Below are 930,417 nucleotides of genomic sequence, written 5' to 3'. Positions count from 1 at the left end.
GTAGCTTCTTTAATTTTAATCAAACTTTTTATCAAAATTATTGATAGTCGTGGTGCCATTGTTCAACTTTCTTTCAAACAAAAAATGTTTTTCCATAATTAAATGCAAACAAAATAGAATGAAATTTTACAATGTGGTAAAAAAAACAACAACAATAATAATGCTATAAAAATTTGGAGCATTAAAAGAATTACAAATGAACAATTAATATATTATTATTTTAACAGCGGTGGGATGCGGTTAAAAAAATTTGAGATAATTTAAAAGCAGTCTGAAAAAAACATTACTATTTACCATTTTGTCTAAAAGCAAAATATTTTATAGTGACAAATGTTCCGATTTCATAGTTGACATTTTCACTTTATCTCGTTGGGACAAAGGACAAACAAGTTTCTTTCCTCACTTTTTGGCTTTGGAAACTGGCTAAAAAACCAGGTTCAAAGGTGCAACTTGGTTCACGATTTCCTCTCCCTGCGAATCTAAAAAAATAATTTTTTTAATATTGTAAGGTTCTCTCAAAAGGAAAGCTGGCCATTGAGAATGATTTGATAAACTTTTAAATATGAATCTCGCACAAGGCCAATTTTTTTCTGCCTTTTCCATCTTGGATCGGTGTTCGCTCTCAGAATGTTTTTTGGAGTTAGGAGTAGTTCGTGTGTAATTTAAGTATAATTTTTAATTTAAAATACATCTTGGACAATTTTCTTCTTTCACATTGAAAAACATGTGCTATAAAACACGTAAAATGTGAAGAAAAAAAAGTATTTTGCCTCCCCACTCCCCAGGCTCGCACCCATTGGGATAAAAAAAATACAAGACCCTCACTGAAAGTCGCAATAGCTACAAAAACATATGGCATGTTATCATCTTGTTTTTTCTTGTCGCACTATTATTTTTGTTGTATATATTGGCGTTCGGCGTTCAATAAATACAAAATCATACAGATAACATGAAATATTTGAGATACACAAAATTATATAATTTTTTGATATAAAAAGAGGAGTTGTTGAACGCTGAATTTTGCTAATAGTCAAATGAGTCAAATTTCACGCAGGAATCAATGTTTTGAAGTCAAAGATTTTTGTAGAATGAAACAATTTATTTCTTTGGCACTTTCTGTTTTTTTTTAAACTCATTCTTTTTGTGGTTTATTATGATGTCTATATAAAAGTGATAACATTCCTCATTCCTTTATATTTTCGCATGCACTAATGTTAATGAAATCTGGAACTTTGACAAAACGCATAATATTTTTGTTTTCCATTATTGAAAAGCAATCCTTTTTTTTTTGGCAAAGCCAACTTCCAAGAATTTTTGCACATTTATGTGCGAGAACATCAAAAGCAATAAAGAATAATGCTGATGTGGCGCAGTTCCTTGCGCTCAAAATGCTAAAAGTTTTTAACATCAATTCCATAAAAGTTGACGTCGCTGTGAAATAAGCAGCACAAAAAGGCTTTCAAGGGTGAATTAAAAGTCTGAATCACGCTGACAAAAGTTTGGTCGTTTACATAAAATGGCATATTGCAATCATCCACGAATGATATAAGAAGACTCAAAAGGGGGCGCCATGGAAATTATTTATCCCTTAATTCAGTAAATGTTTGTTGACTTTTTCAGCATTAAATTTTTAAAAGATGATCTTCAATCTTGAATTAATACTGTCATTAAAAATAAATTGTTAGCATGTAGGGTATATTAGTTTTTTCCTTATAACTATATGAACTATAACTTATTTATTGTTTAGTATTTTTTTATCCCTATATTGCAGAACTTTAACTACAAATTATAAATAGTGCAAATGCAAATATGTGGTAAATTAAACTAAAAAAACTAATCTAAATACTCAACGAGGATGATCAAGTGTGAAAACTCAGGATCTTCCTTATATTTTGGAAGCCATGGGTTTCAACTTCCATGAATTACATTTTATAATCCTCCATTCTTTTTCAAATTATGTCATATCATTTTTGGTCATCAAATAAACAATTCGGAAAAATTATACTTGTCAAATAAATTTTATTTTGAATAACTACTTAAAATAAATAAGAATATTATTTCCTGTTAAAAACGTGCCGCAGTTGAAATCTCTTTGCCATTTTCTTCGTTTGATGCCTTTTTTTATAAAAAAAAAACTGCTGCTGGAAATGACACTCTAGTCTCCCAGATATCCCGGCCGAAATCTAATCAACTTTTCCCAGAGCACTCTGCTGAGGAAAGAAAACGTGTCGGGAAAGAAAACGGCTAATTTTCATCTGGCATGTCGAATTGAGCCATTTTTGCAGAGTGCGCAGCCGACAATTAGCCCCGAGACGCGCGAGGGCTGCAGAAGCACGAGACTGCATAATTGAGTGCAGCCGGGCGAATTAATTTCTCGGGTGCATATTTCAGGAGGGCGTGTTTCTAGATTTAATTAAGTCGGAATGGCGTTGAGCGCAGCAGCGGCAGGAAAAGCAAGGGCATGCACCTGTCTGTGATAAGAGTGAGAGAGAGAAAAAGGATCAATAGAGCGTGCCGGCCTAGGGAGGCTGCGCGGCCGGACCCTGGACCACCCCGAGCAGCCCTCCATCTTGCGCTCATTAGCCCTCGCAAACGCACCCCCAGCTCAAATGGGGGCGCGCTCCCTGCTCGGGGGAGATAAGACCCAAAATTACACCTGATGCAGAACTTTATTTCTTTTCTGCTGAGCAAGATTTGAATAAGATTTGCCGTCGTGGAATGTGTCGACGCCGAAATTAGCACGGCCCTATGGTGCAATGGGACGTTCACAGGGGGTGATGCGTCTTTTGGGGTGCTGCTGCACGCCAGAGGAAAAGGGAGGTGCGTTTCGTGTACTTACTTTTACGGCGGCGGCGGCACAAGGGTGCTCCGAGGGTTGCCGTTTTCAACAACAGAGGGTATTCCTGGTAGCATCTGTGAGGGTTGAAGTCTATCATATAATATCACTACCAAAATGGCATTTGAATTTTCAAAAAGGAGATTGCTATATAATGAACACATTCATCAGATTTTTATTTCAAATGAACCAACACAGGAAAAGCTATTAAAATAATTGTACGCTACCATAATTATTATGTGTATACTGATGTATTTTTTCAGAATGACCCTTTTTTTCGTTATATTTGTATTTGCCGTAAAATAAAATAAAATATTCTTACGAGGGAAAAAAGATTTACTTTAATCCCTCATATTTGTTCATATATTATAATGGAACTTTTCTGAATTCTTGATTAAGTAAAAGAGCTATATTTGATTTTCCAGCAAAAAAACAGGTTGTAAAAGAGTTTCAGTATAATATAATCTATAACAGTTTTCTCCCACCTCAATGCATATAACACATTAAATTTGAAATATACGGAAATATAGATGATCTAAAAAGAAAAGCATTAAGTAGTCAGAATTTGATTTAAAAGAAATCAATAACAAAAATAAAATTTTAACTAGAATTTAAATGATTTAAATATTTAAAAATTAATTTATTTACAAATTATCCAAATTATTATAAAATATTAAAAATTTATAAAAATAATAATATGATATATACAGTGGCCTTCAATAACATGTATAGAATTTGACAAATAATTGAAATAATTCTTAATAATAAAAAAATGGTTGTTTTCTGTGTTTCGTTTGCCGCGGTAGCTGAATCTCTTTTGATGTCTGGCGCAGATATCTGCTATAGTTGTAAATCCTTTATTTTTTCATTTTTTTCCGATTCTTAATAAAAACTTTTGTATTGAGAAGAATAAAAAATAGTAAAATAAGCAAAAGTTTTCCCTATATTTTTGTGATGCAAAAAAACATTAGAAAAATCACTTGAATATTATTTAATTTCTAAAATTGTCATGAAATTAAATAATTCTTTAGGCGCAGTTTAAGCGTGAATCGAGCAATTGCCTTTCAAACAATTGAATTAAAAAAAAATTAAAAAAACAATGTGAAGATTAAATTTATAAAAAAAGCCTTTATATATTATAAATTTCAGTAAGAATATTTGTTATTAAGCCAAACTTCCAAAAAAATTTATAAGTGGTAATGATCTGTAATTTTTTATTACTTAAATTAGAATAAAATAAATGCAATCGATTTGAATCTCGATATGGGCACTGAATGCCTCTGTTCGAATATATCAAATTGTCATTTGTGCAACTAAAAGCTTGGAACCATTAAACGATTAAAACAGTATCAACAACTCTAAACCCCGCATTTTTTTTTATTAATATATAAATTATAACAATAAAAAAAAAATATTTAGTCAAATTACGGCTGCGTGCCAATACGTCACTCTTCCGTGACTTTACGAGATTCTAAATCACGGATAAACGGTGCGTTTATTCAAATTGAGGCAGCTCACATTGAACAAAAAGAAGACCCTTACCAGGCCTTAGCAAGTGATCTCTCTCCATCTCAATGTGATCTCTCGTTAAAATCGGCGACAGAGCACCGCACCTGTGCTGCTGGGGGCGCAGCACGCTAGGTGTCAGCAGGCCGTTGAAGGGATTTATTGGATTTATCCTGGGTGAGCAATAAATCAGTGTCAGGCAGGCACAGGTCGGATGAATGAATTTTTTGAGCAGAAATCACGACACTTTTATGGTCTGATTCGCCCCGAAGCCTGTTCGAGTGATAATGAGGAGCTCTTTTTTATTGTTTTATTGCTTTCCTCACCTGATTACGCGCTCAACTCTCTGCAATATTAATATTTCACGTGTTAATTTATTATCGTGTCAAAATACACCACAACGCTGTGTGCACCGCGTGAGAATGAATAATAATTGCTCCAAGTCTCACGGCTCACGTCATATTTTGCTGTGTATTATTTTAAGCTGCCTTTGAGTATCCATAATAATATTATTTACCTATTCAATATTGATTTTGGTTTTTTGATCAAATAATCTTATATTAATTAACAAAGCTACAAATAAAAGATAGGAAACACTAAACAGGTCTTCAGGAAAGCTTACTTCATTTGCGATCTCACATTTTTAGTCACTGTGTCCTAGGATTTTTATTAATTTATTGCAATTGTGATTAAATGAATATATCAAATGAATTAATAACTTATAATATTAACAAAACAAAAAAATTAGTGAAAAATACTCGACATTTAAAAATTATAATAGAAAATAATATTATTAAAAAAATTGATAAATATTTTTTAATTTTATAAAAATAATAATTATCAGTGGTAATAAATCATACTTTCAAATATTTGTAACGGGACATTGCTTTTGTATAATAAGATGCAGCATATCAGGATAAAATCTTGATCATTATATAAAAAAATAGCTCCACGGTCGGTTCAATACTTTTCATCCTCTTCAGGTAGTCGTCCGTCCTGTCAAAAGATGCCGCCACCAATGCTCTGAGGGCTCGAGCCGGCTTGAGTGGCAGGCCACGAAAATCGCGTTTTGGAGTTTCGAGTCAGCTTGCTCGAGCGAAAACCTGGCTTCAGCGTGTTCTCTTGCACAGGCGCTCTCCTATTTTGACCCTTGCAGCTTTTTTGACTCGCAGGCTGACATGCAAGCAGCTCTCATATATATTGTGTGTTTTGCTGCTTCGTTTTTTATCTTCTCCCAGCCCCCAGCCTTGTATTATATTGACGTAATGCTAATGAACAATTTACTTTGCGGCTGGGAGTTAATTAAAATTCATCATTTTTCTTTTTATTTTTGGAAATTATTTAATTAAACCATTGATAAGCGTTTTATGAGATTTCACTTTATTTACAATGACATCTTTCAATTTTTTCTGCGTTCGCACTTCGTCACATTGCAACATATAGAGCTCGCCACGTAAACAGGAATTTTCGAAAAATAAAATGTTAAAACGCCTTGATTTATTTTTATTTATTTTCAGTAAAGCAGTAGTTGTTTCCTCGCTTTCATTAGGATAGAAATATTTTTTATTTGTTACAAGAAATAATTCAACGACAAATTCAGGTGTAATTCTCACATCATGTTTTCATTGTACATTATACAAAACCACACAATCAATAATAGTATAATTGCTGTCATATATCTCGTGCATAACCATTTAAAATCAACATTACAAAAAACGTAATTGCATCTTTGTTCAACATGAGTAAGGAAAAATTCTGCAAATAAATATTAAAAATATTGCTTTATGGCATTTAGAAAAAAAATCAACTTTCTTTCTTACCCTTGCGCGATAATCATCAGCATTTTGACTGCTCTAATTATCTTTTTTATTTAATTCAATTGCAATTTAATAATTACACTATAGCATCAGAGAGAGTTACATTACGGGATATTTGCATTCATTTTTTAATTGTAATTTGATAGCATAAACGACACCAGTTCCTAGTTTGATATATAAATTGATGGGCTATTACACACTAATATTCATATAAATAGTACACGTAGCTGCTTAAACACTTTCCGTTTACAGACTATTTGCAATTCCATAAAATTTGCAAGAGAGGGACAGTTGATGACGCTTCGGGATGACGCAAAATACATAAATAGTTTTCTCAAAGCATCCCCTGTATATGACTAAATATCATCAGCAGTAAACCCCTCTGTGTGATTTTTTTTTAATAATTATTTAATTACACAAGTAAATTCCTTGTTAGAGAGCCGCAAAATATTTTTGTTCACAAAATTTGTCACTCCATGGGCAAGACGTGGTTGAGCGTGGTCAAAAATTTAATAAGTAAAAAAATCATACAGAATTTCAATGTTATCAATTTTTATATTCAAGTGATATATTTTTGCTTCTTTTGTCCAATCAGAGAAAATTTGGAACTTTTCAAGCAACTTGTGACAGTTTTTGTACTTCCTGCATTGAGAGGCATTTGTATTTTATATCCTAAAATTGGTGGAATCCAAATTTTCTCCGTTTTTTCTTCAATTTCAGCTATGTAACCTTTTTTTATTCAAAAATCACTTCCCCTATATCAATGTGTGATGTTTAATTTATTATAAATTTTCTCAATTACACAGAGTGAATGTTAAGTTTATAATGCCACAAACACAGACATTTACTTTTATTCAACTACGAGAGGATGGACGACTTTACCTTTATTACCTCAACACTGATGCAAAACAAATTTTTTATATATAATATTCTCCAAAAATGCTATTCCACCAATACGCGTTACATTTAAGAGTCAATAATTCAATTACACAAAGAACAAGGTGAGACGCGGCCGAGCACGATTTTTGAACCGCCCCGACCAACGTAGCTGCCACGATACACAAAAAAGATGTACATAAATAATAAAATCAGTTTACCTGTTTAATTTTTTGTCACGACGGGACATTTCTTATAATAAAGTGTTCTTCTTCACGTCTCTGCAGTTTTCAATATAGAATTAATCAGATATATATAATTAATTATTCTAATGATGCGCGCTAGAAAGTCCTTTTTCTTCAATATACACGCAATTGTTTTCGAGGGCGCCCGCAACGCGCCCGAAAAAAATCGTCAATTAATATATTTATTATTACATTTAAAAAATAATAATAAACTTAAGAAAAAACAGTCACTTTGGCCTCTTTTGTGTGTATGTGTATGTAAGTGTGTTCAGAGTTTGTATATAGCTCGGTGAGATGAAGAAAAAAAAATCGTTTTTCCTCAACGTCAAGTGTCGCGGATCACTCGAATTGCGTAACAAAACGTGGCCTTGGAACGAATTGTGGGTTTCTCCGGGGGCCGGCGGCCAGTTCAGGCGGCCAGGCCGTGATGGTGGTGCAGCAGGTGGTGGTGTCCCGAGTGATGCCCACCGACCATGGCGCCCCCGGAGAAGGCCAAAGGTCACTGATGGTGGCCTTTGGACGCGTGGCCGTGGTGGTTGCTGGCGTTGTTGGTCTGCTGCGCCTGCTGCCGTTGGCTGTTCTTCTTGTTCTTCATGCGGCGGTTCTGGAACCAGATTTTCACCTGGCGCTCCGTCAGGTTCAGGTTGCGCGCCAACTCCCACCGCTTCTGCTTGGACACGTACGCGTTGAAGAGGAACTCCTTCTCCAGCTCCAGCGTCTGGAACTTGGAGTACGGCTTGCGTTTCTTGCGCACGGTCACGCTGCCGGCCCATTCGAGCGAGTTGCTGCCGCCGAGCACGCCTGCGAACAAAACGGAACGTCTCGTTACTGCCACCGCGTGATGCACGGCTCTCGGCGTTGCCTAAATTAAAACTCATGCAAAATTAAATTGAAAAAGAAGCATGCTTGAATTACAAAGAGAAAAGTTATCGGGGCTTTTAAACCACCACTACGATAATTAGAATTTGCCCAAAGATTTATAAAATATGATTTAATTATTGATAAAAGCATTTTTTATGATTTATTTGCAGAGGACAAAAAATGATGCTTATTGATTAAGCACACCCTAATTTTTTTTAAGGTGATTGAATATGGAATGAAATTGAAAATAAACAATCAGTAATAATTATAATAATTTAGATCAAAGGGGGACATAAAATATATTTTTTTTATTAAATAAAATTTAGATGAGAGAAAAATTGCAATAAAATTTCCATCAGAGTCTGACATATTATTATTTCTCCTCATAAATTCCACATATTTTTTTAATTCAAAGAAAAAATAATCAATTTTTGAAAGAGAAAATTTTGATTTTTTTAACTGCAAAATATTAAAGCAAAGATTTTCTGATAGCAAAAATATCAATGCCGCCATGAATAAGTTACTGTCTGTTTTTCAATTTTCTTTATTTTGGTTATAATTTTTTCCCTTGTCTAAATTATAATTTTTAATTTCCCCCTTAAAATAGCAATTTTATCTGCAGTTTGCGTGGCAGCAAAAATTTGTTATTCGCCTGTTTAAATCATTCCCAGCATCTAATTTCACACTGTGCGCAGGAAAAAACAATCTGATAAGCGTTTAGGGCACGCGGTACTGGTGCTGTTTTCTAACACAACAAACTCATTCTACGTCCTTCCCTCTGCTTTTTTAAATTTCTACCTCTTTTTTCTCCTCTGCGCGGCACTGCTTTGAAAAGCTAACTTAAACGAGGATTTAAATTTAAAATGAATATAAAAATCGAATATTTTAGCACTCTGCAAATATCAATTGAAATGGAATATATAAAATTTTCAATTGGCCAACAAGGCTGCATAAAATCTGAATAAATTGAGAAATAAAATCGATCCAATTTTTTTCCTCTTGCAGAGTTGTTGACAAATTTATTCTCTATAAATTTAAAAAAAAAAACCCACACGTGAACCTGCTTTTTTTTCTTTTTTCCTCTCGCAGTATATTTGCTAAATGAAATGCATTCCTTCAAGAATGTCCTTTATTATTTTCCTGGAAACGTGCTGCTCGGTTAAGAAATGGCAATAATAAATATCGACGCGGGCTGACAGTCAGTGAATGCGCCTGGGCTTTTTACACCTGCCAATTTCGCTATTGGACGCTGACTTGGGTTTAACACGCAGCTCGACGAAAAACGCGGCGCTGATAAAACAACAGGCAAGCTGCCAACTCGCATGCAGGTAAAACTGCCTGCCGTTGTCACACGGGGCAATACAAAATATGACATTATGGGTGTGTGGAGCAAGCATGAGCTGAGGAAACAAAATAAATGTTCGACGGCGATATACACCCATAGCACAGAGTGAGAGTCTCTTTTATATAATGTTCTGTGAGGAATGGCCCGGAGACAATGGGGAGGCAGGCTAGAGAAATCGTCGAGGAGGAAAATCCTTAAAGAAATTGGGTACAAAATGAGAAAGGTGGAAATTTTGTTTTTTATAAGATGAGGAAACTCGTTAAGTAATATGTTTTGTTTATTTAATATTTGAGCTATTAATTGGTTTTTCTTTCTGAAATTTAATTAATAACTTAATTTTGTACCATACAATAGGAATTTAAATTCCAAATGAAACATGAACGCATACTGATCCGCAGTCAGAAAGATAAGTTAATATTAATTATCTGTATATTAAAAACCAAATCTGACAGAAAATATATACAAAAAAATTTGTTTAAGTTGTTGAGTTATTACCAATATGATCTAGTATTACACAGCATAATAAATATTGGCATTAAAAAATCTAAAATTATTAATTTATTAAAATAAATCCAAATACAATAATTAAATATGCAAATGAATTTTTATTAAAAAAAATGAAATTAGATCATTATAGTTGTAATTCTTTAAAATTTATTTTACAATTAGCTATATAGCAAAAAAAATCAAGCCAAATCAGGAGCATGGAAATGAAGTCACTCGGCTTCGCTGTCTCAAGACGCAGCCGACAATAAGTGCGTGTACGAAAAGTTTTAATATTTTCGCATCGAGCGCGACCGGCAACAATGCTCGCTTGTACATGAGAATTTGCAAGCAAACGCTCTTTGATTGCCATCGCGCTCGCGAGCAAAAACACAAAATTTTTCAGTTCGCCGCACATGCTGACTGTGTTTTAACTTTTACGTCTCTATAATGAGCCGGAGAGCCGCCGTCAAGAGGTCACGTTTCTGTATTTTTATATATTTGTTTCTTTTAAAAGAAATGACACACAAGAATGCACATAAAAAAAAACAGCAGATTTCCGTGACATTCGCAAGCATTATTTTATGCTGGTGATAACAGCTCGTTTTGAGAATTTCGTAGTATTAAGTAATTTCTTAATTTGACAATAAGAGATAACACGTGTTTCTCCTATTAAAAATATATAATTATATAGAAAAGATTTAGATCCTTAATTAAAATTAGCTAAGAAAAAATATACGGATGAATTTAATAAAATTTTCACTGTCCACGAAACACTTTAGGTTATGCTCATTTATAAAATTAAATTTATATAACTGACACGTCTCATCACATGATTTTAAATTAGTATTCAGCAATGCCCCTCTCTTTCTCATAACTGCTCTCATTAGATGAGAAGAAGCAAATTCTCAGCAGCAGTCATCACTAAAAGGGTCCGAAATTCTTAAAAGTCACTTCCATTGAGATATAATTTTTTTTCCCTCGAGAGCAAATTTACACGCGAGAACAAGGCTATATAGTATAAATTTCAAATGCATTTTGGATTGGAATTTTTCTCGAGAATATAAATCGAGCTCATTGAGTTTGTGTCGCCCCATTAATTTTCCAGCTCATCAACTTCAGCCGCTCTCCGAAAATCGGCCTAGCCTGCTTTGAATACATATCTGTCCCGAAAAAGAGCTGCAGCCTCTTTCTCAAAAGCCATTTGCCGGGGCGTATTGATCAGGGTGATGAGTGATGTTTGAGTGATCGCGCATACACTGTGGCAGAGGAATTTCCTCCGACGTAATTTATTCGTCCTAAACGCCTGCTCCGGCGGCGGCGGCACACACGAGGATATTGCGTCACTTTTGGCTCCAAAACAAAATCCTTCGCGGGAGCTCCACATACACAAAACTCAAGTGAGAGTGAAAGTGATTTTCCTGAAGCAGCGCGCGGCATCCACGGAAATCAAAACAAACGCTCCCTCTTATATGCCTTTGAGCCCATCGACGGACCAGCGGGCGAGAAACAACCTGGGGTCGCTGCTTTGTGGCTTTTGAAGCCGCCGGCGACATACGCGAAGACCGTTTGAAGCCTGGGAGGAGTTTCGGGAGAGAGAAAAAAACTAGTCCCCTCGTCGCTGTATAGGAAAAGGGCCTGTTTATATGTATGAGGGACAGATGCAAAGCGAAAGAGAGGCGAAAGTTAAAACTGTGGCCATCTATTGGCCCTAGGACTAATAACGCGCCTTCTAAATTTAGGCCCGGGTCTTTTTTCGACTCAAACCTCGATCGAGTGGAAATAAAAAAAGCAGCCCGGCCGGGAAAGTGTGTGTTTATGTACGGCGGCGTTCGATTCGCTGGCACTTTTCCATGCGGCATGATGAATGACTTATTATTGGGCGGTCATAAAAGGATGATAAAAATCATGCGCTAGCTGCTGGCTGGTTTAGCCTTTTTTATTATTATTTTACACACACACAGCAGAGAGCGAGAGCAGTTTAAGAGGTGTGAATTTTATTGCACTATTAATATAAAATTAAGCGGCGGCCGCCTGCTTTGCTGCCGGGTTTAAAACCTAGGTCAATACAGTGCGTATTGCCACCACCAGTTTAGGGTAATAAAATTTAGACATTAAAAGTTGTTATGCCTCATCACATGCTATTTTCCTATACCATCCTTGCAGCAGTGCCGCCAACGCGAAACAAACGCCCCTAAACGCCTTGTTTCTCTTTATACAGGTGGGCGATTCCGCGTAATTTTATTTGGCCGCGCGCGACTTCTGAAGAAAAATAATAAAAATGCTGCTATATAAACCAGTTGAGATTATGTTAAGTGGCAGACCGTTTTATTCAATATATGCGATAGAATCACAACAAAAAAGCTTTTTACTGTTTCGTTTTAATTTTTCTCAAATAATTTTATGCTTTGAAAAATTAGCATAATAACAGATTTTAACAATTAGAAGATGAAAATTGAATAATAATAATAAATACTTTTCCATCACATTCATGTGAAGCTGAATAAATTAAATTTGATTTAATTGCAAAATAAATTATAATAATGCTTAGAATTATGGCCGTTAACATTTATGATTGATATTAATAACGCCACGAAAGTAATATTAAAGAACTGGATTATAAGGTCGATTATATTGACAACTCTTTGCAATTAAATTTACCTTTATATATAAAGAAAATTAAATAAATCGTCAATATAGACAGCAATTACAGAAAAGTAAACATAGAAATGCATGAGTAAATATTCTAATTTTCTAGGGTAACGTATTATGTAAATTTATAGCATTATATATATACAAACAGTTGGGCAAACCGTTGAAAAAAAAGAGATTGAAGCCGGAGATAATTTTTTAATTTATCACCGTAGGAACAGGAGCAGAGAGTGACCAGTGCGCAATGACGAGCTGGTGAGAGGCAAACTAGGAATATATATTTTTTATATAAACTTTTAATAACGGCGGCAACCGGTTGAGGGACACTAATTTATTGAAATGCGTCTGCGGCTTCATTACATACACGTATGACGCGAGAGTGCCGCTTTGCTCGCGATCAACGCGCGGAAAAATCAACGCCAGCTGAGCAGCGAGTTAATTGGAATGAAGATTTTTACGATTCTGATCATGTGTGCATATAAGTTATGTGGTTGAGATAATTCTGGCCGTCCAGAAAACCGTTTCTCGAGAAATGTGATATTTTTATTTGAAAATTCAGATCAGTTATCGTTAATTAATTATAGAAATGAAGATGAAAATAAACATCAAAAATTTTTCATCATGTTATAAACAAATTCATCCGAAATTAAGTTCGACATTAAATGGTTATTTAGTTGCGCACATTGTTTATTTACAATTCTTTAATTATTTTATCAGCTGTTGTAAATATATATTAATATATTTATATAATTGAGAAATAAAATTATTATCAAGAAACACCTAGGTGCGAATTTTTTTTAAAGTTCCCTCGCGTTGTAATTATAAAGCATGGTTTAATAAATAAATAATTAATAAAGAAAAAATAAATTAAATAAAAAAATTTTCTATTGAGTAAAATTAATATGTGTATAAATCTCTATAAATATTTAAAATAATTAAAAAACTGATATAAAGTATTATTTAAAATATAATAAATTTTAAATATTAAAGTTTTTTATAAAAGGCATATTACAGGAAACAATTCCTACTGTCTAGCCAAGCAAAATTGTAAATGTTTTTAAGTCAGGACTGTTTGGACCACTTTTTCCCCTGTATTATCCCCAAAGATATGAGAACTGCTGACGGCTGTTGAATAAATGGGCCTCGTGCTTGCTTCTGCTGGGCTCCGCGCGCGCAGGCAGCATTATTATACAGGGGCCGCATGACAGTAGTATTTGAGCACGTAGCTTTATTGCTCCCTTGACTGTGTGTGCTGCACTCACATTGAGGGCCTCAATGGCGAGGATTTATCACTGTTTGGCCCTATTTGCAGCGGCGCTACGACAGCACAATTACGCCAAATAATCGCAAATATTTGTGCAATAATTTTGACTTACGCGCGAGTCTTTGGCCACTTTAAGTTCAATTTGCGGATTTTGGAAACTTTTTCCCTATACATGCTGATAGTAAAAATTAAATTAATTTATAATTATTTTATAAAAAAAATATTTATTTTATAATTTTGTAGCAAAATAATTAAAATAAAAATTTCTTTGGGCAAATTTATGAAAATTTATATATAAATCATGCATAATAATAAATTATGAAAGAGGTGAGATATGCACCTTTTGTCTGCTTACCTGGAGGTGGCGGGTAGGGTGTGGCGGGGTCGCTGCCCGCGTAGTTCCTGAGGCCGTAGGTGTCGTGAGGGAAGGTTTCCATGGCGGCGCGGCCACGGTCCTCGGCGGCCGCAGCGGCCGCGGCCGCCTGCAGGTAGGTGCCCTGGTCGACGTGGTGGTGCGGCACCCTGGTGGCGTAGGGCGAGTAGTGCCAGGTCTGTGCGGCGAAGGCGCTCTGGTCGGCGCCGGCCATGCCGGCCGCGTGTCCAGGACTGTACTTGTACTCATTGGGCGGCCAAAAGGAGGAGAGGGCGGCCGAGACGGCCGCCTTGCTGCGGTCTGCCGAGGCGCGGCCCTCGGGGGCCAGGTTGTAGTAGGTGGGGGTCATGGCGTCGCGGTTTGCGTACTGCGGAGGCTCGAAGGCTGCGGCCGCGGTGGCTGCGCTGCTGTCGTTGTGGTTGTGGTTGTACGTCCAAGGTTGCGTGCCGTGGTGCGAGTGTCTGATGACCCCGGGGCCTCCGGAGGCGGCGCTCGAGTCCGACGGCGGGCTGCAGTCCGAGTAGGCGCCTAACCTCTTGGCGGGAATGTGCAGGGGCCCTGACGCGGCTGCAGAAGTGGCTGAGGTGGTGGTCGGCGTCGCCGGCGAACTGCTGCTGGGGGTGGTGCTGGGGGCGCTGGTCGTGCTGCAGGCGACGGTGGTGCTGGTGCTGTTGTTGCAGGTTGCAGGTTCCTCCGGATATATGGAGTTACCTGCACCATTCATCATCCCCCACCAGGGCGCCGAGTTGTTGAAGGTGCTCGCGGCGGCGGCTGCGGGGGCATGACCGTCCATCGGGTCGGACATGTCCGGCGGCGGATGGTGGTGCAGGTGGTGGTCATTTTGCGGAGGCGGCGGGGGCGGATGTTGTTGTTGGTGGTGGTGTTGGTGATGGGGTTGGTGGTAAAGGTGGTTGACCAGGTGGTCGCCGCCGCCACCCGAAGGGGGGTGGTGCGGAGGCGTGGTTGAAATCACCGTTGTGGCGGCGGTCGTCACGACGGGGGCAGCGGAGGCGGCGACGGCGGCCCACGGGTGTTCGTACACATCCGTGGTGGTGCAGGTGGTGGAGGCCGGCGAGGTGGACAGCGGCGACGGCGGGTGGAAGTAGCCGGACGTCGACGACGGTTGCAGCAGCAGCAGGTTCGGCGAGGCCGGGGGCGTCGTGGCGGAGGCGGCGACACCCGATGGCGGGGGCGGCGGTGGATACACCACGGCGGACACAGGCCAAACCACGCCGGTCGCCACAATTACGGTCGGCGGGGGCAGTGAGTTCAATGGTTGGCGGACGAAGGCGCGCGCGGGGGCGAGCGAGGGAGCAGAGAGATGGAAAAAAAGAAGGTCACCAGATTAGCTCAGGTGTATTGCATACCTGATGTCAGGTCCCTATATCACATCTTGCGGCACAAAAAAGCAGTCGGAGGCCCCCGATCGGCCCCGGGGCGGGTGGAGAAAAAAATTTGAGTGTTTTTCAGGGTCGGCGGCGGCTGGCAGGAGGCCGGTGCGAGTCGCGGCGCGATCACGTTGTCCCGACGGGGAGCGACGTTTTTTGCGATGCGCACCCGAGCAGGGTTGGAGCGGCTTTGATTGACAGTGCGAGTGCTAGGCTGACGGCGTAGCGGGCGAGCGAGGCCCCACTGGCCGCCAAGCATGCTTACGAGATTGCGCGCTACTACATTGGCTCAATGGATCACGTGACGTAATTTCACCCAGCTCTCCGGCGAGTGGGGGAAATTTAACCAGAGGGGAAGATATCGAAAAATTGGTGCATGCCGAGGCCTTTGTTTTTCTACATTACACCGGCTCGATTTTTAATTTTTGGTGTATTTATTTTTATTTGAAATTGGTAAAATATTGGAAATTTTTAGAGCGCCGCGCCGAACGCGAGCCGAGGGTTTTCACCCCGAGTGCTTTTTTGTCCAAAAGATTTCTTTGTTAGGCCGTTTCTTTGTTGCGCCTGCTGCAGCTTTTTTACCTGGGGGCGTTGAAAGTCATAAAAGAAGCGAATCCCTTTCAGTTTTCACTGACCAGTAACCCTCGGGCATCATTGTTTCGCTTTGCTTTTTGCCCTTTTCTGTCCCAACCCCCTTTTAAAATTTTCTGTCTGCCTAAATTTAAATAAAAATTGCTCGAAATTAATTTTAAAAAAATTCTTAAACCGAAATAAAGAAAATTAAACAAAAATCAACAGCTGAGAAAATTAAATTGGCAGGCATCGAGTGAGCACTCGCTGAGATAAAGGCACTCGGATCAAAAGCGAAGGCGCTCTACCGACGGCGGGGAGGAGCCGAGCTCGACGCCAGCGAACCTGGCGAAAAAAGAGCCAACTTTTACAATCCGCTCTTTTGCGAGGCGGCGTTTGAATATTTTATAACACTGCTGAGCGATTCCATTTAATTCCGACCTTTCTCCGTACTTTACGGCCGCAGAATTAATTCGAGCACGCGGCAAATCCGTCTGAAAGGTTCCGAGAAAAAAAGGGTTGCTGTGCCGGTCGCTTTCTACCCCGCAAGGCACCGATAACAAAGGGTGGCACCACACAAAGACCCACCTCGTTTACACAAACTTTCTACGCACTGGGAACGAGAATGTTTCTGCCTGATTAGCGCCTGCGACGCAAACGGGAAAGGTCAATATTTGGCCTGTGATTATTTTAAGTAATTGCTTATGCCGAAGTTCCCAACCTTTGTTATGTTAATCGGGAAAAATTATCGGAGTTTTGGGCGCCAGGAGGCCTCGACTGCTTTTGTGTCGTAAAATGCAACTTATGAATGGGACACTGGAATTTTTTTAATGTACTTTGTAATTAGAATGTTACCTTGGATACTGGCCAGGGTAGCTGCTGTCGGGAACACACAGCTCGGCCTGAAAAAGAGAGAAACGTTACACACAAAAATTTAAATAGTTTATGCTTTAACAAAAATCTTTTCATTTTTACAATATATACTTAATTTTGCCAATTGAATAGACAATTAATCACCATCCTATCAAAATTGAAACATCTTCTTGCTGTTTTTTGGCTTGATTTTTGGGGTTACAGATATACAAAATAATAATTAATAAATCAATATAAAATTATATTTTAAATTGTCTTCCCAGAGAATTGCAAACGTTTAACTTTCATAAAATTCTCTTTGTGCTTGGATTTTTAGATCTAGACACAGCTGGTGCGTAAATTTTGTGCCCACACTTGCGTCTAATTTGAGAAATGTGTTCACCAGCAGCAAAAGCACATCTCACAAAGGCTGAAAGGCACACACTACAGAGGCAAAACCACGCCGAGAGAGCATTTCACAGAGTCAAACGCTACTGTCCTACACACATTTATTTTCACAGAGGTGTGAATTTGGTATGTTTGCGCCGAGCACACATGACTAGGATGCTCACTTAATAATTCAATGTGCTAACTGATGGAAAACTTCAAAGGGTTCCGACGTGCCTTCTGTTTTGTTCGCCTGAAGATCTCCTGGGAAAAAGCTGTGCTGGTTGGTTATGCTTTTTAAGCCTTGAAAGAAACTCCGAATTAATCGCATAAATTGTTAATAATACTCATGTTAAAAAATAAACTGAAGTATTTAAAAACGTTAAATTACTTTTATCTTTCACGACTTTTTCATTATTTGATTATAAAAATAAAATAATAGATTTTTTTAAATTAACTTTTGATCCTTTTTTATTGATTCACCTTTACACAGTAGTAAGAAGATCTGATATTTGAAATTTAGTTGAAAAATTTTTATTTAATAAATAAATACATTTTTTATATTCAATCATCAGCATAGCAAAATGAAACAATTTTAAAATAAATAAGATTTCCTAATTTTGTTCGAGGTTATGTGCAAAGATGTAAAATGAATGAAATCTTAAAAATTATGTGAATTTTGAAGGAGAAAAATTGGGCTTCAAAATTAAAATTAATAAAATTTTGTAATAAAATTTTTGTTTAAATATCCAGCTCAATGATGAGAAACGAAAAATATATTTTGCAAACCTGAAATATTTTTATTTCTTGACAAACATAATATTTGCCCAAAAGGGTTTCTTGCTGAAACTGGTTGAAACATGATCTGTTTAGACTCTCTTTCTGCTATGAAGAAGAATTTTTCTTTTCGCTTTAATTTTTTTTAAGTTTCCATATCAAAATTTTCAGCATACACAAAAACTTTTGATTTTCAATTGGGGTATAAATGAAAAACAAACTTAAAAACGGATCATTTGGAATGCAATATTGTTTCAATTAACTTCATAGCCTCTAATTTATGCATGTAATTATTTGCAACAAATGGCAATTGGCTAAACTGAATGATGAATTTACGAGAGAACGCACGAGCCGCGGGCTGGAAAGGGTTAAGTGGTGCGGTGCTCGAGGGACACGCCTCGGCTGCTAGCAGCGGCGAGTGATAATTTAAACTGCCGGATGATTTAGATGGACGGCTCTCTCTCATTTGATATGCATTTTCTGTGAGCTCGTTGGTGTTTATTTTGAGAGAGGCGCGCGGTGCGTGCAATCGCTCTAGATATACACATAAGCGGGCCGCGCACCATAATGAGGCCCATGCAGAGCGAGAAAGAGCCTCCGAATGTAAACTGTGTGTGTATCGAAAACACTGCGCGCCACATTTATAAAAGGAACCCTTTGATCTTGGGCGGCGTGTTTGTGTGTGTGTGCACTGCTCTGACGTGACAACATCAGCCTCGTCTAATTGTATACAAAAAGAATCGACAGCCCGCTAAAGAAGCAAATTTCCAGCAGACTAGCTCGCGCAGGACATGAGATGTGATCATCCGAAACTTATGTTGGTCTAACAAATTATTTGAGAGAGGAAGAATAAGGGTCGGTGACTGCGCGCAATCGTCGCCTTTTCAAAACACAAATTTAAAAGATCAAAAAGGTGAACCGAAACCAAAACAGAATAGAAGAAAGGGAGTTTCAAAACATTTTTTTATTTTTTATTATTATTTGATAAACAAAATATTATACATATTATAGTTAAAGATAAAGTTTAAAATTAATTGGTGTTGCTATAATAATTTTTTTAGGGTGTCTTGGCCTGCGACCTTTTTGGGAATGCTGAAGGCAACACCAATTTTTTTTCTTTTTTTCTTTTTTTTTTGGCAGATTAATTGGGTTCAATGATACAAATTTTTAAAATTTTGACTCACCTGCTTGACAATTTGAACGGAATCGTGGTGTTTAATTTGAGGACCAAAGATCATGAACACAACGCCGCCTTCCTTCTGAGAATTTTCACCTGAAACAACTACAGGAGAGAAAATAATTAATTAATTGGGCTGTTCAAAATTACATAAGGGAGAAGCGCGTCACCGCGTTTTTTTAGAGCTGCGGCAATAAATCAATTATGAGTAAACAAATGATAATTAGCCACAAAAATTTCATCATGATAATAGAGAGGCTATTGTATTATGTAGTCAATTATAAATTAAAAAAATAAATAAACGTTATTTTTGCTTATACATTAGTTGGTTACAATTATCTTGAATTGTTCAAGATTTATACAGATTTATAGAAATAACAGACCAAAAAAGTTAAGTTTTCCTCAATCAATATGCAAACGTTATAAAAAAATGTAATTGATCATTTTTTTTCTAAAACTGTTAGTCATCATCATCAAATCAAATTTGATGAAAAAAAATAAAGTTTGCAATTTTTTTTTCACTTTTGTTGTTGGTTTTGTAACAGATATGCGAAACATTAACACAATGGTAGGTTTTATATTCCATAATTTATATATTATTACACTTGTGCTAATCTATTTTGGTTTTTGATTTTTCAACTTTCGTTTTAGCAAAATATTTTCCAGCAGTTGCAAGCAATGGTTTATTTTGGTCCAAAAATTAAAAAGTTCCCCTCGCAAACAATTCTTATTTATTGTTTTCAATAGAATTTAATTTTTTTCGCAAAAATTTTGACACGGAAAAATAAAAAAATTTATTATTAATTTTTTTAAATTTTATTTTAAATATTTTAATCTGGAAAAAATATTGAAAAAAAGACATTCAATTTAAGACTTGTTTTGTTTACAATAGTGAAAAAAGCTAGATTTTGTTAAAGCAGAATTGCACTGATATATCTTGGTAGAGATGCATGAAACCAATATAATGTGTTTCGTGATGCTTCGGAGTGACTCTCACACCGAAGCATCTTTGATAATTTGGGTCGCACGCATAAAGGCGGAAAAGGAAGCCGCGAATTACCAGCTGATTTCCCATGGTGCACAAGACGCGGCACCAACAAACGCGGGCGCAGAAAAGAAAGAAGCGACGTGTGCAATTATTGGCAAGCACCGTAAGAAAGGCGCGCGGAGGCTGAGATTTGTGCATCGCGTGAGGACCAGCCACTCTCATCCTTCAGGATGAGCCGGTTGTAAAAATATCTCGGCAATAAGTTGCGGGAAAAGTGAGGCACACACACCTCAGAGCGCTTGCAGTGCCGCTCACTTTATGGCCAGATAAAATAATCTTTTATTGCTTGTAAGTAATTTGTATTATAACAATAATTATGCCGTGATTTACTGCTCCTGCTCTCTACTTACTCAATGTAAACATTTACTTTTTGCCCGAATATTGAAAAATATATAAATTGTAGAAGTATTATTGGCAATATTTTTGCAATCTTCCTTATTTTAATTCTAAATTTGAGTCATAATTGGCTCATCAATAAATGCCCTGAAGGGAAATTGGTAATTAAATTAATTTATTAATAATAAATTAAGTTATAAACATGCCTCAAACTATATATTCATTATTTTTTTTCTATCAGGCTAAAAGACGTATAGTTAAGTTTCATGTTTTGTGCCCTTTTCTGTGCTCCAAGAAGGCAGGTTTTTTTAGGAGAATTTTTAAGTTTATTTAAAAAAATTCACATCATAATTTTTTAATGCAGTTTTGGTACAATACATTTTTTTATGTTTAGAAATAAAAATTAATTAAAATCTTCAAAGATAAAGCCTAACTGAAAAAATCATTAGATAAAATTTTAATTTTTTTCTTTATTAAAAGCGCAATGAGCAATTTCATATATTAATTCAGTATATAATAATAATAAAATTATAAAATCAATTATTACAACAATAAATGAAGATCAAATAATATGGAATTAAAATCTTATTCATCATAAATTTTAATAAAGAAAAAATATTTTATTTCAATAAATCAAGCAACTTTTGTAATAAACATAATAAACTCGTCAGAATAAAATAGTAATAATATTTTTTCCAACGCAAATTTAATTTTCTGAATTTTTAAAGGTATTGCCCCAGGAAAAGATCCTCCTGAGAGCTTCAGAAGTCATCGCATACGAAAGTCTATTTAAATTCTAACGGTGCTTGTGAGGAGAGATCCTATGATTAAAAAAAAGGATGCGACGGCTGTAAAACTCGAGCGACTGAAACATCGGCCTAATGAGAATTATGGCTTAAGGAAGATTGACAGGAAGTGCATTTCGCTAATCGTGCGGCTGCCGGCAAAATCTGTGAGACTAAAGTGCGAGCCGAGGTGCATTTGGCTGATCCCTATTTACGCCTCGTCCTCCAATACGGACCGGCCCCGAGGGCGGAGCGAGCCAAATCATGGTCGTCCACAGCGCTGTCGTCGGCACGGAAATCTCTCGAGTTACTCACAATCGATAGCGGACTCGCGGCAGCTCTCTTTTTCGGGACCAGAAACTCAATTATCTTAATTTACGCTCTCACCATATTTTATGAAACGGAGACACGCAGACTTGAATTTTTATTTTCGGCCTTGGACTATGGCATAAAAAGTTGGAAATTTTTAGATTAAGCAAGGAATATAAATGTCTGAAAAGTTAAAAATGCTAATTATGATTCAAAATTTATTATTCCCTCGGTATTTAAATCTTTAATCCGGATCATATACATAATTTATTTTTAAATCTCTCTAGGTAATAACGTAAAATTTTACATTAATATTAAGAGAATTTTTTTTTATTTTTTTTTTTTATGTTTGCTTATTTTTATTGATGGATCAGTATTTTTATAAAATCTCTTCAAGTAATATCTGATTTTCTTCCAAGTTCAGGAATTTATCAAATATGCTCAATTTTCTCTCTATAGCATGGGGTGCGCACTTACAGCCTGAAAGTGCGAGAACCGCGTGTCAATAACGTTCACCGCTGCGTTCTGTATAAAAGGGGCCCATTAAGAGGTTATTAAATGGCTTCTGATCGTTAATGCTTCTAAAGGGTTGTAAATATGCCCTGCAGGTAGTCCGCTCTCTGCTGCTCTATGCGTGATGCGCGCACACACACATACAAACATTTTGGAAGCACTTTTATGATGTGCTTATAAACTATGAGAAAAGAGTTTCGTCTACACCCCATGCATGACGGACCCTGTTTAGCTCCGCAACCCTCTTCAGCCGTCTTGGTTTATTTTTTACCGGATCATTTTCCAACAGCAACGAGAACTTTTATTGACATATAAATTGTTGGGAGAATTAATTTAAACAGTCGTTTGCAAGTACTTTATAATTTACAAATTTTCATAATGAATTTATGCGTTTTATTACAATGTAAATTTAGTATGATTTTAAAAGGAATTTTTCTTTTAACAAATTTTTGTTCTGATAAAACTGTGTAAATACAAGGCATTTTTTTTTTTTTAAATAATGAAAACCTAACCAATTTTTTCACTTCAAAATTAATACTCCTAACAAATAATAAGAATTACATACTATTGGTTAGAAAATTGATCCTTTTTTTAATTGCAATGCTTTTTTCAAATTAATTTTACAATTTTATAATAAAGGGAATGAAAAAACATATTATTTAATTCCATTTAAAAATATAGAAAATTTTTGTCCCGCCGAAAAGGGTTTTAAATTTTAAGCTTCAAAGCTTTTTAACGACGTGTTTGTCTGCCGCAGCTTTATATTTAACGTTTGTTTTGAAGAATTTCCGTTTCACACAAATTAAGTCATGCGCGCCAGGCATTTTTCGCCTCTCTCGCGTTAAATTTAAAGTCTGCACCCCCGTGTGCGTGCTCAGAGCCGAGCAAACACATACGCAGCATTATGTTTAATTGTACTTTAAATGTGTTACTTTTAATGCTATTTATTTAGACCGCGCGCCACGGTTCTACTATGAATGTCATTCACAGACGCAATAAAACTTTTTATAGCCATTTCAGAGGCTCATACTCATCATGCAGCATTTTTATCTGGCTCTCTCTCGCGGCGGGCACTTATTGAAAAACACAGCCCTTCCATTCATTGTCCAGTTGATGCACTTTTTTGCCCAAACCTTTTGCAATCCTCGGCCGGATTATCTCTCTGTTGGTTTAATTGGGTTCGCCACACGGCCGAGGGCGATAAAATAAAGGCAATCAGTGAAATTGCGGCCCAGGGACCAATTGCTTGCGGTCTCAATTAAGACGGGCTGCTGCCGTCGCTGCAAATATATATAAGAGAAGATGAAGAAGGTCCTCTCGCTCGGAGAGCTTGTGTCATTTGGGTCTCTTTCGCTTTCGCGCTGCTGATGAGAATGGAGCTATAAAAATTACAGCTCGGTGTGTGTGCGACCGCTGAGCAAACAACTTTGCACAATTACTTCTTGTTTCAACAAAAGAAAAAGGAACAGGCAAGACAAACACATGACTGCACGCAAAGCCTCAAAGGAGGCGGCGGCGTCGCCCACTCTCTCGCATTTTCGGCAGATTACACGCCAAAGAGCTTTTCTCAGAATCCCACCGCAGACAGGATAAGTCAGCAAAAATCTCAGAATAAAGAAAAATACAGAGAACAAAAGGGAGTGTGCAATTTGAAAAAAAGTTTGTAATTTTCGGATAAGTCAGAGGTGAGCTTGAGGCAAATATGCAACCTGCAAAACGTCAATGCAGGGCAATTTGCCAGAAACGGGGAATTTTTTTATAAAAAAAATAATACAAAAATATTTTCAATTGAAAACATTTTGCAAACATTTTACTTTTTGACTTAAAATGATTTCAAAATAATCTTCAACTGCTTTTAATGATCATTAATTTTTTAATTTAACATTATCTTTTTATTGTTATTTTTTATTTTAATTATATAATTTAAATTTAATCGTTTCAAATATTGCAATTTTCAAATTTTGTGCTTATAATTATCATCTTTTCTCTCAATTATATTAACTTGTATAATTTTGAATGTATAAATGATGTATCCCGTTAGGGCAGCAATTGCCTTTGAGATAGATCAATAAACACAATTTGCAACTATAATATAATAAGTATATATTACCTTTTTGGTGAAGACAAAACATAATATCAGATTATACAATCATTTGACTTTCATGGTCGCTGATACCAGCGTACAACTAAAATTATTTCTTAAATAATGTTCAATGTGAAAAAATAATTCAATTTAACAAGAGTGAAATTAGATTTAAAACTTCAACGTCAAAAAAATTTCAAAAAACTAATGAATTCAAAAAAATTGGAGTCTCCTCCTACCTGCCATAAGAAAAAGTTATTTATAATTATTTTAAATTTAAGTTTTTTTGTCTGAAAAGGAAAATTTGTCCCCGCATGCGGCAAACAATAATTTTAATATTTTTTTACAAATTATAATTCTGTAATTGTTCTTGATAATGCTTAAATAATTTTTATCAATGAAATATATTGACTATTTGCGAGCGACTCACCTAATAGCTTTCTAATGTGTATACCGCACCACTTCATCTCTTCACAACAAATGACTGTGCAACTCTAAAAATTAGCACCGCGACCTCCTCATATAGCTTATTTTCAACACCCATATGGATCACACGCTTCCCCTAGCTTAAACGTGAATGGCTGCTCTACTTTATATATTTATCAAAGAGCCGCATTAGTATTAGAAGAGAGACCCCCTTTGACTTTTCAGTGCATAGTCTTGTCTTTTGGCGCACACGTAAGGCCACATAGGTTGTCTGTCATAGCTGCGAGTTTTTCCTCAGAATTTACGATTGCGTCTCAAGTGCTTAGGTGTGAAGCGACGCATCGCCCCTCGGGGAATCCATATCGTGATCTTTCCGTATGGAGATTTGTTTCTCGCGCGTATGCACTCGCATGCTCCTTTGGCTTTCAGCTTCTCTGCTGTGACGAGGTGTGGAAAATTCATTTCAGACGTTCAGACACGCCAGCTTTCCGCTGCCAGTTTATTTATTTATTTACTCGCACACAAAACCAACTGACTCATAAATATTAAAATACACGCAGAGTCCATATTTCAAGAGAACTTTTGTGAAATGAGAAATAAGCAGCCATTTTTGTATAAACCGCCAGTTCTAATTTTGTGCTTGGAAAATGTAATGTAAATTGATGCCAACTGATTAATTTTTACATAATAAATGAAAAAATTACTGCATAAAAATTTTACAAATTGAAAAGGGAGAATTCTGCAATATTTTACAATTATGGAATAGCAGAATGAAAAATAATAATTTAAATCATCCCCTAATTTTTAATAAGATTTATATCGCTTTACAGCATCAATTTTATGAGTATTTAATTAATTCATAATTTTTAATTTTATATATTTTTCTGTTTTTACTCTCATTGCTATACTTTCATATTTCTCAATAGAAATTGCAGTTTTTATGATCATTGCATGTGAGGCTTTCATCTTTCATCAAGACAGTTTCTGGCAAATGTGGAAATTATTCACGCTGCCCCTCACAACAAAAGATCGACTGCTGTTCATTATCGAGGCATAATATATATAATAAAACGATTGTTAAGCCTGGTCTGCCTCAATCGCAGTGTATGGAACGGACTTTTTGTCCTCTTTCTCTGCTTATTTTTTTTTTTTTATCTTGCTGGTCATCTGTCACCCCCGATATTAAAGTGGCGGGCGAGACTGGCGACTAACAACAATAAAACGAAAGAAGAAAGTAAGTGCATGCATCACTAAAGCCAAAGAAATGAGCAGAAATTGGATGGCCGCGCAGCAACAGCAGGCCATGAGTTGCATTAGGGCGGCAAAAGTTGGCCGACCACAATTCCAAAGTTGATTATTGCGTGCTGCCTACGTGGCCGACGTACCGAGCAGCCATTTTCGCAGTTGGCCGAGAATTATATTTTTATATTATTGCAGGCCACGGAGGCGCGGATGAGAAGAACTCATAAATCGAGAGCCGCTCATGCCCTTAATTGGGCGAGGCGCTTATTATGCAGCGCTCGTGCCGCTGCTTGCACGGAGATGCACGTCTGCTTTAATGAGCTACTGGCCAATTAGGCCGGAATCCAAACTGACATAGTGGAGTAATTTCTTAGGGAGAGAAGGCGGCTGCAATGAAACTTGATTAAGAATCCAGCTGCAGCTTATAGAAGAGCTCAAGTCCGAAAGAAAGTTAAAATGAAAATGAAGAAAAAAAAATGTATGCTCAAGTATGAAAATTGATCATTTTTAGACTCAATAAATGTGATAAATTTAGACAATTTCTGGATCACTTGATAATGATTTTCTAATCGTATGACTCCAGTTAGGAAAGTCAAAAAAACGTATGCATTATTTATTAATATACATCATTAAAATTTACAAATTAAGAGGATAACAAAAATGAAATCATCGCTAAAGGAAATAAAACAATTAAAATGAATATATTCTTAATTTAAAGTTATAAATAAATTAAAAGATAGCATATTGCAAAATTAAGTAACAAAAAGTATTTTTAGTAGTAAAATTAAACGTTTACATTTTAAAATAAATAATTTTAATTACGTGAAGTAGAATTTGATAGTTATTTTCAGTAAATATAAGCAAATTTTGTCCATTGAAATTTTGCTACAAATTTAAAATTTATTTCCCCTCGCTGTAAGTAATAACGTGTATTGAAGATGCTTGACACACTCGTGAGCAGCACCTTTTCATTCCAGTGGCAGCGTGAACGGGTTGCCATGACAACCCATCCGCTGGTGCGGTGCTGCTGAAGGGGTGCGGCGGGGAATCAAACCCAGCACCCCGCACCTCCTAGCGCTGCCTCCAAGCCTGGTGTGAAAAATACTGGGAATGCAACATGTGCTACGAATAACGTAAAATTTTCGCGGGCCTCATTTCCAAAATTGCCAAAAAAGAAAGAAAACAACAAGCCCGCCACCCAAATTTTAATCTTATTATGCACCAAAAATTTAATTATAAAAAAATTAAATAAAAATAGATTAAAAATGAATTAAATATTTGAAATTTGTCAGTAAATAATTAAAAACGTCATAAAATAAGTATATTTGCGAATAATTTTGGCAAATATCAATCGGCAGCATTGCGAATTGACGCCTGCCGTGCCGAGGCGCACCGAGTGTATCGATCTCGGCCTGGTAGGCGGCACCAGAGAGCACAATTTCGAATTTTCGCGCCTATACGCGACGTCACCGGTGTGTGTGAGGTCAGCGGCTGGCGCGTCATCGTTCGCGAAACTCGGGTGCACTTGCAAAAAAGTGCATATAGTGCAGCTAGGCGAGGTGCAGCGCGTCTAGTTTCACACTACCAGGATCACTGTTTCATGCTGCGGCAAGAGGTGGATTTTCGCGTCCGCGAGTCTAGGATGCAATATTTAATTGCACAAGAAGGAGTGGGAACATTGCAAAAGCCGCATGCACCGCGAGGGTGGTGGGAGGAGTGCAGTCAGGGGGCGACAGGTGGGGTGCTGGGTGGTGTTCTTGCCCAGCTCCTCTCCTCTTCTTCTCCATCACTTTTATATGTATTGTTGGATAAAAATATTAATGTTAAATCAATCCACGAGCCAAGTGGACGCAACACATGCGAATTCGCGAATTTTGTGTGGCACAGATTTTCAGAAATATTTTCAGGTATATATGCAGAAATATTTTCCAAATTACAAAAGGTGTTGGCGTGGTACTTGCAAATTTCAGACAAATAATTAAATGAGTATAATTTCAGAGATTCTGTGCCAATTTTTAATTTAGCTGAATATTGATTTTAAATAATTAAGCATATAAACTATTTTTTTTTTTTTTAAATTAAAACTGATATTTTTTTAAGTACGTATAATAATGTTTCGTTAAAAAAATGGTTTTTGCTCAAGCTTTTTATTTTTTGCAACTAGATCCAAGTTTGACCTTGGCTGTTGCAAAATTTTTCATCTAAAAATTTCTACACTTTTATTTTGTACACATCAAGTGAACAGTTTTGGAAAGTTTGAGCACAACAAACAACGTCTCGAATTTTATCATCAAAATAATGAAGCTACAGCCGCGCACGTGGTGCTGAAAGACCGGCTAATCAGCGTTTTATCCATTTGTGTGTCATCGTGTCCGCGACCCTGGCACGTGCGTCCGTCTTGAGCGCCGATCGGCTCTCTCGATATCGCAAATGCACTCTCTAGTTACTTGCGTGCAGCGAGCGCCTATTCATTTGAATATGCATGCACTGCGCACAGACCGGTTCTCTTTCAAGCGCCAAGGCTGCGGACTCGTCTCGTGGGGCGTGACGTCATCGTTTCAGCAAATGCAGCATTGCACTTTGTACGGAATGCAAATGCAATCATGCTTGTCGAGCGAGGCAGCACGCGCGTCTGATGCTCGGCTTTGAAGAATTTGCTTACTGCTGTTTATTTCGACTTCATCGTAAACGTCCAGAAAAAAATTGTGATGTTGGCCAATTTAAATAAATTGATAAATAAAAAGGAAAAATCAACAAATTGCATGTGACGATTCAGGAAAAAAAATACTGTATTGGTTCTAATTGTAAGTAGTATGCAGCAAACAAAAACGCGTTACACATATTTTCAAAGATCTTTTTTTTCATTTAAAATTTTTTAAACAATTAAATAAATTTTTTTTTTCAATTTTAAATTTTTTGTATAAATATAAACGTGATTTATTGTTAGTTTTATATACATAAGCATTTATATTTTTTATTTTTAATAATAAATAAATATTAAATTGAATTAATAAATAGTTTGTTTAATTAATTATACTGTTTATGTACAAAATTTTTGAACAAATATAAATTTAATTTTTAGTGCAGCCGCCATTTCATTAAAAATAATAAATTTTACCTATGAGTTATTCACAACTTCACAAAGTCAGACAATAAGACTCAACCACTTGCTGAAAATTCTATGGCTGCATGTATTTAATTGAAGACATAATTTATTTCTTTCTTTTGGATAGTGCATGAGTGCCACAAATATCATCCAAAATTAAAATCTAGAGTGCAAAAAATCATAATAACATTCGCATTTTAGTGATCTATTACAATATTATAAATCTTGTTCATCGTGAGTTAAAATAAATCAAAATATATTCCAACATTTAATTTAAATTAATTTTAAATTTTTGCACCTGCATCCCAGTATCCTAAATGCAGAGGAGCACACACAAAAAACAAGATCTGAGTATTTTCCGTTCTCCTCTCCAGAATTCACTCAGCGGCAGTCAATGGGGCGGCGATTTTGCAGTATGCGCGCGATTTGCTTTTTATTGTGCGTCATCAAAACAACCATCGGAACCGCAGAGAAGAATAAGTGGCGGCGCAGCGAAAAATAAATAATGCCACTCGCCGCACAACAAATCCGGCCCAGAGACGTTTATTATTATTTTTTTATAAAATAAAAGAGAGGAGGATGTTGCGAGAGAGATTTCCTTGTTTTAGTGTAAAGGCTCGCTCGGAATGATGTGGAGCGCAGAGAGAGAAAGAAAGAAATCTTTTGGGAAAGAAAACTATACACCCGCGGCTCTGAGGGTATCAGCTTGTTTTGAAATCCTAGCTGAGTGGACATAAAGTGTGTCCATCAACGTGCTCAAGCCCTATCATTTCAGATTATTCTATTCAGCGTGGGACAGACAAGGAATCTCCTATATTATTCTTGTGAGAAAAAACCAATGGAGGATTATTGAAAAAAAAAATGGAATTCTCTTTCAGCTTTATAAAATGTTATAAGCAAGTGCAGCGTGGATATGGAAATTATTGAATTTTTACATAAAAAAATCAATAAGCATTCATCAATATATGTATTTTTTTTAAATTTAATTTCATGATTTAAAAAAAATCCCGACCCAGTGCGCACAGCATTGCTCGACTAACGTTCGTTTGATATTGGCCAGCGTGCAACGCCGAACATCGGTCGCTTGCAACGCGCGGTCATTCAATTGTTCACACGGCCGATGTCGGCCGGTTGTCAGTGCGCGTTGAACGGACTGACGATCGGCTGACATCCAATCGTCATTTTCATCTTTCAATTATTTTTTGTGCTTTTTTCTTAATTAATGGGTAGTCGCAAAACTTAAAGTCCACAAAATTTCAAGTTCAAATATTATTTAATGGATAAAACTTGTACTTACAAAAATGAACAGTGAAATTTGCAAATATTCACAATTAAATCACTTTAACTATTGGTCCATAACGCACGATGATTGTTTGTAAATCACACACTAGTTGGTCCTTTATGCATTACTAGGAATTAATTTAACGGTGAAATCACAACCATTATATATCAGCTAGTTGCCCCAAACTCATGGATGTCGTTTTTCCATTTATCTGAAATTTGATTTCAAGGAAATTATTAGATGGGATGGATTATTAAAAAAAACTTATAAAAAATGCCAACAAATGGTAATGGAACATAAAGAGAATAAATATCTTCAAAATCTACCTTGATTAATTTGAAATTCCATGAACTGCATATTTCTCCTTGTATGTTGTGTCATTAGGAACGTAAATTGCACACTAAATGTTTTGATGCAAACGCGATTACTTCGATAATTAGAGATTTTCGGTGGAAAAATTCTTGATGATGTCCGCAGTCCGATCCAAACAAGACTCAACCAAAACGTGGTTGATGATTGATGACTTGAGAGCCCTAGCGCGACCTCTGGTGATTGTCCGGCGGTTGCCGATGGCCTGCAATCATCGGACAACCTGCCCGCAACCTGTGGGAGAGGTTAGCTCCCGCGCCACCAACTTTTCTTTAAGTCCCATCAATTGCATGTGAAGACGTCCAAGCATTGCATTTCAGTTGCACGCCGGCGTGCAACTGCAACCACCGAGCAATGAGGACGTCTGTCCGACAAAGATTTGATGTCAGTCGAGCAATAGCTGTGCGCGCTGGGGAGAAGTTTTTTGTTTTGTTATTGATGTTTTTATAAAAAAATATTTTTCTAGCTCATTGCTGATGTATTTGAAACAGACCTGTTCTTTTTCCACCATTCGAGGCGACCATGCACGTTTTTTCTCTCTCTCGTGGCTTTGCGTTGGGGAAAGGCCTGCACCCTCACGCAAGAAAAACAATGCGAGCGGCAGGGGTGTGAGAAAGGGAATTTTCCTGTTGCTCTACGCGCGTAGATATATATTTATCTGATGATGAGGCCGGGGGTGGAATAACAAACAAAAGCCTCCTGTGAGATGACTGTGCTCCCACGGCGTCAAAATGACTGCCAAAGGCGCAGTCTGATTTTTTTTTTATTGAATAATTCCAACCACGTCGTGCTGCCGCGGCCATTTATTTATCCTGTCCATCCATCATTTCGCGCACGCGGCGCAGCATTCGAATTGCGTTTTTATTCAAAATATCCCAAAACCCCCCTTTACACACACACGTGCGTTCGCGAGAAAAAAAATCAATTCCAGATTTTCACACTCGCTGCATAAAATAACGCAGCGTGTGTGGGCAAAGAGCAGGGTGGGGCTCGTTAATCGCACAATTTACACCGAGCCTGCATTAAATTTTTAATTAAGAGCGTAAATTACAAATATTACGACTTGTCACAATTTTAAAAGAATGAGTGAAAAGAAACAGGAGCGCCTCACCGTGTTTTTTGTCGGCTACGGGCGTTGAGATTTACGAGGAGAAAGTTTGTTTACAGCGCGGTGTGGTTTCCTGCGCGTTATGTTTTTTTTGTACCTGACGCTGCTGCAACCCTTCTGCTTCCAACCCGTATGACCTTAATCGACGGGATGACCCAAATTTGGTAACGAAAATACTAATAAAAAAATGAGTATTGTTCGCGTCAGAGAAATCGCAGCTGCTGGACCAGCGCTCTTCAACAAAAGTTGAGTCAGTCTTTCGAAATTCTTCGAGGCGTCTGAAAGCTTCTGACACAGGTCGCGATACATCATCTACTATTATAATTTAAAAGGTAGGTTTTATTTACTTTCAATCAATATAAGAAACCTATAAATATAATTAAGTAGGGCCATTCTCTCGATTTTTCTTATTTTCATAATTATTTGTAGACCTTATATATTATTTATTGTTTTTATTAATGTGATTAATTAAAAAAAAAGTGGAGACGGTACCACAATTATTATTTTTTTTTCGTAAAGTGGAAGTTAAAATTTCCCTCACTAGCTGAAATCTTTGAATCAACTTGAAAATATTTCCATTTTCATTCTTAGGTTTTATTGAATCTACAATTTATATCAAAGATTCAAGTTGTTTCAAGTCGATACCAAATCTCAAATCTGCCACGTTTGCACGCATAGAAAAGGGGGAATTTAGGCAACCGGCTGGACGCGCATGCATCTCCAGGCAGCGTGAAACTTCCAAAAAAGGGGGGCCTCGCGAGGCATATGACAATTTTTTTTCGCTCTCGCGTCTCAATATCCATAAAACCTGAATTGGAAAAATAAAGTTTGCATTTTAAACACTCTCCCGGGAGGTGAAATAAACTCGAGAGAGAAATTTCGCCTCACCATCTTGGCGCGCAGTCATTATACGGTCGAGCCACGATTATGCGCCGAACACACCGAAACAGACTCGCTCCATAAATTGGGAATGAGATTGGCGGCGGCGTGAGAGGCAGGAAAAAAATCGGAGGGAGTCTGGGCAAAAAAAAATCATGAATAGAGATTAGATATTAAGAGAGGTGCACGTGATTATTCCTTATTTGCACTCGAGACATGACAATCTGTACGAGTGGCGGAGGTGTGTGGTGGAGCCTGTGTGAGTTGCGATGGGACCAGGCGTCTATAAAAAACTCGTAAAAAGTTAATTTTACGAGACAGCACATAACGTCGTCATCCTTTGGAGCACCAAAAAGCATGCAGCAATAACCAACAAACACATCACAACTGCTTTTCCTTCGACTAGAGTGTGTTTTGATTTTCCAGCGCCATTTCTAGACAAACAAGACGGGCGCACGCAGAGGCGGGTGGTGATCGGCCAGTTTTTATTTCTTTTTAAATATTTTGAACTCACACAGAACGAGAAGTAAAAAAAGTACTTGTCTTAAAAAGTTTATAATTTTACTTTTAACAAATATTTTCTCTTTTTGCAAGCTTAATTATTTTTTAACTCAATAATATACAAAGCAAATGAAATAATTTTACATTTTTATGAAAATTTTATTTTACCATAATTTTCTTTTAAAATTTAATGCGGTTTAACAATGATAATTTTTATTATTTTCATTAGTTAACAGATTAGTTATAGATCATGAATTTGAATATTTTTTTATTATATTTATCCAGCTCAAGTTTAGAGACACAGACAATGGTGAGAGCCTTACACAATGCTATAATTTTCGGCGTAATCTTCAGTTTCAGTAAATTTATTTGGCATTATTAATATCTAAAATAATTAGATATCAAAAGTTGTTCTTTCACTAGGCACGGAGTCTCTTATAAAAAGTAGCATATAATAATACAATAGAAGAAACATCCAAAAGCATCCAGCGTTTTTCCCTTTATAATCATACAAAAAATTTGGAGTGTGAATAATTAATAGAAAAATAATCATTTGTTTATCATTATGAGTTCTTTTCAATTTAATAAATTCTCATTCATGTTCTTTGCTGTCAAGTGGTCTATTCTTGTACGTTAGCGTTCGACTGTCAGAAATTCATGTTCTTCTTATCAGTACCAGATAATTTCAGGGGGGGGGGGGGGGGAAACTGTTTAAAATTCATCTTTTTGCAAAAATTTAGCTTACAAAAGGTTTTTACCATCCAAGAAAAAAATATACATTTTTTTTATAAATCAGTTGTTTGAGCTTCGGGGCTAAAAAAGAAAAATTTCATATGACCGTGCAGCCCCTCTGCGTGACGCGTGCGTTCAGTTGGTGAGAAGGGCGAGTTGGCCCACACCCAACGAGCAGCGCGGATTCATTTACAAGAAAGGTTGGTCTCACTTGGTGTGAGCGAGAGAGAGACCAGCAGATAAATCGATAATATTTGCACTTGGCTGCTGCGAACGAAGGCGTCGCCCTTCTAAATATAAAGAGGGTGGGCGACTCTCAGACGGACTGCTGCACGGGGCGTTAAGCTGCCAAATGAAAAGATTTGCTCCGAGCCGATGGCCTCACGTCAGCTATCAAACCGACTCTAATATCCGAGCGGCGAGGCGAGAGGGGCTCGCAGGTGGCAATGCTTTGGGATATGCAACCCGCACGACTCAATCGCATCACGCTTTGCTCTGCTGCGGCAATTTTGCTGATCTTTGCTTAGACTTCCAACATTACTTTCCTATGTGAAATACAAAGAAACAAGGTCTTGTTGGATTGAAAAGATTTCAAATAATTTATAAAATTTAGTAATTTGCAACAATTACTCTGGCAATATATTTCATTTTTCCTCAAGATTATAAGAAGTTGTAATTCCATGGATTTTTTTAAATCAAATTTTTTCATGAAATTTTGAAATTTGAAAATATAGAGGCGTGTGTGTCGATGAAAATGTCAACGCCTCGTGTGATGGTGTTAAGTGCACTGGCAGAATGTATGTATGCCTCTTATTTCTCTAATGCCCGGAGCAGCAGCGCAGGCATGCATGCTTTTCTTTATCGAATCAATTTCCTCCAGGCACATGCAGCCGAGGGCGAGCGGGCAGACATTTTAATTCCATCAGAGTTGTTGCTCATGCTCTCGGCGACGGAACTCGTTTCACGTGTGTGGGGAGATGAAAATAACAGATCCGACCGGGCAGGAAAGTTGTTTTTCTCTGCGAGATGCAAATCGCCAGATTATTCTCCTAAAAGTAGTGTAATATCGCGAGCAAGCTGAGCGAAGGGGAACCGTAAAGCGACGAGTTTTTATGCTTGGCCATCATGAGATACGACGGTGATTCTCTCAGGTGGATGGCTCCTCACTTTAATGTAACTAAAAGGATGAAAAAATGTCCTTCGGCCAGATTTGCATACAAATGAAGAGTGATTTGGGGATTAGATCAAAGTATAAATTCGCCGAAAATGAGACCAGATTCCTTAAAAAAAAATATTTTTTCAGTTGAAAATTTCCATGCTGACCTCAGATGAAGGTTGCTAAAATAAAATACTTTTGAATGCTTAAAGAACTAAAAGAATTCTAAAAGTCGTCAAGTAAAGAGAGAGAAAATATAAAAATAGGTGTATACAAACATTTTATCTTTGTATACATAAAAAAAACTCAACACACATAAATAATATATTTTAGAAAATAATTATAATTAATTTTGTGTTATATCATTTTGTTTGAAATCCTAAAAATCTAAAAAAAAAATTAAATTATTAAATATTTTTATCTCTGGGTCACTCTGGGTATAATTTTGAATTCTTTCAAAAGTTTTCCCACAAGAAAAGTTAATTTCCTGCTCAAAAAATGGAAATGCAAACGAACTGAAAAGTTTTAAGACTTTAAAGACGGTTTTTCATCGTTGAGCGGCGGAGAAAGAAAGAAATCTCTCGCTGCAAACTTTGTTCATCAAAATAGTTTTGATGCCTCGCCAGGCAGAGAGAAAAATGCTTTTCATTTCGGGGGTTCGTCGCTGGTTGTTTTCTGCTCTCTCTCTCGTTGCGGCATTCCTGCTGTTTTGGCTCTGGTCTGTGTTTTTGTTCGCCCGCTTCATAAACTTCCTCTTTCCCCTTTAACTCCATCAAAAATATAACGCGCCCGCTCCATTACCGCAGCAGCCGAGAGAGAGCAGAGAAAAGAGCGCGCGTTATTACACAACTTGAAATAGACTTTCGGAATCAACGACATGTACTCGCAGCACACGCTGTGCGAAATCATTTCCCGAAGCGAAAAAGCACCGAGCGAGGGACCGAGGGTGGCAAAGAGCATTTTTGTGCCGCACCGACCACTTTCCGGCCGCCGCCGCAAAAAGCTTCCCTCCTCTCTTTTCATTTTCATGCAGCGCACCGAGAGTAATTACACGCTCCAAAGGTGCGCTATTATTTTTCTCTTCCATACAAATGGCGTTTAATTTACGACTCCCAACTGAGTTTAGATGGAAAAATTTATCAGCCGAGGGACAATTTAATTAAGCACTCGGTGCACGCACAGAGTGGACGTTTGGATTATAAAAAAAGCTGCAAAAAATGCGCGCGGTCCCCTTTTTGGCATTTCGGAATTAATAAAATTGCTTTAAAACGCAGACAATTATTTTTGCAAACCATAAAATTCTTAGAAAGATATAGAGAATTTTAATTACTCTGGAAAAAATATTTTTATATAAATGACGATTGCAATTCCGAGAGTTCATAAATTCTCCAAGTAAATAAATCAACCGCGTTTAATTATTTTATCCTTGCAAGTTGCTGTCGATAAATTTTCTAATGACAATTTATTGCTCCTGACTCGATTTAGAGCGACCATCTGCGGGGTAGTGATGGCGGCCGTCGTTGGCTCGGCGCCGCACTCGCGTCTCTCTCGGAAGCGCGCGCCATTTTGCTCCGATATATCCACCATGCTCGCGGAGTTCTAAGTTCGATTCACATCCCAAATTGGGCCCGAGATTCGCCCACCACACTCGGCTTCCGTGTTTTAATGATGATCCAGCACCTGAGGCCAGATTGCGGTGCAGATAAAAGAAATTAAATGCACATCAAATTTAACGACCGCTGCTCTTTCGGGTGCGCGCCTCTGTGAGAAATTCACTCAGCGCACACACAATGCCATCACGTAATTGCTGTTAGTACAAGCAAATAAAGCGAGAGAGTGCGATAGCCATCGCATTTAGCACCCGTCGACAGTGTAATAATTATAATGATAATCATGCATGCCGTGCCAGACTTCAAATCGGCTTAATACATAATTTAAATTCAAAAGACGGTTGTTAAAAAAAAAAATTGAGAGTTGCGTTTGGAATTTTTTGCCAATAATGATTCTTTTTTTAAATTCATGGAAAGTGATACACGCTTGGATAAGATCAAAAGTGTGGTTGACAGGGCACTGGAGTTTTTTTTTCTTGTACATAATCGTTCTCTGAGGTCACTCCTTGAGGCCAAAATTTTATTGCCTATTACTAAGTTACAAGTTGTAAAAATGCACGGAATTTACTGCTCCACAGTATAACTTGGTGATATTACTATATAGCCGCTGTCAAAACTGAAAGAGGAATTAAAGAAACGTATATGTAATGCTTGGGAATCAAAGAGCTAATGATGTAGCCGGACTCCATTTTTATAAATCTCACGGAGCATAATATAAATAATTCCACCTTTATATCACGTGTAGCACTCCCACTGTCCACTCTTCAAGTCGGATAAACGCCAGGACCACCCAGATTCCGATTGTAAATTTTAATTAGCACGCAGGTCACGGGCAAAAAGCGCGGACGCTGGCAGAATGGCAACTTTTCGATGAGGCTCTGCTCTTTCCTTGATGTTTTCAACGTCTGAAAAGGGCTGACGAAAAGTATGCAAATAAAAATTCAGACTCCTTTTTTTAATTAGGAGATAATTTTAGAGCCGACCGCCAGGCAGATGTTATAAAATGTTACTTTTGATAATTTATATGACGGAAAAAATCACCTGCTGACCTCGAATTAAGGTAGGATTCTATGGTATATAATTAAATTATTTACAATCTTAATTTAGTCCGGCTGAAAGTATAAATTTTAAAGCATAGAAAGAAGTATATATTAAAATTTCTTAATCATAGGCTTTTATTAATTGAGAGGTCGATTTATTTTTTATTTTTGTAAAAATGAACTCATTCTTCCTTTCTCGTTCATTAATTTTTTGGAATTTTTTTATATGACGTGGGCACATCAGCTGTTTCGCTGTGGTATAGTTTGTGAGCGTTCAAAAAGCCATATACACTCTCGCACAGACACCTTAACCTAAGGTAACAAATCGTAAAACCATTATAAAAAGAGTTAACTGCCGCGAATAAAAACAGATTTAGTGGCGATGATGGCCTTTTATTATGATCATCATTGCTCTTGTGGGCGGCGGAGCGAAATATTGTTGAGTATATTTTCTGCGTGCGCGTCTCGTCGCCTCTCGCGCGGGACCATCAAAAACAAAAAAATAATAGTGGCAGTGGCACAGCCATAGAGCACTAACACGCAGGCAGATCTGGATTTCAGGTATAGCAACAAACGCACGCCACGCTACTCAAAGTATAAATAATAAAAAAGTTTAAGGGTTTCTGAGTGTGAGTTACACGCATTTATTATTGGCGGCCATTAAAATTAAAAATGGCTGTAAAACACAACTAAACAGAAGTGTTAAAGGCCTCTTTATAGATTAATAAAACGGCGTTTAAAATAATAATAATTCTCGGCGGTGGCGGCAAAACACACTAATGTATTATTATGTTGCTGAGAGTGTGTGTTTGTGAAAGAGCTGCCATTATTGCCTCAATTTTTATTGATGTGTTACGACGACCATCAATCACTTCTGACGAACACTTAATTAGCGTCTCGAACCCATTAAACTTTTTAAAACTGTTGCTCGCAGAAAAGCAGGAAGATCTGTTTTAAATGGTCTTTCGCTCATTGTCCGAGCAGAGGGGAAAATGTTTAAGACTTGAATCCCGGCAGAAATCAAGAATGCCAATTCCAAGTCTGTCTAAGAATTTCTTTTTAAAATTTATGAAAAATTTGTTTGTTAAAAACTAAAAAAAAATGGAAAAATGAGAATGAAAAATAAATGCAATTTAATTGGAATAAAAACACAAATCTCATCCACATTTTAAAATTAAATTTTAGAAATAAACAATATTTGTTAAAATAAATTTCCATATCAAAATCAATTTCCAAAATGGATGGTATATTTAAATCTAATATACCGCAAGGTGAGAAATTTGTTATATTTAATCTAACGCGACTCTGGTATTTATATTTTATTAATCAAATCTCAAATATAAACTTTTCAATTGGTTTTCCTCTAATGATTTACGTGGAAAAGCATCCGTTGAAAGGCTCAAGAAAGCCTATCTCTGTCGTGACGAGCCGTTAGTTTTCGTTTCCTTGCACACTCCATAGATATCAGCTCGAGCCGAAGCGCAAATATTTGCCAATAGTCTAGCTGCCCCATTTCTGATCCCTCCGAGTTCAATTTTCAATATAAACCCTGCAAGCAATATATTCTGCGTTTGCTGTCACCAGGCGGGCAAACGAACGTGAGCAAGTAGTGATCCCTGCTGTGAATTTGGATCAAGTGGCGCGCAGGGTAATGTATTCCGAGCCGCAGCCATCATATCAGTATGCAAAGTAATCCCTGATGGCTGATAACGATCGTCTCATTTGGCGTTGCTGAGAAAACACCATAAAAAGCAGCCAATCTAATAAGCCGGCAGATGGATTTGGAAAAGCTGATGTATAAAAAAGGATCCGATGCACCGGATATTGGATTCGAATCGATCTAAATGCAGCGACCTCTCTTTTTTAATATGCAGCTGAGAGGAGGCTAATCTTCTGTCGGCGTCGGATGGAAATAAACTTCTCCGCCGAGGCCCAAAATGGAGCTCAAAACTGGTTTCGTTTGAACGGAGAGAAAATAAGAGAGCTCGTGGCGCAAAAGAAACGAGATTTTCTCAAACGACACTGATTTTAATAACAAAAGAAAAATGGCCGTAAATGTGTCATCAACGAGTTATTAGTTCAAGTGCTCGCAGAAAGGGTTACATTTTAATTTAACAGCCTTAACGACTGCTTTTATCTTCTTGCACAGAAAAGGGGCGAAGTGGTTTTTTTCCGCATCTCCTTTTATATGAAACTTTTGGACAGAATTGAAATTAAGTGGGGTGTGTGACATAAATTTCATAATTCTCTTTTGCATCACACTAAGTTGCGTGCCATTTCAGCAGTTGAAGTGCTGACGTGTATTTTATTCTCATGTATAAAACGCGCAGACGGCAGCTCTACTCTCTTTCTATTGCGAAAAGCCAATAAAAACGGATTCCACTGGAAAGTCGCGAAGGTTGGCCGCTTTTTAAATTACGAGACCGGGTATCTTTGATCTGGCTCAGAGACATTGTACGTCGCTAATCCCATACCAGTGTATGAGTAATATAATGTACCTTTCCTGAAAAAAAAAATGCCACCCTCCATTAAATAAATTGAAGCAATAAAATCATAAAAGTTATCTGCTTTAATGCTTAAATACTGTCAGCTCGGAATATAAGAGCATTAATTTAAAATGTTTTATCTTTCATATTCCGCGTGTAAAATGAGAGAAACGCATGTTCCGCCAATTTTCCCGAAGCTAAACATATAGGGAGAGGAGAGACAGAAAGAGCCCCTTGACTTGCAGAGCTGCAACCTGGTGAGCGTCGATGCAATAGGGTTGCATACCAACAGGCGTTCTAGATTGAAATAATTTAATTCGCATATTAGACTAAAAATTACTATCAAAAATTAATTAAATTTGTATAATTAGTTTTGTAAAATTTTATTTATCGGTTTAAAAGTATACAAATAAATTTTGGTAACAAATAAGAAAAGTAATAATATAATAAATTTAAAAAAAAAATATTTCAAATTTTCAAGAGTTGATTCAATAAATGATTCAAGGAAAAGCAGACGTTAAATTCAATTCACCACGAATTATTTTAAACTTAGCAAAAAGATTTATAAAGGTGGAAGTTCAAAAGAAAAAATATATTTGAAATGTCCCTTCACACAGAAATTTTTTAATCTTTTTTACTTCCGTTTCTTTTGCTTTTTATAGATATCTATAGCATTTGAAAATCAACGAGAATCTCACGACATGGCGAGTCTTGCATCTCAAGAATGCGTCTTGTTTTCCAAATCCCCTCTCGCTCGGCTTAAAAATACTCATTCTCCGCCGACTGAGCAGCCATTCCGAATCCTGAGCATGATTTTCACTAATAAATAAGCGGCGAACGTGAAAATATTCGTGCTGGCTGAGGCTCGGTGCGCCGTGGACGTGCCTGACTAACGAGATGAACCAGCACTAATCTGTGAGTCCATCATCTAATTTGAGTCTGCAAGTCTGGCTTGCCTCTGCCGCTTGTCAGGGACCACCTGATCTGGTCGTAAATTACGCTGCTTGATGGCTCGCAGGCTTTGGATAAATAACATACACAACGCACGAACGCGCGAGAGAATACACAAACGCACCCGCGCCATTATATTCTCGAAAACGCCAAACTTATTAGGCCGCCCCGGTGTTCACTTTGGGCCCATTAGGAATAATTCCGGCGCTAAATTTAATGTCTGTCTCATGCGCAATAAAATAAATAATTTACACGATTATTATTCCCAGCAATAAAAAGCATAAAAAAATGCTGCCCAATGGGCGAAACCAATCGGAAGAAATCTCCGCGGCGTCCGAGAACTGATTATAAATTCATAATTTTATCCTCTCGATTCAAAGTCGCCGCCGATCATTTTTCACGTTATTATCCCTCGACATGCAACTCAAGGATTTCTCTTCTTGTCTTCGTTTTTTTTTGTCTCAAAATGTCAGCCGACAAGGACGTGCTTGAGTGCTGCTTATTCTCATCAATAAGTGCTGGTACAATGGGGTTTGAATTATTCATCATTGGCACACACAGGACGCTCTCTGGCTGCCAATGTCGAATGCTTTCCAAGTCAAGAGGCAATTCCACTTGCAGGGAAGAGCCCTTGGGTGTTGTTTTTCTCTGTGAGAATTTGAAGAGAGAGAAGAGACGGATGTGTTTGTTGCAGCGACGTGACGCTCTCTTGCTTGAGAGAATAATGGTCTAGGCATCTTTAATATAACTCTAGATTGTATTACCGGAGAAGAAAATGCTTCATGAATTACAATTTGTTAACAATTATTCTCTTTAATACAATAGAAATGCTGTTACTTATTTTCTTTTTATAATTCCAATAGCTTATTTACATAAAAGAACATCTGAGGCTTTAATTTGATTGCTCCATTTGAATTTCTATAGAAAATGCGAAATAATTATTTTTAAGTGAAGTATATTTATTTGTTACGTACCAAAAAGAATCGCATTTTTTCTTTTAATTAAAGAAATAGCAAGAATAAATTGTAAAACACAACAAAAATTTTAAAATAATAAATTTATAAAATAATTAGTAAAAAAAAAATATGTAAATATACAAACTAAAATTAAGTTCTGAATTATTTATAATTATTAAGGAATAATATAAACTATCCCAGCCAGTCCTCATCCACTAACATTCTCCTATCAAAGAAGATTTCTTAGTGGATTGAACTGGCGATAGAAGAAACCACTAACAATCTTCTAAAATTCTGCTATCGATAGAAGACCGCATCCACTAATCAATCCACTAAAGAATGTTAGTGGATTTTATAGAAGATTTCTTAGTGGTCCTCTTCTGCTATCAACTTCTTAGTGGTTTTCTTAGTGGATTTTTAGTGGAATTGACACTCCGATAGTGGATTTGGCACTCTAACGAAAAACCCAGTGATGTTGGCAGTAGCTCGCACGCGCATAACTTTTATAAATCCAGAATTTCCAAAACACATGTAAATTATCCTAAAGAAGATAAAATGCTGAAATAAAAAAATTCTTTTGTGTTTCGATATCTAGCATTAAATAAAAAACAAATGGTTGTAAATTTTTCCGATTGAATTAGAGCTTTTTTAATTTTTCTAAGATGCATTATTGGGGAGCAGTAAATGTAAATATTTTAATTGAAAAATTCAGTTTGCGCTCAATTTTTACAATAACGGAACACAATCATATTTATTTTAATTTATGAGAGCATGATAGCAACTCAAGACCTTGACAGATTCATTGAAACTATTATTTTAATTATATTTAAATAATTTACAATTTATTTGTTTTTCAATCTCTTAACTGAGTTCAATCTTAAACGTGAACTAAAAAAAATCTGATGAATTCTAATAAAACGCTATGAATCAACAGACACTATATTTTCAACATAAATATTAAAAATAAAAATTATTTTGCATAGTGAGTTTTCCCTGGTTGGAAATATTCAGGTATTTTTCGCGCCACCCTGACGTTGCCATGAGCGGCTCGAGCTTTGGATATGCGGCCGTCTTGCTTTTTAACAGGGGGAGAGCGCGTCGAAAACGAGTGGTGGCATTTGGAAAGGTACGCGACCTGCACAACGTGCATGGAAAAAGTTCGCTGCGTTTATCTCTTCAAAAAAGTGGCATAGAGAAGAATTCTGGAGAACGGAAAAGAACGGTTAGTAGGAGTATTCATAAAAGTAGAAAATAAATAGATAATCATGATATTTAAATTGTAGATCTAGCAAAAAAACGCCAACTCTACAGCATCCCCGCGCCGGCCCAACGAGCGGCCCGCGCCTGAAGGATTAAAATAAAGTTATTGAAGAAAGGAACCTGTGCTCTGACATTGTCTTTTAAAAACTTGCAGGTAAATTTAAAGATCTAGTTGATTAACCGGGCAAATAATAACGAAATTATTGTTGTATTTCCAGAGTGACGTGAAAAACGTGGTCGTCAAAGTTGAATAAAAATTAACAAGTTTTCTTGGTGCTGTGACCCGATCGACCCAATATAGTGTTCTTTGCCACCCCACTCATCTGATGCAGCGCTGTTCACCGAGAAATGTAATGTACTTATTGTTTTATTTAAATATTTTATTTTGTTGTTTTGTTTTGTGTATTGAATGAAAAAATAAAATAAATGACAATCATAACAACCACTGCGTTTTTCTTGTTTTTCAACCGCCAAATTCAATCTTAGTGGATTGAAATCCACTAAAAATTCCACTATCAATCCACTATCAAGCAAGTGGCCGCCATATTGACTCCACTATTAGAGTGAAGTGAAACCACTATCAAATCCACTAAGAAATTCCTAAATAGAAGATTCCGTCTTCTATGTTAGTGGTACAAAAATATGCTATCATAGCAGATTTATATCTACTCCCGTTGTGGGGCACTAATCACACTAAGATGTTAGAAGATTTTTAGTGGATGCAATCTGCTATTTCTTAGCAGATTGAGGACTGGCTGGGATGTACTATGTTTTTGCAGACAGATATTAGTTTAAAATTTCTTAATTATTTTTATACATGTATTGCCATCGGTTGTAGATTTTCTCACTCCTCGGCATGTTTCTTTGCTTGTATCGCTGTCAGGAAAGAGTCCGATTTCTCTTACTGCATCAGCGTGAGTCCACTTTCCGTTAGACAAAAACTGCCTCGTCAGCCAGGAAATAAATAGCCGTGCACGATCTGCTCTTTCTCCGTGGAAGGAAAACGAGTTTCGGGAAGTTTTCCGCATTGGTGTTTAGAGGCGAAAGGGCCTCTCCGTGCTGCTTGGTATTCCGAGGGAAGTGCTGCGCGCATCACTTAAAAAGTACATTTGGCCGTATATCTCGCCGCTCTCCGCTCATTCTCATCCTTTCTCGACGCGCTCTCTGTGTTTCTCTGCAGAGCGTTAAATGTCGCTGCTTTTATACGGCAAAAGTTGGTCTGCCGAGCTGTTCTTCGGATTAAATGGCGCTCTCTGCAGTGCTCCATATATACTGCAGTGTGCCCATTTCTGTGTGTGTGTCGACGCGAGGAGCTGGTAATTCAGCCCCGACTGTGATGCCTCAGCACGACCACCCTCATTTTCATACTTTGTGCGCCCAAGAAGATTTCGCGCAGACTGCTTTTTTATATTCGCCGAGCCGAGACAGCCAGAAATTTAAGCTGACTCGAGCAAAAAATATAATTTATATATAGAAGTGACCCATTTTCCGACAGAAGCGTGTATATAAAATGTGAAAAATATATAATATTCAAAGCCGCCGAACATTTTTTTTTTTAATATTCGTAACGCCAGAATTTTCAACCGCTAGCTCGGCGGAGAAACATAAATTGGCGAAGTTATTCGGCAAAGCCGGAGGCGGAAAAATGAACGAGAGAGACTGACTGAGAGACAAGTTAATTAGCGTTCATTATCTTTTTTATGCGCGTAATTACATCAGTGGCGGCGGCAGAGAGGCCCGCTAGCTACGCTCGAGGCTAATCAAAATTTATCGCCGCCGCCCGTTCAAGGCGTACAGCACTTTTAAATTGAGAACAATATTCTAATTTATCTCTCCGACTACGCCACATGCGCGTCGCTCTTAAGTGGCTCAGCGCAGACCTTAAATTATTTTTTGCTGCCACGGTACCGAATTATATTCAGAGCACAAGTCGTCGGCATTATATAAATATTTTTCACTCCGCAGAGAGGGGAACAGGAATTCCGATGTTTGAAAATCTGCTTGGAGATTAAGTTGGATTTTGGTGTACAGGGGGATTAAAATATTCCGGAACAGAGTCTTTTTTAATTAAGGAGGATGAATTTGTTTAGTTTCGCTCGGGATTAAAAATTTAAAAAGGTGATGGGAGAGGAGGAAAGAAAAAGAGAAGCAGCAGATTGGAAAAGTGCGTCGTAACACATCTGATGCAGCTGACGACGTTCATTTTTTGTTGATGAAAAATTCATGCTTATGGTGGAAGGAAATGGAGACCCTGCGTTGAATACAAATCGTAATACAAAAAAACTGGATATTGCATCTTTTTTATGTCGCAAATTTTTTCAGTATATTTTGTGCCTAAAATATGGAAAAATTTAAATAATATTATTATGAATGAGAATTAATTACATTTTTACTTTTCAATAATTATTTCGTTAAATTTATTTAAACAGCTTCACATTAATGTCAGATTTTTCTCTGATTAAGCAAAATATGGAATAAAATATTTTGTGCTTTTTTATATTTTAAAATTTAAAAGTTAAAATCACCTACCCTCATGTAAACTTCAAAGTGTCAGTTATAAAATAAAAAATTCAAAAATTGATATGGGAGAGGAAGGGACTGCTGCGATAATTTGAGAAATTCCGTCTCAAAACTTAATAATGAATGAAGTTTTTGCTCATAAAAAATTCAGATTTACAGTACGGAGAGTCAGCTAAGTGCAATAATTATAAATTACAAAGACTCATGCAACTCTTTCCCAGAAGTTCCCGTCTAACATTTTATTCCCTCCCATACTTAATTATTCAAATGATTTCTCGGAACGCATTATTTGTTTGCTTAATGCTTTCTGTCAGCCATACATTTATTGATCCAATGTGACCGCATTTGTATAAAGGAGAGAGATATGGAAACCTTGGAAGGTTTCGTTGGCTGCATGTTCAGCGGCAATGATGCTGATTATACACATTCGGCCCATAAATTAGCGCAGGGCGCGCGCGGGATTATTAGCAGTTGCATTCAAGCTAGCGAGCATATCAAATAAGAGTATATATCGTAGGTGCGTTTGAGAAATTTATGGCGCTCCATTGAGCGCGGAAAGTGTACTTGCATGCACTCGGCGGCGGCGCAGCAGCGCGCACACCGTTGCATGCCAGTCGTCTGCCAGTTATCGGTCAATATTTAATGCCGATCATCGGCCGGCAATGCATTGACATTCAATTTTCCCTAACGCTTGCCAGTCGTCTGCCAGTTGTCGGCCGGCAGATGACCGTCCGTTGCATGCCAGTTGCATGCGCATTCAACGTAAATGCATCATTTTTCTTTCCACTTTTGCATTCCTTTTATTTCCTTTTCTAATTTTACAGATTAATTAATATTTATAAAAATCACATAGAGCCTATATGCAATAACTGCATTTTATATTTTTGAATATATTTTTTACCAATATTTGTTAATTTGGATTCAGTATAATATAAAATTCAGTCATTGCATGTAGGCTCTATGTAATTTTTCTAAATATTGATTAATTTGTAAAATTAGAAAAGGAAATAGAGCAATGCAAAAGTGGAAAGAAAAATTATGCATTTACGTTGAGGCATATAATAAAAATTGTTCATTTCAATTTTAATAATTAAATGTTAAAATATTTTAAAATGATACAAAAAGTAATTTTTATATTAAATTATATAATTTTTTTAATACAACAATTTAAAATTTAAACGTGAATACATGATGCCTCCGTTGTGATATTATAAATTGAATTTTTCCATAAGCACACGATTTAATAAACGAACCACACTCATAAGTCCACACCAATTTGGGAGTTTGTGTTTAAGCGCGTACTGGCCTTCCTCCGTATTAACGCTGCATCAAGAAAATTGTCTGAAAAATAATAATACCAAATTTGAAGTCTGCGAACCGTTAATATTATAAGACTAAATTTATTTCAATTAGTCTCGTTCAAATCTATTATTCTTGATTTATTTTAAATTCAGCAGGGATGTTTAATAACTTTTGGGTTTAGCCGCAAAATGCGGGGTGCAATGGAACATAAAATTTAGGATTTGTATTTACCTGCAAAGTTTCACAAAATCGGGCCATTTTCATTGATGAATCCAAGGAACAGACACTCAAAATACTTAAAGACTTGAAACTGGGCATAAAAGTGATGAATTCTAAAGGATGTTCAAAGATTTTCGGGACAAAACTCGGATGGACGAACGTTGCAACGAACTTTGTTTGGAAATAAAAATGCTTTCAATGATCGATGACAGCCGAAGTTTCCAATGATTCGACCGCAGTGACATCTTCGATGTCTGCCGATTGCTGGTCGGCATTAAATGGGCATTCAATGCCGATCGCCTGTAACGCGCCTTCATTTAGCTCTGGCGCTCGCTCGCGCCAAAGTCCCTTTCGTTGCATGCCTGCGATCAACTGGCAGACGACTGGCCGACGATACCTGCAATCGGCAGGCAATGCGGACGTCGGCCAGATAACTGGCAGACATTCGGCATGCAATAGTGTGCGCGCTGGGAGGGGGCTTTGGCGCACGCAGTCGTAAAACAAACACCCAGCCTGGATTAGCGAATGGAATAAATGAATAAATGCACTGAACGACGAGCGCAAGCCGATCATCATTCTCGCGTTATTAACGAATCGGATTTGCCCCTAATGGAATAAAATACTTCGCGCATTAATTAAAAAAAATATATATTAATTTAGTAAAAATTATAATGTTTCATGAAATGGAAACCAAGTTAAATTTATCAGAATAGACTTATTGTTTAATTTTGTATTTTTATATTTGTTTATTGCAAAATTGTAAAATTTCTATTCTCATTATTAGTTACATTGAATTTAATTTAATTCAAGTATATATTTATGCAACCATCACAACAAAAAGGTTTAGCAGGTTGCATTTTGCTACTTTTTTTGTTGATAAGAAAATATAATAAAATATGCAAATTTTAACCAGTATATATTTTACTGTACTTAATTTGATGAACATCACATTCCAAATTTTGTGCATGACTTTCATTTTTTTTTCTTTAAAGGAAATTCCTAAAGAACGCTTCCTGCCAGAGATTAAATATGCATGAACCAAAACTAACGTCTGCTTGCCAGAGCAAAGCGCTGCTCTTAAAATTCGAGCGATGGCTTCTGCATACATATTTATACATTCCGCCTCGATCGCTCGTCGTTTTTCATTCTATTTTTATATATTATATATGCCGAAGTGGTGATGCAATCTGCGCTGATTGAAATATTCTCTTGGCACGCATTCAAAAATGATTTTTCTTCTTCCCAATCATTGAGTTTCTTCTTCTTTCTTTTTCCAGGTCATGAGACGAGATGTGTTGGAAGAAAAAGAATAAATAAACGCGGCGCTGAGAGCGACATGGCATCCTTGATTATATGTTTCCGAGAACTCCTCGCCGCGCACACCCATCCCCATGGAGAGAACACGTTTCATGATGGAGGCCCATAACGGAAACTCACCGTGGAGACATCTCGTACGAAAGCCTCGCACTCGCACCACCCGAGGGTACAATTCAAAAAATAAATTTGGATTTGGCGCTAAGGAGTGTAAAAAAATGTGGTAAAACATTTTATTTTATTCCCTATAAATGCAATTTCTGAGGAAGTATTTTGGAAATAAAATCAAATTTATATTTACGTTTAAAATTTAAAAGCAATTAGTTAAACAAATAGAAATTTTAAATTGTTATTCGTTTTTATACTTTATTAAACTTTTTTTATAACATTTAAAAGATTTACTTATTATTAAATTAAATTATAAATTTTTAGCAATAGTTATACTTATTGTGATATTTCTAATTTTTATTTGTAACTTCTTTATTAAGATATAAATATTGCGTTAGCAGTCTAAAAACCATTATGTAATTTTCCAGCAAAAAATGTTGTAGAGTGGATGTGGGTTACAAAGATGAATATTTTATCAATTTAATTAATAATACATATAACATTGTTTAAAATCCCCACTAATTAGATAAAAGCCAACACAAAGTATAAATATGATAAATATTTAATATAGAATATTAATATTGTACTTTAGGGCTGAATAAAAATTTGAATAACTTTTTTCCAAGTTGTTCATCTCCATTTAAATATAAAAATTTTACACATGTATCTTCTAATTGTAAGGATGAATTACAAAAAATTCATACAACGGACACTTTTCAAACGCAGCAGTAAAAATGATGCAAATTAATTTTCAGCGTAAAAAGTTTGAAAAAAGAAAACTATTAATGTGAAAACATTCGGTAAACGCCACAATATCGGAGATGATAAAGAAATTTTATTTTCAGAGAACCTATCCTGACTGTGACCTTACGAAGAAAAATGGCCGAGAAGCGTGGAAAATCGCAGACCAGACGGGTGACAAAAGCGAGACCCGATGAGAAAAGAAGCCTTTGAGAATTTTTAATAAAAGACATCTCCGGTCAAAGACTGGGCAAGGTCGTAAAAGTGGACCATCAAAGGATTGACCCCTGGCAGGCCGACACGCATATTAAGCGGACAGCCAATGAATTCGAAGCGTCTCCAAGTGTAAAATTATTATTCAAAACAACAAAACACTGACAAACAGGCCAAGTGACGTTATTTCGAGATGGCTGCGGAGTTGGTTTGATTTCAAAATAGCTTCAATTTGTTTCTCTTGCCCGGAGTCAATTAAAAAAGCAGCGGCAGGAAATGTGGGAGTGAGCAGAGGATGTGTTATTGTTGGAGCATCTCTGAAGACAAGCCGCAATAAAAAAGGTCTGCCTTGTGTGGGAGAGATGCAGAGAGAGGCTAAAATAATAAATAAATATTGAAGGAGAGACGCAGACTAAATATTACACTCTTTGAATATCCTGTCATGGAGCACGGCTTGTGTCACATCATATTTTATTGCATTTAAGACACCAGAGCAGCTATTAAATTGGACTGTGAAATCAAAATGTTAATTTTTAAATATTATGTTCCTATTTTAATGAAAATAATTTTCTTTCTAGTTTCATTCAAATTTCAAATCATTAAAAATAACAATAAGTTTAATTGCTGCAAAACTGCAACAATAAAATAACTATTGAATTATTCGAATTATTTTGATCATAAATTCATCATTTTTACTGTCAAATAAAAATTGTGAATATTTGCAATAAGGAAGAAAATTAGTGCCACGTAATTATGAAAACAGAACAATGATATTTAGTATTAATTTATTAAAAATGTTGCCTCTTTTGATCGTATGAGAATTTCACATAAAAATCTCAATCTGCACTGATTAAAAAATACAAGATTTACAGTCCCTAAATTGAAAAGTACGAAATAAGTTAAGTACCGAAGAACGCAGATTTTCTAATTATGGGAAAATTTAATCATGTTGGTTAATTTCCCAACTCCGTTTTTTCCTTGGAATTATTAAAATTTTCAGAAAATTGTTCGCACGCTTCGAAATCTTCATTATTCATACATATGTTTTTTGAACAGGGATTTTTAATTATTTTTTTAATTTTGTTATAATGCTGCATGTTTTAAGGGGGGGGGGGGCTTCTGTCAGTCTTATTAGGCCATTTTTGTTTATTTATTTAATCAATTCCGCAATCGTATCGTTTTCCCATCACCGAAATTTTTTAAAGTTTTTTAAATATGAATTTTGATCAAAATCAATTAGAAGATTTTGAACAAGAATCTCTACTATATTTAGAGCACAGAATATTTTATTTATGTATGTATCTTTTATTATATTTGATTTTTTTCTGCTTCTTTGGTAAAATTCACTCAGAAAAATAGAACGTACTTTTAGTTTAATTTATTTCAGGTCAAGTATTAAAATTAATTATGTAGTCCACGAAGGGTCCACATATAAGTGAGTGCAAGTGCGCAGGAAGTAATTACAAAAATGATTTATACGTCGTTTTCCAACCCCTTCCCTCTTATTTTTGTCGCCTGCAGCAGCTTTAATTCGACATGCAATCCGAAGCACGTGTGCGTTTCCAGCAGTCACAAATCAAATCGCCAATAAAACTCGATGTAACAATTTCTGCATTTGCATTTCCAAAAAGGGAGCCTCCCCTCGCCGGCTTCTTGACCGTGCAGCGCCGTAAAAAACGTAAAATGGCCATCGTGGTAGTAAAATTACACATTGCTACAATTTGTCTAATTGCTTGAGGCGTGATGGGACAGTAGATGCAAATTATTGTAACCAGTCCGACTGGCCATTTTACGATTCTCACACCCCATTCACTTTTCAAAAATGAAGCAGCAGATTTTTTATCATTATTTTCGTCCGAAGCAGATGCGTTCGTCCGTTTCAAATGTACAAAAGTGTAATTATTCGACTTGTGCATTTTATTGACGTCGGCGAGCGTGATTTATTTCACTCTCGGTTTCTTTTCTCATCAGCGTGAAAGAGCGAGAAGGGCAAAAAATGGCCGAGCATGCAGGAATTCCCATTGTGCAGCTTCGAGAACAAAAATCAATCCTTCCTCGGCTGGCATTTTTTTGCTCTGCGCTCCTTTTCTTGGCACTTTTCAACCGGTCAAGGGCGTTTTTTCCACACCCGCCTCACAATGCACTTCTTCTGATATTTACGGCGGAGCCAACGAACTTGACTCGACAGAGAGATGGATTCGAATTTAACAAGCGGCGAGGGTAAATAAACAAAAATAAATTTTGAAAGCGAGAGTTTGAGCTTCATTTTTTGTGCACCCGCCTGGACGAGAGGTGATGCAATGCGGCAGGAATTTATTGTGCCTTGCATCACATACACCACTGAGAGTGAAAAGGGATGTGGAGCCGCAATATTTCAAAAGAGTAAAATGTCAGTTCAGGAATGGTAGGGACAATTGTTAATTTTATAAGAGAAACCTTTTCAGTTAGATGCCTAAACTCACTAATATAATCAAAAGAAGTTTTTATTCAAGGGATAAAATCTTATACTTTGGTTTATTTTAAATTTAATACATGAAATTTGTAAGACTCAATCCAACAATATTAAATGAATTTTTTTTTTTTTTAGATAATTGAATTTTTGAACTATTTGATTAAAAGGAGGATTAAGATGTTGCAAGCATAAATTTTTCCTTTTGTTCAATAATAAACGTTTTGAACAAATGAAAATAAAATTTTATAGACCAAATTTTACTAACTTCAAAAAACTATGTGGCAAGTTTTAATTTTTATTATAATATATAAATGCATGAAAAGATCACTGATGATACTACAAACTCCTGTAAATTATGCAACCTGCGCGACGTGTATGCATGGGAGAGGTCGGTTGCATAACAATCACGGCGCTTGCAGCTCTAAAGCCTTCATTATTCTTATCAAATGACGACTCTTCCGCAGAATTTTTGCCTGAACTTGAATTTTTGTCCATTATCAAAGATAAATTCACCGACGGCATGCTGGTATGTGCGAGCAATAATAAAAATGCACGTCAGCACAGTGTGATGGATTATTAAGCCGTAATGCGGCCGCAATCGTTTATTTGCTGGTGCCTCGCGCGCGCAATTTTACGACAGCATGCTTTCAATCAAGTGCAATAAACGCCGAATGGCTCCATCCACAACAACAATGTATGTGTGTGTGTGTGTGTGTGTGTGTGTGTGTGTGTGTGTGTGTGTGTGTGTGTGTGTGTGTGTGTGTGTGTGTGTGTGTGTGTGTGTGTGTGTGTGTGTGTGTGTGTGTGTGTGTGTGTGTGTGTGTGTGTGTGTGTGATGTGCACGCGCACCCGATGTTCTAGAGCTTCCAATAGGATCGACTACAAAAAACGAACCCACGCCGAGGGTACGACGGAGAGAATCAAATGAATCGGAGCTCGAGTTCTTGACTTACGGAATGTGGTGGAGCACAATATTTTTTATTTCTTTTCATAAATATTATCATCGTCAATTTTACAAAAAATAAAAATAATTTAAAACAGCCCGTTTTATAACTGTTTTCACTATAAGGGTTTTAATACCATTTGAATAGAAATTTCTTTAAAAAAAATTGACGTAAAGATAATTTTACTCACCAGTGGTGGTTGACGAGATCTGGGCAGTGGTAGATTCAGTCCATACTCTGATAAGGAGACTTCAATATCTGAAACACATAACCGATTTTTCATGAAAAATGTGAATTGGGAATATAATGAAAAGCAATGTAAAGAATATTAAATGGTTTTGATGGAAATTCTTTTTATTTCAGAAGGCGACGTTAAAGAATTTAAATATACATATATTATTCAATGTATATTAATTATATTAGATTTCAAAACTTTCTTTAAATTTACTATCCTTATTGTCAATTAAGTTAATTGGTGTACATAACAGATACATTTTTATCAAATCAAGACTCATCATCAAAATATTCAAAATTCATCTAAAAATTTGAGATTAAAAAAAAAACAATTATATTTTCTGGAAAAGCTTTTAGGATTAAAATCAATAAATTCAATATTCACAATGTTAGTGAAAATCGATTTCTTATTACTTTTTCATCATCCTGTTTAACGCAACTAAACGATGAAGTGAAGTTTTTATAAATAAATCAAAATAATTGATTACATTAGACATAGCATTTTTTAATCTTTAGGTTTAATTTTTAACAGATATTATCGCTGGGCCATTGAATGGATTTCCTGTGCTTTCAGGAACAAGCAGGGTTTTGGGTTATATTTTTTATGTGATTGGTTAATAAATTTACGTACAACAATTTTAATATTTAAAAAACAAATTAAAAATAAACCCATCTACCTTATAAATCTTTCACAAGAAGTGTTTGTTTGCTTGACGAGCAATAAATTTCCGAATTTCATGTAAATGGCGTGGGCTGCTGACTGCCTCATTAAATTTGGCCATTGTTTGTTTGGGGGCAGGAAGCAACGTGCTAGACATACATGCTGCGGTGCTGGTTGTTTAACGCGTGGGCAACGCGCAAAGAGTGCTGGTACATGAGCCTACAAATTAGTGTAATGGTGGCGAGCATGATAATAAAAATCGTTATCAGCCGGCCGGCTGCTGCGGCGTGTGTTTGCATTAGCCGAGAGAGCTGATCATCCCCGAGCAAGCGAGTGAGCACCGCACCAACCCTCGCAACGAGCCTGATTTACGACTGCAACGCCAAAGTCCCGTGCGCTGCATGGTGAATTATGGCCGGCAAATACAACAAAATACCGAGCTTCGTACATAAATAATACTCCCGACGGCAGCTCTCAACCCCGAACGCCGGGCTCGGCACGGCAACGGCGGCCATTTTTAAGCAAAATTTGCTGCAGCGTGGGATGTTACAAGAAACTAATGGCTTTTTTATTCATGAAAATTACTTTTACTGAAAGTTATTTAACTTTTTTATTGTAATTCACATCTTACTAAATCCGGAAATAATTTTTATAATTCGCATGCATGTACATTATTCGTCAAGGAACCAAACCTCAGTCCATCCAACGGAAGAATTTTTTTAAGAACTTATCTTTTACTTAAAAGGTAAACATGATTTGAACGGTCTACATGATAATTAAAATATAACAAAAAAATTTCAACTTAAATTATGCAATTGAATACCAAATCAAATTAATGCAATTTAATAAAAAAAAATTATTACAATTATAATATAATTAAATTTTTAATATTTCAAACAAAATCAATATTAAATAATTTAACTTTATGTTTCAGTACAAATATTTTTTCTCAACATATTTATAGTGTTTTTAACAAACGTAGTTTGAATAAACTATTTTTTTTATTTTGTTAAAAAATAAAATACAATATCAAAATTCAAGGAATGCCGATTTTCTATTGTAACATGGAAACCACCATTTTTTTCACAACAAGGGAATAAAAATAAAGAAAAAAAATTAATAAGGAAAGGTCCTTATGATATGCTGTGATTCTGTTTTGTAATGGAAAAAATACAAATCAATTTTAACCAAAATTAATTAATTATTACGCTGAAAGAACCAAAACAAGCTGTGAAATACTCCCTCTACGCAATTGAAGCAATTAACAATTTTAAAAGTATTTCCGTTATAAACACCCTTCATTTAATTTGAGCAATTATTGTTATTTTCAATACATGTAAAGGATAGAAGTTAGTTTGGGTTCTTTATCAATCCGAATGGAAAAAGAGTTACGAATGAACTCAGAAGCAGACATGTGGCTACAAAAAACTGAATGTCAAGGCGAAATTCAACAAAAGGGTTGAAGCAAAAAATCGCTCTCGCCCGCGGGGGTGGTGCATTTTCCCGAAACAGACGCATTATTTCTGCTGCTGTTTGAGTCGAAAAGAGAAGAGAAAAGCCGTCGAGGGAGCCCCCTCGCAGCAGCACTCACAGTTATGGCAGGTCTAATTATCGATCCGGTCGGAAAAGAAGAAGCGGCGGCGGAAAATTGGCGCTGGCGTCGGGCCCGAATCACGAAGATGGCCACTCGCTCTCTAATAATGTGCCTTCGGCGGCGACAATCACGTGAATGAGATTGGCATGCATATAAGTAAGTAGTGACTAAGGCTGCTGCCGAGTAGGCACCACTCCCCCCTCTGGGACACACCTCCCCCCGGTACCCGCGGCCGTTTCATCTGCACCTCATCGCCACTGATAATTAATAACTCCCGAGCGCTGCTTCGGCTTTAAATGCACTTTTATTGGTGCAATCAATTATGGAAACGAGCCAGACGCAGACAAGTGTTGCGTCTGAACCACTGCACGGTGCACCGACATGGCGGAAAACGGGTTCAAGAACAACACTTAATTAATATGAAAAAAGTTCAAAGAAAAATATTATTATAAAGAATTTATCATGGAATACTTCAATTTTTAAAAAAAAAAAAACCTTAAAATGGATTATTATAAATATTGCTCCATATTTTTGATGTGAAAAATTTGATCTGGTTAAATTAAATTATTTATTTAGAAATTTCCACCATCAAAATCTCCAAGATTCAGCAATGAAAAATAATAAAGACAAGAAAATAATATTTTATGGAATTAAAGAACTCTTATCCAGGAAAAACTTCTTCCATCTCTCCATTTCATCTCTACTCAATTATAAAGTTTAATGGTCTTTGTGGCGAGACAAGTGCTTCCATTACTTGGGCGCTGATCAAGTTTCTTTGGGACCGAAGAAAGGCATGTTTTGTCGCCGTGACATTTCCTCGGTGGAGGCATGTGGATGCAGTTGTAGGATTATTGTCGGAGTGATTTTATTGAGGCGGCGCAGCCAGGTCTTCAATTTTATGGCGCTCTAAAATTTTTTATGCTCCTCTAAAAATAAGTGGCATTTACTTAATGCAATTTGGCAGCACCGATTGCATTTTGGGCACCGAAACTTTCATTTTCGGCGCTGATTGATTTAATCGACGTGTGCGATGACATTTTTTCGACCAGCGCAGTTAAATTAAAAATAGATTTGTGAAGCTTTTTTGAGGTGAAAATTTATAAGTTTGAAGATTGAGCGCCTTCAGCCAAAATATAAAATTTGAAAATAAAATGGTTTCAAATAAAATTTATAAAATAAAATCAGATTTTTTTAAATTCACCCTGAAAATCTTGAAAGTTAGCTCTAATTAAAAGTAAAAAAAAAAAAAAAGATAGCCAAACATATTACGGCATTCATTAAAAATCTCCCACGTCTGTCAAAAGGACAAAGTAACGAATTCCGCAAGTTTGGATTTCGGAATCATTTCATCAAATAAATTCCTGTCAATAAATTCCCTCTGTTATTTTATAACAATGGCGTCTCACGCGTCAGATGCAGCATTTTTCATTCCCTGGTCGCCGGCTTTTTCCAGCAGCACAATATCTTTCCAAGCTGCGCAGTCTGCAGAATTAATCCTCAGCAAACACCCAGCAGGCCTGGCTATATTTTGTGCTCGGAGGCCCCTGCAGGACATTTTTCATGCGCTGGCAGCTCCATTTGGCTGCATTCCCTGGCCTAATCCCATCACCATTTCCACAGCCATAAATTTGGAGTGAGAGAGTGAGCCGAGCTGGGGTCAGTCGGAAGACCCTCTTCCAAACCCAGCAGCGTCCCTGAGAGGTCAATTTACATTTTTATTTATTTATAAAGAAGCCCCGGGATGAAATGCGAGAACCAACCCCTGCCGGCATCCCTTATTCCATTGTGTTGCTACGGCCGAGATGCGGTTTCATTTCCTTTCTGTTCACAGCTTGTTTTATTTTTCGGCTTTTGACGAAATTTTATATTTTATGCGGTTGAGTTGCGATGATGCTGGCGGGAAAAAGAATTAAAATGCGAGTCAAACTGCGCTTTTGGTTCCCCGTCGCGACAGTTTTCATCAAGCGATAACGTCAAGCTTTAAATTAGCGTTAAATTACAACTTCCAGGTGCTGAAATTGTTTGTTTATTACAACTCTATAAAATTTCCTATTTCAAGTCACGGGCTTCCATTTTAATTCATCCAAAGGTATTACTAAAATAAGAAGTGAATTGAATTAAACATTTTATTTTCTTCGACGCGGAATAGAAAAGTAATCAAACACAACTTGTTTTTACTAATAATTTATAATTTAGGTGGATTTTCTATTCTTTTTTTTATTTTTAATTCTGGTTAAATCTAAATGGATTTGAATTGACATGTATAATCAAGTGAGAAGAAAAAAAAAACGAGTTATCAAATAATTTGAAAAGAATAAAGAATCAAAAACAATTTTTGATACTTTTTGGTGATAAATATTGATATTTTAATTTAAGGAAAATAAATCTCTTTAGGAAAATTTTCTATCGTTTTAAATATTTTTTTTTGTCAACTACATTAATTATATTTTCATTTTTTCCACCGGCAATTAAGAGTATAAAAACTCATCTCCAATAGACCTCACCCAGTGAAGAACGTCTTTTCTATTTTCAGTCCTCACCACTTTTGAAAGCTTTTCCCGAACGCCATTGTGAGGTTGGCGTTTTATTTATATATTTGAACGTTGATAAAGAAAAACCAACATATAAATAATTCATCGCGGTGACAGCTCCCAACACAAGCGGCCGTTTCACCATCTTTTATGCTCCAGCTTTTCTGATATCAAAACTAAAAATGCCTGGCGTGCATTTCAGAATTTTTTCTACGTTTCCGCAGCATTTATCATTCCTTGAGGGGATATAAATTTTGTGACACAACAAACAGCGCGTACGCACGAAGTCTGAGACGCGCATTTTCCTGCTGCTTGAGTTTTTTCCTTCCGTTCCGAGTTGCCATGGAAATTAAAATGCATGAGCTTGCGATGACGCCATTGCAGCAGCGCTGCACTTTTTTGATAAGGATATAGAGTTGCCGGCCGGGGAATCCAATGCATTTTTGAGCAGCCAACAAATTGCGTCTGCGAGTGACAGCAAGGGTGCATTTTAAAGCAAGCTGATAAAAAAGCGAAGCGTCTGCTATTATTTGCAGCTGTGAAAAGAATATAAACACGTATCACAAAAAACGCACTGCTCGGCTTCCTCAGGAATAACAATGAGACAGTTTTAGTTCAGCCATTTGGCCCATGTTAGATTAAAAACAGAAAAAAACGTGTTGGCCGAGCTCTGTATAAATGGAAGTGGAAAATGACAAAGTGTTTCGTAGCACGCAATCTATATAATAATCACACGAGACAAAACTGAGGGATAAAAAAAATATGAATGTATTTATAAAAAATTGAAACCGGGCGAACCTCGTTGCAAAGAAAAAATGAAAAAATATAAAGGACAACTGACCCCAAAGGCGACCTGCGGTCTGCTGGTACTTTAAAACCTAGGGTTTCTTGTGTCCGACTAAACCTAAGTGGGAGGAATTAATAAAAAATTAAAAATAAAATGGGAGGATTTAATTTTAATAAACAAAAATTGCAGAATTAATTAAGCAAAAGAGTCAGTCAACAGCTTCATACTGTGATTTTGGCAGAAATTTCCAGGGCAATGAACCCAAAGACTTTTCTGGCAAAATCACAGTAATCTGCCGCACTACTGGTTAGGACAGCTGTTTCGGCCAATCCAGGCCTCATCAGCTAACCTGAGTGCCGGTCCTCTCCTTTCGGAGAAGTCCGAGAGACTGATGCTGAACGGTGGCTGCTGCGGGGTTTTATACCCGAGCGAGGCCGCTCGCACCGCCCTCTGGCGCGCTGATTGGCTGACTCGATTGCTCTAGAATTTTCTGCGTTTTTAAATTGAAAAGCACGAAGTGTGCGTTAATTAGCGGGCCCGCAGCAGCCACCGTTCAGCATCAGTCTCTCGGACTTCTCCGAAAGGAGAGGACCGGCACTCAGGTTAGCTGATGAGGCCTGGATTGGCCGAAACAGCTGTCCTAACCAGTAGTGCGGCAGATTACTGTGATTTTGCCAGAAAAGTCTTTGGGTTCATTGCCCTGGAAATTTCTGCCAAAATCACAGTATGAAGCTGTTGACTGACTCTTTTGCTTAATTAATTCTGCAATTTTTGTTTATTAAAATTAAATCCTCCCATTTTATTTTTAATTTTTTATTAATTCCTCCCACTTAGGTTTAGTCGGACACAAGAAACCCTAGGTTTTAAAGTACCAGCAGACCGCAGGTCGCCTTTGGGGTCAGTTGTCCTTTATATTTTTTCATTTTTTCTTTGCAACGAGGTTCGCCCGGTTTCAATTTTTCATGAAATCCACCTCGAGTGTTACCATTCAATTTTATTTATAAAAGGTAGAAATATGAAGCTATATTTGGATAAACTGATTATTTTAATCCAGGAAAAGGTGGGATTGAAAAAAACTTATAATATAAGTTTTAAGTTAAGGAAAACATTTATCTCACATTATATTATAATGTGAGATGAATGTTTTCCTATTTAGCTGATAAAATGCAAATATTCAATATCATTTTAATTGCAACAAGGCAAATTATAAATCAGGGAACAATTTGTATATAGGTGTTAATTTATAGCTAACTATTTCTAGACAAAATTTTATGATAAGAATTTGTTCAATTGTAATAACACAAAAAAAAACTATAAAAGTACAGCTCAAAAGTAAGCTTCCTATTCCCCTTTCTAGGCATTCTAGCATGACATGGGAGATATGAACCAAATTTATATAAAAAAATATTATTTTAAAATAATAGTTCAAAAGCTCAATTAGCGAATAGCTTTAAATTTAATTAAATGAATGATTGTATAAAAAACAATATATAATAAACGTAACATAATAATGATAAAATGAAATATTCTATCATATTAATTATTTAAAATATTAATCAATTTTAAAGTTATACATAAAAAATTATGAAAGAATATAACACACGCGCCGTAAAAAATTTCATTATAAACATGTCCTTTTTACTTCTCAACGAATTTATATTTCTTTCCTAAACCGCCGTGACAATAACATCTAATTACGCCAAAATCATATGGGTAAAGTAAACATTTTACAAATTGATTACTGAGTGAGCAATAAAATTGTTTCCAAATAAAACGGGAAGCGTTACCGAAATCAAATCAATGCATCCGCCACGCATGTGTAACAACCGCCATTGTCAATTTGCATGAAAAGTGTCGCATGGCCGACGGATGCACCGCACTGACAGCGGCTCATTGTCAAGCTAACTGAATGAAAAATGAGCAGAGTTGCCCAGGCGGATCGAGCAGCGTCTCAAAGGACGCAGCGCTCGCATCCACCGACGTGGAATAATGAATGATTCCGTTTGTGTGCCTATCTGGGACCCACACCAGAGCATCACAGAGAGAGGAATATTCAAATTGCAGGCCTGCCGTCTCTCTCATTTCGTTACACATTTCAGCATGATTCATGAAATGTACATACATAAATTACAGCTTCACCCTTCTTGAATTTTTACGACTGCCGCCGTGGCAATTTAGAACATGGAGGTCCCGTATAATAATATTCAAATAAGCCGCTCTCTCGTTATACCCGGCGGAATCTCGCGTAATGGCTGCCAGTTTTAAATTTGGATAGTCGCTCTGTACCCACGGAGAAATTACAGAGCTGCGCTGCGTGCACAAAATGAGCTGAAAAGATTATAATTTAACGAGCGTCATCACCGGGTGGGTGGTGATTATAAGCTTTCATAATTCCGCAGAGCGTGCGTGCGTGCGACGGCTCTTATCTGTGCAGCGGCACATCCTCGTGGTGTTACTCATGGTGATGAGCTCGTATCGCATTTGCATACGCCGAGCTGCCAACTCCAACACCCACCCACTCGGAGGCCGCCCACAGCCACGAAATGACACCCTGATGAGACACCAGCCGGGGAGACAAAGCATTTTATGCTGAGAGGAATTTTCAAATTAAAAGTTGGCTTGAAAGTGTGACGAGATAGCAGCAATTGTTAAAAAGTTTTATGACTAAAGTGCCGAGAAGGGTCGACGCTGAACTATAGATTAAAATTGCTTTGGTTAAAGTTGCACAGAAAGAAAAAATTTTGAAACGGAAAGTTGAATTGAGATGAAAATTTTATTAAATGTAAAGACGAATAGACGTTCAATTAAGATGTTCAAAAGATAAAAAAAAAAATCTATCCACCAAATATTAAAATTTTTGTTTGATGATCAATCTTGGTTTTGCGCATGAATTAAGTTTGCTAATTGTAATTTTTTAGTTGACTCACTTTTTATAACCATGATCTCTTGTATCTATAATTGAGTGTGTCTTTAATTTATTGTATTATTAAATTTTAACATTTTAGAAGATCTTATTTTTATCTTTTATAATCTAATTTGTTTTTGTACTTATTGTATAATTTTATTATCATTTTTTTATTTCAATAAATCTAAATTACTAATTTTTATTGTTTAAGGGATTGAGTATAAGTTTTCAGTTCATTATGTAAATAAATAACATTTAAATTTGTACCCATTCGCTAGAAAATTATATTTAAATTAGTGTTGATCACTTTCAATGGATTCAAAACTTGCTTAGCAAGTATCTTTCAGGTTTGTTATCTCAAGTATAGAACCATAATTATATACCCAATGGCTAATTATAATTGTCAGGATATTGAAAAAAAAATTTAATACTTGGAGATCTGTATGTCCACGAATTAGAAACAAACATTCTTTGATAAAATACCAGTAATACAATATTTTCTGATATTTCATTTTATAAAAATTGCTACGTCTGAAGAGATAATTCCTTATGGGTCACAAAATGTATAATAATGAAAATCAACTGGAACCCACTAGTATAATAACAAAGACATTTTTTTCTAGGCTAACCTTGGTGGTGCGCGTTGACCTCGGCCGGCCGCTCTGCTTTATAGTTTCACCCTTTGCTTCCACGCGTCGGGCGAAGAAAGTGTGGAAACAAAGCCTCTTGCTTGACCCTGAGTGGTCTTAGACGAATGAAACTCGGCCAGGAAGGTCACAGACAGCGGGACAATGGTGCAGCCGGGGCTCTCGAGCAGTCTGGGCCGATCGTCCGGCTGGCCAGGGTGCTATTTTGGCCGTGCTACGTGTTGTGTGTTTGTGTGGCTCCTCTCTTTTTCTCTGCCCTCTGATATCAGTCCTCGAAAGTGGTGCTGCTTTTACGACTGCAGCTGAGTGATAAGAAAGCTGCGGAATGTGGTGGCCCTAATCGACATAATATTCACCGCCGCGGGCCAAATCTTGCGTTGCATCAGCACTTTGGACGAAATAACCATTCCAGCAGCAGCGCCCGGAACAAGGGCGCGTCGTTTTTTTTATATACTCGCTTCGACCGACACAACACGTCCGGCCTGATAAAAATATTTTTCGAAACATCGCAACTTAAATCGATTTCCACTTTAATGTACTTTTATTGGCCGCGACTTAAGTAGTTTTATTAAATGGGCCGTTGCTAAATTGAAAATAATTTATGCCAAGAAAAACACTTCAAAGCTGCGCTCGCTTTTTTGAAGAAAACATGATTTATATTTTTCTCTCTTGTCAGCTCAAGGCTTTCGGTGCGAGTTCATTTGGGGAATTTTTATTAAGGGAGATTGCCAGCAGACCGGTCCATTTGCTTTCTGATATATGTACTCAAGTGGTGATGCAGGCGGAATTCTGCTGCGCGAAATTAAACTCGAGGGAAGATTTACGAGACGGGGCGACAAACAGCAGCGCAGCCTTAATTTGCACCAGTTTTATGGGCAAACGGACCGAGCGATAAGTTATCTCGACTGTAATTCTAATTAGCAGACCTCCCACGGGTGCTGCTGGAAAATGCACCTAAGGCTGCCTGCTGGCTCGGAGCCAAATCTCGAGACCAAAAATTATTATATCAAAATGTATAAAAAAATCAGGTTCGTTAGGGGCCCAACCTTGGGAGGAATACAAAATATTTTCCCTCAAATTTGAATATTTTAGGGTTCGAACATAAAATCGAGCTCGTCGCGGTCCATTGTGTTTGGAGGATCAATATAGTAATTGCCGGCCGGGCGCGTGGGGGCCTCTTTCTCCGACTTTTTACGAGCGCTGCTCGCATGGCTGGCCGGGCAAACCCCGCCTTCGACGAGTGCGCAGCAAACGCCATGATGGGCCGCGCACCATAAAACATGGCTGCTGCTGCCGCCGAGACCACCGGCGGGGCTCAATGGGTCCAGATTGGGTCAATTGATCCCGCCGATGCATTTGCCCGATTGTTTTTTGCCAATTCCGATAAAAGCATATCAATCAGCAAAGTGGACCTGCAAGGGCACGCCGGCCGAAAAAAAAATGCTTGCCACAAGATGGAATGAAAAGAGCAATCTTTTAATGAGAAACACGTGTGCTTTGTGAATAAGCAATAAAAAGTAAATGCTTAGAACAGAATATTAAGAGAGAAAATAGGGGATGCTGACCACGGGAAATTTTGTTGGAAATTCAGGAATTGAAATCACATTCATAATTAAACACCCTCGAATTAATTGGTAATATTTTATCATATTTATTTTGGTGTTTATATTAATTATTTTAAAATTATTATGAAATTAAAAGTACAAACAATATTAATTAAGTTAATATTTTGCATTTATTGTTATTTTTTTATCAAGCAACCGGCACATCATTTGTGTCATGCATGTTGCATACCTTCTTAAAAGGGCATAATATAAATGTGACAAACTCATAAAAACGATTTAAACTATTTTTTTTTCAGAGTTATAGGAAATTATAATGATTGAATTGCTGATTACATTTAAAATACCCCCATTCCAATTTATTTTTGTAAAATGTGTCTGTAGATTGATTTATTTCAAAGTTAGTCTCTAAAAATTTGCTGATTGGAAATATAAATTATAAAATGTGCGCGCAATTCCACTCCTCATTGCTGCAATAATCAATAAGGATATTTAAAATTTATTTTTAAAGCTTTTATGAATTTCATTATTATTTTTTAAAAAAAATTGAAGTTAAAAATTTCTTTTCACTCTCTTCATTTCCAAAACTATTTTTTTTTTTTTTTTACATTTTAAATTTCAACCATTTCTGCGCTGTGTCGTCAGTGCAATGTAAGCTCATTTTAAACACTCCCTTGCTTACAATTCCAAGGTGTAGGAGTTTAATTTAATTTAGTAATTTCTCCTCCTGAAGAAAGGGCCCCTCTCTGAACCCCTCGCTCTAGAATCTGCATTCCACTTGGGAAACTTAAACTGTCTCTTGCGTCGAGAGCCCCGCGTGTCTGTGTTTGTTCTTCTCTAAGTAATTGGATTTAGTCCAATGAATTTTAATTAAATGTGCCGCCCACACAGCAGCAGTACTTCCATTATGATCACTCTCCGGCCAACAATCGACGCGAGCACTTTGAGCCCTGGAATTTCATCTGCTGGTGGTGGAGCAATTAATTTCAGCTCTCGCGCCACTGCGTTTAATGTGTTTTGTCTGCATCGTGTGCCGCACAATGGATATGGGAGGCGTGCACAGAATGCTGTTTTGGTACATACAGCGCGAATTATCTTAATTGCCCTTGCGCGTGGTGCGCTGATATTTGCGCTGTTCACATGTTTATTGCCCTTCGCGGCCGCGTGCCATTTCAGAGTGCTCGAGACCCATTAAATTCCTTCATTGTTCTCTCTGCAAAGGGCTCAAAAATATCACCAGGATTTCGACTTAATGCCTAAATTTCCAACGCCTAAATTTAGACTCAAAGATTCAACAATTCCTTTTCTTTTTTGTCCCTTTGGTATTTGAAAAAAAGCGACCGAGACATTATACTACTGGTTGTTGCTTTTTTCGCTGCTCAGCTGGGAATCAGCCCCACAGTATATACGTAATTACGGGTGTGTCGCATATTACTTTTTATGTGATTTTGAGAGTAGCAGCGCAGGGGCTTGGTGGACCGAATTCTCATCAGCCAGGCGAGAGCAGAACACGTTTGATAAACAAAGCCAACGAGGCACCAGATGAATTAACTGCTGCCAAAACACACACACAAGCAGCGCACGAAATCCCTCTCTAATTGTTTATTTTGCTAGGAAGTAGAGCGGGAAAGGGCCTATTTGGGAAACACAAAATAAATACAGTGCCACCGAGACAACGCTGAAAACAGCTCTTGGGAAACATCTTCGTCTTTGGTGTGGGAAAATATTAACTGAAATGAACTAAAAAGGAATCGCTGGTAACGTTAAAAATTCAAGCCTCAAGATTTTAAAAATGGGCAAAAATACAATTTTGAACACTGAATATGAAGAGCAAGTTTTATGTGATTTGATCTCTTTTATTTTAAATTATTTTAAAATTAAAATAATTAAATATTTTAAACCCTCGAAAAATTAAATAAAAAAATTTAAATAATAGGCGCAAAAGATCCTGTTGGAGGAAAAAGTTGCTCCTCTAATGAATGCATTTGTAATTAAATTAATTCAACTGTTTATAATTTAAATTTTTTAGATATTATCCTCTTTTTAAAATTACTATTAAATACAGAAAGTGGTTCTAAATTCTTTACGGTTGACTTCTTTTTAATTTTTTTATTTTTAAATCTTGAGAGAATGTGCAGCACCTTGGAGATGCTGTGAAGAATTCCGAGTGTCGGTTGAGAAGGGAACGGGACTCCTTTCCTTTTAAGAACACGGAGCCGATATAACAAAGTGGGAAAGCCGCAGCCGGAGAAGACGAGAGATGCTCTTAAAAGGGTTCGCCGACCTATCTAATGGAACAACGCCCTGCTCCCCAGCATGATTTAAGAGCAACTGCCGTAATTATGTAACACAGGCAGCGTAATTTACATAAATTATTGGAGCTGGAAAAAGACTTGACGCACTTTCGAAAGATGCTGATCCATTTAAGGAAAATGTGTTTGGAAATAAACGAAATAAAATTGTATACGCAGGCAAGAGGTCACGGGGGACTTTTTGGCTTTGAAAGGAAAAGCAAAATGTTCGTTTTCCAAGAATCAATTTGCTGACATCAGCAATGCATTAAATAAATTGGCAGTCTGATTGCCACGCCGGGTTGTATTTCTCTCTGCGCGCGGCTGGCATCAGAACAAGAGTCTTCTGCCGAAGCAATAAATTTCCAGCGCACAGTCGCGGCTGTCTTCATTACAGAGTCGTTAAATTCCATGAAATTCTAAATTATACAAGCAAAGAGCAACTTTTGGTCCGACCTACGCGCGCAGCCAATGAATAAGTAATAATTTAATATTTTCAAGCGCCGCGCATCTCGCTCTATCTCCCGTGGCTTATAAATAATTTATTGGAAATTACACGGTGCGAGCACCAAAATGGTCGCGGTGTACACAAAATTAAGGGGTTCGAGCGCGGATTGTCAATTATTTATACGCTGTAGGATGCACGAAAAAGCAATTTTGGTGTGGGAATTTCTACGAACAGGGCCAGAGGTCGAAAATGAGCATGAAAATTTCTTGGAATTGTGAGTCTGAGTGATAAATTTATGCGCATAGAAATTAAAAGGGGAAATGTTGAGCCACGCACAAAGTTCACAAAAGGAATCATGCAAACCAGGACTAAAAGCAAAATCAAAAAAATTTTGTAAATTCATATTTTTGTAAAGATTTATTAAATTTAAATAAACTTTTTTCAAAATTCTCCTTTTTCTTTACGTTTTGAAAGATAAATATTTATTTACAACTCACGTATTTTGAGAAAAGGATTTGAAGAAGAAAATCAAAGCTTTTATAACGAGGCCTTTGAAAACAAACTGCTGTGTTGACTAAATTAATTTAAATGCAGTTGAAGCAAATACACATAAGTGGGTAATTGATGGTTATACTTGCACCTGTGCACTGGTAATTTTATACGCAATTATATAAAATATTTAATTGCACATAACATAAATTTCATTCTAATAGGAGCAGTGCATTTTTGTTTTTATATAAATGCAGTGCACGACTTGGCATGAAATTTTGTTTGGCGTTTGTAAAACTTCAAAAGACCCGCAGCAAATTTTTTGTCGTGCAGCAAATCCCAATTTTTTGTCCAGCGCAAGCAATAAAAGAAACCCTTCGGCGCGAGGGCAAAAAATAGGCGCAACTTGTGCACGAAAACCACCCCCACAATCTGCTTCATAGGTCGTCAACCTCCTCAGGCGAAAGGGGTGCATCGACCTGCATAAATTCGCAGCCGCAAGCCAGGGTGAAAAAGCGCAGCGTGGAGAATTGCGGCGGTTCTGTTGGTGAATTCTGCTCCTTTGTCCTTGCCCTGCGTGGTTGACCACAAAGTTTGGCCACTCTGATTTTCTGCCTCCTTTCAGTTTCGCTGAACCTTTGGTGCGGTGTGGATCGAACAGTGTTTGAACGCCGAACGAGACTGATTTCAAATTTTGAATCGAGCAGCTCAGCCATTTTGCTACCGAGGACGGAGACTGGTTTTGCTGGCGGCACCGAGTGAGCGGCTGCCGATAACGCGGCCCTCAACATGCTCCCGGCATTTTATTTCTCTGAAGTAAAGCAAGCAAATAAAAAAAGGTAGAAGTAAATTGTTATTTTTAAGGTAAATTAATTTTAAACATCGCCCAAAGGATACGAAACTTATAATTATACTTATTAGAATTACAAAATTATAATTTTTTTTTTAATATACATCAGATTTTAAATTGTTCCTCTCAATTTATTTTAAAGAAGAATTTTACAATCGAGGGTTAAGTGCTTGAATTTAATTTGGCTTTTCCTAATTAATGTCCCAAAACTAACCCAATATATACATAGAGCAAGTAGATTATTTCTAAGAAAAAAAAATCAGTATTTTTTGTCCTTGAGATGTTAATTCAATGAGAAAATTTGTTGGATTCAGTTTAAATTTTAAATTTTTATTCTTTTAATAATTTTCTGGTTCCATAGTACGTCTGATGGAATCCAGACTGAAATTAAGTAATGGAGTTTGGCTCCAGCCTTCTTTTTCAATTTGTTCTCCGATCCATTTGAGGCGCTTCTGTTCAGCATCACTCGGCTAAATCCAATCTAGATACGGCAGCGCAGCCATCCCTGATGCTCTTTATTCTGCATCATAAAGTTAAATGGATAAAAGACAAATTGCATCTGCGCTCCGGAATAGCCAAATGGTTATATCCTCGAGTATTTAAGTAATTAAGCAAAGAGCAGAGAAAATTAATGTTCCGTCATTTTAGGTCGTTTTCTATAAATATTATTTTTTTTTCGAACAGTAATTCAGCTTCCCACGATAACAACTATATCGGTTGTGTAAAATTACCACACATTGTAAAAGGGCAGTAATGAACTTTATTTCAGGTCATAAACCAATAAAAAAACCACACAAGCGCGTGCACTGCCGATCAGTGCAGGGAAGATTCAATTGGCTCACCATAAATCACAGCCTAATTAGATCGAAACGCCGTTTTTTATGCTGATTTGGCTGTGCTGTGGGAATTCAGTTTTGCAAGTAAAATTTCATTATTCTCGTCGGAGGCAGCGAGCTCTGAAAAGTCGTAAAAAGTCGCCGGCAAAAGTTTTCTATGTGTGCGGGTGCAATCGAGCGGGGCATCTCTCTCGCTTGTGCATTGATGGATGAGCCAGCACTAACTTTTATTGATCCCAAAACAATCCACATACATACACAGCAGTCCGTCCGGGGTCTCGGGACGAACTTTTTTTGTCCCACGCCACACCGGGGTATATGTCTGGTGAGTAAGGATAGGAGAGGGTCGTGCATGTGCGTTGGTTGGCAGGAAATTGGGTACCTGGTATATCTGCGATTGAAACCAATATTTTGTGCGTTTTATTGCCCCTTTACCTCTGTGTGTTGGGTGGAATTGGATTGCGTCTGTATATAGCTGAAGGACAAGCAAGTCGCAAAAGTCAGATATGAAAATGCAGAAGAAGAAAAATAATTAAATATGCATAGAGGAAAAAATTATGATTTAACTTGTATTAATATTATTTAATAAAAAATAAAAAAGTAAAATTACATTATTTAAATTTTAATGCTCTATTTTTTTACAATTCATATTTTTTAAATATTTAAATAATTAATTATTTTAATCATTTGAGAGCTGTATTTCATTATTTTCTATTTAATATTATAAATAAGAAACTCTAGTCTTTAGCATTAGAAAAAATAAATAAATTTTCACCTCCCCGTGTTATAAATTATTAAGATGATATACAAATATAACTTACGAGTAGTAATGGCCGGTATTATGGTTGATATTAAACCAAACCTTTTATTGAATTAATCTTAATTTTAAAAAAATTAGTGGGGGCGCTATTCAATCCATTTAATGAAAGTATAGAATACAATACATACTAAACAATTAGTTCTATACATAATTGAATAGTATTTTGTTATTCCCAACAAGTATTGTAGTGAAAAAGGAAATAGCAAAATAAGGAGCTATTCTATCGTTACACTTTTTTTTAAACCAACACCGTTTTGGCGCATTACGACAAATGAACAAATTTCCACATCAGCTGGCGTGGCATTTCGGCCGCCGCGTGGTTTCATCTCCATTTTGGACGGTGGTGCGTGCGAGAGTAATTTTTCGCCCCTCCGGCCAGCTATTTCACACCGCACTATTTGCAAAGTCGTAAAATTCTCCTGCGCAGCTTTTCTTTAATTTCCCGGCAAACGAATAAGAGCGTCAGCCGGCGAGGCCTCGCAATCTTTTAATTAAACAAGAGAGCACAAGACGTACACACGAGAGAAAGAAACGAGTGTAATAAGAAAAGGGAAACTCTGCTCTCGAGGGTGTGGCTGTAATGAAAATTTATCTTTTCAGGAAGGCTGCTTCTTTTTCTCCATTCACGCACGGGCAATTTTATCTGCAGAGCGCACCAGGCAATTTCCTGTGCGCCTATTTTTCTCTCGCTCTCTTTTCTCAGCGTAATCCCCAGGCCGTGTTTGCTCTCCCCAGAAATAAATTTGATACCTTGATGCAGCACAGCCCAAGCGATAAAAAACGCAAAAGACGGCCGGCACAGAGAAAAGGAGACGTTTTCTGAGCCCATTTGACGTTTATGGGGGTGGATTATCCTTCTACAAATTATTATTTCCTATACCAATGACCCTCTCTGCCATTTTGACGTCTCACTCCCTGCACAAGTCTAATAATAGTTTGCTCCAATAAATCCCCAGGCCCATTAGATTCAATTTCACGGTCGAGACGAATAAAAATATTGCTGGCTCAGGCCCGGCACACGCGCGCCTGCCGCCGGTTCGGGTGTATTTTTTTGCGTCGTATGTGAGTGATCAGAATGTGCCCGGAATGCGAAATGAGTTGGCCTGTGTCGCCTGACAACAGCTTGTTTTATTTTTTCCCTAATACATGTTGGTGCGGAATGGAAAAGCGGCCGCTGCCGACGCAAAAGCAGGCTCTGCATTGCAGAGGGAATGTATAACATGATGTGGGACGTGAGCGGAAATATTTTCATCATCATAAAAAAGTTTGGGGTAAAAGTTGCGTTTCCACGCCAGCAGTGCTGTTGGAACAAAAATGAGATATGTATATACGGCTTTTTAAAATTTAAATCGTGACGGAGCATAAAATTTTTAAAATTTGGTCATTTTTTAATGCCAATATTTATGCATTTTATAAAAATTTCACATCTCGCTTTAATTTTAATTGAAGGTACAATTTCAATATTTGAAAATGAAATTTACAAAACAGACCCTCAGAAAGATTCAATGAAATAAATGCGCTGGTAAATTTTATTTTATGCATGCAGCCTGCGCAACCCGCATGTGCTGCGTGTTGCATAACTTAATAAAAACTTCCGTTCTATTTATATATCTTGAGATTTTGAGGAGGCGTTACTTTTACATTTTTTTTTATTTTAAGTTTAAAACTCTAATCTAATTGTTTTTCAATCCATCTCTTTTTTTCTAATTAAGATTTTTGTAATGACTAAGAAGAATAAAATAATTTGATTTATTTGTGACGATAAACCCATTCAATCATCAACCTTTGAAGTCTCACTTTTACAACAATTCCAATTATTTCCATCCAAGTATGCATACTATCACCATATTAGTTAAAGTCCATTAATTTTAAAATCTTGCCTTCTATTAAATTCTTTTTTTTTTATTAACTAAGATCGTCTCATTTATTTTTCTTCGAAGCAAAAATTGTCTTTGTGCCAGAGTTGGAAGTGTAAATCAGAAAGTGCTATGTCTACACCTATAATCAAGTTGTCACTGACGAAAATAAACTATTCTCTTTATTCGAAGCGGCTCTTTTCCAAAAGAAATAAACAACAAGAAATTTTATTTTTCTACCGAGTCAAAAAACCGGTACAGCCTTGTTCATAAATTACAAGCCAAAGCGGCGGAAATATTTGAATACAACACGATTTTACCATTCGCTGATATAGTTTAATGCACTGCCGGTTGGTGTGGCGCAATCGTAATAATATGATAATCCGACATGAGAGAGAGAGCAACGTAGAAAATGCATATTTCAGTCAGAGATGATGTGTCGTCGTAAACATGTCACAGAGCTTTTAATTCAGATGTCTGGGCGTCTCTCTCATAATACTAATACTGTACATTCATGTGTGTATGTATTATTATGATTATGCAACGGGCCCGTTTAATGGAGGAGAGAACATGACGTGCATATATTTATGAAATGCAGCCGCAATTTACTGCCGGGCATATTTATAAATCAGGCCTGGTTTTAATTAAGCTCCGGTACATACAGGAATGGCGGCCGAGATTTTTAATCTGGCGCTGAATAATTGAGGCGATTTGAATGCAGCCGGCTTATCTGCGGGCATAAAACGTGGCGGGACGTGCCTCAAATGCTGATTAAATCCAGATGGGATTTTCCGGCGCAGCCTCTCATAGGTCAACCGAGCATTTTGCGCCTAAAAATGCTTCCGACGCGCGCTAAATTATGCGGAGCGAGAGGGTTGCTGCTGGGATTTTATCAGAAAGGCAGGCGCGGCCTCTCCAAACAGCAGCAGCTGCGGATTTTGAGCTTTTCCCGGATGGCAGCACCGAACCATGAGATTTCCCAGAAGCATTCCCGCCGACGAAATGAGCACTCGCGCGCGCTCTTGATTCATTTTTTATGTCCCTCGGTATGAGAAAACTTATTCATCTGCATACGTTCATCTCTGCTAGTAAAAAAGCTGCGCTGGGTTCAACAGGGAGAAAAGAGAGATGCCCAAATGACTTGTTTGATGAAATCACTTTAGTTTTAATAAAAGTTTTTTCTGACATTCCCGAAAAGTTACTTTTACTACTGCACGAAAGTTATAAATTATAACAGAAAATTTGAAATTCACTCATTTTCAAACTTTGATTAAGATCGCTTTTAAAATCTATACAAAATAGGGAAGAACAAATAATGTTTAACAAAATATTAATGAGTAGCAGTATTTAAACAATTCATCCAAACACTAATTTTGAATTTTTTATTCATTCATTTCATTCTAGCTATTTATTTATGTTGTAAATAAACCAATATAAAAAAATCACTCTTTAATCTACTTAATCCCCTTAAAAAATCAGCTTACAATAAAAATTTGTTAAATTTTTTTTACCAAAAATTCTTTTGTACTGTTATATTCGTCACGGTTTGATACAAGTAAAATCCAACACTGCTGGCTTCCGGGGGCGAAGAGATGTGGAAATTAGAGTCACACCCGTGTATCGATTCGCCGATTTAATTGAGATAATGGCGGCATTATATTTTGCCAACATCTGGCGCCGAAAAACTGCAGCGTGGGGAAAACTCGCGGAATTTCACACTTTCGGGCAGCGAAAGAGCTGCTGCTCTTTGTAAACAATAAACGTCAGCCAGACCTATAAATTGCGCGAGAACAATAAAATATGACATTAAACGGCGGAATAAATCAAAATTTTTATCACGTGCTCGGCTGCTGCGTTTCTCACCGAAGTTTTATTTCCCCGCTTTTTTGAGTAAATATATATCAAGAGACGGGGGTGAATTGCGGCGGCGAGAGATAGAGAGTTGCATGCTGTGTACGTGTTGGATAAATATTTTATGCGCCTCTTTCTCTTCTCAATATATATCCAAATAAATAAACAATAATAATCTCTCCACCACTGCTAATATTTATTTTATCTCTGATACTGTGTGGATCGTAAATCAGGCTCTTTATATATTTTCTTTGCGCCGAGACGCGCATCAGCTTTATTTGTTTGATTAATAAATTCCTAGCTGGTGAAGCTTTTATTATGTTGGGAAATGCGGTAGAATTCCCATGGACGACGATAAAATGATCAAATCTGCGGCAGATCCAGAAATATTACACAATTTCCATTATAAAATATAATTTTTACAGCATCGATCGAACAATGTCAGCGGAAAGAATTTTCCGCAAGATTCGCCGTCCTTGTGCCAAAGAATCTCGCCGCGTTTTATAGGTTTATTTTGCTCATGTGCCCGGAGAAAATTTTCTTATTTGCCGGCGAGCATAATAATTTAGGTCTCTTTGTGCGGCGGATGATATAAAATTCAGAGGCGCAGAGAGTGCTTCTGTGAGCCGCTCGCTCGTCTGAGAGTTTTGAAAGCTTCTTAAAGTAACTATAATTTTGTGTTATCCCTTGCAGCTAAAAGTTTTTTATGACCACGCCGCCAATGGCGGCGGGTTTTGCGCGCGCAATTTTCTTCTTATTCCCTCATGCAGAGGCAGCAGCAGTTTGAAAGAGAGAGAACAAGTTATATTTATAAATTTAAATATAAAAGCAGCTCACATAAATTGCGCGTCCTGATCGCGTATATGCATGAGCTGCTGGAAAAATAAATTCACCAGGGAGATGAAAAAATTATCAGAGCGCGTCTCTTTCAATATGAATAATTCAACGAGATGTTGCTAGAGTCGATTTGGGACAAAGAAAAAACATGGCTTGTTCCGTGTTGCAGGTTGAAAACCTGCTCCTCTAAAATTAGACCGTCTTTGCGTCATATTTCTTTCAAGTTTGACTTTCCTCCTATGAGCTAATTTGCATAATAAGCATTTCTGACGGGTCGAGCCAAGATTTTTTGCTCAAACATCAACTAACGGATCTCTTGAAAAAGTTGTAGACCTGCGAATATTTTAATGGCATATAATATAATGGACCACATTTAATACATTATATTTAAAATGGAGATTTAAACTTTTTAAATCAGTCCTTTCAAATTCTTAAGAAATACAAAAAAAGTATATTTTCAAATTTTACTGGTTTTTTTTTCTGAATCTGTGAAGCACAATGAATTTAAAATAGTTTCAATCAGGGTCAAATTAAAAAAAATCTTTGTATTGTGCACTGAACAAAGTGTTTTCCACCAATTTTTAATAATTCAATAGCCTTTTAAATAGAAATTGAAAATGATTTACAAAAAAAAAAGAAACATTGGTCTTCACTTGAATAAAAAAATCAATTCTTTTTGCCCATAATTTAATATTTTAATCACATACATTGCCTTAATTTCTTGACAACTTAAGGGCCACTTGGCGTCGTTGGCACTTCTTGCGGTCATTAAAACGAATTAAGAGAACTTGAAACGCACTTTGGGTTGGCCGGCGACTTCATCAAATCTGCATGCGATGCATTATACCCCGTCTAGCCGAGCGTTTAGAAAACAATGAGGAGAGATGGTCTGAGCGGAGGATGATGAGAATAAGTGGGTGCTAAAATCGCATTTAACTGCCGCTTTAACACGTGTAACACGCGTCACGTGGTCTCGCGCGCCTGGCTCAGTTTATGACAACTTGAATGAGATCTTCAAAAAGTCACCAAAAAACCATTACGGCCGCTTTTACGGCCCTCGTCACTCCATTTATATTTATTCCACCTGGCATGTGTGTGCAGACAACAACCCCAAAATCAGCGGGAAAAGAACAGAGAGTGCGCCATTCCCAGACTGATCGTTATTTTAAAGTGTCAAATTTCATCGTCCTATTAAGCCTACGCAAAAAAAAATAACTTTTTATACTTAACTAATAAATCAACCAAGTACTCACTTTAAAGTGGATATCATTAAATGCACGGTTGTAAAATTTATTAAGAAGGGCGTGTTTACCGATTGCCAAATTATCTCCGCAATCGAATCTCATTTGGTGGAGCCAATAAATTTGCCACTCGCTAATTGACAGTTGCAAAAGATGCCTGCCGGATTGACACACGGACCTGGTGTGTATAATATATCAATGGTAATTGTAACAACCTTCAACCCGCAATAAAACTGCGGTGTGATGCCATTTTATGTATTATCTTTTTACACATCGCGTGCCGTTACTCATTTAATGGTGCCATTAAAATAATCACAAAAACCATTTAACGGCAAATTAATAGCCACCATTACAAGGTGCTTAGGCTATTGTTAGTGGGGCTGGCGGGGCGTCAATCAAGAAAACTTTTCATCCACCAAAAGACGAAACCATGTACTGCAAATTTTACGCCGACAATTTTAAATTATATTTACAAATTTATCTAATAAAAAAAAAAAAAAATAATAATTTAAGTGATATTTTTTAAATTACATTATTTAGCTGCTTGTAACAGACAACGTATGCAACCGGCTAGACTAAGCTGCACCACACGGCTGCATACGGAACTACCCAGTCGCTCGATTGATTCTCCCATTCCTCCCATTCTCCCTTTAAGGCTGTGCGCAACGCAAAGGAAGGTGACATCTGTGTGCGGAAGCTAAACTAACAGATCAATCGCCGGCGGCGACCGACCTGCACCCTCTCGCAAAAACTTCGAACTATCTCGAGGGCTACAACGACCGCGGAGAGAGGGAAGCCATGCTTGGGGGGGACAGCACGATATACAACATGAGAAGGGTGGATGCTTTTGATTGTTCACGCCAGCGCCTATCAATAATGCTCTATTAAATTTTTAAAAAAAAAGCACCGAGTTAAAATTAATGAGCATGTAGGAGAAACTTTTAAAGGAATTATAAGAGAAGTACACCAAATAATTTTTCCGCGAATAAAAAAAAATTATAAAATAAAAAAATTTATGAATAATTAATTTTCATCAAGATGGACCACCAATTCTCCATTTTGAATCAAGTTACAGAACCTTTAGCGCAAAATTTAATTTAAATAATATGCAGCTTTCAAGATGCAACGATAAGTGGTACATGACTGTATTAAAAATGACGCATTAGTAACAAATGAAAATTTTTCATCATTTTAAACACGTTCAAGAAAGTAAAGCCTCTTGAAACCAATACACACGAGCATCCACTGTTGACGTCACTTTAATAGAGTGACATCTGTAGCAAAACCTGCAAACTCCATACATCTGGACCAATGGGGATGCTGCGCGGGGATCTCGTGTGCGTTCAATTGGCGCGGGAGGAGTCAGCCAATGAGAAAGCGCACACAAGTCGGCCATAATTGCTACGTCAGCGGCGGCCATAATTGTGCAGAGATACGCGCATGCGACGGTTGCGCGTTCGAAAAGCCAATGGTCAGGAGAAACGAGAGAGCTGCGCGCGTTGACTACGCCTTAAGGGAGGGGAGTTTAGCGTGCACCAACATGTCCGAGCCTGTATATCGCTGGATAGCGAGCAGCTCTTTTCTCGCGTTTCTTATGCTTTTCTTATCTAAATTCAAGGGCACTGAAGTGACGCTAAATTGTTTTGATAGTGTTCTCTGATAGCACGGCTTTGTTTGGTTACGGCAAAAGCTTTTATTAATTATGCAACTTTGTAATAAAATACACAATTATCCCAGCTAATTAGATTTAAACCCGAGATTATGTTATATTTATATTAAATTTCATTACAAACATTCTAAATCTTTGATAATAAAGCTATAATTTATTGTGTAAGTACACATTTACCAAAAATGATAAATTTTTAACGCTTTTATAGTTACTATGGGAACCACACCTATTAACGCCTAGCAAACGGCGCGAAAGTCAATAAAAGCGAAATGGTCAAGTGAGGATTTGGCTGCTTGGAGAAGCGAGAAATAAAAGAGTAAATATGGCTGAAGATTAGGGCGCTATCTGCGTCTATTTGTGCAGCAGTTTGTCCCCATAATTTTAACGACTCGACAAACTACAAACACACACACAAGATATTGAGCCAGCCAGCCCGTGCGTATGAATGATGTGTGGTGTTAAATTCTTATATAGGTGCCATAAAATTGTTTGCCCAGAGTTATCCTGCAGGCCAGCACTAACTAACTTGAGCAGTCCGCCCCCACAATCCCTTACCCATTTCAGAAATTGCTCTGCTATTATTATACACTCACAGTCAAACTAACTGTCCTATAAATGAGCTATAATAATTATGCTAAATAATAAGCGGACAAGAATTTAATTTATGGGATGAATTATGCTGCTATAAATTCGGAAGCGATCATTATAAGCAATTATTATCAATTAATACATAGTCTTTAACCTAAGCTAAAAGCCATTCATTTTCTGAGCCATTAAATTAAGAATATAGCTTTTCTTAGATAATTAGCGAGTTGAAATCAATAATTATTATTGTAAATAAATAAATAAGGAAATTGTTTAGTGGAGTAATACTTTTATGGTGGCTCTTTTTCTCCACAGTTAAAGAGTAAAAATAATAATTGGAAAATTGATATACTATAGTGAATTTATTTATTTTTCTTTCTGTATTCTATAACATATTTTTTACGTCAAGAAATGACCTAAAAAAATTTGATTAAATAAAGAATGAAAATATTTTTAAGGAAAGATTTTTTTATAATCTCATTGTAAGTGTCATTAAAAAACAAATGATGCCCTTTTCGTTTTACATTCATATTCTTAATTAATGATTGGACTGGGCTCCCTTAGGCATTAATTTTTTTAAATGTATAAACATTTTTAATGCGAATTCGCCACTAGCTCTTTTATTACTTTAAAAATATTTGTTAGATTTGCAATTAAATATTAAATCAACCCTGATAAACATGATTGTGCATATAATCTTGAGAAAATCACTTAAATTACAGAGCTATGAAAAGATTGAAAAATACAATCAATAGTTTTCCAAAAGAAAAATGTAAAAAAATAGCAATAATGATCTGCCAATCATGATCAGCTAAAATTTTCTGTAATTAGTTTCAATTTCTCATTCTCTCAAAATCCTCTTTATTTTGAAAAAAAAAATTATTTTGCTCCAAAGAAATTCCTTGAAATATGGACTCCACAAAATATTCAAAATTTAATTTGCTGTTGATCTTGTTCAAAATTGCATACATCACGGCCTGCACTGGCTCAAATTTATACGTAATAGCAAACACGTGTAAAGCTGCATCAATAATGAGTCCAAATAACGGTGAGAATTGGGAGATTTCATGAATTTTCGCGGTAAGAACAAAAAAATATTGCTCATGAACATGTGTTTACTTGAAAAAAAAAAAAAAAAAAAAAAAAAAAACTAGGCTTGATCCTCATTCACATCTTCAAGTGTAAATTTTGAGCACTCATGCTTGTTTCAATTGAAAACTAATAATAATTTGTGCAAAATTAAAGACGAGGGAAAAAATTTAATTTCAAAAAACCAAAGCCTTCTAAGATAAATTTTGTCCTTCTCAAAGGTTGAAGGTGCTCCGTCAAGATCACCAAAAAATATAAAAATGAAAATTTAGTTGAAAAGTTAAAAAGCTGTTTTTTAAAAAAAAAAAATTATTTTGGTTAAAGCGTGAAAAAGGGCATTTGGTCTTGGAATATACATTATAATTTTAAGTTAAAACTTATTTGTATAAAGAAGCAAATTCTTCCTACCTTGCGGCGCTCTGGGATGCGTCGGCCTCAAGACGTGGTCGGGAAATAAAAATAAATTGAGAGTGGAGCCGGCGACATGAGGGCACCAACGGCGGCTGCGTCAGAGGCAGATAACTCGGCGAGCCAGGCCACTCCCATGCAGCATCCCTGCAAAGACATGCGCCATTCCTTGTTAAACTCAGTCCCACAATTGCATGGGCAAGAAGAAGTAGAAAAGTGTAAATAAAGATAGAACAAAATAATCCTCTATCTTGAAAAAAATCAATTAAAACCTTCTGATTTGAAATTAAGGCTGGAACAAAGCCAAACAGACCAGACTGACCAGAGAACCTATACTTGATTCTCAGAAACGTTAAATCTTAATCTTAACTTTGCAGTTGGAGAGAAAGATCTACAAAATTAGCTTCTAAAAATATAATTTTATATAATACTATAATTATATTATTGCGATCTGAAACAAGATTAATAATTAATAATTTTTTTTTTTAAATCATGAAAGAAAAGTTATATTTGCTACTAACTTTTTAAGTAGTTTAAATTTTCTTGTGAGAAAATTTGAAAAAATAATGAACCAATGCGTAAGACACTGTGTGTGATCTTCTTAAAACCACCGTATGTGCTATGAAAAGCGTAATTTTATTTAGAAGTAGAACACATATACAAGGTGGCTAATATTTTTTAAATTAATATCACGTTTGATGTTCAGTTAAATTTTTTACAACTTAGTAGAGTATTAAGAAGCAATTTTATAACGTATATAGCAAGGCAGCAGCGGTGTACAAACTCTACCAGCTGCAGCTCGGCGTGAAAGCAAGAATAGTTTTTTGTTGCGGGATGGTTCTACTTTTAGCAGTCATGTGTTAATGGCTTTATGACCCTTCCGACGTGTTGGTGCATTGCAGACTAGGCCTTTCATATTTATATTTTATTGTTGCAAATTGAATTATTATGCTGTTCCCAATAGAAAAATTCCTCCTTTTTAAAAATGATTTTTACAGAGGAGAGTAAAATTGTGGTCAAATCGTGTTTGGTTTTTCTTTCAACAGAGTTTCTGGCTAAAAAGAGAACCGAATCCAATCATCAGGCTCCATAAAATAATCCAAATGAACTGCAGCAGCTGGAAGGCGTTAATATTATTTACTTTCGCTTCGGGCGTTTCGGATTCAGTGTTATGTTTATTTTTGATGCACTCCGACGGATGAGCATCAGTCTTCGGAGATGCTCACATAAACAAATCGTAATTCGCCGACTGAATCACTCCATATAACTAAATGGCATATAATTTTTGAAGTGCCGCCGCCGCTGCCTCTCACACGCTACTACTTGCAATTCATATAAAACGGCGAGGAAATAACAAAACAGCGCAGCCAGTGAGCCGGCAGCAGGCGTTTAAGAACTCGTAATCGTTTCATAGTTATGTCTAAGTGTGACTCGCGCTCACTAACTCAGCACTCGCTCGTCAGCGTGTGTGTGTCTACAACGCACATCATAGGCGACTAAAGTGTATTGCAATGGTGAGTATAAAGTCAAATCGCATAGCCCAATAAATATAAAGCTAGAATTAGAGCTACTTATGCCGGACCTTAACTGACCTTTTGTCGTGGAACGGTTAAAGGGTGACAATCCAATCTTTGTGATCTTTCTGAACAATATTTAAAAAAAAATCCCTTTGAAAGTTTTTTCAGTCAAGTCAAAAGTTGTTTTATTATTCAAATGAAAATCTTGCTCCTTAGAGAATAAATCAAATAATAAAAAATAAAAAAATATTCCAACCACAAAATCAGAAGTTATAATACATTATAAAACCAAACAAATCCAATCGCAGCTGAGATTAGAATTACAATTTATTATCATATGAGAACAATCGTGTAATCTGATAATATTTATAAATAATTGCGAATCCCAGCCATCAAAATAGTTTCTTGTGGTGCAGAATGTTACTTTTGGGAGTTCATAACGGTTAAAAAATTTATGAAATTAAATAAAATTATTATTTAGTAAGTTATAACAAAATGAATAAGAAACAAAAGTCAAAAACAATTATTTAAAAATAAAAAAAAATTAAGTATATACTGTTTTTATTCTTAGCTTTTTAACTTTGTATTGAAACCAAAGAGCATACTTAGTAAGGTTGTAATAACAAATGTTCAGAGTTTTCAATTAAAACATCAATGATGTAAATCCGTTTATTGTCTGTTTTTGTTCGGTAACATGCTTTGGCCCTCCACATACAACAAAAAATTTATGCCCTGAAGCTCATTATTGGGCAGTGCACGTTTAAGATTCTGCGCCGTCTGCGCAATGATTTAAAGTACACCGGGGACGCGTAAAGAAAATGAGAAAGGGGAATGAGAAAGAAAAGGGCTGCACCGCCGGCATTTTTATTATCGCCGACAAGATTGGATTTTCTTGTGCGGCATGAGTGGGCGATGCAGGGGTGAGTTCACCCCCGCTGCCGCCCCCGCTGCTCTCGCCCTCCCTGCGAGGGTCTGCGGGGTGCGTCGGTGCGGCAGCGGCGCGAGGAGGGCTGCGAGGCACATCCGCGTCGGGGGTGCGAGCACAGCACTGTTAAGGGCAAGTCCAAAATTGTCTTTCGGTGCATATGGCAAAGATAGATGCGGATAGGCAGCGTGCCAAAAAGGAAACTCTTTTACGGCGCGCCCTTTTATGCCCGCGCAAGCAGAATGCCAAAAATTTTTCATTTCCTCCACTGGAGGCTGTAAAAATTTTTCCGGAAATTAAACAGAGACGCTCTCAACGGGAAATGCTGACGGGAGCAGAGATAAGGCTGAAGGGAAATATACGTCTTGCTCGGAATGCAAATGTTTGTTGTAGAAATTCATGGGATATCTTTTCCTTCTAAAAACAAACATGGAATACATTAAATTATATTTAAAGAAGAAACAATGTAGAAAAATTATGATGGATGGAATTTAACGTACCAGGTAAAAGTGAACGGGACATTTTGTTATCCAAACCTTTATTTGTATTTTTAATCTTTCGGTAGAATTTTTAAATTTGAAAAACTGAAAAAAATACTTTAATTCATGATCATTCAAAGTGATCTTCTTCAGTTTTAATTTGCAATAAAAAAATATTTATTTATTTACAACATTTTTAACTTTGAACCTTTCCAAGTTAAATTTAGATTTCCGTTTTAAAATATAAAAAATGTTCCTGCTCAGAATTTGTTACGTTGAATACATTATTTGGCACCCAAGGAAAAAAATATATTGGAACATGATGAAAAATATCCAAACCACCTCACACATAATTTAAAAGATCGCACTAAAAGAGGTGTCGATTTTCTCACACATTCTCTGGAAATTAATTGCCGCACCTTGATCTTTACTCACACGCATCCCTGCATGCTTTCAACAACAGACCTGAAACGTTAGCAGGCAATATCACCATTGTTGAACCCCCAATAATTGGAAAGAAAAGAAAAAACTCACCCTACAACCAGAAGCATAACAATGGAAATTTACAGCCGCAAAAGTACAAAAAAGAGAGCATCTCCACAAATCTTTTGAATATCATTGCAGCAAAATGGAGCGGAAGGGGTTGAGACGCGCCTATATTTTACGACGCCTCACAACAATTGCCTCTTTGGTTCCGCACGGAGCAATTGGTCGTGTTTTCAGTCATTTTCGCCCCCAGTTCTCCGGACGTAAAAAATAAACAGAAAAGAGCGAGCGGCTGTAAAAATAACTGGTGAGAACGCCATCACCTGCGCGCGCTATTTTCGACCAAAATTTCGGTGCAGCTCGAAAAGAAGCAGAGAATTCACGCGTCGAGGGAAGAAGAAATTTTCCGCGGACGCTGCATTTTTCGAGAGATGCATCTGGCGACCGTTACATTATTTACGAGCTATTAATGATCCTTAATGACCCCTGCGAGATGAGCTCTCAGCACTCTCTCGCGTTTTTACTTTTTATAACAGCTGCCTGTGTGTGTCCTGTGCGAGGACGTTGGTTCCACTCGAATGCACGTGAAAGTCGCATTTCATGCAAAACGAAATTCCTCGAGAGCACCAACAGGAGTTGATGAGGACACAAAAGAATCCTCTCACGGCCAAAAAACGATATTTTATAAATTTCAGACACTTTGGAAATAACACAAAGTTATAAGTTTCCATTAGTTGAACAACGTTTTAGCCCCTTATTTTCTTTGGGTATGCAACCAGCTCATCATGGAAATGCACACAATTGCATAACCATTCACCCTTTGATGGTATGCAACCTGCACAACATGCGATTGAGGCCTAGTCGAATCAAATTTTTACAACAATATGAATAATTTTTGGCAATTATTGGAAAACAAATGTATATTTTACCCACCAGAGCGTTGTAAAGACTTGATTTAACAGTGTCAATAAGGTGTCATTACAACTGACAAGAATTTGTTATTACGGATTGACATTAATTATAATTCATTATCTTTCCTAATTAAATTGCTGATAGGCTACATTTTTAACATGCTTAATTTACTTCTGTTGGAAGATAAGAAATTTCTAAAAATAAATTTGAGATTTTTAAAATTTTAAACACTTTGATATTCGTCTTTAAAAAGGTTATTACCAGAAGTTGTTTCGAAGCTCAATATAATTTCAGTGGATTTGTTACAAACTATTCATTTTCCAACATTTTCTAAAAGGCATTGTAATAATTGGATAAATAAAAAAAATAATTAAATAATTTATTATCAAAAACTGCCTAAATATTTAAAATTTTTAATAAATTTAGAATTTCACGGGCTTCATCACGTTTTCGTTTTTCCCACGAGGAAAAAGATGTTTATCCATTCAGCTCTGCCTCACGCTCTCTAGAGATGTGCGAGTGTAATTTTGAGTCTGAAATTTTTAGCATTCCATTTGCCTGGGCAGAGCTGAAACTTTTCTCATCAGGCCGAGAGTGGCTTGAGCTGCTTCTGTGTGGGAAAAAGGGTGATGGGGTCAGAAACTCCCTGCGCTTTACGGCCCGAGTTGAGCTTCTTTCTTTTTAATGTAGTTTGCGGGCAAATTAAATTTAGCCTGCTGGGTAGATTGCAAGGCGGGATTAATTTGAAATGAGATTCACGCCGGCCGGGGCGAACCCTTTAATATGTAATGCAGCCACCGAGGCCTGCGCGCTCCTTTTACGACCTGATACTCACACACGATGAATATTTTAATATTTTGCCAGCGGTGCTCTCTGTGTGTTGGAGAAAAATATCGCGCGGCTTATCTCGTGCTGTTGTGTTTTGCGCGGAGATGGCGGCGGCGCCGGCACTTTGACGTGTATATGAGCCTTTTTCCATTTGGACAACTCACAATGCATGCTTTTAATAATGCACGCTCGTAAATCATGCGCCCGCGAATTTACAATTCTGTCTCTCTGTACAAACCCACAGCTATAGGCCACTTTCTATTGAACAAATAACCAACCTTCAAATGCAAACACGCAATATTGAAACGAGCCTTGGGTGTCAGGTTTATGTTATCACGAGAGAGTTATTTATTCGTTTCATTTTTTAGCGATTAAATCCTAATTCATTCCACTGAAAATATTGATTTGTTAAGGAAAATGTTCGCCAGGAATAGATAAGCAATTTTCTTGTAAAAGCCATTACTTGTATTTCATCTGAAAAAATATAAATCATATAAAAATATTTAAGGAGGTTAACCATTTTTTTTTTTTTTTTTTTTTTTTGAAGGTTACAATATGTAGAAACTTCAAAGAGCAAAAAAAAATTGTAAAAAAAAACAGCTCAAGTATTTGATTGCATTGCGAACAGTTATCCATGATAATTAATTTAATTTTTAAGTATCAAATGATTTATTGATCATCATTTGTGTAAATTAATATTGATTCTTAAATCGTATTTAACTTTTAAGTTTTACGTACCAATCGTACCATATTTCACAACTCCAATAAACATCATCACGAATTAAAACTAAAAATGTAATTTTGGGCTTAATTTTTGTATATACTTGAAATAATAGGGTTTCATATTTTGTTTCAGAAGCAGCAAAGTTTGGCCCGCGGCACGGAAACGCATGGCGGCGAAATAAGCGGAACGAGAATGGCGTTCGGAGCGGCCATCGCAGCTGAGAAAACAGACCCACCATTCCTCGCACTACTGTTTCAGCTGCTCTGTGAGTCTCTCCGAAATGGTTTAAGATTTCTGAAACTCCAACAGATAACTTTTATTCAGACAAAAATATAAATGAATGAAACAATGCTAGAATAAGAAAATTATACAAAAACACAAATTTGTAATTTTCTATTGTAATTAAAAATTGAGGAAAATTGATTAAGAAAGTCACTGGTATTTATTAGATTCTAACTGCAAAATAAACCCACAAAAATTAATACCAACCAAAAATACTGAATAACAAGTTATTAATTTTAATATAAAAGCCCCTCCCTTTAATTGGATATCTTATTTCAGTGCCCTTCATAAATATAAATTTTATTCAGCAAGCTGTTTTCGCAATGAAATTGCTTTTGCTTTAATAAAGAGCGGCAGAGTTGCAAAAAAAAAAAACAAGATGAAGAATTTTGAGGCTTCTTTTGGGGCGAAAACTTTTTGATAGCCCAAGCAGCGGCGCTTTAATTAAAAATTTTATCTTCATTACGCCGCAGAGCCGGGACGTGGCGGGTCTTTTTATGAACATCACAAAAATGCTGCTGGGCTGCCTCCATTTGTATGTATAAATTATACGTCCGACAGCAAGCAAGAGAGAAGCAGAATAAGAAAGAGGTCTGAGAGAACGAAGAAGTAGTTTTATCTGAAAGTAGGAAAATAAAAAAGCAGGCCCGGCGTGGCAGCAGGCGAGATATTTTTATGTCCTTTGATACATCTAAATTCCTTCGCTCAGCCCCCTTTATATTAAAATTCATTACACGAGACAGAGAGAAAGAGCGACATTTTATTTCCAGGGTGACATTTTGGTTGTGTGGCTGCTGCTCTTATTACTATAAATTATGCTCGTGCAGCAGCCGCCCAAGAAAGAGCACATGTGTGTCGGGCAATAAAATAAATATATCAGCTCTCTTGTTGTCTCTCTTTCGAGATGGAGAATAAATTGTGAGCCGCGGCGTGTGCTTTTTTTCTCTGTCTCGCAAGAAGTGAAAACAGAGACGTGTCTTGCTTAATGTCTTCGGATCAGAATCACGCACATGCATGTATATTTGTGCAGCTTCAACTTGTCACTGCAGGAGACCTAACTTGATATCTTGCGACAGAAAAATCGTCACCTGTGAGGAAACGTCAAAATTCTCGTCAGAAGTATAGAAATCTTGCTCATTTCAAGATTCAGAAATGTTTTAAAGAATTAAGAAAAAAAGTTATTTTTAGAGGTTTCTTTAAGAAATGATATTCCACAATAATGTAAAAAGTTTGTGAATAAAATTTAGCAGAAATAATAATTATTATATTAAATTCTAAATATATTCTTCATTTTCATATTTTTGATAACTATACACAAAAGTTCTTCTATTTTATTGAAGCATGATAAAGTTAAATAAACGTAACTTCAGAGCAGAAATATTTATCGCCACAAAAAATTTAAAATATATAAATAATTTTCTAGTTAATCATAATAAATCAAATAAAAGAAGCTAGAAAGTAGTTCCATTTATAAAGAGAATAATTATGACCTGCTAACAAATGTTTTCCTGTATATGAGCTGTGCATTATTTTGACAAAAGTTATTGCATATTTAAAATTTAAAACGGTTTAAATTTTATTAATCAAAAATAAAATAAAAAAGTGAAGTGACTTTCATTCACTATTTATCGACTCCATTTTATTTCTCTGCATAAAATCTCCAATCTATTCACAAACTCTCCCCAGAGAATCAAGTGTTCACATGTAGATTAATCCGCAGCCTCACTTTAAATTGCATTATCTTTCGATACATACAGGGCGTATTTATATCAGGTTGCTAGACAGCCTCCCCGCCGGGGTTTAATATTCAAACTCGTGCATGAGTCTGGTGCGGTGATTTACGACGCGCGCTTTGCATAAAACGCCGTCAGGCAAAACTAATTTCCTGTGCAGCAGCGCGCGCGCGGCGCGGCCTCAATCCGATTACGCGCTTTGCATTTTGTAATTATTGTTGCCGAGTCTCAGCGGGATTTCGCGCACTAACGAACCTGCAACGCCTGCCGGATGGTAAATAATTTCTAACTTGCAGACTCCCGTGAAGCTAGCAAAAACAAAGACTGCGACTCACTCGCATATAAAGCAGCCGCCGAGACGTTTCCTCTCCGCGCCCTCGCCAGCCAAGAGGCGAAAAACTTCCGCTCTGAACAAGCCACCATCTTGTGTAATTTACTAAGATAAAAATGTTAAACTTGGTAGTAAAACAGATTCAATTTACTTTCTCATTTTGACAAAACAAAAATTCTTTGATGAAAGATTGAAAAAAAAGCTGCGTATTAAAAATAAAATTAAAATACTCAAGTTCAAAAATACTTATGATATTTGTATAAAAAGCTCAAATTAAATAAAAAGAAGTTTTCCAATTAAAAGAAAAATATATAAAAAATGAATCTGTTTTCTAGAAATTGTTGCTGAAATAATTTTCGAGAAGCAGAAATCCAAATATATTTTCAGGGAAAGATGTGGCCATCAATTGAAAAAGCAGTTAATTGCTCCTGACATTTTTACTTATTATTTTAGAAACTTCGCCAAAAATTAAAATCATTAATTCATTATTAAAACAGCCTTCTTGTTCAAATAACAGTAAAATGTGTGTTTTTTTTAAATCCTTAGTGAAAAATATTCTTTAATAATGAGAAATTTGATATTAGCATATTGCATGGCTCGTAAGCTTCAACGTCTTTCGTCTTCTTCTTAATTAAGGGTAGCACGTTTCTTCATTAAAATCTCCACTTTCTCACGCACCCCTTGCGCAGCAATAGATATTTTAATACCAAAAACGGGCAGGTTGATGGTGCTGGAGTGCCTTTGGGAGGGTTGAAATTCCAACCAGCTGATGCAGCATCGTAAAGCTAATGCTGCGTCGCGCGGATTAAAATCATTTTCCAGCACAAAGTGTAATTTATGACGAGATATTTCAATTTAATTTATTGCCACGCTGCTCGCGCGACAACGTTTAATGGAACTTTTGGAGTATTAATTTACAAAGAAATGCGATATACACACGCAGCTCAAAAACCACTCAAAAAATTGAGCTGATTTACAGTCTTGGCCAAAACATCTTAATGTCCGTCCGGCAGGAAAAAATATTCATTTATTTTTGTCCCATGGAAAAAAATCCAACCAATAAGCTGACAACTTTCTGTGAACCGTTATTAGAGAATTAAAAAGTTATCTTCTCCAATCGATTTTGCAAACAGAAAACAAGTTTGGCAAGCTTGTTGACCCACGAGCAAAAGCTTTCTATCCTATCTCTCCCCGGTACACGTTTTGCAATTCGAAATTCTGACGGGGTGTCCTTTGTTTTATTTCAGGCCGGCTAGGAGAAGAGGAAGAAGCAATTTCGTGTGTGTATGTGCGAGGCGGCGGCATGAGAAAAACAACAGAGGATAAAGAAAAAGGCATGTGTGACTAGCAGCGGCGGCGGCAGCAGCAGCGAAACCCTCTTCTGCTTCTTCCACCAACTTTTAATGGCGGGCCATAAAATTGTTACCCACAAACTAGGATCGAGCTGAAAGGGAAAACTCCTTCTAAATTAGGAGATATAGACCCCAAAAGACGAGAGAGGAGAGCCAGAGCACAGAGGAATTCACCAGCGTAGAAGAAAAAAAAACATACAACGAACACAGACAAAAAGGGCAAGGGAAAAAGATACTCTCATTGTCGGACCAAAAGTTACAAAAGTTCTGAGCGATGCGCAAGATAAGACGTACTATAAAATTTCAGCAGTACAAAAAATTTGCTGCATAAAGAGTAAAAATAATTGGCTTTGAATCGGAACGTTGAAATTATACACTCTCAAATAATTTATAATTATTTTTATAACTGCTTGACCTACAAGCTTTACATTTGTACAAAAGTTTTCTTTAAGAGCCAGTATCAAAAATATAAATCAGATGTGTTATAATTCCGGATCCCAACCCTTCATTAACAATACACCCTGTGAAACAATCTTCGTTTGAAATTGGGACACTCGATTTTAATATTATTATTTTATAATTGATCATGAATGAATTAAAAGAGCGCGTAATTTTTTTCCTCAAACTCTTGTCTTTTGGGCAAAGAAAGGTAATTAAGATAAATAAAAAAATAGAGAGAAGTAATTATGAGAGAAGTAACTTACTGGCTAGAAATTCAAAGTATATATTGTATGTAGAGCGGTTGCACAAACATTAAAAGAATAATACTACAGAAATTTTATAAAAGGTAAAATGATTATTATTTAAAAAAATTTCAATTCAATTTTCAGAATTATTATATTCTACTCATCAATAATCTTATGTTTAATTCTTAATTAATACAGTAGATGTGATTGATCACAATTAGGAATAAAGTTAAGTGGAGTTGAATATTAAGAAATCTAATTTTGTCTAAAAATTTAGCGCTTGCCAACGAATTTTTCTGATTCGCAAAGGCTGACTGACTATAATTGTAAGAGATTTTTTAAAGTTCAATGACTCAACCCGGGTTTCAAGTAATAAAACGAGTTTTTATCTCGCGTCAGTCCCATCAACCGCAGCATCCAATATGTCCTGCTGCGAGCATAATTCCAACGTCGTCAATTACAATAAGATGCCATGCAAGGAAGGGATGCACACAGCCTTGACTAGGAATTTTCCAGCGTCGACTAGATGCCCTCTTTTATGTGCGCTTGCCCGGCGTGATATGAGCGCAGAAGGGCGCATAAAATAATAAAAAAGAGCACGGATTGTTTGGAATACATCTCGCGTATATAAAAATGCTGCAGCGTGGCGGAAAATAAAATGAGAAAGAGAGACTACTTGCTATGGCGAAACTTTGGCGAGCCAAGTCATGCTGAATTTACGAGGGCAAACTCAGCAAAGCAAAATTGAGCTGGAATGCCAGTCGAGTGGAATAAAATGCTGCAAAAGCTTGAAGGCCGAAAGCGGCTCTGTATGCGTTTTACTGCCGCGGGATTTATGTACCCTCTGCACCAAGCACGCTGATTTGCATCCCCTAAATTTCTGCTTGGAAGAATAGACTGCCTATTCCAGAGAAAACAAAAATAGTTAGAGATAAAAAAGAAATTAGCTTAAAAACTTTCCGCATATAAATTGAGATGCGTCAAGGCTGGAAAATTTTCATTGTGCTCTGAAATGCAAAACGAAACTTTTGTGAATTATTAATAATTATTATTTATATTTCATGATTATGGACTAGGAAAAATTAGGTTTTTGTTTGGGATTTGAAATGAATGAAAATTCGTATAAAAACCATAAAGATTCACTAAAAAATAATTTATAAAATTCCTTTAGTTCCTTAAAAAAGGAAAAACTTTTTTTTCTTAATCTTTGTGTTTGAAAATTTTTTATTAGCCATGAAAACCTAATTTTTAATAAACTATTCAAAGTCAAGAATAATTGAATATTTTTAAGAATGGATAAATATTATAAAAATCCCTTAAACAAATATCCGCGCATGCAGTTGATAGTCGAAATTTTATATTAATATTTGCCTTGCGTGCCACTCGCTAGACACACTTGATAAATTTCCTCTCGTGTGCTGATTACAAATTTTCCCTGCGTGGCACGTTGCTCTAACGCGACGGCGATTGGCCGAGCGGTACTCACAGATAAGACGGAAAGGCAGTAAAAACTAATGAGATCAGCTGCAGAGTGCATCCCAACTCTAAAGATAAGCTCGATGACAAACACAATCAAAATGGAGCCGCACGTCTCCACCAGCCTCGATTAAAAAGCTGCCAGCAGTTAAATTTTTACAGTCATAAAATACGATACGTCGCTAAATGCACTTTTATTTTTATAATCCAGCCGCCGAGTCAGTTATCGCGTTCAGGTGAATGCCCAAGACCATACAAATGGGACGCCCGAGGGGTGAAAAACACCCCCGATATACGGCCCCTGAAATTGCTAGTAAAAAGTTGGCCTGTACTTCAACACTCTTGGTTAATGGCTTCCGAATCAGCAAAATGTCATTTTAGTGACGGAATTTTTGCTTCAAAATGAGTGAAAATATAATTAAAAAAACATAGATATTGAGATTCACGACCCACAAACAATTTTTAAACTTTTTGGATACAAATAAAATAATGTTGGCAAATTAAAAGATTAATAGTTTATTCATGTTTTTAACTTAAATTTTCTAGTTGTCACCATAATTTTTATAATAAATTTGTTTTAAATTGAATATGTTTTATATTTAAAAAAAATTGTGAACTTTATATGGAAAATTGGATTCATTATTTGCTTCTGAAGATTAATGTCTATAGTTAGTGCAATCAAAATTATAAATAAATTTGTAGTGGACTCACTGATGATTAGATCATAGGCAACTGCTACATATTTCCTCTGTGACAATTTATAGCTCAATTTTATATTCAGAAGAAGACATTGTAGAAAGAAAAAGAAAACCGAGAAAACTATAGAGTATCAATAAAAAAGAAAATTAGAACAAATAATTATATCAATTGATTTTAATTTTTAAAACAATAAAAAAAATAGCACTTTTTTATAATTTATAAATATAAAATGAATACTTGATTTAATTTAAAGACATAGGCTTTAAAGTGCCATTTTTACTTACTATTTAGTATGTGTTGATCTTTTCACACAGGGCCTATTGTCTTGTGTGTTAATCTCTGGAAACGATCAGAAACTTCTGTCAGTCCGACTGAAGCGTCTTCTTGTCCACATTCACTTTTTACCACGGTCTGAGCAGGACTGACTGAGAGTCGGGTGCTGCAAAATACCACAACATCCTCTCGGTTGTGCTGCAGCTTCACAACCCTTTGACTCCACAGTTCTGTTTGTTTGCTTAGGATCGGGCCGTATAATTGGAAACACAAATACATCGTGTTCTGTACACACTCTCACATTTTCCTGTGCGCCAGTCAGTCGGACAAAAGGAGCTAATAACAATTCCAAAGCGCGTATAAACTCATTTGATTTTTATGTTATTGCTGTTTAGCGCTTGCCAGGACCATAATATAATTTTAAGTAGCCTAATGGTCTGTTCAAATTGAGTCGAGCAGCTTCTTTCGTGCAAGTCACCAGGAAATTAAAATAATTTTTTGCATATATAGTTGAAGAAAAACAGTATTGGCCCTTAATTTTTTTAATAATATATTAAAAATTAAAAAAAAAATGTAGCAAAATATAATGAAACACGTTTTTTTTTATTTACCAAAGATAAATCCAGTTTTTCTTCACCTCCTCAGATGCCAATTTCTTCACTCAATATGATTTACATTTTTTTCTTTCATACTTTGATCAGCAATTAAAAATTCTCTCATGACGCAATCGCAAGAGTGCATTAGCATGCACGTGCTGTAAATTGCACGCGTGGTTTTTATGGTGCGGCATTAAATGTATGCAGACACGGCAGTAAATGCAGGTGTACGTTTGTACTGTGCATTATTCTCTCTTGTGCATGCACCGCGTCTAATCAGCATATTCGCGGGATGAAAAAAAAATTGTTTCGTGATGCATGCGACACTGCTTGGGTTTGAAACGAGAAAGTAGATAATAACTGTCACTTCAACATGACTGATTAACAGAAGGAAACAAGTGAGTCAAGAATAGATTAAGTTTTTCTCACATTTTATGAGTGCTGCACTAGAAATGAGTAACTGTTTATACTTTTTTTATAAAATGTTAACAAAATAACAAAAAGTTTAGTTTACTGCCTACAGTATTTTTTAAAATCTTTCATTTATATTTTGGAAAAAAGCGTGAAAAAAAGATGTAAAAACAAATGTTGAAACTCACGAGTTAAATTATGAGTCCTGAATTATTTACTTTGCTGGTAGATAGAAGAGGCATTTCTCGCAGTTTTCTCGCAGTGTCAGAAAATCCTTAAATAATGATAATAATAAAAGCCTTTATTCAAAGTTTTTTTTTATAAGGATTTAATATTTTTTTTCCTTTTAACCTATCTTACATTATATTACATGCATTTATCTCAATTTTTCAGAGCAAAGCTTGGATTGGCTCAGTCATCACGCACCGTCAAGTCCATCAGGGGCAGCTTTTTATGGAAACGAGGCGCCACCGCAGGATCATGGCAGCCAGAACACTTTGCCTATCAGCGGCGCGCACATTGAGAAATATAAAAATCGTGAGCGTATGGAAAGAGAGTGTGGTGGTCTGCGGGTTCATTTGCCAGCGCCGCGATAAGGGACCAGTCAGAGACTATAGGGACTGACTTTTTTTCCGACTTTCGGCCTGGTGCTGGATGGGTTCAATTAAGTCGGCGCTGTAAATCACTCGGGCTTTATCAGCGCACAACCTGCACCAGCCTCCATCACATCACTCATGCAACCGCACCACTTTAGGGCCTCTATAAATAGATGAAGGATAAAAATTTTTAATTTACGGCCTCTCTTTTTCTTCTGCTCGGAGAAGCAGCAAAGACTTCTGCATTTTATTGCGGGGGGCCAAAATCCTCCTCCTCCTCTGACAAGAAGAGTTGCTGCTGTCGAGTATTTCCAGTGAGCTGCTTTTCCATTTCACGCGCGCGCGGCTCTTTTGCCTGAGAGAGGAAAAATAAATAAAATAAATTCCTCAAATCCGACAGACAGAAGATTGGAGCCTCTCAAAAGAAACGATGTCTCGCTTATAAGAGGATTGGATTAAATAAATAAAAGTTTGTCGCACCATTTTGAATTCCACTTTCGAAGACGACAAGTCCTCCCACTCTGTCAGGTGGATTCTTATTTTAATATAAATAATAAGAGAGAGGATAAGTTGTTTTTAAATGTTACAGACCAAAAGCGAGTAAAAGATCTATATTTAACTTACAATTATTTTAAAATTTGAAACGAATTTTTTAAATCATCAAAAAAAAATGACTGCATCTCTTTTCTAGTATTTTATTTTTTTTCTAAATATATAGGCAACCGTGTTGACACAAACACGGGGCAGGTTGCATAATTAATAATTATTTTTATTTCAGTGTGCATATAAAAAAAATAGTCTTTTGGTAATTAAAAAAAAAATAATTATAATAATAAAACTTATGCTAATTTTTTTTATTTTTCAGGTTTCGTATTGATGGCAACAAAATGGCCAGTGAGCGGATAAACAAGTTTGGGCGCTTCGGAATCGGCCGTCGCCCGAAGAGGCGTCCTTTTGGGTTTCACGACCTTTTAGAGGACTGTTTTGCATAATACAGGACAATAAAAGACTCACTCTCGATCATAATTTAATGTTATTTATACTGCAATAATGTTTCAGGCCTTGAGAAGACCCACCTCTGGAGATAAATTAAGCTGCCCATTATGGAGACGTCAAGCTCTCGGGCGGCGGACATTTTTCCAAAGCGGCCATCCTCGCGTCTCGTTTTTTTTATATAAATCTGCTGAATAATCTCTCTCGCATTCCTGGATTTTGTCAGGTGGAAAAAGGGTCTGGCCAAAATGATTTATCCAGCGGCAGCACCTGCAGCACCGCGTTTTTACGACCAGTCGGATGTGATTTACGGCACAAAAGTTGGAAAATTTACCACCGCCAAGGATTGTAATTCAGCCGCGCATCAAATGGGCTGGGGAGTACGTTCGGGCGCGCGGCTCTCACCGCCGAGTGCAGATTCGTGTTTTACTCGCGCGCCCTATCTGCATGCAAAATGACAGTGCCTGGGGGTGCGTCGAATCGAGTTTGAAATTGACACCGTCTCTTGCATTAGAAATTTAGTTCAAATTTATTGAAATTTTTACTCTTCATTCAAAATGTTATACTTAACTTGTATTTTCGGTTTTATGAAAAACAGAAAAATTTATGTCAATTTTAATTAAGTTGAACATTGCTTGGTTTCCGATTTGCATATTTATATTTTATATTTTCTGGATTGGAATGAATTAATAGGAATTGCTTGAGATCGCATGCATAACTTTAAAGAAATCAAACCAAATTTATTAGTTATAAATAATTTCTATAAAAACATATTTTACACATTGTGACTTTATTCTTTGTGCATTAAAAGCGAATAAATAATTGTATTGTTTTTATCATACAAATAGTTACGAATATGGTCACGAAGCGCTATGTTTAGTTGTGAGTGACCATATTATTTTTTTATATCAATTTTTATTTAAAAAAAGCTAATGTTCTAATAATGTAACTGTTGAAATGAAAACAATAAAGTATTAATTTGAGGGAGATAAGAAATTGTAAGAAATGATTTTTTTTTAAATGAATGTTAAAATCAGTTTCATTTTTAACTTCTTCCATGATGCAGCACATGGGCAGAATAGATCTAAATGAAATCCCACTTTTTTTATCATTTTCGCAAATAGCGCTTGGCGACGGTTCCAAAATGAACAACGCCTCTCTGCGGTAATAAATCCGTCGCTCTCTGCATGATAAATGCATAAATATGAAAACTCATCTCCGTACCATCAAAGAAGGGGAGTCTCCGTCGCACAACAGCAGCCGAGGACTCTCTTATTGGATGGTGCTCAAATTCATTTTCCCATAGAGATGAATTTTTAATCAGATTAGACCGACACCAAAGCTGAGAGCACTTTCTTTGATATAGCAGATCGGCGGCTCGATTTTACGACCAGGCCTCTTTTTCTCGCAGCAAGATTAGTGGATTTTCTTGAGCGAATAAAAAAACGTTGGTATAAGTCTGTGGCGTCCATTGCGAGGCACGTCCGATCGCCATCATTACGTATGCAAATCCACACAACCCTTGAACCTGCTTGGCTAATTTACTGCCAGCGAGGATTGTATTTTACTATTTTTACTTGTGGTGTGCGAAGAGCCGCGGCGAGTTTTAAAATAAAAAAAAAGTTCTGGCGATTCAAAGCAGGCGATAAATTATTATGCCTGCGAGAGAGCTGAGACGAAAGAGCGAGTCGTGTTTTTCAGATGCCAAGATGTCGCCTCGCTGATGTTGTAAATGAATTGCAATATTTATCACTGCCTGTCTTTTTCTTTACTTATACTGCTTATGTTTTGTATAAAATGAAGGTTGTTTGTTTAGAAAGCGAGTTTTTAAATCAAATTGAAAAATATTGTTCACAAAATTAATTATATTTTAGGATGAAATTAAGATATTAGATAATAAATTTGTTGAAGTTTTTAACTTCCATTACCCTTTTACGCGTGTTGTTGTCATATAACTTCTAGAATTGTCAAAATGAAGATTTATCGAGGAGTAATAAATACAATTTAATAGTTGGGCAGAGCGCACACTGCACTCTGCAATTCTAGGGTCGCATGGGGCACAATTATGACACTTAATGGAAAAATTATTTATAAATATAATATTTTTACTTAATTATTCTCTAAAAATTTAATTTGCTTGTTTGAAAATAGTAGTTAATAATTAGGAAAAATAGATTCCACTCAATCTTCTGGTAAAAATAGACTCCGGTTTGATGAAGTTATCTTTTGCTTTTAACCGTTTCCAACCCATGACGGATGCTCAATTTTCAAAAGGCATTCTTCTTTCGCCAAAAGCCTAGCAAGAGCGCACATATTTGCTCGCTTGACTGGAAATTCCATTATGCAGAGAATTTCAAAGGCGCCGCCTAGTTAGGAGGAAGGTGCTAATCTCCAAGTTCCCACGTCCGAAAGCCTCAAAGCGGCCGCGCTTTTTCTCTTCTGGCCGAAAGAGCAGCTCCAGATAAGCACGATCCCTGCCTGACGAGAGAGTGTGTAAGTTAATATCAATGCTTCTCGCCGAAGATGAAAGTTATATTATAGGAAAATGGGAGGCAATTACAACCGAGTGGCACTCAGCCTCGTAAATGCCACTTGATATGCCTCATAATGCGCCGCGCTCGTAATTAGGATCGGCTACTGAGACGCCATATTGCCCCGGATCAATTTGCAGGATTAGGGGCTGCTGGAATTTACGGCCCGTATATTTATGGGCACGCGGCACTCAAAATTCGACGCGCGCGGCATCATGTGCTGAGCCGACGCAAAACTACTATATTCGGAGCCGTCGTATATATAAATAATTTTGGGCCAATGGCAGCGCTCGGAATTTTGTCATTTCATCATTTTTGGTCGGCAAATGAGGCACACGGCTTTAATTAAGCCAAGAGAGCCGGAAAAGATGATTGCAATATTTCTACAGTCCTTTGGGGTGAATCCGAAATGTAATTAGCTCAATTGAATTAATTATATCAGTTTACGTTCGAGTAAATAAAATGTAAGTAATTTGAGGCAATTGAAAATCTGGCTGCAGCTGTACACCTAAATTATCCAAACTGATTAATTATTTTCACTTCAAATAACTCATTTTTATGGAAAATTAAAATAAAATTTGCTACTTTTTCATTCTTGGCCTATAGAGTGAAGCATAATTTTATTTATTGATTACAGATTAAACACACGAAAATTTGAGCCACATAAGAATTACATAAACGGTTATAATTAAACTGACAGTTTTTTTTCACACAAAAATGTAAAGTTATGTTTAAATATAAATTAATTTTTTTAAACAGCTAAATAATTCTATATAACTTTAGAGAGAGAGAAAACTACCAAACATTAAAAAAAATCCTCAAAAATCTATCAGAGCATTTTTTATTGTCATTCTTTAATTATAGCATTAAATTATTAAAGATATTAAACTTCATTTTAAACTAATTATTATTTGCATTTTTCATTCCATTTCAATCATCCATAATTCAATTTCCGAAGGTAAACCATGATCTAAAATTTTGTCAACCATTCTATCTGATCCTGGAAAAGTGGACCGATATTTTGAGCAAAATTAAATCTGATTTTCTCACAAAACGGTGTAGTAAGTAGTGGTTTTGATTTTTGATTTTACTTGTTGATAATTAACTCTTTTTGCTTTTGTTATAAAATAAACAGCCTAATTGGAGGGATGTGGAACGACCTGCCGGCGCATCAAATTATTGTAGTGGTCGCGGGCGCAAGATTTGTGTTTCCATTATTAAGTTTATTGGTCCATATTGTGGCAGGAGTGTAAAATAGAAGCGCGAGTCGGCGGACGAGAGTGAAACTGGTGGAAAAAGAATAAGGATGGTTATGTGCTAGATGGCCTATTAAGCGCGCGGGCCGCGCTCATTCACACATTCATTTCGAGACGCATGAAAAATAAACATAACTCACCGGTTGACGAGTAAAAATAATGCGATTTATCGCCTCACTTGACTTATTTATGGTGCGCTGCCTGCGTTCGCTCTTTCGCCCGTGAGAGGATGACACATTCGCTATTTATATTACTGCCGCGCTAACTGCCGTCTTATTACACAATAAACAAAGCGAAAATATCGCAAACATTATCCCACCTGCAAACAGACGGTTTGGCCGAACTTAACAGGTGTGTACATAGTATCAATAGTATTGTGCATGTTTAATAGGACGAATAATTTTAAGCAGAAACAGTCAATTTATAAATTATAAAAATATTTAATTATAAATTTTTGTTTCAGGCTAGACTGGGCTAGACGCTTTTTTGTTTCTATTAATTGTAACTTATTATTTAATATCAATTTTGTAAATTATTATACAAAGCAAAATAATTTATACATAATTTGTATTTTTCCATTTACATACATTTGTATTCAGCTTAATCTTAATTTTTTTTTTAATTTTATATAAATAATATAATAATAGCTACACTGAGAATTTACTATAATGAGTTAAAATGTAAAACTTGCAATTTAAGCTCTAGTTAAACCTTTTTAAAAAACGAGGAATTTATATTGAGGAAGTAATCAAATAAGCAAAACTGACCTGAAATGTTGGCAGCCCTCAAGTTGAGGATGCATTTTTTTGCCTTTCTCGCTCTAACGCGTAACCAAAGAACAAAATAGTTTTTCCCATGCAGCCCGAAAGGAACAAGAGGAGCGTCCGAAACCTGCGTTCGAGGCGTGGGCGCGACTGCTTGTAAATTGTGTTTATGGTGGATTCGTGAGGCCCAGCACATATTTATTGCACCCAGGTATACACCTGAGGTAGCTCGATGCATCTGCGGTCGCCCAGGGAAATTTTAACAGCGATCATCGCGGGCCCACTGACCTACTGTGTGTGAAAAAGTGCCTCGAGGCCCGCGTGTTTTATTGTTTCACAAACACAAACCCTTTTTTGTTGCGATGCACGTTGTAAAAGACGCCGAGAATCAGCTGTCTCTCTCGCAAGTGTCTGTGAGTGAGTGAGTCACTCATCAAATAAATCGAGAAAAAGAATGAAAAGGTTTTCTTGAATGACGCTTTTGTTTTGATTTTTTAACGAGTTGTTATCCGTCAGGAAAAAGAAATTAAATTTTTATATGGATGAATTACGTGGGAATTTACTCAATGTTTGCCAAAAATTCTGTTTTCTTGTATGGAGTTTACATAATGTGTACCGCTTCGTCTACGCTTTGTTTGTCGAGGCCATGTGTTTGTTTTGACCGTCGCCCCTGTTATCAGGTGCGAAATTTAACGACGCAACCCTTTGCTTTCCTGTGCGCTCATATTAGCTTATTGCGCCTCGCAGCCGCCTCACTCCATCCTCGGTGCTATTACACCACAACACCTTTCATAACACAACTCACTCAATCGCAACGCCTTGTAATGACTTCATTTGGGCTTAGCAAAAAGTGATCAGGTGCATCGCCCGAAGATATAAATATATTGTGCCACAAACGCGGTACAATTTTATTGTTCTAGAATCAACAGGGATTGAGAAATATTTTTTCATGCCGAATTATTCCAATAATTATTTATCTTTTTGACATAAGCGGAAGTAAAACTACCTATAACGAAAAAACGATGCTCTATATTTTTATGGATCACAGTGTAGACTTTCTATTAATTTACCAGCACTTAGAATATTTGTTAAAAAAAAAAATGCCATGTTATTAAAGATATCACAAAAATGTCTTCCTTTTCCCTTCTATATTTTCATTTTAATTATATTGTTTCATATTTAACTTGTTATTGAAAGTATTGAGCAAAACTGCCAAGACTGCAAGTTACGCTTTTGAAAACTAAATTAATTTGGAAAACCGTTTTAAATTCAGGGAAACTGGAAAAATTTATTTTATTAATTGTCTTTGAAATATTAATAAAACGAATAAAATGAAAAAAGAATCACATCGCTTGGTTTTTTAACTTGCTGAGCTCAGGAAGATTGCAGTATAGGAGGTTAATAAAAAAAAGAGACCGCCGCAGCTCATATGGCTCATATCGCTGGCTTGTCGCTGGCCAACTCGCTGGCTTTGCCTTTTTGCTTCTGTAGCTTGGATGCCTCCATCTAGTTCAAACAGCCTCAACTCACTCGGCTAACGAAAATAAGCGCGGGGTTTTCAACTTACGACTTCATTGAATAAAAAATTTCCTCAGTCAAAATGATAGATTCTGTTGTTGCTGTTGCTTTGCAATGGTTTTAAAATTTGATACAAATGAACTCTCCGTTGCTTACAAAAAAAAATTATTTTAACATAATTTACGTTACATTTCAAACTTTCTAAAATTACAAAATTATTTTTCCTTCCTTTTGCCAGTAAATGCCTTCCCATATTGAACTGGGCAACAAGGAAAAAGGACAAAAGTAAAAATATAAATATTTGCGTCGAAAACTCTGTAATATTGCTCAAAAATGTAAATATAAAAATAATACATAAAAGGCAAACAATTTTTGTACTAATATTATGTGATTAATTTTTAGATTTTCCAATTTTTAAATTAAGTATTCATATTTTAAGTATACTTCTACAATTTGTACACTTCCTCATAATTTCAATCGATGATATCGTACTAGAAATTCAATGAAAATTTTTACATAGGTTCTATAAGTACTGTCATATATGAAAAAATGTTTTGTAATTTTGGTAAAAGCTCAACTAAAGGGATGACACTTTTGCGTTCAAAAGGTGTTTAATTTTTATTTTCAGATCAATTGTTATCATAATTTGTATTTTAATACACAATAAAACTCATTTTTATTTCCCTATCCTTCTGCTTCAAATTTTTTCATTACAACTGACTGCCCACCCACTCACATACTTTTTCTAATGCCAATAAAAATTTAGACAAATAAATTTGACCTGAAAATTACTAGGGAAATTCGCACAGAGGGTGTTGTGCAACCAACTGTTGAGTGATGCTAAGAACCTTTTGGTCTGGAGCTATGACATAAGCATCAAGAAATGTATCAGGCCTTTCTGTGACATAAGGATAGTTTGCAAAATTAAATTCCGCGTTTGATGTGCACCATCGGGGTTTTGTGCCGTTGATTCTGCTCAATGCGATCCACGTCCACCTTGCAGAATTTGGGGTGCCTAAAAAAATAGGACCGCATTTTCAGCCAAATTCTTGCGTGGTGTATTAAAATTTCAATTAATATTCTTACTTAAGCTTGTGATGCACATGAATTCTTCAGTAGTCTCAATTGATACTAGTTTCAATCCAAATATGCAGCATGTTATATATGCACCCGTTTGATTGTACTACAAAAAATTGTTGAATATATAGAAAAAATTAGGGAAAGTTTTCAAAACCTCTAAAATATGGTGGTAATATCTTTTGCCACATAGAGTCCGTACGTATCCAGTGCTGGTTGTGCAGTTTCCATTGCAACTAGCCACTTCTGCAGCAAGTGTAGACTAAATCGAACTTTTGGATATTTCAAAATAATCAACATTTTATAAGATAATGGCCGTACATTGACCTGGCAAGTTGGTTGATAGCAATATGCTCCAGGTTCCAACGGAGATTTTTCCTTATTTAATTAAATAGTGAAAAATTTCTGGTTAATTTAAAAAAAAAGTACAATTGGCATTGCTTGGTCCATGGCTGTAATAATGCCGTTTAGCACGTCAGGCGCCTTCTCACTGCTGCATTTGATCATTTGTGCAGCTTTGTCACATTCGTCCATGCCATCTAAAATTTTCATTTATTATAAGCAATTGGAACTAAATCAAACGCCACACTTGAGGAGTTTCCACACTCGTCCACGATTCCCATGTTCTTTTGCAACTCATCCAGATTTCCGCCAGCGAATTTTTCTAAAATCGCTAACACCTCGTTTTCTAAAAACTTTCCATTCACCATCTGAATAAAATCAAATAAATTATCAGAATTTCGGTAAGCATGTTTTTAGTAATGACCAAGCCAGAGTTTTCGCCCAAACATTTAATGAAGCACTGCGATTGAAGGGTAAAAATTTAAACTATTTATTCTACATATACGTTTTTTTTTTAATTACCTTCAACCTGAGATCTTTCTTAAATGTACTGTTCAGCAGACTGTCAATTTCGGCTGGAAATTTATTCCATTTCAATTTCTACAAAAAATATCTTAAAAATACTTTGGCTGACGTTGTAAATAGAGGCACACTCGTCTTTAACAGCGGAGCCACCAGATTTTGCTCTTGAAGTGTCCCTGGCCTTAAAAGTCAAATAACCCCGCAGGATTATATTACGTATAATCAACAAAATTTAAATTGGTGTGAACCTCGCAAATATATCTGAACTTGGACTCTTCATTAAAATCAAATAGTTGTGCATTGCTGGAATTAATAAAAACAACAACGCCGCTTTCGTTTCCGTCTCTATCATCTGGTTGACCAGGAGCCCAAACTGCCTCTGCTCTTAATAACCTTTTCACGGTGCAATAACCGAAATTCGCTTTGCAGCCTCGGTCGCTACCAGAGGTCCAGAAAAAGTCACTAGACGACGTGTTTTCTGTTTCAGTAAACTTTTAGATACTAAAAAGAATTAAACAGTCTTTAAAAAACCTTTTATTGCAGCGACGATTGACTTGTATTTATAATCGTACTCCAAACTAAGCAAGGTCATTCCGACTTGACAACAAACTTGCATAGCTTCTACAAACTTCTCAAGCCTAATGTATCTTTTTATTATCTTTGAAAATTTTCACTCTTACGGTTGCAGTTTTATTGGGTGGGCTGAAAAGATATGATCGACCTTGATAGGTGAACCAATTCCCAAATGATTTTGGATCTGCAGCATATTAATTTAATAAAAAGAATGCAAAAATAATTTGTTATAAATTATACTTGTCAAATATTGGGAATTTCCCTGAGTGGTGTATAGTGTGGCCTGCAAAATACGTGATACTCCGGTTAAGTAAATATTACATTCTATTGTTGCGATTTTTACATTTTTGGTGCACGTAATATTTGGGCAGACGGGACTTGAACAAGACGGAGCTGGAGTTGGTGGTCCCTAATATTTAAAGTAGAATTAATAAAACCTAATTTTTTTTCCTGCAATTTACTTGGCAAGAGAAAATTTGGAGGTCGGTGCACGACCTGTCCGAAAATTGAAACGTTGCCGTCGCTTTTGTCACATTCAAATGGAGGCAGTTTTCACTGTTGTTATAATTTTGTGGTTGGCCTGGTGCCCAAGGTAGTTTTGTGCTATCCACAGCCAAAGACCCATTTTTAGTGCACCAAGAAAACGCGCTTATGTTAACCCTCAGTCCCGATGTCCAGTAATTTGAACTGTATTTCCATTTGGAGACTGAAATAATTGTGTTAAATGTTGAACTTTTGAACATAGAAACATTACCCAGAGTTGAAAAGCATTCCAACTTTGACGAATTCTCAAAAGTCAGCGGCTCCATTCCAATTTGATAGCATTTTATGAAATTTTCTCTCCAAGTGCTCTATTTATTGTAAATCCTCATAAGTATCAATTTAAAATGTAATTGTACCAGAGATTTTCCAAAGAGAAATTGTTGACCACACGACTGCACCCAAAATCCATATTTTTCCGGTTCTTTTTAATGCAAATTAGTTCAAAGTTTGAAATAATGTCAACTTTAAACCTTTTAAAGTTCCACCGGTGTTGAGCAAATTTTTCTGCAAGATTTAAATCATATAAAAATGACATTAATTAACGAACTTACGTCCTGCTTAAATGAGGTATCGCACGTTCCGAGAATCAACTCCTAATGGTATAAACTAAATATTTGCTATTTATGTTCATTACAAAATTGGACCACCTCTTTCGTGGGTGGTTTTGTGGTTGTTGTCGTAGTAGTAGAAGTAGTAGAAGAAGTAGAAGAAGTAGTAGTAGTAGAAGTAGTAGAGGTAGTTGTTGAGGAAGTAGAAGTTGAAGTAGTAGATGCTGAACTGGTTGATGTTGAAGAGGTAAATGTTGAAGTGGCATATATTGAATTGGTAGATGTCGTTAAAAGGAGAGCAGTAGGAGTAACAGTTGATGAGGAAGAACTGGGAGTAGAAAGTTCAGTAGCAGCACTTGTTGTGGTTGAGGTATCCACAGTGCTTGTTGTTTCTGTATTAATGAGTTCATCAGTTGCAACCATAGACACTTCTAAATTTTCCATTGTTGTGTCTGTTGGTAAAAACTGGTCTTCTCCATTGTTATCCAATGAATTTGTCGACAATGCCATGGTGTTGCTTGGACTCTGTTTAGTTTCAAGCAATATTTTAACACCGGATGTTTGATTGAATTTAACTACATATGCTTTTTCTTCAATACTTCGAAATGAAAATTATAGGAATATATTTTATATTATATTAATTTGTCTGAATTTTTCAATTTTTTTTTAATTGGTATAAAAAACTATGATATATTTAAAAAAATTGAGATAAATTATTATTTAAATAATAACTTATTTTAAAATAGCAATTAACCAAGATTTTCGATGAATTTTTCACCATCGTCATTCTCCTTGTTGCATTGATTTTTGTGCACGATGTTTGCCCACAGCATTTAACAATCATATTTTTCCTACTTCTTTTATCAATCCCATTTTTCGCCCCTGAAAATAAAAATAATCCAGCAACAAATTTGCAAATATTGACAAGCCAATAACCTGCCGCTTTATGTCCTCCCTTTCGGGCAGCCAGTATGGTGACGGCTGTGAAAGCCTGTTAGATTTTTACTTCATAATTTTTAGAGAAAATTTAACTTTGGCAAACCAGGACAAAAAATGCGAGCTTCTTTTTCATTGCGGTGGCGCATTGATCATCACATAGGCACTGCATCCATCCATCCTGTCCCTTTTAAGCGCACCAGAGGAAATGACGAATATTTTTGTAATTTTGGGAACCCCAGTTGTGCACTAAAAAATTATATCAATGCCTGGGAAAATTTTTTCCTAATGGAATTTGTCACATAATTCTGTTCTATAATGATTTTAGTCATGAAACAATGTGCCAGAACTCATAAGCAAATTAGGTGTATTCCGATAGTTTTTAGCCAGTGCTTGGGCATTCTTAGGCAGTTTTGATGCAGTTTATAGGCAAATTTAACAGTCCTTTTTGCCTTATTTTTCTTCAAAGATAATTCAAATTTGCATACTTTGCCTGCAATAAGAATTTTGATATTTCCATGCAGTTTTCTTTTACAGCAAATATATTTAATACGACAAATTGCACTCATCCCGTTTTTGTATTAGGCCATTTTCTAAACACCTCAAAATTCCATAGAGAACTTTCAACTCGGCTCAATGTTTTATAGGAATACTTTTGATTCGGGTGCTTATTCTCAGTTATAGGACAATTTCGTTTCGGGAACATGGAGGTGTCCCCGTCGTGTTCGAAAAATTATTTGACGTTTATCCAACATGCCTTTCGCAATCAGGAAAATCAAAATGAAAAATTCATTCTAAATGTATATAATTTTTTGAAAAGAAGATAATATTTTGAATAGAGAAAAAAATTAAATGTTAATCATATGCAATAATTTGCATTTAGAACGTCAAACGTACACATTGATTTTCCACATGCAATGCCATGATCCGCGGAAGTGCCGGTCACTATGTTGTCTGCGGAAATGGCAGAAGTCGTAAATTTCAATTTTGTTTGCACGTTTTGGTCAGGCAAAAAATATAAGAGTTCATAATTACAATAAAAAAAAATTATTTGGCTTAATACGGCATATTAATTATAATTAAGCCTGTTTTCCAAATAGTTTAAATTCAAAATTCAAATTACTCACTGCAGGGTTTTTTTCTAAAAGTAAAATTTCATACAAATATTAATTAAACTTTAAATCCGCTTTACAGTAATTTAGAAATAAAATATTATAATTAATGTTCAAATATTTTCAGGTTACAAACTATATAAACCAAAAATTTCTTTGCAGTTTCCGTTTTCATTATTTCCCATATGAAACCAGAGCTTGATAAACAGTGGACCTCCTATGGCACACTATGGCACTAGTCAATTCAATATGTGATTGACTGAAAAAATAAAAATAATTATGAAATTTATGCAGAGTGAAGAACCTTTAAAAGTTATCAGCATGGATGAGGAATTATTCAACTTATGAACACAATCACAACCAAATTTTCCCGAGACTCTCCCAGCCGAAGACGCAACAATAAATTTAGTCGTTTTTTTTTTTGCTGCACGAAATTTGAGGAATGTAAAAAGAATTTTGACAGATTTAAGAGTTTCCCGCATGATTTACAACGAAGGCGCTGGACCACCAGCATCCGTCAGCCAGCCAGGGCTCTCACCTGAGAGATGAGCGTCCGTTTGAATTTACCGTGAAGATGCTGCGCCGTAAAACTGCTTTGGTCTCTTGCATCGTAAAACGCACGCCTTTCTTTGTGCGAGTCGTTTTAATGGCCAAAACAGAGAAACAGAATTTTTCATCTTTGTTTGGCGAACACTTTTGTTTCCGAGTTGTAAAATATTGAGGTTTTCAGAGAGCAGGGATGCTGCATTCGTCAGGGTCACGCGTGTCAAAGGGTTGAGGTTGAGCGCTCATTAGTCGGTCCACGCACTCTGTACCGCGAGCAGCACCAACTCAAATTCAACGACAGGTAGGACCTTCTAATTCATTTATTATTTTTTTAAATTTATATGATGCAAGGGTAAAAAATCTTTATCGAATCTATCGCTTTTTTCCGAAGGGGCTTTTGACTATGACCCAGGCTAAATTAAGCCGCTATAAGCAATTTGAATTTGAATTACTCTGGCCCGGTCATTTCATTAGATCATATATCTCCTATTATTATTTCTTTCTTTTTTAATTTAATATTTCATTTTAATTGCATCAAGACCACTTTAAAATTTTGTTTTATGTATTTCATATTTTTCTATTGATTGATTGAAAGTTATGTTCCGATAATTTATACAAAATATTTTTAAGTTCTAATACCTCATAATGAGATTTGAGGACTATTATATTAATATTCTAAATTTAATTATTAATCTCATATTTAAAATTGTATTCTAGTCGAGAACAGAAGGATTTATATTTTCTAAAGAAGCCTAAATTTAACTACGCAGTTTAAAAATTGAATCTGACTTTAAACAAAATAATTCAAATATCGTTGAAAAAATAGCATTCATAGTTGAATATTAATAGGATTAAAAAAAAAAAATTTAATTCCTTACATTAACCAAAAAATGGCTACATAAATCTGCGAATGAAATATTATTTGTTTGGATTGCTTTAATTCCTCTATATAAAAAAATACTGCAACCATCCTAAATTGCATTCAAAAGATTAAAATGCAAAATATTAAATAAACAAAATAAGGTGAAGAGAGAGTATTACGGCAAAATGCTTCCTACCTTTGTGAAAGTCAAAATCTTTGGTCCGTGCTCCGTCCTGATCCCTGCTCGCGGTTCCCTCCATTTTGCGTCGCGCCTTTTTCCGCAGCAATCTCCGTGGATTTCAATCCGCCGAAATCCTTCTGCTGCACTCGGACGTCTCGGACGTCCGATCTCCAAGTTTTCATCCATGGTTTGGCACACCAATTTGGACGTGAGGACTGAGGACAAAGACAGATCACAACTCACAACACGAGACAAGCACAACAAAATTCGCGTCGCGACTGGAAAACAGATGATTTATTGGGGGTGCAAGTTTTTTCAAAGTGGGTGGTGGCGCCAAGCTTTTAAAAATAGCACACGTGCAGGAGTTGCAGGAGTTTCGCTTAACCACCAAATCTACCAAGCACTGCATGACCTATACAAAATATATACTAAATTTTTAGATAAAAATTTGGATGTTTTATAGAAAATAGATCTGGCCAAAATTTACATCATCATCAACAATCAACAACAACAACAATTGCAACAGGGTCATCAGTCATCAGTTTTTTTTATTTTTTTTTCATTTTCTGTTTCTTTTATCAATGCGTTTTGCATGACTTTTGAATATAACGAATTTTAACGCGTGATTTTTTTTAATCAGGGCCGACAGTGAGATTTGCCTCTCTCTGACCTTAAAAATCTGTTTAAATAGACTCATAAGAGCTGTTTGGATTTTTTTTCTTGAAATTAAAAGGAGAAATTATTTAACGAGGAAGACCTGCAATTATTTTGTTCTGTATTATTTTTCAAATTTTTGAAAACTTAACAAAAAAAAACACCCACACAAGATCAGCCTCCTTTCTGCTGGTTCTATCTTTACAATATGCTGAATTTTTAGCTTTCTCAGCAAGAATTTTCTATAATTTTCATTGATTTTCATACGCAAAAATGAAATAAGTTATTATATATATTTTATATTTCAATATAATATTTCTACATTCAATCAAGACTAACTGATTTTCTATTGCTATAATGCTAAAAATTATAAAGCGTTAATGATTGGAATGTGGTTCTGAAATATTCTTTCAAAATTTCAAATTAATGTTGGAGCTTAGAAAAATCTTCCAACGAAAAACGCTTAAATACAATTTTTTAATCTCATTCCCATGAATCTAACGGCAGCTGCTTTTGCAACAACAAAAAGGGTTAAACGTTCAGAGGAAATTATATATTATAATGCGCAGAAGCCTCTGTTGCGGAGCGAACAAAAAATTCTCTCAATTGTATTATAAATTTTTGGGAATTGAAAGCAGGAGCCGAGTCAAGATGCTGGGACGCGCTTCTTTCTCTGTCTGCCTTTGTGCATCTCTGATGGAGCAGAGGAGGCCATAAATGCGAGTCCCTCTAACAATTCATCTTGACGAATTTTATGTGTCGCCATTCAATATGGAGGAAAGGGACATTAAAAAGCCAGCGGCGCACATGACGCGCGAGGGTAATTTATGGTCCATAAAACGCAGACGGCTCCAGCAGGGGTGCAGCACCCCTTATTGCTTCTCGGCCTATCAAACGCGACCCTCGTCTTCCACCCTGCTTGCTGGGACCAAAATGGCTGAGGATCCTGGGTTCGATTCTCCTCAGAAAATAATGAATAAAACTTGCTTGCATCCTTCTTCAAGAAAACCATTCAATTTAGCTGATATTTGAAGCACATACAATTATATCTTTGGATGATTCCATGATCAGTAGAAATTTGAGTTTAATTCCTTTTAAATCTGACAAATTTTTAATAAATATATTTGGCATATATTAATTTTAATCACAAGATACTTTTAAAATGCATTATACTTAGTTCAAACTGATCAGCATGGGCAGTAATTAAGCAAAACTAAGACCTAAAAGATAATTTTAAATAAAATCTTTCGTAAAAAAGGACAAATTTAATGGAATTTTTTAAGCTGCACGTCTGTATTTATTATTAGGATGTTATAAAAACACAATTATAATTATAATGTTATATATAGGGTTTAAGACCATGACCTTTTTCATCCTTTGCCCCAAGGACTTACAAATAGGAGTAAAAACATTAATATCAATTTGGTATACAGCTTTTACGTCAATATTTCTCTTTCTTGAAAAATTCAAGCATTCACTAGAATTTGCTGATAACCTCAAACCCCAAAAGAAATGAAAGTATAGGCCAACAATGATGAAGAAATAATTGCACCGCCCAGTATAAAAATATATAAAGATTGAGTAAATATATTCTTACTTTTTTTGCAAACATTAGGGCTTTGTAAGTATTTATCTACTTCAATATTATATTTTAGAATTTAGTTATTCGATACATCAAAATCTCATCATGTATAATATTTATTTAGCCAGAACAAATGATTTAATAAAGGAAAAAAACAATTAAATAATGCGGAATATTACTTGTCTAGTGGCAATAGGAAGATTATTTTAAATTTGAATATTCGTGGATCCTTTGAGCTGATACTCTGATTTCATATAAAAATTAACGGACCAGACATATTAAAAACGGTGGTCATAAAGAGAGTTCTTTAACTAAAGAACGCACAGTGGCTAATTGAGTATGCTTTAAATTACACCTTACCCTATGTTCGGCGTGTTTATTAACATTTTTACTGATCGTTAATGGACCGCAAATGAACCATGAAATTTTTAACTCGATTCACTTTTGCTCCGTTCGAAAATAGCTCAAACTTTTGATAATCCTCGATCCAGTCGCGGTACACGAGGAATCATCGTAATTTTGGCAGTAAAATTTGCCAATTTTCGGCGCATACTTTGCCAGCTCGAAACGAGCAGCGAATGTGAGAGGTAATGGCTGCGTGACTCCGACTCATTTCCAGCCCCAGCGCGACTTAATGTCAAAATAAAATGTTTTGTTGCCTTTGAAATTTTGGTTTGATGGGCCCTAAATGAGCGCAATATATTTTTCTCTGGCGCATAATAAAAGTGCACCGGCATAATGGACGCTTGGTGTCGTTTTCAAGTCGTAAATTTGACAAAAATGCCTCGGCGCACTCAAAATCTCAGGTTTACTTTCGGGAAACTGCCTTTGGAGATAAAAAAAAGGCGACACAATGGAGTGATTGCGCTGCATACTGTGATTTTTATTTCCGTCACTTGCCTTCAGATTTATGAATTTTTCCTTAATGGCCACTCCAAATCCATCACAAAGAAAAAATGCATCAGCATCCGCTTTGCCTGAAACGCACTCGGTAAATTGAACAGATTAATAACGGGCTTTTTAATTAAATATTACACGAAATTGGTCAAAAAAATTGTTGAAACATTATTGTATATAGCAATTTAATTAATAGTTGTATTTATCATGTTTTTAAGATAACTTCAAATAGATGAGCTGTCGCGTGATGCCTGATTTTATAGTCTATAGAAATTTAAAAATAAATATATAATATTTATTATTGTTGTTTATTTGTCTGTCAGTATTTTTTACGTCTTATACAATAACAATTTGAACTTCACTTCTGAATTATCATAATACTATTAAAATTCCCTAGTATTCCTCATGGTCAAATGGCCTGCATTAAATTTGTTTAAAAAATGAGAGATCCAAGCACACTCAGTTATTTCAAATATATACAATTAAAGATTTTATGTATTAAAACATTGTGTTGCATTTTATATTTTAGGACACTTTAAAAAAATTCGTGAATGAACGATTGCTGATGCGAAATGGATAATATTTAGAAACAGGGATTTAAACGCCAGTATTTGCAAGATATTGAAAGTACAATACAATGTGTTATATAATCTGCAAAAAAACTTGTTAGGTTAAGCTGCAATCTGCAATATTATGATGCTAGTGAATTTTCCAAATGATCCCTCAAATTACAATCTTGTGCTCCCCAGATTTTGTATTAAAATAAATTCATCTCTAAGCGCAGTGTAGCCTAATTAAATTACCTTAATAATTTTTCAATTCATGCCAAGACGAAGACTTGAGGCATGCGACCTTAATTAAATTTGTGGTGTAGATGTAGACGACACACTCAATTTTAAATCTATATTATTTTCCATGTTATACAATAAAAAAAGCCATTTTGATGATATTTCCTTTTCTTGGTGGTCCACGTGATGCTGGCGAAATTAGCTGAAAATCTATTAAGGAGGTTATGATTCAGGATTCAGGTTTATAATTGAACAATAGCTTAATGGTTGATTAAAAACAAGGAATTAATTCTATAGGGGAGAAATTTGAATTCACATTTAATAGCACAATTGGTAAATTTCTTCTAAGGGAACTGCTGTTACGCAAATGACTTCTACATTGCCGTTTGGGCTACTTGAGTTTTTAAACAAGTTGTGAAGATTTGCCAAGGTTTTATGATGCGTTGAATTAAAAAAAGTTTTATTTTAATTGGTTCGTGTAAAAAAATATGTCACTAAAACTTTACTTATCTTTGGTGGGAAAAAGTATACTTAAATATAAAACTCTACATTGTGGAATTATTAATTAATTATCAAATGAGATTCATCTATGGCTTGTAGAAACTTCGTTTAACTTTATTCCAGTTAATTGAAAAAAGCATTAAATTAAAAAAAAAATTGCCTTATCTTTCAATTTTCATGAAGTCGGAAATGTTGAGATGCAATTTTTCCTATTCTCCCCAAGGTGAATATTATAGGAGACAAAAATGAATAATTTTAAATTTTAAAAATGACACTTTTTGGATAAAACAGTTTCACTTGATCATATTAGATAATCATGGATAATTTTCAAATATATTTTAGATTTGAGACACAAGGTAAAATGAACATTCTGCTCCGCATCTCAGAAACTTTTGCTCAAGCTTGTCGCTTCTCCCTTCTGAATTTTATTCCCCTGGGAGGCTATTTGAGGCGGCTGATTTAATTGCGTTGGAAGAGACAGCGCGTCGGCTTCGTTTTGATGAGACTTGGAGGCGCGTCGGCCATAAATACATATTACAACTTTCTCTGCAGCGAGGCCTGCGAAACAAGGAGCAGTAAATAATTTTTAGGGTCGCGCGCCGTATAATAATTTACGGACGTGCAATTCACCCGGCGCCCCTAAAACACCCCTGCCTCATAAAAGAGCATCCCCTGCGTCTCGGCTCTCCGTCGTCATGACAACCATTGTTGGGGGACGCCTTTTTCGTGATGGTTGACACAGACGACGAGTTCCATTGGCCGCGTGGACCTCCGCGGGGGTCGTAAAAAAGTTACTGTCGCTCGCACCCTCCGCGACAGAATGGCTCGGCGCCGTCAAATCGAAATTCTCAGACGCATCCCAGAACCATTTGTACCAAATATTGACTATGTATTAATGAGATTGAGTTTTTATATTTTGTTTATCCAACTAATTGCTCGTCTAAACAAATCCAATTACATTAGAATTGCTTTATTTCAAAAATGCAGCTGTTCAAATTTCAGTAAATTACCCATAAATCCATTAAATCTTGACAAAATGGTATAGAAAGAACGAATAAAATATTAGTTTAAAATAAATAGTACTGATAGCCATTTATACTCTTTCAAGGAATTCAAATGTTAATTAAGTGAATATTATTTAATTGCAGCCTATTTTGAAATTCCTCCGGAAATTTTAAAGCATTAATCACATAAATCGTAACTTAGAAAAGAAATACCTTCCAATTACTTGCTTCAATCAAAAAGGAAGATTTAAATACCAGTCACCAGTCAATATTGGATTGCGCCTTATATGAAGATAAATACTGTACCGCTGAGCATCCGATCTGTGCAGGTTGCCTATTTCCCAGAAAATTTGTTCAAGTGGCGATTTCATGAAGCAAACTTTTTGTTTCTGCCATAGCAATTTTTTTTTAAATTTCAGTATTTCATCAACTTTTACAATGATATTAAAGAAATATTTAAAAATGTTAATATCAACTTTCTTTTTGAATTAATTCAATGTCTATGAAAAAGATGCATAATATGTATCGCTTTGAACATGATTTTTAACTTTTTTAATTGGTACCCGAAAGTTTAATAATTAGAATTATTCTCGTCCTGCATGTAAATGTGCAACGAATTTGTTATCAAGGTAAAACCTTTCTTTCCTGCCCTCGCTATTATCAAAATTCGTCGGCGGCGGCTTTTTGATAAGGAAACTTGAACACCAGCATATGGTAAAAAAGCTATAGTCTTCTTCCCGCCAGCGCTGCACTGCACACAATGTAAAGCGCAGCTCATGCGTTTATTAGAATTCACCAACGTCACAAAAAATGATTTTTTGCAAACGTGGTATGAACTCTGATATTATATTTTTTACTTTGATTGATGGATTCTCGACTTATTTGATCGTGGTGATTTGACAGACCATACAAGGACCAGACGCAATGTGGCCGAAGATGATTCTCGCTGCCAATTTTTTATATTTTTTGCTACGGGACTGGCGTGTGGTTTTGCTTATTCGATGTATTTTTACAAAATCTACTTAAGGTTCTGTGTAGTAAATTTATAATTAATAGATAAAAAAATTTGAATTGAATATTTCAGAGACGACGGGAGTAAAAATGAGACTGCTATGGCTGGAAGTTTGCCAATGCTGGTGCATGAAACAATGGATTTGAATATTTCAATAATAGATCAACTCTTTATGGGTTTCTTTGAATCATAAAAAAATACTTAAAATAAAATTTTCTAATTTAGATTCGCGTGCTCAACAGTCAAAGATTATCTACGAGCAAGTCCGAGTCTTGTGCTGGGTTTGCACATCGAGCAAAAGCCACACTAAATCTGCACACGTTAAGGCCACTTGGGGCCGCCGCTGCAATAAAGTCATTTTCATAAGTGAAGCTGAGGGTGATTTAAATAAAATTATTATCGATTCTCTAAGTTGGAAAGAAAAATTACACAGACGAGTTTCTTCCCACTGTCAAAGTTGATGCACCGCCAGGCAGGGAAGGTCTTTGGGCCAAAACTGTCGAGGCATTCAATCATATTTACGAGAACTATTCAAGGGAGTATGACTGGTTTTTGAAGGCGGACGATGACTCGTGAGAAAATTTGTTACTATAATCAATAATTATAAAAATGCAACATGAAACGTTTTCTAGGTATGTGATAGTAGATAATTTGCGGAAATTCCTCTTGCCATATAATACCAATGAACCGGAATATTTTGGTTTTAATTATAAAACAATCGCACCAAAAGGCTACATGAGTGGTGGAGCAGGTTGTAAATTTAATTAAGTATTCTTTCCTTTAGTCATAGATGGAAAAAATTGTGTATCATAATCTTTTATTTATTATATTATCTGATATGATCCTAAAATTTCATCCCTAAATTAATTTCATCTGACAATGATTTTCATTGGTATTTAAAATAAATATTGATATTAAAAATGACCTTAATTTGTCACAAAATTTCTGATTTTTTTATCATTCATTATCAGGATATGTTTTGAGTAGAGAGGCCCTGAGGAGATTAGTGAAAATTGCGTTTGTTGGAGACCCTAAACAGTGTCCAACTATTGCCGGCCAAGGAGCAGAGGACGCTGATTTAGGTAGAGTAATTTTTTAGTATTACATAAAAAATTTTGTTCCGTTTTGTTTAATTTTCCAGGCCGTTGTTTGCATTACGCCGGAGTATACCCTGGCGATTCAAGAGACAGTAAAGGCCACTACCGCTTTTACCCTTTCAATGTAGAGTGGTATACAAATCCTGCTATAGAATACACTGACTGGTGGTTTCCTCATTTTATCAAGTGGCCTCAAAAAGAAGTAAAATAGTATTTAATTTTTTTTTTCAAAATTATCTTAAAATTTTGAAATTTCCTCAGAGAGAAGATTGTTGCTCAAAATATCCAATTTCGTTCCACTACATGCCGCCAGACACATTTTACTTGATGGAAAATTTGGTGTATCAAGTTAATCCATTCCCCATAACTGATATGGAGCTTGCTGAGAGTCCTCCTAAAAAGAAGAAAACCACCAAAACCACCGAAACTACCTCAACCACTCGACGCCTAACTACTGGACTTGTTGCCGCAAATATTAAGGAATCTAATGTAACTGCATCATTATTTACAAGTGGCGCGACTAAATCACCAAACACTTCAACTCCTTTTGTAAATAACTCAAAACCTGTGAACACTACTGTTAGTCCGGAAACGCTAAAATCCACAAACAGAACCACGCGAAAAATTATTAATGATGTAACACAAAAATTAACTTCAATCAAATTTAGCTCACTATTCACTCCCACGACAAAAATTTTAACTCATGATCAGATTACAAAATCAAGCACTCGTCTCTCTACAAAAAATTTGATGACAGTCACATTAAGTCCAAGCAAAATTGCTCCCAAGGAGCAGATTAAAAAAATAAGTAAAATTGCTGTACCTACAGAAAAATCTATCAAAGCCAAATTCAGTAAAATTCCCCCTAAAGAGTTGGTTACAGAATTGAAAAATCCTCTTGTGCCGAAAGAAAAATCAATTCCAACCAAATCGAGTCAAAGCAAAATTGCTCCTGATGAGCAAATTACCGAAATGAGTGAAACTATTGTACCTACAGAAACTTCTGTTGGGGTCAAATTCAATGAAAATAAAATCCCCCGGAAAGAGAAGGTATCAGAAGTAAATAAACCTGACGTGCGTATAGAAAAGGTTATATCAGCCGAATTGATTCCAACTAAAACTCCCCCTGAAAAGCAAATTACAGCATTTAAAAAGCCTGTTGTGCCTATAGAAAATTCATATCCCACCGAATTGAGTCGAAGTAAAATTTCCCCTGATGAGTTTTCTGATGCAGTTACAAAAAAAATTAAAAGACATGCGGAAAGCAAAAATTTTAAAATCAAAGAATGAGCAATTGAATGTTGTTACCTCTACTGATACTCTAAATTAATTTATTTCCATCAAAATGGTCTACACTTTCATTTTAAAATTAATTAATCCTTGCTAATTGCCACTTTAAATTATTTAATAGTTACTGTACATTATATAATAGATTGTGTGGTTTTGAAAGTATTAATTATATTATTATATTATTAATATAATTGCGAATTTAATTTTAGAATTACTAGAATGTGCATTATATTATGAATAAAAAAAGCAGTTGTTTCATTTTTTCATATTGTCTGATTTCCAATTTATTATTCTTCAAGATGCGCAAGTTAAAAAGCATAATTTCTTAAATTACTTGTCTCCTATTGGTGTAAATGAACAGAGCAGAGGGTTCATGTAACAATCAGTGAAGACTTCCCAGATGCAAAAGTCAGAGTAGTTACAAAAGAGAGACTGGATAATAATGCAAAGTAAATAAGTTGAACATTAAAAATTAGTTATTAATTAAATTAGTCTTACAAATCACAAATAATAAAAATAAGCCGCCTCTGGATTTTTTTTCAATATTTTTCAGTGTATTCAAGAATTGACGATTTTTTGAACGGCAAATTTTCCTTTTTTTTCTACCCTGACTACAATCATGCACCTCTGAACCCTAGCCTAGCTATTACAGTGTTGATGCAGCTTTGCTAAGGAACCAACAAAATTACAATTTTACAATCATACAATAGTCAATTGTGCTGCAAAACATTCAAAAGTTCAGTGGCAGTTCCAACGGTTGGTTCCAGAAATGTTGACAGGGCAAAAGTTATCCTCGAAATTAAATTCTCAAAGGCTGCTCGGCACCCTCGTCATAATACAGTAATTGTTGTTACATCACTGTTAATAAGCTGCTCGGTCACAAACATGGGTTAAATATATGGATGACACAAAGATTCAAAATTTCCAAATAAACTTTGTGCTCATTTACAACTTGTGCAACATTAAATTGTCAAAAAAAGGAGAATCTAAAATTTAAAACAACAGTTCATAAATGCAAGAAGTACTTCTGTCATGTGACCGACGTCGAATTCCACAAAACACAATAGATTATGCCAAAGTGATAATTTTTTTAGTTAAAAAGGAAACTTCCTTGCGCACAGAAGCCACTTTGAAGCTACGGTGGACTAGAAGGAATTTGATGGCAGCCAATAGATGAAAATATTAAACATTAAATTCAATAGATAATAAATTAAGACACTAAAACATTTCAAGTTTTGTGATTTTGTAAAATTACAAAGAAATTTGCATTATTTTTTTTCTTTTTACAATGGAATGTACATCCAATTATGAATTAAATCCAAGCATAAAAATTACAAAGTTTTAACATTCATAGTAATGCTACTTTGAAATTCCTAGTACGGTAATTTTAAGTATCCAGAAGACATTCAGGTAGGGGCTGTCATTATTTGTTTCCCCAAGTCGGAGAGACAGGAGCGGCAAGTGGTTCTTGATCAGAACAGATTTAATTCTCCCTTCCTGCATTTCCAAACTGGTTTAGTTTCGTGACAGCCCTTTAGCAGTGGACGTTCAAGTAATACAATTAGACTTTTCACTCAACACATGCCTGGCAAGGCCTCCTCGAATTATTACGTATATCTCGTTGTGTTGCCATCCACTCGTAATCCTATTGCTAGTTTCTCTCTCAAGTCCATACTAAAAATAAGGCTCATCAACACCAGCAGTGTTCGATCAAGTCTGTGTCTACAATGCTCAAGATGAGATTTCTTAATTTTCCACGTCTGGAATTTTGAGTATGAATTTAAATATTTTCCGTAAAAAATTTCCACTCTTTCTTTACAAATCACACATCACCATGTGATGAAAATTCCACCACAGGTTAATTCGAGACCCAAAAATTGGGAAGAGGATGGTCAAGAGCGCTGATTTCTTTAGGATTTTAAACAAAGTCTTTACAATTTTTCCTTTCTTTAAAAAAAGCAGATTATTCTAAAATTATCATCAATAATCATTGAGCTTGTAACTCAGCACTCTCAGCTTGTCCGCTCTCCCAAAACACTGGGCTCAACGATTTTGAATAGTGACACATTTCAATATACACAATTCACGAGGAAAATCTTTCGAGTCGGCTGACACATTTACCAGTCACTGAACATGCCACCTAGCCAAACTACCACGATGGGGAACAGATATGTGACCACAGCCTTTGTGACGGAAGCCTTCTGCACCTTCGGAGGCGCTGCAGACGTCGTTGGCGCCCGGCCAGTTGGCACAGGTGGCGAGTGGGCTGGAGGGGGTGCAGGTTTCGGGAACTGCTTTCCTCTGGGTCGCTCATCATACTCGATGTCGCCACTGCCCTCCTCCTGGTCATAGGGGCCATGTGGTTGGCGTCCATCACCAGAGTTAGGTCCATCTCCAGAACCACTGCTTTCGCCATCATACACGTCACCTGAAAATTGATGCAATTAAAAGCTGGTCTAAGAAAGTAAAAAATGCAGTATCAGCAAAACTATTGATGAGATTATCGTTAGAAGTGACGCCGTGCCATGAGAAATAAGAAAAAATATGCTTTTAATGTCACAATTGTTTACTTTTCTTAAAATAATTTGCAACTAAAAACTATTTTGCAATTTGGAACTAAATAAAAGAATAAGATTTTAATCAATTTAAATTCAATAACATGATTCAAATATTGCAAAAAATGATAATAAAACAAATAAAGTAATATTATATTATAAATATTATTTTAAAGTCGAATTGAAAATAGAAATGCGGGGAATAATCACACACGTAATTTAATTCCGATTGTAATGTACATTTTACTTGTTCAGTGTGCAATTTCTTCTCTTGTAATTTCCCACAACAGCGGTATATTGAGGTTTAAAAGAAAATTAATTCTTACAAATTATCCGTAATAACATGCTGGACTTAATTTTAAAACATAGAAATCTAAAATTGAATCGCAGCAGATAATCAGTTTTTTGCTTCTCCTTAAAAATTTAAATAAAATGCTGATCAGCCATTTTCCCCGACAGCGGTAATTTACCAGATCGGCCATTTGACCGCGTAGCAGCGTAGCTGACCATGTGCAAGTTAAAAAATTTATATTAACTACCAAAAAAAAGCTCTAATATTGAGATTGCTCTATCAGCGCAATCAACGAACAAATTTACCAAATTGTATTTAGGGTGCAGTTCATTTTAAATATATTTTTGTGAAAAATTACCTCCTCCATCTTCATCTTCGTCATCGCCCCAGTCAACATCCTGCCCGTTATGAGCGCTTCGTAGTTTGCTGACAAGCATCCTCAGTGTGTACATTTGCTCATTCAACTTGCTGCTGTGTCTTGACGATTCCACTGGGCTGACTTTGACCTCAGGGTTGTCGGCCTGTGCAGTAATTCCTGAACTTGCAATGACCTTCTCAGTGTACCTGTGAGAACCACATTAAATTATTTTTTTTTTTTATAATCTGATTCTAAAGTTGCCTCTAATTGAGAAAATTGTGATTAGACCGGTTGTAAATTAGAAGCAAATTATATGAGTTTAAATTTTTAAATTAAATTTACCTATTCTTGGTGCGTCCGTTCCAACAGTTATTTTCTTGCTTAGGAGGAACTGCAGCATCTTCATTGACACACATCATGAGGGGAAGATTGGACCAGAAGTTCTTGGTATCTTTGACCTACAAATAAACATTTAAAATTTAATTTTTCAAACACAATGAAAATGTTGATGGATTAGGCAAACAAAATAATCAAGGAAAGTTGTTGGGAAATAAATCTTACAAATAAAAATAGTATAATGAGGCGGAAATTGGATTATTAATTCAGTTAATTTATAATTTAAGCTTTTTGTAGATAAAAATTTTGGCTGCTTTGCTTTGCTTTAGATATAAATGACAATACTTACTCTATAGTTTGTGTCATTGATGAGATTTTCCAAAGGAGTCATGTCAGAGATTGGCTGGCCTCGACTTCTTGCATTATTTTTGCCAAAATTGAGTGTCTCATAGTGAATTTCCTTGTTGTCCGCTGGACTCCTCTTCCCCAATCTTGGCTTTCCACAGCCGGCAAATACCTAAACAAAATTCTCAATTAATATCAACATTAAAAAAACTGCTTATTTCCATACCTTATCAGAGATTTGACTGCTGCTTTCTTGGAAGTTCATGATGGCCTCCGAGATTTTAATATTGATGGGTTCAACAACAACCTCGATGTTAAATGGGCCAAGCAGACGGTCAGAAATTTTAGAGAATGCATCTGTAATGAGTAAAGAATTTTGTTTAAATATGCATTATCCAAATTAAAAGAATTTTATACTGTATACTTTAAAATATGATTATTTTTTAACGGCAAATTGCGGTTTTTTAATTGTTACGAATTATTTTCTTACCAACAAAAGAGTTCCACTCCGCTTCTAGTTCTGAGTGGTAGGCTAGACAGCCTCTCATCACATTGCTGCAGTAGCCTGGACAGGCTTTCATATTGGGACGCCCTTGGCAAACATTGCACCCCGACATCTTCGTCAGGGCATGACTGCAGTCCTGGGGTGGTTGCACCTGCAGCATGTTGGACGCCACTTCGGAGGCAATTAGGAGTGCCTGGCCAAAGGTCCTCGTTGCAACAAACGACCTCTTGACCTGAAGGGACAGCTTGTGAGGAGCATCTCCAAAAGGCCTCAATTCATTCATGTGATTGGAGACGCAGCTCATATACCTAGAAAAAATAATTTTTCATTAGAGATCAGAATTTCAAAATAATTTTGCATAAAATTGGCAGAAGTATTTAAAACATGGTACTAACTTATCATCGAACGAGTACTGGCCATTGAGGACCTGGAACATCCTCTGGTACAGGTTGTTGAAGAACTTGTCAAGAGTACGGTCCAGGCGCGTTCTGCCCTTGACAAAGTACGATTCCAGATTTTCGAAAAGGTCCGTGAAGACGTGTTGGTTCTGCTCGTAAATGATTCCGTACGTCTTCTTGAACATTTCGTGGAACTCCTTTTTAGACCTCGCCAGCAGCTCCATGAAGAAGTCTGAAATATGCAAATTAGGATTAATTATACTTTCAAACCAAATATGGGCAGCGTGAAATACTGGGAGTGTCCTAAAGACGAGGCTTAAAATGTCCAGTGGCGCCGAGTTTAGCCGGCTTATTCAGACAATGGGGCAAATATAAATGTCGGGGAAAAAATAATTTCTTAATTTGAAATTCAAATGGCGGAATGAAAACTGTCATTTTTCATTTCAACAAACATTGCGTTTATTTAAATTCCTAATCAAAATTCGGCATCAATTTAAATACACAGCTGCGCGAATCCACACATCTGCTGCCCGAGTCAGCCACCAGTCTTGCTTCCCAAGAGAGAATATTGACCTCGGCCAGTGGCCTGGTGGTAATGCAACACCTTCTGGTCGCTCTCGTACAAAGGAGTACGCATTATATTTATTTATTAATAAACACACAAACACGTTCTCTCAGGGCGCATAATATTTTCCGCCATCAATCTCGCGGTGTGTAACTCTGTCTGTGCCTCTTGTTTTTGTCCTTTAACTGTCTCTCAAAGTGGAAACGCTAATGAAGGCACTCGCGGTTTGAGCCCGAGAATTTACATGCGGCAATAATATAAATAATTTCTCCGGCTGACAGACGGCTTCGGCCGAGAGATGAAGAAGTCTCTTTCTTTTCTGTCATTATTATTACAGCACACGATTGGCCTTCAGAAAAATGGAAATTTTATCTCTCTCCCGGCTTGGTCACTCAAATGACAATATTTAACAAGAGGCGCAGCTGCCACCAGGTGAGTTATTGGGCTTTTCAGAACCATCAACGGAGGTTGTTACACACAGATTTTGTTTTAATATTGCCTAACTGGCGACGGCGGCACAGCTTTAAAAAACACACACGCTCTTTTTTTCACTGCTGTGTGTTGCATCTCATTTATCATTGATGAAAAGTTGTGCAAAAACCCAGTTCTGGATAATAAATGGCGCTTTAGCAACAGCAAATAATACTCCTAAGAGGCTCTCGGCTAAAAAGCGTGAAGAGTAAAAAAAGCATTAATCACGACGAAATTGGATATTCTCCTCGAGCGGTTCGCTCTGCTCTTTCTCCTTTTCGCGCTATCTAATTGCAATAATTATCACCCATTATGATCGCAATTAGCTAATGCAGCACACGTGACCGCACAAACAAAATTAAATGATGGGCACATAATATAAAAGATCGACCAGGGAACCTTTACAAATCAAAAAGAGAAAGAAATGTAAAAATATACAATTGAAAAATTATTTAAAAAGTCTATATTATTCGGAAAAGTTTTTTCTCCGCACCAAGCTTAAATTAAATTCAGATATTGGGATTTAAACTTTTCTGAACAAATAAATATTTCTCAATCAATTGAAAATTTAACATTTAAATTCTTTTTTTAAAACACAAACAAATTTTTCTTAAATAGAAAAGTAATCAAAATTGTTTGTTCCTTTTTGGAATGCAGAGCATTCAATTAATTGTAAGTATTTTATTTATAAATTTTTTTTTGTCTTTTCAAACAAAGTGCTAATTGTAAGAGAGTATGATGTGCATATATTTAGTTGACGTGAAAAAGAGCACCCGAGGAGGCCGCGCAAAGTCTGTCTGCGACCATTACACGCGCCAGGTTAATGTCCTTTTTTTCGCCATCAGCCAGATGCCGACCGCGAGAGATGATAATATTATATGCGCGGCGCTCGTCAAGAACTTTTATTTGGCCATTAAATTTTGTGAAGTGAAACGCCCAGCCAATCAAATCGAATCAAAATGAATTCAACTGCCGTTGCATGACTCTCAGATTTCTTAATTCTCTCCGTTGTTGCATTCGGAAAATTGCTGTCATCCAAATCAATTAATTTGCAACGGAAGCTTTTTAGGGACCCCGACAGCGTTTGCATCGAAACGACACTTTTGTGGAATATTTCCAGCTGGATCATTTTTATGAGGGGAAATGTGTCAAGTTTGCGTCACTCGCCGCGCGGTGATGATGTGTATCTGAATTGCCAACACGCAGCACAAAGGAATAAAAAATGTGTACAGCCCCGTGCACCCCCTGCCAGACTGTCGCCATCGTCACCTACTTTACATATCACACAAGGGTCTCGAGAGTGTATTCAACCCAAAAAGCCCCCTCTGTCGCCCTCCCTGATAAATAAAACTTGCTCCTTATATTCCGAGAGCAAGACCGATTCGAAAAGGCGGCACAAAGTTTACCGTAATTTGTGTTGGAATTAAAACGCAGGAGAGAATGCTGGAGGCGTGAAAAGTTGGATAATAAAGAAAAAATAAATGAAAATAAGAGAGAGACGCTCGCTGGTGAGTGTCGCGTCTATTTCACGCCCGAATCAATAAGAGCCACTGCGAAATAATGTCTCTCGGCTGCGGATTAATTGCATTACGAGAGGCGTAGCATTTAATCAGCGAGTTGAAATTCGACATGCTCGCAGTGGAATCCAGACGGCGCTCGCTGAAAGGCGCAAAAAAGAAGACACGTGCATCAGCATACCAGCAGGTTTTTGCGAAAGATGATTTTATTTCAACGGCGTTATTTTTATGGCGCCTTTAAAAAAATCCGCACCGAGCAGGGTAATTGAAGGTCAATTTACATACAAGATATTTCGAAAGAGTAGTAGTTGCTTTGGCGCAAGATGCGTGCGTAAAAACTGGTAATTTTTAAAATTTAAATTGCAAAGTATGTTTTGAGAAGAGTAAATATATAAAGCTGCTGAAGTGTGAGAAATTGATGATGTTCCAACTAAATAAATATAGATTTAAGACTGGTGCAAACAGCCTTCATTTTTTTCTTAAAATACATTCCGACAATGTATGTTTACGAGTAATTCGGATTCAAATATAAAATTTTTAAGACGAATTTTTGAGGATTTCAGGTATAAAGATAAACACATTTTGATTCAGATATTCTCAGACACTTTCCAGACTTTCAGGAAAATTAAAATTCAACTTCAGTATTCCGCAGCCAGACATATACAATTTAAAACCTTTTAATCAATTTTTTAGTTTCTATAAAATATTTTTGTGTGCAAAAAGTTTATCCAATTTTTATAAAACCAATAAATTTGATTAAAAAGATATTTAAAAGTAATTATTACACGACAAATCCCTCCAGGCTGCGATAAAGCGTGTAAATTGATTCCGAAGTCGTGCTGATTTTTAATTGGACGCCTCGATAGAGCGATTTGGCGGCCGTTTTACAGCATTGCTGCCGGAGCGGTGGCGACGAGACGGAATTTGCATTTCGCGCAGCAGACGCGCGCGTACCTACACATTAGGGCTGAAGGAGCAAACAGGTTTTTTGCTGGAATTTCTCGCTTTAATTACTTGGAAAAATATTTGACCAAAAGAAAAAAAGGCGACGAGGCCGAAAAGTATAGTGACCACATGCGGCGGAATGTGATTATGTTCACAAATTTTTTAATTTTGGCACTTCAGGTTCGAAAAAGTTATGCGAATTTCACACAGCACTTGATTTTCGCGTGCCTCTGAGCGTTTATGAAACAAAGAGAGCGGCGCTTTGAAGAAGATTTTACTGTGAAATCATGCCTAACTGTAAAATGTATATTACGCAGACGGTTTGGCAAAAGAGAGAGAAAAGGGCCAATAACGTTCCCAGTGAGAGGAATGCTGCCAGTTGAACAGGAAGTTAATAATTAAAGGTAAGAGTACACCCCGCCACGGGGGGTAATCCCTGCCTGTGCTCTCAAGCTCTTTTTTTCTCATCGCTGCTTTTTTGTACTTGTGCTATTTGTGTGGAATGCACTGAACAACAGCAATGGTGGCTCCTTCTTCTTCTTTCCCAAGGTCGCAGGTTGTATGTATGGGCAAGGTATTTACCTGAGCGAGACTTGACTGGAAAGAGCGAGTGCCAGTGAGTAATAATGCCAGAGAGAGGCGCGAGATATTTTGCAGATTAGTTGGTTGGCTCTGGTCTCTGAAGAGGGGGTACCTCCTCTTTTATTTCGACGTGTATCATACTAGTCTCAAGGCTAGGAATTTTTCATCTTTTTATTATTATGTACATAATTGTAAGCGCGAATGATGTGCGCCTCCAGGATCTGCCAAACATGCTGGTTAAATGAATCTGGCGCCTCGTATTGATTAGCATAAATGCAGAACTTATTCTATTTGTATAATGTTGAAAAACTTAGCCGCATATCATCGAATCCGCGCAGAATTTAAGGTTTCCCACGTGCAGGAAAAAAAATTAGTCTGGATATAAAGTCTTTTAGTATTAGTGATTTGCTGTCTTAATCTGCTGGCAAACCTCCAACGTTATAAAGAAAGTTATCCAGAACGTAAATTCTTGGCTTTGTTATAAAACAGATGTGGGAAAAAAGGTTAAAAAAAAGTCTTGTTTGAAAAGAAAATTAATAATAAAAATCATTCGCAGAGTAAAAATAAGAGATTATTTATTAAAAGCTAAATTAAAATTTTTTTTAACAATACAATTAAGTATAAAAATGGATGAGCTTTACCTATACTTAGGATGGGGTATTTTTTTATGTTGGAAGTTTAAGCAAATTTTTTGCTATAGTGATGTTGCCGTTTTCGCCCAAAAATTTTTTCGTCCCAATAATAAATTATCTTATAATATCTACAAATGTTTTTCGTAATAATGGACAAAAAAAAACAAGCCATGATATAAAAAAAGTTTCTTTAAAAAAAATTATTTGCGACAAAAATCTGTAGAGCTTTTCTGATCTTAAAGCTTTTTAACAGCAAGAATAAAAATTTAGCACGAGAAAAAAATATGTTTCTTATTGATAGCACAAGCTTAGTCGCAGAATTATAGAATGAGTGTTTCTAAAAATGCAACCTGCTTGGCATGCATATCCAATAAATTGCATAGATCTCAACAAACTATATTATTTTAGGCAAATTCTTTTCAAAATTTTGATCACCGAGTTTAAATTGTGGAAGGATTGTGACATCATTTTATCAAGAATCTAGAGAGGAGAAAATATTATAATAATTTCATCATGCCCTATGCGTACAAGAAGTATCGATTTTGTTATACCTTTCGTCGGTATTTGCAAACATGAAAAAAATTCATTTCGTCTGCGCGCAATAATATTTGATAGTGCGAAACGTGGATTGAGGTTGTCTGCTTTTTATCAGCGTGTGCTAAGCCGAGGGATGATGACACATGGCGTGACGTCAGTAATCAAATAATCCTGCCCGCGCTCACCTCCCCACGGGGGTAATAACAGTTGGAGTTTTTATATTAAAAGACCAGCCAGCATCCCCCTTTTGCTGCAGCGCGAGAGTGTGAATGCGGAGAGCGGATGAGCAAACGAGGTGGGAGGCGACGAAGCGATCATCTACTATGAATGCAGCATCCATCCGTTCGAGGAAGAGTCGAACATTTTTAATGGGTGATTCAGCCGCTTTGTAATTTATTGTTATTGCGGCGATTTCCTCCTGTCCGGCACGTCTCTGGACTTTTAGCGGCCGGTGAATTGAAATTTCTGCTTGCGTTTTATTATGCTAAGCAGCCACTCCTGCCGAGAAACATATAAAATATATAATACACGCGAATTTCAACAGCTATTGGCCGCATTGCAATTAATAATAATACTTGGCGGGCAACTTCATTTATTTATAAGCGGGCGGCTCTCTTCGGATAAAAAAGATCAGATGCAGATATGAGATTACGGCGTCTGCTGAGAGGCGGGTTTTGTCGTTTTTAATATGTATATGCTCCCAGGCGGATGTATATTTTATAATAATAATTTAGCCGCCGCCGCAGCCACCAAGCACATGCGCGCGCTCTCTTTTGATCGTGATTTGAAAGGGAAATTTGTATTAAAGGAGTTCAAATGAATCGGATCCTCGAGAGGTTTTATATATAATAAGCAGCGAGCAATGCAAAGAAGAAAACATTTGCTCAGGGGTTGCAAGTTTGCCGCGACGTCTGGAGTGTTTTATTGAGAGAGGCAACAAAGAAATAAAATGTAAAATGTTGCACTGGCAAATTCTACTCCATAATACGCTAATGATGTACACTCTCAGGATTTTCAGCAGGCTAAAAAAAATGATATAATATGCATAGAAAATACTAAATATGATCTAAATGGTGAAAAAAAATCAAAATTTGAAATAAAGGATCGATTTTATTATTTAAAGATTATTATCAAATTCAACTTAGATATTTTACAAGGAATTGCTGAATATTGAATAAATTAATCCACTCAAAATACATAATATTTGAAATCCTGTTTATATTTTCAATTAAATTTGCTTTCAAGTGTTTAAAATATCAAATTTTATATTTTATGTCAGAATTGTTACAAAGATTTTTTTATTTAGAAGTTGAAGGGTTTTAACTTTTTAGCAAACATTTACTGCACTTTTCAAAAGACAGCAACTTCTTAACTTTTGTTACTCTTCCCACCGAGGAACAAAAGTTTCCAGGGAGTTTTGCGATAATATTTGTTTTTCAAGTCTCGCTCGCAGTCAGACAATTAGCCAAATGGATTGGTATCCGCGCGCTCTCTCGCGAGCAGCACAAGATCGGGCAAATATTCAATTAATTCCTGCTGCAGCGTTGATCAATACTCTCCCAGTTAACTACCATTCTCGCTCGAGGCGCGAAGTTTCTCGCCCAGGAAGGACTAACTGCGCGTCTTTTAAACTTTTTTCAGTTCTCTTTAGCTGCTGCGCGGATGACCGGCCAATTTCAAAGAAAGCCAGGCAATTCAAATCGTATTTAGATTATCCCGTTAGGGTTTATTGACGGACACTGAGCAGCAGCAAAGGAATGAATAGCTCGCACGTTAATATATATTTATTTTGGTGCTGAGAGTTGCTACAAATATTTTCTTTGTGCGCGCGAGGAGCATCTCTCGCATGGCAGAGCCCCTCTCATAAATCCTGGCTTGGTTTATTGTTGTTTCCTTGCCTTGAAAAATAATATAAACCCTGGCACAACCCTGGACCCTCCATCTAAAATAACTTTTGTGTGCGGAGGAAAAGAAAGCGTTCGTTCTTGCAGTCGGTGCAGAGGAGTCGCTGCGATTTGCATTTCCCGTGTTATACGACCCGCAATAAATACCAGAAAGAGCTTTACGGCCCTCTTTTCTTGTCAAACCCTCGTGAAAAAAGACGGCCGCCGCCGCCGCATCAACCTTTTGACAGACTGCGGCTGGATTTGCATTTCTATCAGGTGGCATTCCGATGCACCTTCCCATCAATGGATGAAATTCTGCACGATTGTGGGAAACTATTTTTCAGGAAACGTGACACCAACTGGAGTGGAACTGAATAACAAATTTATTTTTAGACTTTTATCGAAGAAAAATTAAATTTGTTTGAAGAAGTTGACACTCGAGGAGATGATCATGGAAATGAAGAGATCGGCCTTTTTCTCGTTGCAAAAATGTTTTTATTCAAACACAGTTTAAATAATTTAAAATTAAAAGTGCAAAAATTGATGAAAAAAATTACTATTGTTTGATGAATTTATAATTTTTAGTATTTTTCTCCCCAATGATATATTTAATTTAATTTTTCCCAAAAATCAAGATTCTTATTCTTAATTTTTTTCAGGTATTGCTTATACTCAGAAGTTTTGTGAACGAACTTTGGGACATCTTTTTACTATTAATTTACAGCTGTAGCCATAAAAGCGGTCACTCTTCCTTCAACTCACACAAAAGGGACCTCCCGAGACCCCAACTAAGACCCATGAACAGCTATTGCCTTCCATTTCCCAGCAGCTCTTTCAAAGAAAGAAATGTCACTTCATTCATATATATACAAGCGGCGTGAATGTTTTTTAGGGGCGAGGTGGTTGTCCTGCCGGTGGTGAGAGGCAAAAACATCAGCGCCGAAAATTTATGGCCGATTCTGGCTTTACAAGTCAATTGAGCAGCGCGTCTCTCTTCTCGAAGATCATTTTTCCTGGAAATTTTTGTGAGGTGGCAAATTTTCGAGTAGGCAGCCGTAAACACGCCGCCGTGCTATAAATTCCGCTGCTTGCAGGTTGAATTCCAGAGGCAGCGCCGGTGAAAAGGGCTTTTGGGAGCAACGAAGAGGGTTGTTTCGAGGCAAAAGCGTCGCGCGCGTTTCCCTCCCAGGGGAGTCCAGAGTTTTATTACAATATTTGAGCAATTCCTCGCTCTGAATCTGCCGTGCTTTGGCGGGAATGGACTTTCCTAAAGTTGGATGAGCTAAACTGTGAGCCGAGTTTGGAACTTTTCGAGTTTGGGCAAATGTGTCAAGCGTCGAAGCCTCCATAATTGATTGGGCAAAGAAAGAAAAGAGATTCTTTGTTTCTCCTTTTATGAGGATAAAAATTGCAGTTTTTCTCGAAAAAATACTGATAAATTTATTTGAATTACTAAAATAATAACCGGTGCCACTGGACAAAATTGATCATGGACATTTTAATTTTTACTCACCATTAAATTTCATGGCCCTGGTTTTGAGAATGTTGGCCAGTTTTCCGTTGAGGGCGCTTTGGAGCTCGTGGTCGAAGTCCTGCCTCGCCTTGGCTGCCAACGCTGCCTCCATTCTGACAGTGCAGCACGACAAGTTCTCGTCGTCCTGGTGCGGGCTGCACATTTTCAACCCATTACCTGAAACAAAAAACAGACCCGTTAGCAACGCGAGCAATTATCACACTCTTTAAAAATTAATTCCACTCAAAAAAACAAGCATGGAAGGGGAGCTTAAAAAACTGAGAAGATGCTCTCAAAGCCTGCGGGATGTTTTCTTTCCATTTCCAGAGCCGATATGCTGCCCTGATAAAACACACGGGGCGCATTAAAAAGACCGCCGCCGCGTTGCCTATTATGCGGAAGACGCATTTTTCCAGCGCACGGACCCATAATCCTCCAAATCCATAAATGAAGGGCGACCGCGACGCGCTGTTGGGACCAAAAATAGATCCGATTGCTCTCTTCCTCCAGAAATATATACATTAGCCGCTCCTTCTTGGTGTTAATAGGGATGCATGGCTGCTTTTTATACTCGGCCCCACACAAGGTGTGAAACGGTTTGGAATTTCAAACTTTTGTTGCAGCCCGCATGGCGCATCACACAAAGGAGCAAGGGACTTATTCCGAGAGAGTGTAAACTTCGTCGGAGGCCATGGAATAATTATGATGTCAAACTAAACATCAAAATGATTCTTAAAATGGAAAAAGAGCCATTTAACTTATTCAAAAGCAAGATGTCTATGAACTCGTCTCAAGACTTTAAATTTATAATAAATTTAAAATTATTGTGCACTGTTTACAGATTATTTAATTTATCTATTATTTTCATAATTTATTTAAGATAACGATGCATTAAATTTTACTTTTTATTCACAGAATTTTAATTTCCATTATTTTTCTATTATAAAGTTAACATCTTGATATGCAAAATTTACAGATCTTTAGTTTTAAAATTTGAAACTAGATTCTTGTTCTAAAAAATAAAATTTTTCAGAAGAAATAATAAAATTTTCAACTTATAAGTCAATATCGCTCTTTCGTCTGAAAATCCATCATTATTCATTCTACGCCAAGATTGAAAAATAAACCGCGTCTAGCTTTTAGCTCTTTGCTTGCCAGCAGTTTTAATTCATGGGAAAACGATCGCAATCGGGCGATAAATAATTGGGCGTCTGCCGTCGCGCCGTGCACAATGTTAGTTAGTCGGAGTTTATTTGAATTTGCGCCCGGCGTCTCTCCAGCTCTAAAGGGGTGTTTAATGACTGTGCAAATATCGAGCTTGCTAGACGTGCACGCGCGGCGGCGGTATTTCGATTACAAATTTCACAAATGACGCAGAGCTGCACGCGGGCCGAGTTCGGAGCGCGCGAGGGCGTAGGCCCGTTTTGTCACGCTGCATTATCCATCTCCATTCTCAAAGTCACGACGTGTCTGACTGCGTGAATCTGAATACCTGCGCTGCATGTGAAAGAAGAAGAAGAAGAAATGAGAGAGGACCAAAAGGACCGAATCATCGTCCACCGGAGAGAATAATGATAATGATGATCTCTCTAATGGCAACACACTCATCTCGCGGCATTCTTGAGACAAAAAGCGCTTTCGTCGGACGCGCGCGATTGAGATGTGAGCACCCATCATCATCTCTCCGTATTCACAGCGAGCTCTTTTTAATACACCAATTTCCCGGAATGTGAGACAAAAGTTGCACAGCCTCTGCCTGCGCTGGGGATAAAAAATTTAATGCTTGAGCGACATAAGAGTAAAAAGAATCTGAATCACGCTCCGTTCTCGGAAGAGATGATTTTCATCATTCACTGCTGTGTAATTTCAATTGAGGCTGCTGCGTCATTAGTAATGCGAAAAAAAAATTAAAAATAAACTTGGTTGGTAGCGCCGACCAAAACAACAGCAAGGTATGTGGCCCGGGCCACTTTTTGACAGATTTTAGGTGGAAAAACCAGACCCAGTGACTTCTTAATGGGCATACTTCACAACGAAGAGTCACCGGCCTCAAAATTCACGTAAGCAACAAGTTTCCGTGCCCTGGGACCGGCTCAGGGTGCACGCCAAATTCAACAATGATGCGGGGCTATAGGGACCAGGTAACTCCGAGGACCATGGAGGGGCCTTCCCATAGCCATTTTACCAGACAACCGGACCCGTACGGTTTCCATGCAAACTGCAACTACCAAATCGAGTACCTCAAACAGCGTGTTTTTGAAATGGAAATGGAAATTTTTGCCCAAAATGAAAAAAGTTTTCAATCTAAAGGTTTTCCAATGTTGCCAACAAAATCAAGACCACCTGAACCTGAAATCCCATCCCTCGTGTCTCTCGGAGGTGACACGCCCCCGAAACAGCACCACCATCGGTCATGCTCTGAAACTCCAGTGGCGCGAGTATCAGGCACACAAATGCAGCTCCCTTCTGAAACCCCCAATCAGACTCGAGATGAAAATCAAAATGAAAAAGGCGCTACGAAATCGCAACACGCGGCCGTTGACGCAGACAATGACTGGAAAATCGTAACGCCAAAACGGCGCTCCAACAATTTGCCCCACCATGACCAATCAAAGAAACCTAACCAAAGGAACACCCAAACTCATGTCGGAGCCCATCAACAACAGCGCCAACAAAACTCAAAAAGGTCGAACCCGGCTCCGAAATCCACGCCTAAATACATGAAATATCAAATGGAAGTAAAGAAAATCGGAAACAAAGGCCTCCAGCGCCACCCAGAGAGCCGCTGCACTATTCTCGAGGAAACAGGTGACCTACTGAGAGCCAAAGGCGTGAAAGGGCAAGCTACTGGTGCAGATTTCAACCTGGGCGCCGGCCTCGCTCTCCACACCAAGAATGTAGGGCGTTTCGACCCTGCCCAGCTGCTCCTTCGACATCCGAATGCTGCCCCTGGCTACATTGCACCCGAGAAGATGCCAGACGGTTCCCTCATGCTCTTCTGTGTGTCTAAGCCACGATCCAATCAGAAACTCTATCACGACCCGGACGGACACATCCAAGGTGCCCGGGATATGGTACGAGGACTGGCCAAATACACAGAGGAACACAAGGTCACTGAACTCTCCCTGCCAAGAATCTGCTCCGGGCTGGACGGCATCAACGCTAGCTTCATCCACCAACTTCTACTAGATGAATTCCGCAACCAGCCAATCACAATTCACCTACTCTCCTTTAAACCACACGGCCGCACCACGAGGACCACCACAACTCCCACAACCAATACCCCTATTCAGGCCACCAACAATAAGGACGAAGATACGCCTGAGGACATTCAACCGGTTTTTCCCGGCGGCTCAGATCTCAATCTGGCGAGGTAAAGAGCACCGAAATTAACCTTATGCTTTGGAATATAGAAGGATTAGAGTCAAAATTAAAATTAATTCCTGAAACTGAATTTTTCAAAACTTATGATCTATTACTTTTTGTAGAAACATTTGCTGAAAGAGAGTTTAACATTGAAGGATTTAGATCAATAAATTTGCTGGCAAATAAAATAAACAGCAACGGGAGGGCAAGGAAAGGAATTTCAATCTATTTCAAAAATGAATTTAAATATGGAAAAAGAACAGAAACTATTGAAGTTAAGGATTTTGCATTGATCCAAATTTTTGAAAAATTAGTGATTGTTTTGTGTTACTTCCATCCAAGTTATGACCTGGATGAATTCTCAGATAACTTAGAAATGACTCTACTGAAAATTAGAAATTGTAATAATAAACCAGTTCTGCTTCTCGGGGATTTCAACTGTCGTGTTGAAAAATTAACCACAAATTATGATTGCAAAACTAAGTACTTAACCGAAAAAATGGAGAAAAATGGATTCTCATTGTTCAATGATCTAAATTTGCCAACACACGGTCACCCGGGTTGGAGAGGCAGTGTAATTGATCTGATCTTTGCTAACCACTTTGTCTCTAAAAAAGAATTTCAAGTGAAAGGAGAAATAGAAAAGAAACACCACCCGGTGACATGTGCCGCCTCAATTTCCAACTCTACTTCACAGCATCCAAAAATCTCTGAAAATAAAGCAAAACCAGTATATAAAATTGATTTAGAGAGACTTGAATTCCTAGTTAATAATGACTATGTCAATTTAAATACTTTGATCGATAATGACAATGTTGAAGCCTTTTATCTACACATTCTGGACATAGTTCAAAAATCAAAACAGGTCCCTCGCAAAAATAATAGAATAAGTAAACCATGGTTTGATTGCGAATGCTTTCTGAAAAGAAGGGACCTTGTTCATATCTATCACTCACTCCTAATGTCAAATTTCAGAAATGAATTCCTACTGAAAAGACTGCTGGATGTTAAGAAAGATTACAAAATTCTGCTAAAAAGTAAAAAACTCACATTTAATAAGAAACAAGAAGAAAAAATAATATTTGAGGCAGAACAAGAAGCTTACCGCTTCCTAAAACAGCCAGTCGAAATAATTGATAAAATACAAAACCCCATTGACCTCGAAGACTGGATTAAACACATGACAAAAATACTCAACTGTGAAAACTTTCAAGGAGATGATAGTTTAAACCTAAAATCGCTCTTAAACCATTATGATGAAGAAATTTCCTGCGAACCAATTTTCGACGCGGAAATTCTCTGGGCAGTGAAAAATCTGAAAAACAAAAAGGCTCCTGGCCCAGACCTCATTACAAATGAAAATATTAAATCCCTTGTTCAATTCATGCTTCCACTTTTCAACAAATTTTTCAATAAATGTCTGACCTTGGGAAAAATTCCGAAGCAATGGAAATATTCCACAATGAAACTTTTGTACAAAAATAAAGGAAGTGTTAATGACTGTAACTCATATAGAGGAATTTGCCTCAGCAACACATTATGTAAACTACTTGACAAAATTCTGAGCAGGAGAATAATGGAAAAATTTAAAAACATAATACCCGAGGAGCAATACGGTTTCATGCCTGGCAAGTCAACTCTCGAGGCGGCACAGAAATTGCAATCAAAAATTATCGAAACCGTTAATAAAAAAGGCACAAAGATGTATGCTATTTTTATTGATCTCACAAAAGCATTTGACTTGTCAAATAGAAAAATACTGCTGCAAAAAATTATAAATCAAAAGAAATTGTCCAAAACGGAATTGAGTTTACTGGCCGAATTTTTAGACTTAGATTTTATTAGTATTAATGATGGAATATCTCAATCTGAGCCTTTTGTTGAGTCAAATGGATTCAAGCAAGGAATGAATTCGAGTCCCCTCCTCTTTAACATATATATCTATGATATTGTGAAAATATTTCAAACAATCGAAGGAGTAGACTTTTATTTCTATGCAGATGACATGGTGTTTATTAGTAACGATGTTAAGAAAATTGAAGCAGTCATGAACAAATTTGTAGAATATGCTAAAGAAAACTATTTGAAACCTAACTATTCAAAAACAAAAATGATGAAATTCACAACAGGAGGAAAGGGGAAATATGCAAAGGACGATAAAATAGTGATTGACGGCCATGAAATAGAATATGTAAAAAACTTCCCATACTTAGGAATTTACTTCCAAAGATCAGGTAGAGATTTCACTGAACATATTGCACGGAGAAAGGAAAATGCGCTAACTGCGATGAATATGTATGGAGATTTGAGAAAATTGTCTATTGATTGTGCGAAAAAATTGTTTAATTTGAAATTTGCCCCGATGGCCTCTTACGGTATTGAAATTATTTGGCAACATCTCAGGGAAAAAGATTTTGAAGAACTAGAAAAAGTGAAATCTCGATATTTTAAGATAGTAATGGGAGTTTCAAAATACAACAAAAACACCTATGTGTACAAATTAGTCGATGAGAAATTGTTTGTTACCGATTTGAAAGAAAAATACGATCTCCCGGAGACGGGTAATTATGTCAAGTTCCTTGAGAGCTATAATTCTGAACATGAAAATAGGTTTAATGTGAAATTCAATGACACGCCGGCAATGAGAAATGATGTATGGAAACAACCCTTGTTTGATAAAAGACATGTGTTTTGTCGCTTTGCCATGCACGGCTTTCATAATCAAATCTGTAGCAATAGTTCCGAGCGCCAACAGTGTTTCGAGGAAAGTGATTCATGCGTGTGTTTGCTATGCGGTGAGAAATGCACCCAATATCATCTGGCTGAGTGCAACCACCGAGTGCTTAGCATTAATGACTATTCTAAAAATAAGTGAAAAACTTTGGAAACCCTGTCGCGCAAACTGATAAAATAAATTGTGAATCTTAATTTTAACCTTCTAAGATGTAAGTTGAAAGTTGTACTCAATTGAGTTTTCAATAAAGACCATATATAAACAACTTGATGCAGTATATGAGCGTAATAGGCTGGTCATTTTTTTTCTATATACAAAAATGACTCTGAGAAATTCAAGCAAATATTAAGCCTAGATCAGCACTAGAGTTGTTCATTTTATTATTAGTTGAAAACAAAGAGCCTTAAATTGAATAGCTTAAAATATTTTAATTGGCTAAGAAACGTTTATAATTCTTTTGAATTTCTTTAATTTAATTTTTGTAAAAAATTAATTTGACTTGTATGCTGGAGGCGTTACAATTTATTTTATTTCTAAAAAAAATCCATTGAATCATTATGACACATGAGTTGTGAAAAATAAACATTATTCACCCTGTAAATAATGTTTAGAAGGAAAAAAAAATACCTAATCCTGCTTAATTTCATTTTGAATATTTTAGCTCACCCTGTTCCAACGTCCATTTATAATTATACAATATTTTTCTTCATCCTTAAATTTTTTATACCCTTTTTTTCTTGTTCTCCAAGTCTCATCTTTAATTTCACCCTAACGATTACGCTCTTAAGAGGCGGATAATTAATGCGCCGACAGAAAATTATAAATAGCTCTTATATACGCTGAGGGACAGGAAGAGAAAAAAGAGCAGTGTGCGCAAAATTCCAAGTATTCTCTCTCATCATGGAACGGCAGAGGGGTTGTTTGAAAATTTATGTTGGTTAGTTATAGTTGGCGTTGGTAAATGTTTATCGTTGCACGGCCTGAATAATTTATTAATCCAGCGCTTGCTTGCTCGCATACACGTTGCGTCAAGAAGTGTTTTTAATAAAGAAGAAAGAGACGTATGTGTACGAAATGAAAATATGGCGTGGGCTCAAAGCCGCGGTGGAGACCGGAAGTGTTGAAACTGAATGTCATCTTTTAATATCATATACGAGGGCTCAAGGGGGAAGGAGAAGCAGCAGCGCCGAATGATTAAATACCAAGTCGAGGGGTAATGAAAGAAAATATGAAGCGGCGATTTTAAAGACGCGTCATTAAGTGGGCCACTTAACAGCCGCTGATGGAGGAGCGAAGGGTTGAAAAGAGGATTATTTCTGAAGAGGCCTGCTCCTTCAAGAAAGATAAAATGATTTGAATACGTGCGCTAAATTCGCTTTTTTAATGGAAATCTGTTGCATATGATTTGCTAGTTTTCTTTTAACAAAATTTTTATTTCACATTAATTTCCATAAAATAAATGAACTTTTACATTAAAGCAAACTCTAAATTAAGATAAAAAAAAAAATTGAAATTTTTTTAGAGGAAAAAAATTTGTACGAATTTACGAATTGAAAATGGAGATTGTTAATTGAAATTTTTTTCTGAATGGTGACTAAAGACTTCCTGGACGACAAATCTTTATCAAATAAAACGGCAGTCTAATTTCGCATTCATTGCCTGAGAGCGTCTCTCTAAATATCCAATTACACGGTCCACATTAGGAGATTCCCATCAGGTGTGCCCATTCAATCGGGCATAGAGAGGCTTTTCGCATTATTATCCGCGGCTGGAACGAAGCCCAGAGAGCGCGAATTTATAGCTTCATTATTATTATTTGTTATTCTTGTCGGATCAGATTACAAAAGACTCCTTGTGCACACAAAGCTGCCGTAACGAGCGATAATCTTAGATAATCTGGGTCATATTTTAGCCGACGAGATGAAATTCGTGCAAGCTTCCACAAAATCGGATATGTTATTCTCGAACTGATATCCAAACAGCAGCGTTCACCGTGGTATTGAGATGTTATTTGATACAAGCGATGCTGAATTCCCCAGGAGTGTTAGTCCTTCCGTGATGTTTTTGTTGTTAGATACTTTTCGGCCAGCAGCATGATAATAACACGCGTTGTCTGAATGGAATTACATGTGTGAGAGAAGAGACCGCCCTTCTTGCAGCGCCCGATCTGATAAAACAAAACCTTAACACCCGCATCAAAAACTCACAATTTTCATTAGCCCGAACATGCTCCTTAGTCCTTACGCGAGAGAGAAAAAGGGAGGATATCCGGTAATTTTTTTCTGCCACCAGAGGTGTCGCCGCCGCCAACGAGGAAAAAGCGTGCAGACGCGCTTATTTCGTGCTTGCTGACGATTATCTCTCTCTGCTTTTTTTCACTCGCTTGTGCATAAAATTTCGCCGTTTGGCAGTTCTTTGGCAGCGAGTTCTTTCTTTTTTGTCGGTGTGGCGGCGGCCTTCCCCTTTTGTAAAAAAAGCTGAATGGAAATTTGGCAAAGTGGCTGCGCTGTTGGCATACAAATGAAATTAGCTGCGGCCAGCGGTTTTTACGTCTGTGACTCGAAATTGTTTAGCGTCATCGATTCCAGTGAAAAGTTTTACCTCACGGTGTTTGAACCCACAAACGTGAGTAGTTTCAACTTTTTATCAATTCTATAGAATATTAATTCTGTATTCACGGACCACAATTTCTTGTACTATACGAAACTTATATTTAATATAAGCGATAAAAAAAATGAAATGAAAACTTACTTAACAATGAATTGAGGCGTTTTGGTTGGTTCGTAATTTAACATTATAAATTAATAATTAATTAAATCACCAAATTTTTATATAATTTATTGTTACAAAATGATCAAAATTGTTTGATAAAAAATAAATATACAGCCAGAAACATAAGTTTAAATTCCTCAATTATTTAAGATTTTTGTTTAAATTAAAATATTTCCACTGAAGTTTTTGTTTTTTATTAATTCCTCCCTCTTCGTTAGTTAGTTTTTGTATAGACACGACAAAAACCTTTAAGTATTAATGGCATCATCAGACCACAGGTTGCCTTTTGGGTCAGTTGTCCTTTTATGTATTTCTCATATTTCTCTTTGCAATCAAGAACCCTGTTTAAAAAATTAAAAAAAAAAAAACTTCTTGATAAATTCACTGATTGACTTTTAAGGTTCTTGAAAAATATTTTCCTTTTTTCTACGCCATTTAACTCGACTTATTTTCGATCTGCGGGCGAAAAAAGGAAGACCATCTGCTTTGGCTTTAAGTCTTTTTCTCATTCAACCCTAAGCCGTTGATTGAAAAACCTGGTACTGCGTGGAATTCCTGAATGAACGTTTGGCCAATTCGACGCCAGCCACGGCCACAAAAAATAAATAAGGGAGAGAGCAAAAAGCGCTGCTGCTGGTGGAACAATCTGAAGCGATACCATTGAGGAGAGAAGCTGCTGGTGCTGCTGCAGCACAAGAGATTAGCATCAGCGGGCAGGCATTTAGCAGCAAAATACCCTTTGCAGCACAATGGCCAGCATTCCAAGGAGGTAACTCGAGATTTGGTCTCTCTGCCAAAATAAATCGTGTGCCTAGCTGAGCGCGCGATACACAATACAAATAAACAACACAATGGTTGACAGCACAGCGTCAAGAGAGCTTTTCTCCAGCGCAGATGGGTCCATTAGAGGCCCCTGAAACGTGAAAATTCCATCCAGCCCACTAATTGAGCGTCGCAGGACTTGGTTCGAAATGTGTTTACTCTCCTCATTCGCCTCCGATCAGGTGGAAAGAAGGTTTTTTTCCTTCTACTCCAAATGCCCACTTGACAATCGCGTCAAATCCTCCGTTTTTCCAAATTGATTGAGAGCGTGACAAATTTTTTTCGATGCACGCACTGATTTATTCATTTATGTGAAAATAGTTTGAGGAGGAATTTTTCTCGGGCAGCGACAAGGTCAGATTTCACGGCGATATCTCTTATCAGTTTGACACTTCGTTGATGGCTCGTCGCCCGATTTTTATTCAACACGGTTCTTAATCAATGGAAATATATCAGCAAAAAAATTAGGTTTGTCCGATTGATAATGAAAAAAATGTGTCTATTTACTATCTTATTTATATAGATGGCGAGCGCGAGATAAATAAATAAAAAAATGTCAAGATAATAATTTAATATAAAAAAATGAGCGATATGAAAATATTTTCCTACCACCCCTTTGCGTGGAATACCTTTTCATATATCTTTCCCCAATAAAAATAATAACTGGTTATGCAGGGTAAGAATTTCCAGCCTGGCGCCTCACCGGTCACACGCAGGGGGGTTGATTTATCTGTTTGAGAAACTTCGTAGCGCCGTGTGCTAATTCTCAATTAAAATTCTCGCACCAACGCGCGACCGTCCGTTAGGTAAAATAAAATAATAAAAAAAAATCGAGAGACGGCGGCTGAGAGAGGAGGCGAGATTCCCGACCGGAGATAAAATATTGTTAATATGGGGAGTGCGTTTTAAGAAGATTCCATTCTCATTGCCAAAGCGAGTCGGAGCGAGTTTCTCTCGTTCTCATCGGCAGACGATTTTCGCCCACTGTTAATGTATTATTATTTGTGCGTGGGCCGCGCCACATTCATGCATGTAGTCGTAATGTGTTGCTTTTTGCCATTGCTCATACTATAGCATACGCGCGTGTGAGCCGGCGTATTTATTACCACGCAACCTCTTTCAAGTGGATATGCGCACCTTACATGGACCCTTGCAAGTGGCAATAAATATTTATCTGCGCGCAAAGTGGCGGTTCGTAAAATCTTCAGCCGGGCACGTACCAAACGGATGGTAAATATTGTTATTTGCTAAGGAAGTGACTAATAGCAAAATAATATCTCTCGACGCGATTTGCACACTTAACAACTTTGTTTTACGTGTAATTTAAATCGGATTGCTTATTTATTCTGAGGGGGAAAAAAACAGGAAAATAAGTTCAACGAGATTTATTGAGAAAAATATTATTCGGATTAAACATTTTGTATAAAACTGAAACACTTGAAATTTTGCATCCGAGTGATTTATTTAAAAAAAAAATATTTCCCAAACGATTAAATTTACAGTATACTTTTTGCCTCATTTTATGGGCTTGTATGTAATTTCATTGTAATGCCTCATTAAAAAAATTGCCTGATATAAGATTTTAAAGAGTTGTCCATCATTACGTACAATAATGGAAAATCTCGTTGAGAAGTGCAGAATAATTCGCTAATGATTCGAAGTGGTATTTGCGAACAATCGCCTTCGCCTTGACGACGGCTGCTTTGCCGTCGATGATTAAGAAGAAAAGGAGCGCTTGGTATGTGTATAGGCAGTACATACAATCGAAAAGCAGCAGCAGCGCAGTCAAAACAAATTAAAGCAGCGAGAGATTCAGCCAATTTATTTATTAAAGAGTGAGCGCCCCGCGGTGCAAATTGAATCAGTGGAGCGTGCATCTACTTTTTCCATACACAATAAAAGCATCCGCGCGCAGTTTTGTTTCCCATCAGTGGCGCGGCAAGATGCCATTTTTGGTGCGCGCCACGACCCATGCGGCTACATAGAAAAGCTGAAGTAAAAAGAATTATTTCCTCCGTCTGCAACAGGAGAGGGCTAAATTGTGCAGCTCAGCGCTAGACGATTGACCAGACAATGCGCGAAATGCGCGCGGCCAACGTTCGCTCTCGCTCATTAAACGCGCTGGGAATACAAAAAAGCTCTTTTGTTTCAGCAAACGGCCCTTCTTTCTTCTCTGCAAAATGTTCATACCTCATCCTGTGCTCTATATGAGAGATTAAAGAGCGAATTTTATGCATCGCGAATTCCCTTTTTGCGCGCCGAGAGCACTTAAAGAAATAGCCGTCGTCTCTCGTTCTTTGGCTGGCACAATTTTTCGCAAACAGTTAGTACAGAGTATGCCAGCGGCGGAGCATTAATTCTCTCTAAAACATGACAAGAAGTCCGTCCACGCTGCTCTCACACGTCGCAAAACGCACGCGAAAAAGGGAATTTTTCTTCTTGCGTTGCTTTACAAAGAAGATTTTTGCATGCTCGAGGACTCCATTTAACATACAAAGGGAAAACGCCAATCTCTTTTGTTCCGCCTATATTCAGGCGAATTCTGTACCGACATGTACACGTGTACTTGAGAAGATTTTTTTTTTTTTTAAATACAACAAAAGTACTGGCAAAATTAAAGCTAAATTAGTTTAAAAAATATTTGTCTTCAGATCAACCTTAAAAATTTATCTCCAACTCAATTTTGGCATTGATTATTATGCATAATTATGACAATTAACCTAAAATTGTTTATTATTGTATGAATATCAAAAATAACCAGTGTGAACTTCATCACGCAGAGATAATTTGATTATTTTTTTTATATTTATTATATAATACTTTAGAACATCATAATTATCTAAGGCTAAATATAATAAATATATATAGTAGAGTCTGATTGAAAAGTATTGAAAATAAAAACATTATGGTACATTAAAATTCGCTTAGATATAATCCAAATTTCCACCTAATAAAAATTTGAGGGAGTGAACGTAGCCTTTATTTGGCTGTGAACTAGAAAAAATAAACCTCAGCAGCTTTTTATGATATTTTTTATTTTCCAAATTTAATCATAAATGGAAAATGATGTCTAGCACGTCATACGTGGGCAATCCATCATAACTGCTGATTACAAGCACGGAAACTGAGGATTAATCATATTATAAAAAAAAGTGAGTATTATCATTTTTTCGCGCCGAGCGCGTTTTTGTGTGCTTTATGTGCGCGGCAACAAAGCTGCCGCTGATAAAAACACAGGCCGAAATCCCATTTAACACCGTCGACTCCGTGGGCGAGCACCAAACGAAGCTTTAATTTCCAACCGGCGGGCCTGAATTGGGAAAAGACGATTTTATAGAGCGTGCATATGAATTATTCATCCGTAAAAACGCACCACAGAGAAACGCACACAGGATCCCTTCAGACGGAAAAATTCGAATTGATATATTCGGTGGCAAGCTTAACACACACAAAAATAGCCCTAACGCTATAGTGCTGGAGATTATTGATCGATGCAAATAAGCTGCTTTTTAATCTCGTTTTTTTTAATCTTGAAAAGCTGTAATGTAAAAATTGCTCTCTGGTGCTCATTTTCTCACTCAGGAGGAACATTTAATTTTTATACTGCTTACAGAGCACATTAAAAAGTCATTTTCCACGTTAAACTTGAAATTTTAATCAACTCGCTGCTTTCAGAATTCATCTCTTTCTCTCCGCGAGAGAGCATTCTTTGTTGTTGGCACAAAGGAAAAGCGTCGTCGTCATCGCGCCCAGCCAAGTGTTGTTCGGCGTCAACCTGCTATCGCCTTAGAGCCGGGGTTATTATTAAAATGATACGGAAATTATTATGAACTCTTTTTGTGTAATGGGGGAGAGCCGAGACGTTATTAAAAGGTACTGGAGTGCGCGCGCTGCGAGTCTCGCGAGGCCCACCCAGGAAGATGTAATACCAAACATTATTATATATTAAGCGCTCTCACAACACTTTTCTTAATTCCCTGTGTGGAGAATTTTTCATCTATTAAAAAAAGAAAAGAGTCAGAAGACATACTTGACCACCCTCAAACAACTCTTTTAAAACAATGATCTTGTCCAATAATTAATTATCATAAATCAAGCGACTGCTGTTATGGAAAAATTCTCAGCGCCTCAAATTCTTCAAAGTCGTGCTCGGCATTCTCAAATAAAACACTCAACAGCTAAAGCGTTGGTCATTTTTCAAACAGCCCAGAGAAGGAATGCGACCGAAAAAAATTAAATGACGAATTATCTCCGTCATTTTCCAGAGAAGAATAAAAAATGGTAATCGTCTTGAGACTTTGGAGAAGGTTTATTTTACTAAACCTCTTTTGCGAGAGCTCTTTTAACTTTTTGTCGTAAACCTCTTTTCCAAGAGTGTGGCAGGTGACAAATTTTCTGAGCTGCGAGAATCTCACGCGGTTCGGAGAAAAAAAATGAGTCTGCTCTTCGCTTTTTCGCGCGCGGCATATACGCAGCGTCCAATAAACGAGGTTATATTTATGAGGTCGGTTGGTTATTTGAAAATCTGCAAATAGAACTTGCCACCAGCGGCGGGGTAACGTACACACGAGTCAATCACGGGGGCGCTTTTCAAAAGAGCCAGCGAAAGTCGCGAGCCGCTTCTCTCTCTCTTTTGACATTTCGCCGAATAGAAATAACATTTCCATTTGCAAATGACGGCGGGCGACTGGAGACGCGCTGACGAGACGTTATGCATAAAAGCGAGAGGCGAGGACGAGTTATTGCCTCCATTGTCTAACGTAAGGGCTACTGCGTCGATTTAAATTCCGCCCTTCGGCACAATGAAATCGTGCGTAAGCGGCTTTGGCGCCTTTTGTCTTTTATATTAATAAACAACCGAGGGAGTTACCATGAAAACTTGGTCACCACATTATGGAATTATGCAAAAACAAGGAAAATCTCTGCGTGCTGGGGGCGCGGAAGTATACAAACGCCTTGTTAATACCCAATAATGTAAAAGAAAAATTTTACATAGAAGCCGGAAAATTTCGCTGAAAACTTTTTTAATTGGGGCTGCTTTGCTCCCCTTGGTTTCATTTTGCAGTGGCAAAATAAGTTGAAAAGACGTGTACGCATTTAATGAGACTTTCAAGAGTGGTGCAAATAAATCACGAAACTGCGCTAGACAAACTTGGCAGCCACGAATGAGTCTCTGCTGTGTACTTTAGTTAGTTTTCCGCCTCGTCCCTTTTATCTCTTCTAATTACAAAAGCTTTCTTTCTCTAGGCAGTCTCTGGGCGTCTCATTTCTCTCGCAGAATTATTTTCCTCTCCCAAAAAATGAAATTCAAGTCGACTGAAGAAAGTGATATCGCCGCGCCAGGGCAGGCAGGCCACGCGCAAAACAAGCAAGGGACGACTCCGACCACACTCGGTATTCTTCAGTTACTGCAGAGCAAGTCAAAACTTTGAAGGTTTCTCCGCCAGCAAGCAAAAGGCGAGCAATAACAATTGATTTACTACTAAATTACTTGTCAACACTTCAAGCACTTCTCTCTTTTTGAGGAAAGAGCGCGTTTTGTTATAAAAAAGCAATCACCGGCGGACAGAAATATTAGCTCTTTTTATATTTTTATTGTGGCGCGTTTCGTATAAGGATGCCCAAAGTTGAGCATGTATAGTGTTTAATAATAGGTCTGGGTGAGCTTTATGGAAGGAATGGATTTTTATGGCACCATCAATTCAAAGCTCAAATGTTTGTCGAGTGATAAAACTGAAGCGACAACAACATCTCTGTGCTGCACGGCTTGATAGGGCTTCTGGTGGTCGCCATGACAACCGTTTCCATCGTACGCACCCTCTCGCACCTTTCCACCGCTGCACACTTTGAGCTGAAAGGGTGAAATCAAAGCAAAATCGGCCGGTGATTGAGTTGTTTCCGCCTCTTGCGTCGCCAAGAAGACGATTATTAGACTTCTCTGCTATTTCATTACAAGGTGAATGCGAGTGCGAAAGGGCCGGATGATTGCAAAAAGGGCTGTTTGCACATCCAACGCTGCTTTTTTCGCCTTCGGGCGGAGCAAAAGGATCAATTTATCTTCGTCGCTCTCGCTCTCTCTGCAGCGAGAAGTGTTGCTGCCGGCGAAATTCCGAAGGGCGGTTTCGTTGCTGAGAAATGGGCACCCAGCAATAATTCACGAGAGCAAAGTAGGTGCACTCTCGAGACAAGGGCAGAGATTGAATGCGTGACTTTTTGCCGGTCGGAAAGTGGAAATGAAAAGACTGACATTTATTGCTGCCATTTTTACATCATTTAAAATGTTTGTTTTAACTTCACGAAAGCAAAATTTGCAGAAATTGACGGAAAATAATTTAAAAAAAAAAATAATAATAATAATTGTTTAATAGTTTTAAAAAGAATTCTCTGTTTAACCAAGTAATTCTGAAGCAGGAAAAAGATATCGTACGTAATGAGGAAAACCCGACATGAAATATAAAAAAACCAAGTTACAAATTAAGAGTTTAAACAGATGAGAGGAGCGTCTCACTCTTATCATAAATAAAGAGCAGTAGTCTTTTCCTGGCTTATGTGAGTCAACAAAGAAAATATTGTGTTTATCAGTGACATCATGCGGGAGTAGAGATGAAAAAAGCTTCAGTCTGGTCTCGTCATCGCCGCACTGGCGAAAGAGAAATGCGCCTCGTTTGACACGCACATTTTCACTTGGCGGCGTGGGACGTGCGAAATGATGAATTGATCACGTTAGAATGGGGAGCAAGTGTTTTTGATTGGAGTTTGGCACTTGTTGTTGCTCAGGTCATGAAGCGGGGTCGCAAAGTTTTATTGGCAGCGTCGCTGCTGCTCACCCGCAGGTCAAACTGGCTCGCCTGTATACCAAGTGTCAGGAGAGACGAGAGATGCTTTAGCACAAAAGGGGTATTTTCAGTGCTGCGGCCAAGAGAGAAAACAAGGAGTGGTCCTGCTCACCGCACAATGGCCATCAACGTGACGCTCGTTTGAAAAATAATCCCAAGTGCGACGCTCTAGCTTTTTCACAAAAGCATTTTTACCTCAATTTTTCTACACGCTTAGGTTTCTCGAATGCTCAGAAAAAAACACGCAGAGAAGCTTCTGGGACGCCACAGAAATTTTTCCTGTCACTTAATCCGCATTTCTTTCTGCTGATTTTTTTGCCCCTACCGCGTGTCTAACGACACATTATTTTTCGCCTCTCAAACAAGCGGGGAGAGAAAGAGCTGACAGAGATAAAAAGAAAAAGGTGCACTCCTTCACATTCATTACGAGCGTGGCGCAACTTTTCCAGCGAGGACAGACGCACACGCCAATTAAATAACATTACAAACGTCGTCAAGTGCGAGTACGCTGCGTTCTGCGAGAGACGAACACATGAAAGAAAATTCAAAGAGAGGCTTTGCTTTGCCAGCATGAGTAATCTGGAGAAGAGCTGCTGATTCTGAAGCGAGGCACGCAAAATTTTGAGAGGTTTTTCTGCGCTCAGCAATTAAAAAAGGATGATATGAGAGTTGAAAAATGTTCCATAAGTATTTTTTTGAGAGGGCTTCATGACAAAAATATCATCATAATAATTTTTCAGAAGTACCAGTGAAACTTCATGGCAGATTTTTAATTATAAAATTTCTACAGTGAAAATTTAAAATCATATAATAATAATTTAAATTATATTAAATTAGCTTATTAATTTCTGGTGAAAATTTCCCAGCTTAATAAAAATGTGAGAATATTTGTCTCATATGAATATATAAAAATATTTTGAATTCCTCGAGCTCGTAGGAACAAAGTGGTGCCAATTAATATTTTATCGCGAGCTGCAAGATTAATCGCAGATGATACGGAATTATTAAATAACACACACTCGTTGTGCATATAATTACTCCAGAGAATATCATAAACATAATATAACGCCTCTTGCCTCTTGTCTGATTATTTCACGCTTACTTGGCCACGCACTATTATTCACATGGCTTGAGCGCGGCTTTAATTACCCTGGCGAATATGCAGGGTTCTCTTCTCGGCCAGGATTATGTGCGATCAGAGCTGCTGATATATAAGAATTCAAAGTATATTGTCATGGAAAAATGCAGTAAAAGCGTGCTGTTGTCTCTCATACATGAATATAAGTACATAATATCTCATTACACTTTATGTACAAGCGCGCCTCTAGTTTTGCAGCGCCAGCAGATGCTGCGTCGCGATTTCACACGGCAGCAGCAGAATTCACTCGGATAAAAGAGAGCAGAAGTTGATGAAACGAGACGCAAAAAGTATCAAGTGTCCTTGCTGGCGTCTAGAAAATTATTAACACAATGACCCCTATTCATTCATAACTTCATTTCCATAAATGGATTATTATTTCGCTTTGTATGCTTCGTCAGCCTTTCTACTTGGAATATTTTTTATTCATAATTATAGAAAGTAAATAAAATTGATGTATCTTGGAAAGCTCTACTTTGGTGGCCCTTAGCTGGAGGAAACTTGAAAAAGTCGTGTTTTTTTTTTGTGTCGGAAGAAAAACACATTTGTGTTTTGGGGATAATTAAAATTCCACATTACAAGGTGGCAACCCGTTCGGTTTTTTTATTGCAGCGTCCTGGTGGCTGCTGGCTGGGCAATCTATAATAAAAGGTGTTGCATGGAAATAGGCAATTATAAAGTAGAAAGGGAATTCGGCAGGGCAGGTGTTGGCCGTGCGCGCACGCGGTTTCGGATCAGGCCAAATCCAGCGCCACATGTTTGCCGTCAGAGACGCAACAAACAATAAAATAACAATTTCGAAGCACGAGACGACGGAGCAGAAGGACGAGGTGGAAGCTGTAGTGGGCCCCTTTCATTAAGAACCCGCGTCGGGATAAAAAGAGGCAGCGCATCAAGAGCGGCTGCTGTCGATTCAAGAGTTTCATCTGCTCATCCCTGAGCGCACATTCCACAGGCACTCGGGGGCGAAATCGAATGGCAGGTAATTGATTGCAATTTTTCACGCAAACGTTTTGTCGCTTTACACGGATTTAGCCCCAAAAGGAAATCAATCACGGTTCTTAAATTATGAAATAATAATTGAAATTAAACTAAAATATTGAGATTTGTACATTTTTATAATAAGAAATTTTGGAACGAAAATCATTTTTTATTTTTTAAGATGATATTTATAATAGATTTTCTTCGCATTTAAAACATTTAAAGGACCTTATTGTGAGTTGTATAAATAAACACGATATTACAAGGGTGATAATTATTACAAGCGTAGCTAAAAGCAGCCGACCGTTGGGCAAAGATGGAAATTACTGGTTGAGATTTCATCAGCTAGACGGAGAGTCAATAATGGCAGGTTGAGAGTAGAAAAGAAAAAGTCTTGAGGGAAGAAGTATATAATATTTTCTTATGGTGTGGAAAAACACACAAACAGTGAGTGGAGGAGATATTGTGTATGTACATATATGTGGATGGATGGGATTTTTATTGTTGTAGCCCCATTGAGGAGTAAGCTGCGCGCATTTTGCTCTCATCAAAAGGGATACCGCCCTCCCAAGAATGCACCCTGAGAAGAAAAGATATGCTACAAGCAGCAGCAGGTAGGTAGGTGAGCGAGAGCAGCAGGGCAAAATGCGTGTATCAGCTTGTTTGGACTTGTCAGGACCTGCACCTTTTGTCAAATCTTTCATTTTTCAGAGCCGTCCATGTTATACCTGCGCGCGAGGCGAAGGTGGAGAAAAAGAGCAGGATGCGACCATAAAAATGCCTTCCACTCGGGCTGAGGATTTTTTTTTATCAAATTTCACCATCTCTGGTAAAATAGCTCGGGAAAACTTAATTTGGCGGTCGGGACTGCTCACTCGGCAATAAAAAGAAATACAGCTTCTTTTTCTTCTTTCTTTGTGCCGAAAGTGTGTGTAAAGAAGTATAAAAATGACGAAATTATTATTCAAAGCAGCGGGCGCCCGGCCGGGCCTATAAATCACCGATGATATTTCATCTCTCTCGGGACGAAAGAGAGAAAGGTAGGTGATGTCGCAGAGGTGTGCGTTACATCATTACAAATTGTTAAAAATTGCGTGCCGCTCAAGGTTTGCCTGCCAGCGCTGAATATCAATGACACCCCTCTCAGTCCCGCTTTCCTGCCAGACACGCTCTCATTAGTGCGAATTTTCCACCTCGAATTTTTGCACGTGCAAAATTACTATGGATGAGCAAATTGAGCGAGGGTCAACTTTTTCATGCTTTTGGGCAGGGGAGAGCAAAATTAGATCAGATGGAAGGGCCAAGCCTTGTATAATTTTAAGCCATTTTGACATAAAAAAAATAATAATAATTGCAAGAATACAAATAATGACAAATAATATGATATGATAAATAAATTTATCTTTCTAAAAATATTCATATAATTGAAAGCTAATTTTTAATCTAATTTGGCATTTTAATTTCATCTTATTTTGAAGAAACTTTACAGTCCTTCATCTAATACTTGAACAATTTTACTATCACTTCACAGTCTCTTCGCCTCTAAAAAAAAACACTCCAGCTTAAAAATAAATTAGTGAGCCATTGGAGAGGAAAACCGGAGGGCATTTTCGCGCGTAATTACGCTCAATTGCTCTCGCACTCGGCAGTCGACGAATTAAAAATGAAATTCATCAGGCGCCGTTTGTTCTGGATCTCTTAATTCATCAGCACTCGTCGCGAGAGAGCGAACAACTCGAGAGCTCTTTCTTTCACCATTACTCTCGTCTTTCCAATTATGAATTAATTAATAATTAGCTCGCTGCTCAGTGTCTAGTGGTGTTCCCGGGTCGCACCAACAAACCATAAAACGTGCTCGCTGGCCCAGCTCAGAGAGGATGCTATCAAGTGATTTAAAGGTGTAATGAAATAGTTAGATGGGCGAGCGGCGCGGCTTCGGCGGCGGCATCTTTTCATTTGTAAAAGAAAGAGCAGGATCTTCAGGTTTGAGAGTGGAATGTGCGCTCAGGTCCCCCTCGAACCACCAGCATCTCCCACTACCACCTTTTTTATGCCGCTCGCCAACATCGACGGCGGCGGCCGCGATCTCGCTGTTAAATATTTTCCTTTGCATTATTCCCATCAGCGAGCCATTATTCGGGCTCGAATATAATAAAATAAAATACAACAACAATGAAATTGAATCTTTTTGAGGCCCTCAAAAAATGCCATATTTGCGAATGAATCACCGCGGCTCACAAAAGAAGAACAAGACGTTTCCTTGCCGCACGCATGCAGCTTTTCTTCGCTCTACAGAATGGGAAAATGTGTGTATTTTTCAGAGAGGATTTACAGATAAATCCGTCATAATGTGTGTCTCACGTGCTACCTGTTTATTGCAGCGGGCAGACAAATAAATACATCCCCGAAATTGGAAATTCCTCAAATTATCCACACCACCGTGTCTGCTCTCTTTTCAACGGCCCGGAATTTGAATAAAAGAATTCCAACGTTGCTCTCTCTCGGGGGAAAAGGCCAGGCGAGAAATTAAAACATCACCTGCGACACACACACAGTCATTTCGTCAACGCCGCAGCACGCGTGCATGCTCAGCTCATTATTATAAATTCGGTGATAATTGCGGACCACAAAGAAAAGGAGAGCAAAGAAAGAGCCGCCGGCGTTCTTTACACAAAAAATCAGCCCGAAGGCTCGAAAAAAAGAGTAATAATTATTATGCCACCGCGGAGGAAATTATCAATTTCACGCGAGCGGCCGCTGAAGCGAGAGACTCGCTCGGTTGAAAAACAATAAAAAAAAATTGCTCTGCGAGTCAAATCTCTATAAAATAATCTCCAGTCGGAGCAGAGAGGGGATGGTTTTTTTTCTTCGTTTGTCGGCAAATGAAAAATATGAAATAACAATAACGCTCAGGTATAATTTTTCATTCAGAGAGGAAGAGCGCCACAGTGAATCACCGAAATGCGGTTATCTTCTCAAGGAAAATGATTTTTCTCATCAGCAGCAACAACACGTCCGTCCGACCGCATCATCTCTGCTCTGCGGGGCGATGGTTTTTATGAATAAAAAAACAAGACTCGCGCGCCGACCAGCCCGCAGGCAAACTAATTTGGAAACAAATGAAGACGTATTGTTCTTTCGGAAATTAATTTGCGCGCCGCACAACGTGTGATGGAATAATTCTGAGTCAAAACGTGAATGAAACGGTTCTAATTGCGGGTCGGGTGTCCCTGTTGGACAGGAAGATGAAATTGTAACTTCTGGTTGCGGTGGAGACGGCGGCAGGATTATAGTATTGCACAGACTCGTGTAACCTGAGGAACGAACGAACACGTCAGCAGGTACAACGATATAGGATAGGGAATAGGATGGAAGCGTCTGATTGCTTCTCGTGTGGCAATTTTTGGCATCAAGTTTTGCAATGAAAGAATTTTTCAGCACAAATCATGGGATACTATTGCAAATTAATTTTAAAAGGAAAGCAATTGTAGAGAACTAAATGAAACTGAAATTTCAATCTACTATTTTTATAAAAAATTAAAATTTGTATTTTATTCAATACTTATTATATTGATGAATTCAAAAAGATCAAATTTGTATGTATTATCATTACTGTATTGACAAGGGGAAAGCCTGGTCAGTATCGCGTACCCAGAGAGTGGGGTCGGGTCTTATCCTCGGTGGTGTGCCTATCCACAAAGAGTTTTCTTTCCCATAGTTTAATTATATTAATGCGGCGCGGGTCTTTAAGTGTCTCGGTTATTTAATCGAGCTACCTCGGAACGTGCCCCCTTGGAACATGGGTTGACCTTGTAACGTGCCTCTTTAGAACGCCGCCCATCCGAACGTGCCCCCCCAGAACGTGGTATTGTACAAAGATCGAACGTGCCCACCGTGAAACGAGCTAATTCTGAACGTGCCCACCGCGGAATTTGGTAAGTCTGAACGTGCCCGCCTTAGATGTAAGGTCCGTCCGACGCCAAAGTGCCTCTTTCGGAGGGCTGTAAATCGTGAACTTTTGTCCCTCCGCCGCTTTTCTACGGAAATCTCGAAGGAAATCATGTCGAGGTATCCGTCAATACCCTGAACGCAGTCCTGGTGCTTGCGCAAACGTGTGTAATAGGCTAACAAAGATTGAAAAAATCGTCGAAAATCGATTTTTTTCTAAATTTCACTAAAAGCGGTTCGGTGACCAAATTCTAACGAGCCCACCGTGGAACGTGCAATATTTGAACGTGCCCACCGTGGAACGTGCAACATTGGAACGTGCCCACGCACCGTGGAACGTGCAAAGTTCAAACTTACCCACCGTGGAACGTGCGTTTCTGTCGAACGTGCGCGGAGAGAGGATCGAGCTATGATTGTAGAACGTGGCCGGCCACTGGAACGTGCGTGTCAGACGAACGTGCGCGGAGAGAGGAGCGAGCTATGATTGTGGAATGTGGCCGGCCACTGGAACGTGCTTGTCCGTCGAACGTGCCCGGACAGAGGAGCGTGGTTTGATATCGGAACGTGGCCGGCCACACGAACGTGCCCCTCCGTCGAACGTGCGCGGAGAGAGGAGCGAGCTATGATTGTGGAACGTGGCAGGCCACTGGAACGTGCGTGTCAGACGAACGTGCGCGGAGAGAGGAGCGAGCTATGATTGTGGAACGTGGCCGGCCACACGAACGTGCCCCTCCGTCAAACGTGTCCGGAGAGAGGATCGTGGCTTGATTTTGGAACGTGACCGGCCACTGGAACGTGCGTGTCCGTCGAACGTGCGCGGAGAGAGGATCGTGCCTGGATTGTGGAACGTGGCCGGCCACACGAACGTGCCCCTCCGTCGAACGTGCCCAGAGAGAGGATCGTGGCTTGATTGTGGAACGTGGCCGGCCACACGAACGTGCCCCTCCGTCGAACGTGGCCGGTCACTGGAACGTGCACGGAAAGATTAGCTACGCTGTAAGTAGCAAAAACAACGTGGTTGCCCATTTTAGGGTGGCGCCGAAAGACTCACTTGGATCGGCGGGGCTTGTGGCGAAAAAAAAGTTATTGCAAAAAGTTCCAGTACTGGGGAGCGAACGCGGGTCCTTCAGAGCGGAGCCGCACTAACCGACCGGGATACCGATGATCACGGGGAGGGAAGGAAATTACACTGCATATGTGCTGCGAATTGGATATGAGCCAAAAATGAGAAATAAAACTTAATTCAAAAAATCTTTAAAAATAATTGGTTGATTAGAAAAATCCGAGACTACCCTAGAAAGACGCGGAATTTCACCCTCTATCCGGTGGTGCTAGCGGCAAATCTGGCTAAGGTCGAGTTATTTTGCTTTGCGCCGTCGACCGTCGGAAAACGTGGTTTTTTGGCCGTATTTTCGAAATTCCATTTTCAAAAAAACTTTAAAAATAATTGGTCCATTAGAAAAAATCCAAGACTACCCTAGAAAGACGCCGAATTTTGTCCTCTAACCGGTGGGGGTAGCGGCATATCTGGCTAACGTCAAGTTTTTTTGCTAATGGCCGTCGACCGTCGAAAATCATCAAATGGGCGAAACTTTGATCGGCCGCCGTGCGTCGGCTATGGCGAATAATCGGCTGAAAATTTAATCCTAGACCAATGTCGACGCGGGCAACCCGAATCCGTCGAAAAAATTGCCGAATTCCGAGTCGGCCAAATCTTCGGCCGAATTGCCGAAAAACTGGACGGTGGAAAATTATAAAACTCTCTCAAAATGCTAAGGACCCCGAAAAAAGTAACATATGTCGAAATCAGAAATTTGTAACTTGTGGGAAAAAAGTCGGCATTTGGGCGAAATTATGCCGAATCGGCCTCACGGGCGCGGGGTGCGTAGAAAAATTCTGAAACTCGCAGGAAAGTTGCGCCCGATTTTTCCGCGTCGAACGGTGCCCGGAACAACATCGTGACACCAACCGTCGATTTGATATCGGGCGCCGACCGCGGGCGTCGTCCGACTTCGGCCGGCGATTGCTCGTCGGCTATGGCGAATTTCGGGTTGAAAATTTGGTCGGTACCCTAAGCCGACGCGATCTAACCGAATCCGGCGTTCAAATTGCCGAATTCCGAGGTCGCCGAACTTTCGGCCGATTTGCCGAAAATGATATCTCCGAAAATGGATTTTCACATTTTTTTTCGAAAGAAGACCAAATTTCGGGGCCAAAACCCAAATATGTCTTTCTGAATTTGCCCCGTTTTCTTTCCAGAGCCGACGGAAGCCGAAAAATGGGCGTTTTTTGCCCCTTTTTCGGCACGCGAATTAAATTGGTAGGGACGGCCGAATCGGCGAGCGCGTCCCCCGTAAATTCGCCAAATTTCGCGCTCCGTCCGACGGTGCCCGCGGCGTCTTCGTGGGACGCGGCGTTCGGGAGTTATTCGGCGGCGACCGAACCGCCTCGAATTCGGCCCGAACTTTCGGCGATTTTTTTCGGCACGAAGCCGGTCACGGATCGCGAATCGGCTCGCGTCCCCGACTAATTCGGACCCGAGGAATCCGAATCCGTCGTCGAAACGGCCGAAAAATTAAGTCGGCCGACCTTTCGGCAATTTGCCGAAAAGTGGCCGAATCCGAAGTTTTTTTTATTTCGGCAATCGAAAGAGGACCGAATCGTCTAGGTTGTATCAAATTTTGGTTAGGATCGTACGTACAGTTTTTTCGCTACGAATTTTAAACCTCGAAAAAGCGTGTTTTTCGGCCGAAAGTCGGCGAAGGAGGCCGAAATCGGGGGTGTGCCGCAATTTTTTCCGACGCGCCGGATTTTTCCGCGTCTTTGGGTGCCCCGAACGCCCCGCTAGGTGATTTTCTCGCCGAGCTAGCGCGGAAAAACCTCCCTTATGGGAGAATGGGCAAAAAACGGACCTTTTTGCCCATAACTCGGCGGGGGTCGGACTCGCCGATTTCTCGGGAAAAAGTGAAACTTATATTAAAAAACCATGTCTAAATCCGTCGAGAAAGTATTTTTTTTCGAAAGTCGTGCAAAAAGCCGCGAAAGCTATTATAGAGTGAAGGGATTCTATTTTAAATAAATCAATATTTATAAATTTAACCATTTGTGATCTTGTATAATTCTGTCTCTTTGCAATAATTTATAGCTTCAAATATTTACAAATGCCTCTCCTCCCTTACTTTCCACCCCGAATTTCCGATCACCGACGATGATAAAATGCTTTGCACAACGTTTGGCAGCACAAATAAATAATAAAGAACTGCACAAACTGCGGCTGAATCATTGCCATTTGAAAGCGCAACTGCCGGCGCGGCCATAAATTCCGTCCCATAATTGGGGTTCCATTGTCATTCTGGTCCATTGAAAGTCTAGGTGTCTGTGAAAAACGGCGCCTCGGCACCACCAAACGAGCAGCGCATTGGTATCAATCGAACGGAATTGATTTCCAAAACGATCGCGATTCAAATGCGCAGAGGAAGCGGTGATAAAGTTGGGGCGGCGCGCGCGTTTATTATCACACCGGGCGCAGGTACGCGTCTGTCGAACAGGTACAACTTCATTAGTGACGTCAGGGCCGGGGGTGACAGCTGATGCGACGCGGTGGGTCTGGAGGAGCGAGGAGGAGGAGGAGGAAGGCAGCTGCGCCGCTGGAATGCGGCCCGGCCAGCGACTGAAGGCCCTTCCAAAGCTTGCCCGCTTCCCACGCGGCCAGACCTTGGACGGAGATGCTGGCTCGGCTGCTGCTGACCATTTACATATTATTCCGTATGGGCACCGTGCATACCTCTACATACATACGTACCGAGATGCGCGCGATACAAAGAGGCCAATCAATTAATTACTTTGCGGAGCTAATCGTCGATTAATTCCACTGGAGCGAGTCGCCCGCCGCCGCCGCACACCAGTGAATAGAATTGATAGAGCCTTTGATCTCCGGGTGTTTGCAATCTTATGTGTCTGTTTTTATGGATCACTTGCAGCAGCCTTCAACTTGATTCGCCTCTTTTTGCTTCAATTTTGTTTACTGCGGCGAATCGCGGCGTTAAACCGATTAAACGCGATGGAGTTGTGAAGGAAGACAAATTGCACAAAAAATGTTATATAGTCTCCGCATTTTCCGCAAAATTAATTCCTATAAAATAAAGTCCATCTTATTTAAAAAAATTAATTCAACTTTAATACTTTGAAGTTAAATCAAAAATTAAAAAAAAAAATGAATTAAAAAAAATATTCCTGGCAGTATATCAAGGCTGGTGAACAATTGAGGGGCGTTTATTAGATATTATGGTGCAGGTCTTGCGTTGAAGGAGACCAGCACGAAGAGCGGCATCTCAGCCGGTGCATGAATTGAAAAACAGTAATAAATATTGAATGAATGCAGCGCGCGAGATCGATATATCAAAAGTGCATGTATAATTATGACGGGCCGCCGCGATCAAAAGGAACTTCCTTCGCCGCCCGCAGGCATTATTGTATTAGACTCTCTATTCTATCTCTGTGTTATTATCCACTCGCGCGTCTTTCAAATATTATAACATTCGTTGAGGATTGCGTGAGCTCTTATCGCGTTTAACCTGTCAAGAACAAGGATGGTATCGGGGCGAAAGAGCGCTTTTTAAAAGCACCTTAATAGGTCATTAATGAAGAGCAGCAAAGTTGATTACCGAAGCCATAAAAGCGAGACCACAGTGAAAAAAAATCGAGAGTCAATCGTTTTTTTTTCAGAGTCAGTTGAGTCAATCTCTCGGGGTCCAGATTTTTTTAAGTTTTCCCAGGGGTGGCCCAATTGTTTCCTGTTTAAAGAAATATATGTGATCTGGCGGAAATAATGTCCTCTCTTGCAGGAGCATCGCGGCGGCACCACAAAGGGAACGCAGACAGCCAGCATCTGCCTTTGAGCTCGCGTTTCGCTGGCACCCTGCAGCAGCACACGCCAAACACATCTCATCCACCTACTTTTGTGTACAGCTGCTCTCATACAAATAGTCGAAAATGGGCCTAAATCTCTCACAGAAAAATGCGGGGGAGGCGCTGCTGCTTTTCTTTCTTTATTGACACAAATTCGCCCTAAAGGATGTTTGCCTCTCCAGTGAGCGGGCAACAGGAAATTAAAATCGTGTGTGCGCCGAGAGACAAAAACAGCCGGGCGAAATATTATTTTTCGGAATAATTTACACTTTACACAGCTCGAATTTTGGCGAAATATTTTTGCATGCTAATTTGAATTTTATCTTTGTGGAATAATTTTTCGGGCGCAACTTTACACGAGGGCGCCATATTTATTCACGCACAAGTGGCTCTTCAGCAGCGCCTGTTTGCCGTGCTGAGGGAAAAACTGTGTCTGTGTGCTTTTGAATGTAGAGAGAAAGCGAAAATACGAGTAGGGTGCTTTTTCCAGCAGCAGCGAACTGATCGACAGAAAGAGAGGAAGTGGCAAAGGGAAAATAATAAGTGGCTGGCTCCTTTTTTTGAATGCACGTTTGAATGAAAATTAACCCTCGAAATTATAAGGCATTTATCTCCCCCCAGGATCAAAGGAGGCGCTAGAAAAGCTGCCTTCATTCATTTTCAATGTCAAGTCGCTCCTCGGACTGCGTTTGAAGAAAGAAAGAAAGGCATTCGGGAAATAATAGTAGTTCGCTGTGGCGGCGTCTCGCGGGGAGAGGCTACTTTTGTCTTACCATAAAAATATCAACACAAAGCTGCGCCAGATAAAAGAATTCCATTTCGCGGCAGTGCGTGGGAAAGGAAAAGCTGCGCCAGCCCCAGTTTCAACGGCGCGACCAGCCATCCACAAATCTCGGCGAGAATTTCCACAAAGCGAAAATAAAACGATCTTTCAGGTATTCAAGTGGATGTGAAACACCCCTTCTTTCAGGGACGTTAGCAATTTTTTAAAGGACGTATCGTTAAAATAAATTTATTTATTTTGCTCTGATTTTTTTTCAGTTCGCTTGGCAAAAGTAATTTATGCGTAAAAGTGGTTGTTTTTTAATCAGCGTCCGGCTGAAGAAAAAAAAATTAATTTGAAATTGATTTAATATGTATGTGCCAACCTCTAAGGACTGTGTCTCGTAAAATTCCAGTTTATCGCCGGCCAAATGAAAAGTACCACAGAGAATATTGATAGTAAATTACTTGTTAATACGCGGGCGTGCGGCCTCGTGGTAAAAATAAAGCTCAGCGTGAGCCTCGAAAAAGCCCGTCCGCTTAAAAATATAGCCATAAATATAATGTGATACCTGGCGTGGATTGCAGAGACCGGCCTGTGTATATTTTTCTTATCTCGGCAGTAAGTTTTAAAAAAATTGCCAAATTTAATTCTCAGCACTAGATATATAAAAAGTCTCTTTAACGTAGAGAAGAAAACCGTTGCGGATTTTTCAGAGAGAAATCTCTCGCCATGCCTTAAAAGAGAGAAAGAGAAGGGCTCCTCCATTCCGGTTGCCGGACGAAATTCCATACAATGGGGCGCATTCCACTTGCCGGCCACTATGCAAATTAACTAAGTCTGGCTTGTCGTCGCGCCAGCATTTTCCCGCAAAGAAGGAGCCACAGACATTTGTACCGAGAGATTTCTTTCCTCCTTCTTTTTCTTTTTATTTTTTTATTACTGCGAAAAACTTGTCAACCGCCGAAAGACCTGCTGCTTTAGCCGTGCGCAAGATAAATGGACAGAAAATTGTCTCGAGTTGGGGAAAAAACAAGGATTTGCGTTTGACGCGAAAATATGTTTTCCTGCTCTGGGCGACGGAAAAAAATCACGACGCTAAGCGACGCCCCAAAATGCTGCTTCAACTCGAGTGCTCTCTTTTATATATTTTTCAGCAGCATGCGGCACTCGACGCGCGTGTATTATTTGCCACTCGAATCGTTTTGTTTGCCGAGAGCATGCTGCTGTGGAGAGAACATGTCCAATCTATTAATTATGCATATGACTGAAACGTTCAATTGAATAATAATAATCGCTGCGCATGATGCAAATAATATTCGAACCAATACGGACGTTTGTTTTCAATTTAATTGGCTCGGAATCATACCGAGTTGTTGTTGCAGGACGATCGTGAATTGTCAACCAACTGCAAGGGTTAATTAAGAGGAGCAAAACTCAAATGCATTTCGCAATTGATTTTAGACCACAGACCTAGATTGACTTGTATTTTTCCACGTCAAGGATTATTATTTGATTACGAAGAAAAGCCTTAATTTATCAACAAAATTAATTTTATCAGAGACCGGTTTGGCCATTATAAATATCAGTTAAAATAAAAATGTCAAAAATTCAAAACTGTTAACTCAAAAAAATTTTAAGTATAGGATCAGTGTCATGTGGATTATTTTTAGATTTTGTTGTCTGTTTATTTATGAAGTGAAAAAATGTCCGAATTTTAAATAAAAATTTCAACATTTTTAATATGATATTTACTTAATCGAAAAATTTTAAAATTATTCTTAAGTAGAAAAATCAACAAATTTTCAATTTTCAATCAATTTTCGAGTTTTTTTTTTTTTTTAATATTCATGTTTGTTTCGGTCTTGACTCTCAAACTTTTTCCCTCTTCTGCTTCGTGCGTGACTCTCAAGAATGAAAAATTAGCATCGCTTGCGAATGGAATGCGGACTTAATGGGGTGCAAAGCGCGCTTGAAAACGTTCCAACTGCCGTCTGGCGTCCGCGTGTCCTGCCCTGGATAAATCATCCCCGGCTAACGCAAATACCACGAGTCTGCGGAGACTTTTCGGGAAGAGCAAACAGCCGGATAGCTCCTCGGGTTAAATGTCAACGGTGCTGATCAATATACCCTTTGCTGACAAGTCGTTCCGAGTGGCCCATAATTCGGGCCATTCCGAGCAATAAGAAGTGACAAGAGGTGGCCAAAGTGATACAATAATAATAATTTTCAACCGCGCGATGAGGTTTTGACGACTCCCTAAATAGACGGCGCCCGCTCTTTAAACCCGCAGAGATGTTGATCTGGGCCAGGGAAACAATAAATTTGGGCCGAAATTCGCCTGTTCCTATCTCCTTATCGTTGCCGCCGTGAAGAGCGAGGGTGGCTTTTTTAAGAGCCGCTCGAGCACGTGCTCGGGAAGTATAGCGGCGCAAAAGTGGGAGAGGGGCGCGTTTTACTGTCTGCCCCGCAAGACACTTAAAAAGAGCATAATTCTCATTAAAATTGCCAAGTTCTCCCCGGCAATTTAGGGCCAACCGTCACAAAGGACGAAAAAAAAACATAGAGCGTCAACGAACTATTCATTTTGATAAACAAATATGAATTCACATTTATCATTATATTATTTTTCAGTTTGATTGAACAAAGGACGTGCTTCAATTGACCCAATATTTGTCCTGTAATTGCAGCCAACAGCGCATGTCAATCACTGATTAAATATTGTTTCATCCTCGCGGCTTTTTATCTCTGGATTTTTTTATTTCTCTCTCGTCAATAACGCGAGCAAGGTAGATATTTTCACACAGAATGAATTATTCTATGGGAACGGTTTTTGACCGCTTTTTAAAAAAAAAACAGGCGTGCGACTAATCAGCTGGAAAATCGCTTCTGACTGGAAATTTGCAGAATGCGCGACGAGAGGCGAGGGATGCAAATTTCGTCCGGATCGGAGCTGACGGAATCAATCATGTGTTAAAATATTAGAGTGTCTCGATTTCTAATTAGCCTCGCCGGTTTGTTAAACAAACGCGCCGTGCTCGCGCGATGCTTATCGCGCACAGGCCCACTTCTTTAACGGCCGTGGAGACCAATTTATTTTATTTAAATATCTTCATTATGTTTCCCAAAAATGGCAATGGGCTCTAAATAAAAATAAAGAAGAAATAACAAGCTGTGCTATTTGCAAATTCTTTCCAAGGCTAACGAACAAATGAGGCACCAATAATATTAAAAATCAGACAAATTTACATTTGGATCCCACAATAGTAAGGCAAAGATTTTATCTACTAAAAAAACTCTATATTTGTTTAATAAAACTTTATTTTTTAACAGTAATGAAAAATTATTAGCAAATTTTTATTAGGTCCATCATTGCTTTCAGGGACTTTATTTTCCTCAATTTCTGTACATTTAATTAAATGTTACTTTTGCCTCTTGCAAATATTTTTGTTCTGGAAATAACAAGCAAAGAAAACATTATGCGAAATTCCAACTTTATGCAAACAAAGAGGAAATTTTCCTCACTGGAACAATTTTGGCACAAACATCTCAATTTTCGTTCCACTGGCTGAACTGGAAAAAGGGGGAAAATTTAGAATTCCCTTGAAAATTAATTTCATTCGCGGCTGGCGGAACCGAGCCTGAATTTTTCTCAGCAGCAAATCTTTCTCTCCTCGTCGCTACCCTTGTGGCTTTTTTTTCTCCGCCTCAACATCTTTTATCTCAAGCGCGCTCCGTGCTTTTAATTATCAACAACATCATAATAATAAAATTCCCGGCAAGCAAGGTGTGTATGTGTGTGCAGAGGGCGCTGGGAAATTTAAATAAAATTCAGCTCCGGCTTGTTTGCGGCCGCAGATAAGGGATAAAATGTTTCGGCTCAGCCCCCATGGCTGCAAGAAGAAGTATTTTTATTGCTCACAAACACGGCGCGCAACTCATGTTAAAACACAGCCAGACGCTGCGCCACGTGAATTTATAAACACATCATAAGCAAGAGATAAACTGGCGCAATAAGACACGGCTCGGATTGTCAACAAACGAGGAAAAAAACGTACGCCGATGAGACGCGACGCAACTCGCAGGGTAGAGGGAAAAAAATTATTTTCCTGTTTGCCCTGGCGACAAAAAAAAATGTGAACAAAAAGTCTCCTAGAAGAAGAAATTTGTTTTATTTGCTTTTTTGTAATTAGTGTGTAATCAAAAGGCTCTTCAATTAGATAACGCGTCTATGACGTGCCAGCGTTGAGGTAAAAAAGGGTACTCAAAGGAATGTATTCCAAGGAGAGGAGGTACGTGAATTTTTTTGGTCCATTCATGCTCTGGCAAAAGCATCTCCCTTGTCGCGACCTTGGGGATGTTGCATGCTCTGAGACAATAAATTCACCTGAGAGTGGGATTAACAAAAGCTCTGCAAATTCCGATTTTTTTTTATCTCTTACTAGTTGATAAAAAAGGTTAACAACTGTAATGATAAAGTAGCCCAGAGGTTCTAATCAGTATTTCCTATAATAGTAATTATTAAAAATACGGAGATAAATTGTCATTAAAATTAATTTTTTCCCTTTGATATTTAATCACTGAAAACTTTTTTTAATTTCTTTAAAAAATTTCAATTGTTTGTGATAGTTATAAATTTTAAAGACTGGCCATTACAATTAAATGAATTAAATTATTTAAATTTGTACTTTGTAATAAACTTTAAAATTTTTTGTACAAAAAACACACGTCTAAAGGCAAGTAATACTTTTGATCTGCAGCAATTAAGGCAAACTCACCTTGACATAATTGAAAACCGGACCGCAATTTATGCAATAGTTCATGCTCGGCAAACAAACTCTTTCACTCTATTGAACGAAAATGACATCACGAAACGTTTTCTCGATTTTTTCTTTTTTTTCTGTAAAAAGACTTTAAAAGGCAATGGAAATTCCAAATGACATATTATTTGTCTCTGTCAACCTTTTTTGAATCAACTTTTCTTGATATCAAGTAGGAATTTGGACCGAGAGATGATCACGCGGAGAGAGGGCTAAGCAGATTAGCGCCTTCTTATTTAGGCTGGGATTAGTGCGATTACACGTGGGCTAATTAAGTGCTGCCGAGAAGAGCCTAACGCAAATAAATCCTTCTCAAACGCGGCGCCACTTCTTATTCGAAGGAGGAAAAATTAAGTATCCGATGAATATATAATATAAAATTAGATTGATTCTCACAGGCCAAGAGTCTCTTAAACTAATCCTAGATTATTGTGTGCTGGAAATGCATACCAGTTTACGTGAGCGGAATGAATTAGAAAAAAAGAGATGGAGAGAGACGGAAAGGTGGTTTCGAGTTTCACAAGATCCATAAAGAGCAGGGTTTTGTTTCACAGGCAAAGGCAGTTCTATTACGATCTCTAATGGGGCTTTAAATGGACCCTTCTACCAAATGATCGCGTCCTAATGCGCATACAAATGTATTCGAAGTATTCAACCGAAAAAAAATCGTTTCGAAATAAATACAGGCGACGGGGTTTAACGATACAATATTGATTTTCATTGATTTATCGGTTCAAGGGAAAAATCAATAATTTCAAAGCAATTTGTCTTATCAAAAATACCCTAATTTAAGTAAATATAATTCTAATATTCATTATTTAAATTAATATAAAAAAAATAAAAAAATTTAATTAAAAATAAAATAAATTAAATAGTTCAATGGTGTACATTTGAGGTCAATAAGATAAACATCAAAGTTAAATTAAAATTAAATAAAATGAAAACATTAAATATAAAAGTCCAAGTTTTAGGGTGTCCTACCTGGAATGGGTTCTCTGGGAATCTCTCCGAAGCCCTTCTCGGACATGAGGGCATGCCGGACGGCCGAGCAGTGCAGAGGGCCGCTCTTGAGGGGCAGGGCGGTGGTGTTGGCCGAAATGGGGTTGGCCGACGTGGCCCCCAGCAGCAGCACCACCACCGAAAACACAGTCCATCGCACCAAGCACTCCATGCTCCTCCTGTTCGGCGAGTCCTCGGGGGGCGAAAGGGTCGCGGTCGCGGTATTCACGGCCCAGCAAAACGACTCACAGCGGTCAGCGGGCCAAATCGCATCTCCCGGGCGATGCAAAAGCGTGTGCTCCAGTCATCGGACGCGAATAATTATCAGTGCTCACGGGCCAGGTGATCGCGGCGGCTCGAGATGAAGCAGGAATGGCAGCAGCAGCAACGCAGCAGTGGAGATGGAGGCGGCACTTCCCCTCCGCCGCCGCTCTTGCTTGCCCCCTCGTGCAGTCGCTTCCCCTCGCCGCCTGTAAACACGCTGCCCTTCAATGAACTCGGCACGGGCTCGCGGCGACACCCGCAACTCGCCTCACGATGCTGCCACCTTTGGTCGCAATGCCAACTTTTTGGCCGTGATAAGCTCGAGCGGCAATCTTGAGACCTGTTAAAAAATTAGGTATTGTAATAAATCATGTCGCCAAAGATTGAATAAAAAAATTAAAAAGAAATTCTATGAATGTAATTTAAAAAGAAAATATGAAATATATGATACATTGTATAATAAAATATATTTTTGAATTATACATTCCGAATTCCGACAGAGAGTGGAGAGTGCAAAAAAATTATAACTGATTAAATTGGTAACTTCTGAAATTTTGCTTTCTTTTGTCGTTGATGTGCCCATGATTTAATTTTAGATTTAAACTGTATAATATTATAAGAAAAAATGAAATTCGGGAGATTTTTCAAAGAGCTTATATTTTTTTAATGTAACAAGAAAAAAAATCATCAAAAAGGTGTATTAGGTAAATTATTTTTAAATATCTCCTTCTAGGTTTTGAATATTATATCGTATTGTATTATATAATATATTGTTTTCAACGATTGTTGTAAAGAATCGAGCTTGACAGATATTTACTATATTTCTGATATATTTTTATTTTTCACAAAATAACAGGTTTTTTAATTCAGTAAAAAAAATTTTTTTATTTTCTTATGAAAGCAGGGACAAGAGTTAAAAAAAAGGCATGCTTTGATTTATTATAGGAAATCTCTAATTTCTGCACATGTTTCAAATTTTATATATGATAACTATTGACACTGCGCTCGCATTAACAATTTTTTCTCATATTCTTGTATTAATCATTTTTCTTTTTAGTCAAGAGATGAATTTTATTGCAGAAAAAATTTTGTTTCTATGAACATTAATGTGCGTGCCGCAAACAAAGCCTCTTAACATTTTGAATCCATTCGGAAAAATAATAAATTGTTCTCATCCAAACTTCTGGATTATCACATGAATTGAACATTGCATCTTTACGAGTTTATTCTTTCCTTCCACACCTACGCTTTTCACAAAGTTAGAAGTGCATCTAGCTCATCGTCGTCTACAGTTTCATCCAGCACAAAATCAATAGCTCTTTGCTTTTTTGCTGTTGGAGTTGTGGCTTTCTTCAGATTACATCCTTGCGAAACAGTTGGTTGAGGGATGCTGGGCACTGGATCAGATTTCTCTAAAGGCGACTCAACCAATGTTTCAATATCGGATGAAGTTTCCGAGGTTGTAAAGTGATCCCATTTGCTAGTAACTTTGGTCTTTGGTTTGAATTCAAAGACCTTAGATTCATTGGGGTGCGAGAACTTGCCCCATTTGCTGGAGCCTTCTGATGGCTGAACAAGCTGCTCTTGAAGTTCCTCTTCGTCCTCCTGATCGTTTGGCAAGAGTCGACTCCATTTACTTGGCTTATTCTCTGCCACAATCCCTGTGAGAATTCTCCGTCCTTCAACCCTGACCTCTTTGGCCTCCGCATTGAAGTTACTGGTTCTCTTTCTACTGCTACTGCAATTTTCCTCTTCCTCTTCTGCATTGGCCAACGCAGGTTTAGGTGCCCTCGGCTTTGCCTTCCTCACCCGTCTTGGGTCACTCGCCCTGAGGGCCATTTGGATGGGGTCTTCGTCATCACTGGACTCTTCCTTGTCCACCTGCAAGAAGTTACTCCACTTGCTCTCGGAGGTTTGTGGTTGGAAAGGTTGATTGAAAGGGTCAAATTGTTGCACTTCGGAGTAAACAAGATCCTCCTTCTGCAGAGTCATCTCGGTGCAGTGAGAGTTCTGCATTTCCTCAGAGGTGATTCTCGAGGCGTTCAATTTTTGGACATGGACTCGACACTCTTGGCCTGTTCCTCTGCCAAACACCTGTTGACAGGAAAAATTAATTATAAATCAGCTTTTTTATTAATTATTTTACGTACCTGTTTGATAGATTGTTTTTCGTTGCACATTTTGCATTGCCACTTGTTACTGCTCTTCTTTACAATGTGAACCTGTCAGTATAATCAAAAATTAAAATGACATAAAATCACCAAAGAAAATTCGTACACACCTGAAACGTCGAACAAGCAAAACATCTCAAAACATGGAATTCTTGTGGCATGTTTGGTTTGGTCGATTTTTAGGCTTAATCAAGACCAAATGTCAAAATTTTGATGAAATTTAGAAAATAAAATGAAAAGCAAAGAACTAATCGACTTGACTCATGGAATTTAAAAGGCAAAGTGGCAAAATATGATTGCTTACATTATCGTGTGCCTCTCTGACTCTGCAGCTGTTTGGCGCGTGAACTGGCGGCGGCGACCGGCGACTCATAATGGCATTTTTATACTGACACGAGAAAAGCAGTTCATAGGCAACATGCAGTACACCAGTGTCGTTTGTATTGCATAACCTCCTGTAAAGTTTTCATTATTTTATAAAAAAAATGGTAATTTTTTATTTTCTTTTAAAATTTGAACTATTTAAAAAAAAATTAAAACTCACCAAAAAAATATTACTTAATTCATTATAATTATTTTATCCCTGATTTTATCTTCACTCGCATTACTAAGCAATCTCAGCATCTTTATTTGCTAGAGTTTAGAATTGCAATTTTTATTTATTGATAATTTTAAATGTGCATGAGAGATGAGATTGGAATTTTATAATATTTTAAAATAAGTCAGATTTAGAATTTTCATCAAATATAAATTGTAATCATTATGAATGAGAGAGAATGAGAGAGTACAAAATGAAATATTTATACCCTCATGCACATTTTTACACATTTTTTTTTTTCGAAACTAAATTCATAAAATATATTATTAGTGTTGTCATTTATCCACCTTGATATATAAATAAATTGATTGCATTCAATTTTTGAAAACAATTTATTTTGAGAAAAAAAAATTGTTGGGCAAAACGGCACCACCAAGAATTTTGCTAAAATTTCCGACAATTAAAAGACCCCATCCGCCGCAGTGAACCTCGGCTGGCTAAGATTTTTGTTATGAATTAGCTTAGTTTTTTATGGTGATGACAAAATTTAAAAATAACAAATTTTAATTTCAATGAACAACTTCATTATCATTCATTTCTAAGCACAGAGCGCTGCATAATGTTCGCGTCGTTTCCTCTCTACACCTTTTTGCTAGAGACATTTTCATAAATGACATGACAGCGCAGCGTCCCTTCAAATATAATAAATCTGGTACTAAAAAGTCAACACAGGACGAGGGGAGGCTGATGTACTTTTTTTTTAATTAAAAGTGACGAACAAGCGACTGCCCAGCGCTGGACAGAGTTCGTTAATTAAATCATAAAAAATAACAACAACGTTCCAGGAACCATCAATAACGGTTTTGCTCCCTATTTTCCCAGTTTAAATTAATTTTCAGATTTTTTATTAAAAAATTTGGCATAAATTTATATTTTTTATGATATGCAGATAGGATTTTTAGATACAAAAATTTAACCGCCAACGGGGGCATTATTATATTTATGCTCATTTTTTTTCTCTCCACGCCAAATGTAGACCGCGCGCAAATTGTGATTTGTGCTGGCGAGATCAAATCTGCATGTGCAGACACGCGTGAAATGAACCAGGGACTAGATGGCAAGAAAAAAATTCCATCGGAAGATGGAAAAATCGTTCCGACTGCACATTTGCTAGTTACTATTGGTGGTGGCGAATGAATTTCCTGTCGATCGCCTCTTGCCACACTCAAGCAGATTTTTATCAATTTAGATAAGGCGTGTGTTTTCTTGCGCCCCGGGGTGTCGCTGTCGGGGGGTAGGGGGGCGAAGAGCAGCCCTGCAGCACGCGTGCGTCAGGCGACCTGCGCTTCTGGTGTGTTGCATGGCACGCCGCAGTGGCCCTTCTGACACCGTCAACATCGCAAGTCCTCACCGCACTACACCATAACATAATTAGCTGCGCTGATTGCTGTTTGTCTATGTGAGTACCTGTGCATATTTAGTTTTTAATTTATTTCTTTTTGTTTTTGTTTTTTTCATGCATGATAATGCTAAAGACAACAAACTATTTAAAAAATGTATAAAAATTAACGAGTTTGAATTTTTTATTTATCAAAAAAATTTAATGAAGCTATTTAATTTTTAGGGCTTAATCTAATTTCATTAAAATTAAGGCATAAAAATCTACCACGGTTTTTCCTGCTGCTGTTAATTTAAAAACATGCATGTGTATATAATATTGTATGGCTAATCAATGTGGAAAATAACTTGGCAACCTAATCCGAATGCAAATGAACCCTAGCGAAAGTTGGGACGTGGCGAAAGAGTTTTATTATGATTTGCTTCGGAGCTTTTCACTGGCGAGAGACGCTTCGTTTCATCAGCAATTCAAATTGACTGCTATTAGTTAGCATTAGTAAGAGGATCAGATTGGTCGGCGACAAAATGCGGTCGGGCTTTTAATTGGGCGCCCACAGACTATAGTGAATTAATTGTAAAGCAAGCGTACACCGCTACTGACTGACAATTGCCAGCTATGGCGGAAAATGCAATTTCGTTCATTTGATTACTGCAAGCAAGAGAGCCAATTTGTCAACTCGCACAACACACAATCGCCTTACAATCAATGAGAGGCCTATTCATATTTCAAACATATAAATATGTATTTTGGCTGACCGTCAGTCACATGACGTATGTTTTGATTGATTTAGTAAGGTTTTATTAGTAATCAGACTATTGTATTCACTTGAATATTATACGGTCAAGTGAACGTCCAGTCAAATTTATCATGTTGAAACCTCACTTTTGCTCATTGCATTAGATATTATTATAAATTGCAAATATTTTAAGCATTATTTTGAAAATTTAATTAATCAATTCCTATTACACTTTTCAATGTACATATTTCCACTTTGGTATAACGATTGTTCACCAAACGCACATAAGACTGGGTTCACATATAGCACTTATCTATTTCTCTTGAATACGACTTACATAAATTTCATCAAACAATTTGGGAGCTCCCCTGCCATCTTTTTTCAAATAATTTTTAGTTTTTTTTAATAATGTTGCACTGTGCAACTGGCACTGCAATGGAGATTAAAAATTAACTTTTATTAATTTTTTACGTAATTGAGGGTTGATTCATGAATCTCGGAGAATTCAATGTAAAGTATGCTTTTCTTGTGAATTATGGCTGCAGTCGACACATGTAGAGCAGGATAAAAATAGTTTTCCTGGCAAAAACAAATAATAAAATTTATTGAGGGAAGGCTGATTTTTAATTATTCGGTTTAGAATTAATTTGTTTTGACGGTGATAAAAAAATTAAAACATTCAGATTATTATAATCACAGTGGTATTTAAAGAAAAGTAACAAGTTTAACTCGAGAGTGAAATTATTTGGAATGAACCATTAAATATGAGCATGGATACATTATTTGCAGTTTGCCCAGACCCTCCATGTTTAACAAGTTGGACGTAATTCAAAAGCCTCGCTTCCACTCAGCCGAGCATTTGAAAGTCGATGGTGCTAATAACTTTACGATGATATTTCATTTTTGGCCGCACTCGGCTCTTTTTATCACCGCACTTCCACATGAATTGGGATGCCGACGTCGCTGTCACGCTGCGTCTCAAAAGTGCTCCTCGAGCTCGCTTTACATTTTCCATGCGCAGACACGTTTATTTTACATTCGATGCATACATGGTGGCGAATATCAAATGTCTGTCACCGGCATGATTGAGATGACAGGGTAGTGATTTGCATGCACCGAAATGTGTTTGTGTGAACCCCATTCATAATTTTTGTTTTTGACAGACCCACACTTTCCTCTATATCGGAACGAAAATTGATCGACTCGTCATAAACTTTTTTTAGTTTTAATTGAGATGAAAACGCTGACAGAAAAGATTGTCGTCTGGAAACTCGTTAGCTAAATATTTATTAAAAACGTCATCAAAGAGAAACGTTTGTGTATGTGCAGGACGGGAGCTTGGAACGGCAAAGTTTTGTTTCATTATATAAAACGAGAGGTCGCAAGAGACTTCTTTGCGGTATTTAATTAAATCCCCCGAAACTTTGCATCACGTTTTTAGAGGCGAATTAAAAAAGGACATTCGCGTGCAAGGGGAGCTTGTGTGCCAGCGGGACAATTCTTTGTGTTTGTGCGCCAGTGGTGAAAAGTTTTCCGTGAAAAAAGTCACCAGCCTGGATGCATCGTGAGGCAATTTTGAGTATCAAAGGAGTCCTCCTTGATCAGAAGAAGATTTTCTTTATTCAGGCCTCGCGCCATTGTTTCAGGCCATATTCATTCTTTGAGCTCAAAAAGCACAGGCGGGCGGCTTTCTGAATAAATAGCCTTAAATAACGCTGCCTTCCCGCGTGCAAAAACTCCGCACGCTCCGGGGAGCTTTTAGTCCTTTACGGTGCCATTTATACTTGCGATGCTGCGGATTCTTGGCATTTTCACCCTTGAAAATGCCACACGTTAAGAAATGGAAACCGTAAAGCAAGTATATAGGTCTTTGGAGCAAATTGCTCTGGGGACACTGATGGGTTTTTATAACCGCTGAGCAGGTGTTTGCCGAAAAACGAAGCAAATTATATCTCATAATGAAACACATGCAGTGTTTACTTATTCAATATGCAGCGTCTACATTATTATTTTTTAATTCTATTTAAAAGCAACAAAGTTTATATGGAAATTTTAAAGTAGGTTTTACCGGATTTAACTTTGAATGAGACTACATGAAACAAATTAGACTGGTGAAAAAGTCTTTTTGATTTTATTTTGATTTGCTTCAAAATGAATTCTGACAATAGATCTTTGCGAACTGTTCAAAATGTTTGATGCTTAAACGAATATTTAGACTGTCACGGACAAAATATCTAACTGTTGATTAAAGGAATTTTCTTCAAATTTATGAATTATTTTGAGATTTTGAGAAATTTTATGTTTTGAGATGATTATTAACTTGTCTTTTAATTTAATTTTTCAAGATTCTAATTTTTTTTAAACACCAACTGCCTGATGGATTTAAGAGGATTTGATTCTTAAATAAAAGAAAATATATGAAAGACCTAGAAAATAAATATTGGTTCTATTTCACCTTTCTTATAAATAAAATTGTTCACTTATCCAGGCTAGACATAATTATACAATGCTTTTAAGCTATTTATTCATCATAAAATTTTATAATTGAGAAGCGTCTACCTATAAATTGGAATAATACTCCAAATGCTGGATCACGGATTGCTCTTTGAAACTAAATCTTTTTCTATCACTTCTATCATTTCCAAAATTCAATTTATTGACATAATTCATAATAACACTTCAAATCCCATGTATCTGAAATGTATATAATACTAGTGTAAATATCACTGAATATTAAATTTCCTATCCAGTTCCACGTTGGCCATAAAACGGCAAATACTCTACCGCGCAATTTGTATATAATTTGCATTCGCAGACAAATCATACAGATTATGGAAATTGCACGCCATACCAATCGGCATAATTTCCCAATTCAAAGTTGACTGTGCACGTTTGCCCGTCGCCAATTTCGCTTTGGCAAAATCGGTTTAGGGCCAATTAAATTAGCATGATACTAGCAAAAAAAAGCGCGACGTAATCGTTTTCCACGAAGTGGGATTCGCGCGACGAGGTGCAGAAGTGCTTTTTTCTAGGACGCCAATTGAATTGAAAGCGACCGGAGAAAATTTCTTTCTTTTCGCGTGAAAAGAGTTTGCAGAGCGCCGGGGCGTGTTTGGGGATTATTTTTATACCGAGGCGGTATTAATTCAGCGCATCTGGCATGGAGTGTTTCTATGTATAGCCGCCGTCAGAGAGCTCTATTATGCAGATCAAAGACACGTGGTCTATCTAGCCAAGTGTGTTCCGACATCAATGCACGAGCAGGCCCCGGCTTGTGGGCCACATTATGGTTCTTGTACAGCACCAGGCTAATGGAATGGCATCGCTACAATTTGCCAGCAGCCCTCAGCGTTTTGCCAATTGACGTTCCTTCCAAGCGGCTACGAATCGAGACGCCACAAACAAATTCAAAGAATTAAAGCGCCAGCAAAGAAGCAGGTGGATAAAACGTTTGTGCAGAATGCAAAATAAATTTATGCTTTTTACATTCATGGCGCTGGACAAGAAGAGTGCATTTTAAATAATCAACTCTTCATTATAGCACTGAGAGATACTATAATTGAATTAAATTTAAACATTCGAAACTCCGTTTGAGCCACAAATAAAATAATCAAGATTGCAGCATAAAATTAAAAAATATATATACCTAACTGAAAATTCTTTCAAGTAATTTATTTTTTAATTAATTTTGGACCTAAAATGGAAAAGATAAGCTACAAAATATTTAATTAAAAATAACAAACGTGAAATGAAAAAATAATACACGCACTGAAAATCTGCCCAGTGAAACAGTTTCCAACACTCTGCAAGGTATACTTGTGGCAAAATTTGTGATTTGTGACAAGAATCAAAACTAACTAACTCAACTAGGCTCACTGCGGTGGACGGGGTATGTTTGATCTCAGATTCAGAATCTGCTCAGAATTTAAAGCAAAAATAGTCGGCTTTGCTGTTTTATCTAAAGTCAAATTTTCAAGCTTACCATTTAAAAAAAAAAATCAATGCATCCAACAGATATGATTAAAAAAAATAGCTTTATTTTAAAACTTTGAATTTTTATAATTTTTGGACCAATTTTTTTAAGCTTGTCTAGAATCTTTAATTTGAAGATCCAATTTTTTTTAATTTAAATAATATTTTTAACAATTTTTAATCGGTCTCAAATATTTTCAGTAAACAGAATTTTGATTTGCAAATTGTTTGTTCTTACCAGAATCCCACATGAACAGATAAACCAACCATGATGTCCCCGCTCCGCCCTCGGTTTCGATAGTGGATAAAATTCTGACTATAACTCAAGCGTGCTGCTGACCAAGGTGCTTTAGTGAAATCATTCAAGGGTCGCAGCTAAAGGTTGCACACGCTTTACGCCCAAGGGGTCGCGCCCAGTGGTCAGAAACGCGCCTTATCAGGAGGAAAACGAAGTTGGAAAATGCACCGGCAGGATGACTGGAGATTTGTGGATAATGCCCGAAATTTATTCCGCAGTCGATATTGAGAGTCCACTCGAAACTCAGCCAACCCTGCAAATGCAAAATCTTTTAGCGGTGGACTGGAAAGGGGAAAAGTATGTGGGCGTCACGTTCGCCGGCGGAACCTCTTTATGTGTAAACTTGAAACGAGAGATGCTCCTCTTATCACAATGTATTTTTGACAAGGTAAATCTGTGCTGTTTATTCTGACATAAATAGAGACGAGATTTTTGCGTACAGAATGTCAATGGTGATTTTCTTGGAACTTCAAGAGCATACTTATATATTTTACCTGGTAAATTGTTTAAAAATACCGATTTTTTCCGATTTACAAAAAAATAATAATAATAATTTGAAGTTACTTGTGCATAAAGAAACAAAGCAAAATTATGGTTATAATTAGAAGAAAATAAAAAAAAATTGATTCCTTTTTTTTTAAAGCTAACCAAAAATCAATTTGGGAAGGAGTGGAAATTAAATGTAAAGGCATAAATTAAAAATTAACTGAAGAAAGCGAATAAAAGAATAATTATTGCCTAGGTTTTCTCTATACAATTTGGAATATCAACTCCTTACTTAAACAAAAGTTATTTTAAAACAGTCTCGACATTAAATCTCATTTTCGTATTAGTAACTTATCTAAATCAAATATGGCAATGACATTTTTGAAATGTAACAACTGCACGCTAACAAAATGTAAGTTATATCGAAAAATAAACAAAGATATTTTTTACATTCCAATCGCCGGAGCGAAAACAAAAGGGTGCCGGTATAGAAAGTCTTATCTCTGTGAACTTTAAGAGGAATAAAAAATCGGCCCCGGCTTGCAGACGTTTCACATTAAACGACCAAAATAGGGCCAACTGAGACCGCTGGGCTTTGTAATGCTAAACCCAGTCTGACTACTTTATATGTAGTTGCAATGATTTGCCGATAACCGCGGCAACTTTTCCCATCTCGCCGTCTGCGCGTCGCAAAACTCGGCATACATAAAATCTGTTATTTTTCCCCAGCACTCGCTGAATGAGAAAAATGTCCCTCTTTTAATCGATGCAAATGATGATGAAGCGAATTTATTCTGAGCCACGCCTAAATCCGCGTCCGATATAGTAATTTTTCCCTATGGTCGTCGGCAAACCCCTGAAGCACTGAAGCCGGCGAGATGAATTTGAAAAAAAGGGTACTGTGCATGCATAATCGAGGCGGTCAGATCGTGCTGGACGATAACAAAAGGTGGATTTGGCTGAGGAAATCGGATTTGCGAGCGGAATATATAATCAATGTTCACATGGGTTGCCGGGGAAAGCGGATGATAATTAATGACATTACGCGTCGTAAAGTGCAGCTTGTGCCTTGGAATAACATTCAGTCTCTGCTCGTGGAGCTGCCGCTTAATGGAATTAACGCACACACTTAAGTGCTCGCGAAAGCAGCAGATTTCAACGGCGATCGTGCCAAGAACGGGCCAAAACAATCTAAATGGAGACGTTCACGGAGCTAATGTTCACAGTTCCTGCTGCTCCAATTTAATTGTCGTTGACGACGAAAGTTGTCTGATTTTTTGGTCCATTTGACGGCCGGGAAAGTTTTGATTTAAAATTTTATGTGCTTGTCGGCAAAGGAAGTGCTGAGGATGAAAGTTTTTCCTTTCCATTTTGAGCGAAATATATTTATACGAGACTAGGAAAAGGTCACTTATACGAGAGGCACTCAACTTTTCAGAATGTATGTACATTTTCTTACGATACAATAAATTCCGTCGCAAACCCTTTTTATGAGTCGTGAAATTTATGGTTTTAATTAAACGGGATCGTCCTCTCCGCTAAAACCCGCGCAAAATATTTTCCATTCCAGTCATGCACGAAATGTCTAATGGGGAGCTGCGTTGTATCCCACTGAAATGCAAACAAGACCATTCTGCGCTGAGGCGAGTAATTGCGAAGCAAAAGCCGTCAGACGTAATAAAGTTTTCTTGTTTAATTGTAGCGCGCGACAACCTCCAGGTCGTAATATTTTGTATCCGCGGCAGAACTTTGATGATGAAGAAAGCAATCGAAATAAAAAACAAGGAAAGCAGGTAATGAAAGATAAGAGGTAGGAAATTAAAACTCGGGAACTTTCAGTGTTACATTAAAAGTTGGCAAACAAAATTATTTACCTGACGAATCACAAAGCAATTTTTTTCTTAAATCAGTTAAATCTAATTAGGTGATGGAGTAATGAGTTTCTATCAAAATTATATAAATATTATGAGGCGAGTATCATCTTAACAATTAAGTTTACCAAATATACAATTTTTAGGATTTAGGGAGTAAGAGACACAAAAATAATGCATTTTAAAAATTAAAGGTTGCAAAATTTAAAGAAACAAAAATTGAAAACAAAATTGATTTAAACTAATTAACAAAACATTGCATATCAATTTAATTTATTTGTGTCATTCATAGCGTAAAATCTCTTATCTGGTGATGAAGTTTAATTTAAATGAGAGATCATGCTATGCAAAAGTTGCATTCATTTTTATATGTAATGCAAACTTCTTTTTGTTTATATTTTGCGCATGATGTACTCACAATCTCAGCGGTGTAATAAAGTTTAAAATCAACTCTCCCCGCCAAGTATTCATGTTTATCTTTGCAGTAGTTAAACGAGTAAAACACAAATTAACTGTTTCTCTCTGATACGAAACTTGACCAGTGGTGAGTGCAGCACCATTAACCGCAAGTGAAATAAAACGAGCTGCCCGCTGAATATTTGCTCGGAGGCGACTCGTGTGTGCCGCAGCGACCGACCAACTCCCCGTCGAGTGGAACACGATTTGCATCTCAAAGCGCACAGTCGGAATTGCGCCGAGACTCTTTTTTTCTCTTCTTTTTCTATGTGTGTCCACCTACGTAGGGACGCGATCAAAAAACGCTCTCGCCACACAGCCACAAAGCCGAAACCAGTAGCCTGGTCAAAGAGAGTGCTCTAGTAATTCTTTTTGTGCAAAAGTCCCTCGACAGTTGTTGCTAACTGGTAAGTACGAGACGTCGAGCTGCAATTTGCGCGCTTCAAGTGCACGCCAGAGTGCTCTTTGTGTATCAATTACACGGCGAAGGTTTTCATTAAAAGTGGTGGAAAACGGAGATTTTAATCAGACTCTGCTGGAAAGCGAGAAAAAGAGGCGCCGAGATCTGCCCCGGTTTCGAGCTCCTCTCACTGGAAAATAAGAGCAGAGACCTAAATTATACGACTCCCTCTTGCGTGTCTCTTTCTCTCTTGGAAAGGAAAAGCCGTGGTGCAGCATTGCTGTGTATTATAATGGAATCCGGGATTTGACTCGTGGAGTTCAAAGGGAATAGGGAATGCACTTTTGTTTCGTTTGTGTACTTTGTTTGTCTTACTTGCGATTCCAGCACGGGTTGTTTTTTCGCGACTTTCTACATATTATAGTTGGGCTTCCCCTTTGCTGTCTACGCTTGAGTACCACCTCTCGTGCAAGCGCATTGAAATTTGCCAGTGTTTGAACACACACACGTGTAAGAGTGACATGTCGGTACGCGCTTGTTACTGCATGCTCGTTGACAAACAACATTAATACACTTTGGTGTGTGCTGTTTTGCGCCACCTGCAGCGGTTTATTGCCACAGTTGAATTATAAACCCATGCACCAAAGCAATTACGCACACCATTAAGGTTACTCGGTATTATTGTGTAATGTAATATGCAGATAATTAACGTAGATGAAAACAATGAAAAGGGTGGTTAATTTATGGCCGGAACCGGTGCTTTTAATAATAATAAACATTAATTTGAATTTTAATGTCAGCTTAATTTGTAAAATTTAATTGCTTCAAAGCAAATATTTACGATTGAATTTCTGGTCCGAATACTTAAACACAAGAAAATTACTATTGCAGTTTATAATTTATCAATTTACTGATTTAGAAATTAGTAACTATCATTGTATATATGTATGCATAAAATTATGATTTTTTTCATTGCTGTTCAGAATAATTTGTATTTGTTAGGAGTTGAAATTTATAAAAATTTAAAATGTTGAGGCTGACTATTTGACAACTGTTCTAAGGTGCTAAGAATTAAATTATAAAGTTTAACTTCAATTATTTATTTTATAAATACTGATAAAAAAATACATTTTTTGCACTAAAGAAAAATATTCAAGAATGTACTTCAACAAAAATGGAGAACTCGAAAATGTTTTACAAATTTAATATACCATAGTAAGATTTTTATGTTTCTTTACCTCTTCCAACTCCCCTTAAGAGCAGTATTTTTTTAACATTTTCCGATTTCAGGACTGACAATGAAATCCAACGTAGATTTATAACTGTAATCAGCCCAAAATGAGATCCTACTTTATCACTTGAACCATCCTTTTTATCATTCAAAACTTCCACACTCTCCATAAATCCATATAGCTCCGCTCACTGGCATCAGGTTCATTCATAAATCATTCTCCGCGCATTTCCTTCGCTCGGCAAAAAGTGAAGACGCACGCCTGTCTCCTTCTAGGCATAGAGAAAAATGGCAAATAGATATGCATTATCCATTTCGGCGCAGATGATGCAGAATAGAGTAGTCTCTGAATAAATATGTGCATACACCACGTTCTCTCGTAAACAAACCCACATTTTACCAGCAGAGTGTCAGACTTGCGGCTGACTAGACGGTATGGGAAAGAAGAAAGTCGGAAGCAAGCGAATATCCCATTTTCGTGCTGCCACTATTTGGGCCGGGCGGGAAATAAGGGCTGTATTTTAGCAGACATTCATATTTATTACGCCGAGTGCGTCGAGGCTGTTGCTGTCATAATCTTGTTTTCATTATCTAATAGAATGTGATATATAAATCATTACGAGTGGGGCCGAGCAAGCAGGAGCAGGTAACGGATAAATTGGACGCGTGTCCCATCAAGCGGACATAAAACGACTGGCCGGAAAGCCAATCCGAGAGAGCTTGCCTTTTTTGCTTTGGCGAATTTATGTGTCAGACCCCCCGACACGGTCGTGTGTCATAATTTTCAGGCTACGGCCCTCATAAAGCTCCTGAAGTAAAGAACCGCTATGAGAAATAAATAAAATTAAATGGGTGAATCTGCGTGGAAAAGTTTCCTCGCATGTATTTTATATTTTATTCATAAATCAGTCTCTCAGCGACGACGATTTAAAATGTTTCCTTCTCACAAGAATTTTCCTCTTTCACTAACTTCTAATGAGACACGTGCTGCCTGTGAAAAAAACTACTTTGTGGCAGATGCAATAAAATTTGCCTGATTGAAAATCGATCTCCCTTCTGCCTTCTTCAATCATTGTCAATATACTTGAGCAGCCCGATTGTGGGCGTGACTCTGATTTTATCAACTTGAGAGGCCAATTTCAGTTTTTAATATACCCATTTGTTGAATGAGAAACGAATTTTTCCGCCCCAATCAATGTAATGCTTTATAACGAGGCTTTTTTGTTTAGCATTTTAGCCAAATTGGCCAAAAAGGGCCACACGAATCGACTACAGGGACAGCTTCCGTGTCACTCGAGAGTTTTATGTGCAGATACTGACATCGCGCGGGGCGTGCGTTTTGCCCGTGGCATGCTGATTTTAATTAATAATAATAGCCACTCGAGTCACGCACAGACCGAAACGGGCCGCACGAGCAAAACACATTTCACTGATGATGCCTGGCATTGTGTCTGAAACGAGAGATCCCGCCGCGCTCCTAATAAAATAATTGATCCCCTGCACTCATCAGCTGGCCGCCGTCCACTCTATGGAACGACCGTGAAGTTGGCCACTTTTTTCAGCCACTCGCCAGAACTTGGCCACTTTTCCGAGCCACTCATATTTCTTCGAAAGAACAATGTTGCCAACATAACACCGGCATAAACATAGAGTCAAAACTAAAAACACGGGCTTAAGATTTGAAAACGATTTCATCCGTCAAAAAGGTAATAAAAGAATCAAATAATATACATTGAACGCATTGAAATTTGGTTTTACTAATCTATAAAGTGAAACTCCTCAATGTTATATACATAAATAATATATTATTTAATCCTTGTTGGTGCGACTACGAAGCTTTTAATTTTTTTAAAATTAATTTCTATGGTTGAACTTTTCTAAATTTTTGCACAAAGGTGGCCCAAGTACTTGTTTACAAAGTGGCAATAGCCTCATTGATGATCGCAGATCAGGAGCCGCCCCCGGGGGCAGCCACTTTTTCAAAACGACGATTTTCAATAAAAAAAAAATAGTTTTTTTTAATTTAAATTAATATCTATGGTTGAATTTTTCTAAATTTTTGCACAAAGGTGGCCCAAGTAGTTGTTTACAAAGTGGCAATAGCCTCATTGATGATCGCAGTTCAGGAGCCGCCCCTGGGGGCAGCCACTTTTTCAAAACAACGATTTTCACTCAAAAAAATAGTTTTTTTTAATTTAAATTAACATCTATGGTTGAATTTTGCTGATTTTTTGCACAAAGGTGGCCCAAGTACTTGATTACAAAGGGACAATAGCCTCATTGATGATCGCAGATCAGGAGCCGCCCCCGGGGGCAGCCACTTTTTTAAAACGACGATTTTCAATGAAAAAAATAGTTTATTTTAATTTAAATTAATATCTATGGTTGAATTTTGCTGATTTTTTGCACAAAGGTGGCCCAAATACTTTTTTACAAAGGGGCAATAGCCTCATTAATGATCGCAGATCAGGAGCTGCCCCCGGGGGCAGCCACTTTTTTAAAACGACGATTTTCAATAAAAAAAAAATAGTTTTTTTTAATTTAAATTAATATCTATGGTTGAATTTTTCTAAATTTTTGCACAAAGGTGGCCCAAGTAGTTGTTTACAAAGTGGCAATAGCCTCATTGATGATCGCAGTTCAGGAGCCGCCCCCGGGGGCAGCCACTTTTTTAAAACGACGATTTTCACTCAAAAAAATAGTTTTTTTTTTTAATTTAAAATATTTTCTATGGTTGAATTTTTCTAATTTTTTGCACAAAGGTGGCCCAAGTACTTGATTACAAAGGGACAATAGCCTCATTGATGATCGCAGATTAGGAGCCGCCCCTGGGGGCAGCCACTTTTTCAAAACAACGATTTTCACTCAAAAAAATAGTTTTTTTTAATTTAAATTAACATCTATGGTTGAATTTTGCTGATTTTTTGCACAAAGGTGGCCCAAGTACTTGATTACAAAGGGACAATAGCCTCATTGATGATCGCAGATTAGGAGCCGCCCCTGGGGGCAGCCACTTTTTCAAAACAACGATTTTCACTCAAAAAAATAGTTTTTTTTAATTTAAATTAACATCTATGGTTGAATTTTGCTGATTTTTTGCACAAAGGTGGCCCAAGTACTTGATTACAAAGGGACAATAGCCTCATTGATGATCGCAGATCAGGAGCCGCCCCCGGGGGCAGCCACTTTTTTAAAACGACGATTTTCAATGAAAAAAATAGTTTATTTTAATTTAAATTAATATCTATGGTTGAATTTTGCTGATTTTTTGCACAAAGGTGGCCCAAATACTTTTTTACAAAGGGGCAATAGCCTCATTAATGATCGCAGATCAGGAGCTGCCCCCGGGGGCAGCCACTTTTTTAAAACGACGATTTTCACTCAAAAAAATAGTTTTTTTTTTAATTTAAAATATTTTCTATGGTTGAATTTTTCTAATTTTTTGCACAAAGGTGGCCCAAGTACTTGATTACAAAGGGACAATAGCCTCATTGATGATCGCAGATCAGGAGCCGCCCCCGGGGGCAGCCACTTTTTCAAAACGACGATTTTCAATAAAAAAAAAATAGTTTTTTTTAATTTAAATTAATATCTATGGTTGAATTTTGCTGATTCTTTGCACAAAGGTGGCCCAAGTACTTGTTTACAAAGTGGCAATAGCCTCATTGATGATCGCAGATCAGGAGCCGCCCCCGGGGGCAGCCACTTTTTCAAAACGACGATTTTCAATAAAAAAAAAATAGTTTTTTTTAATTTAAATTAATATCTATGGTTGAATTTTTCTAAATTTTTGCACAAAGGTGGCCCAAATACTTTTTTACAAAGGGGCAATAGCCTCATTAATGATCGCAGATCAGGAGCTGCCCCCGGGGGCAGCCACTTTTTTAAAACGACGATTTTCACTCAAAAAAATAGTTTTTTTTTTAATTTAAAATATTTTCTATGGTTGAATTTTTCTAATTTTTTGCACAAAGGTGGCCCAAGTACTTGATTACAAAGGGACAATAGCCTCATTGATGATCGCAGATTAGGAGCCGCCCCTGGGGGCAGCCACTTTTTCAAAACAACGATTTTCACTCAAAAAAATAGTTTTTTTTTTAATTTAAATTAATATCTATGGTTGAATTTTGCTGATTTTTTGCACAAAGGTGGCCCAAATACTTTTTTACAAAGGGACAATAGCCTCATTGATGATCGCAGATCAGGAGCCGCCCCCGGGGGCAGCCACTTTTTTAAAACGACGATTTTCACTCAAAAAAATAGTTTTTTTTTAATTTAAATTAATATCTATGGTTGAATTTTGCTGATTCTTTGCACAAAGGTGGCCCAAGTACTTGATTACAAAGGGGCAATAGCCTCATTAATGATCGCAGATCAGGAGCCGCCCCTGGGGGCAGCCACTTTTTTAAAACAACGATTTTCACTCAAAAAAATAGTTTTTTTTAATTTAAATTAATATCTATGGTTGAATTTTGCTGATTTTTTGCACAAAGGTGGCCCAAATACTTTTTTACAAAGGGACAATAGCCTCATTGATGATCGCAGATTAGGAGCCGCCCCCGGGGGCAGCCACTTTTTTAAAACGACGATTTTCAATGAAAAAAATAGTTTTTTTTAATTTAAATTAATATCTATGGTTGAATTTTGCTGATTCTTTGCACAAAGGTGGCCCAAGTACTTGATTACAAAGGGGCAATAGCCTCATGAATGATCGCAGATCAGGAGCCGCCCCTGGGGGCAGCCACTTTTTTAAAACAACGATTTTCACTCAAAAAAATAGTTTTTTTTAATTTAAATTAATATCTATGGTTGAATTTTGCTGATTTTGTGCACAAAGGTGGCCCAAATACTTTTTTACAAAGGGACAATAGCCTCATTGATGATCGCAGATTAGGAGCCGCCCCCGGGGGCAGCCACTTTTTTAAAACGACGATTTTCAATGAAAAAATAGTTTTTTTTAATTTAAATTAATATCTATGGTTGAATTTTGCTGATTCTTTGCACAAAGGTGGCCCAAGTACTTGATTACAAAGGGGCAATAGCCTCATGAATGATCGCAGATCAGGAGCCGCCCCTGGGGGCAGCCACTTTTTTAAAACAACGATTTTCACTCAAAAAAATAGTTTTTTTTTAATTTAAATTAATATCTATGGTTGAATTTTGCTGATTTTTTGCACAAAGGTGGCCCAAGTACTTGATTACAAAGGGACAATAGCCTCATTGATGATCGCAGTTCAGGAGCCGCCCCCGGGGGCAGCCACTTTTTTAAAACGACGATTTTCACTCAAAAAAATAGTTTTTTTTTTTAATTTAAAATATTTTCTATGGTTGAATTTTTCTAATTTTTTGCACAAAGGTGGCCCAAGTACTTGATTACAAAGGGACAATAGCCTCATTGATGATCGCAGATTAGGAGCCGCCCCTGGGGGCAGCCACTTTTTCAAAACAACGATTTTCACTCAAAAAAATAGTTTTTTTTAATTTAAATTAACATCTATGGTTGAATTTTGCTGATTTTTTGCACAAAGGTGGCCCAAGTACTTGATTACAAAGGGACAATAGCCTCATTGATGATCGCAGATTAGGAGCCGCCCCTGGGGGCAGCCACTTTTTCAAAACAACGATTTTCACTCAAAAAAATAGTTTTTTTTAATTTAAATTAACATCTATGGTTGAATTTTGCTGATTTTTTGCACAAAGGTGGCCCAAGTACTTGATTACAAAGGGACAATAGCCTCATTGATGATCGCAGATCAGGAGCCGCCCCCGGGGGCAGCCACTTTTTTAAAACGACGATTTTCAATGAAAAAAATAGTTTATTTTAATTTAAATTAATATCTATGGTTGAATTTTGCTGATTTTTTGCACAAAGGTGGCCCAAATACTTTTTTACAAAGGGGCAATAGCCTCATTAATGATCGCAGATCAGGAGCTGCCCCCGGGGGCAGCCACTTTTTTAAAACGACGATTTTCACTCAAAAAAATAGTTTTTTTTTTAATTTAAAATATTTTCTATGGTTGAATTTTTCTAATTTTTTGCACAAAGGTGGCCCAAGTACTTGATTACAAAGGGACAATAGCCTCATTGATGATCGCAGATCAGGAGCCGCCCCCGGGGGCAGCCACTTTTTCAAAACGACGATTTTCAATAAAAAAAAAATAGTTTTTTTTAATTTAAATTAATATCTATGGTTGAATTTTGCTGATTCTTTGCACAAAGGTGGCCCAAGTACTTGTTTACAAAGTGGCAATAGCCTCATTGATGATCGCAGATCAGGAGCCGCCCCCGGGGGCAGCCACTTTTTCAAAACGACGATTTTCAATAAAAAAAAAATAGTTTTTTTTAATTTAAATTAATATCTATGGTTGAATTTTTCTAAATTTTTGCACAAAGGTGGCCCAAATACTTTTTTACAAAGGGGCAATAGCCTCATTAATGATCGCAGATCAGGAGCTGCCCCCGGGGGCAGCCACTTTTTTAAAACGACGATTTTCACTCAAAAAAATAGTTTTTTTTTTAATTTAAAATATTTTCTATGGTTGAATTTTTCTAATTTTTTGCACAAAGGTGGCCCAAGTACTTGATTACAAAGGGACAATAGCCTCATTGATGATCGCAGATTAGGAGCCGCCCCTGGGGGCAGCCACTTTTTCAAAACAACGATTTTCACTCAAAAAAATAGTTTTTTTTTAATTTAAATTAATATCTATGGTTGAATTTTGCTGATTTTTTGCACAAAGGTGGCCCAAATACTTTTTTACAAAGGGACAATAGCCTCATTGATGATCGCAGATCAGGAGCCGCCCCCGGGGGCAGCCACTTTTTTAAAACGACGATTTTCACTCAAAAAAATAGTTTTTTTTTAATTTAAATTAATATCTATGGTTGAATTTTGCTGATTCTTTGCACAAAGGTGGCCCAAGTACTTGATTACAAAGGGGCAATAGCCTCATTAATGATCGCAGATCAGGAGCCGCCCCTGGGGGCAGCCACTTTTTTAAAACAACGATTTTCACTCAAAAAAATAGTTTTTTTTAATTTAAATTAATATCTATGGTTGAATTTTGCTGATTTTTTGCACAAAGGTGGCCCAAATACTTTTTTACAAAGGGACAATAGCCTCATTGATGATCGCAGATTAGGAGCCGCCCCCGGGGGCAGCCACTTTTTTAAAACGACGATTTTCAATGAAAAAAATAGTTTTTTTTAATTTAAATTAATATCTATGGTTGAATTTTGCTGATTCTTTGCACAAAGGTGGCCCAAGTACTTGATTACAAAGGGGCAATAGCCTCATGAATGATCGCAGATCAGGAGCCGCCCCTGGGGGCAGCCACTTTTTTAAAACAACGATTTTCACTCAAAAAAATAGTTTTTTTTAATTTAAATTAATATCTATGGTTGAATTTTGCTGATTTTGTGCACAAAGGTGGCCCAAATACTTTTTTACAAAGGGACAATAGCCTCATTGATGATCGCAGATTAGGAGCCGCCCCCGGGGGCAGCCACTTTTTTAAAACGACGATTTTCAATGAAAAAATAGTTTTTTTTAATTTAAATTAATATCTATGGTTGAATTTTGCTGATTCTTTGCACAAAGGTGGCCCAAGTACTTGATTACAAAGGGGCAATAGCCTCATGAATGATCGCAGATCAGGAGCCGCCCCTGGGGGCAGCCACTTTTTTAAAACAACGATTTTCACTCAAAAAAATAGTTTTTTTTTAATTTAAATTAATATCTATGGTTGAATTTTGCTGATTTTTTGCACAAAGGTGGCCCAAGTACTTGATTACAAAGGGACAATAGCCTCATTGATGATCGCAGATTAGGAGCCGCCCCTGGGGGCAGCCACTTTTTTAAAACAACGATTTTCACTCAAAAAAATAGTTTTTTTTAATTTAAATTAATATCTATGGTTGAATTTTGCTGATTTTTTGCACAAAGGTGGCCCAAATACTTTTTTACAAAGGGACAATAGCCTCATTGATGATCGCAGATTAGGAGCCGCCCCCGGGGGCAGCCACTTTTTTAAAACGACGATTTTCAATGAAAAAAATAGTTTTTTTTAATTTAAATTAATATCTATGGTTGAATTTTGCTGATTCTTTGCACAAAGGTGGCCCAAGTACTTGATTACAAAGGGGCAATAGCCTCATGAATGATCGCAGATCAGGAGCCGCCCCTGGGGGCAGCCACTTTTTTAAAACAACGATTTTCACTCAAAAAAATAGTTTTTTTTTAATTTAAATTAATATCTATGGTTGAATTTTGCTGATTTTTTGCACAAAGGTGGCCCAAGTACTTGATTACAAAGGGACAATAGCCTCATTGATGATCGCAGATTAGGAGCCGCCCCTGGGGGCAGCCACTTTTTTAAAACAACGATTTTCACTCAAAAAAATAGTTTTTTTTTAATTTAAATTAATATCTATGGTTGAATTTTGCTGATTTTGTGCACAAAGGTGGCCCAAATACTTTTTTACAAAGGGACAATAGCCTCATTGATGATCGCAGATTAGGAGCCGCCCCCGGGGGCAGCCACTTTTTTAAAACGACGATTTTCAATGAAAAAATAGTTTTTTTTAATTTAAATTAATATCTATGGTTGAATTTTGCTGATTCTTTGCACAAAGGTGGCCCAAGTACTTGATTACAAAGGGGCAATAGCCTCATGAATGATCGCAGATCAGGAGCCGCCCCTGGGGGCAGCCACTTTTTTAAAACAACGATTTTCACTCAAAAAAATAGTTTTTTTTTAATTTAAATTAATATCTATGGTTGAATTTTGCTGATTCTTTGCACAAAGGTGGCCCAAGTACTTGATTACAAAGGGACAATAGCCTCATTGATGATCGCAGATTAGGAGCCGCCCCTGGGGGCAGCCACTTTTTTAAAACAACGATTTTCACTCAAAAAAATAGTTTTTTTTTAATTTAAATTAATATCTATGGTTGAATTTTGCTGATTTTGTGCACAAAGGTGGCCCAAATACTTTTTTACAAAGGGGCAATAGCCTCATTAATGATCGCAGATCAGGAGCTGCCCCCGGGGGCAGCCACTTTTTTAAAACGACGATTTTCACTCAAAAAAATAGTTTTTTTTTAATTTAAATTAATATCTATGGTTGAATTTTGCTGATTCTTTGCACAAAGGTGGCCCAAGTACTTGTTTACAAAGTGGCAATAGCCTCATTGATGATCGCAGATCAGGAGCCGCCCCCGGGGGCAGCCACTTTTTCAAAACGACGATTTTCAATAAAAAAAAAATAGTTTTTTTTAATTTAAATTAATATCTATGGTTGAATTTTTCTAAATTTTTGCACAAAGGTGGCCCAAATACTTTTTTACAAAGGGGCAATAGCCTCATTAATGATCGCAGATCAGGAGCTGCCCCCGGGGGCAGCCACTTTTTTAAAACGACGATTTTCACTCAAAAAAATAGTTTTTTTTTAATTTAAATTAATATCTATGGTTGAATTTTGCTGATTCTTTGCACAAAGGTGGCCCAAGTACTTGTTTACAAAGTGGCAATAGCCTCATTGATGATCGCAGATCAGGAGCCGCCCCCGGGGGCAGCCACTTTTTCAAAACGACGATTTTCAATAAAAAAAAAATAGTTTTTTTTAATTTAAATTAATATCTATGGTTGAATTTTTCTAAATTTTTGCACAAAGGTGGCCCAAATACTTTTTTACAAAGGGGCAATAGCCTCATTAATGATCGCAGATCAGGAGCTGCCCCCGGGGGCAGCCACTTTTTTAAAACGACGATTTTCACTCAAAAAAATAGTTTTTTTTAATTTAAATTAATATCTATGGTTGAATTTTGCTGATTTTTTGCACAAAGGTGGCCCAAGTACTTGTCTACAAAGTGGTATAGCCTCATTGATGATCGCAGTTCAGGAGCCGCCCCCGGGGGCAGCCACTTTTTTAAAACGACAATTCTAAATTTTTTTATCAAAAAATTATAATTATTTTTTAATTGTTTTCAGGAAGTATCTATTTGCTATGGATCTCTCCGTTGTGAATGAGCGCTGCTTTTTCCCTGCTTCCTTTAAGCACTACGTGCATGCTAGGTAAAGATTTTCTAATGTTTGCTCATTTTACATTGTAATAAAAATCTTTTGCAGTGAACATAAAGCATTTTCCACACCTTCTTGCCCCGCTGCGGATTGTTTTGCTACATTTGGTTTCCATGATGAAAAGAGGGTAAATTTAAACTATGACTAGCATAGTATTTTTAATTATTCTCTTATTTCATTTAGTGGAGTCATCTTCTCAAAGTTCTTGCAACACCGGTTCACAACTGCAGTGGTCTTATTGCAGTGATAAAAATATTTCGTCCTAAGGTGGATGATTTGAGTAACCTTTTGGAAGCTTTGAGCGAATTGAGCCAACATCCAACTGGCATCGAAATTTCAAACAGCTTCTTTGAGAAGACTATTCCTAAAATGGTGCAAGCTGTTGTTTCCTCTAAATCCATCTTTAGCAACAATTTGCCGTTGTTGCTTGCTAACAAGACTTTTGAGTCAGTCACCTTGGACCGTAAGGACTGCTTTGTGTTGCTCTCATTGGCTTTTTTCGGACTTGTTAAGCAACCGAAAGGGAAATTTTCCGAGTTTTCCCTCCTTAGGTATATATATATATATCTATAAATATTATTATTAGATTATTTCCTTATGTTACACAACTTTTTTTACCATCTGTAAAAATTTGGTTGAAAATATTTTTATTGTTTTTTATCATTTTTTTACTCTTTCTACAAATATTAATAATCCTTATAGCCTTTTCGAGGGAAATTCTGTAGGAAGACGTGAAAAACTGAAGTGCTTCCTGCAGTACTTTCATTTTTGTGCAACCGAAGGTATAAAATTATATTTTATAAAGTTGATAACCTTCTAAATATCTTTTAAGTTTAGATGTCTTTGGCCAAGTCACATTTTACAGGAAGTCGACGCCGAAAATGGAAATTCCTAAATGGCACAATCTTTCCTTGAATATAACTGATGCACTTGCACTGACGAGCAAAATTGAAGATGCAAAGAATTTTTCGAGCATTGTCGATTTTGCCAACAAGTATAAAAATCAATAGATAATTTGCTGTTTTAAATTTAAAAAATTTCATTTCATATTCCGCTCCGGCAGATACTTCAGTGGAGGAACACTTGGAGAAGGGTGTGTTCAAGAGGAAATTATGCTCTGTCAACACACAGAAGCAACAATTGGAGTGCTGCTATATGAAAAGTTTGGTGACAACGATGCAGCACAAATTTTTGGCGTCAGCAAAGTGAATGACACAAGGGGTTATGGAAAAAGTTTCAAATGGCAAGGTAATTTTTAATTGCTTTTATATGACACTTAAGCGTCGCTTGGTAAAATTTAAAATTTGCATTTTACAAAATGTAGGCTAAAAGTAGCATAAGTATAATTTTTAGTAATTGGCTTATGTTTGATAATATAATTTACTTAATCCAGGGCTGCATGCAATGGCGTCAGCGCGTGATAAAAATATTGTTATCATGGACGCTGTGGACTACAGTAGATGTGCTGAGGATCAATTTTCCGCAGATTCTATTGAAAGAGAGCTATGCAAAGCATACACAGCCTTCAAATCCAGTGATCCTGATGCTCCACCCATCGCCACAGGGAAATGGGGTTGTGGAGTATTTAAGGTATATTTAATAAAATAATTTAGTACAGTTAGTTATACAGTAATAGTATTAATTTTTGCTTTGCGCAGGGTGAACCAAAGTTGAAAATTATTTTGCAACTGCTTGCAGCTTCTGCATGCTGCAGAAACATTCATTTCCACCTGTTGAATGACAAAATTTTAATTCAGGAGTTTGAGGAATTCAAGTCTCATATATATAGCAAGTCAACATCAGTTGGTAATTAATCCCTTTCAAAAATTAAAACGACAAAAAAATTATACCACCCTTTTTTTCCAGCTAACGTGTACTCTATTGTGAAGCAGTACTGCGCTAGCCGAACACGTGATCAAGAGTTGCAGTGCTTGTTCAATTTTATTGAAAAGCGATTGTGAAGATCTGAGAATAAAATTAATTAGTTGTGAATATCATGTGCTTTTTATCTTTCCATTTTTTTTTTTTTTTTAGTTTCAATTATTTTAATTTTGCAAAAAGGGACTGAAGGAGTTCAGAGCAGCACGGAGCATTCCTACCTGAGTGCCGAGTGCTCTGGTTAAAAAATGCGCGAAGGGTCCCCGTTCTCTTTGGAGTTCACGAGCTGGTTTGAGACATATATATGCACAAGCGCCAGGTGTATTTAAACACTGCTAATGATTATTTCCTGCCAAATTAGCCCGGCAAAGCGCAACCAAGGTCCGGAGCCCTCCGCAGCCCTGCTCGCCACAGAAGGCTTTAGCAGGCGCCCAATACGGAATAGTCAAAGATAAATTAGCTTGAGTTAAAATTTAAACAATTTGAGAGCCAAAGGACCTTATATCCAAGAGCAGAGTGTTGGAAATTAAAATGGAATTTTGAGAAGAAAAAAAAATTGAAGAGGGAAATAGCGCTTGGAGATCGAAATCTGGAGGAGGTTTGAGTAAGAAGAAGCCCTAAGCAAGAATTCATCTAGTAAAATCTGAAAAGAAAAATACAAGGAAATTTAAAATTATCAAAAAAAAAATTGAAACTGAAAAAAAAATGAATTTTGAAATAAGAGGGAAAAAAATTCACTGCGACCGAGAGAGCGGCTCTCGGTAGAGTAGCAACAATCAGCGTACAGAAAAAAAGAAATCTGCAGGTGGCGACGGATCGGGCACCCCTGTGCTGCCCAAAGCTCATTTTCACCGCTCGCAAGAGGACCTTCGGAGAGCCATCCCGGGCCCGTCTCAAACGGGAGGACCTCGGCTCGGCGCACCTGTCCTGCTTAATTAAGTCTCCACTACCCTTCGGATCAGCAAGGAGGCGGGATTTAATATCGCTCATCATCAGGGCAGACCAGTCTTTTAATTCAGAAACGGCGCATCTTGAAAATGCTACTGAAAAGTATGCAAAAAAAAGTATGCCACCCGCGTGACCAGACTGCAACGCCGGTTGCCTATCCATTAAAACTTACAGTTAAGTTTATCGATACATTTTATGCGGCACTAGACTGGCTTATTTAATTAAGGCAAAACCCACCTTTTAATATTAAAAGCCCAAGTAATTATTCATAAATGATAAAATACTTGTTAAAGAATGTATCCTTGGAGGATGCAAGATCAATATGCTCCATACAACCTTCGATTTGCTTGCATAAATCGAATCGTCAAATAAAATCATGAATATTTTCTCATCGGACATTCAAGTTAAAATTTCTAAAGGGCATTTTTTAAATTTGTTTTTTTTCAGACTTTTTCTTACACGCTGTATGGTTCATTTAAAAAACCAATCATATTAATATAATTTGCTTTCATCGCGTGCTCCTAAAAAGCATGTTTTAAATATGGCCCCAATTAAAAAATCTCAAACCACTACTTAATTTGCAAAATTATCACCATTATCTAATTTTGATGAAAAAAGGCAGCTTGCTAGAGGGCTGGAGCATCATAGGGATAAAGAAACGCCACTCTGCCCAAGCAACTAATCGTAGCTCATTGTTAAGAGCGGTTTAGAGAAACAAATATAAATGAAGAGGCATTTAGAGCTGGTCGAGAGGCGGCAGGCAAGAGTAATTAAGAGCCAGCAAATTTACTAGTTATCAAGTCTCAATTTTTTTCTAAGCTTAAAAGGGAAGATTAAAAAATTATTATGCTCCATTTTTTATTGAAAAAGATTTCAGTTTATTTGTTTTCAGTGCTTCTCAGTTTATCTATAACTTTCTGATTTGACAAAGAGAAAAAAAAGAAACATTTTCATATGGATTGAGCACGAGGCAGTAGAATAAATAACAATAGAATTCAATGGAGACGCATGCAAGAACTTAAAAAGTGTCATGATCTTTATACAGTCAGCAATATATTTGAATAAACAAAAATTCACAATAGGCTTAAAACCAATAATTCATTTCAAGCGGCTAATTTAATTTGCTTCGCACTTCCTTAGTACCACTTGGTACTATTCTTGTTTTGCTTATTATTATACTGTGATATTCAATTAAACATCAATAGTACTCCTTCTACATATTAAAAATACACAAAGATACTGAAAGATACCTTTAAAAAATGCGCAGATCTTTGCAAATTGAGCACGAGAAAAGACTAAACTTTGTAATAACCAGACGAGCAGGCTCTGGACCTTACTATAGTGTTACCGGCTAACAGACGCAGTTCAATTAATTGTACCAAATGTAATCAATTTTCTTTTCGGTGCACAGCTTTTTAATTTTGGAACTAATTTGTGGCCACGCGTTGCCACAGCACTTGGCTGCTTCAAGTACTTTGATATTGTCAATGTCCTTGAAGCATATTTCCAAGCAATCCAACAGTTCATCAACAAGAATTTTCCCTCTGCTGTATGGAATTCTTAAAAACAGGAGGCAAATTTTACGAACGGGAAGAATCAGCTTTCGGTGTGCACTGCTGTGCAAATCATCAAGAATATCCAAACTACTGAAGGAAGGATTAATTTTGCAGAAAAGATTTAAAGCTCCGTTAGGATGGCCATCTGAGCAGTGCACAGGAATGATGACAGCTGTGTTTTCTTTCTTATTTGATAGGCTGAAAAGCTCGTCCAGTTTTGATTCTGAAATATAAGAATAAAGTATTTTTAAATTTGAATAAACCAAGAGGAAATCTTATGCAGCATAATATTTGGTGATTTTATTCTGTTATTATCATTATTTGTAGAAAACAAAAAAGTACAATTGAATTTCAAAATATTTGCAAAAAAATTACAACACAAACATTTCTATGGAAATTTTGCTATCTTTCAAAATTGTAAGAAGTGTACGTTTAACATTCTTGAAATCTAACTGGTCCAGGCCGCAGCCAATTTTCGGCATAACGATGTGCTTGATATCCAGAAGATCAATACTATTTTTCATGGCAGCAACTGATTTTGTAAAATTCTCCATCGTTGGCAAATCCGTTGCCTTTTTTTTCGTGACCAAATTTAAAACTTGCAAATTATTTGGTAGCTTAACTGACACACACGAGCCCACTGTAAGATGATATTTTCTTAAGGTGCTGCGAATCATCGGAAAGTACAGGCTCAGTGATTTTGCAAAGCCTTTGCCCAGACTTGCACAAGCAGAAATGCAGTGGACCAACACTTTCTTTTCTTCAATATAATCCAGCACATTTCCCTTGCGTAATGTGAAACGTACAACTGAATCTACAAAGAAAATTAGTTTTTAAATATTTTTTTTGGACTGAAAATCGGCAATGTAAATATTTTTAAAGATTTTTCTGTAATCTTCAACCAAAAGAATCTAATAAATGCAATACAAAAAAAAATAATAATAGAATATCTTTAGAAAAGTAGCTTCGATAAGAATTTCTGATTTTTCTGTTAAAAACCGAAGTTTGTGTTGTATTTCGAGTCAGTTATCGGTGTGTTAAATAATTATTTTTGCTTATATCTTGCAATCTATGCATAATTTGATGTTCATATTACACAGAAAATCAAAAGAATGCCATTTTGTCTTTCATGAGAAGAATAATTTTTTTTTGTTACTTAAAGTAAAATTCAAAATTATAAAAAAATATTCAAGTGGAGAAAGAGGAATGAAAATTGATATCTGGCATTTACCTGGACGGAAGGATGGTGTAGACATTGTGCCTCTGCTTCTCGTTTTCCTGACCTCACCGTTCCTTTGATTTGATTCTCCCCTTCGTTGGCTCTCCTGGAAGAGAAAATGTTCAAATTTAAGATTGCTTTAAGATTTTGACATTATAAAAACTAACAAATGGGTGAAAGCGCTTCCTTGGTAGTGGCGGAAAAAGCTTCCTTGGATTCCTGTCTTTTGGCCTCGTCAAATCGACGTGGAAGTTGTGGCCTGCATGAGTTATTGGATCGGGTGGAAGGGCGGCTGCAAGCTGCTGCTGCTTGTTTCCAGACAAACCTTGGGTGCCAATCATGAGTGGACGACCACTCAACGATGCAGATTGTGGAGGAACTCCTTGGTGAGCTGCTGGAGCACCAGCGGTCAAGTTCAAAGGGGGCTGAGACTGGAGCAGCCCTTGCTGTGCCGCCAGGTTTCCAATCGGCGCAGCCGGTGGGCCAGTCTGACCACCACTCAATGTTGCAGATTGTGGAGGAACTCCATGGTGAGCTGCTGGAGCACCAGCGGTCAAGTTCAAAGGGGGCTGAGACTGGAGCAGCCCTTGCTGTGCCGCCAGGTTTCCAATCGGCGCAGCCGGTGGGCCAGTCTGACCACCACTCAATGTTGCAGATTGTGGAGGAACTCCATGGTGAGCTGCTGGAGCACCAGCGGTCAAGTTCAAAGGGGGCTGAGACTGGAGCAGCCCTTGCTGTGCCGCCAGGTTTCCAATCGGCGCAGCCGGTGGGCCAGTCTGACCACCACTCAATGTTGCAGATTGTGGAGGAACTCCATGGTGAGCTGCTGAAGCACCAGCGGTCAAGTTCAAAGGGGGCTGAGACTGGAGCAGCCCTTGCTGTGCCGCCAGGTTTCCAATCGGCGCAGCCGGTGGGCCAGTCTGACCACCACTCAATGTTGCAGATTGTGGAGGAACTCCATGGTGAGCTGCTGGAGCACCAGCGGTCAAGTTCAAAGGGGGCTGAGACTGGAGCAGCCCTTGCTGTGCCGCCAGGTTTCCAATCGGCGCAGCCGGTGGGCCAGTCTGACCACCACTCAATGTTGCAGATTGTGGAGGAACTCCATGGTGAGCTGCTGGAGCACCAGCGGTCAAGTTCAAAGGGGGCTGAGACTGGAGCAGCCCTTGCTGTGCCGCCAGGTTTCCAATCGGCGCAGCCGGTGGGCCAGTCTGACCACCACTCAATGTTGCAGATTGTGGAGGAACTCCATGGTGAGCTGCTGAAGCACCAGCGGTCCAGTTCAAAGGGGGCTGAGACTGGATCAGCCCTTGCTGTGCCGCCAGGTTTCCAATCGGCGCAGCCGGTGGGCCAGTCTGACCACCACTCAACATTGCAGATTGTGGAGGAAATCCTTGGTGTCCCTGGTGCGCACCTTGCGCAAAAGTTGGAGGGTGGGTGAGCTGTCCATACACAGCAGGGGCATATGTGGCACCAACAGGGGTCAGATATAGAGGTTGTGGTACAAAATGACTACTTTGTTGTGCAGGTGATGGTTGTGGGTATGTCATTCCCAAAGGCATCAAGTTTGGCTGCACTGTATTCAAGCATTCTGGCATGAAGAATCCACGACCTGCAAAGGTAATGTAATTATAAAATTTTTTTATTCGGGTGACCTGTGTTGCTCTTTCATTGCATAACATCATTTTTTTTAGCAATGACTTGATGTTAAGGAAAATAATTGTCAGATGACGAAATTTATGGTAAATTTTTTATTTCTTAAGTTGATAATTTACCTTACAGTTTACACTAGCAAGGATCATTTTAGAATCAATTAAAAATATAACGAATATTACCATAAAAAATGGGTGGTGATGGAGGAATCATTCCGTTTGAAGAATTATAAAGTTGTAACGGCAACGACCCATTTGGCCAAATTTGTGGTTGCATCCAACCCTGGTGTGTGCTCAGACCTAAAAGAAAAACATTTCATTACGTATATTGACAGATTTAAAAACACAATTTTAAACTTATTCGTGTATCATTAACTGACGTATATGCTCGAGTGAATTTTAATTGAATGTAGAGCACAAAATCATTTAAAAAAATCATACAAGCATGATTACAGGGTCACAAACGCGAAGAAACATTCAAACAGCCAGAGCTGCCTTGCGCGCTTATGCTACGGATCAACGGGGAACGCGACAATGCTAAAAAACGCTCTATTTCATTTTTCATTTCGCACTTTTCATGAATTTGTAATAAAATTTTTCTCTTAAAATAATATTATTAACGCTGGGTTAACTTTTTGCAATTCATTTTTATTCAGTTCAAGTGAAACAGATTAGGTTAGCAAAACTTAAAGCAGAACACAGGCAAAAAATATACAAATATGTAATTATACAATCAACCGTCGGAGAGTTAATAAATATGAATAAAACTTGGGTGAAAAATGGTTATAGATTAGAATTTATGCACATAAGTTACTTTATGTTGCTAATAAACTTGCACTGCATCAATTTTGTCATATTACATAATTTCCATTATTTTAAAAAAAATTATCTCCTTCAATCATCCGAAGTTATAAATCTAGTTTGAAAAAATAAATTGATTAATAATGTAATTAAAAAAATAATTAAAGAATTTTTTAAGAGGGGATGAAAAGGTTAAATAAATTGGCGATAGTCAGTGAAAATTAATAAAAGACCATCACATAATGACTCCGTAGCTCCGTCTTGATGTCGGCACGTGGAAAAGCATAGAGTTGACACAGCTAATTCATCACTAGCCAATTCCTTCCGAAATAGAGATTTCAAAAAATCATCAATTTGAATCATGCAAGAGAAGAAAGTAATTCGAAATAAATCACTTTTTTACATTACATATCCATTAAATATAAGGGAAAAAATAATAATTATATCTCGTCATTCACTGAGCCGCCAATAAAATTCAATGGTGATGGCTCAGGAATTTTTTACGGCGGCGGGTCATCGGCTCAGCAAGTTTTTCTGAAGTATAAATTTGAAAGAGTGATGAAACAATTTGTAATGAACAAAATAAATAAAAAATGGGTAAATTTGGCAGCTGAACAACGCTATATTTTTCGCTCTTGTATAATAAAATTGTAATGTTTCATTGAGTTTCTTTCTCTTCATGAGACCGGCTAGAAAATTAGAAAACATCGACGAAGGTCGTAAAACTGCTCACAATCTCTATTAAAATTGGGTTTTACTGAATTTTCTTATTTCTCTTAAATAGTAAGAGAGTTAGCAAATATTTTCAAATTTGAAAACACAAAATTGCAAAAATGACAAAAAAAATATTTCCGTAACATACATACCGTTGAAAGGAAACATCGCGATTTTAAATTGATTTGTTCTCTGTCGGAGAGTCGCCGAATGAATGCCGCACGCGGAGGAAACCTCGGAACCAAAAATTTAGCTAAAAGCACCCTGAGAGGGCATTCAATGTTGAAGGGGGAGTAGGAATGTGGAGAAGGTTCACATCTCCGCTTATGTATTGCGATAGAGGTCAATGACACGACAAGTACACGAAAACGGGAAGGGGAGTCTAGACGAGCGACAAGATTCACTTGCATTTCCTATCCTGCGCAAAATTATGCAACATGAATGAAAATTGGCTTCTTCATTTCAATTCTAACTAAATTAAACATTCATATTGGACGAAATATGTAAAAAGAAAAAAACATGAAATTTAAATATTTAATTTATTTTCTGTCTGTATATTCTCATTCAACTATTTTGTAAGTCTAAAATAAAATATATTTATCGCATGAAATAACAGTCAACGGACAGCAACCCTCAGACATAAATTGCGGAGTGGGGTTGATCGAAAGTAAGCGCGTCAGTCAGGAGACGAAAATTTTGGCAGGGGCATTGAACTGGACTGAGCGGAAGGAAGGAGGAAGGAGAGTCTAGACAGAAAAATTTTGTCTATCACAATCACAGCGGTCACTGCTCTTGGACGTGTAACACAACGTGGCGCAAAACTGCAACCCCGACCTATCGAAAGAATGCAAGAAGCAGATGATTTAGACGTGAGTGGACAATATTTTTCTTTCACATTCGCCAGCATGTCTGATGCCTTTGCTTGCATGTTAAATTGCTTCTCCCCGCAGTGAAAACTTGCGTGCTTTGCATTCTTACCTGTGCTTGTCTAGCAAACAGTATGCTAGAATTTTCAAATTGAAATCAAATTAATACATTTTAAAATATTTTTGGATGATTTTACATCTACTTAATAGAATTGTGTTTCAATGTGTGAGCGATAAGAAAATTATAAATAATTCTTATAAAAATTGAAATTGTAATTTTCACGAGCATTTTTACGTTGCCACAAATTTGTGGTGGAAATTATTAAGAATTCGTTAATTTCTTAAATTTGGACCACCTGGATCCTGGATTGAAGACAAGGGCATGCCAGAATAGTAGCTCTGAACGACAAGACAAGAGAGCATCAAATAAACAATTTTGCTTTAAAAGTCTGCACATTTTTTGTTACTTCTATTTTTCTCACCTCAGCATAAATTCACTAGCTTTTCTTAAATATCTGAAATGGGTATAATTATATTGAATTCAATTAAATTCATTGTTGTTTCTACGACGTAGGAATAATAAGAGCCGCAGGACGTTACAATTTATTAATTAAATAGACATCAATTTTTCTATATATCCATTTCTTTCTTTTATTAAGATCTCTTTATTGAGGCTGAGGTATTATGCGCTTGCTGGTAGCGAGATAACATTCATTGCCATCGAATAATCAAGATTCAATCAGATTAGTATTATATAGTGCATCGGAATACTTATGAGAGAGGATTTAAACAGAGATAGAATTTTCAAATTTTCATTTAACTTACCAGGGAGGCATGTGTGTAACGCATCAAGAAGATAGCATGAATCAATTATTATCTGAATCGGATCAATTTTCAAATTTTAAGAGCAGTTTTAAAGATTTTTGCGCATTTGGCAGAACACTATGCTATTAGGGGATGTTCCGTGCAGGGCACTTGGCAAATTGCCTTTTTTAGAGTTGCAGTCAGTTCTCGGACATAATGCATGCGTATTAGTAAGTGGACGTGACCAAAAATAGTTTCAAAAGTAAAGAGAGAAAAATAGTCGCAAGTTGACTTCAGACAATTTTACCAGTCGCGATATTGATGGGACATTTTTCCACGGTACGAATGATATGAGAAGTAAATACATAATTATGATTTTATTGTTTTATTCAATTAAGTAATGTAAAAAAAAACCTCAGAAAGAAATCATCATCTCGGAAGTAAAAAGCGGAAAAATTAATAAGCAGACTAATCATTAATTTATAATAATAATTTCCCTAAAATAATTAGTGAAAAAACACTGCCAACCGCCGCGGTAAATTTTAAGCCGCCGCTACCGAGAAAAAATTTGATGGCTCAGCCAAAGCCAGCCGCCGCCAAAAACTCTAGTTTAGGGAAATTACTTTTCTAAAAATAATCGAACTACATTTGAGCAAAATTCTTGCTAGAAGTGGCACCATTTTGTCCAACAATTCCTTATCTCTAATAATAAATTGTTTCCAACAATTAAATTAAATGTAAATAATATGATGTAACAATTTGGACAAATTAATAAACATCAATAATAATGATTTTCAAACTTGCAATTTCTATTTCTGTAAATACTTATTTCCAATATTTTGCAAATCAATGATAGAGGAAATTGCAAAAATTTTAATTATGTTGTGCACAGCAGTGCCTAATTATTTTCTGATGGTGATTATTTATTTCAAATGATGAAGTTGCATATTCGTGTAAATGCAAATATTTATAAAAGTATAAAAACGGCTTGGGAGTAAGCCGGCTGCCGGCTCGAACCCGCGGCAGCATTAGGGCGGCCGCTGATGAAATGAGCATGAATCGCGGCGTTCCGAGCCATTTTATTAACACGCGGCGCCTCCGAGTTTCGTCCGACGATTTGCTAACTCGCAGCCTGTGTTATTCTTATGGGGGAAAAATACAAACGCCGGAGGCCGCCGCGGCCGTTCTAGTGGACGGATTTTCGATTTTAAAAAAACAAAATGAAGCTAATTTTTCGGCCGATTTTTCAAGGAGTCGCCCGCGCCCGCCGCGGCCGAATTGCCGATTTTTCGGCAAAAATCTTTTCTCATGGGATTTAACATGCGCTTTAGCTTCGGACGAGACGTAATGATCGCCGCGGGCCTAAGGCGGCCCCCCGGGAACCCCCAGGCTGAAATTCGTCACCCGCGGCCGAATTCGGCCGACGGCGGTGGTAAAATGCATAAATGCGAGTTTTAGGATAATTTTTATGCGAATCCTCGGCTTATGGGATTTTAAATGAGTTTGCGCTCGGAAAGGGTCGGAACGGACGCCGCGGGCCCCCGACGGCCCCCACGAGGTGAAATTCGGCCCTGGACCACCTACCCTAAGGGTATCATCATGCCAAGTTTCATCCAAATCCAACAACCCATCAGATTGATTTGGAAATGGCCCATGATATAATATTCACAATCAGACCAGTTTAAAATTAGGCAACCGGCGTAGCATTCAAGTCAAGCAGGTGGTGGACTATTCTACTTCATGATTATTAAATTGAGTGGTTTTTAACTGAGTCTTTGATACACAAGACGATTTGTTTTATTTCTCCAAACAAGGAAAATAAATAAAAGTAAATGGCTGCATTTAATAATTTAAATTTAAAAAAATAAGTCTAATTTTAATTTTTTAGAAAACTGATCCGTGGTATTTATACATGGTTGACTCGCTCCGTCGAGTTTACGCCCGCGCTCACCGTATTAATTATTTTTCTTACGGCGACTAATGTAAAATAATTTGTTTTTTTTTCCGCTCCCACTCACATTTCAAAAAAAGTTGCGGTCCCGCTCACCTTCCCGAAAAAAAATGCACTTGCACTGGCGCTCACGCTCGCGAGTTCCGCTCTTTACGCTTTTGCTCAAACTGAAATATTATTGTTATAATATTTTTTTATATAATTATGCAATTCATTATTAAATATTGAAATGAATCACATTAAAATATCGGCCAGACGTATGTCTAAATAATGTCGACAACAGTTATACTCAGTAGTTTTAAGGAAACCTTCTTAAGGGACAATATTGAATGGGAATTACATTTTATAATCCAATAAATAACAAACATTAAGCAAAGACATTAAAGACCACAATTTTTACCTACTACTGGATTTGTGTTTAGGATGCCGTCAAACGAGCGCGAAGAAAACGAGGGCCAAGCGGTCGCTTCGCCCTCAAAAACAAACCCCCGGATCCGGATCGACAACAGCTGACAACAAACCTAGTTGTCGAGAAGACCGTGGAGAAATATAATGTGACAAATTCAAATGAGCTTTTATCACTGGGAAGAAAAATTGGTACACCAGTATACCACTTGTCAAATTCAATTGAGAAAGATAAACCAACTTCCAGTGTCAGAAATTTCGTCTACAGATTCATCGAGAAAAATGAAATTGAAATTGATAACCTTTTTGAGGAGGCGTTGAAGAAGAGGAAAGAAAATAAAAGTGAAATTCAGTCAGATGACGCTAAATCACGTTTTAAGGACAAAGAACGTGGTACAGCCAAATTAGAAAACGGTTGCAAAAAAATTTCAGGTCTCGGTGATAATAAAAGTGAAATTCAGTCAGATGACGCTAAACCACATTTTAAGGACACTGAAAATAGTCCAGCCAAATTAGAAAACGGTTGCAAAAAAATTTCAGGTCCCGGAGATGACTACGAAGACAAAGAAAGAAAAATTCAATTTGATGCAACATCCATTTTGGATGAATCAAAAAATCCTGAAGATGAATTAGCTCGTTTGCCAAATTCAAACGAAAATTTCGAACATTTTTCAGGTGAAATTAACAGTACAGTGGCAACAGTGAAAGGAATTGGCAATGCTAAATTAGGCCCATGTGTGACTCAACCTGGGCAAAAAGAGTCAGATAAAATAAATTCCCTTGAAGATGAGCTTTTCAATAGCAATGATCCTCAAAATTCATTTTTCGATGAGGATGATGACAAAACGTATGACATGGAAAAAATCAGACCATGTGAGCTTCCACTAAAAATCCCCCAAAATTATGACGATGTAAAAAGGGAGAAAAAACTGCTAGAATCAATTATCGCCAAGGTCAAAATCTCCGTCGGCCCGGGTGTTTCCGAGTTGAGCTTGAGCACGGTGGAACGCCAATCCAAAATTAGAAATTTCATGGCACCTTTTAGCCGGGCGGTGAAATTAGCGACCCTAATTGATGTTAATGGCTTAAGCGGAAAAGCTCAGTGCCTAAAAAAATGCCTCTTTATGTTTTACTTAGTTTCAGCACTGCAAGATCAACTGTTCATGAGCAATTATGAACAAATTTCAGATTATTTCAACATGTACAAGGCAAATTGTGATGATTTGAATTTTTTTTTGAAAAAATACTTAAGGCAGGGTTTTTTGGCAAAACAAATTCACAGAGAAAAAAATGACGAAAGTTTATTTAACCTTTGGAGCGAAGGTACTGATATTGCAGACTACTTAACAGGTGATAAAATAAAAAGCAAAGAGCCTGCAGCTCCTGCAGTCGGATTAGATTTATCTGGCCACGATGATGATGTCAACGATCACATTGCAGGGCCATCAAGCAATATTAATTTTGATTTGGATGCAACGCCACCGTGTCAAATTCCTTTTCAAGTACCACAAACCGAGGTGGAGTTGCAAAAAGCATTTGAGAAATTGATCTCGATTATGGATAGAATTTCTGTGCCGCAGAGAAACGAATCAAATGAAATGACAACAATTAGAAAGAGAGCCAAATTTTACAAAGCACTCGGCGTTAAATTGGAAAAGTGGAAATTAGCATCACAGAGCTCTGCAAAAACTGATTGCGAAAGCAAGTGCGCCTTTCTTTACTATTATGTGTACGCGCTTTGCGGAAACATTCACATTTTTAATACTTTCAGTCAAGCAGTGGCAATTTTTTCAAGCTTCAAAATCAAAGAGGATTTGAAATTTTTCCTTGATTACTTGAAACAAGGTTTTCGTGCATACAAGGAGTATCAGCTAACGGGGAACGCTGATGACATTAAAAGATGGCGAATTAAAGTGGAATCAAGTAGCCAGAAGAAAAATTCATGTTCGAAAGATGCTGCCTATCAGCAAGAAAAGAAAGCAATTGCTACGGTTCTAAGCGCAGTCAGTCAGAAACGAGCAAGACAACTCAGCGAAAATAGCAATGTCCAAGAAGAGGACAGTGACGACGATGTTCAAATAAAAGAAAAGCCGACGTCTTTCGGCGATTGTACTCTTCGCCTCGGAAAATTGTTTGTTCCAAGCGAGGATTGGAAGTCGATGAAAGCGGTCAAGAAGGGAAAATTAAAATTGGAAAAATTCACGTACCCAACAATTATTGTCAATAAAGTGACCGAGCAATTCAAGATAGGATGTTGCATGATCATGAGAGACAATAAGTTTTTTTCTGGAAAGACAAAATATCTCGAAATTCGTTCCTACTGCAAACATTTGAACTGCCATAGAAAATTCATTCTTCGTCTAAAGGCAATGCCGCAGGAAGGAGTGGATATTATTTTCGATTTTTTTACTAATACAAGTACAATTGATCACGGCGATGTAAAATTGTCTCGGCCCTGCAGTGGTCTTGCGCGCAAGAGACTCAAGGAGAAACTCGAACACAATACAGCGCAAAATGTTATCAACGAAGCATTGCTTAAAGCGGACCAAGACGTGGTTGCCGAAGGCTACACGCACAACATTTACTCGGACCCAGTTGTGAGAAAAATTAAAAGCGAGGGCTTGTCTGAAAAATCGAAGCGCTTGCACACAGACGACTTCACAAGTGTTGTTTTGAAATTTGAAAATGAAAGAAAGACAGCAGAACAGGGGGGCGAAGATAATTTCATTCAAAAAATCGGCAGGCCGCTCTGCTGTGTCTTGTATTGCAAGAGTCAGCTGGAGCTTGTTGCAGCTTTAAAGCATAAAATTGGTTATTTTGACGCTACGGGGAGCATCTGCAGGAAATTTGGAGATGGTCCAAATTTTTATTACACAATTGTTGTGAGACACAAAGATAAAATATTTCCGGTGATTGAATATTTCTTGGAAAAACACGACAACGTCAGTGTATCTGAGCCCTTACGGCAACTCTGCTACGATTACAAAATCAAACATAAATTTAAAGGCCAGTTTCTCACAGACATTGTCGTCGATTTTAGTTGGTCCCTAATCAAGGCCACTCTGTACAGCTTCAATGAAAATATGACAGTGGTTCGATATTTGCGTTACTGCTTTGAGCTTGCAGAAAAAAAGACGAGAAATTCACGAAATGAGTCGCTGACCCACATTCACTTGTGTTGTGCCCACATGATGAAAAACTTGTGCGTACTTTCCAAAAAATCATTTAAGGACCCGAGAGCCAGGCAGTTTGTGAAGGAGGTTTTTGCCAAAATTATCGACTCAAATTTCGAGGATGGAAGAGAAATTATTAACGACTTTTTTGTCGTCCTTCTGTCACCGTTTTGTGACGACCTCTACAAGGAAAAATTAGTTTCCCTCATCAATAAAACTGTCGACACCGATTTGACAGAGTTCGAAATAGAAGGGGAGCCAAAGGAAACTACCTTTGAAGACGACATATTAATTTCAGCGGAAACAAAAACTCTGTATTTGCAGAGCCCGTTTTATCAAAAATTTTTGGGAATTTTCAAGTCTGTGGAGGCTCTAATTGTGGCCGACAACAAATTTCCTACAAATATTTATCACAATGTTGAATTTGCAAAAACTATTTTGAAGCGATATTTGAGTTACTTTCCCATGTTCACGGCCATGACAATTCCAAAAGATTTTGCAATAAAAAGATTCAGCAATGCTCCCGTTGAAGGACACAACAAAATCAGAAAGCATCAATTATTAGAAAAAAAGACCAACATCTCACTAGACTCCAACATCGAAATTAGTCGAAAGTACATCGAATCTCTTTTAATTCGGTTCAAGCATAATATTCGCTCAACAAATAACACGAAAAACCCGGCGAGTTTGAAAATTGTAAGAAAAAGAAAAACCAGTGAAACTGACGAGGACACTAACGCGGAGGAAATTTGGGGAAAGAGAAGACCAAAGTCAAAGTCAGATGGAAAGTTGGTGGCTTCCACACATTTTAATGCTAAGCTTCTCAATGCCTTAAAAGGCGAGTTGGAAAAAGATGTAGAAAAAGCGGTGGACGACATAGAGGAAATGTGTACGGCAGAAAAAGATTTGAGTGATATCGAGGAGGAAAGTCTGTCTATTGAAGCAGCAGCTAAATTAGAAAACGCAGACTTAGAGATTGATAATTTACAAACAGAACTTGAAGCTGACGCGATAGTAGAAAGTGAAGTCGAGGAAGGAGATAAAATCAATAGCAGGGTTTCCTTGCAAAGGCGCCACTCATTTAGAAAGTCGGAAGGACTCCAACCTGTCCACACGATTTTGGAAAATGGATTGGTCGCCGATCCCTTATACTACCAGCCGAGTAAAAATTTAAATGATAACTACTTAATTTGCTTGTTTGGTCGGCTCGACAATTACAAACTGAACAGTTGGCAGAGAAAAAAACTGAATTCTGATTATGGCAAACTAAGCGCAAACGATAAAAAATTACATGACTCTAGAGAAATTAGTCACATACATTCAAGAGTTACAATCTCCGGTTTTCGAAATGTTTTAAATCCAGATACCTGGATGTTCAATTATGATATTGATATGTATCTCCTTTTGCTACTGAAAAAATATGATTTGAAGCAAGAAATTCTTTCTATTTCGGTCGAAACGACAATGCGATATTTGTTTGCGGAAGAACAACATGCCAAGCTGGAGGCAACCGATACATACGCTATTCAAAATGCACTGCTAATTTATAAAAAAATCCTATTCCCAATTTTAAAAAATGGTCACTTTGCCCTCTTTGTCATTTGCACTGCATCAAGGTGCATCAAGTATTATAACTCAATCAAGAGATTTTTCAATGACGGAGATGTCAAACAAATGGTGGATAAAATCAAAACCAATTTTCTTTGTCGATTCAGGGAATTGCGATTGTCAACAGATGACGCGTCAAATTACACTTTCCAGCAAATTGATTGCCCGCAGCAGGACGATTCCTCCAGCTGCGGCCCTGCAGTTTGCTATATTTCAAAAATTGAAATCCAAAATTTAGAACCGGACAGAAAAGTAAATCTAAGAGATGAACGTTTGAACATGGCAAAATTAATTTTAGAGTCTTCGTGGAGCGTGCAAAATCTATGTTTAGTCTGCAATTCTATGGATTACGACGAGCAGGCAAACAAAAAAAAGTGGGTGCAATGCGATCATTGTGACAGATGGTATCACACAAACTGCCTGGTAAAAACTTTGAAATTAACTGCTGTTAAATTAGCGGAGGAGCCCTTCTCATGTGCTTTGTGTGAGCTTCATAGCAAGAATAGTCGATAAATTAACTTTGGTCCTGCATATTTTTTATAAGTTTTATTGTTACTGACAAATTATTTTTTATTAAAAAGGAGTTTTTTTAAATGGCAAAATCGCGAGGAAAATTTTTTGAGAAAATGACAGATTAATTCAGTGCTTTTATTCGGCAAAAGCACTGGTCCCTAACCAGGGGCCGCCCAAGCAACCTGGGACTGCAGTTTGTGACTATTTTGAGGGTCAAATTGCGTTCTTGAGTTGTAATGGCGGATCTCTGTTTGATTGGGATTTACTCATTTCATTTTTGTGCTTGCATGAAAATATTAATTAATCGAAAGCTTGCCTATTTGATAAGCAAGGAGCAACATATGTCCGAGGTAATAGATTTTATAAAAATTGTTCGACAATATCGTAGAGGGCACTGACCTTTTAAATCTTGGATATCAGAGAAGAGGGAGAATTCTTGTTGTCTTCATTCTGGACACTCAAATGCTTCTTGCTCTCGGTAAGTTTGGTGCAGGACCCTCGGTTTGCCGCGGTGTGGCAGGAGCGTCCTTGGCGCAGGTGCAGGCGTCCAGCGTTTATTAATAAGCCGCTCAAGTGCTGCAGAAAGATGAAATTTCAACTTTTTGAAATTAGTTATTTAATTAAAAAGCAAGCCTTTTAATGGTGACTGCAAAATTTTCGCGACGGCGCTCTCTGCCTCCGTGCCAGTTTTCATAATGCTCGATACTTGGTAAGATTTTACCAATGATGGCAGTGGGCTTGCACTTGGTAGCCGAACCCTCATGGAAAGACTGGAAGCAAGCAAAACATGTGCTTATTGGTAAATAAAAACAAATATCTCTGGTACCATATAAGAAATGTGACTAAAATTCTCTAAACTAAATTATTTAAAAGACATATTGATATTTGATATCTCTAAATTGTGAAACTTTATTTCAAATGATTACCTTCGACAGTCAAAAGAGGAGGGCTCGGACTGGCTGAGACGAATGTCAAAAATAAAGCACAAAGGTTTGTCCAGCTTGTGGTGAACTAGCATGGTACAGCTAGCGCCTCCCATACAGAGCCTACACGGCTTCCACACTACCGTTTTGCGAGGAATGCAATAAGTTCTGCAAAAATCACAAATAAAATTATTGTTAATTCAATTTTTTTCTTCTTTTCTCCACACTTATAAATACAAATTATTACATAATAAATTTGTGAGCGTTATATATGTTGTCTTTAAAAACATAACATATCTGCTTCAAAAAAATCCATTGCCCTTATCACGTTTTGATCATTTTAATATAATTTAATTAAAAGATGCATACTTGCCTTAAACCACCTTAAACTATACTTGTCATGTTGCTCTCAGTTTCAAAAATCTTTTTCACAGGCTCCAAATACTTTGACAATTGCTTGGATGAAGCTTGGACCGTCTTGGCAAGGGCAGACAACAGGGAATTCTGTATAAAAAAAAGTGAAAATAATACATGTAAACAAAAAAGTTAAGAAATCTGATTTCATTCTTTGCTACAATAAAAGGCTATATTATGATAAAAAATAGTAAGGCATAATTTAAGTGAAGTCATAAATTTATAACAAATTGAAATAAAAACTATTTTTATTCACTTCTTTTTGCCGGATTTTGAATATAAAATGATGTGGTATTATATAGGTTGAACAAAATAGCAATTTCTACATACATGTCATAAAGTGCACTACATTTTTACCATTTTTAGTCAGTCTCAACTCACCAAAAATAAGGAAACAACAAAAAATTGATTCCATGCATCACACAAAATGTTTTAAATGAATAATTAAATACAAATCAAAAATTGGACAACTTCTCATGTGCGAGTGTTGTGACTCACTGGCCGCAGCCAGCTGATAGCTGATTTCATTATTCATTTCAGTTGGCAACATTGAAAATCGAGTGGCTCGGAAAAGTGGCCAAGTTCAGGCGAGTGGCTAAAAAAAGTGGCCAACTTCACGGTCGTTCTATGGACGGTAATCCAAGCTCATAATGCGCTTCAGTTCATGTACATACAAATGATACTGGGAACCCAACCTGTTCTCCTCCTCTTCGGACTCGATGTCGTTGTTCTATGGAGCAAAAAGAGCGTGGAGGCACACGCGCGTTTCCTCTATATAATGTAAGATGAGAACCTCTTTATCCTTCTCATCCTGGCCGAAAGCCCTCTCTCAGTGTCTCTTGCTTTGTGGCTAATTCATTTATACATTATTACCTCCGGTTCGCTTTTTGTGTGCAGTAATTAAACGGACCTTTCTGCTCAACCGATTGCAAATGGGCTTCAGATAGACCTACATGCTAACGTGCTCTCTGCTGAAATTGACTTTGCGCCAGCGAGAGCAAAAACCAGGGAGTTCATTTTGGACCGGCGGCAGAAGCAGCTGTCCAAATATCACGTGAGAACGTGCAAGGCTGACTGAGATGAGACATTTATTGCCGAAAGCAGACGGGAAATTTCCATTTTTACGTGGAAATGTCGTTGACTTATATCAACAAGAAACTGTTTGTTTTATCTTGTAGGAATACGGTTATGAAAATTTTCCCTCTTTTTCTTTGCAAATCACAAGAATATGAATTTAAAAAAGAATAGCTTGGATATACCTTCAATTTCGACGATTCAACAATTTTTGTTTAAAAATCGTTACAGAGGATGTTATGACAATTTTGACTGGCAAAAAAATTTTTAAATCATATATTACGATTTTACATGGTGGATTCTGCAGAAAGAGTTTTAGTAATTGTACAAAATTAAGGACATACCATATAGATAAAGATTTTTTTGTAATAATTTATTTGAAATAATTAGCCAATATAATTTATTCAACATTAATAAAAATATTAATCCGAATAAAGTGAAACTAGTTGTAGTATGGTTATGATAAAAATCAATTTTTAATTTATAAAAATTGTATAATTCATAAGGGAATATTTAAGTTAAGAAAAAATCAAGGAAGGTAATAACTTTTGCCAGCAGACATCAGGATAAAATCGATAAAGCCGCTTTTCGCTGATTCGAACAAGCAAGAATTATTTTGGGCTGGCAAAAATAACCGGTGGAGAAGCGTTTCTTCTGTATAGACTGGCACCTCGTTTTGTTTTCCGATGTGTTTTGGGATTATTTCTCTCTGCCGCCTTCCTCTCTGGGGTATCAATTTCTTTATTACTTAATAAAGTGGTGTGGCGTGTGTGCGCGCACGTGTCAGTAGAACGAAGACGGCCCACAAACTCGGGAAAATTGCTTCATAAAATAGGCTTTCCCTGCTCGGACGGCATTTGAATCGCTTCTAAAGGCACGGCAGGAAATTTTCGCGCTGCAGTGGAAATACATTGCGGTGCGCAGGTTGGCCGAGTTCTGCGGCACTTGGGCTTTATTTCCGCCCTTCCAGTCACGCGCCTCCATCGCTCTTTATATATTTATTGCACCTGTCATATTGTAGCAACGGTCGCTTTCGCACGTATCAGCGAATGAGAAAATAATCAAAATGTGAGCTTCTCCCGTTTTTGCAACTGGGACGTTGGCATTAAAGACATATTTGCGCCACGTATTGTTTGGAGAGAGAGCGAGCGAGCCTGCTATTGTGAAAGGTCGTCTTTTGTCTGCGACTACTTACTTTTTATCTGTCCGCTGGGAAGGGTCACACAGGCCTACTGACACAGGGGATAGAAATGTCTCTCATTTTTAGTTGATTTCTCAAGAAAAGCTTCCAGGAAGTACTCCATAAACAAAAAAAGTGCTGAATAAACTTGATCTCCAAAAGAACACATTCGTACCGCTCCACTTATGAATGGTCCTCGAATAACATGATGTGCAAACAAGGGCAGTGCCCCCCAGACGAAAATAACTGCTTATTAATGGTTCGCTCTGATATAAAAATTTAGGATGGCAAATTTAACCGATTTTAATTATTTTTTATCTTAAGGTATGTAATTTGTTTATCTATTTTACATTTTCCCTGACAATTAAATATCAAATTTTTTTTAATTTTCTGAATAAGAGAAAGATAGTGGATATCAAAAGCTGCAAGCAAGAAAAACAAGTTCTGAAACGAATACAAATTCCTTCATAAATTCAAATCGGCATCAAATTTTGCTGAAAAATTGATTAGAGGTTTATTTATTAATTTTTTCAGTAAATAAAATTATTTAAATTTGCAAAAATAAATAAAAATTAAATTTTAATTTATTCATAAAGTACAATAGTTGTCAACTATAACCAAATTATATGATTATATTAGTATAAATCTTGATTTACCTGCTCCCTGGGGCAACGTTTTCGTAGAAGACACATTTGTCGATAGAAAAGCGTCTGGTACCAAAATTGCTGACTGTACTTGACGTGTACGTATGTGTTTGTGCTGCAAGAGTTCACGATACGCCTAGCTTCAACGTAACTAAGTAAGAACGGCCAGCAGAGCACTATCAATCACCGCCGCATCGATCCGAGAGCCGAAATGCTTTATGACTTTTGTTGTTTTGGCGGCGCCAGTGTTACTTCCGCGTCAGCATTTTTCATTGAAAATCTGCTTAGGGAGAGAAGGCGAGCCAGCGTCGGCACCCTTTCTTTAGCCGTAAACAAACAGGTTCCTTTTTTCCAAGTTGGCCCGTTCGTCGCGTGACCTTATTTGCGGAAAATTCTAGATAAGGCTCGAATTTTATTTCGCAAGCACGCGACATTTTCCCTTTCTTGAAAGGAAACTCGAGTCTATAGAAGATATCTTGCAGTTTAATTAATTATTTAATGAAATGAAAAAATTATAGTTAGGGTAGATCATTTAGATAAGATACAAGTAAAAAAATTTGTAGTTTCGAAATAATTATATCAAAATAATTCTCAATCTCTCCTATTGCACATTTACATTTCACATAACCAGAAGTTTTTTTAACTTAATGACTACAATAATAAGAATTTATACTAAAAATTTAATTTAAAATTTTTTTGCATTTATTTACAAAACATATTAATTTAAGATGATTATAACTTATGAATTAAAAGAAGATATAATGAAAATACGAATTGAAGGTCATTTGATAATTAAAAATTTTAATATTATTTTTATTTATTTTTAGATTACACGCGTTCAAAGTAGATACACATAAAAAACAATAAACCGTTAACATTTTATGAAGCAAAATAGATTGGATTTTGGACTCCATAAATTTTTTCTTCATGCTGAGAATGGTGAAGGAAAAAAACACAGTTTTACGCTCCTGCACATACATAATTCCACAGCAATTTTCTAGTACGACGCCAAAGGGGGCTTGCAATATCTCGAGAGAATTTGTCGCCCGTGGCGATCCACATAAAAAATGGAGCTGCATTGTCGAGCTCTCTGAATAAAATAAACATGCATCAGTCACGAGCAGCAGAAAGGTGGAGGCCCACACTTTATGCACGGCCAGACTCCATTCAGCCGTTGTGATAAATTATCGCGGATGACAATAAAAACGTCGCGCCGCCTCAGCAAGTATTTAATTTATTACGTCCAATGGTATCGTTTGATAAAAAACAGTAAAATTCGCGCACACACATCAGCAGTAATTAAATTTTATTAATTGCCAAGTGCCCTTTCGCGCGGCACCTGAGGCTAGCTAGGTGTTGTGTAATTAGCGCCCTCTTGCATTAATCAGGCTTTACTTACCATTAGCCGGATGTGAAAGATTAAGCGGAAAATGCTTCGCCGTTCATTTCTGTGCAGAGGCGTGTTTGCCATTCTTTGTTGTTCTTCGAACAAAGAAACACACAATGGTTGGAAAGAGCTCGCGTATAAGCAACAATAATATCGCGACGCAAAATTTCCCCGGCACAAAGAGCGCGTTAATTATTTACAATTCAAATGAGCGTGCGTATGGCGCGCCCCTCGGCGTCTGGCACCCTTAAGGGCTTTGCACCAGTGACGCAAGCAAATTAAGTGAGCTTTCACTGTGTGTATGAATTGAATTAAGTGCATTTTATTTATGTTCGCGCCAGCTTTTGTCCAAAAATAGAGTGCCAAAATGTTTTAATTCCCACACTTCTGTTGCTTCAATATCGAAGCTTTTTCAATATAGAGCGTCAAGTTTGCTCAGAATGTAAACATTTCGCCAAGCCCGTGGAAATTTTATGAAACAGCTCGACGTCTTAAAAAAACAAAATATCTCTGTAAGACGGAATAAATTAACTTCATTGCTAAAAGCTCTTCCATGAAGTCTAAGGAGATTCTCATCAACATTCATATCACCAACAAAAAGGGAATGTTCGAGCTAAAAGTAAAAGTTTGGAAAAACTAGACATAACATTCATTGAGAGCAAAGTTAAAAAAGAAAATTATATGAGCCTCCACTGGATTTGTGAAATTTAAAAGTTTATTTATTATTTTTATATATTTTCAAATAATCGTTGCTCAACCACTATTTAAAGATTTTGCTGAAACTTCTGAAATCTAAAATCAAATAAGCCTTTACAGAAATTATAAAAGTAATAGAAAAGCTACAAAACTTTCTCAGTAAAATGATTAAGGAAAATAAACAGGTTTAAATTAACATTATAACTGGGTCAAAGGAAGTTTGGGTTATTTATCCTGCAGTCAATAACAATGAAATTAAATTTGTAAGGTTTTGTTCAATTTTTCATTCTGTGAAAGCTTGTGACTTTTCAAACCGTAACCATACACATAACTCATCACTTTATTCACTTTGATATATTCCCTCGGCTCGCGGAAAATTAATTTATTTTCCATTGAGCAAGAATGTCCATGCTCGCCGTCACTCTGTAATTTCTTTCAATTTAATTGACCGCATTGTTCGACCTATCATAGTTCTAACCCCGTTCAAATTGTTTGCTTTAGCCCAAATCGGTGTCACGTACTGCCTTTCTGTTTCAAAAGTGACTCGGCACAACTTTTTGCCACCTCATTAGAGTGTCGGTCACGCACCCTTTCCGGAAAAAACAGCGCAAGCATTTAGCAAAAGTTCGCAGCTGCTACAGGATTACTTGTGCGCAAAAAATTACAACTCGAAAGCCTCCTTTAGTCGCTTCTTATGAACTTGGTAATAACTGAAACATGCTCTTTGTTAACCTCGGCAATTAATTAAAGAGCACAATATAATGGATTGGTTGGTTTTTGCGAGTAGGCAACCGGCTCGACGGACGGGTCGTGCAGGGTGCATAATTCCATTAGCAGCAGGCGCTCTCGCCACGCCTTGCCCGTTCGTCTTTCAAGCAAGAGCCAGTTTTGCAAGAAAGAAAAATGATCGGCGCGCGTAGTGTGTTTTCGTGGCTGTCTGCTCTGCATTTATTTTTGATTAATGCCCGGTAAAAAACACCCGGAAAAGCGAAACGCCAAATATAGGCGTGCTCCAAAAATAAACACCACACATTAATCAGTGGCTCACATCCGCTCATGATTGTGACCGCACCATTCGTAGCACAATTTGCATTGCTTCTGATCAAATCACGTCAAGCCTCATTACTTTTTTACACGCCCGCAGCGAATGGGTGCTTTTTTTCGGCAATCGTGACGGACGGCAACACATTTCCATGAATGTTAATTGCGAAATAAAAACGCTCTCAAAGTGGCATGGCGAACGGGAACATTTCGCAATCTAAACGAGCGTGAGTCAAATCGCTAACAAACACATGATAAACAAATTCGAAGCCCCGACAAAGTTTAACTAGAATAGAATTAAATTATGAAACGCTCTTTGCTCGATTTTAATCAAGCGCACAAAGTAACCTAATTTTGCAAAGTGGATGAAAACTGCAAAAAAAAAAAATATGAAAGAGATTAACTTCAGGATCAGAAAAATATCATACCTCAAATCAAACTTCAATATATTTAGACAGGAATGTTCAAAAGTTAATTCTGAAATTTTATATAATTTTGCTTTTTAATAAACAAAGTTCTAATGAATAGTTGATTTCATGTCATTTTCAATTTTTTTTAAATTTTTAGGTACTCGCAGTTGGCTCAAAAGTTATTATCAATCTGCCAGTGACACAAACAAGAGGAATAAGAACTTAATGAAAAAGAGAGTATCTTCTCTTATTGTTTTCATCAGTCCTGACTGTTAATATCAACCTCCAAAACAGCGCACTCAAAACAAATATTCTCGTCAGGCCTGTTTCGGTTGAACAAACAACGTCCATCAAAACGAACGCTCTCTAAAAAATGAGGGTTTTTCCAACAAATTTCCAACCGTGCAAAACAGACCTCGTAATTAAAGATGAGCAAACTCACACACGCACATTTCACGTCAGCCCGGTATAAAATAAGCGTCTGGCCAACCGCGCCAAGTTAATTTATTTCCATTTGCGTGTTTGCAAGGGGCACGTGTGTATTTTTAAAACACCGCCTTTCACGAATAGCAGTTTTCCTCTCTGCATGTATTAATTGCTTGCCAAATTGCTAATTTCGCAATACAACAGCACCTCTGGCAGCCCCGGTAGGACACTTTAATAATGCTCTTTACGTGACGTCACCCTAATATAAACCATAAAAGCATGAATGTATATGTTGCGCAACGGAATCGCTTTCAGCCGAGGTCGAGGTAGAAAATTATGCTCGCATGACCTGGCGGAATGGGTTGTGAATAGCGAAGGACTCGCAGATTAGTCCGAAAGACGGATGAAAATTGGATCCAGTAATTACACAGCAGTAATCTCGCAAATTGACGGCTGCGCTCCGTCTCTGAAAGACGAGATGCGTGCTCAGCGTCGTCGCTGTGCCACAGAAGCCACGAAAGACAGAATTAAATTATGTTTGACAATTTTCCCTAAATTAATTTCATTGTTATCCAATGAGGAAATAACAAATGGTGACAACTTTTTTTGGAAATTGTCACTTATATTTGACACGTCATTAATACAGAATAATTTATCATTCATTGTTTTCATTTGATTATATTAGAGTTTTGTAAAATATACTGAAGCTTTTTAAAAAAATGTTAAATTTATTTATAATTTCAATCAAATATCAAGCATTCTAGTTGTTAAAAAGGAACAATTTTTTTTAGTGTCTTGAAGACTCAAGAAAGCTAATTTTATTCCTTTTTATAATGAAGCCATATTATTTTCCAGAGAGAAGGATTTTCCTTGTTAGCATGATATAGTTAAATTATCTCTATAATTAAAAGTGAGGAAAAATCTAGAGAATTGGAAACAATTTTCCTGTACAGCAAAGGAAGTGCTCTAGCGGATACACGCAAAGAAGATTAATTCCCTCCCTCTCTCACAAAGAGCTTCTCAATTCTCGGTAATTTGCAGACTAACGGGTTTGTCGGTTGTGCATTATAATCTCGACGTGGTGCAGCTGCGGTTGTGCATTTTGTCATATTCGCTATATTGATCTGTACTCAAGCGGAAGACCCAGTTTAAAGCGCGCGCGGCAAAATTTCACGACCTCCGTTCGTGACCTTTGGAATGGGCACTATTATTGTGTCATTAGGCCACTGTGTAAATTACCATGCAAGTACTGGCAAGCTAAGCCAGATTGCTTGCCAGTAGTGAGCGGAATGTCTGATTCTATGCACTAAAATCATCGCCGCATTGTGTAATTCTTAAATGTCGATTAAAGGCGGATTATTATAATTTCTCAATGTAAATCGGTCATAATGAAAAACAACACAAATACGTTGGAAGTAATTACATATATATTATTTATGAACTATTTGTAATAAAAATAAGCATTGAATTAAGACTTTTATAATAAATTCTAATTATAAATTAATTTAATATAAATCCAGTTAATTTCATATAGAAGTGACAAATACAATATTTTTTTACTATTAAAATATCTAATTTTTTTAATTTTTTTTTTTAATTAGCTGTTTTATTTTGGTAGTTTATTTAAAAAATTATTAATTTAATACTTCGAAACAGTTGAACAAACAAAAAAGTCCATTCTTACCACCTGTAAAAATTTATATGCTTAATTATGGTAGAAATTTTTAATCATCCTGACCACTAGTCACTCTATCCAATTGTAGTTTTTAATTCAGATTAATGATTAATTACTCTTTGCTTCCCTAATAAGAAATAAAAGATGGTTTATATTTTTTAATCCATCAAGATTACAAAGAATAATATTGAAAGTGAAGAAAAACAAACAGTTTTCTTCGTTAGTTTGTGTTGATTTTTTCTCTTCAGGAATTAAAATATGAATATTATATAGCACAGTATGCGTTATTCGCCATAGATGCTTTAAGGATGGTGCGTCGGTGAAATAATTGGGGCGTCCACAACAGGGTCCTGGCAATTACTCAGACCATATACGTGCTTAAGGAAGAGAGACGCACTCGTGAGCACACACAAGACGATTGTCTTAAAGGGGATATGGGGCGGTTATCACCGCGTTTCTCCTGCTGCTGTAATGGGGCCAGATGGTTGTATTTCTCAACCGCAACGCTAATGGGATTATTATCTGTCGAGCTCTTGTTATCTCCTTATTAACTCCTTGGCGAGTAATGAGATCAAAATTCGTGACGTCAGATCGTAAAGCGCTCTCACGTTTTCTCTGCCAGCGAGTAATGGCGTGGAAGTTGTTATTTTTCCTTTATGGTGAGGAATGAAGCGTTCTCGAGAGCTTGTTTTCGTGAACGTGAACCTTGGGAAAATTTCCAGGTTTTCCCCTCGCTGCCAGAGAATAAGGGAAAAACGCTCTATTTAAAGGCCTGCACATTCATTTCACCCTTCCAAAGTGAACCTGCTTGCGGCTACGTGTCAGTGCTTTCCGCTCTGCAAACATGCAAACCTTCCTTTGTTTTCATAATTTTATCTCCGCTTGATTAGCACCATGAAATATGTGCGCCAACTATAAAAAGAAAGACTAATAATATTCTCTTCGACAAAATATCAATTTATTATTATTTTTTTTATTTTTATTAAATTAGCTTCTATTTCTACAAGTAATAAATTAATAAAGTGAAATATTATCATATTTTTTAGAATTTTACGATCAATGATTTATTAAAATATTTTATTTTAATAGATGAACTAACTTGTTGTTTATTTGTTTTCTTTGATAGTCGGCTTTTCCTTGATGGATTTTTGTTTCGGAATTGACTCATAGAAAAAAAATGTCTATATTCCTGACCAGCTCCTGATATATTGTTATTCCTAGCATATGAAACAATAAAAAAACAATGAAGAAAAACCTGACTTCAAATTCAAATCAGCATAAGAATTTTCGACAGATAAATTCAGCATTCAGGATAATTAACTTCTCTCATATTTAACTTACGATTTTTTTTAAATTGTCACTTACATTCTACTGAAATTTCCGCAGATCTATCTAATTTATGCTTTCGTGTCCCATAAAGTTTCCTCCAGAAAAAATCTTCAGCAAAGCCTTTCTTGCATCGCGTGACATTTATATTTTTTTCTGAATTTTTTATTCAAACATTAGAATTTCTGGTCGAAATAAAATATCCTGACTCGGCGTCACCATGAGAAGGGGAAAAAATTGTTAGTCTTACTCAAACAGCTCGATATATTTTTCACGCAGCAAAGCAGAGGAAGCTCGTCAGAGATGGGGAAAGAGCACAAAATCCATCACCGCAGCCACGTGTGCTGTCGGACGAGTCCTTCTGCACATTAGTGTCGCAATCCGCGTGCAGAAATCAAGATGGATTCGCGTCCTTTGGGAGCACGCGGCGGAAAGTATAAATTGGGTTTGACAACTTTGCGGCCGCCCCTGTTGCTGGCCGCAATAATTTATGGTCGACCCTTCCGCGACGCCCTAAATATCGCGCGGCAAACGTCATGAAAAGAATGGGCCGCGCACAATTCCTTATGCATTGTCCTTGGCGTCACTTTCGCGTTCTTTCTTTGCAGTCTGGCACGGATCCTTAAGCACGGCCCGTCATTAATCTTGCATGCACACAGCGGCGGTCCCACTGTGCAGACAGTGCACGCCAAGTCCAATTTCTTGTTTTGCCTCAAATTGCCAGAGATTAAAGTTCTTGCTTGCGACGGCCTCCTACCATAGACCCTCGGCCACGAATGCTTTGATCAATGGTTGACGTTTTGGTGAGCGGCAAAAAGTGGCTCTAAAGCTTAGTCCCGCAAGAAATATGAGGGAAAAATTTCAAAGGATTGTGATAAAGCAATGTAGAAAAGAGGTATTTTTTTTATAAGATTTAATTAAATTTCCAGCAGAGATTTAAAAAGATTCAATATTAAAAAATTCCATTCTTTTATTTTCGTAGATCACGAAAAACAGTATTAGGCTCATTGAAATAATTAATAATTAAATGGCAGAGCAATTAGCGAAAAATTCAAGCAATTTGTGAAGTGTAAAATTAAAAAAAAAATTGTTCCTGAAATAAAATGGTTTCACCATTCTTGGATCTATTTCATGAGCAAACAAAATACAATAAAAATAATCTTGAAATTTGAATTACCAAAACTTTTTCACACAAAAAAACTGTTAGTGACGTTTTTGAAAAATATAAATTAGGATTAACCCGCTTTTCTCTTTGTGAATGTCTCCTTGAGTGTTTACTTCTTTCTCAAGCTATATATAATTATTTATTTATTTTGCTTTTTATTTTTTTTAAACTGACCAGAAATATTTCAGTGCAAACATAAAAATTAAAAAAACTCTAATAATTATAATGACCATTCAAATTAAACAAAAAAATTCAAATTGAATGCTCTCTTTTGGTAATTACGGCATTTAACTGTTAATAACCTAAATTCCTTATCAAAAACTTCCGGCATCTTCCTATAATACTCAGCGTGTGGTATTCAAATTCCTCGGTCGGTCCGCAGCAATTACGTCTGTCGTAATGACATCCGGACAATATAATATTCGTGAAAAGGCTTAAGAGCGGCCGCAATCCATCACCATCAACGGTGGCTATTTTGCAAGCATGAGTCTGTGGCCATTTCCCAACCAGCGGCGGACAAAATAACGCGCCGGTCGACAGCAAAGTGGCACGCACACGAGCCGAGCATCTGCGGCGGCCGCAAATTGTGCTTTTTGTCGCTCGGACGGACGTGGATTGTTTCCAAAGTGTAAATTGGCTGTGGTGAGTTGAACCCCCAGATTCATCCGATCGACCGCAAAAAGGGCGATCATTTTTAATAACGGCTTTAAACGGGCAGAACGGGCTTATCAGAAATTAATTAACTGAGATTCGCAGGACAAAAATAAACTGACAACGGTAAGCTTTGGAAGACCTGGGACTGATCTCTGCTTATACATCATTTATCCACGTGACAGGTTGTGCACGTCCAATGATGTGATAAATTGACAGCTCCTAAATCATTCAAATTTTAGCCAATTTAATATTCATGAGGCCAAATTAGACTGCTGTCATTTGAAAGCAAGCACGTCAATAATGATTTGCAACCGGAGCTTACAGGTGATTAAGGAACGCGGAAATAGAAATTCTTAAAATTCAGTGAAATAACACTTTTTTCTAAGCCGGGGGCGAATGACGAACAAAGTTTACCTAAAAAATCTTTTATTTTACAAAAAAAAAAATCTTCTTTTGAAAGCAAACTAAATTTTCAAATTATAAGAGAGAAATATGCAAAATAGGTTATGTATTAATAAAAATTTTGTTTAATCTCTGATGAAATAGGGCTGTAGACATTAGCAAACACTAATTAGTATGTTTTCTTAACGCGAGGAAAAGTCCGTTCATCATTTACCATAATTTATTTTATTTTATTAAAAACAAAATTTAATCATTAAGGCCAGCAGTGGAAAAATTATCATTCGGATATTTAAGTTCATTTTATAACATCCATCTAGCTAGCAAAATATAATATTGAGGGATAAATATTAACTTAGAATTTATATTGAGCTTATATAGACAAAATTTATATTTGATTTGAAAAAAAAAATGATTTTTTGGTGAAAAATAAAAATAACAAAAAAAATTAGTTCACTTTTACTTGTAATTTAAAAGAACTTTCAGTGTTTCAGTTCTTAAAAGCAAGTCATGGCTTTGCTGGTAAATCCAAACACCAACAAGTTTTGTGTTTACGCAGCAAACCGTCTGTGAAATTCAAATATAGCCTCAAAACACTTTGCGGCTCTCGGAGCAACAAGGGCCATCTCTTGTTTACACCCTCGTCTACCAAGTTCGCTGAGCGTTTTTGAATTCTAGGCAACAGTTTATTACAAAACGGGCTTTTGAGATAAAACTTCCACGAATTGAAACAAAAAGCCGCAATTTCGATACACGTGTGTGCTCTTGACGCAGCAACGAACGATTTCGGAAGTAGCTCGAGGGGCTGGAGGGCTGTTGATTAGGATGATTGCAGGGGTTCTGAGTGCATGGTTATTGGCACTGAAGGTCTGTCCCCAGGGTGCGGCTGGAGAATTGCTCTCGACTTGACGGTCGGTCAGCGGTTGGGGATAACCAGATTAGCGCCTGCATTGTGTTCGGTCAAATTGATTTCGCGCCAAGGGCGACTCAATTTGAATTAAGGGTGAGACCAATCGCCACACACCGAAAGCCACAATCTCGTTCTCGCCGCCGTGTTAAACGAACTGACGTTTGCCAGCCCGACAGGGAAAAAAAGAGTTCTGTTCCGCAGTTTTTAATTTTCAAATTGCCTGGAAGAAGTGTTCTGTCAAAGACAAATTAATGAATGGACTCGCTTTGCTTTTTCCAAGAGTTTAATTTCAAGCTCAATGAGCCTTTCGAACATTTCACGCCGCCTTGGCCTGACAGAGGCATCCGTTGCGAACAAAGGGGACGTCGGCAAAGTCAATAAATTAAGGCAACGCCGTCTCGAGTGAGTGAAAAGTTTTCTCGCCTCGAGTTATTTCTCTTGATTTGGTCTTCGAAAATGGCTCTCTCGCCCAAGTTTGAAGCCGCGTTTCATGCTGCTGGCTGTAAATAATAAAGTCCCTAAGTTCTCTTCTCTGCTACCGTTTTCACTTTGAGCAAAATTTTCCATGCATTTAATAATTCGGCTTAACTTTTCAACTCATAATTGACTTTTAATACATTTTCATAAAAGAAGCCTGGGGCTTTTTGTGGCCCATTTAACACTAAGCCGGGCTAATATATGCAGGGGGTCCGCTGGACGTCACTCGCACGCACGCTAACTAATTGCAGCGACCTGCAGATAATTTATCTGCCCGGCTTGCAATATCTTGAGTTAAAATGTGGCCACGTGAGGAATGATAACATCGCCCGGGTGCGTTCCAATTTAGGTGTGGCACGGTTTTAATTAAGACACACCAAAGCCGTGCTGCTATTTGCGGTATGCTACCGCCGAGGCTGCTTTGCATAATTATTCAGGGCTCTCGTGTGAATTGCGCCGCGTAGTTTTCACTCATCATCGCGCATTATTAGTGCTTTATGCAAAACACTTCTGTGCGTCCACTGCTGAGCTCGAGTGGCCGAGAGTTTAAAAATAAGGCAAGCGTGAAAAAATTGTTAGTTTAGCTTGTTGGAAAACTTATTTGAATAGATATAACATTATACATTAAAATTCAATAAAATAATTATTGCAAATAATATAGAGTTAACTTGGCAATTAATTTTATAAAATTCAGCATCCAAAACTTAAAATTTTAAATAATTTAAGGTTTATACGTAATTTGTCAAATAAAAGTTTGATAATTTTTTAAAGTTTCAACATAATTATATTTACCACTGATATTACATAAGAGTTATTTAGTTTTCCATGAAAAGTTGTATTTTTATATTATTTGCAAGCTAAAATTTTTTAAGTAGAAAACCTTAATTGTTAAATGCATCTTGAAACAAATTTTCCCTCCAGCTGTACAATTAGTTGCAAATTAAATTAGGTGTTAAAATCCTTTCCTCTGCATAAAAAAAAATAAATGCATTTAATTTGACTTGCCCCAAGCAAATTGAGTCGTTAGATGATAAAGCGAGAAAACAAATCCAACCATTGAATGCAATCTAAATCTAGAAACTACGTGCCTGGAGTATTTTTGGATTCTGAGGCTCTCGCAATTCCCGAGTCAAGCAGAAGGAAAGTAATTGATGGTTGAGAATTTTCCATCTAGGTGAAGGAAATAATTCATCGTTCGGCATTCCTTCAGGAGCAGCCCCAGCACTTTTCTCCAAGTTAATATTTAATCTGCAAACAGGAGCACCTCGCACAGCTTTATTTCCGCTTGGTTTGCTCCATTTTTCCAGACCGTCAGGGCGCCAGCAGATATTCTATCTTTTTTTTTTCTCAACTGCTGCTGTCGAGAGGCGTGATTTGCCTTTCTTTGTTTGCGGCTTGTATGCAGTTGGCGGCTCATTTATTTCAATAATTCATGAGAAGAGGGTAAAAGGAAAATAAAAAACGAGAAGGAGAAAGACATGGATTCTCTCTCGTTTCCTCCGATTGCTTGTTTGCGCCGCCTCCTTGCTTAACGCTGGATTTATGGGGTTTCTCGTCGAGTGTTGCGTTTCGCTTTTGATGATTGCTGCGCATTATTCAGCCACGTCAATTAGGGCTTGGTTGTGCGAATCCCTCGCGCCTCATTTAACGCCGCCTAATGAGGTCCCGCGCCCGCAGCCTGTGTATAAAGTGTAAATAATTATCACCCGCCCCGTGTCAAAAAAGCCACATCACAAGAAGAATCGGCGACGAACCCTTTGGCCAAAGAAAATGGGTGTCGAGGGGAATGAGATGAATAATGTGCAGGTGCTGCTTTTATTAGGCCTGAATTGTTAATTCGCGCTCGCTTGAGAAGGGCTCAACAGAGTGAATGATAGATCTTGGCCGGCCGCTGCGGCGGTTTTATTTATTCAGCACAGCCGGCTAGAAAAAGGGCTGGCGAGTGTAAACTATAAAATTGCCCGACAGCTACAACGGCTATTGTGCAAGTTTTTGGTTACAAAGTTTCTTCATTCGTGGCTTGCCACGACTCATCGGAAACGCATGTACACAAGTTTGATGGAATGGAAACGAACTTTTAGAGAACAACTCTCTTGGATTTTGTGGAAGTTATATGTGAGCAAATTCAAAGAGGCGATGATCGTGCCCGAGGAAATTTTAGTAGAGTCTTTGTGTGTGGCACTCTCGTTTGGAACAGTTGGAAAATTTCCTTGTATGGGTTGCATGGTATCGGGTAACCTTCAAGGGGTCCTAAAACTTTTGTAAAACTTTTAGGCTCAATTTAACGCACTAATTGCCGTAGCCGTGAGGCACTGGAAAGATTACATTGGCTTGCTGAGTTATAATTAAATAAATTGTAATTGATTTTTTTTTCAACGGTAAGTTGAGCTTGAATTTTCCATCGTCTATTTTTGATGTGTAAACTGGTATAAACTACAAGATTAAAAGATAAATTTATATTACATAAAAATCATGCATATTATGTAGGCCACCAATTTTTATGTGACGCCATTTTGAGACTTAGCAGAACAGCGAACCCCTCTAAATGATTTTTTAGTCATATTTAAGAATAAAAATTTTCTGCAACAACTTAATCACTTTTTGAAGTAAAAAAATAAAAATAAGTCACGCGCTCACATTTTTGCCATTCTTTTATTTTACATAAAAGCTCAAAAGCAATCACTGCAAAACATTCTACTACAATAAACTACAATAAAAATTAATAATTACTTATTATTATTTAATAATTATTTGCAGCGGATGGAGTCTTTTTGTATCGGAAGTTTTAGAAAAATTTTTGGTTGTGGTGGTGCTGTTCTGTCGAACAATTCGTTTTTTTAATAAATTGTTTTCAACAATTCAATGTAAACAAAGTGGAAAAATACAGCAATAATAAATTAATATTTATAGCTAGCAGATTTTTTTCAGTTCCATCACATTAAATAATACAAAGCAAACTTTTTCTTTCCAATTATTTTAATTTACAACGAACAAATTATTTTTTAAATTTTACCAACTTAGCATGTCAAACTTATGAAATTTTTAATTAAATGTTATTCAGTATATGAACCTCCAAATTAGGCACCGGGTTTAAGAATAGATTAAAATTGTGTGCACTATTAGCTTGATGCTTATTTCTTGAGAGTGTCCTTAATAGGCCGAATTTCACAAAGTGTACCGATTAATATGAACGAGGAGCCAGGCCTTATCCACGCGGAGAAGTTTGTTTCGCCCTTTGGTCTCACGTAGAAGCAACCTCGACAGACTCAAATTACTCTCGGCACTTCAGGGCAAATCATCGTTGCATGAAACGAGCGAAGAAGACTTGTGCGCTGCTAATTAAGTGTAATCATCCCATTGTGCATTAAGCAGAGAGGGATGTGGGTGGGTCGGTCGGTCGGTCAGCGGGTGATTCATTCACGCATGCGTTGCATAACGACTGCAATTAGACAAATTGAATTTCCGCAGCGGCGAGGAGCAGCAGTCGAGTGATTGGATTATAGCCCCACGAGGTCGCTGCTCGCCCTGATTCCTAATTAATGAGAAGAACCTGCCGGCCATTCTGACGGCAGAAGCGGCTCTGATTAACTGAATTATTGACTCCAACTTGCAATTAGCTGCACACAAGCTTCGAATATCAGAAATCTTGTTGAACTCTCATTTGCTGCCTCATTTATTACACGGCATAAAAATCACATTTCATTTTTTTTATTCTCTGCTTGCGTTCAAAATGTAATCAAAATCTCACAGAATTACTTCTCATTTTGGTCGAGTGGCCATTTCAACAAATCTGCAAATCAGTAGCGTTGATTCATGCAAATTTGATTGCACTAATTGCCATTGATAAAAAGCCGGTTGCTTAGCAACTTTAGCCAGGGGTGAATTGACAAAATGTGCATTAAGATAAAGCCCCTTTCACGGTGGCACCACTTATTTGCATTGACAACACTGCCGAACCCATGGCTAATCAATTTGCAGTGTTTGCAGAGCAAATGTTTTGGTTGAAAACTTCTAGATTTTTCTTTCCCTTTAAAATTTATGCACGTGATTTTGTTTGCTACCGACGTAACTCTGGTTTTGCAAGTTAAATAAAGCACGGGAGCACGCTGCTGAATTTAACGCCAGCAGGGGAAAATGCAACCGGTCGGGCAAGCCTGCCCCGCTGGCTGCATAAGTCCAAAGTCGCAGGCGGCGTCTGACGTATGTGTGTGATATTGTGTTGCAGAGATGGATGGGGTCGGCTGAGGATTCGAGCGCAGTCAAGTGACCTGAAAACGCCGCTGGTCTGAAGAATGGCCACCCCGACGTCCGGCGAACCTCTTTCACCGGCGCAAAATGATGACGAGGAGATTGCACAGGTAGACTATTACACGTACAGAATTTTTTTTTCTTTTGCAATACACGTGCTGCTTTTTCCTCCATCTTTTACTTTATTTTTTATCTTTTTATACATCTATAGCAGCGTGATAAATATCATATATAAAAAATTAAACGATTTCATTGTAAATATTAATCAAAATTAAATTAATGTTGTGGATTGATACGATACAAAGATTTAACACGAGCTGCATTAATAAAATTTTAAATTACAATGGGGATAAGCTTTCGTGCTCTGCAGCTGTGTGCGTGACTGTAGAGAAAATTTGCAATTTCCACGCGTAGCACGACCTCCAGACACAATCCACTCGCGTCTTCTAAAGCGGATTAGCGCTCGGTCTGCGTCGCCTTCCGATTCCCAGCAGGGAATCGAGTGACACAGGCGCTGTCACTGTGGACTTTGTCTGGAAAGTCACTGGATCCAGATTATTGGAAAATGTGTTCGCTCAGGTGACGCTAAATTCGGTACGAATCCTTGTGATTGCAGAAAAGATCCCACGGGGTATTCAAGAGGGGCGCCTTGTGGCGTGGCATTTACTTGCCGTCGCTCACCAACAGCTTTTGTTCGAGGCCCCTGGAGCTTGCCTACCAGAGATACTCGCACCGCCAACGGCAGAAGGCACTCATGATCGTCAACTGCGTAGACCTGGCTGTTAAACTGGCCCTTCTGCTCGCCGCCCTTCTTTCAGAAAGGGAGGGGAGAATACCGGTATGGAATTTATTTTTATATGAATTTTGATTTTTATGTTCAATTTATAGACAATAATTTTTATTTTTTGTTTTATCTAATAAATTGCAACTATTTTTGTGATTCTTAATTTAATTATTTAATGGTAAACTTGCATTAAATAGTAGAAATTATAACATAATTATTAATTACTGTAAACGTACCAAATTTTTCATGAAAGTTCATTTCAATTCAAAAAACCGTTCCTTTTTAATTTAAAAATATAATAATATGGAACAGAATGATTTTCTTTTCATTTTGTTTGGATTTGTTACAAGTAGTGGTTTGTTTTTCCTAAAGTGGATTCTCTTTTCTCACAGCCGACAGCTATTGCGTGGACCACGATTTCGATGGCGGCCAACATCGGTCTGTGCATTCTGGGCGGCTGGCGTCTCTTCGCCAACCACTACCTGCAGTGGGGCGCCGTCGGCACTTGGTTATTGCTCAACGCACAAGGTACCCCTCTCTTATGTGAACTTTTTTTCTTTTTCGTCTCTCTTTTCTGTCACAGTCATTTTCAACCCTTCTCAGAAGTAAGCCGCTCCTGGAAAATTGTTTCCAAAGGGCGAGTGAGGGAGCGAGCAATTTTTCTTTTTATTTGCCTTTAACACCGCCCACCGCTTTTGGAACTTCATCCACTTTAATTACGTTCATATTTTTTAAGATTTCCAAGATTTGTGAAAGTTTGCTAATTTCCAGGGTTTCTTGGGCAAGGCTTGGGATTTGCGCCTTCTGCCGAACTTGTATGGTATGTGCTGTTCATTGAATTTGTGACCTACGCCATGCTGCCCTTGCCCTTGCGTTGGAGCGTTTGTGCCGCCCTCATTACAGCAGTCGTCCACATCATTATAAGCATCCTGCCTGAGCAAACGTCAATGGTATGCCAATAAGTTGATTGTTTACTAAACGTTCTGTTGAATTTTTATTCTTTTAAGCTCAATTGTCAATTTAATCCTACAAAATATTTTTAACTAGAGAAAAAACCATTTTTGTCAATTTTAGAAATGATTATTTTATATAAATTGATAAACAAAAGTAAAAATTAGGGTTCAACTCAAAAAATTAGAAATTTCATTTCGCAAAATTAGTAGATTACAGTAAAAAAGCGAGATAAGTGTAGCACAACTAGAGCTTTGTTATTATATTTACGGATGATGTGCGAGTGAACCTAAATTGCGTTTGTCTTGTGTTCTGGGTGTGACAGGAAAGGGGATGTGTAATGAAGCGAGTATTAGCAACCGTGGCCCTCTATGCCGGGGTAAATGCAGCCGGCTTCTACACAAAGTTCCTGACAGATCGAGGCCAAAGGAAAGCCTTTTTAGAGACGCATCGTTCGCTGGAGGCCAGAATTAAAACGCAGCGAGAGACAGAGCGCCAGGAGAAGCTTCTCTTGTCAGGTAATCTTTATTCAACAACAGATGTTTTTTACTCAGGAAATTAATTTATGCTCAGAGACCTCAATTATGTATGCTTTGAATATAATTTATAAATAACCAAGCACGAAATAAAATTCAATTTGAGACTAGAGTGAGGAAAATTAGTCGCCTGTCAGGCCATATTTTCTTTTTATTGGGTCGTTCCGGAAAACAGCTGCAAAGATACGCGCAGCCAGCAGGCAGAAAAAATAAATTGAATTCTGGTGGAGGCAGAGGGGTGCACCTTTGAAATGCATAATAAAATCAGTGGCGCCGGTCTGGTTGCAGTGCTTCCAGACTTTGTGGCCAGAGAGATGATAAGGGACATCGCACGTGAGGAAAATGACAACGGCGCCTTCACCCCTAGTCAGTTCCACAAGATTTATATTCACCGCTACGAGAACGTAAGCATCCTCTTCGCCGACATCAAGGGTTTCACAGGTAAATTAAACACATCCTACGTGCCTGCGGAACCCTGGCTTAAAAAAATTATATTTCCCCAGCCCTGGCCACTCAGTGCAGCGCGCAGGAGCTAGTCAGAGTGCTCAACGACTTGTTCGCCAGGTTTGACAAATTAGCTTCGGTAAGATTTCTCATATCCTTGTTTCTCCATTTATTTATTCTCCATTACTTATATCAATTTTGTCACAAATTTAATTAAAATATATACCAATACAATTGCTCATATATATGATTTTTAATTTAAGTATTTAATGGGAATTAACGCACCCTTATTCAGTTCAAAGTGAGTTTCAATTAAATTTTCGTTCCCAGCAACCCCCTATTTCAGTATTAAAAGAAGTTAATAGTCAATTGCAAATATTTGTGGCCCACTAATTGGAAATCAAATCCCGAGATGCTGCCCTAATTGATGAATTAACGTTGATCACTAGGAGTGCAAATGTTTGAGAATCAAATTATTGGGCGACTGCTACTACTGTGTATCTGGGCTGCCGGAGCCGCGGTCTGATCACGCTCAATGCTGCGTAGAAATGGGCCTGCACATGATACGCGCTATTAGAGCCGTTCGACTGAAAACTCACGTAAACAACCCAAGGCGTAACTTGATTTTCTTTCACAGAAAACTTCTTAATTTAAAGGTTGACTTAAACATGCGAATTGGAATTCACTCTGGGTCTGTTCTTTGCGGAGTGCTTGGACTCAGAAAATGGCAATTTGATGTGTGGTCCTATGACGTGACCCTTGCTAACCACATGGAAAGTGGTGGCATCCCAGGGTTAGTCTATTATTTCTTAATTTAGTATACTTAAAAATTCCTCTTGATTATATGTAGGAGGGTGCACATTTCAAAGGCCACTTTAGCATGTCTGAATGGTGCTTATGAAGTAGAACCTGGCAATGGGGATACTAGGGATGCATACTTAAAGGTATAAGTTTTTTTAATGCTAAAACAGATATTTAATGATGTTGAAATTATTCAAAGGACCACGGTGTTGAGTCGTTTTTGATCAAAGCCAGTGGGCCAAAAACTAGGCGACTTCTCTCAACCACCAGAGCCCGCAATTGGCATGATGACAGCGGCCCCAGCAGAGCTCCTGGTTCACCAATTATCTGCGAGCCAAGGTTAACAAAAAATTGCATGTCCAGAACTGTTTTCATTTCTTATTTAATTGAGCAGAGAAAGGGCGCCGAAATTAACACATAAAAGCAGCTCAGAGAGTGACGATAAAGTTAGCACCACGGCGCAAGGATCCATGGACGAGGAGGCCAACAATGAATGGACACCAGAAATTCCATTTGAAAATGTAAAAAAATTATATATTTTTTTTATTATTAATCTAATTAATTTTTACTGTCAATAGTTATCTACCCCTCAACCTTTAGACGAGGAAACAACTATGGTGGGTGGTTTGGTTGTTTTGGAGGTTGAGGACGACCCCGAAAGTTGTGAGGTCGTTGTAACTCCAGCGCCAGGAAGCTCGATGGCGCAGGATGTTGATGAATTGATTGATCACAGTATTGAAGTGGACTCCAACAACAGAATGCGCAGTGACTATGTTGATAGGATCACACTTCGGTTTAGGGATCATGACACGGAAGCAATGGTCGGGTGATTTATATTTAATAGAGACGAATATTCATTTGAATTTTTAAACTATTTTAGTTTTGCCAAAGGAGAGAAGATATGTTCAAATCAAACATGCTCAGTTGCTGCATTGTTTGGATCAGCATAGTTTGTTGCCAGCTAATAATACTGCCCAGGTATATAAAAAAATCATACAATTTTTAACTTTTTAAATTCCCCCTCAATTCAGCTCCTTTGCGCTATTCTTGGGTTTGGGCCTCACTAGCCTTGCTATGGTGGGCGCATTTATCCTAGTAATGGCTGAAGAGTTTCCTTCGCTACCAAAAAGTTTGCGCGATTTCTCAAGTTCTCTTGCATTGCAAAGAAATCAAAGGACGGCCCTGGCTACAATAATAATTTGCTTGATGGCTACGGCTGCTACTGTCAGTTTGGTAAAAAATTGCTTTATTTCATGCGGAAAATTTTTTTAATAATTTTATTTTTAAGGTTGTCTCCACAGAGGATTTAGGGTACCACGATGGAACAGAGAGTAACACCACGAGTTCGAGCGTTGGCGCATTCTTTTTCTCCTTCTTATTTGGAGCTCCGCAACCACCACCCATAATCTGCAAAGATTGTGTTCCGACCTGCAACGACTCTAACGCTAGACCTAAAAGGACAGCAACTCAACAGGTGAATTTTTGTCCGCAATTAGTTGAAATGCACGCAATTCATCTCATCAGGGCTAGCATTAATTTTGCTTTTGGATGTTCATAGGAAGAAGTAGTGGAGGCAAAGTTGTGCCACTCGGCAGAGTTTGTAGTTTTCACATGGGTGCTAACACTTATTGCTCTGGCCTCTACACTGAAACTGCACTACCTGGTCAAAACCTGTCTGGCTTTTATCTTGGTGGCAATTTACATAATCACAATCATGGTCGGCTACCCCTCAGTTTTTTATTTCAACCACCCACTTGAGCCAAAGTGAGTTAAAATTTTTTTGTTATCAACGTGAGTTTTAAAACTTTGCAGTTCCAGCAGTGGTTGGCTCCCCCTGTGGTCGCAAATGCTTATGCTGCTGCTGCTTTTCTTGGTGGCCGTCAGTTACCACGCACGGCTTGTTGAAGTGACGGCCCGCCTGGACTTCTTGTGGGCGCAGGCCGCCGGACGAGAACTGGACGAGATGGCTGACACAAGGCGCTCAAATGCTGCTCTACTGACCAACATTTTACCAGGTCACGTCGCTGCTCACTTTCTGAACGAAGACGCAAGAAAGACGGACGAGCTCTACTCTCAAGCGAGAGATTCCGTGGCCGTGATGTTTGCATCAATTCCGAGTTTTACGCATTTTTATTCCGAGGACATAAACAAAGGCATGGAGTGCATTCGTCTGCTGAATGAAATCATAGTCGATTTTGACGAGTTGTTGGACGAGCCCAGATTTAGCTCCGTTGAAAAGGTCAGAGCATAAAATTATAATTTTATAATTTTGATATTTTCTATAGAGGTTCTTGTAGTTGTTGTTGTGGAATTTTTTACACTCTAGTTGCTCATTTTTTGATGAAATAAAATCCAAGGAAGCCGAATTTTATTTAATCGATAAATATGATTAAATTTATCATGAAAATTTTGAAAAAAAATTAATTAATTAATGTTTTTAATAGATAAAAACTGTTGGCTCAACTTATATGGCAGCTGCTGGCCTTAACCCAGAAGAAAAAGACAACGTCGAAAGTCCAGTAGACCCTGAGTACCCTCGGCCACCCCACGAAGCTTTGTGCGCCCTCGTCGATTTTGCCGTCGCCATGCAGCAGCGCCTTGACGACCTCAACATGCATTCTTTCAACAATTTTAAGCTCAGAGTTGGCATTGCTTGTGGACCGTGTGTGGGTGGCGTCATTGGTGCCCGGAAACCGGTGTTTGACGTTTGGGGAAATACGGTGAATGAGGCTTCAAGAATGGATTCAACTGGGGTTGAGGGAAAAGTACAAGTGCCAAGAGACACGGCTGCTGTGAGTTTTATTGTATTATTATTAAATTATTGTTGTAATAAATTAATTTTTTTTAAAGGAACTTGAAAGATGTGGATTTCGCGTGCAGCACAGAGGCATTGTTCCTGTGAAAGGAAAAGGAGAGATGGAGACTTATTTTGTTCTCGGCAGAGAGGAAACGCCAAAAGCTGGGCTTGCCAGAACACCCACGGCACCAAGCAGCCTGGCTGCTGTCGTTTATGGTCTGGTGCAGGCTAAGAGAAGACACACAATCAAAAGACCGGGTAAAATTATTTTTATCAAATTTTTCAATTAAAATTTCTAATCTCAATTAAGGTGGTCGAGCACCAAGCATTTTGGTGAAAGAATCCAGCCCCGTTCAACCGAGTCCAGCCCTCAGCAAATCGCACCTACGTCCACCAGACATGATTGCTCCTGAGCTGACAGCCTCATCACACAGCATCGCCTCGGTGCCAACTGGACGACTCTCCACGTTCAGCAGTCTAAGACTGCCCAATTCCCAAAAGAGTCATGGCCAGCCGAGACGATTAGGGCCACGAGCAAGGCGAAATACGACCCAGAGTCATCCGAGCAAACCTGCAAGGCTGCATTCTCCAGGGGATGATGTTTCCATTGCTATAAATGGGCACAGTCAGCCAGAATTGTCCAGCAGGAACAATGAACTGTGATATCACTGAGAAAAGTGTACATTGATTAAAATAATTATGAACAGTGATCAAAAAAACTGTGCAAGACTCTCCTGCCTAACCTCTTGAAGAACAGCTGTGTAAAACTGCATGGTCCAGAAATTTTTAAATGTTGCATAATTATTATAAAAAAAAAGAAAATAAAATTTGTGATTTTTAAGTGAAAAGCGTTTTAGTAAAAAAGAAATTATTGATAAAAAAAAAATAAAAATAAATAAATATAAAATTAAAATGATAAGAAATAAAGAAATAGTCAAAATATTGATCAAAATTTTTATTTATTTTTACTGATATTATGATAAAAACTTGGTTAATTTATCTGCATAAATTTTAAATAGAATTAAGCTTCTTGTTCTCTTAACTATGAGAGTTAAAACGTAAAATATAACGTAAATATAACAGAAGGCCTCGCTCTTGGCCTCGCTGATTTCCCGCTGTTTTAGCTCGACTGGACCAATGGGAGCGAAGTAAAACCGATACTCGTTTTTAATTGGCTGCATCAGTTCTATTTTCGCACACGCCCCTTCTCCGGTGCCATGTACAGAAATTTAATTAAACAACATCGACAATAATTCGATGTTGACGGCCAAAAAAATCTTAATCAACTTTGAAACGAGGAATTTGAACGCTCTAGAGTTGATTTGATCGGCGGACACCATGTCCAAGCCGACGGGGACCGTGCCAAAGGCGAAAAAGCGACCGAATCCCTCGGCGCAGAACAACGACGAGCAGCAACAAATTCTGTGGCCCCCTGTGAACAACTTGCAGGTAAATTCTAACGTCCCTCCGGTCGGGGTACGCGTCACGGGGTCTAATAATAGAATTAACTTTTTCTTGTTCGTTCTCGCTATCAGGCGACCGACTGGCACCCGGCAAGACAGACAAACAGCGCAAGGGACCTGCCCTCCTCGTCAGACTTTGCCGAACAATTTGCTGCTGCATTCATGGCTGCTGGTGAGAACAATATTCATAAATTAATTTTTCATTTTCATAAGTTCAATTTTTTTAGAGGGAGGTAGCGGTCCAAGATCTAGACAGAGCACGCCAATGATGCCTGGCGTGCTCGGGGCCCAGCAACATGCTCGTGCGAGGGATCAGTTGGTTAGTTTTTAAACCGTTATTTTTACAATTTTCAAAACTTTCTTTTTTTTTAAATTCAGGTTTTTTAATATTTTTTTTTATAATTTAATTTTACTGAAAATTCTAATGATTGTAAACTTCAAAATATTTAGTTATTTTACAAATTTCTTAATATAGTTTCTAGTTTCCCCTCTAAAAACATTTTTTACCGAATTTTTATTTCCAGTCACCGCCTGATCTAGAGGTTGATACTAGAATAATGAACGGAGTCGACCATCATCAGAGATTAGAGAGTGGTGCCAATGCCCTGCTTGATGCCACAAAGAACAATTTTTCTAGGATTGTAATATTTTTAACACGGTAGCAGCTGTATAAAAAATAATTTATTTAATTTTCATAGCCTGACAGAAACCAAGTCTTGAGCCGCCTGAACCAAATTCGAGATTATGTGAAGCAAACTTCAGCACTGATGGACTCTTTGAACGGTTCCACAGATTTGGTGAGCAGAAATTTTTTTTATCAAAGTAGGTATTGCTTGGAATTGAAAAAAAAATCATGATACCATTATATTTATGGCTGCTATTTAAGTTAAAAATAGAAAATAATGTTGTATTCAAAGCAGAAACATCTGGCTCAGGCTGTCAAACTCAGTCGAATGCAATCAGAGTTGCAAGATAGCGAGAGGAAACTTGTTCAGATGCTAGACGTTTTTCCGTCAAACGATGAGGTGCCCGTTTCTCAAATGAATGAATCACCCCACAAATTAAGTGTTTGCAACACTAATGAGAATATTTTTTAATTGCATGAGTTGAAATTAATACGAGTTTTAATTCAGCGTGTTCTTGCAAATTTTGTGTGAATCAAAACTGCGTTGCTAAACTTTATAGCTTTTTGTGGGCTTTCTGATTTCATTAAAAACACCAGAAATATCTAAGCACTGCTTTTTCTACAAGTTTTTGATAACGAATCATGCATTCTGTGCCATTTGTAGATTTTGCTGGAATTCACAACACAATATAATGCTTTTTTACATCCATTCAAACAAAGTTCATATGAAACAGTTCTTTGTTACCTTTCAATTCATAGTTATTATACACACAAAAAGTACAGTTTTAGTTGAGCATTTCTTTTTCTTCATATTTATTATTAATTTTTTGTTTGCTTCCTATGTATTTTTTCTTCTTTAAAAATTCAATAATTTGCAGGGCCTAACAAACGGCAATGCTATTCCTCAAAGAGTTGCTGGAGGAGCAATTCCAAAAGTTCGGGACCAAAATCAAATGCCAGTCAACCAGCAGCAAGTTAGGAGACGACCTTCTTCGTCAGAAGAGGTAATTGATAAGAATTCGAGGAATTGTTTAAATTTATTCATAATTTTGCAGAGATCTCCTGGTCCGACTGCTGCACAATATGCAAAGCATCAAGAGTTGAAGCTTAAAGTCGAAGAAAGTCAGAAAAAGGTAATAAACAAGCAAATTAGTTTTATTCATTATTAGATTATTGATTTTCAATTATTTCAGTTGCAAGCTTTAGTTCAGCATCAGGCTGCCTTGATCTCACTCCAAGAGAAAGCTCAACAGCAGCTGCGGAACCCAAATTCGCAAGAGTTCCTTCATAGTTGGACCGATAGGGCCGATAGCCTGACAGGCCAGTTCCAAGATTTGTCTACCAATGAAGTTGTGGGTCTTTTAGGCGAACAGGATAAAGAGTTAGATGCCGAGTACATGGCTATTCAAGAGCGCCTGCAGGAAATCCATGACAGGAAACGGACAGTTGACAGGTTGAACCGAGACATGCAAGCCATGCAGCCCACAAATAGAGGTATTTTTAAAAGTTTTATAAAATAGTAATACTTAATAATGTATATATCAAAAATTTAGATCGGGAAGAACAAAACTCTAGTAGCTCCGAAGAAGAGGAGGAGATTACCAATGGAGAAGCGTCATTCGTTGATGTTGATGCCAAAGTTCAAGAGCTGAACAATATGAAAGCCAGACTTGCAAGTCTACAGTCACTCGTGGCAGCTATCAATCAAGGAGAAATGCCATATGTAGTTTGGAAGTAATTTTTGAAGCCACAATTTAAACTTATGTTTGTTAGGAATCCATCAAATCGGCTTTGGCCGCTAACGAAGCTTCGCAGAGGCGTGATCACTCGAGGTCTTCCTCTTCAAAACCTGACAATATTTTTAGGGGTTCCGATACTATGCCAAAGGCTCTTGATGACCAAGCCATGGAAATTCGCATGAAAGCTCAGTATGGCTATTTTTAAATGCCCTAAGATGTGAATAAAATTTGTTTTTAAATTACTAGGCAACTAGACAAAGCTAAGCAAAAGCTGCAGCAGTTAAAGGAAATTTTGCACGCAGCCGGGGTTGCCGAAGATGATATGGATGGACAAGAATCAGTGAATAGGTGCATAAATGAATAATTTTGCTTTTGAGGGACCAACTTTTTTTAAATTGCAGCTACTCTAGCACTGGAAGGGCTGTTGAACAGCAAATTCCTAATCAAGAGCTGGAGCAGCTGATGAGAATTTATCTTCAACAGCCAAAACCCAAAACACCCAGCCCAGTGTTACCTCACAGGAAGAACAAAAACGTAAAGCCAGATGTAACTGTAAGTGAAATTAATTACATTTTTGGAAATCAATATTTGAATTGACTTTTCAGAGTACTGTTCATGCTGAGGGAACTGGTCGAAATCAGCGAGCCTTCATGCAAGCGAAACGTCAAGAGTTAGAGGAGATGATGCGGAAAGACCAAGGACAAAGTTCCATCAACCAAGACACTTGCCATACTTCAGGTAACTTGAGAATCTGCCCGAGTTAAATTTTGATGGAGCATTCAAAGGTTTAGGGCTGAGTGTATCAGACACTGGTGCGACCTGGGGAGGCAGTATGATTTCGGCTGTGCCATCACAATCTGAGCAGCAACCAAGCATTAATTGTTCGAGTGAGGAACTCGCCTGGGAGACTGACCTTGCTGGTCCACATGTGGCGCTGTCCACACCTCGACTTCAAAGTCTGGCCCCAAGTGCATTTCGACAAGTGCAAAATGCGCAGAAAAGCCCTGCATGTAAATATTTATTAAAATTGTGAACAAGCAAAGTAACTACTATCACTTTATGTAGCTAACAAACCACCCATTTGGCCAGAGCCGCCTATTGAGTCTTCAACTCCAATTTATGATGTTCCTCCACGCTCTGGAAGTAGCGCTGCAACTCCGAGGCCTATGGGTGATGAAGCCACTCCGCATGCCCAGTGGTGGCTTTTGCAGGTTTGCATTTATTTACATATTGGATTAAATTTTGAAAACTATCTATTCATAATTTTAAATGTTATTTTGTAATTTCCCAGTGTCTTTGAATTGACTTCATTCTACTTATTTTTAGCAACAACTTGAAGCATCAAACGCAGCGTGCCAGTCCATGATGCAGCAGTGGCAGTGGGGCGCCCCGTCTCCTGAAAATTGGTGGCCGTCCAGCCCTATAGCTGCCCAGATGATGACCACCCTGAGCCAGTGCTGCCAAATGCTCTGGATGCAGCAGAGGGAGATAATGAATCTGCACGCCACTATTCAAAATGTAAAGTTTATATTATGTCTGAATCATTCCGAAGTTCGTTAAATTAATTTTGCAGATGCAAGAACGATTTGCATGCAGTGAGCAGAACTTCCCAACGCCGTTCAATAATTCGAGTGATGCAAATGCGGCCGCAACCGTGTCGGGGGCGCACTCCCTTCCAAACCTGTGTGAAGGACCACCTCAGTTCCTGTTGCCTGGAAACACCCACTTTCCTTGGACTGGAAGTCAGCCTCCGAACAATGTGTCCGCCCTTCCACCTATGATTCGTCATTGCCCACCAGTTACTCTCAACAATCAAGTTCCTCCAGGCGTCAGAGCCAACAACTACTGGGACAATTTTCGAAGGTAATAATGTGAAAAATATTTTAAATTTAAAAGACAAATAAGTATTTCATTTTCTTATTTGATTTCAGCTATTCACGGCAAAACTTGTTGTCCACCAGTACAAAACTGAATGATGGTCAACTGCAGCATCCGAGTCCTCTCACAGACAGATCCCACAATTCTTTGAGGAGCAACGAAGAAAGCCAGCCGTCTCCCTCGAGAACTGTTCCTCAACAGTCAAGGAAGCAAAAGCTTAATTCTGAGCGTCCACCCATTCCACAGCATGTTGTTCTAGGACCTACACACAATCCGTTAGTTTTGAAGGAGAAAAATCCAAGTCTGGACTTTCATTTTTATCTCTCTAGGGGTCCTAATTCAAATGCTGAACAACTTTTCACTGAACTTGCCTCACTGGTGGCCCACAACCAAAGCAGACCTGAATTCCTTCCGCAACTTTTTCGAGAGCTGAAAGGTTTGAGATGCACGTCTGACTGTCAGAGGGTTTTGAGTAGCATTCGAGAGATTGGAAGAAGGGTGCGAATTTGATTTATAGTTGTGGTTATTGAAAACTAATAAATTTGTCGAACTAAAGGAGGAACTGATAAGTTTGGAGGAAGCTAGTGTGAATGGCAGGGCTGAAACTCCAGAAGGAGCTGCTGCTCTGCCCACAACAAAATCTCCGCAGGTGAAATTTTGGGTCTGATTTTTGTTTGCAAAATTTCATTTGTACCTGTTTTTAGCGCCAAGTGAATGAAAACCAAGTCGACAGTAAAATCCAGAGCCTGCTGCTCCAGTTGATGCCGTTTCTCAAGAGCAGACGTGAAGATTGTTGCACCCCTGCCCTGTTGGAGATAATCACACAGAGGACCCTGAGTCACCTGACGATTGCCCACCAACCTGTACTGAACACATTTGTCCAAAATCAACTCAGCGGAAGACTTGTTGATGCTCTTGCCAAGTTCCAAGGATGCTGGTCAGTAATTTAAAAAACTTTTCAGACTACTTTCAATTGATTCTTTACAATTGCAGGCTAAGAGATGTTGGGGAAGAACTTTTGGCCACAGTTGCGGAAGTCTTGCTGAAAGAACTTGCCTTCTTTAAGTTATTGGAAAATGTGTCCCAGGCTGATCAAAACAGCAGCTCCATGATTCTCACTAACACACAGACTGACAGCCTGCAGACTAACAACTCGGATTTACTCTCTCCTGATGATCAGGTGATTTTTTTAAATGGCGATAAAAAATTATTATGAGAAAAAGCGCAGTTTTTTCAATTCTTTCTGCAATTAATCCAGATTGGATAACATTCATTATCATGATTTATTGAGCCCCTTCATTTACTTATTGCTGATATTTTGTAACACTTTCCTTCTTAGATAAGATAAAATTTGTAGCATTCATATGTTGTAACGAATATTAGTCTAACTTCCAGCTGGATTCGAGTGACTCTGAGATGGGCGAAGCTGCTGTGCCTACGGCTCCCCCGCAGCGCAACTGCTGGTTGCCTGCAGCCCTGCGAGATGCTTCAAAAGCAGTTTTGGAGGCTAGGGCTGAAGCTGCTGAAGTTGATTTGTGTGATGCAGACTTGGCCGAGGCTGACCAGAGCCACGACGCAGCCCTGCAGGAGGTAGAGGGCAGGGGCAGTCAAGCGGAGGGTGCGGCCACTCCGGAAATGGCCAGACAGTTGGACAACTTGGAAGCGATCACTTTGTCGGCTGAGCAGCAACCTGCCTTGAATGTAAGTTTTCTTAAGTTTTTATAACTTTTAATCTTTTATTCCTCAAAAACCTTATTGGTTGATTAGAAATTTTAGGCAGAAACTTAGAAACCCATTGGACCTCTTGTAAGATTTGATTTTTGGCATAATTTTTATTTCGAAAATGTGTTTCAGGACGATGCATGGCAAGTTGAGCAGGATAGAGAACTGGATCAAGTGCCGTCGAGACTCGAGCCTGGGGACGCCACCATTCCGCCAGGACCACCATCGGGTCCATGATCAATGTAATTAAAGTACTTAGCTCTCTAGCTGTCAGTCACAATTTAATTGTTGTTACTCCAAATTATCTGAAACTTGCTTTATAGAAATTTAGAAGGCAGGCCTCGCAGTTAATTTCAAGGCTGGCAGCTAAGCATGGGGCATTTATGTTTAATTATTTGCCAAAGTTCCTTGGAAGTGGGAGCAGATTTTAGTTGCAATGATATTTACTCCACTCGCGCTAATTTGGTTACGTGAGATTTGGAAACTTACTGCAAATTCTAAAATGAATTCTAAAAATTGCAGATTAAAATTTTTAAGCTTAAAATGTGAGCTGTTTAGTTTGTGCTAAAAGTGTTAGTCAAACCTTCTGCTAGATGCTTATTTTACAAATTCAATGACAGTTACTCCACTAGTATTATAGCAACTCAGAATTTTAATTAATCAATAATAAACCGAAAATATTTATCCCAACAAATAAATTTTTATTATTTTCAACAAAACCTTCAACAGATAAAAAAATATTTAATTTGAGCAAGATTTGTTTATAAGATTATTTGTCCTTTCGCAGTCTTTCGCTTGAGGTTTCAATGCTTTGCAGCCATTGGGTCAAATCGAGTGTTTGTTGAGGTTTAGGATAGTCTTTGAGCATTTGGTTCACATTAACGCCAACAATATTTTGCTTGCTCAGTGCCACCGCTCTGATAAATCCGTCAAAAGTGACAAAGTGCTGCTCAAGGTAGATGGATTTTTCGTCCCAACCGGCCAACTTCAAATAAATCAAGACATCAATTTAATATTTGACATTTGCAGAATGCAGCAATTTACCTTGGTTATGACTTTGTAGGGAGTAAATATGGGAATGGTCCTGCGGTAACGAATGTTGCAAGCGCCCTGCAGGGCATTGCCCTTATTTTCTACAATGCTCTCATACAGTCCCGTGCGATCGTAGAAGTGAAACCTGGCAAAATCCATTTCACGCACATAGCGAGCGTTGTTCATGTGGCGGACAAAAATATCTACATCCTGTGTTGTACACAACCCTGAAAATTTTCAATATTGAAAATTATATCAAAATTAAAGTGTGGCCAGTACTTCTAATATTTAAAAAAAAATCGGACTATCAATTTAAATAATTATTTTTCTGCGTTGTCATATCCGACTCACCGTAAATGGCTGTTTGTTCATTTGGCTTCTTTTTTGACTGGAAAATCCGTCCAAAGAGGATCGTGAACGCGATTCGGACGAAATAATTTGCGTCCAGAAAAATGAACAAAAATGCCACGACTCCGATTAGCGAGATCATTTTACTGGACTGTTTATACGTTTCTGGCTGGCCAAGCAAGTTTTGGTTGAAAGCGCAGGTGAGCACCGTTCGTGGGGAATATTGCGTGCAGTGCATACAGTGGTGCCGAGTTTCCCTGGCGGCACCAAGTTCAAAGTCAAGGCCGAGCGCTCAATATATATTACATGAAGCTTTTGATTTTGAGAATTATTTAACCGGAGGCCACTAAATTAATAATAGCAATCATAAATAAAAACTTTCCAAAGATAGCGAAATTAACGTTATTTTGTCGTGACAGCCAGTGCTTATCCAAAACATATTTGACTAATTTGGAAGAGACTCGTATCATAAAATATTTTTTTTATCTACAAATTAACATGACTTTACGCCCTATAGTGTTGAAAAAAATTGTATGCACGAATTTTTTAAAATCAGAAGAAGTTGGTTTTGGTTTGGCCATTATCATGAATCGCTTCCTCGAAATCCACACCACAAACGCCAACAAAATCATATTCACTACTCACGACTTCAAACAGCGTCAAAGAGAAAAGAGATGAGAAAATGATAAGAGTCAGTGAGGCGATGATCAACAGGTTCAAGAAGTCCGGCACCTCTCACAATTAGCACCACAGAGATTGAAGGGCTTTTTGTTCAACCGATGCAGGAGACAAATGCAATTTTAAGGTTCAGGGAAAAATGACAGAGAATGAAAATATAGAAACTGCCGCTGCTGCTGTTAAATGAAAAAAAGTCCAGCTTCTCTACAAACAAATTTTGATTTTTTTTTTTTCAGAAATATTTTTGGAAATAAACGAAATGGATTAAAAGTAATATAATCAAAATTAATACTAATATTCAAATTTGATAAGTCATGATGATAAAATTTTAACAATTTGGAAATCATAAATTATTTAAAACTAAAAATAGTATTATTAAAATTTACTTTATTACTTTCTTTGCTCTTCATTATCCTGACATGTATGCAATAATATGAAAATATTTTAATAAAAGTAGCCAATAAATCACAAATATCTAGATGTTGAATGAAGTTGAAGGAAAGTTTAGAGTTCAATATTATTAAGAACTTTGATCAACTTGAAATGACTTTTTATTATAATTATACCTAAACTTTTCCTTAATTACAAAAAAAAATCGTCGTTCGGTAGAAAACTGTAATCAGAAACTTGTCGCAACGGCGAAACCAAATTTTCATCCACCGGAACTAGTTAACGGAGGAAGGCAAGACCTAATTAAAACTTTGAGGTCCATCAATCCCTAGGGGCTGTGCGCCCAGGAGTGAGATCAATCTATCGCAGTCGTCATCACATTTCAGGTGGCTTTTTAATAAAGGGGGCGCACGTGAGCTGCCGGCTCAATTATCACTCCACCAACGCACACGGCAATAAATACCCCCATGATGAAGCAGTGTGTGCGGTTGACAGATGGAAAGGTTTATTATCTAAAGACGTGACGTCATATCCCTCATACAAGGAAATTATCGCTACACTTTTACATAGAGTTGTCGACTGTACATATATTTATATTCCCCGAGAAGGACACACACGTCATCTTAGCGAGGGCGGCGTGTTTTGGGGTGGGCGCCCTTATTATTCTTTTCTGCATCTTGGCGCCTCTTTACGTCCTGCGAGAAGTCGAGCAATTCAAGCAAGTCGCAGAGTGGCAAAAATCGCGAGTGCAGCAATGAGGTCAGCGGGGCTCGAGTCGGGGGTGAAAGGGGGTGGCGGGCATGCGCCATAGCGAGCGGACACCATCGATTACCACGAGAGCGCTCGGTGAAAAGTGCAGCAGGGTGGGCCGTGGCTGCCATTTAGCCGTGGAGTTTGCGGTGAACAGCATTGGCCGAGGACGAGCGACGGGTGAGTTGGCGTTTACAGCACTAATTTCACTTTTTCGTTCTTCCACGTTGATTTTCATTATCTTAAAATTTCTTTCATAAGAATCCCTTGCATTTTATTGTGTGTATGTCTTGTAAAATCAGAGGGTCCAGAGATATGAAAAACACCCCAATTGAATACTAAATTTAGCTTTTTGTTATTGATACTGTTTCTAAAATAAATTAATTTTCATTTTTCAATTTTATAAAAAAAAAATCCTTACATAACACAAAGTAAATATTAGAGTAATACAAAAATGATAATTATATTGATAAGCAAATTGAAAAACGCAAATATTTTTTTTTTAAATCTTTTTAACATTTTTTTTTAACATTTTTACATTTGTGTTTTGAGAACCCCCTTTAGGTTTTTTAAATTTTAATATCTTTGAAAAAAAGCTTACGTAAAAATTTTCTTGATTAGAACTAAATTTTAATTTTCTTTAATTTGATCCCAGTTTCCAGCTACCTAGATTGATCTAAATTTAAGAAATTTCCCAGGCATTCTAAAAATACTCATATTGCGACGTCGAATTTCCCAACCCGCTCAAATCAATTTTACAAGGGCTGATTTTCTCCCGCACTGACGTCATTCGACACAAAGAGAGGTCGTGGCGCACGTGAAAAAGAGTCGCGGTTGTTTTAAAGAAAATTCTCTTGTCGTGCACTAATCTTGACCTTTTTAAAGCCGTGCTTCTCTAACAATGTATTATGATTAGCCTGCACAAGGGATTGCGCAAGTCCATGATGTGTCCTCCTGGCTCTGTATTTTATCGATCAGTTTTTGGTGCCCGCGAGAGCTGCGAGAGAGAGAGAGAGAGAGAGAGAGAGAGAGAGAGAGAGAGAGAGAGAGAGAGAGAGAGAGAGAGAGAGAGAGAGAGAGAGAGAGAGAGAGAGAGAGAGAGAGAGAGCCAAGACCAAAACGGGTTGTACGTGTGAAAAGAAACGGACCGTAAAGTTTGAATGATCTAGAATGAAAACGCCAGAATATTTTAAACGTCTGATTTTTTAAAGCTGTTTGCATAATAGTAATAAATCCTTTAGCTCATTCACTTAATAACGGAGTTAAATATTTTTCTTAATTAACCGTCATAGGAAATTAAGCTGGCACGCGAAATTGAAAGTTATTGCCCCTGCGCCTACTTCCGTCTGGATAATCCTGCTCAATTTGTGCTCGCGTCCGTCATTTAGGGGTTGTTCCAAATTTATCCAATGAACTTCGGTCTAGACGAAGCTGCTGGCGCCTTGCTCGTTTGCGCAAATAAGACGTCAGCTCCAATTTGTGTTTGCGGAAAAATAAATTGCCGCCAGCACGATTCAATGGAAAGCTAAATTGTGCGTAATAAAACACCAAAGCCCTGTAAGTGCCCGCCGTTTCATTCCACCGAGAAGTGCAAAAATCTACTACTTGTGGATTTCATTCAACAATCAAAATCAATCAGAATTTAACGGAGTATTATTTGAATAATTGTTAAATTTTGAACATAAATTCTTTTTTTATAGTTTTTTATTTATCCAAATTGTTACGAAACATTTGTTATGTTCAAAAATAATCAATTGTTGAAAGAAAAAGGCTCCGCCACAAGTAAAGATTTTGGGAAACATACAAAGCCGCCTCAGTTGCACAACTTGAATATTTCGTTCTTGTCGCTAATCATTAAATTGTTTTTTTAAATTTTATAATAGTAGAAGAAGGCAAATATTAATTGCAAAAGTTTAATTAAGTATTATTATTTTATTTTAAATCACTTTTTTGCTAATTGAAAATAAAAAATTAAAGTTTTTTTTCTCCAAAATGTTTGTTTCAGGAGGCCAGTGTTGCGATGAGGAGAGAGTGGCCAAGGTGACGTGAGCGAGCATGTGCGACGTGCAGAAGAAGTTCCTCTGTCCCCGCCTGGCCGACTACCTGGCCATCGTGGGATGCAGGCAGCCGGCGCGAAACAACTCGGGTGCCATCCAGGCGCCCGAGCTGCTGCGAAGGTACCCCGTGGAAGACCACAAGGACTTCCCACTGCCCCTCGACATGGTCTACTTCTGCCAGCCTGAGGGATGCGTTTCCGTCGGGCCACGCAAGACTGCTCTGAGGGAGGCCACCTCTTTTGTGTTCACACTCACTGAGAAAGACTCGGGTAAAAATATTCTCTTCATTATTTTTTTTTTTTTTTAATTTTAATAATTATTATTTTTCAAACGAGATTAAATGTGAGATGAAATATTTATATTTCCTTAGCAAATTTTAAAAATTGGTTTAATAAAAGCAACAGGTGTTTTATTTATATATCTGAAATTTTTACTTTTGAGTGGTTCAAATTTCTAAAAACTTGTTTTAGGCAAGACCCGCTATGGCATTTGCGTCAATTTCTACCGGCCAATTGAGCGTGCTGGCGCGCCAGGTTCGGCTGCAGGAGGCCGAGGGGACAGGTCATCTAACTTCCGCAGGGAATCTTGGCGGAAAAGCATGGAAAAGAGCACGGATTCTGCTTTCTCCAGGTAAAAATATTATATTATGAGGGAAAAACTTTTATTTAGACATATTTTTATTAAAATAAAGGACTTTACGTGATACTTTTTTAAATGCCTCTCTCTAAAGTCGATTTTTTTAACAGAAACCAAACATATTTTATTCTTTTTTTTTAATTGAAAAAACTTTGAGCACTTGTGACAAGTTTGGGCGATTTTGTTTGTTTGGCTCAGCGACTACAGGAGCACGGTGGCGCCGAGCGACTCGGAGCGCGAGTGTAGTCGGCGCGATTCCGAGAACCACCCGCCGCTCATTCCTGGGCCGCCGCGGATGGGCAGCCTGACGGCGCCGCCAAACGCGTGCGACTCGGAAAGCGGAGGTTCACACTCGCCGTCGCCTCGAGCGAGTCGGCGCCGCCAAAGGGTGCGGAACCATTCACTGACCTCGTTGTGCCTGCTGTCGCACCACCCCTTCTTCTCCAAGTTCAGGGAGTGCATGTTTGTACTGAAGCGCATCATTGACGCCTGCAACGACAACATATCGCCGAGACGGGTTGGTTCCAGACAGATTGCAAGGTAAAATAGTTTAATTTAAATAAAATTATCATAGAAAAACTGAAAATGATATTATCGTTTTTACAGAATTAATTTTTTCATTGCTATTTTTAAATTATTTAAATGACTTGAACTAAAAAGTATTATGAGATGAGATTTCTGCTTAAAAGCAATAAATATTTTACAATAAAAATAATACATCATAGCAATAACTAAATAAGTAACATCAATTTTTCTTCACGTAGTAATATAGCTTTGAGAAATTAATGTAATTATTAAAAGAAATAATTTTTAAATTTTTTTAATCTTTTGTTTCCATTAGGGATTCAGTTTGGAGCGTCTTGGCAGGCAACGTGCACGACAACATTCCGAGCATTGTAATGCATGACGTGCGCGAGATTGAGACGTGGATCTTGCGACTTTTGAGCGCCCCTGTGCCTGTCCCGGGAAAGACTCGTGTCGAGCTGGACATCCTCCCCAGCTGCATGCACCCACCCTTGTGCTTTGCACTGCCCGACCATACCAGGTTCACCCTGGTCGACTTCCCTCTCCACCTTCCCCTGGAACTTCTTGGTGTCGAGACTTGCCTCAAAGTTCTTACTCTAATTTTACTTGAATACAAGGTAAAAAATTAAACTTCAATAAAAAAGACAGTAACTACTTAAAATTGAAAAAAATAATTTGCAGCTGGTCTTGCAATCACGGGACTACAACGCCCTGTCAATGTCAGTGATGGCCTTTGTAAACTTGATCTACCCCCTTGAGTACATGTTTCCTGTTATCCCTCTGCTGCCTACTTGCATGAGCTGCGCCGAGCAGGTAAATGCCAAATATTTGCATAAATTTCATACTCATATTCATACAAATGAAAAAATTTGCAGCTTCTTCTAGCACCAACGCCCTACGTAATAGGAGTGCCTGCCAGTTTCTTCATGTACAAAAGGAATTTCAAGTAATTAAATTCAATGCATTTAAGAACATCACTGATTATTGTTTTGCAGGCTACCTGATGACATATGGTTGGTTGATTTAGACTCAAACAAAATAACACCACCCACTAGTGAAGAACTGCCTAATCTTCCTGAGCCTGAGGGAACAATCCTCAAAAATCATTTAAAACAGGTAAATTATATAATTTGAGATTCTTCTAAATTTGAATTTGTTGTGAAGAAGAAGTGGCAGATATTTATAAAAAGTGATTTTAAAATATTTGTACATATTAATGTCTAACCAAAATTTGAACGTCTTAACCAATGCATAATGGATTAAAAGTGTGGTGATTGTTTTCTGTGATATTTTCTCTCTTTTGTCTCTCTATGTCCATCTTTCGCCATCACAGGCAATGCAGCTAATGGATCAAGCTGGCGTAAATATTTTCTTTCCTTCTATTCTATCATGTTCTTTACTTCCATCTTTCTGCATGCTTTTGCAAAAATGTCTTTAAACGTTTTTGCCAAAAGTAACTAAAAATATAACTCAAACATGTAGCTAAAAAAAATATTGCAAACTTTTAGTTAATTCAAATTATAAAACGGCCTATAATTTTTATCTTAGCTAGAAAAAAAATCTTAACTTTAGTACCCTGGTTGAAATTGTAATTTGTACCCTGCTGCGCTCTAGATATTAAACAATTTTAATGAAATTTCCCAATTTCAGGCATTAAGCAATATGACTGCTGGATTCAGTGGTCCACCCATAGCAGAGCCTCCTCCACCGCCTGGTGTAAAGCCGATGGCAGGGGGTGCCTTCAACCCTTTCATCTACGGAAGCGACGTTGACAGCGTGGACGTCGCGACCAGAGTGGCAATGGTGCGGTTTTAATCTAAATAGTAATTTTGAATATTATCACACACAAAAATCAAAATTTCCACCAGGTGCGGTTCTTCAACTCGCAAAACCTTCTGGCCAACTTCACCGAACACACGCGGACACTGCGTCTCTACCCGCGTCCAGTGGTCGCCTTCCAGATCAACAGCTTTTTACGCTCGAGGCCGCGCAACTCCAACTTCTTGAGTCGCTTCGCACGCACTCAAGCAGTCGAGTTCCTGGCCGAGTGGTCGCTCACCCCCAGCAACGTGGCATTCTTGCGGGTGCACACTGGAATTTTCGACCCAGCACAGATCGGGGACAAAGCCAAGTGGTTCCAAAACAGTCTCGAGCCAATGCACTTTGCCGCCTGGGACGAGAACAGCTCCCTAAGGGGCGCCCTGAAAGCGGCCCAGAAGGCAGAACACGCCCCGAAAACCGACGAAAGCGGGTCAGATAGCGAAGGTGCCGAGAGCACCAGTTCGTCTTATTCGTCGTTGAGCGACTTCGTGTCAGAAATGGCCTCTTCCGACATGTCTCCAAGTAAGGAATAATTCCTCTCGTCAGATACTTTTATTAATTTTTGCAGCCTTTTCAGGTGTTCACGACCACACACCCATGTCCCTGGGTTCGGGACTGGACGCAAAATCAATTTACCATCCGCCGTCGGTTCTGCAGCTTCCGGGAGGAAAGGATCAGGAGCTGACTGCTGGAGACGCGGGAGGTCAGCCTGGATCGTCACCCCCCTCTACATCCTCCAGCCGCAGTGACTTGAGTTCTCCCAGTTTTAACAGGGACTCTGAATTGGAATTCACCCCCAGGATGAAAGAGGTTGAAGAGGGAGAGGCCAAGAATGAAGCAAGCCCTGAGGAGTCTGACTCAAATTCCACCACCGCCACTCCGAAAACGGTGGTAAGTTTCACCGCACATTTTTATTCCAGTAGATATGAGAAAGGAAATGCAATTTAAAATAGTCAGTTATGATAATGAGTAATTTGAAGAAGAAAAAGTGGATTGTGTAACGCAAAATTCTTTTTCAATTAAAATTTAACATGTTGTGCATTATTATGCAGTTAATAATTATACGCTAGTGAAGATTTTTAGAGAAATGAAATCATCACCAACTTGCAAAAATAGTAGCGCTTTGTACCGCTTAACAGGTAGCCGCACACCAATCACCCCCACAGAGGCAATCAAGCTTTACTAGTGTCTTGGCAAGAGCCTCGAGTCTTGGCTCGGCAGGTCGGCAGGGTAGTCAGACCTCCCTGCTTGAGCATTTAACCACCCAGGCGAAAGAGTTGGTCAAAGAAACCACGAGGCAGAGCTCGCAAGATGGGTTGCTCGCGCAAATGGACAAAGTGAGTAAACATAACGCCTTGCTTGTGCTGTTGAGTTTCGTTATTTGCATTCTTAATTTTAATTATATATTTAAAAAAATAATATAAGTATACTACGTATCTATAGATTTTGGCTTGAGAATCTTTAATTTAGTTTAAAAAATCTTATTTCTTGACTTATGTTTAGTTCAAGATGCAAGCCCGAGAAAAAATGGGCTCAACAGATTCAGCTGGAAGTCACGACTCTGGAGATTTAAGAGAAGTTTTTGCCCCTTTGGAACAGGTAATAATATTTCATTCTTTCATATAAAATATAAACTATTTCTTTTATTTTTTATCATTAGCTAACCATGAAAGCAAAAATGGCTGCCGAGGAAGCGGGCAAGAGTGTTCATGAGGCAAGTAAGACTGCCATTGAAGCTAGCAAAAGTGCGGCTGGAATAAGCAAAAACACTCTTGGCGACTTGACATACGTGGGCAAAACAACCCTAGGCGACTTTACGAAAAGTGCCAAAGAGGCTGCGTCGAAAAAGGGATTGCTGAAGGTTGGAATAATTAATAATTTACTGCACTTTTAATGCTGGCTTTATAATAAAATTTTTTAAATATTTTCTTTAATTGAAAAAAATGCATGTTTTAAAGTGGGAATAAGTAAAGAATGGATTATGAAATTAGCGTGAGCTTAAATTTGACGCACTTATAATACAGTGTCTGCCGCTCCATCACCAGGGTATGATGCCACAGCAGCAGAATCAACAGTCTCCACCGCCCACGGAGCAGCAGAGCACCTCCCTCGTGGCACCTGAGCTTGGAAGGACTGCCGGAAGGGACTTTTTCTCCAACTTCAGCAGTGAGATGAACGGAATTGCGGCGCAGACAACGAGCATGTTCTCGAACATGTTCGGTAAGCTCAAATTTTTTAGTATTATTTTTTTTCTTATATTAATGAAACAAAAACTGAACGATGATATTAATATTAATTTGATGATCTCGTGGTATTTTTGCACACGCCATAGAGGGCGGGCGTGGTAAGCCATTTGAGAAAAGTTATCTCAAATTCTAAGCATGGCAATTATCAAAAACTCGAAATTTAGAAAGAAAAAAAATACTGCAGATGCACAATTTCCCTTAATGCACAAGCAATCTCATCAAAAAGTTGTAGAACTGCATTAATCGAAACTTCCGCAAAAATACTTTTTTACTATAATGAGATTTTATAATAATCACCATTCATTATCATACCAGGTCATGAATTAATCCCAAAAATCCTTACCCTAATTTCAAGTTAAGTAAATGGCCTGAAGAAGTTGAACGAATTTTTAAAATTTTGTATTTTGCGCATCTGCTCGCAAAAGCAAGGTTTGCTGCATAGAGCAGCCTTGTCAAATGCAGATTGGAAATCTTAACAAGCTTCAGCATGGAGCATTTTGATTGAAATAGAGAATAGAAAGTCACGCGTAGTGCTTGTTTAATGCTTAGGCTCGAAGCGCACAGTAGCAGCCCCTTCCGTAATTGCCAAAACAACTGCTAGCATTGTCCAACAAAAGCCAAAGGAGCCTCCTCGGACGCAGCCTTTCGGTCCGTTTCCCACAGGTGAGAGCACTACACCCTCTTAGAAAAATTGATTGTCTACTAGAGATTCCTCTCTTGACCATTTTCTCACACTTTTGTTCCAATAATTTGAACAGGACGAAAGGGGTTGGTGGAAAAATCTTCGCTGATCAAACACTCACCGCCAAGGAGGGAAGAAGTTCCGCGCGGAGAGAGAAATACAACGAACGCTGAAAATCAAGCTTTCCTTAAAGATGTAAGATTTTTTTACTAGACTTGAAAGATAAATAGATTTAATCCCATTTTTGTCAGGTCATAAATCAAGTCTTGATTGGAGAGGGAGTGGGTTGGCTCAAACTTAACAGGCTGAAGAAGCTGATGGAGGATGAAAGTTACAGAAATCTCGTTCTGAGCAAGTTGAACAGGTCGTTGGATAAGAAAGTCGGGCCTGACGATCACATTGATGACATCGTAAGATAAACCAACATAATAAAAATATTTAATTGAGAAAAAAATTAAATTAGTGCGTCAGTCGAGCTGTGTGGAAAGGCATGTTGAAAACGATATTGGCCGTGGTGCATGGTTTGGAAGTAACATACTCGAACTTTGGTCTCGGAGGAATGGCTTCAGCTTTCCAGCTACTTGAGGTGACACATACGCACTATTGGTCAAGGGATTTGAGCGAAAGTGCCAACACCCTTGAACTCAGCGGCGGAAGCTCGGCAGCGATGCTTTCACAGGTGCGATCGGATATAAAATTTAATATCTTAATAATTTATTTATGTTTATATCAGGCTTCAAGTCCATATGGAAGTAAAGAGAATCTAAGGTCACCTCACAGCCCTCAGGGGTCACCCATCCCACCTGATCACCACGACCTGAGCAGGAAATCGTCCCACTCGGACGTTTCGGTTACGCCAAGAAGACTTTCCCAAAGTCACGGGGAAGAAGGAGGAGAGCAAAGTGCGGCAGATGTTCTCAGAGACGTCCTCAATCAGAAACGACACATGCTCATGGCTAAACTGTCATCACATGATCAAGACGTGAGATTTTTTTAATGTTTTTTTTTCCATGTCCATCCTCTTGTAAAATAATTAAGAATAATTCCAAATATTTATATATTTGTGGCATGTTTTTGTGTCTTCTAATTGTTATGGCATGATGTGGCGCGGGCTTGTTTCAGAATCAGCAGGCAGAAGACGCGGGCGAGGAGAGCGACGCAGGCAGTATTATCACAAATCCCGCTTTTCTGCAGAGGCAGCGTCCTGGACAGCAATCCTTCAGAAGCACGGTCTCTGATAGCGAGATTGAGCAGACAAACGTGAGAGAACATTTATGAAGTTGTAGATAGAATTTTCTTATTAAAAATAATAAATAGCAAAAATTTCTTTATAAATATTTTTTATAATTATATAATTCAAGCAAGAAGTAAAACTAATTTTATTTCCTAGAAGTTAGGGATTTTAATAAAATTAACGCACATTTTAATTTCATAGTAAAGAAGAAACTTAATTAGAGAATTGGAGAACTTCATATTTTGTAACTTTTATAATTTTTAATATTTGCATGTGGCCCGTGCTCTTTGTCTTTTCTTCTTTGCCTGCCTAATGCATGATTTCTTGAAAACACTAATTTCCTGTTTTGACGCACTGCCATTATACGTGAAGTGCTTATTATTTTATTATTTAAAAAACTCATTGCAGTTCCCACGCCAGGGGCGCCGCAACCCCAGCGTTTGGTCGAGCAAATCCTCTCTCAGTTCAGGATTCCGAATCCCTGGTGCAAACATGGTGCCAAACGTGGGCTCGCCAAGTCCTGAATCCGGCAGAACATATCTGTACGAAGGTGAGCGCCTGCAATATTTGATATGTATGCAACCGTGCGAGCACCACTATACGACCGGTTGCCTAGATCGAGTCCATCTCTCTTAATATCCCACTAACTCAAAAATTTTCACTCGCTACCAGGCCTCCTTGGCAAGGAGCGGTCAACGTTGTGGGACCAAATGCAGTTCTGGGAGGACGCGTTCTTAGACGCCGTGTCCCAAGAACGAGACATGGTGGGCATGGATCAAGGCCCGAGGGAAATGATGGAAAGGTAATAATTGCTCGAAATAGCCAATTAAATTAAACAAATTGGGTTTTTAAAATTAGGTATAGCCACTTGAGCGACACTGAACGAAAACGTCTCGAGCACGAGGAGGACAGACTTCTTGCCACGCTCTTATACAACGTCACAGCCATGATGGTCATGGTTGGAGTTGCGCGTCAAGAAATAAAAAATAAAGTACGCCGTCTTTTGGGGAAAAGTCATATTGGTCTGGTCTACAGCCAGGAAGTGCACGAGCTGCTTGACAAAATCGGTCACTTTGTAAGTTATTTATTTTTAAGTTATTAAATCTAATTTTTCTTCTCATATTTTTTTTTTCAGAACGGCAACGACATTGACCTCCGGCCTCTCGGTTCTCGACAAATGCACCGCCAGAGCTTCACAGTGCATCAAGGCGTTGACTCGACTGGAAATCTCCTTTTTCTGGAAGTCCGAGAGGACGGGCTGGTGCTGCGTTCGGTGAACGGCGCCATTGTCGAAAGGTGGTGGTTTGAGAGACTGGTCAACATGACCTACAGCCCCAAAACAAAGGTTTTGTGCCTCTGGAGGAGAAACGGGGGACAAACGCAGCTTCACAAATACTACACAAAAAAGGTGTGAAATTTTTCCTGAGAAAAATCGTTTTGATTTATGTACAAATTTGTCATTGATTAGTGCAAGGAGCTGTACTACTGCATAAAAGACGTGATGGAAAAGGCGGCGGCGCGTGGCTGTGGCGCTCAGGCGGGCGTGGAGCTGGGTGGCGAGTTTCCGGTGCAGGACATGAGGACCGGAGAGGGAGGTCTGCTGCAGGTCTGCATGGAGGGAGTTGGACTTCTTTTTGCACATAGCAAGGTACTTGTCGCAATTATTGACAAACACCGCCCGATTTTCTCTTTCACGCAATTTTTAATATTTGCTCGAATCGAAGCCAGCCATCATCATTAGAGCGTGTCCTATCTGATTACTTTTCGTGAAAAGAGGAAAAAGTGAACAAACTTAGGCCTCAAGCGTAAAATATATCAACAGAGTGGGTTGCCGATTAAAATTAAAAGAGGAATAATTCCAAAAATATGCCATGCTGGATGTAACTTTTGACCATTTTTTTATCATTTCTGAATGTCCTCTGCAAGGCCTAATCTCAAACTTTCCTGCTGCCGCGACGTTTAAAATATACTCACTAACAATGCAGTTACAACTACAGTGAATTTTGCCGATCTTTCTCTATACTCTCTGCTCCTCATATTAGACCATTTTCAAAAGCCTGTTTTAAACTGCACTTGCGAAAATTATTTTAAGAAGCCAGTATATATTTGATTTTTGTTGTACCACTTTAGGTGTTGTAAGGGTGTCTCAAAAGTTGTTTATATATATCTCGCACTCTAGAATAAATTTCAAAACTTTTAATATTACACTTTGAGATGCTCTTGGACCGAAATCATTTCCCTTTGATTTCATGATCAAGACCCTTCCATATTCATTATTTCTCTCTACTATATTATATTAATGTGTTTACATCGCATGTTTCTGAAGATATATACTACTCTCTCTTTTGAAACTATTATTGATATGGTCATTACATGAGATACTTTCGAGTCTGAAATTTAGACCAGTATACCTTTTTCATATTATTTTGGCATTTCAGCAAAGTCTAGAATTACAATCCTACTACCTTTTTTATTTGGTTGTTCTTTTCAAACTTTTTAAATTTCTCCCGTGATTGACAAAAACAAGTCGGGTGGCCCACAACTAGGAACTTTTGAGATGGACCTTCAGTGGAAAATCTTTTTTTACCGATTAATTCAATTCAATTGTTATATTGCCATTTCAAGTTGCTTTCCATTATTAATTTTCATTCTCTCTTCTCTTTGAATATTTTCCCTCCGACGCGGCAGGATTTCGAGGTATTTCCATTAATATATCTCTATATATACTATGATTATGCTTATCATTTATAGTAGAACACCTGTTTGAAATCATAGACCTTCTCTCTTGAATAGTTGGTTGTGACTGTCACATTTTTTCCATTTACCTAGAGAAAAATCACCAAGCCGTTCCTAGCCCACACTGACACACACACCTAAAAAATAAATTAGCAAACACTCACTGATTCCCAAACCACAACCCTCAACAACACAAATTTTAGCAAACTACCTGCCCTCACGAATAGCATATATTTCACTGAATGGTGTTTTGTCAACTGAATTAACTTACTTAGGAACGGCTAGGAACACCGCTAATTATATATAAATTACAAAACAAAATACCTGTATGAATAAAATTTAAAAAAACTTAATCCCGTCTAAACCGAAATTAAAAAAAGAAGCGTCGTTGGTTGATTGACTGATTTTTAGAGGCATGGGTGCTGCACACACATACTGTATTAGTTATTTAACTGTCAAGCCCATCTCTTAAGTTTCCTAGGGACAGCGCTGCCTGCTGCTTCCATTTTCTTCCAAGCCGGTTTTTCGTTTCCACACCCGCATGCTCACCTGCATATATATCGGAGATCATAAGTTTATTTGCATGCTGCTTGCGGATTAACATATTGTGCCCCCCGGACTCAATTTCTCTATCTCTCTTTCACTATCGATTCCATTTCTTCCGACTCTTCTCCACACACCATGGCTCAATTAATTGTGCGAGGCGACAGCTTGCAGTGCGCTCGAATCAAAAACGAGCCGCTGCAAGCAAGTGGAAACTTTTCGTAGACTACAAAATCAGACAAAACGAGGCCTTTTCTCTCCACTCGTGTTCTGGTCATTAATTTAATTTCACTTGTATTCATTCGACTAGAGGTGCTTGTCCGTTAGAAAAGTGGCATTTAGTTGTAACTGTAGCAACACACACTATACTATACTATTGTATACATTTATATAGATTGGTTTCAGTGTGACTCGCAGTATTTGCGGTGTAGTTCTATCGACTTACTAGACCAAAGTGCTCTGATGTGTCTTTCTATATAGTTCCACATCGATTTAAAATTCATTTTTCATTTTGTCAAACATCACATTTTCATTCATTCATTCATAATACATGATGGTTGTTCTCTGTAGAGGTCTGTTCATGTGAAATTTCTCTTACTTTCTGTTTCTAGTCTAGTCAGCTGTACAACTTGTTGCTTTTTGACAAGGAATATTGCAAAAATCTTTGATCATTATCCATAGATTTTTAACAGAGATCAATAGTCTTTTTCCACTGCACATTTCCTGCAAGTGTTCTTTGATATTTAGAGAATGCGTTTTTGCTCTCACTAATTTGTGCATCTGAGTTTTTGCAATCTCCTTCTCTCTAAGTGGTATTTGGAAGTGCACTCTTATGACGAAGAGAGAGTGTCAATTTGTTGATTGGAAATTTGTTTTGCCTGTTTTTTGTTGGGTCCGCAAGTGTCTCACAAGATATTTCCCTTTTTCCAGTTTTTTGTACGACTAGATCACATCCGCAAGTGCTTTACTCAAAAGGGAGGAATTTTTGTACTTGAAGAATACAGTAAGTAGATAAATCTTTGAACTAATATAATAATCAATAACCAGCGGTTGAGAGGAAAAATAAATAATGTAATTACCTCATTTAAATTTAACTGTAAATGAGCCAGTTAAAATTCCTACAAAGGAATTTGGAATATTTAAATATTATATTTTGTGGATTGAACTGAAATTAATTTTATAAAATGTCTCAAAATTATATTATTTACTATCTTTTCCAGATCCAAAAACTCGAATGGTTTTACAAAGAAGATACAAGTCTGCCATGGTATGATTCCCACAAACTCTCCTCTTTTGCCTTATTTTCTTTATTTTCTGTTGTTAATGTCAATTTGGTTTCAATATTTCTCATTGTACGATTACGTGTTTTAATTTCAAAGGTCGACGCAATTTTGCTTGCGATACACCGCGTCTTGTCTGTGCAAGTGGCACAGAGTATTGAAAGCCACGCGCCAAGCCAAGTCAGCGATCCGCAGCCTTAAAAAGCATGTTCTTCTGCCTTTGTTTCGTTTTGCCTTATTTGAGTTTCGCCCATTGGTACGCAAAGTTTATTTTTTGTTTCTTCCCAAATTTAATGAAAGAATTCAATAGGAAAGAAAGGGTCGTGAACAATATTTCTCTTGCAGGCTGACCAAATTTGCTATGCAGTCCTGTGCGTGTTCTCTTACATGGCTGCCGGACAGGAGCACCAGAAAAAGCAGCAGCACGCGTCCAAGACGACTGCCAAGCAATAAAATCAACGGCCTCCTAGAAAGACTCCCAAGTGATTGACAATATCAATATCATATTCGCCGTGCAGCTCCACGAAAAAAAATATATAACGGGAAATTTAAATGATTGGACGTTTCTCTGCCTCTAAAACAAAAATATTAGATGGATGTACTTTTGTTTGACAGTCGACTCTTTGGCAATATACATTATTTTTTGTTCGATGCAACACGCACTCGTCGCAATCATGCCAGGTTGTTATGCGTAGAAGAGAAAAGCTAAAAGTTAAATAAATGCAGCAGCCTCGGCTTGATAAAATGTAAGGAAGCAGATACCGTGCAGGGAGGATCACTAATAATGTAAATATAGCAGCGCGTGTAGGTGTTATGTACAGGGCATAAATAAAAGGAAAATCCTGTTAGTATAAATCAAAGATATATATATCACAGGAAAAACACATTTGACTGTTTGAATTCGGGACGAACAAAAGAAAAGAGAATCTGCTGTTATTGTAAATAAACAGAAAGACCATTATGAGGAAACCGAATTTGTGGCTTCTCATTCTGTAAACAAACGCACCCAAAAACTTTTGGTAAAAGGCATTAAAAGAGTCACAGCAAATGCTGTAAGATAAATAGGGCCTCTCTAATTGATAATCGCATAGAACTGAGAAAGGAGGAATAAAACTAAATGATTCATCATCATTTTTTAACCATATTTAAAATAATGTTTAATTTCAGCCAATTTTGTTTAAAACATTAAAATAATTTTTATCAAAAAGTAAAACAAAAATTGTGAGTTAAAATTAATAAAAATAATTTGATATGTCGATTGCATTGTTATATGAGAAGCAGATGAGAAGCAAAAAGCATAATTTTCTTCAAAATTCATTATTGGCTGAAATCTTAATATAGAAATTTAACGATTATTTATATTTTCAATAATCAACAAACCTGTTGCTTGCTCAGCAATCTTTTATTTATATCGTTAAAAAATTATTGTACAACTAGAAGGAATTAAATTTTTCTGCTCTTATTATTTTTGTAGTAGAATTTATTTTTTTATAATTGTTTTAAATTAACTGGGAACAAAACAAGCGAGTCGTGCATGTGAAATAAAATGCGTTAGTCTGCACTTGATGCCCGACGTGGTGCTTGCGTAGCAAGAATTAGCTTCATTTGATAGTGGTAACAAGAAAAGAAAATATTTGTCCGGCTGTACCAGCGAAGCAACATCACAGGACCGCGTACCTCAAATTAAGAGCGCGATTGGGAGAGACGAAAAACCATACACCGACTGCATGTACACGACTCAAGTTTTTGTTCCCCCGGGTCTTTTTACTTTGTGGGATCAAAAGATGCGAGATAATGAATAAAACATTCCTTACGAGCTGCGCGTCCATTGCCCCAAAACAGTCGCCCCGTTTTTATACTCTGCGCGGCGAGATCCACAGAGAGAATAATGAGAGAAAAGTCGATGGTCGCTTCGCTTTAAAGGCGAATCACGAAATTCAATACAAACAACTCACGCACCGACAGGGAAAAAAACTTATGCTTTCGGCGGGCATTTATATTTCGAGTGCGGGCGATTAACAGTAAATAAGCGAAAATAGCACGTCAATCACGTGCTATGGACTGCATAGTCAAGTGGCACCGCGACTAAATTGTTATTTAGATCGGTCCGAGGCTCTCGAATAAACGACGCACATAAATTTCCCAATTATCCAATTGTGCGTCAGGCTGAAGTTCATAATGGGGCGTCATTTGAGACACAAAACGCGAGAGGGCTCGACCTCATTAATTTATTAAGCTCATTTAAAAATTCAATTCACACTTTATGCGAAGTTTCCTCTCAATTTCAAACTACAAAGGCATAAATTAAATGAAAATTGCATAATTGGCCTCCGTAATAAAATAAAAATTTAATGAAATTGGAGAATCCATTTTAGGACTTGAAAAAAATATAAACGGAAATAAAAGTAACGACAAAATTAAAAAAAAAAAATAGTTTCACTCACAATCAAACTGTCAGAATCGCTAAAATATACTAAATATTATAAGAAAACGAAAAATGGGAAAATATATTCAAACGAAATTGAATTTTCAGGAAAATTTAAAAAGTTTGTTGAAACTTTGCAACTAAGTTTGACCATATTAGAAATTTAACAAACTTTAAAACTTTATGATTTTCAAATTTCAAATATTAATTTTTTCCTTTTTTCCAATTTTCATTCATATTAATGTTTAGTTAAATGCAGACAGTCCTAGTAAAAAATATCAATTCCGCCGGGAGTCACTCTAGCGCGAATGTTTTGACGGCGGCTCAAGGCTAAACATGGGATATTATTCACGAGGAGTATAGAAGTCAAAACTTGGCAACTCCAAGCCAGCAGATAAGATTAATTAATGTCCAGCATCAGCTGAATTAATATCTTTTTCGTGTAATAAAGAAAGATCCGCGATAATTCCGTCAGTCGGTGTTTGGATTGATTTGGCGCTGCGGCAAATTGCAGGATGTCGAGCCGGAATAAATTTCAATCAGACAATGCGCACCAACATCATCATCAGCGCTACAATGCACTCGAGCTTAATGAAAGGAAAGCGCGGCGTCCAGCCAACGAGGAGCAGCACCGCCGAGCGTCGGTGGAGGAGAGGAGCTACAAGGTAGGGATCATGACACACTGAAATACAAAAGTGCCTCAGTCGCTTGGATTGTCTGTCTGGCGTCGGCTGGTGTTCTCCAGAGGTAGGAAGGCACCGCTGGACCGACCTGGCGGCCACCTGTTCTTACCTTCGGCCTGCAACGCCACCGGTCTGAGGTAAGGACAAAAGAGGGCATCAACGCTCGACTCGTCTGTCAACCCACTTTGGCCACTTTTTTCTCTCATTTTCGCACAAGCAAGACCGGATTCGGCTCTCTGATTTTACACAAAACGCCGCAGCGTGTTCTGGGAAAACAGCCAGTTTGGCGCTTAAATTTATTCGTCTTTCGTTGTGTGCCGCACTTACGACGCAGATAATTTCCTTGTTCACTAAAATCTATTACTTAAAGCCCTTAATTTTATGAAGAAAAAAGTTTGCTTTTCAGTATTAAATGTGGAATAAAAATTTAAATATTCAGTAAAAAATGTTAATTTTGAAATATTTACATTGATTATTAATTCATAATTTTTGTTGTTGAATACTATTTAAAAATTTTTGTTTTTAAAGCATAATTCAATAATTCATAAAAATTAGAAATTAAAAAAAATATTCGTTATTTTAGTTATTTTGACATTTTTACATTCATGGCCTGTTTATAAAAAAAGTTTGAATCGTGAAGCACAAAGCGTTTCTGCGATAAATTTACTCCAAATTACAAGAAAATTCGTCACGATTCGCACTGACAAAAGCTTTTAAAAGAGCACGGCTGAGGTGTGCGGAAAATAAAATCGGTGGTAATTGCAGTATCACAATGCACGCGGTGAAATTTCGAGCCGACTGTGCATCCAACGTGCAGATGTAACGCACGATCACGCTGTGTGTGAAAATAATATACATAAGTCTCGCAGATAAGATAATCGGGTCAGCATCGCCTGGCGAGCTAGAGCCGCGGAGAAATGTTTATTAAAAGCAGCAGTCTCGCGTATGCCCGTTAGTTCCGCGCCGTATCCAGGTCAGAAAGGTGCCCGCTCGCGATGCCCTTCCTCCGTGCATGGAAATAAAAATCTGGCTGCTCAAATTGTGGGTGGCTCGCCGTGCTCGGAATTATTACCTTTTGGGCTCCGACGAGAGACAAATGTTAAATTTATACGGCGGCCTCTTCATTATGCGAGGGGCCGTAATCCGAGAGGTTGAGGATTAAGTTTTCATGCATGGGCGTTATCTAACGTCTCTTTTGAGTCTGCCAGCGATAAGAATGATATTCTAGGAAAATAAAGTAAATAAAGCGGCGTTTGATACACAGGCGACCCTTTCCCAACTCGGGAATTACAAAACATAAGACGCGTTATTTGATCAATAAAAAGGTCTTTTATGGGAATGTTTTATTAAGAGCGTTTCAAATGCTTAATGATGATAAAAATGTTTGTCCTATGGAGTATTTTCAGGTTATAACATAAACGGTGTCACCACGCTTTTAAGTAAACTCACTGGATATTAATTCCTGCTGTGAAATTGGCTCACTAGCCACCCAATGCTGAACGCTGCGTGAGTCGAAACGAGCAGAAAATCTTGATTAATTAGTTTTTAAAATAAATCCTCTAACATAGCGTTTAAGAAAAGAGTACGATTCTCAAAAATTTTGCACATTATTTAAATTTTTAAATATTTTGCCTCTTGTGGCTAAGTAATTTTGAAATTTCAGCCACTTTAATGATTTTTTGTTTGTATTTTATTCAAATTTAATCAATTAAAAATCCAAATATATGTGAACTTACTAAAATGCAGATTCATATTTTAAGATCTGAATCCCTGCGGTCGCCTTCTAGATCAATTTAAAATATTTTAACATTGATTATAACTTTTGTTTACTCACATAAAAATTAAGATAAAGCTGAAGAAATTTGGCCCAAATTTCAATTTAGCTCAAAATAAACATTTTTATTTATATAGTTTTTCGCAGAAGGGATATTTAGAGAACTGTGAGGTATTGTAAATTGTCTTCTATTTTCTATCAGTCCAACCAAGTCCAACCGAACAAATAAAAGTCTTTTATCTCTAGGGCAGCAGAAATTTGCGTGCGACGAAGAGATTTGTTCTGTTTATTTGTCAAAGATCGTCGTAGACATTCATTTATATATACTTGTGGCTAAAAATGTATCTTCGGCAGAGGCGAGCCGACAGCTACCGGTCATTGAAGTTTACGACTTTCTTTTGCTTTTAACATACCATTGAGGAGAATGCATGTGTATAAACTTGAGCTGTGCTTATATTTAGACATTTTTGAAAGCTACGAAATTGCCAAGCCATTCCAGAGATATGGTTCAAAATTATGATAAAAATCAATTGATTGACGAAAGAATATTTGGGAAGGATTTTATATAAAGGATTTAGGTGCAAAAATATTTCACGGGTATAAAATACCACAGCGATTTAAAAGTAATCACGGGCAAAATACATGTCAACTGGGGATTTATGTGGTGTGTGTGGCAAATTAATGTTAATGACCCATAATATTCAGCGTTTTTCTCGTTTACGCCATCACTGACTGACACCTTAGCGCAAAAAAACAATTATGAATCTCCCATACTGCACGAGAACAATGGGGCATCAGTTGAGGAATAATGCTTGAAAAAACGCACTCGTGGGAATATTCACTCCTTTTCACATATAGATCGCCACGTTTAACAATACAAGCACGAGTTTACAACGGCAGGACGCATTCATTGAGAGCAAACCAGGAAGGATACATAGCCCAGGCAGAGTCAATCTGTGGCGTATAATGTGCATTAGTCAGTCAGAGGGGGATCGCGGTCGGGTTGGTGCCCTAGCGCAAAATAATATACAATCGGAGAGCAAGCGAGAGAGATCTGACAGACTACTCGACACCACCACAAAGGTCACCCGGGCAATAAAATTTTCATCAGCTAATACCCCAGCAGGGAAATTTGATATCATGTGCTCTAGCTGTAATATCATCAGAGCCAATGTTTATCCGACACCCCGCCGATTGATGTTTTGCATGGATGGTGTTGAGCGATAACCCCCCTGCAAGGACAATGTAATTTCTAAAGTACAGTCTGAGGATTAATAAAGTTCAAACTATTTCAAATTCATGTAATTTTAAGGCAATATTAACTTCATTTTAATATTTTTACTTGATATCCGTTTCAATATTTTTCATTTTACTTTTCCTTGAATATGAATTGACATCAAGCTTTTGAATTTCAAAAATCTCAAATTTATAAGTGTAAGATTTTTATCGCTGATATTTTTTTTTTTTTTTTTTTTGTAAAAGCAGCCAATTCTTGAGTAATAAAGAGAAGGGAAAATCGTTGGAAAGAGTGAAATTTAAATTTCAAATGTAGGCATTTTGGCTCATATTCTACTGGCATTGTCGTTACTATTCGCAATCAGAGGCACTTTCATTTGATTGCTAACTATGCTAAGAAAACCACACCTTAGGAAGCATGCATTTGTACTGTACTCACCACCTGCACTGTCTCTTTTGTTACAGATGGGCCGAAGCGGTTACACGTGCGTGAGGCACACCTTTTGCTCCATAAATGTCATCCTGTGGGTAAGATGAAGTCCAATTTTATATTATTTACTTCAATCTGTTATTTGATACTAATCCTTTGGAAATTCTCGACTCACCTTCCAGTTGTCAGGGTGCGGCCTTCTGGGCATTGGGCTTTGGCTCAGACTTGCCTACGAAGGGTACACCGCCCTGTTGCCACAGCAGAGCGTCCTGAGCGCCGACAACCTTCTGACAGGCATCGGGGTGGCCATGTTTGTGGTTGCCTTTTTCGGCTGCTGTGGCTCTTGGTTCCAAAGCAGATGCATGCTTGTAATGGTAAAAATCTGAAATTTTACATTTATGATTCATAAAAAAATCGTGGAGATTCAGATAGATTAAAAGGAAGTTGACTGCAATTTCAAATTAATATTTTACACCAGACGTCTTGTTGTGTTGAATACAAATTAATTAAACTTGTGTCATGTATTGACTGACTAAGCCCTCCACAAATTTGTTGATTTTCTTTTACACACAATTCACTGACGCACCTTTGCTAATAGTATTTCAGTCTCGTGGTGTTCCTCTTCGTGCTTGAATTCCTGTTGGCGGCAGCCGGCTTCTTGCTCCGCGTCCCACTTGGCTCGTACCTGGTGGATGAACTCAGAGTTGGCATCCAACAGCAGTATGCAATCGACCCACCCTCCAGCTTGGCTACTCTCTGGGATCACACTCAAAAAAATGTACAAAAAATAAAATGATAAAACTGAATGAACCAATTTTTTCAAAAAGTTTGGCTGCTGTGGAATCACCAACCATGAGGACTGGTACGATTCGAACGTCTGGCCCGGACAAAATTATGTTCCGAATTCTTGCTGCCTACCCAAATTTTCCAACATGACAGGTAAGGACGGAAAATGTCTTAGAATTTGATACTAAATTATTAAATATCACTATAGATTGCGGAAAATCTGAAGACCCGGACATGTGGTATTCCAAAGGATGTGCCGAGCAAGTGCAAATGTTCTTCGTACAGAGGCTTCACGTGGTTGGAGTTATTGGCTTAATTGTTGCCTTTATCCAAGTAAAAAGAATAATAATTTTTGGTGAACGTAATAAATAAAATCAATTTTTTAGCTATTCGGCTTGATTTCATCGATGCTTCTGTTTTGTACAGACCGGCATAGGAGGAGCTCGTACAAATCTTATGAGCAGGCTTGATAAAACGCCGATCATCAGCCTTCGCAGTGGAAATTATGTGCCTGTGTGCGTTTGAGACACTCGACAGGGCTGCTAAAGTGTTTATTGATTTTATAATTATTATCTTTGTTTGTTCTTTATATCACCAAGTGTAGTGTTCTTTTAGAGGTATGAATCTATGCTCATTTATCGAAACCAATCATTACACGCGCTTCAACAGCTATGAAGTGATATTAGAGCAGGGCACCCTGAGTGGTGCTTTGCTCCTCCAGAGCATGACACAAGAGTTCATTCTTTTGTATGTTCTGCGCCCGTAATCTCAATTGTTTTGTGACTGCATGATAATAGCAAACAATAAAAATTACTCTAGAATTATAACTTGATTGTTGTTTACTTATAGAAACTAGCTTTTTTTGTAAGTATTTTACTATAATATCCCTGTTTATTTGATAAAGCGAAAAGATGAACTGTGGTCACTGTTGATCATAACTCATAACATAAAAATGCGTTGTTGATGAAATGGTTTTTGTTACAATAGCACAATGGACATAATTATTTGGGCTTCCAACAAAAAGGAATGACCAAAATTTATATTTCAGTAGCTAAAAATATTAAAAATAAAAAATTAAGCAATACGCTTCTGATGGCAGTAACAATTTAAAAACTTTTATCCATTTTAAAACTATTATGTCTAGAATTTTAAAGGTGGTAACAAATAATTGATTAAAAGTTATTGCAATAAAATCACATTGCGAGCTGCACTTATTTGCATTGGCTTAGACTTCCTTAATTTAAAACGGGTCAACATGTAAGGTTGAGATCAGCAGATTCTTAATGCAACTTTATATCAACCGCACAAAAACACTATTGGCACATGAAGGCGTCCAAAAAAATATTTGCTTTTTTAAATGAACTTGAAACACTTTTGCTTGTCATGAGGAATTCTTGTCTTGAATAGAATTGAATCTGCTCGGAATTGCGTGTTGAGAAGAGGCATGTATCCGTACACCTTCATGAAAATTTTCATTATTACTCATTCCATTTTGGTACAATTAAATACAACAAATGTCATATGCATTACATTATAATAGAGATAAAAGATTAAAAGTCAGCTTACCTCACTGAAGAAATTGATGCATTTATGGCGCTCTTGAAAGTGAGTATTGTCCTCAGATAGTGAAACTGGACATCCAGGACATCGAAAGGTCCATCTCGAAGTCACCTAAAAATAAGTTAGTAACTTGCACAAGGGAAGATGTTATCTTTACTTTTACTGGGGGCTTCCTTGTAATATGGGAAACAAGGAAATTCATGGCAATATCTTCACAGTTCATATATTCATCGACCTTTTCTCTAATTGCTTGAGGCATCCAATAACTGTACAAATAGGCATAATATTTATGGAAAAATGCAGCTCCTACAGTTCAAATTTAAAATTAATTAATATTCAAATAAAACAAAAAGTATTATACCTGTCAAGACCATAGAAAGTTCACAGGAGTAGTTAGAATTGTAATTCCAAGAGTTGTGCTCTAAGTCCCAAGCGTGATACCGTCCAGGAAAACCAACAAGTCGGTCTCGTTGCTCTCTCCAAACTCTATTGCACACATTAAACTTAAAATTTAACTTGAAAAAATTTAAATATTATTGCCTAAATCCAAACAGGATTTCATCAGGACGCAAGTGAGCGTCATCGTCAACAGATAAAATGGCTTCAGTCTCTATTGCGTCGTATGGCAGGAATCTATTGTTCAGGCTGTTTCTTCCAGCTTTGATAACCTGCAGAAATAATGTTTAAAAAAGAAACTTTAAACTGCTGCAGTGTGAGAAATTTTTACCTGAACGGGAACACCAATATCGGGCCATCTCAGATCTTCAGCTGGAGGTTTTGGCGAGTTCCACACGACCACTACTTTATTTAAGTATGGCAAACCAACTAATCTGGCTATTGATGCCAAAAGCACCTGCTCCCTTTCGTAGGTCAACATCACAACTGTATATTGCTCTCTGGCCACATTTCCACCAAGAGCCTCTGAAAATTCACGGCCAGAGCCTCCAGCTCCATGGCCGATTGGACGAAATCCAAGTCCTGAGCCTAGAAAGATTTCCAATATTTATTTATATTTAGTGTAATTTATTGGGACAATTTACCAAGGAATTTTGCTTCCGATGGCAGCAACGGATCGTATGGTAACTGTGGGTATAAGTGAAATGGATCACCCCAGTCATTCCACATTTCAAAACCTTGTGTCAAGAATAGCGAATAATTTCTCCTATATTGAGGAGAGGGATATGGGGGTTCAATAGGACCAAGACTCTCTTCAGCCTCGGTCTCAGGTACTACGTTGTCCATTTTTAATGGCTACAAACAAACATTATGTACTTCAGATAACAATTCATTGCGTAAATTACCACAAAAGATGAATTGAAAACAGAGGGCGATGACTCTTGCTCAGCTGGCAGGGGCGGAATGAGAAGTCTATCACGCAGAGCAGCAACCACAGTATCTGTGAGAGCTTGAACGGAGCCCATGTAGCGCTCCCAAAAAAGTCGACCCTGCCTCCTCATGGTAAGCAGGTCCGAGTCTGGTATGGCACGAAGAACAAGGTGAAGCTCCGTCACTCGAGCCTAGAAGATATTTTCAGTCAAACAACACTTAAATGAATTCCAAAAATATATGTACTTTTGGTAAATGCAGAACAGCTTTTTTCCACATTAATGTCTCTGAGAAAGGTAATTGCAAGTGATCACCCAATAAAACTGGCACTGCTCCGGATTTCAAACTTTCTACAAGTCGAGACAAAATCAGAGGCGTGGACGAGACTGCCACATCTGTTGGTGCCAGAATTAGGGAAAATGTGGAGGATTTCAAAATTGTTGCTCGGCTCGACTCGGTTCCACAAGGCATCCACTCGCCACCAACGGCCTGGATTGTTGTTGAAGCTGGGTACTGTTCCGGGCACACAAAATCCAAAATAAATTTGTCCGTTGCTTTCGTATTTAATAAAGATTGAAGCTGAGCCACAACAAATTTGTCTAGCTCTTCCTTAGGAGCTCCAGATGCAAGCTGGCCTTGGAAGGACATCAAGAGGCGCCTCCTGGCAGGAACCATTAATGAATATTCCTGCCAAATGTCACCTCCAGGAGGCCCCATGGCAGGTGGAATGATCAGATCAAATTTAGGTCGAAATATCCCTTCAATGGCTGTGCTCTGGGCTATCATGGCTCTTCCTACGTTGATCTTTGACAGGGGTGGTCCACCATAGGGGCCCCTTGTGACGTGGAGTAATAAGTGATTTCGCCCATCAACCCTCCAGTACGGAAGTTTGGGTAGAGCTGTCTCTAGATTCTCTTTTGTCACATTCCCTACTAGAGCAATGAAAATGCATGCCCGTGATGGGTCTTGGTTGATGTGTGGGTTGTACCCAAAGGTTTGCGCCAGATGTGTGCGTAGAAAGGAGTCCGTCTCAAGATACTCAAATACTTCAGGGTCGTACAGGTATATTGGAAAGCCAGACGTAAGCGCACAGAGAGAGTAATCAAAGCAGAGATTCATCCTGCAGATAGAGGATTCTTGTGCAGATGGCATTGGCAAAATCTCGGAGAGTGCCGACCGAGGAGGAAATAGGCGTTTTGGCATTGCCACCTCAGGACTGTTCCTTTCTATGGCCTCCTGCTGAGCAACTTGTGCCTGAAGTTTGTAAAAAATTTTAGTTTAAAATGGCCTGAAATAAGCTAGTTGGAAGTGTATTACTTGTTCGACAGAAATTTTTAATCTTTCGAGTTCTGTTTGCTGCTTTGACAGCTCCAGTTTCAGGTCCTCTATTTTCTGATTGTAATTTCCTACTTCTGCCTGAAGTGCATGTCGTCTTCCTTCAAGATCCCGTAGCTCAAGGCTCACTGAACCTGAAATATTTTGTCATTAATGATTGTTGAAATTTTTATCATTTTCATTACAACCTTTGATCTGCAGCATTTCTTCTATTCGAAATTTAAGGTCAGCTGCTTTCAAGCTACCGAGATCTTCGAGTGCCTCTAGTTTTAGCCTTGATCGATGGATTCCGGTGCTTTCAAATTTTGGAAGATAAAAGTGTGTGGCCACAGTCAAGATTCCTATCAGGAGTAAAACCAGGGCCACTGCTCGGCTCATCCTGACCCTGGCCAGCCATGGACCAGCGTTGCTCATGGTGATATGCTCGTAGAGATAATTGTTCCTTCAATTATTTTTATTCCAAATGATTATGTTAACTCCCTGATGAAGGCTTACAGCTGGAATGGACACTAAATCTTCAAAAGAAGTCTCAGTGTTATGTGATGATTATCTGGATCCATCATCACTGAAATCATATATATAAATCGTAAATGTCAATATGTACTAAACGTAATGTAACTTTGGCTTGTCGCCGCAGTCTGTCGGAAAAACTCGAGGTATGCAAAATTTTATCAATAAGAAATAAAAACGCTTTTCTTCTAAACTTCCCTATTTATGTATGTAAATGTTACTCAAATATTAAAAGGCAGCAGAGGATTTCAAATTCCACTACAGCAGGAATACGTACTGTTTTTCGGCAATATCTGCTACACGAAAAACGAAATATGGATCACTAAATTTGGATAAATTGTATTATTATTTATATTCACAACTTCACAGCACCACCCACGGCACCTGCGAATCCATGATTCTGCAGAAGACCCTTCTGTTTACTGCACGCCTATTGGATAGCAACAGCCAATTCGTTACGCGCGGGCATTTTAAATAGCAATAAACTTGACGCGACAGCCCCTGCCCCCTAACATGAAAATAATATAGTACATAATATTGGAAATGGCTAGGAATTACGATATAAACGAATGAATTGGATGAATTATTTTTATTGCATTATTTTAAATTAACAAAAAGTTATGAACCTTAAATGGAGCAATTTTTTTGATAATAGTAATAGTCCGTAATAATAGTAAAATAAAATTGTTTTATTATTGAAGGTTTAATAATTTTATAATTTGTCTTTAAAATTAACACAATAAAAAGATCAATTATACATAATATATAGACAATTAATACACACAAAAAACACCGGTATAGAGTGGAAATTCTGTTATAGTTAGAAACAAATTAAACAAATATTTTTTACTGTTATTTCATTCTTTATTTTTGAAAGACACTCATACACTTAGCAAGTACACGAAATAATGTTTTATCTCAATCAATATGAATATTGTTCTGCAATTCCTGCATCCACGTTATTATTTGTCTGTTTGCATTAATCATCATGATCATGTAAAAATGTTGTATGGTTTTTACAGCTGTTTTGAAAATTTAGTCACAACTTCAGAGAGGGTGAATTAAAATAAATTCAACTAAACTAAAAATTTCTGAAAATAAGCAAAATGCATTATATTTTCTGTAAAATAAATGCAACCTTATACTTTTCCTGCTGTTTTTCACCAACAGTGAAAATTTTAATTCATCATTTATTTATGGTGCTTATTTCATATAGGTCTTATTTTTCTGTTTATAATTGGGCATCCTCTTCGAGAACACAATTATTTGCAGTTCAGTAAAAAGGTGCCACACTTAGCAGAGTACAAATATTTAATTTGGGAGTGCTAATTCATGACTGACGCAGAGCTGAAGCAAACACTAAAATATCACATGAAAATGGTCACTTATTTAGCTAGAATGTCATAAATACCACAACATATATTCAGTTTTGAATATTTTTCCTGACTGATGAAGTTGTCATGCAAACGCCGTATTAGTCTCGAGTTGCAAGGTAGGGGCACATCAACAATATTCTGCACAGAACTATTTAAATGCAGCTTTTCCACCGTTCAATATAGCTTGACAATCTACTAATGCAACTATACATCTTGAATATTGTCATAAATTTAAAGAAATAGTGTAGAAAGAGAAGACCTCCGCAGTTTCAATTAGTACAGACAAGCCAATGTTATGATTTTTAGAATGGTTATCCCCTGACAGTACCTTAACTCTATTTTTCATTCGAGCTCCTTGGCTACCTCAAAAGTTGATTTTCTGCATTTTTGTTTTATAACATATTATTAATTTGTATGTTTCAATCCTCCCGCAGTATCAACTAAAACAATAATTTAATTAAATAAAATAGCTGTATCAAATGGTATCCCAGCAAGAAACAAGCTTCAATTTTGATCGAGATCTGGATAATAATGGAAACACAGCCTATAATAACAATTCATGGGCCTATGGGGTCACGGTCATCGTTGCAATCTTTACCAAAATAGGCCTTCCAATCGATTAAAACGCATTCACTAATAATCGTTGCCCTTGCATTGCCTTTTCTTACATTGTCCTGGACACAAGGCGTCGACTACACTTCAGAGTCCACGTAGGAACTTCACGGCAGCCTCAAATGCCAGAATTGGCTCAACTTTTTTCTGGTGAATCCGAGTTTGACTTATTAGTTGATTGGCTTTGCGTAGTTTGGCCAGCGGAACTCGTGCCTGGCTGACCATCCTTTTCTGCAAAAATGAAAGTTTTATAATATTGAACAATTTTTTTCCTAAAAATTAATAGAATATTTTAGAAAGTAATAAAACAAAAAATAAATAAAAAGAATACATTTGAATTTAATAGAGGGGAACTTAAAAATTCTTTACCGCCGGAACAAGAGAGAGCTTCTAGCTTTTCAGGGAGATCAGCGGTGCTTGCCTTGGCGTTTTCGCCCAAAATGTCCGGCATGGCATTTCGTCTCCCAGTCCGGCCAGTGGTCAAAAAGTCGTGAATGGCGTTTTCGGCAGTCATCGGGCTTGTTGCGCCACTCCTGTCACCCCCAGTATTGGTGTTCGCCGACAGCATTCTTAGGCGTAGCACTGAGAATTCAACTTGTGCCAATCAAAAACGAATTTGTTGGAAATAATGCACACAAAATAAACTACGTTTTTAAAAAAATAATACTAAGCTAAAGGGCATGCGGCATGCAAAACTGAAAATAATAAAACAAAAGTGGTAAAAATAACGCAAGGTCCAACTAGGTCTACACACTGAGAGTGAGGCTTGCAACGCAACTCACATTATGAAGACTCTCAGGACTGAGGCGGACTCCTTTTGGGCAGCTCCGTGCAACTAAACATCATGCCACCACATTAGTTCAATTCTCACACACCACACGGCATTGTATAGTTTAGTCTTTTTTCATAAGATTCTCATTGAAATATGACCACGAGTGTTTAATGTAAACGCAGGATTAAAAGGGAAAAAATAAATAATATACTGCAAACAACATTTTTTTTTAACATCCTGCAATCATTTTGTAAATTTCAGACGCAAACTTAAGTCCATAAAAATTTACCTAATAATCGCCTGCTCCGCCTTAGCTGTCCAGCTTTTGTAACTTTTCCCTTCTTCATTTCCCTGAAAGAAAAATAACAAGAAATGATTAAATTACATAATATAATGGTATAATATTATGCAACGTCACACTTGTGGGACACTTGGATATTAAATTCTCTGTAGCATTAAATGACTAGGATTTTGATAAGTTATGATTTTTTTTAAAACAATTATTTCTAATTTTTATCTATTGTTGAATTCAAAACTTATTAAGGACTTATATAGAGCCATTATTATTGTAAATTAACCACCATCGTCTTCAACTATGTACTTATTATTTCGACTAATGTCAATTAATTTAAATTTAAGGATTCCTTCAGGAAAAATTTGCAACAGTAGATTTTTCGGTAATCTTACAAGAGGCGCGACCTATACACCAGTATTTAAAAATTAGGTTGGTATGTCGCGCCTGCTGTAGTGGTTTTATGTCGCGCCTACTGAAGTGGTTTTATGTCGCGCCTACTGTAGTGGTTGTATGTCGCGCCTGCTGTAGTGGTTGATAAAGAAAACCGGTATTTACAGCTCACAATCACCGGGACTGCAGGAAAGAATAAGGGCCTTTGGGATGGGTTCAGAAGGGGAAGACAATCTTAACTGATTGCAAAAGACGTGATCTACCACCAATGTACGGGGAAGGGGGTTGTTTTTATATGTCGCGCCTCTTGTAATGGTTCACTACAACAGGCGCGACATATGCAAGTATTCTCATGGTAGGTCGCGCCTCTTGTAATCGACCACTACAACAGGCGCGACATATGCATGTATTCTCATGGTAGGTCGCGCCTCTTGTAATCGACCACTACAACAGGCGCGACATATACAATTAATAATGTTAAAAAAAAAACGAAAACAGCGAAATTGTATGCACACCACGAACCAGACCACCCCACAAACCGGCAACTCGGACGTGGGCAACCCCCAAGATTAATTTTTGCAGAAGCCGCGAGCGAGGGGTGGAGGCGCAGCGAGGTCGAGGACGTGGGGAAGGCCGTGCGGAGGGCGAGGACAAAAGGGCGGCTGTGTTCGTGGGGGAGCTCCTGCGGAGCCCCCCCACGATCCCCGCCCTTTTGTCCCGCCCGGAGCCGGCCTTCACCACGTTCTCGGGCGAGCGCGCCTCCAGCCCGAAGCTCGCAAACCCACAACGGAGTTGCCCACGAAGGGAGTTGTGGGCACCCACACTGTTTGCTTTCAAAACACCCTTTGCAGACAACTCCCTTTGTGGGCAACTCCGTTGTGGGTTTGCGAGCTTCGGGCTGGAGGCGCGCTCGCCCGAGAACGTGGTGAAGGCCGGCTCCGGGCGGGACAAAAGGGCGGGGATCGTGGGGGGGCTCCGCAGGAGCTCCCCCACGAACACAGCCGCCCTTTTGTCCTCGCCCTCCGCACGGCCTTCCCCACGTCCTCGACCTCGCTGCGCCTCCACCCCTCGCTCGCGGCTTCTGCAAAAATTAATCTTGGGGGTTGCCCACGTCCGAGTTGCCGGTTTGTGGGGTGGTCTGGTTCGTGGTGTGCATACAATTTCGCTGTTTTCGTTTTTTTTAACATTATTAATTGTATATGTCGCGCCTGTTGTAGTGGTCGATTACAAGAGGCGCGACCTACCACAGGCGTTGCGTGCATATGTCGCGCCTGTTGTAGTGGTCGATTACAAGAGGCGCGACCTACCATGAGAATACTTGCATATGTCGCGCCTGTTGTAGTGAACCATTACAAGAGGCGCGACATATAAAAACAACCCCCTTCCCCGTACATTGGTGGTAGATCACGTCTTTTGCAATCAGTTAAGATTGTCTTCCCCTTCTGAACCCATCCCAAAGGCCCTTATTCTTTCCTGCAGTCCCGGTGATTGTGAGCTGTAAATACCGGTTTTCTTTATCAACCACTACAGCAGGCGCGACATACAACCACTACAGTAGGCGCGACATAAAACCACTACAGCAGGCGCGACATAAAACGGGATACCAACCTAATTCTGAGAGAGTGGTGTATAGGTCGCGCCTCTTGTAAGATTACCGATTTTTCTAGAAAAAGATAAATTTTCGATAGAATTCTCATTACAAAGTATTATTTTACGTTGTATGACCCAAAGAGCAAAATTACGCTGTAGAAGAAGCGCATTGACGGAATAATTATGCATGATGTTCAACACGCATTTTGCCCATGGCCTCTTGAACACGACCCTTCCGTACCCAAGATCTAAAAATAGAAGGGCACTTACTCTTTTGCACCCACCACGTAGCAACCACCAAGCGCCCACCGAAATACTATACTGCGCTGATAAAGCCGCCAATGGTGTTTTTGCTCGATAATTTCCCCGATGTTGCGCAAAATTAATCCGACCGCATTGATTTACTGCCGTGGCTAACTAATAAGCGGAACACACCAAAAATTGATTGCCAGATAAGGCGGATTTGGTGCGGCTCTGTGTTGTTGCCTGTGTGTAAATGTATATTCTGTGTGTACATACGTTCTGCGCATTGATTAACAAAATATATACAAAAATTTTTCGGCTGAAAATTGTTGATTTACCGGAGCTGGAGGTGGTTGATGAAAATTCTCGGGTTAATTCTTGAATGAAGATGATTTGGTGATGCGATCCAGAGCTGCCGGGTGCAGGAAATCGTCAACCGACGTCAGATTTCGCCGAAATACGACGGAAAAGCGATTTTCCTGCCAGGGTGTTGTTCTATTTTTGGATGGAGCCTTGAAAATTCCAGCTGCCAGTTCCGATTTTTGCCACAATGCTGGAGGCGCCAAAACGGGACGTCGTGAGGGCAAAAACAAGTTTACGAAAATGTGACTTGATACTCGATCAATTAATGTGGACGTGGAGTTGAAGAATGATTTTTAAAGATTAAAGGATTACATTTTTTATCACCCAATAATTCGTACATAGATAACAGCGTTGACGGTTATCATCGAGCAGGCAAAAACGACAAAATATTTCAAAAAAATAATCACGATTTTACCCCCACCCATAATCGTGTTACCACACACCGACCTGTTTTGTCGCTGCATGCAAACAGAGCAGACTGGAGCGATGTCAAAATCTTTTGTATACCAACATGATGTTTATTAATTTTTAATTTTTTTTTTGCATACTTACGACAATTTAGCTCGTATAGTAGTAAAAATTAAAAAATGCCATTTTATAGGGTAATTTTGTTTTCTACTTGGATATTTAGCTACCGGCAGCTCAAATAACTAATTATTGCTTGCAAATGCAAAATATTATTAAGTTGGTATAGTACTACTGCAGAAAACAGCTGAAGAAGCTGGAATGAAAAACGAAAACAGTGAATTGCGTTATTCCTCATTATTATCCACAGAAATTGCTGAAAAATACTCTTCAACAGAGTAATTTCTGAGGATCTCGTCTTTGTAAGTATTCCCAAACTATCCACCATCGAGAAATTGTAATATTTACGAGGTTATTGAAAGAGTAAGACGAATAATTTGAAGATCAACTTTCGACGCAATTCACGGGCAACCTTATTGATTTCCTTGTATACATACATAGTTTTAATAAGATTTCATTAGAAATTAAGCGTTACCAGTTTATTTTTCGTGTTTTTCTTATGTAAACTCAATTAGCAACAATGGATTTTTAAATAAATAATATTTGTACAAAAAAAAAACAAAAAAACAATAGGTATGTAATAAATTGGCGTTTTTATTTTTAAAGTTCATGGTTTTATGCTGGTTTGAAAAGTATGTAAACAAAACGTAATCAATAATTTGTTTGTTTGTACGTTACATCACTATGTTATTCTGTGAAAATTTTTCGCCAAACTCCAAACCAACTAACAAAACTTTTTGTTTAAAATTTAAATTTTTTTACATAATAATTAAAAAGGAATAAAATTTTTGTATTTATTTTGTATAAAATATACTGCAGTAGAAATGGTCCCAATTCAAGACCAAAATTATGAATTTGTACCGTCACATCATAAAAAGTGGAGTTCATAATTTTTTAGTAATTTTTTTATGTCTTGTTGCATAATTACCCAATGAAGGTAAAATTATTTCTATTTTCAGAATTAAATTAATTTTATACATATTTGGTTGTAAGCAGTAATGTAATTTCCAAAAAATGAACGCTTTTGGATTATTAGCTTAGCATCAGCTAGCATCTTAAGTCAGTTCATAAATGAGTCACAAACATTAATATATCTTCTGTGTCATCCATGGTATCTGTCTTAAAATTGCCTGATATAATTTGACTCATGCAACAAAATACCCATCAGAACGTGGTTGTGTAAACTCATTATTTTTTTGTGAGAGTGAAAAAAGATAAAAAGAAAAAGGTTATAAATGAATATGCCTGAAGAAACCGGTAATAAAATTTGCCCTTGTATAACATCTTTGACTTGTACCATAGCACGACAAGGAAGCCATACAAGTCTCCAATAATCAGATTGCTGAAAGATTATTTTCACAAGTTTCTCCGTGACTCCACCTCACTCTTTAATTTCTTATTTCCAGTTCGCTGTGAAACATGGGAGCCGTCCTTGCGCTCTGCACAGCTGGCCAGGTATGAATTCTAAAATAAATTAAAATATCCATGATTTTTTTACACCTTTATAATTTTAGCTGGCATGCTGCTGTGGAAGTGCAGCATGCAGTTTGTGCTGCTCGGCGTGTCCATCATGCAAATCTTCTACGTCGACTCGAATTATGTACGGCGTCCTCTTGATTCTCGGCACCATTGTGGCCTGCATCACGCTCTCGCCAGGCTTGCAGGACACACTAGCTAATGTAAAATTTTCAAATTTCTCTCACAGATGTTTAGTTAAAATGTTATCTTTAGGTTCCGTTTTGTTCGAATACTACTCGGATTTTACCAAAAGAAGTTACGATTGACTGTTCCGCTGCTGTTGGTTACTTGGCCGTCTACAGGATTTGCTTTGCTATGTGCTGCTTCTTCACACTCATGGCAGTCATTATGATAGGGGTCAAGTCTGGAAAAGATCCTCGAGCTGGAATCCAGAATGGGTAAGTTAAATTCAGCCAATATTAGTTCTGGTTGTTTATTGGGTTTTCTAGATTTTGGGGAATCAAGATTTTGCTGATTATCGGAGCTGCGGTTGGAGCCTTTTTCATTCCCGAGGGATCGTTTGCGCCCACCTGGATGTGGTTCGGAATGATCGGCGGATTTTTATTCATCCTGGTGCAACTGGTTTTGCTTGTGGACTTTGCCCATAGCTGGGCTGAAGATTGGGTTGGCCGTTACGAAGAAACCGAGTCTAAAGCTTGGTATTGTGGTCTTTTTGCAGCAACTATCGTCTGCTACGGATTGGCAATTACTGGATTTGTATTGCTCTTCATATTCTTCACTCATGTAAGTTATATTCTTTTGAAGTTTGTTTTTCATGACTGACTTATTATGTCGTACAGGCTGATAGTTGTGGCCTGAACAAATTCTTTTTGTCCATCAACTTGATCTTCTGCTTTGCTGCCAGCGTGTTGTCCATCATGCCAGCTGTTCAGGAACGCCAGCCCCGCTCTGGTCTGCTGCAAGCTTCTGTGGTGTCCCTCTATGTCACCTACCTGACTTGGTCCGCCCTTAGCAATCAACCTGACAGGGCATGCAACCCTCGTCTTGGAGAAATTTTTGGACCTGGTTAGCAATAAAAAAAGTAATTTTGTTCTTCTTTGAAATTCGTGTTATTATAGGAACAGGCAATACCAACTCTGGAACTCATTTTGATGCGGAATCAATCATTGGTCTTTTGATTTGGATGGGTGCTGTGCTTTACTCCAGCATCCGCACTGCCTCCAACCACTCAAAATTGGCCATGTCGGAACACGTTCTTGTCAAGGACACTGGATCTACAGGTAAGGTTACCTTCAAATAATATCTTTTAATCTTGCATGTTTAATTTCTTTCCAAAATTTTACTTGCACTTTTGATTCTTTTTTGCTTTTTGTCACGTTAGTGCGCAGATCAATTTTTCAAACAACGTTTGATGATACCGTTGTAAATTCACTGATAATTAAGTCCATTGCTTTTTCTCTTAAATTTATTTTATGGGGTTCAGGCTGTTGTGAAATATTAAATTTTTATCAGCAATATTTAAAAAAAAATAATCAAAAAAGAGTTTAATTAAAAGTATTGATATTAATTATTAGTTATCCCGATTAACTGAACTAATCAGTATTCTTTATGAAAGTAGTGTTAACTAAGTTGTATATATTCTGGATTACACAATTTAACTGAAGAATACTTTTACATTCTTTTATGTAAATCGTGTGCTTTTCTGATTTCCTCTATCATTTCACATGCTCCCTTTGGGCCCACCAGACTGTGCACATGAGCCCATTGTTGGAGGTATGTAATAGTTCAGAAAATTATAGATATTGCAAATTTTATTTTACGCTATGCCTACAGACGATGGTGACACTGAGAGTGGTGGACACCGTGTCTGGAATAATGAGGAAGATGGTGTTGCTTACAACTGGTCTTTCTTCCACTCGATTTTTGTTCTGGCGACCCTCTATGTCATGATGACTTTGACAAACTGGTTTGCGTAAGTATCTTTAGGCTTTTTTACTCCATTAAATTTTATTTGTTATTAATTTATTGAAATTTAGTCCAAATTCTTCTTTGGAAACTTTGAACTCAAACATCGCATCGGTGTGGGTGAAGATCATCTCAAGCTGGCTCTGCATTGCGCTCTACTCTTGGACATTGGTGGCCCCAATTGTACTGCCCGACCGAGATTTCGACTAAGTACACGTCAGACATCAGATGATATGCGCTAGGCTTAGGGGAGAGGATTTTATCACATAAACTTTGCAAGCAAGGTGTCCTCAGCTGAAAAATCCTCTCCTCCCTATGCCTTTCCTTAAATTGCATGGACTGATAGAGGTAAAGTAAATTTGAAGGGCGGTGCCAATAAGAAGGTTTATCATCTTTGCATCTCTCTTTTTTAATTCTATTATTAAAGATGCTCTATCCTCAACAAATTTTGAGGGTTACAAAAGATACAATGTCATTACAGTTTAAATATTGCTATTAATAATTATATAACTGTATATTAGTGTGCAGGTTAATATCAAAACATAGCGGCAAAAGAATAAAAATAAGTGGGCAGAACTCTTGATGATTGAAACTGCAATTTGCTTTGTGAATCAATTTTTAATTATAATGCTATTATGCAGCCCTTAATGTCATTATATCAATAAGATATTCAGTCATTCTCTTGAATGATTAATTGCAGATTTTTAAGTCCTGTAGATAGCTTTTTTCACTTTTGCGTTTCCTTGATATAGATTGTCAACGTAATAAATGTAATACCTTTGATCGGGCCAATCTGTTCTCTTATTCACCTAAAGAATGTAAAGAATTACATGAGTTTTATAATTACCATAGTAAGCCATTTTCAAAACTTACTCTGTCCAGGTGCGCCTGTTGAAGATGGACTACTTTGTTTAACTTTTGACTTCCCTGCCCCATGATTTTCATACGGCAGCCCCTTTTCCTGCAGATATTGAACCACCAAAGGCTTGGCTTCGTGTCCCAGCTCCCAAAGTTGCTTCATGGCTGAGGTGTTGACTCTCTTCATTTCCTTTACCTGAATATCTCTCTAATTTTGCGATATTTTATAATTTTTCCTCTTAATGAGATTGCATTAGATTTTACCTCTTCAAATGTTGGTTCAGAGTGTCCTGCCCTTAGCTCCCGTTTCAGGCGCTTTGCCTGTGCCACGGCTCGTCTCAGCTTCACGTCTTGGTCAGCCAAATCTCTTTCCAGCTCTCCCACTTCCAGCCTGCGCTCTGCACTTGCTGTAAGTAGCTCTTGGTACTTGCCCTCCGTCTCCGTAAGCTCCTCTCTTAAATTCTGTGTTTATATTTTTTTTTTAAGTTTGAATTTTATCTTGAGCTCTTTTGATTACTTGGCACTTTGCAAATATTTTTGCCTCGCTCTCTTTCTTGTCTTTCAACTCGGCTCGCAAATTATTTTGGCGTTGTTCTTCCTGCTGAATTTTTTCCATCAAGTCGGGGTCCACGCTTTCAGCACTTGTTGCACCTGGGAGGGCTAGACTGCTTCGATATCTATCATTAGCCGACTTTACCAGAGCCAAAGTGTGCTCCATTGCCTATTATTGGCCAAGTTTTGGTTTAAAATAACTTGTTTTTTAAATTTTATCAAAACTACCTGAATTTCTTTCTCTGCCGTTCTTATATGGAGGTCAAGCATGTTGCCTTTTTGAACCAACTCGCCCTTTTCTTGAGCCACCCTAATTTGCTGCTTTGTGATGCATTGAATGGAATCCAAATTTTCAGCTCCCGTTCCTTCCATGGATTTTAGGGTCATGTCCAAACTATTGCATTATTCTTATGAGTTTATTTTTTAAATTTTTGTAAAGACGAACTTACACTCCTTGAAGTTGTTCAATCCGCAGCTTTCGTTTTTTGATCGCAACTCGGAGCTCTGAGTTTTCATGTTCCGCTCCGTTCACCTCTGCTGTCAGAGCAGAGAGCTCCGACGCCAACTCTGCACTTTGCAGTCTTCCGACCCTGTCAGCTTGTAAGGCTGTGTTCTTCAAGCTTAGAACTTCGGCCTTGACCTTTAGCAGCTCTTCACTTCTTCTGGTGACTTTCGCCTTCATCAGTGATACTTTCACTTGGCTATTCTCAACCTCGGTCCTACTTGCAGAAATTTTGGAGTCTCCGCCCTCCACTTCAGCCCAGTAGGCTTTCTCTGCCTCTTGCAATGCTCCACACTGCTCCTTCAAAGTAAAAAGCGACTGGGAAACCTGCCTCTCACTGGACTGAACTCGGAATTTTTCTAATTAATTTTATTAATATTTGTTTCTTTGCGGTTACCTCTGTGTTTCGTAAATCCCGTTCCAGTTCAATAAAATTATTTTTCTTTTCAGAAAGTGCTTCCTTGAGCAGCAATTCTTTTTCTGCCAACCTTGTCGCGTTTTCTGCATCAATAGCTTTTTCATTTGCAATCCTCTGGAGTCTCAGCTCTGCCCTTTGGATTCCCAAATCCTAGAAACAAATCATATTTAATTGTTACATAAAATGCCAATTAATTACTTACAATATCAAGAATCATGTCTCTATGTCTTTCCAGCAATTTGTCAACTGCGTTCTTTTGCTGCTGAGAATTCCTGAGCGCAGCCTGTTCTGCATTGACAGCAACGAGGCAGTTGTCGATGCTCTGCTTGACGCCTCCGAGCTCCTGCTTTGTCCTGGTGGTCTCAGTTTCAATTCTGTGAATGTCCTGGTTTCCTTTTGATACGGCTCTTAACTTTTCCTGAACCATCTCCTCCAGACGTAAATTTCTTTTTTCCGAATCTTCCGTCATTCCGCTCAGGTCTGCGAGACGCGCCTTTCTCTGCATGCAACTCTCCTTCATAAGGTCCCTTTGCTCCTCCATCTCCTTGATTTGCTTTGTCAACTCCTGACTGCGCTTTCGCAACTCGGACAAGTCGCTGCCGCACCCAGCCAAATGGCGTTGAAGGCTATTGACCTAAATAAGAACTTTGGGATAATTTTTAATTTATTTATTTCGCTAAAGTACCTCTTCGTTGAGCACAAAACTAGTGCTTTGGTTTCCCTGCAGCGTATCTCTCAACTTGACCAAGTCGTGCTCAATGAGTCGAGTGTGCGCCTCGAGCTCCCTGTTCTTCCTCTGCTCATTCTCTTCCAGCTCCCTTGATTCTCTCATATCATTTTGCTTGCAATCCAGAATAATGCCGAGCTCAGAAATTTCTTGCTTCAATCCTCTGTTGATCTAAAAATTACCAATTTTTTTTATCAAATTTTTGTATTTTTGAAATAATTTTAAAAAGTTACTTCATCTTTTTCTCGGACACTTTTTGCAGTCGACTTCCATCTTTCGGCCAGCTCGGCCTTGGTAGCCAACGCCACCTTGTACAAATTTGCAGACGTTTCCAGCTGCTGCTCAAGGGCCACCACGGCGCTGTTTGATTTGTGCAAGCGATTGGTCGCGGCGGTCACCTGCTCCTGAAGGCGCAACCGCTGCAGCTCTAATTCCTTCAACTTCACTTCGTCCTGCTTGTAGAAGTCTTCCAATGTGTTCGTTGTGAGGCTTGCCAGGGCCTCTTGTTTCTGCCAGTGCTCCTGCACGGCTCCCAGGTCGCCGGAACGCGGTGCTGGCGTTCTCAATTGTTTCTCAATTTTCTGGCACCGCTCCTCCACGGCTTTTCTCTCCTGCCTATCCATAGCTATTGCGTTTTTCAGGCGACTCTGCTCTCCCTGAAGCACTCGGATCAGGGCATCTTCGAGGTCGAGTCGCTTTTGTTGAGACGCCAACATAGTCTAGAATTTATTTTGTATCATATTTTATTTTATGGTAAACGTAAAATTAAGAGAGGTTTTTTATTCTTTCAAATCAAAATATTTTACTCTAGTAAAGAATAATTTATGTTGCCATTTCTTTTAATATTTCAAGTAAAGTGAAGTAAAGTTAAATTAATGATTTTTTTTTTTGATTTATGATATAAATTATCTATTAAACGTTCATTTCTTAAGAGTAAGTGTATTTATTTTTTTCAACCTCATTTTGGGAATATTCGGTTTCGAGCTCCTGCGTGTGCGAATTCAGCGAGCCTAAGAGGTCGTCGAGTTCAGCGACGCTAGTCATAAGGGAGGCTTTCTCCCGCATCATCGCCGCGACCTACAAGAATAAAAAATTCGACTTTCAGTCTCTCCGCGCCGACGGACGGAAGAGCGCGTGCATGCATTTTATCAATTGGAGCCGGTGACGCAAATGCGAAAGACAGAAAGCGAATACCTCAGCCTCCAGTCGTCTATTTTCATCGCTGAGAGCTGGAATATTAAATCCATCGGTCCAGCCGACTTGGCGCAGGATTTCGTCCATTTCGCTTGGACGTACCATTTTTTTAGAAAGATTCTTGATTCTTTTCGTAGAAAATCTATCAGTTTAAAAATTATAAGCCGACAAAGAATTTATGAGAATAAGTTTGTAACAATCAAACAAATTTAATATATCCGTTGCCATGGAGAATTCAACAAAAGGCATCGTTGCTAAGAATGCTAAAGTGCGTTTTTTTAATGTGCTGTCCATGCTAGTTAAAAGTTAATTAATTTTTTTAGTTTTTAATGGTACTCTCATAAAATTGATAAACAGAGTGTAAATTTAGTTTTATCTCAAAATGCAAATAAATCAATTTTGTAAGGTTTTTAAATTTTCTAAAATGAACACTCAGTCTTAATTATTTTTTTTTTAAGCTTTTTTTATCATGCATTTTTTATTTGTCTATTGATTAGTTTTTACATATAGAATATTTTATAATTTTAATATATACATGAAATCTGAAAATTTATTGCACACTCGTGTATTTTTCGGCGTGCAAACTTTCGAAGGTCGCTTCTTGCTTGGCGGGTTCGCGCGCCGCCGCAGGAGCCGCGAGTGATTGCGAGAGAGAGAAGCGAGCTCGCGGGTAGTCCGTATGCAACCCGCCTCACTTTCGAGAAATGGCCGCAGCTATGAGGTCCGTCAGCCGACTGTTGGTTCGTTCGAGCCAAAATTCGGCCGCCGTTTCGGCAGCCCCGGCTCTAAGCCCTTCGCAGCGCAATTGTAAGTAAGCCGGCCCGTTGAATGGTCAAAGCTTTCGGCCGTCGGTCATTTTATTTTCGGCAGATTTCGCCGACAAACATTTGACAGCGCGACTCTCACGTGCGCCGCTGTCACTGCGGCCACTCTGTTGCGAACTTAGGTGTGCAAATTCAAGCTCTCTACGTGTTAGACACATCAATAATTTATTTATAAATTCTCTGACCTGCGATAAATTACAACTTTTGACGAGGAAAATGAAGCGAGGAAGTGACCAAAGGGGTTGGGAAGGGAGGTTTAATTGTTTGTATAGATCTCAAAGAGGGTGCGTGTGGCGAGAAAGGGAGAGGACGCAGCAGCCAAAATTTCGCTCAATAACAACGCTGCGGCCGAAATGTTTTAATGTCAGATGTGAAGTCGGAAATAGATCTAATCTAGGCCGTTGACATTGAATTTCAATTCCGACTGCGACTTAATCATCAATACTTGCACTGAGATGCTTAAATTCTGAAGTGGAGCCAAAGAAACTTCAATGTGGAAAAAAAAAATTAGTGACATTTTACATCTTGCTCCTCGTAGGAAATGTTTTTATACTTTTTTCCATGTTAATTAACGTCTCTGTTTTGCCTATATTAGAAAATTTTTTAAATTTATTCTAAAAATTTGAAATATTAAATTTTGCTGTAATTTCGGAGAAGTAATTTTCGGTTTTCGGTAATTTTATTAATAAAAATATTATTTTCAATATTTAAAAAAAAATTAAAATATCAAAATTTTTAAGATGATGTAAATAAAATACTTTGAGGTTCTTTTAATATGGAAATTTGTGGCTACTCAAAAGTCGCTCTTCGTGCGTCACACTGAAATGCAAAGTTTGTTTTGCAATTGCATAACGCAGCGAGAGGCCGAATTGGTTTGTATCGTGCACATGTGTTAATTATTGCCTGCTGGTGCCGAGAAGAAAGAACTGAAAGAAGAGCAGCCTTCACTGACGGCAGTGCTCGCGATAACAATAAAAACAAGCACAATCGTAAACTTCTTTTAATAATGCTCCCTTATCAGCCGGAGGAAGAGAAAGAGGTCGAGCTTTGAGATCGTATTGAACAAGTTGAGAATCAATCAGCATTTTTAGCTGAAATTTTTAAAGGCAGTAACCGATCTCGAGAGTGAAGTTTTTCGCGCAAAACCTGGGAATAAAAAAGCCCGCGTGTATTTGTGGGAGGAAGTCGAACCAAAAATACACTCAGAGGCTGGGCGTTAAATAAAAATACTTTTTCCGCCCAGCAGATTGAATTCAACTCTCTCCTTCCTTAACTAGCCTGTTTAAATTTTTTTTATTTCATTGAATTTCAATAATATTTTATTTTGAAACTCCTAATTGAGAATTGCAAGAACCTATAAAGGTTTATTTATCATTAACAATTATTAAGAAATAATTCGTGAAAAAAAACTTGCATACGCAAGTATGAATCAGCAGAGAAAGGTCATTTTTACGACGAGTGTGCTCAATTTATTCAAATCAACAGCTCGACTTTGGTTCTTCAGCTGAGAGAGGTCGTTGACCAGCGTGGGTCAACTATTGCGATCTCTTGCGCGTGTGCCCTCGGTTTATGCAAACAAAGAACAAAGTATTTTCTTGGCCCAGATTTTATCTTAAATAATAAAATTGGTACGCACTGAATTACTTGTAATGAAAATAAATTTTTAGTGATAATAAATTTCTAAGAAAAATTTAAATTGGTTCATTTGCCAAATTTAAACCGGTTTGCGAGTTGCGATCATGCGTAAATTTTCGCAGCATGAACAGTTAGCCAGTTGTCTGGCAAGTCTCGTATTCTCTTCACCGCTGACTGGCTCGTAAAAAAAATTACACAAACTGCGTGCCAGGCAATCGAATTTTCTTGCCCTGGTAAATACAAACTTGCTACTCTATGGCTTTAGTTGCCGCAGCTCAATGTTTCATAAACTAAATTAATAAACCTATTGTTGAAAGATATCCTTTGTGATTAATATTTCTTTAAAATCGATTTTCTTTAAAAAAAAAAAAAAATGGTCAAATCTTTTAAATTTTGAGTTGAAAAAAGATGCTTGAAAATTTCATCAATTTTCTTTTCGATTTTGCTCCTTGCTTGTGCGTCACTCGGTGCGCTGCCTGGCTCCGCAAATCTTAATATTTGTTCAGGCGCTCCGCTGAAATAGAAGCGCACACATGTGGAGTTCTGTTATCACATTTAATTTAGCGTGTGCTTTTGGCATAGTAACCTTGAAACTCGCAGCAGAGGCTCCATCGGTCTCTGTCAATATTTTAAATTAGGGAAGCCCAAAGTCCCTGACTGATTGTAAGTGATGCTGGAAGATAAGATAAAATTGCATTATTTTAAGTGTTTAATAATTTTTACTTCAATTGAAGATGAAATAATTGAGGTTTAAATTTAATATTAAATAAATAAATTAAAAATAATTATCCTGACAATTTGTTTTCTTTTGCTTCAGATGGAACTGGAAAGCGCATCGAAGTGGCCAAGCCTGTGGTCGAGTTGGACGGTGATGAAATGACCCGCATCATCTGGGAAAAGATCAAGGAAAATCTGATCTTCCCGTACCTCAAGGTGCCATTTCTTACTTCCGTAGTTTCCATACCCTCTTAAATCAAGTCATCAAATTATAGTAAAGTCAATTAAAAATAGATAAGGAAGGAATCATATAATCGTTTGAAAAAATCCTTCAAAGCCTTTTTACATTAAATTTAATTTTTATGACAATTGATATTTCATCTTACATCCGGGGTTCAAAAGTACTGATAACAGAACCATTTTTAGCTGGAGTGCCTGTACTACGACCTTGGTTTGCCCCATCGTGATGCCACGGACGATCAGGTCACTTTCGACTCCGCATACGCCATTCTGAAGCACAATGTTGGTATCAAGTGCGCCACTATCACCCCTGACGAAGAAAGAGTCAAAGGTAAAGTTTAAATGTCTTTACAATAACAGAAAACGAATTAAAAAATTTTCAAAAATATCACATCATTTTAAATGGAAATTTTAAAAATGATTGTAAACAGTCAAATTCAGATTTTGTTTTGATTTTCCAAGAAAAATTTAATTTATGTGGTCATTTTTCTCAATAGAATTTAAACTGAAAAAAATGTGGCCCTCTCCTAACGGCACCATTCGTAACATCCTTGGTGGCACCGTTTTCCGTGAGCCAATCATCTGCAAGACAATCCCCCGCATCGTGCCTGGCTGGACCAAGGCGATCATCATCGGACGTCACGCTCACGGTGACCAGTACAAGGCCACTGATTTTGTGTGCGACAGGCCTGGCAAGGTGGAGCTGGTCTACACCCCCGACGGTGGCCCTCCGCAGCGCGTCGAGGTCTTCACCTTCACCGGCCAAGGAGGCGTAGTCATGGGCATGTACAACACCGACGAGTCCATCAGGGACTTTGCCCACTCCAGTTTCCAAGTTGCCCTCAAGAAGAAGTGGCCGCTCTACATGAGCACCAAGAACACCATCCTGAAGCGCTACGATGGCCGCTTTAAGGACATCTTTGAGGAAATTTATGAAAAGTAAACTTTGAACATTTTAAACTGATGATGAGAATTAATTCTGGAATTTTAAATTGCAGGACGTACAAAAAGGATTACGAAGCTGCCGGCATTTGGTATGAGCATCGCCTGATTGACGACATGGTCGCTCAGGCTCTGAAGTCTAATGGAGGTTTTGTTTGGGCCTGCAAGAACTATGATGGTGACGTCCAATCTGACATTGTTGCCCAGGGCTACGGTAAGTGTTGGAAATGTGAAAAATTGTCAATATATTAATTAATGATTTACAAGATTGTATTTTTTACAATACCAATTAAATTATGTTAATTTTCATTTTCATCTTAATTTGATTTTTATACAATATTTTTAGGTTCTCTTGGTTTGATGACCTCCGTGCTGATGTGTCCTGATGGTAAAACCATCGAGGCTGAAGCCGCCCACGGTACTGTGACCCGTCATTACCGTCAACACCAGAAGGGATTGCCAACCTCCACAAACCCAATCGCTTCCATCTTTGCCTGGACCCGTGGTCTCGACCACCGTGCCAAGCTTGACGGCAACCCTGAGCTGGAGCGCTTCTGCCTGCTCCTGGAACAGGCCTGCGTGGATACCGTGGATTCTGGCAAGTTGACCAAGGACTTGGCTGCCTGCATCCACGGGCTCAAGAATGTCAAGGATGACATGTATCTCAACACAATGGATTTCCTCGACGCCATCCGAGTTACCCTCGACCAAAAGCTTGCTGGAAAGTAACTTTTCCTTAAAATTTTCTCCAAAAGAACACTCCCTGGAAGTTCCCTCGTGTGCGCCCAGCGCTATTCCAGAAGTTTTTAACATTCATAATAGAATCAGTAGATCATTTTAAACAAGTCGGAATCAAATTTGAAGCAGTACAAGTCATTTTGCAGATAGTTAAAAATGTTGGAGACTTAATTTACCGCATAACCGTGCATCGAGGTTGAGTACCTAGACTGAATTCTAGTATTTTATGGCGCTTAAATTTTACTAGCTCGGGAAATATTACTCCATCAGTATCTAAATTTGGATCAATACGCTTCATTAAGTCCTTTGTACACTTATGTTTCAATCATTGAAAGGTGTCTACGCAAAACAAAAATGTGCAACTATATAATCAATCATGTATTATACACACTATAAACAGTTCCCACCTGTCTTCAGGTAGATCACAGATGGATATATAATGATGCGGCAACAAATCATAATTATTAGAATTCCTGTTTTTATTTTTGAAAAGTAATAAAGCAAGCGTACAAATGTGGAACTATAAACAAGCAATGCTATCTGTTAATTATATACACTATCTCTTTCACAAGTCTGGCTTACAACAAGCTGTCATTTGCTTCCCTCAAAAAATTAAGAAGACCAGATTTTTTTTTAGATTTGACACGTTTGTTGAGGAAGGCACGGAAGGAATATCTCTCGATTAGTTTTCGTACAAAAGGGGGTCTAAATTTATAAGTAAGGTCTCTCATTACTGCACAGCCTTGGTTGCTTGCCGTTGTATTGTTCGGGGTCATAGTTCTGTTTCAACTACCACCTGGGCCCTTTCGGATCCAATTAGCTCGTTAAACAGTGCTCTCGGGGTTTCTCCTTCGGGCACTGGGTTTGCCGGGTCCTCAGACGACTCGAGTGTACCTTGAGCAAATCGTAGAACGGCGCTCGTCAACTCGCCCACTGTCCATTGTCTGTCTACAATCACTCTACACAAGGTATCCAACTGCAAAGATCGTTCAAATTTTAGACAGATTTTTTTTAGCTTCTTGAAATTTATATCAGGATGCTCATTTTCATTTTACCTTAGCGAGTGAATCAACACTTTCTGTGTAAAAAAGCAGGCATGAACTCTGAGTTTGACTGGCAGCCAGCCATTGAAGGAGAGCTTTGAGCTGGAGGTCGGTGGTGTAGCAGCCTCGCCACCACGAGCCTGAGGCTACTGGTCTCGGCCCTACTTTTCCATCTCCCAAAAGGGACGCCAAATGAGCTGCAAGTCTTCTTGGCGCTCTCCTAGAAAAAGAAAAAAAGGTTTCATAATAGAAAACCTTGCAAATTTATGCATAAAAAAGGAATTATATTGTAAAATTCGATGATTCAAAATTTGCTCTTAAAATCATTTTTTTAGTATTTAATTTTGCTTCTGACCCATTGCAAGTGCTGCCCGCAGCCTCGCTGAGTGATCTCGTAACACCAGTGCTCTTAGTACTGGCCGAAATGGCACCACAGTCGCTCAAAGTCCTGGTCAGCAGTCCGCGTGCAAAACTGCGAACTGCTTCGTCTTGCGCCTCCTCTTCGCCCTCGCGGTCCAGCCACCGAGAGAAATGCTCGTAGAGTTCTTCCAGCTCCGAGTCTGTGTCGCACTGACTCGCATTTGAGTCCTCGACGCTCTCACTCTCCTTTGACAGCGCCTTCCGCAACCACCGTCGCGGTAGGGCCACCTCGTCATCCAAATTCTGGTCGTCTGGCAAAGCGAAGCCAAAGGAACCTGCCCTGCGAGGCCTGCGAGTTTATTTGTAATTTCAATAATTAGAAGAAGAAAAAACGAAAATCACAGACTTAGATCTAGAAGTGGTTCCATCATCAGCTTCTGAACTGGATGAACTGCTGCTTGATTCTCCATCGTCGTCTTTATTTCCATGCTCGGAATTCCGGCCTAGAGCGCCTGCTTCTCTTTTCAAAGCTTCTCTTAACCTTTGCGCGAAACTGCACCTACGTTGCGCGGTGTCCAACTCGTGGCCAAACTGGTGCGCTCCGTTCCCGTCTGGAATATCATCTTTGTTATATATAACAAAGCAAGAACTGATTATTATCTTTGTATGAAAATTTCCAATACAATACTTTGAATGTTCATATTAATAAGAAAAGAAACAAAAACGGTTGATGTACCTTCGCTATAGTCCAAACTCTCTTTCGCACTATGAAACTCGTCATCATCGTCGCTGGAATCATTATTGTCTCCCTCCTGGGTACTATTGGAAGATTTTTTGCTAAGTCTAAATTTGGGTGTGAGCAGTGGGGCCGGGGAGGGTTGTTTGCCAATCAAGGAGTGCCTAGGGCCGGTAAATCTTGAGGACGAACTGTATATGTCATTTCTGGAAACGGGGAGCAGCTCCCCCGAGGAGCCGAGTGCGATGAACCTGCCTTTTCGCTCCACTGTGAGCAATTGCTGGAATTTAAAAAAAGGAATTCATTTATTGTAACCAAAGATTATAATTTATTACTTTGTTATTGTTGTTGGTGCCGTTGTTGAATGTGAATCTTTTCTGTGGCACGTTTGCGGGCGAAGGCATTTCAGGCGGCGTGGCGGAGCTGAACGACTCGCCGATGGGAGACAGCCGCTTGCAAGTTGGTTGGTTGTTGTGGACCACCGGCGGCGGGCACTTGGCGTGTAAGTTTGTAATTTGCTTGGTATTTGCCGGCTGGAACGCGAGGTACAATTTATTGAGCTCTCGGAGAATGTTGTCCTCTTCGTACTGCCGAGGCGGAAGATCTGAAAAGTCCTCGGGGTCGGCAAAACTTAAAAGCTGATTTGTCTGAGATGGCCAATTTTCCTTCAAATTCAAATTATTAAAAATAAAAATGAGCAGAATTTTTCGAATTTTTTCCACTCACAATTCCTATGCTCTCAAAGTGAGGCGCCGCAGGATTTAGCCTGGCCGTCCGACTGGCGCCCTCGAGGAGCAGCGTTTCGTTGTCTTCGAGAGCTTCAAAGAAAAGCAGAAGCACCAGCACTTCAGGCTGGCCTACCAGTAAACGGCACTCGGGGTTGAAACCTTCGCTAAACGCGTCCAGTCCAACGTGACAGTCGCAGGGCGCCAGCACGACGGCCGCCGGCTCTGGCACACGCTCTGGCCGCGGTTGGTGCCGCACCATAACAGGACAGAGTGGCCGATCGCTCTCAAGCCAGTCCTCAACCGTCAACCACTTTGCACTTGACAACACCTGCGGCAAAAATGGAATATTTTTAGTTTAAAATTATAAGAGCCTCCCAAATAATGGCTTTTTTTAAATAAAAAATTTTTACTTTCCCAATTTTAATATCAATTGTCGGAATGTTTGAATTGGAATAAAATTTTGTTTTTATTGTAAAGAAATGTAATAAAAGACTACTTTGATAAATCTTTATAGCAGTAAAATTATTAAATTGCGAGGTACAAAAATAATATACAAACTTAATTGTATTTGAGGTATAAAAGAAACATCACTTTTAAGTTAGAAAGAATGACCTAAAATGCTTCACGTTGAGACGAGAGTACATGAACACGTGAACCAGCAATGTGCGTCAATATTTATATAAAACAGTTTGCCCATTGCCCCACGTAATTTCAAGCTCAGTGACCGGCGCGACATGCAAGTCACGCAGGCTGCATAACTCTGCTAGAGCCTTCGGTGGGAACTATATGCAGATATAATTCAATTTATCTGATGAAAAATCTCAACGAGCGTGTGAAAGTGGTAAATAGTTGTTGCTCTAAATATATACTAAGTACTCTTAAGCTGAAGCCTTTCTTTTTAAGTGTATAGGTGCAGGTAGTCTCTCTTGTAGAAAAGATTAAAGTACTTGTCAAATAATTACATTTTCCCTCTGTACTTCCCACTGTAAGCATATTTGGCAGGAAAACTTACTCTTCTTGACACGGTTATGGAACCCTGCGGCTCGTTCAAACTGAGCAAGGTGTAGTAGTGCATCAAGCTGCGGAACTTGGCCTGCTGGCTTGGCCTGAAAATTGGAAATTAAATTTGTTTCACTCTCTTCAAAAATTATCCTCTGGTGTGTGTAGATGAATAAATCTCTTTTCTCCGCTTTTGCGAGTATATTCTTGTTCTGATGCATAAAAAGGAGGCAAGAAGTTTCGAAGCGACTTACAGGTGCAAGTGCTTAAAAAAGTGGCTGAAGTTGAAGTCCAAGAGCGTGGGGTGGGTTTTGAGCGAGCGCTTCGGAAATGAAGAGAAGAAAGCGTGCGATAGCAACGAGGCCGCCAGCCGTTTGTCCATCGAGACATTGTCCGCTGCACACAGAGACACGATGACAAATTTACACGTCACTTTCACCACACAATTTTTAGTGCAAAAGAAAAAAACAGCTCGCACAAAAATGACGCTCAAAAAAATTCACAAAAATTATATAAAAGGTGAAAAAAAAGTTTAAGAATTGTGTAAAACGAATTTTTACCTTGTTGCTGTAAACTGAAGTGAACGCCGTTGGCCGGTTTGAGCTCTTTCAATTTGAGCGCGTATTTTACCATGCACGGAATTGCCTTGGAAAGAATCTCCTCTCTTTCGTACATGTCACACTCTTTCTCCAAAAACCACGTCAGCTTTGTGAACTGCTCCGGGTCCACCGTTTCCGGTTCGTCAGGGTCCAGGCCAACACTGTCATTAAAACCCTTTTAATTTTTAAATGGGGGAAATTGAAGCTTAAAAATCTTGCGGTTTTGCGAGAAAAGTGAGAGCTTTGCAGTGCTGGTATATAATTTTTCACATCAATTCGCTTTTAAATAAATGGAGCGTAAAAGAGGGAAAATAAAAGGTCGTCGTACTTGCAGAGAGCGTGGATGCTGGTGAGGACTCGGGTGAGCGCTTCGATTGGCACGCTTGATCCCTCTTCTTGCGGTTGCAATTGACCCAGCATCCTCTGCACTTGCGGCCACCAAGGCAGGTCACATGGCAGCATTACCAGTGCCATTTTTACACCTAAACATGTTCAAGAAAATCATGAATAAGAGTGTTATTTTAATGTGTTAAATATTATCACAAAAACTGAAATCTTTTTTCGCCAATAAAAAATAAATCGCTGGTGCATATTATGTGTCCGTCTACAAAAAAAAAAAAAAATAATAATAATAATTAAGTTAATAGATAAATCATAACAATTGCTCTGCTTCAAAAAAGTTGGAAATTATATTTGTTCATAGTTATTTATTTAATTGCTATAAATTGATCAGCATTTTATAATATATTTTTTGAAAATTTAGTGCAATTAATTTGTTTGAAGATTTATAATAATATTTAATCAGATGGAAGCTAAATTTAATATGTTCAAGTATTAATGTAAAACAAAACGCACTGAACCTTTTCCCTATATCATAAAAATAATAAAAATTTATCGGAGGCGAAGGACAATTAATCATGCAGTTCATTTCAAAAGTTGGCCCATTCGCGAATTTTACATCGATTTAAAGGTTTTTACGCGGTGCAATGCTGCTATAAAAGTGTGTGGTGCCACTCAAGCGAAGTGTATTTTGTTGCTGCGCGCGTGAGATACCATTAGACGCCGCATCAGCTTTCCGGTGTTTTGCGGCAGTTAATAATAGCTACCGGTCGTTGTATTTTTAATTACCGGCGAGAAAACAGAGGGTACGTTATAGCAATTTATATGGAGCAAGGGCCCGCCCGCAGCAGCCTGCGACTATTTATAACCACGTGCTTCGAGATAGTCCGAGTCGCGCGCGGCAGTGGAAATTTGGGCTCGCGGCCAACGCACAGCATCTCAGGAGCTCTAGAGCCGGCTTTCGCACTGTCCCGATCTCTATCGCCCCGCTCGTAAGCAAGGTCGTTTGCCAGACAATACGAAAAAAGAGAATTGCCCATCAAAATAATTGCCAATTAAATTGGGAAAGGCACGACTTTCCTTTGATGACTGACAGCAACGAAACGCATTTGCCCGCACTCAATGGGGAAAATTCTGCACGCCGCCCGCCGACCGTCTCGCCGCTTTAATTTAAAAACACAGGAGAGCAAAGAGCGCACAAGAATATGATTCAGATCTTTAAGAGTGCTGTTCTCGTCTATTATTTTCAACTCTTTCTTCTAAAAAATGCGCCGAACAATCCAGCATTTTTTTTTTGCTTTTATTATACGTTTGAAATTTTCCGAATTTTTCAATAATTTTTAGTTTATAGTGCTACACAACTAGAATATATTTAATTCTATTGTGTTGTGATAAAGATTTTATTTTTTGTTGAAAATTACAATTTCCAAAATTAAAATAAATCTAATTCATTTTACAAAAATTGTTAGATTACAATAATGATTGGTAAATTCATTTTTAGCCTGGCTTTGAGTGATCTTCTGTACTATCAAATTTTATATTATAATTGTTTGCAAAGAAATATTATCTTTTGTTCATTTTTGTGATGGTTTAAAATTTTTATATTTTAATTGACATGGAAAATATTGCCTATTATATCATAATGTATTATTTTATAATGAAAACTAAAATAATTGATTTATTTCGATTTCGACAAAATATTTTGTTACATGCTCATAGAGAATATACTTCTTTGCAAATCTACCTAATTTAAGCAAAATATTTTGAAGCCAACATATTTTTGATTTATTATAATTCATGACATGTCGCGCGATCAAGGACAGCAAAACGAATAACTTTATTGCGGCAATGAAATTAAATTGGTCATACACGTGCATATTATATTATTACTTTATAAGGCACCCTGCGCCCAGTGCGTTTTATTCACCTTTTGTGGCGAATCATGAGTCACTTGAAAAACGTAATAAAAAGGGAAAGGGAAATCTTGAGAGTTCGTGATATACGCTGCTCATAAATGCATTTTTATGTTCAAATCACTCACGGCTCAAGGCTCACGCGGTAGCTATAGCAGTAACTACTATCAAATTATCTCTACTATCAAGAATCGATGTTTATTGCTAACGATGCTAACTTTTTTGCACGTTCAACTTGAGTTTAAAGGCCAAAATTAAGGGTTTTTGAGTTTAATTTTCTTAACAAAAATTACTGCTGGAAGCCAATATTGAAAAGTATGAGATTTGGAAACTATCAATACAAATGAGGTATACAATTCGCACGGAATTGCCAATCAGAGGCGCAGGTTAAAACCTTACAAAACCCTTGAATACGTGGGCATAATTTTTGGTCCTGCCGTGCCTCTCCGAATCAAGAAGGAATAGAGTCGAGCGTCCATGGCAAAAATAATCCTCATGAGAGAGCTGCGTTGCTCTCGGATCGAAGAAAAGAGCACACGTTTGAAAAGAACTGCGATCGCACTTAGAAGTGGCTGAACCGCTACACAACACACCTTGGGAATGCTGGTCGTCCTCTCACCGCACCATGCACCAAACCCCAGAGAAGAGCACGCACTCACTGCTCCAAATGCTGGCGGAGGCGGCGAGCAACGATGAAAGGGGTCTGCCTCGCCTGCTGCTCGCAGCGAGCATGATCCGCTCAGAAAGCACCCTTAGTCATCAATATGTGAGCGAATGAGGCGCCGGTGTGCGCCTGCCCCGCGCATCACTATGGCAACCGCGACTCCTGTTGCCTCTAACCACTGTACCACTTTTGCAAACAACAGCTAAATTTGAAATAAATAATTAATGGTGGTATCAAGATTTCATAATCTTGAAAAATAAAACTAGGTGACTTTCATCTTAAATAATTACATATTGGCCTTTTATTGGTCATCAAATAGCAAAAAAAGAGTTTATTATTAATTATCTTCATTATTGAAAGAAACATTTAAAAACTAAAAACTTCTGCTGCATTTCGTCGGCAGCCATCAATTTTCAGGGCTCAGCGTCATTTTCATCCTGCTGCAAATTATCTGCCATGGCTAAACCCTGCAGCAGAAAATTTAAATTAACACTATAAATAGTTTTTTTTCACATGAACTTGCCTCCATGAAATTAGCTTGAAACTCTTCGGCGCTGCTGCTCGTAGGAAACAAAACTTTATAGTATTCAACCCTGTCAGTGTCCTGTGCCTGGTTCATGCCAGAAAAACAGACTTCTTTGTCTTGCGTTTTCTCAGATTGAGCATTCATGCGTGTGTCAATGGGGATCCGTACATTCTCACTGCCCTCACTGACATCCAGTTCCACAACGACGCTGTATAATCCATCACTGGCGTACACCATCTAAAATTATCAACAGAATTAATATGATCAAAATATGGGTTTGAGGAAGTCCAACCTTAATGTGGCCAACGCCAAGACCCAACCATGGTCCGACAGGATTCCCATCTTTTCGGGCAAACACTGTGCCCCTCTCATCCATCACTTCCGTTTCTTCGTAATCATCATAGGTTTCATAGTCTTCCTCGTCATCTTCTTCTTCTTCCTCCTCCTCTTCCTCGTCAGTGTCTTCTTCATTGGCTGGAGGAACAAAGGTTGGGGTGGTTGGACCTTTTAGGACCTTTTCAGGCTCAACCACAGGAGGGGTCGTGACCACGGGGGCAGGTTTTGTCTCCATTGAGGCTAACCGCTCTTTGGCCTCTTCGACCTTGGCTTTGAATTCGTCAACTAATTCCTGATTCTGTAAAAAGTTCATATTGATAGAGTGCAAAATAATTTTAACTGAAGTTAGTGTACTTTAAATTTGACGGCAAGTTCTTCCATTTTTCCCTCTCCTTCTTCAGCATGGTTGAACCCACCCCACAAAAGAGCATTGTTGGTCAGTTTCATGGGCTTCATCTCTAAGTCTTTGGTGAGCAACTGGTTCAGCACAACTTTGTGAACTTGCTCTCGGCGCAGCAGAAGTCTGTACCTGCCAGTGGCCTGGTGGTAGAGCAATTTCATCTCTCCGACTCCTCGTTCCTTCCATTCCCTGGTGTTTGAGTCATATCGATAAAGTTTTGCTCTGTGGGAGAACACTGAAAACAAATTTTTGGTAAACAATTCTTGACAAAATGATAGAATGTAAATACTTTTCTCCTCATCCTCTTCTCCAGTTTTCACTTCAATCATGTCAGGCAAGGCAATAATGGGCTCAAAGTGGGGATCATGAGTTTCCTCCCCCCCTTCATCCTCACTAGATCCTCCTTCAGTGTTGTTTTTAGGAGATGCAGTGGACTGCAATGAAGGAGATGAAAAAAGTGCCTGAGGAGTTCCAAACACAGGGCTAGGCTTAGCACTGCCAAAAACAGGCGCAGGCGTTGATCCTTTGGAACCAAGAGCCGGTGAGCCCTTTGAACCAAAGACTGGTGTGCCAGCACCAGCCCAAGAGAAACTAGGGCTACTGGAGGTCAAGTTAGCTATAAGAAAAATAAGTCATGGTAACAATTAAAAAATAATTGTGCAAAATTACAAAAGCCAGCATTGGACGTTGAATTTGCCAGGCTGGCAAACGTCGGCTGGTTGGATGCTGTGGCAAACATGTTTGTGGTTGCAAGAGAGTTTCCGCTACTGACAAGCTTTTCGGGTTTAGCAGCAGCTCCAAAAGAAACCGAACCAAAGAGGGGTGTTGAAAATGTAGACGGAACGGTGCTGCGGATGAAGATAATTTTATTAAAGTCTCCTAGTCAAGCTCAGAGAAAATTCTGACAATTTTCTAATTGATAATACACCAAGTTTCAATACTGTATGAACAAAATGACAAAAAAATCAAAAGAATAAAAAAAAATTACATTTGACCAAAACTTTTAATGTTACCTCGACACAGTTTGATCTTTTTCTGTGGTTGAGCTTGCATCACTATCTTCATTTTCGCAGCCTCTGCAACCCTTGCAAGCAGAGCGCTGCTTGTAGGCATAGAAGTTGTCTGGCAATTTAAGAGCACGGGCTTTTTGAACATCTTCATCAGAAACTTTGGGCTCAATCACTTCAACTATGTGCACTTCTGTTATAAAAATAGATTTTCAGTTAAATAAACAATTACTGTAAAGAAATCAAGCTTAACACGCACCATCATCCGTATTCTCGGAAGGAGAGTCTTCGAACAAATTTCCTTTTACAGCTGAGCTAAAAGTTGACCCAGACAAGAAAGATCCTGACTGAGGCGTTACAGCAGCCGACGGATCATTTCCGAGTGCAAATGAGATGCTATTGGAAGGTGTGAATTGAGTGCTACTGGCAATGGATGTGTCTAAATTGGACGAGACAGCTGAAGTGTCGGCTATTGAAGATAAAATAAAAAATATTATGACAGGATCTGTTGGTAAAAAATTGCTTACCAGCTGAGAGGGTAGAGACCTGAGCTGGGGAACTTGCTTGAGCAGCCATACTTTGGTTTTCTAGGCCTAGCAAAGTTTTGGCCGATTCTATGTGCTCAATGAAGTCCTTAGCAATATCCTCAGTTTTGAACAGGATGGCAAATTGTTCCTGCTTGTATTCCCCTTCGGAATAATCAGCTGCATACCACTGGAATGACCGACCTGTGTCTCCTTTTGGAGTGAAAGTTGTTTCTTTGTAGAGACGGTGGTTCAGACAGATCTTTAGAACTTGCTCTCGTCTCATCAGGATTCTTGATTTAAGACGAATTTAATCAAATGACAAGGAGAAAGAGTAAGTTGAGGTTTTACCTAATATGACCTTGCTCCTTGTGCCTTAAAATCTTTATGTCACCTAGACCCCTTTCTTTCCATTCCCCATTTGCCCAGCGGTAGAGCTTGGCACGGTGACTGTAAAGCGTTTCTTCATCTTCTTCGCCTGTGACAACTTCTACAGCGTCAGGCAGAGGGATAATTGGCTGAAAATAAATTTAGAATAATATTAGAATAAATTCGCTTCAATTCAGAAATATTGATATACAAGTATTATTATTTTAATTTGTCTTCAAAAAGTAGCAATGGGAAATATTCTACGTGGGATTTAAAAATAATAAAATTACCGTGAAGTGAATGTGGTCTCCCTCGTCATTCTCAACTTCACCGTCACTATCCTCAGCTCCACCTGGAGAAGTGATGCTCCCACTGGTCACAGTTGAGGCAGGAGTGCTTGGTGTAGGCAAGTTGAAACCAAATTTAGGCAAGGTTGATCCACCAAACAAAGTTTTGGTCGAGTCAGCAGTGGAATTTTGTGTTCCTTGTGTGCCAAACGCAAAGCTGGGCTGAGGACCACCAAAAGCAAAAGTGGTTACCGCTGGTGTAGTAGGCTTCACGCCACCAAAGGTGAAAGTTGAGGTGGGTCCAGTGGAAACGCTGGTTGAGACTGTGGCCGCAGCAGCATTACCAAATGAAAATTTGGATGCCGAGCCAGACGATTGGAAGTCGAAAGTCAAGCCTGGGGTAATTTTCTTGATTGCCGGAGCAGTAGGTTTTTCGTTTCCTTCAGTACCAGGTCTAGCCGACTCACAAGCCACACACGTAACCGCATCAGATTTGTTTGTGACATAGCAAAACTTGCATTCCCAACTTCCTTCCGGCTTCTTGAACTGTTTCATCAAATCCTTGTCTGCAGTTGAAGGCTGCGAGGTAGTAACTTTTGTGATCTCAGCAGCTGCCCCCTCTTTTGAGGAACAACATGCCACACAGGTATTCGTATTGGCCTTGTTGGAGACATAGCAATTCTTACACTCCCAATTGCCTGTGGCTGGTTTGAATAGTTCGGAGAGTGGTTTGGGTTTGTCCTCTTTGGTCTTTGCTGGAGCAGTTGGTTGCTGGCCTCCTCGCAGCAATTGATCACCATCCACCATGTCTTTTTGGATCTCAAGCCACTTTTCTTTGAATGAGGCAGCCTCCTCTGGGTTCTTAAATTTGATGGCAAAGGTTTCCTTTTCAATGCTGCCTTCTGAGTAATCTTGAGCGATCCATGTCCAGCTTCTGTCAGACGAGCTGATTGGCACAAGTTTCATATCCCTCAAGAGGAAGTGATTGCAGCAGACTTTTAAAACTTGTTCGCGCCGCATGATCAAGCGGACTTTGCACGACGTGGGATTCCAGGTCATTTTCATCTTGCCGATTCCACGTTCTTTCCACTCTTTTGACTCAGACACAAATCTCAGCAGCTTTGCCCTGCATTCGAAGAGCACTTCTTCTCCCTCTTCACCTGTCTTGACCTCGATGAGCTCAGGAAGAGGAATAACTGGTTGGAAATCTGCAGTGGGGACAAAGTCTTCAGCAGTTTCAGCCTCACCTCCAGGGCTTTCTGTTGCAGTAGGGTTGGCAGGAGTTCCGCTCGCAGCTGGCGTAGTTGATTTGGCTGGCGTGGTAACTCCAAAAACACGTGAGCCAGCACCATCAAATCCCTGAGTAACAATTTCAAGGATATAATATAGTTACAATAGCAACAGACAACTAAAAATTATTACCTTGAATGTACTATGGCCTGTGGTAAAGGATGTCGTATTCTGCGGCAAACTAGAAAAGCTCAGCTGGGCAAGCGGTGAGTTTAGCAGAGTATTTGTGTTTCCAAAAGATACTGGAGCAGAACCTGCAAGTGATTATATTTTAAATTAATGCAATTTTCAACCTAAATATATCCAGTTATTACTAATCGAAGAAGTGCCTGAGGATTGAGTTGTAGTTTGACCAAACAAGGACGTAGTGGAGCTTTTTGGTGCTCCAAAAGAAAATGATGCAAATGGCCCAGGTTTGGCAGGAGTGTCTTCTTTCTTGGGAGTTTCCGTCTTTGCTTCTTCCCCTTTCTTTGCAATAGTGGGCGAAGTGGAGAAGGTAAACCCTCCAAAAGACAAGGTTGATGCTGGAGTTGGTAGTTTGTTAGCATTTGATGATTTTGGAGTCTCTAATATTGGCGAAGTTCCGCTGGCAGACAGTAAAGGGGTTTTTGGCGTGTCAGCAGGAGTTGATGGTTTCGAGCTTGGAGCTGAAGTTATTTTTGATTTATTATTATCAAGACCATCAAAATAATAAATTGCTGTCCTAGAAAACAAATACGTACTGTCAGGCATGGTCTTCTTTGCTCTTTCTATCACATCTTTGAATAAGTTTGCATCATCAACAGTCTTAAAGCGGACTCCGAACTTTTCAACTCTAACTTTTTCATCTGCAAAATCTTGGGCAGCCCACGACCATGTTTTATCATTGCCACTGATATGAGAAAGAATCAGGTCTTTTGGAATGAAGTGGTTGCAGCACACTTTCAGAACCTTTAAAAAAGTCAACGCATAAGAAAAGGAATAAACGTAGAAATAGATACAATACCTGATCTCTGCGCATCAGAATCCTGACTTTCTTGTTAATGGGCGATTCCAAAATTTTTAGCGCGCCAGTTCCTCGCTCTTTCCATTCACCATCAATGTATCTGTAGAGTTTGGCTCTGTTCTCAAACAGGAGATTTTCACCTTCTTCGCCTGTTGTTGGGACAATTTCGTCTGGCAGAGGTATGATGGGTTTGAAATCAGGTATAGCATCGTGCTCAGGTACTTCTCCATCTTCTGAAACAACAGAGCCAACCGACACACGAGACACTCTGGATGTGCGTTTTTGCGTTTCAGGAGTTACTGAAGAGTACACAGGTGAGGGGACATTTTGCAGTATGCTCTGTGGGGAAACTGCAGCTGAAAATAAAGTTTTTCTTTGCAAATACAGAGAGTACAAAAGGAAATAGCCTTACGAACTGCAGGCGCTTTGTCCAGTGGTGAGGCAGTTGGTATCTGTGCTTCAGGTGGCATATTAATTTGGAATGCATGAGGAGTCATTTGAATGATAGCACTTTCTTGGAGCCTGGTTGTTATAAATCATTAATATTGCGCACAATTGAAAATTATTATAATTACGAATTTTGAGCAGGCGTCAAATCAGGATGCACTTGAGGTGGTTTCTACATATCAAAAAGTAAGTCAGTAAACTAGGTTATTCAAAAAAGAAAAAATACCGCTGGAGTGATGTTGCTAATAGTTGGAGGTGCTACAATTTGGTTGAAAGCTGGAGTTAATCCTTGGTTACCAATTGGCAACTGACCGGCTAGAAGATGAGGAGTTGCAACTTGAAACTCCGGAAGCCGTTGTCCTTCACTAAATACGGATACATTTATAATTATTATTTACTATTATATGTTTCTACTACTTTTTTTTCAATTAGAGTAACATGAAATTTTAAATGTTTGTGTAATAGTTGCTTCCAAAATATATGATTTGCATTTACCAGCTTTGCTTTCCTAAGGCTTAAATCTTACACAGATCGGCCACCAGAAATAAAAGCCAACAAAAAGCACTTCAGAAAATTGGAAAGAACTTTTCACAGGTCCATTTTTTATACCAGTTTAAAAGGAGGAGCAAAGCAATACTAGCAGTTCTCCAGGGTGTACTGGCTTGCAGGTAAAATGCCTAATGTATATGTATGCGATAGACTGACCTGAATGGCAGAGCTCCTGGAGCATAGTATGCCAAATTTTGGTACATCAAAGCAGCAGTATCAACTCCTGGAGCAAGTGGAAAGAAGTTTGGTGGAGGAGCTCTGAACTGATACAATGCAGGGTTGTAAAGTGCTGGATAACTTGCAGGGGCGCTCGCAGTGGAGGGGAACTGTTGTTTTGGCTGCTGAGTTTGAGTTCCTGCAGCTCCATCGGTGCAATATTCATTTTCACCTTCTTCTCCATAGAGATAAAGGTCTTCATCAGGAATGTTACGAGGCTCAGAAACCTGGGTTTGAAAACGATATAGTTTGTTTTAAATTTACATTCTAGCATACAACTGGGCTAATATTAGTGATCCGGGTTGATTTCAGAAGTCGAAGGATCTTCTGAATATCACTATGCATATCTTTCAAATTCTTGTTTGACTCTTGTTGTTCTCTTCGTGCCTCTATCATTTCTTTCTGGTTGCTTTCCACTCTTTGCAAATCTCTGCTCATCTCTCTCATAGCATCCTAGAGATAGAAGGATATTTCCTTTGAAAATAATAAAATTAACTAATAATACCTTAATGAAAAGTAATTCATCTTTCAGCCCGCTGTCATTGCTTCTTGTAGCCTCAACAATGCGAGCCATTGTCTGCAGCTCGCTCTCTCTTTGCACACTGAGCTGTCGCATTTGGGCCTCTAATCTCTCTGGACTTGGACGAGCTTCTTCTCTAGGCCTCGGAGTCATGAGTGAAGGCGATCGATATTGAGTTTGCAGTCGCTGGCCTCCATTGACTGGAGTGCCATTAGACAAAGTCACTGGACGGGCTCGGCTCTGGGGTAATTAAAGTGATCAAAATGTTTTAATATTTGAAGCGTGAACTTACAGAAGTGAAAGGTGTACTGCTTTGGCCTCTAAGCCTATTAAATATTCTTGGGGTGTGGACAAAGTCTTCTTCGTCAGAAGCATCACTGAGAATGTCACCACGATGCACTGGATTTTTAATGTGGGCATCAGGGAACAAAGCATTTATTTGCTCCTCAACTTCCTCTATGTGAGATCTCAATGATGCATTCAAAGGATGTCGTTGGTCAACATCTACATTAGTTGGTAGTAATGTAAAAAAGCAATATATATTTTTTTTTAATTTTATACTTGTTCCTTTAAGTCTATCCAGGGTAACAAAAAAGCTATCACGTGACCTCTTGTAGTAGATTTCTTTGGCTGACATGTCAGACTTTTCAGCATCGCCCATTTTCTTAAAAAGCTATAATTAAAATTAAATTTACATAGATTTCTGTTTATCGCAAATATTACCATAGCCTGCTCCATGCTTGCATATGGGCTAGTCAAATCACCAAAAGCTTCTATAGCCTCTTCATATCTGCCGTTCCTTACAAGCTGCATCCCATCAGCAAAGCAAGCTTCATAAAGGAGGGATTCAGCAGCACTTTTATCAAGGTCTTTGCTATTGGAGTGAAAAAAAAATTAATAAAAAATCCCAAAACACAAACAAAACTTGATTCTCCTTACCCAGGCAAACAGAAGAGTCGATCAATGTGAAGTGGCCTAGTTGCTCTTCCACTTTTCACGCTTTCTAGAACTGGCTTAGCGCAAGACCAATAGTGGCTGGCACGGAGGAATAGAGCCGTAATAAGCTGTTTGTCTCCATCTGATTCTTGACATTTGGTAGCTTGAGCAGTAAAGAATCTGGCAAGGGAACAAAGCAGTCGGACGTCTTGCTGTCCACTCTGAGAATCAACTGATCGGATAGCCTCAAGGCCACTTCTGATTAATTTCCTTAACTCTGGAGTGACAGAGTAGTTTGCTGCGGAAGGCTTCAAGATATGGCAAATGCTTGTCCACCTAAGAGATTCATGCATAAAAAAAACTAACATTTTGTCACAGAAATTTACCATGAAATCTGAGCCGGGGTGCACAAGGCGTCTGAAAGAGTTACTGGGAGCACTTCAGGCCTATCATTGCTCCAACGTTGTTGATTTTCTTCCATTATTCCACTAGCACAGGTGACTGGATTTTATAACATAAGAGTTGAAATAATATTTTAGTTCAATCCGTACCAATTGCAAATATGAACGCATCTATGTCCATTTGGGAAAGGCTTTCAGGTGTGGCCTGACTTATTCCAGGGAAGTCTTTGTTGTATTTCTTCAAATTGTGGAAAGCAGGGCATAGAGGCCTCTTTGGAAGCACATCTAGTGCGACAATATTTGGATCATCGTTAGCTTCACTCAGCGGCGTCCACGGATGACCAATTGCCCTAAATTGAAGCCCGTACCAAATGACGAGTGGAAGCTGATTGAAGTATTGCAAAAGAGAAGACTCGTCATGGGACCAAAGCTCATTGATGGTTGGTAGACTTCTGGTTAACTTGTTAGAGTCCAAGCTTGTTGCCAGGTAAGATGTTTTCAATTCATTTGCATAGGATGAAAATACGGCCTATAAATTTTGATAATAAAAGAGCAATAACATTCTAAGTGCAATTTACCTCATAGAGTTTCTCTTGCCACTTAGTCACAAGAAGAGGGGAAACAATGTCCATTAACTTCCTTTTAGCATTCAGTCCGAGAAGAATGTGGCCTGGAATATAAATGTTAGCAATCCACAGTAAATTTGATCATGGTTAACTACCAGCTTGGCTCCTGCGCAGCTTTCCCTCATTTAACCAGACTTGTGTAGAGTCAAGCAAGGATTCTGGCAAATCTTTCAGCCAAGCAGCATCGTCATCAGGAGTTAGAGTTTGCCACGCCAACATCAACAGGGGACCACTGAACTTGATATTAGATTTCCAGAGTGATGAGTCCTGTCCAAAATTATTAAATAGAAAAATATTAAAATAATTTAATACACTACCTTCTTGGCTTTCTTGTACAGAATGCAAACCAAGTGGAACCCAAACTGGGCCACTAAATGCTTCAAAAGGGTTTCTGCCAAAATCCGCCTGCTCGATGATCCGTGGCAGGTCTATTAGAAAAATTTAATTAATGGCCCAGTCGTACAATATTTCGGACTTTCGACTTACCAATTTTTGAGCTTCGAACAGGGCCTGGTCTAATTTAAATGCTGTTTCAACAACGACATTCATATTTGAATAGGTTGAGAGTGGTCTGTTTTGCTTATCAGCTCCAAGAACTTCATCCAGGTAAAGTGACAAGAGCCTTTCAAGTGCAAGTAGCTTAAAGGTGTGCGTGTCCCAATCTTCATCAACCTTTTTATTGCAAGCCTGAAATTTAAAGTTTAGGAATGTCCTTTTGCTAACATCTTCAATTGTAAATAAATCACCTCTAAAGTGCTGGTTAAGGTTTCATACCAGGAGATATCATTTCTAAATGGGCAGCCAGTCTCCAACTGAATAGCCAAAGCATGAGCTTTGGTGTATTGGGCTTTGTCAATGTACAGTTTCAGGAGGCGGCAGTTTGGGCTGGGATCATGAGGTCTAGCTTTTTGCTCCGCTACAAAAACAAAAATTAACTAAATCATCACACAAAATAGTAGAAAAATTAATACTAACCCATGATAAGGGCCTCGAGCTCTAGGGAGACTAGGCTTCCACCAGAAGTTGCTGAAGTTGAGGTTAGAATGTGCTCTTTTAGTTTAAAAACAGAAGGGTGAGAGCTGTCAATCGCCTCAGCTCTATCGGCCCAGTACTGATATGTTTCAGTGTCAACAGAAACATTGCACAACAACTCGCACACTGAGTGGTAAAGAGAAGTTTAGCATTAGTATGTACATAATGCAAATAATATTATATATATTATGTATTTTGGATTTTATTTTTTTTTAACACAAAAAAATAGCACAGGAATATTTTTAACCTTTGAAAGTGAGATCTTTCTGAGTGGGGTCACACGTGAGGCTGCTGCGGAACGAGTTGAGTGCCCTCTCTTTCTGCCCAAGGTTTTGTTCACATTCCCCCTGCAACCGCATTGCGGGAGCAGAATTCGGGTGGTCCTGAATGTAGGCGCCGACATACCGCCGAGCAGTTGCCCACTCTTGAAGTTGAGAGTACTGCTTTGCGATGGTGAGGCATTTAGCATTTCTCTACAAGAAAATAAGCCAAACAGGGATTATTCAACATGTAAATTCCAGAAAAAAGGCGGCAATGTCGGCGATCACGGCCATTTTTTTGATCGTGTGGGGTACACCACAACTTCCAGTTAATATTTTTACCTCTTTTTCGCTCTTGGATTTTTTGAAAATCTCAGCGACGTACGCGTCTAAGTCCTTTTTCTTTGAGAACATGTTGAAAAACCACAGACTTGGCGAACTGAGTTTAAAAAGTTGCGAAACGGTGACACTTTTCAACGAAACATTCCTTGACCATGCCCCATGCCGCTCATTCGCTCAATTGGTACATGAGTGGCCAATGTTTAAAAAGTAGCCAACATAACAATATACTTTTGAAAATGTGACAATTTGATGAATTTTCTGGAACTTTCAACATAATATATCGATTTAAAATTATCTTAAAGGTTATATCACAGTTAATCTTAATTTTTGTAATTTAAAATGTTAAAAATAAATTATATCTACATATTATAGTATTTTGTAGTATTGGTGTACTTGATTCGCTAATGCGCGAAATGTTAATAGTTTTAAAACTAATTTTCAAATTCAAAACAAATCGAATCTTCAGTACAATTTCCTGATTTCTTGGTCATTTTTCTTATCTAAAATACACTGAAATGAGTTTATTAGAAATTGAAGAGTTGAGGAATGCACTTGAAGAAAAAATTAGCCTAGGCGAGGAATTAATTGCTAGGATATCACACTTGGCTAATATTGAAGGCATTGGCAAACTGCACAAGAAAGTCAAACAGGAAATTAATTTTTTACAAAAGGTACAAAGCATATTATGTTGTAGTTTATTGTAGTAAATTTAAAATTTTTTAAATATTTCAGGTTATCTCTAAATCGCCTAAAAAGGAGCATTTGATGTGCACAAACTTGCACCATTTCACTGCCCTCGTCATCTACATGGAGAGTCATTACGCAGACTGTGTCTCTACCTTGCAAAATTTTCACTACCGCAACACTGAAGAGGATTTAGAAAATGGAGAAATCGCGTTTGGGGCATCTCCTCAGCCCTGCAAAATCACAGTTGATGTTGTAACACACAAAAGACAGATTTGGGTTAAGGTTATTGCCAGGAATCCTAGAGCTTTAACCCAACTTTCTGCAGGTACGTTTTGGAGCGAGCCAATAATTGAAGTTTATTGATCTATAATTGTTTCACAGGAGCTGGAAAGTATGGGCAAAAGTCTATTCTGGACCAAGCCGATCTGTTCGTTAGTTGTGCCAAGAAGAATCCCGTACTTTATTGCCCACCTAAAGTATTTTTTTTGTTGTTAAATTATCTTTTTAGTGTCTACTTATTTTAACAATCACAGGTCATCTTTTATTTCTCCAACGGCATTGAAGAAAATCTGGCACGGCACCTTGAAGCTAAGGAAGTGATAGTCGAGGGAACCAGGATTACCGATTGCAGCTGGCAAGAGGCCTCTGATGACGAAGAGGAAGATGAAGAAGAAGCAAGCAGTAGTGATGAAGAAAATGCAGAACGAGTCTCTTCAAAAGTTGAAAAGGCAGAAAATAACAGTAGAACTATCAATCGCTTAAATTTGGATGTGAGCACAATGGTTGCCTATGTGTCAGCATTGACAAACGGAAGAAATTGTTACCAATACAAGCAGCCGTTACTAATGCAGCAGGCTGAATGGGAGAGAGCAAGACCTGTCAAACCAGTATTGGACAAGCTGTTTGAAGGTACAGTGAATTAATCATAAATTATAACACAGATTCAATAACCCATTTGGAGGTTAATCAGCACTGAACAGAGCAAAAATAAAATACAATAATAATTTACAATGCCAATTCTTCCAAATTTTTTTGTAGGGAAAGAACTGTTCTGTTGCAAGTCTGCTGAAAGAGATTTTATGAAAATTGTCAACACAATGGCCGGTCCTGGAGAAAAAGAAAGAGCAAAGGCTCTCATGACAAGGGTGGTCGTAGTACCTGACGAGCTTCCGCCTAGAGTTGCTGCTCTCATATTGAGTGCTAAGGTGAAAAGCCGGTCGCAGATTGTTTTTGGGACAGGAGATGCCCTGAAAGCTGTTACTGTATCTGCAAATGAAGGTTTCGTCAGAGGCGCCCAAAATCAGGTATAACATGCGTTGCATAAAATAATCTGCAAATAATTATTTCATGTGAATTTCAGGGAGTAGACTTTGTTGTTTACCTCCATGAATCGCGAGCTCTCACTGAAGCCAAAGAGCAATCAGCTTGTCCCTCTGGTGAGGATGTCATGATGCTTAACTGAGTGTCTAAAGACTGAAACTCCAAAATCATTGATATGTCATAAAAAAATTGTGATACATCCAAAATTTTGCTTTGCAGAAACTTTGTAATTAATTTAATTTGAAATCATGAGATTCTTGCGCATATTTTATACAAAGCACCTTTATATTCTTATTATTTGATTTACCGGCTGAAAATTAATGCCAATTATTATTTACTATAATTTGTTTGTTATTTTAGATCAACTTATACTTTTAAATATTTTTGCTTGGATTCACCAATAAAATTTTGCATCATGTCTTACATTATTTACCAGTATATAAGTTGATGATTATTTAGTTTTTATATATCCCTTATATTAAAAAGTGATGACTAGTGATAAATAATTATTAATTAATTTAAATATGAAAATTCGCATGCATTGATGATAACAATAAATATTTATGATATATTATATTATTATGGAGCAAGGGGAAAATTGAAAAGACGAAAATGATTAAAAAAATTGAAAGCGTAATGCTTATTTCATAAAACAGTTCTCCAAATTTGTTCAATTCGTTTTACGATATAATCCCTACGGATGTACAGTACATGATAACGCGTACATAAAATATAAAATCATCAACATTAATCAGGCCCAATTAATAGGCCTTTTTAGCAGGAAAAGTGGGCGAGCAGCTGGCATTTAAAATATGTAAATATTTGCCGCTGCGCAATTGACTTCGTTATTGGTGGGTGCATTGCAAACGTACTAATTTGATTGGTTCTTGTTTCTTGCATCTCCAGCTGTTTAGTTTTGAGAATTGAGTCAACAAGAGGTGAACAAGAGTCGCGTGACTATTTTTGTAAATGAATTAGTGGATTTGGTTAATACAGACAATTACAGACGAGAACGGGTTGCATTGCTATCATCGTCATCATTTACAAACAAAAAGAATTTCTTAATCACTGAAGGTTTGTATTGCAACCTCATAGTAATTTTATCTAGCATTGGAAAATACCTGATTTATGCTTTTATGCAATTTTATCACCCGCCTTACATTACACACGCAATTAAATTACAGGGCCATGGAGAGGAAAGGAATTACAGCGGGCACTTCGCGGGTTTACGGTGCAACAGAAGTCCGAGTTCCTGAAGTAAATTTTAGCGATATGAGTTCTGTAGAGATCCGAAATTTATCTGAGAGCATAACAACCAATGTTTATACAATCAACCAAAGTTGGAAGCAATTAGATGAAGCTTTGAGGCTTCTTGGTACTGATCGAGACTCGGCAGGTCTACGAGACACCATGTACTAGCTTTAATTTTTTATTATATTCATTCAATCAATGTTTTTTTTCAGCCATGTTGGTCAGTTGAGTACAAAACAGGTGGTTGGCCAGACAACAAAAGAAATCCAAAAACTTAACTTCCTCGTTAAAAGAGGTTCCAAACCTCAGAAGCTGCAGTTTGAAAGATTGCAGACGGAATTCAAAGATGCCATCAAAAGATACGGGCAAATTCAAACTGTAAATAAACCAAACATTGTTTTTTTTTTTTATTGTAAAATAATTTTTAATGTCTTGTAAATTTTAGCAAGTTGCAATGAAGCTTCGAGCTCATGCCCTTGTGCGTCCTCAGACCATGGAGGAGGAATACGAGCAGACGGGAGATGAATTGGAAGAAAGAGCTCAACTTATTGCCAAACAAAAACAAATGAAGCGAGACTTAGAGTTTGAGAAAGAAATTATGTTGGAGAGAGAACGCCGCATCAAGCAAATTGAGGAAGATGTCCTTGATGTCAATGAAATCATGAGAGAGCTGAGTACTATGGTGCACGACCAAGGAGAAGTTGTTGGTAAGTTTTTTATCCTAGCATTTTTTTATATTATGGAGCAGTTTTGACTATTTAAATTTTGTATTGCAAAAAATCTTCACAGTATTATATTTAATCAGAAGTGTCATATCATGTTTTAAAGGTTCCATTGAAGACAACATTGAGCGTGTACACACTGATGTGGCAATGGGCCGCCAGGAACTGGAACAGGCTTCAAGATACCAAAATAAGAGGCGACGCAAGCTGTGCTGGTGTGCATCGATTGCTGCTGTAGTTGCTTTGATCATTATTGGTTCTATAGTTATTAAATTTATTTCTTTGGAACCAATCGTTCCGCCTGTCACAACGCCAGCACCTTCAACAACTTCGACTCTGGCCCCAACGACAACCGCAATACAGTCATTCCAATAATAAATTTATGGCTGGATTTTAAAGTGATCAATAGAAATAAAACCTTTATAAATGCTTGCTTCTATGGCTGTAAGATTTAATTTTAAACAAACTTAATATTTTTGTACAGTTCTTCTCTTTTTTGTACGAAGTGCATTATAGTGAATGAATTATAATTTTTTTAAAGAGGGTTTTAATTACAAATTACTTGGTTCAATATTTTCTGGTACAGTTATTAAATTCTTCAATATTTTTTTATACATTTGGTTTCAGATGTAGATTCAATGTTTAGCAATGAGAGCATAATTATATCAAATATAATATTTTGTAGATTGCATGCAACCACATGTCAGCACTGCCGTGAAGTGTAATTTAATGCCTCTTATTAGTCTCATATGTTTCACCTATTAAAAACTAAAAACTTTTATTTAAATATAATTGTCGATAATAATATTGTTAAATTAGCATCAATGATAAAATATATCATGTGTATATTATATAATATAAAAATTTACATTTTTGTTCTTGCTTCCTCACATAATGCATGTACTGAAAGGGATTATCAAGTTTTTTTTATTCTTGCATTGTCAAAAATGGTTCCACCCAGGATCGAACTGGGGACCTTCTGCGTGTAAAGCAGATGTGATAACCACTACACCATAGAACCAGTAAACTAAATTTTTGTATGATGGTTTTATATATAGGTCGATCATACAAGAGATGGGGGGGTGTGTGCGTACCGAATATAACTAACCAGACCTAGAACTCTACTAATTTCAGTACTGCCTTAAAGCATAAATATGTTTTTATTACATAAAAATATTTTATTTGTGCTAAATGGGGGATGAAGTGAATTATACTGCCTTAGATAATTACTTTAAAACCGGTAATTGCTTTAAATATTTTATAGATAGAGTATTTATTGAACACAACTAGGTGTACAACGGGTGTCTAAAGCTAATTTGTCTTCCTAAAATTAATTTTACAATTAAGCTTGTTTCGATAATTATTACAAAGTACAAAATTAGTTAATTTTGATTTTTGCAGCCTCTCTTAGGCTTAGTTTTCGTTCATTACATTCAAGAATATGATATTGTGAACATTTCTTACCGCAGTGCTTGCATTCACAATCTATTGTCGCTTGAGAATGAAAATTTTTATTCTTACAAAATAAATAGTGGTACCCGTGACAGGCAAATCTCGTAAACACTTGGCGATCACTGAACATTGCACATTGCCAATTTTTATTCTTCATAGTTTCTGTCTCGTAGAACTCATCACATATCTCAAGTTTGTTTAAATATTTAGACACACAAAATTTCTGGAATGCTTCAGTTTCAGTTAGAGAATATTTTACCTGTAAGTCCGATACAAAGAGATCAGTGTCAACTAATTCATACACAAATCTAGATCTAATATACTTGGACAGTCCTAAAACTCTTTTTAAATATCTTGTTTTGACTTTTTCAAGATTTTCAAAATCAGTCTTTGTTAGGAAAGGCCATATTTCTTCAATGCCGTAGGACGCAATTGGGGAAATTTTTAGATCAAATAGCTTGTGTGCTGTTTCAATGGATAATTGTTTTAGTTCTCGTATATTATAAGTGGCCAGCAATGCAGCTCTTGTTCTTTTTTCAATGTGCTTTCCAAAAGAGATTCCTGATGGTTGAAAAGTAACTCCTAAATATGTAAACTCAGCAACTCTCTCTATTTCAATTCCACCTAAATCTAGGCGGTCACTTAATGCATATTTTCCTAGACCCTTATTTCTAAATTTCATGAATTTGCACTTTTCCAAGTTAAGTTTCAAACTGCGTTTTAACAAAAATTCTTTCATTCTGGCTAAAGCAATTTTCAAGTCACTTAATTTTTCTGAGGTTAAAACAATATCATCTGCATAATATTTTAACTCCTTTTTATACAATGTTGTGGTAACGCCCCTCTTTTATTCATTGAACCATTGAACTCTGCAGTTGCAATAAAATTATTGGTTGCCACAGCCACACACAACTGCCAGCAAGTAGACGGACGCAATCACCTGCGTAATTCCCTTCCAAAAGTTTGCTGTTAAAGAGTAATTATTTGGCTTCATTCAGCTTCATTTTAATGAAACATTCTTCTAGACTTATAAAAAAGCTGACGGAAATATCGCTTTATTGTGGTACAAAAATCAAATCTGAAAATTTACTTTTTCCTCCTTTAATTGTTTCTGCGCATGGATTTTATGTTCGCACAATGTTATTATTTGGTTCACATTTTACCAAATAAATAAGAAAAGAAATCAACATGGATGAACTGAAACTGAAATTCAAACTTCTTATCAACAAACAAAACCGGGCAGTAAGTAAAAAAGACATTAAAATATTTTGTATACATAGTGCTGAACATACAAAACGGTAATTAATATTGTCTGCGGTTGTTATTTTTAGCAAGGACAATGGAGGAGGGCATCGACTTCTTTTGAGGGGGACGGCACAGGAGAATCTGTGATATTACCTGCTAACAGAGACACGGTTGCAAACCTTGGAGTGCATCTTAAATCTACTGACTTAAAGGAATTAGATGACCAAACTACAGATCAAGAAATTTTGAAGTCTATTGAACAAATCTACTTTGTAGAAAATGATTTTGACTTGGCCAAATATGAACTAAAGGTATAAAAACTTATTTGCGTTTTTTTCTTGATTGAAAAAAACTTTACCATATTGTATAGAGAATGCATTCTCAGTGCGGCATTTTTGTGTTTCCTGCATCGTGCAGCACAAGTTTGCATTGTCGTTTAGTTTCTTTAATTTTAATTTTTAATTGTTTATCCTAGAAACTGTCAGCAACCCTCCAGTGTGATGAAATCCAAAGGAATCTCAAAGTTTTGAATCGGCAAAGAGCTGTGGTTCTAAACCAGGCGTTGCAGCTAATTCTTAAACAGCAGCCATCCTGTCAAAAAGAATTTGAAAGGTCGGTCTTATTATTACCTAAATATGTTTGAACATAATTTCATAATCATCTGATATTTAGAATAGTGGAAATTCAAGACAAATTGAAGTCATCAGTAGAGTCATGCAAGTCAGGGCGCTCCCAATTGAATATTGCAAAGCAGCAGTTCACTACTGCAAGTTTAGGACTTTTGGCAAACTACAGGAAGCGTCAAAGAGCTGTAAATCTTTTGAAATCACTGTCCTCTATTAAGACATTGGTATTCTCATTTCTAAGTCAATATTGATAATTCTGACAATTTCTTTTATCGCCAGCAATGCACGAAGGAGCAACTACAAGATTTGTTGAGGGAAGGAGACTTTGCTGGAGCCATCAACCTCCTAATAGAGTGTCAAAGTGTTGCCAGTACCTTTCGCCACTTCAAATGTGTTGCTGCTCTAAATTCCCAGCTCCAAGACACATTGGAAATGGCTGAAGAATCATTAGACCAAGCTCTAGCAAATGTAAGAGAGATTGAATTATTTTGAAAAATTAAATCTCTTATTTTTTTTTACAGTCGTGTTTAGATTTCAAATCCGAAGTGTATACTAAACTTCAAGATGCTTACTCCCTTCTTGGAAAAAGTCAAATAGCTGCTGATCAACTTTTGATGCACTTCTATTCAGCTGTTCAAAATATTTCATTTTCAACAGTTTCAAATTACTTGCAACCTAACATACTTGGCGCAAGTAAAAAATCATATCCTGAATTGTGCAAGGTTGTTTAAATGTTTATTTTTCAATTTTTAATTATTAATTCTTTATTCTTCTTCAGTTCATTTCGAAGGAAAATTTTGTTCCTTGTTTAACTGAACTTTGCAAGTCTCTGTGGAACATTGCTTGTTGCTACCGCGAGGTTTCAAAGTGGCACATGCATAAGATCCCCAAATCACCAAGTATTTTTTCAGTTTTATTTCAAAACTTGCATGTAATATTTTGGTATTTTAGGTCGCCGAACAGAAACTGTTGAAGTTGCAATGGCCACACAGCACATAAAACAAAAGCTGGAAAAGGGCCGTAGTAGTATTTGGCAAGATATGCAGAGCAAAGTTGCTTCTTTGATAATCGCATGTGACCCATCTAACTATAAATTTGATGAGTTCCTTTGCATCCTGGATCTTGTTGATAAGTTGGTATTTGTGCATAACTCACTACTTTTTTTACATAAGAAATTTTACTTAGGCTTGCCAGAGTTGGAGAAGAATTTTGTGAGAATGCAAACTCCATAGATTTGCAAAATGCCGCACGAAGTCAAAGTTTGAGCTACTTGAGGTCGTACCATCAAGCTCGACTTGATGAGTTGTGCATGTTTCTCGAAAACGAAGGTTGGGCACATTGTCCAGTTCGATCAAATTTCAACGCCCTTCAGCTCCAGGTATGTTAACAAATATTAAAAAAAAAAAAAAAAAAAAAAAACTAAATTCCCCAATAAAACTCCAGGAGTTCCGCTGGGCCGTTTCATTTCCTGAAGTAAGCAAAAGTAGACTGAGCTCATCAATATCATCCAGTAGCAGCATTGATGGATTTTTCTCCCGACATCCTCGATCATCAAATTCGACGCCATTTGATCTAAAGTCGGAAATGTCTGTAGAAGAGGATTTTTTTACCAGTAATGGGGTACGGATACATATTTGTTTTATTTAGCCTTTTAAAGACCTTTATACTTTTAGAACAACTCAAGTGATGATAGTGATGATGACACAAACGGTAGGATCGGACACACAAGGTAGTATATGCTGAACAGCTTAGAAAAAATTATATATAAAATCATTTAATTGAATTAGAGAGAGGCACACAGTTCTTGTTGCCAATACCACATTATCTGTTTTACGTTTGATTGGACGTTACCTTTGGATGATGCATCTGCTGCAGCCGATAGCGCTGGATATCTTGAGACGTCTTACACAGTTGTTTGATTTATACCTCTATGTGATTCACTCATTCTTTGCAAAGGAAAAGGTAATTCCTGAACTAGACTTGCAATTATTAAGAAAATAATCTCCTGAGGTACTAATAACAAAAATTGTATTTAGCCTTCAACCAGAGAATTTGAATACACATATCAATTGCAATCTAACTTACTGCGGATCAAAGAAAACCTTATAATAAAGCCTGGCAATAATCAAGAAACTCTAGAATTCGCTGACGCCAAAGTAGATATAATCATTAATTTTACACAGTATTTTAAATTTAAATTGCAGGTAACTCCACCTGAGCTCTCACCAATTGTTAACTTGGATAGCCCAGAAGATTTACATGGGTTAGCTGAATGTGTTGTTGCAGTTGAATCGCTATCATTTTTAGCAAACCAAGTTTTAAACTTGCGCTCTCAAATCCAAGGACTGTTGCCTAGTGATCAGTGGCCAGCTCTTGATCATTTTTACTCTCAGGTATATTACGGTCTTTCTAAGGCTTCCTTTTTACAGTTAGAAAAATAAAAATAAATTTAGGTCAGTGTAGCAGAGGACTTGCGTAAACCTATCTACATGAACATTGCTTGGCATGCCGTTGATCTGCGGCAGTTGTTGACACAGATGTCAAAAGTCAATTGGGAGGTGCGAGACGTCATGAGTCTGCACAGCCCTTACGTAGACTTTATACTGAGGGTAAATAAAATATCAAGCACTCTATATAATTATATTGCAAAACGGATGCTCTTTGATCTCGATCCTCAATATTTATATAGTGTTGTATATAATTCATATTCAATTTTCAGGAACTTCAGATATTTAGTATGAGGTTATCTGAAATTTCCAAAAGAACGCCAATTCCTAAATCCACAAAAGTTTTGCTGTGGCAGTTTCTTTCACACTTGGTGTGCAATGCATTTGTCGAAGGGTAAATATACATATTTTTTATCTTTTTCCAAGTTGATAATTTAATTTTGGTAAATGACCAGCTTTTCAAATGCTAAGAAGTGCTCTAATGGTGGCCGAGGACTAATGCAGTTGGATTTTACACAATTTGCTTCCAAATTAGAGAAACTTGCTGAACTTCGACCAATACCAGGCAAGGACATTGTTGAACAATACATCAAAGCGTATTATCTACCTGAGCCTGCCTTAGAAACTTGGATCCGAAGTCATAAGGTAAAATATACAAAAATAAATTAGTTCAAATTGAGCAATTTCTTTTTTAAGGAGTATTCGGGAAGACAACTGGCTGCACTGGTGAATTGTGCCTGTCAGAATAACAAGCGCGTCCGACATGTGCTTTTGGGATTAATCGAAGAACTTGGCTACTGACAAACCTCACTCGCCCCAGAATTTAAATTTATTTTATTAGATTATTTTTGGTATTCAGCAGATGTGATAATTTAAATTTTATAATAATTGTTGTCGAAACACTGATTTTATTACAAAAAATCCATATTTTTTACAGAACAACATATTTAGATTCTGAGTGTGGGGTTTGTAGCTCTAACATAGCTGAGCAGTGATTGGTTCTCCTCGCACACCCAAGGCTTGAAGTGGTGGCAGGCAACATCGTGCCAGTTGACTCCGTCCTTGTAGAACTGGTTCAATATGGCCAAGCAGTTTTCGGTGGCTCCTCCCTGGGCGGCCTCACGGTTGTCTGGCTGAGGACGTCCAAGTCTAGAAATTAAAAAAATCAGAAGAGTTTGGGACTCTGGTAAAAATGATTTTTTTTTTCTTTTACCCGCCTGAAGGGCTCCAATCATTGTTGATCCTGTCGGTGGTTGGGGGCAGCTTCTTGAGTTCAGCAGTCCAGAACCATCCATTAACGTTCAGGGGCTTCAAGTCGGGGCGATCGCAGCCCTTAAAGTCGCAAAGACGTCCAGAAGTCCAGATATACTTCACCTTGTCTGGATTTTCAATTGGAAATTTTTTTTTTTAAATACAATTTTTTTAAACTTTACCTCTGACAATACGTGACTTGATGAAGTCGTTTTCTGGCTTCGAATCCGGGCTGACAAGGTCCATGCAACGCTGTCGGCAATAATTTCTTCCATCAAGCCAGTCCTTTTCTTGTCCGGCAGTGCTGGGTTCTTTCCAAGAGAAGAAATAACCCTTGCCTCCAAAGCGCTCATGAATTTTTCCTATCGCACATTGATTTTTTGAATAAAATACTCAATTTTTAGGAAAAATAACTTACTTTGGGCGCACAGAGCTGGCACGGGTGGTTCCAGAATACGCCCTTTCTGAGCCTGGCCCGAGACGAGGGCAAAAGTGGCCACAACGGCAGCAAGACTAAGCACTCGGATCATTTTCCCTGAGCAGAGACTGATAATTAAAACTTTGTAGCCTCTTGTAAGTTGTTGTTCGAGTGCTTCGGTTGAACTGTGACAACCCATGGCCTTGCTTAAATATTTATAGGCATACAACCACCACAGACCCAGTGAAAGTGGAAATGAGCCAGAGGCTTTATTCATCATAACTAAGTGCAGGGTCTAAAAAGCAGGAAATATTACACAAAAGCAGTTTTCTTTAAAATGTTATGCAACAATTTGAAAAAATTTCTTACATTATTCTATGTGTATGTCATACAATATATTTTTAAGTTAATTATCTTAGTTATATACAACTAGTTGACTTTTTTGTTCTGTGCATCTATGGTTTTCACATTACACAAACACTTTCTTAATTTTTACTTTCTATCATACCTATTTTCTAAAAGCATTTATATAACTCACTTGACAAAACAGCGGTGCAGGAGTGTATTTGTTGGTGAAAAATGTAAGCCAATGTTCGGGAGAGTCCTTAACAAGTTTTATTGATTAATCTACAAAATTCTTGTTTACCAAATAGTCAGCATTGCGAGACCAAGGAAATATTTGGATAGGCAACTAAGTCGAAGAGAACAGTCTTAACCAAATTGAATTGAAGCGAGTAGTGGCTAAATAAATGAAGTTTCCTTCGTTATGTACAAAAGAATAAAGAACTGACAATCTGTATCCCGTGAAACTTTTCGAACATGGTCATTTAACTAGACCGTGTGATCCACACGACAGACTTGACAAGGAAGTAGGCTATTCCAAGGCCCAACAATATTTGTTGCCTCTGCTGCTGCTGCTGCAAATCTAGCTCAACGGCCATCACCCTGCGGCTCAACTTGACAACCTGGCGACGAAGGTGCAATACTTCTTCGGCTGGGGTGAGGCCAGTCATATTCATTGAGATGTCCGCAGTACCATTTGGCGGAGTCGTTTCCCTGTAAAAGATTATTATGTAAGATATGTAATACCGTTTTCTGCATTTGTAAGCAATCTGAAGGGGCACAAATTTTATGACAGCATACCTCAACGTTATATCCATTTTCTTGTTGTAATCATTTCTTGAAACAAATCCGTTTAAGGTTGGAGGAGAATTTTTGAATTCCCTTTGATGGTTGAAGGTAGGTTCGTCAGCAGCAGGTATGAAATGCTCGTCAAGCGAAATTACTCTTGGAGGAGTCTAATACAATTAAAAATGTATTATCTAAAATGAAATAAAAAGTTACGAGAGGACCAACCTGGACTCGAATAAATCCTGGGTCGGGCGGCATGACCGCATTCTCCAGCTGAAGTTCACGGGGTGGAGCTTTTGTGCCAATGTGTTGTTCTTGTCCTTTTAAAATAATAATTAATCTTCAAATTAGCCACGTCAATTAATCTTTGCTTACCAACAACCAATATTCTGTCAGGGACGTACATCTCAAATTTTTCTTGAAAATCAGTTGATCGAATCCAATGGTCTTGTCGATCATCGGCGGCATCTCCTATTCAAAGAAACAATTATTCTAATGTATTAAAATTAATCTTATATAATAATACCAGAAGCAGTGATGTGCTTGGGTACTCTCATTTTGTGGCTAATGTCAGCAGTGAAGTCGGTGTCATAAAAAGGGTCATTGTCCACCGATCGTCTACTAGGGCTTGACATGTTCGACATCTATGATGTATAAAGAATTAGATTTATAGAGCAATAATTGGAAGCTTGCTTAATATCTGATAAAATCTAAAAACCTTCGTCATAACTCCCATGACATTTAATAGTGGTAAAAATATAATTATGGAAAAAATAAAGTGTACCCTGTTCGAGATGAAAATGTTCGAAAAAACTAAGTTCCTCATAGCTTGTCTCTAAAACCACTGAAACCAACTCGAGGAAAGTTAGCAGAGAAATGAATAAATTATACCCTATGCTCTAAGCTTGGCCCGAAAGCCGTACAAACTCCAGATGACCTCTTGGGTAAAGCAAGGACGGATTAAGTCCAAGCGACAAAATAATAACACGGATCAAATATAAAATGAACCTTCGTTTTTCTTGTTTTAAGATCATACCTTGATTTCGTTAAATACGGCTAATCAGAGTCAGCCAATCGTTAAATGCTTTCACAGAAAAATGCAGATGGTTTCTTGTTAAATTCGTAAGCGGTTCATCGCGACTTTGTGCAAATTTTTGAGTCGAATAGTCGTTATGCCAGAGGCAAGAATGCAGCAAATTCAGCTGGTGCTCACCGCGGCCATGTTGAATGACGTCACATCCGTTCTACTGAGGGTGCGTAATTTAAAAGGTCTACGGGGGTGACAGGCAAGGCGGTTGAACAATGGGCAGTTACTACTAAAAATTGATCAATTTTCGGCAAAAACCGGCTATCCGCAGTTCTTCTTCTGTTTGGAAAGACCAGTAACTGGTAAATGCATCGAAATATTTTGTTGTTCTGTCATTTGATGCGTGCGTTTCGCAACAAAAACCGTTTATTTTGCCATGTGCCAATGTTTGTTTACAAAATGTTTTGCGACTTTGCAGGTTCGACACGGGAGTGGAGTGTTGTACAAAGGCGCGATTAGTGGATAAATGCCTCAGTTTTTGAAGAGGAAAAAGTATGTGTCCAGACTATTTGTCAAAATCAACTTAAAACTCGATTTTAATCCCATCTTTGTTCATAACGTTTGGCTTTGCTGGGTTCCGTCGGGTTCAGTGGTTGTGCGAATGTGCGCCTCGCCCACGTATCAAACATGGTTTTCTTTCAATTTTACAGTGGATCAATTTTTTCCATCGAATACCGTGCATTCATATAGTTTTTGTATTACATAATTTTTATAATTAGTTTAAAACTATAGGAAATTAAATCAAATAGATGTAGAAATAAAATGGGAATTAATGTCTTGGTCAAATGGATTAAACAAAATCTTTGCGTTTGTTGAACTTCAATATTAATAGTTGAATAAGTTCCAAAATTAGTTTCTTTGAAAGATGTTTGATATAAAATTTAAATTTGCAAAGTGGGTCATTTTAAAAAATAATTCATATTTTTTATGTTTGAATTGAGTTGAGATAATAATCTTTGCATATTTTTGCAGACCAGCGAACGTTATTACAACAGGAAAGAAAAAGAAGAAGCAGATTACGATGTCCGACATAGAAAACGACAACCACAGCTTCCTCTCAGGCTGCTGCGAGATCCTCAAGGGCCGTCTGTACTTCAACTCAAAGCCCATCACGCCCGACACAGACATAGGTGACGATATCCACTGTTTTGTCACCGGCGACGACATAGAGTACTTGAGCTTCTTCAAAGACTTTGGCCCATTCAACCTAGCCATGATCCATCGCTACTGCGAGTTCTTGAACGACAAGTTGCACTACACCCCTGAGCACAAGCACAAAAAAATTGTCCACTGCATTCTGGGCGGAACGCCGGAGAAGGCTTTGAAGAAGAGGGCTGTGAATGCTGCATTCCTTATTGGAACTTATGCCATCGTCTACCTAAATCGGACGGCTAAAGAGGTGATCAGCATATTGCAGAAAGGCGGCCCATACATCAAATTTAGGGACGCCTCGTACCTGCCCTCAGAAGTGGCATCATACATGGATTTGTCCGACACTCTCAAGGCTGTCGAAAAAGCGCACAAACTAGGGTTTTTCAACTTTGACGACTTTAACTATGCTGAATATGAGCATTATGAACAGGTAATTATAGTTCCATTATTAATTATTATCATTTCATTGCACAACTCTGTAATATTCCCATTATTTTTTATAAATATTAAAATAAATTTTGTTTACATTTATCCTAGGTGCACAATGGAGATTTGAATCTGCTGGTTCCTGACAAATTCCTTGCTTTCCGTGGACCGGCTGAGCGAACAGAAATCCGTAACGGATACCCCTATTTTGCACCCGACAAGTACTTTGATTACTTCAAAAGCAACAATGTGAGCACAATCATTCGGCTGAACGCTAAATTTTATGAGGCTGAGGACTTTGTAAAGGCCGGCTTCAAGCATGAGGATCTCTTTTTTCGTGATGGCAGCACCCCTTGTGATGAGATTTTGAAAAAGTTCCTGCGCGCCTGTGAGGAGAGCAACGGCATGATTGCCGTGCACTGCAAAGCTGGACTTGGTCGCACCGGTACCCTCATAGCCTGCTACATGATCAAGCACTACAAGTTTACAGCCATGGAGGCCATTGCCTGGCTGCGCATCTGCCGCCCGGGCAGCGTCATTGGCAACCAGCAGAACTGGGTGTTGAAAAAAGAGTCGCTAATGCTCGAACAGGGTCGTAACTACCCTGTCCCAATGCACAATTTTGGTGTCTACAGCATCAAGGGTCGACCAAACATCCAACTGTCCAGCTTGAAGGACTTGATGATGAACAACATATTGGAAAAGGTGGACACCATTGGGCTCAATGATGAAACGTCTTCAACCTCTTCGGATGATGCTGAGGAAAAGGACGAGAAGGAGCACGAAACGCAGGGTGATCGACTCAACAAGCGGAAAAGCATGCTGGCCAGGAAAAAGAATGCCCCGACAGTCAGGGCAGCAAGTGAGGGCCGGAGAAGGCCTCTGACGAGGAGTAAAGGTCGAAGACCGCAGACAAGATCAACATCACATGTTCTGAGGTCTGGATTCAAAATCCAGATTGCTTAAGTTAACCTTTTTTTTGGAAGGCTTTCTGGAAAATTGGGAAGCAACTTTTTTAATTTTTAGATCTTCCAGTATTGCTTTTATAGGGTATCCACTCCCAAAATGGTGCGCGGAGTTTAATAACTGCTTATTAACAAGTGATAAAATGTCACTTTTTGAAGCAAATCGAGTCAAATTTATTTTTAGTGAGCAACCCCCAAGAGGAATAACATTGTGTATTTTAAAATTGGATTGTTAGCAGAATGCGAGATTGGCAAAAATGCACAAAAATTTGGTAATCGTGTTAGGGTGAAACTGAAACAGCATTTTTTATTGATGTACAAATCTTTCTCTGCCATAATATTTTACAAAAGCGTGTATATTTGTGCTCTTAATCATAAAGAGTTGAAAAATGTCGTTTTCTCTAAATGGAATTAAAAATAAAGCAAATTCTGTAACCTTTCGAATGAGACATCACTTGCCACCATGGATATGGATGCCAGCGATTCTCTTTGTTGTAATTAGTTGTAATCTGCTAAATTTTAAAAAAAGGTGCATTGTATCCATGAAAATTAATCTGAACGAATCTGAAGTGTCCATATTGCAAAATATGTGCTGTTGCTATCAAATAGTTAATAATGCTTACACCCACCTTCTAATATCTGGTATCTTTATATAATAGACATAATAATAATTAACAACTAATGCACTTTCTTTATTCGAGCAGATTCCTTTATCCAAAAATACCAGAGATAAATAAATTAAAAATTGAAAGATAAAATTTGGACGGTTATTTATTTATTATATTTTAACCCTTTTCTATTATGAAAAATAGAGCAACTCTATAATAATATTTTTACCTTACTGTTTTTTACATCACGCAAACGCCACTGCAAATCTGCAAGCAATTATTTTCCCCCTTTGAATTCAAAAGTGGATCATGGTAGCAGCGCGCTGTGCGCTCCCTCGCAAGTTGTTTTGTGCCCACACCCCCTTTTTGCCTCCAAATTGCCGATGGCCGTTGTTCGCCACGAAAATTCTTGCACTTCCACATTATCGGTAAGCAGATTTCGTTGTTTCAACAGCATTTATCACTTCATAAACAAAATTATAAGTTACATTAGCCATTTCCGAAAAAAATAAGCTTCTAAAAATAGCGTTTGCTACCCTGGAATGTTTAGTTATTTTAGATTGTATTTCCACAGTTTTTGTTAAAAATGCTTTCAGTATATTGGCATTGGCACATAATGGAGTACGGCGGCGTCGGCGGCTCTCGAACAGACTAAGACATCGGTCAGCAAAATAGTGAAAAGTTCCACCTTTGAGTATACAACTATACATACATAGATCTTTTTAACTAGCAGCAAATACAAATTCAAGATGATGGAGATGATTGAAGTTACTGCAAAAGAACGTGAATGGCGACGCCAAAATGAGGAGGGTGAGGATGAATTTGATATTTTTTTATAATTTTATTCTAAGAATAGATAATTTTTTAATAAATTTTTGAACAGCATTCAACTAAGTTTGTGTTGGCAAATAATAAAAGAAGGCAGGATTTTGTAATGGACATAAAATATAATTATATTTTGTGAAAATTTTAACTTAAATTGTATTATTCACATTTTTCTTGCTTTCTACAATTTTTTTTTACTTCAAGATCCACTAAACTTCTGCCGTAGCTTTACATTATTTAAACTCAATGTTTCTGTACAAAGTCTACTGACGTGGCGATAAAAAAACTTTGAAGCAAATATATAAGAAATATATGGTCACAATTTAAATATATTTCTGGCACTTGCAGACATAGAGTCTAAAGCAGAAGACATGAAACGACCGTGCAGCGTTTGCAGGACTGGTGTTTTCAGCAATGATGTGCACATACACCCTGTCCTTGGAGTGTGCATTTGCAAGGTAATTAATCTAAAAATAAGTAACATTTTCTTAGAGTAAAATTTTGTTCTGAAATTAGAAATGCTACAAATTTTACAACTCAGGCGATTTCTCTGAAGACGAGGAAGGTGACCAAAAGTACTGCACTTGGTGTGGGGAAGGAGGAAAGTTGAATTACTGCAGCGGTTGCAAGAAAGGAGCCTTCTGCAAGGTAAATTTTAAAATTTTGAGTATGCATGGTATATTAATAGCTATAAAAATTGAAGACATGCATAAAAAACAACCTGGCTGAAAAGGAATTTGAAAAGGTGGCAGCTGACGATTGGCATTGCTACTTGTGCAACATCAAGCCGCTTTGGAAATTGAGAGCCTATTGTGACGCCACAGTCAAAAGAATTGAGAGGAAAAAGAGGTGAGATGATTTTTGTTTTTTTGCCATCTTCTTTGTTGAGAGTTACACATACTTATTTTGACTTGTAACTATACAAGCCTACATTTCGAATCCAAGGAATTTAATATTTATTTCTAATGTTCTAACAAGCTATTGTTTAAAATCTGGAGTATAAAAATTGGTAAAAATTTCTACTGCCATCATTTTACCAAGATTTAAGCTTTGTTTTCAAAATTTTTTAGTTAATGTATTTATTGATATTCCATAAAGGATTTGTGAAAAATTCTGTGTTATCCATTGTTATATTTGTGCAGCGCATCAAATTATATTTAAAAATTAATCTCACTGTTTGCAATCTGAAAGCATGCACTGTGTTATTGTCTTTTTCAAGCGCATGTCCACTTTTGAACTAAAGATTGTGCCTGGACTGAAATATTTGACTTGCTGTAAAAAATTAAAACCAACTGTAGATAACTATAACCAAATGGTTGATGGGATTCCCAAAATAGTCACCTCCAAGTTTCGATGAGAGTCAATGTCATTTCAGAGAAAAATTAGAACCAAATATGCTGCAACTATTAAGGATCAAGACTTTGGAAAGAATGGAATCTCCGAAAAAAGGAGGAAAAAACAAGGAAAGTACTGGAGATGACGAATCAGGTACTGAAGATGACGAATCAGGTTCGGAGGATGGCCCCCGAGTTTTGAAAAAGCGGAACCGCACATTTGTTGCCGCTGATGACGAAGATCCCAATGCAGATCCTTCAAGCAGATCCTCTGAAGATGCGTCTGACTCTGATGATAAAAGAAGTAGAGCTCGCTATAAGACTCCAACTCAAAAGGCAAGAATGAAGTTTCGGCGAGCACAAAAAAGTAACAGCCACACGCCAAGAAAACGAGCAAAATCTTCAACACCCAGCAGTGATTCTGAGACTACAAAGAAACCCAAGAAGAAGAAACAGAAGAAGAATTCAAGAGATAGCAGTGAAGAATCTCCTACTAGGTGGCGCAGTGGAAAAAAGTCTCAGAAAACACGGCAAGAAAATAGTAGCTCGGAGGATGATGAACCTTTGAAGAATGTGTCTCGAAAGAGCAAGGAAGTTGCCAAAAAACATACTAGCAAAAAACCTGCAACTCGGGATTCAAGCTCTGAAAGTAGCAAACGGACAAGAAAAGACCAGAAAATAATGGTATGTGATTTTACTGTGCACAATATAGCTTAAAGATTTTACATGAATAATTTATATTTTTATTTTGCATGCTTGCAGGAAAAGTTTAAAGTGGAGACTAAGATTAAACATTCAAAAACATCAGATGTGGATAAAGTAGACTGCCCTGCTACTAAGGAAGCAAGGACAAAGGAACCAAAGCCATCCACGAGTTTTGCACCTGACGAAGATCAATTTCTGTCCAGTTCTGCTGAAGAAGAGCAAAATGTAGATTGGATTTTGGAAACTTTGACTGCATTTGAGAAATTAAACTCCAGAAATGCCGACATCACATTAAAACTCAAAACAATGGCTACCAAAATTGACAAAAACTCAAGCCATGAAGAAGTGTATGCTTTGTGCAAAAAGATTTACAAACATTTCTCAAAGTTCTACAAACATGTTGGAGTCTTTAAGGGCAATATGCAGACCGACTTCTCAAAATGGCACCAACGACACAATTCATCACTTGACGAAGCTGAAGCTAATGGAAAAGACAAAAATAATTTGAAGAAAGAACAGGTTCCCGAATCCGAGGGTGATGATGAAGAACAGGCTCCCATATCCGAGGGTGATGATGAAGAACAGGCTCCCATATCCGAGGGTGATGATGAAGAACAGGCTCCCGTATCCGAGGGTGATGATGAAGAACCGGCTCCCATATCCGAAGGTGGTGATGAAGAAGAGGCGCAAGTGCCTGAAAGTGATAAAGGTGGTGAAACTGATGAAAAGCAATCAGTCGAGGCAGGTGGAGTCATAAAGGAAAGTGATGAAGAGGTTGAGGAAGAAATTGGGGACAATAACGAGCAGGATTTTGATACAAACACCCTCCTTCTTGAGACTCAAAAAAGGGAAGTACCTATCATCTCAGAAAATGAGGAATTAGCTGTGGATGAGCCCAATAAGTCACTGGATGACCTGTTTGCTGATTTGTACGAAACTGAAATAGAGAAAAAGGAACTGCCAACAGAGACAAAATCAAAGGCCACAAAGAAATCTGAAATCAAAGATAAGAAAAATGATGCTGAAAAAGAAGAAAAATCTTCTACCCCAAAGAGCAAGATAGGCAAAAAACCTGGCCCTGCTAGCAAAACCATGTTGAATTCCAAGAGCTCTGGGCAGCGGCACAACGAAAAATCCTCCGAGAAGGAAGTCGAGATTGAAGTCAAAGAAGAATACTACAGCGCTTGCTCTGATGAAGCACCAGATTTTTTTCATGAAAATGGAGATGTTACTGAACCTGATAATGATGGATCAACAGGAAAATCTGCTGCAGTAGAAAAAACTGACAAAACTGATAACTCAAGTGAAAAGACAGATTTCAGTGACAGTGATACTGAGGTGGCCAAAGTATACCAGCAAGATCAACCTCAATATGTGCTTTCTGAAGACCTTGATTTGACCAATAAGATCAAAGAAGAGGAAAGCAAGAGGCTCCTTCTTATGGATGATTCTTCTGACACAGAACGCAAAGAGGAACCAAAAATTTTCAAGAAGAAAAAGTCCATCAAAAATCAGAGTCAAGCATCAGTATCAAAAGAAGGCAAGCAGAAAATAAAAGTCGAGCAAGACCAAGAGCCCCTCCCAAAGTTTGAGCCATCCAATTGGGGTGAGTTTAAGGATGATGCAAAATTGAGCATGACACCTGTTGTGCAACTTTTGGCAGTGGAGACAGACGATTCCAATCTACTTTCAAATCACCGAAGAAAGTCGCGTCAGGCTGACTCTGATGCTGAAATTGATAAGTAAGAATTTATTGCTCCTATAGCCTCAAGCTTATATACCTCGTCTGAAGGCAAGAATTATATCAGAATGCCTTCATCTACCACTCAATTTTTCCTAAGTGTATACATAATTTAGTAAAAGTGTTTGCTTTATTGATTAAAACAAAGATTTGTCAATAAGCTCCTCTTTTCATTTACAGCCTGTGCAATTTGGATGCTATAGAAAAGCCCACTTCTGTAAGCAAGTCAAGCAAGCCACGACCTAAGTCTAAGAAAACGAAATCTCTAAAAAATGAGATGGGTAAGGCTATTTACGCTAGTATAATAATTCGTGCTAGTGATCAATGATTTAAAGGTGGAGATTCGGAATTAGGTGACAATGCATCCCCAGAAGAATTAGAGTCCGATAATGGTCTTGATTCTGGCCCTAAGAAAGTTTTGACTGCTCTTGACTCTTCGGACGAAGAAAATGAAGCCAAGAAGGCTCTACTGTCTGACTCGGATGACGAGGCTGAAGAAGTCGAAGGTTAGCTCATCAATAAATATCAAGGATGGACAAAATCACAATCGCACCATTTTTTGAAAAGATGATCGGCTGATCGTAATCGCTAAAGGTGCTTGAGCGTAGACGATCATTTGTGATCTTTTTCCGATCGTGGAAAGCAATTTTAATGCTTAATCTGGGAGAATTTAATCTAAATCTGGAAGAAAAACTCAATTTCAAGTAATTTGATAGAAAAATTTCTGAAACAAAGACCTTCCATTTACGAAGTTCATTTTTGTCCGGACTCTTTGTTCTGAAACCAGAATTGATAAAAAAAAACCTTCGAAAATGTTTTTTTTTTTTTTAAATATATTTCATCGCAAATAATCACAACATTTTTGATCGCGATCGCAATCGCGTGATTTTTAATTTCAAGATCGCAATCGCACAATTTATAATTTTCAAGATCGCAATCGCACAATTTATAATTTTCAAGATAGCAATCGCAAAATTTGAGATCGCGTCCATCCTTGATAAATATATTGTTTTGGTTACTTTATCAATTAAATTCTTAATTTTAAATAATCATAGACGAAACCAAGGAAAAGAAGAAGAAAGTTGGCAAGAAGGTTAAATTAGACAAGTCTGAAAGTGACCAAACTAGTTGTGATGATAAGGTAACTTGAGTGAAATTTCTGTTATTGAATTTTTTAATAAAAATTTTCTGTTCAATAGGAAGAGAAAAATGCACAATGGACCAAGGCCAAGGAACTCAACACAAGACTTGATCTCGACTCATCTGAAGAGGAAATCGTCAAAGCGTAAGGAAATTGAATTTTTGTTATGGTATAATATGAATTTTTTCTTACCTTAGACCTAAGAAGAAGCTGTTAATTGACTCTGATGATTCTGATGAAGATTATAAAGATATTGTGGCTGTGGAATCAAATAGTGATGATGAATTCGAGGATAAAAAGAAAACCAAAAAGCGCAAGCGAAAACCTGTGTCAGAATCTGAATCTAGTGATTTCTTTGATGATGTCAAGAAGTAAGAAAAATTATACATTATTTCAATGAATAACATAATTTTTACTGAAAATTAGCAAGAAGAAAAGAAAGCGGATCGTTCAACTAGATAACAGCACAGACTCAGAATGTGAAGTTTACTTTGAAGGGCAAACTAAATTAGATGTAAGATAAGTTGATCCATGGTAAATTTGCTATTTACAAAATTATTGTATCGACCTTAGGAATCTGGAAGCCCCAACAAACTGAGGAAACGCAAAATTCTCAAAAACAATGAGCTTGAGATAGCAACACAGTCAGCAGCCAAAGAGGAGAAAGAACGTTTGAAGCGACAAGAGGAGCTTCAGCAACTGGTAACATTAAGAAACAGTCTTAAGTTCCCAAGTTAATAATTTTTATCTGCCAACAGTATAACAAAATCAAGTCTGAACGAGTTCTAGATGCTGATGTAAAAGAGTTGGTCCTTGAGTTTGACCCTAAAACCAAAGAACCCCTCATACAGGTCCATGAGGAAATGGCCACAAAGTTGAAACCACATCAGGTAATTTATGAGAAAGATTAATATTACAAATGAGTATAAATTCTCGTTTATTTTTTCAGGTCAAAGGCATTAAATTCATGTGGGACTCTGTTTTCGAAAGCATTGAACGAGCCAAGAAGTCTGAGGGCAGTGGTTGTATTTTGGCTCATTGCATGGGTCTTGGTAAAACTTTGCAAGTATGTTCTTATGGTTATGAAGAATACTGTCAGGCTAATCAATGATTCAGGTTGTGGCATTGGTGCACACAATTTTGACCAACAAGCTTCTTGAATTCAAGACAGTTATCATCGTCACACCTCTAACAACAGTCGAAAACTGGAAAAATGAATTTGCTATGTGGACCAAAGACATTGATGAAGATGAGTATAGCTGTAATGTTTTCACCCTTAGCAAGTAAAATTGTTGCAATTGAAAATTTGGAACAGTTTTAATTGTTTTTTGAATGTTTAAATCTAGCGTAAAAAGACCTACAGAAAGGAAGGCGCATTTGGAGTCTTGGATGAGAAGAGGAGGAGTAATGATTGTCAGCTATGATCTATACCGCATTATGGCAAATCCAGAATCAAAGGCAGGAAAGCCATCAGATCGTAAAGCTTTCCAAAAAACCCTGATTGATCCTGGCCCTGATATCATTATCTGTGATGAGGGACATGTCTTGAAGAATGAAGACAAAAAACTTTCAATTGTAATGAGCAGAATTCGGACTAAGAGAAGAATCGTAATGACTGGCACGCCCCTTCAGAACAACTTGATCGAATGTAAAAAAATTCTTAACTTTTCCATAGTAGTTAATAGCTTCACTCATTATTGTTTAGATCATTGCATGATGCAGTTTGTGAAACCCAATTTCCTGGGAAACAGAAAGGAGTTCACCAATAGATTTGTGAATCCCATCAAGAGTGGCCAGCACAAGGAGTCGACTCCCATCCAAGTGAAAATCATGAAAAAGCGAGCCTGCGTTTTGCACAAAATGCTTGAACCATCTGTTCAGGTAACATCTAATTTTCAGTAGATGCCCTGGTGAATGCTCATTTAAAAAAATTCTAGAGATACGACTATTCAGTGCTGCAGCCTCATCTTCAGGATAAGTTCGAGTATGTGATCAAAATCAGGCTCTCTGAGATCCAATTGAAACTCTATTCGCATTTCTTGGCAAACTGTGCCCGAAAAATGACCACCCAGAAAGGTGCATGCCTCTTTTCTGACTACCAGAACCTTCTTCGAGTGTGGAATCATCCATATGGATTGAAACTTCGTGCTCTGCAGGACGAAGAAAAGGAAATTGTAAATCATCATATTTTGTCTTCCATATATTATTTTTGGCTTAAATGTTGATTTAGGACTCTGATGGTGACTCTGTTGGCTCTTTGAAAGACTTCATAGATGATGGCTCTGGCACACCATCGACAGAAGACTCGGAAGCCTCTGTTGATTCTGATGGCGCAGGGCCTTCAAAGAGATGCACTAGGCAGGATGTAGCAAATGGTAGATATATTTTTTTATATTAACTTTGATTTAATTTTGAAATGGTGGATTAGAAATTTGGAAGGTGTTCTTGCATGCTCGTCACAGCTGCGCTCATTGCTTCCAAACTTGCTGACTGTCTATGCTTGTTTCTTATGCGTTGAGCTTCGTAGAGACATTGGCCGGGCGATTTCTGCAGCTCCACCAAAAATTCCTTCAGTGTCATGTTAGCGCAGTCCAGTTCCTTTTCCTTGCAGTGCACAAGACGTGCTTGGAATTTAATCAAACTAACTTTCCCACTGGCCATGTTCTTTTTTAGAATCAGTTTGATATTCTTAAGTTCTTGCCCCCTCTAAGCTATTTTTAAAAAGCCGTTGATTTGCATTGTTGCTTTGTTCTGTTAAGAAGCAGATTGTTGGCAATTGAAAAAAAACCGTTAACAGCAGTTATCCATGGTTAAAATTTTCAACCGTTTTCCAATAATTGCCAAAAACTGCTTTCATTGTTGAAAAGACAATGACTTTGTGCCAATAAGAAGACTTAAAAAAGCAACTAATTCTTAATGGAATAAAAATAATTTCATTTTAATCTAAGATACAAATATAATGAATGGCAAAATAAATTCAAGCAAAACATTCATCACAATTTTGCAAAGCTAATAATTTTTTAATCATATAATTTTGAATGTTTAGGTGCAGAAAGAAAATAATTTTTTATCGGTTCTTGAGAATTTTTTTATGCATTGCCATTCCTCTCACTATTTTTGCTCAAACTGTTTGTTCAAACACTGCATCAGCCTGCCAATCTCGTTTCTGAGGCGATCAAGCAAACAAATGACATGCAAATTAGTAGCTTCGCTCTCGGGGACCTGCACATTGCGGCTGCCATACTGCTCGTCTTCATTTCTCTGCAAGGGTGGGCGTTGGAAGTCTTCGTCAGTGGGGAGAGGGCGCAAGCAAAGCCTGCAATAGGTCAGTCCACGGTCCTGGCCGTTCGGTTCATCGGTCTGAACGCTGTAGGTCTGATCAGGATTTTGCTGGGCCAGATTCATGTTTCCATCAATCGGGAATGTTGTGTTTGACTGCCTTGGATTGCTGAAGTTTTTTTTTTAAATTATTAATATATGAGCTAGGCAAAAAAAGTTGAAAAGCACCTTGTCGGCGACTGATCATTTGAGTTTCCATCCCGACTATTCACGGCGGTTTCTCCTGATGTCAAGTTTTCATAGATGCCGAATGTGCTGAAGTCTATATCCATGTGAGGCATAACTGAAGCGTAATTTCCTGTTGGATCCCTTTCAATGTTTGGCTGCCAACGCTGGAAAAATAATACCAGAATTTAAGAGTTAAATTGAACGTTAACACTCGAGGTGGATTTCGTGAAAAATTGAAACAGGCATACTTTGTTGAAAAATAAAATTAAAAGACAACTGACCCCAAAAGGTGACCTGTGGTCTGCTGCTACTTTAAAAAACCTAGGGGTTTTGGTTTTGTAGTGTCCAAATTAAAACTAAGTGGGAGGAATAAAAGGGGTCAGATGTCTTTTATTTTTTCTTTGCGTAGATGTTTGCCTGGTTTCAGAATTTAAGAGAAATTTCTTAAAAATTTATTTCACCTGCTTCAATGCTTGTTGAGGCACAAATAATACTGGTGACTGCATCTCAAAGGTGTTGTCAGAAGCTTTGGACATGTTTTGTCCTTGGGCCACATTTGGCGCAGTAGAAGAAGTCTTACGGATGAGCCGCGAAGGACCTTCTTGACGCAGAGGAGCAGTTGGAGTTTTCTGAATAATGGGATTGTTGAATGGAGTCCCAAAATCTTCTGCGTCCAACGTCAAATTTTGTTCCTGAAAAATAATAGTAATAAAATTTCATTTTTGCCTTATTTTTAAATTTTAAATACACCTACTTGATGGCAGAATTTAGAATAAGCGCTTTGGTCTGAAAGAAAGTTTTTTTCTTGATAGTCTTGAATGTGGGCACCTTGCGTAGGGCAGGAATGGCGTTTTTTTATTTCCATCTTATTACAGCCTGGGTAATTTTGATTGAAACTTTGTTGGCTGTTAATGACTGCTGGGCACGACTTTCGATGGAATTCTGCTAATGGTGTCACATTCTTGTTGATGTCAAAGTCAACCTCCCGAGTTTGGAAAGCAGGTCTTGCTGCAACGCTCCTGGCTGCTGGAGTCGAAGAAGAAGGTGGTTGGAAGCAGTTTGTATTTTTGTTGCTGCCGGTTGAGTTGCATGATCCACCCTGTTCTTGGCGTTTTGGTTCTTGATGATTGAACCGCGACGCCGTTTCGCTGTAGTCCTCAGATTCGAGGATTACCTCAACGGTGAAACGGATATTTGGGACATTTTTCTCGGCCCCAGGCTCTTTGTGGGTCAAGCTAAAGGTTTGTTCTTGGGGACTGCTTCCATTTTTTGGCTCTGAATCCATGTGGAAATTTTGAAAATAAATCTACTCTGCCCAACAATAACTTTTTTAAATGTTTAACATAATTATTTTTGTTATTGTTGTAAACAGCCACTCACACTACTTGTAAATAAAAAGGGCATGATTGGGGCCAACATTGTTGCCACCCAGAACCCCAAATTTAAATAAAACACAATGATGGGATAATATATGCAACCCACTTCAACCGACTATTAGCTACATTATTACTTTCTTACAAATAAACAATTTTTATCTCCTATCAAGGTTATTGATGCATATGGCCTGGATGTAAATTGAATTATTTGCGGAGGGAAGAAAATTAATGAATATGACTTAATTTTATTAAATAGCATGGTAAAATATGATATTTGATGTAGTTGTTTAACTTTTTTGTAATTGAGAAACATTATTCCATGGTAAAATTAAAAATAATTTTTCAAATTGTGTTTTTTTTTTCAGGGGAAGAACTTCCTGGTCCAGAAGACATGGTAACCGTAGACGCTTGGTGGAGGGGTCTAATCACAGAAAACGAACTGGAGATGCTGAGCAGTGGCTCAAAAATGGTCCTCCTCTTCTCCATTCTTAAGGAGTGCCAGGAAATTGGAGACAAGCTGTTGGTCTTCAGCCAGTCCCTCTATGCCCTTGAGCTGATTGAATTCTTCTTAAAAAAATTGTCCAATGCAACAGACGAAGAGAGGGAAGAGTACTTCTGCGGTCTCACAGGCAGGTGGAACAGTGGACTTGATTATTTCCGTATTGACGGAAAAACAAGCATTGATAACAGAGGAATCATGATCAAGAGGTTCAACAATCCCAAGTCAAGGTAAAAATCTACGCAAAATGCTCTTATGAATTTTATTTTCATTTTATTTGTTTAGGGCCAAACTGTTCCTAGTGTCTACAAGGGCTGGAGGCCTAGGTGTCAACATGGTCGGCGCCAACAGAGTAATTCTCTTTGACGCCTCCTGGAACCCTTCAAATGACATGCAGTCCATCTTCCGCGTCTATCGCTTTGGCCAAACCAAACCTTGTTACATCTATAGATTTTTGGCTGCTGTAAGCAGAACTTTATATTTCAGTTCCTTAATATATTTAATTAAAAAAATCAGGGCACCATGGAAGAGAAAATTTATGATCGTCAAGTGACCAAGCTTGCTCTCTCGGGCCGAGTTGTCGACAAGCAGACAATCGACCGGCACTATACCCAGGCTGACTTGGAAGAGTTGTACAGCTTTGAGCCTTATGAAGAACAAATTATGCCCAGCTTTCCTAAAGTGAGTTAGATTTTGATTTGAAAAGAGCAAAAGTTGATTTTATATTTCCAAACAGGATCGACTTCTGGCCGAAATGTACAAGAAGCACAAGGAATTGATTCAAGCGTACTTTGAACATGATTCTTTGCTGGAGGACAGACCTGAGGAAAAGCTTACTGAAGAAGAAATGCAGGCAGCGTGGGAAGAATTTGAGCGAGAGAAAGATATTGCGGCTCAGAGGAAAGAATGTAATAATTTCAACAACGACCAACTCTTGCAAGAGCAAAGACTGGCTGCAATGCAACAGATTGCCAATCAAAGAGACAACCAGCAGTATACCCAGCAGTACCTGAACAATTTGATTAGAGAAAATCTGATGGTAATTTAAAATTGTTTAAAATTTTAAGTGAAACTGGGTTAATTCTAGTTTTGACAGAACATGAATTGAAAAATGGTTTTTGCTAAAACCATTTTTTTTTTTCAGAGAAATCCAAACTTGCAAGGTGCAATTCCCAATGCAAGCGCAGCCAATACCTTGAGCGCTTTGGCCAGCAACATAAATCCAGCCAACTTGTATGGGGCGCCTTATAATGCACCATTTCAGAATCACGTCAGCCAAGCTCAGCGAGATCACGGTCTGATGAACAACTTTTCCAATGCCGCCTCAGCTTTGATGGGTCAACTCGCCAACTACATTCCTGGTCTTGGCACATCCAATCAACCGACGGCTGCACCGAGTGTACTTCCTAGAGCCGCTCCAGCACCCTTTCCAGTTCCTAATGATGATATTCAAGTCCTTCCCACCACTTCCAGTGCTGCTGCTAGCACTGGTAGATAATCATTCAGGTCCCAATTAAAAAATTTCTAATAATAACTATTTTGCAGGCACTGCAGCCATTCCTAATGCTGCAGGACCAGCCCCGATACTCCAAGTGAGGAAAGACTTGTTCAAGTGATTTCAGAATTGAAGGAAGATCATCTCAAAGCACAAATAGGTGCCAACTATATTGAGTTCATATATATATCATAATTTCTCAAGTAAATGTATTCAGATTTATTTATTTAGTAAAGCATCAATTACTTATCAGTCATGAGTTTTTTTAATAACAGTGATTTTCTATAACACTTCACTCTTCAAACTTAGCAAGTTCTTGCGGTTGTCAATGCTTAGCAGGATAATGTACCTTTTACCAGTCTCCACAATTTAGACGAGATTTTCTTTTGAGAGGATATTATATTACCATTCCAAGGAATTGAGCATAATTATTTTATGATATCTTAAAAATTTAAAATTGTTAAATTTTAAAAATGGAAATAAATGACGCATTAATTCAATTATTTAAATTTAATTTGCAATATATCCAGAAATTGAAATTTAGATAGGTTCCTTGTGTACTTACTCGACTTTTTGCAACATACGAAATATGAGATAAGGGTTTCCTTTTCCACACCTTCATGATATAGTGCAAATTCAATTAAGAATAACTGAATGTAATGCAAGGTCCGCGCATCAGCAACAATGAAAAAAGATTTGATTGTTGTTTGAGCTCTCTGATTGGGTACAATAAGAGTTGTACCCAATCAGAGAGCTCGACAACAATCGAAATTTTCTGACGAGCGGACCTTAATGTAATGTATAATTTTTTTTTTTTTTGAAAAGTGTGGAACAAATTTCCTAACTTATATCGCAAATTTTTAAATTAATTGAAGCACAGTCCGGAGCTGAACCGCCACAGTAAAAGTTTTTGGTTTGAATATCATGCTTGATGTTAAAAAAAAATAAAGCATATGACATGATCAAAATAAAATAAATTTTTGTGGAATTTTGATAGGGTTTTTTCAATCTAAATAAACAATTGCATGGTCCAGTTTAAGAGGTTTAACAATGTAAAATAGATTTATTGTGCTGGCACACTGGCGTATTATTTTAACAGACTATATATTAACTTCTTATTAATATAATATGTATGTATTTTGTTTAAGAGATACATGAATTAACATGCCTTGAGTCTTTCTATCGCTGAAGAGAGAGAATATATTTATAAACTACAAAGTCTTTCTTTTGTAACACATTCCTTCATTTCTTTACTTTTGATTGTGCGCATCAAATTTTTTTAATCCTTCCTTCTGGCCAACAAATTATGCCTGAGACCAAAACTGAGAAAGCCTGACGAGGCTGAGATCCTCCACACATTGATAGAAATGCCTGCTATGATGACGGCGCACTCGAGATACACCGCGTACACCGCCCGTTCGATGGAACTTCGCTGTCCGACTCCACCGGCCGTTGTGAAGAGTAGCGGAAAAAGCACGACCCCGCCGAACAGGACAATGCCAAACACATAGTGCGAGATTATAGCGGCCACAGGAAGCCAGGAGAACCAGGTTGGGTTTGTGAGGTCGTCACTCATTTGGGACGAGCGTCGACGAACAAGCACTTTCTGCAGGTTTTCGGCCACAAGCGCGCCAAAGTTGACTACCCATATAAGGTGCAGGGGGATGGCGACGGCCGAGTAGATCAAGGCAGCTGTCCTGCCAAATAGCGTCCGAGGAACCGGAGCACCAAAACCTAAACAAAAAAGAGAGGGGTAGTTAATTAATTTAAAAGATTTATTTTTTCATTTTAAATAAAAATTTGGGCTATTATGCATTTTAAATTAGTTTAGCCACTCAATAGCGTTTCTGTTGATTTGTTTGAAAAAAGGCTTCATTTTTCCCAATATTTTCCCAATGGAATATTATATATTTATTTCAATTAGTATAGATTTAATAATATGAATTTGGCAAAAAAAAATCAATTTTTTTTCTTCAACGATAATTAGAAAAAAAGAGCCAATTTTAATTCCAGAGTTAATTTTTCGAAATACATAATTTCATTATAAATTTTGGAGCAAAACATGAAAATCAAGGGAAATTTAAACATTTTAATTTTTTTTATATCCAGCGCTTCAAATTGAAATGATTAAATTCTATTTAGACGGTCCAAATTAAATTACCTATAGTTGTGAGCATATTGACAGCAAAGAGAAGGGACCCTGCAAAATTCCAGACGACGCCACCGCTCGCGTAGCCCGCGTTGATGGCGTCAGCGACGCTGTGCTCGTGGCGCTGAAGCGCGTCCTCGACGATCTTCCACGCGTGCTGCTGGTTTGGCTGGTGGAGCTGGTCGGTGAGCGCGGCACTCAAGCGTCCCTGCATCAAACGCACGTCGAGTCCAAGTGCGGCCTCACGAGGGCCCTCGGTCGCGTGGAACGACCACGCGCCCGCCAACGTCCACACCAGTAGGAACACGGCCATGCCGACCTGCGACGCGAACACTCGCAGCACGTTTCCAAAAACGTTCTTCACACAGCACTTTTTGGTCCAGCGCAACTTGGGCACGGAACGGAGCCGGAAGTCCGGTGGCACCGCTTGAACACCGCGGCTCCGACGCCCTTCAACCGTGTCCACGCTGAAGTGCACCGTCTTGAGGTCAATCACCGCAGTGGCGGGTGGTCTAGATGCTGCCTCCTGAGGGCACCAGCCGTTGCTTTCCAGAGTCACCGAGGTCGGGCTTATAACAACGCACGACGACTCCGTCTCCACCTGCAACAATCAAAGTAAAAGATATTGAGCTCGCAAATTAAAAATATTAAAAAAAAACTAACATAAATTAAATTTATTTTTATTTTTACTCAAAAAATATTGGCGATTGTCTTTTTTTCAAATATATATCGATATATTCAGACATTTAACCATTCTCGTCCAGCTCAAAAATTAGCCCACGAGTGATTTTGATTGTGAAATAATATATTGTTCTGATTTTAAATATTATAATATAATGTGTATTTTTAAATTTTTATTTTCCACATTAGGTCTCAATCTTGAATTTTTTTAAATTAAGAAAGTAGGAAAGCTTAAATAAAATAATTAAAATTTAACAAGCATTTAGCATTGTTAGCCAAAATTGCACCTCTCATTGTCAGTCCAGGTGGAAAATGTCTCAAAAAACGTAAGTAAAAAATGTTTTTGTCATGTCACACACTATCAACTTTTATAGATTTTCTGTCAATCAGACGGACATTACAAAGAAGAAAAACATCTTTTTTAGTTTGTTGTCAAACTTCTACTGACAATGGGCAACTAACTTATTGTTAGAAGTTTATTTACACTTGCGCAAGCCACTGAATAATTTACTTTTGCCCCTTCAAAAATGTACTCAGCACGTAACTTGTTTGACATGTTGATCAATAGGAGGCACCATTCAGATATATTTTCAATTTGATCGTTTTGTAAATCAGAAAACAAAAAATCTTGTTACAATTCAAAAATTTAATTTAATTTAGCAAACAGATGTGTGGGAAATTTCTGATATACATGTTGTGAAAAGAGCACTCTTAAATAAAAAAAATTGGCGTATCATTATTATTTATTTTTCTCGGTCGATTAAAAGGAAATGAATTATTAATCTAAATTTAAAAATTATATTTTGAGCGTATGTAAAGAGCGTTAGTCTAATTAGTTACTTTCGTGATCTGAAATTTTTGAAGGAAAAAAATTGATCTGAAAGAGAAAAATGTTTTTATTAAAGCATTCCCATTATGTATAAAAGTTATTCTTTGAATGCAAAGTGAGCACCATAGAAACGTTGTGCGCATTTGCGCAACCAAGCGAGTCAATTAATTTAATTGCTTCGAGCTGTTTTTTTTTCACTCGCTTATTGTCAGTTGTCAGATTCAGAGTGATTAGCTTCCTTGGCGCGTTTACTTGCCGTGTCCATGCATCACGGTTAAGGGTATGTAGCGTAAAATCGGGCGCCTCCCAGAGTGGTTTTGCTGCACGCACGACTCTGTATCATTTTAAATAGAGTATTTCCAGCTAGAATTTACTTCCTTCCTTTGTTTACTTCCCAAACAACACACACTGCGCAATATACAGTTCATGTGCAATTATTCAACAAGTCCGTTAACCGCGGGCTCCGCCTTTGAAATATTCATTATTTGACCTAGCTGCTCTAGATCCAGGCAAAGCATTGTAATTATAGGATGGAGAGCATGGGTTTTTCCTGAGAATGATTAATTCGGATTAATTAATACAAGAATTGGCAAGAAAGTGATAAAATCTGAAATTTTGGATTTTTTAAATAACCAATCTTCATTCGACATGAAACATTTGTAAATTAAAATCTAGTAAAATTCAAATATCAATAATTTATAAAATTCATGATTACAAAATTCATTTAAATTGAGAAATTATTTAATTTATATTAAATATATTCGAATAAAATTTTAATTGTAAAACTATTGGAACTTTATTGCAACTCCAACATAATTTCTAGCTAAATGTTTAAAAAGAATTATTTATTGTAAAAAATACAGACAAAAAAAAAGAGATTTTTTTTGGGTATTCAAAAAACAAATAAAATAAAATATTTTCAATTAACTATTTTAATCTTTTTAAATTTATTTTATGCTTTTCATTTAAATTTTACAAATTTATTTTTTTACTGATTGTAATATAAATAATATTTTCTATTTTTTTAATTGTATAATTTTATTTATATTTTTTAAAAATTTTCATTATCCTACAATTCATCAGAAGATCATCCTATCAGGTTAGAGTTTATTTCCAGTAGAAATTTACATAGTATTGTTTGCGTCACTGTAGATGACAATAGGGGCAAAATAAAAATTACACTTTTAGAAATTGTTCGAATCGTTACCCAATCAAAACACAAAATTGCACCTGTCGGCAATCGTAATCTGATTGAAAGACATAACAACGAAACAATCACAATAATCCTGTCGGTAGCTTCCATGCATTATGCAAAACACACGCCCGTGTTTGCCCTGTGTGATGTGACCTGTCGCGTCCCTCTAATATTGATTTCAGCGCCGGCGGCTCAGCTAGCGTATCCGTCGCTGGATCAGCCCGGAATTGACATACTTTTGTCATCTCCCCGCGAACAAATCTCTATACTTTGCCTTGGCCTGGCGCCGCGAATAGGAAACCAGTTGAATGGAAAACGCTTATGTGATAAATGAGATTTATCGATTTTGAGAGAATGACACACAGGTGAACAATTTCATGCGGTGGCGGTTGGTTGGTAATAACAGCAGATTGGCTTTGATGGAGCGAGAAGATATAGGGATTAAAATGAAAGCAAACATCGGTTTGAAACGTTGAAAATAATTCAAACAAAAGCGTGGTTTGCGTGATTTATAGAAAAAAAGAATTAATATAGAAAAATGAGATAACGTTGTGTAGATAAAACTTTTTAAACCTTTTAAAATTCCATTTACATTTTAATTTGAAACTTTATTCTAAAAAATAAAAGTTCACCCTCTATTAAAAACCTCTGCCTCCAGGTCATAACAATTTTTCTTAATTGATGTGAGACAGGAGCACACAGGCTTAGAAACACTTGACTTATGACTTTTCCTCTCCCAGCAAGAAGTTCTTGAGTTTCTTCTACTTGTTAAAATTAGAGGGTTGCAGAGCCATGGTTCATTATCTCAGCCACCACACGAGAAAAATCTGTGCAGATTTCGTTTCTCCTGTGATTTCCAGCCTCTGCCCACTTGGAACATTAGGATTTATGGCTTCGCCAACAGGATCGTTTTCCATTATGGAGTAAACGTGGCCACACCACGTCGCCGAAGAAATTGATGTTCGGTGCGAGCAGAAGAAGTGACGGCAAGCATGATTAATCAACCCCCGACCACCCCCGTCAGCCTCGCTGGCCGACAACTAACACAGCACGTCCTATTGATTCTCAGCATGGGGGAGAGAAAGAGAGTAATCTCATTTGCATGCACGAGGCCACGCGAGCTTTGTTTTGTTCAGAAATGCATCAGGAGCGGGATCTTCATTCACTCTCTGATTACCCAATTAGAAAACACCGTTTAAGAAATAATGAGAAATAAATTGTTTGAAAATGATTTTAAAAAATAATTCATGATTATTTAACTAAACAATCATGGCTCCTTTTAAGGAAATTTTTGCAAAATTAATCTGAGGAATTTTTTTGTTAACAAAAATTTTTAAATTTAGAAGAATAAAACTGCTTTATTAAGAAAAATCTTGCAAATGTCTTCATTAACCTTCCCGAGCAAAGTGATGAAATTAATAATAATAAAAATAATTAAATAAATAAGAAAACCACTATTGGAAATGAAGAAAGTCGGGCTTTTCCATCATCATCTCCTTGAGTGTCAACTTCTTCAAACAAAAACCACTGTTGTAAAACAATTTATGTAAATGTTTATTAAAAAAAATTGACATCAATTTAAGGCCCAGAGCTTAAATTTGAAATCTTCATTAATCTTTGTATTCCTCTACTTTTTAATATTTTTGTAATTCTTTTAAATTAGCCATAGTTTTGGTTTTAAAAATTACGGTAAAAAAATTAATTTTATGCTATTTGTTAAAACACAGCATACCAAAATATAATTAAGTAGAGCTCATTTGCTCCACTTGATAGGTCGTCTTGTTCAGTTATAAGTCTACACGGTCGTCTAAAAATAGGGTGGGCCTTGACGGCTAAATTTATTGCTCCAATACCAAATTCATCATGATTGGAGACGGTCTAATTTTGACAGCCATCCTTTTCATGACACAAGAATTCGGCCTAGCTTAATTTGGTGCTTCCACCCTCAAATTTACTCTAATCGTCCATCCTTATCAAAGGTTGAAGCATTTTATTATCCCCAACCAAACTTCCTGTCTTTCCGAGCAGATGGCTTGATTTGTCAAAGCCTTGTTAGTTAGTTAGGCTCACCAAATCGAGCTTCTTTCAACTTTTCTCGCATTAGAAGGAAGGCTCTGCTTTATTTCTCGCCCTCTCTCTCATCCCGGAGTCGTGCTCATTGACATTCGTCGCTGCCTGCACTCTGATCCGGCCAAGTGTTTGTAAAGAGGCTACCAAGCGTGTGACTCCCGAAGTCACATAGCGTCCACACAGGGTGCTGGGCACGGGGCCAAATCGCACAATAATATAATATTAGGCTCGTATAAATGCATATATTGCTGCGTAACCCGAAGTATAGTTGAATATGGCAGCCGTTTTATTTAATCTAATGCGCCAGCAGTGCGCTTTAGATACACAGCACAATGGCTTGGCGGAAAAAGTGGTTTTGCTCGTTTTTTGGGAGCCATACTCATTGTCCTCGAGAGTAGTTGTTGCTTGCAGAAATGATTTGTACCCATTGTGTGGAGCGCGACCGACACAAAAGCTGTTATGAATGCCATTCGGGTTTACTTCTGCGCGACATGTTCCGTTTTTGTTCAGTCTTTTTATTGTCACGTAAGTTAATTAATTAAGGTTTATTCTGTTTGCAATTCGTGACGAGATTATGACGCCAAAGTTGAAAATTCCACAGACAGCTTACAACTTGTTAACAATGATGTTGTGAGCATTTTTTTTTTTTTTTTTATTTGAAAAGCTTCCCAAAAGGAAAGTTTGTTTCGGCCGTTTTGGGTATTTAATTCAAGAAGATGAGAATATAAATATAATTATTTTTAAACAGAAATAAATTGTAGGATTCTCAAATTAAGCGAGAAAATATCTGTTTATAGAAATTTAATTTTTCTACTTTTAAATTCAAATATTAATGCTAACGTTAACAATCTTAATACTTAAACTAGGATCATGATTTCACTTCCAATAAAATCTCGTCAGTTTTATTTTTTAATTTCAATAATAAAAAATCTCGTTTAATTTTCATATCATAAATTTAGTTCTATTGCGAGATAACTGTCATTTTTTAATTTTAAATGTGCAATTTTAGCAGTAAACATTTGTTTTTAAAGCTTTTTTCTAGCTCCGTTCCAGAATTATACATTCATGATTATCTTAAATTGCACATGATGATTAATATTCTTCATGGGAACAGGAAAATTGTAATTTTCTAAAATTTATTAAAAGAGAAAGAATGCTTACTAGCACATCAGTGTGACAGAATATAATAAAAATTTCACTTTTTCATTAAACATTGTTTTCTTCTCACGATTATTTAAAAAAAAAAAAAATTTTTTGTCCCTTCAAGGAAAGTAAAATTATTAAAACATAGTCAAAAGTAAGCAACTACGAAATGGAACAAGCTATATTGATTTTCAGGCTCAACCAATCTGTTGATGCTCCGAAAAAGAAGCAAACGTAAAAAACTTGCAGTAATAATAAAAATCTGATGAAACGTGTAAAAAAACCACATTATTCTGTTTATGTGTGCATAAAAAATAAACAAATCCCTTTTTTATTTTATGTTATGTTAGACGAAAAAGTATAAAAGTTAAAAAAAAAAAACATACCTGCTCTTTTCCCTTTAAATCTTGATCGTCGGAGCATGTCTGCGACGAGCCAGGTGTCTGGAGTCTGCGGGCGGCTGCAGGACTTTGGTCCCACAGCTCAATGGTCACCTGGTTGTTCGCCCCCGCAGCATCCCTGGCTGGCGCTCCGTTGGCTGCAGGTGCAGGTGGTGACTCGCAAGGTTTCAGGCTCATCGGGGGCGCAGCATCCGCACGGACGACCGAGCCGAGACACCTCAGATTTTCCCAGACGAAAGTTGAATAAAAAGAAGTTTTTTCTTTGGTTGGTGCGAGCGACGCAGATTTGGCTGTGGAGCGGGCGAGCTCTCGTCTATTTGTAAACACGGCTGGGTGCGAGTCGCGGCAGTGGCGGGTGCAGTCGGCCCGCACCAGCGAGAGTGCAGTGCGCGCGCACGAATCGATGAATGAATGAGTCATTTTTCGGAAGATGCACTCTCGCCCTCTATGCGCTGCAGCATCCCTGCCCCAATGGACCAGCATCTACGCATTATGATACACAACTGCATCCAATAATTAACACGATTCTCGCCAAAAATAACAAATTGCATTTGATTTTTTTAATGATTTTTTAATCAATGATTATTAATTTTATTTATACAACATCAAAAATTTTGCCCTTCAAATTTTCCCAAATAATGCATATTTACATTTAAATGTACAATGAAAAATAATTTAAAATATAATTGGTCTAAATTAAATGAAAATCTTATACAAAGTTGTTATGATGGCTTTTACAAATTGCGTGCTGCGCTACTATAATAATTGTTATACCAGCTGTCTGGTTTTTTCCGAATTCATGTTTGCGTGACACTGACCAGCGTGAAAGTATTGAAAACGTTTTTTCCCCGATAACAAAATGTAGATATTAAAAAAAGTGATATAATATTATATACATCTATTAACGCTCAGCCTTGAATTTTTTTCTAACCAACCTTTGAGCTGTTGATTGGTTTGTGGTATGATTTGTTGGTATCTGATGAACAAAATTGTAATATTTTTTTGCAATACCTGTAAAAAAGCTATTCTGCCAGCAGTTAATCACACAATACATGATGCGAAAATAATTTCCTTACGTAAAAATCGAATTGGAAAATAATATAATATTCTCAACCTACTTTAAATCCTATAGTATTTTTTTTTTTTTTAAATATTTTGCCTCATTTTTTTACTTAGACAACACACTAATTTATGACTGCATAATTCGAAATAGGTGCCTGCTGTATAAAAAGGTGAGCAACCCGCTCGGCCTCACAGTCAACCCAGTTGCATACTCTGTCGCGGAGCCACCGCTGTCGCTATGCCGTACTATTTTTAAATTCATATTAGGCTGGTTTGTGTAGGAAAATATATAATTATTGGATTGGGTAGGTGTTTTGAGTGGAGTGTGACATGGATTATCTAGCCATTAGGGCTTCGGGTACATATCTTTGAACGTTTCTGGAAGCAAATTTTTTTTCAATTTCAATCAAAAATTAACATTTATGTTAAATTTTAATTGTTTAAGGTCCAGTGTGGTAAAAAAAAGCTTGCTATAGATACTGATGTACGTAATTAAGATTAAATATAAATTAAAAGGGCGTTTTTTTTTATATTGATCACTATCACTAGTTAATATGGTTAATATATATGTTAGTAAAGTTCACGTGCCAACCAAAAACGTGATCAACGTGATTTTCATCGCTCAACTAAAAATTTATGCTAGGAAACTATTTTGACTTGATTTGTGTAGAATGGACAACAATAACAATAATTTTAATAATATTTAAATTTTTAAAATTTTGCCATTTATACTACATAAAAAAGTTTTCTCCTTGAGCTCAAGTAAATTTCAAGTTTAAATGAAATGCATTCAAGTAAATTAGAATTAAAGTCTACAATCGATCGCAATCAAGATAATAGAGGGTATAATTATGTAGAAAAATAACAAAAAAAATTTAATTTTCATGCTTCTCTATTATGTTTTTAATAGAAGGTACATGATCACAGGTGAGTGGGGTTTGAGTGAAGGGTTGGCAGTCTGGGCAATTAAGGGCGGATGGTGACTCCGGCGTTGGTCGCGAGCCAGTCGAGGTACTCGGAAACTCTGCAGTAGCCGTGGGGAGATCCAGATTCGCAACCAGCAGAGGACACAAAGCTGGTGACACCGACCTGAGTCTTCACGCCGTCGGTTTCGAAGATGGTCAGAGGGCCGCCAGAGTCACCCTGCACAAATTAAATTGTACACAATTTTTCACTAACAATCATTATTAATTACGTTGCAAACTCCGCCATTGGTTGTGTCAATGCAGAGGTGCCTGGGAGTGATGATGCTGCCAAAGTAGCTGGCGCACTCAGCGTTGGACATAATGGTGACATCATCGACAAATCTGAGGTCTTGGCTGATGCTCGGGTCAGCTGTAGACAAATGCAAACAATTTTCTTTCACACGTTCTGATTTATAATTGATAACCTACCGTCGGACGGGCGTCCCCATCCAGACGAGGTAGCGACAACGCCTTGGAAAGTCTCTCCGACCTGGGAGCGAGAGGGCAGACGAACCGAGGCAATGCCGTTGCCAGAGACGGGGGCGGGGAGGCGGATGACGCAGATGTCGTTGTCAAGGGTGAAGGAGTTGTAGTTCTCGTGCAACTGGCCGTCGGTGGACCTGACCACCTGGTGGTTGGGCTCGGTTTGGTCGCCAATTACTTGGGCGCCAAGATGAGCGTCATAGGTACGAGTTCTGCAATTTTAATTTCATATATTATAAAATAAAATTAATTTCGTTTTAATCAAAAGTAGAATAGAAAGATGGAAAATTTATATTTACCCGTCACAGCAATGAGCAGCAGTCATGACAACGGTGTCGCTGATGAGGGAGCCGCCGCAGAAACCAGAGCCGTCGAGGTAGAGACCGGCCTGGAAGGGGAACTGTCCAGGAGAGGCGATGACTCCGCCGACGATGCGGCTATGCCTGGCTTTAAAGTTATGAGAAGAAAATTAACTCTCTGCGATTTTGAATTTTCCATATCGAAACGTACCAACAGGCCTGATGGTGTTCCTATAGGCATGTCGGGGCTTGATGTTTTGCCATTCGACGGCCTATTGAAATATTTTTGTTCAAAAATTCCAAGGGAAAAAATTATTTTAGAATCATACCTGAGCCGCGACGACGAGAAGTGCCAGAGCAATGACGGTCCTCATGGTGCTAGTGGGAATGCTTTCGATCTGTCCCTCTGCTCCTTATATTGGTCCAGTCGCGTTATCTCTGCCTCCGGCCATGACCAATTAAAAGTCACCAGCAAGGTTTCTTGACTTTAGATATTTGCAATCGGTCGTTCTGAAATTTGTTGTCAAGAGCATTTTTTGAGTGTCTCGAGACCAAAGATAACAGGTGCCGAAAAACTAGCGTTATCTCCGTACAGCACTTCTGACTTGATTGATGCGCTATGCTACCCAAGAGACCAGCTTATTTTTCTTTGGGTAAAAACGGATTACTATCGCAGTTACACATCGTACACATTATCGGCCTGCAGGAATATTATTTGCTTTGATAGAGCTGTAATAGTTGCTGTTTGCCAAACAATAAGATTGCAATCGCTTTGTTTATCATGATTACGAGACTAAGAAATCCACTTGTTATTATTCCAAAAGCTGAATTTTGATAACTTTTGAAATGCCCCACCGATAAAAATGACCCAGATGAGTCAAAGCGGGAATTCTAAAATTTTCAATACGCAACTATGGTTTTTAAACGGTTTGGTTTATTTCATTTAGTTCACATGATGAAGTTTGAGTGAAATAAATCATTTAAAAAATACTTTCATCGAAAGCACTGACCAAACAGCGTCAATATTAAAAGTTGGATTCTTGGTGAAAAACAACTTTAAACAAATTTGTATTTCAAGAATTTATTTATTTTTTTTTTATAATTTTTATTAAATATTAAAACAAACATATATAATAAGAATGACTTTTGATTATAAAAAAATGAATCTTGTCTACTCTTGATTTTTAAATTTGAAAGCAATCGTTGAGACTCAATGGGCAAATGGTGAAGCCTCTGTAGGTCTCTATATAACCAACTCAGGTATCAGGTGTCCACGCGCAAGTGGCACTGTGTGATCGTTTACAAATTTCAATTCGTTGCTCAGATTGGGGTCGACTGCAGTTTGAGAAATTTTTAATTTTTCATTAATTACTTGGATTTTGACTTACAGTCGGAAGTATCTCGCCAACGGAGGTCATGACCGCCTGTTCTCCGTTGAAGGTTTTGTCAGCCTGCGAGGGCTGATTGTGGTGATTCTCTCGCCGGACACTTCTATGTCCATTTGTTCGACGCGAACATGTCATTCTCAAATTTGAAAGGGTTAAAGAGTTAAAGTATGGGTGAATAGCTTGATCCAAGGCAATAGCTGTGTTATAGTTTGTTTCGGTTGGGTTGTTAATGTTCTGGGTGCCGAGATGGACCTCAAAAATGCCGATACTGAACATAAATGGAACATAAAAGAAAATGAGAAAGTATGGAGAAGACGTAAAATAAAATATTTATTAAGTTCTATGCCCTTTGAAGGCAATGTGGAATATTTATTTGTGACAACACGTTACCAGTCACGCAGCGTGCTGAGGTCAAAACCACATCCTCTTATATGAGTGAGGCGCCGCAGAAATCAAAGCCGTCGAGCAGCTTGAAAAGGGAATTTGTGATCCTGCGGCAGCGATTTCCCCACCAACAAAAAAAATGAAGAGATAATTTTCCTTTTACTTATGTTTTTTAGGCAAACCTGTAGTTCTGAAATTGCACCGGTTAGTGGCCTTAATTAAAAAAATTAAAAAAAATCTTTTCTTACTTCAGCCACTGCAAAAGAGAATTCATAATTTTCGTGGGCCTCTCATGGGCTCCCAATGCCTCTAATATACATTCCTGCTCACGTCATCAACTTACTTTTGTCCCGCGGCAACAGCCAAAATCGGTTGGTTTGTTGCCTTTAGGAATCAATCGAAAAAAGGATTATTACAACTATTTCCAGCTTAAATCCTGTTCATTCAAGTTTCATTATTACAAAAAGAATGATATCAGGAGACAAGATAACAGGGCAAGGACGCCACCAATATCAAGCACACAACAATCACAGTTTCTATTCTTTATTGTTTAATTTTTTATGTATTAAAATTTATGAAAAATTTATTACCACTTACCACAAAGATTTTTAACATAAGAATTATTGCGCTTTGTCGGAACATTGGGGGGGGGGGTTGAAACCATTGGTTTAAAAGTTACCATAAATTCATGTTTCATTAATCATTATACACAAGAGGGACAAGAGGGTATGAAAATGTAAAAAAATTAACATTGATCGAGTGCTCTAAAATGTTAATATATAATATTCCTTCACTCAGGTCAATTACGCGGAAGTTCAAAGTGTGGTGGCATTATTAGCAAACACCGAATTTAGCTGCCTTGTTAATATATGTAATGATTGCGGTTAAATGCTAAAGACCCCGATTACAGTTGTTTTAACCGCCTCTGGGTGACGTGAGATATTGAAGAATATTTATAAAATTCAACGGAAATGGATGTGGGTAAGGCGTCTCCACCTCAAAAGCTTTGAAAAAGTAAAAGCGTTGCTAGTTGTTGTGTTGGCCCCAAATAAAAATGTACTTGGGGCTGAAATTGGTTGTTTCGGCCTCGTTCCTGGTTGGAATTAGCTCTTTCAACCTTGATTTGTTCCACCCAATTATTTATCAATCAAATCAACCTGGCGACTATTTTGGATACAGTCTGGCGCTCCACCCAGGTAGCCCCGCTAATAATGATTATCCGTGGTAAGATTTTATTATATTATTTTATTTTTACTAGAAATAAAACTTAAATATCAATATAAATTGCTCATCAATTATCCAGGATTATAAAATATAATTAAATAAAATTTTGAATGCTTAGGATGATGGTGGGCGCTCCTAAATCAAACAACTCTGTTTTGAGATCAATTCGCCGCGACAGTGGCCTCGTCTATAAATGCTCCATCATGGGTCCATGCAATAGACTCAAACTAGAGCCCCGTTCGTTAAAAAAAAAAAACAAAAACAAGTTCAGACAAAATTTAATAAAAACTTAATTAGCTTCATCAAAAAAATACACCAACGTGTGGGACGGTGCGATGGTAGGCAGCACGATGGACATGACACATGAAAGATTCGTCGTAAGTTTCGTCAAGCGCATCAAATTTAAAACTGCTTTAATTGCAAGTAATTTTTTAGGTTTGCAGTCCGAATTGGAAAACCAAGCTCAACAATGACAATGCCTACCTGCACTTGTACGGAATCTGTTATTCGGGGCAGTCTAAGGATGCTGATAACTTTGACTATTTCATTCCGCTTTCTGATGGTCTCAAATTTGAAATTTTAATTCATAATAATCACACGCAAAACGTACAGGAAGTCGAAACAATGACTTGGAACCGATCAATAACCAACATTTTCCGAAATACATTTGGGGCCAAGCAGGATTTTCGGTTACAATGCAGAGTAGTGCGACGGTACAGTAAAAATAAAAACATATTTTTGTATGTATAAATTTATCAAATATTGAAATTATTCGCTCCAGGGGAAACATGAGATGTTGATAGGTGCGCCGTCTGTTGGAAATTGGGACGGTTCCACGGTGACCTATCGGGACGATTCAGACTGGAGTGAAGGACGCTCTCGCAGGCGAAGGTCTCCGATCGCACACGCATTTACTCAGGGACCTTTAATCCCCAATTTAAATGAAGATAAACGGTTTAAGGATTACAGTTTTCTAGGTAAATTAAATCATTTTCCTCCAAATTTGGAAAAGTTGATTTAATTGTAATTTTCTTGTTGAAAGGTTATTCCGTGGCGCTTGGTAAATTTTTCTCACGGTCCGAGCTGGTCATAGCCGCCGGCGCTCCTGCCGCCGATTTAACTGGATCGGTTTGAATTTATAAAGATTTCATGACATGTTTAACAAAATACGTTTTTATCAGGTGTTTGTGTACAAAATAACGTATAACCGCTGGCAAAGACTATTTCCCATGGTGATTGACATCTTAGATGGAAGTCAACCTGGCGAATATTTTGGCGCCGCCATCGCTTCAGGAGATATAAATAACGACGGAATTGATGATTTAGTCGTAGGCGCCTCGCAATTTTCAAATCTGCCGTACTCGCAGAATGACGGCCGAGTCCTTGTTTACTTTGGAAGCCTCAGGGTATGTATTTTTATATGATTACTTAGCTCCAGTAAAGCATCCAAATAAAAAAGGGCCGGCTCGAAACTGCGCCTTTCAACCACGAAATTAAAGGGCAAGCTCGAAACGGTCGTTTAGGGTCAACCATCGCCTGCATTGGTGACATCGATCTGGACGGCTATGATGGTAAAAATTTCAAAAGCGACTCCGTTTTATATTTTAATGGATATTTTTCAACAACAAAGACTTTGCGATCGCTGCTCCTTACGAGGGCTCTGGTGTTGTGTACATTTACATGGGCAGTGCCCAAGGTTTGCATTTAAGCCAAGTTGTAGCTGGATCGCAGTTTAACCCTCAGATGTCTGGTTTTGGATACGGAATTTCGCGTGGTCAAGATATTGATGGAAATGGATATAAGGGTAACAAAAAATACTGGAATTTCAAATTAACTTATCAATTATTGCATTCAAAAGACATCGCAATCGGTGTCTACAGATCAGGGCATGCTGTGGTTCTGCGGGCTAAACCAGTGGTTACTCTCACGGCAAAAATTTCGTTTTTGGGTGAAAAACTGAAAGACGACTCGAAGGAGTTAAACGCGGAGATCTGCATCATGTATTCCGGTCAATCTCCTCCAAAGAAAATAAGTCAGTAAATATGATAAAGAGAAACAATTTTTTTTAAACAGTTGCACGCATTTTTTTAAACTTGATTTTAGCTTTAATTTTTAAACTTGATATTGCAATATCAAATATTTAAAGCTCACTTATTTTCAGAGGTTATCATGGTTTTGAGTATGGATCCGGGTAATTACCGCATATATAGAGCACTAAACCCAAGCACTAGCATCACACAAGAAACTTTGGAAGTTCCACTTCAGGGAGATTGCCGCATGATCAAGTTTTTACTCCAGGTTTTAATTAAAAAAAAATTATTTTCTTCATCTATAACAAAATTTAATTTTTAGGGAGATATAAGAAATGTTTTTACTCCAATTCAAGTTATTGCAAACTTTTCGCTTGCTCCAGAAGATACAGCGCGGGCGGCGCCTATTTTCATTTCTGGAGATAACAGGGTTTCAGGTAAAATATGACATCCAATTTATAACATATTTTTAATTTTTTTTTCTTGAATATTTAGGCCAAGATAAATTTTGTAGAAATTGCCCTTTACTGAGGGGCTCGACGGTCACTACAAAAGCCGAGATGGGATTTTATCTTGCGTGTCGAATTGAAAACAAGTGTGTCGCAGAATTAAAATTACAGGCGCAGTTCCTTGATTCCTACTCGTAAGGTTCAGAGACGAAAAAAAAATTAAATTCAAAATTATAATTTTGTTAGCTCTCTCGTGCCAATTGATCGATATGTCGTGAAAGATGTGAACTCGGCGGTGCTTCAGTTGATTGTTGACAACCAGGGTGACCCTGCGTACAACACAAAGGTGACCATCAAACTGCCGAGCTCGCCGGTCACAATCCCGAGTGGCTGCAAAGATTCGGCAAACGGCACTGTCGAGTGCGACGTCGGCAACCCTTTGAAGAGCAAAACGCAACGCATACTATTGCTTGAGCTCGATTTGCAGACGTCAGTCATGGACGACTCGGCGCTATCGGTCGGAATTCAAGCAACCACCAACACTGTTGTACTGAACCAGCAAGCATTGACCACAAATTTGCTTCTGCCACTTGCTTATCAGGCCGACGTCACCGTATATGGGTATATTAAATTTTATTTTTCCCAGAAAAAAAAATTAAAAACAGCGATTTTTTTAAAATTGTCTATATGCGTAAAACGCAACCCGCTCAAACACAGAAAATAAACTTTTGTGCGAATGAATTTTTAAAAATTTCTGGTAAACCCGCGAGGTTTGCTTTCAGGTCAGCGTATCCTATTTTGAAATACTGAACCGATTTTTTATTACAAAATACCGTTGACCTGAATGCAAATCTTGGAGATTTACTAGAAATTTTAAAAATTAAAAAGATTTATGATGAAAAATATAATCAATTTTCGGTGTTGCGCGAGTTGCATATTACGTAAACATATGTGCAGTTACCAATTTAATCATATAACCGGATTTATTTTTGTCACTTTTTGTACAGCAATTAATAATTTTCTTTTTGGTACAGACATCCTCAGCAAGAAGATTACAGATTTGAGCTTGAGTCTGGAAACAAAGAGGCAAAGAGTAAAGTTTCGCCTGTGTTGGTTTACAAGGTTTTTATTGACAAATACATTTTTTGTTCAAATAAATTTTACATTTTTTCCTGTAGATGGAGAAAGCAGGAAAAAGTCCTCTGCAGGAAGTGGCTTTGAAAGTTAAAATTCCAGTTTCTGCTGGGTCGACAAAATTCTTGCATCTTTCGCCACCCGAAGTAATTATCAAATTATTTTTCAATCCCTACGAGGATTTTAATATTTTTTTTTATTTTTATTTTTTTTTAGTTCTACTCAGGCAGCATTTTACTCTCTTGCCAACCAAATGAATTTGTGCAACAATTGACAACAACAGCACCCCCAGTAACGCCACCACCTGGTTCAGACGGATCTATCGCGGTTCTGAATCCCGACCTTGATCTTGGCATAGGCGCTTCCTCCGCCTCCGCATCTTCTTCCGACTTTGGTTCCTCCTCATCTGCTTCCGCCGCCTCGTCATCGACAAACGTCAGATCGAAAAGGGATACAATGAGTGAGGCTGGATATGACGAATTCAAGTTTCCAATCAATCGAACGCTATTCATAAACTGCTCAAACAACGAGTGGAAATGCACAGAACTCATCTGCAGCGGTCCACTCTTGACCGACAAAAGACCAGCAGAGCTGAAGTTGCAGCTCAATTTGGACATGGCTCTCCTTGGTATTTAAATTTCTTATTTAGGAAATAATTGTACAAATGAAAATTTTTCAAATATCAGAAAAAGAGCTGGGAGCAAACGACATAGTCATTTTTGCAACAACTGCCAAAGTTGAAATTGTGAATCCTAAATCCGTGGAGCAGCCTGCAGTGCAGAGGTGACGTTAAAAAAAAATATGCTTAATTTAAACCAATATGAATTCCCATTACAGCCCCGACGTAGCTCACATTTCTGCAGTTCTGTTGCGAAGCGCGCAAGCTGGTAAAGTGGAGACCTGGGTCATAGCCCTTTCGGTGATCGGCGGAATTTTGTTGCTCATGCTGCTCGTGACGGGCTTGGTGAAAGCTGGGTTCTTCCAAAGAAAAACAAGAGACGAGCTTTTGCTGCAGAAGCGACAGGTGCGACTTGAAATATTGAAAATAAATAAATTTACAATTTTGGTTTGCCCTTCACACAGACTCAAATGGCCGCAGCAGGTGCAGTAATGAGCAATGGTGGTTTGGATGGCGAAGATAACACTGTCTATGATGACAACAAGCCCACTAAATAATATATAAATGGCTTTTTTCAAATTTTACTTGGCTGAGTGATTCATTACTTTTAGGAATGTATACTTAGATAAAGAAAACTTATAATTATGTACTTATGTATTAATTGTTTATATTTCTGATTTAATGCTTGATTTTGAACCTTTTTTCATCAAATAAACAAAAACATTCAATATATAAAACACTAATTAATTTGTATAATATATAAGTCTAAAATTGTATTAAATTAATTTATGTAATAAATCATTAATAGTAAATTTGATTTAACTTCAGCAAATTTTCCACGTAGTTTAAATTTAGTCACAAATATAAAATATTTACAGTGCAACAGGAGCACAAATTCACTAAATATCAATACATTATTGTCGTAGAATTTCACTACAGAGGGTTGATTCATGGTGATTTGAATTTAAAGTCAACCTTTCCTTGATGAGTTTTGTGAGTTGTTTATTGTTGAAGAAAAAAGATCAGGGTATTGCTTCATCTTAAACAAAATAAACAACTAAAAAATCCATTGAGGAAAAGCCACTTTAAATTCAAAGCAACATGAAATTTTTTCCTCTTTTCATTGCGTACATAACATGATTAAAGTTATTACTTGAAGTTCAGTTGCAGAGTTTGGATTTTAAAATTTATTTATTTGGTAAATGCTTCACTTTGCAGGCGGCTGAAGTGTTTTTAGGTAGGCCACCAGCACAAAAGCTCCTGAAATGGGCTAATCTAGGCAATCTCTTGACAAGGATGATTCGCAGGTTGCCTATATATGAAAATAAAGTTACCGCATGAAAAGTGTCAGTAAAAAATTGGGTAAGAATCACAAGTCCAGACTAGCGAAAAAATAAGTATCTCAGACGATTGTTTATTGATACTTGAAAATCTTTAAATTAAAAAAATATATATATATCTTCCAACAGCATGAAAACTCGCAAGTTTTCACTCTATCTTAAAATTTAATATAAAACCGAGGCAAACAGCAACACAAATGAGCTTGATTTCCTACCAAAATATTTGTTGAAGGCATACTTTGCGTAATAAATAAAAATAATTACTTCCTTTCTCGTTCTAGTTTGCAATTAGGCACAAAACTATGTGAGTAAGAAGGAACAAAAATGATTAATTGAGAATCTTGCAGCGATCATTAAAGAAAACGCGATAAATGCTTTAATTTTGAGCTAATTAATTAACTTCAATTTAATTGGTAAAAAGTCGCCAATAAAAACTGTGGTGTAATTATTTGTATGACTCAAGTAGCAACCAAAATTTTACAAATAGTTCTCAATTATATAACAATCCTTTGATATTGAATATGAATCTGAAATAGCGAGTTTTATCTTGAGGATTTCCTGTCAACTGCCTTGGGCAGAGATAAATTTGTGCTTTATACAGCGCAAGAATCATTCGCGCAGACCGGCTTGTGCGGTTGCGACTCACCAGCCTGACACACGTGTTTTGCGATGCGTTGCAAAAACAACGTTTTTCATTAAAAATGGCAATGATTTTGATATCATTAGTGTGCTTAGCGTTGGTTCAGGCGGACGCGCACAACGTGGACACTGATCATCCTCTGGTGTTAAAATCTCCAGACCAAAACGAGAACTATTTTGGGTTCAGCGTTGCCCTTGTTCGAGCCAATTCAAATGCGACCAAGAAATATCCGCCTTGGTAAGTGCAAACAGAGACAATTTTTTTTTTTTGGCAATCTAATTTTAATATTCCTGCGCGTAGGTTGTTGGTGGGAGCTCCAAAAGTCGATGGCCACAATTACAAATGCGGGCTAGTAAAAAATGAAGCGTGCCGAAAAATTTCAGTCACTCCAAAATATAAATCACTGAACGATGGAAAAACTATATATCACCGCAAGGACAGTCTGTCTGGAAGCGCTGTAGATGCCAATTTGGATGAATATATTGTAAGTTTGTTAAAATTAATTTTCTACTTCATACTGTATTATTTTAAAATTAAATTTCCAAATTCAATAAAGGGGAAAAATCTATCAAAAACATGATGCAATTGAACTTTTGAATTATTTTATAACGATTACTTCGTTGTATGTTTTAATAAAAGAATTTAAAAAATGCTTTTTTGTGACAGAATTTCACAATCAAGGGTTGATTCGTGGTGATTGGAATTTAAAGTCGGCTTTTCCTCCGTGGGTTTTGTGAGTTTACAGCTTAAGAAAAGGAGCAAGATAAAGATTTGTAAAAAATAAACAACTCACACGCTCCCACCAAGTAAAATTTGACTAAATTCTAATCACCATAGTTTTTTTAGTTAGATAAAAATATTGTATTTTTCTTCCTTTAGAAAAAATTTGTTTGGTATTGAAAAAATATGACGCTACATTAGCTTTGGTTACAGTCTGAGTCTGCATTCATATTTCACGAGCAACTGCTTTTCTCGCCGACTAAAAAAACGAAATTTTAGTTCGACAAACTTCTCAAGTTTTTGACTTTTTTTATTTGAATAAATATCGATTTTCTGTTTAAATACAAGAATTATTTTTTACAGACATGTAGTCCACATTTGCGAGCATCAGAGGGTGGCGTGCTGCGAATGCATGGCGTTTGCACCTGGGGCGCTATAAGTGACTTCAATTTTTCCAAAATCGTGGAGCCTCTTGCCAATAAAAGTAAGGAAAAACCATAATTTCTGAATTTTGACTTTTAAAACCATCGTTGCGTTTAGATCGTGCATTAACTGAACGAAAAGTAAGGGTACAAGGACAGGGTGCGATCAAGAACTACATTTATGGGCAGGCTGGATTCTCGGTCAAAATTTTAAATTCGACCAAGGTGGTTATTTGAATGTTGTTAAAATTGTGGCATCAAAACTGATCAAATGTAATTTATTTAAGGCTGAGGTGCATTTTGTCATTGGCGCGCCAAACGTTTGTGAAGGAAAAGGTAGTTTTTGAAAAATTATGTATAAAAAGAAATTCGCTGATTAACCGCAATCTCAGGCTCCGTGGCCAGATATAGCCTGACCAAAGCAGGCGGCGCAGCAGGAAATTTGATAGTCCTTAATGTAACTGATGTTGTGGACTTCTACTCGGGTGAACGACTTAACATTGGTTTGTTTTTGAGGAAGTAAAAGTAACGGAAGTAAATTGATCAATTTTGATTTTAGGCTACTCAGTCACATTTGGAAGATATTTTTCCAAATCCAAAACTTTGTACGCGTCCGGTGGTCCAGGTTACAATACCAAGGGCAGCGTTAGTGACAATTAAATTAAATAACATAATTGCACGAATACGTTTTCTGTTCAGGTTTTAATCTTCGACTTCCCCGGCACAGATGGGATTCTGCGAAAAACTCAACTTTTGGAAGGTCAAGCGGTGGGTGAAAATTTCGGCGCCGCTTTAGCGTCCGGCGACATCAACGGCGACGGCACCGACGAGCTGATCGTTGCGGCGCCTATTTTTTCCAGGGCCGGAGAAGGATTTTCTGGGATTGATGAAGGCAAAGTCGTCATATATTCAAAGGACTCGGCGAGGTCCTTGGGCCAGAAACACGTGATAGTCGGAAACGCAACAGGTGGTCGTTTCGGGACCGCCGTCGCTTTTCTCGGCGACTTAAACCGCGATAAATTCGGAGGTTTACTAATTAAGTATTTTTTCCACCAAACTTGTGCTCAAAATGTCTTTTTAGATTTTGCAATTGCTGCTCCGTACGAAGACGGCGGGGTAGTTTATCTCTACTATGGAAACCTGAGAGGTTTTACGGGTCCATTGAAAATCGAGGGTTTGCAATTCGAGCCGCGAATTTCTGGATTTGGATACTCGATTTCGCGAGGCGTTGATGTTGACAATAACGGTTATTTAGGCACGTTTTATTTTTTTAATACTTTGCCATTACACATTATATTTTTCATTTTTGTTTCCTCTTTAGATTTCGCAGTTGGTGCTTACAAATCAGGGCATACAGTTTTGATCAGAACGAAACCTGTCATCCAGGTGAAGCAAACCATCGAGCAAGAGGAAAATCTGCTGACTTTCAACAGCACCAACTTCACTATTTTAAGTTGTGCGCGTTACATCGGTCACCGAATAGAAAAATCGAGAGGTAAATTTTCATTTAATTGAAAGACGAGTAAATTAATTGCAAGAGAAATCAACAGTTTTGATCAGGACTTTGGAATTGGGATTTGCCACAAGGCGGATTTATTTTGACAAACCAGAGTTCAGCGGACGGTCCACTTTCCAAGAAAGCGAAATATTCAAGAAAAATCAAACACGCTGCCACAAACTCACGTTTTTCATATACGTATGAATGGTTTAGATAAAATGTTATTTTTATAAAATTTATTTGCTCGTAGGAAAACATGACGGATTTTGAGTCACCAATAAGGTTTAGAATTGAATATTCTTTGCCACAAAAAGCTCAAGTGGATGGTTCAAAGGAAACAGGTAAATATAATTTTTTAATCATTACATTTTATAACAACTTCTTTCATTTAAGCTCTAGCAAAAATTCCGGCAATTTTGAAAATGCCTTCGATTCGAGTGGCCGAGATTAATTTCGCGCCGATTTGCAGCGAAAATGAAGACTGTATAGCGGACCTGCACATTGAATTGCGGTTTTACAACGAGGAAGGGAAGTAAGTTTGGTTTCTACTTAATTCATTATAATTGCAATTAGTTATTTTAAATCATGGTTTTGTAGCTTTTTAAATTCTTTATGACCTACATTAGCAAGATTGAGCGCGCGGTTTACCATAATTAAAGCTTTAGAGAAAAAAGTTCTAGATTTAATTTTTATGGAATAACATAATATTGATCACAAAATAATAATATAATTTTGCTAAAGGGAACTCAAATACTTCCCCATTGGTTTGGAAAGCGATTTGGTTGTGCAAATTACGCTTATAAATTATGGAATGCCAGCAAGAGGTGCAAAAATTACAATAGATTACCCTTCGTATCTGCACCTTCTGAATGACAACGGGTGCCTTGATTTGGACTTTGAAGAAGAAGATGCCGAAAGGAGCCTGGAATGCTCTGTAGTCACTCCATTGCTCGCAAACAGAACAGTGAATAATTAATTTTAAAGTACTTTTCCCTTTCTAATCAATTCAACAGCAAATCTTAAACTTGAAAATAGAATCAAACGAACTGATTTCAACAAAAGATTTGAGTTTTTCGGCTAAGGTAAAATGCAAGAATGGGTTGAAAAATTCCTCGACAACGGTTACTCAGAAAGAGATCAGAGTTTTAACTGAAGCTGCAGTGACGATTTCCGGGTAATACATTTTCCATAGCCAATATCCTCCCAAGTATTTTATTTTTAAATTTAGAAAACCGACGGACGAAGCGGTTCAATTTGACCTTTCCAAGGAGCCGCATTTCGACCTTAGATTTCACGTTGAAAAAGACGGACTTAGTCGAATTGAGGAGGTTGAAGTGAACATCACCATCCCATATGCTCTGGCAAGAGGGAAGAAATTTTTGGATTGGACGATCCAAGTAGAAATTAAATAATTTCATTTGAATGTCTAATCAATTTATTAACAGCCGTCGTCTGGCGCATGTGAAAATTTAATTTCCAAAGAGCTAGAAGAGGAAAGTTCGAATACCACCAGTGTAGACGAGGTTGATGACGAACATGAGGAGGACGATGAACACCCCCGAAAGAAAAGAGAGCTGCACCAAGTGGACCAAAATTATCCAGCAAACAGGACGTTCAGTGTCAATTGCTCGTCTCACTTGTGGAAGTGCGTCAAACTGACCTGCAGGGTTGGCCCGTTCGAGGACAATGACAACCTTGTGGAGATCAAGCTTGACATGACCGCCGATTTTCACGTTTTGAGTTAGGATTATTTAAATTCAATGAAACAGAACTGCAGCTAAAATTTTGTTGCAGGAAAGTATTTGGGAGCTAAGGACATAGTCCAACTCAAGTCGGAGGCGCTAGTTGGAATAACGAAGCCTGCTAATGTTATCAGCCCTTCAAAAAGGAGGTATTTGATTTACGTTTCTAATTTCCAAATAATAATTTCTGTCAAAAGGCCTCAGAGTGCACAGCCAATGGTGACATTGATTCGGACGGTTAAGAAGTTCGACTTCTTGTATGACCCTACTGTCATTATGATATCCTCAGTGACTGGAATTCTATTGTTGTTAATGATGGTGCTGGGCCTCTCCAAGGTATAGACTTATTCTTTAATAGTAAAAATTTGATCAAAATCTGTTGATTGCAGGTTGGATTTTTTACGAGAAAAGACAAAGAGGCTCTGGAGAAGATGATGAAAATGAAGCGCCCCGTAAAAGCAATTATTTTCTGACTGAAGTTGATTTTAAAATATTTTTTTCAGCCCATCGCCTCTTTGAAAGATTTGAAAATAATGTACAACAGATGCGAGGAATGACGACATTGGTGAACTTTTCATTGTGATATTATAATACTATTACTGTTAGAATTGTTACCTAATTTTTAGCGTGAAATAAAGCTTTGTTTTGCACTCGAAAGTCGCTCATTTTTATTTTTCGTTCAACAAATGTAAAGTCAGTCGCGCGCAGATCAATGAAAAGTTGAAATTGGAAATGTTCGCACTGACCTTACGCTGGCAAATGAGCATCCTACTTTTGAGTGGTTGATGGGAGTAATGAAAGTGCCTGCACCGACGAGTATGGTACTTTGGGTCCAACAAATCAATCCTCCAAGAAGAAATACTGCCCTGCTCTCTTTTGCTCTGTATCCTAAAATAAAATGATAAATCAATTGAATCAAATCAATTTTTTTTTTTAATCTTACTTTAACAGAATTGAGCTTGTTGATTCTGGGTCTGTAGTTGTTGGGATCTCTTCTGAAGGTGATCTTGAGGAGCTCCAAGAATCGGTTCATTCCGTTCAACAGGTTTTGCGGGGCGTGGGCAACCGTGTCAACAGAGGGTTTTCCCTCAAACACGATTACCCTGTCGGCAAGATAAGTGGCCATGATGAAATCGTGCTCAACCACAAATCCAGTCTTTTTGGCATGGAGGATGAATCTAAGGATTTTCATTTTTATAAGTCTTAAAACGTCAAGTAGAAAGAAATGATTAACCTTTTGATCACTTTTGCACAAACCAGACGCTGCTCGGAGTCGAGATAGGCAGACGGTTCGTCAATCAAATACACATCGGCAGGTTTGCCCAAGCACAGGGCCATAGCCACTCGCTGCAATTCACCACCGCTGAGGTTTTGAACGTCTTGGTCCATTACTTCATCAATCTTCATCGGCTTCATCACATCGGTGATGAACTAAAATAATTTCATTTAAGATTAACATTTGAAAATAAAAATTCTAAATATATAATTCAATCTACCATAAAGTAAAAGAACAATCTTTCAATTTCATAAAGATTTAAAAAGACCCGGAAAGTGAATTTATTCTAACCTGAGGATGGACATAAGCGTCCCTGATCTTGTCATGCAGCAGACATCTCACAGGCCCTGTCGATTTCGGGCTGATGGTTTGGGGTTTGTAGCTGATGTGGAGCTGTGGGATGTCCTTTGAGCCATCATCAGGGTGCACCTTGCCAGCCAACATCTTGATGAAAGTCGTTTTGCCTGTGCCGTTCTCTCCTAGCAGTACAATGATTTCGGCATCAGTGAATTGACCTCCGTGAACTTCCATCCTGAAATCACCCAGAGTCTGAAATTTCAGAAAATAAAAATCAATAAATTTTTCTGTCAAATAATTTAAAATAGTGCCTTGGTCATGGTTGGGTACTCGTAGTGGTTCAATCGTTTGATTTCCTCCTCTGTCGCCGACTCTGATACTTTGAACACCAGAGATTCGTCTCGGAACCGCAAGTTCTCAGTAGGCACAAAACCGTCCAAGAAAATGTTGATACCTGCAAACAATTGGAATTCAATAATATTTATCATTTGAGTAAAAAAAGCTGACTTGCCTTCTCGTACGGAGAAGGGCATGGTGACTACACCATAAGCTCCAGGCATGCCGTACAAACAGCAAATGAAGTCGGACAAATAATCAAGTACAGACAAATCGTGCTCAACCACAATGATGAACCTGAAATTGATATTCAATATAGAAAAGCTTTAAACAAATAATCGGGCAGTACTTGTCTTCTCTAAGCAGAGAGCGGATAGTCTGAGCAGCTTTGAGACGCTGCTTCACATCTAAGTAACTGGAAGGCTCGTCGAACATGAAGATGTCTCCATTCTGGATGCAAACCATAGCACAGGCAAATCTCTGCAGTTCTCCTCCAGATAGGTCCGTCACATTTCTGTTCTTGATATTGTGCAAATCTGTAGACCAGCAAAAGTTAAAGAAATTAATTAAATTTTATGTACTAAAAAAAATACCAAGCATGTCTGAAATTTCCGGCTCGTTGTTGCGCTCATTTTTCTTGTTCAGCAGTTGCTGCACTTGTCCCTTGACAGCCTTGGGAATCTGATCGACGTACTGAGGCTTGATGAGCGCCTTCAGGTCGTCCTCGAGAATTTTGGTGAAGTAGTTCTGCAATTCAGAACCGCGGAAGTGGCTCAGAATTTCTGTCCAGTCTGGGGGATCGGTGAAACGACCCAGGTTGGGTTTCAGTTTCCCGGCGAGGATCTTCAGAGCCGTTGACTTGCCGATTCCGTTGGTGCCGACAAGACCAAGGACCTCACCAGGGCGAGGAATGGGCAAACGATGCAGCTTGAAACTGTTCTGCGAGTAACGATGCGTTGTGTCTTTTTCCAAATTACTCGGAAGATTGATGATTGTGATGGCCTCGAAGGGACATTTCTGAAATTTAAAAAAAAAAAAATTTCATCTCTCTTGGAAGAAAGTTTTGTTTTTTTTTCTAGTTTATATTTCCAATAAATAATTTTTAGCTAAGAAGGAAGTCAAACCTTAACACAAATACCGCATCCAATGCACAATTCCTCCGAAATTATGGCGATTTTGTCGTTCGGAGTGACCTCAATGCAGAGCTTGCCCATCCGGACGACCGGACAACTCTTCTTGCACTCCTGTCGGCATCGCTTCGGCTTGCACTTGTCTGTACTGACGATGGCGATTCGTGTCAGCTTATCCGTCTCCTCGGTCGCCTTCTGCCTCCGCGACATGTTGAGGCTTCTGCAAAGTGGACAGACAATTAACAAACCGGGAAAAGTGGATTCGTGGCGGACGATTGGCCATATGGAGGCCACGGCCCTGCTGCGGCCCTTCGAACCACTTTGGGCCGACTTTAATTGAGCCGTGGCTTAGGCCGAAACATTATTGCCTAGGTTAAGTTCGCACCTGTCGATTCCTCAACTGCCTCTGGAAAATGGAATGTTTTCGGACGAGTCGGAAGGCGAGTACAACGGTACACGTGAGAGACTCGGCTTCAAAGACCAGCACCAGCAGGAGCAGCGAAATTTTGGTCGATAATGGCAAAGGCTGCTCATAGATGGCGCCACAGATCCTGATTTGGGAAGGGGCTTGTGCAATTTTGCTGAATTTGAAGTAAAATTGCCGGCAGCCAGTTTTTTTATTATTGAGGTCTGCGCGGATACAATAAATTAATAATCATGTGTGCGTGTACGGGTTGCTTTGCTGCGTTTTATTATGTTAATGTGTTTTGTGTTAACAACTTTATTTAGAAAAAATTTTCTATAAATTATTATTTTAAATAATATGACGTATTGTATTTTCCAAGAAGGTATTGTTAGGTATAAAGTTAAGTACTAATTAATGCGTTAAAAGCCTAATAAAATTGAAACTTTTATAATTATTAAGAAAGTGGACTTATTATTTTTTAAATAATTGCTTAAATTTAATTTCAGAAAATATAAATGAAATAAATGGATAAATCAGAAAATTAAAATGATGATTTTGTCTATCACATATATTGTTATTTTTCAATTCAATGGTGTTATGAAAAGATTTCATTTTTGGGAACTTGACTCATGCCAGAACCAGGCCAGAACCTAACATTACTTTTAGAAAAATGTTTTATTTTTTCTTGTTGAGTTTAATTATACAGTTACAATTGAATTGTTACAATGATACAAACATGCGCAGCTAGGTTTGCAGATGAAATTTAAATTATATATCCAATTTTGATTACAATTAACATATCAAAAATATTCAAAACAAACATCGCTTCCATCAAGCGTGCATTATTATTGAAAATCGCGCGTCAATTTTTTTCGGTTATTTTCATAAATAACATAAATACATTCAATATCATTATAGTCATAGTTCAAAAACATTTGATAGGAAGTTAACACTTGAGGTGGATTTCATAAAAAAATTAAGCCGTGAGCTGAATTATTTCCTTTTTCATCAATGTTAAATGTTAGAAAAAAAAATTCTTTAATTAACATATGATACATGAATTTTTAAAACTAATTTTTAATTAGTTATAATTTGAAAAATATTATTTAGAGGATAAAAGAGGGCATAGACTGTAATCTCATTTTTCTTTTATTTTATTACAAATAAAATTGTAGTTATTTTGCGATTTATTTTCTTTTGTGAATTATGGATGTCAGGGGAGTGCGGTTCCTTTATTGGATTAAAATATTTTCTTCTTTTGCAATTCCTGAGCTTTTAGTAACTCTCTTTTTTACTTAAAAATTGATTTTAATCAAATAAAATGTGGAAAAAAAATTAAAAAAATAAAACAAAACTAGCAACATAAATCATATAAGTCATACAACTAAGTCTAAGTGTCTTTTTATGTTGTGCCATTAAATAAATGTGTAGTATACTACGAAGCAGAGGCACAAAGAAGGGCGGTGCGAGTGTGCAGGGCCGACGCACGTGCGCGCGGCCGGGTTGAGGCGATTGTTGGCGCCGCCTCGGTTCTTTCGCGGCGCACTTGTTGAAAACCAGCAGTGCTGACTCGCTTGCTCGTGAACGAGGACCACAACTGACCTACGCACCGGGGCCTGGGTGAGGGCTGCGCTTCCAGTGCAGGGCACCATGTACCGCAACTCGTCGATGCCTGGCCCGAGCTCCGCCAACCCCAAGAAGGAACGCAAGGCCAGAGGTAGGACAAGTCCAATAATTGAATTTTCAATCAATTTGTTACTTAAAATTTAGACAAGAGCGCCAGAGTGGTGCTTTTTCACACAAATAATATCATTGTTACAAAAATTACGAATAATTGAAAAAAAAAATTAGAAATAATACCCTTTCTCGTGACTCAGAAGTTTTTTTTATTAAGGTCTTCATGTACAATTGTGAACATGGACCATTTGATAAAGATAAATTTGGCAATTTTTATCGTTGTAATCAGGAACTCCTCGTATAAACTGCTCCTATGCGTCAAAAAATGGCCCTTTTTTCCTCGTCAAAAAATTCTTAAAATGTTTTTATTTATTCAGACTATTTAATTTTTAGCAAAATCTGCCAGGCCATAGTTTAAACAGCGCAGGTCTGAAGGAAAATTATGGTTTTGAGACCAAAGATTTTTTTTGTAAAAATTTACTGTTGCATTCGGAAACTGAGAAGGATTGTGGAAAGTACCACATCAAACTACATTATTTTAGACGACGTCACATTTTTGCCCCCAACCTTCTTTCAGCCTCTCTGCAGATGTGCGAGTGGTTTCGCTCTCCCTCTTTTTTTTCTCTGCGTATGCCAGAACACGTGGAAAACAAATCACAAGCAAGCGACTTTGTTAACATGAGAGATTTACGATCGGCAAAATTGAATTTCTATTTCCATAGCGTTACGTGCAATAACTTTGTGATCTCTTTCTTTCTCCGTGGGAGACGAATAGGCACTTTTCCAAGTGCGCATATTTTTCCATTTCCCTTGGGACGCGGAGACATATATGGGCGCCGACACCATAATAAGGGTGCATTAATCAAAGCGCCAAAAATAAATTGCACGCTGAAGAAAATGGAAATTGGCGCTACGCAATAAACGGGTGAAATTACGAAAAGTATAGCAGATTTTACGAGTTTCCACGCTGAAATTGTCAAAATAAACTAGGGTTTGGGGAGTTTTCATGTATTTTAAGACTTTTTAAATTGTTTGCGAATATTAAAACTACTCAACACTTATAATAATCAACCTGGTTGCCAAACAGAGCTAAATGCACAACAAATATTGAATTATTTACAATTTTATTATTTTGAAATCACATATTTTGCGAAATTAAATCACCTATTTTGTCAAAAGTAATTTATTATATTATAGCATCAGAATTTAAAAAAAAATCAAATTCTGTTCACCAGCAATCTCATTTTAATTTTTTCATAGCTGAAATTTCTTTTTACAATACACTTAGCAAATGTCTCCTAAAAGCTTTTATCAGCAAAATTCATAACTAAACCAAATTTTCACCAGCTAGAACTTTTCTCGTCAATTAAAAACCCCTTTAAGAGTTCCTATTTCTCCAAAAAAATCACAAATCACCCTCTTTCTCAAATCCAATCAAAATAAATTTCGTCGATGGAAATGACATTTTTTCATTCATATTTCGAGTGTGGAAAAGTCTGTACGATAAAGACCAGCGAGTGAAACGCGACCGAGGGGGAGAAAAAGGGAAATTGGGCCTCGTCGGCGATCATTTCCGCGACGGGCGAGCTCCGCATTTTAATGCCAACCTGTTTGTGCCGAGAGCACACGTCGAGTTCAGTCGAGTGCGAGTGCGGCACAATGGGCCAAGAGATGCGAACTGGAAGCGCCGTCGTCCGACTGCTCCGCCGCGTTCCGGGCGCCGGGCGTGCGGAGAACGACGGAGCAGATCGCGCACAGCAGGTCGATAAGCGGTATGATTGCCGTGTGCATGCATGTGTGCCGGCGGTCAGGGGGTGGCTCTGGCACGGAGGCGATTTGTTTTGCTGCCACCTGTGAGCGCAAAGGGCGCAACGCGTGCCTCCGCCGTAATAAAGAGTTTGATTCCAAGTGATTGTTTGCTCTCCGGAGAAAAGAGCAAGGTCTATGAAGTGACTGCGGGCCTCTTGTTGCAGCAAAAGCTTTGCTAAAAAAAAACGGGCAAATTGATAAACAAATAAAATAATGCAGAAGATATTATGGTAACATATTTAAATTGTTTATTTTTTTTAATTGTTTCATTTAGAATTTTAAAAGGTATCCGGACTTAAAACTGCACAATTGCCATTTGTTTGAAGCAGGTCTGCATCAAAGGGAGGGATTTTTAATAAGCACCTGATAGATGGATTAGTCGACTGAGTTTTTAAGCGCTTGGCAAACAAAAGCAGCGCTCGCCGCTATAGTCTCTCTGGTCCATTAATCTGTTTTCGAGGCTCTCGTTGAGAGTTTTACCTTCAGCGTCTTAATTAAAACGCTTTTAGTGAATGAACCTGTCTCTTGGTTTTTGCCTTCTTCTTTACACGGCTCACGGCGCGTTCCACTTGGCAGCATTAATGCAAATGTGTGCCATCGCACCCTCGCGTGTTTTTTTTATTTTTTATTTTGCATTCGCGCTATCCACAAAAGAAGCTCTCAACAGTTTTTTTCGCGTTGCAGCGGCTCTGAATTTTTCAAGCGCCGAGAGTGATTCTAAAGAAGGCGTATCGCATGAAAAGCTAGAGGTTCTTTCTGTGCATGTGACGTATTATTTACAATTTTCCCTCGCAGCAGTGACGCAGCGATCCTGAATGTATAATATAATGTGAAATACGGCCGCAAAAGTCCCACGAATGATTTCCGAAATCGCTCGAGACGCCGACGATCGTTAAATTTTGCATCCTGCGCGACGGCATGAAGGCGAAGTGTCGCTTTTAAAGTCCGCAAAAAGCTCTAGCGACATTTATCATTTGCAGAAAAGATCATTGTTCGCGAGATAATAATCGAATCGATCCGTCCTCTCGCAATAAAAGCTTCGAATTTCCTCGGAGCAATTTCCTCCGCCCTGCTCTTTTCCCGCCCCGGTCGTGCTGATAATAATGATGCCGCGCCGTTCCGCAAAATAAAAAAATCCTACCACCACGAAACTGCATACTGATGTCAGTCGGGTCTTGTGCCGTGGATCTGCATGCCGCGGGTGCGGTTCAGCCGACAAAAGAAATGAACAGAGAGGGCAGAGAGAGCGATGAGAGCGAATTGCTTTGCATTTGGAAGCGAGGAATTAGGGCGGCGCAGAGGGGAGGCCACACACCCTGTCGAATTCCCAGCATGCTTCCAGCAAAATTCCCTTTTTTGCAGTTTCAGTGAAACGAAATTTGAATAAATTTATTCTTACTAGGGGATCTTTTTGAGTTGAAATGCGACTCTGGAAGTAAGTCAATCATATTTTTTGCTTCACCCAGATGTGCTCTTCATAAAAAATTGTGAAAGAATATAAGTCAGCTCTGCCAGAAAAAGACAAACTTATTATCTTTGAGATTTTTTAGACTAAATGCAACTTTTTGAGCCAATTTTATTTTTATATCTTACCTTATCTTACCAATAATTAAAATAATTTAACAATTGAATTTTTTGGAAAATATGTATTGTAGAAATTGTATAAATTTTTATATTAAATTAATTTTATTACATAGGTCAACACAAACATTTGATTGAATTATCTCCTTTCCTTTTTAGGAGCTAATTTTTTTTAAACAAATAATTCTGTTTGCTTTTCGTGAAAAATTTCAACTTTTCTCAGAAAACCCCAATAAACAAACAAACATGACAACTGACTATATTATCTCGCAGTTTAAATTTTTTTATTTTGCTTCCATACCTGCGTCTTTTCTCCGTTCCAGCAAGAGCTCTGTTGACATTGACGACGACTGCTATAAATTCTTGAGTACGAATTATATTCTCTCAAATTAAAACATTCCAACGACTTTGCCTGCTGAGGAATGCCAGCAGTCACTCTCCTACGGGTAGGCGTCCTGCGGACTTTTAAAATTTTTAGCAGTACCCTTGAAAGGAATCTCCCCCCGACTCAGATGATAAATTATTAGATGAAAGGGTTTGTGTTCGCGTTCCGCACTTCTGTCGTATGCGCCTTTGTTGTCGACCACCAGAGAAAAAGTTGATCCACAATTCTTGACAATGGCAAAAAAAAAAATTGTAAAAGTGAATTTCTCTCGCAGCGCCAGTTGTGTTTCTGTAAACATTATATATATTGATTTTCAATTATCGCTAGAAGGAGCCGTGACCATAACACAAAGCGGCGATATTGCTGCTGTACAAATAGCTGTCGCGTTATTTTATTATTGGCCAACGCGTCAGGCACGTTCTGCTGTTGAGCACCGCAATAACTTTGGCTGCCACTGTCCAAATATAGAGAAAATAAAGCAGAGTTCACTTAACATTTTACCCTCCGTTTCTCTGTGCTGAAAATTGTTCACTGATTTGAAATCGAGCGAGCTGAACGAATTGGTCGGCTGAGTATTGGAAAACGCCTGTGAATGTCGTTGGTATGCAACTGGCATGACGTACGAGCCGAGCAGGTTTGCGTGGAGGAATTTACGTGTACGGAACTAACTTTTCGTTAATTATTTTGGTACGAAATGTCGATAAATTGCGAGCAAACTGTGACTTTCCTAGGAAATTTCCAAAAATAAAAGTTTTTATTTGCATTGAACTGATTGAAGCAGAAAATTTCCAAATTTTATTGCAATGTAAATAATGCCTCTCTAAATATTTCACATGAATTACACAAAATTTAAATTGTAGCAAGATTATTTAAACAAAAATTGTCAGATAACTTCAGCAAATAATTTTATAGCAGAGTATATTTTCAACTTTGATAAAAAATACTGCATTTGAAAGAATCCTTTTATTTATTTTTTAACATTATTAATAACTGCTGAAGCTTTCTAGAATCCGATTTTCCAAACGCTAAATCTGGATTATCTGAACTAAAGCGCCCTCTTTATTTGCAAAGTTGTGCGGTTTGCCCAAAAGCAGGCGAAATGCGAAGCTTTGATCATGAAGAGGCAGCCGGTTTTATCATCCTTTTGTGCGGACGTGTGTTTGTTGTCGGAATCAAAAGGCGCATTCATTGGCGGTGATCAGCGCAGAGATTGCGGGTCAAACGAGGGAAGAGGCAACGAAAGCCCCTTCATCTTTGCTACAAAGGAGGACCCGCTGACCTGAAGACAAACCGAATTGGATCCAATCAGGATTCCTTTTTGCGACGACCCTCTTAAAGAGCCGGGAACAAAAAGCAACGTGTAGGAGAGATAAAGCTCGTTTTACTTTTGCAAGGCTTTGTTTTCTCTTCGCTCTGTGTGGCGAGGATTTCTGGCGGACGAGAGCGCAAACATGTGGTTGCTGGCGGGCGCGATCGGGCGCGATAAATATGCAAATTGCGTGGCCGTGAAGTGAAATTTAATATTCATTCGCGTGCGAAATTTATAGCTTTTCCTGCTTCGCGTGTGTTCAAACAGCGCTCTTCACGAGCAAACTGGAGTAAACATGCAAAAAGGAGAGGCTGTAAATTAAATTAAAATTCGATTACACGAGTGTGTGTGTGTACCTTGCGTGATAAATCCAATTAGGAAATTAATCAGCGGAAAGACGAGCGCTGCGTCAATATTTATTCAACCAGATGTCGCAACAATGAGGCGAGCAATCGAATTTTCAATTTGCGAACCAAATTATTCTCTCGGGTGCTGCAACATAAATAAATCATACGTCGTGTGTATACCTTCCGAGGAAAAGTAAATTCGTGCAGCTCTTTGCACAGAATCCATCAACTTGATTAAAAAGCTTCTCCCCAAACGGCACACTGAGATTTGCTGAGCAAACACGCACACGCCGACGTGAGGCCTAATATTTATTCGGCCCAGGTCCTAAAAATTCAGAGTTTCCCTTCGCTTTTAATTTCACGCTGCTTAGTAATTTTTTAAAAGGGCCGCACTTTAGAGTGTCGCGCTAGTTTGCATGCAAAATTAAGCAATGGCAAATTAGCTGTGCCAAAAATATAATGCTCACCTCTGACAATGAGATGAGAGTTTCTCCGCTTTTGGCGCGACGCGCGAACCTGTGAGCCGAGAGATCCATACACACAACGTTTACTTTGTCGCGAGGCAGACGTTGGTCGTATGAATATGCATGAATTTCAAATACGCTTGCTTTGCTGCTTAACAAGTGTTTGTTCATTGGATTAGTAACAAGCACTCGCTGGTTCACCGTATTATGCCAAAAGAGTGTTTCTCTTGAAATTCAGCTCATGCTTTTGGTATTTGAGCTGACACAGACCTTTTTTTTTTGTAATATTCTGCATAAAAAAGCAGAGCTTTTTCAAAGCTGGTACACATAAGGAATATCAAGTATGCAACATTTTTATAATATAATATATAATACTTTCAAAACAAGGCACGGGTGAGTCCTAGTTTGATGGAAAATAAATTCGATCCCTTTGTGCGTGAAAAAGAAAATCCGGCATAATAAGCGTTTATTTGTGCAGGAGCAATTTTATGAAGACATGACATAAAAAATCTCTTTGAGAGCTTATTTTCTAGGCAGTTTCCCCCAGGCTGTCACTCACACACATCTCTCATTGTCCTATAATTCTTGAAAACAGAGTTGGTCTCATCGGCGAAAAAAGCTTTTAGCGCCGCGTCTTTTGCTGCGAAAGTAGATTCTGCGCCTGCCACATTATTAGGAGATTAACGCGGCTGCCGACAAAAAGTCAACGTGCATCCGACAGCAAGAGAGTGACACTTACGCAGAGATAGAAAAGCGGAGGGATCGATTGCTGTATGTGTCGCGCCGTTCTTGCTACAACCAGCTTTTTAATTTTTGCTACAAACAAGCTGGTGAGCGTACAAAGGAGATCTGTGTCGCCATGGCAACCAAGGAGAGTCTAATGCGCTCGGCACGGGAGCGGTCCGGCAGCCTCGAAGAGCAATCGTGCAGCTAAGTAAGGTCTCCCCCAGCCTTAATTTCTCTTTGCTGCTCACAATCAGTATTATTGAATTGGTCCCAAAATTACAATGTAGCCGAGAGAGAACGAGCCTTTGTTCTCGCCCGGTCTCACTTTCCTTCAGGATATCTAATTTGAAAATGATTGCCGGCGCGCCACAGTGCTGCATGCTATTTGAATAGATTTTGCTCGCGCCTGCTAGTGGAAGGGGAGCTCAATTCCCAGATCTCTTGCGCGGTGCCTAGCTTTGTTTGATTTTCAACAAGCAAAAGTTCTCCATTATCAATTGTAGCCAAAACTGAAAAAATATGTTAAAATAATTTGGTTTTAATACCAAATAATTATTATTTTTATTCATAAATTTAGAAAATCAGTTTATTATATTGTTTTATATTAATCAACAAAAGAACATTATATTTTTTTTCAAAATTTTGGTAACGAATTGAATTTTGAAATCATCCAAAATAATCGGGAAGGCCTGGGCACGGTCCGTCGCCCTTTCGCACTCTCAGCTTGGTAAACTCTTGGGCCACAGTCGGATGAACGCCCACGGTGCTCAAAAGCTGGTCCAGAGTGAGTCCACATTTGACGGCGCAGGCAAAACCCTGAATAATTTCGCCAGCATTGAGTCCAGCAAAGTGAACACCCAGGACTGTGTTTTTCTCAATTTCAGTTGAGGAAATCACTTTCAAGTAACATTTGGAGCTGTCCCTTTTTGCTAAAGTGAATTCGGTCGGCACATAATACATGTGGTGAACTTGGACGCCGTCCTCTCCGTACAACTCAATGGCCTTTTCCTCAGACAGCCCCACACTCGAATATTCCAAAGTGGTGAACAAACAAGTCGGGATGTTTTTGTAGTCCATGTGCAGCTTCTTTTGGCCAAAAAGTCGCCCAGCCAGCAATTTGCCGCTCATCTGAGCAACAGGGGCCAATTCTGGCACACCAGCAGCACAATCTCCGATGGAAAAAATGTTGTCCAAACTGGTTTGGTCAGTCTGAAGGTCAACAACTATTTTCCCAGACGCGGAGGTTTTAACTCCAATGTGATCCAGGCAGAGGTGTTCAATGTCCACTTCACGTCCGATAGAGTAAAATACAGTGTCGAACGTTTCCGAGCTCAACTTTTTGTCCAGGTCCTCCCACTTGACCTCAATGGTGCCTTCAGGAGTTTTGCATAGACTAGTGGTAAGACCGCCAGACAAAATTCGGAGGCCAGCGTCCGCCATGTCTCGCATGACCAGGGACACCATCTGCTTGTCGAGACGCTGCAAAGGTGGCGACCTGGTCATCAAAGTCACAGGGAAGCCCAGGCTCAGCAAATAACTGGCGCACTCCATTCCAACAAATCCAGCGCCTACCACCAGAGTCTTTCCAGGAGGAGTTTCCAGACTGAAAATGTCGTCGCTGCTGATGGCGTATTCGCGGGCGCCTGGGACGTCTGGGTACTTGGGACGCATGCCGACGGCAACGACCACTTTGTCTGCTTGAATGAGGCGCATGGACTGGTCCTTCATGTTGACCATGATGGTGTTTTTGTCTTGAAAACACGCCTGGCCATTGATGTACTCGATGCCGGACGCTTGCAGCTCTTCTAGAATGGCAGTTCTGGTGCAGTTGATTTGCTCTGCTATGTTGTCTCGAAGGGTTTTCCAGTTGAATTTCACTTCCTCACTCACCGACCAACCAAAGTGTTTGGCGTCCTGAAAATTTAAAATAATTTTTGTAATATTTATATATTTAAGTATAAAGATAGAAACGGTAAATTTTTATACCTTGAGGCACAGACCCAGAAGGGCAGAGTGGTGCATCAACTTCTTGGGAATGCATCCTACGTTGAGGCAGGTGCCACCAATGCCCCAGCAGGTCCCTCGGACACTGGGCAAGACGTAGTCCACAAGCACCACTTTAGCGCCAAAGTTCGCTGCTTCTTTGGCACAAGCTAGGCCACCAGAACCGCCTCCAATTACCAGTAAATCACACTTTGCCATGCCTGTGAAAGTTTAACAACTCAATTTGTTTTTGTATTTTTAATAATTTAATTTTTAAATGCATATGCATGCGCATTATTTTAATTAATTTAAATCCAAATCTTACAAAATTTCTTTAATTACTTTTGAGCAATGGTTTATGCATACAAGGCAGCAAAGGCAAACACAAAAATAGCAACAATGGTTAAAAGTTTTAAACATATTAATCAAGTATAATAATTAAATTACGCATGAAATTATAAAATAATTTCTGTTACAAAAAGAATATAAAATGTTTTATAAAAATTTAAAAAAAAATTATATATAACTTCACATTTTTTTTCGATGAATTAATGACCAATATAGCTACATTAATTTACTACTCTTTTAATAATATTATTTTTCCCAATAATTTTATTGGAAATTTCTTTATTGATTTCATAGGCTAATTAAATCTCTGGATAAAAGAAATTTGTCATTTTGGGGAACGTGTGTAAATCAGGTGTAAACGTTATATTGGAACAGAATTTACCTTCTGATGCACTCATCTTGGACCGCCTGGTAAAAAGAAGTGCTAAAAATTCCGCTTTTCTGCGAATTTTCGGTAAATTTTGTACAGGATCCAAAGAATAGACAGATACAAAAGTGCAATGCTCGACTACAACAGCTGACAACTGAGCCGGGTGGAATGCATCAATGCAACGCACCTCGCCCCCCAAAAACTCACTGCACCACAAATAAATTGTGGAGGGAGACGTGCGTGCGCCTCCAACTGTAGGCCTGTGTGATGAAAACGCATTATTTTCCTGATGTCAAACACGTTTCAACAGATCGGCACTGTCGGGGGGATTTTTTGTATTGTCTGAACTCGACTCATTGTTAGAGGCAGAACAAAGTTCCATCATTAGTGCCTTCAAGTGACCTTTTGACCGTGACTGTTTTTGTATTTACAATAGTACACTACTGTGTCATCAACTCATGAACTCATCATATTATTCACTTTTTTTTGATAAATCAATTTCTAGAGCTTCATTTAATCAAGTAGATTAAATTTAAAGATAATTACAAGTTAATCGTGAAAATTGATGAATTTTTACTTGTGAAAGGTCACGGGCCAATTAAACCTAGCTAAACCTCAATAATAATATGCCAAATGTTTACCACTGGAATCAATTGCGAGCGATATGACATGGGACATCGAATGGAATTCATTATACCGCAGTTTGTTCATCACGCTGATCTGTTATTAATGAACGAAACGGGATCAAATTAATTCCACCCCTAATTGAGAAGCGCCACCGCGTTCGGCTCGTTTTTTTTTTATTGCTCCAGCGAAAATGGAGCACAGCAAGGCAGAGAGGCGCATTGCGAATAATGGATGAGAGTGGCCGGTGCTGCATGCATAACTCATCATGTAAAACAACACCCAACAGGCAGGGCTATTGTTGTGGGTATGCAACGGGCCGCAAATGCACAGCATGTATCAAAAATCAAAAGACTCTCTTATATATATGCAGTGAATTCAATCAGTCCTTTCGCCTTCGATCGGCGTACGGATGCAAATGTTACGGCTGATGGAATTTTAGCAAAAAGCAGACCTTTGTATTGATAAATTTCGCGCCGCCAAAAGCGCTTTCAGCACATTTCAGAGCCCTCATCAGCACTCCACACGGCTCTCCCGTCATTGCACAGCAGATCCGTTTTTTCACTTTTGCAAAGCCCACACGCAAAAAAGTAATATGATATTTTTGCTCCCCGTCAGCGGCACCCTTTTTTCATTTCACTCATTTATTACTCGCCAAACAAATTTCACTCTTTAATCCAAGTTTTTTTATTGTGAAGAATGAAAATCATAAATTTCGAGTTGCGAAGACAAAAGCACGCAAACTGACAACGCGGTGAAGTTAAATTATTAGTTAACAAAACCAAAAAATGAGTTACATTTTTAAAATAAATGTAACGTTTTATTAAAGAAAATAATTAATTTGATTTATGAAATATTTTTTTTTTAAATCAATAGATTATTTTACTATCTTTTACCAAATATCTCTTGAAATAAAGTAGAAATTAATATTAAATAGAAGGTGTTATTAGTAAAGGGCGGTAAAGAGTTCAAGCACAAGCTCAAATTATATAACAAAATATTTTCTAAATTTAAAAAATTGCAGAAACCGTAAAGCTTTTTGTAACAGGATTTACCATTTCATTTTTACCAAGAATTTTAATTACACACAATAAAGAAAATAATGCGGTTGAATTTTTCCACGTATAAAAATTTATTATTTCTATTATCATTTTATTTGCATCGGTTGTTAAATTTGGTCCATATTAATTTTTATCTTTGTTTACTAAAAAGATAAAAAACGGATAGTTTTATAAAATTTAGTAAATAAATTTACATCAGCTGGATTTTCCAGGCACTTCGCCAAAGTGAGACCCAGAAATTCTAAGCAGCCGCGACTGTTGCTGAAACGAAGAAAAACAGTCAGTCCTGGCAGCAGAATGTTTAAAAAAAACTTGCCTGTCCTTTTCCCCTTTTGTATTAAAACCGAGCCGCCGGCTGCAGAATAAATAAGACTTGCGACGTTTTGCAAAGAATAATTTCACTTTTTTTTTGTACTTCACGAGACTGCAAAACTTTTGCTGGACGAGAGCAAACAAACACCTCTGCCATAACTCGCATGACAACAACGGAAAAAAATGGTTAAAAAATTTTGATCGTCACATCATATGCATGACTACGCAAGCAATTACTGTTTGTGTGACGTCACAAAAGGAATGCCATTCGAGTCACGTCGCTCTGCTTTTTGTCCTTCCTGAAACAAATAGCAGTCCGTCCTTGGCTTAACCACCCGCGAGGCCATTATCGCCGCCGCGTTTAATACCCCGCCGAGGCATGATTTAACGCCGGTTTTATTAATTGGCCGCACCACCGCCATTTTTTTGCCCACTGGCGAATTTTCTCCGCAGAAAAAGAATTCCCACGAGCTACAAAAGAGGCCGACCGGAACTTTTGAGCGGCTTTCTCGCCATGCGGGCGTGTAAAATTAAGTTTCCGCACTTCCGCCTCTCTTTTTATAGCACACAAAACCCTCATCCCCAAGAATTGCCTCCGCGTGTATATAAATTTGTTAGCGCCCAACCAAAGTTCTTGCGGTTTCGGGCCAAACGCGCTGCAAACAAACAAGCCGCGGCCAACTTTGCAACTCCATATAATACGCTATAAGGGCCGATATGAGCTAGTGTGGAGTTTTCGCGCACACAAATACACATGACGTTTGATTTTCACCACAGCCGCGCCCAAGGGCTTCAGTTTTATTTGAACAGACTGAACAGTTATATACAGAGGGTTAGGTGCAAAATGATTTCACTCAAGAGCAGGGGCTGATTGCTTATGGTTAGCCATCCCGCAAAACTATATTGAGTTCAGCTCATATACAACTTGCCATATACTGAAATAATATTGCCCTTACAAAAGTAGAGTATTTTCTTTGCAACTTCACTTATTTTTAAAATAACACAACCGTATAATAAAGACTTTGAACAGCTATTAATTAATATAAGATATATATTAATTATTATGTAATAAGTTTGTAACATAAAAAGTGATCTCTATAATTTAAATAAAATACTTGTGATATTTTTAAGCAATCGATCTTTAAATCTATTTGGAAAAAAATAAAAAATAAAGTGCAGTCATTAGTATTGATTATTCTTCTAAAGTCAATACAAAAAAGATTGGGATGCGAAAATGAGCAGAAAGGGTATCAACAACGAGCACAAATTTATTAGTAATTGCACAAATCTACAAAATTACATAGTTTTTACAGTTACCTAAGCAAGTTGTTTTTCATTAAACATTAAATTTTTTTTAAATATATGAACAAATTTATGAATTTACTCATGAAATTTATGTAAAACAATGAAATGATAATTTTAAATTATACCAAATTTAAAAATTTGCATTTTATTTCAAATAATTTATTATAGTTAAAAAGTTTAATAGTAGGGTAAATCGTTACAAAATTTTACTATTATTAGTTAGATTTTGTTAGATTTTAATAGATTTTTGCAATAAATATTAAATAAAGAAACCAGGAGAATGCTTAATATTTCACCTAAATTGAAATTTAACACTCAACGTGGATTCGTCACTGAAATCTTTGGAATTATTGCCCTCAAAATGTCTTGCAAATTCTAAAAAACAATTAAACTGTTGACAGAATTTGTTGCTAAATGAATTTCTGCATATTTTTTTAACTCTTACAATTAGTTTTTTTTTATCAATTCTTTTGAATGTTTAGCACGAACGCATGAAATCCTAGGTTCTTCTTTTGAATTGTTTAATATATTATTATTAAATCTTTTAGAGTACTTATTTCAGCATTACAGGTTACAATAATTCAGAGTTAAAATTTCAAGTAATCGTCTACATTCTGCTCTATAATAGTTAAAATACTTTGTTTTTCAACAGTCCTTGCATTTATTTTAATAAAAAACTAATTTTTTTTCCTTGCTTGATTGATTACCAAACTGGTAAAGCTTAATGGCGAAATCCTCTCTAGACCCTTTTTCCTCTCACCAGATTTTTTCTAATCATCATTCACCCTCATCCTGCCGATGTCAGAGGACCGAGTGGCAAAATGCAGAGTGAGAGACTTGAGCCTGCTAGGGAGGTCCCGGTCGGATTAAAGCGCCTTCAGAGAGTTAACTCGTGAGTGTGTGTTTTACCTGCAAGACCTATATCCACCCTATCTGACTGCGGTGCTTGTTAATGGCGAAAGCGGATGTTGGAAAAACATCCCGCAGCAGCTGTTTCCATTCTGCCTTTGTACCTTTGAGATGATAACAGGGCATTATTGCAAAAAGGCCCGTCGCTAAATGTACCCGCAAACACAATGGCTGCCAACAAGTTCTGCACTTGCACTCAAGACACAAAGGAGGCCAAGGCGCGCCACCATACCGCACTCACGGCAGTCGATTTATGGCCACAAACTGGGCTAAGTTTCTGCTCAAGTGGCAAAAAAAAAGAGTATCAGGAGAGCCGATCTATATTACACTTTTTAGGCGGGCAAAAATCAACCGCTGTTGTTGGTTGCGAAATGATAAATGACGCTTTTCTCTCTCACCATTCAGACTTCCCTTTTCAGTCAAATTCTGCGACCAGAAGTTTCTTGAAAACAAAATCGATCTCGTGTGGGTTTGTCGCAGACATTTTTTCTTTTTATCTTCGATTTCGCCTCTGAAACTTTTGCGGTAATATTTCCCGAGCAGGTGATTTGCGCGAGTTTATCAAGAGTGCAGGCTGCTCTTTGGATTAAGGCGTGTTTTGGCTTTTGACGAGGGTTGCTCTCTCCGCTCACCTTCCATCGAGCTGCTAAACTGTTCTTTTGGGACTCGCGCCCGCCACATGGTCCCTATGGCTCCGGGCTCGAGTCTTTGGCGCGCAAACCGAGAAACCGCGCGCCGACCAAGCAACCAACATGACTGCAAATAATGTCTGCGGCCAACTTTAATCTCAAAGTTGCACCGTTACTTCACACTAGAGTGCACTACCGCAAAAGTTTCGCGAATTTCGCTGCAGGTTGCACACAGGGCCGAATTTCCAAACGAGCAGCACCAACTGGAGTGACTGCACAAAGCAATTATAAACTAAACATACTCTGGTTTTATTATGGATGGATAAAAGTGATAAAAAATGAAAAATACGCTTATAGGAGATTTCAGTTTATTCTAAAACTTTAATTTATTCAATTAATTAAAACTCATATCTTGGCTTTATTGTAGTAAAATTTCAGTTTTTCTGACAAATAGATTAAAAAGGTGATCACCATTTTTTTCAACCTTCTACTGTCTATAAATTATTTTTGTAAATTTTCATCCCCATACAAAGAGGGCCTGCAGTTCTTAAAAAAAAACTATGTAGTTCAGCTTGTTTAAAAAACTACCTTTCAGCCAGGTTAAGTCCAATTCATCATTTATCATATAAGGGTTTAAAAATTAATTCAATTCTGCTTTGATTTACTTATACCATATCAATTTAAATGGAAGATTTTTATTCAATTTAGGAATCTTGAAAGCTTTTTTTTAGAGTAAATTTGCAAAAATGATAAAGATTTTCATTTTATTAATGAAATTAATTTATGTAAACTTCAAGTTATTTGAATGTTATGTAGTTTATATTAACCATGAAATTGATGAAGTATATCTGATGCTGGAAGTCATCATCAGTTGGAATTTCATTTTATTCCGAGCAACAAAGAATTTGCATTGTGTCGTCGAAGACAAACCACTTCAAGCGTCTGCATGCACAGCATGATAATTACAGCGGCCAGACGTAAGCTCGGCGCCTGGGCAACAATAACGACGACAAAGCTCGACGCAGAGAGCGATGACTCTGGCAAATTTGATTAGAGAAGGCGACGCGCTCGCAATTAAAGAGAAGCCGACAAATTAGCGTGAATTACGGCAGCACGTTATTTGAGCCGTTTTGCATACATTCGGTGCCAAACGAGACAAACATAGGGCCCAAAGGTTAATTCCCTGATTCGCGCCCCTTGTTTGCGAAACCCGTTCGACCGTGAGAGCGTTTTCCAAAATCGTCTCGCCTGGGAGCAAAAGCTGCACGGCAGCTCTAAAATGCGAACGGGGATTGAAATTTATTTCGCTCACCCTCGCTTGTTCGATCAGGGAGTTGTGTGAGCTTCGACATTGATAAAGGGCACTTTTCTCATTGCCTTAATTGTCTGAAAAAAATTCAACAGTGGTAATTGGATTTTGCAGCCAAGTCAGCACAATAAATGAGTTTCAAGATATTTAAGCTCGGTATTTGCTTCAAACTGCACAAAATTGCTGTTAAATTATTCCATAAATTAGATTTTTCTACTTTCGTACATGAAACATATTTTCTATTTATAAATAAAAATTAAAACGGTGCTTTAACCAAGTTACAAAAATAAAAATGGCAGCTGATCTCAAAAGTTCTACTTTAAAACCTAGGGTTTCATGTGTCCATGCTGTAAATTATGTAAATGAGGGCGATCTAAGGATTAATCTGGCTTAGGATAACTTAACCTGCCAAGCAATTAACCTGGAAAAGGTTAGGCTTTTGGATCACCCTCGAAATTCGAACATTTTAAAATTCAATACAATATGTAACCGAGTAAAATAATAATTAATTTTGCAAGAAATTGAATTCTTCAAAATTATTATTTTTTACAAATTTCAATTTGCAATTGTGGCATCTGGTAATTATGTATTATTATCTTATTCTATTTATCCTTTCAGAAGCTAAGGAGAAGAAATTTTACATTTCCTTAAAATTTCGTTGAATAATGACAAATGTATGATAATGATAATGCAATTAGTCTAATTTATGTTCTCATTTTAAATTCATTTGAATACGAAACGAACTACGGAACTATTAGCTGATGTAGGCAAGCTGATAATCCCGGTGCCGTGGCGCGCACAGACGAGCTCTCGTCGTTTTTAAGCATTAATTAAAGATCAGTTCACGTCGCCGCAAGCGAGCCGACCTGCATGTGTGTGTGTGTGAACAAGTTTGCCCTTTGCCGAGGGCAGGTGAATCATTAATGCCACGCGACTGATAGATAAGCAAATGCGCACCTCCTCTGTACTGCAGCCCTTTGTGCGGTACTTTGCACGTGTGCACATTGGTGCGGCGCAGATTGCCGTTGTTATTGCGCCCTATAACAATCTGACCTCACCTGGACGCCGAGGTGCAAGGTGCAGTTAATGGATAATATGGGGCCGGCGGAGGAAGGGCACTGCTGGGTACAACGCATTAAACAACGCGTGGATCGTGCAGGCGCGAATAAATAATGGAGGTGTCAGTGTTATTAATAACGTCAGCGTGCTCGGCCCATTATTCAGGGGTTTGTTGTGCTACATCCGTGTCGTAAACAAAAGGATTCCCTGACTGAAAGTTATTGGACACTTCATTCGGATTTTTCATTGCAATTAAAAATACAGATACAAATCTGTAAAAAAAAAACTGCATATCTTTTCTTTGAAGCAAATTAAATGGCATAATCATTCAAGAGAATTTGGAGTTAAAATAACAAAATTTTGATTCAAAACTTTAAATAACCCTAACAAGATTGAATCAGCTGTAAATTTTTGGTTTCAGTGTTTGTGAGAATTATATGTCTTGTTTGTGTTGTTATAATAATATTCCTATTTTATTTTTATCTTGCTAAGGAAATTCTAAAACTGTCCGAGCAAAAAAGCCCTGAAAACCAAAGAAAATTTTAACTTTAAATTTAAATAAACTTGATTATCTTTAAAGAGGCAAACCGCAACACTTAATTCTGTCAATTCTGAAGACTGCAATTTAATTCTGTTTTGAGAGAAACTTGAGATTTCTAATGAAATTTGAAATTATGACATTTATTTCGTTTTTTAAAGAATTCGTTATTATGCTCGGTTTCAGAATTACACATTAAATTTGAAAGGAGCAGGGCTCCAATTTTCGAACAGTTTGTATTATAAATTAAAAATTAGAGATAGATAGATAGATTAAATAAATAACCAGAAATAGTGAGAAAAATTGGTGTATTTTATTCCACTTTCAAAGCACGAACATAGCAAGATCGATTCTCTATCCGCCTGTAGTCCCTTGACACCAACTGAGCGCTAGACGACCCGAGTCGCCTCTTTGTACCAAGGACTTGGTGTTGAGGTATTGCCATCGTCATTATTTGCTTAATTACACTCAGCCATGGACGACGAGAGGTTCGTAGCCCGTTGAGAGATCGATTGAATGGATATCCGGATATTAGCACAATCTCCGAGGCAGCTCTCGTCGTCGCTTCCTGACGGAAGCAATATAATCGTCGTGTAACAAGAGAAACTTCTGTTTCGGATGCGATCTTGACAGTAAATTTTCATTATTGTTTTGCTTTAAATAGTATCAATAGGATTTATTTCCCTCTTTAACACCATTTAATATAAATAAAAAAGGGCTTCACGATGGAACTATTTGAATTACAAAAAATATTCCCCTGCAAGTTTTCACTGCTCTCTTTCATCACGCGATGACTGACTTAGGCGTCACCGAGTTTCACTTAAGGCTTGTCATTATTGGCAAGCGTTGTTGGTTTTGGCCCAAATCCGTGTTGGATGGAAGCGAAAAATCAACGTCGAAAGAGCTTGCGAAACGAATTTGCATTGAGCAAGATAAATGAGTTGTCGGGAGCCTGCTGAGTAACAAAAGAAAGAAGAGCCGGTTGATTTTGATTTATTGCGTCGGATAGCGTGATTCGCGAGTGTGTCATATATATTGTCCGCGCGAAGGATCGATCAGCCCGGTCGGCGGCGCCACAGCTACCCCCGCATGCATGCAGAATGAAGCGTTTTTCCCCGCGTTTTGTCCGCCACTTGAATCGAGTAGTTGGTGACAGAAACAGAAGGGAAATAACAAACAATGTGCTCATCAACGTGTCTGGAACAGTTTGAGCTCTGCAGAGGACTGACCTAGATGCGCCCAAGAGCCCACTTTTATTCTCCCTCTTTCAATAAACAGGTGGTGCGCGAAGCTCCTTTGCATATATATTTCCAGACGCATTGCAAGAACGATACAGGCTTGAATGATACGGCGATCCACTAATGCAAATTGAAAATCTCGCTTATAGGAATTTTCCTCAACAGTTTTTATTGATTCGAGCAATGTAAGAAAAAACTCGCTCTGTTCTACAAAGTAATCAGACTATATATTCTCTAAGCCCCTGCTTTTTTATCTTCCAAGCTGTATGGGCACACGTACGTCAGATTGAAACTTTTGCCTCTAAATCAATACCTATTTCTCGAAACTCGTCGTTCTGCAGCTTGTTACACAACTGATTGACGTACAACCTCATTCTATTAATGATCAAAAGAATGTCCTCGTCTCGCAACAGTCCCAACAACTCTAGGATTTTTTATTTCCTCTCCATTTTAATTCATTACACACAATTTGTTATATTTGTAATTAAAATGTGTTATAAAGATATTTCTAGGGAAAATGGGGCTAAAAATAAATAACTTTCCAGCAGAAATTTATAGCAAAATAACAGTAAAAAATTATTTACAATATTGTAGTATAACTTAAGTTCAAATAAAATTAATTTCCTGAAAAAAGTAATTTTTTTAGTAATTAATAATTGGAATTTTAAATAAAATTGCAAAAGATTTGTTACAATTAGGATCATTAGAATAAGAATATTTAAAATGAATTATTTATTAATACTTAAACCAGTCGGCTGTAATTTTAACTTTTTCGTATTTTTTTTCATAGTTTTGAATAATATTAGCCTAGTAGTGTATAATTCAACTTTCGTAGGAAACAAAATTTCTTTACGTCAGAAATGGTCAGAAAGTAAATGTACTGTATCTAGAAAACATTTCCTGCACATTTAATCGCTAGTCATATTTCAGAGAACCTGGCATAATAATATTTAACAAGCCCACACATAACTGTCATTATATCCAGCAAACCTACAGTAATTGTCCGTTGTTCAAGGAGTGGAAAATCGATTTAATTGACGGAGCGCGATTTTCCATCCACACACGCCTTTGACCGCAGGCACTTTCGGCACACACGTTCTTGCTACAGGAGACGAAAATTTACCCGCTCAAAATAATAACCATCAGTCATCAAAGTTGGTTAGTCCTGGCCGTCCTTGGCAGGGGTTGCTGCAAGGGAAAGGGTGCGAAACATTAATCACCTGCCTGCTCTGCAAAGTGGCGCGCATAATCCGGCCACGGCAGTAATTTCCCGGAGAAAATTGTCTGCAGCATAAAATTAGGCACGTGACATGAGCGGAGGAAATAAGCAAAGAAAGTGGCAAGTAAGAAGCAGCTCAAAAGCAAGATTCTATTATCCGCCCGCTGGAAGGCTGGTGGGCGGGCGACCGTTTTCTTTTATATGTCAAACTTGGTAAATTTAATAATACAGGAAAGCCTCCTCCCCGGACGCTTTTGCTTGTGGACTGGAGTACGTGCGGGATGATGGAAAATTAGTTATCTTGCCGCGTTCCTTTGGCAAGACGGTCGAGATTTACAGCGACAGCAGGCGAGAGGGAGAAGTGCCGCCGCCACTGCGTGCACGAAGACTTTTTATTATTATTTGGCCCGCACAAAACGGCTTCACTGTGCACAACAACAATGGCAGCCAGAGGTCTCTTTGTCGAGGAGAAGAAGAAGAAGAGACTTCGCGAAATTCAGTCCCGAAGAATCTCCTCGAGACCACTTGCAAGGAGCAAAATAATGGAGAAGAAATGTGCTCTTTGAAACAAGTGGTTGAATGAAAAAGTAATGTGAAGTATAAGAAAGGGAGGGAGCACGAGGGTGGCTGATAATGAAGCAAAAACAGAATAATTGAAGGAAGTAAAATCGTTAAATTAAAAATTTTAAAGCACTAGCAAAGATTGAATTACTTGATAATATTTTAAAAATATAAATAATTTTTGTTTTACTTGTCAAGTAATAAATAATTAACAAAAATATAAATGCTGAAAAATAAATTGATGAAATTTTAATGGAAAAGTAATGTTGTAATAAATATAATATTTATAAATTTAAATTTAGTCTCGCTCTTTCAAAGAAAATTAACATATTTATTTTAAACTAAAAAAGCTAAAATTTTAATTAAAAAATATAAAAATGTGGCAAAATTTGAGAAATCTGCAGCATCAAAAATTAATTCACAAGTTAATGTAAAATACAAAAGCTAATAGACTAAGCACATTTGAATTGATAGACCACATAATTTCTTATTTAATTATTTGATTTAAAGTCAATTTTACCTCTATTTATAGCCTTCATTCACTTTTCCTGTTGACAGCAAATTCAATTAGTGCTTACGTGTTTTAGACGAATCAGCTCGCTTTTACGGTTCGAGCTTTCAATGTAGAAATCCCGAGAGGAAATTGTGATACATTTCGATTTGAACAAACATTGACAGGCGGGCCTCTCGTGTTCCACAGCAAAGAAACAACCTTTCCACCGTACGTACAATTCTTGGAGAGGGGCTGCGCAAAGGTGAAAAATGCAAAAGAGGCTTTTCGACTAACAATAAAGGATATCAACTCCAGAGTCAGCGGGCAATCTTCGCCTGCTGCGCGCGTTATTGCACCTTTGAGAAATGAGGAGGTCGTTTTGCGCCAGAGCAATTGCAACTTTTTTCAAGAACTCTTTTCTTTGCAAAAATGTATTTATGCACTGAATATTTTTTGTTTTTGTCTGCAAAAATCGCCCTCTAAAAGAAAATAGCGTGTAAAAACAATCAGAATTGATAAAAATGACCGTCATCAGAGATTGAATCAAACAAGACAGGCGTGCGTGCTGCGTAATTTGTCAATCGTGATGGATCGACGCTTTTTAAGCTTTCGGTTCAGCGGGCGAATTGATGAATAGCAGTGTCGGTTGCGCAGTTGCTGGTAAAAAGCAGAGCACTCTGAATTGTATCAACGTCATCTAACAACAAACACCCCTCATCGCTTTACGGAAGATTCGGTTTGTGATAAATTTGATTTCGGCTAATTTAATATGCGCGTTGTTTATGTGTAGGCGAAAAGTATGTGGCGCAGAATCGCGGCGAAGAATCGATCCCGTGGTTGAAAGAGCACCCACGACTCACGCTTGTGAGTGTTTTCAAATTATCTCTTTTTGCACTTTCGCCGGCGATTGCTTTTAATTTGGTGGTGGTCCAACGGAGAATGAACACTTCGCAGACACCCCTCTTAACATACCTGTTACTTTCCAACGTGTTCTTCACACACGAGGCTCTTCATGTACTTTCGGAGAGAGGAACACGCAAAATCGGCTAAAGTTACAAGATGTTGAACCGAGTGAAAACGGATAAAAAAAATTATTTATTTTTTATTGCAAATTTACGGATTACAAATTGAAAATTTTTTGGTGTCCGTTTAATTTTTTACCCCTCAGCACCTTTGTAAGTAAAAATAAACATAAGTGCCTAACATTTTCTAATTTACAAACCAATGGGTTATATAATCGTTAGCAAGTTTTTTTTTTAAATAATTTTGCCAGGACTTATGCTGTAGTTAGATGAGAGGGGCCTTTAACCTAAACTAGTCCTGGCGTGCAAATTGAGTGTGAATGTTTTCAAAATCAGATTTTTAAATTATTTAGTTGCTTCCAAGGTTTATTTCTTAATTATATTTTAATTAGGACTGTAGCTCTAGCTAGACGCGAGAGACTTCTGACCAAACCTGAAATAGCTGCGACCTTGATTTATTTTGCCCAACGATTTTGCATAAATAAAAAGATAAAAAAACTGCTCGATAATCAAATTTTGCCTACAATTAGTCTTTATGTCTTTACAAAAACATTTTTCTATTACATAAAATTATTATAAGCATTATTAATTCCTTGATATTCCTTGCATTTAATTTTTATATTTTTATATAAACAGTTTTTGTTTGTCCCGTGAGGGCTAAGTCTATTGAATCTCCCCCATTAATTTTGTAAATTTTTTTATTGTCTCTTAGACGTTTTATTAATTCAATTTATTACTTATCTTGGGCAATTTAAAATAATTATAAATTTATATCCATCATCCATCAAAACTATAACATAATGTAATATTGTGTTGTTTGATTTGAATCTACAACATCATCGCTCATTTTACTGATGTTAAGCGTTTCATCAAGATCAAGTGGTAAACAACTGAGTGGCGTCTCCCTCTCTGATCGGGAAGAAAATTAACAAAAAGCACCTCATCCTTTAACAAACATCTAGTTGCACATACACTGCCTGAAAATAACATTTTTTGTGACTGCTCCCTGCTTTTGTGAATACGTCCAACAAGGGTTTATTTGCCCCAGTGGCGGGCGGACAAGCTGGGCTGGGCTTCGTTTTTGCGAGCGCTAGCAAACATTATTAAAAGAGCCGTACATCGTCTCACTTGCCCAGCAGCTCTCGAAATAAACACGTCCATCTGCGAAACGTAATTAAATTCTAGGAGGAGAAATCCCATCTACTGCCTACATACAAGACGACATTGATGGAATTTCGACAGTTTCATCGCTAGGGTGATGTTGTTTATTATACTTTTTTAAATTGACCCTAGCGAATAATAGTTAAAAAATTCAGAATTTTAAAATTGGAAGAAATTAGTCTTATTAGTTTCACAATCAATTTATAAAGGGAAAAAAGTTGTTTACTAAATTCCATCTTTCCAATGCAAATTTTTCTTCTAAAAATAAAACAAATATGAGAAAAATACCAGGTTTTTTTCATAATTTTTCAGTATTTAAACAGAATAGCTATATGAACCGTGGCACAATTTGTTTATTTTTTACGTTAGACGAGCGGTACTTTTTAGAAACATGCGCACGCCTTGTTCGAGTTTAATGCATGCGCCATTTTGCTCGCCACATTTTTTAACTTTACGCTAAAATAAATTAGTGCAAACTCGTGGCTTTCACGCTCTCCCGTGTGCGTGCATACAAGTAAAATAATATCGTTATTTGTTTCGCCCAAACCACAGCTGCTAAGCGAAAAGTTCATTTGGCTGAAACTTTGCAGGCCTGCAAAAAATTCTCAAAATGTTAAAAGAAATGTATATGAGAAAGTTACAATTGAACAATAAAAAAATTCTCATTCGAAATGAAATGATCAACAAATTAAATTATATTATTGAATTTTAAAAATGTGTTTCAGGATGGAGCATGTTCAACCGAGGAGGCTCCAGTGCTCACGTGACCGACAGCGGGGCAACGGTGCTTTGGTTGCCCTATTGTTCGCACAAAGACCGATGCGTCGACAGCACCGAAGCCTGCAAAACCGAGTGTCTCAGGGTGAGTTCCAATTTTGTTTTATTTTGAATCAAATTTTTGGAGAAAATTTGAAGGCTATTTTTTAAACAAAATTTGCAAAATAATGTAATTTTAATTTGAATAAATTTCTTGTAAAAATAAAATTAAGATTAAAATCACTTTCAATTTGCATAAATCGAAAAGTTTTTATGAAAGCAGAAGCAAGCGATTTTTCTTCTTTTTTTGGGGCATTTACAAAATTTATGTCTTTAAAAATAATGTTCCAAGAGTTCTATTTTTATAAGAGCTTTTTTTCATTGTTGAATATTAAAAGCAAAAAACCTCAGGGGGAAGTCTTTTTTGGTTTATTTTTCCCCAGCTTTTGCAACGAGATTAAAGTGGGAGATAACAATTTTGCAGCCTTTTCACTACGCATCTCGCAATTCAAAAGAGAACAGAGACTCACAAACAGATAGGAACCCAGAATAGATTAAGCTTCGTGGAAACTCGGGCTGCAGTAAATTCGCTCCAGCACTCTTACCGCTTTAATTCAAATCCGCTTTGACAAAAAGCCATCTCGAGATTTATTCGAGTCGACATAATAAATTTCAAATTTCATAGGAGTTTTGGTCCCGCTGCGGATTTATCTCTGTCCGACGAATTTGTTTCAAAACTAATTTCTTCTTTCCTCGCGGAATCGTCTGCATGCGATATGCCCCCGCCACTTTCCTTATTTGTTCAACTAAAAAAACTTGATGGAAAAGCAGATGAGGAAGAGACTCTGGGGAAATACGCCGTTTTAATAGCTTTCTGCGCCGAGTTGAGCAAAATTTTCACATTTTCCTATGCTCTAAATGATGCTAATTAAGCGCCGTTGTTGGAAGCAGCTTGGAGAGCGGCTCTTTGTTGTAATTATAGGAGAAAGGCCGCCGGCATATTTTCTGCCCTCTTTGTTGTAATAAATTTCCCAGCTTATTATAAGCAAAGTAGTTTCGCCAATAAAAGTCAACCTGCCGCGAAGTATTTACAATTTTTCTGCGACTTTCTTTTTATTGCAGCTGGTGACTGACCTGAACCGCGAGGTTTCTTCGCACCACTCGTTGGCACGCACCCTGGGTGGAAGTGGCGACAACAGCCAGTTGAGGGACGAACTGAAAAGGACGAGAAAAAGGGCGCAAGAACTGACCAAGCAGGCGAGACTCAAGCTGATGCCCGCTCTGAGCGAGTGAGTTTTTTTAAATTTTTTTTCACAAGTTTAGTTTATCTTTTTATGTGATTGTATTTACATGCTTGTGGGAAAAGTTTCTAATTTAACGAAAACTAGGTCACTTGTAAAAAATTAACAAAGGGAGAGGATCGTTTCAAAAAACTAAAAATCCTGCGCTGCCGGCCGGACTGCTATGAGAGTTTTCAAAGCGAGAGATGAAAAAGAATAGGGAATGAGCTCAACTGGTAATTGCAAAGCCACAGGCAAAAAGGGGACGAGAGAGCGCACCTGCGTTTTACGAGATGGACAAAAAAAATGCGCACACGCTCTCTCCGTCTCTCAGGCGCGTAGTGGAAATAACAGAGGACCTCTCTCTGAACCGAGTGAGCACCGTCTCTCCGCACTAAAGAGTGCCGAGTGTGTCAAATGCGGGACAGCATTGCAAACTGAATTAGGAACGGACTGGGTGGAGAGCACAGAAAAAGTGTGGACTAATTAGTGCACCCTTGTTTAAAGCTTTAAGTTGAAAATGACGACACTCTGATTTCTTTCCACAATTTAACGAATTACGCCTGTATTAAATATTTAAAATTTAATTTTATTATTACTTTGAATTAAATTTTTAATTCCTTCAATGCATTTAGCGAATTTCTGTTTTCCTTTCGGTTTTCATTTAAAAAATTTTACGCTACTCAAATCAAATATTGATCTGGCTGAAATGAAAAATGTCGATATACTTTTGGCCAGCAAAAAATTGGTTTAGTAAATTCTGCCTTCTCTTTGATTGTAAATTGCGAGAAATTTAATGCTTTCGGAAGCGTCGAAAATCAAACTTTGAATATAATAATTTACGTTCATTTCTTTGAGTGTGCGCTGTTGGTGTGTAACAAATATTTCATTCAAAAATTATTCGGAACAAATTTTTAGAAAGACAAAAATCTTAAAATATTGAAATTAAAAGCTATAAGTTGGAATGTTGAATATTTAAAACTTACAAGAAGATCCATTTTCTGCAATTATTGATTCTCTATCAACTGAGACAGAGTATAATTTTAAATTTGATGGCTAATGTAGAACGCCAATAAAATTAATTCCCTCTCGTAGAGTAAAAAAATTTTGCTATCGTACTACATAATCTTAATTGCCGTATCTAGAAACTTACACAATGAATCGCTAGAAAATGAAGTTTTATATCAAGATCATGTTTCTCTTGAGTTGAACTATTTTAAATTGGTATGTCAAAGTCGACTGAAGCTTCTGGTTCAGTTCAAGAAGCAAATTTAATTGTTAAGTTGTTAATTTGTATATTTTCAATTGTAAATCTTTAAGACATGACTAAAGTAGTATAAACAGCAATAATAAAAATAATAAAAAATCAAGTAGTTTTTTTTAACCTTTTTGGTTCTAAGGCCAATTTAAGATTTTCTTTCTATAATTTGTTACATTTTCAATAAACAATTCTGAAACTGATCGTGTAAAAAAACGCACTGAAAATCAAAGCATTAACAGTAATAATCTGACATTTCTCGCAATCCGAGGGTGCTTATTAAAAAAACTACAGCATTTTGCGCTGGCACGATTTTGAGCTTGTTGTAATGCGGAGAGATTCGTCTTTAGTGCCAACAGCGGCAGAGGAAATTTATTCAACAGATATATTATCCGCCAGTCTGTGACCGCGCGCGTTGCAAGGAAAACCAATACAGCCAATGATAATATAAGCAATTCCATTCGACTTTCCTTCCGAAAAAAAAAACGCCTGCTGAAAAATAGCGCTCTTTTTCCGCTCGACTGCTTATTTGCCATTCACCCCGGCAAGTCTCATCTCTCAACTCTGCTGTCGACTCTCTTTCTCCACCGAGCAAAAAAGTTGACCCAGTTGTCAGTGTGTGTGTTGATGCGTTGGCACCAGCGGCTCAGGCAGCACCACCACCAGATTTACGACTTTCCTTATCTTCCGGCTGCGCTCATCAATCTGAGCAGCGCGCCCATCTCGTTTGCTTCTCCCGAGTGCGTGTGCATGTGTGCCGTCCACTCAGCACAAAGGACGATTCACTTCCCGGCTTTCTTGCAAATGGACCTATCCAATTTCAAGAGAAAACAGGCAGTTAACTAGAACGGTATAGCTTTTTTATTTGAGCAGCAATAAAAGATGCGCGGTTTGTTAAACTTTTATTATTTGCAATAAAATGTATTATTTAGTCAATTTTTTTGCATCTTTGTAAATTTTAATACTGTGATTTATTTACTCTTTATTAATTATTATTTCTGTATTCCATTTTATAGCAACAATATTTTTTTAAATTAATTTTAATTATATTAATTGGGTCCATGATTGAAGAGAAGATTTGCTAAAAAAAAGTTAATTAATAGTTATGCATTAATATTTAGAAGATTTCAAATAGTTAAATAAGATAAATTGCCCTAGAAAAAGCAAGAAATTTAACATCAAGATAACTGCTTGACCATCTGTTGATTTTTTAGCCATCATTGAAAAACCGAGCTAGATCAAAGCAAGCAGACTTTAGCGCCTTTATTGATTTTTTTTTAGTAATTATGTTAGGTTGATACGACTTTGCGAGTACCTGGGCAACACTCCTCGCCTGGTCATCACTCCTCTCACTGACAGACCTGTAGGAATTGTGCTCTATAGGGAGAAATGATATTTTATGTTATGTTTATAGTATGTCTGGAGATTTTTCATTAAAATTAAAGCCAATAAAGGAAAAATTAATTCTTAAGAAAAAAAGAATAACATTTCTTTTGAAGAATTGTAGAAAACGCTGAAAATTTGATTGTATTTTAAGGCTGCAGTTGGGGCGAGTTTTTCACTCATATCCCTTCTTTTTTTCCCTTCTTTTGATTTTTTCCTAGAATAAATAATAATAATTATTGAACTGTTCAGACTGAAAAATTGAACTAATCAGCACTAATCAGTAGACGGAGTAGTTAATAGCGTTTAAATTTCAGTACTTTTTTACTTCTCAAAGGAAACAATTTTAATTATTTTTTAAATTAAGTTATTAATTTGAAAGCACACATATTGTTTCAATTCCTACAACATTCGATACGCCACAATTCCCTTTATTCCAACTTGATTTATTTCAAGGCTACCCCTTCGGGAACACACATGTTTAAGAACACCCAATTTCGCTGCATGGGGCAGGTGCGTATATCATTTTTACGGCCAGCCTTGCCCTCTGTCTTTGTGACGGTGGTGTAAATAAAATGAAAAGGGAAAAAAGCGCAGGCGGTGAAGTTGCCCGACCGCAAATTCGTCCCGCCGCGCCGGATTAGCCGAGCTTGGTGGAAAATAATGGGAAAAAGAAATCTGCCTCGATGCGAGGGGGTGACAAAATTTCGGGCCGGAAGCTTCTGTGACGAGGCCACTCTGCTCTCGGTGGAAATTCGATTCTCGGCCACACACTTTTTGCACTTTTCATAATATCAAATAAAGTGAGTGCGCTCTCCGTGGCGTGCTCTTCTATTGCTGATGGAAAATCAATACTACTCGGTATATGTATGCGGTCGTCGTTCAGCGTGTGGAATGTTTGCGTGCCTGGAATTTAAATTGTTGCATTACTTTTCCTTTGCACACGCCGCTTTCTGCTCACACAAGAGCAACTACTTATCAACTTGTTTATAATTTTCCTTGCAAACTCCGGCTGAGGTTCTCCCCATGAATAAATATGAGCAATCCAAAGTTGGCATACAGCAACTATATTGGATGCATTTATTTGGAAAAGTTCACAGTACTATACAGATAAGCATTACTCTTTCGCAGAACTAGATAAATAGCTTGGAATGGGAATCACATTATCATAAAATGCTTCAAAGTTTGCCATTGGCTTTCGCAAATTTAGATAAATTTATTTGAATTTATTGATATTTGGTCTGATATGGTAACATATCAGTATCTCAAAAGTTTGTTATTGATCTATTTACTTTTTTATTTCAGCTCAAAGTTGAATGAAAAGGACAGAGCGGAGATAGAAAGATTATGGTACCTCTACTGCTGTTGCGTTTGTATTTTAGGTAAGCACATTTTCCGTTTCTTCTCGTACCTTGGAAATGAACACGACTGTCAGTTTATTTTTTTAATGAAATTTTCCCCCACAATGAATAAAACATTTCATTCCGTTGTGCCAACCGTAAGCTCGCAGACCTTTTTAATCTTTGCTCGCAAAACAGAGGGCGACATGCAGCGTTCGCTGAGTTTGTTGCGGCTGTTTTCTCTGAGCGGAGCGCCGGCTGGCTTCATCAACACGGGTCTTCACGAGTTTGGCGGCATCTGTGCGGTGCTGCACCACAAACCGGTGGCCACGGTGGCCGCTGTGGCCGCCATGGGTGGATTCCGGCCGCCTACGGAACTCAACGCACCTCAAGACAAGACGGCGTTGGAAACAGCCGAACTTAACCAACTTCACAAGTAAAAAATTTGACCTAATGGAATTTTTGTTTCAACAACCCTGAACAAGTATATTTATTAAGAATTTCTGCGAAAAGAAAAAAGTTTTATCTTTCGATTTTTAGATCGGGGATTTTTCTTCCCTGTTAAAGTTAAAAGAGTGATCAACACGTGTTAAAATCTTGATCGTTTCAAACTGTACGAGCAACAGTCGAGTGCCTGTCGGTTGAAAGTTAGGCAACACGCGTGACATTTACGCCACACAGGTTGCAGCATTATATTTGCGCGTTCAACTGTTGATCTTTCCGCATGAAGAGGTCAAAAGGCGCTCCACAACATTATTATAACGTAATTTTGCATTATTGGGGTTATAAAAGAGAAAGAAAAAAATACAGTATAAAATGTGAGCAGTTAACCTTTACTTTCAATAGGCCTTATGCAATTTATGTCCGAATGCGAATAATGTGAGGCAATTTTTCATTTCTCGACTTTATTTAAAATTCAATTTCCAACTTAATTTTGCAAGCTATTAAAATGTAGTTAACTTTTTGCTAGAAATCTACAAATCAAAATAAAATAAGAATTACTGAATAAACTTAACAGTGCGGATTATAAAAAAATAAAGGCTTTTTTCCTAATCAGCCTATATTATTAATTGCTGTTAATTACACAAGCGTTTTAAAAGTTGTAAAGGAATATTTATATTTTTTATTCTGAAATTTTAGAGAAATTGTGGATTTGCGCGAGGTGGTGCCGGAGTTTCAAAAGGGCGACCACAGCGTGATCGACATGAAAGAGTGGCAGCAACACATGGAGCAGCAGAACGCCGCCCAAAACAACGGCAAGACCAAAGATGGCTCGGAAAACAACGAGCAGTCTTTGGAAGAAGAGTGCCAGGTACAGTAGAGTGTGAGCACAAAACAATGCGCGTAACGCGCTCTTGTCGTGGAACAAAAAGCGTCCGCCGCCATTTCCGCGCCTCAGATAAAACAAGAATCAATATTAAACACACCCGCCGGAGAAGGAAATTTTTGACGAGAAAAGTTTCGGCAATCAGAAGTTGTTGCAGCTTCGACGCGATCTTCGCCCGCGGACGTGTTATTTAAAAAGTTTACTGCGCGATTTCAATCTCTTGCTCCCTCGTTTCGCCATCCTCTTTATGGCAGCCTCGGCTGCTTCCATCTCTCTTACTTATTTTTTTACGTCCATGTGTAATGTGTGGTCGGCTATTCCAGAGAGCGCGCCCAGTTAGTACTTAACTGCGGGCGAGTGGTTGTGCAAGCAATTAGTTATTTTACACGAAAAACTTTGTTCCACGTCCCGGATGCGTCTTTTCTCATGCACGATGATTCCCTTCTTTTATTCACAATTTGCTCCCTCGCGTGTAATTTGAGTAACAGCAAAAAACTACAATGTCTGCGGTCAAGTTTAAGGATCTGCAATAATAAAATCCCTAGCTTGATATTTTTATCGCGCACGAGAGCTTTTCATAGCGCTTACTTTTTACAGGTCCCATGTAATCGTCCAAAAAAGTAGCAATTTTGTGAGTTTACTGTGGTCATATAAGTCAGACTAAAAAGAGCCCCTGACTTTAAAAAAAGTAGCACGGTGCCTTTTTTAATAGCAAAGAAAATTTACTTACAAAATAAAAAATATATCAACGTGTTAAACCATTAAAAAATTTTTACCTAAAATTTATCATTAGTTATCTTTGATTGGTGCGGTTATTTATTGATTATTTCAATTCACTGAAAATTTCACAGATTATTTTGAACATAATATATAATTTTTTAATAATTTTAAAGTAATCCCAACATTGGCATAGCATTAATGAATTAAAAGTATTCATACCCATCGTTCCTAATCCTATGTATTTAGCCTTTCTTTTAATTTAATTTTGAAAATAATATCAAATTAAAATTTCTTGCTACAGGTGGGAATTGAAGGCGAAGGGATGAGTCTGCAGCAGCGGCGGTTCATTTGTTATCTGCTAGTGGGCCTAGTCAGCGTTCTCGCCGTGGCCGCCGTCTTGTGCGCCTTGCTGGCTGTGCTGTTCTAGTGGCGGAGGCCCGGGTCACTCCCTTCGTCCCTGTTGGGTTCCCGGGCTGCTCGCCATCATTAGACTACTTTTTCCAGTCTTTCAGTCAGCCTCCCTCGACTCTGGGAACCACCACGCACTTTCTTGTTATCACCGCCGTTTTTCTCTGTACAACTTGTTAAGTGATGCTGGGACAAAAGTTTCTGACAATACGACGTGCGAACGGACCTCTAATGCGGTCGGTCCACGCTGTTATAAAGGTGTTTTGGCAAGGCGGAATACGCTCTTTTTTATTATTATATTATAGTAGAGGGACTGAATGTTGCGCTTTTGAATGGGGAAGGGTATTAATGAAAACATTTAGAATGTTTATGGCTTTGTGATTTAAGCATTTCTTTTGGTAGAAATTTGTAGGAGAATATAAAATGACATTTTAAAATTGAATAGTTAAAATTATGTTGACGTTGTGCGAAGTTTGGGAAATTTGTGCTTGATGCTTTCATTAGAGAGGCCTTATACTTGTCCATGTGGAATTACTTAAACTTTTGCGCCATTGCCTTTTCATTGCGAAAATAATTGTATTATTTTCTAAGTAATGGGAGGGAAGCTGACTAATGTCGTTGCTTGAAAAATTTAAGGAACTGCAACCATTTAATGAAACTTGAAAACTAAACACTCTAGGTGGATTTCATGCAATAAATTGAAACCGGGCTTATAAACTTGGGCAAATGTTTTTCAAGTACAAGTAGATCCCATTATTTGTGGTTGATCTTATTATCATGCTTTTATAATAATTATTTTAGTAATTAAGGTTGAAGTTGAGTTTCAATTTTTTAATTGAACGTATGTTTATTATTTTCAAACGTTTTATGACTTGTGAAAAAAAAAAAATAAGTATTTTTGGTAGAAAATTGTGTCCTGGGAAGAGTTTCGAGTTGTTGTTTCAAAGCAATGAGTTAAATAAGTACGTAACTTATGTAACATAATTCATGCCAAATTTTAACAAACAATATTCAAAATGGCAATATAATATTACATAAAATTGACTAATGTAAAGAATTAAAAAAAGGACTTAGAACGTTGAAAATTGTGTCACCTCTGGATGGATAATATGTAAAATTAGACCTTTTCAAAATTTCACTATAAATAATAGCCACGATCAGTTGGCAAAGTGTCTAATAATGTATCATGCCATTTTTTTTTTAATTTATCAAGCTTTTAAAACATTTCATACTGTACTATAAAAGGCCTAATAAAGTTATCTTGCAGAAAAATGTTATGTGCTATATAGGAGATACGTCAAAAAAGATTTGACATCAACTGTGTCGCACTAAGACAATGTAATTAAATAATAATTTAAAGTTGTACGCATTCTGAAGCAGGTTTATTAGAAACATTTAAAATGGAAATCCGTGTCTTTCAATAAAACTGGATCAAGTTTATCACCACCTCCGACGTTTAATTTCTGCCTCACAAGCAGTAGATGCTATAAGTTTTAGTAGTCATTTGATGCGCTTGTCTCATTCTCGAAAATATTTAAATATAATAAAATACTTTTAAATTCCCTTCCCTTACCATAAGAAAAATAAAATAATCTTTTAAATTAACACTCCTCCAAAATTTATGAGCCATATCGGAAGATAAATTTATGAATTAAAACGATTCAAGCATTTCTTTTGTCATTTTATTAATCAATGCCATTTACACAATGACAATTGCAGCTCAGTTCCTCCCTTAGAACAGAATTAACAGTAGAAAATTAAGTTGTTTGCGTATTCAACAGCTTCCCACGGGCCAGATGCTTTCAATTTCAAACATAATCATAACTTAATGCATGTGAATGATTCACTTCTTTCGAGTCCGACATTGAATAAGAGTTAAAAAATGAAACCCTTCACAAAGTTCATCTCATTAATTGGAAAAATGAACGATTATTGGAAAATAATAATAATTAATGATTATAATTTTCATAATTTTTTAATGGCCTAATTAAAAAAGGGTTGAGTTTACAGCTTGTCCAAGTATTGTGTGAGGTCGGGAAGTCCTTCCTTCAGGCCCTTCCTCTTGCGGGTGTCTTGGACAATGGTGTATGTCCTGCTGCTGGGCTCTGTTGGGTCTCCAGGCATGATCTGCCAGTGGTCAAACACGCTCTGGGGGAAGGCCTGACCGCCGGTGTTGCTGCGCAAGTCAGCAGTGAATCCGAACGACTCGTTGACAGGCAAGTACGCCTTAACGACGAACATGGGTGTGCCCGCAATTTGCGCCTCCTCAAAGACAATACCACGACGCCTGTTCAGGACACCATAAATACCTCCAACAGCAACTTCGGGACACTGTTAATACAGAGAAATTAATCAGCACAAAAATTTTATAAATATAAAGTCAATTCATTGGATGAGAAAAAAAATTATTTTTACCTGGACTTCGCACAGGTACACAGGCTCCATGAGGCGAGGAGCTGCAGTCAGAAGACAGGCATAGAGGCAACGGCGAGTTGTGGGAATGATCTGGCCACCACCACGATGGATGGCGTCAGCATGCAGAGTAACATCATAAATGTTGAAACGCACACCACGCAAGTTTTCTTCAGCAAGGACACCCTGAGAATAAAAATTAACATAAAAAATCAATTTATATTAGATATTGGTGAAAAATCGCACCTCCTTTGTGGCCCACTGGAAGCCAGCAACAACGGAATCCTTGATTTCGTTCAGGTACTGCACACCCTTGGTGCAGTCAATGAGGATGTTGGGGCCGGTGCCGTCAGGACCGAAACACCAGATCTTACGAGCCTCGGTGATGTCGTACTCGTATTTGTCGCAAAGGTAGCGGCCGCGAACCTTGAAGTCGTCTCTGGGGTTGACCTCACCCTTGTCAATGTCCTCGGGAAGACCATCAGGCATGGGCACGGCCTTCATAAACAGACGGTTGTGCTTGTTGGGAGACTTTGACAGACACATCTGGTTCGACTCCTCCGCGACGGTTTCACGGTAAGACACGACAGGGTCTGACTTCTTGATGGGAACGCAAGCGTGGTCCTCTTCCAAGTCCTTCAGACAGATTTCCAAGTGCAACTCACCGGCACCAGCAATGATGTGCTCACCAGACTCCTCAATGAGACACTGCACCATGGGATCTGACTTGGCCAAACGCTTAAGACCTATAAAAAATATTAAAAAATCCATGTAAAAATGTATCATCAATTAAGTAGGAAACTTCAAAATGAAAAAATTAAAGGATATATAAATAATTGTGCTTCAGATGGCCGTTCTTAAGTTCTTCAAAGATATTTCAGAACAGGTCTGTGAATAGAACAAATCATCATGTGCTTGAGGGATTTCGTTTGAAATAAAATTCTCTGATATGAATTTTGTATCAAAACTTTAAACCTTACCTTCCACAAGCTTGGGCAGGTCAGCAGGGTTCTTGGGCTCAACAGCCACACGCACGACAGGGGAGACACTGAACTTCATGACACGCATGTTGTGGGCATCCTTGAAGGTGGAGATGGTTCCAGTCTTGACAAGGAACTGATCCACACCAACAAGACCGCAGATGTTGCCGCAGGGCACGTCCTCGATGGACTCGACGTAACGTCCCATCATGAGGATGGTGCGCTGGATGGCCTTCTCGTAAAGATCCTCCTTCTTGCCAGGGGTGTAGTTGGGGCCCATGATGCGGGCCTTCATGCCAGTGGCCACCTTGCCAGAGAAGACACGACCGAAAGCGTAGAAGCGGCCCTTGTCAGTGGTTGGCACCATCTTGGAAATGTACATCATCAGAGGACCGTCAGGGTCGCAGTTCTATTGGAAACAAATATTTGAAAAAAAGATTAGACGCTACCAAATTGTGTCTTCATGTAACAAACCTTGACAGCGACGGCGGCTTCATCATCGAGTGGTCCCTCATACAACATCTCCATACGGTACTTCTGGGCAACAACAGGTGAAGGCAGGTGGATGGCAATCATCTGAAGCAGAGCCTCGCCAGCGGGCAACCAGGTGCGCATGACCACCTTCAGCAGAGCCTTTCCATCCTTGTCAGAGTCTTCGTGCTTGAGCTCAATGTTGAGTTTCTTGAGCAGGTCAGTAGTTTCCTCTTTCTTGTAGTTCATGATGGCGTCGAAGACCTTGTAAATAGGGTCCAGGACATACATACAGAAGGAGCGTTTGTTGTCGTCCTCCTTCTGCTTGGCCCACTTCTTGGTCTTGGGGTTGAAGAAGTTCTCACCCCAAAGGCTGAAAATTAATCAAGCGTTTAAAAAAAAACTGGTTTTGAGGAATAGGAACTTAGGAGGGAGTTGTCACCTAAAAGCAAAAAATAATAGAATCGACAATTGCAAAAAATTCTTACCGGTTCATCAGCTTCACAACGTCAATCTTGAACTTCTCGGCATACATTTCGGAGAACTGCTTCAGGGTGAAGGCCCATCCGTGAAGACCAGAGCCGAAGCCCACACTTCCCTTGGAGGTATCGACTCGGACAACACCCATTGGTCCTTCGTCGTCGCTGTAGGTGGCGATGATGACGTTCACGTTTTCCACAATGCGCTGGAAGGTCTGGAAAAGTTCCTCCTGTTCCAACTGCAACTCGAGCAGGGCGCGGTCCATCTTGTTCATGAAAAGGACGGGCTTGATGCGCTCGGCAATGGCCTGGCGCAGCACAGTCTCTGTCTGTACGCACACACCTGTCGAAATAAAAATTAATTAATTATCAATATTTTAATTAAATATAAAATCAAAATCAATTAAGTCTAAATAAGCTTCAGATGGCCGTTCTAAAGTTCTTCAAAGAATTATTTCAGAACAGGTCTGTGAATAGAACAATCATCATGTGCTAGAATGTACTACTGTGACCATCATTGTTATATAATAAAATTTTCAGGTGACTCACCAGAGACGCAATCGACGACGACAAGGGCACCGTCTGTTACACGAAGGGCGGCTGTGACCTCGCTAGAGAAGTCAACGTGTCCAGGAGAGTCAATCAGGTTGATAAGGAAACCCTTCTCAGCCTTGTCACGTTGGTCGGGGTTGGTGATGAAAACCAAATCCTTGTCCTCCAACTCGAAATACATGGAAATGGCGCTGATGACATAATGATTGTGGTAAAAAAAAATTAATTAAAATGTGTATCTTCACTCACGTTGACTTAATGGTGATGCATCGTTCTTGCTCGTCCTTACGGGTGTCGGTGAAGCGGGTCTCACCAGCCTTTGCGCTGGCGATGATGCCCGCCTTGGACACCAGAGAGTCCGTCAACGTCGACTTTCCGTGGTCGACGTGTGCGATGACGGACATGTTTCGGATGTTCTTCTTTTTGTCCATCATGACACGGATTTCGTCTACTGAAAAGTTCACCTGCAAAAAAAAACGTACATAGGCTTAACGTCAACCAAATTGTAGAGATTTCCAGACAGAACAATATAATAAATGCAGATATTTTAAATTACATTGCAAAGAGACAAAATGACGAGAGGGTGATTTTAGTTTTGAAGGGAAAACTGCCGAACAAAATAAGTCCATGTTGAGAAAGCGTGCTGCAGGTGGACATCAACATTCGGCCATATGTGCATGCGAATTTCCGCTTTTCCTAACGTCGCCGAAACACAAACTTGCACAAAAATAGTTTGCCGACTATCAATCTTGAGTTTCAGAGCGATAGAATGTGGGTCGAGACCAAAAAGCAATAAATCGGCACTTTACAAAAGACACGTTGGCATAATGTCAATGGCCCAAGCCAGCCGTGTTCAGAGTGGTGCATGCTACTCAACAGACTTGGTAAGTTTCGGCATTTCAGCCGCCCAATCTTAACATGTTTCGTCCGAACGAATTAGAAAATCGGTTCGGCCGGGACATCAAGAACGATTTCGAAAGGGCTAAAAGGCAAATAATTACGTACCATTTTGGATGTTTGCCGATTTCCTTCTTCACTAAAGAAAGGCCTCGGCTTGTATGGCGGACTCGCGGTGAAAGAACGATTTTGCTGTGTTGCCTTTTACCGTCGAGGCGCAGCTGCACGCTGCACCACGTTGCACGCCGCGTGCTTCACCCTTTCACCGTGTGGCAGAATTACGGCAACGTTGCATACCGGTCTTTAAATTTGACACCCGGGAAACGCACGCCTAGCATTTGCCTTGCAAAATTGCTTCTCGAATTTTCTCCAAGATTTTCATAGCAAATTTTTTTTGAACCTGAAAAAAATTTTTCTTTCATTTATTAAATTTTAATTTTTGAAATGAACTGTATAATAATGTAACATCCGAGAAAAAGAATGAATAGAATAATTTCATTTCCATACTTTTACAATAGATGGTGCTCACCTGCAAAACCCGTGCAAGACCACCAGCGGGGCGGGGCCAGCGGGTCATTTAAAATTGGCCAACTTTCTAGAGCAATAATAACAAATTTAGGGCTCTTATCACTTGGATGCAGCGTAGAATATTTTTGTGATAGTTTTACCGTGACATTCGTTTACATTTATAAAAAATGTAAGTTTTGCATCAATTTCCTTTAAACCATGCTTTGACAGTGAATATATATCTATATTTTAAAGATTTTTCTCGGCTCAGCAAAATGACTCTTAGAACGATGAACTAATGATTTTTCATACCATAAACCACTCAAAATAAAAGTGCAACGTCAGGTGTTGCTTTTGTTGTTTTAGATTTTAGATGCTGAGATTTTTTTCATTTTTTCAGCACAATGAGTGATGGTCAAGAAGACTCTTTCGAAGTCATCGAGAAGAATGAGGTTGAGAATCAGGAAGAAGAAGGGGCTACGCTGCTTGAGGAAAAGGAGAGTACAAAAGATCCAGAGCCAGAGGACGAATGGGTTGATATTTTGGGCAGTGGGCAGCTTAGGAAGAAGGTATGCAGAAAATAATTTTAATGATAATTTTTTTTAGAAAATTTAATGTATTGTTTTTTAGGTGCTCAAACCTGGTGAGCCAGGCACACGACCTCAGCGAGGAGACATCTGTTATTTGAATATTGAAGGAAAACTTATCAATGGAACAGTATTTGAAAAGCTTGAAAACTTTGAAATCCAAGTTGGGGATGCTGAGGTAAATAATCTATACTTTTTTTTTAAATTTGAATGTACTATTTTTCTGTAATTTATCATTGTATTTTTAGTTGGTGCAAGGGCTGGACTTGGCTGTGCCACTTATGGACGTTGGTGAAACTGCCCTGGTTGAAGTTCATCCCAGGTTTGGCTACGGAACGTTAGGCAAAGAGCCCGATGTACCTGAAGCAGCAGTTTTAATGTACACGGTGGAGTTAGTGAAAGCAGACCCTGAACCAGAATTCGAGGAGCTCTCAGCACTGAAAAGACAAGAAGCAGGGTAAGCTCAATATAATAATTCTTGTGATTTCCTCCCAAAGGTAACATACCAATTTGTATTGAATTTCAGCATTAAAAAACGGGAGAGAGGAAATTGGTGGTATTCAAGAAATGAGCACACCCTTGCCGTTCAATGTTACCGACGAGCTCTCGACTTCCTTGACAGTGACGGAGGCATAACAGCCGGTGTTGAACCAAGAGACTCTGTTGAGGTAACTTCCAACTAATAAAAACAAAATAATGAACTGAAAATAATACATTTATATTTTGGCAGGATCTAAAGCCAATCTTTGCTGAAAGATTGAAAGTTTACAACAACCTTGCAGCCTCGCAGATGAAACTTCAGGCCTACGACTCTGCACTTCATTCTGTGGAAAATGTTTTGAGATGTGAGCCAAATAATATCAAGGCCATGTTTAGAAAAGGAAAGGTAAGCTGTATACAATTGAACATCAAATTTCCTTAACATGAAATTTTAAAAATTGAAGAAAATATCATGCTTCTTTGGTGGAGCTAAATTAAATTTTAAATCTTGAATTTTGTATAAATTTAATTAATAAGTAAATGATTTTTTTTTAGATATTGTGTGAAAAGGGAGAATATGAGAAGTCCGTGGAAGTGTTCAAGCAGGCCAATCAACTTCAGCCTGATAATAAGCCAATCCAACAAGAGCTAGCAAGAGTCATGGCAAAATCCAAGCATGAGTTGAGTAAACAAAAGAACATGTATAGAAAAATGCTTGGACAAAAAGATGACAAAAAGTCCTCCTCAGAGTCTTCTGGCAAGGCACCAGTAAGTTGATTTTCAGAAAGTTGTCAAGACTATTCTAAAATGGAAGGCCGTATTATCTTAGGCTGCTAAATTTTCCTGGAAACTGATTGCTGGCAGTGCTGCAGCTGTGGCCGCTGGAGTGCTTGTCTACAAATACAAAACATTTTAACCTAAAGCAAGGCTGTAATTCATGTATATAGGTGGAAATTCAAAATGTACAGTTTCGTTGTCAAAGTAATATTCTTATAGGCTTACATTCCTCTTAGAAAAGATTCTCATGATAATAATTTGATGAGACTTTGCCTTTGGGAATTATTATTTTGTTTGGTTCTATTTTTGAATAATATATAAAGGCTATACTTTTTAATAGCGAAAATATTTGCTTTCATTTTATTTTGAGTTCAATACCATAAAAAAAACTAATATGAGTTGAAAAATATTTCCAACGTATGATAGCATTGCAAACTCTGTTTATCCTGAAAAATTGAAACTGGGCGAGCCTCGTTACATTACATTTATTACAAGAAGCAAAAATGAAAAATACATTACATTAATCCCTATTTTTTTCCCTATCGCGCTCCTTGCGATCACGCCTTTATTATTTCACTCCCGCCCTCTACTTTATGAATTAGTGCTTTGTCGACATTCATTTGTTTTAGATTTGATCAGCTGCAAATTTTTCTCTTGTAGGTTCTTGTTTTGCACTTTTCGCAGGTAATTTTCTAAATTTTTGTTAGTTGATATTGAAAATTGATGAACCAACAATTGAAGAATAATTTCTCCTAAACCATTTGGCTGAAACTCATTGCTAATTCTGATTTTGTATGCTAGAAATCGACTAGATTAACATCAAGGTCGCTTCGTCAAGGCCACAGCAGCCATGTTTGGAAAGTGGTAATGCATAGCTAACAGGGAAGACGAATAGGTGTATCTCGAATAAGCTGAGGTTTGTACTCTAAGTTATTACTGAAGCCAACTTTTAATGTAATTTTCTTGCACAGCTTATAATTGGGCGTCGGAAAAACACAAAACGACGGCGCCTGATAATCAAATGCTCTGAAAATCAGCCTTTGAAATTTCATTGTCGATAGTGTTGACCTTGTCTCGGCATTATAATGGCTGGAGTTGGCGGACCTCAGTCACCCCTGGACATGAAACCCGACACAGCAACTCTCCTGAATGCAGTAGGCTTTGGTCCTGGCGCCCTTGGGGGCCCCAACAGTCCCGGAATGCCTCAGGCTTCCTTCCTAGGCGACCGTGGCAAGGCTGGCTCAAGCAACGGTGAAGCTTCCAACAGCTCTTACCCTCCGAATCATCCTCTGAGTGGTTCCAAACACCTGTGCTCCATATGTGGAGACAGGGCCAGCGGAAAACACTATGGTGTGTACAGCTGTGAAGGTTGCAAAGGATTCTTCAAACGGACTGTCCGGAAGGACCTGTCCTATGCTTGCCGAGAAGATAAAAACTGCATCATTGACAAGAGGCAGCGCAACAGATGTCAATACTGCAGGTTGGTTCATGCAAATTTTAAAGTAAATTATTCTAGACTGAAAAATTCTATTAATTTATATTTTAATAAAATTTTATTTTATAATCTTAGATATGATGAAAGTATTATTTTTAACTTAATTAACTTTGTTCTGATTTCAGATACCAAAAATGTTTGGCTATGGGTATGAAACGAGAGGCAGTTCAAGAGGAACGGCAACGCACTAGAGAAAAAGGCGAAGCTGAGGTTGAGTCAACAAGCAATGCTTATTCAGACATGCCAGTGGAGCGCATACTTGAGGCAGAACGCAGGGTCGAGTGCAAGCTGGAACCACAAACAGCGAACGACCTTCATGAACCGGACACAGCAGTGACCAGTATTTGTCAGGCCACAAATAAGCAGTTGCTGCAGCTGGTCGAGTGGGCCAAGCACATCCCCCACTTCACCTCTCTCCCCATTGAGGACCAGGTTGTCCTGCTTCGAGCCGGCTGGAATGAACTTCTGATCGCAGCCTTCTCCCACCGCTCAATAGACGTGAAGGATGGCATCGTTCTTGCCACTGGTCTCACAGTCCACCGTGACTCAGCCCACCAGGCCGGGGTTGGCGCTATCTTCGATCGAGTCCTTACTGAGCTGGTGTCCAAAATGAGAGAAATGCGCATGGATAAAGCTGAGCTGGGATGCCTGAGGGCAATTATTCTGTTCAACCCCGACATTCGAGGCCTCAAATCGCAGCAGCAGGTGGAAATCCTCAGGGAAAAGGTGTACGCAGCCCTTGAAGATTACACCCGATCCACGCGTCCTGACGAACCGGGCCGATTTGCCAAACTGCTGCTACGTCTTCCGTCTCTCCGCTCCATTGGCCTCAAGTGTCTGGAGCACTTATTCTTCTTCCGCCTCATCGGCGACGTGCCGATAGACTCGTTCCTCACGGAAATGCTCGAGTCGCACAACACAGACTCATAGGCTGCTGGGAGAGAGCAAATCTGTGGAGGCCGACTTCTCGTCATTATCGAGGGAACGAATTTTAGCACTAGTTATTTAATTAGAGCGATCCTGAAATCAATCTATTCATGTTTCAACCTTTGGATGTTTACATAAATGTTAGATATTCAATGTGTACCTTGGTAATTTACAGCCGGTTGTTTTCAAGAGCTGAATTTCACTTTTTAGACTTTTACTTCAAGAGACGTTACATTCATAATATTTTAACTGAACGCCATCTCAAACAAACTGAGTCCCAAAGATGAAGCAATTAAAAATCAAAATGATTCTCACACAGCTTGCTGTACCAAGTACCATTTTTAGCATGGTATCAGTTTTCACTCTTTAAACCAACCGCGCTTCATTATATTATAAAGAATTCATTACCGATAGCTCTCACGTGACTAACATTTTTCATCATTCTTGCATAGAAGACTTATAGCTTGTAAATTTACACGCCTTGAACAATAATTTTTAATTGTCCTTTGACAATTTTGGATTGTTACTTAATTCTACCATATTTTTGTAAATCAACGAGCACTCTATTGGGTTGTTATCTATGCTGCTGATTCATTATTCATATTACATTTTTATAGTGATAGAGCTGTTAATTAATTGGTTTGGGTTCCAATTTGATATTATGAATATTGTATTTTATGCACAGCATTTTCTGTAATATTTTCCCCTGGCAAAATATTTTAGGCGCACTACTACGATAATTACTCGTGTTTCCCTCCCGAGCACGTTGCACACATACCCTGATGCATCCCTTAACTTTCTGAGTGTCCTCTCTATGAGAATTAAACCCCGGAAAATTTAAGAGTGTGTGTTGGAATTTTATGGTGGATGGCCTGTTGTTTTGTCAAGAGCACTGACTTTCAAGCACTGAAAAGAATATTATAATCTTTTAAATAAGAAAACGGCCAACTCAATTGTGGTGTTGACAAGAGTAAGACTGAAGAATTTGTTGAGAGCGACAGAGTTTTTATGTATACATTTGACAAAACATGTTAATTGTAACTTAGTTGGGTTTACGTAACTGGCCTAAAGTCGACCAAATTTTGTGCTTATTGTTGTGCAGAAATTAATTTGTCAGCAATCACTCTTCTCCCTTGGATTTGTGTTATTTCATTGGGCATCGTTTGTTGGCACACACTTTTATCAATAAAAATATTTAACTTGAATTTCAAGTGTATTGATAAACTGAACATGCATGTGTCTTGTGTTATCTGTGACAGGTTGTTGCACCAAGATTAAAATTACCGCAAAGTTTTTACCCTATGACCTTTAATGAACAATACAGCATTTAACTTAATTACATTCAAATAAGTTAAAATGTACTACACAATAATGACTGAGAATGATTTGAAGCACTGTCTTATTGGATACAGTCAACATTCCTATAAAAATCTACTTGACAACTACAAATGTAAAAAGTTAAAAAGTCTTGAGATATAATACTATAGAATCAGTTCTCTTAGTTTCTTTGTGAATTCTTAATCATTGCTTTTCAGAAGTTTTCCTTCTTTTACTCATATTTTTGTGTAGCATCGATAAATTGTCTTTTGCCGTTTGTAAGGTTGGATCCAATTCTAGAGCTTTCAAATAGCGCTTTTCAGCCAACGAGTACTTTTTCCAGCGGTGATAAAGAACTCCTAAATTTAGAAATCAGTAAATAATTCAGAAGAGATTCCATTTAAATTATTAATTACCAAGGTTTGCATGGTATTTGGCGTTTTCCGGATCGAGCATGGTTGCTTTTAAGAAGTGCCGCTCAGCTTTGACAAACTGCTTGAGCTTTCCCAGCGTGTTTGCCAAATTAAAGTGAAGACCAGCCTCATTGGGAAGATAGGTGAGAGCTTCCCGGCCAACTTCCTCAGCTAGCTCTCTGCGACCAATACTGTCTAGCATAATAACCATGTTGCTCCAAGCAACCACATGAGTCGGTTTGAGATCAGTTGCATTCCTCCACGCTTCGTATGCATCATCATGTCTGCCTTGCTCCAGAAACTTAAATAATTGATTAATTCAATTAAATAATTAAATTTTGAGAGAATTACCAAGTTTCCTAGGTTGTAGTAGCAATCGGGATACTTTGGTCGATTTTGAAGCGCCGTTTTGTAACTCTCTTCTGCATCTTGGAATTTTTTAAGCCCTGCCTGTACAATTCCCAGATTCATCCAAGCTGCCGCAAAATTTGGACGGATATTGACAGCTTGGCTGAGTAGCTTTTCAGCTTCGCTCAAATGCCCTCCATCTCGAAGTAAATTCCCAAGATTATTCATCGCTTGCTCGTACTCAGGATAAAGCCTAAATTTGGAATTCATGTTTTAAAATGGAAGGAAATTGTTGAATCAATTTACTTTAAGGCGGCTGCATATTCTTCCAGAGCTAGCTGCTTGTCTCCTAAATCTGCTGCGTTTTTTGCTACATTGTAGTGCACTTTGGCATTCAGAGGACAGACACTCAGTGCTGACCTGAAAAGCTCTTGCTCTGTGCCCCATTCTCGACTTCTTTGGCATGATTTTAGAGCGAGGGTAACAAGCAGCATCATAAAGCTGCTTCTTATTGTCTGCAATTGATATAATATTAATTTGATGCATCTACGGTGTTAAAGAAAACCTACATGATGATATAACGGAGAGAGTGAAGACAATTGGCGCACACCTAACGTGATGAGCACACAAAAGCCAGCCGATGGCAAATATAAAACTCGCTCGGCTATGACAAAGCCCACTCGGAATAAAAGATTGGACGCTGGTAAAAATGAAACAATCAGCAGTGCCAGTCCCAAGGCCAAAGTCCTGCAGGAAAAATGTTTAAAATGATATTATTTCTCAATAAAGTTTGAAATTACTTTGCGGAGTTTGTGGTCATGGTGAAAAACCATCTAAGGCCAAGCAAAGTCATCATGACCCAAAGCAAAATTGGAGCCAGAACTCTCAAATCAAGAGGTGATGTGACGAGAGGAACGCAGCCCATTGCCCAGTCAAAGCACAACCAGTCGGGGCAGAGCAAGAGCCAGAAATTTAGTGCGTAAATATAGTTGTAGCTTACAACCTACAAAAGATGATTGAATTTTTATTGTAAAAATAATGGTAAAGATAAAAGAAATACCCTCGTAAAAAAGCTTTCAGCAAAAGACGCTGGATTGTCCACTGGCTGAAATGTTGGAACTTGGCCTCCCATTACAAACCACCTGCCAAACAACAGGACCGAGCCCCACAAGGCCAGGGCAATGTGTCTCATTATAACATTTTTTCTTTTCTTCCGATCCCTTTCTTGCCATAGATTGATCACGTCGTAAGCACTGCACAAGCCCTATATAGATCAATTTTGATATTCATACAAAAGCAGGAATTTAACAATTAATATTTACGATAACTGTGATTCCTTGTTCCTTGCAAAGCATCGACACAAGGGAGAAAATCATTGTCAGATCAAGCCAGATTACTGCTGGTAAAATCTGGATGCTGAAAATTGAGCTGTCCACGGATTTGCAGTAGCTGAGAAAGGCCAAGAAGAAGAAAAGTGCGCAGAGAAGGTCAGCTCGTCCAACAATTCCCGCAACCTGCCGATTGTAAAAATTAGAATTTCTATATATTTTAATTATTTATTAAACTTGCAGCTTCACAATGAATGGGATGCACTGAAAAGAGCAAACTTGCTAGAAGAGACGCCTTTGGGCAGTTTCCTCCAAACATTCTGTCAAAAATGCTGAGCGAAAGGACAGAAATCACGATGTGTAGGAGTAAATTTGTTAACTTGAAGCTCCTGGCAATCAGCACTCCTCCACTCAACCAGTAATTCAATCTTTGAATAAAATTAAAATTAATAAAAAAAAAAATCACTTCTCACCTAAAAGAAAGGACATTTATAGGTCTGTATGACTTGTGACTGTTGGGATGGTTGAGTCTTGTGCCCCAATAGTCATTGTAGAAAATGCTTGAGACCGGAGTTGATGTCCGCACGTCTTCGTTATTGATGATGGCTTCCGAGTCGTCGAAAACAAAGTCTCCAGTCAGAGCCGGAACAAATGAGATAGTGGCGCAGCAGCAGATCAAAATGATAGAAGTCCATATCGGAAAAACTTTTGGAAAAAAAATTTTTATATTTAGATCTTTTAATAATAATTGAAAAATTATTTGTGCATACTTGGTATTGGAATATTGGCGTCCCAAGTCTCTTCGGCAATTTTTGAATTTGACTTTCGCACATGACTGCCATTGGCGAGATCTTCTTGTTTGGAACCTCTTCCATTTCTCAATTTATAAGTCATTTTAGAAGGTACGTATTTTATTGCTCGTCAGTTCAATCATTCAGCACTGCAAACCTAAAAAAGAATTACAATTTTATATTCATTTTAATTAGAATTTAAAATTTTAAACAATTAAATCATGAAAAAATATCACCAAAATAATATTTTCCAAAATTTATGCACTTTTATGCATAATATTTATTTTATAAGGAAATTTGAAAAAAAATTCAATTCAAATAAAAAAAATTGCCTTTATAAAAGATCTGCACTCTATGTACTATGAACAAATTTGGATAAAACACGAAAATTTTCCCTCAGCTTTTGTTTGCAGCTCAGCATGTGATTGTAACTTTTCATGTGTGTTTGCTATGTATTTCAGAACTGTGGTTTTATCTTATCTTTCCTCCTGCTCTCTATGCAAATTTGAGGGACTCGTTAGACTACAAGTAAAAAAACCCAACGCGCCTTTTTTTCTAATCATAATTGTGGGCGCGCGCATCACTTTTTGTCGCCGGGCTTTCGTCCTTGATCCATTTTTACTTTTGGTTCTTGTTAATTATACCTCGCATGACGTCCGGCCGGCCTCTCCAGCGTTGGCAACTCGCGAAGAATCCAAATCCTTGACCCTGGAGTGTAGGCAGCCGCGCTCGACTCGCTCTCTACTGCATGCTCGCTAGTCGGCCGAAATGGACCGAATTCTCCGCGGCATCATCAAATATCACCACCACACTCGCCAGGGGATGGTCGAGCAGTTCCAGAGGGTCCGCGACAACCCTGCGGTGAGTCTGGAAAGTCGGCGCTCGGCGTAAAATTCGAAGCGGGGCCGAAAATATTTTTTTTACTGCTTTTGTTGATGACCGTGAGTTTGCGGGGTCGCCGCTAGGAGTCCTCACCGTTTGCATTCAGCGGAAATTCATGCACTTATAAGCAACATTGGCGCAGTCCTGGGCCGTGTTGCCGTGTTTTATTATTTTTTTTAGATAAATTTATATATACACTGTTTTTTCGGTTTTTTTTAATTTTTTTTATTTTTGAAAGTTCACTTTATGTCCATATTGATAAAAATAATTGTTAAAATTTTCTCCGTTTTCTCTCGTTTAATTATAAAAAATAAAAACAAAGTTTTAACCAAAAATTACTTATAAAATTATAACACAAAAAACATTAGCAAAAATAGTAATCCAGTATATTCTATTTTTAATTTTTTATATATTAAAAATATCAAAAAATAAATTAATATTTAATTCACAAAATTCAGTCAGAATAAAACCTTTTGTCTTTTGTCTCTGGTGGTCTCTGGTACATGCCTACACGGTGAACACGTTTTTATTTTTCTCCACTTGTGCCATAAAAGCATAATGGTGAGTTTGGCGCAGAGTTTTTCATCCGCGCCCCAACCCCACTCCGCGATCTGCGGGTTTAAAAGGGTCAGAATGCACAATACAAATTTGTCCAATATAGAACATTTTTTGCACACAGAAATTGCGCCCACGATGTGGTGTTAAAATTTGTGTTTAAGCGTGTGTATTTTTTGTTTTTATGGAATTTTTCAATTTTTGTGTAGTGGGTAGTGTTTCGAGTTTGTTTTTTAGGTATAATTTCAGTTTCAGGTAAATATTTTGAGACCGATTTTTACGTGGATTGCTGAAACCATGCGAGAGATCAAGAAAAACAATTAATTAGCGATCAGACTTTTATTGCCAAAATTTGAACTTGAACACTAAAATTCCAAAATAACAACACTCGCACAGCACAAATTTGAACATTTACATTTTATTGTCCTCATTAATTAATTATTAATTTACCCCTTTTGCACCACGAGCGGTCACATCTGACGATACATAAAGAGTACCCACTGGTCAAAAGTTTTTAAAAGCGCAAAATTAAAAAAAAATATATATTTAATAATCTGCTGTGTCTGTTTTAGCCAAAAGCTGTGTTCTTTACCTGCATGGACAGTCGGATGATTCCAACAAGGTTCACCGAGACAAACGTCGGAGATATGTTTGTTGGTATGTAAAATAACGACCCACAGCAATGATCTCGAAACTAACAAAGTTTTGACTCACTCGATTTTTTTTTAATTTTCAGTACGAAATGCTGGAAACCTGATCCCACATTCTCAGCATTTCGTCAACGAGGCTTTCACCACCGAGCCGGCCGCCTTGGAGCTCGGCTGCATTGTGAATGATATCAAACATGTGATCGTCTGCGGACACTCGGACTGCAAGGTTAATTTAGGATCGCTCAAAAAACAATTAATCTTATCTTTATTGGTACAAATTTGTTGACAGGCCATGAATTTATTGTACTCTCTGCAAGACGAGCAATTCGCGTCGGTGGACAACAGGCGCAAATCACCCCTTCGAGCTTGGCTTTGCCGACACGCAGACACCTCGTTAGAAAAATTCCAACAGTTCAAAGGCGGCAACTTCACAGAGCCTCTGATATTCCAAGCCGAAACCCCGATGCGCAAATTTGTTGCTTACATTGACCCTGACAACAAATTTTCCATTGAGGACAAGCTCTCTCAGGTAAGAAATTTTACTTAAAAAAAAACCAAAAAAATTAATTTTTATTATTGAAAAAAAAATCAGATCAACTGCCTGCAACAGCTGCAAAATATTGCCAGCCATGGTTTCTTGAAGCGGCGCCTGGAAACCCACGACCTGCACCTGCATGCTCTCTGGTTTGACATTTACACCGGCGACGTCTACTACTTCAGCCGGCAAAGGAAGAAGTTTGTGGAAATCAACGACCTGACGGCCAGGTCGTTGTTGAAGGAGGTCCGTCGTTACTACTCCTAAGTTCACCGATTTGCCACTTCGCTCAACCTGTCACTTCTCTTTTCATTGCCAAGTGAGTACCAGATTTTATTTCCTAAAATCTTATGCAGCATGCGGAGCACGCACGTCGCGCTGGTTGCATATCTTGCGCCTGAATTATTCAACCGCTAAAGTTTTGCAGCAAAATTATGAATTGCACATCTTGTTGAAACTTCTAAGCCGTTTTTTAAAAAAAGTCTCAAAGCGAATATCGGAATATGGATCTATTTTTTTTTTTAATTGGGAACTGAATGCTGATTTGGAAGTAAATGTGCCTTAAAAGTAATTCAGGAAAATTGACTGCTTGAATTCTTGAATCGTTGGCATGGCGACGCGTTCGGCTGGTACCGGCCCACTTGAATGGCGACCGCCGCAGAGTCACACTCGGTGACCACGCCAATGCACCGAAAACTTTCTTCTGTCACCTAAGCGCAAGCTGTTAGAGGTGTTGCTGGTTATAAATGAGGAGTCATGCTGTTATTCGGCGATGGGTCCTGACAAATCGCTCCAGCATAAGATATAAAAACGTCATCGCTTAAAATTTAAATGTGCCAACACAACTTAAATAATTATTTGCAGATTTTTTCAAACTCGAACCATATACTTAGATTTTTTAAAGTAATTAATTACTTTATATTATTCAAAAGAGAGAAGTATTATTTAATAAGGAGCTTATGGTATCTGCACTGAAAATAAATTTGCCTCTTATTGTAAGATCAATCTAAAATTTCATGTTGACCTATCTATTGATTTTATTATTTTGCTAAATTTATTAGAGTGTTATTTCGTGAAATTTTTATTAATTTTAGTGGGGCAAATTTTGAGGAAAATATAATAAATTTACAAAATTTGGATAAGAAATAATTAGAAAAAAATCAATTACAATGATTTAAATTTTTCTTATGATGTCTCCTTGGAATTTAAATTTAGAAACCAATGGTAGTGTAGAGAAAAATTGCGATACAAAATAATTGGGCCATTTTTAGCAAAAGCCTCTCTTTAAACTTCGAGTAAATTAGCTCTAGCATATATAATTGCATGCGGATTCAGAAGTGGAAATTTAAAAAAAAAATACCAGAGGGTTATAATATTCCTATCCTGCTAAAAGGCAGTGCTTAATTTGTATCTTAATGAGCCTCTCTCGTAAGTAGGCTACTCCGTCAGAAGAAATGCGGAATGTTTTTCTCTCTCTCTGCGTCCATCCATCGCCTGCCTAGCTCTTATCCTCGCTCGGTGCAGGTGGGGAACGATGGATCGAGTGTGTGCTGCGTTGTTTCGGTGAACAAGCACACCGGAGTGAAAGTTTTCTCCTGACGACGATGATGATAATAATAAAACACGCGGCGGAGCTATAATAATCTTAATGCGCGGCGTTTTTCTCTCGTTCCTTCGTATTCGCGGCCGAGACCACGCCACCAGCAGCAGTCGCAATAATTTCAAGCATTGGAAAGTTGTAAAACAGAGTGCGCGAATGAGAATTTGAAGCGCGCCTTGTTTCCCGGTTCAAACAACGTCCTTGCCACATGAAAGATGGCAAATTAAAAGGAAAGCTGCTCTGGCCGTTTGCCGGCCTTTTTAATTATTATTCAAGTGCGCAGTAGCTTTTGCGTGACCTCTCATTTTGATATGGATTTTGGGGCTGTTTGGCCGGAATGTTTCCCGGCCCCTGCGTCTCTTAACCCAATTATTTTTTGTCCGGATGAAAGTTTATTTACAAATCACGCGGTGTGCAGGCAGAGACCAGTTTTGAACTTGGGACTGAATATTTAATCAAGCTGCCGGCGCCTCATTCCAACTTTTGATGACCATCACGAAATCCTGCCTGATTAACGAGGAGACGAGAAGTTGCTTTGGGAATTATAATTAAGGTTTAAAAGCAAACGAGTTTGCTAATTTTCAGCAGAAACTAGATGTTGTTTATTAAGGAAAGGAAATTTGAAAAAAAACCTGCTGTTCTATAATTGTAATAATTTATGTGCACAAAATACTATTTACATTTAAGAGACTGAATTTATTTAGAAATGAGGACTTATATTCATTCATTTGATTGCATTTCTCTCTAACAAAGATGGGAATGAATGGTATTAATACCGTATAATGCAATTTATTCCAATTCATTGACATACTATTGATTGTATATTTTGAATAAATTTGAAATAAATGCAACTCAAAACGCATATAAAAGGAGAAAAATATGAATTAAGTAAGTAGTAGAAGCATAATCTTTTTTGCAATTTAAATATTTTATTATTTATAACATTATAATCAAGTTAGAGCCAATCAAAATTTTTATACATTCAGACAATTTTTGATCAAATTAAATGCAACCAATCAATAATTTCTTGTGTTCCGTTGAAAAAAATATATCATAATTTAATGGTTTAAAATTACCAGCATGTTATCCTCAAATTAACGCAGCTTTCACGCGGAAAACGCAGTTAAAATTGTTTCTTAATTGACACATTATTATTCTATTTTTACGCACCCCGCCGAGTTTTTGAAATTTCACTCTCCGCACGCGTTTCACAATCAAAAGTGCATGCCTTTATAGTCAGCCACGCATACAATTTTTGTTTACATATATTTACCTGTTGAGTCGCACATTTACGAGAGCGATGATTTGAATAGAAGCAAACGCACCTTCTAGAAAAGCCCCAGAAAATTTACGATGATTTGGAGAAAAAGTGCTCTTGTCGTCATTGTTCTCGATGAAGTTGTTCTCAAGACCTTCGCGCAGCGGTGCAGTATTGTCCGGAAAAAGAAAGTTAATTCCTGGGGTTGCTGCGCTAATGGTCCACGCCATTGCTGGGAAGTCTCGTCGCTCAGAGGTATTGCCTCTCAGCGACTCGTTTGTCTCTTTTTGTGCTGGTCCATCAGCATTTTCTGAGAAGCGCGGCCAGGAAAAACTGCACACACACGGCGGATTTTCACTTTTACTGTTGCTTCCCAAGACGCGCATCCTTCTCTTATCCTTCCTGATGCAATGCGACCCCTCGGCATCAGACGGGATTTTTCAAACGAGGAAAGATCGGACGCATATTTATGTGTATAATTTGTTAATTTGCTTGACTCACATAGCTGGATGATGTGCATGATGGAGCTTGACCCCATTCCGCATGATTTTTTTCATTATACTGCGCTCAACACGGACTTTGGCACGTCCGCGTGGCTGCAAGTAAAAGGAAGAAACCGAAAGTTAAATACAAAAATTTTAGCCCACCATGGCACAAAATGACCAATGACAAATTCCCCAGATTATTCAGCGAAATGTTTTGCAACCAACAAAATTTGCATCCTATTAAAAAATAGCACTGTAGCATTTAATTTTAAAAGCAAGTTATTCGGGCGGATTTTGATTATTATTAATTTGAAGAAACATTAATATAATAATGCTTATTTTTCCAATTATTACAAGTTACAATCATAATTTCATCATTAAAAAAAATTTAATTGATTAAATTTTTCGGCAAAATTGGCACCGTCACTAGCAAGAATTTTTCTGACTTCTAAGATCAAAAAGACTATAAATGACTCCATCTGCCGCAGCTGAATCACAATCCTAGTCTTTATATAAATTAAAAAAATATAAACAAATAATTAAAAATAAATCTGCCTCATTTGCATAATTTTCTTTAACCGAAACAAAGTAAAAAAGTGTTAAAACAATATTGAAGATTCAATTTAACATAAATGTTAGTTCATTTTTTTCCTACTTCTAAAATTAATATTACAATAAGAATAATTTGACGTTTGATCAAGGAAAAGCTTACTGTCAATTCAATTCAACATGAGTATTCATTCATTTATTCGATTCATTTTTTAGTATGAAAATTACAAAATTGAACCGATAGAATTGTAATTTTTTTTTGAAGCCAAGGTGGACAAAGAAGCTGCCATTGTGAAGAAGACAGGTCTGAGAAATAAATCTCTTTTTCGAGTAAAGTGCTTGCAGCGATTCTGTGTGGTGTGTTTCTGGCTCCGCTCGCAGGCCTTTCTTGGCATTATAACTCGGTGGTTCACGCTTTCTCTTCCCTCCATCCTTCCAGCCTTGCTGCGATCGCGGATGGTATTGTTGGTTTTGACGTCATATTTTTGACTACAACAATCTCAGCGATTGCGCTCAAGAATGCCGCTGAAAAAGAGAAGAAGAAAAGTGACCACCTAGGAAAAAATGCGAGCGCCGTTTTTGTTGGGCACGCTGTTTTGGAAGCGGCGTGGTGAATCGTGCTTACCACCAACAAACACTGCTCAAAACACACACATATATCCTGGACGGATCTGTGAAGTGGGTCAAGCCTTTTTTATCGACGTCTCAACCCTTTTCTTGCTGCAAAAAATGGAAGATGATTTAAAAAAAAGAACAAACAATCTATTAAGAACATGGGCCTCTCCAAGACACGCATGATTAATATATTTCTTTTAGTTTTTCACTTTTCCTTTGTATTATAAAAAAATGATATTTTTTTCAAAACTAAAAATATTTTCAAGATTTGAGATATCATAGAGTCAAGTTGCCTTAAACTTAAAACCAATATAACAAATTAATACATAAATTCAAAGCTAAATAGTTTTGTTTAAAAGTTCGTATCTTCATTAATCAAGTTGACTGATGGAGACCTGCGCCATTAAAAAAAAAATACCATTAAACTTTTTGCTCCAGATATTTAGCTTATTTTTTGAAAATAAGTAAGTTGGTCAACGTTAATGTATGCATATTAAAATTTCAAGCATTTTGTATTAAGACGCGCATATCATGAGAAACAAGCGTTCCAATTCGCTAGCAAGTTTCACTCTCTAAATGAGTTCCTTTTTATGTGTTTTTTTAATGCCCACTAAAGTAGACTGATTTATAAATAAATATATATTTTTGTTTTGACACGAATTCGTCCCCAGTCGGATCATCCTCATATGGGTGTTTACTGCTGCGAGAAAAAAGTTTTACTGCCCCGAAATTTTTTTACGATTAAGAAGATTAAATGTAAAATAATTTGACGCTGAGCTCGCAGTGCCGGTCGTACACGGCGTATACATTTTTATTAATCAGAACGTGTTTGGTTGCCTACTTTTCCATCTAGGTCATCCGACACGCGAGAAGTGCTTTGAGCGTTTTGCTTCTCGTGCGCGCGCCGCCCCGCTGCTAATCCTTCCATTTCGCTTATTTATTCGCTCTCCTTATTTAGGATTTTACTTTTATTTTTCATTTATTTATGTCACTTTTCAATTCACACCTCCTCCTTCTGCGCTGCTGGAAATGAGAACGACGAAAAATAATGATGATACAACCTGTTGCTTTATTTCTGCATGTTCTTGGTACGTTTCGCGCCGTCACGTCGGCCAGCGTTTTCGCGATGTGATGCAAAATAATTATGCCTGCGATGCGCAGAGTTACAGCAAACTTTCCTCTTCACCCAAATTACTTGCGCTTGATGCCGCTCAATACAAAAGCCGGAGAAAAGTAAAATTAGTCTCGGGTCTCAATTATTTGCCCTCGATTCTCTCCCTCGGGGAATCTCCTGGCGGCACTTTTTGCTCGTCAAAAGACAGCTTTTAGTGCGCGCGATTTTTATATTGCCGTGCGCGATCTTTTCAACACTTTTCCCACAAACCCCTTTTCTAACTGTTAACATCCGATGTGCCTCTTTGTTGACTTCATTTTTTTTTTTACCTGGGAAAATTTGTCCACCATGAAATATCAACTCTTTGTCTCGATCAAGGCTTTTCTTTGTAAAATGGTGTAAAATTTTCAAAAGGGTGCAATGTGACCTTTTCGCATAGGCATGTACCCCCTTTAACAAGCTCTCCTTTTTTTGTCATGGCGAATCCAAACTTAAAAGGGATGCTTTACTGCATCATACATTTTTTACCGTTAATATGCTTCATCATAATAATTCTGTCACGCTTCAGAATATGAGCTGTACCTGCCAAGTAGGTTGATTTATTGATCAAAGTGCAAAAAAGCAACACTTTTCCATAAAAAAACTGAAACTGTAACTGTAACAAATAAAAGTTTTTATTGGTACTTAATTTATTTTGATGTCAATAGTTAAAAGTTAAAATAAAAATCAAATAGAAATTTCATTGAAATTATAGAAAATGACGTCAGCGGAAAACCAGTTCAGATCTTTGACCAACTTTTCTAACCTGCATGTATTCTCACAAGTTTTTCTTTCATCCTGAAGGACAAATTACTAAATAAAAACCGTTTATACGGTTCACCCAATACAGGCATAAAAAGACTTTTCTATGAATATTTTGTCAAATGTTCACAAAAGATATATATTTATATTTATTTTTTAATATGAATACAGATTTTTTGGTTGGGATATTTTATAGTGATAAAAATTAAGCAAATTAATTATAAACTTGGCTTCATTTCAATTGTTCAAATTTAATTTTATCTGTAATTTCAAAACATTTTTTTATATTTATGTTCCACCATTTAACCCCAGGTCCGTTACAGAGGTTCAGGGCTATTTTTATTTTGAAGTTCCTGATATTTTCCCATGGCCTGGAGCCGCGTCCGCCTGATTCTGTGGGCACTATAAAGGGCACGCATGCATTTCCAATCAGCGTCTCGACCGTGTCCAATGGGGTGGCAAACACTTACCTTTGTTGCAGGCGCATCCCCGCTCCATGCCAAAATTCCAAATTGATGGTCGAGCCTATTCTGCTCGGTCCAACATTTTCCCAGGGCCCAGGTGAATAGAAAGAAAGAAGCGTGTTTTATGACTTTCCACCTGTCAACTGCGACTGGGTCAAACACCTATCTGCAGGGTGAAAAATTGAGCGCGGCTTTTCTGAAATTGGTCATATAGGTGGAATATAAAAGAGACAGTACCGTGCATGTGTACAAAACATTGCGGTGCCTTCGCCACGCACACAAATAAAACGGCGACACAAAAAGCGCGTGAATCTATACGGGAGAAATTTCTCTCACCCCCGAGTATATAGAGTCCGCGGGGGTACAAATTAAAAGGGTCACTGAACCGTTTTTTATGAATGCTGAGTTCTGTTGCGGAGGTGGAACAAATGTATTAGCATTTCAGCTAGGTGAATGCAACGGGACCCTTTTGTGCAAAACACTCATGGAGAGTTATGAAAATTTTAAATAATAGAAAAAATATAATAGAGCGAATATATAGACTCCGGTCATATTTATATTTTTCCACAGACAAAAGAAGCATGTTCGAAATTAAAACTCTTATGTATGCAAAAATTTAGATGACAAATTTTATAAATGGAAAATTGTTCTACAAAGCGCAATTAATGTCCAGCCGAGAAACGTTAATTTTAAAAGGATGTGGCGAACAATTTGCTTGAAAAGTAGGCGAATTAATATCGAGAATATATAATACGCATGTGGGGCAGGTTAATGCATATACATGTTAATAAGGCGCCATAAAGTGAGCCGTACCGTCACTCGGCTGAGTGTCGACTTATTGTTCTTATTACACAGGGTCATGATCAAGGTATAGAACTCGCCGCAGCCGAGCCACAAGGAAGAAATATATAATGAAACAGAGATGCTCGCGAGCATCACGAATGCAACTAGGCCATGCAGCCTCCCATTTGAATTTTATAAATTTATTTGTCCAAATAAACATAATGAGTTGGCCTCATTGATTGATTGTTTTTTAGATAAGAGAGCGGCTTAGCTTTGTCTGTATATTATGGACGCGTAACTTTATATAGAGGAGATTATAAACAACAGCCAGATTTTCTCCATTATCGATTTTATCTGTTGCGCAGAGTATTAAATGGGGCAGATTTTAAATGTCGGTCGATCCAGCTCTGGAATGCTGCCTGAAAAACAAGCGATAAAAATACAATAATCTGATGATGCAGATTCTTTTTACTCCATAAGCGCACCACGAGGAATCGTGTTTGCGTTCATGTTGGTTTCGTGCTGCCGAGAGAGGTGGCGAAAATCTCGACGTTTTACTCTCCATCGGTGCAGCGCAACACGAAAAGCTCATTTCTTTTTATTGCCGCGTTTCCTATATAAAGTCGCGGGACTGCTCCAGTTCGCAACTAACCTTGCAATCACGAACGAGAAGCGCTGAATGAAGAGCAATTAAAAACGATTAAGACTGCGCGATTTTTTTCATGTTACTACATTTATGTGATCACGCCACGAGCATCTATGTTTCAAACCAATTACACATTAGAGATACTAAAAAAATTGATAAATTAATTAGAAGAAATTAAGCTTTTAATGTAAAGCATTCTGCATTAATAATGTTGGTTTCGCAATTTAAAATTACATACGTCAAAATTAAAAATAAAAAAAAATTAAAAAGGGCCTAAACTATGCACGGATAATAAAATTAAATTGTTTAATTTGTCCAAAACCAATTTACATTGATTATTATACAAAATCTTGAGCAGTTGGGGGAGAAATTTTTGCATTTTAGTTGTGCTTACGGTTTTTGAGTCCCCTCATGAACACAGCCACCCTATGGTCCTCGCAGCTTAATTTTGGAATTATGGTTTCACTCTATAAAATAACTCTCTCTGCTTTGCAGGTTTTATAATTAAATTTTTTTCAACACGCGTAACAAATTTTTAACCTTTCCTGCGTGCATCTCGGATGCAAACCACGATGCCCGCACGTGCGCACCAAACGCCGAATGCAAACATTTGTGATGCAGATGCAGTCGGCGGCTTGCGGCGAGGTGCATCTCATGCGTCGTATGCAAATTATCGTAGCTCGCGAGCAGCGAATAAATCGACGACGACAAAAGATGGCACATTTATTTATCATACACATATCAATATCGGTGCAGGCGGGCCGCGCATATAACGAGGTTACGGCAGTATACGCATGATGCTGCAGCTGAGAGTTATCGATGCCGCAAATTAAACTCGGTGCACCGTATAATGTGCCCACGAGCAAATACGACCGTCGCGCGGGTCAAATCTGTTGTCTGCCGATGGAATATTTTAAATAAAATATCACTCTACACTCTCAACCGAGGAATCCAACGTGAGTGGGATGCATCCGACTGAGGTCGTTTTTCTTGCGACTGCTGCACTCATTTGCATTTGCGTGATATTGCTTTTGACAACGTTCTCGCCGCCTTCATACATTTCCAATTAAAATTTCAAATCGCTGTGCTGCTGCTTCCTTTATGACTTATGATCTAAAAGTTCGTAAGATGCAAAGAGAATCAAGTGTTGTTTGAAATAAGTTTTATGTTGAATAATAATTTGCAATTTATTTTCTTTGAAAATGTATAAATTATTTTCTTAAAGCTGTTGTCATTTTTTACCATACTTCCCAGGTAGCCTGTCTAAAAATAACATAATTTCTCTGTATTTACATAAAAAAAAATTTTGCAAAATAAATTTGGCTCGAAATTTTGGGTCCAGAGAAATTAAAACGTTTAAATAAGAAATTATTGAACTGAAGAGAGAGATAAACATACAAAAAAAATATTTTCAGTGCTTATTTGAATGAAATGGAATATTTTCATTTAAACACAAAGTTGGAATAAATTTATTTTTCAATATAAGATCAAAGCAAAAATATGAGAAATATTAAAATCCAAAAGTTTGATACTATTTAAAAAACATTTTGCTGTGCAGGTAATAAATTAAACTAAAAAAATATAATAAAAAGCCTTAATTAATTCATTATTTGAACATATTTATTTTTGGAATGGCTCCGGAGTTTAATTTTCCAAAAAAAATCATACATCTGGCCGTATAAAAAGCATACAAAAAAAACAATAAGCATCCCTACGATTTTTTTCGCTTTAATTTCGTTTGGACAAAAAACAAGAAAAATTAAAATAATGAGAATAGTCTTAATTATCGTTGTAATTTGCTAACTTAAACGTGCAGCATTAAAAGTCCCCGTTAGCCAATTCTAGTGCTCATTATGCGCATAAATAGTACACCGACTGATAGGCAGTTAGCAGTCTGCGTGCTGCACAGCCGCGTCGTGAGGACATGGCGCAGGCAAAGGTCTTGGTCAAGTGCAAGGCTTTCAGCGCAGCATCTCTCTGCTGAGAAAATAATAACTCGGCTTCCACACGGCGCGGCGGGTATCCTTTTTGTGGAGCTCCTAGCTCTCTCGTATGTGTGTCACTAACATCGAGGTCAATCGCGACCTCAGGAGGAGGCGGCTCTCGGTGCTCACTCACTCGCTCGCACACACAATTCCACCTTGTTAGCTCGCGGAGACTTGCTTGGCTCAAATAACGCATTTTTAATGAAGCGTTTGAGGAAAGGGACACATTCAGGAACATTTATAATCGCCAATTTATACATTTTTTTATTCATGCTGACTGAAAACTAGTTTAGAAAAAGGATGCCCCCTGGCAGCGTTAATTCACTCCAATAAAGGCCAACTTTGGTTGATCACAATTAATAAATATTGGTCAATAAGTGGAAAAAGAAATTTTCCATTATTTATCTCATCAGTTTAAGTGCTGATTGAATTAATTTTGCTGGTGGTTGTTTTTAGTGCTATGGCATATAAAAAAAGAGTTGCGCTGGAAACTGCACCTTCAAAGGATACCGTGCCAAAGAGCACGCAGCGTTTATAATCGCGCCCATTCAGTTTTTTCGCCCCTGGCAGCTTTCATTGTGCGCTCAAAATTCCAAAGACGCCGCCTTTCAATCACATCGGGACCACCTCAGATTCAAAAGCAGAACTCAAAGTCTGAAGATCAATCACACCATCAAGCACTCGATGACCTATCATATTTACTGTTTTGATTTTTTTTATTAAAAAAAAATTTAACAGATTCAATTGTTATTTTATAATATTTTCCAAAACGAGTAGCAAAAATCTTTGTACCCGTTTATAGAACTTTTTTTTTAATTTATTGGAATTTATGTTAAGAAAAACCGAGATCAAGAAATAAAATATTCAGAAAAAAAATTAAATTAACTTTTAAATAAAATCAGAAAACTAACCAAAAATGGTTTGATTTTGATTAGTTAAATTAGTTGTATTAACAATTCATTTGTCAAAGTTTTTGTCTCGTATTGCGGAATTCTCAAGCCTGTTTTGTTTTTGCTATGCGTTTTTCTTTGGCACTCGCATGTGGGCAACAATGGGTGAAACGTGACTGCAGGCTGCATCTTATACCTGCAGCAGTGGTCACCGCGAGCGTGAACCGCGCGCGTTTCCCTAGCTATTCTGCTCCACTTGCTCATTCTCCACTTTACAGCGGCAAGCACCGGATTGTGTCCATATGTATCATATCGTGAGATCGATCTCGGATTTTTCTCTTTTGCCAACCCCGCGTGGTTGAGCATAGAGATAAAACAATCGAGAGCAATTACGTGCTGAGATAAATTATTATTATAAATTTTTTTTTCATTTTAAACTACTTTTGTATTTTTCCAATAATGAAGTGATTAAAATTCCATTTTTCCCCTTTTTCAAACAGCATCAAAACGAGGAGCAATTATTTAATTAAACGTTCAGGAGCCTCTCGTTAAATGCTCTCGCCTACTTTTCGACGGCAAATCTTGACAAGGGATCTCACACATAATAGCAAAATTGTGTCTAATCTCTCACGCGGCGCAAACGCTCTTTTTTTCTTTTTGCGCTCAAAGTGATTAATCACTCGTCGCGCGCGAATATAATAGCTTCTGCAGACCTAGAAATTTCGCAGCTCTTTTCTTTCTTTCACGAAGCAAAAATTATGAGAATGGCGAACAACCAACTGATGGGCAGCACAAGTCATTTTGCACGTGGCGGGCTAGAAAGCGAATGCTCCAATTATCCATCTGTGGTTTGCCGGCACGGTAGCTGCAATAAACCAAGCGCGAGCAGCACAAACATTAGACGACGGCACGCAGCGTTGCATATATTTATATTTATCGGAGAGAGACGCGCGCGGTGACTGCACTATAATGTAGTGAAATCTATCTGTTACGCAGAGCATTTCTGCTGTGTATATGAACGACGCAGTTCGAGCTTGAAAACCGGCAATGTTTTATTCATGGTCAGGTGATCATATCCGTATTTGTGGCTAAAGATTTGAAAGTACTGCAGGTGACGCTTTATTTTTTATTGTTTTGCGGCTCCTTCCAAAAATCCGTTTTAATACAAAAAAATTATCTAAATGATACACGATCAAATTAAGTGTGATTTTAATAGAATTATTTACAAATTTTCCCTTCTTTAATAAAATAATCTACAATTTTGTTTAAGTAATTTACTTTCAATATTAATTAAATTTAATTCATAATCAACAAGCTTCAAATACTTAAGATTTATTTCTTTTTAATTTGGTCGAAAATATTATGAATACGTACATCACATTATTTTAAGTTTTCTTAAATAAGGATACTACTTGAACTTTACACTGTAAGAAACTCGCACATAGTGCATAAAACTATTTAGCGCTATTTAGGTTAATAATTAATCTGATATAAGTAAGGAAATATAATAATAACAACATCCATGGCTCATTGTGGCGGACATGATATCTCTTTGATCTCAAATTTTTAGCAAAATCTGTGCCTGTCTGAAAAAAATTTAGTAATTTTTCTATAAGAATGTGACAAATAAGCAACAATAAATAATAAAATATTGAGTTAATTAAATTTTATGCACATAATATGTACAATAAGGTAAAAATGAAATGAAATTTCTGCTTCAGACAACTTGAAACAATTGATTTTACCCGCATTCATTAAGTTGTCTTCTGACGAGAACAATGCTCAATTAACTGCAAGTGCGTATAATTATTCATTTTAATATAAGTGCGAGCGAGATTCATTACGCGACGAGTTACCCATGTCTGCCATCAGGCGGGTGAGTGCGTGTGTGATTGTCATTCACGGCCATTGTATAAGTCGCATGAATGGAGTCTCGCGTCTGCTTATAGATGTTTTGTTTTTGTTCCGTAACACAAATAAAAAGAGTACTTAACTTTCCAGCACATGTGCCGTGCAAGGTCGAGGTCAAAAAATAATTCTCCGCTGCTCTTTTCCAAACAAAATAAACACTTCATATCATCCATCTGAGCGATCGTGCATTCAAATCTCTTTCCACGCGCATTTGCTGCGCGTTTATTTGTCTTCTTGAACAATTTCTAATTCCGGCCGAATTATCTTGTCAAAAATCTGACGCTTTTCAGGATCTCAATCCATGAGCCAGTCATATTGAGGACGTTTACTCGTCGTGGTCAAAGCTAAGAGATGCACTTTCTTGATATAATATATATACCTGTAATTATATGCTTTCGAGCCTTTGAAATTTCAATGAACGGTGGAAAACGTGGTATCCTTATGATTTATACGAAGCCCTTTTGGCGGAAATTGCCTGCGATTAATGTCATTATAGCAAAATATTTTTGGCGTAATCATACTCCTATTATTTTCTGCTTTTAAAAATCAACGGCACGATTTAAAGAAAAAAAATGAATATTTTATTTTTGACACACAAAAAACTGGTTCTATCTTCCATCCTTAGCCATGCTAAACAAGCTTTAATTAAAAATACATTATTATTGCTGTTTTGGTTTATTTTTCTGTGAATAAAAAATTAGCAACTAAAAACTAATATAAGGAAAAAATAGATACATATAAAATGTAGTCTCTGCATATGGGCCAGTAAACCAGGAAATTAATCTCTGTGCTCATGTTGCGTAAGTTATTATTTTTTTCCTTTTTCTAAGATACAAAAAGTTTTTATCATAAAAAAAAACTATTTTGATTGTTTGTTTAAAAAAAACGGTTGAAATAAATTCTTAGCAAAATAAATTTTAAGTATTTAAAAAAATTAACCCACACCGAAATGTTAATTGACTCAGCCGAATAATCTCTTAAAGGTCTTGGGAGAATTGAATGGAAACAAAACATTTAATTTACTGTTTTTCAACCCCCACAAGATGATCTCAAGCGCAGCTACTAAACGACCTATATGTATTTTGTTTGATTGGCTATCTTGATTGGTAACAGTCCTTTGTGCTAAAGGCCCAAGTCACACCACGAACGTAAGCAGTTCAAACGGTCCCTGTCTGCAATGCCAATAAATTATCTGGATATGTAGCGCGGAGATTAACACTCACACTCTATTGCAATTGTACTTTATGTGTGTATGTCCGACAATGATCGCGGCTAAAAGCTGCCGGCTGCAGAGATGCTTAGGAAGGTGGTCAAACCACGCCCGCCCTCGCAGCGGCCTCGCCCTTGTCCCATAACACGGTCACCACAATGGAACTGGAGCGACCGGCCTGATTGTTGAGCAAATCTAACTGTGCGAATCGCCCTGACGCGCGCGTCTTGTCTTGTTTCATTTTTTCCCAACTCTACCATCAGTTTTTGAAACAATTATTTACATTGAAATTATTTTTTCCAAACAGTTTTAAAATAATCTTGCTAGGTTTGTGGAGTCCAAATTTTTTCCAAAACAAAAATATTTAATGCACCAAAATAAATTATTTTGCAACAATTTTTTTTTCATTCTATGCAGAAAATTATTTTTTCATGATTTTGTGGCGCAAATTTTTGAACTCAATAAAATATTATTTGCCACTAAAAATAAAAATAAATTCATAATAACTCTGCAAAATTTGCGAAACGTTGGCTTTGTAGGTAGCCTTACTTTTTTTTAAATTATTTTTTATGCACGTTTTTCATTCTTATTTTATTTATTTCATGCAATTCTGTAACATGGGTTGCTTGTTGCGCTCCGCTTTTTGTTCAGTGCAACTCCCTCGCAGCAATTGAATTACACGTGCGTATAGCATCTTCAGGTTCCGGGTTCGACGCTGCCGAGCTCTAGTTCTGATTCAACTCTGCTATAATCTTTCTCAGCCGGCTTTATTTTCACAACTCGCAGACAGACCTGCTTTACATAAACGTATAATAATTCACTCAAAACGCCGCGAACAGACACGCTGTGCGTGCCGCATAATTATATTTCAAGTTTCAGTTATATGCGATTCTCTCTTCAGGCAGTGCTATATTAAATTATGTACTCATTGTATTTTTATTTAAACAAAAAATCGACCTTCAAAATGAGTGAGGAACAATGAAAGTTCAATTAAGCCTCACACGTGTTCATCAAAAAATAATTCTTCCCTCTCCTATAATAATTCGGCCGAGATTGAATTTCTTTTCATCTTAATCTTGACCCATTTATGGTCACTGTATGCAGGAAGAAAACAAATTAGACGCATACAAAAGAAAGAATCAACAATTTTGATCGCAAGCCAGAGTCGGCCGGTGGTCATTTCTTTGATACGCACTTGTTCGTTTGTTATAAAAGTGGCGCCACGCACAACTTTCACGCGCCAAACTCATCGACGGGATTCCCGCATAGTAATAATCCCTGTGTTGTCCAATTGCTTCATAAGACGAAATTAAACTGTGATAAAACGGGACATAAACTAATTTTGTATATAAATAGGCCAGTGTGCTCCAATTTTTTTAATGGCTAATAAAATAAGACGATATTATAATAAACTTATTCTCTTTGAAATTATGCGCATCAAGAATTTTTTTCCATTTCAAATAACAATTGATGATTTTTATAAGAAATAAAAAAGCTTTTTACACAATTTTTCATTATTTTTACATTTTTTTTTTTTATCAAAAAATATACAATATTTTCTTTTAATTACAAAATTATAAATTCAGTATTCGCTATTTCAAGATTCCATTTTAAAAAAAATTTAATAAAATGAAGAATAAAAAAATGGTTCAATTTATAAAAATTGATAACTTTCAATGAGATTTTGTTTGTCAGAAAAGCGCGCGGAAAGAAATGTTTCATGATGAATTGCACCTTCACAAATATCATAAACGGTGGGAAACTCTTCAATTATCTTGCCGACCACCAGTTTTTATAATTCCCAATTTTCTGTTCAAGCATAAAGAATCGGTATTCCCAATTGGTACGGGAATTAGATCCGCCACATATCAGGCAGGTGCGTGTCATTTTTACCTCCTTCATTGTGAACCAAATCAGAAACACGGTCCATATCGAAAAGAATTGTCCACGTTTGAAAATTTACAACCAATGTCCGTTTGAAATCGCCGCCACCCGCGGTCGAACAGACAAAGCTCATTATAAAAATCCAACCCTCGTGCACATCGCATGACCCTTTTCATGCTTCTGAAATTCAACGACCTCTCAATAAAGCAGGGCTGAAATGGTCAGGGCCAAGTTTTATTGCACCAGAACAGTTTTGGGGCGCATATATCTGGGAGATGTAATTCCACGCGGCCCGCTTTGTTGCAAAACGGCTGCATTTTCGGCTGGGGTGGGTATATAATATAATTTTTGGGTACAACAAAGACGGAAGACCTTGCATGATATATACGACCAATAAAAGTGGGAAGCGTTGTTCTTTTCACCACTACATCATGCCAGATCGATGAAACATTTTCTGGTAATCTTACAAGAGGCGCGACCTATACACCAGTATTTAAAAATTAGGTTGGTATGTCGCGCCTGCTGTAGTGGTTTTATGTCGCGCCTACTGAAGTGGTTTTATGTCGCGCCTACTGTAGTGGTTTCCTGCTGTAGTGGTTGATAAAGAAAACCGGTATTTATAGCTCACAATCACCGGGACTGCAGGAAAGAATAAGGGCCTTTGGGATGGGTTCAGAAGGGGAAGACAATCTTAACTGATTGCAAAAGACGTGATCTACCACCAATGTACGGGGAAGGGGGTTGTTTTTATATGTCGCGCCTCTTGTAATCGACCACTACAACAGGCGCGACATATGCACGCAACGCCTGTGGTAGGTCGCGCCTCTTGTAATCGACCACTACAACAGGCGCGACATATAAAATTAATAATGCTAAAAAAAACGAAAGCAGCGAGATTGTGTGCACACCACGAACCAGACCACCCCACAAACCGGCAACTCGGAGGTGGGCAACCCCCCAAGATTAATTTTTGCAGAAGCCGCGAGCGAGGGGTGGAGGCGCAGCGAGGTCGAGGACGTGGGGAAGGCCGTGCGGAGGGCGAGGACAAAAGGGCGGCTGTGTTCGTGGGGGGGCTCCGCAGGAGCCCCCCCACGATCCCCGCCCTTTTGTCCCGCCCGGAGCCGGCCTTCACCACGTTCTCGGGCGAGCGCGCCTCCAGCCCGAAGCTCGCAAACCCACAACGGAGTTGCCCACGAAGGGAGTTGTCTGCAAAGGGTGTTTTGAAAGCAAACGGTGTGGGTGCCCACAACTCCCTTCGTGGGCAACTCCGTTGTGGGTTTGCGAGCTTCGGGCTGGAGGCGCGCTCGCCCGAGAACGTGGTGAAGGCCGGCTCCGGGCGGGACAAAAGGGCGGGGATCGTGGGGGGGCTCCTGCGGAGCCCCCCCACGAACACAGCCGCCCTTTTGTCCTCGCCCTCCGCACGGCCTTCCCCACGTCCTCGACCTCGCTGCGCCTCCACCCCTCGCTCGCGGCTTCTGCAAAAATTAATCTTGGGGGGTTGCCCACCTCCGAGTTGCCGGTTTGTGGGGTGGTCTGGTTCGTGGTGTGCACACAATCTCGCTGCTTTCGTTTTTTTTAGCATTATTAATTGTATATGTCGCGCCTGTTGTAGTGGTCGATTACAAGAGGCGCGACCTACCACAGGCGTTGCGTGCATATGTCGCGCCTGTTGTAGTGGTCGATTACAAGAGGCGCGACCTACCATGAGAATACTTGCATATGTCGCGCCTGTTGTAGTGGTCGATTACAAGAGGCGCGACATATAAAAACAACCCCCTTCCCCGTACATTGGTGGTAGGTCACGTCTTTTGCAATCAGTTAAGATTGTCTTCCCCTTCTGAACCCATCCCAAAGGCCCTTATTCTTTCCTGCAGTCCCGGTGATTGTGAGCTATAAATACCGGTTTTCTTTATCAACCACTACAGCAGGCGCGACATAAAACCACTACAGTAGGCGCGACATAAAACCACTACAGCAGGCGCGACATAAAACGGGATACCAACCTAATTCTGAGAGAGTGGTGTATAGGTCGCGCCTCTTGTAAGATTACCCATTTTCTTTCAGCCGTAGCCTAGGGTGGATGTAACATATGGGAGCGAATAAAAAACTCAAAGTACAGTAAGCCGAGCTAACACCACCCATGCAAAGGGTGGTTTTATTTTTTACTCAACCAGCGGTACCGTTAGGCTGATCTGGTATTCAAACTGCTCCCATATTCATAGTCACAAACACAAAACGTTTTTTTAATGGATGGAATTAAGAAATAAATAATATCAAAATTTAAATTGCGATTGAATAATTCTAGCTCTACTGATTCTTTAAGGGGCTCATGTTAATCTTTTCCCGCCAAAAGCAATTAAACTGTTAGGGCCATGTCAATCTCACTCAAATAGTTTAGAATAAACTTCTGAAGAAGCCCTCAAGACAATGATTGTAACTTGAAAAATTTTGGCATGAATTATGGCAGAGTGATTGTAACTGAAAAGCTCGGAGGTGGCAGTACATGTGAGTGGTAAAATGCATTATACAAATGATGAATTATTAAATAATCGAAAACCAAGCGACTTCTGCTGGAGTTTTGTTTGGACTCATCTTGGCAGTCAACATACTTTATGCATGCGGGGAAGAGACACTCTCGACTGCACGCTCGACGAATACATGTGAGAGGTCATTTTTTACATAAGGAGACACAATAAATTTTGAGGTCTGACGCGATTTCATTGTCCTGATGTGAATCACGAGCTTGCGAAAAATTCGACCGTGAACGTCAAATCGATTTTAGTTATGATTTAATTAAGCTGTTCAAAGTCAAAAAGACTTGCCTGCAGTAGCGTCAAAGGTCAAAAAGTGCTGTGCCGGGAAACGTGTGCACATGCAAATCGTGAATCCATCTCACTCTCAGTCAGGCTTGCTTAATAGCCGTGCAATTTTTTAATTATAATTGCCGTATATTGATAAAACTATTGTCCTCGATTTGCATTGCAGAATTTTAGGCCAAATTTTTTTAAAATATCTTTTTGATTGGTTTATTTTGAGCAAACGTGCAATCAGGTGTTGTAATCAAAAACGTGATCGCGTATATTGGCGTTGAAATTAATCCACACGATCAAGTTCAAGGATTGACAAGAACGTTGCTCATTTGCATCCGCACCATTTATATAACGTAAGACATAGCACAGCGCAATTCGCTAAGCAGAGAGAGCAAAAACAAATTCGAATTTGGTATTTAGATAAATGCGGCATTTGAATTGGTCAATCCAAATTGTTATGTGTGGATATCCTGATTACGCTTTTTTTTTTACAAAACTCCACCAGTTATGTCAATGATCCTTTGAAACATTCCTATTATTAGAACTTTTTTGTATAACAAAAATAGCATCATATTTAATTTTTTTTTTCATAAATAATATATTGTGTAAATTTTTCTCATTGATATTCTATTAAAAAAAATCGATCAGACAAGATTTATCTAACAATGGTGATTCATAAGAAGAATGAATTCAAAGCCAATTAATTACTCAAACAAAAAGAAAATTAGGATGACAGATTTAATTTTATCTTTATCGTTCGTATTTTTAAAACTTTAAGGAAAAATGGGAAACTGTCAAATTTTTAAGATTAAAAATATATTTTTAATAATAAAAAAAATCATCTGCATGAAAAGCAGGTGGGAAAAGAGAATTACTTTAATATATACGCCCTGATACGCCCCTGGTTTTAACGAGACTCCAATAAAGACTCTCAATTTCCTGAATGGCGAAAAGTGCATTGCACTCTACGCTATTTTGTCACTCGGCAAATCAGTCCGGGTTTTGCTATCTGCTGCTGCTGGTGTGGTGCTTCGCTTGGCTCCACTCGCTTGCTCGATCGCGGTCCTACACCAATGCTCTGCGGTTGGACACAGTTGCATTGCATTGTTACAGAGTTAGAAAGTGGAACCGGCGAGCAATTTAGCCGCTGTGCACTTGCATTTTTTCCTTCGCCAACTTCGCGCACTTGTGGCAACTTTGTGCTCACTCACGACTGCCAGTCAAAAAATTCAGGAATTTCACTACAATTTCCAACTTGAATAACATGTCATTTTGCAAAATAAATGGTAACGGTTTTGTGTTTTAAATTTCTTTTAATTCTGGAAACTGCTTTTAATTAAGCTTTTTTTAAGTTCTTTCTTATTAAAAATTTGGTTTTAGAGTTTTTATGTAAAAAATTTCCCCAGCAGTTTTATTAAATTTTAATCTGGTCCTCAAAGAGTCATACAGTTTTTTCAACAAAGTTAAATAAATTTGTAATTCGTAAAAGGGCGCAATTAAGGCATTCAGCTTATTGCCTGCCTGTCAAATTCTGTTATTCGGTGATGTATACCTCAAATACTGCGGGGGTTATAGCATGTGTGGCGGAGGCGGATGAAACTCAATCTGTCTCGGGGAATTGATTTACGGCGGCACGCTTTGCATTAGCACCGTTGGTCGCCGGGGATAATTACCTGCGAGAGAAGCAAGCAGATCATGATTGGTGATAAATCGATGAGAGGAACGTTTAGTTTCGTCACGAGCATTGAAATTGCAAACCTTGTAGAGCAGCCACGCAGTATGCTGATGATATTCTGATAAAAATTGCATTTCCCCCGTCTACGGTTAAAGGTACATCATGTGAAATTAAATAATAAATAAAAAACAATATTTAGAATCATTTAATCTATTGAAACTCATTATTCAAATATCTAAAAAAGATCTCTAGAAATTAAAAAAACCTTAACTAAAAAAGAGCTAAAAATTTTACCTTAAAAATTAAAATTTTCACTCAAAATTGATTATAAATAAAAAATAATAATTTTTAAAGTTAAAACCATTGGTGTATTTGATTTCAAGAATACAATTTAGTAAAGAAATAAGTATAAAAAACACTTAAATGTGCAAAACTATAATTTAAATTAATTCAAATAATTTTTCTATGCAGTTTTTTTGTCTGATGAAATAATAGTTTGCAATCTTTCAGATAATTTTTGGAAATTTTAGTAAAAATCACATTTGTTGTTTTTATGCCCGTGTATAATTTGAATAGAGAATAAATAAATTTCACGTTTTGCCTTGAGCGACTTGATTGACTTCGCTCGCGCATCCTCCTCACCCGAAGACAAACAGGGGAGTGTCTCTATTTTTTTCGTTCTGCCCTGTCGGCGCTAATTCGATGTCGCATCGCACGGCGCACTTGTCGCGTCTATAAATAAAGCAAAGTAACTCATAACTAGATGCGCACATACGTATAGGCCAAGAACAGGGATCGGCATTACTCGAATGTGGAGCAGTGGCCCACTTAAAACCTCTTGCGCGATCAAGGCAAAGATCCGCCGCGAGAGCTTCTTTCGCCTGGACATGAAATTCATGCCGGCTTTTGTTCCCCAGTCAGGTGTTTTACTTTCAATTGCTGCTTTTTTTTCTCACATACTTGCACACTACAAGAATTTTGCGAGCATCGAAGTCACTGAAAGGGGGCCACTCCTCACTACTTAAATCCTTAATAAAGTGCACGTGTTGACTTGAGTCGTGGATAAGTCCTCGGAATAATTCTCGCTCGTCCAACTGTAAACTGAACATGCACTTTTTAAGTGGGTGCTGGAAGAAAAAATTCCTGTGGACAAAAAAATTTAAGAGTTGGAAAATAAACCTGCGGGATTAGTTCCGCTTGAAATCACAGTTTCAGAAAAACAACCTTCTCCCCTCATGTTTTAAAAGAAGAGATTTATTGAGCCAAAAAACATTATTTTGAGAGACATTTGTGTCCAGCGCCGAGTAAATAATCCTGTTTGACCAGAGGGGCACAAATCTCGTCTGGAGCCGCGTGCGTGCTCGCTTGGCTGCCGTTTTTGTGGTTGAAACTCAAAACAAGGCGTCGAAGCGCAGGGGTTAAAAAGCGGTCTGAAGCGAGATGGCCAGATCGTGCTGATAAAAAAAAAATGAAAAGCTGCCAGACTGCCACTCGAGCAGCCTTGACCTAGTCCTTTGCCAAGAGCAGTCTTACTTAAGGATGTGCTCTTGGCACAAAGCATTTCTGGAGCTGCATGAGAAAATTTATAATGAGCGTCGCATCCTGACGCAAAAAGAGTTTTATTCAACAGGAAATTTATTTTAGATTTTTTTAAAGAGAAAATATACATTTTTCATCAGTTTTTGTGGCCGATTCGCAGGAAATCACTGTTTAAAGGATTCGAAATCTGTCCCTTTTCCTGCCTTTTCTCACAGCAAACATCCCTTTCCCATTTCTCAACCCTCGGCATTTCTCTCCATTATTTGCAACCGGTGCGGCTCGAAACCCAATCTGCTCGACCTACTTACACCCACCCCCCGACAAAGGCGAAAAAAACTCATCAGAAAAGAGTGCATCTCATCAAACAGGAATCATATTTCGTGAAAAGAGGACCTTTTCCCAATGCAATAAATAAATAATAAAAGGAGGCAGACGAGAGAAAAAAAATACGTGTCTTGTCGGGGGCGAGCGCAATTAAATTATTGTGAGGGATCTTTTTTACGAGGTGGGGACGTGGTCCCGTTACTCTCATTGTATCACTTACCTGCCTGCATTTGAGGCGGCGCGAGCGTAGGAGGGAAATAAAGCAACCTGACGTCACCCTTTTGTTCTTGCCTTTTGAGAGTGACATTTTCCGAATGATCTCCGGCCGCCTCATTAGGTCAAATTGCGAACGGCCTTTGGAATTAGCATGATGTTGCAAAAAAACTAGGCCCATATAAATATATTGCAAATTCTATAAAATACGTAAAATATAATAAAATTTAAGAAAATTAATTTACACATGATATATATTTTTTTAGAATAAATTATGTTCAAAAGTTATTTGAGAGGATTTTGATTGAGAATTTAAATTGACTTTTTAAAAAGTCAGCAATAGAGAATTTTTAAAAGCTTTTTTCTCTTCAAAGTTTATTATTATTACTATTTATAGCTTTTTAAACCGCATTTTGAATTAAATGTATGTAAGCCGGTTTTTTGCTTTCAAAGTCTTATAAAAACCTGACTTGCCTTTAACAGTTTCTATTAACTTCCATAGAAAAAATTTTCTTAGTAGATCTTATTTTCTTTGTCTATTTCTCATCAAATTGTAATTTTGATTATTTTTGCTATGAAGCTTGGACTATGCAATTTACATCAAAGAAAGTAAAACCATCAGTCAAAAACGGTAGCCAATTTAAAATTTAATTGCATACCTCCATGATAGCATTAGCAACGCAGTCGGCAGAGAAAGTTAATTAAGTAATTGGTTTAATTAACAGTTATAAACGCACCGTTCCCAATCGCGCAGAGACAAACAATTGCATAGAGATTTTTTGCTGCTCCTCATCATCCTTCATTAATATCTCGAAATCAAACCTTTTTATGATGAATCACATCTGAAGAGATACAAAAACAATCACATACTCCAATGATGATTAGAGCTATGCGGGTTATTAAAAAGTTCCCGGCTGTTGGAATCGCGGCTTAATTGCCATCGCGTATCATTTCACGGCGCTCGCGCTGCTGCAATTTTCGAATCGTACCATGATGGGAAAAATGAGCTGCTGCTGGGTGCATAAAGCGGTGGCAGTGAAATGAAAAAGAATTGTAATTGGCGCCGTCTGCAGATGCGGTTGTTTGTTGCCATGCAATAAATTTGTATTTTCACTCTCTACACGCTTTGAGAAGCGCAGATGTAATTAAGATATGCGCAGACCCAGTCAAGTAGATTGATTAATTCAAATTGTCAAAATGAGGAGTGTTTGGGAACGGGAGAATTTTCTTCTCAATGTAAAATTCTATATAGACTTAATACTAAATTCAGCAGCAAAAAAGTTAAAAAAAACCCTCGTTTCGTCATTTCAGTTTTACAAAAAAATGTTTTTTTTTTTAAATAATTTAAAAAAACTTTAAAAATTTCATTAAATATACTAGTTTTTTAAACTGATGCAAATTTTTATATTTAATTTTAATTTTCTTAAATGGTTTAAAATTAATTTTTGAAAATTGTATTAAAATTTTACCTAGAGTTGTTTGCATTAAAAGAAATTTGTGTCATGAGTCGAATGAAAAGCAAAAAATCTTTTCATCTCGTTAGGATTTCTTGTTGCCGTTTCTCGTCCTCTCTTACTTGTAGTGTTGATGGATGCATTCAATATAATTTAAAAGTGCCCTCTAATGATGATATACCTCTCATGCAGCATCAATATACACGCAGTGGAAAACGAAGCGCGCAAGTCTTGTTTCATGACTCGAAAGAGATTTCTTTCTCTCTTCCTCGTCAATTGTATGTGCGATCGCAATGATCTTTACCTGGGAAGGTCATTCGATTCAAAAGCTAATGACAAAACAGCGTTTCTTTTTTGTTCTCCTGGCGAGATCAAAACACTATTATTTTACTATAGCTAAAATGCGTTTGTGTGTGTTCGGACGCGGCTGGGGAATTATAATGGACAACTTGTTTAATATGCTGATGGGCATGCAACTTTCTCGCGTCAATATCTTCTTCCATGTACATTGATAATTAAAGCAAGCGGCATGGTGGAGAGAACCAGTCTGGCGGGAAAAATTCCTTCGCCTTTATTTGTACGCCGAGAGCGCTCAAAATGCGTGCATTTGCCGCTGCGGGGAATGGCAAAGTCAATGACCATTTCCAGAAAAGTTGTTATTCATTCAAAATTTATAAATACATTCTTTCATTGCACTGGCGGAAATCTTATAAAACACGGTGGATATAACTTCTTGACTGAACAGAATTATTTATAGTAATCGTCAGCTATAAATATACATAAAAAAATTTAATTTATTTATTTATTCTCCCTTCATGTATAGTGTAAAAAATACAAAATTTATCATTTTTCACCATTTAATGAAAGGGTCACTTTAAAATGAATTTCCTATAATTATTAATAAGTTAAGAATCAGAAAATTTAATGTTTTTCATCAATTAACCGATACTGTATTTAAAATTATTTTAAATATTTATTTGATTTCTTGTGGATTGAATTTTTAATTCATCTAGGACTCGTGTTCACCCACCAAATCTGTTTTTTTTTCTGGATTGCTATTAGAGCGTAATGTGTCACAAAATTTTTGACAAGGTCGCGCCCGGCACTTATTTTATCACACGCAACCCAAACCACCTCGGCGCGCACACAATTAGTTTCTTTTTTTTCCGCTTTTTTCAATTATTGTTCTTTATCAAAACACGATAAGAAAGTAAAATAAAAGTATCTTTTTATGTTGAGCAGTAAAAAGCCCCGTTTATTTGTTATGTGTTTTAAAGAAAAAGCTTCTTTAGTTAAATTTTTATTTCTTGGCGAACTGATGAAATTTTAGTATAATTTGTGATTAGTGTGCCTTTTTTCGTCGCATAAATCCCTTTTAAAATGATGAAATTTTGGCGAGTTTCCTTGTCCGCTGATCATGCTCGGAGAGATGCAAGGAGATTTCAACGGGTGCAACCTTTATCTCCGGCTGGACCGCTGCGGGCTAAACAGAATCAATTTTCCCTCACTCGCATTAAAATTTACTAATCTAGATAGAGCAGCTTCCTTTTCCGTAAATGCACCACTTTCTCCCCCTGAAAACGCGCCCAACAACTGCCCCGGCCGCGCTTCATCTGTCCAAAAATCTCTTTCGACGAGATAATGGAATGGACCATCTGTCTGCAGAGATCGTCGGTTGGGAAAATTATTAACAGAGAAGGAAAAGGGCTCTTCTGACAAACAAACCCTCTCTCCTTTCTTCTCGGCTGCCGCGCCACCCCCACCCACCTTTCGTCGCACCCCCTCGGCACGGGGAGAAAGACGAAGAAGAGAAGAAAAGCGGGCAGGTAGAAATTTTGTTCACGCTTGTTTTGGAGGAGCGCGAGCTGCGAGCGCGAGAGGAGGGGGCACGCCGAGAGCACATGCATGCATTACACTCAGGCAGGCAGGCAGGCCAGGCAGGCACTCTGGATGGAAACTAGGTTACTGTCGTAGTGGGACATTGGTGGTAGTGGTATGCGCGCCTCCTCAGCCAGCGAGCAAGACCCGTTTGTTACTCCTTCATCAGTCGGGCTATCTACTTCCTGCTGGTGAGACTGTGTTAGTAAATTGACCCGCCGTGCAGAAGCTGGCTGTGTTTTTCCGCCGATTGTTGTGCCAGTGTTGCCTGTGAAACTGAAAAGGACCACTGGATTATTTTTCGCATTTGGATCTCAACCCCGTGGATTTTGGATACCAGTCCGCCGAACCCGTGAGTGTTTTTTGTCGCCACCACCCTTCGGTGTCACCCCGCGCCACCCTTTCTTATTTTTTTTTCAATCATCTTTCGAAACGACGAGCATTAAGGAAAATATTATATTTTTTTGATGTAGCCAGAGGCCCCTCATTATGGGTAGCATTCATGCAACTCCATTACCTCGGCTCATTTTGACGGATCGAAAACGACCCCTAGACTAGACCATGGCGATACAACGAAGGTAAAGATTGCTCGTGTATAAAAGAATCCAAACCTTTTCTTTTTCGGTGTGTATTTTTCCAAAGGCATGGTTTTTCCGGAAAATTAAAAATAAATTAAATACAAATTCTTTTAACTTTTGTCACGATTAAAAAATTCTTTTCTAAATTTTAAAATATTTATTTGAAGTTGCTTTTGTAAGCGACTTGCCTGTCAATTAGCTCCCTTAGTGGCACAGTTCACCCGCCGCTAGCCATGCCTTTGCGTACGCACACTTTTATCATAAATAACGTAACGTTACTATACCTGTTCTGAAAAAATACACGCGACCTCACAACCTTTTTATTTCAACCAACAGCAGCTTCAACGGGGTCGAATATTCGACTTGTCGTTGTGGCCGCTGCTCGGCCGAGAGTGAAAAATCTTCCTTCTCTATCGCTACATAAATTTTGTTCGTTTTCAAACAAAAAAAGGCTCGATCCATTCGATCTTGCTAATTTTTTTTCTGGGTCGTCGCCGATGTGTTGTTTGATTTTGGTGACTCCTCGGTTTAAGGTTGACAAGACTCTTCTTTGCTCTGTTCCGCTGCCTGCTGTGTGTATAAATTTCCACAACATCTACCGTTACTCGATCATGTGCATAATTATAATATTCTCGGAAAAGTTGCGCCAATATAGAGATATGAATCAAAACAGACCAGTGGCAGGCACACTCTCTCGGTGTAAAAAATCTCATTTGTTCCGCGATCCGCGGGGTTACTCATCCAACGTGAGGAAAACTTGATTAAATTGGAACAAGGGGCGTCGAAAACACTCACTTTCGATTATATCACCAACTTTGATGGCTGACTCATTCTTTTACATGAATAATTATAAAAATAATTGTCAATGAATATTGCCGAATACAAGTTATGGTTAATTGGTTATTAAATACGAAAGATATGCCTAATGAATTTCCTTAAGGTGTTTTTCGGTTCCGTTAACATTTTACATAAAAAAATAAATTTTTTGTCTATTTTTATTCAAGGAGATGGTCCATGATCTAGAAACGCTTTCCATCTCGTTTGAAAATCGGATGCTAGAAAAATCCAGACAACAATAACCGCGCGGAACAAGAACTTTCTTTAATTTATATACAGCGATGCGGAATTTCACTGAATAGGTGGTTGAACGTCCTTGCCAGGTTGCTCAACCTCGGCTTCATTCTAGTCACTCTGTCTAGAATGCCAGGGAATTTTCTTGCTACTGAATGATTCACTTGGATTGATTGCAAAATTAATTATTAAATTCCAATGTTGGCTTGAATTTTGTAAGAAAAAGAAATATATTTAATTTAAAATGTTATAAATAAATTCATGCTTACAAATTGAATTTACAAGAAAAAAAATTAATCGTTTTTCTCAAACAGGTAAAAATTTAAAAAAAACAACAACAATCAATTATGAACATTGAATGTCTAATTATCACTATTTAATTTTTCTTTTAATTATTCATAATAATTTCCCTGCTTTTATAAATGTAATTAATGGTGATAATACAAAATGCATAGTCAAGGTTGTGATTGAGATTTGCAAAAAAAAATTACAATAATTGCAATATATCAAAGCGGTTATTCGTGTGGGGAGGTGTGGCGCGGAAAACGTGTTATCGAAAGGAAAAGTATGCAGTTAATTTGCATATCGATAATAAATAGCGCGCGGGCAGTCTTAATTGTGCTCACTATATTGAGCTTGCTCATGGGAGGCGCAACAGGTATATAAATGTGTAACGGGATATCCGCGCGCTAGCTCGTTAATAAACTCTGCTGCTGCTGCTGGTGGACTTTATAATGTACACGTTCGTCTAGCCCTTAAGTTTATTTTATGTATTATGACCGTATGATTATCGTGGCTAGAATGAGAGGATGCATTTATGGGTCAGCGGCACGCACCGCGCGCCGTGCATTATATTTATTATATTTTCAATTCAAAAAACACGGCGCGCTGTGGGAATAAGAAATGAGAAAGAAAGAAAAACTTATAACAAGTCAAAGATGCATATCGAACTTCCTCTTTTATGCTGACGAGCAAAATAATATATAGTAATCTAGCGCACCCCAGCGTTACATTTTAATTAAATCCCAGCAACACGCAAGTAGGTGAAATTAATAAAGGCGACCTTGGATAAAATCAAAAAGATTAATTGAACGAACGCCCTGATTTTGAATAAAAAAATTACGCAAAATCGGTTGGGCAAACTTGACGATCAATCAATTTTATTCAATCAAATGCTGCTGCTGGTTTTGGATCATTATACAAGACTTTTTATCGTTCGATTTGTTAATTATCTGATGCATTTATGACGCTTTGTTATTATTTATGTGGGCCCAGCCAGCACTTTTATTTGAGAGAACAGTTAGTACAATATTCCATTCGAAAATGAAGGCGCCGCGTTCGTTGGCTGCACAAAGCGCGCGCAGTGTCGGAGGAAAAGAGGACACCCGGCCCTCACTCTCTGCGAGTGTTTTCGACTTGTATTATCAACGGACTGCGCCTTCCTTACTTGCATGTGTGCTGGAAAATAACCGCGACTGACTGATAGCTATGGCAAATATAAAGTACCTGCGCGCGATATGTGTTTTGGCCACAATTTAGGTTAGACAGCGGAAATCAGACGTTTCCTATCGGTCGTTTGGCGCTCCGGGCCGTGGATGTGACATTTGATTGTTAAAATAGGGGAATATAAATCAGAACTTCCTTTATAAATTAATATTCCTCTTTTCAACAAATTAATTTTAAACTTTTTAAATTAAAAAAGAAACACTCTTTTTTTAATTTTTGTGGTTTTTGGTGATGCTAAATATTTTCCATTCTTTAACGAACACAAGTTTTTTTTCTTTTAAATTCTAAAAATATTCGTCCTTCCTGGAACAAAAAGGATCCCCCAAAGTTGAAAGGAAAAGTTGCCACAATTTCTACCACATCGAATCGCTTCTTTCTCTCTGAACTTTTGCTTTCCTCCAACCCTGACCAGATGGAAAGCAAAAGTGTCAAAAGGCACCCCTGCTGGAGGCGCTTCCTTTGCCTATATTTTAGGAAGTGGCTTCCTCACATTTTGGCGCATTGTTCTGCTTTGTGTGAACAGAAGCCGAACACTGCGTTGGTGCTGAGAAAAGCAACGAAAACAAAAGTGACCCAATAAATATAAAGCACTGCATTTTCCCAAAGGGACAAAGAGGGTCTGTGAATATATAAAACAACCACATGTTGCGCACACATGCATTTTGCCCAAAGGAGCCGACGGGCCCTTTTCACATAAAGAGGCAATTTCCTCAACACATGGGAGAGTCTCAATTCGTGCAGAGAGATGCATTTTGACTCTCTATGTATTATTATTGTTATTAACGGCGCGCCCCGAGATATTAAATTAGCAGTGCTAAATGGAATGGCCAGATGAAATTGAGCGATAACCGCGCGTTCGGCCCGGCTGGAAATTAGTACCTTTTATCTCTCTCTGCTGGGCGCGTTTGGCTTTAATAACATATATACCGCGGCGAATAGTGCTGGAGAGAGGTAGGCGCGATGGCATGGTGACCGCGTTTGCAACTCGCCTTATCAGATGCGAGCGACCGCCGCAAATTAATCACCTCCGCGGTAGATCCGACCGTGATTTAGCATTTTCTGGCTCGGGCCAATAATTGAATTGATAATTATTTCTCATTGCATGCGCCTATCACTGCCAACAATCAAGCAAATCAAATTAGGAATGCACTTTAAAAGTCAAAAACGTTTCACCCAATCGCCTTTCATTCAAAATCAGCTTGCTCAATTGATTTTTCTCCAAGAGCGTAGAAAATTGGCCAGCTACACTGTTGACTTTAAAGTTGTACTTCCGGAACTCCCCGCTGGTCACTTGAATGTAATGGATTTTTCCATCCTGAATGAAGCTGAAGAATCCGATGGCATTTTAATGGTGTGAATTTCCTTTAACTAAGAACAGGAAATTGGCTGCAAGGGTTTCAATGAAATATTTTTTTCTTCAAATTGTTCTGTAAATAATAAATGGAAACATCAATTTGAAATTTAAAAAAGCTTAATTAAATTTTAAAATTTACTTAAAAAATTAATAAAACAGACTTAAGCGAATCTGATTTAATTTTGTCTATAATTTTCAAACAAACATCAATATTTTTTTATCCAAGAATAAAGCAAGATTAAAATTTACTTTTGAAGATCAATAATGATAATATTTTCGTGTCCTCAACGCAAAACTTATCTTAAATTCAAACAAACAGTGACTTATTTGGAATTGATGAAAACTCTGCCAATTCCAAATCAAGCGAAGGAAATGTTTTCCGATTCAGCACGGCGTGGTGCTAATCTACGCCGAAGGCACGTTTTTTGCCTCGAAAAGGACGTCGTTGGAAGCTGATGGCGGACACGCGAGGTGATCTTGGCTGCTAATAAATTTACATGCGCTTAAAAGTTGGTTTACCCGAGCAGGGCGCGTTGAACCTCACCGTCGCTGTCACCAACTGACGTCTTAAATTCGCTGCATTTGCATCCGAAATTTATGAAAACGCACACGCAGAGAGAAAGTCAATAGCTTTTATAGAAGCAGCACATAAACGATGGCTAATTATCAAAAAAATAAAACACCGAATGTCAATGCCGATTTCGCGAACACGACCGACTTACGCAGTGCAAGGTCGCACAAATTTGCCTTCCTAATTCGTTCACACGCCCTGGTAAGCTCTCGAATTCGAATGTGAAATTGTTAAAAAAAAAAAAAAATCAAATTTTGATTGTGAAAAAAAATGACTATTTTCCGCTTCGGTGCAAATTTTCCTGATGATTTTGCGGTCGAAGTAAAGAAAATTGATTGGCAATAAAGTGTACCACTTTTCACGCTCTGCAGGCGCATGACTCATGAAACTGCATGCCTGTGTATTTTTTCTCTCTATTGCTTGCAACAATCGGCAAGCGTGATACAAAGAATAAAGGTTGAATTGAACATGTTCTTCCTGAACTCTGGCGACACTGCTTCTTGGTCTGGCGACGAGAGACCTAAAATTTTTTGCAAAGCAACCGTAATTCAATACTCAGTCACGGATGAACTCGAAAGAGAACAAAAAACATAAAAGGTATTTTAAATCACAAATTATAAATTCATTTCAATGGTCAATACCCTGACGATATAAATAGGCGGGATTCCCAAAGACCAATCCCAAATGGTCTATTTCGCTTAGAGCCAGATATAATATTGCTGGCGGCAGAGAAAATGTTGAGCTTTGATTCCATGAAACCATCCATTCTTAATAATTTTGCAGCCATTGATGTTCCCGAAATCTGATGTATGCATCTTGTGCAACCGAATCGGAGAAACCGTTTCTCCTGACCGATTTGCCATCAAGAATAATGGAAATCTTGCTATAAAGAGAGCAAATTTTAATTAAAAAATTTATAATAATTCTGCCACCAACAAATACAATAAATAAAGGAAATTCTCGCTGGTGTGAAAATGACAATAAAAATCCTTCCAAAACCGCAGCATCTCTGCTCATCACATTCAAAGAGTGGCAGTGATTAAATGTTTTTCTCACGGATAATTAAGTATAATATACGTGGCCCGCGGCTCTCCCTTTCTCTGGCCTACTTGGATGCTCGCTCCACTGATTGCGGCTTGCTGGCTGCCGCACGCATTACAAGTTTAAGAGCAAGGCCGTGCTTCTCAAGCAACAGGGTCACATGCTCTCGTGCAGCCGATTAAAATTTCAGCCAACCAAATTTTGAATTTCAAATTCGACTTTCTTCGGCGCGATAAAGAAAGATACGCGTGGAGAGAATTTTGCCAGACTACTTTTCATTGTTCGGACTGAAACACGTCAAAAGCTTGTGGGAAGGCGCTAATTGTCGGTTCGTCACTTTTCGCTCGCATTATTTTTTTTTTCGCGTTCCCATGCCACTTCATTCTTTTCACATATATATTCATATTTTACTTTCTTTCACTCGCGCCGGATCTTTTGAAAAGTAAATTAGGCGCGTATAAGCAGCCAATTATTCCGTCCTCCCTCGCTTGTCACGATGCGAAAAACGGTGCTTCTTTTTTGGCAACAAGAAGTCGAGGCGTGCGGCGGCGGCGAGCCAGTCAGCGTTGTTCGCCGCGATATCGAGGGCGCTCGCTTATTCGAATCGTGTGCCACATTTCGCCAGTGCTTGGCCCCCTTACCCGCTTGCCGCCGAATTCAACTAGAAATAAACAGCCGAAAAGCATCAAAATGGAAATACCTGCATTTTGCCTTTTTATAAATTACTGAAATTAGTGCTACTTACCTCCTCTTAAAAATTGGATATAAAAAGAAAGCTTTTGAAAATAAAATAACTTAATATAAAAACTTTTATTTCATTTAAAATTGAATCACAAAATATTTAGTTATCTTTACTTTTCTGTTATTTCAAAATTGCATAACAATTAAATCAAATTGATTTATTTTTCTTTAATAAATAAATAAATAAATATTAGTTAAAATAATTAAATAGTTAATTAAATTTTTCCAAGTCTCAATAATCTATTAAGCATCATACAAAAGAGAATTTTATTATTAAAAATTATTTTCGTTTGGAGCATTTTGAATGTATCAAGTCCAAATTCACGATCACAATTAGAGGCTCAAGAAAGGACTGATCCAATTTGAGATAACCGTGGGACGAAAATGGCGCCTCGAGGAAAGTAAATTGTCCCGCGTGTTAATAGTAAAAGTTGTCGTGTGTGCTTTTTGGCTTAGTGCCTTATGCGGTGGGTCGAGCTGGTGCTCACGGTGCGTGCGAGCGAGTGAGTGGGGTGGATGAAAGTAGGTAACCAGGCTGTAGCGCGCGCGGAGCGGATCTGGCGGAGATACCTCTTGCCTAGTTCCGCCTCCCATAACGGGACCTCCGCGTCCGACCGACTAGTCCCCTCTCCGCACAACCCCTTTTCTTATTTACATTCGGTCTGCGCCGCGCAAGGTGCAGCTCGGCGTGATTCGCGTCGCCCGTCATTATTATTATTACCATGATTTCCCTGAAAAATTCATAAACGAAAAAAACTTGGGCTCGTTAGCGGAGATGACGAGTTGAATCAGAGCAAAGAGATTCGAGCGTTCAAGTCACCAAAGCAAATGATCTGTTCAATTTGAGCTGAATCATTGCAGATTTTATGCAAATGAATGAAAGATAGAAAGAAAGGCACCGTTTCCAAATTCATGCAGTTTGAATTATATTTCTGCTTTACAATTTATTCATGCAGAATAATCTTTTATTAAATGTAAGGCCTGTCTGCAATTTACACTCAAAATTGATTGACCCAGTATGATGCAAGTTTCACTGGTTATACAAGTCGCAAATTTCCCGTTCCTCTGGCGAAAATAATTTAAACGAGATCAATATAAAAGAACTCAATTTCAATATCAAATTTTGCCAAATCAATATTCCGGAGAAAGAATATAAATATTTAGATTTTCATTTCCACCCAAGTTCACTGCCCGCCGGATTTGCATGACTCGGGGAATTTAATTTTATTTCGCTCAACAACAAAAATGTTTTTGTTGTAGAATTTCACGATCGAGGGATTATTCATGGTGATTTGCATTACTTAAAAATCGGATTTTCCTTGATTGGCTTTGTGAGTTGTTTATCTTTTTAGAATAAAAACAATATCCTGCTCTACATGTTTCGGCTGCCGGTTGCAGCCATAACTCATGAGCTGTGATATAATTTTGACAAGAATCAGTAAAAAAAAATTTTCTTTCAAATTAACTCTTTTTTCATGGAAAAAATTATTAAAAAATTACATTTTTACACGAAACAATTTTTAACACAAAATTTGACACTTCAACTTCAATTAAAATTTTTTTAACATTTTTGCTATAATTTTGGACAGAATATTGAAAGCAACCGAAAAATAATTTAGTCTTCTCTTGACCACCGCCGAGAAAGGTATGCTCAAAACACACGTTTCAATATTCTGACCAAAATCGTTATACAAATTAATTTGTTAAAACATTTCTATTAATTCAATTGTGACATTTTGTGTTAAAAATGGTTTTGTGTAAAAATGAAACCTTTTAATATTTTTTTTTTTTTTTTACAAATAAGTGTAAATTTGAAAAAAAAAATTTTTTTAAAAATTAGTTTTTATACTAATTCTTGACAAATGATTTCACAGCTCTGGCCCGCAGCCGAAACATGTAGAGCAGGATTTTTTTCTAAAAAAAAATAAACAACTCACAAAACTCACCGAGGAAGAGCCAATTTTGAAATTCTAATCACCATGAACAAAAATTTCTGTATATTTTTACTTGTAAAATACAAAAACCTCCTTCCTTCGCTATTACGCATACTAATGCAATTTCTCCGTTCTGTTTCTCTGTTTAGACCGCAGACCTGGCGCTCCGGAAAATGTTGGAACGCACAGCCTCCTGACCTCTGAATCTTCGCCCCCATCAATCGGCTTCCCTCCCCTGCCTGCCGAGCAGCCATGGTGCACGTGCGGTGCTAAAGTCGCGCACACAGACAGCGTGACGTCGGCACGACGCCTCGTCTCAAGCACACCCCCGTCCTGCCCGACAGGCCTACTTGGTACTTTTTCCCCTGTGACAGTGTTAACAACGCCGCCCCGCTGGATCCCCCGTGGCTCAGTCCGCGCCGTTCCGCGCCCGGACCAACCCTGCAGCTGTACGGTGGCGGAGGCGCCAACGCGGCGTCCACCACCGCGCCCCTGATCTCTTCAACCACGTGCTCACCACTGCCATCATCCTCGTGCTCGCCGGACAATAACCTGGCGTCCATTGACCAACTGGCCGTTCTCCATGGCATGAAGTTCACCACCGTGGTTGTAGACGGCGGCTCCGGCGACGTTGACTCCATCATGAACTGTTGGTCGAGTGACCAGCACTACGCTGTTGTTGATAGTTCTGGTGAGGTGGCGCTGACGTCGTCCAGCTCGGATGAGCTCAAGTTGCTTGACCCCGTGGTTGAGGGCAAGGCCACCATGGATGTGCTGGACAGCCTGCTCTCGGGCACGCAAGTCGGCAACAACAACAGTTTCGCCGAGCTGAAGCCGTTGCCCCCCTTCATCACATCCTACACCGGCCAGGTGCGACTCAACGACATCCGGTTGAACGAATTCTACGCGCCGTCGCCGCAGAGTCAGCAGCAGCAACAGATTCCGTCTCCAAACAGTGGCGTAGTCGGTAGCTCTAATAGGTTAGAGACGAATAATAACAATTCCAATGTAAACAACAACAACAATGTGTACAAAAACTGTAGTGTCTCCACTAGTGGTAATGAACTTTATTATATGACTGAGCCGGTGACGTCGACTGTCGACGGTCTGGTGACCAAACATGATGATGTTATCCTCGGCAGCATCGCCGACAGTGAGATGGATGATTTTGCGGCCATCATCGGCAACGTCATGGCTGACACGACGGTGCACAACGCAGGTCTCGACAGTGTCGCCGACGTCATCAACCGTGATGCCTGGATGGACTTTGACCTTATTGACACGTGCACGGCCAAGGACGCCGACTACCTGCACGAAATGGCCAACCACTTTGTCAACGACTGCTCGCCGTCGCCGCCTTCGTCAAATCCGTCGGTGGTGTCGCCACCGTCGAGCTCCCAACAGCAACAGGCGTCTTCGTCAACGTTGCAGTCGTTGCTGACCCAAGGCACCCCTCCCGCTAACTACCAGGCCATCAACAGCAGCAACATCAAACGCGAGCCGGCCACCTACCATCACATGCCGTTGCTACAGAGTCGTCTGCAAAACGGCGCCAACGGCAACTCGATGATGAACAACAAAGACCCTCAGCAGCAGCAGCAGCAACAACAACAGTTCCTGCCCTACTGCAACGGTGGTGCCGGCGGCGGCAAAGACATGTTACCTCACACGACGCTGGCCAGTCCGCCAGGTCACGTGACCACGTCAGAACTCGTCAACGGCGGCCCCAGTCCGCCGAGGTTCAACAGCGGGGCGCCGTCGCGCAACAACAACGCCAAGTTCCGTCCGGCCAACAACCGCGGCGAGCTGAGTTCGCTGGATGGCTACGGCGGTGGCTCAATGTCGACGCCTCCGGCCAAGAAGTCCAAGAGTCGCAGCAAGAACAAGCTGAACGCGCAAAACAGCGGCAACAGCGGCGCTGCCGCGGCAGGTCTGGCGACCTACCCTGACGGCAGTGCCAAGGAAAAGCCCGTGCACCACTGCTCGATATGCAACCGAGGGTTCCTGAACAAGTCCAACATCAAGGTGCACCTGCGGACGCACACCGGCGAGAAGCCCTTCCGCTGCGAGGTGTGCGGCAAGGCCTTCAGGCAGAAGGCGCACCTCATCAAGCACCAGCAGATCCACAAACGGGTCGGCAGGGACTGACCAGCCACCCTATCTAGCGACGACCCTATTTAATTTTAAATATACAAAAAAGCGCGGCAATCAATGGCAACAAAAGTGCTTCCGTAATTCAGGGTGCGGGTTTCGAAAATGTCACCTGCCGACCTGAGCTGCCAAAAGGTCGGAAAGCAAACAGGCGTGCGTGGCCCCTCCCACTTGATTTTTGCAAGCAAGTGATTTCAATAGCCCACCTGTGGATTAAAATATATTAATTTTTAAAAATAATAAATTACTGCTAGTCATCAAAGCACTCTTTCTTATCTCTCCACTTTTTCGTGTACGTGTATTAAGCGTAATGTTACTATACTCAACACAACAGTTGTTTGAAAATGATGTTGGCATTGATTGTACCTGCGATTTTCCAACCTGTGAACTGCCCTATTAAGTGTTAGTAAGTGCGTGCAAAATCAAATTCGAAGCTCTTTTTTTAAGTGTGAAAAGCAGGAGTTTTTCAATCACGAGCCAAAGATTATCAAACCTGCTGCGATTGCGAGAATATAATTGTAAAAAACGAAACAAACTCTTTAAACTTTTGTTTTTTAAGTAATCATTGTTCCTCACAAGCAAACAAACGAAACGAATGGTTTAACATACAAATTCCGGTTGCTTGAGACTCGCAAGAAACTCTCGGCGGAAAAATAAGTAATGGTACTTTTAAAACACACACGAAAAAATGCATTGAATAAAAAACAAACTCTTATCGTCTAATGTTTAGTGCGTAACAAACCTGTACAGAAAACGAACACACACACATGAACGGAACAAGGCGGGGTATTTAAAGAAAATTAATTTTCTAATTGCTATTTGTAGATAGTTATCGAAGAAAAGCCCTTCTTTGAAGGGCGCCACTATATATTGCTCTTTTAACTTGTTGTGTCTCATCTCATGAGTTTAATTTGGTTGTTTTCACGCAGCCAAGAAAAAAGTGTACTACCACCACGTTGTTGTTGTTGAAGAAAATTAATATGGAAAAGTGTATTTTGTATCATTTTGTACAGAGAAATTATTTTGCGGTTAAGTTTATATAAATCTCCCCATTTGTAATTATCAGTTGTTATTTATGCAATTCTCCATTAACTTGTAAGCCTTAGGTTTAAGTTTCGCAAAACGAACGGAATCTCCAACACGCAGTATCTATTAAATAAAAAAAAAAATTGTATATGTACTACTCTTACATGTTGTAAACATTTTAAAACCGTTCATCGAATTACAAACGCATATTATTCTAATGTAAAGCATTGTGATTCTGAAAGACAAAAAAAATCTATATATTTTTGATACACAAACACGCGCGAATCAATCTTCTTTCAAACGGGTGTAAGCTGAAGAAGGGAATCAAAGATTTATTTTTGTAATAACAATTTTTCCATCGCAGCTGAAATTTTAACAATCTATTTAATATAGCGATCCCCCCTCAAGCCAGTTGTGCTTTCCGTACCTAATTTATTTTGCAGCCCTTCCCCCCACCCTTTTATCGCGACCACGGTGCATTCTTTTTTTTAATTTAATTTTTAATTGACTTTTGTGTCTGTATTTATAAATAATTGATCAAGCAAAGTACAACTCGCCAAAAATCCGCAATTACTAATTAATTTATTTCCCAGGGGTCAGCCTCACCTGCTGCGTTATTTTCTCCCCTTTTTGCTCATCGAAGAACTACTTTTATTTATTTATTTACTCCGCTACTACTGTACTAATTGGGAATTGGTGCATAATTTTTAACCAACACGCGCTTCTATTTATCTGTCTCTACGCTCTTTTCCGCGCGCGGCCGCTGCGATTTTCTCTTTCTCGAATGAAACCTCGGACACGCGTTTATTCTCTTTACTTCTTTTTCAATAAGTAGTGTATTGTTTAATTTTCAATCACTCGCGTCTCGGTCCGCTCTTTGTTTGAATGGTGACTTCGGTTGCAAATGAAAGAATCTGTTATCACGATGCTTAGCGAAACAAGTGTAAACAAATCGGTCTGTTCATATATATATAATAATTTAAACAATTTATATATACACAGGCTCAGTTGTTGTATTGATGTATCTGTTTTTCATGTTGGAAGTGAAGCGAAATCGACGATGTTAATATTAGTTTCTTTTTTAAAAAATAATACAAATTGAAGGAAATAATAACCGATGCTGTTTAATTGCCTCAAATTTGAAAATATAATTCCACATTTAATATTAGAACGTAATTAGGAAATTCTGAATTTCATTTGCAATTTTCAAGCGAAATGAAAAGTGTCTTCAATATTTTTGCATTTTTAATTGGCACGTATTCCTCTCTGGTGCAAAGATTCGCTGTTTTTTGGAACGTGACTACATCATTTTGGGACGTTTCTCTTCTTCTTCTCGAGTTTCTTGGCGTGCTGCAGACGATCGTGCAGTCTAAATAAAATATTAATAAATAACCTTAATATCGTGTGATAAAGCAGCCGCCGAGGAGGACTGGCAAAGGAATCCATCGTTGGAGAAAGAGGTGGAGGAACAAATCCAGGATGTAGGTTAGCAGGCTTTCTTTCTCCACTTGACGTCACGTGCACGCCTCACGTACTGAGGAGATGCTTGCTGGTTTCAAATGCCGACGTCGGTTTCTTTTTCGCCAATTTGACTCACCTTGAATTGCGACTCTGATTTATTCGCACTCGTTTTTGCAATCAATAAAATACATAAGAATTATAAAAAGTTGTCTTATCAAGAAATTTTTATGAGATTCCAAAAAATAACCAAAGCACTCTTGAGTTAAAATCTTAAATAATCCAAATTTAAATTATTATTTTGTTAACTAAAATCTTTCAAAATTTTGTTGATTTGGAGTCGGCGCTTTTTTTATTTACCTCGTTGATTTTTTTTAACAACAGAGCAACCCCTCAAAAAATTAAGCACTTTCATCCCAAATATTAGTCGTCCGGTGAAGTCAAACACAACTCAAGAGACTCTTTCTTCAGCCTTTATTGAGACAAATAAGTCTGTTCTGCGTGTGTACTTTTTGAGAAAATCCGTGTCTTTACTCGCGGGCTTTGTTTTCCGATGCTGCGGCGTGGAGAGAAGAAGATATCGCGTGGCCTTGTTTCTTGACCCACTTCCCAGGTGCAAGGCCATTATTCCAGTGGTGCGTTTTGTGGGTCAACCAACTGGTGCTGCGCCAACGAGGAGCGAGCTCTCATCCGCCGCCGAGCGAACAAGGAAAGAAAGGTGTCCCCTCCGCCGCGCCGCCACTAATCGAAAACTCTCTATTTCACTCAAATTACGCTCGCTCACACGACATATGGGCCGCCCGGACAAAAAATAATAATAACATGAGGAGAAAAAACTCTTTTGATTGAGAAACCAGAGATAATGCAGGTGATGAGCCAGCCGAAAAAGGGCACTGCCTGCTGCTCGCAATGAAGAGCACTTTAAATACAATAAATATGCCAACCGTGGTTTTTTTTACTTTTTTAAATACCATCAAGCAGCAGGAGTGCTTCAGAACAATGTGCAGGTGCTGAAACTGCATAGGTAATTATAATAGTAGGTCGTGATACAATTTACTTTTTTTCGCCTAAAACTCTGCTGATAACAACAAATCTATAAAAGTTTTTTTTGTCAGTCTAATTTGGAAACTGCTTTTAAGTAATTTCGTTATTCGATTATTTAAACAAAAAGATCTACAAGAAATTCATTTTAATGGTGTTTGTCAAAAGGACTCAAAAGCATGGCAGATGAGTCAGACTTTGCCTTGCTTTACACAGAGAGGCTGCACCGCAAAGCAGGGAAGCTGTGCGAGTGGCATACGTACTAGATGGTTTCAATGTTGTTTTATAAATTTAAATTTATATGTAATTTAAATATCAACTTGATATTTTATTTGGAGCAAGCAAAACCCCTGCTTAATTGATTTATTTTTCACGAATTCATACCAAAATTAGTTGAAATAACTTTAAAAAAATGAAAAGATAGCAGTCTTTTTTACTCAAAATTAGCAGCAATTCGCAGTGGTCTGCTAAAACGCTGACCTACAGACAGTGTGAACGCCCCAGCAAAAGTTTAAATATTTTACGTAAATTTTAGAGAGAAAAACAGAAATAAATAAATAATATGAAATTATTTATTAGAGATAATTTTTAGAAAAAATTTATCAGAATAAAGGATTTTAAATTAATGAAAAATAAAAACGCGTAAAAAATCACAAATTTAATCATAATAATTACTGACATGTATTGATAAAAAAAATATAGTTTTTATTAGTGCAAAGCAACGCAATTTTAAAATGAACCAAAATACAATGTATAATGAATGATTTTTTTCTGTCGATAATCTAATCTTTAAATTTTTTAATCCAAATGAAAAGAAAGGACTGGCCGTAAAGTAGACTGATATATATATATATATTCCCGCCACTGATAAACCATTCCAACCCAACCCGCCTCCTTTGCCAAACGTGAGCGTTTCACTCTCGTCGTCGGCGTGGGCCTCTCATGAAATTGGGTCACCGCGTGGAGCTCGCTTGGTAAGTTATTCGTTCTTTTCGGATGTTGGCCGTGTTGGTGGAGAGCATCATCACATCATCAGTGGTGTCTGTGGCAATTGGAGCTGTCGGGGACTAAACTGTTAACCAGCAGCTCCAAACTAACACTAGACTCTAACTATTAATATAGACAAGAAAACTCTCCAGGTTGAAAAATGTCATTCCCATTTGAAATACAAGATGTTGAGCCTGAACTCAACAAACAATTGCTGCAGGATTTTACTGGAGAACGGACGAATTTCTTACAGGTAAAATTAAATAAATCATGATAATTTATTTTAAATATTTATTTCTTTTTTCTTTTTTTCTATAGGTTGGCCCAAAAAAATATTTCTTGCCTTCCAAATACAGGGAGCAGGGTCCTGAAATCTTCAACTTTAAGGTACGGCCTGATGATGTCTGGATTGCAACTTATCCTCGTTCAGGTAAGAGGTGCAAATAAAAAATTAGAGGCAAGGCAAATGTATATAAGTTATAAACTTATTAAATTTCAAATTGACTTGATTGAATTTTATTTAATCATTTTATAAATTGAAAAAAAATATTAGATTAAAATCTGTATTCTATTATTTACAGGTACAACTTTGATGCAAGAAATGCTATGGTTACTAGCGAATGATTTGGACTATAAAACAGGCAATGAAATTCCTTTGGTTGCAAGGGCACACTTCATCGAGTATTGTTCTTATGTTTTGAATTGAAAGAAGATTAAATTTTTATAATAGGTTTGGCATCCTGGTACATGACGATCTGCTAGCGGAAATTCTCAAATTGGTCGAGGGGGATCCTGAGAGGACAAAAATTGCACGCGAGTTTGCTGCCAACAGGGTGCCAGTGCTAGACGAGATGCCCTCGCCAAGGGTCATCAAAACGCACCTCCCTTTTTCTTTGCTACCGCCAAATTTACTTCAGACAGCAAAAGTATAATTCTTTCTTTTTTAAATTGAATTTTGTATAATTAGTAAATTTAGGTGGTCTATGTTGCTCGCAATCCGAAAGATATGATTGTTTCGTTTTTCCACCACAACCGGCTGCTCAGGACTCAGGGGTACAACAAGGATTTTGCCCGCTACTGGGATTATTTTGAAAAAGATTTGTGTAAACAAAGAAGCCTAGAATTGAAAAAATTTTACAATCCATATTAATTTTCAGTGCCTTGGACGCCTTTTTGGGAGCACATTAAAGAGGCGTGGGAACTGAGGGAAGAGAAAAATCTCCTTTTCCTGTTTTACGAGGATTTGGTTGATGTAATTTTTTAAATTTGAAACAGTAACAGAATTTAAAGGGATTCTTGTTAAGGATCTACCTGGGTGCATTAAAAAAGTATCAGACTTTTTGGGTAAGAAAATGACTGCAGATGACGTGCATAGATTGGCAAACCACCTGCACATTGACAACTTCCGCAAAAACCCATCCACCAACCTGGATGCAGAAAATTTGCCTGGACTGAGAGTTCAAGGGGAGCAGGACTTCATCAGGAAAGGTGTGACTATACTATTAGCCTATTTTTTTCCAATAACTCATGTGCAAATTTTAGGGAAAAACGGCAGCTGGAAAGAGGAATTGTTCACGTCTGAGCTGATAGCTCGAGCAGACAAGTGGATTTCAGAAAATATGTCCCAGATCCCCGACTTTGCATTTCCTACCCCTTAAACTGAAACGATTTTTTTTAGAGACGTGGGTTTATTATTCCACAAAAAAGGAACAGCTTATTCTTTAACGGTGATAGATTTGACAATACCTTCCCCTAGAATCTTGACGTCTTCCACAAACACATCTTTGCTGAGCTCCATCTGCTTTGGCGGCTTCGGAATGTGTCCATTTACATGAGAGACCTTAATTTGTATTTAATATTAAAGTCATGTATCAATATTGAATAAACAAATACTTACTCTAAATTCTTGAGTCTGCAATACATTAGGCTTGAATAAAACTCCTATCTGACTGCCTCCGTGTCGATCACAGAAAAATAAGGCGTGGTCAGAATATGTGTCCTGTGATGCGCCAATTTCATTTCAGTACAAATAAAATATTTATAAAATTAACTTTTCTCACCCTTAGCTCTTGCAAGAAACACTGTACAAGGTCCAAACCAACAACTGGAATTCGATCTCCAATTTGAGTTGCTTTTGACCTATCAGGCTGGACAGCATCTAGGGACTCTTCGCGCCTCAAACAATGAGGCTGGAGGTCAATTACAATGTCGAAAATGTTCATAGGGGTGCGGAATATCAACTGAAAAATACGATAGATACCTTTGCAATTGGAGAAATATAAAAATAATAAAAACTACCTTGTAGTCCAAGTTTTCATTGGATAAAAGCTCATTATCAAAAGTCTGCAGAGACGCCTTGGCCAATTGGGTGAGCCTGTAAAGAATCTGACTGCTGGGAGCGTGTTTGGTCCACACCGTTCCAGAACGAGTTTCTGGTGTGACTATGAACAAAGGAGGCAGAGTACTCCTTTCGCTGTTGAATCTGTTTTCAATCTCAACTATTTCGGGCCCTGAAATTAAAAATAATGGAATGATACTGTTCAATAATAATGAGCAAGTAAAAATTTCAATTAAAAATATTAAAATCCGAATTTTATACTTTTCAACTCTTCTCTGAAATTTAGTATGATGGGCTCTGAAGTCCAGGGGCCTTTGGCAAGCATTTGCAAAAATCTGATGAAAGCTGTTTGCGGCTGCATGGGTGGTTGATAGGGTTCTGGAGTAAGATAGGTCGAAGCCATCAGCAGCTCAACACAAGTCTCTGGCATCAGCGTTTCGTCCAGCAGCAAGTGTGAGGAGACCCAGCGTTTTGCCAAGCAACTGGCAGGACCTAGGGAAGGGTAGGTCATGTGCAACCTGAAATCAAATTTAATAAAAAAAAAAAAAAAATAAATAAATAAAGATCAATGATTTTTTAATAATTGTAAAGTCTTAGTTAATTTAAAAATAGAAGCTTAGGGGACAAATCTAATTATTTTTTTAAGCAACCTTTTCAACTAACAAAAAAATCATTATTAGAAATGACAAGAACGAGCTTTTACTTACCCATGAAGAGCAGACGTTAACTTAGGCAAGTGCTGGTATTTCATTTCAAGGGCAAGAGATTCTTCTGTGTCCTTATATTTGATCAGCCCTTGAGGGGTGGTCATTTCTTTCAACAGCGAAATCTCTCTGGCGTGATAAACTTGCATCCGAAAAACGAATCCCTCCTGCATCATAGACTTTAGAAAATGCTAAATTGCGATGAAATTAGGAACAACCTTCAAAACATCAATGTGGGTTGGATAAGGTTGGGAAATGAGTTTGGCCTGTTGCTTGAGGATCTCTCCAAGTTTGACGTAAAAAGCGGCTTTAATTCTACGCACAGCCTCCAAGTCCTCGGGCCATTTGCTGCTCAGGGCCAGCGTCAGGATAACTGAAATTAAAAATGTATTTTACACAATTTGTTTGATCAAGTTTCACAATCTCACCAGGAATTGGAGCGATGTATTTGTTTTTGCTTTCACTAGTAGTCAAAGCCACCGTTTCAAAATTACCCTTACTCTTGAAGGCCGTATAAGGTCTCGGAGGGAAGGGGTCCGAGTATCGAAGACATGGGGCAGCACCCTGGACAGAGGCTATGTCCAGTGGCAGACCTTCCAACTGCATCAACTGCCGCCCTAGAGCATCACTTGCCTGCAAAATCCAGTTCAGTTGGAGATGAGATTTTTATTTGGCAAAGCAATGCAGTAAACAATGAAAAATTATCTACTAAAATAATTATCTTTAAATTAACATTGCTATACCTATTTGAAAGTTACTTAAAAATCTGGTTGAGAAATTTATTTATTGTTTAAAATTTTTAAATTGCTAGCAAAATATACAAATCAGCAAGAATATAAAAAGCTTCTTTTCCGAGAATTTAAATTTCTTAAAACATATAATTGACAATATTACCTTTGTGATGGCTAACGCGCCATTCTCACCCTCACTTAGCTCCAAAATGGACTCAAACTGGTCAGCAACATACACAAAACTTCCAGTGTCAAGCCCCAGGTGCTTTTGAGCCACAAAAGAAACAACCTCCTTGCAGATGAGCCTTCTTTGGGCCATGCCTCCCCCTGACCAGACGACCGCCTCGCACACGCTGCCATCCTGGAAACGCCGAAGCTCTGATTTTTCACCCCAGAACTCACGAAATGCTCTAGCCTCAGGAAGGTTTGCCACAGGTCCCTTTGTAAGCAGGGCAAGGGCGTGTTCAGGGTCAAGAGCCAGGCCAATGACCAAAGGCTGTTCAAAGGGGTCGGGTGGGTCGTCCACTAGAGACCATGATGGTGCTTGCGAGAGCTGACTGCAGATGAGGTGGACCCTCTGGCCAAGCGCCTGACTCAGCACAGAGACCATAGCACGCTGTGCCAACCATGGGCCACTGGTGTCAAGACGAGCAGGGGCGTCCATGTGCTTCTCTGCCTTTTTCACCGATGACGCCTCTATGCTGGAATATTAAAAAAAAAAAATGATTTTCAATTTCATTGGAAATAATTGAAAAAAAAAAATCATTTAAAAAGGGAAGTCAACACTCAAGTTTTCCTTTTACTATTTAAAATCAGAAATTTTAATGTTGTTTGATCTCTCACCTTAAGATGTGGTCAAATTGTCTGTAGAAGGGCATTTTAGTCATAAAAAGTGCCGTAAAACTATTTATGTTGTGGTTGTCGAGGCACTTGATGGCAACAGAGCTCTCTTGCTTGACCTAAATGAAACATTTAATTAATCACTCCTATTTTACAATTGAAGTTAACAAACCTGCAGAAACGTTTCTTTACTCATGTTTCCACAAATATTTACGTATCCAGTTACATCAACAAAAACAACATCATACAAAAGATGGAAATCTTCAATCGACGGACCAGTTGAACTTTGGCACAAACTTATTCCGTTTGTCGTCCAATCCTCTTTAGCTATATCAAGTTAAATTTTTAAATACCTTCTTATTAAATAATCAAAAATATTACCAAGATAGTTCCAAGCGTTCCTGACAACCTGATAGCTGCTCATGACAGCACTCAGCTTGCGAGTTTTCAGCAAATGGGCAATGTACATGGATATGATGTAGCCAGAAAAAGCACCGAAACCTTGATCTAGTCCCCTCTGCTTTAGCCAAACCTTGAGCAACATGATGCCTTCGGAGAGAGCTTTCTGCTCTTGCATTGCCTCAAGACGCCACTGCTCGTTTTCAGTCAGCGCTGCGTCAAGCGCCAGGCTGCGGTTGTAAAACTGACTTGGCAAATCAATGGCTGAAATTTATTCAAGTTTTAAATGACTACTATTTGATCCAAAAAAATTAATATCATCATACCATCTTCGTCCTCTTTGCCTGTGGCCCACTTGCTCTTGATGTTTGCCCTGTCAGGCCCCAGCTGGCTCATTTTGAAACATTCGGCCTCAGGGACAAAGAGAAGTCTCACTTTGATGTGCTTTCCAAGTTTCTCCTCACACTGCAGCACCAAAATCGGCTTCCATGGGTCTCCCTCAAGAAGAGAAAATTCCAGACTGCCAGCCAAGTTACTTGTTTGTAGTTTAGAGGCGACGTAACTTGCGTACAGTGCTCTTTTCAGGATATACCTTTGGTTTTGGAAGTCGGACCGTAGAAATGAAGCCTACCAAATAAAATGTTTAAATTACAAGATTGTGAATATTTTTTATTTTATTAAAGGAGTTTTGCACAACTCACCTTGGGCATTTCAACCCTGACGTCAATTTCGATATTTGGGGCAAGACAGCAGTTGGCAGCATAAGAACCAACGACAGAAACAGATGCAGGTTTAAAAAATGTGAAAGTTCCAATAAACTTTGAGAGATCCACGTTGACTGGAATTGTGACATTAGATTTCTTCAGCCAAGACAGGTTCGACAAATCAAATTCTTGAGATTTTTTCAAGTTGCCCAGAAACGTTTGCAGCTGTGCAAACCAGCCTTGGAACCTCTTCTTGTGCTTCTCCTTCACCTGGACTTCTTTCATCATTTCCTCTATCTGATTAGAAGAAAAATTAGATAATTGCAGTACTTTAAAGTTAGGGATGATTTTAATTTACCTCCAATCTGAACAAGTTTGAGTGGAACAGATTTTCAGTTTCCCGCAGACGGGTCATTTCTTCTGCAGTCGGTGGTTTGAATAGCTCCTTCTTTAACTTCTTTTTCTTGCTCTCTCCTCCCTGCAAGGTATCCATACAAAAAAATTTAAATCTCAAACTTGTAAAGGGATTAATTTTAATTTATGTTACAGCGGAAGGACTGATAGGAGGCAAGAGACGTTTCTTAGACTTTGAACCATTAGCAGATGATTCTTCTTCTTCGTTTGACTCGCTCTCCGTACCCATCTCTTCTTTGCCGACATTGTCATCCTCTTCATAATCCTGACTTTCTCCCGAATCACTATCTTCCTTATCTACCATCTTCATACTGAAAATAAGAACAAGATAATAAAAAGCTGAACAGGCAAAGAGAATTAAAGCCAACAAGGAAAGAGGTGGGAACAAAATGTGAAAAATTTTGCAGTCCAGCTCATGAAACAAACTTGGAAGTTTGGTAGTTTCAGATGCGATGGAAAAAACATAAATATTTATCTATAAAATTACATGAAAATTTCAATTATTCTATACTACATACTACAAAAGAACGGATTTATATACACTAATATACAGCACTGCGGACTGCGGTTTCAGGACCAATTCAGGACTCTTGTTGCTTGATAGCGACAACACGTGTTAAAGTTTACCTTTTGGGTGTACCAAAAATAAGTCTTTTATTTTAACACTTGCGAGTATGGCGCTGCTGTAGTACCAAAATTATACATCTAATTTTTCATTTTGACACCAGGTAGTGCTCACGTGTAGCTTCTCCCACTGCTGCCGCCACTGTCAGCGGCGCGAAAATAAAGTCAGCAAGCAGCTTTAACAAAGAAGCATAGGATAATACACGGATATTATTGGTGCTAATTAATTTGATGATATTAATTTTGTAAAATGACACAATTATTTTTAGTGAATAAAACAATGAAATATCGTCTTATGAGATTAAAAAGAAAAATAAAAATAGATACTGAAATTTTAGTGTGAAAATCACTATTCTTTTAAAATTAAAAAATTAAATTTTAATTCAAAAAATATATCTGACCATTTTAAAAGTTTTTGAATAAACTCAGAAACAGTCGATTAAAAAAGAATCTTTGATTAGAAAAAAATTAAGTCGCGTGTGTCTTTCGCTGCCTCTTTTATCAGCAGCAGTCAAATCGGACCTGCTGAGAAAATCTCAGCGGCTGAAAATTAAAAAAGAAAAATAAATTTAACCTTAACTATAAAAAATTAGTAGCGCGTAGCGTTCGCTGACTTTTTGATCAACAGAAGTCCAGTCATCTCTGCTGAGAAAAATCTCAGCGGCAGACGAGTTGAGACGAGTAAAAAAAAATAGACCTGTAATTTGAAAATTTAGTCGAGCAATTCGTACGCTGACTTTTATATCAGCAGAAGTCCAGTCAGACCTGCTGAGAAAAATCTCAGCGGCAGACGAGTAAAAAAAATAGACCTGCAATTTGAAAATTTAGTCGAGCAATTCGTGCGCTGACTTTTATATCAGCAGAAGTCCAGTAAGACCTGCTGAGAAAAATCTCAGCGGCAGACGAGTAAAAAAAATATACCTTAATTTGAAAATTTAGTCGAGCAATTCGTACGCTGACTTTTATATCAGCAGAAGTCCAGTTAGACCTGCTGAGAAAAATCTCAGCGGCAGACGAGTAAAAAAAAATAGACCTGTAATTTGAAAATTTAGTCGAGCAATTCGTACGCTGACTTTTATATCAGCAGAAGTCCAGTCAGACCTGCTGAGAAAAATCTCAGCGGCAGACGAGAAAAAAAAATAGAGCTGTAATTTGAAAATTTAGTCGAGCAATTCGTACGCTGACTTTTATATCAGCAGAAGTCCAGTAAGACCTGCTGAGAAAAATCTCAGCGGCAGACGAGTAAAAAAAAATAGACCTGTAATTTAAAAATTTAGTCGAGCAATTCGTACGCTGACTTTTATATCAGCAGAAGTCCAGTCAGACCTGCTGAGAAAAATCTCAGCGGCAGACGAGTAAAAAAAATAGAGCTGTAATTTGAAAATTTAGTCGAGCAATTCGTACGCTGACTTTTATATCAGCAGAAGTCCAGTAAGACCTGCTGAGAAAAATCTCAGCGGCAGACGAGTAAAAAAAATAGACCTTTAATTTGAACACTACCATATATTCAGTCTAACCCAAGGCCACCGCCGCCACCGGCGTAGCCCGCTCAGCTAAGTGTCGAAGTACAAGACACCATAGAAGACCAAGCTATGTCGGATCGAGCCAGTGTGCCGCCACACACTTTCCCACAATGATGCCCAGACAAAACGAACTGAAGAAAATCATAGGTGAGATTGAATGGTAGTGTATGTATGTGTTGTAGTTTGTGGAGTCAGCAGAGATCGCCACAGTCTAAGGTGAATTTTTAGAGCACGAAATGAGCTAATCTTAAAAAGTCCAGAAATTAAGAATGAAGTGGACATAAATTGGGTGGTGCCTTCTGCACCACTAATAAAGGGCACAGGCCGACAAGACTTTGTCTTGGCCTGACCATAAAAAAATAAAAATAATAATAATGAGTTTTAAAATATTGTCTTGCAAACCTTAAATGAAAATTTGGTTTACTTTATTTAATAAAAATATAAGCAAAGTTTTCGAATGGGTGCCGTTTAATAACTTCACAGCGGCTGAGTTTTTTCAGTAACTCATAAATTCATGATGCATGCAATCTTATTACATAATCGAAATGAAATCCAAATACTTAGGTAATATAATAAGTGAAACCATTATATTAGACAATTTCATAGCTATGCTCAATGAAACGAGAAAAAATTGGACTACATTCAGTCGAACAATATTTACAGCTCAAATTCAAAACCCTCCTCTAAAAGTGATACAATTAATAATTTCAAATCTATAATGGAGCCAATCAATATTAAATATAACCAAGAATAAATAGGATAAAAAGCAACTAACTAGGATATTGCACCAAAAATATTTTATACAGCAACTTAATTTGTAATTCTGAACAATGAGAAGGAATTTAAGGAAGTATGAATTCTGACGAGAGAGAGGGAAGGCTGTTCTATCACAATAATTCATTAGTTAAGTGCTCATGGGAAAATGACATAAATTATATGTCAAATAAAATTTATAACACGCAACAAGAAATGCATCAATCCTGTCTGGCCTCCACCAAACAATCACTCCCCGTTGGAAATCTTCAGCATCACGGTCTGTGTTTCGGAGGTTGAATTTGGGGTGATTTCATCCACCACTGCCTCCAGCTTGCCGCCCACAAGTCTCTCTTCAAGGCCCCAATCAACCTGAGAAAATAAAAAAAATCAATGCTAGAATAAAATTTCGTTTTGATAAATTGCATACTTTAATTTTTAAACTGATACTTAAAAAAATTGCTTAAAAAATAAACAAACCTCAAGAGATGAGGACACAGACTTATGCTGAGTCACCACGTCTGGCGGCGTCTTTTTGGGCGGCGGCCACACATCATCCACTTCGATGACGTCCTTGGGCACTGCGTCCGTTTTTCGCAGACGTCTGGCCACCTTGGTGGGCGGCTCATAGTCATGGTCTTGGACGGTGCAGAGCAGCTCGTCCTGCTCGTCGTCGGCATCTGCCAAAAACGACGGGAAGTCCTCGTACTTGTTGAACAGCAGCGTCCTCGACCTGCCTGCTACGGGAGGCAACTTTTCTCCGCCGGAGAGCAGGTCCGATGTGGCCTCGTCAACGGCTGTGCTTGTGGAGTTCTGATTTGGCCGCATGTTGGGCACCACAACCAGTGCCAGGGACAGCAGCAGCACCATCAGACAGGTCGCAGGCTGCACTGGACGGCCGCCGCCGGAGGTGCCCTGAGCCACCAATGCCTGAAGCCGTCGGATCTGTGTGGACAGGACGCTGTTTTGATTCTGTAACGCCTTCAGCTTTTTGTGCAGGGAAGTGTTTTCGTCACTGCATTTCTTCACTCTAAAATAGTACAGATTTTGTAAGTTACCTTTTGTGTTTGATTAAAATATGGTTTGTACTTTTTTAGAACAATAAAGTTAAATTTATGGTCTTGAGAGAGAAAAGCAATATTTAAGAACAAACCTTTCTTCAAGTCCATCAACGTACTCCTTCTTCCTCTTTCTTGAGTCTTGTGCTGAAATTTTGTTGCGAATTTTGCGTCTAATCCTTTTCAGTTCTCGCTCCTCATGTTTTGTGAGGGGGTAATAGGCAGGCAGGGTGATTCCTTCCTTTTTCAGAAGGCGCTTCTCTTCGGCTGAAACATCAGAAACAATTTACATTAAAAAAGATGTTTAAGTCTCAAAAAACAATTTGAATTCTTAGGAATGCAACTTTCTCTTTGGATTAGCTAACAGTTAATCAATATTCAAAGTTGTAATAATTAGATAAACGGAGACAAAGCGATTATAAGATTAATGATAATGGGCATGGCAAGAACAGAAGTGAAATTACATGTGAGCTCCAAACGAGGGTATCTGGGTCCGTCGGAGTCGTCGCTGGCCGAGTCTGAGTGAGTCTCGGAGGCGGCGACGGTAACAGGGGGCGGCGACTCCACAGTGGTGCTGGACAGAGTCTGCGCTTGCACCGGCTTGACCAAAGTGGTCGGCTTGGCGCAAACCAACTTAAGTCCGGCTGGAAGTCGGCCATTGGCGCCTGAGATGATGCGGAAGGTGCGCATCGTCGTCTTGCCCTGGCTCGTCACCGGCACCAAAATCGACCGTGACGTTTTATTGTTGCCGTCGGTCGCTTTGAAAGGCGCCAGACGGACCACGCGCCGAATTTGCGTTGCAGCCTCTGTTTTTACTGTTTCTGAAATCACATGTAAAAAAAAACGTGTTTTCATCCTTTTCTATAATATGTATCATTTTTGGAAAAGTGCAGGAAAATTTTTTTAAATAGAAACAATTACAATTTAAACAATTAGTTTTTCTTGTTTTTCTTCAGTTAGGAAAGTTGAAACCAAGAACAAAGTAAATTAACCTAAAAGATCATAATAATACAAAATGTGTAACAGCAAAAAAAAATAAATAAATAAAAATATTGATAATTTAGAAAAATACATAATAATAATTTTTTCTTTCAATTTTGATTGACTTCTGAAGGAACAATAATTTATTTTAAATAAAAAAATAAAATCATTTTAATGTTTAGTTACTGTTTTTTTCTTCTTCTATCAAATTATAAAAAAAAAATCTTTATACCAGTGTACCAATTTTCTAAAACAGCTTGTCTTAAATGCTAAAGAGATAAATAAGTAAGACAAAACCAAGGAATCTTGAACAAATATTAGCTAGAATGATAATTTGATAATCTTCATAAATTAGGTTAAAACCTTGGCTAAAAAGGCTGATGCACCTTTATCTTGCACAGAAAAATTGTAATTTACAAAAAAGTAAAGAAACATTTAAAACCGATCATTTTAAACAACTTTAAATAATTTACTTGGGATTTAAAAAGTAATGAGCAACCTGAGCAACAAACTATAATTTATTCATTTTAAATTATTTTTCATTGTAAACAAGAATGTCTGGGACGAGTGTTTTGAAGTTAAAAACCCAAGTCAATAAAACTGGTCGATGGAAAGCACAAACTGCGCTTCACAAAATCAATGAAAAGAAGATAAATAATTGATGAGACAGCCACAAAACTGCCATGAATAACGAAGCGTTGCTCCGTCTGACGCAATTTTGCATTCGAGGGGTTTCCAAAAGGAATGACGCAATAAATTTAAACTTTTTCAAATGAAGTAAATGCCGTATTAAACCAATAACGAAAAGTCATTGTCTTTGTTGTCGTAAAATTTAAAATTCGAATAAATAAAAACTAACAAAGTTTCAGTTTGTTTTTAAAAATGAGTAAAAATAAACTCACTTGTGGTGAGAATGGGCTGTGGCTGTTTGGTGTGGATTTCTGTGTCGGCCGAGTAAGAAGACTCCGAGTCGGAGGCGCCGGTGTCGCTTGAGGCTGGCAACGGTGACAGCGTGTTGGGTATGGGACTGAGTTGTTGGTCGAGTTCGCTGGACATGCCGCTGTCCGAGACAGCGCTCGAGCTCACCGACGGTCCCAACTCCTCAAACATGTCGTCCAGCGGGTCCAGCAGCGGCGTCTCCAACTCGGAGCCATGCAGGATGCTGTTCAAAAAGTCGTCGCATGGGTCTGGCCAGTCCTATTGGATCAAAGTAAAAAGTAAAGGAATTAATGTAAAAATAATATTGTCAGGGAAAAACGTGTGCAATTATTTATTTCTGTACGTATTTCGCCAATTTCAACTTTTTTGCTTAAAAATAATATAAATGCATTGGACGATTTTAAGATTCAGGTTTTTTAATTTGATTAAATTATTTTGTTACTAAGGACAAGATGATTTATTGAGCTAACAATTAAAAAGAAGGGTAGGGCAAAAAAAATTGAATAAATTGTCAATTCATCCTTGTAAATTACTTGAGAACCGATTTAAATTGTCCACTAATTATAAAATTTCTAATCCCATCTAATTTTGAGAGGGAAAAAGAAGGAGAATCTTTCAATTTTTAATGTTCCTCAATAAAGTGAGTCTAATTAAATTAATATCATCGTGTGGTTTTTTTTCTTAATTAAAAATAATATCTTTTATTGTTTAAAAATATTTAGATAGGATTCTTTAAAATAATTATAATTGATTTGAAAACTTATAGAATATATAAATGTAATAGACTCTCAGCGCAGACGGAATATTTAGTCTTACTAAATAATGCAGTATGAAAGGGCATAACTGTTTTTCAGTGCATGACTCACGCATGGAGGAAAGGCCCACGCTTGTGACAATTAAATAAGCTCACCAAAGTGAGGATGATTTTTGTTTTTTACAGACTTCTTTTCTTAACAAAATTGGGCCACATCTTGAGCGTACTTTCACCGGCTTGAAGATTTTTTATTGATTTTATCAAACCGAGAGGGGAAACCTTTCAATTCCACAAGAAAAAATATTCCCGCATTTTATTTGTTTAAAATTAATAAATGATGAAATAATTAAAATTCAAATGGGACACTAAACCGAACGTGCCGGAAAATTAAATTTGTCCATATGTTCGTAGGTTTTGCATGCGTGCAAAGTGAACGTACCATGACGTCGGCGTGGATTTTCTCTTCGAAGTGGTCGGCGGGCTCGTTTTTTACTCCGTTACCCTCCAGTCTGTCCAGCAGCAAGTCGAACATGCTCATCTCGGCGGTCATAGCGCCTCAGCAGAGCTGAAAGACCACGATCGGTTAGTTTTCTCCTTCGACTGCGGCCGCCCGTCTCGCTCGCCGCCGCACCGACGTAGTAAACAGATGACGTTGACACTTCGCCGATTAAACAATTAATTTTTCCCCCACCTCTCCCTCTTTCAGTTGAGACTAAAAGTGGACAAAACAGACCGAGCTGGCCATTGTGCACCTCCACTCGAGCGTGCCTCTTTTGCAAATTAATCGGCCGAGCAGGGAATCGCCTTTTACCAAATCCAAAAAGGGCACCAGGGTACGTTAACCCTAGCCGCGGGCACGCCCTTCTGAACCGAATCAAGACGTCGGTGCCTTCAAAACGCCCGTTCTGCCCACGTCGGATAGCGAAATTCGCACAATTTCTTTTGAAATAAAAATATAAATTGCAGATACTTACGCAGCTCATGTCAAAGGGCACGAAACGCGATGGAAACGGCCGAATTCGGCTTGTGTTTACAAGACGACTTTTTCAGCTTCCAACGTGGAGGCTGTGACGTCACAAAGACACTTCGCACGCTCTGATTGGTGCGCTTCGGGTCACGTGACTCAAAACGCGAGCAAGCGCGCCAAATGAGACGCGATGTGCCTGAATTTCGACGAATTTACGCATTGAATTGCGCAGATTGCGTGGGAAAACGCGCTTTTCCGACTTTCTGACGCAATACGCATTGACACGTAACGCTTTTTACATCAACTTAAAGGCATGCTCAGAATTCAAATATATTTTGTTAAAAATTAAAGATACTGTTAATTACGTTAATTATTTGCACTGCTGAAAAAACAGAAATAAAAATTATGTTTTCACTGTTTTTTTTTACCCTGCAGAAAAAAAATCATGTTTTGATTCAGTGTAATTCAAATTTTAATGTCATTATACAACTCCTAACACTTTTGAACTTCTCAAGAGATTTGAAAATTTAAAATTTTTGTTTTTCAATATTTGATTAACACAAAAATTAATACAAGAGTAAATCAATATGTATTTAATTATTAGAGAATAATACAATAAATGAATTCCGAAGATGTTTTGAAAGTTTATTGTTTTTTTTATTATGAACAGCAACAGCAACTGAAAATAATAAAGAAGTTCACAGATGACTGAAGAAACACATTGTGAATACATACTGCACTTAATGCCGTGTTTTTTTTTTTTAATTACAATAATATGCATATGTATATAACATTTACACTTTGTAGAAAAAGGAAAGAAGAAGTAACTGGTTTAAAATTTTCTCTGCACATATTACAGCAACCAAAACATGAATTTTATAATCACGTACTTGACAAAAGATTAAAATTCAGAATTTAATCAATCTGTTTTAATTCCATTCAATGACTAAAATTCTCCTGAAATGAACACCTCTTTTGCTTCAGTTTAAAATTATAGGATCCTCACTTCTTCTTTGACTTGGAGTACATTTTTTTTACCTGTGCAATTGCCACCAACGTTTCCTGCTGCTATATTTCAGCGGAACAGATCTCTTTTTATATGAACCGAAGTGGGAACTGCATTAAATATTATCCTCTTTTTTTATTTTGAAATGACAGCAGTTTTATCACAAACCCCATCTGTCCCTAGTGCATGTGTCGATCAGTATACCCTGCTCAGTGAGACCCAATCACGGATTATTAAGAGCTCCTAAAATTGCCACTGAGCCTGACGCAGCATTATTGTTTTAAAACATTTTTATCCATCAATTGCGTTGGGTACCACTGCCTTTTATTTCGTCGATTCTTTACTCTATTTTCATGTATTTGATTCAAAATATTAATTGATATGATAGTATCATCATTCCCAATATTTTGCTACAGATACCAAAATAAACAGACATATTATTTCGCTTTTATACAGATTCTCAGGGAAAAGCATGGTTGAATTTTTCATCTCACAATCATTGTACATACGACTAATAAGACCATGCTCAAGGAAGCTCCGCGCCAATCTAATGTAATTCTCAAGGGCCACCCCTGGAACTTTGGAATCTATGCCGTTTTGATTTAAAATATAATTTATGTGAAGGAGTGACCACTTTTGGAGCCGACATCAGAATCTCGAAAAAAAGTCCCTCCAGTGAAATCTTGGAGCCCAACTTATTAACTTTTTAGCAGAAATCTCACATTTTGTATGTATTGCACTTATTGTTCGAAAGTTTGAAAGATCAATTAAAAAACCATTTGTACAAAAGACTGACGAAACTACAAGTATTGTACATTTTACATATTATTTTTCTCATATATTATGCCTTCAAGTGTTGTTTTTTTCTGTTTACAATCTAGATTGGCTTGTTATCCGTAAATATCACTCGCAAGTTTCACTTCTTTCGCAGCTAAAATGACGAATAAATTATTACGATATAGGGAGAAAGCGTCTTTTCACGCACTTTTCCGACTGGTTAATTTAGTCCGAGTCTGAGCTGGGCGGGTCGTGGAATTCACTAAGGTCAATGCCGTTGATGAGATTTTTGCTGATGGCGTGCTCGAGCAGCGCCAGGTGGCAGAAAACGTATTGGTCTGGCATTTGTATGCTGTAGGCTCGCTGAGAGCGGATTTTTTCCACAGTTCCACGCACGTCCACCGACCCGGCGTCTTCCAGTCGACTTATGCAAATATCCAAGGTACAAAAAGTTCCTGAAATAGAAAAACCTATAAGAATCCACGGGAAAACAATAAATAATTATACAAAAATTTTCAACATATTTCAAAGTATTTTAAAATAGATAAAATTCTGCAAAAGGTTATTTGATTTTCTAAAATGAATTTACGAAATTCTTTCCTCAAAAATTAGGACTTAGGACCCCTTGACCATTCGCAGAAAATAATGTAAAATAAAGTCAGTGATTTAAAACATTATAATCATAATTAAAATAAATTTTCTAACCAGTTCTGCCGATTCCAGCACTGCAGTGGACAATAATTGGAGGGCCTCTAGGGTGTCCGGCCCAAGTATCGCCCAGGTCGGCCACCATCTTGCTTTGTTCATTTCTGACTGTGTTGAGGAAACTGAGCATGGCCGTGGCCGTATCAGGAACACCATAGTCAGGCCAAGCCAGGAACTGGAAGTGGCACAATTCTCTAGTCTCGTCCGTCTGCAATTATTCAAAATAATTAATTTCTCATCAATTTTTTAGTTTAAAAGTCTACCTTGGTGTTGGTGATGAAGATTTTGAAGCGAGTGTAGTCCCCGAGTTGCTCAACAGCTTGGGTTGTGACTTGGAAATCGCCGTGCGTGTCTTTTCCACCTTCTTCGGCAGGCCAGTACTGGCCACACTTGGTCCTGCCACGCTCCACAACACGAGTCGTCATCACGACAACCAGGACGTGCTGCTCCCACACCATCCGCCAGAAGTCTTCAAATGTCTTTGGCAAAGGACCTGAAATTTTTTAATATATTCAATGAGGTTCATTCATCCGTAAACAATTTTTTTGATTTGGAAAAACCAGTCTAGGCTAGAAATAACAATGCCATTGTCCAATTTAATCAATTTAAGTGACTAAGGACTTTGTTAAAAATTAAGAAATTTATTAGAAAATTTAACTAGCCATTTCTTAAAATTTTTAAAGATTACACATTTATTTTCTTTTAAAACCTCTACGAAATTTAACAAAAGTTAAAAATTATATTAATAATTTAAAGGTTTTTTTTGCATAAAATGATTAATTGTGATTAATTTACCTTGCGTTGAAATGAAAGCATTCTTTTGCTTGTAGCCATCCACGAAGTTGGCATTAATATAGTCTGAAGTGGGGTCATTGGGGTCAGACTGGGAAAGGATGACTCGGGAGTGGTCAAAGCAAAGCACATCCGTGTATCGGTTTTTGGGCAGGTTGTTGCGTAGTCTGTAAAATGAAAACAAAATTAGAGACGGTTAATAGCAAAAATCAAGCAAAGGTTAATTAAGGAGCAGTTATAAATCATAGAAAATCAAGTAATGCCTTTAAAATTTAATATGTGAAAAAAGAACAAAAATTGTAAAAAAAATTGATTTCAGTTTAATTTTTTGTGATGCACTTTAATTGAAATCAGCTTTTCCTCAATTAACTTTATGAGTGGTTTATTACCCTCACAGAGGAAAAAACAAATTTCCTGCTGCTCTATTTCTACGAAAATAATAAACCAATTATAAATTCATTGAGGAAAAGTATCACTCAATTTAAAAATTTGAAAATATCATAAACAAACCCTCATTCTCAGTCTGATTTTTTATAGTTTTAACTTTAAATTGAATTGGAATTTTTTCTATGGCTACATCTTTTTTTTCTAAAATAACACCAAAAAATATATGGCTATTTTTAAATTTGAATAATTTGTGCTCACTTGGCATGGTTAAAAGTGCCATCAGGCGGTTTGCTCCTGATGTCAGTGTACTCAAGTCTGAGGCCAGTGCGTCCTTTGCTTTGGACCATTTGGACAAACTGCTCGAGATCCTGTCCGCGAGCATCGTCTGCGCCTCCGTGCAAACTGTCGTCGTCAGAAAAGCCACTGCTGGCTGAAGAGGAGGCAGGTGGCGCCGGCGACGACAGCGCCTCGGCGCTGCTGCCGTTCCAGCACGAATCGTTTCCGTTGTGCAGGTCGCGCGGCGTGATTTCGTCCAGGACGACGTCATCCTCGTCGTCTGGCTGCCCATTCTTCAGGGTCATCGAGGGGACGGTTTGTTGATCGACCGCGAGCTCGGACACCGCCCCGCCAGCAGGGCTGCCCATCCGCTCACCCTGAAAAAAGAGTAATTTTTATAATTTCATCCAACAGGAAACAAAATTAATTGAATTTAATTTTTTAGCCTAATAAATTTAATGAAGGCTGTAAATTATTCTGGAGCGAATTTTTGGTTTATCAATTTTAAAAGTCTTTCAATAAGAATAACAAAAAAATTAGAACCGCTTTGTTCTTTCAGAAGATCCACCCAAATTGGAAATCAAGTTGATAATTTTTATCTTAGAATTAACAAGTTTCAGATCGAAGCCTATCAAATCCCATGGCAATAAAAAGTGACAAACCTTGCTCAGAATAACCATCATTATCACGCCAGTCCCAAGGAGAATAAAAACTATTTTTTTCACAACTCTAACCATTGCGCTTTGTAACGACTGATATTATTTTCCCAACTCTGTAGTTGTTGTTGCTCCCAGCTGGCAATTTTTGCGTACTAGTCAAATTTACAATTAGAATGGACTCGTGTCCAAAGATAAGCGTGGCGTCTTTTTAAAACTTACAATCTGGTCTTGTTCTTTTCTTTCTGCCTCAAACACCTTCTTAAAAAAAAAGAAGAGGCGAGAGAAGCACTATTGATTAATCTGGGGGCGACGGACGCCGAGTTTCGATTGGGCCAAGGTTAAATTTAGGTTGCCGGCTCTGCTTTGATGCAGAGCTGGTTGCATACCCGCCGCCCACACTTCTTGTCTCCCGCGGCCAATTCTCTCAGCCTTGGGCAATAAAGCCGAGCTGAGGCAAGGGAGTCTTTGCATTCTTCGCAGGATGCTTCATTAAAAGGGAAACTCTGGGAATTTCGTCACGGGTCTAAAATTGGCTCGTCTTTTGCCGAGTTTCTTTATAGAAAATAGTTGTGAAGTTTCCTCGCTAAACAAAGGAAGACATTCAATTTTATGAGATCTAACGATCGAGATTTTTCAAATTCTTAACCAGCTTTTTTATAGAGGAATTAACTGCACATTTTTTTTTTATAAAATTAAGAAATAAATAATATAAAAAATATCAAAAATTTATTACCGTTTTTATCAAATTTTTTTTATTATTTTTATTTTGATGGTTAAATTAATAATTAATTAAATTGTCTTTACCAGGTTTGCCGAGTCTAGTGTCGCTTGAGTTGCAGGAGCGGTCGGCGCCAGGTCATTGTCGTGCCGGTTGGTCATAGACTTGAGGCAGAGCCGCAACCACGCCGCATGATCTACTGCCAAGGATCCGCCCAGGGAGCGCGGGAGTGCGTGCCGGGGAATGTGTGCAGTGAGCTGCAAGACAAAGGCTCAATTACTTGTTGTGATGCACACCCTGTTCGTTTGCGGCCAAGACTGAAAGGAAAAAGGTGGAGAAAAGTAGCGACGACCACTCGTCAGCCGAGATAAGCATTTTTATCGCTTTTATCTCTGGTAAAGAGAGAGAGAGGATGACGAGCGGACGGCCTCGGGAGGACGGACTGACTGCTGGCTTTCGCGCATTTGCATCACAAAAAGTGCAGCGGATCTCAGCGTTTTGCCCACTTTGGTGAGGGAAAATCCTGGATTTGCAAAAGTCGTCCAAGGATTATCGAGCGTCGGAAAAAAAGTGGGTAAATCGGATGAAAAATGTGGAGCACTTTGCAGATCTTTTGACTTATTTCTTTAAAAATTTTGTCTTCAAATGGCAGACTCTAAACTCTGTTCTAAATATTTTTAACAATTGCTCAATCTTTTCGAAACTTTTCCTGTTATTCATTACGAGGATGTTTACTATGAAAAGAAACGGAAGCTAGAAAAAGTTAATTTTTAAAGAATTTTTACTTTTAAAACAAAATTTATTCTGTATGAAGATCCGTCTTGAGTAACAAGTTTCGTTTATTATTCTTAATTTTTATTTTGCAATAATCGTTGACTTTTATCTCTTGCATTTAAGTATTAAAATGTTGTGTAAATTTGCTGCTGGTAAACAAATTAAAAACCAAATTGCTATGCAAATTACTGATTTTAAACAAAACGATTTTATTTAAATATAAATCAAGCTACCCATCCAATAGGACATAGAACAATGAAAATTTCATCAAAATGATAAATTTTTCAAACCATAATTTATTTATTTCAATGAAAATTAAAAAAAAAACCATTTGAAAATTGTTAAAGCCAGCTAGCCATTGGTTAAGAGATAAAAACAATGAAAATTTCATCAAATGATAAATGACATAAATTTTCAAACCCTTCAGTTTATATTTTTCACTGTAAAATTTAAAAACAAAAACTGCAATAAATTACCTGTGGTACGCTGACTGTGTAGACCCTGTCTCGAAGTTTCTCTCTGACAAACAGCCGGAGGATCTTGAAGGGCGCCTTGAACCAGAGGGGTGCCGTCACGATCAGGACCTTCTTGAGGCGGGCCGGGTAGCCTCCCTGAAACAAGCCAAAAAAACGAACCTTTAGAAATTTTTGAAACGCATTATTTCACAAAGGCAAACAAACTAAATTTCACGTGTGCGGATTTCACCGATGCACGTTCGCGTACAAATAGCATTAAAGAAAGAAAGAGTTTCGCCGCACTGCTGGCTGGCTCGTCACACTTTGGCGCACCGTCTAATGAGGGGCGCGAACGGCACCAGCAGCAGCGGCACAATCGACGTGAGTGCATAATAATCTCGCTCGCTGCACACTCGAAACTAAAACCGCGCGACACACGCACGCCCACCTCTTGGATTTTCGGTGCGTTTTTCACGAGAGAGTGAGTGAGGCGAGGTCCTCCATGCAAAGAACTCATTCTCTTTTTGTTTGTGTGTATTGTTGGTAATTGGAGGCGAATTTTCGAGGGCTGGGCCGCTCGCCTGCTCGCCGACGGACGAAAAGCGGCACTTTCGCATGAATAATAAATAAAAGTGCTTGGTGTGCATTGTTTGCGCTGCCGTGACCAATTTGGAGCCGAGCGTTTTGCAGAACAGATTAGGCGTGTTTCGCCGGCCGCGGAATTATATTTCAGTTAGAGCGAGTTGCGACACGTTTGCAAAAATTAGGCGCATGACGAATGAATTAAAAATTTATAACCGCACCAAAAAGAGTTTCAGACTTTGCCGTTTTTTTGAATAGTTAGCTTTTATGATGAGAAAATAATGAGGTGAAAATTATTGCATCAATAAATATTTAAAAGGCTTCTCTCACTCAAATCTAATTGACTGTGGAAAAATTGAAGGCCACCCTGTTCGACATAATCGATGGAGCTATAAGTTATTTGCAAAAGCTTCCTCGTTCTTAATGTCGTGGGTGTGAGGATTCAGTGCAAATAGAAACAGATTTGACGGTTTCCCCTACAGCAGCGTGGACGGAGGGATTGACAGTGACAAATATTTGTTTGGCAAACGACGCCAATTTGAAAAGCCAAAAAGAGGAAATTTCATAAATATTTGCGGTACGCAATTCCAGAGTGCTATCGATTTTCCTGGTTGGCACAAAACAACCTGCGCTTGTATAGGAGGACACGAGGAGGCCCTTTTGTGATTCGACAATTGACGCCCACTATCGGGGAAATCCAACACATTAGGGAAGAGAGAAAAATTAATACTTAATACTTTTCTTTTTTTCCATTCGAATCAAATGAGATTATAAAAATTTAAATACAACATAATTTCATACATGCGATAAAAATTAAGCAATATCACACCAAAAGAGAGATTTAGTGCCAGCAAATAATGTTTATTAAAAACAAATTTAAAATTCGGACTACCAATTTCTATAAGTCTAATCCCTCTAATTAAATGACGGCCAATGTCATGAAAAATATATTTTTATTTATTTTTTTTTTAAATTACCCAGCTTATACGGTTTTAAGTTTTATTTACCGTGATTATTATAAGAATCTACTATTGGTCCTGCAATAAATACTTGAAATTCATAAATTGAGCTGATCATGATTTTTCTATACAAGCGAAAATTTATGGGAAAAAACTGTCATGGCGTCCCTTGACAGAAATTTTGAATTTCACTCTAAACAATAAAAAAAGTCAAATTTGAAAATTATTTATTATCGGTATGAATTCACTTGAATTCTGTTTTAAGATTATTTGATTAAATTATCGTAATTATTCATTTTATTATATATATTATGTAATTTTCCCCCATCAAATCTCTGCAGAGAGGCCCCACGAAGGTTACGCATTTGAGGGTTGCCCCTGCGACAGAGCAAGCCCAGCCTGCGCCCCATCCCGCACTCGCTGCTGCCAATCCGGTTGCCATAGCGATATCGCGAGCGCCGTTCGGACCGGCTAATTCCGCGACTTTTCGCACCGACTCGCTGAACGGGCCATTAATTCATATCATCAGCTGCTACAAATTGGGCCGCCCGCAGCGTCGGTTGCATAAGTTTCGTCACTTCCGCGGCCAAGCGAAGGAGCGGCCGCGATCAATCACCCGCTCCGCGCGCATCATCCAGCACCAGACGTGCGTCTGTCTAATTTGAGAGCTGAGAGGCGCTGGATTTATCAATTTCACACGCCATTGCCCCGGACACAATCGCGGCTGATGAATTTTGATCAGACTCTCTCCGCGACTTCCTCCGAACCAATTTCCTGTCTTGTTTTGCTCTCGAAAAAGCCTTCATTTGGATTCGGGCAAAGTGCATAATATGCGTTTCCTTTGAAGATTTTTAATATGTAGCCGGCTGCTTTGGAAGTGCACACCGCTATGAGATCATTTCCTGGAAATTTTATGCTAATATTGTTCAGTGGGGAGAAAGGAAACTCGTTTCTAAATAAGCAGCATTTTTTGAAAGGAAAGAAAAGTGAAAATCTTTTGATGATATCTCAACGTTTTTTATTCCTAAAAAATGATTTGGTAAGAATTATGTTAAAATAAATATTACCTAAGCATTAAACAAAATTATTATTGAGCAGTTTTTTATGAAAGTTTCAAAGTTTATCTTTCTCAAAGAGTTATAATTTTAGCTTGTAACTAAATAAATTTACGCTACAAATAAAGCCTATCTACAATAAACTAACAAAAAGTAGCATATATTTTATTTAGAAGTTAATTACAAGGTAAAAATTTTTCAAATTAATTAATTTCATTAAGACCATCTTCAAAGTCTCCAAAAACAAGCTTAAATAAATTTAATATTATTTTACATTTTTCAATATTTCTCATTTTTACGTTATAGTATTACTATAATTAAATTGAGAAGCAGGCGTAGCAATTTATTTAATCAATTTTTATAAAATAATAGCAAATTAAGCTTTGTTTCATTAAAAGATTTTAAGAGATTTTAAGTTTAAAGAAAAATCAACAAATTAAAAATCATTCGACCTCTGTAAAATGAAATGTTAAAATCTTAACTTCTTTAAATTCCAAAAAAGTGGAAAGAAATGGAAAAGAGGCGAAGAAAAAACAAATTTCTCTCGCCATTCCTTTTTTTTGTGTGCTGAAATTTCGTAAACACCTTTTCTCAGGCATGACATTGAGAAATAGAAAGCCCGTTTCGCATTTTCGCCGGCAAATCTTCGCAGCCTTTGTTGCGAGCGATTTTCGGCCTAAGAGGAAACTCGATTACGCGGCGCCGGCAGTGTGGCGGCTGCTGCGACTTTGGCCGTGGCAGCCGATCGATAAAATGGCATTAAGGGAGACACACGGCCGGCTTTGCATACATTGTTGCGGCCGCTCCTCCTCTGCTGCAGCATCTATATTTCAAGAGTGAATGAGACGCCAACCATCCGAAGAGGACCTCAAAACGCAAAACGCCGGTTTCTTTGTCCAATTTAATCTACGTGGCTTGCGTGCGTAAATATATTTCGCATAATATGCAAAAGAGAGGAGGATTTTCGGTGCAGCCCTCGCGCAAGTTTCATTTCCTTTCGCTTTCCTCCGCTTTGCCAGAGAGAGCAGGGGAACGGGCCGCTGCCGAGGGTCTTCCTTTAGGCCGGAACAAGCTTAAAATCAAATTAACCGCTGTTTAAGGTTAATTTAATTAACCTGGCCGGGTTTGCGCACCGCTGCATCGACTTCAAACTCCTAGCAGTGGCTCGTTCGGCAAACCTTTTTCTGATTTGTTTTGTTACTCAAAAAATTAAAAAAAATTAAAATGATTGTTTTTTATTTTTTATTTATTCATGCACCTCCATGGCCCTTGCGGATAATATTCAGTTTTTAATAGAAACAAATTTAATTTGAAACACATTTAATGAAGCAAAATAAACTGCTGAAAAGCATAATAAATTTTTTTTTAGAAAAGTCAATGAAATTGTCTAATTTGGCAAAACAAATAAAAATACACGTTTGGGCAAAACGGAAATTTTTTGGTAAAGTAGTTGCTTTTAGTTAAAAAGCGATAATTTAATAAGGAAAAAATTGAATGTATATAATATTTTATTGAATATTTGTATGATGAATCTCAATTTTGGTACACCAATAAACTTAATTTACAACTAATATCAAATTTTTATCGTTGAGGTTGTATATTAGCTCAAATTGCATTTATTAAGAAATATTTGTTCTGAAAAAGTATAATTTATTTTAGCTGCAAACTGGTAAATATTCAATTACATAAATGAACTCAAAACTTGAGTTTTTAGAAATCTTATAAAACCTCAGAATTTTTTGCTTTTTTGGTATATTTTAGATATTTTCACAATCCCTATTATTTACCTCTATACCAAGAATTTTGCTCTTCATCATTGATGCTGTTTGTGCGAATTCAAATACGATTCAAGTTCATTTCCGCTCAATTGACTCGCAAACCCTCCGCTTAAGAGTAATCCGAAAAGCCACTGCTCCCTCTTGATCGTTTCTTTGACAAGAGAAAGGTCGTGTGCGTGCGAAAGAAAAAGAACGTCAGTGGAAAATTGTGAAAACGAGCCGCAATAATTAAAGCTGGTGGGTTTTGGTGCCAAAAGAGGCGGATTGCACGCGGTGCACATTATGGTCTTCCTTCGTTCCGAGCGCACAATGGCGAAGGTCACGAAAGGGTGACTTTGCGCGGCTAAAAGTGGCACGGATGGTTAAACGGCTCGTCAGTCCGGTGGTGGTGCAAGAGCCGCTTAAAATAAATTGGCGTGCCTGGAGAGTGATCAGTCAAAAGAGAGGAGCTGACGAGGCCGATTTTTATTTCGTGGCTCCCCCGGGGGCGCGTCCGGGAAAAGTGAAATTGCGCCGGGGTGAAAAATCGACCGGCCGACCAGCGGATGCATTAAATTTTAAAATTAATCTCGCCACGCAAGATCACCTCCGAGCAATTTTGCCTTTTTCTGCTTATGAATTTCTAGCTACCATGAAAATTTTAAAATGGCACAAAATTGAAGAAATTTTCCAAATTTTTACACCATTATTATGTAAAGAAAATAATTATTAATAAGTGGATGCATTTTGAACAATTGACTATATAACCAACAATAAAAGTTTTGATTAAAAATATATGATCTTTAATAGGAAATTACACGCAATTTAGCTGTTTGCTTATTGTTCCCATCCCTCAATTTTCTGCACGACCAAAATTTCACGCACATTTAACCAGCGAAGGCAGCAAGGTGCGAGGAATTCGGTCATTTTCCAGGCAATTACGCCAGTTGGAATTCAAGCAATTTGGCTGCTGCGATCGAATTCGTGCGTAGGCCTTTCGGCTCGATTGTCTCTATTATCTATTATGCAGCACAATATCTACATACACGAAATATTTATGCCTTCATGAGCACGCGTTTATCGAACAAATCTATTGTTCCCGGCTTATTTCATTTATTTGCGACGGCGGTCGTTTGTCAAAACAAGTGGCACGTTTAATGGCCGGAGGAAGGGGGTCGCCAACTTATTCTGGCCGCGCGCATTTTTCGCCGCGTGTGCGTGAAATACTAACGAGAGGCGAGATTTCCACAGCCCGAAAAAGAAGCCAGAGCACACAAAACAAACCCGGGAGACGCTGTCAATATTGATTAGGCGGCAGCGAGTCAACAAATGCAAATGAAAACAAAACAAAAACGACAAGAGGAAACGGCCCTGCAGGTTGATCGGCCGATAATTTGACAATTCCCTCATTTGATTCGCAGACCCGACGCAGCTTGCTTGCTCGAAGCCAAACATGGTAATGGTTTTCTACTTATGCAAACAAGAATTTTTATGGCCTAACACCAGCACACACACGGAAAAAACATTGGTAGTTGCTCTTTTTTAGAAATTGGTTTAATGTTTACTTTACATAAAAGAATTAACTCATCAGAGCAGAGAATTTTTTCATAAAATAATTTTTTCTGTAGAAAAATTCTTCATTGGGAAATAAACACTGTGAAGTAAAAAAAAAAAACATTTTGAAACTTCAAATTGTCAGTCTCATTTTTTTTTTTAATTAGACTAACAAGATTTAGAACTTTGAAATTAGACATGACTTAGCATGAGCTTGAAAATTATGAAACAAATAGCTACTTTGCACTTTCAGGGGTTGAATTCAAAAAGCCTCATTCTTGTATAATTATTTTCTTTTAAGAATTTTAATGCCAGTTCCTTTCTTGGATTAAAATTGTGTACAATTAAATTATGTGTGTTCATTATAAAAATATTAATATGTGTGGATATTTGTCTCTCTCCCTTATCTAATAAAGCATTTTATTCGATTTTATTCTCTCATTGCACAAAATTTTAATCATGAGGTATGTTTGATTTTTATTTTAATTTTTTTAAATAAATTATGAAAGTGACTAACAAACTAAATCATTGTTAAAAAAGTGTTTTTTTTTTTTTTAATTAAAAAAAAAACGACTCTACATGTTTTAGTCACGGTCTGCAAATCTATTTCATGAGCAACAAAAACTGATAAATAAAATCAGCAAAACTGAAAATAGAAAAAAACTTCCTAACAAATTAACTCTTGGATAATTATAATGATTTTTATTTCCCTGTGCGAATGCAAATCATTAAAAATTTCAACTCCATTTGGCGCAAAGACAAATTCATCATCAAGCGTCGAGGCGGAATCCAAAATTGAACGCTGAGCGCTGCAAAAGAAGGCGGTGGCGCGACGAGCAATAATGATAATTGTTGTTCGTCGCGCCAACGAAAGCAAAGAGGCGTGAGTGCGAAAACGAACTGCTCAGCTGCTGGAAGAATGAAAGGTCGCAGGTCAAACGTCTGGTGTCGTGAAAAGCTGCGGCTCATTCGGAGGCAGCGAGCGTTTTGTTTGCTCAGCCATCAAGAGCCAAAAATTGTGACGAGCGAACTCGCGGCGGATTTTATTATCGCACGCAACCAAGATTTTTATTCCTCGCTCACACAGGAGCGGCCAGCCAGAAAACTTGGCGAAATGGAAATGTTTGCAAATGATGGCAAAAACTTCTTTTTGCACCAGACTAGATTTGTGAAGAGGTTTTTTTCAGGGCGAGGAAGAAAGAACGAAAGACTTCATGTGCGAATGAGAATGACTGCGTCAAAGCATGACGGATGGAATGCGAGAGAGAATACTTAACTGGAGTGATTTTTTTATTCTAGATATGAATGTTAAGAAAAGCAACACTCGAAAAGAGCTCATTTTTTTTAACACCAACAATAAATATTTATATAAAATTGAAATTATTTTTATAATTTTTATAATTAAAAATATTTCAATGTAAGGTTTTAAGTTAACAATTAAGTTTGATTTAGCCAAATTTTATATTAATAAAATATTTTTTCAAGGAGATTGCGCCCAGTTTAAATGAGGACAATTTTTTTTTAATTAATACTGGAATACAAATTTTATTACAAGAAAGTGGCTTTTAAACAAATTAGTTCTGAACTCTATACTAACATTTTCACTTGATAAATTTCGTGGCACAAAACTAATTTAGATAAATTCCTTTTAGTCGCACTGACGACGACGGAAATTGCCCGAGCCAAAGTTTGCTCCAACAAAACCAAAAGTCGGCAGTTTCGCCCTTCTGTGATTTTAGGCCGCGCCAATTTTCATCCTTTTGGCGAAGTCGTCGTCTTACTTAGCAAACTTTCGCTGCGAAAACTGCTGCTCTTAACGCCGCTCGCACGAAACAAACACATCGAGAGAGAGAGACAAAAAGCGTCGCTGCACGCAGGGCACTTGAGGACTTTCGCGTCTCTTGTTGTCGTTCGCAGCGGATTAGGCGGCGTGTTGAGAAAGGCCCTGCTGAGCACCAAGTGCCATCGAGCCAAACGAGATCAATATTGGCCAGATGGCAGAGGTGAAATTTCGTTTTGTTCCGAGGCTGCATTTAATCGCACTTCCTAAATATTGATTGCGATCAGGAAACAAAATTGCATCGGCCACGAAAATCACTTTTTGGCTGCTACGCCAAAATCCATTAGCTGAATTCAAGTGTACAGCGAAAAGCTTTTAAAATTTTATATACGTGTGAATTTTGTTAGGTACTGTGCAAATTAAATTTTAATTTTTTCCTCAAAATTGAAATTATATACTTTATTTCATATAATCCAGGGTAGTAAAAAAATGCTAAAAATAAGCCTTAATTTTGTTCAGCTGCTATTCATATAAGACACACTTTTATTGTAGCCTTTTGTCTTAATTGCTATTATGATGCTTTGTTTCCCCTTTTCTGTTGATTTTGATGAATTTTGAGCCTTGTGAAAACGAATCTGATTATTGTAGATAGTAAAATTTACTCTTTTTAAACGTTTGGAAAGTTAATTTAATATATGGTTTAGGATTTTTAGGAAATTATAAGTTAAAATTTTGATTATTTTTTGCCCCTTTCTAAATTGTGAATTTTATAATTGGTATTAAATTACAAAATTATAATTAATCATATTTTTTTGTCTTTTGGAATACAGATTTTAGGGCCTACAATAAACATCAAGGAAGGATAACTTTTTTAGATTTTTAATAAACCGGAAGCCCAGGTAATATTGCATTTTGAGAGTTGTAATTTTAACCACGTCCTCTATAATTTAAAATTGATAAGAAATTTTGAAGGAAATGAGTAGGCCGCAAAATAAGAAGTATTGCTGATTAGAAAAAGGTCGTGTTTAATCAATTGATGATATGCAAAAAGGCCGTATTTGGAAGGGGAAACTTTTATCTAGCTGCTTTTTTATGCCCGCGCGGTAAATATTATCTCTGAGCGTTTCACACACTTGCATAATAAAAAGCGGGACAACCAAGTTATTGCGTGCGAAATGTATACACATATTTTGGATCAATATGAACGTGACTGAAAAAAAAGACGAAAGAGCAAGCGCGGCAAAAAGTTAATCCGAATGCAGAGGAGCGAACATTATTTTCTGCAGCGAGCACCGAGGCAATTGAGAAGAGCAGGAAAAAGTCATTTGGCCGGCTAGCATGGTTGCTGCATGATAATTATCTCCGCAAATAACTCGTCAACGCGGCGCAAATGCCGTTTTTATTCGGCCGCTGGGAGAGCTGCGCGAGTGAGTGCCGCTTTTTCGCCAGGGGTTTTATCATTTCGAGGCGAAACGCGAGAAGGGCTCTTTTGTTTTAAGAAACGACTCCTCTTCTTTCGAGCATCCCGGCCTCTTCAAGACGCATTTTCTTAATTGATCTCGCGAGCGGGGGCCGCATTTCGCAGCGGAAACACGACTCTAATCCGTTAGCTCATCGCCCCAGCACTTTGAATTTTTGCAAAAATGTGTACATAGAGGGAGAGAAAAGTGCTCGAGCAATAAAATGTCCGTTGCCAACAGCAATTCCTTGAGAAAATTATTCCCATTTTTTTGTAAAAAAATTCAATGTTCATTCTATGAAATAATTTATATAAATAAAATCGAAGCAAGAAAATTATCAGAAAGTTCATAAATTGTTACATTGATTTTTCTGGATTGTTCTATCAATTGTTGTCCAACAATTCAATGTATTCGCCTTCCATTAACTGACTTTCTTTTTCAATGCAATTTTTTCTTGAAAGAATTGGAACAAAACACAATATCAACTCTTGTGATAAGCTGAGAGCTGAGAGAAAAACATTGGAGCTTTGCAGCTGACATAATTTATTTTACTCTCTGCAAATTGAGACAATCCAAGCTGATTTTGGCAACCGGGGATATTGTTAAACGTTATTAAAAATAAATAAAATTAATTGTTGAACGAATTAACAGACATTTTAACTTACATTCATTCAGTCTTGCGAACAAAAATTTTTATCAAATGACAATTCCATGTCAATCAAATGCCGATTTATCAAATTTTATCTGCTCGGAAGATCAAAAAATGTTTGTATGGCACCATAACGAGCACGTCAGATTTGCCAGTAGCAGGCGGCGCGCACAACACGACATTATTTCGTTTTTATTGCCCCATTTCGCACACGTCGTGCATTTTCCAGTCTTGTCTGCGCGCTTTCGGCAAAGGAATAAATCCTCATTTATAGCTTCGCCGTCGCCGCAGCAAAAAGTCAACATCAATTTCCATTCGGAAACTTTCTCTCGAAATCGCAGCCCGCGGTGAGTGTATTCATTTTTTGCAACCCCCGTCGACATAAATTAAATCGGGCCAAATTAAATCCGGCAGATGGAGGGAGGAGAGTGAATAATTGCTCCGCCGCAATTGCAAAAGCGGCGCTTTTTGATGTACACATTTTTTCGCCGCACGTCCATTGTGTCGCGTGCGTGCAGATTTTCTGCGGGCGATGTACTGCATGTGTACTTACTCACATTTCCCCTCTTTTGAGGCGCACCAGACAAAGGGAAAAATGAAGTAATCTGCGCGCGGCTGAAAGAGTCGCCAAATATAACGCAGCGTGCGTATGTATATGGGAAATGGTAAATCAGATATGTATAAATTACGACCGCCTCTCGATATCTGAATGAGTTTTCTTTTGAAATATACTCGAGGCATTGTTCGGAAATGTATTTTCTTATCATTCCGAGGAATAATAATGGCCGCAATTTCGCATCAAAATGATATTTTGTCGCAGAAGAATAATATCTGATAAATTCAATAGCTTCCATGCAATTGATTCAAGTTCTAACAAAAATATGCAAATTCACCGCATAAAAACAAAATAACTAGCAGACAAGAAAAAGCTTTTGCACATAAAAAGGGGCAGACGGTTCACATTTTCCGACGTCCAAGCAACTTTTCTTATATATTTTATTTATTTCCACCGCTGGCTGCTTGGTCGGACGACACTTGTCAATTTTCCCATCGACTTGGTTTCCTGATATCGATTCCGCCGCATACAAAGGAGGCCGAACACAAAAGTGACAGCCGCCTTTCCTTCTCGCCGCCCGTTTAATTTCGCGGCCTCTAATGGCCCGGCCGAAATCAATTCCAAAACCAACTGCTTTCCATGCAGGATCGATTTTCACACGACCAAAGTGCATAGAGTAGCGTTTCGTGCCAGCTGAAATTCCTTCTCTGCGTAAATTAGCATTCCTTCTCGAACATTTCCTAAATATTTATTATCCGGAGCGGAGAAAAAAAAGAGTAACATTCTCTCGTGCTTTTCCGAGTTTTATCAGCACGCGGGCGGTGCAGCTTCGGAGTTTACAATTTATTAGCCGTGTTTGTGCGCGTTAATTTTTATCTTTGCATGCGCTCCGGCAGTTTGGAACTCTGAATTATTATATAGAGCGCGTTGCTTGTTGCTGGAATATAACAAAATTATACACACACACAAAGACTGATATTTCGTAAAACGCTCTAAAGAACGGCGTAATATTTTTCTTAATATTCCGGCGAAGGGTGCGCAATTACGTCGCCTGTTTGGTTTATTTATATGCACGATGCTTTTGTTTTGTATGCAAACTAGTTGGATTATTCTTGAGCCCGAGTTTTCGTTCTTTCGCATTCGTTGTGCGGTCTGATGGAACCGCGCCGGCTGCGGAAAGAGAGATTACGGCGAGGGTGGAATGTTGCGTTGGGCGAAATAGGGTATTTCGTAATTGGGAGACGTGTTTGCACAAAGAGAGCAAAAGTTTTAAACTTTAGCAAGTAGTGCGAATTTTGTTTTTAATTTGACCACGTACAACTTATGGGACAGAATTCATAATTAAACAAAATTCCCAGCGGGAAGTGTAAAAAAGTAACATTTAATAATAAAATATATTTTGCATTATTTCGAAAGAAATAGTGTGACAAATATCTTTTATAAAGAAATATTTTGAAATTTAATTAGAAACAAAAGGAGGGAAAAATAGAATTTATTGCAGTGTTTTTCTACCTTCATTGGAGTTGTTTCCAAAAAAAAAAAAAAAAAAAAAAAAAAATGCGTCACAAGTTTGAGCCTCTCCCCCTGCTGCATAAATATGTGTATTTTGTGTGCATAATTTTCCAATCAAGCGTGCGCAATATGCATAAACAAGCGCGTCAGTGGGGCGTTCGTTGGTTCGGAGGTCTGGTGGCTCCGGTGCGCGAGGCGCCGACCGCGCGCACATCCTGCTGCACGTGACGCATAAATCTGTGCACTCGCTCATAAATGTGACACTGAAAGAGAGAACGAGCGTAGAGGAAAATAATCCGGCCGCAGGGTGGGTGGTTTAAAAATATATCGCTGCGCTCGCCGTCCGAATTTAGAAGCAAGGTGCATTTCGACGTGTCCCACCATTTCCTCAATTTTTTGTCCGCACTTCTTCTATCTGAATAGTCTGAATGAACCCGGCCCGACGCAATAATTGGTATTCCCGGCGCTCTTTACATATAAAATTTTATTGCGGCATCGATGCTGGCTGGCAGATGCCGCTGCGCGCACCGTTCGCAGCTTCCTCTGAATTTCCCTTTTAGATTTTTGTCACCGGTGCTGCGGCAGAGGGCAAATCTGAACGTCCGACAGTTTCCGTGAATTTTTTTTTATCTAACATAGAAAGCGACTGTTACATAATAATAGCTTCTTCTTTTGCATAATAATTGAATTTGATTATGTTTGCAAATTCCATAACATCTTATGGGTTTCCAAAATCAATATTCACCCTATTTATTCTCAATTGTGCAATATTACGCGGCAATTCTTTTATTAATTTAGATGAATAATATAATTATTATACTTCAAATGATTGAGAATAATTTTAAACCAAACTTCAAGGTTTTTTTGGTGAAAATTTTCTTTGTTGAGTAGGACCGGTCTATATAAAAAAGCTGTTTTTATTTCGCTTTTATAATTCCATTCGAAAGGTAAATTTTTTGGTGGGTATATTTATTTAATTCGGAATTATTATTTTGCTCCAGAAATAATCAATTTACCTCAGATGATGAAAATTTTAAAAACTTTCAGCTTATCGTTCCTGAATAAAAATGCAATATCTACGAATATTTGAAATAAATTTTCGAAACACCGTTCATTGTACCATATTTGTAACTAACAAATAAATTCATAGAAATTGATTACACTGTAGTTTGTGCATTTTGGCTTGAAGCCTGCGCTGGGTGCAAGCCGGAAGTGTGGCGCACGGTGGATCGCAAAGGCGAAATTATTGCCACTCGGCTGTTTGGCGAGAGGCTTTTCTCGATTTAGCTTGGCGCACGCAAGTCGGAGCCTATTTCTGTCCCAAGAAAAACAGCTGAAGAGACTTGACCCCAAGGCTGTTAAATGGCTGCTGCGCACCCGACTGCTGACTGCACTCGCGTTTCAACAAACCATGCGGGCGCCTCCGTTTTCACGTATTGTTTCAGCCGCACGCTTATTGACTCGCAATTATTTCTTTCTTTCCTTTGCCGCGGATAATGAAACGCAAACCGGCGGATGATCGATGCGCGAATTGGGCTTTTGATTAATGTCTTGGCAAAACGGGCGTACTTTTCATAATAATTTGCGAGCTGTTTTTTGGCACGGCAAACTCTTTAACGTGACGTGTGCGAAGCTTTCGCAGAAAGAGGAAGAAAGGAGGCGTACGCGTTTTTGCTTGTGAGCTTAAAAAAAACACACTGCCTCACTGAATTTCTTATGAGCAGACATAAGCACAAAGTGAAATGGAATTTCATATATATATCCAGGCAGCAGCAGGTGATGAAATTTTTATGGTTTTTTAAAAGACGGATTTATATATCTTTCTTTTCCGAGAAGGAAAAAGGAGATAAAATTATTTGTGTCTTCTAAATCCATTAAAATCAATCAGAAATGAATTAATCTCAATAATTTATTCCAGACAAGACGGGTCATTGTTACTCAGCACAATCGATGACGAGAGTCACGGCATTCTTCCTACATTCTTCATCTATTTCAATAAATAAAAAGTAAAATGGATTCCACCCCTGCGAAAATTTGCAAATGTCAGATCGACCAGAGCATATAACCACCCTAGCTGTTTCCGTTGTTCCGCGGTCGCGAACGAGATGCGAACACCGGAAAAGAATCGATTCGCTTTTCGCTTACCTTTTAGCAATTCAAATCGCGAATTCGGCCGTCAGTCGGTGGTCCGATCCGATGTCATTCCTCCCCAGCTTGCCAGCAGCCAGCGGGAGAGAGAGAAAGAGCTCGCCGTGTTTGCAGCCCTCTGCTCTCCCCTATTTATCCGCACAAAGCCGAATTCGCAGCGGGGCGAAGGGAAGCCGTTCGTCCTTCCGCCGTTTCGTCTCCGGGCACAAAACCGATTCGGCGGTCGAACTCTGCGCAGTCGACCCACGGCAAAGAATATAATATGGAATATTATGGATGTGTGTTTAAAAAAAGAGGGACGCGGCGCGCGAGCCGCGTACGCGAGTGAGAGAGAAAGGGGCGCTCGCTCGCTCTCGGAACACTAAGGATGCTGCTCGCTCGCTCGCGGCCTCGCCAGCTAGGGGACCCAGTGAGTGTGTGCGCGGCGGCCACCGCGTTTCGGCGCTTGCGCCCGCATTGAATGTACGTACCCCTTAATATCACCTCTGTTGCATGTTAATCATGTCGGATAGGCACAAAGGGGACACACACACACACAGCCAGATAATATTGGCCAGATAATGAGTTAAACGCACTCCGCCTGCTGACGTTTCGCTCCACGGCCGACCTTCAAATCACACTCTATTATGGTCTTTTTTGTAAAATTTGGCCACACTGTTTTGTGCAGGATTCGGCGTTTCAAAAGCAAAATGGATCTGCTGTCCCTGAAATTGCAATTGATGCCAGCAGATCAATTGTTTCTATAAGGCAAGCTGTATTTGGAATGTAAACAGAATATTAATAATTAATTGAATTTAATTTTCATCGGTTCAAATAAAATTTTATTGAAAGGCAATGTTAAATTTTTTTTAAATTATATCAATAGTTTTAACTTGCCAGGTTAATTTACAATTAGACAGAAAAATGATTTATTTCAAAAGAAAATAAATATAATAAAATTCCCGAGTTTTGAAGAAATTCCTGATAGTCTCATATTATCCTTAAAAAAATGTAATACTTTTTCATATTTTCAGTTTTATTTTTTTCTATGAAAAGGATTTAAAATTCTTTTGTAAAAAATGACATTTTGATTGAATTCATTTTTAAATTTTGGAAAATTTTAATGCTTGATTTAATACTTAATAATTCTTTTTTTTCATCAAAATTTTATCAGATTTATAAAGATTTATCTACATGAATTTGTACACAACTTTTGACCGATAAATTAATAAATTTTTATAAATTTTTTTTTCTTTTCATGCATTCTATGTTGTGCAAGTCCCTGCTCTGTTGTTGTCGATGTCTGCCGACCAGAAATCAATTCCGTGTTTGTTTCAACTATCAGCAGGGGACACTAATTTGCATCAGAATGTCAATAAATCTGCGCTGCATCGATTTTCAGCCTCGTTCCAGAAAGTTCAGGCGAATGCATAATTCAAGTCGCTCAAGTGCAAGCGCGACTCAAAATTATTCAAAGTTTAAGGCCGACTTACATCCTTGGCCTCACCTCTGTACATAGCGGCGAAAGCATGCAAAATTAATGCAGCGAAAGGTGTGCGCGAGCGATTCAAATCACTTCAAAGGAGGATGAAATAGCACAGGCGCCGGGTGGCGTTTCATGCATGTTTTAATAAATAAATAGAACTACCACATCGGCAGATGCGCTTGGCACAAAGGGCCGAACATAAAAAAAATTAAACTCTTTTACTCTAGATAGGGCGAATTAAGATGAAAGTGGAGCTGCCGCGGTTTTGCCTGAACTTCGGCGCAGCACAAAGGCTTGGGGTTGTTTTGCGGTGTCGCTCAGAATCTTGTGAAATTTTGTTCTCCATGAGTTGCACCGACGCACTACAGAATGCAATTACTTTGCCGCTGAGAGCGCAATTCGCATCAAGTATTAAGGGCGCTGCAGCAGTTTCATTTAATATAATGGCCGCGCCGGCTCTTTTAATAATAGTAATATTGCCGGCTCGTTGCTTTGACATATGATTTTATGAAAGCGGCGTTATGATGCAGCTCCTTCCTCCTTGTGGCTTTTTTCAGCCGCACTCTGTGAGCACAAAGGAATAGTTGACCGCTTGCCAGAATCTCTATGTTGGGTACCATTATGGGTTTCGGGTTAGACAAATGCCGGCTAGAAAAGCTTGAATGATTTAATCTTTTCTGGCGGAAACGACAAAAGCAAGAAGAGAGGCTATGTGTACACACAAATAATTAATTTCAGGCTGCTTATGACAAAATATAAATAAAACAAGGCGACTATTTCAAACCCTAGAACAACCACTCTGTTTTACAAAAAGTCTATAAATTTAACTTTAGAACCAAAATAAAACTAATTTTTTGTATTTATTTTTACTTTTTTAATTTTTTTTCATACTATCATGATTGAAAAGCAATTGAAAAAATAGAAAAATGGCTGAAGTAAATTTATTATTGCTGAAATTAAGAGTCAAATGCATTCCTGCAAATATTTATGTTTTTTAATACAAAAATGATATATAAAATGAAGTGAAATGAACCATAAGAAAACAATAAAAAACTCATAGAATAAACCGGACGTTTTTTATAAGAAGCTTCTTATTTTATTATCGTGGGCGACAAAGCTCACGTGCATGCTTTCAACACAAATCAGTCGGGGGCAAGTGTGCGTTCCTCTGCGAAATTTGGCCTCGACGAGGTCACCATTGAGTGATGGCATTCTTGGCCTGTCAAAATAGGGTGGAGCAGATGCGCGGAATTGGCGCTCATTAAAATGTACATGCACACGCACGCGAGCGAGCGAGAAAGAACACAGGGCATTTGTGAGCAGCGCTGTTTGCGCTGATTTATGATTATTGTGCACCATTTGTTAGCGTCATCCGCAGAGCCGATTTGAAGAGAGACAAAAGTAGTGTCTCGCGTGGTGAATGAAGCTAATTATTGCCGCCTTCAACAAGATCCTCCTTCCTTCTGTCGCGAGGGAACACACCAAGCTCTTTGTTATGCTTTCTCTCTGGATATGCAAATTATAATTAATTTTGCAGAGTCCCGAAATTCAAGACGAAGAAGTTTCTCGTCAAAATCGAATCAACTCGGGAGAAATTCAATGAACGCAAAGAATGTGTATGTTAAGTTTGAATTATCTCTGGTTTTTATCTAATTAAACAAAACTTTTAAACAAATTAATTACGAAACTTTTAATGGTTCCGTGTACAGAAAGGGCCAAGGTCGTACTGTGTCCCTTTCTGTTGTGCAGCCACTAAATCATGTTTTAATAATGCATGGCTGGTTTAATGGGCAAACTTTTCAGCCTGTCAAAATCGCCCAAAATGAATTACACGTAAATACACTTTTTGAAAAGCTGACAGTTGATAAAATGAAAAGTTAAAAACGTTGCGATTGCATCTCGGGCAGAAATGATTTTTCGTCGACAAAACGCGGCCATAAATCAGCTGGCCGCGTGCGAGTTAATTTATTCGCGGTGGAACAAGTGCGATGGGCGTGGCTCATTCACATCATCACTGGCAGAACGAGGTCAACTTTGCACCGGAGCAGGAGTCCCGCTCTATTTTCCGTCCAATTTTCGGGCGGTTTCACGCGACTCGGTCCGCAATGCACCCGCCCGAGGAGTGCAAAGAAGAAGCCCTTTTATATATATATATATATGTTGCCATGGTGGCGGCTGAATAATAAAACGGTGCCGCCGGGTTAAGCAAGCAAGTTCTCTCTCATTCTCTTGAAAGAGAGCTCCCATTATTGTCGGTCAAATCTTAAAAAACGATCGCATATAAAAGGCGGAAAAGAGGGATAAGAGTTTGCCAGCAAATCTCGCCAGCGAAAGTAAATTCGGCCTCCTTCTCTCCATTTATCTATATCTTGCGTTTCACGGTCTGCTCGGAAAAACTCCTCTCGCTATCTTGTGTGTGTGGATGTTAATAATTTAGCTTTATGTATTGCGTAAGAGAGCGGCCCTCTTATTTCGCCGAGGCCAACTTAGTGTGTTCTCTTTCGCACACAAGACTCCTTGCTAACTATTGATTTTCCGTGCGCTCCGCACTCGCACACATCGGCCCTATGTAATAGGGCGGTAAGGGGGGTTCTTTCGCCCTGTCTCACTCACCGCGCGCGCCAACCGGCACTTTTCTTCTTTCGCAGTATAAAGTTGCACCCCACTTGCTCGCTTGAGGTGCATTTGAACCAGAAAAGCTGACATCATCCAGCTTTAAGTAGAAGACGAAATGAAAAGAGCGTCTCAGCACCTTTTACTGCATATACATTTTTAAGCTTGAGAAATTCTTTGGATTGAGTTCAGAGCAGTAAACAAGACTTGAACGTCGGAAGAAAATGCATGCAAGAATCAAAGATGGATTTTAGCTGTGAAAGTGCATTTCTATTTCTTCAATAGGAATAATTGAAATATCTTACATAAAAACCTCTCCTTTTTGCTTTGACGGTTCAATATTATGCAAATTGCATTTTGCTTTTAGATACGTCGCCGATAATATGAGATATTAAATAATTCCCATTCATCAAGAATCGTACTACCCTATTCCCTTCCACGATCTAAAGAAATATATTTCAAGTCGAAAGGTTCCTGCACTTTACACTAACGATCCGCGTGCTTTTCTTTGAAGGTGCAGAATCTTTTCAAAGATACAGAGTTCAAAGCACTGGCAGCCAATAAAGAAATCTGGAAAGTTTTTAATTAGCTCAGTGGAAAATTAATTTTCAAAACGAAGAAAAGCTCCTGCACAATTTTAGGTGGTAATTGAATATTTACAAAGACCACTAGCAATCATTTATCCTTTGGCGAAAACTCCACTTGTAAAACGGATTCAATTTGGCTGAAACGAAAGCAGTTAACTTTTCTTTTCAGTCGCGCCACTGAATCGTGTACCAAGTGTATGTGCGGGAGTGCTTTAATTCCACCAGCTGCAAAGTTGCCCGCCTAATTGCTCCGTCAAGTGTGTGTGTGTTGCGGAATTCCGAGTCTCTTCAACGCCCTGTTTTTTATTTTCACTTCTACGACGACGAGGGTGCCGTGCATCTTGTCCGTTTAGCTCACTTGGTTAACCTCCGCAACGTGGAAATGAGAGAGGAAATAACCAGAGATGTATATATTATATACGCACCCTTTCACCAAATTAAAAATGCAAACGCCACACAAGCTCATTTTCGACGTAAAAATTCCCAATTAAAGAGCTGCGTTTGTGCGATAAGGTCGCTTTCATTAATTCATGTACATGCAGCGGCAAAAAGGACGGACTCGTCACATACGCAAATGAACCAGGGTTGTGGACTTTAAAGCCACTGTGGGCAGTTATAAATTTTAAAGGCCTCTATAGTCAGGGTGGAGGGTTTTCTGTTAAAAAAACAGCCCAACTAGCCCAACTGAGTATGACCATTTTTTTCTTAAATTATCAATTGGTTTAAAATATGTAATTGCCCAGGATAAAAATAATTGCATTTATTCGGCGAACAATTTTTTTTTAAATAGCCATGGTTTCTTACGAGAAATAATATTAATCTTAAAATCGAAGAAAATTAATTTTTTTCAATAAAACCCAAAATAGGTTAGAAAATTAAAATCAACGGAACACATATTGAAACGTTTCAATAAAAAATTCTCTCAAACTGGAAACTCCTGCTAAAAAATAAATTAATGTTCAGTAGTTTTATTTTTAAAGAATCCGTTGCAAAATAGAACTTTTAACAATTTAAGTTTTTGAAGTAATTAACATTTTCATTATAGTTATATTGTTCACAATTGTTCATTAAAATTTGTGTAAACAAACATTGGTGAAGGGAATCAGGGAGGCCAAAAACAGAAGCGTAATTAAGTGTGCGATTCTACTCTTTCCGTGAGCTCGCTGCTGTTTCTGCAACCCTTCCAGCACAAATTCAAAGTCCACCACCCACCCCTGTGCACATATTTCCATATTTACAGAAGGAGAGGAAATTTGTACAGAGAGAGCAGAGAGTGCAATTATGATTCTCCATCTGCATGAAATCCGCAGCCAAGTGCAGGCTGAATCGTAAAACAAGAGCAGCCCTCGTCAGCTCCCAGAGGGTTGCACTGCAGCTTTCGGCACGGGGGTGCACAAGCACGCCCGGCACCTAAATTATTTTTATGTTCTGATGGATGGCAGCATCGGCCAAGGGGGTGCTTTTTGACCATCGCGTGAATAATTGAAGACTGCGACGGCCAGGGAAGAATTTTCTAGACGCCGAATTCAAATATTAATTGCAATACGTAAAAAATTTGTGCGTAGAAGGAATTTTATTAAATTTTGAAGTATCTGCGGGGGTGCGTGGCCATTGATACTACGCATCAGAATTCGCTGATTAAAATATCAGGCCGCGATAATCGTTTTTTATTTAAATTAGGAGGGGAGCTCTGCGAATTTAATCAAGATAAATGGGATAAAAATGGTTTCATTTCCAACGGAAATAAGACAATATTTTGTTGCCATGCGCTTGAACATTTTTCTACTTGAAAAGAAAAAAAAAAACAATTCAACACCTTGCACAAAAAGCATTTCATTTGCATTAAATTTCAAATGTAACGCGATACACTCGTTTGAAAAAAAAGCGATCATGTTACGTTTTGCTCGCACATGCATGCGCTTTTTCATCATCTCCTGTATTGAATGGAGCCATAATTCCTGATGGGCGTCGGCACCGTTTCCGAATATGCAAATTACGCCGATCAATGCTGATTACCATGACAAAAAGTGGGTCGATAAAGTAATCACGGCAGATGAAGAGATGAGCCGTCGCTGCAAATTAATTAGCCAGTCAGCAGCATGAGGGCTGAATCATCACACGCGGAGAGAAAAGACGGCCTGAGTCTCAAATAACAACGTCCAAGTAATGCATCTCAGGTTCAATTTTCATGACGTCATTATTATATCAGAGCTGCACAGTGGCCGGGAAATGTTATGCTAATTTAAAAAGAGGAAAATTTTCAGCCCTACAATTTCATTTCTAAATAAATTGGATTATTTCAGCAAGTGCTGTGTGGAGTGCACTTCTTGCAAAGCCGGCGGAAACAAATTTTTAATGACAAAATTTACAGCTGGGGGAGCCGGGAAATTGTCTAATTACGCTCATCGCGGATTTTACGATATGTGTTGCAGGTGCTTTTATCGGTCTCCTGGGAAACATCCCTCTGCCGAATTAAAAGCAAATTAATGGAGCTTCTCTTTCATAATTAAAAAACCTTTCGGAGTTTCGTCCTGGTGCTTTCGTGTTAAAATCGTGTTTGTGGCAGGGTGTATATTTGAACAGTGGGTCGATTCCTGAGCTCGGGTCTATCGGAGGCCACCTGCACGACTCGTCTGCCGAGCGGGTTGCATGCCTCTGTCGGGCGTTAGGCGCAAACAAGCGGGCACGCATTCCATTAATCATCGTTTGCGCTCTCTTCTGTTTTCCACTGGAACGGCGTGAACGCAAAAAATAATTCTGTCACTCGGAGGCCGGCTGCATAATTTATTATCTCACGCCACGAGCGTGCTCAAAGGATAATTACCGTTTAGGAGAACAGCGGTCGGTCTGCTCGGATTATAAATAAATGCACTAAAAGAGGCGCGACATTACTCAAAGTCACAATTTTTACGCGCGTCTCGATTATTTCGCCTGCGAGGAAGAGACGAAATTTGCATTTTAATGCGACAACCCGCAATAAACAAGCGTAATCTGCCGCGATGCATCTGCCAAGGCATAAAAAAAATTGGAGTAATGAGCCAGAGACTTAAAAGTTTCGGCTGAAAGGAAGCGAGATAATAAAGGAAACCATTAAATTGACATTATAACCGGTGCGGTATGCATTAAAAGAAAAAGCGATACTCCTTCAGAGCAGGGTTTTCATATAAATATATAGAGTCATGAAAAAAGCTCTCCTTTTAACTTTCACGCGCTCGTAAAAATTATTTGCATACTAAAATGCTATACGAGTGAGGCAGGAGGACGAAGAGAAGCTGCGGAATAAATTATGAGATGTTGGCGCGCGTAAAAAAAGTGGCGAGAAAAGTGAAATCTGAGCTTAACAGGTGTATTGAAAGCAAAAAATTGCACTCTAATAAATTGAAAATGTAATAAAAAAAAAAGATTTTACTGTCAAGAAACAATTTCTTTTTTTCCTTTTCAGGTCGGGATTAGTTTCAGATGATTGTCCCTTGTCATCCGTTTCCTAATTTCTGTCTTCTTTGAGTCCCTTCTCAATTTATCAGATTCAGCACGATCCCTTTTGCCCGGTGTGGTATTAAAGGGCTCACGTCACAAAATGAAAGGACGAGAAGTGAGAGAAGAGAGAGCGGCATGAATGGGATGATTTTTCTCCCAGCGGGTAATTCAGTGTTGCTCCCAAAAGGGAAAAGCACGCAACTTTTCCTTGGACGCAACAAAGATGGATGCCCGGCCGCAAAACGAGATGAATTTCTGCTGATCCGAGCACAAGGTCCGCTCGGACAGGAAAAAAGGTGCGGGGAAAGAAACCGCCGAGATTTCTGTTATTTTTTGTGTGTGCCCTGCTCTCGTTTTTGCGACCAACTTTGGCAGCAAACGAGCCGACTTACGCGTCTTTTCCTCCGACGGAAAGTATTACTTTTTATTATTTTCCTCGTCCTGACCCGCCGTCCGGCGCCGCAGATCACAAAATTATACGGCAGCATCTGCGACAAAGGCGAGATTTGCATACGCACTTTGAAAGTTTGCGGCAGCGATTATTGCCACAAGTGCCGGTGTTTCTATTTATAGGGCGCGATTAATCAATGTCGCCCCTCGCAGTTTGCGTCACGTGTGTGCTGCTTGGTTAGGCGAGATTTGGGCCGATTAGGGCGAGCGCTGGGCGAAAATTTGTGGCTCCAGCGCACGTTCAGTTCAATGTAAACACGGGCAATTTGCTTGTTTGGCAGAGAAAACGCCAATCTAATTCCAGATAGCAAACCTCGCATGTGAGATCCATAAACATTACAAGCAGGATTATAATTATATTCATTTAAATATTTCAACTCATAAAATAATACTAATTTATCATATAAAATTATTTATCGCTGAAAATATCTTGCGATTTTTTAGATTATTTTGCAATCTATTAGTTTTTCAAACGCAGCGGATACTTGAAATTTAAAGTCAAAAGTTACATTCAATTACAAAATAAATATATTCAAAGAAAAACAATTAAATAGTAGCAAGAATAATTCTCAAATTTTCGTGATTTCATTGAAAACCTAGACTAAAATTTTTTTACTTCAAATTAAAAAAAAAAAATTATGCATTTTTTTCATTGATAATTTCTTAACATCATATTGACAACAAAATAAATGAAGATAATCATTTTTAGCAGGTGTCCCAAAAAAGACTGTCTGGCAATTTCAACAAATTAATCCTGCCACAGCATCCCTTGTCATATCTTTGTCGTCATGACGCCTTTGATGCTATGTTTAGAGAGCCAAATTTGTTAGAAACAATTTTCTCTGATGACGCCAAAGCAGGGAGCGCAGCCAATTCCACATCAATCTTAAAAAACCCCATCCTTCAGCGGCAAATATTTTGATAATTTCGGAACGGGGCAATTCCTCAAGCCGCTGCTGACAAGCTCGAAAATAACCAGCCGAGAGCAACTGTGCACGAATCGAGTAGCAATCAATCAATCGATGCGGCACGAGCAGCATCTGGCGCGATTCTCAAGGTCGTTTGTTACTTCATAAAATTGGACGCCGAGCGGGCCAATTAACATGCCCGGCCGTCCAGACTCAAGAGGGTGTGTTCGGTATGAGCCCCTGCAGCTCAAGGGCTGCTTTTGGCCGAGCGCCTGATATAAATTTAGCCAAGGTAAACATACGCACCGACGTCGAGAGTGACAACCCCGAATATCAAACGGATGAAACGAACCTAACAAGCAAAACTTTGTGCTCGGCGCTCCCCTCGAGTCGGCAGGCGACTTGTGGGATTTTCATCATCCACTCGTTACGAGATTCCTCTTTTATCTGGAATTGAGAGAGGTCGGGTCCTTTGATCACGCGAGTTTTGCTTCCAGCCTGCTGGTGTCACTAATGATTCACTGCTAATTAAGTTTCATTCGAGATAAGACTTGATCTAAAAAGTTTACAAAGATTAATAAGAATAATAAAGTAATTAAAGGAGATTAGTTGTATTTCTGGGCCTATTCACGCACGTCAAAAGAGACATTTAAACATTTTTATGTCTGAAATTTTAGAGAAAAGCATGAGTTTTTTTTACAAATATGAAATATGAATTTTTGTCGTTGCATAAAATAAAAATAGCCCAATATGAAAAGAGACAAAACGAATATATATTTAACAAAATGAAGAAAAAAAATCTAGATCAAACTCTTTCTTCTGTTGACCTTCTGCATGACCTGCGACAAAAAGTTCATTGATATTTCCGCAGACTGATCGTGAGTTGAGGGAGGAAAACAACAAGCAATTTCAGCTTGGAACAAATCGCCGCAGCTTTCATAGCAAAGCCAATCTGATGTCCGCGCGCGGGCGTTGTGCCCAGCCGTCGGGAAATGGAGCAATTTCGTCTGGCACCTGATTAGCACCGGCCCCAGCCAACCAGCCAGTCGAACGACGGGCAATAAAGAAGTAAAGGGGTGAGTATCAGGTTGCACAGAGAGAGCTCATTGACCCTGCCGGTGGTGCTCTACAAATCCAGCGCTAGGTGTATTGACTGTGGGCTGCTATGGCAACCGCCCAACTACACGTCCTCTGACGCTCTTCTCCATAACACACTCACAAACTTTTCTTTTTCTTTTTTCACCGATTTTTCCAGCCGTCTCTTCATTGCTGATTGTGACTGACGCTGCGTGGGAGCGAGTTTGCGACTCGAAAGTGCTTTTATATTGCTCGCGTGCAAACTTGAATTTTGTGCATTTCTTATTGTGCCGCGGGAATCGTCCTTGTTATTTGTTCTGCGACGGATTTTTGTTTGCGGTCTTCCGAGAGATTTTGTTTAGGGTCGTTCTGCGCGCGATGGGAAAAGTTGCGATCGACGCTTTTTATCATCGTTTATCTGTCAGCTTTCGCTGCTGTTGCGTGCACCGTCGCGATAAGATCGCACACAAAGGCTGTATATTTCTCAAGTGAGCTATATAGTAGCGTGGTTACAAAATTTCACACTTTCAGTCGTTCAAAAACAATTCAATTTACTTATTCCTGTACAATTTTGAGTGAAAAAAGTGTTATTCACAGCCAGAGGAAAAATCAGCATATTCTTGCTTTCCAGCAGATCTCTTTTTAATTTTACATGAATTTTATTATTAAACATTGCTATTATTTTGTGTGGTGATATTTTTTTTTTCAGAGGCTTTTAAAATAATAATTTGATTGCTCAGAGAGACAAAGTTATTGGATCGCAAATTCAAGTATTTTTCCAATATCTGATTTTCATATCTTTTTAATCAAATCTCTGGTGAATTGTAATAAAAACAAAATCCTGAATAAGATATCGGATAAGGCTCACTGCGGTGGATGGGGTCTTTTTTATTTTGGAAGTATTAGCAAAATTCTTGCTAGTGATGGTGCCGTTTTTCCTATCAATTATTTTTTTTAAATAAATTGTTCTCAACAATTCAATGTGCACAATGTGCACAAATAATTAATAATCAATTCCAATTGAATTGTAATTTCAACTACTTCTGATCAAACATGCTATACTGTGTTCAGTTCACTGAGGTGTGGTGCTTACTTGATAGAGTTTCGCTAATGAGTCCAGATAATTAAGCACACCTCGCAAATGCACTTTGTTGTTAACTCTTATACATCAAACTTTCATGCAGCGCATTAATTTCGCAAGTCGGAAGGAAAATCAGCAAAGTTTTCTTTTCACCGGAGCTGTTGTAGCGTGGCATTATTTTTCGCTTTGTCCTCTCGGCGCTGCAATATTAATCCAGAGCAGCATTCTTCGCGGGGATATAAACGGAGCACAAAACAAAACCTACGGCGATGATACGAATCGCAAATCGATACGGCACCAGGCATCCGCTCTGTACATCGGCTTTGTTTCTATACACACAAGGCCGCTGCTGGAAAGCAAAATTATTTCTATTTTTGGCACGCACAATAAAAGGATTCAGAGAATTCACTCGTCCAAATTTATTAACTACAGTGAAACGCAAAAAGGATGAATGAAAAAAATATACGAGAGCTGCTTGCTCAGCACACACATAAAGAGCTTTTCTTTTGAAATTCGCGCTCGCTTTTCCGAGCGAATGAGCACCCGAAATTGCCGCACGAAGAAGTCGTCTGCGGAAAAAATGCGTCTCTCGCGCGCAGGCAAAAACGACACTCGCACTTTTTATCGTCGCCGGAATTTGCATTCGCCCGGCAGTGGAGATAAACAGGCCGGGGTCGTCATTTTTCACCCCCCGTCTGGAGAAAGTCTCGTCCTCGGGAAAAGTGATGCATAATACATGCGCCCGAGATTAACGCCCGAATATTTATGACCGACGAATTGCGCCATAAATTCGCCATGTTTTTCTTTCAAGTATGGCGACATAATAGGTCAGCGCTGTGCTGGAGAAGGCGCGAGCTTTCATTTTTAATTGCGAGGAGAGCGGCTAATTGAAGTTGGCTGAAAAGTTTTAATGAAGTGGCTGCTGCAGAGAACAGGCAACACTTGAAAAAGTGCAGCTGCCGACGATGCTTTTAGTCGCGTTTCGCTCTTTCTCACCAACTTGGAAACGCAATTCCGCGCCCCCGCCTGACCGTTCTGCACAATTATCTCATAAACTCTGCAATTTACGACCGCATCGTTTCCTCGACTGGCGCCTCCGTTTTATCAATCTTGCTGGGGGACTGGTTGGTCATCTCGGCACGCAGCGAAATTACAAATGAGAAACATTAATTTACTTTCTTCCTCTACTCCAACGTGTCTCAAAGTTTCCCACTCAATTTGCCACGCGAGAATCCAATTCTCAGTCGACAAATCCCATATCTTCATTCAATTTTCTCTCTCTGTGATAATTTAGCGCGTCGTAGTTCTCAAAAGTAATAATGTGTAACATCAAACAAAGTTGGTTCCACTCCGCGGGCGCTTTCCCCGCGCGCGCCTTTCACCGAAATCTGCCGCCTACGAATGAATAATAACAACGCCCTATTAGGGTGCTAAATTTAGAACGGCGTTTTCGTTTTCCTTTCCGAAAAGGAACAAACGCATCCAAGAGTGTGGAGAGAGAGCAACGTGCTCGCAATTCGCGCTGTTAATTCAGCCCGAAATAACGCCCCTCTGATGAAACGAAGGCGACGTGCGCCTCTTCGGGCAGATTTTACGAGCGCGTTTCGCTCACATCTGATAATAAATTTTGTCATCACGAGCAATTCCGAGGAAAAGGTTGCGTTGGAGGAAACTCGTGCTAGCGAATGCAAATCGCCATGTCGCAATTTCCTTGCACACTTGGCTTTTCTGTACCTGGAATTTCTGGCGCCGACCTAGATTTTATTTGCATAGGGGTTTAGAAGTGAGTAATTTATATGTATTTAAATTACTTTTTGAACCAGGGAAAATTATCAAACCTCGTAGTTATAAAAAATTGTTAGTCTTATTTTTCATGTAAAATAAAATTTAATTTTCATGTAAGAAAAAGGCATCAAAACGAAATTTAAAATTTATGGCCCCGAAAACTTTCGCCGGTCATTCTAGCTCTTATCTTAATTATGTCCCATCAATGAACAGAAGCATCATCCTTATCTATACGCGTGCGTATTTATCGCTCTCCTCTTATTCCATAATGCAAGACCGATCATTCAAAGTCAAACATGCGGGGCTGTACTCACTTTGAGCAGGGTCAGAATTTTCTGGCTGAGCTCGTAGTCAAAGTGCGAGTATTTGGAGCCAGTCATGTCGTAGACGAAGACCAGGCCGCAGCGTTGCGTCTCGGCACTCTCGAGGGCCACGTCCAATTGATAAACGACCCCCTGAAACCAGATTAATGAATCAGTGGAGCGCCAGAAGCGGACTAATGGCCATCATTTGGTGCTCGTTGGATCATCTCTCCTTAGTTAGCCGCCGTCACGTGTAGATAAATAAATGGCGAGCACAATTTGTCACATCTCCAGGAAATTTAATTAGGCCCCGTGTATATTTATAGTCATAATTTGATTTGAGCCTCGATCGGTGTCGGTAGATCAAAGAGAAAAAGGGATGTCAAATAATTTTCAATTCAATTTGAAGTGTTGACAGACGGAATTTGTTAGTTTGAAATCAATGCTCGACTGGGGCGTATGTGAAACTTAACCTTTTATATATCACATACCTGCAGTGTGCATTGGTGCGTGCTTGTGCCCGGGTCATGCAGTCTGGCTGTGAAAACAGCAATCGCGGCGCCAGTCTCATCTCGGGTCGGCTAAACAAACATGAAGAATATGCATAAATCAAGGCGGATACAAGTGGAACGTACTTGTGTCTGCAGCATCCACAACACTACTTAAAAGAATGGAAATATAGTTCTTATTTTGTAAGAAAAGAAAATATTTTAAGTTTGAAATTAAATATTTAATTTATTTTGCTGAAATTATAGCAAAATAATTTAATTAAATGTAATATTTTTATTTACCTTGTTCCAAAATAAAATTTATTTTCTACCTTGAAACGTGAAAATCATAAATAATTATTTTAAAAAATATTCAAACCATTTTTCAAATTGCAATTAATTCAGAAAATGCCACCGCATCAATTTAAAATTATCTAATAAATGAGTCAACTTGTGAACTCTGGACGGCGGAGGTCTCGAGGGAGGTTGGTCTGTGTCCGGCCCCTCAGTCAGTTAGATTTCAATGATAAAATGATTCGATGGCACTTTTCCAGGTCATAAAGTGCGCCCGGGAGATAAGTTTGACTCACCAAGACTGTAAACTTGCCGGTGCTGAGCTCTTTGCCGAGAGGGTCCTGCAGGGGGTTGAATTGTGAGAGGCCCTCGCGGTGCCTGGTGGCCTCGTGGGCCTCGTACAGGGTCACCGCGCGACCCACGTCGAATTTTCTGGCGGCCAGGAACTTGACGGCAGCCGACCACGACACGGGGCCCGCGTGTCGTCGTCGTCGCAGCTTGTTGACCACCTCGAGGAAGTCGCGGGTGGCCTGCAATCACAAATCGCGCGTTAGCAAACTTAACAACCAGATTGCGGGCAAAATTGTACGGGCTCTGAATGGGAGGAACCTTGGTGAATAAATATAGATGTAGACACCCTGCTTTCAGCTTTGTCGTCGAGTTTGCTTTTGGCACAAGGACAAGAAAATATGGTACAATTCCATTTGGATGTGGGACAAATTATTTATTAGAAGAGAGACTGGTCAGCAAATTTGAATAATAAAAAATAGCTAAGTAGCTGCCGTTTTGATTATTAAAAATAAAGTAAATTATTCATAAATAATTATCATTCTTAGTATCATTTAGAGCAATTTCTCATTAAAATATAAAGGCAATGAAAAAAATAAATATTTTGAGTTGGTAATGCAATGAAATAATTTTTGAAGTAAATAAAAAAAAACTAGAAATTGAAGTTGGAGGATTAAATTTACTAGCAAAAACAAAATTAAAACTTTTGTATTACTTATTAAATTAAAAGAAAACTTTGAAACAAAAATAGAACCAATTGTAATTTCTACGCAGTCAAAACGGTTGAATCAAAGGAATAAAAAACCTACCCCACACGCGCTTGTCACTTTAAAGAGGGGCCCGCAAGAGCCGAAAATTACGAGTCAGCCAACTCGTCAAAGGCAAACGACTGACGGGGGACGGCGCGCAATTGCCGATAATTAATGTGAAATCACATTCCCAAGCCGACGTGCTTGATATTGCGAAAGTGCGCCGCCGAGTGCGAAAAGTTTTCGACTCGCTCCGCTAGGTGTCAGCACAGCCCTCGCGCACACCGTCTACTCGATCCTGACCCCTGTGCCGGCGCGAGACTTGGGCGCTGGGATGGTGATCACGGCTCCGCGCTCGGTAGGCAACTGAGCGACGCCGCGAGTTCGGCGGGTTGCGGGACCATGTCGTCGGCGTTTCCCCTTGCTCTGCAGAGTAAACAAAGGACCGTTTGCACTACTGTCGAGGAGTACGTGCACTTGCTTTCAGCCAGACTCCTTTTCGTTCAATTCGTGCTTGGCGAGGGGAACGTGAAATTTTAATGGCGAAAAATGAGAACTCATTATAAGCGGAAAACGAGAGTTTTTCAAACGAAACGCGGATTTTTGTTAAAGACTTTCGTCAATTCAAAGGTGCTGTGAAAAGAAGGGGTTCGTTTAAAAGACTTTATTTAGTTCTAAAGGTGCTAAAATTCTAATTTTTCGCTTCACAGAATGTGGAGGAAATAATAAATATTTGGCGATGAAAAAAGTTGGTATTCCCAGAAGGGCGGCGCAGACGATGTCTATAGTCTGGAGCAGGAGAAGATAATTACACTGCTGCTAATTAATTGTATGGAGCAAGGCGTAAGCGATGCTCTGACTGCACGTGTATTCCGCATTAATTGTTCCAATTAATAATCATGCTTAAGGCAATCGAGACTAAATAACTTCTTGAATTATTAAATCCAAAATTGCTTCTTATTTTAGATTTGTTAATAAAATTTAAAATTATTGAAAATAATAAATAATTCAACCAAATGACAATTTAAATGAATTGATAAAAAAAATCATTTCAGATCGGCTAATTTCATCTTAGGAATGAACTTAAAATCTGTAAATACCAGGATAGAGCAGTAAATTCATCTTAATAGGGTAAAAGGTTCGTTAAAGCGCAACTTTTACTGCCTAAAATGCTTTAGGGCCACAGCATCTCTGAGACAGAAAATTGCATAGTGTGTGTTTCCTTGAGTAAAAGACTCAAAATAAAAACGCGCAAAGCAATTGCGTCTGAATAATGACATGGCGCAGACCCGTCTGCAAAACAGCAATTTTCCTTCCGAGTGCGCCCATAAAATCCAAGCCCGAAATTCCGCGAACAGAATAAAACGATACCAAATTGTTTTACAACGCGGAGGAAAAAAAATAAAGAGGAAAAATCACGACAGACTGGCTATTCATTAAAAGCGTGCTTTGTTTATGCAAATCAGCGGCGAGCGGCCGAGGTGAAATAACGATAATTTGGTGCGAGAGGGATATGGAATATATAAAAGTGCAGACGCACCTGCGAGAAAATCGTCGCGAGTGGATTCTGCGAACGACGAACCGACACTGACCAAATTTAAATTCGGGGGCCGATTTTGACGAATTGATAAGGCTTTTGTGCGGCGCTCTGGATGCTATCTGCGAGTTTTCTGAGCGGAACAAAAGCGGCAGAGGGCCGTCCTTGGCGATGAGCAGCGCGCAGGGGATACGCTTTCGCGAGCTGCAATTTGAATAATCACGGAGCGACCGAGTGAGAGAGAGAGAGCAGTGGCTGCTAGACCATTATCGCGATTGAGCATTCCCGAATGAAACAAAAACACTCGTCGGCTACTTGCGCTTATTACACACGATTCCTATCTCTGGCTAGACTTGTGGCCACCGCTTTGTCCGCAGGTTGTTTTAGCAAAAAGGGTCATGGAATTGAGATTTGCATGCTGCGATAGTGTCTCTCCGAATTATTTTGTTAACAACTTGTGCATAATCACTGGAAATGCAATACAAATTAGTGAAGTTGCGTAATATCAAAGTTTGTGCTGAATTTTTATGCTACTCAAGAGGATTTACTGGTAATTTGCTTGTAAAATAAATTGAAATTTGTAGATACAATAGAAATTGATCTTTATAATAATGGAGATGTTATTCAATTTAAACTGTCACTTCCGAAGAATTTAGAAAAACTGTAATTTGGCACCACTCTTGAGCACTGAAATAATTGATAATATAATTATTGAAGTATCTAGAAATTTAGACATTAAAAACATTCAATTTCGTTATGAAATTTATTTGCTCATTGAATATAATGTCTGGATTGGAGAGTGGAGGAGACTATTTTCTGCTACCCGTATTTGCTTTCCTTGCACAAAATACCGTTTTTGTTCGTGCCAGTGGTGATTCACTCCTCACTTGTGTGTGTACCTTCGTTATCCTGCTGCTTCTTTTGTTACACTGCAGCACGTTTGCTTTCTGGCTTGTTGCTTCAGAGGATAAACTAATTGCGCCAACTGCGAAGAAAATGATTGATCGTTTTGTTTCCGAAAAGTAAATGAATGCGGCTTCTCCATAGACAGCAGCAGGGGATTACTACTTTTTGCGTTGCTTACGAGTTGTATTCATTTCAAATTATGAAAAAGGATGTAAAAGATGCGCGCACAAAGAGAGATTGGGATTTCCTGCGTCCGGGAAACCACAAAAGCAAAACAACTCTTGGAATAAAGAAATGCTAATTTTGTCAACGGTCATTCGGGGAAATTGTAAAGAGTTTCCGCCTTCAATTATAGAAATATTGCGCAAATTGTTTATAAATAAAGAGTTCCCAGAGATTTTCTACACCATTTGTGCATCGAGCTTAAACCAAAATAGAAAACGCGGCCGGAAATGCAAACGAGAAAGGCTATTTTGTATGGGAAAAAATTAAAAACCATGAGCTTAATATGGCTCGCATTGATTCGAACAAAAGAGGGAAAGAGGAAATCGGCGAATGAATGAACTCGAAGGGGCTCGCCACACCTGAATGGAAGTTCGTCACGTGAGAAAAAGCGCCGAGTTATACATTTAGCCGGTGCTCTATTTGAGCGGCCGCTCTCTTATCTATGCGGGACTATCTGAGCACACACTTATGTCTATTCAACACTTCCATTCATCCATTCTTTGAGCCGGCATTATTTGCACATTCATGCACAGAAGGGGCGCGGAAAAGAGGCGAGGAAAACGGGAAGCAGGCCGTATATGCGCAATATGACCAAGGTGAAAGCCAGCCCCTCCGATTTGATTATGTAAACTGTATTTTTCTTTCAAATTCAAAAGACTAAACAAAGAGGTCATGCCAAAAACACTTCAAAAGTGTATATGGTTGTATATAACATAAGTAAGTCTTATATTTGCATGAATTTCCTTTGGAATTTTACTAATAGGTTCTTAAAAATGAGATACAATTGCGGGAATTGAAACTTAATAGTTAATGATAGTTCAATTTTGAGCTCTGAAAGAAGAAAATTTAAAAAAATCATTTGAAATATTTGAGATTGATCATTTTATTTAAAAAATATCCTTTTTTATAAAGCATAATATAGAAAAATATCAGTTTAAATTAGCATTTCATTATTATTAAATTAATCACACAGAAACCACCACGTTTTATATTATGATGTATAATAAAATTAGCAAAATGAATTCATTGCGTGCATTTGTCGTTCTCTTGTAACAAGCAGGCTATATAGTTCATAATTCGGTAATCACCTATTTATATTTTTCCCGTCGCTTATACAACAAAAAAATAAATGCAGGCCGTCCTATGACCTTTTGATTATTTATGCAAAAAATTCCAGCTCCGCCGTTTAGTTGAATTCTTAAAGAGACAGAAGAGCTTGTGTGCTGTTTGTGGTAAAAAGTAAAAAATGAGTCCGCATTATATGAGCGTCGCCGCCAAGAGGCAGAAAGTCTGCGCCAAAATGAATTCAAGCGCCACACATATGCACCAAGTGAGAGTGATTAAAATGCGCCGCTTCGGCGTGAATCGAAAATAATGACGGCGGGCGAAAATATGAATAAAGACAACAAGCGGCGCAGTTTTTAATTATGACGAGAAGAATAACAGCAAGACAATGCAGACAAAATAAAAAAGCCGCCCAGACTGGCTTTCTGCGGCTGAGCGGGCGCGTGTCGCGCGAAATAAAATCACCGCCCAATTACGAACAGAGCCGAATAATATGAATAACAAAAGGCCCCTACTGGAAAAGTAGTAAAATTCTAGCGCGGGGGCGGGCTGAATTTATTAAAAAAGGTCGTCAGCCTTTTCTTCCTACGCCGACTTTGTAAACAATCCGCTTAGAGCAGAGTAAACTGGACGCGGGTCTGTGATTTAAATTTAGAGATAGAGTGGTCCAGCATTTATTTTCCTAGCTTTGATCGCACTTCCTGATTTTTAGATACCAAAATGAAGATCGTATCTGCACACAAATCCTCTAATTTAATAAGCTTTTGTATAACGGAAAATTTCTAGAGACCAATTTTTAGGGATTATTTTTGCCGCAAACAACAAGCATTGTTTACTAAACTAATTTTAATTAATTAATTGCTTTCAAAGCACGAGGCTAGTGAGGTCGTCCAGACTATTTCGGACGCGAGTTTTTGGTGTTAGTACAAGCCAAGACGGGAAGAACCGCACACGCAAACACTTCACCCGCGATGTCACTTCCTGCGCGAAATTGAAGCGGATTTCTCTTTGAGTCACGACTTTGGTTAGCCGGATCCTTAAGATTATTTTCGCCAAAGCTCGAATTAGCCTTCAATAGTTTTCCGTTTCTGTTGGGAATTTCCCAGGAGTATGTTATTTTTAACATAACCTTTGAATGTGGTAAAAAAAAATAAACAAAATGGACGAGATTAAAATTGTGGCTTAATCATTTTAATTGATTAAAAATTTATCTTAGACGGATAAAAAAATCAATGAATTTTCTGCTTCATTTTTTCGGAATGAAATTGGGCAGGGATTAACCAAAAAATAATTTTCACCGTCAGGTTCTGAGCTTTTGATTCAATTCTGGGTCAACCTGTAACGCCCGGTATAAAAATAAATACAGTCGATAAGACAATATTGTTTCCTTTTGTATAGTGGCATGCAACAAAAACAAATAACAAAACGTACAGCCACGAGTGCAATATCAAACCTACAATTTGACTGTTTGCTTTTGCGGAAAGCTGATAGTTCACGGCACACAAAAAACATACACGACGCCCAACTGCAGAGCTGCAGTCACGACGCGCGTGCTCCGGAGCAACAAAAAGGAGACCACGACGAGCTCCTCAGGCACAATTAACGAACAAATGCATCATCTCTTCCATTCAGCCGTTGCTTTGCGTCAGATGCACCACACAAGGTGAAGATGCAGGCCGAGAGGAGTTTTCAAAGAGCGGCCCTGGCCTTCTCGGCGGAATACAATTGACCTGCTGCAAGGCAAAATAAGCTCGACGATTTTTCGAGGCGCGCACGTGCTTCTCGTCAGCGGGTGGATTATTTGCCTGCTTAGCGACGGCTGATGATTTGTCAGTTTGCTTAACACGCCGTCAATGAACGCCGGCCACTAAAAATAGAATTCGGTGTACCGTAAATGGAACAGTGACGCTTGCAGTGAGATTTATATTCCACTTTGGAAAATAAAATATTTAAATAATGATTCGCTTGAAAGGAGTCTTTAGTCAAAACTGACCTAAAAGAAGATTATTTTAAAAAGACATTAGTATTGAAAAATACTTCAACTGAAATTTACTTTATGTCTCTGTCATTTAAAAAAAATCAAGTTATAATCCTATTTGCTTAATATTAATTAGTTCGATTCATGGTTTTATTAAAAATTAAAATAATTTTATCAAAATTTTTGTTAAAATGGATTCTTCTCTAATGAGCCCTTCTTCTCCGCGCCTCTTAACGACGCAACCGACAATACTCATCGGACACAAGACCGCCGCCAGTGGCACTTTCAAGGCTTTTCTTTCACATTAACCCTTTACGTCTGAGTGTTTTCATAAAAAAAAGAGAGAACGATGAAGCATTATGCATCAGTCTTGCTCATCTCGGCTGACTTATTTTCTTCCTCCTTTTTTTAAACAGGAATTTTTCTTCAAGAAGAGTCTTCTTCTTCTTCTTCTTTTGAAGCCTACACACAAATAAAGACGCGTCTCGTTCGTTCGCAGAAATGAAAGAATCATAAATAAATATATACCGCGGCAGGCTCTGCGGTAGACGAAGCGAGAGGGTTGTGCATGCAAGGCTTCATCTCTGCTCTCTGTCGCCAACCCCTTTGGATTTTCCGCTCTCTTCCTGTGTGTAGCCGAACCGCAAGTAAAAAAAGTGCTCCCCTATTTCTTGCACTTCTTATTTCAAACCGAGGCCGCCTCAAGTGCCATGCACGCGTCTGAGGTGCTGACGACTCGCTCGTCCTCCTCAACTTCCTGTCGCAAACTGCGGCCAAAATAATCACCGCACTGTCGCTCCCACGAAAATTAATGTCACGAGAGAACCACCCTCTTTTTGTGCGGAGAAACTAATTTTGCTGCGGGAAAGAGATTACGGGTGAAATATTTCTCATTAGTTTTGGCACAAAAGTGCTTCGCAAGCACTGAACGCTATGGCTGCGTCTTTGATAGTGGAATTCTTTTCTTTATAGGGCACTTCTTGCCAACGATTTGTACGGATGTTCCAGCTCTAATAAGAAATAGCTTGCAGGTTTTCTTAACTTGCCTCTTTGAAGTTTAATTGAAAATTTCAAGATCATAATATGATGAAATGAATAGAAGAATATTCCCTGATCAAAAAATATTTGTTAATAAAAAAAGTTGTAAATTAAGAGGTTGGTGAAAAAGTTTGGCCTTTTCTTGATATTTTAATTAAAATAATTTTCTCGGTTTTCAATTTCATGCATATATCTATTTTTGTGCCTACAGTTTGTTACTCATTTAATAAAATAATTTTAATTAGAGGTACTTGACTAATAATTTGAAGATTACAGAATTTATCATGAATATATTTATGTTAATATTTCTTCCAACAAAAAAAAATGAAAGGTATCTTTTCACAGAAAAAACTCAGTCCCTAAGTTATTAAGCAAAAAAAAATTTTTTTTACAAACAAATTTGTATTTACAAATTGTTATATATCCAAATGAAATTATTTAAAAAATTATTAAAATAAGAATGTTACAATAAATTACCTTTATTAATTATTTTTGCGAATTTTTAGCTAAACATTTGCCGTTAAACGAGCAGTGCCCGAGTATATTCTTATCTAGAGCACGCTTTTGACTCAAATGGAGAGCATAATTGAGCCCAATTTCGCCCCACATTCGCAGTCTGCCGATAGGGATCGATCGATAGGACGACTCTCTGGAGGAGAAGCGTCGTCATCATCATCTAAAGAGGCGCACATCACGGCAAACTGCGCGTCTCGTTCGGCCTTGGCGACTAAAAGTGCCGATTTTGCGAGGGTGGCTCTTTTGCCTTCGAACCGGAACGACGCAAAAGCCAGCGGCAGAAACAAAGCGCAGTGTGTTGGGCGGAAAAAATATGAAGCAGGAAACAAGCAAGGGTTGTAATGTCAATCCGGTCAATATTTCCGTTTATAGACGAGGCATGCCATTGCGAAATTCCTATATCTCCACTTCGCAGGCGTCAAATTTAATTCTGCACACACGTTGAACTAAATCCGCACGCTGCCGAGCAAAGATAACGGCGAGGGGGTGGCTTTCGTGTCCGCCCAACCCTTTAAGCGGATTAAGTAAGCCCAGTGAAATATTCATCCAATTACACACCGGGGCTAATTTTAATTCGCGGCGCGTTCCTTTTGCTCAAAGAGTGACCGGCCTCACGAGAAAGACCTTCTTTGAAACTTCCTGCGCGCTTTGAATTTAAGAGGAAACTGCTCAATTTGCGTTAGTTTCCCACCGCTTAATACACACCAAACGTGCCGTCTCGGGAATGAGATTTGAGAATGGGGCTATTGTGTATAATTAGAAGATAATAGTCGGCTTTGTACGCACTTAAAAGCTGCGCAGACTCCATAGAACTCGTATATAGAAAACGCAAAAACTATACCAAATTAATGCCTTACAATCTTACAAAGAATTGTGATACAAAATGAATTGGAAAAAATATCATTTGAAAGTTTGCAGATATAATTTTGATCTTGATTTATAAAAATTATTATTTAGTTAATATTACCACAAATACAAATAATTATTTTTATAAAAAAAATTCAAGAAAATCTCAATTTCATATGAATCAGAGGGAAATTTTATTTTATAGTTTTTTTAGAAATTAAAATACGAAAGACGCATTCTAAAAAATATTAAATAAAAAATTTAATAAATAATAAAATTATTTCTTGCAAAAAATCAACAGGCTTTTCTTGTTAAAAAACATCGAGTTGTATTTGTGGTATGAAAGAATCAATAAATTGTGTGGTTAGGTCTTTTGACTGAATGTGATGCGAGAGGCGAAAAAATCGATTGTAGCCCGAAACTGACCGCACACCTCGCGAAATGACGGTCAAGAAGAGGAAAAAAGGCGCTCTCTCGGTGAGCAGGTGTTGCGAGTTTTGCAATTCAACCACCGGTCCGCTACCTATTTATGGCATCACAAGCCTCGTCTCGGTTGCAAAATAACAATATTAGCGTGCGTGCGCGCACGAAGGGCATCTGCACGTATTTCTTTTTATTATCATCCGCTACTCATAGCAAAAAAAAGCTGCGAAATCTTCTTGGCTCGCATCCCATCCAATGGCATTCGATCGGGTTAGGCGACAAATTTATTATATGTACTCGCACCAAGGGGTCGGTCGTCGTGCGACGTAAAAACGTGAAAGTCAAAGCGGCGGCCGAAGGGATCACCTGTTGATAATCCGGCTGCGTATCAATGCGTGAGAGGAAAGAGAGACGCACTCTGTGTGTGTGTTTACTTCTTGGTGTCTGCTCGGAAATCGAGAAGCATGATAGCGACCGTTTGCCCTTCGACTTCAACACGCTTGTCATTAAAGCACTAACTTGCTAGATTTTATTTATAGTCCTCAGGTTTTTTTATTTTTAATATTTTAAACAATTTTTTCTTTTGGATAAAAAATAGAATAATGATTTAACAATTGAGATAAAGAATTTTAAGAAGAAGTGCAAAATCTATCTTGCCATAGTTAAAAAATAAAATAAACGCAATTTTAGTGGCAAATAAATTTTTTTCTATTTTTATATATTATGCATTGTTTGAATTTTCTTTAAACTTCCATAAATTTGATTAGTTTTCAGTTTTCATACTAAATAAACAAATTCAACCGAACTAACTTTTAATTTTAATTTTTAAATATTTTCTATACTTTTCCCCATCAAGAATGAATTCAAAGTAGGTTGATTTTTATCCGCCTTTGCAAAGAATCCGAAACTGCACGTGGGCATCCTCGCAGACGCAGTCAGACACCTTGCTTGAATATATTTATACTTTCGGTAAGTCGGGCGTTGTTGCGCGTACCAATATTACAATATTAAATTTAGAAGCAGACGGCGAATGTTGTACAGCATGATGTATTACAGCACAGACTGATGCCTCTGTACGGAGAGCAGATCGCAGATAAGAAAGAAGCATACACCTTTATCGCCGAGCCAGCCAGCCAGGCCGGCAGACAGACTGCTTTGACAACAGCCTCGCTGTCTGACTGGCGAAGAGTGAAAGAGTAAAATAAGAAATGAGTTGCCAGGTGCAGCAGCAGAGTGAATCATGCACGCAGTCGGTCGTATTAAACCATAAAGCAATTGATCTCGACCTATCAAGGATGGGTTTATGGTGGGTGAGTCCCACTGGGAAAAATTAAAAAAAAAATATATACAAGCTGAAGATTTGACGTGAGACGTGAGAGACTGAAGCTTAATTAATCAAGCCTCATATCAATTTCAGAAACACTTTTCCGCAATTCATTGTCATATCCAGAGGCTTTTTCCTTTAATTGAAAGATTGAAAGCAAGCAGTGAAATTAATACTTGAATTCTCTTTATTAAATTAAGTAAACTTTTTTAATTTTTTTTTTGTTATTTGTTTAAATATCTTTGAACATAAATTACTTAAAAAACTGAGAAAAGATTACAATTAATTAATTAAAAATATTTAAAAATTTAAAAAAGGGCCTAATTTCACAAATATAACCAAATAAAAACTATAAATATTGATAACAAAGGGTAATTTCAACAATTAAAAAAAATCATTGAATATTTTACATTTTCCTCTCTCCATTGGTCAAATATTATTTTTCCACCTAAAGTTCCTTGACTTAATATGAAATTCTTCTTTAAGAAATGTTTGAAATTTCAATAAAAAGCCAATTTTTGAGGCCAGCGAGGTCAACAGTCTGGGCTGAGCGTCGGTCTAATTGAATCAATTAAGCCGAAAACAAAGCGCAATAAATAAAAAGGACGGACGCAACTTCCTCGACGGCGGGTGCACGCGCTCTCGGTGGGTGGGTCGCCGCTGTTCGGCACGAGGGGGTCACCACGCAGAGTGTGCCGTTAGAGAGGTCACCTAAGGCGGCGGCACACTCGGGCGACGTGGCAACCGAGCCGTCGAAAGGGCACTTTAATGTCCGAGAGAGAAAGAGATAATATGGCACACACAGTCCGCGCATTGTTATTTGTGCATCATCGCGAAGATCATTAGCGAGCGACCGTGTCATTAGACGGCAAGACCAGAAGCAAAAGGCACTGGTGCAAAAAAGAACCACTGATGCATCCCTGCTTTTTTTTCCATTTGCTGCGTGCTGCGCGTAATGCATCTGGCTCATGGGACTGCATCCAGATATTATGTGCATAAAAAGATATGAATGGGACTTTTCTAGAAACAGATGCGCGAGTGGGTTTTATTATATCGTGTATGGTGATTTAATTTTAATTGCTTCTTCTATGCCGCGCAGGATGTCGTTCTTGCTTTGTTCTCATTTTTTTATTAATCGTAATTTTTTTACTCTTACTCCCTGCTGTTTTATTTTCTAGAAGATTCAGTCATAAAAATGTATAAATAATTCCTCAAGAATGTCACAAGTAGATAGAAATTCCCAATTAAATTTGCAAAGAATGAAAAATGAAATTGCTGAAGTATATCTATTTATTAAAATATAATCATTAAGAAAATGTCTCGAATCACAAAAAAGAAATGTTAAGAAAGACCAACAATGAGTACTCCTTGAGCTCAAGTAGCTCAACTTCCATTTTTTTCAATTGAAATCAATGTGAAACAATATTGAAAACAATATTAATGAACTTATTAACAATTGTGACTAATTGAGTCTAATTTTGTTGATATTTTTAAATAATTTAAATTTTAACTCGACTGACATCCTTGAGCGAATTACGCCTCCCTATAAAGATAATTCCGTTCAGGCCCGAAGCACCTTTTCTATTTTTGAATTGCAAAGTACTGAACATAAATTTTATTTCATTCTTTCAGGCTGTGCCCCACATCCTCCTTCCGGCATGCGTGCACATGTAAAAAAGCAGAGCAATGAAAAGGTGCGAAATGTGTCTCGACGCCATTCCAGAAATTGCAGCCGCTCGCGAGTGAAGTCTTTTCTCATCACACGAAGGCGCGAGGAAGGTTTTTAATGCGTATTGCAATGAGTGCGAGGAGCAAACAAAGGTTGACTTACTCACCCACATGCGCCGAGGAAAAGAAAGGAGCGGCGATCCGAGCAGGATGAGCGAGCAGTGCATAATACATTCGTCAAATTTAAATGGAATATAATAGAGACGGAGAGGCGCCCGACCCACCGACACGCACCTTTTTCGTCAAAACGTTGTCATATGACACGATGACACACAAACCGACCAGACAAAAGAAGGAAGGCGTTGGAAATGGTGGCAAACGAAACTACAATAATTACAACAATTGTTCAAAAGACATGCAATTGGTGCATATTAATTTTATGATGGAACGATCAAAACTTAAAATGTATTTTCTCTAAAAGATGGAGAAAAATAACAATAAGAAATATTGAGATTAAATAAATACTTATTTATAAATATGCAAAATTTTGGTATATAGCTTGAAATATATTATTTATATCTTAATTATTTTCTTTTTTAAGGATGAGCTTTTGAAAAGTCAAACCAGTGTGGATTGTTTGATTGTTGTATCCAGGAGTCAAGCCAAGCAAAACCCTCACTTCTCATCACCATTATATGATATATATTCACCAAATTTGTTATGCTGACTGAGAAATTTAGAGCAAATTGATCAGGCCACTTCTTAGCAAATTTTTGGCAAATTTGATTTTTATGCATATATTTTAGGACTCCTTATTGGCATAATAAAATCAAGCGCTTACAAAAATATGAACCAAGTTAAGCGAATATTAATTAATATATTTTTTATGCTATTCGCTGTATTTTAATCATGATTGAATTTGCAATTTGTTATTATTCTTGATAATAAATTAATATTCTTTGATAATAATTATTGATAATTTGGATTTTGCAAACTAATATAAAATATATATTAATCGTAATTTCATTAGACATGACTTAATAAGTTCTTCTATATAAAAAAATTAAGCCTGATGCATTAAATAAAAAAATTGCAAAATAATCTAAAATTCTTCTGCATTAAATGAAGGCAGTTAAATTATATTTTGGTTAATGATATAAAAAAGTTCCACGTCTTTTCTCCAATGTTTTTTATTTAATCAAATATTGGCAAAATTTATTGTTCCATGGACTGTGCAAAATTCAGTGTTTTAATTTATTTCAATGCTTAATGTGATTAAAAATTTTAATCTTATTTATATTAATGAATAATTTAAATTGAAATTTTTCATAAAGATAGATTTCTCCAATTAAAGTAGAATTGATTTTTAAATCTGGAAAAATGAATTAAATCAGAAATTTTTTTAAATTTCTTCCGTTATAAACAGGCAATTGAACAAAAATAATTTAATTTTGAAATTTGGTTATGTCGACGGAAAGCAGGAAATTGGTCGTGAAAGGGGTGCCCATTCGTCAGTTGGCGTTGCATTCGGCAGTATCGAGGGGCGCAGGCTCAATTAGGACCCGCTGCCGGCTAAAGGAACAAAGGGCGAGCGAACTGATTCGATTTTTAAAGCCGAGCGTCCATCACTCGGCATAGGGTGCAGCCTAATCGATGCCAGCCTAAATTTCTTATTCGAACCCCCGGAGAAAACTGAACACGCATCACAAAAGTATTCGAGAGGATGTGATTTATCGTCTACGCCTTCTCTCTTCACAATAAAAATTTCTATCGACTAACCCGATCAATTTTCATGTATGCGTGCACGTTGGCACGTGATTTGCGTGCGCAATTTTTTTTATTCTTTTCAACCCCAGACATTTTCTTGTTTAGGATTGCAACACGGTGAATAATGTGTGGGAATAATTCTCACGGTTAATTTTTAGGTGGTTATTCTGCTGGACAAAAAAGTTTAACCGACTTGGATTTTATTATAATTATTCATATTTTTTGTAATCAGTTCTTCGTAAGTATTTAATTAATAATAATATGTATGTGTCAAGCAACCTCATCCTTTATTGCAAAGCAGGAATTAAAATTAATTAGAGGTTTTCGCCAAACAAGGAAATTCCATTGTTCCGCAACTCGTCTTTTTCTTATCAGTGGCGCGAGTGAATCATGCATTTTGTATTATTATTTTCAAGTTGTTCACCTTTATTGTGTGTTTCGCGTCGGAACGCCGTGTTACTCTAATGTAATTAATACAACACGAGAATTAATTACTTCACATCACTCTCACTTTATCAAATCCCCTTGGCATAAAAATCAACGTGGAAGATGGTTAGTAATGCGAGATGTTAGATTGTGGCTAGAATTTCATTGCACTCCACTTAAAAAAAAGAGAACGTGCACGACTTCACCGACAAAATAATAATTCCAGAAGCAATAATAATATTTTTAATTACAACAAAATAATTCATTTCAATCTAATTTAAATTAATTTTCCCTCAATACGAAAGCATTAAAAATCAAAATTATTAAAACTGAAAATATTTTGCAAATTTTCCCGCCCGAATCCGCGGCCCAGAAAAGCTGACAGCGTCTTTTCGGGCCGAAGAGTGTCAGGTGCACGGTTTGGACTGCGGCCGAGGACGAGGGAGCGCCTTCGACGGCGCCCACGTACGTCGCGACAGGTCGGTGCTGGCGGCCGAAAGAGGCGGGAAAGCGCGAAAATCGGTCGGCGGCCGAACCAGCGGACGAACGAGCGCCGGTGTCAGCGACGCTTTCAGTAATGAAAGGCCGAAATTCGGCGTATCAGCACTCACCTGTTCCTGATCTGCTGACAGTGTTGCTGCCATCTTGGAATATTTATATTTCCCGTTTGCTGGAGTGACGACAACACACACACGGAGCACGGATGGAGCACGGAGAGCGAACGCAGAGCCTCACCCCTGTGCTGCAGCAGCGACTCCAACAAGTGCGTGACGACTCGGCCAACTCGCTGCACGTTTCCTTCGCGCCTGCAACTCGCAATCACTCACGAGTGAGAAAATTAATTCACTTTTCCAAATTAACACACAGTTTCTAGTATGTGTCCCAGTGTCATGCAAATGTACATTAACAAAGAGTACCGTCGCGAATCTCTCAACTTTCTTCGCAAAGTGCACCAACCTATGCTCTCTGCTCTGCGATATCATTCATCTGCAGGTAAACATTTTCATATTTTCGTTAATCCTAATTATGTTGTAAATTAGGCATAAATGAAATTCATAAAATTAATTACGGAACAAAATTAAATTATTGCATATTTATCTTTTACTTTATGCAATGAAAATTTGGCAAAAGTCTTTACACGCCTACAAATTTTAACCTGGGATGTATAATTACAAAGTTATTCTTCGATCTTACAAAATTAATGGCAAAAGTGCCAGACTCTCAAAACTATATTTGTTTTTAACTTCAATTTTTAAAAAAAAATGCTACCTCAATTTCGTTTTTATGTAATTAGCTTCATTTGGTTTTTTTGCATTTATGGGATATTAATAGAAAATAAACAAACAACGAAACATTCATTTTCATTTAAAAATCTGAGACTTAAATTAATTAAAAATGAATGCGTTCAAGCTGCCTTGATGCAATTAAGATAATTAATAATTAATTTACATTGTTATTAATTCGATTTTAATTCAAAGTTAGATTTTCCTTATTGGGGTTTGTGAGTCGTTGAGAAAAACATTAAACAACTCGCAACACCCATTAATTGAGGAAAAGCCGACATTAAATTAAAATCAACCCTCGATCGTGAAATTCTACCACAAAAATAAATTATTTTTTACAGTGATAGAAAAAAAATGTGTAAAGTGAACTGATTATTCAGGAATGACTTTGCACCTAAAAATTTCTTCCGCCCTAGCCTTGATAATGAAATATGTACACATATTATTACAGAGCTAGAAATTTTTAATTGAGTAATTTTATATTAAATTATAATTTTTTATACTAAATTTTCTAATTAAAAATTGAGAATTTTTAAATGTTTAAATTTTCCTCTCAGCAAAAGACCAACAAAAATTTAGTTACGTCATTATTAAATTTAATCACACCTTTGAACTGCAAAAATTTGATTTTTTTCATAATTATTCCATAATGCTATAGTAAATGTAATCGAATTTGAGTTAAAAGTTGTGGCAATCGTGTTAAGTTTTCAATAATTTTCTTTTTTATCAAGGTTGTTATAATTATTTCAACTGATGGTTCTTTTTAAAGGATTCCATTTATACTTCCTGTTTTACTGCAAAGTAAGGCAGGTTGCATAAGCTAGAAATTTAAGGCGCTCTCTTGTGTATTGGATAAATTATCAAATTATGTTTATTAAAAACCCTGCTTGTTCGTTTGCTTAAATTACAAAAGATAACATTTGCACTTTTAGTTAACTTCAGCCTCCAGCCTCGTGGTAGTGACGCCTGCGTTGTCCACCGGGCAACAGGCTCCCAAAAATCTATATTCAAAACATTGTCAATGTGATTCATTCATTTTCTTGGTTTACTTACATTTCTCCTTCCAAGCTGATATCGCATTTGAAATTCTTGGTGAAATTCTCTGCTGATGTTGTTTCAGAAAAACTGCGCAAGACGCAGGCAGTGAAAGGTCTGCAAATTCCAGGAGTGGTGGTTTGTCCACAGGCCTCGCCAGTGACGTTTTGACTCTGAAATAATTCCCTATTATTTATTTTCAAAATACTTTACAAAATCTGGCACCTTTGAAAAAGACAGGACTTTGTAGATTTCCGTTGAGTTTTCAAGTTTGAAGTTCTGCCAATCTGAGCTATTGTTGTCACCCTCGGAGGGAACCAACCAGGGGATGCTCGAAATTGGAATTGTTGCTTCAATCGTTGTTGTTTCAATCGGTGCCGTCATCGTGGTTGGCAAATTCGCCGGAACAAGATCAGAATCAAAGTCAGAATCGAGAGCCTCCTCAGCAACTGACTCCTTTTGCATGATGAAACCCGATGGTAAGGCGAGGGTGGTAGTCCTTGGTGGCGAAGGGATTCTTTGCAACAGGGAGCTTCCTCCGTAGCCGTGACCTGAGGGTCGAATGGGACGACGAGTTGGGGTAATTCGTTTCTTTAAGACTGAAATAATTTTAAAAGTCGTAGGATCGGATTTATAATCAAAATCAGGAGCCTCATCGACAGCAACAGCCGACTCCTTTTGCACAAAAGCCGGTGGTGAAAAGGAGGCGATAGACGTTGTCGAAGGGATTCTTTGCATTAGGGAGCTTCCTCCGTAACCGTGACCTGAGGGTCGAATGTGATGACGATTTGAGGTAAAACGATTTTTAGAGACGGAAATTTTTAATTTCAAGTAAACAAACAAAAATTTCATAGATGAATCTATGATTGGAATTTGGACTTTACTTGTAAAATTCTAATAATTTCATATCTTCATTTTGAAAAAAATTTGTAACTCACTTGAATAGCCACCTTGAGCCTGAAGGGCTATTGCGCTGTAAGATGCGCCGGAGGGGTAGGCAGTGGCTTCGTCTTCCTCCTCATTTTCTAAAAATTGTTGTAAATTATAATTCCAAATTTGAACTTTCCGTTATTTACGTATGACAATTTTCTTGATGTCATTCTGGTTTGTGCTTGGCTTTGCGGTGGTGTCGTCTTTTTTGACCACAATTAGGGAGGTCACTGGTGTGACAAAGGAAAACTGCAGTGCCAGCCGAAGGGCTTCTTCTTTCGCCTTTTGCGCCGCAGACTTTTCCTCGCCCTCTTTGGCAGGGGCCGCGTCCACCTTCCAAGCCTCGTACTTGTCCAAACTCTGCTTGATGCTCAGGAAGGCCCACAATCGCTCCAGAAAGTTGTCCTCGGTGTCTCGCACGACCGGCTCAGGACGTTCGCCAGGGAAAGGGAGCAACGGGAAGTTCCTGTTGGAGGTGAAAACGGTGCCGCTCAATTCTTCAACACCGGAATTCAATTTTCCGGCGACCACTAGTTCGGAGCCAGAAAATACCAGTCCAAATTTCTGCTTCGTCAATACCTTTCCTTCAACCTTGAAATTTTTTAATGAAATGAAATTATATTTCATGTGCTTTTAATAATTGGTGAGTTTACTTTGTTTTGGTCGTAGTTAAAAGTGGCGTTGGTGAGCAAAGGTGAGGCCACTTGGCGGTAAAAGTCTCTCAGCTGAAGAGCCGCGTCGGCTGCTTCATAGATTTTCCGAGCAAAAGCTCCAGCCCTCAGACTGAGCCGCTTCAAGAATTTCAAATCGGCATCGTCTCCAAATGCCAAACTAAAGACAGGAACCGATTCCTTTTGATCCCTGAAAAATCACATTTTATTAAACTTGCACTCCAAATATTAGTAAAATCAATTATACTCTGGGATAATCTTCAAAATTTGGTCTGCGCTTGTTTCTCCAACCGTCGCTTCGCCGTCCGTCAAGAAAATAATGATCGGGGCAGGAAGTTTTCCTTCTTTGTCATTATTCGGAACGGCTTTCTTGGTCACTTCAATGGCCGCCTTCACGGAATCATGAATGTTAGTCCCTAGAGAAGACCACCATTTAAAAATTATTTCAAATCTTATAGTGAGCAATTTTTATAATTATACCTCCGTTCGCTGACATTTTTTCAACCGCCTCCTTGGCAATGGAGATGTAGAATGGGGTGGCGGGATAGGCATCGACTTTGTCTGGAACTGACCTGATGGCCTTTTCAGGAGATGGGGTTGTTTGTTCGTACCAGGATGAGCTCTCAACCAGTTGGATCACAGTGCTGTTTGACGGAGTATCCAGATTCAAAATCTGAAATTATTATTTTTCTCTGAGAAAATGTTCCAAATCCTGTATAAATATAAATATGATACATAATTATGATTATAATAATAATGGTGATTATCTGGTGATGATAATAATAATAATAATAATAACAACAATAATAGTAATATTATTATTATTAATATTATTTGTTGCTCACTGTGACGGGATGTGAAAATTCGATCAGGTTGAAGAAATCTTGAGGCCTCAGTTCGTCCAAGATAGCGTTCATGGCCTCCTTAAGCTGGGACATTTTCGTTCCGTACATAGATCCGCTAACGTCCAAGACAAAGACAACATGCTTCGGCAGAGGTTCCTCTTCGGGCGGAGTAAAGAAGTGAACAAAGTACCCATCTTTGGTCTAAATAATTTTAAATTAAATTTTTAACGTTTACAATGAAAAAAATGTCTCTCACCAGAACTTCGCTCGCTGGTTGATTTTTCCTGTCCACGTCGTACCTGACCACAAAGCGACCTCCAAGACCTTGCTTTCCGTTTCCAGACAACCTAATCTGGTCACTTTCACTTGGAGCAAAATTTAAGTGAAGTTTTTGCTTGGAAATTTTCGTAACTTGGGTCAAGTTGAAAACTGGAAAAGGTGGAGTCACGAATAATAAAAATAAATTAAATAAATGCAAACTCACTTTCATCTCTTTCCTCAAAATCGATTTCATTGGTTGATCTGAACTCTGGCACCTGCAGAAGAGTGATGTTCCTATTTTCCTCAATAAAAACGTCAATTGACATATCAGGCACCACCTTAAATTAAAAAAAAAAAATCATTTATAATTTTTTCCTCCAATTACTTTTATTTTTCCACCTGTCCAGGGTTGACGTTGATGGCAAGTTCGTATCTGGCCTTTCGCCTCGCCAAAAGCTCCTCGTATGTCACATTGAAGGTGACTTTAGACAGAGGACCAACGTTGACAGAGATGCGTACCTGATTAGAATCCCTCACCCTGAGAAATTTGAATGAAAAAATCTTTATGCAAAATCTAGATGCGATTTACGTGGCAGTGGCAACGTGTCCGGCCGTTTGTCCGGATTCTTTCGCAGCATGGTACTCGTGTTTTGCCTCCGTTCGTTCTTTCACCTGACCTTCCATCAACTGGTCATCCACCAGCCTGTAAAATTTTCATCATTTTATTTTTCTAATATAACATCAAGTCGTGCCTAGCTTTTACCTGAACGCTTCAGTCTAATTACGGTTATATTGCGTTTCTACAACCTATAATTAGTTAAAAGTACAACAGTTGTATTCACTTAATTATTCAGGCTTGCTTCCTAGTAACAGACATTTCTCCTTTCACATATGTGCATTTGTAAATTTAATTTTTTTAACTTATTTTTGTATCATGTCTGGTGATTTAGGTTAAGCAATATTTTTTTAACGTGCTTGTTTTTCAATCATTCTAGCATTGAGATTTGACCCCTGCCAAAGTTTATCTCGCAGTCAAATGCGCCCTTTTTCAGTTTTTTGTTATTTGTGAATTGCTCGCTGCGAAGAATTGTATAACATAGTCATGCACATCGATAGATATAGAAGTTAATTACAAAATTTGCGACACAGAAATTTCAAAACGAGAAAAAATTACGCGGCACTCACATGGTAAAATTAGAAATGAAGGCTGATTCCGGGATGGTCATTTGGTAAACAACTTCCTGCGCCTTATCCGCCGGGTTGGCCACTTTGCTGGTGACGAGGGTTTTCGCATATCGCGATTTGATGTCCGACTTGATGTGCAGGAAGTAAATTTTTGGCTCTGGGATCTGAAAGGCCAGCAAGTAGATTTAAAAGAGACCCACGGAGCGGCGTTAAAGCAGGGGACGTCGGCGGTCATAAAAATCGCGCCGACGGCGTTTATGCGTTAGGGACGCTCTCGACAATAACATTTTGACCTCTACAATAATTGAATAGTTGACAGTCCTCCGCTATTAAGAAGTGTTAAAACTTAAATTAAACTGTAACGAGGTAAAATAATTCCAAAAATTACAATTATCTTTCTTAAACTGAAAACTGACATTTTAAAAATTGACTTTTTTTAAATAAAATGCTAAAATAATGGATTTTTTTTTAAAGATTATTTTTTGTACCTTATTTCCCGCTGCAGCATTGCGTGCCCTTTCCGGGGGCGCCGCGTTGACCTCTGACGTGATGGTCACGGCCACGAGAGCCAGCACTATCGCGGCGAGCCTCATCTCTCTCAATTGAGCCTGGTGCGACTGATCTCTCTCATTTATATTTATACCGCCCCCTCCTCAAGCACCTTATTACTCGACCTCAGCTGGATACACACATACTACATGCCTCCTATGTATGTTTATAATGTTTGCATACATATGTATGCGCCGCTTCTAAATGCATGCATAAATTCAGATATTATTTTTTTGGTATTGGCTGCGCAATTCATTTGTAAATATGAGAACAAATAATGAGGATACAAGGAAAGTTGTCGCTGGGTTTCCATGTCCATTCCAAATATAAACTTTCCTTGTGAGACAATTCAATAGAAGTTCACAAATTATTTATTTCGGAGTTAAATTAAAATTTTGGAATAAATTTCAATTAAATTTTGTATCCTGGAAATTAAATGAGTTTTTCATTGGAAAATTTAATATAAAGCTTTCAACATTTTTTGTTTGTTTCAGACCTTCAGGAATAAATAATCAAGAAGGAGAAGAAGCGGCGTTAAACAACCTTCTCCATCGGCGGTCAGGTTACCTCCCGAGTTCAAACACTTTCATTAATCCTTTATTGTTTGGTTTGGACACCGTGGGAAAATTCTTGGCCGAGCAGTATGTATATGTATTGCATTAGTTATGTACTACATGAATTGTTAATACCCATATGCTGATGACTGGCTGCGTTTGTACGCCACACTTTTTCGCACCTGATGAGTCGCCCAAATTTTGCACGCCGAATTTAAATGGACATCTCACGTGAGGAACAGTTGAATAAATTTCTTGCGCATTAAACCGAATTAATGCATGGCGTAAAAAGTAATAAATTGGTCAACCGAGGCAGAAAATTTGAAATTCGCCTCGCGTAATTCGAAGAGACAGCTGAAAACCGCAGCTTTTGGAAATACGAATCCGCGGCCACAAAGTTTACTTTTGGGGGTTTCGGGACCAGGAAAAAACTATAACTAATGCGTAGTTCGGTAGCTGCTGGTTTGGGTTTCACTGCGAAAAAAAATCGTAACCACCAGTATCAAATCCGCTTGAAGAGTAATTTATAGAATTGTGGTTTCCTGATGAAAATTTCACCACCAAAATTTGAAACCACCGCCGATGCCTTTCTTAATTAAAAAAGTCGTCATATTTACAATGACTTGCGACTTGATAAATTAAACAAAATTAAGTTTCCGGAAGTTTTATTTATTTAAACCACACCATATTCTATTAGTGAATTATTTTTTTTATGCAACAAATTTATCGCAAATAAATCAGCTTTGCTTTTCAATCAAATTCTCGGTAGCCGGAGAAATTTATGGGCCCGGCCGGCCGGCGCAAAATAATGAATTGCAAATCGGCAGGCCAAGTACTGGTTGGTGCTGCCGATTTAAAAATAATTTCGCTTATATATTATCTCGCGAGGTGGGTAGCGTGGGAATCCATGACATCATCTTCTCTCGATCGACCTTGGTGTATTCCATGGGAATCCGACTCACCTGGTGAGCTCTTCTCTCGCGCGGCTGGACCAAAACATATCCTCCATTTGGCCAAATACCCGCCGTCGAACGCCACCTGAATTTTAATCGCGCGCTGCATTTATTTATTGGATTTCACTGCTCGCTGTTGCTTTTTTTCGCAGCACATACGCGGGAGAATGAGCGAGCAGGATTTATAAGATTCCATCGGAATTCGAGGCGCGCGCGAAGATAATCTGCGAAAATGCCACTTAAAGCTGCGCTGGCGCCAAATACTGTCAAATGACGTTTTAATAATGTCCCTTTCCGCCACAGACCTGTTCTCCGGGTTCGGTTAATTTTTTTTATATTTACCTCAGAAAGGCTATAACATCTCCCGATGACAATGTTGGTTTTAATCTCCGCGAGTATGTGTACAGCCCATACATTTTCCAGCAGTGGCGTGAGAAAACAATAAAAAACGCGTAAACGCTGCAGTTTTTATTTGTTTTTCGCTCTTTCTCTTTCGTTTCTCATGAGATCCAAATTGCTTTTGTGTTGCTTTTTGAAATATTCATCACAATCCTCATTCATTCGTGGAAGTTATTTGGAATGGAAACGTGTCTGGCAGCGAGATTGGTATATGACGAGATGCGCAGGGAAGACGGAGTGCTAAACTTTTTGATACACTTTGCAGCTTTTATTTTCCTATACATATATTATGGTACGAGGTGAAGCGGATTTGAAAACTTTTCTCAGACACTTTTTAAGTGGCAAGCAAATAGTTTTCACTCATGAAATCTGAAATATTAAATTTGACAATAGTTTAATTATTTTGTATTACATTTAATTTTTGAGCAAATTATTTATTTAGCTTTATTTATATCACATTTTCAACTATTGTTGCAAATGGAATAGAATTAAAAAATAAATCTTACTGTTGATATACAATATTTTGAAGTATTTAGAAAAATAATTACGCAAACTCGCACAGAAAGACGAATAAAAAATTGGTCAATCATATTATATAATGTACAAAAATTTTAATCATATTGTAGCTTTATCAATCAATTACGTGCAAAGGGAACTAAATGATGAAGGCCGATCGTATTATGCTTATAGATTGTGCGCGCTTCTTATTAAACGAGCAATTAATTTCTTTTTAACTCTGAGAGATCTAATCGGACACGTTTTCATATTTTTATTATTATATTTGCGTGAACTTGAACGCATGCACAAATGAGTTGTTTCATTTTAAAGGTCTCAGTTTATTCAGAAAGGATGAGTCGAAATGGAGAGCTGAGCGATTGCGTCATTTTTAAGTGACTAAAGCAATTAGTGGGAATTTTCATCTGTAACGCAGTAGAAAATAAAATAAAATTTAAACTTGGGTATTTACCATTTTTTCACGTTTTTATTTTTCCAAAACTCCATGCATCTGCGCATAAACAATAACAAAAAAAATGCAACATTTTGAAAAATACATTTTCCAGAGGTTACACATCACGTTTATAGTAAAAAGAAAGACAGAGTTTATGCGCTTAATCCAAAGCGTGGCATTAATCTGAATAATATGTTCTTTTTGTTAGGCCATAAAGCCTCTTCTTAGCAGCAGCTTAAAAATAGCAAAGTATCGCAAAAATCGCATATTTTATTGATCTATAAATCGCTGCAGAAATCGTTTTTCTTGCTAGCCAAAATGCAAGCACCTAAAAAGTAGTATTTCCTTTTTTTTTTAAATCAAAAAATTTATGTTGAGAAATTTTGCTGCCGGAAGTTATTTGAGATTTTTATTTGATGCCAAAAATTTTAAACTTGGCCTCTCATATTAGCAGTATTATGTGCGATTGATTTTAACTAACGATCCATTTTTTTAATTGTCGATTATCAGCGTGGACTCTGGGTCGGAGAGGGAGGAGGGAGGCGGACTGCCCTGTGGATGGTGCCTCTGCCAAAACTTTTGCATGGTCAGCGGCGAGAAGCGGTAAACCAGTTTGCGCGGCAGGTTCCGACACCTCGGCACCATCAGGAATGTCCCCGACCTGTAGTACGTCCTGCAAAAGAGCAGAAATTATTTGTATGCTAATTCGATTGCGCATCAAATGGGTATTATCAGTTAAAACGTAATGTTTTTCAACTACTGCCCCTGGGAAAAAAATTAAAATGAACTTGATTATTATATTCTTGGAAAATATCCTCGTTATTGCTAATGACGAGATTATAGAACCGACTTTTAATATTTCCATTATAATTTCCTGTATCATTGACGTCAGTGAAACAATTTTAATGAGGAATAAAATTCCAAATCACCTCATAGCGCGAGCCAGTTTTTCATACGTCATGCCGGGATTCCCGTGTCGCCGGCCCCAAAGTCGGGCCAGCAGGTCAGTGTTCAAGATTCTGAAAATCCCTTCCTCGCGGGAAAGCCAACGGAGACAATTTCTCATTGTTGGGTCCTCCAAAAGTTCAAGAAGAAATTTCCACAAAAATACTCTTTCGATGCGGCCTGTAGTTGCATTATTCTTTTGTCGTGATATTACTTTACAATTGTGGTTTTTTTCCTTGCCTGTTTCCTTGCCTTTCATCGTGGTCGATTTTGCCGGTCTTCCTCTTTTTCTGGGCAATGTAATTCCGCCATTTGGGGTCTTGGTGCTCTGATCCTCTTCCTTCCTCGTCAAAGGAAAACAAAGCTTCAATCAAAAATCATTCTGACGTTTTTCTATTTATTTCTCACGATTAAACTTAAGGAAGCTTCCCTTTCCTTTTCCAAGGCCCGCTGATATTCTGCTAAACGGTTGAGGGATGCCTGAAGTTCAGGAGGAACCACTCTTAGTGACTGAGCCATTGGCATTATATCTAGAAATGAGAATTTTTATATTCTCTGTTTAAAACTACTGATAAAATTAAAATTTGAGTAAAAATTAACTTCTTCACTCAAATTTAAATTATGCCAAGCAGCAAATACGCCACTATGATAATTTTTAGATTTTCACCTTCGTTAATAATTTTCTGCAAAACCGCTTCGACTGACAGTCCTGTCCAGCCGAACATGCGCCAGTAGTCTCTGGTGGGTGCGCAAATTTCCAGCAAGCGGCTCACGTGGTCCCTTAGACAGGGCATGTCACATACGTGGTTTTCAGCCAAGGGAACGGGGATCGCGCTTTTGGTGCCGTCGGCCGAGCAGCTCACCAAAAGCGCCCGCCACACCAACCACGAGCCCCAACGGCCCTCGGCCCAACGGCGCGACATTCGCTCATTTCCATATTTCTAAAAGGTAAATTTTTCATTGTTATAATTAAATATATCAAAAGCGTTTTCGCTTTTTCGGCATATTATTTTTCTTTTTTCCGCACCTGGACGAGATATTGGAGTCTTTGCGGTTCAAGAACGAGCCACATCAGGAGCCAGACTTGCTCCTCAAGTTCGCGAAATTTTAATTCCTCAACAGTGCAGCTCCTCTCCATCAGCACTGACCCTCCACTCATCAGCAAGTTCTGCCGACACCGCAGAGGTTTCTTTTCTAATTCAAACCGCTGCAAATTTTAGTTTAATTTTTATTAATGTTATATTATTTTTGTTTTAATTATTCTCTTGTGTGAGAATCTGTATATTAAAAAACACTCTTGCATCATTTCAAAATTTGCGAAAATAAGCGGCTTTTTCTCTGAAGCATCTCTATTGATTAGAAATTGTTCTGATAAGCAGCGATATCAGATTTCTTAGAGAAAAATAAACACGTTCCTAATATACCGCAATTGGAAGCAACAAAAAAAATTAAGCCCCAAGTCGGCAAATTTACCTTCTTTGTTGGAATTATTCTGGTATGCCAGGAGCTGCGTAAATCCGCTTGGTTTTGAACAACCAATGGTCGAAGTGGTGATATTTGAGGCCCAAAATAGAAATACCGTCTTCTAAGGCGCGCGGCCGAGTCCACATTATTACTATATTTCCTCTGTGTATTGCAGTGGTGGCTGGAAACGCTGATTACAGTTTCCGTTTCTTGCTGATTTGTTAGCTGCTGGCCAAGTTTTTTCTTCCGGGTTTTCATTCCAGGAGGAAATTTCTTTTTTATCCAAGCCATTTTTTCTTATTTGTGATCTCTAATTTCCTGCAATTTACAAACATTTCATAATAATTTATTTATTTTGTTTAAAATCATTATTCCGTGTTATGTTTCAAATCTTTTAATAAGCAATATGACTTATGAGAAACTTGGATAATTTAATTCTCCTTCTGTAAGCGGAATTCCTTGTTTGTGATTCACGTAATTGTTAAAATATTATTATTTTGTTTTTTTTAAAAAAAATATTAAATCTTTTCTTTAAAATCATCAATAACATATATAAGATAATTATATTGAATTCTTACCCACTATATTAATTTGCGTGAATAAATGCGTGCCTGCGTTCGGGTTGCGATGTTTATTGGTATATATCTCCGGCAGAAATAATCTGATATGTTTCCAGTGAAATGGGTCTTCAGTTCCTTGAAGAGGACTCCCTATCTCTGGTGTTGCAGTAGATAAAAGAGCTAAAAAGGCACAGCAACACTCTCCACGTCGGTCTTATCATGTCAATATTTAACATAATGAGCGCGAGAGTTGCCCAAGGATTTTAAGACTTTAGAGACCAGGACATCAGATCGAAAATTTGTCTGACGCCACTTGACTTTTTATCAGCAATTCGTTGAACCGCAGTCTCGAAAAACATGTGAACGGCGTGCATCGATATAATATAATTTCCGCGTTATCAAAAGAGCTCTCATATTTTGAGCTTTCCTTATCGTGATTCCGTTTTATCGCACGCGCGATTGCACGCAAAATTCACAAGGATGAACACGTGTCCATAATCTAAATTACAATTGAATAACAACTCTAATCACCCTTGATTAAATAATACAAACTGAATTAATGAAAGGATTTAAACGCTCTTATCAAAAACTTTTACCGGAGAAAATATTCGATAATTATGCAAAACACAATTTTTAACTTCACATCGTTTGAAGTGAGTCAAAGCAGAATAGAATTAATTATTTTATAAAAATATGTATCATTTCCAACCGCAGACTGATAGCATTTAATTTTATTTTCATTCATTTTTAAGTGTATGTTTAATAATATCTAGCCTGGTCTGTTTTATTAGAATTTAAGTAGCATTTAGTTACAAAAAGGAAAACAAATATCTTGCGTAGTAACTATATATATCTGAGACTTGTAAACTTGTATTTTGTAAAGTTTAGATTAATGATATAACCACATCCTTGAGATTTTTCTCTGGCAACTTGCACAGGATACAAATTTATCAAAATGTAGCTTGGCTTAACATTTATGTCTTATTATGCTTTTGCATACATTTTGTTCTGTAAGAAAATAAAACAACAATTTGAAGACAAAAATTCAATTATTATTTGAAAATATTTTCATTTTCTTTTATATCCTAGCCATGAAAACTGATGTTAAAAATAAAAATAAGGCACATTTATGTGTCAGCCTTCAGCAGTTCTTACAAGAGTACATAATGTAATGAATTGAAAACATAGGAAAACGACGACACTTGAACGAATATAAGACAATCTCGACAACTGCACAAGACAAATATTATGAGAATTCTGTTCTTCTATCTTATTAAATTATGAAATAATGGATGGCACAATGATTTGGAGAAATATAAAAGCTAAAACTGGAGGTAGAATGGCAATCAAATTAAAACTACCACTGCAACTTCTCTGGGTATTCGCCAGTGAGGCATGCGGTGCAGTGGCCAATTTCAGGCGAATCCTTGTTGGCGATTTTGTGTCTCACAGCTTGCACAAGTCCTTCATTGGACAAATAGGCCAAACTATCAGCGCCTAGAACATAATTCATTAATAAATAAGTAAAACGCATTAATTTTATAAAAATTATCTAAAACTCACCAACATGCATAGCCAATTGTGTTGGATTCAATTTATTAGCAATAAGCTCTTCAGGGGTAGGAATGTTGATTCCCATGTAACACGGGTGGTGAAGAGGTGGTGACGCAATCCGAATGTGGACCTTTTGAATTCAGGATTAGAGTTTATTTTTCTAAACTAAAAAGCCCATACTTCTTTGGCTCCAGCATCTCGGAGGAGCTTAATGATCGGTCCAATTGTGTTTCCCCTCACAATGGAGTCATCAATAAGAATGATTCTCTTATCCTTCACATTTTCAGAGAGAGCTCCAAACTTTTTTGCCACTCCAAGCTGCCTCAGTCGTGTGCTCGGCTGGATGAAAGTTCTGCCAACGTATCGGTTCTTGCAGAGAACCTCACCAAATGGAATGCCAGACTAAAGAAAATCCAAAATTACAATAATTTTCAAAATATTTGTATCAAAAAATAAAACTAATTAACAGCAAAACTGAAATCACCTCCTGAGAAAAACCGTGAGCTGCTGCTGTGCCAGATTCTGGCACTGAGCTGACCAAATCAGCTTCGATGTAGGTCTCCCTGGCCAATACTCGGCCGCACTGCATTCTGACGGAATAAACCATTTGGCCTGGAAGAATAAACGAAGTGTAAAGTTTATTCAATGACTATCGAGTTTAAACTCACCTTCAAAAATACTGTCGGACCTAGCGAAGTACACGTATTCAAAAATGCAGAAAGCTTGCGGCTTGTTGTCGGGTCGTTCAACAATGCAGACTGTTCTCACGCCATCTCGGGTCAGTTCGACAATTTCGCCTGGCTTCACCTCCCTTTCATAGCGAGCCCCAATGGACAAAAATCCGCATGACTCGGAACTAACGACCCAGCCTTCGCCTTCCGTAGAGTTGAGACCATTGGTCATTCCTTCCATTAAAGTGTTTGGTTTAAATAATTTGTAAAAATATTTATAAAATTACCTGAAGAAGTATTTGAGTTCACTGGCATGATTTTTCCAAGGCACAGAGGGCGATTTCCATAGGGGTCTCGGACTCCGTAAATTTTGTCTCCAAACATAATGACCAATGAGTAGGAAAGAGGCGCCAGCTGCATGAGGTGTTTAATTCGGGCAGGCCAGTCGGCGCCGTCCAATTCTCCATCAGGAGGATTCAGACACAGAGACTGGGTGATGAGCTCACTGTCGGACTTGGTTGACAAACCAACACCTCGTGCCAAAACCTTAAAAGATGGTAAACAAAATTACTTTTCCTTTGCTCGTATGGATTATTTAAAACAGAAATTGTTGTGGGTCTTAGGGCTACAATTATATTATAAATTTATTATATTCAAAGTCTGCCGTAAAATACAATTAATTAATTGTGTCAGCAGAAAATAAAAGCTACTGTCAGACAATAATAAGCACACAATAATTACCCATCGTCTGAGTGCCGAGCAATTGACAAGCTCGCCGTTGTGAGCCACGGCTAGAGGCCCATGTGCTGTGTGAACCACAAACGGCTGACAGTTGACCTCTTCTGAGGCGGCGCTTGTTGAGTACCGCGTGTGTCCAATGCCAAGATTTCCTAATCAATAATTAATTGATAATTAATCATTTAAAACTTAACGTCATTGACTTAACTAATAATTTTGATAAAAATTGAGATCATGATGCATATTTAAATTATAATTAAATCTGAAGATAAGGAAAATTTAATCTCTAAACATGTTTTCCTTTATCATAATAACATATTGTTCTGATTAAATTCTTCGTTTAGTGCTATCTTTTTTATTAATTAAAAATTTGTAGTAAAAGCAACCTTTTAATTTTTTCATGACGTCGTCGTTGAAGACAGTGTTGATCATGCCCATGCCTTTGTGCACAAAGAACTTGCCCGTCTCGTCACCCATAGTTGTCACAATTCCAGCACTCTCTTGACCTCTGCGTTCCAATGTTCAGGTTGAAACAAATTGAAATGGCGAAATCGTATTATTAATAGTGTTTATATCAAAGTTCAATTACAATTTTTTTTTGCGAAAATTAGATCCTCGCCCTTTCCATCAAAAATATATTATTTTTAGCAAAGCATACAAATTTCATTTGAAAAAATATATATTTGGAAATGGAACTACCAAAGCTATTATCATAATCACTACATTTATAATTATGGCTCCATTGAAAATGGCTTTAGTAGGAAATATTTATGGTGGAATGTTACCTGTGCTGGAGGGCAACTAGGCCTAGTGTAACTACTTGGGCGACGTCAATTTGCGTTGGCCATTCGCCTGTGGCGATGCAACCAAAAACGCCGCACTCATGGGTCAGACCGGTGGTATCCTTGTCTGGAACGCTTGACGAGCTTTCGGCGGCAACGGGAGATGCCTGATTGTCCATGATTGGCTAGACATGCAAATTGATCATAAAATTAGGATTAATTTGAAAGGTTGTGATGCATAGACAAAAATTCACATATTTAACCATTTAGTTAAAAATTTAGAATGTGAGAATATAAATAGATTGCCGTTTCAATACGTCCTTGCAACCATTAAAATTGCTCGAGAAATAGAAAATTACTCTTAATTTTAAGAGCAATTTTTGTTGCGGCGCAAATTTTCGCAGAAAAAGCGCTGTTTAATTTTAATTGCCGTGTTTAATTGACGCTTAAAGTATACAAGCAAAACTAAAAAGCCTTTAAACTTAAAAATATATTGCTCCAAATTTGTCTAGATATTACAATAAAAACTGCTGTTAATTTTTTGTGGATGAAAAATGATTATATAACAACACAAGGTTTTACTGTTAGCCTAGCCTAGCTCACCATCATAGAGTTAGTTCCGGGAATGTGAGAGATTATGTAATATTCAAACAAAATATCAACAACATATTTTCTTTATATCGTATTTACACTATTTACACAAAATGTTACAATATCAACGTTATATTTTAAAAACTGCGTATCTATATTCTGATTTAAAAAAACAAATGCATTGCTGATACGCATTATTTTTTCCGATAGTAATATTAAATTTTTTTATAAAATTTCGGGACCTGCAATTTTTACAGATTAGAAAATTGCTTTAAAAAAATAGTATGTAACCAAAGTAAATGAAAAGTTAACTGAATAAGTTGACAAATGAAAAATTTGAATTGAGTAAATTTTTCAAAGACTAATAAAAATTTCAAAAAAGTATGAATCATGAAAATGCTTCCATATAAAAACAAAATACCTGTGTCTAGTTATGCAATAAACGTGTTGGTCGCGGAAATAAATTGTCTGTGAGGAAGAAGGGCCTAGCCGGAGTGGGTGTGGAAACCTGGACGCTCGGCGGACGAGTGAGAGCGAGTGAAGCCCGCGGTTGCGTTTATTTACACGCGTGCCGAACGCACACACCATTTATGCCAATAATCGCGACTGCGGACCACGTGCTCGTCGACCGGTCACCAGACTTGATCCACGTGACCTCTCCTCAGCCACAAAGGCAGGGACCCCCCTGACAAAGTCGGTTTCTTTAGAAAGTGGATGCAACACAGCGTATAGGTCCTTCCACTCGCACACGCACCGACTTTTATCACAAGTGACGGAGAACGATCTTGTTATTGACATCAGTCGCATTCTCACTTTCGTTCCATTGAACTTAACCGTCAGTGGAAAAGTTGTTGCAAAACACGTGTTACTCCTCGTCGGCATTGACATACATAAAATTAATTTAGATTAGAAAAATACATTGGTCTATTTAAAAGGAAGCGCTGATATGACCAAACTAATTATTTGAAAGCCAATTTAATGAAGTATATTTCTATAAATGAAGTTTTTGTGACATTTAAGTAGGTTGCTTGTGGTGTGCAACCACAAGGAGAGAAAACCTTTTTTTAGCATTTTTGCGACACACCTTGGCTTTGAATATTCACATAATGATCCAATGTCCCTTTCATTTAGTCTGAAAATATTATATTTTTATCTCTGGAATGATAATTCAAAGTTTTGAACCATTAGGTTTTATATTTATTATTACTTCAAATAGAAAATTATTCTACTAACAATCAAAAGATTTACGAGTATCGATGGATAAAATAATTTTTTATAAATTATAAATAACGGATAAATTCTTGATTTCATGTCATGAATAATTGCCAGGAAGAGTAGAGCTTATGAGTTTTTTTGATTTATTATTATTTTTCCTTTTAAGCTGTGGTTGATGGCACAAGATTTTCACAAAACTGACAATGAGTGAGAATAGAAAAAAAAATAGGAAACGCAGCACATTTTGACGTTGACCAAATTAAGCTCATGCCCTCGGGGTGACAAAGCCAGAAATGTCCAACTAAACTGGCTTCAATATTTAAATTTCCACCCAGCAACCAAATAAGGAAACAGTATTATGCAATGCAGCAAAAGATAGTCATGTTGATTTATAAATAATAATTTTTAGATACTTTTTTAATTGAAGCGATTATAAATGTTTACAATCAATCAATTTTAATTTCGAAGATAAATTTGAATAAAAAAACAAAACCCTTTCAGTTGTGTGAGCATAACTGTGGAAAAAAACTGTACGTTCAAGTGAAAAATTTAACTTAAAAATTATATTCCAATTTTTTAATTACAAAATTAAGCGTAATTGAACTATGATCATTTCCCTATTGATAAGCAAACTTTCATCTTCAACGCATGACATGACCGCACTTGAACCGAGATTATCTCGTGAGTTGTTGCAAAAATATATTCTTTTGAACCTCCCATTTGCGTATACGTACGTGTACAATGGTAAGGGTAGTGCAGTTATAAATTGTGATAAAAACAAGAAGTTATTATACTATTAGGCAATCTCTCGCACGTTCTTCTTAAGAAAAGCTTCTGGAACAAACAAAAACAAGCGCCCCATAAAAATAAGAGAGATAAGTCGTTTTGTTCCACACATGTTTATCCACTACGCATTGTTATTCAAAGTCATTTCTGTCTCAAAATAGTTTAGATTTAATATTAGGCGATTAATTTTTCTTGATTTTCATCTAAGTTAAAACAATATTTGGTATTTTTCATTTAATAAATTTGCTCAAGATTTTTTAATTTTATTCAAATATTTCATTTGATCAAAGATTATTTATGAAACCAAGGAATAAATTTTTAATTATTCTAGTAAAGAATCAACAGGAAATTATGTTAAATCTATTATATAAAATAATAAAAAAATATGTGTATATTGAAAAGTAAATTAGTACACATTAGTACACTTAATAAAAATCTTAAGCTCTTCCTGAAAGCGGTCCTTCGACTCATTTATTACAAGATGATGCTATATTATATAATGGGCTATGATCTCATATCAGAGATAATTTCAGCTGACAACGAGGTGCCTATAAAAATCGTTCTATATATAGAAAAGAAAGTGACGTGTGTTAAAAATAGATCTAGTAATTTTGCACTCGCACAAATTCACGTCTTACAAGATTAAAAGCGAAAAAATCGGGAGATATTTTAATAGGGGAACACTTCAAGCAAACATAAATATAATTTCTGGTGGATCTTTAAAACAATTTTATGTAGATTTGGCATTTTAATATTTCTGTTTGCTAAGCAAGAATGTTGATAACTGTATCTATGAGAAGCAGACATAATTATGTACATGCTGGCAAAAGATCGGAGAGTCAAATTTATGTTTTTGCTTAAGTATGTTTTAAACTTTGTATTTTAAACAAAAATTAGCCAAGAAAGCGGCGCATTCTAAAAATTTATAAAATTTAAAATAATAAGCACACAAATTAGATTATTAGAGTTTATATTAAAAATTCATAAATAATAATTTAATAATTAATTTTCTAAAGCATGTAATGTTATTATTTTTTATTGATACCGCCGATGCCGGATGAAATATCATGTTCTAGAAAATTATATTATGTATATTATGTACACAAATGCATTCATTTAATTATTAAAACTCTTTCAATCTAAAAATTAAAAAAAGAAGAAGATTTAGTATTAGAGCAGAATTTTGCTACATCCTTCCTTATAATTCAAAAGTTAATATTGTGTGCCAATTTTGCGAGGCGCCTTCGCAAATAATGATGAATTAAACAAGCGAATTTAAACATGCCGATCTTCGGCAACATTATCAGTCAGAAAGCCGACGAAAATCGGGAAGAGAAATTTTACCTAGGGCAGCGGGCGTTCGTCCCTGTGGCAGGTCCTCCTACGCCGATCGACAACAAATCAACAATCAACATGTGTTCGTGAAAAATCACCCACTTTGAACGGCACGGAAGAGAAAGTTTTTTTTGTGATTGGGGGGGGGGGGGCGCAATGGAGGGCCGGTGGTGCCACCTGTCCGCAGACCGACCTCACCAGAAAGCAAGAACACGTTTTGATTGTTTCGAGCCGCTGAAAATTGTAAACAGACAAGGTTGAGGCATCAAAGTAGTTTTATTTAGCGCATTAAAAATGAAAATGAGCTTGACCTCATCACTTAGGCGGCTCTTGGTAACTTATAGAAGAGCTTCCAGCTTCAGAACGTACCTGAGTGATGCGTACAGGTATAATTATTTTTAATTGTTTTGTAACGCGCGACCGTGTCTCACCTAAACACAAGTGCCTAGGGTATTGCTAAGGCTGCTATTTAGACTAACAAAGAGACAGGCGACCGCTCGCACAGGTGGTTTTTGATTATCTTAATAAAATGCTAATTTCAAATTAACAGAGTCCTCGGGCTTTGCTTTTCCTAACGGATGGTAATTGGGTGCGACAATTACCTAGAAAGAAGCTAATTGAAGATCGGTGTGTCTAGGGGATTTTTATGATTCTCTAACCACTTCTTTCTATTAAGAATTCCAAGCAACAAAGCAGCCCCTAATCAAATCTAACAAAATCAATCCTTGATTTATTTGGTCCTTCTTTATCAGTCAAAGGCTCCGATGACAATATTGACAGTGCCACGGTTCCCTAAAGCAGAACTCAAATAAAAGGAATTGATATTTGGTAATCCTCTTTTATCAGTCAAAGGCGCCGATGACAATCTTGACAATGCCACGGTTCCCTAAAAAAGAATATACCAAATACGACTCTTTTCCAACTCAGAGACAGTATTAATTCTAATTCTCTTATTCACACAAACTTTGCTATTTACACCTCTATACTGTGTATATAATATTCTGATCAATTATTCCAATTATTGCCTAACCAGGCTGACGGGATTTTATCTTAAACAATATCTGTCAAATGAAACACCTGCCGCTATCAATCATGAAGGTGCTCAATCGAGACTTGAGCCACCGATTCACCGACTTCAAGCGCCTATCAAAAGAATGCAATTTACGCTCAATCAGCTTGAGCCAATTACACCTTTACTATTGAGTTAATCTACCTGATTGCAGAATAAGATCAATAACCCACTTAATAGACTTAAGCAGATAAATCTCACTTAATCGGCACCTAACAGCAAGGCTGGTAAAAAGTCCTTCACGAATGAAGTCTCTTATCCACCAATTTAATCTGATCTATGAATTTAATCTACAGCCAGAATAACATTCAATACGACTTGAATCTCTCTCGGCTCCTTGAAACAATTGCTAATTTACGCTCAATAAACTTGAGCCAATCAAGCAATATAATCTAAGCTATCCAATGCCGTTTACGTCCAATAAACTTGAACCAACAAGCAATGATCCGGAATGCTTAGCTCCTTGGCCAGAGAGGTCCCACTCTCTGCTCTGCCTGAGCTCCAAGCACCGAACACCGAATGTCTCTTGCCGGCTGAGCTGGCCTTTTTATACCAGCAGATCGGCTGGTCAGAATCTTCTAGAGGGAGAGTGATGCGCGCGCCACTTTGTTCTCCCTCACTCACTCTCTCCCTGCGGAATATGATCACGGTGCCGCCTGGTGGCGGTTTTACTGAACTTCAAAAACCGGTGTTAATTTTCAAACCGGTATGCTATTTTCAACCGGTTATTTTGCCTCGATATCTTTTGATCAAATCAGATTTATTTACACTTTTCCTGTAAAACAAGCCATAATGGCTACAAAACCCAGGCCAATTTTTGGAAAATCATTCATTTGAGAAAAACTGTAAAATATTTACAAAAAGTGTAAATTCCTTTATCTCTCATAAGCACTCTTCGCTTATTACAATCATGGTTCTCTTATTTCTCATAACTTAAAACTTAAAACTATATTTACATCCTTAATTCTAGTGTTCTTTATCTTCTTGTCTGTATTATATGGTTTCTTTCCTCTCTTGACTGGAGGATCTAGCTCCTGGAGCTTGTTTAGGAGGATTTCTAGCAGTAGGTTTTACATTGCATCCATCTGCTAAGTGGTCATCACTCCCACAGTGCCAACAGGTCTTATGAATGAAAGGACGAGTCATCTTGGAGTCTGTGTTTTCACCCTTATCGTCCTCAGGAAGCCCACTCTTAAACTTCACCTTTTTCCCATCAATGGAATTTTTCTGATACCCATACATTGGTTCAGCCTGGGTAAAAGCAGAAGGTGGTTTCCATCTATTTCTGTGTTGGACTGATTTTTCAATTCTGAAAGAGTCTTCATACATATCATGAAGCGAACTATACTCTTTGTTTTCAACATATTGTTGGTAATTAGGATGCATATTTCCATAGGCCTTCAATACTTGTTCTTGCATAGGCACAAGGATTGACAATGAATCATACATTCCCTTGATATTAATCAGATATTGGGACAAAGTCTCATCTTCACCTTGATATCTTACCTCGATATCTTTGAGACAGTTAATATCATATTCCTGAGGCTGGAAATACTTCATAAACTCCTTTTTGAACTGAGCATATGAAGTAAAACCTTCATGGAACTCCCACCACTTTCTGGCTTCACCTTTCAAAGCAATGGGCATGTCACGCTCAAGAATTGAGTCAGGTGTCTCCTCAAGAGCCTTTGCATAGTCAATGAAACGTTTGCAAAAGAGATGAGGAGTCAACTTTTTATTGTCACCATCAAAGGTTGGCAAGCTCACATTGATTGGAGGAACAACCTTGGAACGACCTCTGGCCCTAGCATTGTCCCCCAAACGAGAGAAATCTTCTTCTGGACGTTCTGTCACACCTTTCAAATAAGGACTGATAGGCAAAGAGACACCCAATTTAACACGACTGTTATCAGTATCTCGACGCCCCCTTGATTCTCCAAGTGTAAAATCATCATCAATGACATTTTCCTGCCGATTTGCAGGAGTACTAAAGAGAGTATTTTGCCTGGGAGTGCTTGATTGATGCAAATTATCAAGCCTATGATCAAGTTGATTAATTCGCTTCTTACTTGCCTCCGCAAAAGTGAAGAATTCATCAGTGAGTTTCTTCATATTTTCAGAAATTTTGAGAAGATTTTCATGCAACTCATCATTTCTTTGACACACAAAATCCATCATGGGTTTCGTGACTTCATGAATCAACTCAATCATTTTGTCATGTTTCTTCAATTTTTTGGATGCTTTTTCAAGCACTTTACCAACATCTCCTTGTCCTTGGACAACACCTCCTCCTTGTTTGTTGTCTGGAATCGCTGGAGGAGGATTCTGATTGACAACAGGATTTGGCGTTCCACTCCCTGCGGAGTTGTATTGAGAACCTTGAGATTCGTCTCCTTCCATATTTGAAGATCAATCAAAAACCTGAATTTAATCAAATCCCGGCCGAGCCCCCAATTCTGTAACGCGCGACCGTGTCTCACCTAAACACAAGTGCCTAGGGTATTGCTAAGGCTGCTATTTAGACTAACAAAGAGACAGGCGACCGCTCGCACAGGTGGTTTTTGATTATCTTAATAAAATGCTAATTTCAAATTAACAGAGTCCTCGGGCTTTGCTTTTCCTAACGGATGGTAATTGGGTGCGACAATTACCTAGAAAGAAGCTAATTGAAGATCGGTGTGTCTAGGGGATTTTTATGATTCTCTAACCACTTCTTTCTATTAAGAATTCCAAGCAACAAAGCAGCCCCTAATCAAATCTAACAAAATCAATCCTTGATTTATTTGGTCCTTCTTTATCAGTCAAAGGCTCCGATGACAATATTGACAGTGCCACGGTTCCCTAAAGCAGAACTCAAATAAAAGGAATTGATATTTGGTAATCCTCTTTTATCAGTCAAAGGCGCCGATGACAATCTTGACAATGCCACGGTTCCCTAAAAAAGAATATACCAAATACGACTCTTTTCCAACTCAGAGACAGTATTAATTCTAATTCTCTTATTCACACAAACTTTGCTATTTACACCTCTATACTGTGTATATAATATTCTGATCAATTATTCCAATTATTGCCTAACCAGGCTGACGGGATTTTATCTTAAACAATATCTGTCAAATGAAACACCTGCCGCTATCAATCATGAAGGTGCTCAATCGAGACTTGAGCCACCGATTCACCGACTTCAAGCGCCTATCAAAAGAATGCAATTTACGCTCAATCAGCTTGAGCCAATTACACCTTTACTATTGAGTTAATCTACCTGATTGCAGAATAAGATCAATAACCCACTTAATAGACTTAAGCAGATAAATCTCACTTAATCGGCACCTAACAGCAAGGCTGGTAAAAAGTCCTTCACGAATGAAGTCTCTTATCCACCAATTTAATCTGATCTATGAATTTAATCTACAGCCAGAATAACATTCAATACGACTTGAATCTCTCTCGGCTCCTTGAAACAATTGCTAATTTACGCTCAATAAACTTGAGCCAATCAAGCAATATAATCTAAGCTATCCAATGCCGTTTACGTCCAATAAACTTGAACCAACAAGCAATGATCCGGAATGCTTAGCTCCTTGGCCAGAGAGGTCCCACTCTCTGCTCTGCCTGAGCTCCAAGCACCGAACACCGAATGTCTCTTGCCGGCTGAGCTGGCCTTTTTATACCAGCAGATCGGCTGGTCAGAATCTTCTAGAGGGAGAGTGATGCGCGCGCCACTTTGTTCTCCCTCACTCACTCTCTCCCTGCGGAATATGATCACGGTGCCGCCTGGTGGCGGTTTTACTGAACTTCAAAAACCGGTGTTAATTTTCAAACCGGTATGCTATTTTCAACCGGTTATTTTGCCTCGATATCTTTTGATCAAATCAGATTTATTTACACTTTTCCTGTAAAACAAGCCATAATGGCTACAGTTTCTGACGCAAAATTTGGAAGTACATATGCACATTATTATTTTTTCGGTTTTTGAGCAGTATTTCTAGACCCCATAACACCAAAATTTATATTTAAGAAATTTTATGTAGATTTTTTTTTTTAATAAATAATTTTCTTCAATTCTTTTAGGTGTGAACAAGCATGGCAAAATCGTCTGAAGTCGCCTCTGCTGACTCGATTGAATCAGGACGAGCTGTACCACAGCATAGAGCAGAAGCTCAACCAGGAGGACTTCATCAGCGGCGTGGACGTGGACATTTTCACCGCCAGTGTACAAGACGAAACCCACCTGGATGAAGTGGAGGACCTGGTGTTCAAACTGCGCCAGAGTGGCCAGGCCGGCAACCTCTTCCCCTCGACAGGACACAATTTTGTCCAACTGCTGCACTTTACGGGACGGACCAATGACCTGCTGCGGATTCTGCACGATCGTCTCAATTACGGAATTTTCGTTGACTACCATATTTCAAATTTAATCGTGGACGACTTCCTGAAGGCGGAAAAGTTACCCGAGGCAGCTAAAGTGGCGGTTCTGCATGGTCTGCAGGAGGACACCGGAAACCACATCACAAACAATCTGTCCCTGCTGGCTTGCCTACAAAATGTCCTCAAGCAGGTCACCTGGGAGTTGGAGTTGCCTCCACCCGAAGAGGAGCCCAAGGAGGAGGTTAAAATCAGGGTTAATTTTTTGAGGAACCCCAGTTTCGACGGACACTTTGATTTGGTCAAGGGTAATGCTCTGATGGGCAAGACAATGGCTATCTTGGCTCCAGCTCTTAAGGACAAGGTCCTGGCAGGAAGTTTGGAGCTGTTGGGGTGGGCCTTGTTCGAGGATTGGAAGAAGGTGGAAAAATCGGCTGGAAGTTTGAATGGGCCCATCTTTAGGGAAGCGATTGACCTGATCGAGAAACATATTTCTGGTTTGGAAAAGGAAAAAGTTCCCGAGGCCACTGTTGCAGTTTTAAAACAAGTGAAAACCAAGGAGGGAAATCTTTTAGAGCAGATGGAGGGTTCAGTGAAAGAAGCTGTGACAGAAAATGAGGCCAAAGATATTCAAGAACAGGAAAAGAAATATGTCGAGTGGGAAGAGCACAGACAAAGAATGTTAGCCAAGCAACTGCGAGAAATTGAAATCAAGCAGAAATTGGAGCAAATCGAAGAGAAGAAGAAGTATATGAAGGAGCGAGAGGAGCTTTTGAGCTTCTTCGAGAAAGAGGACCAATACAATTTGATCATTGAGGAGGCAGAGAAAGAGGAAGGGGAGAGGAAACTGACAGAAAGGACCGTTGCTGTTGTTGAAGAAACCTATGTACCTCCAGAAGTAGAGAAGAGACATGTCACCAAAAAGAAAATTTAGAGCAAATTTAATTAAAAGTCATTAATTGTAAGTCAAAAGCTATGTTTTATTTTAATACATCTGGTATGTATTACTTCAACCTTTTCATCTTCAGCAAATGATTCCTCAAAGAAATCTAAGCAGAGATAAAAAAAATTTAAATTACTTTCATAATTGTCAATTAAAAATCTATCAAAATCACCTGTTTATCCTTGAACGACCTTTTAACTTTGCCTCGAATTTTGTGCTTAATCATGTTGAAGGCCTTATTCTTCTTCTTCTCAGTGTTGGTTTTGCTGGAGTGAGGGTTTTGACGGCGGTCTTGATAACCCCATTTTTCTCTTCCCTCTTGCCCTTTCTGCAAGTGACATGGTCAATAAATTTGATATTGTTAATAAAAGAAGAAAAATTACCCTGACGGTTTCCAATCTTGCCGCTTTATCATGTTTCCGTTTTTTGTGGATGTTTTCAATATCACCCAAGGTTACAAGTTCACCTCTGAAACGGGAAAGGACAATTATTATACAAAATAAATGTTTGCAACCAATCAATTTACTTGGGAACATCCTCATCTGCAATTTTCCTCTTCCTGCTCTTGGATGCAACAGTAATTTGTTTTCTGATTTGAGCAGCATCAATGGCTTTGAAATCTTCGTCAGTGAGAATCCTCATCGAACAAACTTCTGCTGCTTTTTTTGATTTTTCCTCAATGTCCTCCTATATTGTTAATTTATAAAAACACATCTCAATTTTAATTAATAAAACATACGTCCTTTGTTTTCACTTCCTTCTCCTTCTTTTTCTTAGACTTTCCACCTCCAGACTCATCTTCGTCCTCATCTTCCATGTCTTCGTCTTCATCACTTTCATCTTCACACTCCTCATCATCTCCTTCACTATCTTCGTCATCTTCTCCTTCCTCATCCTGACATTCTTCAGCTCCACTTCCCTCATCTGAATCTTCCGCTTCATCACCCGAAACATCGACCCAACCACCATCATCACTGTCACTGCCGTCTTCGTCGACCTCCTAAATATATAGGTAATTTAATGACATACCATAATTATTAGAAAAAAACTTACGATTCCTTTTTTCTTCTTCTTCTCATCTAACAACACTTCAGCTCCAGGAATGTGTTCCTTGGTGTCCATTTCACCATATTTCCTTGGCTTCAGCTCAATTGTAGCTTCAGTTGGTCGACCCTAACACATGTTTTATCAGTTTCTGTTTTAACAACAGTCACTTTGATTATACTCTGTCTTTTTTCCTAAGCATGTCTGGGTTGTTGAGTCTGTACAACGCCATCAGAGATCTTGAGGCCATCATGACACTGCGGTCCTTGTAGTTCCTGTACTCGATCAAATCGCGCAGCAGGTCTTCATCCATTGCCAAGGGGCACCGACTGCAAATTGCTCGAACAGCATTCAACCTGATTTGATGAAATTAATTAATAAAATTTCTTTTTATATTAGATATTCCAACCCAATGGCCATGACATCCGAAGAATTCCTTTCAGTGACAAAATTGTTGACCAAAGTTTTCAAAATAGGTTGAATTATGTCTGGTGGGACAAGTTCGTGGGCAGCTTGAGCAACAAATTGAAGCAGCCTGGTCACCTCTGATAATTAAAGATTTCATGAGACACTTTTTAAGGTTAAAAATTTAAGATTATTTACCCCTTTGGTGAGGTTGTAAAAACCTCTGCAAGTAAGGGTAGAAGTTAAAGATGAACAGCTGGTGAAGTCCAATCAATCTTGAAATCACATCAAGGGTCATCAGCTTGACCTCAAAACGCTCATTGGCTCGTTCTAAAGTTTTGAAAATCTGCTCCGCAAATCCTTGTGGGTCGTGGATCAAATGCAAGGCAGAGAAATTGAAATTTGGTGCTTTTGACTTTTTCTTTTGTTGTTTCTTGATCAAAGACTTGACTTTCAAGAGCTGCTTTTCCCTTTTCCGGCTTTTCTTGTTGAAGCGATTGGACATGACGACTTCTTTGGTGGTTAATTTTTCATCCTGCGTTTAATGAATTATTATAATAATTTTCATTTAAGTTGAAACACTTACATCATCAGAATCACTATCGTCTGATTCTTTTTCTTCTGGATCTTTGCCAATGAAGAATTTCAAAGCTGCAACTTTAACCTTAGCAAATTTGGAATAACAGGCTGTGGCAATAACATTGACAGTCTTTGCGTCATTCCAAATGTTCTTCTTGTAGAGCTGAATCATAATATCCTGCGAATAATAAAATTAATTAAGATGAACCAAATTTTATGCATCTATGTATTGAAACTAACTAATGACATTTTCACAGCCCTCGAGTTGCTGTCCTTCAACATGTTAAACATGAAGTTCTGCAAAGTCTGTAAATTTCAAATAATTAGTTTATTTAAATATCAGATTTAATAAAATATTACTCTGTTGAGCTTTGCATCCTTGTGCTTTGCATTGATTCCACTAACGTCATTGATGATGTGCGTTTGCAGAAAGGTCCGCAGGTTTTTGTCCTGACACCTCAGGAGTGAAAAGAAAAGTGACAGCAAGTCAGTTGGAGACAAAAGACCTTTACCCCTCAACAGCACAAGAGCTCTACAAAATGACTGAGAAGGAAAATTAAAATTTTCGGAGGCAAATTTTTAAGGCCCTTTTACCATTCGCATATTTGGATCTAGAACAGTGTGGTGGGACTGTAAAATATCAACAAGTTCTTGTGGATAAGCCTCTAGAACATCAGGATAACATTGGGCAACCTAATAAATAGATAATTATAAAAATTAAATACAGCACAAACCATTGTGCTAATTTTTACCTGGGCTAAAAACATGACAATTTCATCCAGATTTTTGTCATTTTGATCAGGGTGAAGCTTGAAGACTTCAAGTGTGGCCTGATAATGCCGGTACTGCTGCATAAACTGAAAATAAATTGTAAAATTCGTATTATTATCAACATTATACAAAAATCCGAAGTTTTGCGACCGGGCACAGACCTCATCTTTGTAGGACACAGGGTCTCGTTTTATCAAGTTTTGAAGCTGAGGAATGTTATCTGGCAACTGATTATTGTGCCGCCGAACCATTTTTATGGAACTTTTCCAACAATAATTAATAGGGAAAATTTGGCTACTTTTGTACGTAAAGACGTAATACGTAATAAAACAGAAACACGTGTGCTACGACCGCAATGAAAACACAAGAGACAAGGGAGAGGGAGATTCCAAGGAGATTCATCAGTGGAGAGTGGAGGGGGAAGTATTAATTGTTAAACCACCAACAAAATAAAAATAAACTGACAAGAAATATATTAATGTTAACTCAAATGAGTGGCCATATCAAGCAGAAAAAAAACAAAAATAATTATAAAAATCTTTTTCTATTTAATTTTTTCAGTTATTTAAGCGGTATAAAATAATTTTGGCACTAGTAAGAAATGGAGTTTTCTTGTTGGCAATTTTGCTTATGAAGGCGGGGCACACTCGTGAAAATGACAGTTTTGTTGTTTATGCCGCTCGGTGGTCGTGGCGCTTTTGTCGTTGTCGGCTTGTTTTCGTGATTGATAGCAAAATGATAGGAATTTCTAATTTTGAGGAGGTAATTAGACTCATTTTTCTGTTAAGAGTTCATAAAAATTTTAAATTTTGGTTCGCGACTTCACTATTTTGTCAGCAGCAGGGTACTATTCAATGGGAGAGCCGAAGTTGCGGCGGAAATTAGTTTTTTGTCCACTTTACATCAAGATGGCTGTTTCTCGAAACTTGACAGGCCGATTTCTTTTACCATTTTTCTGTGTTATTTCGGCCTATACCCTAAGTTTTTCGTTTGATTCATGCATAATTAACTCTCGATCGATATAATTTGCAGGAGTGAAGCCGCAGAAATGTCGTCCCCTCAACCTATGCCGCCCCCTTCGCCAATGGGGCCACCTCAGCAAGCCTCCTCCCCTATGCCGCAATCGCCGCAGTCGATGGGTCCACCCCATGGGCACCCTCCGTCGCAAAGCCCCGGCCCAGCGCAGTCTCCAGGGCCTATGAACTATCACGCGCCGTCTCCGCAACAGCAGCACCAACCCCAGCAAGCCCCTGGAGGTCATCAAATTCCTGGTTCGCATTCCGGGCCAATGCACTCTGGCTCTCAGCAGCACCAGCAACCTCCAGGCCCTCACATGCAACACATGGGATCCCACGGAGTGCCCCCTGGACAACAGCACATGATGCAGCAGCACCCCTCTGCCATGGGGCCACATGGGCCACCCCACGGCCCTCCAGCCGGGTACATGGGCCCTCAAGGCCCTCATCCAGTGCATCCCATGCAAATGGGGCCTCACCCAGGACACCATGGCCCACATCCAGGTCAGATGGGGCCTATGGGAATGGGCCCTCACCATGGTCCTCCCAGCTCGCAACTTTCTCAAAGCTCAGGTGTTCCTCCTGGTATGCACCAGTCTGGCCCTCAGGGTCCTTTGCATCAAGGGCCACAAGGACAAAGTCAGGGAGGAGCTCACCAGGGCCCTAGTGGATCTCATCCCTCAGGGCAGATGCCTCCTGGATCTCACCAAGGCTCGGGAGGCCCTCCTCATCAGGGTCCGATGCATCAAGGTTCTCCTGGAATGCATCAAGGTCCACCGCATCAAGGGCCAGGTCACCAAGTGCCCCAGGGGCCACACCAAGGACATCCAATGTCAGCTCCGCATCAAGGCGTGCCACCGGGTCATCACCCCCAAGGACCTCACCAGGGGCCAGGTAAAAATTTCTGATAACTGAAACAATAACTGAAAAGTTCTGTTTCAAAACTTAAAGTAAACTTTATTAAATTTTGTTTCTGAAATAAAAATAAAAATTATATTACTGCTCGTGCGCGCAATTTCACATTCACATTTTCGTCATCGTAGAAAATTTCCCATTTTTCAATTTTCCCTAGTGTCAAATTGCCCAACTGAATTAAAGAGTAAAAGTAAATTTTAAATCTAGGTGGACATCATCAAGGTCCTCCTGGATCGCATCAGGGTCCACCTGGGCCTCATCAGGGACCTCCTGGTTCTCATCAGGGTCCTCCAGGCTCTCATCAAGGACCTCCAGGTCAACACCAAGGACCGCAGGGTCCTCATCAAGGCCCTCCTGGACCTCACCAAGGTCCTCCTGGGCCGCACCAAGCACCTGGGCCACATCAAGGGCCTCCAGGTAAGAACTTTTCTATATAATTAAAATTATAAAACTATTTATTTAAAATATGCTCATTTATATTCAGGACCTCCTCATCAAGGCCCACCAAATTCTCACACTGGTCCGATGGGACACCAAGGACCTCCTGGACCTCCCCATCAGTCCATGCCAGGGGGCCCTCATCAAGGTATGCCTCACCATGGGCCACACCAATCTATGCCGCCTCACCAAGGTGGCCCACCAATGCCCATGCATCCTGGACAACAAGGCTCAATGCCTGGTCAGCATCCTCAGGGTCCGCATCCCCAAGGACCGCCTCATCCTGGACATCAGCCACCGCCACAGCAGGTTTGTTTAAAAAATAACTGAATGGCTCGGTATAAAAATAGCAGTATTTTATTTTTGTTTCGCCAAGAGCGCTGATTATTCGCAGCGCTGATTATTATTAATTTAGTTTATCAGCCTTTATATTGGCGTGCTGTGTTCCTTATTTTAGTTTCATTAGATTTTTTAATTTGGATCCAGTAGTTGTTTGGCTGTGATTGTTTTGGTTGGCATTTTGCTGTTTCGGTGTTGCAAAAACAATTTATTTCAAATTTCTGACGAGAACAAAAATGTACGTCAAATTCAGGGCTACAATCCGCAAGAAAGTTTGGGCGCAATGCAAAGGGCCATTGATTCAATGGACGACAAGGGCATACAAGAAGACCCCCGGTATGCGCATCTATCGTCCATGCGATCGCGGCAGGGCATGCCTGGACAGGTAAACTTATAAAAAAATGATTATAAAATGACAGCAAACAACTTTCACTGGATCATAAACAAAATCCTTAAAAGAATTATGTTATTAAGGTTACAGTCTTAAATCTTAATACAAATTGGGGGGAAATTTTATTATGTTCAGGGATACGGCCCAGGTCCTGGTGGTCCTAATGATGGAGGCAAAGGCTCAAACCAGCCCCCGCACAATTTCTCCCCTCAACAGCTGCAGCAGCTGAAGGTGCAGATCATGGCATACAGGATGCTGGCACGAGGTTCGGCCCTTTCGCCACAACTTGCCATGGCCGTTCAAGGCAAGCGAATGGAGTGCATTCCTGGAGCACCCAACCAACAGGGAGGACCGATTCCCTCACCGATGATGGGCAGCCCTGGAGGTCAGTCGCCAGGTGCGTATTTCAGATACAAGAAAAGCTTCTGCTTTGAGGAGGAGGGCTTTAATTCTATCAACCTTCTGTCTCTATTTCTTTCTTTCTCTCCGATGTTTGTCCTTTTGTGTGCACAGTCGTTTTTCATGGGAAGCCTCACTTGATTGTTTTGTAAATAAATATTGTGTACGGAGGCTTCATGGTTTGATGTTACGCAGGGCCCCCTCATATGGGTTCTCCAGGGCCTTACCCTTCACGAGGTAGTCAGTCCCCATCAGGGGCACCACAGCCCCCACAACCGCCCACGCCGCAGGGACCGCCAACGTCCCAGTCGCAGCCGTCACCTGAGAGTGGTGAGTTGGGAGAGAAAAATTTCCATTTTCCTCCCCACTGCTACTTTAGACTGAATCATCAGAGTTTTTGCTTCTTAGAGTTGGTTGCGGCTGTCATTTTAATATTCTTTGTCTGTAAAATCCTCATTTATATTTCGTTAAACTGCATTTTGTTTGTCCCAAACCTAGAAAATCTACTCCCGAACCTACAAAGCCTCGCTTCTTCGTCACATTGTCTCGTGACTAATTTCCTAGAGCTGTGCATGTTATTCTCTGCAGAGTGTGTCATAAGGCATTGTTATTTAGAAAATTAATTGAATGAATTTTTAATTTATCAATTATTGCAAAACAAAATTGTAGATTTAAATTTTTTAGTAATTCGGGATTAACAATAATCTTAATATTGGCTTTTCTGTAAAATTTGATTTTAACAAATTGAATCGCTTCAAATTAAGGAAATGTAAAGTAATTTTTTTCATTATACATGTTTATTTGCTCCACTATTTAAATGTATCACATTTAAATTTTTTTTAGATAAAAATACAAAATCAGCATAATTATCGCTATTCTTATTCTTGTTTTAATTCTCAGTTACTTAAATTGCCTTGAAACGCACTCTTCTTTTGTTTGTCCGTGTGTGTCTCCCTCGTACTTAACAGCATGTCCATTACAGGTGCTACCACAAGCTCCTCCTCCGGCCCTGCAAGCACCAGCAGCTCAGCCCCTCCTTCCTCCTCTGCTTCCCCGCAAATGAGCCACCCTATGCGTCCCCCCTGTCCCCCTGGGGGTCAGCCGCCCAACCAGTCGCCCATGATGGGCCAGATGGCCCCCAACACGGGCGCTCCTCCTGCAGGCGTGCCGCCTCACATGATGCCCCGGCACTCGGGCCCACCGCCCATGCACGGAGGCCCGCCCGGTCCGGTGGGTGGCTACCACCCCATGATGCCCCAACAGCGACCTGGCATGCCCCCTCAGCACCTTCCCCCTGGGCAGCAACCCCCGCCTCAGCCTAATGCTTATCCTCCTCAAATGCAAGGCCCTCCAGGTGCTCTGCAGCAGTTGCCACCCGTAGGGGCTCCCATGCCCCCAGGCCAGCAGCCCTCCCTACAGCAGCAACAACAACTTCAGCAGCAACAGCAACAACAGCAGCAGCAGCAACAACAACAACAACAACAGCAGCAACAGCAACAGCAAAAGTCGCAAGTCAGGGTCACAACCCTTGCCAAACCATGCGGAATCGATCCTATTATGTTGCTTGGCGAGCGAGAAAACAGGCAAGTTTTATTACATGTGTATTAGTAGCATTTAACTAAATTTTTTTAAACGGAACTGCCGTTTAAGTTAAGTGCACTAATAATTAAATAATACTCTAATAGATCCTCATTTAAATCTTATTGTTCCATTTTCAGGCTAGCTGCTCAGATTGCATACCGAATTGAGGAGCTGACACAAATAGCGCCTTCATTGCCAGAAGAATTGAAAATTAAAGCTCAGATAGAGCTTCGAGCCCTGAAAGTTTTGAACATTCAAAGGCAGCTCAGGGCAGAGGTTGTAGATTTTATCTGCACTTAACCATTTTAATTATAATTGAAATCCAATTTTTAGATTGTTGCTTGTACAAGGAGAGACACAACTCTAGAAACTGCAATTAATATCAAGGCATACAGACGAACAAAAAGGCAAGGCTTAAGAGAAGCTCGTATGACTGAAAAGTTGGAAAAGCAGCAGAAAATGGAAGCCGATCGCAAGAGAAGAATAAAGCATCAAGTAAATTCAAAGTTTATAATTTTATGTAGAAATTCTTAAACTTCATTTTCTTTCAGGAATATCTAAACACTATTCTCCAGCATGCAAAGGATCATAAAGAATTCTATCGTAACAACCTTGTCAAAATCGGTAAGGTCAACAAGGCAGTTATGAATTGGCATGTGAATGCTGAGCGGGAGCAGAAGAAGGAACAGGAACGAATTGAAAAGGAACGTATGCGCCGTCTCATGGCTGAGGATGAAGAGGGTTACAGAAAACTCATTGATCAAAAGAAAGACAAGCGCCTGGCCTTCCTTTTGTCTCAGACCGATGAGTACATTGGAAATCTCACAGAAATGGTCAAAATGCACAAAATGGAGCAGAAAAAGAAGCAAGTTGAAGAAAAGAAGGTGGTATGTACAAACAAAAATTTATTTTAGAATACATCTAAATGTGTCTTGCTCTGTTTAGAAGAAACGAAAAAAGGGTGACACGGAGGGTGAAAATGCCGACGACAATTCTCAGTCAAACGATGTACGTGTCAACGTCATAGAAAAAGCTTCCGGCAACACACTGACTGGAGAAGATGCTCCTTTGGCCAGTCAATTGAAGGAGTGGCTCGAGCAGCATCCTGGCTGGGAGCCTGAGGACGAAGATTGGGAAGTGGAATCTGACGATGAGGAATCGGCTGAAAAGAAGACCGAGAAAGAGGGCAAGAATGGAGACGATCAAGCATCAGACCAGAAGAAAACAATTCACAAGCCAAAGGTTGAGGATGACGAGTACAGGAAAAACAGCGAGGAGCAAACTTACTACAGCATTGCGCACACAATAGGAGAAGAGGTTAAGGAACAGGCCTCAATCATGGTCAACGGTGATCTCAAAGAATACCAGATAAAGGTGAGCTATCTCATCAATCAGAAGATTTTGTAGCAATTTCAAAAAATAAAATCCTGCAGGGCTTGGAATGGCTGGTGTCTTTGTACAACAATAATCTGAATGGCATATTGGCTGATGAAATGGGTCTTGGAAAGACAATTCAGACTATAGCATTAATAACAACTTTGATGGAGAAAAAGAAAGTCAATGGACCGTTCCTCATCATAGTTCCCTTGTCGTATGTTATAATTTGGTTATGAAACTAAACAAAAAGTCTTAATTTTTTAAATTTTGTAGAACATTATCAAACTGGGTGTTGGAATTTGAGAAATGGGCTCCAACTGTTTTAGTCGTTGCCTACAAAGGTTCACCGCAATTGAGACGAACTGTTCAGAGCCAGATGCGTTCCACCAAGTTTAATGTCCTACTCACAACCTATGAATATGTCATCAAAGATAAAGCTGTCCTTGCAAAGGTAAATTAACTTTTCAGTCGTCAGTGTAAAATTTCTACTTGTTTAAAAATATCAAACTAGATACATTGGAAGTACATGATCATTGACGAGGGTCATCGCATGAAGAACCACCACTGCAAACTGACGCAAGTGTTGAACACACACTACATAGCGCCACATCGCCTGCTGCTCACAGGCACCCCTCTACAGAACAAACTGCCTGAGCTGTGGGCGCTGCTCAACTTCCTGCTGCCCTCCATCTTCAAGTCATGCAGCACGTTCGAGCAGTGGTTCAACGCTCCGTTTGCGACCACAGGCGAGAAGGTCGAGTTGAACGAGGAAGAAACCATTTTGATCATCCGCCGTTTGCACAAAGTGCTACGTCCGTTCTTGCTGAGACGTCTCAAGAAAGAGGTTGAAGCTCAATTGCCGGACAAGGTTGAGTACATCGTTAAATGCGACATGTCCAGTCTGCAGAAGGTCCTCTACAGGTATGAAATTCAAGAAAATTAGTTAAAAATAAAAATTACCAACTTTTCAAATGACTAGGCACATGCAGAGCAAGGGAGTTTTGCTCACTGATGGATCCGAGAAAGGAGCTAAGGGCAAGGGAGGAGCCAAGGCGCTCATGAATACAATTGTTCAGCTCAGGAAGCTGTGCAACCATCCGTTTATGTTCCAACATATAGAGGAGAAATATTGTGATCATATAGGCTCCTCAGGACACACAGTTTCAGGGTCAGTAAAAATTATTCAGTATTATAATTTTTACTTACTTTTATTCATTTAATGACCAACAAAATCAACCTTACTACTTTCCTCTTATTTTAGGCCTGATCTCTATCGAGCCTCTGGCAAGTTTGAGCTGTTGGACCGAATTCTGCCAAAACTGAAGGCCACCAACCACCGAGTTCTACTCTTCTGTCAAATGACACAGTTGATGACCATACTTGAAGACTACCTTGGGTGGAGAAACTTTAGCTACCTTCGTCTTGACGGAACCACCAAGTCAGACGAACGAGGGGATTTGCTGAAGAGGTTCAACTCAAAGGAGTCCACCTACTTCATTTTCCTTCTGAGTACAAGAGCTGGAGGTCTAGGTTTGAACCTACAAGCAGCCGACACCGTCATCATCTTTGATTCTGACTGGAATCCTCACCAGGTAAAACAAAACTGTCTTAAGCCGCTCCCTGATCTAAATTGTTGGAATAAATTTCAGGATTTGCAAGCCCAGGATCGAGCTCACAGAATTGGCCAGAAAAATGAAGTGCGAGTTTTGCGTCTGATGACTGTGAACTCGGTAGAAGAGCGAATATTGGCTGCTGCTCGATATAAACTGAACATGGACGAGAAAGTCATTCAAGCTGGCATGTTTGATCAGAAGAGTACCGGGTCTGAGCGACAACAATTCCTGCAAAGCATATTGCACCAAGATGAAACTGAGGAAGAGGTAGGATTTGCAGTTTGAGTTGAGCAAAAATTTCATTTTAATTTTCCAGGAGGAAAATGAAGTCCCAGATGACGAAACTGTCAATCAAATGATAGCCCGCTCGGAGCAAGAGTTTGAAATTTTTCAGCGGATGGACCTTGAAAGGCGCAGGGAGGAAGCAAAGCCTGGCCCAAACAGGAAGTCTCGACTGATCGAAGAGAGCGAACTGCCAGATTGGTTGGTAAAGGAGGACGATGAAGTGTTCCAGTACGAGGAAGAGGAAGAAAAGTACTATGGTCGTGGTACACGGCAAAGGAAGGAGGTCGATTACACAGATAGTATTACTGAAAAGGAGTGGCTTAAAGTGAGTCTAGATAGCATAAATATCACTGCTTTTCTAATAATTTGCATGTAGGCTCTTGAGGATGGAAGTGAAGAATACGAGGAGGAGACAAAAAAAGTACGAAAGAAGACTCGTAAAAGACGTCGCAAGGGTGAGGACGAAGAAGAAGACGACGTCAATGACAGTTTGGCTGGGTCCAGCTGTGCCAGTCCTGCCTCTACTGGTGGCGGCGGTGGTGGCAAGAAACGCAAAATGACCTCGAGTGACAAAAAAATGAAGAATGGGCTCAAAAAGCTCATGGATATAGTTGTAAAGTACACTGATAGGTAATAAAAAAAAAAAAACATCCTTACGTGCTTCACCTGTGCTCAACAATTTTTAATTTATATTTCAGTGATGATCGTATTTTGAGTGCACCTTTCATGAAACTGCCAACAAGACGGGAACTTCCAGACTACTATGAGGTTATAAAGAAACCGCTGGACATAAAGAAAATTCTTGCTAGAGTTGAAGATGGAAGGGTAAGATTTAAATTTCTTTTGGTGAAATTAATCTAATTTGAAACTTTATAGATCAATGATTTTGATGACCTCGAGCGAGATTTTATGCAGTTGTGCAAGAACGCACAGGATTATAACGAGGAAGCCTCTCTGATTCACGAAGACTCGATAGTCCTGCAGTCGGTCTTTACCAATGCCAGGCAGAGACTTGAGCAAGAGACGGACTTTGGAAAAGACGACGACTCTGGTAGAGCAATGGAATTTTTTTTTATTTCAAAAATTAATGATTTGTGTTTGTTGACAGTTGCCCAAGATGAAGAATCTGAGGAAGAAGCAGAGCCGGCCAAAAAGGGCAGAAAACCAAAGGGGCGCACACCTGGCCCTAAGAAGAAGCGTGGCCCCAAGAGCAAATATGTGAGTGATGAAGAGGACGACGAAATGCAGGCAGGTCCTTCCACCTCATACAATGGAGAGAACTTCCCCAGTGTAGTCTGAGAAGAAATGTGCATCAAGCAAGCAACTCGAAATTCCAGTAGATTTTACTCATAGATTTCTTTTAAAGGGTGACCAATAGAAATTCCGTAAAGATCTGCATGTACGCATAAAACTAAAAAGGTGAATTGTGTAATTTTGAACAATTGTAAATGAAAATTTTATTTTGATTTTGTGACGTTCAGCAAGATTTGCTGAGTTTGTTTTTAATAGTCGTGGCAATGATTAAAATTTTGAAATTTGCTAATTTTATTACTTCCGTTTCTCCATGTGCATTCAGATGAATATAATATTAAATTAAACAACAATGTAAATATTTTGTTTTATTTTTAACCACAATCCTTTCCTTTGTTCAATGAATCAAAAGTTGAGTCGTTCAAGTAATTGGAATAATTGGATTACTCGGTGCAATAGTGCAAACAAATCTGTATGCCCGTGGCTTCTGGGGCTAATTGGAATAAAACACGTTTCAAGCGTCAACTTTTAAGGCTTATTTATTTTATTTTTTAATATATATGCGCATCTCCAATCTTGTGTTTTATTCAAATGGAGATATCGGAGGACTGTTTATCATTTTAGTGTATTAATTTCGATTAATAAGGAAAAGGCGCTACATGAAGAAACTTCGCGGTACTCACTAATTTCTACTATAATTTTATGTTTTCCCATACAATACAAACAAAATAGTTAATCATGCGTCTCACTGCTTAATCTTTATTCATTAGTACAGAATGCAGGAAAAGTTTTCTAGATCGAGAGTATAGAGTGTGTGGTCCCATACTTAATAATAACAGTAGTGGTAATTTATCGCGGTGCTTAAATGATCTTAAACAAGAGTTTTTTACAGTAAAAATATTGGTATTAAGTGATGCTGTTCAGTTTTAGTGAATGTGTAAAAGTGAAAATTAAGAAGTCAGTGTTTGTTGCAAACACGCGCTTACAATGTATATATGTAAGTGAAAGTGAACAAAAAATCAGGAATTTTAATATTAGATATAGGACACAAAAATTAATTTCTGCCGAAACGGCAGAAAAAATTACAAAATTATCCATAAGGAAATGTGGAGTGAACACAAATAAAATTACTTCCGTGCTGACTCTGGATCGCTGCTTTTTGCAAAAACGTAAGTACGCTTAAATATGCATAATAATCAAAGATTATAAATACATAGGTTGTACATACCATAATAAGAGGTAATAAAATTATTTCCCACGGTTGATTGACATATAACGCAATCAGCTATAAACTTAGCTCTCTTTAAAAATTAAATACTGCAAAACGATATTCTGACCATCAACTTCTTTCGACAATTTTTTTAGATTTGATTCCACACTATTAATTAAGGAGTGAGTTTCAAACAAAGATACGCACATCTTTCATGACAGGTTAATCAAAAAGATATACAGCTTTAGAATATTATCATTTTTTCATGTAATATATTCTTGGCGTGCATGTTTAGTTATCTCTGAAGTACATTTTTCCATACTTATTAGAAAATTTGCCAGTTTTCGACCAAAAATCAGTATTTTTTGTCCTTTATCATTTTTAAGATATTGCACCACATCAATCAGACTTAAATGATTCTAATATTTTACGCTACATTTTTTTTTTAATAAATAATTACTGTAGAATATTTATTTCTTTTTCGCGTGTATCAAGTTGTTCTTGCGATTTCTATACAATCTACTCACCGACGGAGAGAGCTTCTACGCAGCATCTCTAGTTTTACTAACTTTTAAAAGGGCCAGAGTTGATTTCATGTAAGTCGTTATCAACAAATAGTATAGCGAATGAACAAGTTAAGCAACTATATGAAAAAGACAGCCAAAGGGATTAGCAAAAGTGCACAACAAGAAAGTCTTTTTCAGAAGGATAATATGTATTGCCCAATAAATAAGCTCGCGTGAATTTGCACACATTAATATATAATTTAACTGCCAAATACACGCTTCTTCAAATGTTAGTAAGTCTTGATTAATCAGTTTAATCATCTCACAGGAGAAATTTCCGACACGTTGGTTTTCCTCAAATTGGAAAAATCACAAGATCGTTTAAAACTTTTGGTTTTTGGTTTAATTTTAAATTAATTAAGTTAAAACTGGCCGAAATAAATGTTTTGTACAGCAATTACAAGAGGCAAAAAGATGCGACAAAAGTTATGAAAAAATAAAGAAATGAATGAAAAGTGATCATTTTATAACAATGCAAATTTTTTTACAGACAATTCGTTCTCGTCAACAAACGACCGAGACTCAACCTTAACACGATTATAAAAATATCAATCGCGAGAACAATTAACCCCCGGTTTGCGATGAAATTTTAGCGAGAAAAAACGTTAGATTGATTATTAGAAAAGTAGTGAAGAGAAATTACAATAGCATAGAATAGCATTAAACACTTGCACGGAATGGAAAAAGGAAAGTGGAAAATGCCGGAATAAAACCAAGTTGCTGTCGCCGAGAGGGCAGTGAAAAATTCTCACAGACTTTGGGCTTTTCAATTTTTGGAAAGTTAAAAATGAGTTTTTATTGAGAATGGTCTCAACCGAGGAGTTGCAAATTTTGGCCAAATTTGACAAGAAATAAACTTTGTAAAGTCAACTTTTTGTATTGCAATTGGAGATTGTCTCATACGAGACGACTATAGAGAATTTAACTCTCCAAAAAATTCTTAGCCTCTTTTAACACGGCAACAATCGAAGTACACCTCAAACAACAGAGGTAGAACAAAATGCATGCGCGATTGTAGTTTTTCTCATCACCATCTTAACTGTTTTTATCCCAAAATACAGCACTCGAACATACACTTTCATGGAAAAGGCAGTGATCAACAATCATAGAACTGGCACGGCTGTTGGCTGGCTTTTGTCTGTCTTTCATTATCCCAACAGTTCCTGCACTTTGTCGGAACGAGAAAAGTTATTAAGTGCAACAATACAATCAATATCGTTTGTTTCTTAATTTCAACGACTGATTTTACATTCTATTAAAAAAGGCAGGCCCACTACGTGACTACATTCTAATGTGAGGCAAAAAACTGCTTTTTTGCAAAGACGCGCAAAGCCTGCTTGAAAAGTATCAAGAGTACACAGCATTTTGACGCAGCAGTGATTTCAATAATAATTGCAGATGATCGAGATAGAGGAATGACAAAAATTTTCCTCATTCTCTTGCGTGTGCTTCTCAAGTGAAAAATTATTTTTGTTTATATATTGTACACTGCATGTCATTTGTAAAAGTATTTCAATTTCTCCTCTATGAACACATACAATGGATATTGTTTGCTTTTATCTTAAATTCTCACCGCAGCTCGTTATTTATCCCTTTTAATCGTAAATGTAGTTATGTCTCGTTATAATTATTGGTTGAGGATATGACCACAGTGAAACAGTTTTAAGTTTTCTTGTCTTAAGTAGAATGCACGCAAAACGTGGAATATTAAAAATAGTACACCAACAGGTAGGTTATTTTTTTCCCCATTTCTCTCCGGTTAGTCTGTCTGATTGCCGCCCGAGAAAAGGATTTCTTTGTCTTATATAAATTTCCAACATCTGCGGAAAGAGTTCTTAGAGCCTAACAGACTGTTGGGCGACCCGTTTATTCGTGATTTATACAGTTTTTAAATTGATTGAAACACTGCTCAAGATATGCAATAGAAAATTTTCAAAGAGTAACATTCAAAAGTCGTTAACAACGTATCTAGAAAATTTACCACATTAGAGAAGGCCAATAGTACTTCAGTATTCACTCTTTTCATATTTCCTCAAGTTGATATTCTACTCTTCATCTTGAATATAAATAGGAGAGAAGTTTATTTTGTGTGTTATTTAGTTAATAGTATGCATTTGCTTCAATTATAATTAAGTTATTTTCCTCTTCACTTGCTTAATCCATAGGAGCACACATTGCATTTCTCTTTGCTTACTAAAAGGTGATTAAAATTATTAATCGGAAAAACCTCTCACATTCTCTTGAATTATTCATGCTATTTACACATATCTATCTATGAAGATAAAACGCTTTTAAAAATCACTTCGGAGAATGAAATCATAAATTACTAAATATTTAACAAAAAAGTACTTGTGATGCATTCTTTCAGCTATATGCAACACAAGACGACTCTTACGTAGCCTCGATTTTCTTAAAAGCTGCTAATTGCAGTCTGTTGGTGTCGATTGTTGCTCTGAACGCGTTCACGACTCTGATCTACAACAAAAAATTGGCCGTTTTAAAAATGATGCCACTGAATTAATGGGATTAAAATTTACCTGAGACAGTATTCTTTTCCGACTTCGCACCCACAGTAGTTGGCCAGGGCTTGGTTTTCCAACAGGCAGCTTTTGCAAAGATGGATCATCTTTGCCCAGGCTAAACATTTTAAAATTTTAGAATTAGACTACATAATTATAATGAGATAATTGATTCGTACGAAAGTTTCTCTGGAACAACTCTATTGGGAAGCGAGATTATTATCTGACCCCAGATTAAAGTACCAATGCCGAAGAGCAAGCACCACAGCCATTGTTCAATGGTAAGGTCCTTTGTTGAGAAGAATGCACTTCCAAACTCAATTATGAGAATCTAAAAAGAAACATTCACATTTATATCGACTTAAAAAATATAACTTTGTTCTAACCTGAAGGATAAAGGTTGCAATCCAGATACCGTAGAAGATAGGGTTAGTAAAGATCCCCTGGAACACATTACGCTGTCCATGAATCTTTCTTGCATTGATTTCGTTGAACAGGGTCATCATCACGAAAGTATTGAACACAACTGTCATGTGTTGGCTTGGTCCTGAATCGTCACGTCCTGACTCAATTTGGAGCAGTTTGTCACCTGAAGTGATGAATTAAAAACAAAATTCGCATGAAAAAAATAGGACGAACCAGCAAAGAGAAGGAAAAAGATGACGGCCAGTTGGTAGATTGCTTGTCCAATGATGTTTTTCATCATTCTTCTTGACACAAGAGCTTTTGTACGTCCGTAGGGCTTTCTGAGGAGCAGGTCTGGAGTTGGAAGTTCAGTAGCGAGCGCAAGGGAGGCCAGAGTGTCCATGATCAGGTTGACCCAAAGCATTTGGACAGCCTTCAAAGGACTGTCGTTGAGGATGGATGCGCCGATGACAGCAGCCGTGACGGCAACCACATTCACCGTCAGCTGGAACTGCAGGAATTTGGCAATGCTGTCGTAAACGTTTCGGCCCCACAGCACTGCCTTGACGATGCTGCTGAAGTTGTCGTCCGTCAGGATGATGTCCGAAGCTTCTTTGGCCACATCAGTGCCGGCGATGCCCTAAAAAATGAAGCTGCATTAGTAAAAATTAATACCAAAGAATACACAAATATTAAAGTGAGATAGTCCTTTTCATTTGTGAAGGAGTGTTAAAAATTGTACCATTGCAAAGCCGACGTCTGCCTTTTTGAGGGCTGGGGCGTCGTTTGTGCCGTCGCCGGTGACAGCGACCACTTCTCTGTTGGGGTTAAGTTTGCTGTCAATGATGCCTTTGACAAGGTTGTACTTGTCAGTTGGAGAAGATCTTGCCAGCACTCTCAGACGGGGCCAAATTTTATCAAACAACTCGGGGTTGATTTGCTGAAAGTTAATAATTTTGTAAATATAAAAGCTATAAAATCAAATCGAACATTTAAAAATCTTAAATTTTAAATCATCCACATTATTTGTTTTTAAATTTTTTCAAAATTGAAAAGTCTCAATTAAAATGACTGATTCAATCATATATTTTTGCATCTCTGATCTTTTGCTTCATTAAACTTACCTCACTGTTACCACCATCTCTGATCTTGCTGTTGAAATCCTTTCCTTCTAGCACCAAAAAGTCGTCTCCAGGCAGCAGGATTCCACACTTGGTGGCAATTGAACGTGCTGTGTTGATGTTGTCTCCAGTGACCATGCGGACAGTAATGCCAGCTGACTGGCATAATCTGATCGCATCTGGCACTTCTGGTCGGACGGGGTCTTCAATGCCGACAATCCCGAGACAGGTGAAATCACAAAAAATGTCGTCCTCTTCCTCCCAAGTTGGTTCGCGGTCAATTTTCTTGTCGTTCTTGGCCCGATTTTCAAAGACAAAGTTGCGCTGAGCAATGCAGATGGTTCGCAGTCCGTCGCAGGCCATTGGCTCAATCACTTTGTTGATGATGTCTTTTTTCTTCTGCTTTGTCAGATCTTCTATCTGACCATCTTTTCCGTAAATGTAAGAACATCTAAAATTAGAAACGTCTTATTAAAAAAAAAACCATGATTCAAATAATTGATATAATAAAAATCTATATTTAAAAAAGTGTTTGAGTGCTGAAAAAGGAAACTGTTGGAATATATTCTAATGGAATGAAGAAATATAAATTATATTGAGACGGAATTGATTTATTTCCAAAAACAAATAGGGATTTAAGGGCTATGTAAGTCAATAGACTTGATTTATATTTAAAAAAGTCGTTTTTGTTATTTTTTTTTTAATTTTAATAAAACAGAACTAGTTGCATTACTATTCGATCTGATAGACAGTTTAATTTGTTTTCATTGCAACGATTTAGTTAAGAGCGTGCTTAAAAAATTTAACTTAATAATCAACACATTGTTGATAATTACTACTCTTGTTTGGCTTATGTAACGAAAAACCAAACAGAACCTGTTTACAAATAAGATAACATATTCAAATATTGACTGCCGCCTGATTATCTCGACGGTGCTTCAGGCGGTGTTTAAATGAATGGAAGGCAGCCAAGTCATTTGGGCCGCTTGTTTTTTAATCACGCGCACAAAGTTGCCAATCAAGCATGTGAGCAAGCGTTAATTTGTATTCAGGACCACCCGCCTCAGCATGTGGGGATAATTGCGTTTAATAGTTTGAGGCAGTCAAGCTCAACAGACATTCCGTTGGCTCAAGCCATTGTTCCGTCGGCCACCTTGATCATAACTTATTGGCCTACTTTCTCTTTTATTATTAAATTATATAGCATAACTGCATAATAGACCGGGGATTTTTGGCATCTTAAGGTTGGGCTCTATGGACCACTATTGATTTACAACTCGACTTATCTCAGTTGATTCAACTGATACTGGAGCTTATCATTATGAGCGCCGAAGATAATCCGTAGACTGATAAGTTCAGATCCATTGCCCTCGTATTATTTTGAGGAAAAAAATTAGTGACTCACTTTTGAAGCATGATTTCCGAGGCGCCTTTGGCAAACAGGTTGAATCCACCTTCTTCACTTTTAATCACAGTGCCCATCGACTTACGAGCCGAGTTGAAGGTATAAACATGGGTGAACGTCTCCTCGGGACATTGGGACCGAACATTCTCATAGCTTTTATTCAGACTTGTCACATATCCAAGAAGGGCGCACTCGGTTTTATTGCCAACTTGCTTAGGCAGCTCGCCCGGTTCTCCAGGCTGATATAAAAAAATCGTACTTGGCACTTTGCTTTTCATTAATCTGTTTTGTTTACCATGACGCGTGATGTGTAGGCCGAGTTGATCGCAATTGACTTGATCAATTTTTCTTCCACTTCAGGAGGGATGTGAGCAAAATCGGCACAAGTTGTTGCCAGTTTATTGCATACATATGCTTGAACAACCGTCATTCTGAAACATGAAAAAAGGCAAAGTTTATACAAGGCTTGACAATTTTAGATTTTTTTTTTATCAATGCGGTGTGTGTTCAGCTTTATCTATAAATAAATCACCTATTTGTAGTGAGAGTACCAGTCTTGTCCGAACAAATAGCAGTTGCGTTGCCCATCGTTTCGCAAGCGTCAAGATGCCTCACCAAGTTATTGTCCTTCATCATTTTCTGTACGGAAAAATTTTCTCACTATCTTAAGCTCTGAATGTTTTTCTCGGTGTTGAACAAACCTTGACAGAGTAAGCCAGAGAGAGGGTAACAGCAAGAGGAAGACCTTCAGGCACGGCGACGACCAGGACAGTGACACCGGTGATGATGAAATTTATGTACTCATTCAGTTGAGACCATTGGAATTGTTTCTCTTCGATGATGTATGTGTTGATGGTGTATTTGGTGGAGAGGATGACCACCGTCAGCAGGGCAATGGCAGTACCTGAGAATATAAATTATAATCACAAATAAAACCAAAATTTTATTTCTCATCACCAAAATATCCAATGTTGAGAGCCAATTTCGTAAGTTTCGACTGTAGCACGGATTTTTCCTTTTTGTCGTGGCTTTCGTCGGTGGAGCCCCCAAAGTTGCTTGATGAACTAGAAGCGTCGTCTGCAGAATAACAAGGATTAGAATAATGAATTTGCAAAAGTAAACAAAAATGATCAAAAAGCGAAAAACAAAGAAAAATAAATACTCTAACCATTTTTACCCTTCTTCTCTTTCTTTTTCTGCTTCGCGGCGCCCACCAGAGTGAAAATGATGCCGGCTTTCGAATTAATGCCTACGGCAGTGACCAGCATTCTGGCGCTGCCCTCCATGACATTGGTGCCTACCAAAACGAACCACATTATACCTTGAATGGAATGAAATTTTAAAAATATCTAACCTGAGAGAAGCATAGGGTCTGTGTTTTCTCCTTTCTTTACGTGATCCGACTCGCCAGTGAGTGACGACTCATCCATTTTCATGTCATTGCCTGTGATGATGATTCCGTCGGCGGGCAACAGGTCTCCATATTTCACCTAATTGTCGTGGGAATAATTTTAGAAAACATTGCTAATATAAAACAGATTTACACTATTGCAAGTTCCATGAAAAAATATAATTGAAAAAAAGAACAATAAAATTTTTATACTGGAAAATTTAATGCGTTTTCAATTTTAGAACAAACGGTGGATTTAGCAATTTAATATAAATATTTATTTGGTTAAGAATTTTCAATTTCAAATTAATAACATAGTATTCATAATGCAGTCCTATTTTGTTATAATAATATTTCCAAATTTAATTTCCGCTCGTACCTGACAGACGTCTCCGACAACAATATCGCCAACAGGAATCTGAATGACTTCGTTCCCTCTAAGTACAGAATATTTGTGCTCTCCCTTAATTCTTCCCTGCAGGCCTTGGAACTGTCTTTCCTTGGACCAGTCATTGAAGGCAGTGACCAAGACAACAACGATGACTGATATGAAAATGGCCAAACTTTCGATCCACCCATGGTGCTCCTCTTCTCCCTCCTTGGCTTTTTGGGCTACTACAATGGAATAAGCGGCAATTGGGTGTTGGTGACGGGTTAACAATTGCAAAGGGAGACCCACCTTCGTCTTCGGGAACAATGAAGCCAAGTACGAGTGACGTGAACGCCGCTACGATTAAAATTAACAGAGTGAAATCCTGCGCCGCCTCCCAGGCGAGGGAAAGAAACGATTTGGGTTTCTTGGCCGGGATTACGTTGGAACCGAACACTTCGCGGCGTCTTTCTGCTTCTTGCGGCGAATCCTTGAGGCCTGCAACAAAAAGAAAGGGGATGAAGTCGGGTGGTTCATCACGCCGCCCGATGGCCGCGGGTCGTGTGCGAGACGACTGCCGCTAATGAGGATTTTCTCTGCGCAAAATGAATGCCGCCGCCGCATTCACCCGCCCGACTTTTGATTAAAGTTTGTGTATGAGCGCGGGCCAAAAGTTTGCCTGAGCGAGAAGTGAATTCGGGCGTGAGATGCGAGCAGTCAGATTGTGCGGACGAGTTAATTAAGTGCGTCGCCTTCAAATTAAAGGACCCTCTCATGTCCCCGTTGATTAAATAGCGGCTGACGATGAGTCGAACAGACGAATTTGTTCGTTTTGTAAAATGAAATGATTGCTCGAGGCCAATCATAATTCAACTGTTTTTGACGCAAAATAAGGTTAAGTAAAAGTTCTATTGCTTTAAATAAAAATCTTGAATGGATATAGCGATAGTAGATTATCAGAAAAAATTTCCGCGTGCACTTCTTATCACTTTTTGACAGTGAAAGGTGACATAATAATAAAAAAATGGAGAAAAATAGAAATCAAATTGGTGAATTAACACATAATTTCCTTGGCGCTGGGAGCAATACCATCTCAAATAGGTAACCACATAACCGCAGGGCTCGCACTCAAGGGCTCTACACTAGTTTTTAACTTTGACTTTCCTGCTTTTAATTATAGAATGAACGCAAAGAATTCCCCCCGATTGCTTACTTTGATTGCAGCAAACGCAGTTAAGCTAATTAGCATTGTCGTGTTATAATTACCATGACAAAATTATCAACGAGTGAATAGGATTACAATTTTTAAACTGCGATAAATAGAAAAATCACAGAAATTCACGACAAGTTCAGTAATCTTGACTTACTAGCAAAGGTTTAAATTTCTCAAATTAGGATAAAATCATATTATTTGAGGGGATACTGACGCTTTTCTTATAAAATCTGATAACTTTAATTTTTTACGGAAGGAAACGGGATGTGTGAAAAAATCTTCTATTTAAAAATGTTGTGGTAATCAGCGCATCCATTTGTCTGTAATTAATTAATTAACTATATAAATATTAAAGTTCAATTCAATTCAATTCGTTTATTCTCTCACAACAAGTTAATGAAAGATTAAAACTGCAAAGTTGAGTAAAACATACAAAAAAGCATAATATTATCATTTTCTTTTCGACGTAAAACTGGTCCTTAAAAAATAACGTGATGTAACAATTTGGACAAATAAACAACAATACAGATTAAATAGAGAGTATTTAAGATTAGTTCTATCTAAGAAATCGACGTATGTAATTTATGCTGAGAGTGGCTAAGAATTCATCATGCGTCCAGCACCTTAAGCAATCTCTGGAGTGTTGCGGCGAAACAAGTTCCCCGCGTCGCCTGATTGCGAAAGACGTCCCAAAGTTATGAAAAATTACCAAACTTATGGTGTTTGTACTACATTGAAAGCCTTTTAACGTAATGACTCTGCCTGCCGCTGACATGTAGACAGGGTGGTGCAAAAATTCTTTTCGCACCCCAGCTGCCCGAGTGGGGAAAAAATAAGCGCGCGGCATTAAGCATGAAATATAAATTACACGCTAATTTCGGGCGTTGCTTCGTCTCGCGGGGGCAAAAAGTCGTGTTATTATATCGTTAAAGGGCAAACACGCTGCTGCGGTGGCGTTTAATTAAATATTTAAAATGCATTTGCACGCGAAATGTGCTGCCGCAGAGTCGGAATGGAGAGGCGAGCAACACATGCACGCACCACCTTTATCTTATCAAATGCAAATTTTACGAGCAGTCGCCACTCGCGCTCCCGCCGCGGACAGGAGGATTATCTGTCCTGAGTGGAACACGGCGGAACGGCGCGAACTAAACGTTCTGAATAACATAATGAGTGATAATGAAGGATCGTTTGAAATAATAATGTTCTACTTGGTTTGGAAAGAGATTTTTCTCTTTCCAGATATTAGAATTTGTGTTTTAATTAATTCAATAGTATTTTTAAAATAATTGTGAATTTTGTATTTACCTGGACGTTCTAAGCAAATAAAAAAATTATAAACTTGCTTATTTTTTAAGCAGTTTAATTGGCACTGCAAAAAAGCAAAAATTGACACAAAATTATCACTTAAAAATTTATGTTTCAGGAAATTTCAATTTTAAAAGTAATTAATGAGAAAATTCCCACATTTTTTTTATTATTTGGAAGAAATTTTCAAAGGAAAATCAATAGCTTGCATGACATGTAGATTAAAACTTCTTAAAATTAATACCCATGCGATTATCCCTAAAAGTTTTGAATGAACGAAAACAAATTATATCTTATCTAATCTTCAAAACGTGGTGTGTGTTCTATATTCAGATATATTACGCTTGTCTTGAATGCGTCAAATTCTGTGTTATTTTTCTTCTTGTGACAAATTGTATCACCGGTATTAGATTTTAATTATTTCATCAAGAGAATTTAAAAAGAGGCTATGTCTATTTTTTGTCAGGAGAAAGATTCTGGCGACCCGTAAAAAACGTGTGTGTCATTAGTGAGTCCTCTTTATCGACTGAATGACTCTTCAGGAAGCGCTCGGTGGTGATTAAGTTTGCACCCGCCTATTGACGTAAACAGCCGACGCAGCTAGGGAAAGATAATACCCGTCATGCGTCGCCGCCGCTCTGAAATCATCCAACAAATGCCGCGGCTTTGCATTTTCCTTGCTCTGCTCGTATTTCATTTTTCCCTTTGCCTGATTATCACTTTATCGTCATGTGACATACGCATAAATTGTCTCCTCTTGCTCACCACTACATTAATTACCCCTTCGGCGAACTGGCTGACGACGTCGCACGTGCGATTAATTTTTATGCACAGCCCTGATGGACGCTTTTGTTTTTATCGTCGCGAGAAATTGAAATCGACCGCGCTGACGTCGCAATCAAAGATGCTGATGGAATAAGAATTTTATGATAAAGATGCTAATTATCGCAGGTGCATTGACGTAGGCGAACCATTTGGCGGTCATTGCTTTTCAGATCTGTATGGTTATCGGGACTTCTTGTGATTTTGACAGGATTGAAGAGAATACGTATTTTACGATAAAACATAATTCACAATGAACAATGCAAACGGATAACATGCCGGGTGGCTTAAAGTATTGTTTGCAATTTAGGATTGCGTAATTGTTAATTGGAAAAATGAATAAATTTAAACAAAAAAAATACAAAATATTGCTATGATTACCATTGATTTATATTGTTAGTTCTAAAAGATGGAAGATTCAAAGCGAATATTGTGATTATGTAACATATAACTAATTATATAAGATTAGAAAACCGTAGAAAATAATTTCGTTTCAGGAAGAACAGGAAAAATTGTGGAAACTTTTGATTGGAAAAAGTTTCTAATATAAATTTTTATCAACTTGAATAAGAATAATGTCGTTTACATTTCTTAAAATAAAATACTGACGCAGAGGAAGGAAAATGTTGATACGGAAAATCCGAAATGAACTGAATGAAAAAACAAACGGAAACAAACATAATATCAAGATAATAATAGATATTAGCAGATTTGCAGGAGCCAAAAAATTTGTTCTGTTTCAGGACAGGATGCGAAAAACAATGGGACGTTGATAAAGATCTTGGTTTTGTTGCTCCGTGAAAAATAAATTCAGCATCTTATTTTGATTACAAAATAACAGAAACAAAAGAGCAGTTAAGTTTTGACTGTTTTCTCGCGAATTCTTTGCAGGTTTCGGCGAAAACCCCCTTTTCTATTTTCTCCTCCACTACATCGACCGCTCCGCTCCATTTCGCTGGCACCGGACAATAAACGCCCCAGCACTATTTTCGTCGCACTTTCAGACACAACCCGCTTTCAAAAAGCGGCCTCCCGGTTGTTTTATGTACCCTGGTATTCCCTTTGTGATTCGGGAAGAAAGTTTCTGCGAGAGCGGCACTAACTCTTGTAAGTTAGTTAATTTCTCGCCGTGAATTTAGTGGCGTCGAGTAAAAATAGCCGCCTCGATAGAAAAGAATGCGCGCCCAAGCCGGCAGCATGTCGATTGCAAGTTTGTCTGTTCTCCAGAGGCCCGAAATAGACTCCCGTCACCTGATCAGGGCTCCCAAATTAAATTTAATTGGCCGCTAAGTAAAGGAAGCAGGCTGGCGCGAGCACCGCCCCAGCGCAGCTAGACTTTTTTAGTCTCGCGCGGCTTGGAGAAAAATCGCGGCCGATTAGTATTGAAAAAAATTGACAAATTTCTATTAGGAGCGGCGAGAGCCACAATTGACAAAGGCTGCTCATTTGATATTCATGAAGAAACGGCGCGCAAGGTAACTCGATAGGCCTACTAGGTCAAAACGAGAATCAACCTTCCAATTCGTTCGCTTTTTTTATTGTCATTTTATTATTGCATCGGCGTCATCGCTTTTGAAAATTTACTTCTAACTGATTATCGGAGCGAATTTAATTTGAATAATGGCACGGACAGGCGCCACGAGTTCACCTTCAAATTTAAACCAACAAAGTTGAATAACCGAATAAATCAAGGGATGTTTCGTTTCTATCAACGACATCAAAAATGAAAATAAACGCGATACGACGGCAGTAAAAATTACCAATAATCTACTTATAGACAGACTGAATAAATATGGAGGATAAATTTTACATGCATTGAAGTTTAATTTCTCTCCATCTTTGAAAGAGTTGGAAATTTAAATGATTTTTACTATCAGAAGCAAAAAATACGAATCTTCAAAATGAAGACTTTAATTATTACAATTAATTACAAACTATTTATATAATTAAATTTGCTGAAGTAAGCAAAAATTAATCTACATCAACTAATGTATAGTAAGTTTGTAAGCAATTAAAGAACTGTTTATGTCTGGTGTGTGTCTAGTTTGTTACGTTAAACGTAACCAAGTACGAAAAATGTGTTTCGCACATGGGAGACGAATCGCTGGCTAAAATTAGTCTGCCTGCTGTAAAAAATAGCGTCCAGCGGTGACCTTTGGCGAGTTTGGTCATGAAGTCGCAGGGGAGGCAGCAGGTTTTAGTCAGTCATTTATTGCCAAAATCCTCCGCGTTTTGGAATGTTTCTACCGTGTGACGTCAACAAAGTTGAGTGACGTCATAATCGGCCAATAAATTAGCCACCTAGGTGCTAATCACCATTTTAAATAAAGCGAGAACTAAAAGCTCGTATTTGCAACCCAGACGGTGTTTAGAGTTTATCGCGGAAAAGTCGTAAAACTGATCCAACTTGCAATATTTACCGAGCGGCCAAAATTTAGACAAAAGAACGGAACAAGAAATTCAGCCCTTGAAAAAAGCAGACGCCGCGAATTCGCTGGCATAAGCTGCAAAAAGTCTATTGAATGCAAGAGAGGGTTTTTTGCATAAGGCGAAAATGAGTCAAGGGCTGATAATAAATTCTTTGGCGGTTCTTTGTACTTATATCGTGCTTTGACGTGATGACCAGGGAGAAATTTTATGGCGGAAGGACAATTATTCATCCGCTTTCCATTGAATCAGAGACACAAATCCTCTTTATAGGTGCAGTATTTTTAGCCTGATCGCGCGAGATCGATGACCATGTAAATCAAATTGGTCGGTCGCGGGCCACATGAAAAACAAGGTTCTCTCAGCACCAGGAAAGGAGCGACACAAAATGTTTGGCCCAGCAGATAAATGTTAGATAAGTGAGCGGATTTGTTTGGTTTTTGACTCAACCAAATGTAGACTTGCGGGAAAGGAATCTTCAATGTTATCAAAGATCAAAACTCCATGGTTTAGAGCGGTTTAGAGCATGTAAATGCAAAAATGTAAGGTCCAGTGATTATGAGACCCAGAATAAGTTACAATTCACTTTAAATTTAAAGTATTCAATTAAAAAAGACAATTCATTCTCTATAAAAATAACATCAATTTTTACTTTTCTGAGAAAACATATAAAAAAAACTAATTTAATTTTCCTTATTAAATTAAGAAAAAATAAAACTGTTTTAATAGTATTGTGTCTAAAATTAAAAAAGAAGAATTGCCATAATTTTAGCATGATGAGCACTTGTAGTAAAAAATAATGTGAATTTATGAATTATATAATAGACGATGGAAGTAGTTGATAAGTTAATGAGCAGATTGAAATGTCCGGACATAAAGAAATATTGATTATAGGTACAACATGAATATCATATGTAATGTTTTTCCGAAATGTTCTTTTTAAACATTTTCCACCTTCCATAATTGCATTGTTTTTTCTAGCAATAAAGTTATACTATGCAGTACTTTAATTTCAACTTTGATAAATTTCAATGTATTGAATTTAAAAATTTTGATGTGACATTTTTTCAAATTACAAATCTCTCTTTAAAACGCATCTCTACAATAATTAGTCGCTCGTCAACTTTTTAATTCAAAAATTGATGAAAATCAATAATCCTGTAGAAAATTTTAATTTTTTGAACATTGACTCACCCTCAATAGGCGATGTATGAAGTTTACTGCAAAGTGCCTTGATGCCTCCCATTTCCTGGATCTTCTCAACGGCCTCGGCACCCTTCAGGTCCATCAAGTCCCTGAGCTGCTTCAGGGTCACCCCGAACTGCACCTGTTCCGACTCCATGATCACGACCACAAAAGGCGATGGACGTCAGTCGGTATTTCGCTTTCTTCGACTGCAACAAAAACGGCCAGACGAAAAATCACTCACCGTTCAAAAACAACCACCAGATGCATGGTTATTATTGATAAGGGGGTGGAAAACGGTAATAAGGAATGAAACGAGGCCGAACCGCGAGAGAGCGGTGCACGTTGGCCGGGCGAGAGGAATTCGGAAGGGACGCCTTATTATGCATTGTGCGAATGTGCACCAACGTACCTTTTTGGGCGGGCTACTGTCTGTGTGTTGTTGGTAGGCTGGTGAAATAATAAGCCTTGCAGCTATAAGGCCATTCCTATAGTTTAACTAGGGCACCAACTGGTTTGCCAATCGGCGCCGCTCTCGCCGCCTCGCACCGCAGCAACAGCCCAAATGCTGCGCTCAACAGATGCACATGCCCGTGCTCGCGACTCACGCCGATAAATCGCGACCCTTCCGACCCTGCATTCAGCACAATCCGCCCGAGTTTAAGATGACAATTCCGCGAGTGACACACAGCCTACGAGTGCGCTACTCCTGCTCGCGTTCACCGACAAAGCGACGAGCCGACAAAAGACAACTGCGAGCGCCAGTCTTGGCTCTTGTTGGTTCACGCCCATCTGCCGTGCGACGTTGCCAACACACCGGCACATACTGCACAAGTTTTGAAGAAAAAACATATAAATTTGTAAATTTTTTCTGCAAAATCGTTCCATTCTTCATGAATTATTCATATTAATTTCATTTGAGTGAAAATATTTCCCAAATTATGAAGTTTGTAGCTTTTTCTAAATCAGTTTCTTAACTCTCGAGTGTACACCCGTGCGGCGTTGCCGTCAGTTTCGTAGCCTTTTAAAAAACATCGGACACCTCTCACCGCAGCACCAGCACCACAAAAATATAAATAAGAATCGGCGAGCAATGACACTGAACTGGTGCGTTCGTTAATTAGATTTTATTGTCCCTCCAGTGGGAAAGTGGTCGCGCTTGGCGCACCTGCTCATAACCTGCGCTGCCCGTTGCATTCCTGTCTGTAGCTGAATTTGTGTCCGTCGCTGCTTAGATGCTCGTTGGTGTCTGTGTTTCGATCCGATCCGAATATAATGCATGTAATTTGCGAATTCTTTACCTCTCTCAAAACCATATAAAATTGTGCTATTGAGATAAGAGTGCTTGATGTGGCTCTCATGCCGCGTTCGAGAAAAAATTGAATGAAAGTAATTTGCTGCTTTGATAAGATTATCTTGATGCTTTTTGGCAAAGGACGTCATTTCATTGATTTGCTCTATTTAACGTTTTCAAGTTTTTTCTCAGGGATACTTGTTTCTCGAATCATCCAATTGACTGCGGGGAGTAAAATCAAAGTGTGCTTTCACAAATCCCCGTAGGCGATTTTCCTGCAAATATCTGTCATCATGATCAATGTCTCCCCTCGTTCGTAAAACGTACATAACCTTTCAAACGTCCACCCCAAAATAATTTATTCATAAGCTGACATCACGCAAGTTCAGTGAAGCTTGAAGTGCCAACTTAAATTTTAATGAAGCCCTTTCACCGCGACCACAAATTAACTGACCTTTTTAACAAATTAAACTGAGCTAACACAATAATAATTAAAACGTCTCGTCATTATGTAATTTATCTTTTTGTTTGTTCCAGAGTCTCTAAAATAAAATGACCAACTTAGATCTAGTCTGGCTGATTCTTGTGTCAATCTTTGTTGGGGTCATCATCACTTTCGCCGCTTTTTGTTTTGCTCTGAACTACTACTTGAAACCAAAAAAGGATTTAAACCTGCCAGACGATGCTCTGCAAATGCCAAACTTTGAGCAGTTCCAACTGCCTCAAGTACTGTTTTTGTTATCATATCATTAATTTATACTAACTGAATTTGTTAAATTTTAAGAGTCTACTGCAAATCATCAACGCGACTGATTCGCCGAAAAAAGAGACTTGTGTTGCATTAAATCTGCTATTCCACTTTTTATATTACGAACTGAGAAATTCTGAGGAAGTCCGTCTCTGGTTCCTGAAAAAACTGACTCTCGAATTTGATGAGCTGCTTACGAAAACTACGACTGGCAAATTTATCGACAAAGTTACGGTAATATTTTTTGTATCACTTATCTTAAGATCACCTTAATTTATGAAATTTGTTGATTCTCATAGATCAAGGAGATTGATCTTGGCTCAAAGTTTCCCATCTTCAATGGAATAAGCATCCAAGATGTTGAGCTGCACCCAATTAAGAAGTACATTGAAACCCTTGACCTTGGTGTTGATCTCCACTATGAGGGTGGCTTCCAACTGGTCACCAGCGTCCGTCTCATTTTAGGCGCCCCAGCCATCATTACTGTCAAAGGTTGCAGAATTTTTTTTAATGATTGCTTTTTAATATTAGTATTCCTTAGTGTGTCATTTGTCTGGCCGTGCTCGATTGCGCTTTACAAGAAAACCATATTCCCACTGGTCTTTCACATTCTACTCTGAGCCAAGCCTTGAACTGCAGGTTGATTCGCACTTTCAAGGGAGGCCAATTCCCCAAATTACCTCACTGATCGTCAGCCAGGTACCTTAACCTTACAGTCGCTTCACATAAATGATTATATTTCATTGACGTTTTTCAGATTCGAAAAGCAGTTAAAAAGAAACACACAATTCCGCAATTCAAGCTCCGTTACAAGCCATTTTTCCAAGCGCCGCTGCAAACCTCGCCATCTTTCTATGACAATTTTGACCAGTCCGATGCTACTCTGATTCCAACTGGAGTATTAAAGGTGTCTTTGATTGAATGCACAAGACTGAATCCCGAACTTGTTTGTGGAGATATTTATTGCACTTTGGCTGTGGGTTAGTTTGTAGAAATGTTTATTCTCGTTGATTTTCTCTGAAACAATTGCCTCTTACAATTAGATGAAGCACCATGGACTGAACTTGTCCAAACAGATTCCTTTGCTGTCATGACTCTTGATCTCATCGTGTTTAGGAAACCGTCACAAAATCTGGGAGTAACTTTCAAAGCTGAGCAACCAAGTATGAAATTGCATTGTCTAGATTTTGAAAATTACATAATACACGTACTGTTCCAGATCTTGTTGTTGTTGACATTGTTGAACGAGGAACGCCAGGCTATTTTTCCAAATTGAAGAAGGGTGATATCTTATTGGCTGTTGAAGGAACTAAGGTCACTACTTTGAGTCATGCAAGCAAACTGCTGAAAACCACTGCAAGAAGATTCACAATCAGGATTGAAAGAAAGCGGTGTCTGCTATCCAATGCGGTTGGTTCATATTTTTGTTTTTGATTCTCATTTTCATGTGTTTAAATTACATAGGACATTCAAAAGACTGGAGAGGAAACAGCTGACAAAATTAAATCGACTCACCAAAGTAGTCCATCTGGCATTCGCAGACGCCTCACAATACCCGAGAATGAGCAGATAGCGCCAAGTGAAACAGAAAGTAGTGGATCAAGCACAGCATCCCCATCAAGTAACTATTTAGGCACCAGTGTAATAAAGCTAATTAAATATAATTTTCATATTTTCAGATTCTCCCATTAAAAGATCAGTTATAAAAATAAAAAATCTGCAAGCACCTGAAGAAACAACACCACTGATAACAAGCAGAAAACTGAGCTCGGTTGCAGTACAGTCGCAGTGTGGCATCCAGATTTATAGAACCAAAGAACTACCAATGGCATCAGTAGGTTAAAATTTCAGTGTTTGAATGAAGCTTTATAAAATGTTAATTTTTAGGACCTAAATTTCAACGACTCTGTAACATTCCAAATTGGCGAAAATATCAAGTACTTCAACTTTGGCATATGGTCTACTCAAGTCGGATCCAACGATGGAAAGGATATTTTGATGGGCCACCTAAGCATTCCTTTGTATAAGATAATTGACAAGTGCACCATCACTGGTCTCGGCCATTTGATCAAAAAGTGGCAGCTACTAGAACCCTGTGTTACACAGTAAGTTCCAACTTTTATAACAATATCCTAAAATACTTATTGAAATTTCCAACATTAGAAAACCTCATCAACTGAATGGACATTCCGGTTTTGACCCTTCCTTTTGTTTTGGCGATGCACTTTTTTGTTTCGTCTTGGTTCAAGATTCTCAGAGTCAAGGTTACATTCCAAGTTCAACCAGAGCATCTTTCTCTGCTAAAGGCGATGCTGAGGGCCTAATGGAAGCATCACTTTTGAATACACCAATTGGCAAGGACTCTCCAGCACACGAACCTGCAACACCAGGTGGATCGGTTACTTGCGCCGACGATGGAACTGCACATGATTTTGTCAGAACCCACTTTTCAAGAACCACCCAATGCGATTTCTGCAGTAAAAAGGTTGTCTGGACTTCATATTTTTCAATTTATAATTTTTATATTCCTTAAATTTTTAAAGATCTGGCTGAAAGATGCAGTGCAGTGCAAGTCGTGCAAGATGACGTGCCACAAAAAGTGTGTTACTAAGTGTCAGGCAACGGCAGTTTGTGTGCCATGTGATGACGACCAGTCAATTTCTCAAGGAACTTCTCCAACAAAAACGCCTGAGATTGTTACCACCGAAGTCGAGGGTGAAATTTTAGGTGCAGATATTACTGCATCTCCAACACCACAGGTAAAAGAGGAAAAAATCTTGCTCGTGAATTTTTCCTCAATTTTGTTTATTTTAGAGTTCAAAACGAGGACTTGGAGGCTTGCTGGCTTCAGTTGCTAATGCAGCTCACAACAGGAACATGAAACGAGCAGGATCGACCAGCAATTTAGCTCCTCCAGATGGAACGGGATCTGCACCGAGCACAAACAACACGACACCTTCATTGTCTCTGAGCTTCTCTCGTAGTCTACCTCACTCTCCGCAAGTGTCACCCTCAGCAAGTAGAAAGGTAGTTGTTGGCAAAATTAACCATTAGGAAGTAGTCCTAATTATATTTTCAGGCGTCAATTGCAGACCCTGCGCTGTTTGACTTACCTGGAGGTCTGGCTGCTCTTGATGATACCGTCGATGACATTTTGGTCGAGGAAGCCATGGAGCAACTTCTGCAAAGATCTTTTGACAATGAGGACATAATGTCTTTAGCCAAAGACAAAGGAAAGGAGCTTTACTGCGGACAACCTGGACGCAAGGAGAAAATCAACAAACTTGTAAGTAGGAATTTTAATGTATAAAAGAATTGAAAAGTTATTATTTAAAAAGAAGCTTTGAAGCCAGCAACCTAAAATTTAAAAACTGAAATTTATGAGCTTAACATTTATTTATGTTTATTATATGAAAGTAGAGCATTACATAATTAAAATTACATTTCAAAAATTTAGTGATATATAAACAGTATGAAATAATTTAGAGCCCGGCTACTTTTCTATACGAGCTGAAGTGATCAAGGTACTGCTGAATTGTGTCCAAGGGTTGGTACACTTCGTTCAGTTTGTTCTGAATTTGGAAATAAGGAGGAGGAGAGTTCTGGACAACACTTCCGAGAAAGGACTGCATGAATTCGCGCAGCAGGTCCCAACAATTTGCTGGAATGGAACACGGGCGGTACTCGACTTCGACTAGCACTCCTTTAAAATTCTGGCCCATCGTAACTGTTCCAATTTTGATGAAAAAGTCTCCTAGCTCAAATCGGGCACCACGAGCTTCCATTCGTATTTGCTTCTTGTTCTGGTAGATGCTGCCCATTTTGATCATGAGCAGGTCGAAAAGACCGTCGGCCACTAAAGGCACGGTCTTGGGTGGTGGGCCCGGACTCTCAAGCAAAGCAAACACGGCAGCCGGCTGTTCTGAATTGTGGAGAACGTGCACGGTACGAGGAGGGCCACCCATCGAGGGCACAGAGCTGTAGGTTTCGCAGTCGACCAGAAATTGGCCGCTTTGCAATGCTCCAAGGGCACCGATTCGCTTAATTAGCTGGTCTGCCGTTTGTGGGCCGGTCTTGTTTTCGGCAATGGGGTACTGAAGCAAGACTGTGACTCCCATTTTGACCAGGTTTTTGTCCTTCTTCTGAATCGAAGCTGCTAAATTTTGCCACACTGATCGTTTTTGGCTCAGAATTCTTCCTGTTGATAAATTAAATTGACGAATATTTTGTCAAAGTCTATAATGTGCCAATTATTACCATTACACGTTGTTGATTTTGTTGATTATTCAAAACCAGAGTTAAATAATATATGCAGTTTTTGTTTTCTTTGCTGGATTTATGTATTTTGTTTTGTTTACTAGTATGCCAGAAAACGGTTATACCGCTTTCGAAATAAAACCGGTTTTTTTATATCATGCTATAAAATGAATTGAGATAATTTCTTGGAAAATTAACATATTTGTTTAATTTATGTGTTACTTAATAGAATTCTCACATGAATGACTTATAATCTTATGACAATAAAATGATTTTAGTCAATTTTAGCAGGGTTTTAGTTTTTTACAAAAAATAAACCGGTTATTGAGTGTGAAAACTACCGCTTTCAATGTTTAATTTGAGTGGGGGAAAACAGCGGGATGTTTGATGCTTTATAATTATGTATTATTAGGAATTAGGATTAAGAGTTCATTGCTTTACTAAATCCATGTTAGGATTACACCCACAACAAAATTTATTACATTAATTACATTATTAGATTTTTTTAATTTGCTTCACAGGATTATTTATTATGTATATTTAACAAACTCGCTGCTAATTTTACGGATTTTGTAAAAGCAAAATTAATATTTATTATTGATTGGTATTATAATAGCAAATTTTTTATTTCATTTTTCAGATTTCCAAGTTGAAAGTTTCTATGGATCGCGAAATGCAAATTCAAGAAGCTCTTCAAGCTGAAGCAGAAGATGAAAGTGAAAAGGTATCTCGGCAATTCTTGCTATCAAAGTCCGAGAAACGAGTCCAGGCAATCACTGTCCTAATGCTCCATTGCTGCTCAGGTCTGCAGCATGTTCAGGACACTGAAGTATGAGCTTGAGTAATTTATTCTTTGACTTTCTAACTATCCCTGCTTTCTTCTTGGATAGGACGAGGAGTTAGAGCAAACCAAAGAGTTAAGTGTTGCGGCCTCCTTGTCAGCAGGAAATGGTATTTTAGGTTAATTTATTTGTCCAGAAAACACCAAAATTGTGCAATTTTCTTCAGAGAAACCAATTATTTGCTAGTCTCTATTACGTGATAATATACACTATATATAAGAAAACTCAATTATATCAGGGGGTTTGTTAAAACTCCTTTTTTTGGGGGAAAATGTAGATTTTACCCTTTCTAATCAATGAAAATCTGGCCTTAAATAACCTGAGCATTTTACAACTGTATTTATTTTGTACCCGTCTTCCCAATTAAAGCTTATATGTACTTAGACAGGGTAATTATTATTGAGCCTAGAATGTTAAAAAAAATCTAAAATCTCAATGTTCATCATTTTTCCTCATGAAAGCACCCATCTATCAATTTAACACGAAAAATGTGTAAATCAATTAGAAGCTGGAAAGCCATTGGTTAATATTTTGCACTAAATTCTAATAATAAAAAAAAAATTTAAAAGGATACTTAGGATTACACCCACAGCAAAATTTATATTATTAGATTTTTTTAATTTGCTTAACAGGATTTATCAGGAATATCTTTTTCAAAAAAAAAAAAAAAAATGTGTGCCTCGTTAGCAGCTTTGTATGTTGAAAATACATTTTGAAAAGTATAACTCATTATTATTTTTTATAACTGAATTTGTTAAATTATTGAGAAACATTGAGTATTGGACAGTGAGGCCTCAAACTTTAAAATCTTTTATGGTGATTTAAATTTAAAATCGACTTTTCCTCGATGGGTTTGTGAATTGTTAAAGAAAAACAATATCCTGCCCTTTCATGTTTCTCGACCACCTCCGAGAAAGCTTATGAATTATGGCTGCAGCCCGCAACCAAAACATGTAGAGCAGGATATTGTTTTTCTTAATTAAACAATTATAAACACACAAAAACCATCAAGAAAAAGCAGACATTAAATTCAAATCACCATGAATCAACCCTCAATCGTTAATATTCTACTACAAAATTTATAATTTTATTTTAACATTAAAATATCATTGTGATGATGCAGTAGCAAAATGTTTAAATTGATTAAAGAGGGTTGGGTGTTGATAGCAGCCAGTTTCTGGCTTGGATTTTCTCAATCGACATTTTTTTGCTTATGCTTCTTAAAATAAAGCCAAGCATTTTATCAAATATTTGTGATTAACGTGACCACAATTTATTAAATTTAGCAAATTTAGCTGTGGCCAAAAATTAATGAAATTTTCTAATATCACACGTAATTCTTTGTTAACAATAGTATTTTATATAAAGTATATATTTTCCAACTTTGACCTTAATTTCATGAATTGCCAATTAATGGATGTACAAGAATATATTTTTTGCTTGTTACGTTATTATAATATTTATGAAATACTTATTTTATTTTTCTATGCACCTAAATCTTTTTAATTATTGCATTCCATTTCCATTGATTTGAATCAAAGATGAAATATTTTCTTTTGACGTTGACACTTTTTGCACATATAGTCAAGTTATTATAATTAACTGCACTGCTCTTGCATTACACATATCATTGTAATTGTAATAAACAAATTTGTCATGTCACTTCATCGTTGTGAATAATGATGTTTTATGAGAACATTGACTAATGCATTAAAAACAACAATAATTATTAGAAACTATACTCATTTAAATAAATTGAGTCATACTCTCAAATTAGAAGTGCAGTGAGCCATTATACATAAGATTTGAGATGTCATCCTCTTCTGGTAGTTTTAGATGTTGCAACTTGTAATTAATAATTATATTAATCCAATTGTTAAGTCTAGATAATAATCTTAATAAAATCACACATAGATTATTATAATCAAATCTAAGCAAAAATTTCAAAAATTTTATTTACAACCCAATATCAGAAAAAAGTATCGAAATTAATATATTGTATTGTACAAAATAGTTTTCCAATGATATTAAAAATCTATATTTATTTATATGTCGGCATAGAGAGAAAAACTTTATTTTAACACACTTTTTATCGTTCATAATTTTTAATTACAAATTTAAATGTTCCCCTTTGACATCCTAAAAAGCACATTATTATCTTGAATGATCTTCAACAATCTTGAAGAATTAATATGATAATCCGTGATAATCAAATAAGATTTGAAACATAATACAATACTTTTATGCAATAATTAAAAGAATTTAAAAACTTATCCAATAAAATTATTGAAAATTGTGTTTTGAACTTTTAATTCATGCTCTGCCTGAAGCCTGAAGCCGCCGCCTGACTTATTTCCCCCCACCTGATAGTTTCCCCTTTTCCCCTACCCTCCCACTACAAAAAAAGCATAAGGCGTTCCTTTTCCTTTCCCTTTTTGTTTTCCGTCAAGTCAACAAAAGTGACACTGTGACAGTGTGACATAGGGATTAGCTCTAGTGTGACAATCAACGATCAGGAAAGCAGTTGAACGGGGAATGCTAAATATCGACCATGTAAACAACAGCCGCGCGTAGAAAGTCCCTGAACATTCCTCGACCCTGCGGCTCTTCCTCTACACGTCGTAATTATGAGATGAGCCGAATCCTGATGCCGGAACCGACCCTTGGGGAGCGTTGCAACGGCGCCCTGTCGGCGCCGCGCATTCGGCGCCTGCTGGGCCACTTGTGCAACAGGTGCATCCCCGCCGTATTGCGTAGACACCACAGGGTGCGTCCTGCAGAGACGGACCTGAGCCAGGCCGACGATGACAAATTTGAGTACCTGCAACTGAACCCTGAGCGCCGCATCAGGGTCATCCACCACAATCCTGAGGATGACGAAAAAAATAAGCAGAAGTCTGACAAGGAGGTGGAGAATATCGAGGAACCGTCGGTGGAACCTACAAGTGATCAGTATTGGTTTGTCCGAGGGTCTCACTGCTCCTACAGGTATAATTATAAACCTTTTATTAGTGACGTCAAAAATATATTCATTAACTTCAAAATCATATAAAAATAAACACTGAAAAATTGTTAAATTTAAAATTGTTTGAAACTTGTACAAAATTGAAATCTATACACTTTTAAGTCCTTCATTATTTTGATTATTTCATTTTCAATTTAAAAATTAATTTTTTTTTTTGAAAGTGGAATATTAAAGCTAAGAATGACTTGTTTTTTTTTTGTTTTTTTGTCTAACAACTTCCATATTTCTTAAAATATTTTTATTTTTCATGCTTTTTTGCTATTGAATGTTTCAATTTTATTCTTTCTTACACAGGTTGATGAAAAACAAGGCTAAGGCTAAGCAGAAACAGTTGGAAGCATTCATCAGGAGAGACTCTGTGAGATACAGTTTCCATAAAAAGGAAGCGGAGAGGAAGTTGTCGTCGGACGTGTCGGAAACTGACGCACCACCTAAATTTGGCACAAAGGATGCCCCTCTTGAAAAGGATGAAGATGTTGAAAAAATTGCCAATGACCTGCTGGATAAGGTGTTCAAAGACGCAATCACAGCTGCGTCGGAAAAAATCATTTCAACCTGCAGAGACGAAGATGTCGTGGACATTGCCGACATTAATATTTCTATCGACAGCACTTTTGTTAACGAAGCATTTGTTAGTGACGAGCCTAAGGGTGGTCTAGATTTGCACGGAGAAATTAGCAAACCTGCTGTTGTTGTAGAAGAAGTTAAGCTGCCCATCAAAATGACGGCGGAAGAAGAAAATAAAATCAAAGCAAGTTTTTCTAGTCTCATAATTTATATATATCATTTAAGCAGAAAACAGCGTCATTATATTTTTTATATTTAGTTTGTGGTGCGCGTTAGAGCAGGTTTAATTAGTATTAATTATTTATTATTAAATGTGCTAAGAAATATATGATCTCTAATTGGCTCTTGGATGAAATTTTTAATGCTATTAATTATCGTTAATTATTAATATTTTCTCTTTTCTCAGAAACCAATGATCATGTTCCTGCATGGTGCTGGCTCCAGTGCTGAAGCCTGGACTTACCTTATTGACTACTTCGCACTAGCAGGCTATGAGGTTTTGGCACCTGATATGTTGGGACATGGATTCAGTTCTGCGCCAAATTCAAGCAAAGCATATTCTTTTGCTTGTCTACTACAAGATGCGTTGCAAATTTTTGATACCTATGTCACTGGAAACAAAAAATGTGTTCTTATCACACATGGCTATGGGTAAAAATTTATTATAATTTTTAAACAAAAGTTTGTTAAAAAAGTTCAAGCAAAGTTTAATAATTTAAACCTTACAAAAAATCAGTTGCAGTTTTGGTGCTGCAGTAACAAGATACCGACCACAAAGTATCTCCCAGTTGGTTATGATAAGCGGAGGTGGACCAACCCCTTTGGCCCCACCCAGTGGAATATATGCCTTGCCAAGATTTTTGCTTGGATGTGCCAAACCTCTTCTCCTTTGTGGTTTTAGAAGGTAATTTCATGCTGAATTTATTGTATCTGAATTTAAATATAATATTTTTTCAGGGAGTATTTTTATGCTCCAAGAGGAAAGAATCTGATTTTCTGTGATAACATTGACATTCCACCAAAAGTTTTACTCTATTTGCGACAGGGCCAGCACTGGCCTCAGGGCGACTCCAGTTTTCACCGTCGCATTACCATACCCACACTCCTGGTGCACGGGATGAACGACCCATATATAACACTCGTTGAAGAATGTGAAATGGAGAGGGTGAATATTCAGCCCGATTTAAATTACTGCTGTAAATTATCACTTTTTTTAGACGATCCCACGCTCTTTTCTGGAAATATTGCCGGAGGCCACACATTTTGCAATGCAAGAGACTCCCGACGAACTGTGCCACATGATCCATTGTTTCATAACGTTGTGGGAAAAGGGCAAGGGACTGAGCAAGTGATATTTAGCGAATTCTCACGGAAGTGCCTTTTTTTTTAATTTATTTTAATATGCTTTAGTCATGACAAATTATGACCGAAATACTCATTAAATTTGATTAGCCCAGTATTGCAGCCAACCAAATGCTGTCCTCAATGTAAAGATGCTTTTATAATGCATTTATTAATTGGATTTTACTGTCCATTGTTAAAAATATTTTAAATAAACAAGTATCTCCACAAATTAATCATACCCGAGAGGGATATACAAGTTTTTGGATATGCAATTATTGTTCAAGTTGTGGTTATTTTATTTACAGAAAATTTCGAAGCACAGTAACATGCAGTGTCAGTTTTAGAATTTCACAGCAACATCAGATAGATACTATGTATATTAAGCCTGTGGTTTCTGGTTCACTGGGTTTTTTGGCGACTTCAGCCATTCTTTCCAAATCAGTTGCTTGATTTGCGATAGTCTCATGTTAGGGTGTTCAGCCTTCAGCTGTGGCAAACGTTCTTCCTCAAACGCAGCATAAGCAGCTTTCAGTCTTCGCTCAGGGTGGCGGTCGATTTCAGGTTCCTTTTCACTAAAAAAATCAAATGATTTCAATTAATAACTTATAAAAATCATCACAAAATTGTTTTTTTTTTACCTCAGGACTGAGATTGCATCATCGATGCTGCGAGCTTCAAGTCCCTCAACATCCAAGCGGTTTACATTCTCGACCAAGGGTTTTTCTATGTGTGTTTTGACCTCTTCCTTCTTGTTGGCGGCAAGTGCTGCCACACGTCTCCTTTCAGCTTCAGCCTGTGGTGAATTGTATGTTTGTTTTTAATAAATAACTTAAGCATTAAGAGGTTGCCATCTTTCATTACCTCAATCTCAGCTCTGGTAACTTTCGCCTGTGTCTGCTTCCCTCCGATTTTAATTTTGCTAACCTCCTCCTCTAAGGAGGCCTTGCTCTCTGCTTTTCTCTGCAGCGCCTCTAATTTCTTTTTCTCTTGCTCCTCCTAAAAATTTTATTTGTATTCTCGGTTCAAAATTCAACAGCCATAAAAATGAAATACTTTTCGCTGCTGCTTCTTAGCCAACTGCTTGTCATCGTCTCTCCAAAACTCATCCTCAATGGCCTTCTGTTTACGAGCAGTCTCCTCTTCTTTCGCTGCTTGCTTTCGGGCCTTGGCAACCACGGCTTTACTGTTTTCACCAACAAATTTTTTCGGCATTATTGATTATCTGCTAACATAGAGAATGGAATTTTAGTTAAAGAAGAGATGAAAATACAAAATTTTGTCCTACATACTTGCGATAATCAAAATTTTTGTTTGCTGTTTTGACAATCAGCTGCCGATTCTCCAATGAGTCCACTGACTGGGGGCGTGGTTGTGCGATTTTTTTGCAACTTTGCACCGTCTTTTGTTTGCTGCGCAAGCTATCTGCGCAATGGAACGAAAAATTCATCCGAGTTGTTGCCGTACGAAGGATGCCTTCTGCCTCAGCGAAGCTGGAGAAACAAACCTCCACAGAGGTGGTGGAACCGCTTAAGCAGGTTCTCACCATGATCGAGCACAAAAAGCGCAATTTGGAGAAGCGAAAGGTATAAAAATCGTCGGCCAACGCGTTGAATTTCGCCCCTAAATCGCCCTTTGAAAATCACTTCCCGTCGTCGCCATGTTGCTCTTCGGTCCTCGCCATGTGCTCTGATTCGTTATCGAATGCGCCCTCCCTTCGATGGAACATTCATTTACGGCATCCGATTGCTCACTAAGTTTATCGGCCGTAATTTCGGCTATTAGTTGTAGGAAAGTGGTCTCTTTTGGCCGTTTTCGGCGGGCGCGGCCAAACGCCGGCGCGTGAAAGGCGCACTGTCCAAGGCCATGGCTGTCGCTTGCGTGCACGGCCAAAACTTCCGCATTAATTTTCTGTGAACAATGCTCATTACGTGTTGTTTGTGTGACAACGAAGATAATGGCTTCAATGAAAATTAAGATAATTGAGAATCTATTTATGTATCAGCCCCCATACAAATTTCAATGTTGATGCAATAATATATTAAAATTGCTTACAATAAAGATAAGCACTGAATAAGGGTCTAAAAATTTTGGGATGCTTGTTTGATTATTTAAAAAAATTAATGACCCTTCTTCAATTATTAAAAAGACATTTCTAATCCATGATGAATTATTATTTATGTACTCCATCAACGAACGATTGCCTGCTATTTTTATTAGTACGCTGTCCCTGAACTTCTTCACAAATTTCACAATCTCCAAAACTTAAACAATTGTTTTTGCAGGGTAAGCTGGAGGCCTATAAAACTGAGCAGAAGAATGGCAAGGAGCTGAACAGCGAGCAACAATCGGCAGTGGCCAAGTACGATGAGGTCATCCAGACCCTTGCTTTTGCCAACGATCTGGTCAAGCAGATCCAACAGTTGGAAGTGGACCACGCCAAGGTGACAAAGAAGCAGCAGAAAAAGGATCTGGCTAAGGAACAGTCTGATAAATATCAAAGGGACATCCAGCGAACCAAGGACATCATCATTATTCAGGTAGATTTGATAAAAAAAAATTATATATATTTAAATAATCATTTCAATTAAAATTTTCTAACAAATTTGTATGTACAATAGGACGTACTGCAAAGTTTTGAAGATGAGCTGGTTAGATCTGACTTCCTCGAGGGCAAGAATGGCGCTGTCGTTGTTACCCAAGAGGATGTGGACGTTCTGGAAAAATTGGCCTGCTTCTTGTTCCCCAAGAAGTCTGGCAATGACGAGATTGTCTCTGGTGCTGCCCAAAGTTTGGTCAACTTGTTGGACAAGAAGAAGAAGGAGTGGAGTGTGACGACCAAGACCTATGCTGAAATCTTTGACCTGATCATGACCGTCAACAACTGTGACTACTTTAGAAACATCAAGAACGTACAAACAGCCACTCCTGTTGTACAGGTAAGAATTAAGTAGAAAAAATGTTAAAAAAAAATCAAAATTTTTCGAATTAAGTACAAATTTAGGTTATCACTTAACAAATTTCAGTGCCATCATATCGATAATAAAATTTTATCTTATAAGCTAAAAAGTATTTAAACAAGATAATACATACCCAACCTTTATTAACTTTCATCTATTTTTATTTATAAGGAACCAGAACCTGAGGAGGTTGATGTGGTTGAAATTGAAGACACCCTTGTGGATCCTGCCATAATAAAGAAAGAGATAAGTGGCTCACCCTCCCTGAAAACCCTGCCCCCTGTTGCCCCACTGGTTGCCCCTCTTCCAATCGTGGATGCCCCTCTGATGGCCCCTCCGGTCGAGACACCATACTTTGTCGCAGCACAGGTTGCGCCACCGCCACAACACTTTGTGCCGCCTCCACAACAGCCGCCCGTCCACTTGCCACCCCGCCAGACCATCAGTGATGTCATTGGACAGAGCAACAGCGCCTTTGACTTTCTGCAGGAGTCGCAGATTGAGGCCGAACCACCAGCAGCAGTCATGATGGCACAATTCCCTCCAGGCATGGCACCTCCGACTGCACCTGCTGCTTCAGCAGTGCCACAACCAGACTTTATCCAGGCCATTCCATCGCAGACATTCACAAACCAAAGTTTCCAGGTTTGTTGAAGTTCATTAATATTATTATTTTTCTTTTTGATTTTGTAATATCATATTTAAACTTATGATGTAAAACTTTTTGTTTCTCAGGTGATGGCCCAAGGTGCAGTTCCTCCACCACAAGCACCTCACCCACAGTCAGTTTCCCCAAAAACCACAATGCAGCCGTACCCTCCAACCCAGCAGCCCCCTGCTTTCATTGAAGAAACCCAGCCATTGCAACAACGCTCCGAAGAGCCTAAGCAGCCGGCCACCCCCGCCTCTTTTGCTCAGGCGGCCACCTATAGCAGCCTCACCCAACAGCCAAAGCCTCAGAACATAACCAACGGACCACCAGGTTTCCCACCACAGCAGCAGAAGGTGCAGCAGCAGAGCCAGTTCCAGCCAATTCCCACATTGGAGCAAGAGCAGGAAAAGGAAAAGGAGAGTAACACATGGAATGGTGCTGAGGGTGACGACCAGCAACAGCGAGGTGGCTTCAGGGGAAAAGGAGGCGGCCGAGGAGGTCGTGGTCGTGGAGGTGCTGATCGCAATGGATATGGTAGCAGGCCCAGGCAGAATGGTCAGGGACGCCCTGGTAATATTTTATTTCAGTTACATAATAAATGTATTAAATATTTTGCCGTTTTGTCGGGCTGCTAAACAAAATTCTGTTGGTTCATTTAGGCATTTGGTTAATATTTTTATTAATATTAAGCTTTATACAGGAATTTGTAAATAAATACTGTATTCCTCAAATTTTCAATTCAGGTGGCTACCGCCAGGACAGACCAGAAGGTGAAAAAGGCAGCTATGAGAATGGTGTATCTGATCAGAAGGGCGGAAGCTTCCGTCGTGGTCCTCCAAAAGATGGGCCACGTGAATTCCGAGAGCCTCGTGAGCCCCGTGAGTATCGCGAACCTCGAGAGCCACGGGAGTTCCGTGAACCACGCGAGCCACGGGAGTTCCGTGAACCACGCGAGCCACGAGAGAACAAGGAGTGGAAGGATTCTCGGGAGTGGCGGGACCAAAAGGAGCCAAGGGACAACAGCGGAGGCCGCAGAGGTAAGGAAGTTTTGTTTTTGGATATTATGTTTAGTATAGCCTTTTAACAATACTTAGAAGATTTTAAAAATAATTTGATTTAGTTTTTGAAATGTTTAATTGTTTTAAATTCTAATCAAAGATTTATCTCTGTTAGGTCCTCGTCCCAATGGACAGTTCAGAGGTGGCCGTGGTCGTGGAGCCCCAGGGGGCAACCCTAACCCAAGGCCGCAGCAGAGCCAGCCTGTGAAGCAGCAACAGTAAGACGTCAAGTAAGACATGTTCGGAGCCAGGGCAAGGAGACACTAAGCAGACACAGAGGGCAACAACTCGTGATCAACCTACCATCTAAGCAACGGAACTAACTCTCCCCCAATGTGTGTCTCCTCTGTCCGGCGAGCTCCCAACTTACGATGAATTCCACTTAAAGCGCTATTAATGAGAGAGAAGTCTTTTGTTTTCAACAAGAGAGAAAGATTTCTGCATCTCTTTTTTTTTGTTCAAGAGAAATTACGAGAAAAATGAAATGACTAGTAAACTTAAGCTAATCATTCATTGTTGCAATCGATGGACCTAAGAAAAAGCAAATCAGTTCACCTGTATCACAAATGTGAAGTGAAAAGAGGCGATGTTGATATGTAAAATTTTTTGATTATACAAACTTTACGTGATTTTAAGTATTATATTAATTGATAATTTTAAGACGAACCCACTCGAAACTCATCTTTGTATCAATTCGGCTATGGAAAGGGTCAAGGTCAGGACATTCTAGTGCAACTCTTTGCCACTTCCTACTAGCTTTAGTCCTCGGTAATCCGATCATCGGGCACTTGGCCGAGAATTTTACAATTTTTAGTAAGTCGTCCCGATCTGGACCCTTCCCTAGAAGTCCCAACACCATAATTTGGCAGTTACATTTTATTTTGTTCATTATTCCATTATTTGTTCTCTTCATGCAAGTTTTGTACTTTGATTGGGTGTCTATTAGACGTTTTCTTGGTAACTGATTAGTTAACTCATTAACCAAATTTGTTGCATTCAGATCTCAATTATGGACATTTATTTTCACACATATTCATAATATAATGTGACTGACTTGAACGATGAAGAGCATTTTCTCACCTAATCTTTCCCTCGCTAACAAATATCTGTCATTCGCATTTATTTCGTGTTCTAATTTCATTAAGTTCATTCACTATAATAAAGTGGCGAAAAGTGTCCAAATTTACTTCAAAACAAGATTTCAATAAAAAAAAGTACAGTGAGCTGAATCTTTGGTAATTTATTTTATTTTTTCACTCGCATCAGCAAAATTATATTTGTTTTGAGAGGTAACAAGAATTTATCCTAACTTAATCATACAAAAATAAAATTTAAACGGGATCAAACAAATAAACATTATTTCACATTATCTAGTGGAATTTTCAGGAACCATAAAACTAAGCATCTGTTGACCCAACATAAGCTGTGGTTTTTCCCGTCTTTTTTATGGTCTCCAGCAGGCTGTCCGCATCAATTGAGGAGGTCACAAGGACCTGCTGTTTCTCCAATGAAATCTCAACTTTTTCCACACCTTTGTCTATAAGGAAGGCGAATATTACTAAAAATTAAATTAATTTACCAACTTGCTGTACCTTTCAGTTTGCCAAGAACCCTTTCGACGGCACCAGAGCACCCTTCGCAAGTCATCTCAACAGTGAATTCGTGAACCTTAAAACAAAACGTTATAACAGATTGAAGTAAAAAGTTTGTAAAGAAGGGTAAAAAATGCTATTCTTTCTATACTTTAGCCATTTTTGTAGAAATATTAGTAGATCAAAGAGTCTTGTCGTGTCAAATGGATGTGATAATATATGGTGAATGAACAATGAACAGCCGGAGTTCATTCAATTTTGTGGGTGTAGCTGCGGCACGGCCCACTCTTCCGACAGTTCCGACGTTGCCAGATAGTGCGCCGAGTTACTGCGCAACGAGTCTGCGCCCGTGCGGCGCGTCGCGTTTGAAAAAGCCAGAGGAAGATGGCGGATGCCTGACGCTTTTTGCAGTCTTTTCGACTTTGCCACGCTCATTCGGCCTGATTTTGCTGCTTGGAGACAATATATTTGGTAAATCTCCAAACTTAAACCAAAAATTTGCATGCTAAATATAAGTTTTGTGGCATTTGGAGTATTTTCGTCCCTCCCCATTGGACTCGTTCAGCCCGGGAGTTTTTGTATGTCTGCGTTTGGCGGGTTATCTACAATTGCGGACTCGTCAGGGAGTTATTTTGCCAAAATTCTGATCGAAGGTTTTCCATAGCTCATTTAATAACTTGAAATCAAATTCTAGGTTGCGTTTTCTAATTAGTTCGCCCAGAGCTTAGCGTGTTTTTAATTTGAAATCGTTTCATTTGGACCAAATTTGTGAAGCTGCAAAATGGCTCAATTATTTTTTGGTGCCCACTACATAATACCATTTTGGTATTGGTACCCAGAAGATAATTAAATATTGAGTGTATAACGTTAGCATGCAGCAACTTAGAGCTGTTGGTTCTGTTGTCATTTTTATAACTATTGATATGTAATTAAGAATTTAGCCTAAGGTTAATTGCAGATGAAAGAAACTTGACGATAAATAATATTTTAAACTTAAATTTATATAGGACCAGTTTAGAGGACCCCCGGCTTGTTTGATAAAATCTTAATTTACAATTACATACTTTCACAAAGCCACCATTATTGAGCTATAGTTTGGTGTTTTTTACTTAACATTTTCTCAATTCTTAAATTTTATGTAAAATTTAACAAATTTAATTTTAAGAATTATATACAATTTTTTTTCTAGTTTGTAAATTACGAAAATTGTGAATAGAATTTTCATGCTTTTCTTTTATTTCAGTCTTAGCAATTTCTCACAATGAGTTCAAAACGGAGAATGAAGCATGAACCTGAGGAGGAGGCAGCTCCATCTCCCAGCACCAGCAAAAAGACGAAAAAAGGTGAAAAGCCGACCCCTGACCTTGCTGCCACTGTGCTGAACAAACGTGGAATGGTAATATTATTATTTAAATATAGTCATAGCATAAATACAATCTTTTGAATTTGATTTAATCTGTGACGTTTTACAAACTTTTCCTCTCTTCAAAGTTAAACGTTAATTTAAATTAATTAAGCAGTTGCATATTTTATAGCTAAAATATTTTGTTCTTTATTTTGCATGCCTATTTATTCTTAAAATTGATTTTAACAATTCAAACTTAAGTTCTCAAATTAATTTTCCTATGTTATGCAATTTTTCCACAGCCACAGCGCATTCGTAAGAAAAACAGGCTTTATGAAAATGACGATATTGTCACTCCAACCAAGCAGTCGCCTAAAAAAGCAACAGCAGTCACTCCTGCGACACCCAAGCCTACCCCTCCATCTACCCCCAAGGTGACGACCCCCAAGATTGCCATGAAATCCACCCCCAAAGTGGTACCCACACCTCCGGTTGCATCAACATCGAAAGATAAAGAAGAAGTCAAAGAGAAGGAAAAAGAGCCGCCCAAGAAAAAAGAGACCAAGCCTCAGTCAGAGAAAAAAGTCAAAGGTGTTTCAATCCTCACGTCTGACACATTTGTGGCCCCAGATAAGAAGATTGCACAGAAAATTGGCGTTCGGCTCAGAAACTTGTTGAAGCTGCCCAAAGCTCATAAATGGGTTTGCTACGAATGGTTCTATAGCAACTTGGATAGGTAATCTCGTATTAAAATTTGCAGTGCCTCAGTTCTAATAATTGATGTATTCTCAGGCCTCTGTTTCAAGGTGACAATGACTTCATGACTTGTTTGAAGGAGTCATTCCCTCAGCTGAAAACTCGAAAGTTGACACGAGTCGAGTGGTGCAAAATAAGAAGGATGATGGGAAAACCACGTCGGTGCTCCCCAGTAAGTTCTGTTCAATTAAATGTACAATTTTTTTTAATAAACTGGTTATTTTTAAATTATTTTCAGAGTTTCTTCGAAGAAGAGCGCCGTGAGCTGGAGAGAAAAAGAACCAAAATCAGAGCCCTGCAGCAGAGAAAAGCGTCGACGGATATGTCAATGTTCAAGGAATTGCCAGATGAAATTCCCTTGCAACTCTCCATTGGCACCAAGGTCACGGCTCGCCTTCGCAGGCCCCAAGATGGTCTCTTCTCTGGCTCGATTGACGCTGTTGATACTTCAAATAACACCTACCGTATTACGTTCGACCGACAGGGTCTTGGCACCCACTCTATCCCCGATTATGAAGTCTTAGTAAGTACATTTTGCCCTACAGGAAATTACAAAAATATACCAGACTGTAATGGAACTTCAAAAAATTCCACAAGCCAATTGTGAAGTCATCTAAGCTGAGTTTTAATTTTTTTTAGTCCAATGATAACCCTGAGATGATTTCTGTGGCAAGCATTGCAGCCCGCATGCGCCCCAGGTCGTATAGCAGCCTGCCGTCTGAGATGACCTCACGCTTGAAGATGGACAACACTCCATCATTGCTGCCACCTAAGTTCAAACCACAGCACGCAGAGAGCACCGGAGGATTCCCTGTCAAATTGTTGGAGACAATTGTCCGGCTGCAAAAAATTCTGAAAATCAAGCAGTTCCGTGTCAGCTCCCTGAGAGAAATGAACTCTGAAGCTGAGCGGCGCGTGTCCATGGGGATTCCGTTCCCCCCTGACTTTGTACGACGCTACGCTATTTCTGTGCTGGAACTAGACAGACTAAATGTCGCTCTGTCTGATTTGCTGAATGCCATGCAGGAGAATTGTGGTGATGGGGTTAGTAAAAATTTAAAAATATACTATATATTACAATAATATACAAGCAATAGTTTTCATTAGGATAAAAAACTAGTTTCTAGATAATTTAAAATAATTCAAAATTTTCAACTGATAAATATAAATGTATTTTGACAGTTGTCTGTAGACGACACCGTTGGCTCTGCGGTTGCTGTGGCACCTTCTACTTTGCGTCAACTCAGCGAGGAAGAAGCTCGAGTTGTTGTTATTCGCCAAAACGAAGCAAAACAAAATCATATGGTTAAGAGCGATAGGGCAGTTCATCTTATTTCCTCTTTGACCAGCATTATGCTTCAGCTGAAGGTAAAAAAATAGTAAAAATTTAATGTTTCTTCACTTTACTTTTATTGAGCTATATTGCTTGAGTTCTTTTATATTTTTTTATATGCAACACTGATGAATTTTATATTCCTTAGGGTTTGGTGCTTGCTGAAGGTGACAATGCATTTGAGCTGCAAGTGCTGCAAGAAACGGTGGACAAAGTGCGCCAGATGCTACACCCGTCATCTTTAAAAATTTTCCGAGAATGCGTCGAGGACCCCCTTGACAAAATCCAGCTGGGTATGGGACACCGTGGAATGCTGGCGCCCTTTCTCACCCAGCGAGCCTAGCGATGAATCTGATCAAGATTTTGCTGAGGCTCGTAATGACAGTGCTGATTCAATTGATGCATGATTGAATTTCATGCTAATATGGTGTAATATATAAAAATTTTGAGTCATGGTGTTTTCAAGAAACTGCATGTTATAGTTCAAAAGCGCTGACATTCACTATTTAATTTGTTGATTTGATTTTTTTATTTGCTAATAAGCAGTTAAAGGAATATGTATTAAAGTAATTTTGCTTTTGTACATGCTAAGGTAATTATTGTATAGTACCCAGATATGCTGTTATTTTCATATTGCAACCGGTTGAAAAAAATGTACTTCAAGGGGTCTAATAATTGAGAAAAATAAATATATATCTAAATAATAAAAAAAATTTGAGATTTAGTTGAAAATAAAGTCTATCAATTAACCACAAGGCAATCTCTGCCTATAAAGAGATGCACGATCGAAATATTAAAAAAAAATTACAAAACAAAAACAATTTTAGATGAATCAATCCACAAAATTTTTATATGGTTTCTATTTTGCATAATTTAAAAAATTCGGCTTAATGCAGCAAGGCGCTTCGCCATGCATGCAAATAGCAAAATATTCATCACTGAAATAACAGCTATACTTAATTATATTAAATCTGCAGTCTGGTTTTTCCCCGCTTCTTTTTGTAGCCACCCCATTCTGATTGGTTGCAATCGGAGGACCGACTTTCTGATTCGCTGCCGGTGTTTGACTGCTCAGCTGTGTTTCTTCAGGACGATTTTTGACGTGGTGTGGTTCTGATGTTCTGATCGCTGCAAATGTTTGTATTTTATTTTTTCTTCGCTGACCGATCAAAGAAGATTTATTTGCAGTGAGAACAAAGGTTTGTCGAATTTTATAGCATTAAAACACTATATCCTGAAATTAAACGATCAGCTTGGCAGCTTATAACTGATCGCTTCTGCTTTTCAGTTTCTTGGAAAAGTTTGAAATTTCTCCAAATGCGCAAAAATTGAGAGAAACTGCAAGATGGGACAAAAACCGGGTGACAGCATTTTGTATGAGTTACTTGTCTACTCAGAATGGGTTCAAGAGCCAGAAATATTTGTAAGCATTTTTTATTTAAAAAAATAAAGTACATAACCCTAAATCTTATGAGGCTGAAATTATAAGGGTTAATGTGCTTGATATTTTCTGTAATTTTATACGTCGATTGTGTTTTCAGTTGAAGTTAACCAAGCCGCAAAACAAGCTGCTTAAGTTTGCAACTCATCCGTGGATGTTGAAGGAATTAATTCCAAGATCAGAAACTGTCAACGACAAAATTGCCAGGTATATTTAAATATCTTTTTTTTGCGCAATTTTTTCCCTATTTAAAGCATTTGAAAAATTCTAGATTGATTTCTGCTAGATTGCCATGGCAATTTGCTGTTGGAGATGAAGGAAAAGTGGTGGCCATCATAGAGGACACCATGCTGGAAATCAGAACGTCCAGGGACGAATATTCTTCAATTGTCGGCAAAGCCTCTAGTAAAATAATCAAATGGGTTCCCCCAAAATTTTCTAATGCATAATCTGCAGTTGCCAGAGACCTTTTTCCGCAGTACAGGAAAGCAGTCTGGAGTCCCGACTGCAGTTTATTGGCTTGTGCCTTTAGCTCTGGAAAAATTGGGCTCTATGACCTCCTTGGGAGCAACATTCTAAATATTGAGGTGACTGTGACTATTCCACTGAAATCAAACTAAACCTCACATTTAGCCCAAAGTGCCTCCAAACGAAGAGTGGCCAAATGCAAGTGAGGCTGTCAGTGGAGTTTTGTTCCTGGAGGATAGGGTCAAAAGCCCGAAGTGGTCGTACGAGCTAATCGCTATCGATTACAAGGGTAACCTACGCAGTTTTTTGGTGTCACCTACGGAAGGATTCCGCGAGCATCACACATTCAACTTCTCGTCTTACTATCGAAATGGAATCACCACCGTTTGCTTGTTACAACCAGGGAACTTGCTTCTCCTCGCAGGCCCCTCTGATGTTCAGATGGACCAAAAGGGAAGGGGTGGTAGTGCTGGCATATCTGTGTGGAGGGTTTTGAGCGACCACCCTTACTATATTCCTGCCATGTCAAGTGAGGAGGACTTGCTCAGTATTCAAGGCCCAAGAGGAATTTGGGGCTGGTTGCCTTCATTCAGATACAGTCAACAGGTAATATATTATTATTATTTGATAATTGTTTACTTTTTACCAAACCAAGTAATAATGACTTAATAAAATTAAGATTATTAATATTCTTACTAGCATACATTTGAGGATAAGAAAGCTGAAGTATAAAATTAAATCAAATTTTTTGGGAAAGATTTGCATAATATTTAACAAATTGTTCTCTCTACAGAGTGATGTTTTGGCCATGCGAGTCTCTCCAAAAAGCAGATACCTGGCCTGCATACACACATCTGGTGCTATTTCTCTTTGGCACATCCCCTCCCTCCGTCTTTTCAAACACTGGAACTTAAAAGATCAGCCTGACCACAATGCTGTAAATCCGCAACTGATTCAAGGAATTCAGGAAAAAACTAAATATCAAGAAAACTGCATCGATTATTTACCTGTAGACATTAGTTGGTGGTCTGAGCAGGTAAGAAAATTCACATTAAGAGAAATCGGAATTTCTAAAAAAAAAAAAAAAATTATTTAACTATAGGTGCTCATAATTTCAAGATATTCTGGAGCCGTCAGTGTGTGCTCGATATCTGATTTACAAAATTTGTTGGGCGAATCTCCTGAATTTTTTGCTGGGCAGCCACAGATTTCCGCGGCCTATGGGGATGGGAAGGGTTTTCTCAGCCTTGAATGCGAAGTAAACTTTACCAGCAAGAAAAGGTCAGGCTCCCAATTTGACGACTCTACGGAAGAGGAAGAGATAGATGAAGAAGTAAAATTTTCCCAAGCGCTATTTATGTATGATATTTAATAAAATATTACAGGTCAGCAGTGATGACCTGGAAGTAAATGTTGATGCCTCTATGTTGGCCAAAGGTGCTGGTGCCGTCAAAGCCGCTCTGTACTGGGTCACGGATAGTGACAAATTTAAGCCTCCAAGGTCTAATCCAAAAATAATGAAACGAACATATCGATTGCTTGGTCTCAAAAGCACAACACCAGAGGAACTCTATTCTAGAAAGGTTCAATATCTTCTATTTGAAAAAAAAAATAATAACACGAAAGTAATGGAAATTGATTAGATTGAAAATGAGGAGTATGGAGAAGCACTGCAACTTGCACGAGCTTATGGTCTGGACTGTGATTTAGTTTATCAGCGGCAGTGGCGTAACCAGAAAGTGTCTGTCGCAACTATTCATGATTATCTTGTAAGGAAATTCACTTCATTATTGAAATGTTGTTGAAGAGTATTTTCAGAGCAAAATCAGCAAAAGGTCGTGGGTGCTGAAAGAGAGTACAGAGAGAGTACCTGAAACTGCAGCAGCAGCAAGAGAGTTGCTTCAGTTTGGTCTTCATGCTACAAGCAAAAGAGTCTTGTTCTCTGTTGCCTCCAGCAGTGAAGACAGCATGACTGGATTTGAGTCAAAGCTGCAAACGCTGGAAGATGGGGATGATCCCGAAAGATTTGATAATGTTGACACTAGTGATGTAAATTTTAAATCCCAGTTTAAACCATAAATAATTTCATGGATGCATTTATTACAGCTTCTCCAAGAGGACTTAAATGCAGAGCAGACAGAAATCATTCGAAGTCGGCAGAAGCTCCTTAAGTTCATGGACATGCTTGCCACTTACGAAGTAATTCTTAAAAATAGTAATTAATATTTTAGCATTAAATTAAATTAACAATTTTAGTTGATTTTGGGCAAAGAAAGCGACATCCTATACAACCCAGACTTCTATGACAAATTCAGAAATCAATCTCCTTTGAAATCGGCGCTGGAATTTGCCCGTAATGGAAATTGGCAAGCTGTGAGCATAATGCTTACTTACCACAGCCACAGTCTCATGAAACACAGACTTCCTATAATCTCCAATTTACCAGAGACAATTGATCCTCATGAATACAGGTAATAATTTTTTTGAAACAATATCGTATCATCATTGTTGCAGAAAATTGTCTAATCTGTGGGTGGGACTTCACCCATTGTTTTTATGGAAAATAGGAAGATAAGACAATTTGGGCATTAGAAAAAATACTAATTTTTATTTCAAACCAAAACAGGTCTCTCCTGCCTGAATGCGACGAGGAGGAAGTTGTCCCTCGGATAACAGATATTTTACGGGATCAGGATTGGAGCGAAACTTTCTACTTCAGGTATTTTCTACTATTGAGATAAAATTAATGCACACTGATAATAATGAAATACATTTAACCAGAATGGAAGATGATGAAGGAAAGCTTCTATATGACGAAAATCCATCTTTATTAGAATTTGCCAAACCTGTACTTGATAAAGATTTGGTGACAAATTGGTACATTGCAAGGGCTACTCAGCTAGAAGAGCGGAGCAAACTGGTTGACCACGCATTAAGTTTCATCACCCTTGGCCAAGCAAGGAGTGTTACGGTATAAAAATATAGCTCTTGCAAAGGCAAGGCAGCCAAAAGGCACATAAAATAATAAAAAAATATTATCCAGGGTTTGGAAGATTTGTATGGGGAGCTATCAACCTTAGAGACAATGGTGTACGATGTTCAGCTTGAGAAACTCAGTCTTGCTGGTCTTAGAAAGTACAACAATCTTGAGCAGGCACATTTACTAGTTAGCAAGGTAATTATTATAATTATTTATTAAATTAAATAATTAACTCTGCTACAAACCCCTTTTCAGTCTACGTCTGAAACGTTTATCAGTGACTGTCGGCGCTTCCTTCTCCCTCACCTTCTCAGGTGCGAAAAGAAGCAGCCTGGGAGTAAAAGGAAACTATTCCATGACCTGATTGTTGATATAAGTCGTTTAAGTTTGGTGCTTCCACTGCAGGTAATTTAATGCAAATTATTGAAAATGTACTCAAAATATTGTAGATATATATTTTTCTTCTACAAAAAAAATTCCTCCGTCGATTGGCTACTACGAAATATCAAGAAAGTGAAATATCAACTTTATGTCCCATCAAACGATAATAATTTTTTTTCCTTTCGGCATTGATGGCATGTCCTGGGGGGAATAGGGAATAATTTGAAAATTCTTTTGAACCACAAATGGAGTACTAGATAGGTCACTTTAAATAAGTTGCGTGCCATTGTTAATTTATACCATGCTTGGAGAATAGTTATCTGATTGGCCACGGAACAGCTTGTTTTGGAACAATATACCTATTTTACCTTACACGCACCTACTCAAAATTATTATCCCTCTTTTTATGTAGGTGTTCCGTCACTTTAAGAGTGAGCAAACTGGGCCTCTTGTGTCTTCAACCGAAGAAGTACTCGCTCTTGCTCTGGATTGTGTCTACTCTTATCCAGGTGCTGACCAGCTCGACATTGCATTTCAGTACATTGACTGCTTGCCTGAAAAGAGTTATGGGTAAGTTATTTTCAATAATTTCTGGTGAATATTGTATTGTAATGAATTATTTACAAAAGGGAGACAAATAAAGATGTGCTCGAACTTCACTATCAAGTAGACAAACTCCAAGGGCACTTAGCTGCTGCAGAAATTCTCAGTCGTCATGCCAACCTCAGCCTGCCAATTTCCAAACTGAGAGACATGGGCAATGACGAAAAAGCATCATTCATGACCTTGACACAAATGGCTCGATCCCTCACCAAGAGGTAGGTTGGCAAAAAATCCATATGAATTAGTTTTAAGAAAATCTGCTATTTTAGAACGCCAACTGCAACGCAGGCTCAGTGGAGTGCCCTGTTGACAGATATGCTAAGCTTGCAGGCAAAAGTCTTCTTGTGCATTGAACTGGAAAAATGTTTTGAGGTTTGTTGATTTCCCCCCATTTTTGTTTTAATAGCCCAAATCTGCAGATTTATGCGGAAACGATGCTGGCGTCTGGAAATAAAGCAAACATTCGATATGCTGGCTCAATTATGGAGTGCAGCAAAAGCGAAGCGTCTGATAATAACCAACAGAAAATTCAGTATGATTCAAGTGTTTCTCTTATACTGAAAGCCTCGAGAGAATATTTTGACTCCTCTGAAAGTCTGGCAGACCTCAGCATGGATTACGCAAAGTAAAAATCAATTAATCCTACCTTGATGGTGAGAATAAATTTTATGAATTGAAGGTGTTGCCTTTTGTTGATTACTGATGAAAATGATGAGATCAAGGAGGAGTTAGATCTCATTGCGTCGCTCCAAATTCTTAAAGATTTTGGAGTTTCGATCCTTCCAATTCAAGGTTTGTATGTGCCTCTTATAATTTAAGCTCCATTAAAAAAACTTACTCGATCTTACAGTACGCTTAACTTCCAACAAATTGAAGCTGCTGAGAGATTGCTTGAGGGCAAAAGCAACATCGTACCGGAGTTCACAGCGCCTTCTTCAGTTAGCAAGTTTTTTGCGTATCTGCAAAGATGACTCAAGGGCAAGAGAAGCCTCTGTTTTAAATTTGATTGCTGAAGCTGCTTTAAATGTAAATATCACCAGTTTCATTTGCTTAAAAACTGAAAACGTTTTCCTCAGGCATGTGATTACACGTGTTGCGCTGACATCTGTCAGAAAATGATGGATAGATGTCACACTTCTGGCTGGGAAATTGCAAGAAAATTGGCAGAATGTGCTGATTTTCATGATATTGCTGTTAAACGACGCCTTTTGGCATTTGCGCTTATGAATTGCGAGCCTGTCGCAATGCAGGAGCTGATCAACCAGAGGTAATAAATAATTTTCAAACTTAATGCTGACTTTAAAAACCATAATGTTCTTTAGCCACAAATTAGAAATGCAAATGCTGCATGAAAGGATTGGTAGCAAAATGGCTGATGGAGCAATGAACAGTTTTACTGCAATGAGTCCAACCAATGATGACTTTTGTGATGCGCTCTCTTCGGTAACTCTTAAATTTTGCTTCTGTGTTAAAAAGTCTTAAATTACTTTAATCCTAGCCTGAAGTTGAGAGAAAGGAGTTCATAGCTATTCCAAGGATAATTCAGCAGTCTGCTGCTGTTTTGAAAAGCAAGACGAGAAACGTCCTGCAAAACATAGGCAATGAGACATACTGGAAATCAGCATTTGAGTACAAATAACCAAAATCTTGGGAACAATGTTTAAATTTTTTACTTCCTATAGTTGGCTTCCACAAGCTGGAAATGAGCGATGCTCCATCACAGACCGAGTTTTCACTCAAGGCTTCCACAGCTTCTATTCTGACTTACATGGTCCTAATTGCCACGAGAGCAGCCTTGGCTATCACTATGATAGTTTTTCCATGCCATTAAGTGATCCAACCATCGATCTCTTGATTTCAATCGTGCGAGTGTCGATTTTGGAAGAAATCACTGAAAAGGATTCTGAAGACGTTGGACTGAATGACGACGGTAACAAATAACATTTTTGTTAACAAATCTGATGATCTCAATTTGTAGTCATACTCAAAGCTGTTAAGAGCGTCTTGCCTGAAGATTTCCATCTTGGCCTCTGTCTTCTAGCGTCGATCAAAGATCTATCCCAAGCCAAGGAGCTCTTCCTGCAGCTTCCAAGATCAATAGTTACCCTGCAAACAGCTGCATACTACTTTGCTCTGAAAGTGTGTGCCGAAGAACTGCCACCTGATAATTTTGATGCGCGAGTGAATTCCTCACTCAGCAATCCCTTCCAGGTTTCTTTGTATTATTTGTTTTGCTAGCAAAATATATTTTATAAAATATTTTGCAGCTCATCCATGTAATCAATCAGGACAAACTTCCAAACTGCACTCCCACGGAAACAAGTTCCGAGGCACGGAAGCTCCTTTCGTCTTTCATCGCACTGCAAGGGGAATTTTTGCAAACGCTCCAGCTTCAAAGTCTGGACTGCGGAGTTGATCCTTTGAGATTCTCACACGATGAACAATACAGAAATGATTCCATTTTAGGCCTAGCAATGTAAAAGCAAATTTATTTAAAATTCGAGCTCTCCAATTTACACATTTAGGACGGACAACCCTGAACAACTTGAGTTGGCTCAAAGCCTGGCGGAAAAGTACAAGATCTCAGCATCGCAATTGGCAATTTCATTTTTGACTCATTTGCTTTTGGACGATAAAGGTAAATTTCTTTTTTGAATTTGTTTTCTATTCTGAAGCTTCAAATATTCTTAGGTGTAAACCAAGAGAGATTGATGGAAGCTGTGTCAGAACAAGAGGAAAATCTTTCTCTGGGTGAGATAGAGCAGCTTGAAAATCAAGTTCTTCCGCACATCTCTGGCACAGATCACTTACGCCTTATCAGTTATTATATGGTGCTACAAAAAATAAGCGACGCCAACTTGTTCTATGGTCTGCCACCAAGTCAGCACATAAAACTCATTAAGAAAGTTCGCGCAACTTCCCCGGACATCGACTACAAGATTTTGAGCTCTGACCCGGATGGTGTTCTTACTATGCTTGCCAAAATTTTGTCCAAGGACAATATTTTGATGGTCTCCAAACTCTTAAAAATCCTCCCAGGTTCTTTGAGGTGCACTATTCAACCTGGACAGTTATACCGAGCTTGGATGTTGAAATTATTCTTTCAAGTAATAAATTGTTATGTTTAATGATATCAATTTTATCTAACGTTTTGGATTTTAAGGTGTCTAAAAACTCAACGGACGAGCAATGGCAGGGAAAATTCAACATTTGCAAAGAGCACTTTAGCAAGCTCAGTGCCTCCGAGTTTGAAGATGTGGCTGCAGAATTGTTTTTTTCTCGTGACGCATACAATCATATTTCCAGAGAATGCAGACTAGAATTTTTGTCGGAAATGCTTAAATTTAGCAGAGGAAGACAGCAAATGTATGTTTTATTTATAAATACTGATATGAGGATCTTATGAATTGATTAATTTCAGTGAGGAGTGGGGCGCTGTTGCCACAAAGCTCCAAACCTGGAATGACCACCTCGAATTGTTCTCTGCCGACAAAATGGAAAATTTAAGCTCGGCTATTTCATTAGAGTTTGCAAAGTATATAATGTTGCAGAAATTTTGTAAAAATATATAATAATCAAATCTAATCTAAGGCGTTTGGAAATGTCTCGAGGGGAGGAGGATGAAGTGGAAGCAGTTGTCGATGACATCCTCTTGTCTGAAATTCCCCTTTCAGGTGTAACGACTTTGCTCTCTTTAAAGATATTAGACATTCCCTTAGGTTCATATCTCACCAAGAAACTGCAGGTTGCTCGGGAAACTGAGAGGTATTTTTTTTTAATTTAAGTTAAAATACCATAAATAATTAAAAATTAAATTTTTTTAAGATGGGATCTTGTCTGTGCTATATTAAAAAGACTGAACCAACTATTCCGTGATATGCCTGACATGTTGGTGGACAAATCGCTTCTCCGAGCGCAGATTGAGCCACTCTGCGCTGACACGGATGTGGACCCAGCTGTCCGACTGCAAGCTCTGAAGTTAACCCCTGTAATAACTATATTCTGGAGCTATTTCCTTTTTAAATTTCAATTATTTATTTTCAGAGAGTTGCTCAAAAGTTGTCTGTGGAATCTGACGACGCTGACGGCAAGAGTTGTGCCCTTTACACTACACAGGCTGTGCTGGCCACTGCTTGGCCTGACTCGCAGGAAGTGACTGTGAAGAGCGAGGATCTGGAGAGCCCGCAGACAAGGAACAAACTTTTCGATTTTTTGCTGAGTGAAGCAAAATCTTGGCAGCAGCTCATTGCTCTAAGCGAAGTGCTGAAGGCCTGGCACTCAGCAGGGTATGTAATTATCAACTTAAGTATAAATAGGTTTTATTTAATTTATTATTTTTAATTAAGATTGCAGTGCAATGACCTCTGGACGCAATTGGTGCCACAAATGCTGGATTCGAAAGACTCGTGCCAAAACGAAATATTTGAAATTTTGCATGACATTGTCATAACAAAGGGAATACCGTCAGAGGTGATTGAGACAAGTTATATAATTATATTTTTGACGTTTAAAATTAAAAATAGGGTCTTCTGGAATTGATTCAACCACTGCGTGGCGTTGATCAAAAGTTGCAGCTCTATTTGATGAATGAGGACACAATTTTAAAGGAACAGGCGTTGATTCTGTTTGAAAATAAGGTTTGGAATACTTAGATTAAATTTAAGAGCAAGATTAATCTTCATCATTTCTAGGAAACGGACTGGGAACAGATTGTCTCTTCAGACCTTATTACTATGCTATTGGAGAGGAATCTTGTGACACTTGTGATTTCGACCCCTGTCTACCCTTACATAATTGCATGCCTTCTAAAGGAGGAAGCCACCGAACTAATCGAAGAAGTTGTTGAATGTCTCTTAAGAGCTGGACACAAGGCAGAGGCAGGGTCATTGCTGCTGCAAGCTAAACGGGTGCCCGCCGCTCTGTCAACATTTTCAATGGCAATGGGATCACTTGGCAGTTTATTCCGGCTCAAGTACTAGTTCACTAAACAATGTTTTCTTGCGTCTTAAGTCTTAATATGTGTGTTACAAACTGAATTTTTGTTAAATACTGGTTAAAATAGATTTTTATTTAATTGTTTGTGCTATTGGAACATAAAGCAGGTGCGCTGTTAAAGAAAGCAAAAAAATGTTCCTTGATTTTTTATACGTGATAAAAATATTACATTATAAATTAATTTTTTCTCTGATCAAAACAATTTTGTTTTATTCAAGATCATGGAAAATTTTACATGAAAAAGATTTAAATTATCTATAAATTAGATAGCATCATGCATTTCTGTTTCTTATTCATAAATTAAATTATTGCAATATATTTATCATATTATTATTATGCCTCTGCAAAATGCGCCACGCAAAATAATCTAACGTTGGTAGCGGTTGGTATGTAGTTGGTAGCCCTGTCGTCGTGGGAGAGAAGAAAAAGCAGAGGAGGGTCATCAAAAATTATCTGGCAGGTGCATCGCAAATGTAAACACACGGAGCTTCAGTTTGCAGTTGCTGTTTTTAATCATTTAAGTTACTTTAATTTGAACATGTGACTTAAATTTCTGTTCGTCAGTTTTCCTTCTCAGTTGGTAAAATGACGCACAGCTTCAAAAGCTACATCGACATCAAGGAAAACCACTTCGGTGCCGAGGTAAAAATATGTACACATTTTTATACATACGGTGCACACTCACACGACGACACGACAAGCCTAGAAATTCAATTATGCATCTGGGACGTAGAAATTCATGAAGAAAATGAGCTTCTCCTACATGTTAGCTGCGATTTTTTCTAAAAGTGGTCGCAATTTGCAGAGTCTGGACACCAGTGGCGATGAGTCTTACATCGAACAGCGCCAACCGCGACTTCTCAAGGGTGAGAGCTCGTCACACCTCACACCTGCTTTGAATTTTGATTTCGAACGATGATTCACTTTTTACTATTATTTTTTTCATATCCACAGGCGAGGCTGTGACCGCAACTGAGGACAATGTTCTTCAGTTTGTTTCACTGAGTGAACGAAAACACGGCAGGTCGGGCACTTTGTACGTGACTAACTTCAAACTATCCTTCATCCCAAGCGTCTCAACTAGAACAGACGTGAGCTTTACTGCCAAAAACTAAAATCGATTTTTTTAACTTTAAAATATTTAGAACCCTGAATGCCAGCACAGTAGCTTACTTGACGAATTCGATGTGAGTTTATGCAACATCGACTGCATCTACCATATCACTCGAGATAAAAAGAGGAAGCTGGTCGGAGGCCAAAATGTTTCTAGTAAAATCAAAGGACTTTTGGTTGTTTGCAAAGTTAGTATTTCTTCCAAACGAATCGTACTATTTTAGTATTTTATAACAATTTTCTTTTTTAGAATATGCGAACACTCACATTCAGCTTCAAGTTTGCCAATGTGAATAGTGGAAGGAGCATTGCCAATGCACTTCTGCATTACGCTTTTCCTCGACGACACCACCTTTTATTTGCTTATGATTATAGGTGAGTTTTCGTCAATGAGATTTATTGATATTTCTTATGTTAAAGAAATTTTGATGATTTTCAGAGAACCCTATGTTAGAAGCAATCAAAACAACACCCAAATGTTTCAAGATCAATCAGATTGGCTGGATGAGTTGAAAAAGTCAAATTGCATTGGCTGGAGAATTACGTCATCAAACACATCTTACAACTTATCAGCAAAGTAAGCCTAAAACAAATTTACTAGAGTAGATAAGGTTACCAAAAATACCTAAAATAGTTTTTGGGCCTTCCTAACTTGTAAAAATATTTACTTGTTAAAATATTTTTAATTTAATTATAAACATTGTTTTTTTTTGTTTGTTCAAAGTTTGCCTTCCTTTTTTGTTGTTCCTGAGGGAGCCCTCGACTGGCAGCTGGAAACTGCCTCAAGACACTTCCGAGGTAATCGACCGCCTGTGTGGTGCTGGGGCACTAACGAAGGTGCAGCCCTGGTGCGCATGGCCGACATGCTGCCTGGTATCAATGACAGGGTGCAGGAAAATGTGATGCTGGAGCAAGTTAGGAAGGCTCACCCTAAGAAAAGGCAACCACATATCATGGACCTGCAGAAGTCCCTGCCCACACCGAGGGACTTGCAAATAAGCTTTTGCAAACTCCGGGATATCTGCTCGCCAGGCAAGGAAATTTTTATTAGTGTTTGAGCCACTTGGGAGCAAAAATAGTTTAAAACTTAATATTTTTATTTGATAATTAATATTTTTTTAGAATCGGCCAGTCGGTTCTGGAACCAGGAACCAGATTTCTTTGGCCGGATGGACTCCAGTAGGTGGTTGCATTATGTGTCTGGTTGTTTGTCGATTGCTCAACAGGCTGCTCAGATTTTGGCTTCCGGCGCAACTGTTGTCCTTCAAGGTAATTTTCTCTTCAATTATAACTAAATGCTCATTCCTAAATTTTGCTATTTTAGAGGGCGAGGGACGTGACGCGTCAACAATTGTAAGCAGCCTGGTTCAGTTGCTTTGCAACCCCTCAACTCGTTCCATCGTAGGCTTCCAGTCCCTAATTCAAAAGGAGTGGGTTGCACTGGGACACCCGTTTTGCTCTAGACTTGGCCTCATTGCTGAATCGGAGGTTGATCAGGTTCGATTGGCGGTTTTTTAATTTTTCAATATTTTTTTATTTCTAATTTGCAGTCGCCAATGTTTCTGCTTTTCCTGGACTGTGTTTGGCAAATTTTGAATCAGTTTCCTGGCAAGTTTGAATTCACCGAGACGTATCTGACCACCTTGTGGGACGCTTGCCATGTGGGAATCTTCGACACTTTTATTTTCAACTGTGAAAGAGAACGAGCTTGTGCAGCAACCGTAAGTCATTAAATTTTTTTTAAACAATATGAAAATATTGTTATCAAATAATTAATTTAATGAAATTGTTGGAAAAAAGAAACAAATTACCCAGGATTGAAATTGAATATTAATATCACTTGAAATTTTAATTGAAGGACACCCACAACCCTCTACATTTGAGATCGGTTTGGGACTGGGAGGAGCAGTATGGCCCTGAAGATGTTGCTCTCTTCCGCAACCCTCTGTACGCCCTCAAGTTGGAAAAACCACTATCTACAAAACTGAGTGCTCTGCCCATCAGCTGCGGCCTGTCCTCACTGGAGGTATGGCAGCAGTGCTACTGCCGGTGGGTGCCCATGCTGGAAATGACAGGCGGGGGTCGCGTGCAGGTCAACTTCCAGGTCCGTCTGCTGGCAGAGGAGATCGTCGAACTGCAGAGGAAGGTCGAGATCTGCCGCAAAGGCGGGCATCCCGACCGGGTGGCGCCCTTTGACTTTTCCGAGGAATTTTCTTTTGCCTGTGATAGCGCGCTGCTGCGCAGCCGTTTGCAGAACAACCCAAGCTCCTTCTTCCCCTTCATGAGCCACTCGGCCTGTGTCGGCGAGATTTTGCTCAACACGAGCATACTTGGCGATGAGGATGAGTCGGACGATCGCGACGCTGGTCTCAACGAGTCCACCTATAGCCTAAGCACAGCCGTGTAAGCCACTTTTGATTTCTCTCTTGCACTATAGACAATAATCAATTATCTCTCCAACTCTCAAAAGTCTCAAATTGATAGTTTAGGCGTTGAACGTTTGTTCTATATTTAAAGAAAAATTAGCTTCCACTGTAAATTGGAACTTAATTGTAAGTTATTCACAGGTTATTTAAGACTGCTGAAGTTTTGTAGTCAGTTGAAAAGTTATATAAAATAATTTATTATTTCCGTCATCTCAGCGTCATTCACGTTTAAGGGAATATCGAAAGTAAAAGCATAATTCAAGCGTAGATTCAAAGCATGTGGCTAAGTAAGGATTTTGCAGCAAACATCACAAACACTTTAATTTTATATTATCGTTCACTTTTCATCTGGTTATTGTTGAAGTTTTTAACTATTTATGAGAAATTAGCATTAGATAATGAAGACAATATTTTAACTCTTATAAAAATACATGAATTTGAGAAAGTCAAAAAGATTTTTATCCAGAATCATGATATTTACTCAACAAAGACACTACTTATCTTTCTGATAACATATATTATGCACGCTATGTTATATTTTGGAAATGCTAAAAAAACCTTCTCATTTTTAATGTGCCTTTTGAAGTTATTCCTTACCAATTAAGAGACAAAAATATTGTTAAAGCTGTTGAATTTCAAAAGTTGTGAATTATCGAATTCCTTGCACCTTTTACCAAGGCAGCTTCGTAAGATAAATAAAATAATGTTGATTAATTAGGCAGACGCAAAAGAAAACGATGAAAATCAGGGAAATGACAAATTTATTGATTTGTTATTTTCTGCCAAAAATAAAAACAAGAAATTGCGTTTAAATTAGAGACAATCGCTATCAATTTACTTTGTGATGTAGAGCATTTTATAAAATAATATAATCACTGCAAATTTGATATTTAAAATTCTCATGTCATAAAGTTTTGTAGCATTTCTAGTCTAGCTAATTTTAATCCACTCTTCAACTTATTCAATGCAAAAACAAAAATCAAATTGCTCCGTGCGTATTCAGCTAAATTGTTAGCCATTAAAAACCGTACCTACTAGAATTAACCGCCGCCTCTTTGAATTATTAACCAACATTGTTAACTTCCATATTTGTTCAAAATGAAAATTTTTCCTGACCTTATTTACGAAGAAATAAATATATAAATGAAGTAGAAAAATGTTTGTAATTTTAAATACCTGAATCTGACCTGAATCGCCAAAAAGAAAATGGTTTAAGAATGAATCAAACTAAAACAATAAATGAAATATTGAAAAATTTAAACCGGGCAAACCTCGTTACAAAGAAAAAAAAGTAAAATTCATTTCATTTTTTTTTACTCTTTTTCTTTGCAATGAGGTTTACCCGGATCCAATTTTTCATGAAATCCACCTCGAGTGTTTAAATGAAATATTGTTAAAATAAATTTATGCCCCTCTTTTGGGAATATTAAAAAAAAAACTTGAATAATTTTTCTACACATGTGAAGTTCCACTTCAGTTGTTCGTGAAGCGTTGCAATAAAATACGTAAATCTGCAAACAGCATTTTTCTCAAGCCATCTTGATTGAGAAATTGGCCATTGTGCCGTCAAGAGATTGAGTGTGAAGATGCGCCAACAATGGTCGCTTAATGACCGGACGAGAGGAGCCGTCCATCTATTTGCTCAATGCCGTTGTGCGAGTTTGCTGCAGTTGCTTGCGGAATGGAAAAAATCAACACTTCTGGACGTGCTTTGTGTGTTTGCTTTGATCATTAAGCTCTCTGCGGAGAGATGCTTTCGTCAAAAGTTAAATGCTTTTTAATGGCTCTCTTACATCTTTCAACAGAGAGGCGCAGAGAGGATAAATTTATCTAATTTTCATTGCTTAGAATAAAAGTGGTATAAAACAATAAATTGTTAATTCTATTATTGTTTTTGTTACTCTGCTCAAGTCACACAAAAAAAAATGTGGAGCATAATACCACCATACTCAACGCCTGGCATCAAAAGAGACACAACCGCTGAGGTGAACCCACAAGTTTGATTTTTTTTTGTTTCAAATTTAGCAATTTTTTTTAATCTAATCTAGTTTTAATAGCGCTCTTCTTATTAAATATTTAAAAAAAAAATCAATTTTCCTCTCAAATAATCATACAAAGTTACAAATATTTGAAACGCTTTGTAAATTATATATTCAGGAAATATGTATTATCCAAATCATCACTTGGCGCCTCTCCGCGACTTATTTTGATGTTGGGTAAAATTTATGCTTGGATTAGTTTGTATGTCCAGGCGTGTTGATTATTCTTGGACAAAAGTAGCGTTTCCACGCTGCATGAAAATTATTCAAAACACCGCGGGGCCCCTCGGCAAACTGCGTCGGCCATTGTTGGCTCGGACGCAGACAACAATCGCACCCACTCCACTGCTGCGAGAGCCGTGATGCATAAGAAGACAAAAAGAAGCAGTGAGTGACGACAGACGAACTCGTTGTGTATGAAATGAAATTTTTTACATGGTCCATTTCTCGCGTGAGTGAATGAATATTTATTTCGGCGCCTCTGTCGGTTGGTGTTAAAATTTTACATCCTACCCAGTCTTGAATGAATGAAGTGAAATGTCCCATGAAATATTTATTCTTCACGCATTGTGTTGCGTCCATTTGAAGAAGATTCTTGAGTCGAATGACTCCTGCTGCTTTTTTGCTCTACTTTTATTTTATTCATCAAGCTGACTATCAATAAACAGTTTCAAAATTTAATAATTCAAAATCATCCAGAGAGATCGAAAAATGATTTTATGACTGTTTTATTATATTACATTGAAATGATTATTGTCCTCGTGATGCTTGATAAAAAGTGAGAAAATTCTCTGGTTCATCTTGAGAGAGGATGGAGCTGTACGTCAGCCTGTTAAATAGTATTAATATTCCAAACACCTCAGGTATTTGATTGAAAAATTCATAATGGTGAGTATAATAATGAACGTTATACATTCAAGTCGGGAGCTGTTTGCAATTCGTTCCGCTTACGAAATAGCTTCAGGGGCGAAAACGCAACCGTGGGAACCAGTCTGTTGAGCAGGTTGCCTACATTAGAACAAAGCTCAATTTTCCTAGATATTTCGTCATGGATCTATCAATCAATAAAAAAATTTATTTATCGATTAAATAAATCCATTATTTTGGATACTGCGAAAATCAAAATTTTTAAATTCTGCCAAAATCTTTTTATATTGGTAAGTGAAAAATTTATGTTCTGCAATGTATTTATAGCAAAAACTTAATATTTTTAATCGATGATCAAACAATAATATATTTAATCATTTCACTGCATTTCACCAGTTTTTGAGAAATCCATGAAAAATCAGCAATAAAAATGCACTTTTTTAATGTTTCAAATTTCTCAGATTATTTATTATTTGATCCGCAACTTGATTAGAAGAACTTGATTATAATGTAAAAACGCACAACAAAATTGATTTTTATTTTATTTCATAATAAACATGCTTCGTTAAAATTTCTCTTTAAAAATTAAAAAAAAAGAATCTTACTTCTGAAGTCTTCTTATAAAAAAATAATTCAATCAAATATCATGACACTGTGATACACACTATGCCGCCCTCTGCACAAACATTTCTTGTAAAAAAGATCACAATATTTCCTGTTTCTTTAACAACCTTCTTGGAAAGTCCAAATAATCCGTCTGCTACGCACATTTTGTGGCGGAAAAACGGATTTTCAAGGCCTCTTCATGACTCATAATGACCCCCGCACATCTGACTGCAAAGCGGAAGACCTTGATGGCCCCGAATAAGAGTTGTTGACCCACCAGCACTATTTGACGAATAATGGAATCCGTTTGTTCTCGGCTACTGCTGCATGTTAGCGCTTTTTGACCCTGGGCATCTCTATTCCTTTTCTTTCTCTATTCCAGTGAATAAAAACAACCCCCGCGCCGCATGCTCTTGCCAAGAAAGTACAGTTAGATCGGCTGTCAAAGAGCCGTTTGCCTCTCTTTACAAATTGCACCTCGAAGCCAAAAAATCACGCCCCAGTCATTTTTCTACTTCCAGCCGTCTGAAAATATAACACAAACCCGCTCTGCAAAAAATATATTCAAGACACATGCATGGTTGGTGAGAAAAAAAAATGAGTTGGTATTTTTGTTTGACCATATTTTAGAGAAATATAACGCTACTTTTTGCCCCTTTGTTAATTTTTACGTTTTTTATTGGCCCACTTGTTTCAATTACAGAAAATTGAAGAATGTTGAAAATTGAAAATAAAATAAAGTTATGGTTTTTATTCAGTGCTGACTATATTTTATAAAAAAAATTATATTCATCAAATAAGACATACAAATTTGATTATATAATGGGAAAGGTCTGCTTAAATTAGACATAATATTATGACTGTCACTGCATTTTGTGTTAATTTTACTTTATTTATTAAATTACACTAACATATTTGCTATTTCAAAATTATTATATTCAAGAAAAGTATGTATTTACAAATTTTATAAATCCTCTTGGGGGGAAGTGCTCCAATTCAAATCATCTATATTTATAATTATATTCTTCAAAAAAATGTCCCCTTTACCACACAAAAATACAGACGTACTTGTAAGCAAGGGCACGTTATAATAGCTGATTTTTAAGAATCACAACCCCTTTCCAAGAGGACCAGACAAAATTTATAGTTTTATTGCCTGATTTATTATCTATGAAAAGAATTTTTCGAGGCGCGCGTGCAAGACTTGCGCGCGGGGTCATAAACCGGCCGCCGCACCCTGGCATCAGGTTCTTGGCCTTTAGGAATATACAAAGTACAGAATAGGGGTGAAATACCCCCAATAAAATGCAGCCCATTGTCCAGATTTAGGAAAAAAAGAATCCCTATAACGTTCAAGGTTTTGTACTCTAGACACAATGGCGACTGAGTTTTGTTCCAAGGGCCAAAGGCAATTTTTGTTTCTGAGAAGTAATTTATCGCAGCTGCTTAGGGTTGAGAGGAAAGCTGATATGCGAATAAGTGGTCTGACTTTTCGTTCCTAAGGGCTGAAAGAAACAGAAAGAAAAGAGGTCGCTTTTAGTATGTTCAGCCAACTCTTTCTTCTCATTATTTGGAATTGTAACTGCGTTTGCATAAAATCGCAGAGTTTCTCTTCCGAGTGTTAACCTCAAAGCAAGGACGTCCTAGAAAATCGACGGCCTTAGCAAGTATCAATTGAAAAAATTTATTTTTAAAGATTGAAGGAAAAATACATAAATTATTAATAAATAAATGAAAAATTAATATTGGAATTAACAAAAAAATTTTGCAGTTTTTTATAATCATTTTGGCATTACTTAATATAATTTTTACTGTAAAAAATCTCGCCGGAATTTTGCATGAAAATGTTCAAATTACTCAATTTTTTACTTTTGAACCTTAATGGATTATGAAAAAAAATTCACGATAAAATTTGAGAGATAATAAATTTTAATTTTTCTGCTCTAAACGCTAAATGCACCTCACATAGTATACACAAGGCCCGCTCATCAGTTGTTCCTGTCGGTCAAACTGAGCGGGCTCTTCTTCCATTAAAGCCAAAGGGTTGCTGACCGAAAGGGGTGGTGAATGAGACAAAAGAGGGGCATTCGCGTTGACGCGTGCACTTTTTGTGCACAAAATGTTAAGGACCATTGTTTAGGGGAAAGTGCACTGAACTGAATTTCAGATCCTTGAACCCAAAACGAAGAATGTGTGTGCGTTTGAAACGGCTCGAACAATGAAAAGTGTTGACCAACACCTTAGGCAGCGCCATTTTTTATCCTCCAAGGAACAGGTTAATCGAAATAATAACCGGAAACGCTTAATTTTTTATCCGGCGGAGAGTGAAAGTGAGATGGATTGTTGTGTGTGTGTGATTGCCGCCGGATGCTGTCGTTCATAGGAACAATGGTTGCACCTCCGCCCTGGCACGGATATGAGCAGTTCCACACCTCTGGCTTTGTATGCAACCACCTTAAACACAATGGCACCGGTAAGGTGCCGACTGGACTCCAATTGGGTGAAATCTGTTATTGTAAAAATAAAAAGAGAGCAAATTCAGTTTAAAATGTAAATTAAAATAACACTCGTATGTAATAATTTTCTTAACAGTTGTTTTAAAATATTAAGTTTTTGCTGCTTCTGCTGAATAATTTTTGAGGAGAATGATACACTAGAGTGGCGCAGATGAGAGTTTGAGGCGAAAACTTCCTGATGTCGCCGGTGCAAAAACACAATGAAGTGTCTTTTGTATACTTTGATTGAATAAATTTACAGTCACCGAAGCATTGCGAACGAGCAAAAAATTTTAACTGACAAAAGAACAATTGAAATTAAGAATTATCCACAAGCAATTTGGATCAATTTTTCATTCTCTGATAAAAGCAGGTGCGTTTCAGAAACATGTCGTGCTTTAAAAATGCATGACTATTAAATAAGGGAAAATACCGCAAAGAAAATACTCGTGTTTAAAAAAACGTTAAGGTATGCACTATCTTGATTTAAAAACAAAGAAATTTTGAAATCACTTATCATTTTTTTCAAACAATTTTAAACTACAAGAGCTTCAATATTTGGATCATGATTAGTCAGTACAAAAACTAATATACAAAAAAACGTCTTCAGAAATCAGTTGGAATTATAATATAAGGAATCAAGTCATCTTTTCTTATGACATTAAAAAAATTACATCGAAAACCACTCATCTGAAAAATATAATGTTGGATTTTCATCCAGGCTTTTTTTTTTAATATTTGACATGGATGATAAGAGTTGACAGTCAATTTGCTGTGATTTGCTGTAAATGGAACATTCTACCATCCATTGGACGAAGTAACTAAAAAGTAGAATCTTTTATTTTTTCTATAACAAAAATGATTGCTAGAGAAAATACATATTATTATATTATGCAAGCGGTCCTCCGGCCGACATTCCATTTAAAACCTTCTTAGCATTTTCCACTGAAAATTTTAATTGGAAATGTGGAAGGAGAGACTATAATACCTGGTCCACTTTCTGACAATTTATGACGCTGCGTGGGTTCGCATCTTATATGTTATGTCCCTTCAGAAATTGATTTTCAATGGTGCTCGTGGCGATTGAGAAGAAAAGCGGCGGCGTCGCCAAAAGGAAAGCAGCTTGTAAACCAAACCACACACAGAGAGATGGGAAACAAGCTGCTGACGGATCCGAGGGTGCATTCAGGGGAGATGCGCCGCACACACGCATACCTCAAGTGCGACACAAATCTCTGTCATGGTTTAATTCAAGATGCCGGACCATTTCTGAAGAAGGAAAGTGTCCGGCCTTGGAGGAAATCGAACCATCCACTGATTTTCTTCCAGCAAAAAGTATTCTTAATAGAAAATAATGCAATTTGTAGAATATTTCAGGGAAAAATTAAAAAATGATTAAATAAGTGCCAACTTTGGTAGATTTTTTTATTATTTCTGAACAATGAAATTTATTTTTCAAATAATGGTTGAAAACTACAACAACCTAATAATAATTTACATAAGCAACACAGTTCACATGCAAATAATAAAAGGTTTTATTCAACGCAGAGTTTCCAAACGTGCACATAATGTCACCTCGGAGCATTGCAGCTAATGCAGTAAATAATATTTTTAGTTTAAAATTATATTTTTTCCATTTAAATCGTCCGATATAAATTACAAATTTCAAACCAAATATATAAGAAGTACAAACAAATCTTAAAAATTTTAGTCAGAAAAGATTGTTTTGTATAAAAAATTTTGTATAATAATTTACTTATAAACTAATTCGGACTAATTCATCTTTGAGTAATTTATTTATACTTTTAAATGATTTAATTCCACAAGCTTTTCCCCTGTTTTGATTGCGTTGTGCAGCTTTCTCTTAAAAATTATAAAAATTCAGTTTGAAAAATGTTCTAAGTGTGTAAAAAGAGTTGACTTAACAATTTTGATTGCTTCCGTTTGCGCAAAAAAATAAAAGTTAGAAAGGCGCGTGAAGCATAAAATCAAGCGCTAAACGCCGTCAATGATTTTCCACGGCTCGTTCATTGTTGCTCTATTTACACTTATTTGTGTGTGTATTTTTCTGTGTTGCGTGCACGTCAGCGACGGGGATAATTCTTCTTCTTTTGCTCTCTGGAGGCGTGCAAAGTGCGTGGGAAAAGGTTCGCTTCGGGTCGGTTCTTTTCTTTGGCAGCGACGCTCAGCGGGTCGCGCCTGTTTATGGCGTCGCCCAACTCTCTGGGGGTGCATTAGTGACATCTTACTCGGCCTGTCATTACCCTAATTTGCCCGTGACACACGGACCTCATTGTCCGAACGGCCAACGTAGGCAGAACAAGAAGAAGCCGCGGATGTTTGAAGAAAAAAAAATTGAAAGAAAGGTCCACGCATTTATTTGTGTATCTTGAGAAGGTGCATGCATAATGCGCGGCCCCTTTCGGCCTCTAATAATTTATCTCTTGCTAGCCAGTGAGGAGCGCGATTTTCTCAGAATATGAGCGGTGAAATGCTAATGGCTGCGCGATTTGCTCGCTCTTTTTTGCCACGGTGCGTGAAGCAAATTCAATTTTCCCTGCCTACGTACCGCCGAGCTGCTTCAAATTGTTAAATCAACATTGAATCACAACAAGATAAACACTTATAATTTTATTTTTTGTTACATACAAAAAGATAAGAGAGATTTTATCAACACAGAATTCAACAATTTAAATTTAAATTAAAAAAATAATGTAATTTATAAAAATACATGTCCCAAATTACTTCAATTTAATTAAAAAATTTAACAATTCAATAAGTGTTGGAGAAAAGGGGAGTTTATGTATGTGAGTGATTAAATTTACCTAAATTTTTTATTTTTAAATGATAATTTTGTCAAATTAAACATTTATAATTAAAAAAGGGGGTTATCAGCTTGTTTTACTGTTGTACATTTAAACGCCTGTTTAGCAAAATCTTGAACGACGGTAAAATTTTTATTCATGACTTAAAAAAAAAATTCTGAGAGTTACATTTGACCTCGTGAATAACGCATTGCACTTTACAGGTGTTGATTTAAATGATGCTTGTAATAATTAATCAAACTCCTTAATAAGGGATCAAAAAGACAATATCCGAATAGGAAAACCCTTTGCTCGGCACGAGTCCTTTGTACAAGAAAACTCCTGTATACATTATATTCAATCCCTTTAATGAAGGGAAATGATAGAACATGTACAGCAAGGGTCGAGTTGAAAATAATTATTGGAGAAAACAAGGGTTGCAGATGCTGCATCATGTTCTCGAATGGGAAAATAATGAAACTTTGCGGCAGTCATCGAGCGATGCGTGGCTGCTGTTTTTGGACAATGTATATGTGTGTGCATACAAAGGGCTGCGATGAATAGAAAGGGTTCGGCACCGGAGATGAGAAATTTTACGCCCCACCTGTGAATGTGAGCAGCAGCGGTCGCGGCACAGGAAGAGTTAAAAATCATCAGCGATGGCGGCACACAAAGACACGCATCTCGTCAGGGACAGCAAAGAGCAAAAAAAATTAATAAAAAATTCCGTTTTTTTAGTAAAAGTTAAAAATTAAAAAAATTCAGATTTATACGCGAAATTGTGATTGGAGTTTATTACGCAAAAGGCTATGAAAAAACCTGCAAACGTCGGCGGCACAACAAAAACTCTTTTTCTTGGCGGTGAGAGTATTGTGTGTCGATCGTTTTGCAAGGTGACATTAGCAAGGTAATTAGAGCGTTACGAGTAGCGCACTTGCACTTTATTGTCGAAAAGGAAAAACGAAGGAAACACAATGAAAAGGGATGACCCGCCGGCTGCTCTTTTGTTAGCATATTTCGTGGATATCACGCTCCAAGACACTTAAACTTTCTCGGCTTGCACAATGCAGTCTTGCATATTTAGCTTATGATATTTTTTGTATAAAAAGTTCAACCTTTTCTTTCAAATGAAACAAATATACCTAAGAATTTCTTATCTTTCAAACATGTTTCCCTTATTATTAAAGCTCAAAAAATTATTAACGGAAAAAGATAATTGTTAGGAGAGAAAAATTTATATTTTCTTGAGGGCATAATTATCTAACCGTTGTTCTAAATTTACCATTTGATAAATAATGACGCATACCGGTTTTGGCGGAAAACTGTTCATTCACGATTTGCTGTTTGACGGAATAAGAAGCTTAAGGGATTGTTTCTCCTTTTCTGGATTACAAGATTCAAAACATGTGGCGGAATGTCAGGTAACATTTTAATATTCAGTTCACTATATAAGTATATTTTTTTATTGCAGAGTTATTTAATTTTATTCATAAATTAATTTTTAGATTGATCCTCTTCGTCACAATTGCCATGGTGAGTTGCAGCGAGCAAAATTTGCTGGAAGTGGAAGAAATGCATTCATGGCGCTATCTCGAGTATCTGCACGCCAAATCGTCCAACCCGGAAAAAGCGTTTTTCACCGGGATGCAAGTTTGGCGAGACAAAATTTTCATCAACATCCCGCGACTTTACGATAACATTCCAATCACCTTTGGTTGGATCCCCCGATTCGAAAACGCACCAACCTTTGACCAACCAATTCGACCCTTTCCTGATTATTCTTGGCAGGACGCAGAAGGTCGAGGACAGTGCAGAGGATTTGTCTCTACTTTCAGGTAAATAATTTTTTAGAAAAAAAGCCTTAAAATTAAGTGACAATTAAAGGTCTCGAATTGACCGATGCAACCGAATTTGGACAATCGACTCTGGAAAAATTAACGCTCTGGGGTCGACACCACCTTTGAACCCTCGCGTGCCTTGCCCCCCTCGCATATTGGGCTTTGATTTGGAGACGGGCCACTTCGTAAAAAGCGTGGCGGTGCCCAACGAGGTCATCAACAATATGACCACGTTCACATATTTGAGTGTGGAATTCGTGCCTGGGGGAGACTGCGACGACATGTACATATACCTGAGTGACACACTGGGCTGGGGTACACAAATAGATTTTTATAATTAGTGCAATAATATAAAAATTGTTTTTACTTTGAAGGTTTGGTCGTTTACGACGTAAAGAGAAACAGTTTCTGGCGCCACGAGCACAACGCTTTCAACCCTGACCCATCCAAGGTTTGGTCGTCTATCAACGGAGAGCGATTTAATATGGGGGATGGTCTCATCGGTAGCACAGTTGCCACTTTGAATGGTGAAAGGGTTTTCATTTTTCACCCTTACGCCAGAACAACTCTGTTCTATGTACCTTTGAGGTGAATCATAATAATTTGAAATGAACGAATTATAAAAAAAAGTTATTTAAATTCCTAGTAATTGGGAATTTTTAAATTTTCTTGTTCGAGAAAATTAATTTTTTTTTTCAATTTGTGGAATTTAAACACGTTTCTGCAGACAGATCATAGTAAAAATTGTAAACAATTGGTTTTAATTTTCATTGTTTTTGATTCAAAGGTTCATAAATGACCCGACAGTGAAGCACCTGCCAGTGCGGCCACTGATGGAGCAGAGCTCACAGGGTATCCCCCTGGCAACCGACAGACACAACACGGTGTACATGTCCATGATTACCGAGACCAATGTTCTTAGGTGGAACCCTAGCAGATTTGGCCCTCAGCCCGTCCTGGTCGCCGAAGACAACAAGCGTTTTCAGGTGGTCGCCGACTTCAGTTTTGACGGCGATGAGGTTTGGCTCGCGTCCAACCGATTGCAAGGAGTTATCAACGACAGCTACTTCAAAAACGCAACCAACCTCAGGATCATGCGACTCAGGAAGAAGCGAACTGGACACTAATAATAAATTTCATTGAGCTTAGAAGCTGCAGAACTGATATATTTTCAATTCATAGATGACGAAGATAAATGAATTTTATTTACAAATAAATATTTATTTTTGAGATTTTTCAGAGAAAATATTTAATTTGATGTACGCGATTAATAAAGATTAAATTATTGTAATTGTACAATTTAATTCTCATTGCTTATTACTCATTACTTTTATTACTCTCAATACTTTTATTAATTTTACAAAACCAATTTAAATTTACACCCCATAATGCAATGATTTTAAATAATGTTAATGATATATAAATGAGCTATGTAGTGATATAAATCACAACTCAAATTTTTCCTCGGCAATATGTGACATAATAAATAATTAAGGGTTTGCAAAGTCCATTTTTCTCACGAATAAAATGAAAAAATATGCATATGATTCTGTATTGGGAAAATCATGACATTTCTTTGCGTAATTTTAATTTTTGTGGCAATATAATTTTTTGGCATTGTAAAAAATGCTCAAAAATAAAATAAAATTGTACTATTTAAGAAAATTTTTTTATAATTTTTTTTGGGATAGCCATTGTATTAAATTAAGCGTGTCAGAATTGGTAAAGTACGAAATTTTGAAATAAAAAGTCCAAGTTGTTCCAGATTTATGGGGCATCTTGCAGAGCGCTCAACGCCTTGAAAATTTGGAAGCGCTGCCTGCTGCCAATCAGTCAATATGCAATCGCGCCTTTTTGGTTGCGCAAAGCGAGGGAAATGAGGGGGCGGGGTCAGTAATTGTTTACAAAGAGCCAGGTGATGTGGTGCTGCAAGTGTCAGTTCAGAAATGGGTCCCAAAAATCGAGTGTTTTTTCGAAAAAAAAAAACCCCCCAGCAGATTCGGGTGCTCAATTTGATCATCGTTCCAGCTTCCAGCCGCGGCACCAGGTATTTCTCAATTTGAAAACACGATTTCGTTTTTCGCCAACTCTGGGCTCAAATTTAATTATGTTTTGCCAAAAGGAACTTGATAAAACTTTTTCCCGGTGAAACATATCAATAAAAATAAATTGTTTAGATTGTAGAGATCTTTTTTATAAATTTAAGACTTAATGCGAAGAATTCAAGTTTCAATTATTTTGGATTTGTAAAATTTTGTCTTACGCCAAACGTTTTAGGCTAATCGGGGTTCGCGCATCACACAAATTAATAAAGATTTTGATAATTTTGATATTTTGTTTCTCGTTAGGGTTCTCTGATTTGGTTACAACAAGACTATTTGGAACACTCATTAATAATTCAAAAAAGTTTTTCCGATCATTGTAATGCGCATTGCGCGAGGCTTGATAATTATTCGCGAATTTAGTGCATTTTCGTGCTAAAGAGACCAGCTTTTTTATATCTTCTTGACCTTTCATTTGCAGAAAATTAACTGGATGCACCTGCCGAAGAGAGCACACGACAAACGCCGGCATCAGCTGAACCCCCGCAAGGGACGAAAAACAACAAAGTTTCGCCGCCGCCGGTCGGTCTGGAGGGAAACGCGGAGAGCTGCATCGGACAGACTGCGTGGAGTCTGCTCGAATCGCACGCTTTAATCCTGTTCAGCTGCCGTGCATGTGAGTTTGCAGCCAGCAAAAAACTTTTTAAGGTAGGTGTCGTTTTCCTCATTACACCTTTTATTCGCCGCCTGTGTTTTTCCCCCGATCGAGGGTGGAAAATGAGAGCGCTCTCGGCCGGCGTGTTTTGTTGTTGTTGATGTGGGAATTAAAAAATACAAAACACCCCCGCTTTGATCGAACGCCGCCGATGAGCTCAGCACAAATTCGCTTTTTCTCACCTTTGCCGCGGATTAAAAAAAAAAACTCCAGCCACTTCACAGACGAAGATCCTCCGGCTCGTAACTCCGATTTGTCATACGTTGTTTTAAAATATCACACAATGTATAAAAGCTGGAGAGGAATGCGTCAACAAGGTTCGCCACTTTTTATCCCCAGCCAAAGTAGAATCTCACAACTCCGAGCTGCAAAGCGGTGGGTAAATAATTCCAATCTCACGGGAATTTTTCTGCCTTAAAAATCTTTATAAAATTGTGGTGCAATAAAAAAGTTATCTTTCACTTTAATTAAAATCAAACAAATTACATGGATTTTGTAATTCATTTTGGTTAAAAAAAAATAATTTTAGGTTAATGTTCATAATTTAAATTGGAATTATAGGCACTGCGATAGTTCAATGATTTTTTTTCTGAAGTCCGAAGTGCATTTATGCAGATAACCAACGCTAATAAATTTCAATTGCGATCATGTTCAAAATATTTATCATATTTTTTAGTTAAAGTGGAGCCATCGACATTTCTTGAAATATAAAAACATGACAAACTTAAATGAAGAAATTAAAAATCTCAAGTAGTAGCAATTGCTTTTGAAATGAATATAGCAGGGAATAAATTGTAAAAATCAAACTACTAAATTATTATCATCATTATTATTAAATTTTATCAACAAGCAAATATACACTTTTTTTTAATGCTTTCAACTGTAAAAAAGTTTTTTCTTTACTTCTTTTCTAAAACACTTGTTCTAGTTTTTATTCTACAAATCGTCCATAGAGGGTGGTTGAAAGTCGGCTGCTTTTGGTTTATGAATTTTCTCGTCGTTGAAGTCAGTGACTACTGGACCAAATTGATTCCATTCAGGACCTTTTGTGATTATCCTGCGCTTTATTCTTTTCACGTAGAAAGGGTCGTTTTTCTTGATAAGCGATTGTTTAGAAAAGTTGACCTCAAAAATTTCTCTCTCTGGCCCGTAAAAGGCGTAGATTTGTTCTCCATTGAAGTACGCATTTTCCATTTCTCTCTGGTGGCGCTCTTCGAATTGGAATTCAACTGAAAATTTCAATATTTTTCAATAAAATTATAATGCATTTCAAAGACCTGAAAAAATTTATTTATGCCAATAATTCAATGTATTACTTTAAATTAATTTAAAAAATAAATTTTCATTTTGGATTCTTGCATTATCCAAATAAATGATCAGTTATTAATTGAAAATAATATATTTTTCTCTTACAATGAAATCATAAAGATGATTTCGTTTTACATTAAAAATTAATCTCACATTGAATCCGAAATATCTGAATACAAAGTGAATTATTTGCGAAAAGCTGAATTTTCTTACCATTGTTGTCTCCCAAAATGTACCACTTGATAACTGACGTTTCTTCATTGCTATCGTTGCTGGCTCCAGAAGTTTTGACCTTCTCATTTGAATCAGGACTATTAACCTTTCCTTTGATTATATGCACCGCTTCGCTCAATGAGTTCATGAAGTTGATCACTGCCGCCGAGTTGGCCGGAATCTTAATGTGGACGTAGCAACTTTTATTGACGTCGCACTTGTGAGTAATGAAGATGAGGGCCAGCAACACAATTATTGCTGATTTCAGTGAGGTCATTTTCCATGGAAAATCTTTCAACTTATTCTTCCAAGTCTCTGGTGTAGAATCCTCAGTCTCTTTGGTCCCCTGAGACTCATTTATTATTTGAAGCATACTCGGCAGATTTTCAGTGAAATAGTTGAGAACTTGCTTTATTTGTGGCTCCTGTTGATTTGTGCGGTCCTTTTTTCGATTTTTAACATTGGTCCCATTCTTGAGCCGTGTCTTGGTACCTGCTGGCGATGGTGCAGATTGATCTTCATTCTCATCAGAATTAGAAATTTTGGCCTGCTGACGGTTTGTTTCTGCTGCCACGCGGCGTGTTTTGTAATGAGGTTGCGGGTTGAGAGGTTGGCTGGCGGAGACGTCATTTATATTGGCTTGTGACATCATTGTAAAAATTCGACTATACAGCAAGCGAACTTCTTCCAATTGAACCAAAACTCTTAACGTGAAAGTGGCACTAAACACTGAGGTAAATTAGACGCATCAGCGCATTTTTATCTAATCCCGGCATCTGCTATTAAGTCATAGGACTAAAAAGTCTAAGGTATATTTATTAAGTCTTTTGCTGAATTTTTGTCTCACAGTCAAACGATTATCAGCATGTATCAGCAGATATTAAAAGACGGGCTCTTATCAGCATATAAGTCGGAATTATTGCAGCGGCTAGTGTTTCCTTACTATTTATGTTCTTGAGAACCACTTTCATGTTGATCAAAATTACTCAACAAAGCCAGGACCAAATGCATAACGAGAATTTTCAGGCCATTTAAAACGAAACGAAGAGATCATTTGGAAGTTCGGGGAAGTTCTTCATCTATTTAGTCAATTAGACAAAGCGCTATTTTTACTTTTAAAATACACATTTAAAAACAAAACTAAGCAGTACATTTACATTAAGAATGAAATAAATTTTGCTATAAAATTATAAAAATTTTAGATCTGAACATTTTTAGTTTAAATCGTCGCAATATTTTACTTTTGATATTCGGTTACTCCTTTCAGACATTTTTTTTCTGATGGAAAGTCTTTAAAATAATAAAAATTTATTTAATAATTTCTATATGCGATGTAAGGTTTATATGGAGAATAAATATATCTCCCATGCCATAAAGTTTTGCATGAACAGATGACTGAATTCCATGACAACAACTTTAGAACATTAGTTTTTGAATTTACAAACAAATCGGCTTTTAAACCATTGTATCGTCATTCATTAGCTAGGAGCAGAAAGGTGGCAACTAATTGCAATTCCCTGCTATAACATTCATAATAAAACGCGTTCAGCGATCGATTTGGTGCATAAAATAGCGAGCAGTGAATCGCGATTGTCACACGAGTTATCGCGTAAAAACGGCGTGAGATTCTCGCTCCTTTCTCACTTTTTCACGACGAAATCTCCATTCGGCATCCCTCTGTGCGCATTGTAAAATATATAATATAATTATATGAAACGCAGAAAGAGGCATGTAATTAAGTTCGCCACCCGCCTGCACGCAGGATAATATCATTGCACTTCCTGCGCTTGGCTAATTGATTTTCGCTGCCTGACGAGAATGATGACACACGTTCGATAATAAAACGAGAGCGACGGTTTAAAAAGGACCGCAGCTCGTGCTGTATTTTCGTTTGTGGCATGTGCTGTGGATTTATTTTCTGTGAAATTTAACGCAGACGGCCTGTGAAATCGCCCCCTCTTGCTTCACGGGGTGTATACATTTTGGGGTAATTACCACCGGCTAGCGCCCCTTTCATAATTTGTTATATAGGGCGGATATTTATTGCCAAGTTAGAAGAACATCTGTTTGAAAAATTTGTTGCAATATAGTTCACACAAATTTAAGAAAGTAAAATTTGCAATTTTTTCGACTTACTTGCTAGGAAATAAAGGCAAAATAATTTTTTTCTCAAAAAAATCACTCACGGTTTGTTATTTTCACTCACTGTTTTTCTTGTGGCCAGATAAAAATGTGTATTATGCATTTAAATTTATTTGTTATTCGTAGAAAAATTTGCATTCTTTTATTAATTTTTTTTTGTTACTTTTTAAGTAATAAATTTGATTTTTCCGTGTTATTTAATTTCCATATTTGCAGATTTGTTTGTAATCGATTGATTGATTTATATTTTTACTCCATATGAAGTTGAAAATCAAATTACTTATCAAATTATATATATTGATCATTGCAGTGAGTGCATCTCTTGCAGATAAAATAATGGCCACCAGATGAATTACATTGTGGTGGGCGGGAATTTAAGTAGCTCCGCCTGCTTTTGATACTCGCACACATCATATAATGCAGCACCATCAGAGATACATTCTATGTATGTGGAGTCATCCGTTCATGACGCAGCATCTCTGGATGGCGATGCTGGACCGCAAGCGAGAGAGAAAAACGTCTAAAGTCTTGCGTATCACGATTACTAAAGTCTGATACAAAAACGATCTTGATTATTAAATTTTGATAAACAGAATAAAACCTAGAAATTAAAATATTGCACTGAAAATTCAATTTAAAAAATGTTGAGCATGTAAACGCTGATAATGATTTTGAATTGATTTTGTTTATCTCAAGAACCATTTTTTTTTTAGAAAATTTTCTTCCTAAGAATTAAACAACTTTCGTTATTTTAAAAGATAAAACCTGGATAAAACTTATAATTTGCACAAAGAATCTGCTATGAATTGCACATAAAAGGGCAATTCTTTTTTCACTTGTTGTTGTTTGGTTTACATTGCATTATTTTGTTTTAGTAAAGTTTCTAAATTAATTTTCATTTTTTTAAATATTCTGTACATGAAATTATCAAAATGAAATCAATAACGCAGCAATTCAAAAGTGTGTTAAATTTCAGTTTTTTTTTTAACAATATTCAAATAAATATATAAATTAACTTTTCTTCTTTTAAGTTTTCTATTTATTATTTTTCATTGAGCTATAATGCACTTGTGTACTTTGATTTGACACCATTGCCTTGAATGAACGTTTTTAATATAAAATGCGCTGAAAATTTTCTCGATTCTTTCTTGGAACACCTGTTCATAATGTAACAGAAAAAACATAACGTTCTCTGATTTTCAGGGCGGCCGCCCACTTGAAAAATTTGTTAATGGTGCGTGCACGCAGACACGATGGGCGGATCGAATGGACTGGCGTAATTTTACACGACGTATATATTACACCAGCACATTATATATAAATTTTCGAGAAAAGCAAGCAAGTTGCGGGCGTTTGTTTGTCTATTTTGAGATACTCGATAGACCTCCCACTCGGCCGCCGTCACTTTTATTAGGATGGGCAACAAAAAATAAGAGAGGAGAAGAAGAAGAAGCGCACGCTTATTTTCTAATTAACGACACGGGACGTGTTATCACTTTATAATTAGCCGGCAAGTTGTTTTCGCTCAAATCGAGCGAGCGGTGCCACCGTGCAACTTCAGATTAAAACACCGATTCATCATTTTGATGACTCTCTCTGCGAAAGAAATTTTTTTTGAGCAGCCAAGATTCTAGGAAATTTCAACTGAAGTGTTTATATTTGCAACGCAAAGGCGCGGGTGGGTGGACGTCTTGGTTTCTCAAAAGTAACTCACTCGGAAAATTATTTCATGGCGCGTTCAGTTGTTAATTGCTCAGTTTAAATTAGCAGAGTGAACAAACTAAATAAGTTGCTCCATGCGAATATATATTTCTGAAACTTAATTCATTGTCAAATTACACGATAAATCATTGTTTGAAATTTATTTTCTTTGGACAAAAAAATCAGATTTAGGTCTATTTGATTTAAATTCCATTTCGTCGTGAAAACGTGATAAAATTGATTCCTAACTTTAATTCTTGAGTGCACATGCTTCATTCTTTTAAATTATATTTTAGATTCTGGCTTGAATTTTTTTCATTATTGATTAATTTTTTGTTTGGATGTTTTGTCTTTATGGAGTCAAGTTACCTAATTGTCTATGTGGATAAAAAAACTGTTAAAACAACTTGACAATTTGTATCTTTAATTGCTTGAAAGTCAAATTTCATCCAAAAAATCTTATCAAATTAACAGAAACAAAAGTGTTGTAAAAATTTATATTAAAAAACGTTTAATTAACTTAATTGACAATAATATTTTTTTAATAACCATATCAAATTGTTCAAATAATCAAATTCACCATATTATTTTTTTTATTTCAAATTAGAGCATTTTTTTTAAGTATTTATGGTTTAAGGCTTAATTTTCCGGAGGCACCAGCAGCTCAGCTTTCTGGCGCGATTAATATCGATGAAGCAACCCTTTGTGCACCACCAGGCTCCCTCTAATTTATCATCGCGATGAAACAAATTACTCTCCGCGCGCTCTGCTCTCGCGGTCCATCTCATTTAAATGAGACGCAGTAGTGCTTAATTAAACCCCCATGTATATGTTTTGAAGCCGTTTGAGCAAAAACGTCTGAGAGCTCCGCGGTGGGCCACCGCTCTGCATGCAGCTTTACGCAGCAACACAATCAAAACTGAAATAATAACAATGATAGCAGAGGCTTCTCATAATTCAGTCATCATCATCGCGCGTTGATTATTTATTTTCCCTCGCCGGCCGAGATTACTCTTTTTCCTTTTCTTCTCTCTCGATCCTCGCCACTCTTTTTGGATTAATGAAGAAACTCAGCAGCCGTGGAGCAACATAAATAGCAATTTATTTATTTCTCTCTCGAGGAGAGTTAATTTCGTCTGGCAAATTATATTCCCACGCCGAGACCGTTTTGGGATTCGCGGAAGGAAATTTTGGCGCCAGTTTACTCATTATTTTGAGAGATTGTCCATTGTATGAAGAGGAATTAAACGCCCAATATTTTATTTTCTCGTTTTTAATTTAAATTTGATCACGTGCAGTAAAGTACATCATTTTACGGGTATTTCATCTCCAAAGAGGATGGATAAGTAAAATACCATTCCTGTATAAATTTTTCTCACGTCACTACTGCATCTAGTTGTAATTTCATGCAACGCTAAATTAAGAAATCAGTGATGAATTATTAATTAACTTTTATTTTGTTTTTAAAATTTAATGTAATTTTTTTATACTTAAATCTTTTGCTATATTATTTTAAGAAAATTAAAATGACTCGTCATTTATTTTACGATTTTTGGTGTATAGTGTGTTTGTTATAAGTTTTGAAATAAAATTAACTCTAGCTTGTTTTCCATTGTTGCCTCTCGAGCCAATGAAATATAAGATAAAACCTTTGTCTGTTATTAAGGACTTCTTATATACATAGTCAAATCAAGTCTTTAATTGATTAAATTGTTAAAAAAAATTACACATTGAAAAGTTTTTATTTAAAGTTATGATGTTACATAAAATTTAATATTATCAAAGAGCTAAAAGATAGCCTGAGTTGTCTCTGAGAAAAAAAAAACAAAAAGTGCTTAAGCAACACAATTGTCAGCACATTTTTAATTATCGTCACTGCACTCTGTGAAACCAACACATCATTTTCCCACGACAGCCAATAAATAAATCCACTTTCTCTTGCTCCGATCGGTCGTCTTGGCACCGAAATAATTTTCCTCAACCCAAATCAAGTTGAACTCGCACTCGACTTCCCATTATATGTAACAACGTCTCGCTCGCTTTTTTAAAACGAGCTTTCGAGCGAGGTAATTTATGTTAATGGCTGTTTAAAGTGTCGTGTCGCGATCCCCAACGCGCCGCCGCTGGGAAGATAATTTCCAAAGCGGCTGGATTGCTCTATTTTCTGTCGGCACATTTATTATTGCTTGGGCTGTGTGACGAATGCGGCAAATAAACATTTAGATTGTTGTATTATGCATCGCACAAAAGTGTATTCAAATTTCAAATTGGAGTTTACATGCACTTTTCATGTTATTATAGCAAAAGTGTGCTCTTTTGTATCATGACGTCCTATCGCATGAAAAGGCGATAGAGACATACACATCTAATTTTCGGTTCAATATTGCTTTTTTTTCGACATTGCAGCTGCGAATCTTTAGCTAATCATAATCTTAAAGTGTGAAGTTGTTTGACTAACAAAACGGAGAAATTTTCCCGTCACCAATTTGGCAGAGATTAAATATGAATATGAAAATTCAGGCAGTAGTTTAGTGGTAAAAATATTTTTGCCACAAGTTTAGTGAGCGTCTCAAGTCTCAAAATTAATAATTTATTTTTAAATTTATAACGCTTAAACTGTTTGCTATTTCTATTCATTTCTATTTAACTTACACATCGAGAAGTGTTCTGATTGTGAAAAACCAATATCAGGCTATTTGCATACAATCTCAAATGTAACACATGGACTTTAGTTTTTATTAGTATTTATTTTTTTATTTTCTTAGGGTTTCTTATCAAAATATTTTAGCATATATAAAAATAATATTTCAAAATATATAAATGAATCGTCCCTGAATATCTGATTAAAAGACGTATTAATTTTCTTAATCTCTATTTGAAAAAAAATCGTATACATAACACTTCAGTTGGAATATACGTTTTTTTTTTATCTTGTGTTTTATCTTGTTTTTATAAAGTGTTAGTATGACTTTTTTAGATAAAACATCCACTTTTAAATGCACTATTTCAACCGCGTGACGAACAGTGACGAAAATTTAAGAAAAGTCTTTTTTATCTTTGTTTTATTAATCTGCATTTATTGTTTTTGCAATCTAAAATTTTCAAATTGTAAACCTGTTCTGCAGCTATTTTTTATTTTATTTAAATAATGAGCAAATAAACTTTCTTATAAAAAATTAGACCTCTTTTCTTTTTCACATATGAACGTGTAAGTTTGAAATGCCTGAGCGTCCATAGCAACCTCCACTGTGCGATTGTAAAACGAAATTTAATTAATTAATTAATATCACGCGATGCCCGAAAGACAAAGTAATAAAATAATGACAAGAGAGGCAGCAACAATGAAAAATGGCATCTCGCACACAATAATGAAATGTAATGTGCCACGTCATAATAATAACACCGAGAGAGCGTCTCGGCGTTATTAAAAGTTGGATAAAACAGCCGCGAGCGGTGACCGTCCCGCGCGTATACAAAAATGTAATAATAATCGAGGGCTGTAGTTCGCGGTGGCGGCGAACACAGGAGCTGCCCTTGATAATGACCGCTGCTGGTAATATAACAATCTCGGAGGCCTGCTGCGGCTGTAATTAATTACTCGATTTGGACGTTATTAGGCATGCAATAGCGCTGCTACCGGACTGCGGCCCCAATGTGCTGCGTGTTTTCGCCTTTGTCCGGCGATCTGTATAAAGGCGAGGTTAATTAAATCGAGTGCGCCAAAACAAAGCGCGATGCTGCAAAAGGAATTCGGCTCATCACGACTTGGCATTTTTCGCATGCCTCTTCCAAACGTTATTTGCAAATAACAAATTAGATTTTAATCGTTTTTTTTTTTTAAATTTATGTATAGAACTGGATCGACTTGCTATGTTATCACTGCACCTAGTGAGACGAAGTATTAATTCAAAGTTTTTCTTTCACCTGTAAAATCCAGCTTTGTGCAGTTGAGATTTTTTTAAATGCGAACATTCAAACATTGAAAATTGCAGCGTTAAGATTTGTGTTCAGAATTTTTAAAAATTTAACGATCGATCATAATAGTTAATTTTATCTAAAATTGTTAATTATTAACTAATTATTTTTATTTGTATTTTTGCATGTTTCTTTTGCACAAATCTGACTGTAAAATTCATTTTATAATTCACTCTATACGTTGACTTGACTTCTTACATGAAAACTTTGTATTATTGGATTTCCCAATGTGTTGGATTAGTCACAATATTTTCTTGCACCATGTACCACGATCAGCAGCTTTTTGGAAATTTCTGAGAAATCACTTCTATGTGGCGCTGGTCCAAACACAATTGTACAAACGAATGTATAAACAGCTTCCTTACGGTTCGCCTGAAAAGACCTCACGGCCTGTCAGCCAAGTCGCGTCTCATTTTTCACCATGTGCACGACGCTTTAATTAATTAATGGACCGTTCTAATTTGCCACTTCCGAGAAATAAGTCTGACGCTCTACCGCAGCAGTCGCTGGCGTCGCTGAACATTTGTCACATTTTTATTTAAGAATTATTAAGTATAAAAAAATGATCATTGATCAAGTCATCCCTATCTCAATTTATTAGAAGTCAAAATTCTTCTTTTGATAGTAATTATTAGCCTTATTATCTTGCCCCTGATCAATTCTATACAGAAAGCGCATGGACCTATAGATCGAGGGACACTTTGAACAAAAAAGATCGTTCACGAGTAATTAGTGTAGAAATAATTAAAAACTCCTGTGTCGGAATCGATTAGTTCGGCAGGCAGTTTGTGCTGTTATGTTTGCCTGCCAAGCGTCGACGGTCCAGCAGGCAAGAGGAATGAATGAAATTCGGTTCGCACAGAAACCCAGCCGCATCTCTCTCATCACCGTATTTTGGGAAGCGGCAGTTCCAAAGTGGAATAAAAAAAACCTATAAAACAGCTACCACATTTTTCATGCTTCGGTCAGAAATTTTTTTCCAAACCTGATTCAATATCCCTCACAAGCATTTTTAGCATTTATTTCCAAAATCAAAATCTAGCTTTATTTGCTTATTTCAGCTACCAATTAGCCGTCATGCAGAAGGTTAGATTTTGTGCCATTTCCATACTTTTATGCGAGAAAATTATCTTAAATGCGCCACTGCACTTGGTAAAATATCGTTTCTTATTTTTATCTTATAATAAGTGCTAAAATTTTTAATTGTGAGGAATTGTTGAAAAAATGTACCACCACTGTAATTATTAAAAAAAAAATCAGTACAGCACGTTTTAGCCTTTAATTATGTATATTGAGATTATGTGTTGACCTCATTTACATTAACACGATTAACTGCGTCCACCCGCAGTTATTGCCAAATTTTAGAAGAATCAATCAGCAAAATTATTACTCAAGCAACCAATACAGCAGAGGTATTTTATTTTTATTTTTTGAATCATATTTATTGAGAAAAGTTTATTGGGAGCAAAATAATTCAGTAAATTATCCCAAAATGCTGAGCCATTTTTTTTTTTTAATATTGTCAAAAGTTTCTTCGCGGTTGCAATATATTTGATAATATTATTTTCAGATTTCCAAATTAAATTAATAATTTATTATCTTAGACAAATTATTAATCAACTTAATCCGGAAAATCCACAAGGTCGAATCTCCCGGCGACTACTGCAGAAGCGTCGCGGCATGATGGCCGCCGGTGATGCGTCTTTCTCAATGAATTTCCGAGGCCAATTTCGAAAACACAATGGACCCCTTGAGAGGATGTTGGAACCAAAAAACGCCAAGCCTCTCTTTTTGTTCCCATTTATAAGGGAGTTAATAACAAATACCTCTGCTCCTCCGACTTTCATTGATCAAAAGCTGGTGCGCTGAAAAAGTAGCATTTTGGCCCGAGGCGGCTAGTGCTGTGTAGGATATACTGACGAGTGAATGGGTTTTCAAGTGAAGCCTCTCTTCCACATAGAGGGAAAATTATTAACTCTCTCGCGGCGTGATGCTGCTGAGAACAGACAGAGAGAGGATGAGAGAGGCTCATTCATTCTCTAGCACCTCCTGATGGAAATGGAATTCTCGTAGCTCGCAACACCCCGCTGGTGCAACGCGGCCTGTCCAAATAAAATGCTTTCGGGAGATAAATTAACGCCTCTTGATTCTCCTTGTTGCTCTCGACTGGCGGCTGCTGCTGATGATGAAAAAGATCCGCAGCCGCGAGTTTTTTGATGAGAAGTCGAGAGGCGAGAAATATATATATGTTTTCATTTCGGCTCCGAGTGTTTGTGTCAGGAAATTGTTTCATCAACGCCCACACCTTTGTAATTATCAGACCTTCAAGTTTTTTCTCTCGAATCAATGCAATTTTTGGGTGTACAGCAAATTGATGAAACATGAAAAAAATAGAGTCGAAGAATCTTAAATTATTTTTATCATTAGCTGATTTATAATTGTGAAATAATTGATTAATTATTCCTTAAATAATGTATGTTAAAAAATAGAGATAGCGCGGGTACATAAAAATAGTACATATTATAAAGACGGTCGAGTTCTGATGCATAAAATAATTTTATTTTTGCTTTCTCCAACTTTTGTGTTCACAAAATTTAAGAGAAAAATTTTATAATGCATCCGCTAGCAGTTTTTTTTTTTTTTTTTAGGAAAGTACAATCCTCAGATTTTTTTTGCATTTCACCATTGAGGATCTTTTTCAATCATTGCTTGCTCTTCTGTATCTTCGTTTGCTATTTCTTCTTGCATGAGTTGCATCTGAGACCCAGGCTGCCAACAATGGGGAGGTTGGATAGGGCTCCAGTGTTGAGCTTAGCATTCAAAGGCAGGGCACCAGTCACAGTGGAAACGGCGGGAACTGCGGCCAGAACGTTAGGAACTTCAACTGGGAGGGCAGAGGTGACTTTTGAAGCGACGGCACCAACATTGGGAACGGCAGCTTGAACCTTGGCAAGAGAAACCGGGGTGTTGAGAGGACCGTTCGAGAGGAGTCCTAGCTGGCGAATGACCTCGTGGACGTTAAGCTTTGAAAGCTGAACGGGAACGGCAGCCTGAGCGTTAGGAACTGTGCCAGCAAGTGGGAGAGCAGAGTTGACTTTGGAAGTAACGGCGTCAGCATTGGGAACGGCAGCTTGAACCTTAGGAAGGTTGACGGGAAGGGATACCTGAGGAATTGATGCCTTGACCTGGGACAGAAGTTCCTGCTGGCGAGCGACCTCGTGAATATCAGCAGCTCCAAGGTTTTGGGGAACTGTGGCTTTGGCAGCCGCGACCTGAGTGGCGACAGCTTCACTCAGAGTAGAAGCCAGTTTTCCAGCAGGCAACTTGGATACCAAGAGGTCCTGTTGGCGAGTGGCTTCTTCAGCCTGTTTGTTGATTGGAACTTGGGCGGAATGAACGGCAGCGACTTCGGGTTGCACAGAGGCGGCTAGAAAGTTTTCACCCTTCTTTGAAACGGCATATCCATTCGCACCTTTCGTGATGATTGGGAGGATCAAGGGGGTGTCAAGCGGTAAGAGTTCTGCGTGTGTGGCCAATTGTTTTATCGTTGCTAAAAAAAATTAAGTTTTAATGAGTGTTGCACAAAATTAATTCTTTGGCTAGAGGCTCATTACTCAAAAGAAGGCATTGCTGATTGAAGCATTGCCCTGCATCTTCACCTTCATGGTGGCCCCAGACAACTTGAAGGGCCATCGCAGCAGCGATACCTTTAAAAAGCAAAAATTTTAATTAATTTTTATTGAAATGATGGAATATCTGGAAATAAAATGCAGATTGGCTAATAAAGTACAGGTCTAATAAAACCTATTTGTCTTCTATTCAAATATTGGGGCGGTACTCGCCTCAGGCCTAAAAAACTTACAGAGGGTGATGAAGCGAGCCATGCTAGTTGTTCCCACAAGCAATGTTCTGTTTGGTTGAGCTCAGAGTTCTGCTTTTATAGTATAATTGAAGTATCATCGATAAAACGAGTGCGTGACTTTTAAAGTTTTTGCAAGCAGCACAGCTTGCAAGTTGCAAACAAATATTTAAATAGATAAATTTAACACTCGAGCAGGTGGCTCATAATCATGCTTAGATTTATCATTTTGCAAGGGGGACCAAATTAGAAAAAGATAAAACATAAAACATTATTGTATTTTAAATAACTGATAGATGGTAGTTTATTGTATACCTTATAAGCTTTATTATTATGGAGTAAATAACAGTTGAAAAAAACTTACAATTAGTAGCACCGTGTTCAACATTTTATATTCGCACAACCTAAAGCTGCTTTTTTAGATTTTATAAATTGCTTCTCCCCTCAAGTTTCATAATAGGAACAAATTTTAAATGATCTCTTAAATGATCTTTGATAAAATATCTCATCTTTTTTTTATAAATTTTATTAATTATTTTCAATAAACTGATGGCAAGCATTCTAGCAATAAAAATGGGTTGAAGGTTGAACAGTCATGTCAGCATAATGTATTTTTTTAATTTTAATGCAATTATTTCATGTAATAAATATCATAATATTTTATTTATTAAAAAATTAAATTTTTTAATATTACAGTTTTTGAACAATAAACACGATAAATTTGTTGAGTTTGACAAACGGTAAATATAAGGAAGTATAATTATAAATAAGATATTCAACTGATTTTAATTTTGATTTAAAAATGCATATTTTTATTAACATATTGACATATCAAAAAATTGCACTGCTATCTTGACATCAGAATAAGCACATAATATTTTCAAGTCAATAAATATAGAGAGCGATCCAAGACCCTTACTTTTTCCAGACTAACTTGACTGCCAGAAAAATTTAAATTGGCTATATGGTGAAGTTTTCTTGGGATAATTTAGTCTTTAAAAGCGCCCTTGCCCACAACATTATGCTTTATAAAATTCTTGCAATTATTTTGAAAATTTTATGAATAAAATTTTTGCGTAATTGTAAAGAAAACTTCGCAGCAGGGCATCGCGCGAGGATGCTCTTATCCTGGGATTCAGCTAAGGTCATGTGGTGGTACATTAACGGTTTGAGATAAACGTTAATTGAAATGTACAATCTGCTCTAGAACTATGCTCTCAAGAAATAGCAGATTTTGCTTTACCCTGTGATGATTTTAGGTAAAAAAATGTTGAAAAAATCATTTTTGTGATGCATTATTTTCTCATTTTATTTTTGCTTTTCCTAACACATTTATAACCCAATCATACATTTGCTCTCTTTTTTATCATTTATACACACTTGCAAAGTCCCGTTTACATGATTCAGGAAAAATTTTTCAATGCATCTTATTAGGTTTTTTCTGATAAGTACAATCCTCAGATTTTTTTTTCATTATTAAGGATCTTTTTCAATAATTTTTTGTTCTTCAGTTTCTTTCGTTTCCTATTTCTTATTGCATGAGTTGCATCTGAGACCCAGGCTACCAGCAATTGGGAGGTTGGGTAGGACTCCAGTGTTCAGAGGCAGGGCACCAGTCACAGTGGAAACGACGGGAGCTGCAGTCTGAACGATAGGAACTCCAACTGGGAGGGCAGAGGTGACTTTTGAAGCGACGGCGCCAACATTGGGAACGGCAGCTTGAACCTTGGGAATAGAAACTGGGGTGTTGAGAGGAGTATTTGAGAAGAGTCCTAGCTGGCGAAAGACCTCGTGGATGTTGATCTTGGACTGCTGAACGGGACCAGCAGCCTGAACGTTGGGAACTTCAGCAGGGATGGCAGAGTTGACTTTGGAAGTGATGGCGTCAACATTGGGAATGGCAGCTGAAACCTTGGGAAGATTGACCTGAGGAAGGGACGCCTTGGTCTGAGAGACGACGGGAACCAGTTTGGACAGGATTTGTTCTTGTTGGCGAACGATCTCGTGGATGTTGGTTTTGACTGCTGCGGCTTGACCTCCTCCTAAATTTTCTGGAACTTTAGCTTTCACGGCTGCAAGCTTATCAGCTAAAGCTTGTTGCAGCACTTCAATGGGCACCTTTTCCAAGAGTTCTTGGTGCTGCTGACTGGTCACCTCTGCAATAGTGGCAGATTGGGGGGCAACCGGTGAAACTTGCTTAGGAGTTTCCACAGCAGGTGCATTGACTTTGGCGTTGGTTATCACGGGGAGAATCACCGGAGCAGTTTCAGGAAATGAATCGATGTGCGGGATCAAATTTTCAAGGGTCGCTTTAAGAGAAAGTCGCAATTAGATATTTTCCAGGGATGAAAAAATATGGAGGTTTCTTACTCATCAGAAAACATTGGCTCAAGCAACAGCATTTTGTCGCAACTCCATCATGACCCTCGTGTGCCCTGACTACTTGGAGGGCAAGTAGAGCGGAAATACCTGATATTTAATTAAACTCAAATTAATATTAATTCTGTAAATTAATAAATAGAGATTTAAAAAATAAAATTGAGAATCCATATTTAAAACTTTTCAAATTTGAGATGTGAAATGCTTAGAATACTTACAGAGAGTGATGAAGCGAGTCATTTCAGTTGCTCTCAAATGTTCTGCTTCGTCAAACGCCACCATTCGCTTTTATGCCAATTGAGGCAGTGGAGATAATATTTGTGCGTGACTTTTTTACAATCAGAGAGAAGTCCTATTCCAAACTACTAATAGGCCAAGTGTTTAATGATTGTTTACGTGTTTCGTCTTAAAAGATAAAAATAAATTATCTTGGTTGCACAAATAATAAAAGCCTAGAGATTTGAACACCTGCAACAGCACATTCATGAGATCTGAAAAATTTTAATACATTCACTAGCAATTAAATTTCAATAAATATTATTTCAATAACTTAATTCACTACCATGGAAAATACATAATGATTCATAAAAAACATTTGTGAATTAATTTAAATGAATACAATTAATATTGTTTGTTTTTGACATCAATGTCTTATAAAATTTGTTATTATTCCCAGCGTGATAATTTTTATATTATGTACCTCACGTTGTCTAATAATTGTTATTTCAGGTTGAAGAAATTGAACATTTTAAATTTTTTTTTAATAGTTGCAAAGTAAACCCTAACCCTTGAAGTTCATTTCTTTCAATAATCCACTAAGAAGTGCTATTTTATGAAATTGAAAAGCGATTGTGTGGAAGACGGGCAGGTGAGCCGTTATACAAAGAGCCGGCAAAGCATCTCTTGATCGGGCAGATTAAAAGGAGCAGCATGCATATCGAATCGCTCAAATGGTGGCGTCGAAAATGATCATCTTTATTTTGAGCGATAACGCTGACCAAGCCGCAAAAAACGGTGGCTGCTTCATTCATTTTTGTGAACGGGGCCATCTTCTCTCTATTTGATAATGAGATTCAACTCGCGGCGTTGATGATAATAAAACGGCGTGTACACATTTCGCCGGACACATTATATAAGAGGCAACGCGCGGGAGCTAATAAAAATTTTTACACCGCGCGGTGAACAATGCGCGTCACAATGGGAGGCACCGCGCGTCGCTGCTTCACTTTTCAACACCGGGAGCTGCTTTGTTACAACAGGCGAGAAAAACACAATAAAAAAGATTACATGTTGCGTCTAACACGTGTGTTGATGAGAGAGAGAAAATAATCTTCCTCCCACTTTTTTGTCCGTGTAATGCAGGCCCGCGCGGAATGAAATTTATAAATATCAAGGGACCAACCTGGCGCAGGTGAGTTTGGCCTCCGGTGTATAGGGTGGGTGGGATGAAATTGAGTCGCTCGAGCGGAGAAAAATTTGTTATATCATCGCTTACGATTACTGTTATTAACTAAATGGAATATTATTAAAAAAATCGTAAAATTAAAACTTCTGTAAAAAATCGAATAAGAAAATTTTATTAATAAGTTGATTAAATTTTTTTGTAATTTAAAATATTTTTTTATTCTCTATAGTTATAATTTCTGACAATTAAAATTATCATAAAAAGCTTTGAATGTTTAGGATGTGAAGTTAACTTGAAAGTATATAATTAGCAGCGGATATAGCAAATCAAGGTAAAATATAATATCGTATGCACCTGTTTTTTATGTTTCATTGGATATGATGATGAAATTTAAAAAAGTGGTACCAGAAATTTATAAAAGCGATTTAATTTAATATTAATATCATTTCATGTGCTATAGCTCCCCATATATTTTCCTATTTGCACAGTTTTGAATTAATTTGCCCCATCATACTGAAGTAAATTTTAATTAATTTTTATCTTGCGAATTCCAACGCATGTGCTTTGTTATAAACCTCAGGTGTTTCGCAGAACAAAAGATTATCAAAGAAGGAATGCAGAGATCCTGTTAATAAAAGAATCATCTACTGCTTATTCTCTTTTCGCCCCCACGCATCAAAGGCTCTGTTCGGAATAAGCGTCAAAACAAGAGGAGCGAAAAAATGCACCAACTAATCAATCCGGGAGCTAATTTATAATTTTGCCGGTGCTTAATAGTTTGGCGGCGCGTCTATCCTAGGGCAGCTCTCTCGCACGTTTACAAATTAAGGCGGGCGGGCGGGTGGTTTTTCAGGTAATGAGAGCAGCGCCGCTTCAAAGGGGCCGCCTCGGATTCGATCGAGCCAAAAGCGAGAGAGATGGAATGGACCATCAAGGCTGCTGTGCTCCGATTTTTTTTTATCTCTAACTCAGCGGGTAACTTTGCAGCGCTGACGAGAGCAGGAAAAAACGCGGCTACCTGTTCTGCCCGAGTGTTGCTCTACCATCAAGAGTGGCTGCTGATCAATGACTGCCATGCAGCATAAAAACATTCCCGCCCCAGTGGTGGGCCATTATATTATTATTCTATATCTCATGCAGAATCCCTTAAATTTTTATATCCTCCTGCGCTGCTGCTGCAACTTGCTGACACATCATTGCCTTTCATTGTCTGCTCCTAAATTGAGAAGCACTTTGCAGAACCGTCTTCAGAACGGGCCAAACTAAACTGAAACTTTACAATTCAACAAAAGATGTAAAATATATTCTTTCCAACAATTCCGTAATTTTCTGCATTTTTAATTTAATTTTGTCTTGAAGTTGACACAGTATTTAATATGATTGCTGATACTTTAACTCTGGTAAATTAATTGTATCTGATAGCAAAACGTTTTAAATTTTGATAAAAACTGCTTATAAAATTGTTTTTATTTGATTATATATTTTAAAGTCATCTTCTGAATCTGTTTACTATTTCCTAAACACTATTAAGTAACAGTTTTTTTTATGAACTGAAGGTTTTATGTTAAAATAGCTTGGAAATTTTTATTATCGCAGTTTTAATAATAAATTTGAACAACAAATCTGGAGATTCTAACAAAGAGAAATTTTAACGTTGAAGGCCTTATTGCTGGAGAAGGTCCTGAGCAAGTACGAAGAGCACATTTGTGGGTATATAAACACAATCAACTTTGCTCGCTGCTGCTGCTTTTGATGTGAGAAAATAATAATAATGCCGCGCGGCGAGAGAGAGGCAAATGCATGCACCAGAAGCAAAAGGCGAAGAAAGAGTGTGTGCTCATCTTCTCTTGTAATATCGAATGCTGCCGCGCGAGTACATTAAAAGTGAGCGACTGAACCTTCGGTTTTTAATAGAACGATTTAACAATTTTTCCCTCGTCCATTCTTCTGCTCCTCCGACGGCGGGCGTGAAAGGAAAAGCTACCCATCGCTTTGTGGAAATTTTTAATATACTCTTTTGATGTACACAGATAGGTCCTCATATAGTGTTTTGCTTTTGCACTGTTAAAAAGCTTAAAAATATTTTAAGATATATAAGAATTCTTATACAAAATCACAAATTTTTGACCAAAATTTGGATTAAAATTTATAGTAATAGCTACAAATAGATTAATCCTACAATTTTCGCATAAATTAATTTGTATATGTTCAATTCTAAAAAGATTTATAACAAATTTTATTTTATGAATGAAATTAATTTTTTGTTTTTGAATGAATTGATCAAAATTTGTATCCGATTTTTGCCTGCAAGACTTACATTGTGTATAGTTTTTGTGCTGTATTATTGGAGCTTAAGTCACGCAGAATTTTTCAGATCGCTTCTTTTCATCACCTGTCAGCCACGCAGCCAGCAGTTCCGAACCATTAAACAATAAGAATAAACTTCTCAAAACACATGTAATGACTCCTCAGCGAAAATTCTCACCAAATTATGAAAAAAGTGAATGAAAAGAGACCACCGTGGTTGGCGGCCGAACTTCATAAAAATGAAAAAAATCAAACCTAAAAAATCCAAAAGACACGCCGCGGGAATTTTTGTGGTGCGGGATGTTAGATTTTTGCCGGAGATATTTAAATGCCTAAATATAGTTTATCGGATCATTGTTTGAAAAATTATTTTATTTAGAGTAAAACTATGAAAATTTCAGACAAAGTGATTTGATCTAAAAATATATCGATTTGGAGCAATAAAGAGGAAAATTTCTTCAGTTGTGCCGATGTTTATGAAAGGTTTACAAATTACTTGGAACAATAATATTGTGACTAAAACTTTTTTTGCAGGAAGCAATAAAAAACCCAACAAGTTTGATACATTTCATAAATTTTGCATGACTTGCGGTTGCTTTGTAGATTGTTTGTTTCAATTTATAGGGAATTTGATACGCGCAGATAATGTGACAGAAAAGGGATGCCTCGGGATGCCTTGAAAGTTAGTTTGAATGACAAGTGTGCAGCCGCAATTCACTTAGTTTAGATTGTTTAGAAATGATTTTGCTTAAAGAATTTGTCTTCCATTTCCATTTTCAAGCCGTAGCAGTTCTAAATTTTTCTTTAAATCGATTGAGATCTTAAAGAAAATGGTCATTATTTTTATTATTTAATAATTTTTACTGATTTACCCATTTTCTCTACGAATTTTATAAAATTAAATTACAACGTTTAGAGGCATATTGTTGCTTCTCATTATTGTAACTCAAGACACTAAAGTAAACAACACCTATAAGAAGATACACCGCTTGCGGAAGTTGAGCGGTAGCAAATCCCTTTTCAAACGGAAACGCTGGTTCAGAGGTCAAAACAGCACTCGGCGTTCGTCAGCTTTTTTATCTTTAGAAATTTGGTCCCTGATAAAAAAATTTGACTCGTCGCGACTGTCGCGAGAATTTTCGCCATATGGAAAAGGGCTAGGCGAAAGCTGCATGCGCGTTGTGACAACTTTTGGAATCAAAAGGAGCCGCCACCGCGTCGCAGAGGGTGGTCGGGTCGCGGGTCGCATTTCCACACGTGTGCCGCCGCGCGAAGATGAGATACAACTCACTCTTCCAGTTGGGTCTCGTAATATTGTTTTTATTCTGATAAAAATATTTTTTTGCAGTTTAAAATATTGATAAGTACAAATTAAAGTAAAAAATTATTTGAAAAAAAGATACAAAAATAATTACTGTTTTAATATTATTTTTCAGTAGGAATATTACTTACACAGTATAAAATTAACTGTAAATTTTTTAACTAAACTAATTTTGATTAAATTAATTATGACATGACTAAAGAACAATTTTTTTCATTTTGATGTTAAATACGTTAAATTTATTAAATTTGTCATTGATGCTACATTTAATTGAATAATAAAGCTTTATTGTTAATTACAAATATTTTCTTAAATGTGTGCCGCCTCGAGGGTTGAAACGGAATGAAAAGAACTAACAATAATCTGCAATTTTTGAAAAACCACTTGAGAATAGAGCTTGTTAGGCAAGAGAATTCCCAGATGCACGAATTTCCCTTTCTAAAAATTTCCATAGCAAATAAAGCATTCTCGCGTCTGCATTCGTTTCCGTCTTGACAAAATTCACTTTCCCATGCACATTAAACCCATTCTATCATCGCGGCAGAAAGGACACGTCGCCGGAACGTTCCCAAGGGACCACTCGGAATTTATATTTTATAGCCTGGACGCCCAGGTGCCCTTCTCCTTAGGGCGGCGGAGGGAAAAGAAAACTTTGTGGGTGATCTGCACATAAATAAGCGCTAGAAAAACAAGGGCGCAATAATTTTCGGCTCGCTCTCTCTATTTGTCAGCTTTTAATTCGTGTTGCGGTCGCTGGGGTTGATCTTGCAGGGGAAGCGAACATATGGCCCCCGTTTTGCTGTGTCAAATCGACTCATTCATTGAGCGCGGCGGCACGCTCTTGAAACAAAACGCAGCACAAATTACGACCGACAGAAAGATCTTTTGATGGGGTTGATTTCCAACAGAATTGACGGCAGATTTGAGGAAGAGATGGGGCGGTTCATTTGAGCAGTATGCGACCCGATAAATCATATTAATCCTTTCCTATTTCCCCCGCACAAAGGAGGATGTAATTTTTTAAATTTGATAAAAAAAAGACTGCTTTTCAATTAAAGAAAATAGGAGGAAGTGTATAGCATTTTACAAGAAAATAATTAATTTTTAACAATTTTTAATAGCAACAATAATTTGCTCCATTGGATTTTATTCCAGGTTAGTATGAACACAGTAAAGAATAACTCTATTTTATATAATGTCTAAATTTATAACTTTTTAGGGTCAAAATTTTTTTTATCAAAATTTAATGCAAAATAAAATAGATTTATGCTTTAATAAATCTATTTAACCACATTAAATATTGTGAGAAGATTAAAATGATTTTATTATTTAAAAATTATTTCAAAAAATGCACTAAATTTTTTTCTATTTTTAAGAGTCAATTTATTTTAAATAATTGATTAAATGTCTCAAATATTTAAAAAACTAAAAAAATTATTCATTTATTCCTATTCATTACTCTTTTGGCAAAGGCCGGAATGTCAAACTCCAAGGATTTTTAAAATTATTATTGATAATAATTTGAGGCGCTTCACTCATATATCCAACGTTTGAGTCCTCATGCGATGTTGCTTTTATGGCTCTGTTTTTCCATGGAACCGGCGTCTTGAGATTTTGACCTGAGATTCTGGCCATTGCAGGGTTGTACGCGATGGGCATGGCATACGGATGGAAGTTTTGCGTGGCTGCATTTGCTGTTTCTACAAGTTTATCAGCAATCTTAGTAAAAGCAAGAGGAACGGCAGAATCAATGAGTTGTTTCTGGTTGTGGCTAATGACAACAGTGATAGGGGTGAATTGGGAGTTAAATCAAATAACGCACCGGTCGACTTATTGATATCAGCAGCAGCGTAGGCGCTTCCAACGTCAGCTCCAATTCTCCCACTCTTAGGTTTAATTATCTCCTTTCTCGGTCTCTCAGAATTCTCCCCAGTGGTTGGATCATGTGTATGCTAAAATTTTGAAAGAAAAGAAGTGGAAAAGACAAACTTGAAGAAAAAAATCTTACCATTATTTCTGGCACACCAATTCTTGGCGTGACATTGGAATTGTAAGCCTTAGCTAACAGTTTCAACAAAGTAGAAGAGAAACTTTCTTCGCCCACATTGCCACCAGCTCTGGGTTTTGCATCCGTAAGAGCATTCTTTAATGCAAAGTGCAGCTCATCAAGTTGATCAGGTGATAAATTAGGTTTTTTGTTAATTTTCAAGACATTAGCGCTGGAAGGATCTTCAGGATCATTCTTTGATTTTTTAGGCATTTTGAGAGAAATTCTTATTTTAGGACTTGCGCTCTTAGCAATAGATGATGTTTCCAATTTTGAGTCAGATAGATTTTTAAAGCTGTCTGCGTTACTCGTTTTAGAAATTGGCAGATTTTTGGGCAGATTTGTCTCAGAGACTGATAAAACAGGTCTTACAATTTCCTGAATTGCAGCAGGAATCTCTTCAGTTTTGATATTGTCTTTTGCAGGAGTCGTTTCAGGCACTGTAGTGACAGGGTTGATAACTTTAGTGGTTGGAATACCTGCTTGAAGTTTTTCCAAAGATTCAATTTGGACAACAGGTATTTCAGAGGTTGATTCAAAATCGTCCACCACTGCTGAATCTTCTACAGATTTGTGTTCAGCAATGGTTGCTTCAGGAATTAGAACTTGAGGAATAGGCTTGGATTCTGCTTCAGAAGGCAGGCTTATAATATCAGAAAGTGGCAAATGGGATAAATCGAGAACTTCTCCGTCAGAAGTGATGAGGTATGTAGATTTATCTGATTTCAAACTGTCCGTACTTTTAAAATTTTGAATGTCATTGGTCGCTTCAAGTTTAGGAATCTCAGTTTGCAATTCAGGTTGTGCTAATTTTGCATCCGGAGTCGTGGATTCAACTCTGACCGGTGCTGCAGAAACTGCAGTTTCCTGATTAACTTTGGAAGATTGCTGGGACATTGAATGAACAGTCTGGGTGATTTCCTCCAATTGCGCGTTTTCATTTTCGTTCATCCGTGGAACTTCCAAGTGCGTGTTTTGACTGATGCTTGGAACAGGTGGTGCACCTGGAACAAACGGTTCTCTTGCTGTGAATGTTCTGTTGGGAAACGGTGGAAGAATTTGCTGGAGGGCATGCAAAAGTGAGCCGGCCGCTGGATTGTTCGGGCTAGCGGAAATTGCGTTGAGAATGTGGTCAAGAGCTTCAAGGGCCGTTTGCCTGGCTGGGTTGGTGGACACGGTGACGATGTGGTCCAACAGTTCCAGAATCTTCACTGTGCTCTGATTTACATCGATTGGGACAGTTGGTTGTGCCGTTGGCTCCGTTTCACGCTTGTGCCGCCCTGTAGAAGAGTCAACTTTGAAGATAAAGGTTCTTGACTATTACTATATAATTATTATTTTCTTGTAATTTTATTTTAATTTTGAATAAATAAGACAATATGGAATCATTCAAGAATTATTGTTGAATTTTAAATTTTATGAAATGTATTTTTGGTAATTTAGCAAATTTGTTCCATATTTTTTTAATACAAAAAACTTTATTCTGTTTGTAAAACCTTGCAAAGCTTAATACAAATATCAAGAACAATTAAATAATTATTATCTTTCTTCAAATTCAGTTGCATGAAAAGAAATCGCTGAACTTACTCAAACTGTGTTTTTTCGATTTGTGTCGTGCTGATCCACCATCGATTAACAAAATCAATGCCAAAGTCACAACTAAAAAAATTTTGATATTTTATTAAAACAACAAGTAAAAATGAACTAACTTCGATTGTGTCAACCTAATAAATTAATAATATAATGTTAAATAAACATTATTTTTGAAACATGATTGAATTAATAAAAATCAATTACTTACAGAAAAAGCGAAAGACGAGCCGATTCATAATGCGTTGTGTTGTGTCAAGCAAATGATTTGAAATGGTGCGTGATGCGCTTTTTATACTTAAATTTTGCAACTGGCCTCAGTTCCTCCGTGCGTTTCAGTAGAAAAACAATTTTCCAAAGCGCCACAAAAGTAAACTCAACATTCGGAATATAATTGCTCATTTTATCTTATTATTGCGCGCAGAGTATTATTTTGCCCCGTGCACAACGAAGAGCTCACTCCGCGCGCTGCTGTTTTGTTTACTTTCTTTGCGTTTTTGTTTAAACAACAAGGCTTGTAGTCATCAACCTTGCGCAAAGCGTTTTGCAATTTGTTACAAAATTAAAACCTCTCAAAATACTGATGCGAAATAAATGATGCTCTTTTATTTGAAAAATATAAAAATAATGTAACAATTTTCAGCCTGAGGAAGAAGCTAATCAAGGCAGAAAACGATGATCAAGCGTGATGATTTCACACAAAAAGAGCGGCCGGTGAACGCACACACCGCCTTCGAGGGCAAATTCCCACGCTCCAATATGCCGATGGAGTTAAAACGCGATGAGATTGCTTTTAGGGTTGGACCGCGTGACACGGCAGCGGACAGAAGATTTTAGTGACGAGATCGGCGGCAAAAAAAGCGTGGCGAGCAAGAGATAATCGATGATTGCTCGCCGATCGCAAATAGAAATCGGTCGGTCGGTGCAGATCGAGGCAAAGCACAAATCTCTCAGGTGGAAACTGCAAACAGACGAGCTTAGTGAGGATGAGCACAGGGAATTTCTTCCTGATTCGATCGGTTCGCTGCTGTGAAATGGAAATTGTTGCGCTATTGGGACAATTGCGCATGCTATTGCCCATTATTGGGCCGCTGCGTAATTAGAACAAGTTAAGAGATTCATAATTTTTTTTTACACTATATAAGGAATAAAATTAATAAAAAAAGTGCTTGTTAAGAGGGACGACCCATGGCAGTTTGAGTTTAAAAATTGCACAAATTAAAAAAAAACTGAAAGAAAAAAAATATAATTTTTTACTAGCCATTAATTACATTATTCAATGGAGGCATAAACAGTAATATTTTTGTATGTTTTTATATTACTGTATACAATTATATTTAATCTAACTTTTTTAAAGTATAAGTAAAAAGTTTATTTATTTCATGTATTTATTCAGACAATTACATTAATTTATCGTTTATCGTATTCATTCATGAATCTGTAAAATTAGTTTCACAGATAATTTTAGTTGAAAAATTGTTTTGAATGTATTACATAATGTAATCAAAATTAATTTAGTTTTTAACATTTTTTTATTTCCGCACTTGACGCACTTATTTGGTTTAAATTCCCTTTAAGAGATATTCAGGAGCTTTTCTAATATTATTTCCAATTTTTGCTCCAGTGCCAATATCGGTTTCTTTACGTTTTTTTAAACAACCAACAAACAGAAAACAAATTGCAAATTCCTGTTGTTATGCAAATCACTACTTCATTGTTACAAAATCTTCTACAAAGTATTATACCGCGCGTGTCTATTTTGAAATGATTTCCCTTCTTTTTCGACTTCTCGTCAGTGCTATGACGTTTTTCTCGCAATTAAAATTCAGAGGGTGTCTTGAGTTTTGGGTGGTGCAGAGTGCACGAAAAGAGAGCAGATGAAGAGTTATGTGGCGGAACACGAGTCAGACAGCGACGCAGAGTCCCAGCCCATATTAATGCGTGTGTGTCTCTTTCTCGAGAAAGGAGCGGCCGGCGCGAGCGGAGCAGCAGTGACATCATTTATTTTGCCATGGGACCACCAGGCTCTTTTCACGCATTATCGCAGGCGTGGAAACCAAATTAATTACAAATAGATCTTCTCTTGGCTCCCTGTCGTATTTTGGCTTCTGCCCCGAAAGATTTTCTCCTGATGGGTGCTAAAATTTCTTCTTTGCACTGAAAGCATAATAATATTTTTTTGAGAAACAAAAGAAGAAAGACGTTTTATTTTTGCTGTTAATAAAGAAACGAAAAAATCTACTGAAAATTGTTCTGAATTGATAGAAGTTTTTAATGGATTTTTTTTTTAATAAATATTAAGGATTCCTAATTTTTTGTTTTTATTATTTTTTTCTCTGCCAAGAGGATGATTAGGGCTTATTTTGGGTCTATCATTGCCAGTTGCGCGAGAGTGTGCTGCTGCGTTGTGTTGTTACAACAATGCTGCGAGTGTCAGATGGTAGATATCCGGCTCATCCTTGGAACAATCGGCGCACTCAGTGGGAAGTTGACAGCACGCGGCCGCATCATCAATCTGCGGGTGCCGCGTCTCTTTTTTCACAAGCACCTGAAATTTCCTAATAATAAAGTGCTGAATTGCAATGTTTGACGCCAATTCCGCATTTTACAGAACTAAGAAGCAGCTAATTTTTAGCTTTTGTGTATTCGTCATTTTTTTCTTTTAAGAAAAGTTTTACTTTTCTATATATATTCTTGGCAAAGGGTGTCTTTGACAAGGATTCCTTGCAAGATTAAATTAAGAGAATTTGTCTAAAAAATTTGTTAAATAATAAAATATCCGATAAGTTAGAATTTCTTTAGTCTTTTGTAATAAAAAATATTTATAAGAAGTGTTGTCTTTATCTGTCAATAAGAGGTAGTCATTGTTTTTAAAGTTGTAAATTAAAAGGTATAGATGAACCGACTGATATAGTTAGACTTGCACGCGTCATTAAAATAGAAACATTTGTCTGATTCGAACGAGCCGGCACGGATAAATGGCTAAATAGACAGGTGAGCCCGAGAGCGGGTGATGAATTTGAAATAGACTTGTGCAGCCGCAGCTCCTTACCACCGCCGCACAAACCGTTTCGAAGCGAATCGTCACGGCGAAATATGAAAAAGCTGCTGTTCCATCGACCCAAAGACTGACACGTAAAACATGACGAATGCAACTGGCTTGAGGTTCACAATATCTGCCGACTGCCTCATTAGCAATCATCCTCGCCCCCGCCAGCGAAAGGGAAAAATGTGTAAATTTTATCAACTCTTTTGAATTTTATGAAATTGTTGTTAATATAAATACCTACAAGTGAATAATGCACTGCCTAACTAAAAAAAAGATCTCAAAAAGAAGTTCAATCCAGAGACTTTATATAGCAAAATTTTAATTTTTTTTTTATTTGGAATGAGACATGTATATTAGGTGTTTTGCAAATAAACACCTGGCTTTTTGAACATTACAAGATATTAAGCATAATACTTGATTATCAACAAGTTAAATTGTTCAATGAAATAATTGCAGTGCAATTTGGTAAAGGCGAAATAAGAAAGCTAAATTGATACAAAAGGGTGTGACAGTGATTTCCGCTTTTCGTACCGCCGACGTTGTCGCGACGCACTTTGTCAATGTCGGGGCACATGTCCCTCTTCAAAAGCAAAAGTGATTTGTCTCATTCATGTATCGTGTGGCAGGTGACCCCCTAATTGGACCCCAGCACAAACTTAAACAAAACCTGACAAACCATCAAGTTTGCGCTATTGGATTTAATAAAAGATTAACAACTTACAATTACATCGTAAATTAAGCTCGAACTGAATTTGTTGTTGTTAATAAAAGTTGATATTAATGGATGAAAATTTTTAGAAATTTCTTATGCTGCAAAATTAGGTGCCATACTGTGTCAAATATAGGCGTTAAAATACCTTATAATTTAAAAGATGATAATCATTACTTAAAAAAAATTGTTTCTAAAAATCAATATTAGAGGGTTATTAAAAATTTAAAGCGTGAAAATGATTGTTTTTAACAAACTAAAATAATTATCTGACTTTTTTCAATGAAGTCAGCAAACATCCTGGTATCATTATATATGCTAAATAAATTGAAATAAAATGCCATAGTTGTTTCTTTCTAAATTTAAAAGACTTTCTTTTTTAATTGAGTGATACCGCACAATGTAACTGTTGAAAAAATTTTTTTGAATAGTGTATGAGAGCACACAAGTTGACGAACATTAAGTATTTTATCTTTATTAAAATAGTTTTGTAAGAAATTACAAGTTCAGTCAATTATATAGGCCGGTGCTTAGGTGACTGGAGAGTAAGGAGCAAAGAGTTTATAATTTTGCCCATTAAGTATGCTATTATGAATAATGAACATTAGAAAACAGTTAATTGTGATGACAGCTGAGAGGTGCTGATTAATGGCTACTTATTGACTGCCTTTCTCAACATTGTACCCTCGTGAAAGGAATGCTTTAATGCTTTTTTAAACAACAAACAAAAACTACATAAAATATTTGAGCAGAGCCTTTGGTGAGCGAGGAAAAAATAACTTTTCTTTCCGTCAGCAGCAGGTCAACTTGGGTTTTTTGTTTCCTTCTTCAGTGGGACGACTTTTGTGCTGCTGGGAAAAGGAAGCATGGTCAGCCTTACGGAGCGGGAAGGGCGACTTCTTTCCACCCTCATTTGTATGCAAGCATATGGGCCGAACAATAAAACCATAAAAGCTGCAGGACACGGCGCGGGGCGAAAAAGTTGTAACAATTAGCCTAAAGAGCAGCGGAGTGATTTACAACCTTCGAACGTTTTTACTGCAGCGCGCTTCTTCACCCAAAAGTGTTGTTATTTTCCTGCGCCTGCTCCCCATGTCTGTATAAGCGCGCGTTGATATAATAAAATAGAAAGATGTCCAGAGGCCTTTGAAAACCTGTAAATGCATAATGATCTTTTTTTCCTCAAAAATGCTTCATGGTAGCTGTAAAAATATGCTGTTAAACGAGCGTTTTATGAATATAACAAAGTTTGACGGGAAATTTCCATTTTTTATGACTGTGGGACGCGGATATGGTTGTAAATTTTAGCACAATAATGATTTTAATTTTTCGATTAGTTTTGATGAGCGACAAGTGCTGACGTGTTAAAGCAAAATATCTGTCAATAAGCATTTTTTTTCATTTGAAGGGATTTATAATTTTTAGTATTCATAAAAATTTGGCAATTTAAGTTGCGTTTTCAACGACAAGACCAAAAATGCGCTGCGGACAGGAAGTTATTTACCATTTTTTTATATTTATTTTGAAGCTATGGGGAGTGAAATAAATCGATAAAAATTTTATTTGAAATGTCAATCTTAATAAATTTTCTTTACATAGCATAAATACTAGAGCAAATTGCATTTAGCGCTAGAAAATTTGATTTTTCGCCGTGTCAAAATGCTTGTCTCTTCCAATGCGAGACTGCGTGTTTGAGCAAACAGATCAGCCCGCGTGCGAGGGGAACCAGATTTCGCAGCGTCTGTCATCTCGTTAATTGAAAATTTCATCAGAAATAAAGACGAAGGAGTTAATTCATTAACAACCGAAAATATTCAAAATTTAAATCTGCTTTTAATTAAGTTAATCAATTTAGATTAATAAATTTAACAATTTGATTAGTATAAATCTCCAATCTCCAAAGATTAACATTTTCTTAAATTTGTTTGAATAAATTTAATCTCATATTCTCTAATCAATCTGCATAGTCTTTTGTAATAAGAGCTAAAATAAAATTTACTATACATTATAGTGTTTTGATTAATTATTGCTGCGCTTTTTCACTCTTTTCGCAACATTTTAATTTATTCGTAAAATTAATAATACATACTTATACAAAATGTTTTTAATAATATGCATTTGTTAAGTTATATTATAAGAGTGTATATTTATTGAATTTTTTTCATTAAGCATATTATCAAAACGGCCTCTGCTAATTTATTTTTCTTTAAATCAAAAGACTTCATGAGCGCGCATTATTGCACCAATGTCTCTCATTTGTCATTTTACTTTAGCCTCTTTAGCTAATTTTTCTGTAAACCATCCATTAAATCTTAATGGTACATAATCATAAAGAGCAAATCAAGCCTAACCTGGCCCAGGCTAATTTTTAGTCCTCCATGTAAATTGCATGTTGGGTTAAGATAAGCCAGATTCAGTTTTTTTAGATCTTGTTATGTTCAATTGGAACTGGAATTCTTTTAAAGGCCACAAAACCAACGTGTTTCATTTCTCCCAATCTTTGCAATAAACAGGATCGTTTTGTGACTCTTCTTCACATTTTTATGCTTATGGGATTTTTGAATACAATTTGATTAGGAGAAAAGGTTTTTATACAATGCCCGGTGTTATGTTAAATAACAACAGGGATAAAAAATTTAAAAAAAAAGATAAAATAATAGTGAGGTTATAATTGATTGGCTCCGTTGGTAATTTTTGCATGAAAAATAAAATTGCAATTAATTTTTGTAACTTATAAACTTTCTGAAATATTGATCTTATATTTTACATTGACTTTATAAGCGCTCTCTAAGAACTAAAAAAAACAGGATAGGAAGCTGGTGTGTAAAAAAGCATCCACCTCTGCTGATAAATTTGATCGGCAGCGTCGGCGGCCGCGATAAAATCGAGGCGGAGAGAGCGCGAGGCACCAATGCGCGGCGGCGGGGGCGGAGTTTGGGAGGCGGTCGGCGGCTGCGGGTGGACGGCAGACAACGGTGCCCCTGTGCTGCAGTCTCTGGCCGAGCACCCTCCCGAGAGGACGCAGGTCAGTTTTGCACCGGCAACACGAAGGCACAGTTGGTTCGCAACCACCGGGCTAACCACCCTCAACCCTTCGTTAAAGACTGACTGCGATGACAGTGACCAACTTCGGCAGCATGATGCGCCCGTGTTTTACTGGATACCCTTTCCAAGGTAAGTCAATTTATGCATTACGGTGAAATATAAGGATTATGGGTTTGGAACATTATTTAAAATAAATTTCCATTAAATCTGGTATAGAAGTTGGATTAGTGGAAAAATTGCCAACATAGAATTAAGTTTTATTGAATAAATTGTCACTCGAGGATTACTTCAATGGAATTAATTATTTAAATAAGAAATGTTCCTTAACTGAAAGGCATTTATTTGAAATGCGTAATAAATATTCAAATTTTAATTTAATCAAATTCATATAACTTCTTTTTCACGTTATTTCGATCTATGTCTGAGTGAGCTTCTCTATATTTCTTTCCTATAGCGGTCGTTTAAATTATCTCATCGTAAAACCGGCTCAAACAAATCTCCAACGCTCTCATATTACGCGTGTGTTTGAAGTTTTTACCAATGTAAATGCGCGCCCACCCAGCAGGCGCGTGGGAAAGTTAATTACAGCCTTCATCACAAATTATATGCTACCTGCCGCCTGTTAATTCAAGAAGCGGTCATTACGCACACACATGTCCAGTAGCGTTAAATTTAATCTTCCTTTGTGAGAAATCACACTCTCCGATCCAGCAGAGAGATATTTTGGACGAAGGGATTCTGAAAGTTAACCATTTAAGGGTTATCAGATATTTTTTATTATTTTTTTTTTAATTTTTACGCAGTGTTTGTCAGCTTGTTGATCTTTAAAATTTTCTAGAAATTCTCGTGCGTATAAATTCCTTTCCCCCTTTCCTTTGCTTGCTCCAGGGGTCTAGAGTGAGACGAGAGGGGGAAAACATGGCCGCCGACAGACGTTCGCTGCAGCGGCTGCTGCTATTTTTGTGTTTTTCAGCGGTTCTCCAGCTGCCATCATCTGGAAATCATGACCAGAGTCATCGTGAATGGTCCCAGACGGGACACCGGCAATCGGACGGCGCGGACGGCGCCTCTTCTGTCCGGGGGCCGGTTTTTCCCGTCTGGCAATTGCTCGCCCATTATGGTTGCTTTCAAGGACGAACCAGCCGAGCGGTGAGGAGGAGGATCGCGCGCCGGGGCTGCGGCCTTGACGTGCATGAACCTGCAAGATTTCTGCTGTTGCCTCACGGCTTGTTGACAACTCGCTCGCCAACCAGCTGTATCGCCGCCAAACTGTCTGAAGAGGTAGGAAACGGAATAGAAATTCTGACTTTTTTTCTCGGCACCGGTCTCTATCTGTCTCTTTTACTGCTCGCTATGGGCGACATCGAGAGCAACCCCGGCCCTCTGAATGAGGACGACAAGGCCTTCTTTCTGTCAGCTCTCGACGGCCAACTTAATGATAAATTAAAGTACACAAACGACAGCATCGGAGAGCTAAAAACAACAATGGATGTACTGGTGGCCAAAGTGGAGGCAGAGGCGGTGAAAGTAAAAACACTGCAAGTGGAAAACGCTAATTTGTCAGCCCGAGTCACCCAACTGGAAAATCGTCTGGCCTCGCACGAATCCGACTTGCGGCGGAAAAACTTGGTGGTTTTCGGCGTGCCTACTGCTACCAACTTGCAGAGCGCCGTCGGTGATCTCCTGTTCAGCAAGCTGAAGATGCCAAACCGTCCGCAGGAGGAGTTGCTCGAGGCCACTTTCAGGATCGGCAAAGAGGACGCGGCAAAACGCCCGGTCATTCTAAAATTTAAAACCGACCAAGCTAAATTTTCAGCAATGAAAAACGTTGCAAATCTGAAAGGAACTGGAATTGTCGTGTCCGATGACCTAACACCAGAGGAACGAAAGGTCAGGCGGAAGCTGGTCGAGGCCCACAAGACTGCTAGAAAGCTCGGAGTCCAGTCAAAACTGCGCCGCCGGGGTCTTGAGCTCAATGGGCACGAGATTTCGGCTGCCGAGGTGGCCAAGGACGGCTGGCTTCGTAAGTACGTGCCGCAGTTCGACCAGCACCAGCAGATGGATGGTGGGAGTGAGGGGTCCAGCACAGATGCCGGAGACGGCCGACCCAAGCAGAAGAGGAACAAGAGGAACCGTGCTGCAGCCTCACTCTCACCCAACGAGCAGCCCTCCGAGCCCCAAGCCGGCGTGTCCCAACAGGGTTTTGTCGCAGCCCCCCTCAACAGCAAGTCCAACAGCAAGGACAAGGCGGCAAAAAATCCCCCGAGGGGCACGTCGGCGAGGAGCTTGGACAGGCTGCGATCAGGAGCCAACAGGAACCGCGGATCGGACTCGGATGCGAACAGCCAAAACTGCGATTAGTAAGTGAAGTGATTAATTTTTGTTGTGATAAAAAACTGAAATCTGAAAATTATTTTAAAATAATTAGTTTAAATGCACAATCACTTGCCGACTTAGATCACATGCGTTTGCTCCGATTAAATCTATCTTTACAATGTATTGATGTTGTTGCGATTTCTGAAACATGGCTCAAAGATAAACACAATATTTCTAAACGATTTGAAATTGATGGTTATAATTTAATAAGACATGATAGGAAAGAAACGCGTGGAGGTGGGGTTGCTTTTTATGTTAAAAAAAATCTGAAATATAAAATAATATCTGTTTCTGCTGATAGTAATAATAATTCAGCCGAATTTTTAATGATTGAAATTAAAGCACTAAATGAGAAATTCCTTCTTGTGGCCATTTATAGGAGACCGTCACCTGAAGTAAACTTTGATGATTTATTTAAGGAGCTGCAAAAAAATTATTTAGAATATGATAATTGCGTTTTGCTTGGTGATTTCAACTGCAATTTTAAAGTGAGATCTAATCTCCTTAACAATTTAGAGTCACACATCAATCATTTTGGTATTAAAAGACTTCCCATTGAAGATACAAATATTTCTTATAATGCAGTAACTACAATTGATGCAATAATGGTCTCCCCTGAAGTCAAATGCGGAAGATTTGGAAAAATATTTAATTCGCTGTCCCACCACCTTACTCTTTATGTTATAATAGAAGCTGAGCTTCCAGAGTGCTCAAGCGAATACAAATTTATTAGGGAGTTTGCCAAAATTGATCGCAATTTGCTTATATCTGAAGCCACTAAAATTTCTTGGCACGAGGTTGCTGAGAATATGTCGATAGACGCCAGAGTAGAATCGTTTAATAAAAAGGTTATCTCACTTTTTGATAAAATAGCGCCAAAGAAAAAAATAAAGATAAATAAAAAATTTCATCCGAAGCTTCCAGCGAATGTAAAATCCTTGATTAAAGATCGTGATAAGGCAAGAAGGAGAGCGGAAAAAGACTGTTCAAGTGCATCGTTTAATATTTTTAAGTCGCTCAGAAATAAAGTAAAACAAATTATTTTGAATTTTCAAAAGTCAGTAATTTATAAGAACTTGGAGCAAACTTCAGGCTCTAAGCATATGTGGAGTAAATTGCGATCTCTTGGACTGGTTAAAGATAAATCGCGAGTAGCTGAACTCTCGCAAAATTTGGACGAGCTTGTGAATGACTTGACTGTGAAAAGATCGCCTAATGTATTAGATAAATTAGATTATAATTTTTCAATTCCTCGCAAGATAACGGGTGAAAAATTTTATTTTAAACATGTAACTCCATTGGAAGTTAAACTTGCTCTGAAAAGTATTAAGTCGCCAGCTGAAGGCACTGATAGTATTTGCAACAAAATGCTTTTGAATATTGTTGATATAATTCTGCCAACACTTACGTTTATTATAAACCTAGTGCTGCAAACTTCTCATTTCCCAGCTATCTGGAAAAAAGCAATTTTAATGCCACTGCCAAAGGTTCGCTGCCCTTCAAGTAGCTCTGATTTTAGGCCAATAAGTTTATTGTGTGTCACCTCGAAGGTCTTGGAAAAAATCGTTTTTGATCAGATGATGGATTTTTTATTAAAGAATGAAGTGCTTGATAAGCTTCAATCTGGCTTTCGTAAGTTACGCAGTACAACAACCGCTTTATTAAAAATCGCAGAAGATCTAAGAGTTTCAATGTTTAAAGGTGAAGTTACTCTCATGGTTTTCTTAGACTATTCAAAAGCATTTGACCTAGTTGACCACCGTCTCTTGCTACATAAGCTAGACCAATTAAATTTTTCAACGCCAGTCCTTAAATTTTTTGAGAGTTATTTACTAGGCCGCCAACATGCAATTAAAAACAGTGATGGCAATTTTTCGCAGTGGTGTAAAATTGAATGCGGCGTGCCCCAGGGATCGGTTCTTGGACCCCTTCTGTTCTCTTTATATACTCATGATTTACCGGCAGTTTTAAATAATAGATGCAAATATCATGTTTATGCGGATGACACTCAGTTATATCTCAGCTGTAAATCTAACAACGTTAACGAGTGCATACTAATTATGAATGATGTTTTAAAAGACATTGTTTCCTGGTCTGAAGCCAATGGGCTACAACTCAACCCGACTAAATCTCAAGCGATGTTTGTTTGCTCAGAACGGAATAGTGCTTTAATCGCTGAGACCAGGACTGCGAAATTGTACCTTAAGGATGCGGAAGTAAATTTTGTACATGAAGCTAAAAATCTTGGAGTAATGTTTGATAAAAATTTGTCGTGGAATGCGCAAGTGTCGCGGATTTCGCAAAAAGTGTACGGCACATTAAAGAGCATAGAAAAATTTAGAAATGTAACTCCCGAAAAAGTACGCATTAATTTGGTCAAGAGCTTAATATTACCTCACTTTGATTATTGTGACATTGTTTTCTGCAACTTGACATCTGCCCAGGTAAACAAATTGCAAGTGTTGCAGAACCATTTAATCCGCTATATTTATGATGTAAAAATCGGCCAAAAATTATCTCCGTTATATAAAAAATGTGAAATTTTAAAAATTGCTGATAGATATCAATTAAAAATTTTAGTGCAGACGCATAAAATTCTGTATAAAAATTGCCCGGAATACTTAAATGATTTTGTAACAACTATGTACGACGTTAACTTATTAGGGCGTACTAGAGCGCACCGTATGAAACTGCTCGCTCCATTTGTAAGTGTTGATGTTCCCGAAAACTGTTTCCAAGTGCAAAGCTACAGGTATTGGAATTTGTTACCACCAAACTTGTGTCTGAATGAAAATGTAAATTTTTTCAAGTCAACGCTGAAAAAGCAATTCATTGAGAAATATTAATGTTGTCTTTCTCTCTTATTTTAAATTTTTATTTTGTCATTATTATGGATGAGTTCATGTATGGGGCATAGTTGCCCTCAGTTTTGAACCCAATAAACAAATTTCTGAAACTAGAGTGATTAAGGGGTGAATGATTGTCTGTATACCGATTGATCAAAGTTCAAGATAACAATCCTTAATTACGTCATCATCATCTGATAATGATCAATGCCTTAATAATTGATTCTTGTTATTAGCACATTCTCATGTTTTCAACGCGCCCTCAGGACATTCAATGTTGACTTTGCGTCCATCAGCACCAAGTTGCGTGATTAAAATGGCATAACTTTTAAAGAAATGTCATTCTTAATAGAATGCATTTACTTAATTTGCTTTTCATTACGTTTTATGAGAGCAATTTCCTATACATTTTTGACCAAAGCTTGCAGGAAATTTAATAAAATATCTCCTCCTGTCTATGCTGGGTTCGCTCATTTCATATAAAATTATAATTTTATTAGGATTAAATTTCTGTGATTTCAGACGTATTATTATTTTTTTAGGCTTCATTCTCTTCAATTTCCAATATTTATCAAACTATTTCTGCCACTTATTTTTAATTTACCGCAACATTTGCATAAATCGTTCTTGTTTTTTTGTCGTAGGTCAGGGCCGAGTGAACCAGTTGGGTGGCGTGTTCATCAACGGCCGCCCTTTGCCCAACCACATTCGCCTCAAAATCGTAGAAATGGCCGCCGCCGGGGTCCGACCCTGCGTCATTTCCCGCCAACTCAGGGTTTCCCACGGTTGCGTCTCCAAAATCCTCAACAGATACCAGGTAAACTCCCTTTTTTTCTTTTACAAACAAAACCTTTCCCCTTTCTAGAAAAACTGGTAATCTTACAAGAGGCGCGACCTATACACCACTCTCTCAGAATTAGGTTGGTATCCCGTTTTATGTCGCGCCTGCTGTAGTGGTTTTATGTCGCGCCTACTGTAGTGGTTTTATGTCGCGCCTGCTGTAGTGGTTGATAAAGAAAACCGGTATTTATAGCTCACAATTACCGGGACTGCAGGAAAGAATAAGGGCCTTTGGGATGGGTTCAGAAGGGGAAGACAATCTTAACTGATTGCAAAAGACGTGACCTACCACCAATGTACGGGGAAGGGGGTTGTTTTTATATGTCGCGCCTCTTGTAATGGTTCACTACAACAGGCGCGACATATGCAAGTATTCTCATGGTAGGTCGCGCCTCTTGTAATCGACCACTACAACAGGCGCGACATATGCACGCAACGCCTGTGGTAGGTCGCGCCTCTTGTAATCGACCACTACAACAGGCGCGACATATACAATTAATAATGCTAAAAAAAAAAAAAAACGAAAGCAGCGAGATTGTGTGCACACCACGAACCAGACCACCCCACAAACCGGCAACTCGGAGGTGGGCAACCCCCCAAGATTAATTTTTGCAGAAGCCGCGAGCGAGGGGTGGAGGCGCAGCGAGGTCGAGGACGTGGGGAAGGCCGTGCGGAGGGCGAGGACAAAAGGGCGGCTGTGTTCGTGGGGGGCTCCGCAGGAGCCCCCCCACGATCCCCGCCCCTTTGTCCCGCCCGGAGCCGGCCTTCACCACGTTCTCGGGCGAGCGCGCCTCCAGCCCGAAGCTCGCAAACCCACAACGGAGTTGCCCACGAAGGGAGTTGTCTGCAAAGGGTGTTTTGAAAGCAAACGGTGTGGGTGCCCACAACTCCCTTCGTGGGCAACTCCGTTGTGGGTTTGCGAGCTTCGGGCTGGAGGCGCGCTCGCCCGAGAACGTGGTGAAGGCCGGCTCCGGGCGGGACAAAAGGGCGGGGATCGTGGGGGGGCTCCTGCGGAGCCCCCCCACGAACACAGCCGCCCTTTTGTCCTCGCCCTCCGCACGGCCTTCCCCACGTCCTCGACCTCGCTGCGCCTCCACCCCTCGCTCGCGGCTTCTGCAAAAATTAATCTTGGGGGGTTGCCCACCTCCGAGTTGCCGGTTTGTGGGGTGGTCTGGTTCGTGGTGTGCACACAATCTCGCTGCTTTCGTTTTTTTTTTAGCATTATTAATTGTATATGTCGCGCCTGTTGTAGTGGTCGATTACAAGAGGCGCGACCTACCACAGGCGTTGCGTGCATATGTCGCGCCTGTTGTAGTGAACCATTACAAGAGGCGCGACATATAAAAACAACCCCTTTCCCCGTACATTGGTGGTAGGTCACGTCTTTTGCAATCAGTTAAGAGATTGTCTTCCCCTTCTGAACCCATCCCAAAGGCCCTTATTCTTTCCTGCAGTCCCGGTGATTGTGAGCTATAATTACCGGTTTTCTTTATCAACCACTACAGCAGGCGCGACATAAAACCACTTCAGTAGGCGCGACATAAAACCACTTCAGTAGGCGCGACATAAAACCACTACAGCAGGCGCGACATACCAACCTAATTTTTAAATACTGGTGTATAGGTCGCGCCTCTTGTAAGATTACCGAAAAACTTACTATCGGTCTGGTGGCGGCGCCTTTCGTTTTAAAATTTTACAGCAGACCGTGCAAGGAAAAACAACCCTCGCGTCTGGCGCCATAAATTCATCCATCTGAAATGTAGAAACACAAATTCGCACCGAGAACACTTTTCTTTCCCATGCCAATCCTTCTCAAAAGTGTCTGATACCTCAAGCAAACAAAGAGAAGAGCAAAAATATGTAATCCCTTGGGCGCCGTCGTCGTGTAAATGTTCTCCCCTGAAAGGAAAACGCGCGGCCTCCGTGGAGCCATAAACTTGTTGATTTCAATTGTACGCGTTTTTATACTTTCCCCTCTACCTGTTGACAATACGCGCTTTTCCCTCACTGACCTGAGCCTCTTTTCTTGTTTTCGAAAAGGAGACCGGCTCCATTCGACCTGGCGTGATCGGCGGCAGCAAACCTCGAGTGGCCACCCCTGATGTTGAGAGAAGGGTAGAAGATTACCGCAGAGAGAACCCTGGCATCTTCAGCTGGGAAATTAGAGATAGGTAAGTGCCAAAAGACAAAATTTCTTTTTATTATGGAGAGTATGCAGTATAGACAAGTTTTAAGAGTTTATAAATTAAGATTTTTTTAATTGAATTGTAAAATGATATTTTTATATTTTTTTTCAACAGAAAGAAAAATACGTATGAAATTAAAACAGTATTGCAAAATTTAGAGTTCTCACTTTTGTTACAGGGCCCAATTTTTTTTAGAATAATTTATGTATTTTATTGCCGCTGTATTTTGTTGTTCGTAATTAGGCACCAAGATTATTTAAAAAATTATCATAGAAATAGCCCCAAAGTAATGAAACCGGCCAATTTTTGCGACGTGAAATTTCGAGCAAGATTTTTTTACTTGCTAATATGTATTTATCCCGACAACTGCGCGTAATAACAATGTAAAAAAAGCCGGTCCGCAAGAGTCGCGTTGAGATAATGTTACAAATTTTATTAAAACATCCGCAAGGCTTGATTAAATGTCGAAAATGATAATGTTATTATGATAATAGTAATCAGCGGCGAGAGAGCGCGCGCAATTACGCGAATAATGAAGAGCCTGTCTCTCTCTCTGATCTTATCGGCCGCGCTCATTATTCTATTTAAACGCGCGGGCATATTAAATCTGCCGCCTGACGGTCGCACTCTCATTTGAATTTCAAATTTATTGCTCTCTTTGTTAGGTACGCTCAAGTAAGTCAACACTTGCGCCGCGAGAGGCGAAATCATAAAAGGCTTTCTTTTCTTATAATGTTGTACATTAAACGCTCGCACAGCGTGAAAAAGGATTTTTATCTCCGCAAATGGTCACGGATTTGTCGCCCTTTGATCTTATCAAAATCAATTTTTTCACAGCTTGTTAAATGATGGGATTATATGTTTCTAGTTTTCTTTCAAGTTCAATGATCCATTATTTTATAAACCTTATAATATTTCTCAAAAATAAAAGTAAATTAATAACAAAAATACTTAAAGATTTGCAGATTTTTTTATCTTCTTTTGTTTATACGAGTAAATCTTATCTCTATAACAATTTAAATTGGTAAATAAATAGCAAAGCAACAATTCCAAATTTTGATTTAATTTACACGAGTTTCATAATTATATTTGTTGCATTATTCCAAATAAATATAAGTAAAAAAAATTTTTTTAAACAAATATAAATTTTTAAGTTGTTTTTTCAGCTCCGATTGAGAAAGATAAAATTTCTTATTTTAGTACCTCTTCTAAACTGCATATTTTATTGCAAATGGTTCAAAACTATTTTTGTCATATTCATCTAATTTTTGAACTTATTTAGCTGTTTGAATTCACACTTTGCTTCTTGACTGTCTTTTTCTTTAAAGGCTGGTATACTTTTCATTCTTATAACACAAGAATCAACAATAATAGATGATTTACATAATGAGTGCTTCCAAGAAGTATTTACGCTAAAGATTTTCCATTTCACTTTAGCGCCCAAACGCTTTTACTTTCCTTTGAATTCCCCTAATTTTAGAACCCCTGGTGAGATATTGAATCTCCAAAAAGGGAGATCCTTTTCGCCACAAGGCGAGCATCCCGTGCATTATTTTTTCCTCCAAAAGAAAAGCACCAGATGCATATTCATGCGCTTTGTGGCCTTTTAAGCATTGTTGAGCGGACGAGATTCCCTCTTTGCCGGAAACAAAGGAGGGATGCTGCCTAGAATCACTTTCCACTTTTCCGTCGGGGGCATTACCAGGAAAACGATAAATGTATACCGAGAGGGAAATTTTTCGATTGAAAGGAGCAGCTCCTTTTTTTTTAACAAACGCGCCGCAGGTTTTTGAAACCACGGCGCGAGATCTCCAGTGCACTATGTGCAGCGGGCGGACTTTCACATTTTTCACTAGAAGTGTCAAAATAATTTGTTTATCTTGGTCTGCAAGCCGGGCTTTGAATTCGATTTCAATACAACAATGCGACGGCGAAATAATGACTTACTCTATGTAGCTCTCCGCGCGCTCACTTTTACTTTGCATTCGAGTTTTTTGTACATGTGCTTTTGATAAGGAAAGAACATGTCTCGCGATTCAATGGAAAATTCCGTGTTGACTTTAAAGAGTAGAGAGCGATTGTTATTTACATTCAATTACTAGTTTCTCTTGTTTTTTCAATGTTGAATGCCTGAAAGAAACACAAAAGTTGGCAAAATTTAATTAAAAAATATACGCCAGCATGATTTAAATTGATGAATTTCACTAGCTACGCCTCCAACAAATTGTTAAAAATCCACAACATGACATCAAATCTTTAATATACAAAATTTAGAAGTCAAATTAGAAAGTGCATTGATATTACAAATTTAAATAAATAAAATATATATAATATTTTGGTTGTGAGTGTATGTTTATAATTTTAACATTTAAATATATATAATTAGTGATAATTGAAGTTTTTTGGTATATCCGAGCAATACATTGATATTCTAGTTGTAGGAGAAAAGAAAATATTTATATCCTCTACGAAATGGAAATAAAAGCAATAGTAGGGAATTAAAAATTTAAATAGGGAGTAAAACTCATATTATAAGTTAGACACTTTTATGAAAGCATTTTAATTGTATCTTTGTTAGGGAACTCAATTATTTTGAGATCAGGATTTAAATCGAGATGCTTGAAATTTTAATTCAATAAGTTAAAGTCAATATATTTTTTTAACTACCTATTTATTTAAATTAAAACTTGTTAATTAATTACCACTTGATACATTTCCTGCTAATTTTCCAATTCAATTTTTTTGTTTTATTGCCGAGAGTAGAAAAACAAAAATAATAATGAGGAAAAAATTATTCAAATTTAAAAAACAAGCAGTTGATTGATTTAAAAATTATTAATATGGATTTAAAAAGAAAAATATTCATGAGTTGGAAATTATCATTAGAAAATGCAAATCTATCATTGTAAAGAAGAAACTTTGTAAAATTAACCTGTTAAAAAATGATTTTTTCAGACTGATCAAGGAGGGAATTTGCGACCGCAGCAGCGCACCATCTGTGAGCGCGATCTCCCGCTTGCTTCGCGGCAGAGACGGTGATGACGACAAGAAACTCGACGACGGTGAGTGCAGTTTTTCAAAACGCGAAACTTTTCAATTTTTTCTTTCGCGGTGAATTCAAAAGCCAAAATGAAAGCCGGCATTGTTTCACTCGCGCACTGTTTGACAGGAGACGCAATCGTGCGTGCACCCGAAATAAAAATACTGCCGAATTGGTAAAAAAAATTGGTGCGCGACAAGAGGTCTATTCACGCTGCAGCCTCCATGCGTTTGTTTAGGCGAAAATGCTGCGACATGTGTTTCATTTAGCTTGTGTTTTGAAGCCGCGCGGCGTCCCTCTTTGGTATTGTCATCTCGCTTTATAAAAATAGTTTGTTCGGCTCGTCTTCAAAAGATGTTGCCGCCGCTAATTGAAAGTAGTGCGCTGTCGGCCCGTCGCGTACAATAATTTACATAATTAAGACAAATGATTTTCGCGCAGCGACGCCGCGCGCACAAAAGCCCGCGCGTTCGCGAAATGTGAGTATGTTTGAAGTTATTAATATAGCTTTTGGCACTTGATTGTTCTCAAAAGTTTCAAACTTCACAGGAACTCATTGATCTTTAAAAGCGGGGCCTAATAGCTTTAATTTTTTATGGACTTCCAAAATTTTTTTTTGTGAAGCACTAATAAGTGGTATTTTTAATAATTAAAAGAAGTACCAAAGAAATTGAGGCAAATTTATGAAATTAAATGGTCTAGTTGAATATTAAATTTAAATTATATTTTTATGTAAATGTTTCTTGAAATTTAAATTTAAAAGTCATACAGCAGCACTGTCTCACTTTTTAATTGTTATTTTTAAATTATTTTAAGGCTTGATATTAAAAAAAAATCATTTTGTTATAAAGAAAGATGAAACGTAAAAAAAATGGCAGTTTCCACCAAATATAATTTGGTGATTGAATTTTAATAAATAAATTTCAAACAAATGCACTGGCCCTATTTTGATAAAATCCAAATTATTGAAAACATGTTTGCAGTGTTACATAAAATATTATTAAAAATGAGGATCAGATTATTTTTGATAAAAGAAGGTCGATCATCGAAATTTCATGGGAACATTCAGGGTGCTTTGCATCAAAATTATTAAAATTGCGCAGGTCTCATTAAATCAAAGCCGCTTTTGCTCTATTTTTTCTCGCGCCTTGGTCGCCAGCTCCGAAATTATCCCGCCCGCTGATGCAAATTATAATAATCATTGAACTCGCCGCCGCCACTCGCAGCTCAAAGCGCGAATTTTATTACCCGGCTCCTGCGACCGCATATACATACGCGCAAGTTTTGCCATTGTAATTTGTCTTAATTCCCCCAATAAACCGGCATGTAATTGCGCACCAATCTAATTAGTATGTAATAGTGGTGAGCAAAAAATTAGGCAGATTTTTTTACTTGAACGGAGAGACGTGGACGGAATAATATTAATATGCAAACCGTGTGAGGGAAAGCTGCCCGAGTTACTCTTATAAAATTTGTTATTTGGCACTTAGGAATGTTCGATATATATGAGAATAATTTCCAGACCCCCCTTTTCGGCATGAGACGTGACCGTTTTACGCAATTATCGCAAACTTATTACCTTTTTGTTCACCAATGGTTTATGGTGCAAATTCAATAACAATTTCCTGCTAAATATTTGTGTTGGAAATATGAATTGTAAAAACAATTCGCTTATAAATTGTAAAAATTAGTCAAACTGAAAATTTTCTTCCTAAATATGGGAAAAATTGTTATTTAAAGCAAAATGTTCCTCAGTAATTTTTATATTTTTTACTAATTAAAGATTGTATAGAGCTTATTTTGTTTCATATTTATAAAGCGGGGTCCTTTTATTTATCAATTGCTATAAATTAGCATTTTCCTCTCATGATTTTTAATTAAATTTTATTTTTTCCTCCTTTTTTTAATTTTAATGGTAATTTTTTAAGAAACTCCTTTAATCAGTGCCTCGCATTGAATTGGGTCCAATTTTGCCAAAATGAAATGTCAAAACAGTTGGCAAATTTCTGATTGACGAGTGGAAAGGATTAGCCCTGTTTCACTTCCTGCCATCAATTGTTTGCCGATCGACAAACTTTCGGGTCACAAGCACCACCCACGACACACAATGCCTGCAATTTTGCTGTCGCAGTTTGTTTTTTTATTTTTTTTTGCATCCGATCTTGTCAAAAAGACACGTGAGACTTGTGCGTAGGTTAATTTACAGTGACTCCATTTTCTTCATTCTTTTGTTGCGCTGCACGTTGACAGGTGTTTTTCACGCTCAGCCGCTTTTGCCCAACTCGGCGATATTGTTTTGGTATATCCGAATGTTTTGCAACTCGCAGCTTTTCTCCATGACACACATTGTTGGCGGGCGAGCCTTTTTTTAAGTGGTTCACCCGTCAAATAGCCGCAGACACGTTGATTAAATTTGCTTGACATCAGAGTTTTTGCCAATTTAAAGTGGAAATTAAGCTGCTTTTGTATTTCCTAAAATTAGATTTCGTTTGGAGAAAAACTTGCGTCTTTTTTTTAATAAAAAAAAAAAAAGTGAAATTTCCTGCTTTTTATGATAAAAAAAATTGTCAAAATACTTTATAATATATTTAAACGATCAGGCAAATGTAAGCAAATTAAAAATTACCACTGACAGGCTCTGGCGCGATCATGTGCGGCCTTTGTCAGGGACGTTTTTGATCAAGATCTAAAAAATTAATATAACTAGACTTATTTTTAGCATGAATTCAAACCGAGTTATTTTGATTCAATGAATGAAAGTCCTTTTGACTTAAAACGATTTTATATAAACTATTATTAAACCCATGCTGCTGCTTGACTGCAGGCTGAGTAACTAAGGCGGAATTAACGATCAGACGCTGAGGCCAATTTGAGATTTTTTATAAAGGACCACCGTGTTGTGTTACCGCGCGTGTAATGCTTCACTTGTGTCAACCTGTTCTCCAACAAATTGGCCATTAATTAAAATCGCCGACTTGCTTATTAAAAACGAATAGAGGTGACGTTTTTTGCTATACTTTTGAGTAAAGGAACACTTCACGAGCACACCCTTTGCCATGATAAATTCGATAAATTCACAGCTGGTCTGAATAGAGAACAGACTAAAAGTGAATTATCCCAAGATTATTTTTAAGGATTATTAAAAAAAAAGGAAAAAATTAAATAAAAACAAAATGAAATTATTTCATTCTCTTGCCCTCGCAACAAGCGGACAAATGATAATGTTGAACCAAATGAAATCATTTTTTTTTTTAATTATAAATTTGTATTTTTTCCAAATATACAAAGCTTTGCTTGCGTTAAAAGTAAGTTAATAACAAAATTTTTTTTATGCTCTTCATGCAAACAAAGTGAGTTCAACAAGCGTGAAATTGCTGTGCATTCAAATTATACACAGCCCATAATGCGCGAATCTCTTCAATAAATGACTCAATTAATCGATTTGAATATAGCGCTCGTTACATTTTACTACCGGAGTAATTGCACACTCGCGCAATTTTTCACACTTCTCTCTCTCTTGGCGATGAAATTTAAATTTGTTTTCCTTCTCGCTCGCAGGCAAGAACAGCGAGGGCTCCGACTGCGAATCCGAGCCGGGCATTCCTCTGAAGCGCAAGCAGAGGCGCAGCAGGACCACCTTCACGGCGCAGCAGCTTGACGAGTTGGAAAAGGCCTTCGAGAGGACCCAGTACCCTGACATTTACACCAGGGAAGAGCTGGCGCAGAGGACCAAACTCACCGAGGCCAGAATCCAGGTCAGTTAATTGGGGAAAATTAAATTTTATAGCAATAAAAAAGACACTTGGTTCAAATTAAGAGGTGTTAAAAAAATTGAAATATTTTTTTTAGAGTCGTTTAATAAATAAAATAAAAAATCTTTTTAGCTTTTGGAAGATTCTGAAAGGTAGATGAATAAGCAAAAAACAAATTTTAAAACAAAAAGGATATTAATTCTAAATACCTTTTCACAACATTTATGCGCTCTTGTGAGTTTATAAATTAATAAACTTTAATTTGTTATTTGAACCAAGCAGGTGTGGTTCAGCAACCGTCGCGCTCGCCTCCGAAAGCAAATGTCCAGCAGCACTGGCGGCTATGGAACTATGAGCCTTCCGGTGCCCTCGTACGCCTCCAGCGCCGCCGGATCGTACATGCTGCCCCAAACCCTTCAGACCGAATCTCCTGTGCCCTTCTCGGTCTCATCGCCCTCAGGTAGGAGAAAATCATTTAATTTTTGCCCTTTTTTAATTTAAAAAAAAAAAACTATTTATGTGTATTTAAAAAATTATGTTTTGGGTTTTTTATACCTTACAATTTTTGAAAGTATAAAAAATTTCTTTAAAAAGATTTGAAAGTTAAAAAGATGGTTGACTTGAATTCAGGGAAAAGCCGAAGTTGAGAAAATATATTTTCAAATCCTTGAAGTTTGGAGCCGCATGCTGTCATTTCTTTCGAGTACAATGTAGCCTCTCCCGTACCACAGCACGCTTTTGCATCAGCAGGTGTGTCTCAAGGTGCCAAAAAACGATCGCATATTTTGAGCTCACATCAAAAGTACAATGGATGCTTGAGAGATACAAGTGATGCAAAAAATAGCAGTGGCATAGTGGGAGGCGTCGACAAGGAGAGGAAAGGGTTGATGCTTTGGGCACCTGAATTACGCCGACCTTGAGACGGAGATCTGATCATTTTTCACCGCTGCCACTGCTGCTAATGGAAAAGAGAGGAATTTCTTATGATAGAGTCCAGAAGCTTGAAACAGTGGCACATAAATTTAAAAAATTAAATTTTAAATAACTTTTCAAATTTACGAAATTAATTTCATATTTTTAATTTTTAAGAAAGAGACTCTCTTTTTTATATTTAATTTCTACATCATCTCTTATTGTTCTCAAATAACTCCCTACTTTTAGCCTCAAGCACCATTTGGCCAGAAAAATTCTCCGGTCGATTTATTATGAAAGATTATTTTCCCCACCGGTCCATTGTTCACCTGTGACATGATATTCACGTTTGAATAATAACCGCTCGCGGCCGCGACGGTGAAAATAATATACGGCAGCGCATCATCTCTCTTCGGCTACCACTCGGCAGCTATTACTCGAACGAATCGCCATTTGTTCCAGTCATTTGACAGTTTCTCGCTTTGTTTTCAACAGCATGCGTGGCCGATGGGTGGTCCATCCGAACATTCTTTCAATCCTTTCACGTCCAATCGCCACACGGTAGCAGCACCGAAAATATTTTTATTCAACAATCGGATTAGAAAAAAAAAAATTAGAGGCGTGTTTCTTTTGTGTTTTATGGAGTGTCAGGCACTTTCAATGGAATTCCTCGGCGGCAACAAGGGTTATTACCAAACTTCTCCAGGATGATTTGAATCTTAAGAATCTTTTTGTTATATATCAAACTTATTTTCCCATCACTCAATCATATATTATTTTCAAAAGAGTTATATCAGGGAATTAATTTTGAGTTTTTTTTGTTAACTTATCGTTTTAAATTTTTGTTCCAGTGACCGAGTCGTTGTATTCTTCTCAAAACGCTCCCATGACCAGCATGACCAGTCTGGGAAGCCCCGTGGAATCAAAGCCAACACCGATTGCTTCGTCCACATATTCTTCGGCCCTGACTGGTGGCGGCGGTTCCATCATGTCGTCCTCATATGCGTCGGCCTCGTTCATCTCCTCTCAGGTAAGGAATTTACTCAAAATTTATACAACTTTTATATTATAATTGAATGATCCATGTTAATAGAAAAAGACGTCAAAGAAATTAATATTATTTTTATTGTTTGATAAAATTCAGAATGAAGAAGAATTTAAAAAAGTTAATTTAACAAAATAATTGAAATTTATACTGTTAAAAAAATCTAGATTGAACAAAACAAAATTCAATTAAGCATATTACTGAGAAAACAGAGAAAATTGCCAAAACTAAGATGTTTAATTTTGGATTCTTAATAGTCTGTAAAGTTTTAATTAAACCTTTAGGTTTAATTTGGTTATTATTATGAAAGTTTAAAATATTTAGTTACTTGCTTAAGTATTTCCTGTTTTCTTTTTTAAACTTATAGTCAACAATACAATTCAATCATTTTAGTACAGCATGCAAAATTTTAAAAGCGTGACGCCATTTCAAGTTTTGTAATTATCATCATTGAGTTGCGCCGCAACAATGCATAATAATTCCTCTGCTAGCGAATAACAAAATGCACGCCAGTGTGGTTAGCATGAGCCGTTTGATTTGTTCACACCGAGCGGTTGTTGCGTCCTCCGCGTCCGAATACAAATGGAGTTTTTTGTTCCTGAAAGGCGTCACGCATCGTGAGAGTCGACTGCTGTTGCTGCTGCATACACACGTTTATTTATTCCTAACAGTGGCTTTGAATGCAGCCATGCAAAACGGCGCCGCTCTCGCTCGACAAACTGCTGACTGACTGACAGCACCGCCATCATTTTCCGATCAAAATGAATTGAATTTAAAATGTTTGACCCGCCAGCAAAAGGGAGGCAACACACAGGAAATTGACGTCTATGCGGAAGTTTGATACACTTAAAAATTGACTCTTGATGTGTGAAACTAATTTGGAATAATATAAGTGAAGTAAAATATTATCAAGTTTGACTTTTGAACGGTTATTTAACCTTTGAAAATATCAAGCTAATTAATAATACCACCAAAATTAAAGAGAGAAAAATACTGTTTTACCCTTTTTTCATGTAATTTTTGTCAGATTTTTAAATTATTTCCATAATAATTCTGAAACAATTCCGTGGATTACTAGCATTTGTTTTATATTTATTCAAATCTTTATTAAATTTTGCTTTTTATTTGTACCAGAGAAGGCTGGAAAATAATATGCTTATCTAACAAAACCGCCTTGATTAGGCAAACCCGCTCGACATTAATGTCGAGCAGGTTGCCAACAATCTAAATTGTAAGATCGATATTTATTGATGTGGAAATTTTAAAGTATATTTGAAACTTATACATTCAATACGGATTTTTCCTATAATGACTGCCAAAATATAATTTTTATGCTAAAACCCACAATTCATTTTTTTTCTCTCTCGCGCCGTTCCACCAGTTGCACTGATTTACGTTTGTAGTAAAGTCTGAGTAGATGGGTTTTTGCGGTGACTTTCACTTCGCAGAATCAATGCTGCCGTTGGGTGACGGAGACAAACTCCCACGCTGTCGATTGCACAACCGAGTTGCAATCAACACGTGCGGTTGCGAAACGTGCCAGAATTCGCGCGCCGACAAAAACGAAGAGGGCCTTCGTCGATTCTCGGAGAACAATGGCGGCGCTTTTAAGAAAGCGCTCGCGGGTTTTGTCTCGGCAGCGGGATATAAACGACCTCAGGCTATGAAAATTTAATCCGTCACATGAGGGAAATAATCAACCGCGAGATAGTTCTGCGATGTCACTGCATTGTTTTGCAACTTTATTGCGAATTGACCGTTTCCCACCCAAAACTTGCTATTTTTTGTTTTTATTCTCCAAAATTATTTATTAAACTTATAAAAGCTTCAAATTTCATGAAATTTAAAAAAAAATTGTTTAAAAAGAATAATTGGAATTCAATGAAATAAAAAATAAAATTTAATACTACAAGCAAAATTATTTTGAGGTTTGATAAATGCAAAATTTTTGAAAATCGAACTCATTGTGTTTCTAACTTTTGTTTTAGATGGCTCCGAGTCCGCACCAGCACTCGAACATGACAAGCATGATGGGCACTGGCGCCAGTTTGGCAAGCGGCACCTCTAGCGGCGGCGGCGCCTACGGCAGCCACGGCATGTCTCCAACGTCGGCCTCGGTGGCTTCTGTTGCTGAGGATGGCCACTGCTGGTCACGCAACTCCCTTGTCAGCCCAACGTCCAGTTCGGGCGTCACTTCGGCCTCCGCCTTCACTCACTCGCACCTCACTGCCCCCGCTCGCCCGCAGCCCTCCTCTGCCTTCTACAGCGCCTGGTACTGAACAAAATTCACCAGATCTGCTGGAAAAGCTTTTCCTGAAAAGGATGAGAGAAAACTGATTTTGATTAGATAATAATTTAATTTGCAAATAGTGTAAAATCAATGGATTTGAGATGCGTAATTTTATAAAAATTTTGGGCCTGTTAGATTGATACTGACTTGTCTTGCTGATTAATTATTAGCAAAATGCCACCAGTGCCTGCAGATTACTCTTACAATACTTCTGTGCCTTATGAATAATGTTGCATGCATGTGCCTTTTTTATGAAGCACCTATGATATTATACCTTGTATAAATTATTTTATAAGCCATGATATCAAAAAAATTTGTACATAACAATTGATATTTTGTAAAATAATGTTTTGAGAAACAATGTGTTCAGCGAGAATGCTTCTGTTTTGAGAAGCAAGAAATTTTTGTGTAAATTTGTGGAAGATTTGGCAAAATGATATAAATTACCACCTTCTACTTATAATTTAAAGCTATCCAGCAAAACTTGATTAATATACTTAAGCTTTATATCACCGTAATAGTTAAACTATTAAGAGCGGCTTGCTTCGGTGAGATTAAAATATTCTTAGTTTTTAAATTAAAACAAAATATCTCTAAGCACATCTTGCCCTGCCAGTATTGAATATCACGCCTGATTTTAAAATTAATCGAAAGTTCATTCACTTGAATTTGTGTAATATTTGTGTTGGTTTTAAATGAATAAACTGAAACTTATCACTTACTTTTGTCTTTGATTTGGAACCAGTGGCAAAATTTAAATCTTTCTTTTATTCCTATTAAAAATTTTCACCCAATTAAAATAGTAAATATTGAAGTCAGTTTTAATAAAAGGGCTTTGAATTAAAAATTTAGATAAAAATGGTGACATACTGTGTTTTATTGACGTTTATACAGCTCTTCTGATCTGCACACATTTTTCTTTCAGTGAAATTTGATTTAACTCTCGTATATTCTCAAAACGCGCTCACAATAATGTCAAGATCGACTATGGTAATATCTATGGACATTTCCTTACTTTTCCAGTAGTAAAGGACAACAAGTTTCCAGATTGGCACAAGAATTAACAGCTTCGGAGTTTTGAGATACACTCTCTGTGTTTCACTAAACATACAAATGATACACTGTGTGCTTATTGTTTGATAAATGTTATGCTACATACAGTTATTTGGGGAACTCCTCGATCTAAGCTCGTTTTTACTTTTTAATTCGAATTAGTACAGACAGTACTCAATAGATTCTCACACAGAATTGGGCTTAAAACATAAGACCATCTTTCATTCTCTCTAGATGGAAAAGAATACAATTATTTGCATAACAACAGCTGCAAGCTAGATTCTTAAACGCCAAAAGTAGATATAACAAGAATCAAATTTATCACCACGAAAAACACTTTCCGGAAAAAAAATGAAATTACTTATAAGTTTTAACAGATTTTTCTTAATTCTTCCTGAAAAGAATTATAAGAAAATCAGCGCATAGTTGCAATTTGAGCTTCCAAGACTTTAGTATGAGAGATCAGGACAGTGATTTCACATTGGGAAAACAGAACAGACTTTTACAGTTTAATTCTTACAACCAAAAGGGGAGAGCTCTGAAAATTGCAGTTCATTGTTTTTAAGTCGCCTCATAGAAAATATAGTATGTGCTGGCATAAGGAGAAAATATTGTGTTGGTCAATTAATAAATTGATGGATTCTTTACAACGTTCAATGATCAGCCAGGCGTGGGCTGCGCGTAGTTTGTTAATCCTGAGGACTGGTTGCAATCACAATGGTGCTTACTCAGCAAGGCATGCACCTTCTATATCAATCTTTATCTTTTTCCTCACAGTGTCTTCGTCCTCTTCATAAAACTCCATGCCTGGGGTCGTCTTGTGCGCCTGCTCCTCAGCTAGTTTTAACATGGCCTGAAAATTTATTTTTATTTTGAAACTCAACATCAAAATTTATGCCATGTCAATTTTTTTAAAAATATTTGCATCAAAGCAACATACATTTTTTTTTAGAAAGGCAAGGGAATAATGTTTAAATTTGAAAATACAAAATTTATAAAGCTGAATTTAAAGAAAAAAATTCTCTCATTTGCAAGTAAATTATTTACCAGCTTATTTTACCTTATGTTTCTTTGGAAGATAGGTTTTTGGGTTGAAGTCTCTGGGTGGTTCCTGAGCAGCGGCCATTTGTTGAGGGTCCTGCTGTAGAATGCTGGCCACAGCAGCGGCCGTCTCAACCGTGTCGGCCGTCTGCTGCAAAACCACTTGCGACCGGCTCATCTGCTGCAGCTTTTCGACAGCCATGGGTGCAATTCCAGGCGCATTGGCGTTGACGGGGCCGTTAGTTGAAGCCAGGTACATTTCAGCACTACTGCCAACCGGCTGCAGAGGTGGGGCCGCAGGACAAGGGGTGATCACCGAGACCGGCTCGTACTTGCGACTCTCACCCTCTATGATTTGGGCCATGCGCTCCCATTTGTCATTTAGGACCATGTAATTCCTCTGCAGGTCATTGCGCAGAATTTTAACCTGAGAGACAAAAATTTAAAATTAATTGCCATAATATTTACAACATATTTTTAAGCTGGAAATTCTCTAACCTTGGTGCGGGCCATGTCAATGTCCATTTTGAAGAAGTTCTCGAAATTGTCCTGCGCCTCTTGGAGGGCATACTTGGTCGTCGAGGTCAGCGCTTTCATCTCCTGCATAATCATGTCAGCCCTGAGTTCACGTTCGCGCTCCTCATTCATTTGGCGTTCCTTCTCACAGTTCAGGTTGCTTTTCAGCGCTTCGTAGAAATTGACGTCTTTAAGCGTTTTCGATATGATGCCCCGAAGAATCGAAGGGTCTTTCTCTCCACTCACAAGCTCCTATAAATCAGGAAAATTAATAAATTATATTTTACAATTCATGTTTTGGATTTTTTTTTGTTAATTTAATAAAAAGAAAAACATGCCTGGAACTTTTTAGAGCGACGGATGCATTTCTCGACCAGGGTGGAGGTCACTGCCGGCGAATTGAGCATCTGCTCCCTTTTGCTCAATGGGGTGCCTCGCATGATGGAGCCCAAAATTGGTGACGATATGGACTGGAGGGTGGCCTTGGTTGTCAGAGTTTGCACAGGACGAGCAGGTGCCTGCCGTGGCCCTGCAACGACTGGCGCCAGGGGTGGTGCAATAGATTCCTGGAATTACAAATGAAAATTAATATGCATATTTTGTTAACAAATATTTTATGAAAGCAATTCTTTATTTAAAAAAAAAAATACATTCAGTCTCAAGTTTTAGAAACCTGGGAAATAAGATGTCAAATATTTCTTATTTATTTAATAAAAAGATTTTAAAAGAATGGTACCTCCTTGCTAACCATGGGCAGGGCACTCTCAACCAAGATCTTGAAGATCTGATTGTGCTGGTGCTCAGGAGACGGCAACGGAGCCGTCGCTGCCGGTGGCGACTGAGGCGCTGAAGACCCCATAGAAGTCGGGGGTGGCTTGACTATCACTTGGATTGGAGGAAGGGGTGGGGGCGGACTGCAGACTTCGACCTTGACCTGCGACTCTACGCAGTTGGTCTTAATAGGGATCAGACTCGGGGGGCTGCTGTTGGCGAGGGGCTGCTGGGGGCTCGGTTGGGGTCTTGAGGGCGGCGAAGGGCCGTCGGGTTGCTCTTCGGAGGGCCGTTTGCGCGATTTGCGTTTGAGCGAGTTGAAATAAAGGGGCACGGCGTGGGCCTTGATGCGGACGCACTGGCCCGTCCGGTCAATGTCCGACTCATCGAAGTGCATCGAGCAGATCTTGGCGTTGGCGTTCGGCTCCCATGTAGCGCTGCGGCCGCCGCGGTCCCGCAGAATTTGTATCCACTCGGCGCGCGTCACCTTCGTGGGGAATTGGTGCAATGTGACCTTACGGCCCGACTCGTCGTAGTCCGGGTTCGTCGAATTGCTGCTGCACCCTTTGACTACGCAGTTCGGCATCTCGGCTGCCGTCCTCCGTCTGGATTTCAGATCGCTTTTGTCCCTCTTTTGAATGTCCTGCCCGATTCCTCAGCCTCTGGCAACACTTATTTTTCCTTAAAAGTCCAAGACGTCATCACAACATGGCGCACCTCGCCGTAATCCAAGACCCAAGGACGGAAATCAGCGCTTCCAGCCTCGCTCAGCCGCCGCCAGGGGCGCTGCTATCAGCGAGTCCTGCTCCCCGGTGAAAACACGTGGTCAACAGACAGCATGGCCGTGCCGTGCCTGCTTGTTTTTATCGCTGAGTTTTGAGTCGCCGGATAATTTCTTTGTGTTGAATTGAGATACTACAAACCTGCAGGTATTGAAATTGAAGTTCATTAATGATATTTACAAGTAATCAAATAAGCACATAATAATCACGAAATCTAACCTGAATTTTTAGAAAACATTATTATGAAAACGTCAGCCCCCGCTTTAGGGATGAGTTTTTGTCTAGAATTTATTTCTCACGTGGTACTTAAATTTTGCAGACTCCAGACTCCAGCAGGCTCATCATGGAAGAACCGTCATTCCCCCGTGGTGGGAAAGAAAAATTTGTAACCGCTGTGGAGGACAAGAATTTGAAAAGGAAGCAAAATGACGACGTAAATATTTGAAGTTTTTTCCTCGAACACTTTCTAAATTTTCAATAACTTACAGCTTTTCGGAAAAGCAAACACTCAGAAGACCTCGAAGAAAGGAAAGAGAAGAGAAAAAGCTCCCGACATCGATATCGATTTTTCTGCAAAGCTGAAAGTTGTTGAGCCTTTGACTTACAAAGTATGAAATTTCTCAAACGTGATGGTCATTTTTACAATATTAAGTTTTTCCTCTAGACTTTGAGTGAAGGAATGCTGGTTCTTGGCTGCATTCGGGAAATTCAAAGCTACCACATGAATGTGAGCCTCCCTGGAAGACTAACGGGCAGAGTTGCCATTTCTGCTGTTTCCAAACAATACTCGGAAGCTTTGAGTAGCTCGAATAATGTAAAATACATAAATTCACGTACAAAACACCCACTGATTTAAAATGTTCCAAATTTAGGTCCCTCCCTTGGAAGAAATATTTTTTGTCGGTCAACATGTCGTCACGAAAGTAACAAGTATTGCCATGGAGAAAAGTTATTACCAAGTTACGCTTTCCCTGGCCCCTGATGAGATCCACTCGGAGTTGACTCATTCGTCGGTCAAAGAGGGAATGGTAAGTTTTAAAGTGATTCTTGATAATTAATACAATCTTTTCCCAAAGGTTCTTACTGGAGCAGTAACTAGCATAGAGGACCATGGCTATTTAATTGACTTTGGAATTGACTCACTTAGGGCTTTTTTGAAGAAGACCGAAGTGAAAGCTTTCAGAAAAGCTTACAACATTAACGAACTTGGTATTTTTTTAATTCTTCTTCTGTTCTTTCTGCTCGTAATAGTTATTATTAAAACATCCTTTTCAGCTGTTGGCCAACTTATTCGCTGTTTGGTAACCAAGTCAAAAAGCAGTTCAACCAGCACAACTCTTGAGCTGAGTGCCGATCCATCAGCAGTGAATGAAGCTCTAGTACCGCGTGATTCAGGAATAAATCCTCATCTGGTTATCCCTGGCATGCGATTTGAAGTCGATTCTCTTATGGTAACCTTTTAACGATGTATTATTTAAGCAGATATCATAAATTGTTATTAAAATTTTTATGAAAAAAAGAACTTTGCAGTAAACAATGGTTATTTAATATTTGTAATTTAATGAATGATTAAAATTAATTGCAGCTTTTGAACTGAAATAATCATAAAACTAAAGATTTTAAGCTCGTTGTCACTTTTTACTTGTTTCAGCCTGTGGGACATGGTGTAGCAGTCAAATGGTTAAATTTTGATGGCTACGTTCACGTAGACCACTACCCTCACCAGAGGAAGCCCTTAGAGAGTCAGTTCTCTGAAGACGAAACCCTCTCAGCCACGGTCCTTTACTCCCTTCCTCTGGTCAGAACCGTTTTCCTGACCATGCAGAAACCACATCCCTTCAGCCTGGAATGCAAGGACCCAAACCTTGCTACCAACGGTGTGCCCTCGAACTGCGACGTCAGCATTGGAGAAGTTGTTGACAACGCTGAAGTAGTGAGCACCTCTTTCCGTGGACTTACTTTGAAGCTGAAGAAAAGTGACGAGGTCTTCGGCTTCGTTGGTCTCACCCAGATTCCAAAAATGACGGAGGAAGAAAAACTGAAGCTGCTGTACCCTCCCCAAACCAAGGTCCAGTGTCGGGTACTGAAGTATGACGTGATGGACCGATTATTGATGTGTACAATGCTGAAGTAAGAAAAGTATATTTTTTTTTAGTGTTTATCTTATGAAAAAAAAAATTTAGGGACAAAATTAAGGACAAGATGTTGATGCTCAGTGATCTGAAACCTGGCTCAACTATACACTGTCAAATAACTGAAGTACGGAAGAAAGATTTGTACTTGGAAGTTAACAAACATCCCAATCTAAAAGCCAGAGTTCCTTCAATACATCTGTCAGACACTCATGTGTCTGACATTGGCAAGAGATTCTCAGTCGGCCAGAGAGTAAAAGGAAGGGTAAGCAAGCACGTTTTTTTTACATGATATGGAAGTTATGTTCCTTTTTTCTAGATCATCTCTGTCGATACCGAGAAAAATATTATTTTTGTCACCCTAAAGCCATCATTAGTTCTATCTCGCAAGCCAATCCTGAGCTATTACTCTGACATTCCTCAGGACAAATTCTTCGAAGGTGTTGTTTACCTGGTAGATCCAAAATTTTATTTGGTCTCATTCTTCAATGGAGTTTCTGTAAGTTTATTAATTAAAATGTCAAATTCAATCAATTTCCTTGATGTTTTTAATTTTCAATATGTCTTTTCAGGGCAAACTGAGCCTTAGCAACATCCCTGTAGAATTGAATTCAAAATTTTCTCTTGGTCAAACGATCAATGTCCGTGTGGCCAAGGTCATTGGCCCATCCAAGCTGAAGCTTAGTATGGAAAATCCGGAGGAAGAGAAAGAGGGTGCACAACTTAATTTTGAAGTTGGCCGAGAATACAGTGCCGTTGTGGACAGCATCTACGGCAAAGAGATCAAACTGACGATTTCGTCAAAAGATTTGGAGGGCGTTGGTTTTGTACCAAAGCCCCTTGTGACTGCCCATCTTTCACTCGCAGATTCTTTAATGAAATCTCTCTCTGCGGGCGACAAAGTGAAAGCTACGTGTCTTGCTACAAATCTTAAGGGGAAGGGTGTCTTCACAATCGACCAAGAACTTGCGCACACCTTGAAAGGTGGTATGGACGAAGAATTGAAGGTTTATGCCCTTCTTCCAGGATTTGTGAAAACCATTGCCAAAACTGGAGTTATCATCAGGACTATTTCGAAAAACAGCGAGAATTCAAAAACCGTTATTGCTTTCCATAGAGTAAGGACAAAAATAATGATAAAATATGATCATTGTTATTAAATTTTTTTATTTGTAGTCTTTGGCGGATGACCCTGTCGAGGAAATCAGAGACATTTTCTCTGAAAACCAGCCTATAATGTTTAGAGTGGAGTCGGTGGTTGAAGAAACTGAGGAACATAAAGAGCCAATTTCTGCAACTGGAAGCACAAAACTCATGGATGTCTGTCCGTATGGTGTTGAACAGGTATTTATTTCACAATTGTCTAATTTGTTTTCTTAATTTTTTATTTATTGTAGGGTGGTGCAACATTCATGCAAAATTACATGAATACCTATGTAAAGATACACAGCAAACTTAAGAAGGCTAAAAACGCCATAGTTACATATGAGCCAGGGCAGATGGTCAGCGCCAAAATTGCATCAGTTCATGTTGGCCTTGCTGAGGTCAAACTGGATGGTAGTGTGAAAGGTTTCATCAACAGCTATCATTCCCAAGGTTAAGATAAAAAAATCCTTCAAAATAAATACCTTACCATGAACGTGCTTTTTAGGTGCTGCCCTTGCTGAAGGCCAAGAAGTGCAAGCTGTGGTGATTTGGGTTGATATGGGCACTCAGTGTGTCCAGCTCTCTACAAGACCTGATATTTTGAAGCAAATACACAGGGATCAAGGTGATGATGTTTCTGTTTTGCAATGTTCAAATTTGACAATTTGTTCCAGTTTCTTGCCCTAAGCCAAAAATTGACTCCACTCATCGCGGAGAGGTCATTCTAACAAATGATGATGTAGCAGTTGTCATCCTAAAAGGCCAGTGTAGAGGTTTGATTGCTGTTGCTCCTGTGAAAAGACACATCAATGACTCAACGCCCATCGAATATCAGCTTGGAAAAACATGCAAATTTGTTTTCAAGAGGTCTGATTTTAAAAACTAAAATGTTATCTTTACTAATTCCATACATTTCGATTAGTCTTGACACTGTTCTGCCCACATGTGTGAACAAAAGAGACTTGCCTAATAAAGGAAAAAAGCCAAAGGTGCATCCTGGAAGTCTTGAAAAGAAAATCCAGAAAATGGATTCGAAAGAATCCAAGAAGAGGCAAGTGGAAATCAAGGAAGAGGTTGCCAGTGATGACGAGGTTGGTGAAGTGGAAGTTAAGAGGCTGAAAGTTGATGACGAGGCTACAAAGGAAGAAGATAGGGAAATTTTGGACGCGCCGGATGAGGATGAAATGTCACAATTGAGGAAGGAGGAGATTCAAATTGTAAAGAAAATTGGCAAAAAGAAGAGTGATCCTCAAACTCTAAAAGTGGACAACTTTGTTTGGGATCCCAACCACGTAAAAGAGGAGGATGAAGAATCATCAAGCGACGAAAGCGACGGAGAGGAAGTAAAATAAATATTTGTGCTTGTTCCACTGTTATTTACGAAATTTGCAATTCTCAAGGCGCCTAAGAAGAAAATGACTCTGGCCGAAAGGAGAGCCTTGGCCCGCAAGGAAGAGGAGAAACTTGTGAAGGCTGAGCAGAAACTTTTGAATGAAGAGCAAACTCCGCAAAGCATAGATGAGTTTGATAGACTTATTATGGCCTCCCCAGATAGTTCGATCATTTGGGTCCAATATATGGCATTCCATTTGCAAGTACGTCTGTATTATTGAGTAAAATAAATCAAATTTTTACCGAATTTTTTTTAGGCCACTGAAATTGAAAAAGCAAGGGCTGTCGCAAGGAAAGCCATCAAGACAATTTCCTTCAGAGAGGAGCAAGAAAAACTGAACGTTTGGGTTGCTCTCTTGAACTTGGAAAATTTGTATGGTACACCTGAAAGTTTAGAAAAAACTTTACAAGAGGCAGTGCAGTTGAACGATGCTAAAAAGGTTTACGTTCAGATGTTAAAAATATTTGGGGACACCAATAAAATTGAGGTATTAAACTTTTTAAGTGTGGGACCAGTTATGTAAAATTAATCTGTTTTAGGAGGGAAATTCACTGTTTGACACAATGCTGCGCAAGTTCCGTTCTGATAAAGAAATGTGGGTCTATGGAGGGACCTTCTACTTCCAAACAAATCAGCTTGAAAAGGGAAGACATCTTTTGCAACGAGGGCTTCGCAGTTTGGAAAATAGAGACCGTAAGATATATCTCAACAATAAAAATTGTTAAGTACTTTTACATTTTAAATTATAGATGTGGACGTCATCTGTAGATTTGCCCATCTCGAAAATAAGTACGGGTCTGCAGAAAGGTGCCACACTTTGTTCGAGCACATCCTGTCGAGCTACCCTAAGCGAACAGACATTTGGAATTCCTACGTTGATTTGCTGATCAAAGCAGGAAATGTTGATGCAGCGAGGAGTTTGCTTGATCGAGCTATCGCCCAGAAATTGCCTGTGAGGAAGATGAAGGTGATCTTCAAAAAATATCTGGAGTTTGCTCAGCAGCATGGAAATGAAGATGAGGTTGAGGCTATCAAGACAAAAGCACAGGAGTTTGTACAGTCCGTAGCTTCAAATTTGCCCATCAATGATGATTCAGATGTTGAATAAAAAATAAATTCTTATTACTTTACAAGTTAAATAAAGGGAAAAAACACCATAATTATGTTATATTAATTTGATTGAATTTTGTATATGAAACTTTTAAAAAATGAAGGTTTTATATTATTGCAAAAGAGCACAAAATGATCAATGAAAAACTGAAAATTGAGAGTAAAAAATTCCGTTAAATAATATTAATTTAGTGATTGGAATTTTCATACGTGTAACGCCGATAATAATAATATAATGAATAAAAAATGCTTTTTTTAAACGCGAGGCCCCTGCTCCTTTTAGCGCCAAATTGCAGCGCCCCTTGCGGCGTTAGACGGAGGTGGCGCTGTAAACAACACAACAAAAACCATGGCCGATGGTAAACAAGAAAAACTGAAATCGCCGGCTAAATTTTCTGACGCAGTCAGTGAGGAGCTCATTATTTCCTATCGGAATGTGGTCAAGTCTTACTACGAAAAGGTGTGCATTAATTCATATTTGATTTTGTAGCCAACAGGGCATTTTTCTCAATTTACAGCACCTTTACAAATCGGCGGCTTTTTGGGCTGACAAGATTATGTGCATTACAAACGACCCGCACGATATTTATTGGAATGCGCAGTGTCTGTACCATTTCAAAGAATTTCAGAGAGCGGCTCACATCATAATAAGTCGAAATCTACACAAGGTAAAATTTTAAATTGAAATAAAATTTGGTAAATATTAAAATATGTAATAAAAAAGTTTTGATTTTTGATAATCAACATTTTATGATGAATTTATTTAATACGCAAATTTTTATCTTATTCACAGTCCATCCCACAATGTCAGTATGTAGCTGCAAAAAGCCTGTTTGAGGCCAAGGAGTACAATGAGTCTTTATCAATTTTGGAAGGACTTGAGTTTGATTACACTTTGGCAGGAGAAAAATCCTTTCAAAATGAAACAGCTAAACATTTCAACTCAGTGGCTGAGTGTGTTGAGGTAATACCAGCTTTTAAAGTAAAATTTATTCTTCACATTGAAAATTTCCAGCTGCAAAGCTCCGTCTTGCTTCTAAAAGCCCAAGTTTTACAAGCTAACGGAAACCGAATTCGAGCTTCTGAGTGTTATCGTGATGCCCTTTTGGCAGACATCAGGTGCCACGAGTCCTTTGACGCCCTCATCAGACTGCAAATGCTCTCTTCTGTTGAAGGTAAGCCCCTTTTTTGTTATGAAATTAATTATAAACTTACTATGTCTAACCCTGCAGAACAAGAGTTGATGGAAAGACTGGAGTCGCAGATGGCAGCCCAATGTTCTGAGGAGGAAGCAAAAATGCTGCGACTTCTTTACAGAGGGCAGCTGAAAAAATACGACAAGCCAAGAAAGGTTCCCGACAGTGACCCCAAGATTGAAGTGGACCACAGCAAAACTGCTGACGTCCGATATTTGGAAAGTAGTGACCCTCGTTTCCAACTGTCCAAAAGTCTCGACTGCAGAGCGTGGCAAGCCGAGAGGCTCTATTACAACTGTGACTATCACCAGTGTTTGGATGTCACAAACAAGTAAATTAACGCCTTTAAAAATGTAAACAAAAATTAAAACTTTCCATTCTTGCAGTATACTAAAAACAGATCCGTACCATCCAGGTTGTCTTCCTGTCCACATTGGGTGCTTGGTTCAGTTCAACAAAGCAAATGGTATGATGGACACGCATGCTTTCCCTTGTCGGACGTGAGACCCATCAGTGGGTTTTAGGTCCCTATAAGCATTTTTTTTTTTTTTAATTACGAAATAATTTTGTTTGAAATAAATTTTAATTTTATTTAGTTAAATTTTAATTTATAATCAAGTCAATTTAATACACATCTATTTTAATAATAGTTGAAGTCAGAAGTTTTATGTTTATTTAGTAGCTTATTTAATTTTGCGTACATTCATAAATTTTAGTAAATGCTTTTTAAATTTCAATTTCCACTAATTCCAATTTAATTTGCTTTTGATTAAAAAAAAATTATATTTTCATTTAATTCATATAAAACGCTTCAAACGCTTTGAAGATTTCAATTGAGCACGATCTTGATGGATTATATGTCTCTTTCTTACACCTTCTTTCTATGATTTGTTTCAGATTTATTCCAATTAGCGCACAGGCTTGTAAAATTATACCCAGAAGAGGCAATATCGTGGTATGCGGTAGGCTGCTACTATTTTGTAATTGGTAAGATATTTATCGATTTACTGGGTGACAGGCTAGAGAGGATTGAAAATTGATAATTATATTTTCTACAAATAAAAAGTAAAATACCAGGCTTCAACTGGGTAATAGGGCGCACCTGGCCGCAGCTCCCATTGTGGAGGAGAGCCACGGCCCTCTAAGAAATCCTGATCAAAATTTCATAGTTTTTAAATAATCTTTTTTACTCCAGGTAAAAGTGATCCTGCCAGGCGATACTTGAGCAAAGCCACTATGATTGACCAACTGTTTGGGCCAGCCTGGCTTGCCTATGGTCATTCTTTTGCGTCTGAAAATGAGCACGACCAAGCAATGGCTGCATACTTCCGCGCATCTCAACTTATGAAAGGGTAAGACAAAACAAGAAAATAAAAATTTTGGAGAAGAAATAGTTACATTTTCTAGATGCCATCTTCCTTTACTATATGTTGGCTTGGAATGTGGCTTGACAAACAACATAGAGTTGGCGGATAAGTTTTTTGTGCAAGCCAGGGACATAGCGCCGTGTGATCCTTATGTTTTGCACGAAATGGGAGTTACGTCTTTCCACGACGAAGAGTGAGCCAATTTCATTTTTATTAAGTAAACATTGAAAATATTTCCATCACATAATATTTTAGCTACGAAACTGCTAAAAAGTGTTTTGAAGACGCTTTAGCCGAAATCCAGCAGAGCGATTCGCGGAGATTGGAGGAAAATTGGGAGCCCCTTTTCAACAATCTGGGTCATGTTTATCGGAAGCTGGGGAAACTGCCAGAAGCTCTTCAACTCCACCAACAGGCCTTGTCTTTGCAGCCGTTGAATGGATCAACTTACGCAGCCATCGGATTGGTGCAGATGTTGATGGGGCATCTGCTCGAAGCTGTTGAGGCGTTCCATGAAGCTCTGGGTCTGAAACCTGAGGACTCCTTCAGCACCACAATGCTAGGCTACTCTATGGAGGCCCTCACTATGAATCCCATTGATGGAATAGGGCAACCTTTTGAAGGTACACTCATTTCTCAAGCTAATTTCAAGTTGTTTATTTTTAATCATTACTTTCAACTTCACTTAATAACATGAATTCTCTGCAATTGATCCCAATATTTGAGAAAATAATTTTAAAATAATTCCTATACTTCTATGAAGTTTTGGTTAATTTGTAGATTGTAAATTGTTATAGGGATTGAATTTGAATGTTTGATGGGTATAATTATTAGTCCTGTTTTTGTTTGCGAATCTGAATTTTACTTTAGTTTTCTTGGTTTTCTCCTATATAAATTTATAGATAACTGATTAAAAAAATACTTAACTAACAAAATATAAATTAAGGACGTTTTTTGAAAAAATTAATGCATCAATTTTTTTAATTTTATCTTTACGCTTCGCACAGAGTATAATTTTTTAATTTGTTAGGAGAACCAGTAGAGTTGCCGGCAATTTTGAGAAGTGCCCACCAACAAGCTTCTCCATCCGACCCACTCATGACTCCTCAGCAGCCAACAGAGGACATATCGAATTTGAGCATCGAGTGCGAAATGCAGGACACATCGCCATAATTAAATTATTGTGAATAAAAAAAAAATGCTTTCAAGTTATGACTTTTTATTTTTCAATGTGTTGAAATGCTTTGCGTAAATTAATAAATTAATTAATCAAACCTAAAGTATCACGGCTGTTGCTATGGTTGCTATTAAAAAAAATCAAAGTAGATGTTTGTTACAGCCAATGTTTCTAAGCTCATTATAATAATTCAGCCAATTCTAATGTATCTGTGTGGCTGCGCAATACGTACCAGCTAAGTATTGGTGAAAGTTTTGAAAACAATAGAATTTGACCTTGCAGGGAATTTTTTGTCTGGATTTGCGTTCTTTAGATAAATGGTTTTTTTCTTTGTGTGTTGTAAAATTCCGTAAAATTCTGATTTAAGGACGGTTTATACATTTCAAGAAATAAGTAAAAAAAATTATAATAAAATCAGTTTATTTATACAGTTCAAGTTCAATTTTTAAGTTGCATTTCGGCTGTACTGGTAAATTAATTGTGGCAACCGCTCTCATATTGAGAGATGGCAAAGGGTCATTCACCCCGTCTGGCCCTGACGCCAAAAAGTTTGAGGAGAGAAAAATTGTTTCGGCACGTGCGGAAATTAAGGAAAAGGAATTGGATTGCAAGGTCAACTTTATTTATTAAATTTAGATAAATTATGGTAGTAATTAAATATACTGAACTATTATTTAAAAATAAATTAAATGTATGTATCGAAATTAACTTAAATTTTATATTTATTGCAATTGAGAATATAGCATTCGCAGAGAAATACATTTTTGTAGAAAGCCGTGCGCGCTGTCGTGAGTGTCTATCTATTTGAAGAATTTTTACTTTGAATCTTGTGTTGGCATTTTTGTGATGAATAATGTCGTGTGGAATTCGAAGGCCGTTTACATTCTTGCAATTCTGATCGAGCAGCCGAAACAAAGAAAAAAAATATTCCACGGTTGCCATTGGAAACTGCGGCGGGCCGTTTCCATGCGGCGTTGCGGTGGTGGGATGAAAGGGGGCGCTTGCAAGAAACGACGTGCCTCATGGGGAGGCTCCGCTCTCTTCTTTCGCACACACATCGAAATTCGTTCGACGCTCATTCCGGCGCCGGCCAACAAGGGAAGAAGCTTCGCGAACGCAGATTCGCCGCCCGACACGCAAAAAGCGACAAGAATAATTTATTCTATGCCCATTTGCTACTAGCCCTTCTCTAGCCACTCTCTGAACTTGACCTCCTCCGTGTCATGCCCGCACAGCAAAAGGTAAGTGACTTTGATGATTCAGTTGGATAAAAAAAAATGCTATTAATTCAGTCACATATTTCTGTGGTTTAAAAATTGTATGAAATTTATAATTTTTTCAGCAAAATTTTTGCGATTCATGCTTCTAAATTCTTGATTTTTTTTTGCAAATTAGGTTTTTTCTAATTTATGGATGCATTTTTCATTTTTTTTCTTTCTTTAATGTAGAGATTTTGCATGAAAACCCATTGCACTGTTTATTACGTGATGTTGTCATTATTGTCGTTATTATTCTGCGCTGCTTTGTGTGTCGAGGGCAGTTTTTCGTGAAGTCAATGTTATATTGCATGGCGGTGCAACATCTCATAATAACAAAAGCCCCACAATTTTCCTTGGCGCACTTGCATTTTTTTTATTACTCTTTCGTTTTTATAGTATTGAAGTCGTCGGCAATAAATTGACACCCTTTTACGTAAAAAAATGAGATGAAATTAATTGCTTGTGAGGTGCGGCGGGCACATTATTTCAAGTTCAACCTCCTCACGTCCTTGAAATGAGATTTAAAACACGTGGAGGTCATTCACCCCATCCGGCAAAATCGAGGGAGAGGGAAATTTTGGGCATGTGCGACCTTCACACATGTCTGAGCAGCCCTGATCGCTAAAATACTACTATTGTCAAAATCTACTGTGGAATTTTTTTCATGGTAAAAATTCAATCACTTGGTTGATTGAATATAAAATTTTTAATTTTAATGTTTCAAAAATGTTTGTTTTGGAAATTATTAAAATTAAACGGGAATTTTGTCTAGAATGATCTTCCCAGGAATTTATTTATTATTTATTTTTTTTTGATAAATCGCAGACGTGGTTGGAATTGTCTCGGACATTCCATTGTTGGAAATCTGTCTGCAATGCCGAAGTGAATCTCGGCCAATTGAAATATTCGAAAAATTTTTGCCACGCGAGCAATTTGGTCTGCGAGAGAAAGAAGGAATTTGGCAGCCTCGATGCCACTTGGCCGGCACTTCCACTAACTCGCCCTCTCTGCAAATTTGTGCTGCTCACACACAGTGCGGCGCTTGTTTGCCTTGTCTAATAGATCGAAACCGAGAGGCTCGCTGTTTTTTCCTATACAGCAAACGATCATTTTTCGTGGTCAGTGACAATAAATTTATTACACTTTATTATGGCGAGAGAGCGAATTTATTAACAACAGGGCAATTTACATTATTTACTAGAATTGGATGCGCCAAACTTGCAATAAATGACTATCGTACCACTTCTTCAAGCTGAATGGGCTGGATTAATTTCTAAATTACATTTTGTCATTAATTTAATCGATTTAATCTGAATAAAATATTAAAAAATTATTTAAACACATAATAATGCCAAATTCCTACACATTTTAAATTGAGTTTTTGAACAAATAGAAAAGGTAAAAGATCATGAAAATCATGAAATTTCTTTTGTTAAAGCAGTGTATTATATCATGTTATATTACAATTAATAATTTAATATATTTCTCATAACGCATATATTTACTATGGCCTCAGTTAATCTACATGAAATATTAATAAATAAAGAATTAATAAAGGATAAAAATAAATCCATATTGATATTAGATTAAAATGATAAAACTTTTTAAACTATTTTTAAAAATGATATAATTGGCTCTTTAAATTTGTTTAATATAATATATATTTTTTTTAGAAAAACATCGTCAAGTATGATTTTTCTTTCACTGCAACTTTACAAGATGAAACTGGATGAAACCTTTCCTAAAAAAGCGCTGCTTTACCAGTTTTTTTCTTCTTTTTTACTTTTTGTCAAAACAAACAGCGCTGCCGCAAACCGACAACACGCAACGGCGCGCTCAAAATGAAATCGTCAAGCGTCGAACCGCGCCATATAAAAAAAGAGCAACACGATTTTCACCACTGAACTTTTTGTCGCAAATTCAAGTTTAAACGAATGTCGTGCGCAAGGCCGTACATTTCCACCGTGCTATTCAAGAAATGGAATAACATCGAAAATTTTACGTCGGTGAAAAAGGCAACAGGAAAAAAACAGCTTTTCCACAACCTTTTTTTTACAAGTGCTGATTTTCAAAGCGTTTTTAAACTTTTATGCGGTAATGGAGGATTTTTTAACTAGCAATGAGCTCTATTCGTGATTATTCATGTTATTCAAAACTGAAATCAAAGCAAAAGCACACTACTTGTTAATGTGCTAGTGACATAGAATGCAAAATTTGCAAAAAATATATAAATCCGGTCGTAGCTTTTCTGCTTCTAATAAAAAACTGCTTTCATTGTTGTAGTAAAAGAAACATTTTAGAAGAAAAATATTATTCAAAATTAATACGAGAAAGTTGTCAAAAATTTAAAAGTGGCATATTGATCCTATTAAAATGGAATTATTTTGGCCTGTAACACTCCCAGCTTGAAATAATAACAAAAACAAAAGACAATTTATCCAACAGAATAATCAAGCAGTCGCGTTGATAAATTTAATTCCTTGGTTTCGATTTAAAGTTTTTTATCATTTATCATTTAATAACATTGGACTGAACCAAATGAACGAGAAAGGCCATATGAGAAAGTCTCATATTATTATTAATATTTACACTCAAACTTTATTTGTCTTGACTAATTAAAAGTGGCGCCGTTTTGATGGTACCATAAACAAAGGAAACTTTATTTTCATTGTTGCACATATATAGACCCCATTGTTGCAGCGGTCTTCTCAAACAAACATCAGCGCAGACAGCGAATATGATGCTGTAACTGCAGTCATTGTTTTGCATGATGAACTCTTGCAAGCTAATCTATTCAGCACATAGTCCTCCTGGGATGACCGTGTTGAAAGTATTGCTGTCCCTGGAGGACCACTGATATCCCCCATTTAACAATTGCATAAAAGTCTTTCTATTAAAAGTTCCGTTAAATATTTAGATGGAAAATTCATTCAATTTTGAGTTAAAAACAAAACCAATGAGCAAAAGTAAACGTTTTCATTAATCGATTTGAAGCAAAATTGCACAAATCGACAAACTTGGTATAAATGAAAAGGAAAAAGGGGCCTTTGTCTTTCTAAAATCCACTGCTGAAATTAAAAGGGTGCTTCAAAGTCAAGTCTTCCGCAAGCTCAAAAAAGGGAACAGACCGACAAGACATTTTGTCTTGGCCTGACCAAAAAAAGTATGCTAAATATTAGGGATGGGCTATAATTTATTTTTGCATTAATAATAAAATTTCACAGGCACACTTTTTTTTTTAAAGTTTCAATTAAATTCAAATTTAAATTGGTTGAAGCTTTATAAAAATTGAAAATTACCCAAATATTTTTTTGATTGGATACTAGAAGCACAGAAGAATGTTTTAATTTGAAAATTTCCTCTCCTGAGAAATATTGTAAGGGAATTTTAGTTAAAGTTAGAATTTGCAAAAAATAAAACCTCGACCCTCTTCCCTACTTCAGGGTGTATGTTTAAAAAAAAATGAACACTTCTCCTTCAACAGATCTAGTCACCCTATCGCTTCATGCATATGGATTAATAGAAAAACTGGAATTTTTCATTATTATGTTTCCTTTCAAGTGGAAGGCAGACTATTTTTCATTGTCCTGCAATGCATGCAAAATTTGCAGCAGAGAATGTTCGGGAACTGCGAGTTGGCGATGGGGTGGGCGCTGTCGGAGGGGCGGTTGGCGGAGGCGGTGCAGGGCTGGAAGTGCGGTCGGGTGCATTTTGGGGCGCGGCGGGGTGCATGGCCCTAATGGCACTGACCTTTACCACTGTCTAGACGTCTAGACTCCGGCACTAGCTGAGAGCAGCAGCAGCCAGACAACAGGTACCCGTCGCCGGTCTAGCTCGTTTTCCCTCGCTCGCCTGCGCTCTCGCTAGCTCGCATCCCCTGCAATTTTGTGCAAATACGGCGGAGAGACTGAAAAACGAAAATCCAAACTTGGTTTCCATGCGCCCGTCGGCCTGCGCCGCGTTTATTTGCCATGGAAATTTATTCCCTTTAATAATGCAGCGCGCACTCGCAAATCCAGCTTATTTGCTGCCGTTTTTTCCCATTCGTAATTCACGCCGAGCAAAACACGTTTCTCGTTTCGTGCCGGGAGTTTTTGCTGCTCCAACGTGAAGTTCCGTTGATGAAATTTTTAATATTTTATGCGATTTTTTTCCACCGCCGTTTTTGCACGAGGCAAATTGAGATAAGCTGAAATAAGCTTTTAATGCGCCGAGATTTAAAACTCCCAAGGTGGATAGTTAATTGCTTGAAAATGCTTCTCTTGTGGCCCATTGTTTTAAAATTAATGGATTTAAGAGGCTCTATTCAGCAACCAGGCATTATTTAGTTAATGGGCTAATCAATTTAATGATCCTTCAGCTAAGTTGCCATAGACTTCAGTTATTTATAAGTTTTAAATTATTTATTACCAAATTAAAAAAAGGGAAAGATATCTTTTAAAAATTTGAAAAAGGTTATATTCGCATAAATTGATATTCAAATAATTGTAATGATAGAATTTACATAGAAAAAGAAGCAGGAAGATTATTTTTTTGCTTCTTTTTCAATTATTGTAATAAATATTATTCTTGCTATTAAAAAAAAAATGAAACAAAGCTAAAAATTTCAACGCAGTCAGAAAGCATTATCAGATATTATACAGTATAAAATTAAAATAACTCACATTAGAAGTGAAGAGGGATTTTTTGCAATTTGTCGGTCGTAGAACATACGCAGGCCAAGCCCATTTTCTCCGTATAACATCACACCCACTCTCCATATTTGTGCAGGCACTCTGCACAACAAGCCGCTGTCTCATTAAAACAAAAAAAGTATGATGTATTTTGTTGACAACTCGTCACACAAGCACGCTTTCAAAGCGTTTTCGCCGCCACTCTCTCATCCTTTTTTACGTTCAAGCGTCTCTTTCTGTACCCAGAGCGCATCCATATTTAATGAACTTACAACGTCGACGAGGCAGTTATGCAACCTGCGCAGCACACACGGCTATTCAACGCTCGAGCTGCCAACTCGTCGCTAAATAAATGATTTGAAAATTCCATGATTTGGTTCAATGGAAGTTTTTTTTAATTGTCTTCTTCTCATTGGGAATAGCAGGTGCATAAAATTGAAAAAAATCCCATTCAAATAGAATATGAAAATGAATGATCTGCTTGTACTAAATTTTTATTTTATAATGTTTATTTTAAGGTCAGGTTAGGGTTAGGGTTTATTGAATCAAATTGAATCAATTAACGCGACTCTGCGTTGTACGTGCCAAGCCAATATTTGCACAACCAGTAGCTTTGGTTTTTTGCGTTAATTCTCTTCCTCACGCACACAGTCGGGCGCTGTGAATGAGCTTCAATGAAAATTGATTGAAAGGTGCGTTTGTTTGTTCAAAGCGGCTGGTGATGTTCATTCATGACGGTGAAGCGAGTCAGTCTGTCTCAGGCAGAGGCGGAAAATTCTAAAGGTGGGAGTAGTTTTGGCCAAGAACTTTGACGTCCCTTCCAAAGCCAATGAGCGGAAAATGGAGATGTATACAAACAAGAAGCCGTCTGTCTAGAGAGTGTGGGTTGAGGAAAACGGGAGAAAAATCTGCCTGTGGGTGAAATGTGAGCGCGGGGTGCGTTATTAATAGGCGTGTGCGCGACGCGGTGGAAAATGACACGTTAATTGTGACGGCGACGCCCGCTCGGTAAAGAGGAAAATGCTCACGGCGCCGACGAAGACGCCAGCCGGTTTTTGTTTCGGCACACTTATTATTTTCGCCAACATTTTCGTGGAAGCTTTTGGCGAGCAGAGTTCCTAGAAATTGAGCTGCTCAAATTTCCATGAGTGTTTATTTATTTAGAGGCACAAGCTCTTAAATAATTCATTCTTTTAGCTCAAATTTTCATTAAAAAAATGGCCAAAAGCTTTCAGCAAAAGAATTTAAAATCTTATTAGTTTTCAGTCGTTTTTTTCTTCGTGCCTCACAAAAGTTTTCACATTTTACACCAAATAGTACGGCCAATGCAGATGAATTTATCAGCAGCAAGCGGTATATAGTCGGCAGATAAATCCAATTTTCGCTTGACATACGCCAAATTTATGCAGTCGAACGTATTTCTCAACGGACGGACAGACAGACAGAAAGAAAGAAAAGGAAAAAAAGACGAGCCTTCCCCTTTATATCCGAATCAAAGAAGACACACAAAAACGAACACAGAAAAAGAGCCGCTGGAAAAAAGTGTTCGGCCTATAGAATTAGTCCTCCTCGGGCTGCCGGCCGGCCGTATTTGCAATTTAAGTTTGGCAAACACACACTCGCAGTGAAAAAGGGCCGAGGGCAAATTGACTCAGGCCCTGGAAAATCGGCGGGGGCGGACAGGCGCTATATTTAGCTGAATCGGCGGAGGCTCCTCTCACGCCGCCGCCACCGAGTGACGTCGGAGAGACTCTCTCTCTCTCTCCCGGCGAACGTTTTTCCAGCAGCCCTTCTCTCTCTCAGGCTGTTATTAAATTTACTAGAGGCGGGCATTGTTATCGCGACGAGCAAATTTCCTATCATCTTCAGCTGGCTGCTGGCAAAAAATTAATTTTCCGCGGGACTGGTTCGTCTGGCGCAGAATCTCCTTCGCCGTACTTCTTCTGCTGCCGTTATCGGTACGTACACATGCGAGAAAGCCCTCGCGAATTTTCGCTTCCATTCCTTTTGCCACTCGCCAGTGTAGCGCCCCTTTCGTTCTCTGCGTACTTGACGAATGGTGGAGTGGCGCTTTGTGCGTTTCCACGATGTTTCAAATGTTGCTAAAAGCGGCAGCTGTTAAATTGGTCGATTAATCGCATTGAAACGTCGCCGTAGCAGAACAATTTCGTTTGTGCGGATTCAAATTAAAGCTCAAGCGGAAAGCGATTTTAACAGTCAGGGAAAGTCTAAATATTCATTGAAAGCAAAGCTGAATAGGTTAGTGCTGTTGGTTAGAGGTATTTGTCATTTAATCAAGAGCTATTCAAACACTAAATCTTTAATATTTTATGTTGGAGGGTTCCAAATTTTTTATTCTTGCGCACATTTCATGCAAAGTTAAATCATTATGAAACCTAATCTAATAATAGATATGCACAATATTGTTAGTAATTTAATTCATAAACCACAATTATTTGGAAGATATAACTATTTAAAAATTTGGTTGATTTTATTTAAAATTTCAAAATTCTGCAGCTAATGTAATATAATTCTAACTTCTTAAAAGATTTAAAATTTGCAACCCAGAAGAAACTGGCGGAGTTCATGCCGCTTTAGAAACTCTGAGAAAATTAATGGAACAGATGCAGTAAGCAATTTAAAAAGATCATTAATCAAAATTCGCTCACACAATAAACAGTTTTTTTTAACTCTTACTTTGATTAATCAGCTTGGCAAGTACAAGCCATTAGGTTCTAGAAAAACTTGCAAATGAGAGCTTTCAAAATGGAATCGAGAGAAGCGTTTTACTGTGTGCATGTGTGGTAAACCAGGGAGCTGTGAGAGCGCTGAGCACTACGCGAATACCACGTTGATTGAATCTGAAACCTTTTTTTCTTTCGCTCTCACATCCTGGGCGCGCACTTGGGCTCGGCAATCGAGCGACGCCCACACCCATGCCATGCACATGCCGAGAAATTTCGCCAAAGCCTCTGATGGAAACTTGTTCTATTGCCAAGCACGTAGACAAATTCTGGTATAAGTCTCCGTCGGCAAAAGAAGAAGCAGACTTTCCGAAGAGGTGCTCATTTTAATAGCAGTCGATCGCGTTTCGCAACTTTTATCACACACTCTGGGTGAGTCAGAGGAGTTTTCGGAGGCTGGCAGCGTCGTCGACTTGCTGGCAGGCAGCGACGGAGTTAAATCTGGAGGACGTTAGAAGAGCCGCAAAATCGATGGCATTGTCGCCCAGCAGCCGCCTTAATATACTCTCGAACCCGGGCCGGCTCCAAACGTGACTTGGGAAATGTATTTTCGCGAAAGCCCCACACAATGGAAGTGACTTGTCTCCTCCGTACGCTCTCGGTACGTTCGAGTGTTCAAGTATTAAATTGTGCGCCTCTGATTTCCAGCCCCGCCTCTTTCTAATTTCCAAAGTCTTTTCTCGTGAATCGCAGTTATTATTGCCCCGGAAAATCGATGCCGACTGCGTTCAAAAGACTTGCTCTGTCTTCCCTTTTCTTCCTCCAATCTTCTTTCGACCCGAACGGTGCGGTCGACTGGCCATTTTTTTCCACCACTTTCCCCAGCAGCGTAGAGAGGTACACACGCGGCTTACTCAGCTATTATCAGATTGAAAAAGAGGAACTTGTTGAGCCTGCGAGAAGAGGCCGTGAGAATTCCTCCACTCGCCGGCTCTAGGCTTTATGTACGCACCCATTTTCCGCGTGTTGCATTTTATTGCAGCGATATCGGAAGAAAAAGTCGGCGCGGCTTTGCTCGTGTCGGGCTAGTGCTTATTGCCTGTTCGGTTAAGGTTGTAGGAAATCCGATTCTGCCGATAAATCACACTGAGATTTCGCGTTTTCACCCTCCTGAATCAATGGAATGTTTATTTGCCATATAACCGTAAAATCCTTAAATTTATGTTCCATATTTCTGCGATAAAAAGCTGTGCATCGTTCCAGATACTGCGGCCAGAAGCAAACATAAATTTGTTTAGGGATGTTAAGTGAAAAGAATCTCTGGAGGATAAAATTATTTATTGGAATAAAAAGGGTAACCTACATTTTGAAGTCTCATCCAAACTTTGTTTTTAAGATTTTTTCGGAAAAAAATTAATTGACACAGCTACAAAGAAAGCACGCGAGACAATTTTTCTGTTAAATCATCTTACAAATATTTTTCAGCCTTTTATGATTAAATTGAAAAAAGCCTCCAATTTATTGAACCAAACATTTGTTTTCTTCTTTGATTATAACTATTGTATCAATTTTAGAATAACAAAAAAATCTTTATTTTTCAATTACATTAATAAATTTGACCTTAACTCTGCTTTCTGATGACTTTTAAATTTGCATTAATAAGTTTAAAGAAACAGCCATTATCGTTAAAGACTTTGCAATTTGCGATTAAAGAGCACAAGTTCCATTTTCTTTGTCGAGCCCTAAAAGTTAATTCTCCGCTATTCACGCGCAAATCTGCCTTGCCATCTTTTGATGTCTGCCGGCGCAAAGTTTGTTTCATAGCCATCGTCAGCAGACGGCACCAGATTTGATTTAATTTTACGGCGGTGCTTCGTTGACTTGGTCGCCGGACGGCCGCTCGTTTTACAGAGAGACTGCTGGATTTTAACAAAGTGTCGCGACGAGCACCGAGCACCGCCATCCATCAAGATAAATAATGAGACCGTTGCACTCGGCTGATGCCGCTGCAAAGCGAAAAAAATAAAACGCGTCTGGAAGCGTCCAGCCGTGCACCAGAATGAATAAAAACGTCTTCGGGGGCCGGAATTTGCGACGCCGGAATTTGCGGCACGCCAGACATTTCGTTTCCGCTGCACCAGAAGAGGAAAATATTTTTGAGTATTAGCTTTTCTTCTTTTCCTTTGAAGAAAGCGGATCTCGTTTCATCTGTGCGCGACCCGACTCAGTGGGAAATCCGACTGACGAGAAGGCATTTTTTTTTTTTACTTCTCTCTTTGTGCAAATAAAAATAAAAAAAAGGGCCGCCGTCGCCGATGACGGCGACTAGTGTTTTTGCCTCGACCTTTTCCTATGATGTGTTATCGGAGAAAATCAATAGAACCGTCGCTGCATGCTGGGTTCCATAACACACTCTGCCACTTTGGAACGCCTTGTTAGATAAGGAATGAGTTGTAGTCGATTTTCCGATAGTGGGGCAGAAAGGAATTCCCTCCAGAATAGTACCATTCTCAATATGACCTCTAATGGCCGCGAGCAATTAAGTGCACACGCGACATCAAATCTGCAAATTTACGACTTGAAGTCGGCGAATGGAGAAGCAGACGCTCGACAGGAAAGTTCTCAACCGCGCAATTTTCTTCCCAAATAACCTCATAAATCAAGCTGGAAATATGAATGCGAATCAGAGCGCGATTTATACTTCCCGCCGACGTCACGTCCTGCAAGTGGAGCGAGCCAAAAAGTTGGTGGTCCGCGAACAGGCGCTTTTTGCAAACTATGAGACTTGAGAAGAGCTCTTAATCCGTAACTGTTGGTTATGGTTACCACGCGGTATCGTTTTATGAGAAAAGTATTCGCTGCAAAAACTTACGGAGAATTTAATACAAATTTACGAGATTAGCTATCATCGCTGTAGCATCGTGATGGCACGAATGCTCAGAAATTAATATACGCTAAGCTAATTTGTGTTGATATCACATGTTTATGATGGGCAGCATCATAAAATTGGCATAGATTGCTTTCTTCTTTGTGCAAAAACGTATGAAAAATTTGATTGCATCCAATAACATTTAGTCGGCCATTGAGATTTTTTATGTAACGAGTATCATTTCAATTGATTCATTCTTAAAAACATAAGTACGTTTCAAGAAGAACTTAATTTTGAGCAAAATTGTGACTTTTTTTAACGAAATTTTCAAATCTTTCAATTTTTATCTTTGACTTTGCGAAGTTCATTAATTAATTCAAATTCTTATTTGCACTCTAAATTCTTCAGGAAATTGCAATATTGTGCGATTGAATATAGATTCTTTATTATATAAATTATCTTATTCTAAAATAACAATATAATGAATACGTAATTGACAGACTTAAATTTGGTCAATTTGGATAATCTTAAGATCTGATAAGCTGGATTATTAATTAAATTTCAATAAAAAATGTAATTTAAATTTAAAAGAAAAAGTTTATTTACTGAAAAAAAAATTAATAATAACGATCGTTATGAAACGAAGCCAACCTGGCAGACGGCCCTGATCTTGTTCTCGAATTTGCTCATGCAAAACTGCAGACAAAAGATTACACTTTTCTGACAGTCTGGGCTCGCGCCACCAGACAATAAGTGCAGAAAAAGCGGCGGAGATGAGTGATAAATCGCTCGGTTCGCGCAGTAAGTACTTTTGGTATAGCATGTACTGTACGTATTATCATACGTACACAGCGTGGAATACGTTCAGTGCAGGCGGGGGAGATAATAAAAAGCAGTCTGCGAAGTTACTTGCTCTTTGGCTGCCAGGAAAGCAAAACGACCGCGCGAACGGAAAAGAGAGAGAGAGAAAGAGCTCTCTGGCGGGTGCTGCGCTTTTCGATTCATGTAAATTTTGCTGGTGCTTGCGGGAAATCTCGAGGCAACCTGGTCGTGATCACGTGCGGTGGCGAAAATTCCCACCGGGACACTGGTGGCAAGTTGAAACTGGCCGGGACCTCGACTGGGACGGCGCCTTTGGTTAACATGAGAGTGACCGGAAAGGTCGAATGGCGTCTATTAGATTTTATGCCGCCGTTGCCACTATTAATCATTGCTCTCAATTCTCAATGCGACGCACCCTACGAGCGGATTTTACGGCTCAATTTTTTCTGCTTCATATTATATAATATGATGCGCACTTTCAAAGAATAGAATAAAAAATACATGAACTTTTACTAAGAAACATTTGAAAAAATTGGTGCACATCTAGAAAAATTCAATTTCTCACTAAAATTTTTTATTATACCTTGTTTAATTCAACGTCACTTCCCGATCTTAAAAAGGATTGATTCATTGATTCACATACTAGTTTCGAAAGCAGATGAAACGGTGCCTTAATAAATTTTTAAGATGTTTTTGATTCTGAATTGTATAATTCTGATTTAATTTTAATGAACATGAAATTTTAACTTCAATAATTTAAAAAAAGCAATCCTCTGTCAGAATTAAACGGTGAGAATTTTTTAAATTTTATTTTAGTTATTTTATCTTTTTTGCAGTGAATTAAAATTAGTAACTTAATGAAAGTTAATTTTAACTTTTTCTTCTGCAATTTACAGGTTTTAGAATTTACCTCCTTCTACCTCCTGTGATAAAAACTTTGATTTTGATAAAATCTGGGTAAAATAAATTCATACTTTCTACAATTTTAATTAAAAAATTTAATTGTCAATTTCAATTTAATCGCCAAATTGTCACAGATTTTTTAATCAAATTATATAACCGCAGAAAAAAGTTATGAGAGAAATTGATTTCATCCGCCGCCGTTCAAATTGTCACGCGAGCTGCATTCGTGCACTGCCGGCTGCATAACCGGCGCCGCACGTACACTATTTGCAAAAAGCGGCGCGCGACCACGTGGTTCTGGGGCTGTAGACTGTCGGTTGGTTTGTATTGATCGGCCCTAGTGGCGACTTTTATGTTGTGATGATGAGCGAGCGAGCTCTCTCGTCGGCGGCTATTTTATTCGCTGACGTGCTTTCCGCAGCATGCAAGGTTAAGATCAATCGACAAGCGGGGCCGATTTCCATTTTCATTGCCAACAATCGCGTGGAAATTTGCTCGACCGCGACAATGGAACGGCGGATTATTTGCGACCTCTCGGGCGTGTGCGTGAATTGATTGCTTATGGTCTGTGCCGCCGACCGCCAGACGTGACCTTCCGCCACCGGAGCAAAGCGCAGCCACCCCCACTCACCCCATATGTGCCCCTGACTTTTGATCTCGGCCTCTCTGGGTGCAGCCGCCGCGAACGGTGCGGAAAATATCCTATTTATTTTTCTGCGCTGGAACTTTTGCTCCATATTTTGCCTTTTTGCGCGTTGTTTGAAATAACAACTGACTCATCATGCAAATTTGCCCTTTGTGTGTGCAGGTTGGTTGCCGGTTGGTTTTCGTTCGTTACTCGCAATCAAAAGGCAAAAGTTTGTCCCGTGCTGGAAAATTTATATATCGCGGTCTGATCTGAACTACACATTAATTTTTTCAATAGAGGCCAATTTTCAACATTATCTTTCTTTTTTGCTTCCAATTTATAAAACGAAATAGCTTTTTCATGAAAATATATTTGGCAAATTGATTTTAGGGATACATCTCTCCTTTTTGTGAGCAGTCATTACAGCAATGTAAAGTGGTCGTTAGTTGGATTTTGGTTTCGCCGCTCGTAAAATGTTCCTATGGAGACGGACGAAATACATAAATGTGTATCCTGTCTCAAAACGCATAGAGGGAGGGCTTCGGGCAATAAAGTTAATGGCATATTTCTTCGGCTATTACTGCCAATTGTGGTCACTCTGACACGCACCGCCTAAATTTAAGGGGATGGGACATAGTGCAATTTATGAATGTTTTAAAATTATTGATAACTCGGAGCAAAGTAGGAGGGCGGAAATTTAGCATTTTTTTATAAATTATAAAAGAAGAGGGTAAAGAAGAAAAACGGAACTATCACAATTTCTGGCCAACAATTTAGAATCGGATCAAATATTTTTTGAAAGATCTAAGCTTGAAGAAAGCTTAAATGATTTTGTAACGGGAGTCAAAACAAATTTGATGACCTTTTTAAACTCTTCCTGCAATCTCTCTTCCAAACTGTTCAAAATAATATTTCTTTGGTCATTCAATTTCACTAATACTGTTCATACGTGGTGAGCTTTCTCATAACTAGAATTGATAATTAAGCCGAAACGAGCAAAAATAGTAGAATCGTCTCAAATAATTGAAGCTGGAAAAATAACTGCAAAACTAAATGTGCTTCTTTTTTCATAACTCAAAAGAACAGTTGGAAGGTTTGCGGTTAGTTTTTTTTATTATCAAATCAAGCTCTCTGTAGACTCCTCATTCATTTTTCCTAATGAGCCAAGTAGTATTTTTCTTAGAAAAAAGTGCCAGTCTGTTGACATTTTAATTCAATGGCTAATGAGTTCCGCACGTAATTGATACAGGCACGGCGAACAAAAACTGCCGCGGGCATCAGGTGTGCTACTGGTGTTACGTTTTGCCGGCAAAACACACTAAATCAGCGCTGCATAAAACCGCATGAATGCGACAAAGTCTGCGTCTGGTGCTCCCTGTCGCTGGTGTGCGCGACCGATAAAAAAGCGTCCCGTGTCTGGTTTCAATGGAGAGAAGAAGTTTACGTGTTTTGGTTCGGTCGTCGCCGCTCCGTGTGACGCTCCACTATTTCATCCGCGACCACATAGACACTCGGGACGGTGGCAATAAATTACACAATATGAACACCGACCAGCCTCAACCCTGTCTGAAAGTTCATGAATGAAATGCAAGATGCTAATTAAGAGCAGCGAAGAAAGAAAGAAAGAAAGCTGAGACGGGCACATTCACATAGCACTCTTCTCACGTGCACCGACACTTGATTTATGTGTTCTGTTCACATAACACAAACTGGCATTCATCTCGGCGTGAATAGATGAGTTTCCACGTTGACTTTGCTGCTTGCTGGCGTCTGGTATCTATTTATAAAAGTAACTCTTTTGCTAACTTTTCCTGTACATTTTTAGCGAGTTTTCCCGCAATGAATAATTGGATTTCAAACTTCAAACTGTTAATCAAAACTTATCACAAGTATCTTTCTGACATTTCAAAAAATTTCTATTTGCTGTTAAGGAAAAAAATCAAGTGGCTCAAAAATTTTTCTTTTAAACAGGGAATCTAAGGAAAAATGTTTGAAGCTGGCTTGATTTTTATTCTTATTAAATATTGTGAATTTGAAATAAATTCCAGTTACTCTGTATAGGAGCTTGTAATAAATATAAATGGCTGTATTTTAAATATGCTCATCAACTTCAAGTTTAAATAAATAAGCCTGTCAGGAAAAAATAATTCCTGTTTGTTTCGGTTTTTTAAATCTAAATTAAACGTTAAAATTAAAATAAATTAATGAAAAAAAAAACGTGGAAACTGGCACAGAACATACATAGAAGTTGAGAGTGGGTTGTTATTTCCAATTTCATTATATTATTTTGAAGTTCCAAATTTCTTTCATCGCATTTTCACTTTGCTGAATTGTTTTTGTCTAATTTTTCAAATTACCTCGTAGATATTTTACATTCCGAATGTTCTGTTGAAAATTTAATATTTAAATTAACTATAGAAATGTAAACACAAATTTCGAAACAGTTAGAAAATTTCCAAAGCTAATTGCTTAAGTTATTTTCCACCCAACGGAGTAGTTTTGCTCCAACCAAACAACGGAAAAGCTCGGCGTCACGTTTTCCCAGTGGAGAGAGGTGGAGTCGCACTTTTCAAGTGCCGCTCACTCGAATTTGCGCGCAAAATTAACTTCATCTCGCACCGCGTTATTGCGCTCTCGGCTTTTAATAAAACGCACACATTCTGTACCGCCATCATATTTCCACCTTTCCGGCGGCGAGCAGACCAGCCACCGACAGTCAGACACCTCCGAGTGCAATTTTCGCAGCGGCAAATGAAACTTTTCCGCCACTGCTTTATTAAATCCGTCGACGCGGACGCGTGGAAAAGCAAATAATAAAAAGTAAAAATAAAACAACAAGGCTAAATATGGCAACAAAAAAATGAAATAATGCTACTCTCGGGAGAGTCGTGCAGAGTGAAAGAGTGTTTCTATCGATTATGGGCGCACTCGCGACGTCCGCTGCACAAGGGCGAGCAGCGTGGTGTCTGCAAAAAGGGCGCATGATCCCTGGCGCGGCGGAGGGAGTGAGTCTGTCGGTCTCTCGGTTTGCTCGTTCGGCAGCGCCCGCCCGCCCGAGTACTCGCGCCGAGTACTCGGTCCTGACCTTTCTAAATAGAACGTAGACGGTGGCGGGGCCGGGGATACCTGTTGCGTTCCGCCGTCTGCTCCCGCAGCAGCAGCCAGACTGCACCGAGCCAGCCCTCGCTCATTATTGCACTGCACCCGCCCGCCGCCGGTGAGTGACTCTCCTCGGCTCTTTTTCGCGCACTCCGTCTGCCAATCGTTTTCACTGTCTCGCGAACTTGAGCCTCTCTGTTATTCATTTTCAAACCTTGCTTTCTAAAATTTCTCATTTTTGGTAATGCACATCCACTTTTATTTGTTAACCTTTTTTATTCCCAATCTTAAATGCATGAAATTGTTCTGTTTGTGAAGAATTTGTGTTGCAATATTTGCATTAGTTTTTTTATATTAAGTAATCTTTTGGACAGTTAAATGATTGTTCTTATTTTTTTTCTCAATTTTTTTACTTTGTAATTGCCTTGGAAGTTGTTGAAGTTTTGAATAATATTTTTTACATTTAATGGTGCTTCTGCATGTCTAGTATATTCTCATATATGTTTATCATTCAAATTTACTGTATCATTATCCTTCAGGGTTGAAAGAAAGATAGCTTTTGTTTTTATTTCTTGAAGAAGGACCACAGATTAGCTTTTGAAAAAAGGTAAAAAGGCTAAACACGAAAAAAAAATTACACTAGTTCTTTTTAAGATCACATTACAGTTTACAGATTTATTATAACAAATTTTTTTTAAATTTCGTTATTAGATTCTAACTTATTTTCAAAGTATGTAGCATTTTTCTGTTTGTTTTTAAGAGCACTAACCTAGGTTAATTTTTTATTTCTTTCAAATGATGGTGTGCAAATATTCATAATTTATACTATAATTATTTCCATAAATGATTGAAGGCCAGATTTTATTTTGCTAGTGTTTATATTTAATAGGAAAATTTCAGGAAAACAGAATTTAGTGAATAAAAAATTATTTAAAAAGTAGTTTTATTCAGGTTTTTTACCAACTAAATAAAAGCAATTTTTCAGAAAAACATTTATCAAAAAACTGTAGTAATTTAAAATAAAAAAATAAAAATTGCAATCCAAAGGTTGCACTATTTAAAATTAAATTACATAATGTCCAAAATAGTTATATTTAAAAATACAATGAATTTTTGTGTAAAAAATTTAGGCACTTAAAATGGTGTCTTGTCTGATTTTTTTCTTGTTTTAATTTTACCAATAATATCTGTGTTGTTGATTATACAAATCAATGTATCAGAATTACATTAATACCAACATAATAATTCATTGTTCACGGATCATATCATACTTAGTATTCAATTACTATGAAATATGATACAATCGGTACGGTTCAATTACACTGATTGAACTATAATGGGAAAATGGAAATTAAATAATAATTAACCGCAGCCAACCAATCTCTGTGCAAACACGCTTGTTTGACTTTCAAATTTGTGTTGCAGGAGTTGGAGCCGACAATGGCCCAGGCGTGCTCACCGCCGATTTTCGGCCTCCACCAGCCTCCAGAACTGAGCCTGGGAGGTTCGTCCTCGTCGCCGGCGTCGTCACACCCGAGCGGCGACTCGTCGTCGTCGGCGCCCAGCTCGAGCTCCACCTCCCCCGTGACCTCTGACCTTGAGCACCAGCAGGGCGAGATATTCCAGCGTATCAATGAGTTACTACAAGATCCATGCGCCGAGGATAGTCTATCCTCCCCAGACTACCACGGTAAGGCCACCCACCCCCACCTCGGTTCGTTTGCAACCCCCTAGCTGCTGCTGCTGCTGCCGGCGGCGGCCGAAAAAGGGTTATTCACTCACACACTCGCTCCCACCCTTTCACCCGCCCACCCGCCCGCCTGCCAGACGCGACGTGGCGCGTTCCGATAGTTAGTCCGATTGATTATTGCTTTTCGCTGCCACCGCCGTCTCTCACTCTGCGTTTTTCTCCCCTGCTTTCTTTTTTTTTTCTTTTTGAATTTCTCGTCGTGTACACGTCCCTTTACTTTTTGCCCCGAGGCGCTGTGCGATGAATGGCTGCTGATTACTTTCCGAGATTTTTTGCGCCCAAAGTAGTGAAGCCCCGGCCGGCTTTAAAACGCGATCAGCTCTTTCATCTAATTTGCATTCCCCGTCAAGCTGCGCTGAAAGCCGCTTTTTTCTCTCCTCGCTTTTTGAAGTGCTCAAATCGTGAATGTATGTACGCGGAAAGAGAAATAATGAATTTTGTTGCCAGCGAGACGCAAATAAAAGGTTTAAAACAGACGCTCGACGCCGACAAATCTGCTCTCGCGCGCGCACGTGCTCCTGAAACGTAGCAGCTCGGAAGCACAGTAATTTTTTTCAACAGGATTTAGCAAATTAATTTAAAATATGTCTGGGATTGCTTTTTGCACTCTCTCGTTGGGCTTATAAGCTGTTGTGGAGTTTAAAAGCTCTAGAAACACTCAGAACTGCGTGAAAAGCTTTATTTATCAAATTTGCAGCTTTGGAATAAAATTAAATCCTGCGAAAGCTGAAAAAAAATTATGACGACTCTTTTTTTTCTTTTGATGTCCTATAATAATAATAATAATCAAAATATTACACAACTTTTATTGCTTTTTTTTCTCATCCAAATTAAAAAAAAAAAAAATCGAAAATATCATGGGTTCATTGCAGTAATAAGGAAACATACTAGAAATAAAAATTTATTTGTTTTCAGTTCACTGCTTAGAATTTTACTAATTGTAAGGCATGAAAAAATCAATGGGATGAGAACAGAGTCTAAAATAAATGGCAATTTAAATGTGTAATAAATGCAATAGTAGAGATGAGAGACGATAATAGAAAACGATATATCCCTTTTATAAAAATTGCATTATTCCATAGAACACAATAAAGCAATAAATAAATGAATGAATGGAAAATGACATTCATTGCTCTGGCAAATAGCCCGTTGAACAGGAGAATTGACTTTTTGCTCCTGTTGTAAGTGCAATTTTGTCTCGCTACCAACTTCAAGAGGGCCGAAATCCAATCGCGAACGCCCTTTAAAAAATAATCAAACATAAATTCCATTTATAAAGTAACTCACAATTAATTGCGAATTACGCAACAATTCCGTCTAAAAACCAATCACCAGCCAATTTGCCCAGAGCACAAAAGAGAGAAAAGCGGCGAAATTACTGATCCGCCATTCGCAACGAGCTGCACAAAAGACCGCTGACAAAAAGCAGCGCGCTCGAAAATTGAATTTGCCCAGCGGGCCGAGTGACGGTCTGGCGGTTTTGTGTCGATTTTATGTGAGCGAGTGACTAATTAATCGTGGCGTGTCTGTTGACAGCGGAGAGCCGCCGCAACCTCTCAGACTTATTGACCATGAGTGTTCCACGAGGCATGAGGACGAACCACCCCGACAACCAGGGCCTGAATAACTTCAACCCCCTGCGTCTTCAGATTAACCGGCAGGAGAATGCCAATCAGCAGCACATGGTACGTTTCAATCACTTTCGTTCCTCATTTTTGTTTCTTCTTTCATCTCACTTCTAAGAATAAAAAAGAAGAAAAGTAAAGAGAGAATGAGAGAGGCTCAGGTGCACGAACCTCTTCTTTTTTTCCGACAGCGCCTTCTGCTTTGTGGTGGGAAACTGGGTCTTGGCTATTTACAGCAAAAAGTGAAATATACCCGATGGAAACTTCTACCGCCGTCATGTACGCGTACAGATAAAAAGACCCTGCATTGCACACTTGGCTCCTCTTTACTACGGAGAGTCGTGATCGAGGGTGTTATATAATATGATGCGTCCGTGCGGAATAAAAGTTGCTTTTTACTTCATTCTTGCGATTCAAGATTTTGTTGGAAGATTGAATATCAAGCTAAAAAAAAAAAAAATATCATTTAGAAAAGTGGCTTTTACGTGAACTGCGAAGTTGACTAGTTAAAATTAAAAATCAACTTTTGTCTTGGTTAAATGCTTTTTCATTTTACCCATAAATTGAAAATCTGCAAGAAATGAAGTTTTTAGCAAATTATTATTCTACTTTATTATTTGATTACTTTGGAAATTATCAGGTGTGTTTCCATGAACTCGTTAGTTAAAGTCAAAAGGCAGCGTTAAACATTTTGTTCCTGGAAAAGTTATTTAATCATTTTAGCAGACAGGCGGAAAGTGAGCAGCCGCCCAAAAAGCTAGCGTTTATCTCATTTCCTCAATTTCCCGGAAAAGTGCCGCGTTCGCCGGTCTCCAACTTTCCTTCTCTCGGGGCTCTTTTTGCACCCGTGGCAAGCACAAAGAAATTGCGTTATTGCTTTATTAATAGGGTGCCGGCCGCGCACATGTGCCCCTTTCTCTCTCGTCGTCAGAGGGTGCGTGAGTCATGCGTTGCGATCTTTTGCAGATGACGTCGCCAGTGGACGAGCAGGGAAACTACCGCATGATGTCGCGTGGCTCCAGCTACTCGCCTCCTGCGTACCAACAACAGCACCACCACCACACCCAGGACTATCAGATGCACAACCACCAGCAACAGCAGCGCGCCACTCCGCCCACGCACGGCACGCCGCGCCAAATCAGAGGGTCCTTCAGGTACGAACCTTTTAATTAAGTAATTATCATCTCATCTGCTTCATCTGCTGAGATTTTTAGCGTAAACAGAAGTTGGGCTTTGGTGAGATATTATACGTTTTGTTTATTTTAATTTGAGTGGCAGCTTTTGTTTTTTTTTCCATCTCGTACGTCATAACAAATTTTAAATCCTGTTACTTGGAATTTTATACGGGTGCTGGTTTTATTTTAATTGTTAAATGTGTGGAGTTGATTTTGGATTTTGTAAATAATGTTTAAAATTTACTACCTGGGGAATTTATTTGTAGTTACTAACTAATTGGTGTCATATTTTGGCAGATTTGTTGATTAGTGTTGCGCTGAAAGATAAAAGCTAAACTAAAAACTCAACTTCATAAAATTAATTTGAAGACCAGATTTATTTTAAAAAACCTTCAGTTTCACTGCCTGAAAACGCCACCTTTTTCAGGTCTACTGACCAGCCATTCATAAATCCATATACAAATTATACTATGGTTAAAATGAAAATAATAAGTTAATAAAATAATTTCTTTTCTCTTTGGTCAGAAAAATTCATAAAACATGCCATGGTTTGAGAATTATAATTGGCAGAAAATGTTAAAGAATGTGTCATTTTCATCATTTAAACTTTTGACACATGAAAAGGTCTACTGTTTTTATTTGGTTTTGGGTGTGTGCGTTGTTTTTCTAACCGGGTGCGTGGCCTTGTGTGTTGCAGCTGTAGCAAAAAGGTGTCAAGCGGGGTGGCTACGCAAGAGCCGCCGGCGTGCGTCGGCGAGCGTATCGTCGGCGGCAACGCGTGCTGCGCCAACAACTCATCCACGCACCACACTGCCGCCTCGTGCGCTTCCTGCCTTTCCCATCTCCATCATCACTACAACCAAAAACTTGACCAAATCACGCTGCAACGCATTGCCAAAGCGCTGATGACCCTCCGCTCTCGTTCCAGTGACTCAGGCACTCCTTCCTCCCTAGAGCATGCGGCCATGATGGCCACGGCCGGCTTCTTTCCCAACAACAGGTCCCGCTCTCCGTCCCCGGCAGACATCGACGCCAACTTCGCGACGCCCAACGAGCTCGCCAGCCTAATGGTGTGTTGTTTTTAATTTTTTATTTACGTTTTTACTCTTCACTTTGAGGAGAGGCTTCTGCTAAAAACGGCTGATATTTTTTCTCTAAATTAGAATTGGTTTGTAAACCAATATTTTAAGGAGACATAAGAAAAGTTGAATTTAATGTGAGAAATAAATTTTTGAAAATAAAATTTAATTTTTTTTCTCTCAAATTGGCCTCTGTAAAATTGATACAAATTTCACAAAATCATGTTTATGTTTTCCCAATCAACTTGGCAAAATAAAATCAATGAGTAGGTCAGCAATAAAAATTTACAAAATTATTTATCGGAAAAACGTCCAGTTAATGTTTGTATCACTTAAGTTCCTCGTTAATTCTAACAAGCGACTTTGATGGCTTGCAGCAAACACTGTGCTTGACTCATCAGCATCACCAGTTCAACCAGAACAATGGTGGCGGGGGCCTCATGAGCCCTCTCAATGACCTGCAGGAAAACCCCCTGAGGCTTCACATGCAGAATCAGGTAAAATCCAAGCTATAAGAATATGACTACTTTATTCATAAAAAAGAAGACTGTTGAACTTTTTTTTGTATAAAGGATAAAAAGTAGCTAAACTGCATGTTTGGAAAGGCAACACGCTCCTCACTAATGTCAAGCCGGTTGCCTATTACTCTTGTTAGAGGCTTTTATTTATTTTTCAGGCCTATATTAAAATTTTTTATAATACTTTATTATTTAAAAACATTCATGCAACTTTATTTAAATCTTAACAAAAATTCAATTCAATTGGTTTTTTGCTCTTGGAACAAGTCAATAAGGAAAAGAGATTAATCGGACTAATTTTTATCTATTAATGGATTGCATTTTCAGCAACAGATCCATCCGAGTTCCCTGCTGGCCCTGCTGCAACAGCAGTGCCCTGGAACTCCCAGCTCACCGACCGACTCGACTAGCAGCAGGCAGAGACAGTGGCTGACCTCCCAACAGCAGCAGGCTGCCGCCGCAGCTCTGCTCCTCACTGACCCTACCTCACTGGAAAGGGCCGCAAGATGCCACAGAATTGCTGCTCGTATGTGTCAGTAAAATGCACAGTGAAAAAATTAAATGAATTGTTTTTTTTTACAGAGGTGCACGAGGCTACTGTGTCCTGGAGTGGAACTTTGCCTCCCAGGGTGCATTCAAATCCAATATACTCTTGCAAGGTAAAATCAAAATTTTAAAAAATAAATTTATTTATTCATTTTAAATTATAAGGTCTTCTTGGGAGGAATACCTTGGGACATCTCCGAGTCCATCTTGATTTCAGCCTTTGAGCAGTTTGGACCTGTCAAGGTAGAATGGCCAGGGCGTGAAAACTCGCCTGCTCGAGCCAAAGGCTACGCCTACATAATTTTTGAGGAGGAGCATCAGGTACTTAAAAGCTAGGAACCATTAAACATTAGGAGATTTATTTGGTCTTCTCTTGCAGGTTAAGATGCTACTGCAAAGCTGCACCCAGGACGTACTGAGTACAGGCAACTGGTACTACAAGATATCCTCTCGCCGCATGAAGGCCAAGGAAGTTCAGGTTATACCGTGGATGATAAACGAGGGCAACTACGTCAAGAGCCCCTCCATCAGACTTGACCCCCAGAAGACTGTTTTTGTTGGAGCTTTACATGGAATGCTTAATGCCGAGGGCCTTGCCAAAATCATGAACGAGCTATTTGAGAATGTCATCTACGCTGGTAAAATCAAAATAACTTAAAGGTCTTTTACAAACTAAAAAAAACTGTGTCCCAGGCATTGACACGGACAAGCACAAATACCCGATTGGCTCAGGAAGAGTGACTTTCAGCAGCAGCCGCTCCTACATGAAGGCAGTTGCTGCTGCCTTCATTGAGATCAGAACTAACAAGTTCACTAAAAAGGTATTATTTTATCCTATAATATAGTAAAGTACAATGTCTAAAAAGAAAAAAAAAATACTAATTTCAGGTCCAGGTTGACCCATACCTTGAAGACTCTCTGTGCTCTGCTTGCAACCTGCAGCAGGGCCCCTACTTTTGCCGGGAAATGGGCTGCTTCCGGTACTTCTGCCGCACTTGCTGGCGTGAGCAGCACTCCCTGCCCACAATGGTGGCCCACAAGCCATTGATGCGGGTCAGCAAGACCTCTTCTCAGTCCTCGGAGGCTCCGAGGCTCATGTAGAGGCCACACTCTTCATCTCTGATCGACAGCAGTATTTTTTTGTGTTCCTATATCCGTACGATTTATAGTCCCAGGCATATTATTATCGCCGTGTAGAAAGATGTTAGGCCACGATTTCTGCAAAACTCACACATTTACACTCCTGCCTCCAAAATGTTGAGAAACGTCCAAATCGTCTCCTAGCGCACCACTTACTTCTTGCATACGTACGCAGGGACAATTTTTGCCCGCCCTGCGCGACTTTTTGGAACCGTTTTTAGGGCCGTGAGTTTTATTATCTTGTCTCAAGAGTGTTACCACATAGACTGTCCATACTAAGTAGTGTAGGTGTGCATCAGGGTTGCATAACTGCATGTGCGGAATGCTTTTAAGGAACATTTTACCGGGCTGGGCGGTTTAAGTAAGAAAAAATAGAAACCAATCGAAGCAAGATGGGATAATTATTGAACAGGTCTTTCTTCAACTCATTACCAAGTAAGCTCCTCTAGGAGCGCATTTCTATTTAATCTCACACACACACACATACACTCTATCACGATTGATATTTTTTGTTGTTGTTCAGGCTCAAAAATCTGATGCCGAAATACTCTAATGTTATCGATAGCATAACTCTATATTATGATAAATATTATATATAGTTCTGTTGTTGTCGGGTGTGCAATTCACCAGTGGAAAAATATTTTGCATTCAAACAAACAAGTACGTTGCTCGAGGTAAACCTTGTCAATAATCCAGATTGATCGGGCTATTACTCCACTGACCTCTGCCTAGAGAAAGAGAAAAAAATCTTACTTTAAGCCTCATTCTCCCTCTCTTTGATCCGTTTATTTCAACCATTATTGATTTTTAATTTTACTTAAAGCCTCCACAATATTAACAAGGTGCCTTACTTTGGCCACCTTGCCAACCCCATTGTTGAAAAAAATCTGTCGCTGCTCTCTCTTGGTGTTTAAATGAAACATGCTCACGATTCTCAACGATTTTGCTGTCCTCCGAGTTGGGTGTTTTTTGGTGATGATTTAAATATCGAGAAACTTTTACTCAGCGTTTTAAGTCGACTTTTAATGTTACCGCGCTTTTACCTGCCTTTTTTAAAGTCAATTTTATTGCCCATCGTCACACACTTTAACTTGTTAAGCCCGCAGGGAGAGGACTTTTGCCAAAGCATTTTTGATCAAACAAAAAGCGACTGAATGCAGGAGAGAGCATCACTTTACTTAGAAAAAGCATCTTGTGCCAAACACGGGGCTAACGAACTTACTTAGCAAACGGAGTCAGAGAGGCCCGCGCCTGCTGCCGACGAGATTTTAATTTTTTCCCCCGAAACAACCGTTGGGTTTGCACTTTGCATCAAAACTAGGGCGGGCGTGTGGCCGACCGAGGTGATTGAATGATCGATTTAAAAAATAAAAAATTATTATCATATTATTGATTATAGCCCCTTTATATACCTACACACAGTTTTAAAAGAATGGCTTTTTGAAATCTTTTTAGTAAGCTTTGAGAAATAAACTAGCACAAGAAGTAACTAACTCACTCACACACATTAATCTTAATAGACGAAAAAATTAGCAGCTATATGCGAGGTGTTTTTATGTAACTCAACAACGTCTTTATCACATAATATCTCTTTGTATCTCTTTCTGGTATATTTAAAAAATGTTTTAGAATTTTTCCAATTTTTATGGTCGTTTCCAATTTTGTAATAAATTTTATAGAAAATGTGAATACAAGAAGAGTTTTGCCCTATTTTTAAATACGAAATAATATTTGCTTGGCGATTCTTAATTCTTGAATACGATTGAAAAAAATACTTGAGAAAAACAAGAACACATAATTATAAATATGAAGAACGAGAAAAATAATTTTGATTGTGTGCAGTTTATTTTTTAAAGTGAGAGTGAATTTCCGCCACGAATTGATCGCGCGATATTTTTTTAGCTTTATAAGAAACTACTCAAAAGAAAGTTTGTAAAAACTGAAAATGTAGCAAATTGGCTGCCCCGTGCGAGACAAAATTTTGAAATGTGGGAAAATGATTTTCGAAGCACATGCATAATTCGAGCGGTTTGTTTCAGTTCCAACCTATTAATTAGAGAGGATCTAAGATCTGCCAAGGAATAAAACTGAAAACACGAGATTGATGCTTAAGCTGATACGATGATATAATATTTTTTGAAGAATAATATTTTTCTCTGATTTTATATTGAAATTTCCATAAAGGTTATTGATAAAATAGTGGATGTTGTACACGTGTATTTTACAATAACAGTAGGCCTCTGTGAATACAAAAAAGAGAGAAAAAATTATATCAAAATAAAATAATTACTGTAATTATCGAGAGAACGATCAAAATTAACCGTAATCCAAGATCAGAAACGAAGCAAGGTTTTAACGAATGAAAAGTATTGAAGAAAAATCTACTCAGTATCACGATGATTAAATTAATGGTGCCTACTCACTTATCTTCTAATGTTATATGCCTTAAAAATTATTCAGTGTATATCAAACGCATTAATGGATCAGTGTAAAATTTATCAGAAAAAATACGCGAACGAACCCTTCCTTGAATCACACGAGATTGTTTCCATCGTTTTAATTCTACTGGGCCGATCGTCGAACGCATACATTGGCCTACACACACATTTTAACGCTGCTTCGCCCTGCCGAGCGGCGGGAGCCTTGTGCAACGGCGCCCCCGCGAGCCGGCAGGGACTCTCAATGTGGAAGATAATATTTTTCAAAAAACAGATTTTATGCAAGAAAAAAATATGTGAAAGAAACAAAAACGGGCCTCTTTAAATCTTCCTTTCCGTCTGTCCGCTCTCTCACAAAATTCACCACAACGTCGTCAACTAACACACTTCCGATCCTCTGTTCTATGTTTTTGAATTTTTGGTACCTATATTTGAATTTTTTGATATTTTGTTTTACTGAATCATTTCAGCTCTAGTTCGAGCTTTAATCCTCTTATATCAGGATTTATTTGAGTTTTCTGTAATTTGTACAATTACACTTAATTATCGATTTTTGAAATTCCATTAAAAAAAAATAACTATATATTTGTGTGGATTTATGATTTTGAACTATTTTTGCGATGTAAAATCGATCACGCATTCCGAAGACAGAAACAAACGACACTACGATTACCAAAAATTTAACATGTACGATGAAAGTAAATACAGAAAGAATTATGTACTGCCCTGCATGTTTTTGGTAGTTTCTTCATTTCTCGTTTAATTTTATCACAATTACCTTGCAAGTGATTATCATGCGAAATGGTCTGTCATTTTCAACGATGTACTCGATTGATAATTGATTTTGTGCCTATATTACTCCATGATTATATTGTAAAATCAGAAATAAAAATTGGCAAATAGCAACCTTTGGATTTCTTACTATTAATGAAAAAGCTTCTTCACCAAATTTTAATGAATTTCCAAACAATTCAAAATTCCTGGGCATATAAAATTCGATTGTAGTTACAAAAGGTGATCAAAAAAACATTTTCGCTGACATAACCTTGTGAATTAATCTTTTTTTATAAGAAAAAAAAGCACTGAAAACTTTAATGAAATAAAAAAAAAATTAAAATATCATAAATGATATAAAAGTTGTACCTTGGTATTAAATAAGTTTTAGTGGATTTTTATGTGTATATAAAATTTTGTAGCTTTTAATGATTTCATCATTAATTACATCTGATTCTGAAAATGAAAAAAAACCAAAGCTTTAAAATTGATTTAAATTTTAAAAACTAAAATTTTTACATTTTAATTGCTAATTAGAATTTTCTCACAACTTCATCAAACCTGTTGCCAAGAAATTATTTAAACAAGCGACAAAAAAATTACAACATTAACAATAATTTAATTTTTTTAACCGTTTACCCCAGTTTACCCTTTTAAAAGTATAGTTAAATGAATATTCAATCAGAAATTTAGTAGATTCGAGTAGGTCAATTCAAATAATGTCGTGATATGTACAAGCTATGCATCACTATGCATGTTAATTCACAATGCCGGCTCAGCATAATTATTATCTCTCGATTATAGGCATGATTGCAGCGTCAGCGCCTTCAACTTCAAAAGGTATGCAGACCCGCCGAGCATACATGTTCGACTAAAAGCCTAACCGGTCCTCACCTCGACCGGGTCTCCTTTCACAAATTAAAATAAGTTAAAATTAAATCGAAATAAAATGTAAAAAAATAATAATGTACAGAAAATGAATGAATTCGAATCGGGCGCACGCGATTTGGGGCGCGTTGCGAGTTGAGCCGGGCGCCCCTAGATGTCGGAATCCATACAAGGGTTGAACGAATGGACGAAGGGTGCGATTCGAGCAATTCAGCGAACGGAAGCGCGAACGAAGAAGTAGCGAGCAAGCAGGGGCCGCACCGCGATTCGGCTGGCGACTGACTTGGCACGGGAAATTAATTCGGCGGCCGAATAAAGAAGCGAGTCGGCAGGCGTTCGGAAATCAGGCCAGCGTGTGCCGTGCTGGCGAATCGATACGCGGGGGGCGGCGGAGGCGGCAGCACTCGCTCTCTCTCTTTCTCTCTCTCGCTCCGACCGCTGCTTCTGCTCAGTGTGTGTGCACCCGCGAGACACGAAACGCCCCTCGCTGCGCTCAGCTCGCTCGCTCGCTCTCTCTCTCTCGCTGTATTATTTATTTATTTTTGTAAAAATGCACTGGAGAAAGTTGGACAGTTGCTGCTGATCGTGGTCGTCCGTCGCCTTGCATGGATTTCACCTCCAGCTAGACGCCGCGAATCGGAATCTCGGTGAGTATCTGTCTCTGCACCTTCTTTTTTGCTTCCATTTTTGCACTGTTATGTAGTCGGTCGGCGGTCGGTCGCGCTCGCTTATTTCGGGCTGTGGTTGCTGCTTTTTGCTGGCTCGCTCGCCGTGGAATGGGGTCGCGTGCCTCGGCTGGGCCAGGCGGGTTTCTACTCGTCTCTCAAACGCGATCACCTTTGAGAGAGAATAAATACATTCCCCACAGCTGATCGGCTGATTATGCCTCTCGTTTGATTTCCGTGGCCTAATTTTGGCTCGTTGAGTTAATGTACTTTGGGTGATTTTTTTTTGATTTGGCATAATTAATTTTGGTTATTTAGGACTATTAAATGAGTAAAAAGGTACCATTTTCCAGTTATAGGTGCTTGAAATTGTCAAATTTTAAAGAATATTGTACTTTAAATATAATTTTGAACTACAGTTATCATTTTTTTTTTTTTTAAATTTACTTTCCAGAACAGTGAGCTTTTTCTCATTTTTTGAGCAATTTCAGTATCTTCTGTTTGACTTTTCAATGAGAATAATGAATGGATGATTTTTCTTTTTTCGCGCAAATTCGCTCGGAGGGCGAAACAATTGGCATCTCTCGGAAGCCAACTTTCCCATTCATACCCGCCCGTCTTCTCTCTCAAATTAAAATTCCACGGCGGAGAAAGAATGAAAGACGTGGACTTAAATTTATTATTATTATTATTGGCGGCGGCGGCGGCGGCGGGAAGATTCACTTGCGTCTCGGCCGATGGGCGTTGGGAATGAGTGAGAGAGAGGAGGAGCGAGTTTCATTAGGAAATTAAGTGGAGTTGCCATGTTTTAATTAAGAAGCGGTTCGAATGGCTCTTTCTCGTTCTCCCCGGTTCGCCCGCTTTGTGTTGCCTCGACGCCCCTTGAATGATAAAAGCAGCAGCGCGCCGCCGAGTGATTATTTGCAAGAAGAGACGGCCCGAGCACCAGACTTGCTCCTTGCAGATATAATAATAATAAGAACGGTCGCGTGCTGCCGAGCATTCGAACGATATATCAGATATATGTATATATTCGGTTTGCACACATACTCACTCACTTCGTTCCAAGCCTCAGTGAATTTTGATGTAGCGAAGTGAGTCGGTAATAAATAAACAATATATTTTTTTGTGTTGCCTCCTAAGGTTTACGTTTTTTCAGGAATAAATCTCAAAACACATAGAAAATAAAATTTCTTGAACAGAATTTTAAAAGTAGTGCGGCCTCATTAAGATTTAATTTTAATGATTGTTACGATTTTTGACATTATTAAAAATGAGGAAAGATATTGGAATTGCATTTATAATTTATGAATACTCTTTGATTGCTTTAAGTTAATACAGAGAGACAAGCGAGGCAGGACGGAAAATAAAAATTCAACCAAAAAAATAATTCTTATCCAAGATAGAAACACTCCCCTGACAATTAATTCAAAAAGAAAATTTAAAAATAATAATAATTAAATTCTGAATTTCACTATACCAACTTCAAAGTTTGCATTAACTTTTCAAATTTGACATTTTAAGTAAAATAAATAATAATTAACTGAAAGTGACCTGTGTTCCTAAACTTTTGAAAAATTGTCGGGTATCGCAAATTTGATTCTGGTTTAGTTTCTTTCAAACTTGTATCTTCAAAAGGAAAATTAATACTCCAATTTTTAGTTTTTTTAGTATGAAAATATGGATAAAAATTGGGATTTTCACCCTTTAACTTACGACTCCTTGTCAAGTATAAACAGAAAAGAAAATTAAAATTCCAACATTGATCTTCCAGCGCTAAACGGCGCTTTCAGCCATCCGCTTGTGGGTCTTCGCTAATCAATGGAAATAAAATGATCAATATTTACGTAACCACGTCGAACCAATGCCTTACACTGTCGTCCTCGCAGGGCAATCCGCTACCATTTTGCAATTTAGCCGCTTTTGGGAATAAAAATCTAATGGAACTGAATTTTGCTGTTCGAAAATGTTTTTTTTTGTCACTTTAAATTCTTCAATTTAAAATTTCAAAAAGAAAAATTATTAGTTTTAATAATTTCAAAGTTTATAAAGATGAGAGGCTTACGGAAACTCGTGGGTAGTAAAATAAAATGAGATTTGTGCAGAGGCACTGACAAACAATCAGGCGAGCGTGCCAAATCTGCGCGCTTCATTTTAAAGCCTTTAATTACCGGCTGTTCAGCAGCAGTCAATTGCACTTCTTGGTCCCCCAGCGGCTGCCTCTGAGTGAGTGGAGCAATCTGCGCGCCCTCGCCACCGAATCCATCGCTCCCCCAACAAGCTCGTTTAAAAACACATGCATATACGCACTCGTTGCTAATGTTTGTGGTGGCTGCGCGCGGTATCAAGGGCGAATCTCGAGGACTAAATTTCGAGCCGGCGCTTTTTTGTCTGTTTATCGAGGGCGAGGAGACGTGCAGGGGCTCGCGACCAACCAAACGACCGTGTTTACGACACAACAAAAATTTGTCATAAAGTTTAACGAACCTGCTGGGAATTAATGTCAACTTAAATAATGATAAAGCACAAACTCTATTATTTATAAATAATACATTGTTTATAATTTTGGTGACTTAAAAAAATTATCTTGTCCATTATTTCAACAAGGGTAAAAATTCAAAGAAATTTTTTTAGTTTAACAACTGTTATAAATTTTACAATTCATATAATCTGCTTCTCAATAAATTGTTTTCTATAGAAAAGTAAGCTAACTTTAAGGACAAATAATTTTATATTTTGAATAATAATTTAATTTTTAATTAACGAAATGTTAAATGACCAAAAGCAAATCAAAATTATATGATAAAAATAAGTACTTTTGTGCCCGAACTGCGAATAAATAAGTGAAACGGAGCAGCAGAAAGACAGACGGAATGACAGGGCCAAGTAGGGAATTTTGCGTGTTTGCTCCTCTATCTCTCTTGAGCCCCTTCCTTCTTCGCTCTCGCCGTTTGTCTGCTTTGTGAATGGCATGGCACACTCGGAGCAGCGCCGGGATGGGCTGGCAATTCGCAAGACTTGCACACACACTCTGCGTGTACTCGCATTTCCTCCTCGCCATGTACATACTTATACGAAACATACGCTCCTCTCTTTTAGGGTGCTATGCATTTTGCATATCAGCCCCGGCAGCCAGTCAGTGCCCAAGGCTTTTTATGTCGGGGCATCGCCTGCCTTGCCAAGGAAAATAAAAATTCTGATGAAAAGTTGAGGACGTGAGAGGGGAAAATAAAACTTTTTTACCAAAACACGCAAGTATTTAAAAGTGCAAGAAAGTGGTAAAATTAAATATTACTTACTTAAAAAACCACCTAAATAATGAGGATCAGCTGTTTCAATCCAGTTAAAACATTTTTCTTTTTATTAAGAAATTTTATAATATGTATTACAAGTGACTTGAAAATTTGGCTTTTAATTTAAAATTTAGAAAAATGAATTTATTACAAAAACGAGTTTTTGTTTTATTAAACAAAATTAAATAAGGTAAAAATTACCAGTAACAAATTCAGGAGAAATTTAATTGAAAATATGAAAGATTGACAAATAATTAAAATATTGACATAAAAGTGATTGAAGTCAGAAGAGTGATAAATTTTAAACTTTAAAATAGAATATGGGGCTACCTATGAAAGAACAACTTGACCAATCTGACCGTGACCTCTCTGGTCGAAAACTCTTACCATCATTTTTAGGTCAACAAGAAAGAAGCATTAAAAGAGAGAGCTTCGTCGCTCAAGTATCAAAGAGAAGCAAGCTCGTGTGAAAGATACAAAGTTCAAAAACATAATAATACAATAATTTATTTTGTCAAATACTCAAATTTTTGCTATTTTTAATTTTCCGTAACTCAAATCAGTTTATGAATCAATAATTGTTTTTATGCAACAAAAATGAGATTTCGCTCTGGATTGAGCTCGTTCAATCATCCCTGTCTTGCGAATTGAGGGCAACGCGAAAGAGCAAGCGAGGATTTCACACGCGAGCTTCTCTCTTTATGGTGTTTGACCTGCCTGCCGCCTCTGGCTGCTTCAATTTTGCTCGCATTGCACTGCAGAGAGCTTCGGCCTCTTTCCTCGCTCGGCAGCTGCATGTAGTATAGTACATGTGTAAGTACTTGTCTGACGGGTACTTAGAGCACTGCAGCTTCTGTTGCAATCATGCAATGCAATGGTGCAATCAATTGATCGATACGTCCTTTGCAACTCAAATCCGACGAGATTGAAAAGTCTAGCAATCTTTCCCATTGATTAAGTAGATATGCTTTCACCCATTATTAGGTTTTAATTAAAAATTTAATAGCTAAAATATAATTCGCATATTTTTTTCTTAATTTCTAATACTAAAGTATGACTTATCAAAGCGCTTAACCAACATAATTCTGAATTAATTAAAACATTAAGATTTCTTAATTAAAAAAGTACTAATTCCCACTTTCAGGGCTTGAATTGCAAAAAAGCATGTCAGACCACAAGTTCTGTTTGAATCATTTTCTTTTGACTTATGAAGGTCAGGGTAGTTTCTTGGATTAAAATTAGGATTTTTCTTTTTGATTTAAAATGAGAAATAATCACATTAGAGCTTCTTGAACATTGCTAACATTTTTTTATGACGATAAATGCAAATATCACTCTCCTGATCATAAATTCAAGTATTTGTTCCTTTAAATTATGTAAATTACAAATTATCAGCACTTGACCAATTTCTGGATATTAAGTGTTAATGATAAATTGTGAATATTACATGAAATATAAAAATTTTCAGCAGAAGTTTTGCATCGCATGATACATTTGAACGTGAAGACTTTACCATTGCAAATGCACAAATATCGTTTACCTTGGTTGCTGTTTAATTAAATTTCATTCTGGAAATGTATAAAATATCGCTTTGATAAGCTCAAAAGCTTATCCACTAGTTTAAGTCAAAGCGTGTTTTGTGTAATATCAATCAATTTGTTCTATTGTGCTTTAAAATATACTCCATCCAAGAATATGAATCCAAAAAAGCAAAACAAACCGCTTGCGAAAAAAAAATACTCTTTGCAAACAAGTCTCTACTCATATTTCAGGGAGGAAATCGTTGCAAGTAAAACCCCGATTGAGACGAAAATCGCTGGATTCCGAGCCAAAAACGGTTCTTGATCTGTGCAGAAAACAATAATTTGCACACACAAAAATGCGATTCATTCTTTACTGCCGTCATAAAATCAAGCAGCGGCAAAATACACTCGCTCGCTCTCGAAAGCAAACATACACAATGGAGTGAAAAGTGAGCCGCCCCCACCGCTTGCTGCTGCTGTGTGTTATTGCAGTTTCGCCGACTTATAAAAGATATTAAAGCCCCATAGCGGCCGGCCGGACAGCGCGCCGTATCAAAGGGATATATATCTAATAATAAGCGAACGGCGCGTCGCCGCAGTCGCAGCGAGGGAGAGAAAAAGACGCAGCTCAATTCGGTCTCTCTCGCTGTGCGTACGAAAAGAAGCGGCCATTATCTCATCCCGCAGCCTCTTCAGCTCTAAGTACTTTTGGGCGGCCTTTCATTATTATTGTCCTCATCATTTGGATGCGACGGTAGAGGAAGGCGACTCGTTAGTTATATATTATAATTTGATTTGAAAGTGAATATTCAAGAGTATTTTTTTTTTAATATTTTTAAAACATTCAGTGCTGCAATAAAAAAAACAGTTTTTTACGCATTATGAAAAAAATTACTCAAATTTTTGAAGAAAAAGAAGCGTGTAGCTAAATATAAAGTGATATGCTTTCAAATTATAAAATTGTATGTTTAGAGTGCGTTTGTCATTTTTTTAGTGCCGAAATTTTGGTGTTCAATAGCGTGAGTTTGTGTTGCTTAAGCGTAAGTTTAGGCATTTTATTTATTCATTCATTTGCAGTCAGAAAGTCGACGCGTTTTAATGCATAATTTATTTTGTAGTTGTAGCGTTGATAAATGTTTTTTTAGGGGTGGTTTCCTGATTTTCAGTATTGAATTTGAGATGGTTGTATAGTAATATGCCCTCTATTATTGGGTTTTAAGTTCATCATATTATATTTAAATGACCAAACAGATGATTTAGATAGTTAAAATTGTTTAATATTGTTCTATTTTATGACCATGTTTTCAAAAAATAATTATAGTTAAAAGAAATGAAAAGAGGTAGTGAATGGTACCGTATTTTAAAATAAGACCAATAATCAATATAAATCAAGTTAAAATAATAATAAACAAATATTATATGACTAAAATTATAACATTAAAATAATTCACTTCAATCGTATTCCAGAAGAGAAAACACACATTAAAATATTATGTTTAGTTGAACTTATTTAAAAAATTTAAAACAATAATATAAAAATTTGCACTATTGTAATTTTGAGGAATCTCGGCAACCAAGCAAAAGAGAACAAAGGGCTTTATTTTTAGACATCGTGCCACATTACAACAGCAATTACTGTCATGACACGAAAATTACACCTGCAGGCGAGGGTTTCGCACTCCATCCAAGCGGCAAAGCTGTAAAAAGTGGCACTCTACGTTAGTTTTATTTTTGAGCGCCGGCAGAAAAAGTTAATTCGGAGAGGCGGACGAACGGCTGCCGGATCTTTCTCTGGCTGGTTTGTAGCGGTGACATTAAACGAGATTAGTCAACGAAAGGTGTCACCTGCCCACTCTGTTTCTGACTCTTTTTTTTCCGCTGCGAATCCATGCCATGAGAGTTAATAATGCAGACGGATGCGTTAATAATTTAGCGCGCCGTGTTATGGATTTACGACGAGGCGCCGGCAATAAAACGACGCACTAAAATCGCCACCGCTCCCAATTTTTACGATGGCCACTACACTTTTGTTGCTCTGTTGCATGCCCGGAATCGCGATTTCTCGCCTGCTTTTTCTCCCAACCAAGTTTTATGATTCGGACACACACAGTAAGTCTGTCAGTGCTGGCGAAATGTATCGACTCTCGGAAGATATTACGCTACTATGGCGTTCTTTGAGTTAATAGAAATAAAAAAGGGAGTTCCCTTTTTCTTTAATATAATGTATTCGGTTGTAGAAATTCTGCAGGAAAATCTAGAGTTTATAAAAGGACACCATCGAAATTAATAAATTACAAGACAATTTATTTAATAAATACGGAAATGAAGAGACCGTGTAAAATAAAATTTTTCACCATTTCCTTGAGATAAAAATTCTAAACTCATACAATAGATTATTCACAAAAAACAAGAATTTATTAGTAAATTTAAATATTCAAATCGCTTATTTTATAGTTTCACATTTTTTTTACGATGAATAATTTTTAATTCTCTACACTGGTCCGCCATTTACACGAAATTTAATTTGTGCTTTAATAAGCAATTTTTATTTCTTCCATTCGCGTATTTTCCCCCTGCATGTTATTTTTCTCTGGAATGAGGTCATAACAATCAATGTCAAAACGTGCTTTTTCCAAAAAATGGAATCCCGATAGATTTGCAAATTCTCTGCGTTTTTCCCTTTTCTGCGGAGAAATCATTTATTTCGACTTTTTCAAGTGTTCTCCAATTTTCCATAAAATATTCCTAGAAATTAAATTCGATTATCAAAAATTGCAGTCTCTTCTCGGTGCTGTTCATGACGTAAATTCCACTCCAACGCAATTCAACTTCCTGAATGAGTGGCGGGGTCGATAATCAGCTGCTGTTTACCCTCGTGAGGGCTGCTGAATGATGAGGGCTAATCGTGAATGGCGTGCCCCAAATTCCAATCTGCGCGCCGGCTAATCGACAATCTCTTCATCTTCTGCTAACACCGCCGCTCAACACGTATTTCACCCCAGATATTTACGAACAAGATTTTTGTTTCGCCGTTAATTTGACTCGAGTCAATAAAGTCGGTCGGAATGCAGCGTGCCAAGCCCGGCCACTGCACTCGGCGCAATCAAAGACTTCGCCGCTTTAAGCACGCCACAGGGTCTGATTCAAAGTTATCCTCCCCGGTCGCACCAGAAATAGGGGTGCATATCTGTTTGGGTCTCTTGCAGAGAGAGGCGCAGAGAGACAAAATTTACAGATGGTGAAATCTGAAACAAAAGTTCAATTTGAAAACTGAAAAAAAATTGGTAAATTGATATGTTTGCGTTTGTTCCTAAAAGGAGGAGGTTTTGGAAACATCACCAATTTTTTTCCTAAAATATTTTTATATAAACATTTGAATCGTTACTATATTCTTTTTTCTATAAGAACCTAAAACATACAAATTTTATAAACCATACTTTACCATTAAATTTAACAATAATAGTTGAAACCATCCCAAAACAAGAAAAAAAGTATAATTTTTGCTAGAGAAATCTAAAAATAAAAAACAGGCCGTTTAAAGTTTTTGCTGTCTCTTGATTATTTGTTTTATTTTTTCCTACATAATTTTATCCCTTGTTCAGTTTGGTGCTGCCAGTTTTCAGTGGCCGCCTCTCTGGGTGGTGCGCGCGCGAGAGAGCCATCATGAATGGTGGTGCACAGCGACCGTTTTTGGCACCAGTGCTGGCGGCCGAACTGCTGCTGGTGTTTGTTGTTAGCAATATCTGGTAATTGATTTTCAATATCCGAGCCGCTCAAGGCGCGCGTTATTTGTTCCCATCTATTTGAACTCGACGTGCCGATGGAGCGGCACAGAAGGACAAGTTGGTTCGTCCGGAGCGAGCAGTTATTTGCCGTCGGTCCCACGCCGCAAAAATCTTTGACCGCCATGCCAACCGCACCGACGCAGCCTTGTTTGCATCCAGGCCAAGTTCGGCTCCTTCGCTAATGACTTTGCTCTGACTTTACTTGGCCAAGCGCTAATCTTCACTCTCGCTTTCCACCAACGAATATTAATGTCAAAACTTAAGGGCAAGTATATAAACTTGCTCTCAACAGAACAAGAAGCTATGAATCTCTGATAGGAATTTGTGTTTCAAAGACGCTTTATATGAAAAGTATTGAAAATTTCTAATTTTATTTAATTTCTGACTTATTTTAAGTTATCACGCTATCAGAAATATTTAATAAACTACAACAATTTGTGCTTTTTAAACACAAAAAAATATCGACTAAAACAGAGAGAATTGCTTCAACCGACTATTTAAAACCCATTTTTAGTGGAAAAATTTATTTTTGGCTATTAAAATTTATGACTAACAATAAGACCAGCTCAAATCAAATGAAAGACTTCTAAGCAAACTCTAAGTGCCTCTTTCAAACGAGATTGTGTTGGTAAACATTTCATACCTTATTTTAATCTTTAAAAATGGAAATTTACTGTTTCTTCCCCGCGTAAACATCATTTTTTGTTTATTTTTAATCCAGTCTTCAAAATGAGCATGAAAAATAAAAACCAACTAAATTAAGCGGAAAAGTGATTTAAAGTAAACTTTCACTTTTTTTTTTTTGTTGGAAAATCTAACAAAATTAGTTGATAAATTGAAATTTTTTGCTGGCAGTTTAGGCAGCTTTTTTATTAGTTCCTCAAGGCATTTTCCTCATACATCAATTTGATTGATGAGCTTTTCCCGTCTCAATTGTTGTGGTGAAAATGAACAAAATTATGAAGAAAAGCCCCGTTTGGATAATTTATCTTTATTTCAAGTTTTCATAAGCGATTTAGTTTGATTAAAATCAAATGTTTAAAAAGATTATTAAGCCATCAGTTTGGTTAGACAGGGAGAGAGAGAAATATTCCTCTCGCAGCTGAGCCAATTCCATTTCGCTCGATAAGCAGTCGTTTATCAAAACTGGGTCTGCATAGACCTCTTCTTGAATATGTTGGGAGCAGTTGCTGCTGGACGGCCAAAACGCAAATCGCGCGCAAACAGTTGGCCCGTGTCACTTTTTCCGAGCCAAGTAAGCAGTCTCTCTTTTGCTTTTGCACGTCACAAGCACCACGGTCTCGGCACATGTTTTGGCGTCGGTCGGCCCGTCCGGATTGACAGTTTGGGCCGAAGCAGCTGCCTGATTAATGGACTCCGTCGGCGACCGGCCGCCCGATTAATTTATTCGCTGCCGTTCCGTACTTGAATGGGGAACGTGTTGCTCTCGTCGCACTTTATTATCCGCTGACGGTAAACACAATGAGAGAACTACTATAATAGAGAAGCTCGTACATATCATTTATACATACACGCAGATTTCGGCCGACGAGCAAGCAGAGGCAGAGTTTTAACAAGTGCGAGCCAGCCGGGTGGGTGGGTGGGTGGCTTGATGATCAATACCGACCTACCCACTCAAGCCCAGTCCCTTTCAAAAGCGCGAGCTGCTCTCGCCATCGTAAAATTTGTATATTATGTAAAATTGTAACAAATTTTTTAACTTCAACAGAAACGATTCCATATACCTAAAACTTATAAATAACATTTTTTTAATTAGATTTTATTAATTATCATTCCATCACGTTGTCAAAGTTCAAAATTGTTGAAAAAATTGTAGCGAGCTTGAAAAGTTTGTCTAGGATTTATAAAAAAAGTGATCAAAAATTAAGTAAGCAAAATGATTAGAATTTCACAAATTGATTAATTCTAATTTCAAATATTTGAGATTGAAAGCAAACTTTTCTTCTTGAAAAATAATTTACTTCATTTTTCACTTTAATTTTAGGCCTTTTTAATTATTTGAATATTTATTTGTCAATTTTAATTAAAATTTTAAATGTTTTAAATATATGTATGTATGTTTTTTTTGCGGATTTTAAAATTCACACGAATCTTGTTTTAACCTCAAGTGCAATGGTTGCTTCTATAGAAGATTCAAGGAAATGATATTTTTTTTTCCAAAATTGCCATCAATATATTTTATAAAAAGTATACAATTTAAATATCCTTGTCCTTCGTTAGTTCTTCTTCTATATATAATTTATTTAAATTTAAAATATCATACATTTTGAAGAAATCTTTCTTCTAAAATTTTAGTTAATTTGTGTCTTTTTAACTAAATTTTGGGCCTACAAGTCGTTTAAAAAAAATTAGAGAGTCAATTTGAGCAGTCAACAAACACGATTTTAGACAATTCCTTCGTATCCAAGTTTTGCAGGTTGCATAAATGACTAGTAAAGTTTCATATTGTTGAGAAAATCCGCAACCCTGAGCATTAATTACGGGCAGGACGATGATGACGAATTTCGCCAGCGCTTAACTCTTTTTGCAGAAACACAATCGTGGAACTTTAGGCCCGTTGACTCCAGAGACCCAGTTTTGAACACAATGCACCAAGCGAGGCAGCAACTCGCCCCCAAGCACCCTCTCTGCCGACTCGACGCCACTCAAACGAAACTTTCTAATAAAATTTAGCGCTGCTCCGCGTCAGCAGCACACGGGCAAAAAATTGTGTATTGAAAAGCGCTCGGCAAAACTTTTGATTCTTTCCAAAGCGACGTCGCCCTCTCGACCAATAAGAAGGAAATAAAAACGACGCTTCTGCAGATGAATCACTGCGGTTTGTTGAATCTCGAGGCTAATTTTTTCCCTCGTAAATTAATTGCCAGCGCTTTTCTCATTTTGGCCTCTTTCCTTGGCTGACATTCTTCATTACGCGTCTCGGCACACACAAAGGCTTTCTGCAGCTAAAAGCAGCGTTTTCTCGAGCTCGGAATTCGGCGCGTGCGAGCAAAAGCTTTTAAAGCACCGCCGCCGCCGCGCTTCTTCCACTCGCTGAGCTTTTCATTAACTTCAGGCTATAATTGACGTAGAAACTTCATTCACTTTGTACTTTGTTTATTATATTTATTAGGAAACGACAGGTTAGCTTTAGATTTTTTTTTTCAATTTTCAATGAGGAAAGAGTGTTGCAAAAATGCGTATTGCAATTGAAAATTTTATTGACCGGAGAGCGTAAAAGTTGTCAAAGAATTAATTATTAGAGCAACAGATCATCGAATTAATAACCAAAGCAACAACCGCAAATGCAATGACAACGATCAGATAAATAATGAGTAATGAATATTGGCTGGTGCCTGTTATGCCATTTTCCGGGAAGTGCTTCCCCGGCGTGAATTAATTCAAACCTGCTTCATTATTTACGCCCACAACCACCCTCTCTTTCCCGGGAGGCCTAAATGATAATTAATGTTTAGCAATAACGCCGAGCGACGCCGGTCCACTAATTACGCTCACGCGCTAATAAAAAAAGAAGAAGTGTTCCTTGCCAGGAGTGCACATTGCGCAAAATCGAGCGGCAGATTACGTGGTTGCGCCGCCACAACCGCTGCTTAATGGAAAAATTATTCCTCATTTATAAACATGGAAAACACGCCGGACGGGGGTGCGAACGCAAAAACGTAACGCTGATTTCCAGCGCGGCGCCGTGTGCAATTTGTGGCTGCCTACAGCGCATCAAGCAGCCCTTTTTGCCACAACGGATTTCATCAGCTTCTTCATTAGTGCTCTTAATTCTTCTCAAATCCCAACATTATCTTGATTTTAGTAAGAGAAACCAAAGGAATTTAATATCGTTGCAAAATATCAAGTAGTCAACAAATTAAATACAAAGAAATTCTAACTCAACTTTTCATCAGTTTTTTTGAACTTCCTCCGTTATGCTTAATTAATTTTCAATTCAAATTTATACCTTAAAAAATCAATTATGTATTGATATTTTAAAAAGGACATTCGAGCATTTAAAAATAAAATTATGATCATAATTATTGCTTTGGTTTTATATAATTTAAAAAAATTATAGTAAGGAGGTAAAAAAAGAATGAAATAAGTATGAAAATAAGATTTGTATGCATATCCTACAATATTCTATACAACCATGTCAACCATGATAATTATTTTTTAATAAACTGAAAGCATCAAGAATGTTTGTGGAGCACAGAGTGAATTTCCCCACCGAATGGAATCGTCTCTCTCACTTATTATTATTTATGCATTTTTTCCCAACGCTTTCGTTCTCGACGGGCGATTTTTCATCATGTCATTCGCGATATCAGCGCGCAGCGGATGGGCGGAATTTTTCACAACGGGCGGACGGGCGACGGTAACGCGAGGCCATCAGTTATTTGTGCAATGGACTCTGTAATCTCGAGTATTAACTTTGACGCATGAATCGCGCTGCTGTGCGAAATAAACGCGAGCAGACACAAAAACCAGCATTGCTAATGGTGACTTGGCGCAAAATTAATCAATCACGCTAAACCCAGAAGAAATCGAGTTTGATTTTTGATTAATTTTTTGTCCCATTTGAAAGTTTTGAAACGTTGAATAAATTGGAGGGAATCAAAATTCAACTGGCACGAAAAATTGAAAAACGATTGTTCTGATCGTTACTACATTTTACTTTCCTTACTTTCCAATCAATTGATTAGTTTCTAGTCTCCCTACTCTCTATAGTCAATTCAGAGACATCAAATAATATACATAGTTAAATACAGTATTTTCATGGCCATTTTTTTATTATTATTTCCTTATTGACATATGCAGTCATGAAATATTGGCCATTAATAAGTAAATTAAATCCTGCATCACATTTTCCAGAAGACTCATTCCAACTGCAGAAAACAAAAATTATTTTTCAATCAACTTACATAATAGTGGACGTAACAAGCAGACATATTTATTAAATAATGTTCTAGATTTAAAAAATATATATTTTATTACCACACTCACACAAAATTAACTTAACACTTGATTAACTGTAGCAAAATCTAAAAAAAAATTTATTGTAAAAAATGAAAATGCAGAATATTATTTAAAATTTTATTAGATTGCTATATAGTTAAAATGTTATTCATTAAAACTTTATAATTGTTTTATAAAAGAAATACCTTTTAATTTGTTGAATGCAGCAAGTCATGAAAACTTTTACTAAGGTTATTTCACTGCTATCGTGAATATAAATAAAATCTAAAATAATTAAAAAAATTACGGTATATTTTTTCAAATCTCAATTTTTGTATCGACTGAGAAGAATAAATAATAATAATAACAATGGCAGAATATAATTTGAAGCGACGACGGTTTTTATTCCTGTTGGTTTATTGCACAAGCCAAATTTAAGTTTTAAGGAGAATTCGTTTCCGGTGGGCTGCATAAAAATGGCAGATGGAATTCATTTATAGAATATTATGTGAAGCCCGAGTGTCGGCGTGCGAGTCGAGCGAAGCAGCCGATGGAGAGCGAGGAGTAAATGTGCAACGGAGCGGCGCGCGCGGGAGGGTTCGCTCGCTAAATGGGGGTGGGTCGCGCGGGCTAAAACTGGGTCACTAACGTGCTATAAGAAGATTAACGGTCACTCTACTCTTCACAAACATATTACTACCAGTCAACGAGAACGTTTTGTACAATTTATGATGTCACTTTGTATTTGTTCAGCCAATCGCGGATTCAAAAATTTTCTTCAAATGCGCGTTTAGAAAATAAAATAAGCAGCGTGGTGAATGAAATGGATATAAAGTTAAGCTAAAATCAGTGGTATAATAATAATATCTGCATTACATGAACAGAATTTGGGGAAAACTTATTACCAATGGTAACACGCCAAAAGTCTTTAATTGATTGTGAGTGGTATAGATTTTTAATTCAGATTAACCAAAGTCGGCTCTTTATTCTGTTTGATCCACAAATAATTTTCTTCTCATTAGGACACAATTATGCGTGATCTGTCACCGCCAAATCTGGCAATTAACCGTGAGGGGAAAATGGCAATTCTTTTTATTTTTTAATTTTGTCGTTAAATTAAAGCAAAAAACTATTTATATGCACAAATTCAGAAATTTTGGAAAACACTTTTTAAATGTAAGTTAACATTTTAGGTTATTTTGGTTAGAAAATTGTTGACTCCAAACATCACTTTAAAAAAATCAGAGGGAATTCTAAAGAATATTTTTTATGTTTAACACACAATTAAATTGAAGGATGCCTTCTTTGAAGCACATGCCAAATGTGTGGTATAAATTTTGCTTATAAAATTTTTTTATTTTTGTAAATGTGATCATACAGTCTTAATCGAGACTTATTACCAAAGGAAACCAAAATCGACTTTCAATAAGAACTTTATTCTAAATTTTTTATAGGAAGCTACACAACGTACTCATCTATAAAAAGACCTTAAAATGAATTAATTAAATGTGCATAAAATACAATTTACTATTTAATATTTAAAAAAGATCTATAATTTGAAACTGGAAAGTAAAAATAAACAATACACACTATAATTATAATTAAAAATATTTAAAATAATATTACGAAAGATGCCATTAAATAATCAAACATAAAATGAAAAAAGAACAATGATATACATCATAATACACACCAGCAAAAATAAAAATAAACTGACTAATTACAGAAATTTAAAAATTCGTACATATGAAAAACGTCAATATTTCGTGTAAGCTCGCGACGCTATTTTCCCAATCGGCGAGAAGACGAAGCGCAGAAGTGATTTTTAGAATTCCACCATGGCTTGTGCCGAATGTATAAATATCAATTTTTCCACTTTCCCACGCGCATCTGGCGTCACAAAGGAGGATGCGTATATTTTCCGAAGCAAGAGCCGCGCCGTTTTGGCGCTCCATCTCACTCTGCACCATTTGAATAACAAAGAAGCCAGCGTCGCACGAAAAGAAGCACATTCCTCACAACCATTGTTATTAGCTTTAGCACCGAATATTTAAAAAATAAAGCGATGTTGAGGCGTCAAAGCTTATATAATAAAGGAACACTCTGTTTTTAAGAAAGAGAGAGATGAAAACACTGAAATTCAATTTCCATACGTCAATCAATCAACAATTCCAATATTTTATTTTGAATGAATGAATTCAAGGAATTTGTTTCCTTATTTTTTTCGGGTAAGGCCAAGAAAAAGTCTTGTTAGCCTGAGCCCTGTAAGTACATTATTTTTATTTTATTGGTTATTTTTTGCTGGCATTTAAAATTGCATAAATTGTACAAGTAAAACTAACAAATGTAAAAATTTGAAACTTTTTTTTTAAATTTTGGATTGCATTTGTACTCAAACGAGTTTCAAATAAAATCGATATAAATGCAAAACGTTCGTGGAAACTTTATTAATTTTTACATTATGTGAGATTGATCACCTCCAAAAGCAAACCATTCAAAATTCATGAAGAACAAAATTGATCTTCTCCAAGAACTAACAAATCACGCTTTTCAATTTAAAGCGAAGCGTCAAAGGAGAATTTATTTTAACAACATCTGGAGCAAATGGAAACAGGGGTGCAATTTATGAGAGGTGCTGGATATTAGGAAGTTTGCTCGGAAGTTCAAGAGCACGGGTCATTCACGTATAGCGAGATTTCTTGCCGGTCGCACAGTTAGTTGCTAATGCAATTACCTCCAGCTCTTTGCTCGTTCACTCGCTCACGGACGGAGCACGCGGCCGAGAGCAAGAGCAGCAACGCCGGTTGCCTACCCTTCTAGTTGGCCCGAGCCCATTTATTACAAGGATGCGATGAGTGATGACTCTGGTAATGGAGCGAGCGCACGCGGCAATTTATATCGAGCTCCCGGCCGCCGGAGCACTCACTTTCGAGTTCTAGCTGCTCTCTCGCTCGCACACATGCGACGGATAAATGGCGCCGCCTGGGCAAAGTGTGAGAGATTTCGAGGTCAAATGCCTCGACCAGCGCCACTTGTGACCCTCAAACTTTACAAGTAGGGCGATTGCCGCATTATGGAGGCACAACTATTCTCTCAAACTCGACTACTTCTTTTTACTTGGCTTTGGTTTCACCAGTTGCTCTGCAAACAATAGCCATTTTATTAAAACTTGCATGTACAATGTAAACATTATAAAATATCGTTTATCCTTCAATTAGAAGAAAATTTAGATAAAAAAAAAAATAATGAATATGATTGGGAAATAATAATTTATATTTAATTTGAATAACTGCTCTAGAAATAAGTGGAAATTGTATTATCGTTTCAATATGATGGCTCACAAAGAAGGCTTTAATCAATGAATTTGACACACTCAATATCATTTAATTGAATTTTTAATATCCATCGGAACCATAAATAAAATCGGATAATTTTAAAACAATGAAAAACATGCTTTATTTGCCAAAATGTGCGACCTCTGGCTCTGTGCGACCACTAGTGCAACCACCATAGATTATTCATTTTAATTTTTGCAATTCTAATTAATTACATAATATATCAAATTTTTTGTTAACAAGCTACAGTTCCAATTTTTAAAGAGTAACAACCTTAACAAGTTTTTTTTCCTACATTTCATTGTCAGACAACGCTGGAGTGAGAGCATTAGTAGCAATTTTTTCCAATCAGAAATAGCGGGAAAAAACATACGCAGTGGAGATTTTTCAAATTCCGGCCATCTGCGCCTGAGCTGCGATTAACGCCCCGTGGCCATTTCACGCCATTCTTTTTTGCTCCACCAACAAAAGTTATTCCGGTTTTTTATCTGGGCACATTATTTCAGAGGTCGCTGTAAAGTTTCGCGCAGCGCCGTAAAGTTCTACACTTGTTTGTTAGGGCAGTGATGAAATTCATTAGAAATTGTTACGAGTCCTTAGGGGACTCTCTTTTGTCGCCCAAAAAGGGACACCTGCTTAAAGTTTTTAGCGTCACGCGAGCACGTAATTGAAAACATTCATCTTGGCAGACACTTTGAACAAATCACGCTGTTGTCTTCTCTCAGCAAATAGTGTATCAAATGTGTGAGAAATGAAAAAATTCGAATTTTATTTTTATTTCTCCAGAAGTAAAGGAGTTTGAAGAAATAATATTAAGCAGCATGTATTAATTAGAACGATAATCATTGACAAAATTAATTCTAGCTCTAGTTTCAAAATCAGTTGAGGATCCGAGTTATCGGCCCTTGTGATTTAGCAGGCCTGTCTGATACCGATGTTGCCTTTCCCAAGAAGGATAAACAATTAAAAAAAGAAATGAATCAATTTTTTAAATTGAAGAGATGCAATATACATTAATTGTTTGAGATTGCAATAGTGTCCAGAACTGGGGAAAAAATTAAAATGATTTATATTTTGGTGAAGAAATAAATCCAAAACTTTTTCAATTCTGGCACCGTGGTGTGGGTGTTTGTCAGCGGCGGAGTTTGACTTTGCATGCCTCATTAGGCGTCGCAGGGGCCGTGCGAATTTGCGTGCGATTGTGCAGAGCAAATCGTGCGTGAAGATAGCGGGCGGTCGCGCGCGCCGAGAGAGGCGTAACATGTGTTCATGACGGCCGCGCTAAAAAACAGCCCCGAAAAGAAGAAATTACACACCGGGCTGGGCCGCAAGCGTAAACATCTGGGATTTCGCGCGCGACCTCTCTCGTAAAAAATTCAGCGCCCCTGCGATAAGCCGCTCGGGTGCGGAGAGAAAAAAGTCTCTTGCGGCGTCCGGCAGGGGTTCCGTCCGACCGACCTGCCCGTCCAGAGAGGAACGGATGGATGAGTATATTTACAGCAGTCGGAAATCAATACGCACACTCAAGAGCCCATAAATCTGGCTGCAGAAAGTCTTGCGCGGCCAAATAAATAGAGCTTGAGCAGAGGGTGCGTTTTATGGTACAAGTGGTCGTGCTCGCACATTTCCTTTCCCACAAAACAAGCAAGTCAGTCATAAATAATTAACTTACAGGGCTAAATTTTAAAATCCCATTTTTTATGCAGCGCGCAAAAGATTGATTTTTTTTATAAATTAATTTTAAAAATCCTTTTGTACCAACACGATTTTTTTTTTGTTTTCAAGTAAATTTACTTTAAAATTTTAAAATTTGAAATCAAAATTCGGATCTTTTCTCTGTTCAGGCGGCTACGAAGCAAACCAAGACATGCAAAATAAAAAAATCTACTCATCCAGGAAAACATTGACCAATTTTGAGTTAAAAAATAGGGATTGCTTGTGTTTGACAAGTTGAACAAAAAAATAATTTTTGTTATGTAGTAAAGGAATAAATTTTTAAGTAAGAAAAGATGGTAATTTTTAAATTATAAATTCATTAATTTTAAACAATTTTTACTTAAAAAGAAGCAATTTAATTATTGTAATAAATCATTTTCACATATAAAATAAAAATTTATTTTCATAATTGTTCAATATTTTTTATTATTATTATTCATTTTTAAAATTTATATATTCAAAATTTATGTCACCTATTAATTTAGTGATTTTAGTTTAGACAAAATGTCTTAATTAAAATGAAAATAGTAGCTAAAAATATTAAATTTGCTCAGAAGCCTGCCAATAGATAAATGATTATTTTCATGGAAAAATCAAATGGATTTTCATGCAGCTCTCCTACTCAAATATCTAATTCTGTCTTATTTCTTGTTTCTAACACGCCAAAATTTATGACACTGCAGGTGTTGCAGTGAAAAAGTTTTAATTAAAAATTTTACGCAGCCCCCCCGTCAAAACAGCCAATTTACAGCTGCAAAGGAGCCATCATCTAGGTCCTTGCAACTTTCGTCGGGGTTATTCTCGAAAACAGGGGTCGTAACCTTACTGAAGGCGGCTGGGCTGAATTATTTATCAGCGTTTTCCCAAGGTGCACTTTATGACCGGCAATAAAACGTCGTTTAGGCGAGCATTTCGGATTTACATCAGGGGTTAATTCGGTATATTATACGAGGCGGCGCAACATTGCAAAGGAGAGAAGCCACTGCGCGGTTGACAGCCGATGAAAAACTTTTCTTGTTATCCAACCGTAATAAAAAAATCATCAGAAAAGCCGCGCCGTGTTTCTTCAGAAAATATCCACTGCGACGTCGACGTTTTGCTGTCTGTCATTGCTAAGACGTCGGCCTCTTTATGTGAAGAACAAAGACGTTTACGAGTTGAAAATAATGTGTTTTTTTTTATGGTTTTTACGTGGTTTGACTGAAAGTATGCGAGGAAATATTGCCTTAAATAACGGATATTTCGACTTTTATAATTAAGCATCAAATTACAAAAAAAAAAAAATATTGATTTGTGTTTCGAAATAATGAAAAAAAAACTTATTTAGAACTTAAAAATTAAGACAAAAGAACAAACATAAAGACGCTACCCCACACTACTCTAGCAAAATCTTATAAAAATCACGCAAAGTAACAACTATGCTCCAAAAATTTAAGAGGGAAAATGGCGAGAAAGGAATCGTTGCTTTTGAATTTTCTTTTCTCTATAAAAGTATTTCTTTATTTTGATGAAAAATTGAATGCAACTTGTTTACAAAATAAATTATTTGCAAATTTTCATGCGTTTTGAATTTACGTATTAAAATTTCTGGAAAACCATATCGTTTAAAATATGAATCAAAAGGGCGCTAAGAAGAAAGTTTAAAAAATAAATAAATAAAGCAGACTTGTAAATTTTGCAGAGACAGCAAAGCAAATTAAAATTTGTATAAATATTTTGCAATTTTAGATTCTTTGTTAGTTTTTAACGATTCATTTTTTTTTTAATTAATGAGAAAATTGTTTTCATTTTGTAGGAGCAGCAGCCCTGGCGTGACTCAGGAAGGGGCTGCAGACACCGGTCTCGTGGCCGACCCCTTGAGGAGGGAATGTCCTCTGGTGGCGTCCCATCGGCTGCTGCTACGGTGAGTTCATTTCCGCATCAATTCAATTAATTTACTCGCCAAATAATTTGCACTTCCCGAGCTCGGAAAACAAACAATAAACTGATTGTTGGCAGAGCTCCTCGCAATGTTGCGGCCAGCACGGGTCACGTGGTCATTCCGCACGGCGAGCCCCACCCCTAGCGATCCACGAGCAGGAGGTAGGGGTCGCGGACACCCTCCAACTCGAGCCCCTCACCGAGGAGGCCTTCGTCGCCAACCTGCAGCAGAGATTCAAGAGGGACCTGATTTACGTGAGTAAAAACATTTATCAAAAAAATTGTGACACGTTTTTTTTTTACATTTTCCGAGCGGAAAATCGTCGTTTTTTTCCTTGGGACAAAGCCGCCCTCCAACAATCTGTTACTCGGAAAATAATGCCTCTCTTTTTTGGCCACAGAACAGAACGCGCACAGTAAGCCTGGATTGAAGTATCGATTGCAATAAATCATCCGCAAATGGCACAATAAAAATGCCAGTGTCTGTCGTGCGTGCGTTATTTTGCACACAAAGCGAGCGTTCCCCTTTAATAATCGGCCGTAAACACAGAAAGGTCTCTTTGTCTGTCGAGCGGCGCTCAAGTACAATGTGTATTCAAAGCCTGGAAGGCGAAAAATTAACACGTCTTTGTTTTCTAACCGAGCCTAACTGTAGAAAATTATCACTTTTGTTCATCAATAAAAGCCCTTCAAAGTAAAGGAACGTAATTTAGATTAAAAAGAGATTACAAAATACTAAACTAATTTTCTATTCAAATTAAAATTCCCTTCAAAAAAAGCCTATGTCCATAAAATACTTCCTTACTAGTTTTATTTCACACCGGTTGGAATTTCGTTACCAAACAATCTTTGTTCAGACACACCTTTGACGAGATTCCTTTTTTTGTCGGGCGCAGTGCGCGTAATAGGGTCATGGAGTGGTCAGGCGCCGGCAGGAAGCGTGTGTAGTGTAGTGCTATCCACTCGAGGAGATTTTGGCCCCTTGAGCAAAACAAGTTAGGCAAAAGTTGAGCACGTGGGTCGGGCGGGTCGCATACTCTTCAGGAGGCGAGGACGGCCGTTGAGAACTCAAGTTATTGCGACAACGAAAACTTTGCCCCACATCCGTGGTCTTTTTTCCGACTACGATTGTTTGAATAACCGCGTACTTAAATTTGAAAGTATATTAGAAGGAAATATTTTTTTGAACTAATAAACGAAATTATTAAAAGTAAAATTTTTTTTGCATTAAAAAAATATTATTTTTAACCACAAATTAAAAGTGTTAAGATAAATTCAATGGGGTTGTGGAGAAAAATTAGACGAAAAGTTAATCGAATGCCGCAGAAAGTGGGAGCAAATGTGCGTGTTTTGGTGCCGAGCTCCGGTTTCCTGAAACGGCGCTCAAATATTGACCCATCTAATGAGAGACGTCTTTTGCTCCGTAGACGAGCGCTGGAGATGTTTTGGTATCGGTCAACCCCTACAAGAAGCTGGCCCTCTACTCGCTCGATGTGGTCGAAGCCTACAGGACCAAGGCTCTGCTCTCGCACCTACCACCGCACATGTAAGTCGATTTGATAATTTTTTTCTTAAGTGTCAAAATTAATAATTTCCTATCAATTAATTGTAACTGTAGTGACTTTCTATTTCAAATTTGGAAATTTGGAAAGGTTGATTAGTTATTGAAATCTTATTTATTCTGATGATTTTACATATTTTAATACACATGCCGCACATAGTAATATTAAACTTTTGTTAAATATTTTATAAAAACTTCAAAATAAAAATACAATCTATAATTACCAATAAAATTACTATTAATAAATTTAAAAAAATTAATTTTTTAATTGTTAAAGCATTGTAATTAAAGTGAATTTTAAATGCTTATAGATTTGCACTTGCGGACAAAGCGCACTGGAACCTGCGGGAGCGCAACGAGGAACAGTGCGTGGTCGTGTCCGGAGAAAGTGGTTCAGGCAAAACGGAGGCGGCGCGCATTGTGCTGCAGTACGTGACCGTGGCCGGCTCGGGGCCCACGGGAGCCCAACAGGACCCTTCGCTCGCCCCCATCAAACAAGTCCGAGACCGACTGCTGCAGGCGGGACCTCTTTTAGAAGGTTTGCGATAAATTCTGCGTTAATTATTCTGGGCGTTGCGGCAAATTTATTCAGTGGCCGCGTTGTATAAATAGAGAACATAAATTTCGCGTTGTTGACACAGCGTGATACGTTGTTTGTTGTTTCGAAGGTAATTAGTGATAATGTCGCTTGTTTTGCAGCTTTCGGAAATGCAAAGACTCACAAAAACGACAACTCGTCCAGATTCGTAAGTACAATTTGCTTTGTCTCGAGACGGCGAACTAGAGCGCGCGTCTCTCTCTCTCTTTGTGATTTCAGGGCAAATATTTGGACGTCGAGTTTGACTTTAAGGGAGACCCCGTGGGAGGCACATTCACGAGTTGTAAGTAGCTTGCCAGTTAATTGCATTTTAGAATTTTTAACCTTTCTCTGTCCCACTTGTGCAGATCTTTTGGAAAAGGTGAGATAAATATTGTAAATTAAAAAAAGTCCTAATTAATTATGTATTTTATTTAGTCTCGCGTCACAAGGCAACTAGCGGGCGAAAGAAATTTTCACATTTTCTATCAACTTCTCACTGGTGCAGATATTCAACTGCTCAGTAAGTGAATAATTTATTTAAGATGATTCAAATTGTTGAAATAATGTTTTTTTTTTCAGAATCTCTCAAACTCCATCGCAATATTGACAATTATGCATTTCTTAGACCTAGTAGACCTCTTAGTATGGAAACAATAGACGACAAAAGGGATTTTCAAGTAACAAAAGTAAGAGCTTCGTAATTTTTTTTATTCAATCAAAATAATTTCTTTTCATCAAAAAAACAGAAAGCCTTAGAAACACTAGGGTTCTCTGCCGAAGACGTGGTGCAAATTTTCAAGGTGGTGGCGTCGGTGCTGAAGTTGGGAAACATCGGGTTCACGCCGACGAGCAACATAGACGGCACCGAAGGGTGCACCGTGACAAACGACTATGGTAAAAAAAATTATTATTAATAATTTTATTGAGAATGTTTAAATGATCACGATTTAGAATACAAGTATTTCTTTTATGTTTTTTTAAGATGAATTTCCTTGTAATTTTCAGAACTATTTGAAGTTTGCGGGCTGCTCGGCACGAACCCCATGGAGCTCACCTCAGCACTTACTCAACGCACAATCCTCGCTGGGCCGGTTCTCGACTCGCCCTCGACCAACCCCGCGCCGCCTCCGCCGCCCCCGTGCGGCTCCCTCAGAGGGGTCAAGTCGGGGGGCTGCTCGTCGTCGGTGGCTGGCACACCGCCCTCGTTTGTGCCTTCGTCTTCCATGTCCTCCACAGGTAGCAGAGGTCAGTGAAAAGTTTCTGCTGTATTCATTTTAACTCCATCATTTTGGTTTTTGGTTCAACCTTGCAAGATGTTTTTCAGTTCAAATCTGGTATTTATTAAGAAGATTAAAAATTTTTGATGGGATTATCGATACAAAAAAAATTGTTCATAGTGGTGCGCAAAAATCGGTTGGGGGAGACAACCAGAAAAAGGATTTTTTTTTTCTTCATAAAGCTCATATCTCAAATTAAAGTCAGGGGCTAAATTCTTAATAATCAATAATTTTAATGTGAATTTCTATTTCTATTTTGTGAGTTTCTAACTGTTGTTTTCTTTCAAAATTTACTGTTTTTATTTTCAAATTCACCTCCCCTATTACTTTTTCCACTTTTAATTAAAATACATTAATGAAGATTTTGCGGCGTTGCCTTGTTAGAATATTTTTTTTTCTTTTGAAAATTTTATTACTAAATTTTGGGCTTTCAGATGTGTATGAAGTTTGTGAAATGTTACAACACTCGACGCTGGCCCGACTGACGCTTGCTGATGAGCGGGGCAGTTCTTCAACGGCGGGCGAGTTAGTCGTTGCCGACCTGAGCGCCTCTGAGGCCACCGCGTCCAGGGACATTTTGTGTAGGGCCCTTTATTCAAGGCTGTTCGCGTGGCTCGTCAAGCAAGTCAATGATGCCACGCGGGTAAGTAAATATCTTGCCAAAAATTTTTAATGCTTTTCAAGTAACAAAATTTAAAAAAAAAATATATAAAACTTATTAATTTTCAATCAGATTAATTGTTTTGTAACAAATAAACACAATGATCTCTTAGAGATTAATAAAATTATAATTTATTTTTAGTTCTCCATAAATTTGAGTGAATTTTGTTTTTTTAGGTGCGAAAATACGGAAAGAGAAAGGTGCTGGGCATCATGGACATTTACGGCTTTGAAGTTTTTGACCAGAACAACTTTGAGCAGTTCATCATCAACTTTTGCAACGAAAAACTGCAGCAGGCTGTGGCCGAATGCACGCTGCGGTTGCGCCAGGACGAAATGCTCAGGGAAGGCATCGAGTGGACGCCGGTCGACTTCTTCAACAACACACCTGTCTGCGAGCTGATTGAGAAAGTAATTTCTTTGACATATGAAAACTAAGTGTAAGAATAAAATTTAACTGTGGCAGAACAACCACGGGATTCTGGCTGTGCTGGACGAGGAGAGTCAGCGAGGAGGACCTGGCGGGGACGAATCCTTCCTGGCCAGGTTGTGTCACACCTGCGGGTCAAGTGCTTACTTTGAGACGCGGAATTGCGCGCCACACTCGGCGCCAACAGATTTGCCTTGCAACACCAGTGTTCCTCCAAATTGTTTTAGGTAAACTTGCATAAAATAATTTAATAATTAATTGCTGTTTAAAAACAAATATTGAATATGAGCTTAATAAAATGAAAAATATTAATTCATAACAATTTTAATAATTTACTTCTTATAAATAAAATTTTTAGTATTTCTTGTCACTTAATTATTTTATATTTAATTTTGGAAAAAAAATTAATTGTGTATCATGTGTTTTTTTTTAAGGAATCAAAATTATATTGATTAATCAAGCATTGAACTTCAGATTCAGAGAACAATTACCACTTTAAATATGTTTTTATACTTTAAATAGCTCATCAAATAATAATTAATTTTAAAATCAATGTGAGCCACAAATTTATTTACAATTTCTTTCTATCAGTATTGAATTAAAATTTGATTAAATTTATGCAGATTGCGTCATTATGCTGGGACTGTGACCTACAACGTGGCTGGCTTTGTAGAAAAGAACAACGACACGCTTCCTCTTGACCTGTCTCTCGCCATGTTTCGTTGCGAACATCCATTGCTCAAAAACCTCTTTCCCGAGGGTAATTCCAGTTTTTTTCCTGCCACTTTGATATTCAAAAATTATTTTGATCCAAAGGAAACCCAAAGAGGACAACGCTGAAACGGGCAGCGTCGGCGGGCACGCAGTTCAAGATCTCGGTGGGCGCGCTGATGGGCAACCTGCAGAGCAAAACGCCGCACTTCATCCGCTGCATCAAACCCAACGAGCTCAAGCAGCCGCGCATTTTCGAGAACGCCCTCGTCCAGCACCAAGTTAGATATTTATGGTGAGTCCGATCTTTTTGATTTTTGAAGTTATAGCAAATTTTTTTTATAATGGTGGTGCTTTTTTATCAAACAATTCAACGTTTTCCTCCCAACAATTTTTCTTCAATGTAATTTTTTTTTAAAAGTTAGGAAAATATAAAGCTATGTAATAATAAACTTTGAATTGCAGTCTGGTGCAGACAATCAAGGTGAGGAAGACCAGTTTTGCGCACAGCGAGAGCTACGAAAGCTTCCTGCACCGCTATAAAATGCTGTCGCCGCACACTTGGCCCTGCTGGCGAGGGTCTGCCGTCGAGGGCGCCTCCTACCTTCTCAGAGACCTGCCACTTTCGTCGCCGCACTTTGCTTTTGGCCGGACCAAAATCTTCATACGCAGCGAAAGAACGGTAGGATCTCTGATGTTTCAAATTAATAATCTCTTTTTTAAAGATCGTTTTTAATATAAGGACTCCTTATAGGCTAGTCAAATAAATTATTTAAAACAATACAAGGCATTGGAAGGCATTTTTGGCAATTGCTAGATAATGATTGAAAAATTTTTAAGCACTATTTAAAAAATTTTATTTGTCTATGTGAATAAAATGTCCTTAACGTAAGTCGTTAAATCCTCGAAACTACAATAAGTTTACGGTTATCTAACTTCTTTTAATTTTTACGTTAAATGGATTAGAAATTTTTCAATCAAAGTTCAAACTGTATTAAAAAAGTGATTCCTTAAAAAAATTGATATATTCTATTATTAATTGCTAAATAAAATTATTTTACCAAAGGGAATAGCAAAATTAAACTAATTTCAACAGTTTTTAGGTGAATTTTTATAATTCAATCAAATAAGTGCTGCTTTTTTTTATGTATAATTCCATTGATTTTGACCATTTTCACTGCTTTGTCAGCCTCATCTTTTGAGCTGATTTGAAAATTCGGCGAAAGGGTTGATCTCGTTTGGATCTTATTGCCCTGCCGTTGGCGTTAACCTCGTCGTAAAAAGGTGGATATGGATACGCAGGAACTGGAACTGGCACCGGCACTGGAACTGGAACGGGGACGGCGGGTGGGCCAAAGAAGTCTGGCGGAGGATATGGATAGGGTGGAGGATAGGGTGGAGGATAGGGTGGTAAAAATGGATCAGGATAGAAAATTCTTCCAGCGTCCTCACTTGACCGACGAACCATTCGATTCATGGGCTTGGCCGAGCTCACGGCCAAACAAACAAAAAGGACCAACTGTGTGAAAATTTTGTAGAAGAATTTAGTTAGTTGGAAACATTTTTTATTTATTTATTTTATTCACAATAAAATAAAATTGTCTGTCAAAGTTGAATATTTCAAAATTTTAATATTTGTTTAGTGTAAAAAAGTGTAAAATATTATTTTCCTCTCAAATCATTGATAATGTTGTGTTATTTCAAATTAATATTTATACTAATGTTGTAAAAATAGCTCAGAAATAGTTGAGACATAGTTTTTTCCTATACACCACATTAAGAAACTCACTAAAACCCATCAAAGGAAATGCAAAAAATCCTCAAAACTACGATAAGTTTACGGTTCTCATTTTTCAATTAAGAAATGTGAGAAAATTTCTCAATTTTACATTATAAATTGATGGGAAATTAATTAACTCACTCCTAAAAAGTTGGTCTTCATGTTGCGCCGCCCTTGATGAAAGTGTCTCGAAAGTGCAGGAAAACGTTGACCCTATGTTTTTATGCCGCGTGATATCACAAAAAAGTGAAATATTGTGACAGGTGGATAGCACGAAGGGCCGCGTTTCGGTCGTGCATTGGTCACCGCATTTTTATCAGAATGAGAGAAGGGAAAAAAGGTAATTAGCAAGCAGGCGCCAAAGTAATTTTGTGTGTCAAGTAAGAAAAAGTGTGATATGATTTTAATTGCTGTAATTAAGATTTTAAAAAGTAAAAAAAAAACAGTAGGGAACCCCCTAGCCCAATTAAAATTATTTTGGAATTGATTTTTTATATAAATCAAACAAAAACTTAAATTAATGCGTTAAAAGTGGTTGAATGTATTACCTGCTGCGTGTCGTTGCAATATATAGCTTTTATCTTTTTTATTTAATTTTCAAGAAATGCATTAGTGGCTGGACTGATATGAATGCAAAGACGAGAATCTTCATCGACCGAGTGATGAGAAATAGTGGCGGCTATAGCATCGTTTAACCCTCCCAAAAAAGCGAACAAAGCTCGGGCTACACATTTTTTTTTCCGAATCGAGAATCAGTGGAATTCCCTGCCGTCTGTATACAAATTTGTTGGGCTCCTCAGTTCAAAATTACACGCAAAGATTATACATGTGACTATTTATTCGGCTTCAGCTCGGCAAGTAGGTCTCTAATCTGGAAACACCATTGCTTTCAAATTAGGCCTATTAGTTTTAATACGTAGTTTAACGAGACTGCAAATTCTCTTTTCAAAAAAATCTTTCACAAGTCGTCATCAAAAGATGAAAAAAATAGCGGTTGAAAATTTTTGTCAATAACGAACAAGCCAGGAGACCTCAATTTACATTTTTCGTTCACTACTCGCTTTTGATGATTAAAGGATTTGGAGTCCTAACGCTTAATATGTTGACTTATTTCATCCACCAAAATTGTCAAACCCAAAAGTAAGACTATATTTGTTGCCATAGGTACTTTCTCTGTTGACTGTCACAAGTCACAAACACCTTGCTTTCATCTCGCTTTTAATTTTTACTATAGGATAAAAATCACTTTTCCCCTAGTTGAATGTTTTTTTTACAAAATTTCTTTTCTATAGATCCATATAAAAATCAGCAAAAACAATTTCATACTTTGCAAATCTCAATAAACGTTGTAATTAATGATAAATCGTGAGATGTGGCTATGAAATAATAATAATAATTATTATTAATCTTTAAAGGTTTATTTTTTATTTTTATTAAATTCACACCAAAAATTTTCACGCCAAGCTTATATTGTTTTCACAAAAACACAAAAAACATTGCAGCCATTCATAAAATATGATGTTGTTGGTTTCGTTTAGGTTTTGGCTGATTTTTTTCGTTGCAACTCACACTTCTGGATTTTCTGTTGCATCCACTTCATCACTTGCTTGTGGAGTCGATTTTTTGGACGGACCCTTTTCTTTTAAATGATCAGGTTTATCTGTTCCTTTATTATTGTTTGGGAGTTTTTCTGATTGACTGTTTGGTTTCTTGTTCGGTTTCTTGTCTGGTTTATTTCCTGGTTTATTGGGGGGCGCGGTCACTTTGGAAGGGTTTTTTGGTGGATTTTTATTTTTTTCGCGAAGTTCGGAAGCGAAACCCGTGAGCTTGTCATCAAGCTCATTTTTCCGCTGCTCAGATACACCTTTACCTTCGGTGCTGACAGCCAAGAGGGTGACCAGCACAAACTGAAATAAAAACATTTATATTTTAAAATAATTAACATGCAGCAAATAGAAAATAATCACGCGGATGAATTTTTTGATCTGGCAATAATTTTTTTTCTACAATGCAAAAATTTAGCTGCATATCGACCATGGGCAATCTTTTTTTTCAGATTATCAATTTTTTACATATGGGAGAATATAAAATCAGTTATAATTATCGTTTTTTAATTTTGCTCAAGAATTTAGTATAATTCTTACATTTTCATATTTTTCAAAATATGTACACATGATTTCATTTACCAATGAAATATTTGGTAAATTAAATGTTATGAATTGTATACAAATTCCTATCTTTTAACAATAAACTTAAATGTAAAATACTCAAAGGTTAACTCACACCAAGAAGAATCAGTTTGTTCATGATGTTCCTCTGTCTTGCTTCGGAAAATATGTAAAGAAAACGCTGCACTTAAGAGTTTATAAACCTTGCGCTATCACAGTACTCGACCAATTGGCTGGCGAGGCGCGTTGAAAGCCACGTTTCGACCCCTTCATTGGCCACTTGGAAATGGAAAACAATCATAATTAACGCGTGAGGTCTTTTTGCTTCTCGCTTACTTAAAAACTTGATAAAAGGAATCGAGGTCAAAAAAGGTGCAATTAAATTTCTCAAAAGGAAATGCGAGGCACGATGATAAACGCTGGCCTCGGAAAGAAAACAAGTGAAAAAGAGAAACTTTCAAAATTCCTCTTTTTTCGCGTTTTTTAGATGGATAATTAAACCGGAGTACAAATTACAAGAGCAGGAATAATTTTAATAAGGGAGAGTTGAGCTGTCGCAAATCGACATAGAAAAATAGCTTTTGGCATTATATAATATTCTCTTTTTTAGCTTTCCTCCAACTAAACATTTGTACATAAATTAAAGTTTACCAAATAAAATAATAAAATATATCTATATTATTTTTTTTTTAACTCCTTTGAAAATATTTTAAAAATTCAAATAAGGAATAAAGAATAAATTTGGTAATCATAACTTTTTAAGAGCTTTATTTGAAAATCAAGAGGTTTATCATTAATTTTAAGAATTAAAAAATATTTTTAAGTCTCATTTGTCCTGTTTGTTTGATTGCAGGTGTCGGAACTGGAGGAATTTCGACGGCAGCGGCTAGAAGACCTGGCCGCGTCGGTGCAAAAGATGTGGCGCGGCTACCGCTGCCGGCAACGCTACCTGCTCATGCGGCAAAGCCAAATCGTGATCGCGTCCGCGTGGAGGTCGTGGAGGGTGAGGGTTACGGTTTATGTAATCGCGTGCATGCTGCAAACCGCATGGCCGTTTACATTCTTTTCTTCTTTTTTATGTGTGCATGCTGTAGGAGTGGCAGATCGGCAAAACGCGCCTCTTCAAAGGCAAAAAGAACCTTTTCTGTCTCTATCGAGTGGTATGTTCATTTTCATACTTCATTTCATCTTAATAAAGTTTATTAATTAATGTAAACATTTTAAAATTGAATTTAACGGAGATGCAAAATGGTATTGAGATAAAAGTCGTTCTTCGTCCAATTTACCATTTAGAGTAATTAAAAAAAAATTTCTATAATAATGTTCCAAAACTGATTTTCAATCACCCTTAAGAATAAATCAAGTTGAAAATTGAAATATTTAAAAATTGCCAACGTATACTCTTTTTATAAATTAATCATTTTCTTCAATTATTCTTATTTCAATATTTAAATTTTTTTATTCTTTTTAATATTTAATTAATTGCACATAAAAGTATTTGATAATCAATAATTCTTTGTTTTAATCACCTGGGGTCTAATTCTGTAAGATAGAATCGTTCCATTTCTATTTCATTTTCCATTTGCTTACCCATTCTATTTCGTCGCCTTTTTCGATTACGACTTCTATTTCGCAGCCTATCCATTTCCATTTCTATTTCGTCGTCAATTTTAATAGTTGAGCCATTTATTTATTCATATTTAATTTAATTATTCCCTATGCTTACAGTGCTCTTCGAATGGTTTTTAATATTCAGGTTGATAAAATTATATGAATTATTTAATATTCAATGAAAATGTATATTTATAATTCTTATATGTCTCTCGCACCCCTTTTTAATCGAATCTTTTTATGGCTCATGGTTCCACACTGTGGTAACACAATTTGCTCCCACAATGTGGTACCACAATTTGCTCCCACACTGTGGTACCACAATTTGCTCCCACACTGTGTTACCACAATTTGCGCCCACACTGTGGTACCACAATTTGCTCCCACACTGTGGTACCACAATTTGCTCCCACACTGTGGTACCACAATTTGCTCCCACACTGTGGTACCACAATTTGCGCCCACACTGTGGTACCACAATTTGCGCCCACACTGTGGTACCACAATTTGCTCCCACACTGTGGTACCACAATTTGCTCCCACACTGTGGTACCACAATTTGCTCCCACACTGTGGTACCACAATTTGCGCCCACACTGTGGTACCACAATTTGCTCCCACACTGTGGTACCACAATTTGCTCCCACACTGTGGTACCACAATTCCCGCCCACACTGTGGTACCACAATATGCGCCCACCCTGTGGTACCACAATATGCTCCCACACTGTGGTACCACAATATGCTCCCACACTGTGGTACCACAATATGCTCCCACCCTGTGGTACCACAATTTCCGCCCACACTGTGGTACCACAATTTGCTCCCACACTGTGGTACCACAATTTGCTCCCACACTGTGGTACCATAATTTGCGTCCACACTGTGGTACCACAATTTGCTCCCACACTGTGGTACCACAATATGCGCCCACACTGTGGTACCACAATATGCGCCCACCCTGTGGTACCACAATATGCTCCCACACTGTGGTACCACAATATGCTTCCACACTGTGGTACCACAATTCCCGCCCACACTGTGGTACCACAATTTGCTCCCACACTGTGGTACCACAATTTGCTCCCACACTGTGGTACCACAATTCCCGCCCACACTGTGGTACCACAATATGCGCCCACACTGTGGTACCACAATTTCCGCCCACACTGTGGTACCACAATTTGCGCCCACACTGTGGTACCACAATTTGCTCCCACACTGTGGTTCCACAATTTCCGCCCACCCTGTGGTACCACAATTTCCGCCCACACTGTGGTACCACAATTTGCTCCCACACTGTGGTACCACAATTTGCGCCCACACTGTGGTACCACAATTTGCTCCCACACTGTGGTACCACAATTTCCGCCCACCCTGTGGTACCACAATTTCCGCCCACACTGTGGTACCACAATTTGCTCCCACACTGTGGTACCACAATATGCGCCCACACTGTGGTACCACAATATGCGCCCACACTGTGGTACCACAATTTGCTCCCACACTGAGGTACTTTTGACTCAACACCTTATTGAAATAATTTTTTATATGTACATTTTATTGACTTGAGTATATTAAAAATCATTTGAAAATTACTGTAAGCGCATAATATATGCAATAATTAAATTAAATATAAATAAATATATATAAATATAAATATGGCTCAATTATTAAAATTGACAACGAAATAGAAATGGAAATGGAATGGCAGCGAAATAGAAGTCGTTATCGAAAAAGGCGACGAAATGGAATGGGTAAGCAAATGGAAAATGAAATAGAAATGGAAATGGGACGATTCTATCTTACAGAATTAGACCCCTGCAGTAATAAATTCTCAATCATTATTCATGCACAGCATCTTTGTAAAAATGTATCTGTCGGAATATGCTGTACTATTGAAATTAATCAATTTCTAAGTCAAAATGAAAATTCCAAAAGCAATTTAACAATTTGTTGGTTAGGCGAGAGAGGAGTACCGCGAGCTGAAGCGGCGGAAACAGATCGAGTGGGCCGTTCAAGTGATCCAAACGCACTACCTCCAGTGGAGAGTGAGTTTTAATATTATTTCAATCGCACGGATCATAAATGAATTTTAATAACAATTGCAGAGGAGACAGTATTTGCAGAGACTTTGCGTCAGTTTACCTTCCGATTCGCCCGTTTGCCGTGAATGGCCGATGGCTGCAAAACGACTTGCGGACGCCAATCTCATGCTGCGCAGAATGCACCACAAATGGAGGGTAAAAATATTAATTTCCCAAGTTTTTAAAAAATACAACGGTAAATGAGAAATCACGAATTTTATTAAATTGTATGATTCATTAATTTAGTTGCAAAGAAACTAAATAAAAAAAGTAATAATATTATTAATAAAATAATAATGAAAAATGACTTTGTCAAGAGCGTCATTAATATGTAATAATTGTTTTCATATTTCTTACTTTAGTGCCACAAATACCGACTGAAATTTGATCAGACTGCCCGCAACAGAATGAGAGAGAAAGTCACGGCGAGCATAATTTTCAAAGACCGGAAGGCCTCCTATCCCAGAAGGTAAAAAAAGTATTCATTTTTTTTTGTGGTCTTGAGAATAATTGATATTAGTTAAAACATTAAACTAACTATTTAAAAAAAATTCACCTAATTATTAATTTTTTTGAACAAAAAAATGAAATTAAATAAAAATTTAAACCTTTTAAGTGTGTCACACCCGTTTCTCGGCGACTACGTGAGACTGCGTCAAAACGTGCAGTGGAAAAAGATTTGCGTGGAAACCAACGACCAGTACGTGGTGTTTGCGGACATCATTAACAAGATCACCAGGTCGAGTGGCAAGGTCGGTCCCTTTTAAAGCAAAAATTTGCGCTTGTAAATTAACTATGATTTTAATTTCAGTTTGTGCCTATTTTGTTTGTCCTGTCGACAAGTTCGATGCTGATTTTGGACCAGCGGACGCTGCAGATTAAGTACAGGGTGCCCGCCACCGAGATTTATAGACTTTCGCTCAGCCCGTATCTAGACGACGTTGCAATTTTCCACATCAAAGCCGTGAGTTTTCAATTTTAATCTAAAACTGCTTTATTTGTGATGGCTCAAAATTTTCGTCTTTTTAATTTAATAATTTTAATTTGGATGGAATAATATACATTAAAGATTTGAGAGCTTCTTTTAGTAAATTAAAAATCCTCCACTAATAAGCATTACTCGTTCTGCTCAACTTATAATTAATTTAAACTGTTTTGTAATTTTATTAATTATTAATATAGATTTTGGTGTCTTTTAAAGCTTTTTAAAGAGAACTCAAATATTTTCAAAGTAAATTACTAAAAAAATTTAGTCATAAAATAAAAGTTTGAGAAAATTAAAAGTTGAAGATTTCAGCATATTAATGTTTGAAATATACAAATTCTCTCCTCTCTCCCTCGCTCAGAAATATTAAGTTCAACAGCGATTTGCCGATTTATTTGGATACAAAAATTGCTACAGAATAAATTAATTGCAATTCTCATTATTTATTATATTTTTTTTTTTAAATTTATTCAGTCCGAGTGTACTTTCCGAATAACAAATAATTTTTTTTAAATTTTGTTCAAGTATGGTCTGTAAAAAGTATTGCAAGCTAATGCTAGGCTGTGTGCGTTGTGCCTCTAGAGTTGCGAGTTGCCGAATTTGGCCCACGAGGCCGGGTGCAGCGACTGCAGTAGAGCGGGGGGCTCGAGTCCTCTGCAGGGCGCCGAACACGCGACTGGTTGTCTTTTTCAGAGCGACCTCGGCAAGAAAAAGGGCGACTTCGTCTTCCACACCGGCCACGTCATCGAGATTGTCACCAAGCTGTTCCTCGTCGTGCAAAACGCCGTCGGCAAACCGCCCGAAGTCAACATCAACACTGAGTGAGTAGTTTTTTTCCTTTTGCTTTCAGCCGTGTAAACGTTTAAATCGTTTAGATATTTGAAAGAAATAATCTATATCAATTTAAGGTTATTATTCTAAATAAAATCAATCTCTTGAGTAACTTCAACTAGTTCACATAAATTAAAAAAAAAGAGATTAGTTTTACTATAATAGTATTTAAATTCTTATATAATCATGAGACAAATTAACAATCAAAAGTTTAAGTAAAAAAATAAATCAAAAGCATCAAAAGAAGCGAAATTTCACAGATTTTCTGATGTTGATTTATTTTATCTATAAATCCCTTCGGTGCAATTAAAATGTTATTTAAAGTTAAATTTCTTATTATTTCGTAAATGATAAAAAAATCCATTATTTATTTCAATGTTCTTAACTTTTTTTCTGCTCTACCGATAAATTAAAATTGCTTACAACACTCAATAAAAAAAAATTTAAAAAATTAAATTACTTATAAATTATTTATACATAATTATAATGTATAAGAATTTCATTATACACTTTTGTGTAAAACTTACAAAACATAAAAATTAAAATATTGAAACAATAAAATAAATATAAATAATAAAATTTAATCAAAGGAAAAGAAGGAATTCACAATTAATTAATTAATATCATTTTTCTTTTAGTTATTATAATCCTTATTTGGTCAACTACATTTGTTTCAAGCAAATCGTGTAATTTGAAAATTTTCAATATTTCTTCATTTTAGGTTTGAGGCAAACTTTGGCTCGCAGTCAGTGATGTTCTCCTTTAAATGTGCCGGCCTACCGGAAGTTCAGCCTGGACAGATAAAGATTATGCGGAAAGGCAGCCGAATGGAAGTTCTTGTTTGAGGCCCAAAAGCGAAAACGGGAGGAAATATACTGATTTTTACCAAAATCTTACAGTCCTTGGAATTTTAGTAAGTTCTAAAAATATTTGTAAGAAAGTGATATAATTTTGTTTGAAATATTTTAGGTCTTGAAGACGAGTGCGCCCTATAATTGAAGAAATTTGAAAATTCTAGTGCAATATTTATTCAAGTTTTTAAAAAGTGACGTTCTAATCTATTCACCGGAATTGTGATAGAAAAAAATGCCAAAGTTCTGGATGTGCCAAAAAGCAGATTATTTGGAAGCCAGATTGATTCTCATGGACTGGTTTTGCAGCTCCGACAGTTTCCTACAAATACATATCTCATTGTAAATAACCGGACGTTGAGAGATGAATATTAAAATTCAAATTCAGAAAATTGCATTTCTACGTCAGAAGAAAAGAGACTTCGAACAGTTGGAAGTGAAGATGCAAAAAAAGCGTGTGGTGTGGACACAATTATAACTGTTGTAACGGGAAGAAAATCTAAATGGAGAATATTTAAATGTTCGCGTTGTTAAAAAGTTGAAGATTTTTGCTACGACACAAGTTTTAAGTGAATAAATAAATGTACATATAAGAAAATAATTCCTCGAAATATTAAAGAAAATTAAATTGTGTGAGGTGGTAATAATTATATATTGCAACTTAATTAGATGAGAGATTTAAGCGGTTATTAATTAATATATAAAAAAACACAAGTTTTAAAATTTGAATTTGTGTCCCTTGTGACCAAAAATTCTATTAAAAAGATCAACACACAGACTTTGTGATTTAAACCTTGAGAAAGTATTGCAATAACGACGGTAATTTATTACGAGAGACATTCTTAGGCCGTTTTAGGCACAGGTTCTTTAAAATTATGTGAGTGGAGTTAGCTTCCGGAAAAAAACGACAAAAAAAATCAGCAAATTTCCCAAAAGCAAAAAATGTTGAAAGATTTTTGAGAAAATGCAATACACAGCAGTATGCACAATGAGTGCAGTTTACTTGTAGAGAGACAAAGATTTTAAAAATTTAAAACAATATGCTGCAGCAGTTTTTTTTAAAGACGACTATATTGGGAAGCAAAAAACTGTAATAATTATAAGTTACTATGTGCATGCGTGAATGTGTTAGTGTGGAAGAGTGTAATGATTGTTTTTGTCAGCTCATTTTATTTTCTGGAAGGAGGAGTGCCAAATTTTTTGGAACTATTAAAATTTTGAGACACCAATGAAGAGCAAAAAATGTGCCAAGAAATTTATCGAAATTATTTTTGTTGTGGTTTTAGATAATTGCTTTTCACAGTCATTTTTTAATTCTTTATGTGACACAGTAATCGTGAAAAAAATGTGCTGTACATATATTTGAAATTCACGAATGAAATAAATGCTGGCACGTTTTATATAAATAAAAATTGAGATATTTCAAAAACAATTTTCTTTTAATTTTTATTTAATATTCCTTATTTCAAAAAATCGCAAACTTTCTTCCTGTTTTAATTAAAAAAGGAATTGCACTAATTTTGAAAATATGAAAAATATAAAAATAGGTAATTCCAATTAAGAGGCATCAAACTTGATATAGTAGAAACTGGAAATCGTAGAACTTGGATATACAAATGACACGGAAAGGTAGAGCAAGGGGTATTGGTAAGCAAAAGAACGCTATTCGACGACTGATGTAAATGTGTGCAGAAAGTCACATGACATGTCTCGTAATTAATGATTCGTTCATAATTAATAATAATAATAAAGTATTAAAGTAGAAATTGGGTAAAGTTGATATCGAATAGCATGGCAAGGCTGTTCTTTGATCAATTTTGCTGCTTTTATCCTACTTCAAATTATTAATTATTAAAGGCATTCCTTATTGGTTAAATAAAATCATTATAACAATGACGGTTAAAATTTTTCTGATTATCTGTCATAGACGGAAAATTGATATTGTACTGGAATTATGGAGGAAGTGAAAACCTCTTTCTTTGATTTATAGTCACAGTCTGTCGACAGTAATGCTTTCACCATATTCAATATAACCATGACTAAAATTTTTTTTCGTCCAGAATGAACGTGTTTATAATCATTTAATTCTGAAGAATTTAAAAAATTTCAGGTTTCAATAAACTTCTTAAATTTAAAAGCTGATATCATGAAATATGTCTAGATATGAGGTAATTAATAATAAAAATCATTGGTCGCACTCTGTAATTCTCTTTTATGGAAATCATGTTAAAAATTTGAATACAAGCTTTTTTCAACACCAAAACAAATAATTTTTAAGACATGCATGAACGCTTTGTCTTGGTTTAATGGTTTCTACTATTCTTTAATCTTCGGCTTCAGCAGGATTTTCTGTTCCATCGATTTCTATTTGAGTTGTATTTTCGGGCTGTTTGTTCTTATCAGTATTAGGTTTTTCTGTTGTTGGTTTTCTATTTGGGATTTTAAATGGGTTTCCTCCTGTTGGTAATTTTATTGATTGATTGGCTGGCTTCTTGTCTGGTTTCTTTTCTGGTTTCTGGTTAGGATTTTTAGGAGGCGCGGTCACTTTGGAAGGGTTCTTATTTTGTTGCTTTCGAGCCCTGCCATATTTCTTGCCATAATATGCCTTCACTTTGTCTTGAGCCAGTCCCAGAATCTTTCGCTGCTCAGTAGGCATATAACGCTTACCAGAATCGTCAAGCTCATTTTTCCGCTGCTCGGCTACACCTGGTCTCCCTTCAGTGCCGACAGCCAACAGGGTGACCAGCACAAACTGAAAAACACATTTCTTTTTAAATAATTTGCAATGTGACTTCATTGTATGTAAAATTCCACAAGATGAATTTTTCGTCTTCGATGAAACATGGAAAGCAAAAAATTGCGATAAATTGCGTTCAGAAGTTTTTCAATTGATAAAAACAAGGAGTAAGAAATTGTTTTTCTGTAATGCAAAACTAGTAGAAAATATGAAATAAACTCTTGCAAATTCTATAAATACCTGTTTAATCAGTCATGGAATAAGTTTATTTTAAATTTAAGCCAATCTCTCCAGATTGCCTTTTTTATTTAAGTTCAAGATAAATGGAAAACGTTGATTTTAAATTTTTCCCAATAATACATTAAAATTATCACGTTTGCTTCTTTACGAGGTTCAATGAACGTTCTTTATCCAATGTAAATCAACTTTAAGTCAGTAAACAAATTTGTTAACAAATGACTCAATTTTAAAGTTACTTCATAAAACAATTAATTCAAAAAACTCAAAGCTCAACTCACACCAAGTAGAATCAGTTTGTTCATAACGACTCGTGTTTCCTCGTCAACCTGGTTTGGAAAATATGTCACGAAAGCGCTGCATTTTCAGTTTTTAAACAATACTCGGCCAATCAAAATCAAGGAAACGTGACTGGTGAGGCGCGTTGAAAGCCACGTTTCAACCCCTTCATTGGCCACTCGGAAAACAATCATATCTCGCGTGAGAGCTTTTTCCACTTCGTTTACTTAAAAATTTGATAAAAATGAGTCGCGAGGCCCAAAGAACAATTAAAATTCTCGAAAGGAAATGCGAGGCGCGTTGATTAAAAGGTGACCTCGGAAAAATGAAAAAGAGACACTGTCTTGAATTCTCTTTTTTTATGGTTTTTAGGTGGGTAATAAAATTTATTTTTCGGCAATCAAGTTATTACAGCAAAATTAATTGAAACAAGGGAGAGTTTGATATTCGCAAATTACCAGAATGTGAATTTCTTGCATTGAAATTGTCTCCTTTTAAAAATATATGTTCACAGTAATTTGAAACTTCTGGTCATTAACAGTAATAAATAAGAGTGAAATGAATATATAAAAAGTAGTCATTAATAGAACTTTGAATTACATTAAAAAAGTTTAGTGTAAGTTGTTTATGAACAAGGATTTTATCAATGCATTTATTTTTATGTTTATTGCGTTTATTGATTATCATTAAGGGCTATATTATGTGTGTGTGAAACTACCTTAAATGTTCAATTATCTTTTGATTATATTTGATTCAATTTACTTGCTGCTGCATCTCTCTGACTAATTTTCTTTTTCCAGAATCTCTCCAAAAATTAAATAAGGACCAGCTAAATTCTCAAATGTGATAAGACATTGTTATTTTACCTTCTAAGAAAGCCTTAAAAAATCTATAAAATTAATTAAAGAAAAATATTATTTATTATATTTTCATGTAAGATCTCTTTTAAGCCCTACTGCTACTTCCTCGTAGTTGCTTATTCCGAAAACATTAAATTAAAGAAGTGATTTAAAGAGCAAAGCTATCTACATTTTTTTTTTGTAAAGCGAAAATTGTTTTAATCATTTTTTGTTTTTGATTGGCAAGAAAAATTGTATTTTTACTATTTTCAGGCTGAAAAAAAATGTGATTTTATGTTGAAGGTTATGAAAAAACCTACTTATATCATTTCAATACTCATTATCTGTTTCCTTTTTTTATTTAATCAAATTTTAAATCTCAACATTTCATTTTTCCAACAATTAAAAAGAAAAGACCCATTATTTTTCTTGTTGGAAAAATGACAATTGTTGTCACGTTTGATTTTCTGCAACAATGCAGTTCGGTGTTGTTTTGCAATTTCGGGTTGTTTGTCTGCTGGAAATAGGGCCCAGCAGGAGCCTAATGTGGATGGTGTGTTTTCGGCGGCGACTCACGTGCCGTGTTTGCCTGAAACCGAACTGTTCAAACGCGCCGCGGATTCTTTCTCGGTGAGCACTCGCGACGCAGGCACTTGGCGTTAAGCATAATATTTGCGTTCGCCTCACGATGGACCGGAGGAACTCGCGGCAGAGCGAGGATTCGTTCATGCTCTTTGGAATGAGAGAGCACAACAACAAGCAGCACAAAGGTATGAGCTCGCAATTTTCCATTTATTTAACACAATCGTATATTATTTTTAAATCTTTTTATCTAAAGAATTTAATTGATAATACATAAACAAATTAAATTTCCTTTCAATTTATTATTCTCTTAACAAGTCAAAACAATCAAAAGTAAACAAAAAATTATTTAAAGTTATAAGTTGTTTTGTTTCCGAGTTGTTTACAAGTTTAACAAGTTTTGAAAATATTATTATCCCTGGATTTCCTGATTAAACAACATTTAATTAGATTTATTCATCACGATTACTTTTGTAAAGATGACGCATCTGATAAGGAAGTCATCACAAAAAAAATTAATTTTTGGCTTGTATCAGATGCATCGTTTGAGTCAATATCAATCTCAGCATTGAGCCAATGAAGAGAGATATCATATCACGTTCAACGCTGTAAAATTTGCAAAATGAAACGTTTTTTACCTGTTGTAAATTTTTTAACATATCTAGATCTAAAAGTGTCATTACAAATTTACATTTTTTTTCCATTTAAACTTTCAGCTCATTTTTACATTTTTGATATTATATTTTTCTTCCTTTTTATACATACGTGCACTTCATGCTCTTCAGAAAGTAAGCTTGAACCTTTACCTCTAAATTTTCATTTCTCAAGAAATCCGCAACCACTTTCCAAATATAATTTTTTTTTATCATTATTTTACCAGGTCTAGACTATGGGAACGGTCACCTTCACGGACCAGCCGTCGACCTGGAAACGGCGATCAGGGAAACAGGTGCTTTTTGATTTTGGTAAAAATTTGCAAATTTAATAATCAACGTGTGATTTAAGGGTACGGATGGTACCACTTTTGGCTGCTTATGATATGCGGCAGTGTGTACATGACGTGCGCCATCGGCACCACGACCCTGTCCTTTGTGCTTCCGGCTGCTGAGTGCGACTTTTCGCTCGACTCGGCCGAAAAAGGTGAAATCAACGCCACCCCTCTTGTCGGTAAGCAATTTTTCTTCACTTATTTCACTTTTTATTTGTTATAGCTCCTTGAAAAAAATAAAGAAATTCATATTGAGTAAAATTCAAAAAATTATAAATTTAAAAAGTTTAATCCGATGCTTGTTGGAAATTTAAAAAATTCAATGAAAATGCGTTGCATGCAGATTTTATTGAAAGTTGATATGGAATCGTTTATGAATTTTATCGAAATTTTGAAAATGTAAATAAAGTTTTTGGAATCACCATGAACCCATTTCCTTTTTCAAAAATATGACTGAAGCTTTCCGATTTTTTTTTATCCTCTAAGGTTTATTAGATTTCTACGCTAATATTAGCAAAAATTAAAAACTTTATTCTAAAAAGAGTAATTTTTATGAATATTCCACTAACTTATATAAGGATCAGGCCAATATCTTATTATACTATTTATTACAATTAAATCATTTTTATTTTGTCAGTAACTACTAATCAAGTCAGCAGTTTATATTTAATTATACTATTTGTGAAAAAAGAGTTGTAGCGGAAATTCTTCGTAATGAGTTACGTCTTTTTAAATAAAGCAACGTATTGTTGTGGTTGTAATTAACAAAGCGCGCGCGCCTCCATTACAATTAAGGTCAGATCACGTCGGGTTGTCTTGTTTAACATCGGAACACGTGCAGTGCGATTTGCGTCTGTTTCTCGCGAAACGACAAGTTATTTTGAGTTTGCGACAGGTTCGAGATAAGAATTAATTGAAGGAAATACCTTGAGATTTAGAGAAAATAAAATACGTGCCTGCAGAAATCCAGAGTTGCTATGACCGTGATTATTTTTGTTTGTTTGAATGTCTTTAATAATAATTAGCACACAAGCTAACCAATAAAAAATTAAACTTAAAAATATAATTATTTTCAAATATTAGTGTTATATTTTTATGTTATATAATTATAGACTTTAAAATTTTGTTTATTATTTTTGATAATTTAATTAATTTGAGGTTTTAATTTTATTTTTAACTACATTTTTATATATATTAATTTATTATACAAGCATTGTTTTACTTAAATTATCTTATTTTAAATAAATATTTTAAAGCAAAAGTATTCTTTAGACTATGAGTTCTCGCTTCATTTTAGGTTTTGACTATCATTTAAGAACGTAAGAGGTAAATAATTATGAGTTTATAAAAAATTTAATCACTTAGAATGGTAGATATTAACACTGAAAAATATTATATTCTTAAATGTTTTAAAAGATTATTATTTATGTACATAATTTTGTTCATATTTCTTCTTGTTATGTTTCTCTTTTTCTTGCCGATTGATTTGAATTTATTTTTAAATTAATTAATGATTTTTGCAGGGATGATTTTTGGTTCATACGTGTGGGGCTCGATGGCGGACACTCGTGGCAGGAAGAGTGTGCTGGTCATTTCAATGACCATGGACTTTGTGGCCGCTCTGCTTTCCAGCCTCGCGCCCAACCTGCTCTCCTTCCTTGCCTGCCGCTTCTTCAACGGATTTGGGTAGTTCAACGCAAATAAAATTAAATAATAATTTTAATCAATCCGTTTCAATTCCCAATTAGAATCATCGGCGCGACGAGTGTGGTTTTCCCGTACATGAGTGAATTTCTCGCTTACAAACACCGAGATCTGAACCTCTGCAGGCTGGAGCTGTTTTGGGTACTCGGAGTTTGTGCCGTTCCAGGTATGACATAAAACTTTTGTTTGTTTTGCTTGTTCCATTTTTAATTTCAATTAAAGTTGTATAGGAAAACTATATAAAATTGGCTAATCTGGTATGAAAATTTCTAAATAATTTTTTTTAAAGTTATCCATTATTTTTTATATTTTTGAATTAAGATAAATCAAATTTCTGTGCTTAGGTTTGGCGTGGATTGTGATTCCACTTCCGATCACTTGGACGCCGTTTCCTGACCTTATCCTTCGAAGTTGGCGCCTCTTCGTCTTTTTCTGCGGCGTGCCCAGTTTGGTCATCGCCATTATTTTGCACTTCTTCTTCATGGAAACACCAAAATTCCTTCTGTCTCGAGGCCACCACGACGAGGCCTTGGAAGTGCTGAGGAAGATTTTCGTCTTTAACAAGAAAAGACCAGTGTCGGAATATTGTGTAATTGATAGAAGAAATTGCCTGTGAGGAAATAATTCTCACTTTTACAAATTCAAGGTCCATCGGTTAGCGGCCGAGACGTACGATCTGCAGTTGAACGAAGATGGTTCGCCGGTTCACCTTCCGTTGGGCCACAAGGAACCAAAAGCCTCTCTATGCAGACAATTCGCCAATCGGATGAAAGTTTTGTGGGAGCAAAATGTGGCCCTGTTCTCAGGGCCTTTGGCCAAATACACGCTGCTCGCCTGCTTCATTGACTTTGGAATTATGTCCAGGTAAAAAATGTTAAATTTGTAAAAAAAAATTAATATTCACAAATTCTTTAATAAAAAATGGGAACCGTTGAAGCAGGAAATTAATTAAAAGCTATACAAGCAGTTGTAATGATTTTAATTTTTTAATTGAATTACTTGATTTTAAATAATTTAATTTAGGTACAATTAAATTAATTACAATAAGATGAACGCTCTATAAAAAAATTAAACAAATGAACAATATTTTTATATTCAATTGCATAAAAAATAAGCAATTTTCTCAAATTTAGGATTAATTCTTCCAATATTAATTTAAAATGCATTATGTAAAAATTATTTTTGCAGTTACTACACTTTGATGCTGTGGTTTCCCGAGCTGCTGGAACGGTTCAGCTCGTTCAACCACCTGCACGGCGAGGAGACGGAGGTGTCCGGCGTGTGCGACGTCATGGGGGTTGTGATGGACCCGAGCGCCAACAACTGCACCAGTCCCGATCACATGCACGGTCCAGACAATGAAGTCTACCTGCACACGCTGATCATCGGCCTGAGCTGCCTGCCTACGTCGCTCATGCTGGGCTACCTCGTCAGGAAAATGGGCACCAGAATCATGCTCAGTAAGGAAAAATTGCAATTGATTAAAATTACTTTCATGTCATAAATTTTTTCCATGTAAAATTTAAGAAGGAGAAATTATGGTTATTTTCATATGCAAATTATTCATCAATTTATTTTAGGAACAATAAAAAATAAACTATTACAATTCATAATCTCATTTCAATGTAAATGAAAACAAAATACGTATGTATTAGTTCCAGTTATGTATAAATTTAAATTATTCATAAATATTTTTATGAATTAATAATTTATAAAGAAAAAAAATATGTTTTCATATTTAATAAATCTTAATGATTAGTGTCGAATTTTTTATTTACTTAAGTTTTTAATATAAATAAAGCAAAATTTATTTTCAGCTTTGTTCATGACTACTGCTGGTATTTCGATTCTCTGCCTGCATCTAATTCACAACGAGATGCAAAATTTGGTTCTGTCCTGCGTTTTTGAAGCCCTGGCGAGTGTGGCCGAAGCTACTCTCTTCTGCGCCGTCGTCCACATCTTCCCCACACATCTTCGGTATTATTTCCCAGGCAATTATTTTTAATTCGAGAAATTAATCATTTTCAGAGCATTGGCTGTTTCACTGACCGTGACCTGTGGCCGCATTGGTGCCGTGCTGGGCAACATTTTGCTTGGCATTTTGCTCGATTTCAGCTGCGTAGTTCCGATCACAACGTTTGGAGTCCTGCTCATAGGTGCGTACTGAAGTCGAAAAAGCAAAACAGGATGATTTAATTTCCCAATTAATTTTTTTGTCTTTCAGCGAGTGGTTTGCTGTGCTTGGCCCTTCCAAAACCATCAGGGGACCACCCGAGACATAGCATTTGCAGTCACGCGTTGTGAGCGAAAAAGCGGCTCGACGAACCTCCCCTCTATTTAAGGCTAATATTAACTATTATAGTCTCCAAGTCTGTTGGTGTAAATGTTTACTCGTTTTCGGTGCAAGTGTGTAAATAAGTGCAATAAGGTAAGTGCGCGCAAAACACTGGCAAGGACGGCCCGAAATAAATAACAATTGTGAAAAGTTGGCATTTCTCGATTTTTTTTTTAAAACTATTTCCCTTTTGATTATAAGGAAATAAAAATATAGTCGTTGCTTGTAATCACATATTTTTATCTTTAATTTGAGTTATTTACACTGATCAATTCTCTACAAAGGTTAGATATACAGTTTGTGTTTTAGCTGGTTGTTTTCATAGTTACCATTTCTTTCTTTTTCTTCTTAAATAGCCGAGACATAAATACACACTAGCTGATTTTTTATGGTCCCAGCTGCTGAGAGTACATGAGACATTAATGTTTACACTCCAAAATCTCATCACCAGTTTTGCAGTTTTGATATTTTTTGTGTGTCAATTAGTTCACTTGTAAATTTTTTTTCTGTCGCTTGAAAAAGTTACGCAATTTACGAATTGTCAATCGATCGATCTCAAACTCGTCCTCTTATTATCTGTTACAATATATAGTTCTCTCTCCACTCAGCTAGTGTCAGTTTCAAGTCGGGACCCCCTTTCATTCGTGCAGGCCAGTATCAAAAATTAAATTTGCGAAAAATAATCATCTCACTGGTAATTAAAATACAAATAACCTGATAAATGCAATTACTCAACACCTGACTAGTCACACGGTTGAATTCAAGCTACGGCAGAGGAGAAATGGTTTAAAAATTAATCAATTAAAAATTGGCCTGGTCGAGTAGGGACGGTCCCAGAGAGTGTGTTTTTTTATAAACATTAGTCGAGAGTGATGTCATATGTGAGTGGGGATAAATATCAAAACCTCTTTGTCAAAAAACCAGAGAATTATTTTCACTGCACACGCTTGACTCGTACGTACGTACATAGACTGACTCAGTCGAGAATCAACACTCGAGCGTCGATGCACTGCTTTTGTATGTAATCTAAATGTTAAGTCATCACGTTTTTTCAGCTCCCTCGGTGGCGCAGGTTGACACGATTATGACTAGAAACAGCACAAATTCAACTTGATATTGTGTTGCCTGCTCTTAATATCTTTGGCGGCAGAGGAGGAAATAATAAAAATGGGGTTGCCCAAAGCAGCAGTTCCAGTGGCAGAGGCACAATCAGGCAATAGTCAGCACCACAGGTGGACAGGCAGAAGGCGCGCAGAAGGACACACTAAATGTACAGCGGCGTCTCCTGTCCAGTCAGCAGTCGGAACATCGAGGTCGGCATCGTCTTCATCAAGATCTGAAAGCAATAAAATTTCAATTAAATTGCTCAAACATTTCAAATAAACTTTTAAACAAATTTCAGTGAGGTTGATATTGATTTGAATAATAAAACTAGAGAAAACAAATGTACTCATTGTCAAACAATAATCATACGGAGATTACAAATTTTAAGTGAAATTTTTCTGTAATATTAATTTCTTGATTAGTTTTTCGGAAAAAAAAGAGTTTTAAAGTGAAGTATAAATTATACTATTTTAGTATTTTAATCAATCAAATAAAAATTCATTCAGTAACTGTAAAAATAACTTACCTCTCCAACAGAGGTCGCCAACAAGTTGACGATCTTCTCGTGAGGGACAGCCACGACGCTCTGGTTGTTAATCTCAATTATCCTGTGTCCAACTCTCACTCCACCCCTCTCGGCTATTCCTCCTCTAAGCAGGCTACATATCTGTTGAAACACGATTAGTTCTCAACTCTCAGTTCTGCATCAATATTGACTGACCACTCCGTTTTGCACACTAAATCCCAGCTGGTACTTTGTGTCTGGCCTCTTGATTTTGACTTCAACCACTGGGGCGCAAGGAACAACAGTCAGTTTCACCACGGTTTGAGTTTTTGCGTTCTAAAAATGTATTTGAAAATATATGCGTTTAAGAAGAATTTCATTTTTGAATTCCTCACTTTAATATAATTCTGGCAAGTGGACAGCGGAAGACCAACGAGGCTGACTCCGTTGATGGCAATGATTTGGTCGCCGATGTTGAGCTGGCCGCAACGGGCTGCGGCGCCGCTCGGAGCCAGGTTGGCGATCACCACCGTCGGCAGCATGCTGCCCCACCCTGACTCCACTATCACAACACCCAGTATTTCTCCTTTGGCTTTAGGCACAACAACCTGAAAAGTTACAAAAATTGTAGAATTTACTTTGCAACGAATCAGATAAAACAATTTTTACGTTAAATCAGTTAAATAGAATTAATTATCATCTGTGCTCAAAATGCATATGACTCTTAAAATAAATTTGTGAATATTTTATATTCAAAAGTACTGCACTTCTTATTTTTAGTGCAAAAAAAAAAGCAGAAAATTAATCATTATAAATAAAAATAGCTTCTACTTTAGTTTTAGTTTTGCAATTATTACATTTTTTGTTTGTAAATAAATGCAGATTTTCAAAGCACTGTCATTGTATAATTTTAATTTAAAATAAAACCGCACCTCTTTCTGCATTTCCTTTTTGGCGAACATTTGCAACTCGTCGCCGAAAATCTCCTGCGAGTTGAGCACCTCCTGGTAGTCCATCTCTTTGACGAAACTGTGGTCTTCAATGCCATTGGCTTTCAGGAACTCCATGTATGCCACCTGGAACGCTTGCCCTATCGATTGTGCAATGAATTGAGCCTGGAATCGTTCAAAATGTATCAGATTTTTATTGTACTTAGGGTGCAAATAAAAATACCTCGTCACTTTCAAAAACATGACAGATCATTTTGGGTGTGCGATTGATTTTTGGTGGTTCCTCTACGTCTTGCGGAACGTACCGCCTCCTAGCCATAAGGACAACTAGATCACCAATGTCGGCTATGTAGGAAATTGTGCGCAGGGCATGGTCCATCATTATTTCCTACGAGAATACGCTATTGTCAGTAAAAGGTTCTCCAAGTCAGGAATTTGACATAAATGCAATAGATCACTAAAAATACTTAAATTTTACAATTACTTTTCTTTAGAAAAAAGTGTACATTGAGAATTTAAAAATAATTTAGTATAAAAACACCAAACATCCAAATGAATTTCTGAATTTATTATATTTACAATTTATATTTTTGAATTATTGTTGTTTTAGAAATTAAAATACTTTGATAAACTATAAAACGTTACCTTCAAGTCGGTATTGAGGACCATGATTTTCTCAGTGGATATGAAAAGATCAACTTCTGTACTTGGCTGATTTTCACCTTCAGGTGCCTAAAAATAAAAAAAGTGCCATTTTAATCTTCTACCGATTTTGGATCCTACTCTAGCGTGTTAATTAGTAATAGCATTAATTTCTACTTACCAAAGCCTATAGAGGAGCCGTCAAAAGCAGCGTTAGGAAAAAGACAAGAGACAAAATTTGGTTAGAAAATTGGCGCCAAAAGTGGTGCTCGCAAGACACACAAATTACAGCAGACACGCACACACACAAAAATTCAGAGTACATCAACAAGCAGCCTTTTTTCGGTTAGACGAGGATTTTTGAGTCTGATTTAGATGTAGGAGGATGGCGCAGCATGCTGGATGAGCCAATTTAGTACATTTTTTTACACGTTCAGTTTTAATTCATTTCGCCTAGATGTGTTCAATCGAGTCTAATTATTGCCACAATGAGAATCAAAAGCAGATAATGTTTCTGGTCGTTCAGCTACTGATTGTGCAATTGCAAAACTGAGTAACTTGGATCAAAACGCCTGGTGCTGAATTTGAAACAATTCACAAATAAACAGCAAATAATGTATGTATCAGAACAGTGATGGGTGGTGCTGGAAAATAATACAAAAAAATGATCAAAATTTACAAATCCGTCCGACCCCGCCCGCCCCATGCAAAACAACAACTGTCGATTTCAGTCGACTGATTTTGTTTGCAATAATCAAAGATCAAAGAGTGTCCTAACTAGAAAACTGTGTGATCGACCAAAGCTGCCGAATAAATAATACATAATATTAAAAATCGACACTAAATATTTATAACAACTGTCAGGGTTGGCTCTAAGTTTGCCTTTAATTACTTGATGAAGTTTGTTAAAGCTATTAAAATTGAGATGAAAAATAATTCAATAATCTAGTATTTCTAAACAAAATTTTAAAATTACAATTAAGTTTAAATAGAGATGCAACAAAGGATATTAAATTTGGGATGTGTGTTTCTGTTTTTAAACTAAATTTTGATGGATTACACATTGAAAAATAAACAAATTTGATGTTTCTGTTGTATACAAATTTTCCAAGCCAGCGTTAACAACCAAAAATTATGAAGCCAACTGCCAGTTAGCTAACGTAAACACACAAAAAGCAGCAAGTGTGAACCCTGATCTCTTGTTATATATTTTTTTGGCGTTCTTATATTTCAACGTCATATATCATATTCTCGGAATGTACAAAAAGACTTTTTGCTTTGTTTCGAGTCGGATCAAGTCTCACACACCTTGACTCTAGACACGGCCTCTTCAACCATGTTCTTCTTGAGGCGCTTTCGGTGCTTCTTGCCCTCCTCCTCGACCTCGACCGAGCCCAGGAACTGCAGCTTGAACGCGGTCGCCCCCCGGCCCCCCGGAGAGAGAGAAAGCACCCCCTCAGCGTCCCGTTTCGGCTCCTCCTTGGTTTCCGCCTCCTCGTCAGGCTCGTCCTCAGAGTCCGAGTTCTCGTCCGCATTCTCTTCCTCTTCTTCCTCCTCCTCGGCCTCATCTTCTTCGTCATCCTCCTCCTCCTCCTCCTCATTTAAATCCTCATCATCATCATCCTCACTTAAATCCTCTCCCTCCCCTCTCTCTCCGCGCGCGACCCCGCGACCCCCGCTAGACTCATCCGACTCATCATCCTCATCATCTATACCGTAACCCCGGGAGTTTGGGCTGCAGTTTTGGTTGGCCTGCAAATTTTAAACAAACGGAGCCACGCTTTAATCGCAGTAAGAAAAAATTCTCTCAAAATTGAATCAATTTTTCCTTTTTTTTTTAATTGTGTACATTTGTGTAGTTTTTAGTATTCTATTTACAGGTGGTGCTCAGGACGGTCCATCTTTTGCAAGATTTTTGTTTTAGTCGGTGACGTCAAGAGCTGGGGAAAATCAGAAGAGATGCATTCGCCAGTCAGACAGCGCAAAATAATAATTGAAGCAAAAATAGCTGCTGAAAAGCGGTCAAAAATTTTAATCTTATTATAGTAAAAAGCATGGATTGTTTATTAAAATTATTTACAACTTTTTTGATTAATGTAAATAAAAAAATTCAATTGGTGCGGTAAAAAAATTTGAGCTTATCCTAAATCAGAAAAGGTGCGAATCCTTGCGAACAAACACAAAAGAAAATCTGCGCAGTGAACCACACAAATGTAATAAAAAATAAAACATTGAAAAGTGTTGGTAAATAAAAATTAAAATCGCAGACTGATGTGAGCCCGGAATGAATGAGAAAGAACGAATCAGATCGAATTGAGCAGAACAATAGACTCGAATGCCAACCAACCAAAACAGCACGCGGCACTCACTCCCAGGGAGGGGCAGCTGCCAGACACAACACAAGATTTTGTTTCGCGCGTCGCACTCACCTTGATCCTGGACACGGCCTCCTCGGCCTGCATCATTCTGGTCGACTTGGTCGGCTGGCCCTCGCACACGAGCTGCGTCGAGCCGAGGTAGCGGGCGCGGAAGAGCACGCCCTCGATCAGCACTGTTGGGTCGCGCATCAGGTCTGCAAGAAGGCCGCACTCGTTTTAGTGCCCGAGCCGGGCCAGGTAGGCGACCCGCGCGACGCTGCAGCCGCCCGGGTCCTCTACATACAACACACACGGGGGCACACCAAACAATTTTGCTCCACCTTTCCGAGTCACAATTTTTATACGTACGCAAGTTTTTTTTTTTTTTTAAGAAAAGTCAATTCAAAAGAAATGAGTCGGCGATTTTTATCGTTCGCAACTGGGCGAGCGGCGGGACGCATGCAGTCAGACGGCCAAATTCAAAGTTTTAAAAAGTAACAATAATATACTGTGATTTGAATGGGAAACTACTTGGTGACACAGGTGCAGAATTGATACTGGTGCAGCGGTGCTCCCATTGAAAGCCGACGATTGAAATGAGATTAATTGCAAGAATTAATGATTTTGTACAAATAAAAAATCTTCCCGAGCAAAGGGAAAAATGGAAAAATATTAATTTACAAAAATTTAATATCTTCATTTTTCATGAGATAAAAATGTTTATTTGAGTATTTTAGTGGTACAAAATCATTGAAGATCTCCAATCACGCCTCCATGCAAAAGAGCAAATAGGAATAGGGTATTTAAATTTTTAAGAGGAAACTTAAAAATGTATTGAAACGGTTTGGAGAGCATTTTAATTAATAATTTAATAAAAACTATTTTTGGAACCCAATTAACTGTTTGTTTTTACCAAACAGAGGAAAAAATATAATCATAAAAAATAACCGAAAACTGACAAAGAAAAATTCGTTCCGATAAATTTAGCATTCAACCAATGTTGAATTATATAGTACGGGTAATTAATTTTTTATATTCCTTTGTATATTTACACTTTGTACGCTGTTCACCCAACATTTCACTTTGTGCTGGTCAATCAGTGTTTGCAACGCGTCAAAGGTTTTTTTTATAAATTTGGTTAATTTTGTTTCGTTGCAAAAAATTGAGTGACACGAATGCGATGGGAATTAATGCCGAAATGCGGGAAAACAAAATCTAACTGACGGAACGCGGAAATGCGAGAAAATTTTCATTTCCGTTTCAACGGCCGGAGTCAATAAACGTCTCGACATGGCCCGGTCGGTTGGACGTGTATTAAAAGGGGTGCTCTCATTTTCTCATTTCAACGGCGGCGTTTGCAATGGGGGCGATCGCTAGCCGGGTTCGCAGACAGGGTGTGAAAGGTATGCGGGAATCGAGGCACACACGTCACGGTCCAAAGAAAGGCATGCAGGCAGCAGGGTTTCTGCAGAGTTTCTAGCTCTCTCTCACTCACCAAAGTGCGCGATTGATTGATTGACGCGATGGGGTAGCAGATCACGTGATAAGGCAGGGATGAAAAAGAGAACAGACGCACAGTCAGTCTTTGTTTAGTCGAGCAAAATCAAGATAAATTCGCTGCATGGCGGCCCCCCGATTTGTTATTCACAGAGAAATAAAGAGGCAAAAAAGAGGAAGATCGGCGGGAGGCCAACACCTTTTTGTTACCCGGGGCAGACGTTTGATCTCCGATACGTGGCGTGTATTCAAGGAAAGAAAGAGAAAGACTAAAAAAAAAAAAAAACAGGAAGGAAAGGAGGATTTGCAAAAATGAGACGGAGGGCAAATTCATAAAAAGGGGTGGTTCTGATCGAGTGGGAAAGATATTTGGAGTGACGATATCTCGAGAAAAGCTAGGGAGAAGGAAAATGCCCATAAATTTATATTGGATTCTACACGTCTGCCGGATATGTATAAAAAAAGAGAATATACTTATTTAGGGGGAAAATAACAAAAAGTGTGAATCAAACAATAAAATTTGAAAGACCTGTTGATTTTTTCAAATTGGTTATTATTAAAAAGTAGTTTTTAGTTAGTTGCAAATATCAAATTGTTTTAACTCATTTCACACTTAGGTTACGGGAGGGTGATGTTGATGAGGGTGAAAAATGGAAATTTTGCAATGTTCTGCGCCAAATGAACAACAGTTCAAGGACGTGCTTGCACAAAAACACTGACTGAGTGAATCTCTGGTGCCAGTACGATAATATGCTTGGGCAAATGTTTTCTCACTTTTTTTCTAAATAAAACATCAAAAGCACGAGAGGGAGTATTCGCTCTCATCGCTCACCGGGCCTGACAGCCGAGTGAACGAGTCTACAGCTAAATCTCATTTTTCGTGTTAAATTTATGCAGATTGTTTGATCAAACTTTCGTCTCTAAACAGCGACGGGCGCGCGCTCTCGCACAGCAACTTTGAAGTTGCTTATTTCATCACTTGTGTGCGGCAGCGGCGGCGGCCAAAGGGAACAAAGAAAAAAAGTCATGAAAGAAAGAGGAAGAAAACGCTCACCTTCTTTGTTCCTGCCCTTCTTCTTGATGCCCTCCTTCTCCTGCAATGAGAGAGAAAACACCGGAGTTAATTACTGGATCACTCAAACCGAAACAACAAAGCAAACACAAGCTGGTAAAAGATAGAAAGAGAGGCAAACGGCATTCCAACTAATTCTGCTAAAAATTGCAACACAGGCAAGACAGAGGAAACGCTTTCTTTTTTCTGGATAGCAATAAAAAGTATATAATTTGAAAAATTTAATTAAAAAAAGCCTTTGACGTTTCGTCTCTCTTGCAAAATCAAAACAAAATAAGTGAGTAAAAGTCTGCGCTCAAAATCGTGCTGCTAAAAAAATAAGGTTTTTCTGCTAGACAACTGCGCATGCCCAAACACCTTTTTAATGGGTTTATTGAGAGTTGACGAGTTTTTCTGCGGCGACGGCGACTTGTCGCTGTTGTTGGCGGAAGAGTCGTTGCCTTGGGAAGCCGAAGAGGCTCCGTTGGCATTCGGGACAGTGGTGGGGAGGGGTTGGTGCTGGACACTCGGTGCCGACGGCTGCGGCGGCTGCTTGGTCGCGAGGCTGCTGCTCTTGGTGGCTGCCACGCCACTGCGCAGCTTCGGTCTGCGCCACTCCTGCGCCGCAAAAGTTGCCAAATTCGATATTTTTACAAGAAAGAAAGTGAATCAAGAGAAGGTTTCTAAAGACAGGGACCAACCACTCAACCGAGGCTAACAAGCATCAAGTTTTGAGTTAATTTGATTAGAATTTTTTTGGAAAATGCTTACACTGTAGGAAGGGGGAAAAGGGACTCTCTAATCTCTCACGTCAACAAGTGTCCGTGGGAATTCCAGCGGATCAACTTGAGTGTCCCAGGAGCGTCAAAACTTGATGCAAATACGCCTCAGCTTGGCGAGTGCTGCAAAGTGTGTGGAAATCACTCCAACAAAAGGCTAATACCACCAATCAACTGATGGATGTTTTTGTGACTGTGTGGGTGTCAGTGTGGGCGGGTGGACAAAATCCAGGGATTGTAAACCAACCGTTGTCCTAAAAGGGTTCAAAATGCGAACGTGATTTGGGTACTAACGACTTCAACCCGACCTCACTCTATGTACATTTGCTTTACATTTGAATTGAAATCTTTGGAAATAATTATATATACACAACATAATCGCGTTAATTCAATTGCTTTTCAGCGCAATCTTCGTGAAATTGCAATTTGATCGAATGCTCCAGAGCAGCATAATTCACTTAGCAGCGGCGGCAGCTTTTAATTCGGGCGGCGCGTGCGTTTCCGCGGGGAATAGCATTGCCAAAAATTGAATTTGGAGCGCCGAGAGAGGGAGCACAATCAGATTTCGCAGCAACAAACACACACATTCTGACGCTTATTCCCATTACTAATGGGCCCGGGGTCGGTTCGAGCAGACAAGTTTCCAAATCGCGTTCAAACTTGAGTATTAAATTACACAAGTTTAGCGCGTCGACCTCGGGATAATTAATAATTTCCAAAGAGAGGGCGGAGGAGGAGACTGCGTGATAAATTATTTCATCTCGGCACTGGCACTTACAATAAAATGAATAGGTAAATATGAGAGTTTCGCTGCAACCCTCGCGTCGCTTTTCGGGACCTAATAAATTCGCCGCCGCAAGAAGCGAACCAAAAAGCCCCACTTCAGCTAGCTCTGCGGGATTGTTTGAAAGGAGAGAGAACAGCGGCAAACTCGATAAAGCTCCAATAACTCTTGGCGAGATTCTATTCACCGACCTGTCTTCCTTTTTTGCGCCGACTCGCCTTCTCTGTAATACACGCGAACACCATAAGAAAAAAAAATAATGCCTCCAACTCGAAGATGATCGCACCCCTACACCTTATATGGCTTTCACTTCACTTTATCAACTATCACTTGGCGTGCGCGGATGCTGCAATTTATCTTAAGCGCGTTTTAAGACGCCTTACATTCCACACGCTCTATCAACTTTATTGAGTGCCGAGTGCAATATGCGAGCAAAGTTGCTTCGATATTATAGGATGAGCAAAGAAGAGCTTTGGATATTCTAATTATCTCGCGGCAAAACTTCATCTTGTTAAATTGGAAATCTCCGGCAAGAGTTTATCAACTTTGATCGTTATAATATGCAAGGAGAGAACGTGTAAGAACGACAAAAATAATATTGTTCGAAAAGAATTCATCAATTTTTTTAATCAATGCTTGCAGATATCAAATTAATTTATATTAAATAAATTTATACATATCATTTTTCTTTCTTTTAAAATAGTGTTGTAAACTAAAACTGGTAGAGTTTCGTTTTTAAATTTCAAGTTGTTAACAAATTATTTCTTGCTAGGTGTGGTGCCGACTTTTCCAACGTTTGCTCTCAACAAATTGTTTTAAATAATTGAATATGATATGTTTTATTCCAAAACACAACTTCATATGTGTGAATAAAAGCATTTTGACAAAAAATAAATCAATGATTTAAAAAAATATTGATACAAAAAATTCTCTCGATTTTTTATTATTTTCCAAAACTATTCTGCTCCATTTTCATTCTTCTTTCTCTCCACCAACTGCTTAAATCCACACCCCTCCATAAAACTTATTCCTTCGCCACTTCACATGCGACTCATTCGTGTCAAAATTTAACGACACCTGCAGCCCGAGCAAACAAAGCTCGGCCGTATCTCTAATCCCCAACTCGCAAATCCATATTTAAAGAGGTCAGGTGACGATCAGCAAGCAAAAAAGCACCCGCCGGGGTTTACCAGATGGGCCGTGGGTGAGTGTGGTGCGAATCTCGCAAACCAATTCGACCGCAGGCGCCCACATTCGATTCCGACCGCTCATTATTCATTGCGACACGTGACGCAGGTGTTTAAATTATGTTGCCCGGAGCCGAGTTTTAGTGCTGCCGGAACTTCTGGCTGACGAGCAAAGAACGAAACGTGCCGGCGGAGCTGGGAACGTGTCACGTGCCGTTGACAGACCGTTTTCCTCCAAAAGCGTCTCTTTATTAGCAAAAACCGGCCGAAATTGATCCGCTCGATAAACAGCGAGTAAATAAAAATCGCTCGCCCTCCTTCGACTAATACGTTTTTTCTGCGCCGCAGATCGACGGCCCTGCTGCTGGAATTCCACGAATCATTTCCCATATCCAACGACTGCACGCTGGGGCGTCAGAGGAGAGACGAATAATCGTGTCACTTTCAGCAATTTTTTTCCACGACCGTTTTTAGGAAAGAGGAGAATAAATATTTTTTCAGAACTCTGCGAGATTAATTTCCAGGAGGGTAAGCATTGGTTGCTAAAAAAAAAAAAAAACAAAAGTTGAATATTATCAACAAGTAAAAAATAGTTTAGTGTATATAGAAATGTAATTTCCATTGATTTTCCAGACAAGCAAGATTTATTATTAAGGAAATTGCTAAAAAAATTCAACCTAAAGAGAAAACATCTAGAATTTGAGTCATTTATTGCTTACTATTTGAATACCAATCAATTAATTTCTACGAGCCCTCCGAGTAAGAAGTTTTGCCCAGATAGAAATTGGAACTTATGGTCGGATCAATTAATGGAAAATTGACAGCACAGGCTGGAATTGCAGCGAATCTGGGTCGACCACCAAAACCCATTTTGCTAATCGGATCCCGACACAAATTGAATTTGAATTCAAGTGGGCTGCGACGCCCGAGCCAGGGGTGCGTCTTTCAACCGCAAAATGCGCTCTCGCACCTGCTTGCCCGGCCTGTTGGTAATTGTGTTCGGTTGCTATAAGTGATTGGCAACGCCGATGAAATGCGTATCCATCAACAAACTCTCTCGGCAGACAACAATGATGATGAGAAGTTGTTGGGCGCGAGAGAGTTAAATGGAAACTGCGCACGCAAGCGGCCGATTTATTTGTGTGAACGACGGTTTGGAGGATAAATTATAATTTTCGGTTCGCAAGGGAAGAAGAAAACGACGGAAAAGTGATTTTTATTAAAAAGGAGAGAGCCGCTCGAAAATAGATTTTTTCCTCTTTCTGCGAAAGCTTTTAAGAGCAGCTTTGGAAGCAATTTTACTCCTCGTTATTCGCGTTGCGTTTTTATTTCTTCTTGAAAAAATAAAAGCAAACGGATGAAATTGCGCTGTATGCGTGTGTTACTTTGCCGGCTCGTTTGAGAAATAATGAAAATAAATGTGCAATTCGCGACGCGCGGTGATGTGCTCACGGTTGATTTCAATTCCGCCGTTGCTTGGTGAGCGCACGAGATTGAAAGGAAATGAGCGAGCAGCAAAGAAGGCGCAAGATCAGGGAATTGCGTCTCTCTTTGTCACCTGACATGAGCAAAGAGGATTTTCCTCTACTTTGCTTCAGTCACGGTCTCAACAAGGAAGAGGTGATTTAATTTTTACAGCTAACACCGATCGCTGAACGGCTTTTGTCTGAGTAAAAAGGGACGTGGAAAGTAATAGAAAAGGCCTATTACTCTTTCATTTTTTTTTTTTTTTTTAATAAGATGGTATAATTATAGTTAATAAGATGAAATTTAATTCACATTAAGATATATGATAGCCTACATGAGCATGATACTTCCATTAGTTAAGGTTAAATAATTTGTACGCATAAAAATATCTTTAGAATCTGATTTATAAGCTCAAAATAAAAAACTTGTTTTTATTATTTTTCCCTGTAATGAAAAATTGGATATTGGATATTTTACAACAAAAAATTTCTGATTTAATAAACAGATTCATCTTATCCGAGCCTCCATTTGAAGTTTCTTATTCTGCAATTTGATGAAAAATGTTACAAGGAAAAATTGTAATCAAAGGATTTTGCTGTATCCCATTTTGAGTTTGAAATTAGCAGCATCAGGTTCCGAATCATAAAAACGGCAAAGCCAATAAACCGTCGGCACAAGGGACCGAAATTAAATTACACTGGGCAGCGCCGCATTTTGGAAGGCAATCATTGCACAAAGCCGGATTTCCGAAATCCAGCGTAAACGAGCAAATCACATATTGGGCGGGCGAGCAAACCTAATTACGTAAACACAGAGCACTTGAATTCGGACGGTCGCTGGAAAATAAATCACCTGATGGCGCACCGCAAACATTTAGAGTGAGCAAATAAACAAATTGCCTCCGCTTGTGCAGAGAGGGGGGTTGTCCGGGGGTGGGGGCAAATTAATCGTTGGCGCAAGACGCGTCAATTAAATTCGAGCCGGGGGATCATTTTGCGCTTTCTCTGGCGCGCGACGTTTGGACGGACGAGCCGACGTTTTGACGGAGAAGGGTTCGTTCGATTGGTCTGTCTGCCCGGACCGACGAGAATATTGGTCGGTGTAATTGAATCACTCGGGGGGTCCGAGAGAAACCCTGTTGCCCGGGTGATTATGGGTGTGCCGGCCGCTCAAAGTCGCCGATCCATCAATATCCATCAGCCATCAATGGTCAGCCTTGTTTGCCCCGCTGGTATTTCTCTCCAACTCAGCTTGATCCGAAAAGTGATCTTTTTTCGCCGTGTTTGCCCTTGAGAACAGAGGTGAGCCGGCCGGATTTTGATTCCTTGATTGCGTACATTCGCAGCTCTGGCGTCAGCCGATTGCTGCTCAATTTTTTAAACAGGCTTGGCGAGCTGAACGATCAGGGGCGATTCATTCTGGTCTCTTTTTTGGCAGGTTATGGATTGGCTCTTTTAAGAATCATGAATTTGTGTTTGATTTAAGGAATTATCTTGCTGGAAAAAAATATTTTCGTCCAAAGAATTGATGGTTTCTAAATTTGTTTTACTTTTATTGAATTCTTTTGCCATAATATAAAAACACAATTATTTAATTAACATCTGAATTTGAATTCATCAACTCGAAACCAACCAGCAAAAATTAAACTAACTGATTCCATAAAATCAACATTAACTAATTAAAACCGTGTTATTATATTTATTTTGTGCAATTTATATTAATTTCTCTATACTTTGTAAATATTTCAATATTTCCTTAAATTGTTGGAATGAAAAATACCTCCACAGAATTTTGTTAGATTTCTTAAGCTAAAAACCTGCTAGTTTTGTTTGTTCAATTTTTTTTTACCTTTCAATTTTTCCCCCGAGTCAGAATTTAAAAAGCTGCGCTGAGAACTTCTGCTCTCTGAATCAATTATGAAAATAGTGCTAACATTTATGCCGCTTGTGTGTAAGTGGATTAGAGTTAATGGAATTATGAGGACGCCACGCGTGCTTTATTGATTGTGAGTTTTCTCGCGCAATGAAAGCCCTTCCTTGGTGTGCGCTGTTCACACTAAAACAAATAAGAGCCTCTTTGTAAAAAGTGCGGCTCTGGAATGAAAATAAAAAATGGCCACGCGCTTTTTGTCTCCTTGCTCGAACCTCTATTTTCCCTGCCATTTATCAAACGCAATAAAAGATCGGTCCGACGAAACAAAGTGCCCTCGGGACCCAAGAGGCTGAAAGTAGTTTTTGCCCTTGGCCAGAGATCACATACCTTGTCGTCGAAGAAGCCCTGGTCATCAGTGCGCTGCTGGCCGAGCAGGCGATCCGTCTCCAAATCTGTGTCCAGCTCTTCTAAAACAAAATCCGTCCAAATTAATAAAAAATAATTATACCAAAATAAATATACTAAATTACTCAGACTGGATCATCAAAAACTTTTATAACATGAAATTTTTCAGACAAACCTAAAAAAAATATATAATATTTGTAGATGCTTTTTTTTAAATCATCCGTTAATATCTTGAATGAAACATTTTCTATAAAAATAAAATTATATTAGAAACAATGTTGAAATTAATGTTTTATGTCAATTGAGGCTCTCTGCGGCGGATTATATGTTCTTTTTAACTCATAAGTTTTAGCAAAACTTTTTTTGCTTGGGAAAGTGACTTTTTTCTGAAAAATTGATTTTTCTAAACAGTAATTGAATGTAAACAATGTAAACAAATGAACAAAAAAAATCAAATGAAAAATATCACAAAATTTGATCGTCAAATGACCCATCACTCCAATATACCTTAATTATATTGGATTCTCTTACTTTATCCGCCAAATTTTGATGAGATTAAAAAAAAAAGATGGATCAATCTTCTGCCTGACGAGCAAAACTAGCTTGTTTCAAAAGATTTTGAGTAACAGGGAGGCGTCGACAGTGCAAACAGGATCGATCGACGCAGCGAAAAATTCAAATGAGAACGAAATGCGATAAAGCAAAAGCAATTTGGGTGCGTCAGGGGGAGATGTGGTGCTCGTTGGAAGCCCGACAAAAGAGATGATTGATTGGTTGTCGGCACGAGCTAATTGTCAGCTCTCCGGCAATCAGATCCGGCACAAAACACTCAATCAGAATATGTATTTTCCGCACACACCAAATTGATATGTGCACACGTGAAAAGTACTGTTTTCCGAAATAATCCACCGGCAGATGCAAATGATTCGGATTTGATCAGTAATTGCATTCAGACAAATTGAATCGCAACTTAATGGACTGGCGTCGTTGGGTGAAAAGCCACTCATGCCAACTCTAAGTAGGATGAATCGAAATTACAAACGCTGATTTCAAATAAGCCACTTTGCGCTTAAGATGGCCTGAAAGGGATGTTTCTTCAACAGAGGTGTCTAGTTTGAAACTTGAATGAATTTCTGCTGAAGTGACGGTTATTGAGGAAGTTTGGATGGGTAATTGAATGCGTGTTCACTGAGGCTGATACCTTGATAGATTTTTAGGCGAGATGATCAAGATGATCAACTTTGATTAATTCCACACCAATTTACAACGGAGAGTTCAATCAAATTTGCTATTCATTAATAATGAATAATGATTATATAAATTTTGATTAACCTTCGTTCCCAATTAAACTAGGAAGGGTGGTGGATTGAAGTATAATTAGTTGAATCCAAATTAATTAGAACACAAATTAGCTCACAAGTTATTTAAATATTTGCAATATTTTCAAAAATATAATTATCAAAAAATGCCAAAAATATTTTCAATGTTTAATTGTTTTTCTATTTGAAATACATATATTATTTGCTTTTTAAAATCGAAGAATTAAAAAAATTGTAAATTAAAATTAAATTAGAATTTATTTTTTACCTTCATCAGCAGCATCATCGCTTGAAGGGCCGGCGCCGGATTTCCTGCTCTCAAGGTCGATTGGAGGCGACGTGACGTTTATTTGTCTTGTTGGTTGTTGCGTGAGGAGTTGGTGGGCGGCTGGGGGCGGCTGTGGAGGCGGCTGGGGCTGCTGGTGGCGTCGCGGCAGCGGAGGCGAAGCTCGACCGTTGCTGGCCGGGACAGGGACTTGCGGCCGGGGCGAGGGCGGTTCATACCTGGGCACCCAAATGGGGCTGCCGCCGCATGTGGTTTCGTCGCCAGGGGTGTCAGGCACGGGCGGCGACCTCAGGGGCAACGCCTTCGTGCGCTGCAGGGTCAGCCGGATGTCCTTGATGGCCGCCTCGACAGACTCGGGGGCCGGTTCGGAGCCGCTTTTGTCGCTGCGGTGCGGCGCTGGGGCCGGCGGAGGAGGCGCGTCTTGCAAACCGCCTGAAACAAATTAGAATTGAGTTATTTGGTAGTTATGGTGAATTGATAATATTAAATTTAAAAGAAAATTTTGCTTTTTGATTTTATTACATAACTTAAATTTTAAACATTATATTTTCTTCCGTGTTTAATAAAAATGTATTATTTTTAAAAATAAATAAATATCTCTATCTAAAACTTGTCAAATACAATAGAAAGTTTATATTTAATATTTTTTACTTTTTCAATTGGTGAGTGTAAAACTCAGGATTCAAACAAAGGCTCAGAGTAAATTTATTTGGAGAAATTGCGATTATGGTATAGCTAGCAAACTGTACAATGCTTGTTAGCGCAAACGTGCCATCATTTGCTGCAATTAGCGCACAAATTCCAAACCGTCGCCCAAACTGCACGTGTCTCGTCATTCCGCAATTTGTACTCTATCTCAAATTAGCGCAAAAACAGGTGGCAAAATGAGCAGTCGTGTCACAATCGCAATCAAATTCCGCAAGTCTCTGGAGGCGTTTAATGCGAGAGGAGGCTCATCAGCCATCACGGCGTGACATTTCGCGCGCCACAATACGACAAATCCAATTTGCCACTGCAAATCAGTCCGCCAAGAGAATTACTATCACGCGTTTTCTGCCAGACGGGGTGCGCACGAAGCTGCGTGGAGCGCGCTTCATTTTAATAATTGAATTGGCGCAAGGCGATGTTTCGGTGGCGGGAAATTGCATTAACAACAAATAGCAATAAAGTCACATTTTGTCTTGAAGTAAAAAATGGAAATCACCGCAGAGTATAAAAACTTACGCAGTCTGTTTTTAATCACCATTAAAATATCAATTACATGAAAATACTTTCAAAAATGGTGAAAATATCAATTATTGAATAGGAAACAGTCTTTCATTCAATTATAGAATTTAGTCCGTGATGCACTTCAAAAGTTGTAATGGACTGGACTGGCGTTATGATGGGCTTTTTGTGCAATTGCATCCATGCTAGTGGCTTCCATTCAAACGTGGACGAGTAATAGCGATAAATCCATTACTTTTAGTCTGGGAATATATTTCCTCGGAAGTGCTCCATCGTGTGCATTTTGCCAATATCCAGTTTCTACCCAACCTCAAGAGAGAACTTTTGAGGGAAAATATCAGGGCATTCTTCGAATTGTCATTTTTCCCTCCACCAAAAAAATGTACCTTGTTAAATTTATATTTCATTTAATTAAGATTTTTTACAGCTCTTTGCAATCAAGATTTTTCAAATTTATTTCTAGGTAATAAATAATTTGGCTGATTTTTAATTGCCTCCATTACTGAAATTGACTGCTGTCAATTGCACTCACTTTCAATGGAAAAACGAATCAATTCCATCCAGATTATTTATCCACTTACCAACGAAAAGGGACAAATAGTTGTGGTTAATAATTTATGTTGGAATTATTCAAATCTGTTGGTTCGTTTTTCACGCCCACCGCTCTGTTTGGGGCCGCATGCAAATGAGAGATTCCCCGTCCATATCGGCACATAATAGGTGAGTGCTCTCCATTTTTATGTGGCGCACAATAAAAGCGTCACGAGCATGCACGGTCCATTGTTTTAACACAGACACTGGCGCGCATTTTATGGCCGTGATTATCTGAATTTGAATGGCCTATCTCAAATCCACTGATGATAAAAAGTCGGCCGCTGACATATCGTTTCAAAAGCAGAATTGTACGTATTGCGGCCGCCAGTCATTGCCATGAAATTCTCTCCCCAAACGAATTCCCCTGTCGATTTATACAATGAAGGATTTAATTGCAAATAAAATTTATGTGATAAGAATTATGCAGAGATTGAAAAGCAATAGGGGGACAAATCATTTTTTCTAAATCAAATTTTGCTATGAGAAATAATTTTGTAATGCGTGACAAAGATTATATTTTGTTTGTTAAAAAAATTATTTTAATAATTTTATTATTAAAATAAAAAATTAATTACTTACAATCTAAACAGTTGAAAAATTGATAAAATGGTCTCATCTTTATTTTTTTTTTAATTAGAATTATTTCAAGCATTGAGGTACAAAAATTTAGAATTAAATATTTTTTACTTTGGACTTTGATATGACGCAATGCCAAAATAAACGTGAATGCGCAAATTCACGCAAGAAGCGGCAGCTCTTTTGCATACGAAAAAAGCCCATTTAAGCGGATTGGGTCGCGTGATAGGCAAAAAAGCGGCGCCGGTTATGATTCAGCACGCAAAAAATGGGGTGGCCAGATATATATTCGAGGGTGCTCGCTGCAAAAAGGTCGGGCAGATAACTAATTAGCAGGCTCAGCACAAAACACACACACTCTCATAATGACACACTTTGCTTTCCGCAACTTTTAATTCTGGGACTTGTGTGCGGCGAAAAAAAGGAGAAAAACTTCAAAAAGAGACGAGTTCTTTCAAACAGGACTTATATAAATGACAAAAAAAGAAAGAACCGGGTTGAAAGGGACAGAAATAAGGGGCGGTGGCAAATTAAAAAATTGAGGCAGAGAGGGTCTTTTTGCTCTTGAAAGCAAACGATTCGTTGCTGATTTGGGCTCGTTTCACACACGAACGAGACAAAGGTTGTCTCTGAAACTTTTAATGGGCAACGTTTCCCAGTTATGCTGCACAGTTTGTTTCATATCTTCTCTGTTAAAATAAATTTTCCTCTAAACAGCAAACGACTGGATTTGTATAAAAAAAATCCCAGAGAGATCATACGAAAAGTACATGACTGGCAAAAAAGTATTTTTGATTTTGATTTTTTATTCTGTGTTTTGCACAAAAATTTATTCCGAAAATCTTTCACGAAAAAAAAAAAATTTTAAGCCATCTTTGCCTTCTGGATTATTTTGATTTTTTTTTTAACTCAAGGACTATTTAGAGAATTTTTAATAGAATAGTAATTTACAATAATTTTTGCAGAATTCTAATAATTGGTACTGTATATAATTGGTACAAAATATCCACATTTTCATTTGAAACTTAACCATAGTAAAAATAAAAATTGACGTGTGTAAAAAGTTATAAAATTTTACTAAAAATCTTTTTTAATGCAGTTAATATAGGATAAATATTTAATAAATTGTTAGAAGTTAAGATTTTTTTTAAAAAATATCAGAGCAGCAAAAAAATATGCAAAAATATGGTTGGCTAAAAGGCTCACGTGGAACGTTTGTAGTCTTGGGTGCAAGAGACTATTTTTTATATCAATATTGCAGGATTTTCTAAGCTCACGTGCATGGAAGCGGAAAACATACGGCCCAGAGTCATTGTCCTTTTTTTTTTTTTTTTTTTTTTTCTTTTTTTCCATTTCCTCGCAGCTCAGCACGACCCGCAACGAACTCTTGACATTCCGCGAGTAAATGGAGGCAGGTTTGGCTCACTCGCTCGCTCGCTCGCTTGCTATTCAAATGTTTTGTTTGTTGTGCTACGGGTTGCGTTCGCATGTACTACTCTTTTGTGCCGTAATGAGGTGGAAGCAGCGAGCATTGTCTAAGCAGGTAAACTAGCATTTCAAGTGTGCCCGCCGCGAGAGCTTGGCACGAGTCGACATTTCAGCCTCGAAATGGCAGCGCAGCTTTTTATCCGCAGCGGCTGGCATTTGGCCGCCGATCAAATGCGGCGTGACTCGATTGCGTCTGACGCGCCAGCCGACCCGACGCCGCTAGAAATGCCACCTGGAAAAAGTCTGCTCGCGATAGCAGAGCAGAGAAAGAAAGATGAATTCGCCAGGGAAGCAAATTGCTGCAGAATAAATAAATTTCTGTCGACCTACTTTATTGTTTTCCATTCGCATAGCTGCTGTCAAGGTTGTCAGTGTGTGAATTATGCAAATAGTAAAATTTACTCGGGAGAGTTGAAAATTTCCCAGTAAATCTACAAAACTTACTCAGAAATCATCAGATACGGGGAAAATGGATGAATAAATTTCATTTTTTTTTGTAAATAAAAAAATCTTAAATGAAATGCTAAAATTATAAATTTTATAAAAAAAAAGTTGAAGATTCTATCACACAAAAACTCGCTTATTTTACCCGTAACTATGATTTTTAATCAAATTTTGAAATTATAAAATAAGATATTTTTATGAGAATTTTGTTTAATTTTTGTCATCCTTAAACTTCTTAAAACTTTATCAACAAAAAGTTACACGAGCCACCTCTGATGCGATTCTTACAGTCGTAAATCTAGACCCTCGGAAAAATTGCCTGCGTGCAAAACTTTTAGGCGTAAGACGCACGCGTAATTTGAGTAATGAGATTAAATTTAGGACGTCTCTGAGAGAGCTTTCAACGCGTATTAAACATTAAACACCGCTAGTGTCGAGCAGGAAACTCAACTTGTCAGCAGCAGATTCGCTAATAAGAAAAAGAACGGAGCGGAATTTCGCCTCGCAGACTTTTATGTGCATCATCGTCTCACTCTTGGAGGCGCCGAAATTCGCCCTAGCAGGCCAATTACGTCGTCGACGGCGGCGGCGTCGCGTAATTAAAGCCGCCGACCGGGGGGCCACTTGATAGGCGCATTACTCCCACTTGCAGCAGCGACAAAACGCCAGCCTAATTGCACTCTCTCTCGGTGCAGCAGGCCTGGCCGCAAGAAAATCGATTGCGGTCGGCTGCTGCAACTGACGCAAAGCACTTTGTCGCGGGCTAATTTGTCCGACTCATTTGCTGCAGCGCAGCCACAGGACAAAAAGATTCAAAGGTTCAATGTCTGCCTAGCTTCGCAATTAGGCTAAATATTTTCATATTGTTTTCTTTCAATACAATATGAATTAAAGTGGTTTCTAATTAATTTGTTCAGGAAATTTTAACATTAAAATGACAAGTTAAACATTTTTTTATTAACTTTTATAATATTCTATTTGATGCAGTTAAAAGTTAATAATTAATTAAATAAAATAATTAATAATCATTTCATTGATTTCATTTAAATTTATTAAAAGATTTTTAAATGAATTTAATTTCTTTCTTTGTTTTATGAAGATTGTAAGGAAATTGAATAATAAAACTATTTATATTATTTAATTTTATAAAAATAATTAATAATTTAGACGTTCAGTCCAAATTATTGAACATTGTATATTTTAAACATAGAAATTCTCCTACGCCACCGATGTTGAAATTATGCTAAATAAGTTAAAATTGGATTAACAAACAATAATACAAATTGATCAATTAATTAGCCGGTCACATTGGCCCTAAGATGGGATTAATTTTTACATCACAAAATGTATTTTCACAGAGCTTTTTGCCACTTTTTGATTTATAAATATTTAAATTTTCAAACCAGTTCAAATTTATGTTGAAATGCCCAAATGATACGAATGGCTGCTGTGATTAACTAACCTTGGACGGTGTGGCAATTAATAATAATACAGTTTACGCAATTTGTTTCACTGCAAATGTACAATTTCAGGTGTCAACTGTTAGTTTCTCGGCCGGATGCGCCCGAAATAAATTCGCTCGGCTGGCCAAGAGCAAAAAGCGTCATTGGGTGTGCCATGCAGCACCACCTGTTTCAAAGCGCGCCCTGTGTACTTTGTACATGTGTACATGTTATTTCGGCGCGCGGGGCGTCGATTATGCAGTCCGCTGGGCACGTTCGTTGAGCGGGATGCAGACTTTAAAAGCTGCAGGCGCTACGCGTTCATGCATACTTATTATTCGACGTCGGGCGGCCTGAATGGATTTCACGGAAGGCAACATAAATACAAACATGCTCCTCTCGACGCTTTTGTGTGCGTTTCAATGTCGGATCGGCAAACATCGCTGCGCCAAAATGAGCAACGCTGTTTTTACTGTGACGCTTGAAAAATTTTCAAAACATTAATTAACGGTGGAAAATTCTAATTTTAGTTGGATTATTAAGTTTATAAAAGGCGAAAATTTGAAATAAATCAGAAAATGAATAAAAATGTGGGAAATACAAATATTGAAGAAACTTATTTATTTTGCCTTGCCATTAGTTTACGATTAATTTTATTAAATTTCCGCTGCAATATTTATATTGTTTTAATTTTTTTTTCTTTTGACATTTTGAAGCGATCGGAACTTGAGCACGTCAATTTAAAAGCAATGACCGAGAGAAAAGATATTTTTGGATAGCAATCAAGTAAAGAAAGATTGCAAATTTGTTTTAATTACTCATAGAAATTCTAAGTAAGGTAAAAATTAAGAATGTGATATTCTTTCTGGGTAGAAATTCAATAAATTTTAAAAAAGCATTTTATATTATTTGCTATGAAACTATACTGATATTGAAAATCTGAACTATCGTTTGATATTTTTTCTTGAATAAATGTAAATAAAAGCATCTTTAAATTTATTTTAAAATATTTTAAGTAAAAAAATCAACAAATATTACATTATATTTTGCAACTAAAACAGGATAATCAAATGATTCAAGTTCTTTATATTCTTGAATTTTGTATTTTAACTGAGACATTTATTTATCTTTCGAGTTGCGTTTAATTTGGTGCCTGCCTCACGGGCTGAAATTGGAGCGTTTGTCTTTTCTCTATTTCTGTGTAGCGGAGCGACGCTTTGCCTAACAACTGCCATTGCTCCTTGGGGCGAGTTAGTTTGATAGCGTCATCAAGCACGTGCACCTTATTTCGCGTCTCATTCTCTCCGCCTTCGCTGCACTGCGTCTTCGTATGCAATAAACCCGCTCATTGTGCTCAGGTGCGAACAGCGCCCTTGTTTCGCGGCAAGATCCATTTGTCCTCGGGCATTGTGCACGCAAATTCCATGCAAATCGCGCGAAACATCTCACAGACTCCCCAGCGTAATTTAGTCGCCTCGACACACTCCCTGGAGCTCTCGCCGAGTTTCCTGTTTGTAACAGGATTTCGGCTAACCCGCTTTCGTCTAATGACGGAATCGCAAATTCACTCTGGACCGAGACTTTCGTCGAGTGATATTTGCATTAGTTTTCGGAATTTTTTCAGTGGTTTGAATATTTTAGTGGTATTTTTTCCTTGTAAAATAAATAATAGGTACGAAAATACAGGAATTTATAATGTTGCTAATTATTAAAAGAAAAACAAAGGAAAATAGATTTTACAACTTATTTGGATTTTTTACAAAAAACTGTTCTATAATAAAATATAGTTTTAATCTTCAACTTATTCATGCAATTAAGTAAATTTAAATATATTTTTCATGGTTTGGATAAACAGAAATAATAATTTTATCATTCATAATTCATAATTTTATCAAAAAATTCAATTAACATAAATGAAATATTTTCAATATTATCAGCATTTTTGAAGGAATACATATTTAAGAACTGGAATGTTTTTAGGGAAATAATTGAGCAATGTTTTTTTAACGCAACATCATTATTTTGAGAAACGTTTTTTGCACCACATTTATCAACTCTATAGCTATTTCGAGCGTGTGACACCCACAACAGGAAATAAAAATGGCGGCACAAAGTAGTAGTGCGCCGGCGAGAAAGAATTACTTTCGCTTAACGTCCGCTAAAATGTTGAAAAACGACGGCGAGGCGACCAAGTGAATTTTTATCTCGACGCCGCTCGTTGTGTTTATTTTAACTGCGCATTTACGGCATCTTAAGGGAACGTTAGAATGTCACGCTCTCCATCATCGCGGACTTTTGTCCCGGCAGGACGAACGTGCATGCAAAACTTGTTCATTGCCGTTGAAACGGACTGCCGACGCACTTCATCTGCTAAATGCGGCTCGTGATAAAGAGCCGTGCATTATTTTCAAGTGCTCTCCCTCGCACGCAAATACAATTTACGACCGCGCCTATTTACTGGAAAAAATTGCGGAATTCATCGGGTGAAACATGCGCTCGCCCGCTTGCAAATCTCGCCAGCAATAATGTGTGGTGTGTGGCTGCGTGTGAATTCCGCCAGTGGAGAGAGAGACGCAAAGAGAAATCTAATATTTTTGATATTCAACTGGTAATTTTATTTTATTTTGGAATCAAATGAGGCCCAAATTTTATGTTTTCCGTCAAAATCACGGTAAGCAAAGATTCTCTTAAAGTTTTGAAACAGGTTTTCTCTCTCCCTGCTAAAAATATTATTTTTAACTCGGAGAAAAGTCATTATAACAATAACCAAAAAAAGCACATGTTCTGTTTTAACCGGAACAACTGCCCCCGAGTTTCAATTTATTTGGTGGGAAATTTTCAGCACCTGGTTCAATACGAATGGAGTCGTCATTAGTGCACAAACAGCTTAGAAAATATAATAAAATCATAAATGTTTTTGACGGAATTGTTGTTAGAATTTTCATTTTATAAAATTTTGAAATTAGGGCTTAAATTTCTTAATATTCTAAATTAATAAACGTTTTTATGACTATTTTTTTGTCTTGATCACTGTTTGCGCCTCTCTATGTTGCATGCACCCGCGGGCAGATTGCGATCCGCAACAAGCTCTGGTCAGTGGAGTATGCCATTAATCGCGACACGAGCGCGTCACTTTCAGCGCAGGGATGCACTCGGTCGGAATTGTATCGTTTGAGGTGAGAGCCGCTTGATTATTACCAAAGGGGGTGGACGTGCGGCTGGCACCAGGTTGCACTGCTGCTCTGGTTGCATATATCGTGCACGGCGATCGGCCCATTATTCAACGTCCGCACCACGTGCCACAGGACATTTTTGCAGATTAATCATCTCACGACGCGCAGCCCCCGAGCCCGACCTAATCAATCGACTGATCTAAAAATGGAAAATGTCTGTGGTTGGAGCGACGAAACGTTGTGCGTCATCAGTATAGACTGATCAATTTTTCAGATTTTTCAATTTTTTGCACAAGCGCCAATTAATATCGATAAATTGTAATTAATTGTCGGAGATAATTTTTAATTTACTTATTTAAAGCTTTTCAGATTATAACATTTAAACAAATTCTATTCAAATTGTTATAAATGAACTTTGACTGGTTTTAGGGTTTTCATCAAAATAACAGTGAAAATTTTGTGGCGTCCCACAGGGTGATGCTCGGAATTTAAATTAAGTTTAATGACCTGTTCGTAGAAGTTGCGCGGCGTCATTAGTGAGTTAATAGCAGCCAGTGCACGCGAATCGTAGTAATAATGTACAGAATAGAAGAGAGCGAACTAGTTTCCCGACTGCAGACGCGGCCACTTAGCAATCAGCCCGTGAGCGATATTTAAATTACAGAGCGCGCTCGGCGTTTAATTGTTCCTAAAATTCGCTGTAAATTAGCAGCTGCATATTCGCTGCGCATAAGAAAGGCGGTTAATTGGGTTTGGCAGCTAAAGACAAAAAAAGAAAACGAGAGAGGCGAGAGAGAAAAGCGACAGAAAAGCGCGGGTAATGAGGGATTAATACCGCTCTAATTGCATTTTTTTTATGCTGTACTTCTGACGACGATTCGCTCGATTACTATTTTGTGCTCATGTATTTTAATCAAGTCAACAGAAAGATGTCATTGTTGAAGTTGAAGAGGTCAAAGTTTTATTTAAAAAATAATATAATAAATAAGAAACATGTTTATATCTATTAATGGTTGGATTTTATTTAAAAAAAAAGGATTTGGCCTTCAAAAGCGAAATAATTGAAATTTCATCAAAATTTCCAGTTAATCTTGCAAACGAATAAAATTTGAACTTTTTGCCAAAAAAATTTATATCATTGAACTTTCAGAAGAAAAATAAAATGTGCAGATACATGAACTTTTCTAGTTTAAGTAATTGTGCTGGCACATAAACAGAATTTTTCTCTCTCTTGAACTTTATTTATTGTCAGCGATTGTCAGTATTTCATTTTCCAACCTATCTGATAAAATATTACTTTTACCTCTGAAAAATCTGCGCTGTCAATCCAGCTAGCTTTAGTTGGGCCCTGATTGTGCATCACAAGCGCGTGAATATTCATGCGAAAGAGGCAACGCAGCAGCTCTTTAAGCCGTGAAAAATGGCGCCGGAGCTGCCTGTGAATATTTCACGCTCAAATATTCCCCGCGGTCTTTCTATCCAGAACGAATAAATACGTTCTCGCACTTGGCGCTGAGCGTGCAAAAAATAAATTTCCGCCACGTTTGAACGTGACTGGAGCGATTTTTCAAAAGTGGTCGGTTTTAGCCGTACCACTTCTCTTTGGCGCGCCTGGAAAAGTGTGGTGACCAATTATTATCGTCGGCGACAATAAAATCGTCCCGCGTGTTTTATTGCGCCCGAGCTTCGCGATTTCAGTCCCAAGCAAGATTTTTATGTCCAACGAAATGCTTTTAAAAGTGTACTACAGTGAAATTTTATTACGGTACAAAAGTGCATTCGGCGAGGCCGTAAAAATTTTGATATCGTTCCTCCAAATGGTCTTTTATATATTATGCAACTTTCTTTGCTATCTCTATTGGTGTTTAAAATGTTTTATTGGTCGTTTCGATCTGATAGCTGAGGAAACTACTTGACCAAATGAACAAAATATGATATTAAAATGTACACAATTTCTATTGTGTTACAATTGTGAATTTATTTAAACAATAGAGGAGAACAATTTTGGAATACAAGTTTAAATTTTATAAAATTGAATTAATTTAACTCTGTTATTCATGAAAAAAAAATTATTCTGTTTGTCACAATCACTTTCCGCTATCCAGAGATATCAATTTTGAATGATGCAAAAGTCTAACTTTAGCACTACATAAAAAATTACCAAAATTGGTTTGTTGTCAGAAAGCATCTCTTCCGCATCGTTGAACGCGTGTTGACATAAATTGGAAAAAATAATAGGCATCGCGTCAACCAACCGTTGCGAATGACGAATAAACAAAACAAAATTTCCCTGCAGCAACTACCGAGCTTTTACCGAGAACTCACGGGCGAATTTGATTATTATTCTCTATTATCAGAGGCGGAAAGGAAAGAGGAACAGAGGGAATAAAAAATGATAAAGGAGTGCACCGTCCAATGAAAGGCCGGTTCGTCGGAACAAAAGGGGGAACGGAAGCAAACTTTTCCTCCGAATGCAAATTTTTTAAAACCCAGTCTTGAAAAATTATACACGGTGACGTCAAAAGTAATTTCGGCTTGTCTCGGCCTGCAAGAAGCCATCATCGTGCCTAAATAATTACCAGAAAGGGAAGAAGACAAGCTGAGTTAGAGCAGCCCAAGAGAGGTAAATAATAATAAACTGCCGGCCACTTTTTTCCGTCGAGACAAGCAAAACGTGAGCGCGCCGCTTTTTGTGCATGAAATATGGGTGCTGAGATATTAGTGCCGAGTCGGAAATTTGTCTCGCTCTTTTCTTTCCACCTGCTTCCTACCATTCCACCCCGGCGACGAAATGGCAAAGTTTGGCCGCGGCGTGCCTTGCAAATTTTATTAACACCGGGAAAGAAAGTTTCAGTAATTGCAGAGCAGAAGCGCGAAAAAGCAGCCTGGTAATTGCTTTGAAAAGCTGCTCCTGATTTTACCCCTTAATTTCAAGCCTTTGAACTTTTTCTTCGGTCTCCAAATTAATATATTAAATATAAAATAATTAAAAAAAATTCCAAAGGAAACGATTGGCCAAAATAGTTATTTTTATGAAGAGTATCTATTTTGTTATAGAAGGTATGTTAAGTCATGAATAGCCTCTTATTTTATTAAAATTAAAGTGTGTAAAATATCTTTTTTTTATTAATAGAAATTCATCGAAGTCTATAAAAATTCCATTTTTTATTAATTTCTTTTGGCTTGTGGTGAGAGAATAAATCGAACGAATGGAATAAATATTTGAGAGTGAGCATTGAGTTTTGACCCTCCATTTTTTTTTAATACTTTCATATTAGAATAAAATCCATCTAAACACTAATTATTAATGAAAGCCTGCTAAAATGAAAAAAAACTTTGCGGTCATTCTTGTTTATTGTGTTCTTTATCCCAGGTATTTGGCACAAAGCGAGCAAGCCTTGAAACTCCACCTACATAAAAAATCACAATGACACTTAATTGTACATTCGAGCCTTATTATGCCAACAAAGGTCCCGAATTCCCCGAAGTCCAGGTTAACAGCATAATAGCAACAAAGGCCGCTCCACCCTTCTCCGAAGCATCGGCGGCAAGGGTGCAATTTTCTCGGCGCAACGGGGGTTGCTTTTCCACCACTTTCTACTGAGAATGACACGCACTGCCCGTTCCACGAATCGGACGGCGAGAATTCGAAAAGCGCAGGTGAGACTGTGGCCGGCCAGCGACAAAGGGGTGAGTTTAAGGGTTGAAAACTCTCGCAGGATCAATTTGGTCATTATGGACGTGTTGTGCGTGTATATCGTGCGGGGGCAAACGGCATTGCCGCCGCCGCCGCATAAACGACAGGATAATGAACTTTTTCGATGCGAGGCCATTAACGGCGTGGCAAATCCCTTTATTGTGGCCGGCGTTGAATTTATGCGTGAGGCGAGGAGGAGTTAATTGCCTCGCAGGACAAATAAACAGCAAGGCATGCGATCTATTTCAACGCTCAAACTTGCCTGCTGGATGATTTGCATGCCAAATTAAACGGTTTCAGAGGCAAAATTAATTGCCTGTGGGCTGCGACGCGTATACCGGTGGTGGCAGCCAACGTGAAAGGTGAAGAGTCAAGTGATAATTCAGTTTCGCTCGAAAGATAATTACTCTTGCTCGAGAACTAAAATTAATTTTCTTCGCTTGGATCTTTAGAATGAAGGAAAACGTCAATAACAAAATTGGGTCGGATAATTTTGTCTCAGAAAAACATTTCCCAAAAAAATTTTGAAAAAAAATGCAACCTTCTTTACGTCAAAGAGTTTAAATCAATAAGTATTTTTCTGTGTAACAAATTGATTATTTAGAGGCGTAGAAATTTTAAAAAATTTTCCAACACAGCCATGTAAATATTTAAATGTTCGAGTTAATTATTCAAATAAAAATCGAAAAAATTGCCTATGTTTCTCATTATATTTTTTTTCTTTTCATGGATTAGTGCTGGAAACATCTCGTTTTTTTTTTGCATACATTTTTTGCATCAGTTTTTTTTTATTTAGTTGAGAAATTGAAAAAACGGGCGGAACTCGTGATGATAAAAAATCAATGTAAATTTTGTATTTCATTTTTTTCCAAATATTTCTTTAATCTGAACGCACATCCGTAGGCAGCACCTACTTAGTTTTTAATTGTAAGTTAAATTGCGTCCATTGTGCTCGGTCCGAGGGGTCACGTGGTCTCAGTCACGATTATCACGCCCGTGTGTTTTCCCTGCGCTGTAGTATAGCGTCGAGCTTGGTCGCTTTTTATTGCCCGCTATTTACTGCATGAAATTTGAATAATTACATTTCCCAGCGCAGCAACCGGCAAAAGTGCACCGCGGCACGAAATTTAACACACGCGCCTGTATGCAAATGCACGTGCGGCGACGCCAAACAAAAAACCGCCGGTCTGTCTAATTCGAGCACGTTTGGTTTCTCGCACACAAATGCCAGGTCTGTGCAGCCGTTGCGCTGAAATGAATGCAAATAAACAAGAGAACACGACATGCACTGGCACCGGCGGCAAAAATAAAAGCCAGTCAGTTTATTAGCGACACAAACGAATTCGTTTAAGCGTTCCGCTGCAGAACTATTTTTATTTTCACGTCCGAACTCGTCCGTGTCTTGCAAAAAGTGGGGCTGTTTTGCATGAATTTGCAGGACTGGTATAAATTTGGATGGTTTTAGTTTCAGACTTTTCCAACTGAATAAATATTTCAGTAAAAAGTTTTTTCATTAAAAATTATTAATAACTAAATTTGAAACAATTTGAAAAATTAATATCTGGACTGGGAGACCTAAAAGGAAAGTTACTTTTTTAAGCATTTACAAACTATAAGTTAAGCTTGTGTTACATAAAATTACTAAAAAATAAAAATATAAAATAATTTTATTCATAATTATTTAACTTCCAAAGTTTTTAAAATATCATTTTACCAATTATATAAAGAAATTATACAAAAATTAATAAAATATTAAATAATCATATATGCAATTAAAATTGTGATATTAAATGTAATAATTAAGTTTTATGAAAATCAACGATAGTTTAATTTTTTTAATATTTTTTTATCCCTTTATTCACAAATGATTAGTTTTCAGAACAACGAACTTTTTATCTTTTGAAATCCTCAAACCATTTGTATATATGAATCAAAAAGCTTGTAATTGTCAATAAGAATACAGGAGAAAAAAAATGTACTCACCAAGAACGTCCAGATCGTTGGGTGCTCCACTAGACCCTTTGAAGCTGATGTCGTGTCCTCGCAGGAAGTCCTCGACGGCTCGGTAGTCGATGGTCGCCTGGTTGGCGGTTGGCTTGGCCTCGAGCTTGGTGTTGCCGGCCCGGCTGCGGATTTCGCGTTCGATTTCACAAATTTGTTTCTTCATCAACATTATGGTTGGGTTGGCGTCGCCGGGAACGGTCGGCGGGGGCACCGAGTCTTCGCCGTCGCTCGCGTGGCCCGAGGAAAGGCCGTCCTCGAGGACCGGCATGCTGCCGTAGAGACGGCCTCCGCCGCTCGAGTGCATCGACCCTTCGTTCTCGAGGGACACCTCACTCTCAATATCATTGGAGTCGCAGTCGGTCGTCTCGGGAGAGAGGGTGAAGTTGCGCGAGTGGCCTACCTGAAGTCCGATCTGTCGACAAATAGGAAGTTTGTGAGAAAGATTAATTTTAATCAAATAAAATCTATTCTAAAATACTTTACTCGCTACAAGAATAATTTCTGAAGTATTTGCAAATTTTAGTGAAAAACTCAATCTAATGTTTCATTAATTTCAATTAAATTTGCAAAAGATGAAACTTTAAATGGTTGGTGCATTTAAATTTAACAAATCATTCAAATATCTGCAGGGCCGTGGGAATTTAATCATAAATAAACTTCAGAACAACTTCAGAATCAAGTGACACAATAGATAATCATGCAATGAATCAAAATTAAAATCACTGCCAACATTGATTACAAAACACAAATGACTAGAGCATGCAAATTAATTGAATCCTGAAAAGTGATTTCGTATTTCAATTTTGCTAAATCAGCTTTGACGGACTTCAATTACAATCATGGATAAACTGATAACAGCAACTACTCGCGTCATATAAAATTAATGCTGCAAGTGGCAAATATTTAATGGCAGTGGAAATTGCTTGACAAGCTGTGGTTCGATCGAGAGAAGATTCTCTTCGACGCGCAGCTGCCGTTTGTTCAATGGGCTTTTAATTAAAACCGAAATGGTATTTACCCTTGCGATGTCTAATTAATATTCATAAGCATGAATGGGTTGCAGACAAATCGCGGCCGGCCCATTATCTGACCCGCAATATAATGAGACGTTTAAAGCCATCGGCATTATGCGCGTGTGATGCGTTCCAAAATATTTCAAACGCGCAGCAGAAATGGTAAAGCTGCTGACGGTCGAGCTGAATTTGCGGCTCTCGGCATTGATGGGAATTTGTGGGCCGGATTTGGCGTGTGCGTGTAACATGCAAATTTCACAATGCAGTAAACAACAAAATGTGAACCAGAGAAGATAAAGTCAGTGAAATTGAAAATGATAGCAAACAAGGCTTTTAATGGAAGTAAAACACATACTCGAAAACCGATTTTCGCTCGACGGATAATGGAATCAAACAAATGTCAACATACCCAATTTTCCAGAATTGGTAATTAGTTTGAAGAGCATATAAAATTATAACGATGGTCCGATATTTCTGGTTTGAGCAAAAATGATTTTAAATATTTGTATTGCTATGTATGAAATGTGGGTACTTTTATTAGTGGGTTAACTTTCATTTTATTTACAAGTTAACTCCATGGTTAAGATGAAATTTAAAAAAAAAATTTGTTTGGTAATTGATAATCCAAAAAATTTCATTAAAATAATAATTTATCTTTCGTATAACCTATTGTTGGAGATCAAGATACACATTTCAACATTAAAATAAATTACCTACAACACATACATTTTCCAAAATAAAAAGGAAGACATTACGAAACATATTATAACAGTGGTCCAGTGTTTTCTCAATTTCCAAAAATACAATCGATTCAAAATATTTTGCAGCAAATTCTACCAAAGTGCTTGCAACAAAAAGGCAAAATAGTGCATGCGCTACAACAAAACTCTCAGGCAAACTGAAAGAAAATAACTTTTCCAAATCTGGTGTGCAAGCGAGACGACAGAAATTTTTGTTTTTTCGGCCGATGGGGCTTCTCGGACTGACCTCGGTTTCCGCCAGATCCTCGTCAGCGTGGTTCGACGTGATTTCCAACTCCTGGGTGAGCAGACTCTGCGTCCGGTTGGGCGAGATGGCCTCCGAGATGGCGCTGACCGGTTCTTCGGTGTCTCTCAGTGATATGAGGTCAGGGGTGCCTCCGGACTTTCGCGTTCGGGGGGACGAAGTTGGGGGCGGCTCTTCGCTGGGGCCGTCTTTGGCCGCGAGTCGCTGGCCCACGTACGAGTTTCCCGCCTGTCGGTGCAGGTTGTAGTCGAGCTCGGCGAAGTCAACCTCGATGGGCAGCGGCGAACTCGGCTTGAAGAATTCCTCGAGCACTTTGCGCGTCTCGGAAAACTCGTACAAATAGTCAAAAGCCGCGTTCGCAGAGTCGCTCGGGAACAGCTTCGGACTCTCCTGCTTTTCCTCCTCCTGCAGCGTGAAAGGAATTTTTTCGTTTTTTTTTTCTTATACTTTGCACGCAGTGAGCCTTGTTAGTAGCTTTTATATGTTACAAAATTTTAATGATCTGCGTGAGAGATAGACGCATCCATCGCTTTTTTTAGAGAACAATCCGTCTCTCTTTTTGCCTTTTTGCGCATCAACTTGTTACACTAATGGGCGAGGGCGAATAACAAAGGCGCTGGTAGTGCAAAATGGGCGGATTCTCGTCAAGCTCCGCTTGATGTGAATTTACATATTATTTTGCTTGGAAACTGTTTACTCTCAAAATGGCATTGTGTTACTCTTAAGGAGAAGAAAGAGTTTTAAGACGTTGCTCTACATTGGTACTTTAAACTTTACAAGGACGTGAATCCGATTAGCATAATTTTTAATCAAAAAATTTGACTGAATTTAATTAGAATCAATGCTTTAATTTATACATTATTGATTTCTTTATTGCAAAAAATTTATTTGCAAGAACTTATAGCTCCATGTGAGGAGCTAGACTTGTAACAAATAAATAAATATCTTTTTTAATAATAACAAAATTCATTTAATGTTTTTCCTGGTTGGGGTTGATGTCCAATTCGCGGCAAGTGTGAGTGAACTGAGTAAAATTCAACCTCAAAAGCGCAAAAACAATCCATTCCGGTCAAAATGAAAGAGATAGAGAGAGGAACAGAGAAGTGCGAGTTTTCTTACCTCGTCGTCGTCTTCGTCCTTAGACAGGACGCGCTGCGGGAAGCCGGGCCTGGGCGGGAACACGGAGGGCGAGGAGAGCAGGGATTGTGCGCTGGGCAGGCCCGAGATGAGCGGCCCCGTCGGCGTCTGCTGCTGCTGGCTGCTGGGCGAGTCGGACAACTGGCGCGGGCCGTAGCGCCGCGGGGAGCCCTCGTACTCGGCGATGGGCAGGCCTCCTATCACCCGCGGCGCTCTCGACCTCTCAGGGGACAAAGGGTCAGTGTCTGCATCCGATCCGCTTGGACCAAGAACCTGCAATCGCCAAAAATTACAAAATTATTTCAGATTTAATTTATATAATTAACCTTTTTAGTCATTTCTTTTTTCAAAATACTGAAATTTTTTGACGATTTGATAACTATTAATTTTCATATTTTCAAGCTCCAAGAAATCATCCTGCATCCTTCCAAAATATAAAATATTAAAAAAGAGTTTGAAGTAGGTAAAAATTTGATGCGGCGAAAGAGGTCTTTTTGATCTTGAATTTTAGCTCAATCTTTGCCTTTTTTCCCAAACAATTCAATGTTTAGTCCCAACAATCATTGTTTTTCTATAAAATTTTGTGTATCAATTGGAAAAAAAATAACAAAAGTTTGTTAGAAAATAATAAATCTTCAACTAATCTTCTTAAATTTGGATTTAAAAAAACTAACAATAAGTGATAAGAACAAATACCGTCAACCTAGGCTCACTGCGGCGGATGGGGTATTTTTGATCTCCGAAGTTTTATTAAAATTCTTGCTAGTGGTGGTGCCGTTTTGTCCGAAAATTCATTTTCACTTCAAATAAATTGTTTTCAATTTTCCACTATTGAATGTAAACCATGTGATGTAAAAATTTGGACAAATAAACAACAAACAACAATAAAAATATTTACTCATTAAAAGTACAATTAATCATTTTTTTAAACATCCTCTATTTTAAGAGGAATGATTAAATGAATTAAAGAAATAACTAAGACATTATTCTTTGATATGAAAACTGAGGAAAGAATGAAGGACGAAAAAGAAAGATCAATTATAATTATATGTTTACTTTTTGACAGCTCGCGTGGTTCTAGATTATTGAAATAAATTGTGCAATATTTAAACAGCATTGAAAGAAAAAAGGCACACTTCGGGGAAAACAATGTTTTCAAAAGATATTCGGCTCCGTCTTTTCCTTTATCAAAGCAAATCATTCTTCTGTTTTTTTATATAATATATATACGACCCTATATTGCCGCCCACGCAGATATCGCGATAGCGAAATTGACTCAAAACAGCACAAAAGAAAGAGGTCTGCAAAAATAAATTCGTAATTTGTCGGCAGCATTCAAGTCGCGAGTAAAAAAGGGCGGCTCTTTGTCAGCCAGAGTAGTGGTATTGTGGGGACTGAGTCCCCTTTTTAATTGCTTTGACCTTGACCCAGCTTGACCCTGACCTACCCCACCTCAACCCTGACCTGCCCCTAACCTACCCCACCCTGACCCTGACCTACCCCACCCTGACCCTGACCTACCCCACTATGATCTTGACCTACCATGCCCTGACCTTGATAATTGACCTTGATTGCATAATGATTCACGCATCAAATTTATTATTTCGCAATAACTAATTACCCCCGCCACTTTACTGGCATTGCAAAATTGAAATTAACCCATTTCATGCAATCACCAGTGTCGTGACGTAACTTTCCCTTTGAGAGAGTCAAATGCTGACCTAATTTCGAAAGATGATCATCAAATTTTAGTTTCGCAATAACTAATTACCCCCGCCACTTTAGTGGCATTGCACAATTGAAATTAACCCATATCATGCAGTCACCAGTGACGTCACATCGTGACGTAACTTTCCCTCCGGCGACAGAGTCGGCGACAGAGTCGACTCCTTCCTGACCTACTTTCGAAATGTGCTCATCAATTTTCTCCGTGAGAGATGGAGCCAAACCGTCCTATAATAAAAATTGAATTAGCTCGTGCGCAGTGAAAGAGAGAACGGTCAGCAGCACACGTGGCCCGCCGCTGCCGCCCGAGCGAGAGCGAAAGAGCGTCAGCTCTTTCGATCATAAGGTTGATATCACATTTGATCATCAAAACTCAATGCACAAAACGAGAATCAATCCACGAAAACGAGGATCAATCCACGAAAACGAGGATCAATCCACGAAAACGAGGATCAATCCACGAAAACGAGGATCAATCCACGAAAACGAGGATCAATCCACGAAAACGAGGATCAATCCACGAAAACGAGGATCAATCCACGAAAACGAGGATCAATCCACGAAAACGAGGATCAATCCACGAAAACGAGGATCAATCCACGAAAACGAGGATCAATCCACGAAAACGAGGATCAATCCACGAAAACGAGAATCAATCCACGAAAACGAGGATCAATCCACGAAAACGAAAATCAATCCACTAAAACAAGTATCAATCTAAATAAACCTCCACAATCTCCTATATATGGGATACGTCTTTCAGCTAATATTATTGTAAGTTATCCTATTTTCAGGTTTAATTATTATAAATGAAAATCATTGTTTATATTTTATATTTTTGTGTTATTTATTGTGTGATATATCTTTCATTATACACCAATACACAAATTTGCCAGGTGCCGATGGACTTTCACATTCCTCCCACCATTTGGCAAGCCTCACAGGAAACGGCACAAACCTGAGAGAGGAGGTAGGTGGGGATTAAATTCGAAACCCTCTCACCTAACGAGCCTAGAGTCAGTTGAGTCGTTTGACAAATAGGCAGCACTTTGAGGCGCCTCTGACAAGTATCGAATCCGCGATCTTTAGATCACGAGACCGACTAGGCTGATATTTGTATTTTACAAACATGTATATTTTACTTTAATATTAAGAGTACAATTTTTTTTTTCATCATACGGTATTACATTCATTGATTCATTTTTTTTTCGAGGGTTAAATAGGTTGATTATAAATATTATTGTCAGAGTACCATATTGCTTTGTATTAGTTTTAAGATTCCATATATAACAATGCCCTTTTGTTCACATCCTATAGGTCCAGACTTTATTAATGCTGGTATTGTGGATGAGGTCATTGTTTTTTTTTTTTTTTACCTTTTTCAAGATAATATATATTTGTTTTACTTATTTAAATTTTTTTTTATTATTGCGTTTCAATGATTTTTATTTGTTTCTAGATTATCAATAGAGCAATAACTTTTTGTTCAAACATCCTATAGTCCAGACTTTATAAATGCTAGTAAGGGATGAAGGTATTGTCTATTGATAATCAGTTTTTGTTTTTATGATTATATAAATTATATTTTAATTATTCACAACTTCATTTGATGACAGATTTCTCTGTAATGTTTATTTTGTAAGAGATTTCCAAATTTGTTATTTATAAACTCTAAAACCATTTCATCATTGAAAAATGGAGATTGAGTGAATTTTCTTAAGAAATTTTCATATGATCCTCCAGAATGCATGTAAAATAAAAATAAAGCAGCGTATATTCCGCATAAGTTTGAATAATTAGATTGTATTTTAACATTGTTTTTGGTTAGCCTCGTACTATTATGCTGCATAAATTTATAATGATTTTGTACAATAGGCAAGGATAAGGAATCAAAATAATAACAATGTTTATTTTTTGAAATGAATATTGAAATCCAATGTAAGCCACTCTGGGTGTGATCTTGAGTATTCGAAATTACATAGCATGGGAGTTTATCGCATTTTATTTTATCACTCGGAAATACTTGTCCGCCTATGCAAGAAATTAATTCCGAAAGTTCAATAGAATTCATCGCACTTAAAGTGAAATTACAATCAAGACAACTTGAGTTATTATTAATATAATATAAACGAGACTCTCAAATATCTTTATAAAATCCATAAGCAATGTTGACTGTTCAAAGACAAATTGAGGACTGGTGGTGGTGTCTTTTATACCTTTAAGTTTCTAGAAAAACTTCACCCGAATGGGTAATATTAACTGTTTGAGGTGTTTCTCCTATTATAATAACTGAAAGAGCATTAGCTAGTGCAGTTTTGAATTTAAAATCTAATGTTAATGTTCCTGTGTTGACTTGCTCAATATTAGTTCCGTTATTATCACCTCCAAATATTTCTGAGAGTATGAAAAATCCGTTATTGAATTTATCAACAGACCAGCCATTAGTTTTACTATCAACCAAACCACAGTTTGCCAATACGTATCTGTACAGTTCATTTGTTTCTTTGCTTGCAAAGTCAAAATTTAATTTTTGTGAAGGATAACTTAAGCCGTTCACAGATATGTTATAGTCAATTAAGGAATGGTGTTTAAATGTATGAGGAGAGGTTGCGAAAGATCCATTTAAACTTGCTTGCTCTATAAAACAAATATAAAGCCTCGTTGGAAGGTGGTTTAAAAATACATTAGGAATACTGATTTGCATTGATTGAGCAGGAATAATTTGTTGTTTAATGGTGGTTTTTACTATGGGAAGTTTATAATTTTTGGTTTTTAAAATTTCCAAGTGTGACAAAATAATTTCACTATCAATTTTTAAATGCTTTACAATTAATGATGCATCTAGGATTTCAAGTTTTACACCGGCAACTTTCGACATTAAAACAAAATCACTTGAGCTGGGAATCAGCTTCAAGGCAAGCGAGCAACCCACGGGAAGAGGTTTATTTTGTTGAAAAAGCTCACTATGGATTTTACCCACAAATGTATGCTCCTTCGACAATGCAATCCAATTATCTCTTAAAAGAAGAGCTGCTCCAATAAAATCATCATGATCTCCAGCATTATCCTCTATATACCCTTCAGTAATTAATGAACTATCTTTCAAATCGAAATCGTAATTTAAAAAATTACTAATGTAGGCTTTAGTGGGATATAGCCCGGCATACTGTGATATCTGTGTATTATTTATAGAAACCAAACAATCGGAAAATAAACTGGAAAGTACATTGTTTACAGGCGAAACCATATTTGAGCTATCAGCGAGAAAGGCTGCCAGTTTTGTGCCATCACTATTTGTGACTTTCACTTTAACCGACAGGTAGCTATCTTTTAAACTGATGTAATTATCGGTTTGGGCGTTAATGTAAAAATCAAGTGGACCTGAAAAAGTGGCAGGAGCTAAACTCTTGTACCGAACATAATATCCCTGCTCCAAGGTGTTATTGACAGGCCGATCGTCAAACAAATTAAGATAATCGGGAATTGCGACACGTCTCATTTTGAATTGAAAATATCAAACTTAGTTCTGCGCTCAGGACGAATTTTACCAACTCTTCCCTCTTTAGACTGCTTACGAACTCTAGTCCCAAAATCTCTTGCGCGCATATTTATACTTTCATGCATTGGCTCTCGCTCATACATTGATTCTCGCTCATAGTCCATTTCTTCCATTGGATTTCTTTCGCGCATGTTTTGCATATAGCTAAAGTCGTTTGTCATTTCCCTTTTAAGCATTTTGACACTCGGCGCAAATAGCGGAGTGATCGGGAACAATACCGTCGGAACGTTCGACATAAGACCGTTATTTGTCGCTGGTCCAGCATAATAGTTAGTAAAACCAGCACCTTGCTGAAAGTATCTAACGTAATACTCATTTTTATACATTTTTCTTTAGATGCAAACAAATTACAGTCTCAGAATCGCCTTTAAATTTAATTAATTCCCCAGTATGTGATTTAATACTTATTTTTATTCTACTCAGATAAAAGTTGTTCAATGGTAAATAAATCGGTTGCTCAATACTTTCACTTGTGGAATTAGTTTTGTTCAACTGAGCGGTCACAAGTAGCAACTGTGACTCAAGGTTTGAAACTATTGAATGCGCGATGATATCGCAATATATATAGGCAACTGAAGACGTTTCCTTTTCATCAATGGGTGGTAAAATAACGGAAACTGCTGCAACAGTGTAATTACTTGACAGATCCAAACTTCTTGCTAGGCACGCTGTGAAATCGTTTGCCTTGTTACCGGGAAAAATTTCTTTGCACGTGTTACTTATCAAATAGACGTATTGTGACATTTTTTAATCTTCAAGGACTAAAACCATTTCATTGGGGTACATCAATCCTTCAATTACCACTCCTTTAGAGTCTTTGACTTCATACATGGGAATGTATCGTTTATATACAATTTTATCAACTTGGAAAATCTCATCACTGAAATTACGAGTGTATCCTTTTTCAAATGTCTGTTTAATAATTGAAAGTCTTACGAAATCACCAATTTTAAATTTAGGGGCTTTTCTTTTCATTTCTAACTTGTTTTTATAGAGGTTGATAAAAACCTGCTTTTGATCTGCCTTTGATTTGATTTTAATTGGTGCAAATTTGGTTGCCTTTTGCTCTGTATTATTGTATGCATTAACAATGGAATCAAGCATATCAATATAAGTTTTAGTATCCGCGTGAGCCATGTAACGATAGATTCGTTTTTTCAAATGCAAAATGAAATTTTCCGCCAAAAAACTTTTTTTCTCGCTCCTAGCAAATATTAATTTTACGCCATTTTCTTTCATAAATTTCTGGTAAATCTTTGCAGTAAACTCGCCTCCAGCATCTGTGTACCAATACAATCCGGGTGATTTTGCTCTTTTAAACACTAACTTGGTTGCCCTTATAACTTCCTCTGGTTTTTTCGATTTAATCGGGACAACATATCCCATCCTTGTAAATCCATCAATCACACAAAGTAAAAACTTTGTACCCTGGTTAAACCTAGATATTTTACTCATGTCTGCCAAATCCGCAAAAAGCCAGTAATTCTTTTGAGGAACAAACATGTAATTGGTTTTAAATTTTTTATTTCTCGGATAAAACATTGTGTACGATTTTTTCTTGTGGAGCCATTTTTTAATATCCTCCATTTTGTAATGATCTTTAAACTTTTTAATCAGTTGGTTTGCTGAGGTAAAAGACGTAGAACTGTGAGGATCAAAATAAGCTCTGGTTAAATCCCTATTCATTTTTAATAGCGATAATTAATCCAGTTATAATCGTTTATGCTTGAGTAATGCGGTTCAAATTCAAAAGTACGTGTAAGTTCTTCTCCGTAACCTTCTTGATCACTGAATGTAGATTGACTCGAATTGTAATGTTCTTTATTGGTTTCTTTTTCCATGGCCTGCTCAAAATTTTTAAAACCAGGCAAGTTCTTGATAGATTTTTTGCTAACATACTCTTTTAAGAATTCAGCAATACTACTTTCCCCTATTTGTCTCCCATTTATGTATACATAATTATCATCATACTTAATTTCATTCGATTGAGTAATCACATCATTAAACAAATTAATTGCTTTATTCCTATAAGACTGAGGAACAATTTCAAAAATATTAGTTCTTGTATCATCCATTGAAATTTGTTGGCTTTCATTAGAATGAGTACTTTGAAAGTCATCATCAGACATATCATCATTATTAGCTTCTCTAGGTTTTTCAACATTGCTAAATTTTGTAATAATTAATGGTCTTCTTCTTCTTTCACTTTCCTCCAAATGGCGTTGGTAAACATTATTGTAATTCTGAAATTTTTCTCTTTTTGACATTGATTTACTTTTTGCAATTTTACCCAATTGAGTTTTGATTTTTTTATCGTCTGACGGTAGAAGTGATTGGAGTTGTTCCCGACTAATCAAATACATGTCTTTACTTTGGTTCATATTTGGCTTTTTAAAACTTCAACAATCAAACGTGTAACAATAGGAAGAAGAAAATGAGTTAAAAATCCAGAACCGTATTTAATTATTGTTTTTTTCTTCCTCTCCCAACAACCTTTAGATGCTAGATCTCTTATTAAGCTTTGGTATTTCCTCAAACACTCCTTTTCACCTGAATCAATTTCAAAGGTTCCTGCTAATAAATTAACAGCAACTTCACAGACGGCGTCGATTTCGCTACGAGAAGCAAGTTCGAAAAATCTAACTTTATCTTTAATATTATCAGAATTCAATAATTCAATGAGGTGCTCAATGCGCGAAGTGCTCATTGTAAGTGTCAAGTGATATCATGTCCCCTGTATTTATATTCTCTTCAACAAAAACACGTGGGCAATCTTCAAAAATATTAGAAACAAGGCGGCATAAAGGATGTGTTTTTTGATGATAATCAATTAATATGAACCCATAAGGACAGCTCATTGCTCGGTTACAGGCACTCATAAAGAATTTGTATTTATCAGGCATCATTTGCAGCCCCAGGGTACGGATTTGTTGCCTGTCACGCACATTGTTCGTTAGAATCATATAGGTTGAATTTAAACTTGTAGTTCTAATATTGCTTCCATTTGCAAAAAGATTTTGCGAAATAAATATTACACTCATATTGTGATGATGGATATACTTGGTAAACAAAAGTGATACAATTTCATTTTTCTGTGCAAAATCAAGCATATCATCAATTATGATAAGTCTTTTACAATTTGGGCTTTCTTCTAAATTATCAATAATTCCTTTGTGAAATTTTATTTTTTTAACTTTTTTAAATTCGTCAAATGCTTTTTGATAAATCGAATAGCAATAAACAACTTCGTCAATTTTTTTATCTGTCATTTCATTTAAATTGCGTAAGATATTCAAAACAATCTGCGATTTTCCCGATTGGGAGGGGCCGCAGATCATTAATCCAAAAGGAACTCTGAATTTAAAAGGCATTGCTATCTGTGAACTGACTCCAAACGGGTTTAAAACAATCCTTTTATACCTTAAATCAACCAAGACCTTATGATCGAAAGAGCTGACGCTCTTTCGCTCTCGCTCGGGCGGCAGCGGCGGGCCACGTGTGCTGCTGACCGTTCTCTCTTTCACTGCGCACGAGCTAATTCAATTTTTATTATAGGACGGTTTGGCTCCATCTCTCACGGAGAAAATTGATGAGCACATTTCGAAAGTAGGTCAGGAAGGAGTCGACTCTGTCGCCGACTCTGTCGCCGGAGGGAAAGTTACGTCACGATGTGACGTCACTGGTGACTGCATGATATGGGTTAATTTCAATTGTGCAATGCCACTAAAGTGGCGGGGGTAATAAGTTATTGCGAAACTAAAATTTGATGATCATCTTTCGAAATTAGGTCAGCATTTGACTCTCTCAAAGGGAAAGTTACGTCACGACACTGGTGATTGCATGAAATGGGTTAATTTCAATTTTGCAATGCCAGTAAAGTGGCGGGGGTAATTAGTTATTGCGAAATAATAAATTTGATGCGTGAATCATTATGCAATCAAGGTCAATTATCAAGGTCAGGGCATGGTAGGTCAAGATCATAGTGGGGTAGGTCAGGGTCAGGGTGGGGTAGGTCAGGGTCAGGGTGGGGTAGGTCAGGGTGGTCAAGGTCAAGCTGGGGTCAAGGTCAAAGCAATTAAAAAGGGGACTCAGTCCCCACAATACCACTACTAGCCAGAGTGAAGGCGGGGGAAACAAATTCGATTGCCTGTTTTCTTTCTCCGGCAGCGACGATGCTGGCGAAAAAGCTAGTTAGCCAGTCCGTCTCCATCACCGACAGCGAGATGCGAATTCGTCGTTTTCTTGGGCAAAAACCGCGTGTTTGTTTCTCAAAGGACGGCCCTATCTCACAATGGCACAAAGGACGTCACCGACCAATGGCCCAGATTTTGACCGAAATTGACATCGGCCCCTCTTTGTGTTTGGTACTGTGGTGTAGAAAGAGTATGGAATGCGGTGTTTTGCGGGCACAATGCAAAAATCAATAAAAACGGCGGCCCACACGCGAATCATATTTTTCGGACACGCCATACAGGAGGAAAAAAACTGCTCGAGCACTACATCACGTGATCTTTTTCCTCTTAATTTCTTTTCTCACTCGAGACAGCAAATCGCTTCGCCAACCAGCGGCTCAAATATTTGCACCGCGTGATTCCGGCTTTGATTCGGTGATTGCTTACTTGCTGACTTGCTCGCTCATTAATTGCATCTATACAGGCGGCAGTGTGTGACTGGGTGTGTTTATCGAGCACACGTTCGCCGAGTAAATAAACCGCTGACACTTGCCGGCGCGCGGCGAAAGTTGTAGGATGGCGCTCAAAAAAAGGTGATCGAGAGCTGGTTTGCGGTTTAAGTGTCTAGTTTCAAAAGTGAAACGCGTGATTTTCTGTCTGGTAGACAAAAGCAGACACTTTTGGCTTAAAATAGTTATTATACTCTTTGAAATATTAATTGCCAAGAAATTTGGGTTTGATTCATGGTTGATCGTTGTATTTCTCAACTTCACTTTGAAGGTTCTGACACAATAACATTCACAGCATTTAAAGAATAATCATAATAACAAAAAAGACTAATCAAGGCGAGCAAATATTCTTCAAAGTTTCGACTTATTATAACTAACAATATGCTCGTGGAAATATTTATTTATAAAATTATTATTTAATAGATTTTAACATTTTAATTTCAAAATAATGTGTTTGAAAATAAAAATTAAATAATCATAATAAATATAGATTAATTAACTAATTTAATTTTACAATGTATAATATATATGTAAAAAATTAAAAATTATTGTGTAAAATACTTGATTTACATTAAACTTAATATAAATTAAATCAAGATTTAAAATTTTTTGAACTGTATAACAACAAATGACCATGAAGATTTAAAGACTTTAACAATCTTCATTGAAAAATCCAGTAATTTTACCAAAATAAAGGATTTAATGATCACTGAGTTGGACAATTTTTAATTTTTGGCTTTAGTTAAAGAACTGAAAAACGGCCAAAAGATAAATTATTTACAATTCTGAATAATTATTAGGCTCGAAAGCAATAATTTTAGAAAAAAGGGTTAAAAAATGAGATGATACTGTAAAAAGTTGTAAATCTGACCTTGAAAAAGTCTGCCGGTGGCCTGTGATAAGCCGGCGGAGTGTCCCGGCCGGTGGAGCTGGAGCCTGAGTCGTCTTCGTGGTGGCGGCTGCTCTGGTGCGCTCGGCTGTGGTGCTGCGGCTGTTCGAGACAGTCGCCGATGTCGTCAAAGACGACCACCTCAGCCGCCCCAGGGGTGGTTGGCGCCTCGTACACGACCGGCTGCTGCTGCTGCTGGCCGCCGGCTCTGAACCTCGACGCGTCCGACACTCGCCTGATCGAACGCACCTCCGTTGAGAACACCGTCTCGGTCACCATTTCCAGCGGCGGCTGCGCGTGCGTCGACCGCCTGCCGCGGCCCCCGCCGCCGCCGCGCACTTCCCACACGCCGCCTCGGCCACCGCTGCCCAGAGAGGCCTGCAAACCAAAAGAAGGCAGTTATTGTATTGTTAGACGCCGGATTATGGCTTATTCTCGTGTTGCATTCACGACCGATAAGTCGTTCCTAACCCGTGAGAAACTAAATGCTTATGGTTGGGACAAGTCTGGATTATTTCTTATTTCCGATTAAAACAACTTAATGCATAGCTTTATTATTTGATGGATCGGATGCAGATTGAATTATTAAATAACGAGCAACAAGAGTAGTAAATTATTTTATTAAATTTAGGGTTTAATAATGTTTAAAAGTTTAATACATACTAATAAATATTCAAATTGAATTATTTAGTTTATTCTTATATTTTTGTTGTTGTTTATTTTCATTTATTAAATTTAAACTTTAAACATCTAATTGATTAAAAGATTTATTTATGACCATATTTTTAACTAACCAGTTAACGTTTGTAACGTTTGTAGGTAAAAATTTTTAAGTTCAATAAATTAATTAATCCATAGTAAAAGACAGATCTTCTGTGCAGAAATTGAAGAGTAGATGGAAAATTGTATCCAAAGAAGAAGGCATTTTTTTAAATTAGATAATGAATGAAGTAATTAATGGATAAGAAAATCATAATCAAATTTTTCCTGGTGACTTACTTTGATTCATTAAGTCTTTATTAATTTCTTTCTACAGTAAAAAATTCTAACGCCAATGTAAAACTTTTGGTTATGGAAATAACAAAATTTTTAATGTTACCGAGAAACCACATAACTGGAATGACTGAAAAAGTTGTCCCGATTTTGCCTAGGTCAGTCCTGCAATGGCTATAATTTAGGGATGAATAAAATTGACGGCTTTGACCTATTCCTCTAGATCAATATTAAATGTACGTTAATAAAGCCAAAATAATTTTTTTCCAAGTTAAAATTTAGGTTTAGAACAACTTATTTCATTATATTGGAGTAAATAAAAACCTACATTTCACCTAATCAGAGAATTTTCACCTTTTTTCAGATTCAAATAGCTACAAATATATAATTTCACCTACCGTGTAAAATTACACATAATTTCAGTAATATTACAACTAAAAAAATTCACCTATAAATAGCCAGAAAATAATTTTTTTATGAAAATAAATTACTTTCTTCCTCCTAAAATCATCCAGCTAAAAATAATAACCTATTGCACATGAGCCTTCTAATAATTTTGCCAAATTTAGATGCCATAACCCTGTAGATATTTTAATAATAAATAGTATAATTTAACATATTACAATGTGAAAATTATTTGAAACTTTAAGAGCATCCAAGCGAAGAAAAAAAAACACTAATTATAATAAGACAAAAAAATGAAATGTCTTTTTGAAACAAAATTGGTCTTAAAATTCAAGTTCATTACCTGAACGGTGCCAACAGCAGCTGCTGCGGCGACAAGGCTGTCGTCCTGGTTGAAGCGTTTGGCGCGTCCGGCCTTGCTCTTGCTCTGCGAGTAGAGTTCTCGTCCACCCGCGATCTCGATGCGTGAGTCGCGGAGGTACTTGATGCGTCCGTTGGGCACCTCGGCGGCAATCGCAGCGGAGGAGGAGGAGGGCGGCGAGCCGCCGCCAGAGGCGGTCGGCGACTCGTCCTGCATGTCGTCGTCCTCCTCTTCGGTCTCCTCGTCGTCAGCGTCAACGAGGCCGTTGAGGTTGGAGGGCGGCGCCGCGTTTGGCGGCGCCAGGTCGTGCTCGTCGGTGCCGCCGCTCATCACCAGCGAAAGCACGCGGTTATCGTTGCAGTCATCGTGCAGCGTGTTCAGGTTCACGTCAGGGTTACTCTGGAGTTTGTTGCCGGTGGCGCCGACGCCGACGCCGCCGACAGCGCTCAGCGTGCTGCCGCCGCTGCGGCACTTCGGGAACAACCGGTTGATGTCCTCGCTGTCGCTACTGCAGTCCAGGTTGTCCAGCAGACTGGTCATGGCACCCTGGCGAGGCCCCTATCGGGCCCAGTCCGCGTGCGCGAACCTGAAACAAACATTTCCAACCACACAATTATAATTTGGATAAATTTTTAACATTTTTTTTATGAAATTTTGTAAATTATCTAAATTGGACAAATATTTGATGTATTTTCAGTTATAAAACTTATTTTACAGAATAATTTCAAATTCAATATGTATTTTTTTACACAAATTCCTATAAAAATATGAAATTTTGAGCATTATTGATAATTAATTTTACTTTCGTATGAATTTTCTGCAAATTATTGAATTTTTTCATAGGCTCGTCTTGATAAATATAAAGAAATTTAAAGCCAATTTCCAATGACGGGGAAGTTTTTAAAAATCTTCAATGAGAAGAAAAGTAACATAATTTGTGTATTTCTCTTTTATAAATAAAATAGAAAAAAATCTTAACATTTAAACCTTTACAATATCTGCAGGATTCTTTCAAGGAAGAAACTCTTCATACAAAATCTGTGCGACTTTTGACATTTAAGAGAGATGAAGCGAAGAGGCACATTTTCGGAGGAAGAACGTAAGTAAGTGGCATTGGGTAAAGTGGAAAGTCTATCAGCCCCCAATTCTCACAGAACGGGTATGAAACAAATTCGCTGTGGCGGCAACAAGTGAAAATGGCTCCCCTCAGGTGAAAAGTCGGCGCCTCGCTTCAATCAAAAGCCGTCGACTTCTGGAGGAAAGAGCAGAGCTGAGTGCAATCGCGGCCAATGACTCGACATTTTCCGCTTTCGCAACCAGCATCTCTCTTTCTCACTCACATTTCTCGCGAGAGTGAGAGAGAGAAAGCAAGGGCGCGATGAAATAAAAAGAAAAGGCCTCGAAATCCAAAAGTCTTTTACGATTGGCAGCCCCTATAAAAATTCTAGCAAGGAAATCTCGGTCGGGCCGATTCTTGAAAGGGGAGCGAAAATAAAAATGAGAAGCACACAATAAGCCCGACTGAGAAAGAATAGAGAAAAAAAATGCCGTCTTTTTTCCTTCTCGAAGTTTTCATCGCTTCTCTCACTCCATATGAATGAGTGATAGATCCACCACCGCAGCAGCAGCGGACGGGAAAAGGGAGGAATCAAAAGTACTTATCCTCGAATAAAGGGTTAAGTACGGCACGGAGCATATCGATCGACGGACCGAACAAGAGGAATCATCATCTCTCTCCGTACGGTTCCATTCAATAAAAGCCGATTTCGATTCCCGGTCGGGGTGCATCTCGATAACAATATAATGCCGCGAGAGAGATTCTGCCGCCAGGGCGAAAATGCTGCTGAAAAGGCTCTTTTTCGACCGAATTGCGCCACGTAATAGAAAGAAATACCAGCGCGGCCGCCTAAATGATTAATGACGAGATCTGATGGAGGGTGACAAAGGAGTTTCGTCGGCTTAATAGAGCGTCAGTTTATAATTGAGCCGTCGGAGGAGGAGCAAAAAAATAACTGAGCCACCAGGGTCTTTGGCTCGAAAAATTTGCCGTCGCCAAATCAATGCGAAAGAAACTTCCCCTGGGCAATCTTGTGTCTCGTTTTTATCTTCTTTGTGCAGTGTGCGCGCGCCGGTCGCTCTCGTTATTCCTGGACGTTCAATTAACTTTTATGACGCTTTTATCTGCCAAAATAATCTCCAGGTTTCTGAGCGAACGAGGAAATACTGGATAAACATAATAAAAATCAGGACCAAAATAAATATTGTTTAAGTCTTCATAAAAATTTTTTGTAAAATATATTTTCATTTCTATCATTTTATTTTTTATTTAATGAATCTTTAAATCCGCAACTACCGGCAACTACATATATTGAAATAAGCAATAATCTTGCATCAATCATTGTAAAATAAATTTTCATAGAGTTCATAATATTTTATTTTTTGATTGATGATTGACGTAAAAACATTTTCTTTTTAAAATTTGATTTTCAATATAAACTATTAATCTAATAGAATACACATTTGAAAGCGCGAGATTTATCTGTAATAATTTTGTAAATATTTCTGAAGATTCCTGATTTTTCTGAGGAGGCTCAAAAAGAGAGGTTCGCGTCAGTAACAGTTGAGGATTCAAAGCAACGTGTGTAAAATTAGTGAATAAAAAAGGCCCGTCACTGCCGATTACTCCCACGGGCCGGATTTTGAGGCGGCACAGAGGGTATTTATATAATTACGGCAGATTTGCAGAGATAAAAAAGAGCTCGTAGGTGGTCGGTTGTCTGTGCTTGGCGGTTGTTCCTTTTTTAGAAAGGCGGTTGTTGGGCTTCCACGCTGACAATTAATTACACGCTATCTGCAGTGACTATGCATAAGCAGCTGCAGCAGTGATTCTTAAACCAAATACAATGGAGATAAGAGGAGAAATAATTTAGGACCATCTAGTTTGAAAATTTAACATATTATATAAATATTTTGGACATTTAAAAAAAAAGAGAAAAAGAGAAGATACAAAACAATTTTAATAGCCCTTTCACCTCATTTCTTTCATGAAGAAAATAATTAATTAATTCTGTTTGCCAGCTTATGATTTATGGCAATAGAATTCTGATAATGACCTGATCAACATGTAACGACAACAATACAGAAACACAATTGTTCTCCTGCCTTTTCAAATCACAATTGCCAATTCATTAATAGTTTTTGCCTGAAGCATTTTTCCTGCGACAAGCACTCTGCGTCAATTTCAAGCGCAATCACCGAGTAAATGACTGAAATTAACTGACAATGGGCACTTACGCCTCTTTTGTTTCAAGTCTCGTTATGTGCGCCAGAGGAAAGGGCCATCCGCGAATGTATATATTATATTTCACTTTTAATTATAAAAGTTTGTTGTGGCGAAATATCGTAATATGAAACAATAGAGAATGGAGAAAGAAAAATCCCTTCTGGGAGGGCTGCCTGGCACGAGATAATAAATGCAGGCGCGGACAATGCCTGCGGCGGCAGAAGAAAGATTTGACTCGCTGTGCGAAAAAGAGGCAGCAAAAAGAGACGGCTGGCGAGGATTAATTTTTCCCTATTAAAAAATTAATTAATTCTGAATACATATTCAGTATAATTGCAGTGGCAAGGAAAAAGACTGCCAGGCTTTTTAGGGGCGTGTCGTATAATATCCTTTTCAAATGACTGTTTACATTAAATTTGTTAAAGCCAGGCAATCAATCTAAATTTAAGTAAGCGAACTAATGAACGGGCAATTATTTTAAAAAGTTTTCATAAATAAATACAATTTTCTACGCTCTTTCAAATGGATTTGGATGGATTACGCATGAGTGTAAGCCTTAGACTTGAGTGTAAGCTCTTCATGGCCAATATACAATAAATTTTTTCAAAGTATCAAATTAAAATATAAAACTTTGCAAATTTTTCTTTTCAAAACAAAATTGGTAGAAATTCCAGGCTTCTTTGAAGAAAATTTCCACGAACTTCAGCTCGTGGAGAAAACAGCTTATATTACAGCTTGAATTTTTCACGCTTCCCCGTTCTTTTAATGCACGTTGAAAGAAGCACATCATACTAAAAAAAAAAAAAAAAAATTAGCGACATCCCGAGGTCTGTTATGAAAAAGATATAGTTGGAACGACTTTTCATGAAAATATCTTGCCAAAGGCTTATTAAAAACCTTTTCTAGTGTGCACAGATAACAAAAAGGGAAAATTAAATTATTGCGGGAAAGAAACCTCTTGTTGACATCTGCCAAGTCCATTCATCGTTTTTCATTTCTAAATAATTGGTATTAAAATTAAATAAAACAAAATGGTCAAAATTGCATTGATAAAAGCACACTAAAATTGTTGATTAAATTTTAGATCTGTTTTTTGTACACTCTGGGAGATAGGAATAAATAAATGGTTTTTGTTTTAGAATCCTTTATGAACTACATGATTTGATATTTTACTTTATTATTAAATATTACTTTTGTCTTTAATTATGATACCTTGGTTAACATTGGGTAATTATTAAATATATTTATTGTGCATCAAAATGGTTTGATTATTTAGGTAGAAGTAATTATTATTTTTTGGAATAAGAGCCATAAAAACATTAGAGTAATGCTGCAGAAGTTAGGCACCACTTTTTTGCCTCGCGAAGAAAATCGTCCTCGCCGGCGACTTTTCGCATTGGCTTTTGGCAAAAAGCGCGGTCGACACGCACGGCAGCGGCCTAAGTGACTCGGCACGGCGGAATTGTGCTGAAATCAGCTCGCGATCGACTCCAATGCAGTAGACATTTTCTTCCGCCTCTTTTTGCTTGGTTGGCTCCGCAGGTCATATTTATCTGCACACACACGCAGCAGCAAAGCAACCCTTTCGGCCGCAGTGCATGAGAAATGGGAAAAGTTGGTTCGATTCGGAGCCATCACTCTCAGCCGGCGCGCGCGATGACGGCAGGCGCCCCACTTCAAAAGTGAAGCGTGCACCTCTCCCGAAACGGACCTTTTTGCCGAAAAGCCAAAAATTCCTGCTGCAGAGCAGTACACCTGACTCAGCAGTTTTGCTCGCAGCGCAACAACTGCTGCTCCAATTTTTTTTCGTCAAATGCGATCGAGTTTTCGATTTTCGAACTCTATGCGAAAGCAAGAAACAGGAAACAAGAATGGATCTATATTTTTTGTTCTTTATGTTAATTAATTTATGTATTTCATAGATTTGACACAAATAATTCGATAAAATTGTAAAACTATTCAAAATTTTTAAATTATTACAATGATTGGTGTGACTGATCAACCAATCAAATTCGGTCAAATCGCATTGACTCTCTGATAAATGAATTAAATTTTCATGAAATTAAAATAATTCTTTTTTAGCTTGTTTATAGATATTTGCAGTAAAAATCAATCACTGTTTCTAAGAACGCTTGTTCATCCCAGGAAGAACCAACCAACTTTCCGCGCCCTTGATGGAAATTTTTAAAAGAGCCTCCAAAGCATGCCATCGATTTTCACCATAGTAATTATTTCGAAGCAGGGCGAACGTGTTCTTTTTGTGCGATCGCACCAAAGCTTCCTTCATTAAAATGACAAATGCGAAGCGCGCGCTGCCGTAGCTTTTTTGCCGTCTTTCATCCATTGTGGCAATTTTAATTGAAAAAAGGGGATGTTTATGTGTATTGAAGAGATCGATGCGTTGCTTAAAAATGGAGAGCAAAAAACGTCAACCGCAGCAAGCTTGTCGCTTTCAATAAAGGCTTTTTTCTGTGTGTGGCAAATAAATACTGCTGCGAAGAAAGGATTGACAAATCGAAAGGAATGCTTTCACTTGATTGCGAGTTCGGCGAAGACTAAGATTTTTGTCAATTTTTGAAGCGAGAATTTGAAGCACTTATCTGCAAATGCCGTTTATTTCTATCAACCAGAGAGGAAAGAAATATAAAATGAAGTGCAGGTGCAAAAAAATACAGACTGTGGTGTGCTATTAAATTTGTTTAATCACTGCACGGTGCATCCAAGTGGGAATTTAAATTGCTTCTGCATGGTAGAAAAAAGTGATGCCAGCCGCTGGCGAGCGCATCAAGTGATTAAAACTCGCACGACTGAATGAAAAATGAAATTGCACATCAAAAGGGCTACAGAGGCGTTTCACGTAATGGATTAAGAGAAAAAATATGCATCAGTCCACAAAAATAAAAATATAAATGGTAGCAAACAAGTACATTAACATCATTTTTAACGAAGTTCTATTTTTGTATAGGAGAAAAATAAAAAATAAAATGAATATATTTTAATTTCATCTATTTCGGTCATGGTGATTATTACAAGAAAATATACAAAAATTTTAATTAACACCACAACTTAATTTATGAACTCCCTCTAATTTTCCTATGAAAATAATAAAAAAAAATATTGTTAACAGGAATATCTTAGTTTTTTTTATAGCAAATACTAAAAAATAAAACTCTCAACTTCAACCTGATTTTTTCAATTGGAATCATTGAATCTACTTCAAAAGCAACGATAACGAGTCTAGAGAGTAACGAGATACATTCAAAGCAGCAACTCAAAAATCCGCAATCATTTGTTTAATCGAATGGCATTCAACGCCATGCGAAACTAATTGTAAGAGGCGTTCTAACTAGAAATAATTCCGCTCTCAGACGGTCTCGAGGGTCAATAAAAGAGCAAATCGCCGCGAAAGAGAAGAAAATACGATAGTGCTCGAAGGGACTTTTGATTCTTGTGCTTTTCATTTTGTGCTTACGGAAAAATCTCTCGAATAAAAAATGAGTGCTATTTTTTGTAACGCCCACGTGGGAAATCTTCTCAGATGTTCATCTTCATTACCCATTGTATTCAATTTCAATTATTAACACCGCAGCCGCCGCGATGAATTCGGCAACATTTCTCAATAAGCAGGCTTGCCTGTCTCGTTTCCCGCGAGATCCATCCATTTTCGCCCGAAGCCGGCACTGCGCACCTGAGATTTGCCCGCGAAATACTGCCGCTATTGTCAACACGATATATTGTATGACTACTGCGGCAATGGCGGTTTTGATGATGATAAAAACACGCCAGTGCGCTCGGCTGGATTTCCTGCCTGCTCGCGGCCGCATTTTATTGCTTTTGCACGTTATTTACTCGCGAGATGCTACATATCGTGTCAGGGAGTGTCAGAAGGGATACACGAAATACATAAAGTCAGTTTTAGCACATTGTGACGTGTGACGTTTCGCGAAAATGATTTTTCGTACAAAATTAATATTTTGGTGTTTAAAAGGTGTTTAAAATATGCTGAAAATATTTATGTTTACAAAAAAAATTATAATAATTTCCGTAACTTTTCATTTCTCACTGTAGGGTTGATTGATCGTATAATGTCATTTGATAAAAAAAACCTCTTCAAAGTTGTTGTTCGCGCGTCACGTCAGAGCGCCCTCTTCAACTTTGCCATTACAGCCTGGCTGGGTGCGGAAGGTCAAGTCAATGCTCGAGGCCTCCCGGAGCTCAGTCGGCCTGGTACATTGCGGTACCACTGTGTCAGTCGACGTATGAACTTTGCTTCTGTTGTTGCCAGGTGACATAGAAGTCAATTTCTACTTTTCTCATATTATATGGGAAAGTTTTTATCACGTCGACCGAGCGTCCAATAAAAGTACATAAAAGCAATATGGAACAAGAACGATAAATTTATATATCAAAATTGTATGAATTTAATCATTTCACTGCCATCTTGGGTCGTTATATTTTAAATGGGCATTTCTCGGAAATCAGAAACTTTTCTATTGTACGGATTAAATTTTTAAAGACTTGTTATTCATAAAATTAAATCTTTTTTAATTTTGTCTGTGGCTGTCCCAGTAGAATTGGGCCAGAGCAGAAAACTCCAGTTTGAAATCAAAGCCACTTTGAGAACTATCAGTGCGGCAAACTCAAAAGCGCAAAGCGCTCAAAACCACGCACTTCCCTGCTTTTGCTTTCACGCAACAGGAATGCTTCAATATTTCAAAATGTGTATTTGCGAGAGCCTATTCATTACGATATCCCTAAATGCGTGTGCGGAGTGGTTATCCAATGCAAAGTGGGGCGCTACCGAGCAATTTTCGGCGGCTTTGCTAAATTGTCACCGTTCGATAATTAATCAGCTTAATGATGCCGGCCGAATTCTCGCCTTTGATGTCATTTTACCATCATTACACCCCTGAGTGGCACACTTGCGCGCGGTAATTAAACCCCCTCTTGCGGCACACGAACTCCGATTCCTTCCGCACGCCAGACACTCAAAAGTCTTCCATCGACTTAAAGGAAGAGAATTATGCTTCCGTGGTATGTGGCAAGGGGGTTGTTTACACTTTGAAGTTAAACCAATCATTATGGTTAAGATCAACATGATTATTGATGACAGTGATAAATTTCAAATCTATTGATTAATTGTAAGATATTGCCAGGTGCTAAATTTAGTTCACATATCATTTTATCTATAATTTAAATTTTGAATTAGGTTTTCAATTAATTTTTATTTAAATTATTATTATTGATGTTTACTTGTCCAAATTATTACATCTTGTTATTTACATTCAATTATTGAAAACAATTAATTTGAAAAAAAAAAAGGAATTGTTGAACCAAACGGCACCACCACTTGCAAGAATTTTGCTAAACCTTCCAAGATCAAAAAGACCCCATCCGCCTCATAGAGCCTCTACTGAATGATTTAAAACTTGAATTATTTCACTGCTTTCTTTTTAATTAAATGGTACTCTTTTGAAGCTCTAACCGTAGCAAAAGTGGCCACATTTAAGAAAAAATAGGAGAATTAAAAAAAGAACAATAATTAGACATAATTGAATTATCTGTTGGTTATTCACTGAAAATTTCTGAATTACGTTACCGAACCTTTACTAAAAAATTTTAGTTGGGAACAAGAAATTCGGGTTTGTTGACCAGTCACGTCTGGAACGATAGGACCGCAAAGTGACACGGAATGGAATACACCGGGCAACTGAGCAGCGCAAGCCAAAACAAACGGCGGGTCCATCTCTATATCTATCTCTCTCCGTTTCGGAGTCATTATGCGTCGGCTGATTAGTATGCGGAGGGCGCGACTCGGTCGGCGCCTATTTAGCCCGCCACGTAGCACATTCAGCACGCGTTTGATGCTGCTAGTTAGGGAACAACTCTTGCGCGGCGGACCCGAAAGATAAAATTAGGCAGCGAACACGCAGTCTGCGTGCTTCGCGAAGGGGTGCAAAAATTTGTCCTCTCTTCTTTTGCTGGGCACAAAAAGCGCCTTTTTATTTCGGCCAACTTTGCAGCGCGCTCCTTGATTATTACCAACTTTTAACTTTTAATCAGCGCGTGACATTTTGATCTAAAAGGGCGTTTACGCGCGAAAAGCGGCACCAACAACTTTCCGACGGCTTTCCTCCTCAGCCTTTCCTATTTCGGCACCGCCGCGACTAATTGACTTGGCGAGCTGAGGATTTAAGAGCTGAATGTTGATGGATCGACGCGCGAAATTCCGGAGCTGCCGGCGACTTTTTCCCTAAGCAAGATGTATAGCGGCGCATTTAACAAAGAAAAGAGGCCCGCTCACGAGGTGGAAAAAACTTTGAAAAGTCAATTTTAAGTGCGTCCCCTTGCCGCTCGTTCTTATAGAATAAATCAATTTGGCGTTGGCTTAACTCACCTTGGAGTGTTTGAGAGTTCCATTCCAATGATGCAGACGTTGAGGATTACAGCCAATCTGGAACAAGATGTAAAAGCATGAGATAAGAATGCAGATAATATAAAAGAAAATTCAATTTTTCACTCAATGAAGACTTTAATTTATATCTGTGCATCAGATCTTCAGGTATTTTTTTTTAATATGTCGTAAAATAATTTATAAACATTGAAAATTTAAAAAAATTTTTATGCAGTAAATTTCTCTATTATTAAAAAAGTATACAGTAAGAAACAAAATAAGCATCATTTCTCATAATATCTTCATAACCTAGATTTTTTTCTTGGATTTATGATAAAATTTTGATTTAACTCTCATCAACATCTCAACTAGAGTACTGGTTAGTTGCAATGTACATATTTCTCTCTCGAACCCCTTTCCCTGTCAAAACTTGCAACATATTTGGGCCAAGCGGATTAGGAAGGTGGGGAGCTCAAAAAACAAGGCCGAATCTTCACATTCCGGCTAGACAGCGAGCAGCTTGCGGAGAGGCTTTTGTGACGGAAGCAGAGCGAAATTTCGCACGCGGCATATAGGCAACCAGCCGAGCAGGCACACATGCCGAGTGGCGCAGTGGAGCGGCCAATCTGGTGCCTGGCTGTTCTCGAATGCGGTCCATCGGTGCCTGTCGGAGCAGAGGCTTTGACCTTTCGGCCCCGGCGTACACCGACGAGCGGCAGATAAACAGCATTGTGTGCATGCATAATGCCGGTGTTATCTCTATTACACACACACACACACCTCGCAGAGGAGCTGCCGGCCAACCGCACACTCCATAACGCCAAGTGCATTTGTAACTGAATTAGAGATCCACTTGAGCCACTAGCTGTGAGCTGATGTTCGCTCTGACGAGTCCGGTAATTGATAAATCAAGTGGAAATGATTCCGATAAAAATGACCAAATGGCGCGTGCGATATGGCCAAGTGATTATGTTCGCTGATTTGTCATAAGCCGCCACCACACTCCAATAGTTGGTGCATGGCTTTGGTGGCGTGGCGCTCTAATAAAAGAGACTAGTAAATCAATATGAAAATAATTAAAAAAAAAAAAAAAAAAAAAAAAAACAGATTGAACTTATTTTTTTGATCAATTTAAAAAGATCCGTGAATGAGAGAGGAATTCTTAACTTAGTGAACAATTTATAAAAATTAAATTTTTTTTATGTAAATATTTATCAATATTATGCCCCCACTGCATCTGTATTGAAAAGTGCCAAGAATCTGGAAGTTTTGACAGTTACTATTATCGTTGTTTATTCGTCTAATTATTGCCATCAGTTATACTTACAAATAATATTTTAATTCTTAATCTCTGTGGCTAAGATTTAACAAATTTTAATCTCAATAGTATTTATCAAAAAACACTTATAAAAACAAAAACAAAAATTTCAGCATTTAATTTTCACCGCTTACTATAGTGAAATTTGGTCAAAAATTAAAAAAATAAAATGAAAGCCTTCGATTGAACAGTTTGAAGGCTGAAAATAGAAGTATTTGTTTCACAGTGCGTTTCAAAAATTAAAATGATACAAAAATAAAAATAAAAAGATGGAAGCGATTATTTTTCAGAAAAGGGCACAGGCTGATAAGAGACTGCCCTAATCTAAAAAAATTACCTCAATCAATAAATACTATTTTGCAACTCTAAATAAAAATAACAATAAGAGGAAACCCATGTATAGGGATCGCAGCATTTTGATATCTATTCGGATATTTGCTCGCGGGGGTCTGACAAATATCTGCACACGCACTGCCATGAGAGCTTGAAAAGAAGGTCACGATCTAAATAAAAGCGTTTCACTCCCCCGCGTCGTGCACGGTCGAAAAAGGTCGGGGGCGTTGATTGTGATGAAGTTAGAACGCGAGGCGGCGGGGCGAATAAAAAGGAATTGCTGGCGATATACTGTTTACTTTTGTGCGCGCCTGCAACATTAAGCGAAACATATAAAGTTTCATTGTTATCGCGTTATCATCATCGGAGCGCAGGCCCGAAAAACGAGCAGCAATATGTTGTGCGCCTGACACCTCGCCCTACTGCCACTAAATTCACAATATTGGCCGAATAAACATTATTACGTGCAAAAGCCCTCTCGAATTCCGTTGCTGATGATTTCCACCGCCGCCGAAGGCACTATTTCATGCGCAACTTTTCAGGCTGTATGTTTATTCTGCAAATAATCTCGTTCTGTATTGGAATTGCTCGGCAGCACTCTCTGGGTGTGTGCTCGCCATTACGAGGGCAAACAACGCGCTCTAAATGTGACGAATGGGACTGTCGAGCGCATAAATTGCCAATTGCGGAAAGGATTCCATTTGCTTTCATTCAATGCAACATCTGGCATTTTATATACTTGTGATTAAATTAAGCCTATTTGGCATTTATTTTCTTCTTTTTTTTATTAAATTAAGGTTTATTTTAGCAATTTTCCTAAAATAATTAGTTCTAAAAATTTAAATTTAATTATATCTTTAAAGCAATTTATCTGATAGGAATTTATTGAAATAATAATCTCAAAGAATATCAAGAATTTAAACAAATAATTTAAACCTTTACAAAGAACTAATATTATATTTTGCAAATAATAAATAGTAAGAAATGCTCTCATTTTTGTTTTATTTTTGTGGGTCCTTTTGGAAGACATTTTTTCAGAAATTTATATTATGTAAAATTATTTTCAGTGAGGCCTTCCTGAATTTTTTTTTTCCTGAAAGCCTTCAGCTAAACATTTTTCTTCCGCGGCAAAAACCCCGCAGTGCGACACAAATCTCGACAACAAATAATAATCCGCCATTGAAAAACGGTCTCTTTTCTTATGACAACCGCTCGATTTTGAAAGCTTTGCTCTTCAGAGGTCCGGTTGGCGGCATTGAAAGCCTTCACCCACCGCCCGCACACTGTCTGTCATTTTGCGAGCGAGGGCTGTTTTCAAGTGGTTTGCTCCGCAAGTGGCCGTTCGCTGGCTCGGTCGAGGGCTTACCTCAAGTCTCATTAGCATAAAGGAGAACTTGCCTATTCGTCTTGAACGAATCGCGAGTTTATCTGCGTGGACACGCACTCGGCGGCCCGCGGTGACCAATGACCACAATTGTGTGCACAACTCAGAGGTAACTAACGGCAAAGGCAAATATTTTTCTAACTTTCACCAATAAATTTTGCTATTTTTATTTTTTATTTTTTTATTTTTAATCAAATTGGAGGTTTAAAGTATGAAATTTAATTTAACTTTAAATGTAAGTTGAAAAAGTTAATAAATTTATTCATATCTGCCAGACGGAATAAATCTTTCCGGAGGTTATTGCAACAAAAGTTTTCAACCCTTAGTTTCCCATCTCTCTCCCTCCGTCGTCCGACCAGCTGTAACCATTATGTCTCCCATAGTTATATCTTTGACGATCTTTGTTCCTACATTACATAATTTTTATCTCGCTAATTAGCCACACTGCCGCTTTGAATAATTCACTCTCACACTGGAGGGGCGTGCCAAGCGTGTAATGCAATTGCCAGATTTTCTGCACTCGGCAGGCGGCGATCTTTTTGTGCATGATAACGTTGAGGCCATAAAAAGGACCCTTCCTGCTTCGAAACAACGACGACGGCCATGTGTGAATACATACACGCACGGGGGTGCTCCTCCATAATTTGAAATATGCAAAAAAAGCCGCGGAAACTTCTGGCGCCGCGGTTTTACTTAACGCGGTGCGGAAGAGGGGTTAGAGAGGGAAGCCCATGGTGGATGAGGTCTTATTTACATATTTTTAGTAAAAATGTGGAGCGTGCGATTTCTTTTTTTTATTCAGCGGAAAAAATATCTGAAAATTGAAAACTAAATAAAACTCAAGAATGATCAGGGATATAAACTGAAAAAGTTTATGATTATTATAAAGATCTACATCACAGCACCACAAAATTAATATTTTTAATATAATTTATATTAAAATAAGAATAAAAAATATTTTCTCGTTTTAAAATAAAATATTTTCTATTTCATTGAATCTTCTTTTCAACTCTAAATGATTTAAAATATCTAAATTATCTTTTACAGTTTTTGAAATTGTTGATAGTTTCTAAACGGACTGAATTCATTCATGTCTAAAATGAATTAAATTTCATTTAAAATTTGTAATGTAGACATTTATTACCCCCAAGCAAACAATAATCATAAACTTCACCCTTGCAAATGTGTACATTTTCCGGACAAGCAAAATAGACTAGTCGCGCAAGTGTGTAATTTGGTCGGTTGTGTGTGAGTGTGTGTGTGTGGTTGCACGTCGACTCAAGGACAGCTGTGGGTTTTGAGACTCGCTCAAGCACAGCACACGTTGGTGACCATTGTGCAATTTGAATGCGGCCGAGTGAAAAGCGCGCGCCGAGTTTTGCACTCCTTAATGAGGCGGCATTATACGTCGGCAGGACTCGTCGCGCGCGTCTCCAAAGCCCTAGGTAAATATCATAATCTGTCGCTGCTCAAGAATAAATTACATTTTCATGTGCCGGCCGTGTGCGGCTCAATGAGCCGAGCGGCAATCATTGGTACGGCGCAATTCATCCGCTCATTTACATAAATACTCGCTGGATTTGCAGGCAACTCGGACCAACGAATGCAAAGCGAGATTTGAATGCGTAAACGTGGCCGCTCCTGCACTAATGCGCACGTGAATGTCCTGTTTGAACGACACTCTTGGTGAGGCTGTCATGTTTAATTTACTTATATAACAATAAGTTGATATAACTTTATTTCTAACCTGTTTCAAAAAAATAATTTACGTTTTTAATATAATTTAAATTGATGATAAATTTAAATTTTCAATATTCAAGTCAAATGCAATCATAACAAATTTTGTTTTACTTGGAAATTTTCTATTAAATATTTTAAATGTATTACAAACACCCTGAAACAAGAGCCATTAAAATTTCTTTATTGTTAGTTTCTTTAGAATTCATTGAGCAACAATGCTTAATTTGATGGTTTCATGACTTATTGTTAATCTCACAACTCTATTCAAGGAGGAAAACAGAACTTTCATGCCTTTTACCTTTTTGAGCATTTCCATAGGCAGACTTTTATCTCTTGCTTGTTGCTTTGTCTTCTTTTGCTCAAAAGCTCAAACTTCCACTCCTATCTTACTCATTAACACCGTAAGTGGCGTTTCAGCAATCAGATAAACCACCCGACGCCCACATGCTCTTATTTATTCGTTTTCAGGCCTCCTCTCTTTGTTCGAATTCCATTCCTAATTTCGCATACAGTGCTAACGTAAATGCTGAGAGTAAGAACGCTCTTGCAAATGCAATTGAAAGCACTCACTAGGTGGCCTCTCCGCAGAAACTAATCAAAAGCATTTGCATTTCCTCTGGTGCGCCTGCTGGAATTAATTAAATCGCATCTTGTGCGGAAGTGAAGTGATAGCATTTGAAATTAATAAACGTTGATAAGTTCTGCGAAATTTGATTGGAAGTAAAACTGTGACGCGGCAAGTTCTGCAGAGCATTTATGAAACTTCAGAAATCAGTTTCCGCTTCTATGATAAATACAGGATACAAGAAAATGTCAACTTTAATTAGTCTTAGCAAGTGGAAAAAAATAAATTAGAAATAAGGAAACTGAAATTAATTATATTACATCAAGCAACCATATATTATGAACATTAGAAGTGACAAATTTTATTATCAAATACTTATTTAAGCATTCAATTAAATTGATAAATATTTCAAAATTTTGATTGCTATTTTACTGTTTCCTCAATTTCTTTATAATTTGCATTTTCATTTGCCCAACATTATAAAAAAATGCACCTTTTGAGCCCCACTTTTAATCTACCTGTGGGCAGGTCAGCAATAAATTGCCTATCAAGCGACGCAGAACCGCGCACTAGCAAAAACAGCGGACAAAAAGTAAATCCAGCCGAGAGAGTGGCCGTAAAATTTTGCCACGAGCGTGAAAAGGCAAAAAAGCTTTCAGCCCAAATTGCGGCTCCTGAGACCACTTTTCCGGACAAACCGAGCTGGTGAACAAGTCGGCGTATTATTTGAAAAACGCGAGCGCCGCTTTTGTCAACGGCCGAGTGGAGTGCGTTAAAAATTGCAATTTTAGTTATTAAGCAGGCTCGCTTGTTCCCTTCGTGACGGAGCAACAAAAGGGAAGAGCGTTTTGAAATAATAACGCAGCCGAGCGCGCGCTTCTCTCTCTCGTTAATACGCCTGCGAAATATATCCCTGCGCGCGTGTTTATTGCATATTCATGCCAACAACTGTGAACGGCCGGCATTGTGTTTGCTCTTGAATGGATGGATGTGCTTTTATTCAAACAGAAAGATGGATGCACGCGCATTTAGCCGGCTGTCTCGCTTAAATCCCTCTCGCATATCTTTCCAGAGCCCAGCAGCAATTTTCTCGCCCCCTTGGAGTAGACACTCATTCTAGCCCCGCTCTATGAATTTTGCATAGCGCCTCGCAACGACTTAATTCGCGCTCCACTCAAATTCATTTTGCTACTGTATGGGAAGATGTTCTTCATTTTGCATGCTCCTCTTAAAAGGAAACGCAAAAAGAAATTCATTAAATTAATATCACGGACTATTTTATTTTCCATACAACTGCATACAACTACATACAACCTTTGCAAATATTTTTACGACGATTTTGAATTTGTTTTTTTATATAATTTTTGCACATTAATATTTAATGCTTTTAGAATAAACTTGATTTTTTTTTAATTCTATTGAGCTTACGATTGTTTGAAGTACCATTTTGTGTAATTTGTAATTTTTTAAAATTTAATTTAAATAGCGTTTTATTTTTGTTCTTATTGTCGGAATAATATTTTACATTTTGAGCATGCCACACCGCCCTTGTTGCATTAACCCAACCCTCATCATCCTTCTCTGCCCTTTGTTTCATTGCCCTTTGGCTGACCCGTCACAGTGGACATTCCAGCCGAAATCAAGTTAGTAGTACCAAAATGGTATTCGTCGCGTGGACCGAGTGACGGGGCCGCACGTCCCCTCAAGAGGGCGGGCGACAGAACGTTGCTTGTCAGACAAGTCAGGGCAAAAGTCGTGTCGCACACCAAAGACGCGCCAAAAGACAGCACTAATTCCCTTTCATCGGGAGGGGCACCGCTCTCGTCATCCCACCACGTCAAGGGTCACTTTAATAGTCTCACAAATTTGCATTTTTTTAGACTCCGTGGATGACGGAAGCCGACGGCGCACAAAGAGAAGAGCGCAGGCTGGGTATTAAAGTGCACGGGCACTTGCACCGAATAAAAGAGCTGCGAAAGCTAGGATCAGGGATGTTCATCTAAGGATCGACGTCACTCTCTCAATGGTTGAAAAGCCAAAGCCTTATTGAACCTACGCGAGGTCGGAAGATATTGGATGTCACTTCATGTCATTTGGAAAGAGGAACTGACTCAAACGTGATACTGAGGGGACCGGAGGTCAAAGCAACACCAAAAATACCAAGATATCCACATTTTTTTTCGAAAGAAATTTTCTTAAATTTCCTGGATAGGGTTGAATTGTTTACAAATTTTGGCCATTTTTAAATTTAATTTTATTTCACAATTATTATTTTTATCAATATCGTTTATTGGTCCAAATTGTTAAGGAAATTTAACATAATGTTTTAATAATTTTATTATAAAATATTGAAATTGAACTGTTCGAATTTTTACATCGTTAATATCTTGAAAGCCCGAAAGAATATTTAAAATTACTGATATATTTTAAACACTAGCTTATATAAACCTTTAACAGCAAATTCATTTCATTAATAAATATCCATTTTTTAATTTGTTAAATAACGCTACGAAATTGCTTTACTTTCAATGGTTATTACAGATTTCAATCTAAAGCAGTAAAACATGAATTCAATAACTCTTCTCAATAGAGCGGTAAATTCATCCTTCTTTGTATGCTGTGCAGTGACAAACAACTTCAATTAAAATTTTAATCACGAAAGCGGCGCGTTTCACATATCAGAACAATGAAAATATGGAGCTTGGCAACGCTCTAACATCATTTTGCGTTTGGGTGTTAATTTTAATTGCAGCTGCAGGCAACATTTAAAAATAAACCGCATGAATTCCAGCACACTCTCATTGTTGAGCGAGAAGATATAGTGAGCAGAGAGGAAAAATTAATTGCAAGCGCGTATGCGGCTCGAAAAAGAGTTGTTTAAAGCTTCATGAGCATAAAAGGATCGCAAAACACATGTGCCACGCGTCGCCGCTGTTTTACAGAGCTAAACAAACACAATAAATGTGTATAATCCAAACGGCGGTGCAGAAATTACAAGTGGAAATGCGAGTGTTGTCGGCGGAAAAATATACGAAAGCGGCGAAAAGCGACGCGCCGGCACAAATGGAAACTTTTAAGAGAAGAAAGGGAGAGGCAAACTTTTGTTTCCTCCTCGTGCTATATATTTTAAATCAATACGAGCTACAACATCGGATTTTTATGCGCGCGGTACTACTTTTGTACATTCAAATCCGTCTGCGAGATTTGCAGCGCCACAGCCGGCTCAGAGCTCGGAATGGATATTTTATAACCGAGCTCGCAGAACACGAAATTAAGGCTGCCGCCCTATAAATTGCGGCTGTTTTTAAGCTGTATTTATTGCCCCGCTTGCAATGGACGCAATTTTGCCGCTCGCTCTCATTTGGGAGTTGCACACACACACAACAGTATGGAGCTCTCCAAAAAGTTTGTTTGCGCTCCTGCCTGCGACAATTTGTTCCGAACGGCCGACAGTGTTGAGTGGTAATTAAAATTTTCAAAACAAACAAGCCCACCCATACAAGCACAACTTCCTCGCGACCAGTTAATTTGCATGAAAAACAGCGGCGCCGTATTTTTATTGCTCTTTTTGTTTCCAGCCTAATTTTCACTTCGCTGGTTTGACAACAACTTTGAAGTGAAAGAATTCTCATAATTGAATCTCTGATGCATGTAAAAAATTAATAATTCACAATTCATATTCAAAGTGAAATTTAAAAATTTTGGTTTCTTCACTGAAAATTAAATAATAAACCATTCCAGATTTTATTTATATCTACAATGATTTACAATTCAATAATTTCTTTGTTGCAGCTGTTGTAGCTTCTTTGACATTTTAATGTCAAGAATTATCATTTAAATTTATAGTATTCGTGAGACCGATTTAAATTTTTAATGAAATTGTATCACATTTTTCTCCCAGATTTATTTAATTATGCTAGACTGCGAGAACCAACTGCACTGCAAATAAAGTATTTATAAATCACTGTACAGACAAAATTCTCAACTACCAGTAAATTCTCCTTTCAAAGCTTGGAAAAAGCATTTTCCTCGTCTCACTGCCGACTCTTTTCTCGCCACTAAACTTTTTCTTGCTTTTTGCTCCTTCAATTCAAAAGTTTCACAGAGGAAATTCCGTCCGTCCGCCTTGCCACTGTGTGTTTTGTCTCTGGGCGCACCATTCAGATGTCAATGGTGCAATTAATGTTCGCCTTTGTATCGGTAGACGATAATTCTCAAGCAGTGCTGGCTACTACAAAGTGTATCTATCGCCCGGAGAAAGGTGTGCGGGCGCTATAATTCTCGCCGTCTGGCCGGCCGAGCGGGCATTCCAATACAAAAAGCCAATTGAAGGCGGGCCCATAATTCTTGGCGGCAATTCATTTTCACCTCCTCTCGCGGCCACAATGCATTCCCGCCCCTGAACACCCTTCGCCGGACCACACACGCCCTTTGTTTTTGTTGCGAACGCAGCTTTTCTCGGAGCGGCGTGATTTAGCCCCGGGCCGAGGGTGCAGGCGGGAAGTGTGAAGATTAATTTAAATTTGTCCTCGCCCAGACATTTTCCTCTCGCCGGCGGACAAAAGTTTAAACGGAGCATCAGAATCAGGATTCCCAATTTACTTCATTTACTTTGACAACAAAAATAATACTGTTAATATATTAATAATAAAAAGCATCTTTCTTGTTTCATTATTTGAAAAAGAGCTGCTTTAAATCAATTTTCTTTCATAAAGAAAAACCACCTTAATCATAAACGACTTTGGTAGGCACATAAAACTTCAATATCGCGGTGGCAAAATGAAAATCGCAAAAGAGCACATTTCGGCTGCGAAGAGCCTCAAAATGAAATCCACTAAATTAGGCGGAGGGAGTTGTTGAAAGTATCAGAAAGAGATTACGAAAGACTGCGCCACCGTCTTTCAAAGCGAAAACACATCACAGAGAGGCTCTCAGATTTCATATAATATAAAAGCACGAAGCAAATTTGGTGCGAGGTTGACGCGAAATTTTGACTTGCTTAATGTTTTCCAGATAAAAGAGGGACTGCAATAATAATTTCGGCTGCCAAGCAGCTACGAGCAGGGTGGAAATATTACACGGGGACATATAATTTTATTAAAAAGCGTGTCTTTCTCTCTCTTGTCTCTTTCGGCGCACGATTCACTCTCTGCGAAGAGATATTAAAAGGCGAGGGCGGGCACACTTTGAGAGGATGTAAAACACAAAAATATCATTTGGTTTGCGGAAATAAGAGAGTGGAAGGCGGTGAAGAAGGAGCTTCCTCGCTCTCATTTGCGCCCACGCCCCAACTCACTCGCCAGCTGCCAGGATTTCTCATCGCCTGCCTAACGAGAAGGTCGCACGTGTTATTGCCAAAAGGGACCGACCGGCTCTCTATTGTGCTTTACGGCGTGACGATGAATTTGCATCGGTCCGTATCCACAGCCATTGGCAAAATTGAGAAATATATTGGGCGACGTGTTGGCTCGTTTGTCAGCAGAGGACAAATCGACTCCATCTCGCCTCTATCTGTTTGTTTCGCCGTTAAAAGGCATGGAGCGAAAAGGATAAAGTAGTCCCTTATTCGATGTTCTGGCCAATCTTTATCTTTGTCTTATATTTGGACAGTTACTCCTTAATCATCATTACCAAAGGAAACAGAGGCGGATATAAATGGACTTGCCAAAAATCAATAGTTTTTCTAAATTTGATTTGAAATTGATTGTTTGGTGCAAAAGAATATTTTTTTCAATTCATTGATAATATTATTTAATGCATTATTTAATAATTATATTTCAAAGAGAGAGAATAATCTGAATTTTGTGTTGATTTAAAATAGGAATTATGGGTTCCAAAACAGCGAAATTTAAAAAAAAAAAAAAAATAAAAAAAAAATAAGCAACAATAAAAAAATCATTGTAATTCCTGTGTATAGAGATTTCACATAATATTTATTTTATAATTATTTAACAGAGCGGGCTTAGACAAATACTTTTCTTTTAATTTTTTACTAGTGTCAATTGTGTCAAAATATAGGATGACTCACTTGAAATTGGAGAATGCTATTATATTTTTGCATATATGTTTATTTTCTTTTTACATCCAAAAATACGTCACAATTTTAGCTTGTTACGTAATTTTTTCGCGGCCCTAAAGAAAGCATCTCTGACAGTTTCAAAATTTATTTAAGAATAATTGCTCCAGTTGCAAACTTTAGAGTCAAGTTAATCTTTTTATAACTTTTCTTTGATCTTGACAGGAACACAATTTTCTCCATCTTAAAAGTTAGAAAACATTCAGAATGAAAGTGGATCACTTTACCTCGCCGCAGCAAACTCCAAATTTGACGCAAGCAGTTTGTGCCGAGGGCTGAATAAAGTGTCGCATTTCCCGGCTGTCAGCGTTTGCTTGCTTTCTTTGCAATCTTGAACCTCGCCGAAAATAAATTCAACGCCCGCAGATTAATGATTTGTTGACAAATGCGTACCGGCGTCAAATTTCGCCGACTTACGCGACTCTGCCGTCGAGCGGAATGAATAGAATTCCCGAGCAAATTCCTCTCTCCGAGGGACCAGAGAGAGTCGCCGAATTCAAATAAGAAGAAGCAGTGGCAAGATAAAATGATCCGGCCGGAGGAACGAACGCTGTCAGACTATTTACATAAATTCCGGCGGCGGAATGAAACGCATCCGCGAGTGTAGCAGGCTTCTAGGGCCGCCCCCTGCGCGTTTCCTCCTCCTCGACACACAAACTCGGTGCAAAAAGAGGATCCCTTTTAAATCATTTTGATATTTGCGGGTATCAGCAGGTACGACGCGGGAGTGAGCAAATACAAGCGTAGTCCCGCGCGCATTATCCCAACTGATGAAAACCACCTTTTAATAACCACTCGAGATTTACGTCAGCAAAAAAACGGTCTGCTTGCGGCAGAGACCAGAGAGAAGATTTGAGAAAATCATCCGAGTTCAAGGGCTTTTTTATATTTTCCACACCAGAATATAATACGGATTTAATTCAAAGTTAATTGATCCATAAGGAAAAATATTTCAAACACGTCTTAGCTGAAATCCATATAAGAAATATATATAAAAAAAAATCCTGAAAATTTTGAATTAATTTTATAATATTTAATTATTTTAAGATAATAAAATCATTTGAAGAATGGTTAAATTATATGAATTGTATTAATATAATGTTTGTAATTTGATTTGAATCCTTTGACACAAAAACGATTTGCACAAATTTAAATAAATTTCATTGACTTGAAAAAATTTTGTAATTCAAAATATTTTAACATTGGCCTGTAAAACATTTCCAAACCTAAAAATATTTGTAAATATTTCCGATCAATCAATTGATATTTTGGAATATGAAATCTTTCATTAACGAATCATGTTCTACCTTTGTTTGCACTTTTTGTATCAATCAGCATCAAATGTTGGCAGAATTCAATTTCCATTATTCATGCACATTGACGTTAACGTAAAAAAAATTGATGTCGGCTGGCGTATGTACTGTATATGTGCGTGGGTGCAGACCTCAATTTCTGTGTGACTGGCAAAGCTCACCCCTCGTGCGATTTTGAATGAAATACACACGCGCAATACATATCTCTTTTGTGTGAGCGAATAAATACCCCGGGAAAGCTGGCGCTGGTGGCTCGCTGGAGCTAGGATGTGTACATTTAAATAATATGACGCAGCATCAAGCACAACAATGGGCCTTTGGAGCAAACGGTTATTGCAGAGGCAGCACTGCGTCGCCACTGCCTCTGCACGTCGAATTATTGAATTTTGACGGCGCAGAAACCGAACTGGCCGTAAAAAAGATACACCTGTGTTGAAATGAAAAATGGAAATCCCTTTAGACTTTCTGGCCCTCGGAAAAAGGCATAAATATTGTGCAGTGGATGCTGCATGTATTTGAAGACAAATTGAAATGCTAAAATATAAATTTTGTTCAATTATTGTAAATTTTACAACATTAGTAACATATTTCAAAAATAAATTTGAAGTGAATATCAGTAACATGAAAAAAATTATACAATTAAAATATCTATTTGCATTCACTTTCAAATCATGCATTTCATAATCGATTTCATTTAATCTATTGATTCTGTACATGTTGAAAGGTGACGAATAACTTATTGCTCACCTTTAACGCGTTTTACGTTTTCCGTTTCCCATCCTTTTACCCGATTCAACCGCCTCTGAATTTTTCACGAGATGCGTGCAAGTTTATGCCTGCCGCGAGTATTGCGAACGTGCGCACGCGGTGCAGCATAACCAGCTGGCGCTCCAAATTCAACAAGTGGCTGTGCCGGCGTCTAATGTACGCAAAAAAGAGACAGCAACTCACGAGACCATCATCGTCATCAGCCAGCCAACCAACCAACGAACCGACTAACCCTTTCTCACTGTACAAATATGGGGGAGTCGAATAAGTGGCCACCGTTATCATTGCACAGCGTGCGTAATTTAGAAACTAGGCCACTGGTCTGCCATGAGCTACATATAACAAGAGCAGGAAATGATTTTGTCAATTTGTTTTGCTGGAAGGAAAAAATATTTTTGAAAATGAGTCATCAATTGGTTTCTTGTTATACTAATTTAAAAATATTAAGTTAAACTTAAGATTAATTCTCCTCTTTCCTCTCAATTTAAAATAATTAAAAAAAAAATAATATTGATGTTTAATATTTTTGTGAATATTTATTTTATCCATTGCATTGAAAATATTGAATTCTATATATTATTAAAAATCTCACTTATTTAAAAAAAAAATGAGATTTTGAAAGTCTCCTGTAATCAAAGCGATGGATTTGAAGCTGAAAAACTGGATTCTTATCTTAAGTATGTATTTTAATTTAAAACTCAAAACAGGTCTCATTTTCAGTACAAACAAGATCCAATTTCCTATTTTATTTTCTGCAGATGAGGCAAAATACTACCATAAAATTTTATTTTACGTATAGGTCCTAGGATTATTTTCAATTTGCACTGCGCCTCCTTATATTGAACGATCTTCGCCGCAATTTCGGCTGCGAGGGGGCATTAGCACGGCCGGGAATTTCTCTCACTTTCGGGGACGTCCATGGCTAGACGATGATGATGAAAGGGAAGAGAGAGTGAGGCTGACGCGACCGACAGCACCATGAGCAAAAGGCCCTTCTAGATCGATAATCTGGGGAGTAGTTTAAGCTAGGCTGTGCTTGTTGTCCGCGTGCGTATGTAACGTGTAATACTAAACTACACTCCGAGTGCGAGAGGGACTAACACACGCCCATTATTCTTTATATTCCCGATGAATGTGCACCCTGCAGGGATGCTTAATGGAGTATATAAGACGCTATAAAATGCAACAAATGCCGTATATAAAACGCGGGAGGGCCGGAAAACACTTTGCTTAATCAGTGTGGGGAAATGCATTAAGGCAAGAGAGAAAAAGGTAATTTATTTCCGGCGTTGTTTGGATGCGTATGGCGGGGGCTTTTGAAGACGTATTTCCGCGTTCTGAATAAAAGCTTTTCTGCGAATTTTGTTTGAAAGGAGCTTAAATTTATTGTAATGAGCGCAGATTGCTACTTACAAATTGATTAATTAGATCGTTTAGAAAATCCCTCCTATTATGAATTTCTTTTAAGATCATCTTTCCAAAGTATGCTGGCAAGATATCGGCTATAATCAAAGACTTCTTTGAAGTGATGCATCTTTGATCATATTCCGAACCTTTTCAGTGGATGAAGAGATAAAAACGGAAAAATAAGAACACCGATATAATTATGTAAAAAAAAACGAAAAATTAAATTTGTTATAGTCTATATAAAACATGGAAAGAGAATTATCAAATTGTAGTTAACCGAGAAAACACAACTAAAAATGAACGAAAGACAAATAAATTTTGTAAATTCTTATTCTAATTAAGATATTTAATTATTTATCTCATCTGCTGCGCCAAATAAAGACTATATAAAAAAATTCTAACTATTCTTGAAAAAAGAGGAAGGTTCATCCCAAGGCAGCCCTATTATAGATAAAAATAGAATTCGACAGGCCATATATTTCACAACGAACGCGAGCCAAGTTAGTGAAGCGGCGGGAATTTGCCTTGGCCGGCGCAAACTTTGCGTTCGATGCTTCGAGGTTAATTGAAATCGCTCAAGCCAGCGAGTAGGGCAATCAATTATGCTGACGTCGGAGCTTCGTTGCAGCAACGTCAAAACAATTTTTTATGGCCACGCAGCTTCCAATCACTATACTTTTATGCCTCGAGTGAGAGTTCCTGTACACACATACATATATGCAGTGTAATAAAGGCAACATTTACTATCGGCGGGGCCAATAACAATAAAAAGTGGCGGGCGGCTCCTCGTCGCGTTTGCCGCCGATCAAGCAAATTCCTAGAGAGCCGGCTGATTGAAGCGATTGTTTGGCCAAATCGTGGCTGTAATTGAGCACCAAGGAAGAGAGGGCCTTGGCTCTGTTTACGCACGGAATGTTTTTGTTCCACACTACTTGCGTGATGGAGTGGCTCTTGGGCGGCGTCTCAAGATCTCCATTGTCAATTAATTTGATTGATAATTAGATATTTTCGTTACTTTGAAAATATTTTAAATTGTTTTTTATTTAATTTACTTTCAACGTAAGGTAAATACCAAAAGCCCTTCTAAAATATTTTGAAAAAATTTGACCTTTTAGATAAACACCCACAAATCCGAATCACAAAAAAATTGGAAATTGGGTGAGACTTTTTGCAATATTACATTTTTCCCTCTGTCAAAATTATCCTTTGACAGTGAACATATTTTTTTTTCTCCATTTTGAAATGACGACCCATGAGGTAATAAAATTTGAGGGCACTTTGATATATGCCAGTGGTACAAGCCGGTTTAATAGCTAATAACTGTCCAGCTCGGTATTAGCCTCTCGCCCTCTCTTTGGTAGCAACACACATGCCTGGTAATGACGCCGACGATAATGGGTGCAGGATTAATCATTATTCCATTTCGGAGGTGCAAGTAGTGGTGGTAATTTTGCTGTCGCGTCCACCACCCACTTCTGTTCGCCATGATTTCCACCAATACTATATCCTTGGCTGGAGCCGAGCCGTGCCGCAGGGCAGACGAGTTCAAACAAAGCCTCCAATCCAATTCGTTTGTTTTGATTTGGCCGTGTTTTGCTTCAATTTCCCCATATTTCACGGACACGACTTGTATTTCGCCGCAAATGCGCCGCATCTTTTTCATCCCCCTTGTTCTGACGGAAGGGAGCGCGTGTGTGTAAAAAAGCGACGAGATGCATAAAGGCGAAAAAAGAGAGAGACAAGGAAAATGGAGTGGAGGAAAACTGCCTCAGGGCGATGACGACAGCACGGACGAAAAAGGAGGGCAGAATGGAAGTTTTTATTAGAGGATTGAGTCTTTTTTTATATATATTTTATGTTAAGGGGATTTGCAAATATCCGAGCCTAAATTACACTGAAGGTTGAAGGTGAAATATTTTTATAAAAAAGATTCCTCAAAACTGCTTATTCAATCAATTGATAAATTTTTTGTTGAGATTTACTTGTCTGATAAAGTTATTTCTGCTAGAATTTTACTTGCCAAGAAATATGGGGCCAAAAATATATTCAATTTGTCTAAAATTGATCCTGGAAGTCGTTCTTCCGATACCGAATTCGATTTGCGCAACCCCAGAGCCTTCTCCCTTTTTTCTTTTCGCTCCATCGACAAAAGAGGCTTTGCGCCCCCGACCCAAATCTGCATAAAATCCTACCGCCTCTTGCGTTCTCATCACTAGAACCAGAGACGGCGGCCGATATAGGCCGAACACCTACGTCTCTTTCACTCGCCCCTTGTTGTTTGCAGGTTGGTTTATCTGAGGGCGCGATGCTGGAGAGGTTTAAGGGCAAAAGGTAAACATCAAAGAACACACACGAAGCCAGCCCCGGCCGCTGGGGGACGGCGGGCGCACGTGTGTGTGCTAAAGACCCCGGCTGTTTGCTCTGTGTGATTTCCCTCTGGTGTTTCTGACGGAAAATACAGATATATATAAATAAAAAGTAATACATGTGCAGCCAGAAAAAATAAGATAGACAGACACTGCCGGCGTTGGAGAGAAAGTAGTGTAAATATACGTGTGTGTATCTGTCGGTCGGTCAGGCGAAAGAAAACTACGCGCCGCCGCTGCTAATGTCCCAGAGAGCTGATGCAGCAGTGCCCCTGGCGACTTGTCCTTTTAATATTGGAGCCGGTGATGAAATTTGACATCGCCGCTCCTGACGCTGGCTGCTCACAATCGGAGAGCACTGCACTTGGCTCCGAGCGCCCTAATAATGTGATTACGCTACACGCTGCTCTATTTTGAGGACATTTCCGCCTTCAATAATTGTATTTTATTGCACTCTGATTTGAAGAAAAAATGGAGTTCTTTTTAAATTGAAGACAAAAACCTAGAATGATCATTGAAAGTGGAATATTAAATTGATTTAAATTAGCAGTAAGGATGAAAATAAATTAAATATTTAATTATTTTTGATTAGAAGTTGCTACAGACTCGTTGAGATTTTTAAAATTTAAAATAAGACGGCTCTATAAATAATAAATAAACCGTAGTTTCTGCAAATCTGCAACATAGCTCACCGTGACCGAAATTGGTAGAGCCGCTTTTTTAATAATAATAAAAAAAATTATAATAATAATAATCAACGTGTTTTCATTCAATCATTTGTACGCCGACTTGTTCACTTTCATTTGTATTTAGTCATTCTATTTCCGGAGAGCCTCTTAAAATCAACTTCTTAAAAGACCATCTTGCGTGAAATTCATATTTAATATTAATAAATCTAGATTACTTCCTACCTTTTCTTGTGGTGAAGAGACGCCTAGGGGATAATCCTGGCTCCCGCCGGAATCTGCGAACAGGAAAGGTAATTTACGCTTAGACAATTGAGCGCAACAAACAAACCCCCTAAAAACACAAGCTTTTCTGAGAAGCGTCTGCCCTCTTCTCGTCTCTCTAATTTAACGGCAAAACTTTGCTCCTATGCACAAGACTTTCTTTCCCTCTCATTACACGCAAAGCCGACTCCCCGTCTCGCACATTAGTCACTTATTGCGACTCCCAAGAAACCATAAATCCACCGGATGATATTCCGTCCCCGACACGCGCCCCAACCCTAATCAAATTCCCACCACCGACGCCCAGCGCGTTGATCCAATTAAATTTTTCTCACTTCTCATGAATACTTCAGCGCCCGATGACCGGCCTGTCCGGCCGACACGAGTTTCCTTTTGACCCGGCCGTGTACTCGTGTGTTTCGACACATTTCGTCCTTGTGTACGCAGCCGTGCTTGCGGAACCAAGAAAAGGAAAAGAGCCCGGAGTGGCTTGGGGTGCGTGCGGAATACGCATTTGCGGCCAGAAACGCGCTGCCGGCCAATTTTCCGACCGATTTGCTCTAGGATGAATTACGTTTTCCACGTTTTCCAACAGTTGAGCACGTGAACCGTAAACCTCTGCGAGCCTGCAGCAATTTCGGTAAATTTTTGGAAAAGAAAATAAGCAAAATTTCTGGCAAATCATTACGTTTATGAGGTTTCAGACACTTCAGGCCAAGATGAGAAAAAACGGAGCTGGTTAAAAGTGATTTGAAGCATCCATTATTTTTTTAGGATATTGGACTAGTTTCTAAATTTCCAGGATCCAGGAAGGTAATTTATGACCGAATTTGACGAGTTGCAATTCTTTGCTTCTGAAATATAATTTTGAATTTCATAAATATCTCCATCAATGAATTAGCAAAAAAAAAAAAAAAAAAATGAGCTGCACAAAAAGTGTCTTTAAATAGTTTTTTCTCAATTTTTTTTTTTATAAATATTTGGGAATACACATATTATATTTCCATCGCAGAAAAAGATTTAATATTCAGTTAAACCCAAGATATCAAGAACATTTTTTCCTGACCGCCGGCTGGTATGTACACATGATGTTTGTTGACACACAGCGTTTCAACTTTACCAAACGCACATTACGTATTCCTCCTTTCCTGAGGAGACACACCAACAGCCACCTTGCCTTCTTTTCTCTTCCTTTTCTTTTTTCATCAAAATCGCATTTCACGCCTGCAACACTGATATTGCTTCTCACAGCATCCGAGGTGTGTGTATATGTGCGGCGGCAGTGTTTTGTTTCGCACGTTCCTGCCAGCGAGGGCGAGAAGCCTCCTTAAAAGGAGGAGAATAACTTTGGAAAACCAATTTGCAAGAAAGCGAGCGGCGGAGAGGCGTGCGGGCGGAGGTGCAATATTCAGCGGGCGCTACGCCTCTTATCACATGTTAAGCGAAATTAATTACAAACTACCGCTGCGCTGAGAGCGACAGAAAATTTCATCTCTCCATCAGAGGCGGCGTGTAATTTTAAATGATAATTCCGTCGACGTCAAGAAAGTGGAGCAGCGCGCGAGCGAAATTTAAAACGCTGGCCCACCCAGAAAGCCGACGTGAAAGCCCATAGGGAAAACCACTACCAAGGAAAAATTTGCATGCAAGAAAGAAGAAAGTATATGTTGTAATATTCAAATTTAACACCTTAGAGAATGCCTGTAGGAATTTTTCTTAATACTTTACATTATTGCAGAATGCATGATATAGAAAAATAAATAAAACAATTCAAATAAAAATCATAAAAATATTTATTGAAAATATCAGAAAATAAAAATAACTTCAATTTATTTAGATATTTTAGATCGTTGAGTATAGAAAATTTTATTTGAAAACAATTTCGTTAAAAGTTTAAGATTAATATTCACTAAATTCACTAAACTACTTTGATGCAACATATGTGGAGATATTTGTAATGATTGTTAAAAAGCGCTCAAGTAGTAGATCGTACAAATTTTTTGAGCATTTCATAGTGCATACTAAAGATCTACAAACAAATATTTTGATTTTTTTTATAAATATCAATTACAATAACAACACCATAAATATGCACTGAGGAGTGCTTCAAAATTGCACGATTGATTAATTTTGCAGATTTCTTACCATTACACATATCTCCACATACATTTTTCACATTTTACTTTTGTTTTGCACAGAATTTAGAAAAGATTTACTAATGAAATTTTATAAATTAATTTTCTTCAAATAAAATGTTCAAATTAAAAAATAAAATAGCTCCATTACACTGTACAAACAGCTTTAAACTTTTGAACAATTTCGTTCAGATTAAATGATTTGGAAATAAAATGAATTTGGTTTGAACCAAATTTCCCTTGTCGAAGCCGATCAAACGCCATGGTGAACCGTGTGAAATCGCACCCGTCGCGGTTTTCCCTTTGCTACGCGAGCACACCCTAATTTGAAAGGCATTATTTCGCGCTGCAAAATTTATTGCCAAACCGGCTTAATTCTCATCAGCCCGCCCGCACGAGGCCAACCCTTTTTGCGCGCACCACGCAAATAATTTAAAACCAGCACATAAGGGTCGCACGCTCGCTATACCTTTCAAACGCGCTGCTGGTTTAAAATGCACCGCTTTTTCTACTCAATTATACGGGACTCTCTTTGTTTCGCGTTTTGCGGGAGGATTAAAAAAAAGTCTAGTGAAACGCGTGTCCGTCCGTGTGTAAAATCAAGCCGCGAGATGACAGATTCCGGCCGGCGCTCTGTAATTGCGAATTTTTCAGCACCGTCGAACGAGCTTCCTCCCTTTTGGAACAATTAATTTTTATTCCGCTTTGCTGGAAGTGGCACTTTTGCCTTTGATAATTGAATAATTACGCCACCCGTCCAACTCGGTTTGCGCACGTTTGGCCGCAGCGCGACTTGACAGAGCGTGAAAGTTGGAGGGCGAGGCCTTAGGGGGTGAATTTACTTTTTTCGGTCGTATCTCTTATTTTTTTATGGTAGCGTTCAGTTGAAAAAAGTTAACATATAATAAATGCTAACAGAAATAATCTATTTAGCCACAAATTTAAGCGTTGCATTTTTTTAACCATAATTATAAAGCTCATTAACAAAATAATTTTATGTAATTTTATAAAATTGTCAAAGTTTCATTTTCAAATACTTTCAATAGACTTGAATTTTAAGTCAAGCTGTTTATTTATGTATTAGATATAAATTAAATAAAAAACTTATACAATATAAATTTTTCAAACCTAACGTAAAACATATAATTATACCATAATTTTGTCATTTTTTGTTTTTTAATCGTGTTTTAGCCTGGAATATAAGATATCATATCATGTTAAACATCCTTTTTAGACCCAGATTTCACTTCTGTCTCTCCCTTTCTCTCTTCCACGGCAAACAAGCTGCTAATCAATAGTTCCTAAAGCGGCCCGACGCAATTAAAAATCTCATACTGCAGCCTTTCAGAGTAGAAACCCGATGGCGGTTGCGTTTTCATCCGGGCGCGATTTTAATAAAACGAGCAGCAGAGCGGAAAAACCTTTAAAGCAAAGCCACTTGTTATGAAATAATTAAAAACTGCCGGCCGAGAGAGAGAGAGAGCGGTCCGAGGCCGCATCAAACGGCTCTGCCAATGGCACGGCCCGGCCACAGTACACAGACGCACCTTAGCCCGGCCGCAGTGTTGCGCCGTCAGACGGTCGGAGCCACACCAGTGACCAACCCGTTGTTCTCTATGTTTTGTTTCGGAATGTGTTTGTGCTGCTTGCAGTGAAACCGAGGGGTTGCAAATTAAATCGACCCCTGCGGCAGAAAAGGAGCCTCATCCTCTCACAATCCTGCAGCTAATTAGCATTGCAGTGCCGCCTGAATAATTCAACGCCGACTTTGCTCCAAGGCAAAATTCAAACATCACTCAAGGTCGCACACTTTTCCGGTCGGTCGGCTCGATTTCGGTGCTTCTTCACGCGGAAAATAACAGTATGCGTTTTGAAAGGAAACCGGGGCTCTTTCCACGTTGAAAACCTTCTTTCTTGTTTGGTTTTTGCAGGCTTCGGAAAGTTTGTCTTGTGGTTTAAGCTGCCTGCGTCACGGTTGGATAATTTCTGCAAACTTTGATCGAGATCTCGTGATTTGGGGAACTTGAATTTCAATTTTTGAATATATTATGAGCATTCAATAAATTGCTTTGTGTGAGAGCAGCGGAGATAAAGCCTGCGAGGGCGTGGTTATGCTGTTTGCTCGGCACACATGTTAAGCGCGTTGCATAACTTATTATTTGCTTGTCCATTATTTCTTGGCATGCGCAAGAAGAAAAGGCGCAATAATAGAAGGATGAAGAAAGATTTCAAATTTCATATATCGACTTTTGTTTTAATTTTTTTAAACGATAAAAATGGAAGACAGGCATGGTGCATGGGACTTTAAACTGTTTTAACTCGAGAGTTGCACATTCTTTGTTCTATAATTTCAAGTTTCAGTAATGCATTATTTAAAAAAAAACCGATATAATTACCTAACTGTGTTCATGATTTGATTTTCTTTTCATTTATCATGGTTTAATTGTTATTTAAGCATACAAATATAATTAACTTTTTTAGATCTGCTTACTTTTAAATTGTATTTTATAAATTAAAATGGTTTGTAACTACAATTACAATGCCGAAGAATAAATTCACATTCTCGCAGCTTACCGGGCTGGACACGTAACCGGAAGTGCGCTCGAGGGGGTGCCAAAGTGGCCAGGGCACGGACCACAATACAAGCTTAATGTGGGCGATATGCAGCGCTGGCGTGAGTGGCGATCGATTATTATTATTTCACATTGTTTGAGCTCGATGTATTGCTAGTCGGTCGGATCAATACGTTTGAAAGAGCGGCAAGACAAAGAGAAATGTGCAGCGCGCGAGATTGGAACGGAACGCTGCCGCTGGCCAAAAACTCATTTTTCCCATTGCGAAATGACGTTTCCGTATTAGTTACCATATTTTGTGCGGCCTTATGATCGCAATTTGTGTCAGCCGCAGATACAGATACGCGTGTTATAAATTGCGTGACGCTTTATTTATTTTTTGCTTTTCTCTCTCCATTTCCCTTGCCCCACCGACCGACCGGCTTTTATTCAAATCCATAGTCCCAAACAAAGCACCAGATTTGTTTTGTCTTGAGCAAAAAAAAAAAAAAAACAAGGATCTCAGTTTTTGTTTGTAAAAATTGAGATGAAAACCCACATTTAGGCACATTTGAATTACTCAAGCTGAATTTTCAATCACCCGGCTCATAAAATAAATTTCATCGATCGTTCCGTTTTACGCCCGTCGCCAAAATGTCGCTCCTTGAATGGATGAATTTGGAGCTTTGCCTGACGTTGTTAGTCGCGGCTGCTCGAATGAAATTTCTATCGCCTCCAATTACGCTCCATCCTCCCGCGAGCGCGCTTACACCACCGTAAAACTGCATATTAAGAAATCCGACTTTGAGCCCTAAACAATGTTATCACCGTAAAGGGGGTTGGAGAAAGGAAGACAGGGCAATTCGACCGGCACTCTCCCTCCGAGGTAATTAAGCGAGACGACCCGTTAAAGTTGATCACCAGCCGTGACCTAATTCACCAATTTAACTTTCCGCTTCAAGGCAGGTGAGGAACGACATGGGCATTGAATTACTTTATGCAATTCTAAAATGAATAAGATGACAACGCTGAAATTAATTACTCCCCTCTCAACTTGGGCGACGGAAATAAATTTGATCAAAGTTTTATAACAAATTTGCATAACCAGCATGGAGACTAAAAATTTTCCTGATAACATCGATCCCTGGCGTCCACATCGGCAAAAATAAACCATTTCGCAAATCACCGCAAACTAGGTCGACGCTTGGCCGTCAAATAGATGCGCAATTTTCTCCCGCCTGCCAAGTTTAATCAGGGAAACACGGTCTGCGGCGCCATTAGCTAAAATTAGGCGCTGTCAGCGGGTAAAACAGGCCAGATTCCTTGCCGCCCTGAATCAATGGCTCATGAAATGTGTGGTCGGTGGTGGAGCACAGCCCTAGCAGCCTGCTGCTCATCACCGCCGATGGCAACAAACGGCCCCGCCAACAACAATGGCGAGCGCACTGCAGCACACTCATTCAGTCCCTTGTGCATCGCAACTGGGACCTTCTTTGCGAAAGCGGGGCCGAGAGCTCCAGTTCGAAACTGTGTCGCTCGATTGCAGCAGAATTTGAATTTAACTCAACGGGTGTAAAGGAAGAACATATAAATTTTAGTTTGTAAATTAATTCAAAATTGAAAAGGCTAATATTTTATTGCATGAAATTACTTAAAGTGTGAATGAGTTTATATTAGATTCGTAATATTAAAATATTTGAAAACAATTACAGATCATAAATATTTATATTGATTTCATCAAAAAATAGCGGTTATTTCATAAAAGTTTATGGAATGGTAATATTTTATTTAAGTTAATTAAGTGATTGATATATTAATTTAATTAAGAATGCTTCAAATACAAACAAAAGGGAAACATGATTCTTTTAAAGATTAACGATGATAAAAATATTTTCAACCGAATATTTTTTCAAGTCAATGACAGTGGAAACAGAGTTTTTTGGTTTGATGCTATAAATACAAACCAATTTCAGACGCAGCAAATCGATCAAAATTTTCAAGATTCGTCAGAACCCCTTGAGAGAAGTCCCTGCCTGCTTGATCAGCAACCGAGCTTTTCTCTTTTCAGCTCTCCAATCCCCGCGTACCGACCTACTTAGCAGCCTCGCAAGCAACCCTTTCTTTTCACGTTTTTCATTTGCGCCGCATGATAATTCCTCGCTCCAGCCTTGTTTGCTGCGCCACTAAACACACTTCACAGTCAGCGAATTAATAATGGGGAGCGACGTCGTTTGAATTTCATGTCTGCGCCGGCTAACAAACCAGGGCGGAACGAAAAGCTTCTGCGGCTTTTGTATGTATTTATTTTGCAAAGAGCAACAGCAATTTCGCGAGTGCTTTCGCAAGATGCATCACACTTGGCTAAGCAGGAATCAGGATTCAGCGTGCTGAATTGCGGTTGCTGATCGTTCGCAGCGATAGAGCTCGTAATCAGTATTGAGCAGCGAGCAATACTTTGCACCGACTGTGCATTCGAATGCACCCCCAACAATACGGACTTGGTCCAGTAACTGCAAAAAGCGCATGCAATCAATACAAATTGTGATTCGGTGCATTACACATAAAATTTCCACCCTTCTGCTTCCCTTCATGAAGTTTTACTTAATTTACAAACAAAAATGAGTGCTTAGAAATTTAAAAAATTGTATAATTTTCTAAGTTACAATTTTGAAATAGTAAAAAAAAAAAATGCAAAGAAAAATTACTAGAAGTTTTCAAAAAGTTGGACATAATTATTCTTCTTTAGTTATATTAAATAGAACATTTAAATTGTTTTGTAACTTAAAAGTTTTTTAAAAAGTATTGATAGCTTACTTGTACCGTGTTTTATCTACCAAGATGAGTAGTATTTTACAAGTCACATTTTCTAACCAGCAATTTTTCCTTGAAAGTTGAAATCTTCACACATGAGTTATGCGTTTCAATGGAGCTCCTCCTTTCCCATCTAATTCGCATTCAACGCAAATTGCTCTTGCTCGGGCTCTAAATTTTGTGAACCGATTCGCGAGTTCCACTCTTCTTTCTGGGTCAGGCCGCCAAATGGCGCAAATTCGCATTCTGTTGCCGCAGCCGCGCAACTTTTTCTTATTACACACGAAAGACATTTCTCCAGAGGTCCTCTGCTCAGCTGCTACGTCGGGGGAAGAGGAATTTTCCAATTTGAATAAAATTTATGCCCGTCTGCCGTCGCCGCCATTGGCCCAAAGAAGACGCCCCAAAGTCAATTTCGCAAAAGGGAAATACGACCACCGATAAATTCGGATGCATTCAAAGGCCATTTATTGATGAAAGTTTTAATGCGGCTGCTCGCCTCCTTTTATTTTCGCGTTGTAACAATATGCCCGGCCCAGGGCGCGGTAATGCGACGGCTTTATAAGCCGGCTTGCAATAAAAAGTTTAGAGTTGCCGCTGTAAATCAGCCCATTATAGTGCCTGGGAATAAAAGAGCGGTGGGTGACCTCGCGGTGCTGTGGAAGAGAGAGGGAAAAAACGTTGACTTCTGCACAAAACTCGAGACTCCCTTTGAAAGGGAAAACTGCAACAACGTGCTTTTCCAATTGCTCAATATGCAAATCTGCCGCCGCTCCTTAACAATGCAAATTGTGTTTCAGAACAAAGGGAAAGCGATTCTGCTGAGTCGAGAGCACCGACGGGGGAAACACGTTTGATTAAAAAATTGTTGCACTGCACATGCTACGACATCAGCATACAGATTTAATGAACTCTCAATGGAGATGTTTCTGTAAAATTTTAACCGATTTTTTTCCCAAAAATATTTTGGCAAAAACCTTTTTTAGTGAAATGCTAATTTAAAATTTCACGGGAAACGATTCTGCGTAATTGACGTGCCCCGCTGTAATTACTGAAGCGGCAAAATTTTACGAGAAAAATCGCATGATTAAGTCGACATGGTGCCGAGAGCAGCGTATGTTTAGGAATTTTATCTTGCCGACGCTAATAAGATAGATAGGGCTGAATAAAGTTTAACGGCGCAGCTCATTTTGCCGAACCTTAAACTCGCCGGGAGTTAAAAACACCCCTAACTTTTCATACAGGAATTTCAGCCAGCGTTAAAGGCATACTTGAGTTTTACGTCTGAGCCCATGAAAATATGCCTCGGCAGGAAAGTATGCCGCCCGGGAAAAAAGGGCGTTCAAAAGAAATAATTTCTTTTTCAAACTTTTTTTACTTTTTCGCTCCCCCTTTCTGCTGCGCTGTCCGCGCGTCTTGACGCACGTGTCGAAAAACTCGGAGATTCCCATTGCCGCGACGCGAGCGAATGTTAATGGCGCGGTGGCCGTGTTTTCAGGCTCTTTTTGCGAATGCACCGTTATCTCTCCAAGTCCATTTTGGACGGCAATTTCCTTCGCTCCGGAAGGTTTTGCTGAGCCCTTGTAAGAATGAGAGATGATGAGGCCTGTTTCATCCCAAGACAATGCAGTCGTGGGGAGGAAAGAAGAAAATGCGATTCTTCGGTTGTGCCATCTTCCTCTCCCGTACGATTCTCAAATGCAAACAAAAGTTTCCTTCCTCTATCTGCGATGCGCCACCCGCGGAATAATGGACCGCGGCGTGCTCGCGCGGGGGCTGGGGAGATTTAAAATATTAATTTAACTGCTTGTAACGACAAAAGCCGCCCCTCGCGAGATGGAATTTACGTGTATTTGCTGGCGGGGCGGGCGCACTCATTCGTCTTGGCAGCGCAACATCATCAATTTTCTACCTTGGTAAAGGAGGGATCAGCATCTCCTTGCGCTGCAGCATCACGTTCTGCCTCTATTCAGAAGCAACCAAGAGACGGTTTCATTTATGAATTTGGACGATTTAATTCTGCTCAATTCGCATCTCAAAGGAGAGTGGGTGTATATGGAGGATATGTAAAGTAAACACATGGGAACGAGCAAATGTTTCCCTCAGGCGAGATCACGTAAATAGAAAGTTTTCGTGTGAATTAACAAAATTAATAGACGAGGAAATTATTCCTCACATGCTTTGTGTTAAGAATGACTAAGTTTTGGTAGAAGTGAAATAAATTTTGGTAAATTTACTCTAAATATCTTATTACATAATGAGTTCATGATTTTGATTAGATTTTTTTCCTACGTTTTTAATTTATAAATAAATAAATTATTTATCTTAATTATTATTATTTGAAGTATTAAAATTAAAGACATTTCAAATAAAATTTTAATTTCAGTAAAATCTTTTTTTTAAATGGTGGATAAAATTTTCATAAATAATAATAAAAAATTCTTAGTGAATATTTAATTTGACTGTGCTAATGACCATAATTTACATTAATATTTTTCTTATAAAAAATAAATATGACTACATCAATATTAAATTGATCCTCCACACAAGAATTTTAATTTCAGTTTTGAGTACTTGTTTCTTTTGGTTCAGTCCGCATTACTCTGATTAAAATGCCGCAAAGTTAAATGAACAGCAGAGAACTGGGTCTTTTGTATTCCAAAGAAAAGCTTCCGCGTCTCCAGCTTCCAAATTCTGCACAAGAATTGGAATCCATCATCCCTGAAGCAGAAAGCGAGCGGGTTTCTAACTTTCCAAGGTAGAAAAGTGACGTTGAAGGGGCGTGCGCGCTCACACATTTACATGGTAGGCCCGTCACAAAAAATAACCCTTGCTTCGCACTAATGAATCTTTGCAGGCACCTCGCCCTTTAAATACGCCTCCGTGAGGAAGAACGCAGGCAGTGTGCTTTATGTCACACCGAGGAGGAGGAAGTTTAATCCGCCCGCCCAGCCCCTTTCACAGCACCATTTGGCACCAGATACACACACGCCCTGTTGGAGCAACTTCAGCCCCCATGAGCGCATCTGACACGACAGGGCCGTCTAAAGAACCGGCTTTGGTGCTCAAAAATGCGTTAAAACACGTTATTAAACACGACTGCATCCTTTGAGAATATAAATAATATATATTAAAAAGTTAATTTATTTATAAAACCATTAAATTGATAATTTTAAAAATTAGAGTTTAAAAAAGTTGTTATTAATTTAGTGATTAAACAATTCTAGGCATTTGCTCCATATATGCCATATATCTTGGAAGTTTGAAACCCGATTGTGTCAGCCAAGTTTTCCCCCTAGACCAGCGTCTCAAGTTGCCTGGCTTGCTTATTAGAGGGTTCCACGAACCTAGCTACCGACGACAACTTCTTCGCGTGTATGTAATTACAAGACGTCGGTCGGGCTGCGACTCATATGATGTGAACCAGCAGCATCTGATAATACAGCTCCACAGCTGCATTGGGCAATCATCTCCCATTCTGCATCAAATTATGTTTTACGAGCAAATAACGCACCCGCCCGTCTTTCAGGCCGCCGGTGAGGCTAATTTCGTGTCGCATCCGGGATCAAAGGGCCTCAAAAGTTGGTCACCAAGCAAACAAACAAATGGGAAACTCCAACAAGACACCGCTTTTTACGTACACAAGGTGCGCGCGTCAAGCTTGGCTGCAAGAAGAGCTTTCATTTGCCAACAAAAGATGGAAGGCTTCGTTTGCGCACCGAGCTTTGAAGTTTGAACTAAAGTTTGCGGAAGTTAAATTCGCGCTGTATGCGGTTTTTATTATGACATTAAATAATCAGCTTACACCATTTTTTGCCAAATTTGTTTTAGAAAAAAATCGATTAAAGATGAATATTCATTTATTGTATACTTTTAATGAGGAACCTGGAGGAACTATAGTATTGTAATCTAAGTAAACCTCAAATGAGGCAAAAATTAATATTGATTTTTTTGGGCTTTCAAATTTTATGAACATTATTGTAAGCTGTTTTTAATGTATTTTGCAAATTTCTTTGCAATTATAGCCAGAAATTAGAGGACAAAATTATTCCTTCTCTCGTTTCTTGATTTTTTTTTTCAAAAATATTTATATCTTGTGATAACTTAAGCCTTTCATAATGAAATTCAGTCGAGCCCTGGTCGAGCCAAAATGTTTAGGACTGACACATCTTTTCAAGAAAATTTTACGATGTTTGTTTGTGTCGCAATTTTGGCAAATTAATAACTGACAACGAAATAATTTCTCTATCTGGAGGCGAAATTTTGCTCGCAGGGCTAACACAATTAGAGTCGCTTGGCGAATTTGCAAAATAATTCGCACAGCGGAGGAAAACAAACAAGCATAATGTGCCAAACAAACAAACAAAGTACGCACGCGGAGATTTGTATTTAGCTCGTTTCTCTCTGTTCCTTTTTATATAAAATTAGGTGGATTTTAATGAGAAGCCGGGTCATACAAGCGTGAACTGGCAATTTTGTGTCATCGCACGGTGCTGGTGGCAACTCGTCGTCGCCGGATCATGAGCTTGCTTGCAAGAGCCACCTTATTAATTACAACAACGTCGTGCACCAGCTTTATTATACACACGCACAAATATCTCTCTCTCACTGAATGTACCGCGCGCAGCATCCACATTAACAACGCGGCCGCTCATTAAAACGCAGGCCGACTTTACGCAATTTCCACTCTGCAGAAATTGTTGTGGAAATGCCGTGTTTGCGGCGCACGCACAACATTATATAATACATATTCGCACTTCTTCCTCGGCTGCGGGTCACCCAGAGCTTTGCCACGCTCGTGCGGCCAGATGTAAATGTCGGCCGTTTAATTTGTATACAACAGAAAGGCAGCTCGCAATTAAAAGTAACATAGTTGAAAAATGTCATTTCGTTTAACGCGCTTGCGGAATCGGTGGGAATTCAGCAAACCATTTCCATAACCACAAAAGCTTTTTTTTAAATGCTGGGATTTTTTGTAATTAGAAGAGATTGGTGTGACATTTTATTTTATTTTAATGATAGTTTCAATTTTATGCGGACAATTATAGTAATGGAAATTGATGCAGTTAATTATTGGCATGATTTTACAATCAGAAAAAATATTAATCTAAAGTGGATTTGATGTATTTTTATGTTTTAATTTAGTTCATATCTTTATTATTTATTTTAATTCATCATTTTCCAATATTGAGTTTCATACAAACGATTGATTATTTTTTTTTCATTTCTGACAAGGAAATATCAGAGCCGGTTGCAATCATATTACCCCAGAGAATAGATTCAAACGGGACTGACAGCATTAATTTGCCAAGGTTGAGCGGCACATTTTCCGCTCCGGAAAAGTACCATTCAGCTGCCTTTTTCGATTTTTTCCCCAGAAAGGCATCAAATTTCCGGTGCTCTTTTTGTCATGTTGCGCGTCTCCTTCCCGCGGCACAATTATTCAGATGTGCGCTGCCGACGTGCAATTAGCAATTGCCACGCGACACCGAGCGAGAGTGAAGTAGTTAGTGCAACTGGATCCCCTTGCACCTCCAAGCGCACAACTCGACACCGTGTGTGCCAAAGAAAGAGAGCACCGGCGGCAGCGGCAGCGACCCTTTGCCTCTTCCTCAGCCGTGCTCACTCGCCATCAGGAAATGATTGAATACATAAAAGTGGCTGCGCACCGGTTGTAGTAATTGCATTTTCCCTCCTCTCGCCTGTATTGTGATCAGTCAAGTGCGAACATTTGCGATAAAAAATCGCAGGTGCTTGGCAAGCTATTGATTTTATGCGTTGGGGCTTTGAGGTTTCATTTTGGGGGACATTTTATTCTCTCAAAATTGTGTTTGTATTTAAGTAGTTCAACTACAATTAAATCAACAACGGATTTATGACAAATTAGAAATTAATATTAAATCAAACTTTAAAAGGTTTCTCTTATATAAGATCTTATTAAACTCGTTAAGAAATAATTTGAAATAATAAATTACGTATTTTTTTTGTCTGGATGCAAAATACTTATAAAATCTATTTTTTCAGTTTTATTATACAAAATGGTTCAAAAAGCCAAGCTTTGAAATGGTAACTGAAGCTATTTCAAAATGAAAAGCCCACTTCTGGGCAGTGTTTGCCATCAACAAAGATATATCCTCGGGGCCCTCACAACCGCAAACAAAATCTCCAACCGACCAAACAAGCAAAATTACTTAATCGGAGGCGAAACTCGACACCATTTTTCCAGCACTGGCTGCCCTCCCCGTTCGGATCACTCGATTTTTGTTGTTGACGAGACGGGAGAGCGGCGTTTTTTGCGCCTCCCTGCGGGCTGGCAGCTACGCAGCACTCGGCTGCGGTTTTCTCCCCTGCTCTCGGATCCGACTCTCAACACGCGCGCGTTGCTGTTTTGTGAAAAACCATAAGTTAAAATCCGCTTAAATATTAATGAAAATTGATATTGTGCGGCTGCGAGCGAGCGAGAGAGAACGCGCTGCTTGTTCGGCATAGCTAATGAGCAGGCCAGGCCTTGTTTGCAGGCTGAGCCGCAACACACCGCTAAACTCTCCGCCGCCGTCGCTGTTTACACTCGCATCTGCACTCGAGTTTATCAGATTTTCGCCGGCTGCCGCGGCACAATCGATGCACGGAATGTCAACGACCAGTGCATTATTTTGCTGAGAACGATCCTAATAATTAATAATAATCTAGATCAAAGTTTCTTTGAAGAAGAAGAACTTCTTCTTGAGCTGCTCTTTGCTGCAGAAATTCCCTTGGGGAGGGTGAAATTTCCGCTCTCGCTCCGTCTGCAGTGCATGTTTAATGAAATAGCCGTAATTCTTTAATTTAGTCCTCCCCCGAGGCGGCTTAATTGCGCATAGTTCCAGTATGCATACATAATTTCACGTAAACTTTTCCTATCGAAATATGCAGCCGCATTCCGGCGGCAACTTTCTGCCAGGAGCGAAATTTCGGCTGAGAGAGGAAAAATGGCCTGCTCTCGGTATTGATCACGAATAAATTAGTGACGGCACTACTTGCTAACGATCTTTTTATCTCGACTCGAATGCATAATCAAATAGCCTGTATGTAATTCAATTTTCGTCCAAGCCTCTTCCCTCCTTGGCACTGACGCGCACTCACTCGAAATTAGTTGCTGCAAATTAAAAATTCCCCTCGTGCAACACGCGTTCAAATATTTGCACACCGCAAGGGAAATGCGGGAACTTTTTGCTCCAGTAAAAGTGCCTCAAAAGTCTGATTGAGTTGATAACCGTTGTTTAAAAAAACGTCAAATATGGGCCAAGTGCAAATAGGCTAGATTAATTAACAGAGAAGAATTTTTGTCATTATTTGAATGGATTTATAAGACTATTAGAAATTATGATATATTATATATTACGCAAAGTGAAATAAAAGAGAGATTTTGTTCAGAATCAAATAATCTACAGCAGAACAATGATAGCTAGAAAATCAAGGAGAATTGTTCATATTAAAAGGAATCAATTATAATATACTCATCAGGCTATGGTTGATAATGTTTGAACTTTGCCACGGCGCTGAAATGAAAACTGATCAATGTTAAAATTTATAAAATAATAATAATTTAAATCGCACAAAAAAATATATTTGCTTTACTTGTATCTTTCTTTGCAAAAAATTGTTTTCATCATCTCCACATAGCCACAATCCCATCCAATCCAGCGCAATTTAAATCTATTTTGATGCATATCATGTTATTGCCCTTGATATATAATATATTTTTTGCAGTCGAGATTCAATCAGTTCAGAGGTTCACTTCTACAGCTACAGCGGAATTGAAAAATTGCGGGCAAAAAAGGGGCAAACAAGCGGCAATTGCGCGGCGCAACCCCGTCTGGCTGGAAAAATAAAAATCGCGCAGAGTTGGCAGGCTGCTTGCTCGGCAGCCAAGTTGGCCATTGTGTGCCGCTGCCGTTATTGACTTTGGTCTGCCGGGCGTTTGCGAGTACAGTACACACACAGCCAGCAGTGAGTCCTCTGGTGCGATTTGATATTCTGAACGCAAGCCCGAAAGCAGACATGAAAACACGCCATCACCGAGACGGAATAAGTCTCTAATGCTGCTGTATAGCGTTGCCCACAAAACCCGCGCTGGCCAAGCAAGCCAGGCCAGTGTTGAAATAAAAAATAATTGCCTGCCTCTGTGTTTTTCCGTCGGCCCATACATGTGCACGCATTCGGCAATTACCTCAGTCTGAAAACTGGAATTCCACACTGATGGGCAGACGCGCATGATCAAATATCTTTTTTTTTAATCTCCAAAACACTAAAGCATGATATTTAAATAGAAAAATTACAAAAATAAATAAATAACTTTCTGATGCACATGATTTTACTTGCAATTTAATTTATGACTTTCTCTATTTTGTTGATTTAACATTCGTATTCTTTAAAATAAAATAAAAACAATAGGCATTCATTTAAATATGATTCTTAATGAATAACATTGTCTTTTTATTTATTTGACATGGTTTAACATGCAACTCTTCAAGGAGCTGGAAACCATATATATGAAGTAAACTTCAGTTTAATACGCAACAGTTATGTAACAACTGTTGGTCAAACTAAATTACGAAGACCAATTTAAATTTATTTTACATATTTCAATAATATTAGATTAGTTCTTAACGATCGAATGTATTTTAAAATATTCTTCAAAATATACCCTAATTCCCTAATTATTGGATTTCAATAATTTAAAATAAATTCCATAAAAATAATTTAAAATAAATGCCACTAATAAAAAAGGGAAACTTTCTTTTTATAAATCATTGTCAGAATAAATTTTATAATCTTAAAAACCACTTTTTAAACTTTGAAAAGAAGGGTTTTTCCTATACATTTTCATAAGTAAGTAGCGCAGCTGGTTTACATACAGAGACAAGTTACAGTGGATTGCATAAATGGAAAAATGAATTCAGAATCACGTTTTCCCAACAGGCACATGCCCCATATATTCCGACGCCGGCGGCTTTAATGAGTGCAAGGCAGTAAAACTGCGAGAGCCTCATATTTTAATGAAAAAACGCGCTCCGTAAATCCCTGCGCTTCGTTTATTCACGTGCTCCGCTGACACCCAGCATATTCACGCTGCGCATTCAAACACGGAGCGATTTTCCACGACACGCTGGGATGCATCTCTGCCCTTTATATCTCATGCAAATGCAGGCCGGCACGATTGCAAAGTGTATAAAAATAAAACTAAAGCTTGATTCGCGTGCGAGTCGACTGGCCGCCGGCAGCGATTGATTAAAATTCACCCCGAAAGGATATGCGCTCTGTACAGTGTTTAATCACCGAATTGCGCGACAGTCTGCATGCAATATCGGCGTGAGTCATCGGCCAGCCGCTTTTCATTTGACCCTCCGCTATCCATTGGCTTTTAAGTGGTTTTTTTTTTCAAACAACCTCGATCGCAAGCTAAAAAAAAGTAAAATAAAATCGTGGCACGTGTCGCTTGCGTTCTTTGGTTAAAAGAAATAAACATTTTATATTATGGAAACATGCAAGGTTGACTAGAATTAACACAAAAATTTCCAAACATATTCAGTTTATAAAAGAATAAAAATAACACACATAAAAAAATAAATAATAATTTTTTTAATCTTCATTGTTATGAAATTGTTGAATGCATTATTTATTTATTTTTTGACACAATAATTAAGATAATTAAATAAATAAGCATATTGATAGATTAACTAAAAGTGAGAGTAAAATTATTTTACATTACTTTTGCCACGAAAAAATTGGATTGAACCATCTGTTTCATATTTAAGGTGTGTAAATTAACACACAGAAGAGCTGAAAAATTAAAATTAAATGTCTCTAATGCCGAATATTTTGATTGTATTTTATTTAAAATGTATTAATTATTTATTTAAGCCTTTGGTTTTCAATAAATATTTAATTCATTTAAAATTATCTCAAACCATAAATAAAATAGATACAAGATTCAAATTAAATTCCCCGCAATATTTTTATCTTTTACTCAAAAAGTTTATGACCATGCCGTCTACTATTGAAAATCTTAAGATTTCTTTTTACGTCCCTAGCCTTATGTAATCCAGCTCTTGCTTTCGAGGGCGGTCGTTTGTTTTCCCGGAAAACACGGGGCTGAGCATCGCGTTCTAATTAATGTGCCGGCGCAGGTGTTCCTCCTGCAGGACGTGCGTCTTACACGGTATAATAAATCGTCCAAATTTTCCCGAATTGGGCATCTTGATGTGCCGCGGCGGAATCTCGGAAACGCCAGAAAAACTACCCCTTAAGTAAGCACCGCTTCTTGACTTTCTCGCCAAACTCGGCGGCACAAAAGAAGAAGATGAAAAAAGAAAGAAGACGCCAAGGAGCGGGCAGGAGTCCTCTATGCATGAGTCGAAAAGAAAATACCCCACGACCTTCCGCTTGCGCGCTTTAATCAGTCAGGCGCGAACAAAAGAATGTGAAAAGAAATAAAGAAAGAAGGCCGGTTAGGTGGGCACTTCATTAAAACTCTCACACGTTTGTTCCTCTTTCTTTCTCTCGGCTCGCTCGGGGAGGGCACTCACTTTGCGGGGGCGCGCGTGCCACCCTCCCTGCCTGCCCATGACTCACTCGTTCGCTCCCTCTCCGCACACCCCGACACGCACGCAGTGCGACTGACACGGCGAGCCCCGACTCGGGGGCGGCTTACCTGAGCGCAGGTGGACCCTTCGGGCGTTGGGCGCGGGTGCTGGGGGCTGCGGGCGGGCCGACAAGTGCACTGCGGCTCGGCAATCGGGGCCGCGAGGAGCGCGACTGTGGTTCCGGAGGCCGCCACTTGGGGTGTGTGTCGTGCAGCCAGCCACTGCCGCTTTGCTGCTGCTACCCCCGTAGCCACCGAGTGACTATCATCCCCCTTGTACCATTGATTGGTGCAGAGTTGCGCCTGCTTGCTGTGCTAGCGCCATAATAAAAGTTGCCGCCGGGGCCGCCTGCGCCGTGGGCTTGATACGCAACGCACGTTTTTAATTCTCTACTTTTTTAAAGAATTGTTACTTTTTTCGAATCACCAAAAATTAATTTAATTGGTGATTTAATTAAAAGATACAATTAGTTGGAGGAATATTTTTGAATTTACAGAGAATACAATGTACTTATTTTATAAACCGGGTTTTTATAATTTCAAAATTTTTCCTATACTCCTTATGTCATTGTAATGTTTTATGGTTTCATATTTCCACTATATAATATTGTATTGTTTTATTCTAGGAGAAATATATTTTACAATTTTTTGTTCACTTGTTCTATTACATTTTGAAGTAAATTATTACAACGTTTCACTCATATATATCAAACTGAATTGAATTTTGTAAAAATTAGATAAATTTTAGTGATCTAATAAAATTTTACATTCATTACGTTTGAAAGTCATATACATTTAATCGGAATGACCAATTTATCGTTAAATTAGAGATAAAAAATTATCAATATTGGTGGGGGAGCGTCAATTTTGCCGTGTATATAAATGTGCCCGTCTTGAAGAGTTAATGAGGCATCCTCCAATTCAATCCTGTGATGAACTTTCCACTTTGCGCGGCTGAAACTTTTCAGACCGTCTATGTAATAAGTTTTGAGGCCGCGGTTTGAGAGGGTCCCGCTTAGACCCTGCTCCGGATCGATCAAAATGAGGAGAAACACGCGCTCTTACACTACAGCACACATACATTCGGATAGACACCGAGTGAAGACTGCCGACTGGCTGGTACGGACACATGGCGGGCGATTTTGTGCCGAAAAGGCCGGCGGATCAAAGAAAGAGCTTTAACGCCAATCGGAACGTTAATGGGTCGCCGCCGCCGAGAGCCAAATAATGAGCGCAAGGGGACGCAAATTCATTGCTAAAAATCGAGTTTTGCGGAGGCGTGCGACTTTTAATTGGATTGTGCGTGCTTGAAGCCGTCGGCCAGGCCTTTCTGCAGAGAGCTTTTCCACTTCAAGAGTCTCCAATCTCAGTTGTATTTTTTCGCACTTAAGTCTCTCCGAGTGAACAAAACATAATCTTTACTGGTTGATTGGAATTCGATAATGTTCAAATAAGTCTATGCGCAATTTTCATTCTAATTAGATGCTACTGACAATAGCTGCTACTGACCTAATTTCCACTTGTAATTAGTGCTTTTGGCTTTGGTTCAAATTACCCAGCAAGACTTCTGGTGCAGCGAGAACTGTTGGTTATTGCCCCTCACTCCTCACAGGCCGTGATCGCACAAAATTCATGAAAATGTGGAAGTCTAAATTGGAGAGAAAAAAAATTGAAAAAAAATCTTCTGCTAAATGAAACTATTTTCATTAGATATAAATTCTAAAAAAAAAATATATATATTTTCAGGTTATAAACAATTAAAATTTTTTCTTCATTCCCGAAGCGGAGGAAAGTCTGTTTTCCCTTTTTTTTCTTTTTCCATAGGCGCAATATAAACTAGCGCAAAAGAGCTTGGTAAACTTTTGACACGTTCAAACTTTGAACGGAGCCACCTGAAAACTTCTGTCGTCATAAAAACCTGCAGCAATGAGCAAATAATCCACTCCTCCTCGGCCAGGATTCACTGTCGCAAAAATGAACTGTGCTCGAAGGATAGACTTGTGTCGGCGCGCGTGTTGCAAAATTTCCCTCTGTTGAGAACGTCGCCTGTCTCCATCAACAACAGCCGCGGCAACCGATAGTGTGCATATGTGTTCGATTCGGCCCCATTTCTGGCTAGTAAAAGTGTCAATGGGCCAACTTATATTCAACGCACAACAACAGCAAAAAAAATAGTGGCAAAAAAGCCTGTTGGGATGTCTGGCTGTCTCATTATTCGTGCACCGCCGACATGTTCCATTTCCTCCGCCGAAATGCGAAAGTATCATCTCTCAACTTTATTCACACAGCGAGGCCCTCTAAATTCATTCGCTGGGCCGACCAGGGAAATACTCACAGAAATACACTCGCATGCATATAAATATAATAGGGGGCAGATCTTGTCATTTTTTACATTATGTGGAGCTGCCACCGGTTTTATTTCCACGAGGGTCACTGGGGGATCGCCGCGCCACTTGCTCGTTCTCTGAATTACGTGTAGGACCCTTAAATCTAGATCGTTTCATTGCCGCGCGCTCGCTCTTATGTATTTTTTTCTCTCTGGCGGCTGACGCATTTTTCTGGGGAAACTCGAGGAAACCATCACAGCTAGGGGGTTTTTGTGTGAGAGAGAGTGACGCTCTTGACCTGGCACGTCCGATATCGATGCGAGGAAAAAAGGGATCGAGATATGGAAAAATGAAGACGCACACGCGACTGTGTTGGCATTGATTTGACTGCCACCTACATGGACGAGTCGTGAAACGTCATTGGCTTTCGTGACTACAGATATGTTTGATATTTGAATTTATAAATTTTTTATAAAAGATGTTTCAATGTCAGAAAATACGAAAACAGCAATTCATATTTATTTTATCAAGTTGCACGATTTATGTTTGAGATGAGAACCATTTTACATCAAGAATTTGCATTGTTAATTAAAAGGTTCCACTAGTTTGTTAAAAATTTTATATATTGAAATACATAAAAATACATAATGTTGTTATCAAATTTTCTCAATGCAATTTCTCTTTATGACAAATCATTGAAAAAAGCTCCCATTATAACTAAGATGATATTGTTTGCTAAATCTGATCAGACTTTGAGGTCAATTGAAATGGATTCCTCTAATCGATTCTGATTAAATTCCCATATCATAAAAGCACCTTTGCTTTCGTGCTATGTTATATACTAAAAAGTCACGTGTAAAATTATACTTTTGGATACATCATTTGAATATGATTTTTCCAATTATATCTTGAGTACCCCTAAACTTTAAAAATTGCATATTCCTCATCGTACGTTTTGCTTTTTTCACAACTTTTCAATTATTGCTCTCGACTAATTATCGTGTTCGGCGTTTCCTCAACTTTGGGGTCCTATTAGCAGTTGTCGGCGCAGCAAATCCGATTCGTTATCAATTATCGACGGCGATAATTGGACGAGGGCGTTCGTAGTGGGCCAATGGAGCGTGTCAAACGGGCGCTCTGCTGCTGCTGTGTGTCATCCAACTGTGTGATTGCCACTTCCTGAAGCAGCCCCGCGCGTTAATTTTCAATTCATCATCTGGGGTTGCGACCACTGCTGACAGACAGCACAGACCCTGTCTGCCGGCTGCTTGACAAATTGTTGATAAAAAAAAATGTATATTATGCGCGCCACAGCCGCTCTCGGACTGTGATTCAAATCCAAGTGGAAATCGATTCTTCATTGTAAATAGCAAAATAATACGATTTTAATTGAAGATTGAAAAGAGTATAATTATGTCAATATAAAAACATTTGCGGCTGAAGAATATTATGTAGAAGATTCTGATGCATTTAGAAGAGGATTAAATTTGAAATAATACGACTTGATGAAAAAAAAATTTACTGATTTTTTTCCAAATTAAAATTTGCGAGGCTGGTTATTGTAAAAAACGTCGGCAAAAAGGATTTACTGGATATGATTGCAATACTTGGTATTGCCGCGTCAAGGGGTTAGTTAAAAAATCAAATAAAACGCAGCAGCAGACTCATAATTCGGATTACATGAACGTCAAAACAAGCTGTAATTTCCTCGGCTCTAATTGGCTCTGCGCAAAAAAAAAATAATAATTTCAAACAAAGCTCAAAGGGCAAAATTTGATGGGGGAAAAAATCCACATTTCCAACTTTGTAATTATAAAAGAAAAACAAATGCTACCCAATACTCGCTGTGCAAAACCGCACAAGCTAAATTCAAGGCAGTTTGTTATGTGTCTGATTCGCGTACGTCGGCTTGACAACGAAATTAACACTGATGAAAATAAACAGGCGTCATCGCAGCATAATTAGGGTCGACTAATTAATTTGCATGCGCGCACCGGGCCAAATTAAAAGCTCGCTGGTGAAATTATAATTTATTCCGCGTCCGTCGCACCTGCTATTGAGCGCCGCGAGCGTCCGCTGCTCTTTCTTTTTTTTTCTGAAAGAGCTCCGGTGTCGAATTAGAATTTGCAAATCTGCCGCCGCGTGCCTTTCCTTAATTAATAAAGAGCGGCGCAGATGGATCGCGCGCATAATTTTAAAAGTAAATACACATACATTAGTGCTCACTCTGTGTTGTGCAAAATTAGCTTTTACGACCGCTGCGCGTGCATGCAAAAGCACCCGAGCGGACGAGATGAGCGGCGAGCGTTGCATTTAATAGTTTTCCGTTGGCGCCGCTTGCGTAACTTATGCATTGTTTCGCCCGTTTACTTTCCGATTAGTGTCAGCGGGATGCTTTATGGATGAATAGCACATTCACTCGTTGGCAGATTCTAAAATGTGCACTGCAAACATTTACATTTATTACACTTTTTTTATTACGACTCCATTATTTTATTGAGTTGCAAAAAAAAAGTATGAAATGTTTACTTACGCCAAATTTTCACTGGATATTAATTTTTTTCTCCCTCTTACTTTTAATAATGGATTTAAATTTTCATGAAATCCACCTCAGTTCATTTTTGTGAAGGTAAACCCAGCGGCTAACAAGGATAATTGCATTGAAAAATGGGGAAACTTTGAACTCCAGCGCAGTTAAAATTTTCACAAATATATATTTCAAATTCAATGTGCTGGCTCAATGTAATTTCGCATTCGCCTTAACATGTGTAATTTTTTGCACGAAGTTCATTTATAAATTCAGCCGTATCGCTTTATCGAATGAGAAACGCCTCTTGTGCGGTTCACCGGTAAAAAAAGCTGCCAAATCGCATGGGTTAACGTCAAAAGCAATATCAAGAGAAGAAACGCATACATTTCTGCCGACAGTCCGTCCGTTTTTCCTCCAAGGGAGAGAACACGTGCTCAACAGGGAAGTTGGTTCTGGATATTTCTGCTGCAGCTGGGCCTCATTATGCACACCCGAACGGAGAATCGAGTGCACACAAATTTATTTCCTCGTTATTGATAAATGGATTATGAAAAGTCGAGCGGGTTGCCTGCACGGAGCACGCAGCAGCGCGGGGAGCACTCTCGCTTAATGATATTTACCGACCATTAGAGCAGGAATTAGATTATTGGAGGAATAAGTTTGAAAGGCTGACTCCCTTTGTCAGCGTCGCGAGTGGAAATGATTTCAATTTCCGATTAGGCAGCCGCCCCATAACTTCTGACGCAGTGCTGCGAAAGTTTGGAGCAGCTTATCTCGCGGGGCCTCCGCGGAAAATTTCTCAGCGAAAACAAACACGCGCTTGTATATGTAAAATGCTGCTGATTGTTTCAAGTGTAAGCACATACATAATGTGCGCACGGAGAGAGAGAGAGAGCAGAGAACTTTGGCGCCGTGCAGACTTTGAATAATTCCCAATTGCAATTTGGCGCCACCGTGTGCTGAGCAAGCATTTTAGACAAAAAAAGAAAAAGGGGAAGGAAATTTGTGTTTAATCAGGATTGTTGGTTTTAACTTTTCTACCTGATGCTCCAGACTCCAGACGCTCAATAAGAACTTGAGTGTTTCTTTCATATGAAAAATAGAATTTTCGAATATTTCTTAAATTGTAATTAATTTAAATTATTTTACACAAATTAAATAAGAAAGTTTCATTTTTCATGATAAACAATGAAAAGCTTTGTGTTTAGAAAACGTTTTAGAGGAGTATTAACAATCGTCTGTATATTTGCATTCCGTCCAATTGTTTTTCACTTTACTATAAGATTATTGTACATAAAAGTTAAGAAAACTAAAATCTGAAGCTTTTTGCTAATTATTTCTTTAAATACATTAATTGAAATGATGCATAATAATACATACATTTATTTGATTCTTTAAAATGATTTATGTGGTTAAAATGTATTGACTCAAAAGATTTCTTTACTTGGACTTCCTACAAAAAAATTTAATTTGGCACTACTTATTAGTTTTGATTTTGAAAGAAAAAAAATAATAATAAAAAAATCACTGCCACTGAGTTCACCGACGTGAATCCCTTTTTCAGTCGTTCATCTCCCAGGGACTAAAACACGCGGTTGGAATCTCTCCGCATTTTCAGGTGGGCACTTTTGGGAATTGGAGCCGCAGCTGCCTCCGCGGCACACGTAGTGTACACCTTTTTGGCTGAAATCCTCGGCAGCGGTGCCTTTGAGTCAACAAGTCTGGCGAGAGCGACTCCATTTTTTTGGTCACGGGTGGCACGCAGAGCAGAGGGCAAGATAGAGCGGGTGGCAATGATAAACGGCCCTCTTTGCAGCATGAAATGCATTATTCGCCGTAGTAAATCATGCTGCCAGGTGACACCCGAGCTAAAGGTATGGTGCTGCGGAGGAAATGGCCTCTCGCGCAAAAAGGCCGAAACTTCTTGCGTTTAGTTGGCGCGAGAAAAAGGTGTTTCCTTCGTATGTGTTTGTTAGGAGCTCGCGGGAAGAAGTGCAATGAATAAATAACGTTTTGCAAAGTGAGAAAGAGCTCTTGCAACTTTATGGATCCATCTCGCTAGGAAAAAATGACGGTTGTTTGTTTTGAGCGTCGTTGAAACTTTTCTCCGCCGCACATGTATAGGTGCAAGAAAAAGCGAGTGTATTATTTTTCCCCATTTTTTTCCTCCGACCTGATAAATTGTTGCTTGCTCTCTGCGGAAAGTTTGTGTTTTCGCCGTCATAAATGAATATTTAGGAAAACTTTTATCGCTCTGCTAGATTTATAGCAATGACCTCAGTTGGTCTAACTGTAAGCTCAATCGTATATTAATGAGCTTTTGGCAATGGAAAAAATTTAGAATATTAGAAATTACTTAGAATTAAAGAACAATTTCCCCAGAGATAACATAACAATCTACATGAATTAAAAGTTCAGTAATTTCTATGTTACAAATTTTTCTTTTTCAAAGTTCAAAAAGGAATGATTAATCCACGCGTATAGAGTGATTAAAATATTGCATATTTTTTAATAAAGGGTTTGTTTTCAACGATTTTTTTCAAACATATTTTTCACTAAAAAAATCAATGTTTATCTAAATATGTTAATATGAACTATATCAAAGCACTAAAAAACAAAAAATAGCTAATAAATTTCAAACGCATGAGATCAGGAGAATAAGAAATATTCACTAGGAATGCATAATATCTCCGTTTCCCAAAAATTTATCTTGTTTCGTGAACTTTTCTCCGTACTGAATTTCCTCCATTATTTTTCAAACACCGACATCTGCAGAGCTCGGCAGAAAAATGCCTGGCATATGCGCATTATCTTGTCACCTCCAGCAGCGAATGATTTTGCAAATGACAAAAAGCGCAGCAGGAAAAACAATGCCCCTTTCGCGAATAATGCGGACGCTATATCGTTTTCATCTTCCCATCACCCGGCGAGTAAACAGGCGCCGTCTCATTATTTATGACGAGCATCAAAAGATAAATATGCATGCGTGCACCTCGCATGCATTGTACACATATTTGTGTGCATCAAACAACAATCCATCATCGGCGAGAGCGCGCCTGGCTGTCTATCAAAGAGCACAATAGGACGAACGCACGCGGGCCACTTTTGACGCCGGGTTTTGTTTTCTGGATAAATCACTCTCGCTACGCATTCTGATGCAAATTTCCCAGATGAATCGCAGGCAGGATTAAACTTAACATGAGCACAACGATGAAAATCAACGCCATCAAATAAGTACGTGACTCGAGCCAGCAACTCGACTGCGTCAGACAGTGGCGGGCCCGATTTATTGTTTCACGCTCGCTCTCACGAGGGGCTGTTGGTCGACTTGCTGACGGACGCCTTTTTTATAATGAAAATAGTCAACAGCAGGACAGTGACTCACTCACTCGCACAATTTCAAAACTGAGGTATAATGTAAATAGTCCTTGGAAGGTCTCTGACTCAATCAATCTCAAAATTTCAAAACTAACGTTTTGTATGTTCATAAACTCTTGGAAGGACAGTGACTCACCCACTCACAAATTTTCAAAACTGAGGTTTAAAATGTAAATAGTCCTTGGAAGGTCAGTGACTCACTCACTCTCAAAATTTCAAAACTGAGGTTTAAAATGTAAATAGTCCTTGGTAGGTCTGTGACTCATTCACTCTCAAAATTTCAAAACTAAGGTTTTGTATGTTCATAGACTCTTGGAAGGTCAGTGACTCACTCACTCTCAAAATTTCAAAACTGAGGTTTAAAATATAAATAGTCCTTGGTAGGTCTGTGACTCATTCACTCTCAAAATTTCAAAACTAAGGTTTTGTATGTTCATAGACTCTTGGAAGGACAGTGACTCACCCACTCTCAAATTTTCAAAAAATACGATTACAATATAAGTCGTACAGGGCACGACAGTGACTCACTCACTCTCAGAATTTCAAAACTGAGGTTTAAAATGTAAATAGTCCTTGGAAGGTCTGTGACTCACTCACTCTCAAAATTTCAAAACTGAGGTTTAAAATGTAAATAGTCCTTGGTAGGTCTGTGACTCACTCACTCTCAAATTTTCAAAACTGAGGTTTAAAATGTAAATAGTCCTTGGTAGGTCTGTGACTCACTCACTCTCAAAATTTCAAAACTAAGGTTTTGTATGTTCATAGACTCTTGGAAGGACAGTGACTCACCCACTCTCAAAATTTCAAAACTGAGGTTTAAAATGTAAATAGTCCTTGGAAGGTCAGTGACTCACTCACTCTCAAAATTTCAAAACTGAGGTTTAAAATGTAAATAGTCCTTGGTAGGTCTGTGACTCATTCACTCTCAAAATTTCAAAACTAAGGTTTTGTATGTTCATAGACTCTTGGAAGGACAGTGACTCACCCACTCTCAAATTTTCAAAAAATACGATTACAATATAAGTCGTACAGGGCACGACAGTGACTCACTCACTCTCAAAATTTCAAAACTGAGGTTTAAAATGTAAATAGTCCTTGGAAGGTCTGTGACTCACTCGCTCTCAAAATTTCAAAACTAAGGTTTTGTATGTTCATAGACTCTTGGAAGGACAGTGACTCACCCACTCACAAATTTTCAAAACTGAGGTTTAAAATGTAAATAGTCCTTGGAAGGTCAGTGACTCACTCACTCTCAAAATTTCAAAACTGAGGTTTAAAATGTAAATAGTCCTTGGTAGGTCTGTGACTCATTCACTCTCAAAATTTCAAAACTAAGGTTTTGTATGTTCATAGACTCTTGGAAGGACAGTGACTCACCCACTCTCAAATTTTCAAAAAATACGATTACAATATAAGTCGTACAGGGCACGACAGTGACTCACCCACTCACAAATTTTCAAAACTGAGGTTTAAAATGTAAATAGTCCTTGGAAGGTCAGTGACTCACTCACTCTCAAAATTTCAAAACTGAGGTTTAAAATGTAAATAGTCCTTGGAAGGTCTGTGACTCACTCACTCTCAAAATTTCAAAATTAAGGTTTTGTATGTTCATAGACTCTTGGAAGGACAGTGACTCACCCACTCACAATTTTTCAAAACTGAGGATTAAAATGTAATTAGTCCTTGGAAGGTCAGTGACTCACTCACTCTCAAAATTTCAAAACTGAGGTTTAAAATGTAAATAGTCCTTGGTAGGTCTGTGACTCATTCACTCTCAAAATTTCAAAACTAAGGTTTTGTATGTTCATAGACTCTTGGAAGGACAGTGACTCACCCACTCTCAAATTTTCAAAAAATACGATTACAATATAAGTCGTACAGGGCACGACAGTGACTCACTCAATCTCAAAATTTCAAAACTGAGGTTTGAAATGTAAATAGTCCTTGGAAGGTCTGTGACTCACTCACTCTCAAAATTTCAAAACTGAGGTTTAAAATGTAAATAGTCCTTGGTAGGTCTGTGACTCACTCACTCTCAAATTTTCAAAACTAAGGTTTTGTATGTTCATAGACTCTTGGAAGGACAGTGACTCACCCACTCTCAAATTTTCAAAAAATACGATTACAATATAAGTCGTACAGGGCACGACAGTGACTCACTCACTCTCAAAATTTCAAAACTGAGGTTTAAAATGTAAATAGTCCTTGGAAGGTGTGTGACTCACTCACTCTCAAAATTTCAAAACTAAGGTTTTGTATGTTCATAGACTCTTGGAAGGACAGTGACTCAACCACTCACAATTTTTCAAAACTGAGGATTAAAATGTAAATAGTCCTTGGAAGGTCAGTGACTCACTCACTCTCAAAATTTCAAAACTGAGGTTTAAAATGTAAATAGTCCTTGGTAGGTCTGTGACTCATTCATTCTCAAAATTTCAAAACTAAGGTTTTGTATGTTCATAGACTCTTGGAAGGACAGTGACTCACCCACTCTCAAATTTTCAAAAAATACGATTACAATATAAGTCGTACAGGGCACGACAGTGACTCACTCACTCTCAAAATTTCAAAACTGAGGTTTAAAATGTAAATAGTCCTTGGAAGGTCTGTGACTCACTCACTCTCAAAATTTCAAAACTGAGGTTTAAAATGTAAATAGTCCTTGGTAGGTCTGTGACTCACTCACTCTCAAATTTTCAAAACTGAGGTTTAAAATGTAAATAGTCCTTGGTAGGTCTGTGACTCACTCACTCTCAAATTTTTCAAAACTGAGGTTTAAAATGTAAATAGTCCTTAGAAGGTCTGTGACTCACTCACTGTCAAAATTTCAAAACTAAGGTTTTGTATGTTCATAGACTCTTGGAAGGACAGTGACTCACCCACTCTCAAATTTTCAAAAAATACGATTACAATATAAGTCGTACAGGGCACGACAGTGACTCACTCACTCTCAAAATTTCAAAACTGAGGTTTAAAATGTAAATAGTCCTTGGAAGGTCTGTGACTCACTCGCTCTCAAAATTTCAAAACTAAGGTTTTGTATGTTCATAGACTCTTGGAAGGACAGTGACTCACCCACTCACAAATTTTCAAAACTGAGGTTTAAAATGTAAATAGTCCTTGGAAGGTCAGTGACTCACTCACTCTCAAAATTTCAAAACTGAGGTTTAAAATGTAAATAGTCCTTGGTAGGTCTGTGACTCATTCACTCTCAAAATTTCAAAACTAAGGTTTTGTATGTTCATAGACTCTTGGAAGGACAGTGACTCACCCACTCTCAAATTTTCAAAAAATACGATTACAATATAAGTCGTACAGGGCACGACAGTGACTCACTCACTCTCAAAATTTCAAAACTGAGGTTTAAAATGTAAATAGTCCTTGGAAGGTCTGTGACTCACTCACTCTCAAAATTTCAAAACTAAGGTTTTGTATGTTCATAGACTCTTGGAAGGACAGTGACTCACCCACTCACAAATTTTCAAAACTAAGGTTTTGTATGTTCATAGACTCTTGGAAGGACAGTGACTCACCCACTCTCAAATTTTCAAAAAATACGATTACAATATAAGTCGTACAGGGCACGACAGTGACTCACTCACTCTCAAAATTTCAAAACTGAGGTTTAAAATGTAAATAGTCCTTGGAAGGTGTGTGACTCACTCACTCTCAAAATTTCAAAACTAAGGTTTTGTATGTTCATAGACTCTTGGAAGGACAGTGACTCAACCACTCACAATTTTTCAAAACTGAGGATTAAAATGTAAATAGTCCTTGGAAGGTCAGTGACTCACTCACTCTCAAAATTTCAAAACTGAGGTTTAAAATGTAAATAGTCCTTGGTAGGTCTGTGACTCATTCACTCTCAAAATTTCAAAACTAAGGTTTTGTATGTTCATAGACTCTTGGAAGGACAGTGACTCACCCACTCTCAAATTTTCAAAAAATACGATTACAATATAAGTCGTACAGGGCACGACAGTGACTCACCCACTCACAAATTTTCAAAACTGAGGTTTAAAATGTAAATAGTCCTTGGAAGGTCTGTGACTCACTCACTCTCAAAATTTCAAAACTGAGGTTTAAAATGTAAATAGTCCTTGGTAGGTCTGTGACTCACTCACTCTCAAATTTTCAAAACTGAGGTTTAAAATGTAAATAGTCCTTGGTAGGTCTGTGACTCACTCACTCTCAAATTTTTCAAAACTGAGGTTTAAAATGTAAATAGTCCTTAGAAGGTCTGTGACTCACTCACTGTCAAAATTTCAAAACTAAGGTTTTGTATGTTCATAGACTCTTGGAAGGACAGTGACTCACCCACTCTCAAATTTTCAAAAAATACGATTACAATATAAGTCGTACAGGGCACGACAGTGACTCACTCACTCTCAAAATTTCAAAACTGAGGTTTAAAATGTAAATAGTCCTTGGAAGGTCTGTGACTCACTCGCTCTCAAAATTTCAAAACTAAGGTTTTGTATGTTCATAGACTCTTGGAAGGACAGTGACTCACCCACTCACAAATTTTCAAAACTGAGGTTTAAAATGTAAATAGTCCTTGGAAGGTCAGTGACTCACTCACTCTCAAAATTTCAAAACTGAGGTTTAAAATGTAAATAGTCCTTGGTAGGTCTGTGACTCATTCACTCTCAAAATTTCAAAACTAAGGTTTTGTATGTTCATAGACTCTTGGAAGGACAGTGACTCACCCACTCTCAAATTTTCAAAAAATACGATTACAATATAAGTCGTACAGGGCACGACAGTGACTCACTCACTCTCAAAATTTCAAAACTGAGGTTTAAAATGTAAATAGTCCTTGGAAGGTCTGTGACTCACTCACTCTCAAAATTTCAAAACTAAGGTTTTGTATGTTCATAGACTCTTGGAAGGACAGTGACTCACCCACTCACAAATTTTCAAAACTGAGGTTTTAAATGTAAATAGTCCTTGGAAGGTCAGTGACTCACTCACTCTCAAAATTTCAAAACTGAGGTTTAAAATGTAAATAGTCCTTGGTAGGTCCGTGACTCATTCACTCTCAAAATTTCAAAACTAAGGTTTTGTATGTTCATAGACTCTTGGAAGGACAGTGACTCACCCACTCTCAAATTTTCAAAAAATACGATTACAATATAAGTCGTACAGGGCACGACAGTGACTCACTCACTCTCAAAATTTCAAAACTGAGGTTTTTTATGTTCATAGACTCTTGGAAGGACAGTGACTCACCCACTCACAAATTTTCAAAACTGAGGTATAATGTAAATAGTCCTTGGAAGGTCTCTGACTCAATCAATCTCAAAATTTCAAAACTAACGTTTTGTATGTTCATAAACTCTTGGAAGGACAGTGACTCACCCACTCACAAATTTTCAAAACTGAGGTTTAAAATGTAAATAGTCCTTGGAAGGTCAGTGACTCACTCACTCTCAAAATTTCAAAACTGAGGTTTAAAATGTAAATAGTCCTTGGTAGGTCTGTGACTCATTCACTCTCAAAATTTCAAAACTAAGGTTTTGTATGTTCATAGACTCTTGGAAGGTCAGTGACTCACTCACTCTCAAAATTTCAAAACTGAGGTTTAAAATATAAATAGTCCTTGGTAGGTCTGTGACTCATTCACTCTCAAAATTTCAAAACTAAGGTTTTGTATGTTCATAGACTCTTGGAAGGACAGTGACTCACCCACTCTCAAATTTTCAAAAAATACGATTACAATATAAGTCGTACAGGGCACGACAGTGACTCACTCACTCTCAGAATTTCAAAACTGAGGTTTAAAATGTAAATAGTCCTTGGAAGGTCTGTGACTCACTCACTCTCAAAATTTCAAAACTGAGGTTTAAAATGTAAATAGTCCTTGGTAGGTCTGTGACTCACTCACTCTCAAATTTTCAAAACTGAGGTTTAAAATGTAAATAGTCCTTGGTAGGTCTGTGACTCACTCACTCTCAAAATTTCAAAACTAAGGTTTTGTATGTTCATAGACTCTTGGAAGGACAGTGACTCACCCACTCTCAAAATTTCAAAACTGAGGTTTAAAATGTAAATAGTCCTTGGAAGGTCAGTGACTCACTCACTCTCAAAATTTCAAAACTGAGGTTTAAAATGTAAATAGTCCTTGGTAGGTCTGTGACTCATTCACTCTCAAAATTTCAAAACTAAGGTTTTGTATGTTCATAGACTCTTGGAAGGACAGTGACTCACCCACTCTCAAATTTTCAAAAAATACGATTACAATATAAGTCGTACAGGGCACGACAGTGACTCACTCACTCTCAAAATTTCAAAACTGAGGTTTAAAATGTAAATAGTCCTTGGAAGGTCTGTGACTCACTCGCTCTCAAAATTTCAAAACTAAGGTTTTGTATGTTCATAGACTCTTGGAAGGACAGTGACTCACCCACTCACAAATTTTCAAAACTGAGGTTTAAAATGTAAATAGTCCTTGGAAGGTCAGTGACTCACTCACTCTCAAAATTTCAAAACTGAGGTTTAAAATGTAAATAGTCCTTGGTAGGTCTGTGACTCATTCACTCTCAAAATTTCAAAACTAAGGTTTTGTATGTTCATAGACTCTTGGAAGGACAGTGACTCACCCACTCTCAAATTTTCAAAAAATACGATTACAATATAAGTCGTACAGGGCACGACAGTGACTCACCCACTCACAAATTTTCAAAACTGAGGTTTAAAATGTAAATAGTCCTTGGAAGGTCAGTGACTCACTCACTCTCAAAATTTCAAAACTGAGGTTTAAAATGTAAATAGTCCTTGGAAGGTCTGTGACTCACTCACTCTCAAAATTTCAAAATTAAGGTTTTGTATGTTCATAGACTCTTGGAAGGACAGTGACTCACCCACTCACAATTTTTCAAAACTGAGGATTAAAATGTAATTAGTCCTTGGAAGGTCAGTGACTCACTCACTCTCAAAATTTCAAAACTGAGGTTTAAAATGTAAATAGTCCTTGGTAGGTCTGTGACTCATTCACTCTCAAAATTTCAAAACTAAGGTTTTGTATGTTCATAGACTCTTGGAAGGACAGTGACTCACCCACTCTCAAATTTTCAAAAAATACGATTACAATATAAGTCGTACAGGGCACGACAGTGACTCACTCAATCTCAAAATTTCAAAACTGAGGTTTAAAATGTAAATAGTCCTTGGAAGGTCTGTGACTCACTCACTCTCAAAATTTCAAAACTGAGGTTTAAAATGTAAATAGTCCTTGGTAGGTCTGTGACTCACTCACTGTCAAAATTTCAAAACTAAGGTTTTGTATGTTCATAGACTCTTGGAAGGACAGTGACTCACCCACTCTCAAATTTTCAAAAAATACGATTACAATATAAGTCGTACAGGGCACGACAGTGACTCACTCACTCTCAAAATTTCAAAACTGAGGTTTAAAATGTAAATAGTCCTTGGAAGGTCTGTGACTCACTCGCTCTCAAAATTTCAAAACTAAGGTTTTGTATGTTCATAGACTCTTGGAAGGACAGTGACTCACCCACTCACAAATTTTCAAAACTGAGGTTTAAAATGTAAATAGTCCTTGGAAGGTCAGTGACTCACTCACTCTCAAAATTTCAAAACTGAGGTTTAAAATGTAAATAGTCCTTGGTAGGTCTGTGACTCATTCACTCTCAAAATTTCAAAACTAAGGTTTTGTATGTTCATAGACTCTTGGAAGGACAGTGACTCACCCACTCTCAAATTTTCAAAAAATACGATTACAATATAAGTCGTACAGGGCACGACAGTGACTCACTCACTCTCAAAATTTCAAAACTGAGGTTTAAAATGTAAATAGTCCTTGGAAGGTCTGTGACTCACTCACTCTCAAAATTTCAAAACTAAGGTTTTGTATGTTCATAGACTCTTGGAAGGACAGTGACTCACCCACTCACAAATTTTCAAAACTGAGGTTTTAAATGTAAATAGTCCTTGGAAGGTCAGTGACTCACTCACTCTCAAAATTTCAAAACTGAGGTTTAAAATGTAAATAGTCCTTGGTAGGTCCGTGACTCATTCACTCTCAAAATTTCAAAACTAAGGTTTTGTATGTTCATAGACTCTTGGAAGGACAGTGACTCACCCACTCTCAAATTTTCAAAAAATACGATTACAATATAAGTCGTACAGGGCACGACAGTGACTCACTCACTCTCAAAATTTCAAAACTGAGGTTTTTTATGTTCATAGACTCTTGGAAGGACAGTGACTCACCCACTCACAAATTTTCAAAACTGAGGTATAATGTAAATAGTCCTTGGAAGGTCTCTGACTCAATCAATCTCAAAATTTCAAAACTAACGTTTTGTATGTTCATAAACTCTTGGAAGGACAGTGACTCACCCACTCACAAATTTTCAAAACTGAGGTTTAAAATGTAAATAGTCCTTGGAAGGTCAGTGACTCACTCACTCTCAAAATTTCAAAACTGAGGTTTAAAATGTAAATAGTCCTTGGTAGGTCTGTGACTCATTCACTCTCAAAATTTCAAAACTAAGGTTTTGTATGTTCATAGACTCTTGGAAGGTCAGTGACTCACTCACTCTCAAAATTTCAAAACTGAGGTTTAAAATATAAATAGTCCTTGGTAGGTCTGTGACTCATTCACTCTCAAAATTTCAAAACTAAGGTTTTGTATGTTCATAGACTCTTGGAAGGACAGTGACTCACCCACTCTCAAATTTTCAAAAAATACGATTACAATATAAGTCGTACAGGGCACGACAGTGACTCACTCACTCTCAGAATTTCAAAACTGAGGTTTAAAATGTAAATAGTCCTTGGAAGGTCTGTGACTCACTCACTCTCAAAATTTCAAAACTGAGGTTTAAAATGTAAATAGTCCTTGGTAGGTCTGTGACTCACTCACTCTCAAATTTTCAAAACTGAGGTTTAAAATGTAAATAGTCCTTGGTAGGTCTGTGACTCACTCACTCTCAAAATTTCAAAACTAAGGTTTTGTATGTTCATAGACTCTTGGAAGGACAGTGACTCACCCACTCTCAAAATTTCAAAACTGAGGTTTAAAATGTAAATAGTCCTTGGAAGGTCAGTGACTCACTCACTCTCAAAATTTCAAAACTGAGGTTTAAAATGTAAATAGTCCTTGGTAGGTCTGTGACTCATTCACTCTCAAAATTTCAAAACTAAGGTTTTGTATGTTCATAGACTCTTGGAAGGACAGTGACTCACCCACTCTCAAATTTTCAAAAAATACGATTACAATATAAGTCGTACAGGGCACGACAGTGACTCACTCACTCTCAAAATTTCAAAACTGAGGTTTAAAATGTAAATAGTCCTTGGAAGGTCTGTGACTCACTCGCTCTCAAAATTTCAAAACTAAGGTTTTGTATGTTCATAGACTCTTGGAAGGACAGTGACTCACCCACTCACAAATTTTCAAAACTGAGGTTTAAAATGTAAATAGTCCTTGGAAGGTCAGTGACTCACTCACTCTCAAAATTTCAAAACTGAGGTTTAAAATGTAAATAGTCCTTGGTAGGTCTGTGACTCATTCACTCTCAAAATTTCAAAACTAAGGTTTTGTATGTTCATAGACTCTTGGAAGGACAGTGACTCACCCACTCTCAAATTTTCAAAAAATACGATTACAATATAAGTCGTACAGGGCACGACAGTGACTCACCCACTCACAAATTTTCAAAACTGAGGTTTAAAATGTAAATAGTCCTTGGAAGGTCAGTGACTCACTCACTCTCAAAATTTCAAAACTGAGGTTTAAAATGTAAATAGTCCTTGGAAGGTCTGTGACTCACTCACTCTCAAAATTTCAAAATTAAGGTTTTGTATGTTCATAGACTCTTGGAAGGACAGTGACTCACCCACTCACAATTTTTCAAAACTGAGGATTAAAATGTAATTAGTCCTTGGAAGGTCAGTGACTCACTCACTCTCAAAATTTCAAAACTGAGGTTTAAAATGTAAATAGTCCTTGGTAGGTCTGTGACTCATTCACTCTCAAAATTTCAAAACTAAGGTTTTGTATGTTCATAGACTCTTGGAAGGACAGTGACTCACCCACTCTCAAATTTTCAAAAAATACGATTACAATATAAGTCGTACAGGGCACGACAGTGACTCACTCAATCTCAAAATTTCAAAACTGAGGTTTAAAATGTAAATAGTCCTTGGAAGGTCTGTGACTCACTCACTCTCAAAATTTCAAAACTGAGGTTTAAAATGTAAATAGTCCTTGGTAGGTCTGTGACTCACTCACTCTCAAATTTTCAAAACTAAGGTTTTGTATGTTCATAGACTCTTGGAAGGACAGTGACTCACCCACTCTCAAATTTTCAAAAAATACGATTACAATATAAGTCGTACAGGGCACGACAGTGACTCACTCACTCTCAAAATTTCAAAACTGAGGTTTAAAATGTAAATAGTCCTTGGAAGGTGTGTGACTCACTCACTCTCAAAATTTCAAAACTAAGGTTTTGTATGTTCATAGACTCTTGGAAGGACAGTGACTCAACCACTCACAATTTTTCAAAACTGAGGATTAAAATGTAAATAGTCCTTGGAAGGTCAGTGACTCACTCACTCTCAAAATTTCAAAACTGAGGTTTAAAATGTAAATAGTCCTTGGTAGGTCTGTGACTCATTCATTCTCAAAATTTCAAAACTAAGGTTTTGTATGTTCATAGACTCTTGGAAGGACAGTGACTCACCCACTCTCAAATTTTCAAAAAATACGATTACAATATAAGTCGTACAGGGCACGACAGTGACTCACTCACTCTCAAAATTTCAAAACTGAGGTTTAAAATGTAAATAGTCCTTGGAAGGTCTGTGACTCACTCACTCTCAAAATTTCAAAACTGAGGTTTAAAATGTAAATAGTCCTTGGTAGGTCTGTGACTCACTCACTCTCAAATTTTCAAAACTGAGGTTTAAAATGTAAATAGTCCTTGGTAGGTCTGTGACTCACTCACTCTCAAATTTTTCAAAACTGAGGTTTAAAATGTAAATAGTCCTTAGAAGGTCTGTGACTCACTCACTGTCAAAATTTCAAAACTAAGGTTTTGTATGTTCATAGACTCTTGGAAGGACAGTGACTCACCCACTCTCAAATTTTCAAAAAATACGATTACAATATAAGTCGTACAGGGCACGACAGTGACTCACTCACTCTCAAAATTTCAAAACTGAGGTTTAAAATGTAAATAGTCCTTGGAAGGTCTGTGACTCACTCGCTCTCAAAATTTCAAAACTAAGGTTTTGTATGTTCATAGACTCTTGGAAGGACAGTGACTCACCCACTCACAAATTTTCAAAACTGAGGTTTAAAATGTAAATAGTCCTTGGAAGGTCAGTGACTCACTCACTCTCAAAATTTCAAAACTGAGGTTTAAAATGTAAATAGTCCTTGGTAGGTCTGTGACTCATTCACTCTCAAAATTTCAAAACTAAGGTTTTGTATGTTCATAGACTCTTGGAAGGACAGTGACTCACCCACTCTCAAATTTTCAAAAAATACGATTACAATATAAGTCGTACAGGGCACGACAGTGACTCACTCACTCTCAAAATTTCAAAACTGAGGTTTAAAATGTAAATAGTCCTTGGAAGGTCTGTGACTCACTCACTCTCAAAATTTCAAAACTAAGGTTTTGTATGTTCATAGACTCTTGGAAGGACAGTGACTCACCCACTCACAAATTTTCAAAACTAAGGTTTTGTATGTTCATAGACTCTTGGAAGGACAGTGACTCACCCACTCTCAAATTTTCAAAAAATACGATTACAATATAAGTCGTACAGGGCACGACAGTGACTCACTCACTCTCAAAATTTCAAAACTGAGGTTTAAAATGTAAATAGTCCTTGGAAGGTGTGTGACTCACTCACTCTCAAAATTTCAAAACTAAGGTTTTGTATGTTCATAGACTCTTGGAAGGACAGTGACTCAACCACTCACAATTTTTCAAAACTGAGGATTAAAATGTAAATAGTCCTTGGAAGGTCAGTGACTCACTCACTCTCAAAATTTCAAAACTGAGGTTTAAAATGTAAATAGTCCTTGGTAGGTCTGTGACTCATTCATTCTCAAAATTTCAAAACTAAGGTTTTGTATGTTCATAGACTCTTGGAAGGACAGTGACTCACCCACTCTCAAATTTTCAAAAAATACGATTACAATATAAGTCGTACAGGGCACGACAGTGACTCACTCACTCTCAAAATTTCAAAACTGAGGTTTAAAATGTAAATAGTCCTTGGAAGGTCTGTGACTCACTCACTCTCAAAATTTCAAAACTGAGGTTTAAAATGTAAATAGTCCTTGGTAGGTCTGTGACTCACTCACTCTCAAATTTTCAAAACTGAGGTTTAAAATGTAAATAGTCCTTGGTAGGTCTGTGACTCACTCACTCTCAAATTTTTCAAAACTGAGGTTTAAAATGTAAATAGTCCTTAGAAGGTCTGTGACTCACTCACTGTCAAAATTTCAAAACTAAGGTTTTGTATGTTCATAGACTCTTGGAAGGACAGTGACTCACCCACTCTCAAATTTTCAAAAAATACGATTACAATATAAGTCGTACAGGGCACGACAGTGACTCACTCACTCTCAAAATTTCAAAACTGAGGTTTAAAATGTAAATAGTCCTTGGAAGGTCTGTGACTCACTCGCTCTCAAAATTTCAAAACTAAGGTTTTGTATGTTCATAGACTCTTGGAAGGACAGTGACTCACCCACTCACAAATTTTCAAAACTGAGGTTTAAAATGTAAATAGTCCTTGGAAGGTCAGTGACTCACTCACTCTCAAAATTTCAAAACTGAGGTTTAAAATGTAAATAGTCCTTGGTAGGTCTGTGACTCATTCACTCTCAAAATTTCAAAACTAAGGTTTTGTATGTTCATAGACTCTTGGAAGGACAGTGACTCACCCACTCTCAAATTTTCAAAAAATACGATTACAATATAAGTCGTACAGGGCACGACAGTGACTCACTCACTCTCAAAATTTCAAAACTGAGGTTTAAAATGTAAATAGTCCTTGGAAGGTCTGTGACTCACTCACTCTCAAAATTTCAAAACTAAGGTTTTGTATGTTCATAGACTCTTGGAAGGACAGTGACTCACCCACTCACAAATTTTCAAAACTGAGGTTTTAAATGTAAATAGTCCTTGGAAGGTCAGTGACTCACTCACTCTCAAAATTTCAAAACTGAGGTTTAAAATGTAAATAGTCCTTGGTAGGTCCGTGACTCATTCACTCTCAAAATTTCAAAACTAAGGTTTTGTATGTTCATAGACTCTTGGAAGGACAGTGACTCACCCACTCTCAAATTTTCAAAAAATACGATTACAATATAAGTCGTACAGGGCACGACAGTGACTCACTCACTCTCAAAATTTCAAAACTGAGGTTTTTTATGTTCATAGACTCTTGGAAGGACAGTGACTCACCCACTCACAAATTTTCAAAACTGAGGTTTAAAATGTAAATAGTCCTTGGAAGGTCAGTGACTCACTCACTCTCAAAATTTCAAAACTGAGGTTTAAAATGTAAATAGTCCTTGGAAGGTCAGTGACTCACTCACTCTCAAAATTTCAAAACTGAGGTTTAAAATGTAAATAGTCCTTGGTAGGTCTGTGACTCATTCACTCTCAAAATTTCAAAACTAAGGTTTTGTATGTTCATAGACTCTTGGAAGGACAGTGACTCACCCACTCTCAAATTTTCAAAAAATACGATTACAATATAAGTCGTACAGGGCACGACAGTGACTCACTCACTCTCAAAATTTCAAAACTGAGGTTTAAAATGTAAATAGTCCTTGGAAGGTCTGTGACTCACTCACTCTCAAAATTTCAAAACTAAGGTTTTGTATGTTCATAGACTCTTGGAAGGACAGTGACTCACCCACTCACAAATTTTCAAAACTGAGGTTTTAAATGTAAATAGTCCTTGGAAGGTCAGTGACTCACTCACTCTCAAAATTTCAAAACTGAGGTTTAAAATGTAAATAGTCCTTGGTAGGTCCGTGACTCATTCACTCTCAAAATTTCAAAACTAAGGTTTTGTATGTTCATAGACTCTTGGAAGGACAGTGACTCACCCACTCTCAAATTTTCAAAAAATACGATTACAATATAAGTCGTACAGGGCACGACAGTGACTCACTCACTCTCAAAATTTCAAAACTGAGGTTTTTTATGTTCATAGACTCTTGGAAGGACAGTGACTCACCCACTCACAAATTTTCAAAACTGAGGTTTAAAATGTAAATAGTCCTTGGAAGGTCAGTGACTCACTCACTCTCAAAATTTCAAAACTGAGGTTTAAAATGTAAATAGTCCTTGGTAGGTCTGTGACTCACTCACTCTCAAAATTTCAAAACTAAGGTTTTGTATGTTCATAGACTCTTGGAAGGACAGTGACTCACCCACTCACAAATTTTCAAAACTGAGGTTTAAAATGTAAATAGTCCTTGGAAGGGCAGTGACTCACTCACTCTCAAAATTTCAAAACTAAGGTTTTGTATGTTCATAGACTCTTGGAAGGACAGTGACTCACCCACTCTCAAAATTTCAAAACTGAGGTTTAAAATGTAAATAGTCCTTGGAAGGTCAGTGACTCACTCACTCTCAAAATTTCAAAACTGAGGTTTAAAATGTAAATAGTCCTTGGAAGGTCTGTGACTCACTCACACTCAAAATTTCAAAACTGAGGTTTAAAATGTAAATAGTCCTTGGTAGGTCTGTGACTCACTCACTCTCAAAATTTCAAAACTGAGGTTTAAAATGTAAATAGTCCTTGGTAGGTCTGTGACTCACTCACTCTCAAAATTTCAAAACTGAGGTTTAAAATGTAAATAGTCCTTAGAAGGTCTGTGACTCACTCACTGTCAAAATTCAAAACTAAGGTTTTTTATGTTCATAGACTCTTGGAAGGACAGTGACTCACCCACTCACAAATTTTCAAAAGTGAGGTTTCGAAAGTAAAGTGTACAGGGAAGGACAGTGACTCACTCATTCTCAAATTTTCAAAACTTATGTTTATAGTTTTTATTTTCACCAGGGCCCACCAGCCGATGTTGTTGTGAGTAAAGCGCTTTTCGAAATGGCAAAGGTCGCTATTAAATATTTTTCTATACCTCTTTTTTGCACTCTGATTACATTGGATTATGCGAGGACATTTTTAGTTATCATTGCTATCGTTGATACATTTAAAATACGAGTTCTAATGTACTAGTATTTCACTGTATTATAAGTTTCATTTTCCGTTTGTTGTTGATTTTAGGCTTCAACAGCCCAAATGTATTTAATTTTAATTTTAATATCAATTTTTTCCCATAGTTGTGTAATATTATCAAAGAATTTTTCCAGATGGATTGCATTATTTTATTATTATTTACTGTTCTTAGTTGATACAAAAATTGATTTATTTATTCAGCTAATTTTTTATCACATAATTTTTCCCAATTGGCAATATTTTTAAGATTGTTCGAAATATTTGTAAAATTTCAGGAGCACATATTTGAAAGTGATGAATTTAATTTAAAAACTGTGTATAAATTTTTTATCTTTCAAGCTTATTTGTGGGACTTGATGAAAAACATAACTTGCCGCTAGATAAGCGGGATGCTTTTCAAAGGCAGGTCCTCTGCATGTCACCGGCAACATTTCAATTATGCAAATCTATATACTCAATTTGACGTCAGAGCAGCATGACATTGAGAGTGAGCAAGTGAGACGCTTCTTCTTTCGTTCTGCGATGAACAATTTTTTGGAGTGTGTGCTTCTGGCCGGAGACAAGGACTTAGGGAAAAAAAGAGGAGGAATCAGCGCAGGGAGCAAAAGAAGCTGCAGTCGTCGCCCTCCCGACCAGCCGCCCACCCACTCGGCGGCGGCTGAAAAGGGGCCTCCTTTACAATGTGTCACGATTATAAATGCCACGGCAGCTAGAGCACCTTGCTTTTCGCCGTGTGTCTCATGCCAATGCTCACTTGGCCCATTTCCTCTTTTCTCTTCTGCCCCGGCCACCCCCGACCCGATCCAGAGCAGCCCAACGCGCGCACGCGCCCCCAACATTGTTCTAGCAATTTGCCCCGAGCTCTCTGCAAATTGCGAGCAAACTTTTTAATCAGTCTTTCCTGATTCCCAACTGATGAGCGCTCTCAGTGCCAAAACTTTGATTGACAGAATTTTCAATAATTCAGCAAACGATTGTCAGGGTTAAGCCCTGACGGTGCTAGACCCTATGGGAATAGTTAATTAAACAAATGTGATACCCAGGAAGTCATTGTTATTATTAAATATCCAAAGACAGTTATTACATAAATACCTTTAACGGAGGTGATACTCGAGAACGTCCGCGTGGGTTCGTCCCGTGGTGATGAGTGACGCCGCCGTCACTCATCACATCCTAGGTGCTCATTTTTGCTTATTGTGCGCTCCCGGTGAGTGGGAGTAATTTATCACTAATTTACTGGGGCGCGCACTAATTCAAATCCTGACACGATATAGAAGTTTTCAAAAACTGCATAAATTAAGAAAAAATTAGTTTGATTAAATGGATTTTTTCGTCTTTAAGTGTAAAAAGTTTCAAAGATCCCTTTGAAATGAGCGTATTGTATTGATTTTTTTTTTTTTGTTCTTTTGCATTTCATAACAAAAATATTATTTGACAAATAATTTTCGCTTCTAAATTTAGTCCTTCTTTAAACACAAAAATAAATTTAATTAAATATTTGATATAGGTTCGTGTAAAAAAAATCATTACAATAAATTTACTCTCAAGAAGATTTAAAACCTTGCAGCTTCTCTGAGCGTGACGTGTTCTCTGAGCGCCTTATCAGATATTTTGTGTGCTCAACTCGGCGTCTGTCTGCCTGACTCTCAAGTTTTAAAGGCAAAATTAGCTCCGCTCCTCGTCTTTAAAAATATCAAGACCAAGTAAGTCCTCAAAAATATCTAGTTTTCAAATGATTCAGTTTGAAAATCTTCAAATAAAAATTATCAAAAAGAGGGAAATTTTTTCAATTATTTTAGGTTATCATCTTTACCAAAAAAAGTTATGACAGCAATTGCAATTTTTCAGCAATATGAATATTATTTCATGGAATAATTTTATTTTTAGCAATTTAAATCAGCAAACAGCAACAGAACTATTGATTTTTTGGGGCTATTCGTAGTTTCAAAAATAGCAGAGATTGTAATTAGCAACTTCATTTTATAGAATACTGCCGTAAAATTCCATTCCAATTTTTAAACGCACAATTGTGTTAGTTTAAAGTTATGCTTAATGTGGAAATTTTTTATTCAAAAGTACAATATTGTGCATAATTATCCAGGGATTTTAATCCATTTTTCGAGTTTTCCATACATAATACTTTTATGTGAGTCTTTAACAATCCCTTTACCATCATTGAAGCCAGTCATCGCTTTGCCAGCCCTTGAGACGAGTGCTTCGGAGAACAAAACTGCTTTTTCTGCACTTTCGCAAAAACATGTTGACATTGATCTGAGCGCCGATGGAATTTGCACATCTGTGTGTCAGAAACCAGAGCACGAACGGAGATGGCTCAAAATTGCCTTCTAGACGTTTTAGATTTGCGAAAATTGCTGTCACGAATCAGCGAACCCCAAGATGCAAAAAGGCATGCAAAATAACTCAAAATCTGGTCTACTTACCCTAAATTTTGGCGATTTTGGCACCCTGCTCAAAGTTCGCAGTCACCTACTCTCCTATTGGCAAAGAAACGCCTCTTTTTCTAGTTAGATTTGCCGCCACCAGGTGGCAGTTTTCCTCTGCAGTGATTGATCGGGCAGGATTGGAGATTGGACGCCGGCAAAGCGCACAGAGGGCACGGCTGCGGTTTTCCTAAGAAATTAAAAACCGGTTTCTTCTAAAATTTTACCGGTTAATCACCTGTTTCAATTTTGAAGAAAATTAATAACCGATATTATTATCCGGTTTCTTTTCTTTCGGACCGGCAAAAGAATCGCTTGATTCGAGTGCCGCTTTTTGTGACTTTGACGGAAGAATTGCCAATTCTCGCGGAATTTCGATTCCGGAATCACAGGACGCTTGTTTTCGGAGTATGAACAATCCCGATCTTTACGTTTCCATGGCGCTGGGTGAGTCGCAAGCGCGTTTTCGCCGGAAATTCATCTCGCAATGGGCACGCTTCCTTTGTGTTTACATCGAAGGCCGTCTTTTGCGTCTCGCGTTTCCGCGCAATCCTCTAACGAATCGCCTTTTTCCGCTTCGCAGACGACGTTATCAAGTACCGCAGGAACGAGGGTGGCCGCGGAGGTCGTGGAGGCCGTGGAAGAGGCGGCCGTGGTGCTCGCGGCGGCCAGCAAATGCAACGCAACCAGTACCAGCGAGGTGGCCGGGGTGGCGGCGGCGGATTCCCGCAAAGGTCGCCTGGCGGCAGAGTGGCCAAGAACCGGATGGTCAACCCTGGCATGAGACAGCCCATGCCCTTCAGAGGAGGCCGAGGTGGTCCCATGCCCCCGAGAGGTTTCCCCCAGGTAAAAATTTCCAGCTTTCCCTACGGCTTCGTTACAGGCAACCTTGAGAATGGCTATTGCCCTCAAGGTTGTCAACATGAGCCATTTTCTCTTGGCAGAGCATCAGTAAACATGATGTATAACATCAAGAAAAGTTCACCAGTCCGTTCATTCTTTTTACATTTTTTTCTCTAAAATAATTTTATTTTTATAATTTTCTTGTAAAAAAATACCAATTTTTAGTTCATTTCAAACTAATTTTCAGCTAGTTTTTGTCAGTGATATTTTCTAACATAAGCCTAGTTTTTCCAGAGAGGACGTGGCGCACCTCGAGGAGCACCGCAATTTAATCCACGCTTGGGCTTGACCACCCAAAACAACCCAATGAATATGGGTAATATGGGTGGTCGTTTGAGGGCATGGACTACTGACGCTCCCCAGCCTCATCCGATGCCAGCGATGGCTGTTCCTGTCCGTGGAAGGCGTGGAGGACCTCGAGGAGCAATGCGTGGTCGAGGCCGTGGCGGCCAAATGAGGGGCCAGCGTGTTCAGGTAAATATCTGTTTCCTACTTTTTTGGTTAACTTTTTTTATTATTATTTTTTTTTATCTTCTTTCAATTGGATCTTCATAATTTTTAGCAACAGCCACAACAACAGCAGTACATCCAGCAGGAAGTATACCCCCAGCAGATGCAGCAGCAGTATCAGCAGCAACCAGTCCAGCAGCTGCAAGCGCCCCAGCAGCAGAGATTCAGGACTCCACGGGTCAACCAGGTTTACAAGGCACAGATTGCCCAAGAACTGAAGAGCAGCACCCAGACTGCACGGAACCGCGTCCGACTTGCCGCCCAAGTGCTGATGCAGCGGAAACGCCAATTGGATCAGCTCACCAAGGTATTTTTAACTGTTACCAAATTGTGAAATAACAAATCAGCACAATTTTGCTCAGTGAGCAAAGCAATTATTTTGCAATATCATTGTCGGCCCCAAGGTCCGCTCGTCAGAAAAGTTCGATTGTTGTCGAGCTCTCTGATTGGGTACAACTTTACTTGTACCCAATCAGAGAGCTCAAACAACAATCAAATCATTTTTCATTGTTGCTGATGCGCGGACCTTGGTCGGCCCTGATTGCTTTTGTTAATTTATTGCCGATTTCAGTGGCATGAATTTAAACCAAAATTATAATATCTTCATTATCTTTTTCGTTGACGTTATCAAAAAATCTCATTTCAACCAGGTGTTTTTCTTACAAGATGAATCCTTAAAAAATTTAAAACTTGTTCTAATTATTTGTATGTTCCTTCTGCTTTTTTCCACAGCAAACTGTTGTAGCTGAGCGTCAAGCTGGTTTCAAAACCCGAGGATTGCGTCTGCAAGGAAAGACCCAGCGCGTAACCGGACTGCGTCGAGGAGGTGGTGTCGTCCAGGGCCAAGTCGACGCTAGGCAAACCATTAAGCAGAAGATTGTCCGTGCCTCTGTTAACCGACAACGCAACCTACAACGCGCTCAGAACCAGCAGATGCAGGTCAACATGCCAAACACTCGGATGCAACAACAGCTGCAGCAGCAGCAGATGCCTCAACAGCAGCTACAGCCCCGTCCAATGCCAGCTCGAGGCTTTGCTGTACAGGCTGTCCGAAGGGCGGCCGCTTATCGTCGAGGACAACGAGGGCAGCGCGGTGGATTCCGAGGTCAAAAGCAACTGACGTTGCACGAGAGGTTCAGCCACCAAGCCTACTGATCATGAGAATTATTGCGATTCAGTTTTGCGAGGTGAAAAAACATTCGATCTTATGATTGCCGAGGTGTGAATGATGACTATTCACTTATATTATTATTAATGTATAATATAATAGGAGATCTAAATTTTTGCAGCTGTTACATGAAGCCAGAGCAAAGGTTTTTTTGTGGATAGAGACAATGAGGTGCTCGAATTATTTTCAAAAACAATTTGGACCTTGCCCATCAAGATGTACCTGGCGTTTTTGTATGTCACAATCAGGGCACGCAATCAATCTACGGTCTCTGCTAGAATGCAATGCTATACACTTTCATCTTTCGACGTACCTCAATTTTATTTTAACGCCTAACAAGTAAAGCTCTAGTTAACGGCTGCAAAGTCTTTCAATTGTATGACTACAAATTAGAAGCTTACAAGAGTTTGGAGTTTTGTACTGGTCTTGTGTGTTAATGTATCGGAGGCCATTTCACAATACTGTGAAAGAACAATATTTGATTTTGTAAATAACATTACAAAATTTTATGTCAAGAACTTTAGGAATTGTTTAACTTAATTTGAAAGATGCTATTTGATTTGAATAAAGAATGATGTGCACCCCAAATTGAATATGAAGAGTTTAATCAGAATCAATTTAAAATACATAGTTATTAATTTTTATATACATAAATAGCAGATAAATAGCATCAAATTAAAATGCTATCACGACAATTTGATGGACCTCCGAATTGCCGCCTCGCTCTCATATTTTCGGGTGCTGTGGTGACAGCACCGTCGCCCAGCGCCCAGCTGCTGAGAACAAAAATGGCGAGCATCTTGCACAGAAGTCTCTCGGTAGTTGAAACTTTGTCGCGGAGAGGCGGCTCAAAGGTAAATACAATCACAATTTCGATTGCAAATTTGAAAATAAGATATTTTTCTGCGCCGGAGTCCCAAATTTTGGTTATAACCAGTGCAAATCTCGAGTAAAATCGCCCACCGAAAAAGTGAACCGCCCGCCAACAGTCAGTACACATAGAGGTCATCACAATCAAAAATAGCAGCTTTCCTGATTTAATAGACCTTTGTCCTTCTTCACACAAGGGACAAAGTCCCAATAGAGTCTAGTGTTATGCATTAGTGATTTGTTTTTTTAATTTTTATCGCGTGATTCTTTTCAACATTCACGAAACAAGTCCATTCAAATAACAAACGATCCTGTAAATTTGCTCTGTTACAAAGGTCATACTGTCTGGCTTCTTAAATTGGAGCTAATTTGCATGATTAACAGAGCTAATACCTGCTATATATATTCTTGATCAAGCAATCAGTCAATTTAAACCTCTGTTGTTTTGTAAGATTCATTTATTCATTATTAATAATTTTCATTTTTCAGCTCCTTGGAGCCGCAAGCCCAGCACTCCACAGCGCTCAACAACAGAGAAACCTGAACGTGCATGAGCATGTCTCATACAGCCTTCTGCAGGAGGCGGGCATCCCCGTACCGGAGTTTGGGCTGGCCCACACACAAAAAGAGGCAGGAGAAATAGCTCGCAAGATCAGTGCCAAGGATTTGGTGCTCAAAGCCCAAGTATTAGCAGGAGGACGTGGAAAGGGCAGTTTTAAGAATGGCCTGAAAGGAGGCGTCCGACTTGTTTACTCGTAAGTTTATTTTGGAGCCGCACAAAATAGTCTTAACACATAATATATTTTAATCACTCTTTCCGACACTCCAGGCCTGAGGAGGCGGAGGAAATTGCAGGAAAGATGATTGGCCAGCTTTTGGTAACAAAGCAGACAGGCGAGAAGGGCAGGATTTGCAATGCCGTCATGGTTGCTGAGCGAAAGTTCCCTAGGAAAGAGTACTACTTTGCCATTATGATGGAGCGAGCTTTCGCTGTAAGAATATCACATTGGATTACTGATGTCTATGATTTATTATTTTGGTTAATTTTCAGGGTCCAGTTTTGATTGCTTCAGCACAGGGAGGAGTAAACATTGAAGAAGTGGCAGCAGAAAACCCAGACGCCATCATCAAAGAGCCCATTGACATTGTCAAGGGCATGACCAAGGAGCAGGCTGCTGGTGTTGCCGCCCAGGTCGGGCTTGCAGAGCAGAAAGAGGAGACTGCTAACATTCTGCTTAGAATGTATGACTTGTTTATGAAAAAAGACGCTTCCCTTATCGAGATCAACCCATACGCAGAAGATGCAAATGGAAAATGTTAGATGAAAAATGATGTTTTAGGATTGTCCTAACAAATATGGATTTCAGTCTTTTCCCTTGATGCAAAAATGAGGTTTGACGACAACGCTGAGTTTAGACAAAAGGAAATCTTTGCACTCCGGGATTGGAGCCAAGAAGACGAGAAGGAAGTTGAAGCCGCTCGCTCAAACCTTAATTACATCGCTCTTGATGGTAAATAGATTAGAACAAAACTGTATTTTAAAATTCGTAGAAAAATCATATTACATATTTTTTTGTGAATAATCAAACAAATCAAAATTTTATTTCAGGTGATATTGGTTGCCTAGTTAATGGAGCTGGTCTTGCCATGGCCACTATGGATATTATTAAGTTGCACGGCGGAGAGCCAGCCAATTTCTTGGATGTTGGTGGTGGAGCCACAGCACAGCAGGTTAAAGAAGCCTTCCAAATTATCACTGCCGACCCTAAGGTTAAAATAGCATTATTTTTGTGAAGTCAAAGTAAAAATTTTTTAATATTCAGGTGCACGCCATCCTGGTGAATATTTTTGGTGGTATTATGAGGTGTGACATTATTGCCAAGGGCATCGTAGCTGCAGCAAAAGAACTTGAGCTGAAGATTCCAATTGTCTGCAGACTGCAGGTTTGTTTCCACAAAATGATTTATCGGAAAACTAAAGTATATTTAGACAGCTTTGTAACACAGTTATCTATGAATCAATTAAACATTTAATCAATGTTATTTATTATTCACAGGGCACAAACGTTGATGACGCCAAAGTATTGATTGCCTCCTCGGGATTCAAGATCCTTGCCTGTGACAACTTGGATGAGGCTGCAAGACTTGTTGTCAAGTTGTCGAACATTGTCCGAATGGCGCGAGACGCAAAGCTTGATGTAAACTTTGAGATCCCCATCTAAAGTATGTATCTTTATCCACTAATGATGTGAAAAATGATAAGAGCTGATACATTATTATTTAAATTGTCTGAAAAAGCTCTTTTTGTTGTTGCATGTTGTTACAACTCTGTTCCTTCGTTGCGTTTGTTTCCCTTTAAATTATGAGCGTGACACTTGTCCCAGTTTATCTTATTTGCGTTTATTTTATTCAATTTGAACAAAGGCCATATTGGGTCTAGAAGTATTCTCGAGACGCTCGGCTCATCAACCAACGCACCGGTTGCTTTTTTCAATTTTGTAAGTGGGCCTTAAAATTCACCTACTTCTATAAGATAACATGACATTGAATTTGTTGATATATTAGTAGTTTCTAATCTCGAGCGTGTGTAGATAATTTTCTCATACCTGTCACTATCAGAAGCAAACTTGAATTAATTTATTTTGCGTCCATTTCCTGCTAGACATTACCACTTATAAAAATGCAACTTTATTCAGTTTTCTCAAGCAACAGTCCCCACAAATTAACTTTTATTTGCACCTATAGCGTAGTTATTCATATTGTTTCAATAGCCTTCCAGCATATTTCTGAATAAGACAAACAAAATTGTTATTGAATGTTCACACAAGCACACACATCTAAATATTTATCAATATTTATAGCACACACTGAAAGAACATGCGTTAAATTTTGAGCATAAATAGCCCAAATAATAGTAATTGCTATTCGTGTGTTCATTTGGGTTAAAATTTGTTAAAAAATAATAATAAAAGAATTTGTTACTTAAAACACAAATCTAATTACTATTTCTGGTAATATAATTAAACACAGTAGTAGTTGTTCAGGTTGACCAGCGCATATAGGTTTTGCATGTCCTCCTCTGGCTGTCGCTGGACCACTTTCAGAAAGTTCAAAACTAATTCCTGTAGAATTCAACAAATGTGAACTGCCTTTAAAAGATAATTAAAAAATATATTTATCTCACATGGAAGTCTGACCGCAGATTCTCAAGTCTGCGAGGGACACTTGTAGGTGCGAAAACGGTTTTGCTTGGCGTGGTTGTGCTGCTTTCAGAGCATGATGCACCATTCCACTCATCCCCTACTTCCCCACTATTAACCCAGGCACCAGGGAATTTAAAGGCCATCATGAAGGACTGGAACAGGTCGTTCAACTCTATTGTCAGATTTAGTAGCTCATGCATCTATAAACAATTCCTCTATTATTTTTAAGTCTTATAATACATTCAATCATGTTTACCTGCTCCGGTAATAAGTAGATTTGAATATCATTGAGGTACTTCTCGTGCAAACCCTTTATGGCCTCCAGGGAGCAACTTGTTTTTATTTGCTCTAAAAACTGGTGCCAATTCGCCTCTAATCGAACCTGCAGAATGTTGTTGAGCACTTGTTGGACCAGTACGTGGATTTCCTTAGCAGAGAGGTGCATGTGGTTCAGCAAGACCCTTTCCCTTCCTAATAGTTTTTATTTTATTTTAATATTACCACATATTTATTTAATTAAAAGTTCTTATTGGTTGCCTGTCAGTTGGTGCAGCTTTCTGTAGGTGGTCTTGATGCTCTTGAGGATATCACACAGCATCCATTCCATCCTTCGCAGCTGGAGGATTTCCTTAAATGAGCTGTAGTATCTGCCCAACACCTCTTTAGTAATAACCTGTTGAAAACCCCACACTTAAAATTAATTTCTTTATTTAATTAAAATATTTATGACCACACCAAAGTTACTGGATTATCATTTTCTACTTCGTATGAGATTTCAAACGAGTCCCAGGCCAAATCATGCTCTGGTTGAGGATCAAAGTGTATGTTTAGTTTCTCCTCCAGTTTAATATCTTCTTGCTCAAAGCTATGAGTGTTGTTGATGGCCATGCGGAATTTTTCTGTGAGATTTTGCTTGCTCACCAGTGGAGCGGAAACACTCAGCACATCACTAAAATATTTTCATTATTTCTTAAATTTATCTTAGAAACAATCTTACAAAATATTGTCAGTAAGATGTGCTGCAAATCCATTTTGCCTCAGCAGGAAGAAACCAGTCAGGATTTCAAGGTGCAGAGAAAGTTTGCCTTTGGTTAGCAAAGCAAAAACAAGCTCCTTTGATACTTCTTTTTCAAGCTCAAGCAGAAAAATGTGCATTTCACCATCAACACCCCAAGCATTCAACCCAATATGGGCATCTTTAACAATAATGAACTGTAATTAATGGCACAGCTATTTTTCTTTCATAAATAAATAATACCTTTTGTAATGACAGAGATCACTTCATCAAGTCCGATGTGCATATCTGCTAAGGGTCTTTTGTGCACTAGTATTCCCTTCAGCACAGCATAATTCTTTCCAATTTTTGCAATCCGTTCAACCTGAGCAGTTGTTAAGAATTGGGGTACCATCAGTTCGCTGCATAGCCAAAGTCATAGAAAAAAAGTAATAATGATACTTTTTATGTTAAATTTACCGAACAACGCAGTATTCAGGGTTGAGGAATGGCTTAGAAATGTCAACCCCAATGAAAAACTCTTCATATGGGTCCGTCACTTTGGTCGTAGTAAACCACTCTTTCATTAGTTTGTAGAACACTTCCGACACCTTTGACAATATAAAAGTTTGAAAATAATATAGGGTGAACATGGTCAGTTGAACGAACTCTCAAAAAGATAGGAGCAAGGCTGCAGTGAGCCTGTGGATTTCCACTGCACAACAGAGTGTATAGGGTTGACAACACATTGCAGCCAAGCCGAAATCTGCAAGCCTCTGAAGCAGTCACTAGCCAAGTTAGAAGTTGTTTAGCTCCTAGGGTCTCCACCCTTAGTTGGATCAAACTAGGCCGACTATAAAGCCCATTGATTTGGCGCTCAAGATAGGACAGCAGTAACAAGAAACTGGACAACTGTTCTCGAAGGGCAGCTGCTAAGGCGCTGAGGAAAAGGGATGATCCGTCCAGACTGTTGTACTCAATGAATTCCTGCAGTTTTTGGTAAAGGGTGCCCAACACTGCAAGATGCAACACTTGCTGGCGCAGAGTAACATTCCCATCCTGAATTTTTACTTTTTATCATAAACTGAAAATTTTTAATTATATATCTAAATTGAACCTCTGTGATCATTTGGAAAACAAGACAGTCCTCCATCAGAACATTTTTTGTCAAAATTAAGCCACAAATCCCTTGGAAAGCAAAGAGCAGCTCCCTCAAAACATCCTGCTCAGTAATTTGTGAAAGGGAGCTTTGAAGGTGTTCCACTACCACCAAATTTGCATTAAACGAGCTTCGAACTATAAACCCAAAAATTAAAAAAATAATTATACAATTGTATTAAAAAAAAAACAATGCCTAAGGGTTGAGGACCAATGAGACTTCGAGTTGCCACACTCTCATCTTGCTCCTCAGGATCGGCATTAAACTGCTCAAGCTCCAGTTCAATCTGAGCTTTTCGCTCATTCAAATTTTGCAATGTCCTTATAGTCTCCTGGTACAACGACATGATGATCCCGAGCGCTTCAGCCAAAACTAGATTGTGCTGGTTGATATCATTATTTCCGCCAGACTATAAAAAGATTTTAATAAGGAGGAAGCTTGAAGAATTAATAGTAGAATGTTAAGAATACCACAAGATTGCTCCTTGAAACCAAAGACGAAGAGGCAATTTCTGCAGATGATGATTCAGGAACTTCAGCTTGTGCCCCAAAAAGATATCGGTTTGCAAGCTGAAAGATAAAGGCTGAGAAAACGTTAGTCAGAATATTTTAATTCCTTTTTAAATTTTACCTAGCTTTGCTCTCAGCATGAGGAACAAGATTTTCAAACTGCTTTTAGTAACTGTCAAACAATGGAACTTGCATTGCCCAAGAAAGATATTTATAACCTCATTGTTGCATATTGACAAGGCATAGAATTATTAACAACAATAGTCTTTTTTTATTAATAATCTTATTTATTATTCTTGTATCCGCAGTTAAACACTTTAATAATTGTTTTATATTAATATTTAGCTAGTGATTGGTTATGGTCACAAATCTAAAAACGACCTTTGTGCAATTAAATGGAAGTTCTCAAGGAAGATTTTTGGAGATGGAAAGCTAAGTTTACTATTCAGCAGTGCACATATTTAACAAATGATTGATATCACATCTTGAAATTATCAAAAAATAAGAATAAAGAAGTTTTAGACTTACTAAAAATTTACACTATTCTGTGTATATTAAAATGAATGGCATTGTGTCAGTCAAAAATTACCCAACACAGCATATAGCTAGCAATTTAGACTTCCTGCGATTAGCAACTTGGAGAACTGGTCAGAATTCAGCACTGACAGTCATGGCTGCAAATGGAGGCATTAACGAGCTGCGGCGCCGGTAGCTTAGAGTGTGAGGGGTGCTGAGACGCTTGTCCAGCGTTTTGTAGTACTCGTTGAAGTCAAGACGGAGACTTAGGAACTGCAGATCTTCATTGGGGTGAGAAGCTAAAGCAAGCAGGAATTCCTTCACCCGTTCCTGTTGTAAAACATTTAACTTTGAAGTTTAAAATCAATTTAAAATAAATACCCTATAGCCATCAGCATTCATCATTAATGAGACTCTGATTCGAGTCATTGCATTCTCGAACTCCTTTTGAGCCTGCTTCTCCCTTGCCTCATCTTCTTTGTTCAGACCAAACATGCTTGCTTCCTCCAACATTTCATACTGTTTGTCAAGCTCTTTTCTTCTCTGGAATTCTGTATTAATCAGCTTGTCGAATGAAGCCTCTAACTTGCTGACGTCCAGGACGTTATTGTAAATTCTGCGCAGAATGTAAGTCAGGTGTTGAGATTCCTATGGAAAAAAAATTGAACGCAATTGTTTTAAAGTAACTTCTTTTCTCAATTTACTTCATCCAATAAACAACTCTTCATAATGTTGTCCAGGAACTTGTTGTGTGCATGAATTATGTCGTCAAGAGAAGCAGCCTGGGCAATGGCCTTCTGGAGCAAACTCCATTGACACTCAACACATTCAAAGAGCAAGTAGTACTGCATTTGCCGCATGAACTGGTTCATTTCAGAAATCAGCACAGACAATTCTCGAATCAGCGGCCCAATTTCTAAAAATGAGATCAACTTCAAATCACGATAAAAAATTATCCATGTAATCTACCAGTCATTTTCCTCAACTCTCTTGCTGATATTGCCTGGCTTCTCCACATATTGGACAGCAGCCATTCCATTCTCTTTGCTCTCCACAGAGCATTGAAGAGACTTAGGTATTTGAATTTCACTTCTGGAGGAAATACCTGCAGATTCAAAACTATATAGTTTGTATGGGAATATTTAAACATCAATATTTACCATGGCAATGGGCCCATCAATGCAATACTGAAGAGAGAAAATGTCCCAGCCAGTTTCTTCATTAGTCATGTACAAAAGTTTAATGTCCAAACGGTTCAAGACATCCTCATCTTCGTATTGTGCATTGGTCGCACGGATTGCTGATTCCAATTTAGGAGTCAGTGTGTGTGCCATGAGCTGATCTGCTTTTTTGTTGAGCTCATCTCTATAATTTAAAAGATATTCAATTACAAGGATTCAAGAGTATGATGTGAAATTTTACGCAGAAAACTCCATTAGTAGTTTTATGAAATCTCCACTTCCGAGAAGCATGTAGCGACGCATGGCCTGCAAATGAAGAGCCAACTTTCCTTCATGTAGCATCACATTAAGCGCCTCCTTGGAAAATGACTTGTGAGCTGCTTCAATGCAGACTTGCAAGGCGCCATCAACATCCCATAGTTTGTCTGCAGATTTTAGATATTGATAGTATCAATTATATAAGAATGTTAAATTTGGTACCGCTGCCGTTTTCTATAGCCTCTTGCAAACCAGGGATCTTGAAATCCTTTGGCGATTTTCCACAGCACTGCGTGAGAAATGCAACACTTTTACCTGTCGTCAGAACCATATTGGCCTGAGACTGAGAAATAAAACTTGGCTTCATTGACTCCCTACAATAGTTTAAAAAGATTTAATAAACAATACTTAAACACCCTTAATTTATAACTTATCATTTGACTCCTTACCTAATTGAGTATTTCCGGTGCCAGAAATTGTTCACAATAGTTTCGTTGTCGACTGAGATGAAAAACTCTGTGTGAGGATCTTTGATCGTACCCCGCTCAAGCCACTCTGACAGGATTTCATAAAAGGGAGCTGCAGCCTATTCACCAATATTAAGCTTTGCTATCAAAACAATATTAAGAAAACATACAGCTGAAAGAAGAGGTTGAAGCCACTCTCGAACTTTTGGATCCCCGTGCTGTACCAGGGAGTGAAGATTTGAGAGCAGAGCTCCTCCTTTCTTGTCCTTGCACTCATTTGCAACAGTTGATAGCCACTGCAAGTGACATTTTGGTTGATGCGTTATTATCCGAACTTGTAAAAGACTCATTGGGTTGTCTCTAGAAGCTTGTCTCAGCTAAATCAGGTCAATTTGATAGTGACATATATATTTTTTTAATTAATAAAAAACATACCTCTGATTCCAGGTTCGTGATTAGTCTGCTAAACTCATGCAGTTGATCTCGGACTGCACCAACGAGGGCAGACAGACAATAGGGTGCTCCTATGTGGGGCACAGATTCGACCATTTTTCTTATCTTAAAGTTCAAGGTGCCAATCTCAGCTAGATGAGCAGCTTGCTGTCGCAATGGATCCTCCAACTAGTGTGACATAAATTTTATTGCACGCAATTTTCATTTCAGGACAATAACTTTTTGAGATATCCTAAATGTTCCATCACCACAGTCATCCTTAAAAATACTTCCTCCGACGCCATTAAACACAAACATCACTTCTCTTATCAAATCATTCTGAGAATCTGCAAAACAGTTATGTATTAACAAAGCAAAAAAATTTGTAATGCATTTTTCTTTTTCTTTCGCTATTTTCTTACATCGGCCCTCAAGGGGTCTGACAGCAGATCTTGCACTAACATTGGAGCAAATAGATTCAGCATAACTTTCTCGTCTAGAGACATACGAATGGCTTTGTTCTAAAAAACATAACAGTGGTGTATGTACAATTTAAACTAGTCAATTTTTGATGCCAAAAAAAGTTACCAACGTGGCGAAGAGGAGAAAAACTCCGCCTAAATCCTGGGCTTCTATCAACAGGGCAATCAACTATAGAAGCATGCCTCAGGAATGCAAAATCTTCAGGGTTTGGCTGTTTAAAGTCGTTTTCAGGCTCAGCCTTAACCTTTTCCATTCGATTTTTTTTGTTCACTCCGGTCACTCGAAAGTAAGACACCATCGTAAAGAATCGCAGCAACTCTTCCTTTTTCTCCACCACGCTCTACATAATTAATTTTGTCTAAAATTGCAGCGCAAAACAAAAAAACACCCTACTGTTTCGTAAAGTTTTCGTTTGAGTTCAGCATATCGCAGCAAGTCTTCCTGTCTATTCTCCTTCAAGAGATGCTGCTCAATGGAATAATCAAAGTCTCCACTACCGCCTGGATTTTGAGGAGCGTTGCCCAACTCTTGGCAAACATAAGCGTACCATTTCGCATAATTTCCTGCACACAAAAAAAATAAGAATTACATACACTATAAACACTATTAGCAGATGAGAGGGCGTTAGACAAAAACCTGGTTGTTTCGCTGTCCCTGCTTTACAGAGCTTTTGAAGACTTTCGTCAGAAATCTTCTTGGAAGTAGCCATTTCAAGATGTGTTTTAAAATTTCCAAAATTCAGCCGCGAAACTCCAAATTAGAGGTGGAAAGCAGATTTCGAGTCATTTCACAACATTCTTCCCGCCATATTACCATTTCCAGCTGCTATCTTTTGTTGAGTTGTTGAATTGGGAAACTTAAAAGTGGGAGTGGTTATAATTTAAATTTCTATGGCGCCAGTGCAAATCATCAGGGGAAAAAATTATACTATTATATAATATAGCTTTTTTATTTCTTTTTTTAACTTTCAACAATATTTTATGAAATATTAAGCAAGTGCACGCAGCGAAAAAAAATTAGTTTTTCTAATAAACAAAACAAATTTCATTTAATTCTGATTTAATTGTAGCAACTACTTATTTTTTTTTTGGCCCTTTTCTTCTAATATGCGGTTCAGATCAAAATATTTATTTCATTTATTTTGACGATTTTTAAATTTCGTAGACAAATGGCGCCTTCTCTTTAACATCGCTTACATTAGCCATGGAAGTGCATAAAATTCATTAGTTTTATACGCATATTATAATTTTTTAAAAAGTATTTTGATAATTTAAACTTTCCTTTTCCTCCTAATGCATATATTATATTCTTAAAAAAGAATAAACATAAGAGTTTTTTATTATTATGACTTGATTATGCAGCAGCAGCTTTGTATAATCAGTTAAAGAGATAATCAAATTCTGAAAAGAAAATTTAAAAAAAAAAAATAATAATAAATAAATTAAACAAATAAAAAGTTAAACATGATTATAGCAACTCTTTTAAATATTTTCAGCTTTTGTCCTTAATTTTAATTTGATGTATTATTATTTATTTTATTATGTAAGGTATGTTGTGCATTTCAACTATAGAATGAAGAATAAGTAAATAAAGAAATTATTAACTTCGCAGCAAATTGAAAGAAAAAAAAATTACAGATTATTTTATTGAGCTCCCGAGAGGATTTAAAATACAAAACCATTCCAATCTTTACGCTAAGCAACTAACCCAACTAACAACTAGCTAGGTTATATTTCAATAAAAAAAATCATGATTTTCTGTGCCCTGATACAAATCAAAGTAATAAAATATAAATGTCTATAACAGACTATAAACCCTAAAAAAGTTTTGTCCAATATACCCCAAAACAAGAAATTTCGCATTAATAATACAAACTGAATACTAAGAGGGAAAATATAAAGGATAACAATGCCAAGTAAGCTTTATTATTTTGATTTATTTCCTTTTTAAGAGGCAATATTAATTTTTATACATCCTAGTATTCATATTTTTGTCCATAATGAATATACATTTATTTTTACTTCACCTCAGTATAATTTTTGTAAACGTTTCATTGCAAGTGATTTCACATTGATTGCCTCGTGCTGGCTTTAAGCGCTTTTAGAAGGGTGAATTCGGAGAGAAAACCAAAAAGATGGTGGACGCAATACGTTTTAGAAGTATGCATAAACCAAAGGGAAATAAACTGTTAAACGTGGTACTTAAATTATGTGGTAAGTACACTATATATTAGTGATTTCAATTTTGAAATTCTTAAACAACATAATCAGAATATTTATAAATTTGATTCAGCTAAAATTCCATATGTGATTTACTGACAATTATTTCACAAATTTGTCGGCAATCTCTGGCCAGCCACAAATCACTTTTCATTTAGCAATTAAACAGCTCATGATGCAGAAAATCCAAATTCTTTGAGTCCATGCTTCTCGATGTACCTTCGCCTGGCATTCTCGACCAGTCTCGTTTTGCGCTCTTTGAAAGACATGGACCTCTCTTCAGCCGACTTTGGAAAAGTGGATGCTGCTGTATTCAGTGTGTTGCTTTCCCCTCCACAAGCAGTGGTAGGAGGTGCAACTGAAGAAGTAGAACTGCTGCTGGGCTGGTCAGCTGGTTTCTGAGCCACGGCCGTTGGAGACTTTACGGGCGTAGAAGGCAAGACAGGCACAAAGGAAATGTGACCCTCGAGGATGTTGGAAATTGTGATGTCAACGCTCTTGGTGCGGAAGAGATCCTTGCGGACAACATCAGCTGGCACGTAGGGCAACACTTCACGTACCTAAAAACTTTATACAATAAAAAACACAAAATTCATTTCAAATTAAATAATTTACCTGTGCAACCATTCTCTGCAGTTCAGCGTTCCGCTGAGCAACTCTATGTTCCTGTTGCCGGACAGGAGTAATGACCAGTCGCTTTTCAAGCTCTTTTTTGTCACCAAGAGTGAAGTTGGTGGCCTGAACTCCCAGTCTGGTGGCAATGACGCCCTGCACCCTTTTGGTGAATTCTTCAGTGCTCTCTTTTTCTGATTTAACGATGGCAGGCAGATATCTAAAAATGTAATAAAAATTAAAGTTTTTAAAATTTTTTAAGTAAGAAAATTTATCAATTTATTATTAAAATAAAAATAAAATACCTCAAGCAAAAGACTGTGCAAGGAACAAACAGAATCCACAGCATTTCCATCCACCAGGGCGAGCCAATAACGCAAGGGGAAACGGACGCTGTTGGAGGCCTCCATATTTGAATAGCAACAGGCTGCACCTTTTTCACTCCTTCCAGGTAGCCCTCTTGGAACTTGAGCAATCCAACCTTTCCATTGGTGGTGGCACCTTCAGGTTGCAGCAAGATGGACGTCTGCTTGGATGGACACTCCTGCAGAATCCTGGTGAGTTGTTGGAAGCCCTGGCTGATATTGATGTTGTGCGCCCCAATAAGCCAATTCAGGGCGGCCGGGGCCTCAGGGTTTGGCACCGTAGTGCACCCAGTGGCTACGTGAAACACCAGAGGGTCTACAGGGGTAGCCTGGTTGGTTACCAAAATGGGGGCGGCCTGTGTTTTGAAGCGCAGCTCCGTGAAGTCTTCCCTAATGATGACCCCGAGAATGTTGCACATCATCTTCAGGATAAACTTCTTCACAATGGCCACGTTTTGGAAGGCTGAGGCTGCTAGAAGCATTTGCAGGCTGATGAACAGGCGAATTGTGGCCAACATCACTCCAAATGGAAAATAGACCAAAAGAGGAACAAATTTCCAGCCATCCGGGCAGCGGGCCTCGTCGAACAGGTCTTTGATATTAGTGGTTGACATCATTACTGGGCTCTCACGACTCATGTGTGGATTAATCTAGAATGAACGGCAGACACGGTTGAGAATGCAAAATATTTAACCCAAAATATTTCAAACTGCTACGGAATTTAAAAGCTTACCGTAATGACATCAGCAGCCTCAGTAAATTTGGCGCAGCTCCATCCCCCGAAGCGTGCAATTTCAGTGTTAATGAACTTGATTCGCTCGTTGATTAATCAGGAAATAATGCAAGGTTAGAGCTAACCTTTAGAAGCCGTAAATAAATAGAACGTTTGCAATAAAGTGCCAGCTGTCGTCTGCTTGTTTTTCCTCCAGCGAAACCACCAGGAAGGTCCAGAGCTTCGACAATTTCTCCACCAGAGCGAGCGCGCAAATTTAAAATCCAAAGAAAAACAAAAACACAGCTGCTCAGATTTAAAATTCGCAAGCGTTCGCATTCGCAGGTGCCAAAATACAATCACGAGTGATTTTTCTCTCGAAGTAGGCAAGATAAAAAAATGACTTAAAATTAAATTAATTAATTATTTTCGTTTAAAATTTTAGAACATGGCGCTTCTAAGAAATATAACAAAGCTCTCAAGACAAATGTTCTCGGCGAGTCCAACTCTTGTTTCATCATGCACCTGCCGAAGATCACCGAATGTTTTGACGAGTAGACCTTTGATGAGATTTCTTTCTACTAAAGCAGTCGAAGATCCAGAAAAAAGCGAAGTTCTTCACTGCAATGTTGGAACAATTGGACATGTCGATCATGGCAAAACAACACTTACGTCAGCCATAACAAAAATCTTGGCCAAGGAGGGTAAGTCAAGGTACACAACCTTTGACGAAATTGACAGCGCCCCTGAGGAAAAGGGTCGTGGCATCACCATCAACGTGGCTCACGTATACTACCAGACCAAAGCCAGACACTACGCCCATACAGACTGTCCGGGACATGCAGACTATGTGAAAAACATGATATCTGGTGCTTCACAGATGGACGGCGCCATCCTATTAGTGGCAGCCACTGATGGTCAAATGCCCCAAACCATGGAGCACCTGCTTCTTGCCAGACAGATTGGAATCAAACACATTGTTGTCTTCATTAACAAAGCAGACCTAGTGGACAAGGACACTCTCGAATTAGTCGAACTGGAAATCCGAGAACTGCTCTGCGATTTTGGCTTTGATGGCGTAAATGCGCCTATTATTTTTGGCTCTGCACTTCAAGCTTTAAAGGGTGAAGAGACGGAATATGGTGTGCCATCTATCAGGAGGCTGATGGACGCTTTGGACTCCTATATACCAACTCCGACCAGGGATTACAAGTCTCCGTTCGAGATGCCCATCGACAATGTTTTCAGCGTTCCAGGACGAGGGACTGTAATCACCGGAACAATTAAAACAGGAACCATCAACAAAGGAGACGATGCAGTGGTCCTCGGCTTCAACGCAGAACACAAGACAGTGGTTAACGGTCTTCAGGTGTTTAAGAAAGATGTCAGCCAATCCAAAGCAGGAGACAATGTTGGAGTGCTAGTGAAAAACCTGAAAGTGGCTGATCTGGAGAAAGGAATGATTATGTGTGCTAGAAATTCAAAGAAAATCAGTAACCACTACAAGGCAAACATCTATTTCCTGACAAAGGGCGAGGGTGGACGTAGGAAACCCATTCTTAATAAGTACATCCAACAGCTTTTCAGCCTTACTTGGAATTGTGCCGCTCGTATTGATTTGGAAGCCGGACAGAATATGTTCATGCCTGGTCAGCATGGCCAGGTTTATTTAACATTAATCAAGAAAATGGCAATGACCATCGGTCAGCCTTTCACGATTCGGGAGAACAATGTTACAGTTGCCACAGGAATGATAACACAGACTTTTGAAAGTTTGCAATTCCCCAATGATAAGTTGTTCAAAGCTGAAGTTAATAATGATTTGAAGTGATTAGTTGGAATATAAATAAAATATAATCGAATTCAAAGGATTTTCAATTTGAATTTTGAATCTTTATTTTATGTCATTGAAAAATGCAAAACTCTATATTAGTGAGTAATTTCGGAACATTTTTTAGTCAAAATGGTGTTAATAATCAGAACTTGAGGAATGTGTACTTGCCGTAGAATTCATTGTCATAGTCTGAAGAGGCTGACGATTGAGACATCAAGGACGACGAAGCAAAGCTAGAAGATGAGCTTGCGTCCTTGGCAGTGCCAAATCTTTGTGGTTGATCATGATCTGAATCAGAGTCCGAAGTTGACGCATCAGAGTTTGAAAAGGATGGAGTTCTAGTCCCTGAGTAAAAATTTAATCTATGTACAATTTGTTTAATACACACTATGTTTATTAATACTTTTTTCATTCTCCTTTTCAAATTCGAAACGAATTTTCTTTTCGGGAGAAAGTGCAGCAAGGTTACCTGAGAAATATTAATATTTATTATAATTAGATATTTATATTTTATATTAAAATCTACCTTTCTTAGGCGAAGGGTAAGGTCTTTTCAAAGGCTTATGGTAACTGAGTCTTTCGACCTTCTCCAAAACAGCCTTGGCTTCACGCATTTTTTCAGGTGATCTGGTCAGCTTGCTGTTATTCGTTGCATTCAGCCTTTGCGAAATATCCGACGGCTGCTTACGAGGAGAAGCAGACTTTTCCAGAGCCAATTTTTGAGATTGGTGAGTTTTTGCAAAGATGGGAGCAATTTTAGGAACATTGTAAGAAGCCTAAAAATTAAAATTACACTTCTAGGTAATAAAATTCCAAAATACACTTCATTTGCGCAACCTTGACTTTTTCATTCTCTGCACTAATTTGGCTTGAGGGTTTAGCCTTATTATTTTGCACCTTTTCTATAATCAAGGTCAGGAAGTGATCAGCCAAATCTGCCAGACTGCCCAAGTCAATAGCTTTCACAATGCTTCCGCACCTGTTGTCCAAATCTCTGAACAGTTTACTGATGCTGCGCAAGAATCGGATATAACGTTTTACAACAACCGTATCAACTGCTGGAAATGAGAACCCAGAGAGGAAATTTAATACATTAAGTTTGTGCATGGTCGAAGAAAAACTTACTTTTGATTTTTTCAAAATCTTTGTAGCAACTGCTGAACAAAATTCTCCACAGCCTTGAGAGTCCAAAAGCAGTTCTCCTGAAATTTAGGTACCCTTTAGCGTTGACAAATCCATTCCCAAACAGTCCACAAATCATTGGAGGGTTGGCATAGCTGAGCACAACCGATTCAGTCAACAAATAGAGCATAGAGATGTGCTTAGGAGACTTTCCAACAAGCTTTTGTTCCTGAAAATTATTTGTGTTAAATGCGTTAATTTCTTAATGATGTGCTTTTATTGCAACATAGTATATATTATAATAAATTATTTCATCAGCTTTTTACAAATTAACAGAACTATGTGTACTCATACTAACCAGAATTTTAATTAAGCCAACTGTCTCTTGAATGTCCAAAAGGGAAATTGAGGCAACCAAAGGCATTTTTGGTGCCTGCCTCATCAGAGTGTCCATGGCAAGGTCCTCAACATTTTTGGACAATTCTGTGTATTCATCCAATCTCAAGTATTGCTCAAGCTCCACATCTTTAATTTTCCTTCTTGGCGCTTTAATCTTGACAGGTGATTCGTCCATCATCATAATTGCCTCTAATAAAAAGAATATTACATATTAGATGAATTTTTTTTCATGCATATATAAAAACAAATGTTTCTTTGGATAACCCAACCTTCTATATTACAATAACTAACAGCAACAAAAAAATAAAAGAAAATATAAAGAAATTTCTCCCACAAAAACACATATATTATACCACGTCTTACGTACTGCAATCATTGCATCAGGATAATTGTATACATACTTAGCTGCTAAAAACTAAAATTTTTACTACTACAAAACGCTACAAAAGCATTCCATATTAATAAAACTTAATTGCAACGATTTTTGTGATTCTTATAAAAATTGCAGCATTATTTATTTCGTCTTGTCTGTGGCCCTCATAAGCACATGGCCGCATTCTAACCTTTGAAGATAACGCAAAACCTCAAAAATTAATTAATCTTGTTAAAACGATGAAAAGGATCGAGGAAATAAATTTCCTCACAAACTTACCTCTTCTCTACTTGGTCTTAGGTTGGAAAATTCGGAGAACTTCAGCACCAGACAGACACTAAAAGCCTAAAAGGTCCTGCGTGTTGGAACTATGGAATGCGACATGCGTCAATATGTCGCGGCACGGCAAGTGCTCGACGGACCACAAAATTTTGAACATGTCACAACCTGTATTTTCTCGATCATGGTAAATCCGCGCGCTTCACCACGTTTTTCTTCCAACTTCCAAGGAGGTTCACACTTGGGCGGCATAAATATAAAAAAATGAGCACGTGAAAGGTCTAGTTCTTCACAATTTTTGATGGGCTAGATGATTTATTATTAACTTGATTTATGTACTAGGATACTAATAAATCAATGGTAAAATGATAATAATTAAGATCTCCATTAATTCTGAATTTCATCATTATGGTGACGCTTTGTAAAATATTATAAAATAATTTACTTATATTTGTTTCCCCACCATCTTGCACAAGTTTCGTATTTCTCTTAATAAATAATTTCTCAACTTGTAATAAATATTGAAGGAAAAAATAAATCAATCATATATCAGAATTATCCAATCTCAAAAATGTAGAGGTCATAATCCCACGTAAAACGTAACAAGAGCCAAGTTTAATCAAGAACCAAACTATTTTACGCTATTTTATCTTTCATTTTATAGATAAAAACTGGTTTAAAACTTTAATGATATATCAAGCCTTTCTCCTTAAAAGGATTTTTATTTTCATGGAAACAATTACTTTACTTCTTCTTAGACACACCAACAGTTCTTCCTCTGCGACCAGTTGTCTTGGTATGCTGACCTCTCACACGCAGGCTAGTAAAAGACAATTTATAAATTTGTTTGTAAGGTATTAAAAAAAAAGTTTCTTACCCCCAATAATGACGCATGCCTCTGTGGGCACGGATCTTCTTGAGCCTCTCAAGATCATCACGCATTTTACTGTCCAAACTGCTGGAAATAAGCTGAAAAATCGGGGGAAAATTATTAACCGGCCAAAAATTAACTAAACAAGGTAAACACGTTTTGAATAATGTAAGCACCATTTCCGGCCCAGCAGGTGATTAGTGCACCGGCTAGGAGGATACAATGCTGTATTAATATACCATCCAGCATATAAGTTCAGTACTAATTGTACTGCTCCAGTAAGAAGATGGATTTTTAAAATATTGTGGATATTTAATAAAAAAATTATCATTTAAATAAAACATACCTGTGAATATTTTCCATCCTGAATATCTTTTTGTCTGTTCAAGAACCAATCGGGAATCTTGTATTGGCGAGGGTTGCTCATGATAGTGATAATCTTTTCAACCTTTTCATGAATTAATGAGATTAGCATTATACTTTTAGTAAATATTTTGGGGATTACTGACCTCTTCCTCAGAGCATTCTCCGGCTCTTTTGTTCAGGTCAATGTCTGCCTTCTTGAGGACAATGTTGGCATAACGACGGCCGACACCCTTGATGGCGGTCAAGGCGAATTGAACCTTGCGCTTGCCATCAATGTTGGTACCGACAACACGCAAAATGTGTTGGAATTTCTCTGGTATGACCAGTGACTGAAAAAATAGCAAATCAGTCAAAAACTTTCTTGTTGTGGTCGAATATGAAAGGCATGCCCGGCAGTGTCATCGACGTTTGTTTACATACAAATATTTAGCAAAAAGTGATTAATCGGCCGGAATTTCTAATACTAATACATTAAGGAACTCTTTTTGTAAGTTTAGGGTGTGATCTTAATTAATTATCTTCGTCGATTACTTAGATATTTACCATTTTCTGCAAATAGTTCAGCCGATGCCAGAAAGAGTCACGTAAAAGATCCACACCACACAACATGCATGCAGTGCACGGCCAAGGAAAACAACGTTGCCAAGCTGAGAAAACCTCTTTGGCGAAACTACAATGGCCACCAGTGGCTCTCCGCTCCGTCCGCACTCCTTGGTGAACGCATATGACCAAGCAGTATTCAACAACAAAACGTTAATTTCCGATTAAATAGCAAATTTATCGCTCTTTTTCAACTGAGAAGCGACGTTTTCCAGTAATTTGTGGTAAGAAATAATTCCACTACTGAAATATCAAAAATTCACAGAGGAAAATGGCTTATTGAGTCGAAATAACAAAATATAAATTGTTCGCTCTAAGCCGGCAAAAGTTCATTAAAGTACATTCACATCGAAATTTCACCACTTTAGTTTCTAGCGATTATTTGAAATCAGAATTTACTTTTTCCACAGGTAAACCAGAAAAAAACCATGGCAGACATTCTATCAGAGACTGGCCGGCTGGTGAAAATGGAGGTGGACTACACCTCGACTTGCGATGAAAAAATTCCTGAGTTTGAAAAAATGGCAAAGTCAGGCCAGCTGAATGAAGCAATTGAAGGCCTGCTTAGTTTGGAGAAGCAAACCAGAACTGTAATATTTTTTTTAAATTCTATGTTCAATTGATAATAATTAATATATTAAAACTACTAGGGTTCGGACATGGTTTCAACGAGCAGAGTCTTGGTGGCAATCGTCCAGCTTTGTTATGATGCTGGAAAGTGGGATTTGCTGAATGAGCATGTCGTCGTTCTCTCCCGTCGACGAAGCCAGCTCAAACAATCTGTGGCTAAAATGGTGCAGAAATGTGTTGAGTACGTCGACAAGACTCCAGACAAGCCAACAATGATCAAACTTATTGACACTTTGCGCACAGTCACAGAGGGAAAGGTAAAGAATTACCTAAAAATAAGAATGAAAAGTCTTAATTGCTATTCTTTAGATTTACGTAGAAGTCGAGCGGGCAAGGCTCACTCACAAGCTGGCTAAAATCAGGGAAGATGAAGGAGAAGTTTCAAAGGCTGCCGATATCATCCAAGAATTGCAAGTCGAGACTTACGGCTCTATGGTGAAAAAGGAGAAGGTAATTTAAAAAATTTGTTTTTGGAAATATCTTAAGTTGTATTTGAAGGTTGAGTTGATTTTGGAGCAAATGAGGTTGTGCCTTGCCAAGAAAGACTTTATCAGGACACAAATCATCTCAAAGAAGATCAGCCCCAAATTCTTCGATGATGAAGCAAACCAGGAACTGAAATTGAAATACTACAAGTAATTTTACAATTTCATTGAAAAAAGCTTACATTTATAATGGCGCAAAGATTTTTTGAGTATTTTATTATTCCAATCTAAATTCACCAATTTCCAAATTAAATAATTGGTCGTTATTTTACAGGCTGATGATTGAATTAGATGGGCATGAGGGTAGTTTTCTGGCCACTTGTCGCCACTACCGCAACATACTCACCACTCCCGTCATCCGAGATGACCCTGTCGAGAGAGACTTGACCCTCCAGAGTATTGTCTTGTACTTGCTACTGGCCCCTTACGACAATGAGCAGGCCGACTTGACCCATAGAGTACTGGAAGACTCTCTCCTGGATCATGTTCCACATTACAAGTATGCGTATCTGAAAATTTATTTCTTCACATGTGATGACAAAATTTATTTTCCAGGGGTCTACTGAAACTCTTTAACACCCCTGAACTGATCAATTGGAAGGGACTTTGCAGCGAGTACGAAAGAGGCCTGACAAGCCGTGATAAGACTATTGCTCCTCCTGAGATTTTTGATCCAACCACCCCGAAGGGCCAGAGCCGTTGGAAGGACCTCAGGAGTAGAGTCGTGGAGCACGTAAGTTTTTTTTGTAAAAATTTTTTTGAAAAATAATTTTTTACCTTTGTAGAATATCAGAATCATGGCCAAATACTACACAAGGATCAATCTCAACAGAATGGCTGAGCTTATGGACCTCACTACTGAGGTAAATATTTTTTATTTTTAATTATTTTAAATTAAGTTTGCTAATTATGGCTTCAACATTTGTAGGAAACGGAACAAGTTCTTTCCAGTTTGGTTGAAAATGGAACAGTGAAGGCCAAGACGGACCGTCCAGCTGGAGTTGTCAGTTTCTCAGGCACTCAAGACCCAACAGACATACTTAACTCTTGGTCCTCTCGAATTAACGACCTCATGACTCTCGTCAACAAGACAACACATCTCATCAACCGAGAAGAAATGGTTCACAAGCATTTGGTGGTCAACGGTGCTCCACCTCCAACGAGCCAAAACCAAGATTACGAAATTGCCGACTGATGCGGTGCAAATACAGCATTCAGGCTAAGGGAGTTGTTTAATTTTGGAGACTCGGCAGCTCAAAAATTCTCTTGATTTTCCACTTGACGCTGTCAGTCTCTACTTGAATATTACTTGATTATGTATAATTAATTAATGGTTTGAATTACTTTTTGTCAATAAAATATTAGTCTTATTAAAAATAACAACAAAATTCTTTATCATGAGTCATGATCCCCCATAATTATATTAATAAGTTTGATTGATTGAACAAATAACAGTATAAAAATTTCAATGAATAAATTTCATGATTCTTTATTTCTCATAAAAAAGGTAATTTTAATTACGATAAAGAAAAACCTGCACTGCTATGCACTCCATCTATGCGGTCATGCGCGGTAGCACGCTAGAAAATATTTCACCTCCGGCCCCTCCCCCATAACCATAAACAAGAAAGAAAACAAAGAGCAACAGGACAATTTTCGTGATTTTGTTTGTGTTTTGAACGCAACGTCAAAATGGAGTTACAAAAATGCGTTTTGTAGGAAATTAAAGTTCAAGTTATTGGTTTAATAAAACGCTAGCGATGGAATCCACAACTTTACGCGCCGGTTCGTGGCCGTCGAACAACGACTCTGTCTTGTGGTTTGAATTTCTTCTCAACCCTTGTAGCCTCAAAATGCATCTGGAAAAGGCAAAACCAGGTATTATTTTACACTATTTAAAGTATTAAAGATTTTTTTATTTATTATGATAAATCGTGCTTCGCAGATCCGACGCCCACCGATTTGATAATGAAATTTATGTCAATATCCTCGGATGCTTCGGCTCCCGTCGTAGAGAAGCCTCCACCGCCAACAGTCGACAATTTGGATGATAAGCCGGTAGAAACACCCAAGCCGAATAACACCAGAAGCCGAAAATCCTTGGCTCTGAAAATAATGTCCCTGAAAATAGCAGCTTTCTTGAAGTGGAATTTGGAAACCATTGAACAAAAGTAAAATGCATACATATTACATAAATAAAACACAAAAAATATTATTTAATTTATAATTTTATATACACATATCAACTTTTTTATCATTGCAGATTGTTATAATTTTATATTCTTACTTGCAATATACATGCTCAATTCCATAATAACTTTATGTATTGCAGATTGCCTCTTCCAATGCAAATTACACTTCTCCAAGATCTGTTGTTTGTCAGTCGAGAGCAGAAAGAATTGTCTGATTCTGCTCAAGAGAAAGTGAATCTGCAAGGCTGCAGTGCTCAGGAGCTTTTTGCCGTCCTTCTTTATCATCGTTGGGTTCTCAGAGCAGTGTCTGGAGCCAGAATGTCTGCCAAACAGCCTCGTGTGAACTATTTTCAAATGTAAATCTATATTTTTGTAATTTGAAAATAAATTAATCTACCTCATTTGAAAGCCCTGTTCCTCCTCTGCTGCTGGACGAGTTATTGATGAACATTGAATCTCAAGTCCCACAGTCAATTGCCATCTTGAACCAGATTAGTTCAAACCCTAATTTGACACTGAATGTTCCAATCTATGAAACGTTTGAGCCTTTGACTGAGGACAGTGAAGATATTCAACAGCAATGGGAAACATGCATCAAAGCGTCAGATAAAGAAGTCCACTGTCAAGTAAGTTTTTTTTACAAAGAATTTTTTTTAATTTGAGCTATAAATTAATTAGATACACTTTGACCTGGCTGCCTTCTACTTCTCAAGAGAGCAATACAAAGAAGCAAGAGAAAACATTTGGAAGGCTTTCCAAATTTACAAAAATCTGCCCAAATCAAAAGTGTATTGCATTATTGAGGAAGAAACACTGAAAGGTTACTGCAAAGCTTTGGGTATAAGCTGCGAAGAAGAGCACGATTTGTTTGTGCAATTTCTCACGTGCAAATCCAATCATTTCAATGTAATTAATTAATTTATTTTAAAATTGTATATATAGATGTATCTATAACTATTTTACAAAATCTTAGGGCATTGTGAGTATTCTTCAAAAAGACAATCTTACCAGGGAAATTCCCATCAATCACCGTGATGTGCTTGAGTTGGAAATCCAAGCTGCCTCCAGCAGCGGAGATTTCTTTGTTGCTCGGGACCTTCTTCTGCAAGTTCACATATTAAACTCTGTTCGAAGAGCGGTTGATGGAATGCCCAACACTGTGAATTTAGCAGCTAAGTTGAGGCAGAGTAATAGCAAAGGCCTGGAGAAGTTTATTGCGGTTTGAAACAAAAGAGAAAAATATTTTGTAAATTAAAATAATCTGTACAGGCATTGAAAGCTGTATTATCGGCTGCAGACAAACAAGTGAAAGCAAACCTCCAGATGTTCTTGTTAGACCTGATTGAAGCTGGGGTTCCAAATTTAGACAGAGCTGTATTGACGCTTCCTGAATTGAGTTCAATCCTCTCTCCAGAACAGAACAAGCACTACACAAAGAAGCTGAAAAAAACCTCACATAATTTAAAGCCCTGTTGGCATGGCACCAAAGATGCAATACGTGAGATATTTTATTTGCTCAAGCTGACAAATAAAATTTTATGTTCCAGGGAATGTGAAATTACAAAAGGGTATGCTGGAGCAAAAACTTATTTTGAGTTCAGATCCCGTTGAAATCAAACATTTAATTACCCTGCTTAATGCTGGAGGGCCAATGAAACCACCAATGAAGCTTAATTCTAAGGTAATTAAAATAATATTTATTCCGATTTATTCTTGGTTTCTCACAATCGGAACAAATTTTAGTGGGAGTTGCCAATCCCTGTGCACTCGGCGGTCATGGCTCTGCCCCGTGGAATATTGCAAGATTTGACCTTCATTCTCTTGGCAAAGTCAAGAGAGCTAACTTTATCAGAAGACTACGAAGGTGCCCATTCACTATTGAAGTCTGTAGAAAAAGAAGTTCACTTGGAGCTCAACACCCTTCCTGGAAATTTGGCATTTAAACTTGGTCGTCTGGTCAGTTGGGAGGTGCTTCTTGTCTCCGTCTTGCAGTTTCTTAACGATTGGCCTGTTTTGCCTCCTGCAGCTGAGCCTGTAGATTTAAAAACAAATGGTAACATCAATTTAACTTTTATTTTTATATTGAACTATTAAAAATTTTAACAATTAGCAAATATGGAGTTGGCTTCTCACTGCAAAGCTTGCCTGAGTAGTTTGCAAGCAGGAGAACAAATGATCCCAAGGTCAGAAGTTTTGGAGCACTGTGCACTGGCGCTGTTGAATTTAGGAGAGTGGGACTATTTGAGCAACCTGGACAGACGGTCTTTGTTCTTTGAAATGCCAGGTGCATTTTCGTTTGCATGTCTGGATATAACAAAGCATAAAGGAACTAAAAAAGTTTCAAGAAGAGAAGCTTGGGATCTAAGTAAATTTAATTTAGAATTAATTTTTTACTTATTCATTGGTTTGCTTAGTTTTGACAGTGTTTGGATCTGGTGGATTGAAGAGAACTTCGACGGGCCAACCAGTTTCCATGAGGGATTCACCAGGGCTTGCTGCTGTGCAAAGCAGAGCACAGTTCCAACAATTCCTTTCAAGACTCCGAGAGCCTACAACGATATCTGTGGCTGTCTCGATTCTTGCCCGATTGTACAATGTGCTGAAGGACGAGCCGACGTTGGAACTCAATGTAGAGTATGCTGCTCTGTGGCCTGCAGTTGTTAGCAAGTAAGTTTTTTTGCTTAGATTAAAGAAAAATGTATTTATTATGACTATTTTTGCAGTGCAAACTCATTCAGCAGTAGGATGGTTGGCGAAGTTCTTTCAGACCTGCTCCAACAGGCCTTGAAGTACTATCCTGACAATGTCTCTTGGCTTAAAGTCTTGGGCGACATCAACTTCGGTAAATTTTAGCCATCCTGTGTTAAATGTATTGTATAATTTCTTCCACTCTACAGCCAATGGTTTCTCAGCCAGTGCCTTGAAAAATTATTTGCAAGCGTGCATCACAGTTAGTGGATTTTTCAGTCGTCCAGTGCCGAGATTTGAAATTGACGACCAAGTGTACAAAAGGATGATCAAGTGTTGTACTCAATTGCAGTGTCATACACAGGTATATAGCTACATTAAGTGAAGATTTTGATTTTTTTATCAATCAATATTTTCAAGGCGGCAGTGCTTTGCCAGTTTTTAGATGACGTGGATTACGCAACTGCATTCAAAAGTCTGCAGGAAAAAAATTGTGCAGACGCCATGGATGCCTACTACAACTGCATTTGGGATGTCACAATGCTTGAATTCTTTGTGCATTTACATTACAAGAGAGGGGAGCAGGATAGACGTCAGCAAGCTGTAAGCTATTTTAGTTTAAATTATTTTTTATCTTCTGATAATTTATTTTTAGAACAAGTATTTGGGCCTTTTGGAGCTGAATGGGAACAATAATGATGATATCAAGAGAGAAGCTTCTAGTGTAAGAAAAGCCTGTTTTCTGAGGACAATTGCCCAACAGTATGTTTGTTAAAAACATCAAAGTTAATTTTTATAATTGAATATGGAGGAATTTTTTTATTCTTAGATTAAAATTTATCACAGCCAAAAATAAATAAAAAACTAACTTTGCTCTAGTGTTAAACTTAGCATTTATTATTATGCTCAAAAGCCAAATTTTGGTATTCCATGTAGCTTCCATATATTTTAACAAAAACGGTCCATTTGAAGTGTTCATTTGGGACACAGATGGCGACTGCTTGGACCATGCAGCACAGTTCCCTCTAGCGTTTGCTGGAGCTAGATCAATACAGGGTGTATTTCGTCGGCGCCTCTTTTCATCTTTCTCGTTTGGGAAGAGGCAAAAAACAAAAACAAAACAAGGGTAAATTGCTCCCAGCAGCCGCAGTAGAGCTAACCTGTTATCAATCATCCAGAGCAATCACTTTCTGACTCGCATGTACATACATATAGCAGAAGGGGTAAATGCCGCCGCCACCGATGGCAACAAAACGCGCGCCGCTATTCTCTTTCAGCACATGCGGCTCTTTTATCCCAAAGGGGTTGCCGGTGGGTAGAATGACATTCGCCACTGTGATGTCAAAAGATCAAGATGGAAATTGATTCGCTTGGGTAAACACGCATCAGAGAAGATGAAATAGGCGGAATTCATTTACCTTTTTTATCTCATAAACTTTATTCAAACGGAAATGACACATGAAATAAGAATTTATCCTTCCCTTTGTCAGGACCTAATCCACATAACTTCCAGCATCATACTAAATTGCAATTCCGCCTTTGTTAGTAAAATCTCTTCCTTCACAAAAGAAAGTTCACTTAATTTAATAATTTTCAATTTATAAAATGCCATGGATTATGCAGCATTATAAAATATTTTAATTTTTGCTTTATTCTAAAATAAAAATTTTGCTTAGAAATCTACAATAAAAATAAATTTTTTGTGTTGCGGGTGTATTGAATTATGAATGGTTTAAATTAAATACAATTATTATTATCATTATTTTTCCAATTTAAAAATATTTTTTAAATATTTTCTTATGGGCTCACTAAATTCATACAAAAGAAAGTCATTAGTGGTTGGGTCACGCTTTCTCCTACGTTTGATGAACCTCCACGCTCGGCCAGAGCTCATCAGCATTTTCTTTCTTGTGACACAATGGCACACCCTCGAACGCGAAGAGAGTCGGGCGGTGCCATCTCATCACAACCAGTAGCGGTTGTAATTACTGCTTGTCGTATACACGTACGTGCACACAAAGGGGGAAGGAAAGACTATGCTGCGAGTAAAGGAGCTTTTGTCTCCGCGCGGGCTCAAAGATGAAGATGGGAGCATGCTGGGAGCGCTGGAATGGGGCTAATGAGCGCAGAGCCGGCGAATTTGGGATCAACCTCAGCACGTCTTTCTTATTTGCTATGCAAATTGCTCTGTTTGACCGCAATCATTGCCGTACTTGCGAGAAAAAGTGGTGCTGTTTGCATAGATAAACTGGTGATATGTAATAAGTATGTTATCTCACAACAGAAGGGATTAATTAACAATAATACAAATATTTCATTTTTGTTTGGTGCGTCTCTTCAAATATTTTTTTCTAAATAATTTGAAAGAAAAAATGGGACAGAAATAATACCTAAACTTTAATAATATTACAGAAAGAATTATTCATAATAATTTTTATTTTGAAAGAATTTTTATTTATTCTAACTGCACAAAAATAAACGTAAATATGTAAAACAGTAATCCAAGATATTTTCTCCGTTTAATTTGGTTTAATCATACAAAAGCATTTTTTTTTTTACTTGAACGATTAAAAAATAAAGGAAAATAAGAAACATATTAAAAAAGATTATAGCAGACTGTGATTGGAATGTACGTCAAATAATTGCAATTAAAACGCAGAGATTAGTGTTTTACACGATTTGCATTGGCCTAATTTTGGCTCCCTCTTCCCAATATTAACCCTGCGTGCGCTCTCTGGTGGTTCTCTTTTGGTGGCTCCGCTTGCGCCACTGAGCGAGAGGAGGCAAGGAGCGCACAAGCGCTACCGATCCGGCGAGCCCAGATGAGTCTGCGCTGGATGCTGGCTGGTGGTTTATCATCGGGGCGCACAACTCGTCCAATGTGCAGCACATCAGCAGCGCTGCTCTTGGGAGGGTGCACCTGCCGCTCCGAATATGCTGCTCATTTGAATTGATCCGCGACGCGAGATGAGGGGCCCCCGCGCGACTCGCCGTGCCGCCCTTTGAATCTCAAGCAGGTGAGCTTTTATTTTTGCATCATAGGAATCACTTTGATTTCCGATTCGGGAGCGCACAATTCCGAATCGCCGAGATCGGGTGGGTGGTGGTCGTCGTCGGGTGGTGCTCATCACCAGCTGTGCTGGCGTACGACGCGTGATTCCGATGTGTGATGCGCGTTCGCCGAGTGCTGATGCAGCCTGTTGAACGCGTGCTCGCTCGTTTTTTGCATCACGTTCTTTGTTCACTCGCGCCCTGCTGACTTCCGCCGCCCTTCAGAGTGTGTGAACAGTCACGCACGTATGCCTTCAAAGCTTTTTAAAAGCGACTGATTCTCTTGTTGATTAATGTGTTTTTAATTCAACTACTGCGTGCAATTACAAGCTTTGGAAATGAAAAAAAAAAAAAAAAAACGTAATTTCAGTTATTAAACCAAATTTGAAGGATTTGTTATTTTATTTTGAAACAGTATTTTTTTTTATCTCAACATTATTTCATAATAAGTTAATTTTTTTTTGAATTTACTTGAAAAAAGGATCTGAAATGGAAAGCTTATATTTAAAATACTTTTGTCGTTGGCTGAAAAAGTTTTTTTTGAATTGGATATCTGAAATTATTATGTTCTATTTAGTAAGATTTATGTGAAAGACAAACATTTAAAATGCGTGCTACAAACTTTATTTAGCAGATATATGGTGATTTTCTATTTTCCTATATTGATTTGTTGTGAGATATTAAAGAATTGAATTTATTTATTTAATTCAATTTTAAATAATAATACAATAATTCTCATTTTTTGATGAGCTGACAAGCAGTTAATTTTAAATTTTTTTTAGAGAAAAAACCAAGAAGGCTAGAACATTGCACATTAAAATAATTGAAAAAAACTTGTTAAGTATTTGTCAAAGAATTTCATAATCGAGGTTTGATTCAAGACGTTTTAATTTATTTTAAAATTAAATTCGGCTTTCTTGACGAGATATTTGAGTCTTTCATTTTTTCACAATTTAATTGTTTTTGTAAAAACATATTCAACTATACTCAGAAAACTAACCATCAAAAAAATTATTAATTCAAACATGGCAAGAATCAAGCAAATTATTTTATTGATTTTTATTTGTGTAGTTGAATCACGCAATGTCTAGATCGTTTGAATTTTATTGAACGTCGGAGCGTGTTTGTAAAGAATAAATGACATTTCGTGCAAGCGAAATTTCCGTCAGAGTAGCGTGCAGAGCAAGCTAAACTTGCTTAGTTAACGTTTCTCACAAATCGCTTGGAGCAAATTGGAATGGCGTGCATTGTTTGTTCCTAACGTAAGTGGCGAAGTTTCAGCGCGCAGCCAAAACAAACGCGCCACTCTTTCACTTTATTTTACGAGCAAGAAAAAGTAAAACATCATTGATAAAATTAATAAAAAAGTTGCTGCTCTGCTAAAAATGCCGGAATTGTTTGCAGATGCGAAACAAACCGCCTTCTCTGGGCGTGCGTTTGTGTTTCTCTTTTTTTGTTTTGCCTCGGCTGGTCCCACTCCAGAAATAAACACGCAGGACTAGTTAGAAAGGAGCAAGATCTGGGTTAGTAGCGACGGTGGCGGCGGCTGCGGGGTCCACACAACGCTATACGCACATTCATGTTCTGAAAGTTTGTAGGGTGCACCAACGAATTTGGTGCGCGCCGTCTGCGTGAATGCGAGCGAGAATCAATATGAGAGGAAAATCTCTCTCACTCTCTCGCTGGCAGCGAGTTTTCCTTTTTGCACACTCACACATAAAACAGAGAGAGAGAGAGAGAGAGAGAGAGAGAGAGAGAGAGAGAGAGAGAGAGAGAGAGAGAGAGAGAAAGCTTTCCGCTGTTCGCAAAAATGGCCCATTTTCGCACGAAAAGCTAGCGGGAAAATGGCATTCCGGCCGGAAAGATCCGCAGTTCAGTCACGCGTGTGGCTAGAGAAGGGCAAGGCATGGAGTGGGTCGTCGACTCTCAGCGGCCAACTAAATCATCGAACGAAAAAAATTGGAGATGCTGTGGCAAAAAAGCATCCGGATGGAAAAGCCGAATATATCGAGCCAGCACTGCACTAAATAACCGTCGAACGCCTGCGAAACAAGTGGGCGAGCAACCCGCTGAGCAGATGTGCCCCGCCGGTTGCATAAACACGAATTGCTGGCTGGTGTCGTGAGTATTGATTGCGCGTTTTATGCTCGACAGCGATGAGCACCGCAGTAATGTGATTTGCTTTTTTGCCTTAGCTGTCACTTCTCGGTGTTGTTTTTGCCACGCGCAGAATGTCGTTTCAATATAATCTCATTTGCGTCGTTGAATTTGCGTAGCGTGACGAGAGAACGGTTTTTAGCACCAGGCTAATATTCTGGATCGATTTTAAGCAGAATTCATGTGATTAATGAAGCACACTTGTGGCGGAGAGGTGCATGCGTTTTTCAATTGCCTCTAGAGATTTTATATTATAAAAATAGATTCTTAAAACTTGCTGATCAGATTTTATTAAGAATTTTTTATCAGTTCTTGAATTGAAAAATAAATTTACTATCCTAATTTTTATTTACACATAAAGAAACGTTGCGACATGAATGTCGCATTTTTGTATCTAAAGTGGAAAAGATAAAAAACAAAAAATACGTAAACGTGAGACTGTTGCAGGAAGTCATTGCTTCTGTATCATCTTTCGCCTGGGAATAGGCCAGCTGCGTACAATCGACCAAACTTCGTGGCAGAAAATCGCCTCTCCACTTATCTGACCTTCTTTTCTTCACAATGGCCCGTGATAATACTGCCTGCCATACTTCTATTGTTCCCCATTCTCCTATTTTTCTCGTCATAAAATGTGCATACAATATTTTTCATGCTACCCCGTCACAAAGGAATGCCACTGAATTGAAAGGAAGACACTCTCAAATAGCGTTTAAATTAATCCTGCTGAAGTTTTTCTGTAGATTTTGATTTGCGGCGGTCGTTCGTCATCGGCAAACTTTGAAATTAGTTCTAACGAGCTTGGGAGGTTAAGTAACAATTCATAGTTGACGATTGTGCGGGTTTTGAACTATTATGACAAAGAGACTAGCGTTTCCAAGTTACTAAGACCAGTAGAGCCAAGTTTTATAAGGCATACAAATAACTGTGAATTAAACCTCCACTGACTTAAAATTAGCTACCTTTTTAACATACATTTAAAAGAATTTATTATTTTTAAAGTATTGTAATTTAAATTTGGGTAGAACTCCAATTTATAAAAGCTGGAAATGATTGAAGTATTGTGGATTACAATTACATATGTGCAAACAAAGACATACAGTAAAAGAATCCAGTAATCTCCAGCGCAACTGTCTGTTAGTGTAGACAGGTGATTTGCATTCCCTTGTTATTATTGATTGGTCTGTGGTAGGAAGTGCACAACTCAGAATGAAACAGCACCCTTGACCCATGGTTCGAACGGTTTTAAAAATAAAAAAGAGAATATAAGATTAAAAGAGCAGCTATTTCCTTTCATGCCACCTCTGCTAATCTCTCTTCTCTCGTTCGTGCAGCGGCTGCAGGTCTTTTTTGATGTGTCTTTCCATCCTGAGAGTGGCGCCGCCGCCCTCTCATTAGTCAGTGCCATTGCGAAATGACAGGAAATTGGCTTCCTCCGCTCGCAGACCATCACGATAATTTAGCGCTGTGCAAATCGAGTTATGCAACCTCCTTATTTGCTTTGTTAAGAGCAGGCCATTCGCTGAGCGAGGGGGTGGATAATAAATTTGAGAGAGAGCGAGCGCTGGCGTAGAACGAAACCGGCTTACGGCAGAATCAATTGAAATTTCAAAGGGAATTGAGCGTGAGTGCGAAGGTACTAATTGCAGTACTCGTCTCGCTTAGAGCGAATTCTATATCATCGTTTCATTACTAACTATTTTTTTTTTTAAATTACGAGAACAAGCTCTATTTATTTTGAACTTAAGTAAACTCTTCTCTGAGGTTCGCCTTATTTTAAATAGCCACACAAAAAATGTATAGCATGTAAAATAACGTTTTAGTCGGTTTTTGGGGGTCAAAAAGTCGACTATTTTTAGTTGGGTTTTGCAAAAATAGTCGGTTTTAGTTGATTTTTTTTATTGAGGAATTGTTTTGCTATAAACATATGAAAATATTATTTTCGCTGATTTTTTCGAATTTGCATTAATACATCATCATTTTTGGGATTTTTATCATCAAATTTTCAATACAAAGTTAATCAACTACAATGCACGAGCCTACATACATATAACAATTAATTGATTGTATCGTTAACCTGTTAACCTATTATTTGCAATATCCGTCTTTTTTGTTTTCATTTTTAAAATTTGTTACTAAATAAATTGTAATTTTCTCTCTATATTTTAACAAACGAAAAATGTCTAAATTTCCGCAGAGCTGGAGACGGAATTGCTCGAGGACGCCACAGGATGGGCGGGCCCATCCTCTACCTCTATTCGAAAGAAAAGTCGCGGACGAGGTGACAAATCGTCTTCGAAGCGGCGCCAGTACCGACCGCCAGTGCCAGACCTGTTGCCCTTGTACCCTGACCTTTCGACGACCTCTGCCACTCCTCAGGATAATGAGGCCGATTGCCTTCAGGTCGTCAAAATCATTTTGCTTGGCGCAGCGGGAGTGGGCAAATCATCAATTATTGAGGTAATTCAAGATACATAATAAATATTCATTATTTTTTTTAATTAAAAGAATTAAAAATAGAAATTAAAAAATAAAATTTTTACCTGGGCAAGTAAATCTTCCATAGAATAGATAAAATTTCTGTTAAAGGAATAATTTTGTTTAAAAGAAATATTGATCTGATGTATTGATTTTATTTTATAGCTATACTTTATTGTTTCAGCAATTTGTTTGGAATGAGTTTCGCGAGCAATACTCAACGACCGAACGCAAAAAAACCTACTACCCGACCGTCATCATTAATAGCCACCTGTACGAGTTGAAAATTTCGGACATCCCAGTTATTCCCTACTTTCCGCACAACTCATTTAGCGAATGGGCCGACTACCGATTCTACGGCCTGCGTTCTGCCACGGCCTATGTGCTCGTGTATGACATGACCAACACAGAGACCTTCCAATACATCAGGACGATGCGAGAGCAGATGGCCGAGAGCCGAGACATGCGGAACGTGCCTGTGCTGGTCGTAGGCAACAAGCAGGACTTGGTGCAAGACGGCGTCGCCAACATCAACTCGGCCACCAGCACAGTTAATTTGATGGAGCAGGTGAGAGAAGTTGATCGGTGGAAGCAGCACGAGTGCTTTCACGCCGCTACTTTTTTTATCGCTTTAAGCGTTAGTTGGGGGACTATTGATCTTGGCGCGCTCGGTCCGCTTTCCTGGAAATCGGCACAAACTTTTCAGCGGAAGGGCTATATATATCTACTCGCAGGAGAGTTTGCCCAGGGCGTCGATAATCAATCCCTCTTAAAACTGTTGATTGACGCAAGTGTGTGATCAAATTAAGTTGACTTACCCTTTGGATAGTCTAAATAAAATTGACAAGCAAATAAATTATAACATAATTATTCAGCATATTAAAAATATTTAATAAGTTTAGTAAAAAATATATTATGGAAAAACAGCGTTTCCATTTAATTGAAATTTTCTTGAAAAATGTATGGTTTTTTTATTTTTTAAATTTCTATTTATTATCTTCTATATTTTTAAATTTTTAACTTAAAATTAGTGACATTTTTTTTTATAAGATACAAAGTATATTAAATTTTGTGTATCTCCCTGTATGGAAGTTTGATTTTAAAATTAAATTCTTGTTCGAATCACTTTGGCTGGAATATTTAGCAAGGAAAATTCTTGAATTTTCTGATTAATAAACCATTTTAATCCCTCTTATAATGGCTATTAAATTATATTGTTATTCTGTCGCAAAAATTTTATTTCTACATAGAAAATTCTAAATTAAAAAAAAAGATATCAAAATTAGCAGTATTTTTTTTAACAAAAAATATTATAAAATTGCTATTATTTTCTTGTTTTATATAGCTATCAATTTATATTATTCTAGTTGTGAAATAAGACATCTAAAACATTTTGATTATAAAAATTGACTGCATTTACAACTTTATGATGTTTCATAATGTGCCAAATTGAAAGTCTTTTTTTCCCTCCGTTAGGGTTTGCAAAAAATGGCAGCGGAGAACTCGCGTGAGAAGCGGGATATCGTGAACATCGTTCGAAAGCACTGGAAGTGCCCACATGTCGAGTGCAGTGCCAAGTACAACTGGAACGTCGTGTCGGTGTTTAAAGAGTTGATGAGGGCCGTCGACCTGGTCAGCGGAGCCCACGGAGGCTCCTTGCAAGGTCGGCCAAGCAACAGCAGCAAAGAGCCAACCACGCTGTGTTCGCCAATTGGCCGCGACTTTCGCTTTGGTGGCTCCAGGGACAAGTGCGTAATTTCCTAAAATCGTCTTGAAACTTTCGTCAAATAATGCGTTAAGCGAATTGTGATTTTTGTTTTTCAAAATATTTTTCAAAATACTTAATAATTGCCTTTGAAACCTTAAAATATGAACCTACTGCCAACGAATTGAGTTGAACTGTCAAGAATTTTCCAAGTGAGATCACATGCTCGCAACTGTTGAATTTGGAAACACCAATATCCAAACGAATTGATGTTAAAAACTCTAAAGGAAGATTGAATGTTTGTCAACAAGTGTCCTCTCAAAAAGCCACCTTCAAATGTGCGAGTCCGTCAAAAATATGTTAGAGATTTTCATGATGTTTTGATAAGGTTGAGAAAATCATTTACTGCTTTGCCTTTATTTTAAGCCAGAGTCCAAAGTGCGACTTTGGAATTTTCAAAACACTTCCATCGACGTATTAATATGAATATTTTTTTAATAGACTCAAGATCAAGAAATTATTTTCCAAAAAACGAATTGAAAAATACGGAAAAACTTTTCAAACCACAGAGGCAAATACCACACATAGATTGCCTACTAGCACTAGCAAAACGAGACGCAACTGACGCGCTTTATCAGATATTGTTGTTATTTTAATAAGTTTCGATCGCTCGATATCTTTTAAGTTTAGCTTTAAAACATAACAAAAATTCCCAAACAAGTCGCAATAACAGTTACTTTTAATTTCTGTAGGTGAAGATTTAAAAAATAAAAAAAATAAATTTAAACAAAATTGCCAGTTCAGAAAACATCGGAAAATGTTCAATTCACAATCAGATGCACCAGTTTCAAAAGGGGATAATTAATTTATTTTATCTACGTGCAAATGCAAATGTGAAAGCGCAGAAAGGAAATCTTAAATTAAATTTTCAAACTGATCTACAAGTAGAATGTTATTGAAAATAACATATGTATACAGATATGTATAGGTTATTGCAGGTTATTGAAGAAAATTACGCATTTCAACCCACCCAGTTTGAGTATAATAGCTGAACTTGCGTCTCTCCCTATAAATAAAGAAAATTGATCTGGTGCCATAATATCTGCGATTTCTGGGCGCTTTGCCACATTTTCCGCCCCAGGCAGGCGCATCAAACATCAAATTCAGGCCACTAAACCAACATTGATGGCAACCCAATTTAATAGTTCACCAATACGCTCTCTTGTTGGCCCTTGGACTTGGAGAAGAGAATTTTTGCAACGCGGCGTATTTGTGATTTATTGCTGCGTGGTTTTCTAGCCACATCAAGTTTTTGCTCACAATTTTGGTCTCAATTTAAATTTTCAGTTTTTTTTCTAAACCTTGAACTCACTTGCGCAATAAAAGAAATGAACTGTAGACACAATTATTGTTCTCGCTACAAATACTGCTCTTATGCTGCCAAACTAAATCTCGACAAAAAAATTCAGGATACTTGTTTAGGAATATTTATATTCCAATATGAAAATCAAAGTATTTTGTCGTGAACCTTTCTACAACATTAAAACTCAAAAACTGATTCCCAGACTGCACCCATTTCTTTCAGCAGGTAATTTCTCTATAATATATTTTATAATTTTTATATATGCCTGCCCCAAAATTAGATATTATTCAGAAAAACTATACAGCGCAGCAGGACGTATGCACATATTAATGATAGGAATGATAGTAAAAATAAAATGAGAATAATGGAGGTTTGAAAATTTATGATTTTATGGAAAATTTTTAATTCAACGTTGACCATAAAGGAAAATTGGAAAATACTAAATTTAAAATTTACTGCGATAAAAAATGAGACTCCCGGCCTATCAGCAATTTATAGACAATTGATTAATATGCCGTGAGCGATATTGAGCGAAATAATCATATGTGCAAAAAATAAAGGTATGTAAAATATAAATAGGATTAATAGGAATCACGCAACTAAACATGTTTGCAAAACAAAGATAATAAAAATTCAATGGTAGTTAACTAAAAACACGGTGTGCTAGTCTTACTTAGCCTACAATAATGTTACACGTTGAATTCCAATGTTGGAATAGAAACATTGTAAAATAAAATAAAAATATGAAAAGATGGTAATAAATGTACTGATGATAGTGTAGTAGTGTCATGTGTAAAATGGAATTTCAAAGTTGAAGTTATAATAAAATAATCTGCAATACAAACATGAAAGAAAAAAATACTATGAGTAAAACTTTTGTGTACAAGTTGAGTAATGGAGCTGTTTGATATTAAAACAAGCGATAACACTGATTACAGCTTTAGTTAAAATTTAAGTTATATACGCCATAAAAAAATTATGCAGCCGTTGTTGTTACGTGAAACTACATGAACTGTATGAAGATTGAAGTGCATTAGAGGAACGAAGACAATTGTCATAATAGATTAAATTGAATTAATAAAATGTAAAATAGCAAAAATAACACACAAAAACTTGTTTAACATTAAGCGGTTCAAAAAATTTGGAATTTTAGAGCACTCAATGACTGGTTTAATTATAAGTCGTAAATTTCAAAAATTTTAGAGCACCCATTGACTGGTTTAATTATAAGACGTTGATTTCGAAAATTTTAGAGCACTCAATGACTGGTTTAATTGTAAGTCGTTGATTTTAATAATTTTAGAGCACTCAATGCGACTGCAGGTTTTATTATAAATCGCATAAATCGTAAATTTCGTAAATTTCAACCCGTAGTTGGGGTTGAGCAGCCATTATAGCGAGATGGAAGCAGCACACGAAGCCAAACAAGAATTGTTTGTGTTCCTATAGTTTTTAACTTTTCAAATTCCAATCGGAAAAAGATTTAAGATTTGACCTCTCTCTCTCTCTCTCTCTCTCTCTCTCTCTCTCTCTCTACGTCCCTGACGTCTCTCCTCTTCGCGGGATTTATTTCCCCCCAAACCGCCCAAATCCCCCTCTAAAACTATCACGACCTCTCTCGGCGACCTGCCGGACCTCCATGTGCGAAAGACGAAATGTGGGCGTGTCACTGTTTATAAAATTGACGTGTTGTCTTTCTATGTGCATTCGTGTAATAAATAATTTGCTCTTGTTTCAATTGCCGGCCCCGACTGAAATTCTTCGAAGTTCCATACTAATCAGGATTTCCCAATGTAATCTTAATGAAATAGACGCGCAACCTTCTGTGGGAAAACCGTGCACTCCATGATGCCGAACCACCAGTACAGGTCGATGGTGGACTTGGTCCCAGACAAAGTTTTTGAAGAGAATACGGTGCCTGAAATCAAGGAAATCTTAAAAAAACTGCAAGCGGAAATTGAGAGAAAGAAGGTGGAAATCCGCACTATGGTTGGGTACGATTAAAATGATCATTTTTAATTTTTATATGATTTAAAAAATATATCAAAATATATATTATAATTTGATATACATATATTATGCCAATTTTGTTAAAAAGAACAATTTCTTGCAGACATTTTTATAACTTAAAATGTTTTAATTTTATGCAGGGAGAGGTACAGGGACTTGATACAAGCAGCAGACACCATAAAAGAGATGAAGGATAATTCATTTGAAGTCATCGGCCAAATCGATGGGATGTCCGACATGTGCAAGCAGCTGCAGCAAGTGCATCTTTTGGGGTTCAGGCAGGATTCTGAGCAGGCCAGATTTAAAAGGTTAACCACTAGAAGTAATTAATTTCTTGACCACTAAAATCTCTGATACTCAGGAATGCAGCAAATTTGGCCTATTACACAGTGGCTGTGCAGGTTCGGATTTTGATTTTGATCCCTGAACAAATATGGAGTGCTATTGACGAGGAAAACTATCTCTTGGCCACACAATTGTTTCTCTTTTCTAGCAGTGTAGTCAATAGTAAGATTTAAAATCTGGTGTGAAAAGAAAATTTTAACGATTTTTTATGCAGGCTTAAAACTTAACATCGGAAATCATTCCAAGGACATAAGCAGTGAGAAAGTCTTAAAGTGTTTCCCGATTTTGGAGCAACAGTGGGAATCAATGAAGCCGTTTAAGAACCAAATTGTGAAGGGATGTGAGGAGAAAATTAAGAGGACCGAGTTGACTGATTTGGTTTGTTATAAAATTAATTTTTATTGGGGGGTTTAACGAGGTTTTTTATTAATTAACAGGAGGCGTCCGAGTGTGTAGTAGTTTTGATCCTGCTCTGCGGACTATCTGCTAGCCAGGCTCAGGAGAAGTTACTGGTGTTGAGGTTGGAGTCTTTGAAAAGTAAACTGGATGGTGACCACTTGAACTCGAACATCAAAAGCCAAGTCACGCAAAGTTTGAAACTAGCAGAATTAACCCTCACCGTTTTCAACACTTGTTTTCAAGGTATTCATTTTAATATTTACAAATCTTATTTTATAAAAAAATTAGAAACAGGAAGCGAGAGTTTTAAAGATACCCTGGACCAAATTGTCGGACAAAATTCACCTCCAATATGCACCTTAGCCAGCTGCTTACAGCCGGAAACAATCGCAATCCTTCCTCCGGTTGTCAAAAACTATAAGTAATTAACAATCTTTAAGAGAATCTAAAACATCTTATAATTATTTGCTTTGCAGACTTTCCTTGGCAATGCCGGTGGAACTAAGAAGTTCTGCAGATTTGGAGCACATGCAGAGTAATTGGGTCAAGGAAGTGCAGACTGTTGTGGCTTTGAAGTTAGGCCAGCTTATGAATTTTGTTAATACTGTGCATGAGATCCAGTCAATCAGAGAAGCTGTGCATTCTATGCTCTCAAAAATCAACAGACCCAAGTTTGGAAAATTAAGCGTTTGGGAAATTGCCTATCGCCCTCTTTTAACGCAGCGAGTGAGGGAAATCATTCAAAATCAAACTGAGCAGATTTTGAGTGAGATGAAGACGAGATTGGGTCAAAGTCTACATGAACTAGATCAGGAGAAGTAAAATGCATTTTGTTTTTAAATTTCAACTATTCGATTTGTTATGTCTTTTCAGAAATTTAAGAAAAGAAAATGACCTGAGGTGGTTTATATGGAGTGAAGAGGCTGGAGATTTACCAAACTCGGGGGGTTGGATGACACAGTCAACTCGAACCATTGACCAGGCTGGTGGTAATTTTGTAATGAGTGTTCATTTTCTTTATAATTATTTTTTTTATCGAAACTAGGACTTTTGATGAAATCGCTGGGATATTCTCCTAGCATCCAGAAATTCTGCAGCACTTTGGATTCCAGTCTGCAAATTTTGTTAGAGGACGTCATGTTTTATGTAAACGATGGAAATTTGGACATCATTGCCTCCTTCATTGAGATGGACAAGCTTAGAAGTGAAGGAAAAAGCGATAAATTTGTTGACAGAAATGAACTACAGGCACACCTGCAGAACTGCACTCTGAATAGCATGAAAGGGTAAGCAGGCTTCTGAAAAAATTTAAAAGAGTCCAAATTAATTTTGAAATGTAGAATTCTTACTTTCGTCAAGCAGAAAGTTGAAGCTATGCATGGCGTCAACGGAGAAACATCACTCATCTTCCTAGGCCGCCTGATCCAGGCAATCTGTGATTTATGTCCTCACCTGCAAAAGTGCATGAGTCCTGCAGCGGTATGGGAGAGCAATAAGGTAAACTTTGTTTTAAGATTTATTTTACTTGTTATTATCACTTAATTAATGTTGAAAAATTTTCAGTTATGAATCCAGAGGTAAAAATATTTTATTACTTTTTTTTTGCATTTCAGCCTACCCTGCTGGGGCCACTGCAAGCAGCGAGTGCTGAGTGGCAACAGTTGTGCAAGAAACTTGAGTCTGAGAGCTTAGAGATCTTGCAGATCTGGGCTGTAGCTGTTTCGGAAAGGCTGAAACAAAATCTTCTTCCACTGCAGCTTGACACAAGCTCGTGCACACTTCTGCAAGCCCTTACTGTAAGATTCTGAAACTCTTTTCTTATTAAATTTTATGAAAATCTTTTTTTAACCCTTACAAAAGAGTGACGTGGTTCTATAATTTTTCTTTTATTTGTATTTAGCAATGGGATATTGTAAAAATTGAGGAGGAAGGTGAAGCTGGCGCCCGTTTAAGTTCCACAATCAGAGTGCCTGCCCAGCCGAGCCTGCCGTTGCAAATGGTTCTACACAACTCCTGTCGGGACATAAACACTCAGGTCCCTCATGCACTGCCAAGGTTTAAAAATTTGGTCAATTAATTATTACGTCCTTATACACGGATTATATTTAGACAAGTGCACTTGGAACTTGTGGAAAGCATTTTGATGCACCTTTTGCTGAACTACGAGTCCTTAAGTAAAGTTGATCCGATGCCTCAAGTTGCTGCTCTTCAGGCTGTTTTTGATATCAGATTTATCATTTCTCTCTTCATACTGAGAGATTCAAAGGTAATACCAATTTAACTACAATTTTTCAATTAATTTAGAATAACTTAATTTGCAGGCACTCAATGACAAAGCTTTGTCTACTTGTGAGCAGTTTGAAGCCAAAATTGACCCTTTTGACTTAGACGTCTTTCAGCCTTATTTGCAAAGCAATGTGAAGAAAAGTGTATACAGGCTTCAGGTTAGCTCAAATAACACTATGGTTTAATTTTCCAAATTAACTTGACTGAAAATTTTAGCATCTGCTGGGTTGCCTAGTTCCTCCTGCAAAAATGGCCGTTCTAAGTGGAGTTCGCGTCGGTGGCATTGCGGGCGATTCCCCATCGCCCGACGACCCAGCTGCCCTCCCAATGTCCTCAGGTGCGGCCTGGTTCCCTCTTCTACCAGTGGCAACACCAGGCTTGATTAGCGGAACTTCAGCTTCTGTAAGAGCTGCAAGGGTGGGAGAAAACGCACAGGAGAAGTCAAAGGTACCTATTTAATATTGAATGACTGAGGAAGCTAATTATTTTTATATTTTAGCAGAGCAAGGGGAAATCTTCCATCTCTTCGACCTCAAAATCAGATAACGCATCCAGTAATTTGCTAGTGCGATCTGGTGCTGCTGCCTTGTTTGGCGCCATGGCCAGTTCAGAGTGGTTTGGAGGTTCATCGTGAGTGATTTTTTGATAAATGATTTGATTTACTGAATCGCCATTTGTGCGAGGCAAGTAAAATGATTGTTATAGACCCATAAACTCAAGCTTTATATGAATTGATTGATAAATTAAGCACTAAATATCTTTAGCATTGAAGTTTAAAATACACAATATAAAAGTTGTAGTGGAAATTCAAGCAATATTTTTCTTCGAAAATAGAAGCCTAAATAAGAAAACACTGCTTCACTTACGTTTGAATAAATTTCTCTACACAAGTCAGTGCTGCAGAAAAATTGTTTTAATTTTTCATGACCATTGTTACATTATTATTACGTGTTGTAGAAGTGTATATTTCAATTATTCACAAAGAGATAAATTGCTGCAAAATCAAATGAATTGATGATGAAGGAAAGTAGCAATTATCGGGACAACAAACTGCACCATTGAAATAATTCAACGCAAAAGTAATTAATTTTGTAATATCTATGCTTCAACACACGCAAATCACTAGAATTTTGGCGCGGCTTCGCAGGCAGTTATCTCACGCACAAAGCCACTATTTATTGAAACAAATTGGCTTGAATAGAGCGTTTACTGCAAAACAACGATTTCACCACAAACATTTATGTTTTTGCGCCATTCTGACGTGGTTGACTTTGCTGCACCATGGATTTTACTAAAAACATACAGGGTATTAATCAAATTTCTGATAAATCGGTGTTTAAAATTTAACTTTTTTGGAAAGTTATTCATTGGCATGGATTTTTTTAAATGTTCCCAGTGCTTCATCAGGAAGACATCATTTACACCATTGAAATGTCGCGGGGATTTGGCCGCAGCATTTATCTTTTAAAAATTTTTGGTTATTGGAATTTTGAGTTCGACGGCTCAAAAAAGTACTCGACGTGGCTGCAGCAGTTTGTGTACCACTTCAGCCATTTTTCAATGGTGTCCACAACGCTGCTCATTCTTATTGAGTTGCTCGTCAGCACCATGCCCGTGTCAATTTTTATGTACACCTTAATTGTCTTGTTCCGCATGGTGAGCGTTTATTTTGCAATGGTCTCCTTCAAAAGCAAGAGAGGCAGTATTCAGGATCTGCTGTCTCTGTTCATAAATATGAGCGCTCCGTACGAATTGAAAAGGCTTGTTAAAAGATTTCAACGAACAGTTCAAAAACCATCAAACAGGGTGTACCTGTTTTTCATGGCACCACTGTTGATTTCGGTATTGCCGAGCGTAATGCTAACCCCGTTTGTGGCTCAGCACTTCCAGGCCGAAGATGACTTTGAGGAAAAATTCAGGCTGCCGGCCAGAATGTGGCACCCGTTTGATTTTAAAAAATACCCATTCACCTACATCATCTTTTATTCATTCCAGGTATGTAAATTGTAGAGATTAAATTCTAAACAAATTCAAAAAATGAAAAATCGTAATTTTTTGCAAAAAAAAAACAAACAAACAAACAAAACAAAGAGAAATGCTGAACGACTGAAAATAATTTCTTGAAATTAATTTCACTTGCTTTGCATTAATAAGGTGCTTTGTGGAGCTCCTGGAATATGCATTCTCATTGGTCTGAACATCCTTTACCTAAACATGGCGATTACTGCCTCCCACCTTTTGGACCACTTATCCTCGGTCCTCAATGAAATTCAGCACCCTCACCAGATCAAATGTGGCTCGTTTTTTATTCCCATGAGTAGAAAAAGTGAAGTTTACCAAACGATGGTTGAAAGAGTCCTTACGTACGTCGTCCAGCATCACCAGAGGACCATTAGGTAAAAAAATTGAAAATAAATAAAATATGGGCACTCATGGAAAATTTTTGTATTACCATGAGCAAAGTTATTTAATTTTTCATTTCTTGCATTTTGTGTTGTGAAAATATATATATATATATATATATATATATATATATATATATATATATATATATATATATATATATATATATATGTACGCGACTGACTCGCCTGACGCGACTGACTCGACTGACGCGACTGACTCGACTGACGCGACTGACTCGACTGACGAGTCTGGCGAGTCTGTAGTTATTTTCTACAAAAAGTAGCCGGGGTGTTCCAGCCTTTATCAATTGGCTCTATGGTGTTGCATATTACGCGGCCGGTAAGTTATTGAAACCTCAAACTAAATTATATTATTTAAATTATTGGAAATTTTGTTCATTTTATTGATTGGTTAAAATTACTGAAAAATGTGTGATTAGATTATAATTCTTAAAAATGCAAAAAAAAAATTTGAAAAAAATCGGGCCTTATTAAATTGTGTAAATTTTGCTGAATATATTTATTTTCAATTGGTCATATTTAATACTTCTAATTTACTATTGGGAATGAAATTTTGTGACGATTGGGCAAAAACACAATGTTTTGTTAGTTTTACTGATATATTTCGTAAATTACCTTTTGTGATAGAGGAATTAAAATTAAAACTTAGTAGTAACATAAATATAAAATAACTACGATGATTACATTTATATTTATGTGAAAAAAATGATTCATTTGTAAACATAGAGTTTTTGTTGAAAATTAAACTTTTATTTACGTAATTTATATCAATTAATTAAATGGTTTTTAAACTTGAGTAAAATACAAAATACTGTAATCTATTCAAACAGATTCTCTTTTGTTGCTATACTCCTAAAAAATATTTTTCTGCAAATTAGTCGTTAATTATTAAGAGAAAAATTCCAGAAAACAACATTACATAATATCCTATTTATTTATATTCTATTTACCATGATCTGAATTCTTGATTAGGACGTGTCCTGGGAACGATTTTCGGCGGCGCTGCAAATTCTCATTTTCGAACTGGCGTACTTCTGCGTGGTGTGCTACATTTCGAGCGAGATGATCACCAAGGTAGGGGATAAGTACATATAAATGCACACTCGATTCAGCAAACGTCACCAACGGTCAGCAGATTAATTTGTTAATTTGCACGGCAGAGCACCAAGCAGCTGCAATCAAACTGCTACGGAAGCGCCGTGCTCAACTGGTCCTCGTCGAACCAGCGGACGGCGCGGATAATCGGATTACGGGCCAACGCGTCGGCCCTTCAGCTCAGGGCCGGTCCTTTCTACGCGCTCTCGTTAAGCACTTTTCGGGCGGTGAGTTTGGCCAAACCAGCCCTAACGGCTTAGCCCCTCCGACCGGCTGCCAGATCAATTTGTCCCTCATAAATTAGGGGCTTCTCAATCTCCCATGACGCGCATCTCTCTTTCACTCGCTCGCAAAGTCAGAAACTACCAATGCAATCTCTGCGTTCTAAACTCATTACCTGTTGTTGATTGCTTGAGGCATCGCTGACCCTTCTCAAAAGAGAATTATGAAAATCTATGCGGTTTTATATATTATCAAGAGAATTTGGTAAGTTTAAGCGGAACGGAGTGTAAAGAAATTTTAGTAATTTTACAATTAGTAAGGTACAATTTTAATTATTGAAAATTTAGCATAGATGCTGTAAAACTTTATAAGAGTAATAATTTTTTTTTAAATGAGCAGATTTTCTTGAAATTTTCCCAGATTGAATAAATAATGAGTTTTAAAAATATTTTTAATAATTAGATTATTAATATTGAAATTATTATATAATTATCAATATATTTAAAAGAGCGTCTCAGAACTTAATAATTCTAATAAATAATACAATCACAGTTTAAACTTCCAAGGCTTGTGATTTAATCTCTAAAATTTCTAGCCTTGTATTTTGACATGTTCATTACATAAGTCCTTTTTTATAATATAAAGACTTCACCAATCCAAAAAATGTTTTTGTAATAAATATTACACAACCCTCTTTTCAATCACCATCCGTTGAAACCCAATCCAGGAATCCAGCCCAGAGCAGAATAAGACGTTTTGGAAGAGCTTGAATTGTGCATTTCGTTGCGGCAACCCTCTTTGCTTATATAACGAGGTTGTTTGCGGTCTTAATTTACAAGCGGGCTGGTGCGGAATCGAAATAAAACAACCATCGGCGCGGATCGAGTTTACGCATTTTTGGGCACAGACAACAGCGGATAGTTGCTCAGCTGACTGGGCGCGCGCCGTGTACTCGTATTGATTGCCGTTTTATTGCGGGCATAAATTCCGCGTGCCGCTGCTCGCACCAAGGTGAATTTTTGCCCGAGCTCTTGTTTTTACGGCGGCCTTCTTTATGGCCACGACGGTCTTCAAGTAGAGAGAGAAAGAGAGAGAGTAACTAAAGCGCAGTACCTGTTTTATGAATATTTCGCATGATACGCCAGCCCGTAAAACACACAA

General features: G+C 38.0%; 87 protein-coding genes, 2 long non-coding RNA genes and 1 other non-coding gene across 176 annotated transcripts; 44 read left to right on the top strand and 46 right to left on the bottom strand.

Moving 5' to 3' along the window:
- Nucleotides 1–5,709: 5,709 nt before the first annotated feature.
- On the bottom strand, nt 5,710–108,466 carry LOC132205162 (homeobox protein abdominal-B). Of its 9 annotated transcripts, none has more exons than XM_059634065.1 (7): nt 108,217–108,466; nt 79,592–79,738; nt 53,591–53,658; nt 19,417–19,514; nt 17,072–17,118; nt 14,226–15,029; nt 5,710–8,108 (listed from the first exon to the last, which is right to left on the bottom strand). In XM_059634065.1, exons 6-7 carry the CDS (start codon nt 14,983–14,985, stop codon nt 7,780–7,782), a joined length of 1,089 nt encoding a protein of 362 aa, XP_059490048.1. In that variant the 5' UTR covers nt 14,986–15,029; nt 17,072–17,118; nt 19,417–19,514; nt 53,591–53,658; nt 79,592–79,738; nt 108,217–108,466; the 3' UTR covers nt 5,710–7,779. The 9 variants fall into 9 exon arrangements, with proteins under 9 accessions (XP_059490048.1, XP_059490050.1, XP_059490049.1 ...); XM_059634067.1 differs by having other exon boundaries at nt 19,417–19,505; XM_059634066.1 differs by lacking the exon at nt 108,217–108,466 and adding an exon at nt 92,306–92,427.
- On the top strand, nt 25,164–26,505 carry LOC132205421 (uncharacterized). The gene is made up of 3 exons (XR_009442701.1): nt 25,164–25,284; nt 25,339–25,356; nt 26,347–26,505. It is a non-coding gene; the product is annotated as an uncharacterized LOC132205421 (long non-coding RNA).
- On the top strand, nt 41,315–50,238 carry LOC132205373 (uncharacterized). The gene is made up of 3 exons (XR_009442689.1): nt 41,315–41,335; nt 48,906–49,165; nt 49,896–50,238. It is a non-coding gene; the product is annotated as an uncharacterized LOC132205373 (long non-coding RNA).
- On the bottom strand, nt 101,650–105,700 carry LOC132205194 (uncharacterized). The gene is made up of 23 exons (XM_059634132.1): nt 105,607–105,700; nt 105,501–105,555; nt 105,319–105,446; nt 104,664–105,089; nt 104,568–104,609; nt 104,487–104,520; nt 104,373–104,437; nt 104,228–104,324; nt 103,935–104,179; nt 103,817–103,882; nt 103,714–103,756; nt 103,581–103,657; nt 103,432–103,528; nt 103,149–103,378; nt 103,003–103,081; nt 102,901–102,953; nt 102,803–102,838; nt 102,626–102,746; nt 102,466–102,575; nt 102,358–102,414; nt 102,194–102,298; nt 102,046–102,142; nt 101,650–101,974 (listed from the first exon to the last, which is right to left on the bottom strand). The coding sequence occupies exons 1-23, from the start codon at nt 105,670–105,672 to the stop codon at nt 101,751–101,753; spliced, it is 2,553 nt and encodes an 850-aa protein (XP_059490115.1). The 5' UTR covers nt 105,673–105,700; the 3' UTR covers nt 101,650–101,750.
- Nucleotides 108,467–114,365: 5,899 nt separating the features above from the next.
- Nucleotides 114,366–117,124, top strand: LOC132205072 (glycoprotein-N-acetylgalactosamine 3-beta-galactosyltransferase 1-A-like). Its single transcript, XM_059633930.1, has 9 exons — nt 114,366–114,456; nt 114,531–114,654; nt 114,712–114,815; nt 114,865–115,017; nt 115,073–115,211; nt 115,272–115,390; nt 115,611–115,721; nt 115,781–115,938; nt 115,998–117,124. Exons 1-9 carry the CDS (start codon nt 114,438–114,440, stop codon nt 117,024–117,026), a joined length of 1,956 nt encoding a protein of 651 aa, XP_059489913.1. The 5' UTR covers nt 114,366–114,437; the 3' UTR covers nt 117,027–117,124.
- A 161-nt stretch (nt 117,125–117,285) lies between these two features.
- On the bottom strand, nt 117,286–164,933 carry LOC132204014 (glypican-4). Its single transcript, XM_059632225.1, has 9 exons — nt 164,533–164,933; nt 130,464–130,640; nt 121,813–122,047; nt 121,403–121,725; nt 121,139–121,269; nt 120,917–121,084; nt 120,574–120,689; nt 120,232–120,437; nt 117,286–119,454 (listed from the first exon to the last, which is right to left on the bottom strand). Exons 1-9 carry the CDS (start codon nt 164,720–164,722, stop codon nt 119,144–119,146), a joined length of 1,857 nt encoding a protein of 618 aa, XP_059488208.1. The 5' UTR covers nt 164,723–164,933; the 3' UTR covers nt 117,286–119,143.
- A 744-nt stretch (nt 164,934–165,677) lies between these two features.
- On the bottom strand, nt 165,678–167,343 carry LOC132204990 (MRN complex-interacting protein). Its single transcript, XM_059633785.1, has 3 exons — nt 167,096–167,343; nt 166,965–167,036; nt 165,678–166,908 (listed from the first exon to the last, which is right to left on the bottom strand). Exons 1-3 carry the CDS (start codon nt 167,144–167,146, stop codon nt 166,066–166,068), a joined length of 966 nt encoding a protein of 321 aa, XP_059489768.1. The 5' UTR covers nt 167,147–167,343; the 3' UTR covers nt 165,678–166,065.
- A 1,565-nt stretch (nt 167,344–168,908) lies between these two features.
- On the top strand, nt 168,909–190,446 carry LOC132204020 (uncharacterized). The gene is made up of 10 exons (XM_059632238.1): nt 168,909–168,982; nt 188,365–188,448; nt 188,503–188,581; nt 188,638–189,005; nt 189,157–189,236; nt 189,292–189,448; nt 189,518–189,702; nt 189,848–190,044; nt 190,113–190,260; nt 190,321–190,446. Coding segments are annotated over exons 1-10 (1,395 nt in total). The 5' UTR covers nt 168,909–168,980; the 3' UTR covers nt 190,416–190,446.
- LOC132203991 (adenylyl cyclase 78C) lies at nt 177,018–232,692 on the top strand. 4 transcript variants are annotated; one of them, XM_059632197.1, is made up of 22 exons: nt 177,018–177,148; nt 225,566–225,698; nt 226,205–226,426; nt 226,765–226,900; nt 227,144–227,322; nt 227,649–227,841; nt 228,148–228,300; nt 228,363–228,442; nt 228,753–228,902; nt 228,960–229,096; nt 229,154–229,247; nt 229,304–229,443; nt 229,499–229,625; nt 229,683–229,925; nt 229,985–230,082; nt 230,136–230,337; nt 230,393–230,578; nt 230,663–230,868; nt 230,917–231,343; nt 231,549–231,896; nt 231,955–232,159; nt 232,212–232,692. In XM_059632197.1, the coding sequence occupies exons 2-22, from the start codon at nt 225,633–225,635 to the stop codon at nt 232,562–232,564; spliced, it is 3,945 nt and encodes a 1,314-aa protein (XP_059488180.1). In that variant the 5' UTR covers nt 177,018–177,148; nt 225,566–225,632; the 3' UTR covers nt 232,565–232,692. The 4 variants fall into 4 exon arrangements, with proteins under 4 accessions (XP_059488180.1, XP_059488196.1, XP_059488188.1 ...); XM_059632213.1 differs by having other exon boundaries at nt 229,496–229,625; nt 230,926–231,343; XM_059632205.1 differs by having other exon boundaries at nt 229,496–229,625; nt 230,923–231,343.
- Nucleotides 192,312–207,111, bottom strand: LOC132204760 (uncharacterized). Of its 2 annotated transcripts, none has more exons than XM_059633520.1 (5): nt 206,939–207,111; nt 195,888–196,004; nt 194,223–195,664; nt 194,068–194,161; nt 192,312–193,059 (listed from the first exon to the last, which is right to left on the bottom strand). In XM_059633520.1, exons 2-5 carry the CDS (start codon nt 195,979–195,981, stop codon nt 192,650–192,652), a joined length of 2,040 nt encoding a protein of 679 aa, XP_059489503.1. In that variant the 5' UTR covers nt 195,982–196,004; nt 206,939–207,111; the 3' UTR covers nt 192,312–192,649. The 2 variants fall into 2 exon arrangements, with proteins under 2 accessions (XP_059489503.1, XP_059489494.1); XM_059633511.1 differs by lacking the exon at nt 192,312–193,059 and adding an exon at nt 193,122–193,650.
- Nucleotides 232,693–233,104: 412 nt separating the features above from the next.
- On the top strand, nt 233,105–240,038 carry LOC132205045 (uncharacterized). Of its 5 annotated transcripts, none has more exons than XM_059633874.1 (25): nt 233,105–233,350; nt 233,437–233,536; nt 233,592–233,683; nt 233,889–234,005; nt 234,063–234,161; nt 234,285–234,389; nt 234,868–234,993; nt 235,045–235,122; nt 235,183–235,483; nt 235,543–235,712; nt 235,763–235,917; nt 235,975–236,076; nt 236,130–236,280; nt 236,334–236,466; nt 236,514–236,738; nt 236,794–236,939; nt 237,055–237,246; nt 237,302–237,591; nt 237,660–237,881; nt 237,936–238,104; nt 238,163–238,255; nt 238,311–238,543; nt 238,600–238,786; nt 238,990–239,307; nt 239,461–240,038. In XM_059633874.1, the coding sequence occupies exons 1-25, from the start codon at nt 233,240–233,242 to the stop codon at nt 239,563–239,565; spliced, it is 4,020 nt and encodes a 1,339-aa protein (XP_059489857.1). In that variant the 5' UTR covers nt 233,105–233,239; the 3' UTR covers nt 239,566–240,038. The 5 variants fall into 5 exon arrangements, with proteins under 5 accessions (XP_059489857.1, XP_059489858.1, XP_059489859.1 ...); XM_059633875.1 differs by having other exon boundaries at nt 234,282–234,389; nt 236,520–236,738; XM_059633876.1 differs by having other exon boundaries at nt 234,282–234,389; nt 239,002–239,307.
- LOC132205046 (protein THEM6-like) lies at nt 240,007–240,964 on the bottom strand. Its single transcript, XM_059633878.1, has 3 exons — nt 240,712–240,964; nt 240,373–240,587; nt 240,007–240,313 (listed from the first exon to the last, which is right to left on the bottom strand). Exons 1-3 carry the CDS (start codon nt 240,944–240,946, stop codon nt 240,098–240,100), a joined length of 666 nt encoding a protein of 221 aa, XP_059489861.1. The 5' UTR covers nt 240,947–240,964; the 3' UTR covers nt 240,007–240,097.
- Nucleotides 240,965–242,312: 1,348 nt separating this feature from the next.
- LOC132204066 (MAP kinase-activating death domain protein) lies at nt 242,313–257,278 on the top strand. 11 transcript variants are annotated; one of them, XR_009442503.1, is made up of 31 exons: nt 242,314–242,706; nt 244,532–244,852; nt 245,054–245,213; nt 245,418–245,759; nt 246,061–246,361; nt 246,426–246,557; nt 246,620–246,690; nt 246,740–246,860; nt 247,078–247,104; nt 247,395–247,547; nt 247,613–248,087; nt 248,134–248,456; nt 248,705–248,902; nt 249,069–249,164; nt 249,226–249,426; nt 249,590–249,785; nt 250,361–250,474; nt 250,570–250,688; nt 250,745–250,903; nt 250,957–251,172; nt 251,227–251,475; nt 251,616–251,753; nt 252,136–252,277; nt 252,400–252,529; nt 252,586–252,802; nt 252,863–253,135; nt 253,196–253,375; nt 255,937–256,009; nt 256,227–256,273; nt 256,386–256,542; nt 256,632–257,278. XR_009442503.1 is itself a non-coding variant. In XM_059632323.1 (30 exons), the coding sequence occupies exons 2-30, from the start codon at nt 244,582–244,584 to the stop codon at nt 256,737–256,739; spliced, it is 5,223 nt and encodes a 1,740-aa protein (XP_059488306.1). In that variant the 5' UTR covers nt 242,314–242,706; nt 244,532–244,581; the 3' UTR covers nt 256,740–257,278. The 11 variants fall into 11 exon arrangements, 10 of the variants coding, with proteins under 10 accessions (XP_059488373.1, XP_059488306.1, XP_059488315.1 ...); XM_059632323.1 differs by lacking the exon at nt 256,386–256,542 and having other exon boundaries at nt 245,427–245,759; XM_059632332.1 differs by lacking the exon at nt 256,386–256,542 and having other exon boundaries at nt 248,143–248,456.
- Nucleotides 257,279–259,374: 2,096 nt separating this feature from the next.
- On the top strand, nt 259,375–264,816 carry LOC132203796 (tetraspanin-9). The gene is made up of 7 exons (XM_059631833.1): nt 259,375–259,531; nt 262,870–262,932; nt 263,017–263,208; nt 263,433–263,612; nt 263,662–263,773; nt 263,829–263,953; nt 264,007–264,816. The coding sequence occupies exons 2-7, from the start codon at nt 262,870–262,872 to the stop codon at nt 264,088–264,090; spliced, it is 756 nt and encodes a 251-aa protein (XP_059487816.1). The 5' UTR covers nt 259,375–259,531; the 3' UTR covers nt 264,091–264,816.
- LOC132203747 (exostosin-3) lies at nt 264,470–274,457 on the bottom strand. 2 transcript variants are annotated; one of them, XM_059631755.1, is made up of 12 exons: nt 273,968–274,457; nt 268,030–268,406; nt 267,824–267,975; nt 266,753–267,760; nt 266,482–266,697; nt 266,221–266,431; nt 265,908–266,164; nt 265,721–265,848; nt 265,542–265,666; nt 265,338–265,486; nt 265,187–265,291; nt 264,470–265,078 (listed from the first exon to the last, which is right to left on the bottom strand). In XM_059631755.1, the coding sequence occupies exons 2-12, from the start codon at nt 268,253–268,255 to the stop codon at nt 264,974–264,976; spliced, it is 2,682 nt and encodes an 893-aa protein (XP_059487738.1). In that variant the 5' UTR covers nt 268,256–268,406; nt 273,968–274,457; the 3' UTR covers nt 264,470–264,973. The 2 variants fall into 2 exon arrangements, with proteins under 2 accessions (XP_059487738.1, XP_059487728.1); XM_059631745.1 differs by lacking the exon at nt 273,968–274,457 and adding an exon at nt 268,629–268,816.
- A 216-nt stretch (nt 274,458–274,673) lies between these two features.
- LOC132203779 (probable serine incorporator) lies at nt 274,674–278,753 on the top strand. Of its 2 annotated transcripts, XM_059631797.1 has the most exons (10): nt 274,674–274,819; nt 275,924–275,972; nt 276,032–276,196; nt 276,249–276,433; nt 276,485–276,779; nt 276,836–277,061; nt 277,115–277,276; nt 277,743–277,769; nt 277,830–277,968; nt 278,033–278,753. In XM_059631797.1, exons 2-10 carry the CDS (start codon nt 275,937–275,939, stop codon nt 278,169–278,171), a joined length of 1,374 nt encoding a protein of 457 aa, XP_059487780.1. In that variant the 5' UTR covers nt 274,674–274,819; nt 275,924–275,936; the 3' UTR covers nt 278,172–278,753. The 2 variants fall into 2 exon arrangements, with proteins under 2 accessions (XP_059487780.1, XP_059487789.1); XM_059631806.1 differs by lacking the exon at nt 277,743–277,769.
- On the bottom strand, nt 278,088–282,299 carry LOC132205260 (coiled-coil domain-containing protein 39-like). The gene is made up of 12 exons (XM_059634212.1): nt 282,213–282,299; nt 281,976–282,095; nt 281,252–281,737; nt 280,977–281,189; nt 280,494–280,925; nt 280,271–280,441; nt 279,821–280,215; nt 279,600–279,765; nt 279,337–279,540; nt 279,084–279,281; nt 278,835–279,027; nt 278,088–278,770 (listed from the first exon to the last, which is right to left on the bottom strand). The coding sequence occupies exons 1-12, from the start codon at nt 282,297–282,299 to the stop codon at nt 278,763–278,765; spliced, it is 2,673 nt and encodes an 890-aa protein (XP_059490195.1). The 3' UTR covers nt 278,088–278,762.
- Nucleotides 282,300–282,858: 559 nt separating this feature from the next.
- LOC132203790 (isocitrate dehydrogenase [NADP], mitochondrial-like) lies at nt 282,859–287,838 on the top strand. Its single transcript, XM_059631818.1, has 6 exons — nt 282,859–283,019; nt 285,489–285,604; nt 285,815–285,959; nt 286,126–286,567; nt 286,627–286,784; nt 286,917–287,838. Exons 1-6 carry the CDS (start codon nt 282,917–282,919, stop codon nt 287,297–287,299), a joined length of 1,347 nt encoding a protein of 448 aa, XP_059487801.1. The 5' UTR covers nt 282,859–282,916; the 3' UTR covers nt 287,300–287,838.
- On the bottom strand, nt 287,527–294,773 carry LOC132203758 (uncharacterized). Of its 3 annotated transcripts, none has more exons than XM_059631768.1 (12): nt 294,619–294,773; nt 292,102–292,255; nt 291,735–291,934; nt 291,429–291,570; nt 291,188–291,281; nt 290,174–290,503; nt 289,783–290,112; nt 289,448–289,727; nt 289,118–289,334; nt 288,707–289,060; nt 288,364–288,571; nt 287,736–288,284 (listed from the first exon to the last, which is right to left on the bottom strand). In XM_059631768.1, exons 2-12 carry the CDS (start codon nt 292,245–292,247, stop codon nt 288,081–288,083), a joined length of 2,505 nt encoding a protein of 834 aa, XP_059487751.1. In that variant the 5' UTR covers nt 292,248–292,255; nt 294,619–294,773; the 3' UTR covers nt 287,736–288,080. The 3 variants fall into 3 exon arrangements, with proteins under 3 accessions (XP_059487758.1, XP_059487751.1, XP_059487768.1); XM_059631785.1 differs by having other exon boundaries at nt 287,737–288,284; nt 289,118–289,322; XM_059631775.1 differs by lacking the exon at nt 294,619–294,773 and having other exon boundaries at nt 287,527–288,284.
- Nucleotides 294,774–294,960: 187 nt separating this feature from the next.
- On the bottom strand, nt 294,961–305,916 carry LOC132203740 (E3 SUMO-protein ligase RanBP2-like). Its single transcript, XM_059631732.1, has 35 exons — nt 305,743–305,916; nt 305,388–305,613; nt 305,084–305,266; nt 304,855–305,024; nt 304,595–304,795; nt 304,426–304,536; nt 304,204–304,375; nt 304,061–304,152; nt 303,633–304,011; nt 303,468–303,582; nt 303,085–303,417; nt 302,869–303,019; nt 302,707–302,818; nt 302,438–302,649; nt 302,131–302,385; nt 301,902–302,078; nt 301,566–301,852; nt 301,087–301,225; nt 300,989–301,032; nt 300,826–300,935; nt 300,414–300,769; nt 300,151–300,358; nt 299,743–300,075; nt 299,561–299,682; nt 298,142–299,497; nt 297,834–298,000; nt 297,486–297,775; nt 297,218–297,427; nt 296,965–297,151; nt 296,621–296,799; nt 296,241–296,567; nt 295,906–296,186; nt 295,508–295,849; nt 295,213–295,452; nt 294,961–295,156 (listed from the first exon to the last, which is right to left on the bottom strand). The coding sequence occupies exons 1-35, from the start codon at nt 305,812–305,814 to the stop codon at nt 295,103–295,105; spliced, it is 8,193 nt and encodes a 2,730-aa protein (XP_059487715.1). The 5' UTR covers nt 305,815–305,916; the 3' UTR covers nt 294,961–295,102.
- A 239-nt stretch (nt 305,917–306,155) lies between these two features.
- On the top strand, nt 306,156–308,179 carry LOC132204819 (UPF0415 protein C7orf25). The gene is made up of 6 exons (XM_059633629.1): nt 306,156–306,413; nt 306,475–306,754; nt 306,811–306,905; nt 306,963–307,338; nt 307,468–307,733; nt 307,790–308,179. The coding sequence occupies exons 1-6, from the start codon at nt 306,258–306,260 to the stop codon at nt 307,889–307,891; spliced, it is 1,275 nt and encodes a 424-aa protein (XP_059489612.1). The 5' UTR covers nt 306,156–306,257; the 3' UTR covers nt 307,892–308,179.
- A 492-nt stretch (nt 308,180–308,671) lies between these two features.
- LOC132205533 (syntaxin-7) lies at nt 308,672–310,580 on the top strand. Its single transcript, XM_059634628.1, has 5 exons — nt 308,672–308,823; nt 308,934–309,161; nt 309,213–309,378; nt 309,446–309,707; nt 309,829–310,580. The coding sequence occupies exons 2-5, from the start codon at nt 308,938–308,940 to the stop codon at nt 310,095–310,097; spliced, it is 921 nt and encodes a 306-aa protein (XP_059490611.1). The 5' UTR covers nt 308,672–308,823; nt 308,934–308,937; the 3' UTR covers nt 310,098–310,580.
- Nucleotides 310,581–310,670: 90 nt separating this feature from the next.
- Trnav-uac (transfer RNA valine (anticodon UAC)) lies at nt 310,671–310,743 on the bottom strand. The gene has a single exon. It is a non-coding gene; the product is annotated as a tRNA-Val (tRNA).
- A 304-nt stretch (nt 310,744–311,047) lies between these two features.
- On the top strand, nt 311,048–316,673 carry LOC132205531 (syndetin). 2 transcript variants are annotated; one of them, XM_059634626.1, is made up of 19 exons: nt 311,048–312,150; nt 312,200–312,416; nt 312,506–312,730; nt 312,895–313,031; nt 313,092–313,269; nt 313,325–313,513; nt 313,567–313,767; nt 313,824–313,944; nt 313,997–314,177; nt 314,231–314,423; nt 314,489–314,665; nt 314,719–314,774; nt 314,833–315,007; nt 315,082–315,201; nt 315,250–315,438; nt 315,499–315,654; nt 315,765–315,886; nt 315,948–316,137; nt 316,189–316,673. In XM_059634626.1, exons 2-19 carry the CDS (start codon nt 312,363–312,365, stop codon nt 316,291–316,293), a joined length of 2,769 nt encoding a protein of 922 aa, XP_059490609.1. In that variant the 5' UTR covers nt 311,048–312,150; nt 312,200–312,362; the 3' UTR covers nt 316,294–316,673. The 2 variants fall into 2 exon arrangements, with proteins under 2 accessions (XP_059490609.1, XP_059490608.1); XM_059634625.1 differs by having other exon boundaries at nt 311,048–312,416.
- On the bottom strand, nt 316,316–317,612 carry LOC132205534 (uncharacterized). Its single transcript, XM_059634630.1, has 4 exons — nt 317,162–317,612; nt 316,926–317,105; nt 316,706–316,871; nt 316,316–316,641 (listed from the first exon to the last, which is right to left on the bottom strand). Exons 1-4 carry the CDS (start codon nt 317,439–317,441, stop codon nt 316,440–316,442), a joined length of 828 nt encoding a protein of 275 aa, XP_059490613.1. The 5' UTR covers nt 317,442–317,612; the 3' UTR covers nt 316,316–316,439.
- Nucleotides 317,613–317,753: 141 nt separating this feature from the next.
- On the bottom strand, nt 317,754–319,514 carry LOC132205535 (transport and Golgi organization protein 11). Of its 3 annotated transcripts, none has more exons than XM_059634632.1 (6): nt 319,329–319,514; nt 318,819–318,936; nt 318,668–318,763; nt 318,518–318,612; nt 318,305–318,459; nt 317,754–318,217 (listed from the first exon to the last, which is right to left on the bottom strand). In XM_059634632.1, the coding sequence occupies exons 2-6, from the start codon at nt 318,934–318,936 to the stop codon at nt 317,989–317,991; spliced, it is 693 nt and encodes a 230-aa protein (XP_059490615.1). In that variant the 5' UTR covers nt 319,329–319,514; the 3' UTR covers nt 317,754–317,988. The 3 variants fall into 3 exon arrangements, with proteins under 3 accessions (XP_059490615.1, XP_059490616.1, XP_059490614.1); XM_059634633.1 differs by lacking the exon at nt 319,329–319,514 and adding an exon at nt 319,184–319,314; XM_059634631.1 differs by lacking the exon at nt 319,329–319,514 and adding an exon at nt 319,077–319,196.
- A 7-nt stretch (nt 319,515–319,521) lies between these two features.
- LOC132205532 (dual specificity protein phosphatase CDC14C-like) lies at nt 319,522–322,667 on the top strand. The gene is made up of 4 exons (XM_059634627.1): nt 319,522–319,681; nt 319,798–319,871; nt 320,352–320,961; nt 321,069–322,667. Exons 2-4 carry the CDS (start codon nt 319,846–319,848, stop codon nt 321,921–321,923), a joined length of 1,491 nt encoding a protein of 496 aa, XP_059490610.1. The 5' UTR covers nt 319,522–319,681; nt 319,798–319,845; the 3' UTR covers nt 321,924–322,667.
- A 225-nt stretch (nt 322,668–322,892) lies between these two features.
- On the top strand, nt 322,893–335,635 carry LOC132203239 (transcriptional regulator ATRX homolog). 3 transcript variants are annotated; one of them, XM_059630878.1, is made up of 28 exons: nt 322,893–322,958; nt 323,127–323,224; nt 323,280–323,340; nt 323,704–323,813; nt 323,872–324,003; nt 324,059–324,204; nt 324,731–325,373; nt 325,452–327,136; nt 327,316–327,416; nt 327,471–327,641; nt 328,191–328,276; nt 328,335–328,420; nt 328,474–328,647; nt 328,703–328,790; nt 328,850–328,978; nt 329,035–329,166; nt 329,226–329,342; nt 329,393–329,559; nt 329,623–329,924; nt 329,982–330,157; nt 330,214–330,450; nt 330,507–330,651; nt 333,525–333,888; nt 333,944–334,121; nt 334,175–334,339; nt 334,395–334,697; nt 334,803–335,148; nt 335,204–335,631. In XM_059630878.1, the coding sequence occupies exons 3-28, from the start codon at nt 323,280–323,282 to the stop codon at nt 335,272–335,274; spliced, it is 6,315 nt and encodes a 2,104-aa protein (XP_059486861.1). In that variant the 5' UTR covers nt 322,893–322,958; nt 323,127–323,224; the 3' UTR covers nt 335,275–335,631. The 3 variants fall into 3 exon arrangements, with proteins under 3 accessions (XP_059486861.1, XP_059486869.1, XP_059486852.1); XM_059630886.1 differs by having other exon boundaries at nt 323,127–323,340; nt 325,452–327,000; nt 327,058–327,136; nt 335,204–335,630; XM_059630869.1 differs by having other exon boundaries at nt 322,910–322,958; nt 323,127–323,204; nt 323,264–323,340; nt 335,204–335,635.
- A 554-nt stretch (nt 335,636–336,189) lies between these two features.
- LOC132203254 (uncharacterized) lies at nt 336,190–343,928 on the bottom strand. Its single transcript, XM_059630899.1, has 3 exons — nt 343,607–343,928; nt 337,315–337,903; nt 336,190–336,887 (listed from the first exon to the last, which is right to left on the bottom strand). Exons 1-3 carry the CDS (start codon nt 343,796–343,798, stop codon nt 336,433–336,435), a joined length of 1,236 nt encoding a protein of 411 aa, XP_059486882.1. The 5' UTR covers nt 343,799–343,928; the 3' UTR covers nt 336,190–336,432.
- A 1,629-nt stretch (nt 343,929–345,557) lies between these two features.
- LOC132205228 (brachyurin-like) lies at nt 345,558–346,860 on the bottom strand. The gene is made up of 6 exons (XM_059634172.1): nt 346,760–346,860; nt 346,642–346,702; nt 346,431–346,578; nt 346,078–346,343; nt 345,879–346,018; nt 345,558–345,826 (listed from the first exon to the last, which is right to left on the bottom strand). The coding sequence occupies exons 1-6, from the start codon at nt 346,802–346,804 to the stop codon at nt 345,650–345,652; spliced, it is 837 nt and encodes a 278-aa protein (XP_059490155.1). The 5' UTR covers nt 346,805–346,860; the 3' UTR covers nt 345,558–345,649.
- Nucleotides 346,861–347,629: 769 nt separating this feature from the next.
- LOC132205259 (uncharacterized) lies at nt 347,630–348,537 on the bottom strand. The gene is made up of 4 exons (XM_059634211.1): nt 348,533–348,537; nt 348,209–348,244; nt 347,819–348,086; nt 347,630–347,765 (listed from the first exon to the last, which is right to left on the bottom strand). The coding sequence occupies exons 1-4, from the start codon at nt 348,535–348,537 to the stop codon at nt 347,751–347,753; spliced, it is 324 nt and encodes a 107-aa protein (XP_059490194.1). The 3' UTR covers nt 347,630–347,750.
- A 656-nt stretch (nt 348,538–349,193) lies between these two features.
- On the top strand, nt 349,194–354,471 carry LOC132205227 (integrin alpha-9-like). The gene is made up of 21 exons (XM_059634171.1): nt 349,194–349,426; nt 349,545–349,663; nt 349,724–349,803; nt 349,862–349,988; nt 350,039–350,139; nt 350,208–350,403; nt 350,469–350,554; nt 350,608–350,832; nt 350,886–350,997; nt 351,057–351,230; nt 351,285–351,458; nt 351,588–351,724; nt 351,779–351,893; nt 351,952–352,099; nt 352,152–352,526; nt 352,940–353,027; nt 353,084–353,185; nt 353,256–353,667; nt 353,726–353,822; nt 353,877–354,063; nt 354,123–354,471. The coding sequence occupies exons 1-21, from the start codon at nt 349,257–349,259 to the stop codon at nt 354,213–354,215; spliced, it is 3,318 nt and encodes a 1,105-aa protein (XP_059490154.1). The 5' UTR covers nt 349,194–349,256; the 3' UTR covers nt 354,216–354,471.
- Nucleotides 354,472–355,615: 1,144 nt separating this feature from the next.
- LOC132205238 (integrin alpha-4-like) lies at nt 355,616–360,897 on the top strand. The gene is made up of 21 exons (XM_059634187.1): nt 355,616–355,875; nt 355,939–356,122; nt 356,722–356,842; nt 356,899–357,005; nt 357,068–357,116; nt 357,173–357,283; nt 357,340–357,425; nt 357,480–357,807; nt 357,862–358,035; nt 358,102–358,275; nt 358,331–358,476; nt 358,529–358,619; nt 358,672–358,810; nt 359,020–359,242; nt 359,292–359,452; nt 359,507–359,675; nt 359,724–360,018; nt 360,073–360,169; nt 360,218–360,356; nt 360,410–360,472; nt 360,524–360,897. The coding sequence occupies exons 1-21, from the start codon at nt 355,700–355,702 to the stop codon at nt 360,575–360,577; spliced, it is 3,087 nt and encodes a 1,028-aa protein (XP_059490170.1). The 5' UTR covers nt 355,616–355,699; the 3' UTR covers nt 360,578–360,897.
- LOC132205239 (protein Pixie) lies at nt 360,658–363,586 on the bottom strand. Its single transcript, XM_059634188.1, has 10 exons — nt 363,445–363,586; nt 363,054–363,279; nt 362,523–362,946; nt 362,279–362,465; nt 362,105–362,226; nt 361,905–362,047; nt 361,588–361,845; nt 361,255–361,451; nt 360,964–361,198; nt 360,658–360,908 (listed from the first exon to the last, which is right to left on the bottom strand). Exons 2-10 carry the CDS (start codon nt 363,267–363,269, stop codon nt 360,861–360,863), a joined length of 1,830 nt encoding a protein of 609 aa, XP_059490171.1. The 5' UTR covers nt 363,270–363,279; nt 363,445–363,586; the 3' UTR covers nt 360,658–360,860.
- A 1,454-nt stretch (nt 363,587–365,040) lies between these two features.
- On the top strand, nt 365,041–397,812 carry LOC132203985 (regulator of G-protein signaling 9-binding protein-like). Its single transcript, XM_059632176.1, has 7 exons — nt 365,041–365,182; nt 388,630–388,766; nt 389,783–389,949; nt 393,887–393,963; nt 394,120–394,357; nt 395,062–395,233; nt 396,270–397,812. The coding sequence occupies exons 1-7, from the start codon at nt 365,116–365,118 to the stop codon at nt 396,393–396,395; spliced, it is 984 nt and encodes a 327-aa protein (XP_059488159.1). The 5' UTR covers nt 365,041–365,115; the 3' UTR covers nt 396,396–397,812.
- LOC132204801 (thioredoxin reductase 2, mitochondrial-like) lies at nt 372,328–374,632 on the bottom strand. The gene is made up of 3 exons (XM_059633580.1): nt 374,477–374,632; nt 373,750–373,967; nt 372,328–373,677 (listed from the first exon to the last, which is right to left on the bottom strand). The coding sequence occupies exons 1-3, from the start codon at nt 374,490–374,492 to the stop codon at nt 372,430–372,432; spliced, it is 1,482 nt and encodes a 493-aa protein (XP_059489563.1). The 5' UTR covers nt 374,493–374,632; the 3' UTR covers nt 372,328–372,429.
- Nucleotides 397,813–398,042: 230 nt separating the features above from the next.
- Nucleotides 398,043–402,432, bottom strand: LOC132203978 (translation elongation factor 2). The gene is made up of 9 exons (XM_059632162.1): nt 402,276–402,432; nt 401,520–401,734; nt 401,268–401,461; nt 400,728–401,061; nt 400,243–400,612; nt 399,769–400,177; nt 399,035–399,534; nt 398,792–398,974; nt 398,043–398,707 (listed from the first exon to the last, which is right to left on the bottom strand). The coding sequence occupies exons 1-9, from the start codon at nt 402,276–402,278 to the stop codon at nt 398,381–398,383; spliced, it is 2,535 nt and encodes an 844-aa protein (XP_059488145.1). The 5' UTR covers nt 402,279–402,432; the 3' UTR covers nt 398,043–398,380.
- Nucleotides 402,433–402,728: 296 nt separating this feature from the next.
- Nucleotides 402,729–404,864, top strand: LOC132204942 (peptidyl-prolyl cis-trans isomerase FKBP8). Of its 3 annotated transcripts, none has more exons than XM_059633738.1 (8): nt 402,729–402,864; nt 403,075–403,243; nt 403,305–403,439; nt 403,510–403,718; nt 403,788–403,929; nt 403,992–404,147; nt 404,297–404,509; nt 404,571–404,864. In XM_059633738.1, the coding sequence occupies exons 2-8, from the start codon at nt 403,079–403,081 to the stop codon at nt 404,655–404,657; spliced, it is 1,107 nt and encodes a 368-aa protein (XP_059489721.1). In that variant the 5' UTR covers nt 402,729–402,864; nt 403,075–403,078; the 3' UTR covers nt 404,658–404,864. The 3 variants fall into 3 exon arrangements, with proteins under 3 accessions (XP_059489721.1, XP_059489738.1, XP_059489728.1); XM_059633755.1 differs by having other exon boundaries at nt 404,556–404,864; XM_059633745.1 differs by lacking the exon at nt 402,729–402,864 and adding an exon at nt 403,001–403,019.
- A 260-nt stretch (nt 404,865–405,124) lies between these two features.
- LOC132205479 (retinoic acid receptor RXR-like) lies at nt 405,125–407,971 on the top strand. The gene is made up of 4 exons (XM_059634544.1): nt 405,125–405,202; nt 405,320–405,434; nt 405,490–405,998; nt 406,139–407,971. The coding sequence occupies exons 3-4, from the start codon at nt 405,604–405,606 to the stop codon at nt 406,941–406,943; spliced, it is 1,200 nt and encodes a 399-aa protein (XP_059490527.1). The 5' UTR covers nt 405,125–405,202; nt 405,320–405,434; nt 405,490–405,603; the 3' UTR covers nt 406,944–407,971.
- Nucleotides 407,972–408,221: 250 nt separating this feature from the next.
- Nucleotides 408,222–412,100, bottom strand: LOC132205476 (protein O-mannosyl-transferase TMTC4). Its single transcript, XM_059634541.1, has 12 exons — nt 411,782–412,100; nt 411,117–411,294; nt 410,820–411,051; nt 410,588–410,774; nt 410,341–410,532; nt 410,079–410,282; nt 409,819–410,021; nt 409,588–409,765; nt 409,325–409,533; nt 409,022–409,271; nt 408,674–408,971; nt 408,222–408,616 (listed from the first exon to the last, which is right to left on the bottom strand). The coding sequence occupies exons 2-12, from the start codon at nt 411,238–411,240 to the stop codon at nt 408,462–408,464; spliced, it is 2,232 nt and encodes a 743-aa protein (XP_059490524.1). The 5' UTR covers nt 411,241–411,294; nt 411,782–412,100; the 3' UTR covers nt 408,222–408,461.
- LOC132205477 (ichor) lies at nt 411,658–452,934 on the top strand. 3 transcript variants are annotated; one of them, XR_009442709.1, is made up of 6 exons: nt 411,658–411,998; nt 413,147–413,231; nt 413,311–413,450; nt 413,514–413,753; nt 413,817–414,078; nt 448,793–449,219. XR_009442709.1 is itself a non-coding variant. In XM_059634543.1 (3 exons), exon 3 carries the CDS (start codon nt 449,232–449,234, stop codon nt 450,789–450,791), a length of 1,560 nt encoding a protein of 519 aa, XP_059490526.1. In that variant the 5' UTR covers nt 439,962–440,199; nt 440,321–440,425; nt 448,793–449,231; the 3' UTR covers nt 450,792–452,934. The 3 variants fall into 3 exon arrangements, 2 of the variants coding, with proteins under 2 accessions (XP_059490526.1, XP_059490525.1); XM_059634543.1 differs by lacking the exons at nt 411,658–411,998; nt 413,147–413,231; nt 413,311–413,450; nt 413,514–413,753; nt 413,817–414,078 and adding exons at nt 439,962–440,199; nt 440,321–440,425 and having other exon boundaries at nt 448,793–452,934; XM_059634542.1 differs by lacking the exons at nt 411,658–411,998; nt 413,147–413,231; nt 413,311–413,450; nt 413,514–413,753; nt 413,817–414,078 and adding an exon at nt 439,962–440,199 and having other exon boundaries at nt 448,793–452,934.
- A 2,215-nt stretch (nt 452,935–455,149) lies between these two features.
- Nucleotides 455,150–457,213, top strand: LOC132205275 (sulfotransferase 4A1-like). Of its 2 annotated transcripts, XM_059634232.1 has the most exons (9): nt 455,150–455,293; nt 455,459–455,559; nt 455,625–455,736; nt 455,888–455,987; nt 456,037–456,232; nt 456,283–456,409; nt 456,464–456,558; nt 456,611–456,794; nt 456,849–457,213. In XM_059634232.1, the coding sequence occupies exons 2-9, from the start codon at nt 455,467–455,469 to the stop codon at nt 456,962–456,964; spliced, it is 1,023 nt and encodes a 340-aa protein (XP_059490215.1). In that variant the 5' UTR covers nt 455,150–455,293; nt 455,459–455,466; the 3' UTR covers nt 456,965–457,213. The 2 variants fall into 2 exon arrangements, with proteins under 2 accessions (XP_059490215.1, XP_059490214.1); XM_059634231.1 differs by lacking the exon at nt 455,150–455,293 and having other exon boundaries at nt 455,304–455,559.
- LOC132205274 (nucleolar protein 6) lies at nt 456,975–462,083 on the bottom strand. 3 transcript variants are annotated; one of them, XM_059634228.1, is made up of 17 exons: nt 461,978–462,083; nt 461,570–461,747; nt 461,381–461,500; nt 461,020–461,319; nt 460,645–460,945; nt 460,301–460,582; nt 460,092–460,246; nt 459,923–460,038; nt 459,243–459,780; nt 458,777–458,981; nt 458,567–458,721; nt 458,352–458,515; nt 457,906–458,162; nt 457,605–457,816; nt 457,367–457,546; nt 457,204–457,305; nt 456,975–457,146 (listed from the first exon to the last, which is right to left on the bottom strand). In XM_059634228.1, exons 2-17 carry the CDS (start codon nt 461,744–461,746, stop codon nt 457,021–457,023), a joined length of 3,390 nt encoding a protein of 1,129 aa, XP_059490211.1. In that variant the 5' UTR covers nt 461,747; nt 461,978–462,083; the 3' UTR covers nt 456,975–457,020. The 3 variants fall into 3 exon arrangements, with proteins under 3 accessions (XP_059490211.1, XP_059490212.1, XP_059490213.1); XM_059634229.1 differs by having other exon boundaries at nt 461,955–462,069; XM_059634230.1 differs by lacking the exon at nt 461,978–462,083 and adding an exon at nt 461,805–461,823.
- A 1,950-nt stretch (nt 462,084–464,033) lies between these two features.
- Nucleotides 464,034–469,170, bottom strand: LOC132202471 (cyclic AMP-responsive element-binding protein 3-like protein 2). The gene is made up of 7 exons (XM_059629418.1): nt 469,043–469,170; nt 468,508–468,633; nt 467,278–467,572; nt 465,859–466,215; nt 465,490–465,661; nt 464,817–465,366; nt 464,034–464,708 (listed from the first exon to the last, which is right to left on the bottom strand). The coding sequence occupies exons 2-7, from the start codon at nt 468,616–468,618 to the stop codon at nt 464,586–464,588; spliced, it is 1,608 nt and encodes a 535-aa protein (XP_059485401.1). The 5' UTR covers nt 468,619–468,633; nt 469,043–469,170; the 3' UTR covers nt 464,034–464,585.
- Nucleotides 469,171–469,657: 487 nt separating this feature from the next.
- On the bottom strand, nt 469,658–519,605 carry LOC132202462 (tyrosine-protein phosphatase non-receptor type 9). 2 transcript variants are annotated; one of them, XM_059629396.1, is made up of 11 exons: nt 519,491–519,605; nt 504,420–504,653; nt 503,833–503,922; nt 503,354–503,494; nt 475,606–475,740; nt 474,442–474,612; nt 472,961–473,355; nt 472,319–472,482; nt 471,787–472,016; nt 471,524–471,731; nt 469,658–471,273 (listed from the first exon to the last, which is right to left on the bottom strand). In XM_059629396.1, the coding sequence occupies exons 1-11, from the start codon at nt 519,521–519,523 to the stop codon at nt 471,044–471,046; spliced, it is 2,031 nt and encodes a 676-aa protein (XP_059485379.1). In that variant the 5' UTR covers nt 519,524–519,605; the 3' UTR covers nt 469,658–471,043. The 2 variants fall into 2 exon arrangements, with proteins under 2 accessions (XP_059485379.1, XP_059485388.1); XM_059629405.1 differs by lacking the exon at nt 519,491–519,605 and adding an exon at nt 507,597–507,714.
- Nucleotides 519,606–521,003: 1,398 nt separating this feature from the next.
- On the bottom strand, nt 521,004–525,720 carry LOC132205300 (inter-alpha-trypsin inhibitor heavy chain H4-like). Its single transcript, XM_059634268.1, has 15 exons — nt 525,578–525,720; nt 525,090–525,253; nt 524,494–524,607; nt 524,304–524,442; nt 524,128–524,242; nt 523,900–524,072; nt 523,644–523,844; nt 523,279–523,471; nt 523,046–523,214; nt 522,781–522,988; nt 522,274–522,718; nt 522,136–522,222; nt 521,423–521,796; nt 521,216–521,370; nt 521,004–521,163 (listed from the first exon to the last, which is right to left on the bottom strand). Exons 1-15 carry the CDS (start codon nt 525,680–525,682, stop codon nt 521,091–521,093), a joined length of 2,715 nt encoding a protein of 904 aa, XP_059490251.1. The 5' UTR covers nt 525,683–525,720; the 3' UTR covers nt 521,004–521,090.
- Nucleotides 525,721–528,859: 3,139 nt separating this feature from the next.
- On the bottom strand, nt 528,860–531,805 carry LOC132205486 (uncharacterized). The gene is made up of 8 exons (XM_059634555.1): nt 531,481–531,805; nt 530,912–531,220; nt 530,466–530,645; nt 530,106–530,379; nt 529,847–529,968; nt 529,679–529,778; nt 529,423–529,618; nt 528,860–529,166 (listed from the first exon to the last, which is right to left on the bottom strand). Exons 2-8 carry the CDS (start codon nt 531,191–531,193, stop codon nt 528,986–528,988), a joined length of 1,335 nt encoding a protein of 444 aa, XP_059490538.1. The 5' UTR covers nt 531,194–531,220; nt 531,481–531,805; the 3' UTR covers nt 528,860–528,985.
- A 687-nt stretch (nt 531,806–532,492) lies between these two features.
- On the bottom strand, nt 532,493–539,283 carry LOC132205485 (amidophosphoribosyltransferase-like). Its single transcript, XM_059634554.1, has 10 exons — nt 539,144–539,283; nt 535,211–535,392; nt 534,812–534,933; nt 534,429–534,577; nt 533,975–534,233; nt 533,685–533,921; nt 533,501–533,628; nt 533,197–533,418; nt 533,026–533,146; nt 532,493–532,959 (listed from the first exon to the last, which is right to left on the bottom strand). Exons 2-10 carry the CDS (start codon nt 535,384–535,386, stop codon nt 532,820–532,822), a joined length of 1,554 nt encoding a protein of 517 aa, XP_059490537.1. The 5' UTR covers nt 535,387–535,392; nt 539,144–539,283; the 3' UTR covers nt 532,493–532,819.
- A 45-nt stretch (nt 539,284–539,328) lies between these two features.
- Nucleotides 539,329–545,541, top strand: LOC132205487 (uncharacterized). The gene is made up of 2 exons (XM_059634557.1): nt 539,329–539,520; nt 544,275–545,541. Exons 1-2 carry the CDS (start codon nt 539,429–539,431, stop codon nt 545,500–545,502), a joined length of 1,320 nt encoding a protein of 439 aa, XP_059490540.1. The 5' UTR covers nt 539,329–539,428; the 3' UTR covers nt 545,503–545,541.
- LOC132205484 (protein SDA1 homolog) lies at nt 545,528–548,691 on the bottom strand. Its single transcript, XM_059634553.1, has 15 exons — nt 548,472–548,691; nt 548,292–548,396; nt 548,134–548,232; nt 547,900–548,082; nt 547,780–547,845; nt 547,547–547,717; nt 547,159–547,495; nt 546,965–547,100; nt 546,737–546,911; nt 546,565–546,684; nt 546,251–546,511; nt 546,038–546,198; nt 545,895–545,979; nt 545,684–545,839; nt 545,528–545,617 (listed from the first exon to the last, which is right to left on the bottom strand). The coding sequence occupies exons 1-15, from the start codon at nt 548,559–548,561 to the stop codon at nt 545,573–545,575; spliced, it is 2,190 nt and encodes a 729-aa protein (XP_059490536.1). The 5' UTR covers nt 548,562–548,691; the 3' UTR covers nt 545,528–545,572.
- A 278-nt stretch (nt 548,692–548,969) lies between these two features.
- LOC132203259 (ATP-dependent helicase brm-like) lies at nt 548,970–558,268 on the top strand. Of its 8 annotated transcripts, none has more exons than XM_059630951.1 (23): nt 548,970–549,072; nt 549,343–550,220; nt 550,449–550,658; nt 550,726–550,988; nt 551,272–551,403; nt 551,545–551,806; nt 552,004–552,138; nt 553,163–553,391; nt 553,527–553,665; nt 553,723–553,884; nt 553,941–554,276; nt 554,335–554,763; nt 554,823–554,980; nt 555,040–555,217; nt 555,278–555,687; nt 555,746–555,934; nt 556,028–556,358; nt 556,416–556,646; nt 556,696–556,989; nt 557,041–557,294; nt 557,363–557,489; nt 557,541–557,715; nt 557,773–558,268. In XM_059630951.1, the coding sequence occupies exons 2-23, from the start codon at nt 549,359–549,361 to the stop codon at nt 557,961–557,963; spliced, it is 5,697 nt and encodes a 1,898-aa protein (XP_059486934.1). In that variant the 5' UTR covers nt 548,970–549,072; nt 549,343–549,358; the 3' UTR covers nt 557,964–558,268. The 8 variants fall into 8 exon arrangements, with proteins under 8 accessions (XP_059486934.1, XP_059486928.1, XP_059486903.1 ...); XM_059630945.1 differs by having other exon boundaries at nt 553,154–553,391; XM_059630920.1 differs by having other exon boundaries at nt 552,791–553,391; nt 554,338–554,763.
- A 168-nt stretch (nt 558,269–558,436) lies between these two features.
- Nucleotides 558,437–574,637, bottom strand: LOC132205422 (plasma membrane calcium-transporting ATPase 3-like). Of its 2 annotated transcripts, none has more exons than XM_059634460.1 (18): nt 574,269–574,637; nt 573,866–574,065; nt 567,211–567,399; nt 566,911–567,146; nt 566,496–566,631; nt 566,319–566,438; nt 566,099–566,218; nt 565,843–566,045; nt 565,674–565,780; nt 565,437–565,572; nt 565,142–565,380; nt 563,740–564,187; nt 563,358–563,555; nt 562,850–563,255; nt 562,597–562,799; nt 562,390–562,541; nt 562,229–562,328; nt 558,437–562,166 (listed from the first exon to the last, which is right to left on the bottom strand). In XM_059634460.1, the coding sequence occupies exons 2-18, from the start codon at nt 574,011–574,013 to the stop codon at nt 562,083–562,085; spliced, it is 3,225 nt and encodes a 1,074-aa protein (XP_059490443.1). In that variant the 5' UTR covers nt 574,014–574,065; nt 574,269–574,637; the 3' UTR covers nt 558,437–562,082. The 2 variants fall into 2 exon arrangements, with proteins under 2 accessions (XP_059490443.1, XP_059490442.1); XM_059634459.1 differs by having other exon boundaries at nt 566,310–566,438; nt 574,269–574,636.
- Nucleotides 574,638–574,759: 122 nt separating this feature from the next.
- Nucleotides 574,760–582,945, top strand: LOC132205423 (PDZ domain-containing protein 8). 4 transcript variants are annotated; one of them, XM_059634462.1, is made up of 17 exons: nt 574,760–574,963; nt 575,688–575,876; nt 575,935–576,132; nt 576,198–576,390; nt 576,440–576,597; nt 576,656–576,878; nt 576,942–577,061; nt 577,118–577,308; nt 577,363–577,519; nt 577,578–577,732; nt 577,786–578,003; nt 578,062–578,383; nt 578,442–578,657; nt 578,713–578,925; nt 578,978–579,184; nt 580,796–580,984; nt 581,046–582,945. In XM_059634462.1, exons 2-17 carry the CDS (start codon nt 575,703–575,705, stop codon nt 581,118–581,120), a joined length of 3,009 nt encoding a protein of 1,002 aa, XP_059490445.1. In that variant the 5' UTR covers nt 574,760–574,963; nt 575,688–575,702; the 3' UTR covers nt 581,121–582,945. The 4 variants fall into 4 exon arrangements, with proteins under 4 accessions (XP_059490445.1, XP_059490444.1, XP_059490447.1 ...); XM_059634461.1 differs by lacking the exon at nt 574,760–574,963 and adding an exon at nt 574,978–575,137 and having other exon boundaries at nt 581,046–582,944; XM_059634463.1 differs by lacking the exon at nt 574,760–574,963 and adding an exon at nt 575,301–575,473.
- On the bottom strand, nt 579,263–580,272 carry LOC132205424 (mediator of RNA polymerase II transcription subunit 20). The gene is made up of 2 exons (XM_059634465.1): nt 580,156–580,272; nt 579,263–580,096 (listed from the first exon to the last, which is right to left on the bottom strand). The coding sequence occupies exon 2, from the start codon at nt 580,014–580,016 to the stop codon at nt 579,381–579,383; it is 636 nt and encodes a 211-aa protein (XP_059490448.1). The 5' UTR covers nt 580,017–580,096; nt 580,156–580,272; the 3' UTR covers nt 579,263–579,380.
- Nucleotides 582,946–583,411: 466 nt separating the features above from the next.
- On the top strand, nt 583,412–586,220 carry LOC132205538 (uncharacterized). Its single transcript, XM_059634638.1, has 6 exons — nt 583,412–583,985; nt 584,317–584,773; nt 584,996–585,240; nt 585,326–585,493; nt 585,547–585,754; nt 585,807–586,220. The coding sequence occupies exons 1-6, from the start codon at nt 583,630–583,632 to the stop codon at nt 585,939–585,941; spliced, it is 1,569 nt and encodes a 522-aa protein (XP_059490621.1). The 5' UTR covers nt 583,412–583,629; the 3' UTR covers nt 585,942–586,220.
- Nucleotides 586,210–587,380, bottom strand: LOC132205540 (coiled-coil domain-containing protein 124). Of its 2 annotated transcripts, none has more exons than XM_059634639.1 (5): nt 587,223–587,380; nt 586,987–587,158; nt 586,795–586,929; nt 586,572–586,726; nt 586,210–586,505 (listed from the first exon to the last, which is right to left on the bottom strand). In XM_059634639.1, exons 2-5 carry the CDS (start codon nt 587,143–587,145, stop codon nt 586,313–586,315), a joined length of 642 nt encoding a protein of 213 aa, XP_059490622.1. In that variant the 5' UTR covers nt 587,146–587,158; nt 587,223–587,380; the 3' UTR covers nt 586,210–586,312. The 2 variants fall into 2 exon arrangements, with proteins under 2 accessions (XP_059490622.1, XP_059490623.1); XM_059634640.1 differs by having other exon boundaries at nt 586,987–587,155; nt 587,223–587,349.
- Nucleotides 587,356–591,829, top strand: LOC132205536 (caprin homolog). The gene is made up of 7 exons (XM_059634635.1): nt 587,356–587,516; nt 588,216–588,470; nt 588,552–588,869; nt 589,062–589,535; nt 589,626–590,112; nt 590,286–590,579; nt 590,716–591,829. Exons 1-7 carry the CDS (start codon nt 587,403–587,405, stop codon nt 590,820–590,822), a joined length of 2,049 nt encoding a protein of 682 aa, XP_059490618.1. The 5' UTR covers nt 587,356–587,402; the 3' UTR covers nt 590,823–591,829.
- On the bottom strand, nt 591,826–592,501 carry LOC132205541 (copper transport protein ATOX1). Its single transcript, XM_059634641.1, has 3 exons — nt 592,344–592,501; nt 592,193–592,268; nt 591,826–592,137 (listed from the first exon to the last, which is right to left on the bottom strand). The coding sequence occupies exons 1-3, from the start codon at nt 592,350–592,352 to the stop codon at nt 591,998–592,000; spliced, it is 225 nt and encodes a 74-aa protein (XP_059490624.1). The 5' UTR covers nt 592,353–592,501; the 3' UTR covers nt 591,826–591,997.
- Nucleotides 592,502–592,504: 3 nt separating this feature from the next.
- LOC132205537 (protein lin-9 homolog) lies at nt 592,505–596,342 on the top strand. Of its 2 annotated transcripts, none has more exons than XM_059634636.1 (8): nt 592,505–592,663; nt 593,436–593,588; nt 593,840–594,273; nt 594,330–594,465; nt 594,532–594,816; nt 594,933–595,337; nt 595,476–595,661; nt 595,775–596,342. In XM_059634636.1, the coding sequence occupies exons 2-8, from the start codon at nt 593,454–593,456 to the stop codon at nt 595,967–595,969; spliced, it is 1,776 nt and encodes a 591-aa protein (XP_059490619.1). In that variant the 5' UTR covers nt 592,505–592,663; nt 593,436–593,453; the 3' UTR covers nt 595,970–596,342. The 2 variants fall into 2 exon arrangements, with proteins under 2 accessions (XP_059490619.1, XP_059490620.1); XM_059634637.1 differs by lacking the exon at nt 592,505–592,663 and adding an exon at nt 592,726–592,845.
- A 348-nt stretch (nt 596,343–596,690) lies between these two features.
- On the top strand, nt 596,691–606,687 carry LOC132205057 (NBAS subunit of NRZ tethering complex-like). The gene is made up of 39 exons (XM_059633897.1): nt 596,691–596,825; nt 596,915–597,049; nt 597,168–597,274; nt 597,339–597,472; nt 597,524–597,654; nt 597,701–598,141; nt 598,329–598,571; nt 598,638–598,868; nt 598,921–599,118; nt 599,179–599,304; nt 599,354–599,584; nt 599,642–599,734; nt 599,792–600,006; nt 600,162–600,254; nt 600,317–600,506; nt 600,579–600,710; nt 600,771–600,920; nt 601,309–601,466; nt 601,526–601,714; nt 601,769–601,871; nt 601,919–602,124; nt 602,179–602,291; nt 602,350–602,525; nt 602,576–602,766; nt 602,822–602,942; nt 602,998–603,128; nt 603,182–603,429; nt 603,478–603,710; nt 603,767–603,975; nt 604,025–604,137; nt 604,191–604,606; nt 604,663–604,865; nt 604,921–605,034; nt 605,091–605,264; nt 605,325–605,487; nt 605,544–605,785; nt 605,846–605,969; nt 606,023–606,136; nt 606,191–606,687. The coding sequence occupies exons 2-39, from the start codon at nt 596,972–596,974 to the stop codon at nt 606,476–606,478; spliced, it is 6,822 nt and encodes a 2,273-aa protein (XP_059489880.1). The 5' UTR covers nt 596,691–596,825; nt 596,915–596,971; the 3' UTR covers nt 606,479–606,687.
- A 227-nt stretch (nt 606,688–606,914) lies between these two features.
- LOC132202420 (myotubularin-related protein 10-B) lies at nt 606,915–610,513 on the top strand. 2 transcript variants are annotated; one of them, XM_059629339.1, is made up of 11 exons: nt 606,915–607,136; nt 607,300–607,360; nt 607,449–607,585; nt 607,640–607,795; nt 607,858–607,982; nt 608,047–608,184; nt 608,332–608,639; nt 608,730–608,876; nt 608,932–609,095; nt 609,158–609,328; nt 609,466–610,513. In XM_059629339.1, exons 1-11 carry the CDS (start codon nt 607,080–607,082, stop codon nt 610,012–610,014), a joined length of 2,013 nt encoding a protein of 670 aa, XP_059485322.1. In that variant the 5' UTR covers nt 606,915–607,079; the 3' UTR covers nt 610,015–610,513. The 2 variants fall into 2 exon arrangements, with proteins under 2 accessions (XP_059485322.1, XP_059485315.1); XM_059629332.1 differs by having other exon boundaries at nt 608,932–609,104.
- Nucleotides 610,514–620,248: 9,735 nt separating this feature from the next.
- LOC132205258 (major royal jelly protein 1-like) lies at nt 620,249–621,809 on the top strand. The gene is made up of 5 exons (XM_059634210.1): nt 620,249–620,265; nt 620,350–620,679; nt 620,729–620,997; nt 621,057–621,270; nt 621,470–621,809. The coding sequence occupies exons 1-5, from the start codon at nt 620,249–620,251 to the stop codon at nt 621,807–621,809; spliced, it is 1,170 nt and encodes a 389-aa protein (XP_059490193.1).
- A 791-nt stretch (nt 621,810–622,600) lies between these two features.
- Nucleotides 622,601–674,488, top strand: LOC132205363 (protein gooseberry-like). Of its 2 annotated transcripts, XM_059634367.1 has the most exons (9): nt 622,601–622,729; nt 623,206–623,432; nt 660,356–660,528; nt 662,592–662,722; nt 665,693–665,799; nt 669,336–669,532; nt 669,812–669,989; nt 671,293–671,471; nt 673,475–674,488. In XM_059634367.1, exons 3-9 carry the CDS (start codon nt 660,439–660,441, stop codon nt 673,763–673,765), a joined length of 1,173 nt encoding a protein of 390 aa, XP_059490350.1. In that variant the 5' UTR covers nt 622,601–622,729; nt 623,206–623,432; nt 660,356–660,438; the 3' UTR covers nt 673,766–674,488. The 2 variants fall into 2 exon arrangements, with proteins under 2 accessions (XP_059490350.1, XP_059490349.1); XM_059634366.1 differs by lacking the exons at nt 622,601–622,729; nt 623,206–623,432 and adding an exon at nt 654,233–654,618.
- Nucleotides 624,318–625,699, bottom strand: LOC132205192 (uncharacterized). The gene is made up of 2 exons (XM_059634128.1): nt 624,961–625,699; nt 624,318–624,668 (listed from the first exon to the last, which is right to left on the bottom strand). The coding sequence occupies exons 1-2, from the start codon at nt 625,610–625,612 to the stop codon at nt 624,376–624,378; spliced, it is 945 nt and encodes a 314-aa protein (XP_059490111.1). The 5' UTR covers nt 625,613–625,699; the 3' UTR covers nt 624,318–624,375.
- LOC132205068 (uncharacterized) lies at nt 635,316–636,754 on the bottom strand. Its single transcript, XM_059633921.1, has 3 exons — nt 636,641–636,754; nt 636,393–636,485; nt 635,316–636,328 (listed from the first exon to the last, which is right to left on the bottom strand). The coding sequence occupies exons 1-3, from the start codon at nt 636,660–636,662 to the stop codon at nt 635,511–635,513; spliced, it is 933 nt and encodes a 310-aa protein (XP_059489904.1). The 5' UTR covers nt 636,663–636,754; the 3' UTR covers nt 635,316–635,510.
- Nucleotides 637,903–639,341, bottom strand: LOC132205056 (uncharacterized). The gene is made up of 3 exons (XM_059633896.1): nt 639,235–639,341; nt 639,008–639,106; nt 637,903–638,946 (listed from the first exon to the last, which is right to left on the bottom strand). The coding sequence occupies exons 1-3, from the start codon at nt 639,296–639,298 to the stop codon at nt 638,162–638,164; spliced, it is 948 nt and encodes a 315-aa protein (XP_059489879.1). The 5' UTR covers nt 639,299–639,341; the 3' UTR covers nt 637,903–638,161.
- LOC132204998 (uncharacterized) lies at nt 645,250–647,989 on the bottom strand. 2 transcript variants are annotated; one of them, XM_059633797.1, is made up of 5 exons: nt 647,898–647,987; nt 647,684–647,755; nt 646,058–647,376; nt 645,872–646,001; nt 645,250–645,749 (listed from the first exon to the last, which is right to left on the bottom strand). In XM_059633797.1, exons 1-5 carry the CDS (start codon nt 647,923–647,925, stop codon nt 645,505–645,507), a joined length of 1,794 nt encoding a protein of 597 aa, XP_059489780.1. In that variant the 5' UTR covers nt 647,926–647,987; the 3' UTR covers nt 645,250–645,504. The 2 variants fall into 2 exon arrangements, with proteins under 2 accessions (XP_059489780.1, XP_059489781.1); XM_059633798.1 differs by having other exon boundaries at nt 645,683–645,820; nt 647,898–647,989.
- Nucleotides 674,489–674,641: 153 nt separating the features above from the next.
- LOC132203221 (uncharacterized) lies at nt 674,642–677,884 on the bottom strand. Its single transcript, XM_059630843.1, has 5 exons — nt 677,123–677,884; nt 676,725–676,952; nt 676,369–676,638; nt 675,890–676,297; nt 674,642–675,682 (listed from the first exon to the last, which is right to left on the bottom strand). Exons 1-5 carry the CDS (start codon nt 677,741–677,743, stop codon nt 675,554–675,556), a joined length of 1,656 nt encoding a protein of 551 aa, XP_059486826.1. The 5' UTR covers nt 677,744–677,884; the 3' UTR covers nt 674,642–675,553.
- Nucleotides 677,885–677,969: 85 nt separating this feature from the next.
- LOC132205297 (protein RRP5 homolog) lies at nt 677,970–683,778 on the top strand. Its single transcript, XM_059634264.1, has 20 exons — nt 677,970–678,086; nt 678,259–678,372; nt 678,428–678,547; nt 678,604–678,753; nt 678,812–678,967; nt 679,016–679,148; nt 679,215–679,390; nt 679,591–680,069; nt 680,123–680,336; nt 680,391–680,570; nt 680,644–681,189; nt 681,248–681,415; nt 681,469–681,667; nt 681,723–681,842; nt 681,892–682,084; nt 682,140–682,560; nt 682,618–682,812; nt 682,867–683,097; nt 683,150–683,303; nt 683,360–683,778. Exons 2-20 carry the CDS (start codon nt 678,283–678,285, stop codon nt 683,716–683,718), a joined length of 4,284 nt encoding a protein of 1,427 aa, XP_059490247.1. The 5' UTR covers nt 677,970–678,086; nt 678,259–678,282; the 3' UTR covers nt 683,719–683,778.
- A 274-nt stretch (nt 683,779–684,052) lies between these two features.
- LOC132204993 (cell division cycle protein 16 homolog) lies at nt 684,053–687,482 on the top strand. Of its 2 annotated transcripts, XM_059633788.1 has the most exons (11): nt 684,053–684,180; nt 684,239–684,388; nt 684,514–684,684; nt 684,736–684,895; nt 684,953–685,247; nt 685,303–685,382; nt 685,814–685,903; nt 686,112–686,268; nt 686,324–686,476; nt 686,539–686,906; nt 687,314–687,482. In XM_059633788.1, the coding sequence occupies exons 1-11, from the start codon at nt 684,070–684,072 to the stop codon at nt 687,454–687,456; spliced, it is 1,878 nt and encodes a 625-aa protein (XP_059489771.1). In that variant the 5' UTR covers nt 684,053–684,069; the 3' UTR covers nt 687,457–687,482. The 2 variants fall into 2 exon arrangements, with proteins under 2 accessions (XP_059489771.1, XP_059489770.1); XM_059633787.1 differs by having other exon boundaries at nt 684,514–684,895.
- Nucleotides 687,483–688,458: 976 nt separating this feature from the next.
- LOC132202290 (cytoplasmic polyadenylation element-binding protein 1) lies at nt 688,459–714,981 on the top strand. 2 transcript variants are annotated; one of them, XM_059629131.1, is made up of 12 exons: nt 688,459–688,701; nt 705,823–706,087; nt 707,684–707,832; nt 708,739–708,926; nt 709,876–710,017; nt 710,404–710,523; nt 710,878–711,070; nt 711,127–711,203; nt 711,256–711,411; nt 711,470–711,728; nt 711,784–711,911; nt 711,979–714,981. In XM_059629131.1, the coding sequence occupies exons 1-12, from the start codon at nt 688,684–688,686 to the stop codon at nt 712,189–712,191; spliced, it is 1,908 nt and encodes a 635-aa protein (XP_059485114.1). In that variant the 5' UTR covers nt 688,459–688,683; the 3' UTR covers nt 712,192–714,981. The 2 variants fall into 2 exon arrangements, with proteins under 2 accessions (XP_059485114.1, XP_059485105.1); XM_059629122.1 differs by having other exon boundaries at nt 688,460–688,701; nt 710,872–711,070.
- A 1,578-nt stretch (nt 714,982–716,559) lies between these two features.
- LOC132202258 (unconventional myosin-Ia-like) lies at nt 716,560–754,478 on the top strand. 7 transcript variants are annotated; one of them, XM_059629102.1, is made up of 28 exons: nt 716,560–716,977; nt 737,405–737,512; nt 737,608–737,784; nt 738,957–739,075; nt 739,402–739,628; nt 739,790–739,836; nt 739,908–739,971; nt 740,036–740,049; nt 740,106–740,190; nt 740,250–740,356; nt 740,417–740,564; nt 740,676–740,915; nt 741,382–741,590; nt 741,785–742,018; nt 742,074–742,264; nt 742,661–742,797; nt 742,854–743,043; nt 743,214–743,430; nt 747,550–747,699; nt 747,791–747,856; nt 750,271–750,357; nt 750,418–750,549; nt 750,756–750,862; nt 751,010–751,145; nt 751,205–751,357; nt 752,072–752,199; nt 752,931–753,122; nt 753,179–754,478. In XM_059629102.1, the coding sequence occupies exons 2-27, from the start codon at nt 737,477–737,479 to the stop codon at nt 753,052–753,054; spliced, it is 3,525 nt and encodes a 1,174-aa protein (XP_059485085.1). In that variant the 5' UTR covers nt 716,560–716,977; nt 737,405–737,476; the 3' UTR covers nt 753,055–753,122; nt 753,179–754,478. The 7 variants fall into 7 exon arrangements, with proteins under 7 accessions (XP_059485085.1, XP_059485058.1, XP_059485076.1 ...); XM_059629075.1 differs by having other exon boundaries at nt 751,961–752,199; XM_059629093.1 differs by having other exon boundaries at nt 747,550–747,717.
- LOC132202302 (submaxillary gland androgen-regulated protein 3A-like) lies at nt 743,848–744,777 on the bottom strand. Its single transcript, XM_059629143.1, has 2 exons — nt 744,670–744,777; nt 743,848–744,267 (listed from the first exon to the last, which is right to left on the bottom strand). Exons 1-2 carry the CDS (start codon nt 744,688–744,690, stop codon nt 743,923–743,925), a joined length of 366 nt encoding a protein of 121 aa, XP_059485126.1. The 5' UTR covers nt 744,691–744,777; the 3' UTR covers nt 743,848–743,922.
- Nucleotides 745,990–746,953, bottom strand: LOC132202309 (uncharacterized). The gene is made up of 2 exons (XM_059629155.1): nt 746,812–746,953; nt 745,990–746,435 (listed from the first exon to the last, which is right to left on the bottom strand). The coding sequence occupies exons 1-2, from the start codon at nt 746,833–746,835 to the stop codon at nt 746,094–746,096; spliced, it is 366 nt and encodes a 121-aa protein (XP_059485138.1). The 5' UTR covers nt 746,836–746,953; the 3' UTR covers nt 745,990–746,093.
- An 885-nt stretch (nt 754,479–755,363) lies between the features above and the next one.
- Nucleotides 755,364–756,342, bottom strand: LOC132205364 (uncharacterized). The gene is made up of 2 exons (XM_059634368.1): nt 756,316–756,342; nt 755,364–755,812 (listed from the first exon to the last, which is right to left on the bottom strand). The coding sequence occupies exons 1-2, from the start codon at nt 756,337–756,339 to the stop codon at nt 755,384–755,386; spliced, it is 453 nt and encodes a 150-aa protein (XP_059490351.1). The 5' UTR covers nt 756,340–756,342; the 3' UTR covers nt 755,364–755,383.
- A 1,432-nt stretch (nt 756,343–757,774) lies between these two features.
- LOC132205389 (synaptic vesicle glycoprotein 2B-like) lies at nt 757,775–762,925 on the top strand. The gene is made up of 11 exons (XM_059634421.1): nt 757,775–757,922; nt 758,615–758,683; nt 758,740–758,901; nt 760,246–760,408; nt 760,471–760,592; nt 760,771–761,015; nt 761,073–761,290; nt 761,615–761,886; nt 762,244–762,403; nt 762,455–762,582; nt 762,651–762,925. The coding sequence occupies exons 1-11, from the start codon at nt 757,841–757,843 to the stop codon at nt 762,728–762,730; spliced, it is 1,701 nt and encodes a 566-aa protein (XP_059490404.1). The 5' UTR covers nt 757,775–757,840; the 3' UTR covers nt 762,731–762,925.
- Nucleotides 762,926–762,980: 55 nt separating this feature from the next.
- On the bottom strand, nt 762,981–881,413 carry LOC132205387 (amyloid-beta A4 precursor protein-binding family A member 2-like). Of its 11 annotated transcripts, none has more exons than XM_059634409.1 (20): nt 881,324–881,413; nt 837,238–837,290; nt 819,060–819,116; nt 809,362–809,965; nt 807,603–807,998; nt 796,749–797,039; nt 795,612–796,034; nt 793,591–794,023; nt 778,949–779,398; nt 777,344–777,423; nt 771,246–771,485; nt 770,871–770,910; nt 768,392–768,534; nt 765,966–766,052; nt 765,544–765,708; nt 765,303–765,485; nt 764,766–764,978; nt 764,587–764,706; nt 764,392–764,532; nt 762,981–764,097 (listed from the first exon to the last, which is right to left on the bottom strand). In XM_059634409.1, the coding sequence occupies exons 4-20, from the start codon at nt 809,917–809,919 to the stop codon at nt 764,026–764,028; spliced, it is 4,035 nt and encodes a 1,344-aa protein (XP_059490392.1). In that variant the 5' UTR covers nt 809,920–809,965; nt 819,060–819,116; nt 837,238–837,290; nt 881,324–881,413; the 3' UTR covers nt 762,981–764,025. The 11 variants fall into 11 exon arrangements, with proteins under 11 accessions (XP_059490392.1, XP_059490395.1, XP_059490394.1 ...); XM_059634412.1 differs by having other exon boundaries at nt 768,392–768,513; XM_059634411.1 differs by having other exon boundaries at nt 777,344–777,420.
- Nucleotides 881,414–881,604: 191 nt separating this feature from the next.
- On the top strand, nt 881,605–884,491 carry LOC132205390 (protein argonaute-2-like). Of its 2 annotated transcripts, none has more exons than XM_059634423.1 (5): nt 881,605–881,770; nt 881,907–882,169; nt 882,461–882,700; nt 882,789–883,043; nt 883,469–884,491. In XM_059634423.1, the coding sequence occupies exons 1-5, from the start codon at nt 881,734–881,736 to the stop codon at nt 883,889–883,891; spliced, it is 1,218 nt and encodes a 405-aa protein (XP_059490406.1). In that variant the 5' UTR covers nt 881,605–881,733; the 3' UTR covers nt 883,892–884,491. The 2 variants fall into 2 exon arrangements, with proteins under 2 accessions (XP_059490406.1, XP_059490405.1); XM_059634422.1 differs by having other exon boundaries at nt 882,452–882,700.
- Nucleotides 884,492–884,652: 161 nt separating this feature from the next.
- LOC132205027 (succinate--CoA ligase [ADP-forming] subunit beta, mitochondrial) lies at nt 884,653–888,715 on the top strand. Of its 2 annotated transcripts, XM_059633844.1 has the most exons (9): nt 884,653–884,758; nt 885,264–885,529; nt 885,604–885,766; nt 885,826–886,090; nt 886,142–886,285; nt 886,384–886,544; nt 886,598–886,717; nt 886,831–886,996; nt 888,521–888,715. In XM_059633844.1, the coding sequence occupies exons 1-8, from the start codon at nt 884,693–884,695 to the stop codon at nt 886,993–886,995; spliced, it is 1,350 nt and encodes a 449-aa protein (XP_059489827.1). In that variant the 5' UTR covers nt 884,653–884,692; the 3' UTR covers nt 886,996; nt 888,521–888,715. The 2 variants fall into 2 exon arrangements, with proteins under 2 accessions (XP_059489827.1, XP_059489825.1); XM_059633842.1 differs by lacking the exon at nt 888,521–888,715 and having other exon boundaries at nt 886,831–887,767.
- Nucleotides 886,843–888,644, bottom strand: LOC132205029 (uncharacterized). The gene is made up of 3 exons (XM_059633846.1): nt 888,233–888,644; nt 887,958–888,176; nt 886,843–887,895 (listed from the first exon to the last, which is right to left on the bottom strand). The coding sequence occupies exons 1-3, from the start codon at nt 888,419–888,421 to the stop codon at nt 887,794–887,796; spliced, it is 510 nt and encodes a 169-aa protein (XP_059489829.1). The 5' UTR covers nt 888,422–888,644; the 3' UTR covers nt 886,843–887,793.
- On the bottom strand, nt 888,689–890,182 carry LOC132205028 (uncharacterized). The gene is made up of 6 exons (XM_059633845.1): nt 890,088–890,182; nt 889,640–890,029; nt 889,451–889,581; nt 889,235–889,392; nt 888,974–889,172; nt 888,689–888,925 (listed from the first exon to the last, which is right to left on the bottom strand). The coding sequence occupies exons 1-6, from the start codon at nt 890,121–890,123 to the stop codon at nt 888,700–888,702; spliced, it is 1,140 nt and encodes a 379-aa protein (XP_059489828.1). The 5' UTR covers nt 890,124–890,182; the 3' UTR covers nt 888,689–888,699.
- A 727-nt stretch (nt 890,183–890,909) lies between these two features.
- Nucleotides 890,910–894,806, bottom strand: LOC132203367 (gamma-tubulin complex component 3). Its single transcript, XM_059631090.1, has 15 exons — nt 894,612–894,806; nt 894,369–894,538; nt 894,081–894,315; nt 893,915–894,013; nt 893,733–893,839; nt 893,496–893,681; nt 893,231–893,437; nt 893,043–893,179; nt 892,816–892,967; nt 892,577–892,760; nt 892,315–892,519; nt 892,124–892,259; nt 891,859–892,070; nt 891,536–891,802; nt 890,910–891,484 (listed from the first exon to the last, which is right to left on the bottom strand). The coding sequence occupies exons 1-15, from the start codon at nt 894,682–894,684 to the stop codon at nt 891,287–891,289; spliced, it is 2,568 nt and encodes an 855-aa protein (XP_059487073.1). The 5' UTR covers nt 894,685–894,806; the 3' UTR covers nt 890,910–891,286.
- Nucleotides 894,807–896,139: 1,333 nt separating this feature from the next.
- On the bottom strand, nt 896,140–898,131 carry LOC132205002 (lipid droplet-regulating VLDL assembly factor AUP1-like). The gene is made up of 4 exons (XM_059633806.1): nt 897,905–898,131; nt 897,112–897,821; nt 896,810–897,026; nt 896,140–896,754 (listed from the first exon to the last, which is right to left on the bottom strand). The coding sequence occupies exons 2-4, from the start codon at nt 897,807–897,809 to the stop codon at nt 896,365–896,367; spliced, it is 1,305 nt and encodes a 434-aa protein (XP_059489789.1). The 5' UTR covers nt 897,810–897,821; nt 897,905–898,131; the 3' UTR covers nt 896,140–896,364.
- On the top strand, nt 898,082–899,767 carry LOC132205001 (elongation factor Tu). Of its 4 annotated transcripts, none has more exons than XM_059633804.1 (2): nt 898,082–898,228; nt 898,329–899,767. In XM_059633804.1, the coding sequence occupies exon 2, from the start codon at nt 898,332–898,334 to the stop codon at nt 899,712–899,714; it is 1,383 nt and encodes a 460-aa protein (XP_059489787.1). In that variant the 5' UTR covers nt 898,082–898,228; nt 898,329–898,331; the 3' UTR covers nt 899,715–899,767. The 4 variants fall into 4 exon arrangements, with proteins under 4 accessions (XP_059489787.1, XP_059489786.1, XP_059489784.1 ...); XM_059633803.1 differs by having other exon boundaries at nt 898,113–898,265; XM_059633801.1 differs by having other exon boundaries at nt 898,129–898,269.
- Nucleotides 899,749–902,049, bottom strand: LOC132205003 (uncharacterized). Of its 2 annotated transcripts, none has more exons than XM_059633807.1 (7): nt 901,891–902,049; nt 901,198–901,427; nt 900,843–901,068; nt 900,555–900,775; nt 900,244–900,493; nt 900,121–900,195; nt 899,749–900,062 (listed from the first exon to the last, which is right to left on the bottom strand). In XM_059633807.1, the coding sequence occupies exons 2-7, from the start codon at nt 901,417–901,419 to the stop codon at nt 899,860–899,862; spliced, it is 1,197 nt and encodes a 398-aa protein (XP_059489790.1). In that variant the 5' UTR covers nt 901,420–901,427; nt 901,891–902,049; the 3' UTR covers nt 899,749–899,859. The 2 variants fall into 2 exon arrangements, with proteins under 2 accessions (XP_059489790.1, XP_059489791.1); XM_059633808.1 differs by having other exon boundaries at nt 899,750–900,062; nt 900,121–900,186.
- Nucleotides 902,050–902,592: 543 nt separating this feature from the next.
- LOC132205311 (small ribosomal subunit protein uS13) lies at nt 902,593–903,827 on the bottom strand. The gene is made up of 5 exons (XM_059634283.1): nt 903,671–903,827; nt 903,271–903,456; nt 903,108–903,209; nt 902,768–902,859; nt 902,593–902,710 (listed from the first exon to the last, which is right to left on the bottom strand). The coding sequence occupies exons 1-5, from the start codon at nt 903,734–903,736 to the stop codon at nt 902,635–902,637; spliced, it is 522 nt and encodes a 173-aa protein (XP_059490266.1). The 5' UTR covers nt 903,737–903,827; the 3' UTR covers nt 902,593–902,634.
- On the top strand, nt 903,792–906,223 carry LOC132205310 (26S proteasome non-ATPase regulatory subunit 12). 2 transcript variants are annotated; one of them, XM_059634281.1, is made up of 9 exons: nt 903,792–903,951; nt 904,138–904,317; nt 904,378–904,614; nt 904,667–904,807; nt 904,856–904,992; nt 905,117–905,341; nt 905,398–905,575; nt 905,628–905,705; nt 905,771–906,223. In XM_059634281.1, exons 2-9 carry the CDS (start codon nt 904,156–904,158, stop codon nt 906,035–906,037), a joined length of 1,425 nt encoding a protein of 474 aa, XP_059490264.1. In that variant the 5' UTR covers nt 903,792–903,951; nt 904,138–904,155; the 3' UTR covers nt 906,038–906,223. The 2 variants fall into 2 exon arrangements, with proteins under 2 accessions (XP_059490264.1, XP_059490265.1); XM_059634282.1 differs by lacking the exon at nt 903,792–903,951 and having other exon boundaries at nt 904,125–904,317.
- Nucleotides 906,224–906,444: 221 nt separating this feature from the next.
- On the top strand, nt 906,445–910,602 carry LOC132203197 (integrator complex subunit 8). Its single transcript, XM_059630789.1, has 15 exons — nt 906,445–906,720; nt 906,788–907,013; nt 907,175–907,390; nt 907,444–907,660; nt 907,713–907,940; nt 908,008–908,253; nt 908,304–908,532; nt 908,582–908,715; nt 908,778–909,087; nt 909,145–909,399; nt 909,449–909,701; nt 909,758–909,876; nt 909,932–910,086; nt 910,143–910,325; nt 910,378–910,602. The coding sequence occupies exons 1-15, from the start codon at nt 906,603–906,605 to the stop codon at nt 910,495–910,497; spliced, it is 3,009 nt and encodes a 1,002-aa protein (XP_059486772.1). The 5' UTR covers nt 906,445–906,602; the 3' UTR covers nt 910,498–910,602.
- Nucleotides 910,603–914,617: 4,015 nt separating this feature from the next.
- On the top strand, nt 914,618–921,572 carry LOC132205257 (ras-like protein family member 10B). Its single transcript, XM_059634209.1, has 4 exons — nt 914,618–914,684; nt 917,125–917,387; nt 917,590–917,973; nt 918,882–921,572. Exons 1-4 carry the CDS (start codon nt 914,618–914,620, stop codon nt 919,167–919,169), a joined length of 1,002 nt encoding a protein of 333 aa, XP_059490192.1. The 3' UTR covers nt 919,170–921,572.
- A 557-nt stretch (nt 921,573–922,129) lies between these two features.
- Nucleotides 922,130–926,414, top strand: LOC132203170 (conserved oligomeric Golgi complex subunit 1). Of its 3 annotated transcripts, none has more exons than XM_059630750.1 (16): nt 922,130–922,467; nt 922,624–922,791; nt 922,845–922,990; nt 923,043–923,206; nt 923,266–923,470; nt 923,522–923,648; nt 923,704–924,045; nt 924,101–924,216; nt 924,273–924,513; nt 924,568–924,724; nt 924,841–925,023; nt 925,128–925,282; nt 925,337–925,493; nt 925,549–925,671; nt 925,730–925,960; nt 926,013–926,414. In XM_059630750.1, exons 1-16 carry the CDS (start codon nt 922,319–922,321, stop codon nt 926,145–926,147), a joined length of 2,799 nt encoding a protein of 932 aa, XP_059486733.1. In that variant the 5' UTR covers nt 922,130–922,318; the 3' UTR covers nt 926,148–926,414. The 3 variants fall into 3 exon arrangements, with proteins under 3 accessions (XP_059486733.1, XP_059486724.1, XP_059486713.1); XM_059630741.1 differs by having other exon boundaries at nt 923,516–923,648; nt 926,016–926,414; XM_059630730.1 differs by having other exon boundaries at nt 922,131–922,467; nt 923,516–923,648.
- The last annotated feature ends 4,003 nt before the right edge of the window (nt 926,415–930,417 follow it).

The sequence above is a fragment of the Neocloeon triangulifer genome, unplaced genomic scaffold, assembly GCF_031216515.1.
Source record: "Neocloeon triangulifer isolate White Clay Creek 2 clone unplaced genomic scaffold, ASM3121651v1 ptg000002l, whole genome shotgun sequence".
In the NCBI taxonomy this organism is placed as follows: domain Eukaryota; kingdom Metazoa; phylum Arthropoda; class Insecta; order Ephemeroptera; family Baetidae; genus Neocloeon; species Neocloeon triangulifer.
Note: the sequence above shows the minus strand (reverse complement) of the source record. Positions and strands in the feature narration are given on the sequence as shown.

Coding starts and splice junctions, on each gene's coding strand:
- LOC132205162 (XM_059634061.1), bottom strand. CDS start 15,063: ATGTCCGACCCGATGGACGGTCATGCCCCCGCAGCCGCCGCCGCGAGC. Junction 8,109..14,225: donor TCCAGGTAAGCAGACAAAAG/GTGCATATCTCA, acceptor ACGCGGTGGCAG/TAACGAGACGTTCCGTTTTG.
- LOC132205194 (XM_059634132.1), bottom strand. CDS start 105,672: ATGCAGTGCCTATGTGATGATCAATGCGCCACCGCAATGAAAAAGAAG. Junction 105,556..105,606: donor AGCTCGCATTTTTTGTCCTG/GTTTGCCAAAGT, acceptor AAAATCTAACAG/GCTTTCACAGCCGTCACCAT. Junction 103,883..103,934: donor TCCAAATTTTCTCTTGCCAA/GTAAATTGCAGG, acceptor TTTAAATATTAG/GGACCACCAACTCCAGCTCC.
- LOC132205072 (XM_059633930.1), top strand. Junction 115,018..115,072: donor TTTCATAAGTGAAGCTGAGG/GTGATTTAAATA, acceptor AAAATTACACAG/ACGAGTTTCTTCCCACTGTC. Junction 115,212..115,271: donor TTGAAGGCGGACGATGACTC/GTGAGAAAATTT, acceptor AACGTTTTCTAG/GTATGTGATAGTAGATAATT.
- LOC132204014 (XM_059632225.1), bottom strand. CDS start 164,722: ATGGAGTGCTTGGTGCGATGGACTGTGTTTTCGGTGGTGGTGCTGCTG. Junction 121,085..121,138: donor GCAGTCAAATCTCTGATAAG/GTATGGAAATAA, acceptor AATTTTGTTTAG/GTATTTGCCGGCTGTGGAAA. Junction 120,690..120,916: donor TCAATGACACAAACTATAGA/GTAAGTATTGTC, acceptor GTTTATTTGTAG/GTCAAAGATACCAAGAACTT.
- LOC132204990 (XM_059633785.1), bottom strand. CDS start 167,146: ATGCCACAAGAATTCCATGTTTTGAGATGTTTTGCTTGTTCGACGTTT. Junction 167,037..167,095: donor TTGCTTGTTCGACGTTTCAG/GTGTGTACGAAT, acceptor TTATACTGACAG/GTTCACATTGTAAAGAAGAG. Junction 166,909..166,964: donor AAAAACAATCTATCAAACAG/GTACGTAAAATA, acceptor TCCTGTCAACAG/GTGTTTGGCAGAGGAACAGG.
- LOC132204020 (XM_059632238.1), top strand. Junction 189,237..189,291: donor TCATTTTTGTGCAACCGAAG/GTATAAAATTAT, acceptor TTTTAAGTTTAG/ATGTCTTTGGCCAAGTCACA. Junction 189,703..189,847: donor AAAAAGTTTCAAATGGCAAG/GTAATTTTTAAT, acceptor TACTTAATCCAG/GGCTGCATGCAATGGCGTCA.
- LOC132204760 (XM_059633511.1), bottom strand. CDS start 195,981: ATGCAACCACAAATTTGGCCAAATGGGTCGTTGCCGTTACAACTTTAT. Junction 195,665..195,887: donor ATCACCACCCATTTTTTATG/GTAATATTCGTT, acceptor TTACCTTTGCAG/GTCGTGGATTCTTCATGCCA. Junction 193,651..194,067: donor TACACCATCCTTCCGTCCAG/GTAAATGCCAGA, acceptor TTTTCTTTGTAG/ATTCAGTTGTACGTTTCACA.
- LOC132203991 (XM_059632188.1), top strand. CDS start 225,633: ATGGCCACCCCGACGTCCGGCGAACCTCTTTCACCGGCGCAAAATGAT. Junction 230,338..230,392: donor CGGCTGCTACTGTCAGTTTG/GTAAAAAATTGC, acceptor TTTATTTTTAAG/GTTGTCTCCACAGAGGATTT. Junction 230,579..230,662: donor AAAGGACAGCAACTCAACAG/GTGAATTTTTGT, acceptor GGATGTTCATAG/GAAGAAGTAGTGGAGGCAAA.
- LOC132205045 (XM_059633873.1), top strand. CDS start 233,240: ATGTCCAAGCCGACGGGGACCGTGCCAAAGGCGAAAAAGCGACCGAAT. Junction 236,077..236,129: donor GGACAAGAATCAGTGAATAG/GTGCATAAATGA, acceptor TTTAAATTGCAG/CTACTCTAGCACTGGAAGGG. Junction 238,787..238,989: donor TACTCTCTCCTGATGATCAG/GTGATTTTTTTA, acceptor AACGAATATTAG/TCTAACTTCCAGCTGGATTC.
- LOC132205046 (XM_059633878.1), bottom strand. CDS start 240,946: ATGCACTGCACGCAATATTCCCCACGAACGGTGCTCACCTGCGCTTTC. Junction 240,588..240,711: donor TGAACAAACAGCCATTTACG/GTGAGTCGGATA, acceptor GAAAATTTTCAG/GGTTGTGTACAACACAGGAT. Junction 240,314..240,372: donor CCTACAAAGTCATAACCAAG/GTAAATTGCTGC, acceptor ATTTATTTGAAG/TTGGCCGGTTGGGACGAAAA.
- LOC132204066 (XM_059632311.1), top strand. CDS start 244,582: ATGTGCGACGTGCAGAAGAAGTTCCTCTGTCCCCGCCTGGCCGACTAC. Junction 247,548..247,612: donor TCGCGACCAGAGTGGCAATG/GTGCGGTTTTAA, acceptor AATTTCCACCAG/GTGCGGTTCTTCAACTCGCA. Junction 256,274..256,631: donor GAAGATACAAGTCTGCCATG/GTATGATTCCCA, acceptor TTTCTCTTGCAG/GCTGACCAAATTTGCTATGC.
- LOC132203796 (XM_059631833.1), top strand. CDS start 262,870: ATGGGCCGAAGCGGTTACACGTGCGTGAGGCACACCTTTTGCTCCATA. Junction 263,209..263,432: donor GCAGATGCATGCTTGTAATG/GTAAAAATCTGA, acceptor CTTTGCTAATAG/TATTTCAGTCTCGTGGTGTT. Junction 263,954..264,006: donor TAATTGTTGCCTTTATCCAA/GTAAAAAGAATA, acceptor TCAATTTTTTAG/CTATTCGGCTTGATTTCATC.
- LOC132203747 (XM_059631755.1), bottom strand. CDS start 268,255: ATGAGCAACGCTGGTCCATGGCTGGCCAGGGTCAGGATGAGCCGAGCA. Junction 265,849..265,907: donor ATATTGGTGTTCCCGTTCAG/GTAAAAATTTCT, acceptor TTATTTCTGCAG/GTTATCAAAGCTGGAAGAAA. Junction 265,487..265,541: donor ACTTTCTATGGTCTTGACAG/GTATAATACTTT, acceptor TTTGAACTGTAG/GAGCTGCATTTTTCCATAAA.
- LOC132203779 (XM_059631797.1), top strand. CDS start 275,937: ATGGGAGCCGTCCTTGCGCTCTGCACAGCTGGCCAG. Junction 276,434..276,484: donor CGAGCTGGAATCCAGAATGG/GTAAGTTAAATT, acceptor TGGGTTTTCTAG/ATTTTGGGGAATCAAGATTT. Junction 277,969..278,032: donor ACTTTGACAAACTGGTTTGC/GTAAGTATCTTT, acceptor ATTGAAATTTAG/TCCAAATTCTTCTTTGGAAA.
- LOC132205260 (XM_059634212.1), bottom strand. CDS start 282,299: ATGGACGAAATCCTGCGCCAAGTCGGCTGGACCGATGGATTTAATATT. Junction 281,738..281,975: donor CCGAATATTCCCAAAATGAG/GTTGAAAAAAAT, acceptor AATAAATTCTAG/ACTATGTTGGCGTCTCAACA. Junction 280,442..280,493: donor GAGACATGATTCTTGATATT/GTAAGTAATTAA, acceptor ATTTGTTTCTAG/GATTTGGGAATCCAAAGGGC.
- LOC132203790 (XM_059631818.1), top strand. CDS start 282,917: ATGGCCGCAGCTATGAGGTCCGTCAGCCGACTGTTGGTTCGTTCGAGC. Junction 285,605..285,814: donor TGATCTTCCCGTACCTCAAG/GTGCCATTTCTT, acceptor AACCATTTTTAG/CTGGAGTGCCTGTACTACGA. Junction 286,785..286,916: donor CATTGTTGCCCAGGGCTACG/GTAAGTGTTGGA, acceptor CAATATTTTTAG/GTTCTCTTGGTTTGATGACC.
- LOC132203758 (XM_059631768.1), bottom strand. CDS start 292,247: ATGGCACTGGTAATGCTGCCATGTGACCTGCCTTGGTGGCCGCAAGTG. Junction 290,113..290,173: donor ACTTTGAGAGCATAGGAATT/GTGAGTGGAAAA, acceptor TTGAATTTGAAG/GAAAATTGGCCATCTCAGAC. Junction 288,572..288,706: donor GCGGGCAGCACTTGCAATGG/GTCAGAAGCAAA, acceptor TTCTTTTTCTAG/GAGAGCGCCAAGAAGACTTG.
- LOC132203740 (XM_059631732.1), bottom strand. CDS start 305,814: ATGTTCTCAAAGAAAAAGGACTTAGACGCGTACGTCGCTGAGATTTTC. Junction 304,796..304,854: donor CCTTAACCAGCACTTTAGAG/GTGATTTATTTA, acceptor TTTAAATTTCAG/GCTTGCAATAAAAAGGTTGA. Junction 300,770..300,825: donor GGACAAAGCGCCTGCAGTTC/GTAAGGCTATTT, acceptor CTTTATTTTCAG/CTGCAGTTTCCCCACAGAGC.
- LOC132204819 (XM_059633629.1), top strand. CDS start 306,258: ATGAGTTTATTAGAAATTGAAGAGTTGAGGAATGCACTTGAAGAAAAA. Junction 306,755..306,810: donor TTTAACCCAACTTTCTGCAG/GTACGTTTTGGA, acceptor ATTGTTTCACAG/GAGCTGGAAAGTATGGGCAA. Junction 307,339..307,467: donor ATTGGACAAGCTGTTTGAAG/GTACAGTGAATT, acceptor ATTTTTTTGTAG/GGAAAGAACTGTTCTGTTGC.
- LOC132205533 (XM_059634628.1), top strand. CDS start 308,938: ATGGAGAGGAAAGGAATTACAGCGGGCACTTCGCGGGTTTACGGTGCA. Junction 309,162..309,212: donor GCAGGTCTACGAGACACCAT/GTACTAGCTTTA, acceptor GTTTTTTTTCAG/CCATGTTGGTCAGTTGAGTA. Junction 309,379..309,445: donor GATACGGGCAAATTCAAACT/GTAAATAAACCA, acceptor TGTAAATTTTAG/CAAGTTGCAATGAAGCTTCG.
- LOC132205531 (XM_059634626.1), top strand. CDS start 312,363: ATGGATGAACTGAAACTGAAATTCAAACTTCTTATCAACAAACAAAAC. Junction 312,417..312,505: donor TCAACAAACAAAACCGGGCA/GTAAGTAAAAAA, acceptor TGTTATTTTTAG/CAAGGACAATGGAGGAGGGC. Junction 313,032..313,091: donor TGTCAAAAAGAATTTGAAAG/GTCGGTCTTATT, acceptor TCTGATATTTAG/AATAGTGGAAATTCAAGACA.
- LOC132205534 (XM_059634630.1), bottom strand. CDS start 317,441: ATGATGAATAAAGCCTCTGGCTCATTTCCACTTTCACTGGGTCTGTGG. Junction 316,872..316,925: donor CAAGTCACGTATTGTCAGAG/GTAAAGTTTAAA, acceptor TTGAAAATCCAG/ACAAGGTGAAGTATATCTGG. Junction 316,642..316,705: donor GATTGGAGCCCTTCAGGCGG/GTAAAAGAAAAA, acceptor TTTAATTTCTAG/ACTTGGACGTCCTCAGCCAG.
- LOC132205535 (XM_059634631.1), bottom strand. CDS start 319,118: ATGAGGAACTTAGTTTTTTCGAACATTTTCATCTCGAACAGG. Junction 318,937..319,076: donor ACATTTTCATCTCGAACAGG/GTACACTTTATT, acceptor TATACATCATAG/ATGTCGAACATGTCAAGCCC. Junction 318,460..318,517: donor CAGGATTTATTCGAGTCCAG/GTTGGTCCTCTC, acceptor TAATTGTATTAG/ACTCCTCCAAGAGTAATTTC.
- LOC132205532 (XM_059634627.1), top strand. CDS start 319,846: ATGCCTCAGTTTTTGAAGAGGAAAAA. Junction 319,872..320,351: donor CAGTTTTTGAAGAGGAAAAA/GTATGTGTCCAG, acceptor ATATTTTTGCAG/ACCAGCGAACGTTATTACAA. Junction 320,962..321,068: donor AATATGAGCATTATGAACAG/GTAATTATAGTT, acceptor CATTTATCCTAG/GTGCACAATGGAGATTTGAA.
- LOC132203239 (XM_059630869.1), top strand. CDS start 323,280: ATGATGGAGATGATTGAAGTTACTGCAAAAGAACGTGAATGGCGACGC. Junction 330,451..330,506: donor AGGACGAAGAAAAGGAAATT/GTAAATCATCAT, acceptor ATGTTGATTTAG/GACTCTGATGGTGACTCTGT. Junction 335,149..335,203: donor CAGTGCTGCTGCTAGCACTG/GTAGATAATCAT, acceptor ACTATTTTGCAG/GCACTGCAGCCATTCCTAAT.
- LOC132203254 (XM_059630899.1), bottom strand. CDS start 343,798: ATGAGCCTGAAACCTTGCGAGTCACCACCTGCACCTGCAGCCAACGGA. Junction 337,904..343,606: donor ATTTAAAGGGAAAAGAGCAG/GTATGTTTTTTT, acceptor TGATTGTTGCAG/GTGGAGACGGAGTCGTCGTG. Junction 336,888..337,314: donor CAATATGCTCACAACTATAG/GTAATTTAATTT, acceptor TTTTTTGTTTAG/GTTTTGGTGCTCCGGTTCCT.
- LOC132205228 (XM_059634172.1), bottom strand. CDS start 346,804: ATGAGGACCGTCATTGCTCTGGCACTTCTCGTCGTCGCGGCTCAG. Junction 346,703..346,759: donor TTCTCGTCGTCGCGGCTCAG/GTATGATTCTAA, acceptor ATATTTCAATAG/GCCGTCGAATGGCAAAACAT. Junction 346,019..346,077: donor ATGGGGACGCCCGTCCGACG/GTAGGTTATCAA, acceptor ATTTGTCTACAG/CTGACCCGAGCATCAGCCAA.
- LOC132205259 (XM_059634211.1), bottom strand. Junction 348,087..348,208: donor CTCAGCACGCTGCGTGACTG/GTAACGTGTTGT, acceptor ATTTATGTTCAG/TATCGGCATTTTTGAGGTCC.
- LOC132205227 (XM_059634171.1), top strand. CDS start 349,257: ATGTACTTGGGGCTGAAATTGGTTGTTTCGGCCTCGTTCCTGGTTGGA. Junction 349,427..349,544: donor GCTAATAATGATTATCCGTG/GTAAGATTTTAT, acceptor TTGAATGCTTAG/GATGATGGTGGGCGCTCCTA. Junction 353,823..353,876: donor GAGCAGCCTGCAGTGCAGAG/GTGACGTTAAAA, acceptor TTCCCATTACAG/CCCCGACGTAGCTCACATTT.
- LOC132205238 (XM_059634187.1), top strand. CDS start 355,700: ATGGCAATGATTTTGATATCATTAGTGTGCTTAGCGTTGGTTCAGGCG. Junction 355,876..355,938: donor ACCAAGAAATATCCGCCTTG/GTAAGTGCAAAC, acceptor TCCTGCGCGTAG/GTTGTTGGTGGGAGCTCCAA. Junction 358,036..358,101: donor TGACAATAACGGTTATTTAG/GCACGTTTTATT, acceptor TTTCCTCTTTAG/ATTTCGCAGTTGGTGCTTAC.
- LOC132205239 (XM_059634188.1), bottom strand. CDS start 363,269: ATGTCGCGGAGGCAGAAGGCGACCGAGGAGACGGATAAGCTGACACGA. Junction 362,048..362,104: donor GCCCTTCTCCGTACGAGAAG/GCAAGTCAGCTT, acceptor AATTGTTTGCAG/GTATCAACATTTTCTTGGAC. Junction 361,452..361,587: donor ACGCTTATGTCCATCCTCAG/GTTAGAATAAAT, acceptor AAATTATTTTAG/TTCATCACCGATGTGATGAA.
- LOC132203985 (XM_059632176.1), top strand. CDS start 365,116: ATGTACCGCAACTCGTCGATGCCTGGCCCGAGCTCCGCCAACCCCAAG. Junction 388,767..389,782: donor GCAAAACCGAGTGTCTCAGG/GTGAGTTCCAAT, acceptor TTTTTATTGCAG/CTGGTGACTGACCTGAACCG. Junction 389,950..393,886: donor CTGATGCCCGCTCTGAGCGA/GTGAGTTTTTTT, acceptor TTTTTATTTCAG/CTCAAAGTTGAATGAAAAGG.
- LOC132204801 (XM_059633580.1), bottom strand. Junction 373,678..373,749: donor TTCTGGGTCTGTGCCTCAAG/GTATAAAAATTT, acceptor TTAAATTTTCAG/GACGCCAAACACTTTGGTTG.
- LOC132203978 (XM_059632162.1), bottom strand. Junction 399,535..399,768: donor CCTGCCCAAGCTTGTGGAAG/GTAAGGTTTAAA, acceptor TATTTTTTATAG/GTCTTAAGCGTTTGGCCAAG. Junction 398,708..398,791: donor TGTACCTGTGCGAAGTCCAG/GTAAAAATAATT, acceptor CTGTATTAACAG/TGTCCCGAAGTTGCTGTTGG.
- LOC132204942 (XM_059633738.1), top strand. CDS start 403,079: ATGAGTGATGGTCAAGAAGACTCTTTCGAAGTCATCGAGAAGAATGAG. Junction 403,440..403,509: donor TCCAAGTTGGGGATGCTGAG/GTAAATAATCTA, acceptor TTGTATTTTTAG/TTGGTGCAAGGGCTGGACTT. Junction 404,148..404,296: donor CCATGTTTAGAAAAGGAAAG/GTAAGCTGTATA, acceptor ATTTTTTTTTAG/ATATTGTGTGAAAAGGGAGA.
- LOC132205479 (XM_059634544.1), top strand. CDS start 405,604: ATGGCTGGAGTTGGCGGACCTCAGTCACCCCTGGACATGAAACCCGAC. Junction 405,999..406,138: donor AACAGATGTCAATACTGCAG/GTTGGTTCATGC, acceptor TTCTGATTTCAG/ATACCAAAAATGTTTGGCTA.
- LOC132205476 (XM_059634541.1), bottom strand. CDS start 411,240: ATGACTTATAAATTGAGAAATGGAAGAGGTTCCAAACAAGAAGATCTC. Junction 410,283..410,340: donor AACAAGGAATCACAGTTATC/GTAAATATTAAT, acceptor TGATCTATATAG/GGCTTGTGCAGTGCTTACGA. Junction 410,022..410,078: donor CTGAAAGCTTTTTTACGAGG/GTATTTCTTTTA, acceptor CATCTTTTGTAG/GTTGTAAGCTACAACTATAT.
- LOC132205477 (XM_059634542.1), top strand. CDS start 449,232: ATGAAGTTCACCACCGTGGTTGTAGACGGCGGCTCCGGCGACGTTGAC.
- LOC132205275 (XM_059634232.1), top strand. CDS start 455,467: ATGTCATTCCCATTTGAAATACAAGATGTTGAGCCTGAACTCAACAAA. Junction 456,410..456,463: donor TTATTTTGAAAAAGATTTGT/GTAAACAAAGAA, acceptor ATTAATTTTCAG/TGCCTTGGACGCCTTTTTGG. Junction 456,559..456,610: donor TTTACGAGGATTTGGTTGAT/GTAATTTTTTAA, acceptor ATTCTTGTTAAG/GATCTACCTGGGTGCATTAA.
- LOC132205274 (XM_059634228.1), bottom strand. CDS start 461,746: ATGAAGATGGTAGATAAGGAAGATAGTGATTCGGGAGAAAGTCAGGAT. Junction 460,247..460,300: donor GAACGCTTGGAACTATCTTG/GTAATATTTTTG, acceptor AACTTGATATAG/CTAAAGAGGATTGGACGACA. Junction 458,722..458,776: donor ATACATCGCTCCAATTCCTG/GTGAGATTGTGA, acceptor TTTTAATTTCAG/TTATCCTGACGCTGGCCCTG.
- LOC132202471 (XM_059629418.1), bottom strand. CDS start 468,618: ATGACCGCCGAGATGAGCATGTTCGACTTGCTGCTGGACAGACTGGAG. Junction 467,573..468,507: donor AAATCCACGCCGACGTCATG/GTACGTTCACTT, acceptor TTGATCCAATAG/GACTGGCCAGACCCATGCGA. Junction 464,709..464,816: donor CTGTGTCCTCATCTCTTGAG/GTTTGTTTATTT, acceptor TTATTTTCTCAG/GTTGATTGGGGCCTTGAAGA.
- LOC132202462 (XM_059629396.1), bottom strand. CDS start 519,523: ATGGCAGCAACACTGTCAGCAGATCAGGAACAG. Junction 503,495..503,832: donor CGCACCAATGCACACTGCAG/GTATGTGATATA, acceptor ATCTGGTTTCAG/GGGGTCGTTTATCAATTGGA. Junction 472,483..472,960: donor GGCACTTTTAACCATGCCAA/GTGAGCACAAAT, acceptor TTCATTTTACAG/ACTACGCAACAACCTGCCCA.
- LOC132205300 (XM_059634268.1), bottom strand. CDS start 525,682: ATGAGGCTCGCCGCGATAGTGCTGGCTCTCGTGGCCGTGACCATCACG. Junction 523,472..523,643: donor AATTTTCACATCCCGTCACA/GTGAGCAACAAA, acceptor TAATAATTTCAG/ATTTTGAATCTGGATACTCC. Junction 521,797..522,135: donor GGCTCAAGGTGGCTATTCAA/GTGAGTTACAAA, acceptor AAATTATTTCAG/TCTTAAAGAAACGAATTACC.
- LOC132205486 (XM_059634555.1), bottom strand. CDS start 531,193: ATGGCTTGGATAAAAAAGAAATTTCCTCCTGGAATGAAAACCCGGAAG. Junction 530,380..530,465: donor GACTCCAATATCTCGTCCAG/GTGCGGAAAAAA, acceptor TTTACCTTTTAG/AAATATGGAAATGAGCGAAT. Junction 529,167..529,422: donor AAACTGGCTCGCGCTATGAG/GTGATTTGGAAT, acceptor GCTCTTTTGCAG/GACGTACTACAGGTCGGGGA.
- LOC132205485 (XM_059634554.1), bottom strand. CDS start 535,386: ATGGACAATCAGGCATCTCCCGTTGCCGCCGAAAGCTCGTCAAGCGTT. Junction 533,147..533,196: donor GAGATGCTGGAGCCAAAGAA/GTATGGGCTTTT, acceptor TGAATTCAAAAG/GTCCACATTCGGATTGCGTC. Junction 532,960..533,025: donor ACAATTGGCTATGCATGTTG/GTGAGTTTTAGA, acceptor ATTATGTTCTAG/GCGCTGATAGTTTGGCCTAT.
- LOC132205487 (XM_059634557.1), top strand. CDS start 539,429: ATGAAAATGAGCTTGACCTCATCACTTAGGCGGCTCTTGGTAACTTAT. Junction 539,521..544,274: donor TACCTGAGTGATGCGTACAG/GTATAATTATTT, acceptor CAATTCTTTTAG/GTGTGAACAAGCATGGCAAA.
- LOC132205484 (XM_059634553.1), bottom strand. CDS start 548,561: ATGGTTCGGCGGCACAATAATCAGTTGCCAGATAACATTCCTCAGCTT. Junction 546,512..546,564: donor AGAAGAAGAAAAAAGGAATC/GTAAGTTTTTTT, acceptor CTATATATTTAG/GAGGTCGACGAAGACGGCAG. Junction 546,199..546,250: donor AGGAAGTGAAAACAAAGGAC/GTATGTTTTATT, acceptor TTAACAATATAG/GAGGACATTGAGGAAAAATC.
- LOC132203259 (XM_059630911.1), top strand. CDS start 549,359: ATGTCGTCCCCTCAACCTATGCCGCCCCCTTCGCCAATGGGGCCACCT. Junction 552,139..552,790: donor GCAGCCGTCACCTGAGAGTG/GTGAGTTGGGAG, acceptor TGTCCATTACAG/GTGCTACCACAAGCTCCTCC. Junction 553,392..553,526: donor CTTGGCGAGCGAGAAAACAG/GCAAGTTTTATT, acceptor TTCCATTTTCAG/GCTAGCTGCTCAGATTGCAT.
- LOC132205422 (XM_059634459.1), bottom strand. CDS start 574,013: ATGGAGTCGGAACAGGTGCAGTTCGGGGTGACCCTGAAGCAGCTCAGG. Junction 566,046..566,098: donor TCTCAACATTGGATATTTTG/GTGATGAGAAAT, acceptor TTATATTCTCAG/GTACTGCCATTGCCCTGCTG. Junction 563,256..563,357: donor CAGACGTCGGCTTTGCAATG/GTACAATTTTTA, acceptor TTCATTTTTTAG/GGCATCGCCGGCACTGATGT.
- LOC132205423 (XM_059634462.1), top strand. CDS start 575,703: ATGACCAACTTAGATCTAGTCTGGCTGATTCTTGTGTCAATCTTTGTT. Junction 577,733..577,785: donor AAGAACTACCAATGGCATCA/GTAGGTTAAAAT, acceptor GTTAATTTTTAG/GACCTAAATTTCAACGACTC. Junction 578,004..578,061: donor CTAGAACCCTGTGTTACACA/GTAAGTTCCAAC, acceptor TTCCAACATTAG/AAAACCTCATCAACTGAATG.
- LOC132205424 (XM_059634465.1), bottom strand. CDS start 580,016: ATGGGAGTCACAGTCTTGCTTCAGTACCCCATTGCCGAAAACAAGACC.
- LOC132205538 (XM_059634638.1), top strand. CDS start 583,630: ATGAGCCGAATCCTGATGCCGGAACCGACCCTTGGGGAGCGTTGCAAC. Junction 584,774..584,995: donor AAGAAGAAAATAAAATCAAA/GCAAGTTTTTCT, acceptor CTCTTTTCTCAG/AAACCAATGATCATGTTCCT. Junction 585,755..585,806: donor AAGAATGTGAAATGGAGAGG/GTGAATATTCAG, acceptor CACTTTTTTTAG/ACGATCCCACGCTCTTTTCT.
- LOC132205540 (XM_059634639.1), bottom strand. CDS start 587,145: ATGCCGAAAAAATTTGTTGGTGAAAACAGTAAAGCCGTGGTTGCCAAG. Junction 586,727..586,794: donor TTACCAGAGCTGAGATTGAG/GTAATGAAAGAT, acceptor AATTCACCACAG/GCTGAAGCTGAAAGGAGACG. Junction 586,506..586,571: donor GATGCAATCTCAGTCCTGAG/GTAAAAAAAAAA, acceptor TGATTTTTTTAG/TGAAAAGGAACCTGAAATCG.
- LOC132205536 (XM_059634635.1), top strand. CDS start 587,403: ATGCCTTCTGCCTCAGCGAAGCTGGAGAAACAAACCTCCACAGAGGTG. Junction 587,517..588,215: donor GCAATTTGGAGAAGCGAAAG/GTATAAAAATCG, acceptor TTGTTTTTGCAG/GGTAAGCTGGAGGCCTATAA. Junction 589,536..589,625: donor TCACAAACCAAAGTTTCCAG/GTTTGTTGAAGT, acceptor TTTGTTTCTCAG/GTGATGGCCCAAGGTGCAGT.
- LOC132205541 (XM_059634641.1), bottom strand. Junction 592,138..592,192: donor GGTTCTTGGCAAACTGAAAG/GTACAGCAAGTT, acceptor CCTTCCTTATAG/ACAAAGGTGTGGAAAAAGTT.
- LOC132205537 (XM_059634636.1), top strand. CDS start 593,454: ATGAGTTCAAAACGGAGAATGAAGCATGAACCTGAGGAGGAGGCAGCT. Junction 593,589..593,839: donor TGCTGAACAAACGTGGAATG/GTAATATTATTA, acceptor ATTTTTCCACAG/CCACAGCGCATTCGTAAGAA. Junction 595,338..595,475: donor AGGAGAATTGTGGTGATGGG/GTTAGTAAAAAT, acceptor GTATTTTGACAG/TTGTCTGTAGACGACACCGT.
- LOC132205057 (XM_059633897.1), top strand. CDS start 596,972: ATGGGACAAAAACCGGGTGACAGCATTTTGTATGAGTTACTTGTCTAC. Junction 598,142..598,328: donor CATTCAGATACAGTCAACAG/GTAATATATTAT, acceptor TTCTCTCTACAG/AGTGATGTTTTGGCCATGCG. Junction 604,866..604,920: donor AGCAGAGGAAGACAGCAAAT/GTATGTTTTATT, acceptor GATTAATTTCAG/TGAGGAGTGGGGCGCTGTTG.
- LOC132202420 (XM_059629332.1), top strand. CDS start 607,080: ATGACGCACAGCTTCAAAAGCTACATCGACATCAAGGAAAACCACTTC. Junction 608,640..608,729: donor CCGGGATATCTGCTCGCCAG/GCAAGGAAATTT, acceptor ATATTTTTTTAG/AATCGGCCAGTCGGTTCTGG. Junction 609,105..609,157: donor CTGAATCGGAGGTTGATCAG/GTTCGATTGGCG, acceptor TCTAATTTGCAG/TCGCCAATGTTTCTGCTTTT.
- LOC132205258 (XM_059634210.1), top strand. Junction 620,680..620,728: donor GGATTTGTCTCTACTTTCAG/GTAAATAATTTT, acceptor TGACAATTAAAG/GTCTCGAATTGACCGATGCA. Junction 620,998..621,056: donor GAGTGACACACTGGGCTGGG/GTACACAAATAG, acceptor TTTACTTTGAAG/GTTTGGTCGTTTACGACGTA.
- LOC132205192 (XM_059634128.1), bottom strand. CDS start 625,612: ATGATGTCACAAGCCAATATAAATGACGTCTCCGCCAGCCAACCTCTC. Junction 624,669..624,960: donor CATTTTGGGAGACAACAATG/GTAAGAAAATTC, acceptor TGAAATTTTCAG/TTGAATTCCAATTCGAAGAG.
- LOC132205068 (XM_059633921.1), bottom strand. CDS start 636,662: ATGGCTCGCTTCATCACCCTCT. Junction 636,486..636,640: donor GGCTCGCTTCATCACCCTCT/GTAAGTTTTTTA, acceptor TGCTTTTTAAAG/GTATCGCTGCTGCGATGGCC. Junction 636,329..636,392: donor TCAGCAATGCCTTCTTTTGA/GTAATGAGCCTC, acceptor AATTTTTTTTAG/CAACGATAAAACAATTGGCC.
- LOC132205056 (XM_059633896.1), bottom strand. CDS start 639,298: ATGGTGGCGTTTGACGAAGCAGAACATTTGAGAGCAACTGAAATGACT. Junction 639,107..639,234: donor GACTCGCTTCATCACTCTCT/GTAAGTATTCTA, acceptor ATTAAATATCAG/GTATTTCCGCTCTACTTGCC. Junction 638,947..639,007: donor GAGCCAATGTTTTCTGATGA/GTAAGAAACCTC, acceptor TTTCTCTTAAAG/CGACCCTTGAAAATTTGATC.
- LOC132204998 (XM_059633797.1), bottom strand. CDS start 647,925: ATGAATCGGCTCGTCTTTCGCTTTTTCT. Junction 647,377..647,683: donor ATCGAAAAAACACAGTTTGA/GTAAGTTCAGCG, acceptor ACTCTTCTACAG/GGCGGCACAAGCGTGAAACG. Junction 646,002..646,057: donor TTGGTGTGCCAGAAATAATG/GTAAGATTTTTT, acceptor TCAAAATTTTAG/CATACACATGATCCAACCAC.
- LOC132205363 (XM_059634366.1), top strand. CDS start 654,558: ATGACAGTGACCAACTTCGGCAGCATGATGCGCCCGTGTTTTACTGGA. Junction 669,533..669,811: donor TCACCGAGGCCAGAATCCAG/GTCAGTTAATTG, acceptor TGAACCAAGCAG/GTGTGGTTCAGCAACCGTCG. Junction 671,472..673,474: donor CCTCGTTCATCTCCTCTCAG/GTAAGGAATTTA, acceptor CTTTTGTTTTAG/ATGGCTCCGAGTCCGCACCA.
- LOC132203221 (XM_059630843.1), bottom strand. CDS start 677,743: ATGCCGAACTGCGTAGTCAAAGGGTGCAGCAGCAATTCGACGAACCCG. Junction 676,953..677,122: donor TGCCCATGGTTAGCAAGGAG/GTACCATTCTTT, acceptor TTGTAATTCCAG/GAATCTATTGCACCACCCCT. Junction 676,639..676,724: donor GTCGCTCTAAAAAGTTCCAG/GCATGTTTTTCT, acceptor CCTGATTTATAG/GAGCTTGTGAGTGGAGAGAA.
- LOC132205297 (XM_059634264.1), top strand. CDS start 678,283: ATGGAAGAACCGTCATTCCCCCGTGGTGGGAAAGAAAAATTTGTAACC. Junction 678,548..678,603: donor TTGAGCCTTTGACTTACAAA/GTATGAAATTTC, acceptor TTTTTCCTCTAG/ACTTTGAGTGAAGGAATGCT. Junction 680,070..680,122: donor TTGATGTGTACAATGCTGAA/GTAAGAAAAGTA, acceptor AAAAAAATTTAG/GGACAAAATTAAGGACAAGA.
- LOC132204993 (XM_059633787.1), top strand. CDS start 684,070: ATGGCCGATGGTAAACAAGAAAAACTGAAATCGCCGGCTAAATTTTCT. Junction 684,389..684,513: donor TAAGTCGAAATCTACACAAG/GTAAAATTTTAA, acceptor TCTTATTCACAG/TCCATCCCACAATGTCAGTA. Junction 686,477..686,538: donor ACGTCTTTCCACGACGAAGA/GTGAGCCAATTT, acceptor ATAATATTTTAG/CTACGAAACTGCTAAAAAGT.
- LOC132202290 (XM_059629122.1), top strand. Junction 707,833..708,738: donor ATGCCAATCAGCAGCACATG/GTACGTTTCAAT, acceptor GATCTTTTGCAG/ATGACGTCGCCAGTGGACGA. Junction 711,071..711,126: donor ATGCCACAGAATTGCTGCTC/GTATGTGTCAGT, acceptor TTTTTTTTACAG/AGGTGCACGAGGCTACTGTG.
- LOC132202258 (XM_059629059.1), top strand. CDS start 737,477: ATGTCCTCTGGTGGCGTCCCATCGGCTGCTGCTACG. Junction 743,431..747,549: donor TCATACGCAGCGAAAGAACG/GTAGGATCTCTG, acceptor GTTTGATTGCAG/GTGTCGGAACTGGAGGAATT. Junction 747,718..747,790: donor GGGTGAGGGTTACGGTTTAT/GTAATCGCGTGC, acceptor TGCATGCTGTAG/GAGTGGCAGATCGGCAAAAC.
- LOC132202302 (XM_059629143.1), bottom strand. CDS start 744,690: ATGAAGACCAACTTTTTAGGA. Junction 744,268..744,669: donor TGAAGACCAACTTTTTAGGA/GTGAGTTAATTA, acceptor ATTTTCACACAG/TTGGTCCTTTTTGTTTGTTT.
- LOC132202309 (XM_059629155.1), bottom strand. CDS start 746,835: ATGAACAAACTGATTCTTCTTGGT. Junction 746,436..746,811: donor ACAAACTGATTCTTCTTGGT/GTGAGTTAACCT, acceptor TTTTTATTTCAG/TTTGTGCTGGTCACCCTCTT.
- LOC132205364 (XM_059634368.1), bottom strand. CDS start 756,339: ATGAACAAACTGATTCTACTTGGT. Junction 755,813..756,315: donor ACAAACTGATTCTACTTGGT/GTGAGTTGAGCT, acceptor TGTGTTTTTCAG/TTTGTGCTGGTCACCCTGTT.
- LOC132205389 (XM_059634421.1), top strand. CDS start 757,841: ATGGACCGGAGGAACTCGCGGCAGAGCGAGGATTCGTTCATGCTCTTT. Junction 762,404..762,454: donor ATCTTCCCCACACATCTTCG/GTATTATTTCCC, acceptor AATCATTTTCAG/AGCATTGGCTGTTTCACTGA. Junction 762,583..762,650: donor GTTTGGAGTCCTGCTCATAG/GTGCGTACTGAA, acceptor TTTGTCTTTCAG/CGAGTGGTTTGCTGTGCTTG.
- LOC132205387 (XM_059634409.1), bottom strand. CDS start 809,919: ATGACCAGTCTGCTGGACAACCTGGACTGCAGTAGCGACAGCGAGGAC. Junction 797,040..807,602: donor CACCGGCAGACTTTTTCAAG/GTCAGATTTACA, acceptor TGGCGATTGCAG/GTTCTTGGTCCAAGCGGATC. Junction 764,979..765,302: donor AAAAGGAAATGCAGAAAGAG/GTGCGGTTTTAT, acceptor GTAACTTTTCAG/GTTGTTGTGCCTAAAGCCAA.
- LOC132205390 (XM_059634422.1), top strand. CDS start 881,734: ATGAACAATCCCGATCTTTACGTTTCCATGGCGCTGG. Junction 881,771..881,906: donor TTACGTTTCCATGGCGCTGG/GTGAGTCGCAAG, acceptor TCCGCTTCGCAG/ACGACGTTATCAAGTACCGC. Junction 882,701..882,788: donor TGAGGGGCCAGCGTGTTCAG/GTAAATATCTGT, acceptor CATAATTTTTAG/CAACAGCCACAACAACAGCA.
- LOC132205027 (XM_059633844.1), top strand. CDS start 884,693: ATGGCGAGCATCTTGCACAGAAGTCTCTCGGTAGTTGAAACTTTGTCG. Junction 884,759..885,263: donor CGCGGAGAGGCGGCTCAAAG/GTAAATACAATC, acceptor TTCATTTTTCAG/CTCCTTGGAGCCGCAAGCCC. Junction 886,545..886,597: donor TTATCACTGCCGACCCTAAG/GTTAAAATAGCA, acceptor TTTAATATTCAG/GTGCACGCCATCCTGGTGAA.
- LOC132205029 (XM_059633846.1), bottom strand. CDS start 888,421: ATGCACCTCTCTGCTAAGGAAATCCACGTACTGGTCCAACAAGTGCTC. Junction 888,177..888,232: donor TCTACTTATTACCGGAGCAG/GTAAACATGATT, acceptor AATTGTTTATAG/ATGCATGAGCTACTAAATCT. Junction 887,896..887,957: donor ATCTGCGGTCAGACTTCCAT/GTGAGATAAATA, acceptor TGAATTCTACAG/GAATTAGTTTTGAACTTTCT.
- LOC132205028 (XM_059633845.1), bottom strand. CDS start 890,123: ATGGAGGACTGTCTTGTTTTCCAAATGATCACAGAG. Junction 890,030..890,087: donor TTTTCCAAATGATCACAGAG/GTTCAATTTAGA, acceptor GTAAAAATTCAG/GATGGGAATGTTACTCTGCG. Junction 888,926..888,973: donor CATCTTACTGACAATATTTT/GTAAGATTGTTT, acceptor AAAATATTTTAG/TGATGTGCTGAGTGTTTCCG.
- LOC132203367 (XM_059631090.1), bottom strand. CDS start 894,684: ATGGCTACTTCCAAGAAGATTTCTGACGAAAGTCTTCAAAAGCTCTGT. Junction 893,840..893,914: donor CAGACCCCTTGAGGGCCGAT/GTAAGAAAATAG, acceptor ACTGTTTTGCAG/ATTCTCAGAATGATTTGATA. Junction 893,682..893,732: donor CATTTAGGATATCTCAAAAA/GTTATTGTCCTG, acceptor ATGTCACACTAG/TTGGAGGATCCATTGCGACA.
- LOC132205002 (XM_059633806.1), bottom strand. CDS start 897,809: ATGAGTCGTGAGAGCCCAGTAATGATGTCAACCACTAATATCAAAGAC. Junction 897,027..897,111: donor TGCACAGTCTTTTGCTTGAG/GTATTTTATTTT, acceptor TTACATTTTTAG/ATATCTGCCTGCCATCGTTA. Junction 896,755..896,809: donor TGCAGAGAATGGTTGCACAG/GTAAATTATTTA, acceptor TAAAGTTTTTAG/GTACGTGAAGTGTTGCCCTA.
- LOC132205001 (XM_059633804.1), top strand. CDS start 898,332: ATGGCGCTTCTAAGAAATATAACAAAGCTCTCAAGACAAATGTTCTCG.
- LOC132205003 (XM_059633807.1), bottom strand. CDS start 901,419: ATGATGATGGACGAATCACCTGTCAAGATTAAAGCGCCAAGAAGGAAA. Junction 900,494..900,554: donor CAGAGAATGAAAAAGTCAAG/GTTGCGCAAATG, acceptor TTTAATTTTTAG/GCTTCTTACAATGTTCCTAA. Junction 900,196..900,243: donor TTACCCTTCGCCTAAGAAAG/GTAGATTTTAAT, acceptor ATAAATATTAAT/ATTTCTCAGGTAACCTTGCT.
- LOC132205311 (XM_059634283.1), bottom strand. CDS start 903,736: ATGTTGTGTGGTGTGGATCTTTTACGTGACTCTTTCTGGCATCGGCTG. Junction 903,457..903,670: donor TGAACTATTTGCAGAAAATG/GTAAATATCTAA, acceptor CTATTTTTTCAG/TCACTGGTCATACCAGAGAA. Junction 902,711..902,767: donor GGCATGCGTCATTATTGGGG/GTAAGAAACTTT, acceptor GTCTTTTACTAG/CCTGCGTGTGAGAGGTCAGC.
- LOC132205310 (XM_059634281.1), top strand. CDS start 904,156: ATGGCAGACATTCTATCAGAGACTGGCCGGCTGGTGAAAATGGAGGTG. Junction 904,615..904,666: donor GCACAGTCACAGAGGGAAAG/GTAAAGAATTAC, acceptor GCTATTCTTTAG/ATTTACGTAGAAGTCGAGCG. Junction 904,808..904,855: donor CTATGGTGAAAAAGGAGAAG/GTAATTTAAAAA, acceptor TTGTATTTGAAG/GTTGAGTTGATTTTGGAGCA.
- LOC132203197 (XM_059630789.1), top strand. CDS start 906,603: ATGGAATCCACAACTTTACGCGCCGGTTCGTGGCCGTCGAACAACGAC. Junction 910,087..910,142: donor AATTGCAGTGTCATACACAG/GTATATAGCTAC, acceptor AATATTTTCAAG/GCGGCAGTGCTTTGCCAGTT. Junction 910,326..910,377: donor AGGATAGACGTCAGCAAGCT/GTAAGCTATTTT, acceptor ATTTATTTTTAG/AACAAGTATTTGGGCCTTTT.
- LOC132205257 (XM_059634209.1), top strand. CDS start 914,618: ATGGCATTCCGGCCGGAAAGATCCGCAGTTCAGTCACGCGTGTGGCTA. Junction 914,685..917,124: donor AGAGAAGGGCAAGGCATGGA/GTGGGTCGTCGA, acceptor AAATTTCCGCAG/AGCTGGAGACGGAATTGCTC. Junction 917,388..917,589: donor GCAAATCATCAATTATTGAG/GTAATTCAAGAT, acceptor TTATTGTTTCAG/CAATTTGTTTGGAATGAGTT.
- LOC132203170 (XM_059630730.1), top strand. CDS start 922,319: ATGATGCCGAACCACCAGTACAGGTCGATGGTGGACTTGGTCCCAGAC. Junction 922,468..922,623: donor GAAATCCGCACTATGGTTGG/GTACGATTAAAA, acceptor AATTTTATGCAG/GGAGAGGTACAGGGACTTGA. Junction 925,283..925,336: donor GTCCCTCATGCACTGCCAAG/GTTTAAAAATTT, acceptor GATTATATTTAG/ACAAGTGCACTTGGAACTTG.